Below are 1,153,433 nucleotides of genomic sequence, written 5' to 3'. Positions count from 1 at the left end.
AGAGAATGTGGTGGGGAGTGTCACCTTCCCACTGGAACAAGTGCGCTCTTTAAACAATGAAACACTACGGTTTCTTCTCACAGTTCGACAAATTTATTGAAACGAAGAAATTTGATCAATGAATTTTGGTTCAAATCCTCATTGAACACTTAAACATCGTGTCCATAATCCATTTCTTATAGAATGAACATAGTATTCAAAATGATATATCCACCCAATGCATTTCGGGTCACATAACTGACCCTTCTTCAGGGGTCTAAAATGAAATGAGAGAGGGACCATTAAGTTCACAACACTTAATCAGCTTTCAGAAAGCTTAAATTGCCAATAAACATGTATGTGTGATAAGAGCTCAAAAATCATCAAATAAAGGATGATAAACAAGTATATAAATCGCATAATGAGTGAAAAATACAGTACATGCACATTTTAGTTGAAGTGAATGGAAGATGATACCAAAGAAATACCGTAACGGAATCGAAAAGGCATAACAATGTTAAGCAGTACATAAAAGCGTGTGGGGGAACGGTCTTAGATGACAGAATGCAAGCAGCGCAAAAGTGGGTGCGAAGTGAAGCATGATGTAAACTGTGGGAAATATAAATGGATATCGTGCGCTTATAACCCTATAGTTACACTTACTGTGGACCGGCGGGTCTCGATTGCCGTGGAGATGCTGTAGTCAGAGTTGAATTTCGCGCTAGCGTATCTTACAGGGAATATAATAGGTCTAATGGTTTCATGACATCATGATCACCTGATGTGGGAGGAGGAACGTAATTGTGACGTGTGGATGAAGGGCCAATGAGAATGTATCGAGTGCGAACGTAAATGTCACATGATCGCGAAAAGATAAACTACGGCAAATGTCGCCGTAGTGGGTTAAATAAAGAATAGAAAAAAGTGTAGGGAGAATGAAGGATGCAAAAAATAATAATGGAAACAATAGAAAAAATAATAAGAAAGTTGAATTGTGCATGCTGTGGTGTAAAGTCAAGGCAAAATACAAATCATTATGCTGACAATCAAGTTGAATTCAACTGTTCAGGCCAGAATCTTCCTCATTACCAATGTCATATTATAAAAAACATGATAGTTCAATCCGATCATTCATCCCATGCGGATGGGAACTATTCAGTTTTTTGATCCAAAAGTATTCTGCTCTCAGTCTTTGTTTATGGGGATCCAGGTCTCGGCGTTGTGTGATCGTCTCAATGATAGTGAAGCGAAGTTGGGAAATTTGATGTTTGGCCTCAATCCAGTGGTTAGCTACAGAAGACTTCAAATTCATGAGTCGAATGTTACTCTTGTGTTCTGTGATGCGGATTTTTATTTTTCTTTCTGTTTGACCCACATATATTTTGCCACATAGGCATTTGATGATATAAATGCAATTGGCCGTGTCACAAGTGCTGGTGTGATTAAGAGTTATGGGGTAACCTTTAGTTGGATGATTGATTTTATTCCCGACGATGACATTACTGCAGTGTGTACAGTTATGGCACTGTAGCATCCCATGCCATTTCTTCATGATTTTTTGTGGAGAATTCAATATTTCTTTCAAGTTTTTGGATCTTTGGAATGCAAAGGTAACACTCTCTTGATATAGATCTTTCAGATCAGGTTCCAATTGTATCATCCGCCAGTGCTTGTTGATTGCTTTTTTGATCTTAGATGACTCAGTTGAGTATTTCAAAACACATACAGTTTTGTTCTTAGGAATAATCGTTTTTTCTTTGAGTAGATCATCCTGTGCAAGTTTTGACACTTTGTCTAAAGAAGTCTTTAATACATTCACAGGGTAGCCTCTTAGGCGATATTTCTCAGTTTGTTCATCAAGAGTTCGCTGTAAGTCTTCTTGCTTTGATGAGATTCGTTTCATTCTGATGTATTGAGACGTTGGTAAATGTTTCTTCAGAGCCTCAGGATGAAAACTTTGGAATAACAGGCAAGAATTTTTATCGGTTTGTTTAGTGTGGACTTGAGTGATGATTTGATTCTGATCGAATTTCACTTTCACATCTAGAAAAGCAATGGATTTCTCTTCAATAGTATGAGTGAACTTTATGCGGTCATTATAAGTATTTAAAGTGTAGATGTTATTTTCCAGTTCTTGACGAGATCCTTTCCATATTACGAATAAATCATCAATGTATCTTTTGTACATCACAATCCCCTTTGTCCATATAGGATTCTCGAGGATATGGTCCATCTCAAATTTATTCATAAAAATATTGGCGTACGAAGGAGCTCCTCCGAATCCCATGGATGTACCACTGGCTTGGTTATAAAACTTTCCTTGCCACTCGAAGTAACTGTGGTATAATGCGAATTGCATAAGTTCCATGATAAGTATTTTTTGTGACTCCTCCAGGTCGCTTTTCAGTAGAATCCATTCGAGTGCTTCCAACCCCTCGTTATGGGGGATCGATGTGTATAACGCTGTTACATCAATGGTGCACAGCGTGTAGGTCTCATCCGTTTTTAGTTCAATCGATTTCAGTAAGTTCAGAAATGCAGTTGTGTCTTTGATGTATGTTACGGTTTGTTGAACAATGGGTTGTAGAAATTTATCCACGAATTGTCCAATAGGTTCAGAAATCGACCCACAGGCCGAGACGATGGGTCTGAATGGAGGGTTGGTAATGTTTTTGTGAATTTTTGGCAGCATGTATAGCTGCGGTCTTCTGGGAAATTTAGTGACGAAAAACTGTTTGGTTTTGTCATCAATCCAGTTCATTTCATGTGCGTGTTCAATGATCTTGTGTAGAATTTCTTGATATGCATGAGTTGGGTCAGAATCCAAAGGAAGATAGATATCTTGGTTTAAAACGTGATCATTCACACACTTTACATAGAATTCAGTATCCATTACGATGAGAGCTCCACCTTTATCTGCTTTTTGAAAGGTGAGTTGTTTGTTGTGGCTTACATTTTTCAAAGTGTGCCATTCTTTCACTGATAAGTTCATCTTTTTTGGTTTAATGAACGGAATGTCGTGGACATCAGCTAGCACTGATCTTTCGAAGGCTTCAATGGTCTTATGTGAAAATGGCGCACAGAAGGTGCTCTTCGGTTTGAAAGCTTTATCCCAAGTTTCCTCACAATAAGGTTTTTGTATGTCCTTAAAGAAGAATTTAAGTTTCAATGATCTGAAAAATTTGAAGAGCGCAATTTCAGTTTCGGCCAAGTTTGAGTGATAAGTCGGGACAAAGGTGGTACCTTTGCTTAGTAAGTTGATTTCGGATTTGGTAAGAGTCTTAGATGAAATATTCACTATGAGGTCACTTTCGACAGTTGGCTCCTGGTCCTTACCGCTATATTTTGGTTGGTTTCTTTTGCCCCTTCTTGTTGCTCTGTTGCGCTCGGTGGAGAGTTTGCTGCCGGACTGATATCTAAAAAAGCCGATTGTTGAGTAGTGCTTGTGGATGGTTTAGCAGTGGGTATGATGGTCTTACTTATGGGGCCTCTTGATGCGGAGATGTCCGAATCTGATACAACGCTTTCCTGAGATGAAGATGACGGTACCTTTTGTGACTGTTGTTGTGGTTGCCATTTTCTTTGGTTATAGACTTCTGCCCAGGAGTACACTTCTTCCAATTTGTAATCCAATGTGTCTCTTCGATATTTACGGACTTTTCTCTCATTAACTTCTCTGGCGTATTTTTCTAGTTTTAAATTGATGTCTTCCAAGGTTTTTGTGAGGTCTGGATTTTTGTTGATTTCAGTTTGTAAAGTTTTTATTTCTTCTTCCAACTCAATCAGTACTTTGGATAGTTCTTCCACAATCAGTAAGATTAAATCAAGTGAACACTTGTTTAAAATCTGGTACCATTTTTCCACGAATTTTTTGCTGTTTTTACATAACATTGGCTTGAGGGCAATTCGAAGGCCCCTAGGAATACGTTTATTTTTATGGTAATGGATCAATGTGGTATTGAGACAATTTGAATATATGAGCAAAAAAGAAATCAACCAAAGGATGCATGCCACCACATTGATCCATTACCATAAAAATAAACGTATTCCTAGGGGCCTTCGAATTGCCCTCAAGCCAATGTTATGTAAAAACAGCAAAAAATTCGTGGAAAAATGGTACCAGATTTTAAGAAAAATACGCCAGAGAAGTTAATGAGAGAAAAGTCCGTAAATATCGAAGAGACACATTGGATTACAAATTGGAAGAAGTGTACTCCTGGGCAGAAGTCTATAACCAAAGAAAATGGCAACCACAACAACAGTCACAAAAGGTACCGTCATCTTCATCTCAGGAAAGCGTTGTATCAGATTCGGACATCTCCGCATCAAGAGGCCCCATAAGTAAGACCATCATACCCACTGCTAAACCATCCACAAGCACTACTCAACAATCGGCTTTTTTAGATATCAGTCCGGCAGCAAACTCTCCACCGAGCGCAACAGAGCAACAAGAAGGGGCAAAAGAAACCGACCAAAATATAGCGGTAAGGACCAGGAGCCAACTGTCGAAAGTGACCTCATAGTGAATATTTCATCTAAGACTCTTACCAAATCCGAAATCAACTTACTAAGCAAAGGTACCACCTTTGTCCCGACTTATCACTCAAACTTGGCCGAAACTGAAATTGCGCTCTTCAAATTTTTCAGATCATTGAAACTTAAATTCTTCTTTAAGGACATACAAAAACCTTATTGTGAGGAAACTTGGGATAAAGCTTTCAAACCGAAGAGCACCTTCTGTGCGCCATTTTCACATAAGACCATTGAAGCCTTCGAAAGATCAGTGCTAGCTGATGTCCACGACATTCCGTTCATTAAACCAAAAAAGATGAACTTATCAGTGAAAGAATGGCACACTTTGAAAAATTTAAGCCACAACAAACAACTCACCTTTCAAAAAGCAGATAAAGGTGGAGCTCTCATCGTAATGGATACTGAATTCTATGTAAAGTGTGTGAATGATCACGTTTTAAACCAAGATATCTATCTTCCTTTGGATTCTGACCCAACTCATGCATATCAAGAAATTCTACACAAGATCATTGAACACGCACATGAAATGAACTGGATTGATGACAAAACCAAACAGTTTTTCGTCACTAAATTTCCCAGAAGACCGCAGCTATACATGCTGCCAAAAATTCACAAAAACATTACCAACCCTCCATTCAGACCCATCGTCTCGGCCTGTGGGTCGATTTCTGAACCTATTGGACAATTCGTGGATAAATTTCTACAACCCATTGTTCAACAAACCGTAACATACATCAAAGACACAACTGCATTTCTGAACTTACTGAAATCGATTGAACTAAAAACGGATGAGACCTACACGCTGTGCACCATTGATGTAACAGCGTTATACACATCGATCCCCCATAACGAGGGGTTGGAAGCACTCAAATGGATTCTACTGAAAAGCGACCTGGAGGAGTCACAAAAAATACTTATCATGGAACTTATGCAATTCGCATTATACCACAGTTACTTCGAGTGGCAAGGAAAGTTTTATAACCAAGCCAGTGGTACATCCATGGGATTCGGAGGAGCTCCTTCGTACGCCAATATTTTTATGAATAAATTTGAGATGGACCATATCCTCGAGAATCCTATATGGACAAAGGGGATTGTGATGTACAAAAGATACATTGATGATTTATTCGTAATATGGAAAGGATCTCGTCAAGAACTGGAAAATAACATCTACACTTTAAATACTTATAATGACCGCATAAAGTTCACTCATACTATTGAAGAGAAATCCATTGCTTTTCTAGATGTGAAAGTGAAATTCGATCAGAATCAAATCATCACTCAAGTCCACACTAAACAAACCGATAAAAATTCTTGCCTGTTATTCCAAAGTTTTCATCCTGAGGCTCTGAAGAAACATTTACCAACGTCTCAATACATCAGAATGAAACGAATCTCATCAAAGCAAGAAGACTTACAGCGAACTCTTGATGAACAAACTGAGAAATATCGCCTAAGAGGCTACCCTGTGAATGTATTAAAGACTTCTTTAGACAAAGTGTCAAAACTTGCACGGGATGATCTACTCAAAGAAAAAACGATTATTCCTAAGAACAAAACTGTATGTGTTTTGAAATACTCAACTGAGTCATCTAAGATCAAAAAAGCAATCAACAAGCACTGGCGGATGATACAATTGGAACCTGATCTGAAAGATCTATATCAAGAGAGTGTTACCTTTGCATTCCAAAGATCCAAAAACTTGAAAGAAATATTGAATTCTCCACAAAAAATCATGAAGAAATGGCATGGGATGCTACAGTGCCATAACTGTACACACTGCAGTAATGTCATCGTCGGGAATAAAATCAATCATCCAACTAAAGGTTACCCCATAACTCTTAATCACACCAGCACTTGTGACACGGCCAATTGCATTTATATCATCAAATGCCCATGTGGCAAAATATATGTGGGTCAAACAGAAAGAAAAATAAAAATCCGCATCACAGAACACAAGAGTAACATTCGACTCATGAATTTGAAGTCTTCTGTAGCTAACCACTGGATTGAGGCCAAACATCAAATTTCCCAACTTCGCTTCACTATCATTGAGACGATCACACAACGCCGAGACCTGGATCCCCATAAACAAAGACTGAGAGCAGAATACTTTTGGATCAAAAAACTGAATAGTTCCCATCCGCATGGGATGAATGATCGGATTGAACTATCATGTTTTTTATAATATGACATTGGTAATGAGGAAGATTCTGGCCTGAACAGTTGAATTCAACTTGATTGTCAGCATAATGATTTGTATTTTGCCTTGACTTTACACCACAGCATGCACAATTCAACTTTCTTATTATTTTTTCTATTGTTTCCATTATTATTTTTTGCATCCTTCATTCTCCCTACACTTTTTTCTATTCTTTATTTAACCCACTACGGCGACATTTGCCGTAGTTTATCTTTTCGCGATCATGTGACATTTACGTTCGCACTCGATACATTCTCATTGGCCCTTCATCCACACGTCACAATTACGTTCCTCCTCCCACATCAGGTGATCATGATGTCATGAAACCATTAGACCTATTATATTCCCTGTAAGATACGCTAGCGCGAAATTCAACTCTGACTACAGCATCTCCACGGCAATCGAGACCCGCCGGTCCACAGTAAGTGTAACTATAGGGTTATAAGCGCACGATATCCATTTATATTTCCCACAGTTTACATCATGCTTCACTTCGCACCCACTTTTGCGCTGCTTGCATTCTGTCATCTAAGACCGTTCCCCCACACGCTTTTATGTACTGCTTAACATTGTTATGCCTTTTCGATTCCGTTACGGTATTTCTTTGGTATCATCTTCCATTCACTTCAACTAAAATGTGCATGTACTGTATTTTTCACTCATTATGCGATTTATATACTTGTTTATCATCCTTTATTTGATGATTTTTGAGCTCTTATCACACATACATGTTTATTGGCAATTTAAGCTTTCTGAAAGCTGATTAAGTGTTGTGAACTTAATGGTCCCTCTCTCATTTCATTTTAGACCCCTGAAGAAGGGTCAGTTATGTGACCCGAAATGCATTGGGTGGATATATCATTTTGAATACTATGTTCATTCTATAAGAAATGGATTATGGACACGATGTTTAAGTGTTCAATGAGGATTTGAACCAAAATTCATTGATCAAATTTCTTCGTTTCAATAAATTTGTCGAACTGTGAGAAGAAACCGTAGTGTTTCATTGTTTAAAGAGCGCACTTGTTCCAGTGGGAAGGTGACACTCCCCACCACATTCTCTACAAATGAAAAGGACACCACACAGGTATATATATCAAATATATATGTATTTATTTCTAGAAACACTCTACTAATCTCTTTATGAGATTAGAACCCAGATACACATTCAAATGTCAACAGTTCTCAATAAATTAAGCACAAATATGGCTGTAGCCCTAGGGGCGTACCAGACCATATACTAAGAAAATGGTTTAACAAAGTCGACTTGCAAAATGAGAAAGCCTAGGGCCTTGGGAATCGCTGGGGCTTCACTACTGCAGTGTTAGCAGGTAAGTAACAAGCCCACGGGAGACGCGTGCAGTGTCTAAACACAGCCGCGGGTTTCCTATAGGTTACAATGGAGCAAGTCGCGGTTTGTATTTTAAAGTTTTAGGGCACTTCGAAGAAGTCAACAAGCAAGCCACTTACAGGGTAAGTATTTCGAGGGCCAACACACACTTGGGCACCAGAGTGCACGAGTTACCTCACCCAGGAAAGCCGGGTGCATAGGTGTTTTTGGTGTCGGGTCGCGATGCTGTTTTCAATGGAGACCAATGAAGACTTGCTGCTTGAGACGACTGAAGAGGTGTCCGCTGGAATCCGAAGGTGGATTGAAGATGAAGAGGACCTGAAAATTGAAGGGACAGTGTTCAAAGTCACTTGCCAGTGACCGGTGGCCAGCGGGATGGATGACCACTGATGTCGCGTCGTTTCAGGTCGTCGATGGTGATTTGTCTCTTCGCTCACGAGGTCCAGGAGGGATTGACGATGACCAGCAGCTGGATTCAGAGTGTCCCACGACGTCTGCAGCTGATGACGGTGTCGGCAACCGGATTGGAGCCAACAATCCTTGGCAACTGCAAGTCTCGTGTGGACTGAAGATAGTCGGTGATGCAGACCAGCAAGGTCTGATGGACTTACCCAGCGAGGGTAAGTGAGGGCATGCCCGGAGCAACCAGGAGAGCCCTTGAAGTTGGTTAGAAAGTCTTCGGGTGAGTCACTAGCCAACGGGCAAGAAACCGTGAAGTCGCCTTTGCAGGAAAAGTTTCACAGGAGCCCACGGTCACTCGGGACGGGGTAGGCCGCTGATTTTCGGAACCAGACCTGCTAGGGACTTGGACTACAAATGGTCCAAAACACAAGTTCGTAGAACGTTGTTTAGGGTTTGCACTTGAAATCAGTGCATGGTTCCCTGTTATTGCTGTTCCTCGTCACTCGTGGGGTCCAGATGCCACAGCTTCGCTGGGGACTCAAAATGGCCGTCGAGAGGTCAGGAAATCCACTTCAGGGGATGCAGGGACGTCGGACTCCGGCGGGAGCGGTGAAGTTTGCAACCGTCGATTGAAGTTACAGGTGCCTGCCAAGCAGGGGAGTCACTCCTTGACTCCAAGGGAGATTTTTCAGTCTTCCAGAGATAGTGGAACGTCGAAGGGCCAGGATTCTTCTTTTTAGAGCGTCGTCCAGGGTAATTTGAATTGCATTGGCAATGCTTGGTATCTTATAGGGAAGATAGTGGAGGGACTAGCTCTATGACCTCTCCTCTAGGAGGGTCAGGGTAGTGGGTGGTTACACCCACTTCCCTTTGTCCAGTTTCGCGCCAGAGCAGGGGCAGGTAGCCCCTGAACCGGTTTGAGCTGGCATATGCACAGAGGAGCCTACTGCTCCCCCAGTGCAGGACTTCAAAGCACTCTAAGAGTGCACCCACCCAGCTCCAATAAACTAAATCCTGTCTGGGAGGTGGTGACACCTCCCTGTGACAGGATACCTTTTGTTGGGCTTCCTCGACTGCGAGTTTCGGTCAGCAGCAGGAGGGCAGCCCCGTGTCTGTGCTGGTGGCATCCATTTTGTGATGCCAGGGCTCTAGAAGATTTCTACCGTTTAGTACAGTGGGTACATGTCATCTCCTCTAGAAGGGTGGGATCATACTCCTACACCAGTTACTGGTGTGGGGGTATGATTCCAAGTTGTTTGACACCAAACATGACATGTTTTGATGCAGGCCTTCCAAAGTTAGCATTTACCGCGAGGTTATAATGCACTTAAGAGTATATGGTTTAACCGCATCCACAAACAGCAGCAGATAATAGACTCTGCCAGCTGAAGAGGGGTCCTGCTCATGCAGAAGCACCCCCTCACATAGTAAACCAAGCACCCTGCCCTCAGCATTGTTAGGGCCTGCAATAGGGGTGGCTGATAGGTTTATATGTGTTAGTATGGTGAGATATAGGAACCTATACCTCAGTGAGGAGTGCTAACACTACCTCACACAGGCTGCAGTAGCAGGCCTGTGGTGTCAGATTGTGAATGCTTCCCAGGGGTGGCATAATACATGCTGCAGCCCCTGGTAGGCCTGTGAAGTACCAATGCCCTAGGTACCTAAGGTACCATATACTAGGGGCTCATAAGGTACCACAGTATCCAATCACTAGTGCATCTAATATGCACACCAAGTTGTTTAGAGAGATCAGTGAGACTGGGGCCCTGATCAGCAGGGACCCAGCCAGACTATAGCCAGAAACCAGTGTATACATCAGGAGAAAAGTGGGGGCAACATAAGTGCAGATCCTACTCTACTACACCACCTCATCTTCATCACCAGCTCATCTTCGAGGTCTACAGATTTGTACTTGAGTGCTACAGACTGTCGCAGGTATTGACTCAGATTACAACAAGAACACAACTAGTGTACTGTGTTGCACGTTATTCAGGTCGTTGCACACACGCATATTTCTCCCTCTTATCGAAGTTGAAATGTTATCATTGACCGCCAGAGGCAATTGGCACAATTAAAGGACAGTCGCACAAAGCAAAGGTGCGCCTTCTTCAAAAGCAGTTCTGAATTACCTTCGGGTCGCGTTCCCACTCTAAACACTAACACTCTTTGAAGTGCAGAGTGACTCTGCACTTCAAAGAGTGTTAGTGTTTATCGAGTGAGAACGCAGATTGGTGCAGAAAATGTTTCTCACTCTGAAGCTACAGGCCCTGCCACGCGTGAGGCACCTCTGAGAAGCATACACACTGAGTGCGAGCACTGGGCCTAGCTTAAAAAATATAACGATAGAAATGTTTCTGACGCTAGGCCCTGCTGGCACACAGCGTGTATATTGCTCAGAGGTGCGTGGCACTGGCAGGGTCTAGCTTCAGAAACATTTCTATCTACATGTTGTTATATGACATACCTTCATTAATGTAATAACTGCACTTTCACAATTGCTTTATTAACCTTCATGCTTCTCAAATTTGCATGAAAATGCACTATTTACCCACTCTTTTATCAAAATTTTCGCCCCGCCCCCAAATCCCCCTAAAGATGTTCAGCCTCGCTTACTCGCCACAGTGCACTCCGACAGAAAGTTTACTCCTCACCACTTTCAAATATCACCAGCCACCACTGCCTGTGATCCATTTTGTGTTACGCCTGGCCCGTTTCGTGTTACGCGTTATTCAGGTCTTTCCACCTCCCTCTTATCCAGTGGTCGAAGTGGGCGGGAACGGCAGGGCACAGCGTGCCCCTACTTCTTTAATTCTATAGCTTCCGTTCCCCTACTTTTTTATTTTGAACATGCGTCCCGGGACGTCAGAAATATCCACGGCCTCAGAGAAGGCTCGGCATTAGTGGCCGTTCAGGGACGGGCGGGGAGCAGGGAAGGAAAAGGTCTCCGTCTCTTGCTTCCTGCCCAGACGAGACAAGGACAGTGTCCGCTTCTGCTCTGCCGCTGGCAGCTGCTCCCCCCACCCTCTTTCTTACTCCTATTCCCTCTCTGTCTGTCTAACTCCTCCTCACTTACCGAAAACCATGACTCAAGAAATGGTTCTCACCCTCTTTCTTTCTGTCGTTCATTTGTTCGCCTGTGAAATGGATGCAAAAAAGAAAACTTTCGCTGGAAATGCCATTTTTACATTTTTCTATTCCAAAGTGCAGCCTCTGAAATAAAAGGTTCATAATATGAAAAATCTATAAAAAAACAAGACGGAGTGTTCTTAAAGTGGCCAGATTGGTTTTATTCAAACCCCAAAAACATTAGCGTCACTTTACTGAGTTTGCCAGTGAAGCGCTGTTTTCCCGCGGTGGGGAAGTGCGCCAAACCTGGAGGTACTGCAATACCTGGTTGATGGGTGGAATGGAAAACAAAATGTATACGACGGCTTTGTGTTCACGAATTGGGGGGCATATTATCAAGGACGGCGTTAAAATTATCGCCGGTTTAGTGGTGATAATGGGCTTGATATTATGCCCTAGAGAATTCCAATAGAAGCCCAGGTTCACACCAGAACATGGGCTTCTATTGGAATTCTCAAGGACATATTATCAAGCCCATTATTGCAGCTTTAGCCGCAGTTTTCTGTCGCTAAACCGGCGACAATTTTTAGCGCCGTCCTTGATAGTATGCCCCGTGGTCTTTTTAAACCATACTGCTTACGTCTTGTAAGCATATAAGCAGTGGACATTGAAATGGGTCCTTTCTGGGCCCTGTAGTGTTCAGGCAAAAATACTCTTTGATTTCTGCATAAATGTAAAAGCGTTAAGTTCACCATGTTGTTTCTGCTTACATTTCACATGCTTTATTTAATCTTTCATTCCCTATGAGAGTTTGCTTTTTCCAGGATGTTGTTACTTTTTCCTTTAGGCAGCATATTGCTCTTGCCGAGTGCACAATTTGAATTGAGTCGCATCCAGGTCAATTTGGATTGTAGTTGAAGGCAGTGTGAATTTCTCTCAGTGGGGCAGTATGGTGTTCAGTGAGGGAGTGGATGTAGCACTGGGGGCAGAGCTGCCGAATTTAGAACTAGGGAACCGGAAAAGCCCTGGTGTCTTAGCACCAGTAGGTGGACCCTAGCAGTGGCAAGTGTGGCTTCACCTTGAAGGCTTGCCCACCACAATCCATACTGATGTTCGCCTCCAGTCTTGCGGGCAGGCCTACGAAGTAGCAGACCCTAGAGCAACAGTGACTGTCACTGAGGTCACAGGACCCCTGAGAAGAGCTGGCTCAAGGGTGGTGCGACCGGTGTGACTGCAACGGATGCTGACTTTGAGTGGGGGCGTTGTAAATTATGGTTTTAAAAGCACTTGCTGCCTCCTTCCTGGCCTACAGCAATTTTCTGCAATAATAAAAATGTCATGATAACTCAGGTGAATAAACTTCTTCCTAGAGAGAGATCGAAGTTTTGTCTAGTGGAAGTTTTGACTCAGGGAAAGATAGCGCAGAGGGTTAATGTGCCTGCTGCAAAGAATATGTACCATGCCCATCACAAAGTGCACATATTGTAAATAGGTCAGTGGGTTACTGCTTTTCTCAGTAAGATCATTTTGCTACTTGCAGTTTATAAGTTAAAATCCTAACAAAGAACAGTGAGCTATTAACTTTCATCTAAGAGCTGCATACAAACTGCAAGGTATAAACTAGAGCGTTATGGTTTTTTCCCTAAGCCTTTGATTATCCTAATGTTACAAAAAGTGTTCATTTGGATAGAAATCAATAATGATTATTAAAGAGAACCCCCAATCATGGTATTAAGTTTTAAATTCTGAGTTTGTGTTTCTCCAGATCAATCACTATTAGACTACACTACCTACTAATATGGTTGTCATGTGACTCCTGCATCTTGTAGTCCTTTGTCTTATGTAACATTTCCTATACAGTGATTTACACACGTAAAATTGATTGTCGCTGTGTATATAGCTGACGACAGAAACTCCATGGCTTGGAAACAAATGACCTGTGCTTCAATTTTTAAGCATATTTGGGACATTCTGTGATTAGAAACATATCCCTCTTTGTGAATTTATTTTAATGTCAATAACTCATATTAATCGTTAAATAATCATGTGTATCCATTGTTTGAATTACATAACATAATAAGCTGTAACTGGTCAGTGAAATGCCAAACAAATACTAAAGATTGGGATGTTTTGCCAATCCTGGCCACACCGCTAACTCCACCCACTGACCCCATTATCGGGTTATTCCCGCCCTCTGATTCTCCGCCCACAGTTCCTACTTTTTTCCCCCACTTCGACCACTGCTCTTATCAAAGTTGAAATGTTGGCATGTATGCTCTAGTCCTGCATGCTGATGCACATAGCGCGTTTGTAACTGGAGTTTACTCAAGTGCTACTATAGCTGTATCCGTTGTGTATACAAAGGACGTGGTTTGGACGCCGGAGAAAATGGCGGCGTAGCGCATCGCTCCTCCTGCGGCGATGTAATTACGGAGTATTTTGGGAGGCTTAAAATTACTTTGGAGCGGAGATCATGGCGATTCCAGTGATCGGAGGCTTCGGTCTACCTCGGGTGTGAATTTGGGATCACTACGAGTCTCCGAGGACGAGTTTCAAGCGGGTGCCCTGAATACCGGCATCGCGGCCTCAAGCGAGCGGCCAGTGCGGCTGTGTGATCCCGCAACTCCCTGCGCTGGTCGATTTGAGTTCTCTGCATACCCGACGGAGCGGAGGGACCCTTGGCGAGGCTATGTGAGTAAGATTGGGGCACAGGTCGGACAATTGCCACCAATGTTATGCTTTGCTGTGCTGACGAGGGTTCAGCATAAAATGGTGGATATGCGGTGCACCGAGGCTCCTACATGGCAATAGGAAACGGGGATGGCACTGGAGCTCTACTGCAAGGGGCAAAAGAGGAAACAACGGGTGTCTATCTGAAATGTGAGTTTCAGAGCATTGATATTGCAAGTCGGATTGCCGCCATTTCATAGCGAGAGTTGGTGTTACAAAGGATCTGCTTGGAGCTATGAGGGCGTATTCACTCAAGATGGCGACCACAGTGGAAGGCTCTGGCGCGCTCTGGTCTCAGGTCGTTTAATCTTACAACGCCAGGTCTAATTCTACACGAAGGCAGAATATATGAAGTGGGCTGCCTAGAGGGTCATACATTTTACTTTCTCTGGATCTGCTCAGTGAATTCTCCCACGACGAGCGGAATGTATGCCACAGCACGTTGAGGCGCCTTAAGCGATCGGAGCACCCAGGAGAGCCCTCATAGAAACTGGCTGGCTGGCAGTGCTGTAGACGCGGATGTGGACGAGTGAGCAGCATGACCAGTCAGTATATGGTCCCTATGGCGTGACGGGGAATAATACATACATGTGTTGGTAGTGTGCAGAACGAGGGGCTGCTAGAAGAGATGCGGCGGATTGACCATGGACTAGTGGAGGAATGGGCAACTGTTTCTGATGTGCACATGATCTTGTTTTTTTTTTTTAAGATTTATAAAGCGCAAAGTCTGCCCGTAGGCGTCTTGGCGCTATGACTCAGCTAATGCCTCCTTGATGACGGAAGCGAATTAAAATAATGAGGTAACAGAGAACAGCTACTGGTCAAAGAGCCAGGTTATCAACAATTTCCTGAATTGGAGCAGTGTGGGTGTAGATCTAATCACCAATGGAAGAGTGTTCCAAAGTCTGGCTGTGGTGTTAGTGAAACATCTATTTCCCCAGGTGACAGTCTTGGTCCGTGGCACCACTAGTTGGTGTAGATTTTTGGATCTTAGTTGTCGGGTAGGGCAATAGAGAGTGAGCTTCTGTTTAAGAAACTCCGGCCCTAACTGATGGAGGGCCTTAAAAGTGTGACACAGGGTTTTAAATCTGATCCGGTTTTTGACCGTCAACCAATGATAATTCCTGATTACATGCGTAATTGGTTTAAATTTGGGGGTCCCTGACAGCAATCTTGCAGCCGCATTCTGGACCAGTTGTAGCTTGGCGACCACCTGACCTTGAGCATTTGCAAATAGACCGTTGCAGTAATCAAGAGATGACAATATCAATGAGCTCACTACAGATTTCCTAGCACTTTCTGGAAGAAATGGAATTATTTTTCTTAGGAGTTTAAGTTTGTAAAATGCTGAGGAACCGTGATTAACAAAATTTAATTTCTCATCAAAGATGACACCTAAATTCCTGACCTTCTGAACTGGAGTTGGTATAGCTCCAAGTAATGAGGGCCACCAAATAGATGACCACATAGGTGATAGTTTACCGAAAATAATCACCTCAGTCTTCTCGGAGTTCAGCCTTAAGCAATTACAGGCCATCCACTGCTTGATTGCCAGCATGCCTTCCTGAAACTGGGCCGCTACTCTTTCTCCGTCATTATTGATAGCTAACACCAACTGGGTGTCATCGGCGTATGTTGTAAGGCTCATCCGGTGGGTCTTGATGACCCTAGCTAAGTCCGACACATAGATGTTAAAAAGTGTTGGACTTAGGGATGAGCCTTGAGGAACCCCACAGGGTAGAGCCAAATCTGCCGATTTAAATGGCCCCAGTGTTACGGCCTGGGTTCTGCCAGACAGAAAGGAGGCAAGCAAGGCTCCAGCCTTAGAGTGAATGCCCAACTCTCTGACACGGTCAATCAAGAGGGAATGATTGACCGTGTCAAAGGCCGCAGACAGATCCAACAGAACCAGTACCGCCGTGCCCCCCTGGTCTCTGATGGTTCTAATGTCATCAGCGGCTTTAATTAGCGCGGTCTCCGTGCTATGCATTTTCCGGAAGCCGAACTGAGAGTCATCAAGCAGGACATTTTGTTCAATGTATTCTGAGAGTTGATCGTTCATTACTTTCTCGGCCACCTTGGCTAAAAACAGCAGGCTAGCAATGGGCCTGTAATTTTTCAGCAAATCTTTATCTAAACCGGGCTTCTTAAGAAGTGGTTTTAATAGCGTGTTTTTTAGCCTGTCTGGGAAAATCCCGGATTTAAACATCGCATTACAAATTTGCGTGATGGTTTCGCTGATCAAATCAATTATTGGGGAAAAAACTTAGGGGGACATGGGTCAAGGGCAGAGCCTGATTTGATAAGTTTGATGATGTCAACTATTTGATCTTCATTTATCTCTTTAAATTGAGCTAGTGAGCAGTCAAGGTGTTTACTTAGGGGACTAAGAACCTGAGTCATGGGTTTATCAATCACTGAAAACTCAGAGTAAATATCATTTACTTTCGAGAAAAAGAAACTTGCCAAAGCGTCACAGAGCGCCTGAGAAGGCGGGGGAACCAGGTCAGGTAATTTCCCAGCCAAAGATTTCACCACCTCATACAGTTGCCTACTTGAATTTTTTGCATTTTCAATTTGTTCCCCAATAAAAATGCTTTTTGGCCTCATTGATCATTTTTTTATAGATGAGCAATGTGTTTTTCTATAAGATTTTACTTTTGCTTTCATAAGACCTTCGCCAAATTCTTTCATGGTTCCTACAGATTTGTTTTTGTTTTCTTAGCGTTTCAGAGAACCAGGGTGCAGACGGCATTTTCCTATTTCTGTACAAAGATTTAAAAGGAACCAGTGTCTCCACTGCACTACCTAGCCAATCAGAGAATTGCTGCACAGCTATATTAGCATCTGCAGAAATAGTTATACTGAGGGAAGCTGGCAATAAAGGGGTGGCGAAATAACTGCATGATCTGGGCAAGCTGTGCAAACTGGACAAGCTGGCCTGGTCACGATGAAACTGGATTAAATACGCCGCGCCCGTGAATATGGACCACTGACCTGCGCAGTATATATATTACAAAAAGGCCATCGGCGTCAGCTCTACAGATATAAGGAGCCAATCCACGCCATCGATGGTAAGGAGTGATTCTGATATAATGCACTTGTCACTGTCCTAGATATTGTGCCCTGCGGAAGCCTTTTCATTACGGACTGAATTTGCTATCAAATGACGAGATCGTGTCCGTTACCTGGTAGGTAAACCACGTGGCTGTGCTCGCTCCTAGCGGTTGACCCAACATGGGGGACAAGGATACAAAAAACCTCAAGAGACTTAAGGCGGAACCTCCTAACCCGATCTCACCTGTTAAAGGCAAGAAGGACGTCACTGATACGATGGACATCATTCTGAGCAAACTCGAGGAGGTATGAGATCTTGCGAAGTCCACAAAAGAGGAAATCGTGGTTATACGGAAGGATATTAGAGATACTAACGCCAGGCTCACGGAAACAGAATCAAGAATCAGCCGTCTAGAGGACTCGGAGAACAAAACCTGTAAATCTCTTAAACACCTTTATGTCTCCACAGAACAGATGTCAAGGAAACTGTCCGAGTTGGAAGACAGAAATCGTAGGGGGAACCTTCGTATTTTTGGGATTCTGGAGGGCGCAGAGGATACATACGAGTCCTGTGTTCCATTCCTGGAGGCCTGGTTTGCGCAGGCAACCAATCTTACCTTTCATCACCCGCTAGAATTCGACAGGGCTCATAGAGTTCCGGGCAGGATAACACCGGGCCAAAAAGGTCCTAGGCCCATCGTCTGTAAACCTTTACGGTACCAACATGTGGATCAAATTTTATCCTTTGTACGCAAGAATAACCACATCCTATGGAAGTCAAGTAAAATCTTTATATCACAGGACTATAGCAAAGAGACTGTCGATGTGAGGAATGTTTTTCTCGCTCTACGCCCAAGGCTAAAATCTCTGGGCCACCAATTTGGTTTTATAGGCCCTGCGAGGTTTCGTGTCTTTGTCAACGGCTCTCCACAGATCTTCACAGACCCTCAAAGACTTAGACAATTTCTAGATGGAGTTGAAGACCTGCATATGGATACGTCGACGTTGACCTCTGCTACTTCCTCTAAATAGGGTCTATCTTTGTCTATCTCTGCTTTTGTTGTAGCAGAAATCTGATATAATGTGCCGATGGAGTCTACTGCTCTTTTGTTCTAAGTGCCTGGGTCATGGGCCTACATAGGCTCTATCTTATGTGTTCCATGCATTGTTCGCTTAATAATTGCTAGATGGTAATCTAGCTTTAGGCACGGTTCTCGGCCGTTCATGTAATGGTCTGGGGATGTGCCGGTTGCTCTATGTTCATGTTTATGCACATGTGACAGGTGTCCGACAAAGCGGGGGTTAGGTAAGATTCCAGGCTCCTACGTAGGCATCCCAGGATAACGTTCTGATGCTGCCCTTGACGGCCTATGTATACTCCGGAATAGGTTCTTATTATCGTGTTTGCATGGGAGCATTGAATTGTGGGTTGTTTATTAACTAAGGTGCTGCATGGCTCACTACGTCCTCAATAGTGGGCAACCCCTACAGTTGACAGGATATGGGGGAGAGGGATCTACTTCTTTACCTCTTTGTTCTTTTGGGGTTGATGAGTAGACTGTTCTGCTGCAAGGTTCTTCTTTAGAGAGAGGGTTGTGTACTGGGGTCAGTTAGCTGCAACAACCCCTTCAAGAGGCAGGATCGGCTGTTTCTTTACTTACAACATGATAACACAAGTTATATTGCTCAATAAGGGTACTTCTTTCGGTGCTCGCTCTTTTGAGCTGTTTTGAATGTTGCGTTAGTTCCCAAATTGTCAACATGGTTACAGTTTAAGGCCGTGGGGGGGACACTGTTTTTTCCGTGTCACCATGTCTACTACCTTATCTCAGGGTGGGTTGAGGGGTGGTTGGGTGAGGGGACGGGTAAGGTTGGGTAAGTGTTTGCATTTTATATTATTTTCCTTTTTATTTCACTTTGTTTATGTCGCCATATCTTCATGCATACCAGGTTCAGGATCTTCATGCTGCCAATGCATCGATGGAGTTTATTTATTGTGTCACCTCTGTTGCTTCCTTCCCACTTATGGTTGCTCTACTTTCACAGGTTCAGACCAAGGGCTGTTCTTGCCTTCATCCTAATGTTGTTGTCCTTGGGGTGGGAACGGTGTTGGTGCGTACACACTCATTTTATAACCGAGTCCACATGATCTACAATTGATTCTCGATGTCTTTACCCACAATAGATACACCGCTTGGTGTAACAGAGGTGGCCAACTTGAAAATACTCTCACTTAATGTCAAAGGTCTCAATCAGCCGGTTAAACGTCAGAAAGTCCTAGATTATTTGCGTAGGCAAAAAGGAGATATTGTCTTATTGCAGGAGTCTAAACTTGGTGCTAACCAATTCCACACACTTAGGAATAAATTATTTGTTGAAGTTGCAGGATCGGAGGCGTTAGGGAAGAAAAATGGGGTTTTGACATTGATTGCAAAAAAAATCTAATGTGGACTTGCTCTCCTCCGCCTCTGACACTAAAGGGAGGTGGGTTACAACCAAGTTGGTCAAAGATGATACTGAATTCTATGTTACGAAAGTCTATGCTCCTAACAAATGTGATTTGAATTTCTGATCTGACCTAACCAAACAGATTGAGACTATCCCTGATTCAGCCATACACATACTTGCAGGGGATTTTAATCTACCCTCTGACCCTGTTCTAGACAGAGACTCGTTGTTCCTTTCGTAGCAACAGGTCTCATAAAGCGTTCACTAACCTCTGTACCCAATTTAATTTGGTAGACACTTGGAGGTTGCAAAACCCTGATGGGAGAGATTATACTTTATACTCGCCTCCACACGATTCATTCTCCCGTATTGACTACTTCTTTATCACACAGAATGGTATTCCCAGAATAGAAGAGACATCCATAGAACCAAGGGTTTTATCCGATCACTCATGTATAACTCTGTCCATTTCCAACGTGAAATCGTCCATTCGCCATTAAATCTGGCGGTTCAATGATGAAGTACTTGAAAAAGAGCAACATAGGGTAGCAATTGATGCCGCCATTAGAGATTATTTAGAACTTAACAATAGGGGAGATACCACTGATTTGATACGCTGGGAAGCATTAAAAAGTACGATTAGAGGGGTCGTTATTAAAATAAAATCTGCCATAAACAAGAACCACAACAAGGCCCTTGAGACTCTGGAGGGAGAAATTGCTACACTAGAGAAAAGACACCTGCCTGATAGGAAAGAGGAGACGCTGAATAAACTGGCCAATAAGAAGTACGAATATAATAAAATAATAAGTGAAAGAGCAGGGGTTTGGCTAAACAGGAGGAAACAATTCAAATTATGTGAATCAAATAAGGCAGGGAAAAGCCTGGCTGCATATCTCAAATTTAAGGTGCAGAAAAATACGATAAACTCCATTAAGGATCATTATGGGGTGGCACATTCAGATCCAGTCAAGATAACAGAGGTGTTTAAACATTTTTATGAGCGGCTCTATGCCAAAAACATGGAAGTAGAGGATTCCAAAATTGAGGGTTATTTAAAGGAATGTGATCTACCGTCTCTTTCTGCTGCTGATCAAGAGGATCTTAATGGACCCATCACCATTCAGGAGGTTGAGAGGGTTATTAAGTCATTAAAAAGTGGTAAGGCCCCCGGACCGGACGGGTTCACTGCTAGATTTTATAAGTGCTTCTCCTCCCTCATATCATACCCACTTTTACACCTGTTTCAGGAGATCAACACTATTGGAGAGGTGAGAGGTACGTTATCTGAAGCTATCATTGCCATCCTCCCGAAAGAAGGGAAAGATCCTACACTCCCCAAGAACTATAGGCCTATCTCACTTATTAATCTTGACTGTAAGTTCCTAGCCATGATCCTGGACAATCGCCTCCAGAAAGTCCTGCCCAAGCTGATACACCATTCGCAAGCAGACTTCTTAAAACATAGACTGTCCAGTGATAACACAAGAATATTAGCACATGTACTCGAAAAAGCGAAACTTTTATCTACCCCACTGTAGCAATTACACTTGACGCCGAGAAGGCATTCGATAGAGTCGATTGGAACTACTTGAAAGTGGTACTAAATATATTTAACCTGGGTCAATTTTTTACAAGGATGGTGATGTCCCTTTATTCCTGTCCCTCTGCTAGAGTTAGAGCACGTTTCAGTTGCATCAGGGTACCAGACAGGGGTGTCCCCTCTCCCCTTCACTGTTCTTATTAGCCGTTGAACCATTTCTTCACCACCTAAGGATTAGTGAGGGTATTGCCGGAATTCCGTTTGAAGACTGTATAATAAAGCTTACCGCATATGCCGATGATGTCCTGGTTGTATCAGAAAAAGCTGCAGAGGCTATACCGGCTCTCATGTCTATCATTGATAAATTTTCCAGGGTATCTGGATATAAGTTAAATAAAGACAAAACGGAGGTTGATAAGGATCTAATCACAACATTGTGTGTTAATGAAAATCTGACTCTAAAAAAAATATCTAAATTGCTAGAAGGGTGGTCCCCGAAATACCTGTCGTGGTGGGGTAGGGCTGAAACCCTGAAAATGATGGTAACCCCATTGGTGAACTACCTGGCAAGTATGTTACCAATGACCTTCTCTGATGACTTCCTGACTAAGGTGGATAGGCTGTTCGGCGTGTTCCTGTGGCAGGGGAAGAAACCCAGGATATCAATGAAGAAGCTTCAGCTATCAAAAGCAAAAGGTGGCCTGGGTCTCCCTAACTTCAGGAATTATCAGACTACCTTCCTCTGTAAACAAGGTGCACAGTGGCTGACTGGGGAGTCGGACTATACCCCGCTGTGGATAGATATCGAAAAATCCCTTATTGATAAGGCCCCTCTTACAGCCATGCTCACTATGGATCTTTCACATCTCCCTCATTCCAAATATATCTTACTAAACACAAGGCGGGCTCTTTTGAGACTTGATCGAGCTCATAAAACAGGACTACCCTTAAAAAAGAACTACTATGATATCTCTATGGCGTAATCCCACATTCAAGGTTAACGGGAAACCTCTTCAGTGGGAAAACTGGTCAAGGAAAGGGGTCAATCTGGTGATTGACTTGTTTGAAGGGGTGCACCCTATACATAACTTGGCACCGATAGATTTTTACGATTTTTTGAAACTCAAAGTTATTTTGTCCACCCGCTCCCTTAATCCGTGTGACCCATGGCTTAAGACCCATGTCCCACGGCTCATGGCGGCTGGTCATTTTGTCTCCAAAATTTATAAACTGCTTCTCCCTAACCCAGGGAAGGCCCATAGGAGGAATGAGGTCAAATGGGAGTCTAAACCCAACTCCACCGGCATATTATTTGACTGGGATATGATACACACCACTGCTCTATCAAATAAGATTTCACCAATATTAGCTCAAACTAAGTACATGATAATTAATAGGACATATTGGACGCCTGAGAAGCTCTTCAACCTCCAATTGAGAGACAATCCGCTATGTTGGAACTGCAACTCAGTTGTAGGAGACTTGGCTCATATGCTCTTTAGCTGTCCCGCGTTGGGTTCATTCTGGGGGAAGGTCTTTGACTGCATAGAGCATATTTTCGGTATCAAAACTAAGAGAGAGTTTGTCTATGTACTATTGGGTGTATTGGATCAGGAACTCCATCGTGCCAATGACCGCCAATTGTTAGATATCTTACTTACTCTGGCCTGTAAGGTAGTGTTATGTAAATGGAAGAGCGCTTCTGAAGTCTCCTTCAGGGTCTGGCAGGAGTGGCTCTCCTTCTTAAGAGGAGCTGATAACCCGGCTCTGCATTCCTCACCATGGCGTGCTTCCCACAGGAAGCTTTGGAAATCTCTTGATGGGTCTTCATTCTCATTTGACCCGCCATGACTCTCCATGATTTCCTACGATCATCCGAGCTTGGACGTATTCACACGGACTCAATGAAGAGCGCCACAGGTGTTAATATAGGTCTTAACGATGGCGACTTGTATGTATTATCGTGCTGGCAGTAATGGTGCCCATTCAATATGGCACACTCGGATCCTATGGTATGCTTCGTGTGTTTCATGATTTAATATTGTCTTGCTTTATTGGATCTTATTTCATTTGATCTTATTTAATTTGACTTGTTGATCTGATCTAAATGATTCAACTATTATGATTCGTATGTATCATTGTACTGTATTTGTATTGTGATATATATGAGCCACTTATAGGTTGATGGTTGCTTATGTATGTGTAGTGAGATTATGTTTATTTTGTTTATTGGGACTCCTTGGTTCTTTATTGTATGTATTTGTCTTTCTTTTATTTTATTTTTCAATAAAAATGATTTGAAATTAAAAAAACAAAGGACGCTCGCAAGTCTGCACTGCTTCTGTCCATGTTCATTCCTCGTACCACTTCTAGTAGTGGCCATAAGAAATCAACCTGTCTTATGTGCGTTCGCGAAGCTTGCGGCAACTTTTTTATTATACCACTGTAAAGTGTGTACTTTGTCGATGTCCATTTCTTTGCTGTGACGCAGTCACTCACTTTAACTAAGTAAACGTGATTTTTGTCACCCCTTATACGGCAATGCAGTGAATACAATTTGGCGCACGCCTGGTTTCAAGGGTTGCCTTAATCACGTCGCATGCGCAGCACCGCTCCGGCTGATGCAACCCACACTAAAGAGGGAGGGGCGGACACATAAACCAGGGCTTTGTGAGTTATTAGAATAGCGTGAACGCGCTCTTGAAATAGAGAGAAGAACCAACTGTATTCACAGAAAAAGAGAAGGATCGTTATCTGCGGCAGCAGCAGGGTGGTAGGTCGGTCCTCTCTACAGAACGTGTAGCCCCGCTACCGGAGGCCGAAATCAGATCCGCTTGCCTCAGTTGGAAGCATCGTTAGAAGGCGGAGCGGAGCGGCGGCACCTAGTGACAGGCGCCAGTTCCGCCCACAAAACTCCTTCACCCTCCCCGACAGCCTACCTCCGCTGCGACGCCATCTTCCTCATCGTACAGGCCCAGCAGTTGTCGGACACGGAAGGGGGCTGCCGTCTGCCCGAGAGCCTGGGAAGTCGCCCGCCGAAACCCGGCTTCGACGCGGCCGTTTAAACAACCTACCAATCAACAAGGAACGGAGCTGCCCTACACCCTTGTTCTTTGAGTATGCTGACCTCCGGATTACTGTTGCGAGGATTTGGGTTCGCGCCTTCGTAACATAGTGTTTTGACTCCCCTGCTGCTGGTGACAGTTGGCCTCGCGACCACTACGGAACTGAAGGATAAGTCGCCACGAGCCCCTTAATTGACCAATCGGAAGCAGCGCCCCTCGGAGGTGCCTCCCGTTCATTTTCCTGAGAAAGGCCTATGGTTACGCAGAAGGCGCATTGAGGTCGCCTGAACATGGAGGGCACCCGTTTAAGCATCTTGTTCGCCCTCGCTCCCGAGACTCCCCAGTGCCCGGCTGGGCCACAGCAAAATGCCGAAGTTCCAGGCTATCGGGTCTGAGGCGTGCCGTCTTGGGCGGGCTCCGAGAGGTGACGGGATGGATGGCCCCAGCACTTCTCCCGGACGCCCTGGTGCCTGGTTCCGCGCTCTGGCCCGGCTTTTTCGGCCGTTACCCGCCTTGCTGCTGCGATTGTTAATTGGTCTGCCCGCCCGCTGGTTGCAGCTAGTCGCCCTAGCCTGGGGGGCCTTGCTGGGCAGGGATCGGTTGCTGCTGCGTGCTGAGGAGAAGAACGAGTGGCAGGAGATGCTTCAGGCCTTGGGCGGAGGAGGGAAGCATGCTCAGGCGCTCTACCTGGGCACGGACCCTCTGCTCTGGGAGTCAGTGGGTAAGGGTCTGTCAGCAGATGTCTTGGAGGGGCTTCCTCCCGAGCTTCTGGACGGGATCCCCACTGAACTCCTGGGGGGGCTACCCGCAGAGTTGATGCACCGTCACCTGAAGATGATTGGAGCCGATGAGGGACCGCTGCGGATCCAGACCTTCCCCGGTTTCGGCCTAGTGTCCTGTATGTTGGGGGCGCATTGGACAGAGTATCAGGCATGCGGTAAAGAAACGGGTGCCTTTCCCAAGGCATACAGCCAGGAAGAGGAATGTAAGGAACCGGGTTTTGGCAAACGCAGTCCGTGGCAAAGCCTAGACGGAGAGCTGCACACATCTACTGCCAAACTAGGTTCAGAAACGGCCAAAAAGTGGAGAAGTCCCACAGAGTTTGTCAGCAGAAAAACCGAGCTCCCCAAACCTTCCAGTAAGTTGTCCGAGTCAATCGAGTGCGTCAATCAAAGGACTCGGCCCCACAGACCTGCATGCCAGTGGACAGAATCGCCAATGACGGCCAATAAAAAGGCCGAGCTCCACGAATCCGGGAGCAGAACAGACCACTTGACATATGCCAACCAGAAATTCCAGCCCGCCGTAACTGCCTGGGAACAGCGACTTCTAGATGCCAGAGACCAAACACAGTCTAACATATGCATTTCTGAGATCAGCGGGGTAGACCCTCCTGTTCTGCTTACCGAGCTCCAGCCATCTGGCTCTGACCATGTTCCACTGTCCCTTCTAACACAATATGAAACCCCTCCCCAGGATTGCCCTGTCCAGGCTGTGACAGAAGGCCCTGGATCTCTGACCTCGGACTGTGTCGCCACAAAGCAGGCGATCCCAGAGCTGCAGCTGATCCGCATGAAGCGCCTGGACTTCCTGCAGCAGCTCAGTAAGTTCGACCAGCTTCTAACCCCTGACCAGGACCACGGCTACTGCAGCTTGGAGGAGAACTTGTTGCTTCAGCAGTCCACCACCACACACATTTCTAGCGGCGTATCTCTGCCCTCGCAGAATCCGGACCACGACACACCCACTTGTATTAAATCTAATCCATGTCATGATCAGGATACTCGGGTCACCTCCTCTTGCAATGCATCTCAGGCCTGTCCACACCAGGACCCAAATACCTCTAGGGACGGAATCAAGTGGCAGAAATTGGTGGACACACGTGAGTCCATGAAAGAGTCTGGCCAATTGTATACACATGTAGCTGCTGACCACGATGGTGATGGGATAGACTCTGACATTGAAGAGGTTCTGCCTGTCCCTGTGAGACCGGTTTGTAGCAACAAGTTGATTGATTATATTTTAGGAGCTGGCTCCAGTGACGAGGACGGGGAGAGTTCCAATTCTGATGGCGACTGGGATGAAGAAGAGGGTGATGATGGTTTTGGTAGTGAAGGCAGTCTATCAGTTCCCGAGGACTCTGGGGATCTGCATATTTGGAAATCGTTTTGCTGCCAGGACCCTTACAACCCACAGAACTTTACAGCCTCTATTGAAACGGCTCGAAAGTCCAAGGAAGAGCCAGCTGCAGAAATGAGTGACTTGTCACACTCCTCTGACTCAGAGGAGTCTTCCTGGGGGGAAAGCAGCCCAGGGTCTGCTTGCAGCACATCTGACGATGAGGATAGTGAATCAGAGTGCAGTGCAGACGAGGAAGATAACTTGAAACTTTGGAACTCTTTCAATAATTCAGATGACCCCTATAACCCTCTACATTTTAAAGCTTCATTTCAGACTGTACCAAGTACCAAGCCGGTGGGATGCACGGACAAAAGTTTTAAGCTGGGTACCAATGGCGCCCGCTCATATGGTTTATTGCCCTTTCAAGTGCAGCCTAATGAACTTATTGGTGTCGGGCTTGGCGACCCTGCAAATTCCGACCCCAGCTGTAGAGTAAGCCGCAAGAAAACAAAGCAAAAAAAGGTATGTTTCAGTTTTTGCTTTATGTGATAGACATTAACCCAACAGTTTTCACCGCGGTGTGCTGTGAATTTGTGCTTTTAGGGCCAGGATGGGCACTTCGCTGTGCCACTGCCTATTCTTGGTGGGTCCAAACACCTTTCCCGCCAGTGTCAGTGCTCTCTTACACATGCTAGCACGTAGTTTTGCATCACTAAGATGCAGGGCACGAGTCTGGGTACACGAGGGTGAACGCCGTCCACCCTGCCAAGAATTTGGGCCCCACCGGATAACGTGCTGAACTCGTCCCGGTGTCATTTCTTAACACCGGGACACTTTAAGCAGAGCCTGCACGTTCTGTTTTCCATCAGCAACAACGTGCAGGCGGGCCCGGGATGGGGCTTGCTTATTTAAGATTCATTCTTGGCCCATAACAAATACCAAATTTGAGGGGTCATCAGGCCTCCTTTTCTGCAATTCTCTTGGCTGGGAGCAGTCAGGAGCCTCGCACCTAATGCAAATGAAGCGGAAGGGAAACAAAGGCTCACACTTTGCTAGCACTTCACACATACTTAAGAGAGGCAGCTTTCACTTTGTTCAGTCCCTGTTTAGTAGATATGCATGCACTGTAAGAATATCAGACGTGTTGGTCTTTCCCAGGATCTACACAAAGCAAATTGCACTTATATAGAGCTTATTTCCGTTGAGGCGTCGAAATAATTTAAGTACTATTTTTTTCTTGTATAGCCCTACTCATTCCAATGCAGGGTGTCGGAGAGCTTTACATCAACACAAGCATATTACATGTACAATAAATTATATACATTTGTAAATGAATGTACAGGATATGTTACATTAAAGTGGGGGATTGCAAGGTGTAGAAGTCACATCATTTTCCATAGCTCACTGTTCTATTATCCTCGCAATGCACTCAAACATACACATGATAGACTTGCTAAACATATATGTGAAGGCTTTAGATCTGATGTCACTTCTTGTGATGCCACTTCCTGTAAAGTAGTGGATTGTGATGCCACTTTCTATAATGTCAATTCCTGTGATGCTATGTGTGATGTCAGGGGCGCAGTGATGTCATGCGTGGTGATGTCACTTGCATAATGCCTAACTAGATTAGTCCCCCCACTTCTTTTTTAGGTCGAGCCTAGAGTCAGCGCTGCTCTAGGGAAGATCTGTGATAGTTCACTATGTGAGGGACGCCCCACCCATTTTTTTTCATTGGCTTGTGTCTAAGTACTTCGTAAATGCTGTCTTCTGATTGATTATGAGGCTTGTTAGTCCCTCCTATTTATGGCCATGTCGTAATTTGTACCCTCCCATGGCTACTGGCCCCTTTACTTTGTGTGTTACACGGTACAGTGTGTGTTATTTAGACTATGAGCACTATTTTTCCCCGTTCCTTCTCACCCGCACTCCCGTTGTCCGTGCCTTCTCTTCCCCCCCCCCCCCCCCCCCCCCCCCCACCGTCTGTGATGCAATGCAATAGGTCTCACGTAAATACAAGTCTTATTACATTGCAAGTGCTTGTTTAGGACTTGTTCCCTGCTAGGATGGCGATTGTCTTAAAGCGGGTGCACCCTCAATCCAGAGATAATTTATTTCTAAGTCATGACTGGGTGACCATGGAGGAAGGTGAGGCACGAATGGCTACAACATATGAAAGTCTTCGCTCTGAGATATTGTCACACGAGCTCCGCTCAACAGTTTGTAACATATTAAGGAGAATGTAGTGAAATATTTTATCTTTAGACTATGACTTGCATGGTCAACCCAGATTACAGCCGTATGCACATTAGAGAAATATATTCACTCGTACTCCAGTGTTACCAAAGTTCTACCAATTTTATTTCCATATTTATCCATTTTCATCCGTCACGTCAAAAGAGATGAAGTTTCAAAGGTTTTGAATCTTACGCATAATGCGTGTATAACTTAAGAAACAAGTTTGTTTTTTAAGTTATACACGCATTATGCGTAAGATTCATGGGGGTGGGGTTAGGGAATCACGTCATTGAATGAGTAAAGGTGGGGAGGTAACGTCTGGTTAAAAAACCGGGAAGATCGTGATTACGGGTTCGAAGCCATGGCGTTCAGTTCTGGATGGCGTTCTGACTAGATGGTTGGACAGGTCGGTAGTAATTATATGACTGCAGGTACAAACTGGGGAGTTGGGGGTAGTCAGAGAGGGAGGATAGCAGGGTAATGGATGGGTATTATTTGTTTGTATAGATTGTATGACTATATAGTTGTTTTGTATTCAACATAGGAGAGATGATTAGGATATTATGATTTTGGTTTACCATGTTGTACATATAAGTTCGGGTATTTGATTAACGTATGAGCATTAACATTGTTAAATGAGTATGGGCTGATGATCATTTTTAGATACCCCTGACAAAGGTCGAAATCAGACCGAAATGCATTGGGTTATTTAAATGTATTGGAACAATGGAGCTTGGTTACATGCCTGTGAATAGGCCCGGATGGGCAATTCCTGACCGATTAAAATGCTGAAAACCTTTGAAACTTCATCTCTTTTGACTTGACGGATGAAAATGGATAAATATGGAAATAAAATTGGTAGAACTTTGGTAACACTATGGAGTACGAGTGAATATATTTCTCTAATGTGCATACGGCTGTGCATCTCTGCTGGGGCACGACAACTGCGTGTCCCGATGTTTTGAAGTATGTTGAAATTGCGCCAGGAACGGAGCGCATAAGTGAGTTTGCACGCCAAACTGGATTACTAAACAAAGAAAAAAATGCGGGCTAAACCAGGTGTGCTTCAGACCTCCTTTCAGTCAACCCAGATTACAGCCATAGTGACAAATTCTGAAGAGCCATCTTGAGAACTGAAGGCCTACGTTTTTAACAGTACGCTGTTTATCACGATATCTGTTAGAGCGTAAGTGGATAGCTGGCCGTCCTTGCTTATTATGTCTACTTCCGACACTATTAAGAAGTGTCCCTTCTAAGCATTTTTCATCTTCGCGTTGGAGTACTGTGAGGGCATACTGTATGAAGAGGGGTGAGTTAGCATGTAAAGAGATGGGCTGACTATAGCGAGAGTGGGAGATCATGTGAGGCTGGGACTGCTGAAAGGCTGGCGGGGCATGGTTTGGATCACAGGGATGTCAGATGATAGTGGCAGTGCGCATCGCTATTCACTTATGACGGCCATTGATTTCCCATTTTCCAGAAAGGCAGTCCACTCTGCATGGTAAGTGCTGCGCTGTAAAATGGGCTTCTCTGTCACGTTAAGGACAGGTTATGTAGCACCGAGTATCCTCTTCAGCCTGAAGTGGGTTAGTGCAAATATTATTTGTGGAGAGGAGTTATTTATCAAGATTAACCAGTTAACACTAGTTACAGCAGCAAGGTTCATTAACCGCTTCTGTCTTGTCTGTTAGCTATTGTCATGGTTCCTTGTGATAACGTGCTTCTTCAGGAATCTGACTAGTTAGCGACTGATCTGACAACACTGCTGATATACCATATTACTTTATTGCAGTAGTGAGCCATAGGGTAATATTTCAACATATGCGCCTGCTTGCCTCCACTGATGTGTATGCACATCCACCCATTTTCAGTTGTAATATGTATTTCTGTGCCTTTACCCACACAGTGCACAAGCCGTAAACATTCATAGGTGTTGTACGTAGATCTCAGGGCACTTCTATTTAAGTTACAGGTAGCTTTATTGTAGGACACACCTGAGCGCACACCTCGCCAGCTGACCAGACCATCAACTGACCAGAGTAGAACACTCCGGTACAAGTTAGAACACACACACACAGGTATTCTTACAGGCTAAGGAGGTAAGAACACCAAGGAAGGGCTAATGACCACTGTCAGCCATGTTACATGAATAACTAATATACAACACATCTTCCTCCTTTACAGAGAAAAAGGAAATAAATCACAAAAATGAAGCTTAATGTATGGAAGACAACAACAATAAGCATTAAGACAGGAGGTCTATGATGTCTTGAACTATTTTTAGTTTGCGAAGCCGCGTTTAGGGGTAAAGTGTGTTAAGGGTGAGGTGAGAGACATCACGCAAAACAACTAACAATCATCACCACCACTTACTCCCCTTAGACTGACAAAAACAGGAAAAGACGGTCCACTTTCTCCAATCTGTCCTTGTCCACCAAAAACAGGAAGAGACAGTTCACTTTCTTCAATCTGTTTCTGTCCACCACCGCTTTCCGCTCCAAGTTGAAGATGAACAACTCAACAGATGCCTCCATGCTTTAGTTATAGATTTCTTTAATATTAAGTTGTGAGGTCCGTAGAACTCCAACAGCAGATACCACAGTCCTGGGTATTCTTCGAGATTTCCAAGTGCAGTACCGCATGTGATGTTGGGAGTTTTTATTCTTACTAGAAGTACTTTGGACTGACATGTGATCAAAACGTCCTTTAGTTCTCTGGTCGATTTGATTCTTCGAGTGTGGACACTGTCCAGCTTGTGGGTTGCTTTGTTCCAGTTCAGGTTCTCCAGTTCATGTTCACTTTCTCTGGTTCTGGACCTCCTTCTTGTGAGGTGTGTGTGTGTGTGTGTGTGTGTTTTTTTTTTTTTTTTGTTGTTTTTTTTTTTTCTTTTTTTTTTTACTGATTTTAGGCCTCATACACCACTCGTGGACTCTTGTCTCAGTACTTGGTAGTGGGCACTCTGACTAGTGTTGTTTTTATTTTTTCTTCTTCTTTGGTTCTGGGTCTATGCCCAAGTTCAGGATTCTTTGTCGCAGGCCTAATTTTCTTTTTCAAAGGTTCTGGACTCATAGACCCGGTTTTAAGTCTGGGCTTTTGTCTCCATTCTGGGCTCTCCATCCTAGTTCGGGAACCTTTGCCCCCATTTGGTACTGGTTCTGAGACCTTTGTCCCCAAGGACCTTTGTCCCCATTGCTGGTTCTGGGACCTTTGTCCCCATTGCTGGTTCTGGGACCTTTGTCCCCATTGCCGGTTCTGAGACCTTTGTCCCCTTTGTCAACGCCGCCTAATACCTGCACTTCCAGATCCACACCGACCCCAAGACTACCCTCAGAGGCACCCTCATCTACAGACCCCTGGGACCACGCGCACAGTTCTGCGAAGACATCACGGACTTCATCAGCCCTCCCCTCCGCCGACTACATCCTCCTCGGGGACCTGAACTTCCACCTGGAGAACAACAACGACCGCAACACCACCACCTTGCTGGACAACCTCGGACTCAAGCAACTGGTCTACACGCCCACCCACTACGCCGGCCACACGCTCGACCCCCCTCTTCTCATCCAGCAAGCATGTCACCTTCAGCCACTCCACCGGACTTCACTGGACTGACCACAGCTGCGTCCACTTCAGCTTCAAAAAGAACACGGTCCACCACCACCCGAAGCAGGTTCCCCACAGAAACTGGAGCAAGATCACCGTCGACCAGCTCGCCACCTCCCTCAGCCAGAACCCACCTGTCAGGACAACAGACCCTAACACAGCAGCCCTCGACCTCACGCAGTGGCTGACCTCCTGTGCCGATGACCTCGCCCCACTGAAGAACCCTCTCACCAGGCCCAGAAGCAAGAAGGCCCCCTGGTTCACCAACGAACTCAAGGACTCCAAGAAGGCCTGCCGCACCCTCGAAGGCCTGGATCCTCAAAGACCGCCGACAACATGACCGCCCTCAAACTCGCCACCCGCAGACATCACCAGCTCATCCGCACCACAAAGAAGAAAGCTCTGAAGGAACGACTGGACAAAAATGCCCATGACAGCAAGGAGCTCTTCAACATCGTCAAGGAGTTCTCCAACCCCAGCACCGGCAACAACGACATCACCCCCTCGCAGGACCTCTGCGACTCCCTCGCCTCGTACTTCCACCGCAAGATCGCCGACATCCACAACAGCTTCGGCGTCCCACCCCTGCACCCACCGGTCGAACCTACGCACCCCGCCGCCATCCTCCAGACATGGACCGAGGTGACCCCCGAAGACATGACACGCATGATGAACACCATCCACTCCGGATCTCCGACCGACCCGTGCCCCCACCATGTCTTCAACAAGGCCGCCGCTACCATCGCACCCCACCTCCGAGACATCATCAACACCTCCTTCGACACAGCCACCTTCCTGGAGAGCTGGAAGCACGCCGAGCTCAGCGCTCTGCTGAAGAAACCAACAGCAGACCCGACCTACCTCAAGAACTTCCGCCCCATCTCGCTCCTTCCCTTCCCTGCCAAAGTCATCGAGAAGGTCGTCAACAAGCAACTGGCCGCCTTCCTCGAGACGAACGGATCCCTCGACCCATCGCAGTCCGGGTTCAGAGCCAACTACAGCACCGAAACCGCCCTCATCGCAGCCACCGACGACATCCGAGCCCTGCTCGACAACGGTGAAACAACGGCACTCATCCTCCTAGACCTCTCCGCAGCATTTGACACTGTCTGCCACCGCACCCTAGTCCAACGCCTCAACGACACCGGCATCCAAGGGAAAGCTCTGGAATGGATCATCTCATACCTCTCCGGCAGAACACAGAGAGTACAGTCATCTGCGGCGTCCCACAAGGATCGTCGCTCAGCCCCACTCTCGTCAACATCTACATGAAACCCCTCGCTGCCGTCGCACGCCAACACAACCTCAACATAATTTCCTACGCCGATGACACCCAGTTGATTCTCTCCCTCACCAGAGACCCCGACACCGCCAAAGCCAGCCTACTCGAAGGGATGAAAGACGTCGCCGAATGGATGAACACCAGCCGCCTGAAATTGAACACGGACAAGACAGAAGTCCTCATCCTGGGACCGTCGCCCTCCGCATGGGACGACTCCTGGTGGCCCCCGGCCCTAGGCACCGCACCCAAGCCAACGGACCACGCACGCAACTTGGGCGTCATCCTGGACTCCTCCCTATCGATGACCAGACAAGTCAACGCCGTCTCCTCATCTTGCTTCCACAACCTCCGCATGCTCCGCAAGATCTTCCATTGGATCCCGACCGAGACCAGGAAGACGGTCACCCAGGCCCTCGTCACCAGCAGACTAGACTACGGAAACACCCTCTACGCCAGTACAATAGCCAAGCTTCAGAAAAGACTTCAGCACATCCAGAACGCCTCCGCCCGACTCATCCTGGACGTCCCCCGACGCAGCCACATCTCGAGCCACCTGAGACCTGCACTGGCTCCCTGTCAACAAGAGGATCACGTTCAGACTCCTCACCCACGCACACAAATCCCTCCACGACCTGGGCCCAAGGTACCTCAACGACCGCCTGACCTTCTACACGCCCACCCGCCAGCTACGATCCGCGAACCTCGCCCTCGCCGTCGTCCCTCGCATCCAGAGAGCCACCGCCGGAGGAAGATCCTTCTCCTACCTGGCGGCTAAGACATGGAACTCCCTGCCCGTCCACCTGCGGCTGACCCAGGACCACCTCGCCTTCAGGAAACCGCTCAAGACCTGGCTGTTCGAGCAGTAGCAGACCCCCTCCCCCAGGCGCCTTGAGACCCTTCCGGGTGAGTAGTGCGCGATATAAATTCCATGATTGATTGATTGATTGGTTCTGAGACCTTTGTCCATTGCTGGTTCTGGGACCTTTGTCCCCTCTGGTACTGGTTCTGGGACCTTTGTCCCCTCTGGTACTGGTTCTGGGACCTTTGTCCCAGCTGTGGTCTCGCTATACATTCACTATGCGCCTCTATGTTTGCAGATTTTAGCACTCTCCCTCAGATGCCCTTTGGATCTATGCTTAAAAACTGTTTCTTTGCACCCTTTTGGTCCTACTTTTTGATTAGACCCACTGATTAGTCACTGTAACAGAATGCGCGGTTCCAGGTTTTGCATCCTTTTTGAAGGTGGTGGTGTCTTTATTTTCGCCTGTATTCTTGTTTTGTTTTCAGGGCTGTGATCGGTTTAATGACGTCCTCCTTTCTCTAGGTTTTGTGTGCGTTCTCGGATTCAGACTCTTGGAATTTCCGTAAATCCAACACAGTTACAAAGTTCAATAAAAAGTACAAAACTATAGTATACATATAAAAAAAAAAATATACAATAGGTTTGTTAACCTACTGCTATGTGTAGGGCCACAAACAAAGCAGGGCTGTTTTTTTCATGGCATCTTCCAAATGCAGTCTAGAATTAGGCCTTCCCAGGCTGATTTAGTTACGTATAGGACTGCAGATATGACCTGTGACAATCTAGGTGAGCAAGTGCACCTCCTTTAGTCTCCTGCTTCATCTAATGACCTGAGCCTTCTTTATCAAGCTGCTTAGTGCATGTGCTGAAGTAAACTCAGTTAATACAGTCTGCAGTGAGCAAAGCAGACTAGTTCTTGAAGCCGCCTTTTTACCTTGTACATCGGAGTGTGGATTTTAATTAGTTAACCTTTGATTAGCCATACCAGCAATGATTTTGCGCAATAGGCTAAGATCTCCAGACAACCATGCCTTTAACTTGTGCAACTTCTAAAGTCGGGATTTGATGTTACTGTTCTCTGGATGTAGCAAAAGTGTCTGTCTGTAGTGCGATTATTAGGTTCCAAATTGCAATTTCCCACTTGAGCATGCTATTTCTTCGGTAACAGAAGTATGGGAACTGACATCTGCAACTGTGATGTGCACTTAATTGTTCTACATGTGAGGCTCTGTCTGGGGCATGCAGGATGTACTCGTTTGCTGACAAGTTAATAAGTTAACACCCACCCACCAATTATACCGGTTTTCCATGAAAACAGTTTCCTTTTGAGACTTATGAGAATGCAGTGAATTGTCAAAAACAGTGCAGCACAAACTAGCACCCCTGAGATCCCTCAATGGTAAAGTTAGGATGTTCAGTGGCGGCATTTTTCTAGGGCTTTAAAGGACTTATGATGTGAGGTGACTTGTTTTTGAAAGCGTTACTTCTTATGCCTTTAAATAGTGAATATTGACAAGTAACTGGACTGCAGCCTGCACAGAACCACAGTTGTTGTCTGTCTACACTACATTTCATGGTATCCAATATACTCTAGGGAAGTGGGAGAGGCCCACTCAAATGTTACTTTTAAGGTGGGTTAGTAGTGGCCTGTGCTTGTTTCAGGCTAAATCATTTGCATCACTTATGAGACCATGTAGTAGCATTCTAGTCTAACTCTCGAGCTGTCTCTTGAAAATAGTTGCATTTGTCCTGCAGATGTTAACTAATTTTTAGGCTAAGTATATTCTAAGCTCTAGAAGAGAGGCATAATGCCTTTGGACGCCTGATTCACTTTTTAGGTCGAGGACTACCGCGGTCTGCCGAAAGGCAGAACCGGAAGTCGGAGATTTAATGACTTGGAGAAGAGGGGCTTGATCCAGCCCCTCTTCTCCCCTGTTCTCCATTGGCTGGCCTCGTAAATGCTGGCCAGCCACTGGAGAAGAGGTCAGTCACTCCGATCAGGCCCCGTCCTTTTCGGATCGGGGGGCGTGGTTTTTGCGAAAAGTCTCAGGGAGGAGACAATAGCAAAACACGCCCCCGAATCCGAAAACGACGCTGCCTTTCTCCTCGGAGAAAGGCGGTGGTGTGTGCTTGCTCTTGTTTCTGCTCTCCTCGCTGCTCCCCCTTACATACCCCCACTTCCCATTGTCCCTTTCCTTCTCCCACGAGGGCTCCACTTCGTTTTCGCAGGGGAAGCCCAGCTTACAGCAGCTGTAAATCCGCTTGATGTACTGGAAGAGATGCTGGTGGGGAAAGACGGGCCTGGGGGGTCCCGAGGCAGCAGTGCGCACCCGGAGCCTAAAGGGGGCGCTGTCCTCCAGCGCGGCCAACTTGTGGTGCCCGCTGCTCCAGGGCTGGCTCATGTGCAGGCACTGAAGCCGGGGGTCCGCCCTGCCGAGGTCATTGTAGTCCACGCCGAAACCCACATCCTCGGACCTTCCCGCGGCCCAGTGCCGGGCGGACACCCTGTGCGTGGGGTAGAGTGGCAGGGTCCGGCCCTCCTGGAGGAGAGAGAGCAGACAGCAAAGGGCGAGAGCGTCCCACATGGCGCGGCACAGAGGGGTGAAATGGCCGCGGCGCGCCGGGCCGTCCCTTAAATAGGCCTCCCCGGGCCCTGCACAGACTCTCTGGCTGCTCGGACGACATTCACTGGAGGAATCCTTTCTGCGGCTGATGGTCTGAACTCCCCGAACAATGCGCTGCCCATGCTGCGATAATCACTTATATTTACACACCCATCGCCTATGTAAATGGCCGGCAGCGCCTCTGAGGGGTGAAAGTAATAGAACTTAAGAGGAGCAGCGGTGAATAAGAGGAGCAGCGGTGAAAGCACTGCTTAGGCCAGTCTATTCTTGGGAACTGTGCTGAATGTAAACAGTCTATAAAAAGCAAACTTTTTTTTTTTTTAAAGTAAAGAAGGGCGTGATGTCCGTTAGATGTCTCCTGGATTTAATGCGGTTGATGCCAGCCAGCATTACAGTGGTCGGTGCACACAGCGCCTGCAAGGCTGCCCCAGTTCATACACACTGGTCACCAATTGTGTAGCAAGGATGCCATGGAAACCTGGTGCAAGCAAGGAGAATGTCCCCCTTGACTGCACTTGGGCTATTAAAATACAGCAGCGTTCAGTGAGCCCCCAGGACTCTGGGCCCCTGTGCTACTGCACCTGCTGCACCACTGGTAACTACTCCCCTGTATTTCACCCATCTGTCACTGCTCCGAATTGACATTTGGTGTCCATGTGGACTCAAGGACGAGGTCTTTTCCAGCCTGTTCAAAGCTGCCCCGCGTTTTAATGCCTTCGATGGCCTTTCCAGCAACGTTTAAGTCGCAGGGGCTACAGAGACTCCTATCTCGTCAACGCTTTTTAGACCATCCTCAGAGACTAACGGGGCAAAAGTACGGGCACTGCAAAAAGTTAAGTTAGAGAGCGCGTGTGCGACAGAAGATGCAAAGTTCGGAATAGAAGGGGCACTGCTCGGGTCAGGTGTTTGTAAATCACTAGTGAGTACTGGGTGGGGAGGGGGCACTCCCGAGGGGAGATTACAGAGTGAGCACAGCAGGGTAATCTGCGCCCACTGACTAATGAGCCCCTCATTGTCTTTTATGTGTGTGCAGAGCCCCTGGAACAAACGCATCGCATTGCTGAGCTAACAGCCCCCATGCACGTTTAGCATTCAGCGGGAGGGGGACGGGGGAGGGTCAGAAAGGAGACTCCCTGGCTGGGCCTGGGGGGTACACGCGGTTTAACCCCCCATACCCAATGACAATACAATTACCCTTATCTTCAGGGTTAGGAAAAAACGTGCAGTGAATTCCAACTCAACCCAGAAAGACAATGACAATTACTTTTAACAAGCATTTACAATGCAATGGTCTCGGCATTGGTAAAGTTAGAGCTATTGGCATTGCTCATGACATTATTTTTGTTTATGTTTTTTTTTTTAAAACATTTCAAGAAACTGCATTGTCATGAGCAATGCCAATAGATCTAACTTTAACAATGCCGAGACCGTTGCATTGTAAATGCTTGTTTGTTGCTGATGTGGGCCTGGTTCGTCATGTATACAAACTCCTGCCCTTAGCAGGAAGCATTTTTCGTGATGAACAGGTTGGATTGCATTTGGGATAGTAGTAAGCTTTGGTAAAAGCATTAGTTTCACCTTTGATTATTAAGCTGTTTTTTTGTTGAAAGTTGTAGCTTGGTAAGCAGTTGTGCAATTTAAGTTACTGAAACTCCGTTAAAGTATTATGACTTGTTTATTGAGCAATACAATATATTGTGCTGGACACAACGTGTCTGGAATGGCCAACATTTTGGCAGGGGCAAAACATGCCCTCTCCCATGAGGACTAGGATACTACTTATTAACCCCCTTACCTTTTGTAAGAAAAAGAAAACAAAATGCAGGCGGTAGAAAGACGACCTTCGCTGACAAAAGTTTGTGTAATATTTGCCTTGAGTAATCAGACTATCGTCCTTTTTAGGTCTCGCCTGGCTATCGTGTAAGCGATTGCTCAGCGAGACTTATGTAGGGGCTTCAGAAAAAGCTCCCAAAGGCTTCCCAGGTGGATCGCGTGGCGGTTACGCGCACAACCACGCGCATTCAATTTGCCTCCAGCTACTTCCTGCGCGTGCGCCGCCTCACGCATTCAGAGCGATTTAGCAAGGGGCACAAGACCTTAGGAATGCGGTTTATGGCCAGTGCATGTGAGGCATTCAAGCGCGAAGCTGGCATCTGGCATCAGACTTGAAAGCAGCAGACTGCTTTCGCCAGCGCGCGCTCGGCCTCACTTCCTGCATCCCCTCTTACAACAATTAACTTTAGTTATAACTCACACCCCATATGCTCGTTCCCTCCCACCCTTCCTTTGATGTCCGCTTTTCTTGTTGTTTACAAACCACGCCGCACACTGCTGCACGCCGCACACTACCGCACGCCACACACTGCTGCGCAGCAGTGTGCGCACACTGCTGCATTACACACTGCTGCACGCCCCACACTGCTGCACGCCGCTGCATTACTCACTGCTGCACGCCACACACTGCTGCATTACACTGCTGCACGCCTCGCACTGCTGCACGCCTCGCACTGCTGCATTACACACTGCTGCACGCCGCACACTGCTGCACGCCGCACACTGCTGCACGGCACACACTGCTGCACGCTGCACACTGCGGCATTACTCACTGCTGCACGCCGCACACTGCTGCATGCCACAAACTGCTGCACGCCTCACAATGGTACAAGAAACACTGCTGCACGCCGCACGCTGCTGCACACTGCTGCATGCCGCTGCATGCCTCACACTGCTGCATGCCTCACACTGCTGCATGCTTCACACTGCTGCATGCTTCACACTGCTGCATGCTTCACACTGCTGCACGCCGCACACTGCTGCACGCCGCACACTGCTACACAAAACACTGCTGCACACACTGCTGCACGCCGCACACTGCTGCATGCCGCTGCATTACTCACTGCTGCATGCTGCACCACACTGCTGCACGCCACACAGTGCTGCATGCCTCACACTGGTACACGAAACACTGCCGCACACTGCTGCATGCCGCTGAACGCCACACATTGCTGCACACCGCACAATGCTACACGAAACATTGCTGCACGCCACACATTGCTGCACGCCGCACAGTGCTACGCCACACACTGCTGCACGACACACACAGCTGCACGCCACACACTGCTGCACGCCGCTGCACGCCAGTGCTGCATGCCTCGCTGCTGCATGCCTCGCTGCTGCACGCCCCGCACTGCTGCACGCCCCGCACTGCTGCACGCCCCGCACTGCTGCACGCCCCGCACTGCTGCACGCCGCACACTGCTGCACGCCTCACACTGCTACACGAAACGCTGCTGCACGCCGCTGCACTCCACACATGTAAGGATCTTACCAGGAATGGATTCTGCAGGAGCGTCGTGGAGTTTCGGTTAAGTTGTTGCTAAACCCCTACCTTCCACCACTACCCAATGCCTCTATCAAACCCTAGAGAGCACTGGCAATAGGGGAAAGCAGGGAAACAAAACAAGGAAGGAGGGGAAGAAATCTCTGGAGCAACTGCCAGCTGTCTCTTCTGAATGTTGAAACGTATATTGTGTCCCGACCCTGCTGTGCTCTTTGTTTAACTGGGGATAGTGTATCTGGAAAGAATATCAGAACAGGGTGAGAGGGCTGAGAAGAGGAGAAACGAGGCACAGAGGTATTCACCAGGAAACTAGAGGTGCATATAAGAATACCTAGCGTCTACTTGAAGATGACAGTGAGCTTTACGTGAGCCAGCTTTGGAGGATTCCTTCTCTTCTACTATATATATATATATATATATATATATATATATATCTATATTACCTACTGGCGGTCGCCAGTAGGTAGTTATAGTTAGGACCCCTTTTCCATAGGAAAACCTCAACATTCTATTTTGAATAACTTTGGCGCCGGTCGATGAATCCTCGCGAATTTCTCAAAATAGGTGGGGCGCTACGCTCCGCTCCTACCCTGAAAGTCTCGGGGGGGATTCGTCAAGCGGGGGCTGAGATAAAAGGGGGGTCCCAAAACGCGTTTTTCCCATGCATTTTTCCATAGGACCTTTAGAACGAGCTACAGCCCGAACGGCTGAACAGAATTACTAGAAATTTGGCAGAGAGGTAGTCTACAGGTCAAGGAAGTGCCTTTTGTAGGTTTGGTGTAAATCTGTTCAGTAGATTCTGAGAAAATAGCCTTTAAATCAATATATATATCTGAGCCCGCTTACCGTACGCTTACCGTAAGCGTACGGTGGCGTGCGCGAGCGCGATTCTGATTGGCTCTTAGATCTTAGTGTCGGCCGAAACCAGGAAGCGGCGTCCGCCATTTTGTCTCTCGCACTGAGTGTTGTTTATCAAACATGATGGCCAAAAACATGTTACTGGGCTGTTATGACAACTCCCTCCCATATAGTCATGTTGAGGGAGTCCCCAAACATCCCAAGAGCAAAAACGGTTTTATTTTTTTTTCGGCAATTTCGCCGAGTACGCTTACCGTACGCTTACCGTAAGCGTACGGTAAAAAAAAAAAAAAAAAAAAAAACACTATCCACATTGACCCCACCCCCTGTGCTTTTGGTGGCCAAAGGCCACCAAATGTACAGGGCTTATTAAAGTTGATAAAAACCGTGCACGGAACGAACTGCGTTAAGTGGGCGCGCACGCCTCGAATGGCGTAAAGTAACTTAGCATTTAAAAAACCGTACAAATTCACTGAAAAAACCATAGGTTTCACACACGTTATAGTTAGGAATTAGCATTTAAAAAACCTTGCAAATTCACTGAAAAAACCATAGGTTTCACACATGTTATAGTTAGCGGAAATTTTACTGATAAAAAACCAGTGAAATTGCCCCGTTATAGTTAGTGCTGGCAACTATAACTCACGCGACCGCAATCTTCTGCTGATGACATATGTGTCTTTATGAAAAAAAAATATTTGTAATATATGTATAGCTAAAAATGTATGGAAGAAGACATGGGCAAATAAGTGTCTAAATACAGTATTAGCATCAGCAGAGGATTGCGGTCGCGTGAGTTATAGTTGCCAGCACTAACTATAACGGGGCAATTTCACTGGTTTTTTATCAGTAAAATTTCCGCTAACTATAACATGTGTGAAACCTATGGTTTTTTCAGTGAATATATATATATATGTGTGTGTGTGTGTGTATATATATATATATATATATATATATATATATATATCTATCCTAAACGTAGAAAACATACATGAGTGAGATTAACTTCTAATCGCCTTCCCTTTCTAAATCCCCATACCCTGTTACCGGCTCTTCAAGCAGGACGTTGATCCACTGTTCAATCTAGCAATGAAGTGGCCACAGTCTGGTGAAACGAGCCTCCTGTAGTTTGTGTGAGGAGGCGGCAACCTGTTCATCCACACTTGGTCCGTAATGATTGCCTGGCCGGCCCTCGAGACAAAATCCAGCAAGGCAGGAGGAGCGCACAGTAAACACTGAGGGGAGCACCAACGGTGTTTAGAGGAAGGAGCGAGAGGCCAATGACAGGGGGAAAAGCGCCTCAAGACACCCGGCCGGCCATCGGGAACTAACTCCGGAAAGGCGGGCGGAGCGCTGAGTATGCTGTCCTGCCCCCAGAGAGAGTGAAGACAGAAGCGGGAACGCCTGGGGAAAGACGGGCGGAGCACGCAAGGATGCCCGGCCGGCCTTCGAGACCACAATCCAATCAGGCGGGCGGAGCACTGGGCAGAGGCAAGGAAATAAAGGGTTGGAAGGGAAAAAAATCGGGTAATCCTAAATGAACAGAGCTCTGTAAGGGGAACTAGGACTATTTCCAAGGAACAAAGTTCTAAGCGTGAGAACGCCGATAGGCGTCGAGGATACGGAAACAGGAAACGCAGGACAAAGCTGAGGGGCAACACTAGAACGCGAAGCCCCGAGTTATCGTGCCTCAGGCTTTTCTACAGTCGGGCCGCTATCGCACATGCGCGATAGCATGTCACCGATCTCGGCGTCCTGCGCACGGCAATCCTGACAACACACTGCTTTTATGCGAGTTTATGCTACTGACATTGTAAATGACCATGTCTTTTATTTGTTTTAAAACCAAAACGTAAATAAAAGGCATTGTAATTTTACAATGCCAATAGCTCAAACTCTTATAAATGCGAGACCTATTGCATTGCAAATGCTTGCAAATGCTTGTTTTGGGAGTAAGCAGGCCTGGTTGCTTTCAATACCTCCTGCATGAGCAATATAGTTAGTTGAGCCTGTAGGTGATACAATATCTGCTCCATATCTAGATTCAAAAGGTTCTATTAGTAGCTTAGGTGACCTATTATACTTTTTTCTTGGCCATTAACACAGCTTTCGTGAATTGTAAATGGCTGCTGGGCAACATTTTTCACACCCATGGTCCTCGAATGAGTCAAGTGTGAAATGGTTGTATGGTTAATAACTGTGTATTTTCTTGAGAGTTGGGTGCGGCGTCTATTGTATACAAAACATTCCGTTTAAAAGGGGGGGGGGAAGTTAAGAGCCTCGCTGCCGAGGGATTACGTGTGCCCACCTCGAGGCTCAAACCAGTGTGATGTGTTGGACAGGACGGCGCCTAGTTCTTTAACACTCCTGGTACTTCACTGCAGTTGGCTGCTATTCCAGTTCGTTTTTCACTGCTAACTCTATACTTTTTCTACTCCAAAATCCGTGGGAATATGGTTTAATTGCATATCCAGACCTGCATATGCCAAACTCCACCTTTCCCGCTTTCAGCAGCTTATTAACATTGTGTTTACCCCACTGGACGCAAAACAGGAAATTTTATGGCACGAAAAGAAAACTGATGAGTAAATACGTGCCCCCATGTTTTCCAACGTGTTAACGGGCAGTGTATGGTACGGGAGGGGAACACAGACCGGCGCTGGAGAGGGTAAGCAACGAGGTGGGACCCGGGAAAGGCTGCACAACCACAGAGAGTGAAGGGGTCAAGGCAAAGTACCCATTGGATGCATGTGATCAAGCCAGAGGATCTGGCTCTCTGCTGTCCCCGAAACAGCAATAAACGCTGTGCAACAATCCAATTTAAGAAGGTCCACCCATCAAAGCGACGGGGGGTGGCTGTGAAGGAGTACTTGGGCCACGGGATCCTGAGAAGAGAAAAACACACAGGAAAAGAGCACCTACATGCAATAGAAAGGCGGAAAAGAAAAAATGACAAGCAGACGGACCAATAAGAAGGGAAGGTGGGATGTAAGCCCCTTTTTAAGATACATTTAATACAATTGGTTTCACAAGCTCTGGGCAAGGCAAACCTAAAAATAAAGGAAATTAATTGAAATAGGAAGGGGTTATGACAAAGTGTGAATTATAAATGAAATGTTCCGTAAACTGAAAGTCTGCTTAGTGCTTTGGGACCCTTTTAAATTGCCCTATATTCATATTTAATGTGGCACAGAAATCCTTGATCTCACTTTTTTTTTTTTTTGCTTTTCTTTGAAAAATCGTAATCTTTTCTTAAGTGTTGCTTCAGCTCATCAGTTGGCTACTATGCCTTTAGGAAAGGATGTCCATGCACAAAATGTTCTCAGTGTTTTAATGTCTTACCTTCTACCTCATTGTGGTATCTATATCTGAAACTGCTATTTCCTAATGCAGTAACCAGCCAATAACCTACACCTCACTCCTCACATGCCTACTTCCAGGGCCTGAACCATGCTAGTGAAATCTGTTGGTCACCAAATACTTGTTTCCTTGCATGGACTCGTCGTCAAGGCCATCTCATTAAAAAAAAAAAAAGTAGGGAAATCGTTGAATTTACTAATTTCTATTTTATTTTTTAACGTTCTTGCTCTCCATTTTCTACTTTTGCTTAGAGAAAGGTACATCAGGTGGTGATATGGAAGCATATGTAATGAAATAGAATCTATTAATGCTATTTATTCTTAGTTGAGGCATCAGGGTATCACTTGGATTGCAAAAGCTCCACGTCCGGTAGAGTGCTTTATACATGTGAAATATACCTTGATGGTGGGGTTCTGGTTTTTGGTCTTATTGGAATATTTTCACATTGTTTGTTTGAGACAGCTGAGTGTAGTGTGACTGCAATACGCTTTAAGACCAGCCATTTTCAAAAAGAAGTCCTTAACTGCAGAGGAAGGCCAAAAAGAAAATCCAGTTAGCTAAGTTTAATTCTTTGTCAACCTCAATCATAACAGTTTCTTGCCATTTTTGATTTTGTTGCGCAGTCCAGATTTCAGCTTCTTCTTTCAAAGCCATTATTTATACATTTACCAAGGCCGAAAGTGCACAAAAATAACTTACCCAGAACCAACTTACCTGATCTATATCTCAGCTAGATGTTCATAGCACTCAATATAAGAGTTGCTGCAAGACTTTTAGTAAAGATTATGGCATTAGTACCCCGTGCAACCCAGCTAGAAAGGCAATAGCTGCGCAGATGAGTCTTGCCAGTCCCATCCGTAACCCCGTTGACTCTTGGCCTGCAGTAGCTGCAGTGACACAAGATTTCTACTGCCCCCTGCAGCTCGTCAGTTACTCAGTAACAATTTAAAATAACATGGAGAGTAAAAACACTGAATAACCTTCACTGGAAATGTGTATTTCGAAAAACAGATTTCTGCATCATTTATGTTGGAGTGATGGCGATGAGGGAGTATTCTTGTACTGCAAATGCATTAGGAAGTCTTTTTTCTTTTTTTACTTCTCCCATACCAGACAGTTTTAGCTGTCTGGTTGCGAGGACCTCTTGTGGACTGTCCCAAAACCTAATGAGCTTAGAAGCCTGCCCATGGTTGGCTTTGTTACTCTTATTTCCTTGCTTCTCCAATGGCTTTCTTTCATCTCCTTGTGTTTATCCTTAACCCTGGAGCAGAACCTCTTTATCGTACTTTTGACTGGATGACCTGTATCCTTCCACTTCTCACTTTTAGAGAATTACTACTTTTTTGTTTTAAGAGAGTACTTGTGTTTTCCAGCGCCCTCCCCTGCTCCCGCTGCACCCCTGGAAAAGGGGCCCCCTGTGTTGCACTCTTCCCTGTGTTATGCTTTTCTGCATCGCACCCCCTGCCCCCCCCACCCCCCCCCCCCACACACATCCATGTGAGATCGGGGAAGTAGCTCACAATGGAGAGACACAAAACGTGCACCTTCATAGTGTATTTGTCTTTGTCTGAATGTTGGGCAGTGGAAAAGACTCAGGATATGCATAAAGAAGGAAAATAAAGAAGCTATGTTTAAGGGGAGGTACAAACAGAAGAGTAAAGAAAGCAATTGAATAAAAAAAAAAGAGAGCAACAAGAAAAACAACCAATGATCAGCCATGGGTGGGTTCTATGCTAATGGATGGAATGCTCAAATTAATTCTAGTTACGGTTTATTACTGCGGGTCACGTTTGTCCTTAATTTGTTTTGCTTACTGCACACTCAAGACAGGAGCCAACTTTCTGCAGATCAGGTTTTGGCCTGCTCCAGTTGTAACAGTCGCTCTGCTGTCTAAAGTTTTTATCAAAAAACACAGTGGAAGTGTTGCTTTGTCTTTATGGATGGTTTCGCGTGGGTCAGCTGGAAATGATGCATTTGTGATTTCCTATTCTAATAAAAAAAATTGTGATGAGGAGTCTCATCATAATTTAATGCTATATTTTAATTTCCTGCCCAAATCGCTATTTTGCTCGCTTTACACCGATGGGTGGTGCCATGGACCTTGATAAGATTAGCGTTGAAGCCTATGAAATTGTGTTACCATTTTTTTCTGGCCTTCTTAATATGCTGATTAATAGAAGTCCCGTCTGTTTCCCACTTGAAAGACTTATTATCCTGGAAATACATCACTCTCCAAAAACCCAAACACGTTTTAGGCCTCTTACAATTGAAGACCAAGGAAACTAGGATTTCTCTCAACTGGTAAAGTGTTTGCAATAGAGATATACATGTGTTCTTGCTGTAGTACTGGATGCTTTTTGAAAAATTGCATGTAGCTAAGTGGTATATTGATTCACAAATGTAAGTTGTGATGCACGTGTTGCATTGCTGAAACAAAGTATTTTTTTTGGGGGGGTGCAGGTTTGGAGGGGTGCAGATCCGCTAGCATTTAGTTACTGTTGTTTTTTCCAATCATTGGGTCTGTATGAGAGGTATACCTTGTTTTTTTTTTTTTTTTTTTTCTAGTAAGCCTACCCTGGTTGTGGTTACATTATAGCTAATGTCACATAACCTGGTAATTATGCCTATGGGGAATGCTTCAGACTGATGTAAAAGGATGAAACTGATACTCTGCAGTGGAACTGGGCGTGCTGATGTAACATGAACACATGCGAAAAATTCCATAGGGATTCGAATAGAAACAAGCAATTGCAATGCAATAGGTCTCGCATTTGCGAGAGTTTGTGCTATCGGCATTGTAAATGCCAATGCCTTTTATTTATGTGTTTTTAAAACCTGCAAGCGGTCTTGAACAGGTCATTGATCCCAAGTGGGGAAAGGCGGGGACATTCAGTATAGACATCAAACTAAGATGCACTTCCTTCCTATATCACATACCAGTAAGAACGTGAAGGGGCCCCAATGCAGCACAGTATAATACAACACCTTTAATAATCTGCATTATTTTTCTATACAACTCAAGCATAAAGCTACCCAAGTGCTTCCGCTTCTCACACCAGTGATTCCAGCCATCTCAAACGTCAATACACATCACATTCTGGGCTTTGACTACCATCAAGATCCAGACGTAGCCACAAAATGTGTCAAACAGCTAAAGGTTGTGGCTTCACCAATCTGATGGCAATTACTTAATGACGAAAAAGCCTTTAGGATCTGGGGGCAACTTTGGCCGGTCCACCTTCTGTAGTGGTGAGGACTTCGAATCTGGCTTGAGGGGAGGATGGCATTTCCCAAGTAAGATCAGGAAGCTTACAAAACGGTCACGAGATTTACTTACTATGTCCAACACTGATGTAAACATAACGTGTGCTTGTTCACCCAAGGGTATCTTTCCGCTGAATAACAGATGTGTACTGTTACCCTACTCAATGGTACTCATTTTATTGATCTCATAAGGATGAAAGGCTGGGTGGACCCGCCAGGATTTGAGCCTGTGACTATGAGATCGAACACAGGCCCCTACAGCGGAGGCAGCCACCAGACTTGACTAACGTGGATAACTAAGACTCTCACACAGTTAACGTCACCCTACATTACGGACAACAACTGAATAACAGCAAGACTTTTTGAAATAAAACGAGTGCTCTTTACTCGTAGCCCAGGCACCAAACCCTAACTCTTCAAACATCAGCCATGTTCACAACAGTAAGCCTGACTTCTGCGCTGCTATTCAAATTTGAAAGCAGGTAGCATCTGTGCTATGTGAAACTGCCATTCTTGTTTAAGTAGTTTTTGTAGCCTTAAATTGGGTGATTCCATGGTGGCTTCGGTGTGCTCTGACACACTCTAAGCATGCAAATGCCAAGATGGCTCTCGGCATCCGGCATGTTATACATGCTCTTTCTGGTGATACTAGCATCATGGTTGTCCATGAAGCCAAAGTCCAGAGAGGCCTTGCCCGAGAGTCCTTTCAGGGGATAAATGCTGGACCCAGCCTCTGGCTCTTCCGAGCTGACACAACTCTGGGAATAGATATGTTTCCTAAGACATACACATTTAAATCTTATGTTCGCTGGTATGTTTTTCAACTCCAATGTACTTCTCTTTATTGTATAATTTGTGAAGACTTACTATATAACGACAAAAAACACATTCATTTTGATGTTTAAGCTCTATTAAAACACTTACACGTCCCTCTCACCTCACAAACTCTGCCCCAGGGAATGAACTAACACATGGAAAAACATAACTACAGCGGCGAATCGGCCTTTAAAGACACCGCGATATTCATTTTCATGCACGTCCAATGAATTTGCGACAGAGAAAATATATTTTATGTACCTAAAGGAAAGATATGTGCGCAGCCCATCTGTGTGAACCCTGGAGAGGCCGCCTCAGAATGGTAAAACATGCGCCACTGAGGCAGGTTACTGGGTACCAGCAACGCCTCTGAATGTCTGTTAAAAAAGGGCAGGTTGTGATGCCCACTTCCCCTTTTTATTAACCTCATTTAAAAAAGGATGGTTGTTTTAATATAAGGGGAGTGTTTGGTATCCCACCAAACACGCTGGGCGTTCAGCACCCCCCTGCATCCAACTCCCATTCATTTGTAGCCAGGGACGGCCGTTTACACACGCAGCGGTTCGGAGAAGTCCCTAATTAGACAGCTCTCGTCTCCAGCGGTGATCTGTCGAGGCGCAGATTATTCTGTCGCAAACAGCACAGTGACAGCTGCTGTACCGGCAGCCGGAGGCCCGCACGAGCCCTAGCACTGCACTTCCTGACGGCGCGCATTGTTTTCCAGCCCTCGCTCCCTTCTCTCCCCTCCCCACCCTGTCCAGATATTTCACCCTAATGGACGTGTGTGTGTGTGTGTGTGTGTGTGCGCCCGCACACGCCCCCTAACACAGGGCCTGAATACTAATGCAGAGCCAATTAAACAGCATCCCAAGAGAGTAAAGAGAAGAAACAAAGAGGGAGACAGTGAGGGTACGCAGGGGAGGGAAGCTAGCAGGCGCAATACAAGGGAGAGGAGAAGGAAGAAAACTGCCAGGAATAGAGTATAATTTACGAAGAACAATTGATGAGCGAGAACAAAACACAAAGGGTGCCGGGTATACGTCTGAGAGGGAGAGAGAGGTTTTCAAAGTAGTTGTGAAGCCAGATAAAGAGAACTCCTTCGAGAGATGGATATTAAGAGCGAAAGGGCCTGGGATGAGAAGGAAGTGAGAAGAGGAGGAACGAGATGTGGGTACTGGTGGGAATGAGATGTGTGCAGGGATATAGAGAGCTGCCGAGTGAAACAGCGTTGCAAAACGGTGGGAAAGAAGTGCTGTGGTCTGAAGAGATAACTAGAGATGATTTGCGGAACAGGCAGAGTGTTAGTGGGTTGTGCGCTTTGGGAGTGAGTTATTGGAGTGAGCATGATACAAGAGTCAGAACTGATGAAAGACTTTGTGCCCTGTGTCTTAACTCTACAGCTGGCACCAAATCGAACAAGCGCGCGGTGGGAGCGTGTGAGGGTGCGGTGGGAGCATGAAAGCGTGGAAAGGAGACGCCATGCGCGTGCACATCGCCTGTCTGTGCACGCACATGGTTTGTCTCCCTTCGCGCACCAAACCTACAACAATAGTCTCGCCAAGGCGAAGCAAAGCATGCGCTGCGTTCGCTAGACAAGACTTAAAAACGTAGTCATGGTTTCATGCGGTTACTTCTACTGTAGGACGCAGTTGGAAAAAGAGCAAAAATTGTATCCATACTAGGGGGGGGGGTGAGGGGGGGGCCGGACAACCACCCTAATTTAGAGAGGGTAAAAACTTTGTCGTGCTTAGCTTGGGATTTCATGTTTTCAGATTCTCCCCATATTAAACGTCATGCACTTTAGTAGTGTTTAATAAATTCAGCATTTGGAGGTGGAGGGAATGTAGTTGATTTTACTTTATTTTTGCAAAGCGCGGCGTATGCCAAAGGGGTCTTGGCACTAGGCGTCTTCTGCCAAGTCATTTACCACAGTGATACGCTAAAATGGAAGAGCAAAAAGCCAGGTTTCAGCTGCGGTCTGAAAATCTAAGTTGGATTGGCCTCGCAACTGCTTTGGAATAGGATTCCAGAGCTTGGAAGTGTGGTAGACAAAATATCTTACCACCCGAAGAGGCTCTATGAAGTCTAGACACCACTACGTTTTTAGATGCAGATCGTAATTGCCTATTTGGTACATGGCAAGAGATTCTTTTGATGTATTCAAGGCCAGTCAGGTTAAGAGCTTTGTGAGCCGTACAAAGTCCATTAAAAGCTAAATTGCTTACATTCCTCTTCATTTTTTTTTTTTAAACTTGCCCATCAGACAGCAGAGCTGAACCAAGATCAACATAAGAAAATCCAAATAAATACCAAGAACTTGAGCTGTGTTGAAGCTATTTGTAGCAGCAGCAGTTGTCTGTTCTGATGTACAACGTGAACTAGCTTACCTTTTCTGAAACGAGGACCTATGAAAATGCTAACCATATCTACATCATGCACCACTCTTGTCAGTACACGTCCATATCTACATCATGCACCACTCTCTTGTCAGTACACGTCTTCTGGATTTAAGTATTCACTGAGATCCCTGTGCTAGTTCCACAGGCTCTCCTAAATTCAAACTAGAGCCGTTAGAACTTGAACACCCACAGCTCTTTAAAAGTAGTTATAGGTAACTTATTTTTGTTGGAGAGGTTTTTTTTTTTTTGTTTTTTTTTTTTGTCTTTCTTTGTTAAACGATAGTGCCTTGGATCAGTGCACATCCTTTATTAGGTAACGTCACCTGTCATCCTTCCTATGTTGACAAAAGGAGGGTCATTAACTTTATAAACACATATCAAGACTACTCTGTTCAAGTGTGCTCTACCAAGTGATGAGCCAATAGGAGGAGTTGTGCTCGTACTGAAGCAGTCGGTTTGTTTCCAGTGCCAATAATTAAACACTAGTGGTCTATGGTTAGATCATCTCGGTAGAATACCTTAATAGCTTAATGTGCCTGCTGTGGAGATGGGAGTATAATCTTCAAATCACATTCTGTTGGAGTGATTTATGTTTGCACTGCAGATGCAAGTTCCAATCTCAGCAAGATCAATAAGGGCTACTCAACTTACTGTGCATGTTACATAAACTGCTGGTCATAGGTTCCAACACTGGTTGGGTGACTCCGGATTACAGTGCCTTCTGAAAAGGTCTGTGTGTTTTACTAGTTGCAAACCACTTGGATGCAAAGAAATTCGATGAGTAATGTGCCTGCAGTAGTGATATGCATGTCACTGCATATCACAGAATCGTAACCCAGCAGCATTAGCTAAAATTTTGCACCTAGGTAAAAGTCACAATTATTATGACATGGTCTTTCTGCTCCCAAGATTCGGTCCTTTTCTAGTCCTACATACTTTGAAATTGAGAGGTTGGTGTCTGTGTAAATGTAACCTGTTCACCATTCCATTGCCTCAATCCCTAGCAATTGAGGTTCTTAAAAGTGGAATGTAATTTTCCAAAATATGTGGAGCGCCATTTTCATATGCTTTGGCTTCCTCACGTAGGACTGATATGTTGAAAAACTGGAAGGCAATGGGAATCTTACCCACCCACCCAGTGAATCCATATAGTAGAGACTGGATGAAACTAGGATAGGCCTACAGGACTGCCTGTTTTGAAAGTAAAATTGAGGCTGAAGTTTGCAGAGACAGAGATGGAAAAAAGTGAAGTGGTTTTGGTGATCTTTGTGCGGTTTTCAATTTGTCAGTTGCTCTGCTGCCTTCATCTCTAAACCTACATGCCTCACTCTTATCACTATTCCCCGAAATAGATACAGGAAATATGGCAGGTCTGTCCACATTCAAGGCTAATCCTTGTGGACTACTCTGCCACCACACCTGAGACTTAAAGATGATTCCTGAAATTCGGGAAATCTGTGGAAACTCACCTCTTCACCCATGCCTTTGGCTAACCCCCCCTCTGTTACGGGTTTTGTGACTTGATTTATTCTTGACACTACATTGTCATTACATTCGTACTCTTTGCCATTCAGATGCCCAAAGCAGCCTCGTTGCCGTATTGCAGAGGAGGTAAGTGACTTTGTACTCCCTAGTACTCAGCACATTTTCCTACACACTCTTCTGATGGTAAAAATACTGATTATTTAGATTCCTAGAAACCTAATAGAGCTATTGTGTAAGTTTAGTAGAGCAAGATCACAAAATAAAATGATGGACGGAGTGTTGAAACTTTTCAAAACGCTCGCCGCCAGTCGCAGATATGGGTTTCACCCACTATTTTGCTTGCCACGTCACCCCAGTTTGGACCCAGCCATATGAAAACCAGTCTTGGTCCTGCTCCTCATGGTTACGGTCCAGCCCGAACTGCCAGGTCAAGTCCTCCCTGGACCAACAAGCGTCCTTTGACCGGTTTCGGGGTATCGCCCCTCATCAGTCACTCTAGCTTGAATCCAGCGGTGCAGTGAGCAAGGGACCCATGTCTGGGCATACCCATAGCCACTTAGGGCGCACATGGTAAATGCTCTCCAAATAAAATGAAACTGCACTGGTTTTGTGGTGTGGCATTCTTCAAGTGCATTATGTCTTTATTAGTTGTGTGCATGGAGTATCGGATACTAGTATACTTTGTGTTGCTCTCCAGCTAAACTGCTTCAGTTAAATATAAAGGCTATTTCTTTCAACAAAGTGACTGCTGAGCAAATCTTTTCATACCTGTCTTTAGGTGTTTTTTTTTTTTTTTTAATTTATTATAAACTGCAACGTATTCTGGTTCTATTCAGGACTATGTTACGGTACATCAGTCAGCTCTTGCAAAATACATAAAGGAAACTTTTTTTTTTTTAATCTCTTTTAACCTATGCGCAACTAGTCACGCTTTTCTCTTCAGTTAGGGTGGGTGGCATTTTGTTAGTGCAAGCGTGGTGCCGGTTAGCTATAACCTCAAGCGTTCGAAATGTAGTAAACGATTCAGTCCTAAAATAGAAAACACCCTCTTGAGCCACATGATAAACATGGGTATGTAACTACATGTTTTTTTTAACTAGGATCTTTATTGTCCTAAAAAACGTAGCTCTTAAGGTGTGGCACATCAAGGAGTATTGAGTGTGAATAAGCATTTTTGTGAGCTCGTGGCAATAAAACTAGACTTTTTACCATTCTTGTTGCTTCTGCATAACAGAAGGTGAATCAGTGCAGGAGAAATTCCACTTTTCTTTGCAATTGTTGTGATACATTGGTGCTTCTAAAATTGTAATGGGCTGAAATTCTGTATTTTGCCTCATAGGTTACGTTTCTTGATGAAGTTACCGAACACTACGTTGGCAATGAAGACCGCAAGGGACCCTGGGAAGAGTGTGCTCGAGATCGATGCCGGTTTCAGAAACGCATTCAAGAAACCGAGTGTGCCATTGGACACTGTTTTACTCCTCAACACAGAAGGCAAATGTGGTGTCGAATACAGAAAGAGCTTTGCAGCTGACGCAGGAAACGTCGAACGACTGACTGTTTGCTGTCCCTTGATGCATTGTCCTATCATAAGTGTTGTAGGCTGCAGTTTTTAAAGGCATGGAATAAAACAAATCAACATTTAACCACATTGTCATGTGTTATGTATGACCCAAAGCAAGCATTGGCAGTGTGCATTTCTTTCTCATTCTAAACGTCTGACTGTAAGATTTGTTCCATTGAACGTCTCGATCCAGAAGCTTTTTCAAATTTTTTTTTTGGTGCATTTATGTAAAAGAAGCAAGTGAAATTTCTTCCAGATATTTCTTTTTATGTAACACTTGCTGAACCTATGTATACCTCATGTCTAGGAAGCTGTAAACCCGACACTGTAGAATTATCTGCTGCTTTTTGTTTTAAAGGTTCTTCTAGTTTTCTGGGTTAACAATTCCGCCCACCATTTCACTATCTTATTTTTCACAGTTGCCTTCATTTTAGCGGGTTGTCTCATCCTTCTTGTTCAATCAGATGGGCATGTCTTTTTTTTTTTTAATCATTGAAGTTAAGGGTTGTGGCATAATCTCTGCTTTTTCAACATGCAGTGCTTTGAACACCACATTGAAAGCTGGTATAGGCCTCAGTTTTAGCAGCACCCTATGTTTCCCCTTTTACCTCCCAGCAATTATGATAGCGTTCTTTTAAAATAACTGATATTTTTCAAGAATTGAAACTTTTGAGCCCGCTGTTTTAAGACATGTTTTTCCCTGTTTTGAGTTCCTTGATTTAATATTGGTACCGTTTATTCCAAATTGTTTGTGAAATTCAGTTCAGCCATTGGCCCACGAAGTAATTTGATCTGGTTAAATCAGTTTTGGAAATTTAGTCTGCCAATATGTGTGCACATTATTACACTTTTTGTGCAAAATGATTCTTATTTTATATGTAGAATGTTGCCATGGGAAGGCTTTCATGTTAAGTATTTTGTAGTTAGACTTGCATGCTTAACAAGACACTTTACCAAAATGCATGTTCAAACTGTGTTTATACACAGGTAAGCTATACAGCTTATTGCTCATTCTACCGTTGATTATTCCCAAGTGCTCTGAGTTTTTAACAGTTGTTGAAGTAGTAACTGCCCAGTTTTTTTGATGGTATATTAGTTTGCAAGTCTGTAGATCTCCAATTTATTCTAGAGACAAGCATGGAGATCTTACAGTGGCCTACTTCCATAGTGGCGTACCATTTCTAAATTGGTTAAACTTATTATGTGCCCCTGCCCTCAATTTTTCTTCACCTCTTGTTTTTATTAAGAAACGTAACAATAGCAAATTTTACATTTGCAAACAAAACCTTCGTGTTCCACTCAATTATGAATGGATTTTGGGCAGTGTACTTGAAATGTGTATCACATTTGTCAGCCTGAGACTGCAGATGAGGTTGTCTTTTTTTATATGCCAATAGCAGCTTTGGTTGGGAACTCCAAACAAAAGCATTAAGAGAAGTTATGCATCACTTCTCATGATCGCTTTTACATCGACTGTTTTGTGTTTTTTGCAAATATCAGTGAAAATATTATGGACTGTTTCAAGATGTGCTTGATTGTGATTCGAAAGCAAGGAAAGATAAGAGGAATTGTCTTATATTCTATTTGAAATTTGAGCTTTGTAATTATGAGATTTTATTTTTGTATTGTGGTTGTAGGCCAACAGCCTTCATAGCAATCCTCCTAAAAAAAAAAAATTACATTGAATACAATGTATTTGTTTCTATTTAAATATATTTCTTTGTTAAAATTATAAATGTGTACATTGTAATAAAAAGATTCACTAATGACTTACCAAAAGCTTTTTCATAGTATATATACTAGATCTATGTTTATGGTTGAGTTAGTACTCTGAAACTTGGTGATAGTACAATAATTGTGACATACCAATCTTATTTGCTGAGACAGTTCTCTGTAATGTACTGTGGATAGACGACTCCTTGGAATGAGAAAACCATTGTTGCTCGAGCTTACAGATGAGTGGGTCTATGAAGATGTCTGCTTTCAACTTGATGAGCATCTTGTTCAAGTGATACCTAGAAATCAAAATTGTGCCCCAATCTGATTGGTGCAGGTCTAGTAACTAATTTTTTCCTCAAAGTTATTGATATTTCAAAAGAACAAACAAAACAAAGGGGATAGAGGTTTAGTGTATTAATGACACCTAATGGTGAGTCCATCGCCCTACACATCGCGATCTTCCAATGTGTCTTCAGCCTGATCATTATTCTTGGTTATATTGAGTTTTTAGGTCTCGCCTGGCGTAGCTGCGCGCATGCGCAGTCTCGCTGGCGAGATTTAGTGTTAACAGGTATTTTCTGTAAGGGGCATTAAGCCCCGCCCCTCTTTTCCATTGGCTGGCGTCATCGTTTATGCTAAACGGTGGCCAGCCATTGGAAAAGAGGTGTCGGTGACTTATTTGCTTGGCTTTTCAAGCCGTCCCATTTGGACGGACTCGCTTGCTTTGCGTTGGTCGCAAAAGGTTTCTTATCTTTATGGGGCCAATCACATGGCCCCATAAAGACAAGAAACCTTTTGGCAGGCGAGGCCGGCAGGAAAAGCCAAGCAAATACATCATGACACGCATGGCGTCTCCTCTCTGGCGTCTCCTTTGTAGTGATGGGCGCTTTCACACGCTCCGACCGAGCGCTTGATTTATTAGCTCTTGCAAGCATTGACCGCCGGAGCAGGATTTAATTGGTCCTTTGATCCGTAGGGCATTAATAGGGTGGGAGCTGTTCAGCCCCCAGCCTCACCCTCCTACTCTGCACCCCCTCCTGCTCCCTGGGCTCAGCCAATGGGAGGCGTGGGTCTTGCAGTCCCCCCCTCCTCCCGTTCAGAGGAGCCCCCGTCCTACGCTCACACTGTAAACACTGCTCAGGGACTCAAACCCTAGCTGGGCATGTCTGACAGTCAATGGGCACAAGTGGCAGCAGAGCCCATGCCATCGGCGGCAGCGCCGGGCTCAATGCCCAGACAGAGCACCGACCTGTCTGATGAGCTTACCTGCACCATCTTCCTGGAGCTCTTCAGAGACCTGGTGATCCTGGGCTGAGGGCACAACTTCTGCCGCGCATGCATTGACCGGGTCTGGGACCACCCTAGCGCCCTCATCTTGTGCCGCAAGGTGTTACCTGAGCGCCGCTGCACCCCCAACCGGGTGCTGAGCCACCTGCTGGAGCACAGCCTGCTGGGGGACGTACGGGGGGAATGGGTGGGGCGTGGGACCGATGCCCTGAGCACAGCGAGACCCTGCGCCTGTTCTGCCGGGACGATGGGCGCCTTGCCTGCCTGGTGTGCAGTGATGCTGCCCAGCACCATGGGCACTGCTTTATGCCCATCCAGGAGGCGGTGAGCGCCTACAAGGTAGGAGAGCACAGTAGGTTTTGACCCTATCCCTGCCAAGGAGATGTGCCGAGCTAGCAGGGCACTCCTAGTGTGCAGTAACACGGCGGCAGCTCGGTGGGTAGCTACAGCTGCTTCTGAGATCTGTCAGATACATACCCAATCGAAATAAAAGTTTATGGGTAAATGCGTGCACCTTCTGCAGAAAGAACCGTATGCAACATATAGGTGACACGTGTGATATTAAGTTTAATATATTAAGGGCTTATCACAAGTGTAGCATTTAAATGCCTATAACCTGAAAGTATGTATCTCTTAACGTTTAGCTCAGAAGATTGATGCATCTGGTGCAGGCCTTTATTTGTGTCCCAGCCAAATTGCTCTGGGTGTTAAGTACAGACACACGTGCGTTCAGCAGGCCGTATCTTGGATTCCAGACGGTGCAACTCAGTGGGTCCATGCAAAAACTACACACATTGAAGAGCAGCGTCTGGTGCGCAATTTTCGGTAAAAATTATCTTGTTAGCGGGACACCTTATTGGGCAAATACGGCTGCTGAAGTCTGTGTGCAAACTGCGGCCTCGGGATATAATCACAGTAAATTGTATCAATGAGCAAGCTGTCTTGATGCTGTCGTCTGTGTGCAACATGCAGGTCACACTTCGTGAGCTCAGTCAATCTATGCGCCTGCTGCAGAGATCTTGCAGTTTAATAAAAAATAAAAACCTGCTTCCTGCACAAATGTGTGTGAGTGACCAACACGGCCAGAGTCTAATTCCATCAATATAGAGGAGGGGGTTGCTGCACCTGCCACAGAAATCTGTGTTCAACTTGCAGGTTACATGGCCGTTGAAGAACCGGGCCTTTAAGGGCCTGGCGGCGCAGGGCACACCTGAAATCTCCGAGTTCACCTGCCTTGTTGTACAGAGACACGGAATACTCTGTTAGCGTAGAAAACCAAATTTATTAGCTGCAGCTACGCACAGTTATCCTAGAAGTACATCAGTGGTAGGTTCTCATGAGACTGCCACTTTACTCCGTGGCTCACAGTCTTTTATAACCTTATACACCCAAAGAAAAACACTCCCCATGCACCAAATATTAGCCAATAGGAAAACATTCAAAACAAGGCACCATGTAACCAGAACATCCCCCTTGAGTCGTGTTCTTGCCCAACCCCATAAGTCAATCAATGACCGCACCTATAGGTCAATCAGTAATGGCAGGACGTGTTTGTGTGCTTCAAAGGACGACTTGCAAAATAAGATGATGCAGAGAAAGAATACCGATGGCCAACAGATAGTTGGGACCAGGATTAGTCAGTCTAGACAAGGATTGGTCAGTCTGGCTAGTTCATGGAATTGGCTTCGCAACAAGGAAGGGGGGTTATTTGACACGTAGCAGTACAAAGGGCAGAAACACTTCGTTCGCCGAGCTGCCTGAGTGAGAGCAACACAAAATGGCGACGGAATACAAAATGGAGTCGAAACTAAATTACCTCAGACCCTCCTTTTGCCATTACGCAGGCAAAACACATACTCATGTTAATCTGAGTCAATGTCAATAGCCATGAGGTCGTCCAGCTGTTGCTGTAATATCATTTTCATATTTTCTGCTTTCTGTGAGACAGGCCTTGGAACACACATGGTGGCACAAAGGCCGCAGATAGCAGGACCACATTGTAGACCGAGGCAACACAAGAAGATAATGGCCAAAATCATTACAATGAAAGTCAACACTTTCCATCCCCATGTGGACAGTAATCCCCAAAACCATTCTGTCAAAGACCAATCTCCTTTGTCCTGGTGAATGGACTCAGCGATCAGATGCAATTTAGAGATGGCCTGGTATACTGTAGGGGCGTTGTCAGGTATGTAAATGCAACAGCTGGATCCAATCAATTTAGATACTCCACCACGGTCCGCAAGAATGATATCTAAAACTATCCTGTTCTGTAATGTCATAAAGCGGTCCGCCTGAAGCTCAGCTGTGAGGTTACTCAGTGCCCCTACAGTTTCATCTATTGTTGCCTCAACAACTCAAGTGAGGTGCCTTATGTTTCTGCTATTGGCCATAGGGCCCCAAAATGGGAGGAATCATTTGAAAAAGTCACCTCCCTCTTGTCCTGCTGTATCTTCTGAATTAATGACGCCCCTACTGTACCTATTTCTGTGATGTCCCGAAGGGGCGGTATATGTCGGAGGAAGGAGAAAAGCCACGTAACATGATCCTGAGAAATTAGTTGTTAACCATGTATAGGCCCTGTCATGGCAAACGAAATACGTTCCCTGAGATTACACTAATGGTGGAGAAGTCTTAGATGCATAGGTATATGTATATGCACAAGAGCTCATTCCCAATTGGGCCTTAGCATTCTGACCATTTCCTTGGAGACACAGGTGGCCTCGGTGGGGTACAGTCCATATGGGCGGGGATCTTGTTCGTCTGGCCCTATCTGTAAGGCTAGTAACGTAACGGGTCACGTTCCAGCCAATGTATGCCCGTCGTTCGTCGGCGGGGAACTTATTAATTTTACTGTAATATTTGGTCATAGCCAATATTCCCTTTACCAGAGGGTCATGACTAACGTCAACCCCACCCCCATATGGACCAACAGGGTGCCGGGGTTGGTTCTCGTAAGCATTAGAGAACATAGACACATAAGCCCAAGCAGACCCCTCCGGGGAAAAAGGTAAAACTAAATATGGCATCCCTTTATCCGTAGTATGGGGCAAGAGTCCACAAACCCAACAATCGGTGGTATTGACCACCAATTGATGCTGGTGCAACAATTGAATGAATGAATTATTGAAATATTCCATTCTCCTACTTTGCTGATGTTCTGGTAGTGTATGTAACTGGTGCGGGGAGGCAGTGGTGTGAAAAGACACGGGATGGGAGATAGGTGTAGGTGTCTGCTGCATAATAGAAGTAACCCAACCCACACAAGCTATTATAATAAATAAAAAGATTAAAATACACAACGTTATACCACATCTATTATACAATAATTTGCAATATTTCTTCATTTTATCCTTCTTATCATTTTTCCGTAATAGAATCCATCCTCTAAATGTTGCTCGTGGCAGTCTTCCTTCACTCAGCTGTGATTATCAGCCGTCCTATGATACTGCAAGTCCTGCAGGCCTATTGCCACTACTCAGGTCACAAACTAAGACTCTTACCACGACCCTGCAACCTAATTGGATGGTCAGTATCACTGAAAAGCGTAATCAAAAGAAAAATTCTCAATTGTCTCTAGCCACTCTAGGCCTCAAATTGTATCTCGTTTTATTCGGCACAGTCTGGTCCTGAAAAAGTGTCTCCGGATTAGTCGTGTTTAACTTGAGATGTGGTGGTACAGCGTCCTGCAGAACATCATCATCCTCTTTCTCAGATCGAGTCCAATCTAGGTGTGCATTGCTAAAAGGTACGAATCGGGGGACCCTTTCACCTTCAAAATCGCCAATACCTTCACGGACCCACTGGTCATAAGGCAAAGGCAAGGATACCTTCTTACAATGGACACCGTGGATCCAATTTTTCTTTCCGACCACCTTCACAGCTGTGCGTGTTGTCAATAATACTTGATGAGGCTCTTTCCAGCGAGGTTCCAAGTTCTTCGATCTTTGAAAATTCTTCACACACACCCAATCGCCGGGTTGTATGGTATGACCAGGATCAATAGAAGCCTGAGGCAAAGCGTCTTGTACCTGTTGATGAAGGACACGCAATTAAGTGGTGAGATCATGCAAATAATCAATCAATATTGGATGCTCTATCTCGGAATACTTCTTTGGCCTTGGGACTCCTCAGACATTTGCTGGGTGTCCAAACACAATCTCGTAGGGACTGAGTCCCATACGGGAATGAACAGTTGTTCGAGTAGACAAAAGAGCCAAGGGTAAAGCATCGGGCCAGGCAAGACCCGTGCTGGCCTGTATCTTCGCGAGCTTGAGCTTAAGAGTACCATTATAGCATTCCACCAAACCTGCTGACTGAGGGTGGTTTGCCGCATTAAATTTTGTCTGATACCAAGACCTGCACACACTTTCTGCATTATCTGACCCACGAATTCACTTCCATTGTCACTCCAGACAATTCGAGGCAAGCCGAACCTGGGGAAAAACTGCTTCCAAAGGACTTTAGCCGTAGACAGAGCAGTATTATCCTTTAGGGGGTAGGCCTCTATCCATCTACAAACGGCACACCACCACCACAAGGACATACTTCAGATTATTACATCCTTCCATGTGAATGTAATCTATTTGCAAGACCTCAAAAGGGTACGTTGGACGGGCAAAATGGCCTGCTGGGATTGGTGTTCCCTTTCCTGGATTGTGCATCAAGCAAACAATACAGTGCTTAACCAGATTATCTGCGAATTTAGGGATCCCCACATTCTGCCATACAGGGGCCAGAAGTTTGCATATCCCTTTAGCACTAATGTGGGCTGGACCATGTGCCATGGTAACTACTGGAAGTACATAGGCGTCTGGTAACAGCCAGCGCTGATGTTCCGACAATTCTGTCCAACACCCTGTCGCGTCCATCATTCCTGTACCCTCTCTCCACTTACTCAGTTCTTTCTCTGTAGCCTCTACCTGGATCATTTTTACACTTTCTATTGTGTCCTCACACATCCCTCCTTGTCTGACCCATCTAGCAGGGCCCGCAACATACATGCGGCTTGTGACGTCTCTGGCTGTCTCTTTCGCTGTCTGGTCTGCAAAAGCATTTCCTCGACCCACATCATCAGTGATTTTCTTATGCGCACTACATTTGACAATTGCTATCTGAGTGGGCAAGGTGAGTGATTCGAGAAGGTCATTTATCAACTGACCATGCTGTATCTTAGTGCCGTGGGAGGTGAGAAATCCTCTTTCCCTCCACAGGCGACAAACTGTGGGCCACTCCAAACGCATACTGGCTATCCGTGAACACATTCACTCTTTCCTTCAGCCAACACACAAGCTCTAGTCAGAGCTATCCATTCAGCTGCCTGGGCTGAATTGTGCCTAATGCGTGCTGTTTCCACAATTGTGTACAAAGTAGTAACTGCATAGGCCGAAGTCCTCTCACCATTGGGGAGCTTGAAACAAGAACCATCCACCCATAGGATCCCATCTGGGTCCAGGAGTGGAGTGTCCTTTAGATCCACTCTACCTTTTGTCTCCTCCTCTGTGTGGAGGAAACAATCATGCTGCTCTTGAGTACCTGTTTCTACTGGGATCGGTAACAGTGTGGCTGGTTTCAGGGTATTGCATCGTTTAATATGTACATGACTGGCCAAGAGCGTCCGCTCGTACCCTGAGAAGCGGGCGCTCGTAAGGTGCTGAGTCTTTGTTCTATTTAGGAGAGTATCTACTGCATGCGGCACCATGACAATAAGAGTATTATCCAGTACCAATCCAGCAGACTGGTGAATGGAAACTGCTGCTGTGGCTTTCAGACAACTGGGTAACGCCTTGGCCACTGGGTCTAGTGTGGCCGAAAAATAGGCACATGGGCGCTGCTTGTCTCCAAATGGTTGCGTTAAAACTGACAATGCGCAACCTTCTCTCTCATGAACGTAGAGTGTGAAAGGCTTACTGTAATCAGGAGTACCTAACACAGGAGCAGAGCACAAGGAAGTACGTAAATCAGTAAAACTTTTCTGACATTCCGCAGTCCAAGGGAGAGGTTGGGGTGTATCTTTGAGAGTCTGTGCCAACAGAGGTTTCGCTAGAAATTTGGAATCCACTGTCTACAATAAGAGGTAATGCCCAAAAAGGCACCCACCTTCCTTTGTGTACATGGTACAGACATTTGAGCAATTGCTTGGATCCGTTCTGGGGTCAATCGCCGTCCCTCGTTCGACAAGAGATGACTTAGATAGGTAACCTCTTGGCGACAATATTGCAATTTAGAGGGTGAAACCTTGTGATGAAGGTCAGACAAGTAACAGTGAAATAGTAACCTGTTTACACAAGTGTCCTCAGAATCAGCAGCAACCAACAGGTCATCTACGTATTGAATAAGGGTGGCACCTGGGGGCAAAGAGAAAGCATCAAGCTGTGTTTTCAAAGCTTGACTGTAAATGGAGGGACTCTCGCAATAGCCTTGAGGAGCACGCTTGAACCGGAAACTTCGGCCTCCTGTGGTAAATAAAATATCACGCTGTCATAATTTTTCAGATATCAATAAGATCATGCATAAAGCAAGAGGCTGAGTCTGTGGTATCAGATTCATAAAGGGCTTTATTCCAATAACTCGAGTCAAAGGGAGAATATCTCCATCACCAAAAAAGGATCTGGACGGGGCTGAAAAGTATTCTCAATATTCTCAAAACATTATTCACAGAGTACAGTATATATACATTTCTCAATTGTACGTAAGCAAAAGAGCAAGAGAGAATGAGATAAGAGCATGTGGGCGTGTAAGTAGGCGTGAAGGTGGGCGTCCATGTGGGCGTCCACTTGATGATAATGGGTAAATTGTCATGTGTGGGTGGATACCTGGAGATGATTTCGCAATGTCAGCAGAAATACTTGGCAGAGATGCGCGCGCAGCAGCATGACGTGTGATAGACGTGCAACTAGAGGGTGAAAGGGACTTGACATTTAGCTCTACATGTGGAGACAAAAGTCTGGGGTTATGTCAACCTAATCCCAAATCATATCTAATATCCTATGTTTAAAGAACTGTGTTATCCACAAGGGAAGGGCTCTCGGACAGAATCTATTCTATACTGACTGTGTGTGCGTGCACAAGCGTCTAAGTGTCTACACTAAATGCGAGGGGGTAGGAATATTTCATGGTAACAGGGCTATGAATTACTTGCATGAGGACAGAGAGGCCGGGCCTTTTGCTTGGTAGCTGGAAGAATGTTTACTTAAACTACTAGACAGGAATGCATCGGCTGAGGAGCAAAGTAGATAATTCGAAGGTGAAATACAGCTTCTTGGCAGGCAGGCAAAACTGGCCGAGGCAGGCACCGTTAGCCGCACAGGGAGTAGGACAAAGTTCATGGATACAGATGCGAGCTCAAGCTGAAGCTGTCAGAGGCAGAGAGCAGGGAAAGGCTTTGAGGACAGAATCGGGCCTACTTGCCTGAACTGTAAAAATGGAGTAACTTAGCCATATAAAGTCGGTGGCCTTTCATACTTAGGAATCGAATATCCAGCCCATTCATGGCGGATCTGACAGAGGACATGTTAACGGTGGACGCACATGTGTTTGCGTCTTCGGAACTGGAACTGGAGGGAACATACATGTACTTGTAACATGCATATAGAACCGTTGGGGTCCAAGATAGGGGACATAACTGGTCAGGAGAATCCACATTTCCACATTCCCTCCTTGTCCCCTACTTGCCCTTCAAGAGATATCAATCTTCATCAATCCATTGATCTGTTCATATAGCATCATTTGTTCTTCTTTCTTCTTCCGTGATCTTGAATGAAATCTTGGTGGTGGAATACACGATGTGGCACACAGACCACAGATCGCTGGTCCACATTGTAGACATAGACAGCAACTGAATAGTATGAGAAGGCCAATACCTAGGAAGGATAGGACCCTCCATCCAAAGGTAGATAATACACTCCAAAACCAACCGGACCAAGTCCAGGTGCCTGGATTCTGGTGTATCTGGCTTACAATCTTATGAAGGCGAGTTATGGCTTTATATACAGATGGCGAATTTTCTGGTATGAAAAATGCAATAGCTTGATCCGATGACCCTACAAGCTCCGCCCCTATCGGCCAGGATAACGTCAAGGACAAGACTATTTTGAAGCACAACAATCCGCATAGCAGACTGCTCTTCTGTTAAATTGCCTAAGGCGGAAATAGTTTCGTTCACTACTGCTTCAAGGGTTCTGGTTAATCTACGTATCAGCTTACTATTGGTAACTGTACCTATATAGGGAAAGAAACCTTTATTGAAATCTGTGTATTTTTCCCATGCTGTTTCAGTGTAATTGACAATTGGGAGATCTCTCTGCTGTCTATTGTGTACTAAATGAGTATTTCTATGAGAATCAGGAGGAGCTAGGAAAACAGGTGGTAGGAGGAATGCTATGTAACAGGTACCATCCCAATCTAGAGGTAAGCGTATATATGCGGTCTGGCCACATATAAAGTAGGAATGACGAGAAGCTCTAAATGTAGACTTGCCTTGATCACTGAATTTTATTACAGTGGTGCATTTACTATGGCCCATGTGTATGGAGCCATTCTTTCTTATACATAATTCCTCTTTTACTGGGAATACGGACATGGCGGGCAAGATTGGTGTAGCTTCAGATTCAACGTTCAGGATCATGAGGTTAAGTGTAAAATTACCTAATCCATATACTTCATTTCTTAGATCAGTTCCTGTTCTTTTGGGAAGTCCCTCCTTGTTAGGGTAGCAGACTTTAAGCAAAAACTAAATTCAGGTTTCCCCATACCCAGTTGTCTTGATAAACTGCGGAATTCGAATCTAGGGAATTAATCAAACTAAACCATGCTCCACAGGAGCCATTGTGTGTGAACGGATAGAGAAAAAGGGGCAAAAACTCCCTTATAGTTCTGATAGGGGGGGAGTCGGCCACAGACCCAGCAGTCTGTAGCATTGCTAGTCTGATGTGAATGGTGCAGCATCTGAATAAAGGTATTGTTGCGTAAGGCAAGTCGATATGATAGCTCATAGGATGGCAGATCACTAAATGTGTGCTTTATGGTGTGCTTTATGGTATCATTAGTGGAGGAGTGTAAAAGTGAGGCAATAGGAGGAAAAATAGCATGTAGTATTAAGCTGATACATATTATTGTGATGTACATAAGAGATTGAAAAATTACAGTCACTATACATCTATTTGCTTCTTATCTAGCTCTCTTATTTTTGCTTTATGTTATTGTCCAAGATCTTATGCGAGCCAGAATACATGTTCAACCGCTTCACCACCTAGTGGACTTAATTGATCAAACGGGTTCTGACTTTTTGAATCAAGGTTTAGCTTTGTGGAAACTTCTGGGCATTCTCCTCTAGAAAATGTTGTTCAAAATCCAAAATCCAAGTTCAAAGTTTTTTTTTTCCTTTGTAAAAGAGTGGTGAAGGTGCACTTTGACTTTAACGGCCGTCCCCGTGGTCCAGAGCACTGACTTTGGCGCCTTTCATCCAGGAGCGATGGAGTATTCTTTGACCTGGGTGTTGTCAGGCAAGGCGGCAGCAACCTGCGAACAACAAGAGAGTAGTGCAGACATCAAGGAAGCCAGGTAATCTGTCAGCATGTTACTGTCAACATAAGTAATCTTTTAGGCATTGTAGTGCCCACATATTTTGGTGGTCTACCAAAGACCACTTCATAGGGAGATAAGCCTGTTCTAGAATGAGCTGCCATTCGAATGTAAAAGAGGGTAACCGGCAGGGCTACCATCCAGTCTATACCTTTGTCTGCGCAAATTTTTAATGTCTGATTATGTCTTTCTACAAGGCCTGCTGCTTCAGGATGTCGCACACAATGGAATTTCCAGGTATACCCTAACAGAAGGGACACCTGCTTCATTAGTACCAGGACATATTTGTAACCTCTACATCTGTTTATTTGGATATAATCCATTTGGAGCACTTCAAAAGGGTGGTCAGGTGGATGGAATCCACCTTGTTCCATCGGAATGCCTTTACCTGCATTGAATTGGCAACAGATCATACATGTTCTGACCTTTTGTTTCGCTGCTGCACGCAGGTGCTTGTTGAACCATATATTCTGTAAGCTATCTATCATTGCTTTCTCTCCTAAGTGTGCAGGACTATGTGCGGTATTTATAATCACTTGTACCATGGTATCAGGAAGAAACCATGTGGATTTGCCCTTTGTCATCCAACCTTGATCAGTCAGTACCCCTCCTTGTTCCGATCATTTCTTTAATTCGTCTACAGTAGCATGTGTCTGAATGTCTTGTACATCCCTGGAAGGATCCCTAACTGTCATGGCTTTGGACAGTGATAGTATCTGTGATTTTGTCATGTCTAGTGGGGTCTGAGCTGTCTGTTTAGCAGTTCGGTCTGCCAGATCATTGCCTTGGGAAATGGTATCTGTGGCTCTAGTATGTGCTTTACATTTTAGGATAGCTATGGCTGTTGGTAAATGTATTGCTTCCAGTAGGGCTTGAATAAGGGGGCCATGCTGTATCTTGGCCCCATGAGAGGTCAAGAAACCTCTTTCTCGCCAGAAAATCGGTGTAAATGTTTACTCTCAGGTGCTTAGCTCTTATGCACGCTTGTGTCAGGGCGATGAGCTCTGCTGCTTGTGCTGACAATATGTCTATTCTTTTAGTCTCTATTATTACAGTATCAGCAGTCACTGCATATGCTGCCACTAATTCTCCCGCCCCTGTCCTCATGCATGAGCCGTCAACATATAGTGTTAGCTCGGGGTCTGGGAGTGCAACATCTGTCAAGTCTTGTCTTGGTTTAGTCACGGTATGTATTACTTCAACACAGTTGTGTGGTGAAACGCTTTCTGTACTGGAGGGCAAAAGGGTAGCAGGATTCAGTATGTTGCATCGTCTGATCTCTATGTGTGGTTGAAATAACGTTGGCTCATAATCCGTCAGTCTAGCTACAGTCAGGTGTTGTGTTTGTGTCCGGTTCAAGAGAACCTCTACTGCGTGTGGTACTTGTACTGTCAGAGGGTGGCCCAGCACTATCGAGTCACTTTGTCTTATGGCTAAGGCCGTTACTGCAACTGATTTAGGCACGCAGGCAAAGCCTGTGCTACTGGGTCTAATGTACTAGAAAGATAAGCACAGGGCTCGTGTTTTCCTGCATGATCTTGTGTTAGGACAGATAGTGCTGTTCCATCCCGCTCTGTCACAAAAACATAAACGATTTGTTGTAATCAGGGTTTGCTAAAACTGGTGCTTGACATAAAGCTCTCTTTAATTCTTCAAATGCCACAGTGTGTTCTTGTGTCCAAGGGAGGACTTTAGTAGAAGCTGTATTAGGGGCTTGGACTAATTCCCCTGAAAGATCACAATAAAACATGAGAAAAAGGGGAAAACACCATACCTATTTCCTTGGCTTAATTTCTAAGGGGGCTAATTTCTAAGGGGCTTAATTTCTTAAGGGGCTAGCGGGAAGCGAACCTCCTCAGGGGCCAGCAGAAAGCCAATATTCTCCTCCTTCCCCCCCTTTTTGACAGGAGGAAATCTGAAACAGATTTCACTGCTGTCAAACACTATCAAACCCTGTGTCTTGTCAACACTATTAATCCCTGTGTGTAGCTACTGGGCGTAAGCAAAATTATAGGAGATACACAGCGTATGTGAAACGGCGAGAAATCCTTCAAATTAATGTACAAACCTCATTGTGTTAGCTCATAAGCTGGCCAAATGACATCTCATATGCAAATGTCCCTATTACATGAACCTACACCAACCTGAAGTCAATATTAATGCTAGGAGGCCCTAATAGGAATGCTAAATTACCTAAATATTCGGAAAACCAAGTTTAAGAACAGTTGTTAATGTTGATAATTAATAATTTATCTGCTAAAGAAATCAGTCAATGTGCAATAATTTCCACCTATACAATAAATAGCCTAATTCAAAAACAAGTCAACTTTTGGGGCCACCACTCACAAGAATGAGCTTACTAAAGCAAACTTTAAAAAGGAAATCCTGTCAGATATTTTCTCATTACCCTAAATACCGAGCCTTATTTGTCACTCTGTGGTGGCAGTCCTTATTTAAAACAGGCCTTTCAAGAGTTAAAATGCGAGTGCACAGATCATAATTGTTCCTTAATGTCCAATCTGGAAACATATGACCGAGGCTGCCTGTCTATAAGAGAAAGGCAGTTATGTGAAAAATATTTTAGTCTTGCATAGCCTTTTTCTTTTGTTTCATTCATCTCCAACACCAATTAGACATACACTGATAACGTGTTGTCTGCTATTTTGACAGCATGATAATGGTAATATCATGTCTGTGAAATTTAGTAATTGTGCCAAGCCATCAGTATACCGGGCACAGAAAGCATAGATAATTACACTAACATATATAAATGAGCAGCGATGCGTAATTACAGTACCTACAGCTCAGATGCGAACATTCTGGCCTGCTTAATTTGTCAGGCTTATAATCAATAACTCATTTACCTGCCCTATACAACCCCATCTGGCAGTGGGTCATCCCAATGATGACCGCGTCAAGTCTGACACACAGGATCAGCAATAATAATCAAAAAATGACGAACACACGAACCTGTCTTTTTTTTTTTTTTTAATAAAAATGAGCTATGCATCTTTGTACACAATGTACCCTCATGTCCTAGTCGAAGATGCATCCCACATCTTTCCTCACAGACCCGTAACCACTGGATCATTTATCCAATGCAACTGGTGGCAGCTTGTGGCCACAATTCAAAAATGTCTGAATTCGAAAATCGTTTTTATATAGGCACATAGCCCTTAAAATTCCAAGCAAGAGCAACATTTTACTTTCTGACCAGAAGCAATATAACAATTGCTAAAAAATAAAACAAATCTTCTCCATAGACATTTCCTCGGGGCACTTGTTTTGCACAGAATAGAACAAGGGAATCTTTCTCGACTTACATTTCTCAGCTGCCCTGTCTTATCAGAGAAGTTAAAAATAGCCCCTCAGCGCGGCCGCGGCCTGGGCTGCCAGCCATCTTTTTTTTGTTTTTCCTACTCCTGGCCCCAAGGCTCTCCAGCTGCAGGCATTACACAGATGCGATGTCAGAGAAGCCTTCTAAGCAGTGCCCTGTTCTGCTCCTCTCATCGGCCCCCACCTACACTGGCTACAAGGTCAGAATCTGTCTCCGATTTCTGTATCACATTCTGCTCTACACGGCCCCCACCTTCTCCTCACTCTGAAGCTGTCAAAGACAAAAAGACTACTCAATTCCATAAAAACTGCAATAATTCGCTCAATTGAAAAATTATTTTTACATACAATTTGCACTCAGGGGGTCATAATCTTACCGACTTGACCCAGCACATTGGCTCACTGGACCATCAAGAACACAAACCTGTATTCATGAAAAATTTGCAAATTCGAAATACCCACAATTCTTTTTCCAAGCTAAACTTGTCACTAATTATTTTTCGTTAACACTTTGTACATTAGGGGTGTCATCAAATCACAGGAGTTGCTCCTTCTCTAGCTGCACCCCTCTCAATTTCCTATTGACAACGTAGTCAAATGTTGGACCATGTAAACACCAGCTATGCGCTGTTCATTTGGTGGGGGGCTCAAGAACCTTTGGGCTACTATGTAATTAATATATGTATTATAACTGGTCTTTTTACTGGGGCCACTCTTGCTAGGTCCTCTGAAAGGACGGGATAAATACCAGCAACGTCAGTATTTCTTTTTCTGTCAGCCTGCGCTCATTTTACCAGCTCAAATTCCTCCTGTAACATCTCATCCTTGGCTTTTCCAGACTCCAGTCCACTTCTCTCTGCTTCGTGAAACACTTACTCTGTCCTTCTATGTCACTCCTTGCGCCAAAAACTCAATGGCATCCTTCCAAGCTGGTCTACATTTCCTCTTTCATAAGAGTGTTTCGTTGTCTGTCTACTTGTCCTGCTTTTACTCGTATACCTTCCTCAACTAACACGTTTTCTCGGGCTTTGTCTGAATCCTCCCTACTTTTCTCTTCTTTTCTGAGCGCTTACTCTGTGCGTCTATGCTATTCTTTACGCCATAATTCAACAGCGTCTTTCTGTGACTGTCTAGCTTTCCTCTTCCACAACTCTTCTTCGACTTTCATGATACATTCGGCATCCCAGGTCCCAGCTACGGGCCATCTCTGACTTTCTGGTAACTCTTTGGTGTAGTCCACCCATAGATCAAGGAATAATATGGCGTCTAAGCCATGCTTGTGATACATAAAGTGCCCTGGAGTGTCCCTAGGAGGAATAGGAACACCTTCTTCGAGTACCCCTTTTCTAGTTGTGATCTGTCTTAATTTTGAAAAGAGCAGCCTATTGACAACTGATCTGATACTTAATCTTGAACACACTTAATACAAAAAGCACAACAATGAACAATCATTCATACCACAATATGCAGGACATTTTAACACATTAAACATTAAACATTTTAACCTTTAAAAATGACCAACAATGATGACAGTCTGCATAACTAATCACCAAGCAGAATTCTTGACAATAACTAGATACTTCGGAATACTTGATATACTGCTAAACAGTACATATACACTGCTAAACAGTGCAGACCGGATTTGTGTACCCAAATCCGTCTTGACCGGCACAACCTATGTGCGCGTCAACACGCCTCCCTGGCGATGGTACTCACCGGGTAGCTCCTTGAAACGGAAGGCCTCGGAGAATGGACTGGACTCGACGACTGCGGACATCGGACCCTCTGGACATCGGGACTTCGAAAACCTGGTGGGCCTCTGTATACCTCGGACACAGCTCTCTCGCAGGTGGGCTCTGGGTAGACAATCTGCGTTCCTCACCGCCTCGTATGGATGCCTGGTCGCAGTCTGTCCCCTTCGTTGGCCTGAGGGAGTTGGCGGGAAAACCCGCGACGTGCACGCTTGAAGTCCATCACGGCTATGGAAGGGGGCAAAACTGGACCTTCATCTCCGGCGTGTGGGGAAAGAGATTAAACTGTTCGGGCGCCATTCTGTGGTAAATAAAATATCACGCTGTCATAATTTTTCAGATATCAATAAGATCATGCATAAAGCAAGAGGCTGAGTCTGTGGTATCAGATTCATAAAGGGCTTTATTCCAATAACTCGAGTCAAAGGGAGAATATCTCCATCACCAAAAAAGGATCTGGACGGGGCTGAAAAGTATTCTCAATATTCTCAAAACATTATTCACAGAGTACAGTATATATACATTTCTCAATTGTACGTAAGCAAAAGAGCAAGAGAGAATGAGATAAGAGCATGTGGGCGTGTAAGTAGGCGTGAAGGTGGGCGTCCATGTGGGCGTCCACTTGATGATAATGGGTAAATTGTCATGTGTGGGTGGATACCTGGAGATGATTTCGCAATGTCAGCAGAAATACTTGGCAGAGATGCGCGCGCAGCAGCATGACGTGTGATAGACGTGCAACTAGAGGGTGAAAGGGACTTGACATTTAGCTCTACATGTGGAGACAAAAGTCTGGGGTTATGTCAACCTAATCCCAAATCATATCTAATATCCTATGTTTAAAGAACTGTGTTATCCACAAGGGAAGGGCTCTCGGACAGAATCTATTCTATACTGACTGTGTGTGCGTGCACAAGCGTCTAAGTGTCTACACTAAATGCGAGGGGGTAGGAATATTCCATGGTAACAGGGCTATGAATTACTTGCATGAGGACAGAGAGGCCGGGCCTTTTGCTTGGTAGCTGGAAGAATGTTTACTTAAACTACTAGACAGGAATGCATCGGCTGAGGAGCAAAGTAGATAATTCGAAGGTGAAATACAGCTTCTTGGCAGGCAGGCAAAACTGGCCGAGGCAGGCACCGTTAGCCGCACAGGGAGTAGGACAAAGTTCATGGATACAGATGCGAGCTCAAGCTGAAGCTGTCAGAGGCAGAGAGCAGGGAAAGGCTTTGAGGACAGAATCGGGCCTACTTGCCTGAACTGTAAAAATGGAGTAACTTAGCCATATAAAGTCGGTGGCCTTTCATACTTAGGAATCGAATATCCAGCCCATTCATGGCGGATCTGACAGAGGACATGTTAACGGTGGACGCACATGTGTTTGCGTCTTCGAAACTGGAACTGGAGGGAACATACATGTACTTGTAACATGCATATAGAACCGTTGGGGTCCAAGATAGGGGACATAACTGGTCAGGAGAATCCACATTTCCACACTCCTAAAGAGAAGCCAAAAATATCCCTACTTTCCTCAGCAATAGGAATGCTGAAGAAAGCATTCTTAAGGTCGATAACAGAAAACCAAGCAACCGAAGCAGGTATCATTGTCAATATGGCAGTGATATCTGGGACGACAGGAAACTGGGATACAACAATCTTGTTGACCTCCCGGAGGTCAATCACAAAACGATAAACGGGTGGCTGGGAAGAGTCAGTGCGTTTAAGAACAGGTAAAACAGGACTATTGCATACATTTTCCCCTTGTCTCTTCAATCACGCCTTTCTGAACCAAATCATAAGTAATAGCCAATAGAGCTTTTTCACCATCACTGGAAATCTTGTACTGTGGAATGCGGGGTAACTTAACATTGGATTTGAGGGTGACTATGTAGGGCGGAATCCGCAGAAGACCAACATCATTGGGACCTGTAGCCCAGAGGGTTGCAGGAAGGGAGCGCAATTCAGGGGGGAGTTGGTCTTTAGACAAATACGCCGGGGAAATCCATTTCTTACCTAAAGTGAGGTGTACACCAGAAGGGGAACAATGCAATGTCGCGTACAGTCTTTTTAACAAGTCCAAACCTAACAAATTTTCACCACAACCAGTTGTCAAAATAAGCGGAGCCTCCAAATCACAAGGACCTATTGAGATGGGCAGAGGACAAGAAACTGGGTTATGAACTGGGGCGCCAGAAAATCCTACAGAAATATTTGTTAAGCCAGACAAAGGTGCCCCAGGGAGTTTAGAGTGGATGATGGAACTCTTCGTTGCACCAGTGTCCAATAGAAATGGCTCTGAAACACCTAGTGCAACGACTTTAACATAAGGCCCATTTTGGTCCACTGGAACTGATATGACTCCCTCACTTTGTCTATGGCTGTCCTAGCTAGTATGAAAACCCTGACTCATCCTCGGTATAATAATCATCATTGTAATAATGGGCAGACTTAGCATTATGCTGATCAAAGTAATTAATGGAGTTTTGAGGGGAAAAGGAACGCTGGTCTTGAGATGATGTGCCTCGCCCCCTACCCCTGGGTGTTGACTAGTAGCCACCTCGGCCTCGCGGCCCAGGCATGCCACCAGCACGCTGCAAAAAAAACGGGCAACTATTTTTGAAGTGAACTTCCTCCTTACAATAAGCGCATTGATTTGGACCCAGTGGGGGCCGGGGAACAAAGGGCTCAGGTTTTTGCAACAGCTTCTGGAATTGGGGAAGCGGCTGGAACTGACACTGAGCAGGGCGAGGGGGATAAGCCTGTTGCAAAAGAACTTTAGTTTTTAATTCCTTAGTCTTTTTGTCAAGTTTGTCCTTTTCCTCTTTATCCCTATTTTCATAATACTGAGCACTAGCCAATATCTGTGCAGAAGAGGAAACGGCCCACGCACTTTCGGAATCCTTCAGTTTATTGGAAAGTACAGGGAGCAAATTAAACACAAATTTATCTACAAATAATCGTTGGCCACCTTCTGTGCTCATATCCTGACCACTGTGATCAAGAAACGTCTGCTCAAATCGAGTAAAAAAAGTCGGAAATGCCTTCATCTTTCTTTTGCTTACAGGCAGCTAACCTGTCCCAATTAACTAGCAGAGAGGGCATCAGTTTTTACAAGGTAATAATCCTAGCGGGAAGGTCTGCAATTAAGGCATCAGGTTTAGCACCACCCACTTGGAGTCTATCTACGGCAAGTAAAGCAGCCCCATCACCCCTCAATTCTTGAGCATGGTCCTCTTTCCGAATTCTAGCCCACAATGGTTGTGGGACCACAACTCCCCATCAGCATGTCTATATCGGCTAAATTCATAATGCATGCATCAACAGTCTGGGACAGTTCTTTGTAATAACCAGCAGGATTTTTACGGGGGTCTGGTAAGGGTTGTTTAAGAGTCAGAACCTCATCTTTTCCAAGGAACATGTACCCATACACATTGAAAGTGAGCGGGTATACCAGGATTAGCGCCCTGGGGTGCAACCGCTTCTCTCCACACCGGAGGAACTTCTCTCATAGGATAGTGATTTAGTTTCCTTTTAACAGAAGGATCTAGTTCAGGCAGAGACCGGTAAGTGAACATTGTTCTAAAGGTGACAAGTGTCCTCACAGCATCCTCAACCTCAGCACCCACAATTATCCCCTTTTTAAAGTCAGCCTGAACATCTAGCAGACCCTGGGGGGCTGATCCTAAACCCATATCCTCCCACTCTTGACCAAGAATGACACACATGGTATCAAAAACATGTCTTTGTGTGTTCGCATCCCACTGCTGAAAAGTGTCCATGATATCTTGTGTACCATACCGGGGGTCATTCATGATCCACTTACGGGCTTGGAGGTCTAACGCATCACGTTCTTGGGGACCTGGGAGCGGACTACGGGTCTGCCTACGAGGAAGAACAGGAGTCATGTTTAATGACCCAAAGAAAGGGGACAAAAGGCCAGAAACAGTGTCAACCAGCCGCTTACGAACTGAGGGGTAATTCGACATAAGGACAGGGGACAAGGTATTTGGCGGGGCAGAAGAGGGGGTGACAGGTATAAAGGGGGTCGAAGGCAAAGGAGGTGGCGGGATTGGCATTACCAGAAGGGGCTGTGGTTGAAGTGCAAGGACCTGTTGGGGAACAACAGGTAGTTGAGCGGGTGGCAATAGTAGGGGTGCATTGGCACCCTGTGCATAGGGCGGGGGTAATTTCAACAGGTGGGACATTAAAGGATCCTTTTCGGGGTCAACATCCTTGTCTGGAGGGGAAGTGGGCAACACCGGATAACACTTATCTACTGCCATACGATGTTGTCTATCTAAAACCTCAATTGTATAATCATTCTCATTATCTTTAAACTGCTGGGCAGCCTGTATAACAGTCATGCCCTTTTCCTTCCTATCTGTTTTTGCTTGTTTTATTTCTTTCTGTTTGCCTTCCTTGCGCCAAAGGCGAAAAGAGTCAAACATAGCCGGCCGGGCTTTTCTTTTAAACAATGTAGCTTCCAAATTATCTAATATATCAGGCTCAAAACTACCATTTTTTGGCCACTGCAAAACGCCATCTTTTCTCATATAGCGGACCCACACTTCATTAAAGGTGATGGGGCCCACACCATGTTTAGAATAGAGCTCATAGGTGGGAGTTCCAGCCGGAGGAATTGGACAAGAGTCCTCCAGTTGGGAATCCCTATTACAACAACACCACCACCACTTTCTAAACTTACTGAAACCAGGCATCCTTATTTCACTGGCCTCTTTACAAACATCAAGGGGTTAATCAACCAACACAGCACAAATGTACTCACCCCTCGGCAAGAGCCGAATCAAAAACAAAGAAGTGGGAGCTACTCACTATTACTTAACCAAATGTTCTCTCATGCCAACAGAGGTCCGTCTAACGTCTCGCAATACCAGTCATCACCAAAGGGGGGCCAAGGCAGGGCAGCAGTCACAAGCAGCCGTTGGAAAGGAGAAGCCGCGTTGCAAAGACCTTCGGTCCACTTGCGACATGCAGGGGTCGATCACGTGGTGCGCTTCCTCTGGAATTTCCTTGCGGGGCTCCTCATGACCCTCGGGCTCGACCGCAACCTCTGAAGCCGCCTCACAGAGGGCACCAATTGAAGAACCGGGCCTTTAAGGGCCTGGCGGCGCAGGGCACGCCTGAAATCTCCGAGTTCACCTGCCTTGTTGTACAGAGACACGGAATACTCTGTTAGCGTAGAAAACCAAATTTATTAGCTGAAGCTACGCACAGTTATCCTAGAAGTACATCAGTGGTAGGTTCTCAGGAGACTGCCACTTTACTCCGTGGCTCAGTCTTTTATAACCTTATACACCCAAAGAAAAACACTCCCCATGCACCAAATATTAGCCAACAGGAAAACATTCAAAACAAGGCACCATGTAACCAGAATATCCCCCTTGAGTCGTGTTCTTGCCCAACCCCATAAGTCAATCAATGACAGCACCTATAGGTCAATCAGTAATGGCAGGACGTGTTTGTGTGCTTCAAAGGACGACTTGCAAAATAAGATAATGCAGAGAAAGAATACCGATGGCCAACAGATAGTTGGGACAAGGATTAGTCAGTCTAGACAAGGATTAGTCAGTCTGGCTAGTTCCTGGAATTGGCTTCACAACAAGGAAGGGGGGTTATTTGACACGTAGCAGTACAAAGGGCAGAAACACTTCGTTCGCCGAGCTGCCTGAGTGAGGGCAACACAAAATGGCGATGGAATACAAAATGGAGTCCAAACTAAATTACCTCACCGTAATCGGTAAGCAGGTGCGCAATAAATGTCACCTGGTGCCGGTACCCTCCGAAAGAGGGTGAACTGCAGATCCGTACTTGAGCTTAGTACTGGGGGCAGGTGAGGAGGGTATCGCAGGTCTGTACTGGGGCCTTGTTTATACAGTTATATTGCCGTAGAGTGCTACTATTGAAGTATTTAATAAACAGGACAACCAAAGGCCGTAAGAGCGGCGCACCAGCTTAAAGTCGGAACAGCTGGAGTGAAGGGGCGCTTTAAGAGGCGGGGGCAGTGTGGAGGAACAGGTCTCCAGCGATGAGTGAGGGAGCTGAGGGGGAAATGAAGGGAGAGGTGATGGGATGGACGAGGGAGATGAAGGGGGGGTGAATGGGTGGGAGTGGAAGGAAGGGAGGAAAATGGAGGCGGTGGAGAGCAGAGGATGAAGGGAATGAGCAAAGGAGTGAGGGAAAGGGGTTACACGAGAAGTGAAAGATCTACGGAAATGAGTGAATAGCAAATGTGATTTTTGAAGAGAGTGACTGAGTGAGGCAGAATGGATTTTGCCGAAGCGTCCCTTCCCCTGACAACAGCAGACCTGGGTGTCTCCTCTGTGACCTGCTTCCGGGTTTTATGTTAGAATATTGTTAGAAAACAGGACAGCAGTATCGTGCATATGATAATTAGGATACAATATTTTGGCCACACGATATTTTGGCCAGGATGTTCATGTGCCATGCCTTCCGGAGCCCTCTGTGGTACCTCGGAGGGTGAAGCCTTGTGTGGTTAACAAGAGGGGCACCTTCACCACCAGTTCCAGACTCTCACAGTGCCCACCACTGACTGCCATGCCAGCCAGTCACTGAGATACCTGCTGCCAGCTTATTGCACTGCACAGCTGCAAAGATGCCTTACATTTCAGATCAATGCCAACTTTCCAGCCTAGTGCCCTCCTCACACCCCGCCAAGCAGTGGCAGTATCTCCCCGTGCCCACTTGTAATAACCAAAGAGGCAGCCCACTGCTTAAACAAACATTTGCAATGCAACAGGTCTCGCATTTACGCGAGTTCGAGCTATTCTTATTGTAAATTACAATGTCTTATTTATGTTTTGGTTTTTAAAACAAATAAAAGGCATTGTTATTTGCAATGCTAGTAGCTTAAACTCTCGCAAATGCGAGACCTATTGCATTGCAAATGCTTGTTGGAATATTCTGCCGGTATTGACTGACTGGTATATAAAGGTTCTTCGTGATGTATGATTAGTGGAGACGACCGTTGGTTGAAGGAGTCCATCCAGTTTCTATAGCAAGGGCCAATTGTATGGTGCTCGATAACTGAGAATAGAAATAGCTTAATTTAGGTAGTAGGTCTAGAGAGACTGAAGAGGGAATAAGAAGGAAAGGTGTGAGGAATAGAAGAAAGTAAGGAATAGTGGGAGGGTTAAGTAGGTGTATGTCAGTCGAGGTGCTGTTTTATTTATCTCTTGGGTGTCCTTTTTTTTTTAATGGATGGTAGGCTACTTTCAGTGTTGTAGTAGGGTAGATTACAAGCTCTGGTTTTAGGGAGGTTTGTATTTCAGTAGGTAAACATTAATGGTTTTCTATTGTCCTACTGCATGTAATGAGTGTGTAAGTAGTTATTGGCACTGCTGAAGAAACCCAACGAAAGCCACCCAGTGGGAGAATATATTTGCTGAGTTTTCCATTATGTTACAACCAGTTTATACCCCAATACTAGGAGAAGAGAGGTTAGGAAATGGTCTGGTAGGCTAAGACATGGCTTAGATTTACGCAAGAAGATGCCTAATTCTATTGTATTATTTTCCAGGGTAAGTGGAATATTGAAGGCTTTTTGTGGAAAATCCGGTATCTGGAGCAATAGCCTTTTTACATGTTTGCAGCTAAATAACCTGTTCTAGATCTCATGTACATTCCCCAGAAAGTCAACATGGTTGGAGTAAGAAATGGGATTGTCCTGTTTGCCTAAATCCCTGATTAAGTTATTGCCCTCCGAGGCCCATCTCTCCCAGAATATGGTTCTGCCACCTGTTTTGATCTGTTTAATATGCCACAGGGTGGTGGAATGTGATTTGGGTGTCTGTAATGGGAGTGTCGTTTACATTTTCTTTAGAGCTTTTATGGTACTATGGATTACATTGTGTGAATGGGTAGTTTTGATGTGGTTGGTTTGATTGATTGTCTGGGTTGCACGTAGTGGGATAGTGTCAGTAAGGGCCATCTCAATCGGCAGCCACATGGATGTGCCTTGCGATTCAGTATCCAACAAGTTGGCATTAGGAGAAAAGCTGTTTGGTAGCTTAGGAAATCTGACATGTGTATGCCTACTTTACAGTTATTCATTCTGGGAGGTTCCTGCCTCTCAAGAGGAAGTCTGAGCTATATTTGTCTATTGTTTTGACGAAGGAATGGGACAGTGTATTGGGGAACAAGACTTTAGGAAGCTAACCCACAGGGGGAATAATCGTTTTTTGTTTTTTTTACCCCACCAAGTGATAAACATCAGAGACCATACATGGAGTGAGAGTAACTTTAATCTTTTGATAGTTTTGTTTAAGTGATTCTTTTAAATCTCTGCCAAACCAAATGCCCAGATGTTTCATCCTGTTTGTAGCAATTTTAGACCTGTTGCACCCATGAATAAAGAGAAGCAGTGAATATTTAGAGGAAATGTATCTTGCATTTCCCTATTGAGGGAGTATCCTGACACCACATTTGTTTCTCTTCAGTTACTCTAGGGATGGCCTTGTCTGTCTCATATGTGAGTATCAAGACGTCACCTTCATAAACTGCTACAGTTAGTTTGACAGAAGAGAAGGAATTCCTTTGATTCGCTAATGTCTTAGTGAACCGTAGTGGTTATATTGCGTGTTGTAATTCTAGAGGGGGATAGAGGCATCCCCAACGTTTTCCCTGCAAAAGACTGAAAGATATGGTGAGAGATTTGGTGAGAGTATCATTGACTCTCATACTTGCTTTTGGGTTAGAGTAGAGGGCAACAATCGTATGAATGAAGTCTGCTAGTTTGAATTTATGGAGCACGGCCTTCAGAAAGGTCCAAAAGACCTTGTCAGTGGCATTTTAGTCCTCTAACACAATGGCCCCTGGCAGGTGGGGGAGGGGTATAAGAGTTGTGCTTTCTCCAACATGTGGGAGAATAGTCTAAAACTGTCACAGACAAGTCTGCACTTCAAGAACTCTGTTTGGGCTGGGTGAATTAAGTTGTACAGAACTTTCTCTAGTCTTACATCCTTCATTTAATATATAGTAGTCCAGTAGCTGATTCAAACATTTGTTTCATTTCTCTCAATCACCTGTATTTCAGTTTGGACCTCATGCAAATATTTTTGGATTAAAGTCCCCAGTTTCATGCAGTTCCAATTTTTTGTTTCCTTGTTAGGCTCATTTGTTTCTCAAACAAATACACATCAAATATCTCCCGTGCCGAACTCTGTATATGTCCAGTTTTATGCTTTTAGTAAACATACCTTTAATTTAGCCAAGAATACAAACTTCTATTTAATTATAGGCGTACATGATTAATTGTTTATTGTATTGAACTGTCTGATTCAGGGGTGTGGAATTTAATAAAATATCTACTTGCCCATGGGGCAGGTTGCTTCATAAATCTACTTGTCCTGTAACAAAATCCACTTGTCCCTTTAGTGCCATGTAGTGCGTCGACAAATTATGGCAGCAGTCCCATTATATAAGATCTCCGATATAGCCTCTCTGAGTATGCCAGGACTCATACCATAGTAGTGTTTGAATACTTGCAATCCTCTTATGTTGCTACATTTCTGCAGATCTACATACTGGGCTGAAGGTAGTGGTAGGCAATAGTTCCATGGTTAGAATGCCCTTTTGAGTCTGTGCAAACCTACTAACTTGCATGTTTTAAGGGGTTTCAACAACTCTTCTCTAATCTTTTCCCATACTGAGAAGTTTAGGAAGTTTACTCATGACAATGGCAGACTTAGGAAGACTTCTTCCAGAGATGGGGAAAAAAGTGGTTGGAGGGAAAGTGAACTTGCAAACACTCAGATTTTCACATGAGCAAATCTACACACGCATATTTGCTCATGCTAAAATGCAGTTCACAAATATTTTCTAGGAGTACTATTTCTTGTGTTACTTCTGTAAATTCTTGGGAATTCACGAAAGCTGTATAGCTGCACTTAATGCAAGGACATATGGTGCACTTTTGAAACTTTCTTTAATAATTGGGCCCCTAATTTGGTCTGGCGTTGATGATGATCTTTTGCGTTTATTAACATTATGTCTCTCTGTATTGGCTGGCTTCAATGTGAATGACTGCATTCTGCTCTTTCACAAGGAGCATATCGACACACAAAGTAATTTTGTTCAGTGCCGGTAACTACTGTGGCAGTGTGTGCCTTTTTTAGACATTTTATTTTCCCAATGCTTGTTTTAATGGTGAGGTCTCGGCAGCTCCCACACCAATACGGTTTAACAAAAACCATGCCAAAACAACTCCCACATTGACAAAACTAAAAAGCTGACCAATTTCAGACCTACTGGCTTTGCCAATGCTTGTTTATTTTTGTTTCCCATAATCTAATTGAAACTGGTCACTGATTTTCCATTATGAATATTTTAGGGAAATACTAGCATGCATCAACACAGGTTACTAAATGTTGCTGCAAATAAATGGTACCTGAAATTTTACCTTAGTTTAGCAAAATGTTTTTTTTCTTGCTTTCAATTTTTTTTATGTGTAACGAGAGGAACCAGGAGCTATATTTAAGCAGGTCCTGCACACAAGCTCCAGGGAACTAGTGAGAAATGCATAGGGTGTGCAGTTCCTAGGGGGGGAGAGAGGGTGGGGGAAGAAAAGAAAGGTCTTTTCTAAGGTATGCCCTCGCACACCTCGAAGGATGTCATGCTTCATCATTGTGCGTTGTCCTTGTTGGACCGGTTCTGCAATGTCCGACGGGCACCCGTGAGGGGGCTCTTTGGCGGAGATCTTTTGGAATGAAGACGTTGGGTGAGTGTGGGTGTGTGGGTAGTGGATTAGGTGTCTGTATTAAAATAGGTATAGGGCAGTCCTAAATCTAGTATTTTATTCTCAAGGAGCCCTAGCCTATTTAAAAATGGTGAGCCCCAAGTGGATATAATGGTCCTATTGGGCTGATGTGATATGTGGTGTTAGGTCGACATGTTTCGTGCCTGCTTAGCCCCTAGAGGATCTGGTGGCTATTTTCACGACCAATTGTGAATTAAAATGAGTGATGCCCTACTGCTGGTCTGGTTCACAAATTCATGCATAGATAACCAGACTCAGTAGAGAGATCCTGGTGCAATTGTACCGGGGTGAAAAGACCCAAGAGGAGAGATAAAAACAAGGGGAGACAACCAAGGTATAGTTATAGAAAACAGTAGGTATCTGTCAGGTCGTACATGTGATGAATACAGGCCCCAGCTAGGCCCGCATGAACAAGGGTTCGCTCTCCTGTAACGGAATCTATAAGGAAGTTGGCACGGAAACTGCAAAGTACAAAGACAACGTTTATTAACCCTTAAGGGTGGTCCTACAATCCACACAACACTCTTCAGTATTGCCTGGAGTAGCACACAGAACATTCGTACACAGTCCCCTTTTATACACAACAGAGGGGCTCATAGTGGGTGGATACAACGTAAGGCCGAAGAACATTACCATTTATGGTCATTCTCGATACTGAATCAATACATGGGCGGAGCCAACACGCTCCTTGAGCCCGCGAAACACATGGTCAAGCAAGGCTAATTATAACAGATGTGGTCAAGTCTGGGCATGCGCCAGATGGACAAGAGAGCTATTTATAAACTGTTACTAGGCAGGTTACAGGAACAACTAACACAGAGGTCGGACTCTCCTCGTGACGAACACGTGGCAGCATGTCAATACAAAATGGAGTCCGGACTTCGGTCAACATAACGAAGAAAACATGATCGCAAGGGAAAGCATTAATGTTTTCAGTAAATGCTTAATCACATTCGGCCTCAATTTACAACAGACGACCCTTTCAGCATTTACTGAAGACATCCGGTTTCCAAGAATAATCATCATATATATCAATTATCATCATTCCCTTAACCTCTTTAGCTAGACCCTTCTGGCGAGCAACATCGGCAATAGCTTTCTTATCTGGAATGCAGAATGAAATGCATACGGAACAGCACAATGGTCCACATTGAATACACATACAGAAAAGGAACAGAACTGCTATAATAATGCAGAGACCAGTTAAGACCTTCCATCCCCAGGCAGTAACCAACGCCCAAAACCATCCAGAAAAGGACCAAGTGCCGTTTTCTGTGTGGATTTCAGCTGCTATTTTATGCAGCTTGTTAATGGCGTTATAAACGGATGGCGTATGATCAGGGATGAACACACAGCAGCTACTTCCAATAATTTTACAGGCTCCTCCTCGATCAGCTAGCATTACATCTAACACCATACGATTCTGCAACGCAACAATCCTGGTTATTTGTAACTCTTCCGTAAGATTCCCAAGAGCAGCGGCAGTCTGATTGGTCACAGCTTCTACCACTCTTGTTAATCTTCGGATCTTCCTACTATTCAAAGCGGCTCCAACAAAGAAAAACAGTCCTAAGTTAAAATCAATATACTGTTGCAAGCTGGTATCTGTTTGATCCACATCATCAATTGATAGAGTACGTTTATATCTATTTACAGTCACATTATTCAACAGTTTCAAATCCTTATGATATGACGCAGGTGCTAAGAATACAGGAGGTAATAGGAATGATACATAGCATACCCCAGACCACCCAGCCGGCAAACGGTAATAACCTTTATTTCCACATACAAAATAAGTATTATGGGACGCTAGGAAGGTACTGTTATTTAACCCGTCGATGTTTAATACGGTTATGCAATCACTGACACCAACAGGGATAAAACCCACACTCTGGACACACAGGTCCGCTTGAGCTTGTGCTACTTGGATTACGAATTTGTCCTTCCCCACAGTGTCTCTTGTGTTCGTGAAGATATAGGGAATGGATTCATTGTCTGGTCGATACTCTTCCCATTCCCAAATTGTCCCATTTGCTTGTGGATATCCATTTTTATCTTGATGACATTCTTTATTGAGTCTGAAAAGCAATCGTCCCACTGTCGGTTTCCGAGTGGCAAACAGCAAAGTGTACCATGCTCTACAAGAGCCATTATGAGAGAAAGGAAGTGGTATGAATGGCGTACCTCCTTTCTTCTGATGGGCTGGCATCATCCCACATATCCAACAGTTCGTAGCGTTCGTAGCAACGTGGGTGTGATGCAGCATCTGAATGAAAGTGTTATTCAAATAGGATTGTCGATGCTTCAACTCTTGATATGGCAATGTATAAAAGTAGTGCTCCGCAGGCACTGGAGTCGTCAACACAAGTGTCTTTCGAGCAGGAGTTGCCTCCTCCACAAACCATGTGGTTATACCAACGATAGCTACTGTTAGCATGAACCCCAACGCACAAAGGATTTTCTTCTTCTCCATGTCAAAAGAAACAATACCCTGATATCTTCCTGAAACTAAAAAGTCTGTCAGAACTCTTCCCCTTGGGCAGCGGTTGATTTCTTCACCAGCGGGCCAAGACGGGTGTCGCTACACTAATGCAGGGCTGATCCCCCCCCCTTGCCTCATCGGCTCTCCGTTTCACTAACCCAAGGGCCGTTCTGACAGTATGTCCCGGTACTGGAAACCTTACTTCCTTGGTCGAAGATGATATCGCCTTCCTCCAGAAGTCGTGTGGTCCGGAAAGAGCTCCTCAGTGTCGTTTGGCTCCGCAGCACGGCCTGTCTCTGCTGCTAGGATTTCTCGTTGATCGGTCAGCACGGCAGACTCCACCAATCCGGGCGGTACCTTTCGACAGTGTAAGGAATGGATCCAATTCTTCCTGTTCGAGACTCGCACTGCCGTCCTTGTTGCAAGGAGAACTTGCTCAGGTCCGACCCATCTCGGCTCCAAACTGTTCGTTCTGTCGAAGACCTTCACCATGACATGATCCCCAGGCCGGAGACCATGTCCTTCGCCGGCGGACCGATCAGGGAGCGCCTCTCGGACCTGTTGATGAATAGAAACCAAATTATCCGTTAACTGTGCCAGATAATCGCTCATCATTACACAAGGTACATCATACACAGCCTTAGGCCTTGGTGGACCCCAAATATTCATTGGGCGTCCAAATACAACTTCATATGGCGTAAGGCCAGTTCGAGAGTGTGGCACCGACCTAATTGACAATAACGCCAGTGGCAGGGCGTCTGGCCAAGTCAAAGATGTTGAAGCTTGGATTTTGGCGATCTTAAGCTTCAGTGTACCATTATACTTCTCGACTAGTCCGGCAGACTGGGGGTGGAATACGGCGTGGAACTTCTGGGTGATGCCTAGGCCCTTCAAGACATATCTTATAACATCCGCTACAAAGTGAGGGCCATTATCACTCCACAGAAGTCTACAGACGCCATATCGAGGGAAAAACTCTTTTAGCAGTAGCTTCGCAGTAGTCATTGCAGTATTATCTTTCGTAGGGTACGCTTCAACCCACTTGCTGAAAGCGCAGACCACTACTAGAACATACTTCAAATTGTTACAGCGCTCAAGCTGGATGTAGTCCATCTGCAGAACCTCAAAGGGTGCAGTGGGCGTCGCAAATCCTCCTGCTGGAGTTCGAGTGCCTTTCCCTGGGTTATACTTCAGGCAGATCATACAGGTCTGCACCACCCTCTTTGCCGTGCTAGCAATCTCTGGATGCTCCCAGACTTGGGTAAGCAATTTCACAATTGCGGAAGCTCCAACATGTGCTAGCCCATGTGCCATCTGAACCATAGGTTGTACAAAAGCCGTGGGTAACTTCCATCTATCCATCTGTTTATTTCTCCAACAGCCCTCATCATCCAACTCTCCCTCGCTAGCCCATTGCTCCCGCTCTTTATCGGAAGCGGTCCTTTGCATTTCTCGCACTTCCTCCTTCGCATCACGCCATCTTTCCACCTGTGACTTTACTACATACATGGCAGTAGCGCCGGGCTGCATCGCAGTCTCCCGTGCTACCCGGTCTGCTAACGCATTCCCTTCTCCAACTTTATCAACTACTTTCCTATGGGCACTACACTTAACAATGGCAATTTTCTTCGGGTATGTCAATGCGGTTAAGAGATTGTGGACTAACTCCCCATGCATTATCTGTACCCCATGTGACGTTAAGAACCCTCTCTCCTTCCAGAGTAGGCCGAAATCGTGCGCTACTCCGAAGGCATAGCGGCTATCTGTGTAAACATTCACACACAATCCTGTACTGAGCTCACATGCTCGTGTTAAGGCTATCAGTTCCGCTGCTTGAGCTGATTTCTGTGGTATGCGTGCTGTCTCCACTATCGTGTGTAATGTGGTAATTGCATACGCTGCTGAAGTCGTACCATCTGGTAGCTTCAGGCATGATCCGTCTACCCACAACTCTCCATCTACCTCTGAAAAGGGCGTATCCTGGAGATCAATACGACCCTTTGTTTGTTCCTCAGTCACAAGAATACAATCATGCGCTTTCTGCGCCTCAGGCTGGGTCTCGGGGTATGGCAACAATGTGGCCGGGTTTAATGTCACGCACCTCTTTAACGTAATATGAGGAGCCAAAAGCGTCAGCTCATATCCCGTTAAACGGGCACTGGTCAAATGCTGCGTCTTTGTTTGATTAAGCAGAGCATCCACAGCATGGGGAACTAACACCAACAATTTATGGGACAACACAATTCCTTCACTTTGGCGTATTGACACAGCTGTCGCCGCTACCGAGCGAAAACACCCTGGTAATGCTCGGGCGACAGGATCAAGCACAGCCGAAAAGTATGCACAAGGGCGCTGCTTGTCGCCGTGCATCTGTACTAAGACTGACAATGCACATCCATCTTTCTCATGCACATACAGCGAAAAGGGTTTTGTATAATCAGGGGTCCCTAACACTGGTGCTGAACAAAGGGCCTGTCGCAGTTGCTGAAAAGCAGCATCACACTCATCTGACCAAGGGATTGGGATAGGCGTGACTTTTGTCAAAAGAGCTAGTAATGGCTTAGCTATGTGTGAAAACCCCAATATCCACTGTCTACAAAAAGAAACAAGACCCAAAAATGCACGCACATCCTTCTGCGTGGATGGTCTCGGTGTGTCCAAAATTACTTGGATACGATCTGGTGTGAGTGCACGCCCCTCCTTAGACAAAAGGTGACCTAAATAAGTCACCTTTGGTCTACAGAATTGCAATTTCTTCCTAGAGACCTTGTGATTGTGGGATGCTAAAAAGGAAAGTAAGGATAACGTGCTTTTCTCACACAACTCCAGGGTGTCAGCCGCCAACAGGATGTCATCGACATATTGAATGAGGGCGACCCCCTCGAGTAAAACAAAGGAATCCAACTGTCGTTTCAAAGCCTGACTGTAAATACTAGGGCTTTCTGTGTAGCCTTGGGGAATTCTACAAAAACGATAAGATCTATTATTTAATGTGAACCCAAAAAGAAATCGGCTATCAGGGTGAATGGGAATGGAAAAGAAGGCATTCTTCAAATCAATCACTGAAAACATGGTCGCCGTAGGCGGGACCAAGGTAAGCAACGTCGTGATATCGGAAACCACCGGGTACTGAGGTATCACGATCTTGTTTACCTCCCTCAAATCAATTATGAACCGATAGACCTTTGCATCCGTATCCTTTTTCAGAATAGGGAGAATCGGACTGTTACAGATATTGTAGGGAACTTCTTCCACTACCCCTACTGCGATCAAATCTTGCACAATCTGTATGAGAGCTTCCTCGCCCTCCTGGGAAATACGATACTGCGGGAGGCGTGGTAGCACCGCCCCCCCCTGGACACTAATGTGGACCGGAGGAATCACCATTTGTCCCACATCTGTGTCCGAAGTCGCCCATAAAGCTCGGGGGAGGGTAGCCAACAACGCATCCTCTGATATCGTACACATCCGCCCAGACCTGGGATAGTTGTCATTTAAGATCACCCTCACACCCTCAGGGGAGCAGCGGATTGTAGCCCTAAAATACTTTAACATATCAAGGCCCATAATGTTATCCGGTGTATACGGAGCAAGCAAAAACGGACAGGGCGCAGAAAAAGAATCAACCTTAAATGTAAGGGGCTGTGAAAGAGGGCTTCGGGAGAGTGTACCGTCAAACCCTACCGATGTAACTATTGAGCCGGATGGGGGAGCCCCCGGAACCAAGTACCTAGACAATGCACTACGTGTCGCTCCTGTATCCACTAGGAACTGATCAGTAGAACCTAAAACCTCAGCCGATACATAAGGACCCGTCTGATCGACCGGCACCTCAACTGATTCGAACCCCCATCCAACGCATTCCTATGCATGCTGAGAATCATGATATCCCGATTGATCGATGTCCGATACATGATACTGGTGCTGGCGATCAAAAACATTTGAGCCATCTCGGTGCCGCCCGGCAGTATCGAAACGGACATTATCGTTAGAATTCCCTCTAAAGTTTGAGAAGCCCCCTCTACCTCTCGGGCCACCCGGAGTGTGCCCCTGACGCGAAGCACGCAACGCTGGGCAATCCCTGGCCCAATGGCCCAACTGCTTGCAGTACGCACACTGGTTCCTATTCAAATCAGATCGGCCCGAAGGGGGACCATAAGATCCGCCCCTTCCTCTATTATTATTACCCCGTCGGGGCGGGCCATATACTTGTGCTAACATCACCTTGGTTTTGAGATCTTTCGATTTCTTCTCCTCCTGGCCCTTCGCCTCGTGCTCCTGACGCTCATAATACTGAGCGATAGTCAGAAGGGCCGTCGGTGTCGCGGAGGACCAAGAACTTTCACTCGCTTTTAACCGGGCCGCAACTGCCGGTAGCAGATTAGCCACATATTTGTCCGCGAAAAGGTGGCGGCCCGTGTCGTCAGTAAGCGACTGGCCACTAAAATCATGAAACGTCTCCTCAAAGCGCGTAAAGAAGTCCGCAACTGACTCGTCAACTTTCTGCTTACATGCAGTTAACATATTCCAGTCAATCTTTTTAGGGGGGATAATCGTCTTCAACTTAGCCACAATAGCCGCAGGGAGATCTAAAATATTCTGGGGTGGTTTCTGTGCGGGCTTCCGTTCCCTATCCTCATCCTCAAGGTCAGACCACCGGGCCTTGAAGGCAACCGCATCATCTACCTTTCGGACAGAGCGCCACGTATCCGGCGGTAGGATAAGGCCAAAGAACAGGTCTATATCCGCTAAGGTCATAATGCAAGAATTCAAGGCCCCCTCGACTTCTTCATAGAAGGCCGCTGGATTCTTGCGGGGGTCAGGCAGCGCATTTTTTAATGCCATAACATCGGCCCTATGCCATGGAGTGTAAACCCAATTATATACAAAATATCCCCTTGCATCGGCGGAGTTAATATCCGAGCTAGTCCCTGCTCCCTTAGGAGGAACATACAAAGGCGCCGCCTCTCGCATTGGTTTAGCATGCACTATGTCATCCTTATCTGACTGGGAGGCGGATGGGTGGCCCCCTGCTGCAGACGAATCCGACTGCTTCTCCTCCTCCGTTTATTGACGTGCTTTCTCTCGAAGGGCCAGCACCTCGTCCCGCAAGGCGAACAGCCGCCGAGCCGCCTCAGGAGCCTTAGAGGGAGAAAAAGCACCGTTACGTATTGCTCTAGCGTCCGAAGACACTTCGTCAGGCTCAAGAACATGAGAATATTTTCGGAAAGCAGTAATCACTTCCTCCGCGAAATGACCCAGAAAATACACTTTATCTCTCTCCTGCCACTGCCCCCAAGTCTGAAATAAGTCCTCCATGGATACCTTGCCTTTAAGCGCACGGAAGGAAAGTGTCCGAAGCTCAGCCATTTGCTCGGCCGACAGCATGGACCGTGTGTCTACCTTACCCGAAACCGGGTCAGAATCTTGCGGCCGTGGAGCAGATGCGCCAACATAAGGGGGCGGAGAGCGATCTAGCAAATAAAAATCATCATCAGAATTATTAAGGACAGGATAAAGTGGCTGACGAACAACATATTGACCCGAAACCTGTAGCCTACGCTCTTTCTCTTGTCTGTCCGTTTGCTCTTTGTCCTCCCGACGCTTCGCTTCCTGCGCTCGCACATGATCATTCTTCCGTTGCTCTTTATCAAACAGCGCTTTCTCACGTTTCTCTCGCTCACGCACTTCCTTCACCCATAATCGCACACACTCAAACATATCCTGACGAGCACGTCGCTTACACATACACTGTTCCACATACTCAATCTTACGTATATCAAACGATCCATACAAAGGCCATCGTAACTCAGGATCCTTCTTCGTGTATTTCCTCCACAACGTGCTGTACATTATGGAAGAAAGACCATGCTTCACGTACATATCCCTATTAGGAGTCCCCTCTGGGGGAGCTGGAGCAGATTCCTCGAGGTTCAACCGGTTTCCAAAACAGCAGCACCACTTACGGAGTGCGCTAAAAGCAGGCATGCTAGGAATAATGCAAAATATGCAATATTATAAAGAAAATGGCACTTAATCGTTGCGCCGTTCAGAGTTTACACAGCTCCTGGAGAAATTTCTCCACATTACCTGCCTATATGTGTTGCAACGCATATATTTTCACAAAGACAAATTCAAAATATGACTAGTCATCATCAATCAAACTCAAATAGCCAACCCAGGCTTCAAAAACTCGGAGCAAGTACCGTACAACGGTTCTTACCAATCAAGAGTCCAGGTTCCAACTGCCAAGCTCCACAATCGCCCAAACGGCTCTCACGGCAGGACCGACAGAAGAGATCTCAGTCGATGACCGGCGCCACCCAGACGGTCAGCTCGGAAGGGAAGGAAGAAAAACCTCGGGATGCCAGGGCTAAGACGCCGCTGGCAGTGATCACGTCCCCGGCCAAACTCCTCACCTTCGTCGCGACCAGTCCTTCGAGCATCCGAGTCGCCGATGAGCCCCACGTGACGGGCGCCAATTGATGAATACAGGCCCCAGCTAGGCCCGCATGAACAAGGGTTCGCTCTCCTGTAACGGAATCTATAAGGAAGTTGGCACGGAAACTGCAAAGTACAAAGACAACGTTTATTAACCCTTAAGGGTGGTCCTACAATCCACACAACACTCTTCAGTATTGCCTGGAGTAGCACACAGAACATTCGTACACAGTCCCCTTTTATACACAACAGAGGGGCTCATAGTGGGTGGATACAACGTAAGGCCGAAGAACATTACCATTTATGGTCATTCTCGATACTGAATCAATACATGGGCGGAGCCAACACGCTCCTTGAGCCCGCGAAACACATGGTCAAGCAAGGCTAATTATAACAGATGTGGTCAAGTCTGGGCATGCGCCAGATGGACAAGAGAGCTATTTATAAACTGTTACTAGGCAGGTTACAGGAACAACTAACACAGAGGTCGGACTCTCCTCGTGACGAACACGTGGCAGCATGTCAATACAAAATGGAGTCCGGACTTCGGTCAACATAACGAAGAAAACATGATCGCAAGGGAAAGCATTAATGTTTTCAGTAAATGCTTAATCACATTCGGCCTCAATTTACAACACATGTTAGTCTCAGCTTTGTCAATTTGATCAAAGAGGCCAACTACAGACAAATTAGCTGAACAAGGTGATCAAAGGCAAATGCACCAACCGCGCGTTCAATTTTGGAGTCGATTGCTATTCATGGCTACTTACAAATTGATCAACGCTGCCCGAGTTTTGTATGTCAGCGGGCGGGGCCCCTGATTGAGATAAAAAGGGGCGCCAAGGTATCAGTGCGGCTAAAGAAAATAGTTCGCGACGGTTAATGGATCAGTTGATCCAATGTGAAAGCGCCACCAGCACACTCATTTGCAATTTAGTAAAAGTAACTAGCAATTGACAGCGTCGGTACGTGCCCGAGGATACCATCGAGCAAGTGCCATTCATGGCTAGTTACAAATGGATAAACGCTGTCTATGAGTTTTTTTGTGTCACCGTGCCTAGCCCCTGACTGAGATAATTAAGCATTGAAAATGCAATAGGCCTTGCCCTCATTTAAGTTAAAGCAATTCTGTTTGTAATTAGGTGGCTTTTTAGCTTTGCTTTTATTAGTGTCTTTCAAACTTTCATGTGCATAACATGCATATGTATGCATGCCTTTATATGCAGAAGTGTGTGTGTGTATAGATATATATATATATATATGTATATATGCGCGTGTAGAGGTAGAGAGTACCAGAGAATGCAGACGAGCAAGGGGTAGCGAGGGTAGAGGCAGAGGGAGAGGTAGCGTGAGAGGTAGAGGTAGAGGTAAGAGGGAGAGAGTAGAGTGAGTAGCAGAGAGTAGTAGAGTAGTAATAGAGATAGAAAGTAGTAATAGAGGTAGAGTGAGTAGTAGAGTGAGTAGTGGAGAGTGTAGTGGAGAATTAGAGAGTAGAGTAGTAGCGAGTGAGTAGTGGAGAATTAGTAGAGTAGTAGCGAGTGAGTAGTGGAGAATTAGAGGAGAATCTAGCCTGCACGTTTTTACGGTGACAGGCACAACTTATATATTTAAAGTTCTGGTTATTTGATGCACTTGAGCCTAAGGATTCGGTGATAGGCTCACCTCAAAGAATTAATTCACATCGTTTGAATTTTTTTTTATACTTGTATAAAAGGTGATTATTTGTTGCACTTGAGCCTTTGGATTCGGTGATAGGCTCACCTCAAAGCATTGATTTACATGGTCTTACTTACTGATACTTACTTATGGTGTTGACTCTTACATCCTCTTTCATCAACAAGTGCATTTATTTGATTATTTAAGTCATTTTATCGTCATTTCAAAAAATAAAATTCCAACGTTTTCATTGTAACTTAATCTAACAACGATGGCTTCATCTCAGCAATTTGCTCAACCTCCTCCTTTCTTGCAGCAACCTGGAAAACCCAGCATTCCATGGCGCCAATGGGTAAAAGCTTTTGAAAACCATATAGTAGCTATTGACGCTGTCAAATTTTCTATGCAGCGTAAAGTAGCAATTCTTTATGGGTGTCTTGGTCTTGCTGCACAGCATGTTTTCGAGAATTTACCTAAATTCCCAACTCCGGCTGGTGAAGCTGGCGATGCTGACCATTGGAGCTTATATAAGGAGACGTTATTACGACTCGCTAATCACTACGATCATGAGTCAAACGTTATGCTTGAGAGACATAATTTCTTCAGAAGAAAACAAGGTGAAGAAGAATCTGTGGAAGAGTATATTGCACAATTGCGAGTTCTAGCGTCAACTTGCGAGTTTGAAGCTGACCCTGAAATTTACATTCGCGATCAATTTGTTTTTGCTTGTTTCTCAAAGAAAATTCAGCAACGCCTTCTTAGTTGCAGAAAACCATCTCTCCAAGAGACAATTGACATCGCCAAAAGTATTGAAAGATCCATTGTCACTTCCAAGGTTCTTCAACAAGACCAATCACTCAACTCATTTAAGACTCCCACACAAGATGATGTTAACTCTGTGAATGCTATTTCTACACATAGACCTACTAAGCAATTTGTAAAGAAAGGAAATACATTCTGCTATAGATGTGGTTCCAAATCGCACTTAAGTAATTATCCTATGTGCTTGGCTAACGGGAAAAAATGTCTTCTTTGCAAAAAGATTGGTCATTTTCAAGGTTCCTGTAGGTCTTCAAAAAGACCCACCACCATAAATAGTGTAGCGTACTCTGAAGCCGTTGATGATTGTTCAAACCAATTTCAAGATATGGTAATTTCCATTGAATGCAATTCCATTGCTACCTCTCACGGTGTGAAAGGCCCTTTAGGAACAGCATATTTTGGTAATGTGGAAATTCCCATCATGGCAGACTCTGGGTCTCCTATAACCATTCTATCAGACATCACATTTCATGATAGATGGAAAGGTTCAATCACACTAATTCAAACTGACATCAACCCAAAGGCTTTTGGGGAGTTTGACATCGACATGTTGGGATATTTTAATTACAGACTGGAATGCTTAGGAAGATCCATTTTTACTAAGATTTACGTTGCAGTTAAAGGACGCAATATCATTGGCTGGCAAGATTTGGCGAAAATGGGTTTACGTCTTATTCCAGGTTCTGATAACCCAATCGTTGTTGGTGATCCCCCTCAGCCCTGTTGGTTCCAGGAACGATTCGTATCCCGTTAATAATTGTTTATGTCTTACAGACCATAATTCTGACATCAAAAAGCTCTTAGATAAATATCCAATGTTATTTTCTGAAAAGCTAGGAACCGTTAAGGGTTTTCAACATCAGATTAGGTTGAAATCTGATGCACAACCTTTTGTCCATAAAGTACGCCCCTTGCCTCTGAGTGCAAAGGATGAACTCAAAGCTGTTCTTAAAAAACTATGTGATGATGGCGTCATTGCCCCTTGTGACTCCTCTGAGTGGGTTTCTCCCATCGTTATTGTCTGCAAAAAATCTGGTGAGGTCAGATTATGTGCGGACTTGCGCACTTTGAATAATAACATTCTCGTTGACTGTCATCCCCACCCCAAAATTCATGAACTTTTGGCCAACTTGGGAGGGGCAAAGTTTTTTTCACTTATTGATTTGCGCTCAGCTTATCATCAGCTTCCCTTAACAGCTGATTCTCAGGAGTTCACAACTTTTGTCACACCTTTTGGTGTGTTTAAATACCTTAAATCACCTTTCGGCTTAGCTTCTGCAGCCAGCGTATTTCAAAAAATCATGGACAATCTATTTAAAAATATCACAGGCGTACAAGCGTATCAAGATGATATTCTAGTTTATGCTAACGATTGGGAGACTCATTTGAACAATTTATCCTCTGTCTTAAGTAAATTAGACCAAGCAGGCATGACAATTAGAGCAGAAAAATTTAAATTTGCAACTCAACAGTTAGAATATTTGGGTCATACACTCTCTCCGGAGGGCATCAAGCCAAAAATGTCTCTTATTAAAGCCATTAGCCATGCTACTCCACCCAAAGACAAAGATGCACTTCGTTCATTCTTAGGCTTGGCAGAGTATTATGCCCGTTTTGTCAAGGGGTATGCACAAATGGTTGAGCCTTTACGTGCTCTTCTCCGTAAAGGTTCAACATTTGAATGGTCTGAAGAAGTTTCTTCTTCTTTTCTTCAAGTTAAGAAACTTATCATGGATGCACCTGCATTACACCCTTTTCATGACTCCTCGAAATGCTTTATTATGGTTGATGCTAGCCTTACTGGTTTAGGTGCTGTTCTTGGTCAATGGGTTTCAGGTAAAGAACACACCATAGCTTTCTCCTCTAGGATGTTGAAGCAATCTGAAACTCATTATAGTACCATAGAACATGAGGCTCTTGCCTGTGTCTGGGCAATTGAGAAGTTCAGGAATTACATTTGGGGACGTCAGTTTGATCTTTTTACTGATCACAAGCCTCTAACGCAATTATTATCTGGGAACGGTCTTGGTAAAGCATCCGCTAGGTTGGTTAGATTGTTGTCTAAATTGCAAGAATTTCATTTCTCAATCAAACATATTTCTGGTGGGAACAATTTTAGGGCTGATTGCCTGTCTCGCATGGCTTTTGATGATCCCTCTGAGGTTGAGAATTCAGAGGACACAGAGTGTGTTATCGCGACTCTTGATGCTGTGAATTCTTGTCCAAATATTACTGAGAAAAATTGGATAGACGCACAGCATAAAGATGATACTCTTAAACATGTATCTGAGTACATTGTTAAAGGTTGGCCAGAAAATAGAAAACTTTCAAATGAGTTAAAAGCTTTCCCCATGGTTGCACCTGAGTTATCCTTAGTCAACTACATAATCATGAGACATGATTGGTTTGTGCCTCCTGCCAATATTAGGAACGACATTATCAAATTTGCCCACAGAGGTCATTTAGGCATTTCGAAAACTTCTCAACTCATTAAGTTGTTCTATTGGTGGCCATCCTTAGAATCACAAGTCAAACATGTTATTGACTCATGTCCGGAGTGTTTATTATCAGATAAGAAATGGAAAGTTATGAATACTCCACTGCATCCTGTTCCTTATCCTACGAGACCTTGGGACAAAGTTGGTTTGGACTTCTCGGGCCCATATGACCTTTTGCAACATGACCTAAGGTATATTATTTTGTTGATTGACTACCATTCCAAGTGGATTTATCACATGTTTTGTGATTCACCGAGTTCTCTTAATGCTGTAAAGTTTTTGAAGAAAGTGTTTTCTCTTGAAGGTTCACCTTCTGTGTTAGTTTCTGATAATGGCACTCATTTTATTTCTGAGAAATTCAGTTCTTTTCTTTCTGATTGTGACATTACTCATTTTAAAGTTGCTCTTTACTCACCGACGTCAAATGGTTTGGTGGAAAGAGCAAATAGATTAGTTAAAGATGCCATTCAGACAGCTCTGTGTTCTCGGCAAGATGTTAAAGACTTCCTTGAGGCAAAATTATGGGCTTACAACATCTCTCCTCATTGTACCACCGGGGTGTCACCATTTTCACTTCTGAGAGGTAGATCTGCTCACCCTAACTTATGTCCTAAGTGGTTGGTTAACAAACATGACAAAAATTTGCCTAGCAACAGTGAGGTAGCTTCTAGAGTTGCTCAAAAACAAAGTCTCTTGAAGAGTACTCATGATAAAGGTAAAGTTTTCAATTCTTCAAATCTGGAAGTTGGTAGTTGGGTTCTTATTAAGAATCCCAAAAACGTGCCTAAGGGGGCTTCAAGATTTTCTCCTCCTGTGCAGGTCACAGGTGTTAGTAAGGCATCAGCTTTGCTTGGGCATAAGGGATGGTGGAGTAAAAGATCGCTGGTTCATCTCTCTGATTCCCAGGCTGATTCCTTACTCAAATTTTCCAGTCAAGAATTAGAGGATTCTGATTGGGTTCATTTATTAAATGATTTACCTTCTGATGTTGGAAAATCTTCTACTCCATTTCCCATTACACATCCCAGTTTGGAACTTTGTGCAGATACTAGCACTGATGTGTCCAACTCGGATGCTTGTTCTTCTTCATCTGAATTGGGAGTTTGTTGTAGGAGGTTGCCCACGAAATTAAGTGACTATATTTTGTCGTAATGTCATGTTTTATTGTTTTTATGAACTTTTGTTTTTATAAGGTTCAAGCTTTTATGCTATAATGAATTTTGTACTTTTGGTTAGGTTATTCTTTCTGTTTAGTTCATTGTGGGGAGGGAGAAGTTGTTATGTGACGCTGACCGGCATCCTCGTGTCGGAAGTGTTAGGCTCGTGCATGTTGTTATTTGAGTATTGTTCCATGATCTAGCGCTGAACGTTGTGTGCCAGGATTCTGATGTGGTCAGTTGTCAGCGGTCCTGGTATGCGGTGGAGGCGTCTGGTTGTGGGTGTATCATCACATTAAACTTGGAAATACTTACAAGCTACGAATCGTTCCCGATCTCTTACTTCAGAGTGTGATGGTCTTGGTGGCCTTTGTTAATGGGCAGACTGCACATTGGCCACATGGAAAGTGACCAGTTACCGGGGGTAAGTTCCACTGGGTGTTAGGGGGCGGTGTGCCTTTTTTGGGCCTGGTATTGATGAGCAAGTCTTTTAGATGTGCGTTTGAAGGCAAATCTAGGTTTGCTGAAGGCCCGTTTAATCAGTTTTGATTCCGGCGTGTAGGTAGTAACATGTCATTTGGTCAGAGTTGGGTTAGGTTGTATCTCGAGCAGGGCCGCTCTGTTGGTATTCCGAGCTCTTTTCTGAGCGTTTTTTATTTTACTTATTGGGTATTGTCTATGGGCTAGGTGGTTACTTAATTCAGATGCTTGTGTTTTGAAGTCCTCCATGTTGCTACAGTTTCTTCTTAGATGTAGAAACTGTCTGTAGGGGAGGTTCTCACTCAAGGCTTTTGGATGGAAACTACTATAAAGTAATGGACTGTGGCTGTCTGTGGTTTTGAAGGTGATGGTTTCCAGCCTGTCTTGTTTCTGGCTAATCATCAGGTCCAGGAAGGGTAATTCACGTTCAGAGCTGTTAGAAGTTTAGATAGGGGTTCAAACTGTTTACCCAAGTAAGAAAGGCGGGGATGGTGTTGGTATCCCCCTTCCAGAACACCAGGATGTCGCCAATGTAGCAACGCCATTAGGAGATGTTGACTGAGAAGGGGTTGGTTTCGGTGAGCACGCACCTCGCCTCAAAGTCTCACATGTAAAGACATGCCAGACTTGGGGCAAAAGTGCTCCCATTGAAGTCCCCTGGGTCTGGTGGTAAAGCTGGTCCTCAAATTGGTAGAAATTCTCAGTGAGTGCCATATGGGCACATTCCATAATAAAGCATATGAGGGTAGGAGATGACCATGTCGTATTGCGTAGGGTTTCCTCCACAACCTCAAGTGTAATTAGTTGAGGGATGTTTGTGTAGAGGGCTTCAACATCAAGAGTTAGTAAAACATCAGGTTGAGTGCCCTCTAGATTGGTAGCTTCTATCAGATAAAGGACATCTCTGGTGTTCTGGAGGAATGTGGGTGTTGCGTGGACCAATGGTTGGAAGAAGTGGTCGCAAAATTTGGAGAGTGGTTCCAAAACTGACCATATGCTCGAGAGTATGGGTCTCCGGGGGGTGGGTGGTTGGTCCCCTTATGAATTTTGGGCAGGGTGTAAAAGTAGGGCAGTCGAGGGTTATCGTTAATGAGAAAATCTGCCTTGTTCTTGGTGATCCATCTTTGGTTGAGGGCAGATGTCACCAGTGATTTGATGCGGGTTATGAGATGTGGTGTGGGATCCTCAGTGAGGGGGGTGTAGAATCTGACATCCTGGAGCTGGCGTAGACATTCTGTCCTGTAATCTGTGATGGACATGATCACGGTTGCTCCCCCCTTGTCTGCTTCCTTGATGGTGATGGAAGGGTCATTGGCCAAGGTCTTAATAGCCTCTGTTTTCAGTTTGGAAGTGTTGAAGAAACCTGTTTTTGTGCGGCGTTCTGCAATTTCTTTCAGGACAGGCTTTTCAAATGTGAGGACCTCCGGGGGTACTATGCTTGAATTGGGGATAAAGGTGGAGGGCTTGCGAAGACCAGTATCCACTGGTAAAGAATCGGGTTGGTTCCCGAAGAAAGAATTAAAGCGGATTTTCCTGAAGAAATTGTTTAGCTCGCAGTTGGTCCTAAAATTGTCGATTTTGTGTGTTGGCACAAATCTCCCCCCTAGTTTTAGTACGGTAGTTTCCACGTCTGTGAGGTCTTTCGGAAAGGTTCACAATTAGTTTTTCTTTTCTATGTAGCTCCTCAATTCCATGTGCAGTCGTTGTGCCTGGTCCTGCCACTGTACCTGTTTCGGTTGGTTCTGACCTCCTTTTTTAGGTCACGCCTGAGCCAGCGCATGCGCTGCTCTGCGAGACATTTAGTAAGTGGGCTTTTAAAAGTCCTACCACACGCTTTTGCTGGCCTCAAGCTTGCGGTTACACGTGCGTACACACGCGCAGCCGCCATCTGGCTTTTTGTCATGGCTCATTAAGCCTTACAGCACGCAAATCCCTTTCGTTTTAATGCTCCTCCACCCCCTTGCTCTCTGCTCTCACTACCCCCTCCCTCCCTCTCACTACCCCCTCCCTGCTCCCCCTCCCTCCCTCTCACTACCCCCTCCCTTCTCCCCCTCCCTCCTTGTTAGTCACTGGGCTGAATTTGTGCGTCCGATGTGTCTAAATGTTGCGTTAGGTCTGTTGCCGCTTCTGCCCTCCGACCACCCTCTGCCAGAAGCATAGTATTTGGCCGTCCGGCTTCTTTTCATTTGAATTTATTATTTACATTTCTGCCTTCCACCTGATTGTGCCGCCCTCTCTATTTTGGAGCGGCAGTAATGGTGCATGTGCTCGCTTCTCGGAGGCAGACCTATGGCTGTCCCACTGCCGCTCCTCTGCTGCAGTCTGAATCTCTCTCACCAGGGAAGGGTCCACCACATCACCGCCTGATCCTCAATGAGGCCTGTGAGCACTAATTTAAATGACTCGCAAACACGTCCCCTTGAAACCTTGGTCCCACGTAGTGCCTAGTAGAGGAGCTTTAAACTTTACCGAAAACGACTGCGTGCCTCTTCTCCCTGGTGGGAGCAGATGTTACTAGTCCTTTCCCCACCCCTTTCTGCCCTACCTCTCTCTCGATCTAATTTCTGCTCCTGACTCCCTTTCTTTCCCTCTCCTCCCCAGACCGGTCTCCGCCACATCTTTTGCGAGGTCCTGCCGTTGCCCTAGCCTCCTTTCATCTCTCCGATCACCATGCCGTCCTTCACTCCCTCTCACTTTAACCCATAGCACGGCCTGTCCGTCCATCTTTAAGTCTTCATCTGCACAGCGCTCTTCTTTTACCTCTCGCATGTTTCCATAATTCTGCTTCCTTTAATTTTTTTTCCCCTCTTCCTATCTTTTCTCTCCCGGTCGCCCCACTTTTGCTGCATATATATACTCTTTCTCCCTATGCCTCCTCTTTCTGTATCTGTCACCTCTTCCTCGCTTGTACACCGTCCTTTCGTCCAAACTCGTTCTCTCCTCTCTCCACCTTGTCTGGGCCTTTTACTGCCAGCAGTAAGCTAGCGCCAAGCAGTCGTCGGAGTGTGCTTCTTCTCAACCTTCATATCCTTCAATAAATACATGTATTCCTCGAAACAGCAGCGTTAAAACGTCCTGGACACCTGAGAAGCCTTCAAAGCCGGATTAGGCAGCCGAGTTTAATCCCTTAGTGGAATTGCAAAAAAACACAAATGGAAATTATTCACACAGCGAAAGCGACACAGCGAAAACGATAACACCTCGCTGGTACTGTTCTTGTGCACTGTACAGTGAAGCGCTTCACCATGACAGCAGCAGCTTGTTTTATTTTTAACATCGATCCGCTCAGACACGTGCACTATGCCTCCTCCGTGGTTTCCTAACAAAGGTGGTAGGGCGGCACTCGGCCTGCATGGAAGTTTGGGGGCAGTGCATCGAAAAAGTGTAATAAGGCAGTAACTTTATGAAAAACTGATTCCTGCTACCATGAGCACAACGCTCCTCCCCCCCCCCACCAAAGAGCACGTCCTGCTGGCTGCTGCTGCTCCTGGCACCATCTGGCTTTCCTCTCACTCTCGTCCTCTTTCACTTTCCCTCTCTATTTCTTTCGTCTCTGCGTATGTCTTCTTCCTGTCTCTTTCTCTGTCTTTCCTCTTATCTGTCGTTCTCTCTGCCTCTGTCTCTCTCACTTCCTTTTCTCTGCCTACTTTCCAATCTCTCTTTTTCTTTCTCTTTCTCTCTAGCTCTCTTTGCTCGCACTTCCTCTTTTCCTCTCACGCCTGCTCTACTGAAGCTGTTTCCTATTTCTATTTGTGTTATCTATGTCTATGTTCTATTTGTGCTATCTCATTATAACTCACCTCTCTTCCTATCTTATTTCTCTCTAGACCTTGCCCCTCGGGTTGGCACCTTTCTTACCAGCCTACATTTAAAACTGCATGCCAGGCCTCTAAAAACAAGCATTGGCATAGCCAATAGGTCTCGCCTTTGGGACCTTATACGTTTTTAGCCATGCAACAGTTGATGTTATTGCACCAAGGATATTGTGCTGCATAACTAAATACTTATAAGGTCCCAAAAACGAGACCTATTGGCTATGCCAATGCTTGTTTTTTTCTGCCTCTCCCTCTGCCCCAGCCTCTGCCTAAAAAAGGTTGTGGTTGGAAGGGGGCAAATGGTGGTTGTTGTCCTGGTTGGAACTGGGGCTATTTCCACATTGGTGGTCCCTGGTAGGGAGGCATTGCGTAGCAATACATTATATTCATTGATGCTCTTTGGTATTGTTGGTGGCCTCCACGGCTATCGGTACACGAATTGCTGCTGGAGAAGTTAGTTCTTCGTTGGGAATTGTGACTATCATCCGAGGAATACCCTTCCCCTTTGGGACAAAAGTCGTCTTTGAGGTATGGGTAGACCTTCTCCTTGCTGAATCTGGAGATATCCTTTTGTAGTTTGGCCACTTTCTGTCTCATCAGGTAGTCCTTGTTGTCCGTTATTTCGTTGTTAATTTCTGCAATTTTGGCTTTAAATGCCGCGGTGGTGATGCTGGCATTGAGAGCCCCTTCTGCTACTGTGATTTTCATGATCAAGTCATCTGCTAACCGTTTGACAGTCTTGATAACACTAGGAGGTCCCTGGTGCATTTCCAGGCAACCAGGGACCAATCTTTGAATTGCTTGTCCTCAAGGAAGATTCTTGGTGTATTTGCGACAATTAGACCGTTGGGGGCAATATTGGCTCGCAAGTTTTCGGTCATTATCGCGCCATGAATTATTTTCATTCACAGGCAGCGTTGATCAATTTGTAACTAGCCATTGAATGGCACTTGACTCTAAAATTGTACGCGTGGTTGGTGCATTTGCCTTTGATCACCCTGTTCTGCTAATTTGTCTGCAGTTGGCCTCTTTGATCAAATTGATAAAGCTGAGACTAACATGTACGACCTGACAGATCCATACTGTTTGCTATAACTATACCTTGGTTGTCTCCCCTTGTTTTTATCCCTCCCCTTAGGGCTATCCCTCCCCTTAAGTCTTTTCACCCCGGTACAATTGCACCAGGGTATCTCTACTGCTTCTGGTTATCTAGGCATGAATTCGTGAACCAGACCAGAGGTAGTGCATCACTCATTTGAATTCACAATTGGTCCTGAAGAAGTGCCACCAGACCCGCTAGGGGCTAAGCAGGCACAAAACATGTCGACCTACCACCACATAGCACATCAGCCCTATAGGACCATTATATCCCCTTGGAGCTTACCATTTTTAATTAGGCTAGTGCTCCCTGAGAATAAAATACCAGATTTAGGACTGCCCTATACCTATTTTAATACATAACACCCACTGCACTACCTAGTCCACTACCCACACACCCACACTCACCCAACGGCTTCATCCCAATAGATCTCCGCCAAAGAGCCCCCTCACTGGTGCCTGTCGGAAATTGCAGCGCCGGTCCGACGAGTACAGCCCAATGATGAAGCATGACATCCTTCGTTCGGGGTGTGTGAGGGCATACCTTAGAAAATACCTTTCTTTTCTTCCCCGCCTCTCTCCCCCCTAGGAACTGCACACCCTATGCATTTTTTTTAATGAACATTTCATTTTGAAAGCAAAGAATCGTCCATCTTGCTTTCATGCTTCTGCAAATATTTGCATCAAATTGGAGAGCGTTCTGGGAGCATTATACATTGCCCTATATTGCAAAACTTTGAAAACGTGTGTACACATTTTTACACCGGAACCACTGTCAGTAGTGCAGTCGGAGCTTACAACATTTACTAACAGCGCTCACCCTAATAATAAAGGCTTGCAATTAATGAACCATAAATTCAAGTTTGAACAGCATTAACATATTGACAAAACGATTACTTTAACTGCAGACAGTGCCCTTCCTTGATCCACAATGTGGTATTGCCAACTGGCAGCCAAAGGGCTTGTGCTGCAGGGGGTTGGGCCTACTTGTCCCAAGGTCAAAATACACATGACAACTTTTTGCCTTTGACCCCAAACAATATGTCCTGGGCGTTGGGCTATAGGAATTCCACATCCCTGCTGATTCACTAATAAAATTCCTTGCTTTATCCCAGTATGATCTAATCGTAGGGCAAGTAGCAAACATGTATATGGTCTGCAGCAGGTTCCTGACATCTAGGGCAGAGAGCAAGTATTTACATTTCCCATAGGATATTTTTCTTCTTCTCATGTGATGTAGAAACCTAAAATATTCTGAGAGTTATGTAGTCTTAATTTAGTTATGGTTTTAGCAATAAACCTCATCTGCAAAGATCTGTTCAGTAGTTATTTCAGTATTTAACCAGTCAGTCCATTCATCTGGCCAATGTTCTATTCTGTCTTGTTAGCCAGCCATAAACTCTTCAAATATAACGTTCTAATAGAGCGAGTAGGAGTGTTCATTGGCCAGGTACATATAGCAAATATGTATATGGTCTGCAGCAGGTTCTTGACATCTAGGGCAGAGAGCAAGTATTTACATTTCCCATAGGATATTTTTCTTCTTCTCATGTGATGTAGAAACCTAAAATATTCTGAGAGTTATGTAGTCTTAATTTAGTTATGGTTTTAGCAATAAACCTCATCTGCAAACATCTGTTCAGTAGTTATTTCAGTATTTAACCAGTAAGTCCATTCATCTGGCCAATGTTCTATTCTGTCTTGTTGGTTAGCCATAAACTCTTCAAATATAACGTTCTAATAGAGCGAGTAGGAGTGTTCATTGGCCAGGTACATATATTTGGAGTGTTTCTAGTTCTGGTTCGATAATGATTGAGGCAAGTTCCTATGTGAAGTATTTGAAAAATTCCACACTTGGTGCCTTGAACGTTCCATGCAAGTTCAATATTCTAAGTATAATTGAAGTAGAAATTTTAAAATGGACCTTGCTGCTACTGAATTGGAACTTGTTTTAGGGGCCTTGTTTAATAGTATTAGGAGCCTCCTTTACTAATAATAAAACCTATAATAAATAAGCTTAAATTCAACTTGTTTTTGGAAATTGTTGAGGATTTGCAAAAGCAAGTAAATTGAAGGTACAGTACAGTAGCAAAATACATAATTTGTGAGAATACCTTAGTTATGTCCTGAATAAACTGTCATTTTTTTGACTAAAGGGTCCAGTAGTTGAACAACAATTTGGGAGGAGTCCATTCCCAGATTAGTGGTAACTAAGTAGCAGAATGCTCGTCTCTGATGCTTAGGTCCCCAGGTAAACGCTGGGATTGTTGTCTAATCTAGTTAAAAACTGATTTAGGTAGACACATAGAGCTCGGACCAGATAGACTAGTGTGGAAAATATACTTGTTTTAATAAGATAAACCCGCCCTATTAACATAAGAGGGAGATGTTCTCACTTATTAAGTGGGGGATTTCTACCACCAGAGAAGAATAGGGCTTCTTGTAGAAGCATAGGTGGATATAAGCCGTGTCCCACCTAAATAGCAAACATTTCTTTGAGTTAGATGAGGTGGTGATATAGAAGAAGAACCAACCAGTACTGTTTGTGCTTTATCTTTGTTCGGGATTATAACCAAACACCTCTCCAAAAGATTTAGGAATGGGCTATATACTGAGTGGCTGAATTGGAATCGGATGTAGGGATGAGTACATTGTCCGCAAATGCCATAACTTTGATAGAATGATTCCACAGATAGCCCATAGTATATCATTGGAATGAATTAGTTGTATTAGAAATTGACCGATTCACAATGCATTCAAAGCTAGGGACAGTGGGCATCCTTGCTGAGTACCTAAAGATATTTAAAAAGGTTTCAATCCTAATCTGTTCATTGTTTCCATAATTTGTGGATTATCATACGCTGTCTATATCCATTTTATAATGGGACAAAGAAACAAAAAGTGGCCCATGTTATTGCCTATTCCACTTGATTGAAAGTCTTTACGGTATCTTAAGATATTAAACTTAATAGTGTTCTGGTTATTTTGTCTCTAAATTGCAAGCTTTAAGCTTGCACTCCTCAGCACTTCCATATTTATCCTTGTTGATTTCCCTTTATAGAAGTTTGTTCATTGTCTGTTTAACATGTGCAAAATAGGATGAGTCCCACTGATGACTAGGCTTAAACAATGCCACTTAAAGCACTGTTCCACTTATGGTCAGCATCTCCCTGGTATTGCACTACTACTTTTAAGTTATATAGACTCCGTCAGTTTTCAGGTTTTTTTTCCATAGAAGCAGTATTCCTTTGATATGAACAATAATTATCATTCAACGGAATATTTGTATTAAACTTGATGTAAATTATTCTTTAAATAAATTGCAAATGGCCTATACATTTCAAGTCGATTACATCCATTTCCCCAACCTCTAATGCATAACAAGGGTGTGTGAGTGTGTGTACCCTTTTCAGAGGACAATCTTTCTTTTTTTGTTTTGTTACACTCATGCAGGACCGTTTAAACAACCCATGCGAGCCTGACTTGGTTCTCTGCAGAAGCTACATCTCTTCGGCAGAGAACCAAGACAAGGAAATCAAATCTGACATCACTGGGTGAAGAACTAGAGCAAAATCAAGTCGCTTAAATGAATGGAAAGATTGAGAAGCCATTACTGATATCAAAATCGGCTGTCTTCTGATCTGACGCAAGGCAGGACCACTTATGCAGAAGCTACATCTCTTCGGCATAAGTAGTCCTGCCTTGCGTCAGATCAGGGTGGTTGATGTAATAAAAGCATTGGTAAAGCCAATAGGTCTGGCATTAGCCGCCGCAACTCTTATGTCATGGTTTTTGCAAATCATTGTTTTTGGATACACTGAGCCCCCTTCAATCCCAAAGATAATTGCAACAGGCAAAAGTTTTTGGGGCTAAAAAAACCCCCCACACTTTACCATAGTATTCCCTGACGTTGAAGGGAACTACTTTGTGTGGATGTGTTCCTTGTGAAAGGTTGGCGTGCTGTAGCTCGTAGTAAAGTCATCTAACAGTGCATGCTGGAGTGGGTGGAATTAAAATGTGAATGATGACCACAGTCTAATGGATGAAGTCTGGCTGAAATATAAGCAACTATGTTGTTAACACAATTTTAGTAAAATCAAAAGATCTTTGGTAACAGACCTAAAAAAGTCAGTCTGGAATTGGTTACAAGTCTCTTGTCTTTGAGAAAGAGAGCAAAATCAAGTAGAGAGAAAGAAGGCAAGAAGAGGAAAGAACGAAGAAAAGAAAAAATGAAAGAACGAAGGAAAGTAAAAAGAGGACAATTTAACACAGAACTGTTTCAAATGGACACACTCTGATCTAGTATGCTGTTAAATAGCAGTCTCAGAAGCAGAACACTCCAAAGGAATGTACAAAGGCACTGGTAGGGGATAGAATCTGGTAAAGATGAAATGTGCATCAGAAGCATCCTGCTATCTCATCCGGCTCGAAACACAGTCAACATTAAATTATTTATAAAGGCAAAAGACAGAACTGCCACTGAAGGGATTTAGCTTGTGTGTGGATGCATTTCTTGTGAGATTGCAACATGCAGTCACTCAAAGTGAAATTAACTTGTGACATAAGTAGGATGACCCACGCTTAAGTGGGTGGAAGCAAAATGAGAATGACACAACAGACCAATGGATGAAGAGAGGTGTGTTAAAGCCCTTATATGGAAGTGTAAGCATATTATACGTATTCCAGTAAATTCAAAAGGTCTTGGACAATGAGATGAAAAAGTGCATCAATGCCTCTTAAGTGACATAGGTGCTATATAAATACATGCTCGAGGTGTGTGTGCTGTAGATACACATGCTTTGCATACTCGTGCCATCTAGTGTTGGGTCTGGATGTTGGAAAGTTGTTTTTCTTCGAAGAAGTCTTTCCTAGTCACAAGGTAAGGTGACATCCTTCCGGTGATGGTGCACATGGTCATCGACTCCATTGTTAGATTGTTTTTTTCTGCTATCGGGATCGGACTTGCATTGATGCGCACCGGTTCGAAACTGTTCCAGTTCCCCTTGATGCGCAATCCTCTCTTCCCCCGACGGTATTGTTTTGTACGCATTTCCTATTTTTCTGCGTATCGTTTCAGTCAACTGAATCTACTTTTTGATCGGAAAGCTTCGTGGACGGCCTTCGGGCCTAGGCGCGTCGGATCAACTCTCTGTCGATGGAACAGACACTGTTCAAACTCTGCCCTCAGTGCCACACAAAGTATTCACGCACTGATTCACACAGGGTGTGTAACTTGTGCTTGTCTCCTGAGCACAAGGAGGAAGACTGCAACGCTTACAGTTAGTTTCCATCGAAGAAAACTCTTTGCGATCGTCGGGCTCACGTCGAGAGATGCAGCGTCAGAGCATCGAAGACATACTGACATCTTCAGTGAAGATTCCGGTCAAGAAGATGTTCAGGCGGCAGAGGAGGAAGAAGCCTTCTCCGTGCAGGACTCCGTCTCGGAGCTCGAGATAGACCTCCATGCCGAAAAACTGCCATAGTGACACGGTGACGTGAGTACGGAAGAGCCCTTGCCCCTTCAAGTCACCCCCAAAAGGCACAAGGCTTGGGCATCACCTCTGCCTTCTGGCCAAAGTGGGCACTGAGATTACATTTTCGACGCCCCGCCTCCAAGCCCGGCTCAAAAACAGCCAGTCAAGCCTTTCGGCATGGTACCGAGTCGGCAAAAGTCCTAGTCAGAATCAAAGTCCTCCGGTTCCAAACAGAAATACGGCTCGGAGCTGAAATCCACCATGACGAAAGCCAAGCAGTGTTCGGTGCCAAAATCTTCCGTACCGAAAGGCTAGCCCACGCTGACACTGAAAATGTCAGCGCCGAAACCGAAAGATGTCCCTTCGAATCCGAATTTAAACATTATCCCACCGAAAATGGATCCCAAGCAAAAAAGACTATATATTAACCCTGAGACTGGACATATTCATACCAAGCTGACTCAGTAACATAAGCTTCCTGATAAGGACACTTCCTACAAGATCCCTTTAAAGAGGAAATCTGTTGCTACCAGTCCTTTTAATTTACCACCATCATCCCCTCCACCACCTCCTTTTCCACCTTCAAATCTTTTGCAAATCACACCTCAGGATTCTCCACAATCTTACCATGATGATGATGATGTGGAGGATGGGGGTACACATTTACCAGTAGATCCATAGAAGGATTATTCAATTGATCCTCTAGCAGATAATGTCCCAGACCATTACCCAGCCAGGCCATCTCCCCCAACCAACAATGTATCCCGCCACAAACTCATTGCCAGGGCAGCACAAGATCATGGGGTGGCACTACACAAAGAATCATTAGAAGAAGATTTCTTTGTTTAAGACTTTAGGATCCACACATAGCTCGTCACAAACACTTCCTCTGCTTAAGGGCATGATCAGAAAGGATGACCTTTTTAAAGACCCAGTGCGGATACGCATCTTGACTCTTGGAGTTGACAAGAAGTATTAGGCCTCCCCAACAGACCCAGTATTTATCACAGGCCAGTTGCCACTAGATTCACCGGTAATGTCTAATGCTCATGGGGTAATTCCCAAACCTCAGGAGATGCTCCTCCACCAGTGAAGGAGCCTAAGTTAATAGATGCTTCTGGCAAGTGCATAACTGCTCAAGCAGCAAATCAATGGTGCATTGCAAATACACAGGGCCTTTAAGCCAGGTACGACAGGGCACACTGGGATGAAACGGAGCAATTGCTTCAATATTTCTCAGATGAGCATAAAGCTAAAGCCCAGGATTTAGTTAATGAGGGTAAGCTAATTTCAAATTCCTTCATTCATAAGGTGTGCTCTAGATGCTGTTGATACCACGCCTAGAGAGGTCAACACCAGCATTTTGCTTAAAAGACATGCTTGGTTAAGGATCTCTGGTTTTAAGTCCAAGGTCCAACAATCTATTCTTAACGCCATTTGACAAACATATTTTTTGGTCCTGACTTAGATCAGGCATTAGAAAAGGACACTGAAGTGGGCAAGTGCCCAAGTCTCCATCAAATACAGGCTCCTTTTGTTGTTCCTTTTACCGAGGGGGGGGGGGGTTGTCCAAAACCACATCTTCAGACCAGAATACCTCAACCTATAGCGGTAATACCAAGTCCTTGCCCTCAAGAGGCGTTTTTCGAAGACGTTATAGTGGGAACAACTTTAAAGGCAAGGGCAACACACCCCGTAACTCCCCTTCCCCTAATAAGCAGTGACTTGCCCACGCTTCCCCCGGCTATACAACACCTTTTGGGGGAAAACTTCAACAATTTCTCCCCATTTGGCAATCTATAACGACAGACAAATGGGTGATTGGAATTATCCAACAGGGTTATTGCCCGAAGCTTACCAGCAATCCTCAAAGCATTCCACCTTGATCTCACAAATTGTTTCCAGAACACCTACAATTGCTCGAACAGGAAGTGCATCTCTCTTACTGAAAGGAGCTATAGAGCCGGTTCCAATGCAGTGCCAGGGCTCAGGGGTTTACTCTCTCTATTTTTTCATTTCCAAAAAGGAATGTTCCCTAAGACCTATTCTGGATCTCAAAGAGTTAAACCACTATATACTGTCGGAGCACTTTCACATGGTGACCCTTCAACAGGTACTTCCACTTTTACAAAAGTCAAATTTTATGTCTACTCCAGACTAGATGAATATTTTCATGTTCCAATTCATCCGGCTCATCGCAAATACCTCAGATTTGTGAGAGCAGGCAAGCATTGCCAGTTCAAAGTACTTCCCTTTGGAGGGACAACAGCGCCCAGAGTATTTACCAAATGTCTGGCAGTAGTCGCGGCTCATCTCAGAAGACAGCATATTCACGTCTTCCCCCTATCTACACGACTGGCTCATCAAAGCGAGCACTTACCAAAACTGTCTACAACACACTCGGATCATAGTAGAGCTACTTCATCAACTGGGCTTAATGGTCAATGCACAAAAATCTCACCTGCATCCGTCACAGATGCAGTCTTACCTAGGAGCCACTCTTGACAAGTCAAAGCTCTAGCCTCTCCCAGTGTAGCCAGAATTCACAATATTCGGGCTATGATACTACAGTTTCAGTCCAACCAAGTCTTACAAGCCAGAGTGTTCATGCACCTGCTGGGAATGATGACGTCTTGCATCGTAATTGTATTCCATACAAGACTTCACATGCGTCCCCTACAAGAATGCTTGGCACGTCAGTGAAATCAGTTGCAGGGTCAAGCAACCGATCTAGTGTTGGTAGACGGCTGTACCCATCGCTCTCTGCAGTGGTGGAACCCACAACTTATCAAAAGGACAGCCTTTCATCGACCCTATTCCACAGATCGTGCTCACAGCAGACGCATCTCTGACAGGTTGGGGTGCTCATCTCCAAGATTACACTATACAAGGCCTGTGGAGCAACAAACACAAGAGCCTCTAGAGCTTCTAACAGTTTTTCCAGTGCTCAAAGCTTTTTAAACTCACTTCATAGGTAAAACTGTCCTAGTTCGAACAGACCACATGGCTGCAATGTATTATGTGCATAAGCAGGGGGGAGACACACTCTCCAACTGTCAAGACTCGCTCAAACCATTTGGAATTGGGCGATCCATCACAAGATTTATCTTCTGGCAGAAAACCTCCCAGGAGTAAACTACCAAATTGCCAACCTCAGCAGAAGGAGACAGCAAATTCATGAGTGGGAACTTCATCCGCAGGTTCTCCTTCCATTCTTTCACAATGGGGATTCCAACAAATTGATTTATTCGCCACAGCAGAAAATGTAAAATGCCCAAGCTTCGGCTCCAGGTTCCCACACCCGATCTCATACGGCAGTGCCCTATGATGAACTGGTCAGGGATATTTGCCTACGCTTTCCCGCCTCTCCCCCTCATTCCGTGCCTGGTTCGGATGCTCAGGCAAACATCCCTCACACTAAGTCTAGTAGCTCCTTCATGGGTCTGTCAGCCATGCTACACCACCCTGTTGGAGCTGTCAATAGTTTCACATCGAAAGCTGCACCTCACCTCCAGTCTCCTCACACAAAACGATGGAGAAATGGGACATCCAAATCCCATAGAACTGAACTTAGTGATCTGGTTCCTGAAGTCCTAGAGTTTGGTTATTTAAATTTACCACCAGACTGTATGAATATTCTAAAAGAAGCAAGAAGGCCTACCACCAGAGCTTGCTATTCAGCAAAGTGGAAAAGATTTGTTGTATACTGCAGTAACAACAAAATCAATCTTTTAGATGCTTTTATACAAAACATTGGGGGATATTCTCAAGAACGTGTGATAATCATTGCAAAAGTAACTTAACGCAACACACAACATCGCAGTCTATCGTGGGAAAATTACGCCGTGTTAATTAAGTATTCACAACACGGCGGTACCATGCAATAGTCTCCAGATAACACGTCAAATGACTGCGTTAAAATCAATGCCACGCCGCACAAATTGCGAAACATAAATGCAAAAAAGTTGCGATGAGGCCAATAGCGATAAAAAAAGCAGCGAAAACCAGCGGCAGGCCTGCAAATCCCATGCGTCTGGCTGAAAAATGCACTATAAAAGCTACCAAAAAAACACACCAGAAACAATCCAAAGTGCGTAGCAACATGGATGCACCCTGCCCGAACGCAGAGGCCAACGCGAATCCCACATCCCCACAGACCACCAGCAAGGAACAACAGGCTCGGGGAAGGCCAAGGAGAAGAGGGAGAGGAAGACTGGGTGCAGTCCGCAGGAAAACCAGCTCAGCGTCACGGAGGTGACAGAACACCACCATCAACTGACCCACAATTAGACTACTGTGAATGCAGTCGGAGTGTCGAGGAGGCCAAGAGGCGCTGGCATGATGTGAAAACCTAAACCAGGCACAAAGCCGCTGTCAACAGGAAGGCAGCAACCGCCGCTGTCAACAGGAAGGCAGCAACGGCGACAGGAGGTGGGAGTCCTGCACCACAGGAGGAGCAGGAGGAAATGGAGGCCAAAGTCATCAGTATGGAGACGGTGCAAGGAGTCGGGAGTCCGGACACGGCTCGGGAGGACCTGACACAACAACAACAGTGTGAGTAACGACCAGGGACTGGGGGGGACGGATGGAGATGGGCACAATGTCACACATGCACAACGATGTGTAGCACACTGCACACCCACAATTACCCAGGATCATGTCCCTGATCCCTGTTGTACACTGCAGCACACACACATAGCAATCACAGCACATCCACATTGATGACACTGTGGCACAATGCGCAAACCCGACACTGCAGAACAGAGGACCCAACTGGCTCCGCATACGCACTGAAACTGGCAAACTACATCTGACAGAGCTGGAAACTGTGAAATGGAAATGTACGCGTACAACCTCACACCTGTCATGTAGTCCAAATGTCCACTGTCCCGCATCTAAAGCCAGCACCGCCCAAACAGTCACAATGTACATTGTCATACAGTCTGCATGTAAACAAGAACAATGCGCCAACATACATGTCAACACAATGTCAACATGCATCTACCCTTCACATTGCAGGGACACACAACACCTCCAGCAGAGAAGACCACTCATCAGTGATACCGGTGCGGACCACCACACCTTTGACACCGACGCCCTACAACAGCCCATGGACATCCTACGCAACCCACCACCAGGACCAGGGCAGCCAAGCTACATAGAGGAGAACACAGCCCCTGCAACAGACCACACAGCTGTAAGCACCCGCAAGCACGGCTGGCTCCCAACACCTCACCGACCCACACCTGGCACCCCAATGCCAGGTGTCAGGACGCCAAAAGGAGGTGGCCAAACAGGTGCGTGTGGGGTCCGAACACATGGAAGGCGAACTAGATCACATACGTGGGTGTCTGATACCCTTCAGAGACCACCTAAACCCCACAAAGGAGACTCACACGGCCACAGAGACACATGCAAATGCACATTCCCGGTACAGAACCACGCCCAGGGGCACGCAAATACCAGTCACACACCCACGTTGGTTCTGCATACGACGGCCCAGTGCACTCCTCTTACGAGTGGGTGACGACAAACCTACATGTACAAGGTTGAACCCGCTTCCTGCGGTGACATGTCTGCATCCGCTGTACACAGCACAATGTAATCTCATAGGGCCCTGGGCCCTCATGCATACAACAAGACCACAGGGACACACGCAGATAGTGTTTGAAACTGACTACGGGCACATGCACCCGGCCCCTTTATTGGCAGGGCCACATGCACAGTGACGCCTGTGCTGGATGTGTGTGTGGTGAGTGTAAGGCAGCCCTCATGGAGTGGTTTGTGCTGGCAACAACTTGAACAGTGAACACCATTGAAACGTAAACAGAAAACACCAGCAAAACCGAGTCAATTGCTGAGCAACATGGAGGTAGCCGGAGCAAGTACAGAGGTCACCCAATCTGCAAACAGAAGTGTCCGTGAGTTGCAGTGCACTGAGGTTGGGGCACTAGAGCTGAGTGTGCTCATGTGAAGGAAATGTCTAGGATTGTGTCCCTTCAAGATATTCCTGATGCAGATGCAGTGGGGTGTGTTAGACCTGCATCATCTTCCTCATCATCGTCCCAGGTCTCCCAAACTGCTTAAGGTGACATTGCTGCGTAACCTCTCCACAGCACAAAACTCAATCAGTAACGGTCCATGGGTTGCGGTGCACTGAGTCAGTGGCACCTGGAGTGCTGATCAGGGTATCAGGCTGATGATGTCATCCACGACAGGTGTGAGCAACTCCGTTAGTCTGCCAGTACCACTGTTTCAACTCTGGAAGATGGTAGTTGGAGTTGGTCCTGGCGATGGTGGCGTGTGCCTCCTGCGGTGATGTGACGTCCGGGCCGGTCAGGACTCGATTTGATGTGTGATCCCTGGTGGGCCGCAGTTGAGGCCGGAGGCAGCGGACAGCGTAGGGCCACATACACATGGTGTCGATGACCCCAAGGCCATTGTCTCAGAGGCCATCCAGTATCTCAGAAGAAAGGGTCCCTGACTTGACCTGCACAGAGTTAGTGGCCCCGGACACACAGCGGCTGGCACAGGCACCCCACCACGGGACGGTGCCTTGCGGTGCACTGAGGCAGGGCCACGCGGACTGAGCGGGTCCTCATCCATGTCCGAGGTGAATGTGGCGGAGGGTTGCGGGGGACAGTGGAAGGTGTCCCCCAGGGCATGATGCAGAGGGCATAAGCCGTCCAGAAGCAGCAAATGTAGGAGTGGAGTGCTACAGCCTCGTTTCCACCAACATTTCGGTATCGGCTACATGAGGATGAAGACAACCCCCCTGTCCATTGACTCAGAGGCCACTTAAGTTCAACCAGAGAGTGTCCATGAATGTCGGGGAACAGACTTAGTGGCACCGGGGCTGAGAGGGGATGCAGTCTGCGATGATGCCGGTACAATGATATGAACTCCGCCATTGCTAAATCAAGACTCAGTCCCAAATGTGTGACCTACTTGACCGCAGAGTAGGCCGGAGGCAGCGGTCAGCAGTGGCCCCCAGCCACGTGTTGTTGGCTCGCGATGCACAGAGTTAGTGACACCAGGGCAGTTGTTGGTAGTGTTCAATCACCTCCGTAACGATGATCCTTTTTCCCACCTAACTGCAACGCGTCATCCTCTTTGGAAACCTATTGTCCAGGCCTCCCCTGCCAGAGTTTCGTCCAGCAGCAGGAGGGCAGACTCGTGTCTGTGGCTGGCAGCATACATTTTGTGATGCCAGGGTCTGTGAAGCTGGTACCGGGTGTACCGGTGAAGTCATGGTTCTCCCTCTAGTAGGGTGGAATCATACCTCCCACACCTGTTACTGGTGTGGATGTATGATTCCAAGGTGTTTGACACCAAACACAGCATGTTTCCATGCAGCCATTCCAAAGTTAGCATTTACCGCAAGATTATAATGCACTTAAGAGTATATGGTTTGGCTGCATCACAAACAATCGCGGAATAAAGGTTCCGAAAGCTGCAGAGGGGCTCTGCTCATGCATGGGCACCCTCTCACATAAAACCCAGCACCCTGCCTTCAGGATTGATAAGGCCTGCCATAGGGGTGACTGATAGGTTTATATGTGCAGTGATATGGATAGATATAGGGAACTTATATCTGAGTAAGGTATGCATACACCACCTTATAAAGGCTGCTGTAGCCGACCTGTTGTGTCATTTTAAATGGTCTCCCAGGGGTGGCACAATACATGCTGCAGCCCCTGAGAGGCCTCTGGGGTACCTATGCCCTAGGTACATAGTATACCATATGCTAGGGACTTATAAGGGTACCCCAGAATCCAATCTGTGGTGTACCTAAAGTACATGTAATCAATTTAGAGAGGAAGCAGCTAGGCTGGGGCCCTGGATAGGAGGGTCCCAGCCAGACTAAAGTCGAAAAACAGTGAAACATCAGCAAAAAGTGGGGGTAACCATAAGAAGCAGATTCTACTCTCCTACACAACCCCACCCCCCCAAACGTAAGGACATTAAACTAACCTTGACCAGTTGAGTCTTCATGTTCTAAGTGGAAATATCTGGAGAGTCCATCTGCATTGGCATGGTTACTCCCAGGTCTATGTTCCACTGTAAAGTCCATCCCCTGTAGGGAAATGGACCACCTGAGTAGTTTGGGGTTTTCACCCTTCATCTGTTTTAGTCATAAGAGGGGCTTATGGTCTGTCTGAACAATGAAGTGAGTGCCAAACAAGTATGGCCTCAACTTCTTCGGAGCCCAAACCGCAGCAAAGGCCTCCCTCTCAATAGCTGGCCAACGTTTCTCTCTGGAGGTCAGCCTTCTGCTATTAAAAGCTACTGGCTGATCCTGACCATCATCATTCAATTGTGATAACACAGCCCCTACCCCCAACTCAGATGCATCTGTTTGAACAATCAATTATTTGGAGTAGTTAGGACTTTGCAGAATGGGAGCAGTGCACATGACCTGCTTCAGGTCATCAAATGCCTTTTGACAGCTGACTGTCCACTGAACTTTCTTTGACATTTTCTTAGAAGTTAAGTCATTCAAAGGAGTCACTATAGATCCATAACCTTTGACAAATCTTCTATAGTACCCAGTCAGGCCCAAGAAAGCTCTGACCTGAGTCTGGATGGTTGGAGCAACCCAGTCCATTATGGTCTGGATTTTGCTCTGCAATGGACGAACCTGGCCTCCACCCAAAAGGTGGCCCAGGTACACAACCTGACTCTGCCCTATTTGGCACTTAGTGGCCTTGATAGTTAGGCCTGCTTTTTGCAGGGCCTCCAAAACATTTCTTAGGTGGACCAGGTGATCCTCCCTGGTGGAGCTAAATACAGCAATATCATCTAGATATGCCTCACTATAGGCAGGGCCACGCGGACTGAGCGGGTCCTCATCCATGTCCGAGGTGAATGTGGCGGAGGGTTGCGGGGGACAGTGGAAGGTGTCCCCCAGGGCATGATGCAGAGGGCATAAGCCGTCCAGAAGCAGCAAATGTAGGAGTGGAGTGCTACAGCCTCGTTTCCACCAACATTTCGGTATCGGCTACATGAGGATGAAGACAACCCCCCTGTCCATTGACTCAGAGGCCACTTAAGTTCAACCAGAGAGTGTCCATGAATGTCGGGGAACAGACTTAGTGGCACCGGGGCTGAGAGGGGATGCAGTCTGCGATGATGCCGGTACAATGATATGAACTCCGCCATTGCTAAATCAAGACTCAGTCCCAAATGTGTGACCTACTTGACCGCAGAGTAGGCCGGAGGCAGCGGTCAGCAGTGGCCCCCAGCCACGTGTTGTTGGCTCGCGATGCACAGAGTTAGTGACACCAGGGCAGTTGTTGGTAGTGTTCAATCACCTCCGTAACGATGATCCTTTTTCCCACCTAACTGCAACGCGTCATCCTCTTTGGAAACCTATTGTCCAGGCCTCCCCTGCCGGAGTTTCGTCCAGCAGCAGGAGGGCAGACTCGTGTCTGTGGCTGGCAGCATACATTTTGTGATGCCAGGGTCTGTGAAGCTGGTACCGGGTGTACCGGTGAAGTCATGGTTCTCCCTCTAGTAGGGTGGAATCATACCTCCCACACCTGTTACTGGTGTGGATGTATGATTCCAAGGTGTTTGACACCAAACACAGCATGTTTCCATGCAGCCATTCCAAAGTTAGCATTTACCGCAAGATTATAATGCACTTAAGAGCATATGGTTTGGCTGCATCACAAACAATCGCGGAATAAAGGTTCCGAAGGCTGCAGAGGGGCTCTGCTCATGCATGGGCACCCTCTCACATAAAACCCAGCACCCTGCCTTCAGGATTGATAAGGCCTGCCATAGGGGTGACTGATAGGTTTATATGTGCAGTGATATGGATAGATATAGGGAACTTATATCTGAGTAAGGTGTGCATACACCACCTTATAAAGGCTGCTGTAGCCGACCTGTTGTGTCATTTTAAATGGTCTCCCAGGGGTGGCACAATACATGCTGCAGCCCCTGAGAGGCCTCTGGGGTACCTATGCCCTAGGTACATAGTATACCATATACTAGGGACTTATAAGGGTACCCCAGAATCCAATCTGTGGTGTACCTAAAGTACATGTAATCAATTTAGAGAGGAAGCAGCTAGGCTGGGGCCCTGGATAGGAGGGTCCCAGCCAGACTAAAGTCGAAAAACAGTGAAACATCAGCAAAAAGTGGGGGTAACCATAAGAAGCAGATTCTACTCTCCTACACAACCCCACCCCCCCCAAACGTAAGGACATTAAACTAACCTTGACCAGTTGAGTCTTCATGTTCTAAGTGGAAATATCTGGAGAGTCCATCTGCATTGGCATGGTTACTCCCAGGTCTATGTTCCACTGTAAAGTCCATCCCCTGTAGGGAAATGGACCACCTGAGTAGTTTGGGGTTTTCACCCTTCATCTGTTTTAGTCATAAGAGGGGCTTATGGTCTGTCTGAACAATGAAGTGAGTGCCAAACAAGTATGGCCTCAACTTCTTCCGAGCCCAAACCGCAACAAAGGCCTCCCTCTCAATAGCTGGCCAACGTTTCTCTCTGGAGGTCAGCCTTCTGCTATTAAAAGCTACTGGCTGATCCTGACCATCATCATTCAATTGTGATAACACAGCCCCTACCCCCAACTCAGATGCATCTGTTTGAACAATCAATTATTTGGAGTAGTTAGGACTTTGCAGAATGGGAGCAGTGCACATGACCTGCTTCAGGTCATCAAATGCCTTTTGACAGCTGACTGTCCACTGAACTTTCTTTGACATTTTCTTAGAAGTTAAGTCATTCAAAGGAGTCACTATGGATCCATAACCTTTGACAAATCTTCTATAGTACCCAGTCAGGCCCAAGAAAGCTCTGACCTGAGTCTGGATGGTTGGAGCAACCCAGTCCATTATGGTCTGGATTTTGCTCTGCAATGGACGAACCTGGCCTCCACCCAAAAGGTGGCCCAGGTACACAACCTGACTCTGCCCTATCTGGCACTTAGTGGCCTTGATAGTTAGGCCTGCTTTTTGCGGGGCCTCCAAAACATTTCTTAGGTGGACCAGGTGATCCTCCCTGGTGGAGCTAAATACAGCAATATCATCTAGATATGCCTCACTATAGGCAGGGCCACGCGGACTGAGCGGGTCCTCATCCATGTCCGAGGTGAATGTGGCGGAGGGTTGCGGGGGACAGTGGAAGGTGTCCCCCAGGGCATGATGCAGAGGGCATAAGCCGTCCAGAAGCAGCAAATGTAGGAGTGGAGTGCTACAGCCTCGTTTCCACCAACATTTCGGTATCGGCTACATGAGGATGAAGACAACCCCCCTGTCCATTGACTCAGAGGCCACTTAAGTTCAACCAGAGAGTGTCCATGAATGTCGGGGAACAGACTTAGTGGCACCGGGGCTGAGAGGGGATGCAGTCTGCGATGATGCCGGTACAATGATATGAACTCAGCCATTGCTAAATCAAGACTCAGTCCCAAATGTGTGACCTACTTGACCGCAGAGTAGGCCGGAGGCAGCGGTCAGCAGTGGCCCCCAGCCACTTGTTGTTGGCTCGCGATGCACAGAGTTAGTGACACCAGGGCAGTTGTTGGTAGTGTTCAATCACCTCCGTAACGATGATCCTTTTTCCCACCTAACTGCAACGCGTCATCCTCTTTGGAAACCTATTGTCCAGGCCTCCCCTGCCGGAGTTTCGTCCAGCAGCAGGAGGGCAGACTCGTGTCTGTGGCTGGCAGCATACATTTTGTGATGCCAGGGTCTGTGAAGCTGGTACCGGGTGTACCGGTGAAGTCATGGTTCTCCCTCTAGTAGGGTGGAATCATACCTCCCACACCTGTTACTGGTGTGGATGTATGATTCCAAGGTGTTTGACACCAAACACAGCATGTTTCCATGCAGCCATTCCAAAGTTAGCATTTACCGCAAGATTATAATGCACTTAAGAGTATATGGTTTGGCTGCATCACAAACAATCGCGGAATAAAGGTTCCAAAGGCTGCAGAGGGGCTCTGCTCATGCATGGGCACCCTCTCACATAAAACCCAGCACCCTGCCTTCAGGATTGATAAGGCCTGCCATAGGGGTGACTGATAGGTTTATATGTGCAGTGATATGGATAGATATAGGGAACTTAAATCTGAGTAAGGTGTGCATACACCACCTTATAAAGGCTGCTGTAGCCGACCTGTTGTGTCATTTTAAATGGTCTCCCAGGGGTGGCACAATACATGCTGCAGCCCCTGAGAGGCCTCTGGGGTACCTATGCCCTAGGTACATAGTATACCATATACTAGGGACTTATAAGGGTACCCCAGAATCCAATCTGTGGTGTACCTAAAGTACATGTAATCAATTTAGAGAGGAAGCAGCTAGGCTGGGGCCCTGGATAGGAGGGTCCCAGCCAGACTAAAGTCGAAAAACAGTGAAACATCAGCAAAAAGTGGGGGTAACCATAAGAAGCAGATTCTACTCTCCTACACAACCCCACCCCCCCAAACGTAAGGACATTAAACTAACCTTGACCAGTTGAGTCTTCATGTTCTAAGTGGAAATATCTGGAGAGTCCATCTGCATTGGCATGGTTACTCCTAGGTCTATGTTCCACTGTAAAGTCCATCCCCTGTAGGGAAATGGACCACCTGAGTAGTTTGGGGTTTTCACCCTTCATCTGTTTTAGTCATAAGAGGGGCTTATGGTCTGTCTGAACAATGAAGTGAGTGCCAAACAAGTATGGCCTCAACTTCTTCAGAGCCCAAACCGCAGCAAAGGCCTCCCTCTCAATAGCTGGCCAACGTTTCTCTCTGGAGGTCAGCCTTCTGCTATTAAAAGCTACTGGCTGATCCTGACCATCATCATTCAATTGTGATAACACAGCCCCTACCCCCAACTCAGAGGCATCTGTTTGAACAATCAATTATTTGGAGTAGTTAGGACTTTGCAGAATGGGAGCAGTGCACATGACCTGCTTCAGGTCATCAAATGCCTTTTGACAGCTGACTGTCCACTGAACTTTCTTTGACATTTTCTTAGAAGTTAAGTCATTCAAAGGAGTCACTATGGATCCATAACCTTTGACAAATCTTCTATAGTACCCAGTCAGGCCCAAGAAAGCTCTGACCTGAGTCTGGATGGTTGGAGCAACCCAGTCCATTATGGTCTGGATTTTGCTCTGCAATGGACGAACCTGGCCTCCACCCAAAAGGTGGCCCAGGTACACAACCTGACTCTGCCCTATCTGGCACTTAGTGGCCTTGATAGTTAGGCCTGCTTTTTGCGGGGCCTCCAAAACATTTCTTAGGTGGACCAGGTGATCCTCCCTGGTGGAGCTAAATACAGCAATATCATCTAGATATGCCTCACTATAGGCTTCCAGGCCTGTAAGGACTTTATTCACCAACCTTTTAAAAGTGGCAGGTGCATTTTTCAAACCAAAGGGCATCACCACAAATTGGTAATGCCCACTAGGAGTAGAAAATGCTGTCTTTGACTTTGCATCATCAGCTAGTCTGATCTGCCAGTAGCCAGCTGTAAAGTCAAATGTGCTAAGAAACTTGGCTGAGGAAACGTGTCTATAAGCTCATCTGCCCTAGGGATTGGATGGGCATCAGTCCTAGTGACTGCATTGAGATCCCTGTAGTGTACACAAAACCTCATCTCTCTCTTCCCATCTTTGGTGTGAGGTTTAGGCACTAGGACTACTGGACTAGCCCGAGGGCTATCTGAGGGTTCAATAACTCCCAATTCCAACATCTTCTGGACTTCAGTCCTGATACAGTCCCTGACATGGTGAGGTTGCCTGTTTAACAGGCAGACTGTCCCCAGTGTACACTTCATGAGTGCACCAGGTAGTCTGACTTGGAGTCAGTGAAAACAGTCTAAACTGGCTGAGAACTTTTCTACAGTCAGTTTGTTGCTGGACAGTGAGGCTGCCTGCCAAGGTTACACCATCTACTGATCCATCTTCAGGGTTCTGAGAGAGCGGGTCACTCTCTTCCTCCTGTCCCTCATCAGTAGCCATGAGCAAGCCCATGTCAGCCCTGTCAACATATGGTTTGAGCCTGTTGACATGGAGCACCCTGTGGGGGCTCCTGGGAGTTCCAAGGTCCACCAAGTAGGTAACCTCTCCCTTTTGCTCAATTATGGTATGGGGGCCACTCCGCTTATCTTGGGGGGCTGCTGGGGCCACAGGCTCCAACACCCATACTTTCTGCCCTGGCTGGTAAACAGTCAGCACAGCCTTTTGGTCATGCCAGGCCTTTTGTAATTCCTGGCTTGCCTCAAGGTTTCTACTTGCCTTCTTCATGTATTCAGCCATTCTGGAGCGGAGACCAAGTACATAGTCCACAATATCCTGTTTAGGGGGTTTGAGAGGTAACACCCATCCCTCCATCACCAGACACAATGGACCCCTCGCTGGATGTCCAAACAGAAGAAGGCAGGGCAAAAGGATGTCCCATCTGCGCCTAAGCTTTTCTGGGAGACCTTTGATCATGCCCTTGATGGTTTTGTTGAACCTTTCAACTAACCCAGTGGTTCCCAAACATTTTTGACCTGGGGCTCCCTTGACCTAATTGGCAGTTGGCCGTGGCTCCCCACCATTTTTTTCTGGGTTCGGGATGTAAGCCCAACCTCGGGAGTACTTCCTGTTGTCTTCCTTAAATTAATTGGAATGCAATGAAGGTATTATAATCATGTTTGTAACAAAATACGAAGATAACAGCTGTTTAATAAAAATGTGTTAAGTGTGAAGCGATACAAGATTAATAGCCAAATATGTTTCCATGCAACTTTTTTTAACCACACAACAATAGTTCAAAAATTTCTATATAATAAAATATCTTTTCAATGAACAGGTAAAACAACAGTGTCCGAAATTTACCTTACAAATCCTAGTGAGATGGATGTGCTTGTTTTTCCTTACATAACTCCTGAAATCTTGGAGTTATTTTTGAGATCGCAACACGCATTTCTTTTTCAAGGTACATTTTTGCCCTATATTTAGACTTTATCACTGCAACTGCTGGTAAACCAGCTTCACAAAGGTACGAAGTAGCAAAAGGGATCAAAACATGCAGGACTCTCTTGCTTATCATTGGATATTCATCTCCAGCTTGACACCAGAACTCAAGCAGTGACTGAGACTGTAACCTTACTTTCAATGTTGAGTCACTTGAAACATCAATAAGCTGTTCTGCTTCCTCATTGCTGAAATGCTGAGGTATCTCAGCATTGAAGGGGTCTCTCACCCATTTTATTGGCTCCACTTCATCCTCTGGAAAATATTTATCAAGGTAAAAACGCAGTTGAGACAAATACAGAACAAAAACGGTCCTCAGTTCCTCCTTTAATGCCATCTCATTCTCCTGCAGAAACTGGTCCAATGAAGGAAAACATGTATAGTCACCTTTGCTTACACTACTTTTCCAAAGGATCACTTTCTTCTTAAAGCCTGAAACTTTGTCTGACAGTTGCAAGATGTTAGTATTATTGCCTTGCAAGGACTTGTTCAGTGCATTCAGTTTTTCAAATAGATCAGAAAGAAAAGCCATTTGTATTAGAAAGTCTGTATCAATAAACTTGTCAGCAAAACAATGTTCATCATCATGTAGATATAAGTATATTTCATTCCTCAGTTCATACACCCTAAGCAGGGAGTTACCTAGAGACAGTCACCGATAACGGCTGTAGAACAAGAGACATGAGTGTTCCGCACCCATGTCCTCACACAGTTTAGCAAAAAATCTTGCTTTCAATGGTCTTGTTTTAATATAATTTACCACTCTGATGACAATTTTCGGAATACCATGCAGTTCTTCACTGAGGTTTCCTGCTGCCAGTGCTTCTCTGTGAATTATGCAGTGTGTCCAAACAGCATTAGGAGCTTTAGATCGTATGCAAGCTTGAAGTCCTTGGTAGCATCCTGCCATTGAACGGCCCCCATCTGTACAAACTCCAACACATCTCTCCCAGTCAATTTGATTCTGTTGCATAAAATCATCCACAACCGCATACAAGTCTTGACCTGTAGTTCCACCTTTGATTTCTTTACAGAACAACAAATCCTCAATAATTTGTTTTTCGTATAGAAACCTGACATAGCAAATAAGATGGGTGTCTTTGTGGTTGTCTGTTACCTCATCCAACTGGAGTACAAAGTCTTTGCCTCTTAGATTACAGATGAGCTGATCGTTAATATCTTCAGCCATATCATTTATCCTCCGGCTGATAGTATTATTAGAAAGAGGCACTTTCAGCAGCTGTTTACCCGCATCATCGCCGAGCATGATTGTTACCATCTCAATAGCAGCAGGCAAAATCAGCTCTTCTGCAATTGTGTGTTTTTTTTTACTCTGTGCAACTAGATAGGCCAGTTTATATGAAGACAGGAGGGTGTTACTATTCATTTTGGTTTGTTTTGAGAAAGTGGACTTTTGTAGTTTGGCTTCTGCAACTTTTCTTACAAAAAATTCCCTTGGCTTTCCGACCACATTTGGGTGAAGACTTTCAAGATGTCGCTTAAGTTTACTTGGAAGCATGGATTCCAGAGCCAAAACTTTTAAACAGATTGCACATTGAGGACGGTCCTCGTTATTAACCTGAACACATGTAAAACCATAATCCTAAATACCTGTCATCGTACTTTCTGTACTTGGCCTTTCGTTTCCCGTCCTCTTTTTTGTCAGAAGAACCTGCAACTTCACTTTGCTCAGACGAACTTGAACTTGGCATTAGAAATCTCTTCATTGTCAATCAGAAAGATGGGAATCAGTTCCTCTCGTCTTAATTATTCAGATTGAGAAGAATTTACAAAATATATAAAGAAAGGTCTTTCTATCTGTAAAGTTCCTGGTCGTCTTTTCTTTTCCTTTGCTGAAGTATTTCCAGGTTTCTTGCGGGTCTCATCCACAGTCTCCACGGAATAATTCGCCTGAAGTACAGAACATCCAAGTAAGACAAGTATAAGTAGAACTAAAGTTATTCTCTGCCTAATGATGGATCTATTATTTCTGTCATTTTGCAATAGTAGCCCATGATGATGCTGACCATTTGGACTTATTATTCTTATTGGTACCCCGCACAGACAGAAAGAGCATTCATTTTTTTTTAACAAAATCTAAGGTCAAATAAAATGGCAAATGGAAAGTTTGCTGCAATTTAGTGCAGCGGTTGCAACCAACAATAGAAAACATGAGCAACTCTGACTTAGTTCATATAAGCAAGGTTTTAACCCGCATGAAATCAAATAGAAACACATTTGGCCGAAACTAAATAAAATGCTGTACTTTTGCATTCATCAATGGGAAAGCAAACAAGAACACATGGGATGAATGAGGATCCACATACATTTGCATACATTTCCATACACCGTGGGTCAGGAGAAAATGTCCCTGCATATTTCTTGGGTTACGCCCGGTCAGAAACTCATCAAAGCTGCAGTGCTAGAAGCACGTCAGGTGAGCAGATGGCGAGGGAGCAGTCCACAGTGCAGCTCTATCCCACAAAGGGCACCTAATATCAAACAGGCTTTGAAATCCTGATCACAACCACAGTATGACTGAGTGGCTAGTATTGTAGGATTTAAGTCTATGATCGGCATGGCATTTGATTAATAATTATAAACAGTGCTTCAGGCATCAAAGGTTGCTAAGAGTATAATAACATCTAATGTGCAAAATGTTTCTACTATCATTTGTATTGCTTTCACGTTGCCCTGCCTCAAGTATACCAGCAGAGCTACAATTCCTTGCAAAAATGAGTCTCCATCCTCATGGTGACCATGGACGTGCATTACCTAATCCGAATGAAATCAAAGCTTCCAACAGTTCATGATGAATATGGGCAAAGCGTACCACACAGCGTGGTAGTTTGTGCCCCTGTACTTGTAGTTCTCAGTGCCTCTTTGGGGCTGAAAAACTGAGGCATTGATGCGCTTTTCATCAAAGACACAAATGTCATGGATGGGTGGAAAATAATTTTGAAAGACTGCTAACTGTGCCAGGAGGAATAAATGCGGCTTTGGAAGGCTGACTTGTCCGTATTCTCCTCCACAGTACCATTTTGCAGGCTCAGAAATGTCTAAATCAGTACGCGGGTATAAATGATCAAACAGTGCTGGATTCCTGGGTGGTCCGGCTTTAGAACTGGTGGTGCCTAGTGCCACAATGTTTTTTGGCGACCCCCCCCCCCTCCCAATGACCACCCCTGCCACGGATGCCCTCCCTACTACCCTTCAACAGTCTCCATAACCACTCTCTCTCAGATGCATTTAATACATTTTATAGCGTCACTCATAAAAGTGAAGGCAGGGCCGGCTCTAGGGTGGTGCGACCGGTGCCACCACACCGGGTGCTGACTTCGCACAGGGGCGTAAAAGCACCTGCTGCCCCGTTTCTGGCCTCTAGCAGTGTTCAGGCAGCAATTAAAATGTCAATAAAGCTATGGTGATTAATGTTCTCCCAGGCGAGATCAGAGTTTTGCCTAGTAGAAGTTTTGACTCAAAGAAGTTGTTATTCTTGGTTAGGTAGTGCAGAGGGTTGATATGCCTGCTGCACAGAACATTTACCGTGCAGATCACCAAGCAAAATTCATTTTGCCAGTTTCATCGTGATTCTACCATACACTCAAATGAGAGAGATATTTGTGGGTACTAAAAGCAGAGGTTAGTTTTGCCGATCTTCTGCCCATCCTTCGTTTTACACCCGTATCACCAGCATTATTTTTACTGTTAAAACGAAGCACGTTAGAAATCAAACATAAAATATAAGCCAAGCCAAGGCCTTCTTCTCTCTGAGAGAAGTCCTTGGCTTGGCTTACATTTTATGTCCGATTTTTAACGTGCGCCGTTTTTACAGTAAAAATAATGCTGGTGAAATGCCGATCACAGTTTGGGAACCACGGCCTTAAAGGTGACAAAAGGGGAAAAAGGTGAAGGTGGCGAGAGGAAAAGCCAAAGGCACAAAAAAGGCAAAACTGAAAAGAGGTGCAAATCGCAAGAGACAGAGGTGAAAAAGAAGGCTAAAAGAGAGAAGCAGATGTGGATCTCAGATTTAGTGCAGCAGCAGCTGGGGTCAAAAGGGCGAGGCCGGGCCAGAGAGCCAGGCACAGCTGAGGCAGGCAGGGACAGCAGGGCCAGGCAGCGCCTTTTCAATCAAAGTTGAGCAAACAAGCTGTTATAATCAACGAAAGATTGTTTTCAGTGCTTGAAACAAAAGAAGGGCTTTTTAACATTGCAGCAAATATAGCTGTCACATCGACAGCCTGTATAATGTAAGAATCAGTATTATTGTTGCATTTACGCCCCTGTGCGAAGTCAGCACCCGGTGCAGTGGCACCGATCGCACTGCCCTAGAGCCGGCCCTGAGTGAAGGGTGTCAGAGCACTGTACATAACACACACATTACACAGAGACTATCAATCATAGGTGTGCAAATCAGTGTATAGGACATGTTACATAAGACAAGGGATAACAAGGGGTGAATTCACATGTCATCCATATTGGTTGGCAGTATAGTTGAAGAGTACTTGGTCTGGAGAAGCACAAACTCAGAATTTCAAATGTAACACAACAGATTGGGGCTCTCTTTAATGACAGGAACAGATTTGTACATAAGTGAACCATTTGCTCAACATTTGAATAATGAAAGTCTGGGGGGAAAACCCATATGTTCTAATCTATACCTTGAAGTCTGCCAGCAGTTCTTTTATGACAGTTATTAGCTCACTGTAAACTGCAACTAACAAAAGGAAATCTCTGACAAACGCAGTAACCCACGGACCTGTTTACATTACAATCAAAAGACCCATTCTCCGGAGCAAAGACGCACAGACAATGGCAACACTGAACCGATTAATTCAAGTATTCCTGCAATCAGGTTTTGTGCTTCCTGTTAGTCTCCCTAAATAGGATAGGAATGCTAAGATGTGGGTCCCAAACTCGCTGTGCCATAGGACTCAAACTGCACCTCAGTGATGAGGCCCAACAAGGCCAGAACCGGACTTGGATTGCTTGCATTCCTATTTAGAGATGATCTGGTTTGGGAAGTCATTGAGAAGCATCCTGTGCAGGATAGAGCCAAAAGTGCTTTGCATATGGTTGGACCTTATATGTAATGGTACAGACGAACCAGAAAACAATGGAATGAAATGCTGCTTGAAGCTCAGGTTAGTGCAATTGTTCCATCTATCACTTCCTGTGCTTTTATTCCAGGTCATTTTCGTTACGCATGGCACGTATTTAATGACCAGTACTCCATTCAAGGTGCTTTATACGTTGTAGGGGTCAATATGTTGTGACGTGAGCTTGATTGAAGCTTCAAAATATTTTATTGCTGTCAACAAGACTGCTCAATGGCGTACGCGCTCTCTATTGATATCTGTATATGGGCGGTAGGTTACAGACACATGTCGATATGGTCAATTTGGCAATTCATCCTTTTAAGGATCATTATTGTGTCATGATAAATCGTTGAGAATGGTAATCTAACTTTTAATTCCTTTTTTGGCTATATGCAGCTTATTGCATCATCTGCAAAACTACATCTACATGGAACCACATGGCTCAACTTGAATTATTCTGGGGCTCGGTGGGGACGCACAAGCAAAGATTACGGGTTTGTTGTGAAAACGGAGCACGTTAGAAATAAACATAAAATATAAGCCAAGCCAAGGCCATTTCTCTGGCTTCTTGGCTGCCGCGCAACACAGTCACAGAACGAACCCCACAGGAATCCCTCCCTTGCCAGTCCCAACACGGACCCCACAGGAATCCCTCCCATGCAAGTCCCAACACCAACGGCCCTTCTAACTTCACTTACCTTATGTGGGAAGAGGGTCCTACAAGGCAGAAGACGGCGGGCGGCAGAAGGCGGCAGCAGTAAATTCCCTCAAACAGCCCGAGCTGTGTATGGCATGCGTATGCCAGTAATGGAGACTACCTCTGACGCCTGTGAACGCACATACGATGCGTATACGTACGCACGTATTGCGGCAGTGCGCCTCTTGGGACAAACCATGTCCCCAGTTTTTGCAGGTGGCTTCACTTTTCCACATTGTGGTCGCGTCGCCCCTGGCTCCTCATTACGGCGCACCGGGGTGCCGCGGCGCACACTTTGGGAACCACGGAACTAACCCATTGCATTGTGGGTGATAAGGGGTGGTGAATTTATAATTTACACCACACTCCTTCCACAAAGCAGTCAAGTAACTAGACGTGAAGTTTGTATCTCTGTCTGATACTACCTCCTTAGGGAAACCAATTCTGGAAAAGATTCCAAGTAGGGCCCTTGCCACCACAGGTGCTGTGGTAGTCCTGTGGTGGTCCTAAGGGGAATAGCCTATGGATACCTAGTGGCATGGTCCACCACCACCAGTATAAACCTGTGCCCAGATGCTGTTTGAGGATCCATGGGACCAACTATGTGAATCCCAACCCTATCAAAGGGAACCCCCACCACAGGTAGTGATATCGGGGGGCCTTTGTTGTACCATCTGCCTTACCACTGGCTTGACAGGTGACATAGGAGCGACAAAACTCCTTGGTGTCCTCAGACATGTGAGGCCAATGAAAGTGAGGGACAATTCTGCCCCAAGTCTTGTTTTGGCCTAGGTGTCCAGCTAAGGGAATATCATGGGCTAGTGTTAATAGGAAGCCCCTGAACTTCAGAGGTATAACCAACCTCCTGGTGGCACCAGGCTTGGGTCTCCACACTCTGAGTACAGGAGTCCATCATCCCAATAGATCTTATGGGTTCCACTAGCATTCCCAGCAGCCTCATCAGCAGCTTGCTTTCTGAGGGGTTCAAGAGAAGGGCAGCTCAGCTGCTCCTGGCTCAGATCTGCCCTGGAAGGGACCCCTGTCCCCAAGAACTCAACCTGGTCAGGTTCCAGCTCCTCTGGGACAGTTCATTCTTCAGGACTGAGATCATCTCCCTCGAGAGACTGATCTGCTTTCTGAGTCAGGGGGGAAGACACTGCCTTACCCCTCCTGCTCCTTTTCTTGGGAGGCACCTGGTCCATTTTTCCAGGATCCAGGGCCTGTCCAGTGTTAGACATTTTTGCCTGTGACCTGATCATAGCAAACAGATCTGCAGGGATTCCCAACATTTCTACATGAGTCCTAAGCTCCACTTCAGCCCAAGCTGAGGTTTCTAAATCATTGCCAAGCAAGCATTCAACAGGGAGGTCTGCACTTACCACAACCTTTTTAGGGTCAGTTACCCCTCCCCAGGTGAAATTAACAACTGGAAACAAAGGAATGGTCTGTCCTGACATTGCTAGCATTGGTCACTAGGTACATTTCCCCAAGTATGATTTGCTCAGGAGCCACAAGATCTTTTGTCACTATTGTGACACTTGCTCCTGTGTCCCTGAATGCCAAGGCCTCTTTTCCATTTATCAAAGGCTGCTGTATTTGCCCAGATTACTGGGACTGACAAATAAGGAGGCCATATCCATGCCTCTATCACAGATCAGTGCAGCCTGAGTAGGAACTCTGACTAGGCCAGAGTCCATCTCAGATCCCAGGGCTAACCCTACTACACCCTTATTCTGAGTACCACCACTTGGAGCTAAACTAGGGGGAACAGTTGCCTTAGGGGCAATGGTGGCTGGAGTTGAGTCCTTGGACTTGGTACAATCACTTGTCCAATGGGTTTTCTGTTTACAGATTTTACTTTTGGCCTTTTCCTTTGTTAGATTGGGACTCCCCACCAGATGCAGATTTTTGGGGCCCTTGAGAAGACTTCTGGTATTTACCCTTTTCCCCACCCTTATCAGAGTTCTTAGAATCTTGCTTCTTGGAGTCACCACCTTGGCTCTGAACCTTCTGCCTCACCTTGGTTCTGACCCATTTGTCTGCCTTCTGGCCCAATTCTTGGGGAGAAGTCAGATCAGAGTCCACCAGGTGCTGATGCAACAGCTGATTTTGACAATTATTAAGGATCTGCTCCTTCATAATCAAATTGTATAATCCTTTAAAATCACACACTTTACTGCCAAGTAACCAGCCTTCCAGAGCCTTAGTAGCAAAATCTACAAAGTCAACCCAGTCTTGAGTCTGTGCCTTTTTGGTATCTCTGAACTCTATCCTGTATTGCTCAGTGGTTAGGCCAAACCCATCAATCAGTGCACTCTTCAAGACTTTGTAATTGTCAGCATCCTCCTCTTTAACAGTGAGGAGCTTGTCTCTACCTTTGTCTGCAAAGGAGAGCCAAAAGATTGCTGCCCACTGTTCCTGAGGGACCCTCTGTACTTTTCAGGCCCTCTCAAGTGCAGTTATCCATTTGTGGATGTCATCCCTACTCTGGTAGGGAGGGACAATCTTGTTCAGGTTCCTATGGTCATGAGTATGATCTCTACCTCTAGGGACACTGTTGCTGCCACCATGGGGCTCTAGCCCCAACTTTTGTGAAGCTCTCTGGAGCTCCAGGGATTCCCTTTCTAAGGCCAGCTGCTCTTTCTTGATTCTGATCTTTGCTCTCTTAAAGTCAAGCAGTCTGCACTTCCTGTCATAAGAGGACTCCATTTTATGAGGGGTAGTGGTCCTATTAGAAACAGAGGTCCCTACAGATGTTCCAGAATGATTAGATTCCTGAGAAGGAGATCTAGACATTCTAGGTACACTGTTAACCTTTCCGGGTCGGGTAAAGAGAGGGCCATTAATGCCATCTTCTTCACCTTCACCTTCAGGAAAGATTGGATTGTCCAGGTTAGAATCCTCTTGATCCTCCTGGTCAGCTTCAGATTCCAGGTCCTGGATGTTTTCACTTCCAGTCCTGTCATCTTCTGCTGCCTCACCCAACTTGCCTGCCTCATCAGACCCTGGGGTCTTTCTGAGGTCATCTAAAAGCAAAGCCTCTATGAGGCGTTGGGTCCTAGGGTTCTTCCCTGTCTTCAGTTTTCAAGATGCACACATATTTCTCAATTCCTGAAATGAGAGATGGTCATACTTAGTCAGCAAGAAGCCACTGGCTTCTGCTCTTGAAGACATACTAATGTAGTGAGGTGTTGCACCTACATAATCTAGTGGGAACAACTAAACTCTCTTGAGTTGTAGAAAGGGTGTGCTAAGCCCTTGACACACAACTCTAAGTTCAGTAGAACTTACTGTATTCTAAACTTGATTTATATGTACCTATAGTGGTTTTCAGTTACTCACTCAATGAGATTATCTGGTAAAGCAATAGCAAGCTTGAATCCAACCGCTGCACACCAATGTGAGAAGTTGGCCTGGCATATGCTGTCCACTAGTTATAGTGGGCACCTTGCACCAGTCCAACAACCCTTATTGATGAATAGGTTTAAGACAACCTTTATTGAAAGCTATCTCAGTGGTAGCTATGGAGAGCAGCCTTCAGGCTAAGTCTTGAAGGAGTGTAAAGCAGCTTGGTTTACCAGATTATAACCTCTTAAATAACTAAATGAAAGGAGAACCACACAAGGTATATTTTAAAAAATATGTATTTATTTCTAAACACTCTCTACTAACCTCTGTATGAGATTAGAGAGCAAGGCACACAATAATACAGTTCTAAAACGACAGTAAATAGCACAATATACAATGGGTCCCAGGGGGAGACCAAACCATATATTAAGAAAGTGGTATAAGAACTACGACTTGACTAGACACAGTGCCTAGAGCACGTAGAATCGCTGGGACCCCAAGGAACCACCCAAGGTAGTGACACAGGGGACCCACGGGGACGCGTGCAGTGTGAGAACACAGCCGCGAGCTCCGTACAATCCTATGGGAAAGTCGCAGTTGGAATTTTAGAGTTTAAGGACACTTAGGAGAGGACTTGGAGCAAACCCTTTTAGACTTAGAAGGTTCTAAGGCCAGCACCCACGTGAGCACCGTAGAACTCGTGTTACCTAACCCAGGGAAGCCTGGAGCATAGGTGTCAAATGGTGTCGGGAATCTTCGATGTCGTCAATGGAGAGTTGCTGCAAAGTGCTGCTGCCATGGAAAGGAAAAGTGTCCGGTGTGATCCAAGCCTGGATCAAAGATGTGAAGAACCTGAAAGCAGAGGGGACAGAGTCTGGGTCACTTGCCAGTGACCAGGGGCACGATAGACGAATGCCCACCGATGTCTGGTGTTTTAGGTGCGATGAGGTGAAGCTTGACTCCACTGCCACGGAGACCAGAAGGCATCGACGATGACCACAGTCTGCAGGCAAGCTGTCCCACGAAGGATGTCGAGTGCTGGGGGGGTCTGTGTCCGGATTGGAGACCAACAAGTCTTGGCAACGGCAACCCACGCGGTGAGAGTAAAACGGCTTCGGTGTGGACCAGCAAGGTCATGTGGACTTCCCAAGCAATGGAGAGTCAGGGCACGTCTGGAGCAACCCGGTAAGCATGTTGAATGTCAAAGTACCCTTCTTAGGGACCCGCAAGTCGACGGTCAAGGGATCGCGAAGGGACCTCGAGAGGAATCACTAAATACCAGCCCATGTGTCACTCGAGGAGTGCAGGCCAGTAATCTTCAGTGGAATCACTGCTCGGGGTCGAAACTACAAGTAGCCCAGAGCACAGCCTCAGGGATCGCCAAGAAGCATATGCTGCTGCAAATGTGCATGGTGTCCAGGGGTTCGGGTTGCACGGTCCCCACTAGGGCTTTGGATCTCAGGGTTGCTGAGAGCACGGATCGGTCTCAGGGAAGCTTGGAAACCCACCTCCTGTGTTGCAAAGTCTTCGGAGTCCTTCAGGAGCTGCGTAGTTGCAAACCGGACAGATGCGTCTTTGGTGTCTGCCTTGCAGGGGAGTAACTCCTTTACTCCAAGGGAGATTCTTCGGTCATCCAACGTCGTATAGATAGTAGAAGTTCTGGGATTCTGTAGCAGAGTTTTGTCCAGGTAAATCTAAAGTCCTGTAGTCAGGGGTTCCTACTTTATACCCAAGGAAGGGGTGGGACAAACTCTGGGGACCCACCTATGGGAGGGTCAGAACAGAGGGGTGGCTACACCCATATCCTTTGTCCACTTTCACGCCAGAGCAGGGGCTGGTAGCCCCTGCAACCGGTTTGAGCTGGACTATGCACAGGGACACTAAATGTGCCCCCAGTGCAGACATCAAAGTACTCTTGGAGTGCACCCACCCAGCACCAATACACTAAAGCCTGTCTGGGAGGTGGTCACACCTCCCTGTGACTGGAAACCTATTGTTCAGACCTCCCCTGCCGGAGTTTCATCCAGCAGCATGAGGGCAGACTCGTGTCTGTGGCTGGCAGCATCCATTTTGTGATGCCAGGGCCTGTGAAGCTGGTACCGGGTGTACCGATGAAGTCATGGTTCTCCCTCTAGTAGGGTGGACTCATACCTCCACACCAGTTACTGGTGTGGAGGTATGATTCCAAGGTGTTTGACACCAAACACAACATGTTTCCATGCAGCCATTCCAAAGTTAGCATTTACCGTGAGGTTATAATGCACTTAAGAGTATATGGTTTGGCTGCATTTCAAACAACCCCGGAATAAAGGTTCCGAAGGCTGCAGAGGGATGTATGACGTTACAACGCAATTTTTACAATGCAACATCCACTACAACGCATTCCATTACATCGCATAACACTACAACGCATTTTTAAAAACTACCTTTACAACGCATTCCATTACATCGCATACTACCTTTACAACGCATACCATTACAACGCATAATGTTAAATTGTATTTAAGGTAAGTATTGGATAGTATAGGGGTAAAAATGACTATTCTTACTCCAGGGGGTGCAACAGTAGGGTAAGTGTTGGATAGTATAGGGGTAAAAATTACTATTCTTACTCCAGGGGGTGCAACAGTAGGATAAGTGTTGGATAGTATAGGGGTAAAAATTACTATTCTAACTCTAGGGGGTGCAACAGTAGGGTAAGTGTTGGATAGTATAGGGGTAAAAATTACTATTCTAACTCCAGGGGGTGCAACAGCAGGGTAAGTGTTGGATGGTATGCATTGTAATGGTATGCTTTGTAAGGGTATGCGTTGTAATGCCTGCGTTGTAGTGACATGCGATGTAGTGTCTGCGTTGTAATGGTATGCGTTGTAATGGTATGCGTTGTAGTGTCATGCGTTGTAAAGGATGTTGCGTTGTAATGCCTGCGTTGTAAGTGTAGTGCGATGTAATAGTTGCGTTGTAAAGGTTGTTTCCCCTGCAGAGGGGCTGTGCTCATGCATGGGCACCCTCTCACATAAAACCCAGCATCCTACCTTCAGGATTGATAAGGCCTGCCATAGGGGTGACTGATGGGTTCATACGTGCACTGATATGGATAGATATAGGGAACCTATATCTGAGTAAGGGGTGCATACACCACCTTACACAGGCTGCTGTAGCAGACCTGTTGTGTCATTTTAAATGGTCTCCCAGGGGTGGCACAATACATGCTGCAGCTGCTGGGAGGCCTCTGGGGTACCTATGCCCTAGGTACATAGTATACTATATACTAGGGACTTATAAGGGTACCCCAGAATCCAATCTGTGGTGTACCTAAAGTACATGTAATCAATTTAGAGAGGAAGCAGCTAGGCTGGGGCCCTGGATAGCAGGGTCCCAGCCAGACTAAAGTCGTAAAACAGTGACACATCAGCAAAAGGTGGAGGTAACCATAAGAAGCAGATCCTACTCTCCGACACAATTACACCTCTCCTTGCGTGCAATGATATGTTCTCTGCCATTGAAAAATCAATGCTCAGTTCCAATTGTGTGACTTACTTGGGCGCAGCGTAGGCCGAGTGCAGTAGTCCGCGTGGGCCCACAGAAACGTGCGGTTGTGATGCACTACTAAGACCTGGTGGCACCACATCAAAGGGAGTATAGACTTCAAATCAGCCATAAAGATTGTTCTCTGCCATAGTGTAATCAAGACTCAGTTCCAAATGTGTTACCTACTAGTCTGCTGTGTATGCCGGTAGAGTACGTCAGCGAGAAAGTACTGCTGGCCTGGCTTGCGGAGGCGGTGACAGTCGTCGCAGGTTGCCAGGTTCGCGTGCCTCGGGTTTGGAGCTTGCACTGGCACGTGGTGGGCCCTCTTCAACACACACCGGTGTCAGCAGGTGAGCAGTGAGGCCTGGGTGCGCAGGGGCGGGCAAGTCGAGTACGGGAACCAGCGGCCTGGGGTGCAGCAGGTGCACAGGATCGCAGGCAACACTGCTCACGGCGTCGACGTCGGCCTCGTGGCGAGCTGAGGGGCGCTGCCCTGGCAGAGCCGTTGGGCATTCCAGAAGAGGACCCGGCCCAGAGCTACGTGCTTTTTATTCACAACCCTACGCTGGCCTGGCATACGCCAGGCCAGTCCACTCCGCTCACGCTTACAGGGGGGACGTAACAAGCTACATTTCCGCAAGCTTCCCCAGTGTCTGGGGTGACATGGTTGCGTCCACTGTCCACTACACTCCATACACCAGCGGTGTATGTCGACATGGATATGTTGTCTGCATACTGCAGTCTGGCCATCACATCACGCCACACTTGGCAATGGGTACCTTCTCATTCATGGGTCACTTTCCTCCTTCGCACATGCCTGGTTCCCACCTCTCCCCACATTCAGCTATTGTGTGGCTGAGGTGCCATGACGTTGATGGCTCATGTACATGGCTGGCCCATGTTCCCACAGTAAGTTGTGCTGTTGTGTCTGGTTGGTGGGCATGTTGTATGTGAGTTTGTAACGTGTGCATTCCCAGTGGTGTGAGTTGCATGATTGTTTAGTTGAGGTGTGTGTTGTGTTCATCTGGTACTTGCCAACAAGCAGTGTATTTCCTTAGGTGACATCCTGGTAGCGCTGGTTGCTGATGGACTGCCGGGAGATGTAGGAATCATGCACACTGCCTGGGTGGTTGTCGTCGACGTTGGTGGAGATTTCCCGGGGGACCGCTATTGCCTGTACATTGATGGGATGCGTGTGCTTTCTCTTGCGGTTATTGTGTGCAGTGTTGCCAGGGGGCACCAGTAGGACACGTTTGCAGTCAATTGCACCCACAACGTGCGGGAAGCCAGTTATGGCATAGACACCTTGCTTGGTCTCCAGCTCTTCCTGCGCAGTGTGGGGGAAGTATAGGTACTGGGGTACCAAGCTGATGGGGGCATCCAGGACAGGTTTGAGGAACTTTGATAGGGCTTCTCCGACTCTGGCAGTTGTTGGTTGGTAGGTACCAGAGGCCAACTGGTGTAGCATGGCCAGCAGCTTTGTCTGAGCTGGGATGTTGGTTGTCCCTTTGAGCCTGTGGTGTGTAATGTCATTCTCTAGTGTTGGGTGTGTGAGGTTGGTGCGTTTTCAGGGGGTCGCTGTCTTTGCCTGTCCTGCCTCAGTGTTGGGTGGGAGGGTGCGGGGGGTGTGGTCCTACGGGTGGTGGCGGTGGGTGTTGTGGCCCTCTTCGGTGTCCGGGCTACATGATCAGTGGCTCCATGGCATCTGTTGCCCTTCAGGTGTAGCTCTGGGCTGGGCTCCCTTTTGTGGTGCAGGCTGTCGTCCGACTTGACACCAGGTCGGAGCAGGTGTTAGTTTCCTGCTGCTAATGCGCCTTATCGCATGTTTTGTGGTCTTTTCGCAGATCTGGCTGGTCGTTGAGAATGTTGCGGAGTGGTGTTGTTGCGGCTTTTGGCATGGGAACGCCTACTCTGCATCTCATTAGCGATAGTTGCCGGGCTCATCTGTGGCGATGTTTTTTGCGGCTGATATCACGGGTAAACTGGTGATATGGGCTGTTATCACCTGCTTGTGAATAGGGCGTTAGTTTTATCGCATCTTTGGCTGTGATAAAGTGCCGACAGTTCCTTGAGTATATGCCCCATTATCTGTTACCTGTTACACTTACAGCAAACTGGACTAGCTTATACATCTATTTGTTTGCACCTTGCAGCAGTAGATGTGTAGTTGCAGAACAGGCAACACCGGTCACTATAAGAGTTCCAGTAATCAAAGCTTTCATAGAGGGATTGAAAAGAGTAATACCGTCAAGGATTCATCCTGCCCCAGTATGGAATCTCAACATTGATCCCACAAGGCTCATGGGTTCACCTTTTGAACCATTGCACAAGTGCCCTTTGCAATTTCTCTCATAGAAGGTTGTTTTCCTCATTGCGATCACATCACTGAGGAGAGTTGTTGAGCTAAGGGCATTAACCTTAGAGGAAGTCTTTTTTCATCTACACAAAGACAGGGTACTTCTACGCACCAACCCTAAATTCCTTCCCAATGTGCTTTCTGCTTTTCATATAAACCAATCGGTTAAGTTACCAGTCTTTTTACCTCAACCTGATTCTGTAGCAGAACGTGCTCTTTACACGCTTGACGTTAAAAGAGCATTATTGTACTATATAGATAGGAGAAAAGACTTTCACAAAATAACTGCTTGTTGCATTTGCTCCACCTCACAAAAGCAATCCCATCACTAAATCTGGTATTGCAAAATGGATTGTTAAATGCATTCAAAAATGCTACGCTAAAGCTAAAGAAGTTAGAACACATTCCACTCGTATGATAGGGGCTTCTGTGGCCTTTTAGGTAATAGGTAACATTCCTCTAGCTGACATGTGTAAGGCAGCGACATATTCTACACCACACACATTTACCAAACACATTGGTGCAGATGTGTTAGCACGTCAACAAGCTAATGTAGGCCAAGCAGTACTTAAACACTATTTCAAACAACTGCAACATCTACAGGTTAGCCACCGCTTTGGGAGTATACGGCTTTGTAGTCTATGGAAAGCATGTGTATGTACAGCACACATGCCTCGAACGGATGTTACTTACCCAGTAAGCATCTGTTCTTGGCATGTAGAGCTGTAGATTAACATGGGCTCACCTGCCTCCCCGGGTACCTGTAGTTGCTTATGCATTCATATGCATGGACATCTCTGTACTACACTTCCTTACTCCATTTTCACCCTCTTGCGTGAAAACAATGTAACAATGGAGTTGATGACCATGCGCACTGTCACCTAAAGGAGGAGTCACCGTACTTTGTTACTAGGAAAGACTTCTTCTAAGAAAAACAACTTGCAAACATCTGGACCCAACACAAGATGGCAGGAGTATGCAAAGCATGTGAATCTACAGCTCTACATGCCAAGAACAGATGCTTACTGGGTAAGTAACATTATTATTACTATTACTTACACACACACCCCACACCCTCTCTTTGTTTACTTGCTTGTTGAGGTTACCCCAAGTGCTGCTCACATCCTCTGGAGCCTTCCTGACATAGATGCTCCTGACTGGTTCAGCCCAGGATCCCGCCGGCTCTCCTTACTGGTGGAATCTGGAAGGAGGGGCTCGAGCCCAGCAAGCTAGTAAAACCGGGCTCTCAGCTCTTCTTTTCAGTTCATTAAAGTTGCTTGGTCGCCTGTTGACAAGTATTTCTCCTATTTGCGTACTTTTGCATTTCATCATTTTTTTCAGAGGTAAAATATATTTATAATCAGCACATCTTAATATTTCCGTATGGTGGAGGGGGCCGCTAGAGCTCAATTGGCTATTCAGTAGGTTTTGCGGTGACATTTTTGCTACATATTTTGACAAATATCTTGTTGAAGTGCTACCAAATAGTTGAATCATATCCGTAGCTGCTTGTGACAGACAGTTCTAGAAACCATGTATTTTTAATCTGGTCTGCTTTAATCCTTTTCCTGTAGGAGAAGCAAGATTTACAACTCCATGAAGGTAAATCTGCACTTTCTATGATTTCATGTGTTTTTTGATGCCTCACCTGTTGCACAGAGGGCAGAGAAAGAAACCTTGTCCCTTTTAGATGGCCTTCCCATAGAGTCCTCATCTTTTGAAATAACTCTCAAACTCTATCTAGACATCTTTGTGTAGCCATCAGCAGTGCTTCTGTGACTGCCACCATGAGAATGCTGCCCTTTGTATTGAATCGTCTTTACCTTTGTTTTTGTTTATTTCTCTGATTGACGGACTGGGAATTTGTCCCTTTTTCTTGCTGCTTTTCAGCAATGTTTTCATTTTAAAATGAGAAGCTTATGTTGGTTTAGGCCTGCGCTTCATGTGATGTCTGGGTTGTTACATCTTACCATGGTTACTTGGCAGTCCATGCATGAGAGAACTTTTCTGCTGGAAGGGTGTTAGAATCCGGGTTCTCTGGTTGGCACAGGTAGGTACTTGTGACAAGCAGGGAACCTTTCCTCTAGTCAGTGTAAGGGGTTACACTCCTAAAATAACCCCTGCTCACCCTCTAGGTAGCTTGGCGCGAGCAGACAAGGCTTATCTCAGAGCGTCATAGGTTAAGCATTTGTGAACACATACAGTAACCAAGTGACAACACTACAAATGGACACCACACAGGTTTTTATATTAAAAATAAGGATTCTTTATGTAGAGTTACCACAAGACCATTAAACAACAAAAATACACAATACTGTTACTTTAGATGGTAGAAGTTTGCTTAGTTCTTTTAAGTTCTTAAATGCGACACTTTAAGTCAATGTACCTTTTAGATGCGACACGCAGGGCAACGAAAGTGTTGCAACGATGTTGATGCGATGAAGTTTTTGGTGCAAAGAAATAAAGACGTGAAGATCTTCCAGATGTGTTACACTTCTCCGATGTTGCGAGAAGACTCGACGCATCAGCTACAGCGGCGTCACCCTTTACGCGATGCGACGACAGCGGCCTTGGCAGCGGCACTCTTCTCTGACGTTTGCGAGACGCTTCCGCTCGATGCGATGTTGCAGCGGCGACACCCCTTTACGCGATGCGACGACAGCAGCTCCGACGGCGGCACACTTCTCCGTGGATGCGAGGCGCTTTTCTTGATGCGGTGCAATGCGACAGCTACGTTGGCTGCGATGGCGACACGCTTCTTCCTCGATGCGAGACTCTTCTCTTGATGCGGTGCGATGCGTCAGCTACGATGGCTGCGATGGCGACACGCTTCTTCGGCGTTGCGAGACACTTCTTGGATGATGCGAGACGCTTCCGCTCGATGCGATGCTGCAGCGGCGACACCCTTTACGTGATGCGACGACAGCAGTTCCGACGGGGAGCTGGGGGGTGAAGTCTGTTGTTCCTGAGACTTCAGCAGGAGGCAAGCTCTATTCCAAGCCCTTGGAGATCTTTTTAAGCACAAGTTGAAATAAAGTCTTTGTAGTCTTTCTCCTCTCCTTCAGCAGCAAGGCAACCACTGCAGGCCAATCCCCAGGTCAGGGACAGTACTCCTCCTTACAGCTTTCCCGGTTCCTTCTCCTCAGGCAGAGGTTCTTCTTGTCAAGCAGGATCTAATTTCTTGGGAGCAGGGTCCCAATACTTATACCTCTAATTCCTTTGTTCCTCTGGGGTAGAGGGGCCTTTGCCCAGTCCAAACCAGTTCCTGAGTACTTTGTTGACATGACTCTGACTTTCTATTCAGGGTGCAGGGCAGAGACATCAGCCGCTCCACAGGAGGTGGAGCCAGCATTGTGGTGGCAGAGCACAGCCCTATTCAGAGTCCAGGTGTACTCCTCCCACCCATCTGGATGTCAATCTCTCTATTCACCACCAGGCTACCTAGCCCTGCCCCTCTGGGTTTCCCCAGCCCTGTCACTCACACAAACCAGACAGGCAGATACACATCATAGCAGAGGCGGGCTGAAAAGGTTAGGCAAGCAAATACCAACTTTCTAAAAATGGTATTTGCAAACACAGAATATTAAAATAAACTTTACTAAAATATGTATTTTATTATTCTGAGTTCAGGCATACTAAACTCGAATTTCTACCATGTTCCCTGGGTCTGTTAGGATCATAGGATGTAACAATTCTAACAGCCCATTCTGGCCTATGGGAACAGGTAGCCTTGCAATAGTGAAAAACGAAAATGGCTGTAATTCACTATTAGGACAGGCCACACACATCAGGGCTTGTCCTACCTTATGCTTACAATGCACCCTGCCCATGGGCCTACCATAGGGGTAACTAATATGAAGTTAAGGTAAGGTTTAGGGACTGGCAAGTGGGTGCACTTGCCCAGTCAGCATGACAGTACCAGACTGCCCGCAGGTTCTGCAATGGCAGACCTTTGATACATTTTACTAGGCCGCTTCTGTGGGTGGCACAACCAGTGCTGCAAGTCCACCAGCAGCATTTGTATTTACAAGCCCTGGGCACTCCTGGTGCACTTTACGGGGGTCTGACAGTAAACCAAATAAGCCAATCATGGAATTCAACCAACATATACATTTTAAATAGGGAGCACTTTTCACTGTGGCACTGGTTGGCAGTGGCACAGTGCTCTCAGCAGCTAACACAAGCAAAACACATGAGGCACAGCGACAAAAAGTGGAAGGGAGACTCGCGCCAAGGTGCCAGGTCTAACAAAGGGTACGAGCAAGGTTGTTTCCGGATTTCACTTTGAAAGCTAGTCTGCCTCGCAGATACGCAAAACCATTGCCGCCGGTTCCCCTCTTCCTCAGAAGACAACAAGATCTTACTCTAAGTCTTGGAACAGGTTTAGGTTTAGGGATTTATAGAGCACGTAGCTTCCCTTAGGCATCCCAGCGCTGTATGAGACATGACAGGGGAATTCCAGCAGGTAAGTTCTAGGAAAACAGCCATGTTTTCAATCTTTTTTTAAAGGTTATTTCATTCTCGATCATTCGTAACTCTGGGTCCATGTTGTTCCATATTTTAGATATCAGGTGTTTGAATGACCTCCCGCCCCATCTCGATCGTTTAATTCTGGTGGTGTTCATCAGAAAGTTTGATCCTGATCTGAGATGTCGACGGGGTAAGTACTGCGAGGCCAGTTCTCGTACCAGCGAGGGGCCTTTCCCGTGCATAGCTCTATGAGCCAGACAGAGGGACTTGAATTTGATCCTGGCTAGGACCGGAAGCCAGTGTAGTTCCTTAAGGGATGCTCTAACTGACTGATGCCTTGGTATTTTCAGAAGCAGTCGGGCTGCTGCGTTCTGTACCACCTGTAGTCTGTCTGTGACATATTTGGGGGAACCCAAGTATAAGGAGTTGCCGTAGTCAAGCCTTGACACTAACAAGGCCTGAATCACTGTCTTCCTTGAGTTTTCAGGAAGAAGGGTCAGAATTTTCCTGATCATTCAGAGCATCCAGAAGCAGGTACTCGCCAGTTTTTTTGCTTGGGTCTCCATCGTAAGATTCTGGTCCAGCCACATCCCAAGATTTTTTATGGAGTTTTTCGGGGGAGGCAGGGTACCCCATTTAGCTGGCCTGGGGATCTCAAAGCGCGGGCTGAAGTTGCTGCCTAGGACCATAAGCTCGGTTTTGTCCCCATTCAGCTTGAGGCTGCAATCGGCCATCCAGGCTCCAATTTTTTCAAGCCAGGGGGTCTATGGTCTGAGTTGAGGGAGTCTGAGATCGAAAACACTAGTTGTGTGTCATCAGCGTATGACACAATGGAGAGGCCGAATTCCTGTACTAAGTGGGCAAGTGGGCTTAGGTATATATTAAAAAGGGTCGGACTTAGGGAGGATCCCTGAGGGACCCCCCATGGGGCTGAAAAGGAGTCTGAGAAGATTCCGGCTTCCATGCATTGGAAAGATCTACCATCCAGGAAAGAGGCCAGTCATTTGATGGCTGTACCTCTGATTCCAATCCCCTTCATTCTGTTGATCAGCACCGCGTGGTCTACTGTATCAAAAGCCGCGCTGAGATCCAGGAGCACGATTGCAGTAGATCTTCCCTCGTCTTAAATGCTTTTTAGTTTTTCGGTGACAACAAGTAAGGCTTACTCAGTACTGTGTTTTGGTCGAAATCCCATTTGTGTCGGGTGTATAATACCGTTGTCTTCTAGGAATTGCGAGATAGTGTGATTCACATGTTTTTCGCCTATCTTGCCCAGGATAGGAAGTAATGAGATCGGACGGAAGTTTGCCAAACAAGCTGGGTCAAGTTGGGGTTTTTTCAACAGAGGTTTTACAATGGCATGCTTCCACTCTTTAAGTACTGTACCACTTTCCTGGGAAAGGGAAATGAGGTGATGGAGTTGGGTTAGGACACTTTTCCCACCTTGAGAGAGAATATGAGGCGGAGCCGGGTCTAGAGGGGACCCTGATTTGATGTTCTGTAGTAGGGACCCAACCTCTTCCTCACTTAGTTCGGGGAAGGTGAGCAGAGCAGAGGTGGGCGAAGGTGGTGGCTGTTCTGTAATCCCGGGAGGATCTGGGGAGACGTTGGGGGCTTTAGTGACTAATGGTGCAATACTGATATTAGGGTGGAGAGAGTTATAAATGTTTTCTACCTTGCTCTTGAAGAACGAGGGTAGCTCATTGCATCTCTCTTTTGAGCATTGGGAGACAGTTGTGCTTGAGTCAATTGTAGAGAGGGATTTTACAATTTTAAAAAGCTCCTTTAAAGAGTTGGAGGACTTCTCGATTTTTTCTTCGAAAAAGGCAGCTTGTGATTTCTTAATTACCTTATGATATTGCTGGATAGGTAATTTGTAGGCTGTTTTAAGCTCGGGGTCATACGATTTTCTCTAATTTCATTCTAGCTTCTTGCAGCTTTTCTTTTGAGCGACCAGCTCCCGATTGAACCAGGAGGATCTATTGGAGTTTTTCGGATTTATTGGGCCTGGTTTCTTGAAATTCTGTTCTATGGATCTGTTTATCCAGGATACCCAGTTTTTATGGGATTTTTTAGATATTTTGATTCTGGTGGGTAAGAAGCCTCAAGATCTATTGTCCAGGCTTCAAGAGCCTGTCTTGGCCATTTACGTCCCAGTACAGGGCTAACTTTTTTTGGCGCTGTAGTGTGGGGTTTTAGAAACCGGATTGGGATGAAGAAATGGTCTGTCCATGGCATGTGTATGGGGATTAGTGCTTCCAGTCTAGAGTCATTAGAAAAAATGGGGTCCAGAGTGTGGCCTTTTTTGTGAGTGGGCCGGTATACCAATTGAGTGAGCTGTATGGCATCCAAGTCGGTTACACATCCCTTAGTCAAAGGATTAGAGTGGTCGTACAGGTGGATGTTGAAATCGCATAGGACAGTAAAGGCGCTTTTTCCTATTATTAAGCTGGCCAAAATGTCTGGGGCGGCTTCTAAGAACCGTGTACATGACCCTGGTGGTCTGTAGATGAGACAGCCTGAGAAGGAGCAGGCCGGGGTGAGAGACAGTCTGACGGCAAGGGCCTCACAGTTGGCTATGTTGAGAGGGTTAATAACACAGGCTAGGTGTGATTTGCAAATAATAACTAAACCCCCTCATTGTCCCAGTTCTATCATGCCGATAGATTTCAAAACCCTGGGAGAGGGCTTTTACAATGTCTGCTCAAGAGCTTTCTCGGAGCCAGGTTTCCGTCAGAAAAAGAACCTCTAGCTCTTCCTCTTCTATTAGAAGCGTGATCTTGATTGCGTGTTTAGGGAGGGATCTGTAATTTATTAATCCCATCTTTCAGTAATCAGTGTGGTCTGACTTTCCCTCTGTACCCTTTACCTGCTGCAACTTGGTCACAGCTGTGAAACCGCAGGCTGAGCAGCTCAGGGGCTCAGAGGCGACCAGAGAGTGCTGGCAGGAGGTGTGTGCTCCTGTGTTCAATACCCGGAGCTCTTTGTTAGTATATATTGTGGGTTTTGGTGGAGCCAGGGTGGTTTGGGCAGGGATCCTGGCCTCTAGTACCGTACTGGCGCGGACGGGCGCAAACTGGCTTGACTTAGGCGCGCCAGCGGCGCGCCCGTTGCGCCCCGGCGCCATCCCGGTCTTAAATGCAGACCCGGGGAGTGCCTATGCGTGACAACTAGACTGCCAACTGTAAAATGGCATCCGTCTAGTAGCCTCCCGGAAGCGTGTGCTTCTCCCTCCACTCAATCAGCTGCAAGCGCTGTGGTGGACCGGGGGAGTCTGGTGCTAGCAGTATGGAGGTATTTGGTGGAATGCTTTTTTTTTTTTTTTAAACGAGTAATGTGCAACATAAGCAAATAGGTGCGGCAGATTAAAACTTTAAAAGCGTGACCATTGACAAAGTGCAGCGTGCGCTAGCAACAAAGTAAGGACAACAGGTGATAGTTTTAAAAACAGTTTTCAGCTTTCAGCGCAGCGAGTGTTAGCTATGTGACTTTCAGCACGCTTACATGCGGAAAATGCCTGTCTTGCTACCTCAGCAGATTTTCCTTTGACCCAAAAAAGGTACCATATAATGCAGTCTGATCTCGGGAATGGTGCTGATTCTCATGCTGATACAGTGGTAATTCAAATGTTGGCACAGCTCCAAAACTTTTCGCTTGACAGTAGGGTGGGTACATCAGTATGGTGCCCTTGTCTCACACTCTGATACAGACCTTGAGTTTCCATTGCCTCAGAGGGACTGGAAATTAGTATTGCCAGGGACAAGACACTGTCTCATAAAGCTAACAAACAGGATCTGGCTTGCAGAAACTCCCAGTACCATCTCTCCAGGAGTAACCCTGACTCACACAACTTCCCTTTTAGGGGCATCTTTTTAGGTCCCAGTACCACCTCTCCAGGAGTAACCCTGACTCACACAACTTCCCTTTCAGGGGCCTCTTTTTAGGTATCGCGACCTGTGTTGCACTGCGCAGTAGTGCTCGCGCAGGTCGCGAGACCTTTAGTAGGTGAAAAAACGGGGAAATCAAGCTGACCTAGGAATCGCACACGCTCGTGCGTGTGCGTTTCCTTTTCAGCTCCCCCATTGGCCTTTGCGTTTATCTTATTCTAAAAGTCTGCACGCAATTGGCCCAGGGTCGCGCGCATAGCTCCTCCCACGGCCTATTGGTGTCCATTACGCGCACCAAGCGCGTAATAGACCCCAATATGCCGTGGGAGGAGCTATGATCGTGCCCAGACTTAGGCGTGACGTGCGAGTCACTTGTTTAATGAGTGGTGTTGGTGCCCCCCAAACATGTATTTAGAACAGCGACCTAGCCATCTGCAATGGCCTTTCGATTGCTGCTTTTGGCTTTAAGAAGAGTCCGGGGGTGCACGGCTGCTGAGTTTACATTCATCGACCCACACAGAATTGCTGGCACCAGCCCGGCGAGGCTGCCGTCTCCGTTTGTGAAAAGTTGCTGCGTTGCTTCGCCTCTCTTCCATTTCCCTCGGTGGAGATTGAAGCATTGCCCCCCCACCGTCCTCCCCATTGTTTCCACACAGAAGTCGCCATCTTCCATCCATCACTGACAGAACTGGGCTTTTTGATTCCCGAGGCATGTTTATTCAGCGCGAGCCGGTGATGTGTCATTACCTTCTTTGAAGATTACGGGCTTTAAAGCTCCCTTCGCACGCTCGCTTTATTAATGGTAGGGAAACTTTTCTTTTTTATCTTTCAAGATAGGTCTGCGCGCCCTGAGAGAGGCAGGCTGCCTTTTTAACTCGGAATATGGATGGGGCTCAGCCTCGCAGGGCAGGCCGGGCTCCATCCGTCAGACTGACCACATAAACCCGTGTATTGCAGTTGGCAGCCTCGCGCAGATTTCCGAGCTATAATGAGTCCCAGCCATTAACGTTATAAGAACCCTCGACTCCCCTCCCTTTCCTCAGCATCGCTTTCCTGCAGTTTAAACATCGTTAAAAGGTGAAAAAAATAACAGTACTGAAATAAATTGTATTTTCCAATCAATGTGTTCCTTAACCAAACTCAGACATGACTCATGACTCTCTGAAAATTAATCCTATCTTCTTCACTTCCCCCCCAAGCAAGTTTACCTATAGCTCCTCCCCCGCCTTTTCTCTGCATCTTGCCGCTGACCTCTGGCTCTAGTTTCTGTGAATTCCCTTTCTGCTTTTTTGTATGTCACCTTTTATTTTCCTCCTCCTGTTCAACTGGCTCGTCAGCTCTCCAAGTCTCAATTTTCCTAGTGTTCTACTAACTCCATGCTCTCTCAACCTCTCCGTTGCTCCACCTCACACCACCCTTTCTCCCTCCATCTCTACTGCACAGCTACCTCCGAATTGAGATCCACGAGTGTTATACAAGCCCCACACTGTAATGAGCTTTGCGAGAGCCTCAAACACCTCACGGGAATTTGGAAAGCGCGCCCCTCCTCCAGACCATTTATGTTTAAAAACAAGGCTAAATGCTTCACCTCGCAGCCATTTTTCCCAATCATATTGGCTTCTAATGTATACTTAGAAATAGAATCTCTTCCAAAGTGGAACTAGCTCTGTGCTTTAAAGATCTGAAACACGGCCGGTTTTCATTTCCAACATCAAATGCGCTTTTCAGAAGATGGCGTGCCCCCCCACCCACGACTGAGCAGACAAATATCTGCGGTCACATGGGAAATACTGGCTATATCATAAAATGGTATCCATTCGAAAAAAAAGTCTGAGGTATTCTACCCACTGCCTTTCTCTGCCAGCGGCAATCAAATAGCCTGCGCGTGGAATTGAAATAACATTAGCATTTCTTCCATTAGATGCCTTTATGTTGCCATTAAAAACCTCTGCTCGGATTTCCAGGGGCGCTGCCAAAAAACACAGTGTGCTACTTCGTGTGCCAGCCCGCCGGGGACATTCCGTAAATAGACTGGGGTGTTACGAATTTTGTAAATAGTTTTCAGGTAAGACATCACGTGCCTCTCTCTTAGCGTCTTACTCTTACATGTAAATAATAGTTTTCAGGTAAGGAATCATGTGCCTCTATCACTGCTTCGAAGCACCTCTCGCTGTAGTAGTAGTGCTCTGCTCTGTTTTTTAGGTCTCGCCTGACCCAGGGCATGTTAAAGATGCCAACTCTGGTTACTGAGTCTGCAGTGCTCCCCAGTGCGCTAGTGGCACTGATCAGTTTTGTCACCGGTGCTACTTATTACTTCAAAGATGCTCGGTGCACCTTTGGTACGGATGTAAAATGCTATGCATGCTAAGAATGCAAGTGGTGCTGTTTGTATCTCATTTTGACAGTGGTTTCTGCTTAATGTACTAGTAGGACTGCTCATTGTGCCATAATACTCCTTAAACAGGTCAATTGGCCAGGATGCATTCAACTCAGCTAGGCTAGCATTGTTCAGTGTGCCATGTTTGCTCACTGTGACAGTACGGATGCTGAAATATGCCAGTGCTGCTTAATGCGCCACGATCTGTGCAAGGGCGCTGCTCAGTTTCACTCGGGCTGCTGTGGTACTGTAAAAATCGGAACCGTGTAGGTGGCATGGTCCCACCATGTCAAGTTTGGTATCAGCGAACCGCAAATGAGCAACGCGATATGAATGAGTGTTTTCCTCATGTTTCACTGATGAATTCACCGTGCATACGATGCCACATATCGTACTCTTTAGGTTCCATTTTAGTACAGTAGCCATTTTGTGGTTGCCCTCACATAGGCTGCGCACTAAGGCCATGCCTAGGCCTAAAGGACACGTACACGTTCTGTGACTTCTCTCTGACCTGTGCAAGCTGACTCCGCTGCCCGAGGTCAATCCTGTCCGGCCGGTTCCTTTCTCGCGGCCTAATGTGATTAGCATCAGGGCTCGACCCATCATAAAGCTCCTGTTCGCACACGATCCCTGACTAAGCTGTTTTCACACCTGACTCTGTTTCCTACTTTATGGCTTGTTTTACGAGCAGGAGGTGCCCGTTTATTGGGGTCTGCTGTTATCTGATGAGGGTTCTGAGCCTTGCTGGGTACAATGACTGCATGCTTAATGAACTGAAATGTGGGATTGTCAGTATGGCTCTGCTGTTCCTTTGAAACTAAAATATGTGAATGACCACTTGTAAAACAGGGGCGGTGTTGCCCCCAAAGCGTAATTTTGTGTATATAAGTAAAGACTGGTTTTTGGTTCAGGAGCAGTCTCCTGAGAACATACATCGTGTTGTACTTCTCGGATATCTGTGATTGGTCTGCAGCCAATAAAGACGTTCTTTGATTTCACCTAGAAGACTCTGTGTTTCTGTGGGTCTGAAACAGGAAGAATCCGAAGTCTTAGGGTGTGTTCCCCTGCACCGCTGGGTTCTAAAAACTCGGTACTTCAGTTGGCGCCCAACGTGGGACGATTTCAGTGGTACCGGTCCAAGCCAGAGGTTCGTGAGGAGCTTCGTGTGGAAATTCTGGAGGAAGGCCGCCACTTCATCGACCCCTGCATGTTGACGTGGTCCGAAAGTCTTTTCTACGAGGTTCTCCGCGTCCCGACGGCTACGAAGGACTGCTGCCCTGATTAATCGCCCTGTTTTGGACCTTTGACGATTTGGTAGAGCGAAACAATTGAGAGAGTCTTCTGGTGAAGTCATCGATACCTCAGTTAAGTATAAGTGGAGCGTCTCCCAGTTTGTTTGGTATCCTTCGGGATTTTGGTATCCTTCGGGATCGCTTTGATTTGGGTCTTGCAAGTGCCAAAGCCAGAGGACTCGTGTATTCACGAGACTATCGTATTCGATAATCCTTTGAAGTTTGAAACTAGACTAGTGAGCAAAGATGCCTGGTTCTAGTATATTTAGAAATTTGTTTTGTTTTGGTTGTAAAAGGGACTCCCGATTGGAGGATTCGTGTCCGGTTCCTCCAATTGGAACTCCAAATTATGAGCTTTATGTGAAACATGGCGTGGGCCCCATTACGTATAATGAAGTATGGGTCCGATACACCAGAAAGGATGGTGTTTTAAAATGGCCCCAAAATGGTAGTTTCGACACAGAGATCCTAGATAACCTAGAAGTTAAATTGTTCAAGAAGAAAGCCCGGCCGGCGATGTTTGATTCCTTCCGCCTATGGCGAAAGGAAGCCAAACAAAAAGAAATTAAATTAGCAAAGAAAAATAAAAGAGAGAGAGGTATGTCGATCATGCAAGCAGCTTTGCAGTTTAAGGATAATGAAGAGGACCGAATGGATGAGCAGTTGCATAGGCAACGCAAACTAGTCATTGATAAATGTTACCCAGTTTTGCCACCCCTTCAACAAGATGAGTCAAAAGAGAAAGAGAAAGATTCCCTAATGTCCCATTTGCTAAGTTCGCCACCCCCTTATGCGCAAAATGCTACAGCGCCTCCACAGCCCGTAAATGTGCAGCCTCCAGCTAATGCGCAGCAAGCTTTCCCGCAGCGGCCAGCTCCTCCTCAGCCGGCTCTTGTCCTGGTAGCACAGCCTTCCCAAGGGCCGCCGATTTTGCAACCTACCACTTCTGCTCCCCTTGCGACTTTCCCTAGCACATCAGCTGCCTCTCTTGGTGCCCTACCTGCTGCTACCCCTGTATCTGTATCTGCACCCGTTTTCCTTCCCTCTGTTTTTCCCCCGGTTCTTGCCTCGACTTCTCCTTCTGCAAGACAACGACTAGCTAGTGCAGTCACTAGTCTTATATCACCCCTCTTTGGGTCGTCTACTACGACCCCTGGTCCACAGCGTAAGCAGTTACGTAGTCAAATACCTGGTTCTAGAGAGAAAGAAGAACTGGACCGCATGGCAAGTAGATGGATTGTTTATCCTTCTAGGTATGATGTAGAATCTGTTGTTAATGTTTTTCATCAGTGGGAAGCGCCACAACAGCGGTACGTTTTTGAGAAAATGTGTGAAATTCTATGTGAGTAATTGGAAGATAATGATGTAGAATCCAGTCCGCAGGAGTTGTGTCAAGTGCGATTTGAATTTGGAAAAGGTACGATTGTGGGTTCTGATGTTGAGAAAGCAGTTGCGACACTGCTGTCTTTCAGGAATGGGGATTGTCAGCAATCGTTGTTTGGACAGGAATTCCTTGAAGGGAAACAGGTAAAAGCGCGACAATATCCGATGCGTGAGGTTCCTCCAGTTTGGAGACCTGGTGATGCGAATGCTGTTCCACCTGTTCTGCCACATTTTCAGCGTGTTTGGGTACATGTTCCCTGGAAACGATCTGAAGTATTAGCCCTTAAACAGACATTGCCTGACCCCCGTAAGAACCCTGCAGGATATTATAAGGAGTTATCGCAGACTGAAGAATCGTGTGTCATGAACCTGGCAGACATAGATATGTTGTTCAGAAATGTTGTTCCACAGCCTTTGTGGGGATTGATTCGTAATGCAGATCATGCTGTAGAATTAGGTGACACATGGGCTAATATCCTTAATGCGGACAATAGACAGGTCGGTGGTGCCAAGCCTGAGCCCGTGGTAGCAGAACTCCCTGGTAGAATAATTAATTATATTAAAACTTTAATGCCCGCAATACGTGTAAATTGGGATAAATTATCCGCGTGCAAACAGAAGAAAGATGAAACAGTGTCCGATTTCTTCACTAGGTTTGAAGAAACATTTATCGACCACAGTGGTCAGGACATGAGTACAGAAGGTGGCCAACGGTTATTTGTCGATAAATTTGTGCATAATTTGCTTCCAGAGTTGTGTAAGAAATTAAAAGATTCAGAGAGTTCTTGGGCCGTTTCCTCTTCAGTGCAAATACTGGCTACTGCACAGTATTATGAAAATAGGGATAAAGATGAGAAGGATAGAACAGATAAGAAAACGAAAGAGTTGAAAACGAAGGTTCTTTTACAGCAGGCTTATCCGCCACGTGCAGGTCAGAATAATTATGGGCAAACCCAGGGTATCTATCAGCAACCCCAACAGTTCCAGAATAATCAGCAAATGTATGGGTATTATCAACCACGTGTCCCTGTCGGTCTCAATCAATGTTCATATTGCAAGGAGGGGGGTCACTTTAAAAATAATTGTCTTAGATTGTTGCAGCGCACAAATAATGCTTATGGTGCAAGAGGTAGAGGTGGCCAGCAAGCCCCAAGAGGTAGAGGGCGTGGAAATGTTCCCCAGAACGCGCGTCCTCTTCCGCCTCAAAATACGTTGAATAGTTTTGATCAGCAAGCCAATGCGACTGGCAAGACAGCGCAGTACTATAATAATGACTACTATGCAGAAGATGATAATACGGAAGGGAATGATTACTAGGACAGCCGTAGACAGAGAGGGAGTTGTTTCAGTGCCAGTGGACCAGAGCGGACCGTATGTTAAGGTGACTACAGCGGGTATAACAGAGCCCTTTCTGCTGGACACTGGTGCTGCAAAGAGTTCTATTATGAGCTCCAAACTCCCTGGCGCGCCTTTGTCTGGCGAAATGAATGTTTCCGTAGGTTTTTCTGGCGCCCCGGTTAGGAACCCAATCTCAAGTCCTATGGCCCTTTCTGTTGGACCTTGTGAGCTGCAAGCACCCCTCATCCTGACGACAGGATGTAATGAAAACTTGTTAGGATTGGACCTGTTGAAGAGATTACATGCAACATAATATTGTTCTCCCTCAGGAGTACAACTTACGCTGGGTAAGGAAGTGATTTCTCCCATGTATTTGTCAAAGACTGAACTACCAGCTGGATTGTCGTCTCTTCCTGATGCCCTTTGGGCCACTGGCCCTAATGATGTGGGCCTTTTGGAAATACCGCCGTATGTTGTCACTTTATAAGCCAATGTTAAATTGCCCCGCATTTCCCAGTACAAGATCTCTAAGGAAGGTGAAAAAGCGTTGTTAGCAATTATCTATGATTTAATTGAGAAGGATGTCATTGAAGAGACAAGAGGCAACGTTTGCAATAGTCCGGTTCTGCCTGTTTTGAAACGTACTGACCCTTCGCAGCCACCTGTTTACAGATTTGTGATCGACCTTAGAGAGGTCAATAAGGTAGTTGTGCCACAGTTTCCAGTGGTCCCTGATATAACCGCCTTGTTGACTATGATCCCAGCTTCCGCTGCTTGGTTTTCAGTAATTGATTTAAAGAATGCTTTCTTTAGTATCCCGATTGCAGAGGAGAGCAGGGATATTTTTGGCTTTTGTTTAGGAGGTCAAAGTTTCCGTTTTAAACGTGCTCCACAGGGCTACTGTGAAAGCCCATCAATATACAGTCAGGCTTTAAAAGCACAGCTTGATGCCCTTGTTTTACCTAAAGGTGCTACCCTTATCCAGTATGTTGACGATTTACTAATCGCCGCAGATACTGAGGAGATTTGTAAACGAGCTACATCATCATTGTTGCGTCATTTGTCTACCTTCCATCACAAAGTGTCTCTCTCTAAGCTGCAATATTGTCGACAAGAAGTGACCTATTTAGGTCATCTCTTCTCGAAGGAGGGAGGGAAGCTGACCCCAGAAAGAATCCAAGCCATTGCACAATTAAGCGTGCCAAAGACAAAGAGAGAAGTGCGTGCTTTCCTGGGCATCACTTCATATTGTAGGCACTGGATCCCAAGTTTTTCTTTATTGGCAAAACCATTGCTAGCATTAACATATAAAGATATACCAAATCCTGTCCCATGGTCTGAAGAGTGTCAGAAAAGTTTTGTGGAATTACGTGAGGCATTATGTTCAGCTCCTGTGTTGGGTACCCCCGACTATAGTAAGCCTTTTACCTTGTATGTTTATGAAAGGGACGGTTGTGCATTGTCAGTACTGACACAGCCTTTTGGAGACAGACCGCGCCCATGCGCGTATTTTTCATCGACTTTGGACCCTGTAGCGAGGGCATTGCCAAGTTGTTTAAGAGCTACAGCGGCAGCAGCTGCGTCTATTCGACAGTCTGCTGGATTAGTAATGAACAACACATTGATTGTAATGGTTCCTCATGCAGTGGACACATTGTTAAACAGGACCAAGACACAGCATTTAACTAATGCTCGATTGTCAAGTTACGAGTTGACGATGCTAGCAAGTCATGTACACATAAAGAGGTGCAATACGTTGAATCCAGCCACATTATTGCCAATTTCAGCAGACACAGATGAGGTTGTCTGTTCAGAACAGAAGAAGAAACAAAAGGGAGAGTGGATCTTAAAGATACTCCCCTGGTTGAATGTGATGGTACCTTATGGGTGGATGGTTCATACTTCAAGCTTCCGAATGGTGATACGACTGCTGCGTATGCTGTCACGACTCTGCACACGATTGTTGAAACTGCACGCATACCACATAATTTGGCTAAAGCAGCAGAATTAATTGCACTCACAAGAGCATGCGTGTTGTCGAAAGGAATGAAAGTGAACATATATACTGACAGTCAGTACGCTTTTGGTGTGGCCCATAGTTTTGGGCGTTTGTGGAAAGAACGTGGGTTCCTGACTTCGCATGGAGCTAAGATTCAGAATGGTCAGTTAGTGAATGATCTCCTTGAGTCGCTGACCTTACCATTACAAGTTGCGATTGTGAAATGCAGCGTACACAAGAAGGTTACCGATGATGTTGGGCGTGGTAATGCATTTGCTGACGAAACCGCGAAAGAAACAGCAAAAGATGTGACAACCCGAATGTATGTTGCAGGCCCTGCAAGATGGGTGGGTGATGTTGGAATGTGTGAAGACACGATAGAGAGTGTGAAGTCCCTTCAAGCTGAAGCCACAGAGAAAGAATTAAGTATGTGGAAAGAGAGTAAGGGTAAATTAGATGAAAACGGTTGTTGGATTGATTTGTCAGAACACCGGCGATGGTTGTTACCTGATGCATATGTGCTTCCAGTGGTTACGATGGCGCATGGAATGGCACATATCAGTGTGAAAGGGATTTGTAAGTTGTTGGCTCCAGTATGGCAGAATGCTGGAATCCCTAAATGTGCAGAGAATGTAGTCAAAAATTGCATGGTATGTCTGAAATACAATCCTGGTAGGGGAACCCCATCTCCACCTGGTCATTTTGCGCCTCCATCATATCCTTTTGAAGTTCTGCAACTAGACTTCATCCACATGGAAAGATGCAACAATTTGAAATATGTACTGGTTGTTGTTTGTGCCTTTTCAAAATGGATAGAAGCATATCCCCTAAAAGACAATACTGCCTTATCCACAGCTAAAGCCCTAGTTAAAGAATTTTTCCCTAGGTTCGGAATGCCAAGGATGGTATGGAGTGATAACGGGAGTGAATTTGTAGGCCGAGTGATGAAGGATGTGTGTGAGGGACTAGGCATTAAGCAAAAGTTTCACGCTGCAAATCACCCCCAATCAGCTGGATTAGTAGAGTGCTACAATGGCACCTTGAAGCTTAAGTTGGCCAAAATTCAGGCGAGCTCCGGTCTTAAATGGCCTGACGCTCTGCCCTTAGCACTCCTATCAACAAGAATGACTGTGCATTCGCGAGTGGGACTTAGTCCGTATGAAATAGTGTTTGGCCGTCCGGCCAATGTATGGGGAGTGCCAAGGCCGACAAAGTTAAGTGAAATCGAATATCCAGTACTGCTTGATTACCTGTATGAATTGACGGCTAAATTGCGTGTCTTACACCAACAGGTTCACGATACTCTGCCCCAGGCCTCTGAAGCTCCAGGACACCCTATTAATCCTGGAACGTGGGTGCTAATTAAAAATTTTCAACGTACAAAGAATGATGAGCCCCGTTGGATCGGCCCCCACCTAGTCCTACTATCGACAAGATCAGCAGTTCGAGTGAAAGGGAAAAAGAATTGGATTCACGGCATACACTGTAAGAGGATCCCTTTACCCCTACCGTATGATCGGTGGGTCCAGGAGGGGATCGCTGACTCCGAGGCTGAGACTGTGCCTCGTTTTGTGCCATTTAGCGATGCACGTGTAAAGGGGACAAATACAGAGCGAGAAAGTGACGACATTCTGCAAGAAGCTATATCGCCATCAATTTGATTGGATACCACAGAGCCTGAACTCTTGTTTCAAGACCAGACAGTGCCTGGCAGAAATAGGTATAATTTGAGGCCAAGAACTATGGACAAATAAAAATCTTTTCCTTTGATATCTTCAAAAGTGCAGCTCTCTCAACTGAAAAACTTTTTGACTTTTTGTTTTTCGAACCACCATCCGGGTTCAGCTGCAGGGTCGCGGTGCCAAGACTTTGGGGTACAAGCCGAAGACGTTAGGTCAACGGTTCTGGTTGGTCTAGGGCGTTCCCTGAACTGACAGGTGTACTCCTTAGCAGAAGATACTCACCCGCCGCGAGCAGCACGATTAGAGGATGGAGTTTTTCAGGATGAAGAGGCCCACCGAGGAAATAAATTTCAAGAGCAGAATATGTAAAATAATGAATAGCAAAAGTTTTATAGTATTATGTCTGTTTGTGCTATCTAGCATAATGATGTTTTCTGTAGGTTGTGTATTATTGTCCTTCCAAGTGTCATTTGCACCCACTGTACAGCCCACACCTCTTCCTACTGTTTCCCAACACTCTTTTCACCCTCTGCCAGAACACGAACAAGCTAGACGTGCTGAATTTGTAAACAATTCGTTCATTCAACTCCTGCACCAGCACCAACTAGTTATGAATACAACAAACTGCTGGGTGTGTGGTTTGATGCTGCACACCATTAATAAGGGCATCCCATATCTAGTACTGCCATTCAGCTATAATGGTTCATCATGGGCATTCCAGACCATGTTTCTTTTTGCGCTTGAAACCTACTCCCAGCGACCACCGCGTTCCATTAGACCTAACTCGAATAATAAAGCCTTGATGAAGGGAGTTGCAGATATGAGTAGAGATATCGATGCATATACATCTATTCCCAAGGATGAGTTGCGAGCTTATGTAGGCTGGAACGCGACTGGGTATAGCATCAGTTTGGGTGAAAAACAGCGCAAAAGTTCATCCCCGATTTGGGTCGTACCCCACATAGGTCGGTTCTGTCTACAAGGTAATGGTCAGAATCCAAGAGCTCAGCTAGGGAAGAGTAACTGTACTGAGACATACACTTTTCCATCACAGTTTTCCCCTGCGTTTTTGGCTGCCAAGGGTACATACTTTGTCTGCAATGATCGAGCATATATACATAGTTGCCCCCTGATTTCTCGGGCACATGTTATGTTGCGAATTTGCTGCCGCCAACATTTACTGCCGCCTCTGATTATCACAAGACTAGAGTTGTGAGAGGCGTTGTTAGCAAGGAAGATACTGCCGGTCAGGAAGCGGGAGACTTTTTCCTGGGTTTCCTGCCGTTTTGGGGACCAATGGTCAATAGTCGGAACCTGAGACAACTGACCCGTGTAGTTGAATCCACTGTTAATGTAACGGCCGGTGCCCTAGGTAACTTGACAGCTGAGCTTCAAGCGGATCGCCTGATGACGTTGCAGAACCGTATGGTTCTAGACGTCATACTTGCAGACCGTGGTGGGGTGTGCAAGGTCATCCAATCATACCGGATAACGCTCCGACAGTCTACCAGGCCATTTCCAAACTGCATAAGATTTCCGAATCCATTCACGTAGATAAAGGAGATTGGTCGCTGATGGGGTGGTTCTGGGGACTGATATCAGCTTGGGGATGGAAGATTCTAATAGTCATTGGAATGATTTTAGCCATCCTTTTTCTGTTCTGTTTATGTATACAGTGTGCCCCTGTAATGTGTAGCCTCTGTGTTACATCATGTGTAAGGAAACCTATATCGAAGGACGAGCTAAGCAATAGGATGATGCTACAGCAACATCTCCATAACTTTATAAATGTAGACTTGGACTCAGATTAGTATAGTTCTTGCCTATGTAAGGGCAAAAGGAGGGTCTGTGGTACTGTAAAAATCGGAACCGTGTAGGTGGCATGGTCCCACCATGCCAAGTTTGGTATCAGCGAACCGCAAATGAGCAACGCGATATGTATGAGTGTTTTCGTCATGTTTCACTGATGAATTCACCGTGCATACGATGCCCCATATCGTACTCTTTAGGTTCCATTTTAGTACAGTAGCCATTTTGTGGTTGCCCTCACATAGGCTGCGCACTAAGGCCATGCCTAGGCCTAAAGGACACGTACACCTTCTGTGACTTCTCTCTGACCTGTGCAAGCCGACTCCGCTGCCCGAGGTCAATCCTGTCCGGCCGGTTCCTTTCTCGCGGCCTAATGTGATTAGCATCAGGGCTCGACCCATCATAAAGCCCCTGTTCGCACACGATCCCTGACTAAGCTGTTTTCACACCTGACTCTGTTTCCTACTTTATGGCTTGTTTTACGAGCAGGAGGTGCCCGTTTATTGGGGTCTGCTGTTATCTGATGAGGGTTCTGAGCCTTGCTGGGTACAATGACTGCATGCTTAATGAACTGAAATGTGGGATTGTCATTATGGCTCTGCTGTTCCTTTGAAACTAAAATATGTGAATGACCACTTGTAAAACAGGGGCGGTGTTGCCCCCAAAGCGTAATTTTGTGTATATAAGTAAAGACTGGTTTTTGGTTCAGGAGCAGTCTCCTGAGAACATACATCGTGTTGTACTTCTCGGATATCTGTGATTGGTCTGCAGCCAATAAAGACGTTCTTTGACTTCACCTAGAAGACTCTGTGTTTCTGTGGGTCTGAAACAGGAAGAATCCGAAGTCTTAGGGTGTGTTCCCCTGCACCGCTGGGTTCTAAAAACTCGGTACTTCACTGCTCGCAAATTCTCAGTATGCGAGTGGTTCTCCTCAATGTGCTAATGTCTCTGCTAAGCATGTCAAAGATACTGCTCAGGGTACCCGGTACCACTATGGCTCATAACACCAAATAGTGCTGCTGAATGTGCCAATTTGACTAAAGTGAATGTCTGTACAAATCTGAAGATGCTCAAATTGTTCAATGTAATATGGCTGCCCACTGTACCAGTACTGCAGTAACATGCCAATAATGTTCAAAGTGGCTGGGGTTTTGTTCAATGTGTCTTGGCGGCTCAAGTGGGGTGCAACCCAACAATGTTAGTGCTACTCAGCGTACCAAAGGCCAAGGTTGAAGTCAGAATACGTGAGGGATGCTCAATGTGCCAGGATGACTGCTGCTCCTTATGCCATAGAAATTCACTTTGCCTGTATCAATGCTCAAATATAACATAGCTGCTTATTGTTTCAAGTGTGCTGTTGAATTTGCCAAGCTTTTGTTCATTGTGCCATAAATGCTACTCAAATGTGGCACAGCTGCTCAATGTGCCTAGTTTGCTTTTAATGTGCTAGTAAAACTGTAGACTGTAGTAGAGGGGATATTTAATGTACCACATCTGCTTAATAATCTGCTTAATAATGCAATGGATACTCAATATACCACGGCTGCCCATGATGCCAGTGCTACATATATATATATACCAGGGCTGCCTAATATGTCAGTGGTGATGTTAGAAGTGTCTATGTGAGGACCTGAGAAGTGCATTGGGAGGGGTCATGGCTGTGTTGCTCACCATACGATGTATATTTCTGTAATGTTTAAGTTTTAGATTATAACAGTAGAGGAGATACTTGTTGAGACTGATTTCAGAACCTTCTTAAAAATTACTTACATTTTTCATACTGTGCCAAAGTATTGTTTAGTACTTGCTCTCGGACCGCCATTCCCAAGTTATTGTTATCAGGACTTGTCCAGTCAAAAACGGTATTGGATTTGTAGGTGTTGGTTGATACAGTTTTTGATGCAATTTTAAATAAATATGACTGCATGAGATATTGTTGCAACTCTCAAGGCCCTATTCACAAACTGCATTTTGTAGTACTAAAGCAGTACTACAGTAGTACTAGTTTATTGCTACAAAATAAAGTTGACAAGCCTACAAGTGTAAAGCTTCTCCTCTCCTATCTTTTCTATGGGGAAAACCTCACACATTAAACTTTTTTTCTTATTAACAGATGAGGGAGGGAGCAGCTGGAGTGGCTTGAAAAAGGGCATACTTACTACTAAATGAGAGGGGTTTAGGGAGGCGTAAGGTGAGGTTTAGGGAGGGCAAAGGAGGGGTTAGAGGAGGGATAGATGCCCACCCACAAAAGAGTAAACCCACTGCTAGTCACAACATTTACTTCCATAGTTGCTATAGCCAACAAGCATTTGCAATGCAATAGGTCTTACATTACTGAAAATGTAAGATATTGGCGGTGCATTATTATTTGCAACACCAATAGCTCAAACTTTCACTAATGCGAGACCTATTGCATTGCAAATGCTTGTTAAAGTTTGTAGGAAGTAAGTCCTGGGCAGGTACTGAGGCAGTTTGACAGTTTTCCGAAAATACTATGGATGACCAAGAAACCGAGCAAGCACTGGCAAAGCCAATGGGTCTCGCCTTTAGGACCTATTGGTTTTGCTAGTTATATTTTTTTATCAATGCTATGCTGCATGGTTAAAGAGGAAACAGAAACGTGCGCTGACTCTTGCTTTATTTTGTATGCGTACCCACCACTCGTGATGCAAGTGATTTTCTTTTTATTTATGGATCTGAGTTAGAATATTAAATAAAAGTAGCACTGAGGATTCAGGTAAAGGGAAGCTATTTAGTAGGCGTGGGGAGCGGAAACAACACTGATGTGGGTGGAAGCAACATGGAGGGTCGGGGAAGAAGTACATGACAGGTCAAGAAGAATGTGTAGCTTGAGAGGGGAGAAGCACACAAGGGAGACAGCAACAAAGAAGTGGGAGAGAAGTATATGAGGGAGAGAGCTGGAAAACACATGTACTCTCATGGAGTGCTTAACCAAAAAGAAAATATTAGTGCCCGAAAAGTAAGCAGTTAAAGGAAACGAATAATGAGGCCATGTTCAAGTTGAGGGACAATCATGAGAAGAGGAAGGAAAGGCCACATAATTTTACAAATTGCAAGCAAATGAGTGCCAAAAAAGCCAACTAAGCCCACTGAAAGCTGACAACACGTCTTTTCATATACAGACAGTATACATTGTCTGGTCGACGAGATCTAGAAAATGTTATACAGATTTTTTAAATTCCACTTGACTTCATAGCATTGCTTTAACTGGATGTCCATATCACATACTTGGGGCTGCAAGATGATTTTATCTTTTAATGAGGGCAAGCCTCTCAAGGCAGTTTATATTGCCTTGCCTTTTGGTGGAGAAGAGCATTGCTAAGCCTGCCAGAATCCTAATTGTTACTGCCAAACTTTCTGTATTATTTCTGACAGCTGGAAAGTACTGTGCCCTGCTGGTTTTGCCTTGTATCACTCCTCCAAGGCTACGCTTACTGTTGCTTGCAAATGTTTCGTTGTTAGCTGTGATGGAGCAGTCAAGGATAACATGGAGGAGATGGTGTTGGTTGCAAAACCAATATAACATGTTAGCATATTTCAAGATGAAATTCAGGTACTATTATTTATTTGAAAGGGAATGCCTTTAATTAATTAATTAAAGATAAAATTGTACTGTTAAAGTGATGTGCAGTGGTGAAAAGCAGAAGAGCCAATTGTGGCTGAGATACAATGCCAATAAGTTTCTACAAAGCCAAAATGTTGACCAAGGCTTGTGTTTTATATGAGACAATGATATCCTATAGGACTATTTTGGGATAATTCAGGAATGGCTGGGCAGGAATGGGTAGCGTATTTACTACCAGAAAGGCCTCTCTAGGTATGGGCCATGGCTACCATGCAGTTATGGCAGAGGTTCACAGTAACAAGAGGGTTTAGTTACTTTTGGAATGTTTTAGGCCAAAAGTCCATTTTACTGGCATGGGGCAACGTTTGGGTGGCCACTGGGCTTTCAGGGCGAGTTGTAGTCAATCCAACACATCTGCTGGTTTCCAAGACCTCCCTGGCTTGCAATTGTTGGCTATGACTACCTGGGAGATCGAAGTGTCCAGTAACCCAAAGTAGAAATCTGCAGTGGACATCATGGTGCCCTTTGGTTACTGGGCCCTTCCACAAGGGTTTGGGGGTATCGAGCCACCTCTCATTACCCAGCATCTCTTAACTGAATTGTTACTATTTGGATTTTGGGTATCTTGATGGTTGGGTCAAGCCCGTTAGGGTACAACTGTCTTGGGAACTACTCTTCTTACTCTAATCTTTTGTTTGAGGGTCCCTACAGGCCTGAGGCACCTTTTTTCAGATTTTAGTAAGAAATCCATAAAAGCACAGTAAACCAATGTATAAATTTAAAACTCTCTCCCATAGCCAGCCTAAAATGTTACAAATATGCAAGATCAATATAAAAAGTACCGAATGTACTTCGATACTTTCACATTTACTACAAGCTCTCACACATATCCAGTAAATTATTATGGGTGTGAATTACTAATCAAAAGATGATATCCAAAGTGCATTCCTACAATTAAGAAAATGCACCACATAAAATATGAGCATCATTTATGCTAAATCATCCAGTATGAATTTTAGATAACATTTCGCTAAAAAATACAGAAAGAATAGTAAAACCATTCCACTAATAAAACATTTGTATAAAACCCATAATCAATTTTTGAACTGCGCAGAGGATCTCTAGTGTTAATTCATCTAGAAATGTACCCTTAATTGGGTAGCAATCCAGGCCTTTAATTAAACTATTCCATAACACAATCTTTCAAGATGACCTATTGTTTTGTGCCTTCTAATTGTATTCTTGATGTAGGTTTGCAATAGCATAGAAACATCTGGAAATTCCCTGAGGAAATTAAAAGCCACCTGGTGATGAGAGACCCTGAGATAAATATAAGGGACGTAATACACTTAATCTAATATATTTATAAAATTTGCAAAACAGCATAATGTGCATTGTGGATTGTCTAGCTTTTCCCTCACAAGAGTAATTGGGTAAATGTGTTGACCATGCCTTTGATTTGTGAAATGTAATGATGTGGTGGATTAGTTTAAAGCGTAGTCTAGTCAAATAAAATCCATCCTGTTTATTAATCACGCTGATCAGATATCCCGGTATCCTGGTTGTATCAGGCCCTTACAGTAACTCTCCACTGTCACCTTGGTTCGTTAACTTAATTCTCTTTTGCCCCCCACTATTTTCTAGGAAAATAGTTCTAAGTTCTTTCTTTTTTTTTTTTTATTGACATTTCAAAGTTATACATTATGCAAACCATAACAAACAACACCCCAGACTGTAGCATTGTAACACACATTTCACAGTGTCTGTAAAGTCTTCAAATAACCAGTAATTTCACCTATAGTCCAATAAGGCACAGCCAGGCATTAATCCATAGTGAAGCACGACCAGTAGTCTTTAGGCTTGGCCCTGGATGATTTTGTTAATACACTGTTAGAAGTCATCGCCCCCTATGTTTTAGCTGCAGATTACTTTATATTACTTGGGGACTTTAACTATCACGCAGAAGTATTATCAGACTCAGCCTTTCTCTTTGATGCAATGCTCACTTTAGGACTTACACAGCAGGTGACTGAACCCACTCATATAGCTGGCCACACTTTAGATTTAGTATTTACTAACTCCCTGAATGTTAATATTGAATCTCCTTGTCCAGTCCTAAGGACTGATCATTTTATTCTTAAGTTTAGCATGCCTATTAAGACCGCCAGCACAAGGAGCCCGAAAGGTAGGATTTGGATTCGGCCCTGGCGCAAACTCTCCATGGACACCTTTCTGCTCCACTTTGAACCTTTATTGCGTGATAACATGGCTGACACGGCAGAATCAGCGGCTCTCAATTTGGAATCTTCTATAATGAAAGCCTTAGATTTAGCCCTACCTCCTATTAAGGTACAAATAAAAAATAAAGCCTCCCCATGGTTCTCTGCCTCTTTAAAAGGTCTCAAACAACAAACTCGAGCAGCTGAACGTCAGTGGAGGAAATCCAAATCTGAAGAACACCGCAGGAAATATCAACAGCTCATTCAATTTATATTAATAATATTAAATCCTCAAAAAAGGCTTATCTCACACAGCGCATTAACAACGCGGCCCATTCCAGTAAAGAATTATTTAAAATACTAAAGGAATTCACCATTCCCTCGGTTGAACAATCCTCCTGCGTGCCCACTCAGGAGTGGGTTGAGACTATCTCACTGTTCTTTGACAATAAGATCAAAACTATATATGCCTCTTTTTCGTCTACTGAACCCGTCCTGGACGACCCTTCGATAAATACAAGGGAATTGCCCCTGCCCATTGAACTCACCAACCCTGTCTTCCTTACTGAATTTGATCCGATAACAACTTGTGAAGTTTCTGAAAGCCTGGGTAGGATTAAATCTGGCTCCCCTGCCGATCCTTTTCCTCCTCGTGCCTGTGCCAAAATTTTACCTTTATTTGTGGATGTCCTTACATCAGTTTTTAATTTATCTTTGGATCAAGCCACCTTGCCCCGTAAATGGAAACATGCACTGGTTAAGCCTATACTTAAAAAGCCCCGAGCCGACCCAGGTCTGCCCATTAATTATCGTCCCATTTCTTTGCTTTCTTATTTTGGGAAGGTCTTGGAACTGCTAGTGAACAAACGTTTGACAGCATTTCTCAAGACAAATAGGCTCCTTGACCCTTCTCAGTCTGGCTTCCGTGCGTCTCATAGTACTGAGACTGCTGTAGTTGAAGTAGTGGATAATATCAGGCTAGCTCTGGACCATCAAGAATCTGCAATTCTAGTCCTTTTGGACTTGTCTGCAGCTTTTGATACCATCTCCCACAGCATTCTTAAACATCGGCTGTGGGAGGTGGGTATCAGAGGGAAGGCCCTTAAGTGGTTTGAGAACTACCTGGGTGACCGTTTTACCACGGTATCTGTCAACGGTATTACCTCTAAAACTCACCCAGTTACAATCGGGGTTCCGCAGGGTTCTATCCTTAGCCCAATGCTATTTAATGTCTATTTAACCCCTCTTGCCGACATTATCAGGACTTACGGATTTGAAACAATTTCCTACGCTGACGATACTCAGCTGCTTGTTACCTGTAAGCCGGATCAAACGGATGTGCAAGCCCGTTTTAAAAACTGCTTGATCCGAATAAATGATTGGATGCATGAGAACAAGCTTCAACTAAATGGTAGCAAGACAGAGGTTATTCTATTCGGGAAAGCGGAACAGCTTTGGTCCAGTGATTGGTGGCCGGAAGAGTTGGGTATCTGTCCACAGCCTAAGCAATCAGTGCGTAATCTCGGCATCATGATTGACAAGTCTTTGTCCTTGAAGACTCATGTTAATCAGGTGCTTGGGACTTGCTTCGGGATTATGCGAATGCTGCGGAAGATTTTTAAGTGGCTACCCCTGGAATCAAGGAAACCCCTGGTTCAGTGTCTTATAATCAGTTGCATTGATTATGGTAACGCCCTATTCACTGGGCTTAACCAGGATCTGCTCTGTAAACTTCAGATCCTACAAAACACGGCCGCCAGATTGGTTCTTGATCTTCCCTCTCGGTCCCCCTCCGCCCCCACTCTCAAAATTCTACATTGGCTACCTGTTCGCGAAAGAGGGCGTTTTAAAATTCTCAGTCTCGCCCACAAGGTAATGTATGGAGCTGGTCCTTTGTATCTTGCTAAGAAGCTCCGATGGTATGTTCCCGGACGCTCTCTGCGATCCAGCTCTAGTTCCTTTCTTGCCCAGCCACGTATCCGTACGGTACGTAACGGAGGTCGATCCTTTTCCTATCTTGCCCCTTTTTGGTGGAATCAACTCCCTGTTGAACTAACCTCTATAACCAATCATCTACTCTTTTGCAGAAAGCTTAAGACCTGGATTTTTGCCCTCTAACTTGGCTGAGTCTTTTCAGTTGATGTCTCTTTCTTCCTTTGTCTATGGCTGCAAAGCGCCCTGAGACCGTTTGGTGATATGCGCGCTTTATAAAAATATCTGACATTGACATTGGATGGCAGTTCCTCAGCGTATGTTTGGAGCATGTCCCTACTGTATGCCAGGTCGATAAGCCACTGCCAGGCCGTTGGACGGATCTTACTATCCCAACACAGGGAAACTCTACGTTTTGCCACCAGTAAAGCAACAGTACAAAATTTGCGCCTACTAGCCTGCATATTCAGATCAATACCCAACAGACATGTGCGAACTGTACAATTGATAATTCCGCCCACCATTTTACCTAGCATCGTGGTAACAGTAAGCCAGTAATCCTGCACCGCCACACAACCCCACGCCAGATGCTGGAAATCAGCACCCTCCGCCCCACAACGTTTACAGGTCGCATCTGTTCTGAGACCATACGCATACAACCTAGCTGTCGTATAGTATGTTTGGTGGAGGTATTTAAAGTGCACCATTTTCAGATTGCCATTAGACGCAATCATGCCAGTGAGGTCGCACGCCGCATTCCAGTCTTCCTCAGCAAGAGGGACCTCTAAAGCCTCACTCCATTTCTCCATCGCCTTCGTTGTCTTACCACCTATATCCGCCTGTAGCTTACTATACAAGTTGGATACCATATGTTGATTATTAGGCGTAGTGAGTACCCATTGTAGAGTGGACATCTGAGACGGCTCCTCCGGTTACGAAGGGGATAGTGACTTGATCTCATTTTGCAATCTATTGTATGTGAAGCGAAATAGGGTTGTTTGGTTACTAATATATGTGAGATCAGTAAGCGTTTTAAACACACCATTACTATAAAGATCCCCCATTTTGTCAATACCTGCCTGTTGCAGCTGTTTCTGACCCACCCGCTCCTGCGTGACGGTTAACTCAGGGTGATGTAACAGCGGAAGGGCTTGCGCATATAATGGATATTTGCCCGCTAATTTCCCCATTCTGCTCCATGCTGCAATGGTTGTATCTGTTGTGTTGATGTCTCGCCTATGTAATGGAGGCCTTTGATGTGTGATAATGGCTTTCAGTGGAATTGGGAGCGCATCCCCTTCTATGGCTACATGTGTAAGGTATGGGACCCTATGGTACCAATAGAGCGCAAAGTGCGCTTGCGCACACAGAAAATACAATAAAACGTCCGGCACTGTGAACCCCCCGTGTACATAAGGTAGCGTGAGTGTATGCAATTTGATGCGGGCGTGCTTGCCAGCCCATACTAGTTTGGTCACCATTGCAGTGATTTGCTTAAAAACCTGTGCGGGAGGCGTGATCGGGATATTATTAAACAGATATAAAAATGTCGGCAATATAACCATTTCTACAATGGCTAAGCGATCGGCTAATGTCATAGGCAGCTGGATCCATCGTCCAATTTTGTCATCCATGGCATCCAGAGCTCTGCCGTAGTTGTAGCGAATCACCACCTCCGGACCCGATGGAACCAGACCCCCAGATATTTGACCGGCTCGGACTGCCACTCCAACGGAAACTCAATGGTGTGCTGGACCGTGGAATCGGTCAGTGATATTATTACAGATTTGGACCAGTTAATACTCAATCCCGACTGTTGCCCAAATCTAATGTATTCCCTCAGCAAGGGCGCTAGGTTCGCCTCCGGGTCCTGCACATACAACATCATGTCATCCGAGTATAGTGATATATGTAACGGCCTTTGCGGGAACTGCAGCGCCGAGTAGTGATGTCCCTGTCGTATTTTACAGGCCAAAGGTTCAAGGGCTAGGGCGAATAATAAGGGAGACAGCGGGCAACCTTGCCTTGTCCCTCTATAGATTTGAAAGGCATCAGAAACATAACCATTTACCCTGATTCGCGCTGTAGGGCTAGCATATAGTGTCTGTACCCATCGTAGGAACCTTAGCAGAAACCCCAAGCGACTTAGTACAGCATTTAAATACGGCCACTCTATGGAATCAAAGGCTTTCGCCGCATCCAGAAGCACAGCCACCGCCTTAGTTTCAGGGATCAGATAATGAGAGAACGCGAACAACGTCCTTGTGTTATGTAGATCTGGTCGGGATGAACCTAGACTGATCAGGGAGTACCAGCCGCGTCATTTAGGGTTGTAGTCTCATAGCTAGTAGTTTAGCCAATATTTTATTATCTACATTGATAAGTGAGAGCGGCCGATATGAGTCACAGCTCTCCGGGTCCTTGCCAGGTTTTAGCAGTGCAACCAGCATTGCCTCCCTCAATGTGGGCGGCAATGATTTCTGGTCATGTGCGTTGCCGTACATGGCGACCAGATGAGGCGCCAATTGGTCTGCAAAGGCCTTGTAGAATTCGCCCGTATACCCGTCGGGGCCGGGGGCTTTTCCATTGGGGAGAGACTTGATAACCGCCGTGACCTCCTCCACAGTAATAGGCAAGGATAAATAACCACGCTGCGTATCCGACAGCCATGCAAGCGTGATGTCATCTAAGTATTCCAGTATGTCAGCCTCCCCCGCCGTGTGTCTCATGGCATATAACTCCCCATACGTTCTTGTAAATTCCCCCAAGATCTCCTGTGCATCTTGTTGTAGACCCCCTTGCTGATCCCTAATCGCCAGTACCGTGTGCTGCGGCCTACCTGTCCTTATTCTGTCTGCCAGTACCCTACCCGGCCTGCCACCCTCTCCATAAGTGCGCGCTACTTGACGCTTCGTGAGGTACTTCAATTCATCCTCCGCATATGACTGGTATTCGGTTAGGATGGTCCTAATATCCCCCAGTATTTTAACATCTTGTTGTCTCTCATAGTCACGTTCTAGCGCCTTCAGTGTATTCTCTCGTTTACTTAGCTGTTCCCGGATATCCTTTAATATGCCGGCACTGGTACTAATGCACACTCCCCGAATCGTTACTTTAAATGCCTCCCAAAGCAGGCCAGTGTCATCAGTGCTAGGTGTGTTCAAATCAAAGTACTCAGTTATGGCCTTACTTATAGTGTCTGTGAACACGGTATCCAGCAGTGCTTTGGAGTTAAACCTCCAGATGTATGGCGGCGGCATATAGCACGGAATATTTATGGTCAGCAGCACCAGGTTATGATCGGATAGTGTTCTAGGGACATGACGCACATCTCTCGTCCACAGGAGTGCGTCATTTGTCCCCAACCAATAGTCTATGCGAGACCAGCTACTATGAGCCGCTGTGACGTGTGTGGCTTCCCCTTTGCTAGGGTGGCGGGTGCGCCATATATCATGCAGCCCCTCCTCCTTCATAATGTCGTGTAGTACTGCCACCGTCCTCTGATGTGGCTCTCTAGAGGTACCTGATCTATCCAACGCGTCACACAGTGCAGCATTCAGATCGCCACCCCTGAATATGGTCATACCTTTTAGTTCATGTAATTTACGCCATACCGCTCTAAAGAAGTCGGGATCATCCACATTCGGGGCATAGGTGTTAACAAAAGCTATGCGCTGACCTCGGAGTTTACCTGATATGATAATATACCGTGCTACCTCATCTCGCATTTCGCTGTCTACCTGGAATTGCGTCCCTTTTTTTACTAATATGAGGACCCCCCTAGAATAGGAGGAGTATGACGACTTGTGTATTGCCTCCGCCCATTTACTTCCAATAGTACACCTAGCATCAGGGGCAAATTGAGTTTCCTGAAGAAGTGCTATATCAATATGTAGCCTATCTAAATAGGCAAACACTTGTCTAATTTTTTTGGGGTTGTTGAGCCCTCTCACATTCCATGTCAAAAGATTAAGATGGGCTGGACGCACTCTATCGGCAGGCATGTGCACACACCATAATAGCTCCTAGTATCCGATCTTGAAGGTATAGTGACTGTGACTTTAGAGCATACTGGTAATCACATACGGAAAATTGTCTTGACACAACTGTACACTGTATGTCACTCACCACAGTCTGACTAACAATCCCCCACCCCATCCTCCCCCACCCACTTCAGCACCCCAACTTTGCCAAAGCCACATCCCTAACACACAAAACAACATTCCAAAAATAAACATTTGAAGGGGAGCACCCGCATGAGGGTACCACCGAGGGCACACATCTTCATCCAATAACATGGATGCGATCAGGGATGCAATATATATGCAGATCTAATAGCCCACGTTAGCGGTCAGGCCCCTTGAGCCCATCAGCGGCCTGGCCAATAGTTTTTCGATATATGTCAGAACACAAGGAAAACCAGTAGTTCGGAGCCACCTGAAATTATGTAACACAAATGAGTCCTACCCTTCCATCACAACCGACAGAAGGCGTCCAGTTCCCTGCCTCCCCACAGCACACTCCAGCGATGACCACTTCCCTGCGCCTCAGTCTACATCATCTGTATAGCGCAACATACCTTCATTGCGCATATAATCTCAGTTCAGGTAGTGGGGGAAGGCAGCAGACAGACAGTTCCCATCCAGTGTTGGGGTACGCTATTTCAGTTCCCGCTCCTCTGGCAGCTCCAAAGCAGTCTCCCGGAGAGGATCCAAGGCACAGTGATCCCGCATGAATCCCCCGCCGGAGGAAACATACACGTCGTGTCTTACCTTTCCCGATTGCGTGTTGGGCGCAGCCCCACGGCGCAACCAACTCCGCCCCATCCTAGAAGAACATTCCGGTGCGCCTCACTCGGAGTCACAGTTCTGCACCACCTGTCTACGCTCCCTGTGCTGACCAGACAGTTTCTAGATAAAATCGCGAGCAGCCTTTGGAGAGTGGAGAATCGTCAGCTTGCCATCAAGCGACACCCTAAGACGAGCCGGGTTGAGCATTGCGTACTCCACCCCCAGCTCCCTCAGTTTTTGTTTCGCTGGGTTGAAGTCCTTTCGTGCCAACTGCACCGCCATGGTGAAATCCGGAAAGAATGCCAATTCATTACCCTGATTGGTCACTCGCTGCTTTTCTCGTGCCATACGCAATATTGCGTCACGGTCTCGATAATTCAGGAGTCGAGCTACTATAGGTCTTGGCGGAGCACCCGGAGGGGACCTCGGCACCAGTGTTCTATGGGCACGTTCCACTATAAGAACCGATGATAATTGAGGAGCGTCGAAAACATCCCGCAGCAGGCCCTCCACGAATGCCTCCATTCGCCCTGTATTGGTGGATTCCGGAATTCCCGCAATTCTCAACCGTTTTCTCCATATCTGCACATTTGCGCGCTGTACTTTGCGACTCGTCCTCCACGGTTGAGAGACGTTTCTCCGCCTCATTCAGCCGCTTGCCTTGCTTATCCAACTTTGTTGAGATATTATCCACCCTATTAGTTAAAGAGTAGAGTTTGCCATTGATGTCTTGTAAACTGTGCTATATAGCCTTGAGGATTTGCGCCATGAGTGGATCTTCCTCTGCTCCCTCCTCCCGTCCGGCATCTGAGGGCCCAGATGCATTTTTCGTGGGGCGCTTTGCGTCAAAAGAGAGCTTTGTCTGCTGCTTGTCCGATTTGCCCATAGTGGAAGCGGAAGACGCGGTCCTCTACCAAGCCTGGGTGTTGCTGACCCCCCTCGTCGGGATGTTTCCGCACCCACAATAGGCAGTACCCCCTTGGTCGGTACCTCGTCACCATTCAGCACCCCACTGCAGTCGACGTTGGAAGCAACTCCTCCGATAATTCACCGGACCCACCATTCAGCAGCACCAGTCAGCACAATGTCCTCAGAAGCCCACCTCCACCAATTGTTTCTAAAGCATCAGCAGGGCCATCCACCACAAGGCCGTCCAACTCCGCCACTCTTCCCAGCGCTCACCACGCTATCTCCAGTGTTACCTCACAACCTTCAGCAGTGGCCCACGTTTAGTTGCTGCATCAGTTGGGTTCAGGGATGTCCTCTCTCACCCTCAGAGGCACCACACTGGGTGATAGCACAATCGCGCATATCTCGAAGCGCCCGTGCAGCAAAGTAGGCATCTGCGGCTTGCGCAACTCCTGGCTCCAATATCCAGCACGATCTCCCCGTTCGCACCATCAGCCCACATTCACGCTGTTCCGTACACCACCTACACTGTCGGCGCGTTCAGGAGCCCCCAGCCCGGAGTCTGTCGCCCTCGTTCCGCCGCCATTTTGGGGTCAGGCACCATGGTCCCCGTTTTGTGTTCATTTAGCTCTCCCGACCTGTGACCTGGCTCCTCAATCGGTAGTGGCCGCCGACTCACACCGCTCACCTTGTAGGAGCTAGTCTGTTCTGCCGTGGCCATCCCTTAAGCCACTACAGCCGTTGTCGGGGGCAGAATCGCCGCGCTGGGCGCCGCCATTTTGTGCCGCCGATCCGCCTACGAACGGAGTGAGTTGCAAAACGCACAGAATATCGTCCTTCGTGAGTCCCCAGGCTTAGCACTCCAGCAAACTCTGCCCCAACACCTCCGATGTATCCGTGTTCATTTTAACGCACATTTGCTATCCGCAAATGCATCTTTTTCGCCGCGGACTCGGCCTGACCGGCGGAGCTGCCTCAAGAGTCAGCCATGCCGCTGTGCGCCCTCTAGCGCCCCCCGTTCTAAGTTCTTTCTTACTAAAATGCAAGGTACTAGCGGGAACCCGGACAGCGCAATTTTCCTCCACTTCATTCAAAAGACGGTTTATATGCCATAACCAGGGAATCTTTTCATTCTGATCAAGTTCTAGGCAATCCCTTATAATGTCTTTCATAAATTTTATGCCTTGTTTACCCCAGATACTATGCCATTTAATAATACCACTAAGATGAATGTGGACATCAATGTGCAAAAGATTGAGTTCTTTATGGGTTAATAAAGCTGGGGTAGATCGCGGAAATGCTAATAGTCTACATAAAATAGCATTCTCCTGGACCTGAATCTGTTTGCTATTTGATCTGCCCTAAATTTGTGCCCCATATAAAACAACTGGAAGACATTTACTTGTGTACCATTTCTCTAATGGGTGGTTTTGTGCCTAACTTGTTGGTATTAGAAGCTCAAAATATATTTTACGTTTGAAATCTTTAAATGAGGTCCCCATTTCCCATCCTGTGAAAATAGAATGCCCAGGTAACTAAAGGTTTTCACCTGTTCTAACTTTTGGCCTGTGACAACATGAGCCCTAACCGTATTCCTCCTGCAACTACAGACCATGGTGAATGTTTTTGTCAAATTTAATTTTAAACTCCTACCATTCATGAGAGATACAAAAGTATCAATTAAAAGCAGAAGGTCATTTGCTGTCCTAGATATCCATATTGTCTGTGTATAATAAGATCGGGGTAGGATGCGATCCAATTCTCAGTGCATCTACATTTCAACTTTGAAGCAAGGCGTCGACCCCATTGATATATAACGAAAATAAAAAAGGGGCCAAGACACAATACTCAGAACACACTAACCCCAGGGGAATCCTAGGGGAGGGAACTAGAGGCACGAGGCACTAGGAGCAAGCCAGCCTCCAACCTAATATGAATACACAAAGGAAGCTGCTCCTAAGATAATGACCGAAATAACTGGCTTAGATATTAGTTAGGGATGCTGGCATCTCACAAAAAGTGAAGGACTGCCCTCACACTCCACGAGGTGTCATGCTTCATTATCAGCTCTCTAGAAACTATGTTTGGTAGAGGGCGGGCCTTCAACTGGAGGCAGGGAGGCACTTCTAAACTAACTGGGGGCCAGTGATAGAGAGTGAAGTCAAAAACCAGTACAGTTACCAAATTACATTTAATAGGGGGAGGTAGCTATATGGTACTAAAAAGTTGTAAGGGCGGTGAGATAGAAGATATTATTGCCCCCTCACCTTGGTGATTATTGTGGTCGACATGTTTCTGCCTACTTGGCCCAAAGGGTCTACGGCATTCATCAGGACTAAAAAAGGCTCCAGTAATTTGGTAAGAACGGAGCCCTTTACTTTTTTAGTCCTGATGAATGCCGCAGACCTTTTGGGCCAAGTAGGCAGAAACATGACCACAATAATCACCATGGTGAGGGGGCAATAATATCCTCTATCTCACCGCCCTTAAACCTCTGGAAACATTCATCCAAAAAGGGCCCCCAGATGGCCTGGTCTTGTGGCACGTATTCCCTAATTCCCTCCAACACTACTGAGGAACTCTGAGTTCAATCTCTGCGTTTACTACCCCAATGTTTTTTTCCAGCATTTGATCTATGGCGATATGCTTGACCGCAGGACAATGACTCCCGTAGGTAATCTCCTTTTACCCATTTCTCGTTAAAGTGAAAGGATCTCTTATGCTAAATGTAACTGAATTAATTCAGTAGGGCACTCCTTTAGATCCATTGATGAAATATAGAGCTTGGACAGATACTATACCCCAAAAAGAGCTGCTGTCAGAGGAATGGCCAAGATCAGTGTTTTTCGGCTTCTGATGGGCGCAGGACGGGCCTGCCCTTGAGATGGATTTCATTGTTCCATTAGCAAAGCAGGCACCTGATGTGTCCATTGATGTTGTACTTTACATATTCTTGGGGTGGAGGTCATTGGGGTGCGCAAAGTGTGTCTTGATGACCTCAAAACCATGCAGGGATGGGGCGGGAGCAAGGGACTCACCCCTACTTGATGCCTCAGTGGACAGAAATGGGACAGGGCTGTTGTCCAGGTGTTCCCACAAAGGTGGTAAAATTATTTTTGATACATTGAAGTAGACTCACCAGGCAGTCCCTACACTACAGCATCTCAGTTTTTTTCTTAATCATTCCTCCTCTCCTGGGCATTGTTTATGGTTTCTGGAGAGAGTGGCAGCCCTTGAGTAATCACTGGCACCTAGTTGTGAGAGTATTGTGGTTCTCCAGGTGGCTGCTTAGCGGGCAGGTCATCTCTACGGGTATAGCTCTCGCTGGTGCAAGTCCTGTGGTTGCAAGTGTCAGATTAGCTTTCTTTAGGTAGTAGGCGACCAGGCTACAACGTACTAGATTGGTGTAAGATGCTACTTTAGGAAGACGTCTGTGTAATAAGAAGACAGGTACAAAATATTTACTAATTTCTTTCGATCGTGCCCTCCCACAATACTACAAAGCACGTCAAAGTCTAATCCTTTCCCTAGATTTCACCCAGAACAGAGACGCCAACATGTTGGATGCACTGGTCTCAAGCTCTTGGACAATCTAGTGCTGTGCTATGCTCCTTCTGCCAGCGTTAGGATTACACTGGTGTGATGGAGAGAACTACTCCAGAGCAAATTGCGTCTGTTACCAGTTGCCTTGGGTTCTGTGATTGATGCTTCCAAGGTTCTTAGGTGGCAGAAAGTTCCGTCTGCTCAGCGGAATCTGAATCCGGTTAGATTCTCACTTGCATAGAAATGAAAGGTATTTGACTGGTGGTGTCTATTATTCATCAATGGACAGTTGCTAACCCACAACAGTACAGCATGCATTATTTGATCTATAGTGGACTCCATCCTGCTGTGTAAGAAGGTGAGGCAGATCTTTTTCTGAGCCCTCCTTTTGGCTCTTGATCACTGGCACCCATCTAGCTTGGAAGGAGAATGTGGTAGCAGGCTGTCTGCCCCCTCATTTGGTGGTCCATTTCAAGTTTCAATGAATTTGACCTGGATGTTTTGGCTTGAAATTGTTTTGCCTTGCAATTAAATTGTGACGTGTTTATAATTTATATGTCACTTACCCCCCATTCCTCACTCAAATCACCATCCACTTCTTTCCCTTCCTTGGCACCCCGCACTATTTCATCAACGTCTACTGTATCTATTAGTAAATGTGTACTTTCCTAAAGTGTGATTAAATAACACTTTGGCAAGTTTTCTTTGCATTTCTTTTGCTTTTTTCTGTGATTGATCTTGTATTAGTTCTTTTTTATAACGAACAGTTTTGTATACCCTGGGACCCTCTCCCTTATACTGCTCTATTACCCAGGTCCCAGTGATTTGTGGGTTTACCCTTTGTAATAACGTACTCATGGGCAGGTGCATACCTGCGAGGTATTTTATGTGACTCTTCCCCTTTCTTAAAATGGTGGAGAGTGAGACCCTCTCCTATACCGAGGAGTACATTAACCAGCTGCTACAAGATCCGAGGAACCTATTCCTCTCTTCAGACACCCCTAACATTGACTTTACACTTAATGATAAAATTGCGAAACTTGAACGTTTAGAAAAGAAGTTAATTCGTACTAAACTTCACGGTCACTTACTTACCAAATACCTTCAGGCTAACATAATACCTGTTGGTTTGCAGATTAAAATTGAACCAGCAATCTTTGTTGATATCCCCAAATTCAAGGAAGGTTTTAGTTTTATAGCCAATAATGCCTCACGACATTGGATGGTACTAGGGGTGGAAACAGCGGCAGAACAGGTTCAACTGTTGTCGAGAGAGATCGCTACCCTAAAACAGGAAATAGCGGGTGACGCCACTTTGATCAATGCAAAAAGTGCCCTGGAAAATCTTGGCAAATCCTTAAAAGACTTTGAGACTACAACTCAGAACAAAAAGTTGGATAAACTTTCCAAAGATATCAGATTCTACGACAAAAAGATCACTTATCCTTACCTCAACGAGGATTATTATAAACAAGATAATTCAGGCCGTTTCGTAGGGCGAGGCAGAGGAGCCTTCAGGGGAAGAAGGAACTACACCACTTTCTCTAACTCATCGGTGAGCTCGGATAGCGAACAGGAAGCTTCGGGCCAAGGCTACGACTACACCTACAAGGACAACTGGTATCCCCCTCAAGGATATCTTCCTTTTTTAGGGGAAGGCCAATGGAGACCACCGCGGGGCCGGGGCAACTGGCCAAGAGGACCATCGAGAGGCCAACAGAACCCAGGGAGCACGAACTGGGACAGAGGCAGGGGGGCGATCCCCAAACAGGTCCGTTTCCAACCAGAGAACCACGGGGAGATCTCCACGAGACGCAAAGTATATCGGTGGTGAACTCTAATATCAACCCAGTAGTCAATATTTCCACATACTCTTTGAATACAGAGGAGCAATCCGTTCTTTCCAAAGGACTGTCATTTGTTCCTACAGCCCACCCCAATGCTTTCAACCTGAGAACTGAACTCCATGGTTTCTTTCGAAAGATCCGTTTGAGATACTTCTTTAAGAACTCCGATGATACTCCCTCTAAATCTATCACTGGACTTCGTTCTCCATCTAAGTTCGTACCGCCCACTCATACAATGAGTAACAGAATTCTGGCTTTTGAGAGCATGGTTCTAAGTGATGTCAACAACCTACTGTCAGCCTATAAACATACGATACCCAATACCAGCAAAGTTGAGAAAGCGGCCCTTCTGAGTCTCAAGAACAATAAGGACATTGTCATTAAGTCTGCCGACAAGGGTGGGGCAATAGTTGTTCAGGACACTACGACATACAAGTCTGAAATCATGAGACAACTTCACGATGGTGTCAGCTATTCTTTACTTAAGTCTAACCCCACCAAGGATTTGGCGGAGGAAATACACCGCATTACTAGTGAGGCATTAGACTCTGGCTTTTTAAGCAATTTGGAATTTGATTATCTCAATCAGAGGAATCCACGCTTACCCACTATATACACCCTACCTAAGATACATAAGGACCTCCTTCACCCACCCGGCCGTCCCATTGTGTCCGGTTGTGGTTCATTACTAGAACCTCTCTGTAAATATATTGATTTCTTTCTAAAACCACTGGCTGAACAAACAACAACCTACCTACGTGATACCATGCAAGTAATTACTATCATTGATCAAAAATCTTTCAACCCCTCGGAACAATTACTTGTCACCTGTGACATCGTATCACTTTACACTAGTATCCCTCAGGAACCAGCTCTAAATGTGATGAGAGAAGTTTTGAATTCCAGACCTGCACCAATGAGGGTACCCACGGATTTCATCATTGCACTTCTTGCTATTGCAATGAAAAATAATTTTTTCTACTTTCAAGGAAACTATTACATCCAAAAGAAGGGAGTAGCGATGGGAGCTGCATTCGCCCCAGATCTGGCGATATTGTATATGGACAATTTTGAACAACGTCATATCTTCGATAACAACAACCCCTTCTCTCGAAACATAGAACTATGGAAGAGATATATCGACGATATATTGCTAATCTGGAATGGCGATATAACTCAACTTAATGCATTTCACGAATGGTTGAACCAGTGTGATCGGGACATTCAGTTCACTATTCAGTCGGACCCCCGGGTGATACCATTCCTGGATCTAAAAATTTTCAGTGAAGATGAAAAGCTCTGTACGACCTTGTACCGAAAACCCACTGAACGGAACTCACTTCTAAGATACAGTAGTCACCACCCACGAGGCTTAAGAGATAACTTGCCGGTTGGCCAATTCCTACGAATCCGTAGAAATTGCACCAAGAGGTCTGATTACTTAATGGAATCTGAAGATCTGAGCATCAGACTTATTGCAAGGGGATACCCAAAGCGCCTGGTGAAAAAGGCCCAGAAGAGGGCGTGGTTCAATCCACGGGAAACCTTACTAACGGCGAAAGAACCTGCCGCCTTAGCCCATCAAAAAATGATTTGCGTCACTACCTTCTCCACTAGAAGCAACGCAGTGAAGAGGATAATAAATAAACACTGGAGTCTTGTGTCCACTGAAATTGATCAACCATCGTTACCCATGCATTCTTTCAAAAAAGGAATGAGTATTAAAGATCATGTTGTTCATTCTTTTCTTGAAGACCCAGTGGAACCAACGATACAGTCACTGTGGAACCTGCCACCGATTATAGGCCATTTCAAATGTGGATCCTGCAAGGCCTGTCCGACAACGATTCAAGCTAAAACTTTTGTATACAAACATCATGTTATCACACTTGATTCCCACACCAACTGTAACTCTACTGACGTTATTTATGGGATCCTTTGTCCGTGTGGCCAACTGTACATTGGCCAGACACAACAGAAGGTTAAAGTGAGAATATTACAGCACCAAAGTAGAATAAGATGTCAGGTCATTGGGGCACCTCTAGTCGAACACTACAAACAGGTGGGACACCGCCCAGAACAAATGCAGTGGATTGTATTAGAAAAAACCAGATTGGGGCCAAGGGGAGGTGATATATCCTCTGTACTTACGGTCAGGGAGTGCAAATGGATGATTCGCTTTGATACAATTAACTCGGGTCTGAATGAGCAGGACCTTAGCAATGCCCAGCTAGCTATTTTAAACACCTAGGTACCCTGTTTTCCTGGGTTTCTTAGCCTTCTGCAAATCACCCTGATGCTGGGTTAAACCTCTTAGAGGGTTCCCCTTTAGGTCTGTGTACTCGCCCATTGTACATCTTTGTGTATCCCGCCCATGATCGATCTTTGTGTATATCTGGTGTTTTTCGACAACTACCTCAATTTTCTATAAATGTCCATTATGGTGAACCATGTTTTTAACATCTATGTCATTGTTCGGGGGACAAAAACAACCTATCTGTCTATTTATACACTTAGTCTAATTTTGCTCACTTTACTGACTATGTTAAACGTCCGTCGATTTTATATTTACTTTACTTTTGTATCCTCCCTGGCAAGGTTCAGTTACTGCTGTCTAATTTACTGACCTAATAATTGATTGTGTATCTGTTCTTTACCAATACAGGTTTTTGATACGATGTTGTCTTTAATTAGACCCAGACTTGCTATTCTGTATATGCCCCAATGTTTTGCTGTGACACTGTACATCTCAGGGGCTATTTTGGATTTAATTACTGATATGCACATGAACATTTAATTAGCAATTATGTGTACTTCTGCCCCCTGCTCCGCTATAATTTTGAAATTGTTTTGAGAAAGCAACTCCGGTTGTCTTTCTTCTAATACACCCCAGACTGCAGGCATCTAGCGTCTGCGCCGCGTCTAGCGTCACGCGGCGCGTCTGCCTATTTAGATGCACGATCGGTGCAGCTCTCTGTGACTTTCAAAGAACTACGAGGCGAGTCGGAGTTGCCGCGTCCTATGGTAAGGGTTAAACAACCCCCGCCCCCACTCCCCTGCTACTGTCTGCTTATTTGTCGAGACTTTTTCCATCTGTCCGGCTGCTCGCTAGTTCGGGCTATTTTGTAATTTAATTAACCTCCCGTTTTTACGCTGGCCATTGCACTAATCGCTTCTAGCCTCCGCTGGCTTTGGTTAGCATCACACAGTGGGGTTTGTGATTGAGCCTACCTGTTTTTACCCATTCAATTTGCTGGCCAGATACCTTATGTTAACTCTATTCATTTCTGCTGAACCCCTTTTCGTTAGGGGCCGATCAATAGCATACCTTGTAAAGCAATGTCGTCTGATGACATGGCGTGGTTTCTTGGCTCTTTTAGCTGTACTTCCTCTAGGCTGGGGTTTTTTAAGACTCTTTTTTAAGACTCTTGTTTAAGACTTTAGTTCTATTACTCCTCTGTTTTTACCTTTAGAGACTGGATTTTCCTGTGATTAATTCCATTGTCGCCTTTGATTATGAACCATGGCGTCTGATTCGGGAGATATTGCATTCCCCGATTCTTTCAAGACTGACAATTAAGTAAGTTTTCTTCCTTGAATTAACTTTTGAATCCAATATGTGCTTTTGTGGATCTCCACTCAGACACCTTATAATTCCTTTAGGTGTCACTCACTCTACCCCCTCTCTGGAGCTTCTCAGCCCTTGCGTCATTTGACGCCAAGAAGATACTGATCACCTGTTCATCCCTGTCTTGGGTAAATATGGCTACCTGTCCTATTTGGAGTCCCCTTGAATTATTCCAGTTCGGGATTTCGAATTTTTGTCATTAATTTATATATATATGTTTTTTAGGTGCCACTCCCCTTGTCACATTGTCTTTGTCCTGAAGAAGACCCCGTTAGTAAGGAGCTGACTTACCTACCTATGTCCAGGGGTCGAAACGTCGACAATACTTCTTTGCCAGTACTGTCAACAGTGTAATATACACTGTGCTTTTGCTTGTACATGGTTTTTGTAAATAACTCTGCTATTCATTTCAATGAATTTGACCTGGATGTTTTGGCTTGAAATTGTTTTGCCTTGCAATTAAATTGTGACGTGTTTATAATTTATATGTCACTTACCCCCCATTCCTCACTCAAATCACCATCCACTTCTTTCCCTTCCTTGGCACCCCGCACTATTTCATCAACGTCTACTGTATCTATTAGTAAATGTGTACTTTCCTAAAGTGTGATTAAATAACACTTTGGCAAGTTTTCTTTGCATTTCTTTTGCTTTTTTCTGTGATTGATCTTGTATTAGTTCTTTTTTATAACGAACAGTTTTGTATACCCTGGGACCCTCTCCCTTATACTGTGTAAGAAGGTGAGGCAGATCTTTTTCTGAGCCCTCCTTTTGGCTCTTGATCACTGGCACCCATCTAGCTTGGAAGGAGAATGTGGTAGCAGGCTGTCTGCCCCCTCATTTGGTGGTCCCTTTCAAGTTCTTTGGGATCCTTCTTGACTTGTTTGGCCTACAGTGTGTCTCTCTTAGGTGATGCACGAGGTCCTCATTGGCCACACATGCGCTTCTCTAATTGAATTCTGATGTACTGGCAATTTTAATTAGGGCATTCCCCTTTCATATAGGCGTAAAATGTGCTGCTCAAAGTGTATTATAAAAGGTGCTACATGTGAATCTACAACTCCTACTGCATCACAAATGTATCTAGGGAGAGCAAAAAGATTTGTTTCTGCGTCGTTTGCCAATAGATAGAACAGAAAATGTTAACTGCACTGTCAAAAAAAGTTTCAATAGGCTTGCTCCATACGACAAGCATAGACACTAGCTAGAGTTGTCCTCTTGTATGCCCTCCTTGTCCGCTCTTGATTTTGATGGGCCAGCAAAATTGTCTACATGTCAGCCAAGATTCTTAATCCTGTGAATTAGGTGTGAACTGTGTATGCATTTTTAGATAGCAAACCTTTTGTTTTCTCTGTGTTACTGCCATGGAGGGGGCCTAAGCTGAGACATTTCACTTATAGGGTTTGGTTTATTCAACTAAATATGGTTGTCAAGAAGATTGATGCCCAACTGTTTGGAGGATGAGGTACCAGGAAGTTCTTTCTGCTGGCTTGCACATCAAGTTAAAGGGCTCCACCCATTAGTCCTCTCAATGCCTAATTTGGAACTATCCCTAGACCAGGAGAGGCTTTAAAGTTGGTGATGTTGCTGGCTATCTCAGCATGAAGTTAGTATTTTCTTTCAAACTCACCAGCAAGATCATTGAAAGGCAGTCTCTGTCCAACTCCATCATCACATCAATGCTCACCTTTTCCTGCATGTTTACCGGTCTGGCTTCAGATCAAGCTGCAGCATGGAGACTGCCATCTTACACACCATGGACGATGCCCTCTTGACCACAGATGAAAATGATCCCTGCCTCTTGATATTGCTGACCCTATCAGCTTCCTTTGACACAGTCAATCATCCCACTCTCTTACTTACCCTTGAGTTGCGAATGGTATTCACTGGCAAATGTCCTTCACTGGTTCTCCTCCTACCTTTCCAACCAACACCAGTCTGTTCACATGGGCAGGCCCAGATCACAAAATATCCTTTTCATGTATGGAGTCCCCCAGGGTTCCATCCCGCCTCCTGTCATCTTCAACCTTTACAGGGAACTACTTGGTGCTCTACTCCTAGATAACAGCATCTAGATTCACCAATATGCAGATGATACACAACTCTACTTGAAAGTCTCCTCAGCTTCAGACATCCAACGCCTCAAACACTGCCTGCACATCATCCAGACCTGGATGCCCAGCACCTACCTGAAGCTCAATCCAATCAAGACGGAATCCATATTATTTGGCAAGAACAACAAACAAGATACAGTACAAACCTGGCTCAATGACATCAACCTTGACAATTTTGAACGCTAACTTTCAATGAATGCCAAATCACCTGGATTTATCCTGGAAAGCAACCTCTCCTTCAAGAAACACATTGCCAAAAAAGCCAAAGACAGCCTGGTAGCTGGACTCCCTTCTAAAGAAAGTTAAACAGTTTCTTCCAGAAAATGACTTTAGAACAAGCTGTTGAAGCCCTTGTACTTGTGAATATCGATGGTGGTATTGCACTACTCCATGGCCTCCCAGATTCCACACGGGCATCCCTTAGGGGCATTCTACACCCTGCAGCATGTCTCATCCAGGGCCAGAAGAAACATGGAACTCCAATGGCTCCCCTTGATGGCCCGGTCCATCTTCAAAACCAGCAGCATGATTTACAAAGCCATCACAACCAGCACCCTGCTTATCGTGCAGACAAACTCACCATCTCTGATGGTTCTTGGCACACTAGCAGTCAGCTGCAAAAAGAACAATTGATGGACAGAATGCAGAACAATGTCATACATTCACCCCAGTACAGAGATCTGGGCCTAAACCCATCGTTTTTTGCTCACCATGCCATTCCAGTTTGGACCCAGCCATATGCAAATCAGTTTTAACCCTGCGCCCAATGGGAACAGTCCAGCCCGAACTGCCAGGCCAGGTTCTCTCTGGACTGGAAACAAGCATCCTAGGACCGGTTTCGGGCTTTCAGCCCTCATCAGCTAGGATAGCTTGACTCCAGTGGCATGGAGAGCACTTGCAGTTAGTTCAGCATCAGACTAAGAAGTGTAAAAAACAAAAAAAACAAGATAACAGGCTTTTTCCCTATATGCACCCAGAACCTAGAACAACATCCTGTATCCATCAGGTCCGCCTCAGGGCTTCTCTAATTTAGGAAAGAGCTAGACTCACCTCTTTGAAGAACACTACATCACGATGCATTAACTGTCCACTACTACGCTTTCTCTCCCATTACTCGTTGATTTTAAGTTTGCCTTTAACCATGCTCCGCTGCCTTTTTGGGTAGGTTCATGTTATAGAAATACCATATACATGCAAGAGAACTCTATAGGAGGGTCCCTATTTTTTCTTTGCCTACAGCTGTAGACTCTCCAAAAGCTTTGGCAAGTGTGTTTACCCAAAAGCAACTTGTTATATCAACATTGGATCTCACTTTATTTTGATCTTCCTTTTGGAGATCCATTTAAAGTCATGCCTTCTTGTTAACTGTATCATATCAACCCAAAACTATGGGGTTAATGTGTTGACCTTCCATACTTTGGGGTCTCTACACACAAGACTACACTGAAAGCGAGACCTTCCTGTCTGCCTTAGGTAATCTTTTTGTTGTATCTACCACTGTTTTTACTTTTCTTATCCTCATTCTTCTAAAATGAATGTGAGGCGTAGTCCGCTTGATTCCAACAGAGATCCTAGATTTTATGTTCTCTGGACTGTGTAATTCGGAGTGGATCATTGGCTATTTGTGGGTTTTATTTCTCTTACAAAAGGGGTGGATATATAGAGGTGGATAGTCCTGCCCATCAAAATAAGGCCTCGGCGAAATCTAAACTACAGCAGAGTAATTTCTGTAATTTCCTGTTAGTCTTGTGAAGTGAAATGACTAAAAAATATGCGATTATGCCTGTTTGAGTGATTTGAATTAATTTGGGGAAAATTTACAGACAGGAATCACACTGGAATAGAACACGAGCCACTGCTGCTGTTCTTGTTCTGTTGCATTTAGTGCTATTTCCTTAGCTCAAAATGCATCCTTCACTAAGAAAATCACGCTCAATGCAGAGTTACGCTCCTCTCTTAATTCCACGTAACTTCTTGTAATTTAACTGTACCACGTGTAATTATGCCACAGCAAATTATGCGAGTTACGTCCTCCCATTGTCAAAATTTGCCACATGGTTCCTATGATTCAAGGTGGCTCTGTGACTCAGCAGAATGGTGTTCTAATTGTGAACAACTGCCAGCTTGCTACATTTCCGTCCTTCCACCTTGGCAAGCATTGTTATCTAGACTCTATTATGGGAGAGTCCTGTTGACCCGGTAGTAAAGCAACATTGGTGTGTACATGTTACTATCCAGCTCATTTATGGTCAGCCTCCGTATTCACTATACTGCTTGGGAAGTCTTTCAAAAGACGAAGAAGCAGTTCTTGGTGAAAGTCTTTTTTTTCTGGATACTTTAGGAGCTTCCAGTTTTCAGCGTTAATTTTTTTCCTGTGGATTTTTTTTAGTATTTCCAAATTGTGAAAAACAATTAATCAGGTTATATTTTGGTGCCACAAAAATTGCCTGAGACTATTTTTCTAGTGTCTATAAAATACATTCACAGATATTTATTGTATCATGGCAATCTCTAAAATGAGGCTATGTACCATAGAGTTTTTAGTTGATAAGGTACAGACAACCTCTCTCCACTGTATTTTATGTAAGATAGCCCAGATGGTTAATGTTTTTCAAATACTGCTGTCTGCTCTGTGTGTTACATACAGAAATCCAGTTGTCAAAGTTGATGGCATCAGAGGGCCATTATGTGCCTATACTTTTTTAATTTATGAAAGAAAGTTCCCCTACTTCTTAGGTCTAGCCTGAGCCAGCGCATGCGCTGCTCTGCAAGACATTTAGTGTGTGGGCTTTTAAAAGTCCTACCACACGCTTTTGGCTGCATAGAGCGTGCGGTTATGCGCACAATGACGAGCAGAGGTGCCATCTGGCTTTCCTCTCTCGTCATGGTGCGCGCACACCACTCGCCAGCCTGCGTGTTTTTTTATTTCCTTTTTGCGCGCGCGACCGCGCACACAACTCGCTGTCGCGGCCGCACGTCTTGCTCGCGATCACTTTCACTTTTGCACGCACCATTTGCTTGTTGCGCAGCCAATGCTTGTTTTTTTAGCTCCGTCCACGTGTAGAAGCTCGGCATGTTTGAATAACGTGACTTCGGCAGCTTGCCTGCCGCAACATTTTCACATCATCTAATCTTCTCCCCGTTAATCCCTCGGTGCTATGTAACTACGACAATGGCAATTTACTTTCGGATTTTCCTCACGCTCACCAAAAATGTTTTAACATACATAAAGGTCTTAGAACGCTTTCATGCGTCACAAACGCCCCAGTTGCCTCCCTATTGGACTCGCCATGGCAGGTGTCACTGTATACGTCAAAGAGAACTCCAGCACGTATGCCTAATTGGCTAGCGCTACAGCTCGTCTCAAATTAAGAGATGGAGACGCTGGCGCTGTTATGATCGAGCAATATTATCCAAAGACCTCCTAAGGAGGTCGTACAATAAGGCTGGGGTGCACGGAAGGCAACAGAGGAAGATTCCTCTGCTCCCCAGCCTTTTATTAGTGGCGATTGCTCGCCCCTCAAGAGGGGCGCGCTGTTGTATTCTCAAACCAAATATTTCTTCCAGTAAGCTGTCTCTTTAAGGCATGCGACATGTATATTTTTATGTAAGTTCCAGGTTCCATTTGGAGCCTCCAAGGTTAACAATTCTGTTGTAAAGGGCAGTTACATCTGGACCCTCACCTTGAAGGATGTATTATGCCGTGCTGTTAATAAACTACTATTTTCAAGCTTCATACTTGGATTAAATTCCAATATTGGCGACGAGTGGCTTAAGAAGAAACTCCTGCCTTTCTCCAGCACGGGAGCGGAGTATAACCCACGTAATATATATATATATATATATTTGTTTTGGTGTATTTTGGATACCTTCGCTTGAAAATTGATGCAGTGAACGTTCATATTTAAAGACTGATAAGGAATACAAGAAGACAACAATTTATTTTTCACGCTGCATTGCTTGCTACCGTTTCACCTGTGAGAAGTTGCGTGGCTGCGTTTTAGATATCGCATAATTTTTTTTTTCGTTTGAAGGGAAAATGATCTACGCAAATATGGATTTGTAAGGGCTGCAGAAGAAGGATCTTTGCAAGTTTCGATCCATTGGGCACTAACAGCGGAATTCTACGTTTAAGGAAAGCCTTCCGCTAAACTTTGTAGCAAGATTGCATTCTTCTAATCAAGGTAAACACTCACCGTTAACTTCGTTCCAGGGTTCGCGCCGCTTCTTCTCACGGCCTCATAGAATACGGCATTGGAATACTTAGCACACGGCGCTGATATCATCGCGCCAACATTACGCGTACGGGCGGCCATTTTGTTGTTACCTAGCAACATCTACACGGAAGAGAAACTCGGAGGCAGTCTGCAGCGGTGATTACAAATCAACATCACTAAAAGTGTTTAATCTTATAATTTTAAGAAAGTTTTACACAAAACTGTTCATCACATCGTTACAGAAGAACCAGTACAAGTGAGTTATTTTATGCTACAATTTTCTTGTTGTGCCCAGTGTGCATCATCATCTGTGTGCTTTCAATCAACTTTATTGGTACATTATATGATAATACTGTTTGGGTATTGTCCAATTATTGTGTTACAATATGCAATTTGAAGCTCCAGGAAAATTTCTTCAAAATAAGGGTGATCTGCCCATACCATGGCCAAGATGGACAGAGGAGTTTATTAACTACATGAAGGCTATATCGATGGAGAACGTATGGGTGCTGAAAGAAAAAAAAGCATTTTACTTCACTGTCTTGGCTCGGAGGGTCAAGAAGTATTCAGAACTTTACCTCAAATTTCTCCTCAAGCTGGGCAAGGAGACAATATGAATGTGTATGTTGAAGCCTTGTCTAGGTTAGAAAAAAGATTTAAACCAACTTCCATCATTGCCCTGAACAGATTTAGATTTTATACCAGGGCACAAAAGGACGGTGAATCTTTTGATGACTTTCTTACTGCCTTGAGATCCTTAAGCATACACTGTAACTTTGGAAACATCACCGACGAAATGATTCGGGATCAGATCATCGTTCATGTAAAAAACAAGAAGACACAAAAAAAACTATGGGTCATGGGGGATCCAAAGCTAGATGAAGCAATAGCTATAGCTAAATCCACAGAACTTTCCGAAAAATGGATGGACGTAGTAAATCAAAAATCTATTAAGTCAACTTCGGAGGAAGAAATATGTGTTGTCAAACAAAGGGGGAAAAAAAAAATCCCAATGTAATACAAGGGAAATCCAAACAGAATTACAATAACTTCTCAGGAAGGAAGCAAGATCCCCCTAATAGTTTCTTTGCTTGCAATAGATGTGGAAGCAGATCACATATTGCTTCTTTTCAAGGATGTCCAGCGATCAATAAAGAGTGTAAAGTTTGTGGCAGGATAGGGCATTTCAGCAATGTCTGCAGGGATAGACGTTTCAACAATCAAGCACGCAACGTGTCCAGTGTTTCTGACACAAATAAAGTTACAAGTGTTAATGACAGCCAAGATGCTGACAGAGGTTTTGTTGTGTCCATTACACATGCGGGTCCCGAGAAAGGAAACTATATGAAGTCTCCCAAATGTTCTTTTGATGTTTTCGGTACCGACCTGGAACTTATGGTGGACTCGGGTTCGCCATGGACAATTATTAGTAGGAAGTACTTTAATGAGAAATTACAAAAAATCTGTAATATTAAGGATTTTCGACAACCTGACATCTACGCTGAAAGTTTTGATGGTTCAAAAATTGACATAGAAGGTTTTTTTAGAGTACCCTTAGGATTTAGGGGAAGGTCTGCTCATATCAATTTGTATATTGCAACCAAGGGGATAAATGTGCTAGGCTGGCGAGATCAGTGGGAACTAGGCATTACGCTCAACCCACGTTCCAAAGATCCGATTTCCCTTTGTGATGAGCAAGATATGTTAACGGTCACAACAGTAAACCTAGCTGCAGAACACAATAATATTATGCCAAATATAACACACAAGTTTGACATGGTTTTCTGTGACAAATTAGGAAAGTTAAAGAATTTTTCACATAGGATTATATTAAAAGATAAGGCTATTCCAGTCAAACAAAAGTTAATAGGGGTACCCATCAATGTCAGAGACGAATTGAAAGATATGTTACATGATCTTCTAAAAGATAACATAATTGAACCAATTGAATCTGCTGAATGGGTTTCACCCATAGTTTTAGTACGTAAACCTGATCAAAAATTGCGTGTGTGTTGATTTAAGAGCACTAAACTCCAACATTATAGATTGTCATCCTCTTCCAAACATTAGTGAACTTGTCTCATTGTTGGATGGTGCTCAGATTTTTTTCAACACTCGACCTAAGATCTGCGTACCATCAAATTGAGCTCACTGAGGAATCAAAAAAGTACACGCCGTTTATCACCCCAATAGGACTTTTTTAATACACCAGGAAGCCTTTTGGACTAGCATCAGCAGCCTCTGTATTTCAAAGAGTCATGTTTCAGATCTTTAAGGACATTGATGCGTATGTAAAGTGTTTCCAGGATGACATTTTGGTTTTTTCAAAGAATGAGACTGAACACGAGGCACACTTAAATGAAGTATGCAAGAGATTAGAAAAGGCTGAGCTAACTCTCAAAGCACACAAATGCAAGTTGTTCAGACGCTCTGTAGAATACTTAGGGCATATGCTTTCTGGAAATGGTCTTGTCCCCAAAAAATCCAATAAGGATGGCATTTTAAATGCCCCTGCTCCGATTAACAAGGAACAATTGTTATCCTTTTCCGGTATGTGTGAATACTACAGCAAATTTGTTGAAAATTTTGCTGCCAAGATGGAACCTCTAAGAAAATTATTAAGACAAAAAGTCACATTTGAATGGGGTGAAGAACAACACAAAGCTTTCTTAGATATTAAAAATGACATTGTTAATGCCCCCACGCTCAAACCGTTTAAAATGAAGAGGGAATGTATTGTTACTGTGGATGCTAGCCTATATGGTCTTGGTAGTGTTTTATCACAAAGGGATGGGGGAAAAGAATGGAATGTAGCTTTTTCGTCCAGAACTCTTAGTGAAACAGAACGCAAGTATGCTGTAATTGAAAGGGAATTGCTCGCTTGTGTTTGGGCAGTGGAACACTATAGAATGTATGTGTGGGGAAGCAAATTTGTGCTCAGAACGGACCACAAACCTTTGGTCCATATTTTGTCAGCGGGAGGTGGTTGAAATTCCACAGCTAGAATAGCTCGTTTGACTTCAAGAATACAATTTCACAGTTGAATACTTACCAGGAAAGAAAAATGTAACTGCAGATTGTTTGTCACGTCTTCCTTGTGACGATAGTAATTGTAATGTCAGCATTATCAAAGAAGTAGATTTTGTTTTAGGTATTTCTGATGTGATTCCTTCACAGTACAAGGAAATCACAGAACAACTTTGGAAGGGAAGTCAAGAGATGGATGACAAATGGGTCCTTCTCAGAAAGTTTGTTATGGAAGGATGGCCAAGGAAGGATTATATAAGGTCAGAATTTTTACAATTTTTTCAGGTAGCTGACGAATTGTTTTGCGAGGGAGACTTTGTTTTTGAGGCGGGTAAATGCATTCCTCCACAGGGTATTCAAGAATTAATCCTCAAATTGGCACATAAAACACATCCTGGTATATCTGCGATGAAACGACTAATAAGATCTTATTTTTGGTGGCCAGGAATGAATAGGTTGATTGACCGTATTGTTAGGGAATGTAAGGAGTGTTGTTCCGATGATAAAATGTTAAAAACTCATATTCCTCCTTTAAAAACAGTTAAATGGCCAAAAGAACCGTGGAAGAAGGTTGCATTTGATATTTCAGGTCCGTTTTACATGTTACCTGAAAATTCACGGTTTGCACTGGTTATGATTGATTACCACTCTAAATGGCCCGAAGTCAAGTTTGTACCTAAAGCGACCACTTGTGCAGTTATAAACTTCTTTAAAGAAGTTTTCTCGCGAGAAGGATGTCCTTCCACCCTCGTTTCAGATAATGGGGTACAGCTTGTTTCATGTGAAATGGAAGATTTTCTTAAAAGTTGTGGCATTCAACACATCTGTACCTCATTATATGAACCTCATGAAAATGGTCAAGTTGAGCGTTTCAACCGAGTCCTTAAAAATGTTGTGTTTGATTCATTAAAACGAAAAGGGAATTGGTTGAGTGTTCTCAGGGAAAAACTATGAGTATATCGTATTACCCCACATTCAACTACAGAGATCAGTCCTTTCAAGTTACTTAAAGGTAGAGATCCAGCTTCAGATGTATGTCCTTGGTGGTTCAGAGTAAAATGTAAAGAATGCATAGAGCACAAAGAGGATGTACATGAAACTGCGAATAGAGTTGAACACAAACAAGGTAAAACTAGATTGTGGCACGACAACAAGTGGAAAACAAAAGAACATGATTGGAAGGTTGGTGATTGGGTCAGGATATTGAAACCTGCACTAGTTAATAAAGGAGTTAGTAAGTATGGTAGACCCATACAAATTAAAAAAGTGTTCAAGAACAGTGTAATCACTCAAGATGGTAGAGTCTGGAATTCTAGGAGGGTAGCCAAATGTCCGATGCAAAATGGTAGAAATCTGAGTATGCAGAAAAGGGAAGTTGCTGACAATGATAATTCACGTTCAGTACAATTTGATGGATCTGTTGCGTCAAGAGTTAAAAGTGATGTGCGCATCAGAAATGCACCGAGATCATTTTGTGATTATGTCTAATTTTGTTTTATATCTGATGTTTGTTTGGGTAATAAGGGGGATGTGTTGTATTCTCAAACCAAATATTTCTTCCAGTAAGCTGTCTCTTTAAGGCATGCGACATGTATATTTTTATGTAAGTTCCAGGTTCCATTTGGAGCCTCCAAGGTTAACAATTCTGTTGTAAAGGGCAGTTACATCTGGACCCTCACCTTGAAGGATGTATTATGCCGTGCTGTTAATAAACTACTATTTTCAAGCTTCATACTTGGATTAAATTCCAATACGGGCCCTGGCAACTTCCATGACCCGGAAGTGAAACTTTCACTTCCGGGTCATGTCTACTGTAGACTCATTGGAGGGCGAGCCTGACGCGTCACAAGGGGCGCGACAGGCCTGCCTCCGGTGTCGTCGGGGCCGGCAGGACCGCCATATCATCGGTAGGTCCGATGCCAGCCCCGCCTTACTATTTGTGCCTTTCTGTGCAGGAGGAACCAGCATGTGTAGCGGTGGTTGAATGTAAGCGAGGACGCGGTAAGAAATATTGAATCCCTTCCACAAGGGCACCGGGTCCCTGTTGTGTACGCAGACGCGCCTTTTAATTTAATGCACTTTATGCTGGAAAGTAGAAACATAAAAAACTATTGGTTTGAGAAAAAGAGAAAGTGGTAAAATCTTGAGATGCGAGGTCTTGCATTTTTCAAGCATGCCACTACCGATTCATGCGGGAGATTCACGATTTTCAAAGCAAGAAAGGCTGTGTAATCTTCGGCCAGTGCTTCATAAAATAGCTTTGGGGGTTAGAATGTGTCAGCTGCTATGCATTGTACAACTTTGCTTTGAGAGTTGGGGGTTATGGAGTGGGAGCAGAAAAGCGACAGAGTTGCGTGAAGCAGAGTCATGAGTAACGGAGTCTAATAATCAACTTATACATGCCAAAAATAATAGAACAAGGAAATAGGCAACACGAACAAACGTGCGAGTACACCTGTTGTGGCTAAATTGGTCACAAACAGGTTGCATTTTAAAATACCTCACAGGCTTAAGACACCTGCTGCAAACATCTGAGTATCCAGCAGGTTTTGGGTTATAATAGCGGTTAAAAATCTGGAATTTATTTCACTTGCCGTAGAGCTCATGTGAAGTCCAACTACGTTTGTCTCATCAAATAGGTTAGAAGGATAATGTGCCTCCTGCAAACTACCGCATGTAATGTGCATCCAACAGAGTTATACTTTATGTAGATACTTCAGTGGGTTACAGCTTTTGTTTCAAATGTGTTACCTGCAGGTCACTAGTTACAGTTTTTGTAATTTAGCTTGGTAATTTATGAACAATCTGTATATAAAGTACAAGGCATAGGTTTAGAACCTTACTGCTTTTTTTCTCAGCATTCTTATAACATTACTAAGAAAAGGTTTCTTTGGATAGTAATGCCCGGTTACTTACTGGTAATCTTCATTATTCCGAGTCTAAGTCTTCCCCGATAGTCTTACCTGTGAAATTTCAACTCCGTCCTGCAGAACCTGTTCCCTAGGTGACGTCAAAAATTCCTCCCAATATGGCTGCCATTACCCACCAGGCAGTAGAAAAGGGAAGAAAAACTTTATCTCACATCCTATCAATTTCGAGCACCCTAAAGCAAAAAACAAGATGAAATAATCAATCCTACCCTCGGGAGGGAGGGTGGGAGCACATGACTGTATCGGGTCAGACTTGGATTCAGTGTAATGTAGTAACCGGGCATTGCATCCTCGTCCATCTTCCCTGCTACAGTTCTTACCTGCGAGAGAATACCAAAGCAGAAAAGGATTAATTATGACCATCAACACCCATAGTCAAAGATGCAATACAAAATCTTTAATAAAAGTACCCCTGTTATAAACCTGTTGAACCTCACAGGTTTGAAAACGCAGACAAAATACAAGTTCCAAAAGAATTAGAAAAGCCCTGTCCCTAAATGGACCTTGTAATGGGAGGGGAAAGTGTGAGGGATTTGTCATTTTGCGGCGCAGCATTTGTCTCTCAAAGAGACTCCTTTAAATGAGGCCCCAGGAGGCTGACAACCCTCTAGTTGATCTACTTTCAATGAAAGTAGAGAGAGCCATCTGAGACAACTCATAACACAGAACTATCGTGGACTTGATCCATCTAGACAGGGTTGGTGTTTAAGGACGAGAACCTTTATTGGAGAAACCAAAGGTAACAAATAAAGCATCGACCTTTACAAAATGGAGCAGTTTTTGTCAAATAGATAGAAAGTGATCTATGCAATTGAAGAGCCTCCTCCTCAGACTAAGATGGAAGAACAGTATCCTGGAAATAAGGAAAAGATGAAGCAACTTTAGACAAAAAAGAGGGACTGGGAAGCAGGACCACTTTGTTGGGGAAAAACGGAATAAAAAGAGATACTAACATCAAAGTACCTAGCTTGCTCACCTTTTTTTAATTTATATTTTTAGAGTTTTATATAGCACATACTAGACCCGAGAAGTCGGGTATCAGAGCACTTTACATGAGCACCAGTTTTGTTACAGATGGACACATTCATTTTTGTTAGACACGGGGAAATTAAGTGATTTGCCCAGAATCACAGGATGTTGAGCGTCATTGCCGAGACTCGAACCTGGTTCCCCAGCTTTGAGGTCAACCACTCTAGCCGTAAGGCTACATCCTCTCCCTGAACATATGGTGAACAAAAAAAAAACTTTTACGTTAGCAACTTTAAATCCACTGACTCTAAAGGGGAAAGCGTAAGAGACCGTAGAACCAAAGGGAGATCCTAGGGAGGTACCAGGGAATAAAAAGGACATTGCAAGAAAAAGCTTCTTAATAGGCGTGAAGCCAATGGAGCAATCTCTACCATAACGTCACTCCTAAAAGCTTGGATTGCTGCCCACTCGAAACTGCCAATCTCAACCGAAAACCATCTTGCAGGAAATCCAGAATTCTAACGGGTGTGCACATAGAGCAGCGGCGGCCGCCATAAACACAGGGGGGGTGAGACAGGTGGGGTCGCACGGGAGGCATTGCCCAGGTGGGTGGGTGGTTAGGGAGGAGGGATTACAATATTTAAAACAAATATAAAACATACCTTTTGCTGCCTTACTCACCGCCTCCAGCGTCTCGTTCGCTGTCTCTCCTCTTCCTGGGTCCCAGCCGCCCCTGGGACCCAGACTCTTAACCAATCCCTGTGCTGCAGAGCAGCGACGGGATTGGTCTGAGCAGGCACGGAAGACACCCTGCTCAGACCAGGGAGTCTGTGGGGTTTCTTCAGCCCGGCTGCTCAATGCAGCTGGGCTGGAGAAACCCTAAGTGCGCATGTGTGTTTTGGTTGGCCTGCGACGGCTGGCCAAACAACATATGCGTACTTAGGGAGTGGAGTGCACGTAGCACTCCTCCTTCTATGCCTAAGCCCCACCCCTCCCAACACCGCTGGCAGAACTGACAAATGTAAAATAAAACAATTTAAGACCATTGTTTTATTTTACATTTGCCAGCTCTGAGCCAGGCAGTGGGGCAGCGCTTCTCCGCCATAGCGGAGGAGCCGCCACTGACATAGGGCCTGTTAGCTTTTGCCTTGGCACCATCTCTCAAATTCAGCCAATAGCGACTGTAAGATTTTCATGTAGCAGGCTTTAAGGATTGCTGATTGGATTTTGCCACTGCCAAAGAACACCTCTTGGCTAACAAGAGCTCCTGCTCTGCCGCCAAACCCCTTGATTCATCTGAGTAAAAGATGTCTGGGACAGCTGCGATTAACTCAGCCGGGTTAGCTCTAGTGGGACAAACCTTGGAGGAGTTGTGCACATCATTATCAAAAGTGGAAATCAAGGCCTCCTTACCCACTTTGGCACAACCAGGAGGACCTGAGCCTGATCCTCCCAGATCTTCTGCGATACTCGTGGAATGAGAGGGATCGAGGGAAAACAATAAATGAGCCACTGAGGCCACCTCCCTGAGAATGCATCCGCCGCCTGAGCCTCCCTGCTGAGAGTTAGAGAGCAAAGTTAAGATAGTAGAGAATTTTCCTTGGTTGCAACAAGTCTAGCCAAAAGGCAACAGAATCTGCAATCAATCTCTTGAAAAACTGTGTTTGACAGACAGAGATACAGAGGAGGACAATCACCTCTTCAGTTGGCCTGAAGGCCCATTCTCCCTCCCCAGAAGACATACTGGTTTGAGAGAGAAGAGATTGAACTCTGCCCAGGAAAAAATCTGCCTGGCCAGGTGATAGAGGGGAAGAACCATTCCTTCCTGGCGATTTATATATGCCACCACAACTTGGTTGTCTGACATAATGCATACAGTTTTACAATGGATTTGAGGAAGGAAGGTTTTTAGAGCCTCCCTGACTGCAGCTAGCTCCTTCCAATTGGAGGAACCTCCTGCTGTGACCATTTGGCTTTGCCTTTAGAGGGTCCCAACACTGCCCCCTCCCCAGTTTGCTGGCATCTGTTGATATCACTAATGGGGTTGACTGACATAACTGATGCCCCCTGGACAAATTCAGCAGATTCTTGTCACACCCTAATCTGAGGTATGACAGGAATTAGAGTTTTTATATTTTGAAAGAGAGGGTTTCAATAGGACAACACATGATGCACTAAGGGGTACAGGGGAAGACGGCTCCAGGGAATTATGGTCAAAGTAGACACTATGCCCCCCCCCCCCCCCCCCCCCGAACTCCACAACCACAGACTGGCCGTGACTTGAGACCTTTGCAATAGTCCTGTAGATGAAAAATCAGTCATTGCCTTTGAAAATGATGGAGAACTAATTAACCAGTTATTAAGGTAGGGGTGCACCTGAATACTTCGAGAATGAAGAATACCCACCAGTGGAGCTAAGAGCTTTGCAAGAATTCTTGGAGCTAATGTAAGCCCAAAAGGGAGGACTTGAACCTGAAAGTGTTGGAGGCCCACCGTAAACAGAAGATAATTCTAGATGCAGAAAAGTTAGGAAGATATAAGTAAGCACCCTTCATGTCCAGAGATGTCAGAAAACGTCTCTGTGCCAGAAACGGGAATATAATCTGGAGCGTTGTCATCTTGAAGGACAACAATACTAGGGATTTGTTGAGTCTCTTTAGATCCAGGACAGGGTGAGAGTTTCCTGAGGGCTTTTGTACCAGAAATAAAAATGAATAAAAACCCCTGCCCTGTTTTTGAGTTGGCAGCTGGCTCACAGCATTCTTTGTTAACAGGGCCTATGCTTCTTCAAACAGAGCCTGATGGCTTCTCAAGTCGTGAGGAAGAGGAGTAGGCTGAAAATGATCTGGTTTGCAAACTCCATTCGATACCTTTCAGACACTAAATTGACTGCCCATATCTCTGTCTCTGATTATATCCAGTAATCCTTGAAAATGGACAGCCTGCCTCCCACTGGCAGCTGAGGCTGATTGTCATGCTTTTGATGGGCCTGGGGTGGCAGAGGCTCCAGCTGCTTGGGACCGGGATTTTTTGAGGTTCAAGCCCCTCAGCCATGGACCCTACCTTGAAAGGGCTGCAGCACTCTTGTTCCAGTGTTTGATGGGAAAGACCAAACCTCCCCGTTCAGGACACGACTTCACTGGAGTAATCAGCTTTTTATTTTGCACAGTTGTCTTTATCTTGTCCTCCAGTTGTTGACCAAAGAAGGAACAACCATCAGAAGGTAATTTCATTAAGTGATCTCTGAACAATATCGGGCTTCCAAGACTGCATCCATAGGTGACGTCTAGCTGCCACCACTGCTCCAGATGCAGCCACTGATGTACACAGATTGTCAAGTCACCGATCTGAAAGAAAAGGGACCTGTTGCTCCATCATACTCAGGAGTGAAGAACAGTCAGAACCATCTGCCATGAGACATGCCAAAAGCTGAAAATCCATAAGGAGGGATAGCACTGTGTACGTGGTGTATGTATTTTCCCTCAAAGCGAAATCAGAAGCAGTGTAAGCCCTTTCACAGCACTCTCCACCTTTTTTCAATCGGGTCTAGGGGAGAGACATCCTCGGCTCCAGTGTTGCCTTGTGATTAAAGCCCCGCTATAAGGTTTTTTACTTTGATCACTGCAGGAAACTCCTCTGCAAATCTATCAACAGTGTAGTGTCTGGCCAAAAAACAAGGAAAAGAAGACTTGCCCACATCCCTCTATTCATGATCCAATACCTGCTTGATGGCAGCATGCAGCGGAAGGAATCGGATGCATATTTGGGAAAGGAAATCCTATTTTCCCCCATTGCAAAAGCTCTGAGGCTGGCAGTCCAATGTTATCTCCCAGGTGCTCTGCTCCCTGAATAAACTTGCCCCTTCTTTGATTGTTCTTATCCAATTCAGGATCAGTAAACTCAGACGTGTTGTTTCTTTAGCAGGTGGAGGGTCTTCTCTAGCCCTAAAAGCAGCTTCCACCACTTTTTCTATCTGAGCTTCAATTGTAGCAGCAATGGTGTCTGAAGAGGGCCCTGGAGCCTCTTCCACCATCTCCTCCATGGCTGTACTCTGTTCACCTTTTAAAACCAACTGCATTTCCTGTTTAGGGTCAGTTTCTAAGCACCAGAATCTCTTGTGATCCAATACTGTCATGAATATCCGCACACTGAGCGTGCGGGGCATGGAAAACCGAAACCTTTCGTCATGCTGAGCACAAATCATGCCCCCAACCTTCCTGGCCGTGCGAGCTGATGGAGCAATCTCGGGTTCAGAATGATTGATGACCATGTGTCCCACCCGCTAAAGTGAGGTGTTTTGGACTAACACAATTTAACAAAGCCTGCTGGAGCAAGTCTTACAGTATTAAAAACGGGATTAAAAAAACATAAAAGATAGCAAATAAACATCCACTTACCTGACTCAGCTAGAGTCGAGGACTGCAGAAAAAAAAAATACAGGCTGCATGATAGTACATCCTCTGTTTTCTACTGCCTGATGGGTAATGCCAGCCATTTTGGGAGGATTTTTTGACACCACCAGATAGGACAGAAATGGAATCTCGACTAAGGACTGTAGCGAGGAAGGTGAACGAGGATATAAGAACGAGGATGTAACGCAACCTTGCATTGCTTTATGATGCAAGGGAAGGCAGAGAAGGGACGAACAGTTAGAGAAGGGACGAACAGTTAAAGAAGAAATAAGCTTTGTCACTATTGTGCCTCGCTGTTATGACGTGAATGTGTGCAATTGGTTAATCAGCAAATGTAAAGGCTGTATGGGAGCAAGCATGGGTTCTCATTGATAGAAATCATCTGAAGCATCATGTTGGTGAACAGGTATTGTTTTTGAAAGGCACTTTAAGGCTGCAATGTGTCTTTTAGATAGAAACCTGTAACAAAGTATTGCACATGTATAATCTGATTGTATATTTCTAAAAATATAGCGTTAATTTGATTTAACATTATTTGCCATCTGGTTTTATTTTAATTACCTCCCTCCTATGTTGGGTCTGGCATTAGCCAAGTCATTATGGTGAGTCTAGCATTGGCCAAGACTTTTTGATTTTACTAAAATTATATGTACAATATACTTAAGGGAACTTTCCGCGACCTCTTTACATCCATTAGTCTGGTGTTGCCTCATTCACATTTAGCTTGCTCCCACTAGAGCATGGGGTAATGAGTCAGCCTACTTCAGCCACTAACTAACTTCACATTGAGAGACTGCATTTAGCCCTCACACAAGGTAGTTCCCTTCAGTGGGAGTGTTTTTCTTTTAACTTTTTTATTACTGTTGTGCTACCTTTATGATATCAGGACACTTTCTACCAAATGTGAGTATAGGACAAAGCTTTATCACTTCCTGTTTCCCGCCGATGTTGTAAATTCCTTTTGAAGTGGCCTTTGTTTAACTGGCTGATGCTTATTTACACCATACCAGCAGCTCACATGAACTCTAAATAGGAACTCATGAGGGTGCTCTATCTTTGCAACCCTAACCGTCTGTCTCCCATTCCTTCTCTTTCCTTCCTCACTTCCTTTGTTCCTTCTTTCTTTGCTCTTTCCTTCCCTCTTTCTTTCTTGTATTTATCTTTTTTTCTGTTTTTCTCCTTTTTCTTTGTTTCTTTTTATTTAATGTTTTTTCTTTCATGCCTTCCTCTTTCTTTTTTTAGGCCTCGCCTAGGCAGCGCACATGCGCTGTCTCTCCGAGACATTTAGTAATCTATATTGGCGGTGAAACTCCGCCTATTGCCGAGTAATTTCTCGCCACTTGCCATTTGTGGACTGTGGCATTTTTTTGTTAGCATGCTTCTTATTGGTACTCGATCCGATGCGTAACTTCTGTTTCTACCGGAAGCAGCACTGCCTCACTACAGTCTCATTACGCTTACACAGCGTAATTGTTATTTTATAAAATAGTGCGCATTAACATTAGGTAGACCGCCACCTATCATCGGTGTCGCACACTGCCACCCGCCCCTCCTCCTTGAGTTTTTTTTAATTGATGCTTCCTGCCTTGACAAGGGCGTCGTGCTATATGTTTTAGCGCGGTTGGCACGATGCCCTTTCCTGACCCGCCATGAGCTTCTCCTGGCTTCAGCCCACCCTTGCTCCAGCCCCCCTCACAACCCCTTCCCCAGCCTTGGAGCGCCCACCATTGGTGTCGCACACTGCCACCCGCCCCTCCTCCTTGTTTTTTAAAAATTGATGCTTCATGCATTGACACGGGCGTCGCGCTATATGTTTTAGCGTGCTCGGGATGGTGCCCTTTCCTGACCCGCCATGAGCTTCTCCTGGCTTCAGCCCACCCTTGCTCCAGCCCCCCTCACCACCCCTTCCCCAGCCTTGGAGCGCACATGTATGGTGGCAGGACCACACCGAATGCATTTCCAATGCTTGTTTCAATGTGTCTTTTAGCTCCTATTCTTTGGACTTGCAGTAGGGTGGCCCCTCCACCCTCCCATCCTGCTGCCTCTCGCGCACACCCCGTCATCCATAATTGATGCCTGCTTTGGGGAGATTGATTAGCCCAGGGACTAGAGAATCTACTAAATGTATTAAGTTGACCGGCAGTAGTATGGTGCAGCAGGCATTTCTTTGTGTTCGAGGCATGTGGGCTGCTGAATTCATATCTGTGCATAGATCGCCGCCTAGTGTTGGGTCCGGATGATTGCACATTGTTGTCCTGGAAGAGTCTTCGAAGTATCACGAGATAGGTGGCTCCTCCCCTGGACTACAGTGCGCATGGGCATCCTCTCCATCCTCAGATTGTTTTTTTCCGCCATTGGGTTCGGATGTGCTTATCTTAGCTCAAGTTAGGAAAACTATATTTAGACTTCGTCGGTATCGTTCGCGTTCGGTATCGATAACTTTCTTCTTTCACCTCATCGGATCGAGTTCGGACCGAACTTCAATCGACGATCGAACATGGAATCGAGGACTCCCTTCAAGAGATGTCCTCTATGTCACGCCAAATATCCCCACATCTACGTCCACCCGGTGTGTAACAAATGTTTGTCACCGGATCACGATGAATCCAAGTGTATGGCCTGCGCCCGATTCCGGTCAAAGAAGACACTTCGGAATCGATGTGCAGCTCGCTTGGAGGCCAACAAATCGGCGCCTACCCCGGTAAACATATTCGGAACCGAGGATGAAGATGTCGACAGCGTTGAGGAAGTGGAATCTGATTCTGCTTCGGAACCTGACTCCAACTATGAAGCCGAAGACGAGGGGATATTCCAGGACGAAGAAGTCGTCGACGAGGTAGGAGACGACAATTGGGCCCAAGGAGCCGAAGAAGATAGCTCAGGCGAGGAGCTAGGCCAATCCGTCGATACGGAGGCCCAGGGACAGAATGTCCATATTGCTCGGGTCGCCTGCGGGCCTCACCCAAGACCAGTCACTGTGTTCTACAGCCCCGCCTCTGGGCTCGGCTTCGAACATTTCCAACGAGCCGAAACTTTGTAAAACCTCTCGAGTCGATCCCTCAAAATCGAAACTGAAAGCTGCACCGGTGAAACCGAAACAAAAAGTGCAACTCGTCCTCGTCGGATCGAAGGCTTCCAACCCTTCACATCCGCAAACACAAAAGAAGGACATCGGAACCGAACAGCCTAAAGGCACTGTCGGTGCCGAGGAAACACACAGGGTGTTCGGCGGCGAGAAACACAAGAAGGCCCTCGGTCCCCCGAAGCCGCAGATGCCTTTAACAACCAAAATTGGGGCGCGAACGCCTACAGCCCAGATGACCGATCGTGCATCGACTGCAAAGGGTGCCGACGGTGCGAGGATCCCCACTCCACAGGGCGTCGACCCGAAAACTCAAATCGAAAAGCCTAAGTCGGGAAAGGGACCTGGGACGGCCTCCAAGCCGGTCCCCGAAGAGCACGTCGGTTCCAGTGCACCATCGCCATCCCTGGTGAAGCAGGTGTCTGAGTCCCTGACGCGAATCAGGGAACGAGACACACCCGACCCGAAACAGGGCCACGAGCCGAAGAAGGTCGCAAAGGCTACATCGACGCCGGCGCCGATCACTTTTGGATTGCCGCCGTCGGGGACACCTAAAATGTTCGCACTCCGGAAGGGCTTCGCACCCGCAAAACCTGCACCTGCAGATCCATCTGTCGACGACTCGCAGGAGCGGATCATCCACCTCGAAACCGGTAAACTGGTGTTTCGGAAGAGAAAAATTGTCCCGGTGAACACTTTGGAGTCCTATAAAATCCCGCTCAAGAAGAAAATGGATTCCGGCTCCACTACACTGCCTGTGGAACCTTATCAAACTTATACTCACCACACACTTGATTTTTCTCCAACACCTTCGGAGACGGATGCAGGTGACACTTATTATGAGGATACCACTTATCCTCTACATCATGACCAGGATGAACCACAGGACCAGGATCAATCATGGGGAGACCCACATGACCCAGGTGACATCCACAATGCTCCTGACACCCCTATCTACAATATAAAACCATCCCCTGCTGAGGACACTGCTGCTTTTAACGCCCTCATTGAACGGGCGGCTGCCAATCACGGGGTTGAACTTCATTCAGACTCTGTTGAAGAAGATTTCTTAGTGGACACATTCTCCACATCAGAAAAAACGGTTAAGACACTACCGATGCTACAAGGCGTTCTTAAACATGCTAAGGACATCTTTAAGGAGCCAACAAGAACACGAGTGTTAAACCCCAGGATTGAGAAAAAGTATAGACCAGCCCCAGGAGACCCTACGTACATTAAGGGTCAATTGACATTGGACTCCCTGGTTGTTTCTAACGCCCGCAAAAGAGAAAACTCTCAAACTACTGGTGATGCTCCCCCTCCGGACAAAGAGTCCAAGGTGTTCGAAAACTCTGGGAAACGGGTGGCAGCTCAAGCATCAAACATCTGGCGCATTGCCAACACCCAGGCACTTCTAGCCAGATACAACAGGTCCCACTACGATACCCTGGAACCCCTAATACAACACCTACCAGATGAGTACAAGGAGGGGGCGGAGCTCCTCATTAGAGAGGGGCAACTCGTTACCAATGCGTCCATCAAATGCGCACTGGATGCAGCAGACACAGCAGCCAGGGCCATCAACACTAGTGTGATGTTACGGAGACATGCATGGTTAAGAATATCAGGCTTTAAACCAGACATTCAAACAAATATCTTGCATCAGCCAGTCAACCCAGACTTCTTATTTGGCCCTGAAGTTGCCACCACACTCGAAAATATTAAAAAAGACACTGAGACTGCTAAATCTATGGGGGATTTACAATCCCAGCAGTTTCGTAGTGGCTCCTTTCGTCGCCCCAGAAGTTCAGGAGCAGCTAGAGGTCAGGGCTCCCAGCAGCAGTACAATAAAGGAGGGTCCCAAAGTTCTTATAATAAAAACAATAGGGGTGGATACCATGGCTCCAGCACCAAGGGCAGAGGCAAAGGAAACAACAATACCAGATCCTCTGCCAATAACAAACAGTGACATCTTGTCACTGCCCCCCGCTAACATAACACCGGTCGGGGGGAGATTACAACAGTTCCTGCCAGTCTGGAGCTCCATCACCACAGACAGGTGGGTCTTAGACATTGTCCAGTACGGTTATTGTCTAGAATTAACATCCATTCCACCCAACATACCACCAAGACGACGTCCTATGTCCGCAGAGCACTTGACATTATTGCAGCAGGAAGTTCTGAGTATGCTGCAAAAAGGAGCCATAGAGCCCGTGCCTATCCAACAGCACGGTTTAGGGGTGTACTCTCTGTACTTCTTAATCCCCAAAAAGGACGGCTCTCTCAGGCCTATAGTGGTCCTAAGACCTCTCAACATGTACATTCTGTCGGAACATTTTCATATGATCACCCTCCAGCAGGTTCTGCCGTTACTCAGTCAGGGAGACTTCCTAGCAACACTAGATTTAAAGGATGCGTATTTCCACGTTCCCATACACCCATCCCACAGAAAATATCTCAGGTTCACTATTCAAAATCAACATTATCAATTCAAGGTACTCCCTTTCGGAGTAACAACAGCTCCCAGGGTCTTTACCAAGTGCCTAGCGACGGTGGCTGCTCACTTGCGAAGACAACATATTCACGTCTTCCCTTACCTGGACGACTGGCTTGTTCAGGCAAAGTCAGCCCAGCAATGCGCCAGCCACATGTCCCACACCATTTACCGTCTTCACAGTCTGGGATTCTCACTAAATTATCCCAAATCACACCTTCAACCAGCCCACGTACAACAGTACCTAGGCGCGACCATAGACACTCTGGCAGCCACAGCTCAGCCAACCTTAGTGAGAATCAACAGCATACAGTTGCTAATAAAAAAGTTCAGACCTCAACACTCCCTTCCAGCGCGAGTGTTCATGCAGTTGATAGGCATGATGGCCTCCTGCATCTTCATAGTCCCGCACGCGAGACTACATATGCGCCCGCTTCAAGAGTGCTTAGCACGTCAATGGAATCAGGCTCAAGGACAGTTAAAAGACCTAGTGTTGGTGAGCGGTCGGGCATACAACTCTCTGCATTGGTGGAATCCACAAAACCTTTGCAAGGGCCGACCGTTCCAAGAGCCTGTTCCACAAATAATACTGACGGCGGCCGTGCCTCTCCAGTGATGGGGAGCTCATGTACTCAATTACACAGTGCAGGGACTATGGACGACACAGCAGAAAAAGATGCACATCAACATTCTGGAACTGATGGCAATCTTCCTAGCCATGAAGGCGTTCAAAGTACACTTGTGCAACAAAGTCGTGTTGATCCGGACGGTCAACATGACTGCCATGTACTACATTCAGAAGCAGGGAGGAACGCACTCTCCGCAGTTGTCTCATCTGGCTCAGAGCATGTGGAAGTGGACCATTCAAAGGAACATGTTCCTCCTGGCGGAACACCTCCCGGGCAAGGACAACCAGATGGCAGATCTGCTCAGCAGACACAGCCACCAAATGCACGAGTGGGAGCTACATCCATCAGTACTCCAACCGTTCTTCCGAAAGTGGGGTCATCCAGAAATAGACCTATTCGCCACAAAGGAAAACGCAAAATGCCAAAGCTTTGCCGCCAGGTTCCCACATCCACAGTCGCAGGGCAATGCGATATGGATGAACTGGTCAGGCAGATTTGCGTACGCTTTTCCCCCAGCGCCATTAATACCGCTAGTGGCACGCAAACTGAGGCAACACTCAATAACGCTCATCCTGGTTGCTCCAACGTGGGCACGCCAACCATGGTACACCACGTTTCTAGAACTTTCCGTGGTGCCACATCAAACGCTGCGACTAACGCCCAAACTTTTAACGCAGAACCATGGCGCAATTCAGCACTCAGATCCGCAACAGCTGCACCTGGCGATCTGGCTCCTGAAGTCTTAGAGTTTGGATACTTAAACCTGCCTCCAGAATGTATGAACATCATCAAAGAGGCCAGGAGACCCACCACCAGAGCTTGCTATGCGGCGAAATGGAAAAGGTTTGTCATCTACTGTCAACACAATGACATCAACCCGCTAGATGCATCCACTCAGAATTTCATCTGTTACCTGCTACACTTATACCAATGCAGTCTAGCATATAGTTCCATACGCATACATCTCACCGCAATAGCAGCCTATCTTCAAAACAGGCAACACCTCTCATTATTCAGAGTGCCTGCCATCAAAGCATTCTTGGAGGGACTTCAACGAGTAATTCCTCCACGGCACCCACCAACGCCGGTGTGGAACCTAAATGTGGTCCTCACCAGATTAATGGGTCCACCTTTTGAACCTCTACGTTCATGTGAGATTCAATTCCTCACCTGGAAAGTAGCCTTCCTGGTGGCAATCACTTCGCTGAGACGAGTTAGTGAACTCCAGGCACTAACCATTCAAGAGCCATTCATACAGGTTCATGCGAACAGAGTTGTACTACGTACCAACCCCACCTTCATGCCTAAAGTAATATCACAGTTCCACATGAATCAAACTATTGAACTGCCTGTTTTCTTTCAAAATCCGGAAACTGTCGCAGAGAGAATGCTCCATACACTAGACGTAAAGAGAGCCTTCATGTACTATATAGACAGGACCAAGGATTTTAGGAAAACAAAACAACTATTCGTTGCCTTTTCTCCACAACATAAGGGCAACGCCATTTCCAAAGCAGGGATAGCCAGATGGATAGTTAAATGTATTCAAATTTGTTATGAAAAAGCTAAACGCACGTTAACTATTCCTCCGAGAGCCCACTCAACACGAAAGTTAGGGGCGTCCATGGCTTTCCTGGGAAACATTCCGTTAGAAGCAATATGTAGAGCAGCCACATGGTCCACTATACATACATTTACCAAACACTACTGTGTAGATGTACACTCAAAACAGCAGGCAGCTGTAGGACAGGCTGTTCTCAAGACTCTTTTTCAGACTGCTGCAGCTGGCACGGGCAGCCGCCACTAATCGAGGGACTGCTATATATTCTATGCACAGATATGAATTCAGCAGCCCACATGCCTCGAACCGAATATGCTACTTACCAGTATGCATCTGTTCTTGGCATGTAGGGCTGCTGACATTCATATCGCCCACCCTCCTCCCCGGCGCCTGTAGCAGCTGCAGCACTCAGAATTACTGTATAGCATGGTCATCACTTACTGTATCTACTCCATCACTGCCACAATGGCGAAAAACAATCTGAGGATGGAGAGGATGCCCATGCGCACTGTAGTCCAGGGGAGGAGCCACCTATCTCGTGATACTTCGAAGACTCTTCCAGGACAACAATGTGTAATCATCCGGACCCAACACTAGGCGGCGATCTATGCACAGATATGAATGTCAGCAGCACTACATGCCAAGAACAGATGCATACTTGTAAGTAGCATATTCGATTTTTTATCCGCTTTGCACTGGACTTGGTTACAGGGAGGACACAGGGGCTGTTGATCTCTCTCGCGCCTCCAGAGCCCCTTCCAAGTCCGTTTGCTGCTTAAGTCCTTCAGCACACACCGTGAGCTTCTGCAGCTGCCCCGCAATGCTTCGCATCTGGAGCTGGGACACCCTGTGAGCAGCAGTGTAAAAGCAGCTAATATGCGCTTCTCTTCTGCCGCCTCGTTTTTCTGTCCCAGAAAAAAAAATCTTTGTTTTATCTAATTACAGTAGGAGAGGCTTCATTTTGCATGCGTAACGCCGCTTTTAGAGGTAAAAACATACCGCTCTTCCGCTTTTATTACCCATGCAAAAGTCGTTGCAAGATTCATTGCACTCTAAAGTGTACGCAATGTAAACTATGTTGCTTGGGGAGTTCAATGCACTATGGAAGGTAGATGGCGGTGTACGAGTGGAATATTGACAATTGCTTGTGGAAAGACGGAGGAAAAGGTTTTGTGGAAGAGACCCTAGCTGGAGACATCCCTCTTCCTACCTCAGGCTTCAATCCCTTTGGAGAATATGACCCCCCTCACCAGCTCTACCAATGACACGCGCCTATTCCCAGTGCATGTCACCGGGCACTTTTCTACAGTAGTGCTCTGGATGTAAGTCTCATCCACTCCCTTATGGTTCCCAGACTTATGAATGTGTGTAAGTGGCCTCTTGCCCTGTGATGGCAGAAATGTCCGCGGGAGAAGAACGTTTTTGCTTTGTTTCTGTCACTAAAGCATATGAAACTTTCACTGAGTGGGTAACTACCTGCTTCCCCATTTAGTCACAGTAACCACAACTGTCTAATGTTAACCTCGCTGGTCTGAGATTTTGGCCAAAAGGCTGTAAGGCTGTATTTACATCTGTAACAAGCATTTGCAATGCAATAGGTCTTGCATTTACGCGAGTTTAAGCTATTGGCATTGTAAATGACAATGCCTTTTATTTATATTTTAAAAACAAAAATAAAAGGCATTCTTATTTGCAATGTCAACAGCTCAAACTCACATAAATTGTGACAAGACACCCGTCCCGGGATAGTTAAATCCGAGAGTTGAAATGCTTCAGCTGAAGTGTAAGGCAGGACATTTTCTGTGCTGTGAAGCCGAGGGAGGGGCAGACAGCCAAACAAGCCTTTTTGCCGGGGCCCCTGCTTGCCTGAGAAAAATGAAAAATATGCGCAAATGGTAAAATCTGCAAATGTTAAGGGTGCTTGGAAGCTGGTATTGGTTTTAATAGATTGAATTACTTGAAGCCTAATGACACAGATTTATTATTTTTGAGTGGTAGTGCAAGAGAGTATCCAGGTGATCTGCTAAGTGTCTTCTTTTAAATGACAGCTATAACAAAAATACACTATGTACTCTCTGGGTATTACTAAAATCTTTATTTTAGAAGCACTTTTTTTTATCTTAAACCTTTTTGCCCGTTTTGTAGCAGCTTATCATACTTTGTGCCTTAGTTTATATGTAGTTAGCTGAAGGTGAAAAAAATAAAGACGTTACAGAATATATGTTTTTTCTAGCCAGGCATTTGACCCTGCCCCCATGCTCACTCATCCCGCCCCTTTCTACAGATCATCACAGTTGCCATACTTTTTTTCATTCACTTCGATCACTGCAGTACTCCACACAGCACGGACACCAGTAGGTAAAACTTCATGCACATTTTTGTGATGCTTAATCTCTGCCCATTAAATCTAAAATAAAGCACATGGGCTTTTTGTTTCTGGTTCAATGCACAGGGGCTGATTACAAGTTCCTCCACAATTCCATTGAGGCTGTTGAAGGAAATTATCAGCCCCATCGGAATTACGGGACCCACGGTTAAACCGCAATGCCTTTGCAATTTGTTTAGAGATTTCAGTTGAAAACACCTGAAATCTCAAGGTCAAACATTGTGACATAATGCAGAATAACTTTGTTATTCAAGACTAGGATTACAGATTCCCTGGTAATTCATCATTTCTAATGAGACCCTTATCCTCAGATTAATTGTGCCTACGTATCAGTTTCTCTGCGGGGCAGACTTAGCATGGTTGGTAGCGGGTCACTCATTATCAGGCCCACAGTATTTCCAGGCAGGAGTGTGCATTTCTCACAAATAGGGTTCATAGTGGGGTGGCTTAAAGGGGCCAAGGACGGATAGCGTACAACATGCTGCATTGTCCACCTCAACATCTAGATCCTCAAAGATCATCTACACTCCCACCCTGAGTACACAGCAACCTTGACTAGCGGGGACTCCAGATCTAGAACAGGTCACTCACCCATGATCATGCAGCACACCTCACAGCGGTGTGCGGCACCCGCTTGGACATATCGGTGCTGACTAGCAGAATTAATAAGCTGCAAACTAGAGAGGACATACCCACCTTCCGAGTCTTAACAGAGGGAATGGAATCCGTAAAATGTCCTCAGGTACCAGTTGTCCTCTGCGGCACTGTCTTAGGAAGACAATTTCACTGTGGGGTGAGGGAAGGCTTTCCTTTCATTGCCATCAGTTGACTCAGAGGGACTTCTTCAGAGGTATATGCTCTACAGCTGTTATGGCCTTCCCATCCATGCCGTCTTAGCCCCAGTCAGCATTCCAAAAACTTCAGCAGGAGGTAGAAAAGCTTCTCCTTTTTTATGAGAAACTAGGCAGGGATTTCCCACCTTCGAGTTTTCAAATCTGAACCAACGTCTTAAAAATGCAGGCTTTGCCTCAGGTGCTAGCAGCGGTATAACAGTCACTGGATGTGTTCAGTGGACATTCAGGGCCCCATCTCCACCAAGAGCTCCCTGATAAACAGAGGAAGTATCTGTCAGGAACTGCAAGCTTCCTCAAGGTACTGGGGGCTGACAGTGGTGGTATCCTCCTGGTGAACTTTGTGGCAATCCCAATATGTATAATAAACACCAGCCAGCCCACTATCCCTAACTGGACACCGATCACGGCCGAAGACACCGCCTCGACCATCAAAAGCATCCACTCGGGGGGGCCCCCCACCGACCCCTGCCCCCCTCACATCTACCACAGAGCCGCGGCTGCCATCGCTCCCAAACTACAACACACCATCAACACCACCTTCAAAACAGGCACCTCCCCAGATGACTGGAAGCGCGCAGAAGTCAGACCCCTGCTCAAGAAGCCCAAAGCTGATCGCACCGACCTCAAGAATTATCGGCCCATCTCGCTCCTCCCCTTCGCAGCCAAAGTTGCAGAGAAAACAGTCAACAGGAAACTGACACGATTCATTGACGAGAGCGCCATCCTCGACCCGGTCCAATCCGGATTCCGAAGCAACCACAGCGCAGAGACTGCCCCAGTCGCCGCCACAGATGACATCCGCACCCTCCTGGACCAAGGTCACTCCGCAGCCCTCATCCTCCTCGACCTATCAGCGGCCTTCGACACCGTCCCCTGTTGCAGGGATTCTGCTTTTGCACAGAACTATGCGCAGGAGACCAGGACCTCAGAGAATTGTGGTGTACCAGAAAACTCCCCTCAGAACCCAGAACCCCTTATCCGACTAGCTTAGTATCCCATTCGTTAGCCTAGATCTAGCTAGGCGGTCCTAATGTATAGACAAACCAGAACAAGCGACTTAGATATTTCTCAGGAGTGGTGGGAATCCGAAATACCTGTTCGTACTTATTTGTTAGTCCACAACATAATAATACAGACACGGTAAAGTTTAAAGAGTTTATCTTATAAACCTCGCGTCCTAAGATGCAGTACTTTGGCTAACACTAGCAGACTAACAGTACAGATCAGAACCATAAGCATTATTACAATACCATATAAAATGAAAGGAGCAATCATACTATTAATGACAGTGGTATAGAAGGTCTCTTAGGCTAACGGGGGGACCCCATACCGTATAGATCAGCTTAGTAGAATCACATCAAAGGATCAGCTCTCACAGCATGCATCAGCTCTTCTGTTCGAATGAATGTAAAACCAAACTGTTCTGCAATATTAAAGACGCTTGTCCTTCAGATATTGGCAGCTGTATGCATGATATGTCTAACAAGTGGTACGATCAATCTAAACACAACCCTCTGTACCTTCTAGTGACCCAGACGCGTTCTTTGCATGATGTACAGACCAAGGGCACATTTCATGGTTAAGAATGTGAAACAACAGTTTGTTATCCTGTAAGGCAAAGTCGAGTCAGCATTTCTAAAATGAATAACACATAACAACAGTGTCGTGTGCAGCGCAGCAGAAACGACAAGCTTGCTTGCTAACCATGATCTCGGTTATGCTAACTTAGTGTTGTAAATAGGGCGTGGCTTAATCCATCTCACACCCCCCCATGATCGGAGCACTAACCAATAGGGATACACTTATCAAGAACACAGAGTTCAAGTGATTTAGAACGGAACCAAGGGCATATAAGGTAAGTGTAAAGTCCGAGAATAAAAAAATGTTCATTTAAAAAATGAAAAATTATGTGTTAAAAAATAGGCAAAACTTTCGTAGAAAATTAACAATTCTGGATGCAAGCTGCATTGACAATGTCATTCAGTCAATCCATGAAGGTATATGCACCATAAGTTGCAACTGCTTCCAAGAGGAAATCATTGGAGCGTTCCGCAAAAGTATCTGCCATCCAATTGAGCAAGGGAAAGGAGCACACATGTTCATCAATTATCGGAGCATCCAGCACCATGATAGGACAACTGTCAGTCTCCTCAATATAACTCCTTTCAAGGAAATCAATAGCTGCCTCTCCGATATCCCAGTTTCCAAGGACTCCGTGTGCAGCACCCAAAGCCATAAACCCGACACCAGAACAGTCGAATTCATGAGCCACTAAGGGACACATTAGTTCATCAAAATCCGGGTCAGGTGACGCCAAGTTTGACAGGCACAAGTCCAGAGCCCATTGGAAGGGACAATCTAGGCAATGAAAAACAGGTTGCACACACGTAAAAAAGGGAAACCGGAAAGACAATCCATACTTGACGCTTAATACCGCCAGCGGTAAGGTGCCGTAGAAATCAAGCATCCGGCTACGAAGATGGAGCAAGCGCAGCATTCTGTCTTGCAACTCCCGGTGTGCAGCCATATCGAAGTGCGCAAATCAACAATAGGATCCCAGCCACCAAAGCGAGGAGCAAGGGGAACCCTCCGAAGACACTTGAAAAAATAGAATGTAAAAATGCGGGGATCACACCAAAAACAGTCTGGAAAGATGTCTCGAGGCCCGAGCCCACAATTTTAAAAAAATGAACAAGGCCAGTCGTAGACGAAGCATTAAAGATAGTTTGAATCAAGGTTCCAAAATGGAGGGGGAGGTCGGTATTTAAAAGAGCTTGTACCTCAGTGCGTGTGTTCGCAACATTAAGAAGAAATGTTTCACGGGACGAAGTCAAAGCAACCTCTTTTTCAGACAAAAGAGCCCTTATTCTGCTCATCCTATTGAACTCTGCGTTCAAGGTTGGAATCGCTGGCCAGATGGATATGTCGAGTCGGCCTTGCGGGGGCGGGAAAAGGACGTTATTACAGCAAACTACTTTTTGTGAAACAGTCACTATGTAAGGAATACCCACTAGCATCCCACAGCAAGCTTCACTATTTAAAAGCAAATAAATACCGTTGGCAAGCAGCTTAAAAGAAGACGTTATAACTGGCATTGGAATCCCCTTTAGGACACAAGCTAAATTAGGAGCGTGTACATTGCAAGCGCCATGTAATTGTATATGTCTACAAACCACAGAGTGATCAGGAGCGGAATTGCATTCTTCACCTTTTAAGTAAACTTCCTTGCCATCCCTCACGCATCTGTAAGTGAACGGAAGTGACCAAACTTCATGCAGAAACGCATCACCAAGTTGTTCATATCTGCCGATAGCATAGTGTTTCATGCATGAACTAAACTTGAACAAACTGAACGGTAAAGTTAATAATCCGTGAACTAACCACACGGCTGAATTTAACTCAGCTACAGAAAAAGGTAAAGGTTCTTAATTTTTCAATGTGCAGCAATGCATAAGTTGCATCTTTCATGGACATGAACTTGTAACGCCCTGAACGTCTCAGGATCGTTTAACAGACACGACAATGAGGACGCAACCACTTGTGAAGGGTTAGTTCTTTTAATGAAGGCAAATAAAATACAAAGAACAAACAAAAGTTATAGTCACTGGAATCCTCCAGGCTAAGTACGTTACCAGCCCACAGCACGGATGGTCCTAACCGTCCTCTGCATATACGCCGATCCCGGCGTATGCCAACAGAGGGCAGAAATGAAATGGCCGACAATGCCAATCGGTAGGCTGTGAGGGGCACGAAGAGTGTTGGGGAGAATCGAGGAGTCAGGGAAACACCCAGCCGGGGTCTCTACCTGAAGGGAGCAGCCGCTCAACCTCTTCCTCAGACTGCACCGGGACGCGGAGTCACCTCCTGGTGATGCGTCACCGATACCCCAATCACAAGCAAGAAGACTGAACCGAGAGCAGCCGCTCGATCGATCCTGTGGACTTCCGAGTCTGTAACGCGGCAAACACCTCCTGGTGTGCGTTACAGCTGGCAGTCCCTGTGTCTCTGGTCGGGCTGGGAGTTACGACTCCAACCAGCAAAAGCGCCACTGCGCTTGGACTCAGCCGAGTCAAAAAGCGAAGCTCAATGGTTGACCGGTAGAGCTTCCGGGTCCTTCACAGGTGACGATGGGGCAAGACACGGCCCAGGGAGTAACGACTCGACCTACCTCCGTTCTTGCCTTACTGGAGCACCACTCCGGAACACTGCTCTTCACGAAGCAGGTACGTCGGTGTAAACACAATATCCGACAGCCTTGTACCTCCCGGTTCCTCCCTTTATAGGGCGTGTTTTCCTTGAGTTATGTAACAGCTCTCCTGTTTACATAAGGGCGTGTTTCCCTTGAGTTATGTAACCGCTCTCCTGTTTACATAAGGGCGTGTTTCCCTTGAGTTATGTAACAGCTCTCCTGTTTACATAAGGGCGTGTTTCCCTTGAGTTATGTAACAGCTCTCCTGTTTACATAAGGGCGTGTTTCCCTTGAGTTATGTAACAGCTCTCCTGTTTACATAAGGGCGTGTTTCCCTTGTATGACAGGAATTCTTGACAGAACTGCTGTTTTTCAGTCAAATTAAACGGAAGGAACAATGATGAAATATTCATGTAATCCCAAGGGACTTTCCCTGCCTTTAACGTTTGCAATGTCCATGCAAACTGCATAATTGAACGCAACTGATTTTGACCATGATACAACACAGATACATTGTTCTTGCACAATGTCTATGACAGAAGAAACAATATTATCTAATGTATAAATTCTAGAAGACAACGTATTAATACTATTATCTATCACAGCCAATACTTTTTCCATATTGGCCTGGTCAATAGCACGTAATCTAGAAGCAGCTTCAATTTGCGACAATTTCCAGATTTCATTGTAAATAGCATAAGCCCACCCTTAATAAAATCATTTAAATCTATTTTGTCATTTAAGCGTGATAAATGAAGCTTAACTGAAGTTAACGTGGAATGTTGCAGCCATGACTGACATAATTTACCTACAGAGTAGGTAGTCACTGTGTGTGAAGATGTAAAACGAGGGTCAACCCTAAGTTGTGTATATCCTGGAGCCAAATCCAGAAACCGACGTTGACAGGAGTCTGAGCTTGTTTGCCATACCAACCAACCCTCAGGATTCAATGTCGAAATATTGAAGGTGCCATTGGAAACAAGCGACTGTAACATAGTAAGAGACAGATCTGAGTGATTTTCCCAACCAGGATAAGCACCCAGATCAGGGATCGAGGGGGAATTAAATTTTTTAGATATAGCCAATCCAAAACAGGTGGTCTGAAAAATAGATGAATTTAAAAATAAGATATGGTTTGGGATAAGACAGGCACGATGCAAAGCTTCTGTTCCTTGTACTTGCCACGGTTTAGTTCCCCAAACCGATTTAAGATCGACAGTAGCTTTCCATACGTCATAACCTCCAATAGCCAATTCATCCATAAAGGATTTGGAATATAATAATTTTGTGTGTGTCAGTCTGACCTTAGAAGTGGGTTCTACCGCTACCTTAAAATAAAAAGACTCAGGGTTTGACACACTAAAAATCCGAAAAGTATGTGAATTTTTTCAATAAAGTGGCAGAGCTGCCGGGCATAGGGACAGGACAATGTTCCCATTGAGTGAAATTAACAAAATTTCTAAAAGTATTTGCTCTGTGTAGGAAATGTGTGCCATAATGTTGAAAACAAAACTGCTCATCATAGTTTGCAGTATTTAAATACAGATCTTCAGCATCAAATGCAGCATAATATTTTAAATCAGAAAACAGTGCTTCTATTGCTTGTACATCCCAATCATCTGAGCGGATGTTTTGTTTAACTACATCACCCATAGAAACACGAAAAACAGTTGGCACATTAATAACTTCGGTGGGACCATGAATTTGAAAGTTCACTGCATCCCAAGCAATCCCATCACGTACAGGCCAGGCGGTGATGTTCACAAACGTCTGGTCTCTTTTCATGATGTGTGATGAGGAATGGGGGGCCAAAGTTCCATCAATTAATTGAATTGTAGAACGCTCATTCAGGTAGTGTCCATTGATAAGTCTAAAAAACACTACCACAAAGTCAATTGTCATGAATAAAAAAATACAAATCAGCACCAACCAGATGTAAGTCCAAGGTGCAACCAAAAAATGTCTCTTGAACCAGGCAAAAAATATAGAGATTTTGGAAGGGACAGTGGAAGTCAATGATTCAGTTTCAAAGGAAGAATGTGACTGGGTAAGTGTTGTTGTATTTAATAGGGGCAAAGCGACTTCTGTAGGATAAGCATACTCCGGATCACCAGGCAAACCACCAGCAGAAGGAGGCACAGGCAAGTCTGCAACTGTATGCATCTCAATGGAAACTTCAGGCACGATGATAGAGGGTGGCAACACAACAGAGTTTCTCAGCATTGAAGGGCAGGAAACTGAAGGTGTCATACTATGGAGAATCGGCCACCCTGTGTAGCTTGACATTTTCAATTGAAATGTACCTGTTTTCCTTGCGACCAGGAAGTGGTGGTAAAACAACTGTACGTGTACCCAATACTCCAAGCACCGGGACTGGTGCACGATAAGAGGGGTCAAACTCCTTCTTGTTCTTCACCTTCTCACGGACCAGATCACCAACTCGAGGCAGCCAGCCAACCACCGGAATCAGGAGCGCTTCTTCAGATGTAGAGGGCACGTGTTCCTTCGCTAGAGTGTCTCTTGCTTGTTGTAGATTCTGTAATACAGCACAGTGGTCATCGAGGTCAAAAGGCGCGGCAGCTGCCGCCATGTCTAGACCATCAAGGTCCGGAACAAACATTCTCACTCCAAAGAGAATCATGTACGGGGTCCGCCCACCCAGAGACCTTCTAGGGAGATTATTAAGTGCACGTTGGACGTCATACAAGTGGGCAAGCCAGTTCCGGCCTGTACCTAACACCTTGGCTGTCAACGATTGCTTTAGGTCACGGTTCATCCGTTCCACAACACTATTGCCCTCAGGCCGGTATGGAGATGAAAATTTGACTTGGACCCCCAAACTTCTCATTGCCTCTTTGTAAGCCTTAGAGGCGAACGCCGGGCCCTGATCAGAGTGAAGGGTACCACACGCAAAACTCCCTATAAAGACACGCAATGCTTTGATGACAGTCCTGGCATCAGCACTCCTTTGTGGCCACACCCACAGAAAACGTGTGCACGAATCCACTGCAACCAAGATGTACTTGTACGCAGTATCAGAGGTAAAAGGACCGCAGTGATCTAAATAAACACACGCTAGTGGTTGATTAGATATATGCAGCTGCGTTGGAGGTGGACGCGCAACAGAAGAAGGTTTGATCTGCTGGCAAATGTCACAATTAAGTACATAAGCCCGCGCTTGTTTATACAAACCGTACCAGCAGTAACGTTGCTGCAAAAGAGACACAGTTGCTGACACTCCAGCATGCGCAGACGCAACACCTTCGTGGGCAGCTGTTATCAAATTTGGTCTGCAGTCCGCGTTGGGAATCAATCTATCACCAACGCCGTTAATCCTCACTAATGGGACGTTATCAGGACTTAAGTGATAATGGTATCGAGAAGGGAAACCTCTAGGGAAGTTTGTCCCTGTCTCTGATGCAGCAATAGCTGCTAAGATGTCTGCATCTATCTTAGATTTTGATCTTGTAACTGCTGCTACTAAATATGTCGCCACTGCTGTTTTAGCTGCCTCGTCAGCCAAACTGTTACCGACAGCATGGACACCAACTCGTTGGTGACCAAGAGTGTGAATTACATCCACAAGTGGCAGACTCCCTTTGAGTTCCGACACTCGAGCCCAAAGCGTTTTATGCTTCACTGCGCTAACTTTGGAATCACGAAAACCATTCATAATCCAAAAAAGTAAATTGTCGTTGTAAGATTGAACACAATAGTAAGAGTCACTCACTATAAGAGTAGTGACTCTGTGATCAGCAAACTCAAGTGCAAGCACCAGAGCACGAAGCTCCGCCAGTTGCGCGGTACAATCACACAATGACTGCGTATGCACTGCATCAGATTTGAACTCTCCATTCACGAAAGTACTGACTACAATTGCACAAGCCGCTGAATAAGCGTGCTTTGATCCAGTTGCGGGTTGCGCCGATCCGTCAGTGTATATGACACAATGGTATTCCTCGATGGGGCGCAATGACTGTGGAGCAGGATGAACGAATTCATACGCCAAACTCTGCAACGCCGCGTCAAAGATGTATTCGACGTCAGGCGAAGCTAAGGAGGTCGCCCATTGTATCCACCTTGGATGCAAAGCCTTGGAATTTGGTACACTAGCTTTAGTGACTGCTTCGAGAGCAGGAAACGGTGTTACCACCAGCATGCGTTTTCCCTGTGATAGCGCTCGTTCTTTCAGGATCGCCATCTGAACTGCTGTTAAGACTTTTTCAACAGTGGAAAATCGCAGCTCAGCCGAAGTGTACAGATGAGATTTGTAAGCAATGGGGACTGTGTCACCCTCATTGAACGTTAAGTACGTGAAACTTTCCGCGCCTGGAACAATTCTAATGACCAGGTTGGTGTGGTTGTCACGAGTTTTTAGATATTTAGCTGTAAGAAGATCAGTTTGCAAAGTATACAATGCCAACGAGTGCTCTGGCAGCCAGCAAGATCTGGCATAATCAGGAATGTAGGATCGACCGAAATTCAGAAAACCCAGCAAGGATTGTAGTTTTTTCAGTGTCGTAGGGATACGAAGGTTTGCGCATTTCTCAAGGAACTGCGGTGCCAAGCCTCGACCTTCATTATTGAGTTCGTACCCCAAGAACAACACTGTAAATTCAGCAATGTGCGACTTCTTAAAGTTAAACTTGTAACCGAAGTCTGCAAACATAGTCACTATGTTATCCACACGAGCAAGGTGTGGAAGCAACTCGTCGTCTGTCAGATAGATGTCATCGACATACGAGTATGCTTCCGGGTCTACCATCTCCAAGAGAGAGACCACGCGAGCGGCAAAAACTCCAGGGCTGTTTTTATAGCCCATCAGGAGCCTCTTGAACAAGTTTTGTTTGCCACCCAAGGTGAATGCTGTCCACTCATAACTAAGAGGGGCCAGATTATGCCAATAAAAGCCATTGGATAAGTCGAGCGTAGTTTTGAAACGTTTTCTCACAAGACTATCTACGAGAGCCGAACTATGAGTATTTTGCACCGCACACGTCCGGCAATGTGAGTTTAAATGCCGGTAATCCAAAACTAGGCGGTACGACCCGTCAGGCTTCGTTACAGTGAATAAAGGATTATTCATGGGTGACACACATGTCTCAATCACTCCTTGATATTCCAATTGTTCAAGGATGGACGCGACGTGAGGTCTAGCCTCGCGACGCATGGGATATTGGGGTTGAGGCTGGGGATCGGATCGCAATGGAATCTCGTGATTGGGAGAACATTTATCCCAGCCAACCTGATTACGATATAACGCAGGCGCAAGCACCTGCGCCCACTCCCCGGCCAACCTAGTAGACTCCTCCGTGGGCACTGCGTGCCCAAAGGAAGGAAGTACAACTTCCTCTCCCCTAGGGGCGTCCAGAATGAAAGCCGGAGGCCAATCTTTCTCTGCCAAAAGAATATCATATGTGGTGGTAAGATTATCCCAAAAAAACACTTTAATTTTGCGTTGTAAGTCACCCTCAATATTAAGGACTATTTCAAATAATCTTTCCGGGGGGGCTACGCGAGTATCAGCAGTTTCAACTGTCACATAAATGTCAGTTGCTGTCGCCTCCAGAAATGGACACAATGCTTCCCGCACTACTGTAACTTCCGCCGCGCTGTCTAGCAGCGTTAGTGCCCATGTCAGGTTCTGAAGCTGTGTCCTGACCATCTGAGGCATATCTCGCTGAGATAGCAGCAACTTTCTTTTTCTGAAACGGTGGACGTGGTCTGGCAGCGTCTTCCTGCTTGCCTTTACCGTCAGTCTGGCGGGGCTGGTCTCGACCTTGAGTGCCCCGTCCTCTTCCACGCTCTCCACCACCAGAGTGCGAAGTCGATGTTTCCTGTGAAGAACGAGGAGAGCGTTGTTCAGAAACCTGAAACCTATCAGGTGACTTAATACGAGTACGATCGCGCAAATCATAAGTGCGTTCACTATACGACTGAACTGGTGAGGCAGGACGAGAAACCTGTTTCTGTTGCTGCTTCTCTTGTTTTTTGGCTCGCCAACTTTGTTTAGGAAAGTTGGGCTTTTCGTCTTTTGTAGACGAACTCACCTTAGTTTGTTGCACTACATCGGGAATTTTGATGGTGGGTTTCACACCTAAGGCACTACGTCCAACCATCCTATAGGCTTTCGCAATAATTTTTGCGAACTCCCTAGGCTTATCGGCATCTGCCACAAGCTCCAGCATATCACCAACTTGGAACTGCATGGCATCTCCTTTGAGGTTGCCCATTACCATGGAACAAATCACATCGAAACTGTCGACAAGCCGTAATCCCAACTCAATAGCTGCCTCCGCACCATGACTTTCTTGAACTTTCTTGATGACGGAGGGTAGTACAGCCATAGACGGAGTGCCGTAGCACTTTGAACATGTCGCAGCAAAGACCTTGCCCCAATTGTCACAATCAACAAGTTCAGGGACTAGGTCTTTTGGCAAAGTAATGGTGAGTATCCTGTGTTTATCCACAGGTGTAGTGTTTGGAAACACGGCTTCTAATTGATCAAATTTTTCCGCAAGCCAGTAAGGAAATTCATCCTTACTGAGGGGGCGCTTGCCGACAACCGCGTTAACCATAACAGGGCTTATCACCACCGCGTGATGGTGGTCCGCCCCGTGTCCAGCAACCGCAGGTGCTCCCACCTGAACTGTGCGTGACACATACTGCACTAAAGCCCTATGGACCGTAATCAGGGCTGTGTGTAGCGTTCGTAAATCACCCACTCCCACCATCAGGTAGCGTGGGTGTGGAGTATATCCGGCCAGTACCGGCCATGTAGCCCCTGCAATTGACAACGGGCCCATTCTCGCCGATACGACCTCATGGGGGAGGGCGCCATTAAACCAAATTGTATGCTGCCAGGCAGAAATAGGAATTTCCAGAGTCCGATACGGGGCATAAGCCGCAGGTACAGCCGAGGCTGTATATTCGTGGAACAAATTATCGTCTGTATCCACCTCCGCAAAGGTCACCCATGAGTAAAACAACTCATACGGGTAGGTGGTATCAGCAATGACCACAAAGACTACGGACATCCCGTCATCAGGTACCCCATACGCCCTCAAATGAGCGCGCAGAGGAACCCTACTATGAGCGGGAATATTAACCGCCATAAGGACTCCTTAAAGAGTAACAACGATATTCACAGTAGCACTTGGGCTAAAAAATTATAACCTTTTTAATTTTCAAGCTTGATAGAACCTTTAGTCTAAACCTAGGTAGGTTAAACCGTCACTCAAGTTTTCCGGAAACGAGAGTGAGGGTAGTTGTGGACTAAAACTAGTACTACTAAAGCGTCTCAGAACTTAAGACCAAACGTTAGGTGCGCCATGTTGCAGGGATTCTGCTTTTGCACAGAACTATACGCAGGAGACCAGGACCTCAGAGAATTGTGGTGTACCAGAAAACTCCCCTCAGAACCCAGAACCCCTTATCCGACTAGCTTAGTATCCCATTCGTTAGCCTAGATCTAGCTAGGCGGTCCTAATGTATAGACAAACCAGAACAAGCGACTTAGATATTTCTCAGGAGTGGTGGGAATCCGAAATACCTGTTCGTACTTATTTGTTAGTCCACAACATAATAATACAGACACGGTAAAGTTTAAAGAGTTTATTTTATAAACCTCGCGTCCTAAGATGCAGTACTTTGGCTAACACTAGCAGACTAACAGTACAGATCAGAACTATAAGCATTATTACAATACCATATAAAATGAAAGGAGCAATCATACTATTAATGACAGTGGTATACGGCCACACTCCTTTCACTATAATCTAATACATTATTATTATTAGACTATTAGAAGGTCTCTTAGGCTAACAGGGGGGACCCCATACCGTATAGATCAGCTTAGTAGAATCACATCAAAGGATCAGCTCTCACAGCATGCATCAGCTCTTCTGTTCGAATGAATGTAAAACCAAACTGTTCTGCAAAATTAAAGACGCTTGTCCTTCAGATATTGGCAGCTGTATGCATGATATGTCTAACAAGTGGTACGATCAATCTACACACAACACTCTGTACCTTCTAGTGACCCAGACGCGTTCTTTGCATGATGTACAGACCAAGGGCAAATTTCACGGTTAAGAATGTGAAACAACAGTTTGTTATCCTGTAAGGCAAAGTCGAGTCAGCATTTCTAAAATGAATAACACATAACAACAGTGTCGTGTGCAGCGCAGCAGAAACGACAAGCTTGCTTGCTAACCATGATCTCGGTTATGCTAACTTAGTGTTGTAAATAGGGCGTGGCTTAATCCATCTCACACCCCCACTGCACACTAGTCGCCAGACTACACAACATAGGCATACAAGGAACAGCCCTCGATTGGATTGTGGTACTGTAAAAATCAGAACCGTGTAGGTGGCATGGTCCCACCATGCCAAGTTTGGTATCAGCGAACCGCAAATGAGCAACGCGATATGTATGAGTGTTTTCGTCATGTTTCACTGATCAATTCACCGTACATACGATGCCACATATCGTACCCTTTTAGGTTCCATTTTAGTACAGTAGCCATTTTGTGGTTGCCCTCACATAGGCTGCGCACTAAGGCCATGCCTAGGCCCAAAGGACACGTACACCTTCTGTGACTTCTCTCTGACCTGTGCAAGCCGACTCCGCTGCCCGAGGTCAATCCTGTCCGGAGGGTTCCTTTCTCGTGGCCTAATGTGATTAGCATCAGGGCTCGACCCATCATAAAGCCCCTGTTCGCACACGATCCCTGACTAAGCTGTTTTCACACCTGACTCTGTTTCCTACTTTATGGCTTGTTTTACGAGCAGGAGGTGCCCGTTTTATTGGGGTCTGCTGTTATCTGATGAGGGTTCTGAGCCTCGCTGGGTACAATGACTGCATGCTTAATGAACTGAAATGTGGGATTGTCATTATGGCTCTGCTGTTCCTTTATTTATTATTTATTTATTTTGCGATTTGTAAAGCGCCTGGTGACCCGAAGGCATCCCCGCGCTGTAAATCTGTGGAGACCGAGAGAGGGGGAGAGGGGAAAAACTATTTGGGGAAAAGGAAGGTTTTTAGTTTTTTTCGAAAGAGGGCGTGACAGGGTTCCATACGCAAACTGCGTGGAAGTGAGTTCCATCCTGCGGAAGCTTTGACCGAGAAGCGTCGACCACCGGTGCGAGCCTTCCTGAACTTAGGGACCGTGGCCCGATGTTCGCCGTCAGAGCGAAGGGGTCTGGGGGCTTTGTAGGGGATGACCATGTCTTTCAGGGCGGCTGGGCCAACACCGTTGACGAGTTTATGGGTGGTGCACATGGCCTTAAACTCCACTCTCTGGCGAACAGGAAGCCAGTGCAGAGCCATAAGAGCAGGCCTGGCTGAGGCTCTGGGTGGAAGGTTCATAATGAGCCTCGCCGCCGCATTTTGGATGCGTTGGAGTTTTGCCAAGGTGAATTCAGGTGCGCCGAGGTAGACGGCGTTGCTATAGTCGAGCCGGGCTAACATGAGCCCCTGAACCAGTAGTTTCCTGGATAGGGGGGGGAGGAGTGGGAGGATCTTGCGAATAGATCGCAGGAGGCCAAAGCATGTTCCAGCTGTCTTGGCTGCCTGAGTCTTCATAGTGAGGTCAGGTTCCAGCCATACTCCTAGTGTTTTAATTTCTTTTTTTGGTGTAGGGATGTCACCAAAAGCGTCCGGCCAGACTGATGATGGGATCGAAGTCCATTTATTGCCCAAGAGCATTATTTCGGTTTTTGCACCATTCAGCTTCAGGGAGGATTCGCACATCCAGGTGTGAATATCCTGGAGACAGTTCAATAGGCTGTCTGAGTGGTTATCCAGGTGGGAAAGAGAGACAACAAGTTGAGTGTCGTCTGCATAATTTACTATTTTTATCCCGTACGGGGTCACAACATCTTCAAGGGGGGCCATGTAAACATTAAACAGGGTGGGACTAAGCGATGACCCCTGGGGAACACCACTCGTGAGTGGTAGTGGGTCCGAACGTGAGTTGCCGTCCCACACCTGAAATGAACGGCCGGATAAGAAGGAGTCGAACCATGCGCGTGCAGTTCCCACAATTCCTGCCCTGGCCAGGCGATGTAGAAGGACACGGTGGTTCACCGTATCGAAGGCGGCACTGAGATCCAGGAGGATCACTGCCACTGATCCTCCTGAATCCAGGATACACCTTGCCTCCTCGATGACGGAGAGGAGGGCAGTGTCCGTGCCATGGCCGGGACGGAATCCTGTTTGGGATGGACGTAGAAGTTTGTTCGCCTCAAGGAATTGGGATAATTGCGCATTCACTAATTTCTCAGCCATCTTGCTGATACATGGAAGAAGCGAGATGGGTCTGTAGTTGGCCAAGTCGTCCGGGTTCAGTTGGGGCTTTTTCAGCAGAGCCTTGACAACAGCATTCTTCCAGTTGGGAGGCACCGTGCCTTGGACGAGAGAGGTATTGATGAGATCCCTGATGGTGGGGGCTAGGCTGGGAGACACGGTTTTTAAGACTCTAACCGGGGCCGGGTCAAGGGGGGATCCGCTTTTCATTTTGGCCAAAGTGGAAATTACATCGGTAAGGGAAACTGCTCTAAAAGTGGACAGCAGTGGGCTGTTAGTGCATGCCTCTATATCCGTGTGATTATGTGGGCTGGTAGTTGGAAGGGAGTCCAGTATCCGTGAGATTTTGGAGTCGAAATAGGTGGCCAGGTCCTTACTTCTATCCGGAGGGGGGGAGTGAGAAGAGGGTGCCATTGGGATATTGAGTAGTTCTTTAACTATAAGGTATGATTCTTTTGACGAATTAGTGGCATTTTTTATTCTATTGTCATAGAATACGGCTTTAGCTAGCTTTAGGGCAGATTTGTAGCGTCTTACCGAGCTGTGGTACATGTCCTTATTACTATGGAGCCAGTCTTTTCTCCACAGTCTCTCAGCCTTTTTACACTCTTTGCGGAGAGCTCTGAGTTCAGTATTGTACCATGGGGCATGGCCCCTTATCCTATTTTTGTTCTCACGTTATTTTATGGGAATAATACTATCGAGGGAAGAAGAGATCCAATCTCTAAACTGAATATCAGCGGTGGAAGGATCATCCGTGAGAGTGGGGGTCGTGGAGTCCAGGGCTTTCGACTAGTCCTCCGCCGAGAGTCTGGCCCACGATCTGTCCCTAGTGTATGTAGTAGGCTTTTGGGGTTTCCTTTGAAACTAAAATATGTGAATGACCACTTGTAAAACAGGGGCGGTGATGCCCCAAAGCATAATTTTGTGTATATAAGTAAAGACTGGTTTTTGGTTAGAGAGCAGTCTCCTGAGAACATACATCGTGTTGTACTTCTCGGATATCTGTGATTGGTCTGCAGCCAATAAAGACGTTCTTTGATTTCACCTAGAAGACTCTGTGTTTCTGTGGGTCTGAAACAGGAAGAATCCGAAGTCTTAGGGTGTGTTCCCCTGCACCGCTGGGTTCTAAAAACCCGGTACTTCAGTTGGCACCCAACTCGGGGCGATTTCAGTGGTACCGGTCCAAGCCAGAGGTTCGTGAGGAGCTTCGTGTGGAAATTCTGGAGGAAGGCCGCCACTTCATCGACCCCTGCATGTCGACGTGGTCCGAAAGTCTTTTCTGCGAGGTTCTCCGCGTCCCGACGGCTACTAAGGACTGCTGCCCTGATTAATCGCCCTGTTTTGGACCCTTGACGATTTGGTAGAGCGAAACAATTGAGAGAGTCTTCTGGTGAAGTCATCGATACCTCAGTTAAGTATAAGTGGAGCGTCTCCCAGTTTGTTTGGTATCCTTCGGGATTTTGGTATCCTTCGGGATCGCTTTGATTTGGGTCTTGCAAGTGCCAAAGCCAGAGGACTCGTGTATTCACGAGACTATCGTATTCGATAATCCTTTGAAGTTTGAAACTAGATTAGTGAGCAAAGATGCCTGGTTCTAGTATATTTGGAAATTTGTTTTGTTTTGGTTGTAAAAGGGACTCCCGATTGGAGGATTCGTGTCCGGTTCCTCCAATTGGAACTCCAACTTATGAGCTTTATGTGAAACATGGCGTGGGCCCCATTACGTATAATGAAGTATGGGTCCGATACACCAGAAAGGATGGTGTTTTAAAATGGCCCCAAAATGGTAGTTTCGACACAGAGATCCTAGATAACCTAGAAGTTAAATTGTTTAAGAAGAAAGCCCGGCCGGCGCTGTTTGATTCCTTCCGCCTATGGCGAAAGGAAGCCAAACAAAAAGAAATTAAATTAGCAAAGAAAAATAAAAGAGAGAGAGGTATGTCGATCATGCAAGCAGCTTTGCAGTTTAAGGATAATGAAGAGGACCGAATGGATGAGCAGTTGCATAGGCAACGCAAACTAGTCATTGATAAATGTTACCCAGTTTTGCCACACCTTCAACAAGATGAGTCAAAAGAGAAAGAGAAAGATTCCCTAATGTCCCATTTGCTAAGTTCGCCACCCCCTTATGCGCAAAATGCTACAGCGCCTCCACAGCCCGTAAATGTGCAGCCTCCAGCTAAAGCGCAGCAAGCATTCCCGCAGCCGCCACCTCCTCCTCAGCCGGCTCCTGTCCTGGTAGCACAGCCTTCCCAAGGGCCGCCGATTTTGCAACCTACCACTTCTGCGCCCCTTGCGACTTTCCCTAGCGCATCAGCTGCCTCTCTTGGTGCCCTACCTGCTGCTACCCCTGTATCTGTATCTGCACCCGTTTTCCTTCCCTCTGTTTTTCCCCCGGTTCTTACCTCGACTTCTCCTTCTGCACGACAGCGAATAGCTAGTGCAGTCACTAGTCGTATATCACCCCTCTTTGGGTCGTCTACTACGACCCCTGGTCCACAGCGTAAGCAGTTACGTAGTCAAATACCTGGTTCTAGAGAGAAAGAAGAACTAGACCGCATGGCTCGTAGATGGATTGTTTATCCTTCTAGGTATGATGTAGAATCTGTTGATAATGTTTTTCATCAGTGGGAAGCGCCACAACAGCGGTACGTTTTTGAGAAAATGTGTGAAACTCTATGTGAGGAATTGGAAGATAATGATGTAGACTCCAGTCCGCAGGAATTGTGTCAAGTGCGATTTGAATTTGGAAAAGGTACGATTGTGGGTTCTGATGTTGAGAAAGCAGTTGCGACACTGCTGTCTTTCAGGAATGGGGATTGTCAGCAATCGTTGTTTGGACAGGAATTCCCTGAAGGGAAGCAGGTAAAAGCGCGACAATATCCGATGCGTGAGGTTCCTCCAGTTTGGAGACCTGGTGATGCGAATGCTGTTCCACCTGTTCTGCCACATTTTCAGCGTGTTTGGGTACATGTTCCCTGGAAACGATCTGAAGTATTAGCCCTTAAACAGACATTGCCTGACCCCCGTAAGAACCCTGCAGGATATTATAAGGAGTTATCGCAGACTGCAGAATCGTGTGTCATAAACTTGGCAGACATAGATATGTTGTTCGGAAATGTTGTTCCACAGCCTTTGTGGGGATTGATTCGTAATGCAGATCATGCTGCAGAATTAGGTGACACATGGGCTAATATCCTTAATGCGGACAATAGACAGGTCGGTGGTGCCAAGCCTGAGCCCGTGGTAGCAGAACTCCCTGGTAGAATAATTAATTATATGAAAACTTTAATGCCCGCAATACGTGTAAATTGGGATAAATTATCCGCGTGCAAACAGAAGAAAGATGAAACAGTGTCCGATTTCTTCACTAGGTTTGAAGAAACATTTATCGACCACAGTGGTCAGGACACGAGTACAGAAGGTGGCCAACGGTTATTTGTCGATAAATTTGTGCATAATTTGCTTCCAGAGTTGTGTAAGAAATTAAAAGATTCGGAGAGTTCTTGGGCCGTTTCCTCTTCAGCACAAATACTGGCTACTGCACAGTATTATGAAAATAGGGAGAAAGGTGAGAAGGATAGAACAGATAAGAAAATGAAACAGTTGAAAACGAAGGTTCTTTTACAGCAGGCTTATCCGCCACGTGAAGGTCAGAATAACTATAGGCAAACCCAGGGTATCTATCAGCAACCCCAACAGTTCCAGAATAATCAGCAAATGTATGGGTATTATCAACCACGTGTCCCTATCGGTCCCAATCAATGTTCATATTGCAAGGAGGAGGGTCACTTTAAAAATAATTGTCTTAGATTTTTACAACGCACAAATAATGCTTATGGCGCAAGAGGTAGAGGTAGCCAGCAAGCCCCAAGAGGTAGAGGGCGTGGAAATGTTCCCCAGAACGCGCGTCCTCTTCCGCCTCAAAATACGATGAATAGTTTTGATCAGCAAGCCAATGCGACTGGCAAGACAGCGCAGTACTATAATAATGACTATTATGTGGAAGATGATAATACGGAAGGTAATGATTACTAGGACAGCCGTAGACAGAGAGAGGGAGTTGTTTCAGTGCCAGTGGACCAGAGCGGACCGTATGTTAAGGTGACTACAGCGGGTATAACAGAGCCCTTTCTGCTGGACACTGGTGCTGCAAAGAGTTCTATTATGCGCTCCAAACTCCCTGGCGCGCCTTTGTCTGGCGAAATGAATGTTTCTGTAGGTTTTTCTGGCGCCCCGGTTAGGAACCCGATTTCAAGTCCTATGGCCCTTTCTGTTGGACCTTGTGAGCTGAAAGCACCCCTCATCCTGACGACAGGATGTAATGAAAACTTGTTAGGATTGGACCTGTTGAAGAGATTACATGCAACATTATATTGTTCTCCCTCAGGAGTACAACTTACGCTGGGTAAGGAAGTGATTTCTCCCATGTATTTGTCAAAGACTGAACTACCAGCTGAATTGTCGTCTCTTCCTGATGCCCTGTGGGCCACTGGCCCTAATGATGTGGGCCTTTTGGAAATACCGCTGTATGTTGTCACTTTAAAAGCCAATGTTAAATTGCCCCGCATTCCCCAGTACAAGATCTCTAAGGAAGGTGAAAAAGCGTTGTTAGCAATTATCTATGATTTAATTGAGAAGGATGTCATTGAAGAGACAAGAGGCAACGTTTGCAATAGTCCGGTTCTGCCTGTTTTGAAACGTACTGACCCTTCGCAGCCACCTGTTTACAGATTTGTGATCGATCTTAGAGAGGTCAATAAGGTAGTTGTGCCACAGTTTCCAGTGGTCCCTGATATAACCGCCTTGTTGACTATGATCCCAGCTTCCGCTGCTTGGCTTTCAGTAATTGATTTAAAGAATGCTTTCTTTAGTATCCCGATTGCAGAGGAGAGCAGGGATATTTTTGGCTTTTGTTTAGGAGGTCGAAGTTTCAGTTTTAAACGTGCTCCACAGGGCTACTGTGAAAGCCCATCAATATACAGTCAGGCTTTAAAAGCACAGCTTGATGCCCTTGTTTTCCCTAAAGGTGCTACCCTTATCCAGTATGTTGACGATTTACTAATCGCCGCAGATACTGAGGAGATTTGTAAACGAGCTACATCATCATTGTTGCGTCATTTGTCTACCTTCCATCACAAAGTGTCTCTCTCTAAGCTGCAATATTGTCGACAAGAAGTGACCTATTTAGGTCATCTCTTCTCGAAGGAGGGAAGGAAGCTGACCCCAAAAAGAATCCAAGCCATTGCACAATTAAGCGTGCCAAAGACAAAGAGAGAAGTGCGTGCTTTCCTGGGCATCACTTCATATTGTAGGCACTGGATCCCGAGTTTTTCTTTATTGGCAAAACCATTGCTAGCATTAACATATAAAGATATACCAAATCCTGTCCCATGGTCTGAAGAGTGTCAGAAAAGTTTTGTGGAATTACGTGAGGCATTATGTTCAGCTCCTGTGTTGGGTACCCCCGACTATAGTAAGCCTTTTACCTTGTATGTTTATGAAAGGGACGGTTGTGCATTGTCAGTACTGACACAGCCTTTTGGAGACAGACCGCGCCCATGCGCGTATTTTTCATCGACTTTGGACCCTGTAGCGAGGGCATTGCCAAGTTGTTTAAGAGCTACAGCGGCAGCAGCTGCGTCTATTCGACAGTCTGCTGGACTAGTGATGAATAACACATTGATAGTAATGGTTCTTCATGCAGTGGACACATTGTTAAATAGGACCAAGACACAGCATTTAACTAATGCTCGATTGTCAAGTTACGAGTTGACGCTGCTAGCAAGTCATGTACACATAAAGAGGTGCAATACGTTGAATCCAGCCACATTATTGCCAATTTCAGCAGACACAGATGAGGTTGAACAGCATGATTGTCTGTTCAGAACAGAAGAAGAAACAAAAGGGAGAGTGGATCTTAAAGATACTCCCCTGGTTGAATGTGATGGTACCTTATGGGTGGATGGTTCATGCTTCAAGCTTCCGAATGGTGATACGACTGCTGCGTATGCTGTCACGACTCTGCACACGATTGTTGAAACTGCACGTATACCACATAATTCGGCTCAAGCAGCAGAATTAATTGCACTCACAAGAGCATGCGTGTTGTCGAAAGAAATGAAAGTGAACATATATACTGACAGTCAGTACGCTTTTGGTGTGGCCCATAGTTTTGGGCGTTTGTGGAAAGAACGTGACGTGGGTTCCTGACTTCGCATGGAGCTAAGATTCAGAATGGTCAGTTGGTGAATAATCTCCTTGAGTCGCTGACCTTGACATTACAAGTTGCGATTGTGAAATGCAGCGCACACAAGAAGGTTACCGATGATGTTGGGCGTGGTAATGCATTTGCTGACGAAACTGCGAAAGAAACAGCAAAAGATGTGACAACCGTGATGTATGTTGCAGGTCCTGCAAGATGGGTTGGTGATGTTGGAATGTGTGAAGACACGAAAGAGAGTGTAAAGTCCCTTCAAGCTGAAGCCACAGAGAAAGAATTAAGTATGTGGAAAGAGAGTAAGGGTAAATTAGATGAAAACGGTTGTTGGATTGATTTGTCAGAACACCGGCGATGGTTGTTACCTGATGCATATGTGCTTCCAGTGGTTACGATGGCGCATGAAATGGCACATATCAGTGTGAAAGGGATTTGTAAGTTGTTGGCTCCAGTATGGCAGAATGCTGGAATCCCTAAATGTGCAGAGAATGTAGTCAGAAATTGCATGGTATGTCTGAAATACAATCCTGGTAGGGGAACCCCAACTCCACCTGGTCATTTTGCGCCTCCATCATATCCTTTTGAAGTTCTGCAACTAGACTTCATCCACATGGAAAGATGCAACAATTTGAAATATGTACTGGTTGTTGTTTGTGCCTTTTCAAAATGGATAGAAGCATATCCCCTAAAAGACAATACTGCCTTATCCACAGCTAAAGCCCTAGTTAAAGAATTTTTCCCTAGGTTCGGAATGCCAAGGATGGTGTGGAGTGATAACGGGAGTGAATTTGTAGGCCGAGTGATGAAGAATGTGTGTGAGGGACTAGGCATTAAGCAAAAGTTTCACGCTGCAAATCACCCCCAATCAGCTGGATTAGTAGAGTGCTACAATGGCACCTTGAAGCTTAAGTTGGCCAAAATTCAGGCGAGCTCCGGTCTTAAGTGGCCTGACGCTCTGCCCTTAGCACTCCTATCAACAAGAATGACTGTGCATTCGCGAGTGGGACTTAGTCCATATGAGATAGTGTTTGGCCGTCCGGCCAATGTATGGGGAGTGCCAAGGCCGACAAAGTTCAGTGAAATCGAATATCCAGTACTGCTTGATTACCTGTATGAATTGACGGCTAAATTGCGTGTCTTACACCAACAGGTTCACGATACTCTGCCCCAGGCCTCTGAAGCTCCAGGACACCCTATTAATCCTGGAACGTGTGTGCTAGTTAAAAAAATTTCAACGTACAAAGAATGATGAGCCCCGTTGGATCGGCCCCCACCTAGTCCTGCTATCGACAAGATCAGCAGTTCGAGTGAAAGGGAAAAAGAATTGGATTCATGGCATACACTGTAAGAGGATCCCTTTACCCCTACCGTATGATCGGTGGGTCCAGGAGGGGATCGCTGACTCCGAGGCTGCGACTGTGCCTCGTTTTGTGCCTTTTAGCGATGCACTTGTAAAGGGGACAAATACAGAGCGAGAAAGTGACGACATTCTGCAAGAAGCTATATCGCCATCAATTCGATTGGATACCACAGAGCCTGAACTCTTGTTTCAAGACCAGACAGTGCCTGGCAGAAATAGGTATAATTTGAGGCCAAGAACTATGGACAAATAAACATTATTTTTCTTTGATATCTTCACAAGTGCAGCTTTTTGACTTTTTGTTTTTCGAACCACCATCCGGGTTCAGCTGCAGGGTCGCGGTGCCAAGACTTTGGAGTACAAGCCGAAGACGCTAGGTCGACGGTTCTGGTTGGTCTAGGGCGTTCCCTGAACTAAGAGGTGTACTCCTTAGCAGAAGATACTCATCCGCCGCGAGCAGCACAATTAGAGGATGGAGTTTTTCAGGATGAAGAGGCCCACCGAGGAAATAAATTTCAAGAGCAGAATATGTAAAATAATGAATAGCAAATGTTTTATAGTATTATGTCTGTTTTTGCTCTCTAGCATAATGATGTTTTCTGTAGGTTGTGTATTATTGTCTTTCCAAGTGTCATTTGCACCCACTGTACAGCCCACACCTCTTCCTACTGTCTCCCAACACTCTTTTCACCCTCTGCCAGAACACGAACAAGCTAGACGTGCTGAATTTGTAAACAATTCGTTCATTCAACTCCTGCACCAGCACCAACTAGTTATGAATACAACGAACTGCTGGGTGTGTGGTTTGATGCTGCACACCATTAATAAGGGCATCCCATATCTAGTACTGCCATTCAGCTATAATGGTTCATCATGGGCATTCCAGACCATGTTTCTTTTTGCGCTTGAAACCTACTCCCAGCGACCACCGCGTTCCATTAGACCTAACTCGAATAATAAAGCCTTGATGAAGGGAGTTGCAGATATGAGTAGAGATATCGATGCATATACATCTATTCCCAAGGATGAGGTGCGAGCTTATGTAGGCTGGAACGCGACTGGGTATAGCATCAGTTTGGGTGAAAAACAGCGCAAAAGTTCATCCCCGATTTGGGTCGTACCCCACATAGGTCGGTTCTGTCTACAAGGTAATGGTCAGAATCCAAGAGCTCAGCTAGGGAAGAGTAACTGTACTGAGACATACACTTTTCCATCACAGTTTTCCCCTGCGTTTTTGGCTGCCAAGGGTACATACTTTGTCTGCAATGATCGAGCATATACATGGTTGCCCCCAGATTTCTCGGGCACATGTTATGTTGCGAATTTGCTGCCGCCAACATTTACTGCCGCCTCTGATTATCACAAGACCAGAGTTGTGAGAGGCGTTGTTAGCAAGGAAGATACTGTAGGTCAGGAAGCGGGAGACTTTTTCCTGGGTTTCCTGCCGTTTTGGGGACCAATGGTCAATAGTCGGAACCTGAGACAACTGACCCGTGTAGTTGAATCCACTGTTAATGTAACGGCCGGTGCCCTTGGTAACTTGACATCTGAGCTTCAAGCGGATCGCCTGATGACGTTGCAGAACCGTATGGTTCTAGACGTCATACTTGCAGACCGTGGTGGGGTATGCAAGGTCATCCAATCAAGCTGTTGTATTTTCATACCAGATAACGCTCCGACAGTCTACCAGGCCATTTCCAAACTGCATAAGATTTCCGAATCCATTCACGTAGATAAAGGAGATTGGTCACTGATGGGGTGGTTCTGGGGACTGATATCAGCTTGGGGATGAGATCCTAATAGTCATTGGAATGATTTTAGCCATCCTTTTTTCTGTTCTGTTTATGTATACAGTGTGCCCCTGTAATGTGTAGCCTCTGTGTTACATCATGTGTAAGGAAACCTATATCGAAGGACGAGCTAAGCAATAGGATGATGCTACAGCAACATCTCCATGACTTTATGAATGTAGACTTGGACTCAGATTAGTATAGTTCTTGCCTATGTAAGGGCAAAAGGAGGGTCTGTGGTACTGTAAAAATCAGAACCGTGTAGGTGGCATGGTCCCACCATGCCAAGTTTGGTATCAGCGAACCGCAAATGAGCAACGCGATATGTATGAGTGTTTTCTTCATGTTTCACTGATGAATTCACCGTGCATACGATGCCACATATCGTACCCTTTTAGGTTCCATTTTAGTACAGTAACCATTTTGTAGTTGCCCTCACATAGGCTGCGCACTAAGGCCATGCCTAGGCCTAAAGGACACGTATACCTTCTGTGACTTCTCTCTGACCTGTGCAAGCCGACTCCGCTGCCCGAGGTCAATCCTGTCCGGAGGGTTCCTTTCTCGCGGCCTAATGTGATTAGCATCAGGGCTCGACCCATCATAAAGCCCCTGTTCGCACACGATCCCTGACTAAGCTGTTTTCACACCTGACTCTGTTTCCTACTTTATGGCTTGTTTTACGAGCAGGAGGTGCCCGTTTTATTGGGGTCTGCTGTTATCTGATGAGGGTTCTGAGCCTCGCTGGGTACAATGACTGCATGCTTAATGAACTGAAATGTGGGATTGTCATTATGGCTCTGCTGTTCCTTTGAAACTAAAATATGTGAATGACCACTTGTAAAACAGGGGCGGTGTTGCCCCAAAGCGTAATTTTGTGTTTATAAGTAAAGACTGGTTTTTGGTTAGAGAGCAGTCTCCTGAGAACATACATCGTGTTGTACTTCTCGGATATCTGTGATTGGTCTGCAGCCAATAAAGACGTTCTTTGATTTCACCTAGAAGACTCTGTGTTTCTGTGGGTCTGAAACAGGAAGAATCCGAAGTCTTAGGGTGTGTTCCCCTGCACCGCTGGGTTCTAAAAACCCGGTACTTCAGGATCCGATCATTCCGCACTGGAAGAAGCCAAAGGATCAGACTCCCACCTTTCCTTTCCGACCCCACGAAAATCACCTGGGGAGTCCCACAGGGTTCATCTCAGAGCCCCACCCTCTTCAACATCTACATGGCCCTCCTCGCAGCCATCGTTCGACAACACGGCCTCAATATCGTATCCTACGCTGACGACACCCAGCTCATCCTCTCCCTCACCAAAGACCCCACCACTGCCAAACTCAACTTCCAAAAAGGAATGCAAGACATCGCAGTCTGGATGACCACCAGCAGCCTGAAGCTCAACGCTGAGAAGACAGACGTCCTAATCCTCGGTACCACCCTTCTGCATGGGACAGCACCTGGTGGCTGACTGCCCTCGGAAGCCCACCTGCCCCCTCAGACCACACCAAGAACCTCAGCATGATACTCTACTCATCACTCATCATGAACCGACGGGTCAACGCCGTCACCTCCAGCTGCTTCAATACCCTCCGCATCCTCCGCAAGACCTTCAAGTGGATCCCCCCTGAGTCAAGGAAGACAGTCACCCACGCACTCATCACCAGAAGACTGGACTATGGAAACGCACTCTACACCAGAATATTCCGCAAACTCCAGACAATACAGAACACTGCCGCCAGACTCGTCCTCGGCATCCCCCAACATGAACACATCAGCCAACACCTATGAAGTCTCCACTGGCTTTCCGTGGAGAAAAGAGTCACTTTCAAAATCCTCACTCTCACCTACAAATGCCTACACAACAACGGACCCAAATACCTCAACGACAGAATCAACTTCCACGTACCCAAAAGAAACCTCCGATCTTCCAACCTCGCACTGGCCGAAACCCCACTTTTGCAAAAACGAGACTTACAGAGTCTTTAAGAAGAGATGATTTATTGAGGATAATGACCCTTGATGGTCTGCACTCTGCTCCCGGTGTAACTGCTCTGCTTACATTCCAGAATCCCTAAGCTGGTGCAGGTTCAGTTGCCTAGGAGTGAGACGCATTCCAACAGATTTTTAAGAACACAAGGGTATAAGTAAAGTAAAGATATAACATATCTCCCTTCGATAAATAACATAAAGAAAATTACAGTAAATATTATTTCTCTAAACATATATCCATTCTAACAAAAACAAATAGTAACTGTTCTCCATGGTCAACCAAAAAGAATACTATCAATACAAAAGATTAATAGCAATATCAATCACATTTCAAATCATCCAGAAATTTTGGTCTGACAATGGCGTGGGAAGAGTGACGAGTAGTGACAGGATCAACCACAAGATTTCTTTCTGACACTCTCACACTAGAGGTGGAATTAGAACTCCTAATGCATTTGAATGTAGGAGATTGACTTTTCAACCATTCATTATGTTCAGTGGTATTACATATGGATACTTTTCTAGTGTTCCACCAATTTCCATCTGCAAGTTTTACACAGTTACCTTTAACACAAACAATTTTCTTGGGACAATACCATTTAGAAGCACCCTTTTTGGTTCTGTCACCTATGTAAACTCTTACTAACATGCCCATTTCAAAGAATCTACGAGGTTTATGAATACGTGTGTTGTGTCTTTGACCATAAGAGTTCTGATGCTCTTTAACACAGACTTTTATTTCATCATGATTAGCCTCACTTTTCATAACAATGGCAAATCTATCATTTGTGCCAAGATTTTCAAATGGACCACAAATATCAATGGCCAGTTTTTCCCAAGGTGATTTGGGTAAGGGTACTGGATCAATGGTGGTCTCTTGGGTGGTATGTCATTCATCACTAATTGCACAGGCAATACAATCATGTACAAACCTTTCAATTTGAGTGTCCATACATGGCCACCAGAAATCTTCACTAATGCGCCTCTTCATGGCTGACATGCCACAGTGACCCTCATGCATCAGTTTTAATAATATTTCTCTTAAACTTTGGGGAACCACAAGACGACACCCCCTCCTTACAAAATTGTTCACTATAGCAAATTCAGACCATATAAGTTTGAAAGGTCCCAAAGATTCAGGATGTAATTTCCACCCTTGAATATTTGTAAGAGCTTCAATGAGATTTGTTATGGTGATGTCGTCATTGGCAGCAGACAGCTATTCCTTTTCAGAAATTGCACTACACATCATTGATATCTGCAATCATCCATTCATCATCATCATTGACATGAGTGCTTTCAATAGGTAATCTGGACAAACAGTCAGCATTTAAATCTTTTACACCAGGCACATATTTGACATCAAAAGAATATTCTTGCAGACGGTAAAGCCATTTGGCTATTCTGGGAGTGGCTTTAGATGCTCCTCTCGTGGAAAATAAATCTATTAATGGTTTATGGTCAGTTCGTAATACAAATCTAATGCCCCACACAAATATGCGAAAGTGTTGAACCCCCCACCAGCAAGCGAGGGCCTCTTATTCAACTGTGGAATAAGTATGTTCTGCACCCTTTAATGTGCGAGAAGCAAATGCTACAACTCTCTTTACCATCGTGTACCTGAATCAAAACAGCACCTAGACCAGAGGTCTTCAAACTTTTGTAGGTTGAGCCCCCCCCCCCCCAGCTGAATTTTTTGAAATGCCGGGCCCCCCCACCAACTCGCAGAAAATTCTGGAATCTGGTACACTACATAATCGACTGCCACCCGCATATCCCGGGCCATATCCGGCAAATAATGTTCATCACAATAAGAGTTTAGTTAACTGTAGGTTTGTGAGTGGGTTTGGTTAAATGACATTGTGAGTGCAGAGTGATCACTGTGAGTGCAGGGTGAGCGGGTGAATGGTGTGAGTGCATGGAGATCAGTGTGAGTGCATTGTGATCGCTGTGAGTGCAGGGTAAGCGTGAAAGTGAAGGGCGAAAATGAGGAATGTGTTGTCTGAATGAAGGGTGCATTCCCAGAAACTTGAAGTATGTCAGCTTGTTATGGACGGCGGCGTTGGATTTCACATATAAGTTAAACTATTGCTAATATGGCATTAACCAGGGATCGAGGGTGGAGGAAATAAAGAACGTGCTGATCCTGCAACAAACTTCCAGTCTTATGTTTAAGGTTGCCAGCTCGTTGTTTTGATGTCCCGGGCGATACAAAAATAAGCAGCCACCTAAAGCTGTATTTTCACCATTTATCTGTGCATACTTCGAACAGCAAAGAAAAATAGAAAGCACTTTAAATTGTGTTCTAGGGCTGCCTGAAAGATCCATGACTGAAAGGGAACAAAGACAGAAAAGTCACATTACAAATGAAAACATACTTCTTTATTTATAACCCGTATTAAGTGCAAAGACGAGCAATTTGCAGGGTCTTTATACAACACATGGCTGGCATTTTTCTTTTGGCATGAAGCCCTTCTAGCCCTGTGGGTGTTGCTGCCTGCCTGTATAATTCTAAAAGAAACTACGTATTTTCCAGCTTGTCTGCTCTGCTCTTCTAAATGCAGCCCAAGTGCAAGATTCCACACAATTGCCTGGGACGCCTATGTAATAGTTGAACTCCAGTACAGGAATATTTTAGAGAAAGTTAAAATTCCCCAAATATTTTCTTGAACCCTGCTGTTGTTCGTGCATCTGACAAGTTGATCTCGTATGAGAGAGTCATTTAGATCCCCGAATTCACATAACTGAGTGAGTCCTCTTAAAGCTGCAATATAGTTATTAATAGATTAATTCTTCAATTGTACTCTGCTAAACACTTTATGGCGTTCCAGAACCACATTGACTTGTCACCAAAGTGTGTCTCTAATTTTATAAGAGTAACATCATATACATCATCATCATCTACTTCAGGTTCAGGTAGAGTTTCGTACACTTTACGCCCATGAACACCTAAGTTATGCAGCAGTATATGTTGTTTCCGCAATGCTAAGAATTTCTCACCCCCCATAGCAATCGGGTATGATTCAAATAATTTAGTCCAATCTTTCCAGTGGATCTCTGGATCTCCACAATCATTCAGAAAGGACGGTGGTTGGCAAATATCTGGAGTGCCCATGGTGAAAAGTGAAAATATTCAATGTAAAATATGTTTAAGTTTGCTGCAGAAGTAGGAAGCACTAAAAGAAGTACAAAAATGCCACTGGCACAGAAAATGAGGGAAAAATGTTGGTGACCAAAATTAAAACTCTGAGAGACTGGACCACAAAAAGATTTATCAATCTGAAAGCAATTTTTCAAAGTCTTTCCCAGCAGACAACACTATTGAAGATTTTCAGCCAGCTGTAAGCACGTGAATATGCCACAGATTATGTAATTAGAAGATAAACACAAGCAGAACGGGACCCCCAAAGGAAGATGTAAAAAAAACCTTACTTGAAGGCAGACGTCCACATACAATGAACCCCAATGACACTGAGGCGCAGGGACGCCGAATCCACCCTGGACGGGCCTCCTGCCACAGGAGCACTGAAAAGTATCAATGACCGACTGAAAACAAACTGGTGCGAGGAAATACTGAGAGGAAACCTGGGAAGGAACGGGCCACATACGGTTGGTGCCTCCGACAGCAGGAAGGAAGTCACTGGCGTCACGTGAATCAGGCAGTGGTTAAGCCCGTGATCCGGGCTGAGGGCGTCTCCGCCTGAGAGGTCGAGGGGCAGGCCGCAGGAATTATGCTACCAACGGGAAACCACTACACTTAGACGGCGGTTGAGCCCATGAGCCCGGGCTGAGGAAAGACTCCGTTGGAACGATGGCGAGGCAGGCACGAAGCAGACGCAGGGATACTTGAATCCGTAAGACTGCCACGCAGTGGGGAATCCAAAGCTGCCGAAAATAGTCCGTCACAGGAAAATCAAGAAATAGCAGAACAGGCCACGGGACTCCAATAGCCAGCACAGCACAAGGTGAAGGGAGAATAATTATCCGAGGCAGAATACCATTGCGGTGCAAAATACAGTCGGAGATAAATACAGGTTCTCATTCAGAGGGAAGCATGAACGATTCTGACTGCTCCACAGAAGATACTTGCCGAAGATGATCCTCAATGGCTTCCGTGGCGCAGCTGAGATACGAAAAAGTAGAGGTACACCAGGTTATCTTGATCTACCTTGAAAATTGACTTGAGTAATCCGTAGCTTGACGGCTCAGAACACATGTACTTCTTCAGCGAGACCTCCCCAAAAAGGTTGTGGAATAATTGAGGAGACAAGGTAACTCTGGGTAAACTTGTCCTAGTTTCACTGAACAGCCATAGGTATCATTAGGAATATTAAGAGCACGCGCAGGCACTTCAAAGACCCTACATCAAAGAGGCAAAACTCCGGATATCCCACCCTCGTCGCCAGTGTTGAATTTCAAAGAAAGGATCCGGACTCCAGTGCAGGTAAGACCAAGAACCTTTATTCTGATCATCCACTCTCCTATCTCACAGAACTTGTACTCCAACATTCTAAGATGAACTCCCATGGAGGATACTAAGTGCTAGGAATGGAGGGGGGGCGGAACATACCATAAAAGGAATCACACATTACAGTAAGATTACAACATATTTGCTAACGGGTTTGAAATGGTGTAGTTTAGCTTCTCTGTGCAGACCCAGGTACCTCTGAAGACAAAAGACTAGAAATTTCTCATAACACCCAAAAGTACTTCAGCACTCACAATGAGCAAAAAAAGCACAATATAATTGCCAGTGCAATACAGTTTAGGAAGCTAAGCTTATACATACTTTACAGCCTGTATACTTCTAAAAGAAACCTTTTCTCCTTTCTGAGAAAAGATAATCCTCCCAAGAAGGGGTTAAATTCCTACAGCTGAAATACTTCAGCTGTAGTGGGAGGCAGGGACTCTCCTCTGCTAAAACCGAAAGCGAACAAACAGACACGCATTTCGGTTTTAGCAGAGGAGACTCCTTGCCTCCCACTGCAGCTGTAGGAATTTAACCCCGTGAAATTGCTTAAGCATGGGCACGTCATGCCCGATTGATTTCCCCTCCCTCCCCTCCGTTACAGCCGAACCTCTGCCCAACACCCCCCCCCCTTCCCTCCACGGACTTATTATGGTTACTGAAGTCCACTTACTACAAATCATAATTGTGAACCACATGACACGTTTAATAAATCGGTAACCAGAGGGCGAGAAGTGGGTTAATGCCCAAACATACCCCAAACACTTCACTGGAGGATACCTGAAAGTTACATCCTCCCAGGACGGGGTTAAATTCCTACAGCTGAAGCAAGGCAAGGAGTCTCCTCTGCTAAAACCGAATCGTTCGCTTTCGGTTTTAGCAGAGGAGACTCCTTGCCTCCCACTGCACTGAAATTAGCCCTGAGAAACTGCAGAAGCATGGGCACGTCGTGCCACATCGATTTCCCCTCTCCCCAACCCTCCATTACGGCGTTAAGGCGAACATCAGTATAACGTCACTGGTGACGTTCCTACGGTGCTGATTGGCTGCTGCTCCGGCTATCTCCAATCATAAATCCCCATTTGAAATGGGTGATAACTCGCGAGGTGGGACAGAGGAAAAATGACGACAACAAAGATAAAAGGTTTTAGGGTGGTGTGCACGCCCCCCTGGGATGGTGGCTCGCCCCCCCTGGGGGGCGCGCCCCACAGATTGAAGAACTCTGACCTAGACAATGGTTGCTAGCATCAGTCGAAATTATGGTCGTGTCATCAGGATTGAATAGTTTTAAAATGACAGCTTTTGCTATAGCTTTTTTTATACCTTCAAATGTTATTTGACGCTCATCAGACCATACAAATGTTGTTCCTTTTATCATGAGATTTCTTAAACTATGAATTTTATCAGAAAAATGGCTAACAAATTTGGAGTAATATTCCACAAGACCAAGGAATGACATTAGCTGGTCTTTATCTGTTGGAGAAGGTGCTTTTTCTATGGCATCGATTAAACTGAGCTTAGGTTTGACTCCCTTCTTGGTTAAAGTATGACCTAGGTATTCCACTTCAGACACACAAAATTTACATTTATCGAGACCAATAGTGAGCCCCGCATCAGTTAATTTACTCAAAACTGATTCTAAAATGATGTCATGATGTGCAATATCATGCCCCCAAATTAATACATCGTCTTGAAATACCAAAGTATTCTCTACACCAGACAAAACATTTTGCATCACTCTTTGAAAAACGGCGGATGCCGAAGCAAGACCAAATGGCATACGAATAAATTGGTATGCTCCCTCAGGTGTAATGAAGGAAGTGAGATGTCTGCTTCCTTGATGTAGCAGAAGCTGATGGTATGCACTGGATAAGTCTAAAATATGCACCACGGGGGCGTGTCCAAGATGGCGACGGAGTAGGACGTGTCTTCAGTCCCTCTGCCGCCGTACCCGCTTAGTGTTGTATAGCGCCTTCCCTCGCCCTTCCCGCTTGACACCCTGAGTTGGCGCTGGTCCCCTAGTGGCCCGGGAGGGAGCCTGGTGATCTTTGTGCCCGAGGGGCAAGAACGGGGACCTCTGGCGGCTTTGAGGCCTGGGGCGAGAGGGGCGGCCGCAGCCGGGAGACTTGCGTGGCGACGCGGCTGGAGGCGGTGCCCTTTGCCGCGCTACCGTTACGACGCTGAATGCCGCACCTGACCACCGGATCGGTGGAGCGAGGCCTGAGACCCGGCGGATGAGGAGGGCCCTGCTGAATCTGCCGCGGGGCTGCCGAGGTGGGGAGAGCACGCCTGCGGCTGGCGGTGACGGCGCGGAGTGTGGGCCTCGCCTACGAGGAACGCTACGGAGGTGCGGAGAGAGACTGTGACCGAGGCCCGAGGAGAGACGCTGGTCCGCTGGTGCTGGGGGGCCTCTGGGCCTGTGGTCGACTGGCGTGTGGGGTGGCCCCGGCCCTGGACTTCCCGGGCCCCGTGGGGGCTCCATCCGCAGTGGTGTGCCGGTGGGGGCCCTGTGGAGCTGGGGGCCGCCCCCCTGGTGAGGTGCCCGGATCTGAACAGCCATTCCTGGAGTGAGGCCTGCTGCCGAGCTGCTCTCGGGACCCGCCGGTGAGATCCTTCCCCCCTCCCCCCTCCGGCTGGTCTGCCTCCGCGGGGGCCGCGTACCTGATGCTGCTGCTGGTGCCTACTGGAAAGGGGTGAGCTGCCGCCTGTGCTACTGTGAACCTGGGGTGCCCGGTGGGAGGCGTATTCCCCGACAGGCATGCAGCTGCCGACAACGCTTGGCCGGCCGCCTTCCCACCTGTGACTGCGAGGCCAGGGGTCAGTACGTGGGCGCTGTACGAGTCGGGGAATGGAGAGTTGGAAGCTGGCCCTGGTGTCCTTTGCGCCCCCCCTGGTTACTGCTGCCTGACGAGGGTCCTTGGTGAGTGCGGCCTGGCCCGGGCACAGACCCCGTAGGCGCTGGAGAGTGCTATCTGTGGCGAGTGGGCGGTGGATCGGACCCCGGAGCGCTGCGACGCGGTGGGTCCCGGCGTGTGACGGAGTGGGGAGCCTGGGACTCGGGACTCTACGCTAGTGCTGGCCCAGTGAGAGGTATTGGAGAGTCTGCCGGCCGTGGGGGAGCCGGGGCGAGAGAGGTGGGGTCTGCCTGCGGTCTGGAGCCCCAGTCACTCGTGGTGCTGCTCGTGATGTCAACGAAGCCCCGCAAGGAAAAATCGGGCAAGATGGGGCCCCCGAGGGGTGCGCTGCCAACGACGCCCCCAGGTACCAGCGCTTCCCCCCAGCAAAAAGCAGATGATGCGCCGGCCACCAAGGCCTTCATGATGGAGCTTTTTTCCACTATCAATGAAGACATCTCGAATCTCCGCTCCTAGCTTGCCTCGGACCTCAGAGAAGTGCGACGTGAAGTGGATGGCATTGGCGAGCACGTGGCAACGCTGGAAGAGCACGATCTAGGTCTGGCGGGTGACGTCCACCAGCTCCAACAGGATGTGCTTCGACTAACGGAGCAGAACTTGGATCTCCAGGCCCATGCGGAAGACCTGGAAAACCGGTCCCTTGCGGAACAACATCCGTATCCGAGCGGTGCCCTGGGGGGCGAAGCTGGGGATCTCCGTGGGTATGTAGAGGCTCTTTTCTTGCAAATCCTGGGCGAAGACGGTCTCCACGAAGTCAGGATGGACAGGGTCCACAGAGTGGGCCTACCGAGGGGCTCGGGGGCTCCACCGCTGGACATTCTGGTCTGCGTCAATGATTTCCAGCTCAAGGAACGTATTCTTCGGAAGGCGCGGAGTATTCCTCACCTGCTATTCAGAGAGCACCATCCCCAACTCTTCCAAGATCTGGCAGCTTCTACGCTGCAGAAGCGACGTGCCTTTCGTCCTGTGATGGCGTTTTTGCGCGATCAACACGTGGCATACACCTGGGGTCATCCCTTTCGTCTCATCTTCAGGTGGCAAAACAGACTGGTCCAGATTCGCTCTCTGCAGGCTGCCAGGGACCTCCTGGGGCTGGACGACGCCATGGACTCCCCGATGGGGGGATGCTCACCATCGCGGTGCAGAAGGCGCTCTTCCTCCTGGCACAGAGTTGAGCACCTGGGGACACAGAATAGGCCGGATACCGCGTCCAGTCAACAGGAAAGAGATGGAGCAGTGGCCTCTGTAGTGAATGTGACGGTGTCGTCGCCGCGGGACAGCTCATCGGAGGCTTGATGGTAGAGGGAAGGCTGCTTGGTGGCGGGGGGACGCCTTCCTCCTGTTCAGGTACCATGGGTAACTATGTACTTTTGGGGAAGATATCCCGGACCGGAGAGCCGATGGGACACTGCCTGTTGCCTGCGACCCCGCTCTCCGAGGGTCTCATCACCAGCCCTCCTGGTTGCAACATTTGTTTTTTTTTTACTCTCTTTGGGGGGGTCCAGTGGACTCTTCTGCCTGTTGCATTTGGTTTTTTTATGAGTTTTTGGGACAGGGATTTTGGGGGTGGGGTGGGGGGGCGTCGGGGTGACTGATTTGGGGTGGGATGGGGGAGGCAGTGGTGGTAACATGGAGCTGCAGCGAGGGAGGCTCTGTGGGTTACGCTTAGTGGGGGCTCTAGGGGGGGAGCTCGAGGGGGTGGCGGGGGTCACTCTTAAATGGCAGAGGGGGAGTTACGCTTGTTTTGGAGGGGGCCCTGATCCTAGGTGAGATGGGGGAGGAGAGAGTGGCTGTCGTTGGGGGCGCTGCTCTGGCTGGGTCTGGGCTGCGGGCCACCGTCGAAGAGATAACGTGAGATGGTCGGAGGACTGTGGTCCTGGGGAGCACAGCGGGCCCACTTCTGCCGGGGCCTTTCTAGTCGGGTTAGGTCCCTGGGACGGGGGCGGCGCTTTGTCTGTGGCTGACCTGAGAGAGCTCAGAGTTGAGAGATCTGCGGCATGCCTGTTACCCTAGGAACTTGGAATGTGAAGGGGTTGAATTCGCCTCAGAAGCGCCAAAAAGTTTGGAAATATGTACTGGATCATCACCTGGATGTGGTGGGTCTCCAGGAGACCCCCCTGGCTCGGCGGGATGAGGCCAGGTTGAAACATAAGCAGTTCCCCCTTATCTATAGATCTTCGGCGGTTTCGAAACATAGGGGAGTGGCGCTGCTGTTCCGCTCGACTCTCCACTTCCAGCCCTTGGGAGTCCGGAGCTATAGGGAGGGTAGATGGCTTCTTGTTAAGGGGGTGCTCCTCGGCAGGACCTGTTGCTTCCTGGTGCTGTATGCTCGCAATGCGGGGCAAAATAGATTCCTTTTGAGCTTACTGCGAACTGTAGAGGATTTTGTGGAGGGGGCGCTCTTCGTAATGGGGGACTTCAATCTCGTTTGGGATCCGGACTTGGACAGCTCCCACTGCCGGAGGGCCGAAACTGGGGTATTCTCTGATGAGTCGCGCCGGCGGATCGAGGAGCTGGGGTTGCTGGATGGGTGGCGCTCCCTGCACCCCCTCTCCCGGGACTACACTTTCTTCTCTCATGTCCACCAATCGTATTCCCGCTTAGATCATATTTTTTACAGCCAGTCCCTCCGGGGTTCCGTGAGTGAGGCCAAGATTTTTCCTCTTTCTGTCTCTGACCATAGCTTGTTTGCGCTGGGGCTCCAGTGGGCCCCGGTGGGGGACGTTCCGCGCAGATGGTACTTTCCGGCTTCCCTGGTGAGGGACGATTCCTCCTGCAAGGAGCTCCGTGTGGCGATTCGGGACTTTTTCAACCTTAACCCGGTTCAAGACACATCTGTTTTTACCCACCTGGGATGCCTTTAAGGCCTCCGTGAGGGGTAGCTGCTTAGCTATTAATACGGCATTTAATAGATTGAGGAGAACGGAACGAGAGGCGTTAGAGGCGGAACTCGCGGTACTGGAGCGTGCGCATAAAGACCATCCTTCCAAACACACGTTGCGACCGCTTACTGCTCTCCGGGGCAAGCTACGGGCTCATTACAATAATAGGTCGGAGTTTACCCTCCTGAAGCTCCGTCATCTCTCTTATACTCAGGGGAACAAGGTGGGGAGACACTTGGCCCGCCAACTGCGCTGTAAGTGTGAGCGGGAGTACATCGGAGGTATTCGGGACGCAGCAGGCGCGCTGCAGCACTGCGATGCTGACAAGGCGGCAAGCTTTGGCGAGTTTTATGCGATGTTATACGTGGGGGAATCCCTTGACCCCGCTGCCCAGACGGACTACTTGCGCACTCTCCCGCTCCCACAGGTTTCTGCGGCCTGGAATGAGCTGCTCTCTGCTCCCATCACAAGAGAGGAGGTGCTGAGTGCCGTCAAGTCCCTGAAGCCTCATAAGGCGCCGGGTGCAGACGGCTTCACGACCCTCTTTTATCAGACCTTTGCCGCCAATATCAGTGATTTCTTGGTCCAACTGTTCAATGCGATGGCTGAGTCGGGGGTTACCTCGGCCTCTATGGCGGAGGCCGTCATCTCCGTCATCCGTAAACCCGGTAAGGACCCTGCTATCTGTTCATCGTATAGTCCGATCGCCCTGCTCAATGTCGACGCCAAACTCTATTCTTCCATCCTAGCGTCCCGCCTGCAAGACCTGATACCGGTACTAATCCACCCGGATCAATCCGGGTTTATTAAAGGGCGACAAACCCATGATAACACCAGGAGGGTGATTCACCTCATCAAGAAGGCCAACCGATTTAACATTCCGGCAGTTTTGCTTGGCCTGGACGCCGAGAAGGCGTTTGACAGGGTGGACTGGCAGTTTCTCTTTCGTACCTTGGAAGCGTTTGGGTTCTCGGATAGATTCCTCACCATGCTTCGGGCCAATTATAGTGGGCCCCGTTCCCGTGTCGTGGCCAATGGCTACTTTTCGTCCTTCTTCCCACACTCGCGGGGCACGAGGCAGGGGTGTCCGCTCTCTGCCTTGCTGTTCGCTCTGAGTATTGAACCACTGGCGCTGGCGATACGGGAGCACCCGGATATCCGGGGGTTACCCTTTACAGGCGAACAGCACAAGATCTCCTTGTTCGCGGATGACGTCTTGCTCTCGCTGGCGGATCCTGCGCACTCCCTCCCCCACGTCCAGATGACCCTGGCGCGTTTTGAAGCAGTGGCGGGTTTTAAGGTGAACTATGACAAATCCTATATCATTAATCTTACACTCTCGCCGACGGAGGTGGACCGCCTTCGGCCGCTCTCGCCCCTTCCTTGGACTCATTCTTCATTACTATACTTGGGGGTGCACTTGACCCCCACAGTGGGGAAACTGTATTCGGCCAATTTCCCCCCTCTCATGGCTGCGATACGGGCTGATTTGAACCGGTGGAAACCGTTGTTTATCTCCTGGCTCGGTAGGATACACGCGATCAAAATGACGCTCTTGCCGAAGCTTTTATATCTGTTCCAGGCGCTTCCTATTGTCTTGGACACTGACTTCTTTCGCCGCGTAAAGACTCTAATGCTCCGTTTCATATGGCAGGGGGGTGAGCTAGATTTTCTTTTGCCACTCTCCGACGCCCTCGGGGAGAGGGAGGGGTGGGCCTCCCGGACGTGCTCCTCTACTATAAAGCTGCGCAGTTGAGGGTCTTGGTGGAATGGACTCAACCTCTTTCTGAGAAACACTGGCTCCACATGGACAGAAGTGTGGCGGGACGCACAATATGGGATCTGGTATGGAAACCTAAGGGGGACAGGCCCCAGAATGCGTACATCAGCACCCCTACTGGCACCACCCTTAAGGTCTGGGACTCGGTTTCTGGGGATGAGCGCTGGACTACGTTCCTGTCGCCTTTTACTCCCATACATTTCAATCCGGCCTTCCCCCCTGCGATGCAAGAGGGTCCATTCGACGCTTGGAGAAGCGGGGGCTGTCTCGCCCTTACGCATTTGTTTCATGGCTCTGCCCCGCTCACCTTTGCCAATTGTGGACGGGACTATGGGGTTCCTCAGACAGAGCAGTTCCGCCACGCCCAACTGCTACACTGGGCTTTGTCTCTGTCGGTGCGAGAGGCGGCAGTTAGACCGCCCACCCCCTCTGAGGCTTTCCTCTCGCGCACCTCGACGATGCGCGGAGCCATCTCCTTTATCTATGGCCATCTCTTGGCCACCGCTCTCTCTCCGAGGCCGCGCTATATGGGCTTCTGGGAGGACATCCTGGGGAGGGCCGTTACAGATGAAGAATGGTCTCACTTGTGGCGCGATCTGACCAGCCACAATCACTCGGTGGAGCTGCGTGAGGTGCACCTCAAGACCATGATGGACTGGTATCTCTCCCCTGCCAAGATACACCGCATCTTCCCTACCTCCTCGGACAGGTGTTGGAGGGGATGTGGTCTCTTGGGGGACTTCCGCCATATTTGGTGGGATTGCCCGGTCATCCGCCCCTACTGGCAGGAGATACTGTCCCATATTAAAGAGATCTTGGGTTACCCGATCGCGGACTCCGTGGCTCACGTATTACTGGGTCTCTGGGATCCCCTCCTCGAACACCAGACTCGTGCAGACAAAAAGATCATTTGGTTGTGCTTGGGGGCGGCTAAGGTCACTCTGGCGGCAGCTTGGAGAAAGAAGGAAGCCCCGGCGATATCTTTGAGGCATGCGAGGTTGTGGAAATTGTTGAGCATGGAACGGATGGCGGATGTCTTCCTGGGGTCCTTTAAGAATTTCAGTTTCCGCTGGGGCCCTCTGGTGCGCTTTCTCTCTAGGGGACTGCCGGCAGCGGTATGTCCTCCCTCAATTCGAGCCCTTCACCTGTTCCAGGTATGATTATCGCTTGGGGAATGCCCTGCGCACGACTGAGAGGTACCACCACTGGGGGAGGGTGGGAGGGGTTGGGAGGGTCGGGGAGGTTGCGGGTTGGGGAGAGTTCTCTTTTCTTTTGAGTTTGATTTTTGGAGAGGCGCCTGAAGAGGAGGGGGGAGCTAGATCTTTCTCGATTGTTGAGCATTGCCTGATAGCCTGGACTTTTGCAGGGGCATTTTACTGGGCGGAAGTGAGGCCCCACCATTGACATTCTCCCTGCTACCTCAGACTCGTTTGGGTCTCCTTCTAGCTATAGGGCTGATTGCTTAACGTGGGTGCTACACCAGGCGGCTGCTTGGCTCCCTGGCCTCCCCTCCTAATATGCATCCCCCTGCGAGGGAAGTTGTGCGGGACTGTCGCCGGTGGTTTCTTTTTGTGTTTTCTTATCAATAAAGACATCCTTTACAAAAAAAAAATATGCACCACCTTCCACACTGGCTAGCATTTCATTGATTCTGGGGAGAGGATGGCGATCGATCCATATACATTCATTTAAGTCTCTCAAATCGATGCACATCCTGATCTTGCCGTTGTTTTTTTTTTTAGCTAAAACCACTGGATTTAACCATTCTGATGCCTCAATGGGTTTGATCACTCCATCATTGCATAGTCTTTGTAGCTCATCTTTCAACTTCTGTCTTAAAATCAGTGGTACATTTCTTACTTTGTGTACTTTGGGTACAACACTGTCCTTTAAAGCAATGCAGTGTTTGAATTTTTTGAGACATCCTAGAGTATTTTTGAAAAGATCAGGAAATTTAGTGACCCATTTGTTGTTAGAAGATGCTAAGTTCAAAACTTGATCAGGATGATTGGGATTTAATATGATGTCTAAAGCACGTTGTTCCTTCCATCCAAGACGTGACTTTCCCTTTTCCACTATGTAAAGCTTGGCCAACATTTTCCTGTCTTTGAAACAAATCTCAGTTAGGACATAACCTGTAACAGGAAGTTTGTTGCCACAATAACCTTCTGGTATGACATCAGTAGGTTGAAGTTCTTTTGTTGACAAACCTACGTTTTCCCAAATGGATTTATCAATTATAGAAAATGGGGAACATGAATCTGCCCACATATGAACATCTGAACCATTGATCTTTACAAGACATTTGGGAGGACGATAACTATCTTTGGGTCCATCACAATTGCAAATTTGTGAAGAATCAATCATTAATAATTCTTTATCATCGTTTTCACTTTCACATGAAAAATCATCGTCTTTGACCAAATTAATGGTTTTCTTGTCAACTTGAAAGTTAGGAGTGCCCTTGCATAGTCTAGAATAATGTCCCATTTTCTTGCACCTATAACATCTGCTTCTGACTGCATGACAATGACTTGCATCAGCAGTATGTTTGGGACTTCCACATCTAAAACAATATTTGGATTTAGGTGTAAATTGATCTGATTTTTTTCTCATCAGATTTAGGATGAAAAGATTTACTATTTTGCTTGTTAGGATTATTGATGCTGTGAACTGATTCATCATGAACTTCTTTGTTGGTGGAGTTACCACTTAATTCATTTACATATCTGGAGGTGTTTTCCATTCGTTTGGCAATAGCAATAGTCTTTTCTAAAGATGGATCCCTCATGTCAAGAAGTTTTTCTTGAATCTTGAGATTATACATTCTATTAATCATTTGGTCTTTGATGAGTTCATCTCTTAAATCTTTAAACTTACAATTAACCTCAAGTTTCCGTAAATTAGCCACATATTGTTCAATGGATTCACTCTGAAGTTGTGCTCGAGAAAATCTTTTATGTCTTTCCACAACCACACTGTTTTTTCCCCAAAATTCTCTTCAAGTGCTTTTAACGCTATTTCATAAACATCAATGTCACTACTGTCCCCACTTTCATCGGTATTTTGTGGAATATTGTTAATTCCATCTACTTCAGGCAGAGTTTTTAATACATTCCTTCCTTCTTGACCTAAGGAATGTTTAAGTATGGCTAGTTTTCTTTTAGATACATAAACATCTCCACCAATAGCTTCTAAGTAAGTTTCAAAAGCTTCTTTCCATTCTTCCCATGGTGTGTTTGGTTGCCCAGGATTTTGTAAAAATGGTGGAGGTGCTGAAATTGACTGAGAAGTCATGTTGAAACGATGACCAAAAGTATAGATCACAATACGAAGTAGTAACAACAAAGTTCCACTGGAGGGCGTGTGAATAATACTTGATAACAATGAAATCCTCCTTGTTTGCAAATCAGCGTTGGTAGGATAAATAGTTTGATGAAAAATGAATTTTCCTTAGTAGCAAGTGGGGTGAAGAAAAAAAAACAATCACTTGTAAAGAAATCGATGAAAATACGATGTAATTGATGTTGAAAACGTGTACGCTTGCTGTGGTGGTTAGTCTAAATATCGAGTTTTAAATTTCGACCTACAAGTATATCGAGTTGTTAATATCGTAGGTAAAGAATATCGAAGTCAAGAATATCGATGGACAGAATATCGACCCCAAGGCAAGTATTTTCGAAGTTAATAATATCGAAGTCATTAATATAGATGTAAGTAATATCGTAATCAAAAATTTCGATGTCAATAATATCGATATTTTATTAGTGTAATGTATTTTAATATGTATTTTATTTGTATGTTAAAGATTATTGTAATGTATTTTAATACATTTAAAAATAAATGTTTAGAGATTAATAATTATATAAAATATAATTTAGCGTTTTAGTATCAGAGCGGGTTGTGGGTTTATAGGGGAATAGGGTGGGAAGTAATTTAATTATAATTAATTAATTAATATGTATTGTTTAATTGGTATTTATGATTAATTAATTGTTAATTAATTACTAATTGTAAATTAAATATATTAATTGATTAATTAATTGTTAATTAATTATTAATTGTAAATTAATTTTATTAATTGGTTAATTATATAAGTTATAATTAATTTAATATTAATATTTATTTATTGGTATTGTTAATTAATTAATTGTTAATTACTAATTAATTGATTTATTTTTATTAAGTGATTAATTGATGATTAAATTAATTATGTGAATTTTTATGTGTAGTGGGTTGTGGGTTTATAGGGGAATAGGGTGGGATATAATTAAATTCAAATAATTACTGATAATTTTTATTTATTTGTAATTAATAATAATTAATTGTTAATTAATTATTAATTGGTAATTAATTGTTATTAGTACGTTAAATATAGTAAATATAAATAATTTATTATTTCATGTTATTTGTTGTTATTGCTAATTAATGTTTTGTTAATTAATAATTAATTTGTGAAAAATTGTAATTTGGTAGTTAATATGTATAAATTAGTAAATAATAAGTATATTTATTATAAAGAATGTATTATTAATTGGAAATAATAGATAAACTGATATTTAAATGTATTGTGTATTTTGTATGTGTAGTGTGTTGTGTGTTAAAGGGGAAATAGTGTGGGTTGTAATTTAAAGTTATTTATATAAATATTTATTTTAAATAATTGGTATTTAATAATAAATATTTCGTAAATTAATTATTAATATGCAATTTTTTTATAACTAATTATTTAATTGGTTATTATGTTTATAGAATCCCTATGCTATCCAGTGCTTTCCCAACTGTTTTACTATCTGGAGTAGGAATAGTAATTTTTACCCCTATGCTATCCAGCGCTTTTCCTACTGTTGCACTCTCTGGAGTTGGAATAGTAATTTTTACCCCTACGCTATCCAGCGCTTTCCCTACTGTTTCACTTACTGGAGTGGGAATAGTAATTTGTACCCCTACGCTATCCAGCGTTTTCACTACTGTTGCACTCTCTGGAGTGGGAATAGTAATTTTTACCCCTACGCTATCCAACGCTTTCCCTACTGTTGGACTCACTGGAGTGGGAATAGTAATTTTTACTCCTACGCTATCCAACGTTTTCCCGACTATTGCACTCTCTGGAGTTGGAATAGTAAATTTTTTTCCCTACGCTATCCAACACTTTTCCTAGTGTTGCACTCTCTGGAGTGGGAAGTAATTTTTACCCTTGCGCTATCCAACGCTTTCCCTACTATTGCACTCTCTGGAGTTGGAATAGTAATTTTTACCCCTACGCTATCCAACGCTTTCCCTACTGTTGCACTCTTTGGAGTTGGAATAGTAATTTTTACCCCTACGCTATCCAGCGCTTTCCCTACTGTTTCATTTACTGGAGTGGGAATAGTAATTTGTACCCCTACGCTATCCAACGCTTTCCCTACTGTTGCACTCTCTGGAGTTGGAATAGTAATTTTTACCCCTACGCTATCCAGCGCTTTTCCTACTGTTGCACTCTCTGGAGTTGGAATAGTAATTTTTACCCCTACGCTATCCAGCGCTTTTCCTACTGTTTCACTTACTGGAGTGGGAATAGTAATTTTTACCCCTACGCTATCCAGCGCTTTCCCTACTGTTTCACTTACTGGAGTGGGAATAGTAATTTGTACCCCTACGCTATCCAGCGTTTTCACTACTGTTGCACTCTCTGGAGTGGGAATAGTAATTTTTACCCCTACGCTATCCAACGCTTTCCCTACTGTTGGACTCACTGGAGTGGGAATAGTAATTTTTACTCCTACGCTATCCAACGTTTCCCCTACTATTGCACTCTCTGGAGTTGGAATAGTAATTTTTTTCCCTATGCTATCCAACACTTTCCCTACTGTTGCACTCTCTGGAGTGGGAATAGTAATTTTTACCCTTACGCTATCCAACGCTTTCCCTACTATTGCACTCTCTGGAGTTGGAATAGTAATTTTTACCCCTACGCTATCCAACGCTTTCCCTACTGTTGCACTCTTTGGAGTTGGAATAGTAATTTTTACCCCTACGCTATCCAGCGCTTTCCCTACTGTTTCACTTACTGGAGTGGGAATAGTAATTTGTACCCCTACGCTATCCAGCGTTTTCACTGCTGTTGCACTCTCTGGTGTGGGAATAGTAATTTTTACCCCTATGCTATGCAATGTTTTCTCTACTGTTGCACTCATTGGAGTGGGAATAGTAATTTTTACTCCTAAGCTATCCAGCGTTTTCACTACTGTTGCACTCTCTGGAGTGGGAATAGTAATTTTTACCCCTACGCTATCCAACACTTTGCCTACTGTTGCACTCTCTGGAATGGGAATAGTAATTTTTACCCTTACGCTATCCAACGCTTTCCCTACTATTGCACTCTCTGGAGTTGGAATAGTAATTTTTAACCCTACGCTATCCAACGCTTTCCCTACTGTTGCACTCTTTGGAGTTGGAATAGTAATTTTTACCCCTACGCTATCCAACGTTTTCCCTACTGTTGCACTCTCTGGAGTGGGAATAGTAATTTTTACCTTTACGCTATCCAACACTTTCCCTACTATTGCACTCTCTGGAGTTGGAATAGTAATTTTAACCCTATGCTATCCAACGCTTTCCCTACTGTTGCACTCTTTGGAGTTGGAATAGTAATTTTTACCCCTACGCTATACTACATTTTCCTTACTGTTGTTTTTGTTGGAGTTGGACTAGTAGTTTTATTGTGTCTGATATTTAATATGTTTTGTATTATTTTTGCTATTGTAATATATCATTAATAATAAAAATTATTCACATTAAAAATATTGATTATTATTTGCTATATGTAATTATTAAATATTTATTAATGTTATTGTTTTATGTGAATAGATGTATTGGTAATTTTTAAAAACATCTAGGTGCCAATTACGATCCGGTAAAAAATGTCCCCGTACAACTCGTATCCGGTCTTTTTACCGTACGAATCGTACAAGTGCCGTACGAACTGGCAATCACGATTCGCATGGTAAAAAGTCCATACGAACCGCACTGGGAATCATTCCCCACACGTCCTCGGGTCGGAAAATGTGTCCGACAAGTCCTCGGACGATTTACCTTACAAACGTGAAAAGCCAAGTCCGACCGAGGAATCACGATCCATCCTGTGCGTCCGAGCTTACAACCGTATGGAAAAAACACCGTCCGCACCGAACTCCTATAGCAACCATGGAGACATGTGCCCGCATACGCGCCCAACACTCCCCCCAGCCCCCGTACGTCCGACACGTACCCCCGTGTATGTATACCCCCACCCGTCTAGGTACACCCCAGTACGTTCGAGTCCTACCCCCACCCCTGTACGTGTCGCACCACCGTGTACCCAGTACGTTCCAGTCGTACCCCCACCCCAGTACGTGTCGTACCACCGTCTATGTACACCCCAGTACGTTCGAGTCCTACCCCCACCCCTGTACGTGTCGCACCACCGTGTACCCAGTACGTTCCAGTCGTACCCCCACCCCAGTACGTGTCGTACCACCGTCTATGTACACCCCAGTACGTTCGAGTCCTACCCCCACCCCTGTACGTGTCGCACCACCGTGTACCCAGTACGTTCCAGTCGTACCCCCACCCCAGTACGTGTCGTACCACCGTCTATGTACACCCCAGTACGTTCCAGTCGTACCCCCACCCCAGTACGTGTCGTACCACCGTCTATGTACACCCCAGTACGTTCGAGTCCTACCCCCACCCCTGTACGTGTCGCACCACCGTGTACCCAGTACGTTCCAGTCGTACCCCCACCCCAGTACGTGTCGTACCACCGTCTATGTACACCCCAGTACGTTCGAGTCCTACCCCCACCCCTGTACGTGTCGCACCACCGTGTACCTACACCCCAGTACGTTCCAGTCGTACCCCCACCCCAGTACGTGTCGTACCACCGTGTACCCAGTACGTTCCAGTCGTACCCCCACCCCAGTACGTGTCGTACCACCGTCTATGTACACCCCAGTACGTTCGAGTCCTACCCCCACCCCTGTACGTGTCGCACCACCGTGTACCCAGTACGTTCCAGTCGTACCCCCACCCCAGTACGTGTCGTACCACCGTCTATGTACACCCCAGTACGTTCGAGTCCTACCCCCACCCCTGTACGCGTCGCACCACCGTGTACCTACACCCCAGTACGTTCCAGTCGTACCCCCACCCCAGTACGTGTCGTACCACCGTGTACCCAGTACGTTCCAGTCGTACCCCCACCCCAGTACGTGTCGTACCACCGTCTATGTACACCCCAGTACGTTCGAGTCCTACCCCCACCCCTGTACGTGTCACACCACCGTGTACCCAGTACGTTCCAGTCGTACCCCCACCCCAGTACGTGTCGTACCACCGTCTATGTACACCCCAGTACGTTCGAGTCCTACCCCCACCCCTGTACTTGTCGCACCACCGTGTATCTACACCCCAGTACGTTCCAGTCGTACCCCCACCCCAGTACGTGTCGTACCACCGTCTATGTACACCCCAGTACGTTCCAGTCGTACCCCCACCCCTGTACGTGTCATACCCCCGTGTACCTACACCCCAGTACGTTCCAGTCGTACCCCCACCCGAGTACGTGTCGTACCACCGTCTATGTACACCCCAGTACGTTCCGGTCCTACCCCCAACACAACCTCCTAAGTACGGAGCGCACCCCAGGCCCCAACATCACAACCGCATGTACGAGTCGTACCAACCCACACACAAGGACAGCACCGTACAACCAAATGGCCCATCTACACACCGTACACACGCTCAAAACGCACGTAGACAACCAGGACAAAACAAAACAACACAAGAAGACACTATTCGAATGGCACAAAGCCACTAAACATGGCCAACAAACACTACAAATACACCTTCACTGACCTGCAACTGCCAAAGACAAACAGAGGGCCAAAACACCACCACTACTTATAACACACCCACCCAAAATTCAAACACTGCCACACCCACCCATGGACCAATAAAAAGGGCCCACATACACAAACCATGAGCCTTTGCAACAGACTCACTGCTGCCAGACACCACAGAACCATACAACAAGCTACACCACACCTTACACTTGCACACCTTCACACAACCACCCTCACAAACACCCCCTCATCACATTCACACACACACACACACACAACCATCCACACACCCCCCCCAACATCCACACACCCCCCCCCACCATCCCCACCCACACCCCTCACCATGCCCACTACCAAGAATCCAAAGTTCAGTAACCGAGAGTTGGAGGTCCTTGTTGATCAAATCCTCAGAGTCGAGCCACAGATCTTTGGAACATTGGTCAGAAACACCAGCCTGGCAGCAAAAACAGCCATGTGGCAGACCATCGTCGATGCTGTGAATGCTGTTGCGGACACCAGAAGGACCAGGCAGGAATGCCAGAACAGGTGGTACGATCTGCGGAGGAGGGTCAGAGCCAAGAGGCAGGAGGAACACGACCAGGCCAACGCCACCGGAGGAGGGCCCTCCCGCAGACCCGTACAGTACCATCCCTGGGAGGAGAGGGTGATGGCCATACTGCCGGTGGAGGCAGTCGAAGGATTAGACTCCGAGACCCGGGTGAGTACACAAACAACGCACCTCACATGGGGGGAACGGCATCCACAACCAAAATCACTAACAGGCACGCAACCACCACAAGCCATCGCATTACTCAACCACACTCCATGAGCACGCACATGCCACTGCTGCCACCATGCCCCATGCACCCAGCTGGACAATGTCAAGTCACAGGCCACAGAAGACAACAACACATGACACGGTAACCCGGATGGCGGGAGGCTGGGCCCCAAAAATCACATAGTGTGACTCCGAAGCAGACAACAATGCACTCTGCCCATATGGCCTAGGTCACAGCCAGACAAACAGTGTGTCCCAACACAGGAATGACTTGCCAGCAAATGGCGGACGCCTTGCATCAACACATGGGGGTGAAGGCACTGTTTTGCACATGACAGCAGCTAATGAACAGCCAACATTGTGAAAGAGTGGCAGCACACACCACCACAGCAGCAGCGCACAGACACACATCACACCCAATGGGTGCCTGGAGATCAGAAACAAACTCACATCAACAAGCCAAGGGCCACTCAAAGATCTGCTAACAGTGTGTGCCCAGGAAGCTGGGCTGAGGTGACAGAGGGTGACACACAGAGGGAGGGAGAGGGGGACAGAGAGGGAGGGAGAGGGGGACAGAGAGGGAGGGAGAGGGGGACAGAGAGGGAGGGAGACACAGGGAGACGGACAGAGGGAGGAGGCTGACACACAGAGGGAGGGAGAGGGTGACAGAGAGGGAGGGAGAGGGGGACAGAGAGGGAGGGAGAGGGGGACAGAGAGGGAGGGAGACACAGGGAGAGCAAATCAGCCGTGTGGTGTGTGTGAATGTCTGCTCGTCAGCAGGTAGACTGCGTGCATGTAGCCAAGGGTGGCCCGTGCCAGAACCCCCCCTCTTCTCCATGGCAAAACACAGGGCCATGTCACAACCTGTGCACGAGCACAATGACAGCTACCTGCATCACATAAGTGTGTGGAACAACTCCATGTGCACATGTACAGTGCTACACGGAAGGCGCCAATGCATGGCTCGCAACACCTGCCCACTCCACTGCTGACTGCAGTCACACTTGACGCAGCAAGTAAGACTGTGCCACACATAGTTAAAGGGGCCAAAGTGGTGCCCAAGGGACACACCCATGCACAAGTGCACTGTGAGTGGAATGCAAGACAGATCCTAATTCCAAGAGGAAATGTGCCAACTTTGGAAATGATGAAACATGGATGTTGCATGGACCAAAATTAACATTGTCTCTCTCACACACAGGTCAACGTCGTGGTGCACCCCCCAACACTGGGGGGGAACACTCACAGGACCCGGATCTGCAGGAGCCCGATCCCACCGGCAGCGACCACTCTCACCACTCTGTGGACGACCCCGACCGACCTGGCCCCTCTGGTGTCCAACCGCCTGCAGCACCTGCGTCAGGTACAACTGTGCCAACCACCACCCCCACTCCTGCCACATCCCAGGAGACACCCAGGATCCCTGCCCCAACACCACAATGCAGCCAGGCTGGCCAGGAGGGACACGGTGTCCCGGGCACCCAGGAGGAGGCAGGCGACAACGCCAATGCCACCCCTCAGGGGTCCCGGAGACCCGATGTGCCCACAAGGGCAGGCCAGGCGCAAGTGGGCAGGGGTGGTGGGAGTGGAGGACGGCGGAGGCACGAGCCTGACCAGTTGGCTGGGGATCCGGTATTTTCCCATGTCCGTAACATCCTGGACTCATACCGGCAGGACACCACGGGCATGGCCCAGGTTGTGTCCACCCTCAATGAGATCAAGGGGACCCTCGATGAGATAAAGACCCAGCAGGCCCAGCAACATGCGGAGCTACATGCCTGTCTACTGGTACACCAACGGAGGATGGAGGACAGACAGGCTGAGCAAGTGACGGCATTCCAGGGGATTCACGCTACACTCCGTCGGATGGCCGACAACATGGCCGACCCTCCCTGTGCCAGAAGGCGGAGAACATCACCACCCACAGGGAGGGATCAGGAGGAGGAGGAGGAGGAAACATCCGACGGAGCATCCCAGATGTCGTCACGGCCTGCTGCTGAGGTTCCCTGCAGGAGGCCGGGTCGTCCACGGAAAGGACCGTGAGGCTCGGCGCTACATCACCATCTCCCAGGACACCTGGCCTGGCACCTGGCCCACTGGAGCAACAGCATCACAGCATCAAGAGACATTCTCTGCCACATGGCCCTGCTGGTCACTGACTGACCAATGTTGACAAAGACTGTGGCATGGACTCTGAGGGCATCCAATGGCAAGGACACCAACTCCCCTACTGAACTTTTGGATTTCCAAATTCCCGGAAAGACACTCACTTTGTTGTGTCCCCCCCCCCCCAATAATAAATCACACTATGAAGAGTAGATGCCTGCTGGTAGCATTATTACCTAACATGTGTCTTGTAAAGTCAAAATATGCCTGAGTCATCTTTTGTCTTCAACCACCCACACCCTGGGGCCTGAGTCTGGCACAGGACACATGGGTCACAGTGTATTAGGCAAGACAGACATGGAGCACCATACACACCCGTGATGGGCCCAACCAGCTGAGGGGGTTACCGAACAACCGTGCTGACACACACATTGAGTACAGCAACAGTCATGCGCAGAGGTCAGGGATCCAGTCCAGTGTCCTGGGGGGCACCCAGGTATGTGTAGACAGGTGGCAGAAACATGTCCTGCAAGCTTGAGTCCGGTGGATGCAGAGAATGGGGGCCTGGCCAACGTTGGATGCATGGGGATGGCACATGTCACAATACCCACACAGTCATGGACATCATGCCCAATACACAGCCTCAGCCCACACACACAGCTTGCATCTTGCCACTCGACACATTGACACATAGCCACAATCAGGGAATACCATGCCAGACAAGCAGGATGCACCGTGGCAACACACCAGCATTGACTGAGAAGAGGCACCTTGGAGGCATAGGGACACCTTTATTAGTCATGTATTCGGGATTGCAGAGGCAACTCGAAGTACACATGAACACATCATGTGGAGTAACATGTGGGTCCAACACTGGCACCCCCCTTCAGCAGCACACATGCGTGTTCGCCATGGAACTGGCACACAAGCGTCGGCTAACAGCTAAATACCCACAGCTGCACACGGAGAGCCTGCCATACACCATAGATCCGCGGATGTCGAAGTCCCACACCATGTCAAGCCAATGCTAACCGAATGTGTCCGAGGGCAGTGTCACACACATTGATGCCATCATCACAATCCCCTATCCCATCACTGATGACTGTCAACCAGGCAGACCATCTATTCAGGTGTACACAGCTGCATGTCGTGTCCCATGGGGATGCGACATGGCTGCAGAGGAACCAAACACCGACAGGGGCAGTGTGCACACATCGTGAACAACTGCCACACCCAATACACCCCAGATGCATCCCTTACCCCATGGAGACTTCCAAACGTGTCCGTGCCTGTAACGCTGAGTCAGCCCACGATGTCATGTCCATGAGGAATAGCAGTGCCACAACAATGCAACCAGCAGACGGCATGCGCAGGTACCTGGGGAAGAGAGACACACAAGACGTCAGCCACAAAAAGCACAGCCACTTGCATGTGCATTTACTCGACACATGTATGACTGAGGAAGTACAACCATCACTGGCACCATCACTCCAGTGACACACCCACACACACCTCTGACTCACGTGCCATACATGCAGGTGGAGACACACATCACAACGCATGCCACACGGGGACCAATGCGTGCACACTCAGACACTGGTACTCACCACTATGCAAAGAAGTTGCGTATGAGCCGAGTCCGGATGTCCTCTTGCGGCTCCACATCCTCCACATCACTAGCCCCATTGCCAAGCCCTTCGTCCTCCACGGGTGGATGGTCCTCGTCATGTTGATTCAGGATGAGTGGCACTGCTCTTTCAACTGCCATGTTGTGCAGCATGCAGCAGACCATGAAGATCTTGCAGACCTTCGCCGGGGCATATGGGAGTGCGCCGCCGGTCTTGTGGAGGCACCTGAATCGGCTCTTCAGCATGCCAAACGTCCTCTCTATCACTCGCCTTGTCCGGCCATGGGCGGTGTTGTAGCGGAGCTGGGCCGGCGTGATGGGGTTGCGGAGAGGTGTGAGCAGCCAAGGCATGTTGGGATAGCCAGCGTCCCCTACATGGAAAGCACATGGTCATCGTTAGAAGTGGTGAAGCGGTCGTGCTGGTAGGCTATACTGAATACAGGACAGACAGACTGTACCCACCAACAACACATGCCCGTTCGTTGCGCAGCTGCATCATCATATCAGGCATCCCGCTACGCCTCATGATGTAGGCATCGTGTGCTGATCCTGGAAAACGAGCACAGACATGTGAAATCACCATGTTGGACAGACACACCACAAGGGCATTGAAGGAGTGGTAGTGCTTCCGATTGCGGTACGCCACCTCCCGTGCGTGTGGTGGTACCAAAGCTACATGTGTCCCATCTATGGACCCAATGACATGGGGCATCCCTCCCAGGGCATAGAATCCACGCTTGACCTCAGTCATCTGTTCAGGGGTTGGGAACTTGATGAAGTCATCCAGGTGAATCAACATGGCCTCTAAGAAATCATGCAGCACACCACTGAACGTGCTCTGGGACATGCCACCAACATGAGCTATGGTATTTTGAAAGGTACCCGTGGCAAGAAAATGTAGGGCAGCCATTACCTTCAGCTGGGGTGTCAGTGCCGTGGGATACCTGTGCTGCGGTTGCAGGTGTGGTGCCAGTCTCGCCGTCAACTCCAGAATCAACGGTTGGGTGAAGCGGTAGAGCCGGATGCTGTCATTCTCCTGCATGGCAGCCAAGTCTGGAATTCTTCGGGCAAGAGGCGGCGCTCTGCAGTAATTTGGAAGTGACAACGAAGAGTGAGTGCACTACGACAACAACTCATGTGTACTGAGCACATGTTAATCTGGCAATACACACATGCTACATAGGGAGTCAGGTATGTGCTACATGGCCAGGACACGTATGGATGCAAGGTGACACTCCTTCAAAGACCCAGCTACACACGGAGATTGAGAACCTCCCCATGCCACGCCATGGGAATAGCTGTGTCCCAGTGCAAGTGAACAGCCAGACGCAACACAGGAGTGACATACGCCCACACATCAGCAGCAGTAGGATGCCGATTGCAGAGATTGGTAGCGGAACACTGGAGCCACAGGTCACATGACATTACACAATGCCAGCCCACACACCTTGCCATGAAGGTGCACATGTCATGACTCACCACACATACCTTGTGAGGATGCTGACATGTCCTTGTCACGCTACTCCGTGTCCCATGCATACATGTGCACCTCGCATCCGATACCACATGTGGCATGGTGTGCGGAACAGTGTGCAATGACAATCTACACACAGACACATGTTGGTTGCTGCAACGGCTGCAGCTTTTGAGGGTGCTCCAACATCAACCTGATGGGAAGCCCCCACACATACATGACATAGTCACATTGTGCACCGTGGGTAGTGACAAGTCAGGTGTCATAACCCCTGTACCGGGCATCAGGGGACACTTCCGTGTGTTGGTGTCCGTGCCATGCCAGTGACGCTCACCCCAAGTGCGCAGTACGACATGCACACATGTCAAAGGAGTCAAGGGCATGCCTGGCACACATCGCACCATCACACAGTACATCTGTAGACATCTCATCATACATCTGGTGCCTTCTCGACTCAGGAGTAATGTTCCACATCACAGGCCTTTCACACCTGTGCCCCACACATGTAGTGATGCACAGACGATGCCTCGATGTCAATTAATGGACAAGTATGTCTATCCATGGACAAGTATGTCCGCCCTATCCCTACCTGTGTGCCGCCTGTCACCACTGTGATGTGTGAATACCGCTGTACTGCTGCAAAGAGGGCCTGTGTACGTTCCCATATCACTATGGGAGTGCTGCCGTATGTGTACCCATCGTGATGGCGAGCGTACAGGCATGTGTACGGCCCGTACCACTACGAGTACGCATACGCGAGGCCACCCATACTGATAGGGAGCGTACAGGCGTGTGTACGCTCCCTATCAGTATGGGTGGGCTCGCGTATGCGTACTCGTAGTGATAGGGAGCGTACAGGCGTGTGTACGGCCCGTACCACTACGAGTACGCATACGCGAGGCCACCCATACTGATAGGGAGCGTACAGGTGTGTGTACGGCCCGTACCACTACGAGTACGCATACGCGAGGCCACCCATACTGATCGGGAGCGTACAGGCGTGTGTACGGCCCGTACCACTACGAGTACGCATACGCGAGGCCACCCATACTGATAGGGAGCGTACAGGCGTGTGTACGCTCCCTATCAGTATGGGTGGGCTCGCGTATGCGTACTCGTAGTGATAGGGAGCGTACAGGCGTGTGTACGGCCCGTACCACTACGAGTACGCATACGCGAGGCCACCCATACTGATAGGGAGCGTACAGGCGTGTGTACGGCCCGTACCACTACGAGTACGCATACGCGAGGCCACCCATACTGATCGGGAGCGTACAGGCGTGTGTACGGCCCGTACCACTACGAGTACGCATACGCGAGGCCACCCATACTGATAGGGAGCGTACAGGCGTGTGTACGCTCCCTATCAGTATGGGTGGGCTCGCGTATGCGTACTCGTAGTGATAGGGAGCGTACAGGCGTGTGTACGGCCTGTACCACTACGAGTACACATACGCGAGGCCACCCATACTGATAGGGAGCGTACAGGCGTGTGTACGGCCCGTACCACTACGAGTACGCATACGCGAGGCCACCCATACTGATCGGGAGCGTACAGGCGTGTGTACGGCCCGTACCACTACGAGTACGCATACGCGAGGCCACCCATACTGATAGGGAGCGTACAGGCGTGTGTACGCTCCCTATCAGTATGGGTGGGCTCGCGTATGCGTACTCGTAGTGATAGGGAGCGTACAGGCGTGTGTACGGCCCGTACCACTACGAGTACGCATACGCGAGGCCACCCATACTGATAGGGAGCGTACAGGCGTGTGTACGGCCTGTACCACTACGAGTACGCATACGCGAGGCCACCCATACTGATAGGGAGCGTACAGGCGTGTGTACGCTCCCTATCAGTATGGGTGGGCTCGTGTATGCGTACTCGTAGTGATAGGGAGCGTACAGGCGTGTGTACGGCCCGTACCACTACGAGTACGCATACGCGAGGCCACCCATACTGATAGGGAGCGTACAGGCGTGTGTACGGCCCGTACCACTACGAGTACGCATACGCGAGGCCACCCATACTGATAGGGAGCGTACAGGCGTGTGTACGCTCCCTATCAGTATGGGTGGGCTCGCGTATGCGTACTCGTAGTGATAGGGAGCGTACAGGCGTGTGTACGGCCCGTACCACTACGAGTACGCATACGCGAGGCCACCCATACTGATAGGGAGCGTACAGGCGTGTGTACGCTCCCTATCAGTATGGGTGGGCTCGCGTATGCGTACTCGTAGTGATAGGGAGCGTACAGGCGCGTGTACGGCCCGTACCACTACGAGTACGCATACGCGAGGCCACCCATACTGATAGGGAACGTACAGGCGTGTGTACGGCCCGTACCACTACGAGTACGCATACGCGAGGCCACCCATACTGATAGTGAACGTAGTCACGCGTGTACGGGCCGTTGCAATGCATTTGGGGTGCCCTAGGGCCCCGGAACGCACCGTACCTGTGTGTGGAGCTCAAAATTACATAGGGGACACATGAGGGACAAGTATTAAGGCCTACATGCATGCTGGTTGTCATGGAGACCAAGTTCAAAATTCGAATTTCTTCTGGAAGGTGAACAGCAGAAGTCAGTTGGAATAAAAATACTTTGTTGCAATGTGTTTGTGGAGCTGACATCATGCAGGAGAATGAAACCTATAGAGTACACACAGACTGCTAGGTTTGAAGGGATTGGTGGAAACATAGGATGCAAATGTGAGTGACCAATCACTCTGTACTCCTGTGCATGAGACAGGGCAGAAAGGCACATATAAGGCAGCCAGGTCCCATGAGGGAGTACTTGCCTGCACATCTTTGAATTCGTCGACCCAGCTGCTGCTACTGATTCCCTGGAACCATGTCAAGGGCTGTGGAGAGGTCACAGCCATTCACCCTGGAGGAGAACATGGCATTGCTGGATGTGATCCTCCCACAGTACCCCATGCTGTATGGGCGACCAGGGTATCAGGTGAGTGCATAGGCCACTGGCACAGACTGTCCCTATGTTGTGACTGTGACTTCTGGCATTGTGTCCTGGTGTGACACACATGCCATGTACTGTTGGGGGGGTCCCAGGGGGGGGGGGGGATGCCTGATGTCTCCCAGCAGTGCCCTGAGACAGGAGGGGTGGGTACAGAGTGCTCCCAGCAGTGCCCTGAGACAGGAGGGGTGTGTGCCTATCACTAACAGCAGTGCCCTGAGACAGGAGGGGTGGGTACAGAGTGCTCCCAGCAGTGCCCTGAGACAGGAGGGGTGGGTACAGTGTGCTCCAGCAGTGCCCTGAGACAGGAGGGGTGGGTGTGATGCACAGTGTGAGCCTTGATCATTGATTGTGACATTGCCATCATTCCACCTGTGTACCCACTATGGCACGTACTGCTTTTTCCCTCACCAGAGGATCATGTCCCTATGACAAAGGTGCAATGCGTTGGCTGCATGACATGCCTTGTTGTTACCAGCTAATTTGTTATCAAATGTCTCTCTGTGACATGTGGCTGGTGTATTGATGTGGTGTCACTTGTTCTTCCTCACAGGTAGGCGCCACTGCCAAGGAGCAGATCTGGCTGACCGCCGTCAGTGCCGTGAGGGGTGTGGATGGTCGGAGGCGGAGCCTGTCCCAGGTGAGGAAACGCTGGCAGGATATCCGGTGCTGGACGCGGAGGATTGCACGGGTCCTGCTGGGGGACTCACCTGAGAGCCACAAGAACCGCGGCCGCCGCCGTCTGAGCCACCTCCACAGGCGTGTGCTGCCGGTGGTCTTTCCAGACTTGGATAGGCGCTTACAGGCGAAGCAGCAGCCGGAAGGGGGTAGGTACATGTGTGTTTGTTGTGTGTCACCGGCATTTGTAAGGGCACAGTAGCATGAATTCACTGCCAGGGTTTAAAGGTGCTGTGCAGATCCATTTTGCCCCAGTATAGCGCTGCGCCCCTGCCACCCTTCCCCTCCTTGCAATGTGTTCCCTGGTCTGTGTGTAGTCACTCCTTCACAAGGTAATGTAGGCTGGCGCTTTGTCCACGAGAACTATGCCTGTAGCATCATGTGTGGGGGTGGTGTGTAACAGGTTTTGGGACCTTGGCTGTGCCCTGTCAAGTTCACTGCATGTGGGTTCCATGTCAGTTGGCACTGATGCTGACTCCAGACATGGGAGTTGGTCTCTCATGTGTCATGCCTTACAGCGCGCATGTCCTATGTAGTGGCCTGTGACATGATGTGCATGAGTGTGCGATACGCATAGTGCAGGGATGGTGGCGTGTGTTGCAGTCATTACCATTCAGGAGCATGGAGTTGCGTGGCCACTACTGTCCCCTGGGGCACCTTTTCATCGGTGTTGTATGTGTCATCATAAACGTGGACACTCTCAGTGTCTACAGCGTAGGTTGTGCTCTGTGCCATTGTCCCCTGGCACCATGTATATAGACGTGCTATTTTGTACAGGTGTCCACTGTGCAGCCTGACCTGAATGTCCTTCTTCATACTCACAGTTGCTAGTGCCTGTGTGTCTTGTTATACTCATCTGAGGATGGGCACTGGTACCTCCTTATTTGTACAGGCGCACCTTGGCTGTTTGGCGTCCAATCTTGCATTTTGCCTGCCCCTGTGTTTATCACCCAGACTATGAGATGTTGGTGCCACCTGTGTCTCAACTATTTGCCTCGTGTAGGGGGTGGTTGGGGCGGGCAAAGCCTATATGTCAAATCCAGATTTCTACTTGCTGGGTCTGGGCAGTGTGTGATGTTTGTCTGGACACACACGCAAGGTGCAGTGACCGAGTCATGTTGTGCATGTTTTCAGCATTACCTATGCAGCATGTGTCTCAAGTTCATGGATATGGTCCCTGGTCATCGGTATTTTCGCCAACGCTGTGTGGTGCAGATGCAGTGCTGGATTGTCCCCAGGGCCTGGGTGCTATGTCAGACTCCGTTTTCTGTCTTTAGCTATTGTCTCATGCTCTCCATGGTATTTCAGTGGCATGGTGGCTCAACCAACTGTGTGTTTCATGCCCTACATCGGTACCTTGTTTAGTAGATGTTAGGGATCTTCCTTTTCAGGCTATGCAATGTTACCTATGTAGATTGGACTCATGTGACAGATGTGTACAGGTGTCTGATTAATTTCTGTCTCTCCACCCTGCCCACAGCATCGTCGGGGTACACAGAGGGAGACATGGACACAGACCAGGCGGAGGGACCGAGCACCAGTGCCAGCCGTGACATCGGGGCTGGCACATCGAGTGGGACAGAGGCGGAGGATAGTGCGGCCGAGGACCTGTCGACTGGCACATCAGAATACGAAGCTGACAGGTCCGAGGAGGATGTCTCCGAGTGGGCGGAGGCTGCACCAGCAGCTGACAGCGGAACAACACCTCGCACCGCCCCCTCAGTTCCCATCAGCCGCCTCCCACTTGCTCGTGTCCCTTCCCAGCGTGCCCGGTCACCGCATGTCTCCTTCATGCCAGGCACCGCACCCCCTGCCCCTGTCTCCACTGCTGCCGCCAATGCTGAGTCTGTGGACATCCAGCGGCAACTGCAGGTTGGTCAGGCTGCGATCCTTAATGTCCTCCATGCCCACGGGCAAACCCTCAACAACATCGAGGCATACTTGGAGGGCATTCATTCATCGCAGGCTGACCAACGCAACTTGCTGAGGTCCATAGACTCCACACTGACTGCAGCAGTGGGTATCCTGCAGCGCGACCTCCCCCCACCTACCCCTGCCCCATCCACACTTCCCACTCCCATGCCTGTCCCACGTACACCCAGACGTCGGCATGCACCCACATCAACAGACACAGGCACCACACCAGCAGGGAAGGTCCACCGCACTCCTCCTGACACGCACACACAGGGTGAGGTAGGCACACCCACTGGGTCGGGGGGCAAACGTGTGACACGCAGCCATAGTGGGAGTCCGCATTCCACCCAGTCCACTCCCTCCAAATCCCCTCCCCTCAGCTCTCCTGGCCACATCTCCCCCAAGGACTCCTTCATGGCCGCTCTGTCCCTGAGCCCCACAGTGACACCACCCCGCAAGCGGTCAAGGAAGTCCTCGGTCAGGGTGGTTGATTCTCCCCCCCTGTCTACACCCTCCCCCGGTGGCGCTGCGACCCATCCCTCTGACCCCCCCCCTCCTTGGGGCCTGTGGATCCTTCGGGTGCAGGGGAATCCCTGGAGGACCTTGCAAAGGTGTGTAGTGCCTTCCTGGCCTCCGCCTTTGGCCCTGCCCCACCCCCTGTGGTGGAGTCCTCCATCCCTGCACCCACAACGCCTCCCCTTTGCCCTGATGTCCCTGCGGTGCCTGTTGCTTCCCCCCCATGATGCCCTCACCCCTGTGGAAGACGATGGCATGTAACTGTGCAGGCAAGGTAGGGGACACGCATCCCACTGTGTCCCCCATCCAGCTGAGACTCATTGACTGCCCTATGGGCTTTGTGAATATTGAACTGCCTGCGATCCACGGACATTGTGCTCATGCTGAATAAAGCTTAATTTTCTTTTCATTATAACACTACTGCTATGCTGGTATTGGTGTTGGTGGGGCTGCTACATGGTTTTGGGTGGTGTTTATGTGTTGGGTGTGTGGGATATGTAGTAGTGTGCTGCTCATTGGGGGGACCCTGGGATCTGTGTGCCATCACAAGGTGTTAGCTAACTTTCTTTGTTCATGTAAGCAGTTACTGCATGGTGCAATTGTCCCAGGGTGTATTCCTTCCTCTGTGTACCCTGATATCTTCCCTGCAGGGTGTTCCCAATGTTTTGCGCAGAGCTGTGTCTACATGAGCTGTGTGTGTGACGGAGCCCTTCTACTTTGGCCATGCATGCAGGGCCATGTCTCCACCTGCAACATTCATGGCATCCTTGGTGATCACTGTACTTGTGTGTGGAGTCTGTTGACATGAGTTCATGGGGACATGTTCCCTTGTAGGCAGTATGCATGTGGGTACTTCCAGCCTCACACACATGTGTTGCACACCTCCTGTCTCTGGGCACTGCTGGGAGTGATAGGCGCCCACCCCTCCTGTCTCTGGGCACTGCTGGGAGGACTCTGCACACACCCCTCCTGCGTCTGGGCACTGCTGGGAGGACTCTGCACACACACCTCCTGTCTCAGGGCACTGCTGGGAGTGATAGGCACACACCCCTTCTGTCTCAGGGCACTGCTGGGAGGACTCCACACCCACCCCTCCTGTCTCAGGGCACTGCTGGGAGGACTCCACACCCACCCCTCCTGTCTCAGGGCACTGCTGGGAGGACTCTGCACACACACCTCCTATTTCTGGATATGTACGCTTGGAACATACACGGTGGGGGTACGCTCCATGCATTCGAGGTGAGGGTACGGGTCGTACTTACACTGTTGGGGTGGGGGTACGCTCCATGCATACGAGGGTGAGGGTACGGGTCGTACTTACACTGTTGGGGTGGGGGTACGCTCCATGCATACGAGGGTGAGGGTAGGGGTCGTACTTACACTGTTGGGGTGGGGGTACGGTACGTACATACGCGGTTGGGGTGGGGGTACGCTCCATGCATACGCGGGTGAGGGTACGGGTCGTACTTACACTGTTGGGGTGGGGGTACGTTCCATGCATACGAGGGTGAGGGTACGGGTCGTACTTACACTGTTGGGGTGGGGGTACGCTCCATGCATACGAGGGTGAGGGTACGGGTCGTACTTACACTGTTGGGGTGGGGGTACGGTACGTACATACGCGGTTAGGGTGGGGGTACGCTCCATGCATACGCGGGTGAGGGTACGGGTCGTACTTACACTGTTGGGGTGGGGGTACGCTCCATGCATACGAGGGTGAGGGTACGAGTCGTACTTACACTGGTGGGGTGGGTGTACGTTCCATGCATGGGGGGGTGGGGGTAGGGTCCGTACATCTCCGTCCCCACGCTATGTGATGCTTATGCAGGCCGTACCCAGGCCTTTGCCACGTGGGTACGATCCGTCCCGCCATTGTTGGGGTGACGTGGGTGTGGGCGTGGTACGTCTCGTACCCACGCTCTTGAGGCGTGGGTACGGGACGTACCGGTCTGGTTGTGTTGCCGGTTCGCGTGGTGACGGACTTCCGTTGTGGCGGTCGCTGGCTTAGCTGGACACGCCCCCACCCCCTCGTAGTGACCAGGGCATGGGTGTCAGGTATGTCCTGGGCATGTGTGGTGTGTGACTTTGGTGGGGGTTTTGTGGCCTGCCCTGGTCCTGCCACCCCCACCCACTTTCCCCCCTCCCTTAGTTGTTCTGACCTTCTGCGGCGTCTGCGTCGGAACCTGTAGAGGAGGTGGACTGCTATGAGGGCCGGGATGACACGTAGGTTCGGGTCCATGTCTGTCCGTCGCGTACGGGTCCTCCTTGTTTGCGTCGTCCTGTGTGTCCGTCGCGTACTGGTCTCCTTGATCGCGGAGTCCTGTCTGTCCGTCGCGTACTGGTGGTCCTTGTTCGCGTCGTCCTGATTTCCCAGCAGTTTTTGGCAGCCGGAAAATATTCACCGTGCGGGATGACGTCGGTGCGAATCGTGATTCCTGGTTCGTGAATGGCAGGCTGCGAGCGTCCCGACGTCAGGTCGGCCCTTTCCCGGATCGCATTGGTAGGTTTATTTTGTTCGGTCGGGCTTTTTTACGAATCGTACGGAAATGGTGTTCCGTGCGAATCGTAATTCCTTGTTTGTAAATTTTGACGACCGGGTACGCGTCGGACGGAGAATTTGCTCCGTCCAACGGTTCGTACCCGGTTTTTACAGGATCGTGATCGGCACCCTAATAATTTATACGTTACAGAAATTATTATTAAGTAAGTATATATATTATATATTATATGTATATGTTTAATTAAATTTTATTAAATTATATATATTAATTATACATTTTAAATATTATACAATATATTTAATTATGTTTATTTAATTTCTAAGTATAATTTGGTTTATTTTACATATATTTTTAAAGTAAAAGAAAAACGATATTTTTAATAACGATATTTTTGACATCGATATTTAATTTTCGATATTTTTGTACTTACCATGTTGTAGATAGGATGTCGATATTCTTGACATCGATATTTTTGTTGCGATATATTTGTAGGTCGATTTTCTGTCTGTCGAAATTATGTCATACAACCATACAGCATATATATATTGGCAAGTTAAATTGTATCTTAAAAACAAAAAAAAAGAGCTCTTGGGGAGCACCCACACCCGCCTGCCATCTACTAACAGACAGGTGGGGTAGTCCGTCGAGGACGGTGTGAGCTCCCTTTTTATAGTGTTTAAGGCTATGAGAAGCGCCTACAGTAACGTCATCTCACGCCACTTCTACCTACGTCAGTCACTCAAAGCATGGTCTGCAAATTTTATCAGACGTGTCGTGTCTATCCTACTAAATGCGGAACGTAGACTAGGTGAAAGGTTATTTTCTCAGACCAAGCGCTCGTCGTAAATTGCATAGGGCAAGCAGAAAATATGTAATGCAAAGGAATAAAATATATATATATATCTAGATATATGTGTCTGGGTTGCCACATTCATCATCCCTGTCTGACTGGGACCGACGGTTGTTGCGGTGGGAACTTCTCTATTCTCAAGTACAGACTCAGGATGTGATGTGCTATATGTCGACAGAATAGAGAGACAGTGAACTCTGCGCCAGTGAACTTCGCACACGGGTAGTTTAGATCAGGAGGCCTTGCTGAGAGAGGCTGGCTGTGATTCTTGGTCATACAAGCCTAGAGCCTGCTGTTCAGTAAAGATGGGTGCAGTACTTTGGTCAACTTAACAAAAGGCCGACAAATCAGTCTGGCAGGGCCTACCTAGGGGTTCATACTGGCTGAGTGACAAGGATGGCCCAGGGCATTTGTTATATAGTAAAACAGGACCCTCCGGTCAATTTAACATGGCCTACAAATTAGGCTGGCAGGGCAAGGACAAGGGGTCTCATACCTCAGGTGTGGACAGAACGGGCCTGGGGTACTCTCAGAGAAAAGACTGAAGGCAAGTGAGTGGGAACAAAATCCGGTCAGTCTTTTAAAGCAAACTCCACACATTTTCAGCCTAGAAAAGACTAGAGCACTGCCCTGTTCATTTAGTCCCTTAAAAGAGCGACCACCGTTTGCTGAGTGACTGATCCCGTCGCTTATCAGGCCACCAACCAAGCCCTCAATCAGGAGCCACTTACCTGACTTGCACCAGTGGAAGCCACTGGTGCCTCTGAAATCAACTCCCTGCATGCCCCACATTGTTAACCCGCGTCCTGACTATAGGGTTATCACCATTCCTGGAGAAAAACACTGGCCTTCTGTTCAAGTATTAACATTCTCCAAAGGCCTGTACCGGATTCTTAAGTAGAAATGTATATGAAATCATCTGTACTCTTTGTTTACTTGAATTATTTCTCAGGGGTCAACAGGGCAGCTGTTAAAACACATTTTAAAATGTTTTCTTCATACATTTACAGCTTAAAGTATGTACAGATAAGGAAAACAAATTCCAACTTTAGGCAATTCTAATTTTTGTAACACATTGGACATTAAAATACCGGTTATGCCGGTATAAAACTGGCCAGGTGGCAACCTACCTCACTAGCACTCTGAAGTTGCTCTTTGCACCATATGAAATCTGTAAATATATGTATACAGCAAAGCAGCAATGTCTGTAATTTCCCTTATTTTAATAATAGTAAAACAGTGGAAGACAACTACACGGCTTTCTGTATTCAGATTAAAAGTCAACTTGCCCAAACCGTTCCTGAAAAAAATTGTAAAAAGATAGGTAGATCGTCTGCCAGTTGGTATAATGATCACCTTAAATCTCTGAAATTGGGCTGTAGGCAGGCTGAGAGGAAATGGAGAAGAACTTACTCGGACGAGGGTAAGTCCGACTGGAGGGCGTTATTAAGGGAATACAGGAAGGAAATCGACTTGGCCAAATCTGAATATTTTGCCAATATTATTTTAAATTCAAAAAATAATTCCCGGACAATCTTTAAAATAGTGAAGGATATGACTGTCCCTGAGTGTATACAATCTAAAATTCTGCCAACCCAAGCTCTGTGTGACAGTCTAGCTACCTTTTTCACGGAAAAAATAAGCAACATAATTGATGGATTAAGGAGAACTGACCCACCTAGTTGCAAAGACTCCATGGACATTATCACTGAGGTACTGGAGCCGGGAAGGGCCAAAGGAATAGAGATGGGCCTAACGCCCATTTTGGACCACTTTGAGCTATTTTCGGAGGACACTTTTTATAGAACTGCAGGGAGTGTGTCCTCAGGGTCCCCTTTAGACCCCCTTCCTAATAAAATCTGGAAGGAGTTGGGCTCCGAGCTTTTTTCTCCTCTATATCAGATCTGCAATAGCTCTTTGGCCTCCGGGTCAGTGCCACCTTGTTGGAAGAAAGCAGTGGTTACTCCAGTTCTGAAAAAATCGACTCTGGATCCGACTTGTGCGGCTAACTATAGACCCATTTCTCTTCTTCCCTACCCGATAAAAATCATTGAACGACTGGTCAGCAAAAGTCTGTCTCAGTTCCTAGAATCCAATTCCAGGCTGGATGATGTCCAATTTGGCTTTCGACCTGGCCATGGAACTGAGACTGCACTAGTGACCGTATTGGATGATCTTCGACTGCGGGCAGACAGGGGGCAATCAGGTATTTTAATTCTACTTGACCTGTCTGCCGTTTTCGATACGGTCAATCATCACATCTTGCTGACCAGGTTGGAAGAAGTTGGGGTGTCTGGGATTGCTCTCGAATGGTTTCGTTCTTACCTCTCTGATAGGTGTCAAGCGGTTTCCCTTCCGCCGTATCAATCCAAGTTCTCTGATGTCCACCACGGCGTTCCACAGGGGTCAGCGATAAGCCCCATCCTTTTTAATGTTTGTATGCGACCCCTGGTTGAAATCATAAAAACGCATGGTGTGAGACTTGTGAACTATGCCGATGACACACACGTTTTCTTTTCTCTAGAGGGTAATCATTCTATTCCATTGACAGCCTTCTATGACTGTATGCAAGACACTGCCCACTGGCTAAGAGCAAATTCTCTTCAGTTTAATTCAGGCAAGACTGAGGTTTTATATTGCACCACCGGGAGGGTCCCTCCTCCTTTTCCTGGAAATCTTTGGTCTTCTTTATCTACACCTACTCTGGTACCGGCTAAAGCTGTACGTAATTTGGGAGTCATGCTCGACGCCACTCTAACTCTGGAGATGCACGTCAATAAGGTGGTAGGGACCTGTTTTTCTTTGATTAAAGCTCTGAATAAAATTTTTCCGTTACTTCCAGAGGCGGCCAGAGCGTTGGTCACTGGTGGCATTATCCTCAGTAGCTTAGACTACTGTAACGCTCTACTGCTGGATGCCCCCAAATTTTTGATTGAACGCCTTCAGAGAGTACAAACTATGGCAGCTAAACTGGCTCTGATGAAACCGCGGCGTTCATCAGGTTCGTTGGCCCTTCAGAGTTTCACTGGTTACCGTTAACGCAAAGGATCCAATTTAAGTCCTTATGCTTGGTTTTTAAGGCCTTGCATGGATTAGGACCCATACCCCTTCAAGAGACCTTTACGTGGTATACACCTACAAGGTGTCTTCGTTCTGCCACTGCTTACTTGGTGAAAGTTTCAAAGATTCGAAAAGCCAAGTCAGGGGGTAGGGCCTTTAGCTTTGCTGCAGCTAAGCTCTGGAACGGCCTCCCCTTGGAACTCAGACAATTTCATGACCTTCGGCAGTTCAGGAGAAAACTCAAGACATGGCTGTTTCCTAGAGCTATTTAGCTCTCTTTATTGTTCCATCTGCTCCATTTCCGTTCCCTCCGAGCCACCCAACAATGTATCATGTACTGTAGCGCCGAGATACCCGTTGGATGACTGTTGCGCTTTACAAATACCGCATACAATACAATACAATTACATTACATAACTCCTGTAATTTGCTGGTAAACTTATTGTTCTACCAGTTCGTGTTGATCTACTAGTGCAACTAGAAGGTTGAACAAAAGTATTAGAGATGACTCTTGCTGGCTGAGAACTGGAGGACCCATAATTAGTATTAGATGAGCTTATGACATCATCTCACATCCAATTCATGGAGGAAACAGGTTTTACAATTTTTTTTCCTGAGCAAGAATCACCACACAAAGCCATTCTGTTGTAATGCCAAACATTCCCATCACTTAGTTTGGCAAATTTTGAGTAAGGAAAAATGACTTGTAGCGGTGCAGAATATTTGCTTTGTCCTTTTCTAACTTTCGATGATAGATTTACTTTAACCCAATAACCTGTTTTCAATTTAATGTCGTTAGAGTTATGTGTCTTGTCAAAGTGAAATTTGCAGGTATCATGCATCTTCCTTAAATTGGATCTGACTAGAGCAGGTGACCACTTACTGCAAACCTTCATCGTGTTCCAAGCTACATTAGCCTTGGTAAAAGGTTCTCTGCCTCTCAAGATTCTGAAAGGACTATAACCTGTGCCAGTAGGCGTGATCCTATAAGCCCACAGTGTACTCATGAGTCCTTTTTCCCAATTTTTACCTGCATTCATAGATGCTTGAATGCTACCATAATAACTCTGTTGAACCTTTCAACAATTCCAACCCAGCAGGATGATATACTGGTGTGCTCTTTCTGCAAATACCATTCCTCTCTAAAACATTTATATATTTCCCAGATGTAAATTGTGGCCCGTTGTCACTGAGAATTGTTTTGGGAATCCCCACCCGCAGAAACAAACTTACTAAAAGATTAATGACTTGTTTGGTGTCAAAATTTTCAGTAATTTCAATTTCAGGCCATTTAGAATAATAATCAATGACAACAACAATGTGTTTATGATTTCCTTCGTCATCATCAATTGGACCTAACCAGTAAATGCTGAGACTTTCCCATTGGCAATCAGGAAGAATTCTGTTGCTAAGTGTGGGTCTAAGTACTCGCTGGGATCTATCTGCATCAGCAGAAATGGAACAATGCTTACCAAAGTTTTCGATATCTCTGTCCATACCTGGCCACCAATAGAACATTTTGATTCTGGACTTCAACTTTATGATGCCAAGATGACCCTCATGATTTATTTCTAACACTTTTGGATGTAGTGGGAAAACTAATTCTTTCACCCTACAGATGTAACCTGAGTTGTCAATAGATAGTTCATCCTGGATCTCCCACTTGGCCCTTAGATCCCCCTGTAGATCATTTTTATTGGACCAACCTTTGGTGATGAAACTTGAAGCCTTACACAGTACTTCATTGTGTGAATAACCAATGTTCCATTCCTCTTTAGTAATTGCACAAGTGTCATCAAATACAACAGCCACGTTGAAATCATCCCAATCCGGACATAAATCGGATTCATAAGGTAATGGAGGTCTACTAAGGTAGTCCGCCACCTGATTTCTCTTACCAGGTAAGTACTCGACGTCATAGGTGAAGTCCAATAACCTCAAATTCATTTTTGCAATCTTTGGGGTGGCTTTGAGTATTCCTTCTGAAGTTTAATACTTTAAGCAACAGTGTATGGTCTGTACGGAGGGTGAACCTAGTACCCCAAACAAATTGTCCACATTTTTCCATTGACCATACAGCGGCTAGCATCTCTTTTTCAATCACCGAGTACTTTTCCTCAGCTGGAGACAACAAACGAGAAGCAAAAGCAATGGTTACTTCTGCCCCATCATCATTTATTTGTGAAAGCACAGCTTCTAGACCCTTGCTGTTAGCATCGGTCGTGATGATGCTATGTGCAAGGTTGTCAAAAGCTTGAAGTGGAAAAGCAGAAATGAGATCAGTCTTAATTTTTTTTAAATCACGTTCAAGTTCATCACTCCAGACAAATTCTTGTTTGACTTTAAGCAATTGTCTTAAATTGTACGTTTTCGTGGCAAAATTCTTTACAAATTTGGAATAGAATTCCGCCAACCCAAGGAAGGATCGTACTTCATCTTTGGATTTGGGTGAAGATGCTTTTTCAATAGCATCGATTAAACATTTCTTTGGGAAGATACCATCCCAACCTACTTCATGACCCAGATATGTTACAGACTTCATTCTAAATTTGCATTTTTTAAGTTCAGCAGTTAAACCTTTTTCTGATAATTTATTTAGTACTATTTTTAGTTTTTCATCATGTTCAGTTATATTTCAACCCATTATTAAGATGTCGTCTTGGAAATAGGTCATGCCTTTATACAGTTTATGCATTAATCTTTGAAATACGGCAGCAGCCGAAGCAAGGCCAAACGGCATCCGTACAAAGCGGTAACATCCAAAAGGTGTAATGAATGCTGTTAAACTTCTGCTGCTGTCGTGTAATTGGATCTGATGATAGGCAGATGTTCAATCTATTGTTGAAAACCATTTGATGCCCTTAGTTTGTGCCAATAATTCATCTATTCTGTGTAGAGGGAATTTGTCTATTAGAATGTTCTTGTTGAGATCCCTCAAGTCGATGCATAAGTGCAAACGGCCATCAGGTTTGCGTGCCACGACTAAGGGAGCCAACCATTCCGAACTTTCTACTGGCTCTATAATTCCTTTTATTTCGAATGCATCCAATTCTGTCATGACACCTTCCCTGACACTTAAAGGAATGTTCCTAGCTTTATGCCTTACAGGAACTGCATTTTCTTTAAAGACTATCTTGTGTGTAAATCCATTCAGTTTTCCTACTTCTGAAAAAACACTGTGAAATTGTTTGGTCATATCTTCAATGAAACTCTTATCCCCCTCTTCCAAAAGCATGACTTGGTCATCTAATTTAGGGTTTAAGATGATTCCAAGTTCACCTTGATCACTCCACCCTAATACAGAGGGTCCCTTTTCAGCAACATATAATTTGCCTCTAGCAGACCTGTCTTTAAACTTAAAGACCTCTTCAATATAACCTACCATAGGAATTTTTTCTCCTGTAAAAGTTACTGGTTGGATGTCAGGCGGTTTTAATTTCTGTTTAAGAACACATGCAAATGTATTCTCCCATACGGAGCGTTGGACAATAGTGTAAGGCGAACCTGAATCAGGTACGATTTGTAAAGGTACTCCGCCTATGCTTATTTCACAATTTGGTTTCTTCCTCCCCGTGGTGTTGATATTTAGAATAACATTTTCTGCATCATTTATGTCATCAATACATAATATGCTATCGTCAGAAGATGAATAGTTTTCAACAATTTCTTCATTTTTCTCCTCTATACAGCCCACAACTTTCTTTTTACCTCTATTTATTCTTCTTCTACAAACTTTTGAGAAGTGACCAACAATTCCACAATAGGTGCATCTAGATTTAATTGCAGGACACCATTTCTCTGTGGCATTGTGACCTTTATATCCACATCTATAACACACAGGGCGCTTGTCATCTTGATCATTTTTAATGAAGTTAGCAGTTTTCTTGCAGACTTCTTTGTAGGAGCGATTGTCAAGTTTCCTCCCATCATTTTTGCGGAGAGAGACTTTGGCAACCACATTGTTTTCTTCATTTTTCTTTAATGCAACTTGTGCACATCTTTTGGACATCTCACCCTTTTTAACAATAGCAATTATCTCGTTTAAAGGTGCATCACCACACACCCATAATTTTTCTTGAAGAGACAAATTATTTGAATGCATTACATGTTGGTCTCTAATGAAACTATCATGTAGTTCACCAAATTGACAATTAATGGATAATTTTTTCACAGAAGATACGGTGCCGATCACGATCCGTTAAAAAAATTCCCCGTACGACTCGTATCCGGTCTTTTTACCGTACGAATCGTACAAGTGCCGTACAAACTGCCAATCACGATTCGCATGGTAAAAAGTCCATACGAATCGCATTGGGAATTATTCCCCACACGTCCTCGGGTCGGAAAATGCGTCCGACACGTCCTCGGACGATTTACCGTACAAATGTGAAAAGTGAAGTCCGACCGAGGAATCACGATCCATCCCGTGCGTCCGATGTTACAACCGTATGGAAAAAACACCGTCCGCACCGAACTCCCATAGCAACCATGGAGACATGTGCCCGCATACGCGCACAACACTCCCCCCAGCCCCCTAACGTTCAAGACGTACCCCCGTGTATGTACACCCCCACCCGTGTATGTACACCCGTGTACGTGTCGTACCCCCGTGTATGTACACCCCTGTACGTGTCGTACCCCCGTGTATGTACACCCGTGTACGTGTCGTACCCCCGTGTATGTACACCCCTGTACGTGTCGTACCCACCGTGTATGTACACCCCTGTACGTGTCCTACCCCCGTGTACGTGTCCTACCCCCCGTGTATGTACACCCCTGTACGTGTCGTACCCCCTGTGTATGTACACCCCTGTACGTGTCCTACCCCCGTGTATGTACACCCGTGTACGTGTCCTACCCCCCGTGTATGTACACCCCTGTACGTGTCGTACCCCCCGTGTATGTACACCCCTGTACGTGTCGTACCCCCTGTGTATGTACACCCCTGTACGTGTCCTACCCCCGTGTATGTACACCCCTGTACGTGTCGTACCCCCGTGTATGTACACCCCTGTACGTGTCGTATCCCCCGTGTATGTACACCCGTGTACGTGTCCTACCCCCGTGTATGTACACCCCTGTACGTGTCCTACCCCCCGTGTATGTACCCCGTGTACGTGTCGTACCCCCCGTGTATGTACACCCCTGTACGTGTCGTACCCCCACCCGTGTATGTACACCCCTGTACGTGTCGTACCCCCGTGTATGTACACCCCTGTACGTGTCCTACCCCCGTGTATGTACACCCCTGTACGTGTCGTACCCCCGGGTATGTACACCCCTGTACGTGTCCTACCCCCCGTGTATGTACACCCGTGTACGTGTCCTACCCCCGTGTATGTACACCCCTGTACGTGTCGTACCCCCACCCGTGTATGTACACCCCTGTACGTGTCGTACCCCCCATATATGTACACCCGTGTACGTGTCGTACCCCCGTGTATGTACACCCCTGTACGTGTCGTACCCCCCGTGTATGTACACCCCTGTACGTGTCGTACCCCCCGTGTACGTGTCCTACCCCCGTGTATGTACACCCCTGTACGTGTCGTACCCCCCGTGTATGTACACCCGTGTACGTGTCCTACCCCCCGTGTATGTACACCCCTGTACGTGTCGTACCCCCGTGTATGTACACCCCTGTACGTGTCGTACCCCTCCGTGTATGTACACCCCTGTACGTGTCGTACCCCCCGTGTATGTACACCCCTGTACGTGTCGTACCCCCCGTGTATGTACACCGGTGTATGTGTCCTACCCCCGTGTATGTACACCCCTGTACGTGTCCTACCCCCCGTGTATGTACCCCCGTGTACGTGTCGTACCCCCCGTGTATGTACACCCCTGTACGTGTCGTACCCCCACCCGTGTATGTACACCCCTGTACGTGTCGTACCCCCACCCGTGTATGTGCACCCGTGTACATTAGAGTCGTACCCCCACCCGTGTATGTACACCCGTGTACGTCAGAGTCGTACCCCCACCACAACCTCCTAAGTACAGAGCGCACCCCAGGCCCCAACATCACAACCGCATGTACGAGTCGTACCAAGCCACACACAAGGACAGCACTGTACAACAAAATGGTCCATGTACACCCCGTACACACGCTAAAAACGCACGTACACAACCAGGACAAATCAAAACAACACAAGAATACACCATTCGAATGGCACAAAGCCACTAAACATGTCCAACAACCACTAAAACAACACATTCACTGACCTGCAACTGCCAAAAACAAACAGAGGCCCCAAACACCACCACTCCTTATAACACACCCACCCAAACTTCAAACACAGCCACACCCACCAATGGACCAATAAAAAGGGCCCACACACACAAACCATGAGCCTTTGCAACAGACTCACTGCTGCCAGACCCCACAGACAACCTACAGCACCAAACTAGAAGCTTCACCACACCTTACACTTGCACACCTTCACACAACCACCTTCACAAACACCCCCTCATCACATATACACACACACCTGCACAACCACACCCACACACCCACAACCATCCACACCCACCCCCCCCACCATCCACACCCACACCCCTCACCATGCCCACTAACAAGAATCCAAAGTTCAGTAACCGAGAGTTGGAGGTCCTTGTCGATGAAATCCTCAGAGTCGAGCCACAGCTCTTTGGAACATTGGTCAGACAGACCAGCATTTCAGAAAAAACAGCCATGTGGCAGACCATCGTCGATGCTGTGAATGCTGTTGCGGACACCAGAAGGAACAAGCAGGAATGCCAAGCCAGGTGGTACGATCTGCGGAGGAGGGTCCGAGCCAAGATGACGGATGAACACAACCAGGCCAACGTCACTGGAGGAGGGCCGTCCCGCAGACCCGTACACTACCATCCCTGGGAGGAGAGGGTGATGGCCATACTGCCGGTGGAGGCAGTCGCAGGATTAGGAGGACTCCGAGACCCGGGTGAGTACACAAACAACGCACCTCACATGGGGGGAACGTCATCCACAACCAAACTCACAAACAGGCACGCAACCACCCCAAGCTATCGCATGACTCAACCACACTCCATGAACACGCACATGCCACTGGCGCCACCATGCCCCATGCACCCAGCTGGACAATGTCAAGTCACAGGCCACAGAAGACACCAACACATGACACGGTAACCCGGATGGCGGGAGGGTGGGCCCAAAAAATCACATAGTGCAACTCAGAAGCAGACAACAATGCCCTCTGCCCATATGGCCTAGGTCACAGCCAGACAAACAGTGTGTCCCCACACAGGAAAGACTCGCCAGCAAATGGCGGACGCCTTGCATTAACACATGGGGGTGAAGGCACTGTTTTGCACATGACAGCAGCTAATGAACAGCCAACATTGTGAAAGAGTGGCAGCACACACCACCACAGCAGCAGCGCAGAGACACACACTACACCCAATGGGTGCCTGGAGATCAGAAACAAACTCACATCAACAAGCCAAGGGCCATTCAAAGATCTGCTAACAGTGTGTGCCCAGGAAGCTGGGCTGAGGTGACAGAGGGTGACACACAGAGGGAGGGAGAGGGGGACAGAGAGGGAGGGAGAGGGGGACAGAGAGGGAGGGAGACACAGGGAGACGGACAGAGGGAGGAGGCTGACACACAGAGGGAGGGAGAGGGGGACAGAGAGGGAGGGAGAGGGGGACAGAGAGGGAGGGAGACACAGGGAGACGGACAGAGGGAGGAGGCTGACACACAGAGGGAGGGAGAGGGGGACAGAGAGGGAGGGAGAGGGGGACAGAGTGGGAGGGAGACACAGGGAGACGGAGAGAGGGAGGAGGCTGACACACAGAGGGAGGGAGAGGGGGACAGAGAGGGAGGGAGACACAGGGAGACGGACAGAGGGAGGAGGCTGACACACAGAGGGAGGGAGAGGGGGACAGAGAGGGAGGGAAAGGGGGACAGAGAGGGAGGGAGACACAGGGAGACGGACAGAGGGAGGAGGCTGACACACAGAGGGAGGGAGAGGGGGACAGAGAGGGAGGGAGACACAGGGAGAGCAAATCAGCCATGTGGTGTGTGGGAATGTCTGCTCGTCAGCAGGTGGACTGCGTGCATGTAGACAAGGGTGGCCAGTGCCAGCACCCCCCCTCTCCTCCATGGCAAAACACAGGGCCATGTCACAACCTGTGCACGAGCACAACGACAGCTACCTGCATCATATAAGTGTGTGTAACTACTTCATGTGCCCACGTACAGTGCAACACGGAAGGCGCCAATGCACGGTTCGCCACACCTGCCCACTCCACTGCTGACTGCAGTCACACTTGACGCAGCAAGTAAGACTGTGCCACACATAGTTAAAGGCGCCAAAGCTGTGCCCAAGGGACACACCCATGCACAAGTGCACTGTGAGTGGAATGCAAGACAGATCCAAATTCCCAGAGGAAATGTTCCAACTTTGAAACTGATGAAACATGGATGTTGCATGGACCAAAATTAACATTGTCTCTCTCACACACAGGTCAACCTCGTGGTTCACCCCCCAACACTGGGGGGGAAGACTCACAGGACCCGGCTCTGCGGGAGGCCGATCCCACCGGCAGCGACGACTCTCACCACTCTGTGGACGACCCCGACCAACCTGGCCCCTCTGGTGTCCAACCACCTGCAGCACCTGCGTCAGGTACAACGGGGCCAACCGCCACCCCCACTCCTGCCACATCCCAGGAGACACCCAGGATCCCTGCCCCACCACCACAAAGCAGCCAGGCTGGCCAGGAGGGACACGGTGTCCCGGGCACCCAGGAGGAGGCAGGCGACAACGCCAATGCCACCCCTCAGGGGTCCCGGAGACCCGATGTGCCCACAAGGGCAGGCCAGGTGCAAGTGGGCAGGGGTGGTGGGAGTGGAGGACGGCGGAGGCGCCAGCCTGACCAGTTGGCTGGGGATCCGGTATATTCCCATGTCCGAAACATCCTGGACACATACCGGCAGGACACCACGGGCCTGGCCCAGGTTGTGTCCGTCCTCGAGGGGATCAAGACCCAGCAGGCCCAGCAACATGCGGAGCTACATGCCTGTCTACTGCAACACCAACGGAGGATGGAGGACGGACAGGCTGAGCTCGTGACGGTGTACACGGGAATTCACGATACACTCCGTCGGATGGCCGACAACATGGGCAACCGTCCCTGTGCCAGAAGGCGTAGAACATCACCACCCACAGGGAGGGATCAGGAGGAGGAGGAGGAAACATCCGATGGAGCATCCCAAACATCGTCACGGCCTGCTTCTGAGGGTCCCCGCAGGAGGGCGGGTCGTCCACGGAAAAGACCGTGAGGGTCGGCGCTACAGCACCATCTCCCAGGACACCTGGCCTGGCACCTGGCCCACTGGAGCAACAGCAGCACAGCATCAAAAGACATTCTCTGCCACATGGCCTTGCTGGTCACTGTCTGACCAATGTTGACAAAGACTGTGGCATGGACTCTGAGGATTTCAAATGGCAAGGACACCAACTCCCCTACTGAACTTTGGATTCCAAACACCCGGAAAGCCCCTCATGTCATACCCCCTCCCCCCCACTAAAATAAAAAGTCACACCATGAAGAGAAGATGCCTGCTGGTTGCATTATTACCTTACATGTGTCTTGTAAAGTCTAAACATGCCTGAGTTCTCTTTTGACTTCAACCATCCACACCCTGGGGCCTGAGTCTCGCACAGGACACACGGGTCACAGTGTATTAGGCAAGACAGACATGGAGCACCATACACACCCGTGATGGGCCCAACCAGCTGAGGGGGTGGCCGCACAACCGTGCTGACAGACATATTGAGTACAGCAACAGTCATGCGCAGAGGTCCACAATCCACTATCCCATCACTGATGACTGTCAACAAGTCTGACCATCTATTCAGGTGTACCCAGCTGCATGTCATGTGTACCATGGTGATGCAACATGGCTGCAGAGGAACCAAACATCGACAGGGGCAGTGTGCATACATCGTGAACAACTGCCACACCCAATACACCCCTGATGCATCCCTTACCCTAAGGAGACTTCCAAACGTGTCCGTGCCTGTAACGCTGAGTCAGCACACGATGACGTGTCCATGAGGAATAGCAGTGCCACAACAATGCAAGCAGCAGACGGCATGCGCAAGTACCTGGGGAATAGAGACACACAAGAAGTCAGCCACAAAAAGCACAGCCACTTGCATGTGCATTTACTCGACACATGTATGGATGACAACATGCTAGGTCACAATTATGACTGGGGAAATACAACCATCACTGGCACCATCACTCCAGTGACACACCCACACACACCTCTGACTCACGTGCCATACATGCAGGTGGAGACACACATCACAACACATGCCACACGGGGACCAATGCGTGCACACTCAGACACTGGTACTCACCACTAAGCAAAGAAGTCGCGTATGAGCCGAGTCCGGATGTCCTCTTGCGGTTCCACATCCTCCACATCACTAGCCCCATTGCCAAGCCCTTCGTCCTCCACGGGTGGATGGTCCTCGTCATCTTGATCCAGGATGAGTGGCACAGCTTTCTCAACTGCCATGTTGTGCAGCATGCAGCAGACCATGAAGATTTTGCAGACCTTCGCCGGGGCATATGGGAGTGCGCCGCCGGTCTTGTGTAGGCACCTGAATCGGCTCTTCAGCAGGCCAAACGTCCTCTCTATCACTCGCCTTGTCCGGCCATGGGCGGTGTTGTAGCGGAGCTGGGCCGGCGTGATGGGGTTGCGGAGAGGTGTGATCAGCCATGGCATGTTGGGATAGCCAGCGTCCCCTACATGGGAAGCACATGGACATCGTTAGAACAGGAGAAGCGGTCGTGCTGGAAGTCTACGCAAAATACAGGACAGACAGACTGTACCCACCAACAACACATGCTCGTTCGTTGCGCAGCTGCGTCATCATTTCAGGCACCCTGCTACGCCTCATGATGTAGGCATCGTGTGCTGATCCTGGAAAACGAGCACAGACATGTGAAATCACCATGTTGGACAGACACACCACAAGGGCATTGATGGAGTGGTAGTGCTTGCGATTCCGGTACGCTACCTCCTGTGCCTGTGGTGGTACCAAAGCAACATGTGTCCCATCTATGGACCCAATGACATGGGGCATCCCTCCCAGGGCATAGAATCCACGCTTGACCCCAGTCAACATTTCAGGGGTAGGAAAATGTATGAAGTCATCCAGGTGAATCAACATGGCCTCTAAGAAATCATGCAGCACACGGCAGAACATGCTCTGGGACATGCCACCAACATGAGCTATGGTATTTTGAAAGGTACCCGTGGCTAGAAAATGTAGGGCTGCCATTACCTTCAGCTTGGGTGTCAGTGCCGTAGGATACCTGTGCAACGGTTGCAGGTGTGGTGCCAGTCTCGCCGTCAAATCCAGAATCAACCGTTGGGGGAAGCGGTAGCACCGGATACAATCATTCTCCCGCATGGCAGCCAAGTCCGGAATTGGTCGGGGAAGAGGCGGCGCTCTGCAATAATTTGGAAGTGACAAGGAAGAGTGAGTGCACCACAACAACAAATAATTTGTCCTGAGCACATGTTAATCTGTCTATACACATATGCGACATACGGAGTCAGGTATGTGCCACATGCCCTGGACACGTATGGCTGGCAGGTGACACTCCTACCAAGACCCAGCTACACACGGAGATTGAGAACCTCCACATGCCATGCCATGGGATTAGCTGTGTCCCAGTGTAAGTGAACAGCCAGACGCAAGACAGGAGTGACATACACCCACACATCAGCAGAAGTAGGATGTCGATTGCAGAGACTGGTAGCGGAACACTAGAGCCACAGGTCACATGACATTACACTAGGACAGCCCACACACCTTGCCATGAAGGTGCACATGTCATGACTCACCACACATTCATAGAGAGGATGCAGACATGTCCTTGTTACGCTACTCCGTGTCCCATGCATACATACGCACCTCACATCCGATACCACATGTGGCACGGTGTGCGGAACAGTGTGCAATATCAATCTACACACAGACACATGTTGGTTGCTGCAACAGCTGCAGCTTTTGAGGGTGCTCCAACATCAACCTAATGGGAAACCCCCACACATACATGACATAGTCACATCGTGCACCGTGGGTAGTGACAAGTCAGGTGTGGTAACCCCTGTACCGGGCATCAGGGGACACTTCCGTGTGTTGGTGTCCGTGCCATGCCAGTGTCGGTCATCCCAAGTATGCAGTACGACATGCACACATGTCAAAGGAGTCAAGGGCATGCCTGGCACACATTGCACCGTGACACATTACATCTGTACACATCTCATCATACATCTGGTGCCTTCTCGACTCAGGAGTAATGTGCCATATCACAGCCTGTCACACCTGTGCCCCACACATGTAGTACTGCCCAGACAATGCCTTGATGTCCATCCATGGACAAGTATGTCCGCCCTATTCCTTCCTGTGTGCTGCCTGTCACCACTGTGATGTGTGAAAACCGCCGTACTGCTGCTAAGAGTGCCTGTGTACGTTCCCATATCACTATGGGAGTGCTGCCGTATGTGTACCCATAGTGATGGTGAGCGTACAGGCATGTGTACGGTCAGTAAGTACGCATACGCGAGAACACCCATAGTGGTACGGACCGTACACACGCCTGTACGTTCACTATCACCATGGGTGTCCTCGCGTATGCGTACTCGTACTGGTACGGCCCGTACACACCCCTTTACGTTCACTATCACTATGGGTGTCCTCGCCTATGCGTACTCGTAGTGATAGTGAACGTACAGGCGTGTGTACGGTCCGTACCACTATGGGTGTTCTCGCGTATGCGTATGCGTACTCGTAGTGATAGTGAACGTACAGGCGTGTGTACGGTCCGTACTACTATGGGTGTTCTCGCGTATGCGTACTCGTAGTGATAGTGAACGTACAGGCGTGTGTACGGTCCGTACCACTATGGGTGTTCTCGCGTATGCGTACTCGTAGTGATAGTGAACCTACAGGCGTGTGTACGGTCCGTACCACTATGGGTGTTCTCGCGTATGCGTACTCGTAGTGATAGTGAGCGTACAGGCGTGTGTACGGGCCGTACCAGTACGAGTACGCATACGCGAGGACACCCATGGTGATAGTGAACTTACGCACGCGTGTACGGGCCGTTGCTATGCATTTGGGGTGCCCTAGGGGCCCGGAACGCACCGTACTTGTGGGTGAAGCTCAATTTTACATAGGGGACACATGAGGGACAAGTATTAAGGCCTACATGCATGCTGGTTGTCATGGAGACCAGTTTTTAAGTTTGAATTTGTTCTGGAAGGTGCACAGCAGAAGTCAGTGGGAATGAATCTACTTTGTTGCAATGTGTTTGTGGGGTTGACATCATGCTGAAGAAAAAAACACAATAAGAACCCACTGACTGTGCTAGGTTTGAAGGGATTGGAGGAAACATAGGATGCTAATGTGAGTGACCAATCACTCTGTACTCCTGTGCATGAAACAGGCCAGCAAGGCAGATATAAGGCAGCCAGGTCCCATGAGGGAGCACTTGCCTGCACATATTTCGATTCTACCACACTGCTGCTGCTCCTGATTCCCTGGAACCATGTCAAGGTCTGTGGAGAGGTCACAGGCATTCACCCTGGAGGAGAACCTGGCATTGCTGGATGTGATCCTCCCACAGTACCCCCTGCTGTATGGGCGACCAGGGTATCAGGTGAGTGCAGAGCTTCTAGCACAGACTGTGTCCCTTTTTTTGTGACTGTGACTTCTGCCATTGTGTCCAGGTGTGACACACATGCTATGTACTGTAGGGGGGTCCCAGGGGGGGGGGGGGGGGGGGAATGCCTGATGTCTCCCAGCAGTACCCAGAGACAGGAGGGGTGTGTGCAGAGGCCTCCCAGCAGTGCCCAGAGACAGGAGGGGTGGGTGTCTATCACTCCCAGCAGTGCCCAGAGACAGGAGGGGTGTGTGCAGAGGCCTCCCAGCAGTGCCCAGAGTCAGGAGGGGTGTGTGCAGAGTCCTCCCAGCAGTGCCCAGAGACAGGAGGGGTGGGTGCCTATCAATCCCAGCAGTGCCCAGAGACAGGAGGGGTGTGTGCAGAGGCCTCCCAGCAGTGCCCAGAGACAGGAGGGGTGTGTGCAGAGTCCTCCCAGCAGTGCCCAGAGACAGGAGGGGTGTGTGCAGAGTCCTCCCAGCAGTGCCCAGAGTCAGGAGGGGTGTGTGCAGAGTCCTCCCAGCACTGCCCAGAGACAGGAGGGGTGTGTGCAGAGTCCTCCCAGCAGTGCCCAGAGACAGGAGGGGTGGGTGCCTATCACTCCCAGCAGTGCCCAGAGTCAGGAGGGGTGTGTGCAGAGTCCTCCCAGCAGTGCCCAGAGACAGGAGGGGTGTGTGCAGAGTCCTCCCAGCAGTGCCCAGAGACAGGAGGGGTGTGTGCAGAGTCCTCCCAGCAGTGCCCAGAGACAGGAGGGGTGGGTGCCTATCACTCCCAGCAGTGTCCAGAGTCAGGAGGGGTGTGTGCAGAGTCCTCCCAGCAGTGCCCAGAGACAGGAGGGGTGGGTGCCTATCACTCCCAGCAGTGCCCAGAGTCAGGAGGGGTGTGTGCAGAGTCCTCCCAGCAGTGCCCAGAGACAGGAGGGGTGTGTGCAGAGTCCTCCCAGCAGTGCCCAGAGACAGGTGGGTGTGATGCACAGTGTGAGCCTTGATAATTGATTGTGTCTTTGCCCTCATTCCACCTGTGTACTTTCACTGGCACGTACTGCTTTTGCCCTTCCCCAGAGGAGTATGTCCCTATGGCAAAGGTGCAATGCGTTGGCTGCATGACATGCCTTGTTGTAACCAGCTAATTTGTTCCCATATGTGTCTCTGTGACATGTTGCATGTGTATTGATGTAGTGTCACTTGTTCATCCTCACAGGTAGGCGCCTCTGCCAAGGAGCAGATCTGGCTGACCGCCGTCAGTGCCGTGAGGAGTGCAGATGGTCGGAGGCGGAGCCTGTCCCAGGTGAGGAAACGCTGGCAGGATATCCGGTGCTGGACGCGGAGGATCGCACGGGTCCTGCTGGGGGACTCACCTGAGAGCCATAAGAACCGCGGGCGCCGCCGTCTCTCCCACATCCACAAGCGTGTGCTGGCGGTGGTATTTCCAGACTTGGACAGGCGCTTACAGGAGATGCAGCAGCAGGAAGGGGGTAGGTACATGTGTGTTTGTTGTGTTTCACCAGCATTTGTAAGTGCACTGTTCCATGGATGCACTGCCAGGGTTTAATGGTGCTGTGCAGATCCTGTTACCCACAGTATTGCAGTGCTCTCCTGCCTCCCTTCCCCTCCTTGCAATGTGTTCCGTGGTCTGTGTGAAGTCACTCCGTCACAAGGTTATGTAGCCTGGCACCTTCTCCACGTGTACAATGCCTGCAGCATCATGTGTGGGGGTGGTGTGTAACATGTTTTGGGACCTTGCCTGTGCCCTGTCCAGTTCTGGTCTTGTGGGTTCCATGTCAGTTGGCACTAATGCTGAGTCCAGACATGGGAGTTAGTCTCTCAAGTGTGAGGCCTTACAGCACGCATGTCCTATGTGGTGGCCTGTGACATGATGTGCATGAGTGTGCGGTACGCATAGTGCGGGGATGGTAGCGTGTGTTGCAGTCATTCCCATTCAGGAGCATGGAGTTGTGTGGCCACTACTGTCCCCAGGGGCATATTTTCCTAGGTATCATGTGTGTAATCTGAATATGTTGACAATCTCTGTGTCTACAGCATAGGTTGTGCTCTGTGCCATTGTCCCCTGGTCAAATGTATATTGACGTGAAATGTAGTACAAGTGTCCACTGTACATACTGACCTGATTTTCCTTGTTCATACTCACGGTGGACATTGCCTGTGTGTCTTGTTACAATCATCTGATGATGCCCATTTGTACATGATTATTTGGACAGGCGCACCTTGGGTATTTTGTGTGCAACCTTGATTTGTTGCATCCCATGTGTATTTCACCCAGACTAAGGGATGTAAGTGCTTCCTGTGTCTCCAAATAGTAGTCTCATGTAGGGGGTGGGTGGTGCGGCCATGGCCTTCATGTCACAACCTGATATCTCCTTGCTAGGACTGGCCAGTGTGTGATGTTTGTCTGGACATGCACTCAAGGTGCAGTGTGCCAGTCATGGTGGGCATGTTTTCAGTTTAACCTATGCTGCATGTGCCTCTTGTTCATGGATATGGTCCCTGGTCATCCCTATTTGCTGCCACGCTGTGTGGTGCAGATGCAGTGCTGGATTGTCCCCAGGGCCGTGCTCCTCAGTCAAAATTCCATTCCATCTCATTTGCTATTGTGTCATGCTCTCCATAGTTTTTCGGTGGCATGGTGGGTCGAACAACTGTGTCTTGCATGCCCTACATATGTACCTTGTTTTGTAGATGCAACTCTTCTTTTGTTTCAGGCCATGCACTGTGACCTATGTAGATTGGACTCATGTGACATATGTATACAGGTGTATGATTAATTTCTGTCTCTTTACCCTGCCCACAGCATCGTCGGGGGACACGGAGGGAGACATGGGCACAGACGGAGCAGAGGGACCGAGCACCAGTGCCAGCGGTGACATCGGGGCTGGCACATCAAGTGGGACTGAGGCGAAGGAGAGTGAAGCCGGGGACCTGTCGACTGGCACAACAGAGTATGAAGCTGACGGGTCCGAGGATGATCGCTCCGAGTGGGCGGCGGCTGCACCAGCAGCTGACAGCGGCACTACATCTCGCCCCGCCCCCTCCATTGCCATCAGCCGCCTCCCACTTGCTCGTGTCCCTTCCCAACGTGCCCGGTCACCACATGTCTCCTTCCTGCCAGGCACCGCACCCCCTGCCCCTGTCTCCACTGCTGCCGCCAATGCCGAGTCTGTGGACATCCAGCGGCAGTTGCAGGTTGGTCAGGCTGCGATCCTTAATGTCCTCCATGGCCACAGCCAGGTCCTCAACAACATGGAGGCATACTTGGAGGGCATTCATTCATCGCAGGCTGACCAACGCAGCTTGCTGAGGTCGATAGACTCGACACTGACTGCAGCAGTGGGTCTCCTGCAGCGCTACGTCCCACCCCCTACCCCTGCCCCATCCACACTTCCCACTCCCATGCCTGTCCCACGTACACCCAGACGTCAGCATGCGCCCACCACAACACACACAGGCACCACACCAGCAGGGAAGGTCCACCGCACACCTCCTGACACGCACACACAGGGTGAAGTAGGCACACCCACTGGGTCGGGGGGCAAACGTGTGACACGCAGCCAGAGTGGGAGTCCGCATTCCACCCAATCCACTCCCTCCAAATCCCCTCCCCTCAGCTCTCCTGGCCACATCTCCCCCAAAGACTCCTTCATGGCGCTCTGTCCCTGAGCCCCACAGTGACGCCACCACCCAAGCGGTCAAGGAAGTCCTCGGTCAGGGTGGTTGATTCCCCCCCCTGTCTACACCCTCCCCCAGTGGCGCTGCGACCCATCCCTCTGACCCCCCCACCCTCCTTGGGGCCTGTGGTTCCTTCGGGTGCAGGGGATTCCCTGGAGGACCTTGCTAAGGTGTGCAGCGAGATCCTGGCCTCCGCCTTTGGCCCTGCCCCACCCCCTGTGGTGGAGTCCTCCATCCATGCACCCACGACGCCTACTCTTCACCCTCCTGTCCCTGCGGTGCCTGTTTCTTCCCCCCCACATGATGCCCTCACCCCTGTGGAAGACGACGGAATGTAACTGTGCAGGCAAGCTAGGGGACACGCATCCCACTGTGTCCCCCATCCAGCTGTGACTTCTGGACTGCCCTATGGGCTTTGTAAATATTGAACTTTCTACGAACATACAATTTTTGATCATGCTGATTAAAGCCATTTTTGTTTCCTTTGAACACTACTGCTTTTCTGATATTGCTGTTGGTGGGGCTGCTACATGATTTTGGGTGGTGATCATGTGTTGGTTGTGTGGGAAATGTAGTAGTGTGCTGGTCATAGGGGGGACCCTGGGATCTGTGTGCCATCACACGGTGTTAGCTAGGTTTCTGTGTTCATGTAAGCAGTTGCTGCATGGTGAAATTGTCCAAAGGTGTATTCCTTCCTCTGTGTACCCTGCCATCTTCCCTGCAGGGTGTTCCCAATATTTAGCGCAGAGCTGTGTGTACATTAGCTGGGTGTGTGACGGACTCCTTCTACTTTGCACATGCATGCTGAGCGATGTCTCCACCTGCATCATTCGTGGCATTCTTGGTAGTCATTGTACTTGTGTATGTGGACTATTGACATGACTTCATGTGTACATGTATTCTTTTCTGCGCTATGCATGCGTATACTCCCAGCCTCGCACACATGTGGTACATGTACTGCAGGGTCTTTGTGCACCTGAAATTTGTGGGCATGGTATCTGTGGCTACTCCACCCTTTGCGTTTCATGGGCACTGCTGTGAGTGTTAGGCACACACCCCTCCTGTCTCTGGGCACTGCTGGGAGGCCTCTGCACACACCCCTCCTGTCTCTGGGCACTGCTGTGAGTGTTAGGCACACACCCCTCCTGTCTCTGGGCACTGCTGGGAGGACTCTGCACACACCCCTCCTGTCTCTGGGCACTGCTGGGAGTGATAGGCACCCACCCCTCCTGCCTCTGGGCACTGCTGGGAGGACTCTGCACACACCCCTCCTGTCTCTGGGCACTGCTGGGAGGACTCTGCACACACCCCTCCTGTCTCAGGGCACTGCTGGAAGTGATAGGCACCCACCTCTCCTGTCTCTGGGCACTGCTGGGAGTGATAGGCACCCACCCCTCCTGTCTCGGGGCACTGCTGGGAGTGATAGGCACCCACCCCTCCTGACTCTGGGCACTGCTGGGAGGCCTCTGCACACACCCCTCCTGTCTCGGGGCACTGCTGGGAGGACTCTGCACACACCCCTCCTGTCTCTGGGCACTGCTGGGAGGACTCTGCACACACCCCTCCTGTCTCTGGGCACTGCTGGGAGTGATAGGCACCCACCCCTCCTGTCTCTGGGCACTTCTGGGAGTGATAGGCACCCACCCCTCCTGTCTCTGGGCACTGCTGGGAGTGATAGGCACCCACCCCTCCTGACTCTGGGCACTGCTGGGAGGCCTCTGCACACACCCCTCCTGTCTCTGGGCACTGCTGGGAGGACTCTGCACACACCCCTCCTGTCTCTGGGCACTGCTGGGAGGCCTCTGCACACACCCCTCCTGTCTCTGGGCACTGCTGGGAGTGATAGGCACCCACCCCTCCTGTCTCTGGGCACTGCTGGGAGTGATAGGCACCCACACCTCCTGACTCTGGGCACTGCTGGGAGGCCTCTGCACACACCCCTCCTGTCTCTGGGCATTGCTGGGAGGACTCTGCACACACCCCTCCTGTCTCTGGGCACTGCTGGGAGGACTCTGCACACACCCCTCCTGTCTCTGGGCACTGCTGGGAGAACTCTGCACACACCCCTCCTGTCTCTGGGCACTGCTGGGAGGACTCTGCACACACCCCTCCTGTCTCTGGGCACTGCTGGGAGTGATAGGCACACACCCCTCTTGCCTCTGGGCACTGCTGGGAGGACTCTGCACACACCCCTCCTGCCTCTGGGCACTGCTGGGAGGACTCTGCACACACCCCTTCTGTCTCTGGGCACTGCTGGGAGAACTCTGCACACACCCCTCCTGTCTCTGGGCACTGCTGGGAGTGATAGGCACCCACCCCTCCTGCGTCTGGGCACTGCTGGGAGGACTCTGCACACACCCCTCCTGTCTCTGGGCACTGCTGGGAGGACTCTGCACACACCCCTCCTGTCTCTGGGCACTGCTGGGAGTGATAGGCACCCACCCCTCCTGACTCTGGGCACTGCTGGGAGCGATTGGCACACACCCCTCCTATTTAACAATATGTACGCTTAGTCCATACACGTGTGTGGGTTCGCTCCATGGGGGTATGGGTCGTACTTACACTGTTGGGGTGGGGGGTACGCTCCATACGTCCGCGGGTGAGGGTACGGGTCGTACTTACGCTGTTGGGGTGGGGGGTACGCTCCATACGTCCGCGGGTGAGGGTAGGGGTCGTACTTACACTGTTGGGGTGGGGGTACGCTCCATACATCCGCGGGTGAGGGTACGGGTCGTACTTACACTGTTGGGGTGGGGGGTACGCTCCATACGTCCGCGGGTGAGGGTACGGGTCGTACTTACACTGTTGGGGTGGAGGTACGCTCCATACGTACGCGGGTGGGGGTACGGGTCGTACTTACACTGTTGGGGTGGGGGGTACGCTCCATACGTCCGAGGGTGAGGGTACGGGTCGTACTTACACTGTTGGGGGGGGGGTACGCTCCATGCATACGCGGGTGGGGGGACGTGTCGTACGTACACTGTTGGCATGGGGGGTACGCTCCTTGCATACGCGGGTGGGGATACGTGTCGTACTTACACTGTTGGGGTGGGGGGTACGCCCCATACGTATGCGGGTGGGGGTACGTGTCGTACTTACACTGTTGGCATGGGGGGAACGCTCCTTGCATACGCGGGTGGGGGTACGTGTCGTACTTACACTGTTGGGGTGGGGGGTACGCTCCTTGCATACGCGGGTGGGGGTACGTGTCGTACTTACACTGTTGGCATGGGGGGTATGCTCCTTGCATACGCGGGTGGGGGTACGTGTCGTACTTACACTGTTGGCGTGGGGGGTGCGCTCCTTGCATACGCGGGTGGGGGTACGTGTCGTACTTACACTGTTGGGGTGGGGGGTACGCTCCTTGCATACGCGGGTGGGGGTACGTGTCGTACTTACACTGTTGGCATGGGGGGTGCGCTCCTTGCATACGCGGGTGGGGGTACGTGTCGTACTTACACTGTTGGGGTGGGGGGTACGCTCCTTGCATACGCGGGTGGGGGTACGTGTCGTACTTACACTGTTGGGGTTGGGGGTACGCTCCTTGCATACGCGGGTGGGGGGACGTGTCGTACGTACACTGTTGGCATGGGGGGTACGCTCCTTGCATACGCGGGTGGGGGTACGTGACGTACTTACACTGTTGGGGTGGGGGTACGCTCCATACGTACGCGGGTGGGGGTACGTGTCGTACTTACACTGTTGGCATGGGGGAACGCTCCTTGCATACGCGGGTGGGGGTACGTGTCGTACTTACACTGTTGGGGTGGGGGGTACGCTCCTTGCATACGCGGGTGGGGGTACGTGTCGTACTTACACTGTTGGCATGGGGGGTACGCTCCTTGCATACGCGGGTGGGGGTACGTGTCGTACTTACACTGTTGGGGTGGGGGGTGCGCTCCTTGCATACGCGGGTGGGGGTACGTGTTGTACTTACACTGTTGGGGTAGGGGGTACGCTCCTTGCATACGCGGGTGGGGGTACGTGTCGTACTTACACTGTTGGCATGGGGGTGCGCTCCTTGCACACGCGGGTGAGGGTACGGGTCGTACTTACACTGTTGGGGTGGGGGGTACGCTCCATGCATACGCGGGTGGGGGACGTGTCATACGTACACTGTTGGCATGGGGGGTACGCTCCTTGCATACGCGGGTGGGGGTACGTGTCGTACTTACACTGTTGGGGTGGGAGGTACGCTCCATACATACGCGGGTGGGGGTACGTGTCGTACTTACACTGTTGGCATGGGGGGAACGCTTCTTGCATACGCGGGTGGGGGTACGTGTCGTACTTACACTGTTGGGGTGGGGGGTACGCTCCTTGCATACGCGGGTGGGGGTACGTGTCGTACTTACACTGTTGGCATGGGGGGTACGCTCCTTGCATACGCGGGTGGGGGTACGTGTCGTACTTACACTGTTGGGGTGGGGGGTGCGCTCCTTGCATACGCGGGTGGGGGTACGTGTCGTACTTACACTGTTGGGGTGGGGGGTACGCTCCTTGCATACGCGGGTGGGGGTACGTGTCGTACTTACACTGTTGGCATGGGGGTGCGCTCCTTGCATACGCGGGTGGGGGTACGTGTCGTACTTACACTGTTGGGGTGGGGGGTACGCTCCTTGCATACGCGGGTGGGGGTACGTGTCGTACTTACACTGTTGGGGTTGGGGGTACGCTCCATGCATACGGGGTGGGGGTACGGTCCGTACATATCCGTCCCCACGCTATGTGATGCTTGTGCGGGCCGTACCCAGGCCTTTGCCACGTGGGTACGAGCCGTCCCGCCATTGTTGGGGTGACGTAGGTGTGGGCGTGGTACGACTCGTACCCACGCTCTTAAGGCATGGGTACGGGACGTACCTGTCTGGTTGTGTTGCCGGTTTGCGTCGTCAAGAACTTCCGTTGTGGCGGTCGCTGGCTTAGCTGGACACGCCCCCACCCCCTCGTAGTGACCAGGGCCTGAGGGTCAGGTATGTCCAGGGCATGTGTGCTGTGTGACTTTGGTGGGGGTTTTGTGGCCTGCCCTGGTCCTGCAACCCCCCCCCCCCTTTTCCCCCTCCCTTTGTTGTTCTGACCTTCTGCGGCGTCTGCGTCGGAACCTGTAGAGGAGGTCGACTGCTATGAGGGCCGGGATGACACGTAGGTTCGGGTCCATGTCTGTCCGTCGCGTACGGGTACTCCTTGTTCGCGTCGTCCTGTCTGTCCGTCGCGTACCGGTACTCCTTGTTCGCGTCGTCCTGATTTCCCGGCAGTTTTTGGCAGCCGGAAAATATTCACCGTGCGGGATGACGTCGGTGCGAATCGTAATTCCTGGTTCGTGAATGGCAGGCTGCATGCGTCCCGACGTCACGTCGGCGCTTTCACGGATCGCATTTGTACGTTTATTTTCGTCGGTCGGGGTTTTGTACGATTCGTACGGAAATGGTGTTTCCGTGCGAATCGTAATTCCATGTTTGTATATTTTGACGACCGGGTACGCGTCGGACGGAGAATATGCTCCGTCCGACGGTTCGTACCCGGTTTTTACAGGATCGTGATCGGCACCTAGTCTTCTACAGATTCTGAATTTTGTTGTTTGCTTTGAAAAAATTCATATCTACTAATTCCTACACATACAGTGGGTTGATAATATGCATCAAGATCAGCTAAGGTATCTAAGAATACGTTGGAGTTCTCACTTGCTCTTGTCTTCCTTTCCATTTGATAATAAATTCTAGAACCTTCAGGACCTAAGCTGTGTAATAACGTTCTTTTTTCTAGAAGGAGAAAACTCATCTTCGTTTTCCTCTTCTAATGCTGAAATATAATTTAAAAAATATTCTTTCCAATCTAACCATTTCAGTGCTGGTTCACCTGGGCGAGTGAGAAATGGTACAGGAGGAACTAAACCAGTACCTTGAGAAGCCATGTCACAATTTCATAATGTAGTAAATGCTAAATGCAGAAAATATTGCTGTAAATACAATTTTTAAGCTAAGAAGAAGAAGAGAAAAAGAAAACATATGGAGTTAAATAGACAATGGTGTGCACATCACCGTTGAATTCCTATCAGTCTATTGTAAATCTTTTAAATTTTGAAGAATTTAAATATGCACACAATTATTGTACACAAATATTTTGGATGTGCATATCACCGTAGAGTTACCATGTAATAGCGTTGTTCTACACGTTGCTGTAGTTTTCTTGAATCCAGCGTCGGAAATCAATGCCAGTTTCCTTGAATCCAGCGTCGGAGGATAATGCTGGTGAACGCGCGATCTGATATTAACTCGTTGCTAGGTGACAACCAGGTTTTTAACAAAATGGCTACCATGCAAGGTCACGTTGCGTGACCTCGCGTAATGACGCGCAGACGCTATGAGGTGTCGTCGTTCTATTGCCTGCGTCTGTGTACGCGTCACTTGAATGATGCGTCAGGCAAATCAGAACGTTGAGAGATGTACTCACGAGCAGCTCACGGAACGTTCTCCACCGCTCGAAAAATGCGGCCGAAGGAGAACGGATAACGGCGAATTACAAGTTACAGGTATCGTCCCACATACCTTTTAACGTTGTGAATTTGCACTGTAGAAGAAGTATTGGTGCCATTCAGATTCCACTTCTGTTCGTGAAAACGTCAGAAATTTCTTTGTTGCAACACCAGGAATTTTGTTGTAGGGAGGTTCTTCTTGTCAATAAGGCAATTTTTCTTAGGAATTTCCAATTTCCGTGTAGATAACACTCCCAGACAAGGATACATCCAAAGTAATTATTGATGATGAGCAGTTTTTACTCTGCTTGCTCCTAAAACTGCTCCGCTGTGTAAAAATCTTGGTATTCGATGTAGTATTCGAAGAATTCCAGTAGTAAGTTCTTCTGTGTAGTTTAAATGGTTAAGATCCCATCAGGTCGTTGCCAAAATGTAAAGATACTCATAACCAGTAGTAGTGGAAAGTGAGATTTATTGGAGACAAGCAGGTACATCCACACGTCAGGTAGCTCCTGGCTCAACTGACTGACTCGGTTCTAGAATCACCTAGTGAAGTACACTAATGGTCACTATGGAGTAAGTAACCACCCCAAGTCAAAAAGGAAGATCATCCTGGACTCATTCTAGCGTCATCCGATGACTTCAGCCAGGCTATTCCTGTAATTATCTGGGGAAGTCATCCCAAGCCATCCTGAAGTCTGCCCACAGGGAGAAATATTTAAATGAGATGACTCTTACTGTAATCACAAAAACTACTCCAGGATGGTGTCCTGATTACTTCAATTAAAAATGCGTGATGATCCTTTACAACTCCAAGAATACTAATTGACAACTTCAGGATGAGTGTGAATTACTCCAGGATGGTGTCCTGATTACTTCAATTAAAAATGCGTGATGATCCTTTACAACTCCAAGAATACTAATTGACAACTGCAGGATGAGTGTGAATTACTCCAGGATGGTGTCCTGATTACTTCAATTAAAAATGCGTGACGATCTTGTACTTCTCAAGGAATACTAACTGGCAAGTGCAGGATGAGTTTGAAATACTACCGGATGATTTCAGGACAACCTCATGATTACTGTCTACAACCACTGGATGATTTGCTAATATCTTCAGAATTATTATACATTACTGTAGTATGATTTTATGACAACTTCAAATTGGAGTTAATGTACACAAGGGTATTGGGAAAACACTACGGTACATCCCCTCATCACTGCCTAACAACCAAGAGTACTCAGTGGAATTATTTAGAAGTAATCCCAATTCGTAACATCCAAGAGTATCCACTGGATGGGCACTCTTGGCTATTGCTTAGGTGTCTTTAGTACTATAACTGAGCGTGGTGATGGATTGTGTAGCTGTATATAGTCACAGTGTTACATGTGTGTAGTTAGTAAGCCATGCAGTGAAGTGTTCTAAATCCCAGTTGGCAAATAGTTTAATTATTGTTCTGACGCTTTGTTTAAGAATGGGATTTAAGTGCAAATGGATATTGAACTCTGCAGCTATATGGTGTGAGAGGATGTTCATGTGGAAAGTCTATGTGGATAGCAGATGCTGACTGCAAAGAGGAGATATTAACATATGTAGTGTGGAACAAAAAGGCATGGGACTTTAGGTGTATACGTGTCATGCTAAGGCCGAATACATAGAGTTGAGTACTGTTTGTGAATGGTAGAACAGTGCAGGACTGGATAGAAGAGTAAGGATAAGGCGTGTGAAATATGTTGTGCAGTAAATTTGGACAGATGATTTGAAGAGTGCTTGTAAAGATAACAGGGCATAGTGGATGTTGAGACTGGATATGGAGAGCTTGTATGAAGAGCATATCTGAAGTGTGGGCTAGCAGCAAGATAGCAGTTCTAAGAGAAAAATAGAGTACGCATTTGGAGGCTATAGAGGAGTAGAAGTGGCGTGTCAGTAAATGTTTAGTGGAAGTGGAAAGCTCCTATCATGGAAGAAGAGTGGATGTAGAAGATGAATTTAATGGCTAGAAGATACCCACAGAGGGAACTTAAATGGTGTTAGCAGCGGTCATAATGCTTTGAGAATGAAAAGGGCTGGGAGTTGGTGAGGTTTGTATTTAGCAGATAAGATGGTGGAGAGTGGATGTAGTGCACCAAGAGCAGAAGTGGTGTTTGGAGTGGCTAGAGCAAGTGTCGAGAACAGATGTACAGGGTTCAGAGAGGATACAGTACTTGGAGAGTGAATGCAGAAGGCTTAGATTGGATATGTGAGATAAACAACAGATGTAGATGGTGGATACAGAGGGTGAACAATGTACATACACAAGCAGTGCAAGTGTTGGGTAGAATACAATTATGGATGGTAGAAAGCGAACATGCAAATAAAGTGTGAATGTAGGGAACGCATGTACAGAGTGTAGCACTCATGTGGAGGACAGATATACAGTGCAACTAATGCTCAGACAGTTTTGATAAGTTTATAAATGATAAAGTAATAAAGTAATCCTATCCCAAAATGTGCCACAAAATTTGCCTTTTCTTACTGCATAATTTACTCAACACGGCTGCATAATTTGGCCCTCCCATACCACATAACTCTAGTGGCCGCTGTAATTATGCGTTGGGAGGGCTTGGGGATGAGGCATGTTAAATATGCAGCGTGTTTGACTAATTTGTGTGGCAAGTTATAGGGCATAATGCAGTACATATTATGATATCAATACTTCATTATTTGTGCACGTTAACAGTGTTTGGGCAAAAGTTTAACTTCATTAGTACCAGTTTTGTAACCTGCAAATACAACAATAAGCAACTGTAAGATGACCAGAAAAGCTTTGAGAAGGGTATTTCACTATGCATCAACACGTCCCCAAGTTTTTTTAAACTTTTGATCCATTTGAGCTGGACACCTTTTTGTTGTTAAAATATGCAGATTATATAACTGATGATGGCTTGTGTGGCATATGCAGCAAAATCAATAATTATGCAGTAAATGCAGCTGCTGCAGAATCAGTAGTATAATTCCAAAGGCCATAATATTAAGTACTGCTTCTTTGGCAATTTCTTGTTACAGCTAAATGTTCTTCCCCTGTTCGACATAAGTGGTCCTATCATGTGAATACAATTATGTACCCTATTATCCTTTTGAACTTCGACCTATTCCTCCATATTTTATGCATTTGTCAAGATTTTAAATATTTATGTTTGTGGTTCTCATATACGTAATTTTTCCATGTTTATTTTCCATATGATTCTACCACTGTTTGGTTTTGTATCAATGATCGGGATCATGGGATATTTCACCATTCATCTTGCGGCATACGCTGTTCTACCAGTAATCCTCACACCATACTCGTGCCTTCTTCATTCAAGGCCCCGAAACAGACAATTGCCTTCTTAGTCTACTGACTGCAGAACGTTTGAAGCTGGTGGAGATCCTATACAGAGTGGATGACTCGCCAGATATCGTCAGCAAGTTCCTGAAGTTGTTCAGTGGTCTAGGGAAACAAGCCCACTTCAAGGTCAAACTGCACATCAATGAGCAAGTGACACCAGTGGCGCAGCATCACAGGAATGTGCTGTTCCACTTACAGCAAGCGGTAGATGACAAACTTCAAGACCTACTACGGGCAGACATTATAGAACGCTCGACTGGGCCCACCCCATGGGTGTCGCCAGTATTAGTTGTGCCCAAGAGAGGACAGGACAACAAAGTACGCTTGTGTGTTGATATGCGAGCCCCAAACACAGCCATCAAAAGGGAGCGGCATCCAGGACACCACATCAGCGACATGATCACCCGCCTGAACGGAGCAACTGTCTTCTCAAAACTCAATCTCAACAAGGGGTACCACCAACTGGAGCTGCACGATAAATCAAGATATATCACCACGTTCACTACACACCAAGGGCTTTTTCGATACAAGCGCCTTAATTTCAGAATCTCGTCTGCAGATTTTTCAGGAAGCCGTCCGGCGAGTAATCCAGCACATCCCGAACGCATACAACTACAGTGACGATATTCTGGTGTTCGGCGAGACTCAGAAAGACCATGACAAGGCTTTAGACCGGGTGTGCCATGCTCTCCTGGACACCAACCTCACACTCAACAAAGACAAATGTGAATTTCACAAATCAACACTCAAATTCTATGGACACATCTTCGCAAATGAGGGCATGAGACCAGACCCTGAGAAAGTTTCAGCATTATCCGACACCTCACAACTGCAAGATGTCAGCGACGTCCGCTCGTTTCTGGACATGGCTAGCTACTGCGCCCGATACATCCAGGATTATGCAACAATTAGCTACCCACTACGAGAACTGACACGACAAGGGTGGAGTTTTCACTGGTCAGATAAGTGCGAACAAGCGTTCAACGAAATTAAGACTGCGGTGAGCTCAGCCATCAACTTGGCATATTTTAACCCCAAGCAGAAGACAGAAATCACGGTAGACGCCAGCCCCGTGGGCCTAGGCGCCATTCTGGCACAATACGATGATGAAGGAGATCAACGCCACATTGTTGCATATGCCAGTCGCAGTCTTACCGACACGGAAAAAGCATACTCTCAACCGGAAAAAGAGAGCCTGGCAATCGTATGGGCCTGTGAACACTTCCACCTCTTCGTCTATGGCAAGCACTTTACCCTTATCACTGATCACCAGGCTCTGACGACCATTTTCGGCAACCCCTGGGCGAAGATGCCTCCGAGGATTGGATGGTGGGGGATCCGCCTGCAGGACTATACACATACCATCATTCACAATACCGGGAAATGGGTGAACCCGGCGGACTACATATCACGACATACCCAAGCAGTGACGCGAGCGCGGCCTTCGTAGCAGAAGAATATTTGAGTTGAGACAAGGCACTATCAACCTGCCACACGAAGGACACCAAGGACTGGTAGCCACGAAGTAGGCGCTGCGAGAACGCGTCTGGTTTCCTTCTCTCGACCAGATGGTAGAGACCACACTACAAGACTGCCCACACTGCCAACTGGTGGGGCGAGAAGAACCACAGGCTCCCCTACAGATGTCAGACCTCCCAGATGGTGTATGGCAACACGTGGCTGTTGATTTCTTCGGCCCGCTGAAATCAGGAAAGTACATCATTGTCATCATGGATGAGTACTCTCGATTCCCCATTGCTCACCAAATCTCGTCTACCAAAGCAGCCACTGTCATACCAGTCATCGATGAAGCGTTTGCCGCATGGGGAATCCCTACAGTCGTAAAGACAGATAATGGACCACCATTCAATGGACAGGATTTTGCTGAATTTGCGAGACACCTAAATTTCAAACACCGAAAGATCACTCCCCTATGGCCTCAGGCCAATGGGATGGTCGAGCGATTCTTGGCTGCCATAAAAAAGACAATGCAACAAGCTGAACTAGCTCATCGGGACATTCAACCAGCTTTAAATGAAGTGTTACAGGCGTACAGGACCACGCCACACAGCACTACAAATCAGTGTCCTGCCACCCTGATGCTGGGGCGAATCCCACATACTCGGATACCAGCCGCAGACGCCGTCACACAATCCAGATTCACGAATTTGGACCATGAAACACTAGTAGAACTTGATCGAAACAAGAAAGCAAAAATGAAAGAATATGCGGATCACTGTAGACATGCCAGAACCTCGGACATCCAAGAAGGTGACTGGGTGCTAGTGAAGCAGGAAAGGAAAACCAAGCTGACAGCCGCTACTGTGCCCAGCCACTACAAGTAATCAAGAAGAAAGGGACCATGATCACGGCAGAATCAGGAATCAAGAGAACAACCAGAAATGTGTCACACTTCAAGAGATGTAACCTCACAATATACACTCGAGCTCAAGACTTAAACTGGGATACTAGTGATTCAAGTCAAGATGAAGACAAATATGAAGAATCCCAACCAACATCAGGAGCCAGTGACAGTAAAGAGAGGCGCCTCTCTATCCGACCACGAAGCGGCCGCCCCCAGAGAACTGTTTGAAAGCCCACCGAATCATTGAAGAACTTTGAAAATAGATCTTGAACTTTTAAAATACAAAAGGGGGAGATGTCATATCGCCATGCCTGTCCTGTCCGAAACCCAGGACCAGACATGGCAGGAAACGGAAGGGGTGGGGCTTCAAGTGCAGGCCGGCAGTGCGCGCAATGTAGGGAATAAAGGTGTGCTGAATCTCCCGCTGGTGTCCCGTGTGTTTCCTAAGGCGGGGGCATAGCGGGGAACACGAAAGCTAGGTTCTCCCCACTCATTGGAACATATCGGAAAGGTGGACGTTATTGGAGAGTTAGAGCATCCATCAGGCAACATTTACTTATCAGGGTTGTGCTGAATAAGATAGAACTCATTATTAGGACAGGGTTGTGGGCTGTCAAGACATTAGGAGAGGCAGTTCATACTTCCAAGTAAAATACTCCTAATTCCACTGGTGCCGTTCTGACATGGTTTGACATTCACCCCATATTTTTAAGTGATGATTTATGTTGTTGCCAAGAATGTGTGATTTGCTCCCAATGTGTCTCCTGGTGTTGTTTTGGAGAAGCAGGTCATGAGGCCAACATCTGTGATGTCAACTGGTGAAGACACAGTTGACTGGAGGCAGGTTTATGATAAATACTCTAGAAGAGATTCTTGGGAATGTAGAAAGAATCCATCTCTTGGAAAATACATCTCCCCTGACTTTCCACTGAGTTGAACTGAGGCCTGGAAGATATGAGTACGCCTTTCGTAACTGTGGTATCGTGTGTGTCCCTGTATGTCTGAGCTGGTGTTGGGGATGATGGACTAGGGTGTTGGTGGGTGGCCCAGAGTGGAAGCCAGGAAACAGGGAGAGTTGGAGGGAGGATGGAGTACCGACTGGACTTACCTGCTAAGGGCCTAACATGAATTACATTTTTTACCTCCTACCTGAGTGCCCCAGACTCTTGTAGGATGAACCTGCCTACAACTACAACATTTTGTTGACGAGTTGTTGGAGATCCACATGAAATTGCAGCAAGACTCTTGCAGCAGTTGGGAACCATTTCTGGCAGGGGCTGAGGCTTGTCCAGAGAAGGAAGATGGCCCTGTAACCATGGAGGTCAAGTTTGGGGCCCACCCACGGGCCCGCTCACCCTTAAATCAACGGGTAAGTGGTGTCTGGTCAGGCTACAGGGCTGGAGCAGCCCGGTGAGGAAGTTGAGAAAGTTTTGAGAAGGATAAGAAGCCAACTTATGTAATTATAAACTAAAGTGATGTGTCTCAGTGAATGGTCTTGAGCGTAAGGAAAGTGTAATAGAAGCAGTCTTACAAGGGCAGTCCTGTGGAGACTGTTATGGAGCCAATTCCGTGGAGATAATGGGATGAGGCAGGAAATCTTATTTAAAGTAAGCATAATTCTGAAATGATCCATGGATCTTCAGGCACGAATACCTTCAATGGTGACAGTGACATAGGGAGAAGCGTTGGTAAGAGTTCAGTATCATTTCTCAATGAAAGTGACAGGCAGGTCCTGTGTGTCTGGTTTGTGTTAGTGCATGGCTGTACATCGCTCCATCTGAATTCAAGTATCGCCCGTGCTGGGCTCATAAGTCACTGCTCTGTTGAAAGGCATAACCTCTGCACTGTAGAAGCATGCGCCATGTGACAAGCAAGAACCCTGGTGAGTGCATGAGTCCTGACCGAGTTTGAGGAGGACAGTACGCAGTCTCTAGGAGCACTGGTTAAAGGCATTTTGCATATGTTATGGCGCCCACAGCAGAGTGACCAGAGTAGATGGCGTTTCTTCCGCTAGTGCTGTGGTCAACGCGATGAACAAAGGTCTTGTCCCAATTTTCAGCACCAGGTAAATGGGGACTTTGTTCTCTAGCTCAAGTCTGTGGGTGCTGGAAGAAGGTGTGGTGCTTGGAGATATTACAGCACAACTTGCTCATGAGATCATGAGAGTGCCTCACCGATGTCTTGGATTCCACCCATTAATATCAGAGCAGAGGTGCCGGCTCTGTAGACTTGGACATCATGAAGGAGGGTAGTAAGCTGATGATTAATTGGGACATAAGACTACCCAAGGTCTCCTGGTTAAGCTATAAAGAGAAGTGGGATTATCTAGAAGGACAGTGAAGACTGTTTACCTTTTAACAACACAGATCATTTCTGTGTCCTGGAGTCACTGGAAATCGAAACATTGTCTGTCTGCCAATTATTCAATTGTGAAGATAAAATATTCCTTTAGGCTACAGCAATAGCAAGGATGTTCTGCTGTTGCTGTAGCCTAAGGGTTTAACATGAAATAAAGAACGTCCCTCCTGCCCCAGTGGCTCCAGATTCTAGCACGAAGACCCTGCTCTCCAAAATTCAACTGGAAGGGCGCTGGATATTGTCGATTTGCAGAGGGTATCGTTAAGTGCCCAGTTCCTGAGGCTGCTGGATAGCACCATCCCGATTATGAAAAAGATGACTGACGTAGAGATGCATGTCCTGGATAACAACAGATGATTGGACCAGGTGTACCAGTCACTCCATGACTACAGTGTGTGCACCAGTGAGCAGTGTGAAATGACTTTTATTTATATTATGCCTCAAGTGAGGGCTAAGTGAAGCAAAGTCTTGAGCGAGTCGGTCAGCCAGGTCTCCTCGATGAAGAGTGAAATGCATGTGGCACGATCTATGGCGACTGCTGAACCGATTGTGTGCATTTTCTGGTGCAAGCTGTGTGCACGCGTTACATTTAAATGGGGGCTTTCGCTCTCACTAAAACAGACCTGCTCCATGAACCCCATCGGTGTGCACTGCATAGATTTGTTCGCAGCCCATCGTTCTCTGGTAGAGGATAGGGTGGGATCCTGGGGGCTCTGCTCTGGTTCTCTTGGATCCATGGGCAGACTGGACTCTTCCATGTAGGCATGATAGCAGCAGAGCAGGCAATCAGAACTTACCAGGCTGTTATGCTTGGTCCTAACCTTTTAGGAGACAACTTGCATGCAGCTCCAGTGCCAGGAGGCTCCAGAGTAGGGTCCACTTGCTTGTAGTCCTGGTGATGTTCTTTAAAGCGCTGCTGGGCAATAAACTAGGCCTGGGGCGCATTGACAGCAGACCACCAGCAATCCAGGAGCAGGTGCATCCTATAGGTTTGCAATTTTAGCCAATCAGGGCAAAGCTGGGTTCCCCACTGGCTTCTTCCCACCTTAGAGATGCTAAGTGCTGGGGCTGGTGGCTGTATGCCACCAGGCAGGTAACATTCCAGGAGGGAAACTGTGTGTTTCCCGAGGATCACCTCTCGAGACATAAAAGGTTAAAAAACAGTTTTGAGGTTTCCTCTGTCCCACGTGCATCATGGGTATCTCCAGGAACAAAGGAGTTGATGTTCTTGATTTCTTTCGATCATCGCTCCCTTGAGCACTGCCAAAAATATAAACAGGGGAACCTCTTAGGAGGCACAGTGATGGGATGGGGCAACTGGATTAACAGACGTAATCTCTTGTTCTCACAGTTTGTGTGTAGGTGTTTGCTTAAACTCTCCTCTCTCGTGATTTTTTTTTATTATCCCCTGAGCACTCCTCAGTGTCTATATGTGTGCACCGCTCTTAACTCTTCTTTCTGTGCTTGGATGGGCCCATATCTTCCTGTGCTTTTTCGCCCTGCACTCAGCCAATGTCCAGAAGCAAGACTGTTCAAAGTTCATGGATGACAGCGAGCTTGGAATGTGAGATGTATACATCACTCCACTCTAGTACCTTTTATAGGTAGCATTCGTACCATGCAAAGGGTTCCTAATGCAGTACTGACTGCCGGGATGGAACCAGACCTACAAATGCCGTCTTCAAACTAACTCCCATCAAAGGGCATAAACTGAAAAACAGAAAACAATGGCTGTCTCCTGGTAGTGACAATCGAGGGTAGAGCACTGGAGCGACACTGCATAAAGTCTTAGTTGTCGTCTAATTCAGCTAACTCGATACCCCATTATCGAAGATATAAGACTGCCCTCTTTAGGGGAATGACAGCTGCTTCCAGATCTGCATCAAGGGCGCTGAGGACTCTGTTAAAATGTAAAAACCCAATTTCTTCTCGTTGTGTGTTGACCTATGCGTCATCCATTTTCTCTGTTTTTCTTGTCAGCCCCTGCTCTGTCCTTGGCACTTCTCCTGCACAATCGTGTGTAAAGAAACTAGATTGGGGTATTGTGACCCATCCCTACCTGTCTTCTCTGCACATATGTGGTCATTCTTCAATAGGCAGAAATTCTAGGTGTAGTGACGGCATTGCAGTAGCCACTCCTGCACCTCTTATGGTTCCATGAAGTCAAAGCCTCTGCCACCATTGAATGAGTTCACTCCTGCTCTTGAGCCTGACAACCAACATGTCACCAATCAAGAGATGGGCAGCTGCCACAAATAGTTGCAGCATTCAGTCTGGTCGGCCAGCTCCGACTCTACCATTACCATGAGTGTTTCGTGTTCGACAGGTGTACTTCCACAGAAACCTAAACCTGACCTCATTCCTCCCTCCTTCAATAAACTGAAGACTCCTCCTGATAATCTGTCATATTACATACCCACCTCTGGTCTTCATGCATTGTAGAGGTGCTGAAATCAGTAGCAATAGCAGACGCCCCAATCATCTTCAGATCAATGTTCTACCGAGCACCTTCCAGTCAAGATTTCTTGCCAGCTCTGGCAGAGAAACCATCCTACTGAATATGCGAGAAGAGTTGCTTATAAGGTGGCTCCTCTGCTAAGGCAGAGGCGCGTCGCTTCACTGCTTTGAGAGCAGTGAAGAGGAAAAATAAAATGATAACGTTATTATCATTTTATTTTTTCTGTTCCTTGGTGCAGGAAGGGGCGGGGCTGGCCAGAACAGGAGCCAGGGGGAGGAGTTGTTTTCACTCCCAAAGTGCGCCAGACTGTTTGGCTGGACCTCTTGGGCCGGCCAAACAGTCCTGCACACTTTGCATCTTCCCCACCTGGTGAGGAACATGCAGAGGTTCCCTGTGCCTATTTGAGCGCCAAACCACGGTGCTTAGACCAATCCCAATGCTGGATTGCAGCATTGTGATTGGCTTAGGAGAACACGTTGTGATTGGCTTAGGAGAGCCTGGGTGCTTCCTGAGACAGAGGAGAGGCGGCAGCTGCGACATGACTGCAGGTTCGTTTTCTTTCTTTTTTTAAATTGGGCTCAGGACTCTTTTAGGCTAGTAGGCAGGGCTGGGTGCAGTGCTTAATTTGAGCCGGTGGCATCTGAACTTATGACAGTCTGCCACATGATAGTCTGAGCTGTCACACTTGTACCAGTACCAACACAGCTACTAGTATTAAACATCACACTGTCATTGGCCGGGGCAATTGGTGGGGCAAGCTTCAGTGGCCTCCTAACAAGGGCCCTGGCACTTCATTTTTTTACATATTAAGCACTGGCTGTTTGTTATGGCACACAAATGTCAAAAGTTCATAATATATTCATCCCAGTATTTTCCTCGTCTATAAACATTTTGGACCATAAGAGGCCAGCCAGGGAGACTGCATCTGGGCCTGGAAGACTTGTGCGGCGTTACATTTTGTACGAGACACATCATCTCCTGTTCTAGTCTTATTGCATGGGGCAATGGCAGAGCAAATCCCAGCCTGCCTGATACTACAGGTGAGGGTTCGTAGCGAGACCGGTCATATTTCAAACAAGACTGACATTACACACCAATGAACATATTGCTGATTCTGAGAAAAGAACCCAATGCAAGCCACCATTCTTGCATTAGAGAATATACCATTCTCTGGCCGTATTTATTACATATCATAAACACGACAAAGTGTTTATTTCCATATAAGTTGCAACACGTACAGAGCAAGATTGTGAGTATCACATGGACTTAACTAATACATTAATTTTCCTAGCCAATACTGCATACTAATACATGAAATTTCCTAGTACATACTCCAAAGGAGTCATGGTTGATGACCCCTCAGGCCCTTGTGACATCGACTGATTCAATTGACTTGGACCCAGGACAAAACCCCGCTTGTCCCACCATATGTTGTCCTCTACAAGGCGAACTTACCTTCCCCCTCAAGACAGAGGAGCCTTGGGCCAGCATAACAGCTGGTCCCCCAAACAACACCTGCCCCCTCAAGACAGAGGGAGCTTGGGCCAGCAGAACAGCTGGTCCCCCAAACTACCCTGGCCGAGCCAACCCAATACAGGGTTCTCTGGCACCCGTTGGGAGATGGGCCTTGGCAACCTAGCCATACCTTGTTCCCCTGGCGCAGCCACCATCCCCCAGTACCCCTAGGGCCACATAATGGAGTACCCTGGCCGGCTATGGACAATCACTGTAGCGGGTGTTCTCAGCCTTCCAGTAGAGATCATAGTACTCCTGCCCTGGCTTAAGCTAAAGGCTAAAAATCCAATTCCATCTTGAATTCGCCTACACTATGTGAAGGGGAAAAGGTTCTTCAACCATCGCCGCCGCCGGAGCCCCTGGGAGGCGTCTCTCCAGCAAGGCTAACAGAGGGATCTAAATGTTCAATCATCAGAGTAAGAATACAGGACCTTAAAACAGGTAGGCCAATCTACAAGACTCCTCCAGCAAATAGCGGTGATCCCGTATTACCAGGACCAGAAGGGAAAAGAACTTCGGAGATGTAAGGCCAAGGGTCGCGTCGGCAGTCGTCAGGGGCAATCAGGCAGTGATGTACGTTCCGATAGCCTGGCCCATTATTTAACCTGTATTGCTGCGCCTGACAACTGTCCAGGCGACCCGCCAATCTAGTGGCAACCAATGGGTGCCTTCTGTGCAATACCGTGAAATTCGAAACATGGCCACCGTTGGCCACTGCCCTCGAGCGGTCCGATCAAACCTGCAGCTGTCTCCTGAGCCTGCGATTCTGTGCCTGGCCCCTTGTCCAGAAGCAGCAGTGTACGTTTCTGGCACGTCGTTGCCCCCTCCCATAATTACCCCCTTCGTAGCCTCATTGCCTGTAAGAGGGATCAGGCCTCTGTTTGCTCCCTGGCAGCGTGCAATTGCAGAGTGTGATGACAGCCAATTAAGGAATAAAGGGAGGGCCCTGCAGAGTATGGGCCAACACCAGAGGCACTGGGGGCGATCTGCCCCCAGTTGTAGCTCAATACCAGCTTCTGACGCCACTGCCACCAGGCACTATTGTTTGATGGGACTCCAACTGCACTGTTCAGTCAGCGTCATGTACGGTTCATGTGGCACGAACTGCACTTTTCAGAATATCTTGGACTTTTAATGGGCAGGCCATGCTTCTGATAGAGACTAAGAGAACCACCGCTTCTCGGCGGTGCTGAGACTGCAATAATGGAACAGAGGCAGGATTGCATTTGTGTTTTATTAGGGCTGTGAGCATAGCTCAGTCCTAGACCTGAGGAGCAGGAGGCACTTCAGGTAAAACGAGGAGCACTTCTCAACATGGGCAGGATACAGATGCAAACCGGGCACTTACAAACGTTTTTTTGGGTGGCGGGGGCTATAATAACACGAGGTGTGTATCTTTGTGTATGTGTGCACACACACACATGCACACACACTCTCTCGCGGAAACCCCCCCCAAAGGTTAAAGTGATGATATAGCTAGGTGAAATGCTCAGTAACAAGGTCATGTTTTAAACTCTACAAAAAACACGGAAATTCACCAGTTATAGTTCTTCAGCAACTATAACTTGTGCTCTTAGGTAACTATATCTCGTGCCCCCACCATGAACACATATTAACGAAGATGTCACGAGTGATGTAATATGTAGGGTAATTGCAGTGCATGGCGAAAAGGCATGAGTTAAACTTACCTCAGGGCAAGAGTTATAGTTACTCAAGATGACTGTAACTATAACTAGTGAATTTCAGTGGTTTTTAGAGTTTAAAATGTTACCTTGTTACTTATCTTTTCACCTAACTATAATGTTACTTTAACCGTTGCTTTTTTCAGTGAATGTCTAGGTTTTTTAACATAAAGTAATGTTCAATTACCATATGTTCATCTACCCTTCGCCATGCATGGACTCCAGCTATGCGTCGCGGGGAGTTGGCTGCAGGGCCTGGCCTGTGACCAGGCCCTGCGTCCAACCCCACGCTGAGCAGGGCGTATAGCTGCGCATTGCGTGGTTAGTGGCCACAGGGCCTGTAGCCTATCTCTACATGCAGCCAACCTCATGCTGTCCATGGCCTTTGGCCACGCTCAGAGGGGTGTTGGCCACAAGGGCTGGCATGCTTCTGCATTCTGAGTTAGGATGTTAGATATGGGCAAGTAGTAGGTTTTTTTGTTGTTCATTACCTATCACCACTTTATTAAAGTGGTCATAGGTAGAGAAATGTATTTATATATTTCTCTATATGTTTTCACCACTTTAGGGAGAACTGTTCATTTTTTTAAAATGTTTTAAGTAGGAGAGTACTGTGTAAGTGCTACTGCATAGACTTTTGTCTGCATGTTTAAATATGTTAAAAATAGAAAATACATTGTAGTAAACTATGCTTGTAAAATATAGTGTATTACAGAATTTTTTTAATTAAAAAAAAATATTGTAAGTATTGTGGTGCTCTTGAGAAAATACTGTGGTGCTCCATACATTTTTTCTTTTTTAATATATAGAAACTTATACACATTGTTCCCTACCTATTACCCCTTTGGTAATAGGTAGGGGAAAATAAAAAACGTAATGCTTACCTATACCTGAAGGTATAAAGCAGAACACAACCAAAGTTTACCTAAAAACAACACAACTGCCTTTAACCCTCCACCACTCCACTGTACCACTCTACTATATGCCATTCTAGGCTACGCTATTACACTGTACGCCACTGCTCTGTACCTCACTCCACTCTAATACTACTCCAGGGTATGCTGCTCCACTGTATGTTATTCCACTCTACGCCACTCCTCTTTACCCCACTTCAGTGTTCGCTAGTCCACTGTTCACCACTGCACTGTACAATACTCAACTCTATGCCAATGCACTCTACGTTATTCCACAGTATGATACTACACTGTACCTCACTTCACGGTACGCCAATCCACTCTACACCATAACACTCTATGCCACTCTACTCTATGACACTCTACTCTATGCTACTCCACTCAACTCCACTCTACCCAACTCTTTTCAACACTATTCCCCTGTATGTCAGTCCATTCTACCACACTCCTTTCTATGCCACCACACTGTACACCACTACACTGTATACCACTACACTGTGCTGTGCGCCAATCCACTCAACACTTTTACACTGTATGATGCTCCACAACACTCCACTGTACTACACTCCACGCTACTCTACTGTATGACACTCCACTCTACCCCACTCCACTTCACTGTGATCCTCTAGTCTACACCACTCAACTGTACATTACTTCACTCTACGCTAGTACACTGTACGCAACTCCACTCTCACCACGCCACTCTCTTCCACTCCACGCTATTCTACTGTATACAACTATAATATAAGTCACTCCATTGTACGTTGCTCCACTCTGCACCATCGCACTGTATTACACTATATCACACTCCATTCTATGCCACTCCACTCTTCCCCACTACACTGTACTCTATTCTACTGCATGAGCCTTCCCTCAATGCCACTACACTCTACAGAACTCCACTGTATGCTATTCCACTCTCCACCACTGCACTCTACTGTACCCTACACCACTGTATACTATTGCACTGTACCCCACTCCACTGTACATAGTCAGTACAGTCAATGACACTTCACTATACGCAACTCAGCTGTATGCTATTCCATGGGTGCTACGCCACTCTACGACACTCCACTGTACACTATTCCACTCCATGCCACTTCACTGTACGTTGCTCTACTCAACAGCACTCCTATGGCTCTACACTCATCAACACTATGCCACTCCACTATAGCACACTGTACCTCATTCTAATCTACTCTAACTCACTCCACTGTACAGCACTGTATTCCACTCTGTGCCACTATACTATACTACACTCTGCAACAACAACAGTTTCACACACAACACGGCATACCACTCCACTGTACGAGTTGTCATTCCATTCTTCACTATACATTGCGCACCTCCATACACGTTCTTCTCACATCAATCTCCACACTACATCAACTATATCTCGTCACTCTACCATACACTGTTGTGAGAAATTGTCACTTCAGATTGAGCTCATTAGTGTTATTACAGCTGCTATGATTTCATGTGCTATGTTATATAATAAGTGTGAGAAGTTGGCCTGATATATGCTGTCCACTAGTTATAGTGGGCACCTTGTATCAGTCCAAACAACCCCTTAGGGTGATAGGTTAAAGACAACTTTTATTGAAAGCTATCCTAGTGGTAGCTATGGAGAGCAGCCTTCAGGCTAAGTCTTGAAGGAATGTAAAGCAGCTTGTTTTACCAGTCTATAATCTCTTGAATGATCAAATGAAAGGACAACCACACCAGGTATATATTTAACATATATGTATTTAAGATAAAACACACCCCTCTAGTCTCTTTATGAGACTGGAGTTCGAAGTACTTAAGTCACAAGTCAGTATTCAACAGTAAAAGCACAAATACACGTTTGGGCCCTAGGGGCGTACCAAACCATATACCAATAAAGTGGTATAAGAACCACGACAGAGCTAGACACAAGGCCTAGAGCCTGTAGAAGTGCTTGGACCACAAGGAACCGCCCAAGGCAGTGACACAGAGGACCCACGGGGGACACGTGCAGTGGGAGAACACAGCCGCGAATCCCCGTTAACTTCTATGGGGAAAGTCGCGGTTGGAAATTAAGAGTTTAAGGACACTTAGGGGATGACTACGAGCGAACCCTTTTGGACTTAGAGGTGTCTACGGCCAACACCCACGGGAGCACCGGAGTACTTGAGTTACCTCACTCAGGGAAGCCGGGTGCATAGGTGTCAAATGGTGTTGGGTCGCGTCGCTGTTTTCAATGGAAGCTGCTCAGGAAGTGCTGCTGCCGTGAAGAGGAGAAGTGTCTGGAGAGATCCAAACCTCGATCTAGGATGGAAGGAACCTGAAAGCAGAGGGGACAGAGTCTGGGTCACTTAGCAGTGACCAAGGGCACGATAGTCCAATGCCCACAGATGTCGGGTGTTTCAGGTGAGTTGACGGGTGTCTTGACTCTTCAGCCACGAGGTCCAGGAGGTGTCGACGACAACCAGGGGCTGGATTCGAGCTGTCCCACGAAGTCTGTCGAGTGCTGCGGTGTCGGCGACCAGATTGGACCCAACAAAAAGCGGCAAGTCACTTGGAAACAGAGGAAGGACGTCGGTGCAGACCAGCAAGGTCTTGGGGACTCACCCAGCGAGGGTAAGTCGGGGCACGTCTGGAGCAACCAGGAAAGCCCAATCAGAAGAGGAGTTGCCTTCATGGGGACCTACTAGCCAACGGGCTAGCGATGGCGAAGGAGCCTCGAGTGGTCGCACTGGAAACTGGCCCACGGGTCACTTGTGGAGTGGAGGCCAGAAATCTTTGGTGCAGGAGGTCCTCAAGGCTGGGGCTACTCGAAGCCCAAAGCACAACTTCGAGGAAGACCAGGAAGATGATGGATCAGCAAAAGATCACGGTGTCCAGGGGTCACGGTTCCACGTCACCCACGATAGCCACGGGCCACAGCTTTCCTGTGGACTCAGGGTAGCCTCGGGGAAGTCTGGAAATCCACCTCTGGGAATGCAGAGACTTTGGCGTCCGGCGGGAGCTTCAGAATTGCAGACCGGACAGTTGCTTCTTTGGTGCCTGCCATGCAGGGGAGTCACTCCTTGACCCCAAGGGAGATTTCTTCAGTCTTCTAGTTAAAGTATAACGTCGAAGGTCCAGGATATATGTTGCAGAGTTTCGTCTAGGGTAATCTAAAGTCGCAAGGACTGGGCTCCCATACTTATACAAAGCTTGGGGGTTGGACATACTCTAGGGACCCACCTTATGGGAGGGATTGGAAAGAGGGGTGGTTACACCCATTTCCTTTTTCCAGTTTCACGCCAGAGCAGGGGCAGGTAGCCCCTGCAACCGTTTTGAACTGGAATATGCACAGGGACACCAAGCGTGCCCCCAGTGCAGGACTTCAAAGCACCAGAGAGTGCTCCGCCCAGCCTCAATACACATCTGCCTGTCTGGGGAGGTGGTTACACCTCCCTGGGACAGGAAACCTATTGTCCAGGCTTCCCCTGCTGGAGTTTTGGTCAGCAGCAGGAGGCCAGACCCATGTCTGTGGCAGTAGCATCCATTTTGTGATGCCAGGGCTGTAGAAAGTCTTTACCGGGTTAGACCAGTGTGAACATGTCTCTCCCTCTAGAAGGGTGGAATGCTACCCCTGCCGCCAGAACTGGCAGGGGGGTAGTATTCCAAAGCGTTTGACACCAAACACAACATGTTTCCGTGCAGCCAGTCCAAAGTTAGCATTTACCGCGAGGTTATAATGCACTTAAGAGTATATGGTCAGGCTGCACCACAAATAGCATCAGAGGAGGTACTCCGAACGCTGCAGAGGGGCCCTGCTCATGCAGGGGCACCCTCTCACATAAAAACCAAGCACTCTGCCTTCAGGATTGTTAAGGCCTGCCATAGGAGTGACTTATAGGTTTTATATGTGTGTGCAATGGTAGTGATATAGGTAGCCTATACCACTGTAAGGGGTGCAAGCACCACTTTACCCAGGCTGCAGTAGCAGACCTGTGGTGTCATTTTGGAGTGCTTCCCAGGGGTGGCATAATACATGCTTCAGCCCCTGGTAGGCCTCTGAGGTACCTATGCCCTAGGTACATAGTATACCATATACTAGGGGCTTATAAGGCACACCAGAATCCAATTATAAATGTACCTAATGTACATGGAAACCATTTTAGAGAGGAAGCAGCTAGGCTGGAGTCCTGATTAGCAGGGCCACTGCCAGACTAAGGTCGAAAAACAGTGAAACACCAGCAAAAAGTGGGGGTACCCATGTAAAGTAGATCCTACTCCCCTACACAACACCCCCCCCCCAAACGCAGGGACATTAAACTAACCTTGACCAGTTGAGTCTTCATGTTCTAAGTGGAAATACCTAGAGAGTCCATCTGCTTTGGCATGGTTACCCCCAGGTCTATGTTCCACTGTAAAGTCCATCCCCTGTAGGGAAATGGACCACCTAAGCAGTTTGGGGTTTTCACCCTTCCTTTGTTTTAGCCATAAGAGGGGCTTATGGTCTGTCTGAACTAGGAAGTGAGTACCAAACAAGTATGGACTTAACTTCTTCAGAGCCCAAACCACAGCAAAGGCCTCCCTCTCAATGGCTGACCAACGTTTCTCTCTAGGGGTCAGCCTTCTGCTTATGAAAGCTACTCGCTGATCCTGACCTTCATCATTCAATTGTGACAGTACAGACCCTACCCCCAATTCAGATGCATCTGTTTGGACAATGAACTTCTTGGAGTAATCAGGACTCTGTAGAATGGGAGCAGTGTACATGGCCTGCTTCAGGTCATCAAATGCCTTTTGACAGCTAGCAGTCCACTGAACCTTTTTGGGCATTTTCTTAGAAGTTAAGTCATTCAGGGGTGTCACTATTGATCCATACCCCTTGACAAATCTCCTATAGTACCCAGTCAGGCCTAAGAAGGCTCTCACCTGAGTTTGGGTAGTTGGAGCAACCCAGTCCATGATGGTCTGGATTTTGCTCTGCAGTGGTTGATCCTGGCCTCCACCTACAAGGTGGCCCAGGTACACAACCTGACTCTGTCCTATCTGGCACTTGGTGGCCTTGATAGTGAGGCCTGCCTTTTGCAGGACCTCCAAAACATTCCTTAGGTGGACCAGGTGGTCCTCCCAGGTGGAGCTAAAGACAGCAATATCATCTAGATAAGCTGCATTGTAGGCTTCCAGACCTGTGAGAACTGCATTCACCAACCTTTGGAAAGTGGCAGGTGCATTCTTCAAACCAAAGGGCATCACCAAAAATTGGTAGTACCCACTGGGGGTCAAAAATGCAGTTTTTGGCTTTGCATCATCAGCTAGTCTGATCTGCCAGTAGCCAGCTGTCAAGTCAAATGTGCTAAGGTACTTGGCTGAGGCCAAAGTATCTATAAGCTCATCTGCCCTTGTGTTAGACTTTGGAGTCTCTAGTTGGCACAGGTATGCACTTGTGACAAATAGGGACCCTCTCCTCTAGTCAGGGGAAGTGGGTACACTCCTAAAATAACCCCTGCTCACCCCCTTGGTAGCTTGGCATGAGCAGACAGGCTTATCTCAGAGGCAGTGTGTAAAGCATTTGTGAACACAATCAGTAACCAAGTGACAACACTACAAATGGACACCACACAGGCTTTATATCAAAAATAAGTATTCTTTATTAGATTTACCACAAGACCATTAAACGACAAAAATACACAATACTGTTACTTTAGATGGTAGAATTTTGATTAGTTCTCTTTAGTTCTTAAATGCGACACTTTAAGTCAATGTACCTTTTAGATGCGACACGCACGGCAACAAAAGTTTTGCAACGATGTTGATGCGATGACGTTTTTGGTGCAAAGAAATGTGAAGATCTTCCAGATGCGGCACGCTTCTCCGATGTTGCGAGAAGACTCAACTCGATGCTTCAGCTGCAGCGGCGACACACTTCACGCGATGCGACGACAGCGGCTTTGGCAGTGGCACTCTTCTCCGACGTTGCGAGACGCTTCCGCTCGATGCGATGTTGCAGCGGCGACACCCCTTTACGCCATGCGACGACAGCAGCTCCGACGGCGGCACGCTTCTCCGTGGATGCGAGGCGCTTTTCTTGATGCGGTGCAATGCGTCAGCTACGATGGCTGCGATGGCGACACGCTTCTTCGGTGTTGCGAGACACTTCCTGGATGATGCGAGACGCTTCCACTCAATGAGATGCTGCAGCGGCGACACACTTTACGAGATGCGACGACAACAGCTCCGACGGCGGTACGCTTCTCCTTCTTGAGTCGCGCTTCCAGCTCCTTGCGACACGCAGTCCCTCAGGAGGCCCAACAACAGCAGCAGGCACTTCCAAAGAACTCTGGGGAGCTGGGGGGTGAAGTCTGTTGTTCCTGAGACTTCAGCAGGAGGCAAGCTCTTTTCCAAGCCCTTGGCGATCCTAAACAAGTTGAGCAAAAGTACACACAAAGTTCCTTTCTCCTCTCTTTGGCAGTAAGGCAACCACTGCAGGCCAATCCCCCAGGTTCAGGGATAGTTTCCTCCTCAGCTTCTTCTGGTTCCTCCCTCAGCAGAGGTTCTTCTTGTTTTCCCAAAGTGATCTAAATTCTTGGGATCAGGGTTCCAATATTTATACCCAGAAATCCTTTGTCTTCTGAAGGCAGAGGGGCCTTTGCCCAGTCCAAACCAGTTCCTGAGCACTCTGTTTACCAGACTTCTCCTTTCCTTTCACATTGCAGGGTGGAAACATTAGACACCCCACAGGAGGTGGAGCCAGCATTGTGGAAGGCAAGTACAGCCATGGAGCACTTTGTTGACAGGATTCCTTCTCTTCATTCACTGTGCAGGGCAGAGACATCAGCTGCTCCCCAGGGGGTGGAGCCAGCATTGTGGAAGGCAGGCACAGCCCTATTCAGGTCCCAGGTGCAACTCCTCCCACCCATCTAGATGCAGATCTCTCTATTCACCACTGGGGCACCTCACCCAGTCTCCTGGAATTCCCCAGCCCTGTCACTCAAACTCCAGACAAAGGAATACACACAGCCTAGCAGAGGCAGGTTTGAATGGTTAGACAAGAAAATGCCTACTTTCTAAAAGTGCGTAAGTAACTGGAGCTGAATGCTCTAGACAGGGGCTGCACTACCTATGTACACTCAAAGGTGAGTATGTAACAAATTAGGCAAGGCTTATAAGATACTTAAATCACTGAAATTAGTAAACATCATCAAAATCAATGTATATGGTTGGACTTAACAAGAACCATTCACAAATCTGAAAAACGGATCAAAGCTTCTTCTTGTTGAAGTGTTGTTTAATCACACTCTTTTCAAAGTTCAACGGTTCGTGATACTGTGATCCACATCAAATGGAGAGTCATATGTCAAAGCTCAATTGTCCCAATGCATTTCGGGCGTGGTATTTCGCCCTTCTTCAGGGGATTTCTATTAATGAAAAAGAAACAATTGGATTCACTAATTCAAAACGAATTGATAGCAAAGTTAAGGATAGAGAGGCTCTATGCCACCTGACAGTATTAAATGAAGTCAGAAAATTGAAGATTGATAACACGTCACCGATAGAATTGAGAAAAATTGCTGTGTATACGGGAAGGAGGAGCGGGTTGTCGTGTGCATGAGAGCAAAGGTTCAATAAAGATCACCATGTGCAAAAAAGATCACCATGTGCAAAAAGAGCTTAGACCCAACACCTACACAAATTATTTAAGAACGCTACCTTTAAATATTGATTGAGCCGGTTTCAACAGCAAGGTTGAAACAATGGAGTGAAGTTGCCTATAAGGATATATAAAGGACGGTGTCACATAGGATGTTGGTGATACTGAAAGGCGGAGTAGGCACTCCGATAGTGCGCTGAAAATAAAAATAATAAGATGACTCACCTAGCGTTCGTTGAACACTTAGGTCCAGGTTGCTATGAGACAAACGCTACGTGCGGTTGCACGAGCAGAATAGCACTGAGAAACTTGGCGTTGTGTTGGAGTAAACAGGGAAAAAGGGAACCTGGAAAGAGCGTGAGAGTTCGAAGGTTAGAAGTTGTGTTTTGTATGTCTGGATGTGCGTATTGTGAAACCTGTAAAGTGTGTGTGAGTGGAGAAGTTACCTGATAAGATACTCTCTGTCTCCGCGCGCTGAATCCGAAAAAAGTCAAGGTGTTAGAGCGAACTGGAATCTAGATGTAGCGGCGGCGTCCAAACCACGTCAACGTGGGGAGGTGCCGGTGCCAAAAAATAAAGAATGGACTATGGAGAGTGTTGTGGATGCAAATGGGTGGCCATCACGAGCCACACGAGAGGAAGGCCACATTACGTTTTCCATTTTACACAGAGCCAAGTAATCATTGCGATACCATTTGTTACATCGCTGAGTATCATTATAGAGCTTTTTACTATGCATTATAATAGCACACACAATGTGTGCACATTTTTACAGTTATGTCTTTAACCTATGTGTACTAGTGTTATAGTGTGCAATTATATGTTGACATCCCCATTGGATGTACACAGACAGCATGCCTGCAGGTAATTCTCACTTAGGATGTAAATAGGTAGGATACGACATCATCGTAATAGATTGTAAATAGGCAGGTAATTCTCACTTAGATTGCAAATAGGCAGGACACGACATCATCGTAATAGATTGTAAATAGGCAGAACATTGTTTCATTGTCCACATGTACGACACGGACAGTCATGTCTTTATCCATTACGTACTAGTGTTATCGTGCGCTATCACATGTTGACATCCTCATTTGATTCATACAGATAGTAGACCTGCAGGCAACTTTCATTTAGATTGTAAATAGGCAGGACACGATATCATAGCAAATAATTATGTATTATAATTCACCGAGATCAAATTTTTGAATACTCCTGGTGCTTGGGATCCTTCAAGTTTGTCTTTTCTATTTGTTCCACTACCGTCTCTTTTTCACTATTTGCTCTTTAACCATCCCTACTTTTCCAACATTGTCGTCATTTTCCACTTAGGACATCTCCCAACTTAAGATGGCCACCCATTTGCATCCACAACACTCTCCATAGTCCATTCTTTATTTTTTGGCACCGGCACCTCCCCACGTTGACGTGGTTTGGACGCCGCCGCTACATCTAGATTCCAGTTCGCTCTAACACCTTGACTTTTTTCGGATTCAGCGCGCGGAGACAGAGAGTATCTCATCAGGTAACTTCTCCACTCACACACAATTTACAGGTTTCACAATACGCACATCCAGACATACAAAACACAACTTCTAACCTTCGAACTCTCACGCTCTTTCCAGGTTCCCTTTTTCCCTGTTTACTCCAACACAACGCCAAGTTTCTCAGTGCTATTCTGCTCGTGCAACCGCACGTAGCGTTTGTCTCATAGCAACCTGGACCTAAGCGTTCAACGAACGCTCGGTGAGTCATCTTATTATTTTTATTTTCAGCGCACTATCGGAGTGCCTACTCCGCCTTTCAGTATCACCAACATCCTATGTGACACCGTCCTTTATATATCCTTATAGGCAACTTCACTCCATTGTTTCAACCTTGCTGTTGAAACCGGCTCAATCAATATTTAAAGGTAGCGTTCTTAAATAATTTGTGTAGGTGTTGGGTCTAAGCTCTTTTTGCACATGGTGATCTTTTTTGCACATGGTGATCTTTATTGACCCTTTGCTCTCATGCACAGGACAACCCGCTCCTCCTTCCCGTATACACAGCAATTTTTCTCAATTCTATCGGTGACGTGTTATCAATCTTCAATTTTCTGACTTCATTTAATACTGTCAGGTGGCATAGAGCCTCTCTATCCTTAACTTTGCTATCAATGCGTTTCGAATTAGTGAATCCAATTGTTTCTTTTTCATTAATAGAAATCCCTGAAGAAGGGCGAAATACCACGCCCGAAATGCATTGGGACAATTGAGCTTTGACATATGACTCTCCATTTGATGTGGATCACAGTATCACGAACCGTTGAACTTTGAAAAGAGTGTGATTAAACAACACTTCAACAAGAAGAAGCTTTGATCCGTTTTTCAGATTTGTGAATGGTTCTTGTTAAGTCCAACCATATACATTGATTTTGATGATGTTTACTAATTTCAGTGATTTAAGTATCTTGTAAGCCTTGCCTAATTTGTTACATACTCACCTTTGAGTGTACATAGGTAGTGCAGCCCCTGTCTAGAGCATTCAGCTCCAGTTACTTACACACATTGAATTAAGGTGGCAGGGTGGAACCAACTCAGGGACAGCACACCAAGTTTACCACAACCATTGATTAATTTATTTACTTGGTTTACTAGTTAAAACAGAGTGCACACCGGCTGTTTTCTTTTCTCAGATTCATTGTTTTCATTTTCACCCGCAACAGCCACAAGTAGCACCACACCAATTATGTCTTTTGAAGATATTCTTAACCTTACTGAAAACAAGGCAGAAACTAAGGCATATAGCGAATCTGAAGCTCGGGAAATTTATGGACTCATTCGAGAGGCTCGTACATTCGATGCCACACAGGGCTCCACCACGCAACAACTACGACAATTAGAATACCTAATGCGACGCGAAATCAGTCAGCGTCTGCACGCCACCACTTTAGTTCAGTACCACAAAGCAAGCAGGATCCCGAGAGGGTTGAGACTACCACTCAAACCCATGATGTTCAAAATGAACAAGAAATTTATGGAAAAATGGTATTCCATACTCAATAAATGCTCATTAGATCTAATTCTACTGATTGTGGAAGAACTCTCCAAGGTGTTAACCGATCTAGAATCAGAGATTAACGAACTGCAAGGCTCATTAAAAACACGCATGACCGGAGAAGATTGGTCACACACTTTAGAGACGATTAACAACAAATTGGACGGTTATGCTAAAGAAATACATGAACGTAAAGTTCGTAAGTTTAGACGAGACACCATAGACTACAAACTAGACGAGGTCTATTCCTGGGCGGAAGTTTACGCCCAGAAACGGACCTTTTCAAAACCGGGAAACACATCATCCGAGGAGAGCGTAGCTTCTGTCAGTGAAACTCGCTTAACAAGACCCCCTGTACCAACTACAGTTGATCTAGGGGCCCCAACAGTACCATCGACTTCCAATACTAAGGCCTCTTTTTTAGAGACAAGTCCAGCAGCCAACAGTCCACCAACAAACCAATCAACCCTAGAGACAATGCCCCCAAAACCCGCAGAGGTAGCGGAAAGCACAAAAACATTAAGCTCAGGAAGGAGACAGAAAAAACACTAGTCGTTAACATTTCTTCTTCTAGTCTGTCAGAATCTCAAACAGCACTTCTCAACAAGGGAACATCTTTCGTTCCAACTTTCCACACCAGTTCATTTCAAACTGAAGTAGAACTTTACAAATTCATGAGGAAATTAAGATTGCGATATTTCTTCTCTACTCAAACCTTTGCCGCTCCAACGATCAGTGACAGAGAATACATGGAGTTTAAACCCAAAAGCACTTTTGTTTCTCCAATTTTACACAAAGTGCTTGACACTTTTGAGTCATTGGTGAAACACGATCTATCACACCTACCGACACCCCCCAAAAAACACCAGAACATGTCACCTAAGGATAAGATAGCACTTAAAAGCTTGAGGACTAATACGTCTCTTACATTCCTTCCCGCTGACAAAGGTGGTGCACTGGTTATAATGGACACAAGTTTTTATGAATCTGCAATCAGTGAGATGTTGTCTGATGAGTCTACTTATTTACCATTACAACAGGATCTAACAGTTGAGTTTCAAGACACCCTGATTACCATTCTTACGCATGCTAAAGACATGGATTGGATTAACTCCAAAACATATGAATTTCTGTTCAATAAACATCCACGTAGACCATTTATCTACGCATTACCTAAGATACACAAACGTCTTTGTAATCCTCCATTTCGCCCCATAGTATCAGGGTGGGATTCCATTCATGACCCTCTTGGTCAATACCTAGATTACTTCTTGCAACCATTTGTGCAGGCAGGATCAACATATGTGCAAGACACTACACATTTCTTGAAATTACTTGACAATCTTAGTCTTCAGAACTATGATGAAATATGGTTACTGACAGTAGATGTCGTTGCTCTGTATACCTCAATTCCACACTCCGAAGGTATCGAAGCAATAGAATGGGCATTGCTTCAAATGGATACTATTCCAGCTAACAAAATTTTTCTTCTGGAACTATTGAATTTCTGCTTATTCAACAGTTACTTTAAATGGAAAGACGGATTCTTTTTACAAACCAATGGCACATCCATGGGTTTTGCGGGAGCTCCATGCTACGCAAATATCTATATGATGAAATTCGAACAAGACAACATTCTGAATGACAAGGAATGGACTGATAACCTCATCATATATCGTAGATACATCGACGATATTTTCATCATGTGGCGAGGTAACAGACAAAACTTGGAAACCAAACTCTCATCGCTCAACGACTGTAATCCGAGACTACAGTTTACATATACACTGAACAAACAGTCCATTTCGTACCTTGATGTACACATTGAATTGATGTCTAATAAGATCACCACCTCTCTGATTAAAAAACCCACGGACCGTAATAACACGCTCCTTTATGACAGCTTTCATCCGCAGTCCTTGAAAAGACATCTCCCTTATTCTCAATTTTTGAGAATAAAGCGCATCACTTCAGATACCTCACAGTTACACACCACTCTTGAAGACTCAAAAGAACAGTTTCTGGCACGCGGATATCCTAGAGCACTCATAGAGTCATCGGTCGAACGACTCAATCAGGTTTCTAGGTCTACATTACTTGACAAACAAACAAAGCCTACACAAACCAGAGAGGTTTATGTTTCCAAGTTCTCCACCCTCTCACCTGCTATCAAAAAAACCATACTAAACAGATGGGATCTGCTACAGGCAGAACCAGACTTCGGGGACCTGTTCAAAAACCCACCTATTTTTGCATATAAACGCTCTAATAATCTGAAAGAACTCCTCAAGAAACGCAAATCCACTAACAATCAGGTACCTAAGGGCATGACCAAGTGTTATAACTGTTCCCACTGCAACAATGTCATCACGGGTGTATCTATGGCTCATCATTGGTCGGGCAAGCCAGTTAAATTTCATTTTACGGCCAATTGCAATACCCCGAACGTAATATACATTATACGATGCCCTTGTGGCCTATATTACGTAGGCAAAACAGAAAGATCCCTAAGAATCCGCATTACGGAACACAAAAGCCGCATCCGTACTAGATCCACAACTTCACCACTTGCCAAGCATTGGTGTGATTCACACCACACAATTGCTCAATTGAAATTCAGTGTGATTGAAGTCATCAAATCACACAATGAACGTGACATGAGCAAGTTTATTGTTCAAAGGGAGTCCTTTTGGATCCGGTACCTTAATACCTTGAGTCCCAAGGGTCTCAACGACAAAATTGAGTTCGCATGTTTTTTGTAATATTTCTCTCCTCATTCCTAAGTAGAAGGAGGTCAGGGTCATTCATCAGTGCACCAGAGCAATTATTTCACTACGTCCACCATTACCTTAAATCACACTTTCATTTCTAGGAGTTACACTTTGTCTTGCTTAACTCTTTGAATCATGGTAAACGTTCACATTTCCATTAAGCCACACGAGAGGAAGGCCACATTACGTTTTCCATTTTACACAGAGCCAAGTAATCATTGCGATACCATTTGTTACATCGCTGAGTATCATTATAGAGCTTTTTACTATGCATTATAATAGCACACACAATGTGTGCACATTTTTACAGTTATGTCTTTAACCTATGTGTACTAGTGTTATAGTGTGCAATTATATGTTGACATCCCCATTGGATGTACACAGACAGCATGCCTGCAGGTAATTCTCACTTAGGATGTAAATAGGTAGGATACGACATCATCGTAATAGATTGTAAATAGGCAGGTAATTCTCACTTAGATTGCAAATAGGCAGGACACGACATCATCGTAATAGATTGTAAATAGGCAGAACATTGTTTCATTGTCCACATGTACGACACGGACAGTCATGTCTTTATCCATTACGTACTAGTGTTATCGTGCGCTATCACATGTTGACATCCTCATTTGATTCATACAGATAGTAGACCTGCAGGCAACTTTCATTTAGATTGTAAATAGGCAGGACACGATATCATAGCAAATAATTATGTATTATAATTCACCGAGATCAAATTTTTGAATACTCCTGGTGCTTGGGATCCTTCAAGTTTGTCTTTTCTATTTGTTCCACTACCGTCTCTTTTTCACTATTTGCTCTTTAACCATCCCTACTTTTCCAACATTGTCGTCATTTTCCACTTAGGACATCTCCCAACTTAAGATGGCCACCCATTTGCATCCACAACACACTCCATAGTCCATTCTTTATTTTTTGGCACCGGCACCTCCCCACGTTGACGTGGTTTGGACGCCGCCGCTACATATAGATTCCAGTTCGCTCTAACACCTTGACTTTTTTCGGATTCAGCGCACGGAGACAGAGAGTATCTTATCAGGTAACTTCTCCACTCACACACACTTTACAGGTTTCACAATACGCACATCCAGACATACAAAACACAACTTCTAACCTTCGAACTCTCACGCTCTTTCCAGGTTCCCTTTTTCCCTGTTTACTCCAACACAACGCCAAGTTTCTCAGTGCTATTCTGCTCGTGCAACCGCACGTAGCGTTTGTCTCATAGCAACCTGGACCTAAGCGTTCAACGAACGCTCGGTGAGTCATCTTATTATTTTTATTTTCAGCGCACTCATCATATATCGTAGATACATCGAAGATATTTTCATCATGTGGCGAGGTAACAGACAAAACTTGGAAACCAAACTCTCATCGCTCAACGACTGTAATCCGAAACTACAGTTTACATATACACTGAACAAACAGTCCATTTCGTACCTTGATGTACACATTGAATTGATGTCTAATAAGATCACCACCTCTCTGATTAAAAAACCCACGGACCGTAATAACACGCTCCTTTATGACAGCTTTCATCCGCAGTCCTTGAAAAGACATCTCCCTTATTCTCAATTTTTGAGAATAAAGCGCATCACTTCAGATACCTCACAGTTACACACCACTCTTGAAGACTCAAAAGAACAGTTTCTGGCACGCGGATATCCTAGAGCACTCATAGAGTCATCGGTCGAACGACTCAATCAGGTTTCTAGGTCTACATTACTTGACAAACAAACAAAGCCTACACAAACCAGAGAGGTTTATGTTTCCAAGTTCTCCACCCTCTCACCTGCTATCAAAAAAACCATACTAAACAGATGGGATCTGCTACAGGCAGAACCAGACTTCGGGGACCTGTTCAAAAACCCACCTATTTTTGCATATAAACGCTCTAATAATCTGAAAGAACTCCTCAAGAAACGCGAATCCACTAACAATCAGGTACCTAAGGGCATGACCAAGTGTTATAACTGTTCCCACTGCAACAATGTCATCACGGGTGTATCTATGGCTCATCCTTGGTCGGGCAAGCCAGTTAAATTTCATTTTACGGCCAATTGCAATACCCCGAACGTAATATACATTATACGATGCCCTTGTGGCCTATATTACGTAGGCAAAACAGAAAGATCCCTAAGAATCCGCATTACGGAACACAAAAGCCGCATCCGTACTAGATCCACAACTTCACCACTTGCCAAGCATTGGTGTGATTCACACCACACAATTGCTCAATTGAAATTCAGTGTGATTGAAGTCATCAAATCACACAATGAACGTGACATGAGCAAGTTTATTGTTCAAAGGGAGTCCTTTTGGATCCGGTACCTTAATACCTTGAGTCCCAAGGGTCTCAACGGCAAAATTGAGTTTGCATGTTTTTTGTAATATTTCTCTCCTCATTCCTAAGTAGAAGGAGGTCAGGGTCATTCATCAGTGCACCAGAGCAATTATTTCACTACGTCCACCATTACCTTAAATCACACTTTCATTTCTAGGAGTTACACTTTGTCTTGCTTAACTCTTTGAATCATGGTAAACGTTCACATTTCCATTAAGCCACACGAGAGGAAGGCCACATTACGTTTTCCATTTTACACAGAGCCAAGTAATCATTGCGATACCATTTGTTACATCGCTGAGTATCATTATAGAGCTTTTTACTATGCATTATAATAGCACACACAATGTGTGCACATTTTTACAGTTATGTCTTTAACCTATGTGTACTAGTGTTATAGTGTGCAATTATATGTTGACATCCCCATTGGATGTACACAGACAGCATGCCTGCAGGTAATTCTCACTTAGGATGTAAATAGGAAGGATACGACATCATCGTAATAGATTGTAAATAGGCAGGTAATTCTCACTTAGATTGCAAATAGGCAGGACACGACATCATCGTAATAGATTGTAAATAGGCAGAACATTGTTTCATTGTCCACATGTACGACACGGACAGTCATGTCTTTATCCATTACGTACTAGTGTTATCGTGCGCTATCACATGTTGACATCCTCATTTGATTCATACAGATAGTAGACCTGCAGGCAACTTTCATTTAGATTGTAAATAGGCAGGACACGATATCATAGCAAATAATTATGTATTATAATTCACCAAGATCAAATTTTTGAATACTCCTGGTGCTTGGGATCCTTCAAGTTTGTCTTTTCTATTTGTTCCACTACCGTCTCTTTTTCACTATTTGCTCTTTAACCATCCCTACTTTTCCAACATTGTCGTCATTTTCCACTTAGGACATCTCCCAACTTAAGATGGCCACCCATTTGCATCCACAACACCCTCCATAGTCCATTCTTTATTTTTTGGCACCGGCACCTCCCCACGTTGACGTGGTTTGGACGCCGCCGCTACATATAGATTCCAGTTCGCTCTAACACCTTGACTTTTTTCGGATTCAGCGCACGGAGACAGAGAGTATCTTATCAGGTAACTTCTCCACTCACACACACTTTACAGGTTTCACAATACGCACATCCAGACATACAAAACACAACTTCTAACCTTCGAACTCTCACGCTCTTTCCAGGTTCCCTTTTTCCCTGTTTACTCCAACACAACGCCAAGTTTCTCAGTGCTATTCTGCTCGTGCAACCGCACGTAGCGTTTGTCTCATAGCAACCTGGACCTAAGCGTTCAACGAACGCTCGGTGAGTCATCTTATTATTTTTATTTTCAGCGCACTATCGGAGTGCCTACTCCGCCTTTCAGTATCACCAACATCCTATGTGACACCGTCCTTTATATATCCTTATAGGCAACTTCACTCCATTGTTTCAACCTTGCTGTTGAAACCGGCTCAATCAATATTTAAAGGTAGCGTTCTTAAATAATTTGTGTAGGTGTTGGGTCTAAGCTCTTTTTGCACATGGTGATCTTTTTTGCACATGGTGATCTTTATTGACCCTTTGCTCTCATGCACAGGACAACCCGCTCCTCCTTCCCGTATACACAGCAATTTTTCTCAATTCTATCGGTGACGTGTTATCAATCTTCAATTTTCTGACTTCATTTAATACTGTCAGGTGGCATAGAGCCTCTCTATCCTTAACTTTGCTATCAATTCGTTTTGAATTAGTGAATCCAATTGTTTCTTTTTCATTAATAGAAATCCCTGAAGAAGGGCGAAATACCACGCCCGAAATGCATTGGGACAATTGAGCTTTGACATATGACTCTCCATTTGATGTGGATCACAGTATCACGAACCGTTGAACTTTGAAAAGAGTGTGATTAAACAACACTTCAACAAGAAGAAGCTTTGATCCGTTTTTCAGATTTGTGAATGGTTCTTGTTAAGTCCAACCATATACATTGATTTTGATGATGTTTACTAATTTCAGTGATTTAAGTATCTTATAAGCCTTGCCTAATTTGTTACATACTCACCTTTGAGTGTACATAGGTAGTGCAGCCCCTGTCTAGAGCATTCAGCTCCAGTTACTTACGCACATTGAATTAAGGTGGCAGGGTGGAACCACCTCAGGGACAGCACACCAAGTTTACCACAACCATTGATTAATTTATTTACTTGGTTTACTAGTTGAAACAGAGTGCACACCGGCTGTTTTCTTTTCTCAGATACTTTCTAAAAGTGGCATTTTCAAACACAGAATGTTAAAACCAACTTCACTAAAAGATGTTTTTTTATCATTCGGAGTTCAGACATACTAAATTCGAATTTCAACCATGTTCCCTGAGTCAGTTAGGATTATAAGATGTAATAATCAAATTGCCCATTCTGGCCTATGGAGAACAGGTAGCTTTGCAATAGTGAAAAACGAAAATGGCTGTAATTCACTATTAGAACATGTCACACACACCAGGGCATGTCCTACCTTATACTTACAATGTACCCTGCCCTTGGGCCTACCATAGGGGTGTCTGATATGAAGAAAAGGGAAGGTTTAGGGACTGGCAAGTGGGTGCACTTGCCCAGTCAGTATGACAGTACCAGACTGCACGCAGGCTCTGCAATGGCAGACCTTAGACACAATTTTACAGGCTGCTTCTGTGGGTGGCACAACCAGTGCTGCAAGCCCACCAGCAGCATTTGGATCTACAAGCCCTGGGCACTCCTGGTGCACTGTACTAGGGTCTGAAAAGTAAACCAAACCAACCAAACATGGAATCACAATTTATACATCAATTTACAATGGGGAGAGCATATGCACTTTAGCACTGATCAGCAGTGGTAAAGTGCCCAGAGTCATAAAACAGTCAACAACAGGTCAGAAAAAATATAGGAGGAAGGCAAAAAGTTCAGGGATGACCCTGCAAAAAGGGCCAAGTCCAACACCTTGGAATTGGAAGGGCATCAGTCCTAGTGACTGCATTGAGACCCCTGTAGTCCACACAAAACCTCATCTCTCTTTTCCCACCACTGGTGTGAGGTTTTGGCACAAGGACCGCTGGACTAGCCCAAGGGCTATCTGAGGGTTCAATAACTCCCAAATCCAACATTTTCTGGACTTCTGTCCTGATACAGTCCCTGACATGGTCAGGTTGACTATACATCTTATTTTTAATAGGCAGACTGTCCCCAGTGTCCACTTCATGAGTGCACCAGGTAGTCTGACTTGGAGTCAGTGAGAACATGTGTATGAACTGATTGAGAACCTGTCTGCAATCAGTTTGTTGCTGGGCAGTGAGGCTGCCTGCCAAGGCCACACCATCAACTGATCCATCATCAGGGTTCTGTGAGAGGAGGTCAGGGAGTGGGTCACTCTCTTCCTCCTGTCCCTCATCAGTAGCCATGAGCAAGCCCATGTCAGCCCTGTCTACATATGGCTTTAGCCTGTTGACATGGAGAAACCTGTGGGGACTCCTGGGAGTTCCTAGGTCTACTAAATAAGTAACCTCTCCCTTCTGTTCAACAATAGTGTGGGGTCCACTCCATTTGTCTTGGAGAGCTGCTAGAGCCACAGGCTCCAATACCCACACTTTCTGTCCTGGCAGGTAAACAGTCAGTACAGCCTTTTGGTCATGCCAGGCTTTTTACAGTTCCTGGCTAGCCTCAAGGTTTTTAGTTGCCTTTTTCATGTACTCGGCCATCCTGGAGCGGAGACCAAGTACATAGTCTACTATGTCTTACTTTTGGGGCTTGAGAGGTAACTCCCATCCTTCCTTCACTAAACACAATGGTCCCCTGACAGGGTGACCAAACAAAAGCTCCAAGGGGCTGTAGCCAACCCCCTTTTGTGGCACCTCCCTGTATACTAACAAAAGGCAGGGCAAGAGAAGGTCCCATTTTCGCCTAAGCTTTTCTGGGAGCCCTTTAATCATGCCCTTTAAGGTTTTGTTGAACCTTTCAACCAAACCATTGCATTGTGGGTGATAGGGTGTGGTGAATTTGTAAGTCACTCCACACTCCTTCCACATTGCCCTTAAGTATCCAGACATGAAGTTGGTACCTCTGTCTGATACCACCTCCTTAGGGAAACCCATTCTTGAGAAAACACCCAACAGGGCCCTTGCCACCACAGGTGCTGTAGTGGTCCTAAGGGGAATAGCTTCTTGGTACCTGGTAGCATGATCCACTACCACCAGGATAAATATGTGCCCAGATGCAGTTTGGGGATCTATGGGACCAACAATGTCAATCCCTACCCTTTCAAAGGGCACCCCCACCACAGGTAGTGGTATCAGGGGGGCCTTTGAAGTGCCACCTGCTTTGCCACAGGCTTGGCAGGTTACACAGGAGCGACAAAACTCCTTTGTGTCTTCAGACATGTGGGGCCAGTGAAAGTGAGGGACCAGTCTGTCCCAAGTCTTGTTCTGGCCCAGGTGACCTGCTAAAGGGATATCATGGGCTAGGGTCAATAGGAAGCCCCTGAACTTCAGAGGTATAACCAACCTCCTGGTGGCACCAGGATTGGGGTCTCTACACTCTGAGTACAGGAGTCCATCATCCCAATACACCTTATGGGTACCACTAGCAATCCCAGCAGCCTCAGCAACAGCTTGCTGTCTGAGGGGTTCAAGAGAGGGGCAGCTCTGCTGCTCCTGGCTCAGATCTGCCCTGGAAGGTCCCCCTGTCCCCAAGAACTCAACCTGATAAGGCTCACGCTCCTCTGGGACAGTTCCTTCTTCAGGACTGTGATCATCTCCCTCAAGAGAATGATCTTCCTTCTGAGTCAGGGGGTAAGGCTCTGCCTTAACCCTTCTGCTCCTCCTCATGGGTGGCACTTGGTCCATTCTTCCAGAATCCAAGGCCTGTTCAGTTTCAGACATTTTGGCCTGTGATCTGGTCACAGCAAACACATCTGCAGGGATGCCCAGCATTTCTGCATGAGTCCTGAGCTCTACTTTTGCCCAAGCTGAAGTCTCAAGATCATTGTCAAGTAAGTATTCGACTGGTAGGTCTGCACTCACCACAACCTTCTTAAGGCCAGTTACCCCTCCCCAGGAGAAGTTAAAAACTGCCAGAGAATGGTCTGTTCTGACATTGCTAGCATTGGTCGCTTGGTACATTTCACCAAGTATAATCTGCCCAGGATCCACAAGTTCTTTTGTCACCATAGTGACACTTGCTCCTGTGTCCCTGAATGCCAAAGCCTGTACTCCATTGATTAAAGGCTGTTGCCTGTACTTGCCCAAGGTACTGGGACTCACCGAGGGGGTCATATCCATGCCCCCATCACAGACAAGAACAGCCTGAGTGGTTTCTCTGACTAGGCCAGATCCCAACTCAGTACCCAGGGTCAACCCTACTAAACCCTTTGGCTGTGTATTTTCACCACCAATTGTAACTGCACTGGGGGGAGCAGGTGCCTTAGGGGCATTGGTGGGGGCTGGAGTATTCTCTTTTGAGACTTGGTGCAATCACTGGTCCAGTGTGTCTTTTGCTTACAGTCTTTGCACCATGGTTTCTTTTGGCCTTTCCCTTTGTTAGACTGTGAATCCCCACCTGAAGAAGATTTTTTGGGGCCCTTGAGAAGACTTCTGGTCTTTACCCTTGTCCCCACCCTTGTCAGAGTTCTTAGAATCTTGCTTCTTTGGGTCACCACCTTGGTTCTGTACCTTCTGCCTCACCCTGGTTCTGACCCATTTGTCTGCCTTCTTTCCCAATTCTTGGGGAGAGGTTAGATCAGAGTCTACCAGGAACTGGTGCAACAGCTGATTTTGACAGTTATTAAGAATCTGCTCCCTCATTATCAGATTGTACAATCCTATGAAGTCACACACTTTACTGCCCAATAACCAAACTTCCAAAACCTTAGCAGCACAGTCAACAAAGTCCACCCAGTCTTGATTTTGTGCCTTTTGGGTATCCCTGAACTTTAACCTGTATTGTTCAGTGGTTAGGCCAAACCCATCTATTAGTGCACTTTTCAAGACCTGGTAATCATCAGCATCCTCTTCTCTTACAGTGAGGAGTTATCTCTACCTTTGTGTGCAAAGGAGAGCCATAAGATTGCTGCCCACTGCCCTTGAGGGACCTTCTGTACTTTACAGGCCCTCTCCAAGGCAGTTATCGATTTGTGAATGTCATCCCCACTCTGGTAGGGAGGGATAATCTTACTTAGGTTTCTATGGTCATAAGACCTCTCCCTATCTCTAGGGAAATTGCTGCCACCAAGGGACTCTAGTCCCTCCTTTTTGCTAGCTCTGTAGAGCTCTAGGGCTTCCCTATCTAGGGCCATCTGCTGCTGAGGTTGAACTTATCTTGCTCAAACTTCAGCAGTCTCTCTCTCCTCTCCTGGGAGGTTTCCCTCCCTCTGTGAGAAGAAACAGAGGTCCCTACAGATGAGGTAGACTGGACAGACTCCCTTGAGAGAGATCTATCCCTTCTAACCCTGTTTTCAACTCTTCCTGGAGGGACAAAGAGGGGAGCATTGTTGTCATCCTCCTCATCCTCATCCAGGGGAGCTGGGTTCACCAGATCCTGATCATTATCATCAGTCTGGTCAGCAGTAGAGGTGGGGTATGGGGAGTCTCCACCCCTAGGCCCACCCTCACTGCTGCCCCACCCACTCTGCCTACCCCTTCAGGCCCACTAGGCCCTGAGAGATCATCCAGCCTGAGTATCTTTAAGAGATGCTGGGTGGTTGGGCTTTTGCCTGTCGTCAGCTTCCTAATGGAACATAAGGCCCTAAGATGTGCAAAGGAGAGATCCTCATATTTATAGGGGAGAAGCCCACTGGCTTCTGGCAGGGACCCACTGGTTCCTGGCTGATTAGACATTACTAGTGTGGTGTGGTGTATTGCACTACCTACACTAGTGTGGCCTACTAAACTCTCTTGAGTTGAAGAAAGGGTGTGCTATCCCTTAACACACAACTCTAAGTTCAGTAGAACTTACTGTATACTAAACCTGATATTATATGTACCTAAGGTCCCTTTAGTGGTTTTCAGTTGATCAATTCAATTGAGATTATGTGGTAAAACAATAGCAAGCTGGAATCACACACGCTGCCACCAATGTGAGAAGTTGGCCTGATATATGCTGTCCACTAGTTATAGTGGGCACCTTGTATCAGTCCAAACAACCCGTTATGGTGATAGGTTAAAGATAATCTTTATTGAAAGCTATCCTAGTGGTAGCTATGGAGAGCAGCCTTCAGGCTAAGTCTTGAAGGAATGTAAAGCAGCTTGTTTTACCAGTCTATAATCTCTTGAATGATCAAATGAAAGGACAACCACACCAGGTATATATTTAAAATATATGTATTTAGGTTAACATACACCCCTCTAGTCTCTTTATGAGACTGGAGTTCGAAGTACTTAAGTTACAAGTCAGTATTCAAAAGTAAAAGCACAAATACACGTTTGGGCCCTAGGGGCGTACCAAACCATATACCAATAAAGTGGTATAAGAACCACGACTGAGCTTGACACAAGGCATAGAGCCTGCAGAAGTGCTTGGACCACAAGGAACCACCCAAGCTAGTGACACAGGGGACCCACGGGGGACACGTGCAGTGTGAGAACACAGCCGCGAATCGCCGTTAACTTCTATGGGGAAAGTCGCAGTTGGAAATTAAGAGTTTAAGGACACTTAGGGGATGACTACGAGCGAACCCTTTTGGACTTAGAGGTGTCTACGGCCAACACCCACGGGAGCACCGGAGTACTTGAGTTACCTCACCCAGGGAAACCGGGTGCATAGGTGTCAAATGGTGTTGGGCCGCGTCGCTGTTTTCAACGGAAGCTGCTCAGGAAGTGCTGCTGCCGTGAAGACGAGAAGTGTCCAGAGAGTTCCAAGCCTGGATCTAGGATGGAAGGAACCTGAAAGCAGAGGGGACAGAGTCTGGGTCACTTACCAGTGACCAAGGGCACGATAGTCCAATGCCCACAGATGTCGGGTGCTTCGGGTGAGTTGACGGGTGTCTTGACTCTTCAGCCACGAGGTCCAGGAGGCGTCGGCGATGACCAGGAGCTGGATTCGAGCTGTCCCACGAAGTCTGTCGAGTGCTGCCGTGTCGGTGACTAGATTGGACCCAACAAGTCTTGGCAACGGCAAGTCACTTGGAAACAGAGGAAGGACGTCGGTGCAGACCAGCAAGGTCTGGGGGACTCACCCAGCGACGGTAAGTCGGGGCACGTCTGGAGCAACCAGGAAAGCCCAATCAGAAGAGGAGTTGCCTTCGTGGGTACCTACTAGCCAACGGGCTAGCGATCGCGAAGGTGCCTCAAGCGGTCGCACTGGAAACTGGCCCACGGGTCACTTGTGGAGTGGAGGCCAGAAATCTTCGGTGCAGGAGGTGCTCAAGGCTGGGGCTACTCGGAGCCCAAAGCACAACTTCGAGGAATACCAGGAAGATGATGGATCAGCAAAATATCACGGTGTCCAGGGGTCACGGTTCCTCGTCACCCACGATAGCCACGGGCATCAGCTTTGCTGTGGACTCAGGGTAGCCTCGGGGAAGTCTGGAAATCCCCCTCTGGGGATGCAGAGACTTCGGCGTCCGGCGAGAGCTTCAGAATTGCAGACCGGACAGTTGCTTCTTTGGTGCCTGCCAAGCAGGGTAGTCACTACTTGACCCCAAGGGAGATTTCTTCAGTCTTCTAGTTAAAGTAGAACGTCGAAGGTCCAGGATATATGTTGCAGAGTTTCGTCTAGGGTAATCTAAAGTCGCAAGGACTGGGCTCCCATACTTATACAAAGCTTGGGGGTTGGACATACTCTAGGGACCCACCTTATGGGAGGGTTTGGAAAGAGGGGTGGTTACACCCATTTCCTTTGTCCAGTTTCATGCCAGAGCAGCCCTGCAACCGGTTTGAACTGGACTATGCACAGGGACACCAAGTGGGTCCCCAGTGCAGGACTTCAAAGCACCAGAGAGTGCTCCCGCCCAGCCCCAATACATATCTGTCTGTCTGGGGAGGTGGTTACACCTCCCTGGGACAGGAAACCTATTGTCCAGGCCTCCCCTGCCGGAGTTTTTTTCAGCAGCAGGAGGCCAGACCCGTGTCTGTGGCAGTGGCATCCATTTTGTGATGCCAGGGCTGTAGAAAGTCTTTACCGGGTTAGACCAGTGTGAACATGTCTCTCCCTCTAGAAGGGTGGAATGCTACGCCCGCCGCCAGAACTGGCGGGGAGGGTTGTATTCCAAAGCGTTTGACAGCAAACACGACATGTTTCCGTGCAGCCAGTCCAAAGTTAGCATTTACCGCGAGGTTATAATGCACTTTAGAGTATATGGTCAGGCTGCACCACAAACAGCATCAGAGGAGGTACTCCAAACGCTGCAGAGGGGCCCTGCTCATGCAGGGGCACCCTCTCACATAAAAACCAAGCACTGTGCCTTCAGGATTGTTAAGGCCTGCCATAGGAGTGACTTATAGGTTTTATATGTCTGTGCAATGGTAGTGATATAGGTAGCCTATACCACTGTAAGGGGTGCAAGCACCACCTTACCCAGGCTGCAGTAGCAGACCTGTGGTGTCATTTTGGAGTGCTTCCCAGGGGTGGCATAATACATGCTTCAGCCGCTGGTAGGCCTCTGAGGTACCTATGCCCTAGGTACATAGTATACCATATACTAGGGGCTTATAAGGCACTCCAGAATCCAATTAGAAATGTACCTAATGTACATGGAAACCATTTTAGAGAGAAAGCAGCTAGGCTGGGGTCCTGATTAGCAGGGCCACAGCCAGACTAAGGTCCAAAAACAGTGAAACACCAGCAAAAAGTGGGGGTACCCATGTGAAGCAGATCCTACTCTCCTACAATAAGCAAGGGTATAATTAGTGCATGGAGAAAGAGCGCATTATAGTTAGTATAGTGTGGCAATTGATGTGAGAAGGATGGATATGCAGGTGCACAACGTATAGTAAATTGAAGGTGGTGTGTAAATGCTAAATGTAAATTCTATCTAGTGGTGTGTAGATTTAAATGCAAGTTATAATTTTAAAAAAAATCTCCCACTTTTATAGTTTAAGTTGGGTTTGTATATAAAGAATAGTTTTCCAAACGATAACACAGCTTTAACCCGTTCCATGCGTCGGACGCGCGGGAGACGTCCGATGCATAAGTACTAATGTGCGTCGGACGGCTCCCACACGTCCGACACCATTGAAGATGAAATCACTCCGGTGCAGGCACAAGAGGGATTTCTTTTACACCCCCAAAGCCTCGGGAGCTGGGGAAGAGCTTTCCCAGCCCCCAAGGCCCCCCTTCCCCCCGTTTCTGTGAAATGACGATCAGCGCGCACGTCACGCTGATGTCAATTCACAGAAACCAAAACTGAAATGAGCCTTTAAGCTCATTTCAGTTTCACTTTCTACGTGCTCAGAGGGCTATCTCAGCCCCCTGAGCACGTAGAAAGTCGGGAGGGGTATTATTGGAAAGGGGGGAATCTCCCCTTTCCAGTGGTACCGCTCCCCAGTGGATCCCTGCTTGGGGATTGCCCCAGGAGGCCGATCCCCAAGCAGAGATCCACCCACTAGACACCAGGGAGGGGGGAGCGGCCCCTTGCGCAAGGGCCTTCGCTCCCCAAATATTTTGGCCAAATTCAGTCTTTCTGCCCCCCCTGGGGGGCAGATGGGGTAGTAGACCACAATCTGCCCGCCGGAGGGGCAGAAAGCCCACTAAACGTCAGGGATTTGTTTTTGGGCAATTGTTTTTAGGGTGGGGGCTGCCCAAAATGGGCATTCCAAAGCCTCCACCCCACCACAATAACAGCCTTTCTGCCCCCGGATGGGGCAGAAGGCCCACTAGACGCCAGGGATTTTTTGGGGGAAATTTTAATTAGGGTGGGGGCTGCCCAAAATGGGCATGGCAATGCCCCTACCACCCACCACAATTACAGCCTTTCTGTCCCCCCTGGGGAGCAGATGGGGGCAGTAGCCCCCAATCTGACCCCCCGGGGGGCAAAATGGGCACTAGATGCCAGGGATTTTTTGGGGGCAATTTGAAATAGGGTAGGGGCTGCTCAAAACGGGCATTCCAATGCCCCCTCCACCCGCAACACTTAGTCTTTCTGTCCCCCCCGGGAGCAGATGGGGGCAGTAGCCCCCATTCTGCCCCCCCCCCAGAGAGGGCAGAAAGTCCACTAGAAACCAGGGAATTTTTTAGGGCAATTTTAATTAGGGTGGGGGCTGCCCAAAATGGGCATGCCAATGCCCCCACCACCCGCCACAATTACAGCCTATCTGCCCCCCCTGGGGGAAGATGGGGGCTGTAGCTCCCAATCTGCCCCCCCGGGGGGCAGAAAACCCAATAGACGCCAGGGATTTTTGGGGGGCAATTTAATTAGGGTGGGGCTGCCCAAAATGGTCATGCCAATGCCCCCACCCCCTGCCACAAGTACAGCCTTTCTGTCCCCTCTGGGGAGCAGATGGGGGCAGTAGCACCCAATCTGCCCCCCCAGGGGGCAAAAAGCCCACTGGAAACCAGGGAATTTTTTAGGGCAATTTGAATTAGGGTGGGGGCTGCCCAAAACGGGCTTGCCAATGCCCCCAACCCACCACCAAAGTTAGAGCCTTTCTGCCCCCCCTGGGGAGCAGATGGGGCAGTAGCCCCCAATCTGCCCCCTGGGGGGGGCAAAAAGCCAACTAGATGCCAGGGATATTTTTTGCCAATTTGAATCAGGGGTGGGGGCTGCCCAAAACGGGCATGCCAATGCTCCCGCCCGCAAAAACTCCAGTGTCTCCGTCCCCCTGGGTGTCATATGGATCCCCTGCAAACCTCAAATTTTGATGAAAAAATCAATTTTTCTCAAGTTTCTGGGTTGGAAAATTCTGGAATCTACGTGGATCCACAAATTTCCTACCACCCAGCGTTCCCCCAGGTCTCCTGATAAAAATGGTCCTTCACTCGCATGGGTGGGTCAAGGACCTGCGACAGGCAAGGGCCCAAAACCTATTGAGGGGACATCAAAATGACCTATCACAAAATAACCTGGTTTTGCAAGGGGGGTCCCATGAGATTTTGGCCCCGGGCACGGCGACCATCTTGGGAAACTGTCAAACCCACAAATTTCTGAAAACTAGACACCCGGGGGAGTCCAGCCCCCAACGTTTTCCTACCCAGAATGCCCTGCAAACCTCAAATTTAGCTTAAAAACCCCACATTTTCCACATATTTTGGGTGGAGTCATCGCGCCGGCACAAATGTCCTACCCCACAGCGTTCCCCTCAGTCTCCCAAATAAAATGATACCTCACTTGTGTGGGTGGGGCAAGGGCCGGTGACTGGGAAGAGCCTAAACATGGGGAATACGGGCATAGCACTGAATTCTAAGCGCTACATTTAAAAAAAAAAAAGTTTTTAGCCAATTCTGCATTGGACACCCACACAGGTCAGGTATCATTTTACCCGGGACACTAAGGAGAATGCTGTGGGGTAGGATATTTATGCTGGCACGGTGATTCCACCTACAAATATGTGGAAAATGTGTTTTTCTCAGCTAAATTTGATGTTTGCAGGGGATTCCAGATAGGGAAATGTTGGGGGATCCACGCAAGCCATACCTCATTGGACTCCCCCAGGGTGTCTAGTTTTCAGAATTGTGTGGGTTTGGCAGGTTTCCCCAGATGGCGGTGAGCCTGGGGCCAAAAAAACAGGTGCACCCCGCCCAAAACCGGGTAGTTTGGTTTTAGGTAAGTTTGAAGTCTCCACAGTACGATTTGGGCCATTTCCTATTGCAGCCACTATGCCTACCCACACAAGTGAGGTACCATTTTTATCAGGAGACCTAGGGGAAAACTGGGTGGCAGGAAATTTGTGTCAGCCTGGTGATCCTACAACTCCCCACACAGGAATGTGAGAAAACATTTATATTTTCAATACAATTTGAGGTTTGCAGGGGATTCTGGGTAGGGAAATGTTGGGGGACCCACGCAAGCCATACCTTGCTGGACTCCCCCTGTTGTCTAGTTTTCAGAAACGTGTGGGTTTGGTAGGTTTCCTTAGATGGCCACCGAGCCCGGGGCCAAAAACCCAGGTGACCCCCATGCAAAACCAGGTTGTTTTGTGATAGGTCATTTTGATGTCTCCTCAATACTTTTTGGGCCCTTGCCTGTTGCGGGTACTTGACCCACCCACACAAGTGAGGTACCATTTTTATTGGGAGACCTGGGGGAATGCTGTGTAGAAGGAAATTTGTGGATCCACGCAGATTCCAGAACTTTCCCACATAGAAATGTGAGAAAAAACTAATATTTTCAGTTAAATTTGAGGTTTTCAGGGGATTCTGGGTAGGGAAATGTTGGGGGATCCACGTAAGCCATACCTCATTGGACTCCCCAGGGTGTCTAGTTTCAGAATTGTGTGGTTTTGGTAGGTTTCCCCATATGGCGGTGAGCCTGGGGCCAAAAAACCAGGTGCCCCCCCCAAAACCAGGTAGTTTTGTTTTAGGTAAGTTTGAAGTCTCCACAGTACGATTTGGGCCATTTCCTGTTGCAGCCACTATGCCTACCCACACAAGTGAGGTACCATTTTTATCAGGAGACCTAGGGGAAAACTGGGTGGCAGGAAATTTGTGTCAGCCTGGTGATCCTACAACTGCCCACACAGGAATGTGAGAAAAAATTTATATTTTCAATACAATTTGAGGTTTGCAGGGGATTCTGGGTAGGGAAATGTTGGGGGACCCATGCAAGCCATACCTTGCTGGACTCCCCCTGTTGTCTAGTTTTCAGAAACGTGTGGGTTTGGTAGGGTCCTTAGATGGCCACCGAGCCCGGGGCCAAAAACCCAGGTGACCCCCGTGCAAAACCAGGTTGTTTTGTGATAGGTCATTTTGATGTCTCCTCAATACTTTTTGGGCCCTTGCCTGTTGCGGGTACTTGACCCACCCACACAAGTGAGGTACCATTTTTATTGGGAGACCTGGGGGAATGCTGTGTAGAAGGAAATTGGTGGATCCACGCAGATTCCAGAACTTTCCCACACAGAAATGTGAGAAAAAACTAATTTTTTCAGTTAAATTTGAGGTTTTCAGGGGATTCTGGGTAGGGAAATGTTGGGGGATCCACGCAAGCCATACCTCATTGGACTCCCCAGGGTGTCTAGTTTCAGAATTGTGTGGGTTTGGTAGGTTTCCCCATATGGCGGTGAGCCTGGGGCCAAAAAACCAGGTGCCCCCCTCCAAAACCAGGTAGTTTTGTTTTAGGTCAGTTTGAAGTCTCCACAGTACGATTTGGCCCATTTCCTGTTGCAGCCACTATGCCTACCCACACAAGAGAGGTACCATTTTTATCGGAAGACCTAGGGGAACGCTGGGTGGCAGGAAATTTGTGTCAGCCCGGTGATCCTACAACTTCCCCACACAGGAATGTGAGAAAAAATGTATTGTTTCAATACAATTTGAGGTTTGCAGGGGATTCTGGGTAGGGAAATGTTGGAGGACCCACGCAAGCCATACCTTGCTGGACTTCCCCGGGTGTCTAGTTTTCTGAAATGTGTGGGTTTGGTAGGTTTCCCTAGATGGCCGCCGAGCCTGGGGCCAAAACCCAGGTGACCCCCGTGCAAAACCAGGTTGTTTTGTGATAGGTCATTTTGATGTCTCCTCAATACGTTTTGGGCCCTTGCCTGTCGCGGGTACTTGACCCACCCACACAAGTGAGGTACCATTTCTATTGGGAGACCTGGGGGAATGCTGTGTAGAAGGAAATTTATGGATCCACGCAGATTCCAGAACTTTCCCACACAGAAATGTGAGAAACATTTTTTTTTTAAAGTTAATTTTGAGGTTTGCAGGGGATTCTGGGTAGGGAAATGTTGGGGGATCCACACAAGCCATACCTCATAGGACTCTGTGTGGGTTTGGTAGGTTTCCCCAGATGGCGGTGAGCCTGGCGCCAAAAATCCAGGTGCCCCCCCAAAACCAGGTAGTTTTGTTTTAGGTAAGTTTGAAGTCTCCACAGTACGATTTGGGCCATTTCCTGTTGCAGCCACTATGCCTACCTACACAAGTGAGGTACCATTTTTACCGGAAGACCTAGGGGAATGCTGGGTGGCAGAATATTTGTGTCAGCCCGGTGATCCTACAACTTCCCCACACAGGAATGTGAGAAAAATTAATTTCTTCAATAGAATTTGAGGTTTGCAGGGGATTCTGGGTAGGGAAATGTTGGGGGACCCACGCAAGCCATACCTTGCTGGACTCCCCCGGGTGTCTAGTTTTCAGAAATGTGTGGGTTTGGTAGGTTTACCTAGATGGCCACCGAGTCCATGGGCCAAAAGCCCAGGTGACCCCCGTGCACAACCAGGTTGTTTTGTGATAGGTCATTTTGATGTCTCCTCATTACGTTTTGGGCCCTTGCCTGTCGGGGGTACTTGACCCACCCACACAAGTGAGGTACCATTTTTATTGGGAGACCTAGGGGAATGCTGTGTAGAAGGGAATTTGTGGATCCACGCAGATTCCAGAACTTTCCCACACAGAAATATGAGAAAAAAGTTATTTTTTCAGTTAAAAATTAGGTTTGCAGGGGATTCTGGGTATGGAAATGTTGGAGGACCCACGCAAGCCATACCTTGCTGGACTCCCCCAAGTGTCTAGTTTTCAGAAATGAATGGGTTTGGTAGGTTTCCCTAGATGGCCGCCGAGCCTGGGACCAAAAACCCAGGGACCCCCCTTTGCAAAACCAGGTTGTTTTGTGATAGGTTATCTTGATGTCTCCTCTATATGTTTTGGGCCCTTGCTTTTCGTGGGTACTTGACCCACCCACACAAGTGAGGTACCATTTTTCTTGGAAGACTTTGGGGAATGCAGGGTGGGTGGAATTTTGTGGATCCACACACATTCCAGAACTTTCTACCACAGAAATGTGAGGAAATGTGTTTTTTTGCAAATCTTGAGGTTTGCAAGGGATTCTGGGTAACAGAACCTGATGAGAGCCAGACAAGTCACCCCATCCTGGATTCCCCTGGGTGTCTAGTTTTCAAAAATGTATAGGTTTGCTAGGTTTCCATAGCTGCCTGCAGAGCTAGGGTTCACAATCTACAGCAAGGCCTTTTGCAAAAAAAGGGTCAGTTTTTACTGTGAAAATGTGGTGTGTCCACGTTGCGTTTTGGGCCGTTTCCTGTCGCGGGCACTAGGCCTATCCACACAAGTGAGGTATCATTTTTCTCGGAAGAGTTTGGGGAACGCGGTGTGGGTCGAATTTTGTGGGTCCACTCAGATTCCAGAACTTTCCACCACAGAAATGTGAGGAAAATGGTTTTTTTGGGACAAATGTTTAGGTTTGCAAGGGATTCTGGGTAACAGAACCTGGTGAGAGCCAGTCAAGTCACTCCATCCTGGATTCCCCTGGTTGTCTAGTTCTCAAAAATGTATAGGTTTGCTAGGTGTCCCTAGGTTCCGGCAGAGCTAGAGTTCAAAATCAACAGCTAGGCACTTTGCAAAAAAAGGGTCCGTTTTCACTGTGAAAATGTGGTGTGTCCACGTTGCGCTTTGGGCTGTTTCCTGTCATGGGCACTAGGCCTACCCACACAAGTGAAGTACCATTTTTCTCTGAAGACTTTGGGGAACACGGGGTGGATGGAATTTTGTGGATCCACGCAGATTCTAGAACTTTCCACCACAGAAATGTGAGGAAAATGTGTTTTTGTGGACACATTTTTAGGTTTGCAAGGGATTCTGGTTATCAGATCCTGGTGAGAGCCAGTCAAGTCACCGTATCCTGGATTTTCCTGGGTGTCTAGTTTTCAAAAATGTATAGGTTTGCTAGGTTTCCCTGGGTGCTGGCAGAGTTAGGGTTCAAAATCTACAGCTAGGCACTTTGCAAAAAAAGGGTCCGTTTTCACCGTGAAAATGTGGTTTGTCCATGTTGTGTTTTGGGCCGTTTCCTGTTGCGGGCACTAATCCTACCCACACAAGTGAGGTACCATATTTATCGCGAGACTTAGGGTAACAGAGAATTGTAGAGCAACTGTTATTACCTATTGACTTTCGATGCATTTCTGCCTTCCAAATGAAAGACATTGTGTAAAAAAGAAGTCATTATGAAAAATGACCTATAATTCTCATGCTAGTATGGGTACTCACAATTTCGGAAATGTGCAAATATCTACTGTTTCTAAACTCTACATTTTGTTCCAATTTCAGAAATACATAGGTGTCTCTCATACCGATTTTTCCATGTATATATTTTCCCAAATTAATTGCTATATACCCGGTACATAATAAAAAACCATTGCAAGATGCTGCTCAGTTATTAGCTCTGGGTTTGTCTGGTTCTTGGTGAACCTACAAGTCCTATATGTCCCCACAACCAGAAAGGTTCAGCGGATGTAACAGTATATTGCTTTCAAACAGTTGTCATAATTAGAAGTTACAGGTGAAAACGTTGACACAAATGGCTGTTTTTTTAACTAATTTTCAATTATTCCAATATTCAACGGTTCGTTTTAATAAAGAAACCTTTTTTTTTCCCTTTTACATTTTTTTATTGAAATTCTTGTGGCAGAGTTACAGTTTGACAATAACATAGGTTGGCGAACATAAAATGAAGATACACAATAACATAGAGAGGATCATTTCCGAAATGCAAAAGTCGACCATTACTCAAAGTAGAAACTCCAAATTCTGTTGAACTTCGTAATCCCACCTATTCGCTGTGCGTATCGCATTTCACTCTTTCTAACATTCCTAATTTTATGAAGCCAGGCATTAAAAAGAGGAACTTGAATTGTCTTCCAGTTCTGAAGCACCAATGACCTTGCAACTGCCATTGCAATAAATAATAGTTTAACCATCTGTTCTGTCAAGCCAAGATCAGAATCGTATCCGTACAATACTAATTTAACATTATAAGAAATTAGGATCCCACAATACTTTTGCAAATATTCGAATATCTCATTCCAAAAAGGCACAATTTTAACACAGTGAGCTATAATGTGGGACCAGTTAGCAGGAGTATATTGCTGGCATCTAAAACAGGTGGCAGTAGTATTAACAAACATTTTAGCAATGGCAGCAGGAGTACGATAAAGAAGCCATTTACTGAAGAAAAGCATTCTTCTCCAATTAGATCCTCGAAGAACACTAAAATTCTGCTTATTTATAATTTTCCAAGTGTTGATAGTAAGTACGTGATTCTCCTGTTCTTGCCATTTTTTAATTGCTTTTTGGCTAAGGTCATCCTCGGTATATTGAGCTAAGCAACGTTTCCATGCCCCTGGCTTCCTCGTCCTAGAAGTAATAAACAAATCATCCCATAACTGATTAGAGGAACCAATGCTTATTGGCTCCACTTGTACCAACCTTTGAAAAATCGAAACATACGAGCGAAATAACATCAAATTACCTGGAATAATAAGCTGCATCTCTCCAGGTAGCAGCCATATCCCCCCCCTTAAAAAATCTGACAAAGAGTGAAATCCCAGACGTGCCCATTGTAGTACAATATCGACTCCAATTTTCATTCCCAAAAAAATTAGAGCATTTCCCAAGGGGGTTTTAATATTAAATTGCGGGAGAGAACATCTTTTAAGAAAGACATCACGACGCTTAAAGAACCAAAGCATCGTCTTGTATCGAGTGAGTTTCGGTAATTTAGGAATATGTAGCGGAGATGGGATCTGAACCTCATGACAAATTCTGTCAAAAAGGAAATTAATAAACACAGTTGGGGTCTGCATTCCAGATTTGAACCGCTCTAGATATTGGGCGAAGTATGCGCTATAATAATCTTTAACATTGGGTACGGCTAGACCTCCCAATTCAGTATCGGCATAAAGAGTCCGCATTGCTATCCTGGGACTTTTTTTTGCCAATATAAAGCCTGAGAATAATGATTCCACTTTTGAGAAAAAACCACTGGGCAAAAAACAGGGAATGGCAGAAAATAGAAAATTAAATAACGGAAGAATAGACATTTTTATAAGTGCCACCCGCCCCAGAATGGAAAATGGCAGCGAGTCCCATCTGGTAAACAAGGATTGAACCTTACGTAGAAGAGGATCAAAATTCAGCATAACTAAATCGGAGACCGAAGTAGAATACATAACTCCTAAGTACCTCTTCGGTCTTGAATTAATACAGCCGAATAAATCAGTGTGTAGCTCAACCTCTCCCCCACCACAGACTAGTATTTCTGTTTTTTTTTAATTAATTCGATAACCACCCAGATGTTCGAATTCTTCGAAAAGCTGAAGAGCAGCAGTTTGAGATTGAATATCCGACTTAATCAGTAGCAAAATATCATCGGCATATAGTTTGATTTTTGCCATGGAAGAAATAGGAGGAGAAATATTCACAGATTCACGAATGGCTGTAGCTAATGGTTCAATAAAAAAAGCAAAAAGGATAGGGGACAAGGGGCAACCTTGCCTGGTGCCCCGTTGAACCGATACTTTACCAACCATAACTGAATTAATAATTATATTGGCTTTGGCACCCGTGTACAAATTCTGAATTAAACTAATAATCTGTAGAGGAATTCCAAAGTGCTTTAAAATAGCAAATAAAGTTGTCCATACCACCAAATCAAAGGCTTTTTCCGCGTCTAATAATCAAATTAAAGCAGAAATTTTATTTGTCTGAAAATAATCTAAAGCCTCAGTAAGAAAATGTGTATTAGTAGCTAATTGTCGGCCTGCCACAAAGCCATTCTGATCTGGATGAATAAGATCCTTTGCAATGTGATTGAAACGTAGTGATAATAATTTAGTAAGGATCTTATAATCAGTATTAAGTAATGTGATAGGCCTATATGAGTTGGGGTCTTTAGGATCCTTGCCTTTTTTAAGAAAACTAACAACTGTGCCCTCCCCAAAAGAATCTGGAACTTGCCCACCCACTAACATATAATTAACTAATTGTAATAATAAATCGGAAATGGCGCAAAAGAAAACCTTAAAAAATTCAGCGGGGAGGCCGTCCGGACCACAAGCCTTACCAAGTGGAAGGTTCTTCACCACTAGTTCCAAGTCTGACTTTGAAAATAAGCGCATCATTGCTCCACTGTCTGCCCTAGATAGAGAAGGCATATCATATCTTGCTAAAAAATTAGAGAGCCTAGAAATATCTATCTCCTGATGATGACTATATATCTGTTTATAGTGAGAGAGCATTATAGTGCCAATGACATCGGAGTGTGATGTGTCTAACAGGGTGGTAGGAGACTTCAAAGTGCGAATTAAATTTGCGGCAGCTTGCTCCTTAGCCTGCCACGCAAGGAGTTTGCCAGAGAAATTACTCTCCTCATAACTCCTCTGAGATTGTGAAAGAAATTTCTGTTCACTCTGTGTAGCAAAAAGCATACTAAGTTCACGTTTGGCCTCGTTTAATTTTTTTTGCGCAGTACTAGAAAAGTTGGATTGTCGGAGCCGAGTAAGCAAACAGATTCTTTGATAGAGTAAGGTCCGAGCTTGTTTAATAGTGCGCCATTCTTCTGCGTCTTTACCGATGATGATACCACGAATAAAGGCTTTTAATGAGTCCCAAATAATATGTGGTGGAGCCGTATATGAATTACGGGCAATAAATTCAACAATTTCCGATTTTAAAAAAGAAACCCAATTACTATCTTGTAGATACATTTTATTAAATATCCATCTCTTAGGGGGCCGAATCTCTTCCCCTACTTTAAACTCTATTACCAGCATTGCGTGGTCTGAAAAGCCATTATGCAAGAATTTCTGATTCTAGAGGCCAAAAAAAAATCAATACGAGAGGAAGATCTATATCTTCCAGACCAATAAGTAAATTCTTGTTTTTGTGGGAATTTTAATCGCCATGGGTCGCAAAGATCAAGTAAGGCGGAGTTCTTCATAATTGACCTTAATGACTTTGGTTTAGATTGTTTCTTTAAGAGACCAGTGCAGTCTAGTTTTGTATCCATAAGAATATTAAAATCCCCACCTATAACTATATCTCCCCTGACCAATAGTAGTGATTGAAATAACTCTTCATAGTGGGGGGCACGATCTTCCACTGGGGCATAATAACTAACGAAAGTAATCGGCCTATTCCTGTCTTTTATTACTCAAGTAGCCCAGCACCACCGCCCTGCCCCCCCATCTTCAAACTTGATAATTTCTGCATCTAAATTACGATTAATAAAAAGCGCGACTCCCCTTTGGGATTTTTGAGCACATGAGAACCCACGATATAAGGACCAAGTTTTGAACATAGAAAAAGAGTTAATTTTATCCACGGAAATATGAGTTTCTTGCAGCATCACAACTGCTGGGTGCTCTTTTTTAATCCATAGCTCGATAGTGCGCATTTTTTTTTTATTATTCAGTCCATTAACATTACAAGAAATCACTCTAACCCCTCCAATAGACATTAATTATTGAAAATAGCTTCTTGCCAACATATTTTACATCACAAACCACAATAACTTCCATTTGCCATTTTCGCCCACCACCCAACCCTTCCCTCCACCCAAGTGCACTTCCCTCCACCCAAGTGCTCCCCCCCTAAACCTTGTCCCGTGGCCCTGTACTACACCTATATCTCCCTCCCACGCGGGCCACATGGCACCAACCCCTCTCATAAGGGTGCCTTGGTGATGCGCCTCTGTTACCATGACCCCCCAGTTCCCACCTGCTCCCCCTCCCCCTAAAAAGTAATATACCAAGAAAAAAAGAGAAAGAAAGGAAGGAAAATCTTCAGTAACCATCAGGCCAAATCAGATCGCAATCCAACATTAACCTAGCCCTGGACCAACTTATCAAGCATCTCACGTGCCTCATCAACATCTGTAAACAAATAAAATTTGCCCTTAATCAAAACTTTTAACTTTGATTGCTGTGCAATCGATGCTTGAGCACCTTTATCCTTAAATAACTGGAGAATCTTTACAAAGTCTTTTCTCCGTCTAGCGGCAGCAGCTGACATATCGGAGAAAATCCGACACTTAGTAGTATGATTAACGTGAAATTGTCTATGTTTGAAGGCCTGAGATAGGATTATTTCTTTAACCCGAACATCTGCAAAATTGACAATAATAGTCCGAGGAAACGGAGAGTTGGGGAATGGACGAGCTGGAACTCGATGCGCCCTAGTGATGGTAAAGTCACCCTTAAACTCAGGGACAACCTCTTGAGAAAAAAAAGAAGTGATCCATTTCGTCATGTCCGACCCCTCAATATTCTCAGGTACACCCACTATTCGAAGGTTTGACCTTCTATTATAATTTTCTAACTCATCCAATTTAGATTCGAAAGCCTTAGAAAATTTAGAAACAGTGGTAATCCCTTTCTGCATGATGGTCAGATTGTCCTCCACCCCGGAAATTCTGGTCTCAGACTCTTGCAGTCGATTTGAAAACGAAACCATCGAGTCTTCAATTTTGTCCAAACGCTTACAAATCCCTTCCATTTCCATCTTTTGAAATTGCTTCATCTCTCTTATTTCTTGCAGAATCAAGTTCAGCATATCCTTAACTGAAATCTGAAAATCCCCAGTAGTCTCAGTATCCATCCCCATAATCGAGCTCTGAGGGAAAGTAACCCCACTGGAAACAATCGTAGAAGTACAGATGGGGGAAGAAGAAAGATCTTTATCACTGAGAGATGTGGATCTTGGATTTAAAAGTGGTGAGTCTGTTAAACTTGGATCACCAATTGAAGCGGAATTTTCGATAGGAGGAATAACTATTGGAGAAGTAGAGAGGATTGGAGGGGTTGGAGCCCCTGATAACACTGCGTGAGTACCAGCTGTATTAGTAGAGACATATATTGCTCCTTTTCGCTCAAATAACGGGAATTGTTTAGAAGCCTTAAAAGCAGAGACTAACATAGTCTCTTTAGGCGCCTGTAGGGCCGCTGGATTACAACTCTGAGTTCTCTCAGGTAATTTAACTTCTGAACCTAATAAAGCCATATCCATTCCCCCCAGGGGTGACTCAATTACCTCCTCTGCCGCACTGACGGCGGATTGGCAAGGATTCTGATGGTGAACCTGAATCGGGCTAGTGCCCGGAAGACCGTCCTCGCCTTCTACAGAGCTCTCCGAATTTTCAACAGAGGAGATTTCTCTCTCCGCGGCTGATCCAGCCCGCTTGGCCCTTACGGAATTTTCCTTTAGTTGCTGCCGTCGTATTTTGGCTTTAGCCTTGGCCGTCAGTTGCTTGCCCATTATTGAAGCCGGTAGCAGTGTGATATATTTTCAGCGTCGAATATAGATAGCAACAGTACTACAAGTTGCAGTAAATACAAATTCAGCCCAGAGACCGAAAGTCTAATCCACACAGCGGCTGCAGCGCAAGATATTAGCTGCGGCAGCGGGGCAGACAGCTCAAGCCGGCTGGACTGACACCTCAGTCTGTCCGAGTGATAGGATGCGTAGACAAAGTCAGTAATCTACCAATTAATTCACTGCTGCAAGGAATAACTGCGCATTTTTATTTCCATAATCCATCAGAATGAATGCTGGGACTTATAGTCCTGTCACACCGCCCACACTTCGGCTATTACCGGCGGCAGAAGAGTTCACACAAATGTTCATGGAGAGGTGCACAATGCAGAAAAGGACCAGTCACAGCAGCGGAGGCAACAGAAATCCCTTACCAGGATCGGCGAAAAACAATTACAGCGTCAGCAGCTCTCCCACCGAGAAGTACGAACCTCCGCGTTATTGGAAAAGGCAGACCACCATGCTGATAGCTTCGACGTGGGGACGAATTTCAAAGCATCGCCGAAATTCGCTGCTGATTACAGAAGACACCACCAACTCAAAAGCTCTTTTCCAGGTAACACGAGCCTCAGCGTTGATAGAAAGAAGAAAATCCTCTGGCCGCCACCACCGCAACCGCCGCGATCAGCCGCGTGAAAGGAGAGGGAGGAGCAAGGGAATCAGGTGCAGGTGCTACATGGAGGCGTGGAGCTCCACCGTAGCGCAATAAACCTTGAAGGATCTACACAACTGACCCCTTGCTGAATTCAGAATTTTGTCTACTTTTCTAAAATGTATAGCTTTCCAGGATCCATTATTGCTTTCATACCCATTTCTACCATTAACTGCAAGGAGGTTGAAAGCACAAAAAATAGCAAAAATAGGCTATGTCCCAGAAAAATGCCAAAACTGTGTAAAACATTTTGGTTTCCTGACAAACGTCTGCTTGTCCCTGAAAGCTGGGAAGATGGTGACTTCAGCACCACAACCCCTTTTTTGATACCGTTTGCAGGGGAAAAAACAGACACTTTCATCTCTTTTTTCCCATTTAAGAGTTTAAAAAAAGAATTTAGCTGTATTTTGGCTAATTTCTGGGTCCCCTCCAGGGGAATCCACAAACCCTGGGTACCTTAAGAATCCCCATGATGTTGGAAGAAAAGGACGCCAATTTGGCGTGGATACCTTATATGGTACAAAAGTTACAGGGGCCTATGCGCGAACAACCCCAAATAGCCAAAAAAAAGGCTTAGCACGGGGAGGGTTCGGGGAGAGGCCTAGCAGTGAAGGGGTTAACCTTTGCTGTTTTATTATTATATTATTATTATATATATGTGTGCGTGTATATATTTGTATGTGTATTTTGATATTATAGGGGGACTGAACTCAAGAGAGAATTTGAGGAATCGGCCTAAGCATTACAGACATTCTGCTTCACTGAGGTAGTTCTTTAGGGCAGTGTTTTAAAAAGGAGAGAAAAGGGAGCATAGGTAGACTGGGAGTAAGTGCCAATAATATGTTGAGTAGATGAAATTAGTGGAACCATGAGGTTGCACACAGAGATTTGGGATTGATCTTTTTTTTTAAACATCTGTTTATTGAGTTTTGGAGTTTGTTGCAATTAAGAACAATTATGCATACATTATTCCCACATCATTACAGGAAGTTAGCAGCGTTGGGCTGTTTTGAAGATTTGTTGTATACGTGTCTTACAGTTGCCACAGCTGTCCCTATATTGTAACATTCCAGGAAGCTTACAATGTCTGCGATTAAGTCCAGACTGATTTTTGCACTCATTGAGGGTCTTAAACAGATGATTGTTACAACAGGGTTTAACATAAACAACTGTAACTTCTGAGCATTTGCCGGTGTCTTCCTTTCAGGACATATTATAGAGTATCTATGGCGCGCGATTCCCCCCCCTTTGAGTTATTAGGTACTATATCAGTTGAGTTGGCATTGTGCGCAGCATGGTGTGTATAACCAACTGGTATCAGGCGTGCTCCAGGGAGTTTGTGCCTTGGGGAGTGTGTGGAGCATCATAATTATATTTGGGGACTTGCAGTCCGTCCAACGCGCCACACTTGCTACAGAGAAGTAGGATTAATAGAGGTTAAAGGTTGTGGATGCAAAGTTGCATGAGGGTGCATGCATGATCATTTGAGATGGGCATTTAATTGATCCGCCATAGATAGCTCTGACCACAATAAATAGTAGTTTTAAAAGTAGGATTTTTTTCCAGACAGCCAAGTGATAGTGAATTGCTACTGAGAGTTGGGTGTGTTTATGGATAATAAAATGGGCCCTGGTACAAAAAGTGAACAACTTTGCCCAATGGTAATAAAAAGTAACAAAAAAGGGCACATCTGAGCCAGCTTTTGTAAAATGTAATTTGCTATGGATACATGTAGATTGTAATATCTTAGTCTCATGGAAAGGAAGGCAGTAGTGATTTCTTCGTATGTAAATGTTTTTAGATCTGGTAGCCATCGCTATGGTGTTTGTGAGAAAGTGCCATCTTTCTTGCATGGTATGGCCCCACTTTTTGCTGAATTGCTGACGTACTTTGACTGAGTGTGCCTTGTGATCCTTCCCTAAAACTGCATTGAAGCCTAAAACCCAATTGGCATCTCTGGCCACATGTCAGCCCCTGGTAAATGGTACCATAGGTACCCAGGGCACTGTGACCAGAGAAGGCCCCTAAGGGCTGCAGGACTTATTGTGCCACCCTTAGAGGTCCTGTACCCTGACATACACACACTGCCTTTGCAGGCTGAGTGTCTTGGTGCAGAACAAAACAGAGAGTCGACATGGCACACATCCCTGTGTGCCATGCCCACAAACACACTGCCCTGGCATACCTTAGTCACCCCTCTAGCTGGGTGCACTATGCCAGTGGTGAGGGTACAGGTGCATGAGCCCTGAACCCCTACAGTACCCAGGTCCATTCCTGGGCACTGTAAGTGCAGTGCTGCCATTAAGAGTATATGGTGCTGGGAGGTCATCAACACGAACTCCACAGCACCATGATGGCAACACTGAAGACTGAGAAGTTTGGTATCAAGCTTCTCAGCACATTAAACTCACCCTGATGCCAGTGTGGGATTTAATGTAAGCTGCACGACAGAGGGCATCTTACAGATGCCCCTTGAACCTAACCAACAACCAGCGTCCTGCCTGAGAGGCTGCCTAGGCTGCCACCCAGCAGACATGTTGCTGGACCCCTGGGCAGAGAGCCATCTGCTCTCCTGGGCCTGCAACAATGCACGTCCTGGGCGAGGTGTTAGGTCTCCTTCCCCAGGATGGGCAGGGGGAAGCTTCAAAAGCATGCTGCTTTTGTGAGCCTCCCCAGACAACTTGCTGTACTCAGCAAATGGTCCCCACCGGTTCTAGCCCGACTCTGGCGGGAAGACTGGCGGGAAAGCCCAAGTGAGTAAAGGGGGTGTGCTAGCCTCTGCCAACCCCACCCCTCAGGTGGGGGAAGCGAGGTGGAGCACATCTCTGGGCTCTCGCCATCTTGAAGATGGGGAGCCCTGCCCAATCAGGACTAGGCTCCTGCCCCCCTCCCACTGGAGAGTGGCAGGATAGGGGGTGTACCCACCCCAGGGAAGGGACCCATTGGTCCCTGCCCTTTACCTACCTGTAACGCCCCTAAATTTAGTATTTAGGGGCACCCTGAACCTTCCTTCCTCAGATCCCGAATCCGAAACAATAAAGAACAACAAGAAGAAAGAAGACCTGCCGTGCAGCTGGTAACAAGAGGACAACACCAACCGACATGGCCCCAGCCCTACAGGCCTGTCGCCCCTCGAACCTGCTCCTGCTAAACCCCGGCTTCTCCAGTGGTCAGCAACCTCAAAAACCCCGGAGGACCTGACTGCCTTGCTCATCTACCAAGACTGGGACTCCCACGAGCAGTGGTTCTGCTCAAAGCAAGTAACAAACCCCTGGTGCCAGCCAGGAACCGCGACTCCTGCACACTCTGCACCCGCCGAGCCCGGCCTGTGCCTGAGTGGACAAAGGCCACGAGGACGTCCCCCTGGCGACTGTGATCAGGAATCCAGCACTCAAGGACCCTCCTTGACGCTCCTGACGACGCCTGCAGCCTCAGAACCGGGGACCCCTCCAACCACGACCACCAGAGGGTAAGATTTCCCGACACCAAAAGGCACCCCTGCACCCAGCGCCCTGCGACCCCCTGTGCCCAACTCCTGGGTGCCTACCTAACCTACAGCTTCCCAACTTACCTCTCGAAGTGGTGGTTGCACCTGAAGAATCTCCGCCCCCGAGCTTGCAGCCTTTGTTCATCTTGCAGCTTCTCCATTGAAATACATTGAGCGCCCGACAGCTCAAAAGCACCCTGCACCCAGCCGCCCGAGCGCCCCTGGGACTGCAACCTCTATCCTATTCTACTTCCCCACTTGCCCTGTGTGAGGGACCAGGAGCCCAGCTCCCACAGCTGCGTGGCATGCCTGCTAGCTGCCACCAACCAAGGGCTCCCTGCCCGCCATAGGCTAACATTGTGCCTAACTCTCTCTGCACCCGGCTGCCCCTGTGCCGCTGAGGGTGTACCAACTGTACCTACTTGACCCTGGGAGACCCCTGAGTCTATGCCCAGAACCTTAACTCTGTCAGTTGAGTACTTACCTGAAAGCTGATGACCTACATTTTCTCCATAGGGTAACATGGACTGGTTTCACTTGGAAATTCTTCTAAGTGTCGAGTTTTGAAACTTTAAAATATTCACTAAAAATCACCCGATCAACGAAAACAAAATTACTCACCTGTTATCAGGAGAGATCCCATCTTAGTGCCTAGGAATTACAACTGTACATACCGATAACTTGATTTTCGTCCATAGGATAACATTGCCTGATTTTTGCCAGAAATTCTTCTTCGTGTCGATTTTTGAAACATACAAATATTCCTTAAAAATCGCCTGTGTAACAAAAACGATTTCTTTCCACTGTTTACAGGAAATGCACCAGGTTTGAATCCAGGATCCAACCCTGAGTAAGAAAATCATACGCAAAGTAATTGAAATTGCATTTACTTAAAAACTCCCATTGAGCTCAATGTTATAATTGTGTTTGAATTGTGTTGCCTATTGCAACAATTGTAACTATTGCATTTAAAAGTCTATTGCCATTTGAAAGTATTCAACTAGAGCATCTTGTTCTGAGAAAGTATTTTGATACCTATTGTTGGTTCTAAAATAAAACAACTATATATTTTTATATACAAAACAATTGGCCTAAAGTTCAGTTCTTGAGTGTGTGAGACCATTTGCTGACTGAGTGTGTACAACAAATGCTTTACACTGTTCTCTGATACTGCCTTACTGCTCGACCAAGCTACCACTTTAGAGAGTAAGGTTAAATCTAACTTTAGCCTCTGCCAAACCTCTGGGGACTGTAGACCCTGTACACCCTGTACCTATTTGGGGACAGTATATACAGAGCCACTTTCTTACAGTGTTGACAAAAGATTAAAGGCTAATGGTATGGTTAAAGTATACACCAAAATTTCTGGCCGATGATATACGAGAGGGAAAGAGTGTGTTTCAGAGAATTAGTATGGGGATAGGAAGATAGGCAGGTGAATTATTTCAGTTCAATTACAGTGTGTTTGTATCTATTTTATGTATGTTTTTTAATATGCTTGAAAGTAAAAACGGTGACTTGAGGTTAGAGTGCTGTTATGCGTATGAGTGAGAGATCGGAAAAGAAGAAAGCTTTGACATGACTACCAGTCAAGAGTGTGGGGGACAGTCTCTGATAAACAAGGAGACGGTTCCAGAGGTTGCAGCATAGAAGATGGTATCTAATCTAATGGTCTCTAATCCTCTTTATTAATGCTTTACCTTGGAGAGCTGTTGTTCATCAGCTGTCTCTAAATGGAGCAGGTAGAAAAGGAGAGTTTCTGACCAGTCTGGTTTGTTGCGGGGGTCTCCCTCCAGATGATGCACAGTGCTTTGAACTTTGCACGCTGGACGAGGGAGCTGGTATAAAACTTGAAGGGTATGACTATTGGAGCCCTACTTGCGCTAGCCAATGAGGTGTACAGCGATGTGGAACACATGTTGGTAGAGAGACTGACTAGTTCATAGGGCTATTCCTCATCTGTGTGGTGACAGGACAAATTATTATATGCTTTGGGAGAAAACGTTTGATCTGGCGCAGTCTTAGCAGATGCCAGGTCAGCTTTGATATCTTCTTAACCCGCTGTTTGAATAAGAGACCAGATTCAGTGTAGAAGCTCATCGACTTTGTACTGAGATGGGGAAGCCTTCTAGACACATTCTGTTGAGTGGGGCTGGAGCGCCTGGAGCTCACCGCAGTCGATGAGACTGAGCTCAGCCTTGGTTGGTTTTTCAGATTCATGGTAGATTCCTAAGATTGGATAATGTGCATATAATATCTTAAACTTGTAGACCTGAGGCTGGCAACACCTTGAGAAAGAGCTGTGTGTTTTAAACATGTTGGAACAGGGTGACTACTACCTCAGCCTTTAGCAGCCCTGGACCTTCCTTGTAAATACTGAAGCTCATGTTGGAAATAACAGTGGCATCTCTCAGCGTGCCTGCTATGGCTTCAGCAGACCGATGCAAACACAAGGAAGGCCTGGCTTGCCAGTTCGGGCTGGACTGTTCCCATGAGGAACAGGATCAAGACTGATTTGCATATGGCTGGGTCTGAACTGGGGTGGCAAAGTGAGCTAAAGAACGATGATGGATTCAACCCAGATCTGTGATTGGGGGTGAGTGTCTGAAAGGTTTAGTTTCAGCGCTCCGTCCATCATCTCCTTGTGTTTGCTTCAGTAGACCAATACCACGACTCCTCTGCAGAGCAGATATTCTTTTTGTGGGACAGTACCTTGACTGCTCAGGACAGCAGCTCTACTTTCAGTTTGATTTTTCCTACTATAATGTGAATGGAATAACGCCAAAATTCTTAGAAACAGCTGCTATAAAGTTTTGGTCAGTAGTGGCACCTCTGACTACAGCTGCTATGCATTTAGTGGGCCAGCGGTGGTACCAGTCAGCATGACTGCTATGCCTTTAGTGGGCCAGCAGTTACACCTCACTGCATGGCTGTGAGTCCTTTAGTGTGAGCATAGTGGCACCTCTCAGGGTGGCTGCTATACTTTTAGCGAGCTCATAGTGGCAGCTTTCTTGGTAGAGATTATGTATTTTTTTTATTGATATTTCCAGAATATACATAACAATCTTTGGCATTGTTTACAGTGAGGAACATTCCATAAATGCATGCAGATTCATTCAACATCTGGCACAACATTACATTAATATAAACATTTCCTAGTCCATTCCTCCAAGTCAGTGCCCTATCAAGGACATCGATATTGCCCACCCCTTCCTCAGCCATTGCCTCAATTTATTTAGTCACTAAGTTCTGAATCTGAGTTTTCCTTAGGGGGTTCGCATATATCCCCTCGGTAACTGTTCCATCCCCCCCCCATATCTGAGTTCATTTTTTGGGGCATCCTCTATGTATATACACTGCCCTTTCAGCAATCATTGTGGTGTCCATGTCTCTACACCACTGGGGGAGGGTAGGGGCCTGTCGGGATCCCCATCTCTGTGCTATATTTCGCTTTGCCATCATCATGCCTAATGTTACCCATGTTTGCATTGTACGGTTAAGATCTGTGGGTTCCCATATGTTAAGGAGGCATCTCCTTGGCTCTGGGAGAATCGTGATTGTTGTAACCTGAGAGAGTGTACGGATTACCGCCCTCCAGTATTGGACAACTATGGGAAACATCCACAGGGTGTGAAAGAGAGTCCCTTCTTCTCCGCACTGTCGAAGACAAAGTGGCGAGTCTGTTCGCTTGAGTTTATATAGGAGAGTTCGGGTATAGTAAGTGCGATGCAGCATTTTCAGTTGTATCAATTTGAGTTTTGATGGTATCGCTACCTCCCTGGGGGACGAAAGGGCTTCTTGCCATTCTGTTTCATCGAGATCTCCTATTTCTGTTTCCCATTTAGATTTAAGGACTGTTATAGGGTCTGGCTGGTTATTTATGATTTTGCGATATGTTTGAGATATGGCTTTTTTGTTGAGGTGGTGTAAGACCTGGGGTCACCGGGCCCTAAGGGGGTAACGTGACTCGAGCGGGTGGGCACCCGAAGGCTTAAGTGTAAAGCGACCATACAACACACACATCCCCCTGAAGCAGGAAACGCCCACAATAAGGGACGCCACACCGTTGGTTCAATGAAAATCAATCAAGTTTATCTAAGCAGTTAGATGCAAATGCAGTTCATTAGGCAATGGGCATTACTTGAATACATTAGCGTTAGATTCACCAGCATTTCATTATGGTGCCATAGGCAGTACCTGAATACATTAGCGTCAGATTCACCAGCAATTCATTATGATGCAATAGGCAGTACCTGAATGCATTAGCGTCAGATTCACCAGCAATTCATCATAGCTCCATTGGCAATACCTGGCGAACCTGGGGGAGCGGTAAACACAGCGGTTAACCACCGCGCTGCACCCCTCCCACCACTAGCGTTTCAATCCGCCGTGGGCACCTTGCGCGGTATTTAGTAATTATTAGCGCTTTGACATAGGACTGGGAAACGTAGCGCCCCACCTGGGAATCTAATAGCGTTTCAGGGCACAACTTGCGGGCTTACCGCTACTCATGACACCGTTGGCGCTTCAGAGCAGAACTTAAGAACACAGCGCTACTCGTAATAATCAAGCATTAAGCACTTCGGAGCAGAACTTAAGAACACAGCGCTACTCGTAATAATCAGCATTAAGCACTTCAGAGCAGAACTTAAGAACACAGCGCTACTCGTAATAATCAGGCCGTAAGCACTTCAGAGCAGAACGTGGGAACACAGCGCTACTCGTAATAATCAGGCCTTAAGCACATGGTCCCCTTGTACGCGGCAGTCTCCAAGGAAGGGGCACTCCCTCGGAGGGGTGTCAGAGTCTCCGGTGAACGGGGAGGACTCCCACGGAGGGGAACCAGTGTCGTAGGGTGCGGTGCCACTCCCGATCTGTAGGGGGCGCACCGGGTCCGTCCCAAGCCTTCCGGGGAGCAGGGGGGTGAGTCCCCGGCCTCCACTCGGCCATGCTACCTCCCAGCCCCCGGGGGTTACCTTGATCTCGGCGTCCTGGGGCGTCCGACACAGCTCCGGACTCCGCAGTCGATACTTCAGCGACGGGGGCCGGTCACGGCCTCTCACACCTCCGCCAGCAGCTGCGACGGCAGCGATGGGGCCCCGGGCTTCTCCGCGGTCCTCGACGTGATGATGGTGCAAGCTTCCAGCCTCCGGGCCGCGGCGGTGAGCGCGCTCTGCTCCCCGCGTCAGGGGGGTGGGTTAAATTAAGCGGGAGCGCTCAGCGCTCAACGTGGATTGATGCAGGGGATCTCAGGCCAGGTCAGGGAGCGCAGGGGTCACAGTGCTAGTACCTGGTTGATCCCCAGCAGTCCAGCATTCAATCGTAACTTGAAGTTTCAGCATTCAGTTTTGTCATGCAGTCCCAGTAATCGGTTTCAGCATTCAGTTCTGGCATGAAGTTTCAGCATTCAGTTCTGGCATAAAGTTTCAGCATTCAGTTCTTGCGGCGCAGATGTCACTGGCGCCCTTGGGGGGTTCTGTTTCTTGGGGTTAGGGACTGAGTTGGTGACTAGTTCCTTCCTAGTCAAGCTTAGCAGATGGCCCCTGGGTTCTCCTATCACTGGGCTAGATCAGTGGGCTGTACAGGATCCCTCACTCACTTAAAAGGCAGTACCTAAGTCCTGTCACTTTCAGAGGCATAAGTCCCTGGCTAGGCCCTACCGCCTAAACTCCTGCGTGGATTTTCCCCAGGTCTGCTTTACTCCCACTGGCCAACTGACCAGAAAATGTTCCCTCCCTCTGTTAAGTAGCCCTAGGTCAGGTGACCTCTATCCAAGGCGGCAAAAGGAAAAACCACACCTCCCTTCTAGAAGGTTCCAGCACATTCCAGGAGCTTCCCCATTCTACCTATGGGACAAAAAAGGCGGGCTGGTGTCGCAACATTGTTGTGGGGTTCCAGCCAGCTCCTGGCAGCTAGGGTGCTACAAATAAAGACCACTCTGCAGTAGCAGGGGCCTGTGGCAGCCATCTTGGGAGAAGAGAGCACCTGCACCTTAACACTGATTGGCAATGAAAAGGCGCCCGAAGACCTAGGTCCAGCCTAAAAATGAGGGTGGAAAAAAATGAGGCGCGATCAAAAATAGATGGGGAGACCACCCTAGGGCTGACAGGTCCAACACGCGTCCCCCCCCAGCCGAAAGAGGGGAGAGCTACCCAACCTCTAGGGAGTTCTCATCGCTAAGGCGGAAAAACCTGGAGAGACCGTCAGCACTAGCGTGGTCAACTCCGGGCCGATGTTCCACCCGAAAGTCCATCCCCTGTAGGGAAATGGACCACCTCAACAACTTGGGGTTTTCGCCTCTCATCTGCATGAGCCAGCGAAGGGGGCGGTGGTCAGTCTGAACGAGGAAGTGAGTTCCAAAGAGATAGGGCCTCAACTTCTTCAGAGCCCAGACCACCGCGAAGGCTTCTCTCTCAATGGTGCTCCATCGCTGTTCCCGAGGGAGGAGTCTTCTGGAGATGAAGGCCACTGGTTGATCTTGGCCCTCGGTGTTGAGTTGCGAGAGCACCGCACCTATGCCGTGCTCTGAGGCGTCCGTCTGTACAATGAATTCCTTACTGAAATCTGGAGTTGCGAGTACTGGAGCGGTACACATCGCATGTTTCAGCGTGTCAAATGCCTCCTGGCAAGCAGCTGTCCATATGACCTTGCGAGGTTGCTTCTTCGAGGTCAATTCCGTCAAGGGGGTTACGATGGTACCATATCCCTTGACGAACCGGCGGTAATACCCAGTGAGGCCGAGGAAAGCTCGGACCTCTGTTTGGGTCTTAGGGGGCTCCCAAGCCAAGATGGTCTCTATTTTGGCCTGGAGGGGTTGCACCTTACCTCCGCCCACCAGGTGTCCCAGGTACACGACAGATCCCTGTCCAATCTGGCACTTGCTGGCTTTAATGGTTAGGCCAGCGCGTTGCAGCGCCTGCAATACCTCCTTGAGGTGCTGCAGATGGTCCTCCCAGGTGCTGCTGAAGACAGCTATGTCATCCAGGTATGCCGCTGAGAAGGACTCCAGACCAGATAGTACCTGATTCACTAACCGCTGGAATGTGGGCGGAGCATTTTTGAGCCCAAAGGGCATCACTCAGAACTGAAAGTGGCCCTCGGGGGGGGGAGAATGCTGTCTTCTCCCTTGCTCCATCGGCCATGGCAATCTGCCAATATCCGGATGTTAGATCAATGGTGCTGAGGTACCGGGCTGCTCCCAGCCGGTCCACCAGCTCGTCCGCTCGTGGGATGGGGTGAGCATCTGTCTTCGTGACAGAGTTCAACCCCCTGTAGTCCACACAAAACTGAAGTTCCGGTGTGGTACCCGGTGGGGCCGCTTTCGGCACCAACACCACCGGACTAGCCCACGGGCTGCTGGAAGGTTCTATCACCCCCAGCACCTTGGCTACCTCACGCTGGATGCTATCCTTCACTCGGTCAGAGAGCCAGTAAGACTTGTTCTTCACCGGGGGGCTGTCCCCTGTGTCCACATCGTGGGTACACAGATGAGTGATCCCAGGCGTGAGGGAGAACAACGAGGCGAACTGTCCCAGGACATGGCGGCAATCCCTCTGTTGCTCTGGGGTCAAGGATGGGGAGAGGACTACACCTTCTACCGAGCCATCCTTCTCCTGTACCGCTAGAAGGTCAGGAAGAGCTTCACTCTCTTCCTCTTCGCTCCCATCCGTCACCATAAGGAGAGCAAGCTCTTATCGCTCATGGTGCGGCTTCAGGCGGTTGACGTGGAATACCCTCAGGGGCTGTCGGGGGGTCTTTAGATCCACTACGTATGTGGTCTGGCCTCGTCGCTCCACAATGTCATACGGGCCAGTCCACCGGTCCTGGAGGACACAAAGCTCCCCAGGTTCCATGACCCACACCTTCTGTCCAACGTCCAACTCGACCGTCCGAGCGTTGCGGTCGTACCACTCCTTCATAACGGTCTGGCTAGCCTCTAGGTTCTCTGAGGCCGCCTTCCACAGCTTGGCCATCTGGCTGCGGAACGCCAGCATGTAGCAGACAATGTCACGGGGAAGCTTCTGCGAAGTCTTCTCCCACCCCTCCTTCACTAAACTGAGGGGACCCCTAACGCGATGGCCATAGAGCAACGCAAACGGGCTGAACCCGACTCCCTTCTGTGGTACCTCCCGGTAGTAGAACAACAAGCAGGGGAGGAGGACATCCCATTTACGCCTCAAGCCCTCTGGCAGGCTCCGGATCATTCCCTTCAAGGTTTTTTTGAAGCGCTCTACGAGCCCGTTAGTCTGGGGGTGGTAAGGAGTGGAGAACCGGTAGGTCACTCCACACTCCTTCCATATGGCCTGCATATAGGCCGACCTGAAATTCGTGCCCCTGTCCGACACCATGACCTTGGGGAATCCCACTCAGGTAAAAATCCCCAACAGCGCCCGCGCCACCACCGGTGCAGTGATGGTCCTCAGAGGAATAGCCTCTAGGTACCGAGTGGCGTGGTCCACCAATACCAGAATGAACCGGTGTCCCGCAGAGGTCGGAGGGTCCAATGGCCCAACAATGTCTATGCCGACCCTCTCAAAAGGGGTCCCGACCACCGGGAGCGGTTCCAAAGGGACCTTCAATTTGGTCCCAGTCTTGCCACTTGCCTGGCAAGACTTACAGGTCTTACAAAAGGTGTCTGAGGTGATCCTCATCCTGGGCCAATAAAAATGTGGGACCAACCGCGCAAAGGTTTTGTCCTGGCCCAGATGTCCGGCTAAGGGTATCTCGTGCGCTAACTCCAGCAGGAAGGCCCGGTAACATTGGGGGACCACTATGGCCATCGAAGATCCATGTACCGGCACCTTAGGCTCACTGTACAGGAGACCATCCTCCCAATACACATGATATCCGCCCGCCTCCTGACTGGCCACTTGGGCTTCGGCCTGTCGCCGCATGCCTTCAAGCGTGGGGCACGCCCTTTGTGCCTGACAAAATTCCTCCCGGGTAGGCCCTCCTTCCACATGCCAGTCGGCAAGTCCCCCATGGGATCGACATCCACCTCCGCAGGCTCCGGGGGCACCTCTGCGGCCTCCCCATCCACCTCACGGGGCGTATCCTGTACCACCTTCTTATCCCCACACTTGGCGTTGGGTTGGGCCATAATTCCAGGCTCCAACCCGGGGTGAGTTCCATGCCGGGCAGCCATGGACCGCGTGACTACGCAAGTCCACCCTGGTAATCCCAGCATCTCAGTATGAGCTCGAAACTCAACATCTCTCCATTTGGTGTGCTCCAGGTCGTTCCCTAGCAAGCACCCCACAGGCAAGGCAGGGCTCACCGCAACTCTCAGTAGGCCTTTGACTCCTCCCCACTCAAATGGAACACGAGCAACTGGATAGTGACTCACACTGCCGTCAGCCAATACGGCCGGATGGCACTCCTCGGGGACTACTTGGTCTGGGGACACCAGCCGCCTCACTACAGTGGTCATGCTGGCACCTGTGTCCCTCAGAGCCTCCACCTCCTCCCCGTTGACTCTCACCCTCTACTGATATTTAGCAGTGTTCGGGGGCAGGGACACTACGGGGACCACCTCTCTATCCCCGAGTGAAACCAGGGTCAGGCCTGTCCACTCCCTTTCCCTATCTAAGGGCAGCTCCACCCCAAGCGCTACACTACTTACCCCGGGGCTCATCCCGCCCGTTGGGGCTGGGGGTCGCTTGCGACACTTGGGATCTCCTTTGTAGTGTCCAATCTCCCCACATTCGTAGCACCTCACAATCCTTGGCTGCTGACTCCTGTCAGGGTAAGTGGGTTTTGTGGAATTGGACGGGGGTGGGGTTCCTACTCCTTTCCCAAACTTATTTTGGGGGCCTTTTGAGAACTCCACCTTTTTATCTCCCCCCTCTTTCTTCTGGGGGAAACCCTGTCCGCCTTTCGAGCCATCTCCCCCGGGGCCCTTGTGAAACACCCGGGTGCTCACCCAAATATCCGCCTCCTCCGCAAGCTCACAGGGATCCGTTAACTTGCGGTCCACCAGATGTTGACGCAGCTCCGGAAAGCACTTATCCAAGAGGTGCTCCCTTAAAAAAAGATTGTACAACCCTTGGTAGTCCTGAACCTCGCTGCCACGCACCCAACCATCTAGTGCCTTACGGGCATAGTCAAAAAAATCCACCCAATTCTGTGTGGACAGCTTATGGCTGCCACGGAACTTCTGCCTATACCTCTCGGGGTTGAGACCAAATTTCTTTAGTAAGGCCTCTTTCATGGGGGCATACCTGACCTGATCCGCCTTGGCTAAGTATAACAGGGTGTCCCTGACATTGGGCGGTATATAGCGATACAGGCCACCTCCCCAATTGCTTTCGGGTACCCCATGGGCTGTCAAGGCCACCTCGTATGCCTCCAACCACTTGGCAATATCATCCCCCACTGTGTAATTGGCAATGACTTCTTTGGGCAAATAAAATTTTGACTCTTGGGGATCTCTTGGTACGCTGCCACCATTGTCCTTATTGGACGCATTTAACTGGAGGGCGCGCAGCTCCAACTCCTTCAGCTGAAGCTCGTGCGCCAGCTTCTTTTCTTCCATTGCCCATCTCTTGTTGTCTCTCTCCCTTTCTCTCTCTTGTTCCAACTTGGCCAGCTCCCACTTTAACTGCCTCTCCTCCCTCCTGTCCTCATACTCCTCTGGAGACGCGCTCCTCCTAGACCCTGTCCTACTGCTGGCCCCAGAACGACTCCCTGGGGGCACATTTTCAGACACATCTACATTTAGTATGTCTAGTACTTCCTGGGCGCTCTCCTCCTGAGGTGCATCTGGCGCCTCCTGTCCCTCATCCTCTCTCCCCTCTGGGTGGGCCTCTACCCATGCCGTTAAGGCGGTACGGAGTTCCGGTCCTTTGGCCCTCCGCACCCCAGGCACCCCCATCCCCTGCCCGAATTCTCTCAGCTGCCTTACAGTGTACCCCTCGAGATCGGCTAACCGGAACTCCATCGTGACAGGTGGGGACCTAGATATCAAGGAAGAAAAATTCTAGGATACGGGTGACAGTTGCAAGCTAACCAGGATTTTACACCCTCAGTCTGGACAGTGGAATGCAATCAGTGCAGTAATAAACAGTTGCAGAGCTTAAATACAATAGGCGTTTAATTGTGGCGCCCTCCGCTTCACGGGAGGGTGCTGTATGGTCACAGGTCCTAATCCCACCGCTCACCAACAATGTAAGACCTGGGGTCACCGGGCCCTAAGGGGGTAACGTGACTCGAGTGGGTGGGCACCCGAAGGCTTAAGTGTAAAGCGACCATACAACACACACATCCCCCTGAAGCAGGAAACGCCCACAATAAGGGACGCCACACCGTTGGTTCAATGAAAATCAATCAAGTTTATCTAAGCAGTTAGATGCAAATGCAGTTCATTAGATGGCAATGGGCATTACTTGAATACATTATCGTTAGATTCACCAGCATTTCATTATGGTGCCATAGGCAGTACCTGAATACATTAGCGTCAGATTCACCAGCAATTCATTATGATGCAATAGGCAGTACCTGAATACACTAGCGTCAGATTCACCAGCAATTCATCATAGCTCCATTGGCAATACCTGGCGAACCTGGGGGAGCGGTAAACACAGCGGTTAACCAGCGCGCTGCGCCCCTCCCACCACTAGCGTTTCAATCCGCCGTGGGCACCTCACGCGGTATTTAGTAATTATTAGCGCTTTGACATAGGACTGGGAAACGTAGCGCCCCACCTGGGAATCTAATAGCGTTTCAGGGCACAACTTGCGGGCTTACCGCTACTCATGACACCGTTGGCGCTTCAGAGCAGAACTTAAGAACACAGCGCTACTCGTAATAATCAAGCATTAAGTACTTCAGAGCAGAACTTAAGAACACAGCGCTACTCGTAATAATCAGCATTAAGCACTTCAGAGCAGAACTTAAGAACACAGCGCTACTTGTAATAATCAGGCCGTAAGCACTTCAGAGCAGAACGTGGGAACACAGCGCTACTCGTAATAATCAGGCCTTAAGCACATGGTCCCCTTGTACGCGGCAGTCTCCAAGGAAGGGGCACTCCCTCGGAGGGGTGTCAGAGTCTCCGGTGAACGGGGAGGACTCCCACGGTGGGGAACCAGTGTCGTAGGGTGCGGTGCCGCTCCCGATCTGTAGGGGGCGCACCGGGTCCGTCCCAAGCCTCCCGGGGAGCAGGAGGGTGAGTCCCCGGCCTCCACTCGGCCACGCTACCTCCCAGCCCCCGGGGGTTACCTTGATCTCGGCGTCCTGGGGCGTCCGACACAGCTCCGGACTCCGCAGTCGATACTTCAGCGACGGGGGCCGGTCACGGCCTCTCACACCTCCGCCAGCAGCTGCGACGGCAGCGATGGGGTCCCGGGCTTCTCCGCGGGCCTCGACGTGATGATGGTGCAAGCTTCCGGCCTCCGGGCCGCGGCAGTGAGCGCGCTCTGCTCCCCGCGTCAGGGGGGTGGGTTAAATTAAGCGGGAGCGCTCAGCGCTCAACGTGGATTGATGCAGGGGATCTCAGGCCAGGTCAGGGAGCGCAGGGGTCATAGCTCTAGTACCTGGTTGATCCCCTGCAGTCCAGCATTCAATCGTAACTTGAAGTTTCAGCATTCAGTTTTGTCATGCAGTCCCAGCAATCGGTTTCAGCATTCAGTTCTGGCATGAAGTTTCAGCATTCAGTTCTGGCATAAAGTTTCAGCATTCAGTTCTGGCATAAAGTTTCAGCATTCGGTTCTTGCGTGAAGTTTCAGCATTCAGTTCTTGCTGCGCAGATGTCACTGGCGCCCTTGGGGGGTTCTGTTCCTTGGGGTTAGGGACTGAGTTGGTGACTAGTTCCTTCCTAGTCAAGCTTAGCAGATGGCCCCTGGGTTCTCCTATCACTGGGCTAGATCAGTGGGCTGTACAGGATCCCTCACTCACTTAAAAGACAGTACCTAAGTCCTGTCACTTTCAGAGGCATAAGTCTCTGGCTAGGCCCTACTGCCTAAACTCCTGCGTGGATTTTCCCCAGGTCTGCTTTACTCCCACTGGCCAACTGACCAGAAAATGTTCCCTCCCTCTGTTAAGTAGCCCTAAGTCAGGTGACCTCTATCCAAGGCGGCAAAAGGAAAAACCACACCTCCCTTCTAGAAGGTTCCAGCACATTCCAGGAGCTTCCCCATTCTACCTATGGGACAAAAAAGGCGGGCTGGTGTCGCAACATTGTTGTGGGGTTCCAGCCAGCTCCTGGCAGCTAGGGTGCTACTAATAAAGACCACTCTGCAGTAGCAGGGGCCTGTGGCAGCCATCTTGGGAGAAGGGAGCACCTGCACCTTAACACTGATTGGCAATGAAAAGGCGCCCGAAGACCTAGGTCCAACATAAAAATGAGGGTGGAAAAAAATGAGGCGCGATCAAAAATAGATGGGGAGACCACCCTAGGGCTGACAGGTCCAACAGGTGGTCTGTGAGAAGTCTGTTCTCCAGGGGTGAGGATTCTGCCAGCTGCGTGCCCGGTGCGATCTCTGCCATAATCGCGTGCCTGATTTGTGTGTAACTGAATTGTTCGGTATGCGCCAGGTCATAAGCAGTCTGCAATTGGGCAAATATAAGTACCTCCCCCTTCTGCCAGAGGTCTCACACTCGCGAGATCCCTATCAGATCCCACTGCCCAAATCCTTTAGTATTACGCAACATACCCAGTCTTTCCGTGTCCCATAATGGCATAGCCTGCGTTATCTTTCCCTCCCATCCCAACGTCCGCTGTGCCCCAAACCATATTTGGATAGTGTGTGCCGTAGGGCCCGTGAGGTTGTGTCTCTTACTCTTGTTATATAGTGCCCCCATAACTCCACCCTCGCCCAGCAGCTGTCGATCCATTCGGTACGCTGGGTCATCTCCGGATGCGTGAAGCCATTGTTTTATAACTACAAGCTGTGAGGCCCAATAGTATATTTTTATGTTAGGGAGGGCGATGCCTCCGTCATAGCAGCTTCTTGTTAATTTATGAAGTGCTATTCGCGATGTTTTTCCCTCCCATAATAGACTGGTTACTTCAGCGTTTATCGCTGTAAAGTATGCGTGGGAAACTGGGAAAGGCGTGTTTTGTAATGCATACAGGAATCGGGGGAGTGCCATCATTTTGAAGAGGGACGCTCTTCCCAGTAGTGTCAGTGGCAAGGAACGCCAATGCTTGACGTCACAGCGGAGCCATGTAAGTGGCTGTGTGAGATTCTCTTTGATAAATCGTGTCCTGTCAGTTGTGACATATATCCCTAAGTATTTGAACCCTTCCTCTGCTATCTGTATCGTACATCCCCTTGGAAGTCGTGGTGGGGGACCCTGGAGTACGTAGAGGTGTGATTTCGCCCAGTTAATAGTATATCCGGAGGCCCGACCATACGATGTACATATGTCTAAGAGACAGTTGATCGAGCGCACTGGAGATGCTAAGTATAACAGGATGTCGTCCGCATAGAGGGATATGCGGTCTTCCTATCCCCGTGCCCATTTTAGGCCACGGATAACCGGATCTTGTCGTATCCAGGCCGCCAATGGTTCCATTACCAGCGCAAACAGAAGTGGTGAGAGGGGGCATCCCTGCCTCGTTCCCCGTCCCAATGGAAAGGTGGTCGATATATGGCCGTTTACTATGACCTGCGCCAGTTGGCATGTGTAAAGCAGTTTGATCCAGGCACACAACTTGGGACCAAATCCCACGTGTTGAAGGACTGCAAAAAGGAAGGGCCATTCCACCAGATCAAATGCCATTTTAGCATCTAGTGATAGGATGACGGCCTCCTCCTCTATAGTGGACTGGCGTGCAATGACACCATGTAGACGCCGCAGGTTAAGGGTGGTGTTGCGATTAGGCATAAATCCAGATTGGTCCGAGTGTATTACTGTGGCTAGATATGTCTGCAGTCTTGTTGCCAACACTTTTGATAAAATCTTTGCTTCAGCATTGATCAAGGAGATCGGTCTATAAGATGCGCATTCGTGCGGTGGTTAATGGGGTTTATGGATGGCCACTACAGTGGCTACTCTCTGATCTCTTGGTAGGATCCCCCTTTCTAAGCTATCAGTGTACATATTTAGTAAATGCGGTACAATCTGTGTTGTTGCTTTTTTATATAGCTCAATTGGTATTCCATTTGGTCCCATTGCCTTCCCTGGGTGTAGCACGGCTATTGCAGACGTCAGTTCCTCAGGAGGCAGATCTTTTTCAAGGGCTGCCACCGCGTACGGGGCTAGTTTGGGCATAGCTATATCTTTGAGGAAATCCAAATTGTCCTCTACAGTGTTTGTGGCTTCTGGGGTGTATATTGTCTGATAATGTACCGCGAAAGCCTCTGCTATTTGCCGAGGCTCCGTCGTATACGTGTCTTCATCCAATTGGATTTGTGCCACCCACCTATTGGCCCGCTCTTTTTATTCTAGCCATGCTAATAATTTACCCGCTTTATCTCCTAATTCGTATATAGTGTGCTGTGTTGCGGTGTGTCTGTTCCTCGCCATTTCCCAGACATAGGACTTATATTCCTGTTGTGCCAGTTGTACCTGGTGTGTTGTGTTTTCGTCAACATATAGCGCATGTTCCGCCTCTGCTCGGGACACCCTCTGCTCAAGACTATCAACCACTTTTTTCTGAATCTTTTTATGCTCTGTTACCAGCGAGATTGCCTGTCCTCGAAGGACCGTTTTGTAGGCTTCCCACAATATCGTCGGGGATGAAACTGTATTTTTGTTTTCCGCAAAATATTGTTTCGTTGTGAGGAGAAGCCCTTTAGCAATTGTTGGAACTTTGAGGTATCTGGGAGACAGCGGGAACATCCTACGTCTCTGAGGGGTAAAAGCTGCGTATGTGATAAGGACCGTGGAATGGTCAGAGATGCCTCTAGGGAGGTGTGTCACTGCTGCAACCCCTACCACTCCCGTCGCCAGCGTGAAAATATAGTCCAGTCTAGAAAGGCTATTGTGCACCCCTGAATGGAATGTATACTGTCGTTCTTTCGGACATCTGAGTCTCCATATATCTATTAGTCCGAGAGCCTCCGTGAATTCTAGTAGTTTAAGATTGGCAGTATTAGGGTCTCTAGGGGGCTGCCTGTCAATGGATGCGTCCATTGTCGCGTTAAAATCCCCTCCTATTATTAATTCACCGTGCGGAAGTGATAGGATGAATTCCCCCAATGCCCGAAAAGTAGTCTGGTGCAGTGTAGGAGGGATGTACACTGTCACTATGTTGTATACCTTCCCCTCTCATTGGCAGGTTATTGCCGCAAAACATCCCTGGTCGTCTTTGCGGGAGTCAGTTATTATCAATGGGAAACGTTTATTCACCAGTATACCCACTCCTCGTGAACCTGAGGTAAAGTCAGAGTGCACCACCATTTTGAAGCCCTACCTATCTAGGGCTCTACAAACCGAGCCTGTCAAATGCGATTCCTGGATCAGTGCCACAGCCGGACCTTTACGCTTGATGTATTGCAACACCAGCCCTCGTTTTATTCTATCACCTAATCCATTCACGTTCCAGGACAGTATTTTAAATAGTAGGTTGGGCGTTCGGGGAGTCTGTATGTTCGGTCCTGTTTCAGCCGTTGGGGTCTGAATTTGTGTCTTGTCTGTCATTTACTGCAGTATAAAACCGTAAAATGTATATCGTGCCCCCTATTGCAATGCCATGAATGCCATTTGTTATTATCCTATGTATCACAACAAAACCACTGATTAAACCAATAATAACCATTAGAAACTGTACCCATCCCTCCTCCCCCCCTCCCTGCCTCCCTGCCCGGCGGATTCAGAACTACCCGCCACCCCAACTCAGCAGAGCGCTTAGTCCCCATAACTTTATACTTGCGTAGGGGGAAGGGTCACTTCCTGCCGTTCAACCACCCCCGGGATATGCCGCAGTTCAGTGCGATAAACTTAGAGTTCTAAAGGCATGAGTCTCGTGCAGAGCTAATATATGCGGATTCACACGGCCGCCCGCCTCCAGCATCTCCTTCATCCGTCGCCTGTTCAGCATCTGTGAATCAGTCTAAAGTGCGTGTCTCATTCAGCTGTGTGATGTCGTTCACTTCTGGGCCCGTATCACCTGATAATTTTGATAGCTGCGACCTCTGTTTATGTGCAGGATCTGCACGTCTCAAGTCTTTTGCTGATCGCCATCCTTCCAACCAGTCAAATGCCTCTGTAGGCGTATTGAAGAACCACGTCTTCCCTTCCGCCTCTACACGCAATCTTGCTGGGTAGAGCATTGTGTATTTGAGTTCACGGCTGCGGAGTTCCTTTTTTACATCCAAGAATTCTCGACGTTGTTTAGTCACTGCAGCCGTGTAGTCTGGGTATATTGTTATAGTACCATTGTCCACTCTCGGGGGGGGCAGTGCGAGCCCACTGTAGGATGGCATCCTGGTCCCGAAAGTTGAATATTCTTGCCAGGATCGGCCGTGGCGGGGCTCCTGGTCGGGCCCTGCCCCCGGGCACCCGATGCGCCCTTTCCACGGAAAAGAAGTTGGACAAGCCACGAGGCTGCAGCTGGTCCATAATCAGTTTTTCAACGAAGAGATCTAGGGCCGGTCCCCGCACACTCTCCGGCACGCCCACCAGGCGTATGTTATTCCTTCTGGACCGTCCCTCCTGATCTTCCAGCTGTCAATCAATTGCTTCTGCACCATTTCCAATGCTTGTATCTGTTTTTTGAAGGCTGTCGTATCTTTGGTAAGAGTCCCTGTGGTTATTTCCACCTCTTTTACTCGTGCGCTCATTTTAGAGATGTCTGCGCGGAGCAGTGCGTCATCGGTCGAGATTGTTCCCATGGTTCCCTGCATCTGAGTCAACGCGGTCATCACATCTTTGAGAGTGATCTCCGGTGTGCCCCCGGGTGGCGGATCTGGGCTAGCGGCCGCCTGCGGTGACGGCGCATAAGTGCGCCCTTGATGATATGCGTACTTGTCCAATTTGTTGTGTGACATCGTGCGCTGCCCCCTGCCTCCCATTACAATCCAGTGGGCGAAAGCGAGACCCGGCACACCAGGTAATTCACCAATAAGGGGAGGGCCAGCAGTCGCCGCCGCATGCCACAAGGGGTTTTCTACGTGCGGCCTGTCGGTTTTACTGGCCCCTAACTGGTAGGTTTCGCGAGGCCTAGACAGCCTTGGCCTCCTCTGTCCGTTTTTGTAGTCTGTGATGTAGCAGATCTTCACCCGGCCGCCTCACATAGTCTTAAGCGTCTCCCCGGGTTGCCTTTGCTTGTCCCACACAACAGTCTCTTGGGGGGCCCCTCACCTTCATAGATATAGACACAGTGTATAGTTTTCTAAACCCAGGGGCCCAGGCATGCATCCCGCAACGTCATTTCTTATTTTCAGACATGCAGGGTCGCTTCTCCAGGCAGTGGCCTCTGTATGCAGCAGCGAGATGTGGGGAACGGCCGGCCTGTCTCCCTCTCCCAGCGTTTGTCCCCCGCGAGTCTCTCCCGCAATAGAGCTTGCCATGATAGGCCTGTATGCAGCACGTTCCCCCAGGCACCGCGGGGTCCTCCTCACCTCTCCTCCGATTTCCCCGGGGAAGTCGTCAGGCCTCCGTTCGCAGTTCCGCCCATGCAGCGGGCATGGAGTCCAGGCAGATGCAGCATGCGGGCCCCAGGGATCGGGATGGGTGTGCGATGGATCCTCAGAGTCTTCAGTGGCTCCTACGAATCGAGGCCCCGGCCTGCCCGCTGCCGCGAGTCCTCAGCCACTTTATCTCTGTCCATCCGGATATAGGGCGGAGCTGCCCCAGGGTATTACCCTGCGCCCCCGGGCCGCCACCGCCACACCGCCGCCAGATCCCACAAAGCGCAGGGGTCAGCGTCTGCAGGCGCGAGAGTTCCACACGTTCCAGCGCCTCCCGCAGCACACGCGAAATCGAGGCCCCGGTCCCTCCGCTGTCAACAGGCCTCAGTCTCTCCTTGACGTCGCGCCTCACCCAGATGTCCGCATGGGGTTGCAACTGCTCCCGATCGTCGCCGCGACCCTTCCAGGCCGCCTCCGCCGTATTGCCTCTCAGTTTTCACCGGATTTATGTCAGGATTGCTCGGCAGGTGGGTTTCAGGCACGGAGCTTCCCTAGGCTGCGGCCATCTTCGTTGGCTGCTGGCCACGCCCCCCCCAGAGATTATGTATTTAATGGGATTAGCCCCTCTCAAGATGGTAGCTGGTCTGGTAGCGGACCAGTAGTGGAGTCTCTCAGAACAGCTACAGTATCTTTAATTAAAACACAATATTGGAATCAGCTGGTACCTCTTCTCATGTATAAATCTGGAACCCCTAGCATCATCAATTCGTCAAAAAGTACAGAGAACAAGGGTGTGATTTGGTGCAGACACCATCAGTCAATATCTGTGATTTGTCATGATTTGTCACTTCTTGGCAGAGCTGTCCAACAATGAATTGTCCATTTTGCGTTCAATTAGGTTTTGAAGATGGGGAATTAAGTAGTCTTTTTGTCACTACTGCAAATATGACACGATTTGTAGCCTGTTATTGGAGCAACATGTGTGCTCTTTCATGTGTTTACTTTATAACACAGCATTACCCCCCCCCCCCTCCCCCCCCTCCCTTATGTCCTCGTCCCATTCATTAACAAAGTGCAGATAACCATCTCCAGACAGAAAAAAAGACCAGAGGAATGCTGGGACCCTAACCCCGCCCCTTCCACTGGGAGTATATAACCAGCACTTACCCAGCATTCTGCCTGTTCTTTTTTTCTGACTGTCGACAGAATTGTGCTGTGGATGCTGGTGCTGCTCCTGTTGGGCTTGGGTGGCTTTTCTCCTTGGAACTCCCCGTCCGGCTGCCTGGCTGTTCGGTTGGGGTGTCTGCTGTCCTGCCTCCTGGTCTGCTGGGCTTGCTTGGAGGCTGAGATCTTCACTGCCGGCTCTTGTTTGCCGGCTGGCCCTTTGCGGCTGGTGCGCCGGCCTCGACTCTCTTCCGGGTCGAGGGGCGCATCTTCCTGGGTCTTGACCGGGTGGAAGACGCGCCGGAGGTGCTTCCCTGGATGTGTCGGCCCGGACCTGGCGTCGTTCCTGGTGGGATGCCTTGGGCTGGAGTGGGAGGGGGCCTTGTTCCTGTCTCCTCCCGGGTGAGTACCGCATAGCAATGTCTGTTTTTCCCCTTCTTTTGCTGGGGGAATTGCCTCATCTGCATGGGGGAGTGTGTGAGTCAGTGGGCCAGCGTGGATGGCTGGCCTTCTGGCTATAGCACCTCAGGTGCCGGTATTTGTCTAGGGGCCTCCTCCGTGTGTGACTTCGGTCTCTGGGCAGCTTGTCTCTTCCGCTCCTTGACTTTCACCACGGTTCGCTGTGTCTCCCTGTTCCTGGATCCGGTGGGTTCATTGGTGGGGTCCATGTGTTTACCTACTGCATTCTCTGCCACGCTTGGTTGCGCTCCCCTTGCTTCTCTGGGGCTGCCCTGACTATTCTTTTGGACGTGACTTTGCTGGCGCTCGATTGTTTCAGGGGACTGCTTGCTTGGCCTGGATTGCTTCAGTGGGTGCTGGCCGCAGCCTTGTCGTTGGGGCTGGCTTCACCTGTAATCTGGTTCCTTCTGCAGTGCTACAAGGTATGGGGTTACTCCTGCTGCATCCCCCTTTCTGGTGCCTGCTTCTGTCAGTTGAGTGTGTCCTCCTATGGCGTGGCTGGTGTGCTGCCTCTGGTCCCTTCGGATCCTGTTCGCGCTTTTCCATTTCCCTTGGGATGTTTTTGTCTCTGGTACTTGTTGTGGCCTATGCACCGTCTTTCCTGTGATTCGGTGCCGTTTTTGTGGCTGGTGTGCGTTGCGCTCCTGCTCTTCTCTATTTAGTGTGCGGGGCGTCTGGGGTTCGGCCTCTGGTTGTCCGTTGGGGGCCATGGTGTCCTGGACCCCTCACCGCCTGTCTGTTGTCTGGTGGTATTTGCTGCCCCCGGTGTGCCTGGCACCCAGGCTGGTTGCTCCTCCTGCCCTGGTGTGGTGGCTGGTGGTGCGCCTTGGGCTGGGGTGTTGTTCATGTTTCCCGGGTGTGTTCCGTGTGGAGGTTCGCCTGTTTTGCTTCCTCTTTCCGGTAGTCCCTGGGAGTCTGGGGTTCGTGTCCTTTCTCTATGGGCCAGGCTATTTTTGGCTGGTGCTGTGTCCTGGTTGTTGGCGTCTGGTCTCCTCTCTTCTCCACGGTTCTCCCTATCAGGGATGTGCCTGGTACGGTTGCTTGCCCTAGTGTCTGTTTTCCGCCTCCAGTCTTTCCTCCCTGAGGGCTTCTGGTCTCAGGCGTTTGGTGGGGTTGGGCCTGGTTGGTGCCTGGGTGGGGGGGCCGCCTGGGCTTTACTGCTCCTGTGAGTTTTCTGCACCTGTCGGTCGCCTTCCTCGGCCCTGGGTCCTTGCCTGTGCACTCTCTGGGTTTCCTGGCATGTCACGCCGGTGTTTTTTTAGGCTGCCGCTGCTGCTTTGCTTCCTCGTGTCTGGTGGCCGCTGGTTCCTTTCTGTGCTGGGCCTGCTCCGCTTGTCGTTGCTAGCCTGTTCTTGCTCCTGGGGTGGTCTCTTCCTCCCTTGCGTGCACCCCTGGGCCTGCTCTTGCCAGCTGTTGTCTTCGTGGGCTTGGTTCACCCCTGGTTGGGTGCCCGCATTTCCTGCCTGGTTCTGCTGGGTTTTCTTTGGCTGGTTTTTGGCTCCGGGTTTTTGTTGTCTTCCCCGGCGCTCCTCCTTCCTTGGCCCTTCTTTTGTCCGGGGGTCATTCCGCCCTGTTTGCCCCTGGGCTGTACTTGGCCTTGTTCCTGCCTGTGTGGGGGCCTGGTATTCTGTGCTTCTGGGTTGGCGTGTCCGGGGTTGTCTCCGGTCGCTCCTGGTCTGCCGGCTGGTGGCTGGTTCCGCTTGGCCCTGCGGCTGTGCCTCCTTGGTTTCGCTGGCTGTGCTGTGGCTATTGTGCCGGCTCTGGGGTGTGTTTTGCCTGGCGTTCCCAGTCCCCTTTCCTGGTGCTGGTGTCCTGGCTTGTGTGCTCCCTGCCTGTTGGTTGGCTGGTCCCTCTTCTGTCGGGTCCCGGTGCTTGCTCCCCTGGGGTGTTTCTGCCGTTTTGGCTTCGTGGTTCAGTCTGGGCCTGTCTTTGCCTGTCCACCCGCTACCGTCTTCCCTACGTGCTCCCCTGGGTCCTGCTCCCAGTGTGAGTCTTTCGGTCGGCGTGCCCCCTGCCTTCCCCTGTCTGGGTGCGGTCCTGTGGTGTTTTTCTTGCCACTTTTGGTGTCTGCCCTCCTTGCTGCTGGTTGTCCGGGGCCTGGTGCTGCTTGTGCCTCTGGCTTCTCTGCTTCCTCCGGTTCCCGGTCTGTTGTTTCTCTGCCAGCGGCTATGTTTTTCTTTGGCTGTTGCCCCTCTTTTTTCGTCTGACCTGCTGCGTGGCCTGGTGGTTCTGTGCCGGCGGTGTCTGTTGCCCTCCCTGCCCTTTGCTTCAGTCTGTGCACTGCATGGGCTTCTCCCGGGTGTGGGTTGGGCCGCGGGGTCCTCATGCCTGGGTGGGTCGCTTGGCTTCGGCCCTGGCTTCCTGGTTCCTTTTTGCATCTGTTGCAGCTGGTTGGGTCTGTTTTCTTGTACTCTGCCCTGGGTTTTTTTCCCCTTCTCCTGCCCGCCCTTGGTGCGTGCTGGGCCATGGTGTTTGTGTGCCTGTGCGGTCTGTTTGGGCTTTCGTCCTGGCTTCTGTTGCCTCTCTGGCTTGGCTGGTTTTTGGGGGTTCCTTTTCCCTCCCCTTGGGGTTGAGGGTTTCTGGGTTGTGGCTGTTGGTCCTGTCCCGCCCCTTCCAGGCCTGAGCGGTTCCGAGTTGTTGGTCCCTGGTCTTTGCTGGCCCCTCTGTTGTTGGTCAGCTGTCTTCCTGGTCTCTCTGGGGGCGTCTCTGGTTGGCTTGTTCTTCTGCCATTGCTGTGTGCCCTTGTCTTTGTGGCCTTTGGGGTTGGCCTCCCTTGCCTCTGCTGCTCGGGGGTTTCGTGTCTGGCCCTGGTTCGGTTGCGGCCTGGTTCCCTGTGGGGTATTTGGCCTCCTGGGGTTGTGGTCTCTGGCTCTTTCCCTGTCCTTTTCTGTTTGGTTGGGGTCTGGTTGTCTTGTCCTCCGGGTTGGTCTTTTGTTCTTTCGGAGGGTGGTTTCTGTTGGGGTCGGGGGCCTGCTCCCTGCTGGCTCTGTGGACCTTGTGGGGCGCCATTCCTGGGGTTGTATTCCTGTTTCCCCGGCTTCTTGTGTGTGCTTTGGCCTTTGCTGGCTGTTGGCCTGCTCCTGGGCTCTCTGTGTGGCTCTGTGTTATAATCTATTACTTGATTAGTGCATCCTACCTATTGATGTCCTCTGTCTTGCTGCTCAGCCTATGGTGATGTCATCGGAATGTTTGGAGTGTTTGAGTTGGTGAGTCAGTTGGAATGGATGGGCTGAGCAGCAAGGAGGCTGCTCCTGGTTGGGCCTAATATGGATCTAACTTGTTTCCTGTAACCAACCAACAAGGAAGTAATCTTATGAATAAATCTACTATCCTGTTCAACATCACTCAGCCTATGTACCCTTCTTCTTTGTAACACTCTGCCTCCCGGGCTCGCTGCCTGTGGTTGTCGTCTGGCAGCTCTGGTGGTTGGTGCTGGCCGTTCTTTTCTGGGGCCTGGTCCTCCTCTGAGGGGTTTTCAGGTGTTTTGTCCTCTGGGCTCTCTGGGGGACGGTTTGTTCTGGTTCGGGGGGTGGGGCCCGGGGCCTGGCCAGTGCTTTCCTCCTTCCTGGTTTGGTCTGGGTGGTCCTGCCCTTGGGTGACCTTTTGGGTTGTGCCTGCGCCCTGTTTGCTGGCCCTGGCCTCTTTCCTTTTTCTTGTTCCTGTGTAGCTGGAGCTTGGTCTGTCTGTGCTGCCGCCAGGTCCTCTGTGCCTCCCTGATGGAGCTGGGTTTGTCGGCCTTTGTCTGGTTGGTTCCCTTGGCCGGGTCTGTTGGGGCTTCCTCTTCTCTGATCTGCTGCGGTCCCGGTTGTCGGTTGCTTTGATGCCTGTTTCCCTTCTGGGGCTTTTGCTTCTGAGGTCTCTTTGGGGTGCCTCCTTTTTCGGTTTTCTTTTTTGGCCTGGTCGTCTTTTTGTAGCGTGCTTTCCTCCATTTGGTGGGTTGGAGTTTGCCTTTGGTTGGCTTGGGTGCTCTATTTCCGTTTTCTCTGGTTGCCTGTCTCCTTGTTGTAGCTGTCGCCTTCTGTTTTCCTTGGTCCTGGTTTCTGGTCCTTGGTTTTGTCCCTGCTAGCCTGTTCTGGCTTGCTGCCCTGTTGAGCCGCTGGGGTTCTTCTCCTTCTGTGGCATCCTTGCTGTCCTTTTGTTGTGGGCGGCCTCTGTTGGTGTTTTTGTTTGGCGTTTTCTCCCCCTTCCTTGTTCGCTCGGGCGGAGGGGCTCATGGTGTGTGCTGGCTGCCCTCTGTGGGTTGTCCTCTTCTTCGGCTTGGTTGTCTCCAGTTTGCTTGGTGGGTGCGTTCCTGCTTTGGTGGGGTGCTTTCCTGTCTGGGTGCTCTGCCTGTTGTTTCCTTTGGTTCCCCCTTTTTACTTCCCTTGAATTGCTTCCTTTTGGTGTGGTTTCCTGGGTGTGCTTGTAGGTTTGGAAGGCCGACTTTTCTGCTTCGGTATTCTCCACTTTGTTAATGAATGGGACGAGGACATAAGGGACCTGGGGGTAATGTTCTATTACTTACCAGTAATCTTCATTAATCTGGGTCCCGTTGTCCTCGTCCCATTCATACACCCCGCCCTCCCTCCCGGACGGCCAGCCTTCCTGTGGAGGCTTGGTGGTTCCGGCGGAATGCTGGGTAAGTGCTGGTTATGTACTCCCAGTGGAAGGGGCGGGTTAGGGTCCCAGCATTCCTCTGGTCTTTTTTTCTGTCCGGAGATGGTTATCTCCACTTTGTAAATGAATGGGACGAGGACAACGGGACCCGGAGTAATGAAGATTACCCGTAAGTAATAGAGCAGTACTTTGTTGTGTTTAAGAAGTGCTTGCTGTTTTGATGCACTCGCCTGTGACAGTGCTATTCACTACTCAGCCTTGCATGTTCATTTATTTAATATACAGTATTAATATGTGGGATTTGGTGCTTTCTTTGTTCATAAAGTGAAAACACGCACACAGACAGATGTAACAAATACTGGCCCTTTATATTTTGCCGTATGTGCCTCTTACGTTCACCATTTATAGTGGAAACGTCATCTTTTTACTCCTTTTAATTACCCTCTACTTTCAAGGTACACCTTAATTCCGAAGATTGTCTAATCAGCAAAGGGGCCCTACTCCAAGCCCCTGTGCTGGTGTGGTCCAAGATATTTCATTGTGGGATTTCTTTCCAGGTCAGCTGGAGGCAACATACCAAACACTTCCTCTAACAAAAGGCAGTCCTGTTGGCTTTGTCAATATTTATTCTATGTCCATCTTTCTACTTAGGAAGAACCTCTTGTTTGTTTATGTGGCTGGCATAGGTCCCACCACACTCCGTTGGGGTCTTTTAATTGGTTTTGCACAGAGGATGCCAGAAAGCTGCACTGAGGAAGGTCCCTTAGATCCCAATGCCTGCATCCGGTTCCCATGGTGATCCATCAGCTCACCTCATGTTGTGGTGTTCATAACGTGAGAAGGGGATCAGCCGACCTTTCTCTTCAAAGACCGCAGTGAAAGGGCCGTGTGTCCGGACCAAGGGCACACGCTGCGAAGCAGAGCTCGGCCTATAACTGACGACCCCGTGACTGCTGCTGGGGGGGATAGCCGTGGCTGTGTCTACGATAACAAGACAGGGCTAGAGGGGGCTGGCCCAGAGGGGAACCAGGATGGACAGTGGAAGAGATGAACCTGATATTTAATTGCCTTTTCCCGCCTTTGATAGGCCATTTCCAAAGACACCGACCTGAAGTCGCTTCGTCGGTGGAGGCCAATGCGGGCCCCGGGGGAAGTGAAGGTCGCAGACCAGTCTTCCCCCGGGGTATTCGCGCAACGACCGGAAGGACATGGTGGGGGTGGGGTTATAGGAAGGAAGGGGGTGGGAGTTGGGAGGGTATATGTGTCAGGAGAGGAGTATCCGGCCTCTTCCTGACACCTGAGCACCACCGGGAGGGAGAAAAAAGTTTGTCCGCCCACCCACCCTACAGACGTTAAGCGAAGGTTTGGGATAGATTTGGGCTAAGCGAGCCAGTTTAGGGCAGGTTGCAGAGTAGAGGCGTCACGGTACTTTGGAGGGGTGGGTAGTCACATACGGGCGGATCCACCCCTGGGGGGGGGAGAACGGTACACAGGTGACTGATAGCGGGCACGGGAAGCAATGACCAATGAAGGAAATTACACAGAGGATGCTTGGAGGGCAAGTGAAGGTGAGAATGGGGAGAGGAAGGAGGTCACCGAGTGAATGGGGGAAGAGTAACAGGTGAGATGGTTTTGAGAATGGATGAAAGGAGAATGAGTCGGTATGGGATGGGGAAAGTATATTTATTGCAGTTATGTACTGGTATGGGATGGGGAAAGTATATTTATTGCAGTTATGTACTGTTGAATAAAGTCTAAATCATTGCAACCATGTCCTAATAAAATGGCCTTTTACGCTTCAAGTAACAGCGTGGAGTGTGGTTCTTGCGCGATTCTGTCCGTGCGGATGGAAAAGAGAACCAAGGTGCTACATCTTGCCGGCGGAGGGCGCTACAAGAGCCTCTTTCTACCCTGGCACTGGACCTGGTAGGACAAGGCCTGCCTAAAAATATCTCCACCGCCGGCAGAGATCTGTCAAAGGCCGATTCCTGGCTCCGAGATGGCCGCTCAAGGGACTGGATACCGCCGCTGTTGTCCTTCTCCACGCACGACAAGTAGCCGTTTGCTCGTCAGAAAACAATCATTAGACACGTTCTGGTTGTCGAGTAGCGGCTGCAGTTGAGAATCGCAGACACCACGTACTCTAAAGTCTGTTTTTAAGCCTTTCAATTATTCGAAATATGAAAACAGTGCAACCGTGTGAGTGTTGCTGCATGGGGGTAACATCCCTGGGACACAGTGACGACAAAAGCTGGCAAGGTGGAGTGACAAGCCAGAGGCAGCGGAGAGACCCTACGGTAGAGCAGAGTAATACGTCCGTGGGGTTGCAGCGCTTCTCTGACTTCAGACTCTAGGTGTGGAGTTCCTGGTCTTCACCGACTGTAGTGCAGACCCAATTCATTGAGGGAACTGAGTGACTGTGTTATGATGGAATCTTACCTGTTGTGTTCTGTTTTAGAATGTAAGGCTGATGACACTCTGGGGGAGTCCGTTGCTGTTGGCCTCTTGAGGTGGTCTGACGCCAGGTTGTGCTTTCCAGTAAATCTTATCTTCAGTCCTACTTGGAGCCCTGTGCTCTTTGTACGATTTGTCACCACATTTTTGGCGACGAGGATGGGATTGAAAAGATTTACTGGAAAGTACAACCTGACGTCAGACCACCTCAAGTGGCCAGTAGCAACGGACTCCCCCAGAGTGTCATCAGCCTTACATTCTAAAACAGAACACAACAGGTAAGATTCCATCATAACAGATTGCATGACCAGCACCGGGTATGGATGCGAGGAGTAAGGTATGCATGGGACTCTACTGCAACAGCCACCAGGCTCAGAATCACCCAAAACAGGAAATAGGCATGGACGTGAGAGCATAGGAACTGACCCCAGCAGGGCTGAGGTGAAGGAAACTGCTACCAAGTATAAAGGTGGGCGAGCCAAAAAAGGACCAAGGAAGCCAGAGCCTACTTGGTTCTCAGGCCTGGTGCACGAATCGAGCCATGAAAATCTGAGTATAAATCACGCTACAAACATTGGTCTCTTTTAGATTTAAACTGTTATTGTTAAACATGTGGGAGCTTTTCACCGTAGTCCATTAGATTATATGAATGCATGATGTGGACATTTATTAACAGTAATAGTTTTTAAACATGAACGTAGAAACATTCCTGTCCCCGCCCTGTCAACTTTGCCATTGGTGAATTGAGATGCAAATCCTTTGCCTCGTGTACCCGATCTGGTCCTGAATGCTTATTATGGATGAAGCAAAGTTAGGACCGTTTAAATCAAATGCAAGAGGTTTTTGTACAGTGGACAGGTTTTTGAGGGTCCTCTCGTGTGATAATGAAGGACATGCATAGCCAAAGCCATTAGGTTTGCCATTAGCTTTGTTAACTGTTTTAACCCATACTGTGCAGCATAGCAGAGTAAGAAAAAAAAGCAAGACCCAGCCAACTGTGTCATTTTGTAGATTTGCACCCCACACATGCATCTGCACAACTTGGCAGCACCTACAAAATGACGCAGCCGCATTTCTTTTTCTTTGGTCGATCCCAGTAGGATCAGCCAATAAAATGAAAATAATGTTTGTTTGTTTTTAAGTGCGGGTGGGAAGGAGAAACTTGGAGGGTGGGGAGATTGGAAGCAGCAGGGAAGGCGGGGAAGGGGAGGAGAAGCAGTGGGTGAGAGACTAATGTGGAGTGGGTGGGCATGCATAGGGTAGGGAGAAGAAATAGTAAGTGCAACATGAAGTGGCAGACTTGACCCTCGTGACAGACAGCAACACAGAGTGCAGGGGGAGAGACATACACGAGGGAGACAGCTTGAAGATACAGAGGATATGCTCCATGGGAGGGAGAAACACTATACTGACAAACTGGGACAGGAGTAAGAGGCAGGGAAATGAAAGTGACAGGAAAGCCAACCAATGGTAAGCAATGGGTGGCCTTCAAGCCCCTGTATGTTTTTGGTAAGCCACAGTATGTCTTTCGCAGTCAGACAGCTGGGTTGTCTGTTGGGTTTAACTTTAAAAGGAGGCCCAGTGAAATAAAGTATTTGTTGATCACACAGTATTGTCACGCATGGAAGCCAGGATTGATCCCAGGTTTCCTTGGTTCACATTGCACAATTCAGCCATTATATGGGTGTCTCTCTCGCTCTCTCTCTCTGTCTGTCTTTCTCTCCCATTTTTACATCAAACGTTAATGTTTTGTCTTTCACTCTTAGTGCATGAGCATGTGTGACGGACAGGATATATGTAATATAGCTCTGCTCGTTGTGGGTCCAATAAGACCAGTGGTCGAAGTGGGCAGGATCGGCAGGGCACGGCGTGCCCCTACTTCTTTAATTCTAATGATTCCGTTCCCCTACTTTTTTATTCTGAAAATGCGTCCCAGGACGCAAGAATTCGCCACCGCCTATAAATAAAGCTCGGCGTTCCTGGCATTCGTAACCGGCGGGACGGCAGAGAAGTAACAGGACTCTGTCTTTTCCTTCTTGCCCAGAGAAGAAAAAGACAGTGTCCACTTCTGCTCTGCCGCTTCAGCTGCCCCCCACACTCTTTCCTTCTTCCCTCTCTTTCTGTCTAGCAGTTCTTCTCTTACTGAAAACCGTGACTTCAAGACGGGGTTCTCACTCTCTTTCCTCTCCTTTCTTTTATTTGCCCCCCTGTGAAATGGATCCAAAAAAGAAAAACACTTTTGCTGGAAATGTCGTATTTTTCCGACATTTTAATTCCAAAGTGCAGCATCAGGAAAAAAAGGTTAAAAATATGAAAAATAACTAAATAAAGTAAGAGTGGGAGCAAACTGGCCAGATTGATTTAATTCACACCCAAACACATTAGCGCCACTTTTACAGAGTTTGCCAGTGAAGCGCTATTTTTGTTTTCTTGTCTTTGTTTTCCCTGGCTTGCAACTAGTGCACTAAACCTGGAGGTACTACAATGTGTGGATTGGAAAACAAAATGTGTACTGCGGCTCTGCGTTCAGGGATGTCGTCTTTTTCCCATACTGCTTACGTTTTGTAAGGAGATAAGCAATGGACATTGAAATGGCTCAATTCAGGGCCCTGTAGTCATTCCTTAACTTTTCAGGCAAAAGCACTCACTGATTTCTGAATAGTGAGTGTAAAAGCGTTAAGGTAACCATGTTGTTCCTGCTTACATTTCACATAGTTTGCTAAATTTTTCATTCCCTATGAGTGTTTGCTTTTTCCAGGATGTTGTTACTGTTTTTTTGTAGGCCGCATATTACTCTTGTCTAGTACGTAATTTAAATTGAGCCGCATCCAGGTCTTTATAGCTGGCAACAATTGGGTTGTAGTTCAAGGCAGTGTGAGTTTTCCTCAGTGGGGCAGTATGGTGTTCACTGGGGACGAGGATGTGGCACTATGGCCAGAGCTGCTGAATTTGTAACTGGAGACCCAGGTTCAACCTTAATAACCAGTCCACCAGACCACTCTCCTGAGAGAGCACAATCCCATGCTAGACCTTAGAAGGCTTTGCAAAACATTAGAAGCCCTAGTGTCTTAGCACCAGCAGGTGGACCCTAGCATGACAAGTGTAGGTTAACCTTCAAGACTTGTCCACCGCAATCCATACTGAAGTTCACCTCCAGTCTTGCGGGCAGGCCTATGCAGCAGCACACTCTAGAGCAACAGTGACTCTGTCACTGAGGTCACAGGACCCTTGAGAAGGGCCAGCTCTAGGGCGGTGCAACCGGTGTGACCGCACCGGGTGCTGACTTTGAGTGGAGGTATTATGTTTGCTGTATATTAAGGTTTTTAAAGCACTTGCTGCCTCCTTCTTGGCCTCCAGCAATTTTCAGCAACAATAAAAATGGCACGATGACTCTGGTGATTAATGTTCTTCCTAGAATTTTGTTTAGTGGAAGTTTTGATTCATGGAAAGGTATCTCAGAGGGTTAATGTGCCTGCTGCAAAGAACATGTACCATGCAGATCACAAAGTGCACATAATGTAAATAGGTCAGTGGGCTACTGCGTTTGTCAGAGAGCCTTTAGTCATTTGCAGTTTGTACATTAAAATCCTAACATAGAACAGTAAGCTATTAACTGTCAGCTCAGAGCTGCATACAAACTGCAAGGTATAAATTAGAGCGTTATGTGCTTTTTCCCCAGTTTTTGATTATCCTAATGTTGCAAAAAGTGTTCTTTTGGACAGAAATCAGTTCTGATTTTTTAAGAGAACCCCCAACCATGGTATTACGTTTTAAATTCTGAGTTTGTGTTTCTCCAGACCAATCACTATTAAACTATACAGCATACTAGTATGGTTGCCATGTGACTCCTACACCTTGTAGTCCTTAGAATTATGTAACATTTTCTATACAGTGATTTGCACACATATTGATTGTCTCTGTGTAATGTGTGTGATGCAAAGTGCTCTGACACCCTACAATGGTATGAGTGGTGCTGTAACTCAAATTAAATGCATCTGAGAGAGAATGTGGTTATGGAGACTTGAGGGGCACTGTTAAAGGGTGGTAGTGAGGGAATCCATGGCAGAGGAGGTCATTGGGGGGCACTAACGAACATTAATGCACAGGGCACCACCAGTGCTAAGGCCGGCCCTGCCCTAGAGGCCAGTCTGCCTCACCCATAGGTACCTCCATTGGCCTTGTTTCAGCAGTAGTAGCTGCAACTCACCAGGGATTGGCAATGCAGGATTTGCATGCACAGCAAACTAAGTTTGCAAACTTCACAGTCTCTCTGCTTCATTCACAAGCACTTTTAACATGTGCTGCCTGCTGTGGGGCCACTGGAATCAATTATGCAGTAAAGGAGGACAAAATTATGCCGCAGTGTTGACTAAATTATGCATTTAAAAAAAGGCTGCAGCGTAATGCAGTATATTTTCTTATATTTTATTATTTTGACATTTGTACACATGCTAACAGTCCCTGGAAAGATTTTGCCTTATTTGTACCAATGTAACATACACATGCAGCAGTGAGAAAGGTGATCAGTCAACCTTTGCAAGGTGCCCTCAACTTCACGGCAACACAAGTTACTTTTTTTTATTAGGTTTTGATACGTTTGAGCTACAAACAATTTAAATGGCCAGATCATGCAAGCAGAACTTGCATTATGAGGAAAATATGGCAGAGCCATAATTATATAGAGAACATTTGCAAACTAGGATATTTTGCCATACATGTTTGAACTGCTGTTGTGGAAAAAGGGAGAAGTGCTGAAGGCAGAAACTCCATGGCTCGGAGACAAATGGCTTGTGCTTCCACATTTTACCTTATTTGGGACATTCGGCGGTTAGAAGCATATTCCATTTTGTGAATGTATTTTAATGTCAATAACTCATTATAACCTTAAATAATCATGTGTATCCATTGGTTCATTAAACTGGGCAGTGAAATGCCAAACAAATACTAAAAATGGGGATGTTTGCACATTCTGGACATGCCTCTGGCTTGGCCCAGGGATCCAATCCTTGGGTTTTTCCCGCCCTCTGATTCTCCGCCCACAGTTCCCCTACTTTATTTCCCCCACTTCGACCACTGAATAAGACAACAAGCTGAGCCAGAGCCATGCATGTGACTTTAGCTATTAGAAGTTCGCCAGCCTCATACCGTGTTCACAGTGAGGTGGTGAGTAGGCACTGCATATTGACATGAGATGAGTGAGAGGAGCAGCACCAGGTACTAATGTGAGGTAACGGGAGCGGTCACCCGGCACTAACGTGAATGTACTGGGCTAAACCTTTTCATTTGGGCACCACCCAAAAACACTTCTCATAATTATGAGGTGTCTCTGTAATTACCGGATGTTTGGAGTTCCTTGATGCTTCCACCCTGGGGTGGTCACACTGAGATCCCAAGGTCAGCTCCTCTTGTGCGAGTGTGACTGAAGGGAGCTGTAAAGGTTGTGACGTGGCTGTTGTCCCTGCCAGGAGACCAGGTGGGGCAGACGGGTGCTCCAAGGGTGGGAATGGGTCAGCACATTTGTTGAGGGTTACTCGGAACTGTTAAATATTTTTACTAAACAGGATATTGCTTCTTGTTGACATTTCACAAATTGTGAGGAATGATGTTTACGTTGTACCTAAGTTATAAAATACTGTTGTTGTTTTCTTAGCAGCACTGCATTTTGTTGCGAAACGTGCCTTGAACCCACGTGTAGTGTGGTACTTACAGTTATGTGTTCATTTAAGCTGACTTCTTTGAGCTGTGAGTTTGCGTTTAATAGGGTAAAATAGCTCAGCAAGTTAAGCTCTTGCTGTGGAGATCATTCTGTAACTTGCAGTTGTGAATCTCAGTGTAGTCGACTCAGTCCTTAATCCTTTCACGGTTGGTAGCAGAAGTACGCTTAAAAAGGGTAATGGCAGCATCACTTGTGCACAGGCAAAATAACATCGAACCTGTGTAAGCAACCTCTGTTTAAAAACAAGTTCTTGATATTCAGGTTTTGCTTTGGAATCCTGATTCTACATCTAGTTCCTGCAAGATACTGCAGTCTGTGAATTCCCTGTTCATCTGTTTCCCTTAATTCTAACAATTGTGGGACCTGGTGGATACTACTATGTCTCTTGTTTATATAGTAACCCCTTACCTGAAACTGATCCTAAGCATTTCTGTCTAGCCCGTGTGAAAGTGGGTTTCTGTTGCAGTAAACCTGCCCTTTTTTTTGTTGCAGACTACTAATGCTCTTTGACTTGATGTGCTCTGGGGCCCTGCCGATCAGGACCCCAGGGCCTGTGTTCTTTCCTCAAAACAAAACCCAATTGACAGCTCTGGCCACAGGTAGGTCCCTGGTAAATGGTACCCCATGTACCCAGGGCACTGTGACCAGAGAAGGCTCCTAAGGCCTACAGCACCGATTGTGCCACCCTTAGAGGCCCTGTACCCTGGCACACACACACTGCCTTTGCAGGCTGAGTGTCTGGGTGCAGAACAAAACAAAGAGACAACATGGCCCACATCCCTGTGTGCCATGCCCACAAACCACTGCCCTGGCATACATTAGTCACCCCACTAGCTGGGTGCCCTATGCCAGTGATGAGGGTACAGGTGCATGAGCCCTGTACCCCTACAGTGCCCAGGTCCATTCCTGGGCCCTGTAAGTGCAGTGCTGCCATTAAGAGTATATGGTGCTGGGAGGTTGTCATTCCGAACTCCACAGCACCTTAATGAAGACTGGGAAGTTTGGTATCAAACTTTTCAGCACATTAAACCCACACTGATGCCAGTGTGGGATTTAATGTAAAATGCACGGCAGACGGCATCTTAGAGATGCCCCTGAAACTCAACCAATTCCCAGTGACCTGACTGAGTGGCTGCGCAGGCTGCCACCACCAGACATGTTTCTGGACCCATGGGTCGAGAGCTTGCTGCTCTCGGGGGCCTGAAACAATGCACATCCTGGGACGAGGTGCCATGCCTTCTTCCGCAGAATGGGCAGGGTTCACGAAGGAGAAGCTTCAAAGGCATGCTGCCGTTGTGAGCCTCTTCAGACCACTTGCTGTACTCAGCAACTGGTCCCCACTTTGGGCAGGAGACCCGGCGGGAAAAACAAAGTGAGGAAGAGAGGTGTTCCCACCTCTGCCAACTCCACCCCTAAGGTGGGGGAGGCGAGGTGAAGCACAACCTCGAGTCCCTGCCATCTTGAGGATGGGAGGACCCAGCCAACCAGGGACAGGCTCCTGCCCCCCCCTCCCACTGGAGTCGCAGGATAGGGGGTGTACCCACCCCAGGGAAGGGACCCATTGGTCCCTGCCCTTTACCTACCTGTAATGCCCCTAAATTCAGTATTCAGGGGCACCCTGAAACTTCCTTACTCATATCCCGCAACCACAAGAAAAGAAGGACGAGAAGCCGTGCAGAGCTAACAAGAGGACGACGCCCACTGACTTGGCCCCAGCCCTACAGGCCTGTCTCCCCTTGAACCTGCTCCTGTAAAACCCCGGAGTGTCCAGCAGCCAACAACCTCAAAAGCCCCGGAGGACCTACCTGCATTCACTTTCCAAGCTGTTCCTCCCGTGAACACCGGACGTGTTTGAACTGCAGCTTCTGGTGCCAGCCAGGACCAGCGAATCCAGCACACTTTGCACACGCCGAGCATGCTTACCTGTACCAGGCTTGCTTGGTTCTAGAAATAAAACAGTATAATTTTTTTAATACAAAACAATTGGCCTAGAGTTCAGTTCTTGAGTGTGTGAGACCATTTGCTGACTGAGTGTGTACAACAAATGCTTTACACTGTCCTCTGATACTGCCTTACTGTTCGACCAAGCTACCACTTTGGAGAGTAAGGTTCTATCTAACTTTAACCTCTGCCAAACCTCTGGAGACTCCTGGACTCTATACACACTGTACCTCACTTTGGTGCAGTATATATAGAGCCAGTTTCTTACAGCCCGTTCTTCTTTAGGAGAGAGAAGTGCCATGGACAAGTAACTGAATGTGAAAATATGGATTGTCTTGACATACCCTAGGAACAGTAATCCAATTCTCTCTCTTCCCCTCTCTCGCTCTCTCGCTCTCGCTCTCGCTCTCTCGCTCTTGCACTTTCTCTCTCTCTCTCTCTCTCTCTCTCTCTCGCTCTCTCGCTCTCTCGCTCTCGCTCTCGCTCTCGCTCTCCCTCTCGCTCTCGCTCTTTCTCTCTCTCCCCCTCTCTCTCTACCTCCCTCCCTCCCTCATGTATGTTCTCCTTTCTATAACCTTACTCTTCTCACATGCTCTGTCCCTCTTATCTTATACTAGTCCCCCTATCCCATTTCTGGTCGAACCTTTTATTGTGATCCCACTCACTCTTCCTGTACCCCTCCATCCTTTTCACTTTCTCTGAGATGTTTTACCCATTTGTTCCAGTCCTTCTCTCCTACTCTTGCTCTTTCTCCATCCTCTCTCCTATTCCAGCAACAATAGCTGCACTCCCTTATCCCTACTCTACCGGGATCTCACCTACCACCTGTCAGCACTGCTTCTGCTATTGGTATGGCATTCGGTTAGCTGCAAGGAGTAAGGTGAGTGGGCATCACCAGACCCTGGTAAAGCCGTATGCGTCTCTAGTCCATGGGCTGGCAGATGACCTCCTTTTTATGGAGGTAACTAGACAGTGCTCATAGCTCCAAAGTGACCCTAATTGAGGGACCAGCGACATTTTGCTCCCACTGTTGCTTAGGAATAAAAGTCAGTTTCATTACCAAATGTTTGTCAGTAGGCCAGTGTATCTTAATGGATTGTTCCTAGTAGCAGCACGATCAGTACTGATTTGCATATGGCAGGTCTCTGTCTAAGAAGGCACAGTGGATGAAAAACAATGGATTAGAATGATACCCAGAGTGATTGCCAGTAGTTTAGAATATTTGCAAGAATTTCTGCTGTCGCCTTTCGTGCATTTGAGAGCCTGAGTTTTAACAGTATAATATTTACTGCAGCCTATTATTATCAGTTGAGTGCTAATGCCGCCACCCACATTACTTAATTGGCTCAAAGACAGTTTTTTTTCTTTTTTCTTAAGTGGCAACACTGGGCTTTGGACTATGATTTCCAGGCTCAAGATAATAATCAATTTGATCCACTTTCTGTGTATGCCATAATTTCTGGGTTATTCTTAAAGAAAGCTCATTTATTGGTCTTGCCTGCCGACAGCGCATGCACTGTCCGCCGGGAGTGGTATTATTTAATAATAGGGGCTTGGAGCTCTCCTATTCCTCACCATTCATTGGCATCATTGTCACTGTTCCTGATGCCTCCTAATTGGCCCGCATGTGCCAGGCATCACTTCCTTTTATTTGTGTAGCGCATGGATCAAGCATAGATTAACATGAATCAATTAGTAAATAAATAAATAAATCCAATTGGTCGCACACTGCTGACCTACCTGCGTGTTACCCCAAAGAACTGTGGTCCCTGTAGTCAGCGTCGGCGGATACACCTATGCTCGTGTCGTGAGTGCAAGTGTGAATAGCGTTAGCCATCCCTGGATACGTGTTTCGAGGTTGTTGCCTCTCGTCAGCAGGGAGTAGGAAAGAGTGCAGGGTTGCTGTGTAGGCTGCTAAAATCATTATCGGGTATGTACCTCTCGTAGCAACGCAGGTGCGTAACCTGAGCCCGTCGACTCCCCGGCTCAAAGAGCCACTAAATAACTAAATCCAATTGGTCGCACACTGCTGACCTACCTGCGTGTTACCCCAAAGAACTGTGGTCCCTGTAGTCAGCGTCGGCGGATACACCTATGCTCGTGTCGTGAGTGCAAGTGTGAATAGCGTTAGCCATCCCTGGACACGTGTTTCGAGGTTGTTGCCTCTCGTCAGCAGGGAGTAGGAAAGAGTGCAGGGTTGCTGTGTAGGCTGCTAAAATCCCTGAGCCCCGACAGCCGACGGGCTGTAGGTTACGCACCTGCGTTGCTACGAGAGGTACCAGACCTGATATGATTTTAGCAGCCTACACATGCAACCCCACACTCTTCCTACTCCCTGCTGACGAGCGGCAACTACCGCGAAACACGTGTCCAGGGATGGCTAACGCTACTCTGACTTGCACGCACCACTGAGCATAGGCGTACCCGCCGACGCTGACTACAGGGACCACAGTTCTTCGGGGTAACACGCTAGTGGGTGGAGCAGTGTGCGACCATTTTGTTTAGTTATTTAGTGGCTCCCTGAGCCCCGACAGCCGACGGGCTGTAGGTTACGCACCTGCGTTGCTACGAGAGGTACCAGACCTGATATGATTTTAGCAGCCTACACATGCAACCCCACACTCTTCCTACTCCCTGCTGACGAGCGGCAACTACCGCGAAACACGTGTCCAGGGATGGCTAACGCTACTCTGACTTGCACGCACCACTGAGCATAGGCGTACCCGCCGACGCTGACTACAGGGACCACAGTTCTTCGGGGTAACACGCTAGTGGGTGGAGCAGTGTGCGACCATTTTGTTTAGTTATGAATCAATTAGTGTCTGTCTGCTGCTTGTGCTGTGACTCGGGTACGATTTTTTTCACAGCTGTGATTCGGGTAGTATTTCTTTCACAGCCGCCACCAGGCTCCATCTCTTCCATCCTCAAACATTATGATATATGTTGCTCCCTTGCTCACTAGCCCCTTCCAGTCTAAAACGTATTTATTTGAAAACAAACCAGTTCTTGCAGAAGCCCTATACATACTAGCAAGCTCCTGCATAGGATCATGAGCATCAGATGTTTCCATAGATCATAGATCGGTCGAAATAATTGGTAACATATTAGATTATTTTTTCATGAGGCTTTGAAGCACTGTAGGGCAACTCTGGCAACTTTCCATCCTACACAATGCCATTCCAATCCACCCCACACAATGCCACTCCACACCAAACAATGCCACTCCCCTCCACTCTGTCACATATTGCCACTCCACTCATTTCCACTCCACAGAATTCCCCCATACAATTCTACTCCACTCAGTTCCCTGCAACACATTTCCACCACTCCATCCCACAGAATTCCAGTCCACAGAATTCCACTCCATGCCACAGAATTCCACTACATGCCACACAGTTCCATACTAATTCCATTCTGCGCCACGGAATCTTGCTCTGCACCACAGAATTCTGCTCTGGACCACTTCCAGTGCACCAGAGCTAAGAAGCTATCAGATGATCCCATGTCATCAAGGACACCATCTTCTAATGCGGTGTGTCATTTAACAAGCTGATGCATTCTGGGAGATGTAGGCCTGCTTCACTTCAATTGTGAATCCTTTCAACACCAGTTCTAGTTTACAGTTGGAGGAACAAAAAGTAAACCAAAATGACATGGAGACAATTGGTAAGCTCGACTACCAGCAAAAGTGTGTAAGGGGAGAAGGGCCCTATTGGCCCAAAATAGGGAGGGCTATTTATCTCCGAAAGTCCCATCCAGTTGCCCTTTTTATACACCCTGGTTTGACCCGGAATGGAGTGGTTTAGGACAGAAACAACTGGAAGTGAACGACCAATAGGTGAATGTTTGATAAGGCTGCTGGAAGTGGACAACCACCCAGGAGTGAATACTAGCAGGCGCAGTGCGTCCATTAGGGCGCTGGGGCGTTGCCCCACTAAGTGTTAGAGACGTGCGGTGATGAATTGCAATTGTGTTCACCCACTGACTGTACATGCTGACGCTGTAAGTCAGCTTCAAGCTTGCTTGACTTTAGCAGCCAGAACACGCCCGAGCCAATCGGCCTATGAAGGTGGTGGGGCCGGGGGCGAGCACTAAGGTTTGAGTGACACAAGACACACTCGGGCTCGCAAATTTGAGCATGCTCGAGTTTGGCTTGGTCATTTTTATGACGAGCTCCAACATGCGCACTGTCAGCCAGCCAGCCACTAGTGAGTAGGAGAGGGAGGGTGGGGGATCCGAGAGGCCGAGGGTTGCTTCATGCAGCAGTCCGCGGTCTCTCGTATGGGCGAGCCCTATCCGTGCTCTAGCCAATCCAGGCGCTGCTAATGCAGCATCTCTGGATTGGCTGAGACACCGCGCAGCCAGGACAGCCTGCAAATAAATGCCATTGGGTGCCGCGCAACTATGGCCAATCACTGTGGCTTAGTTTGTGAACAGTGATTGGCCATTGTCGTGAGGTGCGCTGTGCACTGTCTTCTGCAGTCCGTCGTGACGTCACCGCACGGTGCCACACACACACCTCGTCGCGGTGTGGAATGTCTCTGTACTGAGTGACTCAGAGTCCCTGGTCGTTCCCAGGACAGTTGGTCTCGCCTTTGTGTCCTGTTTGCCGAGTGCTTGTTTGTTTGCGGGAGGCGCTGATGGTAGCCGCCAGTTGACCTCGTTCCCCGGGAGGACAGCTGTAGTGAAGGTTGAATGATGAAGGTCCGATTAGTTGATTGAAGAAGTAATTTATTAAAAGTTAGGTGGTACAAGGTACATTCAGGTATAAGTAATAGTACAGAAGTTAGGTAGATTATGAGCCCCACCAGGAGAAGGATCATCTTGGCTCAGCCCCAAGTCTCAACTGAAACTCCAGCTGAGCCAGCATTCTATTACATCACAACCATGTTGGCATTCTAATAAGCAAAGAATGAGAGATTGCAATAAAGAAAGATGCAGAAGTCACTACACATCTTCTCTCTTTACAAAATGAACAAAAAAAGCAAAGGCATAGAGAACGTAGTAAGAAGGGAAAGAGTAAAGGACAATAAGCAATACTAACAAAGATAAGGAGAACAGCTTAATAGAAAGAAAGGAACAAAGGTAGAACAAGATAGAATACATGAAGCTTTAATATAAAAAGCACACATCTTCTCCTTTAATGACAAAAGAACGAGCAAAACGAAAACAAAGAATACAGAAAATGAGAAAATCCAGACGAGAGGATAAGAAAAAGTGGAAGGTTAGTGAAATGTTCACGGATACATCGAGACACACCAGTTGGCCGGACTGGAGTGGAGAAGTAACCAACAAACAAACACTAAGAAAAGAAAAGCAAGAGAAGTACTCAAAACAGGAGAGTTCAAAAGAACACTCCAGCACAAATGTGAGAAGAAAGGTGAGAAAAAACTACACCCAAAGGGAGTACAACCAAGCAATTATAAATACATGAATTAAAATTTGGCAGTAATAAATAGTAAATTTATGCGCATATCAGAATTAAAATCTGGCAATAACTTTATACAGGGTTCCGTACACTGAACCACTGTGAATAAAAAACTCGAGTTTAAATAAATAATCATTAATGAAAATGCAGGTGTCAAACATCGATGTATAGAAATTTCACAAACTTAAGTTAACAGTGAAACCTGCGCAGAAAATGCAATGAATCATCATAACATGTATGGAACAGCTTACTGAAAGTAATTTAAAAATCAAAAGTATGCATTAAAACACAACATTTTCATGAACAGCTTATTAAAAGTTAAATAAGAATCAAAAGTAAGCATTTAAAACATAAGATTTTCAACGAGTTGTGTCAAATATAATTAACAACATATGTACAACCATATTCACAACATTAAATAAATAAATTATTCAGAATCAGAATCCGGTGAGTGAACACTAAAGTACTGTAGGAGAAAACATGCAAGAACATAAATGCCAAGTATAATAATGTACATGACCCATAAAATAATAAAATAAAATAATTGAGGTTGTCACCATTGTCATGAACGTAGAAATGTATAAAGAAATTACATGTCACATAAAACAATAACATAAAATAAATAAGGTGGTCACCGTTGTCCTCAGCGTTAAATAAAGAAATAAGGTACTCACGCACTTAATGCCATTTTGATGCAAAAGAAGCTCTCATCAAGATTGAATGGAAGTCTAGTAAACTCATGGGAATGGCATCTAGTAAACTCATGGGAATGGCACAACAGAGGAAATGGAAATAAAAGCATCCAACGCAGTTTACTATGCAGTTAAGCATGATGATAAATTAAGGTGATCCCAATATTTTAAGCATTTTGAAAGTTCAGGAGTGTTGGCGCTGGAAAAGCACTAGATGGTACCCTTGAATTAAATCTGCCCTTGAAGAAAATCCATTTGTCAGAAGAAAATACCGAAATAAGGAGGAAAGAAATCATCAATAAAACTTCACTGTATGGTGAAAGAAGAATGAAACGTCCATCCCCGGTGTCATGCTGAAATTGAAGGTTTCCTCGCCGGAGACTTCCTAATTATGAAAATGTCCCTGTGTAGCAGGCGCGCAACACCCATTGGGCTCACCGGGCTTTCAGGCCCTCCCCCGTCATGTGTCAGCCCGGCTGAGACAGCCTCGCGGGCTGGCGTCCGTCTAATTGCAGCCACACCAGAGTACTTCACAGGTCTTTAAAAGGCCATTGACTCGTTAATGAGGCTTTTGTTGTGTTCTCACCCCTTTTTACAGCCACTCTGCCTATGGCTAGAAGACTTAGCCCCCCCCCCCCCGAAATCTTCTTCAGCCCCGCTCCCCCGAAATTTGGCTCTAGTTGCCCGCCTGCTGTGTAGCATTACTCTTGAAGCGTGATGGTGCTGTTTCTCCTGAAGGAAGAACATGGTTGGCAGGAAAATCACACAGAATAAAGTGTAAGAGCTGATGAAGAGTGCCACTCTTAAAATGGAGGCACGCACTCTTACGCACAGCCGGGTGGTTCAAGGCACGAAGATGCACCAAGTAAACCAACGGTGATGATGCGGAAGGAGGAACGTCACTGAAATTGAATGACGCTGAATACCTTCTTGAGGAAGCAGGTAAGGAGAGCGTGCTGTATGGAGGCTTGTGCAACATTTTTTTAAATAGAAGGATAACAGTTGAACTGACAATTATATAGATGGAAGTAACGTCAGTAAGTAAATAAGAATTAATGCCGAATAAAGCACAACCTGGTGTCAATGTAAGTATGTGGAGTCAGAAAATCGCCTCAGTGAAAACATGAATGGCATAACAGTCATAAGCGGCAGGACCTTACATTTTCAGGTGAATACGAGCTTGAAGAGTCACTCCTTAACACAGGAACTGAAACGAAACTGACACAGCCACCTCATAACGACCTTTAATTGAAGACCGCTTTGTTGTGGTAATTGAACAGGTTGAAGTAAGGTTATCCATTATTCACACATGTTGTCCAATTCAGTCAATAAAGTGCTTTAAACTCTGCCAGAGGTTTAGAAAACGAATGCCAGATCGTGTAGATTTTTAGTTCACGGAGAATCTTAACGTGGCAGAACAAGCAGTAAAGCAGGGGAATCCTCTCTCACTTTACAAAATGATGAAGGCAGAACTAAATTCAGTCAGGATGCCTTTAAATTAGGTAGTTAGGAATTGTTATGAAGAAAGTTGTAGCAGGGACTGGCACTGTTTAGAAGAAAAGGGCGACTGGTGGATTGGTCACTTGTGGGGCTTGCCAGTATGCTTGAAAGTCAGTTGAATGAAAACTTAAAAGTTTGTTACCTTGTTGAAGCTTGATTTTTGAAGCTCCGTTTCAGAAGTTCATTACCTTGTAGAAGCTTGAATTTAGAAAGTCCATCTCAGTAGTAGGCTGAAGTTCGCCCAAATCGTCGCCATAAATTTTGTAGTGAAGGTTGAATGATGAAGGTCCAAGTAGTTGATTGAAGAAGTAATTTATTAGAAGTATGGTGGTACAAGGTACATTCAGGTATAAGTTATAGTACAGAAGTTAGGTAGATAATGAGCCCCACCAGGAGCAGGATCATCTTAGCTCAGCCCCAAGTCTCAACTGAAACTCCAGCTGAACCAGCATTCTATTACATCACTACCATGTTAACATTCTAATAAGCAAAGAATGAGAGATTGCAATAAAGAAAGATGCAGAAGTCACTACAACAGTGTGGAGAGGCGGGAAGTCCAAGGAAGGTAGGAGACTGAAGGGATCCTTGCCGATAATGGAAGGCAGTCCTCAGACAGCGCAGACACCGGCAGCGGCATGGCCGACACTGACCCCAGGACCCCACAGGAGCTCTCCGACTTTGTAAGTAATCAGCAGAAATTGTTTCCTTGCGTAATGTAACTGGTGCTCGTGTAAAGCTGTTGTGGTGGCCAGGAATCCTCAGGATTGTACGTTGCTCTAAGGGGTCCACCTCTCGACACCCCCACGGTCTGGTCAGATATACACAGACTCCATAGGGTGATCAAGCGGGTGAAGGAAAGGATGGGGACAGCAGGGAGGGAGACCTGTAGAAAGAATAAGACAGAGATCAGTACCTAAAACTCAATCCACTTCCTATCCTACCCCTTTTTGCCTCCCCCCCAAGGCTAGGGGAACGTCTCGTACCTGTAAAGGAAAAAATAACAGTTCTTCTGAAGCAGGTAATCAATGCAGCGTGGGGTAGCACTCAGAACTGCATTAAAGAGAAAAGCGCATTAGCTACAGGACATGCAATCTTAGAACATGAGAAGCGTCTTTGGGGAAGGAGTAGCGAGACAATCTTGACCTACCACTGAGAAAAAGGGGTAGGCCTATAACAGGGGAGCGACGAGCCGTCCGTCTGCTCACTCACTGATCCCCTGCTCGGGAAGACATAATAAACATATGGATCATTTCCCAGTTGCTCGCTTACACCCACTCAGCAAACGGTAGAGATGGTTTCACTCACATCCACAATACGTCTTGGGAGGTGGTCGCACTCATCCATCTCTCATTACTCAAAACAAATGTTGTCCCCTCATCTGGGCTTTGGCTTTTCCTGTATCGCTACGTCTTTAACGAATAAGCCTGATTATGTACAATGTCTCGCTCCTTCGTAAGTAGGAACTCAGGGTATTGGCTACCTCTAGGGGAGGGTCTTTTTCCCCCCGTTCGACCTGCTACTTGCAGATCCTCTGGCTTAATAATCCAACCCCCAGCTCACTCACGATACGAGTGACAACTAGGAATTCCACAGCTAAACGCTGATCGTGGCGTTTACAAAACAGAAAGCATAGGTCTGACCTGCCACGAGGGTGGAATGGGGATCCTCCCCTCATGCAGGCGGAAGGTTGCTCCGCACGGAACCACCGCAACGGGTTCCCCCAACGGAGCAACGAAGAGGCGGGGTCCAGCCCTGCCACCCAGTGCTGTTTGCCATTCAATGACTCGGGAGGGATTATAACAGCGGAGTCCACACCCTTACCGCTTCGTCGGCCTCACAGCCCTGCACCGGAACAAGAGTAATCGGCACCCGTGTGGCGTCCCCGGAAGCTCTTGAATGCCTCCTTGACGGTGCGTCACCACGTTCTTCCCGTCGTGCCGCAGGGGTGCCTGGGAGGTTTAGTTTTACTAGTATCCACAGCGCGTTCTCACATGCCGTGGCATTGTTCCCCTGTCTTCCCTCCTATGCGCTGTAACAAGACATCCCCCTCCCGAGGAACACTGACACGGGCAGGGTTTGTTAGGGAAGCGCTTGTGGAATATTCAGAGAAATCGAGGCGCGTGCACCCCTTCCACGGGTTCCCAGGAGTTCTCTTCCTCACCGTACCCCTTCCAAGCTATAAGATACCACAAATTGGTACGGTAGATTTTGGAATCAAGGATGCCTCGAACCTCATGCTCCTCTTCCTCATCTACTAGTAACGGAGGAGCCCCCTTTTTCCTTGCAGCCCCAGCAGGTTTTAACGGATGTGTGAAATGTGGGGTGGATGCGAAGATAGGAGGGCAAGGCCAGTTTCATAACAGGGTTTAGAAGCTTCACTATCCTATAAGGGCCTATGTACTTGGGGTTAAAGATGCTATATCTTTTAAAGCGGGTATTCCGAGTGGATAGCCAGACATAATCCCCTATCTTATAAACAGGCCCCGGACGTCAGTGTTTATTGGCATAGGCTTTGTATCTTTTCTTTGCCTCCATTAGCGTCTTCTGCGTGTCGGCCAGTGTTTTTTGGAAGTGGAGTATCCTCTCCTTCACCTCAGGTATGTGCGTTGTATTCTCTGGGTGTATAAATGGTATGAACCTAGGGTGAAAACCGTAGGTACAGAAGAAGGGAGAGTGTTTCGTGGAGCTGTGGGTAGCGCTATTGTAGGCTATTTCGGCCAGCCATAAGCTGTCGACCCACGCTTCTGTAGTCTTGTCCACGTAGCACCTCAAGTATTGTTTTAGGGTTTGATTTACCCTTTCCGTTTGGCCGTCTGTTTGTGGGTGAACTTGTGGACAGATTTGGGGTTATTTTCAGAGCCACACACCAGACCCTCCAGAATTATGTGGTGAACTGGGAACCCCGGTCCGTAACCACCATCTGTGGCAATCCGTGGAGTCGAACCACATGTATTAGTAGTAAGTGGGCGAGCTGACCTGCTGTTGGAAGGGTTTTGCATGCGATGAAATGGGCCATCTTTGTTAGATAATCCACTACCACTAGGATCACCGTGTGCCCTTTATCTGGTGGCATGCCTGTAATAAAGTCCAACGATATATTTTGCCATGGTTTATCAGGCGTGGGCAAGGGTTGAAGGAGACCTGTCTGACATGAACGTGAAGTTTTCATTTGAGCGCATACCAAACACACCTTGATCCATGAATGGAGGTCAACGTTCATCGGTGGCCACCAAAACTGGCGTTGTACTCTCTCAATGGTTTTTTCTGCGCCGTTATGTCCTGCGCTGGGAAGGGTATGGCACCAGGAGAATATACGTTTCCTCAACGACGGGACCGGAATCAGCAGCTGTTTCTCACGAATAGGTAGGCCGTTCTTCAGCTTCCATTCCGTGTGTTTGGTTAACCAAGTTTTCCACTTGTCGGTGTGCATGCTGCGCGCTATACTCTTCAGGAAGGCTTCCGTGATAGTAGTGCTAATGACTTTGAGTGGGCTGGTGATAGGTGTTTTGGTATGTTCCACTGGTAATGGAGCATTGGTTTGGCGGGTTAAGGCATCTGCCTTTTTGTTGTCTTTTCCGGGTCTGTACGTAACTATGAAGTTGTATTCTGCAAAGAATAGGGTCCATCGCAATTGTCGAGGCGAAAGGTGTCGCGCCACTGTCATAAACTGTAGGTTTCGATGATCAGTGAACACCGTAACCACATGTTTGGCTCCCATAAGGTAGTGACGCCATTCCTGTAAGGCATCTTTAATAACCAGAAGCTCCTTTTTGGCGATGGTATAATTGCGTTCTGCTAGGTGAAGTTTACGGGAACGAAACACAACTGGGTGTAACTGCCCAGTATTGGGATGTCTCTGCGACAGCACCGCTCCAACTGCGTGATCCGAGGCGTCCGTCTCCACTATGAAGGGTTGTTCGGGATCAGCATGCACCAGGACCGGGGCAGAGATAAAGGCTTTCTTCAAAGCCTCGAATCCTCGTTGAGTTTCCGTGGTCCATTGGAAAGGAACCTTTTTCTGTAATAAACGGGTTAGAGGAGCAACTATGCCAGAGAACCCTCCAATGAACCGACGGTAAAAATTGGCAAACCCAAGAAAGCATTGGATGTCTCTGACCGACTTGGGAGTAGGCCAATCCTTCACAGCTGCTACCTTTCTCTCGGATATCTCCTGTCCCCTTGGGGTCAGCATCACGCCCAAGAACTCCACCGTGGAGACCGCAAACTCACACTTGCTTATCTTGCAGTAAAGGTGGTGTGTCTGCAGGGTTCGTAGTATGGTGCGCACATGTGTGACGTGGCTCTCTACCGTGGGGGAGTATATCAGGATGTCGTCGATATAGACGATGACGAAATGATCCAGATATTGTCGTAAGACATCGTTAAGGAAAAACTGGAACGCAGCAGGCGCGTTACAAAGGCCAAAGGGCATGACGAGATACTCAAATAAGCCATAACGCGTTTTAAAAGCCGTTTTCCACTCGTCGCCCTTTCGCATCCTGACTAAGTGGTAGGCCCCCTTGAGATCCAACCGGGTATATATAACGCCTTTTGCACTTGCTCCAATAACACCGGGATTAACGGCAGAGGATAACGGTTCTTTATAGTTATAGCGTTTAGTGCCCGGAAGTCAATACGGGCGCGTAATTCGCCATTTGCTTTGGGATAAAAAACCGAGGAGAAGCCGCGGGAGACATGGAATTGCGGATGAACCCCAGCGCCAAATATTTATCCAGGTAGGCTCGTAGATGGGTGTTTTCCGGTTCGGTTAGAGCGTACACCCTACTGGTGGGTACCACTGCCCCTGGAACCAGATCGATCTGGCAATCCTATTGCCGATGAGGAGGAAGTGTCTCTGCTTTTTCCTCGTTGAAGACTTCCGCATAATCCTGGTATTCCTTGGGCAATGTAACCGGGTGTTCTGCGGCGGTTGCTACATGATAGACGACTGCCAAACACTGTGATGGTCGCTGATTCGGGGGTCTACAATGCCCTGAACAATAGTCGGATGTGAATAGAACGGTGTTATCCACCCAGTCTACCGGAGGGTTATGTAATCTCAGCCATGGTAACCCCAATATTATCCCATATTGGGGGGCTTGTATAACATTGAAGGTGAGCCTTTCTTCGTGGCCGAGCCCATGGCGGACATCCACGGCTTTCGTCTGGAAACGGATAGGACCAGCAGCTAGTCGTTTCCCGTCTAATGCAAACACCGTTTCTGGGGTCTCTTTTTCTTGAAGTTCCAGACCGATCTGTGAGGCTTGTCTTTGGTCTATGAAACACCCAGTGGCCCCGGAGTCCAACATAGCCGTTACCTGACACCACTCGCCATTAACCCATAAGGAGAGATTAAGAAAAAAATGTTGTCGGAAAGTCAGGGATTTACCGCTCAAAGAAGGGATACAGGTAATGCTTGAAGAATCCCCTTCTCCCTTCGTCAAGCATGCTCGTTTCCCGATCCGCCTTTAGATGTAGCCGCCAGCTGTTTGCGAGAGTCCGTGTGCGGGAATTTGGTTCACAGAGCACACTCCTTGATGTAATGTCCTTTTTTCCCGCAGTAAATGTAGAGACCGTTCTTTCGTCTGAACTCCCTCTTCGCTGGTGAGTGTGGACCGGACAGCTCCCACCTCCAGCGGCTCAGGTCGGGAGACGCTTGAAGGCGCTGTATTCCGTGGTGGTTCGAAGTGCCAAGAGCTTCTGTCTCTCCGTTTGCTTTCCCCCTTTCTTTCATTAAGACGATGGTCCAATCGAAGTACTAACGTTATAAGATCCTCACACGTCGCAGGTTGGGGTTCAATTTGTGCCAATACGTCTCATCTCCTCTCTCAAGCCACGGTGAAAAATGGCAGCTTGTTTGGCCTCAGGCCATTCAGTTTCGGTGACCAACCTCCGAAAGTCATTAAGATATGAGATGATCTCGGCTCCCCTGTCGTAGCTCTAACAGGTCTTTGTCGGCCGAGAGAGTGGCCGCTCTTCGGTTGAAGGTTCTCTCGAAGTCCTTGATAAACGAATCCCAGTCATACAACAGGGGGTCATCTCGTTTCACTAGAGGGACCGCCCATTGGGCAGCATCCCCTGCCAGATAGGATATCAGGAACGCCACTCTTGCATGGTTGGTCGTGAACGCCTTGGGCTTACATGAAAAGTGCAGCATGACCTGGGTAAGGAAGACCTGTACCTTGCTACTTTCCCCATGAAACCTTTCTGGTGTGGCCAAAGGAACGGGAGTGGGGATTTCTACCACCAAGGGAGCTGAGTGAGATGCTACGGGTATGTTCCTTTGCATTCTATCGACCGTGGATTGTAAGGCTGCTGTCTCCGCTCGGGAGGCTACTAACTCTGCCTGGACTATATGCAACGCAGCAAGAACATCCTCTAAGGTCGCCATAGTTCAAAGTACGACCGGGAGGATAGAATTTGTGGGCCGATTACTCTGTTGTGGTGGCCAGGAATCCTCAGGATCGTACGTTGCTCTAAGGGGTCCACCTCTCGACACCCCCACGGTCTGGTCAGATATACACAGACTCCATGGGGTGATCAAGCGGGGGAAGGAAAGGATGGGGACAGCAGGGAGGGAGACCTGTAGAAAGAATAAGACAGATCAGTACCTAAAACCCAATCCGCTTCCTATCCTACCCCTTTTCCCTCCCCCCAAGGCTAGGGTAACGTCTCGTACCTGTAAAGGAAAAAATAACAGTTCTTCTGAAGCAGGTAATCAATGCAGCGTGGGGTAGCACTCAGAACTGCATTAAAGAGAAAAGCGCATTAGCTACAAGACATGCAATCTTAGAACACGAGAAGCGTCTTTGGGGAAGGATTAGCGAGGCAATCTTGACCTACCACTGAGAAAAAGGGGTGGGCCTATAACAGGGGAGCGACGAGCCGTCCGTCTGCTCACTCACTGATCCCCTGCTCGGGAAGACATAATAAACATATAGATCATTTTCCAGTTGCTCGCTTACACCCACTCAGCAAACGGTAGCGATGGTTTCACTCACATCCACAATACGTCTTGGGAGGTGGTCGCACTCATCCATCTCTCATTACTCAAAACAAATGTTGTCCCCTCATTAGGGCTTTGGCTTTTCCTGTATCGCTACGTCTTTAACGAATAAGCCTGATTATGTACAATGTCTCGCTCCTTCGTAAGTAGGAACTCAGGGTGTTGGCTACCTCTAGGGGAGGGTCTTTTTCCCCCCGTTCGACCTGCTACTTGCAGATCCTCTGGCTTAATAATCCAACCCCCAGCTCACTCACGATACGAGTGACAACTAGGAATTGCACAGCTAAACGCTGAGCGTGGCGTTTACAAAACAGAAAGCATAGGTCTGACCTGCCACGAAGGTGGGAAGGGATCCTCCCCTCATGCAGTTGGAAGGTTGCTCCGCACGGAACCACCGCAACGGGTTCCCCCAACGGAGCAACGAAGAGGCAGGATCCAGCCCTGCCACCCAGTGCTGTTCGCCGTTCGACGACTCGGGAGGGATTATAACAGCGGAGTCCACACCCTTACCGCTTCGTCGGCCTCACAGCACTGCACCGGAACAAGAGTAATCGGCACCCATGTGGCGTCCCCGGAAGCTCTTGAATGCTTCCTTGATGGTGCGTCACCACGTTCTTCCCGTCGTGCCGCAGGGGTGCCTGGGAGGTGTAGTTTTACTAGTATCCATAGCGCGTTCTTGCGCGCCGTGGCATTGTTCCCCTGTCTCCCCTCCTATGCGCTGTAACAAAAGCGGTTCAGTCAATACCCTCGGGTCGAGTTCACGCCCTGTAGAAAATAAAACTTCTGAAAAAAAACCTGTTCAGCTAGCAGCTTTTCGCCACGGCAACCACAGCTTTGAAGACAAGAAAGCATCAGCCTGCTTTCCTTCCCATGATGCTTACACAACACAATTAGGCTCAGGAGTGGGTAGTTGCAGAGGCCCCTAAAATAACACGTTTCCCATGCTGTGAATTTAGGCCTAAAAATGCTACCAGTAATCATTTTGCACTGAGTCCATCTCTTTCTCATTAGAGTCAGTAAATGATGTGGGTAATTGCGCTCTGAGCAGGCATTTTGTTGCCTCCTTGAAAAATAAAACGTTCGCCAAATGATCCAGTGTTTAGGAAGAGTTTTGAGGATTATTTGGAAGAAAATTAAGAGGGATTGAGCACATTTTAAGTGGGAGACAGTTAAACCCACTTTTGACTTAAAGGGTAGTATGCCCCACCTACTTTGGGTGTGTTGGCATGAGTTTTCCTCCTTTTTGATGTGTCTGGATATAGCAGAACACCCTCCAATAACAACTGTAGAGACTATCTAAGCAAACTAGAAATTATATCTTCAACCCCCAAGAGTATGCCAATCATTTTACGCCTCACCACTTTCAAATGTCACCAGCCGCCCCTGAATACTAGAGTTCTACAAGAATGAATGGCTCCCCAGTAGAATGAAGGAGTCCAGCCTTGCAGTAAGTGTAAGTCAACCGGTAGGATGAAAGCTTAGAGGTGAGGAAAGTTGATGCTCATCATCATAACATCTGTGAGAATCCAGAAGCGGACTTCAACCGCACCGGAGGTGAATGCTCACCTCACACTGGTACCATGCAAGCAGTACAAGAGGTCAAAGGTATTACCCAGAAGGAATTCAGCTAGAGGTTGTTGAAAACAGACATCCTGGTAGGATGAACGCTGATCGTCACTGTGAGTAGACGTCCACCAGCACAATGTGGTCGGCCAGCAGAATGAATGCGCATCGTCACTGTAAGTGGACACCTGAAATGAATCGATCATGCAGCAAAGTGAGTAGATAGAGATTTATTCGGGGAAATGAAGAAACTCCACCCGTTGCACAGAGCGTCCTCTTGGTCGGATATCCGACCGGCAACTGGTAAATGCCATTCGAACGTCCTTCCAACAGAGCTCCATGCCCGAGACACAATTCAAAGGTACACAGATGCATAAGCAATATACTAGGTATCACGCGCCTAACATTCTTGACATGGCGCGTGATACCGATTTAACACATAAAGAGCAAATACCTCACTACATCACCTTCCCCCTTACAGAAAGCAAAATAAAATTCTAAATACATTCAATGGAACAAAAGTCTTAAAACAACATACAGAATTCGTAAAACTACTTCGTTAATACCTAACAAAATCTTCAAACCTTTTTGGAGCCTTAGCAATATGTCCCCTAGAAGTGTAGCCACTGCTCAAGTTCCCATTAACCTGTAATGAAGGGTTATTGCCAATTGTAGGTAGAGATTCATTATGAGGTACTGAATTCTGTGTGGGTGAACTTGAAAATCCCGCAGGCCCATCTATCTCCAACCAGTGACCCCAATGAAGTTTCATCCCTCGTTTTCTTCTGTCTGTCTAAAAAAATCTTATCTTGAACAGCAGAAAACTTAACTAGTTGTCTTTTGTTCCACCATCCTCTTTTTTCAACAAAAGCAGCCCCTTTGCTCACTTTGCATACTCTTTCTGGCATTAAAAACTTCGATTCTCCTTTTCTTACTTTTGCTGGTTTTCTAATTAAGACCCAATCTCCCACCAATACATCTTCCTTCATCAGATGACATTTCTTATCAAAATTTTCTTTCATGAGTAATTGCTTAGAATAAACTCTATTGGAAATATCCTTAACATTAATTTTCACTTCTTTAGATTTTTCTTTTAACAACGATGGAAACAAAGATGTGTGAGCTTCACTACCTCTTAATAAAGTGAAAGGAGATACTTCAGTTGTACAGTGAGGGGAGGTTTTATAACTCCACATTTTTTCCTCCCAAAAAAATTCATGTCTAACCCAGCAGCCAGTGCGGTCTGTATGCCCTCCTTCACAATTTTATTTCCCCTTTCTACCAACCCGTTGGAAGTTGGAGAGTACAATGCTACTTTAAGATGTTTTACGTCTAGCTGTTTAAAAAATGAACACATTTTCTCAGAGACAAAATGCGTGCCATTGTCAGTTACAATGACTTTCGGGGCACCTTCAAGTGAAAAAATCTTTTATAAGAATGTTAAAGTTGACTCAGTATCTGGGGATTCTACGAAACTGTGATACATCCACTTGGAAAAATATTCAACAGCCAATATAATAAACTTCTTGTCTTGGTTAAGCACAGAATAAGGTCCTGAAAAATCCAGTCCAATTTTTTCCCATGGGGCATTTGGAAATTCAGTGGGATGTAGTGGGGTCTTCAAAGTACGCCAATGTTTGTCAGACAATAAATATTCAGGGCAATTATCAATAGTGGACTTAACCTGGGAATCTATCGCTGGCCACCAATAATGTTGCTTGATTTTCATTGCAGTTTTAGTGGACCCCAGGTGTCCTAAGTGAGCATTGTTTATAATTACAGAGCGTAATCCAACCGGAGGAATAAACCTGTCTCCCCGACGGACAACTCCATTTTCGATAGACAACTCACTTGCCACTTGAGCAAAAAGTCTTAGGTCCCCATCTAAGCAGCTTGGGTCAGGCCATACACTAGTTGAATATTCAACTACCTTCTTCATCACTGCATCCTTGGCACATGCGTCTCTCCAATGGCTTTCCGACAATACTGAATCATACACCTGAACGGCATCCACCACCGCAACACATTCAATATCGTCCATCATAGCATCTTATTCGTCATCCTTATCCATAAGTAACCTAGACAAGCAATCAGCTCTGAAATTTTTCCCTCCCGGAATGTGTTTCACTGAAAAGTTAAATTCCTGAACTTTTGAAACTAGACGCATGAGTCTGGCCGACATACAGGAAGTATTAACTTTGTTATATACACCAGCGGTTTATGATCAGTTACAAACTCAAATCTTCGTCCCCAAATGTACATCCTGAATTTATGGACCGCACATACACACACCAGGGCTTCTCTCTCTATCGTACTGTACTGTTTCTCACATTGTTTCAGGGACCTGGAAGCAAATACCACTGTCTGTTCATGTCCATCCACTCTCTGACTCAGGACTGCTCCCATCCCAGACATCCTCGCATCTACCGTTATAAGGGACATATAGTCATCTCTAAAGACATGTAAAGCCTGATCAGATACAATCAACTTCTTGACGTTTTTAAATGCTGACTCCAGCTCATCATTCCATTTAAAACTATGCCCTTTTTTTATTAGCTCACATAGAGGTTCGACACACTGAGCGTAATTAGGTACGAACCTAGCGTAGTATTCTGCCAAACCGAGGAATGAACGCAACGCGCCCTTGTCATTTGGGGCTTTTGCCTCTTCGATTGCTCTAATCACTGAAAATTTTGGTTTAATTGTTTTATCGGACACAGTATGTCCTAAATATTCAAGTTCCTGCCCTGCAAACTTGCATTTGTCCGACCTCACAGTCATCTCTCTAGACTTCAATATAGTAAGAACACGTTTTAAAATCTCATTGTGTTCTTCAAGAGATTTAGCGTATATTAGGATATCATCCAAATATGCCTGGACACCAACAATTCCATTGAAAAGTGTATCCATTAGTTTTTGGAACACGCTCCCCGCTGATGCCAGGCCAAATGGAAGGAGGAGAAACTTATACGCTCCAAATGGAGTCACAAATGTGGTTAAATCTTGTGAGTCCTTTGATAATGAAACCTGATGGTATGCTGACCTTAGGTCAATCAATTAGAACCACTTGGCTCCTCCTAGATTTTCCAGCAGTTCGTGAATTCTGGGCAGTGGGTGGCAATCCACGATTATGTTTTTGTTGAGTGTGCACAAGTCGGCGCAAAGCCTGATCTCGCCAGGTTTTTTCATGCGACCACAATGGGAGCCACCCTCTGCGAAGAATCTGTAGGGATTATAATCTCTTGCTCACATACATTTTTTAAGGTGAGTTTAAGGTCCTCACGAACGCTCATGGGAACTGTGCGAACTTCATGCGATACCGGATGTGCTCCGGGTATCAGTTTAATGTGATGCTCAACACCTTTTACTTTTCCTACATTTTCGCTAAATACAGGTTTAAATTCATTAATGAAGTTATTCAAACCATTCATGTCTCCATCCGATTCTTGAAATCAATGTTGCAAATGGGTAATTCCCCCAACTTAATTGGGTTCTCATCACCAGGGACTAAATACAACCCCATACGTGCTAGATCTTTCCAACCAATTATATCTTTCCCTTTTTCTGCCACGTAAATTTTTGTCACTGTCTCCCTCCCAAGATATTGCACATTTCCTGAAAAATATCCCAACATATCTATGTCCTTCTCACCGAAGGCTTTGGGGTATACATCAGACTTAAGTAACTTTTTATCCTTCCAAAATTCAAAAAATGTCGTGTCCCTTAAAATGGTTATCGGTGATCCCGAATCTGCCATGACCTGTAAAGTAATATTAACAATTGAAGCTACACATAAAGGACCCTTAATACAATGATAAAGGGAGATATTTGATGTCCCTTTAGGGTGTGGTCACCTCACTTGTTGGCACAGGCCACCGGCGCAACCCTTCACTGAGAAACAAGGAAGAAAGATGTAAGATGACGAATAATTTGATTGGAGTGGCACTTTTATTTTATAAGCCAAGAATATATCAATAAATGCATGTCAATTCATTATCTTTTCAAAACCATTGAAAAACCTGACTTCACTCCGTCAGGGATATATCGCATGATCATTACAATGCTCAGAAGTCTAGAAACCTGGCTGGAATCAGGACCTGCAAAATGGCATAATTGAAATCAATCCAGAGTTAAGGATACAGAATACATTTCAATGAAAATATAGTCCTAGAGGCAAGCTTTTCTAAAGAGAGCTACACATGCAAGATTAACATTTCAAGAGGCCTTAAATGCAAGGAATTTGGTGTAGATGGAAAGTACCGAGAACAACCAAGGATTAAAAAAGGCAAAAAGGTTATCTAGATTGGGATGTACCACCTGAGCAAGAGGCTTTGAAGTCCCAAATCAGATAAACGGCCGGCCGGAGAACCCACGCATGTGATGGACACAGCAGAGACAGTTCTGGCTTCTAATTGGGGTGCTAGATCTGATATACCCAAAAATGCAGAACAATGACATTGTTCTGACACACTTTCTGACGTAGGTGGCTTGACTGCATGTCTTAAGACACGTAACTGGTCAGGTGGTTGAAACAAAGAACATTTTGTTTTGTACATTTTATTTTGTACATATTGTTTTGTACATGTCTCTAAAAATATGTAAGAGCGGAACTTAAGACAGGTGCTCCTATTGCAAAGCTGCGGCTGTGGTTGCACTTGGCCAAGCTAGGTTTCGAAAATAATAATGTAGCAAGAAGCACCAAATGGTTCCAGCTGGTCTTTGTGTACGTGCATGTGTGGGTGTCTTACAAGTGTGTTGTGGAAAGTTACTGTGCTGTACGTGGTTGCCCAAGCTACCTCTCAGCGTTGGGCACAAGAGACATTCATATTTGTGATAAGTGAGGCCTAGTAGATTTCCATATTTTAAGATGGTGAGAACTGAGGGACCCTGGTAGCTATGTCAGGGAAGGTGTGAGTTACTATGTCACCAGTGACTGTGTGACATAAAAGTGGCCAAAGCAGCACATTTCCAGGTTATGGTTTGTGGGGCCTATATAGAGACCTTCATGCTACCAAGGTCGATAAAAATGCTCTATTTGGTAATCAGATGGTCGAACGTGATCCTCCATTTCCCTGCTCTTGTTCATTTATGAACACATCTTTAACAGAGTATTTCGGAGACCCTTCCGCTAGTGGGTGAATCCAGGGCATGTCGTTGACATAAGACTTAAAGCTCTCCTGGGGCTGTTCTCTTGGCCCGTCAGTGTCGTCATCTGGTTTAAGAAGTATTTCAGCATAATCTGCACCTGGTTTATCGAGCAGACATTCATATCGGGCAACTATAGGGCCTTTGCTCAGGGTATCTCTACCTGGGGGGAGTGGAGGAGCTGATGATATGTCATGGCTAGTGTCAGGTGCTGCCAGCTCGCTCATCTCTATTTGCATTCCAGTCCCATCCCCAGGAACCCGATCCATGTCCTCATATTTTGCTACCTTGTAGTTCCTTGTGCTAGAGTAGTTCATCCCTACTATCTTAGTGCTAAACATTTTGACGCAATGGCTACCTATCTGAAAGACGCAACACAGAAGCAACATAATCCCAACTATGGGTATCACTAATTTCAGGATTGCTGTCAGCCATGAGGGCATCCAGCCAAAATCGAACCAGTCCGTTGGAAGAATGTCCGCAGGGGCACCTCCCTCCTCCTTCATTTCTTTTCCCAAGTTGGTTAACTCCTCAATGGCCCTTGATATTGATCCGTTATCCTCGTCGATTCCCGGTATGAAGGTGCAGCAGGATTTTCCGATCCGATGGCACAGACAACCTTCCTTAGCGGTTAGCATGTCGAGGAAATAGCGATGCTCCAGAACTATTAGTCTTAAGGGACGCAGTTCTTCCCTTATTGCATTTAGTCCGTCCCTGGTGCTGTTGATGGCTTTCATTACCTCATAGCGCGTTACTTCGAGCCACCTGGCATTCGCTTTAGTTTGGAAAAGTGGAACGGTCCCTCCAAAGAAGGCCTGGGCTTCGTTAAAGAGGCGGAATTCTTGGGGGATGGCGTCATGGGGATCGTTTGCAAAGTATTGAGCTGTTCGCCGGTGGAGGAATGTAACATCACCTGTCATTGGGTGTGACAGTATGTGGGAGGCGTTTGATGCCGGCACAACCAGGTGTACTTCATGCAAAGTCACAAGGGAACACAGTCCGAGCCTCTGAGGAGGTAGCTGGAGATAGAGGCGTTCTCTGCAAGCCCAGTAGTAGTCCATCAACGTGGAGGTGCCGAACTGCATATCAGAATTGAAGATAGTTTTGTTGCAATCTGTGTTACGTCCGACAGGTACGGAGCCAGTACCTATGAAACAAAAAGAAGGGTTTTTTAGTTTAAATGCTCTTTTTGGTTCTGACATCCCTTCCCTCTCCCAGGTGTACCTGCCACTTTCCTGTTCCCATATTTGTTTACACTTCGCCTCCTCACCCCAGGCAATGTTACCGGTTTTGTCTTTCAGTTTCGCCCAAGGGAGGGCTAAGGAGGCTGCTCTACCCACTAGGCCCTCGACAGAGATCCATTTGTTCCTTGTGTAAACCTGTGCTACTAAGCTCAGCACAGGTCTTTGGGCACATGGACCCGTGGGGTCATCAGGACGGTGTATGGATCTATCACAACTCGCGTCGGGCACCGACACTGAGGTATATCCGTCCTCCAGGATCATTGGTCCATAAATGTCCATGTTCGGTCTACCCTTTTTGCGCATGTTTTCCACCTCTCCTCAAAGCGCCTGTCTCGGTGATAACCTCGTGTACCACGGGGGTATAGTTCCGTACTGTGGTATTTACATTCACCCCATCCATTACAACCTTGCTGATCTGGGTCTGTCCCTGCGCGCGGCAAAGATATAAGTGCAGAAGGCACCTGGTAATGGGGTATGGGACTTCTTTGGGAAAAATTAGTCTGTCAGCTCCTACGGCATGGGGGATGTATGAACATACATAGCAAAAATCACTTGTTATTGATTTCCCTACTGCTGTCATGTCCCTGTACCACAAGTTGTCTGCTAGGGAGGAGTGGACCGAATGATCTCTTACTGACTGCTGTAGGTCTAGTAATGGCCAGAAATCCTCTTGTATCTCTACAAGATGTTGGAATGTCTTATGGTGTTTAGGCTTATAGGGGACAAGGGGCTTTGTTCTGTAGGGGGAGATAGCAAATCGGCGGGCTCTGTGGTGAGGAGAAGGACGTTTGCGGGAAAGTTGTCGTTCTGTGATACTGGCAGCTCTTTTCCCTGTAATATTTCTATCCCCTGGAGCGTGAGCTGAGAGTTCGAGATGCCCACTAGTGTGTGTGTGGCTAGTGCTGCTGTCGGGGAGCTTGGGACCTAACATGCTATGCGTTGTTTTCTTCTGGTTGTGGGTGACCGCTGGTAGAGTGGATAGAACAGTGGATGGTACAGTTTTTATGCTACCTATATTAGGATAACTCCTTACGGCAAGAAAACAGATATACCAATTAAACGTTACTAGTGCCACTCCAACAAGGATACATAACATAAATATTGAAAAAATACATAGCTTTGCATCACGGCTGCTATATTCATGGAGCAGCACGTGGGTGTCCTCGTCTTCGTCATCAGTGGAAGGGAAGCCGCTGTCTTCATTCAGGGGGACCATGGGTATGTCGCTTCCTTCTTTTAGTCCACTGTCTAGTGCTGTGAAGGTGCAGGATCGAGGCGGACGTCCTTCCTGTGTATCCATGCTTTGCGCTCAGCTATCCGGACGTCAGTTGGAGAAGAATCTGTCACCTCGAAAGGTCCTTCGAACTTCGGGTCTTTCATGTCAGCGCCTGACATGCTTCCGGATGAAGATCAGGGTCCCAGGACGGATCGGGGGGAGCTCAGGATCGGTGGGGCCCTTGTCGTTCCTCTTGGATTCCTGGGCAGAAAGGAACTGCGCAGCGCCGGTTAGTATGCACAAGAAATCCTAGAGCTCTGCTTTAACAATCTCAGAGGATGACTCACTATCAGTTTTGGGCCTGGTGGGAGGGACAGTTACATTTATGGATCGTCCAGTGACAAGCTGGTGGGGTGTGAGGTGGTGATCCGAACTTGGAGAATTTCTTAGTGAGAAGAGGGCAAGTGGGAGGCAGTAGAGCCACTTTTTACCGATGGTGGCGCTTATTTTACTTATTTTGTTTTTGAGCAGGCCGTTGAGGCGCTCACAAATACCATTACTTTGGGGGTGGTAAGCGGATGTCAGTTTGTGTCTGATGCCTAGCATTGTGGTCAGGGAGGAAAAGATGGCGTTTGAAAAATGTGTTCCGTTATCTGTCCTAATGGCATCTGGGATTCCCCAGCGAGAAATGACGTCGCGGAGTAGGAATGTGGCTGCTGCTTTGGCATCGCAGTGGACGCATGGTCCAGCTTCGATCCAGCGCAAGAATGGGCATACTACCACAATGAGTTATCGGTAATTTTGGCATCGGTCAATCATATCGACATAGTCAAGGTGGAGTTCCTTGAAGGGGCCAGAGGGTTTGGGGATAGTGGAAGCGACTGTTTTGAGGGTTGGGTTTGGTGAATATTGTTGAGAGATGAGGCATTTGTTAACAAAGAGCTGTATTAATTCGTGAGCATTGGGGATGAACCAGTCTGTCTGTAATGTCGTGGACATGTTATCTCGGGAAACATGTGCGGGAAGGTTTAGTTGGTCTAATGCCACTTGCAGTAAGGCTTGTGGCATGACAGGTTTCCCGGACATGGTCTGTCTATAAATAAAATCAGCAGGGTCCTGCTGTACTCCCCTCTTCTTCCATAACTTTCTCTTGAGGTGGTGCACTTTCTTGTATTTCTCTAAGATGTAGTTGGGCAATGTGATCATATTGTTGCGTGTTGTCAATGTGATAGGGAGTATTTGTGTCATGAGTTTCATTATTAATGTCTGTGTGCTGTGCTGGGGCTACACTATCCTCATGCATTTTTGTCTGCACTGTTGGAACTATGCTTCCTTCTGTCTGCTCTGCTGGAGGTACTGCTTGGGCAAGTAAGATAGGAATGTTTTGAGGATCTGGCTCAATGGCCGGTAGGGGGCCTCTGGCTGCAGCTTTGGCAGCCCAATCCACCAGCGCGTTACCTCTGGAGACAAAATCTTGTCCATTAGTGTGCGCTGCACATTTAACAACGGCTACCTCAGTTGGAAGTGTTAGTGCCTCAATTAATTCTTCCAGCAATTGTTTGTAACATACAGGTGCCCCATCTGATTTGAGAAACCAGCGCCTTTTCCAGCGCAAGATGCTCGAGTGGGTTGTTGTTGTGACATATGCAGAGTCTGAGTAAATGGTGATGCGGTCGTCAGCCCCGTGGTTCAAGGCGGCAATTAGTGCCACTAGTTCAGCAGCTTGGGCTGAGTAGTGTGGGGGCAATGCAATTTGCTGTACAATATCTAGGGAATCGGAGGACTCGTGGTGTTGGGCCCTAACTACTGCGGCTCCTGTGTACCTGATCCCTGTCTCCTGATCAATGGTGGAGGACCCATCAGCAAAATATACAGTGCTGTCTGGTAAGGGGTCCTCTCTTGCTGCTCCTGACTCATCTGGAGAATATGTGGCACAGTCATGGGTGTCATCATCTGGGGCTGCAATCGGATGAGCAAAGAAAGTGGCAGGATTGACTGTGTGGCATTTGACTACTTTCAGAGAGGGTAATGACAGTATGACTTCGTACACTGACACTCTTTGTGTTAATGTTGTCTTGGCTTTCTGAATTATAGCAAAGACGGCGTGCTCAGTGTACAGTGTCAACGGGGACCCCATGACAATGGGGGTGCTTTTCTCTACGGCAAATGCTGCAGCGGCGAGAGCTTGTTCACATGGGTAATGACCTCTCATGACCGAATCTAGCATGCCGCTGAAGTAGGCAATGGGCTTATGGCACATAGGATATTTTTGAGTAAGTACAGCAGTCATAACCTGACCATTGCAGTGAGTGAACAGGTAGAATTCTTTTGTGTAGTCAGGTGAGCCTAACACTGGTGCGTTTGTGATTTCATCTTTTAACTGTTTGAAGGATGCTGACATTTCAGGTGTCCAATCTATTTTATTATGTCTGTCTTTGGCTGCTTCAACTGCTTTCAGCAAAGGGGCAGTTATCGTGGAGAAATCAAAGACCCACTGACGGACATAGTTGACTAGACCAAGGAATTTTTGCATGTCTGTTACAGTTTGGGGCTCTGGGGTACTTTTTATGGCCTCAACTCTATCCGGCGTGACTCGCCTCCCTGATGCTGATAGTAATTGGCCTAGGTAGTGTACCTCTGTTTAGCAGTACTGAAGTTTGTTTTTGTCCACTTTGTAACCTCTGTGTGCTAGTGTAGTAAGCGGAGAAGTGGTATCTTTCCTACATTGTTGTTCTGTGGTGCTACAGAGCAAAATGTCGTCGACATATTGCAGCAAGGTGCTGTCGCATTGGAAATTTGATAAGTCCTCTTTGACAACTCTGTTAAAGACGCTAGGGGACTCACAGTACCCTTGGGCTAACCTTGTATATGTCATCTGCACCCCCCTGATTGTGAAAGCCAATAGGTATTGACTGTCTGGGTGGAGGAGGACGCTAAAAAACGCATTTTTCAGGTCTATCACGGAAAAGTACTGTGCTTCTGGGGGAACATTTGTGAAGATGACAGAAGGGTCTGGGACAATGGGAAACTCTGGTACTACTATGTTGTTTACGGTACGCAAATCGTGTACTAGACGCCATTGATTGGTCTTAGACTTGCGGACACGAAAAAGACAGGTGTTACAGGAAGAGGTACAGGGGTATATGACTCCCTGATCCAGCAAGGCCTGTATGGTAGGGGCAATACCCTCCTCTGCTTCCCTAGATAGTGGGTATTTTATCCTGGGTAATATTGCGCCTTGTTTCAATGTTATTCTAAATAGGGTGGCGGAGTGGATGAGGCCCACATCATTAGGGCCGGTGGTCCACAATTGTGGCGGGACTTGGGCTAAGTCTGACTCACGCACGGAGTCCTATTTGGATGCGACCGTGGGAGTCCTTTTTTCCACTATCACTGAGAGGGGTACCTCATTCATGTAAATGATCTCTGTTTTGGAAAACTCATCCGGATCGACAAAGAGTTGGTCATCTGAAATGCTTCTTACTTATTGTCCAGGCTCAATAAAAATGACACAGGCCCAGGTGCGCATGTTGTCGTCACCTGCCAGAAATGCCCCGTATGTAGGTGTTATTTCAAGAGCATGTATACCTAAGATCATGTTCCTGTCTAGTATTTGGGAGTCTTGGGACTGTGGGTGAAAGAGGAACTCTTTTGGGAGCTGGACAATGCGGTGGTGCAGTTCTGGTGTATTAGCTACAATGATATGTACCGCAGTGAAGAACGCTTGCTCATCCACAGGGCGAGCTCGTATTTGATCCCTCAAGGAGGAATCAACTGTGAGCGCCATCATCCTCGTCAAGGGTGTACCTGGTATAGAGCAAATCATTATTCCGTTCTCATGGAAATGAATAGTCCTGTTTAATTTTGCCATGAGGTCGCGCCCTAAAAGGTTAACCGGAGAGTGTGGTGAATAGAGCAGCCGCTGTTCCAACACACGGTCTCCTATCTGTATGGGCACTGCCTTGGTGAAAGGGACCCTTGCTATTGACCCAGAGAATCCCTGGGTGTCCGCTAACTGATCTGAGATGGGCAGAGGTCCGCCTGTAATACAAGAGTACGTAGCACCTGTGTCAATGAGAAAGCTATATGTTTTATTGTTTATCGTCACCAGGACGGTGGGGTCATCTTCACCGCTCATGGTGCATGATAAAACCGGGCACACGAGTTGTCTGTGGGCTGTCCTATCTAGTATATCCTCCAGCATGGTATTGTTGGATGGTGCCTTGTGCGAACGGATTGTTGGAGGCAATCACCACTCCACCTTGGGGCGGTGTATTTTGTGCTTGGGGTACCACTTGGTATGTGGGTGCCTGCTGCAGTGGCTGCATGGGAGCTTGCATCTGCAGGGGCGACTGTTGGGCTTGGGCAATGACCGGTGCTTGAAGCTGTTCTTGTTGTGAGGCAGGTTGGGTGAGGCATACAGCATCTGGGTTTGCTGTGGGTACATTTGCTGTGACTGGGGTTGTGGTGGGGCTCTTTGAGTGGGACCCATAGACGGCTGGCCTTGGTCTCGAAGTCTAGTACGGCATTCTCTCTGTATGTGGCCCACCTTATGGCAATAATAACAAGTGGGTTGCCCTGGCTGCACTTGGAGTCTTTGCTGTCCCATTCCATTACCTCTTCCCTGCATGCCTGCGTTTCTGTTGGCAGTATTCCTATTGTTGTGCTGCTATGTATTGTACTGGGGGCTGCGGCTGTATGTACTGCATGACAGGTTGTGGCTGCGCCTGCACATATTGCATGGGCGGCTGTTGCATTAGTTGCGGGGCAGGCTGTGTGTTGGCAGTGAGCACATTCTGGGCAACCTGTGGGAATGTGGTGACTGCTGTTATCTGACTGACAGGTGCAGCTAACATGACGTGTCTGGGGTGTCCTTTTTATTAAGCTTCTGTTGTACTAATTTAGCAGCGGCATTCTCTATGGCTAACTGTCTACTCTTCTCCTGGTCCTGTCTCTTTTTGCAAAAATGTATAATGTGGTCCTGAATCTCAGGCCATGGTTTTGCCTCCAAAGCCACTACTCCGTCTAACTTTTCTTGTAATCCTCTGGCAATCCCCTTTTAACCATGTGGTAGAAGAGCCTGCTATTTCCCCCTGTTGCATTCCATTTGTCTCCTAACTCCTGATGCCACTTTTCCTTCATTCTAGAGATAAAGTTAATTGGATCCTCGTTCGCTTGCATTGTCAGCGACATGAGGGACCCGATATCCGGGACATCCGGAAATTTTATACGTAATTTAGCCCAGACTTGTGGTCTTATTTTGTCGAATGGTTCCCCAGCATACTTCGTGTCATTCATAGTTATTAAGCCGCGACTGACACTTTTGAAAATGTCCTCCGCTTCTCTGTCCATAATTGATACGAGCAAACTTTTCATATCTCCTATCGCTAAGATGTTACCTGTAGTGTTCCTTTCTTGGGCGGCTATCCATTTGCCAGCACCCTCCGCAAGGGGGGTGAGTTGCTTCTTGAGGTTTTCCTTGTCCGCATAGGACCATGACACATAAACAGGTGGGTCGCCGGGTTTTTTGTACAATAGTGGCATCTGGTGTGTTACTCCTGTGTCTAATACCTTGGGCCATGTAAGATCATGTTGTCTGGCGTATTTCTGCCAAATCTTTAGACTAGCCCTCAGGTAGCCGTAGTCCCAATCTTCATCTCCTGCACCCTGGAGGATGCATTCTACAGCTGTTGCCATATGCTGGGGCTCGAAGGACCCCTCTCTTGGCCATGGGAGCATCTGCGGGGCTAGGGACTCAGTCCAACCTGCCAAATCGTCTGTGAAGGGGTTGACAGCATAATCTGAGCCTTCCCTTAGTATCACTATCTCGTTGGGTGTTAGACCGCTGTCTCGCAGGGCGCATGGTCTGCTGAGAAACATGCTGGCGCGCTGGCTAGCTCGGGTGTTGCGCATGGAGGCAGAGCCAGAGACATCATACATGATGTCATCTGGACACCCGTGCATCCCCAATACCCTAAGGCTCTCTAATTCTGTTGTCCTAGGCTTTCTCCTTCCCCCTGTATTACCTGAATTTTGAAATTCCTGGCGTGGTGTGGGGAATGTGTTTGTCGTCGTTTGGGCTTGGGGTGCGGAAAGCAGTGGATCAAATAGATCCCTCATGGCAGTGCTCAGTGGGGGTGTCCCTTGTTGTGCGAAGCGGACCTGAGCTGCTGGGGCAGTTGTATGTGTTTGTCTCGGTATGGTTGGCTCAAGCCAAGGGGCGTGTCCTTTGTGGCACAGTTCTCAATTTTCTTCTGTGTCTCTAAAGAGTTCTGCGCGTAATGTGGGTGGGGGTGGGGTATGTACTGCTGCTTGGCCGCTTGAAGGTCCAAGGGCCACTCTCCTGAGGGTGTCAGTTATATGGTTATTCAGTCGCTCCAGCTTCAGTGATGTGCGTTGGATCGAGTGAAGGACATCCCCGGGTGGGGGGCTGGATGATGTTGCTCTATTAAATACGGGTGCAGGAATTTTTTCATTCGGGCTATGCTCCAGATCTTTGCTCAATTCTTGAATTGTTCTCCAATTGTCATAGTGGACTGGGGTAGTCGCCGGGGGGGCGGGCTGTTCCCTATCCCTGTACTCTGGGGGGACATTGGTGAATGTGATCAGGGAGGGATCAGTGTTTGCACTAAAAAATGGCAACTGGTCTCGAGCGGCGACCTCCCGCTCCTGGTGCCGGGGGGTCCTTGCATTGAGGTCGGGGAGCAAATGGTGAGATGAAGCCGGTGAATGAGATGATGCGTGTGAGCGGTGAGATGATGTGTGGGAGTCAGCGTCCGAATCATCGCTTTCATCGTCACCTAATGGGGCAGTCATGGAAGTGGGAGTGAGTTTTAGGGTAAATTGCGCATCTATCTGTCCAGGTAGTCCTGGCACTGTGGCATGTATAGTTGGGCTGCTACCGATGAAGGGTGGTGCAGGCATGGAGACGGCAGATGCTGGTAATGTTGGACCGGTGCTAGTTTCGGGTGGTGCCGGGCAGTCTGTACTGCATTCAGGAGCAGGTACAGAAGAATCTGATAGGGCAAAAAGATCTTCTGGGAGTTGGCTGTATCCAACCGCTGGTAAATTATTTGTGGTAGACTGTAAATCTAGTTCCTCGGTCGAGGTGGACTTTATTACAGGGTACATACCGCTGGCCTGATATGGCGGAGGGGCCGAAGGAGTGGTGGCCACTGCAACGGTGTGCTCTTGTGCGTTATCTTTAAAGATGCGCCAGAGATCTAAGGTAGCCTTCCTCTTCTGTAGCTTAGTACCAGAGTATTTGGTGTCTAGGAAGGTAGTGGCATGATCTAAGATCGTTTTATCAAAACTACCCTCTGAGGGCCATGGGTGATTCATGTTTTTCGGGAGTTTATGAAGTTCCCTACAATGTTTGAGTATGCGCTGTTCTTGGCCACCAAATGTTTTTAGGACGTGCTGGAGAGGTGTCGCCATAATGAGATCTCTGAATGTGTAAAGGCGAGAAGTATTTTACTGGGGGGTGGTGTCGCTGCCCGTGCCTCCGTAAAGATCAGGTACAAGTTCACCTCCTACGCCCTCAATGACATGGTCATATATACCGTCTTGTAATTCGATGTTCTGGATACGGGTGCACCCAGGGAAAAGGAGCTGGCCACCAAAGCAGGCGTCAGCTATTCTAGACTGAAGTGGGTTTCTGGGCCAAAAGCTTGACAAAATTACTGGGCCGTCCCAATTTTCAAGTCGTAAAATAAAGTATATGTGAAAGCCAGTGGTTACCTTCTATACAGTAGAGCTGAGTATCCTATTCATAAGGACACTGATATATAATACACTGGGAAACTCAAACACTAGTATTTGCACGGAGGGGTGGGCTCGTCCTGTTTATGTATTTCTACCCTAAATGTGGGGGAAGTTGGGATACCGATCTCTTATAAGTTCATCTCCTATCTCATGAAGAACAATAATGGCGAGTAGTAGCCTTAAATCCAACTCCTCAGGTCCCCTGTATATTCCCTCGAGGGAAAAGTCAGGGAATTCAAGATTATATCGGGCAAGGGCGAGAATGATTTTACTCTGTTATGGGTTTCGTGGCCAGGAGGAAGTGAAGTTGGTGGGTATTTCTAAGCTTGGGGATAGTAGGCGGATGCGTACGTAGATCCACTCTGGTGTTTTGTGCACCGAAGTGCCCAATATTCTTTTCTCATATATTGCATGAAGCGCCTGCATGGGGTTTTGTGGCGGTGAAGGGTAGGTGGTGCAGAATGTGTGTATATATATATATAGCAATACAGCAGGGAATACTATTTTTGCTTGTGTTTCAAGGTGCTCGTTGATGACTCAGGGGGGTGTAAAAATGCTGGTGCGATAGATAGCGTGATCTGCCTGGTATGACTGTAGTCAATGCCAAGTGCCTGGAATATTGTGAGAAGAACTGTGCTAGTGAGAGGTGTCACGTGAAGGAAGCAAGATGGGTGACCGTCAGAGAGACCCACTACGTGATTGTTGATCAGGTATATCATGATATTATTGTGGGGATTACTGTTCATTCCCAAAAATTGAGTTGGAACAATTGGATGGGCGTGCAAGATCAGGCAGGGAGACAGAATCTGTGGGGTCTTGTAAATAATCGCTCAACAGTGCTCTCAAAAGGGGTGCTGTGTCGTTCTGAGACTGTGGGTGTACAGAAAGGGAAGGCGTGGGGGAATTGGGAACTTCAAGGTTTGGGAGAGAGGCTGACTCAGATGGAGCCACTGACACTACGGAATCCAATGAAGATTCCCCGTCGGTAATAGAAATAGGGGAGGGAGCAAAATAGGTAGGATAACCTGGGTGGTCAGAAGAAGGTAAATGAGGAACAGACAGGGTGGAGGAATTGGAGTGTTCTTCAGAGTAAAGTAGGTGGGGCAAACCGTGTCTGGAGATGGCGGGGTGAGAGATATATGGGGGAGGGCGTCAGATAGGTCTGTCAGGGAAGTCGCAGAGATATGAACTTGGGTGTTGGGGGTGAGGGTGACCCCCAAAATTGCCCAAGCGTAGGATAATTTGTTCCTGAGTTCGTCAGTAAGGGGAGTGAATTCGCTAAAAGTAATATTGTGGACAACCTGAGGAGTGTCGTGCACAAATTGAATAGAGCAGTTGATAATTCGTGGGGAGGGGTTGGACATCACAAACGTGGGGGAGAGCTAAACATGACTGGTGTAGGAGGTGCGAAGAGGAAGACAAGGGGGTAGGAGAAATACTTTTTATCCCCCCTTTTTGGCAATCAGTTGCAGAAGCAAATGATAGACAAAAAATTGGATGAAGTGAGAGGCAAAGGGAATAAGGGTGTGATAAGAGGGGTACCTATCTACCTAGCAGGGGTGCAAGAAGGAAAGGGAAATGCTGGTCAGTACGCACCCCAGACAACAGTAACAAGGTGTGGTGATGAGAAGGGCAGAAGGTGGGGGGATAGTGGGGAAAGAGGCGCTAATGTTAGCAAAAAAGCACAAGGAGGCAACTTCAAAGCACAATGGTGTACAGACCAAAACAAATGACAAAGAACATGAAACAAACAAATATTAATCAAGACCAAATATTGTACAATAAAGAATGATGAGATACACAGGATGCATCCTGGAAGAAGAACAAAATCCTAGATATGAAATCTCTCTAACCACGAGAGGCACGGTGGGGCACCGTGCAAAAGGAGGAAAGGTAGTTGAGAGGCAAAGTGCAAAACGAAGGAAGAGAAAAGAAAAAAGGAGAGATAGCGTAAATCAGACAACAGAGCTGCTGATCAGGGAGGGGAGGGGGGACGGGGGAGCTGAGCCACCATGGCACGGAGAGGAAGAGAGCAGCAGCTGCAGGCAATGTAGTGCGCGACAGGCGGTGGGAGGGGAAGTGGAGTTCTGCAAATAGCACAAGTTACTTCCTCTTTCTGTGCTGGCGCAGAACGAGCTGACAAAGCCCGTCGGTAAGAGGAGAAAGAGTTGAACTAAAGAAAGAATAGTGACACCCAATCCTCGCAGGAAAATGTCGTGTGGAGAACAAAGGAAAGAGAAGGAGTGAGGGCCAGAGGAATAAGGCCGTAAGGGGCACCGGAAGGTAGCCCACATGGGAAAAAAGAGAACAGAGAGCAAGCAAACCTTAGAACCGTCCCCAGACTGGAACCGGAGGGAAATCAAGGAAATCAACAATCATCAATACACTCAATGAACATCTCCGTCATTGAAGCGGAGGCTGACCATACCTGAACTGGGCAGGGGCTAACCATCCCTGGACCGGCCAGGGGATTTCGACAAATCATCCCCGGGCTTGACCCGGGGGCAAACCATCCCTGGGCTAGCCAGGGGCTAACCATCCCTGGGCTTGCCAGGGGCTAACCAATAGAAATAAGAATCCTCTCCGGAATGGAACCGGAGGCTAACCATCTCCGGAGTAGCCGGAGGAAAACCAATAAGCAATACACTCCACAAGAATAGGTCCACACAAGGTGTGGAAGAGGAATCAGCAGAAGGACTGAGAAAAAGACAGTAATCGTGACCACACAAAGAAAGAGAGAGTTGTTTTAATCATGACCAGAGATACTGCAACAGGGTGGGAGGAGCACAGCCAGAGACAGCTCAGAAGAGTCTGCCACACACCCAGGGAACAAAGACATAGGAAAGGCAAGGGAAAAGCAAAAATGTCCTTGGCTTACCCGTGGTCTGCAATGGGTGGAGGCCATACTCTCAGAGACAGCTCGTGGAAGCGTTGCAAATCCACCGCAGGCAAGAAGAATCGTGGTACGATGAAGTTCGTGGTCGCCAGCTGATAAAGGGAGATATTTGATGTCCCTTTAGGGTGTGGTCACCTCACTTGTGGGCACAGGCCACCGGCGCAACCCTTCACTGAGAAACAAGGAAGAAAGATGTAAGATGACGAATAATTTGATTGGAGTGGCACTTTTATTCTATAAGCCAAGAATATATCAATAAATTCATGTCAATTCATTATCTTTTCAAAACCATTGAAAAACCTGACTTCACTCCGTCAGGGATATATCGCATGATCATTACAATGCTCAGAAGTCTAGAAACCTGGCTGGAATCAGGACCTGCAAAATGGCATCATTGAAATCAATACAGAGTTAAGGATACAGAATACATTTCAATGAAAATATAGCCCTAGAGGCAAGCTTTTCTAAAGAGAGCTACACATGCTAGATTAACATTTCAAGAGACCTTAAATGCAAGGAATTGGGTGTAGATGGAAAGTACCGAGAACAACCAAGGATTAAAGGCAAAAAGGTTATCTAGATTGGGATGTACCACCTGAGCAAGAGGCTTTGAAGTCCCAAATCAGATAAACGGCCGGCCGGAGAACCCACGCATGTGATGGACACAGCAGAGAGAGTTCTGGCTTCTAATTGGGGTGCTAGATCTCATACCCAAAAATGCAGAACAATGACATTGTTCTGACGCACTTTCTGACGTAGGTGGCTTGACCGCATGTCTTTAGACACGGAACTGGTCAGGTGGTTGAAACAAAGAACATTTTGTTTTGTACATTTTGATTTGTACATTTTGTTTTATTTTGTTTTGTACATTTTGTTTTGTACATGTCTCTAAAAATATGTAAGAGCGGAACTTAAGACAGGTGCTCCTATCGCAAAGCTGCGGCTGTGGTTTCACTTAGCCAAGCTAGGTTTCGAAAATAATAATGTAGCAAGAAGCATTAACTGGTTCCAGCTGGTCTTTGTGTATGTGCATGTGTGGGTGTCTTGCAAGTGTGTTGTGGAAAGTTACTGTGCTGTACGTGGTTGCCCAAGCTACCTCTCAGCGTTGGGCACAAGAGACATTCATACTTGTGATAAGTGAGGCCTAGTAGATTTCCATATTTTAAGATGGTGAGAACTGGGGGACCCTGGTAGCTATGTCAGGGAAGGTGTGAGTTACTATGTCACCAGTGACTGTGTGACATAAAAATGGCCAAAGCAGCACATTTCCAGGTTATGGTTTGTGAGGCCTATATAGAGACCTTCATGCTACCAAGGTCGATAAAAATGCTCTATTTGGTAATCAGATGGTAGAACGTGATCCTCCATCAATAACTTCCACAGTCTAACGTTGCAATGACATTGTTCAATGAGTTGGAACATGCATCGACTTCTGTTTCTATGCATTGGATATTGACAGGTTTCCTAGAATTCCTGCAAACCCCTTGTAAGTGACCTATTTTTCTTGCATATTACACAGCGTTTATTAATGGCTGGGCATCCAGGAAAATTACCAATATGATTCCTAGATCCGCACCTATAACAGAACACGGGTTGTTTCTTTTGCATAAATTTTGCGTTTTTGCTCTTAATATTGACGGATGCTAATGTACTCTCCTGCTCCAAATCATTAGAGATAATTGAATTGATCCCGGTCTTGGTATCAGCTTGCATGACTTTACTTGTAATAGTTGATCGCTCAATGCTTAGAGCCAATTCAATTACCTCTGACAACGGAGGATTTTTGCAACTCAAAATCCTGTCTTTGATTTTACGAGATGCACAATTAAACACAAATTGATCCCTAATATAGTTATCAGCTAACAGACTAAAGCCACAAGTGGTAGCTAGTACCCTGAGAGCTGAAATGTACTCCTCCACTTTTTCCTCTTCCCTCTGCTTACGATTGTTAAAGTTGTGACGTTCTAGCATAATGTTGGGTTCCTCATCAAATTGTTTTTTAAGGCGAGCAATAGCCTCTAGATAAACGTTCCATCGGTTATCCCCAGACTGCGATGGTGGAGGTGGAATTGGAACAATGCTATTGAATATTCTTTGAGCCGCTTGGTCAAGACAACCGAACAGTAAAGCGAATTTGCGTGCAGGAGGATAATTATCAGCGTCTATTTTTTAAAACTTTATTTGTAGTTTTGAACAGTTATTTAACAGACAAAGTTACAGTGCCAGCAGGTTCAAAGGATGAATGACTATAGGAGGTAGACAGTCCACAATCCAAACACGTAATTAGTTTAACCTGTGCAATTTCGGAACCCGTGCAATAATTCAGGCAGGAGCAACGATAAGAAGGAGGCAGACAAATAAGTAATGAGATCCAGCAAACCAGAAATCCCGTCCGTGTAGTGCATATAAGACCTATCCATGTACTAAACCCCATTCCCTAATTATCAGCGTCTATAGCTACTAGATGGTTTTTAAAAAGTCTGAACCATTCAATCCAGTTGATTGGTGGACTACCTGGTTTACTAAAAAGGTGGAGGTTGAGTAATCTGTTGAGTATTCGTAGCCATCTCAGAATTTGAAAAACTGGTGAAAAGTTTATTGATATGTTATTGTTATATTATTTTAAAAGTTGTAATGACTTGCGTATCGTCGTGGTAATTTGGTGACACGCTGAGAAACAAACTCACATTCGATTACTTAGTAATAAATTATGCAGGAGAATGACGTGCGTGTCATCGAAATAAAATGTATACTGTTAGTACGCTGTGAAACAAAGTAGCACCTGGTTACTTAATCTTCTAATAAATTATGCATGAAAGACGTGCGTGTCGTCTAAATGAAATCGGCAACACACAGACGATAATAAATTCTGCATGAATGACGTGCGTGTCATCGAAATGAAATCGACAACACGTAGAGACAAGGAAATAAAATTATGAATGAATGACGTGCGTGTCGTCGAAATGAAATCGGCAACACGCAGAGACAAGGTAACGATCAGCTGCTTAATTCACTAGCTGCGCTGTTCCATGATTTGCAGGCAAAAATGTCCCATTTCAATATGGCGTCACGTAGGTAGCGTGTTGACGTCAGCTGGGGCGAAACAGTTCGAACAAATTGTGCGTGCGTTTTGACTCGAGTGAATTCTCGAGGTCAGGAGCGCGCGAGGAAAACTCTGGTGCAACCGTACCGTAAGCTGTTGCTTTTCAGGCTGATTTCTGGACCTTACCCAAGACGGGACAATTAACAAAGACCGGCCATCGTTGATAGTCCGTAGAAGTGAAGAATGATGAGATGTCCGTCAGCCTCCTTATGCAGCGCTACGGTGAAGGATTGCAGAAAATGCTTGGGTCGATGGGTGGAGCTGTTCCCAGTCGTCGCCAGATGAAATTAATCGGTCATGCAGCAAAGTGAGTAGATCGAGATTTATTCGGAGAAATTAAGAAACTCCACCCGTTGCACAGAGCGTCCTCTTGGTCGGATGTCTGAACGGCAACTGGTAAATGCCATTCGAACGTCCTTCCAACAGAGCTCCATGCCCGAGACACAATTAAAATGTACACAGATGCATACGCAATATACTAGGTATCACACGCCTAAGATTCTTGACATGGCACGTGATACCGATTAACAAATTAAGAGCAAATACCTCACTACAACACCCACTGATACAATGCTGTGTGGGAGGAGCTGGAAGCAGAAGTCCACCTGATGGTTGTGAACTCAATGGGCACTGGAACTGGACGCCCACGAGTTACAAACAAATGCAAATGTGTAGAGTTGCTGGAAGCAGATTTCCCATGCTGCAGCTTGTCCCTGAGGTGACTACCATTGTAATTGTGAATTAGATTTATATAGTACCCCCTTCCTCTGACGAGGCACTGAAGTGCCTTGTGGAGAGTAGCACGCTGCTCTGGAATTCGAGGTTTAAGGTAAATAGGTAATGGGTTAGTAATGTGTGCATCCTTTTCCTAGTAAAATGAGTTGTGTTAACACTGTTAAGTGTGTGCTCTTGAGATCTCATGCATTTAATTGAGTGTTTTGAATACGGTTAGACTAATGAAGTTGATTAATAAAGGGAAAATGTGAGATGTTGTTGTGAGTGGTGGACATGTGCGCCTGCTTGTGGGAAGAAAGGGAAGTTTCTTGAAAGAATGTTTGGAAGTCCACAGCAGATAGAAAGTTTTGCGATTGAGGGAAGCGGAAGAAACACATTTTTTTTATTTTCTTATTTTTATATATATATTCACTGAAAAAAACAAAGGTTAAAGGTGGCTTTATCGTTAGGTGACAATACCAGTTGCAACATCAAATTTTAAACTGAAAAAACATGAAATTCCCGAGTTATAGTTAACTGAAGTAACTATAATTCGGGCCAGCCATGCAAAGCATTGTCAGCAGAAGTTATCAATGATGTCATAGAACATATCATAAGTGCTGCATTATGTCAGGGTATAAGCATGCACACACATCTACATATATGTATACGTATATGCTGATACAGTCACATGATAGTCATATCACTATACGTACATACATGTGATAAGTATACATATATTCAGATACAGTGACAACAGTCCTATCTCTAGGCGTACATACATGTAATAATATTTACATAGCCAGACATATCTATGTGTTTAGTGTATAAATATAGACGTTGATGCTTGCCCAGAAAGAAGTGAGGTGGAGGGTGCGTCCAGCTGGTTGATCTGAGGTTTCTGGTCCTGAAAACTCACCCGGTCCGTACAGTTAACATCTACGAAAGCAGGCCTCAAGGAAGATGATTGGATACGTTGTAAATGAAGCTTTGCGTTGGCAATAAACCTGCGGCCTGCATTCTTCCAAGCTTATGTAGGCGAGGTTATTGCATACATGCCAACACTCACAAATCAGACGGGGACTCCTGATTAAGTTCAGCTATCTCCAACTTTGAAAGTTCTGTACTTCAACGCAAGTCAATAGGGAAATGAATTTCATTCTACTTTTTATATTCTTCCTTGCGTTAGTCGAGTCGAAACGTTGACTCTCTCTACCCACACGAGGCCTGTACCTGTCGCCCCGCCCTATATTTTGAAAATGCATTGATGCATGTTTGATTTGAATGCATTATTGTAAAAACATGTTCTATGTTGGACAGGTCTCTCCACACTGGTCTTCTTTACCAGGTTGTTGTTGAAAATTATTTGAATTGACTATTCCTAAACCTGTGATCCTCACTCTCACCTACCCTACACAAGCACGTCTTATTCCCCCTTTTCTTCCCCTTTTATACAACCTATTATCAAATGTATAGAATTGTTAATTGAGTCTAACATATGGAATAAATGTATTGCAGATGAAATTTGCTTCTTTGGTGCTTTTTTGGTTTTGTTTTCTTATTTATTTAGTATGCATTTTTAATTTTGATTGCATAAAAACGTAGTGGTTTCTACATGGGATTTAATGCTATTGTTGATTTTTACACAACACAGACTATAGAGATAAGAATCTAGTTCTCTTCGAATAAGTCACGGACCATTTTTTGTATTCCCGTACTGTACCCAGGTCTGGTAACGATTTTTGGGTTACCCCATTATCTGTAATGGGGAACTCCCCTTACAGCTCATGTCAGATCCTTCTGAAATAGCCTGCAATATCTTCGTCTGCCCACCCTGCAAAAGAAGGAACATATAACGTGAGACTACTGTCCCTTGGAATCAAATGTGCTGCCCCTTGTGTCATTTTAGGCTCCCAGAAACTCACGCCACCTGCGTGATGCCCATTAGGCAATGTATACAAATCACATCATGAAGGCACGTTGGACTTTACGGCTGGGAGGACTAGTAGGGTTGCGGAGAATTTCCTCTCCCTGCCTCCTCATACTAGAATGAATACACAAGAGGTTCAGCACTATGTACTTTCATATGGTATCCAAATAACTATGCTTTTGTATCATCTCCAAGTGACAACAGTCTTTTGATAAAGCATGTGACACAAACAACATATAAAGATTTTCTTCTTTATTGCTTTTGAATGAAGATTTCTTCCATTTCACATTTCATGTTCACAAAGCCATAGCCTGAGAGTGGCTCCATCCCACCATTTGCCTAATTCTGCCTTCTTTAATTTGTCCAATCGCATACATTTGCTTTTTAGGCCCTCATTTTTATCTGTACAGGCACCTTTTTGTGGTGCGTTTGACGATGGTCTGTCATTAAATAAGTCTTCTAAGACTTCTTCACGTTTGTCATCATAGTCCATAATTGTAAGTGTTTTAACCTGAAATGTTAGTGCTGGCAGCCCAAGAAACAGTATAAGCACAAAGAGGAGGGTGGAGGCTGATTGGATCCGCACCAAACAAATATTAGTGGTTGCCGTAAAAGCTCGGAGATAGTGCACGAAACCAGAGAGTACTACCCTCTTTACTCTCAACAATGTGGGACAAAGTCCTACAATAACATATAAATACACAAGAGGTTCAGCACTATGTACTTTCATATGGTATCCAAATAACTGTATGCTTTTGTATCATCTCCCAAGTGACAACAGTCTTTTGATAAAGCATGTGACACAAACAACATATAAAGATTTTCTTCTTTATTGCTTTTGAATGAAGATTTCTTCCATTTCACATTTCATGACTTAAAACCCACAACAATAGGTCTCGCCAAGGCGAACAGCGCATGGGCTGCGTCGCTAGGCGAGACCTTAATAGAACCACTTTACTATGTAAAACCCACGTACCCATTACTTCATCATTTAGTCCTTTACAAATACTAAATTGGGTATGCTGTAGTGGTCATGCCAATGTCTGCCATTTTTCTTTCCCGGATCGACCATGTCCAACTCAAAAATCGCTATTACGCACGGGATACCAGTGTCAGTCAACAGTATTCTCAAGGCGATGGCACTACTCCTCACACCCCTGTTCTTACATAGGGGGCGCAACCATTTTTTACGTGAAGCTTGGTATGCCGGACAAACAAAATATGAGAGTACGTTTTCTCATGTTCCAGAGACAACTTGCACATGCTCTCATTGTCCCTATGCCACTTGTATGTAAATGCATTTAGGGGTAATGTGCCTACCCGGAATTGAAAGTAAAGACCTCTATCCCTGGGTTTAGTGATGGCATCCCAATATTGCTCATATTTGGGACAGTACTTAAATTCTAAAAATGTACCCGTCAGTGACAAGGGCTCTGAGGTAGTTATGTTATTTCTTGTCACCATAGACCAGTATAATCTTTTCATCTCATTCTTTGGGGGGGAATTGCTGGCTCTCTGGCTCATCCCACAAGTGTCGCAGACCCATGCTAACCAATGTGTTTTGTATGTTTAGCAGCCACTTGATCTTACTTGAGGTGTCTAAGACCCAAACATCTTTGAGAGCTGTTGCGTACTGATGCAACTCTGGTGTAGTCCATAGTTTCCGCCAATATGCTATTGGACGGAACTTAGCAACCTCTTCCAGTCTGCTGCAGCCTAGGTCGTAAAAGACTGGTTTTAAAGGAGTGCTCTGCGGCAAGCCAATGACACTTCTAACAAATGTATTTTGAGCTAGGACTAATGGCTTCATGTCACTAAAACCCCAGAGTTCTGCACCATAAGTAACGGAAGCCAATACTTTAGTGTTGTATATCTTAAGTAGAGGGTACATGGGTTGGGAATATGAGGTCTTAAATTCCTTCAGCAAAGCGCCAGATAGATGGCTATGCTTTAGGGCCAAGGTGTTTATCTGGGGATTCTAGTTGAGTCTATTCCCCAAAGTGATGCCCAGATAATTAAAAACATCGGTCTGCTCCAATAGTTTGCCATTAAGAAACACCCTACCCTTAATAGCTCTATGCTTGTGCAAGACCATAAACTTAGTTTTATCAGCATTTATCACCAACCCACGATCTTTACAAAACTCCTCAAATCTTAATAAGGCCCTGTTAGAAATGGGATCTCTGGTTGGCTAAGGCGTGCGCCAAAGCCATCCAGAGATCCCATTTCTAACATTGGTGATCAGCGGTGGGATTAGGACTTGCTTTTGCGTGGTACCACAGCAACAACTGGTTGCACCACAAACTCTGCATTTAGATAATCAAGTGTTTGGGGATTGTTTCTGAGTTTTATTTTATTCTTTCTCCTAAAGGTGTCATTTTTGAATTACGTAACCCTGTTTCAGCTCAGACACCTAGGTCCCTTGTATTGCACATATCTCTGAGCGTCCTGCCAAAATGGAGTCTGCTTTTAATTTATGTGGTCTGTTTAGATACAGTATGTGTGAGTTGGTAGAGTTCTGTGAGGAGAGAGACATAGCAGTGAGTGGGTCAGACTCCCAGTCAAAACTTAGGGAAAACCTGATCCAATGGCAGAAGGATGAACGGGAACTTGAGTGCAGTGAGGAGGAGAGGGCCCGGGCCGCACGCCAAGAGGGTGGTGGGTCTGAGGGGAGCCCTGAGGAGTCTGAAGAGGAGGAAGAAAGTGACAGGACAGGGACGCCTGTAGATAGTGAAGACCCCATAGATAGGGAGTCCCTTGCTGGGTCCAGTGTCAGGGGCAGCGCCCCATCCCTTTCCATGTCCCCAGAGGAGTGGGTAGATAGGAGGGAAGAAAGGGAGCATCAGCTGGCTTTGGAGAAGCTCAGGTTAGAGCATGCCAAGGAGATGGGTGTGGAGGAGAAAAAGTTTGAGACCGAGAGGGTCTTAGCGCAGGAGAGGATGGCAGAGGCTGAGAGGGCATTCGCCAGGGAGAAATTAGCTCAAGAGGGTAGAATATCCCCTGAGTGCAGTTGTGGTTTTCTGGATTCACCAGTAAGGGTGGGATCCAGTGGTGGCAGCAATATAGAGTCCAGTGCAGAAAGTCCCATTCCCAGTTCCCAAAATATGGTACCTTGTTCCCCAGAGGAGGAGTATAGGTTGAAGTTCAGGGACAGTAAGAAACCGTCTCACCAGTCTTGGGTGGATTTTACGGATGATTGTCATGATGCACTGATGGCTTGGGTGACGATTAACCCGGAACATGATTTTGATGGACTGCTCGATATGGTTATCAAAGAGCAGATGCTAAGTAGTTATCCGGGGTTGCGCCAACACCTGTTAAGGTATGACTCCTTTTGTCCTTGGAAGCTTGCAGAAGAAGCAGACCGCTGGGAAAGTGCCCGAGGTTCTGATGAGGCATGGGAGGGCGATTCCAAAAGTAGTGGCTCAGGTATCTTCCCGTCCTGTATTGGGAAAGAGGTTCAGAGTAGCCCAGCTAGGTCCCAGAGTAGTGAGAGGGGTGTAGGGGCTCACGTCCTGTCTCAGTGGAGTAGGAGTGAGTGTGGGACTGAGTGTCCCCAGGTGCCCGAAGCCCAGTCTCAGAACCTGGATGGTTTCTTCAGGGAACACCAGGTTGGGAGCCTAGGCTGTCCTGTTAGTCCATTTGAGGAGGATCACCTAGTGTCTGGAGGACCAGGATGTTAGAATTGGGGATCTCTGGTTGACACAGGTAGGGACTTGTGCCAAGCATGGATCCTCTCTTCCAGTTAGGGTAAGGGGGTACACTCCAACAATAACCCCTGCTCACCCTCTAGGTAGCTTGGCGCGAGCAGACCAGGCTTATCTCAGGGCGCAATGGTTAAGCATTTGTGACCACACACAGTAATTCAATGATCCCCCACAAATGGACTCCACACTGGTTTTATCAAAAATAGTTACTTTATATAATAAGACTTAGCACAAGACCCAATAACGTAAAGCGGGCCCACAATACAATTTGTAATAAGCAGTTCTTGGTTTTAAGCGTATTTTGTCAGTTCTGTGCGCTTCGCGCTCTTCGTACGGGCTTTGAACGAAGCTTATGAGCGGGGCTCACAAGCGTTTGCAGATGCTCCGGGCGAAGCGCACTCCTACGGTGCTTACGGACGGGGCTCACAGACGTCCCCGACGCTCCGGTGCAAAGCGTACTCCTACGGTGCTCACGAGTGGGGCTCACACACACTACAGGTGCTCCGGTGCGGAGCGTACACCATACGGTGCGAAGCGGACACAGTACCTTTAACTTAGAAGTTCGTCACGGACGATGCGTTGAATCCCAGCGCGTTGTACGGTGCGATGTCCTCCTCTTGCGGTGCGAGCTACGGCTCGTAGGGGGCCTCAGTCACGATGCTCAAGGGGACGGTGCGAAAGTACGGTGCGCTGGCTCTTCGTTGTGGCGTACGAGCCGTACCTTGAAAGCAGCGCCTTTTCTCTCAGCGCGGTGCGAAGCAGGCAGTACGCTCCGGTGGGGAGCCACGTACCAGCCACTCCACGCGCTGCACCTTCCCACAACAGGGGTAGGGGGGCACGCTGAGCAGTACAATGCGGAGAGGGGCAACAAAAGGGCGTCACAAAGTCCTTCCTTCACGTTGTGAGCTATGGCTCGTAGGGGGCCTTAGTCGCGTTGTTTGGGCCGGACAGCGGGGCACACGCTTGCCAGTGTACACGCCGTTTGGGGAGGTGCACACTTTTCTCGGCATCAGCTTCATGGCGAGAACGGCGGCTCTCAAGGGGGTGAAGTCCACTGGTCCTGGGACTTCGTTCTGGGGGCAAGCTCAAGCACAAGCCCTTGGAGACCTTAAACAGCACAAGTTGATGCAAAGTATATCAGCAATCTTTCTCCTCTCCTTCAGCAGCAAGGCAACCACTGCAGGCCAATCCCCTAGGTCAGGGACAGTACTCCTCCTACAGCTTTCCCGGTTCCTTCCCCTCAGGCAGAGGTTCGTCTTGTAGCAGGATCTGATTTCTTAGGAGCAGGGCTCCTACATTTATACTACATTTCTTTTGTTCTTGCAGGCCAGGGAGGCCCTTGCCTAGTTCGGTCCTGTTTCTGAGCACTTTGTTGACATGATGCAGGCTTCTTCTTTCAGTGTGCAGGGCAGAGACATCAGACGCTCCACAGAGGGTGGAGCCAGCATTGTGGTGGCAGAGCACAGCCCTATTCAAAGTCCAGGTGCACTCCTCCCACCCATCCTGGTGTAATCTTCCTATTCACCACCTGGCTGCCCAGACTGTCTCTTGGAATTCCCCAGCCCTGTCACTCACGCAAACCAGACAGCAAATACACATCAGCGCAGAGGCGGGCTGAAATGGTTAGGCAAGCAAAGGCCATCTTTCTAAAAGTGGCGTTTGCAAACACAGAACATTAAAATAAACCTTGCTAACAGATGTACTTTATTTTTCTGAGTTCAGGCATACTAAACTCGATTTTTTACCATGTTCCCTGGGTCTGTTAGGATCATAGGATGTTACAATTCCAACAGCCCATTCTGGCCTATGAGAACAGGTAGCCTTACAATAGTGAAAAACGAAAATGGCTGTAATTCACGATTAGGACAGGCCACACACATCAGGGCTTGTCCTACCTTAGGCTTACAATGCACCCTGCCCTTGGGCCTACCATAGGGGTGACTAACATGAAGTTAAGGGAAGATTTAGGGACTGGCAAGTGGGTGCACTTGCCAGTCAGCATGACAGTACCAGACTGCACGCAGGTTCTGCAGTGGCAGACCTTAGACACATTTTACCAGGCCGCTTCTGTGGGTGGCACAACCAGTGCTGCAAGCCCACCAGCAGCATTTGTATTTACAAGCCCTGGGCACTCCTGGTGCACTTTACTAGGGTCTGACAGTAAACCAAATAAGCCAATCATGGAATCCAACCAACATATACATTTTAAATAGGGAGCACTTGCACTGTGGCACTGGTTGGCAGTGGCACAGTGCTCTGGGCAGCTAACACCAGCAAAACACATGAGGCACAGCGACAAAAAGTGGAAGGAAGACTCACGCCAAGGTGCCAGGTCTAACACGTGTCCCCTCCAGCTGAAATGTGGCGGGAACTACCCTACCCCAGGGAGTTCCTCATCACTAAGGCGGAAAAATCTGGACAGACCGTCAGCATTGGCGTGATCTATACCAGGGCGATGTGCCACCGTGAAATCCATACCCTGTAGGGAAATGGACCACCTCAACAGCTTTGGATTCTCACCCCTAATATGCATCAACCATATGAGGGACCTGTGGTCTGTCTGAACCCGGAAGTGAGACCCAAACAGGTATGGTCTTAGCTTCCTCAGTGCCCAGACCACAGCAAATGCCTCATGCTCAATAGCACTCCATCTCTGTTCCTGTGGAAGTAACCTCCTGCTAAGGAAGACTACAGGTTGATCTAGGCCCTCTTCATTAATCTGTGCAAGAACAGCCCCCACACCATGCTCTGAAGCATCTGTCTGAACGATAAACTCTTTGGAGAAGTTGGGAGCCAAGAGCACGGGCGCCGTGCACATACCAGCTTTCAGGGTCTTAAAATCTTTCTGACAGGTGTCAGTCCAAATCACTTTCCTGGGCTGCTTCCTAGAAGTCCGCGCTGTCAAGGGGGCAACAATGTTGCCATACCCCTTGACAAACCTCCTGTAGTACCCGGTGAGACCTAGGAAGGCTCTCAACTCTGTCTGGGTTTTGGGCGACTCCCAATTCAGGATGGTTTCTATCTTGGGTTGAAGGGGCGCCACCTGGCCGCTCCCAACCTGGTGCCCCAAGTACACCACGGAACCCTGCCCGATCTGGCACTTACTCGCCTTGATCGTGAGGCCTGCCCTCCGCAGCGCCATCAACACTTCCCAGAGGTGGCGCAGGTGTTCTTCCCAAGTGGAGCTGAACACTGCGATGTCATCCAGGTAGGCTGCACTGAACGAATCCAGCCCAGCCAACACCTGGTTGACCAACCTCTGGAAGGTGGCAGGGACCTTTTTCATCCCAAAGAGCATAACCCGGAACTGATAGTGCCCATCTGGGGTGGAAAATGCTGACCTCTCTTTGGCCCCATCGGTCAAGGCGATCTGCCAGTACGCAGACGTTAAATCAAACTTGCTGAGGTAGTTGGCAGCCCCTAGCCGATCTATGAGCTCATCAGCTCTGGGGATGGGGTGTGCGTCAGTCCTGGTGACTGAATGGAGTCCTCTGTAGTCCACACAGAACCGGAGTTTGGGTGTGGCTCCCGGCGCTGCAGCCTTTGGGACCAAGACCACTGGGCTGGCCCAAGGACTGCTGGAGGACTCAATGACCCCGAGTGCAAACATCTTGGAGACCTCCTCCGTGATGCATGCCCTCACCCTGCCAGTCACCCTGTAGGCCTTGTGCCTCACAGGTGTACTATCCCCAGTATCCACATCATGGACTCACCAATCAGTGACACCGGGAACCAGGGAAAACAGATCAGAAAATTGTCCCAGCAGCTGGCGACAATCATGCTGTTGCTCAGGGGTCAGGGCAGAAGAGAGGATGACACCATCCACTGACCCATCTTGCTCCTGGGCTGACAGGAGGTCAGGAAGAGGCTCGGTCTCCTCTTCCATCCCAGCATCTGTTGCCAAGAGCATGCCCACTTGGGACCTCTCCAAGTGGGGCTTGAGGCGGTTGACATGAAGGACACTTAAGGGGTTCCTTGGAGACCGCAAGTCCACCAAATAGGTAACAGGACTTAAAAAAAACACAAGGCTCCACGGGGGCCAAGACCCACACCTTCTGTCCAGGCTGAAGCTCTACCAGAGTGGCATTCTGGTCGTACCACCGCTTCATCTCCTCCTTGCTGGCTTCCAGATTTGCCTCAGCAAGTTGCCTGAATCGCCTAGTCTGATTCCTGAAGGCCAGCATGTAGCTATATACATTCTGGGGAGGTTTCCTGGGATATTGCTCCCAGCCTTCCTTGACCAGACTTAGAGGTCCTCTCACTGGGTGGCCATACAGGAGCTCAAAAGGGCTGAACCCTAGAGACTTCTGTGGCACCTCACGGTACGCAAAGAGAAGGCATGGCAAGAGGACGTCGCACTTGCGCCTCATGGGTTCTTCCAGACCCATTAATATGCCCTTGAGGGTACGGTTGAATCTCTCAACCAACCCGTTTCCTTGGGGGTGGTAAGGGGTGGTGAACTTGTAGGTTACACCACACTCTTGCCAAAGGGATTTCATATGCTTGGATATGAAATTGGTATCTCGGTCAGACACCACCTATAGAGGGAATCCCACTCTGGAGAAAATTCCCATCCGGGCACGTCCCACCACGGGGGCCGTCACTGTCCTCAAAGGGATGGCTTCCGGGTACCGGGTGGCATGGTCCACCAGGACCAGGATAAACCTGTTGCCCATGGCTGTCCTGGGGTCCAGTGGCCCCACAATGTCAATCCCCACTCGCTGGAATGGGGTACCGACCGCAGAGAATGGCTGGAGAGGAGCCTTCTGCTTCCTCCCACTCTTTCCACTTGCCTGGCAAGTCTGACAGGTCCTGCAGTGAGTTTCTGAACTCCTGCGCATTTGAGGCCAATAAAAGTGGGTGACAAGCCTTTCAAAGGTCTTGTCCTGCCCCAAATGTCCTGCCAATGGCACATCGTGAGCCAGCCCCAGTAGGAAGGCTCTGAAGCTCTGGGGTACCACCAGCACACGGGCTGACCCAGGCTCAGCAACCTTAGGCTCTGTATACAGGAGGTCGTTCTCCCAGTAAATGAAATGTGACCCAGACTGATCACCTGCGGCCTGGTCTGCAGCCTGCTGCCGCATACCCACGAGAGAAGGACATTCTTTCTGCACCTTACAAAAGTCCTCCCTGGAGGGGCCTCCCTGCTGCTGCCAATGGGTCAGCTCAGGCAGGTCCCCCAGTTCAGCTATCTGTTCCCCGGTAGGCTTCAGGGCATCCCCCTCAAGGTCTGCTTCCTCCTGGGCCGTGGGAACTTCAGGGGCCGGTTTCCCGCGCCCCCTGCCTTTTTTTCTCTAAGGCCGGTTCCTGGGCCTCCTTCTCAGGCTCCCGGACCTCTTGAGCACCTCTACTTGCTGCCATGGACCGTGTGGTGACACACGCCCAATCCAGCATACCCAACATCTCCGGGTGAGCACTCCGCTCCACCTTAGCCCAAGGTGAGCTCTCCAAATCGTTCCCTAACACAGTCTACAGGCCTGGCGGGCCTCACAGCTACCTGAAGAGTACCAGAGACCCCCCCCCCAATCAAAGGGAACCTGAGCCACCTTGCAGTGACTCTCTGTGTTGTCAGCGGCAACAACTGGATAGAATGCTCCTGGGACAACCTGCTCTTGAGACACCAGGTGACACTTGACAGCTGTCACACTGGCTCCTGTATCTCTCAGAGCTTTCACCTTACAGCCATTGATGGTTACCCACTGCCTGTATTTCTTAGTGTTATCAGGCAGCTGGGTTTGGGGGACCATCTCAGTCTCCTAATGAGACAAGGGACATCTCTGCGGGACCCCACCCACCTTGGACTGCCATCTCCTCCCCCAAGGCTACACTAGCCATCTGCCGGGGTGGAGCACCAGTGGGTCCTGGTTTACCAAACAAAGGACACTTTAAATCAGAGGCATAATGCCCTATGGCATCACACTTGTAACATTTTATGGGCCCCTTTTGAACAGGTGGACCTGTTGGGGCCCCGGTCGGTTTGTGGGGTGGGGGAGGCTGAGAACCTTTCCCTTGGTTCCCTTGGGGATTACTTTGGGGCCTTTTTGGGAACTCCCTCTGCCTGTCCCCTCCACTCTTCTGCTGGGGACCCTGCCCACCTTTGGCGGAATCTCCCATGTGACCCTTGTGGACCCTGGTACTGACCCAGCGGTCTGCCTCCTCAGCAAGCTTTCTAGGGTTTGTCAGCCTACTATCAATCAGGTGCTGGCGTAGCTCAGGAAAACAATTACTGGACAAGTGCTCCCATGCCATTAAATCAAGAAGCCCTTGAAAATCATCAACCTTGCTACCCTTCACCCAACCATCCAGTGCTCTACAGAAAAAAGTTACATACTCAACATACGTACTGTTTGGAATCTTTGTGCAACCCCTGAACCTTTGCCTATACAACTCAGGGGTCAACCCATACCTAGTCATCAAAGCTGCTTTCATATGGGAATAAGAATTATAATCATCTGAGGGCAAATCTAGCAGTGTGTCCCGCCCCTCACTAAGGAACCGTCCCTACAACCCCGCTCCCCAATCCTTCTCAGGGACCCGGTGGGAAGACATGGCTACCTCATAGGCTTTGAACCACTGCCCTATGTCATCATTCTTAAACACTTTTACCACATCCTTTGGTATGTACACCCTTGATTCTGTCTGCACTGTTGGTGTGCTGCCACCAGAGGGAGTAGACTCTAAACTTTTAGCTTTTACATCTAATTCCCTCAACTTCATTTCATGCTCCATTTGGATTCTTCTCTCTTCCAGAGCCAGCTTTTTGCTTTCCAGCTCCAGTTGCCCATTCAATTTAAGTTTTGCCATTTCCATCTCATGCATCCTGGTTTCTTTTCTGTCTGCCAACTCTTCTGGCGACAGGCCTCTGCCAAAACTATGGACACTTTCTGCTGGTTCAACTACTACCACATCTCCAGGCGACCTTGACTCAATCCAGGCCTTCAGCGCCTTGAGTAGGTCTGCTTCGACTTTGCATCCAAACATGAGGAACTTTGAATTTCATGCAGAAGCCCTTCAGCTGGGCCTTGGTGTAGCTCTCTAGTCTCTCTTCTTCCCATTCTACTTCTTCGCTTTCAGAGACTACAGATGGCGCTTTCTCAACAATGAATGAACCACGCATGATTCCTCAAAAAATGGATATTTCTTGGCAAACAAAAATCAAAAAGTATGTGGCTGCGTTATTGGTCTGAACTCACTAAGTGGCGTTCACAAAATCACTGTGTATGAATCATAAATGCAAATTCAGAATCCCACCGCTGACCACAATGTTAGAATTGGGAATCTCTGGTTGACACAGGTAGGGACTTGTGTCATCCTCTCTTCCAGTCAGGGTAAGGGGGTACACTCCAACAATAACCCCTGCTCACCCTCTAGGTAGCTTGGCGCGAGCAGACAATGCTTATCTCAGGGCGCAATGGTTAAGCATTTGTGACCACACAGTAATTCAATGATCCCCCACAAATGGACCCAACACTGGTTTTATCAAAAATAGTTACTTTATATAATAAGACTTAGCACAAGACCCAATAACGTAAAGCAGGCCCACAATACAATTTGTAATAAGCAGTTCTTGGTTTTAAGCGTATTTTGTCAGTTCTGTGCGCTTCCCCCTCTTCGTACGGTTCGTACGGGCTTTGAACGAAGCTTATGAGCGGGGCTCACAAGCGTTTGCAGATGCTCCGGGCGAAGCGCACTCCTACGGTGCTTACGGATGGGGCTCACAGACGTCCCCGACACTCCGGTGCAAAGCGTACTCCTACGGTGCTCATGAGCGGGGCTCACACATGCTACAGGTGTTCTGGTGCGGAGCGTACACCATACGGTGCGAAGCGGACACAGTACCTTTAACTTTGAAGTTCGTCACGGACGATGCGTTGAATCCCAGCGCGTTGTACGGTGCGATGTCCTCCTCTTGCGGTGCGAGCTACGGCTCGTAGGGGGCCTCAGTCACGATGCTCAAGGAGACGGTGCGAAAGTACGGTGCGCTGGCTCTTCGTTGCGGCATACGAGCCGTACCTTGAAAGCAGCGCTTTTTCTCTCAGCGCGGTGCGAAGAAGGCAGTACGCTCCGGTGGGGAGCCACATACCAGCTACTCTACGTGCCGCAACCTGCCCACAACAGGGGTAGGGGGGCACGCTGAGCAGTACGATGCGGAGAGGGGCAACAAAAGGGCGTCACGAAGTCCTTCCTTCACGTTGCGAGCTACGGCTCGTAGGGGGCCTTAGTCGCGTTGTTTGGGCCGGACAACAGGGCACACGCTTGCCAGTGTACGTGCCGTTTGGGGAGGCGCACACTTCTCTCGGCGTCAGCTTCACGGCGAGAACAGCGGCTCTCAAGGGGGTGAAGTCCACTTTTCCTTGGGACTTCGTTCAGGGGGCAAGCTCAAGCACAAGCCCTTGGAGACCTTAAACAGCACAAGTTGAAGCACAGTATATCAGCAATCTTTCTCCTCTCCTTCAGCAGCAAGGCAACCACTGCAGGCCAATCCCCCAGGTCAGGGACAGTACTCCTCCTACAGCTTTCCCGGTTCCTTCCCCTCAGGCAGAGGTTCGTCTTGTAGCAGGATCTAATTTCTTAGGAGTAGGGCTCCTACATTTATACTACATCTCTTTTGTTCTTGCAGGCCAGGGGGGCCCTTGCCTAGTTCGGTCCGGTTTCTGAGCACTTTGTTGACATGATGCAGGCTTCTTCTTTCAGTGTGCAGGGCAGAGACATCAGACACTCCACAGGGGGTGGAGCCAGCATTGTGGTGGCAGAGCACAGCCCTATTCAAAGTCCAGGTGCACTCCTCCCACCCTGGTGTAATCTTCCTATTCACCACCTGTCTGCCCAGACTGTCTCTTGGAATTCCCCTGCCCTGTCACTCACGCAAACCAGACAGCAGATACACATCAGCGCAGAGGCGGGCTGAAATGGTTAGGCAAGCAAAGGCCATCTTTCTAAAAGTGGCGTTTGCAAACACAGAACATTAAAATAAACCTTGCTAACAGATGTATTTTATTATTCTGAGTTCAGGCATACTAAACTCGATTGTCTACCATGTTCCCTGGGTCTGTTAGGATCATAGGATGTAACAATTCCAACAGCCCATTCTGGCCTATGAGAACAGGTAGCCTTACAATAGTGAAAATCGAAAATGGCTGTAATTCACTATTAGGACAGGCCACACACATAAGGGCTTCCTTAGGCTTACAACGCACCCTGCCCTTGGGCCTACCATAGGGGTGACTAACATGAAGTTAAGGGAAGGTTTAGGGACTGGCAAGTGGGTGCACTTGCCAGTCAGCATGACAGTACCAGACTGCATGCAGGTTCTGCAGTGGCAGACCTTACACACATTTTACCAGGCCGCTTCTGTGGGTGGCACAACCAGTGCTGCAAGCCCACCAGCAGCATTTGTATTTACAAGCCCTGGGCACTCCTTGTGCACTTTACTGGGGTCTGACAGTAAACCAAATAAGCCAATCATGGAATCCAACCAACATATACATTTTAAATATGGAGCACTTGCACTGTGGCACTGGTTGGCAGTGGCACAGTGCTCTGAGCAATTAACACCAGCAAAACACATGAGGCACAGCGACAAAAAGTGGAAGGGAGACTCACGCCAAGGTGCCAGGTCTAACACGCTCTATCTCTTCCTCTCTCACACTGTTTCTCTCTTTCTATCTTCCTTGTATCTCACTCTCCCTCTCTTTCTCTCTCCTTTGCTGGAGGCATAACGCACCATCTTATTTTTCTTTTTGTCTTGCAGGCTGTGATTCACAATTTGTCGAGGGATGACACGCTATGGCTGTACATAGTTTTATTTGTTGTTTTCTTTTAATAAAGTATTTTACACACATAGTTTTATTTGTTGTTTTGTTTTAATAAAATGTTTTATATGTAAATCCATAAATGACTAAGATTCTTATTTGTCCAACCTCACAAGCATCTTTTTTTATTAAAACTGCAGCACCTGCCGAATTCTAAGGCTCCACATTTAAAAACGTTCCTGTTACATTTGTTTGTGGGGGGTGAGCGGGGATGGTGGACAAGCAGCTGCTGCTGGGGGATGTCGGAGAACACGGGAGCATTGGTAAATAGGGCTCCTTCTGGTGTCTGGTAGTGCCGCTCCAGTAGGGAGGGCACAGAAGTCTGTATTGAGGGGTGACATGGGGATGTGTTCCCCAGTGTAAGAGCCAGTGGGTCAGGGACCAGCCGGGAGGGCTGAGTCTCCAAGAAGTGACCAGGGTGAAACCACTTCTGTCCTGGGGGATCTTCGCGCACTGTCAGATGGACAGGGGACGGGAGATCTGCGTCAGGCAGAAGATCACGCAACATATGATTCATGTGTTACCCTCACGGGGTTGAGGCTGTGTGCGCCCCCAGAAGTCCTGGCGTACCAGGCGGGTACTCACCCAAAGGGTTTAGACCCACGGTTGGGAGGCCAGGTTCAGGATCTGCCTGACCTGGAGGAAAGGACGACTGTAAGCAGTGTTCTGACCAATGTAGCTGCTAGGGGCACCACTCCTAGAAGAAGAGGTAGGGGGAGGAGAGCCTCGCCCGTGACTTTTGGTCAGCTTGAGGGTGCAGACCCTAGGCTGGAAGATCGGTGGCAGTCTAGAACTGCCCTGATGAGGGCTAGAGTGGAAAATGGTTACTATGTGCCAGGGGTTACTACCCCCACTCTGTGGATAGGCAAGGACCAGTGGCATCTGGATGGTCTAGGGCCTGGTCCTGGCCGTGGACAGCTAGGGAGTACCAGTGGGGTAGCCCAGTTGGTTCGCAGAGCTTTTACAGAGGGAACCACATGGGTTCAGAGTGGCGTAGAACAGGAGGGTGTCCTTACCCGTTGCAGACCCGTGTCTGTGTTCTACCGCCCAAAGCAGGGAAGCCCATCACGGTGGTGATTGGTCTACCCTGCGTTTTGGCTGGAAGGGGGTTGTGTTGGACTTGGCCCTTTTGGCAGGTTCATCCCTAAACTTTTTGCAATTTATCCTAGCCTTTTCCCTATGTAGTGTTAGTGATTTTAGACCCCTAGGTACTTTAGCACTGTGTCCCAGTGTAAAGTGCGTGCGCTCTGTTACATTTAGTGAGACTGGCCTGCCCTCCCATAGGAATGCATGGGGGATATGTGTGTCCATGGTAATTCCTGGTGTGAGAGTGTGTTAGTATGTGCGAACTCGTGAAAATAAATGCTGCGCAATGATGTGCGCAGATTTATTATAACTATAGGAGAAGTGCCACTTCTAGAAGTTGGCATTTGTCTGCTGTGTGTCTGCCTGCCTGGTGTGGAGTGCATGTCTGGCTTGTGATTGACAGGTGCTGGATGGTGTGGGGAATTCCAGGAGCCGGGGAGAGTCAGCCCACTGGTGAATAGAGAGATCTGCATGCAGATGGGAGGGAGGAGTTGTACCTGGGACCTGAATAGGACTGTGCCTTCCCTCCACAATGCTGGCTCCGCCCCCTGTGGTGCGTCTGAGCACCTAGCCCCTACCTGACAAAGGAGAGAGGAGCTGAGCAAAACAAAGTGCTCCAAAGCTCCCCCAAACCAGTTGCATCTGGTTTTCCCCCAGCCGTGTGCTGGGTGAACAAAGGAAAAGTGTGTATAAAAGAAGGGCTCTGACCCCATGAAAAGGTTCTGTTGTGCTGCTCCTGACTTGAGGGGGGCCTGCTGCTGCTGGGCTCCAGGAGGAACCGCCACGAGGGACTGCCTGCCTGCTGGAGGGCCCTGTGAGCAGGCCTGCCTGAGCCTAGCCTTTGCTCCCCCCCCCCCCCCCCCCCCCCCTTGAACCTTGCATTGATTCTGGGGAAGAGTGCCTCGTTTTCACCCTGGACTTTGTACTGCACTTCTAGTGCCTTGGGAGCGTTTTGCTTTTATTTTAAAGAGCGCTTTATTTCTGTCCTGAGGAGCGCTTCAGTCTTTGGGCCTGCAGCGCTGATCTGCGATTGATTTTGAGTGAATCCCGATGTAGGGATCCCCCCGCATTGCTGAGATCTTGCGGGAGCCCACCCCGCAGTTTGGGAGAGAGAAAGAGCGGGTGCCCACCCCGCTCCCTGAATACTTAATTGAGCGGGTGCCCACCCCGCCTTTGTATTTATTTGAAACGGGAGCCTACCCCGTATTGCGCCCGCAGGAAGGAATCGCCGAAATCACCGCTGTGGCCTAGCTCGGACAGGAAGCCAGGCAACCTGTGTTGGGATGTGGGCAGGGCCGCAAGCAGAGAGGAAGCAGACGGGAGCCTACCCCACGCGCCGGTGCCCGAAAAGAAGGAGGAGGCGACCCGAAAGTGCACGGGGCTCCCGAGAGCCAAGGGAAGCCCCACACACGCCATAGAGGATCCCCGGTGTCTGCCCTGAGTCCCGGGGAGGCCAGAGAAGTCCCAACAATGTGACCAGGCAGAGAGAAGGAGGACGCAGGGAATGGCTACCTGCATCCAGGCGGGGCTCCCGTGGTAGTGAAGGGAGCCCCGCGCGCAGTCCAGAACGTCCAGAGCCTCAAGGGCTCCAAAGAGAAGTCCTGTGTCCCCGGGGGAGGGACCGGGTGAAGCCTAGAGAAGCCGGGACCCGCCGACGCACACTGCTGGTGCCCGTCCCAGGTGAGAGGCCGTGGGTGGAGTAGGGGAAGCGCGACAATATTTTTCCTGCAGTGGCAGCTGCCCCTGATGGTAGTGGGCAGCTGCCTGGAGCCACTCCCTGCCCCACAGCCATTCTTATGAGGCACATTGTTGCTGCCTGAGGCTCCAGTGGGCCCAGTGGTGCCCGTGGGGTTCACTACGTATTCCAGCTGTCCTGCGAGAGAGAGCACAGGCAGCTGCAACGGTTGGGCATAATCATTCAGAGAGTCCTGTGGGGATCAAGTCCCAAGAAGGGACCCAGGAGGGCACAGTGAGTGCCAGTGATCTTCACAGCTGCCCAGCAATTAGTGGGCAGCTTCCACGTTTAGGCCTGCGCAATTGCGCACTTTGCTTTTGCTGCTTTGGCAGCCAGCCCTGACTTGGCGGGACAAAGGGCATTTGAGCCCCTGTGAGAGGCCAGTTGGCCTGGGGCCAGTTTTCAGCGGTGTGTGCCCCCAGATGGGGTACACTGTGTTCATGCCTAATAGCTTAAATGAATGATGTTTTTTCCCGCCTAATGTGAGGAATCCTGTTTATCATGCCTAAAGTGCTTTATGCCTACGGGATTTAGTGCTTATGAGGTTAGCGCACCGTGTCTTTATGCCTAGTGTGATTGTTACTGCATAGGGTGGTTTACGTTGCAGGAGCTAACGCTAAGGTCATTCATTTACCAGTAGTTACTGGTTGTGCTCTACAATTATTATTTTGTGCTACAGTTATTCTATGTGCTACATATACTATTTCTACTAAGTGCTGATTCTGACAGTGGTCCATGTGGCCCTGTCATGTGTATATAATCCCCTGTAGATACTTCCCAGTGCAAGTTGGCACAGTGTACATTGTGTGATTATTATCTAATGTGCTTTTTATAATACAAAGGCTATTTTTATATATAACCTTGTGTGGAGTTCCTTTTGTGGTGGGCCTAGGGTGTTGTCGCTGTGTGCGCGCGCAAACGCTTTACACATTGCCTCCGGGATAAGCCTGACTGCTCGCGCCAAGCTACGAAAGGGGGTGAGCAGGGGTTATCTTTGGCGTGTCACTCTCTTGCCCTGACTAGAGTGGTGGTTTCTGCCTGGCTGTGGCGCAAGGCTTAGCCAACCAGAAATCCCATTTCTAACAGGCCCTCTGCAAACCACTCTGGGTCTTAGAGATGATCAGAGTATCCTCTGCAAACATAAGTATGGGAATTTTAACACCTGCGAGAGATGCTGCATCTGTGGGAAATGCAGAGAAATAGTCTACTACCCCATCAAAAGATAATGAAAATGGGGTCTGCGCCAGGACGCACCCTTGACGGACCCCTTTAGATACAGGGAATGGGTCCGTTTTATTACCCTGGGTGCTCCAGCGTACTTGGGCAAAATTTCCTACATGTAATTGCTCTACAACAAATAGCACTTCTGCAGGCATACCTAGATCTTTACATACCCTCCAAAGTGTACTCCGCGATACCAGATCAAAGGCGGATTTTAAATCCACAAATGCTGCATAGATCGTACCGCCAGTCAGCACAACAACCCGCCAATAGATCAAAACAAACCGAAATACCTGGTCTATCCTACTTATATTTGTACGAAATCCTGCCTGTAATGGAGTTAATATATTTTTGTCATCAATCCGCTCTCGGATCCTGTTAAGTACCATCCTGCCCATAATATTTTGAATGGCATCTATAAGACTGATGGGTCTATAATTGCCTGGGCATGAACGGTTTCCTTTTTTAGTTCTCGCTTGAGCCAGCGCATGCTCTGCTCGGAGAGACATTTAGTATACAGGTTTCCAAAGTGCTACCAGACCTCGCTGGCCTAACGCTTGCGTTCACGCGCGCAGCCCCCAATCTCTGCTGCGTGCGCACCACTCACGTGCTTACCACACAGTGCGTCCCGTCATCGCGATCACTTTTGCTTTGATCGCGATTACTTTCGCATTCACGGCCGCGTGGTCGTTACTTTTACGGCTGCGCGGCCAATGCTTGTTATTATTTATATTTATGATACTATAGGTTTTTAAACACAATCGAGTTTTACATAGTATGGTTAGTTGCCAAACACTTTTTTTGTGCCTGCATAACTTAATAACCATGTTTGTTATACCGTGGCACACTCTATCAATAGAATGAACTGCATTTCCCATGGTTCTCAAAGGCACACTCCCCTGAGAGGATGCGATCAAGCAAGGTCACTGCCTACGATGATGTAATCACATGGAGTTGCTGCCAAAGCCCACCACGGGCAGCAGGCTTCAAAGAACAAAAGCTGCACTGCTTTCTCTCATGTCAGAGCCAGCAGGAGAGAGGGCCAAGATAGGTACTGAGTGGCACAGCACCTTTGAAGACATTAGCTTAGCGGTGAAACACCTGCAAGTTCTGTTCATTCTTGTATTGTTTTCCCCCTTCCATGCAGACATTTTACCCCCTATATACTGTGGCTACTTTCTCACAGTGTGTGACTACAGGGGCGTGTCCCTTTCCTCCTCCCATGCTGCATTAGGATATTCCATACTAGGGTGAGAGAAGAATGTTTGCAGTGTTAGGTCATATGTGTCATTACACTAAAATGTGTTGTATGTCTCCATGTCTGATACACATAGATGTCAGTGGCTTTGATACGCTTTGCTCACAATATGAAAACACGAGTGACACCTGAGAAATGAGAAGGAATATATTTTGTGATTCGAGGCATGATATATATGGGCTTCAACAAAGGAAATTCACGCGACTGCACAATCACAAAAAGAACAAGCATTGGCATAGCCAATAGGTCTCGTCTTTGGGACCTTATAAGTGTTTAGCCATGCAACAGTTGATATTGTTGCACCAAGGATATTGTGCTGCATAACTAAATACTTAAAAGGTCCCAAAAGCGAGACCTATTGATTATGCCAATGCTTGTTAAATATTGGCAGAATCTCTGCCCCCTTCCATGAGACTGGGATGGCTGCCTCGCTAACTATGGCATTCACTAACAGGAGTATGTATTGTTGCCAGATTACTTTGTCTTTCTTAAACAGATCGACCGGTACGCCGTCAGGACTTGGTGCTCTGCCGTTAGCAACTAAACTCAGAGCTATTTAAACTTCCCTAATATCGAATACCAGTGCTGTGCCAGAGAGCGAGGTAGTAAGGACATTTCGCCCCCTTTCTCCAAAGCAAATTGCGTTGCATAATGGGAAACCCACTCTTCTGGGCCTACGTGATTAAGGGGCGCGGGAGCTTGCCCCCCCTCTCCCCATTTTACCTGATGCCAGAAAGACTGGGAATTACTATCTTTGCTCGTCTGTTAGAGATCAGCCCACCTCTGTTCGTTCAAGTCCTTTTTGGCTTTGTTTAGGACAATTTTATATTCATGCAAAGTACGCTTGAGTGCAGTGTAATCATTCATCTTAATGGCAGCAGCCAATGATTTGTAGGCGAACCTACTGTCCTTATTGTACCAACTAGTGTCTTTATGTAATGATGTAACATGGCTCCATGCCAGAACACTAGGCATGGAACCAGCTTGTTCTGAGGTTCGGGGGCTGTAAAGGAAGATGAATGGAGGGATGAGTTACAAAAGGATAGTGAATTGTGTTCTGTGATGTCTCTTTTGAAACAGCATAAGTCTCGAAGTCTGGTTAAACCTTGGTCCTTAGTTGCGAATGAGTTAGCTGTTGTTGATGGGGTTCTAATGAGGGGCACAAGAATGATTCCCCCATTGAGTTTGAGAGAAGTCATCGTGAACATGGCTCATGAAGGGCATATGGGCATTTCTAAAACCAAAGAGCGCATCCGACAGGATTTCTGGTGGCCTGGATTAGATTTGATGGTGGAACGTACTGTTAGGGAGTGTACGCCTTGTCAAGCTAGTGATAAGGTGCTCAAACCAAGATTTTCACCTATGGTTTGTAGAAGTTTACCAAAAAGTCCATGGGATGAATTAGCTATCGATATTGTGGGACCATTGCATGGTGTCAAGAATTCCTGTCATGCGAGGGGAAGAAAACGGTAACCAGCGAAAACGGACTACATCTCCCAGGATGCTTAGCGGTTGAGAGGTTATGTAAACAGGAGAGCTGTTACATAACTCCAGGAAAACACGCCCTTATGGAAACAGGAGAGCTGTTACATAACTCAAGGAAAACACGCCCTTATGTAAACAGGAGAGCTGTTACATAACTCAAGGAAAGCACGCCCTTATGTAAACAGGAGAGCTGTTACATAACTCAAGGAAAACACGCCCTATAAAGGGAGGAACCGGGAGGTACAACGCTGTCGGATATTGTGTTTACACCGACGTACCTGCTTCGTGAAGAGCAGTGTTCCGGAGTGGTGCTCCAGTAAGGCAAGAACGGAGGTAGGTCGAGTCGTTACTCCCTGGGCCGTGTCTTGCCCCATCGTCACCTGTGAAGGACCCGGAAGCTCTACCGGTCCACCATTGAGCTTCGCTTCTTGACTCGGCTGAGTCAAAGCGCAGTGGCGCTTTTGCTGGTTGGAGTCGTAACTCCCAGCCAGACCAGAGATACAGGGACTGCCAGCTGTAACGCACACCAGGAGGTGTTTGCCGCGTTACAGACTCGGAAGTCCACAGGATCGAGCGGCTGCTCTCGGTTCAGTCTTCTTGCTATTTGATTGGGGTATCGGTGACGCATCACCAGGAGGTGACTCCGCGTCCCGGTGCAGTCTGAGGAAGAGGTTGAGCGGCTGCTCCCTTCAGGTAGAGACCCCGGCTGGGTGTTTCCCTGACTCCTCGATTCTCCCCAACACTCTTCGTGCCCCTCACAGCCTACCGATTGGCATTGTCGGCCATTTCATTTCTGCCCTCTGTTGGCATACGCCGGGATCGGCGTATATGCAGAGGACGGTTAGGACCATCCGTGCGGTGGGCTGGTAACGTACTTAGCCTGGAGGATTCCAGTGACTATAACTTTTGTTTATCTTTGTATTATTTTTGCCTTCATTAAAATAACTAACCCTTCACAAGTGGTTGCGTCCTCATTATCGTGTCTGTTAAACGATCCGGAGGCGTTCAGGGCGTTACACATGGAGAACATCAGACTCCTTACCTGTTGGTGTTGCTGGATTTGTATTCACGATGGGTGGAGGTGAGTTTGGTGAGAGAGATCACTTCTCTTTCTGTGATCAGTTTTTTAGAATCTGTGTTCAAACGAGAGAGTTTTCCTAACTCTATTCTTTCTGACAATGGTCCGCAGTTCTGTTCTGCTCAGATGGAGGAGTATTTTGTAAAATGTGGAATTGAACATAAAAAAATTGCATTATATCATCCAGAGGCAAATGGTGCTTTGGAGAGATTTAACAGGACTTTAAAGGAGAGTATACAATTAGCAAAGGTAAACTGTTTAGATTGGAGAAAAGAACTGCAGTGTCTTATAACAGCCTACAGGTACACTCCTCATGCATCAACGGGGAAGACTCCTTTTGAACTGCTCAGGGGAAGGTCTCCAAATACTTGTTTGTGTCCTGGCTGGATGGTTGCTGGGAAGGGTTTGAAAAACAATGGTATTGGGGAATGGAGAGACAAAGAAGTGTCTCTGCAAAACAAAAGGAAGATTTATGTTGATAGAAGGAATAATGCGAAAGTTACAAATTTTGAGGTTGGAGATAAAGTAAAGGTCAGAGCTCCTGTTGGGTGTCAAAATTGGTCAAAATATACCTCTCCAAAAACTATCATTAAGCTGTTTAAAAATGCTGTCAAGACGGATGATGGTCGCATCTGGAATCATAGTCGTGTAGCACATTTTCGGGGGTGTGGTGTGGCCGACAGGAGGGATGATACTTCTTATCGTTTTCCCTCAGACATTGATGTAAGGTCTGATAGTACTTGTAGGGGTGTCAGAACACGCAGGTTTCCTTTGCATTTACGTGATTTTGTGTAGTTCTTTCTACCTTCTTTTTCTTGTTGTTCAAATGTGTTTATTGTTCTCATGTTACTTTTGTTCTAATGTAAAGAGGAAGAAGTGTAATGATGTAACATGGCTCCATGCCAGAACACTAGGCATGGAACCAGCTTGTTCTGAGGTTCTGTCATGTGAGGGTTCTATGATGACAGTTGATATGCTGGCTGTTGGTTGAGGCTGTAATAAATACCTCTTTATCACATATCTTCATCTGGTGTGGATTTACTTTATTACACTTTACTTTTTCGCTTAATTAAACTACTAGCTGGTTTTAAAAAGGTGCTTATTTTACTAAACAGACCCTCGTGCAGCTTTGTTATTCTATCATTTATTTCAGACTGTAGTGTGGTTTCACGTAGCTCTACCAGGGTCTCAGAGACTGCTGTCCTTATGTCAGTGAGAGTAGTTTCACTAGACACTACAGTGTCCCATTTTACCCTCCTCATACTGCTGCAAAGCTGAGCTTCGCTAGTAGAGGCTAGTAGAGGGAAGCAAAGGTGGATTAGATGGCTGTAGAGTGCCCTTAATTTCCATTTTTAAAGAAAGCGGATTATGGTCTCTTTCCACTTTCTCCAAGACCTCCAATTCACAAAAATCGGACGAGTAATCTAAATTTAAAAGTATATCATCGATCCGACTTTCGCTCACCCCATTATTAAAGGTGTTGGCTCCATGCTTATCGGAGGGTGAGCGACCATTGACTGCTCTAAGCCCCCCCTCCATACACAATGCCTTAAGTTGGAGGGCAGCCTCAGACCATCTCTTGATGGGGGGAATTTCTAGGCAAGGGACACTCCAAAGTGCATCCTCTTCATCTGTCAATTTCAAGTCCTCTCTACCAAGAGGTTTGAAAGTGGTATTAAAGTCTCCCGTTATCACTATTTTGGGGGTGCCTGCCACTCCACCCAGAAAATCTTCTAAGCAACTAACTGTACTTGAATGTCTTCCCCCAGTGAGACCCCTTGTGTAGATGTTTACGATCAATATTTGCGTATTTCGGTTGGCCTGTAGGCGTATGGCCATAATGTCTGGACTATCAATAGGGACTATATTAATGGTAAATCCTAGATTCTGCTTTACCCAAATAGTTAATCCCCCTGCAGGTCTGCCCTTCAGCCCCTGAAGTGCTGGTTTAAAAAAATTCAAAAGACCCAACCGATATAATGGTTTGGTTGACCAGGTCTCGTGGAATATGCAGATATCATACTGCTCTATTAAGTCCAGCCAATCATGTGACTCTACCTTGGACTGTAAACCCGCAATATTCCAGGAAATGTAAGATAACAATTCGGGGACCAACGGTACCAACAATTCTAAACTACTAGATTGGTTACATAGTGGATCGATCATGCACCCCTTGTCTGGCTGGGTGGTCGGATACCCTGCTAATCCTTTTTTATTTCCAGTACTGGGGTGTAAGTCTGACATTAGTCTGTCGCAACAATCCAACCCACTAAGGGGGGCAAATCTGTTCTCAGTGCTTACTCCCATGCCACCTAAGTTGTCTTGAGTGCTGGGTTTAAGTCCGTTCCTCCCCAGGGGCCCATCAAATCCACCAGTTCCACTGCCCTGGCTGTGTTGTGGCTTAAAAAAGAACACATAAGGCAGTGCTTTAATATCTTTGCTATCATGTGAGATCCAACACAGTTGGTCTGTGAGAAAATGTGACATTGCCTGATTATTAAAATTTAAAATCACACAATCTCCCCTCAGGGTTTTATGAGTAGGTCCCAACCATTCCACTCTTCTAGCCATTATGATTTAGTTGCTCAGTGTGTCCACCCTGATCCCGCAAATCCCTCTTATGTTTGCTTGATAGGTTAACCAGTGCAAAGATGTATTCATAAGTTGCGTGGTGGACTGCAACTGCCCCTCCCTCAAAGGTGGGACATTTCCCAGAATCAATGTAAGTGGGGTAGAAGCCTTCGGTAGATACAATGACCGGCACAAGATGTTGGACTGCCGTCGGCCCACAGCTTGCTGTGGGGCTCCCAACTCTGTTCCCAACACCTTTGGTGGTTGGCCGCAATCAAGCCGTACCTGTTGAAGCAATTACTGGGGGTTCTTTCCCGGGGTTAGGTTTGTGATTTCTATTATTAAACTTGTTAGCTCCCTTATTACCCTGGGTTGGCAATAAAACTGATGTATTCCCTGGTAACTTTGGACCCTTTGCCTTTTGTATCCCTACCTGGAGCCCTCTAATTACTGCTGATTCTGAAGCCTCAGGGACTACTGCAGGACTGGGGTTTAGATTCTTGCATATACAATTGCATTGACATGACCCTGGCCTTTCTATCAGGCCCAATCGCTCTTCAATTGTTAGGTTACTTAGGAGAGGATTAAGCAAAACGGTGACCAAAGTCTCTAGTCTTTTCCAATGATCGGCATCACTGTCGAGGCCCACTGTGATACAGGAGATACCAGTGGACTTGCTAGCAGTAAACAGGCCTTGATCATTTTCTGTCACCGTTGGTCCCGAAGCCCCTGGTTTTGTGGATGGTTGCTTAGACCTGGCCTTATACTTTAGTGAAATGCCTCCCCGACTTCGTTTTGCGGGTGGCTCGTTGATAGTTACAATAGGCGGCCTTGACACACCATCTCTCCGAGTTTTCTTGGATCTTGTTGAATACTCGCTACCCTCTAAATCACAATCCACTGGCGGGGAGGAAGTTATCAAAATTTCAGGGCTTTGCACAAAGCCGGCTAATTGCATAGGGGGTGTTTCCGATGATGAAGGTGGTAGTGCATCGCACCCCCCGCAAGGCAATGCCTGATTTTTCCTCTATGGTTATAGCATCATGGTCACTCAGTACAGGCTTGGGATCGGTTGAACCCCCTTCTCAGCCCTCCGCCATGCTTGGAGGAACAGCAGACTGGTGTTCCAACGGGGAGAGCATAGGTGATTTGACCATACTAATACCTCCTAGCGAGGACCGTTTCTGGATAGCTAAGGTGTCCAGTGAGACGTTTTTCAGCTAACTGAATTTCTTTAGTTAGGACCGACTCGGCCCTTAAGAGAAAGGCATCTAAGGTCCCTGCAATTCCTCCCCCCAGAGGTGCACAAGTTTCTTTTCTTTTGCCCATTGTCTTAAAAGCATACCTTTGTGTTGAGGCTCCTCGTGCCTTACTCAAAATGTTGGAGGGTGTGCCCAGCCCGGCCTCTTCTGGGCTCTGATGGGTGCAGATGGGCGTTGCCCGGGCACGGCCCGGGAACCCCCGCGCGCGTCCCTCGTTGCGGCAGCCCTCCGGTCGCTATAACACGCATCCGGGCGCGACAATGGTGATGACGTTGACCCCACTGTCACCTGGGAGTTGTGGTTTGCAGCAGTAGCGAGCCGTTTCCCTCACGGCTATATTGTTTTTATATTCTCACTTCCTAGTGCATAGATAAAGTGCAGGACGACAAAGCCTACGCGTTTCAGCCGCAGCCTTCAACTGCGCCATAGAGTGGTCACATCTAGAGTGTCTTTTAAAAGGCACTGCCCTGAATTCCTCCCTCCACCATTTAAAAGAGCAGCAATTGATTATACATATATATAAATTTCGACATTCGGTTTGACATCAATATATAACTTTTTTTTAAATGCTCCTGTTTCATATTTATATCTTTTCGTGCTGTTAGCTATATTACATTATTTTATGCATCTTGACATTCACAATAATTTGTCCACTATATATTGCAAAGCAGTGTTCTTTGCTTAAAATGTTTAAATCTTAAGGTATGTATGCATGTGTATGTATGTGTGTGTGTGTATATATATATATATATATATATATATATATATGTGTGTGTATATATATATATATATATATATATATATATATATATATATGTATATATTCACTGAAAAAACAAAGGTTTCAGGGGCGTTATAGTTAGGAATTGGCATTTAAAAAACCTTAGAAATTCACTGAAAAAACCGTAGGTTTCAGGGGTGTTATAGTTAGCTGGACATTTCCCTCGTACAAAACCCTAGAAATTCCCCTGTTATAGTTAGTTCAGCTAACTATAACTCGCACCCCCGCAATGCACTGCTGATGACGTCACATATTACATCACTCATGACATGGTCAGTGACATCACTGATGACACTGATGACATCATCCATTGAGTATGTGTTTCTGAACAGTTTTATTATGTTTAATATATATAGGGAAAGGCCTGTTGGAAAATAAGTGGGTGTACAAGTGTGTGAATGGATGATTTTCTAGGTGCGTAACTGAGTCTATAAGTGAGTCATTAAATGTATCTTACTGCAGACTAGTGACTAAACTGTGTGAATGTCTGTATGTGTCTGTGTGTTGGTGTATAAGTGGTTGCATGGTTTTGTGAATAGCTATATGAGTGTCTATATGGGTTATTGATTGGTTGTCTGAGTATCTGTATGGGTGCCTGAGTGTTTGTGTGGGTAGGGTGTGTGTGACTCTGTGACTAGATGTGTGAGTGGGTGATTCAGTGGGTGCATGTTTTTAAGAGTGCATCTGTGATGGACCGTATGGTTGGGTGAGTGTATGTATGGGTGTGTTAGTGATTGAATGTATATCTCAGTTGTACATGTGTCAGTAACTACATATGTGAAACGCAGTGTATATGTGTGTAAGAGTATATAACTATCTATATGTGAGTGTGTGTGATTTTGGGAGTGGCTGTATGCGCCATAGTGCAAGGATATCTGTCATGTGCTGTTTGTTTTTCTGCAGGAAGACACAGAATTTGTTAGTATTTTGATGAGTAAGTGAACTTGAGTGTTTTTAACTGTATAGGTGAGTACATTTTACTGTGATTAATTATTTGCATGACTGACTAGATGTGTCAGTACCTCAATGGATGATTGGCGGTGTGTGAGTGTCTATATAGGTGTATAAATGCACAGAGTGACTAAGTATGAGTGACTGTACAGGTGAGTGAGTGGAGATGTATGTAGACCTAAAAGTCAATGAGTGGGTGAGTAGTTATTGGTATTGGAGTATCTATGGTTGTCAAAATGGCCGTCTGAAATTTTGAGTCGGTGTATCAAAGGTTATATTAGGGTGTGAGAAGATGCACTAATTTATCACATGGATGACGTCATGAGTGATGTCATCAGTGATGTCACTGACCATGTCATGAGTGATGTAATATGTGACGTCATCAGCAGTGCATTGCGGGGGCGCGAGTTATAGTTAGCTGAACTAACTATAACAGGGGAATTTCTAGGGTTTTGTACGAGGGAAATGTCCAGCTAACTATAACACCCCTGAAACCTATGGTTTTTTCAGTGAATTTCTAAGGTTTTTTAAATGCCAATTCCTAACTATAACGCCCCTGAAACCTTTGGTTTTTTCAGTGAATTTCAAAGGTTTTTTAAATGCCAATTCCTAACTATAACGTGCATGAAACCTATTTTTTTTTCAGTGAATTTCAAAGGTTTTTTAAATGCCAATTCCTAACTATAACGTGCATGAAACCTATGTTTTTTTCAGTGAATTTCAAAGGTTTTTTAAATGCTAATTCCTATCTATAACTTATCGCACATTAGTTTTGTGGAAAAGCATCTTTGTGATTGGTTAAGAAAAAGCAGTTTCAACGTGGAGTACATATCATAGGATAAAATTTGCTCAGCTCAACCACACCTGCTACTTGCATTTGGAAGGCACTGTTCGAACTTAAAACAATCGTCAACTTTTAACCTGCACGTGTCGTTAAATGTTCAAGAAAATGTTACAAAAAAATATCGTAAAGTTTTAAAAAATTGATGAACTTTTAACCTGCATGTATTGTAGAATGTTCTAGAAAGTGTGTTGATAGAATACGTTGCACTTCTGACTTCTATGTGTTGTTGAATATTAAAAAAACCGCTTCATATGGAAAATTAAAAAGAAACCAATAGAGAAGTTTTGAAACCTAAAAGAATCAAGGAACTATTCCAATTTATTCTTTACATGTATTTATGTGTGCAGCAACAAAATTATAGACACAACAGTACGAGGAAGAAGCAGGGGGTGGGGGGAGGGGGGGGAAGATAGGCAGGATGGCACACATGCACAATTAAGTACAACACACATATAGACTAACAATGGCCAAAATGAAACACACCAACAAGGAGCACAAGTTACACAACCTGCCAACATCACACCACTGAACGAGCATAGAAGTGAAAACCACGCTGCATTCATACAGGATGTGTACAAAGGCCAGTCGTTGGTGTTGTGGGATGTCTGCGACCGTGGTCATCATGGATGAGATGCCCAGCATGTGGCACATGGTCGAGTTCACTGTGTTATGTTGCCAAACGGCTGCTCCTCCCTCCCATGAGCCCCCACACTTTTGTACGGTGAGCTGTTGTATCTCGTGCACTCGTACGGCACGCCAATGTAATGCCTATTTGCGCATGTCCTGCTACATTCCAACTACAACATCAGTGCCGTTTGGAGGTGGTGCATGCCACTTTACAACATAGACTGCTGCGGCTCTTGTAACAGGCCACACCAGAACACAGACACACTTACCGCACTGCCTGTACACGGACATGTCCGAGACACCCCGTTCCCCTTGCCGGATAGCACACCCCTGCACTGACCTGTGAACGACAGACCAGCACACGCCAGTTGTGCATGCAGGAGGATGCGTACGTAGCTACACATCCAGGCTCACTGCCAACGCTGAGGTGACAGCCCGCTGTGATGTTGCTGGGCTCGTGCCTATCATGCTAAGACAATGACCACAGGGACACACTTACTAAGATGTGGGTTTGGGGGGCATTGGCGGTCCTGGAGTTGTTGAGATGAGTCTTCTGACCCTCATGGGTATCCCTGTATCATGCTCATTGACTCTATGGCACCTGTGGGTGTTCTGGTGTGGCTCTTGGCTGTGTTCCCTTTCATGGTGCAGGTAGTTGTCCTGCTTAACACCAGCAGAAAGCAGGTGTAAAATCCCTAGTGCTAACGTGTCTTATCGCCGGAATTTGTTTCGCATTGCAATTGCTGTGAAAGTTGTGATGTGATTTTTTTCGTGTGCACAACAATATACGAACTGAGCAGTGTATCTCGTCAAGATCCAGCACCTGACGCACTATTCCCAATCAATATAAATGCAATGAGATTTCTTAATAGATTTTGTGTGTACACTGTAAGTGCAGCCAATACCTCAGTGCAATACAATACAGGATTTTAGTATTTAGAATAAATCGCAAAGGTGCACCTCGTGTCTTTTTGCACGGGAACGGCTACTCTCCATTTCTTTATCAGCACTTTAACGGAAGTAAAGTTGAGATAAATCTAACACACTATTCAGAAGTTGGTGCAAACTACAGATATCACCAGTATTCCAGCGATAAGTGCCCCAAAATTTAACACCATGGTGGACTCCATCTAATAACAGCAATAAGAACAAGAAAGAGTCACACAGCAGTTAAGAGAACAACCAAAAACATTATTAATTTTTTTTTCAATCTTTATTTTTTATAATAATAAATATATAAACGATAAACTATTTTCAAACTTTATTTTTTTATTAACATAAATATAAACAATAAACTAATAAACAAAACGTAACAACAATAATACAAAACAACAAGGCGGAACACTCCTGTGGGAACCACGGATGTCGACGACAGACCTGGAAAATCAGAAAGATTGTTTAAAAAAAAACCATGGTATTCTCAACAAAATACCACAAGAAACAAATCACAGCTATATAAAATGTATACAGCTAACAATTTTATAAGTTTAACTTACAAAAACTGTAAATGTTGCCGCTTTAAAATATTTACCGAATCTGAGCATTTTTTTGCAGAAGGCACCACGCCCACAACGTTGTTCTTCAGTGGTGAAGAAATTTTTAACTTTTTCCAAGGGGCAAACAAAGACCAATGCCACCTTCTTCATTCGCAAGATTTGCCAAAGAGTTCTGTTACGAGGGGATCCTAACAAAAAATACTCGTGCGGCACAGCAAGTATGATGAAACACCTAAGGACCCTTCATCCCAACAATCTTGCACGAGAAGAGTGCAAACAGATGAGAAACACTCCTGTTCTGTATCTGTAAAAAAGAATCACAAATAAATGTATATTAATAACTTTCAAATTTATACTATTCCATTACTGTACAAACACATTTTATATAAAAACTGACTAAGAAACTATAGCCCTGAACCACAAGTGTGACGATCGTTAAAACACTACATGCATAGTGCATACTACTTTGAAGCAGTTCATGCCCTAAAGCCTACCTCACTAAAAGACTACATGTTAACTGACTAAATGATTACAGTACTATAAGGAGACACACTGGGTGAATGACAGGGTGTTTGCTATAAGAGTATGAATACTAACTAGGGAATTGAAGGTGTGAAACACAACTGTGTAGATGATTGAGGACTGCATCCATACTGCATAGGCATTTAAAGCAGTCCATGTGCTAAGGCATACTTGGGTACAGACTGAATAATTAGAGTACAGAAAGGAGAGTGCCTAGGTGAATTTATAAGTGCTAGGCTTTTCGCACAGGGAATGGATTAGTATTTGGTACTGAATGGGTCACTAGAGGAGTGCAAAGGCAGTCACAAGTGCTGGACTGTATGGATACTGACTAGGAAATTGAAAGTGTGAAAGACAAGTGTCTAGGTGGTTAGAAGACTGCATGCATAGTGCATAGGGGTTTGAAGCAGTCCATGTGCTAAGGCCTGGCTAAGTGTATGAATACTTAGACACTGACTGAATGATTAGAGTACTGCAAAGATAGTATCTTGGTGAATTGATAAGTGTTTGGGTTTTAGCACAGTGAATGGATTAGTACATGGTGCTGAATGGGTCACTAGAGGACTGCAAAGGGAGTGACAGGGTATTTCCTGGAAGTGTATGGATACTGACTAGGGAATTGAAGGTGAGAAAGACAATTGTGTAGGTGGTTAGAGGACTGCATGCATAGTGGATAAGGGTTTGAAGCAGTCCATATACTAAGGCCTGGGTCACTGGATGAGTACTTGGGTACTGACTGAATGATTAGAGTACTGCAAGGAGAGTGCCTGGGTGAATTTATTAGGGTTTGGCGCAGTGAATGGATTAGTACATGATGGGTCACTAGAGGAGTGCAAATGGAGTGACAGGGTGGTTGCTGGAAGTGAACGGATACTGACTGGGGAATTGAAGGTGTGAAAGCCAAGTGTGTAGGTGCTTAGAGGACTGCATGCATAGTGGATAGGGGTTTGAAGAAGTCCATGTGCTAAGACCTGGCTCAGGGCTAAATTTTCAGTTCTGCCACAGTGAACAGAATAGTACATGGTACTGCACCTTAGTGTCAAACCCTGACTCATTTTATCAATGCATAAGCAAAGACTAGCTTCTAATGCTACTAAAACTTGACAACATGACATGTTTTAAAACAGTTATCTGTCAGCAAATACACGATGTTACCAAATGCTTCTCTCACAGTGGTTCTCAAATGCACACAGACTCAGTGTAATTCTAGACAACAACCACTATACCTAGGAGTTTACCAAAAATCATTCACTACTGTGGAAGTGGTAAGCGAACTGCACACAATCTTCATATTTCAGGACTGCACTTTTATGTCAAAGCCTGACTCATATAATCAAAGCATAAGCAAAGACTGGCTTCTAATGCTACTAAAACTTCACAACATGACAAGTTAAAACAGTTATCTGTCAGCAAATACACAATGTTACCAAATGCTTCTCTCACAGTGGTTCCCAAATGCACACAGACTCACTGTGTGATTCTAGACAAACAACACTATCCCTTGCACTATACCAAAACACATTTCTTCATCTAGAAGTAGTACTACATTTTAGTATAGAAACATAACATAACTCATTTCACAAATTCATAAACAATGACTGGTTTCTAATTCTACCAAAATATAAAAACTGCACAGTTATCTGTTTACAAACACATGAAAAACACAAATGTTTATCACAGAATGGTTTCTACATGTACACACATTGTAGAGAAAAAAAGTACTCCCTACACTTTAGCAGGAAAAATACATTAGTCTGATTAAAATCAAAATAGTCTACATACATCCCCTCAATTAAATAACTCATCTTTCAAGTTCTTTTGTAGATTAAGAAGTATATCAATCACTCACCATATTTTCTTTTACAGAATCTCTGCACTGTGCACCTCTCAGCAAAAGCAAAGAATGAAAAAGTTTCCCTTTCATTTTCCACACATATACATGTAAACATCAAATCACAATCCTTCGCACATAAACTCAAAAGAAAAAACACACATTTCTATTGGTTAAACATTTCAACCCTTTCCAACTGAAATACATGTCAACCCTTCCCCCAATCTGCCTTCTGCCTGTTACCATAGAAACAGGTCATGGAGCACTGCACTGAGCTCACAGGTCACAAGTTCAGCACACAATGTTCCTACACAAGACAGGAAGTGTGCTTGACTTTTCAACCTATCAGCTTATCATATATAATGTTCCTTACAATCTGTTTTTGTTAACCAATAAGAATCATACCTTTACAAAACAGAAATATACACCCTACCTTTCAGTGTAGAAAGTTGTCATACAACCAATGATTTCTTGTCGTTTTTCAAAAAACGTTGCCGTGGATCCGCGCACCCACCACGAGAGAATCCGTGCATCCAACGCGATAGGATGCGCGCACCGTGCGCGCATTTCCCCGTGTTTTTTTTTTAACAAGGGGGCCCCAGGGGGGCCTTCTGGGACCCCCTAAGCACCTCTAGAGGGTCAGAGTATTTCCACTCTGCCCCCTTTATATGTTTTACACACTTATTCCCCTTGCATCTTCAGCCTCGCTTCTACCGAGGCAGAAAATGGCCGCCAACAGTTCCTGGTTTCGAATGTAGAGAAACACTCGACAGCCAATTAGCATTCAGCGTGCGATCGGGAAGGTGCGAGCTCGGTTTGGGGAGGGTGCGCTTACGGTTCGGGTACGGTCCGCGGATCCTCCGCGGCCATAGTTATCACTAACTTTTTTACCCTAATTTTCTCGAACTACTGAACAGATTCACACCATATATGCAAAAGGCACGAGTCCGAACTGAGGACAACCTCTTTGCCAAATTTGGTGTCATTCCGTTCAGCGGTTCGGGTTGTAGCTGCGACAACAGATCCTATGGGAAATTGCATGGGGAAAACGCATTTTGGGGCCCCCCTTTTTTCTCGGCCCCCGCTTGACGGATCACCGCAAACCTTTCAGGGTCGGAGCGGAGCTGGCCAAAAGTTTGGAAAATTTTGCGAGGATTCGTCAACCGGCGCCAATGTTATTCCAAATAGAATGTTGCGGATTTCCTATGGAAAATAGGTCCTAACTATAACTATCTACTGGCGACCGCCAGTAGATTATATATATATATATATATATATATATATATATATATAATTATAATACAGCAGCACTACAAATCCCATAGTGCACGGAGTGGAATTAAACTCACCTGTGAGATCCCACCGGAGGAATATAATCGCCGTGAACTGCTTCTGTCCCACGATGCCGCTATTAGCCTGTGATCAAGAGTCAGGAGACTCGAAACGCGTTAGGCACTATGAAATGTCTGGACATCCCAAACCAATCTTGCCTTGCTCCTGCATATGAATAAAGCTTTTAATAAGTGTCCTGCAGTGGAGTGCTCTTTCGTCTTTTGGACAAAACTTGGAATTATATATATTCAGTGAAAAAAACATAGGTTTCACACATGTTATAGTTAGCTGGACATTTCACTCGTAAAAAACCAATGATATTCCCCCGTTATAGTTAGTGCAGGCAACTATAACTCACGTGACCGCAATCCTCTGCTGATGCTAATACTGTATTTAGACACTTATTTGCCCATGTCTTCTTCCATTAAATTTTAGCTATACATATATTACAAATATTTTTTTTCATAAAGACACATATGTCATCAGCAGAGGATTGCGGTCACGTGAGTTATAGTTGCCTGCACTAACTATAACGGGGGAATTTCATTGGTTTTTTACGAGTGAAATGTCCAGCTAACTATAACATGTGTGAAACCTATGGTTTTTTCAGTGAATTTGTACGTTTTTTTAAATGCTAAGTTACTTTACGCCATTCGTGGCGTGCGCGCCCACTTAATGCAGTTCGTTGCACGGTGCGCTTCGCGCGCCGCGCGCCCACTTTACGCAGTTAGTGCCGTGCACGCACGGTGGGCACGCGGTGCGCTACGCGCACCGCGTGCCCACGTTACGCTAGATGGGCCATGTACGCACTATGCGCTTCGCGCACCGTGCGCACATGGAGGACATATGATGCGCTTCGTTGTGAAAGGTAATATTTTAATTTTTCACATGTCTAATATGCCATGCACAAATGGTGACCTTCGGGCACCATTTGCACATGGGGTGGGGAGAGTATGGATATTTTTTTTTTTTTATTAATGTTTAAGCGAAATTATCGAAAAAATTAAAAATCCGTTTTTGGCCTTGGGGGATCTTTGAGGACTCCCTCAACATGGCTAGGTGCTTAGGAGCTGTCTAAACAGCCCCTTTACATGTTTTTGGCTTTTTTTTTTTTTTTTTTTTTTTTTTTTTTAACCCCCTCTCAGACTGCGAGAGAGAAAATGGCGGCCGCCGCTTCCTGGTTTCGACCGATTCGAATGTTTACTAAGATCTAACAGCCAATCAGAATCGCGCTCGCGCACGGCGGCGTGCGCGTACGGTAAGCGCACCGTAAGCTGGCTCAGATATATATATATTGATTTAAAGGCTATTTTCTCAGAATCTACTGAACAGATTTACACCAAACCTACAAAAGGCACTTCCTTGACCTGTAGACTACCTCTCTGCCAAATTTCAAGGAACTCTGTTCAGCCGTTCGGGCTGTAGCTGTGTCTAAAGGTCCTATGGAAAAATGCATGGGAAAAACGCGTTTTGGGACCCCCCTTTTATCTCAGCCCCCGCTTGACGAATCCCCCCGAGACTTTCAGGGTAGGAGCGGAGCGTAGCGCCCCATTAGTTTTGAAAATTTCGCGAGGATTCGTCGACCGGCGCCAAAGTTATTCCAAATAGAATGTTGCGGTTTTCCTATGGAAACAGGGTCCTAACTATAACTACCTACTGGCAACCGCCAGTAGGTAATATATATATTCACTGAAAAAACCAGAGGTTTCACACGTTATAGTTAGCTGGACATTTCACTCGTACAAAAACAAAACCATTGAAATTTCCCCGTTATAGTTAGTTCAGCTAACTATAACTCACGCGCCCGCAATCCACTGCTGATGACGTCACATATTACATCACTCATGACATGGTCAGTGACATCACTGATGACATCATCCAGTGAATGTGTGATTTTCTTAAAAGTTTAAATATGTTTTATATATATAGGGAAAGGCCCGTTAAAGAATGAGTGGGTGTACAAGTGTGTAAATGGATGATTTTCTGTGGTGCGTAACTGACTCTATGTGAGTCGTTTAACTGTATCTTACTGCAGACTAGTGACTAAACTGTATAAATGTTTGTATGTGTCTGTGTGTTGGTGTATAAGTGGCGGCATGGTTTTGTGAATACCTATATAAGTGTCTATATGAGTTATTGATTGCTTGTCTCAGCATCTGTATGGGTTCCTGAGTGTTTGTGTGGGTAGGGCGTGTGTGACTCTATGCATAGATGTGTGAGTGGGTGATTCTATGGGTGCATGGTTTTAAAAGTGCATCTGTGATGGACTGTATGGTTGAGTGAGTGTATGTATGGGTGTGTTATGGATTGAATGTATATCTCAGTGGTACATTTGTGACTAACTACATATGTGAAAGGCAGTATATATGTGTGTAAGAGTATAGAAGTGGGTAGATGTGAGTGTGTGATTGTGAGAGTCACTGTATGGATGAGTGTGTGCTTGTGTCAATGATTCTAATAGAGAATAAGAATGTGATACTATTTTGTGAGTAAGTGAACTTGTGTGTATTCCCGCATAGGTGAGTAAATGGGAGTGTGATTATTTGCATGACTGAGTAGGTGTGAGTACCTCTATGAATGATTGGTAGTGTGTGAGTGTCTATATAGGTGTATAAATTCATATGATAGTTTTGTATGGAGTGACTGTAAGTATGAGTTACTGTACAGGTGAGTGTGTGGAGGTGTATGAAGACCTAAAAGTTAATAAGTGGGTATGCAGTTATTGGTATTGCAGTATGTATGGTTTTGAGAATGGAACTCTGAAATTTTGAGTCGGTATATCAAAGGTTATATTAGGGTGTGAGAAGAGGTGGTAATTTATCACATGGATGACGTCATCAGTGATGTCATCAGTGATGTCATTTGAGATGTCATCAGTGATGTCATAAGTGATGTCACTGACCATGTCATGAGTGATGTAATATGTGACGTCATCAGCAGTGGATTGAGGGCGCGTGAGTTATAGTTAGCTGAACTAACTATAACGGGGAAATTTCAATGGTTTTGTACGAGTGACATGTCCAGCTAACTATAACATGTGTGAAACCTCTGGTTTTTTCAGTGAATTTGCAAGGTTTTTTAAATGCTAATTCCTAACTATAACGTGTGTGAAACCTATGGTTTTTTAAGTGAATTTGTAAGGTTTTTTAAATCCTTTTTTTTTTCTTTTGATTTTTTTTTTAAACAATATGCTACCTATGTATATAATCATTGATTTACTGTATCCTGCAACATAGAAACGTTCACCTTTTTTAAATAAATGGTTAGATATAGTTGAATAACATAATATCTTCTACAAACCTTTTTTTTTATTTTTATTTTTTTTTTAGGATTTTTTAACGTGCGCGTACGGTAAGCTTACGGTACGCGCACGGTACGCTTTATGTACGGTGCGCGTACGTAATATTTATGCTCCGTGTGCGCATGCGTACGCGATTTACGTACGCATCCGTACTTCCTGTGCGACGCGTAAGCGCTTGCTCCCTACGCGCACGCGCACGTTACGCGGAACCGCCGTATGTGCGTGCGTGCCTCTAATGCACATGCCCGTGTGCCTCTAATGCGCACGCGCGTGTCTTACGTACGCGCATGCGTACTTTTACCGTGCGCGTACGGTAAGCGTACGGAGCGCGCACGGTAGGTCATGTGATCCAGAAACAACACTTTTCATTGGTTTAAATTTGTTTCATATCCAGAAACTTCCAACACCACACCCATTCCCCTCATTACTGCTTGTGATTCCCTAGGAGAAGGAGCTGAATTGTCTTTGGGATACAATGGCAGAGCAGCAGTCCTCTTCTGGGAGTGAACAGGACCGCATTATTAGACAGAGAAGGAGGAAACAGAAGAATTCTTTTGTCTGGGAATATTTCACATTTCCAGAGTGGCAGAAAAAAGTCAATGCTCCATTAGTCACCTGCTCACTTTGTGAGCGTGTCTTTATCTAGAGGTAATCCAAGGAAGAAGTATTCCTTTGGAAATTTCTCTATGTTTAGACACATTAGGGATGTACATCCCAGGACTTTTGCTTGACATACTGAAGCAAACCCTCCAGTAAGTCACCCGAGCACATCCGCAGAAGCTCAGCCGAGTACATCTTCGGCAGCTCAGCCGAGCACTTCCTCTGCGGTGGGAGCATCACCCTCTTCTGCTCCTCTGGACATCAACCCTCGGTTTCATAGAGTACATATAAGGTGCAACACTTGTTACTCTCTTATTGCTATGGGGGAATCTAGTATTCCTCTAATAGACAATAAGATTGAGCTGCACAAGTGCGGTACCTTTTAATATTCCCATTCTTTCTTTCCTCTGTCCCTGTATTAACACAAGGGCTCTTTTAAGAGCCACCCTACCTCACAATTTTTTAAAATTTATTTTATCAGTTTAAAAATTTTTTTTTTTTTACCGTGCGCACCTTTTAAAAAAAAAAAAAAAAAATGTATTTCACCCTTCAATGTACTTGAGGGACCACAATGGAAATGAGAAAAGCAGTGTGAGGAGAAGTGAAAACAAGGGAGTACAAAAGTAAATGTGTGATAAATATAGATATTTCAAACTTACCTGACCAACAAAATAACCTAATTATCAATAACTTGTTTTTTTTTTAATTGCTAGAAAAAAGTATTAATTTTTCAAATTTTTTTTTTCTCAATCTGTAAAAAAAGAAAAAAGTATTAATATTTAACAATACATTTTACAATACAGTACACATGTTTTCTTATTTAAAAAAACAATATTTTGCCCTTTTTTTGCTGTTTTCAGAATATATTGAATTTCACTGTAAATCCTGAAACCAATTGCATTCAACACTTAACAGCGGGCAAAAAAATTAACAATCTGAAAGATTGTTTAAAAAAAGCCCTGAATCTCTTCTCAGTAAAACATACCTTTATAGAAAAGTAACATATTTAATAAAAACATCTATTTTTTATTTTTTTTTACCGCCGTACGCGTACCGTACGCCACGGTACGCGTACATCGCGATTTTTTAAAAAAAAAATAATTTATTTTTCACACTGCTGGGTCCTTTTTGGACCCCCTGACAAAGGCTAGGGGTTCTGCAACTCTCTACCTTGCCCCCTTTTCACGTTCTTTACCTTTGTTTTTCAGTGTGAGACACACAAAATGGCGGCCGACACTTCCTGATTTCGACCGACTGGAATGTTTACTGTCATGTAACCACCAATCAGAATTACGCTCGCGCACGGCAGCGTGCGCGTACGGTATGCTTACCGTACGCGCACGGTGCGCGCCTATAGATATGTATGTACTTTTAACTGCAATTTTCTCAGGAACTACTGAACAGATTGACTCCAGATATCCAAAAGGTACATCCCTGACCTGAGGACTACCTCTTTGCCAAATTTCAAGTAATTCTGTTCAGCTGTTCGGGCTGTACCTTGGACTAAAGGTCCCTATAGAAAAATGCATGGGGAAAACGCGTTTTGGGACCCCCCTTTTTTCTCAGCCTCCACTTGACGAATCACCCCAAGACTTTCAGGGTAGGAGCTGAGCGGAGCGCCCCACCTATTGAAAATTTCACAAGGATTCGTCAACCGGCGCCAAAGTTATTCAAAATAGAATTTTCAGGTTTCCTATGGAAACACGGTCCTAACTATAACTATCTACTGGTGACCGCCAGTAGATAATATAAATATATATATATATATGTCTCTATATATATATATATATATATATATATATATATATATATATATATATATATAGAGAGAGAGATGTGTATGTATATATAGAGAGGTGTGTGTGTGTGTATATATATGTAGATATATATATATATATAGAGAGAGATATGGCTATATATTTATATATATATGTAGATATATTTATTTAGATATATATGATACACATATATTTATCCAAATATATATAAATATTTATCTAATTACACATATATAGAAGTAAATGCACATACATATATATATATACTTTATAGGGGGCCCCACCAGTTATGATCTGTGGCCTAATATGTGTCTACCCCTAAACTCCACTTCAAGAGACACCACTGAAACTATTCATGCTTGACCATACCATTCAAACTTGCAGCAGCTTGAATGATAATATTTCAATATGTTGTTTCAGGCAATGGGAACGCTCAATTGAGAAGAGTAGGTTCAGAATCTTTTAACCCAGAATTGGCGATTTTACTTTTCTGACCATATGTGATTCCATATCTTTAATGCACATGTTGCTTTGCTAAAAAAAATGCAGGTACTGATTGGTTCTTTACTTGAGTACTCATTTGAATGATCAAATAAACAGCCGATCGATCATTGTTTTGATTATTGGCCTCCATTGTGCTCTACTAATCTCTCTTCTGTACAATTGTGAGCAGACAGTGTGTCAGGCCTGCAGAACGGCTGTTGGAGGCTGTAAGAAAGCAACAAAGCCAGGAAGAAAGGAGGCTGGAAGGTGAATGGGTGAGAGACACTTTGTTATTTACCAAAGCAGGTGTGTTGAGAGCTATGTCTCAAGGCGCAAAAAGACATTTCCACAGCATTTGTGCATTAATCCCAAGGGGTGGCACCCCTTCGCACACTCCTTGCTCTTTGCAGTTCTCAGTGGTTTGCAAAGTGGGCATTGCCATTTGTAACGTAATCCTGAATCACGAAGCACTTCCGTGCAGTGGGAACTCAGATTTTTCATTCACAAAGTCAACTGCACTGGCTTTGCAAACGCAAAGGGCCCAATTCACAAAAGTAATCTGAGACAACATCCTAACTTTAGGACTTTCTGTATTCACAAAGGGCATTTAGGAGTAGTAAAGTTAGAATTTTGTCTCAGCTAAACATAAGGTTTGGTCTTAAGTTAAACTTAAGACCAAAACTTAAGTTTAACTTAAACAAAATCCTAACTTTACTACTCCTAAATGAGCTTTGTGAATATCGAAAGTCGTAAAGTTAGGATTTTGTCTCAGATTACTTCTGGGAATAGGGCCCAAAGTCTTTTTGCGCGAGTCTCATAAAGTTCACGACTATATATGACATACTGCGCCCATGTATTTGTCAAATAAAGAATTCCAAATATTGCTTTTTGTAGTGTAAAATAATGATAGATTTTTTTTAATACTCTTGTTTATTTAAGCATTTTCATTAAACAATATACTTTGTCGGATCTGGTTGTCAGTGCATTTGCCTGCAACTTTGACAATAAAGTTATTCGCAGGATGGCCTCTGACTTGATAGAAGGGCAACATGCGGCGGTAGAATGGATTTGATTCTGCACGCAGGTTACTTCAAAACTGAAATAGTTGTTTTGGTGTATAAACATGAGACCCAAGCAGTAATCTTTCATTATATAGTAGTCAGCCTTTAAATTTAATATTTAAATCTATACAATCTTAAATTAAATTGAATCCCAACTTTCCGCATCCTGTCAGGATTTATTTTGACTCACCTACTGCACAACTTTATAATCTACTTCTCCGACCCTTCCAATTAGCCATCATTATGGTCTTTTGCGACCTCCTCCTCCCTCTCCAAACGCCTCTCTAGAAGGGGAGTCTATTTAATTAAAACGCTCATCCTCCAAATTTATCAAAATATGCCATGAAATATTTCAAACATAACGTTGTAAGGGAATTCCCAGAAACTCTGATTGCTGACCAGCACACTGTGCTCAGAAGGGATTCCTCAATACCGATCTATCTTGTACTTGTACTTTTTGCTCACAACTAGGAACGATGGCTCAACATCCCATTTGGAACCCCAAATACCTCTTCAACAAATGTCATCCCTCATGGGCAAAAAGCTGAACGTTTAACCTCTTTACACTGCACACTCCCTGTGTTTCTACAGACCCTGTCTGATCTCCCTGGTACCAACCAACCGTACCACGATACAACCACTACTAGTTATCTTCTCCCAAAAGGATCCCTCCTTCCTGCTCCCAGTCCACCCAACATTGACTTGACTCTCTTTGACTCTCCACCTAATTCTCCTCCTAACTACCCTCATACCTACCCTGCGAAGGCCACAGCTCTGCCTTTACCCCCTCATTGTTTATACCCTAAATGTTTAGCCTACTCCCAAAAAACTGTTCTTACTGACTCTCTCTCTGACACTTTCCTGAAAAACCATCCTACAACTGTCCCTGCTAACTTCTACCCTTATAACCCTCCTGCGATCTAATTAGTCTCATCCCTTCCATCCCAGTCCTATTCCCTACTCGCCTCTTCCTGATGTACCTACCGCGTCACTCCAATTAATCTCTCCATTCCACCCATTGCTCTCACTTACATCCTACCACACAGCCCTCTCACTTACATCCCAGCACACAGACCTCTCACTTTTGTTTCCTAACCCACCACTTTTTCTAGTAAATGCACTCACTTCCATCCTTCTCCCTTCCTAATCCTTACTCATCTGCCTACTGCTCAGCCACTAACCTCGTTCCTCTCCTCCCAACTAGTACCAGTGCAGCAACCACCTCAGATAGTGCACCACAGCCACCCCTATCCTCCCAGATCATTTCCTAATTTATACCCTTCTTTTGCCACAGTCGGATCTCCAACTGGTTCTCTGAGAAATACCAACCTTTCTTCTCACTCACCCCCATGCTGACTGCTCCCTCCAACCTACCACTGACTATACCGCTCCTGCCCTCCTCACCCGAGCTTCTAGCCCCTCTGACTGTTCTATCTAAGAAAACTGACTCCCTGACTGTCACAAGCAGGGGCATAGCTTGGTCAGTAAGATTGGAGGAGGGGGGCGTGAACTTCAGATTTCCCAACAATCGTGCCAGCGTATCCTGTTAAAGATAAATTATATGAGAAGCAGGGTATGATGGAGGCTTAAGGGGCAGTGCGTGAGTAGTACTTCAAAGAATATTTTTCAAGCTAACCGACATTTTTAAAACCTTCAAAACCGAGACCTGAGAGTGTGTGTGTGTGTGTGTTTTTTTCTGTGTATGGGAAAATACCTGATAAAATCCGACAGACACCTTATCATACCCAACTGAATCAACGTGTACCTACCTATTTACTCCATAATTCATTTTTAGGGGGGTGTAACACCCCAAACAGCCACCATTAAGCTATGCCCCTAGTTATAATCATTTTCTCAACTCTCATTCTCATTCTTCACACTCAACTACTGGTCACATCATAATCCCCAACATAGTGCTCACTCCCAGAAGAACAACTTTGCTGTGGTAATCTGTCTAGAAACTACCAATAGCCTAGACCCAACAGAACAATTCCCGCACTGGATGAGAATCTGAATCAACTTAGCTAATGTTCTGGAAATATATGGCCCATAACAGGTCTCAACACCTCTTCCATCAAGATCATAACCGCTAGCCAGGAATAAGGGACTCCCTAACCTCATTCAGTTTCCCACTAGATGCTCAAACTGTCCTGTCTTGAAGACCACTCACTCAACTCTGCGATGCATGCTGCGTGATTACCAATCCACAGCTAAACACTGTCTGGTACTATCAGACTCGATTGTGAACCTCTATCTTGATATCCTAGTCCTTACAGAAACTTGGTTAAATGATGCTTTGAACAATATCCTAGACCTTCTTCCTCCACAATATTCCATTCTCTGCCGTGACTGTGAAATCAGACACGGTGGTGGTGTAGCAGTAATTAATAGAAGCATTATTAGATGCAAAGTACTTCCAACTGATAATTTCCTTTCTTTCCAATGCCTATCTCTTGCAATCGGTCCCTGTAAGACATCCAATCTAAGAAAATACGTCCTATACCACCCTCCTTGTAAAAACAGCACATTTGTCAAGAAATGCATTGAATTAATATCATCACAGCTGCTACGCTCAAAGCCCCTCATCTTCCTTGGAGACTTCAATCTTCATTGGGATGAAGAAAATAAACAAACCTGTTCTCTTCTTTACTTCTGGAAAACGGCCTCCTCCAACACTGTCAGAAACCAACACACTACAAAAGCTCTATTATTGACCTCAATATCCCCGAAGGCACATATTGGACTGCTGAAGACCTCATTTCAGTAGATAGGTCCGACCACCTGAAAATTCCTTTCAAGCTATCCATTGCACATCTAAAACCTTTGGGCCATTTCAAGAGAGAGAAATCATGGCTGTGGGACAAACATTGGCATCAACAACCTGGCTAACAAGGCTCGAAGTGTCCATCTCACCCTTGATCTTGAGCGGGACATTAATTCCACAACAGAGCAATACAACAAATGCATAGGTAGCCTAGTTATTGAATATGCTTCACTGAAACGTAACCGTAAGTGACCCAAGCCTTCCCTCTCCTGATTTCCAAAGGATCTGTTTACCGAAAGAAGTCATCTGAGGAATAACAAATCAAACATCTTCAAAGCTCAATCTAAATCTCGCCACATTAAATCCATTCTTGATGTCACTACAAATCACCCACATCTAGTTTTTGATATCATCAATCCATCTCCCACTCCTCCACCAGCACAGTTTCCACATCCGCATCAAAATATGAAGAATTTGTGATCTCCTTTGCAGAGAAAGTAAAGTCTGTTTGTTGAGCAATCACTTCCTTCAACATCAACTATCCCAGATGATTGCACGAAGACCAGCAAAGCCCAGTGGACCTGGTCACACTTCAACACAGCCTCTGAGTAAGTTACTTGGGACTATAACTAGGGTCAAACCTCCCAATCACCTCTTTGATGCTTTGTCTGGCACACTCGGAAAGTAAATGGCCAAGATGCTGCTAGTACACTGGACCTCCATGCTGAACTGCTCATTGAAACAAGGCGTTTTCGCCAACAGTCTGAACATCGGTCAGATGTTCCCCATCCTGAAAACACCAAGTACCTACACCAATGACATGAACAACTTTTGCCCGATTTCAACACTTCTCTTTTTAGGGAAGATATCATAATGCTGAGTAGCTATTGTTCCCACATCCAGTCTAACAACCTCTTCAGTGTTTTCCAGTCAGGCTTCAGGCAGGGTTGCAACACAGAAACAGCCCTTCTGCAAATAGTGGACAAATCTCTTTGCCTCCTTGACTTTGGGTACTCCTGTCTACTTGCGCTCCTGGACCTTTTGGGTGCCTTCAATGCAGTCAACCAAAGCACTTTGATTAGCATCCTGAAGAAATGCATAGGCATTGATCGGACACTCCTAAAGGGGTTGGACTCCTGTTTGTCCAACTGTTCATAAATAGTGAAAGTAGGGAGCTCTATCTCAGTAGGGCCGCACTGGAAACCCAGAGCAGCCCTGGCAATGTTGAAGGACCAGCCCCCGAGAGGAGAGGAGGTGTGCAGGGGGCTGGGGAGGTGCAAGTGTGAAGCACTGCGTCTTTTGTTTCTGGGGGACAATATAGCAGCACCAAAAAAATGTCCCCTACCACTGCAAAACCGGCCTCCACCCTTCCAACCTCCTGGAAAAACATCCGATGCCTGATATAGCCAATCTGGTCCTGTATCTCACGCAAAAATACTGCAAAAGACAATTGAGGCACTATCATTCTTTGCAATTAGGACACACCAAAAGGAGGTTTGCAAGGGGGGGGGGGGGTACTTGTGGAGCCATATGCTTAGCCTGACAACACATCAATCGTGGATCGATACTATGCAATAGGCACTGAGTAAGTTGTGGAAACAAGTGTGTCTCAAAGTTTAATGAAATTAAGAACAACTTGTATCTGGTTTTCAGTACGATATAACACAAGCATTTGCAATGCAATAGGTCTCGCATCTGCGAGAGTTTGAGCTATTGGCATTGTAAATGACAATGCCTTTTATTTATGTGTTTTGAAAAGCTGCAAGCTGCGCATAAACACACACTTTGTACTTCTAGTCCTCGCTTACGACAAGCAAGACTGGCAGTAAAAGAGGCTCAGTTATTGCCAGCCTTGCATCTCGTAAGCAAGGGCTATAAGTACAAAGTGCGCCCTCGCAGGTTTTCAAAACACACAAATAAAATGCATTATCATTTTGCAAAGCCAATAGTTCAAACTCTCGCAAATGCGAGACCTATTGCATTGCAAATGCTTGTTATATATAAGAAAGCGGAGACAAGGTCCCCACGCCCAGCATTTGCAGCCGTCCTATATTGGACAGCCTTTCAATGGGCTGCGAGTATACAGACTCAAAATACATTAGAAAAAACTTCTTCTTCCAATCGGATTTGAGTAATTTATAACATGTGGGTCCATAAACTCAGGTTTGCCGACCATCTGCGGATGAACGATCCATGTATCTAACTTGATTGAAAGGTCAAATGAATGTCAAGCCCTTTTCCAAAGCTAATTTCCCACTCAGTTTAATCAACATTGAAAACTCAAACCCCTCATTAAAAAAAAAATTATGTCTAGAATTTTAGAAGACACAGATGGGAATTTCCATTTCGGACCTTCTCTCTTACCAGTGTCACAAAAACTTTCAATGCGATCGCGGGAGCTCAAACACCGTCCAGATAGTTTTAGAGCTCCTAGCACCAGAAAGAGGAAGTGCATTAGGATCTATACAGACCCCTCCATTCATCCACCAAACCTTCAACAGGAAGGGCATCCAGACACCAAGGAACACAAAGGAACTGCGGCCCGTGCCTGTCTCAACAAGCATTTGCAATACGCTGTACGCGTGCACATCGCCTGTCCAGGCGCGTGCGTGCACGCCTGTCTGGGTGCATGCACATCTCCTGTACCCCGCCGCGAAGCACGGATAGGAGATGTGAATGCGCGTGCAGAACTCCTGTCCTCTGCGCGCTTGCACATGTCCTGTCCCCCTTCCACTGACAAACTGACAACAATAGGTCTCGCCAAAGCGAGAGCAGCGCATGCGCTGCGTCGCTAGGCAGGCCTATAACAAGAAGTAGGGGGACGCTCCAAGTTAGGTGTCACAGGAAGTGACATCACAACAGGAAGTGACATCACGAAAGGTAGTCCCCTCTTATTACAGGGAGACCCGCTTCACTTGGGGGGCCACGTTAACCCACTGTGGAATGTAGCGTCATTCTCTGACCGTCTCTGCACGCTGATCAGCAGTTTACAGAACATCCCTTCCGATACAATGCCATCCAGGTCGGATTTCTCACAGGCTACTGGGGCCTGACATCACTTACTAAATGCGCGTTGCCAACTCGCTACTTACGCACCACGCATCCTAGTACACGGAAGTGTTGGTAAACAATTCCACTGAATCACGCGCCAGCGAGCTCCAATATAAACAGAACCGTTCTCCAACCGCCAGGCACCACCACCACAGCGCACAAGATTGACAGCCAGCCCTGTATTTGGGAGATCGATGGGGCGGCTGTGCGGGCAAGTAACGCCCAGCTTTTGGGCAGGGGGGACAGCATCCACCCGGTAAAATAAGTGGGGGGACGTTGTCCACCCGCGTGGTATCCCGACTCGAGCCCTGGTCTTCTATCTTTGAACCACAGCAAATGTGAAAAAATAACATCAACCTTTGAAGGAATCTTAATTGCTCAAATTACCTCCTGAATTCCAGCATGGTTATTCTAGTGGTTCACCCCTACTTCCACTGCTTATGAGGCACAGTGTTGAGACCTGTAGTCCTATGCTATTACCGAGTGAGGACAGCCAGACTGCACCCTGCCCCACCCCATCGCTCCACCCAACACGGCACCCCATTTCTCCGCGCAGCATAACAGTGTGTACTGACTCCAGGCATATATCGGGTGGCTGAACATGGTATCCCTGGCATTTCCCGCTTTAACACAAGGAGACTCCAATGCACATAGCAGTCAAGTTTTGGAAAAGACCCCAGGCCTGTGCAGCAGATAAAGGGCGGAGCACGTGTTGGCCGTCATCCCAAAAGATTAAAAGAACTAAACTTAGATTAAAAATCAATGTCAGCAAGAACAGTAGTATTATCTTTTCTTCCTCAACGTAACACTTATGTAAACTTACTTCATATACTTTCTGCAACTGTAGTACTCTGTCATACCAGAACTTACGTGGTTTTCAGTGACCGTCTGGTGGTTGTCCATCATATATGTATGCTTAAAAACTACTGTGAATGAGGACCTTATCCAGGTCCAACTGGGATACACACACCCACACACACACCAACCGTTTACTGATAACTGTGTAATAGATCAAGCCTATAAAACAACTAAGAAGGATTTGGGAACCCTACTCTCCTATCTCTTAGTGACCCTGGGCTGTAAACCTGCTCTGAGAGAGGAGTTGGGCTTGTGGCGATGAGGCCTGGCCCTGGGGACCAGCCGGGCTGGTGGCGGTGAGGCCTGGTCCCGGGGAGGAGGCTGGCTGGTGGCAATGATGCCTAGTCCTGGGGAGCAGCAGGGCTGGTGGCAGTGAGGCCTGGTCCTGGGGACCAGCCGGGCTGGTGGCAGGAAGGCCTGGTCCTGGGGAGAAGCTGGGCTGGTGGCAGTGAGGCCTGGTCCTGGGGAGCAGGTGGGCTGGTGGCAGCGAGGCCTGGTCCTGGGGAGCAGCCAGGCTGGTGGCAGTGAGGCCTAGTCCCGGGGAGCAGTCGGGTTGGTGGCAGTGAGGCCTGGTCCTGAGGAGCAGCCGGGCTGGTGGCAGTAAGGCCTGGTCCTGGGGAGCAGCCGGGCTGTTGGCAGTGAGGCCTAGTCTTGGGGAGCAGCCGGGCTAGTGGCAGTGAGGCCTGGTCCTGGGGAGCAGCCGGGCTGGTAGCAGTAAGGCCTGGTCCTCTGGAATCATGTCCGATCTAGGCAGAAGCAGGGTTGTAGTGCTGGTATGAGTGTCATTGAGGCATTCTCTTGGTAGGAGACCAGTATAGATTTTAGTAATGTTTCTGCTACCAAAAGCTGATCTTGGTAGAAAGGAGGGGGCGGGGCTGGTAGCAGTGTCTCTGGGTACAAAAGGACAGCAGGACTGATGCCAGTGAGATAGGTCCTGAGGGCGTCTGTAGAAATATTAATCCAGGGAAATCCAAGGTGATTTAAAGAAGGTATTTATTGTAAGATAACTCCACCCAGCGCACGGAGCATTCCTTCAGTAGAAAGCACGAACGGAAGCTCAGCAGTATTGTTCGAACCTCCACAAACGGACCCTCAATGCGTGAGCCACATATTAAAAAATAAACAGAGTACATAACAATGCATCGTGCGTTGCACGAGAACAAATAGAATACAATAAAGGCATCACGCGCTACCCGGGCGATGTACGCTTAACACTATACTTTAAAATACAACAAAACATTGCGCGAGTAGCGCAATGCACGTTTACCACTACATCACCTTCCCCCTTTTAATAAAAAATAAACAGAAAAAGACATAAGCATATTACTTAATATCTGACCTATCCATCGAATCTTCTTGGGACCTTAATTGTACGACCATGGGAAGAACATGAATAAACATTCAAGGGATTTGAACGGATAGAGGAAGGAAAAGAAGGTGGAGAGGACTGGGGTGCAATATCAACCTTTCTTGACAAATCTAACCAGTAACTCCAATCCACGTCACCTTCACCACTCCTACGCTTGTCTTGCATAATCTCCACCTGGCGGGGGGACATTTTGCAAGATGTCTCTTGTTCCACCACCCTCTCCTATCAAAAAAAGCAGCCCCCTTGCTAACTTTCAGGACTTGGACTGGATCAAATAAAATCGATTCTCCTTTCCTCACTGTTCGGTTTCTTAATTAAAACCCAGTCACCTACTAGGACATCCTCCGCATTGGGTGAACTTTTTTTTTAATTGAAATTGACTTTCATTTGATTTTGTTTCTCATTCACTCTCTTATAAACTTCCTCCAGGTTAATCCTTTTCTCACCAGCAATATCTTGTAACCACGTTGGGAATAAAACAGAATGAGCCTCCCTGCCTCTTAATAAATTAAAAGGTGAGATACCAGTGGTGCAGTGAGGAGCAGTGTTATAACTCCAAACTTTCTATCTGATGAAATCCTCAACATTAAGGTTAGAAGACAAAGCTGTCTGCATCCCTTCTTTGATCACTTTATTTCCTCTCTCCACCAACCCGTTCGATGAAGGGGAATACAAAGCGACTTTAAGTTGTTTAATATCTAAATCTTTCAAAAATGTGCACATCTTTTCAGACACAAAATGGGTACCGTTATCAGTAACGATGATTTTGGGAGAACCTTCTAAAAGGAAAATCTTATTTAAAAATGAAATTGTTGCGTCAGTATTGGGAGCATTTACAAAATCATAGTACATCCACTTTGAAAAATAGTCGACCAATAAAATGATATATTTCTTCTCTTGATTTAAAATGGAATAAGGTCGAGAAAAATCGATCGACCTTTTCCCAAGAAGAACGTGGAAATTCAGTGGGGTGTAAAGGAACTTTGAGAGTCTGCCAGTGTTTGTCTGACAAAAGACACTCAGGGCAATCATCGATTGTCTTCTTCACTTGGGTATCTAAGGAAGGCCACCAGTAATGTTGTTTTATTTTCATAATGGTTTTAGTGACCCCTAAATGTCCCTGATGGGCTTTGTTCACAATTAAGGAGCGTAAACTAGATGGGGGGGGAACAAACTTGTCCCCCCTTCGAACAATACCATTCTCTATTGAAAGTTCCTCAGACACTTGAGCAAATACACGTAAATCACCTTCTAAACACCTAGACTCGGGTCAACGATGAGTGGAATAATCAATAATTTTCTGAAGGACTATATCCTTCTTTCAGGCTGAATTCCAATCTTTTTCTGACCAAACAGAATCATATTCAGACACTGCATCTACTACTGCAACACACTCGATGTCCTCCGGTGAGATATCATCATCATCATCTTTGGTCATTGACAACCTAGAGAGGCAGTCAGCTCGGAAATTCTTTCCCCCTTGAATATGTTTAACAATAAAATGAAACTCCTGTAATCTGGACACTAATCTCATTAGCCTCGCAGACATGGAAGAAGAATTTACTTTGTCAAAAATATAAATCCGGGGTTTGTGGTCTGTTACAAGCTTGAATTTCCGACCCCAAATGTACATTTTAAATTTCTGTACTGCCCACACACATGCCAGCGCTTCCCTTTCGATAGTACTGTACTGTTGTTCAAATGACTTGAGTGACCTAGATGCGAAGGCTACAGTTTGCTCATGACCATTTACCCTTTGTGTAAGTACTGCCCCAAGACCAGAAATGCTAGCATCAACGGTTATGATAGATGTGCAATCGTCCCTAAAAACATGTAAGGCTTGTGCCGACACAATCATCTTTTTGACATCACTGAAACTTTCTCTAGGTCAGCAGACCATTTAAAACTAACACCTTTCCTTAGAAGCATGCGTAAAGGTTCAACTAGTTGGGCATACAAGGGAACAAACCTAGCGTAATACTCGGCTAATCCTAACAAGGACCGTAAGGAGTCCTTATCGGTGGGGTGTTTGGCATCCTCAATGGCCCTAATGACTGAAAATTTAGGTTTGATCCCTTGTACGGAAACTGTGTGACCCAAATACTCCAGTTCTTGGACTGCGAACTTACACTTGTCTGAACGTATAGTCGTGTTTTTTTACATCAAAATTGACAAATTCCGTCTTAAAATCATATTATGTTCCTTAAATGATTTTGCATAAATCAAAATATCATCTAAGTAAGCCTGTACACCACTGATTTCATTAAACAGAGTATCCATGAGTTTTTGGAAAACACTCCCTGCCGATGCTAGACCGAATGGGAGGCGTAAAACTTTGTAAGCACCGAAGGGGGTAACGAAAGTTGTAAGTTCTTGAGATTCTTTTGATAAGGAAACTTGGTGATAAGCCGATCTCAAGTCGATAAGTGAAAACTATTTAGCGCCCCCTAGATTTGCTAATAATTCATGGATTCAAGGGAGGGGGTGGACGTCTATGATAATATTTTTGTTTAAAGCGTGCAAGGCCGCACATAGTCTGATCTCACCGGACTTTTTGCGTGCCACCACGATGGGTGCGACCCATTGGGAAGAATCGGTGGGTTCTATGATCCCTTGATTGCACAAATTCTTTAAAGTTTCTTTTAATTCATTCCTTACACTTAAAGGGACAGAGCATACTTTGTGTGGGATAGGTTGGGCCCCAGGAATTAATCTAATGCGGTGCTCAAAACCCTTGACAACACCCACAGTGTTGCTAAATACAGGTTCGAATTCTGAGATAATCTCCTTTAGAGGACTAGAATCTGTACCAGAAATGTTACACTCAATATTACAAACTGGAAGCTCCCCAACCTTTATAGGGTTCGTGTTAGACCTGCCAGCCCTTTGGCTGCCCCTCCTCATTTTTGTTCCCTTTACCCTCTAATTTTTCTGTCCACTAGTTTTTTTGGTGTTGAGATAGAGGCTCTGGGTGCCCCATTTTCACTAAATGAGGGTGAGGCGCAAGGTGCTTCTCTAAAATGGAGGGAGGGAGAGTGCTCCTCCACAAAATGGCGGCCTTAACTGTCACCTCAGACCCTGGGCCATAGGCTGTCATGGGGGGTTCCAGAACCTTCTGGGCCACTCTGGCCAGTCAGGGCCCAGGTTATAAATAGAGGTGAGGTGGACGGCCATTTTGAGTAGAAGGTGACGTAAGGTAGTTAGGAGTAAGACACCTGAGTGGGGGAGGTGGGTGCGCTAGAGAGGGGAACTGACAGATCTTAGGGCCTGCTTTTTCATCCCCCTCGGCTGACACTACCCCCTGCCTCTTGACCTGACCCTTCCCTCAGCCACTGACCCTGGGATCACATCAGCTCAGGAGCTCCCCACCTAGCCAGGACTCCTGTAGAGAACGGGAAAATAGACTGATTATTTCTGGCTTTCCTGACCTTGCCTGGGACTCCTCCATCCTTTGACGTCACCGGCGTGTGGCCTGCCACCTCTTAGCCGGCCTGCCTGAGCTGGGGCAACACTGAGGGAGAAAGGGGGGGCTTGGCGCTTAAGCAATCGCCATTCCCTAGACTGTAGAACACTCCCCTTAACTCTACCCCTCCCCCACTAAGGGGGAGGGTTGTTGCGCAGTGCGGTCCAGAGTGCTGAGGGAGTCGTCGAAGGATAGAGGAAGGCCGCGTTTGGCCTTGAAGCCTGCATCTCCCCGATCACGTGCCGGGGGCGGACTGTGGAACGCCGCCCCCGCTGTTGTTCAATTGGCTGAGGAGGCCGCGCCTCCGCAGGCCGCGTTGCTCCCGACGGCTGCGGGCGCGCCTCCTGTCAGCCGCTAAGCTCAGTAGTCCTCCGGGTCCCAGGAGTCATCACGAGGCCCGCAGACGACCCCACGGCTGGGTTTCAACTTTACCCCCCAGTCACCAGAGAGAGAGTGGGGACTGCCGGCAGGCGGAGCTCTCGGAGGAGCGAGCCCTCAACCGATCCTGTCGACTTCAAGGTGGCCCACAAGTAAGGAGATCCCTGGGGAGGAGGGCGGAAGGGAGGGCCGAAGGCCGGAGTGGCCCTGGATTCGCCCCTCCCCAGGGGAAGTCTCACCTTGAGCCTGGCAGCCTCCAACTACTCCGGCAGAAAAGATAACCCAGCTCCTGGCCCTTCTCCTCTCGCCCTATGAAGGATGTGACACCTGAAGAGTAAGCCGGGCATTTTGGGGCATAGGCGGTAACCAGCCATGTGTAGTAAGCCTATGTAAAGGCAATGATTCATGCCTTCCAATAATGCAGAACTAAGCGCATAACGATCTAATGTGAATAGCGCTGTGTTTAATACTTACATTTTGAGCGCATAGTGAACTAATGTGAATGGTGCTTTGTTTAATAACTAAAATTCAAGCGCTTAAGGAATACTGTGAACAGAGCTATGTTTAATAACCTTTTTCAGCGCATAATGAAAGGCTGAGAGCAGCGATAAGGTTGATAACTAAATTTCAAGAGCATTGAGATTGCTGTGTACATTGCTATGATTAATGACTTGATTTATTGTGTTAATGAATATGCCGTGTTGGAATTGACCATTAGGTGGTGCGCCTGATCGCACGCCAGGTCTAAAATAAGAAAGTACTGACAACTTAGTCACAGTGATATGTTTTGGCTATAATGAATTGTAGATAAGAACTGATTGAATCTTATGTGAAAAGAAAGGAAGAACAAGATAAAAGAGAAGATGAAGCTTTTCTACCTTTTCTAATTATTTGGTGTAGCGCCATTTTTAGTGGTGGTACGCTGGAGTGTGAAGTGAGTGTGATGCAAGCACGACATGTAACTCTGGAGTAGGCCTTTTCACTTGAGCCAAGCTACCCTAGGACTTTAGGTCCAACAGTTCTCATCACCAGGAACCAAATACAGGCCCATGCAAGCAAGATCTTTCCATCCGATAATATTCTTACCTTTCTCAACGACATACATTTTTGTCATAGTTTCTCTGCCAAGACATTGTACTAGACCTCAGAAATATCCAAACATATTAATATCTTTGTCACCAAATGCTTTTGGATTTACATCAGATGGAAGGAGATCAACCTTTTTGTTCCATAAATCATAAAAAGTAGAATCTCTCAGGATCGTAATAGGAGACCCCGAGTCCGCCATTACCTGCAATGGAACATTGTCAATTATAGCCGAACACTATGTTGTTAAGTGAATTACCACAAGCATCAACATCAGGATCAACACAGCTTACGTTAAGTGACCTTCTAACATTTCTACATACTCCCTGAAAGTGTCCCATTTTTTTTTACAAATAACACATCGTTTGTTGATAGCGGGGCAATTTGGGGAATTGCCAATGTGGTTTTTAGATCCGCATCTAGCAAAACACCGAATGTTTCTTTTGAACAAACAAACTTGGTAGGTTTAGTCTTAACGTTTATCGAGCATAAGGCATTGTCTCTGTCCGTTTCTGGTGAAGAAATTAGATTAACTCTGCTTTTAGAGCCATCTATTACTTTACTGGAGAGAGTGGAACGTTCAATGCTTAAGGCTAAGTCAATTACTTCGGATAGAGAGATTTTTGCAACCTAGAATTCTCTCCTTAATTTTACGTGAGGCACAGTTAAAAACAAACTGATCTCTGATATAATTATCAGACAATGGTCCGAAATCACATGTGGTAGACAAAACTCTGAGGGCAGATTTATACTCTTCCACTTTCTCTTCCCCTTTTTGCTTTCTGCTATAAAAATTATGTCGTTCTAGCATGATGTTTGGTTTATCTGAACTTTTTAGACGTGCAACTGCTTCCAGATAAACATTCCACTGACCATCGCCTGCGTGAGATGCTGGTGGTGGAATAGGTACAATACTGTCGAAGATCCTTTGCGCAGCCTGGCCAAGACATCCGAATAGTAAGGCGAACTTACGAGCAGGGGAGTAACCAACCGCGTCGATAGCAAGAAGATGATTTTCAAAAAGTCTAAACCATTCTGACCAAATGGTTTCTGGGCTACCAGGTTTGCTGAGAAAAGGAGGGGGTTGGGTAATTTGTTGAACATTAGCCATCACAACGCTTCAAGATAAAACACACTTACAAATAAAATGTAAAGAGGCAAGATATTGAAGTATTACAAAGACACACCAAGAGTATAATTAAATGAGTGTGTGTCAATGTTGTAGATTTGAAGTTATATTGGTTAAATCTCTGCTAAATTGATTATAAAGCGTGTGTGTCGCTGATGAAGATTAGACACATCACTGTTGTGTAGAAAAAACCTTTGAACATGTATGTTCAACTGATCTTGTCATATGACTGAGCGTGTGTGTCTCTGCTGAAAATCCTGGCACACTGTAAGCTTTAAATCATAGTAACCTGGCGCGCTGTAACCGGATGAAGCATTAAATCCTGGCATTTGTAGTGAGCGCGTCTCTGTTACACCTGCAGATGACTGAGCGTGTGTGTCGCTGTTGAAAATCCTGGCACACTGTAGGTTTTAGCGTGCGCATCGCTGTTACACCTGCAGACGTGCTGAAATAATCCTAATCAGAAGCGTGCGTGTCGCTGAATGTTGCTGCAATACTTCAGGAATCTGAATTTGAAGCAGATGACCTGCTGGAAATGTTCCTTTAATTAGAAAACGAGTTGGTAAGCGTGCGCGTCGCTGAAAACGGATCAGACGCGCTGTCAAAACACTTTGGGATTGGATACAATGTATCTGCTACCGACAAGTTTGCGTTGGAAAAACTTCAGCGTGTGCAATCATTAAGAAGAAAACTTGCCGTGATTGGATGAAATGTGCTTAAATAAATGCGCTCTATCCAGTCACAGCGGTAAACGTAATTCTATGGCAGTCCACGGAGGCTCTGATTATGCTTCTCTTTGCTTTACTGCAAAACACAGCAGCCAATAAAAACAACTTTAAACTCCACCATACCCCGGAAGTACAACCCCCTCCAGTAGTATGCCCCAATCACTGTCAACACTTTAGTATATAAAGTCCGAATCACGACCTCACTTCCTCATTCTTTGCTGCTGCAGCAGCAGATAAGTGTTTTTCCCTTACCTTTTATCAGTTTGGTAGATTGTGGGGAAATATTTGTTTGAACGATATTCGTCGCTAATATCTTCTATTTCAGGCTTGTGCTGAAGGTTTGTTAACTTGTAGCGTGATCGGCGGATCGGTCCCGAAGCGTGTGCTCTCGGCTCCGGTCCCGCTGAGGTCGTGGCGCCTCGCAGCACGCGCGCGTCGTTGACTAATTGCGAGCGTTACGGGGCGGTGGAGAAGGAGGAGGCAGACGCGACACGCTCGTGCGCAGAGAGCGGTCGCGTCGTTACCTGGACGCTCTGCCTGTGCGCGCGAACTCGTTTTCAGCAGTTTTGAAGTAACGGCTCCTCGCGCACAGAACAGAAAGACTGCACCCATCTCTGGCCTCATAAATTGATCGCTTACCGGAGCGTGTGACCGGAATAGAGCCTTGCTCTAGGGGAGTGTACTGGGGTTTCTCCTTCCACCTTGACTTTATCACAGAACCTTTAGTTTAGGTTGTTCTCGTTGGTGCTCTTGTTAGGGACCAGGTTCTGACAGACCCCTGGGCTGCTCCCCCCGTGAATCTCCTCCAACCCTCTCTGCTTCAGGCAATGGCGTACTACGCCGAAGAGGAGGATCAGTGGGTAGAGTGATAATTATGAGGACTATGAGGAACCTGAAAACTTGGAGGAGAATTTGGTTGAAGCCCTGGATACCCACGTCCAGGGTTCAGTTAACAAGGCGTTGATAAAAGCCCTCAAGCCTTTTACTAAACCCCTCCTTAAGTATGGCAAGAGAAAAATGAAGACCCAGCATAGTGACGCAGGCACTTCGCAGTCTTCGGCCAAAGTATTGGCGCGTATGGCAAATGTTATGAAAGACCATGGATCCATGGCTGCTTATACCACGGATGAATCATTACCGTCTACTACTAACACTTCTGACTCGGAGGTGGAGTCGGTGAGACCCAAAAAGAAAACAAAAAAGGTGAAACATACAGCTTACAAGGCGGATGACAGCCAGGCCCCTAAAAATCTATTATTCGACCCTCTTATTCATCCGCGATCCTCGGAGTGGGTTCCCTGTCCTGAAGTGGCCCATTATGTGGGGGTAAACTTACGGCAGGGTTTCGAGAAGGAGGTGCGCGCCACATTGAGATCGGAATGTCCGAGACCATCGCTGACTGGCAAAGTGGCGGACACGCCAGAATTAGACCCTAATATGGCTACGTTTATGCGAAAATTCGCAAAAGATCCGAAAAAGGGTTTGGATAGAGCCTGGCGGGGGTGCCAGGATAAATTACTGGATGTTTCGGGGCCCCTCACAAAAATATTAGACGCGGCGGTCAACGCTAAAAACCAGAATGTTCCATTGGACACCTCTGATATTATGGAGTGGGCTCTTCGGGCCCTGTGCTTTTTAGGAAATGACAATGTGGCGCTGTCAACCGAAAGGCGCTCCTTCTTAATGAGAATAGACTCTCAATTAGCGGAGATGGCCACGACCGAACCGGGTTCCTTGGCCAATGGCATGCTGTTTGGCGACAAATTTGTCAAAGAGATGGGCAAATACGTGGCCACTTTCTCAGCTCTAGACAAGGCGCAGGCTAACATCAAGAAGGTGTTCCACACTGGTGTTTTTGATTGGGCCGGACGCGCTAGAGGTCGAGGGTCCGGCCGAGGCTACAACCAGACCTCCCGAGGTGCTGAACAAAGAGGCAGAGGTGGTCAGAGGTCGCAGTTTTACCCCTCCCGCAATAGGGGTGGACGAGGTCGAGGCCACAGAGGAACCTATAGAGGACAGCAAAATTCCAGAGAACTCCTATTCAGGTAACGATTTTGAATACCACAGAATGCATGGTGGGAGGTCGTATTGCGTTGTTCCTTCACAGGTGGCAGGAGATTACGGTCGATCCCTGGGTGTTACAAACAGTGCAGGGCTTCCACATAGAGTTCTACGCCACTCCGACTCAGTCAGGTGCCCGGCTCCCTACATTTTTCCCTACAAGAACAGAGTTTCATCGACAGGGAAGTGGAAGCACTACTCCAAAAGGGGGCAATAGTGAGGTCTATTCCCCATCCTCGGGGTTTTGTAAGCACGATTTTCTTGGTCCCGAAGAAGGACAAAGGGTTCAGTTTAGTGTTGAATCTGAGAGTTCAACGCTTGGGTGGTGTATCGCCACTTCAAGATGGAGGGCATCCATTTACTGAGGGACATCCTCCTAGAACAGGATTGGCTCGTTCGCTTAGATCTGAAGGACGCCTATCTGGCGGTGCCTATTTTCCCGCCACACAGGAGGTTTCTCCAGTTTCTCTGGCGCGACCAGTGGTTCGAGTTTTCCGCGATGCCCTTTGGTCTGTCTTCCGCCCCTTGGTGCTTCACCAAACTCATGAGACCGGTGGTCCAATGGTTGAAAGAACGAGGGGTACGCCTGATAATTTACCTCGACGACATTCTAATTATGGCACAGTCGAGGGAACTCTTGATGAGTCACCTGTCTTGGACTCTCCACCTGTTACAAGATCTGGGTTTCCTTTTGAATCTGGAGAAGTCGGTCCTGATTCCATCGCAATCGATGGATTTTTTGGGCTTTCAGATCAATTCTCTCACGTGCCAGTTACTTCTTCCCTTGAGGAGGAGAGTGTCTATCAGGAAGGAATTGAGGAGAGCGCTTTCCTCCAACAATATCATTACGGACACTAGCTCGCCTCGTAGGCCTGTTGGCGGCGTCCATTCAGACGATATTCCCGGGCCCCTTGCATTACAGGGCCCTTCAGAGATTGAAAATTTTGTATTTACGCAAGGGTCTCTCGTATGCACAACAGATAGCCCTCTCAGCGGAGGCTCGTACGGAGATCAATTGGTGGTTAGACCATATGGATGCCTGGAACGGCAGAGCCATTTTCTCCTCCAGCCCGGATGTAGTGATAGTCAGATGCGAGTCGCTGGGGCTGGGGAGCGCGGTGCGGGACCATGGAGACAGGGGGTCGCTGGTCTCAGGAGGAGCTAAAATTGCATATCAACTGCTTGGAACTTCTGTCGGGAGCGTTTGCGATTCGAACTCTGGCCCCGCAGAAGATGTCTTGTTGCATTCTTCTACGCATGGACAATGTGTCCGCGGTGAGATACATAAATCGACTCGGAGGGACCCGATCTCGTCTCTTGGCAGAGATAGCCAAGGACTTCCAGGCATTATTGCCTGGACCATCGTCTGGTGGTGACGGCGGAGTATATTCCCGGGTCGTCCAACGTGATTGCCGATTGGAATTCACGACATTTGCGGGACAGCAGCGACTGGAAGCTGCATCCCAGCAGTTTCGAAGCGTTGAATCTCAAGTGGGGACCCTGTGTGTTGGACCTGTTTGCGTCCAGACTCAACAGTCAGCTTCCACGGTTCTACAGTTGGCGGCCGGATCCTCTAGCGGTCGGCTCGGACGCCTTTCTTCACTCGTGGATGACGGGCATTCTATATGCCTTTCCACCATTTGCCATGATTCCGAGAGTGTTGGCTTACGTTCGCAGGCAGAAAGCAGAACTAGTCCTGGTTACACCTTGTTGGAAAGCGCAAGCATGGTTTCCAACCGCCTTGAACTTGGCCTGTGCGCCTCAGGTGCGTCTTCGGTCGTTTCCGGACATTCTCACGGATCCTCAGGGGCTGCGCCACCCGTTAGTGTTGCAGAACCAACTGGTTCTCATGGCCTGGAGACTTTCAGGCGTCGCTGGCAGGTGCCGGGAGTTTCGCAAGACACTCTCTTTTTCTTATCCCAGGCTTGGGCACCCTCCACACACAAGCGATATGAATCGGCTTGGAAGCGATGGGTTAGTTGGTGTGGTGAGCGACAGTGTGATCCCGTGGGATCCGATATTCATCTAATCGTGAATTTCTTGTCGGAATTGGCCAAGTCCGGTTTGGCGTACCGGACGGTGAATAACTTTAGATCGGCTATTTCAGCGGGCCATCCGCATGTGGAAGGCAGACCGGTGGGGGAACATCCCTTGGTTTGCAAGGTGGTGCGAGGGATTCGATTAGTGAACCCTCCTCAACCTAGGTACACCGCACTTTGGGATGTGTCGGTGGTTTTGCATTTTTTGAGGAATTGGCCGAATAATGAAGCCCTGTCTAGGAAACAATTATCGGCAAAATTGACAGTCCTACTGTGTCTAATTTCATGTAGACGAGTGTCGGATGTGCGAGCATTGGATTTGGCAGGTAGAGTATTTACTCCTTCGGGAGTTTCCTTTACGATTTCCAGACGTACTAAGACGCATTCTCAGTGTATTACATACCCTGCATTTCCTCATCACAGCAAATTGTGTGTGGTCAAGTGTTTGAAGGTTTATGAAGATTGTACTAGGGAGTTTAGATCTGATGTGTCAGGACAATTGTTAATTGCTCTTCAGCGACCTTTTCGCCCGGTCACATCTGCAACCCTGGCCAGGTGGGTCACTTGGTTACTGGGTCTTGCGGGGGTGGATGTTTCCAATTTTGGAGCTCATTCTGTTAGGGGAGCTATGGCCTCTAAGTCTTTTGGGGCGGGTTCCCGGTTGCAAGACATCATGACTGTGGCGGACTGGTCGGCTGATTCCACTTTCAAAACGTTTTATCATAAACCTATTGTGGATGTAGCTTCGGTGGTGGTGAATCAACTTTAAACTAGCATAATCAGAGCCTCCGTGGACTGCCATAGAATGAAAAATTGTCTAGCAAGCGCGACAAAGAATTTTCAATTCTATTAAGGACACGGAGGCGAGGATTATCCCACCCAAGCAGTTGGAATGATGGCATTATTGTGTAATTGCTATGATGTTGTACTCACCCGATAATCCTGTACATTGCCTTCAACGTCGTTTTGTATGGGCGTTACGATGTCAGTTTCCATTTCAGGAGAACAGACCAAGCAACCTTGAGGTTCTGGAGTTTTGGCATCGGCAAGGATGATACGGCTCATCAGGGAGACAATTCATCTGGGCAGAGGACAGATGGCAGCGTTGCCGGAGAGGAAATTCGAGGTTCAAGTTTGGACGCACGTCGATGGAGAAATCGGTGGTCCAGTGTTCAACGGTCAAGTTGGTGGACCGTGTTGAAAAGTTTTTTCATGCAAAGAAAGAGGAAGTGAGGTCGTGATTCGGACTTTATATACTAAAGTGTTGACAGTGATTGGGGCATACTACTGGAGGGGGTTGTACTTCCGGGGTATGCTGGAGTTTAAAGTTGTTTTTATTGGCTGCTGTGTTTTGCAGTAAAGCAAAGAGAAGCATAATCCTCGCCTCCGCGTCCTTAATAGAATTGAAAATTCTTTGTCGCGCTTGCTGGACAATTTTTCATTGTCACTTCGAGGCGATACTGTCCAATTAGGAAGTGCCTCATGTAACTTGTGCAGACGCTTGTGAATACGGATAGGGTGCGGGCAAATGGGAGCTCCATAAAGATAACATTTCTCAAGTACCTTTTCCGGGTCAAACCCTTTGATGTACGGCAATACCAGAAACCAAACGAAAACGCCAAAGAGCGGGGCGTCGAAGGCAACTGGATTTAAAATGGGCGGTGAGCAGTCAAATCTTGACGAAAGTGGTGGAAATGAATAAGTCCTCAGCGTGGGTGTGGGTGGAGTCGATCCCCAATCGTCGCCAAATGTAGAAATATTAATCCAGAGAAATCCAAGGTGATTTAAAGAAGGTATTTATTGTAACATAACTCCACCCAGCACACGGAGCATCCCTTCAGTAGAAAGCACGAACGGAAACTCAGGAGTATCGTTCGAACCTCCACAAACGGACCTTCCATGCGTGAGCCACATATTCAAAGATAAACAGAGTACATTACAATGCATCCTGCGTTGCACGAGAACAAATAGAATACAATAAAGGCATCGCGCGCTACCCGTGCGATGTACGCTTAACACTATACTTTAAAATACAACAAAGCAGTGCGCGAGTAGCGCAATGCACGTTTACCACTACAGCGTCCCTGGCACTACGGCCTGCTCTGGGTAGAAGAGGGCGGCAGGACGCCTGTCACCGAGGCCAGAAGCTGCCTGGCTGAAGGCAGTGCTGGGGGAATGAAGTCAGAATGGGGCAGAGGATGGCCATCAGGACTGGCAGTAGTGCCCATGGGACAGAGGCCTGCTGTATGCAGGGGGAGGGCAGGCATCTGGCCTGTTAATCATGTACCCAGGCAGAGAGAGGACAGCAGGGCTGGTAGCAGTGCCCCTGGCACCGAGACTGCTCTGGTGAGAAAGCAGCATGGCTGCTGAGAGTGAAGCCTGCTCTGAGGAGCCCAGGGACCGAGTGATTTGATTAGGCTGAGGGAAAGACACTAGTTATGAAGATTGTTAACTTTATGAATGAGTAACGACTTTGGCAAGGACAACACTGTAATCCTGCCAAGAAATGGAGTAAATGAAGAGGCAGAAGAAGAGAGATGGGGCTTGTGGGAGAAAGGAGAGGAGAGTAGAGACCTGTGAAGGGAATGGTGGGTGTGAGTGGGGAACAGGCAGAAGACCGAATCAGCTGCGACAGCGACATGTTCGGTTTCGTACATGTTTTATTATATGACCCCCTCAACATACTTTTCAAGTTGCGAAACAAAAGTATAAAATGTGAAAGGCTGGGAACGCATCACGTAAACATTTGAATGTTTTTTCCTGTGTGCAGTAGCCTGTGTTAGGAATAGTGCTGCAGTGTTAAAGAGATTGTCTCTGCAATAATGATTGGCTGTAAATACTCTGTACCTTGTGACGTGTGCTTGTATCCCGTCGTGTGGTAGACACCGAGCCTCGTGAGAGGGAGCTCATTCACACTTGAAGCTTGTGGGCGACTTTACATAATGTGAAAATTCAACCTCCTTCACTTTTAAAAATACTATTCCTCAATTATTTTCCGATGATGCGTGTCATCCTCCCCCTCGCCTTCATCAAGGGTTTTATTACATCTCTTATTATATTTTGAGCTCTTGTCTGGAAAAGGGACATTTATAGTTGGAGACTGGGCAGCAAGTGCGCTGCTCTGCGAGGCATGCTGATTTGAGGTATGGCATAGAAGCTCCGCCCATTTTCCGCCCATCTTTTCAATTGGCTCCTGTTACTGTCCTTTCGAAATCGTTGCTTTTTATTCGTGAATAGCATCCTTGATACTGCCTTGACTGCATTTATAACCTCCAATAACAACTGGGCTTTTTAGGTCTCGTCTGAGCCAGCGCTTTAGCGCTGCTCTGGCGAGAGTTTTAGTAAGCCGGGTTTTGGAAGTGCAAACTAGTGGCTTTTCAGGCCTCCAGCTACAGTGCATGTGCGCCGGGCGCGCGCAACCATTTGGCAGCCTGCGTGATCACTTTCACGGCCGCTTTGATGCTCTCAGTGAGCCGTGCGGCCACTGAGAACATCAAAGCGGCCACGAAAGTGCACACCATTTACCAGCCTGCCTGCCTCTCTCAAGCCTTAGTGCGCGCGATGTGCCCTACCCCCCTCCCTTATCCCACTTCCTGCTTGTTTCACTTTACTGACTGTCACTTTCTTCCCTTTGTTGGTATTCCCCTCTCTCTTTCCATTTCTGTCTCTCTCCCTGCCACGTTTTACCCAATATCTGTTTCTCTCTTGTTGAACCCATTCCCAGCGCCACTGGGAGTTGGACTCCCGCGCGGAGGGCGGCCTGTCCCGAGGGAAGCAGTATGTCCCAAGACAGGTGGTAATGGACAGCCGGCTCATCTTCAAAATACACTATTAGTCCCACTGCCTGGCGAGTGCAGTCTCAGGAAAGGGAGCGCTCTTGGTTAGGATGTTTTACTTTCAGGCAGTGCACATCCAATCTCTTACATACGCCAGCAAAAGATTTCCCTACACGCAGTGCTTATTTCTCAGCGCATGAGAAATCGTCACCGGAATTATACGGCTGCACAGTTCGATAGAGTTGGCCGAATTCAGTGGCATGGGAAGGCTGATTGCTTCTCTTTTAACAGGGAACTGCCGATATCTGCGTGTGACACTGTCTGGAAAGACTTTATTCAAGAAAAAGCCGATGAAAGCGCCCGCATAGTCAGCACTGTCTGCCGTACCATCAGGGGCAGAGGCATTGCACTGCTTCAGTATACTGAGCAGGCGGTCACCAGAGCTACAGGAATGTTCCCGGCACCGGGACTAGGTCATGAATGGATTAAAGTGCCACCCTTAAGATTAACACCGATAAATACAGTTGTTAAATCGCGATATAGTAAATGTACTCATGTTGCGTTTTTACTATAAACAATTACTTTACAGTCAAATCAAAATTGTTCGTAGATAATACTGAAGCGCTAAGAAGTTGTTTATTAGCTGCATGGAGCGCTATATGGATAAAGAAACGAGGTAATGAATAAAGCATATCTATATACTTCCTATAATACTCTCATTTATGTACTTAAATGACCCGCCACACTGAGGCACAGATTTACTAACATTCATGTAGTGTGAAAATCAGCAGCGCTGCGTTGTGCAAATGGTAAAAAGTCGCACAGCGCCAGATTGACCACGTCACATGCTGATGATGCCATGCGTTGTGCTTGCGCTACAAAGGGCATTACATCCTGGGGCCACTTCCTTGTCTGATTTCTTACTGCGAGCAGTATTGCCACCCGGGTGTATGTATGACCCTGGCACTGCCCTTGTTTACGTTAAGAGCCTCGTGTGCTCGGACGTAAGTCCCACTTCTTTCTGGTCAGGAGGTGTGCTACTTGTATTTGTTTCACCTGCACATTTTTAAAGACTAATGATGACTAATGAGCTTGTGCCGTAGTCATGTGGTGCCAATACGTACGCATATTATTTTGCTGTAACTACTGAGCTTGTGCAGATGCCATTTTGTTTTTGTGTGGGGGCTATTTATGTACTTTTATGGACTACTGAGCTTGTGAGACACTCAGCCTTTGCCATTAGCCGGCTCTGCTCTGTTCTCACAGGGGACGCTCTTTTAATGATGAACACGCCCCATAAAGAGGGCTGTAGAGACTCCACTTGTCAGGTGGCTCTGGGGGCACTCGCTTGTGAGCTCTGTTTACGGCCCCAGTTAAGGGCTCGGGTTTTATTTCCCATGTTCATTTAGCACGACCTATTACCACAACATGGTGACAGTGCTTTGAGCCAGGATACGCTCTGAGCAGATTCTCCTCCGGGCGCCTGTCTCCAACAGAGGAGGAGGAGAGAGCATGGCGGGGTGCATTCCACCAGAGGGCTCCTCCATCGGATTATGCCTTACCTTGTCCTGTAAGTATAATATTCTTTTTACCCAACTCGGTGTTGCTCGTTTTATCACCCTAGGAAGGATGAAAGGGTTAGTGGCTTTGTCCGAGATTTTAACCTGTGAATGTGAGGTCCACACGGGTCCCTGGGGAGGATGCATTAACCCACTGAGCCACCAGACCGCGTTTCAAGTACATCTCTTTAAGAGAACCAATGTTTTAAGCTTCTGCACCCCACCTCCTTCCTTTAGCTAGAGTTGTTACAGCTTATGGTAATTTGCAGAGCTCTCTCTCCTTAACAAAATACACAGTGGACCGGAGGGAATTGTGGCGTGGAAGCCATTGGCAGCCAACAGTTCGCTGCCAGGAATCAAGGGTTTGTTTATAGATGCAAATTGAAGCGTTGCCTCTCTTAGGAGAGATCGGAGCTGATAGAAGCATTTACAGAAAAGTTCTCATGTTAGCATTACACGGATGCAGAACAGGCAATAACTGCTGGACATCTAGATAAGACCTATAGTAACGATAACTTGTCTTTAGGTAGCACTTCAAACCGCACTTCCGCATTTCTAAGCGCTGTAAATAACAGGTGTTATTTTTTATGCAATTTATTCAATATTCCGAAGCAGAAAAAAAACAGAACTTAATAGAAAATACATTTGTATTCGTTGCCGAGTGTTTAACTCGCTGAGCTATGTGGCAGGATCCAAAGTGATTGTGTATGCATTCATGGCTTGTTTCGCAAAGCTTGCTTTCCTTTATTTTCTATTTCATTTTATTCATACAGAGCTCGGGGTGATGTCAGGACACTTTACCAAAATGAGATTGATTGAGACAAGATACATGATTTGGAGGATAAATGGTCCGGCATTATTATAGAACATTATTATTGTCGTTGTGGGTGTTTCGCTGTTTGCTGCTGCACAGACTGGGTGGGGGGTGTCTCTGATGTGTTCAGATGGGTGCTAGTGATGCAGCGCAGAAACGTCAAATTCCCCCTTCGGCACAGACCAACTACCTCGGCATCCAATTCACTCAAATACATTCATTGGTGGGGCCCATAACACCAATATACTTACACTCCGTTGATCTGTTCTCTGAGGGAAAATACGCTTCCCAACGCTGACATGAGTAATACCTATACCTTACCCTTAAACACATTGCCCAAACCGTTTTCTCCACTTTCCCTTCTGAAACCTTCCTTTGCATTTTCAATCTCCTTTCTTCAACCATATCCAAAAATGTCTTCTCCTCTTTCTTTAAACTGCAAGTCAAGTTATTTCTAAATATATATTCTAAGGTTAGTTCATTTGTTTCCAAGAAAAAATCACCTAATACCTTTGCAGGTTTTACCTTGTTTAGTTTGTTAATTGCTGGTACTTGTGAAAATATAGTATCTACATCTGAGAAATAATACTCTAATTTACCTGTTTGATAAAATAAACTAGCTATTACACTACATGTTATTCCATATGTTAAAGGAAGGTGATAAGTCACTCCTTCAGATGCAGGTAATTGCATACATACGTAGCAATCCCTTACGTCCATTGTTTTTACATATTAATACTAGACTCACCACTGTTTTTCGTCCTGGATTGTACTGCTGACAAATCAGACATCTTTGACATACTTTCCGCCACAAGCCTAAATTTGGCATTATACCAAGTCTGTTTAAAATACCTAATCATGGCGTCCCTCCCTATATGTCCCTGTCCATGATACATCCGTGCCATGGCAGACATCATGCTATCAGGCATAACTGGTCTTCCATTTCGATAGACCCACACATGATCTCTCTCTCTTGGTGCACATCCTGCTTTTACCCACTGTTTTACTTCTTCCTCTTCTGCCTCTTCCTGCAATTGTCTTATCTCATCCCACGTTCCCACAGTGTTGGTAAACACTGGGAAACAAGAAATCGATTCTCCAGTATTGGGGTGTCTTTCATAGATTCACATGTTTGAATATTCCCCGTCGTCGAAGTGGGAGTCCCACGGTACATAAAAAGCAATAAGTCTCATGTATCTAGATACATACATAAACCATATAAGAATAAAATACATATCTAAATAAACTTGATATAGTTCTTGATAACATATCAAGTCAAAAGTACCATAGGATAACATTGACACATAGGAAAGCATTGAGAACAAAGAATCACTTTACTGACATATCCATGACGTTTTTATAGTCCAAACTCTAGCCAATCAGGCGCAGGCACCCTCTAGAACCTTCTCCTCAGAGGCTCAGGCCCTCAGATGTCGTGTGAGTCTCCCTGAGCTCTGCTCAGTTTATTTCTCTGGTTTGGATTTTTTCCTCAACTTATCATCATGTCTTCAAGTAAGAAGTCTCTTTTTCGTCCCTGTGCTTCTTGTGGGAAGTTAAGACTTTCTTCTGAGGACCCTCATGAAAAATGTATCTACTGCCTTTACCACGACCATAAGGTGGCCAACTGTAAAATCTGTAGAACTTTCTCACAGTAGACTCTAAAGGACAGGGAGGGTCGCCTCCTGTTGTGGCTCCAAAAATTGAAGGACGCAGATAATCCTCTCTCTGAGGTCGAAAGTGTGGCTTCTGCTCGCACCGGAGTCTTCTCCAAGCGTAGTAGTGTACAGGACTTGCTCTCTCCCTTTCTAAAAGAGAAAGCTTCACCTTTTGGGAGTTTCTAAAGTGCCAGTACATTCTGCTACTACGTCAACGCCCCGAGATCTCACTCTCAGGCGTCTGTGACTCCTTCAGCGCATGTTTCTGCTCAAAAACGTGCCAAACCGTCGACGCGCTCGTCGACGGTCCCTCCGTTGACGAAATCTGCTGCTTCTTCTACCTCGTCGAAGACGGTGACGACGTTTTCAAGCAGATTCCCTATATCGTAGACGACGGCTTCGTCGACGCACTCTCCGTCGACGGTGGTATGTGTTTCATTGAAGGCTCTCGTCGACGATTCCTATATCCTCCTCGACGACGAAGAAGCTGATTATCCCGTCAACGTCCAAATCTTCATCGACGATGAAAAAGAAGAAGTCGTTGTCGTCGACGATTAAATCTTAATCGACGACAACCTCGTCGTCGACGGTGGCTTCGTCGACGGTGGCTTCGACGACGGTGGCTTCGTCGACGGCGGCCTCGTCGACGGTGTTGTCAACTTTTGCATCTCTGCCTCAGGTGCCAATGTCTACGCCAACATCTGCTCCTGTTGACGAATCCTTGCTTCAGCGTCGTCACGCTGTTTTGGGCTCCATTCCTATGCCACCGGCCACTCAGCCACCGCAACCGTTGTTTCCCTCTGGCAAAAAGGATGACTCTGCTTCTGATGAGGACATTCATTCCACTTTCCGGGCTGCTCGCAGTCCATCTGAACACTTCATCAAATGTCAGGATTTCGAAGATGACGATCTGGACGATCATTACTATCAGGAAGAGAAACAGGATCCTCCTGCACAGGTTCCTATGGCACAGCTTCCTTTGTCCCTCATCTCCAGCCTCCAATTTATTGTTGGAGGATTACAACCGTCGTTTTCCACCTTCATCTCATAGTTCTCCACGTGACGCACCATCGAAGTTTCCAACTCCTCGTCCAGTGCCGGCGGAGCCAACGCCATCCGCCCCTTCACTAGTGCCCCCTGCAGAGGGTGACGGTGACGTTCTTCAGGATACGGAAGACGGAGAGCTCCAGGGCGATGACGAAGATACCATGGCCGACTGGGACGATTATCAAATAAATTCGCCTTCGTCGCCTCCAAAGTCGCCAGTGAACTCTCCACCTGTCGACATTACAGGTTTCCATCAGCTAATGGAAAGAGCGGTGCAGCGATTTCATCTCCCCGTGGTCGTGAGAGAGGAGGATTGCTTTCTGTATGACTTCAAATCACAACCACAGAAACAAGTCCGGGCCGTGCCCATCATTGACTTTATTTGGAATGAAGGGATTAAGCTAATGAAAACACCAAATTCAATCCCGGCGGTTCTTCCGCGGTTGGAGAAAAAGTACAAGGCCCCGGACTCTTCTCCTGCTTGCTTGGTGTCCCAGACTAAGCCGGATTCAGTCATCACCCAGGCGGCACAACGTCGCTCGAAGAATCCATCATCTCCACTTTCCTCTCCACCTGACCGTGACGGCCGTCGCCTGGACGCCATCGGGAAGAGGTTCTCTACCGTGGCTTCCACAACAGTAAGGGCGGCAAATTCTTTGGCCATCTTGGGCCGTTACGATCGCCAAATGTGGTCGGACATGGAGGCTTTCGTTAATCTCATTCCAGAGCCCTCTAGAGCGGACGCCCTAAAGATCTTGCACGAAGGTGAAAGAGCTTCTTCAGAGATTATTGATTGCTCTGTTGACATTGCCTCCACTGGTTTTCGACAGCTGGCTGAAGCAGCTGTTTTAAGGAGGCAAGGCTGGCTTCGTTCCACTTCTTTTTGTCAAGAAGTCCAGGCAAAGATTCTCGATATGCCCTTTGATGGGGAGTCCCTGTTTGGACAACATGTGGATGACGCCCTCCAAACAATCAAGAAGGACACAGAGACGGCTCGTTCCCTCAGCACGCTCCAGTTTAGAAGGCAGCCTTTTCGGGGTGCTCACGGACGCAGCACCACTTCTTCCTTTCGTGGCAATTCCACTCAGTACCGCTCCTACAACCAAGGACACCAACGTTTTTCATCCCAAACCCAACAGTCTTACAGACAACAGACTGGTAAATCCTACAGAGGCAAGCCCAACTATAGGGGGAACTCCTCCAAGAAACAATGACTCTCTTTGTTTATGTCCCCCTCCCCTCAGTCCCCCCTCATCCCGAGTTGGAGGACGGATCTCCCAATTCTTTTCAAATTGGTCATTGATCACTTCAGACCGTTGGGTGTTGGATATCGTTTCAAAGGGCCATGCCCTCGAATTCGTCAAGTTCCCTCGCAACAATCCTCCATCCGGACCTCCTCCCGCTCATCTCAAAGAGCATTTCCATCAGATCAGCATTATGCTCAAGAAAGGGGCCATCGAAGTGGTTCCGAAAACACAGAAGGGGCTATACTTCTATTCCCGTATTTCCTCGTATTAAAGAAATCTGGGGAGTGGCGCCCTATCCTCGACCTGATGTCCCTCAACAAGTTTCTGAAAGACCAATCATTCCGCATGCTCACGCTGAAGGACATTCTTCAGTTCCTTTCTCAGGACGACTTCATGACAACAATCGATCTTCAGGACGCTTATTTCCACGTGCCAATCTTACCACACCACAGGAAATACCTACGTTTCCGTGTAGGCCACAAGGACTTTCAATTCAAAGTTCTGCCCTTCGGGCTTCGCTCAGCTCCTCGAGTCTTCACGAAAGTCCTTGCCCCGGTGGTGGCCCATTTGTGGTTGCGAGGCATCCAAATATTCCCATATTTGGACGATTGTCTCAAGTCTCAGTCCTCCCACCAAGCATCCCTCGATACTCAGTACTGTCGGACTCTGTTCCACTCTCTGGGCCTGTCGGTCAACATACAGAAGTCTCAGCTCACGCCAGCTCTGCACAGAACGTTCCTCGGCGCTACCATCAATACCTCCATGGCCATGGCTTTCACCTCCGCCGATCGGCAAACACGGATCCTGCAGCTCGCAGCTTCCATCAGATCAAAGCGGTCCGTTTCAGTCCGCATATTGAAGTCCTTTCTGGGGATGGCGTCCTCCTGCATTTCTTTGATCCCACATTGCGGACTGAAGAGTCGTCCCATTCAAGAGGAACTAGACAAGCAATGGCGTCAGGTCTCCAGTTCAGCGACCGGATCTTCGTAACCGCTCGCATGGCTCAAGCTCTGCACTGGTGGACACATCATCGCAGCTGGAACTTCTTTTCTGGCGACAGCCTCGGAACTCGTTCTGACCACGGATGCCTCCCTGGAAGTGTGGGGCGGGCACCTTCAAGATCTGTCCATCAAGGGCAAATGGACTCTGTCTCAACGTTCCTGGCACATCAACAGACTGGAACTGATGGCAATTTTCCTTGCGCTCAAATCCTTCCGGCTCCAGCTTCAAGGGGAATCAGTGCTCATTCAGACGGACAACACCACCAGCATGCACTACCTGAATAAGCAGGGTGGCTCAGAAGATCTGGGATTGGGCCATACTCCATCGGATCACGCTCACTGCAGTCCACCTGCCCGGCATTTCCAACATTCTCGCAGACTCACTCAGTCGGTCAACGTCATCGACCCACGAGTGGGAATTGCACCAGCCGACTCTAGACTTTGGTCTTCAGCCTTTGGGGTAGCCCGAACCTCGACAGAACAGCAAATGCCAGTCTTACGCAAGTTGGCTTCCCCACAGAGGGTCGTGTGGAAATGCCCTTTCGATGGACTGGTGCAAGATATTTGCCTACGCTTTTCTGCCGATCCCTCTGATTCCTCGAGTGTTGTGGAAATTGCGGAGACAACCGTGCCACATTCTCCTGATTGCTCCACGGTGGCCTCGGCAGGCATGGTTTTCGGAGTTGCTGCTCCTCTCTCAGTGTGAGCCCATCCTTCTTCGCCCTCGGCCGGACCTTCTAACAATGAACAGTCGGATCTGCCATCCGAATCCCAGTTCACTCAAATTGTCTGCTTGGAACCTGAGCACCTTGAATTTGCTCACTTGAACATACCACCTGCCTGCAGGGAAGTTCTGGCCAGGGCACGGGTGCCTTCCACGGTGAAAACCTACAAGCTAAAGTGGAAGCGCTTCTGTCACTGGTGTTCGTCTGTTCACATCCACCCAGTGCACACCTCCCCGGCACAAATTCTGCCTTTCTTTCTGCAGTTGGCACAGTCAGGATTGTCTCACTCCACCTTAAAAGTCTTTCTAGCAGCAATCTCTCGCTTTCGTCAGGACGGCTCTTCCTCTCTCTATTCATCTAGAGTAATTCAGCAATTCTTTAAGGTTCTGTTCCGGATGTTCCCGCCCATTCGGCGTTCTCCGCCCACGTGGCGTCTTAACATCGTATTGGCTCCGCTCATGAAGGCGCCCTTTGAGCCAATCCATTCAACGAATTTCAAATTTGTGACATGGAAGGTCGCTCTCCTGCTTGCACTGACTTCCTCTCGCAGAGTAAGTGACATTCACGCCTTTACAATCCAACCTCCTTTTCTTCAATTTAAATCGGACTGTGTTATCCTCCGCACTAACCCAGTTTTCATGCCAAAGGTGCCGTCCGATTTTCATCTTAATGAACCCGTAATTTAAAAAAATAAATAATTCCTCATCCGCAATCTCCAGCGGAACAGAGTCTACACTCTTTGGACTTAAAGAGGTGTCTCGTTTTACATCAGCAGAACGGCACCCTTTCACAAGTCTGATCAACTGTTCGTTGCCTACGGGCGCACCTGTAAGGGCCATTCTGTTACCAAACCAACAATTGCACGTTGGATTTCTTCAGCGATATCTTTCTGCCATCAGAAGGCTGGCAAGCCTCTTTCTTCTGGAGTGAGGGTGCATTCTACGAGAGCAATGTCCTCCTCCACTGCTTTATTCGCTGGTGTGCCCATCCATCCGATCTGCCGGGCAGCTACATGGTCCAGCAGGCACACGTTCACAAAGCACTACTGCCTGGATGCAATCAATGAAGCGGATATGGCTGTGGGCCAAGCAGTTCTTCGGAATCTCTTCAAATAAGGTGAGCCTCTGTTACTTCCCTCCTCCTTGGGTTGTTATCAGTTGCGTATTTTTATCATGCAATGTCATTGTATTTCATGCAACGTTGATACGGTCTCTTCAGGCTGCAGAGTACTGCTCACTATTCTATTCAAGCATGTGAATCTATGAAAGACACCCCAATACTGGAGAAGAACAAATGTTACTTACCTGTAAACTGTGGTTCTCCAGTATTGGTGTCTTTCATAGATTCACATGCGACCCACCCTCCTCCCCTCAGAGGCTCTCTCCTTCTCATTAGACTCTTTTGTCACTCCTGTGCTACGAAAATCTGAGGGCCTGAGCCTCTGAGGAGAAGGTTCTAGAGGGTGCTTGCGCCTGATTGGCTAGAGTTTGGACTATAAAAACGACATGGATATGTCAGTAAAGTGATTCTTTGTTCTCAATGCTTTTCTATGCGTCAATGTTATCCTATTGTACTTTTGACTTGATATGTTATTTTGAACTATATAAAGTTTATTTAGATATGTATTTTATTCTTATATGGTTTATGTATCTAGATACATGAGACTTATTGCTTTTTATGTACCGTGGGACTCCCACTTCGACGACGGGGAATATTCAAGCATGTGAATCTATGAAAGACACCAATACTGGAGAACCACAGTTTACAGGTATGTAACATTTGTTCTTCTTTTTCCTTTGCCCGATTAAATTCTGATTTTGTGCACAATACTGTGCCATGTCATTGGCGAATTTATTTCCAGTGGCAATGTAATCACCACTGCGACTATGAGCAGCACATTTTACCACAGTCAATTGCTTAGGCAGCTGTATTGCCTCAAGCAACTTTCCAACCACTTCAGCATTCTTAATGGGAGTCCCACTTGAGGTCAGGAAACCTCTTTGCAGCCAAATTTAGCCGAAATCATGGACCACCCCATAGCCATACTGGCTATCAGTTATCACAGTCACACTCACACTTTTCCCAATCTTACATGCTCTGGTCAGGGCGATAAGTTCAGCTACTTGGGCCGACCTTACTCCTTTCAAATAGGATGCTTCCATCACTGCTGCAACTGTACATACCGCATATGCTGCACTTAACACTCCATCTGTTCTCAAACAAGATCCATCCACAAACATGACATAGTCACTTTCTGGTAAAGGGTCATCTTTTATGTCAGGCCTTGGTTTTGTACAAAAATCAAGTACATCCAAACAATCATGATCTGCTTCATCTTTTACCTCCACATGCTCTACATCAGGCAATAATGTTGAAGGATTCACATTCACGCATCTCACAAGACTCACATTTGTTGCGCCCAAAATGACCTTTTCATACTTAGTCAGTCGGCAGTGCGTCATATACTGAGTACGACTCCTTGTTAAAAGAATCGCCACATCATGAGGCACAAACACTTTCACAGGCTATCCCATCACAATTCCTTCACTCTGTTCCAAACTTCGACATGTAGCAGCTACTGCTTTCAGACACCCAGGAAGAGCTACAGCTACTGGGTCCAACATGGATGAAAAATATGCAATTGGTTTCCTCAGTTTTGCATGCTTCTGCACTAGAACAGAGAGTGCACATCCATTTCTCTCACTGCAATACAACTCGAACTCCTTATCGTAGTCCGGCATACCTAACGCTGGCGCTTCACACAATCCTTCTCTTAACTTCTTGAATGCTGCCAACTCCTCTTTGGTCAAATCAATCGGATCTCTCATCACTTCTTGTCAATCGTACCAAAGGTTTTGCAATCAATGAGAAATTTCCTATCCATTGACGACAATATCCAACCATTCCCAGAAACATTTTCACTTCTCTTTGGGTCATTGGTGGACTCATTCTTTTTATGATCCTGATTCTATCTATGGTTATTTTCCTGTGTCCTTTCTCAATCCTGTGTCCTAAATATTGGACTTCTCTCTTACAAAATTATAATTTCGATGGTGACACTTTTAGTCCTCCATCTGCCAAATGATTCAGCAAAGCTACCGTGTCTACCTCACAAGCTTCACGAGTTTTCGATGCCACAAGTAGGTAATCTATATACTGGACTAATACTGAATTTTCAGGCATTTCTAGACTCTCCAAAGACTTTTTCAATAGCTGATTGAATATTGAGGGGCTTTCTGTATACCCCTGTGGAAATCGGCACCACGCCAAAATACGCTCACCGAAACTAAATGTAAAAATTTGCTGACTGTCATGGTGCAATGGGATGGAAAAGAAAGCATGGCATAAATCAATCACTGTGTACCATTCTGCGTCATGAGGGATCTGATATAAAATCACAGATGGATTTGGTACAATGGGACAACATGGTACAACAATTTTTGTTTATCTTTCTCAGATCTTGCACTATTCTGAACTTCCCACTAGGCTTTTTCAGTCCCATTATCGGTGAATTACATGGGCTACTCATTATTTCTCTCAAAATTCCTTGTTTTCCCATTTTCTCAACCACAGGAGTAACTCCTTCAATTATTTCAGGGGTCAATTTATATTGTGGGACATTTGGATAACATACTCCTTCTTTTACAGTTATCTTTACTGGATCTACATTCCTCATCAATCCTACATCTTCTCCTGTGAAGTCCCAAACTTCTGCTTTTACTGATTGTTTAAATTCTTTTGGTAGTTCGTCAGGGTTGAATACAGCATATGTTCCTGTAACCTCTTTCTCTCTGTTTGCCAATGTCATTTTATACAACACATCATCTTCTAGTGTTTCAAAGGCTATTCCATCTGGAGTACAAAATATAGTGAAATTCATCTTGCAAAATAAATCCCTACCTAACAAGTTCACAGGACTAGTGTCACACACTACGAATCTGTGCATTTCAGAAAATTTCCCTATACTAACTTTCACTGGTTCTGTAAGGTAAGTGTTAATCTGTCTGTCTGGAGACCCTAACTACTTGGATCGTTTCATCCGAGAGAGGAAGATTCTTAACATCAGCTGATCTAACAGTTGATCGAGTAGCACCAGTATCAACTAGGAAAGTAATATTTTCATTAACTTTTCCATCTACAAATGGGCCTGTCTGGTCTACTTCTAGAGCTGCGCCAAGTACGCACTCTTCTTCCTCCTTTCGGCACCGTCAAAAACCTTCTTCTGAATCTCTTTCATCGCGTTGCAGCCAATACTGCGAAGCAGCGCTAGCACGTTGCGGCTTATTTACCTGTTCTTCGTTGTAGAATCCATTCTCCTTACTATACTTCTGGCAATTTTTGTTCTGTGGAAAAGGTGGTTTTGGCACCTGATTCTGTTGTGTTACACCCTGCTGTTGTCGTTGCTGTTGACCACTCACCTCATTCTGTACCTGTGGATTCAAGGATGAATTTTCATCATTAGTACTTGGTGGATTCTTACACTCGGATTTCCAATGCCCTATCCTACCGCAATTATGACACGGAAATTTCTTTTTAGCTTCCTCAATATTCCCTTTATTTTTCCCAGGATTAAATCTTTGTTTTGACCCAGCTTGTTCCACTAATTGTGCTTCCTGTCTCTCTGCTACTTTTACCTGTGCCCACATTGCCTTCTCTTTTAGTTTTCGCTGTTTTGCTTCAATTTCATCACTGAAATATTTAGCATGTCTCAATACTTCGTCTATTTTCTTGTTTTGCCAATCTACCGTATGCTGTTTGATCATTTCACTCATTTCTGGACGAAGACCATATACAAACCTGTATACGAAATGACTCAAATCCTTGTCACTCAAATTTTCATCTCCACTGAATTGTTTAAAGGCTAAAATTAACCTCTCATAATAGGCATGTACTGATTCTTTGCTTTCTTGATGTGTTCTGTCAATTTTCACCCAATCTGTCTCCTTAGGGGGTACTTTGTTCTTCAAGAATGCCATCACCTGATCATATTTCTTCATTACCTCAGGGTCTGGAGCTCCTGTCTTAGGATCCCTTGGGTATTCCTGTGTCGGCCAATCTATTACTATTTTACATACTGTCCATAGATCTGCTGGTACTATTATGTCAAACAAGCTATTCAGGTCAATCCACAATACTTTGGATAGCTTCACAAATCTGTCCACCTGTCTATACCACTCGACGGGTTTTTCACGCAGTCAAGGGAAGTCATTCGTAAATGACAAAATATCCTGTCTAGTCCATGGGACATGTACATAGCCTCCTCCTGGAATCTCTCTCATAGGGTATTCTGTCACAACGTTCTCTTTCTTACAGGATAAGCTGAAAACGTTTTGTCTGAAACTTCATCTCTCTTACGGTACCATCTACTCTTCCATTTGTCCACATCTCCCCATTTTCTCAACAAAATAATGATCTCCTTAATCTGACCTATTCGTCCTGTGGTATTCATGTGTTCAATGTCTTTTTCGGTGAAATCTACTCGATAGGGTTTCTGTAAGGCTTTTACCTTTTCAATATCAATACCCATCTCATTTGCCACTTCTTCTAATCTTTCATGAAGACTTTTCACTCTCCATGTTACGCTTTTGCACAGAAATAACAATTCCTCATCTTGGTACGTTTTTAACTTCTCTGTCGGGATAGTTCCTACTATTAATTCTTCCAGTACCATTCGTAATTTTGCTACATCTATTGACTGGGATTCCTTGTCTTTCTTTTGCAAGCTTCTCAACCATTCACTCAACTCCTCTGTAGATGGTCCTACTGGCTTCTCTACATTTCTTTGTCCAAAATCCTTTTGAGTTTCTGACATTGTCTCTATCATTGTCATACGTTTCTCTGCACAGTTCTGACCTACAAACGGATTATTTGAAAAACTCGGTTCAATCATACTCATAGTCTGTCTCCATGGATTCTCACTCTGACTCATTCTTGGATGTTCAACCAGCTTATTACTTTTATAAGGGACTGTCAAACAATGTTCGCTGTCTTTCTGTTTGTCAAAAATAGGCATTACTGGACCTATCATTACTGGTACAGTTACCGCTTCCAGATTCTTAGTCAATTCTCTTATTTTTTCAGTTGATTCTAGGGTTGTTTTGGCTAATTCTGCTGAATTTTCTCCATCCAATTTCCCTCCAGACTTCTTTTCTACCTCTCTAATAGGATTGTCTTTTCCCAAATCTTGGAACTCTGGTTCCGATTTTATGATTCGTACCATTTCTTTCATTGGGGAACTTGGAGTTAATATTTCTGGTTCTGATCGGTATGGTGGTGGAATCTTATAGAACATATGATCAAGAACATCATCCTCGGACTCATTCATTCCATACCCTTTCGTCTCCACATTATGCCTCTTTTCTACACACTTTCGTCCTTCATTCTCTCCTGCAGTTCTTACGGGAAACAAACCCTCAGTCATACTCGCATTCTGCCACCTCCTCATTCGATCATCATGCGTCTCATGTCCGTACGATCTGCCAAACAGGTACCTATATCCTCTACCATTTATCTGTCTTTCTCGGTCATGCATTTCGTCCTCCCACTCCGTCAAAGCCTCAAATTGAGTCGGTCTAGGTCTCGGTTCTAAATTCATCATTTTCTCTCTCAAATTTCTCAAAACAGCCAAATTGAATGAACCATGTTCTAGAAAAGCTAACACTCCATCCTTCTCTGTATACTTAACCCAGTTGTCTAACCAAATACAGGTGTGATATCCATATTTCACAATCATTAAGGATGCAGGGGTTTTCGGTGGAGGAAGTAACTGTCCTTCCCTAGTTATGATCGGTTTATCCTTCTTAAACCACTTCTTAATTTTACCAAACCATGACTTTTTCTCCTTTTCTGGTGGATTGTAATACATTTTCCTTTCTTTCGTGTCTCACTAGTTTCTCCCTACGACTGTACCGCTACTCTGTCCAATCGCAGCGCGACTCACACTAACGCACCAATCCGGAGCATCTACGTCACTGTCACAATTCTCAAATCCCAGCGCGACTCACACTAATGCACCAATAGGGAGCGTTTTACGTCACCCTGTATTTCTCCACTCCTAGCGCGGCGCACACTAACACACCAATCCGGAGCGTTTTGCAGTTCTGACCGACTGTCCAATCCCAGCGCGGTCGTTCTGACATCAGCAGCTGCTGCGGCAGCTCCTGCTCCTTTCTACCCCTCCTTTACAAATCTGCTCCGCAAGCTTTTGTTTCAATTTCTTCAATTCTGTTAATAACAACGTAAAAACATCTCCATTGGCCGCTTCACTAACCAAAGAATAGCAATAGACCTTTCTCACGAGAATTCCGTCTTTCCCGAGAGCAGCGCTTACCTCTGCCCTACTACGGAATCGTTACTTCCGTTGATAAAGTAGCACATCCCTCTACTTCACCCTTCTAACAAGCATTAGCTAACTGTTTCTCTGGTATTTAAGACACATAGTTGGAGACCCAATGCTCCTGAGAAATAAACCCAGAGTTTCGCAATTAACCCAAATGCTATTTCGTTCACGCACTTTCACACTAGAAAATGTAGTACATTCACATAGAATCCTGTCTTTCCCGAGAACAGCGAACAGTCTGTTCTACTACAGAATTATAACACACGTTAACAAAGCAGCGCTTCCCTCTACTTTAGCCTTCTAGCAAGCTCAGAGAATACCTATTACCTTTCCTTACCTTTATCGGAATGCCAGTTGGATCCCTGGTACCTAAGACCAGAATTTCACAGGTAACCTTCGCTATCATACACACTTCTCTCACACAGAAAATGTCTCTAATGGCAACACACGGCGATGTCACCAAATCGAACCCAGACAATGCGTCGTGCAAGTTCAATCGTCACACGTTTTCTCCTGTGTAGCTACAGCTTAACAACAATTCCGTCTTTCCCGAGAGCAGCGCTTACCTCTGCTCTACTACGGAACCGTTACAAACTACCGACTTCCTACATCCCAGAAGTCGTGCAAATAACATAAAACTCAACACGACTCAACATAGAGTGTTAGTACATAAATCAATATCAATAACCAATAATCAATAAGCTATTTAAAAGCAAATAATCCCCAAACCAAGACCATAAAAACCATCGTCTTGCTACCAGAAAAGTGATGCAGCACAGAAACGTCAAATTCCCCCTTCAGCACAGACCAACTACCTCGGCATCCAATTCACTCAAATACATTCATTGGTGGGGCCCATAACACCAATATACTTACACTCCGTTGATCTGTTTTCTGAGGGAAAATACGCTTCCCAACGTTGACATGAGAGTAATACCTTTACCTTACCCTTAAACACATTGCCCTCAGACTTCTAAGATATCCCTCTCATAAGGAGATGGATCATTTGTTATATTTGGTTTTAATGAATAATGCTCGTCTATCTATACATTACTTCCTTACCACATTTCTCTTATTCAAATAACCGACACAACACATTTGTCAATTAATCAAAAATTCTTTATCTAAATTATATTGCAAGAAAATTAGAAATCATCATCGGCATTTCAGAGCATCATATTTACCTATTCTGGCTAAAGTCGTCCTCTAAGTCAATCAGTCAAAGAAGAATTTATTCAGCAAAGTTAGGCCGCAATTCAATCTTTCAAAGATTCGGGATAACAGCTGTCCAGCAGTGTCACTGTCCTCTCCGTCAGCATAACGTCAGGAAATCGAGTTTGTCAAAGAAGAGCGGTCCATAGTTCAATTCCCTACCTACTTTTATAATGAAAATAATATCAAAATGTATCAAGATCGGGGTTTAGAGAGTCTGGATTGGTCAACTTGGGGTGGGGGGGTACAGTTCTCAGGGTGTTGAATGATGAAGTCATCAAACTTGCTTGTTCCGGCTTTTAAATTGAGCTTTGTCTTTAGTCTTGGATGGGTTCCAGGAGCGTCCTTGGGGGGTACATGTTCTCCCTGGGTCAGGTCCAGGCCACTGTTGCTGGCAGTGACGCCTGCGCACTTCACCCAGAACCTCGTGTTGTCAGGGCAGTCACATTTAACGTCTCGTTCAGCCATCTTGTATAGGCCGAAATGGTCAACTTAAGCAAAAGAAACACAAAAACGTAATTAAAAGATAGAAATGACTAATACAATGTTATCCCCTTACTAATACCCATATGTGTGTGTATTTATCTAGCAAAAGCAACACTCAGAGCTGTTTATACTCACTAAATAAAGCACAAATCACACTTAAATCACTTAAAGCAACATATAACATGTAAAATTCTAACTTTCTACTATTAATATGCGTACACAAGTTAATTCACAATTTATATAGCCATGCAAAGTGCAATCTCCCCGTGTAATTCTCTTGTTAATATAGTTGGTGAGTTATGACTTCAAACAAATTAATAACATTACAATTAATTGATTATTTGAATTAAAATAAACATGCAGAATGGGGGGGGGGGTATACGAAATTTTGTACTACCAGCTCCAGCATTAGTATGTGCATATCATGGGGTGAGTGCTAGTGTGCGCACAGATATAGCAAAATAGGGGCCGAATTATGACTTTCACTGTTATGGTGGGGGGGGGGTGGTGAGGCCAACCTCTCCTGAAATTAATTACAGCGTGTATCACCTGTGACTTCTGTGCTGATAGCGGTTTTTGGCTCACAATGGGGAATAACATACTGAGTGCGAAATTACAGCACCCCTTGCTGCTGTTTTCCCACCATTACTTGTTCAAAAAGGTGTCCGCAATCACTCTATCCCATTTTATTCTTCTTTCGTGGTCCCTGGGGAGAATTTCCAGTTTTGAGGGGCTTACTTCCTGAGTTTTATTCATTTCCAAGCCCCATATTAGTTCTAAAAAAAAATCCGATTGTGATCACTGAAATTATTCTACTCCACCCTTGAACGTTATGATAGAGGGCTGATGCGATTATAAAATCTATAGTGGAGGGAAATCCCCGACTAGTGAATGAAGGGACGTGATCTCTCCCTCGATCTGGTCGATACAAAACAAATTATTATGAGCCATAATCTCTTCCAGGAGTGCCCCTGTTTAGAATGTTCATAACGTTTGTTATTTGACCCATTCCCATCTAAATTCTGCTCTGCAACACACCCGTGCTGACAGCGGTGAATATTAGAATCTCCTACAAGTAAGAGGAACAAGCATTTGCAATGCAATACGTCTCACATTTACGCGAGTTTGAGCTATCTGCATTGTAAATGACAATGCCTTTTATTTATGTTTTTGTTTTTAAGCATAAATAAAACGCATTGTCATTTACAATGACAATAGCTCAAACTTGCGTAAATGCGAGACCTATTGCATTGTAAATGCTTGTTACTTCTGTTACACGGTCTGCTTTATCTAGTGGGTGAGCACTATTTTCTTTAATGATATTCCCTATTCCACCCACGACGTCGCAGCACACCGCCACCTTTTATATTGTTATTAGTCATGTATTTATTAATTTCCAGTGTGGTCCGCTTTAAGTACAGCCGCAGCGCTTATTTGATTATTTAATTTACAGCGTGACCCCTTTCACCTTAGCGGCCATGCTACAAAAGCTTTTTTTATTCTTACACTTTGTTTAACCCCTTCCCTGCTCATGACGGAACCACTCCGTCATGAGCCACGGGTGCCATGTGCTCATGACGGAGTGGTTCCGTCATGCTGCGGCCGTTGGCGGCTGCTCCGCCCACGCGGCGCTAATTCCCCGCCTGTGCGGACGATTAGTGCCGTGGGCGGAGTCATGACGGAACCACTCTGTCATGAGCACAGCTCAACCGTGACTCATGACGGAGTGGTTCCATCATGAGCACGGCGCCACCGTAGTGCCCCCAAACCCCCCCCAGCGCTGCGGCGGAATTCCTGCCTCAGCCAAGGGGTTAAAAGCGCTCCATACGCACTTTCACTTTAATGTTGGCCTCACCGCTTTCTTTAGATGCTGCTGACTGTAACCTGGATACGGTGAGCAGCATCTAAAGAAAGGGCGCGGACACCATTAAAGTGTTTTTGCATCATTGAGAGTTTGAGCTATTCGCTTTAGAAATGACAATGCCTTTTATATATGTGTTGCTTTGAAAAACACATAAATAAAAGGCATTATCATTTACAATGCCAACTGCTCAAAATCTCGCAATTGCGGGACCTATTGCATTGAAAATGCTTGTTTCAAAAGAGCCAGAGACAGACTCAGAACAGAAGTTGTGAGTACTGACCCTGTGTGTTGTGATTTAAGCTAAATTAAGAAAGGACCTGGTACGTATGTTAGTGCGATTTTGGCCTTTGTTGAGTTATGTGCATTATGGTGTCAGGGGAAGTATGTTATGTATGCAGGTGGTGTTGAGATACAGTACAAACATGCCTCAATGGTACTAAATAATATACAGTATTTTATGAGGAGTGTTGTTTAGTGTTTGGGGATAGCCAGCTATTTGACTTTTGGGAGCCGTGTCAGACGTATTGCAATCTGCTCTGTTTAATGTGTTCCATTTGGGGGATTTTCGGGTACTTCTTCTGTTTGGGTACTCTTGGGAGCACCATGATGGCCAAGTACAAGCTATATCAGCATCGCTCTGCGTGCATCATCCAACTACCTCTGAGGACACGCTGTTACCCAATAGGAGAACAGCACCTAGCAAGAGTAATGCGAGTCTTACAAGACGATTAATAGATTACACAGCAGTCACCGAGCCAAGGCAGGGTTATAACGCGGATTGCAAGCTGGGAGTTACATTTCAAACCCTGTGCACTTTGCAAGCGGATCTGAATTCAAAAGTGGTATAATTATCACATCTCGTTTCCCCTGACAGATTTTGGCAGGTCAAAGATACCCAAATTTATAGTGTGAAATGTGGGGGGGGGGGGGAGGGGCGGGGATGAGGCAAAAATATGCAGGATATGATGTGCTCAATAGCGCTTCTGAACGCTGTGCCTCATTGACAAGCTACAAACTCCGAATAGGAAGTATTTACCACATCCAGGGCCATATGTAGGAAGCCTAATACCGGTCGGTAACGGCCGATTTTCGGTAAATATCCCGTTACCGACCGGTATTTAGGCTTTTGGTATGTAGGGGGCACATTTCAGGATTCGGTAATTTACCGAATCGGTAATTTTACCAATTCGGTAAATACCGAATCCTGAAATGAGATGTAGGGGGAGTGTGTCGTTGGTGTGGGGATTCGTTATTTACCACCAACTAAAAGTTGATGGTAAATGACGAATAGGTGTAAAAAAGCATCTTTGTGCACATTGAAGTGTGCAATGTGGCAGACATACATGCCCTTAGGGCATGTATGTGCGCCACATGTGCACACATGGACTAATCAGGGGTGCAACAGGGTGTCAATGTGACACCCTGCCACCCATGATGATGCCTCCCCCATTACCGATTCGGTATTTACCGATTCGGTAATGGCAACTGGCTTCCCATTCATTCCTATGGGCCTCCAGGCCCATAGGAATGAATGGGAAGCCAGTTGCCATTACCGAATCGGTAAATACCGATTCTAAAATACCGACACTTACCGATTCGGTAATATTTTACCTACATTACATTTACCGATTCATAAATACCGAATCGGTATTTAAGAATCGGTAAATGTAATTTACCTACATATGGCCCCCAGTAAATAATTCACCCTGAAGTATTGGGATTTACCAGGTGTGGCAAATACTCCAATTTATTCAGCACTACTGGTAGCCTGGTCATCACAAAGGAAAGATGGTGTCTTATTCTCTTATTCACATGAAACACTTTGTATCGGGCGATGCTACTGTGCTGGTTTCCCTAATATTCGAAGCCATGACCTCTGCGAGCCCCCATATAGGAATGTGAGAAAATACTCCTTTTTGCGTGATCACCGTAATTTTTTGCTGACTTTAATTTCTGGTTTTTAGACTCTGTCCCCTTGGGTGCTGCCGTCCAGTGTATGTGCGCTGATTCCCACAACCTGTAAAAGTTGGCTAATCCCGGATTGCCATATTTAAATCCTGTGTAAGGGCATAGTCCTTGATCGCATCCACGGCATGGAATGTTAAATGTCACCTGTGGGCTGGTGCACTTAATGTGCCATCCACTAGTAATGCAAAAACAACAGTTGATGGACAGAATGCAGAACAATGTCATACATTCACCCCAGTACAGAGATCTGGGCCTAAATCCATTGTTTTTTGCTCACCATGCCGTTCCATTTTGAACCCAGCCATATGCAAATCAGTCTTGACCCTGTGCCTCATGGGAACAGTCCAGCCCGAACTGCCAAGCCAGGTCCTCCCTGGACTGGAAACAAGCATCCTAGGACCGGTTTCAGGGTTTCATCCCTCTTCAGCCAGGATAGCTTGATTCCAGTGGCATGGAGAGCACGGGACTCACGTCTGAGCATACCCGTCCCACTCAGAGTGACAAATGCAAAAAGAACTATTGATGGACAGAATGCAGAACAATGTCATACATTCACTCCAGTACAGAGATCTGGGCCTAAATCCATCGTTTTTTTGCTCACCATGCCGTTCCAGTTTGAACCCAGCCATATGCAAATCAGTCTTTACCCTGTGCCTCATGGGCACAGTCCAGCCCCAACTGCCAAGCCAGGTCCTCCCTGGACTGGAAACAAGCATCCTTGGACCGGTATCGGGGTTGCACTCATCTTCAGCCAGGATAGCTTGATTCCAGTGGCATGGAGAGCACGGGACCCACGTCTGGGCATACCCTTCCCACTCGGGGTGACAAATGCAAAAAAAACAGTAGATGGACAGAATGCAGAACAATGTCATACATTCACCCCAGTACAGAGATCTGGTCCTAAATCCATAGTTTTTTTGCTCACCATGCCTTTCCAGTTTGAACCCAGCCATATGCAGATCAGTCTTGACCCTGTGCCTCATGGGAACAGTCCAGCCCGAACTGGGACCTGGTTTGGCAGTTCAGGCTGGACTGTTCCCATGAGGCATAGGGTCAAGACTGATTTGCATATGGCCAGGTCTAAACTGGGGTGGCATGGTGAGCAAAATAACGATGGATTAAACCCAGATCTTGAGCAAGGGGGGTGATTCAGTCTATTCCAGGCCCCCAGGGCTATTGGAATGACTAGGACTGCAGGCAACAGCATTTTAATGATTGAATTAAACAATGCCTGCTGTTGTGGTCGTCTCAAAGTAGACAGACAGCGCTGATATGTGGCAGGCTGTCACAAGCGCCGGTGTTGACACTTAAGTAAAAGTGCCGTGCACCAGAAACCAACCCGACCAAACTAGCACTGGTAACTGACTGCTGCAATCTAGTATTAGTAGGCCATTGCCGCACTTTATTAAAGTCCATGGGTACTTTGCCACAGTGAGGTATAAAACAAAAGGCTGTAAATTAAAATCCTGGGTCGACCATGTAGGGTGTGTATCACTGTGACCTTATGTGGCAGGGTGAAAATGTATGTGCACCTCGCTCTGCCGTATTAATTACCAATTGTGTATCCACAAAATGATCTGTAGATGAAAGAATGTGAAGTCATCCCTGCGTCTCACAATGTAATCCACAAGTGGGCAGGTGACTTAGGTAGTAGTTAATACCTTATAAACCTATAATTTGAGTCCGTCCTTAGTGTCAACGTTCGCTACACCCATAAGTACGGACATCAATGAGATTGCGGAGCTCTGGCGTTTGGCACCCCTTAACTTGAACAACAGTCAGAATCTGTTGAAGAATGCTTGAAATCTACCCTCTTGCTTTCCCCTGGTCATCGCGTGTCTCTGGTGCGGATCGTATTTGCTGTAATAGGCGCTGCCAAAACTATGCACGGAGCAGATTAATCTTGACAATCATGCACCGTTTCGGATACTCTTACTTCGTCATTTTACAATTTTACACATGGAAATAATGCCAGAGATTTCCCCACCTTAGCACCTGTTTAAATCAAAATGATAACTACTGGGTCAGGGAACAAAGGACTGACCAGTAAGACCCTGCTAATACGAAATATGATCACTTGGTCACCGAGGGATCGCTTGGGAAAGAGAATGGACTCCTGAGGCGTGAAACTACTGAAGAACGAATAAGGTGGAAAGAGGTGAATGCACCAGCTTGAGGTCTTTCCCACAATACACTGCCCCCGAACCAACTCCCATTTGTCGGCGAGTCGGGGGACGTGTAACATGATGTGACAGTTTAACCCGCACGTCCCTCGGCTTCCCCTCCCCAACCATAACAAGCATTGGCATAGCCAATAGGTCTCGCCTTTGGGACCTTATAAGTGTTTAGCCATGCAACAGTTGCGTAACTAAATACTTATAAGGTCCCAAAAGCGAGGCTTATTGGCTATGCAAAGCGGCCGTGGGGCCGCGAAAGTGATCGCGATCCGATCGCGATCAAACATCACAGCGGCCGAAAGTGAAAGTAATCGCGGTAAAACGAGGCGCGCGCGCCCGCGCACATGCACTGTAGCTTTAGGCTGGCCTGGTAGCACTTTTTGGAGCCCTCTCAATAAGTCTCGCCAGACCAGCGAGACCTAAAAAGTACTTCTACCTGCCCCAAAACACAACTGAGGCCCAGGCAACACACTGCGATGTGCATCCGGGGGTGGGGGATAGTACAATGAACGCCCTGCTAATTACCGACGAAGTCAGGGCACACCTAGTGAGTCGTCCCGAGAGCGCATGACCAGGTACTACCCTCCGCTCCCGAGACAGTCTGCCCCTGTCCCGATACCGGTACCTGCGCCACTCATGCATGGATGCTTAACTTTCACACAGACCAGGCCCACGCCAGCCCCCGCTCCGTGACATATTTATCAGACGAAAGGCTCAGGGCTGGCACTCGGCCGTGCCACGAAGACAGGCCATAGGGCCCGAACAAAGGAGCGAATTCATGTCACAGCTGCCGGGGGAGGGGCGGATTTTCGAGACCAGGGGCAGGGAGGCTTCAAGAGCCGAGTATTATCCTCACGTGGAGGGCTCTGCACACAAGGGGGCCTACATTCTCTGAGCCCCCCTCATCCCTGTCACCCCACCCCAGAAATGCCTCATAACTTTCTCTCCATCTGGAAAACAGCTGATACAACCTGTTCTGTAACTGCAGCTGATACTAGATGTAGGGGGAAGATGAAGTGTGAAGGTGTGAAACTCTAAATTCTGCTAACGTACTGTTGAGAATGCGAGCAACCTTTAGTCATATTATTAAATAATAACATTTAGGTTCGCAAACTTTGACAAATACATTCTCCTTCTGTGCTTAAACCAGCATCTAATTCACCTAATTAATAAGACCAAATATATGGTTCTGCACGCGGACACCACTAACTGTCCTATCCCAAAATTGGACAATCTGCCGTTGGAGCTAGTAACTGTTTTTGATTACTTGGGGTTAACATTAAGCAATAAAATGGATTGGGGACCCCAGATTCTGAAGGCTAATTTGAAACTGGTTCAAGTTTCTGGGGGAATCCTGAAGATGTATAGGGACAGCCCGTTAAAGTTAATTAGCCCGCCTGTAGAGGTCTATAAGGTCCAGGCAAGAGGTGTGGCGGTCTATGGCGCTGAACTTTGGGCCCATAGTGTAGTTCAGATTTTAGCAAGGTCAGAAAACCATTTTATGAGGCAACTTTTAGCATTACCCATGAGCACTCCCCTTCAGCCCCTCAAGATGGATCTTGGCATTCATCCAATAGTAGATTTGGTTGCTTCACGCCCGGTTATGTACTGGCGCCGATTGTGGAGCACACCAGAACTTAACAATTTTAGGGAGGAATTAAAATCAATTATGACACTCCCAAGGGCTGGTACCATCCCGTGGCTTGCATATATTAAAAAGTCTTTAGGTGAAATTGGAAGGAAAGACCTTTGGCTCAATCCAGAGGAGACCTGTGCCGTCCTACCAAAAAAATCTCTGGCCACAGCGATAGAGGAACATAAATTGACACAAATATTATGTTCAGAGTCCAGTACTAATCTGACCTTTGTATTCCTCGAAATGAAAATAAGCTATAGCTTTGAGCCAGCACTGGATTTGATCCAATCATTGTTTGCCAAGAAGCTTTATATACAGTTTAGGCATGGATCCCTTCCCCTATTCTGCAGGACGAATAAATGGGAAGGATCTATAACCCGACCCTGCCCAGGGTGTAGTACGTACGAAGAATCAGAGGTCCATGTAATATTCTTTTGCAAGGCTTACATAAATCCACGCAGAAAATGGATCATCCAACTTGCTAAAAACCTTGGTGTAAGTAACTATAGAGATCTATACAGTGTAATGAAATATGATACTTCTCCCATTTTCGTCACAGTAACTGCTAAATATCTATTCTCAATGTGGGTAATAAGAAAACATCTTGTACTGTAATGCTTTTTTTTGCAAGCTATGTCCCTTTTTAATTTATCTTGTGACAAACATCATTTATTCTTTTTTTTTTTTATTTTTTTTTTTTTTATACTTTATGAATATATATTGTCCTAAATTATTGTTTTATGAGAGGTTTTAAGATAACTGTTTTCATGTGCAGATTTTTTTTCTTTTTTAAATTGTGATGTCTGTACTTTTATGGCATTTTCGCCGAAATAAAGTTTTCTGACTGACTGACCAATTCACCTAATGCCACGCGTGACGCATGAACTATGCACTCCAGGCTACTGCGAGCGGTGCTCGAGGGGAACAACACTGCAACCTCATCCCAATGTATGTCTTATGCAACAAAGAAAGATGGGTGAGATAAACGGAGTGATCAATTGACTCCAACCGCACTCTGCCCTGCCGCCCTCTCCAGCTGTGCCCCAGGAAGGGTTCTGCTCACGCCGTCACAGCTGGTACAGTATGCCTGACAACGGAGTTACATACTGCAGGCTGCTGATCTACCGGGCGCCCTGGGGAGATCAAGGGCTGTCCCCGTGCAACGTGGAAACTGGCTATCGTCGCGAAGCTCGCCCCTCCGCCGGCGCAGGGCCCCACACCCGTTGCGGTGCCATTTTGACCTAAATAACCCTATGGATGGCAGCACATGCCCCAACCGGCACCAGCACGGGTAGGGGAGGCAACCTGCCAACTTCACATCTTCGCATAGTGCGCTGCCACCAGCCCTCCAGTGGGGCACTCGCGACCAAACAACGCGGTAGCAGCCTGGGACCGGCCCGTCTCGCAATGGCCCCTGCGGGCCGAGGTCCGATGTAGCCCCACAGGGTACCGAACTCTCTGGAAGAAACCGCCGGGCAGAGCGGGGACAAGGGCAAGCACAAGCACCCGCTGCCCCCCAGGGCTGGCAAGCTTGCCACCGGCCGTGCGCATCGTGGGCCCTGGCACGCCAAGGTGAGTTGCAGGAGCACGGAGCCAACCTCTGCCCCATCGGCAGCGCACAAGCGACAGTGCCCTACCCAGGTGCCACTCACAACCGGGCCCCTGCAGCCCAGTCACCGAGTGGAAGCGCCAAAATGGCAGGATTGCTCCCACCAGCCTCACCGCTCCCCCATGATCACCAAGTGGGCCCCCTACGCATAACGAGGGAGGGGGCCACGGGGTTCGCTGTCCCCCCCCCCCCCCCCCCCCCCTCCCCCAATGCATCAGTATCCCCGGCCCTAAGGCCACCAGCAAGACTGAGGCCCGGGCCGGGCACACAGCCTGGCCCACCAGGTGAACCATCGGCGAGCCGAGGGTCGGCTGCCCTCTCTGTAGGAATTCAACAGGGGGATCCCACTCGCCTTCTGGCCAGGCCACCCGGCCGGATGCCCATGGAGCCCCTATCGGTCAGGCACTCGTCCACCCACAGATGCTATGCATTCCCTAAATCTCTCAGCAGCTGCCGGGCAGGCCTGAGTGCCTGCTTCCTGTGGGACCATCACCCATACCGCCCAGGCCCCTGTCCCGCTACTTAGCCACAAACCCCCTCGGTACCGACGAGAGTGGACCACATGGGGGCCAGCTGGTAACTGGGATGGGGTCCCTCCCGGGCGAGGCCCACGTGGTGAGACCCCAACTGGGGCCAGGGAGAGGGCATGGTGACTGACCTTGTGGTCCCAACCTCGACAGCAGTCCCCGAAACGGCGTCAAGGCAAAATAACAAAGAGAGACAGCGTGTCCAGTATCGTGGTGACCGCAGCGTGTCCGGTGCACTAGAGGCAGAAAACCTGGTGGGGGGGACTTATGTACCCCTCACCCTGCCCAGCGCACCGGACATGACGCGGCACGGCTGCGACCCTGGTGGGGACTCCTCCCCAAGCCAAACCCCCCCCCCCCCGGGGAAGGGGGGGGGGGGAGAAAGGTGAGGGGGGAAGCCCGATGCCACTATAGGGCCGCCCTCCTGAGTGGCCCCCTGCGGTGGCCTCGGGCAGCCGCAGAACATGGATCGGGAGCTGGGGCTGGGCCCCCTTACCTGGGACGGCACAGAGGCCAGCACTGCATGTGGTGAAGGTAAGCTGCCCCCCGGCGATGGAAGACAGGGTGCATCACTGTGCCCTGCCCCGTGCACTACAGGAACTCAGTAAACAACATGGACACTCGGTCTGCCGTGGCTGGCCTGGTGTGTGCCTTTCTAGAGGTGTGCTGGGGAGAAAAGCTGCTTTGCTTCCTGCCTGGAGTCATGGCCGAGCTCCAGGGCCCTGTCACGAGAGCGCTCTGCGGACGACAAACAGGGAAAACAAGGTGTGCCAGAGGCAGTTACTGAGCCCTGCAGGATTATTCATCCACCTGGCCCTGGCCAACCTCCACCCTGGGCCAGTGGACATGTGTGATTGTACAGGAACAGCACTTTCTGTTGTGTCCTGCGAGACACGTTCTAGTGCATGGGTACTCATAGTACGGCCCGCGGGCCACCAGCGGACCGGCCAAACCTTCCTTGGCGGCCCGCGGACTTTGCAAAAATGGTACCTGTGTTTTAAAAAAAAATAATTAAAGAGTGGCAGCAAACACCACCGCAGCAGTGCAGACTCCGTGACACCCTGCTCTATGGGGGCCGGGCGTTTCCAGCAGAGTGCAGGGGTGCTAAGAGGTGAAATACAACAAAGCCTCATTAACAAGTAAATGGTCTTTTAAAGACCTGGGGGGGGGGGGGGGGGGGGGGGGGGGGGGGGGGGGGGTGTGGGTGTGTGTGTGTGTGTGTGTGTGTGTGTGTGTGTGTGTGTGTGTGTGTGTGTGTGTGTGTGTGTGTGTGTGTGTGTGTGTGTGTGTGTGTGTGTGTGGTGTGTGTGTGTGTGTGTGTGTGTGTGTGTGTGTGTGGTGTGTGTGTGTGTGTGTGTGTGTGTGTGTGTGTGTGTGTGTGTGTGTGTGTGTGTGTGTGTGTGTGTGTGTGTGTGTGTGTGTGTGTGTGTGTGTGTGTGTGTGTGTGTGTTGTGTGTGTGTGTGTGTGTGTGTGTGTGTGTGTGTGTGTGTGTGTGTGTGTGTGTGTGTGTGTGTGTGTGTGTGTGTGTGTGTGTGTGTGTGTGTGTGTGTGTGTGTGTGTGTGTGTGTGTGTGTGTGTGTGGCCACACGCGCGAGCTGAGGTGACAGACCGATAGAGGGAGGCAGACAGACGGAGGGAGGGAGGGAGACAGACGGACGGAGGGAGGGAGACAGACGGACGGAGGGAGGGAGACAGACAGACGGAGGGAGGAGACAGACGGAGGGAGGGAGACAGACAGACGGAGGGAGGGAGACAGACAGACAGACGGAGGGAGGGAGACAGACAGACAGACGGAGGGAGGGAGACAGACAGACGGAGGGAGGGAGACAGACAGAGGGAGGGAGGCAGACAGACAGACAGACAGAGGGAGGCAGACAGACAGACAGACAGAGGGAGGGAGGCAGACAGAGGGAGGGAGGCAGACAGAAGGAGGGAGGGAGACAGATTGACAGAAGGAGGGAGGGAGACAGATTGACAGAGGGAGGGAGGGAGGGAGACAGACAGACAGAGGGAGGGAGACAGACAGAGGGAGGGAGGCAGACAGACAGACAGACAGAGGGAGGCAGACAGACAGACAGACAGAGGGAGGGAGGCAGACAGAGGGAGGGAGGCAGACAGAAGGAGGGAGGGAGACAGATTGACAGAAGGAGGGAGGGAGACAGATTGACAGAGGGAGGGAGGGAGGGAGACAGATTGACAGAGGGAGGGAGGGAGACAGACAGAGGGAGGGAGGGAGACAGACAGAAGGAGGGAGGGAGACAGACAGACAGACAGAGGGAGACAGACAGAGGGAGGGAGGGAGACAGACAGAGGGAGGGAGGGAGACAGACAGAAGGAGGGAGGGAGACAGACAGACAGACAGAGGGAGACAGACAGAGGGAGGGAGGCAGACAGACAGACAGACAGAGGGAGGGAGACAGACAGAGGGAGGCAGACAGACAGAGGGAGGCAGACAGACAGAGGGAGGGAGGCAGACAGAAGGAGGGAGGGAGACAGATTGACAGAAGGAGGGAGGGAGACAGACAGAGGGAGGCAGACAGACAGAGGGAGGGAGGCAGACAGAAGGAGGGAGGGAGACAGATTGACAGAAGGAGGGAGGGAGACAGATTGACAGAGGGAGGGAGGCAGACAGATTGACAGAGGGAGGGAGGCAGACAGAGGGAGGGAGACAGACAGAGGGAGGCAGACAGACAGAGGGAGGCAGACAGACAGAGGGAGGGAGGCAGACAGAAGGAGGGAGGGAGACAGATTGACAGAAGGAGGGAGGGAGACAGACAGAGGGAGGCAGACAGACAGAGGGAGGGAGGCAGACAGATTGACAGAAGGAGGGAGGGAGACAGATTGACAGAGGGAGGGAGGCAGACAGATTGACAGAGGGAGGGAGGCAGACAGACAGAGGGAGGGAGGGAGACAGACAGAGGGAGGGAGGGAGACAGACAGACGGAGGGAGGGAGACAGACAGACGGAGGGAGGGAGACAGACAGACGGAGGGAGGGAGACAGACAGACGGAGGGAGGGAGACAGACAGAAGGAGGGAGGGAGACAGACAGAAGGAGGGAGGGAGACAGACAGACAGACAGAGGGAGGGAGACAGACAGACAGACAGAGGGAGGGAGGGAGACAGACAGACAGAGGGAGGGAGGGAGGGAGACAGACAGAGGGAGGGAGACAGACAGAGGGAGGGAGACAGACAGAGGGAGGGAGGGAGGGAGACAGACAGACAGACAGAGGGAGGGAGACAGACAGAGGGAGGGAGGGAGACAGACAGAGGGAGGGAGACAGACAGACAGACAGAGGGAGGGAGGGAGACAGAGGGAGGGAGGGAGACAGACAGAGGGAGACAGACAGACGGAGGGAGGGAGGGAGACAGACGGAGGGAGGCAGACAGACAGACAGACAGGGAGGCAGACAGACAGACAGAGGGAGGGAGGGAGACAGACAGACAGAGGGAGGGAGACAGACAGACAGAGGGAGGGAGGGAGGGAGACAGACAGACAGACAGACAGAGGGAGGGAGACAGACAGAGGGAGGGAGGGAGACAGACAGACAGACAGACGGAGGGAGGGAGACAGACAGACAGACAGACGGAGGGAGGGAGACAGACAGAGGGAGACAGACAGACAGACAGACGGAGGGAGGGAGGGAGACAGACGGAGGGAGGGAGACAGACAGACAGACAGAGGGAGGGAGGGAGACAGACAGAGGGAGGGAGACAGACAGACAGAGGGAGGGAGGGAGACAGAGGGAGGGAGGGAGACAGACAGAGGGAGACAGACAGACGGAGGGAGGGAGGGAGACAGACGGAGGGAGGGAGACAGACAGACAGGGAGGGAGGCAGACAGACAGACAGGGAGGGAGGCAGACAGACAGACAGAGGGAGGGAGGGAGACAGACAGACAGACAGAGGGAGGGAGACAGACAGAGGGAGGGAGACAGACAGACAGACAGAGGGAGGGAGACAGACAGAGGGAGGGAGACAGACAGACAGAGGGAGGGAGGGAGACAGACAGACAGACAGACAGACAGACAGACAGACAGACAGACAGACAGACAGACAGACAGACAGACAGACAGACAGACAGACAGACAGACAGACGGAGGGAGGGAGACAGACGGAGGGAGGGAGACAGACAGACAGGGAGGGAGGCAGACAGACAGACAGAGGGAGGGAGACAGACAGACAGACAGAGGGAGGGAGACAGACAGAGGGAGGGAGGGAGACAGACAGACAGACAGAGGGAGGGAGACAGACAGAGGGAGGGAGGGAGACAGACAGACAGAGGGAGGGAGGGAGACAGACAGAGGGAGGGAGGGAGGGAGACAGACAGACAGACGGAGGGAGACAGACAGACAGACGGAGGGAGGGAGACAGACAGACGGAGGGAGGGAGACAGACAGACGGAGGGAGGGAGACAGACAGACAGACAGACAGACAGAGGGAGGGAGGCAGACGGAGGGAGGGAGGGAGACAGACAGACAGACAGACAGACAGACAGACAGACAGACAGACAGACAGACAGACAGACGGAGGGAGGGAGACAGACGGAGGGAGGGAGACAGACAGACAGGGAGGGAGGCAGACAGACAGACAGAGGGAGGGAGACAGACAGACAGACAGAGGGAGGGAGACAGACAGAGGGAGGGAGGGAGGGAGACAGACAGACAGACAGAGGGAGGGAGACAGACAGAGGGAGGGAGGGAGACAGACAGACAGAGGGAGGGAGGGAGACAGACAGAGGGAGGGAGGGAGGGAGACAGACAGACAGACGGAGGGAGACAGACAGACAGACGGAGGGAGGGAGACAGACAGACGGAGGGAGGGAGACAGACAGACAGACAGACAGACAGAGGGAGGGAGGCAGACAGACAGACAGACGGAGGGAGGGAGACAGATTGACAGAGGGAGGGAGGGAGGGAGACAGACAGAGGGAGGGAGACAGACAGAGGGAGGGAGGCAGACAGACAGAGGGAGGGAGGCAGACAGACAGACAGACGGAGGGAGGGAGACACAGACAGAGGGAGGGAGACAGACAGACAGACAGACGGAGGGAGACAGACAGAGGGAGGGAGGGAGGCAGACAGGGAGGGAGACGGACAGAGGGAGGGAGGGAGGGAGACAGACAGAGGGAGGGAGGGAGGGAGACAGACAGAGGGAGGGAGGGAGACAGACAGACAGAGGGAGACAGACAGAGGGAGGGAGGCAGACAGAGGGAGGGAGACAGACAGACAGAGGGAGACAGACAGACAGAGGGAGGGAGACATACAGAGGGAGGGAGGGAGGCAGACAGACAGAGGGAGGGAGGGAGACAGACAGAGGGAGGGAGACAGACAGACAGAGGGAGGGAGACAGACAGACGGAGGGAGACAGACAGACAGAGGGAGGGAGACAGACAGACAGAGTGAGGGAGACAGACATAGGGAGGGAGGGAGACAGACAGAGGGAGGGAGACAGACAGGGAGGGAGACAGACAGACAGAGGGAGGGAGGGAGACAGACAGAGGGAGGGAGGGAGACAGACAGACAGACGGAGGGAGACAGACAGACAGACAGACAGACAGACAGACAGACGGAGGGAGGGAGACAGACAGACAGACAGACAGACAGACAGACAGACGGAGGGAGACAGACAGAGGGAGGGAGGGAGGGAGACAGACTGACAGGGAGGGAGGGAGGGAGGGAGACAGAGGGAGGGAGACAGACAGACAGACAGAGGGAGGGAGGGAGACAGACAGACAGAGGGAGGGAGGGAGACAGACAGACAGACAAACAGAGGGAGGGAGGGAGACAGACAGAGGGAGGGAGGGAGACAGACAGACAGAGGGAGGGAGACAGACAGACGGAGGGAGGGAGGGAGGGTTACAGACAGAGGGAGGGAGGGAGACAGACAGACAGAGGGAGGGAGACAGACAGACAGAGGGAGGGAGGGAGACAGACAGAGGGAGGGAGACAGACAGACAGAGGGAGGGAGGGAGACAGACAGACAGACAGACAGACAGACGGAGGGAGGGAGGGAGGGAGACAGACAGACAGACAGACAGAGGGAGGGAGGGAGACAGACAGAGGGAGGGAGACAGACAGAGGGAGGGAGGGAGACAGACAGAGGGAGGGAGGGAGGGAGACAGACAGAGGGAGGGAGGGAGACAGACAGAGGGAGGGAGGGAGACAGACAGAGGGAGGGAGGGAGACAGAGGGAGGGAGACAGACAGAGGGAGGGAGGGAGACAGACAGACAGACAGACGGAGGGAGACAGACAGACAGACAGACAGACGGAGGGAGACAGACAGACAGACAGATGGAGGCAGACAGACAGACAGATGGAGGCAGACAGACAGACAGACAGACAGACAGAGGGAGGCAGACAGACAGACAGACAGACAGAGGGAGGGAGGGAGGGAGACAGACAGACAGAGGGAGACAGACAGAGGGAGGGAGGCAGACAGACAGACAGACAGAGGGAGGGAGACAGACAGAGGGAGGCAGACAGACAGAGGGAGGCAGACAGACAGAGGGAGGGAGGCAGACAGAAGGAGGGAGGGAGACAGATTGACAGAAGGAGGGAGGGAGACAGATTGACAGAGGGAGGGAGGCAGACAGACAGACAGAGGGAGGGAGGGAGGGAGACAGACAGAGGGAGGGAGACAGACAGACAGAGGGAGGGAGACAGACAGACAGAGGGAGGGAGACAGACAGACAGACAGACGGAGGGAGGGAGGGAGGGAGACAGACAGAGGGAGGGAGACAGACAGACAGACAGACAGAGGGAGGGAGACAGACAGACAGACAGACAGACGGAGGGAGGGAGGGAGGGAGGGAGACAGACAGACAGACAGACGGAGGGAGGGAGGGAGACAGACAGACAGACAGACAGACGGAGGGAGGGAGGGAGACAGACAGAGGGAGGCAGACAGACAGAGGGAGGGAGGGAGACAGACAGAGGGAGGGAGGGAGGGAGACAGACAGAGGGAGGGAGGGAGACAGACAGAGGGAGGGAGGGAGACAGACAGAGGGAGGGAGGGAGACAGAGGGAGGGAGACAGACAGAGGGAGGGAGGGAGACAGACAGACAGACAGACGGAGGGAGACAGACAGACAGACAGAGGGAGGGAGACAGACAGACAGACAGACGGAGGGAGGGAGGGAGGGAGGGAGACAGACAGACAGACAGACGGAGGGAGGGAGGGAGGGAGGGAGACAGACAGACAGACAGACGGAGGGAGGGAGGGAGACAGACAGAGGGAGGGAGACAGACAGACAGACAGACGGAGGGAGGGAGGGAGACAGACAGAGGGAGGGAGACAGACAGACAGAGGGAGGGAGGGAGACAGACAGAGGGAGGGAGGGAGACAGACAGAGGGAGGGAGGGAGACAGAGGGAGGGAGACAGACAGAGGGAGGGAGGGAGACAGACAGACAGACAGACGGAGGGAGACAGACAGACAGACAGACGGAGGGAGACAGACAGACAGACAGACAGATGGAGGCAGACAGACAGACAGACGGAGGGAGGCAGACAGACAGACAGACAGACAGAGGGAGGGAGGGAGGGAGACAGACAGACAGAGGGAGACAGACAGAGGGAGGGAGGCAGACAGACAGACAGACAGAGGGAGGGAGACAGACAGAGGGAGGGAGACAGACAGAGGGAGGCAGACAGACAGAGGGAGGGAGGCAGACAGAAGGAGGGAGGGAGACAGACAGACAGAGGGAGGGAGACAGACAGGGAGGGAGACAGACAGAGGGAGGGAGGGAGACAGAGGGAGGGAGGGAGACAGACAGACAGACAGAGGGAGACACAGACAGACGGAGGGAGACAGACAGACGGAGGGAGGGAGACAGACAGACAGACGGAGGGAGACAGACAGACAGACGGAGGGAGACAGACAGACAGACGGAGGGAGGGAGACAGACAGACAGACAGACGGAGGGAGGGAGACAGACAGAGGGAGGGAGACAGACAGGGAGGGAGGCAGACAGACAGACAGAGGGAGGGAGGGAGACAGACAGACGGAGGGAGGGAGGGAGGGAGGGAGACAGACAGACAGACAGACAGACAGAGGGAGGGAGGGAGGGAGGGAGGGAGGGAGACAGACAGACAGACAGACAGACAGACAGAGGGAGGCAGACAGACAGAGGGAGGGAGGGCGACAGAGGGAGGGCGACAGAGGGAGGGCGACAGAGGGAGGGCGACAGAGGGAGGGCGACAGAGGGTGGGCGACAGAGGGAGGGTGGGCGACAGAGGGAGGGAGGGAGACAGACAGAGGGAGGGAGGGAGACAGACAGACAGAGGGAGGGAGACAGACAGAGGGAGGGAGACAGACAGACAGACAGAGGGAGGGAGACAGACAGAGGGAGGGAGGGAGGCAGACAGACAGAGGGAGGGAGACAGACAGAGGGAGGGAGACAGACAGAGGGAGGGAGGGAGACAGACAGACAGAGGGAGGGAGGGAGACAGACAGAGGGAGGGAGGGAGGGAGACAGACAGACAGACGGAGGGAGACAGACAGACAGAGGGAGGGAGGCAGACAGACAGAGGGAGGGAGGGAGGGAGACAGACAGACAGACGGAGGGAGACAGACAGACAGAGGGAGGGAGGGAGACAGACAGAGGGAGGGAGGGAGGCAGACAGACAGAGGGAGGGAGGGAGGGAGACAGACAGACAGACGGAGGGAGACAGACAGAGGGAGGGAGGGAGGCAGACAGACAGACAGACGGAGGGAGGGAGACAGATTGACAGAGGGAGGGAGGGAGGGAGACAGAGGGAGGGAGGGAGACAGACAGAGGGAGGGAGACAGACAGACAGACAGAGGGAGGGAGACAGACAGACAGAGGGAGGCAGGCAGACAGACAGAGAGGGAGGGAGGGAGACAGACAGAGGGAGGGAGACAGACAGAGGGAGGGAGGGAGACAGACAGAGGGAGGGAGGGAGGGAGACAGACAGACAGACGGAGGGAGACAGACAGAGGGAGGGAGGGAGACAGACAGACAGACAGACAGACGGAGGGAGACAGACAGACAGACAGACGGAGGGAGACAGACAGACAGACAGACAGATGGAGGCAGACAGACAGACAGACAGACAGACGGAGGGAGGCAGACAGACAGACAGACAGACAGAGGGAGGGAGGGAGGGAGACAGACAGACAGAGGGAGACAGACAGAGGGAGGGAGGCAGACAGACAGACAGACAGAGGGAGGGAGACAGACAGAGGGAGGCAGACAGACAGAGGGAGGCAGACAGACAGAGGGAGGGAGGCAGACAGAAGGAGGGAGGGAGACAGATTGACAGAAGGAGGGAGGGAGACAGATTGACAGAGGGAGGGAGGCAGACAGACAGACAGAGGGAGGGAGGGAGGGAGACAGACAGAGGGAGGGAGACAGACAGACAGAGGGAGGGAGACAGACAGACAGACAGACGGAGGGAGGGAGGGAGGGAGACAGACAGAGGGAGGGAGACAGACAGACAGACAGACAGAGGGAGGGAGACAGACAGACAGACAGACAGACGGAGGGAGGGAGGGAGGGAGGGAGGGAGACAGACAGACAGACAGACAGACGGAGGGAGGGAGGGAGGGAGACAGACAGAGGGAGGGAGACAGACAGAGGGAGGGAGGGAGACAGACAGAGGGAGGGAGGGAGGGAGACAGACAGAGGGAGGGAGGGAGGGAGACAGACAGAGGGAGGGAGGGAGACAGAGGGAGGGAGACAGACAGAGGGAGGGAGGGAGACAGACAGACAGACAGACAGACGGAGGGAGACAGACAGACAGACAGACGGAGGGAGACAGACAGACAGACAGACGGAGGGAGACAGACAGACAGACAGACAGATGGAGGCAGACAGACAGACAGACAGACAGACGGAGGGAGGCAGACAGACAGACAGACAGACAGAGGGAGGGAGGGAGGGAGACAGACAGACAGAGGGAGACAGACAGAGGGAGGGAGGCAGACAGACAGACAGACAGAGGGAGGGAGACAGACAGAGGGAGGGAGACAGACAGAGGGAGGCAGACAGACAGAGGGAGGGAGGCAGACAGAAGGAGGGAGGGAGACAGACAGAGGGAGGGAGACAGACAGACAGAGGGAGGGAGACAGACAGGGAGGGAGACAGACAGAGGGAGGGAGGGAGGGAGACAGAGGGAGGGAGGGAGACAGACAGACAGACAGAGGGAGACACAGACAGACGGAGACAGACAGACAGACGGAGGGAGACAGACAGACAGACGGAGGGAGGGAGACAGACAGACAGACAGACGGAGGGAGGGAGACAGACAGAGGGAGGGAGACAGACAGGGAGGGAGGCAGACAGACAGACAGAGGGAGGGAGGGAGACAGACAGACAGACGGAGGGAGGGAGGGAGGGAGGGAGGCAGACAGACAGACAGAGGGAGGGAGGGAGGGAGACAGACAGACAGACGGAGGGAGACAGACAGAGGGAGGGAGGCAGACAGACAGACAGACGGAGGGAGGGAGACAGATTGACAGAGGGAGGGAGGGAGGGAGACAGAGGGAGGGAGGGAGACAGACAGAGGGAGGGAGACAGACAGACAGACAGAGGGAGGGAGACAGACAGACAGAGGGAGGCAGGCAGACAGACAGAGAGGGAGGGAGGGAGACAGACAGACAGAGGGAGGGAGACAGACAGAGGGAGGGAGGGAGACAGACAGAGGGAGGGAGGCAGACAGACAGACGGAGGGAGACAGACAGACAGACAGACGGAGACAGACAGACAGACAGACGGAGGGAGGGAGACAGACAGACAGACGGAGGGAGGGAGACACAGACAGAGGGAGGGAGACAGACAGACAGACAGACGGAGGGAGACAGACGGAGGGAGGGAGACAGACAGACAGACAGACGGAGGGAGGGAGGCAGACAGACAGACAGACAGAGGGAGGGAGGCAGACAGACAGACAGACAAACAGAGGGAGGGAGACAGATTGACAGAGGGAGGGAGGGAGACAGAGGGAGGGAGGCAGACAGACAGACGGAGGCAGACAGACAGAGAGGGAGGGAGGGAGACAGACAGACAGACAGAGGGAGGGAGACAGACAGACAGAGGGAGGGAGACAGACAGACAGAGGGAGGGAGACAGACAGACAGACGGAGGGAGGGAGGGAGACAGACAGACAGAGGGAGGGAGGGAGGCAGGGAGGGAGGGAGGGAGGCAGACAGGGAGGGAGGGTGACAGACGGAGGGAGGGAGGGAGGGAGACAGACGGAGGGAGGGAGGGAGACAGACAGAGGGAGGGAGGGAGACAGACAGACAGAGGGAGACAGACAGACAGAGGGAGGGAGGGAGACAGACAGACAGAGGGAGACAGACAGACAGAGGGAGGGAGGGAGACAGACAGACAGAGGGAGGGAGGGAGACAGACAGACAGACAGAGGGAGGGAGGGAGGCAGACAGAGGGAGGGAGGGAGACAGACAGACAGAGGGAGACAGACAGACAGAGGGAGGGAGGGAGACAGACAGACAGAGGGAGGGAGGGAGACAGACAGACAGACAGACAGAGGGAGGGAGGGAGACAGACAGACAGACAGAGGGAGGGAGGGAGGCAGACAGACAGAGGGAGGGAGGCAGACAGAGGGAGGGAGGGAGACAGACAGAGGGAGGGAGACAGACAGAGGGAGGGAGACAGACAGAGGGAGGGAGACAGACAGAGGGAGGGAGACAGACAGAGGGAGGGAGGGAGGCAGACAGACAGACGGAGGGAGACAGACAGAGGGAGGGAGGGAGACAGACAGAGGGAGGGAGGGAGACAGACAGAGGGAGGGAGGGAGACAGACAGAGGGAGGGAGGGAGACAGACAGAGGGAGGGAGGGAGACAGACAGAGGGAGGGAGACAGACAGACAGACAGACAGACAGACAGAGGGAGGGAGACAGACAGGGAGGGAGACAGACAGAGGGAGGGAGGGAGACAGACAGACAGAGGGAGGGAGACCGACAGAGGGAGGGAGGGAGGGAGACAGACAGAGGGAGGGAGACAGACAGAGGGAGGGAGACAGACAGAGGGAGGGAGACAGACAGAGGGAGGGAGACAGACAGACAGACTGACAGAGGGAGGGAGACAGACAGAGGGAGGGAGGCAGACAGACAGAGGGAGGGAGACAGACAGACAGAGGGAGGGAGACAGACAGACAGAGGGAGGGAGACAGACAGACAGAGTGAGGGAGGGAGACAGACAGAGGGAGGGAGGGAGGGAGACAGAGGGAGGGAGGGAGACAGACAGACGGAGGGAGGGAGGGAGACAGACAGACGGAGGGAGGCAGACAGACAGACAGACAGAGGGAGGGAGACAGACAGACAGAGTGAGGGAGGGAGACAGACAGACAGACAGAGGGAGGGAGGCAGACAGACAGACAGACGGAGGGAGGGAGACAGACTGACAGAGGGAGGGAGGGAGACAGACAGAGGGAGGGAGGGAGACAGACAGAGGGAGGGAGGGAGACAGACAGAGGGAGGGAGACAGACAGACAGACAGACGGAGGGAGGCAGACAGACAGACAGAGGGAGGGAGGCAGACAGACGGAGGGAGGCAGACAGACAGACAGACAGAGGGAGGGAGGCAGACAGACAGACAGACAGAGGGAGGGAGGCAGACAGACAGACGGAGGGAGGGAGACAGACAGAGGGAGGGAGACAGACAGAGGGAGGGAGAGAGACAGACGGAGGGAGGGAGAGAGACAGACGGAGGGAGGGAGACAGACAGAGGGAGGGAGACAGACAGAGGGAGGGAGACAGACAGACAGAGGGAGGGAGGGAGGGAGGGAGACAGACAGACAGACAGAGGGAGGGAGGGAGACAGACAGACAGACAAACAGAGGGAGACAGACAGAGGGAGAGAGGGAGGGAGACAGACAGACGGAGGGAGGGAGGGAGACAGACAGAGGGAGGGAGGGAGGGAGGGAGACAGACAGAGGGAGGGAGACAGACAGACAGACAGAGGGAGGGAGGGAGACAGACAGACAGAGGGAGGGAGACAGACAGACAGACAGACAGAGGGAGGGAGGGAGACAGACAGACAGACAGAGGGAGGGAGACAGACAGACAGACAGACAGAGGGAGACAGACGGAGGGAGGGAGACAGAGGGAGGGAGGGAGACAGAGGGAGGGAGGGAGGGAGACAGACAGACAGACAGACAGACAGACAGACAGACAGACAGACAGACAGACAGACAGACAGACGGAGGGAGGGAGACAGAGGGAGGGAGACAGACAGACAGACAGACGGAGGGAGGGAGGGAGACAGACAGACAGACAGACAGAGGGAGACAGACTGAGGGAGGGAGGGAGACAGACAGACAGAGGGAGGGAGACAGACAGAGGGAGGGAGACAGACAGAGGGAGGGAGGGAGACAGACAGAGGGAGGGAGACAGACAGACAGAGGGAGGGAGACAGACAGAGGGAGGGAGGGAGACAGAGGGAGGGAGACAGAGGGAGGGAGGGAGACAGACAGAGGGAGGGAGGGAGGGAGACAGACAGAGGGAGGGCGGGCGACAGACAGAGGGAGGGCGGGCGACAGACAGAGGGAGGGCGGGCGACAGACAGAGGGAGGGAGACAGACAGAGGGAGGGAGGGAGACAGACAGAGGGAGGGAGGGAGACAGACAGACAGACAGAGGGAGGGAGACAGACAGAGGGAGGGAGGGAGGCAGACAGACAGAGGGAGGGAGGCAGACAGACAGACAGAGGGAGGGAGGCAGACAGACAGACGGAGGGAGGGAGACAGACAGACAGACGGAGGGAGGGAGACAGACAGACAGACAGACGGAGGGAGGGAGACAGACAGACAGACGGAGGGAGGGAGACAGACAGACAGACAGACGGAGGGAGGGAGACAGACAGAGGGAGGGAGACAGACAGACAGACGGAGGGAGGGAGGGAGGGAGGCAGACAGACAGACAGACAGACAGAGGGAGGCAGACAGACAGACAGACCGAGGGAGGGAGGGAGGGAGGGAGACAGACAGACAGAGGGAGGGAGGGCGACAGAGGGAGGGCGACAGAGGGAGGGCGACAGAGGGAGGGCGACAGAGGGAGGGCGACAGAGGGAGGGCGACAGAGGGAGGGTGGGCGACGGAGGGAGGGAGGGAGACAGACAGAGGGAGGGAGGGAGACAGACAGAGGGAGGGAGGGAGACAGACAGAGGGAGGGAGGGAGACAGACAGAGGGAGGGAGACAGACAGACAGAGGGAGGGAGACAGACAGAGGGAGGGAGGGAGGCAGACAGACAGAGGGAGGGAGACAGACAGAGGGAGGGAGACAGACAGAGGGAGGGAGGGAGACAGACAGAGGGAGGGAGACAGACAGAGGGAGGGAGGGAGGGAGACAGACAGAGGGAGGGAGGGAGACAGACAGAGGGAGGGCGGGCGACAGACAGAGGGAGGGCGGGCGACAGACAGAGGGAGGGAGGGAGACAGACAGACAGACAGAGGGAGGGAGACAGACAGACAGACAGAGGGAGGGAGACAGACAGAGGGAGGGCGGGCGACAGACAGAGGGAGGGCGGGCGACAGAGGGAGGGAGACAGACAGAGGGAGGGAGACAGACAGAGGGAGGGAGGGAGACAGACAGACAGACAGAGGGAGGGAGACAGACAGAGGGAGGGAGGGAGGCAGACAGACAGAGGGAGGGAGACAGACAGACAGACGGAGGGAGGGAGACAGACAGACAGACGGAGGGAGGGAGACAGACAGACAGACGGAGGGAGGGAGACCGACAGAGGGAGGGAGACAGACAGACAGACAGACGGAGGGAGACAGACAGACAGACGGAGGGAGGGAGACAGACAGAGGGAGGGAGACAGACGGAGGGAGGGAGGGAGGGAGACAGACAGACAGACAGACAGAGGGAGGGAGACAGACAGACAGACAGACAGAGGGAGACAGACAGACAGACAGACCGAGGGAGGGAGGGAGGGAGACAGACAGAGGGAGGGAGGGCGACAGAGGGAGGGCGACAGAGGGAGGGCGACAGAGGGAGGGCGACAGAGGGAGGGCGACAGAGGGAGGGCGACAGAGGGAGGGCGACAGAGGGAGGGCGACAGAGGGAGGGCGACAGAGGGAGGGTGGGCGACAGAGGGAGGGAGGGAGACAGACAGATGGAGGGAGACAGACAGAGGGAGGGAGGGAGACAGACAGAGGGAGGGAGACAGACAGACAGAGGGAGGGAGGGAGACAGACAGACAGACAGAGGGAGGGAGACAGACAGAGGGAGGGAGGGAGGCAGACAGACAGAGGGAGGGAGACAGACAGACAGAGGGAGGGAGACAGACAGACAGAGGGAGGGAGACAGACAGAGGGAGGGAGACAGACAGACAGAGGGAGGGAGGGAGACAGAGGGAGGGAGGGAGACAGACAGACAGAGGGAGGGAGGGAGACAGAGGGAGGGAGACAGACAGAGGGAGGGAGGGAGACAGACAGAGGGAGGGAGGGAGACAGAGGGAGGGAGGGAGACAGACAGACAGAGGGAGGGAGGGAGACAGACAGAGGGAGGGAGACAGACAGAGGGAGGGCGGGCGACAGACAGAGGGAGGGCGGGCGACAGACAGAGGGAGGGAGGGAGACAGACAGACAGACAGACAGAGGGAGGGAGACAGACAGACAGACAGACAGACAGAGGGAGGGAGACAGAGGGAGGGAGGGAGACAGACAGAGGGAGGGAGGGAGACAGAGGGAGGGAGACAGACAGAGGGAGGGAGGGAGACAGACAGAGGGAGGGAGGGAGACAGACAGAGGGAGGGCGGGAGACAGAGGGAGGGAGGGCGGGCGACAGACAGAGGGAGGGAGGGAGGGCGGGCGACAGACAGAGGGAGGGAGGGAGACAGACAGAGGGAGGGAGACAGACAGAGGGAGGGAGGGAGACACAGACAGAGGGAGGGAGACAGACAGGGAGGGAGACAGACAGACAGACAGAGGGAGGGAGACAGACAGAGGGAGGGAGACAGACAGAGGGAGGGAGACAGACAGAGGGAGGGAGGGAGACAGACAGAGGGAGGGAGGGAGGGAGACAGACAGAGGGAGGGAGACAGACAGAGGGAGGGAGGGAGGGAGACAGACAGAGGGAGGGAGGGCGGGCGACAGACAGAGGGAGGGCGGGCGACAGACAGAGGGAGGGAGGGAGACAGACAGAGGGAGGGAGGGAGGGAGACAGACAGAGGGAGGGCGGGCGACAGACAGAGGGAGGGCGGGCGACAGACAGAGGGAGGGCGGGCGACAGACAGAGGGAGGGCGGGCGACAGACAGACAGAGGGAGGGAGACAGACAGAGGGAGGGAGACAGACAGAGGGAGGGAGACAGACAGAGGGAGGGAGACAGACAGAGGGAGGGAGGGAGACAGACAGACAGAGGGAGGGAGACAGACAGGGAGGGAGACAGACAGACAGACAGAGGGAGGGAGACAGACAGAGGGAGGGAGACAGACAGAGGGAGGGAGGGAGACAGACAGAGGGAGGGAGACAGACAGAGGGAGGGAGGGAGGGAGACAGACAGAGGGAGGGAGGGAGGGAGGCAGACAGACAGAGGGAGGGAGGGAGGCAGACAGACAGAGGGAGGGAGGGAGGCAGACAGACAGAGGGAGGGAGGGAGGCAGACAGACAGAGGGAGGGAGGGAGGCAGAGGGAGGGAGACAGACAGAGGGAGGGAGACAGACAGAGGGAGGGAGGGAGACAGACAGAGGGAGGGAGGGAGGGAGGGAGACAGAGGGAGGGAGGGAGACAGAGGGAGGGAGACAGAGGGAGGGAGGGAGACAGAGGGAGGGAGGGCGACAGACAGAGGGAGGGAGGGCGACAGACAGACGGAGGGCGACAGACAGACGGAGGGCGACAGACAGACGGAGGGCGACAGACAGACGGAGGGCGACAGACAGTGGGAGGGAGGGAGGGAGACAGAGGGAGGGAGGGAGACAGACAGAGGGAGGGAGACAGACAGACAGACAGACAGACAGAGGGAGGGCGGGCGACAGACAGACAGACAGACAGACAGAGGGAGGGCGGGCGACAGACAGACGGAGGGCGGGCGACAGACAGAGGGAGGGAGACAGACAGAGGGAGGGAGAGGGAGGGAGGGAGGGAGAGGGAGGGAGGGAGGGAGAAAGACAGAGGGGGAGGGAGACAGAGGGAGGGAGGGAGGGAGACAGACAGAGGGAGGGAGGGAGGGAGACCGACAGAGGGAGGGAGAGGGAGGGAGGGAGAGGGAGGGAGGGAGGGAGAGGGAGGGAGGGAGGGAGAAAGACAGAGGGGGAGGGAGACAGAGGGAGGGAGACAGAGGGAGGGAGACAGAGGGAGGGAGACAGAGGGAGAGAGACAGAGGGAGGGAGAGAGACAGAGGGAGGGAGAGAGACAGAGGGAGGGAGACAGACAGAGGGAGGGAGACAGACAGAGGGAGGGAGAGGGAGGGAGAGGGAGGGAGGGAGGGAGAAAGACAGAGGGGGAGGGAGACAGAGGGAGGGAGGGAGGGAGACAGACGGAGGGAGGGAGGGAGACAGACGGAGGGAGGGAGGGAGACAGAGGGAGGGAGGGAGACAGACAGAGGGAGGGAGAGGGAGGGAGGGAGAGGGAGAGGGAGGGAGGGAGAGGGAGGGAGGGAGGGGGAGGGAGGGAGGGAGGGAGGGAGAAAGACAGAGGGGGAGGGAGACAGAGGGAGGGAGACAGAGGGAGGGAGACAGAGGGAGGGAGACAGAGGGAGGGAGGGAGGGAGAGGGAGGGAGGGAGGGAGGGAGAGAGGGAGGGAGGGAGAAAGACAGAGGGAGGGAGACAGAGGGAGGGAGAGGGAGGGAGGGAGAGAGAGGGAGGGAGGGAGAGAGAGGGAGGGAGACAGAGGGAGGGAGAAAGACAGAGGGAGGGAGAGAGACAGAGGGAGGGAGAGAGACAGAGGGAGGGAGAGAGACAGGGAGGGAGAGAGACAGAGGGAGGGAGAGAGACAGAGGGAGGGAGAGAGACAGAGGGGAGGGAGAGGGAGGGAGGGAGAGGGAGGGAGGGAGAGGGAGGGAGGGAGAAAGACAGAGGGGGAGGGAGACAGAGGGAGGGAGACAGAGGGAGGGAGGGAGGGAGGGAGACAGACAGAGGGAGGGAGAGGGAGGGAGAGGGAGGGAGAGGGAGGGAGGGGGAGGGAGGGAGGGAGGGAGGGGGAGGGAGGGAGGGGGAGGGAGAGGGAGGGAGGGAGGGAGGGAGAAAGACAGAGGGGGAGGGAGACAGAGGGAGGGAGACAGAGGGAGGGAGACAGAGGGAGGGAGACAGAGGGAGGGAGACAGAGGGAGAGGGAGGGAGACAGAGGGAGGGAGGGAGGGAGGGAGACAGAGGGAGGGAGGGAGACAGAGGGAGGGAGGGAGACAGAGGGAGGGAGACAGAGGGAGGGAGGGAGACAGAGGGAGGGAGGGAGACAGAGGGAGGGAGGGAGACAGAGGGAGGGAGACAGAGGGAGGGGAGGGAGACAGAGGGAGGGAGGGAGACAGACAGAGGGAGGGAGGGAGACAGAGGGAGGGGAGGGAGACAGAGGGAGGGAGGGAGACAGAGGGAGGGAGACAGACAGAGGGAGGGAGACAGACAGAGGGAGGGAGGGAGGGAGAAAGAGGGAGGGAGGGAGACAGACAGAGAGAGGGAGGGAGGGAGACAGACAGAGGGAGAGGGAGGGAGGGAGAGGGAGGGAGACAGAGGGAGGGAGACAGAGGGAGACAGAGGGAGACAGAGGGAGGGAGGGAGACAGAGGGAGGGAGGGAGACAGAGGGAGGGAGGGAGACAGAGGGAGGGAGGGAGACAGAGGGAGGGAGGGAGAGAGACAGAGGGAGGGAGACAGAGGGAGGGAGACAGAGGGAGGGAGGGAGACAGAGGGAGGGAGGGAGACAGAGGGAGGGAGGGAGACAGAGGGAGGGAGGGAGACAGAGGGAGGGAGACAGACAGAGGGAGGGAGAGGGAGGGAGGGAGGGAGAAAGACAGAGGGAGGGAGAGGGAGGGAGACAGAGGGAGGGAGACAGAGGGAGGGAGACAGAGGGAGGGAGACAGAGGGAGGGAGACAGACAGAGGGAGGGAGGGAGACAGACAGAGGGAGGGAGGGAGACAGACAGAGGGAGGGAGGGAGAGGGAGGGAGGGAGAGGGAGGGAGAGAGACAGAGGGAGGGAGACAGACAGAGGGAGGGAGACAGACAGAGGGAGGGAGACAGACAGAGGGAGGGAGACAGACAGAGGGAGGGAGAGGGAGGGAGGGAGGGAGAGGGAGGGAGGGAGGGAGAAAGACAGAGGGGGAGGGAGACAGAGGGAGGGAGGGAGGGAGACAGAGGGAGGGAGACAGAGGGAGGGAGACAGAGGGAGGGAGACAGAGGGAGGGAGGGAGGGAGGGAGACAGAGGGAGGGAGGGAGGGAGGGAGACAGAGGGAGGGAGGGAGGGAGGGAGACAGAGGGAGGGAGGGAGGGAGACAGAGGGAGGGAGGGAGGGAGGGAGACAGAGGGAGGGAGGGAGACAGAGGGAGGGAGACAGACAGAGGGAGGGAGACAGACAGAGGGAGGGAGACAGACAGAGGGAGGGAGAGGGAGGGAGAGGGAGGGAGGGAGGGAGAAAGACAGAGGGAGGGAGGGAGACAGAGGGAGGGAGACAGACAGAGGGAGGGAGAGGGAGGGAGAGGGAGGGAGGGAGAAAGACAGAGGGGGAGGGAGACAGAGGGAGGGAGGGAGAGGGAGGGAGACAGAGGGAGGGAGGGAGACAGAGGGAGGGAGGGAGACAGAGGGAGGGAGACAGACAGAGGGAGGGAGGGAGAAAGACAGAGGGAGGGAGAGGGAGGGAGGGAGAAAGACCGAGGGAGGGAGACAGACAGAGAGGGAGGGAGGGAGGGAGAGGGAGGGAGACAGAGGGAGGGAGACAGAGGGAGGGAGACAGAGGGAGGGAGGGAGACAGAGGGAGGGAGGGAGACAGAGGGAGGGAGGGAGACAGAGGGAGGGAGGGAGACAGAGGGAGGGGAGGGAGACAGAGGGAGGGGAGGGAGACAGAGGGAGGGGAGGGAGACAGAGGGAGGGGAGGGAGACAGAGGGAGGGGAGGGAGACAGAGGGAGGGAGGGGAGGGAGACAGAGGGAGGGAGGGAGACAGAGGGAGGGGAGGGAGACAGAGGGAGGGAGGGAGACAGAGGGAGGGAGACAGACAGAGGGAGGGAGGGAGAAAGACAGAGGGAGGGAGAGGGAGGGAGGGAGGGAGAAAGACCGAGGGAGGGAGACAGACAGAGGGAGGGAGGGAGACAGACAGAGGGAGGGAGAGGGAGGGAGAGGGAGGGAGGGAGACAGACAGAGGGAGGGAGGGAGGGAGAAAGACAGAGGGAGGGAGGGAGACAGACAGAGGGAGAGGGAGGGAGGGAGGGAGAAAGACAGAGGGAGGGAGGGAGACAGAGGGAGAGGGAGGGAGGGAGACAGAGGGAGGGAGAGAGACAGAGGGAGAGAGACAGAGGGAGGGAGACAGAGGGAGGGAGACAGAGGGAGGGAGACGGAGGGAGACAGAGGGAGGGAGGGAGACAGAGGGAGGGAGGGAGACAGAGGGAGGGAGGGAGACAGAGGGAGGGAGGGAGACAGAGGGAGGGAGGGAGACAGAGGGAGGGAGGGAGACAGAGGGAGGGAGGGAGACAGAGGGAGGGAGGGAGGGAGACAGAGGGAGGGAGGGAGACAGAGGGAGGGAGACAGAGGGAGGGAGACGGAGGGAGACGGAGGGAGAGGGAGGGAGGGAGACAGACGGAGGGAGGGAGACAGGGAGGGAGGGAGAGGGAGGGAGGGAGAGGGAGGGAGGGAGGGAGACAGACGGAGGGAGGGAGACAGAGGGAGGGAGGGAGACAGACAGAGGGAGGGAGAGGGAGGGAGGGAGGGAGAAAGACAGAGGGAGGGAGGGAGGGAGACAGACAGAGGGAGGGAGAGGGAGGGAGGGAGGGAGAAAGACAGAGGGAGGGAGGGAGACAGACAGAGGGAGAGGGAGGGAGGGAGGGAGAGGGAGGGAGGGAGACAGACAGAGGGAGGGAGACAGACAGAGGGAGGGAGAGGGAGGGAGGGAGACAGACAGAGGGAGGGAGAGGGAGGGAGGGAGACAGACAGAGGGAGGGAGGGAGGGAGAGGGAGGGAGGGAGACAGACAGAGGGAGAGGGAGGGAGGGAGACAGACAGACAGAGGGAGGGAGAGGGAGGGATGGAGACAGACAGAGGGAGGGAGGGAGAGGGAGGGAGAGAGGGAGGGAGAGGGAGGGAGGGAGGGAGACAGACAGAGGGAGGGAGAGGGAGGGAGGGAGGGAGACAGACAGAGGGAGGGAGGGAGGGAGAGGGAGGGAGGGAGACAGACAGAGGGAGAGGGAGGGAGGGAGACAGACAGACAGAGGGAGGGAGAGGGAGGGATGGAGACAGACAGAGGGAGGGAGGGAGAGGGAGGGATGGAGACAGACAGAGGGAGGGAGGGAGAGGGAGGGAGAGAGGGAGGGAGAGGGAGGGAGGGAGGGAGAAAGACAGAGGGAGGGAGACAGACAGAGGGAGGGAGAGGGAGGGAGGGAGGGAGAAAGACAGAGGGAGGGAGGGAGACAGACAGAGGGAGGGAGAGGGAGGGAGGGAGGGAGGGAGAAAGACAGAGGGAGGGAGGGAGACAGACAGAGGGAGGGAGGGAGAGGGAGGGAGGGAGACAGACAGAGGGAGGGAGACAGACGGAGGGAGACAGACAGAGGGAGGGAGAGGGAGGGAGGGAGACAGACAGAGGGAGGGAGACAGACGGAGGGAGACAGACAGAGGGAGGGAGAGGGAGGGAGGGAGACAGACAGAGGGAGGGAGAGGGAGGGAGGGAGACAGACAGAGGGAGGGAGAGGGAGGGAGGGAGACAGACAGAGGGAGGGAGAGGGAGGGAGGGAGGGAGACAGAGGGAGGGAGGGAGACAGAGGGAGACAGAGACAGAGAGAGAGAGAGAAATAAAAAGAGAGAGAAAGATGTGTGTATGCCGGGTCTGGTGGCTCAGTGGACAAAGGCGTCTACTGCAGGGGCCTGTGTTCAACCTCATGGTCTCAGTTTTTTTTTTTTTGCTGTAGCCCCGCCCCCCTCCCCCTCTGACCCTGCCCCCACCGGTGCGGCCCTCGGCCACAAACCACACTGTAAATTTGGTCCCCGAGAGAAAGTTTGTGAGTACCCATGTTCTAGTGTCTCGACAGGCACTGATTTAGTAGCCACTCCCCTATGGGAGTGGGCGCACACACACACCCCACACCTTTTCACCACCGGTGTCACGAGTAACGTGACTCGGCTAATAAAAGGGCCCGAGTGCACGTGCTTGTGGCCAGTTAACTAACCATCACCTCTGTGTCAGTCCTTCTGCAGTATGTGAGCCAGAGCCCACAATACCACAATGGCGACGAGTGGGTCTGATCCCGCGTGTACACCGGTTGACTCTCCGTTGTGCCCTGAGGAGAAAGGTAGCCTGAGGCACCCTACAGCGGTATGCCTGTAAGGCATGCCACTACTGCCGCCGGTCTGCACACGTGTGGCATGGGAGACAAGTAGAGGGATCGTGGCGTAACTCCCCCATAGTCCCTGCTTGCACGACCAGACACCACGGAAGCACTGATGCTGGGCGTGATCAATGAGGGCAGAAGAGGACGAGGCATGTACGGCGAGCCCGACCTGCAACTACAGACGCAGTAAGCACCAGCATGGTCACACACCATAGGGCGGCCTCAATCCTAGTAGTGGGAGGTCAAGAGAGTTAGAGCTGCAGCGGCAAGCACTGCCCCTCACGCCAGCAGTCTGCTCTCACTCACTAGCGCGATACAGCGAGCGAGGCCCCAGATGCAATGCATGGCCGGCAGTGGCAGAACCCGGGTAGTAAATGCCCGGCACCTCAATTCTTAGAGCTGACATAACGGGACCAGAGCGTTGCGACCTGGCTGTGCATGCGGCACTGTAGGAGAAAAGACCGCAGCCGCCCAGTACCTGAACCGGCCAGCCCGACAGCAAGGTCAGTGGACACTCCTGCATGCCCTGACACACCCACGAGCTGTCCTGCTCTCTGTGTTTGCCCTGACGCGAAGGGCGACGAAGCTGCTCCCAGTGACGGTGTTTTAGCTCGAGCCCCGGGAGAGTGCCAACGACCCCGCACAGAACAGCCATGTGAGCGACCGGGGGGGGGGGGGGGGGAGGCGTACATGAACTGAGCTGCGCGGAGCACCATGAGGTCTGTGCCCTAGGATATGGCGGCCTGGTGCCCCGCCAGCAGGGAGCTCTGAATCGGCACGTCCCGGCACTGTTACACGTCCTCTAGCACGTGAGGGGTGCGATCCGCGATGCCTTCTGCTGACGCGGCAGCCCATGGATGGCGACTGGTCTGCCCCCACACCTCACTCCCACTGTCGGCAATACCCGCAATGGAGAACATACCGAGCCCGAACTCCGGCGTCAGTCTCTGATCCCTGCGAGAGCCGGACCCGCCAGCAGCGGAAAAGACGTGGAAGAAGTGGTCATCCCCTCAGGAAGGGAGAGAGAGTCTCGGCTGGCCCAGAGCCGATGCAGCGAGTGAAGAGAACCTGCAGAGCAAGCCAAGCCGCAAAAGCGCCACCTACTTGCCGCGCGAAGCAATGCGGCCAGCAGCCAAGCTGGGGAAGACAAGACGGAAACGTCCACGCCCGCAAGGGAAGGGGTAACGCTGTATTTGGATCAACACACTATGATAAAGCCCCAGCCACGGAAAGAGCACAAGGAGACTCAATGACAAGGCGAGTCCCTACCTGCAGGCGCTTTCTCCAGTTTCAGACTGTCAACTGCTGCAACAGCCTGAGGACAGGGTGCCACCTGGTGGCATGCTGCCGTAGTGAACCTCACATACTACAAAGCAGAGAAACTCTAACAAGGGGAAAAGACTTCAGAAGAACAGCTAGGCTGAATCAAGCAGTCGAGTGTGGACACAAGCCGGTCAAAGCAAAACAGGGCCCAGGAAAAACACAGAGCTGCACCCAAGTACCTGAGCAGCAATACAGTGTGTGCATGAAGTAACTCAACGCTGCACCCACAACGGTAAAGAACAAACAGCAGAGACATTGCAAGAGCATCCCTAGAGCTTAAAGCGACATCTGCCTAGACAGTGCGAAGAAAAGACTGTGGCACATCAGCAGGGGCTCCCAGGAAGACCGAAGCTTTGCCAGCCCAGGCCTGCGCTGACCAACCTCAAACAATAGCCACACAAACGCTGTGTCAATAACCCCACTGGCAAGAGTGGACGACCAGTCGCACAGCAATGGCTTGAGGGAGCCATCCCCACTGACATCGCACGAAAAGACTGGTGCAGAGAGCGGGCCCCCAGCGGCGGCCCAACACCACCACACATGAGAAGAGCGCCATATGCCCCTGGCGGTCAAAGAGCACCACCGCAAGGAAGGAAAGCAGGCACGGCAAGTGCCAGAAGATGGCGCCCTGGCAATGAAGGAGCAGGCACGACCGGTGCCAGAAAAGGGTGCCCTAGCAAAGAAGAGCGCGCAGTCCGAGGTGCGTGCCGCAGGCACCCAGAAGCGCACCAGCACAGGTGCACGCCCAGGAGGAAAAGAGATCTCTCCAAAAGGAAGAAGCACTGCTGAAACCAGCAAGGAGATCCCATACATCTCCACAGCAGCACCAGCAACGGACACTGATGGACTTGCTGCTCGAAATCCATTATCTGTTTCATAAATTCTAGCTCCATTCATAAACATAGAATGAAAACGCGCACACTGGGAGCAATACACACTTTGCACAACTTGTTAACTTTGAACCTTTCAGCTGTTAGTTGCTGTGTTAAAGCAACAAAGAGGCGAGCTTTGTGCCGAAGTTTTAACAGGATCGGTGCAACGATTATCGGAGCACGGGCAAACAAGTCATTTTCACCCGTGCAACTCCCACTCAGCAAAAGGGACTTCCATACCTGCAACTCCCCCTTCTAATATGGTGTCCTTAGCTGCCACCTGCCAGTGGTGCAGTTATGTAATAATAGGCAGCAAGGCCTTACCTCATTTGATAAACACGGAGTGGTGAACTAGTGGAAAGGCTTTATTAGGCAGCGGGAGACTAAAACCTGAAATATTCAAATAGGGAGGAAAGAATGATTCCTTCTTCAGCACAACAACGATTTGTTTCAAATTAATATTTACATCACACACGGTTTTCAAAGCAGCAGTTATTTCAAGAGGACGCTCCGGAAGAATACCAAGCACTTTGCATTTCACGAGAACTCTTGTGAAGATGGTCTGATGTATTAATGCTTAAGATGATCTCTGCCAAGTCCCTTGCATAATAAATATGTAATGAGCAATAACGTTTTTTCGTAATAGAAACGGGACCAATGAGAGGCCTGATAATACATACACATATAAACTCGAAAATGTAAGTGCAAGGAGTAAGTTTGACTACCAACTGTCAAGTACACTATAGCGAATGTAGCACGTGCTGTAATATTATTATACATGGCAAGCAGTGCTTAATTTGTGCCAGGGCCCTCATCAGGAGGCTACTGCAGCCTACACCACCCATTGCCCCTGCTAGTGCTACCAATGACAGTACAAAGACAGCTACTAACCATCACACTCTGACAAGTGTGACAATTCAGACTGTTCCAGCCCACAAAGCTATAAGATTAGCACGGGCTGCAGGTATTAGTCATTTTTAACATATATTGAATTAGTATAACCGTGCTTTAGATGGGCAGGTACTGTCTAGTACGGAGTTCCAGCACCTTTTTATTTTGAGAGGGAGAGTACCGGCACTTCTCAAGACAGACGTAATACTTTTAATTGAAGAGTACCAACACTTCTCAGAGACAAGCAGGCACTCTGGTACAGAATACCTGCACTTCTATTTTCCCATTTCAAGCACTGAGTATAACAATTGTTGTTGTGCTCATGCTATATCAGACAAACAGCCCACCACGTAGCAGAGTGTTATAAGTGCTGGTGCTGCCAATTTAGTGCCAGCGCTGAGCACTGGAAACCACCGGCTCAAATTAAGCACTGGCAATATATAAGCATTAAACATCATATATTACTGTAGAAAGCACAATGTTGTCGAAATTGCATTACTTTGTTTCAATATAAGGACAAATCATTAATTGTTGGTGAATAACATTTTGTTGAGGATTTGATGTGTGTGTATAGTTTTCTATTTTACATATATGTATTTCCTATAGAATTAGGGTCTCTGGATTCTGGAATCAGCATGTTCATGGAGAAGTGTGGCTCAATGGTTGGAGCGGCAGACCTCGATGCAGAGCACTGGTTCAGGACCAGGGTTCGATTCCCGCCGCGGCAGGGTCTCGGGCTATAAATTCCTCAGACCGGATATTCTCGCCTCAGTGCCTACTCTAATCATGGGTCCCACGCTGCAGCTCTGGGCAATAGCTTGCTTAATCTCCACAACGGCCCCAACAGCGCTGGGATGCCTGGCCTCACCATGGGGTGCCCAGGAGTGGACACCTCACATGGAAAGCCAGGAAGGGTTCCTTCAGCGGTATGAGTACAGCGCTGAGATACCCGTAGTGGTGATCGGCGCAATATAAATACATTTACATAGCCAATAGGTCTCGCCTTTGGGACCTTATAAGTGTTTAGCCAGAGATATTGACTTTGCCTATGTCTTTAAGCTGTGTTGTACAGAAGTCTGCAGCATGCTGAAAAGTTATAATAAAGAAGTGTCAGAAGCATTTTTGTTACCTTATATATGACCAAGAAAGCATTATGTACATATTAAAAAGGTATTAACAATAAATAATGTCTTGAGTTTTTTTTTTTGTCCTTTGAATGCTGGCAACTTCTATCTGCCTGGTTGCTTGTTATGGTTTTTTTTGTTATGGGGGGCCATAAATAACAGGGGGTGAAGGTTGGGAAATAGTACCTGTATAACAGTCAGTGAGAGAGTCAGTCAGTTAGTCAGTGAGAGATATAGTCAGTTAGTCAGTCAGAGAGTCAGTGAGAGTCAGTCAGTCAGTCAGAAGTAATAGGTACGGTCCTCATGAGAGTTTATATATGAAGACAATGTGGTACTAATGAGGGACTAACAAGCCTATTAACGAATCAGAAGCCAGCATTTACAAAGGACAATGACACAAGACAATGAACAATAAGGGCGGAGAGTGGGCGGAGATTCAAGTCCATAAGCAAATACAGCATGCCTGGCAGAGCAGCGCATGCACAGCCCAGGCTCGGCCTAAAAAGGAAAACTACCCTTTGAGAGGGCATACATTGAGATTTGAAGGAGTAGTCACAAGGCCCCTTACTTTGTAAGAAAAGAACTCCTCTTGGCATGTCAAAGCAGGGAAAACACAGATTTGACCTGCTGTTTTGCAACTAGCACCTTGTATTAATTTGAGACCAAGAGCTACAAAAAAAACATTTTTTCTAATGATAACAAAATGGCATAAATAGTTCACAACTTGAAATTTCAATATAAGACACCAGTCACATAAATTATTAATAATGAATATGCAGGAACAAAAACATGCGCAGGTCATTAGTAGGCTGCAGGAAATGTAGCATTCAGCAAATCCTGAAAAAATACTTACGCTGTCCAAACATAGCAGACCAAGCATGGAGTACATTAAGTGGTAAACTGAAACTACAATTCGGCCCAGAACATCACTGTACACAATCCACTGGTGGTGGAGTGGGTGGTGGAGTACATCTCACAGCGTAGCAGGTCAACCAATTAAAAATTAAGAAGCACGTCTGAGAGGCACAATTTGTGAATGAGGACATAAAATGCAGTTTTCCTCCAAATGGTTGCTATAGAGTGAAGCCCAACTAAAAGGAATATAAGCTTAGTTGCGATTTACTCCCACCAAAGACTCTGGACTTGACTGGACAGTTGGAAAGGTAAACTGTTCTTTGGACCGGACAGGAGACTGCTCTGTCCTCAAAGCCAGATTTCACCTTTTCATTCAAGAAGCACTGTACACCAGTGTATAAGAAGGCAAGGGCCTGAAACATTCTCAGTGGCTGTCTCCCTTTCAAGCGGTAAGGGGCAGAATCATCAAGCTGATATTAATCTCTGCTGCTGAAGGAACCTAGAGGAAAACTGCCTGGTGTGGAGAGAATATTCTTGTTCACTCATAAACAGAGTTCAAAGGAAACATTAACAGAGTAGATCAAGCAGGTCGAAACCGAAAAACTCAGGAACTGCCAACTATTTCTTATCTAACCTGTGCACTTCATGCATGCAGCCCCAGATGCCAGCATACTTCATCCTGTCTGTGTCCACTAATCGTGGGACTTAAATTCTACATTGATGCCTCAATTTCTTCAAGCAGCTGGTGACTGCATTGGCCCACATGTACCCTCCTTTGTGCAATGAATCTTTAAGTAACTGACGACCATGCCAAACCTGGGTTTCAACCATTGTATAATGAATCCATTCATTTAAACAACAGCCAGAGAGGCTCACCTCATCGCGCAGCCACTCACTATTCCATCGACGATCAGACTGTTCCACTGGACAACTTATGTCCCTGCAATATCTGCCCCTGTGTGGCCCCAACTTAGACCACCACTACCTGTGACCCCGAGTGACTGGGTACCCACTACAAGGCACGTTAGTGTAGTGTCTTGGGTCAAGGATACCAGACACTGAATATTCTTTTATAACGAGCTTTATTACATGCTTCGTACTCGGTCCCTGTCCCTACTCTAACTGCCGTTTCCTGCTGTTTACCCTCCTCTTCCCGTTCCCCCTCCTGGCTCCACCCACTCAACAACTATACCGCTCACATTCTACATCTTCCCCTTTTTTAACAAAATGAAATGACTGACTTGTTTATAGTTCTTCAATTAGTCGTTTCGGTCTGCGGATGTCCCGTCGAGGTCGGAGGGACATGGTCCCTGCTTCAGACTCAAGTTTTCCGTGAGTATCAGGATGCTGACCTTCGACAGCCACGGCAGGTTGTTCTCTTCCTTCACTCCCGGGTTGCCCCAACATCTTCTGGAGTGACTCTCTCATGACTGGAGTGCACTTCTGAAAATGCGACATGTTCCTGGTAACCCTCCGGCTGTCGGACTCCGCGGTCACCATGGTACCCTTTTTTTGAGTAATCGTCAGAGGCTCAGCTCAGAATTTACAGTCCGTTTTCCTTTGCTGTTCCTGTTTGACTATGACGCAGTCCCCTTCATGTATGGAGGGTGATTTCGCTCTTCTTCGGGCGTCCGCATATGACTTCATTTTGTCTTTTCCATGGCGGTCAGCTGACATGACCTCTTGATGAATACGAGCGGGTGAGACCGCTCTCAGAGCGCCTTCCCAGGTAGGTATCCGGGTTCTGATGGATCGACCTAGCATTAATGTGGCGGGGCATTTTCCTGTGGTGGCATGCGGTGTTGTTCTATAAGTCCTTAGGACTTCATTGAGAGCCACTTGAAGATCCCTTTTTTTGACTGTCGCTTGTTGAAACGTCTTTATGAGAGTGGCCATGAATCTTTCAATGGTCCCATTGGCCTGCGGCCATAAGGGCGTGACTTTACGATGCTTGAAATTCAGATGCCTCGCAAATTCACCAAACTCATGTCCATTAAAAGGAGGGCCATTATCCGTCTTAAGTTCTTTGGAAATACCCCACGCCGCAAACACTTCATCCAACACTGCAATGGTGCTTGAGGCGCTGGTGGATGACACAAATTGGGCTAGTGGAAACCTTGAATATTCATCCATAATTGCCAGGACATACTTTCCTGATTGGAGAGGTCCGTAAAAATCCATGGCAAGTTCTTGCCACACGTCACTGGGCAGTTTTGTCATTTGCAGAGGAGCTGGGGGAGCTCCTTAACTAACGAGTTGGCATTGAGGACAGTCTTTGAGGGTGAGTTCCACCATCTGATCCAATAGCGGGAACCACACCCACTCTCTAAGAGCTCTCTTAGTTGCAACCACTCCTCGATGACCTTCATGAGCGAGGTTGATGATGCCCTGCCGTAATTGCGTCGGAATGACAATCCTTTGGTCCCTCAGCAGAAGACCTTCCGAGGTGGCAGAGAGCTCTTCACTCACATGACAGAAGGCTTGCATTTCTTGTCTGACTGTGGGATCCTTCCCTTCCTCCTCACTGTCGTGTCTCCACCTATTGGTCTGCAGTCGGTGAAGTACTTTCTGCAGAACGACATCCTGCGCAGTGGCCTCTTGAATGGGTTCCAGGGGAACCGCTGGTGGTTGAGCATGGCCCACCACAAAGTGGATGTATTCCTCAGCTATCGACGATCGTGATGCCATCGATGATTGAGGGTGTCGTGATATATAATCAGCCGGATTTGCTGATTTTCCCGGCTTGTGCAGTATCGTGTATGTATATTCCTGTAGACGCAAACCCCATCGCTCAATCCGAGGTGGCATCTTCGACCTGGGATTTCCGAAGATGGTGACAAGCGCCTGATGATCAGTCACCATTGTAAAATGTTTGCCATAGATGAAAACATGGAAATGCTCGCAGGCCCAAACAACCGCCAGACTCTTTCTCTGGTTGAGAATATGCCTTCTCCGTGTCTGACAGGCTGCGACTCGCATAAGCTACGATATGGCGCTGATCAGTCATTGTCGTACTGAGCCAAAATCGCACCCAGGCCCACAGGGCTAGCATCTACAGTTATTTCCGTCTTCCTTTTGGGGTTGAAATACGCTAAGTTATCGGCCGACTCAACAGCACGTTTGATGTCTTGGAACGCCCGCTCACACTGAGGGGTCCAGTTAAAAGGCTGACCTTGCTTTGTAAGCGTTCTGAGGGGATGGCTAAGTGTGGCATAGTCCGTGATGTATCTGGCACAATAACGGGCCATACCCAGAAATGATCGAATGTCACTGACATCCTGGGGACTCTTGGTGTCATTTAGGGCCATCACTTTTTCAGGGTCAGGCTTCATTCCCGCTCCAGAGAACACATGTCCAAAGAATTTGAGAGTGGATTGATGGAATTCGCACTTGTCCTTGTTTAGGGTCAGATTAGCTTCCAGGAGGGCATGACATACCCGATCTAGGGCCTTATCGTGTTCCTGCACGTTTGACCCATACACAAGAATATCATCGCTATAATTCAGTGTGTTGGGTATGTGTTGTATGGTCTGACAGATGGCCTCTTGAAAGATCTCCGCAGCCGAGGAAATGCCAAAACTTAACCGTTTGTATCGAAACAAACCCAGGTGAGTTGCGAATGTTATGTACCTCGATTTTTCATGCAACTCCAGCTGATGGTATCCCTTGTTTAGGTCAAGTTTCGAAAATACCCAGGCACCATTTAATGCAGAGATCATATCACTCAAGTGAGGCCCGGGATGACGTTCCCTTTCAATCGCAGTGTTTGGAAGCCGCATGTCAACACATATACGCACCTTCCCAGAGGTGCCTTTCTTCGGCACAATGACTACCGACGACACCCATGGGGTGGGGCCGTCGGTCCGCTCAATAATGTCGGATGCTAATAGTTCTTGGAGTTCATCCTCCACCGCTTGCTGAAGGTGGAATGGCACTCGCCTGGGATGTTGTGCTACAGGCCTTATCTGGTCATTAATGTGAAGTCGAACTTGACAATTGTTCATCTTTCCCAGCCCAATGAACAGCATGGGGAATTTGTGTAAAATGTCCTGGTCACCACTAGCCCGGTATAGAATCTCAACCAAACGAAGGCGCACCGCCGTTGGTAAGCTGAGAAGACAATCAGCTTCCGGGCCATCAGTTACGTGTATGAATGCTGACACAGACGTGTTCTGGTGCCGGAGGGTGGTTGAGAATTTTCCTAGACAGGGAAGTGGCTTCTTTGACATCCAAGTAAATACCCTGACATACGCTGGACACAAAGGCGGCTGTGGCTTCATTTTCTTGTATTCCGTTACCGGGATGTAATTCAGTGATGCTCCACTGTCCAGAACAAACTTTGTGGCGTGATTTCCTACGCTTATGTTCAATCTCTGGTACTTTTTGAGTTGGTCCGGATCTGTGACCATACTGGCGTATTCAATAGTGTATTCAGATTCACATGACTCTGATCGAGAGTCCCTGGACGGCGACCTCAACCATTGAGACCTCCTTGATTCTCTGCTAGAATGTGAGGATCTAGAAGACGACTGTAGTCGATCTTGTACGACTTTCACATGGTGTCGTCTAGTGTCAGAACGAGTTGGCCTTGTCCCTTCATTCTGTCTTTCCTTGCGATCTTCTCCACACATTGCTTCAAAATGATTTGTTCGTCCACATTTTCGACATTGCTGGCCCATGGCTGGACAGGCCTCTCTGTGCGGGAAGTCATACCCGCACCTATAGCATTTTCGTCCACGGTCTGGTTTCTTGTCACTTCGGCCTGACTCATGCCTTCTACGCTCCGTGCGTTGCTGGCGAGAGGACTGTCGGGATGGGTGCCGTCGCTCCTTCGAATACCTGCGACTGGTTTGCACTCGGCATACCTGCTCTCGCCTTTCAGGGCGCCCGGTCTCCATGCTCTTAGCTTGTTCCTCCGCTTGATCATACACTCGGGTCATTTCCTCAATCTCCTCCAGATTATGACTCTTCCTTAATAGTCTCCTTCTCAGAGTCTCGGACTGACAGCCATCAATTATTTGTGATCTGATGGCATCATCTGTGGAGAACGCATCAAATTCACAATACCTGGACAATCGACGTAGTCTCGTTATGAAGGGGGTCATCACTTCCTCTTTCCCTTGACGGGCTTGGTGAAAAGCGTATCGTTCATAATCCACATTTCTCTTATGTAAAAACTTCTTGTTTAGAGCATCTCGCACTTTATCATATGTCCCTGTGTCTGCCTTTGGCAGTTCTTTGATTAGCTTTCTGATTTCTTTACCCACCAGGTTGCGCAGTGCGATCACTTTGTCTTCATCCTCTGTCACTTTTGATCCCTTGATGTAATCCTCAAAGTCCTCGAGCCATTCCTGCCATCTGGGACCCATGCTCCCTCCAACCGTCAGCGTTAAAGGTTCTGGTGGGCGCAGATGTGACACTCCCGTGATAATTGGTTTAACTTCATTCCTTTGCGGAGAATTAAGGTTCGACATTTTGGCAGCACACTCCTGTTTCCTTCTTGTCTGTGCACATGCTTGTTTGTTTCTTGTTTGCCTGAACTGGTGTTTGTTTACTTTTAAGACGTTTCACCCTTGTCCTTTCTCTTTTTTTTTTTCAATGCTTGTTTGCTGGGCCTCGCCTGACTTCAAAATGGCTGCCCCATTGACTTCATAGGGATGTCTTCCAGGAACCGCCTGACTCTAAGATGGCCACTACATAGAAACTCTCACTCCCATGAGGTCTTTGCTGCAGTCCTTATCAGGCTCACCACACTTCACTCAGCACTCCCGCAGTCACTTCCACAGGTGTCAGCACAACAGCAGTGCTTCACGCACAATTCGGGGTATTTCACCTGGCCAGGCAAGCTCGGAGGGAGCTCCCAACTTCTCCTTCGCGCGCGTGCCGTTTCCCACGCATCGGAGGTGAGCTCTTCGTTTTAGGCACGCAACGGCGCTCTTTCTTCCGATCACTTCAACAAGGCTTCAGTACGACCTCAGATAACTCCCGATCCCCAGCGCAGCCAGCAGAGTCGGGGTGGGCTCCCGATCTCTCCTCGTCACTCGCGTGTTAGCTCTCACGCATCAGGGGTGACTCACGATTCGGCGCGAACCAGTGCTCCAATTCAAACGCGCCTTACTTCGTTCAAACCGTAGAGGGACAGGGACACTCCTCTTGCTTTTTCGGGGACGCTGGGCTGCAGCATCCCACCCTCGTCGCCCGTTGTAGTGTCTTAGGTCAAGGATACCAGACACTGAATATTCTTCTATAACGAGCTTTATTACATGCTTCGTACTCGGTCCCTGTCCCTACTCTAACTGCCGTTTCCTGCTGTTTCTCCTCCTCTTCCCGTTTCCCCTCCTGGCTCCGCCCACTCAACAACTATACCGCTCACATTCTACAGTTAGTACCATGCACTCTCTCTGCCAACCCTTGCAAACACGGACAAAGAATGCCAGGTATAGAACTAAGAATCTTATCTTTAACCCTACTCGGCTATAATATGGGAAATAGTCTCCTCGTGCAAACCTTACTCTGTGTTAAAGCCTAACATTAATGCCATATAACTTATTAAGTATACTAGATGAATCTGCTTCATAACAAGTCATTTTTCCATTAAAATAATAATAAAAACAGTACTGCTTGGACGGTCTATTTATTGTGAACGATACATACAGAATCAGGACAAGACAAGACATGGGTGTGGTATTAAGTGAACTTGTAGAGAATTCAATCTTGAGTGGTTAAAGCATGCAGTTGCCCTCTCTAGATGAACTAAAGTCGAAATACAGTGGTAGGTAAGTGATGGAGGTGCGCAGTGATGAGGGAATGCTGAATAAATGGGGATGGGGTAAGAGGGGATGAGTTAGGAGGGGCTGGGATGGGAAGGTAAAGAAACTGACGTTTGTTGTATTTCATCCCAGAGAAGTGAAGTCAGAGCTGCTGTAGCGCACCTACAGTAAATATCCTGGATGTATGCATTTTGAAAAGAGTGAAAATGAGGCAAGGTAAGCAAGAGAAAATGAAACAAAGAGGGTGATGAGGGGAAAACACGGGAGTAGATGACTTGGGGAGGGAATGACGATGGGGGGACAGAGAAGGAAGGAAGCGGTGAAAAGTGTACAAAAGAAGAAAAAGATTAGGCCATAAAAGAGGGCAGTTTAAAGAACTGGACGTGAGGGAGCATGCATTTAGGAGAGGAAAGGGTTGGAAGAGTGCAGAGAGGAAAGGGATGGAAAAGTGCAGAAGGGAAGAGGACAAATTATAAGATGAAGGGGAGTGTGAACTACAGGCAAAAGGGAAAAACGTGTCAAAGACGAGTTCAACAAACAAACGGATTAAATGTAATGAAGGGCGGGTCAAAGAAGAGATAGAAAGGGAGGAGATGCAAAGAAAGAAAACCGGAAGAAGCCAGATGGATAGAAGAGAGATTCCGCGAGGGATAGGAACGAGTAAGAAATTAGAAGGTGGCTAGTGTCTAGGGTACAGCAGAAGCCAGTAGGGAAAAGAATAAAGTAATAAAGAGTAAGGGGAGTAAAAAGACAGTGGATGGGATTAAAATAGGAAACAGGGTTGAACGCATGAAAATTCAAGAAATGTGCATAAGTACAGTAGAAGGAAGCAGAGAAGAAAGCTGAAGAAAAAGTAATTATGCAAAGAAGGAAGCGAGCTGGGGGGGTAGGAAGATGTTACAGAAAGAAGAGGGCAGAGACCAAGAAAAAGAGGAGAGTGTAGAAAAGAGAAAGGTGCAGAAAAGAGGAGAGAGAAGCATAAGAAAGGAACGCAAAGGAATGGAGAGAGAAGGAAAAAGCGGATGCAGGAAATTGGGGAAGACAACACAAAGCCATGTAATTTAAATCGAAACTGTATATTAAAAGAAAATTAAAAATTAAATGTTAAAGATTAATTATTTAAAATTTACCGATTACATACGTAAGCCAATGTAGTAATATATATATTTTTTTAACTAAAATAATTAAAGTAGCTACACTAAAAATAATGAATACCTGATTAATATTTACATTAAAATATTTCTGCTTTAAACAGAAATCTAAAATAAAACAAAGACGATCACTTGCACGAAAGACACATTAAGCAACGACGTTAAAAGGGCAGCGTGGAGGTGTACGCTAGGGAGGCCGAGGCATGGTGGAGTGAAGCGCCCAAGATCCAACCCTCACCTCTCCGGACATATCAAGATGGCAGCCCTGACCTCGTGGCTAATCGGATGGCGCCGGAAGTGCTATTCGAGCAACGGAAACCAGTGGAATAAAAATCTGAAAATATTAGTCAATAAAGGTATTAAAAAAGTTTTTACAGAAAACCAATCAAGTGTCTATCACCATCCCCTTATTAAACATGGGTGGTGCGTTTAGTTACACACCACAAAATAAATAATGAGACGACACAGCTCTTCTAACCGCCAGAAGGCAAAAGCGTCGAGGTTTAAGCTTTTTGCCGTCAATGCATTTAATTGTACTGCTAAGTCGCTGACCTGTGTCCCAGCAAGGGGTTGGTCTTGTAGGGAGCGCAGACGTCCTCGTTGCTTCTAGCTCCCCGAAGCAGCTGGACACAGCGCTGCATCAGCAGGAAGGCACCAGTTGGTAGCACGATCATCATCGACTGTGTGATAAGAGCCACGCCCCCTGGTCCTGCTAGAGGAGGGGAAATCCCCCCCGAAACCGTTGGAGGGACAGATACTGGAGTAGAGCAGGGGGCAGCACAATAATGGTATGTGAGAAAAGGGGCACCACCGGTCACGTGAGGCCAGCAGAAGAATGAAGAAAGGGGGAGGGATGAGTGGCATACCTGCCAACATCTAACAACACTAAGTAGGGGAATTTAGAGAAATATTAGTGAAATGTCACTTCTTATCACAGGAAGTCACTTACTCAGGTATGTGAGCATTAATTATTTATTCAAATACAAAGGCCCGCAGGCAGCTGGAGGGAGGGGTGACCAGGAGGAAAGCCGGCAGGAGAACAAATGTACGCCCACAATGACGTTACTTAAATAGACATCAAACATTCCAAATGACGTGGCGGAATGCAACCAATGAGTGCCCCGCGAGTCTCCGCCTCGAGCTGGAAGAGCCCAAGGCAAACAAGCTACACAACATCTCCCTTCTTTAACCAGTGAAATAAATCTATACATAACAAAATCTTTATATCTGTTTGGCAAACGGGAAATTCTTCCAGAACTAGAACAAGACCCTTCAAAATCGTTTGTGGCAATATCATAGTTCATATCATCACTACTGCTAACTGTAACTTCTACATTTGGCACATGCCCCTCTTGAACAAATGATGGACAAGATTTCTCTCTGTCACTAACAATCACATTTTCTGAACTACTTTGTTCCAGAGACCCAGACCTCTCAGTTGCAATAACACTTTCACTGTTGGGTTCCTCATTACTTGGCTGATCATTCGTAGTATCACCACAATTTTCATTAGGAACAAAATAAAACCAAATATTTCTCTGTTCCACCTCTGCCTCATTATTAATTAGACGAGTCATAAGTTCTCCTTGTCCAACCTTGAGTTTGATGACATCACTTTTGTTTCTCCACCCTAAATTAGGTAAGCGAATAGCACCACTAGAGACTTCCACAACTTCACTTGGCTCATAGAACTTGGTTTCTCCTTTCTGTTTGACAAAAGGCTTCCTAACAATTACCCAATCACCTTTGCAGATGTCCTTGACAACAGCCCTGTGACTCTTGTTGTGGTATATCTTTGACTTTAGTTGTTGCTCAAGAATTCTGTCTCTCACCTTAAGCTGAGAGTCATCCATCTTTGTAACCTTCTCAATTCTCTCCTGATGAAAGTTAAATTTAGGAGTGATATTCATGTTACATTGCCGTCCTCTCATGAGAAAAAATGGTGAATATCCTGTTACGCTGTTGACTGTGTTGTTATACATATTAACTCTTTCTCGAGTAAATTCACACACTGGAAGACCTGATGCAAGTGCCATCTGTATACTTTCTTTAAGGAACCGGTTGACTCTTTCTACTTGTCCATTAGATTTGGGTGAGTATAACGGAGTTTTTTCTTGACGGATTCCCTCCTTCTCCAAAAATGTTGTCATCATTTCAGACGTAAGCTGTTTTCCATTGTCCGAAACTAAAATGTGTGGGAAACCCTCTAAAGAAAAGCATGACTCCAAAAATTCTATTACACATTTTGAATCAATCTTAGATACAAATTTGAAATAAATCCACTTACTATAATAATCACACAATACGATAAGAAATCTAGAATCAAAATCTAAAATATTGAATGGACCAGCAAAATCTATTGCTAACTTGCTCCAAGATGAACTGGGTATGTCAACCAATTGCATTTCCTGCACTCTTGGCTTCCAGTGTTTATCTGACTTCAAACAAATAGCACATTTATCCACATACGTATTGACATCTGAGTCCATCCCTGGCCACCAATAATATTGTTTCAAAACTTTCTTTGTCATGGTGGAACCTAAATGAGTATTGTGCGCCAATTCAATTAAACTTCTTCTTAGCTTGGTTGGTGGAACCAATAGATCCCCCCTTAAAATAAAACCTCTCTCAATACACAATTCATCTGCAACTTGAACATATGTTTTTAAATCTGCATATGCATTTCTGATTGGTGGCCACTTACTCATGATAAATCCTTTTACTTTGCTTAATATAGCATCTTCCTCTAAAAGATTTAACCATTCGTGTTCATTGCAGACCTGTACTGACTGATTAAAATTACTTACATATGACACCACACATTCCGTGTCTTCTTCTACCTTGGGTTCCGTGCTGTTTAAAGGGAGGCGTGAAAGAAAGTCTGCTCTTACATTGTTTTTGCCAGCAATGTGTTTTATAGCAAAATTGTATTCTTGCAGTTTTGATAACAACCTGACTAACCTGGCCGATACCTTTCCATTACCCCTGCCACATCCATCCATTAAGAAAGTCAAAGGTTTGTGATCCGTGATTAGTTCAAACTTTTTACCCCATAGGTACATTTTGAGCTTATCCACAGCCCACACGCATGCCAAAGCCTCCCGCTCTATTGTGCTGTAGTGAACCTCTGCGTCAAGTAAACGTCTAGAAATGAAAGCAACTGTATGTACATTACCTGACCCCTTCTGAGTGAAAACTGCACCTATGCCAACAGAGCTAGCATCCACTGTGACAATGTTAGTACCTTCAGGATCGTATGGTTTCAAGGTAGGGGCTTTAACAATGGCATTTTTGATCTTTGTGAATGCCAAGTCTTGACTTTCAGACCAAATGTATTTTTCTCCTTTGCGTAGTAACATGCGTAAAGGTTCAACTATTTCAGAGTAGTTTTCTACAAAACGTGAATAGAATTCACTGAGCCCCAAAAATGATCTTAAGATATCCTTATCTGTTGGTTTTGGAGCCTCAGTTATGGCTCTGACTAAGTCAAGTTTAGGTTTGATACCATCACCACTCAAAATATGGCCCAAGTACTCTATCTCAGTTTGTAAGAATTTACATTTGTTTTTAGCAACTGTCATGCCTCTTTCGTTCAATTTTTTAAGTACTGTGTCTAATATTTCATTATGCTCTTCAATAGAACAAGCATGAATAAGGATGTCGTCCTGAAATTTCTGCACACCCAAAACGCCCTTTAAAATACATTCCATTAGTTTTTGAAATACACTGGCTGAAGAAGCCAATCCGAAGGGGAGTCTTATAAATCTATAGGCCCCCAACGGAGTGATAAATGTTGTTAAATCTTTAGATTCTTCTGACAGTTGGACTTGGTGATATGCCGATTTGAGATCTATCAACGAAAAATATTTCGAACCTTTCGTGGCCGCTAGAATCTCCTGAATTTTAGGCAATGGAAAACAGTCAACCAAGATGTTCTTGTTTAAAGATCTCAAATCGGCACATAGGCGCACCTCACCATTTTTTTTTTAATCAAAACAACAACAACAATTAGCTTTAGAAGCAGGAGTCTCCACTCAAACAAGCATTGGCCGCGCGGCCGTGAAAGTGAAAGTGATCGTGATGCACTTAATGACACGTGATGGAGGAAAGACAGATGGCGACTGCGCGCGTGCGTAACCGCAAGCTTGAGGCCAGACGTAAAAAGGGTCACAGCAGCACAACATTGGAGAAGATTGTACCTTGACAATCAGATTCTAACATACCATAAAATGTGCATTTGTAGCACACACGGTCGCCCTAGAGAAAGCCTTCAGTTGTCATATATAAGAAGTGAATTTTTGAAGGGCATTAGAGCGATTTACGCAAGTACAAGATTACATTCCATGAGGTCTGTTTTTATAGGCAGGGAAGATTAAGTCATTTGTTCAGAATCACAAAATGAGCCAACATTGGACTCAAACCTGGTTCCCCAGTTCCAATCTAGGCAGCTCAGGCCCTTTGGCCCCCTCTCCTCAGAAAGATGAAAGTCTGAGAGGACACAGAGAGAACATGAGTTTCAACACAGGCCCCTGCAGTGGATGCACAAGTCCAGGGGTTCACTAGGTTCAGCTATAACTCAACAGACTGAGAGAGCTGACTTTATCTTCAACATTCTTAGAGCCCTGATGTGCCCTGAAAGGAGACATGCAGTGCTCTGTAAAACTCCCAAACAGATAAATAATAAATACCTCACACCAGGGATCACCTTTGACTTCAAATAACCCAGTTTAACCAGTTGTGCTTCTTCCCCAAACAACCATTTTTGCAGCAGCCTCTCAACTGGGCATTGCCATTCCAGGACGGGTGTGCTCTTATCCCGAAACAAGTTTAGCTCATATTTCTAAGAAGGTTTTAAACATTTTGGCATCTTGTTTTTCCTCTTGAATTACTTTCCCCTTCTATCAGTTTGTTGCTGGACAAGCCCACCTTCAAGCCCACCTCAGAGCCGAAAAGCCCTGACGGACTTGCTGCTCCAACTAGATGGAGAGCTCCTGCCCCAGCACCTGCAGTGCAGGTTCATCACGCCTAACAAAACCACAAAATACATAAATGATTAAACAGAACATCGTAAGGCATGATCTGACATGAGGATGATGCACCTCAGAGATTGTCAGTAAGTTTACAAGTCTAAATACTTGTGCCGATTTTGCTTGGCTCAGGACACATTCCAACGAGATTATAAAAAAATATAACAACAAGGCATGATGTTTTTTTTTGTGACAACATAATTGTGTTCAAACTATTACAAGAAAGTAGCAGCAGAAGAAAGGATTTGAAACCACAGAGTAGCAACCAGCAAATGACGTCCTTAAATAAAGTGAGGTAAAGCCACAGTTCCAGTAATCCTATGTAGGCACCATGGCATGCACCCATTTTATGCCTACTTTAGTCAGTCTCATTCCTTTTTAGTAGGCCCAGCACCATCATCCTGCACCTCTGAGTCGGGCTCGTTGGAGTCATCACATAACATTCATACCAAGTTTGCACTGCAACCACGCTGAAGAAAAAGCAGCGTTGATTACTTACTGGGTGACGGTTACAGTCTTTTGACTAGAGGCCTGCTGCTGCACTCTGGCTGCATGACAGCTGCTTCAAGTAATGGTGCCGTCGTGCTGAACTGCCGGTGCGTGCGTCGTGACTCAAGTTTATGCTGGCTGCCGCAGCGCAGACCCACAGTCAGAACCAAATCCATCCCAATCAGTGGCCCGCCAACTGGCAAGACTGACTAAAAGTCAGGCAGGGATTTATCAGCTAAGCAAGCACTCTTCACTGGGAAGAGTGACAGAATGTATGTCAAATAATATTTTTGGGAAACGTTGTGCAGTCATTGTTGATATAATTTGGCAAGCAGTGGCATTCCGGTCTAGACCCGGCCCTGAGAAATTAGTGCCGGTGCTAAGCACCAGCACAAATCAAGCTATGTTATTTTCCTTTTCACATAATTAACTCTTCTTTTGCATTATAATTCATTCAACTTTCCTGCATCATTTCGTCATTCACTGGTGCATAATTCCAGTGACCCCAAGAACAGCCGCGAGTGACGGTCTACCTTGCAGAAGCACTTCATAGTGACTGTTACAGTTAGCGCTCTAGCGTTTCAGCTAGAGCGCTGCAGGACACGCGTAGGTTGCGCTCACATCCCCGACGTGAGCGCGTGTATAAATAATAAACGGGCGGGCGAGCCAGTTAGTTCGCGCCCAACCGAGTGACAGTGTGTGGTGTGGTCATTGCGCTGCGCGCACGCTAGGCCCCCCCTTGACTCCCCAGACCACGAGGGTGCTGACCCAGGGCCCTACCCTTCCTAGACAGAGGTCAGGGAGTGGAACATCACACTGGCGACGAGGGGTGACGACTGAACCCCAGAAACTCCTGCTACCGGCTGCACAGCCAAGGAGGCCTCGCCTGACAGCGCAGCGCGCTGCACCTGCCCACATGTGGCGACCGACCCACCAAGTGAGTGCACGACGACCCCTGCTCACACGTCGGTGGTTTCGACACCACGATGGGTGATGATGAGACGCCCGGCCCTGCAGGGGCGCTGCCCCATCACCCCGCTTCAGGAGTGCTGCCTCCTTTTAGCGAAGCCGCAGACCCCACGACCGCCGCTCCGCGGTGGCAGACATGGCTGGGGAGGCTGGAAAATTACTTCGTTGGGTCCAGAGAGACGGATGGAGCAGTGAAACGCTCTCTACTACTTCACTACGCGGGGGAAGAGATTTACCTTCTGTTCAAGCACCTGCCCGACACGGGTCCCCCGACGGACTATGCAGCGGCGGTTGCGGCCTTGAACGCACATTTTGACCCCCAAGTCAACCCTGATTACGAGCACTTCAAACTGCGCCAAGCGAACCAGCGCGAAGGAGAGTCGGTTGACGCGTTCCACGCGAGGCTGAGGGTTCTCGCACCTGGTCGGAGACCGGGCTAAAGAGGAAATCAGGGCGCAGCTGATCTTGGGGATCAGGAGTAAAACGCTACGGGGCATGATACTTCGCAAGCCTAACATCGCGATGAACGACATCCTCGTCCTGGCCAGGACTCACGACCTGTCAGCGGCACGTGCAGAGGAAATGGATTTGGCCCTAGTGAAAGGAGCTGCCAGCACCGTGGAGGTGAAAGTGGAGAAAGCGGACGCAGTCCGGAGAAAAGAACGGCCGCCAAAGCCCCGCGACCGGCGGGCCCCCGATCAAGCCAAGCCAAGCAATGTGGGTACTGCGGATACGACGAACACCCCCTCAAAGCATGCCCGGCTCGAGGGAAAACATGCACCAACTGTGGCATCGACAACCATTTCGCGTCAGTCTGTCGCAGGAAGACGCAACGGAGCAGCCACAAGCGAGACAAGCCGATGAGGAAGCTGGTACGGCAACTGTCACACACATCATTATCGTCGCAGCCACGGCCCAGGAGAGAACAAGCCAGGGAGTACCCAGACTCAGACACTGAGTCCGACGATGAGGAAGAAACGTACCTTGTGTCGTTTACCAGAGCCCTCAAAAGCACCCGGCGACCTCAGCCACGCTGCAACATATTGATAGCTGGATCGGAGGTGAACGCTGTGATAGACACCGGTGCGTCGGTGACAGTGATGGGTGTGCAACAGTACAACCGCCTCAGACCAAGGCCGAAGCTCCGACCGTCGAAGGCCAAGATCTTCGCTTATGGAAGTGACACGCCGCTTCCGCTGAAGGGCAAGATGACGGTAGCAGTACAGTCAGAGAAGGCGGAAATCGTCATCGACGTTCACGTCATCAACCAGGAAGTAGACACACTTCTCAGCGGCCATGCGGCAGAGGATCTAGGACTGATCACATTCCTCAGAGTGGTCCAAGACCGGCAAGTCGACGACCTGCTGGAAGCATTTCAAGGCCTGTTCTCAGGACTAGGGAAGATCAAAAGGCCGCCCGTACGACTTCACATAGACCCCGCTGTGCAACCGACAGCCCTCCGGCACAGGCGCATCCCGTTTCACTTACGCCCGTTAGTAGAGGAGGAACTCCGACGACTGGAAGAACAGGGCGTCATAGAGAAGGTTACGGGACCCATACCATGGGTGTCACCGATGGTGATAGCCGAGAAGCCACGACAACCCGGGAAGATCCGGCTATGCATCGACATTTGCCTCCCAAACAAGGCCATCACAAGGGAGAGGCACATCACACCGACCATGGACGACATTGTCTCCGATCTGAACGGCGCCCGATGGTTCTCGAAACTGGACTTAAATGCGGGGTACCACCAACTCACCCTAGCTAAGGAGAGCCGGTACATCACCACCTTCAGCACGCACTTGGGGCTACGGCGGTACAAACGCCTGAATTTCGGGATCTCATCGGCTGCCGAAATCTTTCAGAACACGATTAGAGACGTCCTGGTCGGACTGCCTGGCGTCCTGAACGTGAGTGATGATATCCTCATCTACTCCAAGACAGTAGAGGAGCACTACCGACACGTATGGGCCACCCTCGCGCGCCTCCAAGAGCACGGAGTCACCCTACACCGGGAGAAGTGCCAACTGTTCCAACAAAAGATTGAGTTCTTTGGCTATATCTTTACCAAGGAAGGCATCCAAGTAGACCCTTGAAAGTCGCAAGCTATCAAAACGGCCGCAGCCCCCGCGTCAGTGGCGGAAGTGCGCAGTTTTCTAGGGATGGCCACATACTGCGGAAGGTTCGTCCCAAATCTGGCCACCCTGGCTGAACCCCTGAGACGCCTCACCAAGACCGACGTGGCATGGCAGTGGACTGACGCCTAAGAGCAGGCTTTTGAGGCGATCAAGGAAGCGCTTCTAGACCAGACAACACTGGTCTATTTTGACCCGACCAAGAAGACCGAGATCCTGGTGGATGCCAGCCCCGTAGGGCTAGGGGCAGTCCTAACGCAAGAACAGGAACCGGGGCAATGGGCAACTCTGGCGTATGCTAGCAAAGCCCTCACCGACACGGAGAAGCGATACTCCCAAATCGAGCGGGAAGTACTGGCGATCCAGTGGGGCTGCCGTCATTTCCATCTATACGTATGTGGACACCCGTTCACAGTGGTGACCGACCATCAGCCGCTGGTGCCGCTATTCCGGGGAACAGCACCACACCCGCCCCCACGCATAGAGCGGTGGGCCATCGGTCTGCAACAGTATCACCTAAGTGTAGTATACCGGCCAGGGGCCAAAAACCCGGCGGATTTCCTGTCCCGCCACCCAGAACACGACAGTGAACCCGAGCACAAAGACGCTGAGGACGAAGCCGAGGAGCACCTTGACATGGTGGCGGCACTGACGTGTCCCCAGGCTATCACGCTCGAGGAGCTCCGAGAAGTAGCCGACCAAGACCCCGTGATGGGTAAGGTCAAGAACACCATCCTCGAGGGAACCTGGCAGTCGTTTCTGCAAACGGCGAACTCGTGGGCCAGTGGAGACCGAGAGGATCTTCAACACATGTGGAGGGTCGCCACGAGCTGAGCGTGACCAGAGGGGGACTCCTTCTAAGAGGTTCCCGAATCGTCGTCCCAGGGGCACTCCGGACAAGAGCGACCCAGTTAGCCCACAAGGGACACCAAGGTACAGAGAAGATGAAAGCCCGGATGAGAGAGGAGGTTTGGTTCCCAGGTATGGACGACTATGTCTCCGACACCGTCCGCAGCTGCCAGTCATGCCAGCTAACAGGGGAAGCCCAACCACCGGCACCCATCATAACTGAAGAGCATGGGCATACCTCCTGGGAAAAGATCAGTGTGGACTTTGGGAGCCTGCCCGACGGGCGAGTCACCCTAGTCATCGTTGACAGTTACTCGAAATACCCCATTGCAGAGGCCCTGCCGTCCACCGCCTTCGTACATGTGAAGCCCGCCCTGGAGAAGATATTTGGGATGTTCGGATACCCAGAGGAACTGCGGAGGGACAACGGACCCCCGTTCCAAGGGCATGAGTTCGAAGAACTCCTGAAGTCACACGGCATCAGACACAGGCGCATCACCCCGCAATGGCCCCAAGCCAACGGGGAGGTGGAGCGGTTCATGCTCACCATCAATAAGATACTGCGCATCGCCGTGTCCAAACAACTAGACCCGGAGCAAGAACTACAGCGATTCCTAGGGGAATACCGCAGCACTCCCCACTGCTCCACCCGACAAGCCCCCTGGGCACTGATGTTCCAAGGAGCTCGCAGGGATGGGCTGCCAGTAGCCCCAGGCTGGGTAGCGCCGCCTTTCAGTGAGGAAGAAGCTTTCCGAAGGCGCCAAAGGCGAAACAACAGAGTCAGTGAGGCCCGGAGGGCTGTGACCCGAGAAGTTCAAGCCGGAGACACGGTGGTCCTAAAGGAGCGCCGGCCAGGAGGAAAGTTTAAGACTCGATATGAAAGAGGATACTGGAGAGTGGTCGACCGCCGAGGGACCATGGTGACAGCACGTCGAGGGAGAGACCTGGTCACCCGGAACATATCGTGGTTCAAGGTGGTGAGGAGACCCGCGGACGACCCAGAGACGGCAGATCTCGAAGTAGACCACAACTCTGGCGATGCCCCGGGGGACACATCCCGCTCCGACCCACGGAGCAGCACAGACTCTGAGCCAGGCGGCGCCGACGGGACAGGTGGTGGGCCAAGGCAAGAAGTGCCACCGGAAACCTCGGCCCCAGGCGCACGAAGGGCCGCCAGGTATGAGCTGAGGGAGAACCCCAGGCCCAGCCGCCGGCTAAGAGACTTTGCGTGCCAAGTAAGTGATGCGGCGAAGCAACAAGTGAACTGTTGTCAAGGACTGAGTTGAGAAGGGATGTTACAGTTAGCGCTCTAGCGTTTCAGCTAGACCGCTGCAGGACACGCGTAGGTTGCGCTCACGTCCCCGACGTGAGCGCGTGTATAAATAATAAACGGGCGGGCGAGCCAGTTAGTTCGCGCCCAACCGAGTGACAGTGTGTGGTGTGGTCATTGCGCTGCGCGCACGCTAGGCCCCCCCTTGACTCCCCAGACCACGAGGGTGCTGACCCAGGGCCCTACCCTTCCTAGACAGAGGTCAGGGAGTGGAACATCACAGTGACCACACACTGCTGTGTTTCCTCAATGCTCTGTGGTCCCCCTTCCCTGCCTCCAGCTGGGCTACTTGGACGGCTGCAGCCTTTGAGACTGCACACTGCCCTTGTAATGCACCGGTGCCCTTCTGCTCCATCCCAGTGCACCGTTTGCATTTCGGCACTACAAGCAGGTAACTGCATGTGCATACAATAACACTTTTATTATACATCTCGCTTTTGGACGGTATTAGTGCAACCTGTAGGCTGTTTTACAACACGTTCAAGGCACTAGTAACAAGAAAATAAATTGAAAAATAAATTCTAAGGCGGTCTTTTTGTCAGCTAAGGTGAAGACCAAAAGTTTGTTGAAAGAGCGCGAAGTCTAAAGGGATTTCCTGAAGTCTAGATTATCTTTAGGGCGCCAAGGTTTCCGTTTTCACTGATTTGTACAGATAAATACAGACAGAAATTAATGTGTTTATTTTCGGTATTTATTTGTAAAAGCAGAAAAACATTGAAAATTGTGCTTCTTTTGAGTGACTCTCCATCCTCTCTTTCACGCATTCCAGGCCATCAGCTGAGCAAATGGAGAACACGGGCAGTTAAAAATAAGATGAGATTTACTTAAATACAGTCATGTGTTAACAGATCTTTGTAGAGAATAATGCTAATATTTACCTGTGAGAGTAGTGTTTTGTATATTTGCTGCTTAAGTTGTTAAAATGTGAATGGCATCAGAGCATGAGTGCATGTTTATCAGTTAAATAAATGTGGAAATATACCATTTTACAACTCTTTATTCTCAAAACACAAAATAAATATGTATAAACACAGATGGAAATGTTAAAAAAATAATACCATAAAACCGGAAGCCCTAATCATCTTCCACGTGGATGGGTAAAGGAAGCTCAGGCTACTAAAATGTGTGCATTTCACCGGATGTATGCAGGTTCCATTCTATGCAGCCAACCTTAGATGTCTGATTTGCATGAGGAAGGAGAGTGACTGAGAAAAGGAGAAGAACCTGTAGGATACAGGTTGAAACTCAGTTGAGGGGGCGTGCGGGAGGTGTAGAATATGAAGGATAGCAAGAAGGGAGGAAGGAGATAGAGGGGGAGATCAGATAGGTCAGAAGGTGAAATAAGGGGGAGGGCAGCTATGGGGTTGATAGAGAACTCATAGCGACCACTTATAAATGGGAGAGAAAAAGGATGGTCGAGGATGGTGAAAAAATGGACAAAGAAAGAGCAGAGACAAGGAGAGAAAAATGGTTAAAAGATGTAGGAAATACAGAGAATGGGATGGGAGAGTGTTAGAGTCGGGAATCTCTGATTGGCGCAAGGATGTCCTTGTGTCAAGCAGAGACCCACTCCTCCACGTCAGGGCAAAGGATAACCCCTTTTGGAATGACCCTTGCTCACCCTCTAGGTGCGTGGCGTGAGCAGCCAAGGCGATTCTTCAGGCGTTGTTGGTTAAGCAATTATAATCACACACACAGAAAACACATCAATCCCCCCAGAAACGGACACCAGGCTTAGGTATGTGAAAATACGCTCCTTTATATAAAAATAGTTATCTCAATATGCAGACTTATCACAAGACTAGTAACGTTGTTTGGATGCCATCAGGTTATAAAGCAGACAAGCAGTTCTTTAAGCGGGTACTTCTTTAGTCTTTTACCAATGTCACTTGAGGGATTCCAGTCTTGACTTACTTCAGGCCTACCGCGGCTCACGCATCTGTCGTGGGCACGCCTGCGCTGTGCACAGCCCTTCCCGGCAGCTCCGGGGTGGCGGGAGGTGAGACAGGCGTGCGGTGCGGTGAGGATAACGGGGAAATAAGGCGGTGCGGGCCCCGAGCCCGATACTGGAACTCCTTTAGTGATGTGGAGAGTCGGCACAGGTCGGTGCGACTTTGCAGGTCGCTGCGAAGTGTTCTTGGGTCCTCAATCAGCGGGTGTGGGCAAGTAGGCAGGCGCGGCCAGCGACCCTTAGCACGGCGGTGCAGGGGGGTCTCCACAGCGGGGGCGGCGCGGCCTGGGGGTGTTCCAAGGATAACGAAGCGGGGTCACAGGGCACGGTCCGTGCAGCTGGTGACCCGGCGAAGATCACGATCGTTGGAAGGATTCCGGCGGGAGGGGTGACAGCGCTTTCAGCGCGCTCCAGTGGCAGGCGGTGACAGGGGTGCAGGCAACCTAGCCCGGGGACAGAGAGCGGCTCCGGACGGAGCGGGGCTCTCACAGGGTTGAGGCAGGCAAGCTCCTGAGTGTCACGGCCCTAGGAGGGGCGATGAGGGGCGCAGTCTCTTTCCAGCGGGATGCGCACACGGCTCGAATTGGAGGACGAGCAAAAGCACAGAGAACCCACTGGTCCTGGGGTTCAGTTCAGGGGGCAAGCTCAGATCAAGCCCTTGGAGAATGTTCAAGCACAAAGCAGCAAAGTCTTTTCAGCAAGCCTCTTCCTCTCCTTTCCCAGCAAGGCAAGCAGCAGGCCAGCTCCTCCAGCGTCTTCTTCTCCTTCTAGTCGGGCAGAGGTTCTTTGTGGTAAACAGGATTCTGATTTCTTAGGAGCCAGGCTCCTACTTTTATACGGTGATTCTTTTGTTCTTTATCGCCAGGGGGCCTGGGCCTGGCCCAGTCCAGTTCTGGAGCACTTTGTTATGGTGACTCTGCTCTTTCCTTTCAGCAGCAGAGCAGAGACATCAGCCGCACCACAGGGGGCGGCGCCGGCTTTGTGGTGGCAGAGCACAGGTCTATTCAAGAGTCAAGGTGTACTCCTCCCACCCATCCTGGTGTCATCTCTCTACCCACCACCTGGCAGCCAACCTGTCTCTGGGGATTCCCCAACCCTGCTCCTTACTGTTGCTAGGCAGAACACACACACACAGCAGAGGCGGGCTGAAATGGCCAGGTCAGTAAATACTAACTTTCTAAAAGTAGTATTTACAAACCCAGGATACCAAAATAAACTTGACTACAAGAAGTATTTTATTATCCTGAGTTCAGGCATACTAAACTTGATATTCTACCATGCTCTGAGTCCACTGGGGTCACAGCGTGTAGTGACTCCAGCAGCCCATTGTGGCCTATGGAGAGCAGGTAGCCTTCAATAGTGAAAAACGAAAATGGCTGTAATTCACTACTAAGACATGCCACACACATCAGGGCATGTCCTACCTTATGCCTACAATGCACCCTGCCCTTGGGCCTACCAGAGGGGTGGCTAATATGTAGGTAAGGGAAGGTTTAGGGACTGGCAAGTGGGGGCACTTGCGCAGTCAGCGTGACAGTCCCAGACTGCACGCAGGGTCTGCGGTGGCAGACCCTAGACACATTTTACAAGGCTGCTTTCTGTGGGTGGCGCAACCAGCGCTGCAAGCCCACCAGCAGCATTGGCATTCACAAGCCCTGGCACCCCTGGTGCACTTTACTGGGGACTGACAGTAAATCCAATAAACCAACCATGAACATCTATTACAGGTACACTTTACCTAGGGAGCACTTGCACTGCGGCACGGATTAGCCGTGGCGCAGTTCCCTGAGCGGACAACACCAGCAAAACAGTTGAGGCACACCATCAAAAAAAGTGGAAGGGAAACTCACGCCAAGGTGCCAGGTCTAACACGTATCCCCTCCAGCTGAAATGTGGGGAGAACTACCCTTGCCCAGGGGGTTCCTCGTCACTAAGGCGGAAATACCTGGACAGACCGTCAGCGTTGGCGTGATCTGTACCAGGACGGTGTTCCACCGTAAAGTCCATACCCTGTAGGGAGATGGACCACCTCAACAGCTTTGGGTTCTCACCCCTCATTTGCATCAACCATCTGAGGGGCCTGTGGTCTGTCTGAACCCGAAAGTGAGACCCAAACAAGTAGGGTCTTAGCTTCTTCAGCGCCCAGACCACAGCAAATGCTTCTCACTCAATTGCACTCCACCTACTTTCCCGTGGAAGTAACCTCCTACTGATGAAGGATACGGGTTGGTCCCAGCCCTCCTCAGTCATCTGTGAGAGAACAGCCCCTACACCATGCTCTGAAGCGTCTGTCTGCACTAGGAATTCCTTGAAAAAATCAGGGGCCAAGAGCACGGGCGCCGTGCACATGGCAGTCTTCAGGGTGTCGAAAGCTTTCTGACAGGTGTCAGTCCAGATCACGTTCCTGGGCTGCTTCTTGGAAGTCAGCTCTGTCAAGGGGGCAACAATCGTTCCATAGCCCTTGACAAACCTCCTGTAGTACCCAGTGAGCCCCAGGAAGGCCCTCACTGCGGTCTGCGTCTTGGGGGGCTCCCAAGCCAGGATGGTCTCAATTTTGGGTTGCAAGGGTGCCACCTTGCCACTCCCCACTTGGTGTCCCAAGTACACCACGGAACCCTGCCTGATCTGGCACTTGCTTGCCTTGATCGTGAGGCCTGCTCGGCGCAGAGCCATCAACACTTCCCAGAGGTGGCGCAGGTGTTCGGGCCAGGTGGCACTGAACACTGCGATGTCATCCAGGTAGGCGGCACTGAACGCATCCAGCCCAACCAGTACCTGGTTGACCAACCTCTGAAAGGTGGCAGGGGCATTCTTCATTCCAAATGGCATCACCCGGAACTGGAAGTGCCCATCTGGTGTAGAGAATGCTGACCTCTCTTTGGCCCCATCGGTCAAGGCGATCTGCCAGTACCCAGACGTTAAATCAAACGTGCTGAGGAACCGGGCAGCCCCCAGCCGATCAATGAGCTCATCAGCTCTGGGGATGGGGTGCGCGTCAGTCTTAGTTACTGAATTGAGTCCTCTGTAGTCCACACAGAACCGGAGTTCAGGTGTGGCTCCCGGCGCAGCAGCTTTGGGGACCAAGACCACGGGGCTGGACCAAGGACTGCTGGAGGACTCAACCACCCCTAGAGCAAGCATTTTGGAGACCTCCTCCTTGATGCAAGCTCTGACCCTGTCAGTTACCCGGTAAGCCTTGTGCTTCACAGGTAAGCTGTCTCCTGTGTCCACATCATGGACGCACCAATCTGTGACACCAGGAACCAGGGAGAACCTATCTGGAAACTGCCCCAGCAAGTGGCGGCAATCTTCCTGTTGTTCGGGCGTCAGGGTGAGTGAGAGGTTAACTCCATCCACTGACCCATCTTTCTCAGAGGCTACTAAGAGGTCAGGAAGAGGCTCGGTCTCCTCTTACATTCCATCATCAGTGGCCAGCAGCATGCCCACTTCAGTCCTCTCTAAGTGGGGCTTAAGGCGGTTAACATGTAGGACCCTCAAAGGGTTCCTGGGAGACTGCATGTCCACCAAGTAGGTGATAGGACTTTTGCGCTCCACAACCTCAAATGGACCTGTCCACTTATCCTAAAGTGCACAAGGCTCCACTGGGGCCAAGACCCACACCTTTTGTCCAGGTTGAAGCTCTACCAGAGTGGCATTCCGGTCGTTCCACCGCTTCATCTCCTCCTGGCTGGCTTCCAGATTTGCCTCAGCAAGTTGCCTGAAACGCCTAGTCTGGTTTCGGAAGGCCAGCATGTAACTGTATACATTCTGGGGAGGTTTCCTGGGAGATTGCTCCCAGCCTTCCTTTACCAAACTCAGAGGGCCTCTTACCGGGTGACCATACAGAAGCTCAAAGGGGCTGAACCCTAGAGACTTCTGTGGCACCTCTCGGTAAGCGAAGAGCAGGCATGGCAAGAGGACGTCCCACTTACGCCTCATTGGACCGTCTAGGCCCATGATCATGCCTTTGAGGGTTCGGTTGAATCTCTCAACCAACCCATTTCCTTGGGGGTGGTAAGGAGTGGTGAACTTGTAAGTTACCCCACACTCCTTCCACAGGGATTTCATATATGTGGATATGAAATTGGTCCCCCTGTCGCTCACCACCTCTAGAGGGAATCCCACTCGGGAGAAAATTCCCATCAGTGCTCGTCCCACCACGGGGGCCGTCACTGTCCTCAGAGGGATGGCTTCAGGGTACCGGGTGGCATGGTCCACCAAGACCAGGATGAACCTGTTGCCCAGGGCTGTCTTGGGGTCCAGAGGCCCCACAATATCAATACCCACTCTCTGGAATGGCGTACCGACCACGGGGAAGGGCTGCAGAGGAGCCTTGTGCTTCCCTCCGCTCTTACCACTTGCCTGGCAAGTCTGACAGGTTCGGCAGTAGGAATCTGAATTCTTGTGCATTTGGGGCCAGTAAAAGTGGGTGACAAGCCTGTCATAGGTCTTGTCCATCCCCAAATGTCCTGCTAAAGGCACATCATGAGCCAGCCCCAGTAGGAAGGTTCTGAACGTCTGGGGTACCACCAGCACACGGGCTGACCCAGGTTCAGCAGCCGTAGGCTCTGAATACAGGAGGTCACTCTCCCAGTACACGTAGTGTGTCTTGGCCTGAACACCATTGGCCTGGTCTGCAGCCTGCTGCCGCATACCCACGAGAGAAGGGCATTCTTTCTGCTCCCTGCAGAATTCCTCCCTGGAGGGACCTCCTTCTTGCTGCCAATGGGTCAGCTCAGGCAGGTCTCCCAGTTCGGCAATCTGTTCCCCGGTAGGCTCCAGAGCATCCCCCTCAGGGTCTGCTTCCTCCTGGGCCGTGGGAACTTCGGGGGCCGGTTTCCCGCGCCTCCTGCGCCTTCTCCCTAAGGCCGGTTCCTGGACCTCTCCCTCAGGCTCCAGGACCCTCTCAACACCCCTACTGGCTGCCATGGACCGGGTGGTCACGCACGCCCAGTCGGGTAGACCCACCATCCTCAGATGCGTGGTCTTCTCCACCTTTTCCCAAGGGGAGCTCTCCAGGTCGTTCCCTAGCAGACAGTCTACAGGCATGTCAGTTCTCACAGCGACTTGTAGAGTACCAGAGACCTCCCCCCACTCAAAGGGAACTTGAGCCATTGGATAACGACTCTGTAGGTTGTCAGCATTGACAACCCTACAGTAGGCATTGGGTACAATCTGCTCTTGAGACACCAGGTGTTGTCCACCGAGGTCACGCTGGCTCCTGTATCTCTAAGAGCCTCAACCTTCTTTCCATTGATGGTCACTACTTGCCCATATTTCTTAGTGTTAGAGGGTAAGTAGGTTTCAGGGACCATCTCACTGTCTCCTAGCGAGACTAGGGTCATATGCGCAAGACCCCCACCCCTCTGGACTGCTACCTCCTCCCCAAAATTAACATTAGCTACTTGCCGGGGTGGAGCACCAGTGGGTGCTGTCTTACCAAACAGGCGACACTTAGGATCAGAGGCAATGTGACCCGGGTCACCACACCTGTAACAATTGAAGGGCCCCTTTGGAACAGGCCTACCTGTCGGGCCCCGTTCTGCTGCGGGGGTGGGGGAGGCTGGGAACCCTTCTGCTGGTTCCCTTGGGAATTACTTTGGGGGCCTTTTTGGAACCCCTTCAGTTTACCCCTGTCTCCCCCACTCTTCTGCTGGGGACCCTGCCAACCTTTGGCGGAGTCTCCCACTTGACCCTTGTGGACCCTGGTGCTGAGCCAGCGGTCCGCCTCCTCAGCAAGCTTCCTCGGGTTGGACAGCTTGCTATCAATCCGGTGCTGGCGTAGCTCAGGAAAACATTGACTGGACAAGTGCTCCCATGCAATTAAATCAAGCAACCCTTGATAATCACTCACCTTGCTACCCTTCACCCAACCATCCAGTGCTCTGCAGAAAAAAGTTACATACTCCACATACGTACTCTCAGGGATCTTCTTAGTCTCCCTGAACCTCTGTCTATATAGCTCAGGAGTTAACCCATACCTGGTCATTAAAGCTTCCTTCATATGGGGGTATGAGGCTTGGAGATCTAAGGGTAAATCTAACAGTGTGTCACGCCCTTCAGCAAGGAACCTTCCCCACAACCCCGCTCCCCAGTCTTTCTCAGGAACCCGGTGTGAAGACATGGCCACCTCCTAGGCTCTAAACCACTGCCCTATGTCATCCTTTCTAAAATACTCGTTTACTACATCTTTGGGGATGTACACCTTGGACTCTACCTGCACCGGCGGAGTGCTGCCACCAGAAGGAGCGGTGTCCAAACTTTTCGCCTTCAGCTCCAACTCCTTCAACCTTATATCATGATCCATTTGGCGTTGTTGTGCCTCCAAGGCCAACTTCTGCTTTTCCATTTCCATTTGTCCTGCCAACTTTGCCATCTCCATTGCATGGGTCCAGGACTCTGCTGGGCTCCCCAAGGTTGTCGGGTGTAACGATGTCCCCCGCATTCTATGGGTCTCTTGACTCCTTCCAGGCTCTCAACGCCTTGGTGAACTGGATCTTCTTCTTGAATCCAGCATGGGGAACTCGGAGTTTCACACTGTTGCCTTTCAATTGCTCTACTGTGTAACCTTCCAGTCTCTCCCAATCCACCTCATCTATTCCAGAAATCACAGAGAGTGCTCTTACAGCAGGGAGTGAGCCAGGCATGGTTGCAATAATGGCAGATGTCTCAACAAAGTTCAAACAATGAAAACCTGTGGCTGCGTTACTTGGTCTGCTCTCACTATCTGGTGATTAATAATTCACTGTATGCAAATTACAAATTCAAATCCGAAATCCCAGCCGCTGCCACCCATGTTAGAGTCGGGAATCTCTGATTGGCGCAAGGATGTCCTTGTGTCAAGCAGGGACCCACTCCTCCACGTCAGGGCAAAGGATAACCCCTTTTGGAATGACCCTTGCTCACCCTCTAGGTGCGTGGCGTGAGCAGCCAAGGCGATTCTTCAGGCGTTGTTGGTTAAGCAATTATAATCACACACACAGTAAACACATCAATCCCCCCAGAAACGGACACCAGGCTTAGGTATGTGAAAATACGCTCCTTTATATAAAAATAGTTATCTCAATATGCAGACTTATCACAAGACTAGTAACGTTGTTTGGATGCCACCAGGTTATAAAGCAGACAAGCAGTTCTTTAAGCGGGTACTTCTTTAGTCTTTTACCAATGTCACTTGAGGGATTCCAGTCTTGACTTACTTCAGGCCTACCGCGGCTCACGCATCTGTCGTGGGCGCGCCTGCGCCGTGCACAGCCCTTCCCGGCAGCTCCGGGGCGGCGGGAGGTGAGACAGGCGTGCGGTGAGGATAACGGGGAAATAAGGCGGTGCGGGCCCCGAGCCCGATACTGGAACTCCTTTAGTGATGTGGAGGGTCGGCACAGGTCGGTGCGACTCTCAGCTTGGGAAGTGTTCTTGGGTCCTCAATCAGCGGGTGTGGGCAAGTAGGCAGGCGCGGCCAGCGACCCTTAGCACGGCGGTGCAGGGGGGTCTCCACAGCGGGGGCGGTGCGGCCTGGGGGTGTTCCAAGGATAACGAAGCGGGGTCACAGGGCACGGTCCGTGCAGCTGGTGACCCGGCGAAGATCACGATCGTTGGAAGGATTCCGGCGGGAGGGGTGACAGCGCTTTCAGCGCGCTCCAGTGGCAGGCGGTGACAGGGGTGCAGGCAACCTAGCCCGGGGACAGAGAGCGGCTCCGGACGGAGCGGGGCTCTCACGGGGTTGAGGCAGGCAAGCTCCTGAGTGTCACGGCCCTAGGAGGGGCGATGAGGGGCGCAGTCTCTTTCCAGCGGGATGCACACACGGCTCGAATTGGAGGACGAGCAAAAGCACAGAGAACCCACTGGTCCTGGGGTTCAGTTCAGGGGGCAAGCTCAGATCAAGCCCTTGGAGAATGTTCAAGCACAAAGCAGCAAAGTCTTTTCAGCAAGTCTCTTCCTCTCCTTTCCCAGCAAGGCAAGCAGCAGGCCAGCTCCTCCAGCGTCTTCTTCTCCTTCTAGTCGGGCAGAGGTTCTTTGTGGTAAACAGGATTCTGATTTCTTAGGAGCCAGGCTCCTACTTTTATACGGTGATTCTTTTGTTCTTTAGCGCCAGGGGGCCTGGGCCTGGCCCAGTCCAGTTCTGGAGCACTTTGTTATGGTGACTCTGCTCTTTCCTTTCAGCAGCAGGGCAGAGACATCAGCCGCTCCACAGGGGGCGGCGCCGGCTTTGTGGTGGCAGAGCACAGGTCTATTCAAGAGTCAAGGTGTACTCCTCCCACCCATCCTGGTGTCATCTCTCTACCCACCACCTGGCAGCCAACCTGTCTCTGGGGATTCCCCAACCCTGCTCCTTACTGTTGCTAGGCAGAACACACACACACAGCAGAGGCGGGCTGAAATGGCCAGGTCAGTAAATACTAACTTTCTAAAAGTAGTATTTACAAACCCAGGATACCAAAATAAACTTGACTACAAGAAGTATTTTATTATCCTGAGTTCAGGCATACTAAACTTGATATTCTACCATGCTCTGAGTCCACTGGGGTCACAGCGTGTAGTGACTCCAGCAGCCCATTCTGGCCTATGGAGAGCAGGTAGCCTTCAATAGTGAAAAACGAAAATGGCTGTAATTCACTACTAAGACATGCCACACACATCAGGGCATGTCCTACCTTATGCCTACAATGCACCCTGCCCTTGGGCCTACCAGAGGGGTGGCTAATATGTAGGTAAGGGAAGGTTTAGGGACTGGCAAGTGGGGGCACTTGCGCAGTCAGCGCGACAGTCCCAGACTGCACGCAGGGTCTGCGGTGGCAGACCCTAGACACATTTTACAAGGCTGCTTTCTGTGGGTGGCGCAACCAGCGCTGCAAGCCCACCAGCAGCATTGGCATTCACAAGCCCTGGCACCCCTGGTGCACTTTACTGGGGACTGACAGTAAATCCAATAAACCAACCATGAACATCAATTACAGGTACACTTTACCTAGGGAGCACTTGCACTGCGGCACGGATTAGCCGTGGCGCAGTTCCCTGAGCGGACAACACCAGCAAAACAGTTGAGGCACACCATCAAAAAAAGTGGAAGGGAAACTCACGCCAAGGTGCCAGGTCTAACACGTATCCCCTCCAGCTGAAATGTGGGGAGAACTACCCTTGCCCAGGGGGTTCCTCGTCACTAAGGCGGAAATACCTGGACAGACTGTCAGCGTTGGCGTGATCTGTACCAGGACGGTGTTCCACCGTAAAGTCCATACCCTGTAGGGAGATGGACCACCTCAACAGCTTTGGGTTCTCACCCCTCATTTGCATCAACCATCTGAGGGGCCTGTGGTCCGTCTGAACCCGGAAGTGAGACCCAAACAAGTAGGGTCTTAGCTTCTTCAGCGCCCAGACCACAGCAAATGCTTCTCACTCAATTGCACTCCACCTACTTTCCCGTGGAAGTAACCTCCTACTGATGAAGGCTACGGGTTGGTCCCAGCCCTCCTCAGTCATCTGTGAGAGAACAGCCCCTACACCATGCTCTGAAGCGTCTGTCTGCACTAGGAATTCCTTGAAAAAATCAGGGGCCAAGAGCACGGGCGCCGTGCACATGGCAGTCTTCAGGGTGTCGAAAGCTTTCTGACAGGTGTCAGTCCAGATCACGTTCCTGGGCTGCTTCTTGGAAGTCAGCTCTGTCAAGGGGGCAACAATCGTTCCATAGCCCTTGACAAACCTCCTGTAGTACCCAGTGAGCCCCAGGAAGGCCCTCACTGCGGTCTGCGTCTTGGGGGGCTCCCAAGCCAGGATGGTCTCAATTTTGGGTTGCAAGGGTGCCACCTTGCCACTCCCCACTTGGTGTCCCAAGTACACCACGGAACCCTGCCCGATCTGGCACTTGCTTGCCTTGATCGTGAGGCCTGCTCGGCGCAGAGCCATCAACACTTCCCAGAGGTGGCGCAGGTGTTCGGGCCAGGTGGCACTGAACACTGCGATGTCATCCAGGTAGGCGGCACTGAACGCATCCAGCCCAACCAGTACCTGGTTGACCAACCTCTGAAAGGTGGCAGGGGCATTCTTCATTCCAAATGGCATCACCCGGAACTGGAAGTGCCCATCTGGTGTAGAGAATGCTGACCTCTCTTTGGCCCCATCGGTCAAGGCGATCTGCCAGTACCCAGACGTTAAATCAAACGTGCTGAGGAACCGGGCAGCCCCCAGCCGATCAATGAGCTCATCAGCTCTGGGGATGGGGTGCGCGTCAGTCTTAGTTACTGAATTGAGTCCTCTGTAGTCCACACAGAACCGGAGTTCAGGTGTGGCTCCCGGCGCAGCAGCTTTGGGGACCAAGACCACGGGGCTGGACCAAGGACTGCTGGAGGACTCAACCACCCCTAGTGCAAGCATTTTGGAGACCTCCTCCTTGATGCAAGCTCTGACCCTGTCAGTTACCCGGTAAGCCTTGTGCTTCACAGGTAAGCTGTCTCCTGTGTCCACATCATGGACGCACCAATCTGTGACACCAGGAACCAGGGAGAACCTATCTGGAAACTGCCCCAGCAAGTGGCGGCAATCTTCCTGTTGTTCGGGCGTCAGGGTGAGTGAGAGGTTAACTCCATCCACTGACCCATCTTTCTCAGAGGCTACTAAGAGGTCAGGAAGAGGCTCGGTCTCCTCTTACATTCCATCATCAGTGGCCAGCAGCATGCCCACTTCGGTCCTCTCTAAGTGGGGCTTAAGGCGGTTAACATGTAGGACCCTCAAAGGGTTCCTGGGAGACTGCATGTCCACCAAGTAGGTGATAGGACTTTTGCGCTCCACAACCTCAAATGGACCTGTCCACTTGGCCCCAGTGGAGCCTTGTGCACTTTAGGATAAGACCCACACCTTTTGTCCAGGTTGAAGCTCTACCAGAGTGGCATTCCGGTCGTTCCACCGCTTCATCTCCTCCTGGCTGGCTTCCAGATTTGCCTCAGCAAGTTGCCTGAAACGCCTAGTCTGGTTTCGGAAGGCCAGCATATAACTGTATACATTCTGGGGAGGTTTCCTGGGAGATTGCTCCCAGCCTTCCTTTACCAAACTCAGAGGGCCTCTTACCGGGTGACCATACAGAAGCTCAAAGGGGCTGAACCCTAGAGACTTCTGTGGCACCTCTCGGTAAGCGAAGAGCAGGCATGGCAAGAGGACGTCCCACTTACGCCTCATTGGACCGTCTAGGCCCATGATCATGCCTTTGAGGGTTCGGTTGAATCTCTCAACCAACCCATTTCCTTGGGGGTGGTAAGGAGTGGTGAACTTGTAAGTTACCCCACACTCCTTCCACAGGGATTTCATATATGTGGATATGAAATTGGTCCCCCTGTCGCTCACCACCTCTAGAGGGAATCCCACTCGGGAGAAAATTCCCATCAGTGCTCGTCCCACCACGGGGGCCGTCACTGTCCTCAGAGGGATGGCTTCAGGGTACCGGGTGGCATGGTCCACCAAGACCAGGATGAACCTGTTGCCCAGGGCTGTCTTGGGGTCCAGAGGCCCCACAATATCAATACCCACTCTCTGGAATGGCGTACCGACCACGGGAAAGGGCTGCAGAGGAGCCTTGTGCTTCCCTCCGCTCTTACCACTTGCCTGGCAAGTCTGACAGGTTCGGCAGTAGGAATCTGAATTCTTGTGCATTTGGGGCCAGTAAAAGTGGGTGACAAGCCTGTCATAGGTCTTGTCCATCCCCAAATGTCCTGCTAAAGGCACATCATGAGCCAGCCCCAGTAGGAAGGTTCTGAACTTCTGGGGTACCACCAGCACACGGGCTGACCCAGGTTCAGCAGCCGTAGGCTCTGAATACAGGAGGTCACTCTCCCAGTACACGTAGTGTGTCTTGGCCTGAACACCATTGGCCTGGTCTGCAGCCTGCTGCCGCATACCCACGAGAGAAGGGCATTCTTTCTGCTCCCTGCAGAATTCCTCCCTGGAGGGACCTCCTTCTTGCTGCCAATGGGTCAGCTTAGGCAGGTCTCCCAGTTCGGCAATCTGTTCCCCGGTAGGCTCCAGAGCATCCCCCTCAGGGTCTGCATCCTCCTGGGCCGTGGGAACTTCGGGGGCCGGTTTCCCGCGCCTCCTGCGCCTTCTCCCTAAGGCCGGTTCCTGGACCTCTCCCTCCGGCTCCAGGACCCTCTCAACACCCCTACTGGCTGCCATGGACCGGGTGGTCACGCACGCCCAGTCGGGTAGACCCACCATCCTCAGATGCGTGGTCTTCTCCACCTTTTCCCAAGGGGAGCTCTCCAGGTCGTTCCCTAGCAGACAGTCTACAGGCATGTCAGTTCTCACAGCGACTTGTAGAGTACCAGAGACCTCCCCCCACTCAAAGGGAACTTGAGCCATTGGATAACGACTCTGTAGGTTGTCAGCATTGACAACCCTACAGTAGGCATTGGGTACAATCTGCTCTTGAGACACCAGGTGTTGTCCACCGAGGTCACGCTGGCTCCTGTATCTCTAAGAGCCTCAACCTTCTTTCCATTGATGGTCACTACTTGCCCATATTTCTTAGTGTTAGAGGGTAAGTAGGTTTCAGGGACCATCTCACTGTCTCCTAGCGAGACTAGGGTCATATGCGCAAGACCCCCACCCCCCTGGACTGCTACCTCCTCCCCAAAATTAACATTAGCTACTTGCCGGGGTGGAGCACCAGTGGGTGCTGTCTTACCAAACAGGCGACACTTAGGATCAGAGGCAATGTGACCCGGGTCACCACACCTGTAACAATTGAAGGGCCCCTTTGGAACAGGCCTACCTGTCGGGCCCCGTTCTGCTGCGGGGGTGGGGGAGGCTGGGAACCCTTCTGCTGGTTCCCTTGGGAATTACTTTGGGGGCCTTTTTGGAACCCCTTCAGTTTACCCCTGTCTCCCCCACTCTTCTGCTGGGGACCCTGCCAACCTTTGGCGGAGTCTCCCACTTGACCCTTGTGGACCCTGGTGCTGAGCCAGCGGTCCGCCTCCTCAGCAAGCTTCCTCGGGTTGGACAGCTTGCTATCAATCCGGTGCTGGCGTAGCTCAGGAAAACATTGACTGGACAAGTGCTCCCATGCAATTAAATCAAGCAACCCTTGATAATCACTCACCTTGCTACCCTTCACCCAACCATCCAGTGCTCTGCAGAAAAAAGTTACATACTCCACATACGTACTCTCAGGGATCTTCTTAGTCTCCCTGAACCTCTGTCTATATAGCTCAGGAGTTAACCCATACCTGGTCATTAAAGCTTCCTTCATATGGGGGTATGAGGCTTGGAGATCTAAGGGTAAATCTAACAGTGTGTCACGCCCTTCAGCAAGGAACCTTCCCCACAACCCCGCTCCCCAGTCTTTCTCAGGGACCCGGTGTGAAGACATGGCCACCTCCTAGGCTCTAAACCACTGCCCTATGTCATCCTTTCTAAAATACTCGTTTACTACATCTTTGGGGATGTACACCTTGGACTCTACCTGCACCGGCGGAGTGCTGCCACCAGAAGGAGCGGTGTCCAAACTTTTCGCCTTCAGCTCCAACTCCTTCAACCTTATATCATGATCCATTTGGCGTTGTTGTGCCTCCAAGGCCAACTTCTGCTTTTCCATTTCCATTTGTCCTGCCAACTTTGCCATCTCCATTGCATGGGTCCAGGACTCTGCTGGGCTCCCCAAGGTTGTCGGGTGTAACGATGTCCCCCGCATTCTATGGGTCTCTTGACTCCTTCCAGGCTCTCAACGCCTTGGTGAACTGGATCTTCTTCTTGAATCCAGCATGGGGAACTCGGAGTTTCACACTGTAGCCTTTCAATTGCTCTACTGTGTAACCTTCCAGTCTCTCCCAATCCACCTCATCTATTCCAGAAATCACAGAGAGTGCTCTTACAGCAGGGAGTGAGCCAGGCATGGTTGCAATAATGGCAGATGTCTCAACAAAGTTCAAACAATGAAAACCTGTGGCTGCGTTACTTGGTCTGCTCTCACTATCTGGTGATTAATAATTCACTGTATGCAAATTACAAATGCAAATCCGAAATCCCAGCCGCTGCCACCAATGTTAGAGTCGGGAATCTCTGATTGGCGCAAGGATGTCCTTGTGTCAAGCAGGGACCCACTCCTCCACGTCAGGGCAAAGGATAACCCCTTTTGGAATGACCCTTGCTCACCCTCTAGGTGCGTGGCGTGAGCAGCCAAGGCGATTCTTCAGGCGTTGTTGGTTAAGCAATTATAATCACACACACAGTAAACACATCAATCCCCCCAGAAACGGACACCAGGCTTAGGTATGTGAAAATACGCTCCTTTATATAAAAATAGTTATCTCAATATGCAGACTTATCACAAGACTAGTAACGTTGTTTGGATGCCACCAGGTTATAAAGCAGACAAGCAGTTCTTTAAGCGGGTACTTCTTTAGTCTTTTACCAATGTCACTTGAGAGATTCCAGTCTTGACTTACTTCAGGCCTACCGCGGCTCACGCATCTGTCGTGGGCGCGCCTGCGCCGTGCACAGCCCTTCCCGGCAGCTCCGGGGCGGCGGGAGGTGAGACAGGCGTGCGGTGAGGATAACGGGGAAATAAGGCGGTGCGGGCCCCGAGCCCGATACTGGAACTCCTTTAGTGATGTGGAGGGTCGGCACAGGTCGGTGCGACTCTCAGCTTGGGAAGTGTTCTTGGGTCCTCAATCAGCGGGTGTGGGCAAGTAGGCAGGCGCGGCCAGCGACCCTTAGCACGGCGGTGCAGGGGGGTCTCCACAGCGGGGGCGGCGCGGCCTGGGGGTGTTCCAAGGATAACGAAGCGGGGTCACAGGGCACGGTCCGTGCAGCTGGTGACCCGGCGAAGATCACGATCGTTGGAAGGATTCCGGCGGGAGGGGTGACAGCGCTTTCAGCACGCTCCAGTGGCAGGCGGTGACAGGGGTGCAGGCAACCTAGCCCGGGGACAGAGAGCGGCTCCGGACGGAGCGGGGCTCTCACGGGGTTGAGGCAGGCAAGCTCCTGAGTGTCACGGCCCTAGGAGGGGCGATGAGGGGCGCAGTCTCTTTCCAGCGGGATGCACACACGGCTCGAATTGGAGGACGAGCAAAAGCACAGAGAACCCACTGGTCCTGGGGTTCAGTTCAGGGGGCAAGCTCAGATCAAGCCCTTGGAGAATGTTCAAGCACAAAGCAGCAAAGTCTTTTCAGCAAGTCTCTTCCTCTCCTTTCCCAGCAAGGCAAGCAGCAGGCCAGCTCCTCCAGCGTCTTCTTCTCCTTCTAGTTGGGCAGAGGTTCTTTGTGGTAAACAGGATTCTGATTTCTTAGGAGCCAGGCTCCTACTTTTATACGGTGATTCTTTTGTTCTTTAGCGCCAGGGGGCCTGGGCCTGGCCCAGTCCAGTTCTGGAGCACTTTGTTATGGTGACTCTGCTCTTTCCTTTCAGCAGCAGGGCAGAGACATCAGCCGCTCCACAGGGGGCGGCGCCGGCTTTGTGGTGGCAGAGCACAGGTCTATTCAAGAGTCAAGGTGTACTCCTCCCACCCATCCTGGTGTCATCTCTCTACCCACCACCTGGCAGCCAACCTGTCTCTGGGGATTCCCCAACCCTGCTCCTTACTGTTGCTAGGCAGAACACACACACACAGCAGAGGCGGGCTGAAATGGCCAGGTCAGTAAATACTAACTTTCTAAAAGTAGTATTTACAAACCCAGGATACCAAAATAAACTTGACTACAAGAAGTATTTTATTATCCTGAGTTCAGGCATACTAAACTTGACTTTCTACCATGCTCTATGAGTCCACTGGGGTCACAGCGTGTAGTGACTCCAGCAGCCCATTCTGGCCTATGGAGAGCAGGTAGCCTTCAATAGTGAAAAACGAAAATGGCTGTAATTCACTACTAAGACATGCCACACACATCCGGGCATGTCCTACCTTATGCCTACAATGCACCCTGCCCTTGGGCCTACCAGAGGGGTGGCTAATATGTAGGTAAGGGAAGGTTTAGGGACTGGCAAGTGGGGGCACTTGCGCAGTCAGCGCGACAGTCCCAGACTGCACGCAGGGTCTGCGGTGGCAGACCCTAGACACATTTTACAAGGCTGCTTTCTGTGGGTGGCGCAACCAGCGCTGCAAGCCCACCAGCAGCATTGGCATTCACAAGCCCTGGCACCCCTGGTGCACTTTACTGGGGACTGACAGTAAATCCAATAAACCAATCATGAACATCAATTACAGGTACACTTTACCTAGGGAGCACTTGCACTGCGGCACGGATTAGCCGTGGCGCAGTGCCCTGAGCGGACAACACCAGCAAAACAGTTGAGGCACACCATCAAAAAAAGTGGAAGGGAAACTCACGCCAAGGTGCCAGGTCTAACAGAGAGGAAGAAACAAAGTATGGAGGAAAGACGGAGATTTGAGTGTGGAGAGAAAGGGAGGGGAGAAGGAGAGATTTCAGATGGATTAAACAAGATGAGGTGGAGACAAAATCAAAGGGGAGGAGAGATTAAGTGAGAAATGGGGAAGAGATGGTCGGGAGGAAAGGAAAGGGTGAAAGGTAGTAAGGAGAAGACAAAGTGGAAAGGTTGGGGCACAGAAAAGGATACGAGAGAAGGAAATGGAAGATAAGAAGGAGCAAAGGGAAGGGGGTTAGGAAGGAGAAAGCAAAAGTGGCAGAAATAAGCAGATTAGCAGATTAGAGAATGGGAGGTAAGAGAGAAGCAAAGGGGACTGTTAGATGTCAAAGAGAACGAGTAATGGAAGAGACAGGACAGATTAAAGGGAGATTGGGGAGACAGAAGTGTAAGAAGTAGAGATGAGAGAAGTAGGGAAACGGGAAAGAAAAAGAGAGGGTAAAAGCTTTCAACAATAAGAAAAGGTAATAAAGGGAGGATGGGGATAAGGAAGAGAGACCGAGTGAAAGTCGATGAGGAAGGGAGAAATTGAAAAGGAAACTCCGAGATCCGCAAGCAAAGGCATCGCTGTCATTAGTGCAGCAGCTACAGTGGCACCAGTACCTTCTGGTGCGAGGGTTACACTGCACCTAATTTATGGCACGTTTTAAATACAGACCCCCAAGGCTAGGGAGCCCACTTCCTTGCTTGCATTAGGTCCCATTACACCCTTGCTTGCCACTGTAGGCGTTCACACCTACTGGAGTACTACACACTGGATGGTACACGCACACACAGAAGCTCGCACCTCCGTGGGCTCTTTGGCGCTTAGAGGTGGTATATGTGTGTACGAACACATACTCGCACCTCCGTGGACCCCTCGGAGGCCTTAGATGGTATGTGTATAGACACACAGACATGCACCTCTGTGGACCCTAAGGCGCCCTGAGGTGATGGGTACACACACATGCACCTTCGTGGGCCCCTAGGCGCCCTGAGGAGGTGCGTACACACGCACCTCTGAAGGGCCCGTTGATGCTCGAAGGTGGTATGTGTACACATGCACCCTCGAGGGCCCCTGGGCGCCCTAAGGTGATACGGGACACCTACTCCAAGGCCTATTTTCTTTCCCAGTTCGACCCTGTGTTTCTCTCTGTAATGTGTGTGTGTTTCCATACATATTCACTCACGCTCCATCTCTCAGTTTTATATATATATATATATATATATATATATATATATATATATACACACACACACACACACACACACACACACACACACACACACACACACACACACACACATATATATTGGTGGGTTTGTGTTACTATCCTTGTGGGGACTTGGGTGTGATAACACACTCACGCTGTGGGGACTTGAGTGCACTGTGGGGACTTGAACCCAGGTCCCCACAAGGCAATGTCTTCTAAATGATAAAAAATGGCTTCAGGAACATCTGTGTCAATTTTTACAACTTTAAAAAAAATTGCCTTGTGGGGACCTGTGTTACATCAAGTGTGTTTATATTTGTGCTCAGCTCTGCCCCCGTAGACAGGTGATGGTACTGCAGTCTTAAACACACTTTGCATTTAAACACACTTTGCTCACCAGAATCTCATGCTAGCAGCACAAAGGACAGATATTTCAAAGGGAAAGCTGCATAGTCCTGTAATTATTCAAATATTTTCATGGAAATGAACCTTTCTATTTATGAAAATACATTTTTTATTTGCATGAAGGTATTTAATTTAGACTTTTTATGTCTGAAAATAGTTTGTGGTATTATAAATATTGCTAAAAGCAATTAGGGTCCCTTTTCTAAACCCAAAATACTTCACGTTTGCCTTTTGATCCGTATCTGCAATTAAAGAATGATGGTGCACTGCACTGAAATCGGATATAAACTGATCTGATTGTTTTTTGCAAATAACCTTGCGGAATTAATGCCTATTGTTACATTTCAATGCGTATATCAGGAATTCTGATTTTTTATGTAGCTTTGCCTTTGTTCACATACTAATATGCACTTCTTTTCGATGGCTTGCTGTGTGAGTGACTAGAGCTGTTTTGTGCTGTGGGCTGCGTTCTTGCAGACAGTGAACGGAAGCAATGCAATGCCCGCAGCACGGGAAAGTATATTTTTCAGACGAGGGATGTTCTTATAAAATTAGTAAACTTATTAAAAGAATTTTTGAATATCACAATAATATTTATTTTGAGTGATTTAAAGAGCAGAACAATATGTAGAGAAGAGAGCGAGTACCAGAAATTTTTGACATGGGACAATGTGGGATGCGCAAATTGCCATTGTGCCAAGTTGTCAGATACCTTTGCAGTAGGTCAGAGCACCCGAGCATCTTTTTTAGGACTACAGAGTTAAACAGAATCTTTGAATTTCTGCCTTTACATTTATTATGTTAGAATTGTGACAATTATGGAATTCTTTTGTAGGAACTGATTTGATTACGTGCACTTAAACAAAATTTGATTACATGATGTTGATTGACTGAGTATACCACATGTATGTTCAGCCAGACTTAAGAAATGCACTGCTTTGTCATGATGACATATTCATACACCGACACCAAGCCATAGCCATAGCCACACTTTGCATTTAAACACACTTTGCTCACCAGAAACACATATTAGCAGCAGAAAAGACAGATATTTCAAAGTAAAAGCTGCATAGCACTATGTTTATCAAAGTATTTTTCATTCAAATGAACCTTTTCTCTGTTTATTAAAATAAATCTTTATTGACATGAAGCTTTGACATTTTGGGTCTATATGTTGTTAGTGGTTTTATAACATTGCTAAAAGCAATTTTGGTCAGTTTTGAAATCCAGAATACTTCACTGTTGCCATTGTATCCTTATTTGTAATTAAAGAATGATGGTGCAATAGAATGCAATGAAAATAAACTGATTTTATTGTTTTTGGCAAGTAACTTAGAGGCATCAGTGCCTATTGTTACATTTTAATGCTAGTACGTACCAGAAATACAAAATCTTTCTATTGCTTTGCCTTTGTTTAAATATTAATAAGCAACGTGGAATAAGTTATTTTAGATGATGGCTAGATGAGTGAGAGACTAGCGGTATTTTGCGGTAATGGCTACGTTCTCACAGGTAGCGAACTGAAGCAACGTTATACCCACAGCATGGAGAAGTTTATTTTTAACAGAAAGGGAAAGTTCTTATACTAATAGTAAACTGCTTAGACGATATATTCAGATATTGCCATTATATGTAATTATAATTTAAAACATTTGAACGGCTTAATGTAAAAACAGTTCCTAAAGTTATCCAAGTTAACACAGTTTGTTGACATTCCCAAGTGTGGTTGGAGAGCAATCATAACAAGCATTGACAAAGGCATAAGGTCTCACCTATACAAGAGCTATTGGCTCTGCCAATGTGTGTTTAGCCATTTTCTACACCAGCATACTCAAAAGTGGAGTAAAGTATGGTAGAATGAAGAGGCGTAGAGTGGTGTGGCATGAAGTAGCATAGAGTAATGTGGAGAGGTTTAGAGTCGAGTGTTGAGGAGTGTTTTGGAGTGGCATAGAGAGGAGTTAGAGTGGTGTGTACTGGAGTAGAATGGAGTGGAATGTCATGGAATGTCGCGGAGTGTTGTAGAGTAGAGTGCAGTAGAGTGGTGTAGAGTGGAGTGGTACGGAGGGGAGGAGAGTCGAGTGGAGTGGAGGGTTGGGGAGTAACAGAGAGGGAGATGAGTGTTGTGGGGTTTTGTGGAGTGTTTTAGAGTGGTGTGGAATAAAGTGGTGTAGAATGGAGGAGTATAGACTGGAGAGTTCTGGAGTGGCATAGAGGGGAGAAGAGTGTTGTGGAGTGTCGTAGAGTGGAGTGTTTTGGAGTAAAGTAGAATGGAGTGGAGCGGGGCAGAGTGGAGTGAAGTATTATAGAGTGGAGTAATGTGTTGTAGAGAGGAATAGAATGGAGTATAGTGTTCTAAAGTGGAGCTGAGTGGAGTAAAGTGTCGTAGAATGGAGCAGAATAGATTAGAGTGGTGCAAAGTGTTGTAGAGTGGTGCAAAGTGTTGTAGAGTGGAGTAAAGTGTCAAAGTTGAGTAGAGTGGAGCCAATGGAGCAGAGTGGAGTAAAGTGTTGTATAGAGGAGTAGAATGGAGTATAGTGTTGTAAAGTAGAGCGGAGTGGAGCAAAGTGTTGTAGAGTGGAGCAAAGTGTTGTAGAGTGGAGCAAAGTGTTGTAGAGTGGAGCAAAGTGTTGCAGAGTGGAGCAAAGGGTCATAGAGTGGAGAACAGTGGAGCAATGTAAAGTAGTGAGGATTAAAGTGGTGTAGAGTGGAGTAAAGCGTCGTAGAGTAGAGAAGAGTGGATTAAAGTGTCATAGAGTGGAGCAATGTAGAGCAGAGTGGACTAAAGTGTTGTAGAGAGGTGTAAAGTGTCATAGAGTGAAACGGAGTAGAGTAAAGTGGAGTAAAGCATTGTACAGTGGAGTAGAGTGGAGTTAAGTGGCATAGAGTGGAGTAAAGTATCATAGAGTGGAGTAAAGTGCTATAGAGTTGAGCAAAGTATTGTAGAGTGGAGTAAAGTGTTGTGTGTTGTAGAGTGGAGCAGAGTAGAGTAGAATGGAATAAAGTGTTGTTGAGTGGAGCAGAGTGGAGTAAAGTTCCATAGAGTGGAGTTAAGTGTCAGAGTGAAGTGGAGTAGAGTAAGTGTTGTAGAGTGAAACACGGTAGAGTAAAGTGCCGTAGACGGGAGTAAAGTGTTGTAGAGAGAAGAAGAGTGGAATAAAGTGTCATGGAGTCGGGTAATGTGTTGTAGAGTGGAGTAAAGTGTTGTGTGTTCTAGAGTGGAGCAGAGTAGAGTTTTGTGGAGTAAAGTTCCATAGAGAGTAGTGAAGTGCCACAGAGAAGTGGAGTAGAGTAAGTTTTGTAGAGTGGAACAGAGTGGAGCAAAGTGTCATAGAGTGGAGCAGAGTGAAGTAGAGTTGAGTAGAGTGGTTTAAAGTGTTGTAGAATGAAGTAAAGTGTTAGAGTGTGGAGTAATGTGCCACAGAGTGTAGACAAGTGTCGTAAAGTAAAGTGCTGTAGAGTAAAGTGTTGTAGAATGAAGTAAAGTGCAGTAGAGTGGAGAAAAGTGTCATAGAGTGGAGAAGAATGAAGCAAAGTGTTGTAGTGCGAAGCAGAGTAAAGTTTCGTAGAGTGAAGCAGAGTGGAGAAAAGTGCTGCAGAGTGAAGTAGAGTGGGGTAAAGTGTCAGAGAGTGGTGTAAAGTGTCAAGAGTGGAGTAGAGTAAAGTGTAATCATCAATGGTGTATGTATTTTAATATATTTGATATGGCAAATGCTGATAACAATTAATAAATAATAACAAAAGTCAATCACAATACATAAATAATAACAGCAATAACAACAGTCAACCAGTGATATAAAAAGCCAGCCAGTCAGAGAGACAGTAAAGAGGCTATGCTCCAGGAGAGAGAGACACACAATATTGAAAAGCTGTAACATGGAAAGCCATTGAATAAGAAGCAAGTAAATAGGAGTGACAGTGGAACCAACCACTGGTAAGCAATAGACTGGTTATAAGCCAAGGTAAGCTCTTGGTAAGACCACAATAGGTGGTTTGCAAACAGACAGCTGAGCTGTCTAGTAGACTTGACGTACAAATTGTAACACTTCCATTATTTGGTGTAGTTACAGCTAGAGTAATGACAATGGTTAAAATCAAAGTAACACCACAACTTCAAAATCAGGGCTGGCCATTGTATCAACACCAAGAGTTGCTAGAGAGAGCCTTTCTTTCCTAAATGGTATAGACACAACATATTATGAGATTTCTGGGCTTCATAGGTTTTCATCAAAGAGCCTCTGAAAGAACTAAGAACATTTGAGAACCTACAAAATATAAAAAAAGTTTGTTCTCTAAGGTAGACTTTACCTCCCTCCTTCTGCCAAAGCACAGTCTAGCTGTCGAGTTAGGCCAGAGCAATATGGGATACAGAACCCATCTCTTCATAACACAGACTCAAGAATTCTGATTCTTAGAAATCCTAAAGGCTTCAAGTCCTGCTATATGCTGTGAAGAAGTACTGAGCAATATCATGATCTTTAGAAGACAGAGGGGCATTAGAAGTTTTACCTTGGGGTTGCTAAACTGAAGGAAGTACATTCCTTCCTGTATCTGGGAAGAACACTATACTCCTTTCTAAAATAATGATTGCGTTGAAACCACTGTAGGGCCTGCCCCCTCTTCATAAATTGGTGGTATTGAAAGCTGCATTTTCTGGTAGGTTTCACCTATGCTGCTACTAGGTTGCTCCATTTACTCTTTATTCCCTGCTTATTTATGGAACCTACATATTCCTAATTGTCATGATTTTTTAAAGCTGCTTCAGTGGCACCTGCACTATTTGGGGGTTCATTAGACATGTTTCTGGTAGTTTTGGAAGGTGTGTATTTCTGAGGGTGTATCCCTGAGACCTAGGTGGACTCCATAAACTCAAAACTCCCTGATGGTTTGGAAGTCAAGTCTTCCAGCAGTTTCCTTTTACTACTTCTTGATGGCCCATAGACAACTAAATAATCAGTTCCATGGTTGTTTACGGAAACTACATCTTTCACTGGATTGCACCCATGTTGCTTCTATGGAAACTTCATAGAATGTTAATTCTGTGATGATTTTGCACCTGCACCACTTGGGAGGTAATTAGACATTTTTTATGGTGATTTTGGAAGGAGTATTTTTCTGTTTGTGCATTGCTGCAACTCCATAGACCTATAACTCTGGGGTGGTTTGGAAGCTAAGTCTTCCAGCAAATTTCCTGTCACTACTACAGATAGAAAACTAAATAGTCTGTGTTTCTGTAAGCCAAGTGTACCCTGCTGGTTTGAAACTGCATCCTCCAGGGGGTTACACCCATAAACTCTTAATTCCCTGAGATTTGAATGCTGAGCCTTCCTCTGCATTTCAAAAAATGTTACTTCTTCATCAGGAGTCTCCAATGAGAGCTACTTCTGAGTACTGAAAATAATCCTGAGCTACCATCACATGTTATAGCTGTTACAATAGTGACCACATCTGAGTTGACATTTTTAGTGAGCATCCTATTCACATTAGTGACCACCACCAATCATCAGGAGAGGGGACATTAGTGTCAAAGTGTTTCATCTAAGTGAAATTCCACCACATGTCCAATGAAATAACAGCTATAGCAGCCTTCTAGAAAAAAAGGGAATAAAAGCACTAATGGGTCTTCCTCAGACAGCTACCTTTATCATTCAAATATCAACTTTCAATACGTTATGAAAACACAATTATTTTGCCCTCAGACATAAGCATATCACTTTGGGTCAATTCCTTTTTTCTAGCAAATAAATGCTTTCAACTTGGGATATACAAACTCAATTATCAAAGGAAAAATGTATTTTTCTGAAAAGACACAACCCTTGCCTCAAAATTGTAGCATACTTTATAAAATCAGCCTTTCATTTCCTTTAGTTACTCAAATGTACAAACCCCTTGCATGAACAGATTCTGCCTTAGGTGCCCAGGTACTGCCATTACATCTCAGTGATATCCAGCACAATGACAAGGATTCTCAAAATATAGCACTGTGCAATAATGCAGTGGCTGGCCAAGTAGACACAAAATATGTTGATTGTAGCCATTATGATGCCGGGGGACAACCACAATGCCAGGGTTGGCCACAATTGGGGAGGCACCAACTGAATTCTGATTTCCATTTCAGACCATGTGAAGACCGCCATGGACAGGACCGGAGTTGCTGAATTCTCACTGCTGGTTCTAACCGCTTCTTTTGACACAGGTCACCACCACTCCCTCATAGTAAGCTTAGACAAACTTAGCTTCTGACTGCTTCTCCTCCTACCTTTCCATTAAACCCAGCATAATCTTGCTGCTCAATTCACATCACCAAATGTCAACATTAATGATGCTGTTCCTTAAAGCTCACTCATCACAATATTGCCCTTTAACACCTACCTGAGACCACTACCTAAATTCCTCAATATCCTCAACCTAACATGCTACAAGTGCACTGACCCCATGAAGGTCATCTTAAAGTTGAAACAACAGAGGGACCTGGAAACATCAGGACAAGACCACTGACATTAAGTCAATACCAATGAATACTGAGTATTCACCTTAAACTAAACTGGTCTAAAACAGAGATTCTATCCTCACATGAAGCAATTGGTAGAACTACTGGCTTACAAGCATTTGAAATCAGGAATTTAGTGCAGCACCACCCATATTGACAAAAGTGAGAAACCTTGGAGTGACTATCAATTGTAGCCTTTCCCATGTTCCCTAAATGAACCAAATCACAATAAATGCTTAATACACCATGCAAACTCTATTATGAAGTTTTCTGCATTCCAAATTTACCTCACATGCACCTGGCGGCTATTTCACTTGCCCTTTCTCCTCTTGATGATGCAAAGACACTAGTCCGGGGCCTTGTTCTGTCTGCTCTGAAGACTGTAATGAATCCATCTACATGACCACATCCACCCTGTCCTCCAGCGCTCTGTTGACTTCCAATTGCCAGATGCTCTGCCTTTAAGACTTAACTTCATTACCTACAGAGCCATCTATAGGAAGAGCCACTCAGAAATTAGAGCGACCAGGGGAATCAAAAACACAACATCCGATTGCTCGTAATTCCTCATGCCACAGAGTTTCAAGGGGGACTGCCCCTGCTTTCAGCAGGCAAAGTGACTGGGGGGAAACTCCAGGTCTTTGGAGGTATTGCAGAACCCAAATTTCTGATGCTGAATTGTAACTTTAATTGTAGTTCCCATCGGAAATAATGAGGCTACTCATAGTGAGTGTTTCATTTCATTTCACTGTCCTTTCTCTCCTTTTGCTTCAGTACATGCCAAGGCACAGCAACATTAAAAAGATAAAAACACAACTATGGTTCTCATGCATGACATAGAAAAACTATTCAACTAAGCCACTTGACACCCACACTTCCATGAAGTAGCATAATACCCCTCTTAAAATGCACCTTGCTGCCTCATAAGTGGGTTGAAACACTTAATAAATGCAACTGCAACACATTACCAAAAACAGCCAATACACACTAGGAAGCTAACAAAATTCTTATGCAGCCCAAACATATGCCATATACTCAACTATCACAGTGCATCTTTTAATAGCACTCACCTTTTTCAAGTCCCTCAGCACTTCCTCTATTGATTCTGTTGGCTTTCAACAAGGTGAGCATGGAGTGAGGATTGAAGTGACTCTCCTGTGTGTGGGTCTGCAAGTGTCAGGCACTGCCTCACTTGATTTTGATACGATTGTCAGAATGGTGTTGGATGGTAGTGAACTGCCAGGCATTGATGATTGACCAAAGAGCTGGAAATGCTGGGTCAAGAAACCTTCAGGCCAGGTAGCTATTGACTGAGTAAGATAGCGACCAGCAATTGTGGGTCAACATTTACTGAGGAGGAGCAGGGCCTCCGGCATGATTCCAGGACCTAACATAGCAGTACCTCTCTGGGTGTTTCCCACTGCCTGTGGGAGGAGGCAAAACTGAGGAGGTCCAATGCAGGGAGAACCTTCACCTAAATATGGTGGTAGTTCCTGGTGATCAGTGCTGATGGCCCTTGGTGGAAAAGGCAGAGCTGAGGACTTGGAGACAGCTCAGGTCCCATAAGTGAGAACCTATGGGTCAAGGTTGCTCTCATCTTTGGAGTCTTTGTCATCCTGAGGGAGGCAGCATTCATGCCTGCAGGCACACATAAGAAATCTGCTGATTGGGAAAGGCAGCCCCTGAACACTGACACAGCATGGAAGATAGTGATGAGAAAGGAGACAGTCAAGTCTTTATTGGTGCCCATATACAGGTAGCATAAGACTGTCATGAAGAAAGCTATGACGAAGGTACATCCTTTCACAAGAAGATAAGGGGGGACTTTCCTGCTGCTTATAGTGACAGAGTATAGGACCCATGGCTGACCGGTCATCAACAACTGTGTCAGCCGAGGAATGGCTGGGGAGAGTGAGGCAGGGTGGTGGGTGCTTAAAAGTTCATGCAAGAGTCCTTTAAGGATTTGACTGGGGTTGACACACAAGTCTTGGGTTTTGCCGAGTAGGACAAAGTTGGGAAAGTACATTTTGTGCCTGCTACAAAAGTTACATGGAGAGGTAAGCTTGCAATTAGGGAGGAGTTTGTGTTAGAAATTAATGTGGTTGAATTATTTCCACAAGTACACAATTTGAGATGGAAGAGAGAAGTACTGCAATTTAGATAGGAGAAAGAGCTCAAATCAGCAAGGGACTGCTGGATTAAGAAATTAGCGTAATCTCCTTTGATGTATGAGCGTTTTAATGCCCTCAGAGCCTAATGACACTTTCAATGTAAGAAAATATTTGGGAGCCACAAGTCAAACAGTAAAATATAATAGTTATGTAACTGATTTGTTTTGTTTCGTATCCCCAATGGCCTGCGAGTGAAATGTCTTTTTTTGTCATAGATACTGGCTTTTGCCTCTAATGGACATTAGTTTCAGACAAAGGAGACAGTGACCCCAGCCTACTCTTTCTTCGAATGGGATAATTTGAGAGTTTATTGTAACAAAAGTACATTGGGGCAGATTTACCGGCCCCTTGCGACACTTTTGCGCCGGCGTTGCGTCACTTTTGTGATGCAGCGGTGGTGTAAAAAATGCGGCCAATTTACAATGTGACGTATCTAGGGAGATGCGTCACGTTGTAAAGCCCTGCGTCACATTATACCTGCGTCAGGTATAATGAATGAAGGGTGGGCGTTCCCACGCAGGAAAACCTTGTAAAAGTGACGCAGGGAAATCTACAAGATTTCACAGCGTCACTTCTAGGACGCCACTGCGTCAAAACCTTACACCTGTTAGTAGAAATATTCCTCAAAATTCATTGCTGGAGTTGCATCGTGCTTGCGACACGACTCCAGCAATGCGTGAATTTTGGCCCAACAGATGCGTCAGAATTTTTGCCGCATTTGTCAATCCTTGCTCCATGGAGTGCCGTATTATAAATACGGCGCATCCATGGTGGTGCAAGGGTTTCTCAGGGTGGCGCCGGGAAAGTGACGCATCTGTACAGATGCGTCTCCTTCTTGTAAATCTGGCCTTTTTTTGTGATTTTATTGCTTTATGGATTTTTTTGTACAATTCGACTAAGCATTTATTGATTGATTGATTGAGAGTTTAATGGTGTGATATGGCAATTCGTGCTCATTCTTAGCTAAAATGGGGTTAATTTAACAAAATATAGAATCTTTTTGGTATTCTAGAGTGAGAAGCAAGTGGATTTTGAGCGATAGATAATATTAGCAGGCGCTGGCCTTTTGTTATATTTTATATTTTGCATTTTGAGACTTGTAGTCCAAAATCTGAAAAGCTAAACTACAAGCTACAAAATATAAAGAGTAAAACGAAAGTGTTTGAGATTCCAGCTTCTAAGGGCTAATCTTCCGAATCAAAAAAGCAAAGATTTGCTATAAACCTGCATCCAGAAACCAGTCCTACAGTGAGTAATGGAAAACGTTTATATCCAGACATTTTACAGTTACAATTCAACTCACGGAAAAATCATGACTAAAGCAAAAGCAGTATATATTTTTCAGAAACATCATTTTTTTATTAAAGGAGTATAGATTGTATTATTTAAAAAAAATAGTTACAGATTTTAAATGCGTCAGTGTGCCTTTTCTAGGAGTAGACTTGTGTTTATTTTCCTAAAAATGGCTTACATTCGATTTTGGAATTGTATTTCGAAGTGAGCTTTTTAGCGTGCTCAAATGCCACTGCTCCCAGTTCTGAAAACTAAAGCACTCTTTCGACGTATGTCCCGGCAAAAGAATAAACTTCCTCTGTGCCCCATCCTCTGCCGCGCCCTCCCCCTCCTGTAGATCTGCAGGTGAATGCGTCTTTTGTCTGTCTGAGGCTGAGGAGCAGGTGTGAATGGGCCACTGCCAGGGGCACTCTGCATGACAAAGTGCGTGGGTCTCGACACTCCCAGCTCCAGCCGAGCCTCTTCCATCCTCCCTCTCGCCCAAGTTAATGTTTGCAGCTTTATGCAGCGCGACCCGAAGGTACACAGGCGCTTTACAGATTTTAGCCAAGTATCTGTAGGTGAATTGCAAACTCCTGGACAAAAGCACAGCACACCAGCATGACATCAAGGATGCTTCTACAGTTATATCATCGTATTTTTGACTTACATTAAAAAAACGAACTTGCTTCGGAAGCAGATATCCTACAAAATTATTCTATCTCATTTCAAAGTGGAGACGTTTTTCCTAGAAGCAGTGCCAATATCAGTAACTCTGGCTTAAATAAATGAGTGTTTTATGAGTTCATGCACAAATGATGACTGCATGCCAAACGTGTTTTTTGGAGTGGGGCCTTTACAGTAATTAAAATTAAATGTTGCCATTTATCATAAACTAACCCTCTACTAGAGCACTCCAGGAGCAGCATTTCTTTTAGTAAAACATATTTCCATTTACTGGTCTTTCCACATCAAATATTCTTCTGCCAGAAGTAAATCACCTATACTGCACTGAAAAGGATCTGTGCACTGCCCACTAGGCAACTTAACACATGGGCAACTGCATCTATGGATGGCTATGGACCTAAACACATGCTGTACATGTAACTGGAACACAGTTTTCAATAAGCTTTCAAATCAAGTTTTGGAATTCTAAAAGGCATGAAAAAAAACCAAATGCGATGTATCAAACAGGACAGTCTTAACGTGTGCTGTTCTCAAACTTTAAAATAATTCTGCACTTTTACAAGTATGGTGTTTAGGATGGGCAACTTTACATTTTACATTGCAGGGCACTTTGTATGTGTAGAGAGACACTGTCTGCGCTGATACATCAGAAAATGTTTACTGGGCAGCAGGGATACTATGAGTCACATAGCTACTATGGTGCATTTTGAGGTTTTAATTCTAAATCCTCTCCTCTAAATCAGGTCATGTTAAAAGATATAACGCAGTCCGAGATTGAGTTTGTGTGTGTGTTTTTGAGTTCTAATTTCTTTAAAATCTTCTGAAGTAAGCATTGACTACCCGCTCCTGCAACCTTTGAGACAAGTTTAGAAAATGAACAACTAGTCTCCAAATGTTACAAGTTTTAAAAAAGTGGTGGTAAATTTCAGTATCTATCATGAATACTTCCCAGTAGTCACCTACTACCATGGGACCTCATCCATTTGGTACATTCTAATTATGAAACTAGGTTTTTTTGGCATCTATTTTCAGCTTTACTGTAAGATCTCTGGTACCGAGTTTTTGAGCTATTACATAATATGGGTTCATGAGTAGAATGGCAACTAAGAATACGGGGCTTATTTACAAACCAAATGCACCACTGGGGCGTAATTGTTTTGATGCTCCAGTGCAGAGTGCAAACCAATATCTACAAGGCCACGCAACACTACCCTGCATGGCTTTTAATGGCCTCTTAGTTATGGTGTAAGGCAGCGCAAGTTGCTGCGTTGCCTCAACATGTATCAGGGAGGGGTGCCATGGGCGTTTCGGTGGGTGTCCCGTTGGATTTTGAACACATTCCCAGATTTACAACATAGCCTAAATCTGAGAATGCGTCAAAACCATATGCCTCCCCAGGGGTGGCATAACGAGCAGGCCACATAGAAAGAGCAAAACACTTCCATTGATTGTTTTTGTGCAGGGAGGTATACCTTCCTGCACAAAAGTAATAATTATTACAACGCACAAACCCTTGCATCATGGTGTAAGGGTGCATGCATCGGCACAAGGCAGCCATTTGTGTGCCAGTGCAGTGAAAGAGGACAGGAATGCACCATATCTCCTAGATAATGCTCATTTATGCCCTTTTCTGTTGATGCAGGGCAGCACAGCAACAAGCCTTGCGGCGCTGCCTTGCACCAAAAAGTTGTAAATGAGGCCCCTGGTATTTAATGTATGGCATACAGATATGTGATGCTGTTAATTTAGGGTGTTATCCCTGGTAACACCATACATTTTACGGTTTGTATGCATTATCTGAATTTTAATAGTTTGAGTTATTTTATTTAGTATAGCAGATATTTTATTTTCATAATGTTGCATCCATGTGTAATGCGTAAATATATATGAAAATAGATGTTTCCAATAACATAATATCCAGCAAAATCTTGTATCACACATAATATTTTTAACAACATAAGATAGAATTTTTCTCTTGAGCTTTTGTGGGGTTTTCAAAGCCTGGCATGCAGGTATGTGATTACCCTTTTCTTTTGGGGATGGGGGGGGGATGTCCAACAGTAATGTAAAAGATCCTTTTTGATATTGTGCTCTGATGTCTTATCATATTAGAGCAGCAGAATATGAAATCTCCTTTAACTCATATTTGCTCAGTTGGTCATTTCAAAGAGTTTGCAGGTGGCACAATAATTTTGGTTAAGGGGCCCAATGTGTACTTTTGTTATTGACTGACAACTGACTGCTGGGCCACCCTGCACATCAGGAAAGGCCTGCTGTTCCAGTGTACTGTGAAGGAGGTGCAATGTTCCCTTGTCAAAAATAATAATTGCTGGCTGTCATTGAAACACTGGGTAGTCTTGACTCAAAAACTATACCATGGTGAATGTTTTAGAACAAAAAGGTGTTCTTTAGAATACTTTAATACCCTCATTATGTGTGGCCCAATAAATTCCAGTATGAGAAGTAACTCTTGCTACCGCCACTATTGGAATGATGGGGTTTATGGATAACACCCCACCCCAACAATTTTAGCCACAATACCTATGGCAACCCTGATTATGAGTCACGTGGACGGGAATTCCAGTATGGAATTTTAACCTGTCTGATCATGAATGAGCTGATGTTCCTACATCGAACATGATTTTAGTGGGTGGTAATTCCACGAGAAAATAATACACAAGGCTTTCTCATACCTCTTTGATGCAATACTAGAAACTCTCGTCATGTTTTTTCTCTTTTTCTCTTCCTCTGTCTTTCCACTGTGTTTGTTTTCCCCCCTCTTGCTATCAATAAATGTCTGATGCAGAAAAATAAGTGCCAGTCTCCACAAATGAGTACCGGTGGCACTCATTGGCAACTACTGGCTCAAAGTAATATAAATATAGATATATGTATAATACTTACCATAATAATATCTTAAATGGAATTTCCATGCGTGGTAAAAGTATGCATGGTAAATTCATATGCGTGGTAAATAGTTGCATGGGAAAGGCATGCGTAGTAATTGGCAGCATTGTAATGTCAAACAACCGTGCTGCGTTGTGCTTGTGGAAGATAAGTTACTTCTACTTTCTTCCCAGTGCAAAGTATCTACCATAGGTTTTGTACTTGAACGTGACCCTTCCAGTATACACCTAGTATACACCTAGACAGACATTTACATTTTTCACAGATTGGATGTGTGCTGTATAATGCAGCACACATGCAGTGTTTAAATGTTTGATGCAAAACCATGTTTAATAATTGCAGAAGATATGGCTTTGAAACAGAAACCATGAGTGGTAGTGTGGGAACACCCATGGCCACCCACTTGTAGCAAAGTAGTGCAAAGCGCTATTTGTGCTACATCAAGGACTACTTTCCAGCAACAAAAAAAAGAGAAAATGCGCTGGAAAGTAACTACTTTATTAACATTTTATGTGACTTTGCAATGGCACAAGGATTTGATAAATCCGCTTCACAGAATCAGAACATCACTGAGGCAATCAACTCATTTGGTTTCACTCAACTCATCAAGGAGCCAACACTTGAAGGTGGACTTAATCTGCACCCATTGGTATCCCTAAAATTGGAGCTCCATCTCCTTGATATCGATCAACTTCCTTGGAGTGCCCACTATTAAATTACATTCTGCATCAGTACTGAATTAAGTAGCAAACCTATAACTTTACCAATGGTCAGTTGTTTCCATGAAGCAATAAGTATCCTGGAGGCTTTACCCAAATGCTCCTCGAAGTGCCAGAACCCCCACATGGATACTCCAGGTGACAATCTTACCCACCTTGAATGAAAAAATCACCTGCCACTGGATGCTTTGTCTTCACCAATCCACATGTGGGCCCTCGAAAGAATATCAACTGATACACTGAAGATCAGCTTGGAATGCACCATTGACACAAATGATCCACACTCATGCACCACTGCAAGAAAAATTGGCATTGGTAGTGCAACAGGGACACTGGGTCTACCCAAACAGCAGATGGCTTTGAAGATACTACCCTTCCCTGGCAGTTCCAGCCACTGAAGAGGTTGCATACAGCCTGGTCTGGGTTGCATGAAAAGCTTAGGCAACTGGCTGACAGGCCAGTAAAGGAATGCAGTATTATAGTATATACAAATGTACCTGGCATGCAACAATTTGGTGACCCCAGTCTTCTTTTGAGATCCTCATCAATGTTTTAGTTTGTTTGGCTTGTATCAGACATAGTGAGTTACAGTAGGCTGTGTGTCTCTCAATGTACTTGTTATTTACATTTTAATAACATTTGTGCTACTTGTCTTCAATAAGTGAAGTAAACAATTCCTGTTAGGAATAAAGCATGGTTAAAACTATTTAATCCCACTTCCCCTGCTTTGTCTTTGTTTAAAAACTGAGAAGAAAGTAGTTTCCTTGTGGAGTATTTTTCGGATCCAAAATCAGTGAAGTGGAAGCAGCACAATGGCAGAATGTGCTACTATTTACTAATATTTGAATGAACATGGTACACGCATGTGGAAAGTAATGCAGAAGTGGATTTTCACTTTAAAACATTTTTGAGAAAACCTTCCCTTCCAACCTTACCAATGTTGGTGTGATCTTTCCATATTTTCACTGACTGTACATTTAGTCTAGTCTTTAAAATAAATATAGTGTAAGATTGTTGGAGCTGACCTAGGTTTACCGTTGTTCTCTCCCATAAACACCCACAAGCTACCCTGGCCCAATTTGACTTGTTAATACATCTGCACAATTGCAGAGACCTCTGAGGGGCAGTTGATGATTCTGGGAGGAGTTGCAGATTGTTTATGAAACACACAGTAGTGGAAATTTACTAGAAGCTTAGGGAAAAAACAACAGCAGTACATTTCCAAATACTTTCACTGTATCAGGACCACAACTGCTGCTATTTGTTCACCTCATTTACTCTATGGTGTACAAACAGCTTTTTGATTCCAGATTATTATCCTTATATTTTCTAACATATGTAGGATTACTGTAAATAAGCTAGTGATAGGAGGATGTTCAAATTACAAAATATCCTTTAAATACACACATGAAAACAAACTAATCGCTCCCAGTCAAATGCATGTAATTCTGAATAGTATTGTAAATCAGTTAGACAATAGTCCGCATGTACCTGCAACTGAAACTACTACTAACAGAGTCGGCTTTTGTCATGCTAGGCCAATCTTCGGAATGGCTCACGGAGCTCTCTGCATTAAGGTACTGCACACAGCAACATCTATATACCGTGAATTCAGATATTCAGTTTGAAGTTGACCTAATGATTCTTAACGTGTCACAGTCACTACATTTTAACATTCTATTTGCCCTCACATCTTCCTTTCACCCCCTGCCACTATGGACCAATACTCCCTCCCCACCCCGCCAAACAACTTGCCACCAGCCTGACGGAGCTAAGCTGTGTGAGATTCAGGTGTGTTAGGGGGAGGTGCGGAAATGTATTCAGAGGCAAGTCACTGCTTTGTTATGGCCAACCAGGAACTTACCTGTGAAAGGGACCCCTGCTGCCTCATTTTATTTACCAGCAGCAGCATGGGTGGCAGATTTCTATCCATACAGGACGCTCTCTAAGCAAGGGTGGCTTGGATGTATGACGTTACAACGCATACTTTTACAACGCATGCACGTACAACGCAATTTTTACAACGCAACATCCACTACAACGCATTCCATTACATCGCATGACACTACAACGCATTTTTAAAAACTACCTTTACAACGCATTCCATTACATCGCATACTACCTTTACAATGCATACCATTACAACGCATAATATTACATTGCATTTAAGGTAAGTATTGGATAGTATAGGGGTAAAAATTACTATTCTAACTCCAGGGGGTGCAACAGTAGGGTAAGTGTTGGATAGTATAGGGGTAAAAATTACTATTCTAACTCCAGGGGGTGCAACAGTAGGGTAAGTGTTGGATAGTATGGGGTAAAAATTACTATTCTAACTCCAGGGGGTGCAACAGTAGGGTAAGTGTTGGATAGTATAGGGGTAAAAATTACTATTCTAACTCCAGGGGGTACAACAGTAGGGTAAGTGTTGGATAGTATAGGGGTAAAAATTACTATTCTAACTCCAGGGGGTGCAACAGTAGGGTAAGTGTTGGATAGTGTAGTGTAATATTATGCGTTGTAATGGTATGCGTTGTAAAGTTAGTATGCGATGTAATGGAATGCGTTGTAAAGGTACTTTTTAAAAATGCGTTGTAGTATCATGCGATGTAATGGAATGCGTTGTAGTGGATGTTGCGTTGTAAAAATTGCGTTGTAAGTGTAGTGCGTTGTAAAAGTTGCGTTGTAAAGGTTGTTCCCCGGGTGGCTCAGACCACATTGTTGCATCAATTGCAAACTCAAGTAAGTTGCCTTCCAAAATATTCTAAACAACTTGCGCAAGGTTTAGAATGGAACAATGATTTAATTCACAATCACAAAAATATTACTCAATTGTCACGATACAGCAAGATGCACGCTGCATAATTGCCACCCAAATTGGGCTCAAGAGTGTGGAGTCATCAGTTAAAACATAGTAAAAAACTACTGACATTACATCTCAGGTTCAACTCTGTTACTGTCGCAGGCATGCAAAAAATGCATGAATTTTAATTCGGCGACTCCATGACTTAGGGGCTGATTACGATGGCGGCGATGCTGCCACCGTCAGCTGTCAGTGGTGGTGTTACCACCATCAGAACCATCTTTACTGCCCACCACATTAGGATGGCGGTCTGAAACACTGACAGCCACGCATCTGACGGGCTCCTTAAGCCCACCCGTACAGCAGAGGGCCTCGCAATCCCTGCAATAGTGCGCTGTAGGGATTACGATGTCCCTCCCCACCAGCCTTTTCATGGCGGTTCACCTGCCATTGAAAGTCTGATGGAAAGGGACATTGAGGGCCCGTGGCAGGCCCCCTACCCCGTGGCCCTCTGATGTGGGTACCTACATGTCCCTGCACCAAGTTGCCAGCTTTGTTTTTTTGGGGTTTTTTTAGGAGGGGGGCGATGTGGCCCCCCTCCTGAGGCAGATGTCGGCCCCACTACTGAGGCAGATTTTGCCCCCGGGGACCCCATCCCCCGGGGCATGGCCATTTCTTTTCATTTTAAATGGAGTGGGGCTGGGCATCCCCCCTCCCGTGCCATTTTCGGGCTCGGGGACCCCATCCCCCGGGTCAGGCCATTTCATTTTTTTTCTTTATCCTATAGACTGACCTAATAGAATTGATGTTACTGATGTCTAAATTAGTCTATAGAGCCTGAAGCCTGAGAGAAGTAGGTGTTAAAGGAAAATCCTTCAATTTGAGGTGCAAATGCTAACAAAAAGTAAAAATCCATGTATGGAAATTCCATCTGCATAGCTGTTGAAATGATAATTTGCCACATGGTTAATGTGGCATATCCTCAATTGCAATTTCCTCACCTATATTATACATACATTGGAGAAAATTCCAGTAGTGGATTATCTAACAAATGTAGCACATGCTCCTCAAATCACAGAATCACAGAATCTTCTATTCCCACCTAACTCTAAATCAGGCAATTTTTAGACATTTCAGGCTTTTTCGGCAAAGTGCAGACATTATTTGGCAGATGTTAACATCGACACTGTTGGCAGGTAATGGAACTGAGATACGTGTAGATAAATTGCCTTATTTATACTTGGGTCATAACACAGAATCCTCCTGTTCTCTGCCTGTAAAGAGTTACCTTCGTCTGTGGCAGGGCACCTGGAGTTTTACAATCCTGTGGCTATGGTGTTTTCTGCATAGTTATAGATTTATCACATTTGCCGCATAATTCTGCTGCAAAATGTGCAGATTTTATTTATAAAAATATTTGTAGCTCAAATAGATCAAAAGTAACTTAAAATGCAGGAAAATGTGTTGTGGCACAGTGTAAGGTCCTTCCCTAAAGTTAACCGGTCATCTTTCGAATGCCTATTGCTATATTTGAGTGTTAAAATTTTGCTAAATAGGTGGAACCTGTGTCCAACGGTGCTAACATATAAAAAGGACAAATAATGTGCCGCAGTAAACTTCATAATTAGTTTTTCTTGCCACATAATTTAGCAAAACCTGCTGCGTAATTGGGTTGGCCAACTCCAATAGACCTGATCATAGGTCTAGCATAAATCATGTAATCAGCTGACAGACTCTCCACTGGTAGAGACTCTTCTAGGGAAGGAATTTCCACCTTCTCATTATATAGACAGATGAAATGTTACAAATTGACTCTAAATCAGTCTATATTACCCTATTTAGAGTTCAGTGGTAATAGAAATTCTTCAGTTTGTGGTGTAAGTGATAACAAAGAGGAAAATCCACAGGTGGAACTTTCATCTCCATAGCAGAGTATGGATATCCCACCATAGGGCTAGTGTGGGATAATCAGAATTGCAATTAGCTCCTCCATATTATCCATACTTTAGATAATATTCTGCTGGTGGTTTTTCCACCAGATTTATCACTTCCTCCACAAATAGTAGGGTTTTCAGCAATCAGAGGCATTTAAGCAAACTAGGCAATTCACATCCAGTTTGTATGCTGCTATTAAAGTCCGCAGTGTTGGCAGACTGAAGGGCCCCATGTAGAGAGGAGTGGAAATGCAGGAAGTTATAAATCCCCCTTCGGAGCATTCTCATTTGGTGGCAATTCCCATAGTGACATTACTATACTATACTATCCTAAATTACAGGTAATTTCATTGGCAGATTTTTTAATCGGTCACATCTATCCAACAAAGGTCGTACCACTAGGGGTGTGTGAAATTTGCGTAGTTTGCTTTTCTGTAATTATGGGAAATTTTGGCAAAATTATGCATAATTAAGCGAAATGGAAATTCGTCATTTAGCACAATATTTTACCGCAAAAATGTATCCTTGTGTCATTTTTTTACTCAAAGATGCATTTCACTCTAAACAAAAAGTGCAAAAAGCAAACACACTGCAGCATCAATTGGTGTTCTGTTGTGCCCGGGTGATTGAGGTACATTTTTACCGCATAATTTCAGGAATTTTACATTAGAAGTAGAACGCAGAATTTCCAAAATTATTTAACATCACCAACGTAATTGCATTGTGCTCGAGCATCTGTAGCACTTTATTTATTAATTGCTGTGTTTTCCTCTCCTGGTCAATATCAATTCAGGGCTTAAATGCTCATAATTGCACCTTTTAAAAAAGGGGAAAAAGGATATGTAGCCTGAATGTACATGTCACACAAATAATTTCACCCCGTGGCTAATTATCTCCCTCTCCTTAATATATTTTCGTTCTTGTTTAAAAGAAGAGCCAGCACGAAATGATACACAAAATCCCTGATAAAGCACTGAAAAACATACAGTTGCAGTGATAGAGGCGATTGCCCGACATTTAACAAATACGCTTAGAAAAAGACCACTTTTGAATTTTGTGTCTGCCAATTAAACTATGAATGTTGTAGGCACACTTGTACTAAACCTTATTTAAAGTAGTAAAGATTTCCTAAAACAATGACCAGAACATTCAAGAATTACAATTGGGCAGAATAGAAAACGTTTGCTTGAATTAGTTTAAAGCCTTTGCAAAAAACAAAATACAACACACAGAATCAAGATGTCCTCCTATTATACAGAAATAAAAAGTGAATCACTGATACTTTTGCCACCAGATAATTACCTCAACTGCCAAGCATTTATAGCAAGCATTACATATCTATTGTGAATGGTTCATTTTATTCCTTCAATTCAACAAAGCCCAATCTTCACATCAAAGCTTCGCATCTGACCTCTGTGGCAGGTGGGACTTTACATACTGGTCAGCTTCCAATAAGCAATCATGGGAAAAATAGTGTGCTGGAGGACAAAAGAAAATGGCAGCTCTGTGTGCCAAAAACATTTAATGGCAAAGTAGAAACTTACCGAACCAGTATAAGCAAGACTAGATAGTTGTGTGATTTGAATATGACAGAGTACTCAATTTTAAGTAATAGCATGAACTATAACACATTTAAAAAACATGGCTAAACTGCAGATCCATAATTTTCCTAATTGTCTAAAAATCCAATAAGAAAAAGATGCAGAAAACTAAAATAAATGAAAAGATAAATGCAAAAAAATGGATAAATAGCTCACAAATATTCTCAGACATTCTTTCTTAATTTAATGTCATCCCAATATAATAATATAATTTAATGAATCACAATAAACTAACTACAGCCTGCATAACTCAAAGACTTCCCAACAACAAAATTAAATAAATGCTCATCCATTTTCCTGCTTTTGCAGTCCAATAATTTGACACTTTAGAGCATTATTAGGAAACAACTACTGTGGGTGACCCTGCTTCAAAAATGTCAAGGAAATATTTAAACTACTCCCACCCTGGTTCTTGAATAGCTAACTTGGGTATTATTTGGTGCCTAGAGAAGTAATGGCACGGTCGGGTGCTGCACCCTGAGCTATCACTCAGGAATTTAGGAATATGTAAATCTGAAAACTGTGCTTACTTTTACATTAATATTGCTGCATGGACAGTCGTCAAAAAGAGTTTTCTTAATGTGTATAAATCCCTTACCCAAGTCTTAAATACAAAATGATCACACAGTGCATATTAGTTTGCTAATGCCACTCTGAGACGACAAATGATTTGTCCTCATTTTTCACCTCATATATTCGTATTGCTAAATTAGGCTTGCTCACCTTGATGTTGAACTTTTCTTAACTCATAACTTCAACTAATTCCAACAATTACAGTGAGGCTCAAATCTACTCTTTAGCTGTGGAACTTCTTTCTATACATGTCATCTCTGACTTCATATTCTTAATGTCTCTCAATTTCTATTTGTACACGTTGAGCTTTTAAAGCAGGCTAGATTCTACATGTATTTAAAAAAGCAATTCTGGATACTGCAGAACTCAATAATCTTTGGTCCAACAGTAATTTATCATTTCCCGGAAACGTACTGGAAAGATGTGAAATGCTTAGTTACAAAACTGCATGAAATCACATGACCTATTTGATCAGTTAGGCTTCTGCACTACACCCATCCTTTAACTCTGCCTATCAGTAGATGATCTTAATAGGATTGCTTGACCTTATTTGCAGATCCAATAATTTTTTAGTATGGACATCTGAATACATCTTACACTGCGGTCTATGTTCCTCAATAAAATGGTCAATGAGGAAATCACAGTATCAGACAGCAGAGGGGAGAAAAAAGATGTAAGTTGGAAAAATTAGATCCAAGGTGGTAAAATTGCTCAGCAAAGAAGATTCGTCCACAACAACATGCTGCTCTGGGCTGGTCAGAAAGAAGAGGATCAACGGGCACAACCAGACTCCCCCATCTGATCCCAATCAATCCCTTCATGAGGTCATCATAGTCTAGATAGTCATTTTCTAGCGAGTTCAACTGCAGCACCATAATTTTTTTTTTTCTCAAAGCGCAAGCATATTCACCTTTGTATTATAAGAGTGATGATGTGTGCACTACCTGCATATTTCTGCTGGCATCTGTGCGTGGAAGGCATTGGTACATGAACTGGAATCTTTATCTTTCAGACCTTCGAAAACAATTACATTGCAATAACTTTGCGCACCGCTAATAAAAACATCCATCCTTTCTCAAGATGCTACTGGGCTTTTTTTTAATTATGCACTTCGAAAGGCTGGAGGAGTATTGGGCGCTGATGTTTGCGAAAACTCACCCTAAACATATTTGGAGCCCCTCTGCACCTACTTGCCATTCCAAGTGAATCGCGATCCATCCCCAACAATCCAGGACTATACTCTCTTACCACTTACAGAACTGCTATGAACACATGCTTGTTCCCCCTTTCTTCTGTAACCAACAAAATTCACCTACATAATTATGGGAAATTCGATTGGTGACTTCTTGTTTTTTTGTTTTGTTGTTGTACTTAACTCAAATTGCATAAAACAATAATTTAAAAAAAGCTTTACATCTGACTTAGTAAAGCTGAAACATGAAAAGAATATTGAATTTTATATTTAAAAAATAAAGGCCACAAATACCTCCTAAAATGAAAGCAATGCAATTAAATTAAAGCTTGCTTCATTTTAACTGTCAACATGAATTACACGTGTAAGAGCGATAACTGACTTTAATGCGGATTTTCTTGTGAAGTCTGTTTATTGCTCGGTTTACTTTTTTTTTTAAACATATACAATTTCACTTCTAAGATGTCACTACGGTTTAAAATTAACTGTTTCCTGGGCTTCTTCTTAAAATGATCTCAAACAGCTTGCCTGCCACCTGTTCTTAATGGGAGAAAGAAGGGTAGCCAAGGCACTGCCCAAGGTCAGCTAAAGATGTGCAAATGCACATTCTTGCATAACAAAGGGCCGGCCGGTCAACCTGCTCTGCGGAAACCACCTCCAGTCAGTGACTGTCACAGACTGGGGGATGGGCGCAGCTGCAACAGAATACACACACCTTGGTTAAGGGCGCACACAGAGCGCCAGTAGACAGCAGGTTTGCCAGGCCAGAAACTTCGCAGCAGCAGAATGTGGTTGAGCACTTAAAACTGTCTTTAGTGCTCCCAAACACAAAAACGTAATAATGCCATTTCAAAGCGAAGCAAAATGAAGTGCAGGATTTTTCATTTGAACACGGATAAATATTGTGAAGAAAAGAGTGACAAAAGTCAAGGCATCCGCACAGGTTAATGGGAGCATGAGCACTCTGGCATATGTGTCTGTCATAACAGCACATCCAGTGTATCGGCACAAGTGCACAAAGTTTAAAAGCAACATTTGCTACATTTCATAATCAAAAAAAAGATTAATTTACTTTTCTGGAATCTACATTTTATTTTTCCTAGAACATTTCAAAAGAATGTATATCATTTTAGATGAGTTTCAAATGCAAGTCAGTAGGCTACATTTCATCACTTTTCTACTTGAATCGCCTTTTGCTTATACGTACAAATTGACCTATCAGCTAAAAGAGGAGATTCACCCCGGTTTTGCAACATTGAATATCTTACTCGACCTAACCAATATTGAAGCTGTGTTGGTAAAATGCTTGGTATTTAAATAATGCAAAATTTGTAAAATTTTGCATGACACAATTTCAGCTATGGTTTGTTTGTGGGAGGAAGGTTTGCACAGAAAATGTCTTACAGGGAAATATTGTCTGCTCAAACCAATCTCTTCCTGCTGTCTCTTGTGACTTTTATTATGCAAGGTATGCCCTCACGCAATATAATGCGATACAATTTCTAAATGGAAGGAAATGCCTCTTTTTGCATGATCACCCCCAAAGCTTTGGACTGATGCTGTTGGTTTTCAACTATGAGGGTCCATTTACAGTATTTTGCCACATGGCAGCTCAGCAAGCCTTCCTGCTGCGCTGCTGTGCATCAAAATAAAAGGGCAGAAATGTGCCATATCTAGAAGATATGGCGCATTCCTGTCCTTCTCCCCTCCGCCGGCGCACAAACAGCAGTCGTGCGCCAGCGCAGACATCCTTGTGTCATTTTGCAAAGGTACCTACACTGAGGGAATGATTGTTTTTGTGCAGGAAGGTATCCCTTCCTGTGCAAAAACAATCATTAAAGGCAATTTCCTCTTTCTATATGTGCTGCACAATGCAGCAGGATTAGAAAGAGGAAAAAACAAGGAGAAAAAAAAGTATTTCTCCTTGTTGCCCCTCCTTAAGCCTCCCCTGGGGAGGTGTAGGTTTCTAACGCATTTGGGTTTACAAAATGTAAATCTGGGAATTTGTCAAGTTCCATGGATATTGTGTGGGAACACTCACAGCAACACCCATGGAATGCCCCTTTCACGTAGACTTATGCGTGGAAGGTAAACATATTTACAAGGCCTTGAATAGTCACGCACTGTGACTTTACATGGCCTTGCAAATATGGAAAACCCATTGCACTACCGGTGTGTCAATAAAAGTGACGCACCAGCGGCACAATGGGCTTGTAAATAAGCCCCTGTGAGTGCTCTGAGGCCTGCTAACCAGTCCTCAATGCCAGTGTTCTAATCTCTTACAAACTGTATTTTGAATTAGCTACCCCCAATCTTTTTACGCACCGCCTTCAAATTACTATAATTCACGCACCTCTGTACTCAGTGTTGTGTACTCGCTAACCACACAGTACATAAACTATAACTTGCGCCTTCTCCATGCACACCTTATATGCTTTCATATTACATCACTTATACTTTGTTAAATTATATAATTTATAACACTCATCACATTTCCAATTACATCTTTACACTGTGCATGGCAGCAGGGCGAGTTATAGTTCATGTACTGTGTGGTTAGTGAGTTTACAACACCGTGTGCGGAGGTGTGTGAGTTATAGTAATTTAAAGATGGTGCATAAAATGGAAATTGAAGGTATAATATTTTTGTAGTTTAAGTTTGGTTTCTATAGAAAGAATAAAACATATTTTCCTAACTATAACTAAGATTCAACCTTTGTTTTTTTCATTGGATTTGCATGTTTGTTTTATTCATTTATTTATTCATTTTTTTAAAATATCAAGTAAATTCATGATTGTTTTTTCCTTATTTATTGGTTTGGAGTGACGTAGTGTAGAATGGCATACAGTAGAGTGCGGTAGAGCAGAGTGAGGTAGTGAACTGTTGTACTGTGTCGCGGCGTAGAGTGCAGTGGCATAGAGTGAAGTGGTGTGGACTGGAGTGGTGTAGAGGATAGTGGCGTAGAGGGTAGTGGCATTGAGTAGAGTGGAATAGAATGAAGTGGCATAGAGTGGAGTGTTGTCTAGTTGTGTAGGGTAAAGTGGAGTGGCATAGTGTGGAGAACAGTGTATTGGCCTAGAGTGGAGTGGTGTGAAGTGGAGTATCATAGCGTGGAATAATGTAAGGTGGAGTAGCATAGAGTAGCTTGTGTGAAGTGGAGTAGAGTTGAGTTGAATAGTGTAGAATGGAGTGGGGTAGAGAAGAGTGGGTTACGATGGAGGGGTGCAGAGTGGAGGTGCGTACAGTGGAATGGCAGACGGTGGAGTGGCATAGAGTGTAGTATTGTACAACAGAGAAGCATAGAGTGGAGTGAGTAGCGTAGAGTCAATTAGCATCAATTGGAGTGTCATAGAATGAAGTGGTGTAGAGTGGAGTGGCATAGAGTGGAGTGGTGTAGAGTGTATGACCTACACCGGAATAGTGTAGAGTGGCGTAGCGTAGTGTGGAGTGGTGTAGAGAGGACTAGTATAGAGTGGAGTGGCATAGAGTAGTGTAGAGTCAATTGTAGTAGAGTGGAATAGCATAGAGAGGAGTGGTGTGGAGTGGCATAGAGTGGAACTCTGTAGCAAGGAGTGGCTCAGAGTGAAGTGGAGTAAAGTGGAATAGCGCAGAACGGAGTGACAGAGTAGAGTGGTGTACAGTAGAGTGGCATAGAGTGGACTGGAGTGGAGTGGAATGGCATAGAGTCCAGTGATGTAGAGTGGAATAGCGTAGAGTGGTATGGGGTGGAGTGGCATACAGCAGAGTGGCATAGAGTTGAGAGGCATAGAGTGGAGTGGTGTAATGTGAAATGAGGTAGAGTGGAAAAGCATAAAATGTTGCGTAGAATTGGGAAACATAGAGTGGAATAGTGTGGAGTGGCATAGAGTGGAATAGAATAGAGTGGATTGGCGTACAGTTCAGTGGCATGGAGTGGAATGGCTTACAGGAGAGTGGCTTTGAGTATAGTGGCATAGAGTCAAATAGCGTAGAGTCTAGTGTCTTAGAGAGGAGAGGAGTGGTGTGGTTTGGTATGGTTTAGACTATAGTGGCATAGAGTTGAGTGGAGCGGTGAAGAGAGGAACAGCATAGACTGGAGCGATGTAGAGTGGTGTACAGTAGAGGAGAATAGAATGGAGTGGTGTATAGTCAAATAGTGTAGAGTGGAGCAGCATAGAGAGGAGTGGCCTAGAGGGGAGTGATGTAGAGTGGCATACAATAGAGTGTCATGGAGTGGCACAGAGTGGAAAATCTTAGAGTGGAGTGGTGTAGAATTGAATGGTGCACAGTGAAGTGCAAAAGAGTGGGGTGCCGTAGACTCCAGTGGCATAGATTGGAATAGTGCAGAGTGCAGTAACAAAGTAGAATGGCATAAATTGGAGTGGCATAGAGCTAAATACCATAACGTAGATCAGCATAGAGAGGAGTGAGACAGAGTGGAGTGTCGTAGAGTGGAATAGCGTGGATGTGGTGTATAGTGGAATGGCATAGAGTGAAGTGCCACAAAGAGGAGTTGCATAGAGTGGAGTGGCATAGAGTGGAGTGGAGTAGAGTGGCATAGAATTGATTGGCATAGAATGGAATAGCATCAAATGGAGTGGCATACAGTAGAGTAGTGTTGATTGTAGTGTAGTAGTTTCAAATAGTGTAGAGTGGAGTGGTATAGAGGGGAGTGGCATACATTGGAGTGGCATAGAATTTAGTGTCGTAGAGTAAGTGGCACAGTGTGGAATAGCATAGAGTGGAGTGTTGTAGAATTAAATGTCATAAAGTGGAGTGGAATAGACTGGAGTGGTGCAAACTGGAGTGGTGTAAAGTGGAGTGGTGCAGAGTAGAATAGCGTAGCGTGAAGTGTTTTAAAGTGGAGTGGCATTGAGTGGAGTGGGGTAGACTGGAGTGTTTTATAGTAAAGTAGAGTAGAGTGGCATAAAGCCAAGGGGCATAGATTGGAATAGCATAGAGTGGCGTGGTCTAGAGTGGCGTGGTCTAGAGTGGCGTGGTCTAGAGTGGCGTGGTCTAGAGTGGGGGGGTCTGGAGTGGAGTACATTGGAGTGCCATACAGTGGAGTAGCGTAGAGTGGAGTCACGTATAGTGGCATGGTATACAGTGAAGTGGCATACAGGGGAGAGGAATAAAGTGGAAAGGTGTACATTGGAATAGCATAGAGTGGAATGATGTAGACTGGAATAGCAGACAATGTTGTGGCGCATACAATGTTGTGGCATACAGTGAAGTGCTGTAGAGTGGTGTAGCGTAGCATGGAGAGACGTGGCTTGGAGTGGAGTTACATAGAGTGGAATAATGTAGATTGGAGTGGCACAGGGTCGAGTTGCATGCAGTTGAGTTAGAATGGAGTGCTGTAGACTGAAACAGAGTAGAGTGGAGTGTCAGAGAGTGGAATAGGGTAGAGTGGAGTGGCACAGAGTGGAATGACTTAGACTGGAGTGGCATAGAATAGAGTGGTGTAGAGTGGAGTGGCATAGAGGCAAATAGCATAGAGTGGAATGGTGTAGATAGGAGTGGTGCAGAGTGGTGTGGAGTAGAGTGGAGTGGCATGTTTTGTAGTAGGGTCTAGCTTAAACAGACATAGGATGAAAGTGTCTGAACTAATGTAGATTACATTTGGCAAGAATATAGAACATGGGGTAGAAAAGGTCACTTTGGTAGTGGCTCTAAATTTCTTAAGTATTGTTAAAGTTATAAGTCACAATACAAATAGTTATGTGCTGGCCTGCGGTATACTGCGATTACTTCATGGTATACCGCAATATATGCCAATCGCAAGTCAGTATATTGCCAGCTATTGATGCCTTTCCAAACGTAAAGTGCAGCCATGTAGTTTTCACTCCACTTTGGCTGTGTTCTGTATAAGCACCTTAAATATGGGTAAGTAGGTTTTATAGTTGTTCCCTGCCTATTTTACTTTATTAAAAAGATCATAGGTAGGGAAATGTATTTATATATATTTTTAAAATATGCCCATGCCCATAATTACACACATCTCTGATCATACTTGAACATCATTTTTATATATGTACATGTGTATATATTACCCAGTGTTCCCCACTAGCTAATTATAGATGGGGACACGTATCCATTGGAACAGGTTATGGATTTTTTGGTCTAATAATAACTTTGGTGCTTTTTGATTAATCTTTATGAAACGTTCACCCAAAAACATTTCATCCACCTCAGCTTCTTAAAGGTGATCCATCAAGCGGGGGTGAGAAAAACGGTGATTCATAAAACATGTTTTTCCCATGTAGTTTTCCATAGAAAATTTAGACACAGCTTCAGCCAAAATGGCTGAGCGAAATTACAGAAAATTGACAAGAAGGCGACTCAAATGTATATATATTTAACAATGCTAATGATCCACGATGGATCAGTGGATCCCCAAGCTTAAGCAAGCATTGTGATTGACTAGCTGAACCTGACAGAAAATTGCACCCATCATCTTAGTCCTAAAAACAAAATAGAATGATAGAAAGTTGGGTAGGGGTGCCCTGACCCCTGTGCCTTGTTGGGGGGTGGCGGTGGGCTCAGAGGGGCCACCTTTGTCAAATTTTTAAAAAATCTTCGATTTGAAGTTTCGTGGATCCATGGAATCAATGCGACATGCAGGATTACTCTGTTTAAAATATAATTAAATTCTATGTATTTTTTAACAAAGGTTTTAAAAATGAAGCATATTTATTAATTTAATTTAAAATAATGTATTAATCTTTTGTAAATATCAAGAGTTTATTAAACATAATTAAATTACTGTTATTTAATTATATACTATGCCTTTAATAATTTTAAATACATAACATTTTCTTACTTTAGTGCGATTTTTTAATAATTAAACTTCAAATGAAATATTTTTTAAATTAAAAAAATTCAAAATACTTAAATGTTTAATTTAAAATTAAGTTAATAATTCTGTGACATTGTTTATATTATTTTACGTTTAAAATAAATATTTAAAATTATCATTAAATCACATAATTAATTAACACAAATATTTTTTCTATTTGTTCGAAACAATCTACACGTTAAACATTTTCCCTATACCTTACCCTGTGAGACCGCGACCTTAATGGTGGAGATCTCCTCCAATGTATTTAACATTACAAGTAGTAACTTTAAACTCATAAATTAGGCTCCAGCCTATAAATTTAGAAGGCGAGGACTTTTGAGTAACATTACACTCATAAATAGTGAAGAGCCCTAGGCAAAAAGTTGCTCAAAAGTGAGTAAACTTAGACATGCAAATGTATTCATTTGTAATATTATTTGTGAATGGGCTCCATAGGTTTTTAAATTGCATGTTTTAGTAAGCAGTACTACTGTAGTACTACTTTTCGTACTGAAAAATACAGTTTGTGATTTAGGCCCTATGGCTTTGGGAATTTGAACATGACTATCATAACACAATATGGTAAAGGTATCACTTAAATCTGACTTAACTTTAAATGGCATCACTATAATTACACAGTAATTCTTTAGAGACTTGAAGATTACTGTAATCAAACACTGGCTCTAGACTTGAATATGATTATCATCACACACTATCTTTGACTTGAACATCTGTGGGCACTTGAACACCACTCTTGTCTCTCATGATCTTTGTTTGGACTTGAACATGATTATGTTCTAATACGATCTGTGTAGGGACTCAAACATCATCGCAACACACTTTTGCTCTGGGAATGAGAACATGATTATCTTCACACACCTTCTCCCTAGGAAGGAGAACACCACTATTACACATTATGTAGAGGTTTGAACATGTCTATAGTTACACACTATCTCTGTGGGGACCTGAACACCACTATAATCACACACTAGCTCTGTGGGGACCTGGACATCACTAATCACACACTATCTCTATGGGGACTTGAATATCCTTACCTTTACAGACTATTACTGTATGGACTTGACAATGACAATCTCAACATACTCGGGCCCAAATCACAAAGGTAAACTTATACCTGAAGTCGAAGTTTATACCTGAAGTATAACTTTAGACCCGAAGTCTAAGGGCCTGTTTCGCAAAGGTAAACGTACAATTTTGTGTATGTTTTAATGTGCTTGCTTTTCACAAAGGTATTTTACTAGAAGTATCTTTACAACTGTGGAGTCTGCGCACATAACAAGATAGGACAGTCCTATATTTTTATGTGGGGACTCTTAGCAATCGTGAAGATGCTACTAGAAAAATAACTTTGTGAATAGCTAACAATTGTAAACTTACAGGTCCTCTTTTTAGACCTGAAGTCTAAATTTCAACCTGAAGTCTAAAGTTAGATTTCAGCTCTAAACCTGGACTTCAGGCCTAAACTTAGACTTCAGGTCTAAACTTAGAAATCAGGTCTAAGTTTAGCTTTATGAATTGGGCCCTCTGTCAGTAAGGACTTAAACACCATTATAATCTAAAACCACATGAGGGCCTAAAGTGGAGACTTAAGGATCGTTATCTGCATGCACTATCTGTGTGGAGATTGAACAGTATCTTCATCCCCCATTTTTCCCCCTCCACCCCAGGCATAGGTATAGGTGACAGGGATCAAACAGAAAAGGCAGCAAAGGCATATCACATGGGATTGGAGTGAATACTGACACACATGCATGGCCACTGTCAAATTTGACAGAGAGGTAGGACAACAGAGGAGGGCACTGGGCATATATTGTACATCTAGGTATGTAGCACATGCTCTACCTATACTTTCATACAGTGGTGGGTGTGAAAAAGGTATGGTTATTGTGTAGGAACATTGGGTATATTACTGGTGATACTGTTTTTGGTTCTTAGCACTGCATATCTGTGAACTCAGTTTTGTTTAAATAGTACTAGCATTGGTAGGGTTGCTTAAACTATGACCTAGAATGTTCAGGAGGTATGGTGCGGGTCAAGATAGTTTGTTATGTGTATGTCCGTTTTCTTTATATGTCTCTTCTTATTCCTTCTGTGTAATACATGTTTGAGCTCTTCATACATCAGTGTCGGTGGCCGCAATGCAGTGGTGTTAGCAACAGTCTGTAAGATCAATAGCAAAAGTTTGCAAAGAAAGAACAATGTCTTCACACACTGTTTGTGGAGTTTTGGACATGACACTATCTCTTTGAGGGCTTGAACATCCCAATAACAATGCAATATATCTATGGGGACTCGATTATTCCAGTAACTACACACTATATTTGCGGGGACTTGAACAGCACAATAATCACACTCTATCTTTATGGGGCTTAAACATTGCTATAATAACACACTATCTCTCTGGGGACTTGAAAATCACTATAATCACACACTATCTTTGTGGGGACTTGAACATCACTATAATCACACACTATCTCTCTGGGGACTTGAAAATCACTATAATCACACACTATCTCTCTGGGGACTTGAATATCACTATAATCACACACTATCTTTGTGGAGACTTGAACAGCACTATAATCACACACTATCTTTGTGGAGACTTGAACAGCACTATAATCACACACTATCTTTGTGGGGACTTGAAAATCACTATAATCACACACTTTCTTTGTGGAGACTTGAACATCACTATAATCACACACAATCTTTGTGGGGACTTGAACATCACTATAACCACACACTATCTCTCTGGGCACTTGAAAATCACTATAATCACACACTATCTTTGATAGGACTTGACCATCACTATAATCACACATATCTCTGGGGATTTGAACATCGCTGTAATCACACACTATCCCTGTGGTAACTTGAATATCATTACCTTTACATACTATCGTTGTATGGACGTTACCATAATGTTCTCCAGACACTCTGTTGGTAGGGACTTGAACACCACTATAATCACACACTATCTTTGTGAATCCGGTCCAATATGTGTAGAGATGTTATCTACACACACTGTCTTTGTGTGAAATTGAACATGCTTACCTTCACATATGATCTCTGTGAGATATTGAAAATCTTCATAACCACACACTATCGCTGTTGGGACTTGAACGTTCCGTGTAACTACATACTATTACTGAGGGGATTTGAACATTCCAATAATCACACACTATCTCTCTGGGGACTTGAATATTACTATAATAACACACTAGCTCTGTGGGACTTGAAAATCACAGTAACCACACACTATCCCTGTGGGGACTTGAACATTTCAATAATCACACACCATCTCTGTGGGGACTTGAACATCACTATAATAACACACTATCCCTGTGGGGACTTGAATACATTTATAGTTACACACAATCACTGTATGGACTTGGGCATGATAATCCCCAAACACTATGAGAGCAATTTCAGCCATTTTACGTTACTCTGCCCGTTCGCGTACTTATGAGAAATTTGGCACAGACATCCTGTTGCAGGAGCACCAGAAGAACGAATATAGCGAGCATGAGTGGATGTGGACTGCTGCTGTTCGGTTTCTGTTATATTTAGATCTATTTTCTTAGCTATTGTCTTAGCATGAAATGCATCCTCAGGTCCATTTTGTGCATTTTGCACTCAGAAAAAAGTCCTAAATGCTGGGATATGCTAATTGTGTAATTCAGCAACATTTTGCATAATTTTGCTGTCATTTTGTATAATGACGCTACAGAAAATAATGCAAGTTACTCCCCCTCTTACTTGTCTCTGAAGAATTTGAGCACTAAGCAAAGAGTTGCATACAGTATTAAATTCCCTTCTGTAATCTTGCTATATGTTAATATCTGGCACTTTATTAACACACTTCATCTATTGTGTACCCATAGAATAAATGAAGCCATTGAATTATGAAAAGATTATGATGTTATGTGCATATTTTACTGATAAAATAAACATTTAGCCATGTGTACATGACTGTATTCAATAGCAAATGATAATTATACAGCAAGTCCCCACAAAGATGGTAACACATGTTCAAGTCCCCACAAAGATGGTACTGTGCGCATGATTAAATAACAATATATTTGCACATTTGAAGCAGGATCCTGTAATATGAATTTTTTCTTAACATTTTTCCATTATTGGTATATTTTTAAAACATTGGGAAAGGTTAGTCCCCACAAGGCAGGTATCCACACATAGTCCCCACAAGGATGGTAACACGTGTATGTGTGTGTGTGTGTGTGTGTAGATAGATAGATAGATATTGAGTGACACAGACAAATATATATGTTCAAATAAGTATGGATTTGTTGTGTGGGTGTTTATATATAGATATATATGTACACACACATCCTTGTAAGAGACAGTGAGAAAGGGCGCGTGAGCATGTATGGTTTCTCTGTCTATGCTCTGGCCTAGGAGATGTAAGTGTTTACTTACACATCTCTCCCTACGTGATTCTCTCCTCCATCGTCCTGCCTCCCAGTCTGCCTTGACTGACCTCATTTAGTAAAGTACCCCCACCAGGCCCTCACTGGGGCACCCCCACAAGGCCCTCACCAGACCCCTTCTGAACTCGCCCAAGCTAGGAGTGCATAAGTCCCGGGGCTTGTAAAACACAAAATCGAGAGGCACCTCTTTTATTAGATAGCTCCCAGAAACTTGTCTATCCTTTATTGGGCGCTAGATGTCTGTTTTAAGAGATCTCACAGAGCTGTTGAAAAGGGAATGTGAGTTTGCCATTAAGAAAAAGCGAAAAAAAGGAAACAGTTCAGCGAAGTCCGAAAAGCTCGAAAGAGAGAAGAAACCATGAGAGGACGTGGCTCGCTTTCTAGTCAGACAGAAACTGATTACGGAGAATAGATTCATATTAGAAACTTCGCGTCAGAGAATATTCTGAAGGGTCGATTGGAATCACTCCTTGTAACGGCATGTGTGAAACCACCAAGAGGTTATTTACTTTGTTTTTAGCACTCTATAAGAGCTTTCGTAATAAATGAGCACTGGTTTGCGGTGGTGAGACATGACGCAAGCCTCTCAGAGAAGGGAGCCTCGAGCGTGAGGCAAGGACACAACATGAAGAGATGCAGCGTGCATGCGCTGCAACACGAGGCGAGTGGGCGGGGCCTAAGGGAGACAGGGCGGTCACCAACCCCACTTCCAAAGAAACCCGACAGAAAACGTACGACAATACATCTCGCATGCGAGCAACGCATGCGCTGCAACGCAGGTGAGACCTAAAAAAAGTAGTTCCCTAAAAGTGAGCAGTGGATGGCTCCAAGCCAGCCCTGTTTGTAGGTTGTTGTATCGTAATTGTGTATGCCTGGTAACAGTGCTGGCCATTATGATGTAATTTAGGAATACATGAATATGGGTGTTCCAGGGACGTCAGTTGGTGGTTGATTTGATTGATTGATTTTGATTTGTCAACTTGTAGAGCGCGCGAATGCCCGTGGGCGTCTTGGCGCTATGACAGATCCTCATCTCATAGGAACGGTTTCTAGAGTTATGCAGAGAATAGCCAGGTGTTTACTTCCTTTCTGAAGGATTTCAGAGATGGGCAAGTTTTTATGGCAAGAGGCAGCTGATTCCAGGTTCGTGCTGCATGTACAAGGAAGCTTCTTCCACCCCAGTTAGCTCGCCTGAATCTGGGGACACTAATTAGTTTTAATTGGCCGGATCTGAGATGTCTCGTTGGTTCATATATTTTTAAATGAGATCTTAGAAATTGTGATCCTATTCCCTGAAGTGCCTTGTAGGTCAGGCAGAGTGATTTAAATTTCACCCTTTTTTCAATTGGCAGCCAATGCAGGGTTTTTAGTTTGTGACTGATTGGTTCAAACTTAGGTATGCCTAAAACCAATCTGGCTGCTGCGTTTTGTAGGCGTTGTAGTTTAGCTATGATTTTTTTCGTAGCTCCGGCATATAAACCATTTCCGTAATCCAGTCTTGACAAAGCTAAAGCTGTCACTACTGTCTTACGCGAATCCTGTGGTAGATAAGGCAGTATCTTTTTTATCATTTTTAAAATATACCAGAGTGTTGATGACAGCTTGCTGGCTTGGGCTTCAAAAGATAGATTGGTGTCAAGGGTGACGCCCAGATTCTTCACTTTTTCTGATGAGCTTGGGCATCTACCCAAGTCATTAGGCCACCAATCGGGCGACCAGATGTTTGTGTCACCCCCTAATATCATCACCTCACTTTTGTCTCCATTAAGCTTCAGACAATTTCTTTCCATCCATTGGCTCACCTGTATCATACATAATTGAAATTTTTCTGCTGTGTCCTCCACATCCTTGCTGATGGACACCACAATTTGGGTGTCTTCAGCATAGGATATTGGAGTGAAACCACAGATTTTTATGATTTCTGCAAGGGGGGCCACGTACAAGTTAAAAAGGGTGGGACTCAGCGAGGACCCTTGTGGGACCCCGCATGGTGAATTAAAGAATTTAGATTTTTCTTCTCCTACTTCTACCGAAAAAGTTCTGTTTACTAGGTAGGATGCAATAAGGGTGCATGCTGAATCGTGTATTTTTGCATTTTTCAAACGAGTTAGGAGAATCTCGTGACTGACCGCGTCGAAGGCCGCCGATAGGTCGAGTAATATTAAGGCGGCCTTCGTTCCGTTATCCAGCAGTTTCCTAAGCTCTTCCACAGCTGTAATTAAGGCGGTTTCTGTTCCATGTCCTTCACGGAACCCAAACTGAGAGTGGTCTAACCAGTTTCCATCCATCAGATAACGGGATAGCTGTTTGTTTAAAAGTTTCTCTAAATCTTTGCAGAAAAAGATATTCTAGCTATAGGTCTGTAATTACTTGGTTCTTCACAGTCCAGAATTGATTTTTTTTAAAGTGGTCTGATTGATATCTTTTTCCAGTCATCTGGAAAGGTATTAGTTCCAAGTATTTGAGCGAATAATTTTTCTAATACCAGGCTCAATTGTTCTGCACAGATTTGCATTATTTTGGGTGGACAAGGGTCCAATGGGCTACCTGAGTTAGTGGTGAGTAATTCCTTCTGGATGTGATCTACTGTTGTATTACTAAATTGGAACAATGTAGATTGAGCTGATTGTTCCCCTGATTTTATAAGTTGTGAGGTAGCCTGATCAGCCTGATCTGCCATGTCTGTGTTATGGCTTTTGAAAGATTCGTAAACTGAAGATACTTTGTTTACAAAGAAATCACCTAGTGTGTTACAGAAATCTGATGACATTTCTTCTAACGTACTGTTTTCAATTTTTGAAAGTTTTTTAACAGTAGAGAAGAGGGTTTTACTGGAGTTTTTTGACTCGTTAATTTTTTGGACGAAGTATTTTGCTTTTCTCTGTTTTTATTAATTTTCTATAGCTGGTTAGGGCTGCTTTATAATAATTTTTTTGCCGGGCGTCGTAGTTGGATCTCCACTTTTTTTCTGCTCTTCTACACGACTGTTTTTGTTCCTTCAGAACTTCAGAGAACCATGGTTGTGAGGGGGTCTTTCTTTTAAACGTGACTTTCTTTTGTGGGACAGTAAGACGGACTGCGCCCTCCAACCACTCGTTGAATTGTTTACAGGCTTTCTTACTGTCTGCATCGAGAGTTGGATAGGATGAGCAGAGGGTGTCCATAAAGGCTTAGGTTCTGACATGATGTAAAGATCCCGTCTAAGGTATGGCCTGCACAGTGTGTATTTAAATGTACTTTTTGTTCTAAATCAAAGTTTGCCATTTCATCTTTAAATGAGATTACCTTGGGGTCGGAACTTTTCTCCAAGTGTATATTGAAGTCTCCTAAAATTGTATAGTCAAGGCTCGAGATGCTTGATTCTAAAGATGGGCTTAATAGCTCAATTAAAGGCGTCTTGGCATTAGGTGGTCTATATATTAGTAGGCCGTTAAACGTATAATTGTTCGTAATCTTAATTTGAAAGGTCAATGTTTCACAATCCGGGTTGCTTCCTTTATCGGAACTTTTAATTTTGAATTCTTCTTTAGCTATGATTGCTAATCCTCCCCCGCGCTTCATTTTTCTGTCGGCTCTAAAGATGGAAAAGCCCTCGGGAATCGCAAGGGTCAGATCAGCGTCAGACGCTTCGTCTGCCCACGTCTCGGTGACAAATAGATCGATATTTTGGCTTTCAATTAACTCAGCTGTGTGGACATTGTGTTTGACCATAGACCTGACATTAATTAGACCTGCTTTAATAGAGGAGTTTCTATAGCTTGGTATCTTAGGTTGGTTTAGGGGCATATTAAAAGCTCTAATCCGTGAAAAAGCAAAAACATGTGAGCAAGATGGACAATGTTTACCTTCCTTATGTAGATCGATCGGTGTACATGTGACGCAAGGTCTTAGTGATAGGAGTTCCTGGCTGGTGTAGGTCCGATTTCTTCTATCGGTATGATTCTGGACAGGGGGTATGGCCCTGGGCCCGGTCCCGGCGCGGACGGGCGCTGACGGGCTTGCCTTAGGCGCGCCCGCTGCGCTCGTCTGCTGCGCGTCCTGGTTAGGCACATAGTTTATAGGAAAGGGGGAGCGTGGGGAGGGGGCGTGGCCTCCGGTAGTGGGCATGGCCTGAGGGCTCACTGGAAATGGCGGCAACAAGTTTTGTATCCCGCGGCAACGCTAAAATCCGCTGCGCGGGGATTTCTACTTCGTGATTTCAAAGAGTAAATGCCCTGGGAGAGGAATCGGGTAAGTAAAATCACAGTATCACATTAAATTGTTAAAAAGTTAAAACGAGCGTCTCCCGGCTTCCGCCTCAGGAGAGGAGTGTCTTCTGACTGGCACTTGTAATCAGTGCGTCTTTAAATACCTTCGGCGGGGGGCGTGGCCTCAGGTAGTGGGCGTGGCCTGAGGGCTCACTGGAAATGGCGGCAACAAGTTTTGTATCCCGCGGCAGCGCTAAAATCCGCTGCGCGGGGATGTCTACTTCGTGCTTTCAAAGAGTAAATGCCCTGGGAGAGGAATCGGGTAAGTAAAATCACAGTATCACATTAAATTGTTAAAAAGTTAAAACGAGCGTCTCCCGGCTTCCGCCTCAGGAGATGAGGTTGGAAGATGCTTTATGGTGCAGGTACGATGTGTCAGGGCCTGGTAATAAATTACCTTTACAACCCACTGGCGTGCATACTACAGAAGTAAGACCTAATTACTACTTTGTCTTCTGAAAGTAAGGCTGTTAGAATTGGGGATCTCTGGTTTGGACAGGTAGGTACTTGTGTCAAGCAGGGATCCTCTCCTCTAGTCAGGGTAAGGGGTTACACTCCCAACACAACCCTTGCTCACCCTCTAGGTAGCTTGGCGCAAGCAGACAAGGCTTATCTCAGGGCGCAATGGTTAAGCATTTGTGACCACATACAGTAATTCAATGGCAACCCCACAAATGGACTCCACACTGGGTTTATCAGAAATAATTATTTTATATATAGGCAGACTTGGCACAAGACCAAATAACGATCCCAAGTCCCACAATACTCTTGGCAATAAGCAGTTCTTGATTCAAGCGTCTTTTACAATTCTGTGCGGTTCGTGTTACTTCGTACGGTTCGTACAGGATGAAGATGCTTTTCAGCGGGGCTCACAAGCGTTGCAGATGCTCCGGGCGAAGCGTACACCCTGTGGTACTTACGAACGGGGCTCACAAACGCTACAGACGCTCCGGGCGAAGTGTACACCCTGCGGTGCTTACGAACGGGGCTCACAAACGCTGCAGATGCTCCGGTGCGGAGCGTACACCTTACGGTGCGAGGTCCAGGGGGGACACCCTGAACCTGGCCCTTCAACCTAGGGTCTAAACCCTTCAGTTGAGCCGGGGTCAGAGGCGAGGACTCCCTCCCTCTGCACCCCCTTCCAGATGGCTGTACTCTCCCACCTGGAGTGGTACACCAAGAAGACAGACTGGTAGGGACACTGATTACAGATGTCCCTCCCTCCAGGTCAGACAACACCTGAACCTGGCTTCCCAACCCTGGGACCAACCCATGCGATTGAACGCTCGCCTGGCGCACCAGGACTTCCCGGGGAGCACGCATGCCCCCCCCTGAGGGTGACACATAACTCATGTGTCGTGTGACAGTCTGCCTGGCGCAGATCTCCCAACCCCTGTCCATCTGACAGTGCGCGAAGATCCCCCAGGACAGAAGTGGTGTCACCATGGTCTTTCACTGGGGATGCAGCTCTTCTGGGTGGCCCCTGACCCACTGGTTCTTCCACTGGGGACTCTTTCCCCCTCTCACCCCTCACTCTGGACTTCTGCACCCTCCCAACTGGAGCGGTACTGCCAGACACCAGAACTGATGGAGGCCTGCTTACAGACACTCTCCGTTCACCAGACACTAGGGGATCCCGCACAACGGGCAGCACCTCAGGACAGACTAGGCTCCCCACCTGGTGTTCCCTTAAAGAACCATCCAGGCTCTGAGACTGAGGTTGGGCACTACTGGGACATAACTCATTCTCACTCCTTCCTCTTGAAGACAGGACGTGAGGCCCTACTCCCCTCTCACTACTACAGGACCTAGTTGGGCTACTCTGAGCCACTTCCACCACACTGGGTTGGAAGATACCTGAACCACTCCCCTTGGGATCACTCCCCAATGCCTTTCCAGACCCTCTGGACTCCACCAAAAGGTCTGCCTCCAATGTGTGCTCCCTGTGGTCAGAGAAGTCACTCTCCCACAGGTGGTGGCATAGCTCTGGAAAACAGGGACTTACAATATGCTCTCCCACAATTGGATCACACAGCCCCCTAGCAGGGGTAACCAAACTATCCTTCACCTCCCCATCCAGTGCCTCGCACACGTACTCCACACCACTCTCCTGAGATTGGCGAGACCGTATCTGACTGTCTCTGTCACTCAACCCACACTCTTCTGGGCGGTCTTCACACTCACACACCATGATCTCAACTATGGGGGAATCCCTCCCACCACTAGGACTATGAACCCCTGTGCCAGTTTCCCAATTCACCTCACGAACACTACGCACCACTGGAGCTACCTCATATTCTTGACCCTCCTGGTGTAAATTAACCCCCTCCTTCAAGTCAGGCGCCACATCTCTGGGCATGTGTACTACTCTCTCAGCACTAGAAAATTCAATATTGCTGCCACCATCTGAGCTGGATTCCTCCTCCCACTCGGCAAAGCTCAATCTCTGAGCTACACACATTTCTTGTTGCTGGGCTGAGGCACTCATGGCCTCAAGCCTCTCGAGCTCCATATCAAACTTCCTCATTATCAAGTCATGCTCCATTTGCATTTTCTTTTCTTCCAGAGCCAGCTTTTTGCTTTCCAGCTCCAGTTGCCCATTCAATTTGAGCTTTGCCAACTCCATCTCATGCATCCTGGTTTCTTTCCTGTCTGCCAACTCTTCTGGCGGCAGGCCTCTGCCAAAGCTATGGACGCTCTCTGATGGTTCAACTACTACCACATCTCCAGGCGACCTTGACTCAATCCAGGCCCTCAGCGCCTTGAGTAGGTCTGCTTTGACTTTACATCCAACATGAGGGACTTTGAATTTTTTGCAGAAGCCCTTCAGCTGGGCCTTGGTGTAGCTCTCTAGTCTCTCCTCTTCCCATTCTACTTCTTCGCTTTCAGAGACTACAGATGGCGCCTTCTCAACAATGACTGAACCAGGCATGATTTTTCAAAAATGGAGATTCCTTGGCAAACAAAAATCAAACAAGTATGTGGCTGCGTTATTGGTCTGAACTCACTACGTGGTGTTCACCAAATCACTGTACATGAATCACAAATGCAAATTCATAATCCTCACCGCTGACCACCAATGTTAGAATCCGGGTTATCTGGTTGGCACAGGTAGGTACTTGTGTCAAGCAGGGAACTTTTCCTCCAGTCAGGGTAGGGGGGGTACACTCTAACAATAACCCCTGCTCACCCGCTAGGTAGCTTGGCGCGAGCAGACAAGGCGTTATCTCGGGCGTTTAGGTTAAGCATTTGTGAACACACACACAGTAACTCAGTGACAACCCCACAAATGGACTCCACACTGGGTTTATCAGAAATAATTATTTTATATATAGGCAGACTTAGTACAAGACCAAATAACGATCCCAAGTCCCACAATAATCTTGGCAATAAGCAGTTCTTGATTCAAGCGTCTTTTACAGTTCTGTGCGGTTCGTGTTACTTCGAACGGTTCGTACAGGATGAAGATGCTTTTGAGCGGGGGCTCACAAGCGTTGCAGACGCTCCGGGCGAAGCGTACACCCTGTGGTGCTTACGAACTGGGCTCACAAACGCTGCAGAGGCTCCGGTGCGGAGCGTACACCTTACGGTGCGAAGCGGACACAGTACCTTTATCTTGGAGAGTTCGTCACGGACGATGCGATGACAACAAGCGCGTTGTACGTTGCGATGTTCTCCTGTTACGGTGCGAGCTACGGCTCATAGGGGGCCTCAGTCACATTGTTCGAGGGGACGGTGCAGAGATACGGTGCTCTTGATGTTCGTACGGCGTACGAGCTGTACCTTGAGATCGGCGCCTTTTCTTTCAGCGCGGTGCGAAGCAGGTAGTACGCTCCAAAGGTTAGCGACGTACCAACCACTCTACGCGTCGCAGCCTGCCCACAACAGGGGTAGGGGGGCACGCCAGAGCAGTGTGATTCGAAGAGGGGAAACAAAAGTGCGGCACGAAGTCCTTCCTTCACGGTGCGAGCTACGGCTCGTAGGGGGCCTTAGTCACGTTGTTTGGGCCGGACAGCTGGACACAGGCTTTCCAGTGTGCGCGCCGATCTAGGCGGCGAACGCTTTCCTCGGGTTTGCGGTGAGAATGGCGGTTCTCAGCGGCGATTCTCAAGGGGGGTGAAGTCCACTGGTCCTGGGACTTCGTTCAGGGGGCAAGCTCAGTCACAAGCCGTTGGAGATCTTAAAAAGCACAAGTTGAAGTAAAGTTTATCAGCAATCTTTCTCCTCTCCTTCAGCAGCAAGGCAACCACTGCAGGCCAATCCCCCAGGTCAGGGACAATACTCCTCCTACAGCTTTTCCCGGTTCCTTCCCCTCAGACAGAGGTTCGTCTTGTAGCAGGATCTAATTTCTTAGGAGCAGGGCTCCTACATTTACACTACATTTCTTTTGATCTTGCAGGGTAGGGGGGCCCTTGCCTAGTTCGGTCCGGTTTCTGAGCACTTTGTTGACATGATGCAGGCTTCTGCTTTCAGTGTGCAGGGCAGAGACATCAGACGCTCCACAGGGGGTGGAGCCAGCATTGTGGTGGCAGAGCACAGCCTTATTCAAAGTCCAGGTGCAATCCTCCCACCCATCTTGGTGTAATCTTCCTATTCACCACCTGGCTGCCCAGCCTGTCCCCTGGAATTCCCCAGCCCTGTCACTCACGCAAACCAGACAGCAGATACACATCAGCGCAGAGGCAGGCTGAAATGGACAGGCAAGCAAATGCCAACTTTCTAAAAGTGGCATTTGCAAACACAGAACATTAAAATAAACTTTGCTAAAAGATGTATTTTATTATTCTGAGTTCAGGCATACTAAACTCGATTTTCTACAATGTTCCCTTGGTCTGTTAGGATCATAGGATGTAACAATTCAAACAGCCCAGTCTGGTCAGTCAGCATGACAGTACCAGACTGCACGCAGGTTCTGCAATTGCAGACCCTAAACACATTTTACCAGGCCGCTTCTGTGGGTGGCAAAACCAGTGCTGCAATCCCACCAGCAGCATTTGTATTTACAAGCCCTGGGCACTCCTGGTGCACTTTACTGGGGTCTGACAGTAAACCAAATAAGCCAATCATGGAATCCAACCAACATATACATTTATAATAGGGAAAGCATATGCACTTTAGCACTGATCAGCGGTGGTAAAGTGCCCAGAGTCATAAAACAGCCAACAGGTCCGAAAAATATAGGAGAAAGGCAAACAAAAAAGTTCAGGGATGACCCTGCAGGAAGGGCCAAGTCCAACAAAGACACAAATACTGAATGTGTGATGGCAGACTGTAATTTTCTGATATAAACATTCCGGTGGAGGTGGAAGGATACACTCAAACAGCCGCTAAAAGCACAATGAGACCAGCCACGGTCCATGCAGGTAACAGCGATGGGGCCGGGTAAGGGGGGATTTCAAGGGACCATGCCGAGGGAAAATGAAAAATTCATTTTCCCTATGCATCGTCCCTGGAAATACCCCCTTACCCGGCCCCACCGACCCATCGTTGTTACCTGCACGGACTGCAGTTGAATGAGACTAAACTACTCCGCTGGCTAAGCCAAGATATGACTGACAGTGTTTTAAGCGAATAGCTAAAGAGTGTTGAACCAAAAAATCCGATATCTGACTGAGGCTGATGAAAAGCTCACCACCTGTGCCTTTTTTTGGTGACAAAAAAAAAAGTCTGGCCTAATGTCCGGTCAAAAAACGAAGCCCTGCTCCTTTTCAGCTGGACTGGGTGGCGGCTCCATATTTAACATTTTCAGGTTTTCTGATTGTGTAGCTGGAAACAAATCTTTTTTCATTGTTGCATTCCTTTATTTGGGGTGGAGGGAGGCGGCTTTGGTTGGTTTTATATCAGTCGGGTTGCTGGGGATGTGTTCTCGCACACAGAGAGGTCTATATGCACAGTGGAAGCAAAATCTTTCATGATAATTCATGAAAGTACAGGAGATCTTGGCTGCCTGCCCACGAGGTCTGCACACTCCTGGAAAACACACTATTCCCTATTATTAAACACGAAACCGTCTGGTCATAAAAAAGTGCCAGAAAGCATCTTCTCACCAGGCCTGAAATTTTGTTTACTGGACTGAGGAACCAGCTGGGCCTGTTTTTCAGTGCGTGGGAGGAGTGGGGTGGGGAATATATGTTTTTGCGTGCGAAATGAAGGTGGAGGGGTGAGAATAACTTAACGTGTGAGCACCTGTAGAAGCCTCGCCAAAACAGGGGCATACTGGGCCCATAAAGAAACTGAGATTCAAGGGCTAGCCGCTCCCTCTGAAAGGCCGATGGCGTTTGGGACTTTCTCGTGTGGTCTGAGGACGTGGAAATGCTTAGGACTAGCACATGTTTGACTTCTGCATGCTTACCAACATCTTAGAAATAACAAGCATTTGCAATGCAATAGGTCTCGCATTATTAAAGTTTGAGCTATTGGCATTGCTAATAAGAATGCAACACCAATAGCTCAAACATTCAGTAATGCGAGACCTATTGCATTACAAATGCTTGTAATAAACTAGTCCTTAGCAAGTTGTGCAAATTGAGTAGACCGAACCCTCCTTTTAAAAAATTGATACCATAAGCAGTAGCCAAACTTGCTTATCAATAAACATGTGCAAATGGCCACGCGAGTCCGTTTCTTTAAACTAGAATAAAGGTTCCTCGTTCACATTAATTTTTATTTTAGAGCAGGTACCTTGCAACGAAGGAATCTCTGATGTCATTTGCAAATACGTTTAAAAACCGCCCTCATTACTGTATTAACAAGCACTGGCAAAGCCAGCAGGTTACGCCTTTACAAAATCTATTGGCTCTGTCAATTGTTTTACATATTACACAGCACTAGAACTGCTGCGCAACATAGCTTATGGTAAAAAAAAAAAAGCCCTATGACGCAGTCAATGGTGCGCGCATCATAGCATTTTTTTTTTATATTAAGCCATGTTTCACAGAGGCTCAACTGCTATGCAATATGTAAAAAAAAGAAATTGTCAAACCCAATAGATTTCAAGATTTCATATAGGCGAAACCTATTGCCTTTTGCCGATGCAGGTTGTTCAAGTTGGCAGGTATGATGGCCTGAGTGAACTTGTTCTCCCTGTTCAGAAGGAGGTCACTATACCGGAGGAAGGGCTTTAAGTGGAAGGAAAAAACTTGTGGGGGCTCCCAGAGGGGCATGGTCGATGTAATGAAGGGCATGGCTTAAAAACCCAAACTGAAAATCCATGCCCGGCATAGTGTGTCGCCCCACTGGTATTTTGCTGCTTCGTCATTCCATCAATATACAACAAGTAACATTACATCTACTACAATTAGACTATTGTCTTTGTCAATGGTTGTTTGTTGCATAAGATAAATATGCATCAGCGATGGCTTCGAAGCTTGAGAGGGGTGCTGCTAAGAGTGATAGGGCGCTGCGTGGGGTGAGAGAACTGTAGCTGGTGTGAGAGTGAGCTGCGTGGGTGTGTTGGGCGCTGCGAGGGTCTGATGGGCGCTGCAAGGGTCTGATGGGCGCTGCGAGGATGTGAGGGGCACTGCGGGCGGTGAGAGGACGCTGTGAGGGGTGCTGCTGGGGATGAGAGTGGCGCTACTAAGGGTGACAGGGGCTCTGCTAGAGGTGAGAAAGAGCTCCAGGTGGTGTGAAAGCTGCACTGCTCGAGCGAGAGAGGGCCTGGTGGGGGTAACAGATGTGCTGAAGAGGGAGCTAAAGGACACTGTAGTTGACAAGCGGTACTTCAGGGTGAGAAGGGTACTAAGGGATTCGGGGACGGAGGCTGCAGGGGGCAAGGGATGCCCTGCAACAGGGGAGAGGGGACATTGCTGGTGTGAGAAGGGCACAGTGACGTGTGCCTGGGATCGCTGCAGACTTCATCGAGGGCATTGAAGAGGGTGAGGCTGGGGGCACTACCAGAGTGAGGAGTGCCATGGCAGCGGCTAACAACAAAAGGATGGAGCTGATAGTATGATAAGTGTGCTCCTCGTGTCGGTGGAACTGTTGATTGAGAAGTGTGAGGCAAGCTTGATGACGACCTAATAATAGGATTATGGATGATGCAACAACCTGAACACTTCCAGATGCCACGTGTTGGATTCATCCATTGGTAACTTTTAGATATCTATCTCACGGCTTATTATTCTGGAGCCTCGTTGATGAAGCTGTTGATATTGTGATGGTTTGCAGTATACTAATGATGACGGAAGTTGTACAATTTGAGGAAATCAATAAAGTTTGTTAAAAAAAAAAAGTGTGCTCCTCGGGTGTGAGATTGGATGCCCCATGGAGGGAGGCCAGGCAGCGCGCGACTGGTTGAAGGTGTAACTCGGGGAGTGATCAGAGGTGCGCGTCTGGTAGTGAGCCGTCACAGTGAGATCTTGAAAGGAGTGAGTGTGTATGGGGGGGAAATCCCGGTCTACCAGGACTGTGTGTGCATGCATGTGGCTGAGTTGTGAATAGGGCGCACACTGCAAAAAGTCACTGTGGAGAGAGTGGATGTGTGCACGGGTGATAGTGAGTGTATGGAATCACCGTGTGAAGGTTGCATCTGTGCAGGTGGTGGGGAAGCAAGGAGAGGGTGAACCAGTGTTTTAATGACTGTGTGCTGGCGGGCTGTGTGCAGCGATGGGGGGCTGCTCGGTGAAGGTATGTGCAGCATGATTGTGAGGGGACAGTGAGTGCAGGTAGTGTCTGAGAACAACTGTCTGCCAGCAGTGCGTGATACGTCACTGGTGCCCTGAAAACGCGCTGGTGCAGTAACATAAGGAGCCATTGCACGTCACTGATACGCATGCGAAACACGACTGGGGAAAAAACAAAAGTTGCAAGCGCACCTTTGATGCTATCTACCTTACAATGAAGTAAGGGCTGACCAAGTTCACGCATAACTACTGAAAAAGGAAAGCATGGTATCATTCTGAGGGAACAATTCAAGCTCACCGCAGTGAATATGCAACATTTGCAAAATACAGTCAGTATATACAAGAGCGTGCGCGAGCACCGAATTACTCCGGATTCACGATCCGTAAAAACATTGTGTCAGTTTGACAAAGTGCTGCAATAAATGTGCACATCGAACACAAAATCATTCTGGTCATTTATTCAGCTCAAAGTTCAACCAGTGACACGATGGCTGGCCCTGTCCCATAACTACAACATGTAATAAATACAACCAGCACACAGGTTCGCATGCACTTGCACACCCCATACAAACACAGAAGATACAAACATACAACACCCGTACAACACCCACACACGTTATAACGTACATCTCTTGTGTAAGTAAATGAAGAGGTTTGGGCAATTCATACGCTCCTGTGCACGCACCTCACTCGTAACTTTAGGTGAAGAGAAACGTTTGAAAACGTCATTGAGTGCGCTGCACGTTTCTCGCCATTGGACGCCACAAGACCGGGGTAACTTCCTTTCTTGCCACTGATACGAACATCGAGATGCATTCGATGAGCGCGAGACAGAAGAAGCGGTTAAACTGGCCACAGACATCCTCTGGCTCCGAGCAGCACGGCAGATTGATAATCTGCCTAATTGACTGCTCCCGGGGACAGCTTTTAGTTTACTTGCATTAGTTTAGTTGATATTTAAATAAACCAGTGGTGCGCGCGCACCACAGAGGAGCAGGGTCGGGAATGGAAATTAGTGGTGCGCGCGCACCACAGAGGAGCGGGGTGAGGGAGCGCGGCAGTGGCACCAAGGCGAACGCGCGCTGCTGAGCGTGCTAGCCACCGTCGGGAATGGGCGTTCTTTGCCCAATCTCGTGCCGTTTTTTTTTTTAACCCCTTCCATGCGGGGCGGATTCCCCCGCTGTGCTGAGCGCTGCTTGCGCGGGCGTGGTCATGACGGAACGGTTCCGTCATGAGCACAGCTCAACCGACGCTCATGACGGAACCGTTCCGTCATGAGCGCCGAAGGGGTTAAAAGCACGCTCAAGCCAATGCCAGACGGGGAAAGCAAAACCACACTCAAGAGCGTGTGGGTAGCTTTCTAAACCCCGTACATTAGGTCTCGTGCTGCGTGAGCAATGTTGCGCACTGCAACGCTAGGCGCGAGACCTAAAAAGGGCATCGGAGCTTATTTTCCTTTCAAGCATTAGGACCGAGGTGATGATCCGTCATGGTGGGGAAGAGGTAAAAGATGCAGAGGAGAAAGCCTGCTACTCAGGACTGCAGTTATCATTAGTGCAGCAGGTGTAGTTGCGTTGGGGTCAAAGAATGTGAGGGGCTCATAACACCCCAACTATGGCAAGCAGATTGTTTGGGATAATATCTGTTTTTGTTTGATGCATCTGCTGTTTTATAAGTCTCATATTTAGTGCGGTTCATAAGCTATTGAAAAAGTATTCCTGAAATCATCTCATAAGTCCCGCTGCCTGCATGCAGCCATGTCCCGCCTGCTACCCCAATCCTGGCCATAAAGTTTTGGAGGAGGTCTGGACCTTAAAACATTTTGCTCGGGGGGGGCTCAGTATAAAAAAGTTTGAAGACCTCTGTCCTAGAGGCTGGAAGTCATAAGAAATGCAGTGCGTTTATAGGTGGGCAAGCCAATGAATAAATAGGGAGAGCTGAGGCAAGGGTCTGGCTCTGGTCCTAGATCTCTTGCACAAGCCGAGCCTTGAAATCTTTATTCACTAATATGTACATTTCTATAACGCATAGTGGAACTTCTGCAATATAAAATGGTGACACTTACATAGCTCAAAATGGCTCGCTTTATAAGTCTATCTTCTATGTCAAAACAACTTATCACCCAAACAACTTATCACCCTGCCCCATCTCCTTTCTTTATTTGGCTCTTAAAAAAACAGCAGCACTGTTTCCCTTCCCCACATCTCGGTTGAACCGCTACTGGTCCCCCAGCTGCAGACATTGTGCTACATGGTTAAATACTTATTAGGCCCCAAAGGCGAGACCGATTGCATTGCAAATGCTTGTTCTACATAGCTCAAACTAGACACATGAGCACATTCCCTTTTTATTTTTTTCAAGGCACGTGGAGATTAAGTGATTTACACAGATTCATGGAATGTTGAGACGATGTGGGCTCTCGAAACTCCTTCCCCGGTTCCAAAGTCGGAATCTCTGGACATTAAGCCACATCCTCTCCATTCGCTTCTGCATAGCGACACCAAATGAATGAAAACGTATGTGAGTGAAGTGGGAAGGCGAGGTTTGTTCATACAGACTGAAGGACAACCATATCACGCCTTAAAGGTGCAGCTGATAAACAATTTCAAGACTAGGGACACAGAGCATGCAGAATTACTGTCCCTGCGCAACAATCAAAAGAGGTCCAAACACCAGAACTAAACGAAATTCTAAAAGTTTTAGCGGGGTATCTCAGGAAGTCTTGGAAACCTTCTGCCAGACCGCAACACGCATCTTGTTACTTCCTATCAGGATACGTCGTGGTACTACAGACCCTCCCCCCCGAACCTCCATTATAAGACGCAACCTCCCCCGTTTACCCAGCTCCAGCAGATCAGCTAGTCATTACTCGGCTCCTCCAGCAGAGTCCAGAGCTTGACAATGAAAGCAGGCCCAGCAGCTGCCTGCGGGGTGCCGCCGACCTCGGGGTAGACCTCCATGGTCTCGGTGTGAGGGCAGAACTCGGGATTCCTCCCCAGGACTCATACTGCGTCACACGCTGGCTCCAGCAGGACAGGCCAGTGATGACAATAATAACACTTTTTGCCGGAGACGCACACGGCTCTGCGCTCCACACTGCGGCTGGGCGCGTAGACATCGTAGACGGGATCGGAAGATTGCATGCGACACGGCCATTTTCAAATAGTCTTGCATGTCCTTTGGTGCCGCCGAGTTATAATAACATTAAAAACAAGGGCAGTTTTCCGTAGCGCCAAAATAAAAAGCGCTCGTCATGACATTTTCGTTTGGCTTTTTCTGCCGTCCCACTTGGACGGCCTCGTCTGCTAAAAGGTTTCTTATCTTTATGGGGCCATGTGTTTGGCCCCATAAAGATGAGAAACCTTTTACTTCAGAAGGAAAGCAGGCGAGGCCGTCCAAGTGGGACGGCAGAAAAAGCCGAACGAAAACATAATAACCAGCTCTTTTCCAATGGCTGGCCACCGTTTAGCATAAACGGTGACGCCAGCCAATGGAAAAGAGGGGCGGGGCTTAATGCCCTTTACACAAAATACCCCAAATCTTTAAATCTCGCCAGCGAGACTGCGCATGTGCGCAGCCTACGCCAGGCAAGACCTAAAAAGTGAGAGATTTGAAAAAAAAATGTATTTTCCCCATTGACTTCACTTATATTGAGACAGCGGCAATATTAGGCCGAGGACAGTGGGCTCTAACCTGTGCAAGGACGACTCCTTGCTTTTGACACGCTTTCTGCTGCCCATTTGATACCATGGTCCTCCGTATGCAGGACCGGACTGGCCGTACTCGGCATCAGCCATTTCCCTAGGAGGCTGGAAGGGTGGGAGCTGGATTTTTAGCGGTGGTGGCTGGTTTTGTTACTGGGGGCTGGTTTTGCAGCGGTGCAGCCATATCGGCCCCCAGTAACAAAGCTTTTCAAGCCTCCCTGGGCCAGACAGTGCTTCCCCAGGGGCTGGTCTGAGAAAACTGCCAGGGCAGCTTTGGGTTCCCAGTCCGGCCCTGTCAGTACGAATAGCTATGTGTTTGGCGCATATTCATTGCACCTGATAAATAATGAAACCATGGGGATGTTATGTACCTGGTGCAATAAGTAGCACCTATTCCAAGTTCTTGGGGAATACCAAGCAGATTTTAGTGCTTTGCACACCAAAATCCACATATCCTATGAAATACCATACTGTTTCCCCTGTTGCATTCCAAAAGATTCGACCTGCCAAGATTTAGCAAAGGGTGAGGTATTTAAAACACCCAGAAATTACTGGGTGGAGTAAGTACCACACTACTCAGAATTCCGACTTCTCTGTAAATAGGGGTTTGTGCAGGTGTCGAAAAACGCCAACCCACTCATGATCAGGTCGGTCTGAATGTAAGGTTGGACTAGCACGATCAGTCCTGTTTTTATTTTATTTTGTATTTTGGTGCATGTAGTCCTCCATTTCAGATGGAATGAAAAAAAAGAAAGTATTGACAACACAAATAGTTTGGACTTTTGCATAGTTCATTTTTTTTGTGTTGGCTAGCAATGCTTTTGTCGAGGCCAGGTGCCCTACAATTTACATCTAACACCAGCGCTATTGAAGGCAACAGCGATGAGCCTGTCAAAACTGTGAGTATTCCCTGATAATGAACGACTGGGCCAATGTAAGCTTTCTATCCAAATTATGAGTGGCCTCCTAATTCCAATGGTGCCATTATCTGCAGTTACTGACCCCATCATAACTATGAGCTCTGTGGGAACCCCGCAGATTTTATTTTCATCTGCAAATTCCGGCTGCTGAAAACGGCTGGAATCTCTGTGTGAAAGTATGGAAGAAAGTGAGCAATTACTGGGGAAATCAGAACCGTAATTATTTATTTCCTCAGTTGTTGTGCTGTGTTGTAGCGTTTATATTGGCCTTTCTACCCCTATGTGGGATGCTGGAGCGCTTACCCACACGCAGAGCAAACCGCACTGCGTGGGTATCTGGTTGGAAGAGTATTGTGTTTGTTTTGAACCTATGAGGGAAGTGTTTCCATGTCATGCGTGATAACCACTGAGGTGCAGTTATCATGTAACGGGGATGCAGCACCTGGCGGTATAATGAGTAACGGCATTTGAGACAGATGCAAAAATTATAATTATATTGAGGACTAGCTAACTTGGCCACAGGGGCTCCATGGCCCTGTGTGCCTGTATGTCAAAAAGGAGGGTAATCAGAGAATGCCCAGTAATCCATATGGCGGCATGCGCCAGGCAGAGATGCTGTTGAATGCGTAAAAGAATGCAAAAGGGCAAGAAAGGGAATTGGTGATTCTTCGCAGTAGTCATGCACCATTTTATTATATTCTATTTTAATTATTCTTTAAGGCAGTGATGTTGCTTATTGGAGAATAAATACACCCTATTAAGAAGGAAGGAAGTTAAAGAGCAATTGAGGCTGGCAAGATGAGCAGAAATTACATAGACTTTAAAAAGCCTAGATTCCATCTGCTCCTGCAAGGCCAAAGGAAGTTAAACTTTTGCACAGGGATCCACATGTTCCAACACTCTCAAGCTCCAGAAGGCTGCAAAAGTAGACAATCTCAGGTTTGGTGAGCACTGGCCAGGTTGTGGGTCAGAACTCAACCCTGCACGTGCAAGGGTGAGAAGCTAAGCACTTAGTAGCAGTGATTCGAATGTAAATACAGAAGTGCAGGGACTCCTTATCCCAGAGTGTCTCTTTGCCTCTCTAAGTGCTGGACCTTCTGTAGCAGTCTAGCAGGCGCGCCAAACAGACAGGATGGACTGCATGTGTGACAGGCCTTGTAATATTGTATTCAGTGCTCTGCAGAGGGGGCGTTACACCAATTCTCTGGACTCGCATATATAAGTGAATGCAATATTACACTACCCACCGGAGCACACATTGCTTAACAACTACTTCACACTCGTTTGGTTTTTAAACTATAAATGCCATAAAAGGCTGCCCTGGGCCTGTTTAGGATGCCGAGGACCCTCTGAGTGCTTCCCTGGTAAGCATCGATACTGAGGGCCAATCAAATGAACAAGATCAGTCGTCAGTTTCTTCCTTAACACCAATCAACAGCCGTCCTCGCTCGGCCCGAGCGCAGACCGTTCATTGCAGCGTGTACCATGGAGGCAGTGCCGCCACCGTGGGGAGAGCTGGGAGACTTAAGGACCACCGACAAGCCTCTGCTTGCTGACTGTGAGAAGTTGGCCTGGTATATGCTGTCCACTAATTATAGTGGGCACCTTGTACCAGTCCAAACAACCCTTATTGATGATTAGGTTAAAGACAACCTTTACTGAAAGCTATCCTAGTGATAGCTATGGAGAGCAGCCTTCAGGCTAAGTCTCTGAGGAATGTAAAGCAGCTTGGTTTACCAGATTATAACCTCCTGAATGACCAAATGAAAGGAGAACCCCACAAGGAATATATCAAATATATGTATTTATTACTAAACACTCACTATTAACCTCTTTATGAGATTAGAGAACAAGATACATAATATTAAAGCACTAGAATGACAGTAAATAGCACAATACACAGTGGGCTCCAGGGGGAGACCAAACCATATATTAAGAAAGTTGTATAACAGCCACGACTTGACTAGACACAGTGTCTAGAGCACGTAGAATCACTGGGACCCCAAGGTAGTGACACAGGGGACCCACGGGGGATGCGAGCAGTGTATGAACACAGCCGCGTGCTCTTTACAATCCTATGGGAAAGTCGCAGGTGGAATTTTAAAGCTTAAAGGCACTTAGGAGAGGACTTGGAGCAAACCCTTTCAAACTTAAAAGGTTCTAAGGCCACCACCCATGTGAGCACCGGAGTACTCGTGTTACCTAACCCAGGGAAGCCGGGTGCATAGGTGTCAAATGGTGTCGGGAATCTTCTTGGTTTTCAATGGCGGGATGCTGCAAAGTGCTGCTGCCATGAAGTGTAAAAGTGTCCGGTGTAATCCAAGCTTGGATCGGAGCTGAGAAGAACCTGAAAACAGATTCTGGGTCACTTGCCAGTGACCAGGGGCACGATAGACGAATGCCCACCGATGGCAGGTGTTTCAGGTGCGAAGAGGTGAAGCTTGACTCTGCAGCCATGGGGACCAGGAGATGTCAACGATGACCAAAGTCCGCAGGCGAGCTGCCTCACGAAGGATGTAAAGTGCTGGGGGGGTCAGTGTCTGTAATGGAGACCAACAAGCCTTGGCAACTGCAAACCACGAGGTCAGAGAAAAGATGCTTCAGTGAGGACCAGCAGGGTCCTGGAGACTCCCCAAGCGATGGAGAGACAGGGCACGTCTGGAGCAACCAGGAAAGCCTACTGAAAGTTAAAGTATCCTTCTCAGGGACCCACAGGTCGACGGACCAGGGATTGCGAAGGGACATCGAGAGTAATCACTAAATACCAGCCCACGGAACACTCGTGGAGTGTAGGCCAGTAATCTTCAGTGAAATCATTGATCGGGGTCTGGACTACAAGTAGCCCAAAGCACAGCCTCCAAGATTGCCAAAAAGCATATGCTGCTGCAAATGTGCACGGTGTCCAGGGGTTCGGGTTGCACGGTCCCCACGAGGGCTGCAGGTCTCAGGTTTGCTGAGAGCACTGGTCGGTCTCGGGGAATCTTAGGAACCCACCTCCTGTGCTGCAAAATCTTCGGAGTCCGTCAGGAGCTGCGTAGAAGCAAACAGGTCAGATGCGTCTTTGGTGCCTGCCTTGCAGGGGAGTAACTGTAGGAAGGTGGATATCTTACTATGGTTACCCCCAACTTTTTGCCTAGTGTCTAGCTGGTTTTTCGACTTAGTTGGCCTGAGATCCTGCCATTCAGGGTCTCAGGCGGTCTGCTCTCTCTTTAAAATGGACTTCATGTACCCTAGGTACATTCCCAATTGGTAAGGATCACCTTATTGGACCCTGTACAGTGTACCCTAGGTACCCAGGGCATAGGTGTACCCTAGGCCTCCCAGGGACTGCAGCATGTATTATGCCACCCCTGGTCTGGCCTTCCAATCAGACACAACTGGCTGATCACTCAGCTGGGGCAAGGTCGTGTAATCACCCCTTGCTTAGATATAGTATGCCTATATCTACCCTTATATATAGACACATGTGTACCTATCAGTCACTCCTATGGCAGGCCTTAACAATCCTGGAGGCAGAGTGCTTGGTAACATGTGAGATGGTGCTCTAGCATGAGCTGAGCCTGTCTGCAGCTTTCGGAACCATGTCCTTATAGCTGTTCTATGATATAGCCTACCATATACTCTTAAAGTGCCTTATAATCTTAAACGGTTATGGTAACTATGGTTTGGCTGTATCAAAACATGTCGTGTAAGGTGTCTAACACTTTGGAATAATACCCCCATACCATTTCTGGTGATGAGGATATTATTCCTCCCTTCTAGAGGGAGAGACATGTTAAAATCCTACTTTGCTGTTTAACTCTAACCAAAGCCTCAGCATCACAAAATGGATGCTGCTGCCACAGACACGAGTCTGACCTCCTGCTGCTGGGAGTGATCCCGGCAAGGGAGGCTTGGACAATAGGTTTCCTGCTTGGGGAGGTGCTAGCACCTCCCCAGACAGACTTTAGTGTATTTGGGCAGGGAGGGCTGAAAGGAATGAGACATGCCTGGGGCACACAAGGTGTCCCATGCATAGTCCAGTTCAAACCGGTGCTGGGGCACTCCAGCCCCAGTCCTGGCGCGAAACTGGACAAAGGGAAGGGGGTGTAACCACCCCCCTCCCAGGTCCCACCCATAAGGCGTGACCTAGCAGGTAACCCAGCCCCCCAGATTATTATAAGAGTGGTAGCTGGGCCCCAGGAGATTAGATTATCCTGAACCTGCAACTTGAACAGAAACTCTGGACCTTCGACATTCGACGAAAGAAGAAGACTGAAGAATCTCCCTTGTGGCCAAGGAGTGGCTACCCTGTGCAACCAGGCACCATCAAGAGACTACCCTTTGCTTTGCTGAAGTTCTACGAGGGACCTACTGCAGAGCCCGACCAGAGCCTTGACTTCCAGACTTCTCCGACCCTGATCCACATCCACAGCCGAGCTGAGATCCGTAGAGGCGACGAGAGACGTGGGACCGGCTACCTGGGAAAAGTGGCTAGTATCTTCCAGCGCAGCTTCTGAGGCACCCTCGAAGTTGTGCACCGGGGATTGAGAAGCTCAACCCCAAGCACCATCTGCACCGAAGATCAGCCCCCCACACTCCACGAGTCCTGCGTGGGGCCCTTCTGAATTTTCCTGCTTGCCGCGTCTGTCTGGTTGCTTGCCCGTTGGCTAGTGGCCTCTGTGACGACGCATCCTGAAATCTTCACTGCTGGTTTGGCTCCTCCAGACTGGCTCCCGCTTCCTTGCAAAAGAGAAGCACCCCAGACCTTCCTGGTCTGCACCAGAAGCAAGTCCTCCGTTCTTCGTGGGTTCCGCTTGCCAAGGCTTGGTGAGTCCTAGTTCAACTTCGACACCGCCGACAGCAAGAGCCTTCGTGGGACAGCTCGCCTCCTGGTCCTGGTTGTCCTAGACATTTCCTGGTCCCCGTGGCTGCAGCGACAAGCTTCACCTTCACCTGCAATCTTCACGACATCGCCTGATTCCTTCCTGGTTCCACGTGGTCACTGGCTAGTGACCTTGACTCTGTCCCTTCTGCTTGCAGGTCTCCTCTCTTCTTGATCCCAGCCTTGGGATCCACCGGACACTCTTCACTGACTGCCTGTCAGCAACTTTCCTTCAGGCATCCATAGAAGCCCACGACGAAACCCGACGCAAGTTCACACCTATGCACCTGCAGCCCGTGGGCTAGGTAACTTGGGTACTTCGGTGCTCACAAGGGTAGTGACTATCCTAGGGTCTAGTTTCCGAGTCTCGACTCTCTAGCTGCTTCAAAAGTGTCCTTAAACTGTTAATTTCTAACTGCTAGTAATTCTATCGACTTTTACGCATTACGCGTGAGTGTTTCCACTCTGCACCTGAATCCCGTGGGCCTCCCACTTCCTAACTGTTGCTAGTGTAGTGTAGCCCCAGCGATTCCCTAGGCCTAGGCCTATCCTATTTCCGTGACAGTGGTCCTTATACCACTTCTTTAGTACATGGTTTGCGTGGCCCCTAGGGCCTAACTGTATTACTTACCTGTGTGACTTAATGTATGCATAAATAAGACTGTGTTGTACTTACCTCTAATCTCATAAAGAGTGCTGAGGGTTTGTCTAGAATAAATACACTTTATTTTATATATATATCTGTTGTGGTGTCCTTTCATTTGGTATTCAAGGGATTATATATGGTATCACAGCTGGCTTCACATGCCATTCAGAGTTTAGCCTAAGACTGCTCTTGTCCATGCTACCACTAGGATAGCTGGTCTATAAGGTTGACTTTACAACCAATCACCATAAGGGTTGTTTGGACTGATATAAGGTGTACACTAGAACTAGTGACATCATACATCAGGCCAACTTCTCACAGTAACTCCTTTACTCCAAGGGAGATTCTTCGGTCATCGTACGTAGTGTAGATAGTTGAAGTACTTGGTTTCTGTAGCAGAGTTTTGTCCAGGTGAATCTAAAGTCCTGTAGCCAGGGGTTCCTACTTTATACCCAAGGAAGGGGTGGTACAAACTCCGGGGACCCACCTATGGGAGGGTCAGGACAGAGGGGTGGTTTCACGCCAGAGCAGGGGCTGATAGCCCCTGCAACCGGTTTCAGCTGCACTATGCACAGGGACACCAAATGTACCACCAGTGCAGACATCAAAGCACTCTTGGAGTGCACCCACCCAGCCCCAATACACTAAAGCCTGTCTGGGAGGTCGTCACACCTCCCTGTGACAGGAAACCTATTATCCAGCCGTCCCTTGCCGGAGTTTCATCCAGCAGCAGGAGGGCAGACTCGTGTCTGTGGATGGCAGCATCTATTTTGTGATGCCAGGGTTTGCAAAGCTGGTACCGGGTGTACCAGTGCTGTCATATTTCTCCCTTTAGTAGGGTGGAATCATACCTCCCACACCAGTTACTGGTGTGGAGGTATGATTCCAAGTTGTTTGACACCAAACACGACATGTTTCCATGCAGCCGTTTTAAAGTTAGCATTTACCGCGAGGTTATAATGCACTTAAGAGTATATGGTATGGCTGCATCACAAACAACCCTGGAATAGAAGTTCCGAAGGCTGCAGAGGTGCTCTGCTCATGCAGGTGCACCTCTCAAATAAGACCCAGCACCCTGCCTTCAGGATTGATAAGGCCTGCCATAGGGGTGCCTGATAGGTTTATATGTGCAGTGATATAGATAGATATATTGAACCTATATCTAAGTAAGGGGTGCATGCACCACCTTACACAGGCTGCTGTAGCAGACCTGTTGTGTCATTTTGAATGGTCTCCCAGGGGTGGCATAATACATGCTGCAGCCCCTGAGAGGTCTCTGGGGTACCTATGCCCTGGGTACATAGTATACCATATACTAGGGACTGATAAAGGTACCTCAGAATCCAATCTGTTGTGTACCTAAAGTACATGCAATCAATTTAGAGAGAAAGCAGCTAGGCTGGGGTCCTGGATAGCAGGATCCCAGCCAGACTAAGTCGAAAACAGAGAAACATCAGCAAAAAGTGGGGGTAACTATAAGAAGCAGATCCTACTCTCCTACATTGACCTCAAATTCCTAGCTGTAGTTTAAGGCGCCAAAGCGCCTTTGAAATTGCCCAGGGCGGAGCCTGTCGTGAATGAAAGGTGTAATTTAAAATCTAATGCTTCCATCCGCTATCAGCCAGTGGAGTCAGCACACAGCAGGAGTAGTGTGTTTGCATCTAGGCATGTCACCCACAAACGTCGCCGCATACTCCTCTATCTCTTGCAATCGATGCAGTTGTTTCTAGTCTGCACATGCACAGAATCTCTTCTGAAGCATTTCACTAAGCACAGATTAGGCTGTGCAAACATCAACACTCCAAGGTGGACCACAAGAGATCGGAGTTTGAACTGGATAAAATTGTCTGCCACTAAACTCACGACTTTTGTCGGCACACTAACATATTGAAACAAGCATTGGCAAAGCCTGTAGGCATGCTAGCATTTCAGCTTTGTCAATACTTGTTTTGTTGTGTCATTTTTTTTGTAAAAGTTAGTTGGGGAAGCTAATGTGCCCTCATCTACCTAAAATAAAACACCACTGGCTTAACATATTTTTAATTTAAAAAATCACACATTCTCAAAGTAGTCCCTGCCATTGAAGAGAAGTACTTTGTGTTAAGATATGCTCCTTGTGAAAGGGAAGTCACTGACAGTGAAGTTGGCCTCAGCTTCTGCAGAGCTGCAAGTGGAACTAAAACCTAATTTTGTGGTTGTTTGCTATTTTGGAGCACACGATTGATTGGTATGTGTTTTTAGCCCTTTCTCTGAAAGATCATTTCTGCTTTAAAATACTAGAGGAAAACATTTAATCTTTTTTCCATTCCTAACCCATGTGCCATGCTTACACTAATATGCACTGTGGCATGATACAGGACATGTAGTCTTTTGCAGAGGCAGAAAATGAGAGCTGAGAACTTGCCTTCTGTCCCGGCCTCCACTCTTGTGCTGAGAATGCAAGAGGTTAAACAGACTGTGATATGGTGGTGCTTTACTTACAACTAACTAGGACTGTGTGAACTATTCAAGCTGACAATTAACTTATTGACATCTCTTGTGTGTGCAGGGGACACTCATGCCCACCCATAGTAGGGTCTAGACTGGGAGTTCAGATCAACATCTCAATACGCCAGACACAGATCCCACGGTGGGTGAGGGACACTACGGCCCTGGTTAGGAGTTTATTCAGATGAGTAGGTGCTATTTATTGCACCCAATAAAAATTGGTCTCCCTGTTGGTCAGAATTTACCTAGTGCCATAAATAGCACATTTTCTGAGTTTTGGGGAAATAACATGAGGATTTGTGCATCATAAACTGCATGCTACAGTATGATGTTTTCCCGTGTCAAATTCCAGCTGGTTTGACCTGCCGAATTTTGATGATGAATTGTGAAATACTAAAGGCACCCGGTAGTAACAGCCTTGAGAGCAATCCACTGGCCAAAAGACACGCATAGAAAGAGAAAACCAGTTCGGTACACCAGTCACAAAGCGTTCAGGGATATGTCTGCATAAAGCAGGACCTCTCTGTTTTCATATCCCAGATCAAATCTCCTGCCTAGCCTCTGTAATCTGCCCACAGTGGTTTCAAAGAACTAAACAAGGATGGGCCCTCTGTGTGTTAGGGCCTACGCTTTAACACAACATGGTATTGTCCCCTAGATTAGCATCACAAAATGCACTGGATTTCTCCGGGCACTCCAGGTTTTCCAGTGTCCATCCTGGCAAACTTCTGTACAGCGAAAGATGAGCCTTCAGCTGTAACCCACGAGGGATTAGTGCGCAGCAGTTATCAGGAACCAGTTTTAGTGAGACACATACAGTGTGTAAAAGATGCATTTAGCATTCTTCCATTTCCTGAAATAATTTCCACAAAAATACCAATCTTGGTACCACATTTCCTCCTAGTCATCTATTATGGTATGCTTTTGTCAATTAAGTCGTTCTGTGCCCTCTTAAAAACTGTAGACCTACATCTATGCCAATGCAGTGGGGGGTCCGTTAGATGCTAGCCAGGACCTTTTTATTTTCCTAAAATGACATGATTAATATACTTGGTGTCTTTCAGCCAGCTTTCTTCCTCCATTTGTCTGTTATTGTCATTCACATTTTTCTTGCACCCACTTAAAGCATGGAGTAGTGGGTCAGCCCATTGGGTAACTTCACAGTGAGTGCTGACATTCCCCCCTTCCATGTGGAGCCCCTCCATACACAAAGTAGTGCCCGGGTCCACCATGGCATTGTGTGCTTTTCAAGACCAAAAATCTTTGGTTTGAGTTTTTTTTCCCTTTCAGACCGACGGGAGTCCTGCAGATTTCCCAACATAACCAATAACAAAACAGTATGAATAAAGCCAAAAGGCTGAAACCAATGCCAGACCTCTTGGATTTGCCTATGCTCATTTGGTTTTTCAAGAGAGGCCAAGTTGTCGGTAGAAAATCTGCCATTCAGGAGGAACCAAAAACATTGTTCTGCATTCTGTCCATCAACTGTTGTTTTTGCATTTGTCACCCCGAGTGGGACGGGTATGCCCAGACGTGGGTCCCGTGCTCTCCATGCCACTGGAATCAAGCTATCCTGGCTGAAGAGGGGTGAAACCCTGTTAGATTTGGGGATCTCTGGTTGGCACAGGTAGGTACTTGTGACAAGCAGGGACCCTCTCCTCTAGTCAGGGTAAGGGGTTACACTCCTAACACAACCCCTGCTCACCCTCTAGGTAGCTTGGCGCGAGCAGACAAGGCTTATCTCAGGGCGTTACAGGTTAAGCATTTGTGACCACATACAGTAACTCAGTGACAACACCACAAATGGACTCCACACTGGGATTATCAAAAATAAGTATTTTTATATAGAAAGACTTAGCACAAGACCAAATAATGATAAAAAGGCCCACAATACTATTGGCAATAAGCAGTTCTTGTTTCAAGCGTAATTTCAAGGTTCTGTGCGGTTCGTTCCTCTTCGTACGGTTCGTACGGGGATAAATGATGCTTAAGAACTGGTCTCACAACGCTGCAGACGCTCCGGTGCAAAGCGTACACCCTGCGGTGCTTAACAACGGGTCTCACGACGCTGCAGACGCTCCGGTGCGAAGCGTACACCCTGCGGTGCTTGAGACGTACACAGTACCTTGTCTTGGAGAGTTCGTCACGGACGATGCGGTGAAACCAAACGTGTTGTATGGTGCGATGTCCTCCTGTTACGGTGCGAGCTACGGCTCGTTGGGGGCCTCAGTCGCGTTGTTCGAGGGGACGGTGCGTAGGTACGGTGCTCTTGATGTTCGTTGCGGCGTACGATCCGTACCTTGAGAGCGGCGCCTTTTCCTTAAGCGTGGTGCGAAGCAGGCAGTACGCTCCGATTGTGAGTGACGTACCCAGCCACTCTACGCGCCGCAGCCTGCCCACAACAGGGGTAGGGGGCACGCTTGAGCAGTACGATGCGAAGAGGGGAAATCAAAGTGCGGCACGAAGTCCTTCCTTCACGGTGCGAGCTACGGCTCGTAGGGGGGCCTTAGTCGTGTTGTTCAGGCCGGACAGCTTGGCATAGGCTTTCCAGTGTACGCGCCGATCTGCGAGATGCACACTTTTCTTGGCTTCGGTGCTACGGGGAGAACGGCAGATCTCGGCGGCGTTTCGCAAGGCGGTGAAGTCCACTGGTCCTGGGACTTCGTTCAGGGGGCAAGCTCAGTCACAAGCCCTTGGAGATCTTAAAGCACAAGTTGAAATAAAGTTTCTTAGCAATCTTTCTCCTCTCCTTCAGCAGCAAGGCAACCACTGCAGGCCAATCCCCAGGTCAGGGACAGTACTCCTCCTACAGCTTTCCCGGTTTCTTCTCCTCAGGCAGAGGTTTGTCTTGTCAGCAGGATCTGATTTCTTAGGAGCAGGGCTCCTACATTTATACTACATTTCTTTTGTTCTTTGCGGCCAGGGGGCCTTTGCCTAGTTCAGTCCGGTTTCTGAGCACTTTGTTGACATGATGCAGGCTTCTGCTTTCAGTGTGCAGGGCAGAGACATCAGATGCTCCACAGGAGGTGGAGCCAGCATTGTGGTGGCAGAGCACAGCCCTATTCAAAGTCCAGGTGTACTCCTCCCACCCATCCTGGTGTAATCTTCCTATTCACCACCTGGCTGCCCAGCCTGTCTCCTGGAATTCCCCAGCCCTGTCACTCACACAAACCAGACAGCAGATACACATCAGTGGAGAGGCGGGTTGAAATGGTTAGGCAAGCAAATGGCAACTTTCTAAAAGTGGCATTTGCAAACAGAGAACATTAAAATAAACCTTGCTACAAGATGTATTTTATTATTCTGAGTTCAGGCATACTAAACTCGAATTCCTACCATGTTCCCTGAGTCCGCTAGGATTATAGAGTGTAATAATTCCAGCAGCCCATTCTGGCCTATGGAGAACAGGTAGCCTTACAATAGTGAAAAACGAAAATGGCTGTAATTCACTATTAGGACATGCCACACATATCAGGGCTTGTCCTACCTTATGCTTACAATGCACCCTGCCCTTGGGCCTACCATAGGGGTGTCTAATATGAAGTTAAGGGAAGGTTTAGGGACTGGCAGGTGGGGGCACTTGCCCAGTCAGCATGGCAGTACCAGACTGCACGCAGGTTCTGCAATGGCAGACCATATACACATTTTACTAGGCCGCTTCTGTGGGTGGCACAACCAGTGCTGCAAGCCCACCAGCAGCATTTGTATTTACAAGCCCTGGGCACTCCTGGTGCACTTTACTGGGGTCTGACAGTAAACCAAATAAGCCAATCATGGAATCCAACCAACATATACATTTTATATATGGAGCACTTGCACTGTGGCACTGATTGGCAGTGGCACAGTGCTCTGAGCAGCCAACACCAGCAAAAACATGAGGCACAGCAATAAAAAGTGGAAGGGAGACTCACGCCAAGGTGCCAGGTCTAACACGTGTCCCCTCCAGCTGAAATGTGGGGAGAACTACCCTACCCCAGGGATTACCAATGAACAAACACAACATATCCAGTCATATCAAGAACGGATATCGATTGCTTTCTTTGAATGGAATTTACAATTAATCGACTATACCCGGAGAAAAGATTGATTGAGGGGTGTATGTTACTTTTGTGGTGTGCTGCATTGCCTTCGTAACAAATTTAACATCTTTGGAATCTTGTATTCTTTGAGATGACTATTACTCTTAGTGGATGAGTATGTGGCTATATGCTAGCACCCAATACAATTGCTATGAATAATTCATTACATTACAGCATATACTTTACGATGTGCAGGTCCTTATAGCATATCCACTAAATAGTATATTTGTACCCTACCCCAGGGAGTTCCTCATCACTAAGGCGTAAAAATCTGGACAGACCGTCAGCATTGGCGTGATCTGCACCAGGGCGATGTTCCACCGTGAAATCCATACCCTGTAGGGAAATGGACCACCTCAACAGCTTTGGATTCTCACCCCTCATATGCATCAACCATCTGAGGGGCCTGTGGTCTGTCTGAACCCGGAAGTGAGACCCAAACATGTATGGTCTTAGCTTCTTCAGTGCCCAGACCACAGCAAATGCCTCACGCTCAATAGCACTCCATCTCTGTTCCCGTGGAAGTAACCTCCTGCTAAGGAAGGCCACAGGTTGATCTAGGCCCTCCTCATTAATCTGTGAAAGAACAGCCCCTACACCATGCTCTGAAGCGTCTGAACAATAAACTCTTTGGGAGCCAAGAGCACGGGCGCCGTGCACATAGAAGCTTTCAGGGCCTCAAAAGCTTTCTGACAGGTGTCAGTCCAAATCACTTTCCTGGGCTGCTTCCTAGAAGTCAGCGCTGTCAAAGGAGCAACAATGTTGCCATACCCCTTGACAAACCTCCTGTAGTACCAGGTGAGACCTAGGAAGGCTCTCACCTCTGTCTGGGTTTTGGGCGACTCCCAATTCAGGATGGTTTCTATCTTGGGTTGAAGGGGCACCACCTGGTCGCTCCCAACCTGGTGCCCCAAGTACACCACGGAACCCTGCCCGATCTGGCACTTACTGGCCTTGATCGTGAGGCCTGCCCTCCGCAGCGCCATCAACACTTCCCAGAGGTGGCGCAGGTGTTCCTCCCAAGTGGAGCTGAACACTGCGATGTCATCCAGGTAGGCAGCACTGAATGAATCCAGTCCAGCCAACACCTGGTTGACCAACCTCTGGAAGGTGGCAGGGGCATTCTTCATCCCAAAGGGCATAACCCGGAACTGGTAGTGCCCATCTGGGGTGGAAAATGCTGACCTCTCTTTGGTCCCCTCAGTCAAGGCGATCTGCCAGTACCCAGACGTTAAATCAAACGTGCTGAGGTAGTTGGCAGTCCCTAGCCGATCTATGAGCTCATCAGCTCTGGGGATGGGGTGTGCGTCAGTCCTGGTGACTGAATTGAGTCCTCTGTAGTCCACACAGAACCAGAGTTCGGGTGTGGCTCCCGGCGCTGCAGCCTTTGGGACCAAGACCACTGGGCTGGCCCAAGAACTGCTGGAAGACTCAATTACCCCGAGTGTAAACATCTTGGAGACCTCCTCCTTGATGCACGCCCTCACCCTGTCGTCACCTGTAGGCCTTGTGCCTCACAGGTGTTCTATCCCCAGTGTCCACATCATGGATGCACCAATCAGTGACACCGGGAATCAGGGAAAACAGATCAGAAAATTGTCCCAGCAACTGACGACAATCATTCTGTTGCTCAGAGGTCAGGGTGGAAGAGAGGATGACACCATCCACTAACCTATCTTGCTCCTGGGCTGACAGGAGGTCAGGAAGAGGCTCGGTCTCCTCTTCCATCCCAGCATCCGTTGCCAAGAGCATGCCCACTTTCGACCTCTCCAAGTGGGGCTTCAGGCGGATGACATGTAGGACCCTTAAGGGGTTCCTGGGAGACCGCAAGTCCACCAAATAGGTAACTGGACTCTTGCGCTCAACAACCTCAAAGGGACCGGTCCACTTATCCTGGAGCGCACAAGGCTCCATGGGGGCCAAGACCCACACCTTTTGTCCAGGCTGAAGCTCTACCAGAGTGGCATTCTGGTCGTACCACCGCTTCATCTCCTCCTGACTGGCTTCCAGATTTGCCTCAGCAAGTTGCCTGAATCGCCTAGTCTGATTCCTGAAGGCCAGCATGTAGCTACATACATTCTGGGGAGGTTTCCTGGGAGATTGCTCCCAGCCTTCCTTGACCAGACTTAGAGGTCCTCTCACTGGGTGGCCATACAGGAGCTCAAAGGGGCTGAACCCTAGAGACTTCTGTGGCACCTCGTGGTAAGCAAAGAGAAGGCATGGTAAGAGGACATCCCACTTACGCCTCATGGGTTCTTCCAGACCCATTATCATGCCTTTGAGGGTACGGTTGAATCTCTCAACCAACCGATTTCCTTGGGGGTGGTAAGGTGTGGTAAACTTGTAGGTTACACCACACTCTTGCCAGAGGGATTTCATTTACTTGGATATGAAATAGGTACCCCGGTCAGACACCACCTCTAGAGGGAATCCCTGTGGTGCTTAAGAATGGGTCTCACAACGCTGCAGACGGTCCGGTGCGAAGCGTACACCCTGCGGTACTTGAGAAGTACACAGTACCTTGTCTTGGAGAGTTCGTCACGGACAATGCAGTGAAACCAAACGCGTTGTACGGTGCGATGTCCTCCTGTTACGGTGCGAGCTACGGCTCGTTGGGGGCCTCAGTCGCGTTGTTCGAGGGGACGGTGCGTAGGTACGGTGCTCTTGATGATCGTTGCGGCGTACGAGCCGTACTTTGAGAGCGGCGCCTTTTCCTTAAGCGCGGTGCGAAGCAGGCAGTACGCTCCGATTGTGAGCGATGTACCCAGCCACTCTACGCGCCGCAGCCTGCCCACAACAGGGGTAGGGGGCACGCTTGAGCAGTACGATCAAGAGGGTAAATCAAAGTGCGGCACGAAGTCCTTCCTTCACGGTGTGAGCTACGGCTCGTAGGGGGGCCTTAGTTGCGTTGTTCGGGCCGGACTGATTGGCACAGGCTTTCCAGTGTACGTGCCGATCTGCGAGACGCACACTTTTCTTGGCTTCGGTGCTACGGGGAGAACGGCGGATCTCGGTGGCGTTTCTCAAGGCGGTGAAGTCCACTGGTCCTTGGACGGGTTTCGGGGTTTGTTAGACCTGGCACCTTGGCGTGAGTCTCCCTTCCACTTTTTATCGCTGTGCCTCATGTTTTTGCTGGTGTTGGCTGCTCAGAGCACTGTGCCACTGCCAACCAGTGCCACAGTGCAAGTGCTCCCTATATAAAATGTATATGTTGGTTGGATTCCATGATTGGCTTATTTGGTTTACTGTCAGACCCCAGTAAAGTGCACCAGGAGTGCCCAGGGCTTGTAAATACAAATGCTGCTGGTGGGCTTGCAGCACTGGTTGTGCCACCCACAGAAGCGGCCTAGTAAAATGTGTCTAAGGTCTGCGATTGCAGAACCTGCGTGCAGTCTGGTACTGTCATGCTGATCGGGCAAGTGTCCCCACTTGCCAGTCCCTAAACCTTCCCGTAACTTCATATTAGACACCCCTATGGTAGGCCCAAGGGCAGGGTGCATTGTAAGCATAAGGTAGGACAAGCCCTGATATGTGTGGCAAGTCCTAATAGTGAATTACAGCCATTTTCGTTTTTCACTATTGTAAGGCTACCTGTTCTCTATAGGCCAGAATGGGCTGCTGGAATTATTACACTCTATAATCCTAGCGGACTCAGGGAACATGGTAGGAATTCGAGTTTACTATGCCTGAACTCCGAATAATAAAATACATCTTGTAGCAAGGTTTATTTTAATGTTCTGTGTTTGCAAATGCCACTTTTAGAAAGTTGGCATTTGCTTGCCTAACCATTTCAGCCCGCCTCTGCGCTGATGTGTATCTGCTGTCTGGTTTGTGTGAGTGACAGGGCTGGGGAATTCAAGGAGACAGGCTGGGCAGCCAGGTGGTGTATAGGAAGATTACACCAGGATGGGTGGGAGGAGTACACCTGGACTTTGAATAGGGCTGTGCTCTGCCACCACAATGCTGGCTCCACCTCCTGTGGAGCGTCTGATGTCTCTGCCCTGCATCATGTCAACAAAGTGCTCAGAAACCGGACTAGGCAAAGGCCCCCTGGCCGCAAAGAACAAAAGAAATGTAGTATAAATTTAGGAGCCCTGCTCCTAAGAAATCAGATCCTGCTGACAAGATGAACCTCTGCCTGAGGAGAAGGAACCGGGAAAGCTGTAGGAGGAGTACTGTCCCTGACCTGGGGGATTGGCCTGCAGTGGTTGCCTTGCTGCTGAAGGAGAGGAGAAAGATTGCTAAGAAACTTTATTTCAACTTGTGCTTTAAGATCTCCAAGGGCTTGTGACTGAGCTTGGCCCCTGAACGAAGTCCCAGGACCAGTGGACTTCACCGCCGAGAGAGCGCACCGGAAAACGGACCGCTTTCCCCGTAATCTTGAAGCGAACTGCTGTGTACGCTCGAAGCGTACCCCCCTGGAAGTCTTCACCAAGTTGTCCGGCCCGAACAAAGTGACTAAGGCCCCTCTACGAGCCGTAGCTCGCACCGCAAAGGAAGGTATCGTCCGGCCAGAGCAACGCTACTAACAGGCCCCCACGAGCCGTAGCTCGCACCGTAACGGAAGGACTGCGATCTGTCCTTGCTTCCATCCCCTATGAACCGTACTGCCCAGCGTATGCTCCTTTCCCCTGCTTTGGGAAGGCTGCGGTGCGTACGGTAGTCGCGTACGGCTCCCCTGAGGGGAGCGTACTGTTCGCTTGTGTCCAGCACTTCAAATCAAGATTGCTGATCTCATGGTACGGCGCGAACGCTGCGACGAACACTGAAAGCACCGTACCTACGCACCGTCCCCTGAAGCCCTGCACACCCAAGGTCCAACGTACCGTAGTACGCACCGCACCAGGAGGACAACGCACCATACATCACGCTTGATGTCAGCGCAGCATCCGTGACGAACTCACCGGAAGATAAAGGTACTGGGCCTGTTCGCACCGTAGGGTGTACGCTTCATCCCGAAGCGCCTACAATGCGTGTGAGACCCGTTCCCAAGCAGTTTTTACCACGTACGAAGCGTACGGAAAGGAACGAAGCGCACAGAACTGTAAAACTACACTAAACCCAAGAACTCTTTGTCTAATAAGTATTGTGGGCCGTTTAAACGTTATCTGGTCTTGTGCTAAGCCTAATCTATATATATAAAGTACTATTTTTTATATATCCCAGTGTGGAGTCCATTTGTGGGGTTGTCACTGAGTTACTGTGTGTGTGTTCACAAATGCTTAACCTAAACGCTCTGAGTTAGGCCTTGTCTGCTCGCGCCAAGATACCTAGAGGGTGAGCAGGGGTTATTGTTGGAGTGTAACCCCTTACCCTGACTAGAGGAAAGGTTCCCTGCTTGACACAAGTACCTACCTGTGCCAACCAGAGAACCTGGATTCTAACATTGGTGGTCAGCGGTGAGGATTCTGAATTTGCATTTGTGATACATATACAGTGATTGGTGAACGCCACATAGTGAAGGCAGACCAATAGCGCAACCACATACTTTTTAAATTTTCGTTTTGCTGGAAATCGCCATTTTCTAAGAAATCATGCCTGGTTCAGTCGTTGTGGAGAGAGCAGCATCTGTAGTCTCTGAAATTGAAGATATTGAATGGGAAGAGGAGAGACTAGAGAGCTACACCAAGGCCCAGCTGAAGGGCTTCCTTAAAAAGTTCAAAGTCCCCATTGTTGGATGTAAGCTCAAGGCAGATCTACTCAAGGCGTTGAGGGCCTGGATTGAGTCAAGATCGCATGAGGAGGCAGAAATAATTGAACAAGCAGGAAACGTCCATAGTTTTGGCAGAGGCCTGTCGCCAGAGGAGTTGGCAGACAGGAAAGAAACCAGGATGCATGAAATGTAGATGGCAAAACTTAAATTGAATGGGCAACTGGAGCTGGAAAGCAAAAAGCTGGCTCTGGAAGAGAGAAGAATCCAAATGGAGCATGAAATGAAGTTGAGGGAATTAGATCTCAAGGCTAAGAGTTTAGAGTCTACTCCCTCTGGTGGCAGCACACCGTCAGTGCAGGTAGAATCAAGGGTGTACATACCAAAAGATGTAGTAAAATATTTTTTTTTAAATGATGACATAGGGCAGTGGTTCAAAGCCTATGAGGTAGCCAAGTCTTCCCACCGGGTCCCTGAGAAAGAATGGGGAGCGGGGTTGTGGGGACGGTTCCTTAGTCAGGGGCGGGACACGCTGCTAGATTTGCCTTCAGATGATTATAATTCTTATCCCCATATGAAGGCAGCTTTGATGACTAGGTATGGGTTGACCCCTGAGTTGTATAGGCAAAGGTTCAGGGGTTGCACAAAGATTCCAAACAGTACGTATGTTGAGTATGTAACTTTTTTTTGCAGAGCACTGGATGGTTGTGTGAAGGGTAGCAAGGTTGATGATTTTCAAGGGCTTCTTGATTTAATGGCATGGGAGCAGTTGCCTAGTAATTGTTTTCCTGAGCTACGCCAGCACCTGATTGATAGTAGGCTGACTAACCCTAGAAAGCTTGCTGAGGAGGCGGACCGCTGGGTCAGTACCAGGGTCCACAAGGGTCCAATGGGAGATTTCGCCAAAGGTGGGCAGGGTCCCCAGCAGAAGAGTGGGGGGGACAGGGGTAACCAGAGGGAGTTCCCAAAAAGGCCCCAAAGTAATCCCCAAGGGAATCAAGGGAAAGGTTCTCAGCCTCCCTGTTGGACAGGCCACACGAAGGGCTTGCTCCCTCCCCGCACGACAGGGCCCGAGCTCCGGCCCACCAGGCATAACCCACGAAAAGCACCTGTACCCCGTCTCCCGACGGATCTTCTGCCCTCGGACCTCTACTCATCACGGGGCCCAGCCCCACCGGCTCCCCCGGCCGGTTCAAGCCGCCATCTTGGGCCCTGCACCACGAGGCCGCGTGGCCTCGCCCCGACCCTAACCCCGGGCCTGACCGGCCCCGACATCCCGGCACCACCATCCACCCGGGAGGTGAGCGGACCACTTGGCAGGTCAATGGGAGGACGAAGTGTCAAGAGCTCTTCCCCCGCCAGGTGCCGATCGCCTCCAGCTCCCCCAGGCGCTGGCTCCACCCCCTGCTGGGTGTCTGGACACCTTCATCCCGGGCCCTCCGACCTCCAAGTGCGAGGGTCCGGACATCAAAGAGCGCCTGCCCTATAACTGGGGCAACTCCGGAGCAGGAAAGCAGTTGTATCCTGGAGTCGAGAGACACCGAGAGAACTCAGCCTTGACGGACTACTGGCGCGGCCGTAGCCCGCTCTTGTGAACCATCGTCCTGCCTGCTGGCGCTGCCGCGGCCTTCTGCAACATCCATCCTCGTCGGGACCTGCTGGCGCTGCCGCGGCCCGTTGTAACGACCATCCTCACCGGGACCTGCTGGCGCTGCCGCGGACCGTACATCGACCATCTTTCCGGGACCTGCTGGCGCTGCCGCGGACCGTGTCCCGACCATCTCGACCGGGACCTGCTGGCGCTGCCGCGGCCCGTACCAACTAAACCACCAAGCTCGAGGATTGTGAGCTAGTCATCATCTCACCTGAACGACCTGACTGGTAAACAGACTGTCCCGCTCCCCCTTACCCTGCATTGAGAGACTTGAATCGAGGGGACCCCTGAGTCCAGACCTCCTTGTACCATTCAACCGTACCTTAAGAAGTGCTTATAAAGAACACTGAACCTTATCCGTGTGTGGTATCTGTCTGTGGGGGGGGGAAGTTACTTGTCTGTACGATCGCTGGAGACGGCTCTCCCCGGAGACCTCTCCTCCTGACCCCGGCCGACCCTCCCGGTCCGTCTACCCTTTCTAACATTGGTGGCCAGCGGCGCGATCCGAATCAACGCGTAATCGTACAGAGAGTAGCTCACCCCACGACAAAAACACGATGTCAGCCAAAGATAGCAGCTCCACCGAGAAATTCCAAATGGATAAGTTAGAAGAATACAACCACCGCGAACTGAGACAATTCTGCATAGAACTTGGCATTGCTACCACCGGCCTGAGTACCAAGGATGATCTAAAGCACGCCCTAGAGTCGTGGACAGAAACTGGGGTCGCCGGACCCTCCGACCAAAGCAGCATCACACTAGAGGGGAACGCAACGGCTCCCGAGGAGCGGGGAACGGGCCTCTCGCAGGAGGAGATCCGAGAAAGAGAAAGAACCAGATTGCACGAGTTGGAAATGGCACGACTCAAGATGGATGGGGAACTCAAGTTAGCTGAACAGAAACTCAACCTCGAGCATATGCGGCTCCGAGAAGAACGAGAAGAGAAGCAGAGACAGAGAGAGCTGGAGGAGAAAAAAATAACGCACGAGCGCCAACTAGCGGAGATAGAACTTCGGAAACAGAATAAAGAACTGGGGGTGCCTGAGCGACCACACACCCCGGGGCCAATCGAGAAAAAAGTCCACATCCCCAAGGATGTTGTCCGCGAGTATGTCCGAGAAGACGACATACAACAGTGGTTTAAAGCCTACGAGATCGCCATGACCTCCCACCGGATCGACCGGAGTGATTGGGGAGCCGGACTTTGGGGGAGGTTTGTCAACGAGGGTCGCGATGCCCTACTGCAGCTCCCAGATCACCAAATGTCGTCCTACGACCACATGAAGGCTGCCCTCCTCACCCGCTACGGCCTCACACCCGAGATGTACCGCCAGAGGTTCAGAGATTGCACCCGGATCCCAGGTACAACTTGGGTAGAATACGTGAACTATTTTAGCCGTGCCTTCGAGGGTTGGATCAAGGGGAGCCATGTCACCACCTACGAACAACTCTTTAACCTTATGGTATGGGAGCACCTGTCGAACAACTGTTTCGTCGAGCTCAGGCAGCACCTCCTCGACAGTAAACTGACTGACCCCCGGCAGCTCGCCGCCGAAGCTGACCGATGGGAAAGCACCCGAGTGGGCCGGAGGGGGCCACACGAACAGAACAGAAGCAACCCAGGCCAGCACCGTCCTCGGGGAGGAGGAGGGGGCCAGGGGCGAGGGAGAGACGCCTTGCCAGCAACACCCGTGGCCAGCACCCCGCCTCCGGCCGGCCCGGGGCAACCCCCCGTGGCGTCCTGGGTTCCGAGCCAACGTCACGTGCCACCGATGCCAGCGAGTCGGCCACTACGCCAATGACCCGAGCTGCCCGCAGAACCAAACACCCAAGCCCCGCCAGGTAGCTGCCGCCGCCCTGGGGGAAGAGCGATTATCGGGGGAACCAGAAGAGTATGAGCCGGCCCAGCAAGAGTGGGAACCGGCCGCCATGGTCCTGGCGTGCTTAGGGGGAAGAGACATGGTCCCACGGGCTCCCCTACCCGCTAACACCAGGAAATACGGTCAGTGGGTGACCATTAATGGACAGCGAGCCGAGGCCTTGCGTGACACAGGCGCCAGTGTGACGGCCGTCCGCTGTCACCTGGTGAAGCCCGAGCAGATCCTGCCGAACATTCTCTGCCCCGTCCGCTCGGCAGACAACTCTGAGAGTATGTGTCAAATGGCCTGCGTCCCGTTCGAATGGGGAGGGGTCTCCGGCCTGTTGAAGGTGACGGTCCGGGACGATGCCCCCGTGGACTGCCTCCTGGGGAATGACCTCGAGAGTTCCCCGTGGGCCACCGTTGAGAGAAGAGAGCACCTGGGGATGCTGGGCCTCCCGGACTGGGCCTGCGTAACCACCCGGTCCATGGCCGCCCGTGCCGTCCCCCGATCAGAAGAACCGGAATGGCCAGCACCTCCGCCCCCGGTCACCCCAGTGGAAGACAACGACGAGGCCAGCCTCCCAGACCCGACGACCGAAGGGGACGCGCAACCCCAGAACCTTCCTGACCTGGCTCAGTGGCGTCAAGAAGGGGGGCCCACCCAAGAACAGTTCCGCCAGGAACAAAAGACCTGTCCCTCCCTCGAGGGACTCCGCCAACAAGCCAGCGCCCAGAACGCAGGGGACTCCACCGGAACTCACTGGGTCTACTGGGATAACGACCTGCTATACAGCGAGCAAAGAATCGCCGAGCTGGGGGCCGGTCGAGTACTGGTGGTACCTCTCCGCTTCAGAGACTTTCTGCTCAACCTGGCCCACGATGTCCCCCTGGCTGGACACCTGGGCCAGGACAAAACGTACAGCCGCCTAGTGACCCACTTTTTCTGGCCGAAAATGAGGAACGACGTCCTGAACCACTGCCGATCTTGCCCCACATGCCAAGCCAGCGGGAAGAGTGGTCGGAAGCTGAAAGCCCCTCTGCAACCCTTCCCTGTGGTCACCACCCCGTTCGAGAGGGTGGGGATAGACATTGTGGGGCCTCTGGACCCCCGCACGGCACAAGGACACAGGTTCATCTTAGTACTGGTGGACCATGCCACCCGCTACCCCGAGGCGGTGCCCCTACGGACCGTGACAGCTCCGGTGGTTGGCCGGGCCCTAATGGGGATCTTCTCCCGGGTAGGCTTCCCCCGAGAAGTCGTCAGCGACCGAGGCACGAACTTTATATCCAAATACATGAAGTCCCTCTGGCAACAATGCGGGGTCACCTACAGATTCACGACCCCCTATCACCCCCAAGGGAACGGACTAGTGGAGCGTTTTAACCGCACTCTCAAGGGGATGATTGGGGGATTGGAAGAGCCCCTCCGTCGCCAGTGGGATGTACTACTCCCGTGCCTCCTCTTCGCCTACCGAGAAGTTCCCCAGAAGTCCCTCGGTTTTAGCCCTTTCGAACTCCTGTACGGGCACCCTGTGCGAGGGCCCCTCAGCCTAGTAAAAGAAGGTTGGGAGATGGCCCCCCTAAAGACCCCTCCAGACGTCTTCAAATACCTCCTGGCCCTACGCAATCAGACCCGGCGCTCCAGAGAGATGGCCAAGGCGAACCTCGAGGCCAGCCAGGAGGACATGAAGAGGTGGTATGATCACAATGCCTCCTCCGTTGAGTTCGAGCCTGGACAACAAGTATGGGTGATGTCCCCCACCGAACCATGTGCCTTGCAAGATAAGTGGACGGGGCCCTTCAAAGTGGTCGAGCGCAAAAGCCCCGTCACTTACCTCATCGACCTGGGGACCTCCCGGAACCCCCTTCGGGTCCTCCACACCAACCGACTCAAACCACACTTTGTGCGCTCAGAACTCAGCCTCCTGATGGCTACGGACAGTGGGGCAGAGGAAGACTCCGAACCCCTCCCGGATCTTCTGAAGACTCAGGAGAATGACGGCTCCGTGGACGGGGTCCGGCTCTCTGACGCCCTCACTTCGGAGCAACGCCAGGGCTGCCGGAACCTCCTGCTGCAGTTCGCTACCCTGTTCTCCCTCACCCCCGGGGTCACCCCTTGGTGTTTGCACGACGTGGACACCGGGGACAGTCCCCCTGTCCGACACCGGGCCTACCGCGTACCAGATCGGGTACGGGCCTGCATACAGGAGGAAGTGGCCAAGATGCTCACAATCGGGGTCATCGAGCCCTCGGACAGTCCCTGGGCCAGTCCGGTTGTATTGGTCCCCAAAGCCGCTGCCCCCGGCACCGCACCGGAACTGAGGTTCTGCGTCGACTACCGGGGCTTGAACGCTGTCACCCGGACCGACGCTCATCCGATCCCCCGAGCAGACGAGCTGATCGACCGGCTGGGGGCCGCCCGCTACCTCAGTATCTTCGACCTAACAGCGGGCTACTGGCAGATCGGCCTCACACCCAGGGCTCAGGAACGGTCAGCCTTCTCTACCCCCGATGGCCACTACCAATTCAAGGTCATGCCCTTCGGCATGAAGAATGCCCCCGCCACGTTTCAACGCCTCGTGAACCAGGTCTTGGCGGGGCTCGAAGAGTTCAGCGCTGCCTACCTGGACGATATCGCTGTATACAGCCGCCACTGGCCCGACCACCTCCGTCACCTCCAAGAGGTCCTACAGGCCCTCCAGCGGGCCGGCCTCACAATTAAGGCCGGCAAGTGCCAAATTGGCCAAGGGTCTGTGACCTACCTTGGGCACCAAGTGGGAAGCGGGCTGGTGGCCCCGCTACAACTTAAGATTACTGCCATCCAGTCCTGGCAGCCCCCCGTCACCCAGACCGAGGTCCGAGCCTTCTTGGGGCTCACCGGCTACTACCGGCGGTTCGTGAAGGACTACGGCAGCATCGTGGGGCCCCTCACGGGTCTCACGTCCAAGAACCAACCGAAGCGGATTAACTGGACCCCCGATTGTCAAGCGGCCTTCGAGAAGCTGAAGGCCGCCCTGTGCACCGCCCCTGTGCTCCAGGCCCCCGATTACAGTCGGGAATTCGTGGTACAGACCGACGCCTCCGACCACGGCATCGGAGCCGTCCTTTCTCAGTTAAACCCCGAAGGTCATGACCAGCCGGTGGCCTTCATCAGTCGACGTCTCCTGGCCCGAGAACAGCGCTGGAGCACCATCGAGAGGGAGGCCTTCGCAGTGGTGTGGGCCCTCAAAAAGCTCCGGCCCTATCTCTTCGGTACCCACTTCCGGGTACAAACCGACCATCGACCCCTGCAGTGGCTGATGCAGATGCGGGGGGAGAACCCAAAACTCTTGCGCTGGTCCATTTCCCTGCAGGGAATGGACTTTACTGTGGAGCACCGACCAGGCCAAGACCACGCCAACGCGGATGGCCTGTCCCGCTTTTTCCGCCTCGACGAAGAGAGTCCCCAAGGAGATGGGTGACTCTCCCCGCCTTCAGCTGGGGGGGACGCATGTTGGACAGGCCACACGAAGGGCTTGCTCCCTCCCCGCACGACAGGGCCCGAGCTCCGGCCTGTGGAAATATGGATTTTTCTGGTCAGTTATGTCCCCTATCTTGGACCCCAACGGTTCTATGTGCATGTTACAAGTACATGTATGTTCCCTCCAGTTCCAGTTATGAAGACGCAAATACATGTGCGTCCACCGTTAACATGTCCTCTGTCAGATCCGCCATGAATAGGCCGGATATTCCATTCCTAAGTATGAAAGGCCACCGGCTTTATATGGTTCACTTATGCCATTTTACAGTCCAGGCAAGTAGGCCCTGATTCTGTCATCAAACTCTTCTTGCCTTCTGCCTCTGAAAGCTCCAGTCTGAGCCTGCATCTGTGACCATGAACTTTGTCTCATTCTCTGCGCGGCTCACGAAGCCTGACATCAGCCTGCTGCCTGCCAAAAACTGTATTTCACCTTCGAAGTTATCTGCTCCGATCCCTGCCCAATGCATTCCTGTCTAGTAGTTTAAGTAAACATTCTGCCAGCTACCGAGCAAAGGCCCGGTTTCTCTGTCTTCATGCAAGTAATTCATAGCCCTATTACTATGGAAGATTCCGCCCTCGCATCTAGTATAGACACCTAGACGCTTGTACACGCACTAACAGTCAGTATAGTCAGTATAGAATAAGATTCTACTCGAAGAGACCTCTCTTTTGGATAACTTAGTTCTTTAAACATAGGATGTTAGATATGATTTGGGATTAGGTTGACTTGACCCTCCAGACTTCTGTCGCCACATGTAGAGCTAAATGTCAAGTCCCCTTCACCCCCTAGTTGCACGTCAATTACACGTCATGCTGCTGCGCGCGCATATTTGCCAAGTATTTCTGCTGACATTGCGAAATTCTTTCATGTAACCACCCTCTTATGACATCACATCTGATGACGTTCTTTAAATCACTCCCAGTTACGCCTATTTTTGCTACGTACGAATATATTATCACCACTATCAATTGTTACGCCTCTTGTATTTGCCTCACTGTAATGCCTATTGTATAAAAGTAATTGATTGTTAATAATGTATGTACTTCACTTCCTGAACCTTCGTGGTGATGGAACCTGGAGCAACCGATTATAATCGACCACTGGAATAAAGCCCATTCCGAACCTCTAATACCACGGATTCTGCCTCTTATTTACTGAGCTATTTTATGATGTTTCTGTATCAAATTAAGTCCCGGTAATTAAATTATTTACCACATGAATGGCGCCCGAATAGGGACACTTTCTCATCTCACGCGCCGGCGGTGCGTTGCAGGCCCGGTCTCCTGCCACAGCTGGACGGACAACAACGCGTACCAGCAGGATTTCCTGTATCTCCCTCCGGTCAAGCGGGGGCGACTGAGGCTGCGATCAACACCCAGACGAGGCGGTGAGAAGTGCGAAGTATCCCGACCAGAGCCTAGCTGAGAGAGCAAGATCCGAGGTATACAGAGGCCCACCAGTTTTCCGAAGTCCCAAGTCGAGTCCAGTGTCCGAAGTGTTCGAGTCGAGTCCAGTCCGGTTCAAGTTCAGTTCAGTTTCCGAGGCCTTCCGTTCCGAGCTACCCGGTGAGTACCATTACTGGGGAGGCGTTCTGGCGTGCACATAAGTTGTGCCGGTCCAGACGGGTTTGGGTACACAAATCCGGTCTGCACTGTTTCAGCAGTGTATCTGTACTGTTTAGCAGTATATCTAGTATATCAAGTATATAAATTCAGAATAATTCAGTTCAAGTCGAGTATTATGTTTAGTGATTAAGTTTTTCTTAGATCATCATCATCATCGTTGCTCAGTTAAATGTTAAATGTTAAATGTTTTAATAACGTTCTGCATATTGTGGTGTGAATGACTGTTCATTATTGTGTTTAATGTATTAAGTTTGTTCAAAATCAAGTATCAGATCAGTTTTCAATATGCCGCTCTTTTCGAAATTAAGACAGATCACAACAAGAAAAGGGGTACTCGAAGAAGCCGTTCCTATTCCTCCTAGGGACACTCCAGGGCACTTCATGTATCATAAACATGGCTTAGACGCTATATTATTTCTTGATTTATGGGTAGACTACACTAAGGAATTACCAGAAAGTCAGAGGTGGCCCGCGGCTGGGACCTGGGATGCAGAGTGCATCGTGAAAGTAGAGGAAGAATTATGGAAAAAGAAAGCTAGACAATCACAGAAAGACGCCATTGAATTATGGCGTAAAGAATCGTATAGACGTACAGAAAAAGCACGTAGACAGGAAGAGAAGAGTAAAGAGAATTCAAAGGAAGTCCGAGAAAATCTATTAATTGAAGAAGGTGCACGAGTGAAATCAGAACAAGTAGACAGACAAAGAAATGCCCTTATGAATGGTATGTATCCCCTTCTGGCCGAAGGATTACCTAAGGCTACTCCAGGGATACCAAAAGATTTGCCAACCCCATTATTTCCAATAAAGGTACATCCTAAGGGGCATCCTAGAACCGCAGAAGATGTTTTTTTTTCCTCATATTTAGATGACGCAGCTCCCGAGTATGCTAAACCCGCCCCACATAGACCGCCTGCCAGGGAGGTTCAACGCCAAGATCCAGTACCCGTATCCCTACAGCAACAAGTTCTGACACAAGTTCCGGCAAGCACATCTGTTTCTGCATCTGTTCCTACAGCTACTTCTATAGCTGTATCCACACCTATAGTTGCTGTATCACGTTCAACGAATCCTTTCACACCCGATACCCCAGACGGGGCTACCGGAGGTGCTACCAATACCTTTTCTACGCCACCTAGAATAAATAAACTTACTTTTCAAGAGTCAGCACATTCACGTACCCCCAAACTCATAAATGCCCGTACGCTTAAGGAACTTCTTATAGATTGTAGATATGACCCTGTGCCCGGAAAAGAGGACGAAATGACCCTAGCATCATTACGTATCAGACGAGCCGCGGTGTATTTAGGGAAGTTACCAGGAATGACTGCGCATCTAGATAATATATACCATTTTGTCCAAACAGGGCGAGATTCTGAATGTATTAACAGAGCTATGGAATACCAGAAAGTGGAAATACAGGGGGAACTGTTACGTTTCCTCATAAATTGTGTGATCAGAAATCAAGACCGACCGGGGGTAGACCCGGAAGCAATGCAAATTCTTACCAGATGGAGCCAGAATATATCAGAAGGGAGACATGATAAGCAAAACTGTATAATAGCCATGTGCCGAAAGATCCGTAAAGAAATAGAACGCCTACACGAAGAAAGATTAGCGGTAGACCAGTTCGAACAAAGCGAGGAAGAAGCATCAGGACTGCCCACAGGACAGTCAGAAACTATAGCCTATGTAGGTAGAGGAAGATCTTGTAATAATACTAGATGTCTTACTGACCCGATACGTCCGATATGTCTAGAAAATAACAGGAATTTTCAAACACCTATAATAAATATAAGGTCCCCCGAGCATTCGTTCCAAGCCGCTGACAAATTACTGCGAGAACGAAGGGGTTATCATTTTCTCGATTCTATGGATGAACAAGAATTAGCCAGGTCAGCTGTCCATTGGGTTGACAGTCCCGGAATGTATGGTGATAATACAGTAGCACACACATTTTTGAATCTCACCCCAGATGAACAGCGTTTAGCTGGGATTTATATGATTCAACAACTTCTTATACTATATAAAAGCCAACATTCAGATCCTGGTCCCTTACCTGATATATTGACTGAATTACTCACGAATAAATGGAGAGGTTCAGGTACTAAGCTAATTAAAGAAATACTAGAATCAAGAAAGCAGTACATTCTTTTTGTATGTCCAGGACATGTCTCACTGCCCATTAAGGAAAGAACCACGTATTACATGGACAGACAGAATCCCTTACGAGAAGTGCACCCAATAAAAGGCGAGGACAATGAGTTTAAACGTGTATATGTATATACGCCCATATCGAAAAAAGAATTGTTAGAAATGAAGAAAGTGGTACCCAGTCATGACAAAGACCCAGCGGGTTTCCACCGAGAAATTAAAGACATGTTACTCATGGGAGAGTATACCTATCCCGACATTATGACAATATTAAAGGTATTAATGCCTGCTGGCATTTATGAAAAACTCAAGGAAAAAGAGTGGGAGGTGGGAGACCAAAAGATAGATTGGACAGCATTAGAAAATGAAGAAAAGGCCCGAGGTCCAGGTTCGGGGCTTGGGGACAAAACTAAAGCACTACCAGGTTTACTAGTACAGGTACTGCCACGTTTATTAACCACGAAAAAGGAAGACTGGGGTGCAATTTCAGCCTGTAAACAAAAGCAAGATGAAGACACTAGTGATTTCTATGCACGATTTGAAAAATGTTTCGGTATAAATAGTGGCATAAAAGCAAGTAGCGAATCATACCCACATCTGTTTGTGACAAAATTAGTTGAAAATTCCTTGCCCCAAGTGAAGAATAGAGTATTAAAATTCGAGAGTACCTGGCAAGGTAACACTCCATCACAAATGTTACAAATGTTACAGTATCATCACAATAGAATTAGAGAGGAACAAGATCATGAACAAAGACGCATGAAAGACACGAAAATGAAAATGCTAGTCTCCCAGACAGTTCCAGCTGAAGGACATAAAAAGGGTACGACACATTCTGGCGATTTAGCAGGACCTGTAAAAGGGACATGCAACTATTGTAAACAACTAGGTCATCATGTACACGATTGTCCAGTCCTGAAGCGTAATATCGCCACGGGTATTACAAAAGAAAGACCACGGCCACTTAGACAGGACCAGAATGAACAAGGAGCCTTGCAGCATGCACAGTCCATGCCAGCTCCACAACAGACTATACAGTTTGTGCCAGCTGCACCAGCGCTGCCTGTTGCTGCCACGCAAACCACGACACGACAACTGTACCAGACCGCACAGTATGACTATCCTGATTATCAACGATATGCATGAACCAGCCTAGAGAGGGAAGTTGACTTACCCCTTATCGAGATCCCTGTAGATCAAGAAGGACCTTATGTACATAGTGAATTATTAGGCCAAGACAGAAAATTTTTACTCGATACAGGGGCAAGTCGAACAACTATAAAACGTAGTAAAGTTCCAGGGGCACCCCTCTCAGGCTCACAGAATATTTCCCTTGGTTTTTCAGGAAAACCTATTGTTAATGAAGTGTCACAACCTCTTCCACTTACGATAGGACCTTTGACCCGAACTACAGATTTATTGCTTACTAAATCATGTCCAGAAAACCTGTTAGGAATAAAGACATTGAAAGCTCTAGGAGCTATAATATGTTGTTCTCCGGATGGAGTAAGATTGTTTTTACGTGATTTTAAAGGTCATTATGTGTCTAGAGACATGGATCCCCGATTGCAGACTTTACCTACACATCTATGGGCACAAGGCCCTACTGATGTTGGTTGCATGAATATTACACCATATCGAGTTACACTAAAGGCAGGAGTGGTACTACTACGAATGCGACAATACAAGTTACCACCAGATGCTGTAGTAGCTTTACTACAAATCATTGACGAGCTCATTGCCCAAGGAGTGGTTGTAGAAACAGACTCCAATGTATGTAATTCACCGATAATTCCGATTCTCAAACGAACAGATCTGAAGGCCCCGCCAGTATATCGATTGGTTATTGATCTGCGCGAATTAAACAAGTGTATTGTGCCACAATTCCCTGTGGTCCCCGATATCTCATCATTACTGACAGCTATTGATTCCGAAGCAACATTCTTTACTGTAATTGATCTCAAAAATGCCTTTTTCAGCGTCCCAATAGATCCGGAAAGCCAATATTTGTTCGGATTTAGTTTAAATGGACGTAGCTTCAAATTCTCACGCGCACCTCAAGGATTTACAGAAAGCCCCAGCATCTATAGCCAAGCACTGAAACGAGAACTCGACAGTATCCACATGCCAGTTAACACTGCCTTGCTTCAATATGTCGATGATCTGCTGATCACCGCTAGAAGCGAACCCGAATGTGAGAAAGCATCACTGACAGTTTTACAATTTCTAGCCGAAAAGGGGCACAAGGTGTCCCCTTCTAAGCTGCAATTCTGTGTCCAGCGAGTTGTTTATCTTGGACACTCGCTGTCCAAGGAGGGAAGGCAGCTTACACCCGACCGCATTCAGTTAATAGCTAACATGCCAATACCCAAGACACAAAAGGAGGTACGGGCTTTCATAGGCCTCACTTCATATTGTAGGCAGTGGATCCCTCAGTATGCATTTCTAGCAAAACCACTCATTCAGTTGACAACACAGGAGGCAGCCACATCGACTGTTCTCCCTTGGACTCAGGAACATACACAAGCTTTTGAAAGCTTAAAGAAAGCTTTATGTCAAGCACCTGTTTTAGCAACACCATGTTACAGTAAACAGTTTACACTCTTTATTACAGAACGCGAAGGTACTGCCTTGTCAGTACTCACACAGGAACAAGCAGGAGCGCACAAACCATGTGCTTATTTTTCTAGTGCATTAGATCCCGTAGCTCAGGCTCTGCCTGCGTGCCTGAAATCAGTGGCAGCGACAGCTTTAGCAATCAGACAAAGCGATGCCATAGTGTTAGGACATCCATTGACAGTACAAGTACCACATGCAGTGGAGGTTCTTGTGAATCGAACGCAAACACAACATTTGACTATAGCAAGACTTACAGGGTATGAACTAACACTGTTTCAGCCACATATAGAAATCAGACGTTGTAACACATTGAATCCTGCCACACTTTTACCTGTAAATGGAACAGACCCACTAGCCCATGACTGTATTGAAGTTATTACAATCACGACGAAACCCAGACAAGATTTAACCGATGTCCCATTATCAGACCCAGACCTGACGTTGTATGTAGATGGTTCATGTATGAGAAAAGGTACAGGAGAACTAGTGGCCGCTTACGCAGTCACAACAGACACTGAAATCATTGAAACAAATTGCATAAATACCTTGTCCGCTCAAGCAGCAGAGCTCGTCGCTCTGACACAAGCCTGTATTCAAGCCACAAATAAAAAAGTCAACATATACACTGATTCACGTTATGCATTCGGAGTCGTACATGACTTCGGCGTGCTGTGGCGAGAGAGAGGTTATTTAACTTCTCACGGTGCCCACATTCAGCACGGACCCCTCATTCATGCTTTATTAGATGCAATACATCTACCCACTGCAATATCAATTATGAAATGTAAAGCTCATACGAAAGTTACTGATATCATTTCTCAAGGCAATGATTTAGCTGATAGAACAGCTAAACAGACTGCTCAAACTCAAACATCCGACATGACAAAGACAATAGTCCCGACGCCAACACATTGTATGACGGTTAAAGATCCTACTCTTGACGTAATTGACATACAGACACATGCTACACCAGACGAAATAAAGAAATGGACTGAATTAGGAGGGATCCAAACCGATCAAGGATGGATGATGAAGGAAAAGTCTGTGTGGTTCCTTCCTGATTCAATGGTCCAAGTTATAATTAACACTGTACATAGTCCAGCACATCTAGGAGAAAAAGCTATGCTAGATAGCATTCAACACATTTGGTTTAATAAACATTTACGAGCTGCAGCCAAACAAAAAGTTCGTACCTGTATGATCTGTTGCCAGTTCAACCCAGGAAAAAGCGTTCCCGTAGAACAGGGTGGATTTCATCCTCCTGATCATCCTTTTGAAGTCCTCCAGATGGATTATATCCAGATGGAACGATGTAGAGGATTCAAATATGTTCTCGTAGTTGTGTGTGCTCTTTCCCGTTGGACGGAGGCATACCCGGTTTCAGATTACACTGCCCCGACTACTGCCAAACAGTTGGTTCGAGAATTCTTCCCACGATACGGTTTACCACGTGTTGTTCACTCAGATAACGGCCAGCCGTTCTCATCCGAATTAATGAAACACGTTTCACTTTTGTTAGGCTATCAGTGGAAATTCCACTGTGTCCGACACCCCGAAGCAGCAGGTCTCGTAGAAAGACATAATCAGACTCTGAAAATAAGATTATCCAAAATATGCAGAGAGAAAGGTGTCGACTGGGTAGTAGCATTACCAGTTGCACTCTTTTACACAAGAATGGTAGCACACTCTCGAACAGGGCTATCCCCGTATGAAGTGATCTTCGGCAGACCACCAAATATGTGGGGGACGCCTATACCACGCAAAATAACTGATATTGACTGTAACATGCTGACAGATTACTTGGCTTCCTTGATGTCTGCACTACAATCTTGTCGTTCACAGGTAGCTGCAGCTTTTCCTGACAACACTGAGGTGAAACCCCATGACGTGGTTCCGGGAGACTTGGTCCTCGTGAGGAACTTTGATCGAAAGACTCAGCTGGAACCTAGGTGGAGGTCACCTCAGCTGGTGTTGCTCACCACAAGAACAGCCGTGAAGATCGAAGGCAGAAAAGGATGGATTCATTCAAGTCATATCAAGAAATTTCATGGACTAAAATCAGATGTGAATACCACACCTTGTGTGTCTTCACCCATTGACTCAAAACTTCCTTTTGTGGAAAAAAGTGATTCCGAACATTATAAATTAAAGCTCAGGCCCAATCAGTCGAGCAATTTGATTGTTTAAGTCCTCTCCAAGGTGAAGCGGTTGAATTGTCTCTGACATGTATCCCTTGGACCTGAATAGAGAAAGCACCCGAAAAATGTTGAAACGACAGGCGTACTGTAAATCACTGCGTAGTCATTGCATAGTGACGTTATTAATTTTGTTTTTCTCAAGTCTTTTAATAATTACTGCAAGTATATTGTTGCACATATATTATCCTATTTCTAGACATGTTTACAATATTACTGCTGAACATTCTTTTAGTGAATTACCTCCGCTTGAGTTGTCTTATAGATTTGCACTGCGCAATAACACGTTTATTAGTATGTTGCATCATTCCCATCAGGTTAGCAATGCTACAAATTGTTGGATATGTGGCCGACTCCCTCCCTATCAGAATTATAAAGGAATTCTACCTCTCTTTCCATACCCGTTCACACACAACGGCTCCTGTGGAGCATGGTTTAGTTTAATTAATTCTCTAGATTCAAATTCTGCAGTTTATCAAGATAACTGGGTATGGGGAAATTTGAACTTAGTTTTGCTTAAAGTCTGCCACCCTAACAAGGAGGGACTTCCCCAGAGAACAGGAACTGATCTAGAAAATGAAGTGTATGGATTAGGTAATTTTACGCTCAATCTTATGATCCTAAATGTCGAATCAGAAGCTACTTCAATTTTGCCCGCTATGTCAATATTTCCAGTAAAAGGTGAATTATGTATAAGAAAGAATGGTTCCATACACATGGGCCATAGTAAATGCACCACTGTAGTAGAATTTAGTGATCAAGGCAAGTCTACATTTAGAGCTTCCCGCCATTCCTATTTCATATGTGGTCAGACGGCATATGTACGTTTGCCTCTAGATTGGGATGGTACCTGCTACATTGGATTTCTTTTGCCACCTGTTTTCCTAGCTCCTCCTGATTATCACAGAAATACTCATTTAGTACACAATAGAGAAAGGAGAGATCTCCCAATGGTCGATTACACTGAAACAGCATGGGAAAAATACACAGATTTCAATAAAGGTCTCTTTCCCTATATAGGTACCGTTACTAATAGTAAACTGATACGTAGATTAACTAGAACCCTTGAAGCAGTAGTGAACGAAACTATTTCCGCCTTAGGCAATTTAACAGAAGAGCAGTCTGCTATGCGGATTGTTGTGCTTCAAAATCGTCTTGTCCTTGACGTCATCCTGGCCGATAGGGGCGGAGCTTGTAGGGTCATCGGATCAAGCTGTTGCATTTTCATACCAGAAAATTCGCCATCTGTATATAAAGCCATAACCCGCCTCCATAAGATTGTAAGCCAGATACACCAGAATCCAGGCACCTGGACTTGGTCCGGTTGGTTTTGGAGCGTGTTATCAGCCTGGGGATGGAGAGTTCTATCCTTCCTAGGTATTGGCCTTCTCATACTATTCAGTTGCTGCTTATGCCTGCAATGTGGACCAGCGATCTGTGGTCTGTGTGCCACATCGTGCATTCCACATCAAGATTTTCGTTCAAAATCCCGGAAGAAGAAAGAAGAACAAATGATGCTATACGAACAGATCAATGGATTAATGAAGATTGATGTCTCTTGACGGGCAAGTAGGGGACAAGGAGGGAATGTGGAAATATGGATTTTTCTGGTCAGTTATGTCCCCTATCTTGGACCCCAACCGTTCTATGTGCATGTTACAAGTACATGTATGTTCCCTCCAGTTCCAGTTATGAAGACGCAAATACATGTGCGTCCACCGTTAACATGTCCTCTGTCAGATCCGCCATGAATAGGCCGGATATTCCATTCCTAAGTATGAAAGGCCACCGGCTTTATATGGTTCACTTATGCCATTTTACAGTCCAGGCAAGTAGGCCCTGATTCTGTCATCAAACTCTTCTTGCCTTCTGCCTCTGAAAGCTCCAGTCTGAGCCTGCATCTGTGACCATGAACTTTGTCTCATTCTCTGCGCGGCTCACGAAGCCTGACATCAGCCTGCTGCCTGCCAAAAACTGTATTTCACCTTCGAAGTTATCTGCTCCGATCCCTGCCCAATGCATTCCTGTCTAGTAGTTTAAGTAAACATTCTGCCAGCTACCGAGCAAAGGCCCGGTTTCTCTGTCTTCATGCAAGTAATTCATAGCCCTATTACTATGGAAGATTCCGCCCTCGCATCTAGTATAGACACCTAGACGCTTGTACACGCACTAACAGTCAGTATAGTCAGTATAGAATAAGATTCTACTCGAAGAGACCTCTCTTTTGGATAACTTAGTTCTTTAAACATAGGATGTTAGATATGATTTGGGATTAGGTTGACTTGACCCTCCAGACTTCTGTCGCCACATGTAGAGCTAAATGTCAAGTCCCCTTCACCCCCTAGTTGCACGTCAATTACACGTCATGCTGCTGCGCGCGCATATTTGCCAAGTATTTCTGCTGACATTGCGAAATTCTTTCATGTAACCACCCTCTTATGACATCACATCTGATGACGTTCTTTAAATCACTCCCAGTTACGCCTATTTTTGCTACGTACGAATATATTATCACCACTATCAATTGTTACGCCTCTTGTATTTGCCTCACTGTAATGCCTATTGTATAAAAGTAATTGATTGTTAATAATGTATGTACTTCACTTCCTGAACCTTCGTGGTGATGGAACCTGGAGCAACCGATTATAATCGACCACTGGAATAAAGCCCATTCCGAACCTCTAATACCACGGATTCTGCCTCTTATTTACTGAGCTATTTTATGATGTTTCTGTATCAAATTAAGTCCCGGTAATTAAATTATTTACCACAGGCCCACCAGGCATAACCCACGAAAAGCACCTGTACCCCGTCTCCCGACGGATCTTCTGCCCTCGGACCTCTACTCATCACGGGGCCCAGCCCCACCGGCTCCCCCGGCCGGTTCAAGCCGCCATCTTGGGCCCTGCACCACGAGGCCGCGTGGCCTCGCCCCGACCCTAACCCCGGGCCTGACCGGCCCCGACATCCCGGCACCACCATCCACCCGGGAGGTGAGCGGACCACTTGGCAGGTCAATGGGAGGACGAAGTGTCAAGAGCTCTTCCCCCGCCAGGTGCCGATCGCCTCCAGCTCCCCCAGGCGCTGGCTCCACCCCCTGCTGGGTGTCTGGACATCTTCATCCCGGGCCCTCCGACCTCCAAGTGCGAGGGTCCGGACATCAAAGAGCGCCTGCCCTATAACTGGGGCAACTCCGGAGCAGGAAAGCAGTTGTATCCTGGAGTCGAGAGACACCGAGAGAACTCAGCCTTGACGGACTACTGGCGCGGCCGTAGCCCGCTCTTGTGAACCATCGTCCTGCCTGCTGGCGCTGCCGCGGCCTTCTGCAACATCCATCCTCGTCGGGACCTGCTGGCGCTGCCGCGGCCCGTTGTAACGACCATCCTCACCGGGACCTGCTGGCGCTGCCGCGGACCGTACATCGACCATCTTTCCGGGACCTGCTGGCGCTGCCGCGGACCGTGTCCCGACCATCTCGACCGGGACCTGCTGGCGCTGCCGCGGCCCGTACCAACTAAACCACCAAGCTCGAGGATTGTGAGCTAGTCATCATCTCATCCGAACGACCTGACTGGTAAACAGACTGTCCCGCTCCCCCTTACCCTGCATTGAGAGACTTGAATCGAGGGGACCCCTGAGTCCAGACCTCCTTGTACCATTCAACCGTACCTTAAGAAGTGCTTATAAAGAACACTGAACCTTATCCGTGTGTGGTATCTGTCTGTGGGGGGGGGGAAGTTACTTGTCTGTACGATCGCTGGAGACGGCTCTCCCCGGAGACCTCTCCTCCTGACCCCGGCCGACCCTCCCGGTCCGTCTACCCTTTCTAACACTCCCCCACCCCAGAAACCGACCGGCGCCCAATAGGTCCATCTGTTCAGAAGGGGCCCATAAAATGTTACAAGTGTGGTACCATAGGGCATTTTGCCTCTGATTTAAAGTGTCCTTTGTTTGGTAAACCAGCACCCACTGGTGCTCCACCCCGGCAGATGGCTAGTGTTGCCTTGGGGGAGGAGATGGCAGTCCAAGGTGGGTGGGGTCCCGCAGAGATGTCCCTTGTCTCATTAGGAGACTGTGAGATGGTCCCCCAAACCCAACTGCCTGATAACACTAAGAAATACAGGCAGTGGGTGACCATTAATGGCCGTTGGGTGGGAGCTCTAACAGATACAGGAGCCAGTGTGACAGCTGTCAAGTGTCACCTGGTATCTCAAGAGCAGGTTGTCCCAGGAGCATTCTATCCAGTTGTTGCCGCTGACAACACAGAGAGTCACTGCAAGGTGGCTCAGGTTCCCTTTGAGTGGGGGGGGGGGTCTCTGGTACTCTTCAGGTAGCTGTGAGGCCCGCCTTGCTTGTAGACTGTCTGTTAGGGAATGATTTGGAGAGCTCACCTTGGGCTAAGGTGGAGCGGAGTGCTCACCTGGAGATGTTGGGTATGCCGGATTGGGCATGTGTCACCACACGGTCCATGGCAGCAAGTAGAGATGCTCAAGAGGTCCTGGAGCCTGAGAGGGAGGCCCAGGAACCGGCCTTAGAAAGAAGAGGCAGGGGCGCGGGAAACCGGCCCCTGAAGTTCCCATGGCCCAGGAGGAAGCAGACCTTGAGGGGGATGCCCTGGAGCCTACTGGGGAACAGATAGCTGAACTGGGGAACCTGCCTGAGCAGACCCATTGGCAGCAGGAAGGAAGCCCCTCCAGGGAGGACTTTTGTAAGGCACAGAAAGTATGCCGTTCTCTCGTGGGTGTGCGGCAGCAGGCTGCAGACCATGCCGCAGGTGATCAGTCTGGGTCACATTTCATCCACTGGGAGAACGACCTCCTATATACAGAGCCTAAGGTTGCTGAGCCTGGGTCAGCCTGTGCGCTTGTGGTACCCCAGGACTTCAGAGCCTTCCTACTGGGGCTGGCTCACGATGTGCCATTGACAGGACATTTGGGGCAGGACAAGACCTTTGAAAGGCTTGTCACCCACTTTTATTGGCCCCAAATGCGCAGGAGTTCAGATACTCACTGCAGGACCTGTCAGACTTGCCAGGCAAGTGGTAAGAGTGGGAGGAAGCAGAAGGCTCCTCTCCAGCCATTTCCTGTGGTCGGTACCCCATTCCAGCGAGTGGGGATTGACATTGTGGGACCACTGGACCCTAGGACAGCCATGGGCAACAGGTTTATCCTGGTCCTGGTGGACCATGCCATCCGGTACCCGGAGGCCATCCCTCTGAGGACAGTGACGGCCCCCGTGGTGGGACATGCACTGATGGGAATTTTCTCCAGAGTGGGATTCCCTCTAGAGGTGGTGTCTGACCGGGGTACCAATTTCATATCCAAGTATATGAAATCCCTTTGGCAAGAGTGTGGTGTAACCTACAAGTTCACCACACCTTACCACCCCCAAGGAAACGGGTTGGTTGAGAGATTCAACCGGACCCTCAAGGGCATGATAATGGGTCTGGAAGAACCCATGAGGCGTAAGTGGGACGTCCTCTTGCCATGCCTTCTCTTTGCGTACCATGAGGTGCCACAGAAGTCTCTAGGGTTTAGCCCCTTTGAGCTCCTGTATGGCCACCCAGTGAGAGGACCTCTAAGTCTGGTCAAGGAAGGCTGGGAGCAATCTCCCAGGAAACCTTCCCAGAATGTATATAGCTACATGCTGGCCTTCAGGAATCAGACTAGGCGATTCAGGCAACTTTCTGAGGCAAATCTGGAAGCCAGCCAGGAGGAGATGAAGCGGTGGTACGACTAGAATGCCACCCTGGTAGAGCTTCAGCCTGGACAGAATGTGTTAGTCTTGGCCCCCGTGGAGCATAGTGCGCTCCAGGATAAGTGAACCGGTCCCTTTGAGGTTGTGGAGCGCAAGAGTCCTGTTACCTATTTGGTGGACTTGCGGTCTCCAAGGAACCCCTTAAGTGTCCTTCATGTCAACCGCCTCATGCCCCACATGGAGAGGTCCCAAGTGGGCATGCTCTTGGCAACAGATGCTGGGATGGAAGAGGAGACCGAGCCTCTTCCTGACCTCCTGTCAGCCCAGGAGCAAGATGGGTCAGTAGATGGTGTCATCCTCTCTTCCGCCCTGACCCCTGAGCAACAGAATGATTGTCGCCAGCTGCTGGGACAATTTTCTGATCTGTTTTCCCTGGTTCCCGGTGTCACTGATTGGTGCGTCCATGATGTGGACACTGGGGATAGTACACCTGTGAGGCACAAGGCCTACAGGGTGACTGACAGGGTGAGGGCATGCATCAAGGAGGAGGTCTCCAAGATGTTTGCACTCGGGGTCATTGAGTCCTCCAGCAGTCCTTGGGCCAGCCCAGTGGTCTTGGTCCCAAAGGCTGCAGCGCCGGGAGCCACACCCGAACTCCGGCTCTGTGTGGACTACAGAGGACTCAATTCAGTCACTAGGACTGATGCACACCCCATCCCCAGAGCTGATGAGCTCATAGATCGGCTAGGGGCTGCCAACTACCTCAGCACGTTTGATTTAACGTCTGGGTACTGGCAGATCACCTTGACCGATGGGGCCAAAGAGAGGTCTGCATTTTCCACCCCAGATGGGCACTACCAGTTCCGGGTTATGCCCTTTGGGATGAAAAATGTCCCTGTCACCTTCCAGAGGTTGGTCAACCAGGTGTTGGCTGGGCTGAATTCGTTCAGTGCTGCCTACCTGGATGACATCGCAGTGTTGAGCTCCACTTGGGAGGAACACCTGCGCCACCTCTGGGAAGTGTTGATGGCACTACGGAGGGCAGGCCTCACGATCAAGGCAAGTAAGTGCCAGATGAGGCAGGGTTCCGTGGTGTACTTGGGGCACCAGGTTGGGAGCGGCCAGGTGGCGCCCCTTCAACCCAAGATAGAAACCATCCTGAATTGGGAGTCGCCCAAAACCCAGACAGAGGTGAGAGCCTTCCTAGGTCTCACCGAATACTACAGGAGGTTTGTCAAGGGGTATGGCAACATTGTTGTCCCCTTGACAGCGCTGGCTTCTAGGAAGCAGCCCAGGAAAGTGATTTGGACTGACACCTGTCAGAAAGATTTTAAGACCCTGAAAGCTGCTATGTGCACGGCGCCCGTGCTCTTGGCTCCCAACTTCTCCAAAGAGTTTATCGTTCAGACAGACGCTTCAGAGCATGGTGTGGGGGCTGTTCTTTCACAGATTAATGAAGAGGGCCTAGATCAACCTGTAGCCTTCCTTAGCAGGAGGTTACTTCCACGGGAACAGAGATGGAGTGCTATTGAGCGTGAGGCATTTGCTGTGGTCTGGGCACTGAAGAAGCTAAGACCCTACCTGTTTGGGTCTCACTTCAGGGTTCAGACAGACCACAGGCCCCTCAGATGGTTGATGCATATGAGGGGTGAGAATCCTAAGCTGTTGAGGTGGTCCATTTCCCTACAGGGGATGGATTTCACGGTGGAACATCGCCCTGGTACAGATCACACCAATGCTGACGGTCTGTCCAGATTTTTCCGCCTTAGTGATGAGGAACTCCCTGGGGTACAGTAGTTCCCCCCACATTTCAGCTGGAGGGGACACGTGTTAGACCTGGCACCTTGGCGTGAGTTTCCTTTCCACTTTTTGTCACTGTGCCTCATGTGTTTTGCTGGTGTTAGCTGCTCAGAGCACTGTGCCACTGCCAACCAGCGCCACAGTGCAAGTGCTCCGTATATAAAATGTATATGTTGGTTGGATTCCATGATTGGCTATTTGGTTTACTGTCAGACCCCAGTAAAGTGCACCAGGAGTGCCCAGGGCTTGTAAATACAAATGCCGCTGGTGGGCTTGCAGCACTGGTTGTGCCACCCTCAGACGCGGCCTGGTAAAGTGTGTCTAAGGTCTGCCATTGCAGAACCTGCGTGCAGTCTGGTACTGTCATGCTGACTGGCAAGTGCACCCACTTGCAAGTCCCTAAACCTTCCTGTAACTTCATGTTAGTCACCCCTATGGTAGGCCCAAGGGCAGGGTGCATTGTAAGCATAAGGTAGGACAAGCCCTGATGTGTGTGGCATGTCCTAATAGTGAATTACAGCCTGTTGGACAGGCCACATGAAGGGCTTGCTCCCTCCCCGCATGACAGGGCCCGAGCCCCGGCCCTCCAGGTGTTACCCACAGAAACAACCCGCACCCCGTCCCCAGACGGGACTCCTGCCCCCGGACATCTCTGTATCATGGGGAACAACCTTTACAACGCAACTTTTACAACGCACTACCTTTACAACGCATTTTTTACAACGCATAATCCATTACAACGCATGACATTACAACGCATGACACTACAACGCATTTTTAAAAACTACCTTTACAACGCATTCCATTACAACGCATACTACCATTACAACGCATACCATTACAACGCATAATATTACACTACACTATCCAACACTTACCCTACTGTTGCACCCCCTGGAGTTAGAATAGTAATTTTTACCCCTATACTATCCAACACTTACCCTACTGTTGCACCCCCTGGAGTTAGAATAGTAATTTTTACCCCTATACTATCCAACACTTACCCTACTGTTGCACCCCCTGGAGTTAGAATAGTAATTTTTACCCCTATACTATCCAACACTTACCCTACTGTTGCACCCCCTGGAGTTAGAATAGTAATTTTTACCCCTATACTATCCAACACTTACCCTACTGTTGCACCCCCTGGAGTTAGAATAGTAATTTTTACCCCTATACTATCCAACACTTACCCTACTGTTGCACCCCCTGGAGTTAGAATAGTAATTTTTACCCCTATACTATCCAACACTTACCCTACTGATGCACCCCCTGGAGTTAGAATAGTAATTTTTACCCCTATACTATCCAACACTTACCCTACTGTTGCACCCCCTGGAGTTAGAATAGTAATTTTTACCCCTATACTATCCAACACTTACCCTACTGATGCACCCCCTGGAGTTAGAATAGTAATTTTTACCCCTATACTATCCAACACTTATCCCACTGTTGCACCCCCTGGAGTTAGAAAAGTAACTTTTACCCCTATACTATCTAATACTTACCTTAAATGCAATTTAATATTATGCGTTGTAATGGTATGCGTTGTAAAGGTATTATGCGTTGTAATGGAAATGCGTTGTAAAGGTAGTTTTTAAAAATGCGTTGTAGTGTCATGCGTTGTAATGTCATGCGTTGTAATGGATTATGCGTTGTAAAAAATGCGTTGTAAGTGCATGCGTTGTAAAAGTGTGCGTTGTAACGTCATACATCCCTGTATCATGGGGCCGAACCACTACCGGCTCCCTCGCCCGGCCCGGCCGCCATCTTGGACACTGCACCACGAGGCCGCGTGGCCTCAGCTCGACCCTAACCCTGGGCCTGGCCAGGCCCCGACATCCTGGCACCACCATCCACCCAGGAGGTGAACGGACCACTTGGCAGGTCGATGGGAGAAAGAAGTGTCGATGGCTCTCCCCCGCCAGGTGCCGATCGCCCCCCAGCTCCCCCGGGCGCTGGCTCCACCCCCCTGCTGGGTGTCTGGACTCCCTCATCCCGGACCTCCCGACCTCCAAGTGCGAGGGTCCGGACATCAAAGGGCGCCAGACCTATAACTGGGGCAGCTCCAGAGCAGGAAGGAGTTGTATCCTGGAGTCGAGAGACACCGAGAAGAACTCATCCTTGACGGACTACCGGCGCTGCCGTAGCCCTGCCTTGTGAACTATCATCCTGCCTGCTGGCGCTGCCGCGGCCTTCTGCATCCTCCATCCTCGTCGGGACCTGCTGGCGCTGCCGCGGACCGTTGTAACTACCACCTTCATTGGGACCTGCTTGCGCTGCCGCGGACCGTTGTAACTACCACCTTCATTGGGACCTGCTGGCGCTGCCGCGGACCGTTGTAACTGCCACCTTCGTTGGGACCTGCTGGCGCTGCCGCGGACCGTTGTAACCACCACCTTCATCGGGACCTGCTGGCGCTGCCGCGGACCGTGTAACGACCACCTTCACCGGGACCTGCTGGCGCTGCCGCGGCCCGTCCAGCTAGAACTCCGAGCTCGAGGATTGTGAGCTATCCATCATATCATCGCATCTACCAGATTGGTAACAAGACTGTCCCGCTACCCCCTTTCCCAACCAAGAGACTAGAATCGAGGGGACCCCTGAGTCCTGACCTCCTTGTACCACTCTATCGTACCTAAAGATTGCTTATAAAGAACGTTAAACCTTATCTTTGTGTGGTGTACATCTGTGGGGGGGAAGTTACTCGTCTGTACGATCGCTGGAGACGGCTCTCCCCGGAGACCTCTCCCCTTGTCCTCGGCCGACCCTCCCGGTCCGTCTAACATTGGTGGCCAGCGGCGCGATCCGAATCAACGCGTAATCGTACAGAGAGTAGCTCACCCCACGACGAAACCACAATGTCAACCAAAGAGAGCGGATCCACCGAGAAATTCCAGATGGAGAAATTGGAAGAGTACAGCCATCGTGAATTGAAACAATTCTGCATTGAACTAGGCATTGCTATCACCGGCCTGAGTACCAAAGACGATTTCAAGCACGCCATTGAGTCGTGGGCAGAAACCGGGGCCGCGAGATCCCCGGACCAAAACATTGCAGCATCAGAGAGGAACACCACGGCTCCCGAGGAGCGAAGAACGGGTCTCTCGCAGGAAGAGATCCAAGAGAGAGAAAAAAGCAGACTACATGAGCTAGAAATGGCACGGCTCAAAATGGACGGTGAACTAAAATTAGCCGAACAAAAACTGAACCTAGAACATCTGCGGCTCCGAGAAGAACGGGAAGAAAAACAGAGGCAGAGAGAGCTCGAAGAAAAGAGATTAGCGTACGAACACGAGCGCAAACTGGCAGAAATAGACCTACGGAAGCAGAACAAAGAACTGGAGGTGCCCGAGCGACCGCGCACCCCGGGAGCGACAGAAAAGAAAGTCCACATCCCCAAGGATGTCGTTCGAGAGTATGTCCGAGAGGACGACATACAACAGTGGTTCAAGGCCTACGAGATCGCCATGACCTCCCACCGGATCGATCGAAGTGACTGGGGAGCCGGTCTATGGGGGAGGTTCGTCAATGAAGGCCGCGATGCCCTGTTACAGCTCCCAGACCATCTGATGTCATCCTATGACCACATGAAGGCTGCCCTCCTCACCCGATATGGGCTCACACCCGAAATGTACCGCCAGAGGTTCCGAGACTGCACCCGGATCCCGGGTACAACTTGGGTGGAATATGTCAACTATTTCAGCCGAGCCTTCGAGGGTTGGATCAAGGGAAGCCACGTAACGACCTACGAGCAACTTTTTAATCTCATGGTGTGGGAGCACCTCTCTAACAACTGCTTCGTCGAGCTCAGGCAGCACCTCCTCGACAGTAAATTGACTGACCCACGGCAACTCGCCGCCGAAGCTGACCGGTGGGAAAGCACCCGAGTGGGCCGGAGAGGGCCGCACGAACAGAACCGGAACAACCAAGGTCAGCACCGTCCCCGAGGAGGAGGAGGAGGCCAGGGACGAGGAAGAGACACCGTCCCGGCCGCTCCCGCTGCCAGCACCCCGCCCCCGGCCAGCCGGGGCAACCCCCCGATGCGGCCGGGGTTCCGAGCCAATGTCATGTGTCACCGATGCCAGCGAGTCGGCCACTACGCCAATGACCCGAACTGTCCACAGAACCAAACTCCGAGACCCCGCCAGATAGCTGCCGCCGCCCTGGGGGGAGAACAAATCTCCGAAGAACAGGAAGAATACGAGCAGGAACAACAAGAGTGGGAACCGGCCGCCATGGTTCTAGCATGCCTAGGGGGAAGAGACATGGTCCCGCGGGCTCCCCTACCCGCCAACACCAGAAAATATAGTCAGTGGGTGAACATTAATGGACGCCGTGCCGAAGCACTACGTGACACGGGGGCCAGTGTGACGGCCGTCCGCTGTCACCTGGTAAAACCAGAGCAGATCCTGCCGAACATTCTCTGCCCCGTCCGTTCAGCCGACAATTCGGAGAGTCTATGTCGGATGGCCTGCGTCCCCTTCGAATGGGGAGGAGTCTCCGGCATGTTGAAGGTGACGGTCCGAGATGATGCCCCCGTGGACTTTCTCCTGGGGAATGATCTTGAGAGTTCCCCGTGGGCCGCCGTAGAAAGAAAAGAGCACCTGGGGATGTTGGGCCTCCCGGACTGGGCGTGCGTAACCACCCGGTCCATGGCCGCCCGTGCCATCCCCCGACCAGAAGAACCAGAATGGCCAGCACCTCCTCCCCCGATCGCTCCAGTAGAGGACACCGACCATACCGACCCCCCAGAGCAAACCCCCGAAGGGCTCGCTCAGCCCCAGGACCTTCCCAACCTGGCTCAGTGGCGTCAAGAAGGGGGGCCCACCCAGGAACAGTTCCGTCAAGAACAGAAGACCTGTCCCTCCCTCGAGGGACTCCGCCAGCAAGCCCTCGCCCAGAGCGCAGGGGACACCACCGGAGCCCATTGGATCTATTGGGACAACGACCTATTGTACAGTGAACAGAGAATCGCGGAGTTAGGGGCCAGTCGAGTGCTGGTGGTGCCCCTCCGTTTTAGAGACTTCCTGTTAAATTTGGCCCACGATGTCCCTCTGGCTGGACACCTGGGCCAGGACAAAACCTACAGTCGCCTGGTGACCCACTTTTTCTGGCCGAAGATGAGAAACGACGTCCTCAACCACTGCCGGTCCTGCCCCACGTGCCAGGCCAGCGGGAAGAGCGGCCGCAAACTCAAAGCACCTCTGCAACCCTTCCCAGTTGTCACCACCCCGTTCGAGAGGGTGGGAATAGACATTGTGGGGCCCCTGGACCCCCGTACAGCACAAGGACATCGGTTCATCCTGGTACTGGTGGACCACGCCACCCGCTACCCCGAGGCTGTGCCCCTGCGAACTGTAACCGCCCCGGTGGTCGGCCGGGCCTTAATGGGGATCTTCTCCCGGGTGGGCTTCCCCCGAGAAGTCGTCAGCGACAGAGGCACAAACTTTATTTCGAAGTATATGAAGTCCCTCTGGCAACAGTGCGGGGTCACCTACCGGTTCACGACCCCCTATCACCCTCAAGGAAACGGACTAGTCGAGCGGTTCAACCGCACGCTCAAGGGAATGATTGGGGGATTGGAAGAGCCCCTCCGTCGCCAGTGGGATGTACTACTTCCGTGCCTCCTCTTCGCCTATCGAGAAGTTCCCCAGAAGTCCCTCGGCTTTAGCCCTTTCGAACTCTTGTACGGGCACCCTGTGCGAGGGCCCCTCAGCCTAGTCAAAGAAGGTTGGGAGATGGCCCCCCTAAAGACCCCTCCAGACGTCTTCAAGTACCTCTTGACCCTACGCAATCAGACCAGGCGATTCAGAGAAATGGCGAAAGCGAACCTTGAGGCCAGTCAGGAGGACATGAAAAAATGGTACGATCAAAATGCCTCCTCCATCGAATTCGAACCTGGCCAACAAGTGTGGGTGATGTCCCCCACCGAACCATGTGCCTTGCAGGACAAGTGGACGGGGCCCTTCAAAGTGGTCGAACGCAAGAGCCCCGTCACCTATCTCATCGATATGGAATCTCCCCGGAACCCCCTCCGGGTCCTCCACACCAACAGACTCAATTCAATTCAATTCAAGAATCTTTATTCGGTGATTAAAAAACACCATAAAAGCACACATACATATACATAGATAAAACGGCATTAAATATTAGTCAAGATCCTTGTGCATAAATAACAATAAAATACTAACATACAAGGCTGTAAATTTAAAACAGGGAGTCACAAGTCTTTTAATCCTCTCCCCTCGTCTTCCTTAGTCGGACCGCAACCTTGATAAAATTCATAACACAACACAAGGTTAGCGGGTCAGAAGCTTTTTGCAAGTAGATTAGTGCATCTCTGGCATGTTCCAGGTGGGCCTTTTTTAGGATGTCTACTAGGAATCTACGCCTGGGCATTGAATAATAGGGACAGAGCAAAGTAAAATGAAGGGAGTCCTGCGGAGACCGATTGTCGCAGCCGCAGGGTCCCTTCTGCTCGATTGACATGGTAAAACCTGCTGGCAAGGCCAACATAAAAGGAAGTAGGCTCAGTCTGAAACGGCACATAAGAAATCTGTCCTGTGTATTGTGTACAAGATACAGGTAGGGCTCCATACCCTCCACACTCTTCACCAAAGTATGAGCCCTTATTGACTTTTTTTCCCCTTCAGCCAGAGCACGGCATTGGGTTTTCCGCTCTAGGAAAATTTCCCCTACTTGTTTCTTGTGCTGTGCTGAAATGGTGGTGGGGTTCTTGAAGAGGTTTCCAAACCCTAGTTCCTCAAGAGTGTTTCTCACATATTTGAGCCATGGGATGCGCATGCAGTGGGTCCTACCTAGGCAGTCCAGTAAGATTTTTCTACTTAGATGCGCGTCTGGATTTACCCAGATTTTTAGCCACGCCACAATTGGCCTAAGTTTTAACAAATCGACCAGATATGGCCTCCCTAGCTCCCTGTGAGCTATGAGTCCAGCAGTGCTGGGTGGTACCCTCAGGATAGATTTCAGATGTTTTTTCTCTTCCTGGTCAATTCTAGAGGTATTCACGAAGCCCCAAACTTCTGCCCCATAGCTTACTTTAGCGCATGTTATGGAGCCGTACAGGTTCATCACCTGTTCCGGACTCCATCTGCCCAACCTCCTGCCATATCCGGCTATTGCCCCGTTAGAGGCAATCATTTTGTTACAGCGCTCTTCCACCACGGAGTTAAATTGAAGAGCACCATCAAAGGTTACTCCGAGATAGGAGAACGTTTTAACCTCCTCTAAACAATGGGAGCCTATTGTGTAAGAAAATTTTGAGGAAGGTTTTTTGCCTGCCAGGAGCACGTAAGATTTGCTTAGGTTGACAGATAAGTCCAGATCGCTCATAAACTTGACGAACCCATCTATCAGAATCTGTAGGCTTCGTGGTGTACGCGCCAGCAAGACCGCGTCGTCTGCGTAAAGCAGGACAGGGATTTGCCGCGTCCCAACCCTTGGGGAATCTGCCTTTAAGCCCAAAAGAAACTGTTCCAAATTATTAATGTAAAGGGAGAACAAAAAAGGGGCAAGAATACAACCTTGTCTGACTCCACTTTTGCATGGAAAGGAGTCCGTCAAACCTCCCTCCCTGTTAAATCTAACTCTAGCCGTGGTGTCGCTATGCAGCTCTCTTAGTATGGTAATTAGGCCGCTCTCGATCCCCATCCCTGCCATCATGTCCCACAACTTCCCTCTGTTGACGTGATCAAATGCTGCTGCCAGGTCCATGAATCCCATATAAATGGGTTCCTTACTGGCCAGAGTATATTTGGCAGTCAGCATATATAGGTTCAGGCATTGGTCGCTGGTGGACCTCCCTGACCTGAACCCATATTGAGTGTCCGAGAAGATGTTGTTCTCTTCGGTCCACTCGGACAATCTGTTCAGGAGTGCCCTTCCCAGAAGTTTAGCCGAGACGTCAATCAGGGAAATAGGCCGATAACACTTGGGGTCGTCCTTGTTGCCCTTTTTAAAGATTGGCACAATGATCGCTTTAGACCATGATGGAGGGAGACCGCAGGTGATAGCAGTGTTTAGGACCCTGGTCATCAGTGGGGCCCAAAGATCTATATTACTAAGAAAAAGGTCAGGGGGAATTCCATCTGGGCCCGGGGCTTTATTCTTAGTTAGACTCTCCATCCCTGCCGTGATCTCCTTAAGGGTAAATACTACCGGAGGAGCCTGACTTGGGGTTACTGATGACTCTACGTGGGGACCCGATTCATAGTTATACAGGCTCCTAAAGTGTGTGACCCACTGCTCCGGGAGGATGTTAGCCCCTATCTCCGGAGAATCATTTTCTTGAAAGGTCGGTTTATTGACGATTCTCCAGAACCCCGCTAGGTCCCTTCTTTCCCCTGCCTCTCTCAGATCTGCCCAAGCTTCTGCCTGCAGGGTGAGTTTCCTCCTTTTGGTCTCTTTTTTATATTTTTCTCTGCATGCCCTGATTACTTGTGGATCTCGTGGTTTTGACTTAAGGGAGCATTTCAGTTCCCTCAGTGCCTTGGAACAATCTTTATCAAACCACCGGGGATTGACCAGATTACGCGTGGGCGCACTGGACCTTAGTAATCCGTCTATCAGGTTGGCAATGTGGTTAAATGCTTCTAATAACCTTGGTCCCTGGACTTCCAGATCCAAACATTCATTTATGGCCAGCAGACCCTTATCGCTCAGGTTTTTATAGAACTTTGCCCCATCTATTTTGGACCATTTCAGTCTCCTGCCTTGATCGGTGACCCTCTCCACGATTGAACGATGGGCATTGGAGCCAATACCCGCCCTATATGCGAGCATTAAAACAAGCGGGTTATGGTCGCTGAAAGTGTTCCAGTCTATCCCTACACTGACTACTTTATTAACCAGGGATCTCGAGACCAGAATATAATCTATAATAGACGAGCAGCCCCTGCCCTTAAAAGTTGGTGGGAGTGTACCATCCGACTGTGGGTCTACCATATTAATGGTGTGCTCTAGGTCGTACTTAAGCCGAAGCAACCTAAGAGCCGACCCAGTAGGCGAGTGAGAAAAATGCGGTCCCTTCTCAATTGGGCATTGCGCCCAATCTGTGTTCTTTTTGACCAGTACCGGACAAAGGTGACAATTAAAATCCCCCACCACAAGCAGTCCACCAGACGGTCCCTTATTCTGGGATATGATTTCTTTTCCTAACCTTTGGTCGAGTTCAGTTAATACCGGGGTGTGGCTATTTTCTGACTCGGTGCTATATATGTTAAAAACAGAGAAACGTAACCCCTTTCCCTGGAACCGAACCGCCTGTATCCCATATGAGAACCAGTCTGGAAAGGACCAGGTGCCTGGCAGGTCTAAATCTACATAGATGGACAAACCGCCCATTGCTCTCCCTGAGCTAGATTTTCGGGCGGGAACAAAAAAACACTTGTACCCCTGCAGATGGTAGTTATTCTCCACAGCCCATGTCTCCTGTACACATATAATGTGAAATGTTCTAATGAAGTCCACCCATTCCTTATTGTTGAATTTGCCCGCTATACCCGCTATATTCCATGAGATAAGTCTCACACCCTCTCCACTCCATTCAGCACCCCCCTGGGCCCTTGGTCTTCTTTCCCACATTGATCTTTGCATTCCCTGCCCATGTCCCCCTCCTGTCTTGTCTACAACTATTTCCTTTGGCACAACGCAGTTTGGTTCCCCCTCACCAACCACCAGGATTTGCTGAGCCTTGGATCTTTGCTCCTCCAGTCTTTCTACCGTACCTCCAATTTCTATACAACCTTGGGTGGCATTGACTCAAACCCCACTTTGTGCGCTCGGAGCTCAGCCTCCTGATGGCTACAGACAGTGGAGCGGAAGAAGACTCCGAGCCTCTCCCTGATCTCCTGAAGACTCGTGAGAAAGATGGTTCCGTGGACGGGGTCCGGCTCTCCGATGCCCTCACCCCGGAACAGCGCCACGGCTGCCGGGACCTCCTGCTGCAGTTTGCTACCTTGTTTTCCCTCACCCCAGGGGTCACCCCCTGGTGCTTGCACGACGTGGACACTGGGGACAGTCCCCCTATCAGACACCGGGCGTACCAGATCGGGTACGGGCCTGCATCAAAGAGGAGGTATCAAAGATGCTCACGCTCGGGGTCATCGAGCCCTCGGACAGCCCCTGGGCCAGCCCGGTTGTGCTGGTCCCCAAAGCTGCTGCCCCCGGCACCACTCCTGAGCTCCGATTCTGCGTCGACTATCGGGGCTTGAATGCTGTCACCAGAACCGACGCTCATCCCATCCCCCGAGCGGATGAACTGATCGACCGCATGGGGGCTGCCCGCTACCTCAGCATCTTCGACCTGACAGCGGGCTACTGGCAGATCGGTCTCACACCCCGGGCCCAAGAACGATCCGCCTTTTCTACCCCCGATGGCCACTACCACTTCAAAGTCATGCCCTTCGGCATGAAGAATGCCCCAGCTACCTTTCAGCGACTGGTGAACCAGGTCTTGGCAGGGCTCGAGGAGTTCAGCGCCGCCTACCTGGACGATATCGCTGTGTACAGCCGCCACTGGTCCGACCACCTCCACCACCTCCGAGAGGTCCTGCAGGCCCTCCAACGGGCCGGCCTCACAATCAAGGCCAGCAAGTGCCAAATTGGTCAGGGGTCCGTGACCTATCCCGGACACCAGGTGGGAAGTGGTCTGGTGGCCCCTCTGCAACTCAAAATCGCTGCCATCCAGTCCTGGCAGCCTCCAGTCACGCAGACCGAGGTCCGAGCCTTCTTGGGGCTCACCGGCTACTACCGGCGGTTCGTGAGGGACTATGGCAGCATTGTGGGGCCCCTCACGGGACTCACATCCAAAAACCACCCGAAGAAGGTCAACTGGACCCCCGACTGTCAAGCGGCCTTCGAGAAGCTGAAAGCCGCCATGTGCACTGCCCCTGTGCTCCAGGCCCCCGACTACAGTCGGGAATTCATCGTACAAAGAGATGCCTCCGACCATGGCATCGGGGCGGTCCTCTCCCAGCTGAACTCCGAGGGACTTGACCAACCGGAGGCCTTCATCAGCAGACGCCTCCTGGCCCGAGAACAGCGCTGGAGCACCATCGAGAGGGAGGCCTTCGCAGTGGTGTGGGCCCTCAAAAAGCTCCGGCCCTATCTCTTCGGTACCCACTTCCGGGTGCAAACAGATCATCGACCCCTGCAGTGGCTAATGCAGATGCGGGGGGAAAACCCCAAACTATTGCGTTGGTCCATCTCCCTGCAGGGGATGGACTTCACTGTGGAACATCGACCGGGCCAAGACCACGCCAACGCAGATGGCCTGTCACGCTTTTTCCGCCTCGACGAGGAGAGTCCCCAAGAGGATGGGTGACTCTCCCCGCCTTCAGCTGGGGGGGACGCATGTTGGACAGGCCACATGAAGGGCTTGCTCCCTCCCCGCATGACAGGGCCCGAGCCCCGGCCCTCCAGGTGTTACCCACAGAAACAACCCGCACCCCGTCCCCAGACGGGACTCCTGCCCCCGGACATCTCTGTATCATGGGGCCGAACCACTACCGGCTCCCTCGCCCGGCCCGGCCGCCATCTTGGACACTGCACCACGAGGCCGCGTGGCCTCAGCTCGACCCTAACCCTGGGCCTGGCCAGGCCCCGACATCCCGGCACCACCATCCACCCAGGAGGTGAACGGACCACTTGGCAGGTCGATGGGAGAAAGAAGTGTCGATGGCTCTCCCCCGCCAGGTGCCGATCGCCCCCCAGCTCCCCCGGGCGCTGGCTCCACCCCCCTGCTGGGTGTCTGGACTCCCTCATCCCGGACCTCCCGACCTCCAAGTGCGAGGGTCCGGACATCAAAGGGCGCCAGACCTATAACTGGGGCAGCTCCAGAGCAGGAAGGAGTTGTATCCTGGAGTCGAGAGACACCGAGAAGAACTCATCCTTGACGGACTACCGGCGCTGCCGTATCCCTGCCTTGTGAACTATCATCCTGCCTGCTGGCGCTGCCGCGGCCTTCTGCATCCTCCATCCTCGTCGGGACCTGCTGGCGCTGCCGCGGACCGTTGTAACTACCACCTTCATTGGGACCTGCTGGCGCTGCCGCGGACCGTTGTAACTACCACCTTCATTGGGACCTGCTGGCGCTGCCGCGGACCGTTGTAACTGCCACCTTCGTTGGGACCTGCTGGCGCTGCCGCGGACCGTTGTAACCACCACCTTCATCGGGACCTGCTGGCGCTGCCGCGGACCGTGTAACGACCACCTTCACCGGGACCTGCTGGCGCTGCCGCGGCCCGTCCAGCTAGAACTCCGAGCTCGAGGATTGTGAGCTATCCATCATATCATCGCATCTACCAGATTGGTAACAAGACTGTCCCGCTACCCCCTTTCCCAACCAAGAGACTAGAATCGAGGGGACCCCTGAGTCCTGACCTCCTTGTACCATTCTATCGTACCTAAAGATTGCTTATAAAGAACGTTAAACCTTATCTTTGTGTGGTGTACATCTGTGGGGGGGAAGTTACTCGTCTGTACGATCGCTGGAGACGGCTCTCCCCGGAGACCTCTCCCCTTGTCCTCGGCCGACCCTCCCGGTCCGTCTAACACAGCCATTTTCGTTTTTCACTATTGTAAGGCTACCCTGTTCTTATAGGCCAGAATGGGCTGTTAGAATTGTTACATCCTATGATCCTAACAGACCCAGGGAACATGGTAGAAAATCGTGTTTAGTATGCCTGAACTCAGAATAATAAAATACATCTGTTAGCAAGGTTTATTTTAATGTTCTGTGTTTGCAAACGGCAATTTTAAAAAGATGGCCTTTGCTTGCCTAACCATTTCAGCCCGCCTCTGCGCTGATGTGTATCTGCTGTCTGGCTTGTGTGAGTGACAGGGCTGGGGAATCGCAGAGGGGCAGGGCTAGGTAGCCTGGTGGTGAATAGAGAGATTGACATATAGATGGGTGGGAGGAGTACACCTGGACTCTGAATAGGGCTGTGCTCTGCCACCACAATGCTGGCTCCACCCCCTGTGGAGCGTCTGATGACGCTGCCCAGCACATTGAACGAAGAAGCCTTCATCATGTCAACAAAGTGCTCAGAAACCGGACCGAACTGGGCAAAGGCCCCCCTGGCCTGCAAGAACAAAAGAAATGGCGTATAAATGTAGGAGCCCTGCTCCTAAGAAACTAGATCCTGTCCTGCCAAGAAGAAACTTCTGTCCGACGAGAAGGAACTGGAAAAGCTGCATGGAGGAGTACTGTCCCTGACCTGGGGGATTGGCCTGCAGTGGTTACCTTGCTGCTGCTGAAGAAGAAGAAAAGACCAAAGAAACTTTGATTTGACTTGTGCTGAAGATCTCCAAGGGCTTGTGAGTGAGCTTGATCCCTGAACGAAGTCCCAGGACCAGTGGACTTCACCGCCGTGAGAGCCCACCGGAAAACGGACCGTTTTCCCCGCAATCCTGAAGCGAACTGCTGTGTACGCCTCGACGATAGAAGCGTACCCCCCCTGGAAGCCTGCACCAAGCTGTCCGGCCCGAACAAAGTGACTAAGGCCCCTCTACGAGCCGTAGCTCGCACCGCAAAGGAAGGTATCGTCCGGCCTGAGCAACGCGACTAACAGGCCCCTACGAGACGTAGCTCGCACCGTAACGGAAGGACTGCTATCCGTCCTTGCTTCCATCCCCTACGAACCGTACTGCCCAGCGTACGCTCCTTTCCCCTGCTTTGGGAAGGCTGCGGTGTGTACGGTAGTGTCGTACGTCTCCCCTGAGCGGAGCGTACTGTTCGCTTGTGTCCAGCACTTCAAATCAAAATTGCCGATCTCATGGTACGGCGCGAACGCCGTGACGAACATTGAAAGCACCGTACCTACGCACCGTCCCCTGAAGCCCTGCACACCCAAGGTCCAACGTACCGTAGTACGCACCGCACCAGTAGGACAACGCACCATACATCGCGCTTGATGTCAGCGCAGCATCCGTGACAAACTCACCGGAAGATAAAGGTACTGTTCGCACCGTAGGGTGTACGCTTCATCCCGAAGCGCCTACAGTGCGTGTGAGACCCGTTCCCATGCAGTTTTTACCGCGTACGAAGCGTACGGAAAGGAACGAAGCGCACAGAACTGTAAAACTACGCTAAACCCAAGAATTGTTTGTCTAATAAGTATTGTGGGCCATTTAAACGTTATCTGGTCTTGTGCTAAGCCTAATCTATATGTATAAAGTACTATTTTTTATATATCCCAGTGTGGAGTCCATTTGTGGGGTTGTCACTGAGTTACTGTGTGTGTGTTCACAAATGCTTAACCTAAACGCTCTGAGATAGGCCTTGTCTGCTCGCGCCAAGCTACCTAGAGGGTGAGCAGGGGTTATTGTTGGAGTGTAACCCCTTACCCTGACTAGAGGAAAGGTTCCCTGCTTGACACAAGTACCTACCTGTGCCGACCAGAGAACCCGGATTCTAACACTGGAGCACAGCCCTGCCAGTGCACCTCTGCTTGCACCCACTGCTGTTCCAGTATCGAGACCGGAAAACAGCCCTACCAGTGCACCTCAGCTTGCACCCACTGCTGTCCCAGTACTGAGACTCGAGCGCAGCCCTGCCAGTGCACCTCATCTTGCACCCACTGCTGTTCCAGTACCGAGACCAGAGCACAGTCCTGCCAGTGCACCTCAGCTTGCACCCACTGCTGTTCCAGTACCGAGACTGGACACAGCTCTGCCCGTGCACCTCAGCTCACACTCACTGCTGTCCTAGTACTGAGACCTGAGCACAGTCCTGCTAGTGCACATCAGCTTGCACCCACTGCTGACCCAGTACTGAGACCGGAGCACAGCCCTGCCAGTGAGCCTAGGCTCGCACCCACTGCTCTTCCAGTACTGAGACCCGAGCACAGCCCTGCCAGTGAGCCTAGGCTCGCACCCACTGCTCTTCCAGTACTGAGACCCGAGCACAGCCCTGCCAGTGCACCTCAGCTCACACTCACTGCTGTCCTAGTACTGAGACCCGAGCACAGCCCTGCCAGTGCACCTCTGCTTGCACCCACTGCTTTACCAGTAGGGAGACCCGAGCACAGCCCTGCCAGTGCACCTCAACTTGCACCCACTGCTGTTCCAGTACCGAGACCGTAGCACAGCCCTGCCAGTGCACCTCAACTTGCACCCACTGCTGTCCCAGTACTGAGACCCACGCACAGCCCTATCAGTGCACCTCAGCTTGCACCCACTGCTGTCCTAGTACCAAGACCGGAGCACAGTCCTGCCAGTGCACCTCAGCTTGCACCCACTGCTGTCCCAGTACTGAGACTCGAGCGCAGCCCTGCCAGTGCACCTCTACTTGCACCCACTGCTGTCCCAGTACTCAGACCCAAGCACAGCCCTGCCAGTGCACCTCAGCTTGCACACACTGCTGTCCTAGTACGGAGACCGGAGCCCAGTTCTGCCAGTGGACCTCAGCTTGCACCCGCTGCTGTCCCAGTACTGAGGCCGGAGCACAGCCCTGCTTGTGCACCTCAGCTTGCACCCACTGCTGTCCCAGTACTGAGACCGGAGCACAGCCCTGCCAGTGCACCTCTGCTTGCACCCACTGCTGTTCCAGTATGGAGACCAGGGAACAGCCCTACCAGTGCACCTCAGCTTGCACCCACTTCTGATCCAGTAGCGAGACCGGAGCACAGCCCTGCCAGTGAGCCTAGGCTCGCACCCACTGCTCTTCCAGTACTGAGACCAGAGCACAGCCCTGCCAGTGAACCTCTGCTTGCACCCACTGCTGTTCCAGTACTGAGACCGGAGCACAGCCCTTCCAGTGCACCTCAGCTTGCACCCACTGCTGTTCCAGTACGGAGACCGAAGTACAGCCCTGCCAGTGCACCTTAGCTTGCACCCACTGCTGTCCCAGTACTGAGATCCAAGAACAGCCCTGCCAGTGCACCTCAGCTTGCACCCACTGCTGTCCTAGTACTGAGACCGGAGCACAGCCCTGCTAGAGCCCCTCAGCTTGCACCCAATGCTGTGCCAGTACCGAGACCCAAGCACAGCCCTGCCAGTGCACCTCTGCTTGCACCCACTGCCGTTCCACTACTGAGACCGGAGCACAGCCCTGCCAGTGCACCTCAGCTTGCACCCACTGCTCTTCCAGTACCGAGACCGGAGCACAGCTCTGCCAGTGCACCTCAGCTTGCACCCACTGCTGTCCCAGTACCGAGACCCGAGCGCAGCCCTGCCAGTGCAGCTCTGCTTCTACCCATTGCTTTCCCAGTAGTGAGACCCGAGCACACACCCCTGCCAGTGCACCTCTGCTTGCACCCACTGCTGTTCCAGTACCGAGACCGGAGCACAGCCCTGCCAGTGCACCTCAGCTTACAGCCACTGCTGTTCCAGTACCGAGACCGGAGCACAGCCCTTCCAGTGCACCTCAGCTTGCACCCACTGTTGTTCCAGTACGGAGACCGAAGTACAGCCCTGCCAGTGCACCTTAGCTTGCACCCACTGCTGTCCCAGTACTGACATCCGAGTACAGCCCTGCCAGTGCACCTCAGCTTGCACCCACTGCTGTCCTAGTACTGAGACCGGAGCACAGCCCTGCCAATGCACCTCAGCCTGCACCCACTGCTGTCCGAGTACTGAGACCCGAGCACAGCCCTGCTAGTGCCCCTCAGCTTGCACCCACTTCTGATCCAGTAACGAGACCGGAGCACAGCCCTGCCAGTGAGCCTAGGCTCGCACCCACTGCTCTTCCAGTACTGAGACCAGAGCACAGCCCTGCCAGTGAACCTCTGCTTGCACCCACTGCCGTTCCAGTACTGAGACCGGAGCACAGCCCTTCCAGTGCACCTCAGCTTGCACCCACTGCTGTTCCAGTACGGAGACCGAAGTACAGCCCTGCCAGTGCACCTTAGCTTGCACCCACTGCTGTCCCAGTACTGAGATCCAAGAACAGCCCTGCCAGTGCACCTCAGCTTGCACCCACTGCTGTCCTAGTACTGAGACCGGAGCACAGCCCTGCTAGAGCCCCTCAGCTTGCACCCAATGCTGTGCCAGTACCGAGACCCAAGCACAGCCCTGCCAGTGCACCTCTGCTTGCACCCACTGCCGTTCCACTACTGAGACCGGAGCACAGCCCTGCCAGTGCACCTCAGCTTGCACCCACTGCTCTTCCAGTACCGAGACCGGAGCACAGCTCTGCCAGTGCACCTCAGCTTGCACCCACTGCTGTTCCAGTACTGAGACCGAAGCACAGCCCTGCCAGTGCACCTCAGCTTGCACCCACTGCTGTCCCAGTACCGAGACCCGAGCGCAGCCCTGCCAGTGCAGCTCTGCTTCTACCCATTGCTTTCCCAGTAGTGAGACCCGAGCACACACCCCTGCCAGTGCACCTCTGCTTGCACCCACTGCTGTTCCAGTACCGAGACCGGAGCACAGCCCTGCCAGTGCACCTCAGCTTACAGCCACTGCTGTTCCAGTACCGAGACCGGAGCACAGCCCTTCCAGTGCACCTCAGCTTGCACCCACTGCTGTTCCAGTACGGAGACCGAAGTACAGCCCTGCCAGTGCACCTTAGCTTGCACCCACTGCTGTCCCAGTACTGACATCCGAGTACAGCCCTGCCAGTGCACCTCAGCTTGCACCCACTGCTGTCCTAGTACTGAGACCGGAGCACAGCCCTGCCAATGCACCTCAGCCTGCACTCACTGCTGTCCGAGTACTGAGACCCGAGCACAGCCCTGCTAGTGCCCCTCAGCTTGCACCCACTGCTGTGCCAGTACCGAGACCCGAGCACAGCCCTGCCAGTGCACCTCTGCTTGCACCCACTGCCGTTCCAGTACCGAGACCGGAGCACAGCCCTGCCAGTGCACCTCAGCTTGCACCCACTGCTCTTCCAGTACCAAGACCCGAGCACAGCCCTAACAGTGCACCTCAGCTTGCACCCACTGCTGTTCCAGTACCGAGACCCGAGCACAGCCCTGCCAGTGCACCTCAGCTTGCACCCACTGCTGTCCCAGTACCGAGACCCGAGCACAGCCCTGCCAGTGCAGCTCTGCTTCCACCCATTGCTTTCCCAGTAGTGAGATCCGAGCACACCCCTGCCAGTGCACCTCTGCTTGCACCCACTGCTGTTCCAGTACCGAGACCGGAGCACAGCCCTGCTGGTGCACCTCAGCTTGCACCCACTGCTGTTCCAGTACCGAGACCGGAGCACAGCCCCTGCCGGTGCACCTCAGCTTGCACTCACTGCTGTTCCAGTACCGAGACCGGAGCACAGCCCTGCAGTGCACCTCAGCTCGCACCCACTGCTATCCTAGTACTGAGACCCAAGAACAGCCCTGCCAGTGCACCTCAGCTTGCACCCACTGCTGTCCCAGTACTGAGACCCGAGTACACCCTTGCCAGTGCACCTCAGCTTGCACCCACTGCTGATCCAGTACCGAGACCGAAGCACAGCCCTGCCAGTGAGCCTAGGTTCGCACCCACTGCTCTTCCAGTTCTCATAGGCCAGAAGAGGCTGTTGGAATTGTTACATCCTATGATCCTAACAGACCCAGGGAACATGGTAGAAAATCGAGTTTAGTATGCCTGAACTCAGAATAATAAAATACATCTGTTAGCAAGGTTTATTTTAATGTTCTGTGTTTGCAAACGCCACTTTTAGAAAGATGGCCTTTGCTTGCCTAACCATTTCAGCCCGCCTCTGCGCTGATGTGTATCTGCTGTCTGGCTTGTGTGAGTGACAGGGCTGGGGAATCCCAGAGGGGAAGGGCTAGGTAGCCTGGTGGTGAATAGAGAGATTGACATATAGATGGGTGGGAGGAGTACACCTGGACTCTGAATAGGGCTGTGCTCTGCCACCACAATGCTGGCACCACCCCCTGTGGAGCGTCTGATGACTCTGCCCTGCACACTGAAAGAAGAAGCCTGCATCGCATCAACAAAGTGCTCCAGAACTGGACTGAAGTAGGCAAGGGCCCCCCTGGCCTGAGAGAACAAAAGATTTGTGGTATAAATGTAGGAGGCCTGCTCCTACGAAACTAGATCCTGTCCTGCCAAGAAGAAACCTCTGTCCGACGAGGAGGAACCGGGAAAGTTGCATGGAGGAGTACTGTCCCTGACCTGGGGGATTGGCCTGCAGTGGTTGCCTTGCTGCTGAAGAAGAGGAAGAAGAGACCCAATAAACTTTTATTTGACTGGTACTGAAGATCTCCAAGGGCTTGTGAGTGAGCTTGCCCCCTGAACGAAGTCCCAGGACCAGTGGACTTTACCGCCGTGAGAGCGCACCGGAAAACAGACCGTTTTCCACGTAATCTTGAAGTGAACTGCTGTGTACGACTCGACGATCGCAGCGTAGCCCCCTGTAGGAAATGGGGCCCCCGGCCGGCCAGGGCTGGCGCCCCAGCCAGTCAGAGACCACCACTCCTATGAAAAGGTCGACCCCTGCTCGCCCTCTAGGTAACGCGGCGCGGGCAGCCAGGCCTATCTCGGAGGACATGTGAAGCATTTGCGCACGCACCCAGCAACAACACCCCAGGCCCCCCACAAAGGAAACTCCACACAAGGTATTGTATAAAAATAGCCTCTGTATTATACACCACACATTAAATAAAGACACACACCTTACAAGGTGCCCACAGGCACGGGGAGAATTTACAAGGGATTATATATACAGGGGACAGGGCCACATGGACCACTGTCCGGAATCAGCACTTTGTAGAAATTAGCACTTAGAACATAGGAATAATATCACAGTAGCATAAAATAACATGTAGCCACAACCGGTAACTACTGGTATCGGAAAGCACCACCTACGCAACCCTAACCACCTTAGGAGAAATATTGCGCAGGGAATCAGGACCTCACTAGCACTACCTGTACTAGGAGAAAGCAAACAACCACCTAAGTATCACCATACCTGTAGGGGTAATAGAACGTTACACATGATGCATGAACACATTCAGAGGTGTAGAGCAAGGAACAATTGCGCCAGAACTCATATGCCACCACCTGTGGCAGTCCCCAGGCCAACTGGCCTTGTCCAGGCTAAGACGCCCTATGTCCAGCAAAGTCAGGGGCAAGACTGCGCAGGAGGCCCAGTCCAAAACTCAGAGGGGCACGACCTAAACGTGGCAGCTGCCCACTAAGTGCTGGGCAGCTGTGGAACGAACTCAGGCACCGGCGTGCCTCTGTAGCCCTCTCTGGGCTATAAAACAATTGAAATGCCCCCTAGGGCCTTCGTGGCCCTAACCGTTACTGGGGGGGAGCAAAGGGGGAGCGACCCGCTGCCATCTGGGGCCGCTCCGTAAAGAAACAACTGGTGCCCCTTGTGGGTGGAGCCTCGCTGGGCTCTTTCAGAGATCGCCCCGTCGTTGGAGCCTTCTCGGGGCTCTTACTCAGCACCAAAGAACAATGTCCCCCAGAGCCTCACCGGCTCGAGAAATAATGCCTCCACCGTCGGAGCCTCCTGGGGCTTGTGAGCACTGCCCCCGCACCCCCAGCACCTGTGTGGAGTCCCCCAGCCCGTATGTACTCACCGGGCCGTTCTCCGGGGACTCCGTTCCTCTCCGGGCCGGACTTCTAAGTGGAGCCTCGCAAGCTCCCGGCGGCCGCCTCCCATTACAATGGCGGCACTTCCGCTTCCGTCCCGCTGCCCCGCCCACAACCAGGCGGGCCGCGGACTCGGCGGCGGTTTCGAACTGAAGCTCGGGCCGCGGCGGTGATTTCTCCTTCAATGATCGCGGGGTGGGCACCCGCAATAGAACAACCATAAGCGGGGTGGGCACCCGCATTAGTGATAACACAACAATGAAGACGCAGGGTGGGCACCTGCATATAATTAGCGCAAAGACAGCGGGGTGGGCACCCGCGAGACCAGCATCCCGGGGGGAACCCCTACGTCGGGATTCCCTCGGCGGAGCTCGCAGCCCAGCGCTGCCAAGGCCCACATGCTCCTCCTTCCTGGGGGAAAAGATAGCGCTATCCAGGCGCTAGGTCAATAAAGTCCTGGGGGCATAAAGAAATGGAGCAGAAAGCTCCCAGCAAAGAGGTCTTCCAGGTATCCATGGCATCCAGGGGCTGGGCAGGGTCCAGGGAGGCAAGCCTTCCCCTGGGCCCCAGCAGCAGCACGCCCCTGGCAGATTCAAGTCAGAACAAGAACAAGTCCAGAGTGTCACAGCACCCTTTTTATACACACATTCTTGGTCTGAAGGGGCAGGCAGGGGGAGAACCAGCTGGAACTGGTTATGGGGGATTCTTTACACTGGCCAGGCTAGGGACATCAGCCGCACCCCAGGGGGTGGAGCCAGCAGTGTCTGGGGAAAACCCAGCCTCATTCATGACACTCAACCCAGACGGTCAATCCACAAGCAGACCCAGGCTCACTCCTCCCCCCACATCAGTATGCTAAACACTCCATTCACCACCGGGCAGACCCTCCCAGATCCTGGGAGCCAGGCTCACCAGCCAGCCCCGGCCAATCATACGCCAGGCACATATTCCACAAATATGCCAACTTCCAAAAGGGGGACTTCTACACTAGACACACTCATACCTCATATACCGTTGCGCCGCATTCAACCTCACGAGTTCATACATACCAGACTTGACCCGGCACACCCTACGCACCGGGAACTACCGAGGACTCATCCATTCCCTATGTATTCCTATGGAAGGGTGGGTCGCTCTCTCCTCACACTCACTCAGAGGGGGAATCACCATCCCCAGGTTACATATACCATAAAAACTTCAGGGGCGGACCTGCCAGATGGGCCACGTCCAACACATGCCCCTCCCAGCCCAAAGGCAGGGCAGACCAATCACTACCGTGATGGACTTCCCTGCGTGCAGGGCGATAGAACATGGACGTGGCCCGCGCTACCGAGCCACCCTCCAGCTCAACGCCCACCTGGACCGATAGACACACACACGCTAAAGATTAAGAAAAATAAAAAAATAAAAAATAATAAAGACATAGGCCCAATCAGGCTACCCCACGGACACGCCTTAGTTGTCCGTGACCGGGACCAGGCCCTGGGCTACCCAGACACCACTGGTCTCTGCTAATCCGGAGTGGGGGGTGGTAACCCCGGGCCCACAATAGCCCTTCTCCACTCCCTTTCTCGGGGTAGCCACGCCTACCACTGTTCCTTCCACCTAGGGTCCGCACCCTCAGGCTTGCCAGAGGTCACGGGCAAGAATGCCCCACCCTACCTCTACTTCTGAGGATCCGCGTCCTCCCAGGAGGAACACCCTCAGAACACACTTTCTTATCAGTCTTGGAACTTCCTCCCTCCACTGGTCTTCCACCTGGGAACTAAGCGTTCAGCTCTCCCCAAGGCAAGCCGCGGCCGAGCCAGCAGGTCTTCCTTGTCCGGGATACAACTACCATAATTTTAACAAAAACGAGCCGCGGCCGCGCCAGCAGGTCTCAAGGTTCAGCTCTCCCCAAGGCAAGCCGCGGCCGAGCCAGCAGGTCTTCCTTGTCCGGGATACAACTACCATAACTTTAACAAAAACGAGCCGCGGCCGCGCCAGCAGGCCTCAAGGTTCAGCTCTCCCCAAGGCAAGCCACGGCCGAGCAAGCAGGTCTTCCTTGTCCGGGATACAACTACCATAACTTTAACAAAAACGAGCCGCGGCAGCGCCAGCAGGTCTCAACGTTCAGCTCTCCCCAAGGCAAGCCGCGGCAGCGCCAGCAGGTCTTCCTTGTCCGGGATACAACTTAACATAAATTCAGCCAGGGCGACACCTGACGCCTAAACCACATTCAGCGGGGTACGGACGGACAGGACACCTGACGCATCAGACACATTCAGCGGTGCACGGAACACATGATGCCTCCAACACACTCAGCGGGGTAAGGAAGGACAGGATTAACGTTGACTCAGCAAGCTCCCCATCCCGGAGAACTTATACTCCATTACTCAGCATACCTCAATTTTCATGCACATACCGTCCCCTAGACTGGTAGGACAGTTTTTCCACCGCCCCTGATTCCTCAACCTAACCCTCGGGGCACGGGTACCATTACTCTAGGGCAGGGACACGGACCACACATATTTGACCACAATTTTGCAACCACCACCGGATCCCACCCTTCTGGTGAATCCAGAGAACCATATTACCCTAGGGAGATGATTTACCCTCCCAAGCTAGGGACACCTAACTCGAACACATCTTTCACAGAACGGACATTGACGTAAACTCTTAAAACAATAATCTCCTTTCCTTGCGACCATGTACAGTACAGAGTTTTGTAGGGAGGCCAGTTATCGTTGTGGTACTGCGCAAACACAAGTCCGGATCCCGTCGCTGCCACCAGTGTAGGAAATGGGGCCCCCGGCCGGCCAGGGCTGGCGCCCCAGCCAGTCAGAGACCACCACTCCTATGAAAAGGTCGACCCCTGCTCGCCCTCTAGGTAACGCGGCGCGGGCAGCCAGGCCTATCTCGGAGGACATGTGAAGCATTTGCGCACGCACCCAGCAACAACACCCCAGGCCCCCCACAAAGGAAACTCCACACAAGGTATTGTATAAAAATAGCCTCTGTATTATACACCACACATTAAATAAAGACACACACCTTACAAGGTGCCCACAGGCACGGGGAGAATTTACAAGGGATTATATATACAGGGGACAGGGCCACATGGACCACTGTCCGGAATCAGCACTTTGTAGAAATTAGCACTTAGAACATAGGAATAATATCACAGTAGCATAAAATAACATGTAGCCACAACCGGTAACTACTGGTATCGGAAAGCACCACCTACGCAACCCTAACCACCTTAGGAGAAATATTGCGCAGGGAATCAGGACCTCACTAGCACTACCTGTACTAGGAGAAAGCAAACAACCACCTAAGTATCACCATACCTGTAGGGGTAATAGAACGTTACACATGATGCATGAACACATTCAGAGGTGTAGAGCAAGGAACAATTGCGCCAGAACTCATATGCCACCACCTGTGGCAGTCCCCAGGCCAACTGGCCTTGTCCAGGCTAAGACGCCCTATGTCCAGCAAAGTCAGGGGCAAGACTGCGCAGGAGGCCCAGTCCAAAACTCAGAGGGGCACGACCTAAACGTGGCAGCTGCCCACTAAGTGCTGGGCAGCTGTGGAACGAACTCAGGCACCGGCGTGCCTCTGTAGCCCTCTCTGGGCTATAAAACAATTGAAATGCCCCCTAGGGCCTTCGTGGCCCTAACCGTTACTGGGGGGGGGCAAAGGGGGAGCGACCCGCTGCCATCTGGGGCCGCTCCGTAAAGAAACAACTGGTGCCCCTTGTGGGTGGAGCCTCGCTGGGCTCTTTCAGAGATCGCCCCGTCGTTGGAGCCTTCTCGGGGCTCTTACTCAGCACCAAAGAACAATGTCCCCCAGAGCCTCACCGGCTCGAGAAATAATGCCTCCACCGTCGGAGCCTCCTGGGGCTTGTGAGCACTGCCCCCGCACCCCCAGCACCTGTGTGGAGTCCCCCAGCCCGTATGTACTCACCGGGCCGTTCTCCGGGGACTCCGTTCCTCTCCGGGCCGGACTTCTAAGTGGAGCCTCGCAAGCTCCCGGCGGCCGCCTCCCATTACAATGGCGGCACTTCCGCTTCCGTCCCGCGGCCCCGCCCACAACCAGGCGGGCCGCGGACTCGGCGGCGGTTTCGAACTGAAGCTCGGGCCGCGGCGGTGATTTCTCCTTCAATGATCGCGGGGTGGGCACCCGCAATAGAACAACCATAAGCGGGGTGGGCACCCGCATTAGTGATAACACAACAATGAAGACGCAGGGTGGGCACCTGCATATAATTAGCGCAAAGACAGCGGGGTGGGCACCCGCGAGACCAGCATCCCGGGGGGAACCCCTACGTCGGGATTCCCTCGGCGGAGCTCGCAGCCCAGCGCTGCCAAGGCCCACATGCTCCTCCTTCCTGGGGGAAAAGATAGCGCTATCCAGGCGCTAGGTCAATAAAGTCCTGGGGGCATAAAGAAATGGAGCAGAAAGCTCCCAGCAAAGAGGTCTTCCAGGTATCCATGGCATCCAGGGGCTGGGCAGGGTCCAGGGAGGCAAGCCTTCCCCTGGGCCCCAGCAGCAGCACGCCCCTGGCAGATTCAAGTCAGAACAAGAACAAGTCCAGAGTGTCACAGCACCCTTTTTATACACACATTCTTGGTCTGAAGGGGCAGGCAGGGGGAGAACCAGCTGGAACTGGTTATGGGGGATTCTTTACACTGGCCAGGCTAGGGACATCAGCCGCACCGCAGGGGGTGGAGCCAGCAGTGTCTGGGGAAAACCCAGCCTCATTCATGACACTCAACCCTGACGGTCAATCCACAAGCAGACCCAGGCTCACTCCTCCCCTCACATCAGTATGCTAAACACTCCATTCACCACCGGGCAGACCCTCCCAGATCCTGGGAGCCAGGCTCACCAGCCAGCCCCGGCCAATCATACGCCAGGCACATATTCCACAAATATGCCAACTTCCAAAAGGGGGACTTCTACACTAGACACACTCATACCTCATATACCGTTGCGCCGCATTCAACCTCACGAGTTCATACATACCAGACTTGACCCGGCACACCCTACGCACCGGGAACTACCGAGGACTCATCCATTCCCTATGTATTCCTATGGAAGGGTGGGTCGCTCTCTCCTCACACTCACTCAGAGGGGAATCACCATCCCCAGGTTACATATACCATAAAAACTTCAGGGGCGGACCTGCCAGATGGGCCACGTCCAACACCCCCTGGAAGCCTGCACCCAGCTGTCCGGCCCGAACAAAGTGACTAAGGCCCCTCTTCGAGCCGTAGCTCGCACCGCAAAGGAAGGTATCGTCCGGCCTAAGCAACGCGACTAACAGGCCCCTACGTGCTGTAGCTCGCACCGTAACGGAAGGACTGCGACCCATATTTGCTTTCATCCTCTACGAACCGTACTGCCCAGCGTACGCTCCTTTCCCCTGCTTTGGAAAGGCTGCGGTGCGTACGGTAGTCGCGTACGTCTCCCCTGTGCGGAGCGTACTGTTCGCTTGTGTCCAGCACTTCAACTCAAGATTGCCGATCTCATGGTACGGCGCGAACGCCGCGACGAACATTGAAAGCACCGTGCCTACGCACCGTCCCCTGAAACCCTGCACACCCAAGGTCCAACGCACCGTAGTACGCACCGCACCAGGAGAACAACGCACCATACATCGCGCTTGATGCCCGCGCAGCCTTCGTGACAAACTCACCAAAGACAAAGGTACTGTGCCTGTTAGCACCGTAGGGTGTACGCTTCATCCCGAAGCGCCTACAGTGCGTGTAAGACCCGTTCCCCAAGCCTATTTTTGACGCGTACGAAGCGTACTGAAAGGAACAAAGCGCACAGAACATTGACACTACGCTAAAGTGAAGAACAGTTTTTTATAAATCGTATTGTGGGCCGTTTAAACTTTATTTGTTCTTGTGCTAAGCCTAAACTATATATATAAAGTGCTATTTTTATATATCCCAGTGTGGAGTCCATTTGTGGGGTTGTCACCGAGTTACTGTGTGTGTGTTCACAAATGCTTAACCTAAACACCCTGAGATAACGCCTTGTCTGCTCGCGCCAAGCTACCTAGAGGGTGAGCAGGGGTTATTGTTGGAGTGTAACCCCTTACCCTGAATGGAGGAAAGGTTCCCTGCTTGACACAAGTACCTACCTGTGCCAACCAGAGAACCCGGATTCTAACAGGAGCCAAGAGCACGGGCGCCGTGCACTTAGCAGCTTTCAGGGCCTCAAAAGCTTTCTGACAGGTGTCAGTCCAAATCACTTTCCTGGGCTGCTTCATAGAAGTCAGCGCTGTCAAGGGGGCAACAATGTTGCCATACCCCTTAACAAACCTCCTGTAGTACCCGGTGAGACCTAGGAAGACTCTCACCTCTGTCTGGGTTTTGGGCGACTCCCAATTCAGGATGGTTTCTATCTTGGGTTGAAGGGGCGCCACCTGGCCGCTCAAACCTGGTGCCCCAAGTACACCACGGAACCCTGCCCGATCTGGCACTTACTCGCCTTGATCGTGAGGCCTGCCCTCGCAGCGCCATCAACACTTCCCTGAGGTGGCGCAGGTGTTCCTCCCAAGTGGAGCTGAACACTGCGATGTCATCCAGGTAGGCAGCACTGAACGAATTCAGCCCAGCCAACACCTGGTTGACCAACCTCTGGAAGGTGACAGGGACATTTTTCATCCCAAAGGGCATAACCCGGAACTGGTAGTGCCCATCTGGGGTGGGAAATGCTGACCTCTCTTTGGCCCCATCGATCAAGGCGATCTGCCAGTACCCAGACGTTAAATCAAACGTGCTGAGGTAGTTGGCAGCCCCTAGCCGATCTATGAGCTCATCAGCTCTGGGGATGGGGTGTGCATCAGTCCTGGTGACTGAATTGAGTGCACTGTAGTCCACACAGAACCGGAGTTCGGGTGTGGCTCCCGGCGCTGCAGCCTTTGGAAACAAGACCACTGGGCTGGCCCAAGGACTGCTGGAGGACTCAATGACCCCGAGTGCAAACATCTTGGAGACCTCCTCCTTGATGTATGCCCTCACCCTGTCAGTCACCCTGTAGGCCTTGTGCCTCACAGGTGTACTATCCCCAGTGTCCACATCATGGACGCACCAATCAGTGACACCGCGAACCAGGGAAAACCGATCAGAAAATTGTCCCAGCAGCTGGCGACAATCATTCTGTTGCTCAGGGGTCAGGGTGGAAGAGAGGATGACACCATCCACTGACCCATCTTGCTCCTGGGCTGACAGGAAGTCAGGAAGAGGCTCGGTCTCCTCTTCCATCCTAGCATCTGTTGCCAAGAGCATGCCCACTTGGGACCTCTCCAAGTGGGGCTTCAGGCGGTTGACATGTAGGACCCTCAAGGGGTTCCTGGGAGACCACAAGTTCACCAAATAGGTAACTGGACTCTTGCGCTCCACAACCTCAAAGGGACCGGTCCACTTATCCTGGAGCGCACAAGGCTCCACGGGGGCCAAAACCCACACCTTTTGTCCAGGCTGAAGCTCTACCAGAGTGGCATTCTGGTCGTACCACTGCTTCATCTCCTCCTGGCTGGCTTCCAGATTTGCCTCAGCATGTTGCCTGAAATGCCTAGTCTGGTTCCTGAAGACCAGCATGTAGCTATATACATGCTGGGGAGGTTTCCTGGGAGATTGCTCCCAGCCTTCCTTGACCAGACTTAGAGGTCCTCTCACTGGGTGGCCATACAGGAGCTCAAAGGGGCTGAACCCTAGAGACTTCTGTGGCACCTCGCGGTAAGCAAAGAGAAGGCATGGTAAGAGGACGTCCCACTTATGCCTCATGGGTTCTTCCAGACCCATTATCATGCCTTTGAGGGTACGGTTGAATCTCTCAACCAACTCATTTCCTTGGGGGTGGTAAGGTGTGGTAAACTTGTAGGTTACACCACACTCTTGCCAAAGGGATTTCATATACTTGGATATGAAATTGGTACCCCGGTCAGACACCACCTCTAGAGGGAATCCCACTCTGGAGAAAATTCCCATCAGTGCACGTCCCACCACGGGGGCCGTCAATGTCCTCAGAGGGATGGCTTCCGGGTACCGGGTGGCATGGTCCACCAGGACCAGGATGAACCTGTTGCCCATGACTGTCCTGGGGTCCAGTGGCCCCACAATGTCAATCCCCACTCGCTGGATGGGGTACTGACCACAGGGAATGGCTGGAGAGGAGCCTTCTGCTTCCTCCCACTCTTTCCACTTGCCTGGCAAGTCTGACAGGTCCTGCAGTGAGTGTCTGAACTCCTGTGCATTTGAGGCCACCCTCAACATTTGAGTGGGTGACAAGCCTTTCAAAGGTCTTGTCCTGCCCCAAATGTCCTGCCAATGGCACATCGTGAGCCAGCCCCAGTAGGAAGGCTCTGAAGCTCTGGGGTACCACCAGCACACGGGCTGACCCAGGTTCAGCAACCTTAGGCTCTGTATACAGGAGGTCGTTCTCCCAGTAAATGAAATGTGACCCAGACTGATCATCTGCGGCCTGGTCTGCAGCCTGCTGCCGCATACCCACGAGAGAAGGGCATTCTTTCTGCGCCTTACAAAAGTCCTCCCTGGAGGGGCCTCCTTCTTGCTGCCAATGGGTCAGCTCAGGCAGGTCCCCCAGTTCCGCTATCTGTTCCCCTGTAGGTGACAGGGCATCCCCCTCAAGGTTTGCTTCCTCCTGGACCGTGGGAACTTTAGGGGCCGGTTTCCCGCGCCCCCTGCCTCCTCTCTCTAAGGCCGGTCCCTGGGCCTCCCTCTCAGGCTCCAGGACCTCGTGAGCACCTATACTTGCTGCCATGGACCGTGTGGTGACACACGCCCAATCCGGCATACCCAACATCTCCAGGTGAGCACTCCGCTCCACCTTAGCCCAAGGTGAGCTCTCCAAATCGTTCCCTAATAGACAGTCTACTGGCATGGCGGGCCTCACAGCTACCTGAAGAGTACCAGAGACCCCCCCCCCACTCAAAGGGAACCTGAGCCACCTTGCAGTGACTCTCTGTGTTGTCAGCGGCAACAACCGGATAGAATGCTCCTGGGACAACCTGCTCTTGAGACACCAGGTGACACTTGACAGCTGTCACACTGGCTCCTGTATCTCTCAGAGCTTCAACCCTACGGCCATTGATGGTCACCCACTGCATGTATTTCTTAGTGTTATCAGGCAGCTGGGTTTGGGGGACCATCTCACAGTCTCCTAATGAGACAAGGGACATCTCTGCGGGACCCCACCCACCTTGGACTGCCCTCTCCTCCCCCAAGGCTACACTAGCCATCTGCCGGTGTGGCGCACCAGGGGGTGCTGGTTTACCAAACTGGCGACACTTGGGATCATTGGCAAAATGACCCAGCTCACCACACTTGTAACATTTTGGGGGCCCTCTTTGAACGGGGGACCTGTCGGGGCCCCGGTCGGCGTCTGGGGTGGGGGAGGCTGAGAACCTTTCCCTTGGTTCCCTTGGGGATTACTTTAGGGCCTTCTTGGGAACTCCCTCTGTTTACCCTTGTCCCCCCCACTCTACTGCTGGGGACCCTGCCCACCCCTGGCGGAGTCTCCCACTGGACCCTTGTGGACCCTGGTACTGACCCAGCGGTCCGCTTCCTCAGCAAGCTTCCTAGGGTTAGTCAGCCTACTATCAATCAGGTGCTGGCGTAGCTCAGGAAAACAGTTACTGGACAAGTGCTCCCATGTAATTAAATCAAGAAGCCCTTGAAAATCATCAACCTTGCTACCCTTCACCCAACCATCCAGTGCTCTGCAGAAAAAAGTTACCTACTTACTGTTTGGAATCTTTGTGCAACCCCTGAATCTTTGCCTATACAACTCAGGGGTCAACCCATACCTAGACATCAAAGCTGCCTTCATATGAAGATAAGAATTATGACCCTCTGAAGGCAAATCTAGCAGTGTGTTCCGCCCCTCACTAAGGAACCGTCCCCACAACCCTGCTCCTTCTCAGGGACCCGGTGGGAGGACATGGCTACCTCATAGGCCTTGAACCACTGCCCTATGTCATCATTTTTAAAGAACTCCTTTACCACATCTTTTGGTATGTACACCCTTGATTCTACCTGCACGGACGGTGTGCTGCCACCAGAGGGAGTAGACTCTAAACTCTTAGCCTTTAGATCCAATTCCCTCAACTTCATTTCATGCTCCATTTGGATTCTTCTTTCTTCCAGAGCCAGCTTTTTGCTTTCCAGCTCCAGTTGCCCATTCAGTGTGAGCTTTGCCAACTCCATCTCATGCATCCTGGTTTCTTTCCTGGCTGCCAACTCTTCTGGTAACAGGCCTCTGCCAAAGCTATGGACGCTTTCTGCTGGTTCAACTACTACCACATCTCCAGGCGACCTTGACTCATTTCAGGCCCTCAGCGCCTTGAGTAGGTCTGCTTTGACTTTACATCCAATATGAGGGATTTTGAATTTTTTGCAGAAGCTCTTCAGCTGGGCCTTGGTGTAGCTCTCTAGTCTCTCCTCTTCCCATTCTACTTCTTCGCTTTCAGAGACTACAGATGGTGCCTTCTCAACAATGACTGAACCAGGCATGATTTTCCAAAAATGGAGATTCCTTGGTAAACAAAAATCAAACAAGTATGTGGCTGCGTTATTGGTCTGAACTCACTAAGTGGTGTTCACCAAATCACTGTACATGAATCACAAATGCAAATTCAAAATCCTCACCGCTGACCACCAATGTTAGAATTGGGGATCTCTGGTTGGCACAGATAGCTACTTGTGTCAAGCAGGGATCCTCTCCTCTAGTCAGGGTAAGAGGGTTACACTCCCAACACAACCCCTGCTCACTCTCTAGGTAGCTTGGCGCGAGCAGACAAGGCTTATCTCAGGGTGCAATGGTTAAGCATTTGTGACCACATACAGTAATTCAATGATACCCCCACAAATGGACTCCACACTGGGTTTATCAAAAATAATTGTTTTTATATAATAAGACTTAGCACAAGACCTAATAACGATCAAAAGGCCCACAATACTGTTGGTAATATGCAGTTCTTTGATTCAAGCTTATTTAACAGTTCTGTGCGGTTCGTTCTTCTTCGTACGGGGCGTACTGGGATGAAAGATGCTTATGAACGGAGCTCACAAACGCTGCAGACGCTCCGGTGCGAAGCATACACCCTTCGGTGCTTACGAACGGGGCTCACAATTGCTGCAGACGCTCCGGTGCGAAGCGTACACCCTGCGGTGCGAAAAGTACACAGTACCTTATCTTTGAAAGTTCGTCACGGACGATGCGGTGAATCCCAGCGCGTTGTACGTTGCGATGTCCTCCTGTTGTGGTGCGAGCTACGGCTCGTAGGGGGCATTAGTCACGATGTTTCGAGGGGACGGTGCGTAGGTACGGTGCTCTGGCTGTTCGTTGTGGCGTACGAGCCGTACCTTGAGAGCGGCGCCTTTTCCTTAAGCGCGGTGCGAAGCAGGCAGTACGCTCCAATTGTGAGCGACATACCAACCACTCTACGCCCCGCAGCCTGCCCACAACAGGGGTAGGGGGGCACGCTTGAGCAGTACGATGCGAAGAGGGGGAATCAAAGTGTGGCACAAAGTCCTTCCTTCACGGTGCGAGCTACGGCTCGTAGGGGGGCCTTAGTCGCTTTGTTTGGGCCGGACATCTTGGTACAGGTTTTCCAGTGTTCGCGCCGATCTGCGAGACGCACACTTCTCTTGGCTTCGGCGCTACGGGGATGTTAGACTTGGGGATCTCTGGTTGGCACAGGTAGGTACTTGTGACAAGCAGGGACCCTCTCCTCTACTCAGGGTAAGGGGTTACAATCCTAACACAACCCCTGCTCACCCTCTAGGTAGCTTGGCGCGAGCAGACAAGGCTTATCTCAGAGCGTTATAGGTTAAGCATTTGTGACCACATACAGTAACTCAGTGACAACACCACAAATGGACACCACACTAGATTTATATCAAAAATAGTGATATTTTATATGAAGACTTAGCACAAGAGCAAATAACGACAAAAATGACATACACAGTTCAAGAATATGATTTTAGAAAGAGTTCTTAGGTTAGCGACAAAATCATTCACCTTAGCGTCCGTTTTACCCCACAGTACCTTATGATGCGATAAAAAGTTCCTAGTGGCACTTCAGCGTTGACAATCAAGGTGTAGCTTATCCGGTAGAAATTTACTCGCTAAGGCACAATGCGACAAAGTTCGGTCCGCTAACGAGCGGGGCGACAATTTCACCAGCGGTTATCTTGGTTGGGTCTGAGACGATTTTCGCAGCGATAAAATTACTCACACTAACGAGCGGTGCGATGATCTTGGCTTGTTCTGCGACGATTTTACACAGCAGCGGCAGGTTCTGCGACGCAGTTCTCAGCGATAGAATTCTTCCCGCTAACAGGCGAAGCGCGGATCTTGGGCTGGTAACGATCAAATTCGGTGCGCTAACGAGCGGGCGATGATTTTTCCAGCGCTGATCGGGCTCAGCGGCAGCAGGCTCTGCGAAGATGTTCGCAGCGATAGAATTCTGCCCGCTAACAGGCGGAGCGGGGATCTTGGGCTGGTAGCGATCAAATTCGGTCGACTAACGAGCGGGGCGACGATTTTCCCAGCGCTGATCGGGCTCAGCGGCAACAGGCTCTGCGACGATGTCCTCAGCGATAAAATTTTGCACGCTGACGAGCGGTGCAACGGAAATTTTCTCGCTAAGCTGCCTGTGCGTGAAAAAGTGGAGATCTTTGATTTCTTTCTTCTTGGCCAGCTTCCCAACAGCAGCCACAGCTCCCAGAGGCCCCAAACCTGGTTCCAGCACTCGAGGAGGGGCAGAACTCACACAGCAGAGTTCAGGGGGAAGCTTGGGGTGAAGTCCTTTTGTTCCTGGGACTTCTTAACAGGAGGCCAGCTCTACTCAGGCCCTTGGAGATCTTTTTAAGCACAAGTTGAAATAAAGTCTTTGTAGTCTTTCTCCTCTCCTTCAGCAGCAAGGCAACCACTGCAGGCCAATCCCCCAGGTCAGGGACAGTACTCCTCTTTACAGCTTTCCCAGTTCCTTCTCCTCAGGCAGAGGTTCTTCTTGTCAAGCAGGATCTAATTTCTTGGGAGCAGGGTCCCAATACTTATACCCCTAATTCCTTTGTTCCTCTGGGGTAGAGGGGCCTTTGCCCAGTCCAAACCAGTTCCTGAGCACTTTGTTGACATGACTCTGACTTTCTATTCAGGGTGCAGGGCAGAGACATCAGCCGCTCCACAGGAGGTGGAGCCAGCATTGTGGTGGAAAGGCACAGCCCTATTCAGAGTGCAGGTGTACTCCTCCCACCCATCTGGATGTAGATCTCTCTATTCACCACCGGGCTGCCCCAGCCTGTCTCCTAGAATTCCCCAGCCCTGTCACTCACAGAAACCAGACAGCAGATACACATCCTAGCAGAGGCGGGCTGAAAGGGTTAGGCAAGCAAATACCAGCTTTCTAAAAGCGGCATTTGCAAACACAGAATATTAAAATAAACTTTACTAAAAGATGTATTTTATTATTCTGAGTTCAGGCATACTAAACTCGAATTTCTACCATGTTCCCTGGGTCTGTTAGGATCATAGGATGTGACAATTCCAACAGCCTATTCTGGCCTATGGCGAACAGGTAGCCTTATAATAGTGAAAAACTAAAATGGCTGTAATTCACTATTAGGACATGCCACACACATCAGGGCTTGTCCTACCTTATGCTTACAATGCACCCTGCCCTTGGGCCTACCATAGGGGTGACTAATATGAAGTTGAGGGAAGGTTTAGGGACTGGCAAGTGGGTGCACTTGCCAGTCAGCATGACAGTACCAGACTGCACGCAGGTTCTGCAATGGCAGACCTTAGACACATTTTACTAGGCCGCTTCTGTGGGTGGCACAACCAGTGCTGCAAGCCCACCAGCAGCATTTGTATTTACAAGCCCTGGCCACACCTGGTGCACTTTACTGGGGTCTGACAGTAAACCAAATAAGCCAATCATGGAATCCAACCAACATATACATTTTACCATAGGGAGAGCATATGCACTTTAGCACTGATCAGCAGTGGTAAAGTGCCCAGAGTCATAAAACAGCCAACAGGTCAGAAAAAATATAGGAGGAAGGCAACAAAAAAAGTTCAGGGATGACCCTGCAGGAAGGGCCAAGTCCAACACATCTGGTTCGCCCCTTCCCTGCACCTTGGTGACAAAGGAAACCTGTGTATAAAAAGGGGCTGTGACCCCATGTAAAATGTTCTCTCTCTGTGTTCCTAACATGAGGGGGGCCTGCTGCTGCTGGGCGCCAGGAGATACCGCCACTGGGGACTGCCTCCCTGCTGGAGGGCCCTGTGAGCTGGCACCTGGGCCCAGCCTTTGCCCCCCCTGCATCCTGAAGGACTTTCCCCTGGACTTGGAACTTTGCCCTGAAGCGCGTTTTCACTGTATCCAGAGAGGGCTGGGGATTCTGCCCTGGCATGTGGGAAGCACTCCTGTTCTTCATTTGCAGCGCTGGGCTGCTGTCTGGGAATTGAAACAGCGGGTGCCTACCCCGCCGTGTGCTCATTTTACGAGCGGGTGCCCACCCCGCATTTGTGCATCCTTCATAGCGGGAGCCCACCCCGCATCTGTGCCGCCTCCTGGCCGATGTACAACAGCGGGTGCCCACCCCGCCTTTTTATCGCCTAGCGGGTGCCCACCCCACCAGGGACTTGCGCTGATTTATACCCCTAGCGGGTGCCCACCCCGCCAGGGACTTCGTGCCGTTAACGGGAGCCTACCCCGTATTTCTCCGCAGAAAAGGAATCGCCGAAATCACCGCTGCAGCCCGGCCTACCAGGAAGTCAGGCAGTCCTCGCCGAGACGTGGGCGGGGCCTGGTCACGAGAGCAGGAAGCAGACGGAAGGTAGCGTGTGGAAAGCAGGGCTCCCGTGACCGGTGAGAGCCCCGCTGTATCCGCCTCCTTGGAGAAGTCCCAGCCCCCAGGAGGAGGACCGGGTGAAGAGGAGGATTCGGAGAGCCCCGTGCTGCGGATCACAAGGAGCCCCGGTGAGGAGGGGGGGGGCTCCCCGAAGTCTGGGGAGCGCCGGAAGCAGCACGCAGGGTTTCGGAGGAGAAGTAGGGACGGTGGTGGCCCGAGACACAGAGTCGGTGCCCGCCCCCACCGCAGTCTGACCTGAGGCGGTCCAACTTAGGGAAACCTCCTAAAGCGCGACCAGCAGGAAGCCGGTCATCCCGTGTTGCAGCCTGGACACCGACAGAGACCCGGTGAGTGGGGGCTCGTTGATGTATGTTGCGTGGGGCAATACTAGTTGGGAGTTCCTTTTGGACCAGGTTAAGGTCCAGTGCAGACGCCCCGTTCTGGGGAGGGGACATTGTGTCAGAAGACCCTGAGTTAGGGCGCTAGAGGCACGGTAGTACCCGGACCAGTTTGCCTAAACAGCTGCAACGTAGGGGGTCATTTTATATTTAGCAGTCCCGGAGTGGGACTTGGGGATATTTCGTTTTGAGTCCCAAAGAGGGGCTCAGGAGGCACGCTAGTGCCCAGGCTCATTTTCCCAGCTGCCCAGCACTTAGTGGGCAGCTGCAATGTTTTGGATTGTGCCCCTGCGCGCTTTTTGCTTACGCTGCTTTGCAGCCCGCCCAGACATTCTGGACATTGGGCATTTCAGCCCCTGTGAGAGGCCAGTTGGCCTTGGGCCAGTTTTCAGGTGTTGTGCCCCCGCTTGGGGCGCACTGTGTTTATGATGGTAAATACATAATGTATTCATACTGTGATGCCTATTGTGTAATGTGATTTAGGCCTAATGTGATTATGATTGCATAGTGTGTTCCTAACTTTTACCAGTAGTTACTGGTTGTGCTCTACAGTTATAATTTGTGTTACAGTTGGTATATGTTTGTTAGAATTGGGGATCTCTGGTTGGCACAGGTAGGTACTTGTGACAAGCAGGGACCCTATCCTCTAGTCAGGGTAAGGGGTTACACTCCTAAAATAACCCCTGATCACCCTCTAGGTAGCTTGGCGCGAGCAGACAAGGCGTATCTCAGAGCGTTATAGGTTAAGCATTTGTGACCACATTCAGTAACCCAGCGACAATGCCACAAATGGACACCACACTAGATTTATATAAAAAATAGTGATCTTTTATATAAAGGCTTAGCACAAGACCAAATAACGACAAAAATGACATACACAGTTCAAGAATATGATTTTAGAAAGTGTTCTTAGGTTAGCGACAAAATCATTCACCTTAGCGTCCGTTTTAACCCACAGTACTTTATGATGCGATAAAAAGTTCCTAGCGGCACTTCAGCGTTGAAAATCAAGGTGTAGCTTATCCGGTAGAAATGTACTCGCTAAGGCACAATGCGACAAAATTCGGCCCGCTAACGAGCGGGTTGACAGTTTCACCAGCGGTTATCTTTGTTGAGTCTGCAACGATTTTCGCAGCGATAAAATTACTCACGCTAACGAGCAGTGCGATGATCTTGGCTTGTTCTGCGACGATTCCACACAGCAGCTGCAGGCTCTGCGACGAAGTTCGCAGCGATAGAATTCTGCACGCTAACGAGCGGTGCGACGGAAATTTTCTCGCTAAGCCGGCTGTGCGTGAAAAAGTGGAGATCTTTGATTTCTTTCTCCTTGGCCAGCTTCCCAACAGCAGGCACAGCTCTCAGAGGCCCCAGAACTTGTTCCAGCACTCTAGGAGGGGCAGAACTTACACAGCAGAGTTCAGGGGGAAGCTGGGGGTGAAGTCCTTTTGTTCCTGGGACTTCTTGACAGGAGGCCAGCTCTACTCAGGCCCTTGAAGATCTTTTTAAGCACAATGTTAGAAAGGGTAGACGGACCGGGAGGGTCGGCCGGGGTCAGGAGGAGAGGTCTCCAGGGAGAGCCGTCTCCAGCGATCGTACAGACAAGTAACTTCCCCCCCACAGACAGATACCACACACGGATAAGGTTCAGGGTTCTTTATAAGCACTTCTTAGGGTACAGTTGAATGGTACAAGGAGGTCTGGACTCAGGGGTCCCCTCGATTCAAGTCTCTCAAAGCGGGGTAAGGGGTAGCGGGACAGTCTGTCTACCAGTCAGGTAGTTTGGATGAGATGATGATTAGCTCACAATCCTCGAGCTTAGTTGGTACGGGCCGCGGCAGCGCCAGCAGGTCCCGGTGGAGATGGTCGGTACACGGTCCGCGGCAGCGCCAGCAGGTCCCAGTGGACATGGTCGAGGTACGGTCCGCGGCAGCGCCAGCAGGTCCCAGTGGAGATGGTCGAGGTACGGTCCGCGGCAGCGCCAGCAGGTCCCGGTGAGGATGGTCGTTACAACGGGCCGCGGCAGCGCCAGCAGGTCCCGACGAGGATGGATGTTGTAGAAGGCCGCGGCAGCGCCAGTAGTCCGTCAAGGCTGAGTTCTCTCGGTGTCTCTCGACTCCAGGATACAACTGCCTTCCTGCTCCGGAGTTGCCCCAGTTATAGGGCAGCCGCCCTTTGATGTCCGGACCCTCGCACTTGGAGGTCGGAGGGCCCGGGATGAAGGTGTCCAGACACCCAGCAGGGGGTGGAGCCAGCGCCTGGGGGAGCTGGAGGCGATCGGCACCTGGCGGGGGAAGAGCTCTTGACACTTCGTCCTCCCATTGACCTGCCAAGTGGTCCGCTCACCTCCCGGGTGGATGGTGGTGCCGGGATGTCGGGGCCGGCCAGGCCCGGGGTTAGGGTCGGGGCTAGGCCACGCGGCCTCGTGGTGCAGGGCCCAAGATGGCGGCTTGAACCGGCCGGGGGAGCCGGTGGGGCTGGGCCCCGTGATGAGTAGAGGTCCGAGGGCAGAAGATCCGTCGTGAGACGGGGTACAGGTGCTTTTCGTGGGTTATGCCTGGTGGGCCGGAGCTCGGGCCCTGTCGTGCGGGGAGGGAGCAAGCCCTTCGTGTGGCCTGTCCAACATGCGTCCCCCCCAGCTGAAGGCGGGGAGAGTCACCCATCTCCTTGGGGACTCTCTTCGTCGAGGCGGAAAAAGCGGGACAGGCCATCCGCGTTGGCGTGGTCTTGGCCTGGTCGGTGCTCCACAGTGAAGTCCATTCCCTGCAGGGAAATGGACCAGCGCAAGAGTTTTGGGTTCTCCCCCCGCATCTGCATCAGCCACTGCAGGGGTCGATGGTCGGTTTGTACCCGGAAATGGGTACCGAAGAGATAGGGCCGGAGCTTTTTGAGGGCCCACACCACTGCGAAGGCCTCCCTCTCGATGGTGCTCCAGCGCTGTTCTCGGGCCAGGAGACGTCGACTGATGAAGGCCACCGGCTGGTCATGACCTTCGGGGTTTAACTGAGAAAGAACGGCTCCGATGCCGTGGTCGGAGGCGTCGGTCTGTACCACGAATTCCCGACTGTAATCGGGGGCCTGGAGCACAGGGGCGGTGCACAGGGCGGCCTTCAGCTTCTCGAAGGCCGCTTGACAATCGGGGGTCCAGTTAATCCGCTTTGGTTGTTTCTTGGACGTGAGACCCGTGAGGGGCCCCACGATGCTGCCGTAGTCCTTCACGAACCGCCGGTAGTAGCCGGTGAGCCCCAAGAAGGCTCGGACCTCGGTCTGGGTGACGGGGGGCTGCCAGGACTGGATGGCAGCAATCTTAAGTTGTAGCGGGGCCACCAGCCCGCTTCCCACTTGGTGCCCAAGGTAGGTCACAGACCCTTGGCCAATTTGGCACTTGCCGGCCTTAATTGTGAGGCCGGCCCGCTGGAGGGCCTGTAGGACCTCTTGGAGGTGACGGAGGTGGTCGGGCCAGTGGCGGCTGTATACAGCGATATCGTCCAGGTAGGCAGCGCTGAACTCTTCGAGCCCCGCCAAGACCTGGTTCACGAGGCGTTGAAACGTGGCGGGGGCATTCTTCATGCCGAAGGGCATGACCTTGAATTGGTAGTGGCCATCGGGGGTAGAGAAGGCTGACCGTTCCTGAGCCCTGGGTGTGAGGCCGATCTGCCAGTAGCCCGCTGTTAGGTCGAAGATACTGAGGTAGCGGGCGGCCCCCAGCCGGTCGATCAGCTCGTCTGCTCGGGGGATCGGATGAGCGTCGGTCCGGGTGACAGCGTTCAAGCCCCGGTAGTCGACGCAGAATCTCAGTTCAGGTGCGGTGCCGGGGGCAGCGGCTTTGGGGACCAATACAACCGGACTGGCCCAGGGACTGTCCGAGGGCTCGATGACCCCGATTGTGAGCATCTTGGCCACCTCCTCCTGTATGCAGGCCCGTACCCGATCTGGTACGCGGTAGGCCCGGTGTCGGACAGGGGGACTGTCCCCGGTGTCCACGTCGTGCAAACACCAAGGGGTGACCCCGGGGGTGAGGGAGAACAGGGTAGCAAACTGCAGCAGGAGGTTCCGGCAGCCCTGGCGTTGCTCCGAAGTGAGGGTGGCAGAGAGCCGGACCCCGTCCACGGAGCCGTCATTCTCCTGAGTCTTCAGAAGATCCGGGAGGGGCTCGGAGTCCTCCTCTGCCCCACTGTCCGTAGCCATCAGGAGGCTGAGTTCTGAGCGCACAAAGTGTGGTTTGAGTCGGTTGGTGTGGAGGACCCGAAGGGGGTTCCGGGAGGTCCCCAGGTCGATGAGGTAAGTGACGGGGCTTTTGCGCTCGACCACTTTGAAGGGCCCCGTCCACTTATCTTGCAAGGCACATGGTTCGGTGGGGGACATCACCCATACTTGTTGTCCAGGCTCGAACTCAACGGAGGAGGCATTGTGATCATACCACTTCTTCATGTCCTCCTGGCTGGCCTCGAGGTTCGCCTTGGCCATCTCTCTGAAGCGCCGGGTCTGGTTGCGTAGGGCCAGGAGGTATTTGAAGACGTCTGGAGGGGTCTTTAGGGGGGCCATCTCCCAACCTTCTTTTACTAGGCTGAGGGGCCCTCGCACAGGGTGCCCGTACAGGAGTTCGAAAGGGCTAAAACCGAGGGACTTCTGGGGAACTTCTCGGTAAGCGAAGAGGAGGCACGGGAGTAGTACATCCCACTGGCGACGGAGGGGCTCTTCCAATCCCCCAATCATCCCCTTGAGGGTGCGGTTAAAACGCTCCACTAGTCCGTTCCCTTGGGGGTGATAGGGGGTCGTGAATCTGTAGGTGACCCCGCATTGTTGCCAGAGGGACTTCATGTATTTGGATATAAAGTTCGTGCCTCGGTCGCTGACGACTTCTCGGGGGAAGCCTACCCGGGAGAAGATCCCCATTAGGGCCCGGCCAACCACCGGAGCTGTCACGGTCCGTAGGGGCACCGCCTCGGGGTAGCGGGTGGCATGGTCCACCAGTACTAAGATGAACCTGTGTCCTTGTGCCGTGCGGGGGTCCAGAGGCCCCACGATGTCTATCCCCACCCTTTCGAACGGGGTGGTGACCACAGGGAAGGGTTGCAGAGGGGCTTTCAGCTTCCGACCACTCTTCCCGCTGGCTTGGCATGTGGGGCAAGATCGGCAGTGGTTCAGGACGTCGTTCCTCATTTTCGGCCAGAAAAAGTGGGTCACTAGGCGGCTGTACGTTTTATCCTGGCCCAGGTGTCCAGCCAGGGGGACATCGTGGGCCAGGTTGAGCAGAAAGTCTCTGAAGCGGAGAGGTACCACCAGTACTCGACCGGCCCCCAGCTCGGCGATTCTTTGCTCGCTGTATAGCAGGTCGTTATCCCAGTAGACCCAGTGAGTTCCGGTGGAGTCCCCTGTGTTCTGGGCGCTGGCTTGTTGGCGGAGTCCCTCGAGGGAGGGACAGGTCTTTTGTTCCTGGCGGAACTGTTCTTGGGTGGGCCCCCCTTCTTGACGCCACTGAGCCAGGTCAGGAAGGTCCTGGGGTTGCGCGTCCCCTTCGGTCGTCGAGTCTGGGAGGCTGGCCTCGTCGTTGTCTTCTACTGGGGCGACTGGGGGCGGGGGTGCTGGCCATTCTGGTTCTTCTGATCGAGGGACGGCACGGGCGGCCATGGACCGGGTGGTTATGCAGGCCCAGTCCGGGAGGCCCAGCATCCCCAGGTGCTCTCTTCTCTCAACGGTGGCCCACGGGGAACTCTCGAGGTCATTCCCCAGGAGGCAGTCCACGGGGGCATCGTCCCGGACCGTCACCTTCAACAGGCCGGAGACCCCTCCCCATTCGAATGGGACGCAGGCCATTTGACACATACTTTCAGAGTTGTCTGCCGAGCGGACGGGGCAGAGAATGTTCGGCAGGATCTGCTCGGGCTTCACCAGGTGACAGCGGACGGCCGTCACACTGGCGCCTGTGTCACGCAAGGCCTCGGCTCGTTGTCCATTAATGGTCACCCACTGACCGTATTTCCTGGTGTTAGCGGGTAGGGGAGCCCGCGGGACCATGTCTCTTCCCCCTAAGCACGCCAGGACCATGGCGGCCGGTTCCCACTCTTGCTGGGCCGGCTCATACTCCTCTGGTTCCTCCAATGATCGCTCTTCCCCCAGGGCGGCGGCAGCTACCTGGCGGGGCTTGGGTGTTTGGTTCTGCGGGCAGCTCGGGTCATTGGCGTAGTGGCCGACTCGCTGGCATCGGTGGCACGTGACGTTGGCTCGGACCCCAGGACGCCACGGGGGGTTGCCCCGACCGGCCGGAGCCGGGGTGCTGGCCACGGGTGTTGCGGGCAAGGCGTCTCTCCCTCGCCCCTGGCCCCCTCCTCCTCCCCGAGGACGGTGCTGGCCTTGGTTGTTTCTGTTCTGTTCGTGTGGCCCCCTCCGGCCCACTCGGGTGCTTTCCCATCGGTCAGCTTCGGCGGCGAGCTGCCGGGGGTCAGTCAGCTTACTGTCGAGGAGGTGCTGCCTGAGCTCGACGAAGCAGTTGTTTGACAGGTGCTCCCATACCATCAGGTTAAAGAGTTGTTCGTAGGTGGTGACCTGGCTCCCCTTTATCCAACCCTCGAAGGCACGGCTGAAATAGTTCACGTATTCTACCCAAGTTGTACCTGGGATCCGGGTGCAATCTCTGAACCTCTGGCGGTACATCTCGGGTGTGAGGCCGTAGCGGGTGAGGAGGGCAGCCTTCATGTGGTCGTAGGACGACATTTGGTGATCTGGGAGCTGCAGTAGGGCATCGCGACCCTCGTTGATAAACCTCCCCCAAAGTCCGGCTCCCCAATCACTCCGGTCGATCCGGTGGGAGGTCATGGCGATCTCGTAGGCTTTAAACCACTGTTGTATGTCGTCTTCTCGGACATACTCGCGGACAACATCCTTGGGGATGTGGACTTTTTTCTCGATTGGCCCCGGGGTGTGTGGTCGCTCAGGCACCCCCAGTTCCTTATTCTGTTTCCGAAGTTCTATTTCCGCTAGTTGGCGCTCGTGCTCGAGCGTTATTTTTTTCTCCTCCAGCTCTCTCTGTCTCTGCTTCTCTTCTCGTTCATCTCGGAGCCGCATGTGCTCGAGGTTGAGTTTCTGTTCAGCTAACTTGAGTTCCCCATCCATCTTGAGTCGTGCCATTTCCAACTCGTGCAATCTGGTTCTTTCTCTTTCTCGGATCTCCTCCTGCGAGAGGCCCGTTCCCCGCTCCTCGGGAGCCGTGGCGTTCCCCTCTGGTGTGATGCTGCTTTGGTCGGAGGGTCCGGCGACCCCAGTTTCTGTCCACGACTCTAGGGCGTGTTTTAGATCATCCTTGGTACTCAGGCCGGTGGTAGCAATGCCAAGTTCTATGCAGAATTGTCTCAGTTCGCGGTGGTTGTATTCTTCTATTTTATCCATTTGGAATTTCTCGGTGGAGTTGCTATCTTTGGCTGACATTGTGTTTTTGTCGTGGGGTGAGCTACTCTCTGTACGATTACGCGTTGATTCGGATCGCGCCGCTGGCCACCAATGTTAGAAAGGGTAGACGGACCGGGAGGGTCGGCCGGGGTCAGGAGGAGAGGTCTCCAGGGAGAGCCGTCTCCAGCGATCGTACAGACAAGTAACTTCCCCCCCACAGACAGATACCACACACGGATAAGGTTCAGGGTTCTTTATAAGCACTTCTTAGGGTACAGTTGAATGGTACAAGGAGGTCTGGACTCAGGGGTCCCCTCGATTCAAGTCTCTCAAAGCGGGGTAAGGGGTAGCGGGACAGTCTGTCTACCAGTCAGGTAGTTTGGATGAGATGATGATTAGCTCACAATCCTCGAGCTTAGTTGGTACGGGCCGCGGCAGCGCCAGCAGGTCCCGGTGGAGATGGTCGGTACACGGTCCGCGGCAGCGCCAGCAGGTCCCAGTGGAGATGGTCGAGGTACGGTCCGCGGCAGCGCCAGCAGGTCCCAGTGGAGATGGTCGAGGTACGGTCCGCGGCAGCGCCAGCAGGTCCCGGTGAGGATGGTCGTTACAACGGGCCGCGGCAGCGCCAGCAGGTCCCGACGAGGATGGATGTTGTAGAAGGCCGCGGCAGCGCCAGCAGGCAGGACGATGGTTCACAAGAGCGGGCTACGGCAGCGCCAGTAGTCCGTCAAGGCTGAGTTCTCTCGGTGTCTCTCGACTCCAGGATACAACTGCCTTCCTGCTCCGGAGTTGCCCCAGTTATAGGGCAGCCGCCCTTTGATGTCCGGACCCTCGCACTTGGAGGTCGGAGGGCCCGGGATGAAGGTGTCCAGACACCCAGCAGGGGGTGGAGCCAGCACCTGGGGGAGCTGGAGGCGATCGGCACCTGGCGGGGGAAGAGCTCTTGACACTTCGTCCTCCCATTGACCTGCCAAGTGGTCCGCTCACCTCCCGGGTGGATGGTGGTGCCGGGATGTCGGGGCCGGCCAGGCCCGGGGTTAGGGTCGGGGCTAGGCCACGCGGCCTCGTGGTGCAGGGCCCAAGATGGCGGCTTGAACCGGCCGGGGGAGCCGGTGGGGCTGGGCCCCGTGATGAGTAGAGGTCCGAGGGCAGAAGATCCGTCGTGAGACGGGGTACAGGTGCTTTTCGTGGGTTATGCCTGGTGGGCCGGAGCTCGGGCCCTGTCGTGCGGGGAGGGAGCAAGCCCTTCGTGTGGCCTGTCCAACACACAAGTTGAAATAAAGTCTTTTGTAGTCTCTCTCCTCTCCTTCAGCAGCAAGGCAACCACTGCAGGCCAATCCCCCAGGTCAGGGACAGTACTCTTCCTTACAGCTTTCCCAGTTCCTTCTCCTCAGGCAGAGGTTCTTCTTGTCAAGCAGGATCTAATTTCTTGGGAGCAGGGTCCCAATACTTATACCCCTAATTCCTTTGTTCCTCTGGGGTAGAGGGGTCTTTGCCCAGTCCAATCCAGTTCCGGAGGACTTTGTTGACATGACTCTGGCTTTCTATTCAGGGTGCAGGGCAGAGGCATCAGCCGCTCCACAGGAGGTGGAGCCAGCATTGTGGTGGCAGAGCACAGCCCTATTAAAAATCCAGGTGCACTCCTCCCACCCATCCTGGTGTAATCTTCCTATTCACCACCTGGCTGCCCAGCCTGTCTCCTGGAATTCTCCAGCCCTGTCACTCACACAAACCAGACAGCAGATACACATCCTAGCAGAGGCGGGCTGAAATGGTTAGGCAAGCAAATACCAGCTTTCTAAAAGTGGCATTTGCAAACACAGAATATTAAAATAAACTTTACTAAAAGATGTACTTTATTATTGAGTACAGGCATACTAAACTCAAATTTCTACCATGTTCCCTGGGTCTGTTAGGATCATAGAATGTAACAATTCTAACATCCCATTCTGGCCTATGGAGAACAGGTAGCCTTACAATAGTGAAAAACAAAATTGGCTGTAATTCACTATTAGGACATGCCACACACCTCAGGGCTTGTCCTACCTTATGCTTACAATGCACCCTGCCCTTGGGCCTACCATAGGGGTGACTAATATGAAGTTAAGGGAAGGTTTAGGGACTGGCAAGTGGGTGGACTTGCCCAGTCAGCATGACAGTACCAGACTGCACGCAGGTTCTGCAATGGCAGACCTTAGACACATTTTACTAGGCCGCTTCTGTGGGTGGCACAACCAGTGCTGCAAGCCCACCAGCAGCATTTGTATTTACAAGCCCTGGGCAATCCTGGTGCACTCTACTGGGGTCTGACAGTAAACCAAATAAGCCAATCATGGAATCCAACCAAAATATACATTTTACCTAGGGAGCACTTGCACTGTGGCACTGGTTGGCAGTGGCACAGTCTTCTGAGCAGCTAACACCAGCAAAACACATGAGGCACAGCGAAAAAAAGTGGAAGGGAGACTCACGCCAAGGTGCCAGGTCTAACAAGAGACCATAGCACAGCCCTGCCAGTGCACCTCAACTTGCACCCACTGCTGTCCCTGGACTGAGACCCAAGCACAGCCCTGCCAGTGCACCTCTGCTTGCACCCACTGCTTTCCCAGTAGTGAGACCCGAGCACAGCCCTGCCAGTGCACCTCTGCTTGCACCAACTGCTGTTCCAGTACCGAGACCGGAGCACAGCCCTGCCAGTGCACCTCAGTTCGCACCCACTGCTGTCCTAGAACTGAGATCCGAGGACAGCCCTGCCAGTGCAAATCAGCTCGCACCCACTGCTGTTCCAGTACCGAGACCGGAGCACAGCCCTGCGAGTGCACCTCAACTTGCACCCACTGCTGTCCCAGTACCCAGAGCTAAGCACAGCCCTTCCAATGCACCTCAGCTTGCACCCACAGATGTCCCAGTACCAAGACCGGAGCACAGCCCTGCCAGTGCACCTCAGCTTGCACCCACTGCTGTTCCAGTACCGAGACCGAAGCACAGCCCTGCCAGTGCACCTCAGCTCGCACCCACTGCTGTTCCAGTACAGAGACCGGAGCACAGCCCTGCTAGTGCACCTCAGCTTGCATCCACTGCTGATGCAGTACTGACACCTGAGCACAGCCCTGCCAGTGCACCTCAGCTCGCACCCACTGCTGTTCCTGTACCAAGACCGAAGCACAGCCCTTCCTGTGCACCTCAGCTTGCACCCACTGCTGTTCCAGTACCGAGACCGAAGCACAGCCCTGCCAGTGCACCTCAGCTTGCACCCACTGTTGTCCCAGTACCGAGACTGGCGCACAGCCCTGCCAGTGCACCTCAGCTTGCACCCACTGCTGTCCCAGTACTGAGACCCGAGCACAGCCCTGCCAGTGCACCTCAGCTTGCATCTTTTGCTGATCCAGTACCAAGACCGAAGCACAGCTCTGCCAGTGCACCTCACCTCACACCCACTGCTGTCCCAGTACTGAGAACCGAGCACATCCGTGCCAGAGCATCTCAGCTCGCACCCACTGCTGTCCCAGCGCCGAGACCAGAGCACATCCCTGCCAGTGCACCTCAGCTCGCACCCACTGCTCATCCAGTACTGAGACATGAGCACAGCCCTGCCAGTGCACCTCAGCTAGCATCCACTGCTGATCCAGTACTGAGACCAGAGCACAGCACTGCCAGTGCACCTCTGCGTGCAGCCACTGGTGTCCCAGTACTGAGACTTGAGCACAGCCCTGCCAGTGCACCTCTGCTCGCACCCACTGCTGTTCCAGTACCTAGACTGGAGCACATCCCTGCCACTGTACCCCAGCTTGCACCCACTGCTGATCCAGTACCTAGACCGGAGCACAGACCTGCCAGTGCACCTCAGCTTGCACCCACTGCTGTCCTAGCACTAAGACCAAAGCACAGCCCTGCCAGAGCATCTCAGCTTGCACACACTGCTGTCCCTTTGCCGAGACCCGAGCACAGCTCTCCCAGAGCACCTCAGCTTGCACCCACTGCTGATACAGTACTGAGACCCGAGCAAAGCCCTTCCAGTGCACCTCAGCTCACACCTACTGCTAATCCAGTGCCGAGACCCGAGCACAGCCCTGCCAGTGCACCTCAGCTTGCACTCCCGGCTGATCCAGTAATGAGACCCAAGCACAGCCCTGCCAGTGCACCTCAATTTGCTCCCACTGCTGATCCAGTACCGAGACCCGAGCACATCCCTGCCAGTGCACCTCAGCTTGCACCCACTGCTCTCCTAGTACTGAGACCCAAGCACAGCCCTGCCAGTACTCCTCCGCTTGCACCCACTGGTGTCCTAGTACTGAGACCCGAGCACAGCCCTGCCAGTGCACCTCAGGTCACACCCACTGCTGATCCAGTACTGAGACCCGAGCACAGCCCTGCCATTGCGCCTAGGCTCGCACCCAAAGCTCTTCCAATACTGAGACCCGAGCAAAGCCCTGCCAGTGTACCTCAGCTTGCACCCACTTCTGTCCCAGTACCGAGACCCGAGCACAGCCCTGCCAGTGCACCTATGCTTGCACCCACTGCTGTTCCAGTACCAAGACAGGAATACAGCTCTGCCAGTGCACCTCAGCTTGCACCCACTGTTGTCCCAGTACCGAGACTGGCGCACAGCCCTGCCAGTGCACCTCAGCTTGCACCCACTGCTGTCCCAGTACTGAGACCCGGGCACAGCCCTGCCAGTGCACCTCAGCTTGCATCTTTTGCTGATCCAGTACCAAGACCGAAGCACAGCTCTGCCAGTGCACCTCACCTCACACCCACTGCTGTCCCAGCGCCGAGACCCGAGCACAGCCCTGCCAGTGCACCTCAGCTCGCACCCACTGCTCATCCAGTACTGAGAAATGAGCACAGCCCTGCCAGTGCACCTCAGCTAGCATCCACTGCTGATCCAGTACTGAGACCAGAGCACAGCACTGCCAGTGCACCTCTGCGTGCAGCCACTGGTGTCCCAGTACTGAGACTTGAGCACAGCCCTGCCAGTGCACCTCTCCTTGCACCCACTGCTCTCCTAGTACTGAGACCGAAGCACAGCCCTGCCAGTACTCCTCCGCTTGCACCCACTGGTGTCCTAGTACTGAGACCCGAGCACAGCCCTGCCAGTGCACCTCAGGTCACACCCACTGCTGATCCAGTACCGAGACCGGAGCACAGCCCTGCCATTGCGCCTAGGCTCGCACCCAAAGCTCTTCCAATACTGAGACCCGAGCAAAGCCCTGCCAGTGTACCTCAGCTTGCACCCACTTCTGTCCCAGTACCGAGACCCGAGCACAGCCCTGCCAGTGCACCTATGCTTGCACCGACTGCTGTTCCAGTACCAAGACAGGAATACAGCTCTGCCAGTGCACCTCAGCTTGCACCGACTGCTGTTCCCGTACCGAAACTGGAGCACAGCCCTGCCAGTGCACCTCAGCTTCCACCCACTGCTGTTCCAGTACGGAGACCTGAGCTCAGCCCTGCCAGTGCACCTCAGCTTGCACCCACTGCTGTTCCAGTGCCGAGACCCGAGCACAGCCCTGCCACTGCACCTCAGCTTGCACCCACTGCTGTCCTAGTACCGAGACAGGAGCACAGCCCTGCCAGTGCACCTCAGCTTGCACCCACTGCTGTCCCAGTACTGGGACCGGACCACAGCCCTGCCAGTGCACCTCAGCTTGCACCCATTGCTGTCCCAGTGCTGAGACCGGAGCACAGCCCTGCCAGTGCACCTCTCCTTGCACCCACTGCTGTTCCAGTACCAAGACCGGAGCACAGTACTGCCAGGGCACCTCCACTCTCACCCACTGCTATTCCAGTACTGAGACTGGAGCACCGCCCTACCAGTGCACCTCAGCTTGCACCCACTGCTGTTCCAGTGCCGAGACCGGAGCACAGCCCTGCCAGTGCACCTCAGCTTGCACCCACTGCTGTACCAGTACCGAGATCGTAGCACAGCCCTGCCAGTGCACCTCATCTCACACCCACTGGAGCGCAGCCCTCCCAGTGCACCTCAGCTTGCACCCACTGCTGTTCCAGTACGGAGACCCGAGCACAGCCCTGCCAGTGCACCTCAACCTGTACCCACTGCTGTCCCAGTACTGAGATCCGAGCACAGCCCTGCCAGTGCACCTCTCCTTGCACCCACTACTTTCCCTGTAGTGAGACCCGAGCACAGCCCTGCCAGTGCACCTCTGATTGCACCCACTGCTGTTCCAGTACCGAGACCGGAGCACAGCCCTACCAGTGCACCTCAGCTTGCACCCACTGCTGTTCCAGTACAGAGACCGGAGCACAGCCCTGCCAGTGCACCTCAGCTCGCACCCACTGCTGTTCCAGAACTAAGACCAAAGCACAGCCCTGCCAGTGCACCTCAGCTTGCACCTACTGCTGTCCCAGTACCAAGACCGGAGCACAGCCCTGCCAGTGCACCTCAGCTTGCACGCACTGCTGTTTCAGTACCGAGACCGGAGCACAGCTCGGCCAGTGCACCTCAGCTCGCTTCCACTGCTGATCCAGTACTGACTCCTGGGCACAGCCCTGCCAGTGCACCTCAGCTTGCACCCACTGCTGGTCCTGTACCGAGACCGGAGCACAGCCCTGCCTGTGCACCTCAGCTTGCACCCACTGCTGTTCGAGTACCGAGACCGGAGCACAGCCCTGCCAGTGCACCTCAGCTTGCACCCACTGCTGTCCCAGTACTGAACTGGAGCACAGTCCTGCCAGTGCACCTCAGCTTGCAAGCACTGCTGTCCCAGTACTGAGACCCGAGCACAGCCCTGCCAGTGCACCTCAGCTTGCACCCACTGCTGTCCCAGTACTGAACAGGAGCACAGTTCTGCCAGTGCACCTCAGCTTGCAAGCACTGCTGTCCCAGTACTGAGACCCGAGCACAGCCCTGCCAGTGCACCTCAGCTTGCATCCACTGCTGATCCAGTACTGAGACCGGAGGCCAGCCCTGCCAGTGAACCTCAGCTTGCACCTGTTAGACCTGGCACCTTGGCGTGAGTTTCCCTTCCACTTTTTCCTGATGTGCCTCATGTGTTTTCTTGGTGTTGGCTGCTCAGAGCACTGTGCCACTGCCAATCAGTGCCACAGTGCAAGTGCTCCCTTTTGTAAAACGTATACATTGATTGGTGTCCATGTTTGGCTTATTTGGTTTACTATCAGCCCCTAGTAAAGTGCACCAGGAGTGCCAGGGCTTGTAAATACAAATGCTGCTGGTGGGCTTGCAGCACTGGTTGTGCCACCCACAGAAGCGGCCTAGTAAAATGTGTCTAAGGTCTGCCACTGCAGAACCTGCGTGCAGTCTGGAACTGTCGCGCTGACTGCGCAAGTGCACCCACTTGCCAGTCCCTAAACCTTCCCTCAACTACATATTAGTCACCCCTCTGGTAGGCCCAAGGGCAGGGTGCATTGTAGGCATAAGGTAGGACATGCCCTGATGTGTGTGTGGCATGTCTTAATAGTGAATTACAGCCATTTTCGTTTTTCACTATTGCAGGCTACCTGCTCTCCATAGGCCAGAATGGGCTGCTGGAATTACTACACGCTGCAATCCCAGTGGACTCATAGAGCATGGTAGAAAGTCAAGTTTAGTATGCCTGAACTCAGAATAATAAAATACTTCTTTAAGTAATGTTTATTTTAATATCCTGTGTTTGTAAATACTACTTTTAGAAAGTTAGTATTTACTGACCTGGCCATTTCAGTCCGCCTCTGCTGTGTGTGTGTGTGTGCTGCCTAGTTTCAGTGAGGGGCAGGGCTGGGGAATTCCAGGAGACAGGCTGGCTGCCAGGTGGTGGGTAGAGAGATTACACCAGGATGGGTGGGAGGAGTACACCTTGACTCTGAATAGACCTGTGCTCTGCCACCACAATGCCGGCTCCGCCCCCTGTGGAGCGGCTGATGTCTCTGCCCTGCTGCTGAAAGGAAAGAGCAGAGTCACCACAACAAAGTGCTCCAAAACCGGACTGAGCCAGGCCCAGGACCCCTGGCGACAAAGAACAAAAGAATTACTGCATAAAAGAAGGAGCCTTGCTCCTAAGAAATCAGATCTTGTTTGCGCCAAGAAGAAACTCTGCCTGAAGAGAAGGACCTGGGAAAGCTGCATGGGGGAGTACTGTCTCTAAGCCTGAGAGACTGGCCTGTGGTGGGTGCCTTGCTGCTGAAGGAGAGGAAAAGACTGAAGAAGAAAACTTTTATTCAACTTGTTGTACTGCTCGATTTTCCCGGCCCTATTGTGTTGATGGGTGATTAGGGTGACTTCAGTCTATTACCATTCAAGCCTAAGGGTTAGAGTAGTGAATGAAGTCTATTTACTAGGCACTTCGACATGATCCTGTGTTCTTCCCCATAGATTAGGGCTCCAGCAGCTTGAGATGTTTCTAGGTTACAGGGGATGTTTTAGTTATGAGGTGTTATTCGCTTGGAGAGAACCGGTTCAGACCGGCCTTTATCGAACGATTGTATTTTTCTTCATGCCGAAGACGCTACATCAGGCCGGCCGGCTGGGAAAGTGTCCTTGGCACGGGGAGGTACAAGAATTTGGTGGGCGGCAGGTTACGGGCTGGAATTTTCCATGAGAAAATGCACCTCTATATTAGTGAAAGCCTGAGGCAGATACTGGCACTTATTCTTTCAATCCATAGGCGGCACCTAGCCGTTAGCAGAAAAGCTACTACTTATTCCAGGGAAGACAGATGACAAACTTGAGGGCGGAGAAAGACCAAGAGACAGATACTCTTCTAGCAGAATTGCCAGAGAGGAGAGAGTAGCCGACGAGGAAGAGGTCCCAGTGACTCGGAGAAGGGAGCTACGGAGGTGTGACCTCCAGGCGAGCCGAGGCACAGACGAGAAGGGGACCTAGATGACCATTGAGTGCAGGCTACACACGACTAAGGTGATGTCGACCCCTTTCTTATTAGAGTGTACAACCTAATCTTTCACTTTTTCTTTACAGGTTATGTGTTACATTATGTGCTTGCGTATATGATATGTATATATATAATAAAGTAAATCAACATGTGCTGCGTGTTCTTGTATAAGAGGGTAGCCTATTCTTCTAGTCAGCTGCAACTCGACATGAACAGATGTTAACCCTGATCCGGTAAGTGGTAGCTGAATAAGGGAGAAAGGAGCCCCTCGAACCAGAGAACAGGTTGTGCTCAAACTGGCAGTTCTTGTGTGATCTGATACACTGATTCCCTTGTCGTATGTTATAGTGATCATAGGATGAACTCGTGAAGGCTGCCGTCTGGGTAGGAAGTCCTGGGTCCGTTTGGGACCGCGAGGCTAAGGCTGCCGTCTGGGTAGGAAGTCCTGGGTCCGTTTGGGACCGCGAGGCTGAGGCTGCCGTCTGGGTAGGAAGTCCTGGGTCCGTTTGGGACCGCGAGGCTAAGGCTACCGTCTGGGTAGGAAGTCCTGGGTCCGTTTGGGACCGCGAGGCTAAGGCTACCGTCTGGGTAGGAAGTCCTGGGTTCGTTTGGGACCGCGAGGCTAAGGCTACCGCCTGGGTAGGAAGTCCTGGGTCCGTTTGGGACCGCGAGGCTGAGGCTGCCGTCTGGGTAGGAAGTCCTGGGTCCGTTTGGGACCGCGAGGCTAAGGCTACCGTCTGGGTAGGAAGTCCTGGGTCCGTTTGGGACCGCGAGGCTAAGGCTGCCGTCTGGGTAGGAAGTTCTGGGTCCGTTTGGGACCGCGAGGCTAAGGCTGCCGTCTGGGTAGGAAGTTCTGGGTCCGTTTGGGACCGCGAGGCTAAGGCTGCCGTCTGGGTAGGAAGTCCTGGGTCCGTCTTGGATCGCGAGGCCGCCACTTGTATTATAAGAGGTCTTGATATATATATATATATATATATATATATATATATATATATATATATATATATATTAGGAATTCCCTGTCCTTAGGTGGTATATATATATGTGGTTACTTATTGTGAATAGGCCCTAGGGAGGGGGTAACGTTCTGGCTGGGTTAGAAAGGCTCTGTTGAGCGGGTTCTATCTGATCCGACAACCCAAGCAGAACATTTGGCGTCACGAACCGTTTTCGAAACCTGTGTGCGTCGTGTTGTCTCGTGTTTGCTTTCGGCGTGTGCGTGGTTTTCTTTGTATATTATTTGTGGTATAATTGTGTGTATAGTTTTTCTTTTTCTTTCCTTTCTTCTTTCTTTTCCACAATGTTTTCTAAAAAGTCAAAATCTACTTTTAAGTTGCCCATTGATATTCCCGGATGGGATTCAACGCCTTATGAAGCCTTAGCCCGGGAGTGGGCTGATTCTACTGGTTTGAGTGAGAATTGGAATTCTTCTTTGGAGCTGGCGGAGCCGGCTAATGTGATTACTTGTTTACAGAAGGCACCCATCTCGAAGGGTGAGGAGATTCCCATTTTAGGGCGCAGAGGTTGGATTGTCCTGTCTGCGTACAGAATTCTGCATGAGAGGTTGTTGAAGCTACAGATCTCTTTTAAGGATGTGGAAGCGCACTTTGTTGAGATTCAGAATTCTCATACTTTATTGCGGTGTCAAAATAAGTTGCTTACTGACAAACTTGAGACTTATCAGACTATTGCCGAGAGGGCGGCTGTGCGAATTGCCCGTTATAAATACAAACATCGGCGCGGCCGGGTTTCGACGCGAAAGGTGCGCCTGGTCGTGGCGAATGCCGGACTGGATTGGAATCCTGATGAATGGGATGGTAATATCTGGAACTCGAGCGATTCTTGTTCCTCGGGTGAGGAATCTGTTAAATGTGAGTCCTCCCGCTCCCGCCATGATTGTAAGCCTGCTTCTCGCACCCCTGATGGTGCACCCCGTGATTGCGCTCGTCCTTCGAGCGGGGTTGATGCTTCTTCCGCTGATTGTTCCTCTACGTGTACTGGTCGAGCTCCTTGTGATGCTCACCCCGCGGTCTCGGTGCATCCAGTTTTTCGTCGGAAATTGCAGCAGTCTCCTGCTGCTCCGCAGGGTATTTCTTTAGACTCTTTAGAGGACTTTACCCAACAGGAAATTAGTGATATTTTGCAGCGATTTCGGCAGCGAGCTGGTGAGACATTACTCACATGGATGGTGCGCCTTTATGAACTGGGCGCTGCTGGCATTATGTTGGATAATGGTGATTGTTTGAAGTTTTGTTCCTTGAGCTCGGATTCTACTGTACAGGATCATTTTCGTAACTATAATGGTGGTGGTCAAATTTCTTTACTTCAATTGGCGACTGAGGGTTGTAATATAAAGTACCCTACTGAGTCTGATTGGCCTGTAAATGACAAACAGTGGTATACTTTGCGCGACGCTGCACAACGTCTCAAAGAAGAGGTGATGAAAACGGCGATTTTTCTAGGTACTGCTGACAGGTTGCTTGATGGTTCATTGACATCTTCTGTGCGGAATCGTATTATTCGTTCTTCCCCTGTTGCTTATAAGCAGGTCATGATGACTTTATTGATTAATCAAACTGGTAACGTGTTATCTACAGTACTGGAATCGGTACGCCAACTCGGTGAGTTAGGCGAGTGGTTTAAACCTGAACGTCAGTCCCGGCCTGACACTCGTACTCCTGGTGACAATAAGCTTACTAGACGTGATATCTTTTCTGGTCTTTTGGCTGATGGTGTGCGGAGGGAGGACATTGACGGTGAGACAACTGCTCGTTTGTGGGAGTTGTTTCGCAAACGTGGCTTGGATCGGAAGGAGGGTGCCCGGCGTGTTCGGATGTCTGAGTGTGATCGCGGTGGTTCTGACGGTAGCGGTGATGATGACCGCCGTGGGCGCTCTGTTTGTCGTGATGACCGACGTTATGTACGTGATATGTCCCCCCGTCGAGAGAGAGACAGAGAGAGAGAAGAGGAAAGGGAGAGGGGAAAAAATGATTATATTTACAACAGACGTAGAGATGATAGGGATCAATCCCCTGAGTTGAGGAGGAGAGAGGATCGTCATAATCTGGCCGATCGAAACCAGCACTGTACTGCTGCTGACACGAATTCATTTCGTACTGGGAATGGATATGAACAGGAGGCACCTATACCTAAGAAACGTGAGAGTCTTTATCCTGATTTATCCTGGTACACAGAATGCGGTAAACATGACTAGGAAATAGGTCAAGCTCCAGTACACAGATGGGCTCACAGAGATAATAGACCCTATGTAGATATTGAAATTTATTGGAGACATCGTAATATCCAAAGGGCCCGAGCATTGGTAGATACAGGAGCGGAGGCCACTCTTATTCATGGTAAATCAAAGAAGTTTAAAGGTCAGCCTTTTACAATTACCGGATTAGGTGGAAAGGAAACTCCCGCAATTCAAACATTACTTGAAATGAGAATAGGTAGAATCCCTAGAAAAGAATACTCTGTACTAGTGGTGCCTCTCTTGGAATTCATAATTGGAATAGATATTTTGAAAGGAATGACTTTGCATTTAGATGATGGATGTTACCAATTTGGAACTACGCATTATATATCGTCCAGGCCTATACGGGTTGGTCGTTTACGAATGCCCCCCATAACAGTTCCTCAGGCGACAAAAGTGGTTTGTCAGAAGCAGTATCGTATTCCGGGTGGTCATGAGGAGATTAGTACCACTATTCAGGAGTTGGTGGATGCAGGTGTTATAGCCCCAGTTACTTCTGCTTGGAATAATCCTGTTTGGCCTGTACGTAAGAGTGATAATTCTTGAGCGCGCAACCAAGATGGCCGCGTAGGCGCGAGGCTCCCGAGGACCTCCGCGACCTCCTGAATTAATCCTGGCGATATCCTGTCCTTGTTGAGGGGACTGTGTCGGTGAACCCGAGCTGAGGCGCCGCCCGTTTTTTGGGCTCGAATCGGACCCCGAACACCGGTGGGAGCATCGATTGAAGGTTGCGGCCTTCTCCTCGCCGGCCCCCCGGATTGGAGTAGTGGGGCGATCCGGGGACGAAGTGAATAACAGCGGCGAGCGGGGCTGGGCGACTCGCGTACCCCGCACTTTCACTTTCGCTTTTGCGCCCTCCTTGCCCCAGGCGGGGTCGGGCTGCGGAGCGGGGTGCGGTGGTGTTGCCTTGTCCAGGTGCCCGGCTGACCCGCCGGCGGTGGGTTGACCCGCGGCCCGGTGGTCGCCCCCGTCCCCCCCCTGACACCCGTGATTTGGTGTGGCGGCCCGTTTGGAGATCTTGGCACGACGGTGTAAGGGCCAGCATGTCCACCAAACAAGATGGCGACCGGGCGAAGATGAAGACAACCCGCCGTGGCACGGCGCACCAGGCCAATAGTATGGATCGCTATACGCTCCAGAAGGGTTCTCCGGAGACAGCGCGGTCATCCCTGGTGGGCCCGACGGAGGCGCCTGCCCAACCGGTGGATCTGACCCTCCGGGACGTCATGGGCGCCATCGCAGAGATGAAGGCCTCGGTGGACCAGCGTTTCGATACCTTGGCGCAAAAAATGGACTCGGTCCTGGTGGATGTGGGCCTTGTGAGGGCAGACTTGTCAAAAACGAACGACCGAGTTGACTCCCTGGCCCACACCACAACGAGCCTCACGACGGACGTGGTGGCCCTCCAGAAGGAGGTGCGCCGGCTTGGCCAGGCGAGCGCCCTGATGGACCGGCGACTGGAGGATTCCGAGGGTCGGGCCCGGAGGAACAATGTTCGCATTATTGGTGTGCCGGAGGGCCGAGAGGCGGAGGCGGCAGACCTCTTCGTGGAAGAATTGATCCTGACCCATCTCCAGCCCCGGGGGCTGAGTAAGCTTTTTGCGGTGGAGCGTGCCCACCGGGTCCCTGGGGGCCGCCCTAAGACCGGTGCCCCGCCGCGGCCTATTATTGCCCGGATTTTTAATTTCCGGGACAGAGACGCCATCCTCCAGACCTCCAGGCAACAGGGACCGGTCAGGCTGGACAACATGGATGTACACTTCTACCCAGACTTTACTCCGGCGGTCCAGAAGCAGCGACAGAGCTTTCTTGGTATTAAACGTCGCCTAAGGGACCTAAACCTCAAGTACTCAATGCTCTTTCCGGCTAAGCTGAGGGTGGAGGTGGATGGCCGTACGCACTTCTTCGACCGGCCCGAGGCGGCCGGGGACTGGTTAGATACTTTGCCGGGAGATCGGGGTGGGGGGGGCGCGGCTGGCGGGGAGGGCCCGCCGGATCAGAATTGAGGGGTGACTGTATAGGCCTTGCTCTGGATATTATTCCTTTACCATATATTGCTTTCGTATGTTCCCCTCCCATGGAGGTCGGGTGGGGTCTGCTGGGGGCTTCCCTCCTCCTCTGGGGGACTAGTTAGTACTTAGCTATGGGGCGACAGGCACACTGCACTTTGGGGGGGCTGTCTGGGCTCATGCAGGGGTGCAGGGTGGGGGGAGTTCTGTTGGGACCGGGGGGTGGGGGGGGTGTGTTGTTTGTTAACACCGCAAGGCAAACCCGCAACTGTTTTGTTGTTTTTAAGATGCTCGGTGGGGGGCGACCGATTGTTTTGACGTATGACGGGGGGTAGGGATTTGATTGTGTTGTCATGGAATGTTAACGGCCTGGGGGATAGGATTAAGCGGGGTGTGGTCCTGCAGTATTTAAAACGTATTTCACCAGATGTTGTCTTCCTGCAGGAGACACACCTTATAGGTAACACCTTTCATGCAATGAATCGGCGGGGATATCGTTTGGCGGCCCACTCCGGCTTCACTTCGGGCTCGCGGGGGGTGGGTATTATGGTCAAGAACTCGCTCCCGTTGGAGATTGACGAGGTGCGCCATGATGAGAGGGGACGTTACACTGTTCTGGTGGGACGAATGGAGGGTAGAGTGTTTATCTTTATATCAGTGTACGTCCCGCCTGGGTTACAAGCCACTACATTTGCGGACCTGGGGCGCCTCCTTCTGGACCTTCCGGGTGGCCTGTTGGTGGTTGGAGGGGACTTTAACGCGGTTGCCTCTGGGTCTATGGATCGCCATCCCCCTAGGGACCTCCCCCGGGCACAGGCGTGGCTGCCCGGCCTTTTAGACACGCTGGGCCTGGTGGATTGCTGGCGCTTAAAGCATCCCGTATTGCAACAGTACACCTTCCACTCGGGGGCCCATGGCAGCCTCTCGCGGCTTGATTACATCCTTGTCCCGGCGGCCCATGCAGGGAGGGTGGGGGAGGTGCGCCATTTGGCACGGGGTATCTCAGACCACTCCCCATTGTTGTTGCATTTCGATGTCTTCCCGAGGGGGGATGGCAGAGTGGCCCCGATCAATGCATGGTATTTGCGCGACCCCACCATTCGTGCCGACTTGATCAAATCCTTACAGCGCTATTTCGATGAGAATGTGGGGTCGGTCCCGTCTGCCATCTCCCTGTGGGAGGCTTTCAAGGTGGTTCTTAGAGGGGAGGCCCTCTCCTTTATTTCCAATGCCCGGCGGCGCGAGCGGGAGGAGGTGACCCGGGTTGAGGCCGAGATTGCAGAACTGGAGGGTGACCTGGGGAGCGGGGTAACAGACGCCAACCGGTTGGTTGGCGTGGTGGGCGATTTGGTCCACCAAGACCAATCGGGCTTTATACCACACCGCAACACGGCGCTTAATCTGCGGCGCTTACACGGGGTGCTCGCGCGTGTCCCGTTTGTGCGGGAGCCGGCCATCTTGGCGTCCTTGGACGCCACCATGGCGTTTGATACGCTCGAATGGCCATATATCTGGGCGATGCTGGCGAGGTTTGGGTTCGGCCCGGGTTTCGTCAGCTGGGTCAAATTGCTATATTCGGGCCCGTTGGCGCAGGTGGTGGTGAATGGGCGAGTATCTGCCCCGTTCGCGCTGGGGCGGGGCACGCGACAGGCTTGTCCCCTGTCGCCTCTCCTGTTCGCCCTGGCCATGGAGCCCCTGGCGGAGTGGCTGCGGTGGCACCCTTCTATCCGTGGTCTCCGCTGGACCCCCGAGCATGAGGACCGCGTGTCCCTCTATGCTGACGATATCCTTTTGTATCTCGCCTCCCCGCGCAAGTCACTGATCGTCCTGGTTGATGTTTTGCGCTCCTTCGGTCGCAACTCAGGCCTGGTCATCAACTGGGCGAAATCCTGTGTCTATGTGCTCTCCGGGGAGGCCCCGGTCCTGCCACGGGACTGTCCGATCCAGATTGCCTCCCAGGGTTTCCGGTACCTGGGTATATATATCACTCTTGACCCGGAGGCCCGCTATGAGCGGAACTTGCTGCCCCCCCTCCAGCGTCTGAGGGAGGACGTGGTGCGCTGGCGGCGTCTGCCGCTCTCGCCGCTCGGCCGAGCGGCCTTATTTAAAATGATGTCCCTGCCGCGCTTCCTCTACGCCCTCCAGAATACCATGGACTTGGTCCCGGCACGCTACTTTCGCGAGGTGGAGGGCCTCCAGCGGCGCCTGTTCTGGGACGGGAGGCCGCGTATTGCTCTGGCTAAATTGACGCTCCCGTGGTACGATGGAGGGGTTGCCCTCCCGGACATCAAACGGTATTACTGGGCCTCCCAACTAGCTGCAATTAATCATGGCCTTTACGGGCCCGCCTTAAACCCGGCATTTGAGATGGACAGGACGCTTCTGCCCGGTGGCGATTATAATCGAGCGCTCTACTCTGGCGCGCCCGACTCCCGTTTGACGGGACCGACGCGTGTCATGGTGCGTGTCTGGCACGCGGCTAATGCAGCTATGGGGTGGAAGGACCGTTTGACCCGAGCGTCTCCGCTGTATGCATCTGAGAGGTTGGGCTCCCTGTGGACGTCGAAGGGCTTCGAGAAGTGGGACACGATCGGAATCAGCACGGTGGGAGATCTCTGGACGAGGGGGGGATTCAAAACTTTTGAGACGCTGCAGGCGGAGTTTCAGCTGCAGGGCAGTGAGTACTTTCGGTACCTACAGGTCCGCCATGCGCTGGGCTCCGTCTTCCCGGATGTTGCATCCATTCCGGAGTCTTCCCCCCTGGAGGACAGAGTGCTAGATGGCCATGTCCCGGACAGCACGATCTCCCTCATATACAAAAAATTGATTAACGATAGATCGTGTCTGCTGACTAGTCTCCGCGAGGCTTGGGTTGCCGACGGGCTGGAGCTGGACGACGAGGATTGGATTTCCGCGGTGGCCTCTCCGAAAGAGGTGGCCATCCCGGCTCGTCTTCGTTTCGTCCAGCTCAAGATCCTTCACCGGGTCTACGTGACGGGGCCAAGGCTTTTACGTATGGGTTTTGCCGGTGATGGAATGTGTAAGCGTGGCTGTGGTGCGTTGGCAACTTTCATGCATATACTGTGGGAGTGCCCGAAGGTGGAGCGATTCTGGCGTGGTGTGCATGAGGTTCTACGAATGGTTACGCGTGTCGCGCTGCTGCCTGAAGCGAGGAGATGCTTGCTGAATGTCTGGGAACCAAATGACTACTCGGTCCCGCAGGCGCGGTGGGTGACTCTGGGATACATGATAGCCAAGCGTGATATTGCCCAATTGTGGGGATCCCAGAGGCCCCCTGCGGTGTCGGCCTGGAAAGAGCATATGGATTGGTGTATGTTTCGTGAAAAGGTGGTGTATGTGGCGAGGGGTAAGCCTGGGGCGTGGATGAAACTCTGGGGCCCCTGGAACGCCTACCGCGGGGGTATTTGTGAGCCGCCGCTGCTACCGGCGGCCTCGCCGGCTCCGTCTCCCTAGATGGCGCTCCTCCCTTGGCCGCGGGCGCGCGGTCCCCCAGTCCCTGATCTACTCCCGTCCCCCCCTTCAGAATTTTGCTGCTGGTTTGGATCCCCCACTTATGGAGCACGTGTTGTCACTTTGGATCGAGGGTTGCCTTGCGGTTGTGGTTTGTTTACGTTGTTTTGCATTAAGAAAATGGAACCGTACTGTGGGCATGGAGCTTTGAGGCCTGCACCATTGATCACTCCTGCTTTCCTACTGTGCACCGCTGAGAAAATTTTTTGCTGTATGTATGTAATATGCTTTTGATGCTCTAGCGGCCGGCCGGGTGGTTGTAGGCCCATACCTGTAACTTCTATAAACTGCAATAAACGGTTTCAAAAAAAAAAAAAAAAAAAAAAAAAAGAGTGATAATTCTTGGCGTATGACTGTTGATTATCGAGAATTGAACAAACACACACCCTCTTTGACTGTTGCAGTACCGGATGTTATTACTCTAATTGAAAGAATCCAAAAACATCCGGGTACATGGTATGCGTCAATTGATATTGCTAATGCTTTCTTTTCGATCCCGATTGCCCCTGAGTGTCAGGAACAGTTCAGTTTTACGTGGAATGGGCGTCAAATGACGTTTAGGAGTCTTCCTCAGGGCTATGTGCATAGCCCTACTATATGTCACCGGCTGGTGGCAGAGCATTTGGCTGACGTACCAGTTCATCCACAGGTTCAGATGTGTCATTATATTGATGATGTTTTGATCCAAGGCGAAACACAAGAGGAAGTTCAGACCCAATTGGACAGAGTCATTGAGTGCCTGCGTGAGAAAGGTTGGGAAATCAATCCGGATAAACTACAAGGCCCGTCCCAGGCTGTGAAATTTTTGGGTATTAATTGGCATGAAGGGCACCGTGAAGTGATCCCTCAGGTTAAACAGAAGATTCTTGATTTTGCAGTTCCAAGGAATAGGAAGGAAGCCCAAAGCTTCATTGGTTTATTTGGTTTTTGGCGTCAGTATATTCCTCATTTGAGTCAAATATTGGCCCCCTTGTACCGTGTCACCCGTAAAAAGAATGCGTTTGATTGGGATACACCACAGCAAGATGCGTTCGACCTAGCAAAAGAGGCAATTCAACATGCTTTGGATTTATGGCCCGTACGTGATGGGGAGGTAGATTTAAATGTGTCTGTACAGGGCCTTTATGCGAATTGGAGCTTGTGGCAGAAGCAAGGCAGAAGTAGAGTGCCGTTAGGTTTCTGGACCAAAAAGTTACCTGATGCTAGTGAGCGTTATACACCCTTTGAGAAACAGTTACTTGCATGTTATTGGGCTCTGGTGGATACCGAGCAATTGACTTTGGGACATGATATAGTTTTGCGACCTGAGATTCCTATTATGCAGTGGGTTATGAGTTCGCCAAAAACTCACCGCATTGGACACGCTCAGGAGGCGAGTGTGATTAAATGGAAATGGTATATACAAGACAGGGCACGTGTGGGACAGAAAGGAGTTGCATCTTTGCATGAGCAGGTGGCGCGAGCGCCATCGACTGAGACTGAGAGTGTATGTTCCGTACCTTTAGTACAGGAGTCTCCTGTCAAGTGGGGTAGACCCTTTGATGATTTGTCCGTAGAGGACAGGAACCATGTCTGGTTTACGGATGGTTCAGCAAGGTTCATAGGGCCGAAACGGCACTGGAAAGCGGTGTCCTATAATCCGGTCACGCAGAAACTGCTGAGCACAACTGGTGAAGGTAAGAGCAGCCAATTCGCTGAATTGTATGCTGTTTATCAAGTCCTGAAACAAGAATTACCCGGCACATGTCATATTTTCACTGACTCTTGGTCTACTGCCAATGGATTGGCAGTTTGGTTACCGACTTGGCATTCTCATAATTGGGAATTGCATTCAAAACAGTTGTGGGGAAGAGAGTTATGGCAAGAGATTTGGGAGATGCTCCCGCAGAGTACTGTTACAATCTTCCATGTGGATGCTCACACCCCTATAGATTCTCTTGACAAATTTTTTCATAACATTGCAGATGAGAAATCTAAAATTGCTGAGGCAGTGGTGGACAGGCAAGATTCTGATATGGCGGGATTGGCGAAATGGGCCCACCAGAAGGCAGGACATTTTGGAGAGAAAGCCACTAGCAGATCATTCTTTGGACTGTTGCTGCAGGATGTGTCGTCGCAGGACTATTTTCGGGTTGGTTCGACGAGGGAGGAGGACTCCCGTCAACCCCGGATGAGCTACGCGCCCGAGTGTCGCGTTCCTTTGCTGCGTGGGATTCGTCATCGAACTTTTGGACACTACTGGCGAAAAGGGTGACCGATGCCCCTCACTTTTGTTTGACGCCGATGAGATCCGTACATGATATCCTAGCGACCTGTCTGGTTGCTGTCCCTGCTTCACTGGAAACCCTAACTAATATTTTCAACATTTCGAAGGCTCGCCCCAATGTTCTTCTGGGCGATTTTGCCACCCACACGTATTGCCCCTTATGTACGGAACTTCCGGACAGGATACCCCCCATCCAATCCCAAATAGTTACCTATAATATCACACAAGGTGATATATGCTTTTTTCTTACATGTAATCCTAGTGCAATCTCTGAATGTCTACAGCTGAAATTGAAAGGTGCTACTTCCTTCACCTTTCATGAGCGAACTTTGTGCTTTCAAAGGACACCGAAAACATGTGCTTCGGTTATGAACAATATGACTTGCAAGAGTTTGGTAGTTACCCCTAGTCATTATCGCACGATGTTGCTACCTGCCGGATGGCTTTTCTCATGTGGTAATACTTCTTGGCCATATGTCCCCGCGAATATTTCCGGTGGCCCCTGTGCTATTACAAGACTCAGTTTACTAATGTTCTCGTCACATCCGAATGCCAATTCTCGTGTGATTCGAGATACAGTGATGTTACAGGAGGATTGTGACTCATCTTTGCATTTGTATTCCAAGTCTGAATACCTTAGCTTGGCTATTTCAATTATTGGTGTTCCTGCTTTGGCGGTTTATAATGCTAAATCTATTGAGAAAATGGCCTGCTGGATGGTAAAATCTATTAATCATACTTCTACAGTCCTATCTGACATGCTGTTAGACGCCCAGGGTGAACGTAGAGCCATCTTGCAAAATAGAGCGGCCATTGATTATCTTTTGCTTAAACATGGACGTGACTGCTCTGACTTTGAGGGTCTTTGTTGTTTTAACTTGTCTGATCATACACAATCTATTCGTGCCCACATTGACAGGTTACATGATTTGACGGAGGAAGTGAGAAAACACATTGACCAGGGCTGGTTTGACTGGCTCTTTAATTGGTTACCTGACCTGTATCTATTACGTCGAATATTAGGAGGTATTCTACTTACCATCGCTGTTTTGATCTCTATTTGTTGTTTTATTCAGTGTATCCCTTCACTACTTCAATTCTGCACACTTGGTACTAGACATAGGTCAGTTAGTTTTGTTTCATATTATTCCTCTACGGATGTTAGTTCGGTTTAATGAATGTATAATGGACTGAAGTCAAGGGTGAAATGTACTGCTCGATTTTCCCGGCCCTATTGTGTTGATGGGTGATTAGGGTGACTTCAGTCTATTACCATTCAAGCCTAAGGGTTAGAGTAGTGAATGAAGTCTATTTACTAGGCACTTCGACATGATCCTGTGTTCTTCCCCATAGATTAGGGCTTGCACACATATCCTAGGGGATAGATTCGTTAGTCTTAGGGATAACCTGCCCTGTAGTGAGGGTATTTCATGGAGCCGTGTTGAATTCAGGCCTGGTAGGCCTCAAACGGGGGAGACTCCATCTTTCTTTCTGCTCCAGCAGCTTGAGATGTTTCTAGGTTACAGGGGATGTTTTAGTTATGAGGTGTTATTCGCTTGGAGAGAACCGGTTCAGACCGGCCCTTATCGAAGGATTGTATTTTTCTTCATGCCGAAGACGCTACATCAGGCCGGCCGGCTGGGAAAGTGTCCTTGGCACGGGGAGGTACAAGAATTTGGTGGGCGGCAGGTTACGGGCTGGAATTTTCCATGAGAAAATGCACCTCTATATTAGTGAAAGCCTGAGGCAGATACTGGCACTTATTCTTTCAATCCATAGGCGGCACCTAGCCGTTAGCAGAAAAGCTACTACTTATTCCAGGGAAGACAGATGACAAACTTGAGGGCGGAGAAAGACCAAGAGACAGATACTCTTCTAGCAGAATTGCCAGAGAGGAGAGAGTAGCCGACGAGGAAGAGGTCCCAGTGACTCGGAGAAGGGAGCTACGGAGGTGTGACCTCCAGGCGAGCCGAGGCACAGACGAGAAGGGGACCTAGATGACCATTGAGTGCAGGCTACACACGACTAAGGTGATGTCGACCCCTTTCTTATTAGAGTGTACAACCTAATCTTTCACTTTTTCTTTACAGGTTATGTGTTACATTATGTGCTTGCGTATATGATATGTATATATATAATAAAGTAAATCAACATGTGCTGCGTGTTCTTGTATAAGAGGGTAGCCTATTCTTCTAGTCAGCTGCAACTCGACATGAACAGATGTTAACCCTGATCCGGTAAGTGGTAGCTGAATAAGGGAGAAAGGAGCCCCTCGAACCAGAGAACAGGTTGTGCTCAAACTGGCAGTTCTTGTGTGATCTGATACACTGATTCCCTTGTCGTATGTTATAGTGATCATAGGATGAACTCGTGAAGGCTGCCGTCTGGGTAGGAAGTCCTGGGTCCGTTTGGGACCGCGAGGCTAAGGCTGCCGTCTGGGTAGGAAGTCCTGGGTCCGTTTGGGACCGCGAGGCTGAGGCTGCCGTCTGGGTAGGAAGTCCTGGGTCCGTTTGGGACCGCGAGGCTAAGGCTACCGTCTGGGTAGGAAGTCCTGGGTCCGTTTGGGACCGCGAGGCTAAGGCTACCGTCTGGGTAGGAAGTCCTGGGTTCGTTTGGGACCGCGAGGCTAAGGCTACCGCCTGGGTAGGAAGTCCTGGGTCCGTTTGGGACCGCGAGGCTGAGGCTGCCGTCTGGGTAGGAAGTCCTGGGTCCGTTTGGGACCGCGAGGCTAAGGCTACCGTCTGGGTAGGAAGTCCTGGGTCCGTTTGGGACCGCGAGGCTAAGGCTGCCGTCTGGGTAGGAAGTTCTGGGTCCGTTTGGGACCGCGAGGCTAAGGCTGCCGTCTGGGTAGGAAGTTCTGGGTCCGTTTGGGACCGCGAGGCTAAGGCTGCCGTCTGGGTAGGAAGTCCTGGGTCCGTCTTGGATCGCGAGGCCGCCACTTGTATTATAAGAGGTCTTGATATATATATATATATATATATATATATATATATATATATATATATATATATATATATATATATATATATATATATATATATATATTAGGAATTCCCTGTCCTTAGGTGGTATATATATATGTGGTTACTTATTGTGAATAGGCCCTAGGGAGGGGGTAACGTTCTGGCTGGGTTAGAAAGGCTCTGTTGAGCGGGTTCTATCTGATCCGACAACCCAAGCAGAACACTTGTGCTTTACAAACAATCTCCAAGGGCTTGCTTGTGAACAGTGGGCGCTACCTTTCCCCTGGAAGAAGAGGAAGCTGCTGTGGGTGACCCTGCAACGCTGACCCCAAAGAACCTGTGTGCCTCCATCTCACTGAGCACCGCGACTTCTGGCTGCCCGGGCTGCTGTGAGCACCGTGAAAACCAGCCTGCCTGGTCTGATCAAAGCAAGCAACTGCCCCCTCGAGCCGTAGCTCGCAACGTGAGGAGAGAAGCGCCGAGCCTCTGCGACCCTGCGCCGCCGAGACCACTGTAAGGACCCAAAAGCACCCTGTTCGCCATCTGGCCGAAGCCGACAGCGCTGCGCCGCTGATGATTGCCCCCGAGCTGCCCCTCCTGCTTCTGACCCCTTCGTTGTGAGCTGAGACGTCCCCGAGCACCCCAAGAAGCATCGCCGTCCGCTGAAGAGCAGGGACTGCAACGCGACGTGGGACGCCCTTTACGGGACAGCTGAGACCGCCAAGAACATTGCCCCCAAAGAACCAGGTACTGTGTGTTGAAGCGCCTCTGTACGAAGCTTCCTTCGCTCTGTACGGGCTTTGTACGGTGCCAGCGTCGCGCTACGTCACTCACGCGTGAAGCGCGAGCTTTGGTACGGTTCGTACCAGCTGTGCGAAGCGTCCCCACAAAGGTACGGTCCGTACCGGTGAAAATATACAGGCGTTGTTCACGCGGGAAGCGTGAGGTTCGGCAAGAGGCGTACCGGACCTGTACGACGCGTACCTACGAGGGTACGGTCCGTACGGCTTCAGTCCAGCGTACGCGTGCTCACGCGAGCGGCGTGAGAAACGGCACGACGCGCCGAAAACCCTGTACGAAACTTACCGAAGGCGCTACAAAGCGCACAGACCCCTAAAGAAGACAATTTTAACCTGAAAAGTGCCTTTTAAGAACTGTGGACTCTTTGAAAAGTATTGCAAGTAACTGGAACCCCATTTGGAGTAAAGAACTGTATTTTTGAAAGCCTGCTTAAAGAAACCTTTTATATAAAGAGTATATTTTTACAAAAATACAGCCTTGTGTCTCTGTGTGGTGGGTTGGTGGTTATTTTGTGGGACATCTTGAATGCTTAACCTAATGCCCTCTGGAATCTAGCCTGACTGCTCGCGCCACGTTACCTAGAGGGTGAGCAGGGGTTATTTTCGCTGAGTAATCCTTCGCCCTGACTTAGAGGAAAGGGTCCCTGCTTGTCGCAAGTGCATACCTGCGCCAACCAGAGACCCCGGATTCTAACATTGGTGGCAGCGGTGGGATTTACGGATTTGCATTCTTGGTGTCTGCGCAGTGATTGCTAGCCATTGCACAGTGAGGACAGTCCAGTAGCTTGAGCCACAGAACTTTACAATTTTAACTTCGCTTGCAAAGAAAGAAGATCCCTTGTGTTTGGAGTCATGCCGGGCCCAAACAGCATAGAGAAAACGACCTCTGAAGCTTCTGAAGTAGGAGAGATGGAATGGGATGAATCAAAACTGGACAGCTACACAAAAAAACCGACTCAAGTACTTTTGCAAGAAGTTCAAGGTTCCACATACAGGATGCAGGCTCAAAGGAGATCTCCACAAGGCACTGAAAACCTGGATTGAATCAAGGGGTGCAGCTGAGGAGATTATACTAGTGGAACCAGCAGAGAGCGTCCATAGATTTGGCGGAGGCCTGTCACCAGAGGAGCTGGCAGACAGACAGGCCGCCAGAGAGCAAGAGATCACTTTGGCAAAGCTGAAATTAAATGGCCAATTGGAGGCAGCGCAATGCCGGTGCAGGTAGAGTCAAGGGTGCACATGCCAAAAGATGTAGTTAAGGAATACTTTAAGAATGACGACATAGGGCAATGGTTCAAGGCCTATGAGGTAGCCATGTCTTCCCACCGGGTCCTTGAGAGAGATTGGGTAGCGGGGTTGTGGGGGCGGTTCCTCAGTGAGGGGCGGGGACACACTTTTAGATTTGCCCTCTGATGTCTACAAATCTTACCCCCACATGAAGGAAGCTTTAATGAATAGATATGGGCTCACTCCTGAATTATATAGACAGAGGTTCAGGGGGTGTACCAAGATTGCGGGGAGTACGTATGTGGAGTATGTAACCTTTTTCTGCAGAGCACTGGATGGCTGGGTGAAGGGTAGCAAAGTGGATGATTACCAAGGTCGCTTTGATTTAAATGCATGGGAGCACTTGTCGCTTAATTGTTTTCCTGAGCTACGCCAACACCTCATAGATAGCAATTTGACTAACCTTAGGAAGCTTGCTGAAGAGGCGTACCGCTGGGTCAGCACCAGGGTCCACAAGCGTCAAGTGGGAGACTCCGCCAAGGGTGGGCAGGGTCCCCAGCAGAAGAGTGGGGGGGACAGGGGAAAACAGAAAGGGTTTCCAAAAGGCCCCCAAAGTAATACCCAAGGGAACCAGCAGAAAGGTTCTCAGCCTCCCCCACCCCTGAAGCCGACAGGGGCCCCGACTGGTAAACCTGTTCCCAAGGGGCCCCCTCAATGTTATAAATGTGGTGAACTAGGTCACTTTGCCAGTGATCCCAAGTGTCGCCAGTATGTGAAACCAGCACCCACTGGTGCTCTACCGAAGCAAGTGGCTACAGTAGCCTTTGGGGAGGAGGTAGAAGTCCCAGGTGGGTGGGACCCCGTCCAGCTGACCTTAGACTTACTAGGAGACAGTGAGATGGTCCCTAACGCCGACTTGCCCTCTAACACTAAGAAATATGGGCAAGTGGTGACCGTCAATGGGAAGAAGGTAGAGGCTCTTCGAGACACAGGCGCCAGTGTGACTGCAGTGCGGCAGCACCTGATATCTCAAGAGCAGGTTGTACCCCATGCCTATTGTCGGGTGTCAATGCTGACAACACAGAGAGTCATTGTCCAATGGCTCAAGTTCCCTTTGAGTGGGGGGGTCTCTGGTACTCTGCAAGTCGCTGTGAGAACTGCCATGCCTGTAGACTGTCTCCTAGGGAATGATTTGGAGAGCTCCCATTGGGAAAAGGTGGAGAAGACAGCTCACCTGTGGATGGTGGGTTTACCTGATTGGGCGTGCGTGACCACCCGGTCGATGGCAGCCAGTAGGGGTGTTGAAGGGACCCTGGAGCCTGAGGGAGAGGTGCCGGAACCGGCCTTAGGGAGAGGGCGCAGGAGGCGCGGGAAACCGGCCCCTAAAGTTCCCACGGCCCAGGAGGAAGCAGACCTTGAGGGGGATGCCCTGGAGCCTACCGGGGAACAGATAGCCGAACTGGGGGACCTGCCTGAGCTGACCCATTGGCAGCAAGAGGGAGGCCCCACCAGGGAGGAATTCTGCAGGGAGCAGAAAGAGTGCCCCTCTCTAGTGGGTATGCGGCAGCAGGCTGCAGCCCAGGCCAATGGTGATCAGTCCGGTACTCACTTAATCTACTGGGAGAACGACCTCCTGTACTCAGAGCCTAAGGTTGCTGAACCTGGGTCAGCCCGTGCGCTGGTGGTACCCCAGAAGTTCAGAGCCTTCCTACTGGGGCTGGCTCATGATGTTCCATTAGCAGGGCATTTGGGGCAGGACAAGACCTTTGAAAGGCTTGTCACCCACTTTTATTGGCCTCAAATGCGCAGGAGTTCAGACACTCACTGCAGGACCTGCCAGACTTGCCAGGCAAGTGGTAAGAGTGGAAGGAAGCTAAAGGCTCCACTTCAACCTTTCCCTGTGGTCAGTACCCCATTCCAGCGAGTGGGGAATGACATTGTGGGGCCACTGGACCCTAAGACAGCCATGGGCAACAGGTTTATCCTGGTCTTGGTGGACCATGCCACCCGGTACCCTGAAGCCATCCCTTTGAGGACAGTGACGGCCCCCGTGGTGGGACGGGCACTGATGGGAATTTTCTCACGAGTAGGATTCCCTCTAGAGGTGATGTCTGACAGGGGGACCAATTTCATATCGAAATATATGAAATCCCTTTGGCAAGAGTGTGGTGTGACATACAAGTTCACCACCCCTTACCATCCACAAGGAAACGGGTTGGTTGAGAGATTCAACTGAACCCTAAAGGGCATGATTATGGGTCTTGAGGAACCCATGAGGCGTAAGTGGGACATCCTCTTACCATGCCTTCTCTTTGCGTACCGTGAGGTGCCACAGAAGTCTCTGGGGTTCAGTCCCTTTGAGATTCTGTACGGCCACCCAGTACGAGGACCTCTTAGTCTGGTCAAGGAAGGCTGGGAGCAATCTCCCAGGAAACCTCCCCAGAATGTATACCGTTACATGCTGGCCTTCCGGAACCAGACTAGGCGTTTCAGGCAACTTGCTGAGGCAAACCTGGAAGCCAGCCAGGAGGAAATGAAGTGGTGGTACGACCAGAACGCCACTCTGGTTGAGCTTCAACCTGGTCAAAAGGTATGGGTCCTGGCCCCTGTGGAGCCTTGTGCACTCCAGGACAAGTGGACAGGACCCTTTGAGATTGTGGAGCGCAAGAGTTCTGTCACCTACTTGGTGGACTTGCAGTCTCCTAGGAACCCCTTGAGGGTCCTCCATGTCAATCGACTGAAGCCCCACTTGGAGAGGTCCGAAGTGGGCATGCTCTTGGCCACAGATGATGGGACGGAGGAGGAGTCTGAGCCTCTTCCTGACCTCCTGGTAGCCTCAGAGCGAGACGGGTCAGTGGATGGAGTTAACCTCTCACCCACCCTGACCCCTGAGCAACAGGATGACTGCCGCCAGCTGCTGGGGCAGTTTCCTGACCTGTTCTCTCTGGTTCCTGGTGTCACAGATTGGTGCGTCCATGATGTGGACACAGGAGACAGCTTGCCTGTGAAGCACAAAGCTTACAGAGTAACTGACAGGGTCAGAGACTGCATCAAAGAGGAGGTCTCAAAGATGCTTGCTCCTGGGGTGGTTGAGTCCTCCAGCAGTCCTTGGGCCAGCCCAGTGGTCTTGGTCCCAAAGGCTGCAGCGCCGGGTGCCACACCCGAACTCCGGTTCTGTGTGGACTACAGAGGACTCAATTCAGTCACGAAGACTGACGCGCACCCCATCCCCAGAGCTGATGAGCTCATCGATCGGTTAGGGGCTGCACGGTACCTCAGCACGTTTGACTTAACGTCTGGGTACTGGCAGATCGCCTTAACTGATGGGGCCAAAGAGAGGTCAGCATTTTCCACACCAGATGGGCACTACCAGTTCCGGGTTATGCCCTTTGGGATGAAGAATGCCCCTGCCACCTTCCAGAGGTTGGTCAACCAGGTGTTGGCTGGGCTGACCGAGTTCAGCGCCGCGTACCTGGATGACATCGCAGTGTTCAGTGGCACATGGAAAGAACATCTGCAACATCTCTGGGAAGTGTTGATGTCACTGTGCAAGGCAGGCCTCACGATCAAGGCAAGCAAGTGTCAGATCGGGCAGGGTTCCGTGGTGTACTTGGGACACCAAGTAGGGAGCGGCCAGGTGGCGCCCCTACAACCCAAGATCGAAACCATCCTGGCTTGGGAGCCCCCAAAGACCCAGACAGAGGTGAGGGCCTTTTTAGGACACACAGGGTACTACAGGAGGTTTGTCAAGGGGTATGGCAGCATTGTTGCCCCCTTGACAGAGCTGACTTCGAAGAAGCAGCCCAGAAAAGTGATATGGACTGACACATGTCAGAAGGCTTTTGACACCCTGAAGACTGCCATGTGCACGGCGCCCGTGCTCTTGGCTCCTGACTTCTCCAAAGAATTCCTAGTGCAGACAGACGCATCAGAGCATGGTGTAGGGGCTGTTCTCTCACAGATGACGGAGGAGGGCTGGGACCAACCTGTAGCCTTCATTAGTAGGAGGTTACTTCCACGGGAACAAGGGTGGAGTGCAATCGAGCAAGAAGCATTTGCTGTGGTCTGGGCGCTGAAGAAGCTAAGACCCTACTTGTTTGGGTCTCACTTCCGGGTTCAGACCGACCACAGGCCCCTCAGATGGTTGATGCAAATGAGGGGTGAGAACCCAAAACTGTTGAGGTGGTCCATCTCCCTACAGGGTATGGACTTTACGGTGGAGCATCGCCCTGGCACAGATCACGCCAATGCTGACGGTCTGTCCAGGTTTTTCCGCCTTAGTGAAGAGGAACTCCCTGGGGTAGGGTAGTTCCCCCCACATTTCAGCTGGAGGGGACACATGTTAGACCTGGCACCTTGGCGTGAGTTTCCCTTCCACTTTTTGCTGATGTGCCTCATGTGTTTTGTTGGTGTTGGCTGCTCAGAGCACTGTGCCACTGCCAATCAGTGCCACAGTGCAAGTGCTCCCTTTTGAAAAACGTATACATTGATTGGTGTCCATGTTTGGCTTATTTGGTTTACTATCAGCCCCTAGAAAAGTCCACCAGGAGTGCCAGGGCTTGTGAATACAAATGCTGCTGGTGGGCTTGCAGCACTGGTTGTGCCACCCACAGAAGCGGCCTAGTAAAATGTGTCTAAGGTCTGCCACTGCAGAACCTGCGTGCAGTCTGGTACTGTCGCGCTGACTGCGCAAGTGCACCCACTTGCCAGTCCCTAAACCTTCCCTTAACTACATATTAGTCACCCCTCTGGTAGGCCCAAGGGCAGGGTGCATTGTAGGTATAAGGTAGGACATGCCCTGATGTGTGTGGCATGTCTTAATAGTGAATTACAGCCATGTTCGTTTTTCACTATTGAAGGCTACCTGCTCTCCATAGGCCAGAATGGGCTGCTGGAATTACTACACGCTGAAATCCCAGTGGACTCATAGAGCATAGTAGAAAGTCAAGTTTAGTATGCCTGAATTCAGAATAATAAAATACTTCTTTTAGTAAAGTTTATTTTAATATCCTGTGTTTGTAAATACTACTTTTAGAAAGTTAGTATTTACTGACCTGGCCATTTCAGTCCACTTCTGCTGTGTGTGTGTGTGCTGCCTAGTTTCAGTGAGGGGCAGGGCTGGGGAATTCCAGGAGACATGCTGGCTGCCAGGTGGTGGGTAGAGAGATTACACCAGGATGGATGGGAGGAGTACACCTTGACTCTGAATAGACCTGTGCTCTGCCACCACAATGCCGGCTCCGCCCCCTGTGGAGCGGCTGATGTCTCTGCCCTGCTGCTGAAAGGAAAGAGCAGAGTCACCACAACAAAGTGCTCCAAAACCGGACTGAGCCAGGCCCAGGCCCCCTGGCGACAAAGAACAAAAGAATTACTGTATAAAAGAAGGAGCCTTGCTCCTAAGAAATCAGATCCTGTTTGCGCCAAGAAGAAACTCTGCCTGAAGAGAAGGACCTGGGAAAGCTGCATGGAGGAGTACTGTCTCTAAGCCTGAGAGACTGGCCTGTGGTGGTATTAGGCTATTAGCATAGAATGTCTATAACTCTATAGTTGTGCTGCTCTAAGAAGATCAGTCATTACTGATGGTGCAAGTCTTGGAAAAAATGGTTTTCTACCAACTCTCAATAACCCTGTACTAGGGGTTCATGGAGGGTAGATTTCTTTCTAACGTATTAAATAAACTCTTTACTACGAGTCACCATTAAAAATCATTGATTAGGAATATTTTTGGGAAATACAAGCGTACATCAACATGTTACTAAATGATGCTGCAAAGATATGGCACCTAAAATCTTACAGTAGTTTTGCAAAATGGTTCTGGGAGCATTATACATAGCCTCATATTACTAAACGTTGAAAACGTGTGTACACATTTATACTGGAGCCGCCATCAGTAGTGAAGGCCGAGCTTACGGCATTTACTTTTAATGCTCACCCTAATAATGAATGCTTTTCATTAATGAACCATAAATACAAGTTTGAACAGCATTAACACATGGACACACATATTACCTTAACTGTAGACAATGGCCTTTCCTAATCCATAATGTGGTACGGTAAACTGGCAGCCAACGGGTTTGTGCTGTAGGGGGTTGGGCCTACTTGTCCCAAGGACAAAATACACATGAAAACTTGATGCCCTTGACCCCAAACAATATGTCCTGGGCGTCGGGCTATAGGAATTCCACATCCCTGGCCTGTGACTGCACAAACCCTTTGTGCAATGTATAAAAGTAATTTTACATTCATTTCAAGTCACAAATGGACTTATATGATACGTTTGAAATCACGAGCCCCCTATCAAGAGTCGCTATGGTATATATCAATGGTTGTGTGAAATCTTTTTTGAATTCCGTGTGCATTTAAGAGATACAGACAGCGCTAAAATATGTTCCCCTTCCCATTAGATGTTCCCGTTTTTGGCAAACTCTTCCAATGTAAAATACTAAAATCATTAGTAATTAGAGTTTGTTTTTGTGTGCCCATGTGTTTATTTTTTTCGAATTACTCGTGTACTGCTTACATCATACTAATAATGAAACACATTGGCACACGCCTGTTTGTCCTAGACTGGAATCCCAGGTAATTATTTGGTCAATTTTTCTATTGGGGTCTCTAGACCCGTCCCATTCATATTTTGTGATTCTTCAAGCGTTTGCTGACTATCTTGTCTTCAGTTGCAGGTTTCCAGTCTGTAAGGTATTTGGATAGGAGTGGTCAGGTGCGAGTACCCACAAAGACAAGGTAATTCTGTGTACGTTCCTCGTTGGGTTGGGGGTTGCTGGGTAAATAGACTCACAATCTGCACCCCTTTTCTTTTGCAGGTTTGGGGGACTGTACTACGAATACAATTGCACAGGCAGATGGGAGTACAGGCAGAACAAACAGGTAATTGTTTGCTAGAGTTAAAGGAGTGCATCCTGATCATTGTAGTATAATATACTTACCCATGTTTTCTTCTGTTGCAGGCTTCGCAGCCAGACCCCCATACATTGACACAGGCGTACGTGAGTTCAAGCAGAAGAGGTAATTGTTTGGTAGAGTTAAACTGTGGTGCATCTTGATCATTGTAGTATAATATACTTACCCATGTTTTCTTCTGTTGCAGGCTTCGCAGCCAGACCCCCATACATTGACACAGGCGTACGTGAGTTCAAGCAGAAGAGGTAATTGTTTGGTAGAGTTAAACTGTGGTGCATCTTGATCATTGTAGTATAATATACTTACCCATGTTTTCTTCTGTTGCAGGCTTCGCAGCCAGACCCCCATACATTGACACAGGCGTACGTGAGTTCAAGCAGAGGAGGTAATTGTTTGGTAGAGTTAAACTGTGGTGCATCTTGTTCATTGTAGTATAAAGGATTGCATTCATGAGCTAGGCGTCAACGTAAGCCATGTTCCCTTATCTTGCAGGCTTTGTGGCACAGCAGGTTAAAACCGGCAGGCACGGAAATGTTCAAGCGCAAAGCTGTCACTTTGGGAGAGTGCAGTGCGTCACCACAAAGGAAGAAATGTTGCCTTGTATTCAAGGAAGAGTGGATGAAGGAAATTGTGGAGGCTGAGACGCAGAAATCATGAAGCAAGGTCCGCGTGCAACTCGGGGAACTTTTCCAATACAGTCCAGACGTGGGCTTGATTTGCAAAGCATGTGCCGAAGCCAAGATTGTTGGGGACTTTTCCACAGGGAAGAAATGGAGTGATGGCTGGAAACTGGATTACATGAAACACCATCTACTTAGCAAAGTACACGAGTCTGCCATGAAGATCTTGAGAAACAGAAGTGCTGCTGCCAGGTTTGGTTATGGAGTGCGGGCAATGCTGACAGAAACTGCCACTGACAAAGCAAATAGAATGGAAGTAGTTGAACGCCAAAGATCTGTGCCTGAAGAGATAAAGATTCTCATCAACAATGTGTTGCTGGCAGTCAAGATGAATACTTCAATGTTATCTGTACAAGACATCCATGACCACCTAGCTTTGTATGTCAAGATACCAGACAGCTGGAGGAGCAAGAACTATGCCTTTGAGTTCCTTGAGGCCATCAATAGCGTGATACACTGTGAAGCTATGGCAGAACTTCGTAACGCTTTGTATCACACATTGATAATTGATGAGAGCACTGATATTTCTGTTTCAAAAATGCTCATCCTGTACTTCAAGTTCCGACCAGTAACATCAACAGAGCACAAAACACAGTTTGGGGGCATAGTGAAGCTGACTAGTTGTAATGCTGAGGCTATCACTACTGCTGTGAAAGATTTCTACACTGCCAATGAACTGGACCTTATGAAAATGGTCATGTTCACATCTGATGGTGCGTCCGTGATGCTGGGTAAGAATAATGGTGTTGCTACTCGCCTTAAACAATCCATACCTCATCTAGTTGAGCAGCATTGTGTCGCCCATCGAGAAGATTTGGGAGTTGATGATGCCTGGAAAAGGGTTCCAATGGTTAAAGAGATGGAGACATTATTGAGGACTGTCTACACTGTGTTCTCCAGATCTCCTGCAAGGAAGTCCAAGCTGGATGAAATTGCATCGGTCACTGAATTTGAAGTGGTCTCTTTTCGACCACTGAATGAAGTCCGGTGGCTTTCAAGGCATTTTGCTGTTGGTGCACTAATCCGTAATTACGAGGCTGTTCTTAAGTACTTTGAGCATGAGAAAGTTGAGGAGAATGATCCAGTTGCTAAATATTGTTATAAAAAGCTATCAAACTCCAACTACCATATTTCACTTGCAGTACTTAATGACATTCTGGGTGAATTTGCATCTTTGTGCAAACTATTCCAAAAAAGTTCTCTGACTACTGTTGAAGCTGTACAGTATGCAAGAGCAAAGATTGGCCAAGTTAAGCAACAGTATTTGGGGGACACTGTCTTTTGGAGCAGCAATGTAAGAGATCTGATGGTGTTGTACAAGGAAAGGCAAGAGTTTGACAGTGGGCCTATTTTGTCTTTTGTTTCCCTTCTTTGTGAGCACATGCAAAAATGGTTCCCTGAAGATGAGCTAAAAGAATGGGCAAGTTTTGAAATCCAGGCAATGGCCGCACAATCACATTTTGATTTTGGGACTGAGAATATACAAAGACTTGTAGAAAAGTATAAAAATGTCTTGGTCCTGGGTGATTGCGAAACACCAGAAGATGTTGTTCGACAATACAGAGACTATAAATATGTGGTGGCAGAACATGTAAAGGGTGGATTATTTACCACCTTTCAAGACATGGTGAATTTCACTGTACGCAATGCTGCTCAGTATAGTGTGGTGTCTCAGCTTGTTGATGTCTGCGCAACGTTTCAAGCATCTAGTGCAGATTGTGAACGAGGATTCAGCCTCATGAATACTATAAAGAGTAAATTGAGGAATAGACTAGAGCAGAAGCATTTGGATATGCTGATGAGGACAAAGGCCTACCTCCTGAACGGGAAAGTTGACCTAGATCGAGTTTATCACCACTGGAAAAATGCCAAAGATCGCCGTGTGAAGCAACCCTGTCACCCCTCTAGTGATGCCACTTGACATGTCTCCCTTATTGTTTATATGTGATATTGTATAGGCTCCCAACATTTCCCCACCCAATTAACAGTGCTCAAGTTAAGAATATTTATTAAAATCTTATGATGGTACCACCGTTTAAGTCTTGTGCTTTTCTATACTTGAAGTGTACTTGCCTGTGTAACCAATTCATGTCATGGCGTGTTTATCCAATTTGGAAACTGCCCTCAAGACACTTATTGTGGCACTGTATGTGTGAAAATGCACCATCTTTTCACTTATTGAAGTAAACGTTCTGAGTGACATTTGCGCACAGTGTGCGCGGTGTGGTTCCTGGCGCACATAGCCATGGTTGCTGCGCACAGAGACCCTCCACTGCCGCACACAGAGGAAAGAAATTAGAGGGAACATTGGTCCTCTGTAGTCCACACAGAACCGGAGTTCGGGTGTGGCACCCGGCGCTGCAGCCTTTGGGACCAAGACCACTGGGCTGGCTCAAGGACTGCTGGAGGACTCAACCACCCCTAGAGCAAGCATCTTTGAGACTTCCTCTTTGATGCAGGTTCTGACCCTGTCAGTGACTCTGTAAGCCTTGTGCTTCACAGGCAAGCTGTCTCCTGTGTCCACATCATGGACGCACCAATCTGTGACACCAGGAACCAGGGAGAACAGGTCAGGAAACTACCCCAGCAGCTGGCGGCAGTCATTCTGTTGCTCAGGGGTCAGGGTGGGTGAGAGGTTAACTCCATCCACTGACCCGTCTCGCTCTGAGGCTGCCAGGAGGTCAGGAAGAGGCTCAGACTCCTCCTCCGTCCCATCATCTGTGGCCAAGAGCATGCCCACTTCGGACCTCTCCAAGTGGGGCTTCAGTCGATTGACATGGAGGACCCTCAAGGGGTTCCTAGGAGACTGCAAGTCCACCAAGTAGGTGACAGAACTCTGGCGCTCCACAATCTCAAAGGGTCCTGTCCACTTGTCCTGGAGTGCACAAGGCTCCACAGGGGCCAGGACCCATACCTTTTGACCAGGTTGAAGCTCAACCAGAGTGGCGTTCTGGTCGTACCACCGCTTCATTTCCTCCTGGCTAGCTTCCAGATTTGCCTCAGCAAGTTGCCTGAAACGCCTAGTCTGGTTCCGAAAGGCCAGCATGTAACTATATACATTCTGGGGAGGTTTCCTGGGAGATTGCTCCCAGCCTTCCTTGACCAGACTAAGAGGTCCTCGTACTGGGTGGCCATACAGAAGCTCAAAGGGACTGAACCCCAGAGACTTCTGTGGCACCTCACGGTACGCAAAGAGAAGGCATGGTAAGAGGACGTCCCACTTACACCTCATGGGTTCCTCAAGACCCATAATCATGCCCTTTAGGGTTCGGTTGAATCTCTCAACCAACCCGTTTCCTTGGGGATGGTAAGGGGTAGTGAACTTGTATGTCACACCACACTCTTGCCAAAGGGATTTCATATATTTCAATATGAAATTGGTCCCCCTGTCGGACACCCCCTCTAGAGGGAATCCTACTCGTGAGAAAATTCCCATCAGTGCCCGTCCCACCACGGGGGGCGTCACTGTCCTCAGAGGGATGGCTTCAGGGTACCGGGTGGCATGGTCCACCAAGACCAGGATAAACCTGTTGCCCATGGCTGTCTTGGGGTCCAGTGGCCCCACAATGTCAATCCCCACTCGCTGGAATGGGGTACTGACCACAGGGAAAGGTTGGAGTGGAGCCTTTAGCTTTCTTCCACTGTTACAACTTGCCTGGCAAGTCTGGCAGGTCCTGCAGTGAGTGTCTGAACTCCTGCGCATTTGAGGCCAATAAAAGTGGGTGACAAGCCTTTCGAAGGTCTTGTACCTGCCCCAAATGCCCTGCTAATGGAACATCGTGAGCCAGCCCCAGTAGGAAGGCTCTGAACTTCTGGGGTACCACCAGCGCACGGGCTGACCCAGGTTCAGCAACCTTAGGCTCTGAGTACAGGAGGTCATTCTCCCAGAAGATTAAGTGAGTACCGGACTGATCACCATTGGCCTGGGCTGCAGTCTGATGCCGCATAACCCCTAGAGAGGGGCACTCTTTCTGCTCCCTGCAGAATTCCTCCCTGGTGGGGCCTCCTTCTTGCTGCCAATGGGTCAGCTCAGGCAGGTCCCACAGTTCGGCTATCTGTTCCCCGGTAGGCTCCAGGGCATCCCCTCAAGGTCTACTTCCTCCTGGGCCGTGGGAACTTTAGGGGCCGGTTTCCCGCGCCTCCTGCGCCCTCTCCCTAAGGCCGGTTCCTGGGCCTCTCCCTCAGGCTCCAGGGTCCCTTCAACACCCCTACTGGCTGCCATCGACCGGGTGGTCACGCACGCCCAATCAGGTAAACCCACCATCCGCAGGTGAGCTGTCTTCTCCACCTTTTCCCAAGGGGAGCTCTCCAAATCATTCCCTAGGAGACAGTCTACAGGCATGGCAGTTCTCACAGCAACTTGCAGAGTACCAGAGACCCCCCCCCACTCAAAGGGAACTTGAGCCATTGGACAATGACTCTGTGTTGTCAGCATTGACAACCCGACAATAGGCATGGGGTACAACCTGCTCTTGAGATACCAGGTGCTGCCGCACTGCAGTCACACTGGCGCATGTGTCTCGAAGAGCCTCTACCTTCTTCCCATTGACGGTCACCACTTGCCCATATTTCTTAGTGTTAGAGGGCAAGTCGACATTAGGGACCATCTCACTGTCTCCTAGTGAGACTAAGGTTAGCTGGACGGGGTCCCACCCACCTGGGACTTCTACCGCCTCCCCAAAGGCTACTGTAGCCACTTGCTTCGGTAGAGCACCAATGGGTGCTGGTTTCACATACTGGCGACACTTGGGATCACTGGCAAAGTGACCCAGTTCACCACATTTATAACATTGAGGGGGCCCCTTGGGAACAGGTTTACCTGTCGGGCCCCTGTCGGCTTCGGGGGTGGGGGAGGCTGAGAACCTTTCTGCTGGTTCCCTTGGGTATTACTTTGGGGGCCTTTTGGGAACCCTTTCTGTTTTTCCCTGTCCCTCCCCACTCTTCTGCTGGGGACCCTGCCCACCCTTGGCGGAGTCTCCCACTTGACCCTTGTGGACCCTGGTGCTGACCCAGCAGTCCGCCTCTTCAGCAAGCTTCCTAGGGGTAGTCAGCTTGCTATCTATCAGGTGTTGGCGTAGCTCAGGAAAACAATTAAGCGACAAGTGCTCCCATGCAATTAAATCAAAGAGACCTTGTTAATCATCCACTTTGCTACCCTTCACCCAGCCATCCAGTGCTCTGCAGAAAAAGGTTACATACTCCACATACGTACTCCCCGCAATCTTGGTACACCCCCTGAACCTCTGTCTATATAATTCAGGAGTTAGCCCATATCTATTCATTAAAGCTTCCTTCATATGGGGGTAAGAATTGTAGACATCAGAGGGCAAATCTAAGAGTGTGTCCCGCCCCTCACTGAGGAACTGCCCCCACAACCCCGCTCGCCAATCTCTCTCAGGGACCCGGTGGGAAGACATGGCTACCTCATAGGCCTTGAACCATTGCCCTATGTCGTCATTCTTAAAGTATTCCTTAACTACATCTTTTGGCATGTACACCCTTGACTCTACCTGCACCGGCGTTGCGCTGCCACCAGAGGGAGTGTTGGACAGGCCACACGAAGGGCTTGCTCCCTCCCTGCACGACAGGGCCCGAGCTCCGGCCCACCAGGCATAACCCACGAAAAGCACCGGTACCCCGTCTCACGACGGATCTTCTGCCCTCGGACCTCTACTCCTCACGGGGCCCAGCCCCACCGGCTCCCCCGGCCGGTTCAAGCCGCCATCTTGGGCCCTGCACCACGAGGCCGCGTGGCCTCGCCCCGACCCTAACCCCGGGCCTGGCCGGCCCCGACATCCCGGCACCACCGTCCACCCGGGAGGTGAGCGGACCACTTGGCAGGTCAATGGGAGAACGAAGTGTCAAGAGCTCTTCCCCCGCCAGGTGCCGATCGCCTCCAGCTCCCCCAGGCGCTGGCTCCACCCCCTGCTGGGTGTCTGGACACCTTCATCCCGGGCCCTCCGACCTCCAAGTGCGAGGGTCCGGACATCAAAGGGCGCCTGCCCTATAACTGGGACAACTCCGGAGCAGGAAGGCAGTTGTATCCTGGAGTCGAGAGACACCGAGAGAACTCAGCCTTGACGGACTACTGGCGCTGCCGTAGCCCGCTCTTGTGAACCATCATCCTGCCTGCTGGCGCTGCCGCGGCCTTCTACAACATCCATCCTCGTCGGGACCTGCTGGCGCTGCCGCGGCCCGTTGTAACGACCACCCTCGTCGGGACCTGCTGGCGCTGCCGCGGCCCGCTGTAACGACCACCCTCGTCGGGACCTGCTGGCGCTGCCGCGGCCCGTTGTAACGACCATCCTCACCGGGACCTGCTGGCGCTGCCGCAGACCGTCCATCAACCATCTTTCCGGGACCTGCTGGCGCTGCCGCGGCCCGTACCAACCAAGCTCGAGGATTGTGAGCTAATCATCATCTCATCCAAACTACCTGACTGGTAGACAGACTGTCCCGCTACCCCTTACCCTGCTTTGAGAGCCTTGAATCGAGGGGACCCCTGAGTCCAGACCTCCTTGTACCAGTCAAGCGTACCCTAAGAAGTGCTTATAAAGAACCCTGAACCTTATCCGTGTGTGGTATTTGTCTGTGGGGGGGAAGTTACTTGTCTGTACGATCGCTGGAGACGGCTCTCCCCGGAGACCTCTCCTCCTGACCCCGGCCGACCCTCCCGGTCCGTCTACCCCTTTCTAACATTGGTGGCCAGCGGCGCGATCCGAATCAACGCGTAATCGTACAGAGAGTAGCTCACCCCACGACAAAAACACGATGTCAGCCAAAGAGAGCAACTCCACCGAGAAATTCCAAATGGATAAAATAGAAGAATACAACCACCGCGAACTGAGACAATTCTGCATAGAACTTGGCATTGCTACCACCGGCCTGAGTACCAAAGAAGATCTAAAACACGCCCTGGAGTCGTGGACAGAAACTGGGGTCGCCGGACCCTCCGACCAAAGCAGCATCACACCAGAGGAGAACGCCACGGCTCCCGAGGAGCGGGGAACGGGCCTCCCGCAGGAGGAGATCCGAGAAAGAGAAAGAACCAGATTGCACGAGTTGGAAATGGCACGACTCAAGATGGATGGGGAACTCAAGTTAGCTGAACAGAAACTCAACCTCGAGCACATGCGGCTCCGAGATGAACGAGAAGAGAAGCAGAGACAGAGAGAGCTTGAGGAGAAAAAAATAACGCTCGAGCACGAGCGCAAACTGGCGGAAATAGAACTTCGGAAACAGAATAAAGAACTGGGGGTGCCTGAGCGACCACACACCCCGGGGCCAATCGAGAAAAAAGTCCACATCCCCAAGGATGTTGTCCGCGAGTATGTCCGAGAAGACGACATACAACAGTGGTTTAAAGCCTACGAGATCGCCATGACCTCCCACCGGATCGACCGGAGTGATTGGGGAGCCGGACTTTGGGGGAGGTTTATCAACGAGGGTCGCGATGCCCTACTACAGCTCCCAGATCACCAAATGTCGTCCTACGACCACATGAAGGCTGCCCTCCTCACCCGCTACGGCCTCACACCCGAGATGTACCGCCAGAGGTTCAGAGATTGCACCCGGATCCCAGGTACAACTTGGGTAGAATACGTGAACTATTTCAGCCGTGCCTTCGAGGGTTGGATAAAGGGGAGCCAGGTCACCACCTACGAACAACTCTTTAACCTGATGGTATGGGAGCACCTGTCAAACAACTGTTTCGTCGAGCTCAGGCAGCACCTCCTCGACAGTAAGCTGACTGACCCCCGGCAGCTCGCCGCCGAAGCTGACTGATGGGAAAGCACCCGAGTGGGCCGGAGGGGGCCACACGAACAGAACAGAAACAACCAAGGCCAGCACCGTCCTCGGGGAGGAGGAGGGGGCCAGGGGCGAGGGAGAGAAGCCTTGCCCGCAACACCCGTGGCCAGCACCCCGGCCCCGGCCGGTCGGGGCAACCCCCCGTGGCGTCCTGGGGTCCGAGCCAACGTCACGTGCCACCGATGCCAGCGAGTCGGCCACTACGCCAATGACCCGAGCTGCCCGCAGAACCAAACACCCAAGCCCCGCCAGGTAGCTGCCGCCGCCCTGGGGGAAGAGCGATCATTGGAAGAACCAGAGGAGTATGAGCCGGCCCAGCAAGAGTGGGAACCGGCCGCCATGGTCCTGGCGTGCTTAGGGGGAAGAGACATGGTCCCGCGAGCTCCCCTACCCGCTAACACCAGGAAATACGGTCAGTGGGTGACCATTAATGGACAACGAGCCGAGGCCTTGCGTGACACAGGCGCCAGTGTGACGGCCGTCCGCTGTCACCTGGTGAAGCCCGAGCAGATCCTGCCGAACATTCTCTGCCCCGTCCGCTCGGCAGACAACTCTGAAAGTATGTGTCAAATGGCCTGCGTCCCATTCGAATGGGGAGGGGTCTCCGGCCTGTTGAAGGTGACGGTCCGGGACGATGCCCCCGTGGACTGCCTCCTGGGGAATGACCTCGAGAGTTCCCCGTGGGCCACCGTTGAGAGAAGAGAGCACCTGGGGATGCTGGGCCTCCCGGACTGGGCCTGCATAACCACCCGGTCCATGGCCGCCCGTGCCGTCCCTCGATCAGAAGAACCAGAATGGCCAGCACCCCCGCCCCCAGTCGCCCCAGTAGAAGACAACGACGAGGCCAGCCTCCCAGACTCGACGACCGAAGGGGACGCGCAACCCCAGGACCTTCCTGACCTGGCTCAGTGGCGTCAGGAAGGGGGGCCACCCAAGAACAGTTCCGCCAGGAACAAAAGACCTGTCCCTCCCTCGAGGGACTCCGCCAACAAGCCAGCGCCCAGAACACAGGGGACTCCACCGGAACTCACTGGGTCTACTGGGATAACGACCTGCTCTACAGCGAGCAAAGAATCGCCGAGCTGGGGGCCGGTCGAGTACTGGTGGTACCTCTCCGCTTCAGAGACTTTCTGCTCAACCTGGCCCACGATGTCCCCCTGGCTGGACACCTGGGCCAGGATAAAACGTACAGCCGCCTAGTGACCCACTTTTTCTGGCCGAAAATGCGGAACGACGTCCTGAACCACTGCCGATCTTGCCCCACATGCCAAGCCAGCGGGAAGAGTGGTCGGAAGCTGAAAGCCCCTCTGCAACCCTTCCCTGTGGTCACCACCCCGTTCGACAGGGTGGGGATAGACATCGTGGGGCCTCTGGACCCCCGCACGGCACAAGGACACAGGTTCATCTTAGTACTGGTGGACCATGCCACCCGCTACCCCGAGGCGGTGCCCCTACGGACCGTGACAGCTCCGGTGGTTGGCCGGGCCCTAATGGGGATCTTCTCCCGGGTAGGCTTCCCCCGAGAAGTCGTCAGCGACCGAGGCACGAACTTTATATCCAAATACATGAAGTCCCTCTGGCAACAATGCGGGGTCACCTACAGATTCACGACCCCCTATCACCCCCAAGGGAACGGACTAGTGGAGCGTTTCAACCGCACCCTCAAGGGGATGATTGGGGGATTGGAAGAGCCCCTCCGTCGCCAGTGGGATGTACTACTCCCGTGCCTCCTCTTCGCTTACCGAGAAGTTCCCCAGAAGTCCCTCGGTTTTAGCCCTTTCGAACTCCTGTACGGGCACCCTGTGCGAGGGCCCCTCAGCCTAGTAAAAGAAGGTTGGGAGATGGCCCCCCTAAAGACCCCTCCAGACGTCTTCAGATACATCCTGGCCCTACGCAACCAGACCCGGCGCTTCAGAGAGATGGCCAAGGCGAACCTCGAGGCCAGCCAGGAGGACATGAAGAAGTGGTATGATCACAATGCCTCCTCCGTTGAGTTCGAGCCTGGACAACAAGTATGGGTGATGTCCCCCACCGAACCATGTGCCTTGCAAGATAAGTGGACGGGGCCCTTCAAAGTGGTCGAGCGCAAAAGCCCCGTCACTTACCTCATCGACCTGGGGACCTCCCGGAACCCCCTTCGGGTCCTCCACACCAACCGACTCAAACCACACTTTGTGCGCTCAGAACTCAGCCTCCTGATGGCTACGGACAGTGGGGCAGAGGAGGACTCCGAACCCCTCCCGGATCTTCTGAAGACTCAGGAGAATGACGGCTCCGTGGACGGGGTCCGGCTCTCTGACGCCCTCACTTCGGAGCAACGCCAGGGCTGCCGGAACCTCCTGCTGCAGTTTGCTACCCTGTTCTCCCTCACCCCCGGGGTCACCCCTTGGTGTTTGCACGACGTGGACACCGGGGACAGTCCCCCTGTCCGACACCGGGCCTACCGCGTACCGGATCGGTTACGGGCCTGCATACAGGAGGAGGTGGCCAAGATGCTTACAATCGGGGTCATCGAGCCCTCGGACAGTCCCTGGGCCAGTCCGGTTGTATTGGTCCCCAAAGCCGCTGCCCCCGGCACCGCACCTGAACTGAGATTCTGCGTCGACTACCGGGGCTTGAACGCTGTCACCCGGACCAACGCTCACCCGATCCCCCGAGCAGACGAGCTGATCGACCGGCTGGGGGCCGCCCGCTACCTCAGTATCTTCGACCTAACAGCGGGCTACTGGCAGATCGGCCTCACACCCAGGGCTCAGGAACGGTCAGCCTTCTCTACCCCCGATGGCCACTACCAATTCAAGGTCATGCCCTTCGGCATGAAGAATGCCCCCGCCACGTTTCAACGCCTCGTGAACCAGGTCTTGGCGGGGCTCGAAGAGTTCAGCGCTGCCTACCTGGACGATATCGCTGTATACAGCCGCCACTGGCCCGACCACCTCCGTCACCTCCAAGAGGTCCTACAGGCCCTCCAGCGGGCCGGCCTCACAATTAAGGCCGGCAAGTGCCAAATTGGCCAAGGGTCTGTGACCTACCTTGGGCACCAAGTGGGAAGCGGGCTGGTGGCCCCGCTACAACTTAAGATTGCTGCCATCCAGTCCTGGCAGCCCCCCGTCACCCAGACCGAGGTCCGAGCCTTCTTGGGGCTCACCGGCTACTACCGGCGGTTCGTGAAGGACTACGGCAGCATCGTGGGGCCCCTCACGGGTCTCACGTCCAAGAACCAACCGAAGCGGATTAATTGGACCCCCGATTGTCAAGCGGCCTTCGAGAAGCTGAAGGCCGCCCTGTGCACCGCCCCTGTGCTCCAGGCCCCCGATTACAGTCGGGAATTCGTGGTACAGACCGACGCCTCCGACCACGGCATCGGAGCCGTCCTTTCTCAATTAAACCCCGAAGGTCATGACCAGCCGGTGGCCTTCATCAGTCGACGTCTCCTGGCCCGAGAACAGCGCTGGAGCACCATCGAGAGGGAGGCCTTCGCAGTGGTGTGGGCCCTCAAAAAGCTCCGGCCCTATCTCTTCGGTACCCATTTCCGGGTACAAACCGACCATCGACCCCTGCAGTGGCTGATGCAGATGCGGGGGGAGAACCCAAAACTCTTGCGCTGGTCCATTTCCCTGCAGGGAATGGACTTCACTGTGGAGCACCGACCAGGCCAAGACCACGCCAACGCGGACGGCCTGTCCCGCTTTTTACGCCTCGACGAAGAGAGTCCCCAAGGAGATGGGTGACTCTCCCCGCCTTCAGCTGGGGGGGACGCATGTTGGACAGGCCACACGAAGGGCTTGCTCCCTCCCCGCACGACAGGGCCCGAGCTCCGGCCCACCAGGCATAACCCACGAGTTCAAGCCGCCATCTTGGGCCCTGCACCACGAGGCCGCGTGGCCTCGCCCCGACCCTAACCCCGGGCCTGGCCGGCCCCGACATCCCGGCACCACCGTCCACCCGGGAGGTGAGCGGACCACTTGGCAGGTCAATGGGAGAACGAAGTGTCAAGAGCTCTTCCCCCGCCAGGTGCCGATCGCCTCCAGCTCCCCCAGGCGCTGGCTCCACCCCCTGCTGGGTGTCTGGACACCTTCATCCCGGGCCCTCCGACCTCCAAGTGCGAGGGTCCGGACATCAAAGGGCGCCTGCCCTATAACTGGGACAACTCCGGAGCAGGAAGGCAGTTGTATCCTGGAGTCGAGAGACACCGAGAGAACTCAGCCTTGACGGACTACTGGCGCTGCCGTAGCCCGCTCTTGTGAACCATCATCCTGCCTGCTGGCGCTGCCGCGGCCTTCTACAACATCCATCCTCGTCGGGACCTGCTGGCGCTGCCGCGGCCCGTTGTAACGACCACCCTCGTCGGGACCTGCTGGCGCTGCCGCGGCCCGCTGTAACGACCACCCTCGTCGGGACCTGCTGGCGCTGCCGCGGCCCGTTGTAACGACCATCCTCACCGGGACCTGCTGGCGCTGCCGCGGACCGTCCATCGACCATCTTTCCGGGACCTGCTGGCGCTGCCGCGGCCCGTACCAACCAAGCTCGAGGATTGTGAGCTAATCATCATCTCATCCAAACTACCTGACTGGTAGACAGACTGTCCCGCTACCCCTTACCCTGCTTTGAGAGCCTTGAATCGAGGGGACCCCTGAGTCCAGACCTCCTTGTACCAGTCAAGCGTACCCTAAGAAGTGCTTATAAAGAACCCTGAACCTTATCCGTGTGTGGTATTTGTCTGTGGGGGGGAAGTTACTTGTCTGTACGATCGCTGGAGACGGCTCTCCCCGGAGACCTCTCCTCCTGACCCCGGCCGACCCTCCCGGTCCGTCTACCCCTTTCTAACAGGGAGGGTTTTCCAAACTTTTCTCTTTTATCGCCAACTCCCTCATTCTCGCGTCGTGCTCCATCTGAATCTTTCTTTCTTCAAGAGCCATTCTCTTTTCTTCCAGAGCCAGCTTCTTGCTTTCTAGCTCCAATTGGCCATTTAATTTCAGCTTTACCAAAGTGATCTCTTGCTCTCTGGCGGCCTGCTGCCAGCTCCTCTGGCGACAGGCCTCTGCCAAAACTGTGAATGCTTTCTGCTTGTTCCAATGGTACTTCATCCTGAGGTGCAACATCGTCAGCTGCCCCCCTTGATTCCATCCAGGCTCTCAGCGCCTTGTAGAGCTCTGCTTTGTTCCTGCACCCTACATGTGGAACCTTTAGGTTTTTGCAGAAGTGCTTGAGTTGGTCTCTTGTATAGCTATCCAGTTTTGACTTATCCCATACCAATTCTCCTTTTTCAGAGGTTTCAGAGATTGATTTCTCAATGCTGTTTGTGCCCGGCATGACTCCAAACACAAGGGATCTTCTTTCTTGGCAAGCGAAGTTAAAATGTTAAAGTTCTGTGGCTCAAGCTACTGGACTGTCCTCACTGTGCAATGGCTAGTAATCACTGCGCAGACACCAAGAATGCAAATCCGTAAATCCTCACCGCTGCCACCAATGTTAGAATCCGGGGTCTCTGGTTGGCGCAGGTATGCACTTGCGACAAGCAGGGACCCTTTCTTCTAAGTCAGGATGAAGGATTACTCTAAGAAAATAACCCCTGCTCACCCTCTAGGTAACGTGGCGCGAGCAGTCAGGCTAGATTCCAGAGGGCATTAGGTTAAGCATTCAAGATGTCCCACACAATAACCACCAACCCACCACACAGAGACACAAGGCTGTGTTTTTGTAAAATATACTCTTTATATAAAAGGTTTCTTTAAGCAGGCTTTCAAAAATACAGTTCTTTACTTTAGATGAGGTTCCAGTTACTTGCAATACTTTTCAAAGAGTCCACAGTTCTTAAAAGGCACTTTTCAAGTTAAAATAGGCTTCTTTTGGGGTCTGTGCGCTTCGTAGCGCCTTTGGTATGCTTTGTACGATGTTTTAGGCGCGTCGTGCTGTTTCTCTAGCTTCACGCGTGAGCACGCGTACGCTGGACTGAAGCCGTACGGACCGTACCCTCGTAGGTACGTGTCGTACAAGTCCGGTATGCCTCTTGCCGAACCTCACGCCTCCCGCATGAGCAACACCTATATCTTCTCACCGGTACGGACCGTACCTTCGTAGGGACGCTTCGGACAGCTGGTACGAACCGTACCAACGCTCACGCTTCACGCGTTAGTAGCGTAGCGCGACGCTGGCACCGTACAAGCCCGTACAAAGCGAAGGAAGCTTCGTACAAGGGCGCTTCACCACACAGTACCTGGTTCTTTGGAGGCAATGTCCGTGGCGGCCTCGGGAGTCCGTTGAGGGGTGTCCCACGTCGCGCTGCAGTCCCTCTTGGTCAGTGGAATGCGATGCTTCATGGGGTGCTTCAGTGTTTCCAGACACACAACGGAGGTCGGAGGCAGGAGGGGCAGCTCGGGGGCAATCCTCAGCGGCGCAGCGCTGTCGGCTTCGGCCAGATAGCGAACAGGGTGCTTTTGGGTCCTTACAGTGGTCTTGGCGGCACAGGGTCGCAGAGGCTCGGTGCTTGGACACCGGTCGTCTCTCCTCACGTTGCGAGCTACGACTCGAGGGGGCAGTTGCTTGCTTTGATCAGACCAGGCAGGCTGGTTTTCACGGTGCTCACAGCAGCCCGGGCAGCCAGAAGTCGCGGTGCTCAGTGAGATGGAGGCACACAGGTTCTCTGGGGTCATCGTTGCAGGGTCACCCACAGCAGCTTCCTCTTCTTCCAGGGGAAAGGTAGCGACCACTGTTCCTGGGGCGCAGTTCAGGGGGCAAGTTCACAAGCAAGCCCTTGGAGATTGTTTGTTAAGCACAAGTTGAATAAAAGTTTCTTCTTCAGTCTTTTCCTCTCCTTCCAGCAGCAAGGCACCCACCACAGGCCAGTCTCTCAGGCTTAGAGACAGTACTCCTCCATGCAGCTTTTCCAGGTCCTTCTCTTCAGGCAGAGTTTCTTCTTGGAGCAAACAGGATCTGATTTCTTAGGAGCAGGGCTCCTTCTTTTATACAGCAATTCTTTTGTTCTTTGTCGCCAGGGGGCCTGGGCCTGGCTCAGTCCGGTCTTGGAGCACTTTGTTGTGGTGACTCTGCTCTTTCCTTTCAGCAGCAGGGCAGAGACATCAGCCGCTCCACAGGGGGCGGAGCCGGCATTGTGGTGGCAGAGCACAGGTCTATTCAGAGTCAAGGTGTACTCCTCCCACCCATCCTGGTGTAATCTCTCTACCCACCACCTGGCAGCCAGCCTGTCTCCTGGAATTCCCCAGCCCTGCTCCCCACTGAAACTAGGCAGCACACACACACACACACAACAGAGGCAGACTGAAATGACCAGGTCAGTAAATACTAACTTTCTAAAAGTAGTATTTACAAACACAGGATATTAAAATAAACTTTACTAAAAGAAGTTGTTAGAAAGGATAGACGGACCGGGAGGGTCGGCCGGGGTCAGGAGGAGAGGTCTCCGGGGAGAGCCGTCTCCAGCGACCGTACAGACAAGTAACTTTCCCCCCCACAGACGGATACCACACACGGATAAGGTTCAGGGTTATTTATAAGCACTTCTTAGGGTACGGTTGAATGGTACAAGGAGGTCTGGACTCAGGGGTCCCCTCGATTCAAGTCTCTCAAAGCAGGGTAAGGGGTAGCGGGACAGTCTGTCTACCAGTCAGGTAGTTTGGATGAGATGATGATTAGCTCACAATCCTCGAGCTTAGTTGGCACGGGCCGCGGCACCGCCAGCAGGTCCCGGTGGAGATGGTCGATGTACGGTCCGCGGCAGCGCCAGCAGGTCCCGGTGAGGATGGTCGTTACAACGGGCCGCGGCAGCGCCAGCAGGTCCCGACGAGGATGGATGTTGTAGAAGGCCGCGGCAGCGCCAGCAGGTCCCGGTGAGGATGGTCGTTACAACGGGCCGCGGCAGCGCCAGCAGGTCCCGACGAGGATGGATGTTGTAGAAGGCCGCGGCAGCGCCAGCAGGCAGGACGATGGTTCACCAGAGCGGGCTACGGCAGCGCCAGTAGTCCGTCAAGGCTGAGTTCTCTCGGTGTCTCTCGACTCCAGGATACAACTGCCTTCCTGCTCCGGAGCTGCCCCAGTTATAGGGCAGGCGCTCTTTGATGTCCGGACCCTCGCACTTGGAGGTCGGAGGGCCCGGGATGAAGGTGTCCAGACACCCAGCAGGGGGTGGAGCCAGCGCCTGGGGGAGCTGGAGGCGATCGGCACCTGGCGGGGGAAGAGCTCTTGACACTTCGTCCTCCCATTGACCTGCCAAGTGGTCCGCTCACCTCCCGGGTGGATGGTGGTGCCGGGATGTCGGGGCCGGTCAGGCCCGGGGTTAGGGTCGGGGCGAGGCCACGCGGCCTCGTGGTGCAGGGCCCAAGATGGCGGCTTGAACCGGCCGGGGGAGCCGGTGGGGCTGGGCCCCGTGATGAGTAGAGGTCCGAGGGCAGAAGATCCGTCGGGAGACGGGGTACAGGTGCTTTCCGTGGGTTATGCCTGGCGGGCCGGAGCTCGGGCCCTGTCGTGCGGGGAGGGAGCAAGCCCTTCGTGTGGCCTGTCCAACATGCGTCCCCCCCAGCTGAAGGCGGGGAGAGTCACCCATCTCCTTGGGGACTCTCTTCGTCGAGGCGGAAAAAGCGGGACAGGCCATCCGCGTTGGCGTGGTCTTGGCCTGGCCGGTGCTCCACAGTGAAGTCCATTCCCTGCAGGGAAATGGACCAGCGCAAGAGTTTTGGGTTCTCTCCCCGCATCTGCATCAGCCACTGCAGGGGTCGATGGTCGGTTTGTACCCGGAAGTGGGTACCGAAGAGATAAGGCCGGAGCTTTTTGAGGGCCCACACCACTGCGAAGGCCTCCCTCTCAATGGTGCTCCAGCGCTGTTCTCGGGCCAGGAGACGTCGACTGATGAAGGCCACCGGCTGGTCATGACCCTCGGGGTTTAACTGAGAAAGGACGGCTCCGATGCCGTGGTCGGAGGCGTCGGTCTGTACTACGAATTCCCGACTGTAATCGGGGGCCTGGAGCACAGGGGCGGTGCACAGGGCGGCCTTCAGTTTCTCGAAGGCCGCTTGACAATCGGGGGTCCAGTTAATCCGCTTCAGCTGGTTCTTGGACGTGAGACCCGTGAGGGGCCCCACGATGCTGCCATAGTCTTTCACGAACCGCCGGTAGTAGCCGGTGAGCCCCAAGAAGGCTCGGACCTCGGTCTGGGTGACGGGGGGCTGCCAGGACTGGATGGCAGCAATCTTAAGTTGTAGCGGGGCCACCAGCCCGCTTCCCACTTGGTGCCCAAGGTAGGTCACAGACCCTTGGCCAATTTGGCACTTGCCGGCCTTAATTGTGAGGCCGGCCCGCTGGAGGGCCTGTAGGACCTCGTGGAGGTGACGGAGGTGGTCGGGCCAGTGGCGGCTGTATACAGCGATATCGTCCAGATAGGCAGCGCTGAACTCTTCGAGCCCCGCCAAGACCTGGTTCACGAGGCGTTGAAACGTGGCGGGGGCATTTTTCATGCCGAAGGGCATGACCTTGAATTGGTAGTGGCCATCGGGGGTAGAGAAGGCTGACCGTTCCTGAGCCCTGGGTGTGAGGCCGATCTGCCAGTAGCCCGCTGTTAGGTCGAAGATACTAAGGTAGCGGGCGGCCCCCAGCCGGTCGATCAGCTCGTCTGCTCGGGGAATCGGATGGGCGTCGGTCCGGGTGACAGCGTTCAAGCCCCGGTAGTCGACGCAGAATCTCAGTTCAGGTGCGGTGCCGGGGGCAGCGGCTTTGGGAACCAATACCACCGGACTGGCCCAGGGACTGTCCGAGGGCTCGATGACCCCGATTGTGAGCATCTTGGCCACTTCCTCCTGTATGCAGGCCCGTACCCGATCTGGTACGCGGTAGGCCCGGTGTCGGACAGGGGGGCTGTCCCCGGTGTCCACGTCGTGCAAACACCAAGGGGTGACCCCGGGGGTGAGGGAGAACAGTGTAGCGAACCGCAGCAGGAGGTTTCGGCAGCCCTGGCGTTGCTCCGAAGTGAGGGCGTCAGATAGCCGGACCCCGTCCACGGAGCCGTCATTCTCCTGAGTCTTCAGAAGATCCGGAAGGGGTTCGGAGTCTTCCTCTGCCCCACTGTCCGTAGCCATCAGGAGGCTGAGTTCTGAGCGCACAAAGTGTGGTTTGAGTCGGTTGGTGTGGAGGACCCGGAGGGGGTTCCGGGAGGTCCCCAGGTCGATGAGGTAAGTGACGGGGCTTTTGCGCTCGACCACTTTGAAGGGCCCCGTCCACTTATCCTGCAAGGCACATGGTTCGGTGGGGGACATCACCCATACTTGTTGCCCAGGCTCGAACTCAACGGAGGAGGCATTGTGATCATACTACCTCTTCATGTCCTCCTGGCTGGCCTCGAGGTTCGCCTTGGCCATCCCTCTGAAGCGCCGGGTCTGATTGCGTAGGGCCAGGATGTAGTTGAAGACGTCTGGAGGGGTCTTCAGGGGGGCCATCTCCCAACCTTCTTTTACTAGGCTGAGGGGCCCTCGCACAGGGTGCCCGTACAGGAGTTCGAAAGGGCTAAAACCGAGGGACTTCTGGGGAACTTCTCGGTAGGCGAAGAGGAGGCACGGGAGTAGTACATCCCACTGGCGACGGAGGGGCTCTTCCAATCCCCCAATCATCCCCTTGAGGGTGCGGTTAAAACGCTCCACTAGTCCGTTCCCTTGGGGGTGATAGGGGGTCGTGAATCTGTAGGTGACCCCGCATTGTTGCCAGAGGGACTTCATGTATTTGGATATAAAGTTCGTGCCTCGGTCGCTGACGACTTCTCGGGGGAAGCCTACCCGGGAGAAGATCCCCGTTAGGGCCCGGCCAACCACCGGAGCTGTCACGGTCCGTAGGGGCACCGCCTCGGGGTAGCGGGTGGCATGGTCCACCAGTACTAAGATGAACCTGTGTCCTTGTGCCGTGCGGGGGTCCAGAGGCCCCACGATGTCTATCCCCACCCTCTCGAACGGGGTGGTGACCACAGGGAAGGGTTGCAGAGGGGCTTTCAGCTTCCGACCACTCTTCCCGCTGGCTTGGCATGTGGGGCAAGATCGGCAGTGGTTCAGGACGTCGTTCCTCATTTTCGGCCAGAAAAAGTGGGTCACTAGGCGGCTGTACGTTTTATCCTGGCCCAGGTGTCCAGCCAGGGGGACATCGTGGGCCAGGTTGAGCAGAAAGTCTCTGAAGCGGAGAGGTACCACCAGTACTCGACCGGCCCCCAGCTCGGCGATTCTTTGCTCGCTGTATAGCAGGTCGTTATCCCAGTAGACCCAGTGAGTTCCGGTGGAGTCCCCTGCGTTCTGGGCGCTGGCTTGTTGGCGGAGTCCCTCGAGGGAGGGACAGGTCTTTTGTTCCTGGCGGAACTGTTCTTGGGTGGGCCCCCCTTCTTGACGCCACTGAGCCAGGTCAGGAAGGTCCTGGGGTTGCGCGTCCCCTTCGGTCGTCGGGTCTGGGAGGCTGGCCTCGTCGTTGTCTTCTACTGGGGCGACCGGGGGCGGAGGTGCTGGCCATTCTGGTTCTTCTGATCGAGGGACGGCACGGGCGGCCATGGACCGGGTGGTTATGCAGGCCCAGTCCGGGAGGCCCAGCATCCCCAGGTGCTCTCTTCTCTCAACGGTGGCCCACGGGGAACTCTCGAGGTCATTCCCCAGGAGGCAGTCCACGGGGGCATCGTCCCGGACCGTCACCTTCAACAGGCCGGAGACCCCTCCCCATTCGAATGGGACGCAGGCCATTTGACACATACTTTGAGAGTTGTCTGCCGAGCGGACGGGGCAGAGAATGTTCGGCAGGATCTGCTCGGGCTTCACCAGGTGACAGCGGACGGCCGTCACACTGGCGCCTGTGTCACGCAAGGCCTCGGCTCGCTGTCCATTAATGGTCACCCACTGACCGTATTTCCTGGTGTTAGCGGGTAGGGGAGCCCGCGGGACCATGTCTCTTCCCCCTAAGCACGCCAGGACCATGGCGGCCGGTTCCCACTCTTGCTGGGCCGGCTCATACTCCTCTGGTTCCTCCAATGATCGCTCTTCCCCCAGGGCGGCGGCAGCTACCTGGCGGGGCTTGGGTGTTTGGTTCTGCGGGCAGCTCGGGTCATTGGCGTAGTGGCCGACTCGCTGGCATCGGTGGCACGTGACGTTGGCTCGGACCCCAGGACGCCACGGGGGGTTGCCCCGACCGGCCGGAGCCGGGGTGCTGGCCACGGGTGTTGCGGGCAAGGCGTCTCTCCCTCGCCCCTGGCCCCCTCCTCCTCCCCGAGGACGGTACTGGCCTTGGTTGTTTCTGTTCTGTTCGTGTGGCCCCCTCCGGCCCACTCGGGTGCTTTCCCATCGGTCAGCTTCGGCGGCGAGCTGCCGGGGGTCAGTCAGCTTACTGTCGAGGAGGTGCTGCCTGAGCTCGACGAAGCAGTTGTTCGACAGGTGCTCCCATACCATCAGGTTAAAGAGTTGTTCGTAGGTGGTGACCTGGCTCCCCTTTATCCAACCCTCGAAGGCACGGCTGAAATAGTTCACGTATTCTACCCAAGTTGTACCTGGGATCCGGGTGCAATCTCTGAACCTCTGGCGGTACATCTCGGGTGTGAGGCCGTAGCGGGTGAGGAGGGCAGCCTTCATGTGGTCGTAGGACGACATTTGGTGATCTGGGAGCTGCAGTAGGGCATCGCGACCCTCGTTGATAAACCTCCCCCAAAGTCTGGCTCCCCAATCACTCCGGTCGATCCGGTGGGAGGTCATGGCGATCTCGTAGGCTTTAAACCACTGTTGTATGTCGTCTTCTCGGACATACTCGCGGACAACATCCTTGGGGATGTGGACTTTTTTCTCGATTGGCCCCGGGGTGTGTGGTCGCTCAGGCACCCCCAGTTCCTTATTCTGTTTCCGAAGTTCTATTTCCGCCAGTTTGCGCTCGTGCTCGAGCGTTATTTTTTTCTCCTCCAGCTCTCTCTGTCTCTGCTTCTCTTCTCGTTCATCTCGGAGCCGCATGTGCTCGAGGTTGAGTTTCTGTTCAGCTAACTTGAGTTCCCCATCCATCTTGAGTCGTGCCATTTCCAACTCGTGCAATCTGGTTCTTTCTCTTTCTCGGATCTCCTCCTGCGAGAGGCCCGTTCCCCGCTCCTCGGGAGCCGTGGCGTTCCCCTCTGGTGTGATGCTGCTTTGGTCGGAGGGTCCGGCGACCCCAGTTTCTGTCCACGACTCTAGGGCGTGCTTTAGATCATCTTTGGTACTCAGGCCGGTGGTAGCAATGCCAAGTTCTATGCAGAATTGTCTCAGTTCGCGGTGGTTGTATTCTTCTAATTTATCCATTTGGAATTTCTCGGTGGAGTTGCTATCTTTGGCTGACATCGTGTTTTTGTCGTGGGGTGAGCTACTCTCTGTACGATTACGCGTTGATTCGGATCGCGCCGCTGGCCACCAATGTTAGAAAGGATAGACGGACCGGGAGGGTCGGCCGGAGTCAGGAGGAGAGGTCTCCGGGGAGAGCCGTCTCCAGCGATCGTACAGACAAGTAACTTTCCCCCCCACAGACGGATACCACACACGGATAAGGTTCAGGGTTCTTTATAAGCACTTCTTAGGGTACGGTTGAATGGTACAAGGAGGTCTGGACTCAGGGGTCCCCTCGATTCAAGTCTCTCAAAGCAGGGTAAGGGGTAGCGGGACAGTCTGTCTACCAGTCAGGTAGTTTGGATGAGATGATGATTAGCTCACAATCCTCGAGCTTAGTTGGCACGGGCCGCGGCAGCGCCAGCAGGTCCCGGTGGAGATGGTCGATGTACGGTCCGCGGCAGCGCCAGCAGGTCCCGGTGAGGATGGTCGTTACAACGGGCCGCGGCAGCGCCAGCAGGTCCCGACGAGGATGGATGTTGTAGAAGGCCGCGGCAGCGCCAGCAGGTCCCGGTGAGGATGGTCGTTACAACGGGCCGCGGCAGCGCCAGCAGGTCCCGACGAGGATGGATGTTGTAGAAGGCCGCGGCAGCGCCAGCAGGCAGGACGATGGTTCACCAGAGCGGGCTACGGCAGCGCCAGTAGTCCGTCAAGGCTGAGTTCTCTCGGTGTCTCTCGACTCCAGGATACAACTGCCTTCCTGCTCCGGAGCTGCCCCAGTTATAGGGCAGGCGCTCTTTGATGTCCGGACCCTCGCACTTGGAGGTCGGAGGGCCCGGGATGAAGGTGTCCAGACACCAAGCAGGGGGTGGAGCCAGCGCCTGGGGGAGCTGGAGGCGATCGGCACCTGGCGGGGGAAGAGCTCTTGACACTTCGTCCTCCCATTGACCTGCCAAGTGGTCCGCTCACCTCCCGGGTGGATGGTGGTGCCGGGATGTCGGGGCCGGTCAGGCCCGGGGTTAGGGTCGGGGCGAGGCCACGCGGCCTCGTGGTGCAGGGCCCAAGATGGCGGCTTGAACCGGCCGGGGGAGCCGGTGGGGCTGGGCCCCGTGATGAGTAGAGGTCCGAGGGCAGAAGATCCGTCGGGAGACGGGGTACAGGTGCTTTCCGTGGGTTATGCCTGGCGGGCCGGAGCTCGGGCCCTGTCGTGCGGGGAGGGAGCAAGCCCTTCGTGTGGCCTGTCCAACAGAAGTATTGTATTATTCTGAGTTCAGGCATACTAAACTTGACTTTCTACCAGGCTCTATGAGTCCACTGGGATTACAGCGTGTAGTAATTCCAGCAGCCCATTCTGGCCTATGGAGAGCAGGTAGCCTTCAATAGTGAAAAACGAAAATGGCTGTACTTCACTATTAAGACATGCCACACACATCAGGGCATGTCCTACCTTATGCCTACAATGCACCCTGCCCTTGGGCATACCAGAGGGGTGACTAATATGTAGTAAAGGGTAGGTTTAGGGACTGGCAAGTGGGTGCACTTGGGCAGTCAGCGCGACAGTACCAGACTGCACGCAGGTTCTGCAGTGGAAGACCCTAGACACATTTTACTAGGCCGCTTCTGTGGGTGGCACAACCAGTGCTGCAAGCCCACCAGCAGCATTTGTATTTACAAGCCCTGGCACTCCTGGTGCACTTTACTAGGGGCTGATAGTAAACCAAATAAGCCAAACATGGACACCAATCAATGTATACATTTTTCATAAGGGAGCACTTGCACTGTGGCACTGATTGGCAGTGGCACAGTGCTCTGAGCAGCCAACACCAACAAAACACGAGGCACATCAGCAAAAAGTGGAAGGGAAACTCACGCCAAGGTGCCAGGTCTAACACGTACCGAGACCCGAGCACAGCCCTGCCACTGCACCTCAGCTTGCACCCACTGCTGTCCTAGTACCGAGACCGGAGCACAGCCCTGCCAGTGGACCTCAGTTTGCACCCATTGCTGTCCCAGTACTGAGACCAGACCACAGCCCTGCCAGTGCACCTCAGCGTGCACCCACTGCTGTCCCAGTACTGAGACCGGAGCACAGCCCTGCCAGTGCACCTCTCCTTGCACCCACTGCTGTTCCAGTATTGAGACCGGAGGACAGCCCTACCGGTGCACCTCAGCTTGCACCCACTGCTGTTCCAGTACCGAGACCGGAGCACAGCCCTGCCAGTGCACCTCCACTCTCACCCACCGCTGCTCCAGTAAGGAGACCAGTGCACAGCCCTGCCAGTATCCCTCAACTTGCACCCACTGCTGTTCCAGTACCGAAACCGGAGCACAGCCCTGACAGTGCACCCCAGCTTGCACCCACTGCTGTTCCAGCGCTGAGACCGGAGCACAGCCCTGCCAGTGCACCTCAACCTAAACCCACTGCCGTTCCAGTACCGAAACCAGAGCACAGCCCTGCCAGTGCACCTCAGCTTGCACCCACTGCTGTTCCAGAACGGAGACCCGAGCACAGCCCTGCCAGTGCACCTCAACCTGCACCCACTGCTGTCCCAGTACTGAGACCCGAGCACAGCCCTGCCAGTGTACCTTCCCATTGCACCCACTACTTTCCCTGCAGTGAGACCCGAGCACAGCCCTGCCAGTGCACCTCTGATTGCACCCACTGCTGTTCCAGTACCGAGACCCTACTGTTAGACCTGGCACCTTGGCGTAAGTCTCCCTTCCACTGTGTATCGCTGTGCCTCATGTGTTTTGCTGGTGTTAGCTGCTCAGAGCACTGTGCCACTGCCAACCAGTGCCACAGTGCAAGTGCTCCCTATATAAAATGTATATGTTGGTTGGATTCCATGATTGGCTTATTTGGTTTACTGTCAGACCCCAGTAAAGTGCACCAGGAGTGCCCAGGGCTTGTAAATACAAATGCTGCTGGTGGGATTGCAGCACTGGTTGTGCCACCCACAGAAGCGGCCTGGTAAAATGTGTCTAGGGTCTGCCATTGGAGAACCTGCATGCAGTCTGGTACTGTCATGCTGACTGCGCAAGTGCACCCACTTGCTAGTCCCTAAACCTTCCCTTAACTTCATATTAGTCACCCCTATGGTAGGCCCAAGGGCAGGGTGCATTGTAAGCATAAGGTAGGACATGCCCCAAAGTTTTTTTTAATGTTCTGTGTTTGCAAATGCCACTTTTAGAAAGTTGGCATTTGCTTGCCTAACCATTTCAGCCCGCCTCTGCGCTGATGTATATCTGCTGTCTGGTTTGTGTGAGTGACAGGGCTGGGGAATTCCAAGAGACAGTCTGGGCAGCCAGGTGGTGAATAGGAAGATTACATCAGGATGGGTGGGAGGAGTGCACCTGGACTCTGAATAGGGCTGTGCTCTGCCACCACAATGCTGGCTCCACCTCCTGTGGAGCGTCTGATGTCTCTGCCCTGCACACTGAAAGTAGAAGCCTGCATCATGTCAACAAAGTGCTCAGAAACCGGACCGAACTAGGCAAGGGCCCCCCTGGCCTGCAAGAACAAAAGAAATGTAGTATAAGTATAGGAGCCCTGCCCCTAAGAAATTAGATCCTGCTACAAGACGAACCTCTGCCTGAGGGGAAGTTACTGGGAAAGCTGCAGGAGGAGTACTGTCCCTGACCTGGGGGATTGGCCTGCAGTGGTTGCCTTGCTGCTGAAGGAGAGGAGAAAGATTGCTGATAAACTTTACTTCAACTTGTGCTTTTTAAGATCTCCAAGGGCTTGTGACTGAGCTTGCCCCCTGAACGAAGTCCCAGGACCAGTAGACTTTATCCCCCTTGAGAATCGCCGCCGAGAACCGCCGTTCTCACCGCAAACCCGAAGCCGAGGAATGCATGCGCCGCCTAGATCGGCGCGCACACTGGAAAGCCTGTGCCCAGCTGTCCGGCCCAAACAACGTGACTAAGGCCCCCTACGAGCCGTAGCTCGCACCGTGAAGGAAGGACTTCGTGTCGCACTTTTGTTTCCCCTCTTCGAATCACACTGCTCTGGTGTGCCCCCTACCCCTGTTGTGGGCAGGTTGCGGCACGTAGAGTGGTTGGTATGTCATTCACCATCGGAGTGTACTACCTGGTTCGCACCGCGCTGAAAGAAAAGGCGCCGATCTCATGGTACGGCTCGTACGCCGCACGAACATCAAGAGCACCGTATCTCCGCACCGTCCCCTCGAACAACGTAACTAAGGCCCCCAACGAGCCGTAGCTCGCACCGTGACAGGAGGACATCGCAACGTACAACGCGCTTGTTGCAATCGCATCGTCCGTGACGAACTCTCCAAGATAAAGGTACTGTGTCCGCTTCGCACCGTAAGGTGTACGCTCTGCACCGGAGCGTCTGCAGCGTTTGGGAGCCCCGTTCGTAAGCACCGCAGGGTGTACGCTTCGCCCAGAGCGTCTGTAGCGTTTGTGAGCCCCGTTCGTAAGCACCGCAGGGTGTACGCTTCGCCCGGAGGGTCTGCAACGCTTGTGAGCCCCGCTCAAAAGCATCTTTCATCCAGTACGGACCGTACGAAGTAACACGAACCGCACAGAACTGTAAAAGACGCTTGAATCAAGTACTGCTTATTGCCAAGAGTATTGTGGGACTTGGGATCGTTATTTGGTCTTGTGCTAAGTCTGCCTATATATAAAATAATCATTTCTGATAAACCCAGTGTGGAGTCCATATGTGGGGTTGCCATTGAATTACTGTATGTGGTCACAAACTATTGCGCCCTGAGATAAGCCTTGTCTGCTCGCGCCAAGCTACCTAGAGGGTGAGCAGGGGTTGTGTTGGGAGTGTAACCCCTTACCCTGACTAGAGGAGAGGATCCCTGCTTTACACAAGGACCTACCTGTGCCAACCAGACATCCCCAAATCTAACACCTACCAGTGCACCTCAGCTTGCACCCACTGCTGTTCCAGTACCGAGACCGAAGCACAGCCCTGCCAGTGCACCTCAGCTCGCACCCACTGCTGTGCCAGTGCTGAGACCAAAGCACAGCCCTGCCAGTGCACCTCTGCTTGCACCCACTGCTGTCCCAGTACCAAGACCGGAGCACAGCCCTGCCAGTGCACCCCAGCTTGCACGCACTGCTGTTCCAGTACCGAGACCGGAGCACAGCCCTGCCACTGCACCTCAGCTTGCACCCACTGCTGTCCTAGTACCGAGACCGGAGCACAGCCCTGCCAGTGCACCTCAGCTTGCACCCACTGCTGTCCCAGTACTGAGACCGGGCCACAATCCTGCCAGTGCACCTCAGCTTGCACCCACTGCTGTCCCAGTACTGAGACCAGAGCACAGCCCTGCCAGTGCACCTCTCCTAGCACCCACTGCTGTTCCAGTATCGAGACCGGAGAACAGCCCTACCAGTGCACCTCAGCTTGCACCCACTGCTGTTCCAGTACCGAGACCGGAACACAGCCCTGCCAGTGCACCTCCACTCTCACCCACTGCTCTTCCAGTACTGAGCCTGGAGCACCGCCCTGCCAGTGCACCTCAGCTTGCACCTACTGCTGTTCCAGTGCCGAGACCGGAGCACAGCCCTGCCAGTGCACCTCAGCTTGCACCCACTGCTGTACCAGTACCGAGACCGTAGCACAGCCCTGCCAGTGCACCTCAGCTTGCACCCACTGGAGCGCAGCCCTGCCAGTGCACCTCAGCTTGCACCCACAGCTGTTCCAGTATGGAGACCAGAGCACAGCCCTGCCAGTATTCCTCAACTTGCACCCACTGCTGTTCCAGTACCGAATCCGGAGCACAGCCTGCCAGTGCACCTCAGCTTGCACCCACTGCTGTTCCAATACGGAGACCCGAGCACAGCCCTGCCAGTGCACCTCAACCTGCACCCACTGCTGTCCCAGTACTGAGACCCGAGCACAGCCCTGCCAGTGCACCTCTCCTTGCACCCACTACTTTCCCTGTAGTGAGAGGTGAGCACAGTCCTGCCAGTGCACCTCTGATTGCACCCACTGCTGTTCCAGTACCGAGACCGGAGCACAGCCCTACTGTTAGACCTGGCACCTTGGCATGAGTCTCCCTTCCACTTTGTATCGCTGTTGGACTTGGCCCTTTCTGCAGGGTCATCCCTGAACTTTTTTTGTTTGCCTTCTTCCTATATTTTTTCTGACCTGTTGGCTGTTTTATGACTCTGGGCACTTTACCACTGCTGATCAGTGCTAAAGTGCATATGCTCTCCCTACTGTAAAAATGTATATGTTGGTTGGATTCCATGATTGGCCTATTTGGTTTACTACCAGACCCCAGTAAAGTACACCAGGAGTGCCAGGACGTGTAAATACAAATGCCGCTGGTGGGCTTGCAGCACTGGTTGTGCCACCCACAGAAGCGGCCTGGTAAAATGTGTCTAGGTCTGCCATTGCAGAACCTGCGTGCAGTCTGGTACTGAAATGCTGACTGGCAAGTGCACCCACTTGCCAGTCCCTAAACTTTCCCTTAACTTCATGTTAGTCACCCCTATGGTAGGCCCAAGGGCAGGGTGCATTGTAGCATAAGGTAGGACAAGCCCTGATGTGTGTGGCATGACCTAATAGTGACTTACAGCCATTTTCGTTTTTCACTATTGCAAGGCTACCTTGTTCTCATAGGCCAGAATGGGCTGTTAAGATTGTTACATCCTATGATCCTAACAGACCCAGGGAACGTGGTAGAAAATCGAGTTTAGTATGCCTGAACTCAGAATAATAAGGTACATCTTTTGGCAAGGTTTATTTTAATATTCTGCGTTTGTGTTGGACTTGGCCCTTTTTGCAGGGTCATCCCTGAAATTTTTACCTTCCTCCTGTATTTTTTCTGACCTGTTGTTGGCTGTTCTATGACTCTGGGCACTTTACAACTGCTGATCAGTGCTAAATTGCATATGCTCTCCCTATGTAAAATGTATATGTTGGTTGGATTCCATGATTGGCTTATTTGGTTTACTGTTAGACCCCAGTAAAGTGCACCAGGAGTGCCCAGGGCTTGTAAATACAAATGCTGCTGGTGGGCTTGCAGCACTGGTTGTGCCACCCACAGAAGCGGCCTAGTAAAATGTGTCTAAGGTCTGCCATTGCAGAACCTGCATGCAGTCTGGTACTGTCATGCTGACTGGGCAAGTACACCCCCTTGCCAGTCCCTAAACCTTCCCTTAACTTCATATTAGTCACTCCTATGGTAGGCCCAAGGGCAGGGTGCATTGTAAGCGTAAGGTAGGACAAGCCCTGATGTGTGTGGCATGTCCTAATAGTGAATTACAGCCATTTTCGTGTTTCACTATTGTAAGGCTACCTGTTCTCCATAGGCCAGAATGGGCTGTCAGAATGGTTACATTCTATGATCCTAACAGACCCAGGGAACATGGTAGAAATTCGAGTTTAGTATGCCTGAACTCAGAATAATAAAATACATCTTTTAGTAAAGTTTATTTTAATATTCTGTGTTTGCAAATGCCACTTTTAGAAAGTTGGTATTTGCTTGCCTAACCATTTCAGCCCGCCTCTGCTATGATGTGTATCTGCCTGTCTGGTTTCTGTGAGTGACTGGGCTGGGGAATTCCAGGAGACCGGCTGGGGCAGCCCGGTGGTGAATAGAGAAATTTACATCCAGATGGGTGGGAGGAGTACACGTGGACTCTGAATAGGGCTGTGCTCTGCAACCACAATGCTGGCTCCACCTCCTGTGGAGCGGCTGATGTCTCTGCCCTGCACTCAGAATGGAAAGTCAGAGACATGTCAACAAAGTGCTCAGGAACTGGTTTGGACTGGGCAAAGGCCCCTCTACCCCAGAGGAACAAAGGAATTAGGGGTATAAGTATTGGGACCCTGCTCCCAAGAAATTAGATCCTGCTTGACAAGAAGAACTGTTGGACGTGGCCCATCTGGCAGGTCCGCCCCTGAAGTTTTTATGGTATATGTAACCTGGGGATGGTGATTCCCCCTCTGAGTGAGTGTGAGGAGAGAGCGACCCACCCTTCCATAGGAATACATGGGGAATGGATGAGTCCTCGGTAGTTCCCGGTGCGTAGGGTGTGCCGGGTCAAGTCTGGTATGTATGAACTCGTGAGGTTGAATGCTGCGCAACGGTATATGAGGTATGAGTGTGTCTAGTGTAGAAGTCCCCCTTTTGGAAGTTGGCATATTTGTGGAATATGTGCCTGGCGTATGATTGGCCGGGGCTGGCTGGTGAGCCTGGCTCCCAGGATCTGGGAGGGTCTGCCCGGGGGTGAATGGAGTGTTTAGCATACTGATGTGAGGGGAGGAGTGAGCCTGGGTCTGCTTGTGGATTGACCGTCTGGTTTGAGTGTCATGAATGAGGCTGGGTTTTCCCCAGACACGGCTGGCTCCACCCCCTGGGGTGCGGCTGATGTTCCTAGCCTGGCCAGTGTAAAGAATCCCCCATAACCAGTTCCAGCTGGTTCTCCCCCTGCCTGCCCCTTCAGACCAAGAAAGGGTGTGTAAAAAGGGTGCTGTGACACTCTGGACTTGTTCTTGTTCTGACTTGAATCTGCCAGGGGCGTGCTGCTGCTGGGGCCCAGGGGAAGGCTTGCCTCCCTGGACCCTGCCCAGCCCCTGGATGCCATAGATACCTGGAAGACCTCTTTGCTGGGAGCTTTCTGCTCCATTTCTTTATGCCCCCAGGACTTTATTGACCTAGCGCCTGGATAGCGCTATCTTTTCCCCCAGGAAGGAGGAGCATGTGGGCCTTGGCAGCGCTGGGCTGCGATCTCCGCCGAGGGAATCCCGACGTAGGGGTTCCCCCCGTGATGCGGGTCTCGCGGGTGCCCACCCCGCTGTCTTTGAGCTAATTATATGCAGGTGCCCACCCTGCGTCTTCATTGTTGTGTTATCACTAATGCGGGTGCCCACCCCGCTTATGGTTGTTCTATTGCGGGTGCCCACCCCGCGATCCTTGAAGGAGAAATCACCGCCGCGGCCCGAGCTTCAGTTCAAAACCGCCGCCGAGTCCGCGGCCCGCCTGGTTGTGGGCGGGGCCGCGGGACGGAAGCGGAAGTGCCGCCATTGTAATGGGAGGCGGCCGCCGGGAGCTTGCGAGGCTCCACTTAGAAGTCCGGCCCGGAGAGGAACGGAGTCCCCGGAGAACGGCCCGGTGAGTACATACGGGCTGGGGGACTCCACACAGGTGCTGGGGGTGCGGGGGCAGTGCTCACAAGCCCCAGGAGGCTCCGACGGTGGAGGCATTATTTCTCGAGCCGGTGAGGCTCTGGGGGACATTGTTCTTTGGTGCTGAGTAAGAGCCCCGAGAAGGCTCCAACGACGGGGCGATCTCTGAAAGAGCCCAGCGAGGCTCCACCCACAAGGGGCACCAGTTGTTTCTTTACGGAGCGGCCCCAGATGGCAGCGGGTCGCTCCCCCTTTGCCCCCCCCAGTAACGTTTAGGGCCACGAAGGCCCTAGGGGGCATTTCAATTGTTTTATAGCCCAGAGAGGGCTACAGAGGCACGCCGGTGCCTGAGTTCGTTCCACAGCTGCCCAGCACTTAGTGGGCAGCTGCCACGTTTAGGTCGTGCCCCTCTGAGTTTTGGACTGGGCCTCCTGCGCAGTCTTGCCCCTGACGTTGCTGGACATAGGGCGTCTTAGCCTGGACAAGGCCAGTTGGCCTGGGGACTGCCACAGGTGGTGGCATATGAGTTCTGGCGCAATTGTTCCTTGCTCTACACCTCTGAATGTGTTCATGCATCATGTGTAACGTTCTATTACCCCTACAGGTATGGTGATACTTAGGTGGTGGTTTGCTTTCTCCTAGTACAGGTAGTGCTAGTGAGGTCCTGATTCCCTGCGCAATATTTCTCCTAAGGTGGTTAGGGTTGCATAGGTGGTGCTTTCCGATACCAGTAGTTACCGGTTGTGGCTACATGTTATTTTGTGCTACTGTGATATTATTCCTATGTTCTAAGTGCTAATTTCTACAAAGTGCTGATCCCGGACAGTGGTCCATGTGGCCCTGTCCCCTGTATATATAATCCCTTGTAAATTCTCCCCGTGCCTGTGGGCACCTTGTAAAGTGTGTGTCTTTATTTAATGTGTGGTGTATAATACAGATGCTATTTTTATACAATACCTTGTGTGGAGTTTCCTTTGTGGGGGGCCTGGGGTGTTGTTGCTGGGTGCGTGCGCAAATGCTTCACATGTCCTCCGAGTTAGGCCTGGCTGCCCGCGCCGCGTTACCTAGAGGGCGAGCAGGGGTCGACCTTTCATAGGAGTGGTGGTCTCTGACTGGCTGGGGCGCCAGCCCTGGCCGGCCGGGGGCCCCATTTCCTACAAGAACCTCTGCCTGAGGAGAAGAAACTGGGAAAGCTGTAAGGAGGAGTACTGTCCCTGACCTGGGGGATTGGCCTGCAGTGGTTGCCTTGCTGCTGAAGGAGAGGAGAAAGACTACAAAATACTTTATTTCAATTTGTGCTTAAAAAGATCTCCAAGGGCCTGAGTAGAGCTGGCCTCCTGTTAAGAAGTCCCAGGAACAAAAGGACTTCACCCCCAGCTTCCCCCTGAACTCTGCTATGTGAGTTCTGCCTGCCTAGAGTGCTGGAACCAGTTGTGGGGCCTCTGGAAGTTGTGCCTGCTGTTGGGAAGCTGGCCAAGAAGAAAGAAATCAAAGATCTCCACTTTTTCACGCACAGCCGGCTTAGCGAGAAAATTTCCGTTGCACCGCTCGTTAGCGTGCAGAATTTTATCGCTGAGGACATCGTCGCAGAGCCTGCTGCTGCTGAGACCTATCAGCGCTGGGAAAATCGTCGCCCCGCTCGTTAGCGGACCGAATTTGATCGCTACCAGCCCAGATCCCCTCTCCGCCTGTTAGCGGGCAGAATTCTATCGCTGCGAACATCGTCGCAGAGCCTGCTGCCGCTGAGCCCGATCAGCGCTGGGAAAATCGTCGCCCCGCGCGTTAACGGACCGAATTTGATCGCTACCAGCCAAGATCCACGCTCCGCCTGTTAGCGGGAAGAATTCTATCACTGCGAACTTCGTCACAGAGCCTGCCGCTGCTGTGTGAAATCGTCGCAGAACAAGCCAAGATCATCGCACCGCTCGTTAGCGTGAGTAATTTTATCGCTGCGAAAATCGTCGCAGACCCAACCAAGATAACCGCTGATGAAATTGTGGCTCCGCTCGTTAGCGGGCCGAATTTTGTCGCATGGTGCCTTAGCGAGTAAATTTCTACCGGATAAGCTACACCATGATTTTCAACGCTGGAGTGCCGCTAGGAACTTTTTATCGCATCATAAGGTACTGTGGGTTAAAACAGACGCTAAGGTGAATGAGTTTGTCGCTAACCTAAGAACTCTTTCTGAAATCATATTCTTGAACTGTGTATGTCATTGTTGTCGTTATTTGGTCTTGTGCTAAGTCCTTATATAGAAGATCACAATTTTTGATATAAATCTAGTGTGGTGTCCATTTGTAGTGTTGTCACTGAGTTACTGTATGTGGTCACAAATGCTTAACCTATAACGCTCTGAGATAAGCCTTGTCTGCTCGCGCCATGCTACCTAGAGGGTGAGCAGGGCTTGTTTTAGGAGTGTAACCCCTTTCCCTGACTAGAGGAGAGGGTCCCTGCTTGTCAGAAGTACCTACCTGTGCCAACCAGAGATCCTCAATTCTAACAGGCACACAGCCCTGCCAGTGCACCTCACCTCGCACCCACTGCTGATCCAGTACCGAGACCGGAGCACAGCCCTGCCAGTGCACCTATGCTTGCACCCACTGCTGTTCTAGTACCAAGACCGAAACACAGCCCTGCCAGTGCGCCTAGGCTCGCACCCACTCTTCCAGTACTGAGATGTTAGAATCCGGGTTCTCTGGTTGGCACAGGTAGACACTTGTGTCAAGCAGGGAACCTTTCCTCTAGTCAGGGTAAGGGGTTACACTCCAACAATAACCCCTGCTCACCCTCTAGGTAGCTTGGAGCGAGCAGACAAGGCGTTATCTCAGGGCATTTAGGTTAAGCATTTGTGAACACACACACAGTAACTCAGAGACAACCCCACAAATGGACTCCACAAAGGGATATATAAAAATAGAACTTTATATATATAGTTTAGGCGTAGCAAAAAAACAAATAACGTTTAAACGGCCCACAATGCGATTTATAAAAAGAGTTCTTCACTTTAGCGTAGTGTGAAGGTTCTGTGCGCTTCTTTCCTTTCCGTACGCTTCGTACGCGTCAAAAATAGGCTTGGGGAACGAGTCTTACACGCACTGTAGGCGCATCGGGATGAAGTGTACTCCCTACGGTGCGAACAGGCACAGTACCTTTGTCTTTGGTGAGTTCGTCATGAAGGCTGCGCGGGCATCAAGTGCGATGTACGGTGCGTTGTCCTCCTGGAGCGGTGCGTACTACGGTACGTTAGACCTTGGGTGTGCAGAGCTTCACGGGACGGTGCGTAGGTACGGTGCTTTCAATGTTCGCCGCGGCGTTCGCGCCGTACCATGAGATCGGCAATCTTGCGTTGAAGGGCTGAACACAAGCGAACAGTATGCTCCGCACAGAGGAGAAGTACGCGACTACCTTACGCACCGCAGCCTTTCCAAAGCAGGGGAAAGGAGCGTACGATGTGCAGTACGGTTCGTAAAGGATGAAAGCCAGTACGGATCGCAGTCCTTCCGTTACAGTACGAGCTATGGCTCGTAGGGGCCTGTTAGTCGCGTTGCTCAGGCCGGACGATACCTTCCTTTGCAGTGCGAGCTACGGCTCGTACAGGGGCCTTAGTCACTTTGTTCAGGCCGGACAGCTGGGTGCAGGCTTCCAGAGGGGTACGCTTCGATCGTCGAGGCGTACACAGCAGTTCACTTCAAGATTACGTGGAAAACAGTCCGTTTTCCGGTGCGCTCTCACGGCGGTGAAGTCCACTGGTCCTGGGACTTCGTTCAGGGGGCAAGCTCACTCACAAGCCCTTGGAGATCATCAGCTCAAGTCAAATAAAAGCTTCTTTGGTCTTTTCTTCCTCTTCTTCAGCAGCTAGGCAACCACTGCAGGCCAATCCCCCAGGTCAGGGACAGTACTCCTCCATGCAGCTTTCCCGGTTCCTCCTCGTTGGACAGAGGTTTCTTCTTGGCAGGACAGGATCTGATTTCTTAGGAGCAGGGCTCCTACATTTATACGCCATTTCTTTTGTTCTTGCAGGCCAGGGGGGTACTTGCCTAGTTCTGTCCGGTTTCTGAGCACTTTGTTGACATGATGCACGCTTCTTCTTTCAGTGTGCATGGCAGAGTCATCAGACGCTCCACAGGGGGTGGAGCCAGCATTGTGGTGGCAGAGCACAGCCCTATTCAGAGTCTAGGTGTACTCCTCCCACCCATCTATATGTCAATCTCTCTATTCACCACCAGGCTACCTAGCCCTGCCCCTCTGGGATTCCCCAGCACTGTCACTCACACAAGCCAGACAGCAGATACACATCAGCGCAGAGGCGGGCTGAAATGGTTAGGCAAGCAAAGGCCATCTTTCTAAAAGTGGCGTTTGCAAACACAGAACATTAAAATAAACCTTGCAAACAGATGTATTTTATTATTCTGAGTTCAGGCATACTAAACTCGATTTTCTACCATGTTCCCTGGGTCTGTTAGGATCATAGGATGTAACAATTCTAACAGCCCATTCTGGCCTATGAGAACAGGGTAGCCTTACAGAAGTGAAAAACGAAAATGGCTGTAATTCACTATTAAGACATGCCACACACATCAGAGCTTGTCCTACCTTATGCTTACAATGCACCCTGGCCTTGGGCCTACGATAGGGGAGACTAACATGAAGTTAAGGGAAGGTTTAAGGACTGGCAAGTGGGTGCACTTGCCAGTCAGCATGACAGTACCAGACTGCACGCAGGTTCTGTAATGGCAGACCTTAGACACATTTTACTAGGCCGCTTCTGTGGGTGGCACAATCAGTGCTGCAAGCCAACCAGCAGCATTTGTATTTACAAGCCCTGGGCACCTCTGGTGCCCTTTACTGGGGTCTGACAGTAAACCAAATAAGCCAATCATGGAATCCAACCAACATATAACAATTTACAATAGGGAGAGCATATGCACTTTAGCACTGATCAGCAGTGGTAAAGTGCCCAGCGTCATAAAACAGCCAACAGGTCAGAAAAAATATAGGAGGAAGGCAAACAAAAAAAGTTTAGGGATGACCCTGGAGAAAGGGCCAAGTCCAACACAACCCCCTTCCAGCCAAAACGCAGGGTAGCCCAATCACTACCGTGATGGGCTTCCCTGCTTCGGGCGATAGAACAAGGACCTGGCCCGCAACTGCAGGGGCAGACTCCAGTTCTACGCCAATCTGAACTGATTGGAATCCCTCTGTCCACACTCTCAGGGCCCACCAAGCCAATCCATGGGGAACCCTTCTCCTCACCTGTGGACACCACCTGTGCAGCACCTAACCTTAACTGGCTGACAGGTGTGTCCCAACAGACAGACAGCAAAATGCCACAGTGGCCACTGACAGTAGTCAGGGATGAGACCCAGGCCTTATGCCTCTCAGGGCTCTCAAACCTCTGTGGCGTCAGGGAGCGGGGGGCAGTAGCCCCAGGTGTTAGGTACCATTTGTCCATTCTCCCTCCTGTCAGGTCAGGTATGACATCCTGGCATTGACCCACCAGCCCTAGGCCTGTACCCGGCGGCTGGACCAAAGACTGGGGTTGCCTCTCCCACACCCGGTCCTCCTCCTTGGGGCTCTGTACCCCCCCATTTGGAGTGGTACCCCTTCCAGAATTGCCAGGGCACCTGTGGCAGTTGTTCTGCGCAATTCGCCCACCAGTTCAGGGGTTCTATCCGGCAACTGGGAGTTCAGGTCAGGGGGGACACCCTGAACCTGGCCCTCCAACCTAGGGTCTAAACCCTTCAGTTGAGCCGGGGTCAGAGGCGAGGACTCCCTCCCTCTGCACCCCCTTCCAGATGGCTGTACCCTCCCACCTGGAGTGGTACACCAAGAAGACAGACTGGTAGGGACACTGATTACAGATGTCCCTCCCTCCAGGTCAGACAACACCTGAACCTGGCTCTCCAACCTAGGGTCTAAACCCTCAGGCTGCACCGGGGTCAGAGGCGAGGACTCCCTCCCTCTGCACCCCCTTCCAGAGTACTGCACACTCCCAACTGGAGTGGTACCCCTAGAAGCAGCATGGGTCAGGACACTGATTACAGTTGTCCCACCCTCCAGGTCAGACAACACCTGAACCTGGCTTCCCAACCCTGGGACCAACCCATGTGGTTAAACGCTCGCCTCGCGCACCAGGACTTCCCGGGGAGCACGCATGCCCCCCCTGAGGGTGACATATAACTCATGTGTCGTGTGACAGTCTGCCTGGCGCAGATCTCCCAAACCCTGTCCATCTGACAGTGCGCGAAGATCCCCCAGGAGAGAAGTGGTGTCACCATGGTCATTCACTGGGGACGCAGCCCTTCTGGCTGGTCCCTGACCCACTGGTTCTTCCACTGGGGACTCTTTCCCCCTCTCACCCCTCACTCTGGACCTCTGCACCCTCCCAACTGGAGCGGTACTGCCAGACACCAGAACTGAGGGAGGCCTGCTTACAGATGCTCCCTGTTCACCAGACACTAGGGGATCCCGCACAACGGGCAGCCCCTCAGGACAGACTAGGCTCCCCACCTGGTGTTCCCTTAAAGAATCATCCAGGCTCTGAGACTGAGGTTGGGCACTACCGGGACATAACCCATTCTCACTCCTTCCCCTTAAAGACAGGACGTGAGGCCCTACACCCCTCTCACTACTACAGGACCTAGTTGGGCTACTCTGAGCCACTTCCACCACACTGGGTTGGAAGATACCTGAACCACTCCTCTTGGGATCACTCCCCAATGCCTTTCCAGACCCTCTGGACTCCACCAAAAGGTCTGCCTCCAATGTGAGCTCCCTGCGGTCAGAGAACTCACTCTCCCACAGGTGTTGGCATAGCTCTGGAAAACAGGGACCTACAATATGCTCTCCCACAATTGGATCACACAGCCCCCTAGCAGGGTTAACCAAATTATCCTTCACCTCCCCATCCAGTGCCTCGCACACGTACTCCACACCACTCTCCTGAGATTGGCGAGACAGTATCTGACTGTCTCTGTCACTCAACCCACACTCTTCTGGGCGGTCTTCACACTCACACACCAGGATCTCAACTATGGGGGAATCCCTCCCACCACTAGGACTATGAACCCCTGTGCCAGTTTCCCTATTCCCTTCAGGGACACTGCGCACTACTGGAGCTACCTCATTTCCTTGAACCTCCTGGTGTATGTTAACCCCCTCCTTCAAGTCAGGTGCCATGTTTCTGGGTGTGTGTACTACTCTCTCAGCACTAGAAAATTCAATATTGCTGCCACCATCTGAGCTGGATTCCTCCTCCCACTCAGCGAAGCTCAATCTATGAGCTACACACATTTCTTGTTGCTGGGCTGAGACACTCATGGTCTCAAGCCTCTCGATCTCTATGTTAAGCTTCCTCATCATCAAGTCATGCTCCATTTGCATTTTCTTTTCTTCCAGAGCCAGCTTTTTGCTTTCCAGCTCCAGTTGCCCATTCAATTGCAAGTTTTGCCATCTCTATTTTATGCATCCTGGTTTCCTTCCTGTCTACCAACTCCTCTGGCGACAGGCCTCTGCCAAAGCTATGGACGCTTTCTGCTGGTTCAACTACTACCACATCCTCATGCGACCTAGACTCAATCCAGACCCTCAGCGCCTTGAGTAGATCTGCCTTGAGCTTACATCCAACAATGGGGACTTTGAACTTTTTACACAAGCCCTTCTGCTGGGCCTTGGTGTATCTCTCTAGTCTTTCCTCTTCCCATTCAACATCTTCAAATTCAGAGACTATAGATGCTGCTCTCTCCACAACGACTGAACCAGGCATGATTTCTTAGAAAATGGCGATTTCCAGCAAAACGAAAATTAAAAAAGTATGTGGTTGCGCTATTGGTCTGCCTTCACTATGTGGCGTTCACCAATCACTGTATATGTATCACAAATGCATATTCAGAATCCTCACCGCTGACCACCAATGTTAGAATCCAGGTTCTCTGGTTGGCACAGGTAGGTACTTGTGTCAAGCAGGGAACCTTTCCTCTAGTCAGTGTAAGGGGTTACACTCCAGCAATAACCCCTGCTCACCCTCTAGGTAGCTTGGCGCGAGCAGACAAGGCTCATCTCAGAGCGTTATAGGTTAAGCATTTGTGAACACACACTCAGTAACTCAGTGACAACCCCACAAATGGACTCCACACAGGGATATATAAAAATAGCACTTTATATATATATAGTTTAGGCTTAGCACAAGACCAAATAACGTTTAAACGGCCCACAATAAGATTTATAAAAAAGAGTTCTTCACTTTCGCGTAGTGTCAAGGTTCTGTGCGCTTCGTTCCTTTCAGTACGCTTCGTACACGTCAAAAATAGGGGCCTTAGTCACTTTGTTCGGGCCGGACAGCTGGGTGCAGGCTTCCAGGGGGGTACGCTTTGATCGTTGAGGCGTACACAGCAGTTGACTTCAAGATTACGTGGAAAGCGGTCCGTTTTCCGGTGCGCTCTCACGGCGGTGAAGTCCACTGGTCCTGGGACTTCGTTCAGGGGGCAGGCTCACTCACAAGCCCTTGGAGATCTTCAGCACAAGTCAAATAAAAGTTTCTTTGGTCTTTTCTTCCTCTTCTTCAGCAGCAAGGCAACCACTGCAGGCCAAACCCCCAGGTCAGGGACAGTACTCCTCCATGCAGCTTTCCCGGTTCCTCCTCGTCGGACAGAGGTTTCTTCTTGGCAGGACAGGATCTGATTTCTTAGGAGCAGGGCTCCTACATCTATACGCCATTTCTTTTGTTCTTGCAGGCCAGGGGGGTACTTGCCTAGTTCGGTCCGGTTTCTGAGCACTTTGTTGACATGATGCAGGCTTCTTCTTTCAGTGTGCAGGGCAGAGTCATCAGACGCTCCACAGAGGGTGGAGCCAGCATTGTGGTGGCAGAGCACAGCCCTATTCAGAGTCCAGGTGTACTCCTCCCACCCATCTATATGTCAATCTCTCTATTCACCACCAGGCTACCTAGCCCTTCCCCTCTGGGATTCCCCAGCCCTGTCACTCACACAAGCCAGACAGCAGATACACATCAGCGCAGAGGCGGGCTGAAATGGTTAGGCAAGCAAAGGCCATCTTTCTAAAAGTGGCGTTTCCAAACACAGAACATTAAAATAAACCTCGCTAACAGATGTATTTTATTATTCTGAGTTCAGGCATACTAAACTCGATTTACTACCATGTTCCCTGGGTCTGTTAGGATCATAGGATGTAACAATTCTAACAGCCCATTCTGCCCTATGAGAACAGGGTAGCCTTACAATAGTGAAAAACGAAAATAGCTGTAATTCACTATTAGGACATGCCACACACATCAGGGCTTGTCCTACCTTATGCTTACAATGCACCCTGCCCTTGGGCCTACCATCGGGGTGACTGACATGAAGTTAAGGGAAGGTTTAAGGACTGGCAAGTGGGTGCACTTGCCAATCGGCATGACAGTACCAGACTGCACGCAGGTTCTGCAATGGCAGACCTAGACACTTTTTACCAGGCCGCTTCTGTGGGTGGCACAACTAGTGCTGCAATCCCACCAGCAGCATTTGTATTTACAAGCCCTGGGCACTCCTGGCGCACTTTACTGGGGTCTGACAGTAAACCAAATAAGCCAATCATGGAATCCAACCAACATATAGCAATTTACAATAGGGAGAGCATATGCACTTTAGCACTGATCAGCAGTGGTAAAGTGCCCAGAATCATAAAACAGCCAACAGGTCAGAAAAAATATAGGAGGAAGGCAAACAAAAAAAGTTCAGGGATGACCCTGCAGAAAGGGCCAAGTCCAACAGAGCCAGAGAACCAGGTCAACAGAGCGGTTGTAGAGCCAGAGAACCAGGTCAACAGAGCTGCTGTAGAGCCAGAGAAACAGGTCAGCAGAGCTGCTCTAGAACCTGAGAACCAGGTCAGCAGAGCTGCTTTAGAGCCATAGTACCAGGTCAACAGAGCCACTGTAGAGCCAGAGAACCAGGTCAGCAGAGCTGCTGTTGAGCCAGAGAACCAGGACAGCAGAGCCGCTGTAGAGGCAGAGAAACAGGTCAGCAGAGCTGCTTTAGAGCCACAGAACCAGGCCAGCAAAGCCGTTGTAGAGCCAGAGAACCAGGTCAGCAAAGCTGCTTTACAGCCAGAGAAACAGGTCAGCAGAGCCGTTGTAGAGCCAGAGAACCAGGTCAGCAGAGCTGCTGTAGAGCCTGAGAACCAGGTCAGCAGAGCCGCTGCATAGCCAGAGAACATGAGACCCGAACAAAGCCCTGCCAGTGTACCTCACCTTGCACCCACTGCTGTCCCAGTACCGAGACCCGAGCATAGCCCAGCCAGTGCACCTATGCTTGCACCCACTGCTGTTCTAGTACCAGGACCGGAATACAGCCTTGCCAGTGCACCTCAGCTTGCACCCACTGCTGTTCCCGTACCGAAACCGGAGCACAGCCCTGCCAGTGCACCACAGCTTGCACCCATTGCTGTCCCAGTACCAAGACTGGAGCACAGCCCTTCCAGTGCACCTCCGCTTCCACTCACTGCTGTTCCAGTACCGAGACCGGAGCACAGCCCTGCCAGTGCACCTCAGCTTGCACCCACTGCTGTTCCAGTACCGAGACCCGAGCACAGCCCTGCCAGTGCACCTCAGCTTGCACCCACTGCTGTCCTAGTACCGAGACCGGAGCACAGCCCTGCCAGTGCACCTCAGCTTGCACCCACTGCTGTCCCAGTACTCAGACCGGACCACAGTCCTGCCAGTGCACCTCAGCTTCCACTCATTGCTGTTCCAGTACCGAGACCGGAGCACAGCCCTGCCAGTGCACCTCAGCTTGCACCCACTGCTGTTCCAGTACCGAGACCCGAGCACAGCCCTGCCAGTGCACCTCAGCTTGCACCCACTGCTATCCTAATACCGAGACCGGAGCACAGCCCTGCCAGTGCACCTCAGCTTGCACCCACTGCTGTCCCAGTACTCAGACCGGACCACAGCCCTGCCAGTGCACCTCAGCTTGCACCCACTGGAGCACAGCCCTGCCAGTGCAACTCAGCTTGCACCCACAGCTGTTCCAATATGGAGACCCGAGCACAGCCCTGCCAGTACCCCTCAACTTGCACCCACTGCTGTTCCAGTACCGAAACCGGAACACAGCCCTGCCAGTGCACCTCAGCTTGCACCCACTGCTGTACCAGTACCGAGACAGTAGCACAGCCCTGCCAGTGCACCTCAGCCTGCACCCCCTGCTGCTCCAGTACCGAGACTGGAGCACAGCCCTGCCAGTGCACCTCAGCTTGCACCCATTGCTGTTCCAGTACGGAGACCCGAGCACAGCCCTGCCAGTGCACCTCAACCTGCACCCACTGCTGTCCCAGTACTGAGACCCGAGCACAGCCCTGCCAGTGCACCTCTCCTTGCACCCACTACTTTCCCTGTAGTGAGACCCGAGCACAGCCCTGCCAGTGCACCTCTGATTGCACCCACTGCTGTTCCAGTACTGAGAACGGAGCACAGCCCTGCCAGTGCACCTCAGCTTGCACCCACTGCTGTTCCAGTACTGAGACCGAAGCACAGCCCTGCCAGTGCACCTCAGCTTGCACCCACTGCTCTCCCAGTACCAAGACCGGAGCACAGCCCTGCCAGTGCACCTCAGATTGCACGCACTGCTGTTTCAGTAAAGAGACCGAAGCACAACCCTGCCAGTGCACCTCAGCTTGCACCCACTGCTCTCCCAGTACCAAGACCGGAGCACAGCCCTGCCAGTGCACCTCAGATTGCACGCACTGCTGTTTCAGTAAAGAGACCGGAGCACAGCTCTGCCAGTGCACCTCAGCTTGTATCCACTGCTGATCCAGTACTGACACCCGGGCACAGCCCTGCTAGTGCACCTCAGCTTGCACCCACTGCTGGTCCTCTACCGAGACGGAAGCACAGCCCTGCCAGTGCACCTCAGCTTGCACCCACTGCTGTCCTAATACCAAGACCAGAGCACAGCCCTGCCTGTGCACCTCAGCTTGCACCCACGGCAGTTCCAGTACCGAGACCGGAGCACAGCCCTGCCAGTGCACCTCAGCTTGCACCCACTGCTGTCCCAGTACCGAACTGGAGCACAGCCCTGCCATTGCACCTCAGCTTGCACCCACTGCTATCCCAGTACTGAGACTGGACCACAGCCCTGCCAGTGCACCTCAGCTTGCACCCACTGCTGTCCCGGTACTGAGACCGGAGCACAGCCCTGCCAGTGCACCTCTACTTGCACCCACTTCTGTTCCAGAATTGAGACCGGAGAACAGCCCTACCAGTGCACCTCAGCTTGCACCCACTGCTGAACCAGTACCGAGACCGGAGCACAGCCCTGCCAGTGCACCTCATCTCACACCCACTGCTGATCCAGTACCGAGAACGGAGCACAGCCCTGCCAGTGCGCCTAGGCTCGCACCCAAAGCTCTTCCAGTACTGAGACCCGAGCAAAGCTCTGCCAGCGTATCTCAGCTTGCACCCACTTCTGTCCCAGTACCGAGACCCAAGCACAGCCCTGCCAGTGCACCTGTGCTTGCACCCACTGCTGTTCCAGTACCAAGACCGGAGCACAGCCCTGCCAGTGCACCTCAGCTTGCACCAACTGCTGTTCCCGTACCGAAACCGGAGCACAGCCCTGCCAGTGCACCACAGCTTGCATCCATTGCTGTCCCAGTACCAAGACTGGAGCACAGCCCTTCCAGTGCACCTCAGCTTCCACTCACTGCTGTTCCAGTACCGAGACCCGAGCACAGCCCTGCCAGTGCACGCCAGCTTGCACCCACTGCTGTTCCAGTGCCGAGACCGGAGCACAGCCCTGCCAGTGCACCTCAGCTTGCACCCACTGCTGTTCCAGTACCGAGACCCGAGCATAGCCCTGCCAGTGCACCTCAGCTTGCACCCACTGCTGTCCTAGTACCGAGACCGGAGCACAGCCCTGCCAGTGCACCTCAGCTTGCACCCACTGCTGTCCCAGTACTCAGACCGGACCACAGCCCTGCCAGTGCACCTCAGCTTGCACCCACTGGAGCACAGCCCTGCCAGTGCACCTCAGCTTGCAGCCACAGCTGTTCCAATATGGAGACCCAAGCACAGCCCTGCCAGTACCCCTCAACTTGCACCCACTGCTGTTCCAGTACCGAAACCGGAGCACAGCCCTGCCAGTGCACCTCAGCTTGCACCCACTGCTGTACCAGTACAGAGACGGTAGCACAGCCCTGCCAGTGCACCTCAGCTTGCACCCCCTGCTGTTCCAGTACCGAGACTGGAGCACAGCCCTGCCAGTGCACCTCAGCTTGCACCCATTGCTGTTCCAGTACGGAGACCCGAGCACAGCCCTGCCAATGCACCTCAACCTGCACCCACTGCTGTCCCAGTACTGAGACCCGAGCACAGCCCTGCCAGTGCACCTCTCCTTGCACCCACTACTTTCCCTGTAGTGAGACCCGAGCACAGCCCTGCCAGTGCACCTCTGATTGCACCCACTGCTGTTCCAGTACTGAGACCGGAGCACAGCCATGTCAGTGCACCTCACCTTGCACCCACTGCTGTTCCAGTACTGAGAGCGGAGCACAGCCCTGCCAGTGCACCTCAGCTTGCACCCACTGCTGTTCCAGTACTGAGACCGAAGCACAGCCCTGCCAGTGCACCTCAGCTTGCACCCACTGTTCTACCAGTACCAAGTCCGGAGCACAGCCCTGCCAGTGCACCTCATATTGCACGCACTGCTGTTTCAGTAAAGAGACCGGAGCACAGCTCTGCCAGTGCACCTCAGCTTGCATCCACTGCTGATCCAGTACTGACACCCGGGCACAGCCCTGCCATTGCACCTCAGCTTGCACCCACTGCTGGTCCTCTACCGAGACCGAAGCACAGCCCTGCCAGTGCACCTCAGCTTGCACCCACTGCTGTCCTAATACCAAGACCAGAGCACAGCCCTGCCTGTGCACCTCAGCTTGCACCCACGGCTGTTCCAGTACCGAGACCGGAGCACAGCCCTGCCAGTGCACCTCAGCTTGCACCCACTGTGTTAGAAAGGATAGACGGACCGGGAGGGTCGGCCGGGGTCAGGGGGAGAGGTCTCCGGGGAGAGCCGTCTCCAGCGATCGTACAGAACAGTAACTTCCCCCCCCCACAGACAGATACCACACACGGATAAGGTTCAGTGTTCTTTATAAGCACTTCTTAAGGTACGGTTGAATGGTACAAGGAGGTCTGGACTCAGGGGTCCCCTCGATTCAAGTCTCTCAAAGCAGGGTAAGGGGTAGCGGGACAGTCTGTCTACCAGTCAGGTAGTTTGGATGAGATGATGATTAGCTCACAATCCTCGAGCTTAGTTGGTGCGGGCCGCGGCAGCGCCAGCAGGTCCCGGAACGATGGTCGATGTACGGTCCGCGGCAGCGCCAGCAGGTCCCGGTGAGGATGGTCGTTACAACGGGCCGCGGCGGCGCCAGCAGGTCCCGACGAGGATGGTCGTTACAACGGGCCGCGGCAGCGCCAGCAGGTCCCGACGAGGATGGATGTTGTAGAAGGCCGCGGCAGCGCCAGCAGGCAGGACGATGGTTCACAAGAGCGGGCTACGGCAGCGCCAGTAGTCCGTCAAGGCTGAGTTCTCTCGGTGTCTCTCGACTCCAGGATACAACTGCCTTCCTGCTCCGGAGTTGCCCCAGTTATAGGGCAGGCGCTCTTTGATGTCCGGACCCTCGCACTTGGAGGTCGGAGGGCCCGGGATGAAGGTGTCCAGACACCCAGCAGGGGGTGGAGCCAGCGCCTGGGGGAGCTGGGGGCGATCGGCACCTGGCGGGGGAAGAGCTCTTGACACTTCGTCCTCCCATTGACCTGCCAAGTGGTCCGCTCACCTCCTGGGTGGATGGTGGTGCCGGGATGTCGGGGCCGGTCAGGCCCGGGGTTAGGGTCGGGGCGAGGCCACGCGGCCTCGTGGTGCAGGGCCCAAGATGGCGGCTTGAACCGGCCGGGGAAGCCGGTGGGGCTGGGCCCCGTGAGGAGTAGAGGTCCGAGGGCAGAAGATCCGTCGGGAGACGGGGTACGGGTGCTTTTCGTGGGTTATGCCTGGTGGGCCGGAGCTCGGGCCCTGTCGTGCGGGGAGGGAGCAAGCCCTTCGTGTGGCCTGTCCAACATGCGTCCCCCCCAGCTGAAGACGGGGAGAGTCACCCATCTCCTTGGGGACTCTCCTCGTCGAGGCGGAAAAAGCGGGACAGGCCATCCGCGTTGGCGTGGTCTTGGCCTGGTCGGTGCTCCACAGTGAAGTCCATTCCCTGCAGGGAAATGGACCAGCGCAAGAGTTTTGGGTTCTCCCCCCGCATCTGCATCAGCCACTGCAGGGGTCGATGGTCGGTTTGTACCCGGAAGTGGGTACCGAAGAGATAGGGCCGGAGCTTTTTGAGGGCCCACACCACTGCGAAGGCCTCCCTCTCGATGGTGCTCCAGCGCTGTTCTCGGGCCAGGAGACGTCGACTGATGAAGGCCACCGGCTGGTCATGACCTTCGGGGTTTAACTGAGAAAGGACGGCTCCGATGCCGTGGTCGGAGGCGTCGGTCTGTACCATGAATTCCCGACTGTAATCGGGGGCCTGGAGCACAGGGGCGGTGCATAGAGCGGCCTTCAGCTTCTCGAAGGCCGCTTGACAATCGGGGGTCCAGTTAATCCGCTTCGGCTGGTTCTTGGACGTGAGACCCGTGAGGGGCCCCACGATGCTGCCGTAGTCTTTCACGAACCGCCGGTAGTAGCCGGTGATCCCCAAGAAGGCTCGGACCTCGGTCTGGGTGACGGGGGGCTGCCAGGACTGGATGGCAGCAATCTTAAGTTGTAGCGGGGCCACCAGCCCGCTTCCCACTTGGTGCCCAAGGTAGGTCACAGACCCTTGGCCAATTTGGCACTTGCCGGCCTTAATTGTGAGGCCGGCCCGCTGGAGGGCCTGTAGGACCTCTTGGAGGTGACGGAGGTGGTCGGGCCAGTGGTGGCTGTACACAGCGATATCGTCCAGGTAGGCAGCGCTGAACTCTTCGAGCCCCGCCAAGACCTGGTTCACGAGGCGTTGAAACGTGGCGGGGGCATTCTTCATGCCGAAGGGCATGACCTTGAATTGGTAGTGGCCATCGGGGGTAGAGAAGGCTGACCGTTCCTGAGCCCTGGGTGTGAGGCCGATCTGCCAGTAGCCCGCTGTTAGGTCGAAGATACTGAGGTAGCGGGCGGCCCCCAGCCGGTCGATCAGCTCGTCTGCTCGGGGGATCGGATGAGCGTCGGTCCGGGTGACAGCGTTCAAGCCCCGGTAGTCGACGCAGAATCTCAGTTCAGGTGCGGTGCCGGGGGCAGCGGCTTTGGGGACCAATACAACCGGACTGGCCCAGGGACTGTCCGAGGGCTCGATGACTCCGATTGTGAGCATCTTGGCCACCTCCTCCTGTATGCAGGCCCGTACCCGATCTGGTACGCGGTAGGCCCGGTGTCGGACAGGGGGACTGTCCCCGGTGTCCACGTCGTGCAAACACCAAGGGGTGACCCCGGGGGTGAGGGAGAACAGGGTAGCGAACTGCAGCAGGAGGTTCCGGCAGCCCTGGCGTTGCTCCGAAGTGAGGGTGTCAGAGAGCCGGACCCCGTCCACGGAGCCGTCCTTCTCCTGAGTCTTCAGAAGATCCGGGAGGGGTTCGGAGTCTTCCTCTGCCCCACTGTCCGTAGCCATCAGGAGGCTGAGTTCTGAGCGCACAAAGTGTGGTTTGAGTCGGTTGGTGTGGAGGACCCGAAGGGGGTTCCGGGAGGTCCCCAGGTCGATGAGGTAAGTGACGGGGCTTTTGCGCTCGACCACTTTGAAGGGCCCCGTCCACTTATCTTGCAAGGCACATGGTTCGGTGGGGGACATCACCCATACTTGTTGTCCAGGCTCGAACTCAACGGAGGAGGCATTGTGATCATACCACCTCTTCATGTCCTCCTGGCTGGCCTCGAGGTTCGCCTTGGCCATCTCTCTGAAGCGCCGGGTCTGATTGCGTAGGGCCAGGAGGTATTTGAAGACGTCTGGAGGGGTCTTTAGGGGGGCCATCTCCCAACCTTCTTTTACTAGGCTGAGGGGCCCTCGCACAGGGTGTCCGTACAGGAGTTCGAAAGGGCTAAAACCGAGGGACTTCTGGGGAACTTCGCGGTAGGCGAAGAGGAGGCACGGGAGTAGTACATCCCACTGGCGACGGAGGGGCTCTTCCAATCCCCCAATCATCCCCTTGAGGGTGCGGTTAAAACGCTCCACTAGTCCGTTCCCTTGGGGGTGATAGGGGGTCGTGAATCTGTAGGTGACCCCGCATTGTTGCCAGAGGGACTTCATGTATTTGGATATAAAGTTCGTGCCTCGGTCGCTGACGACTTCTCGGGGGAAGCCTACCCGGGAGAAGATCCCCATCAGGGCCCGGCCAACCACCGGAGCTGTCACGGTCCGTAGGGGCACCGCCTCGGGGTAGCGGGTGGCATGGTCCACCAGTACTAAGATGAACCTGTGTCCTTGTGCGGTGCGGGGGTCCAGAGGCCCCACGATGTCTATCCCCACCCTCTCGAACGGGGTGGTGACCACAGGGAAGGGTTGCAGAGGGGCTTTCAGCTTCCGACCACTCTTCCCGCTGGCTTGGCATGTGGGGCAAGATCGGCAGTGGTTCAGGACGTCATTCCTCATCTTCGGCCAGAAAAAGTGGGTCACTAGGCGGCTGTACGTTTTATCTTGGCCCAGGTGTCCAGCCAGGGGGACATCGTGGGCCAGGTTGAGCAGAAAGTCTCTGAAGCGGAGAGGTACCACCAGTACTCGACCGGCCCCCGGCTCGGCGATTCTTTGCTCGCTGTATAGCAGGTCGTTATCCCAGTAGACCCAGTGAGTTCCGGTGGAGTCCCCTGCGTTCTGGGCGCTGGCTTGTTGGCGGAGTCCCTCGAGGGAGGGACAGGTCTTTTGTTCCTGGCGGAACTGTGCTTGGGTGGGCCCCCCCTCTTGACGCCACTGAGCCAGGTCAGGAAGGTCCTGGGGTTGCGCGTCCCCTTCGGCCGTCGGGTCTGGGAGGCTGGCCTCGTCGGTGTCTTCTACTGGGGCGACTGGGGGCGGAGGTGCTGGCCATTCTGGTTCTTCTGATCGAGGGACGGCACGGGCGGCCATGGACCGGGTGGTTATGCAGGCCCAGTCCGGGAGGCCCAGCATCCCCAGGTGCTCTCTTCTCTCAACGGTGGCCCACGGGGAACTCTCGAGGTCATTTCCCAGGAGGCAGTCCACGGGGGCATCGTCCCGGACCGTCACCTTCAACAGGCCGGAGACCCCTCCCCATTCGAATGGAACGCAGGCCATTTGACACATACTTTCAGAGTTGTCTGCCGAGCGGACGGGGCAGAGAATGTTCGGCAGGATCTGCTCGGGCTTCACCAGGTGACAGCGGACGGCCGTCACACTGGCGCCTGTGTCACGCAAGGCCTCGGCTCGCTGTCCATTAATGGTCACCCACTGACCGTATTTCCTGGTGTTAGCGGGTAGGGGCGCCCGCGGGACCATGTCTCTTCCCCCTAAGCACGCCAGGACCATGGCGGCCGGTTCCCACTCTTGCTGGGCCGGCTCATACTCCTCTGGTTCCTCCAATGATCGCTCTTCCCCCAGGGCGGCGGCAGCTACCTGGCGGGGCTTGGGTGTTTGGTTCTGCGGGCAGCTCGGGTCATTGGCGTAGTGGCCGACTCGCTGGCATCGGTGGCACGTGACGTTGGCTCGGACCCCAGGACGCCACGGGGGTTGCCCCGACCGGCCGGAGCCGGGGTGCTGGCCACGGGTGTTGCGGGCAAGGCGTCTCTCCCTCGCCCCTGGCCCCCTCCTCCTCCCCGAGGACGGTGCTGGCCTTGGTTGTTTCTGTTCTGTTCGTGTGGCCCCCTCCGGCCCACTCGGGTGCTTTCCCATCGGTCAGCTTCGGCGGCGAGCTGCCGGGGGTCAGTCAGCTTACTGTCGAGGAGGTGCTGCCTGAGCTCGACGAAGCAGTTGTTCGACAGGTGCTCCCATACCATCAGGTTAAAGAGTTGTTCGTAGGTGGTGACCTGGCTCCCCTTTATCCAACCCTCGAAGGCACGGCTGAAATAGTTCACGTATTCTACCCAAGTTGTACCTGGGATCCGGGTGCAATCTCTGAACCTCTGGCGGTACATCTCGGGTGTGAGGCCGTAGCGGGTGAGGAGGGCAGCCTTCATGTGGTCGTAGGACGACATTTGGTGATCTGGGAGCTGCAGTAGGGCATCGCGCCCCTCGTTGATAAACCTCCCCCAGAGTCCGGCTCCCCAATCACTCCGGTCGATCCGGTGGGAGGTCATGGCGATCTCGTAGGCTTTAAACCACTGTTGTATGTCGTCTTCTCGGACATACTCGCGGACAACATCCTTGGGGATGTGGACTTTTTTCTCGATTGGCCCCGGGGTGTGTGGTCGCTCAGGCACCCCCAGTTCTTTATTCTGTTTCCGAAGTTCTATTTCCGCCAGTTTGCGCTCGTGCTCGAGCGTTATTTTTTTCTCCTCCAGCTCTCTCTGTCTCTGCTTCTCTTCTCGTTCATCTCGGAGCCGCATGTGCTCGAGGTTGAGTTTCTGTTCAGCTAACTTGAGTTCCCCATCCATCTTGAGTCGTGCCATTTCCAACTCGTGCAATCTGGTTCTTTCTCTTTCCCGGATCTCCTCCTGCGAGAGGCCCGTTCCCCGCTCCTCGGGAGCCGTGGCGTTCCCCTCTGGTGTGATGCTGCTTTGGTCGGAGGGTCCGGCGACCCCAGTTTCTGCCCACGACTCTAGGGCGTGCTTTAGATCCTCTTTGGTACTCAGGCCGGTGGTAGCAATGCCAAGTTCTATGCAGAATTGTCTCAGTTCGCGGTGGTTGTATTCTTCTAATTTCTCCATTTGGAATTTCTCGGTGGAGTTGCTATCTTTGGCTGACATCGTGTTGTTGTCGTGGGGTGAGCTACTCTCTGTACGATTACGCGTTGATTCGGATCGCGCCACTGGCCACCAATGTTAGAAAGGATAGACGGACCGGGAGGGTCGGCCCGGGGTCAGGGGGAGAGGTCTCCGGGGAGAGCCGTCTCCAGCGATCGTACAGAACAGTAACTTCCCCCCCCACAGACAGATACCACACACGGATAAGGTTCAGTGTTCTTTATAAGCACTTCTTAAGGTACGGTTGAATGGTACAAGGAGGTCTGGACTCAGGGGTCCCCTCGATTCAAGTCTCTCAAAGCAGGGTAAGGGGTAGCGGGACAGTCTGTCTACCAGTCAGGTAGTTTGGATGAGATGATGATTAGCTCACAATCCTCGAGCTTAGTTGGTGCGGGCCGCGGCAGCGCCAGCAGGTCCCGGAACGATGGTCGATGTACGGTCCGCGGCAGCGCCAGCAGGTCCCGGTGAGGATGGTCGTTACAACGGGCCGCGGCGGCGCCAGCAGGTCCCGACGAGGATGGTCGTTACAACGGGCCGCGGCAGCGCCAGCAGGTCCCGACGAGGATGGATGTTGTAGAAGGCCGCGGCAGCGCCAGCAGGCAGGACGATGGTTCACAAGAGCGGGCTACGGCAGCGCCAGTAGTCCGTCAAGGCTGAGTTCTCTCGGTGTCTCTCGACTCCAGGATACAACTGCCTTCCTGCTCCGGAGTTGCCCCAGTTATAGGGCAGGCGCTCTTTGATGTCCGGACCCTCGCACTTGGAGGTCGGAGGGCCCGGGATGAAGGTGTCCAGACACCCAGCAGGGGGTGGAGCCAGCGCCTGGGGGAGCTGGGGGCGATCGGCACCTGGCGGGGGAAGAGCTCTTGACACTTCGTCCTCCCATTGACCTGCCAAGTGGTCCGCTCACCTCCTGGGTGGATGGTGGTGCCGGGATGTCGGGGCCGGTCAGGCCCGGGGTTAGGGTCGGGGCGAGGCCACGCGGCCTCGTGGTGCAGGGCCCAAGATGGCGGCTTGAACCGGCCGGGGAAGCCGGTGGGGCTGGGCCCCGTGAGGAGTAGAGGTCCGAGGGCAGAAGATCCGTCGGGAGACGGGGTACGGGTGCTTTTCGTGGGTTATGCCTGGTGGGCCGGAGCTCGGGCCCTGTCGTGCGGGGAGGGAGCAAGCCCTTCGTGTGGCCTGTCCAACACACTGCTGTCCCAGTACCGAAATGAAGCACAGCCCTGCCAGTGCACCTCAGCTTGCACCTACTGCTGTCCCAGTACTGAGACCCGAGCACAGCCCTGCCAGTGCACCTCAGCTTGCATCCACTGCTGATCCAGTACTGAGACCAGAGCACAGACCTGCCAGTGCACCTCAGCTTGCACCCACTGCTGTCCCAATACCGAACTGGAGCACAGCCCTGCCAGTACACCTCAGCTTGCACCCACTACTGTCCCAGTACTGAGACTGGACCACAGCCCTGCCAGTGCACCTCAGCTTGCACCCACTGCTGTCCCGGTCCTGAGACCGGAGCACAGCCCTGCCAGTGCACCTCTACTTGCACCCACTGCTGAACCAGTACCGAGACCGGAGCACAGCCCTGCCACTGCACCTCATCTCACACCCACTGCTGATCCAGTACCGAGACTGGAGCACAGCGCTGCCAGTGCGCCTAGGCTCGCACCCAAAGCTCTTCCAGTACTGAGACCCGAGCAAAGCCCTGCCAGCGTATCTCAGCTTGCACCCACTTCTGTCCCAGTACCGAGACCCAAGCACAGCCCTGCCAGTGCACCTGTGCTTGCACCCACTGCTGTTCCAGTACCAAGACCGGAGCACAGCCCTGCCAGTGCACCTCAGCTTGCACCAACTGCTGTTCCTGTACCAAAACCGGAGCACAGCCCTGTCAGTGCACCTCAGCTTGCACCCACTGCTGTCCCAGTACCAAGACTGGAGCACAGCCCTGCCAGTGCACCTCAGCTTCCACCCACTGCTGTTCCAGTACGGAGACCCGAGCTCAGCCCTACCAGTACACCTCAGCTTGCACCCACTGCTGTTCCAGTACCGAGACCCGAGCACAGCCCTGCCAGTGCACCTCAGCTTCACCCACTGCTGTCCTAGTACCGAGACCGGACCACAGCCCTGCCAGTGCACCTCAGGTTGCACCCACTGCTGTCCCAGTACTGAGACTGGACTACAGCCCTGCCAGTGCACCTCAGCTTGCACCCACTGCTATCCCGGTACTGAGACCGGAGCACAGCCCTGCCAGTGCACCTCTAGTTGCACCCACTGCTGTTCCAGTATCGAGACCGGAGAACAGCCCTACCAGTGCACCTCAGCTTGCACCCACTGCTGTTCCAGTACCAAGACTGGAGCACAGCCCTGCCAGTGCACCTCAGCTTGCACCAACTGCTGTTCCCGTACCGAAACCGGAGCACAGCCCTGCCAGTGCACCACAGCTTGCACCCATTGCTGTCCCAGTACCAAGACCGGAGCACAGCCCTTCCAGTGCACCTCAGCTTCCACTCACTGCTGTTCCAGTACCGAGACCCGAGCACAGCCCTGCCAGTGCACCTCAGCTTGCACCCACTGCTGTTCCAGTGCCGAGACCGGAGCACAGCCCTGCCAGTGCACCTCAGCTTGCACCCACTGCTGTTCCAGTACCGAGACCCAAGCACAGCCCTGCCAGTGCACCTCAGCTTGCACCCACTGCTGTCCTAATACCGAGACCGGAGCACAGCCCTGCCAGTGCACCTCAGCTTGCACCCACTGCTGTCCCAGTACTCAGACCGGACCACAGCCCTGCCAGTGCACCTCAGCTTGCACCCACTGCTGTTCCAGTACTGAGACCGAAGCACAGCCCTGCCAGTGCACCTCAGCTTGCACCCACTGCTCTGCCAGTACCAAGACCAGAGCACAGCCCTGCCAGTGCACCTCATATTGCACGCACTGCTGTTTCAGTAAAGAGACCGGAGCACAGCTCTGCCAGTGCACCTCAGCTTGCATCCACTGCTGATCCAGTACTGACACCCGGGCACAGTCCTGCCAGTGCACCTCAGCTTGCACCCACTGCTGGTCCTCTACCGAGACCGAAGCACAGCCCTGCCAGTGCACCTCAGCTTGCACCCACTGCTGTCCTAATACCAAGACCAGAGCACAGCCCTGCCTGTGCACCTCAGCTTGCACCCATGGCTGTTCCAGTACCGTGCCCGGAGCACAGCCCTGCCAGTGCACCTCAGCTTGCACCCACTGCTGTCCCAGTACCGAACTGAAGCACAGCCCTGCCAGTGCACCTCAGCTTGCACCTACTGCTGTCCCAGTACTGAGACCCGAGCACAGCCCTGCCAGTGCACCTCAGCTTGCATCCACTGCTGATCCAGTACTGAGACCAGAGCACAGACCTGCCAGTGCACCTCAGCTTGCACCCACTGCTGTCCCAATACCGAACTGGAGCACAGCCCTGCCAGTACACCTCAGCGTGCACCCACTGCTGTCCCAGTACTGAGACTGGACCACAGCCCTGCCAGTGCACCTCAGCTTGCACCCACTGCTGTCCCGGTCCTGAGACCGGAGCACAGCCCTGCCAGTGCACCTCTACTTGCACCCACTTCTGTTCCAGTATTGAGACCGGAGAACAGCCCTACCAGTGCACCTCAGCTTGCACCCACTGCTGAACCAGTACTGAGACCGGAGCACAGCCCTGCCAGTGCACCTCATCTCACACCCACTGCTGATCCAGTACCGAGACCGAAGCACAGCGCTGCCAGAGCGCCTAGGCTCGCACCAAAAGCTCTTCCAGTACTGAGACCCGAGCAAAGCCCTGCCAGCGTATCTCAGCTTGCACCCACTTCTGTCCCAGTACCGAGACCCAAGCACAGCCCTGCCAGTGCACCTGTGCTTGCACCCTCTGCTGTTCCAGTACCAAGACCGGAGCACAGGCCTGCCAGTGCACCTCAGCTTGCACCAACTGCTGTTCCCGTACCAAAACCGGAGCACAGCCCTGCCAGTGCACCTCAGCTTGCACCCACTGCTGTCCTAATACCAAGACCAGAGCACAGCCCTGCCTGTGCACCTCAGCTTGCACCCATGGCTGTTCCAGTACCGTGCCCGGAGCACAGCCCTGCCAGTGCACCTCAGCTTGCACCCACTGCTGTCCCAGTACCGAACTGAAGCACAGCCCTGCCAGTGCACCTCAGCTTGCACCTACTGCTGTCCCAGTACTGAGACCCGAGCACAGCCCTGCCAGTGCACCTCAGCTTGCATCCACTGCTGATCCAGTACTGAGACCAGAGCACAGACCTGCCAGTGCACCTCAGCTTGCACCCACTGCTGTCCCAATACCGAACTGGAGCACAGCCCTGCCAGTACACCTCAGCTTGCACCCACTGCTGTCCCAGTACTGAGACTGGACCACAGCCCTGCCAGTGCACCTCAGCTTGCACCCACTGCTGTCCCCGTCCTGAGACCGGAGCACAGCCCTGCCAGTGCACCTCTACTTGCACCCACTTCTGTTCCAGTATTGAGACCGGAGAACAGCCCTACCAGTGCACCTCAGCTTGCACCCACTGCTGAACCAGTACTGAGACCGGAGCACAGCCCTGCCAGTGCACCTCATCTCACACCCACTGCTGATCCAGTACCGAGACCGAAGCACAGCGCTGCCAGTGCGCCTAGGCTCGCACCCAAAGCTCTTCCAGTACTGAGACCCGAGCAAAGCCCTGCCAGCGTATCTCAGCTTGCACCCACTTCTGTCCCAGTACCGAGACCCAAGCACAGCCCTGCCAGTGCACCTGTGTTTGCACCCTCTGCTGTTCCAGTACCAAGACCGGAGCACAGGCCTGCCAGTGCACCTCAGCTTGCACCAACTGCTGTTCCCGTACCAAAACCGGAGCACAGCCCTGCCAGTGCACCTCAGCTTGCACCCACTGCTGTCCCAGTACCAAGACTGGAGCACAGCCCTGCCAGTGCACCTCAGCTTCCACCCACTGCTGTTCCAGTACGGAGACCCGAGCTCAGCCCTACCAGTGCACCTCAGCTTGCACCCACTGCTGTTCCAGTACCGAGACCCGAGCACAGCCCTGCCAGTGCACCTCAGCTTCACCCACTGCTGTCCTAGTACCGAGACCGGAGCACAGCCCTGCCAGTGCACCTCAGGTTGCACCCACTGCTGTCCCAGTACTGAGACTGGACTACAGCCCTGCCAGTGCACCTCAGCTTGCACCCACTGCTATCCCGGTACTGAGACCGGAGCACAGCCCTGCCAGTGCACCTCCACTCTCACCCACTGCTCTTCCAGTACTGAGACTGGAGCAGCGGCCTGCCAGTGCACCTCAGCTTGCAGCCACTGCTGTTCCAGTGTCAAGACCGGAGCACAGCCCTGCCAGTGCACCTCAGCTTGCACCCACTGCTGTACCAGTACTGTTGGACTTGGCCCTTCTGGCAAGTTCACCCCCTAAAACTTTTTGCATTTATCCTAGCCTTTTTCCTATGTTGTATTAGTGGTTTTAGGCCTCTAGGCGCTTTTACACTGTGTCCCAGTGGAAAATGCGTGCGCTCTGTTTGTATGTTTTAGTGAGACTGACCTGCCCTCCCATAGAAATGCATGGGAGATCTGAGTGACCGTGTTTAGTCCTGATGTGAGAGGAGTGCAGGGTCGAGTTTGGTATGTGCGAACTCGTGAGATTGAATGCTGCGCAATGATGTGTGCGGCGTTACTGTGTCTAGTGTAGAAGTGCCACTTCTAGGACCCGGCATGTTGGACTTGGCCCTTCTGGCAAGTTCACCCCTAGAACTTTTTGCATTTATCCTAGCCTTTTCCCTATGGTGTATTAGTGGATTTAGGCCTCTAGGCGCTTTAACACTGTGTCCCAGTGTAAAGTGCGTGCGCTCTGGGTTACATTGAGTGAGACTGACCTGCCCTCGCATAGGAATGCATGGGGGATCTTTGTGACCATGTTAGTTCCTGATGTGTGGGGAGTGCAGGGGCCGAGTTTGGTATGTGCGGACTCGTGTGATGAAATGCTGCGCGATGATGTGTGCGGCGTCAATGTACCTAGTGTGGAAGTGCCACTTCTGGAAGTTGGCATTTCTGTGTGCAGTGTGAGATGAGTGCCTTGTCTGGCGATTGGCTGGCTGAGGTCATGTGATGGGCTAGGGAATCCCCAGAGTCTGGAGGAGTCACCCAGTGGTGAAAGGGGAGATCAGCAGCCAGATGGGTGGGAGGAGTACACCTGGGACCTGAATAGGGCTGGGCTTTCCCCACACAATGCTGGCTCCACCCCCTGTGGTGCGACTGATGACCCTGGCCTGTTCTGTGAATAGGGAGAAGGGCTGAGCAAAACAAAGTGCTCAACAACCAGTTGCATCTGGTTCGCCCCTTCCCTGCACCTGGAAACAAAGGTGATCTGTGTATATAAAGGGGCTGTGTCCCCTTACAAAATGTTCTCTTTTTGGATCCTGACAGAGGGGGGCTTGCTGCTGGTGGGGCCCAAGAGGGAGCGCCATGGGGGCTACCTCCCTGCTGGAGGGTCCTGTGTGCTGGCCCATGGGCCCTACCATGCCCCCTGGACGCCTTCAGGACCTTTTGGACCTTTTTGCTGGTCCTTTTACTCTGCCAAGGCTTGATACAGCCTTCTAGCGCCTGGGAGCGCTGAAATTGGGCTCCTGAAGGAGCACTGGAGCTCTGCAGCATGCCGCTGCCTATTGCCTGAGGGAATCCCCACTGGAGGGATTCCCCCGTCATGGCTGCCGATCAGGAGCCCACCCCGCTTCATCTTTCTTCTAAATTGCGGGTGTCACCCCGCTTCTGTTTACCTTAAGTTGAGGGTGCCTACCCCGCATTATATTTTAATTTGCGGGTGCCCACCCCGCTTTATATTCCTTTGCGGGTGCCCACCCCGCTGTGTATGCCGCCTATTGATCTTTAATTACGCGGGTGCCCACCCCGCATTGCCGCCAGAAGATCACCGCCGCCGGCCCGATCGAAAACCGGAAGCCAGGCACGTCGGTTTGGGACAGGGGCGGGGCCTCGCCGTCATTTCCCCCTACCGGGAGAAAGCGTCCTGGAAGACTGTGTCTGCCTCGCGGGGCTCCCGTGAGTTGAGGGAGCCCCGCGTATGTCTCAAGTCTCGGGTCCCAGGAGGGGGCCCGGGTGAAAGAAGCAGTGCTGCTGCAAGAGAGGCGGGAGCCCACCCCGTTCTCGCGACCAGAGGAGAGAGCCCCGCCGCCGCCGGAGTGTCAGGAGCAGCGCCTGAAGAGCCCGGTGAATGGGGCTGTGTTTGGTGTCCGGGGAGGGGTGAGACCGAGTCCCCCCCAGGCTGCCGAAGCCCCGAGAGTGCCAGTGGAGGCACGGTACTTGAGCGGCCCCGCCTGCCAGAGGGCCGCTCCAATGGCGGGGCCAGCATGTGTTGTCTAAGAGCCTAGACGGCTCCAACGCGGGGGGCATATTTGTTTAAGAGCCCGAGTAAGGCTCCAACGCGGGGGCATATTTGTTTAAGAGCCCGAGTGAGGCTCCAACATACGGGGGCATTCCTTTGGTGATAAGAGCGGCCCCGGAAGGCAGCGGGCCGCTCCAACGTTGTCCCGGGGGCAGATTGGTGTTTGAGCCCACGAGGCTCCCACGCTGTGTTGGGCACGTTTCCCCTGCCGATCTAGAGCCAGAGAAGGCTCCCACGCCGGGCATCATGTTTGGTTTAGAGCGCTAGTGTGCTCCAACATGTGACATACTGTTTTAAAGGCACAGTGGTGCCCAGGCTCATTTCCACAGCTGCCCAGCACTTAGTGGGCAGCTGTAATGTTTAGGTTGTAGCCCTTTGCGCTTTGCCTTGACTGCGTGCTCAGTCCAGCCCTGACTTTGTGGACAAAGGGCGTTTGAGCCCCTGAAAGGCCAAGTTGGCCTGGGGACCGTTTTCTTGTGTTGTGCCCTCACCTAGGGTACATGTCATTTTTAACAGGTATACTTTTGCGCAATGTGCACTTCCTTTATGCATATATTGATGCTTATGGTGTTAGGAAATGTACGGTGTATAGTATGTTTTGCGCACCCTGTATTTTATACCTCTAGATAGGATGTCTGCCTAGGAGGTTGTTTTACCTGTTTAGGTTTCTGTTAGGGAGATAATACTTCCCTGTGCGATATACGCCCCTAGTGTAGTTATACTTAGGTGGTTAGGTCTAATGCGTTAGACTAATGAGAAATTGCATAAAGTGTTTATGCCCCTGTGATGTATACAGGATAGGTTTTATACCTGATGCTAGTGTGATGACGCTGAGGTCATTATTGCGCCAGTAGTTACTGGTTGTGCTCTACAGTGATAATTTATGCTACAGTGAGTATATGTTCTACATGTACAATTGGTGATTTGTGCTGATTCTGACAGTGGCCCATGTGGCCCTGTCCCGTGTAAATAGTCCCTTGTAAAATTCTGCCCAGTGCCAGTTGGCACAGTGTAAATTGTGTGAATATTATCTAATGTGTTTTGGTATAATACAAAGGCTATTTTTATATAATACCTTGTGTGGAGTTTCTTTTGTGGTGGGCCTTGGGTGTTGTTGCTGGGTGCGCGCGCAAACGCTTTACACATTGCCTCCGGGATAAGCCTGACTGCTCGTGCCAAGCTACCAAGAGGGTGAGCAGGGGTTATCTTTGGCGTGTAACTCCCCAGCCCTGACTAGAGTGGTGGTTTCTGCCTGGCTTTGGTGCAAGCCCTAGCCAACCAGAAATCCCATTTCTAACATGGCATATCTGTGTAATAAATATGAAGGGACTGTCTGGCTTGTGATTGGCTGGTGTGCCTGGCTCCAGGAGTCAGGATGGGTCTGCCCCGGTGGTGAATGGAGGGATCTGCATGTTGATGGCAGAGAGGAGTACACCTGGGACCTGAATAGGGCTGGGCTTTCTCTCCACAATGCTGGCTCCACCCCCTGTGGTGCGTCTGATGTCCCTGGCCTATCCTGTGAATAGGGAAAGTGGCTGAGCAAAACAAAGTGCTCAGGAACCAGTTGCATCTGGTTCGCCCCTTCCCTGCACCTTTGGAGACAAAGGATTTTGTGTATAAAAGAGGGGCTGTTACCCCATGAAAATGTTCTTGTTCTGACTTGAATCTACCAGGGGCGTGCTGCTGTTGGGGCCCAAGGGAAGGCTTGCCTCCCTGGGCCCTGCCCAGCCCCTGGATGCTGGAGGACTTCTTTTGGACCCTCCTGCCTGGCCTGAGGATAGCTGGGAGACTGTCCTTGCCCTGAAAGCCTTGCCCTGAATTGCCCCTTACTTCCTAAAGGACTTATTCTGTTTACTCCTGGACTTTTGCATTCTTCTAGCGCCTGGGAGCGCTTTTGCCTTGATTTGGCCCTTTATTTTAGGAAGGGCGCTGAGGCCTTGCAGCACTGCGCTGCTTCCCGGAAGAGAGAGGGAATCCCCAGCTGAGGGATTCCCCCGTGATGCCGGCCTTGCGGGTGCCCACCCCGCTTATTTTTAGCTTTTGGCGCGCAGGTGCCCTCCCTGCGTCTTCGTTTACTGGATGGATTGAAGCGGGTGCACACCCCACTGATGTGAGCCCTTGCGGGTGCCCACCCCGCTTGTTGACTTTGTTTCCCCACAGAGGGAGCCTACCCCTTATTTGCCACGTTGGAATCACCGCTGCGGCCCGAGTCGCGGATCGGGCGGAAGTCAGGCAACGATATGCCTGACGGCGGGCGGGACTTCCGGTTTCGAGAAGGAAGTCCCGTGCACGCCGCTGCCGCCCACGGAGAAGCCCCGGTCCCGAGAGAGCGGACCGGGCGACGCGAAGAAAAGTCCTGGGCCCCAGGAGAGGACCCAGGTGAAGAGCCATGCCGGGAGCTGCCTCGCGTCCCAGCGGGGCTCCCTTGAGTGGCTGGGAGCCTCGGGAGCCCCGTGAGAAGCGCGAGACAGGCGGCGTTAGCAGGAAGCCCCGGTCCCAGAAGAGGGACCGGGTGAAGAAGAGAGCCGGTGAGTTTAGACGGCTGGGGTCTCCGTTGGTGCTTGGGTTGTGCAGACCGTGGCGGCGTTGGACAAATAGTACTGAGTGGTCCTGCCAGGGAGCGGGCCACTCCAACGACGGGGCATTGTTAGAATCTGGGTTCTCTGGTTGGCACAGGTAGGTACTTGTGTCAAGCAGGGAACCTTTACTCCAGTCAGGGTAGGGGGGTACACTCCAACAATAACCCCTGCTCACCCTCTAGGTAGCTTGGCGCGAACAGACAAGGCCTATCTCAGAGCGTTCAGGTTAAGCATTTGTGAACACACACACAGTAACTCAGTTACAACCCCACAAATGGACTCCACACTGGGATATATAGAAAAATAACACTTTATATATATAGTTTAGGCTTAGCACAAGACCAGATAACGTTTAAACGGCCCACAATACTTATTAAACAAAGAGTTGTTGGTTTTAGCGTAGTTTTAAAGTTCTGTGCGCTTCATTCCTGTCCGTACGCTTCGTACGCGGTAAAAACTGCTTGGGAACGGGTCTCACACGCACTGTAGGCACTTCGGGATGAAGCGTACACCCTACGGTGCGAACAGGCACAGTATCTTTACTTGGTGAGTTCGTCACGGACGCTGCGCTGACATCAAGCGTGATGTACGGTGCGTTGTCCTCCTGGTGCGATGCGTACTATGGTACGTTAGACCTTGGGCGTGCAGGGCTTCAGGGCACGGTGCGTAGGTACGGTGCTTTCAATGTTCGTCACGGCGTTCGCGCCGTACCATGAAATCGGCAATCTTGATTCGAAGTGCTAGATACAAGCGAACAGTACGCTCTGCACAGGGGAGACGTACGCAACTACCGTACGCACCGCAGCTTTTCCAAAGCAGGGGATAGGAGCGTACGCCGGCAGTACGGTTCGTAGGGGATAGTAGCAAGGACGGTTCGCAGTCCTTCCGTTACGGTGCGAGCTACGGCTCGTAGGTGCCTGTTAGTCGCGTTGCTCAGGCCGGACGATACCTTCCTTTGCGGTGCGAGCTACGGCTCATAGAGGGTCCTTAGTCAAGTTGTTCGGGCCGGACAGCGGGATACCAGCTTTCAGGGGGTACGCTGCTATCAGCGAGACATACGCAGCAGTTTGAGTCGAAGATGCGGGGAAAACGGTCTGTTTTCCATGGCGATCTCACGGCGGTGAAGTCCCCTGGTCCTGGGACTTCGTTCAGGGGGCAAGCTCACTCACAAGCCCTTGGAGATCTCTCAGCACAAGTCAAATAAAAGTTTCTTGAGTCTTTTCTTCCTCTTCTTCAGCAGCAAGGCAACCACTGCAGGCCAATCCCCCAGGTCAGGGACAGTACTCCTCCATGCAGCTTTTCCAGTTTCTTCAGGTCGGACAGAGGTTTCTTCTTGGCAGGACAGGATCTAGTTTCTTAGGAGCAGAGCTCCTACATTTATACCACCAATCCTTTGTTCTCTGAGGCCAGGGGGGCCCTTGCATTGTTCAGTCCGGTTCTGGAGCACTTTGTTGATGCGATGCAGGCTTCTTCTTTCAGGATGCAGGGCAGAGCCATCGAACACTCCACAGGGGGCGGAGCCAGCATTGTGGTGGCAGAGCACAGCCCTATTCAGAGTCCAGGTGTACTCCTCCCACCCATCTATCTGTCAATCTTCCTATTCACCACCAGGCTACCTAGCCCTGCCCATCTGGGTGTCCCCAGCCCTGTCACTCACACAAGCCAGACAGCAGATACACATCACGAAGAGGCGGGCTGAAATGGTTAGGCAAGCAAATGACAACTTTTTAAAAGTGGCATTTGCAAACGCAGAATATTAAAATAAACCTTACTAAAAGATGTACCTGATTATTCTGAGTTCAGGCATACTAAACTCGATTTTCTACCATGTTCCCTGGGCCTGTTAGGATCATAGGATGTAACAATCTTAACAGCCCATTCTGGCCTATGAGAACAGGGTAGCCTTACAATAGTGAAAAACGAAAATGGCTGTAGTTCACTATTAGGACATGCCACACACATCAGGGCTTGTCCTACCTTATGCTACAATGCACCCTGCCCTTGGGCCTACCATAGGGGTGACTAACATGAAGTTAAGGGAAGGTTTAGGGACTGGCAGGTGTGTGCACTTGCCCAGTCAGCATGTCAGTACCAGACTGCACGCAGGTTCTGCAATGGCAGACATAGACATATTTTACCCGGCCGCTTCTGTGGGTGGCACAACCAGTGCTGCAAGCCCACCAGCAGCATTTGCATTTACACACCCTGGCACTCCTGGTGCACTTTACTGGGGTCTGATAGTAAACCAAATATGCCAATCATGGAATCCAACCAACATATACATTTTACAATGGGGAGAGCATATGCACTTTAGCACTGAACAGTGGTAAGGTGCCCAGAGTCATAAAACAGCCAACAACAGGTCAGAAAAAATGCAGGATGAAGGCAAAAAGTTTAGGGATGACCCTGCAAAAAGGGCCAAGTCCAACACTACCCCCTTCCAGCCAAAACGCAGGGCAAACCAATAACCACCGTGATGGTCTTCCCTGCTTGGGGTGATAGAACAAGGACCTGGCCCGCAACTGCAGGGGCAGACTCCAGTTCTACGCCAATCTGAACCTATTGGAATCCCTCTGTCCATACTCTCAGGGCCTACCAAGCCAATCCATGGGGACCTCTTCTCCTCACCTGTGGACACCACCTGTGCAGCACCTAACCTTAACTGACTCACAGGTGTGTCCTACCAGACAGACAGCAAAATGCTACAGTGGCCACTGACAGTAGTCAGGGATGAGACCCAGGCCGTATGTGTTAGAAAGGGTAGACGGACCGGGAGGGTCGGCCGGGGTCAGGAGGAGAGGTCTCCAGGGAGAGCCGTCTCCAGCGATCGTACAGACAAGTAACTTCCCCCCCACAGACAAATACCACACACGGATAACGTTCAGGGTTCTTTATAAGCACTTCTTAGGGTACGGTTGAATGGTACAAGGAGGTCTGGACTCAGGGGTCCCCTCGATTCAAGTCTCTCAAAGCAGGGTAAGGGGTAGCGGGACAGTCTGTCTACCAGTCAGGTAGTTTGGATGAGATGATGATTAGCTCACAATCCTCGAGCTTAGTTGGTACGGGCCGCGGCAGCGCCAGCAGGTCCCGGTGGAGATGGTCGGTACACGGTCCGCGGCAGCGCCAGCAGGTCCCAGTGGGGATGGTCGAGGTACGGTCCGCGGCAGCGCCAGCAGGTCCCAGTGGAGATGGTCGAGGTACGGTCCGCGGCAGCGCCAGCAGGTCCCGGTGAGGATGGTCGTTACAACGGGCCGCGGCAGCGCCAGCAGGTCCCGACGAGGATGGATGTTGTAGAAGGCCGCGGCAGTGCCAGCAGGCAGGACGATGGTTCACAAGAGCGGGCTACGGCAGCGCCAGTAGTCCGTCAAGGCTGAGTTCTCTCGGTGTCTCTCGACTCCAGGATACAACTGCCTTCCTGCTCCGGAGTTGCCCCAGTTATAGGGCAGCCGCCCTTTGATGTCCGGACCCTCGCACTTGGAGGTCGGAGGGCCCGGGATGAAGGTGTCCAGACACCCAGCAGGGGGTGGAGCCAGCGCCTGGGGGAGCTGGAGGCGATCGGCACCTGGCGGGGGAAGAGCTCTTGACACTTCGTCCTCCCATTGACCTGCCAAGTGGTCCGCTCACCTCCCGGGTGGATGGTGGTGCCGGGATGTCGGGGCCGGCCAGGCCCGGGGTTAGGGTCGGGGCTAGGCCACGCGGCCTCGTGGTGCAGGGCCCGAGATGGCGGCTTGAACCGGCCGGGGGAGCCGGTGGGGCTGGGCCCCGTGATGAGTAGAGGTCCGAGGGCAGAAGATCCGTCGTGAGACGGGGTACAGGTGCTTTTCGTGGGTTATGCCTGGTGGCCGGAGCTCGGGCCCTGTCGTGCGGGGAGGGAGCAAGCCCTTCGTGTGGCCTGTCCAACATGCGTCCCCCCCAGCTGAAGGCGGGGAGAGTCACCCATCTCCTTGGGGACTCTCTTCGTCGAGGCGGAAAAAGCGGGACAGGCCATCCGCGTTGGCGTGGTCTTGGCCTGGTCGGTGCTCCACAGTGAAGTCCATTCCCTGCAGGGAAATGGACCAGCGCAAGAGTTTTGGGTTCTCCCCCCGCATCTGCATCAGCCACTGCAGGGGTCGATGGTCGGTTTGTACCCGGAAATGGGTACCGAAGAGATAGGGCCGGAGCTTTTTGAGGGCCCACACCACTGCGAAGGCCTCCCTCTCGATGGTGCTCCAGCGCTGTTCTCGGGCCAGGAGACGTCGACTGATGAAGACCACCGGCTGGCCATGACCTTCGGGGTTTAACTGAGAAAGAACGGCTCCGATGCCGTGGTCGGAGGCGTCGGTCTGTACCACGAATTCCCGACTGTAATCGGGGGCCTGGAGCACAGGGGCGGTGCACAGGGCGGCCTTCAGCTTCTCGAAGGCCGCTTGACAATCGGGGGTCCAGTTAATCCGCTTTGGTTGGTTCTTGGACGTGAGACCCGTGAGGGGCCCCACGATGCTGCCGTAGTCCTTCACGAACCGCCGGTAGTAGCCGGTGAGCCCCAAGAAGGCTCGGACCTCGGTCTGGGTGACGGGGGGCTGCCAGGACTGGATGGCAGCAATCTTAAGTTGTAGCGGGGCCACCAGCCCGCTTCCCACTTGGTGCCCAAGGTAGGTCACAGACCCTTGGCCAATTTGGCACTTGCCGGCCTTAATTGTGAGGCCGGCCCGCTGGAGGGCCTGTAGGACCTCTTGGAGGTGACGGAGGTGGTCGGGCCAGTGGCGGCTGTATACAGCGATATCGTCCAGGTAGGCAGCGCTGAACTCTTCGAGCCCCGCCAAGACCTGGTTCACGAGGCGTTGAAACGTGGCGGGGGCATTCTTCATGCCGAAGGGCATGACCTTGAATTGGTAGTGGCCATCGGGGGTAGAGAAGGCTGACCGTTCCTGAGCCCTGGGTGTGAGGCCGATCTGCCAGTAGCCCGCTGTTAGGTCGAAGATACTGAGGTAGCGGGCGGCCCCCAGCCGGTCGATCAGCTCGTCTGCTCGGGGGATCGGATGAGCGTCGGTCCGGGTGACAGCGTTCAAGCCCCGGTAGTCGACGCAGAATCTCAGTTCAGGTGCGGTGCCGGGGGCAGCGGCTTTGGGGACCAATACAACCGGACTGGCCCAGGGACTGTCCGAGGGCTCGATGACCCCGATTGTGAGCATCTTGGCCACCTCCTCCTGTATGCAGGCCCGTACCCGATCTGGTACGCGGTAGGCCCGGTGTCGGACAGGGGGACTGTCCCCAGTGTCCACGTCGTGCAAACACCAAGGGGTGACCCCGGGGGTGAGGGAGAACAGGGTAGCAAACTGCAGCAGGAGGTTCCGGCAGCCCTGGCGTTGCTCCGAAGTGAGGGTGTCAGAGAGCCGGACCCCGTCCACGGAGCCGTCATTCTCCTGAGTCTTCAGAAGATCCGGGAGGGGCTCGGAGTCCTCCTCTGCCCCACTGTCCGTAGCCATCAGGAGGCTGAGTTCTGAGCGCACAAAGTGTGGTTTGAGTCGGTTGGTGTGGAGGACCCGAAGGGGGTTCCGGGAGGTCCCCAGGTCGATGAGGTAAGTGACGGGGCTTTTGCGCTCGACCACTTTGAAGGGCCCCGTCCACTTATCTTGCAAGGCACATGGTTCGGTGGGGGACATCACCCATACTTGTTGTCCAGGCTCGAACTCAACGGAGGAGGCATTGTGATCATACCACTTCTTCATGTCCTCCTGGCTGGCCTCGAGGTTCGCCTTGGCCATCTCTCTGAAGCGCCGGGTCTGGTTGCGTAGGGCCAGGAGGTATTTGAAGACGTCTGGAGGGGTCTTTAGGGGGGCCATCTCCCAACCTTCTTTTACTAGGCTGAGGGGCCCTCGCACAGGGTGCCCGTACAGGAGTTCGAAAGGGCTAAAACCGAGGGACTTCTGGGGAACTTCTCGGTAAGCGAAGAGGAGGCACGGGAGTAGTACATCCCACTGGCGACGGAGGGGCTCTTCCAATCCCCCAATCATCCCCTTGAGGGTGCGGTTAAAACGCTCCACTAGTCCGTTCCCTTGGGGGTGATAGGGGGTCGTGAATCTGTAGGTGACCCCGCATTGTTGCCAGAGGGACTTCATGTATTTGGATATAAAGTTCGTGCCTCGGTCGCTGACGACTTCTCGGGGGAAGCCTACCCGGGAGAAGATCCCCATTAGGGCCCGGCCAACCACCGGAGCTGTCACGGTCCGTAGGGGCACCGCCTCGGGGTAGCGGGTGGCATGGTCCACCAGTACTAAGATGAACCTGTGTCCTTGTGCCGTGCGGGGGTCCAGAGGCCCCACGATGTCTATCCCCACCCTTTCGAACGGGGTGGTGACCACAGGGAAGGGTTGCAGAGGGGCTTTCAGCTTCCGACCACTCTTCCCGCGGGCTTGGCATGTGGGGCAAGATCGGCAGTGGTTCAGGACGTCGTTCCTCATTTTCGGCCAGAAAAAGTGGGTCACTAGGCGGCTGTACGTTTTATCCTGGCCCAGGTGTCCAGCCAGGGGGACATCGTGGGCCAGGTTGAGCAGAAAGTCTCTGAAGCGGAGAGGTACCACCAGTACTCGACCGGCCCCCAGCTCGGCGATTCTTTGCTCGCTGTATAGCAGGTCGTTATCCCAGTAGACCCAGTGAGTTCCGGTGGAGTCCCCTGTGTTCTGGGCGCTGGCTTGTTGGCGGAGTCCCTCGAGGGAGGGACAGGTCTTTTGTTCCTGGCGGAACTGTTCTTGGGTGGGCCCCCCTTCTTGACGCCACTGAGCCAGGTCAGGAAGGTCCTGGGGTTGCGCGTCCCCTTCGGTCGTCGAGTCTGGGAGGCTGGCCTCGTCGTTGTCTTCTACTGGGGCGACTGGGGGCGGGGGTGCTGGCCATTCTGGTTCTTCTGATCGAGGGACGGCACGGGCGGCCATGGACCGGGTGGTTATGCAGGCCCAGTCCGGGAGGCCCAGCATCCCCAGGTGCTCTCTTCTCTCAACGGTGGCCCACGGGGAACTCTCGAGGTCATTCCCCAGGAGGCAGTCCACGGGGGCATCGTCCCGGACCGTCACCTTCAACAGGCCGGAGACCCCTCCCCATTCGAATGGGACGCAGGCCATTTGACACATACTTTCAGAGTTGTCTGCCGAGCGGACGGGGCAGAGAATGTTCGGCAGGATCTGCTCGGGCTTCACCAGGTGACAGCGGACGGCCGTCACACTGGCGCCTGTGTCACGCAAGGCCTCGGCTCGTTGTCCATTAATGGTCACCCACTGACCGTATTTCCTGGTGTTAGCGGGTAGGGGAGCCCGCGGGACCATGTCTCTTCCCCCTAAGCACTCCAGGACCATGGCGGCCGGTTCCCACTCTTGCTGGGCCGGCTCATACTCCTCTGGTTCCTCCAATGATCGCTCTTCCCCCAGGGCGGCGGCAGCTACCTGGCGGGGCTTGGGTGTTTGGTTCTGCGGGCAGCTCGGGTCATTGGCGTAGTGGCCGACTCGCTGGCATCGGTGGCACGTGACGTTGGCTCGGACCCCAGGACGCCACGGGGGGTTGCCCCGACCGGCCGGAGCCGGGGTGCTGGCCACGGGTGTTGCGGGCAAGGCGTCTCTCCCTCGCCCCTGGCCCCCTCCTCCTCCCCGAGGACGGTGCTGGCCTTGGTTGTTTCTGTTCTGCTCGTGTGGCCCCCTCCGGCCCACTCGGGTGCTTTTCCATCGGTCAGCTTCGGCGGCGAGCTGCCGGGGGTCAGTCAGCTTACTGTCGAGGAGGTGCTGCCTGAGCTCGACGAAGCAGTTGTTTGACAGGTGCTCCCATACCATCAGGTTAAAGAGTTGTTCGTAGGTGGTGACCTGGCTCCCCTTTATCCAACCCTCGAAGGCACGGCTGAAATAGTTCACGTATTCTACCCAAGTTGTACCTGGGATCCGGGTGCAATCTCTGAACCTCTGGCGGTACATCTCGGGTGTGAGGCCGTAGCGGGTGAGGAGGGCAGCCTTCATGTGGTCGTAGGACGACATTTGGTGATCTGGGAGCTGCAGTAGGGCATCGCGACCCTCGTTGATAAACCTCCCCCAAAGTCCGGCTCCCCAATCACTCCGGTCGATCCGGTGGGAGGTCATGGCGATCTCGTAGGCTTTAAACCACTGTTGTATGTCGTCTTCTCGGACATACTCGCGGACAACATCCTTGGGGATGTGGACTTTTTTCTCGATTGGCCCCGGGGTGTGTGGTCGCTCAGGCACCCCCAGTTCCTTATTCTGTTTCCGAAGTTCTATTTCCGCTAGTTGGCGCTCGTGCTCGAGCGTTATTTTTTTCTCCTCCAGCTCTCTCTGTCTCTGCTTCTCTTCTCGTTCATCTCGGAGCCGCATGTGCTCGAGGTTGAGTTTCTGTTCAGCTAACTTGAGTTCCCCATCCATCTTGAGTCGTGCCATTTCCAACTCGTGCAATCTGGTTCTTTCTCTTTCTCGGATCTCCTCCTGCGAGAGGCCCGTTCCCCGCTCCTCGGGAGCCGTGGCGTTCCCCTCTGGTGTGATGCTGCTTTGGTCGGAAGGTCCGGCGACCCCAGTTTCTGTCCACGACTCTAGGGCGTGTTTTAGATCATCCTTGGTACTCAGGCCGGTGGTAGCAATGCCAAGTTCTATGCAGAATTGTCTCAGTTCGCGGTGGTTGTATTCTTCTATTTTATCCATTTGGAATTTCTCGGTGGAGTTGCTATCTTTGGCTGACATTGTGTTTTTGTCGTGGGGTGAGCTACTCTCTGTACGATTACGCGTTGATTCGGATCGCGCCGCTGGCCACCAATGTTAGAAAGGGTAGACGGACCGGGAGGGTCGGCCGGGGTCAGGAGGAGAGGTCTCCAGGGAGAGCCGTCTCCAGCGATCGTACAGACAAGTAACTTCCCCCCCACAGACAGATACCACACACGGATAAGGTTCAGGGTTCTTTATAAGCACTTCTTAGGGTACGGTTGAATGGTACAAGGAGGTCTGGACTCAGGGGTCCCCCCGATTCAAGTCTCTCAAAGCAGGGTAAGGGGTAGCGGGACAGTCTGTCTACCAGTCAGGTAGTTTGGATGAGATGATGATTAGCTCACAATCCTCGAGCTTAGTTGGTACGGGCCAGCAGGTCCCGGTGGAGATGGTCGGTACACGGTCCGCGGCAGCGCCAGCAGGTCCCAGTGGGGATGGTCGAGGTACGGTCCGCGGCAGCGCCAGCAGGTCCCAGTGGAGATGGTCGAGGTACGGTCCGCGGCAGCGCCAGCAGGTCCCGGTGAGGATGGTTGTTGTAGAAGGCCGCGGCAGCGCCAGCAGGCAGGACGATGGTTCACAAGAGCGGGCTACGGCAGCGCCAGTAGTCCGTCAAGGCTGAGTTCTCTCGGTGTCTCTCGACTCCAGGATACAACTGCCTTCCTGCTCCGGAGTTGCCCCAGTTATAGGGCAGCCGCCCTTTGATGTCCGGACCCTCGCACTTGGAGGTCGGAGGGCCCGGGATGAAGGTGTCCAGACACCCAGCAGGGGGTGGAGCCAGCGCCTGGGGGAGCTGGAGGCGATCGGCACCTGGCGGGGGAAGAGCTCTTGACACTTCGTCCTCCCATTGACCTGCCAAGTGGTCCGCTCACCTCCCGGGTGGATGGTGGTGCCGGGATGTCGGGGCCGGCCAGGCCCGGGGTTAGGGTCGGGGCTAGGCCACGCGGCCTCGTGGTGCAGGGCCCGAGATGGCGGCTTGAACCGGCCGGGGGAGCCGGTGGGGCTGGGCCCCGTGATGAGTAGAGGTCCGAGGGCAGAAGATCCGTCGTGAGACGGGGTACAGGTGCTTTTCGTGGGTTATGCCTGGTGGGCCGGAGCTCGGGCCCTGTCGTGCGGGGAGGGAGCAAGCCCTTCGTGTGGCCTGTCCAACAGTATGCCTCTCAGGGATCTCAAACCTCTGTGGTGCCAGGGAGCGGGGGGCGGTAGCCCCAGGTGCTTGGCACCCTTTGTCCATTCTCCCTCCTGTCAGGTCAGGTATGACATCCTGGCCCTGACCCACCGGCCCCAGGCCTGTATCCGGAGGCTGGACAAAAGACTGGGGTGGCCTCTCCCACACCCGGTCCTCCTCCTTGGAGCTCTGTACCCCCCCACGTGGAGTGGTACCCCCTGCCAGAATTGCCAGGGCACCTGTGGCAGGTGTCCTGCGCAATTCGCCCACCAGTTCAGGGGTTCTATCCTGCAACTGGGCGTCCAGGTCAGGGGGGACACCCTGAACCTGGCCCTCCAACCTAGGGTCTAAACCTTCCAGTTGGGCCGGGGTCAGAGGCGAGGACTCCCTCCCTCTGCACCCACTTCCAGAGTACTGCACACTCCCAACTGGAGTGGTACCCCTGGAAGCAACATGGGTCAGGACACTGATTACAGTTGTCCCACCGTCCAGGTCAGACAACACCTGAACCTGGCTTCCCAACCCTGGGACCAACCCATGCGGTTGAACGCTCGCCTGGCGCACCAGGACTTCCCGGGGAGCACGCATGCCCCCCCTGAGGGTGACACATAACTCATGTGTCGTGTGACAGTCTGCCTGGCGCAGATCTCCCAACCCCTGTCCATCTGACAGTGCACGGCGATCCCCCAGGACAGAAGTGGTGTCACCATGGTCATTCACTGGTGATGCAGCCCTTCTGGGTGGCCCCTGACCCACTGGTTCTTCCACTGGGGACTCTTTCCCCCTCTCACCCCTCAATCTGGACTCCTGCACCCTCCCATCTGGAGCGGTACTGCCAGACACCAGAACTGAGGGAGGCCTGCTTACAGACACTCCCCGTTCACCAGACACTAGAGGATACCGCACAACGGGCAGCCCCTCAGGACAGACTAGGCTCCCCACCTGGTGTTCCCTTAAAGAACCATCCAAGCTCTGAGACTGAGGTTGGGCACTACCGGGACATAACCCGTTCTCACTCCTTTCCCTTAAAGACAGGACGTGAGGCCCTACACCCCTCTAACTACTACAGGACCTAGTTGGGCTACTATGAGCCACTTCCACCACACCGGGTTTGAAGATACCTGAACCACTCCTCTTGGGATCACTCCCCAATGCCTTTCCAGACCCCCTGGACTCCACCAAAAGGTCTGCCTCCAATGTGAGCTCCATGCGGTCAGAGAACTCACTCTCCCACAGGTGTTGGCATAGCTCTGGAAAACAGGGACTTACAATATGCTCTCCCACAATTGGATCACACAGCCCCTTAGCAGGGTTAACCAAACTATCCTTCACCTCACCATCTAGTGCCTCACACACGTACTCCACATCACTCTCCTGAGACTGGCAAGACAGTATCTGACTGTCTTTGTCACACAACCCACACTCTTCTGGGCGGTCTTCACACTCACATACCAGGACTTCAATATTGGGGGAACCCCTCTCCCTGCACCTCTCATCTAGAGTCAGTAGAGTGTCCCTCCCACCACTAGGACCATGAACCCCTGCGCCAGTTACCCTATTCCTCTCAAGGACACTGCGCACTACTGGAGCTACCTCATGTCCTTGAACCTCCTGGTGTATGTTAACCCCCTCCTTTAAGTCAGGTGCCATGTCTCTGGGTGTGTGTACTACTCTCTCAGCACTAGAAAATTCAATATTGCTGCCACCATCTGAGCTGGATTCCTCCTCTCACTCAGCAAAGCTCAATCTCTGAGCTACACACATTTCTTGTTGCTGGACTGAGACATTCATGGTCTCAAGCCTCTCGATCTCTAAGTTAAGCTTCCTCATTATCAAGTCATGCTCCATTTGCATTTTCTTTTCTTCCAGAGCCAGCTTTTTGCTTTCCAGCTCCAGTTGTCCATTTAGTTTTGCCATCTCTATCTCATGAGCTCTGGTTTCCTTCCTGTCGGCCAACTCCTCTGGCGACAGGCCTCTGCCCAAGCTAGCGATGCTCTCTGCCCGCTCAATTTCCTCCACCTCATCAGAGTCTTTTCTTGACTCCATCCAGGCCCTTAGCGCCTTGCAAAGATCTACTTTGAGCCAACATCCAATGTTAGAATCCGGGGTCTCTGGTTGGCGCAGGTATGCACTTGCGACAAGCAGGGACCTTTTCCTCTAAGTCAGGGCGAAGGATTACTCTGGGAAAATAACCCCTGCTCACCCTCTAGGTAACGTGGCGCGAGCAGTCAGGCTAGGTTCCAGAGGGCATTAGGTTAAGCGTTCAAGATATCTCACACAATATTCACCTCCCCACCACACAAAGACACAAGGCTGTATTTATCAAAAATAGAGTTCTTTATATAAAATATTTCTTTAGGCAGGTTGTCAAAATACAGTTCTCTTGCTTCAATAATGTTCCAGTTACTTGTAAATGCTTTCAGGCAGTCCACAGATCTTAAAATGGCAAAATTGTACTTAAAATAGGCTTCTTAGGGGTTCTGTGCGCTTCGTAGCGCCTTTGTTACGCTTTGTACCAGGTTTTAGAGGTGTCTTGCCGTTTCCCACGCTTCTCGCGTGAGTACGCGTATGCCGGACTCGAACCGTACGGACCGTACCCTCGTAGGTACGCGTCGTACACGTTCGGGACGCTCCTTGCCAAACCTCACGCGTCCCGCGTGAGCGCCGGCAATGGATTTAATATGGTACGGACCGTACAGTAGCAGGGACGCGCCGCACACGGACGGCAAAGCATGCACGGCTCGTACAAGGCAAGTACGGGTCGTACCAAGGCGCACAGGGCACAAAATACCTTATTTCTTTGGGGGCAAATGTTCGTGGAGGCTTGTAGACGTCTTTCTCGAGTGTCCCACGTCGCGTCCTAGTCCCGGCTCCTCCATGGACTGCGATGCTTCGTGGGGACGCTTTCCCAACTTCTCAGCACACCAGCGAGGTTAAAAGCAGGAGAGGCAGCCCAGGAGTGAGGTCTCAGCGCGGCGCGCTGTTAGCTTCGTCCGGATGGCAAACCAGTGCATTTCAGGTCTTTACAGAAGTCTCTACGGCCCGGGGAGGGTCGCAAGGGCTCAGCGCTCAGACACAGTTACCTCCTCCTTACGTTGCGAGCTACGGCTCGAGGGGGCAGTTGCTTGCTTTTCTCAGGCTTGCAGGCCTTTACGGTGCTCACAGCAGCTCCGGCGGCAGAAGTCGCGTTGCTCAGCGAGATAAGAGCACACAGGTTCTCCGGGGTCAGTGGTGCAGAATCACCCACGGCAGCCTCTTCTTCTTCAAGGGGGGGGTAGCGCCCACTGTTCCTGGAGCGCAGTTCAGGGGGCAAGTTCACCAGCAAGCCCTTGGAGATAAGTTTAGCACAAGTTGAAACAAAGTCTTTTCCTTTAGTCTTTTCCTCTCCTCCAGCAGACAGGCACCCACTGCAGGCCAGTCTCTCAGGCAGAGAGACAGTATTCCTCCTTCAGCTTTTCCAGGTCCTTCTCCTTCAGGCAGAGGTTCGTCTTGGCGCAAACAGGATCTGATTTCTTAGGAGCAGGGCTCCTTCTTTTATACACCAATTCTTTTGTTCTTTGTCGCCAGGGGGCCTGGGCCTGGCTCAGTCCAGTTTTGGAGCACTTTGTTGTGGTGACTCTGCTCTTTCCTTTCAGCAGCAGGGCAGAGACATCAGCCGCTCCACAGGGGGCGGAGCCGGCTTTGTGCTGGCAGAGCACAGGTCTATTCAGAGTCAAAGGTGTACTCCTCCCACCCATCCTGGTATAATCTCTCTACCCACCACCTGGCAGCCAGCCTGTCTCCTGGAATTCCCCAGCCCTGCTCCTTCCCTGTTACTAGGCAGAACACACACACACAGCGCAGAGGAGGACTGAAATGGCCAGGTCAGTAAATACTAACTTTCTAAAAGTAGTATTTACAAACGCAGGACATTAAAATAAACTTTACTAAAAGAAGTATTTTATTATTCTGAGTTCAGGCATACTAAACTTGACTTTCTACCATGCTCTCTGAGTCCACTGGGATTACAGCGTGTAGTAATTCCAGCAGCCCATTCTGGCCTATGGAGAGCAGGTAGCCTTCAATAGTGAAAAACGAAAATGGCGGTAATTCACTATTAGGACATGACACACACATCAGGGCATGTCCTACCTTATACCTACAATGCACCCTGCCCTTGGGCCTACCAGAGGGGTGGCTAATATGTAGTTAAGGGAAGGTTTGGGGACTGGCAAGTAGGTGCACTTGCGCAATCAGTGCGACAGTACCAGACCGCGCGCAGGCTCTGCAGTGGCAGATCCTAGACACATTTTACTAGGCCGCTTTTGTGGGTGGCACAACCAGTGCTGCAAGCCCACCAGCAGCATTTGTATTTACAAGCCCTGGCACTCCTGGTGCACTTTACTAGGGGCTGATAGTAAACCAAATAAGCCAAACATGGACACCAATCAATGTATACACTTTTCAAAAGGGAGCACTTGCACTGTGGCACTGATTAGCAGTGGCACAGTGCCCTGAGCAGCTAACACCAACAAAACACAATGAGGCACATCAGCAAAAAGTGGAAGGGAAACTCACGCCAAGGTCCCAGGTCTAACACGTGTCCCCTCCAGCTGAAATGTGGGGGGAACTACCCTACCCCAGGGAGTTCCTCTTCACTAAGGCGGAAAAACCTGGACAGACCGTCAGCATTGGCGTGATCTGTGCCAGGGCGATGCTCCACCGTAAAGTCCATACCCTGTATGGAGATGGACCACCTCAACAGTTTTGGGCTCTCACCCCTCATTTGCATCAACCATCTGAGGGGCCTGTGGTCGGTCTGAACCCGGAAGTGAGTCCCAAACAAGTAGGACCTCAGCTTCTTCAGCGCCCAGACCACAGCAAATGCTTCTCGCTCTATCGCACTCCACCTTTGTTCCAGTGGAAGTAACCTCCTACTTATGAAGGCTACAGGTTGGTCCCAGCCCTCCTCAGTCATCTGTGAGAGAACAGCCCCTACACCATGCTCTGATGCGTCTGTCGGCACTAGGAATTCTTTGGAGAAGTCCGGAGCCAAGAGCACGGGCGCCGTGCACATGGCAGTTTTCAGGGTGTCAAAGGCCTTCTGACAGGTGTCAGTCCATATCACTTTTCTGGGCTGCTTCTTCGAAGTCAGCTCTGTCAAGGGGGCAACGATGCTGCCATACCCCTTGACAAACCTCCTGTAGTACCCTGTGAGTCCTAAAAAGGCCCTCACCTCTGTCTGGGTCTTTGGGGGCTCCCAAGCCAGGATGGTTTCGATCTTGGGTTGTAGGGGCGCCACCTGGCCGCTTCCTACTTGGTGTCCCAAGTACACCACGGAACCCTGCCCGATCTGACACTTGCTTGCCTTGATCGTGAGGCCTGCCTTGCGCAGTGCCATCAACACTTCCCAGAGGTGTTGCAGGTGTTCTTTCCATGTGCCACTGAACACTGCGATATCATCCAGGTATGCTGCGCTGAACTCGGTCATCCCAGCCAACACCTGGTTGACCAACCTCTGGAAGGTGGCAGGGGCATTCTTCATCCCAAATGGCATAACCCAGAACTGGAAATGCCCATCTGGTGTGGAGAACGCGGACCTCTCTTTGGCCCCATCAGTCAAGGCGATCTGCCAGTACCCAGACGTTAAATCAAACGTGCTGAGGTACCGTGCAGCCCCTAACCGATCGATGAGCTCATCAGCTCTGGGGATGGGGTGCGCGTCAGTCTTCGTGACTGAATTGAGTCCTCTGTAGTCCACACAAAACCGGAGTTCGGGTGTGGCACCCGGCGCTGCAGCCTTTGGGACCAAGACCACTGGGATGGTCCAAGGACTGCTGGAGGACTCAACCACCCCAAGAGCAAGCATATTTGAGACCTCCTCTTTGATGCAGGCTCTGACCCTGTCAGTTACCCTGTAAGCCTTGTGCTTCACAGGTAAGCTGTCTCCTGTATCCACGTCATGGACGCACCAATCTGTGATACCAGGAACCAGGGAGAACAGGTCAGGAAACTGCCCCAGCAGCTGGCGGCAGTCATTTTGTTGTTCATGGGTCAGGGTGGGTGAGAGGTTAACTCCATCCACTGACCCGTCTTGCTCTGAGGCTACCAAGAGGTCAGGAAGAGGCTCAGACTCCTCTTCCGTCCCATCATCGGTGGCCAAGAGCATGCCCACTTCGGACCTCTCCAAGTGGGGCTTCAGTCGATTGACATGGAGGACCCTTAAGGGGTTCCTCGGAGACTGCAAGTCCACCAAGTAGGTGACAGAACTCTTGCGCTCCACAATCTCAAAGGGTCCTGTCCACTTGTCCTGGAGTGCACAAGGCTCCACCGGGGCCAGGACCCATACCTTTTGACCAGATTGAAGCTCAACCAGAGTGGCGTTCTGGTCGTACCACCGCTTCATTTCCTCCTGGCTGGCTTCCAGGTTTGCCTCAACAAGTTGCCTGAAACGCCGAGTCTGGTTCCGAAAGGCCAGCATGTAACTATATACATTCTGGGGAGGTTTCCTGGGAGATTGCTCCCAGCCTTCCTTGACCAGACTAAGAGGTCCTCGTACTGGGTGGCCATACAAAAGCTCAAAGGGACTGAACCCCAGAGACTTTTGTGGCACCTCGCGGTACGCAAAGAGAAGGCATGGTAAGAGGACGTCCCACTTACGCCTCATGGGTTCCTCAAGACCCATAATCATGCCTTTTAGGGTTCGGTTGAAGCGCTCAACCGACCCGTTTCCTTGGGGATGGTAAGGGGTGATGAACTTGTATGTCACACCACACTCTTGCCAAAGGGATTTCATATATTTCGATATGAAATTGGTCCCCCTGTCGGACACCACCTCTAGAGGGAATCCTACTCGTGAGAAAATTCCCATCAGTGCCCGTACCACCACGGGGGCCGTCACTGTCCTCAGAAGGATGGCTTCAGGGTACCGGGTGGCATGGTCCACCAAGACCAGGATAAATCTGTTGCCCATGGCTGTCTTGGGGTCCAGTGGCCCCACAATGTCGATCCCCACTCGCTGGAATGGGGCACTGACCACAGGGAAAGGTTGGAGTGGAGCCTTCAGCTTCCTTCCACTCTTGCCACTTGCCTGGCAAGTCTGGCATGTCCTGCAGTGAGTGTCAGAACTCCTGCGCATTTGAGGCCAATAAAAGTTGGTGACAAGCCTTTCGAAGGTCTTGTCCTGCCCCAAATGCCCTGCTAACGGAACGTCGTGAGCCAGCCCCAGTAGGAAGGCTCTGAACTTCTGGGGTACCACCAGCGCACGGGCTGACCCAGGTTCAGCAACCTTAGGCTCTGAGTACAGGAGGTCGTTCTCCCAGTAGATCAAGTGAGTACCGGACTGATCACCATTGGCTTGGGCTGCAGCCTGCTGCCGCATACCCACTAGAGAGGGGCACTCTTTTTGCTCCCTGCAGAATTCCTCCCTGGTGGGGCCTCCTTCTTGCCGCCAATGGGTCAGCTCAGGCAGGTCCCACAGTTCGGCTATCTGTTCCCCGGTAGGCTCCAGGGCATCCCCCTCAAGGTCTGCTTCCTCCTGGGCCGTGGGAACTTTAGGAGCCGGTTTCCCGTGCCTCCTGCGCCCTCTCCCTAAAGCCGGTTCCTGGGCCTCTCCCTCAGGCTCCAGGGTCCCTTCAACACCCCTACTGGCTGCCATCGACCGGGTGGTCACGCACGCCCAATCAGGTAAGCCCACCATCCGCAGGTGAGCTGTCTTCTCCACCTTTTCCCAAGGGGAGCTCTCCAAATCATTACCTAGGAGACAGTCTACAGGCATGGCAGTTCTCACAGCGACTTGCAGAGTACCAGAGACCCCCCCCCCACTCAAAGGGAACTTGAGCCATTGGACAATGACTCTCTGTGTTGTCAGCATTGACAACCTGACAATAGGCATGGGGTACGACCTGCTCTTGAGATACCAGGTGCTGCCGCACTGCAGTCACGCTGGCTCCTGTATCTCTAAAAGCCTCTACCTTCTTCCCATTGACGGTCACCACTTGCCCATATTTCTTAGTGTTAGAGGGCAAGTCGGCGTTTGGGACCATCTCACTGTCTCCTAGTGAGAGTAAGGTCAGTTGGACAGGGTCCCACCCACCTGGGACTTCTACCTCCTCCCCAAAGGCTACTGTAGCCACTTGCTTCGGTAGAGCACCAGTGGGTGCGGGTTTCACATACTGGCGACACTTGGGATCACTGGCAAAGTGACCTAGTTCACCACATTTATAACATTGAGGGGGCCCCTTGGGAACAGGTTTACCTGTCGGGGCCCCTGTCGGCTTCGGGGGTGGGGGAGGCTGATAACCTTTCTGCTGGTTCCCTTGGGGATTACTTTGGGGGCCTTTTTGGAACCCTTTCTGTTTCCCCTTGTCCCCCCCCCCACTCTTCTGCTGGGGACCCTGCCCACCCTTGGCGGAGTCTCCCACTTGACCCTTGTGGACCCTGGTGCTGACCCAGCGGACCGCCTCTTCAGCAAGCTTCCTAGGGTTAGTCAGCTTGCTATCTATCAGGTGTTGGCGTAGCTCAGGAAAACAATTAAGCGACAAGTGCTCCCATGCAATTAAATCAAAGAGACCTTGGTAATCATCAACTTTGCTACCCTTCACCCAGCCATCCAGTGCTCTGCAGAAAAAGGTCACATACTCCACATACGTACTCCCCACAATCTTGGTGCACCCCCTGAACCTCTGTCTATACAATTCAGGAGTTAGCCCATATCTGGTTATTAAAGCTTCTTTCATGTGGGGGTAAGAATTCTGCATGTCAAAGGGCAAATCTAAAAGTGTGTCCCGCCCCTCACTGAGGAACCGTCCCCACAAACCCGCTCCCCAATCTCTCTCAGGGACCCGGTGGGAGAACATGGCTATCTCATAGGCCCGGAACCATTGCCCTATGTCATCATTCTTGAAGTACTCTTTAACTACATCTTTTGGCATGTACACCCTTGACTCTACCTGCACAGGCGTTGCGCTGCCACCAGAGGGAGGGTTGTCCAAACTTTTCTCTTTTATCGCCAGCTCCCTCATTCTTGCGTCGTGCTCCATCAGAATCTTTTTTTCTTCAAGAGCCATTTTCTTTTCTTCTAGAGCCAGCTTTTTGCTTTCTAGCTCCAATTGACCACTTAATTTCAGTTTTGCCAAAGTGACCTCTTGCTCCAATTGACCACTTAATTTCAGTTTTGCCAAAGTGACCTCTTGCTCTCTTGCGGCCTGTCTGTCTGCCAGCTCCTCTGGCGACAGACCTCTGCCAAAACTGGGAATGCTCTCTGCCGGTCCCACTAGGTCAACCTCAGGTACAACATCATCAGCTGCACCCCTTGATTCCATCCAGGCTTTCAATGCCTTGTGGAGCTCTCCTTTGAGCCTACATCCTACCTGTGGAACCTTGAACTTCTTGCAAAAGTACTTGAGTTGTTTTCTTGAGTAGCTGTCCAGCTCTGATTCATCCCATTCCAATTCTCCAGCCTCTGAGGCTTCAGATGCTGTTTTCTCTATGCCTTCAAACGCAAGGGATCTTCTTTACTTGGCAAGTGAAATCAAAATTAAAAGTTCTGTGGCTCAAGCTACTGGACTGTCCTCACTGTGCAATGGTTAGTAATCACTGCGCAGACACCAAGAACGCAAATCCGTAAATCCTCACCGCTGCCACCAATGTTAGAATCCGGGGTCTCTGGTTGGCGCAGGTATGCACTTGCGACAAGCAGGGACCCTTTCCTCTAAGTCAGGGCGAAGGATTACTCTGGGAAAATAACCCCTGCTCACCCGCTAGGTAACGTGGCGCGAGCAGTCAGGCTAGGTTCCAGAGGGCATTAGGTTAAGCGTTCAAGATATCTCACACAATAATCACCTCCCCACCACACAAAGACACAAGGCTGTATTTATCAAAAATATAGTTCTTTATATAAAAGATTTCTTTAGGCAGGTTGTCAAAATACAGTTCTCTTGCTTCAATAATGTTCCAGTTACTTGTAAATGCTTTCAGGCAGTCCACAGATCTTAAAATGGCAAAATTGTACTTAAAATAGGCTTCTTAGGGGTTCTGTGCGCTTCGTAGCGCCTTTGTTACGCTTTGTACCAGGTTTTAGAGGTGTCTTGCCGTTTCTCACGCTTCTCGCGTGAGTACGCGTATGCCGGACTCGAACCATACGGACCGTACCCTCGTAGGTACGCGTCGTACACCTTCGGGACGCTCCTTGCCAAACCTCACGCTTCCCGCGTGAGCGCCGGCAATGGATTTAATACGGTACGGACCGTACAGTAGCAGGGACGCGCCGCACACGGACGGCAAAGCAGGCACGGCTCGTACAAGGCAAGTACGGATCGTACCAAGGTGCACAGGGCACAAAATACCTTATTTCTTTGGGGGCAAATGTTCGTGGAGGCTTGTAGACGTCTTTCTCGAGTGTCCCACGTCGCGTCCTAGTCCCGGCTCCTCCATGGACTGCGATGCTTCGTGGGGACGCTTTCCCAACTTCTCAGCACACCAGCGAGGTTAAAAGCAGGAGAGGCAGCCCAGGAGTGAGGTCTCAGCGCGGCGCGCTGTTAGCTTCGTCCGGATGGCAAACCAGTGCATTTCAGGTCTTTACAGAAGTCTCTACGGCCCGGGGAGGGTCGCAAGGGCTCAGCGCTCAGACACAGTTACCTCCTCCTTACGTAGCGAGCTACGGCTCGAGGGGGCAGTTGCTTGCTTTGCTCAGGCTTGCAGGCCTTTACGGTGCTCACAGCAGGTCCGGCGGCAGAAGTCGCGTTGCTCAGCGAGATAAGGGCACACAGGTTCTCCGGGGTCAGTGGTGCAGAATTACCCACGGCAGCCTCTTCTTCTTCAAGGGGGGGGTAGCGCCCACTGTTCCTGGGGCGCAGTTCAGGGGGCAAGTTCACCAGCAAGCCCTTGGAGATAAGTTTAGCACAAGTTGAATCAAAGTCTTTTCCTTTAGTCTTTTCCTCTCCTTCCAGCAGACAGGCACCCACTGCAGGCCAGTCTCTCAGGCAGAGAGACAGTATTCCTCCTTCAGCTTCCCCAGGTCCTTCTCCTTCAGGCAGAGGTTCGTCTTGGCGCAAACAGGATCTGATTTCTTAGGAGCAGGGCTCCTTCTTGTATACACCAATTCTTTTGTTCTTTGTCGCCCGGGGGGCCTGGGCCTGGCTCAGTCCAGTTTTGGAGCACTTTGTTGTGGTGACTCTGCTCTTTCCTTTCAGCAGCAGGGCAGAGACATCAGCCGCTCCACAGGGGGCGGAGCCGGCTTTGTGCTGGCAGAGCACATGTCTATTCAGAGTCAAAGGTGTACTCCTCCCACCCATCCTGGTGTAATCTCTCTACCCACCACCTGGCAGCCAGCCTGTCTCCTGGAATTCCCCAGCCCTGCTCCTTCCCTGTTACTAGGCAGAACACACACACACAGCGCAGAGAAGGACTGAAATGGCCAGGTCAGTAAATACTAACTTTCTAAAAGTAGTATTTACAAACGCAGGATATTAAAATAAACTTTACTAAAAGAAGTATTTTATTATTCTGAGTTCAGGCATACTAAACTTGACTTTCTACCATGCTCTCTGAGTCCACTGGGATTACAGCGTGTAGTAATTCCAGCAGCCCATTCTGGCCTATGGAGAGCAGGTAGCCTTCAATAGTGAAAAACGAAAATGGCAGTAATTCACTATTAGGACATGACACACACATCAGGGCATGTCCTACCTTATACCTACAATGCACCCTGCCCTTGGGCCTACCAGAGGGGTGGCTAATATGTAGTTAAGGGAAGGTTTGGGGACTGGCAAGTAGGTGCACTTGCGCAATCAGTGCGACAGTACCAGACCGCGTGCAGGCTCTGCAGTGGCAGATCCTAGACACATTTTACTAGGCCGCTTCTGTGGGTGGCACAACCAGTGCTGCAAGCCCACCAGCAGCATTTGTATTTACAAGCCCTGGCACTCCTGGTGCACTTTACTAGGGGCTGATAGTAAACCAAATAAGCCAAACATGGACACCAATCAATGTATACACTTTTCAAAAGGGAGCACTTGCACTGTGGCACTGATTAGCAGTGGCACAGTGCCCTGAGCAGCTAACACCAACAAAACACAATGAGGCACATCAGCAAAAAGTGGAAGGGAAACTCACGCCAAGGTCCCAGGTCTAACACGTGTCCCCTCCAGCTGAAATGTGGGGGGAACTACCCTACCCCAGGGAGTTCCTCTTCACTAAGGCGGAAAAACCTGGACAGACCGTCAGGATTGGCGTGATCTGTGCCAGGGCGATGCTCCACCGTAAAGTCCATACCCTGTAGGGAGATGGACCACCTCAACAGTTTTGGGCTCTCACCCCTCATTTGCATCAACCATCTGAGGGGCCTGTGGTCGGTCTGAACCCGGAAGTGAGTCCCAAACAAGTAGGACCTCAGCTTCTTCAGCGCCCAGACCACAGCAAATGCTTCTCGCTCTATCGCACTCCACCTTTGTTCCCGTGGAAGTAACCTCCTACTTATGAAGGCTACAGGTTGGTCCCAGCCCTCCTCAGTCATCTGTGAGAGAACAGCCCCTACACCATGCTCTAATGCGTCTGTCGGCACTAGGAATTCTTTGGAGAAGTCAGGAGCCAAGAGCACGGGCGCCGTGCACATGGCAGTTTTCAGGGTGTCAAAGGCCTTCTGACAGGTGTCAGTCCATATCACTTTTCTGGGCTGCTTCTTCAAAGTCAGCTCTGTCAAGGGGGCACCGATGCTGCCGTACCCCTTGACAAACCTCCTGTAGTACCCTGTGAGTCCTAAAAAGGCCCTCACCTCTGTCTGCGTCTTTGGGGGCTCCCAAGCCAGGATGGTTTCGATCTTGGATTGTAGGGGCGCCACCTGGGCGCTCCCTACTTGGTGTCCCAAGTACACCACGGAACCCTGCCCGATCTGACACTTGCTTGCCTTGATCGTGAGGCCTGCCTTGCGCAGTGCCATCAACACTTCCCAGAGGTGTTGCAGGTGTTCTTTCCATGTGCCACTGAACACTGCGATATCATCCAGGTATGCTGCGCTGAACTCGGTCAGCCCAGCCAACACCTGGTTGACCAACCTCTGGAAGGTGGCAGGGGCATTCTTCATCCCAAATGGCATAACCCAGAACTGGAAATGCCCATCTGGTGTGGAGAACGCGGACCTCTCTTTGGCCCCATCAGTCAAGGCGATCTGCCAGTACCCAGACGTTAAATCAAACGTGCTGAGGTACCGTGCAGCCCCTAACCGATCGATGAGCTCATCAGCTCTGGGGATGGGGTGCGCGTCAGTCTTCGTGACTGAATTGAGTCCTCTGTAGACCACACAGAACCGGAGTTCGGGTGTGGCACCCGGCGCTGCAGCCTTTGGGACCAAGACCACTGGGCTGGCCCAAGGACTGCTGGAGGACTCAACCACCCCAAGAGCAAGCATATTTGAGACCTCTTCTTTGATGCAGGCTCTGACCCTGTCAGTTACCCTGTAAGCCTTGTGCTTCACAGGTAAGCTGTCTCCTGTATCCACGTCATGGACGCACCAATCTGTGATACCAGGAACCAGGGAGAACAGGTCAGGAAACTGCCCCAGCAGCTGGCGGCAGTCATTCTGTTGTTCATGGGTCAGGGTGGGTGAGAGGTTAACTCCATCCACTGACCCGTCTTGCTCTGAGGCTACCAAGAGGTCAGGAAGAGGCTCAGACTCCTCTTCCGTCCCATCATCGGTGGCCAAGAGCATGCCCACTTCGGACCTCTCCAAGTGGGGCTTCAGTCGATTGACATGGAGGACCCTTAAGAGGTTCCTCGGAGACTGCAAGTCCACCAAGTAGGTAACAGAACTCTTGCGCTCCACAATCTCAAAGGGTCCTGCCCACTTGTCCTGGAGTGCACAAGGCTCCACCGGGGCCAGGACCCATACCTTTTGACCAGGTTGAAGCTCAACCAGAGTGGCGTTCTGGTCGTACCACCGCTTCATTTCCTCCTGGCTGGCTTCCAGGTTTGCCTCAGCAAGTTGCCTGAAACGCCGAGTCTGCTTCCGAAAGGCCAGCATGTAACTATATACATTCTGGGGAGGTTTCCCGGGAGATTGCTCCCAGCCTTTCTTGACCAGACTAAGAGGTCCTCGTACTGGGTGGCCATACAAAAGCTCAAAGGGACTGAACCCCAGAGACTTTTGTGGCACCTCGCGGTACGCAAAGAGAAGGCATGGTAAGAGGACGTCCCACTTACGCCTCATGGGTTCCTCAAGACCCATAATCATGCCTTTTAGGGTTCGGTTGAAGCGCTCAACCAACCCGTTTCCTTGGGGATGGTAAGGGGTGGTGAACTTGTATGTCACACCACACTCTTGCCAAAGGGATTTCATATATTTCTATATGAAATTGGTCCCCCTGTCGGACACCACCTCTAGAGGGAATCCTACTCGTGAGAAAATTCCCATCAGTGCCCGTCCCACCACGGGGGCCGTCACTGTCCTCAGAGGGATGGCTTCAGGGTACCGGGTGGCATAGTCCACCAAGACCAAGATAAACCTGTTGCCCATGGCTGTCTTGGGGTCCAGTGGCCCCACAATGTCGATCCCCACTCGCTGGAATGGGGTACTGACCACAGGGAAAGGTTGGAGTGGAGCCTTCAGCTTACTTCCACTCTTGCCACTTGCCTGGCATGTCTGGTATGTCCTGCAGTGAGTGTCAGAACTCCTGCGCATTTGAGGCCAATAAAAGTTGGTGACAAGCCTTTCGAAGGTCTTGTCCTGCCCCAAATGCCCTGCTAACGGAACGTCGTGAGCCAGCCCCAGTCGGAAGGCTCTGAACTTCTGGGGTACCACCAGCGCACGGGCTGACCCAGGTTCAGCAACCTTAGGCTCTGAGTACAGGAGGTCGTTCTCCCAGTAGATCAAGTGAGTACCGGACTGATCACCATTGGCTTGGGCTGCAGCCTGCTGCCGCATACCCACTAGAGAGGGGCACTCTTTCTGCTCCCTGCAGAATTCCTCCCTGGTGGGGCCTCCTTCTTGCTGCCAATGGGTCAGCTCAGGCAGGTCCCACAGTTCGGCTATCTGTTCCCCGGTAGGCTCCAGGGCATCCCCCTCAAGGTCTGCTTCCTCCTGGGCCGTGGGAACTTTAGGAGCCGGTTTCCCGTGCCTCCTGCGCCCTCTCCCTAAAGCCGGTTCCTGGGCCTCTCCCTCAGGATCCAGGGTCCCTTCAACACTCCTACTGGCTGCCATCGACCGGGTGGTCACGCACGCCCAATCAGGTAAGCCCACCATCCGCAGGTGAGCTGTCTTCTCCACCTTTTCCCAAGGGGAGCTCTCCAAATCATTACCTAGGAGACAGTCTACAGGCATGGCAGTTCTCACAGCGACTTGCAGAGTACCAAAGACCACCCCCCCACTCAAAGGGAACTTGAGCCATTGGACAATGACTCTCTGTGTTGTCAGCATTGACAACCCGACAATAGGCATGGGGTACGACCTGCTCTTGAGATACCAGGTGCTGCCGCACTGCAGTCACGCTGGCTCCTGTATCTCTAAAAGCCTCTACCTTCTTCCCATTGACGGTCACCAGTTACCCATATTTCTTAGTGTTAGAGGGCAAGTCGGCGTTTGGGACCATCTCACTGTCTCCTAGTGAGACTAAGGTCAGTTGGACGGGGTCCCACCCACCTGGGACTTCTACCTCCTCCCCAAAGGCTACTGTAGCCACTTTCTTCGGTAGAGCACCAGTGGGTGCGGGTTTCACATACTGGCGACACTTGGGATCACTGGCAAAGTGACCTAGTTCACCACATTTATAACATTGAGGGGGCCCCTTGGGAACAGGTTTACCTGTCGGGGCCCCTGTCGGCTTTGGGGGTGGGGGAGGCTGAGAACCTTTCTGCTGGTGCCCTTGGGGATTACTTTGGGGGCCTTTTTGGAACCTTTTCTGTTTCCCCTTGTACCCCCACTCTTCTGCTGGGGACCCTGCCTACCCTTGGCGGAGTCTCCCACTTGACCCTTGTGGACCCTGGTGCTGACCCAGCGGTCTGCCTCTTCAGCAAGCTTCCTAGGGTTAGTCAGCTTGCTATCTATGAGGTGTTGGCGTAGCTCAGGAAAACAATTAAGCGACAAGTGCTCCCATGCAATTAAATCAAAGAGACCTTGGTAATCATCAACTTTGCTACCCTTCACCCAGCCATCCAGTGCTCTGCAGAAAAAGGTCACATACTCCACATACGTACTCCCCGCAATCTTGGTGCACCCCCTGAACTTCTGTCTATACAATTCAGGAGTTAGCCCATATCTGGTCATTGAAGCTTCTTTCATGTGGGGGTAAGAATTCTGCATGTCAAAGGGCAAATCTAAAAGTGTGTCCCGCCCCTCACTGAGGAACCGTCCCCACAACCCCGCTCCCCAATCTCTCTCAGGGACCCGGTGGGAGGACATGGCTATCTCATAGGCCCGGAACCATTGCCCTATGTCATCATTCTTGAAGCACTCTTTAACTACATCTTTTGGCATGTACACCCTTGACTCTACCTGCACCGGCGTTGCGCTGCAACCAGAGGGAGGGTTGTCTAAACTTTTCTCTTTTATCGCCAGCTCCCTCATTCTTGCGTCGTGCTCCATCAGAATCTTTTTTTCTTCAAGAGCCATTTTCTTTTCTTCTAGAGCCAGCTTTTTGCTTTCTAGCTCCAATTGACCACTTAATTTCAGTTTTGCCAAAGTGACCTCTTGCTCCAATTGACCACTTAATTTCAGTTTTGCCAAAGTGACCTCTTGCTCTCTTGCGGCTTGTCTGTCTGCCAGCTCCTCTGGCGACAGACCTCTGCCAAAACTGTGAATGCTCTCCGCCGGTCCCACTAGGTCAACCTCAGGTACAACATCATCAGCTGCACCCCTTGATTCCATCCAGGCTTTCAATGCCTTGTGGAGCTCTCCTTTGAGCCTACATCCTACCTGTGGAACCTTGAACTTCTTGCAAAAGTACTTGAGTTGTTTTCTTGAGTAGCTGTCCAGCTCTGATTCATCCCATTCCAATTCTCCATCCTCTGAGGCTTCAGATGCTGTTTTCTCTATGCTGTTTGGGCCCGGCATGGCTTCAAACGCAAGGGATCTTCTTTACTTGGCAAGTGAAATCAAAATTAAAAGTTCTGTGGCTCAAGCTACTGGACTGTCCTCACTGTGCAATGGTTAGTAATCACTGTGCAGACACCAAGAACGCAAATCCGTAAATCCTCACCGCTGCCACCAATGTTAAAATCCGGGGTCTCTGGTTGGCGCAGGTATGCACTTGCGACAAGCAGGGACCCTTTCCTCTAAGTCAGGGCGAAGGATTACTCTGGGAAAATAACCCCTGCTCACCCTCTAGGTAACGTGGCGCGAGCAGTCAGGCTAGGTTCCAGAGGGCATTAGGTTAAGCGTTCAAGATATCTCACACAATAATCACTCCTCACCACACAAAGACACAAGGCTGTATTTATCAAAAATAGTGTTCTTTATATAAAAGATTTCTTTAGGCAGGTTGTCAAAATACAGTTCTCTTGCTTCAATAATGTTCCAGTTACTTGTAAATGCTTTCAGGCAGTCCACAGATCTTAAAATGGCAAAATTGTACTTAAAATAGGCTTCTTAGGGGTTCTGTGCGCCTCGTAGCGCCTTTGTTACGCTTTGTACCAGGTTTTAGAGGTGTCTTGCCGTTTCTCACGCTTCTCGCGTGAGTACGCGTATGCCGGACTCGAACCGTACGGACCGTACCCTCGTAGGTACGCATCGTACACGTTCGGGACGCTCCGTGCCAAACCTCACGCTTCCCGCGTGAGCGCCGGCAATGGATTTAATACGGTACGGACCGTACAGTAGTAGGGACGCGCCGCACACGGACGGCAAAGCAGGCACGGCTCGTACAAGGCAAGTACGGGTCGTACCAAGGCACACAGGGCACAAAATACCTTATTTCTTTGGGGGCAAATGTTCGTGGAGGCTTGTAGACGTCTTTCTCGAGTGTCCCACGTCGCGTCCTAGTCCCGGCTCCTCCGTGGACTGCGATGCTTCGTGGGGACGCTTTCCCAACTTCTCAGCACACCAGCGAGGTTAAAAGCAGGAGAGGCAGCCCAGGGGTGAGGTCTCAGCGCTGCTGTTAGCTTCGTCCGGATGGCGAACCAGTGCGTTTCAGGTCTTTACAGAAGTCTCTACGGCCCGGGGAGGGTCGCAAGGGCTCAGCGCTCAGACACTGTAACCTCCTCCTTACGCTGCGAGCTACGGCTCGAGGGGGCAGTTGCTTGCTTTGCTCAGGCTTGCAGGCCTTTACGGTGCTCACAGCAGCTCCGGCGGCAGAAGTCGCGTTGCTCAGCGAGATAAGGGCACACAGGTTCTCCGGGGTCAGTGGTGCAGAATCACCCACTGCAGCCTCTTCTTCTTCAAGGGGGGGGGGGTAGCGCCCACTGTTCCTGGGGCGCAGTTCAGGGGGCAAGTTCACCAGCAAGCCCTTGGAGATAAGTTTAGCACAAGTTGAATCAAAGTCTTTTCCTTTAGTCTTATCCTCTCCTTCCAGCAGACAGGCACCCACTGCAGGCCAGTCTCTCAGGCAGAGAGACAGTATTCCTCCTTCAGCTTCTCCAGGTCCTTCTCCTTCAGGCAGAGGTTCGTCTTGGCGCAAACAGGATCTGATTTCTTAGGAGCAGGGATCCTTCTTTTATACACCAATTATTTTGTTCTTTGTCGCCAGGGGGCCTGGGCCTGGCTCAGTCCAGTTTTGGAGCACTTTGTTGTGGTGACTCTGCTCTTTCCTTTCAGCAGCAGGGCAGAGACATCAGCCGCTCCACAGGGGGCGGAGCCGACTTTGTGCTGGCAGAGCACAGGTCTATTCTTTATTGACTTTCGTAGTTCCATCGCTCCATTTTACTTCCAGTCCTATTTTTGCCTTCATGAATGCACGTTTATCACACGCTCCGTCACTCACTGGCGTCACTCTGCGTTCCTCCTCGTTGAGTTCCGGTATACGGCTGCCATCAACACCACGTCACGTACATCCCGTCAACTTCTGCCGTTCAGGTACTTCTTATTTTATCACCCAGCTCTACCCTTAGACCGTGACTGGCATATCAATGCACAGTAAACTAAACTCCCGCCACTCTTACAGAACCGATCATTATCGACTGAAGGTTTTCCCCGATAACCATCACTGCCGCGATACGGTCCAGCTACCGAGCTCATCACGGACATTCAGCCTTTGCAGTCTCGTTGAGACTCCAGGTACTTATTTCATTTCATCATTCACTCGGGACAACACGGGCCACACTTTCTGTTAGTATACCACCATGCCTTTTTCATTCCATTTTTCCTGCAGAACTTGAAGAACTTTACTTCAGTCCATCACTGACTGACTATTTGCTTGTCTTCATCTCTTATCCCGCATTGCCGCTTTAAGAGGTGAGCCACCATCAGATCGGCTTCTCTGTCGCTTTCCTTTTCACTACCTTACATCATGGGCACATGAGGTTCACGCGCTTTTCATTCGCTAAACATCACTGTTCTATTCTTTTGAACAACACTGACCATATGGTATATTCGGGACTCTTTTCCCTTTTCCTTTTCACTCACGATCATTGCCTTACAGAACCCTTTTGGACTTCCAACAGGGTCCTTATCATTTGTGCAATCCACAGAACACCATTGAACGGCTTGCTGAACTTTCCTGCTAAATACTAATACGGACAGTTCGCATTGGTATCTAATCGCCAGGCTTCACAGTTATACTTGGTTTTTTTCCACCCTGTGGATTTGTTTTATCAGGATCCTTATCACATGAGCATTTTACATAACACCACTGGCTCACTCATTGTACTGGCTCACTAACTACATATACTACTAACCCTCAAGGTTCATGCAAATGTATTTCCACCTATGTACCATCAGATTTGTATTTGAATAGTCACTATACATTGTCTAGAGACATGTTTCTGTTTTCTGTTTACGTTTTAGACTGCCCCTGACGAAGGGATACTACGAATCCCGAAATGCATTGGGCTCCAACACCAATGAAGATATAAACTACTTGATTGATTCTTTTCTCTTCTAATGGAAACCTTGTATATTTACACAAGATGTATTTACTGTTCATCATATTGTGAAACTAACAATATAGATGTGATAATGAAATGATTTTTGTTTTGTTTCTTACCTAAGGTTAAAACTGACTGAAAGTTAGCAATAGATTTCTTGCTTACAACCTAGAAGTATTTGTCTGAAATTTGTATTTTGAACATGTACACCCAGGGTCTTGTTCCCACCCAGTGAACAGTGCGAGGCACTTAGTGGGTCCCCCCACTTTTCCTTGTTTCTCATTAATTCCACATCCGAAGTGACACCGGATGCAGTACCTCAGCACCCTTACCAAAATGTTTAACCCTTATCAATTTTAAATAACCTTCAACATCACGCACAAATTGGAGTGCTCCTTACTACCTATTTCACACAACACCACAAAACATATCCAACAAGGCAAAATACATCCTATACACTGACCTGCAACTGACAAACAGAGAAACAGAGGCCCAAACCACTACCACTCCTTATAACACACCCACCCAAAGTTCAAACACAGCCACACCCACAAATGGACCAATAAAAAGGCCCAACACACACAAACCATGATCCTTTGCAACAGATCCACTGCTGCCAGACCCCAGAGACAACGCACTGCACCATACTTCAACCATCAATACACCTTACACTTGCACTCCTTCACACAACCAGCATCACAAACACACCCTCATCACATTCACACACACACACCTGCACACCCACAACCATCCACACCCACACCCATCCACAACCCCACCCCCACAACCATCCACACCCACACCCCACACCATGCCCACCAACAAGAATCCAAAGTTCACCAAGGACGAGCTGGAGTCCCTTGTCGACGAAATCATCAGAGTCGAGCCACAGCTCTTCGGAACATTGGTCAGACGGACCAGCATATCAGAAAAAACTGCCATATGGGAGAGGATAGTCAATTCCGTGAATGCTGTTGGGGCCACCAGAAGGACCAGGTTTGAGTGCCAAGCCAGGTGGTACGATCTGCGGAGGACGGTCAAGAGAAAAATGACAGACGACCACAACCAGGCCAACATCACTGGAGGAGGTCCGGCCCGCAGACCGGTACACTACCATCCCTGGGAGGAGAAGGTGATGGCCACGCTGCCTGGTGAGTACACAAACAACTCAACTCACATGGGGGGAACGCCATATACAACCCAAATACCAATCATGCAAGCAACCCCCCCAAAGCCAGCACCAGACACAAACACACTCCAAAAACACACACATGCCACTAGCGCCTCCATGCCCCATGCCCCAAGCAAGGCCATCCCAAGTCACAGGCCACACAAAACACCAACACAAGACAGGATGTCCCTGATGCCGGGAGGGTGGGCCTCAAAACCAACATAGAGCAACTCTGAAGCACACAACAATGCCCTCAGCCCATATGGCTAAGGGCACAGCCATACAAACAGTGTGTCCCCACACAGTACTGTTTTGCCTACTAATGGTGGCCGCGTTGCAGGACGACATGGGTATGAAGGCACAATTTGCACATAACAGCAGCCAATGAAGACGCAGCACACTGAAAGAGTGTCAGCACACACCACCACAGCAGCAGCGCAGACTCACACACTCCGCCCAATGGGTGCCCGCAGAGAAGAAACAAACCCACATGAACAAGCCAATGGCCTTTGCAAGACCTGCAAACTGTGTGTGCCCAGGAAGCTGGGCTGAGGTGACAGAGGGTGACACACAGAGGGAGGGAGAGGGGCAGAGAGAGGGACAGAGACAGAGGTGGACACAGGGAGACAGACAGAGGGAGGGAGGAGGCTGACAGAGGGAGGGAGAAGGGGAGGCAGAGGGAGACGCACAGAGGGAGGAGGCTGACAGAGGGAGGGAGAAAGGGAGACGGACAGAGGAAGGAGGCTTATAGAGGGAGGGAGAAAGGGAGATAGAGGGAGATGGACAGAGTGGGGAGGCTGACAGAGGGAGGGAGAAAGGGAGATGGACAGAGGGAGGAGGCTGATAGAGGGAGGGAGAAAGGGAGATAGAGGGAGACGGACAGAGGGGGGAGGCTGATAGAGGGAGGGAGAAAGGGAGACGGACAGAGGGAGGAGGCTGACAGAGGGAGGGAGAAAGGGAGACGGACAGAGGGAGGAGGCTGACAGAGGGAGGGAGAAAGGGAGACGGACAGAGGGAGGAGGCTGACAGAGGGAGGGAGAAAGGGAGACAGAGGGAGACGGACAGTGGGAGGAGGCTGACAGAGGGAGGGAGAAAGGGAGACAGGGGGAGACCAAATCACCCTTGGGTGGTGTGGCCATGTCTGCTCGTCAGCAGGTGGACTGTGTGCATGTAGACAAGGTTTGGCAGTGCCTTAACCCCCCCTTCAACCTTTGATAAACACTAGGCCATGTGTCAATCTGTGCACGAGTACATCCGTGCTGCAGGCACAAACAGAACCTTACACCCAGTATACCTACCCACTGTGTTCGTCAGAACCCTCTCACAAATTGTTAAGTTACCTACCTGCATTCTCAAATAGCATGGAATAAACACCATTTGGCCACGTACAGTGCAACACGTAAGGCGGCTCTGCATGGCTTGCTACGCCCGCTCACTGCACTGCTGACTGCGTTCCCAAAAGATGCATCAACTAAGATTGTGTCACACATAGGTAAAGTGTCGAAAGCTGTGGCCTAGGGACATACCCATGCACAAGTGCACTGTGTGAGGAATGCTAGCCAAATCCAACCACCCAGAGGAACTGTGCCAAATCAAAAAAGAATGAAACATGGATGTCGCATGTAACACAATTAACACTGTCTCTCTCACACACAGGTCAACGTCATCGATCTCCCCCCAACACTGGGGGGGGAAGACTCACAGGACCAGGCTCTGCGTGAAGAGGACACCACCGACAGCGACGACTCTCACCACTCCGTGGATGACCCAGACCAACCTGGCCCCTCTGGTGTCCAACCACCTGCAGCACCTGCGTCAGGTACAACTGTGCCAACCACCACCCCCATTCCTGCCACATCCCAGGAGACACCCAGGAGCCCTGCCCGCACACAACAACGCAGCCAGTCTGTCCAGGAGGGACAAGGTTCTCCGGGCACCCAGGAGGAGGCAGGCGACACCGCAAATGCCATCCCTCAGGGGTCCCGGAGACCCGATGTGCACGCAACGGCAGGCCAGGCGCAAGTGGGCAGGGGTGGTGGGAGTGGAGGACGGCGGAGGCGCGAACCTGACCAGTTGGCTCAGGACCCGGCTATGGCACACGTCAGAACCATCCTGGACGCATACCGGCGTGACTCCAGAGGCATCGGCCAGGTAGTGGGGACCCTCAATGAGATGAAGGCCCTGCAGGTCGAGCATCATGCCAGGATGGAGGCAAGACTTCCAGAGCTCTTGGCGGTGCACAGGGACGTGAGCCAATCCCTCCATCAGATCGCCCAAAGCCTGGCAAACCCTCCCTGTGCCACCAGGCGTAGACCACCACCAGACACAGGGAAGGAGGAGGATACATTTGATGGAGCGTCCCTTGCATCGTCAAGGCAGGCGTCTGAGGGTCCCCGCAGGAAGGTGGGTCGTCCACGAAAAAGACCGTGAGAGTCAGCGGAACATCACCATCTCCCAGGTCACCTTGCCTGGCACCTGGCCCTCTGGCCCAACAGCAGCACAGCAGCAAAGGACATTCTCTGCCACATGGCCTTGCTGGTCACTGTCTGACCAATGTTGACTAAGACTGTGGCACAGACTCTGATGACTGTCAATGGCAAGGACACCAACTCCCCCTGTGAACTTTGGATTCTACACTCCCGCCAAGCACCTCTTGTCACCCCCCCCAAACACGTACCCCAGCAGTAATAAAAATCATCACAATCACAAGATGATGCCGTCATTTTGCATTATTCCACTACATGTCTGTGTTGTAAAGTCAAACCATGCCTGATTACTAAATTAACTCCAAACATCCATACCCTGGTGTCTGAGTCTGGCACAGGACACACATGGGTCACAACGTACCATCCAAGACAGACATGGAGCACCATACTCACCCGTGATGGGCCCAACCAGCTGAGGGGGTACCCGCACAACTGTGCCCACAGACCTATTTAAAAGAGCAACAGTCATGCGCAGAGGTCAGGGATCATGTGGAGTGTCCTGGGGTGGGAGTCCCAGGTATGTGTAGACACGTGGCAGAACCATGTCCTGCATGCTTGAGTCAGGTGGATGTGGTGAATGGTGGGCCAGCCAAGGTTGGATGCATGGAGATGGCACAATTGGGTGTTGGATCACAGTGCCACAAGGTTGTGTTGTGGGTGTGGGCTGCATCCTGAGGGTGTGCGTGGATTGAGAAGGTCATCCTGCAGCTGGCAGTGATCCACTCCCCCATCTCTGTTGGACGTTGATGTAGCCTGGTCGCCGGATGTAGTAGCAGAGCTGTGCAGATGCACCCTGGATGTGGACAAGTATCATGGGATTTCTAACGCACATGTCCGTGGAGTGCAGGGTAGGAGTAGACACGGATGTCATAGTTGACCTGGGGGATGGTCTCCCTCTTGCCTTGAGGTAGATGGAACTGGGGATCTTGTGCATAATGCAGAGTGTGCTGCCGCATGAGGCACAGATGCTGCTGATCAGCATAGCACATGTCAGCAAGCAATCCATGATGAACACCAGCTCGTTTACGTGGACACTGGGTGCCCTTGCAGCAGGGCCTGCAGCAGCATGCGCCATGTCAAGGAAACAATGCCACAAGTAGCACACAAAGACAAGGATCTCAGGAAGGAACCATGCAAAAGGTGTATGTCAAGGAAGGAATGTCTGGTTCAACATGGCACACACACACACAATGGATTCACATGCGGCACAGTGGCCGTCGTGGAGACTGACATGCCACAAAACCTACACAGCCATGGACATCATGCACAATACAGAATCTAATCCCTGACAAACAGCTTGCATCTTGCTACTCTACACATAGACTCATATGCACCATCTCTGAGAACAATGCCAGACATGCCGCATGCACAGTGGCAACAGACCACCATTGACAGAGATGAGGCACCTTGGAGGCAGAGGGACACCTTTATTACTCGTGTGTGTCGGAATGCTAATGCAACTCTGTCAACAAATACACAGTTCATGTGGATGAACACATGGGACCAACACTGGCACCCCCCTTACCACCACAGATGCTGGAAATCCATGGCACTGGCACACAAGTGACGGATTACAGCTAAACACCCCCTGCTGCTCACAGAGAGCCTGCTATACACCATGGAGCCCCTAATGGGGAATTCACACACCATGTCAACCCGGTGCAACCCGTATGTTTCCGAGGCCAGTGTTACACACATTGATGGCTCCATCACAATCCCATTACAGATGACTGTCACCAAGTCTGACCATCAATTCAGTGAATTCTGCTCATGGTCATGTGCCCCATGGTGAATCTACATGTATGTGAAGTATCCAAATTTGAACAGGAGCAGTGCACACACATTCAAAACAAATACCACTCCCAAAAAGCCGTGCTGCATCCCTTACCCGAAGGAGATTTTCGAACTTGTCCGTGCATGTCACGCTGATTCAGCACATGTTGCTGTGTTCATGAGGAATAGCAGGAGCACAACAATGCCACCAGCAGACAGCATGCGCAAGTACCTGTGGATGGGAGACACACCAGAAGTCAGCCAAAAGAAGCCCATCCGCATGCATGTGCATGTACTCGACACGTATTAGGTTGTCAACATGCGAGGTGACAATGATGACTCTGGAACAACATTATTCTATTGCACCATCACTCGAGTGACACATCCAAACACCTCAGACTCACTTGGAAGACATGCAGATGGACACACACATTGCAACACATGCCACACACAGCCAAATGCGTGCACACTCAGACACTGGAACTCACCACTAAGCAAAGAAGTCGCGTATGAGCCGACTCCGCATGTCCTCTACCGCCTCCTCCTCCTCCACATCACTTGCCTCGTGCCCAAGCCCTTCATCCTCCACGGGTGGATGGTCCTGCTCATCTGGATCCAGGATGAGTGCCACAGCTTTCTCCACTGCCATGTTGTGCAGCATGCAGCACACGAGGAATATCTTGCAGACTTCCACCGGTGCATATGGGAGTGCGCCACCGGTCTTGTGGAGGCAACGGAATCGGCTCTTCAGGAGGCCAAACGTCCTCTCTATCACTCGCCTGGTCCGCCCATGGGCGTTGTTGTAGCGGTGATCGGCATCCGTGCTGGGGTTGCGGAGAGGCGTGATCAGCCATGGCATGTTGGGATAGCCAGCGTCCCCTACATGGAAACATCACGGACAAGAGTGGGTCAGGAGAAGCAGTAAGACAGGAAGATGACGTTAAATACAGGACTGGCAGAGTATACCCACCAACAATACATGCTCGTTCGTTGCGCAGCTGCAGCATCATTTCAGGCACCCTGCTACGCCTCATGATGTACGCATCGTGTGCTGATCCTGGAAAACGAGCACAGACATGTGAAATCACCATGTTGGCAAGACACACCGCAAGGGCATTAATGGAGTGGTAATGCTTGCGGTTACGGAAGGCTACCTCCTGTGCCTGTGGTGGTACCAAAGCTACATGTGTTCCATCTATGGACCCAATGACATGGGGCATCCCTCCCAGGGCATAGAACTCACGCTTGACAGCTGTCAACTGCTCAGGAGTTGGGAATTTTATGAACTCATCAAGGTGCTCCAACATGGCCTCTAAAAAATCATGCAGACCACGGCTAAACATGGTTTGGGACATCCCACCGACATGGGCAATGGTATGTTGAAAGGTACCCGTGGCCAAGAAATGTAGGGCTGCCATCACCTTCATCTTGGGTGTCAGTGCACCAGGATACCTGTGTAGCGGTTGGAGGTGTGCTGCCAGCCGTGTCGTCAAGTCCACAATCAAACGTTGGGGGAAGCGGTAGCGGCGTATACAGTCATTTTCCCGCATGTCAGCCAAGTCCGGAATTGCTCGAGGGAGAGGCGGAGCCCTGCAGTGAATTAGAAGGGACAACGAAGAGTGAGTACAGTACACCACCAATGTCAATGTACTGAGCACATGGTCAACAGGCAATACACATATGCTACATACAGAGTCAGGTCTGTGCAATATGCCCTGGACACGTATGCCAGCCATGTGACACTCCTACCAAGAGACAGCTCCAAACGTTTATTCTCAACCTCATTATGCCATGCCATGAAACTAGCTGTGGGCCAGTGTAAGTGAGCAGGCAGACGCATTACAGGAGTTACAGACAACCAAATATGTGCAGAGGAAGGATATTTATTGTACAGACAGGTTGCGGAACACTAGAGGCACAGGTCACATGTAATAGAAAAAGGACAGACCACACACCTTGCCATGAAGGATTACATTTCAAGAATGATCACACATACATTGAGAGGATGCAGATATGTCCTTGTTTTGCAACTCCGTGTCGATGCATACACACACACCTCACGTCGGATTCCACATGTGGCCTGGTATGCGTAACACTGTGCCATGGCCATCTACACACAGACACATGTTGGTTGCAGCAACTGCAGATGCATTTGACCAAACACCTACAGCAAGCTAATGGGAACACACGACACATACATGACATAGTCACATCGTGCAACGCGGGTAGTCACATGTCAGGTGTGAAAACCCCTGTAGCTGGCATCAGGGGACAGTTGCGTGTGTTGTTGACTGTGCCATGGCAGTGACGCTTTTCACAAGTGTTCTGTACTACATGCACACATGTCAAAGGAGTGAAGGGGAGGTCTGGCACATAGTCCACCATCACACATGACATCTGTACACATCTCATCATACATCTATTGCCTTCACAACTCAGGAGTAATGTGCCACATTACAGCCTGACACACCTGTGCCCCACACATGTAGTACTGCACAGACAATGCCTTGATGTCCAGCCTTGGACAAGTATGTCAGCTATATTCCTTTCTGTGTGCTGCCTGTCACCACTGTCAGGTGTGAAATGCACCGTACATGCGCTCTGAGGGCGTGTGTACGTTCCCCATCACTATGGGAGTGCTGCCGTAGGCCTACCCATAGTGAAACGGCTCGTACACGCGCGTGTACGGGGCGTATCACTATGTGTACGCATACGCGAGCAAACCCATAGTGAAACGGCTCGTACACGCGCGTGTACGGGCCGTTTCACTATGGGTACGCATACGCGAGCAAACCCATAGTGAAACGGCTCGTACACGCGCGTGTACGGGCCATTTCAATATGGGTTTGCTCGCGTATGCGTACCCATAGTGATACGCCCCGTACACGCGCGTGTATGGGCCGTTTCTATGCATTTGGGGTGCCCTAGGGCCCTGGAACTCACCGTACCTGTGTGTGAATGTCCAAATTACATAGGGGACACATGAGGGACAAGTATAAAGCCCTACATGCATGCTGGTTGTCATGGAGACCGAGTTTACAGTTTGAATTTTTTTCATCAGGTGCCCAGCTAAAGTCGGTTTGAAATAATCTACTTTGTTGCAAAGTGGTTGTTGAGTTGACATCATGCTCAATTAAAAAAAAAGCAAAGCCACTGACTGTGGTAGGTTTAAAGGGATTGGAGGAAACATAGGATGCAAATGTGAGTGACCAATCACTCTGTACTCCTGTGAATGAAACAGGGCAGCAAGGCAGATATAAGGCAGCCAGGTCCCATGAGAGAGCACTTGCCTGCACATCCTATGATTCAACAACACTGCTGCTGCTCGTGAATCCTCTGGCACCATGTCCAGGTCTGTGGAGAGGGCCCAGCCTTTCACCCACGAGGAGAACCAAGCCCTGCTGGATGTGATCCTCCCACAGTACACCATGCTGTATGGTCGACCAGGGGTTCAGGTGAGTGCTGAGTCCACTAGCAAAGACTGTGCCCCTTTTTTGTGACTGTGACTTCTGCCATTGTGTCCAGGTGTAACACACATGCTATGTACTGTAGGGTGGGTCCCGGGTGGGGGAATGCCTAATGTCTCCCAGCCAGAGCATGCTGTGGTGCATGTCTGCTCTCCTCACTTGCATTGTGTGTACTGTGACAATCACTGCATGTGGCATTACACATTCTGCCTGTCTAATCCTCCTGGGAATGTTGTTACTACAGTCCTTATGTGAATCTGTGGTCCCCCCAGTGTGACAGGTGGCAGTACCCACAGATGTGTGTTTGTTTAGTGTACATGTGCTGAGAGTGTACAAATTATGTGTTTGTCCCCTGGACATTGGTGTGTGTGTGTAAGTCCCCTGTCATGTGGGTGAGTGCATATGTGGAGTTTAGCACCCCAGCTGCATGAGGGATGGATATACCCTGCCCATGTGATGTGAGCAGGGAGCAGTGCTGTGTGTCTGCGGTGTTAGGCCAGCCCCACACCTGTGACACCCCCCAGTCTAGTGGCACATGTGCAGAGTGAGGTGTGTAGCTGCAGTTGGCAATGGCAGGTGATTGTCCTGTGGCTGTGTGTGTCTGTGTACTCTGCTGAGGGCGCCTCAGTGACCTGTGGCATGTGACTTCTTTGAGGTGCTGCACATAATCCTGGTGTCGCTTGTGATGCACAGTGTGAGCCTGGATGATTGATTGTGTCGTACCCCTCATGCCACCTGTCTACTCTACAATGCCACCTAGTGCATTTTGCCTTCCACAGAGGAAAATGTCCCTATGACACAGGTTTAATGAGTTTGATGCATTCTATGCCCTGTTAAAACCAGCCAAATTGTTCTAATGTGTGTCTCTGTGACATGTCGCAGGTGTATTGATGTTGTCTCACTTTTTCATCCTCACAGGTAGGCGCCTGTGCCAAGGAGCAGATCTGGAAGGACGCCGTCAGTGCCGTGAGGAAGACGCAGGGTCGGAAGCGGCGCCTAGCCCAGATGAGGAAACGCTGGCAGGATATCCGGTGCTGGACGCGGAGGATCGCACGGGTCCTGCTGGGGGACTCACCTGTGAGCCAAAAGAACCATGGGCGCCGCCGTCTGACCCACATCCACAAGCGTGTGCTGGCGGTCGTCTTCCCTGACATGGACAGGCGCTTACGGGAAAAGCAGCAGCAGGAAGGGGGTAGGTACATGTGTGTTTGTTGTGTGTCACCAGCATTTGTAAGTGCACAGTTGCATGGATACACTGCCAGGGTTTACATGTTTAGTGCAGTTCCTGGTCCCTAAAGTGTAGCGGTGCTGTCCTTCCTCCCTTCCCCTCCTTGCCATGTGTACCCTGGTCTGTGTGTAGTCACACTTGCACAAGGTTATCTAGGCTGCCAGTTTATCGATGTGCCCAATGCTTGCAGCTTCATGTGTGGGGGTGGTGTGTAACAGGTTTTGGGACCTTGCCTGTGCCCTGTCCAGTTCAGTACTTGTGGGGTCCATGTCAGTTGTCACTGATGCTGAGTCCAGACATAGGAGTGTGTCTCTAAAGTGTATTGCTTTACAGCATGCATGTCCTATTTTGTGGCCTGTGACATGATGTGCATGAGTGTGAGATATGCAGAGTGCAGGGATGGTGGCTTGTGTTGCAGTCATTACCATTCAGGACCATGGAGTAGTGTGGCCACTACTGTCCCCTGGGGCATCTTTTCCTAGGTATCATGTGTGTAATCCAAAAATGTCGACAATCTCTGTGTCTACAGCATAGGTTGTGCTCTGTCCCATTGTACCCTGGCACCATTTGTATTTACCTAAACTCTGCTACATGTGTCCACTGTACAGGCTGACCAAATGTCCCTTGTTCATACTCACGGGGGCCAGTGCCTGTGTGTCTTGGTAAAATGATCTGATGATGGCCATTTGTAGATGATGTATTTGTAACGGCGCACCAGGGGTATTTTGTGTCCAATCAGGATTTCTTGCAGGCCATGTGTTTTTATTCCAGACTAAGAGATGTAAGTGCTTCCTGTGTCTCAAAAAATTGTCTCATGTAGGGGGTGGTTGGTGCGGCCAAGGCCTACATGTCTAAACCTGAAGTCTCCTTGCTAGGTCTGGCCAGTGTGTGATGTTTGTCTGGACATACACTCAAGGTGCAGTGACCCATTAATGTTGGGCATGTTTTTAAGTATTACCTTTGCAGCATGTGCCTACAGTTAATAGACATGGTTCCTGCTCATCCCTTTTTACGCCAACGCTGTGTGCTGCAGATGCTGTGCTGGATTGTCCCCAGTGCCTGGCTCCTCTGTCCAAATCCATATCATGTTATTTGCTTTTGTGTCATGCTCTCCATAGTTGGTCAGTGGCATGGTGGGTCAACCAACTGTGTGTTGCAGGGCCTACATATGTACCTTGTGTTGTAGATGTTACTCATGTTGCTTTTCAGGCTATGCACTGTGACCTATGTGGATTTGACTCATGTGACATATGTATACAGGTGTCTGATTATTTCCTGTCTCTTCACCTTGCCCACAGCATCGTCGGGGGACACCGAGGGAGACACTGGCACGGACCGTGAGGAGGGAGCGGGCACCAGTGCCAGCAGTGCAGAGTTGTCTGGCACATCGAGTGCCACGGAGGCCGATGGGAGTGCAGCGGAGGACCTGTCCAGTCAAACCACCACCGACTATGACGCAGACGGGTCCGAGGCTGAGCACTCCGAGGGGGCGGAGGCTGGTCCCACAGCTGACACCAGCACTCCATCACTACCCACCCCCTCCATTCCGATCACCGGCCTCCCACTTGCTCGTGTCCCTTCCCGCCGTGCTCGGTCACCACGTGTCTCCTTCTTGCCAGGCACCGCACCCCCTGCCCCTGTCTCCACTGCTGCCACCAATGCCGAGTCTGTGGACATCCTGCGGCAGTTGCGGGTTGGTCAGACTGCGACGCTTAATGTCCTCCATGGCCACAGCCGAGTGCTCAACCAGATGGAGGCATACTTGGAGGGCATTTCAGCCGCGCAGTCTGACCAACGCAACTTGCTGAGGTCCATAGACTCGACACTGACTGCAGCAGTGGGTCTCCTGCAGCGCTACGTCCCACCCCCTACCCCTGCCCCATCCACACTTCCCACTCCCATGCCTGTCCCACGTACACCCAGACGTCAGCATGCACGCACCCCACCAGACACAGGCACCACACCAGCAGGGCAGGGCAAGCGCACACCTCCTGGCACGCACACACAGGGTGAGGTAGGCACACCCACTGGGTCGGGGGGCAAACGTAAGTCACGCAGCCAGAGTGGGAGTCCGCAGTCCGCAAAATCCACACCCTCCAAATCCACTCCCCTCAGCTCTCCTGGCCACGAATCCAGCAAAGATTCCTTCATGGCCGCTCTGTCCCTGAGCCCAACAGTGACACCACCCCGCAAGCGGGCAAAGGAGTCCCCGGTCAGGGTAGTTGAGTGCCCCCCCCTGTCCACACCCTCCCCCAGTGGCGCAGCGACCCATTCCTCCGCCCCCCCCTCCTTGAGGCCTGTGGTTCCTTCGTGTGCAGGGGAGACGCTGGGGGACCTTGCTGACGTATGCAGCGCCATCCTCACCACCTCCTTTGGCGCTGCCCCACCCCCTGTGGTGGAGTCCTCCGTCCCTGCACCCACAACGCCTGCCCTTGCCCCTCCTGTCCCTGCAGTGCCTGGTCCTTCCCCCCCACATGATGCCCCCCCCCCTGTGGAAGACAGGGTGGTCTGAACTGTGCAGGCAAGCTAGGGGACACGCGTCCCACTGTGTCCCCCATCCAGCTGTGACTTATGGACTGCCCTATGGGCTTTGTAAATATTGAACTTTATCCAAACAAACATTTTTTGATCATGCTGAATAAAGCCATTTTTTTTCCTTAGAACACTACTGCTTTTCTGGTATTGCTGTTGGTGGGGCTGCTACATGATTTTGGGTGGTGATCATGTGTTGGGTGTGTGGGAAATGTAGTAGTGTGCTGGTCATAGGGGGGACCCTGGTATCTGTGTGCCATCACAAGGTGTTAGCTAAGTTTCTTTGTTCATGTAAGCAGTTACTGCCTGGTGAAATTGTCCCAAGGTGTGTTCCTTCCTCTGTGTACCCTGACATCTTCCCTGCAGGGTGTTTCCAATATGTTGTGCTGAGCTGTGTCTACATTAGCTGGGTGTGTGACGGACCCCTTCAACTTTGGACATGCATGCAGAGCGATGTCTCCACCTGCATCATTCGTGGCATCCTTGGTGATCACTGTACTTGTGTATGTAGTCTGTTGACATGACTTCATGTGGACATGTTCCCTTTTAGGCAGTATGCATGTGTGTACTCCCAGCCTCGCACACATGTGTATCATGTACTGCAGGGTCTTTGTGCACCTGACTGACAATTGTGGCCATTGGATCTGTGGGTACTCCACCCTTTTTCTTTCCATGGGCACTGCTGGGGGCCTCTGCACCCACCCCTCCTGCGTCTGGGCACTGCTGGGAGGACTCTGCACCCACCCCTCCTTTGTCTGGGCACTGCTGGGAGTGATAGGCACCCACCCCTCCTGTGTCTGGGCACTGCTGGGAGTGATAGGCACCCACCCCTCCTGTGTCTGGGCACTGCTGGGAGGACTCTGAACACACCCCTCCTGCGTCTGGGCACTGCTGGGAGGACTCTGCACACACCCCTCCTGTGTCTGGGCACTGCTGGGAGGACTCTGCACACACCCCTCCTGTGTCTGGGCACTGCGGGGAGGACTCTGCACCCACCCCTCCTGCGTCTGGGCACTGCTGGGAGGACTCTGCACACACCCCTCCTGTGTCTGGGCACTGCTGGGAGGACTCTGCACACACCCCTCCTGCGTCTGGGCACTGCTGGGAGGACTCTGCACACACCCCTCCTGTGTCTGGGCACTGCTGGGAGGACTCTGCACACACCCCTCCTGCGTCTGGGCACTGCTGGGAGGACTCTGCACACACCCCTCCTGTGTCTGGGCACTGCTGGGAGGACTCTGCACACACCTCTCCTGTGTCTGGGCACTGCTGGGAGGACTCTGCACCCACCCCTCCTGCGTCTGGGCACTGCTGGGAGGACTCTGCACACACCCCTCCTGTGTCTGGGCACTGCTGGGAGGACTCTGCACACACCCCTCCTGCGTCTGGGCACTGCTGGGAGGACTCTGCACACACCCCTCCTGTGTCTGGGCACTGCTGGGAGTGATAGGCACCCACCCCTCCTGTATCTGGGCACTGCTGGGAGGACTCTGCACCCACCCCTCCTGCGTCTGGGCACTGCTGGGAGGACTGTGCACACACCCCTCCTGTGTCTGGGCACTGCTGGGAGGACTCTGCACACACCCCTCCTGCGTCTGGGCACTGCTGGGAGGACTCTGCACACACCCCTCCTGTGTCTGGGCACTGCTGGGAGTGATAGGCACCCACCCCTCCTGTGTCTGGGCACTGCTGGGAGGACTCTGCACCCACCCCTCCTGCGTCTGGGCACTGCTGGGAGGACTCTGCACACACCCCTCCTGTGTCTGGGCACTGCTGGAAGGACCCTGCACACACCCCTCCTGCGTCTGGGCACTGCTGGGAGGACTCTGCACACCCCCTCCTGTGTCTGGGCACTGCTGGGAGTGATAGGCACCCACCCCTCCTGTGTCTGGGCACTGATGGGAGGACTCTGCACACACCCCTCCTGTGTCTGGGCACTGCTGGGAGGAAACTGCACACACCCCTCCTGTGTCTGGGCACTGCTGGGAGGACCCTGCACACACCCCTCCTGCGTCTGGGCACTGCTGGGAGAACTCTGCACACACCCCTCCTGTGTCTGGGCACTGCTTGGAGTGATAGGCACCCACCCCTCCTGTGTCTGGGCACTGCTGGGAGGACTCTGCACACACCCCTCCTGTGTCTGGGCACTGCTGGGAGTGATAGGCACCCACCCCTCCTGTGTCTGGGCACTGCTGGGAGGACTCTGCACACACCCCTCCTGTGTCTGGGCACTGCTGGGAGTGATAGGCACCCACCCCTCCTGTGTCTGGGCACTGCTGGGAGGACTCTGCACACACCCCTCCTGCGTCTGGGCACTGCTGGGAGGACTCTGCACACACCCCTCCTGTGTCTGGGCACTGCTGGGAGGACTCTGCACCCACCCCTCCTGCGTGTGGGCACTGCTGGGAGGACTGTGCACACACCCCTCCTGTGTCTGGGCACTGCTGGGAGGACTCTGCACCCACCCCTCCTGCGTCTGGGCACTGCTGGGAGGACTCTGCACACCCCCTCCTGTGTCTGGGCACTGCTGGGAGTGATAGGCACCCACCCCTCCTGTGTCTGGGCACTGATGGGAGGACTCTGCACCCACCCCTCCTGTGTCTGGGCACTGCTGGGAGGACTCTGCACCCACCCCTCCTGCGTCTGGGCACTGCTGGGAGGACTCTGCACACACCCCTCCTGTGTCTGGGCACTGCTGGGAGGACCCTGCACACACCCCTCCTGTGTCTGGGCACTGCTGGGAGGACTCTGCACACACCCCTCCTGTGTCTGGACACTGCTGGGAGGACTCTGCACACACCCCTCCTGTGTCTGGGCACTGCTGGGAGGACTCTGCACACACCCTCCTGTGTCTGGGCACTGCTGGGAGTGATAGGCACCCACCCCTCCTGTGTCTAGGCACTGCTGGGAGGACTCTGCACACACCCCTCCTGTGTCTGGGCACTGCTGGGAGTGATAGGCACCCACCCCTCCTGTGTCTGGGCACTGCTGGGAGGACTCTGCACACACCCCTCCTGTGTCTGGGCACTGCTGGGAGTGATAGGCACCCACCCCTCCTGTGTCTGGGCACTGCTGGGAGGACTCTGCACACACCCCTCCTGTGTCTGGGCACTGCTGGGAGTGATAGGCACCCACCCCTCCTGTGTCTGGGCACTGCTGGGAGGACTCTGCACACACCCCTCCTGCGTCTGGGCACTGCTGGGAGGACTCTGCACACACCCCTCCTGTGTCTGGGCACTGCTGGGAGGACTCTGCACCCACCCCTCCTGCGTCTGGGCACTGCTGGGAGGACTGTGCACACACCCCTCCTGTGTCTGGGCACTGCTGGGAGGACTCTGCACCCACCCCTCCTGCGTCTGGGCACTGCTGGGAGGACTCTGCACACACCCCTCCTGTGTCTGGCCATGTACGCTCCATACATACACGGGTGGGGCTACGGTCCGTACATACACTGTTGGGGTGGGGGTACGCTCCATACATACACTGTTGGGGTGGGGGTACGCTCCATACATACACTGTTGGGGTGGGGGTACGCTCCATACGTACGCGGGTGTAGGTACGGTCCGTACATACATGGGTGGGGCTACGCTCCGAACATACGCGGGTCTGGGTACGCTCCATGCATAATTGGGTGTGAGTACGGTCCGTACATACACTGTTGGGGGGGGTACGCTCCATACATACACTGTTGGGGTGGGGGTACGCTCCATACATACACTGTTGGGGTGGGGGTACGCTCCATACATACACGGGTGTGGGTACGGTCCGTACATACACTGTTGGGGTGGAGGGAACGCTCCATACATACACTGTTGGGGTGGGGGTACGCTCCATACATACACTGTTGGGGTGGGGGTACGCTCCATACGTACGCGGGTGTGGGTACGGTCCGTACATCCATGGGTGGGGTGTTGGTACGCGCCGTACATACACGGGTGGGGGTACGGCCCGTACCCAGGTCTTTGGAACGTGGGTACGGGCCGTACCGCCATTATTGGGGTGACGTAGGGGTGGGCGTGGTACGACTCGTACCCACGCTCTTAAGGCGTGGGTACGGTACGTACCGGACTTGTTGTGTTGCCGGTTCGCGTCTACATCCACTTCCGTTGCTGGACACGCCCCCACCCCCTCGAAGTGACCAGGCCCTGAAGGTCAGGTATGTCCAGGGCATGTATGATTTGTGACTTGGGTGGGGGTTTTGTGTCCTGCCCCTGCCCCCCCCTTTGCCCCTGGGTGTTGTTCTGACCTTCTGCGGCGTCTGCATCGGTTCCTGTAGAGCAGGTGGACTGCTATGAGGGCTGGGATGACACGTAGGTTCAGGTCCATGGCTGTCCGTCGCGTACAGGTGCTCCTTGCGCGCGTCGTCCTGATTTCCCGGCAGTTTTTGGCAGGCGGAGAATTTTATCCGTGCGGGGTGACGTCGGTGCGGATCGTACTTCCTGGTTCGTGGAGCGCAGCCTGCATGCGTCCCGACGTCACGTCGGCGCTGTCTCGGATCACATTGGTATGTATTTTTTCATCGGTCGGTGTTTTTTACGATTCGTACGGAAATGGTGTTTCCGTGCGAATCGTACTTGCATTTTTGTAATGTTTTTTAACCGCGTACCAGTCGGACGGAGAAAATGCTCCGTCCGACGGTTCGTACCCGGTTTCTCCAGGATCCGAATCGGCACCATTGTATCTACAACATACCAGAACTAAAAATAAAAAGAACAACTGTTATAAAATGTAAAAATTATCAATATTAATTATCTAATATTAATAATTAAAATATATTAATCATATATTTCAAAACATACAATTTCTTATAATTTCAAATAAAGTGTACAAATATTTACAGTATACAATATAGATTAAAAAATGTTAAACAGCTATAAAAATCAGGAAAAAAATATATTTATCTTTTCTGTTAATATATTAATGTCCAAAATATACATTATAAAAATTGCTATCCATTATAAAATATTTATTACAATAATACAAATGTTAAATACTAATTATTTTATTACATGTTTATTTCAATAATTTAATTGTTATAATATGCCTAATAATAAACAATATTTTCTCTGTAATTAATATACCTTCCAACAACTATAAAAAAAATCATATTTTCCTTTGCACTATTTAATACCAAAAATTTCTATTTGCATTCTGATATGACTTCTATGTTTTATCCAACAAAAACTGAAATCTACAGAATTATTGTAAATTAAAACAAAGTAATTTAACTGTTCCTATTCAACTCTATATTTAATGATAATAATTGCTGTTTAACAAACTTAATTAATTTACTACTCCCACTACAGACTTAACTTAATTAATTTACTATTCTCACTTCAAAATATATTTAATTAGGGTAGGTGCTGGACACTGAACTTAATTAATTTACTATTCCCACTCCAGCCGATATTTAATTAAGATAAGTGCTGGACACTGAACTTAATTAATTTACTATTCTCACTCCAATCTATATTTAATTAAGATAAGTGCTGGACACTGAACTTAATTAATTTACTATTCCCACTCCAAAATATATTTAATTAGGGTAGGTGCTGGACACTGAACTTAATTAATTTACTATTCCCACTCCAGCCTATATTTAATTAAGATAAGTGCTGGACACTTAACTTAAATAATGTACTATTCCCACTCCAGTCTTTATTAAATTTACATAAGTGCTGGACACTGAACTTAATTAATTTACTATTCCCACTCCAAAATATATTTAATTAGGGTAGGTGCTGGACACTGAACTTAATTAATTTACTATTCCCACTCCAGCCTATATTTAATTAAGATAAGTGTTGGACACTTAACTTAATTAATTTACTATTGTCACTCCAATCTATATTTAATTAGGATAGGTGCTGGACACTGAACTTAATTAATTTACTATTCCCACTCCAGTCTATATTTAATTAAGATAAGTGCTGGACACTGAACTTAATTAATTTACTATTCTCACTCCAATCTATATTGAATTAGAGTAGGTGCTGGACACTGAACTTAATTAACTTACTATTCCCACTCCAAAATATATTTAATTAGGGTAGGTGCTGGACACTGAACTTAATTAATTTACTATTCCCACTCCAGCCTATATTTAATTAAGATAAGTGCTGGACACTGAACTTAATAAATTTACTAATACCACTCCAGTCTTTATTAAATTTAGATAAGTGCTGGACACTGAACTTAATTAATTTACTATTGTCACTCCAATTTATATTTAATTAGGGTAGGTGCTGGACACTGAACTTAATTAATTTACTATTCCCACACCAGTCTATATTTAATTAAGATAAGTGCTGGACACTGAACTTAATTAATTTACTATTCTCACTCCAATCTATATTGAATTAGGGTAGCTGCTGGACACTGAACTTAATTAATTTACTATTCCCACTCCAAAATATATTTAATTAGGGTAGGTGCTGGACACTGAACTTAATTAATTTACTATTGTCACTCCAATCTATATTTAATTTGGATGGGTGCTGGACACTGAACTTAATTAATTTACTATTCCCACTCCAGTCTATATTTAATTAAGATAAGTGCTGGACACTGAACTTAATTAATTTACTATTCTCACTCCAATCGATATTGAATTAGAGTAGGTGCTGGACACTGAACTTAATTAATTTACTATTCCGACTCCAAAATATATTTAATTAGGGTAGGTGTTGGACACTGAACGTAATTAATTTACTATTCCCACTCCAGCCTATATTTAATTAAGATAAGTGCTGGACACTGAACTTAATTAATTTACTATTCCCACTCCAGTCTTTATTAAATTTACATAAGTGCTGGACACTGAACTTAATTAATTTACTATTGTCACTCCAATCTATATTTAATTAGGGTAGGTGCTGGACACTGAACTTAATTAATTTACTATTCCCACTCCAGTCTATATTTAATTAAAATAAGTGCTGGACACTGAACTTAATTAATTTACTATTCTCACTCCAATCTATATTGAATTAGGGTAGCTGCTGGACACTGAACTTAATTAATTTACTATTCCCACTCCAAAATATATTTAATTAGGGTAGATGCTGGACACTGAACTTAATACATTTACTATTCTCACTCCAATCTATATTTAATTAGAGTAGGTGCAGGACACTGAACTTAATTAATTTAGTATTCCCACTCCTAAAAATATTTATTTAGACTAGATCATGTACACTGATCTTAATTAATTTAATATTCCCACTCCAATATGTATTTAATTAGGGTAGGTGCAATATAAATATAAAAATATATTTAAAAAAAAGGGTTAGTTTTAATCATTATTCCAAATTTTACATAAAACAATACCCACCCTTATCCTCTACAAATCCAACTCCCCAATCCGAAATTTATCAAAAAAAATTATATTTGAATATATTTTTTTACATTATAAATTACTCAATATTACAAATTTAAAATACTTTTTTAAAACACTCCCCACCCTTATCCCCTATAACCCAACATCCACCTCATAAAATTAAATATACAAATCAAAATTAATTTAAATATTTGTAAATACATTTTATAAAATATTAGAACAAAATAAAAATGTTTTCACACACTCCACCCTTATCCACTATAACCCAACATCCCACTCCTAAATATAAATATTACATTCGAAATGTCATTGTTATTTCTAACTTAATTTTATTAAATATTCCAAAATAAATAAACATGTTTAAAACACTCCCCATCCTTATCCCCAATAACCCAACATACAACTCCTAAATTTAAATATAATATTCAAAATGTATTTCTAATTTTCTAAATTAATTTTATAAAACATTCCAATTTAATAAAACATTTTTAAAACACTCCCCACCCTTATCCCCTATAACCCAACATCCCACTCCTAAAATTAAATATAAATTTAAAAATCTAAATCAAAATTTCTAAATAAATTTTATACAATATTGCAAAAATTATTTAAAAAAATAAAAAACTCCACACCCTTATCCCCATAACCCAACATCCCGCTCCTAAAATTAAATATAAAATTCTAAATTTTATTCTAAATTTCAAAATAAATTTTATTTAATATTCCAAATTAAAAACAAAATTTTACAACACTTCCCACCCTTATCCCCTGTAACCCAAAATCCCGCTCCTAAAATTAAATATAAATTTCAAAATTTAATTAAAATTTCTAATTAAATTTTAAAAAATATTACAAAATTAATAAATATTTTTTAAACACTCCCCACCCTTATCCCCTATAACCCAACATCCCGCCCCTAAAACAATATAAATATTTTTCATACTATATACATTTTAACAATTTATACAAAAACTTAAAAATATTAACTAAACATACAATAACGATATTTTTACATGTCGATATTATTACTGACGATATCACTTACATCGACATATAATTAAAAAAACAAAAACTATATTTTTTACATCGATATTATCTATTTCTATACTTTTTACATTAGATATTTTTTACTCGATATTTAGGTCCCTCGATATTAAAAAGTCGATATTTAGACTGCTCACCCACACACACACAGCGCAGAGGCGGACTGAAATGGCCAGGTCAGTAAATACTAACTTTCTAAAAGTAGTATTTACAAACGCAGGATATTAAAATAAACTTTACTAAAACAAGTATTTAATTATTCTGAGTTCAGGCATACTAAACTTGACTTTCTACCATGCTCTCTGAGTCCACTGGGATTACAGCGTGTAGTAATTCCAGCAGCCCATCCTGGCCTATGGAGAGCAGGTAGCCTTCAATAGTGAAAAACGAAAATGGCGGTAATTCACTATTAGGACATGCCACACACATCAGGGCATGTCCTACCTTATACCTACAATGCACCCTGCCCTTGGGCCTACCAGAGGGGTGGCTAATATGTAGTTAAGGGAAGGTTTGGGGACTGGCAAGTAGGTGCACTTGCGCAATCAGCGCGACAGTACCAGACCGCGCGCAGGCTCTGCAGTGGCAGATCCTAGACACATTTTACTAGGCCGCTTCTGTGGGTGGCACAACCAGTGCTGCAAGCCCACCAGCAGCATTTGTATTTACAAGCCCTGGCACTCCTGGTGCACTTTACTAGGAGCTGATAGTAAACCAAATAAGCCAAACATGGACACCAATCAATGTATACACTTTTCAAAAGGGAGCACTTTCACTGTGGCACTGATTAGCAGTGGCACAGTGCCCTGAGCAGCTAACACCAACAAAACACAATGAGGCACATCAGCAAAAAGTGGAAGGGAAACTCACGCCAAGGTGCCAGGTCTAACATCCAACAGTGGGGACTTAGAATTTTCTGCAAAAGCCCTTCAGCTGGGCCTTGGTGTAACTCTCTAATCTCTCTTCTTCCCATTCCACGTCTTCAGTTTCAGAGATGAGGGATGCTGCCCTTTCCACAACACTTGAACCAGGCATGATTCCTTTAACAACTGGCGATTTCCGAAAAAATGCGAATTAAAAGTAAGTGGTTGCGCTATTGGTCTGCTTTCACTATGTGGCGTTCACCAATCACTGTGTATGTATCACAAATGCAAATTCGTAATCCCACCGCTGCCACCAATGTTAGAATCCGGGTTCTCTGGTTGGCACAGGTAGGTACTTGTGTCAAGGGGGGTACACTCCAACAATAACCCCTGCTCACCCTCTAGGTAGCTTGGCGCGAGCAGAAAAGGCCTATCTCAGAGCGTTCAGTTTAAGCATTTGTGAACACACACACAGTAACCCAGTGACAACCCCACAAATGGACTCCACACTGGGATATAGAAAAATAATACTTTATATATAGTTTAGGCTTAGCACAAGACCAGATAACGTTTAAACGGCCCACAATACTTATTAAACAAAGAGTTCTTGGTTTTAGCGTAGTTTTAAAGTTCTGTGCGCTTCGTTCCTGTCCGTACACTTCGTACGTGGTAAAAACTGCTTGGGAACGGGTCTCACACGCACTGTAGGCGCTTCGGGATGAAGCGTACACCCTACGGTGCGAACAGGCACAGTACCTTTACTTGGTGAGTTCGTCACGGATGCTGCGCTGACATCAAGCGCGATGTACGGTGCGTTGTCCTCCTGGTGCGATGCGTACTACGGTACGTTAGACCTTGGGCGTGCAGGGCTTCAGGGGACGGTGCGTAGGTACGGTGCGTTCAAAGTTTGTTGCGGTGTTCGTGCTGTACCCTGAGATCGGCAATCTTGACTCGAGGCGCTGGATACAAGCGAACAGTACGCTCCGCACAGGGGAGACGTACGCAACTACCGTATGCACCGCAGCCTTTCCAAAGCAGGGGAAAGGAGCGTACGTCGGCAGTACGGTTCGTAGGGGATAGTAGCAAGTACGGTTCGCAGTCCTTCCGTTACGGTGCGAGTTACGGCTCATAGGGGCCTGTTAGTCGTATTGCTCAGGCCGGACGATACCTTCCTTTGCGGTGCGAGCTACGGCTCGTAGAGGGGCCTTAGTCACGTTGTTCGGGCCGGACAGCGGGATACCAGCCTTCAGGGGGTACGCTGCGATCAGCGAGACGTACGCAGCAGTTCGAGTCGAAGCTGCGGGGAAAACGGTCCGTTTTCCAAGGCGATCTCACGGCAGTGAAGTCCACTGGTCCTGGGACTTTGTTCAGGGCGCAAGCTCACTCACAAGCCCTTGGAGATCTCTCAGCACAAGTCAAGTAAAAGTTCCTTGAGTCTTTTCTTCCTCTTCTTCAGCAGCAAGGCAACCACTGCAGGCCAATCCCCCAGGTCAGGGACAGTACTCCTCCATGCAGCTTTTCCAGTTCCTTCAGGTTGGACAGAGGTTTCTTCTTGGCAGGACAGGATCTACTTTCTTAGGAGCAGGGCTCCTACATTTATACCACAAATCCTTTGTTCTCTCAGGCCAGGGGGCCCTTGCCTAGCTCAGTCCAGTTCTGGAGCACTTTGTTGATGCGATGCAGGCTTCTTCTTTCAGGGTGCAGGGCAGAGCCATCAGACGCTCCACAGGGGGCGGAGCCAGCATTGTGGTGGCAGAGCACAGCCCTATTCAGCGTCCAGGTGTACTCCTCCCACCCCTCTACAGGTCAATCTTTCTATTCACCACCAGGCTACCTAGCCCTGCCCATCTGGGTTTCCCCAGCCCTGTCACTCACACAAGCCAGACAGCAGATACACATCACGCAGAGGCGGGCTGAAATGCTTAGGCAAGCAAAGGCCAACTTTCTAAAAGTGGCATTTGCAAAAGCAGAATATTAAAATAAACCTTACTAAAAGATGTACCTTATTATTCTGAGTTCAGGCATACTAAACTCGATTTTCTACCATGTTCCCTGGGTCTGTTAGGATCATAGGATGTAACAATCTTAACAGCCCATTCTGGCATATGAGAACAGGGTAGCCTTACAATAGTGAAAAACGAAAATGGCTGTAATTCACTATGCTACAATGCACCGTGCCCTTGGGCCTACCATAGGGGTGACTAACATGAAGTTAAGGGAAGGTTTAGGGACTGGCAAGTGGGTGCACTTGCCAGTCAGCATGTCAGTACCAGACTGCACGCAGATTCTGCAATGGCAGACCTAGACACATTTTACCAGGCCGCTTCTGTGGGTGGCGCAACCAGTGTTGCAAGCCCACCAGCGGCATTTGTATTTACACGCCCTGGCACTCCGGGTGCACTTTACTGGGGTCTGACAGTAAACCAAATTAAGCCAATCATGGAATCCAACCAACATATACATTTTACAATGGGGAGAGCATATGCACTTTAGCACTGAACAGCAGTGGTAAGGTGCCCAGAGTCATAAAACAGCCAACAACAGGTCAGAAAAAATGCAGGAGGAAGGCAAAAAGTTTAGGGATGACCCTGCAAAAAGGGCCAAGTCCAACAACCTCTGATTGCACCCACTGCTGTTCCAGTACCGAGACCGGAGCACAGCCCTGCCAGTGCACCTCAGCATGCACCCACTGCTGTTCCAGTACCGAGACCGGAGCACAGCCCTGCCAGTGCACCTCAGCATGCACCCACTGCTGTTCCAGTACCGAGACCGAAGCACAGCCCTGCCAGTGCACCTCAGCTTGCACCCACTGCTGTCCCAGTACCAAGACCGGATCACAGCCCTGCCAGTGCACCTAGGCTTGCACCCAATGCTGTTCTAGTACCAAGACCGGAACACAGCCCTGCCAGTGCACCTCAGCTTGCACCCACTTCTGTTACCGTACCGAAACCGGAGCACGGCCCTGCCAGTGCACCACAGCTTGCACCCACTGCTGTCCCAGTACCAAGACTGGAGCACAGCCCTGCCATTGCACCTCAGCTTCCACTCACTGCTGACCAGTAGTGAGACATGAGCACAGCCCTGCCAGTGCACCTCAGCTTGCATCCACTGCTGATCCAGTGCTGAGACCCGAGCATAGCCCTGCCAGTGAACCTCTGCTTGCATCCACTGGTGTCCCAGTACTGAGACCTGAGCACAGTCCTGCCAGTGCACCTCAGCTCACACCCACTGCTGTCCCAGTACCTAGACCGGAGCACAGTCCTGCAACGGCACCCCAGCTTGCACCCACTGCTGATCCAGCACCTAGACCGGAGCACAGACCTGCCAGTGAACCTCAGCTTGCACCCACTGCTGTCCCAGTACTAAGACCAAAGCACAGCCCTGCCAGAGCACCTAAGCTCGCACACACTGCTGTCCCTTCGCCGAGACCCGAGCACAGCCCTGCCAGTGCACATCAGCTTGCACCCACTGCTGATCCAGTACTGAGACCCGAGCACAGCCCTTCCAGTGCACCTCAGCTCGCACCCACTGCTAATCCAGTACCAAGACCGGAACACAGCCCTGCCAGTGCGCCTAGGCTTGCACCCACTGCTCTTCTAGTACTGAGACCCGAGCAAAGCTCTGCCAGTGTACCTCAGCTTGCACCCACTGCTGTCCCAGTACCGAGACCCGAGCATAGCCCTGCCAGTGCACCTAGGCTTGCACCCACTGCTGTTCTAGTACCAAGACTGGAACACAGCCCTGCCAGTGCACCTCAGCTTGCACCCACTGCTGTTCCCGTACCGAAACTGGATCACATCCCTGCCAGTGCACCACAGCTTGCACCCACTGCTGTCCTTGTACCAAGACTGGAGCACAGCCCTGCCAGTGCACCTCAGCTTCCACTCACTGCTGTTCCAGTACCGAGACCCAAGCACAGCCCTGCCAGTGCACCTCAGCTTGCACCCACTTCTGTTCCAGTGCCGAGACCTGAGCACAGCCCTGCCAGTGCACCTCAGCTTGCACCCACTGCTGTTCCAGTACCGAGACCCGAGCACAGCCCTGCCAGTGCACCTCAGATTACACCCACTGCTGTCCTAGTACCAAGACCGGAGCACAGCCCTGCCAGTGCACCTCAGCTTGCACCCACTGCTGTCCCAGTACTCAGACCGGACCACAGCCCTGCCAGTGCACCTCAGCTTGCACCCACTGCTGTCCCAGTACTGAGATCGGAGCACAGCCCTGCCAGTGCACCTCTACTTGCACCCACTGCTGTTCCAGTATCGAGACCGGAGAACAGCCCTACCAGTGCATCTCAGCTTGCACCCACTGTTGTTCCATTTTAGAAATGGGATCTCTGGATGGCTAAGGCTTGCGCCAAAGCCAGGCAGAGACCACCACTCTAAGTCAGGGCTGGGGAGTTACACGCCAAAGATAACCCCTGCTCACCCCCTTGGTAGCTTGGCACGAGCAGTCAGGCTTATCCCGGAGGCAATGTGTAAAGCGTTTACCCACGCACACAGCAACAACACCCTAGGCCCACCACAAAAGAAGCTCCACACAAGGTTATATATAAAAAATAGCCTTTGTATTATAATAAACACATTAGATGATAATCACATAATTTACACTGTGCCAACTGGCACTGGGCAGAATTTTACAGGGGGCTATTTACACAAGACAGGGCCACATGGACCACTGTCAGAATTAGCACAAATCACCAATTGTAAATGTAGAAGATATACCAACTGTAACACAAATTATAACTGTAGAGCACAACTAGTAACTACTGGCCCAATAATGACCTCAGCATTATCCCAATAGAATCAGGTATAAAACCGATCCGGTATACATCACCGGGACATAAACACATTATGCAATCTCTCACAAGTCTAACGCATTAGACCCTACCTCCTAAGTATAATTACTCTAGGGGCGTACATCACACAGGGAAGTATAATCTCCCTAACATAAACCTAAACAGGTAAAACAACATCCTATGCAGAAATCATATCTAGAGGTATAAAACACAGGGTGCGCAAAACATACTACACACGGTACATTTCCTAACACCCAAAGCATTAGCATATAAATCACAATAGCACCTAAATCACATTAGGGTCCAGGTTGCGCCAGAACCTAAACGTAGCAGCTGCCCACTACTTGCTGGGCAGCTGGGGACAAGAACAGGGCCTAAACGCTGCAGCTGGCACTAAGTGCTACGCAGCTGTGGAAGTTAAATATGAGGCATGGGCTCTCAATGGCCCTTGAAACCAATGTGCCCCACGTTGGAGCCATCGGGCTCAGAACAGGATGGGGCAATGTGGGAAAGAGTGTGGGCTCCTCTGGCCCTTTAAATCCAATGTGTTCAGCGTTAGAGCCACCTGGCTCTGAGAATAAACATGCCCCAGAACGTGGCAGCTGCCCTCTCGCAAGCGGGGCAGCTGTGAAGGGAGATCGGGGCCTGACACAACGGTGCCCTCTGCCATCCCCCCCCCCCCCCTCGGGGCTAGTAATTAATTTCCCCCCATCGTTGGAGCTTCTCTGGGCTCTAGAATAATAATGCCCCCTTCGGTGGAGCGGCCCACTGACAGACGTGGCCGCTCTCTTTGTGCCTCGCACTAGCACCGAAAACAAAACCTGCTCCCTTTGTGGAGCGGGAGCGAAATGCAGCCCTGTCCTCTGTCCAGCCCTTATTCACCGGGCTCCGGCGCAGGGTACTCCTCTTCTGGATGCGCCAGGGGCAGGCACCGGCAATGTGCCTCGCGCCCCGTCCGCGGGAACAGGCTGCGGCGCCACTTCTCCCCTCAAGGTCCAGCGCGGGGTGGGCTCCCGCCTGGATCCATTGGATTCTTCACCCAGGCCCCCTCCTGGGACCCGGGGCTTTTCCTCTATCCGGCCACCACCGCGGGGCTCTCCCTCGAGCATGGGAGCCCCGCATCAGCACGTTACGCCAGCTACTTCCGTTTCCGTCCGGCGGCCCCGCCCACAACCAGGCGGGCCGCGGACGGCAGCGGCGATCTCGGCTCTCGGGGGCAACGAGGGGTAGGCTCCCTCCAAAACTTAAGATATAAGGCGGGGTGGGCACCCGCAAATCGGAGCAACACAGATGCGGCCATGATACGGGGTGGGCACCCTCATTTAGATATAAAAATAAGCGGGTTAGGCTCCCGCTAGGCATGAAAAGAATGCGGGGTGGGCACCCGCTTTCAGAGGCATCACGAGGCCCTCACGCCGGGATTCCCTCTCCAAGCGGGATGCAGCAACAACGCGGTGCAGCCCACACGCTCTTCTTGGGGAAAAATGGACAGGAAGCGCACACTGGAGCCATCACAAAGTTCTGCACCCTAAAAATAAGGGACCTAAGTAAGCAAAAGGGTCCCAAACAGTCCTCCAGGCATCCAGGGGCTGGGCAGGGCCCAGGGAGGCAAGCCTTCCCCTGAGCCCCAGCAGCAACATGCTCCTGGTAGTTTCCAGTCCAAGAACAAGAACATTTTCCCTCTTTTATACACAAAATCCTTTGTCTCCAAAGGTGCAGGGAAGGGGCGAACCAGATGCAACTGGTTCCTGAGCACTTTGTTTTGCTCAGCCCCTCTCCCTATTCACAGGACAGGCCAGGGACATCAGACGCACCACAGGGGGTGGAGCCAGCATTGTGGAGGGAAAGCCCAGCCCTATTCAGGTCCCAGGTGTACTCCTCCCTGCCATCAACATGCAGATCTCTCCATTCACCACCGGGGCAGACCCATCCTGACTCCTGGAGCCAGGCACACCAACCAATCACAAGCCAGACAGTCACTTCACATTTATTACACAGACATGCCAGCTTCTAGAAGTGGTACTTCTACACTAGACACAGTAACGCCGCACACATCATCGCGCAGCATTCAATCTCACGAGTTCGCTCATAGCAAACTCGACCTTGTACTCCTCTAAAATCAGGACTTAACACGGTCACTCAGATCCCCCATGCATTCCTATGGGAGGGCAGGTCAGTCTCACTGAAACATACACAGAGCGCACACACTTTCCACTGGAACACAGTGTAAAAGCGCCTAGAGGCCTAAAACCACTAATACAACATAGGAAAAGGCTAGGATAAATGCAAAAAGTTCTAGGGGTGAACTTGCCAGAAGGACCAAGTCCAACACTACCCCCTTCCAGCCAAAACGCAGGGCAGACCAATCACCACCATAATGGTCTTCCCTGCTTGGGGCGATAGAACACGGACGCAGGCCCGCACTGCAGGGACACCCTCCGGTTCTACGCCATTCTGAATCAACGTGGTTCCATCTGAAAAAAAACAAGCAACAAAAACCGCAGGCCCAACTAGGCTACCCCACTGGTACTCCCTAGTTGTCCACGGCCAGGACCAGGCCCTAGGCCACCCAGATACCACTGGTCCTTGCCAAACCACAAAGTGGCGGGGTAGTAACCCCTGGCATACAAGCCATTTTCCACTCTCCCTCTCAGTGTAGTTGCAAACTACCACTGATCCTTCAACCTAATATCCGCACCCTCAGGCTGACCAGAGGTCACGGGCAAGAATGCCCCACCCTACCTCTACTTCTGGGGTTCCGCACCCTCCCAGGGAAGCACCCACCAGAACACAACTCTCCCACCAGTCCAGGACCTCTCTACATCAACTGGTCTACCACCTGGGATCCACCGGGGTCAGAGGCGAGAATTCCCTCCCTCTGCACCCCCTCCCACTGTAAAGCAGGGTCTCTTCACTTAAGATGAGCCCCACCTGCCCTCAGGACTACAGCTGCCCTTACATCCAGATCTGGAAACACCGACTACTGGCTTCCCAACCGAGGGACGTACCCTTTGGTCAGATGCCTGGCGAACCAGGACTTAACGAGGGTGACACATAACTAATGGGTTGTGTGACAGTCTGCCTGGCGCTGATCTCACGACCTCCTGTCCATCTGACAGTGCGTGCAGACCACCCAGGACAGAAGTGGCGTCACCATGGTCACTCAGTGGTGACTCACCCCTCCCGGCTGGTCCCTGACCTACTGGTTCCCACTGAGGACTCCCACCCCCTCTCACCCCTACCTCTGGACTTCCCCACCCTTCCAACTGGAGCGGTACCGCCAGTCCCCAGAACAACTGGAGCTCTGGTTACAGAGGCTCCCTGTTAGACCTGGCACCTTGGCGTGAGTCTCCCTTCCACTTTTTGTTTAGTTGTGCCTCATGTTTTTGCTGGTGTTAGCTGCTCAGAGCACTGTGCCACTGCCAACCAGTGTCACAGTGCAAGTGCTCCCTATATAAAATGTATATGTTGGTTGGATTCCATGATTGGCTTAATTGGTTTACTGTCAGACCCCAGTAAAGTGCACCAGGGGTGCCCAGGGCTTGTAAATACAAATGCTGCTGGTTGGCTTGCAGCACTGGTTGTGCCACCCACAGAAGCGGCCTAGTAAAATGTGTCTAAGGTCTGCCATTGCAGAACCTGCGTGCAGTCTGGTACTGTCATGCTGACTGGCAAGTGCACCCACTTGCCAGTCCCTAAACCTTCCCTTAACTTCATATTAGTCACCCCTATGGTAGGCCCAAGGGCAGGGTGCACTGTAAGCATAAGGTAGGACAAACCCTGATGTGTGTGGCATGTCCTAATAGTGAATTACAGCCATTTTCGTTTTTCACTATTGTAAGGCTACCTGTTCGCCATAGGCCAGAATTGGCTGTTAGAATTGTTACATTCTATGATCCTATCAAACCCAGGGAACATGGTAGAAATTCGAGTTTAGTATGCCTGAACTCAGAATAATAAAATACATCTTTTAGTAAAGTTTATTTTAATATTCTGTGTTTGCAAATACCACTTTTAGAAAGCTGGTATTTGCTTGCCTAACCATTTCAGCCCGCCTCTGTTAGGATGTGTATCTGCTGTCTGGTTTCTGTGAGTGACAGGGCTGGGGAATTCCAGGAGACAGGCTGGGGCAGCCCGGTGGTGAATAGAGAGATTTACATCCAGATGGGTGGGAGCAGTACACCTGGACTCTGAATAGGGCTGTGCCTTTCCACCACAATGCTGGCTCCGCCCCCTGGGGAGCGTCTGATGTCTCTGCCCTGCACACTGAAAGGAGAAGCCAGAGTCCGGTAAACAAAGTACTCCAGAACTGGGTTGAACTGGGCAAAGGCCCCCTGGCCTGCAAGAACAAAAGAATTGCACTATAAGTATTGGGATCCTGCTCCCAAGAAATTAGATCCTGCTACAAGACGAACCTCTGCCTGAGGGGAAGGAACCGGGAAAGCTGTAGGAGGAGTACTGTCCCTGACCGGGGGATTGGCCTGCAGTGGTTGCCTTGCTGCTGAAGGAGATGAGAAAGATTGCTGATAAACTTTGCTTCAACTTGTGCTGTTTAAGATCTCCAAAGGCTTGTGCTTGAGCTTGCCCCCTGAACGAAGTCCCAGGAACAGTGGACTTCACCCCTTGAGAGCCGCCGTTCTCGCCGTGAAGCTGACGCCGAGAGAAGTGTGCGCCTCCCAAATAGGTGCGTACATTGCCAAGCCTGTGTCCCGCTGTCCGGCCCAAACAACGTGACTAAGGCCCCTTACGAGCCGTAGCTCGCAACGTGAAGGAAGGACTTTGTGACGCCCTTTGTTGCCCCCTCTCTCCGCATCGTACTGCTCAGCGTGCCCCCCTACCCCTGTTTTTGGCAGGTTGCGGTGCGTAGAGTGGTTGGTAGTGGCGCCCCACCGGACCGTACTGCCTGCTTCGCACCGCGCTGAGAAAAAAAGCGCCGCTTTCAAGGTACGGCTCGTACGCCGCAACGAAGAGCCAGCGCACCGTACCTTCACACCGTCCCCTTGAGCATCGTGACTGAGGCCCCCTACGAGCCGTAGCTCGCACCGTAAGAGGAGGACATCGCACCGTACAACGCGCTGGGATTCAACGCATCGTCCGTGACGAACTTCTAAAGATAAAGGTACTGTGTCCGCTTCGCACCGTATGGTGCACGCTCCGCACCGGAGCACCTGTAGAGTGTGTGAGCCCCGCTCGTGAGCACCGCAGGGGTACGCTTCGCACCGGAGAGTCGGGGGCGTCTGTGAGCCCCGTCCGTAAGCACCGTAGGAGCACGCTTCACCCGGAGCATCTGCAAACGCTTGTGAGCCCCGCTCGTGAGCTTCTTTCCAGCCCGTACGAACCGTACGAAGAGCACAGAACAAATGAAATACGCTTAAACCAAGAACTGCTTATTACAAATTGTATTGTGGGCCCGTTTTTCGTTATTGGGTCTTGTGCTAAGTCTACCTCTATATAAAGTAATTATTTTTTATAAAACCAGTGTGGAGTCCATTTGTGGGGGTATCATTGAATTACTGTATGTGGTCACAAATGCTTAACCATTGCGCCCTGAGATAAGCCTTGTCTGCTCGCGCCAAGCTACCTAGAGGGTGAGCAGGGGTTGTTGTTGGAGTGTAACCCCTTACCCTGACTGGAAGAGAGGATCTTTGCGTGACACAAGTCCCTACCGGTGTCAACCAGAGATTCCCAATTCTAACATTGGTGGCAAGGGTAGGATTTCGAATTTGCATTTGTGATACATATACAGTGATTGGTGAACGCCACATAGTGAAGGCAGACCAATAGCGCAACCACATACTTTTTCATTTTCGTTTTGCTGGAAATCGCCATTTTCTAAGAAATCATGCCTGATTCAGTCGTTGTGGAGAGAGCAGCATCTGTAGTCTCTGAAATTGAAGATATTGAATGGGAAGAGGAGAGACTAGAGAGCTACACCAAGGCCCAGCTGAAGGGCTTCTGTAAAAATTTCAAAGTCCCCATCGTTGGATATAAGCTCAAGGCAGATCTACTCAAGGCGCTGAGGGCCTGGATTGAGTCAAGATCGCATGAGGAGGCAGAAATAATTGAACCAGCAGGAAGCGTCCATAGTTTTGGCAGAGGCCTGTCGCCAGAGGAGTTGGCAGACAGGAAAGAAACCAGGATGCATGAGATGGAGATGGCAAAACTTAAATTGAATGGGCAACTGGAGCTGGAAAGCAAAAAGCTGGCTCTGGAAGAGAGAAGAATCCAAATGGAGCATGAAATGAAGTTGAGGGAATTAGATCTAAAAGCTAAAAGTTTAGAGTCTACTCCCTCTGGTGGCAGCACACCGTCAGTGCAGACAGAATAAAGGGTGTACATACCAAAGGATGTGGTAAAGGATTTTTTTTTAAATGATGACATAGGGCAGTGGTTCAAGGCCAATGAGGTAGCCATGTCTTCCCACCAGGTCCCTGAGAAGGATTGGGGAGCGTGGTTGTGGGGACGGTTCCTTAGTGAGGGGCGGGACACACTGCTAGATTTGCCTTCAGATGATTACAATTCTTATCCCCATATGAAGGCAGCTTTGATGACTAGGTATGGGTTGACCCCTGAGTTGTGTAGGCAAAGGTTCAGGGGTTGCACAAAGATTCCAAACAGTACGTATGTTGAGTATGTAACTTTTTTTTGCAGAGCACTGAATGGTTGGGTGAATGGTAGCAAGGTTGATGATTTTCAAGGGCTTCTTGATTTAATGGCATGGGAGCACTTGTCCAGTAATTGTTTTCCTGAGCTACTCCAGCACCTGATTGATAGTAGGCTGACTAACCCTAGAAAGCTTGCTGAGGAGGCGGACCGCTGGGTCAGTACCTGGGTCCACAAGGGTCACGTGGGAGATTCCGCCAAAGGTGGGCAGGGTCCCCAGCAGAAGAGTGGAGGGGACAGGGGTAACCAGAGGGATTTCCCAAAAAGGCCCCAAAGTAATCCCCAAGGGAACCAAGGGAAAGGTTCTCAGCCTCCCCCACCCCAGAAACCGACCAGGGCCCCGACAGGTCCACCTGTTCAAAAGGGGCCCATAAAATGTTACAAGTGTGGTAACAAAGGATTTAAAGTGTCCTTTGTTTGGTAAACCAGCAACCACTGGTGCTCCACCCCGGCAGATGGCTAGTGTAGCCTTGGGGGAGGAGATGGCAGTCCAAGGTGGGTGGGGTCCCACAGAGATGTCCCTTGTCTCATTAGGAGACTGTGAGATGGTCCCCCAAACCCAGCTGCCTGATAACACTAAGAAATACAGGCAGTGGGTGACCATTAATGGCCGTAGGGTGGAAGCTCTAAGAGATACAGGAGCAAGTGTGACAGCTGTCAAGTGTCACCTGGTGTCTCAAGAGCAGGTTGTCCCAGGAGCATTCTATCCAGCTGTTGCCGCTGACAACACAGAGAGTCACTGCAAGGTGGCTCAGGTTCCCTTTGAGTGGGGGGGGGTCATTGGTACTCTTCAGGTAGCTGTGAGGCCCGCCATGCCTGTAGACTGTCTGTTAGGGAACAATTTGGAGAACTCACCTTGGGCTAAGACAGAGCGGAGTGCTCACCTGGAGGTGTTGGGTATGCCGGATTGGGCGTGTCACCACACGGACCATGCCAGCAAGTAGAGGTGCTCAAGAGGTCCTGGAGCCTGAGAGGGAGGCCCAGGGACCGGCCTTAGAGAGAAGAGGCAAGGGGCGCGGGAAACCGGCCCCTGAAGTTCCCACGGCCCAGGAGGAAGCAGACCTTGAGGGGGATGCTCTGGAGCCTACCGGGGAACAGATAGCTGAACTGGGGGACCTGCCTGAGCTGACCCATTGGCAGCAGCAGGGAGGCCCCTCCAGGGAGGACTTTTGTAAGGTGCAGAAAGAATGTCCTTCTCTCGTGGGTATGCGGCAGCAGGCTGCAGACCAGGCCGCAGGTGATCAGTCTGGGTCACATTTCATTTACTGGGAGAACGACCTCCTATATACAGAGCCTAGGGTTGCTGAGCCTGGGTCAGCCCGTGCGCTGGTGGTACCCCAGGACTTCAGAGCCTTCCTACTGGGGCTGGCTCACGATGTGCTATTGGCAGGACATTTGGGGCAGGACAAGACCTTTGAAAGGCTTGTCACCCACTTTTATTGGCCCCAAATGCACAGGAGTTCAGACACTCACTGCAGGACCTGTCAGACTTGCCAGGCAAGTGGAAAGAGTGGGAGGAAGCAGAAGGCTCCTCTCCAGCCATTCCCTGTGGTCAGTACCCCTTTCCAGCGAGTGGGGATTGACATTGTGGGGCCACGGGACCCCAGGACAGCCATGGGCAACAGGTTTATCCTGGTCCTGGTGGACCATGCCACCCGGTACCCGGAAGCCATCCCTCTGAGGACAGTGACGGCCCCCGTGGTGGGAGGTGCACTGATGGGAATTTTCTCCAGAGTGGGATTCCCTCTAGAGGTGGTGTCTGACCGGGGTACCAATTTCAAATCTAAATATATGAAATCCCTTTGGCAAGAGTGTGGTGTAACCTACAAGTTCACCACACCTTACCACCCCCAAGGAAACGGGTTGGTTGAGAGATTCAACCGTACCCTCAAAGGCATGATAATGGGTCTGGAAGAACCCATGAGGCGCAAGTGGGACGTCCTCTTGCCATGCCTTCTCTTTGCGTACCGTGAGGTGCCACAGAAGTCTCTAGGGTTCCGCCCCTTTGATCTCCTGTATGGCCACCCAGTGAGAGGACCTCTAAGTCTTGTCAAGGAAGGCTGGGATCAATCTCCCAGGAAACCTCCCCAGAATGTATATAGCTACATGCTGGCCTTCAGGAATCAGACTAGGCGATTCAGACAACTTGCTGAGGCAAATCTGGAAGCCAGCCAGGAGGAGATGAAGCGGTGGTACGACCAGAATGCCACTCTGGTAGAGCTTCAGCCTGGACAGAAGGTGTGGGTCTTGGCCCCCGTGGAGCCTTGTGCGCTCCAGGATAAGTGGACCGGTCCCTTTGAGGTTGTGGAGCGCAAGAGTCCTGTTACCTATTTGGTGGACTTGCGGTCTCCCAGGAACTTCTTGAGGGTCCTACATGTCAACTGCCTGAAACCCCACTTGGAGAGGTCCCAAGTGGGCATGCTCTTGGCAACAGATGCTGGGATGGAAGAGGAGACCAAGCCTCTTCCTGACCTCCTGTCAACCCAGGAGCAAGATGGGTCAGTGGATGGTGCCATCCTCTCTTCCGCCCTGACCCCTGAGCAACAGAATGATTGTCGCCAGCTGCTGGGACAATTTTCTGATCTGTTTTCCCTGGTTCCCTTGGTGCGTCCATGATGTGGACACTGGGATAGTACACCTGTGAGGCACAAGGCCTACAGGGTGGCTGACAGGGTGAGGGCATGCATCAAGGAGGAGGTCTCCAAGATGTTTGCACTCGGGGTAATTGAGTCCTCCAGCAGTTCTTGGGCCAGCCCAGTGGTCTTGGTCCCAAAGGCTGCAGCGCCGGGAGCCACACCCGAACTCCGGTTCTGTGTGGACTACAGAGGACTCAATTCAGTCACCAGGACTGACGCACACCCCATCCCCAGAGCTGATGAGCTCATAGATCGGCTAGGGGCTGCCAACTACCTCAGCACGTTTGATTTAACGTCTGGGTACTGGCAGATCGCCTTGACCGATGGTGCCAAAGAGAGGTCAGCATTTTCCACCCCAGATGGGCGCTACCAGTTCCGGGTTATGCCCTTTGGGATGAAAAATGCCCCTGCCACCTTCCAGAGGTTGGTCAACCAGGTGTTGGCTGGGCTGGGCTGGATTAGTTCAGTGCAGCCTACCTGGATGACATCGCAGTGTTCAGCTCCACTTGGGAAGAACACCTGCGCCACCTCTGGGAAGTGTTGATGGCGCTGCGGAGGGCAGGCCTCGCGATCAAGGCGAGTAAGTGCCAGATCGGGCAGGGTTCCGTGGTGTACTTGGGGCACCAGGTTGAGAGCGCCCCTTCAACCCAAGATAGAAACCATCCTGAATTGGGAGTCGCCCAAAACCCAGACAGAGGTGAGAGCCTTCCTAGGTCTCACCGGGTACTACAGGAGGTTTGTCAAGGGGTATGGCAACATTGTTGCCCCCTTGACAGCGCTGACTTCTAGGAAGCAGCCCAGGAAAGTGATTTGGACTGACACCTGTCAGAAAGCCTTTGAGGCCCTGAAATCTGCTATGTGCACAGCGCCCGTGCTCTTGGCTCCCAACTTCTCCAAAGAGTTTATCGTTCAGACAGACGCTTCAGAGCATGGTGTGGGGGCTGTTCTTTCACAGATTAATGAAGAGGGCCTAGATCAACCTGTAGCCTTCCTTAGCAGGAGGTTACTTCCACGGGAACAGAGATAGAGTGCTATTGAGCGTGAGGCATTTGCTGTGGTCTGGGCACTGAAGAAGCTAAGACCATACCTGTTTGGGTCTCACTTCCGGGTTCAGACAGACCACAGGCCCCTCAGATGGTTGATGCATATGAGGGGTGAGAATCCAAAGCTGTTGAGGTGGTCCATTTCCCCCTACAGGGTATGGATTTCACGGTGGAACATCGCCCTGGTACAGATCACGCCAATGCTGACGGTCTGTCCAGATTTTTCCGCCTTAGTGATGAGGAACACCCTGGGGTAGGGTAGTTCTCCCCACATTTCAGCTGGAGGGGACACGTGTTAGACCTGGCACCTTGGCGTGAGTCTCCCTTCCACTTTTTGTTTAGTTGTGCCTCATGTTTTTGCTGGTGTTAGCTGCTCAGAGCACTGTGCCACTGCCAACCAGTGCCACAGTGCAAGTGCTCCCTATATAAAATGTATATATTGGTTGGAATCCATGATTGGCTTAATTGGTTTACTGTCAGACCCCAGTAAAGTGCACCAGGGGTGCCCAGGGCTTGTAAATACAAATGCTGCTGGTGGGCTTGCAGCACTGGTTGTGCCACCCACAGAAGCGGCCTAGTAAAATGTGTCTAAGGTCTGCCATTGCAGAACCTGCGTGCAGTCTGGTACTGTGATGCTGACTGTGCAAGTGCACCCACTTACCAGTCCCTAAACCTTCCCTTAACTTCATATTAGTCACCCCTATGGTAGATCCAAGGGCAGGGTGCACTGTACGCATAAGGTAGGACAAGCCCTGATGTGTGTGGCATGTCCTAATAGTGAATTACAGCCATTTTGTTTTTCACTATTGTAAGGCTACCTGTTCGCCATAAGCCAGAATTGGCTGTTAGAATTGTTACATTCTATGATCCTAACAGACCCAGGGAACATGGTAGAAATTCGAGTTTAGTATGCCTGAACTCAGACTAATAAAAGACATCTTTTAGTAAAGTTTATTTTAATATTCAGTGTTTGCAAATACCTCTTTTAGAAAGCTGGTATTTGCTTGCCTAACCATTTCAGCCCGCCTCTGCTAGGATGTGTATCTGCTGTCTGGTTTCTGTGAGCGACAGGGCTGGGGAATTCCAGGAGACAGGCTGGGGCAGCCCGGTGGTGAATAGAGAGATTTAAATCCAGATGGGTGGGAGGAGTACACCTGGACTCTGAATAGGGATGTGCCTTTCCACCACAATGCTGGCTTCACCCCCTGGGGAGCGTCTGATGTCTCTGCCCTGCACACTGAAAGCAGAAGCCTGCATCATGTCAACAAAGTGCTCAGAAACCGGACCGAACTAGGCAAGGGCCCCCCTGGCCTGCAAGAACAAAATAAATGTAGTATAAGTATAGGAGCCCAGCTCCTAAGAAATCAGATCCTGCTACAAGACGAACCTCTGCCTGAGGGGAAGGAACCGGGAAAGCTGTAGGAGGAGTACTGTCCCTGACCTGGGGGATTGGCCTGCTGTGGTTGCCTTGCTGCTGAAGGAGAGGAGAAAGATTGCTGATAAACTTTGCTTCAACTTGTGCTGTTTAAGATCTCCAAGGGCTTGTGCTTGAGCTTGCCCCCTGAACGAAGTCCCAGGACCAGTGGACTTCACCCCCTTGAGAGCCGCTGTTCTCGCCGTGAAGCTGACGCCGAGAGAAGTGTGCGCCTCCCAAATCGGCACGTACACTGGCAAGCCTGTGCCCCGCTGTCCGGCCCAAACAACGTGACTAAGGCCCCTTACGAGCCGTAGCTCGCAACGTGAAGGAAGGACTTTGTGACGCCCTTTGTTGCCCCCTCTCCGAATCGTACTGCTCAGCATGCCCCCCTACCCCTGTTGTGGGCAGGTGGCGTCGCGTAGAGTGGTTGGTACGTGGCTCCCCACCGGAGCATACTGCCTGCTTCGCACCGCGCTGAGAGAAAAGGCACCGCTTTCAAAGTACGGCCCGTACGCCGCAACAAAGAACCAGCGCACCGTACTTTCGCACCGTCCCCTTGAGCATCGTGACTGAGGCCCCCTACGAGCCATAGCTCGCACCGCAAGAGGAGGACATCGCACCGTACAACGCGCTGGGATTCAACGCATCGTCCGTGACGAACTTCTAAAGATAAAGGTACTGTGTCCGCTTCGCACCGTATGGTGTACGCTCCGCACCGGAGCACCTGTAGCATGTGTGAGCCCCGCTCGTGAGCCCCGCAGGGGTACGCTTAGCTCCGGAGCGTCGGGGGCGTCTGTGAGCCTCGTCCGTAAGCACCGTAGGAGTACGCTTCGCCCGGAGCGTCTGCAAACGCTTGTGAGCCCCGCTCGTGAGGTTCTTTCCAGCCCGTATGAACCGTGCGAAGAGCGCGAAGCGCAAAGAACTAATGAAATACGCTTAAAACCAAGAACTGCTTATTACAAATTGTATTGTGGGCCCGTTTATCGCTATTGGGTCTTGTGCTAAGTCTACCTCTATATAAAGTAATTATTTTTGATAAAACCAGTGTGGAGTCCATTTGTGGGGGTATCATTGAATTACTGTATGTGGTCACAAATGCTTAACCATTGCACCCTAAGATAAGCCTTGTCTGCTCGCGCCAAGCTACCTAGAGGGTGAGCAGGGGTTGTTGTTGGAGTGTAACCCCTTACCCTGACTGGAAGAGAGGATCCCTGCTTGACACAAGTCCCTACCGGTGTCAACCAGAGATTCCCAATTCTAACACTCCCCGTTCTCTAAACACTGGGAGATCCTCCTCAAATGGCCTATTGGTACAGCCTAGGCCCCCGACCTGATGTTCCCTAAAGAAACCATCTAGGCCCTGAGACTGGGTTTCGGGCACCTGGAGACACGCAGTCCCACCCACTCCTTCTCCGCAGAGTCAGGATGTGAGCCCCTACACCGAGACCTAGCTGGGCTACTCTGAACCTCTTCCACCACGCTGGGCTGGAAGACACCTCAGCCACTCCTTTTGGAATCACTCCCCAATGCAAGCTCACTATTTCAGTGAACTCACACCCAATCAACCAGCAAGCTCCTTATTTCAGAGAACTCACACCAAAGTATTCAGCAAGCTCCTTATCTCAGAGAACTCACACTCACCTGTCCAGTGCAACACACCATTCATCCACACACACCCCCCCCAGACTGGTAAGACAGTTTCTCCCGCCCCTGATTTCTCAACCTGACCACCACGTGACACAGGTACCATTACTCCGGGAGCTGGGAATGGGACGTTCACATTCATTCAGCGCATCACACATTCATCCCCAAACCCCTCCCAAGACTGGTAAGACAGTTTCTACCGCCCCTGATTTCTCAACCTGACCACCACGTGACACAGGTACCATTACTCCGGGAACTGGGAATGGGAATACATGCACTGGACACACATCTGCTGCCACCACTGGATCCCACCCTCACTGGGGAATCCAGAAAACTACAACTGCGCTCAAGGTCCCATTGATCCTTTTGCCATAGGATCAGGTTGTCCCTCAGTTTGGACTGGGTATCTGACTCACCCACCTTTATGTCTCTCTCTTCCCAGAACCTTACCAACTCCAACATACTGTATCTAAACAGACCACAGAAATTAAAAGCAGGCTCCGTTTTGGCGGACGTTCTCAAGAAAAGTTCAAAACAAGGAACCTAGATGTCTGAGCTAAAACAGGAGTACACAATTCACAAGGAAATGACACTTAGAACAATTTAGAACAATAATCCCTTTCCATGTGACTATCTAAAATGCAGAGTTTTGCAGTGTAGCCAGTTGTCGCTGTGGTACTGCGCAAACGCAAGTCCTAATCCCACCGCTGCCACGAATGTTAGAAATGGGATCTCTGGTTGGCTAAGGCTTGCGCCAAAGCCAGGCAGAGACCACTACTCTAAGTCAGGGCTGGGGAGTTACACGCCAAAGATAACCCCTGCTCACCCCCTTGGTAGCTTGGCACGAGCAGTCAGGCTTATCCCGGAGGCAATGTGTAAAGCGTTTGCACGCGCACACAGCAACAACACCCTAGACCACCACAAAAGAAACTCCACACAAGGTTATATATAAAAAATAGCCTTTTTATTATAATAAACACATTAGATGATTGTTAGAATTGGGGATCTCTGGTTGACACAGGTAGGTACTTGTGTCAAGCAGGGATCCTCTCCTCTAGTCAGGGTAAGGGGTTACACTCCCAACACAACCCCTGCTCACCCTCTAGGTAGCTTGGCGCGAGCAGACTATGCTTATTTCAGGGCGCAATGGTTAAGCATTTGTGACCACATACAGTAATTCAATGGCAACCCCACAAATGGACTCCACACTGGGTTTATCAGAAATAATTATTTTATATACAGGCAGACTTAGCACAAGACCAAATAACGATCCCAAGTCCCACAATACTCTTGGCAATAAGCAGTTCTTGATTCAAGCGTCTTTTACAGTTCTGTGCGGTTCGTGTTACTTCGTACGGTTCGTACGGGATGAAAGATGCTTCTGAGCGGGGCTCACAAGTGTTGCAGACGCTCCGGGCGAAGCGCACACCCTGCGGTGCTTACGAATGGGGCTCACAAACGCCACAGACGCTCCGGGCGAAGCGTACACCCTGCGGTGCTTATGAACGGGGCTCACAAACGCTGCAGGCGCTCCGGTGCGGAGCGTACACCTTACGGTGCGAAGCGGACACAGTACCCTTATCTTGGAGAGTTCGTCACGGACGATGCGATGACAACAAGCGCGTTGTACGTTGCGATGTCCTCCTGTTACGGTGCAAGCTACGGCTCATATAGGGCCTCAGTCACGTTGTTCGAGGGGACGGTGCGGAGATACGGTGCTCTTGATGTTCGTGCGGCGTACAAGCCGTACCTTGAGATCGGCGCCTTTTCTTTCAGCGCGGTGCGAAGCAGGTAGTACGCTCCGATGGTGAGCGACGTACCAACCACTCTACGCGCCACAGCCTGCCCACAACAGGGGTAGGGGGGCACGCCAGAGCCGTGTGATTCGAAGAGGGGAAACAAAAGTGCGACACAAAGTCCTTCCTTCACGGTGCGAGCTACGGCTCGTAGGGGGCCTTATTCACGTTGTTTCGGCCGGACAGCTGGGCACAGGCTTTCGAGTGTGCGTGCCGATCTAGGCGGCGCATGCTTTCCTCGGCTTCGGGTTTGTGGTGAGAACGGCGGTTTTCGTAGGCGATTCTCAAGGGAGGTGAAGTCCACTGGTCCTGGGACTTCGTTCAGAGGGCAAGCTCAGTCACAAGCCCTTGGAGATCTTAAAAAGCACAAGTTGAAGTAAAGTTTATCAGCAATCTTTTTCCTCTCCTTCAGAAGCAAGGCAACCACTGCAGGCCAATCCCCCAAGTCAGGAACAGTACTCCTCCTACAGCTTTCCCGGTTCCTTCCCCTCAGGCAGAGGTTCGTCTTGTAGCAGGATCTAATTTCTTAGGAGCAGGGCTCCTACATTTATGCTACATTTCTTTTGTTCTTGCAGGCCAGGGGGGGCCTTGCCTAGTTCGGTCCGGTTCCTGAGCACTTTGTTGACATGATGCAGGCTCTTGCTTTCAGTTTGCAGGGCAGAGACATCAGACGCTCCACAGGAGGTGGAGCCAGCATTGTGGTGGCAGCCCTATTCAAAGTCCAGGTGCACTCCTCCCACCCATCCTGGTGTAATCTTCCTATTCACCACCTGGCTGCCCAGACTGTCTCTTCGAATTCCCCAGCCCTGTCACTCACACAAACCAGACAGCAGATACCCATCAGCGCAGAGGCGGGCTGAAATGGTTAGGCAAGCAAATGCCAACCCTCTAAAAGTGGCATTTGCAAACACAGAACATTAAAATAAACTTTGCTAAAAGATGTATTTTATTATTCTGAGTTCAGGCATACTAAACTCGATTTTCTACCATGTTCCCTGGGTCTCTTAGGATCATAGGATGTAACAATTCTAACAGCCCATTCTGGCCTATGAGAACAGGTAGCCTTACAATAGTGAAAAACGAAATTGGCTGTAATTCACTATTAGGACATGCCACACACATCAGGGCTTGTCCTACCTTATGCTTACAATGCACCCTGCCCTTGGGCCTAGCATAGGGGTGACTAATATGAAGTTAAGAGAAGGTTTAGGGACTGGCAAGTGAGTGCACTTGCCCAGTCAGCATGACAGTACCAGACTGCACGAAGGTTCTGCAATGGCAGACCTTAGACACATTTTACTAGGCCGCTTCTGTGGGTGGCACAACCAGTGCTGCAAGCCCACCAGCAGCATTTGTATTTACAAGCCCTGGGCACCCCTGGTGCACTTTACTGGGGTCTGACAGTAAACCAAATAAGCCAATCATGGAATCCAATCAATATAGCAATTTACAATAGGGAGAGCATATGCACTTTAGCACTGATCAGCAGAGGTAAAGTGCCCTGAGTCAGAAAACAGCCAACAGGTCAGAAAAAATACAGGAGGAAGGCAAACAAAAAAAGTTCAGGGATGACCCTGCAGAAAGGGCCAAGTCCAACAATGATAATCACATAATTTACACTGTGCCAACTGGCACTGGGCAGAATTTTACAGGGGACTATTTACACAAGACAGGGCCACGTGGACCACTGTCAGAATTAGCACAAATCACCAATTGTAAATGTAGAACATATACCAACTGTAACACAAATTATAACTGTAGAGCACAACCAGTAACTACTGGCGCAATAATGACCTCAGCATTATCACAATAGAATCAGGTATAAAACCGATCCGGTTTACATCACCTGGACATAAACACATTATGCAATCTCTCACAAGTCTAACGCATTAGACCCTTCCCCCGAAGTATAATTACACTACGAGCGTACATCATACAGGGAAGTATAATCTCCCTAACATAAACCTAAACAGGTAAAACAACCTCCTATGCAGAAATCATATCTAGAGGTATAAAACACAGGGTGCGCAAAACATACTACACACTTTACATTTCCTAACACCCAAAGCATTAGCATATAAATCACAATAGCACCTAAATCACATTAGGGTCCAGGTTGCGCCAGAACCTAAACGTAGCAGCTGCCCACTACTTGCTGGGCAGCTGGGGACAAGAACAGGGCCTAAACGCTGCAGCTGGCACTAAGTGCTGCGCAGCTGTGGAAGTTAAATATGAGGCATGGGCCCTCAATGGCCCTTGAAACCAATGTGCCCCACGTTGGAGCCATCAGGCTCAGAACAGGATGGGGCAACGTGGGAAAGAGCGTGGGCTCCTCTGGCCCTTTAAATCCAATGTGTTCAGCGTTAAAGCCACCTGGCTCTGAGAATAAATGTTAGAATCCGGGGTCTCTGGTTGGCGCAGGTATGCACTTGCGACAAGCAGGGACCCTTTCCTCTAAGTCAAGGCGTAGGATTACCTCTTTAAAAATAACCCCTGCTCACCCTCTAGGTAACGTGGCGCGAGCAGTCAGGCTAGATTTCCAGAGGGCATTAGGTTAAGCATTCAAGTTGTCCCACACAATAATCACCACCCCACCACACAAAGACACAAGGCTGTATTTGTATTAAAATAAAGTTCTTTATATAAAAGGTTTCTTTAGGCAGGTTGTCAAAAATACAGTCTTTAACTTAAATAAGGTTCCAGTTACTCTTGAAGGCTTTCAGGCAGTCCACAGTTCTTAAAATGGCAAAATTGTACTTAAGACAGCTTCTTTAGGGTGTCAGTGCGCTTCGTAGCGCCTTGTGTACCCTTCGTATGATGTTTTGGACGTCACTTGCCATTTCTCACGCTTCTCGCGTGAGCACGCGTACTCGGGACGTGAACCGTACGGACCGTACCTTCGTTGGTACGCGTCGTACACGTCCGGTACGCCTCCTGCCAAAGCTCACGCTTCCCGTGTGAGTGCCGTCATGTATCTAATGCTGGACGAGCCGTACCTTCGTCGGGACGCCTCGAACAGCTGATTTCGGTCTACAGCGCTAGTACGGCCCGAACAAAGCAGCGGACGGGTCGTACTTCAGCGCGCTCGCACACAGTACCTGATTTCTCTCACAAGGGTGATCGCAGCAGCTTCAGGGGTCCCTGCAGGAGCGTCCCACGTCGCGTTGTCGTCCCTCTTTGGCAGTGGGCGGCGGTGCTTCGTGGGGTGCTCCAGGACGGTCTCGCTACACGATCACGGGCAGAAGAAGGAGGGGCAGCTCGGGGGCAATCTCTTCAGCGCGTCGCGCTGTCGGCTTCACTCAGGGGGTAAACAGGGCGTCGCAGGTCCTTACAATGCTCTCCACTTCCAGGGGTCGCAGAGGCTCAGCGCTTGGAGCATGGTCAGGTTCTTCTTTACTTTGCGAGCTACGGCTCGGGGGGCAGTTGCTTGCTGTGCTCGGGCCAGGCAGGCCTTTACTGTGCTCACAGCAGCCCCGGTGGCAGAAGTCGCGGTGCTTAGAGAGAGGGGGACGCACGGGTTCTCTGGGGTCAGCGTTCAAGGATCGTCTCCAGCAGTTTCTCTTCTACTTGGGGGAAGGTAGCGCCCACTGTTCCTGGGGCGCAGGTCAGGGGGCAAGTTCACAAGCAAGCCCTTGGAGATTGTTTAAAAGCACATGTTGAATCAAAGTCTTTTCCTTTAGTCTTTCCCTCTCATTCCAGCAGACAGGCACCCACTGAAGGCCAGTCTCTCAGGCAGAGAGACAGTATTCCTCCTTCAGCTTCTCCAGGTCCTTCTCCTTCAGGCAGAGGTTCATCTTGGCGCAAACAGGATCTGATTTCTTAGGAGCAGGGCTCCTTCTTTTATAGCAAGTTTCTTTTGTTCTTTGTCGCCAGGGGGCCTGGGCCTGGCTCAGTCCAGTTTTGGAGCACTTTGTTGTGGTGACTCTGCTCTTTCCTTTCAGCAGCAGGGCAGAGACATCAGCCGCTCCATAGGGTGCGGAGCCGGCGTTGTGCTGGCAGAGCACAGGTCTATTCAGAGTCAAAGGTGTACTCCTCCCACCCATCCTGGTGTAATCTCTCTACCCACCACCTGGCAGCCAGCCTGTCTCCTGGAATTCCCCAGCCCTGCTCTTCACTGTAACTAGGCAGAACTCACACAGACACAGCAGAGGCGGCCTGAAATGGCCAGGTCAGTAAATACTAACTTTCTAAAAGTAGTATTTACAAACACAGGATATTAAAATAAACTTTACTAAAAGAAGTATTTTATTATTCTGAGTTCAGGCATACTAAACTTGACTTTCTACCATGCTCTCTGAGTCCACTGGGATTACAGCGTGTAGTAATTCCAGCAGCCCATTCTGGCCTATGGAGAGCAGGTAGCCTTCAATAGTGAAAAACGAAAATGGCTCTAATTCACTATTAGGACATGCCACACACATCAGGGCATGTCCTACCTTATGCCTACAATGCACCCTGCCCTTGGGCCTACCAGAGGGGTGACTAATATGTAGTTAAGGGAAGGTTTAGGGACTGGCAAGTGGGTGCACTTGCGCAATCAGCGCGACAGTACCAGACCGCGCGCAGGTTCTGCAATGGCAGACCCTAGACATACTTTACTAGGCCGCTTCTGTGGGTGGCACAACCAGTGCTGCAAGCCCACCAGCAGCATTTGTATTTACAAGCCCTGGCACTCCTGGTGCACTTTACTAGGGGCTGATAGTAAACCAAATATGGACACCAATCAATGTATACATTTTACCATAGGGAGAGCATATGCACCTTAGCACTGATCAGCAGTGGTAAGGTGCCCAGAGTCATAAATCAGCCAACAACAGGTCAGGAAAAATACAGGAGGAAGGCAAAAAGTTTAGGGATGACCCTGCAAAAAGGGCCAAGTCCAACAATAAACATGCCCCAGAACGTGGCAGCTGCCCTTTCGCAAGCGGGGCAGCTGTGAAGGGAGATGGGGGCCTGCCACAACGGTGCCCTCTGCTACCCCCCCCCCCCCCTTCAGGGCTAGTGTTAGAATTGGGGATCTCTGGTTGGCACAGGTAGGTACCTGTGACAAGCAGGGACCCTCTCCTCTAGTCAGGGTAAGGGGTTACACTCCTAAAATAACCCCTGCTCACCCTCTAGGTAGCTTGGCGCGAGCAGACAAGGCTTATCTCAGAGCGTTATAGGTTAAGCATTTGTGAACACATACAGTAACTCAGTGACAACACCACAAATGGACTCCACACTGGGAATATCAAAAATAAGTATTTTATATAAGGCTTAGCACAAGACCAAATAACGATAAAAAGGCCCACAGTACTTTTAGTGATAAACAGTTCTTTGTTGCAGCGTGCTTTAAAAGTTCTGTGCGCTTCGTTCTTCTTGCTTCGGCCCGTACGGGGATGAACTGGCCTACAAAATGAATCTATAAGCGCTGCGGATGCTCCGGTGCGAAGCGTACACCCTACGGGGTGAAACGTACACAGTACCTTTAACTTTGGAGAGTTCGTCACGGACGCTACGGTGAAGGCAATGCGTTGTACGCTGCGAAGTCCTCCTTTCGCGGTGCGAGCTTACGGCTCGTTGGGGCCCTGAGTCGCATTTCTTGAGGGGACTGGACGTTGTATGGTGCTTAGCTGTTTGTTGCGGTGTACGAGCCGTACTGCGGGAGCGGCTTTCAGTCTTTGGCTGCAGTGCGGGGTGTACGTACGGTGAGTACTTTCCTCCCCTTCGATGCGAGCGGCAGCATTCACTTCAGCGGCAGGGTGCGGGTCGCACAAACCAAGTTAGCTCAATGAAGCGCAGCGTTGGACGCGGCGAAGTCAGCCAGTCACGGTTCGATCTACGGGTCGTAGGATGCGTTGTTCGAGGCGGACAGGCGGGGTACGGTGCGTTGCTGGATACGATTTGGCGGTACGAAGCGTACACAGCTCCCGGCCTCGGAAAATGCTAAAAACAGCGTTTCTAGCAGCGGATTGCAAGGCGGATGAAGTCCACTGGTCCTAGGACTTCGTTCAGGAGGCAAGCTCACTCACAAGCCCTTGGAGATTTTTAAGCACAAGTTGAAGCAAAGTTTCTTTATAGTCTTTCTCCTCTCCTTCAGCAGCAAGGCAACCACTGCAGGCCAGTCCCCCAGGTCAGGGACAGTACTCCTCCTTATAGCTTTCCCAGTTCCTTCTCCTCAGGCAGAGGTTCTTCTTGTCAAGCAGGATCTAATTTCTTGGGAGCAGGGTCCCAATACTTATACCCCTAATTCCTTTGTTCCTCTGGGGTAGCGGGGCCTTTGCCCAGTCCAAACCAGTTCCTGAGCACTTTGTTGACATGTCTCTGACTTTCCATTCAGAGACATCAGCCGCTCCACAGGAGGTGGAGCCAGCATTGTGGTGGCAGAGCACAGCCCTATTCAGAGTCCAGGTGTACTCCTCCCACCCATCTGGATGTAAATCTCTCTATTCACCACCGGGCTGCCCCAGCCTGTCTCCTGGAATCCCCCAGCCCTGTCACTCACAGAAACCAGACAGCAGATACACATCCTAGCAGAGGCGGGCTGAAATGGTTAGGCAAGCAAATACCAGCTTTCTAAAAGTGGCATTTGCAAACACAGAATATTAAAATAAACTTTACTAAAAGATGTATTTTATTATTCTGAGTTCAGGCATACTAAGCTCGAATTTCTACCATGTTCCCTTTGTCTGTTAGGATCATAGAATGTAACAATTGTAACAGCCCATTCTGGCCTATGGAGAAAAGGTAGCCTTACAATAGCGAAAAACGAAATTGGCTGTAATTCACTATTAGGACATGCCACACACATCAGGGCTTGTCCTACCTTATGCTTACAATGCACCCTGCCCTTGGGCCTACCATTGGGGTGACTAATATGAAGTTAAGGGAAGGTTTAGGGACTGGCAAGTGGGTGCACTTGCCCAGTCAGCATGACAGTACCAGACTGCACGCAGGTCTTGCAGTGGCAGACCTTAGACACATTTTACCAGGCCACTTCTGTGGTTGGCACAACCAGTGCTGCAAGCCTACCAGCAGCATTCGTATTTACAAGCCCTGGGCACTCCTGGTGCTCTTTACTGGGGTCTGACAGTAACCCAAATAAGCCAATCATGGAATCCAACCAGCATATACCTTTTATACAGGGAGCACTTGCACTGTGGCACTGGCTGGCAGTGGTACAGTGCTCTGAGCAGCTAACACCAGCAAAAACATGAGGCACAGCGACAAAGTGGAAGGGAGACTCACTCCAAGGTGCCAGGTCTAACAGCTAGTAATTAATTTCCCCCCATCGTTGGAGCCTCTCTGGGCTCTAGAATAATAATGCCCCCTTCGGTGGAGCGGCCGGCTGACAGACGGGGCCGCTCTGACTCGGTGCCTCACACTAGCACCGAAAACAAAACCTGCTCCCTTTGTGGAGCGGGAGCGAAATGCAGCCCTGTACCCTGCCCAGCCCTTACTCACCGGGCTCCGGCGCAGGGGACTTCTCTTCTGGATGCGGCGGGAGCAGGCACCGGCAATGTGCCTCGCGCCCCCTCCGTGGGAACAGGCTACGGCGCCACTTTTCCCCTCAAGGTCCAGCGCGGGGTGGGCTCCCGCCTGGATCCATTGGTTCTTCACCCGGGCCCCCTCCTGGGACCCGGGGCTTTTCCTCTATCCGGCCGCCACCGCGGGGCTCTCCCACGAGCATGGGAGCCCCGCGTCAGCACGTTATGCCGGCTACTTCCGCTTCCGTCTGGCGGCCTGGCCCACAACCAGGCAGGCCGCGGACGGCAGCGGCGATCTCGGCTCTCGCCGGCAACGAGGGGTAGGCTCTCTCCAAAATTTAAGATATAAGGCGGGGTGGGCACCCGCAAATCGGAGCAACACAGATGCGGCCATGATACGGGGTGGGCACCCGCATTTAGATATAAAAATAAGCGTGGTAGGCTCCCGCTAGGCATGAAAAGAATGCGGGGTGGGCACCCGCTTTCAGAGGCATCACGAGGGAATCCCTCACGCCGGGATTCCTTCTCCAAGTGGGATGCAGCAACAAAGCGGTGCAGCTCACACGCTCTTCTTGGGGGAAAATGGACAGGAAGCGCACACAAGGCGCTGGAGGCATCACAAAGTTCTGCACCCTAAAAATAAGGGACCTAAGCAAGCAAAAGGGTCCCAAACAGTCATCCAGGCATCCAGGGGCTGGGCAGGGCCCAGGGAGGCAAGCCTTCCCCTGAGCCCCAGCAGCAGCACGCCCCTGGTAGTTTCCAGTCCAAGAACAAGAAAATTTTCATGGGGTCACAGCCCCTTTTTCTACACACAAAATCCTTTGTCTCCAAAGGTGCAGGGAAGGAGCGAACCAGATGCAACTGGTTCCTGAGCACTTTGTTTTGCTCAGCCCCTCTCCCTATTCACAGGACAGGCCAGGGACATCAGACGCACCACAGGGGGTGGAGCCAGCATTGTGGAGGGAAAGCACAGCCCTATTCAGGTCCCAGGTGTACTCCTCCCTGCCATCAACATTCAGATCTCTCCATTCACCACCGGGGCAGACCCATCCTGACTCCTGGAGCCAGGCACACCAGCCAATCACAAGCCAGACAGTCACTTCACATTTAATACACAGACATGCCAGCTTCTAGAAGTGGTACTTCTACACTAGACACAGTAACGCCACACACATCATCGCGAAGCATTCAATCTCACGAGTTCACACATACCAAACTCGACCCTGCACTACTCTCACATCAGGACTTAACACAGTCACTCAGATCCCCCATGCATTCCTATGGGAGGGCAGGTCAGTCTCACTGAAACATACACAGAGCGCACGCACTTTCCACTGGGACACAGTGTAAAAGCGCCTAGAGGCCTAAAACCACTAATACAACATAGGAAAAGGCTAGGATAAATTCAAAACGTTCTAGGGGTGAACTTGCCAGAAGGGCCAAGTCCAACATTCCAGTACCGAGACCGGAGCACAGCCCTGCTAGTGCACCTCCACTCTCAACCACTGCTCTTCCAGTACTGAGACTGGAGCACCGCCCTGCCAGTGCACCTCAGCTTGCACCCACTGCTGTTCCAGTGCCAAGACCGGAGCACAGCCCTGCCAGTGCACCTCAGCTTGCACCCACTGGAGCACAGCTGTTAGAATTGGGAATCTCTGGTTGACACATGTAGGGACTTGTGTCAAGCAGGGATCCTCTCTTCCAGTCAGGGTAATGGGTTACACTCCAACAATAACCCCTGCTCACCCTCTAGGTAGCTTGGCGCGAGCAGACAAGGCTTATCTCAGGGCGCAATGGTTAAGCATTTGTGACCACACACAGTAATTCAATGATCTCCCACAAATGGATTCCACACTGGGTTTATAACAAATAATTATTTTATATAAAGGCAGACTTAGCACAAGACCCAATAACGTAAAACGGGCCCACAATACTTTTAGTAATAAGCAGTTCTTGATGTTAAGCGTATTTCAATAGATCTGTGCGCTTCGTGTACCTCGTACGGTTCGTACGGCTGAAAAAGAGCTTACGAGCGGGGCTCACTAGCGTTGCAGGAGCTCCGGACGAAGCATACACCCTGCGGTGCTCACAAGCGTTAAAGCCGCTCCGGCGATGCGTACACCTCACGGGGCGCACGAACGGGGCTCACAACTGCTGCAGGCACTCCGGGCGATACGTACACCTTACGGTGCGAGCGGACAGAGTACCTTATCTTGGAAAGTTCGTCATGGACGATGCGTTAAATTCCAGCGCGTTGTACGGTGCAATGTCCTCCTGTTGCGCGGCGTGCTACCGCTCGTAGGGGGGCCTTAGTCACGATGCTTGAAGGGACGGTCCGAAAGTACGGGGCTTTGGCTCTTCGTTGCGGCGTTCGAGCCGTACCCTTGAATTGGCGCCTTTTCTTGAAGCGCTGTGCGAAGCAGGCAGTACGCTCCGATGTGAGCGACGTACCCACCACTCCACGCACCGCAGCCTGCCCACAACAGGGGTATCGGGGGCACGCTTAGCAGTACGATGCTGAGAGGGGGCAATAAAAGTGCGTCACGAAGTCCTTCCTTCACGTTGCGAGCTACGGCTCGTAGGGGGGCCTTAGTCGCGTTGCTTGGGCCGGACAGCTGGGCACAGGCTTGCTTAGTGTGCGCGCCGATCTGGGGAGCGCACACCTCTCGGCGTCAGCTTCACGGGCAGAACGGCGGTTCTCAGCGGCGATTCTCAAGGGGGGGGTGAAGTCCACTGGTCCTGGGACTTCGTTCAGGGGCAAGCTCAGTAACAAGCCCTTGGAGACCTTAAACAGCACAAGTTGAAGCAAAGTATATCAGCAATCTTTCTCCTCTCCTTCAGCAGCAAGGCAACCACTGCAGGCCAGTCCCCCAGGTCAGGGACAGTACTCCTCCTACAGCTTTCCCGGTTCCTTCCCCTCAGGCAGAGGTTCGTCTTGTAGCAGGATCTGATTTCTTAGGAGCAGGGCTCCTATACTTATACTACATTTCTTTTGTTCTTGCAGGCCAGGGGGGCCCTTGCCTAGTTCGGTCCGGTTTCTGAGCACTTTGCTGACATGATGCCGGCTTCTTCATTCAGTGTGCACGGCAGAGACATCAGACGCTCCACAGGGGGTGGAGCCAGCATTGTGGTGGCAGAGCACAGCCCTATTCAAAGTCCAGGTGCACTCGTCTCACCCATCCTGGTGTAATCTTCCTATTCACCATCTGGCTCCCCAGACTGTCTATTGGAATTCCCCAGCCCTGTCACTCACACAAACCAGACAGCAGATACACATCAGCGCAGAGGCGGGCTGAAATGGTTAGGCAAGCAAAGGCCATCTTTCTAAAAGTGGCGTTTGCAAACACAGAACATTAAAATAAAACTTGCTAACAGATGTATTTTATTATTCTGAGTTCAGGCATACTAAACTCGATTTTCTACCATGTTCCATGGGTCTGTTAGGATCATAGGATGTAACAATTCCATTCTGGCCTATGAGAACAGGTAGACTTACAATAGTGAAAAACGAAAATGGCTGTAATTCACTATTAGGCCATGCCACACACATCAGAGCTTGTCCTACCTTATGCTTACAATGCACCCTGCCCTTGGGCCTACCATAGGGGTGACTAATATGAAGTTACGGGAAGGTTTAGGGACTGGCAAGTGGGTGCACTTCCCAATCAGCATGACAGTACCAGACTGCACGCAGGTTCTGCAGTGGCAGACCTTAGACACATTTTACCAGGCCGCTTCTGTGGGTGGCACAACCAGTGCTATCAGCCCACCAGCAGCATTTGTATTTACAAGCCCTGGGCACTCCTGGTGCACTTTACTGGGATCTGACAGTAAACCAAATAAGCCAATCATGGAATCCAACCAACATATACATTTTATATAGGGAGCACTTGTACTGTGGCACTGGTTGGCAGTGGCACAGTGCTCTGAGCAGCTAACACCAGCAAAACACATGAGGCACCGCGATAAAAAGTGGAAGGGAGACTCACGCCAAGGTGCCAGGTCTAACACGTGTCCCCCTCCAGCTGAAGTGTGGGGAGAACTACCCTACCCCAGGGAGTTCCTCATCACTAAGGCGGAAAAATCTGGACAGACCGTCAGCATTGGCGTGATTTGTACCAGGGCGATGTTCCACCGTGAAATCCATACCCTGTAGGGAAATGGACCATCTCAACAGCTTAGGATTCTCACCCCTCATATGCATCAACCATCTGAGGGGCCTGTGGTCTGTCTGAACTCGGAAGTGAGACCCAAACAGGTAGGGTCTTAGCTTCTTCAGTGCCCAGACCACAGCAAATGCCTCACGCTCAATAGTACTCCATCTCTGTTCCTGTGGAAATAACCTCCTGCTAAGGAAGGCTACAGGTTGATCTAGGCCCTCCTCATTAATCTGTGAAAGAACAGCCCCCACACCATGCTCTGAAGCATCTGTCTGAACGATAAACTCTTTGGAGAAGTTGGGAGCCAAGAGCACGGGCGCCGTGCACATAGCAGCTTTCAGGGTCTCAAAAGCTTTCTGACAGGTGTCAGTCCAAATCACTTTCCGGGGCTGCTTCCTAGAAGTCAGCGCTGTCAAGGGGACAACAATGTTGCCATACCCCTTGACAAACCTCCTGTAGTACCCGGTGAGACCTAGGAAGGCTCTCATCTCTGTCTGGGTTTTGGGCGACTCCCAATTCAGGATGGTTTCTATCTTGGGTTGAAGGGGCGCCACCTGGCCGCTCCCAACCTGGTGCCCCAAGTACACCACGGAACCCTGCCCGATCTGGCACTTACTCGCCTTGATCGTGAGGCCTGCCCTCCGCAGCGCCATCAACACTTCCCAGAGGTGGCGCAGGTGTTCTTCCCAAGTGGAGCTGAACACTGCGATGTCATCCAGGTAGGCTGCACTGAACGAATCCAGCCCAGCCAACACCTGGTTGACCAACCTTTGGAAGGTGGCAGGGGCATTCTTCATCCCAAAGGGCATAACCCGGAACTGGTAGTGCCCATCTGGGGTGGAAAATGCTGACCTGTCTTTGGCCCCATCGGTCAAGGCGATCTGCCAGTACCCAGACGGTAAATCAAATGTGCTGAGGTAGTTGGCAGCCCCTAGCCGATCTATGAGCTCATCAGCTCTGGGGATGGGGTGTGTGTTAGAAATGGGATTTCTGGTTGGCTAAGGCTTGCATTAAAGCCAGGCAGAGACCACCACTCTAAGTCAGGGCTGGGGAGTTACACACCAAAGATAACCCCTGCTCACCCCCTTGGTAGCTTGGCACGAGCAGTCAGGCTTATCCCGGAGGCAATGTGTAAAGCGTTTGTGCGCGCACACAGCAACAACACCCTAGGCCCACCACAAAAGAAACTCCACACAAGGTTATATATAAATAATAGCCTTTGTATTATAATAAACACATTAGATGATAATCACATAATTTACACTGTGCCAACTGGCACTGGGCAGAATTTTACAGGGGACTATTTACACAAGACAGGGCCACATGGACCACTGTCAGAATTAGCTAGAGGTATAAAACACAGGGTACGCAAAACATACTACACACGGTACATTTCCTAACACCCAACGCATTAAACAACCTCCTATGTAGAAATCATATCTAGAGGTACAAAACACAGGGTGCGCAAAACATACTACACACGGTACATTTCCTAACACCCAGAAGTCCATCAGGCATCCAGGGGCTGGGCAGGGCCCCAGGAGGCAAGCCTTTCCCTGGGCCACAGCAGCAGCACACCCCTGGCAGATTCGAGTCCAAGAACAAGAACATTTTCATGGGGTCACAGCCCCTCATTTATACACAAAATCCTTTGTCTCCAAAGGTGCAGGGAAGGGGCGAACCAGATGCAACTGGTTCCTGAGCACTTTGTTTTGCTCAGCCCCTCTCCCTATTCACAGGACAGGCCAGGGACATCAGACGCACCACAGGGGGTGGAGCCAGCCTTGTGGAGGGAAAGCCCAGCCCTATTCAGGTCCCAGGTGTACTCCTCCCTGCCATCAACATGCAGATCTCTCCATTCACCACCGGGGCAGACCCATCCTGACTCCTGGAGCCAGGCACACCAGCCAATCACAAGCCAGACAGTCACTTCACATTTATTACACAGACACGCCAGTTGCTAGAAGTGTCACTTCTACACTAGACACAGTAACGCCGCACACATCATCGCGCAGCATTCAATCTCATGAGTTCGCACATACCAAACTCCACCTTGCACTCCTCTCACATCAGGACTTAACACGGTCACTCAGATCCCCCATGCATTCCTATGGGAGGGCAGGTCAGTCTCACTAAAACATACACAGAGCACACGCACTTTCTACTGGGACACAGTGTAAAAGCGCCTAGAGGCCTAAAACCACTAATACAACATAGGAAAAGGCTAGGAAAAATGCAAAAAGTTTTTAGGGGTGAACTTGCCAGAAGGGCCAAGTCCAACACTACCCCTTTCCAGCCAAAACGCAGGGCAGACCAATCACCACCGTGATGGTCTTCCCTGCTTGGGGCGATAGAACACGGACGCAGGCCCGCACTGCAGGGACACCCTCCGGTTCTACGCCATTCTGAATCAACGTGGTTCCACCTGAAAAAAAACTCAGGCCCAACTAGGCTACCCCACTGGTACTACCTAGTTGTCCACGGCCAGGACCAGGCCCTAGGCCACCCAGATACCACTGGTCCTTGCCAAGCACAGAGGGGGGGCAGTAACCCCTGGCATCCAATAGCCATTCTCCACTCTCCCTCTCAGTGTAGTTCCAAACTACCCCTGATCCTGCAACCTAGGGTCCGCACCCTCAGGCTGACCAGAGGTCACGGGCAAGAATGCCCCACCCTACGTCTACTTCTGGGGTTCCGCACCCTCCCAGGGAAGCACCCACCAGAACACAACTCTCCCACCAGTTTAGGACCTCTCTCCATCAACTGGTCTACCACCTGGGATCCACCGGGGTCAGAGGCGAGGATTCCCTCCCTCTGCACCCCCTTCCACGGTAGAGCAGGGTCTCTTCACTTAAGATGAGCCCCACCTGCCCTCAGGACTACAACTGCCCTTACGTCCAGATCCGGAAACACCGACTACTGGCTCCCCAACCGAGGGACGTACCCTTTGGTCAGATGCCTGGTGAACCAGGACTTACCGAGGGTGACACATAACTAATGGGTCGTGTTACAGTCTGCCTGGCGCTGATCTCACGACCTCCTGTCCATCTGACAGTGCGTGCAGACCCCCCAGGACAGAAGTGGCGACACCACGGCCACTCAGTGGCGACTCAGCCCTCCGGCTGGCCCCTGACCTACTGGTTCCCACTGGGGACTCCCTCTCCCTCTCACCCCTCCCTCTGGACTTCCGCACCCTCCCAACTGGAGCGGTACAGCCAGACGCCAGGACTGCTGGAGCTCTGATTCCAGACACTCCACGTCCTCTAGACACTGGGAGATCCTACACAAGTTGAAAATTAAGTACACACACAGTTCCTTACTCCTTTCTTGGGCAGTCAGGCAACCACTGCAGGCCACTTCCCTCAGTTTCAGGGATAGCCTCTCCTTAGTTTCATCTGGTTCCTCTACCCAACAAAAGTTTCTCCTTGTTTCCTAAAGTGATCACTCCCAAATGCCTCTTCAGCTCCTAGAACACGGGAAGATCCTCCTCAAATGGCCTATTGGTACAGCCTAGGCCCCTGACCTGATGTTCCCTAAAGAAACCATCCAGGCCCTGAGACTGGGTTTCGGGCACCTGGAGACACGCAGTCCCACCCACTCCTTCTCTGCAGAGTCAGAACGTGAGCCCCTACAACGAGACCTAGCTGGGCTACTCTAAACCTCTTCCACCACGCTGGGCTGGAAGACACCTCAGCCACTCCTTTTGGAATCACTCCCCAATGCAAGCTCCCTATTTCAGTGAACTCACCCTCCCCAGACTGGTAAGACAGTTTCTACCGCCCCTGATTTCTCAACCTGACCACCCCGTGAGAAAGGTACCATTACTCCGGGAACTGGGAATGGGACTGTGAGGAGGGGGAGCTGCCGAAGGACCCAGGGGGCACCAGGTCGTTACTACCAGTACTGACTCTCACACCCAAGGGGAGGGGCTTGGAGGACTCAAAACCACCGGAAGCAGACACAGAGGGGAAGGGACGTCGGAAGAGCGAGGAGTGGAGCGAGGGACAGAGCGAGGAGCGGAGCGAGGAGCGGAGCGAGGAGCAGAGCGAGGAGCAGAGCGAGGAGCAGAGCGAGGAGCAGAGCGAGGAGCGGAGCGAGGAGCGGAGCGAGGAGCATAGCGAGGAGCGGAGCGAGGAGAGGAGCGAAGAGCGGAGCGAGGAGAGGAGCGAAGAGCGGAGCGAGGAGAGGAGCGAAGAGCGGAGCGAGGAGAGGAGCGAGGAGCGGAACGAGAAGCAGAACAAGAGAGAGACGACGGCGGAAACCCGAGGACACGCCGGGACGTGCCCCGAGGAAGGACCAGAGGACGAGGCAGCCGGGACCCCTGTACCGGGCCCCGGCTTCAGGCAAGTGGTCTGGGAAACAGGGAGGTCCCTCGTGGGCTGGTGGCGCTCATTAGTCCTACTCGGGCCTATAGACAACCACCCGTAGGGTAAAGAAGGGGTGGGCGAACGGGCGGGCTCTAACCCATCTCCAGCGGGACTCACCTCAAAATAAGGGCCCGGGGACGACGGAACAGGAAAGCCCACAGCATAGAGGAAGTAAGGGGTTGGGTATCCACAAACGATCCCAAAACAAAAGGGGAGGAAAAAACAACAGGAAGTTAAAGACAGGTAATAATTGCCTCAGTGTTTCTGTTTATTCCAAGGGGACGACTGGCTGGACCACGCCCGAGGAAACGACCGTCATCGACGCTGGGAAGCAAAGAAACCAGAAGAGCCCAACAGCGACCCCTCCCTTTCAGCAACCTCCTTTATGATCCCTCTTCCCTATACCCCTAGACACGTGCCTGTGAAAACAATAAAACAGGAACAGAACACAATCAGTAGACTCCTCTGATCTGTGGCGCGGGGCGTGACAGGGACGTTCACATTCATCCAGCGCATCACACATTCATCCCCAAACCCCTCCCTAGACTGGTAAGACAGTTTCTACCGCCCCTGATTTCTCAACCTGACCACCACGTGACACAGGTACCATTACTCCGGGAACTGGGAATGGGAATACATGCACTGGACACACATCTGCTGCCACCACTGGATTCCACCCTTACAGGTGAATCCAGAAAACACACTGCACTTAGGGGATGATCTACCCTCCCGAGCTAGTGACTCCATACCAATTAAGTCCCCACTGTAGGCCAACCCAAGAAATAGCAAACAGCACAGGGGCAGTTACCTCCTCCAGCTTCTACTGCAGGCCAACCCAAGAAATAGCTGTCTGCACAAGGGCACTTACCTCCTCCAGCTTCTGGTTTCTGTCCTTGGCAGGACACCCAACTCAAAGTGCACAAAAACACATTTCCACGGAAATGACACTTAAAACAACTTAGAACAATAATCCGTTTCCATGTGACTATCTAAATGCAGAGTTTTGTAGTGCAGCCAGCTGTCGCTGTGGTACTGCGCAAACGCAAGTCCTAATCCCACCGCTGATCACCAATGTTAGAAATGGGCTTTCTGGTTGGCTAAGGCTTGCGCCAAAGCCAGGCAGAGACCACCACTCTAAGTCAGGGCTGGGGAGTTACACACCAAAGATAACCCCTGCTCACCCCCTTGGTAGCTTGGCACGAGCAGTCAGACTTATCCCGGAGGCAATGTGTAAAGCGTTTGCACGCGCACACAGCATCAACACCCTAGGCCCACAACAAAAGAAACTCCACACAAGGTTATATATATAAAATAGCCTTTGTATTATAATAAACACATTAGATGATAATCACATAATTTACACTGTGCCAACTGGCACTGGGCAGAATTTTACAGGGGACCATTTACACAAGACAGGGCCACATGGACCACTGTCAGAATTAGCTAGAGGTATAAAACACAGGGTGCGCAAAACATTCTACACACGGTACATTTCCTAACACCCAGAAGTCCATCAGGCATCCAGGGGCTGAGCAGGGCCCAGGGAGGCAATCCTTCCCCTAGGCCCCAGCAGCAGCACGCCCCTGGCAGATTCGAGTCCAAGAACAAGAACATTTTCATGGGCTCACAGCCCCTCTTTAATACACAAAATCCTTTGTCTCCAAAGGTGCAGGGAAGGGGCGAACCAGATGCAACTGGTTCCTGAGCACTTTGTTTTGCTCAGCCCCTCTCCCTATTCACAGGACAGGCCAGGGACATCAGACGCACCACAGGGGGTGGAGCCAGCATTGTGGAGGGAAAGCCCAGCCCTATTCAGGTCCCAGGTGTAGTCCTCCCTGCCATCAACATGCAGATCTCTCCATTCACCACCGGGGCAGACCCATCCTGACTCCTGAAGCCAGGCACACCAGCCAATCACAAGCCAGACAGTCACTTCACATTTATTACACAGACATGCCAGCTGCTAGAAGTGGCACTTCTACACTAGACACAGTAACGCCGCACACATCATCGCGCAGCATTCAATCTCACAAGTTCGTACATACCAAACTCGACCCTGCACTCCTCTCACATCAGGACTTAACACGGTCACTCAGATCCCCCATGCATTCCTATGGGAGGGCAGGTCAGTCTCACTAAAACATACACAGAGCGCACGCACTTTCCACCGGGACACAGTGTAAAAGCGCCTAGAGGCCTAAAACCACTAATACAACATAGGAAAAGGCTAGGATAAATGCAAAAAGTTTTTAGGGGTGAACTTGCCAGAAGGGCCAAGTCCAACACTGTGCATCAGTCCTGGTGACTGAATTGAGTCCTCTGTAGTCCACACAGAACCGGAGTTCGGGTGTGGCTCCCGGCGCTTCAGCCTTTGGGACCAAGACCACTGGGCTGGCCCAAGGACTGCTGGAGGTCTCAATGACCCAGAGTGCAAACATCTTGAAGACCTCCTCCTTGATGCATGCCCTCACCCTGTCAGTCACCCTGTAGGCCTTGTGCCTCACAGGTGTACTATCCCCAGTGTCCACATCATGGACCCAACAATCAGTGATACCGGGAACCAGGGAAAACAGATCAGAAAATCGTCCCAGCAGCTGGCGACAATCATTCTGTTGCTCAGGGGTCAGGGCAGAAAAGAGGATGACACCATCCACTGACCCATCTTGCTCCTGGGCTGACAGGAGGTCAGGAAGAGGCTCGGTTTCCTCTTCCATCCCAGCATCTATTGCCAAGAGCATGCCCACTTGGGACCTCTCCAAGTGGGGCTTGAGGCGGTTGACAATAAGGACCCTTAAGGGGTTCCTTGGAGACCGCAAGTCCACCATATAGGTAACAGGACTCTTGCGCTCCACAACCTCAAAGGGACCGGTCCACTTATCCTGGAGCGCACAAGGCTCCACGGGGGCCAAGACCCACACCTTCTGTCCAGGCTGAAGTTCTACCAGAGTGGCGTTCTGGTCGTACCACCGTTTCATCTCCTCCTGGCTGGCTTCCAGATTTGCCTCAGCAAGTTGCCTGAATCGCCTAGTCTGATTCCTGAAGGCCAGCATGTAGCTATATACATTCTGGGGAGGTTTCCTGGGAGATTGCTCCCAGCCAATCCTTGACCAGACTTAGAGGTCCTCTCACTGGGTGGCCATACAGGAGCTCAAAGGGGCTGAACCCTAGAGACTTCTGTGGCACCTCACGGTACGCAAAGAGAAGGCATGGTAAGAGGACGTCCCACTTATGCCTGATGGGTTCTTCCAGACCCATTATCATGCCTTTAAGGGTACGGTTGAATCTCTCAACCAACCCGTTTCCTTGGGGGTGGTAAGGTGTGGTGAACTTGTAGGTTACACCACACTCTTGCCAAAGGGATTTCATATATTTGGATATGAAATTGGTACCCCGGTCAGACACTACCTCTAGAGGGAATCCCACTCTGGAGAAAATTCCCATCAGTGCACGTCCCACCACGGGGGCTGTCACTGTCCTCAGAGGGATGGCTTCCGGGTACCGGGTGGCATGGTCCACCAGGACCAGGATAAACCTGTTGCCCATGGCTGTCCTGGGGTCCAGTGGCCCCACAATGTCAATCACCACTCGCTGGAATCGGGTACCGACCACAGGGAATGGTTAGAGAGGAGCCTTCTGCTTCCTCCCACTCTTCCCACTTGCCTGGCAAGTCTGACAGGTCCTGCAGTGAGTATCTGAACTCCTGTGCATTTGAGGCCAATAAAAGTGGGTGACAAGCCTTTCAAAGGTCTTGTCCTGCCCCAAATGTCCTGCCAATGGCACATCGTGAGCCAGCCCCAGTAGGAAGGCTCTGAAGTCCTGGGGTACCACCAACGCACGGGCTGACCCAGGCTCAGCAACCTTAGGCTCTGTATATAGGAGGTCGTTCTCCCAGTAAATTAAATATGACCCAGACTGATCACCTGCGGCCTGGTCTGCAGCCTGCTGCCGCATACCCACGAGAGAAGGGCATTCTTTCTGCGCCTTACAAAAGTCCTCCCTGGAGGGGCCTCCTTCTTGCTGCCAATGGGTCAGCTCAGGCAGGTCCCCCAGTTCAGCTATCTGTTCCCCGGTAGGCTTCAGGGCATCCCCCTCAAGGTCTGCTTCCTCCTGGGCCGTGGGAACTTCAGGGGCCGGTTTCCCGCGCCCCCTGCCTTTTTTCTCTAAGGCCGGTTCCTGGGCCTCCCTCTCAGGCTCCAGGACCTCTTGAGCACCTCTACTTGCTGCCATGGACCGTGTGGTGACACACGCCCAATCCAGCATACCCAACATCTCCAGGTGAGCACTCCGCTCCACCTTAGCCCAAGGTGAGCTCTCCAAATCATTCCCTAACAGACAGTCTACAGGCATGGCGGGCCTCACAGCTACCTAAGGAGTACCAGAGACCCCCCCCACTCAAAGGGAACCTGAGCCACCTTGCAGTGACTCTCTGTGTTGTCAGCGGCAACAACTAGATAGAATGCTCCTGGGACCACCTGCTCTTGAAACACCAGGTGACACTTGACAGCTGTCACACTGGCTCCTGTATCTCTCAGAGCTTCCACCCTACGGCCATTGATGGTCACCCACTGCCTGTATTTCTTACTGTTATCAGGCAGCTGGGTTTGGGGGACCATCTCACAGTCTCCTAATGAGACAAGGGACATCTCTGCGGGACCCCACCCACCTTGGACTGCCATCTCCTCCCTCAAGGCTACACTAGCCATCTGCCGGGGTGGAGCACCAGTGGGTGCTGGTTTACCAAACAAAGGACACTTTAAATCAGAGAATAATGCCCTACGGTACCACACTTGCAACATTTTATGGGCCCCTTTTGAACAGGTGGACCTGTCGGGGCCCCGGTCGGTTTCTGGGGTTGGGGAGGCTGAGAACCTTTCCCTTGGTTCCCTTGGGGATTACTTTGGGGCCTTTTTGGGAACTCCCTCTGGTTACCCCTGTCCCCTCCACTCTTCTGCTGGGGACGCTGCCCACCTTTGGCGGAATCTCCCACGTGACCCTTGTGGACCCTGGTACTGACCCAGCGGTCCGCCTCCTCAGCAAGCTTTCTAGGGTTAGTCAGCCTACTATCAATCAGGTGCTGGCGTAGCTCAGGAAAACAATTACTGGACAAGTGCTCCCATGCCATTAAATCAAGAAGCCCTTGAAAATCATCAACCTTGCTACCCTTCACCCCACCATCCAGTGCTCTGCAAAAAAACGTTATATACTCAATATACGCACTGTTTGGAATCTTTGTGCAACCCCTGAACCTTTGCCTATACAACTCAGGGGTCAACCCATACCTAGTCATCAAAGCTGCTTTCATATGGGGATAAGAATTATAATAATCTGAGGGCAAGTCTAGCAGTGTGTCCCGCCCCTCACTAAGGAACCGTCCCCACAACCCTGCTCCCCAATCCTTCTCAGGGACCCGGTGGGAAGACATGGCTACCTCATCGGCTTTGAACCACTGCCCTATGTCATCATTCTTATAAAACTCTTTTACCACATCCTTTGGTATGTACACCCTTGATTCTGTCTGCACTGACGGTGTGCTGCCACCAGAGGGAGTAGACTCTAAACGTTTAGCTTTTAGATCTAATTCCCTCAACTTCCTTTCATGCTCCATTTGGATTCTTCTCTCTTCCAGAGCCAGCTTTTTGTTTTCCAGCTCCAGTTGCCCATTCAATTTAAGTTTTGCCATTTCCATCTCATGCATCCTGGTTTCTTTTCTGTCTGCCAACTCTTCTTGCGACAGGCCTCTGCCAAAACTATGGACGCTTTCTGCTGGTTCAACTACTACCACATCTCCAGCCGACCTTGACTCAATCCAGGCCCTCAGCGCCTTGAGTAGGTTTGCTTTGACTTTACATCCAACATGAGGAACTTTGAATTTCTTGCAGAAGCCCTTCAGCTGGGCCTTGGTGTAGCTCTCTAGTCTCTCCTCTTCCCATTCTACTTCTTCGCTTTCAGAGACTACAGATGGCGCCTTCTCAACAATGACTGAACCAGGCATGATTCCTCAAAAAATGGATATTTCTTGGCAAACAAAAATCAAAAAGTAATTGGCTGCGTTATTGGTCTGAACTCACTAAGTGGCGTTCACAAAATCACTGTATATGAATCACAAATGCAAATTCAGAATCCTCACCGCTGCCCACCAATGTTAGAATTGGGAATCTCTGGTTGACACAGGTAGGGATTTGTGTCAAGCAGGGATCCTCTCTTCCAGTCAGGGTAAGGGGATACACTCCAACAATACCCCTGCTCACCCTCTAGGTAGCTTGGCGCGAGCAGACAAGGCTTATCTCGGGGCGCAATGGTTAAGCATTTGTGACCACACACAGTAATTCACTGATCCCCCATAAATGAATTCCACACTGGGTTTATCACAAATAATTATTTTATATAAAGGCAGACTTAGCACAAGACCCGATAGCGTAAAACGGGCCCACAATACTTTTAGTAATAAGCAGTTCTTAATGTTAAGCGAATTTCAATAGTTCTGTGCGCTTTGTGTACCTCATACGGTTCGTACGGCTGAAAAAGAGCTTACGAGCGGGGGCTCACAAGCGTTGCAGGCGCTAAGGACGAAGCGTACACCCTACGGTGCTCACGAGCGGGGCTCACAAGCGTTACAGGCGCTCCGGCGATGCATACACCTCACGGGGCTCACAACTGCTGCAGGCACTCCGGGCGATGCGTACACCTCACGGGGCGTACGAACGGTGCTCACAACTGCTGCAGGCACTCCGGGAGATGCGTACACCTTACGGTGCGAGTGGACACAGTACATTATCTTGGAAATTTCGTCACGGACGATGCGATGAATCCCAGCGCGTTGTACGGTGCGATGTCCTCCTGTTGCGGTGCGAGCTACGGCTCGAAGGGGGGCCTTAGTCACGATGCTTGAGGGGACGGTGCGAAAGTACGGGGCGTTGGCTCTTCGTTGCGGCATACAAGCCGTACCCTGGAATCTGCGCCTTTTCTTGAAGCGCGGTGAGAAGCAGGCACTACGCTCTGATGGTGAGCGACGTACCCACCACTCCACACGCCGCAGCCTGCCCACAACAGGGGTAGGGGGACACGCTGAGCAGTACGATGCGGAGAGGGGGCAATAAAAGTGCGTCACGATGTCCTTCCTTCACGTTGCGAGCTACGGCTCGTAGGGGGGCCTTAGTCGCGTTACTTGGTCCGGACAGCTGGGCACAGGCTTGCTTAGTGTACGCGCCGATCTGGTGAGAGCACACTTCTCTTGGCGTCAGCTTCACGGGGAGAACGGCGGTTTTCAGCGGCGATTCTCAAGGGGGGGGTGAAGTCCACTGGGCCTGGGACTTCGTTCAGGGGGCAAGCTCTGTAACAAGCCCTTGGAGACCTTAAACAGCACAAGTTGAAGCAAAGTATATCAGCAATCCTTCTCCTCTCCTTCAGCAGCAAGGCAACCACTGCAGGCCAGTCCCCCAGGTCAGGGACAGTACTCCTCCTACAGCTTTCCCGGTTCCTTCCCCTCAGGCAGAGGTTCGTCTTGTAGCAGGATCTGATTTCTTAGGAGCAGGGCTCCTATACTTATACTACATTTCTTTTGTTCTTGCAGGCCAGGGGGGCCCTTGCCTAGTTCGGTCCGGTTTCTGAGCACTTTTTTGACATGATGCAGGCTTCTTCTTTCAGTGTGCAGGGCAGAGACATCAGACGCTCCACAGGGGGTGGAACCAGCATTGTGGTGGCAGAGCACATCCCTATTCAAAGTCCAGGTGTACTCCTCCCACCCATCCTGGTGTAATCTTCCTATTCACCACCTGGCTGCCCAGACTGTCTCTTGGAATTCCCCAGCCCTGTCACTCACACAAACCAGACAGCAGATACACATCAGCGCAGAGGCGGGCTGAAATGGTTAGGCAAGCAAAGGCCATCTTTCTAAAAGTGGCGTTTGCAAACACAGAACATTAAAATAAACCTTGCTAACAGATGTATTTTATTATTCTGAGTTCAGGCATACTAAACTCGATTTTCTACCATGTTCCATGGGTCTGTTAGGATCATAGGATGTAACAATTCCAACAGCCCATTCTGGCCTATGAGAACAGGTAGCCTTACAATAGTGAAAAACAAAAATGGCTGTAATTCACTATTAGGACATGCCATACACATCAGGGCTTGTCCTACCTTATCCTTACAATGCACCCTGCCCTTGGGCCTACCATAGGGGTGACTAATATGAAGTTAAAGGAAGGTTTAGGGACTGGCAAGTGGGTGCACTTGCCCAGTGTTAGAATTGGGAATCTCTGGTTGACACAGGTAGGAACTTGTGTCAAGCAGGGATCCTCTCTTCCAGTCAGGGTAAGGGGTTACACTCTAACAATAACCCCTGCTCACCCTCTAGGTAGCTTGGCGCGAGCAGACAAGGCTTATCTCAGGGCGCAATGGTTAAGCATTTGTGACCACACACAGTAATTCAATGATCCCCCACAAATGGACTCCACACTAGTTTTATCAAAAATAGTTACTTTATATAGAGGTAGACTTAGCACAAGACCCAGTAACGATAAACGGGCCACAATACAATTTGTAATAAGCAGTACTTGGGTTTTAAGCGTATTTTGTTAGTTCTGTGCGCTTCGCGCTCTTCGTACGGTTCTTACGGGCTTTGAAAGAAGCTTACGAGCGGGGCTCACAAGCGTTTGCAGTTGCTCCGGCGAAGCGTACTCCTACGGTGCTTACGGACGGGGCTCACAGACGACCCCGACGCTCCGGTGCGGAGCGTATTCTTACGGTGCGCACGAGCGGGGCTCTCACACGCTACAGGTGCTCCGGTGCGGAGCGTACACCATACGGTGCGAAGCGGACACAGTACCTTTAACTTTAGACGTTCGTCACGGACGATGCGTTGAATCCCAGCGTGTTGTACGGTGCGATGTCTTCCTCTTGCGGTGCGAGCTACGGCTCGTAGGGGGCCTCAGTCACAATGCTGAAGGGGACGGTGCGAAAGTACGGTGCGTTGGCTCTTCGTTGCGGCATACGAGCTGTACATTGAAATCTGCGCCTTTTCTTGAAGCGCGGTGCGAAGCAGGCAGTACGCTCCGATGGTGAGCGACGTACCCACCACTCCACGCGCCACAGCCTGCCCACAACAGGGGTATGGGGGCACGCTGAGCAGTACGATGCGGAAAGGGGGCAATACAAGTGCGTCACAAAGTCTTTCCTTCACGTTGCGAGCTACGGCTCGTAGGGGGGCCTTAGTCGTGTTGCTTGGGCCGGACAGCTGGGCACAGGCTTACTTAGTGTACGCGCCGATCGGGGGAGCGCACACTTCTCTCGGCGTCAGCTTCACGGGGAGAATGGCGGTTCTCAGCGGCGATTCTCAAGGGGGGTTGCAGTCCACTGGTCCTGGGACTTCATTCAGCGGGCAAGCTCAGTAACAAGCCCTTGGAGACCTTAAACAGCACAAGTTGAAGCAAAGTATATCAGCAATCTTTCTCCTCTCCTTCAGTAGCAAGGCAACCACTGCAAACCGGTCCCCCAGGTCAGGGACAGTACTCCTCCTACAGCTTCCCCGGTTCCTTCCCCTCAGGCAGAGGTTCGTCTTGTAGCAGGATCTGATTTCTTAGGAGCAGGGTTCCTATACTTATAATACATTTCTTTTGTTCTTGCAGACCAGGGGGACCCTTGCCTAGTTCGGTCCGGTTTCTGAGCACTTTGTTGACATGATGCAGGCTTCTTCTTTCAGTGTGCAGGGCAGAGACATCAGACACTCCACAGAGGGTGGAGCCATCATTGTGGTGGCAGAGCACAGCCCTATTCAAAGTCCAGGTTCACTCCTCCCACCCATCCATATGTCAATCTCTCTATTCACCACCAGGCTACCTAGCCCTGCCCCTCTGTGATTCCCCAGCCCTCTCACTCACACAAACCAGACAGCAGATACACATCAGCGCAGAGGCGGGCTGAAATGGTTAGGCAAGCAAAGGCCAACTTTCTAAAAGTGGAATTTGTAAACACAGAACATTAAAATAGCCTTTGCTAAAAGATGTATTTTTAGTATTCTGAATTCAGGCATACGAAACTCGATTTTCTACCATGTTCCCTGGGTCTGTTAGGCTCATAGGATGTAACAATTCCCATTCTGGCCTATGAGGACAGGGTAGCCTTACAATAGTGTAAACAAAAATGGCTGTAATTCACTATTAGGACATGCCACACACATCAGGGGATGTCCCACCTTATGCTTACAATGTACCCTGCCCTTGGGCCTACCATAGGGGTGACTAACATGAAGTTAAGGGAAGATTTAGGGACTGGCAAGTGGGTGCACTTGCCAGTCAGCATGACAGTACCAGACTGCACGCAGGTTCTGCAGTGGCAGACCTTAGACACATTTTACCAGGCCGCTTCTGTGGGTGGCACAACAAGTGCTGCCAGCCCACCAGCAGCATTTGTATTTACAAGCCCTGGGCACTCCTGGTGCACTTTACTGGGGTCTGACAGTAAACCAAATAAGCCAATCATGGAATCCAACCAACATATACATTTTATATAGGGAGCACTTGCACTGTGGCACTGGTTGGCAGTGGCACAGTGCTCTGAGCAGCTAACACCAGCAAAACATATGAGGCACCGCGATAAAAAGTGGAAGGGAGAGTCACGCCAAGGTGCCAGGTCTAACACGTGTCCCCTCCAGCTGAAATGTGGGGAGAACTACCCTACCCCAGGGAGTTCCTCATCACTAAGGCGGAAAAATCTGGACAGACCGTCAGCATTGGCGTGATCTGTACCAGGGCGATGTTCAACCGTGAAATCCATACCCTGTAGGGAAATGGACCATCTCAACAGCTTAGGATTCTCACCCCTCATATGCATCAACCATCTGAGGGGCCTGTGGTCTGTCTGAACTCGGAAGTGAGACCCAAACAGGTAGGGTCTTAGCTTCTTCAGTGCCCAGACCACAGCAAATGCCTCACGCTCAATAGTACTCCATCTCTGTTCCCGTGGAAATAACCTCCTGCTAAGGAAGGCTACAGGTTGACCTAGGCCCTCCTCATTAATCTGTGAAAGAACAGCCCCCACACCATGCTCTGAAGCGTCTGTCTGAACGATAAACTCTTTGGAGAAGTTGGGAGCCAAGAGCACGGGCGCCGTGCACATAGCAGCTTTCAGGGCCTCAAAAGCTTTCTGACAGGTGTCAGTCCAAATCACTTTCCTGGGCTGCTTCCTAGAAGTCAGCGCTGTCAAGGGGGCAACAATGTTGCCATACCCCTTGACAAACCTCCTGTAGTACCCGGTGAGACCTAGGAAGGCTCTCACCTCTGTCTGGGTTTTGGGCGACTCCCAATTCAGGATGGTTTCTAGCTTGGGTTGACTGGGCGTCACCTGGCCGCTCCCAACCTGGTGCCCCAAGTACACCACGGAACCCTGTCCGATTTGGCACTCACTCGCCTTGATCGTGAGGCCTGCCCTCCGCAGTGCCATCAACACTTCCCAGAGGTGGGGCAGGTTTCTTCCCAAGTGGAGCTGAACACTGCGGTGTCATCCAGGTAGGCTGCACTGAACGAATCCAGCCCAGCAAACACCTGGTTGACCAACCTTTGGAAGGTGGCAGGGGCATTCTTCATCCCAAAGGGCCTAACCCGGAACAGGTAGTGCCCATCTGGGGTGGAAAATGCTGACCTCTCTTTGACCCCAGCGGTCAAGGCGATCTGCCAGTACCCAGACGGTAAATCAAACGTGCTGAGGTAGTTGGCAACCCCTAGCCGATCTATGAGCTCATCAGCTCTGGGGACGGGGTGTGTCTTAGAAATGGGATTTCTGGTTGGCTAAGGCTTGCGCCAAAGCCAGGCAGAGACCACCACTCTAAGTCAGGGCTGGGGAGTTACACACCAAAGATAACCCCTGCTCACTCCGTTGGTAGCTTGGCACGAGCAGTCAGGCTTATCCCGGAGGCAATGTGTAAAGCGTTTGCGCGCGCACACAGCAACAACACCCTAGGCCCACCACAAAAGAAACTCCACACAAGGTTATATATAAACAATAGCCTTTGTATTATAATAAACACATTAGATGATAATCACATAATTTACACTGTGCCAACTGGCACTGGGCAGAATTTTACAGGGGACTATTTACACAAGACAGGGCCACATGGACCACCGTCAGAATTAGCTAGAGGTATAAAACACAGGGTGCGCAAAACATACTACACACGGTACATTTCCTAACACCCAACGCATTAAACAACCTCCTATGCAGAAATCATATCTAGAGGTACAAAACACAGGGTGCGCAAAACATACTACACACTGTACATTTCCTAACACCCAGAAGTCCATCAGGCATCCAGGGGCTGGGCAGGGCCCAGGGAGGCAAGCCTTCCCCTGGGCCAAAGCAGCAGCACACCCCTGGCAGATTCGAGTCCAAGAACAAGAACATTTTCATGGGGTCACAGCCCCTCATTTACACACAAAATCCTTTGTCACCAAAGGTGCAGGGAAGGGGCGAACCAGATGCAACTGGTTCCTGAGCACTTTGTTTTGCTCAGCCCCTCTCCCTATTCACAGGACAGACCAGGGACATCAGATGCACCACAGGGGGTGGAGCCAGCATTGTGGAGGGAAAGCCCAGCCCTATTCAGGTCCCAGGTGTACTCCTCCCTGCCATCAACATGCAGATCTCTCCATTCACCACCGGGGCAGACCCATCCTGACTCCTGGAGCCAGGCACACCAGCCAATCACAAGCCAGACAGTCACTTCACATTTATTACACAGACACGCCAGCTGCTAGAAGTGTCACTTCTACACTAGACAGAGTAACGCCGCACACATCATCGCGCGACATTCAATCTCACGAGTTCGCACATATCAAACTCGACCCTGCACTCCTCTCACATCAGGACTTAACACGGTCATTCAGATCCCCCATGCATTCCTATGGGAGGGCAGGTCAGTCTCACTAAAACATACACAGAGCGCACGCACTTTCCACCGGGACACAGTGTAAAAGCGCCTAGAGGCCTAAAACCACTAATACAACATAGGAAAAGGCTAGGATAAATGCAAAAAGTTTTTAGGGGTGAACTTGCCAGAAGGGCCAAGTCCAACACTGTGCATCAGTCCTGGTGACTGAATTGAGTCCTCTGTAGTCCACACAGAACCGGAGTTTGGGTGTGGCTCCCGGCGCTGCAGCCTTTGGGACCAAGACCACTGGGCTGGCCCAAGGACTGCTGGAGGTCTCAATAACCCCGAGTGCAAACATCTTGGAGACCTCCTCCTTGATGCATGCCCTCACCCTGTCAGTCACCCTGTAGGCCTTGTGCCTCACAGGTGTACTATCCCCAGTGTCCATATCATGGACGCACCAATCAGTGATACCGGGAACCAGGGAAAACAGATCAGAAAGCTGGCGACAATCATTCTGTTGCTCAGGGGTCCGGGCAGAAGAGAGGATGACACCATCCACTGACCCATCTTGCTCCTGGGCTGACAGGAGGTCAGGAAGAGGCTCGGTCTCCTCTTCCATCCCAGCATCTGTTGCCAAGAGCATGCCCACTTGGGACCTCTCCAAGTGGGGCTTGAGGCTGTTGACGATAAGGACCCTTAAGGGGTTCCTTGGAGACCACAAGTCCACCAAATAGGTAAAAGGACTCTTGCGCTCCACAACCTCAAAGGGACCGGTCCACTTATCCTGGAGCGCACAAGGCTCCACGGGGGCCAAGACCCACACCTTCTGTCCAGGCTGAAGCTCTACCAGAGTGGCATTCTGGTCGTACCACCGCTTCATCTCCTCCTGGCTGGCTTCCAGATTTGCCTCAGCAAGTTGCCTGAATCGCCTAGTCAGATTCCTGAAGGTCAGCATGTAGCTATATACATTCTGGGGAGGTTTCCTGGGAGATTGCTCCCAGCCTTCCTTGACCAGACTTAGAGGTCCTCTCACTGGGTGGCTATACAGGAGCTCAAAGGGGCTGAACCCTAGAGACTTATGTCGCACCTCACGGTATGCAAAGATAAGGCATGGTAAGAGGACGTCCCACTTATGCCTCATGGGTTCTTCGAGACCCATTATCATGCCTTTAAGGGTACGGTTGAATCTCTCAACCAACCCGTTTCCTTGGGGGTGGTAAGGGGTGGTAAACTTGTAGGTTACACCACACTCTTGCCAAAGGGATTTCATATATTTTGATATGAAATTGGTACCCCGGTCAGACACCACCACTAGAGGGAATCCCACTCTGGAGAAAATTCCCAGCAGTGTACGTCCCTCCACGGGGACCGTCACTGTCCTCAGAGGGATGGTTTCCGGGTACCGGGTGGCATGGTCCACCAGGACCAGGATAAACCTGTTGCCTATGGCTGTCCTGGGGTCCAGTGGCCCCACAATGTCAATTCCCACTCGCTGGAATGGGGTACCGACCACAGGGAATGGTTGGAGAGGAGCCTTCTGCTTCCTCCCACTCTTCCCACTTGCCTGGCAAGTCTGACAGGTCCTGCAGTGAGTATCTGAACTCCTGTGCATTTGAGGCCAATAAAAGTGGGTGACAAGCCTTTCAAAGGTCTTGTCCTGCCCCAAATGTCCTGCCAATGGCACATCGTGAGCCAGCCCCAGTAGGAAGGCTCTGAAGTCCTGGGTTACCACCAACGCACGGGCTGACCCACGCTCAGCAACCTTAGGCTCTGTATATAGGAGGTCGTTCTCCCAGTAAATTAAAATGTGACCCAGACTGATCACCTGCGGCCTGGTCTGCAGCCTGCTGCCGCATACCCACGAGAGAAGGGCATTCTTTCTGCGCCTTACAAAAGTCCTCCCTGGAGGGGCCTCCTTCTTGCTGCCAATGGGTCAGCTCAGGCAGGTCCCCCAGTTCAGCTATCTGTTCCCCGGTAGGCTCCAGGGCATCCCCCTCAAGGTCTGCTTCCTCTTGGGCCGTGGGAACTTCAGGGGCCGGTTTCCCGCGCCCCCTGCCTTTTCTCTCTAAGGCCGGTTCCTGGGCCTCCCTCTCAGGCTCCAGGACCTCTTGAGCACCTATACTTGCTGCCATGGACCGTGTGGTGACACACGCCCAATCCGGCATACCCAACATCTCCAGGTGAGCACTCCGCTCCACCTTAGCCCAAGGTGAGCTCTCCAAATCGTTCCCTAACAGACAGTCTACAGGCATGGCGGGCCTCACAGCTACCTGAAGAGTACCAGAGACCCCCCCCCTACTCAAAGGGAACCTGAGCCACCTTGCAGTGACTCTCTGTGTTGTCAGCGGCAACAACTGGATAGAATGCTCCTGGGACCACCTGCTCTTGAGATACCAGGTGGCACTTGACAGCTGTCACACTGACTCCTGTATCTCTCAGAGCTTCCACCCTACGGCCATTGATGGTCACCCACTGCCTGTATTTCTTACTGTTATCAGGCAGCTGGGTTTGGGGGACCATCTCACAGTCTCCTAATGAGACAAGGGACATCTCTGCGGGACCCCACCCACCTTGACCTGCCATCTCCTTCCCCAAGGCTACACTAGCCATCTGCCGGGGTGGAGCACCAGTGGGTGCTGGTTTACCAAACAAAGGACACTTTAAATCAGAGGCATAATGCCCTACGGTACCACACTTGTAACATTTTATGGGCCTCTTTTGAACAGGTGGACCTGTCGGGGCCCCGGTCGGTTTCTGGGGTGGGGGAGGCTGAGAACCTTTCCCTTGGATCCCTTAGGGATTACTTTGGGGCCTTTTTGGGAACTCCCTCTGGTTACCCCTGTCCCCTCCACTCTTCTGCTGGGGACCCTGCCCACCTTTGGCGGAATCTCCCACGTGACCCTTGTGGACCCTGGTACTGACCCAGCGGTCCGCCTCCTCAGCAAGCTTTCTAGGGTTAGTCAGCCTACTATCAATCGGGTGCTGGCGTAGCTCAGGAAAACAATTACTGGACAAGTGCTCCCATGCCATTAAATCAAGAAGCCCTTGAAAATCATCAACCTTGCTACCCTTCACCCCACCATCCAGTGCTCTGCAAAAAAAAGTTACATACTCAACATACGTACTGTTTGGAATCTTTGTGCAACCCCTCAACCTTTGCCTATACAACTCAGGGGTCAACCCATACCTAGTCATCAAAGCTGCTTTCATATGGGGATAAGAATTATAATCATCTGAGGGCAAGTCTAGCAGTGTGTCCCGCCCCTCACTAAGGAACCGTCCCCACAACCCTGCTCCCCAATCCTTCTCAGGGACCCGGTGGGAAGACATGGCTACCTCATAGGCTTTGAACCACTGCCCTATGTATTCATTCTTAAAAAACTCTTTTACCACATCCTTTGGTATGTACACCCTTGATTCTGTCTGCACTGACATTGTGCTGCCACCAGAGGGAGTAGACTCTAAACTTTTAGCTTTTAGATCTAATTCCCTCAACTTCCTTTCATGCTCCATTTGGATTCTTCTCTCTTCCAGAGCCAGCTTTTTGCTTTCCAGCTCCAGTTGCCCATTCAATTTAAGTTTTGCCATTTCCATCTCATGCATCCTGGTTTCTTTTCTGTCTGCCAACACTTCTGGCGACAGGCCTCTGCCAAAACTATGGACGCTTTCTGCTGGTTCAACTACTACCACATCTCCAGGCGACCTTGACTCAATCCAGGCCCTCAGCACCTTGAGTAGGTCTGCTTTGACTTTACATCCAACATGAGGAACTTTGAATTTCTATCAGAAGCCCTTCAGCTGGGCCTTGGTGTAGCACTCTAGTCTCTCCTCTTCCCATTCTACTTTTTCGCTTTCAGAGACTACAGATGGCGCCTTCTCAACAATGACTGAACCAGGCATGATTCCTCAAAAAATTGATATTTCTTGGCAAACAAAAATCAAAAAGTATGTGGCTGCGTTATTGGTCTGAACTCACTAAGTGGCGTTCACAAAATCACTGTATATGAATCACAAATGCAAATTCAGAATCCTCACCGCTGCCCACCAATGTTAGAATTGGGAATCTCTGGTTGACACAGGTAGGGACTTGTGTCAAGCAGGGATCCTCTCTTCCAGTCAGGGTAAGGGGTTACACTCCAACAATAACCCCTGCTCACCCTCTAGGTAGCTTGGCGCGAGCAGACAAGGCTTATCTCGGGGCGCAATGGTTAAGCATTTGTGACCACACACAGTAATTCAATGATCCCCCATAAATGAATTCCACACTGGGTTTAGCACAAATAATTATTTTATATAAAGGCAGACTTAGCACAAGACCCAATAACGTAAAACGGGCCCACAATACTTTTAGTAATAAGCAGTTCTTGATGTTAAGCGAATTTCAATAGTTCTGTGCGCTTTGTGTACCTCGCACGGTTCGTACGGCTGAAAAAGAGCTTACGAGCGGGGCTCACAAGCGTTGCAGGCGCTCCGGACGAAGCGTACACCCTACGGTGCTCACGAGCGGGGCTCACAAGCGTTACAGGCGCTCCGGCGATGCGTACACCTCACGGGGCTCACAACTGCTGCAGGCACTCCGGGCGATGCGTACACCTCACGGGGCGTACGAACGGTGCTCACAACTGCTGCAGGCACTCCGGGAGATGCGTACACCTTACGGTGCGAGCAGACACAGTACATTATCTTGGAAATTTCGTCACGGACGATGCGTTGAATCCCAGCGCGTTGTACGGTGCGATGTCCTCCTGTTGCGGTGCGAGCTACGGCTCGTAGGGGGGCCTTAGTCACGATGCTTGAGGGGACGGTGCAAAAGTACGGGGCATTGGCTCTTCGTTGCAGCATACAAGCCGTACCCTGGAATCTGCGCCTTTTCTTGAAGCGCGGTGCGAAGCAGGCAGTACGCTCCGATGGTGAGCGACGTACCCACCACTCCACACGCCGCAGCCTGCCCACAACAAGGGTAGGGGGACACGCTGAGCAGTACGATGCGGAGAGGGGGCAATAAAAGTGCATCACGATGTCCTTCCTTCACGTTGCGAGCTACGGCTCGTAGGGGGGCCTTAGTCGCGTTGCTTGGGCCGGACAGCTGGGCACAGGCTTGCTTAGTGTACGCGCCGATCTGGGGAGAGCACACTTCTCTCGGCGTCAGCTTCACGGGGAGAACGGCGGTTTTCAGCGGCGATTCTCAAAGGGGGGGTGAAGTCCACTGGGCCTGGGACTTCGTTCAGGGGGAAAGCTCTGTAACAAGCCCTTGGAGAGTTAAACAGCACAAGTTGAAGCAAAGTATATCAGCAATCCTTCTCCTCTCCTTCAGCAGCAAGGCAACCACTTCAGGCCAGTCCCTCAGGTCAGGGACAGTACTCCTCCTACAGCTTCCCCGGTTCCTTCCCCTCAGGCAGAGGTTTGTCTTGTAGCAGGATCTGATTTCTTAGGAGCAGGGCTCCTATACTTATACTACATTTCTTTTGTTCTTGCAGGCCAGGGGGGCCCTTGCCTAGTTCGGTCCGGTTTCTGAGCACTTGGTTGACATGATGCAGGCTTCTTCTTTCAGTGTGCAGGGCAGAGACATCAGACGCTCCACAGGGGGTGGAGCCAGCATTGTGGTGCCAGAGCACAGCTCTATTCAAAGTCCAGGTGTACTCCTCCCACCCATCCTGGTGTAATCTTCCTATTCACCACCTGGCTGCCCAGACTGTCTCTTGGAATTCCCCAGCCCTGTCACTCACACAAACCAGACAGCAGATACACATCAGCGCAGAGGCGGGCTGAAATGGTTAGGCAAGCAAAGGCCAACTTTCTAAAAGTGGCATTTGTAAACACAGAACATTAAAATAACCTTTGCTAAAAGATGTATTTTAGTATTCTGAGTTCAGGCATACTAAACTCGATTTTCTACCATGTTCCCTGGGTCTGTTAGGATCATAGGATGTGTAGGAGAGTGGCATCGATTGCATAGTTGCCCCCAACTTTTTGCTGATGTTTTGACTGTTTTATGACTTTAGCCAGGCTGTGGCCCTGCTATCCAGGACCCCAGCCTATGTGCTTCCTCTGTTAAACGATGTGAGTACCCTAGGTACAAACCAATTGGATGCTGAGGATGCCCTGACAGTCGCTTGTAGATGGTACCCTAGGTACCCAGGGCATGGGTCCCTCAGTAGGCCTACCAGGGCTGCAGCACTTATTGTGCCACCCTGGGACAGCCATACAAACAGAGACCACCAGACCACTACTGTAGTCTGGGTAAGGTGGTGCTAGCACCCCTTACAGGGATATAGGTACCCTATATCCCACCCCATTACAACACATATACTCTCATAGGTCACCACTATAGCAGGCCTTGCTAATCCTACAGGGCAGGGTACTGAGGTATGTGTGAGGGGGGACCCCTACCTGAGTAGGGCCTCTCTGCAACCTTCGTAAAATCATTGCTGGGTTGTTTGTAGTGTAGCCATACCATATACTCTTAACCGCATTATAAGTCTATCGCGATAGCGTGATAACTTGAGAATGGCTACACAGAACCATATCATGTTTGGTGTCAAACATGAAGGAATCCTACCCCCAGTCCAGCCATGGGCATGAGGGCACGATTCCCCCATGCTAGAGGGGCGATATGGGAAAAGCGGCAGAATTCAGACACCAATTTAAAAGTGCACACGTAGTACAAAATGGCTACTACCCGCCACCCACACGACTCTGGATGGCTGTTGCTGGGGAAAATCCCAGCCTCGCCAGCTGGACAATAGGGCTCCTGTGCAGGGAGGTGCTAGCATCTCCCCAGACAGGATATGTGGATTGGAACAGGGTGGGTGCACCATATGTTGCTTTTCAGAGTTGCACGTAGGCAGCTACAACGCCTACATTCTGCATACACCGCCTGGAACCGGTTCAGGGGCATCCTGCCCATCGCCCAGGTGGGAAAAACACAAAGGGGAGAGGGTGTAGCCACCCTTTCCCGCCTCACCTCTCATTGGTGGACACTACTCTGGACACTCCCCTAATCTTGGGGATAAAGGTGAATAACGTGGCCCCAGAGCCTCAGATTATTCTTGAACTTCACAGACTTGACCTTCGACGAGCTGTTGCCCAGCTGACTGAAGAAATCTCCCTTGGGGTAAAGGAGTTACCCCCCTGCTTGGCAGGCACCTGAAACACTGCAAGTGACCCGGTTGGAACTTCGCTGCTCCTACGAACTTCGTCGACCTCCAGCAACCTCGAGGTGGGTTTCCTAAGCATCCCAGAGGCCAGTGAGTGTACACAGCAAACCTGAGCACTGTGGACCGCGTGGGTGCCGAGATTCCCAATACCCCAGGACACCGGCCACCTCTTGCATAGCACACGACCCTGACCAGTGGGGAAGTTGTGCTTTGGCTCATTTTTGAGCCAACCACCAAGCAGCAATTGTCCCAAAGATCAGCGCCCAAGCCCCCTCCGGTGGCCCGTGGGCTCCCTTTTACGCACTCCATTTTGCTGCCTTCCGCGGTCCCTTGTCTCTCGACTTGTGGGCCCGAGCGGAGGACAATCTCGACATTTAAGAGTTCCCCTGGTTGCTCCAGGCCTGCTCTTCATTCTCTCCAAAGGAGACCTCTCACAGACCTCGTGGGTCTGCACCAGTAGCTGATTTGTTCATCTTGCGTGGGTTGCGGTTGCCAAGGCTTAGTGGATCCAATCCGGACACTAACACCGCAGCGACCCTCATCTGACGTGTGACAGTCGCCCTCCCGAAGCTGGCCTTCCTTGAAGCCTCCCGGAGCAGATCCAAGCGACACCTTTTTCCACTTGAAGCACCCGACATTGAAGGGCTCTTTCCTTTGAGCTCCCTGGTCACTGTGCCGTGACCCAGACTCTGTCCCCTCTGCTTTCAGGTTCTTCTCTACAAGATCTACAACTTCAATCTTCACGGCATCATCGACGCTTTTGGCTAGCAGCAGTTTTGTACATTTTCCCATTGAAAATCAGCCCGCGACCCGACATCGAAAACGACCTATGCACCCGGCTTCCCTGGGGCAGGTAACAGTGGCACCTCGGTACTCTCGTGGTAGTGGGCTCCTCAAAAGCTTAACTCTAAAGATTTAACTTTGTACTCATGCTAGAAGTGACTTTAATCTGTTTAAATCAAACCGCGACATTCTCCATAGGCTTTAATAGAGATCCCGATAGCAGCTATTTCCACTGCACGCGCCTCCCGTGGGTCCCCTTCCTCATAACCTGGGGTGGATTCTTAAGGGGCCAGCGATCCTAAATGCCCTAGGCATTGTCTGTAGAGTTGTCGTGGTTCTTATACCACTTTTTAGGTCTCGCTCTCTAGACCTATTGTCGCCGAGATGCCTCTCAAGGGAGACAGACTGGGGCACGCGCAGAGTGTTGTGATGTGTGATTACTGTCTGTGAACGCGCTTCACATGAACAGCATTTGCGCGTTGAGTGCTCTTCTCCGGAAGACCTGCTGAGTTAATTATAGGTCCGCAGCATGGGGCGCCTGTCGGCATGCTGTGATAATGACCTTTGTTTTAAATGAGAACACGTTTTTCCTCAAAAGCTTTTCAGACACGGACCTGTAAACTCAAAGTCGTTCAAGTACATGTTTAACACGCTTCTTTCCCCTCCATAAACAAATGTCACCAATGTTATTCAGTTTCAAAACAGCAAACATGCACAGAAACGATTCAAAATGCAATTTTTACTTATGAAAAATCTACCCCAGAAAGCAAAACACAAAAAACACGGGCTTTGCTAGCCACGAAGAGCACAAACCAAAGAGTCGGAACACAAGCAAAATGGAGAGCTTGTCAACATCACAAGATCTTCACCTTCAGCAGTGGATGGCATCGTTTTAGCACACACACACAGGTAAACATTACAAAATATGAAGGCACCTGCGTCAACAACTATTCCTCCTTCCGCTTTTAACCTATGGGGAAAATGTTGAGTCATTTACTACAGCAATGCAGAACAAGCATTTGCAATGCACTAGGTCTCGCAGTTACACGAGTTAAAGCTATTGGCATTGTAAATGACAATGCCAATAGGCATTGTTATTTGCAATGTCAATAGCTCAAACTCGCGTAAATGCGAGACCTAATGCATTGCAAATGCTTGTTTAATATATGGTTTGGTCCCCCCCTGGGGCCCTATGATTCCAGTGCTATTTATTGTGTCTATCAATGCTTGTTTGAATTGTAACTTTGCCTCAGCCTCATAAAGAGACTTGTGGGATTCTGTTTAGAATAAAAACATATATTTTATATATATACCTGTGTGGGCTACTCTTTCATTTTGTCATTCAAGAGGTTATCTATGGTAAAACAATAAGCTTAACACTCCTTCAAGACTTAGCCTGAAGGCTGCTCTCCACAGCTACCACTAGGATAGCTTTCTTTAAAGGTTGTCTTAAACCTATCATCAATAAGAGTCGAATTGGACTGGTGCAAGGTGTCCCCTATAACTAGGAGACAGCATATGGCAGGCCAACTTCTCACATTGGTGTGCAGCGATTGGATTCAAGCTTGCCATTGTTTTACCAGATAACAAATTGAATTTCTAAAGTGAAAGCCACTTGGTACCAAAGGTACATATAAATTCAAGCTTAGAATACAATAAGTTCTACTGAACTTAGGAGTTGTGTGTAGAGGGTTTAGCACACCTTGACTACAACTCAAGAAAGGGTTCAGTAGGCCACACCTAGTGTAGGTAGATACACCAGTACCACTACACTAGAAATGCCTTTAAGTTCAGGTGCCCATAAGGCTCTGGAAGGACCCCAGAGGGTCCCAGTCGACAGATATGATCATCTCTCCTTTGCTGAGCTGACGGAGATGTGCACCACTAGGCAACTTAAGACAAACAAAGGTGCCAATACCCAACGTCTCAGGGAAATCCTGCTCATAGCAGACTTTAAGCAGACTTTAATGTCTGATGGGGTAGACAGGTTGGGTGGGCATCCCCCAGAAGAGGACACCCCTGGGGTGGACTCTGATGAGGACCAGGAAGAGGAAGATGAACTTAACCTGGATGAACAAAACCATTCACAACATGGAGGTGATGGCCCAAGAGGCACTCTCTCCATCCCTAAAGGGAGAATGGTGGATCCAAACAGAAGGAACAGATCCCCCTCAGAGGGGTCCAACCATTCTGAGAGATCCAAGGGGACCTCTGCCTCTTCTCACAGAAGAGAATCCTCCCAAGAGAGGAAATGCAGACTGATCCAGTTTGAGCAGGCTAAACTACAGCTCAGGAGAGAACAGTTAGCATTGGACAGGGAATCCCTGGAGCTTCAGAAAGCTTCAAGAAAGTGGGGTCTAGAGACACCTGGTGGCAGTAATGAAACCCCTAGAGTTAGAGAGAAAGTCCATTACAATAGGAACCTCCACAAGATTGTGCCCCCCTATCATACAGGGGATGACATCCACAAATGGATCTCTGCTCTTGAGAGGGCCTGTAAAGTACAAAGGGTCCCAGTAGAGCAGTGGGCAGCAATCCTGTGGCTCTCCTTTGCAGACAAAGGAAGAGACAAGCTCCTCTCTGTAAGAGAAGAGGATGCAGATGATTACTATATCTTGAGAGATGCTTTAATAGATGGGTTTGGCTTAACCACTGATCAGTACAGACTTAAGTTCAGAGACACCCAAAAAGCACAGAATCAAGATTGGGTAGACTTTGTTGATTGTGCTACCAAGGCACTGGAAGGTTGGTTAACTGGCAGTAAAGTAAATGATTACCAAGGATTGTATAATCTCATAATGAGGGAGCAGATCCTTAATAATTGTCAGAATCAGCTCTTACATCAGCACCTGGTGGACTCAGATCTGACCTCTCCCCAAGAATTGGGAAAGAAGGCAGACAAATGGGTCAGAACCAGGATTAAGCAGAAGGTCCAGCCCTTGGGGGGTGCAACTAAAAAGGAAGATGCCAAGAACTCTGAGAAGGGTGGGGAAAAGGGAAAAGACCAGCAGCCTTCAACAGGCCCCCAAAAATCTGCATCTGATAATACCCAAGCTACTAAAGCTAAACAACCAAGGAAGCCATGGTGTAAATTCTGTAAACAGAAAACCCATTGGACGTCAGATTGTAATAAGGCCAAAGACTCCACCAGTACCACACCTGCCCCTAAGGCACCTGTTCCCCCTAGTCCAGCTATAGGTGGTGGTACACAGAACAAGGGCATAGTAGGGTTGAGCCTGGGATCTGGAGAGGACTCTGGCCTAGTCAGAACTCCTACTCAGGCTGTTCTAGTTTGTGATGGGGACCTGTCCCTGTTTGTGAGCCCCAGTGGTCTGGGCAAATACAGACAACAGCCAAAAATAAATGGAAGGGAGTCACTAGCTTACAGGGATACAGGGGCCAGTGTCACCATGGTGACTAAGGACCTTGTGGACCCTAACCAGATCATACTTGGGGACACTTACCAAGTGACCAATGCAAGCAACGTTAGTACTAACCATGCTCTAGCAGTTGTGAACTTCTCCTGGGGAGGGGTAACTGGCCTCAAGAAAGTCGTGGTGAGTGCAGACCTACCTGTTGAATGTTTACTAGGGAATGATTTGGAGACCTCAGCATGGGCTGAGGTGGAGCTAAGTACCCATGCAGCAATGTTGGGTATACCAGCAGAAGTATTTGCCCTGACAAGGTCAAAAGCAAAGCTGACAGGAACTGAACAGGCCTTGTATCCTGAAAAAATGGACCAAGGACCTTCTAAGAGGAGGAGTAGCAGGGGTAAGGCAGAGCCTTCCCCCCAGGATCAGTCTGTAGAAACTCTTTTAGCAGAAGAGGATCTAGCTCCTGAAGAAGGAACTGCCCCAGATGAACTGGAACCTGATCAGGTTGAGTTCTTGGGGGCAGGGGGACCTTCTAGGGCAGACTTGAGCCTGGAGCAGCAGGCTGCCCCACTCTTGAACCCCTCAGACAGCAAGCTGATGTTGAAACTGCAGGGAATGCCAGTGGGACCCATAAGGTATATTGGGATGATGGGCTCCTTTACTCTGAGGGTCGAGACCCCAAGCCTGGTGCAGCCAGGAGGTTGGTCATACCTCAAAAGTTTAGGGGCTTCCTGCTCACACCGGCCCATGATATTCCCTTAGCAGGACACCTGGGCCAAAACAAGACTTGGGACAGAATTGTCCCTCACTTTCATTGGCCCCAAATGAGTAAGGACTGTAAGAGCTTTTGCAGCTCTTGCACTACCTGTCAAGCCAGTGGCAAGGCAGGTAAATCCACAAAGGCCCCCCTGATACCATTGCCTGTGGTGGGGGTGCCCTTTGAACGGGTGGGGATTGACATTGTTGGTCCCCTAGACCCACCAACAGCATCTGGGCACAGGTTCATTCTAGTGGTAGTGGATCATGCCACTAGATACCCAGAAACTATTCCACTTAGGACCATGACAGCACCTGTGGTGGCAAGAGCCCTCCTGGGAGTCTTTTCCAGGGTGGGTTTTCCTAAGGAGGTATTGTCTGACAGAGGTACAAACTTTATGAGTAGCTACCTCAAGGCAATGTGGAAGGAGTGTGGGGTTAACTATAAGTCCTCAATGCAATGGCCTTGTTGAGAGATTCAACAAGACCTTAAAGGGTATGATCAAAGGGCTCCCAGAAAAGCTTAGGCGAAAATGGGATGTTCTTCTGCCCTGCCTTCTCTTGCATACAGGGAGGTGCCACAAAAGGGGGTTGGTTATAGCCCCTTTGAACTTTTGTTTGGCCATCCTGTTAGAGGGCCACTCTGTCTAGTGAAGGAGGGATGGGAGCAACCTCTCAAAGCCCCTAAACAGGATATTGTGGACTATGTACTTGGTCTCCGCTCCCGGATGGCTGAGTACATGAAGAAGGCAACTAAAAACCTGGAGGCAAGTCAGGAATTACAGAAAGCCTGGCATGACCAAAAGGCTGTACTGGTGGTGTACCAGCCAGGACAGAAGGTATGGGTGTTGGAGCCAGTGGCCCCAGCAGCTCTCCAAGATAAGTGGAGTGGACCCCATAACATTTTGGAGAAAAAGAGAGAGGTTACCTACATGGTAGACCTTGGCACTCCCAGAAGTCCCCACAGGGTACTTCATGTCAATAGGTTGAAAGCATATCTGGACAGGGCTGACATGGGCTTGCTCATGGCAACAGATGAGGGACAGGAGGAAGAGAGTGACCCTCTCCCAGACCTGCTCTCTCAGAACCCTGACGATGGGTCAGTTGATGGAGTAGCCTTGGCAGGCAGCCTCACTGACCAGCAGCAAGCAGACTGTAGACAAGTTCTTCAGTCTTATAGACATAGGTTTTCTCTGACTCCAAGTCAGACCCCCTGGTGCACTCATGAAGTGGACACTGGGGACAGTCTGCCTGTCAAGAATAAAATCTACAGGAAACGTGACCATGTCAGGGACTGCATAAGGACAGAAGTCCAAAAGATGTTGGAATTAGGAGTGATTGAGCCCTCAGATAGCCCTTGGGCTATCCCAGTAGTCCTTGTACCAAAACCTCACACCCAGGATGGTAAGAGAGAGATGAGGTTCTGTGTTGACTACAGGGGACTCAATGCAGTCACTAAGACTGATGCTCACCCAATTCCCAGAGCAGATGAGCTCATAGATAGATTGGCCTCAGCCAAATATCTGAGCACATTTGATCTGACAGCTGGCTACTGGCAGATAAGGTTAGCTGAGTCTGCAAAAGCCAAAACTGCATTTTCTACCCCTGGTGGGCATTATTAATTTATTGTGATGCCCTTTGGTTTGACAAATGCACCTGCCACTTTTCAAAGGTTGGTGAACCAAGTCCTCTCAGGTCTGGAAGACTTTAGTGCAGCATATCTAGATGATATTGCTGTCTTTACCTGGGAAGATCACCTGATCCACCTGAGGAAAGTTTTGGAAGCCCTGCAAAAGGCTGGGCTCACTATCAAGGCTACTAAGTGCCAGATAGGGCAGAGTCAGGTTGTGTACCTGGGTCACCTTGTAGGTGGAGGCCAGGTTCAACCACTTCAGAGCAAAATCCAGACCATCATGGACTGGGTTGCTCCAACCACCCAGACTCAGGTTCGAGCTTTCTTGGGCCTGACTGGTTACTATAGGAGGTTTGTAAATTGTGACCCCCTTGAATGACCTCACCTCTAAGAGGATGCCCAAAAAGGTTCAGTGGACTGTCAGCTGTCAGAAAGCTTTTGATGACCTAAAACAGGCAATGTGCTCTGCTCCAGTGCTCCAAAGCCCCAACTACTCCAAAGAATTCATAGTTCAAACTGATGCTTCAGAGGTGGGGGTAGGTGCTGTGTTATCACAACTGAATGAGGAGGGCCAGGATCAACCAGTAGCTTTTATTAGCAGAAGGTTGACCCCCAGAGAGAAACGTTGGTCAGCTATAGAGAGGGAGGCCTTTGCTGTGGTCTGGGCCTTGAAGAAGCTGAGGCCATACTTGTTTGGCACTTACTTCATTGTTCAAACAGACCATAAGCCAATCCTATGGCTAAAACAGATGAAGGGTGAAAACCCCAAACTACTCAGGTGGTCCATTTCCCTACAGGGGATGGACTATACAGTGGAACATAGACCTGGGAGCAACCATGCCAATGCAGATGGCCTCTCCAGATATTTCCACTTAGAACATGAAGACTCAACTGGTCAAGGTTAGTTTAATGTCCCTGCGTTTGGTGGGGGGGGGGGTCATGTAGGAGAGTGGCATCGACTGCATAGTTGCCCCCAACTTTTTGCTGATATTTTGAATGTTTTATGACTTTAGCCAGGCTTTGGCCCTGCTATCCAGGACCCCAGCCTATCTGCTTCCTCTGTTAAACGATGTGAGTACCCTAGGTACAAACCAATTGAATGCTGAGGATGCCCTGACAGTCCCTTGTAGATGGTACCCTAGGCACCCAGGGCATGGGTCCCTCAGTAGGCCTACCAGGGCTGTAGCACTTATTGTGCCACCCTGGAACAGCCATACAAACTGACACCACCAGACCACTACTGTAGTCTGGGTACGGTGGTGCTAGCACCCCTTACAGGGATATAGGTACCCTATATCCCACCCCATTACAACACATATACTCTCATAGGTCACCCCTATAGCAGGCCTTGCTAATCTTACAGGGCAGGGTGCTGAGGTATGTGTGAGGGAGGACCCATACCTGAGTGGGGCCTCTCTGCAACCTTCGTAAAATCATTGCTGGGTTGTTTGTAGTGTAGCCATACCATATACTCTTAACCGCATTATAAGTCTATCGCGATAGCGTGATAACTTAAGAATGGCTACACAGAACCATATCGTGTTTGGTGTCAAACATGAAGGAATCCTACCCCCAGTCCAGCCATGGGCATGAGGGCACGATTCCCCCATGCTAGAGGGGCGATATGGGAAAAGCGGCAGAATTCAGACACCAATTTAAAAGTGCACACGTAGTACAAAATGGCTACTACCCGCCACCCACACGACTCTGGCTCGCTGTTGCTGGGGAAAATCCCAGCCTCGCCAGCTGGACAATAGGGTTCATGTGGCAGGGAGGTGCTAGCATCTCCCCAGACAGGATATGTGGATTGGAACAGGGTGGGTGCACCATATGTTGCTTTCAGAGTTGCACGTAGGCAGCTACAGCGCCTACATTCTGCATACACCGCCTGGAACCGGTTCAGGGGCATCCTGCCCATCGCCCAGGCGGGAAACACACAAAGGGGAGAGGGTGTAGCCACCCTTTCCCGCCTCACCTCTCATTGGTGGACACTACTCTGGACACTACCCTAATCTTGGGGATAAAGGTGAATAACGTGGCCCCAGAGCATCAGATTAATCTTGGACATCACAGACTTGACCTTCGACGAGCTGCTGCCCAGTTGACTGAAGAAATCTCCCTTGGGGTAAAGGAGTTACCCCCCTGCTTGGCAGGCACCTGAAACACTGCAAGTGACCCGGTTGGAACTTCGCTGCTCCTACGAACTTCGTCGACCTCCAGCAACCTCGAGGTGGGTTTCCTAAGCATCCCAGAGGCCAGTGAGTGTACACAGCAAACCTGAGCACTGTGGACCGCGTGGGAGCCGAGATTCCCAATACCCCAGGACACCGGACACCTCTTGCATAGCACACGACCCTGACCAGTGGAGAAGCTGTGCTTTGGCCCATTTTTGAGCCAACCACCAAGCAGCAATTGTGCCAAAGATCAGCGCCCTAGCCCCCTTCGGTGGCCCGTGGGCTCCATTTTACGCACTCCATTTTGCTGCCTTCCGCGGTCCCTTGTCCCTCGACTTGTGGGCCCGAGCGGAGGACAATCTAGACATTTAAGAGTTCCCCTGGTTGCTCCAGGCCTGCTCTCCAGTCTCTCCAAAGGAGACCTCTCACAGACCTCGTGGGTCTGCACCAGTAGCTGATTTGTTCATCTTGCGTGGGTTGCGGTTGCCAAGGCTTAGTGGATCCAATCCGGACACTAACACCGCAGCGACCCTCCCCCGACGTGGGACAGTCGCCCTCCCGAAGCTGGCCTTCCTTGAAGCCTCCCGGAGCCCGTGGCTGCAGATCCAAGCTACACTTTTTTCCACTTGAAGCACCCGACATTAAAGGGCTCTTTCCTTTGAGCTCCCTGGTCACTGTGCCGTGACCCAGACTCTGTCCCCTCTGCTTTAATGTTCTTCTCTACAAGATCTACAACTTCAATCTTCACGGCATCTTCAACGCTTTTGGCTAGCAGCAGTTTTGTAAATTTTCCCATTGAAAATCAGCCCGCGACCCGACATTGAAAACGACCTACGCACCCGGCTTCCCTGGGGCAGGTAACAGTGGTACCTCGGTACTCTCATGGTAGTGGGCTCCTCAAAAGCTTAACTCTAAAGTTTTAACTATGTACTCCTGCTAGAAGTGACTTTAATCTGTTTAAATCAAACCGCGACATTCTCCATAGGCTTTAATAGAGATCCCGATAGCAGCTATTTCCACTGCACGCGCCTCCCGTGGGTCCCCTTCCTCATAACCTGGGGTGGATTCTTAAGGGGCCAGCGATCCTAAATGCCCTAGGCATTGTCTGTAGAATTGTCGTGGTTCTTATACCACTTTTTTAATATATGGTTTGGTCCCCCTCTGGGGCCCTATGATTCCAGTGCTATTTATTGTATCTATCAATGCTTGTTTGAATTGTAACTTTGCCTCAGCCTCATAAAGAGACTTGTGGGATTCTGTTTAGAATAAAGACATATATTTTAAATATATACCTGTGTGGGCTACTCTTTCATTTGGTCATTCAAGAGGTTATCTATGGTAAAACAATAAGCTTAACACTCCTTCAAGACTTAGCCTGAAGGCTGCTCTCTACAGCTACCACTAGGATAGCTTTCTTTAAAGGTTGTCTTAAACCTATCATCAATAAGAGTCGAATTGGACTGGTGCAAGGTGTCCCCTATAACTAGGAGACAGCATATGCCAGGCCAACTTCTCACAGGATGTAACAATTCTAACAGCCCATTCTGGCCTATGAGAACAGGGTAGCCTTACAATAGTGTAAACAAAAATGGCTGTAATTCACTAATAGGACATGCCACACACATCAGGGCTTGTCCTACCTTATGCTTACAATGCACCCTGCCCTTGGGCCTACCATAGGGGTGACTAACATGAAGTTAAGGGAAGATTTAGGGACTGGCAAGTGGGTGCACTTGCCAGTCAGCATGACAGTACCAGACTGCACGCAGGTTCTGCAGTGGCAGACCTTAGACACATTTTACCAGGCCGCTTCTGTGGGTGGCACAACCAGTGCTGCCAGCCCACCAGTAGCATTTGTATTTACAAGCCCTGGGCACTCCTGGTGCACTTTACTGGGGTCTGACAGTAAACCAAATAAGCCAATCATGGAATCCAACCAACATATACATTTTATATAGGGAGCACTTGCACTGTGGCACTGGTTGGCAGTGGCACAGTGCTCTGAGCAGCTAACACCAGCAAAACACATGAGGCACCGCGATAAATAGTGGAAGGGAGACTCACGCCAAGGTGCCAGGTCTAACACGTGTCCCCTCCAGCTGAAATGTGGGGAGAGCTACCCTACCCCAGGGAGTTCCTCATCACTAAGGCGGGAAAATCTGGACAGACCGTCAGCATTGGCGTGATCTGTACCAGGGCGATGATCCACTGTGAAATCCATACCCTGTAGGGAAATGGACCATCTCAACAGCTTAGGATTCTCACCCCTCATATGCATCAAACATCTGAGGGGCCTGTGGTCTGTCTGAACTCGGAAGTGAGACCCAAACAGGTAGGGTCTTAGCTTCTTCAGTGCCCAGACCACAGCAAATGCCTCACGCTCAATAGCACTCCATCTCTGTTCCCGTGGAAGTAACCTCCTGCTAAGGAAGGCTACAGGTTGATCTAGGCCCTCCTCATTAATCTGTGAAAGAACAGCCCCCACACCATGCTCTGAAGCGTCTGTCTGAACGATAAACTCTTTGGAGAAGTTGGGAGCCAAGAGCACGGGCGCCGTGCACATAGCAGATTTCAGGGCCTCAAAAGCTTTCTGACAGGTGTCAGTCCAAATCACTTTCCTGGGCTGCTTCCTAGAAGTCAGCGCTGTCAAGGGGGCAACATTGTTGCCATACCCCTTGACAAACCTCCTGTAGTACCCGGTGAGACCTAGGAAGGCTCTCACCTCTCTCTGGGTTTTGGGCGACTCCCAATTCAGGATGGTTTCTATCTTGGGTTGAAGGGGCGCCACCTGGCCGCTCCCAACCTGGAGCCCCAAGTACACCACGGAACCCTGCCCGATCTGGCACTTACTTGCCTTGATCGTGAGGTCTGCCCTCCGCAGCGCCATCAACACTTCCCAGAGGTGGCGCAGGTGTTCTTCCCAAGTGGAGCTGAACACTGCGATGTCATCCAGGTAGGCTGCACTGAACGAATCCAGCCCAGCCAACACCTGGTTGACCAACCTCTGGAAGGTGGCAGGGGCATTCTTCATCCCAAAGGGCATAACCCGGAACTGGTAGGGCCCAACTGGGGTGGAAAATGCTAACCTCTCTTTGGCCCCATCGGTCAAGGCGATCTGCCAGTACCCAGAGGTTAAATCAAACATGCTGAGGTAGTTGGCAGCCCCTAGCCGATCTATGAGCTCATCAGCTCTGGGGATGGGGTGTGCATCAGTCCTGGTGACTGAATTGAGTCCTCTGTAGTCCACACAGAACCGGAGTTCGGGTGTGGCTCCCGGCGCTGCAGCTTTTGGGACCAAGACCACTGGGCTGTCCCAAGGACTGCTGGAGGACTCAATGACCCAGAGTGCAAACATCTTGGAGACCTCCTCCTTGATGCATGCCCTCGCCCTGTCAATCATACTGTAGGCCTTGTGCCTCACAGGTGTACTATCCCCAGTGTCCACATCATGGACGCACCAATCAGTGACACCAGGAATCAGGGAAAACAGATTAGAAAATTGTCTGAGCAGCTGGCGACAATCATTCTGTTGCTCAGGGGTCAGGGCGGAAGAGAGGATGACACCATCCACTGACCCATCTTGCTCAAGGGCTGACAGGAGGTCAGGAAGAGGCTCGGTCTCCTCTTCCATCCCAGCATCTGTTGCCAAAAGCATGCCCACTTGGAACCTCTCCAAGTGGGGCTTGAGGCGGTTGACATGAAGGACCCTTAAGTGGTTCCTTGGAGACCGCAAGTCCACCAAATAGGTAACAGGACTCTTGCGCTCCACATCCTCAAAGGGACCAGTCCAGTTATCCTGGAGCGCACAAGGCTCCACGGGGGCCAAGACCCACACCTTCTGTCCAGGCTGAAGCTTTACCAGGGTGGCATTCTCGTCGTACCACCGCTTCATCTCCTCCTGGCTGGCTTCCAGATTTGCCTCAGCAAGTTGCCTGAATCGCCTAGTCTGATTCCTGTAGGCCAGCATGTAGCTATATACATTCTGGGGAGGTTTCCTGGGAGATAGCTCCCAGCCTTCCTTGACCAGACTTAGAGGTCCTCTCACTGGGTGGCCATACAGGAGCTCAAAGGGGCTGAACCCTAGAGACATATGTGGCACCTCACGGTACGCAAAGAGAAGGCATGGTAAGAGGACGTCCCACTTATGCCTCATGGGTTCTTCCAGACCCATAATCATGCCTTTGAGGGTACGGTTGAATCTCTCAACCAACCTGTTTCCTTGGGGGTGGTAAGGTGTGGTAAACTTGTAGGTTACACCACACTCTTGCCAAAGGGATTTCATATATTTGGATATGAAATTGATACCCCGGTCAGACACCACCTCTAGAGGGAATCCCACTCTGGAGAAAATTCCCATCAGTGCACGTCCCTCCACGGCGGCCGTCACTGTCCTCAGAGGGATGGCTTCCGGGTACCGGGTGGCATGGTCCACCAGGACAAACCTGTTGCCCATGGCTGTCCTGGGGTCCAGTGGCCCCACAATGTCAATCCCCACTCGCTGGAATGGGGTACCGACCACAGGGAATGGCTGGAGAGGAGCCTTCTGCTTCCTCCCACTCTTTCCATTTGCCTGGCAAGTCTGACAGGTCCTGCAGTGAGTATCTGAACTCCTGAGCATTTGAGGCCAATAAAAGTGGGTGACAAGCCTTTCAAAGGTCTTGTCCTGCCCCAAATGTCCTGCCAATGGCACATCGTGAGCCAGCCCCAGTAGGAAGGCTCTGAAGTCCTGGGGTACCACCAGCGCACGGGCTGACCCAGGCTCAGCAACCTTAGGCTGTGTATATAGGAGGTCGTTCTCCCAGTAAATGAAATGTGACCCAGACAGATCACCTGCAGCCTGGTCTGCAGCCTGCTGCCGCATACCCACGAGAGAAGGGCATTCTTTCTGCGCCTTACAAAAGTCCTCCCTAAAGGGCCCTCCTTCTTGCTGCCAATGGGTCAGCTCAGGCAGGTCCCCCAGTTCAGCTATCTGTTCCCCGGTAGGCTCCAGGGCATCCCCCTCAAGGTCTGCTTCCTCCTGGGCCGGTTTCCCGCGCCCCCTGCCTCTTCTCTCTAAGACTGGTCCCTGGGCCTCCCTCTCAGGCTCCAGGACCTCTTGAGCACCTCTACTTGCTGCCATGGACCGTGTGGTGACACACGTCCAATCCGGCATACCCAACATCTCCAGGTGAGCACTCCGCTCCACCTTAGCCCAAGGTGAGCTCTCCAAATCGTTCCCTAACAGACAGTCTACAGGCATGGCGGGCCTCACATAGCAGAGACCCCCCCCCCCCTCAAAGGGAACCTGAGCCACCTTGCAGTGACTCTCTGTGTTGCCGGCGGCAACAACTGGATAGAATGCTCCTGGGACAACCTGCTCTTGAGACACCAGGTGACACTTGACAGCTGTCACACTGGCTCCTGTATCTCTTAGAGCTTCCACCCTACAGCCATTAATGGTCACCCACTGCCTGTATTTCTTGGTGTTATCAGGCAGCTGGGTTTGGGGGACCATCTCACAGTCTCCTAATGAGACAAGGGACATCTCTGCGGGACCCCACCCACCTTGGACTGCCATCTCCTCCCCCAAGGCTACACTAGCCATCTGCCGGGGTGGAGCACCAGTGGGTGCTGGTTTACCAAACAAAGGACACTTTAAATCAGAGGCATAATGCCCTATGGTACCACACTTGTAACATTTTATGGGCCCCTTTTGAACAGGTGGACCTGTCGGGCCCTGGTCGGTTTCTGGGGTGGGAGAGGCTGAGAACCTTTCCCTTGGTCCCCTTGGGGGTTACTTTGGGGCCTTTTTTGGAAATCCCTCTGGTTACCCCTGTCCCCTCCACTCTTCTGCTGGGGACCCTGCCCACCTTTGGCGAAATCTCCCACGTGACCCTTGTGGACCCTGGTACTGACTCAGCGGTCCGCCTCTTCAGCAAGCTTTCTAGGGTTAGTCAGCCTACTATCAATCAGGTGCTGGCGTAGCTCAGGAAAACAATTACTGGACAAGTGCTCCCATGCCATTAAACCAAGAAGCCCTTGAAAATCATCAACCTTGCTACCCTTCACCCAACCATCCAGTGCTCTGCAAAAAAAAGTTACATACTCAACATAGGTACTTGTTAGAAATGGGATTTCTGGTTGGCTAGGGTTTGCGCCAAAGCCAGGCAGAAACCACCACTCTAAGTCAGGGCTGGGGAGTTACACGCCAAAGATAACCCCTGCTCACCCCCTTGGTAGCTTGGCACGAGCAGTCAGGCTTATCCCTGAGGCAATGTGTAAATCGTTTGCGCGCGCACCCAGCAACAACACCCAAGGCCCACCACAAAAGAAACTCCGCAAAAGGTTATATATAAAAATAGCCTTTGTATTATACCAAAACACATTAGATAATATTCACACAATTTACACTGTGCCAACTGGCACTGGGCAGAATTTACAGGGGACTATTTACACAAGACAGGGCCACATGGACCACTGTCAGAATTAGCACAAATCACCAATTGTAACTTTAGAAATGTAGAACAAATAATAAATGTAGCGCACAACCAGTAACCACTGGTAAAAGGTAAGTACATCCTAAACACCTTAGGCATATATCACGCAGGGAACCATGAACTCACTAGCATAACCTATACTAGGAAAACAGTCTACACAGTTAGGAATAAAAAAATAGCATAAAGGCAATGCACATTGCGCAAACGTACACAGGTAAAAATAACCATGTACCCTAGGTGAGGGCACAACACAGGAAAACTGTCTCCAGGCCAACTTGGCCTCTCAGGGGCTCAAACGCCCTTTGTCCGAAATGTCAGGGCTGGGCTGCGCAGGCAGCGTAAGCAAAAGCGCACAGGGGCACAACCTAAACGTTGCAGCTGCCCACTAAGTGCTGGGCAGCTGGGAAAATGAGCCTGGGCACTAGCGTGCCTCCTGAGCCCCTCTTTGGGACTCGTAATGCCAAATGCCCCCAAGTCCCACTCAGGGACTGCTAAATACCAAATGGCCCCCTCGTTGCAGCTGCCTGCGCTCTCGCAGGGCAGCTGGGGAACATGCACCAAGGAAGCCTGGCACTCCCGGTGCCTGTTGGGCCCCCACTGGGGATGAACTAGTTCTAAACGTTGGAGTCCCGCTCTCGGACTCAAAGGGGAATCCAAAGTTGTGCCCACATGTTGCAGCTGCCCTCTGACAAGTGGGGCAGCTGCGAGCACCGACAATGTGCCCTGAAGCAGGCACCAGCTAGATGTGCGCGGGCCCCACGGGGCTTAGTCACCAAGGCAGGCCCCCTGTTCACCCCACTCACCGGACTGAAGCGGGGACTCCTCAAGGTGGGGGACGCCTCCTCTGGTGTAGGCGCGGGGTTCTCCCTCTCGGCACGGGAGCCCCGCCAGCCACTGCTGCACTCCTCCGCACACCGTCCAGCGCGGGGTGGGCTCCCGCCTGGACGCGTCTTCGGGTGTCTTCTGCTCTTCGTGCCGGAGCGCGGGTGGGCTCCCGTCAGCTTCCAGTTTCTCCTCCTCAGAAGCGCGTGGTAGGCTCCCGTCTGCTTCCTTGCGGCGGCGATCACAGGAGCGCGGGGTAGGCTCCCGTCCACTTCCTGGTTAAGCCCCGCCCACGTCCTCACACAGGTTGCCTGGCTTCCTGTCCAGACCGGGCTGCAGCGGTCATTTTTCCTTCTTCTCTCACCGAAGCGCGGGGTGGGCTCCCGCCTTCGTTTAAGTAAAATATAATGAAATAAGCGGGGTAGGCACCCGCAAGAGAACTGCAATGCGAGGTGGGCACCCGCTTTACGATAGGTAAATCTTCAAGGCGGCAATAGTGCGGGGTGGGCTCCCGCTCAAAAGGCACAAATCGGGGGAATCCCTACGTCGGGATTCCCTTGGAAATTATCGCAGCTCAGCGCTGCTGTTCCCCACGAAGGCGCTCCTCAGGACAGGAATAAAGCGCTTTCCAGGCTGAAAAGTCAAGCGATCACCAAGCCATAGCGCTTCCCAGGCGCTGGAGTTACAGAGTCCAGGAAAAGTCTTTCAGGAGGCAGGGGGGCAAGGGCTGGGCCCAGGGGCCAGCTCACAGGGCCCTCCAGGCAGGGAGGCAGTCCCCAGTGGCGGTCTCTCCTGGCGCCCAGCAGCAGCAGCAGGCCCCCCCCCCTCCAATTAGGATCAGAAGAAGAACATTTTACTTTGGGTCACAGCCCCTTTTTATATACACATTGCCTTTGTTCCCAAGGTACAGGGAAGGGGCGAACCAGATGCAACTGGTTCCTGAACACTTTGTTTTGCTCAGCCCCTCTCCCTATTCACAGGACAGGCTAGGGACATCAGTCGCACCACAGGGGGCGGAGCCAGCATTGTGTGGGGAAAGACCCATCCTGACTCCTGGAGCCAGGCACACCAGCCAATCACAAGCCAGACAGTCACTTCACATTTATTACACAGACATGCCAGCTTCTAGAAGTGGCACTTCTACACTAGACACAGTAACACCGCACACATCATCGCGCAGCATTCAATCTCACGAGTTCACACATACCAAACTTGACCCTGCACTCCCCACACATCAGGAACTACCATGGACACACACATTCCCCATACATTCCTATGGGAGGGCAGGTCAGTCTCACTAAAGACATACACAGCGCGCACGCACTTTCCACTGGGACACAGTGTAAAAGCGCCTAGAGGCCTAAAACCACTTACACAACATAGGGAAAAAGCTAGGATAATTGCAAAAGGTTTTGGGGGTGAACCTGCCAAAAGGGCCAAGTCCAACAGTAGTGTTTGGAATCTTTGTGCAACCCCTGAACCTTTGCCTATACAACTCAGGGGTCAACCCATACCTAGTCATCAAAGCTGCTTTCATATGGGGATACGAATTATAATCATCTGAGGGCAAGTCTAGCAGTGTGTCCCGCCCCTCACTAAGGAACCGTTCCCACAACCCCGCTCCCCAATCCTTCTCCGGGACCTGGTGGGAAGACATGGCTACCTCATAGGCTTTGAACCACTGCCCTATGTCATCATTCTTAAAAAACTCTTTTACCACATCCTTTGGTATGTACACCCTTGATTCTGTCTACACTGACGGTGTGCTGCCACCAGAGGGAGTAGACTCTAAACTTTTAGCTTTTAGATCTAATTCCCTCAACTTCATTTCATGCTCCATTTGGATTCTTCTCTCTTCCAGAGCCAGCTTTTTGCTTTCCAGCTCCAGTTGCCCATTCAATTTAAGTTTTGCCATTTCCATCTCATGCATCCTGGTTTCTTTTCTGTCTGCCAACTCTTCTGGCGACAGGCCTCTGCCAAAACTATGGACGCTTTCTGCTGGTTCAAATACCACCTCTCCAGGCGACCTTGACTCAATCCAGGCCCTCAGCGCCTTGAGTAGGTCTGCTTTGACTTTACATCCAACATGAGGAACTTTGAATTTCTTGCAGAAGCCCTTCAGCTGGGCCTTGGTGTAGCTCTCTAGTCTCTCCTCTTCCCATTCTACTTCTTCGCTTTCAGAGACTACAGATGGCGCCTTCTCAACAATGACTGAACCAGGCATGTTTCCTCAAAAAATAGATATTTCTTGGCAAACAAAAATCAAAAAGTATGTGGCTGCGTTATTGGTCTGAACTCACTAAGTGGCGTTCACAAAATCACTGTATATGAATCACAAATTCAAATTCAGAATCCTCACCGCTGACCACCAATGTTAGAATTGGGAATCTCTGGTTGACAAAGGTAGGGACTTGTGTCAAGCGGGGATCCAGTTAGGGTAAGGGGTTACACTCTAACAATAACCCCTGCTCACCCTTACAATAGTGAAAAACAAAAATGGCTGTAATTCACTATTAGGACATGCCACACACATCAGGGCTTGTCCTACCTTATCCTTACAATGCACCCTGCCCTTGGGCCTACCATAGGGGTGACTAATATGAAGTTAAAGGAAGGTTTAGGGACTGGCAAGTGGGTGCACTTGCCCAGTGTTAGAATTGGGAATCTCTGGTTGACACAGGTAGGGACTTGTGTCAAGCAGGGATCCTCTCTTCCAGTCAGGGTAAGGGGTTACACTCTAACAATAACCCCTGCTCACCCTCTAGGTAGCTTGGCGCGAGCAGACAAGGCTTATCTCAGGGCGCAATGGTTAAGCATTTGTGACCACACACAGTAATTCAATGATCCCCCACAAATGGACTCCACACTAGTTTTATCAAAAATAGTTACTTTATATAGAGGTAGACTTAGCACAAGATCCAATAACGATAAACGGGCCCACAATATAATTTGTAATAAGCAGTGCTTGGTTTTAAGCATATTTTGTTAGTTCTGTGCGCTTCCCCCTCTTCGTACGGTTCGTACGGGCTTTGAAAGAAGCTTACGAGCGGGGCTCACAAGCGTTTGCAGATGCTCTTGCGAAGCGTACTCCTACGGTGCTTACGGACGGGGTTCACAGACGTCCCCGATGCTCCGGTGCGGAGCGTACTCTTACGATGCGCACGAGCGGGGCTCACACAAGCTACAGGTGCTCCGGTGCGGAGCGTACACCATACGGTACAAAGCGGACACAGTACCTTTAACTTTAGACGTTCGTCACGGACGATGCGTTGAATCCCAGCGCGTTGTACGGTGCGATGTCCTCCTCTTGCGGTGTGAGCTACGGCTCGTAGGGGGCCTCAGTCACGATGCTCAAGGGGACGGTGCGAAAGTACAGTGTGTTGGCTCTTCGTTGTGGCGTACGAGCCGTACCTTGAAATCGGCGCCTTTTCTTGAAGCGAGGTGCGAAGCAGGCAGTAAGCTCCGATGGTGAGCGACGTACCCACCACTCCACGCGCCGCAGCCTGCCCACAACAGGGGTAGGGGGGCACGCTGAGCAGTACGATGCGGAGAGGGGGCAATACAAGTGCGTCACGAAGTCCTTCCTTCACGTTGCGAGCTACGGCTCGTAGGGGGGCCTTAGTCACGTTGCTTGGGACGGACAGCTGGGCACAGGCTTACTTAGTGTACGCGCCGATCGGGGGAGCACACACTTCTCTCGGCGTCAGCTTCACAGGGAGAACAGCGCTTCTCAGTGGCGATTCTCAAGGGGGGGTTGAAGTCCACTGGTCCTGGGACTTCGTTCAGGGGGCAAGCTCAGCAACAAGCCCTTGGAGACCTTAAACAGCACAAGTTGAAGCAAAGTATATCAGCAATCTTTCTCCTCTCCTTCAGTAGCAAGGCAACCACTGCAGGCCAGTCCCCCAGATCAGGGACAGTACTCCTCCTACAGCTTCCCCGGTTCCTTCCCCTCAGGCAGAGGTTTGTCTTGAAGCAGGATCTGATTTCTTAGGAGCAGGGCTCCTATACTTATACTACATTTCTTTTGTTCTTGCAGGCCAGGGGGGCCCTTGCCTAGTTCGGTCCGGTTTCTGAGCACTTTGTTGACATGATGCAGGCTTCTTCTTTCAGTGTGCAGGGCAGAGACATCAGATGCTCCACAGGGGGTGGAGCCAGAATTGTGGTGGCAGAGCATAGCCCTATTCAAAGTCCAGGTGCACTCCTCCCACCCATCCATATGTCAATCTCTCTATTCACCACCAGACAGCAGATACACATCAGCGCAGAGGCGGGCTGAAATGGTTAGGCAAGTGTTGGACTTGGCCCTTCTGGCAAGTTCAACCCTAGAACTTTTTGCAGTATCCTAGCCTTTTTCCTGTGTTGTACTAGTGGTTTTAGGCCTCTAGGCGCTTTCACACTGTGTCCCAGAGGAAAGCGCGTGCGCTCTGTGTAAGGTTTGGTGAGACTGACCTGCCCTCCCATAGGAATGCATGGGGGAATGTATGTGTCCCTGGTAGTTCCTGATGCGTGGGGAGTGCAGGTGCGAGTTTGGTATGTGCAGACTCGTGTGATGAAATGCTGCGCGATGATGTGTGCGGTGTCCATGTAGCTAGTATGGAAGTGCCACTTCTAGACGCTGGCATAAATGTGCAGTGACTGCCTGGCGCATGATTGGCTGGCTGAGGTCAGGTGATGGGCTAGGGAATCCCCAGAGTCAGGAGGAGTCGCCCAGTGGTGAATGGGGAGATCAGCAGCCAGATGGGTGGGAGGAGTACACCTAGGACCTGAATAGGGCTGGGCTTTCCCCACACAATGCTGGCTCCGCCCCCTGTGGTGCGACTGATGACCCTGGCCTGTCCTGTGAATAGGGAGAGGGGCTGAGCAAAATAAAGTGCTCAAGAACCAGTTGCATCTGGTTCGCCCCTCCCCTGCACCTGGAGACAAAGGTATTAGGTGTATAAAAAGGGGCTGTGTCCCCTTAAAAAATGTTCTCTTTTTGGATCCGGACAGAGGGGGGCTTGCTGCTGGTGGGGCCCAGGAGGGACCGCCATGGGGGCTACCTCCCTTCTGGAGGGTCCTGTGTGCTGGCCCGGGCCCTACCTTGCCCCCTGGACTCCTTCAGGACCCTTTTTGGACCTTTTTGCTGGTCCCTTTACTCTGCCAAGGCTTGATACAGCCTTCAAGCGCCTGGGAAGCGCTTTGCCTTGACTTGCCTTCAAGCGCCTGGGAAGCGCTGTACCTATTGGCTGAGGAGCACCTTCATTTGTGGCCAGCAGCACTGAGCTGCGATAGTTTGCAAGGGAACCCCGACGTAGGGATTCCCCCGCTTTTGCCGTGTTGAAAGCGGGTGCCCACCCCGCACTGTGGCGCTCGTTGGCGGGTGCCGAGCCCGCTGATCTCTTTATTTTGCGGAAGCCCACCCCGCATATGTGTGTCTGCCGCGGGTGCCCACCCCGCTTATCTATTTAGTTAAAGTGCGGGAGCCCACCCCGCATTGTGTATTCGAAGAACGGGAGCCTACCCCGTGTTGCCGGCGCCAAAGCCTCCAGGGCCGCCACGCTGCCCGCAGTGACCCGGAAGCAGTGCAGGAAGCCCTGATCGTGGGCGGAGCCTGACCCCAACAGCAGGAAGCAGACGGGAGCCTACCCCGCGCTCCTGCGAACAGAAGAAGACCGGGGGAGTGAGGACGGTGGCGGTGGCTCCTCGCGCAGGGCTCCCGTGTGTGGAGGGAGCCCTGCAGGTCTTCAGGAAGAGAGAAGACCCAACCGGAGGAGCCTCGCGTCAGTCCGGTGAGTGGGGCCTCGTGTCAGACCGGAGGAGGGGGGTGTGTGAAGGGCCTGGCCGGTGCCTCCCCCTCCCCCCCCCGCAACTCCAACGTCGCGCATTGTTTGTTTAGAGCCTGTGAGGCTCCAATGACGGGGCAAATATTTGTTTAGAGCCCCGAGGCTCCCACGTTACGGGGGCAGAATGTTGAGCGCAGGAGGACGCTCCAACGACGGGGGCACATTGTTTAAAGAGCCCAGAGGGCTCCAACCTACGCAGCATTATTTGCTTCGAGCACGAGTGCGCTCCAACGAAGGGGGCATTATTGTTCCAGAGCCTAGAGGGCTCGAAGGTCCGCTCCAACGTGGGCATGTTGTGTTTAAGCGCCCCCGCCCCCATGTGGGCACGATTGTTTCTCGAGCCTGCGTGGCTCCCAGGGGCATTATTATTTCAGAGCCAGGAGAGGCTCCAACTTGGGGACATGTGTATGTTTTCAGAGCCCAGGGGGCTCCAGCGTGTTGGCATGATTAGTTTGAGCGCCATGGTGTGTGTCGAGCCTAAGTGGCTCCAACGTCTTGGATATTGTTACAGGGGCCATTGAGAGCCCATGCCTCCTATTTGCCTTCCACAGCTGCGCAGCACTTAGTGCCAGCTGCAGCGTTTAGGCCCTGTTCTTGTCCCCAGCTGCCCAGCAAGTAGTGGGCAGCTGCTACGTTTAGGTTCTGGTGCGACCTGGACCCTAATGTGATTGAGGTGTTATTGAGATTCATGCTAATGTGATTGGGTGTTAGGAAATGTACTGTGTATAGCATGTTTTGCGCACCCTGTGTCTTATACCTCTAAATGTGGTCATTTCTGCCTAGGAGGTTGTTTTACCTGTTTAGGGTTATGTTAGGGAGATTGTACTTCCCTGTGCGATGTACGCCCCTAGAGTAGTTATACTTAGGTGGTTAGGTCTAATGCGTTAGACTAATGAGAAAGTGCATAATGTGTTTATGCCCCTGTGATGGATGCAGGATAGGTTTTATACCTGATGCTAGTGTGATGATGCTGAGGTCATTATTGCGCCAGTAGTTACTGGTTGTGTTATACAGTGCTAATTTGTGTTATGTTCTACATGTACAATTGGTGATTTGTGCTAATTCTGACAGTGGCCCATGTGGCCCTGTCCCGTGTAAATAGTCCCTTGTAAAATTCTGCCCAGTGCCAGTTGGCACAGTGTAAATTGTGTGAATATTATCTAATGTGTTTTGGTATAATACAAAGGCTATTTTTATATAATACCTTGTGTGGAGTTTCTTTTAGGGTGGGCCTTGGGTGTTGTTGCTGGGTGCGCGCGCAAACGCTTTACACATTGCCTCCGGGATAAGCCTGACTGCTCGTGCCAAGCTACCAAGGGGGTGAGCAGGGGTTATCTTTGGCGTGTAACTCCCCAGCCCTGACTAGAGTGGTGGTTTCTGCCTGGCTTTGGCGCAAGCCCTAGCCAACCAGAAATTCCATTTCTAACATTGGTGATCAGCGGTGGGATTAGGACTTGCGTTTGCGCCGTACCACAGCGACAGCTGGCTGCACCACAAAACTCTGCATTTTAGATAGTCACATGGAAAGGGATTATTGTTCTAAGTTTGTTTTTAAGTGTCATTTCTGTGGAAATGTGTTTCTGGATTCACCAGTAAGGGTGGGATCCAGTGGTGGCAGCAGATGTGTGTCCAGTGCATGTATTCCCATTCCCAGTTCCCGGGTTAATGGTACCTGTGTCACGTGGTGGTCAGGTTGAGAAATCAGGGTCACGGGCAAGAATGCCCCACCCTACCTCTACTTCTGAGGTTCCGCACCCTCCCAGAGAAGCACCCACCAGAACACACCTCTCCCACCAGTTCAGGACCTCTCTCCACCAACTGGTCTACCACCTGGGATCCAAGGGGTCAGAGGCGAGGACTCCCACCCTCTGCACCCCCTTCCACTGTAGAGCAGGGTCTCTTCACCCAAGATGAGCCTCCCCTGCCCTCAGGACTACAGCTGCCCTTACGTCCAGATCCGGAAACACCGACTACTGGCTCCCCAACCGAGGGACGTACCCTTTGGTCAGATGCCTGGCGAACCAGGACTTAACGAGGGTGACACATAACTAATGGGTCGTGTGACAGTCTGCCTGGCGCTGATCTCACGACCTCCTGTCCATCTGACAGTGCGTGCAGACCCCCCAGGACAGAAGTGGCGACACCACGGTCACTCAGTGGCGACTCAGCCTTCCCGGCTGGTCCCTGACCTACTGGTTCCCACTGAGGAATCCCTCCCCCTCTCACCCCTCCCTCTGGACTTCTGCACCCTCCCAACTGGAGCGGTACCGCCAGACACCAGGACTACTGGAGCTCTTATTACAGACACTCCACGTTCTCTAGACACTGGGAGATCCTCCTCAAATGACCTATTGGTACAGCCTAGGCCCCCGACCTGATGTTCCCTAAAGAAACCATCCAGGCCCTGAGACTGGGTTTCGGGCACCTGGAGACACGCAGTCCCACCCACTCCTTCTCCGCAGAGACAGGCCGTGAGCCCCTACACCGAGACCTAGCTGGGCTACTCTGAACCTCTTCCACCACGCTGGGCTGGAAGACACCTCAGCCACTCCTTTTGGAATCACTCCCCAATGCAAGCTCCCTATCCCAGAGAACTCACACCCAATCAACCAGCAAGCTCCTTATTTCAGAGAACTCACACCAAAGTATTCAGCAAGCTCCTTATTTCAGAGAACTCACACCATTCATCCAGACACACACCCCCCAGACTAGTAAGACAGTTTCTACCGCCCCTGATTTCTCAACCTAACCACCACGTGACACAGGTACTATTACTCCGGGAACTGGGAATGGGACATTCACATTCATCCAGCGCATTACACATTCATCCCCAAACCCCTCCCAAGACTGGTAAGACAGTTTCTACCGCCCCTGATTTCTCAACCTGACCACCACGTGACACAGGTACCATTACCCCGGGAACTGGGAATGGGAATACATGCACTGGACATACATCTGCTGCCACCACTGTATCCCACCCTTACTGGTGAATTCAGAAACACATTTCCACAGAAATGACACTTAAAAACAAACTTAGAACAATAATCCCTATACCATGTGACTATCTAAAATGCAGAGTTTTGTAGTGCAGCCAGTTGCTGCTGCGGTACGGCGCAAACGCAAGTCCTATCCCACCACTGATCACCAATGTTAGAAATGGGATTTCTGGTTGGCTAGGGCTTGCGCCAAAGCCAGGCAGAAACCACCACTCTAGTCAGGGCTGGGGAGTTACACGCCAAAGATAACCCCTGCTCACCCCCTTCGTAGCTTGGCACGAGCAGTCAGGCTTATCCCGGAGGCAATGTGTAAAGCGTTTGCGTGCGCACACAGCAACAACACCCAAGGCCCACCACAAAGGAAACTCCACACAAGGTATTATATAAAAATAGCCTTTGTATTATACCAAACACATTAGATAATATTCACACAATTTACACTGTGCCAACTGGCACTGGGCAGAATTTTACAAGGGACTATTTACACGGGACAGGGCCACATGGGCCACTGTCAGAATTAGCAGAAATCACCAAGTGTACATGTAGAACATAACTAGGCTGTCCTGTTTTCAGTTTCTATTTTTGGTAAATTCTGGTGGGGTTTTTTCAGTGTTTTCAAGTGATTTTAATACCTTAAAAAACAGTGGTTGTCAGTGGTTACACATTTTCACGCCATTAAAAACTACAGAAACAGTGTTTTTCCGGTGTTTATGGAACATTTCACTTTTATTATTGCTTGCTTTCTGCACTGATAGCGCATGGTATATAGACAGTGCAAGTATAGTGTATATGAGGTCCAAATAGTTTTTTTAAAATTAAACTTATTGTAGTACACTATACAATACTTCAGTGAGTCTTTGGTCATGTGTGCTCGCTCTTTCCTTCCCATGTAAACTTCTGTGAAAAGGCCCTCTAAATGTTGGCCAAAACAGCCAGTAGACAATTTGTTAACTTCGGCCATTGACATAGCTTTCCATGCCAATACTGGTTCACTTGAAGATTGCCATTCTCAGGGCAGGTTCTGCAGCATTTGCGCTGATCTGGGCGATTATGCCCTCAGAGTTATTAAAGTGTTCAAAAATGAAGCAGCACTTTTAAAACTACTGAAGAAATTACCCTTTACGGAAGGGATCTAGAACAGAGTACCACAGTGAGGTTTCATTGACTTCAAATGCCATTGATGGTGAAGGGACATTTCTATGCATCATTGCAAGCCATTTCTCATACATTGTAAAATAAAAGTTCCTGAATTGCTCTTCATCATTGCTTTGCTTACGGACTGCTAAGCAATCTAATATGCAACATGTTGCAGTGCCAAAGTCACTAAAGGTGTCGCCCAGCCTACTCTCATGGAGATGTTTCACATCTACACCAATTATGCTGAACACTTGGCAGACAAGGGTGTTTTCAGACTATAGTTTTTTATTATGTCCACTACGGCAGTTATGTTTTCCAAAATTCTAGTGTCATGTTTTAACCACTATCCCAGATGCTTGGTGATAGCGCTCTTTTCACATATACTTGTCACGATACCTTGCATTGAATGTTTAAAGCCTGAGGTGTTGGCTATTCGCCTACTATCAATACTGACTCCCTAGAATCTGGGGGCTGATGTATAAAGGGTTTTTACCCTTTCTCTGTGGGTAAATGTGATGACACATATTAGGAAAGATTCTTATAAAACCAGCCATTTTACCCATCAGTGAAAAAATCACTATGATTTTGATATTTCCTGATTCGCTACATTTATAAACTAATTAAACAAGACCTAAAACATGCTTCTAAACTCTGCATCTTTAGACCAAAGACCACAGAACTGAAAAAAATAAAAGGAAGAAGAAACAATATTTTAGTGGCATCCCTAAACAACAAAACTCACACAGAATAATGTTAGGCCAGACTTTCTTACTGCAAGCTTGTATAACAAAGTTACATTGTATTGGCCCCTTCAGGAAGAAAAATATGACTCTTTCACTCCCTTTTTCCTTTCTATGAATGGAATTTAGTTTGTGGTTGTGCAGGTGTTTTTTCAGTGTTTATATGTTTTCACTGGTGAGGGCTATTTCTCTTTCAGTGGGGTTTTATCAGTTATTATAGGTTTAAACCTAAAACCGGACAGCCTAAACATAACACAAATTAGCACTGTAGAACACAACCAGTAACTACTGGCGCAATAATGACCTCAGCGTCATCACACTAGCATCAGGTATAAAACCTATCCTGCATCCATCACAGGGGCATAAACACATTATGCAATCTTCTCATTGGTCTAACGCATTAGACCTAACCACCTACGTATACCTACACTAGGGGCGTATATCGCACAGGGAAGTACAATCTCCCAAACACCAACCTAAACAGGTGAAACAACCTCCTAGGCAGAAATGACCACATTTAGAGGTATAAAACACAGGGTGCGCAAAACATGCTATACACAGTACATTTCCTAGCACCATAAGCATGAACACAGGGTGCGCAAAACATACTACACAGTACATTTCCTAGCACCAAAATCCCATTAGAGTCCAGGTTGCGCCAGAACCTAAACGTAGCAGCTGCCCACTACTTGCTGGGCAGCTGGGGACAAGAACAGGACCTAAACGCTGCAGCTGGCACTAAGTGCTGCGCAGCTGGGGAAGTAAAATGAGGCATGGGCTCTCAAATAGTCCTTGACACACTGTCACAACATGGGAGCCACCTAGGCTCTCGAAACAACATGTCCCCCATGGAGCACACGGGCTCCTGAAATCAATATGCGCCAACATAGAAGAGGACCTTGCCCCAAAGTACTGTGGAGCGCACTGGCGGCGAAATGGCATGTGTCCCCAAACGCTGGAGCCCTCTAGGCTCAAAACACCCAGGAAATGCCCCCGAATAATGTTGGAGCCTCGTGGGCTCAGAGAAAATAATGCCCCCGACGTTGGAGCCATGCTAGGGCTCTAAACAATGTCCCTGTACGTTGGAGTCATGCTAGGGCTCTAAGAAACAACATGCCCCGGTTGGAGCGGCATAACCTCAAAAGGACTGGCCCCTCTCGTTGGAGCGGCCCGCACCGGCGGGTCCGCTCAAGAAGCAACCTAACGGGAACACCCTTGAGCCCCCTCTTACCGGCTCGCGGCGAAGGCAGCTGTCGTCCTTTTCTTTTCCCCCGGTCCCTCTCCGAGGGGCCGGGACGTCACACAGGCGGCGGGGCAGGCTTGCTCCAAACCGCCTCTCCTCACTCGTGTCCTCTCTGGGTGACTCTTCAGCAGTAATCATGGCGGGGCTCTCTCACCTCGTGAGAGCCCCGTCCTCTAGACGCGCCGCGGTCTTCACCCGGTCCCCCATCTCGGGACCGGGACTTCTCTGAAGGAGCCTGCGAGGCTCCGACTTCCGCATCACGGGGGAATGGCGGCACTTCCGCTTCCGTCCCGCGGCCCCGCCCACAACCAGGTGGGCCGCGGACTCAGCGGCAATTTTTGAATGCGGCTCGGGCCGGGGCGGTGAAACACGGGGTGGGCACCCGCATTGGGAACAAAAGCACTCGGCACACCACAGCGGGGTGGGCACCCGCAAAACAGCGAAAAAGTGCGGGGTGGGCACCTGCAACCCGAAACAGCGAGGAGGCGGGGTGGGCACCCGCGAGGGATCACATTAGCGGGGTGGCCTCCCGCAAGGCCGTCACGTGAACCGAAGACGCAGGGTGGGCACCTGCGCACCTAAGCAACAAAATAAGCGGGGTGGGCTCCCGCAAGGCCGGCATCGCGGGGGGAATCCCTACGTTGGGGATTCCCTCTTTCTCCTCCTGCAGCGCAGCGCTGCCAAGGCCCACATGTTCCTCCTTCTTGGGGGGAAAGATAGCGCTTCCCAGGCGCTGGGTCAACAGAAAGTCCTGGAGGCATCAAGGGGGCAATGTAGGGCCCAGGGGCCAGCACACAGGGCCCCCCAGCAGGGAGGCAGCCCCCATGGCGGTCCCTCCTGGGCCCCACCAGCAGCAAGCCCCCTCCTGTCAGGATCCAAAAGCAGAACATTTTGTAAGGGGACACAGCCCCTTTTTATACACATAATCCTTTGTTCTCAAAGGTGCAGGGAAGGGGCGAACCAGAAACAACTGGTTCCTGAGCACTTTGTTTTGTTCAGCCCCTCTCCCTATTCACAGAATAGGCCAGGGTCATCAGTCGCACCACAGGGGGCGGAGCCAGCATTGTGTGGGGAAAGCCCAGCCCTATTCAGGTCCTTGGTGTACTCCTCCCACCCATCCAGCTGCTGATCTCCCCATTCACCACTGGGTGACTCCTCCTGACTCTGAGGATTCCCTAGCCCGTCACATGACCTCAGGCAGCCAATCACCAGACAAGCCACTCATCTCACACTGCTCACAGAAATGCCCACTTCTAGAAGTGGCACTTCTACACTAGGTACATTGATGCCGCACACATCATCGCGCAGCATTTCATCACACGAGTCCGCACATACCAAACTCGGCCCTGTACTCCCCACGCATCAGGAACTAACATGGTCACTCAGATCCCCCATGCATTCCTATGGGAGGGCAGGTCAGTCTCACTCAATGTAACCCAGAGCGCACGCGCTTTCCACTGGAACACAGTGTGAAAGCGCCTAGAGGCCTAAAACCACTAGTACAACACAGGAAAAAGGCTAGAATACTGCAAAAAGTTCTAGGGGTGAACTTGCCAGAAGGGCCAAGTCCAACAGCCCCCAGCGTTGGAGCTCACGGGGAGCCGTGAACACATGAGGCCCCCAAGTCCCCCACAGGGACTTCGAAATCCAATGGTGGCTGCCCGCCCCGAGATCAGCCCTCACTTACTGGGCTCTTCCTCGCAGCTAGACTCTTCACCCGATCCCCACTTCCGGGACCAGGGCTTCCACTCGCGCTGCTCGTCTTGTTCTTCCCCCGGGGCTCCAGAGGCTCCCAGCCGCTCAAGAGAGCCCCGCGGGGACGCGAGGCAACTTCCGTCGGCTGGCTTCGCCCGGTCCACTCTCTCGGGACCGGGTCTTCTCTGTGGGCGGGCTCCGGACATCTTCCTGCTTCCGTCCGTGGAGCCCCGCTCACGGTCAGGTGGACGCGTTTGTTGGTAGATCGCGGCCCAGGGACGCGGAGGTGATCTCTCCATTCCAGTAACCCGGGGTGGGCACCCGCAAGTAAACCAACGGCCAGCAACGCGGTGTGGGCACCCGCAAAGCTCCTCAGAGAAGGCGAAGTGGGCACCCGAAAATCAAAGCAAAACAGATGCGGCCATGATGCGTGGTGGGCACCCGCCGCAACCAAAAGCAATTGCAGTGATGAAAGCGGGGTGGGCACCCGCAAGTCAAGAGTCAAAGGCACCAGTATGCGGGGTGGGCTCCAGTGAGGCCGGCATTACGGGGGAATCCCTACACTGGGGATTCCTTTTTCTTCCTCGCACAGTGCTGCCAAGGCCCACATGTTCCTCCTTCTTGGGGGAAAGATAGTGCTTCCCAGGCACTAGGGGCAACAGAAAGTCCTGGATAGAAAGAATAGGTCTCAGCCAGGAAAGTCCTCCAGAATCCAGGGCATCCAGGGGCTGGGCAGGGCCCAGGGAGGCAAGCCTTCCCCTGGGCCCCAGCAGCAGCACACCCCTGGTAGATTCAAGTCAGAACACAAGAACAAGAACATTTTCATGGGGTCACAGCCCCTCTTTTATACACAGAATCCTTTGTCTCCAAAGGTGCAGGGAAGGGGCGAACCAGATGCAACTGGTTCCTGAGCACTTTGTTTTGCTCAGCCCCTCTCCCTATTCACAGGACCGGCCAGGGACAATAGACGCACCACAGGGGGTGGAGCCAGCATTGTTGAGGGAAAGACCTGCCCTATTCATGTTCCAGGTGCACTCCTCCCTGCCATCAACATGCAGATCTCTCCATTCACCACCGGGGCAGACCCATCCTGACTCCTGGAGCCAGGCACACCAGCCAATCACAAGCCAGACACTCACATCACATTTATTACACATACATGCCAGCTTCTAGAAGTGGCACTTCTACATTAGACACAGTAACGCCGCACACATCATCACGCAGCATTCAATCTCACGAGTTCGCACATACCAAACTCGACCCTGCAATCCTCTCAAATCAGGACTAAACACGTTCACTCAGATCCCCCATGCATTCCTATGGGAGGGCAGGTCAGTCTCACTAAAACATACACAGAGCGCACGCACTTTCCACTGGGAAACAGTGTAAAAGCACCTAGAGGCCTAAAACCACTAATACAACATAGGAAAAGGCTAGGATAAATGCAAAAAGTTTTAGGGGTGAACTTGCCAGAAGGGCCAAGTCCAACACTACCCCCTTCCAGCCAAAACGCAGGGCAGACCAATCACCACCGTGATGGTCTTCCCTGCTTGGGGCGCTAGAACACGGACGCAGGCCCGCACTGCAGGGACACCCTCCGGTTCTACGCCATTCTGAATCAACGTGGTTCCATCTGAAAAAAAAAACAACAAAAACTCAGGCCCAACTAGGATACCCCACTGGTACTACCTAGTTGTCTACGGCCAGGACCAGGCCCTCGGCCACCCAGATACCACTGGTCCTTGCCAAACCACAGAGTGGGGGGTAGTAACCCCTGGCATACAAGCCATTTTCCACTCTCCCTCTCATTGTAGTTCCAAACTACCACTGATTCTTCAACCTAGGGTCCGCACCCTCAGGCTGACCAGAGGTCACGGGCAAGAATGCCCCACCCTACCTCTACTTCTGGGGTTCCGCACCCTCCCAGGGAAGCACCCACCAGAACACAACTCTCCCACCAGTTCAGGACCTCTCTCCATCAACTGGTCTACCACCTGGGATCCACCGGGTCAGAGGCGAGGACTCCCTCCCTCTGCACCCCCTTCCACTGTAGAGAAGGGTCTCTTCACTTACGATGAGCCCCACCTGCCCTCAGGACTACAGCTGCCCTTACGTCCAGATCCGGAAATACCGACTACTGGCTCCCCAACCGAGGGACGTACCCTTTGGTCAGATGCCTGGCGAACCAGGACTTAACAAGGGTGACACATAACTAATGGGTCGTGTGACAGTCTGCCTGGCGCTGATCTCACGACCTCCTGTCCATCTGACAGTGTGTGCAGACCCTCCAGGACAGAAGTGGCGACACCATGGCCACTCAGTGGCGACTCAGCCCTCCCAGCTGGCCCCTGACCTACTGGTTCCCACTGGGGACTCCCTCCCCCTCTCACCCCTCCCTCTGGACTTCCGCACCCTCCCAACTGGAGCGGTACCGCCAGACACCAGAACTGCTGGAGCTCTGATTACAGACACTCCACGTCCTCTAAACACTGGGAGATCCTACACAAGTTGAAAATTAAGTACACACACAGTTACTTACTCCTTTCTTGGGCAGTCAGGCAACCACTGCAAGCCAATTCCCCCAGTTTCAGGGATAGCTTCTCCTTAGTTTCATCTGGTTCTTCTACCCAACAAAAGTTTCTCCTTGTTTCCTAAAGTGATCACTCCGAAATGCCTCTTCAGCTCCTAGAACACAGGAAGATCCTCCTCAAATGGCCTATTGGTACAGCCTAGGCCCCGATCTGATGTTCCCTAAAGAAACCATCCAGGCCCTGAGACTGGGTTTCGGGCACCTGGAGACACGCAGTCCCACCCACTCCTTCTCCGCAGAGTCAGGACGTGAGCCCCTACACCGAGACCTAGCTGGGCTACTCTGAACCTCTTCCACCACGCTGGGCTGGAAGACACCTCAGCCACTCCTTTTGGAATCACTCCCCAATGCAAGCTCCCTATTTCAGTGAACTCACACTCACCCTCCCCAGACTGGTAAGACAGTTTCTACCGCCCCTGATTTCTCAACCTGACCACTACGTGACACAGGTACCATTACTCCGGGAACTGGGAATGGGACGTTCACATTCATCCAGCGCATCACACATTCATCCCCAAACCCCTCCCAAGACTGGTAAGACAGTTTCTACCGCCCCTGATTTCTCAACCTGACCACCACGTGACACAGGTACCATTACTCCGGGAACTGGGTATGGGAATACATGCACTGAACACACATCTGCTGCCACCACTGGATCCCACCCTTACTGGTGAATCCAGAAAACTCACACTACACTTAGGGGATGATCTACCCTCCCGAGCTAGTGACTCCATACCAATTAAGTCCCCACTGTAGGCCAACCCAAGAAATAGCTGTCTGTACAAGGGCTGTGTTAGACCTGGCACCTTGGCGTGAGTCTCCCTTCCACTTTTTGTCGCTGTGCCTCATGTGTTTTGCTGGTGTTAGCTGCTCAGAGCACTGTGCCACTGCCAACCAGTACCACAGTGCAAGTGCTCCCTATTTAAAATGTATATGTTGGTTGGATTCCATGATTGGCTTATTTGGTTTACTGTCAGACCCCAGTAAAGTGCACCAGGAGTCCCCAGGGCTTGTAAATACAAATGCCGCTGGTGGGCTTGCAGCACTGGTTGTGCCACCCACAGAAGTGGCCTGGTAAAGTGTGTCTAAGGTCTGCCACTGCAGAACCTGCGTGCAGTCTGGTACTGTCATGCTGACTGGCAAGTGCACCCACTTGCCAGTCCCTAAACCTTCCCTTAACTTCATGTTAGTCACCCCTATGGTAGGCCCAAGGGCAGGGTGCATTGTAAGCATAAGGTAGGACAAGCCCTGATGTGTGTGGCATGTCCTAATAGTGAATTACAGCCATTTTCGTTTTTCACTATTGTAAGGCTACCCTGTTCTCATAGGCCAGAATGGGCTGTTAGAATTGTTACATCCTATGATCCTAACAGACCCAGGGAACATGGTAGAAAATCGAGTTTCGTAAGCCTGAACTCAGAATAATAAAATACATCTGTTAGCAAGGTTTATTTTAATGTTCTGTGTTTGCAAACACCACTTTTAGAAGGATGGCCTTTGCTTGCCTAACCATTTCAGCCCGCCTCTGCGCTGATGTGTATCTGCTGTCTGGCTTGTGTGAGTGACAGGGCTGGGGAATCCCAGAGGGGCAGGGCTAGGTAGCCTGGTGGTGAATAGAGAGATTGACATATAGATGGGTGGGAGGAGTACACCTGGACTCTGAATAGGGCTGTGCTCTGCCACCAAAATGCTGGCTCCACCCCCTGTGGAGCGTCTGATGACTCTGCCCTGCACACTGAAAGAAGAAGCCTGCTCCTAAGAAATTAGCACCCTTATGCATCAAGCCAAAATCCAGTCGGTAAAATACCGATTCCTTATTAGCTCCCGGTATTAAGTAAAAAATACCCAATCCCAATGCATCAACCCAAAAGCAGAAATCGGTATTTAAGGAATCCTTAAATAGCGATTCTTTAAATAGGGATTCCTTAAATACCGATTCCTTAAATAGCGATTGCATTTAAGGAATCCCAAAGTGAGATTCCTTAAATGCAATGCATCAAAGTTAAAAAATTAGCGATTTCGCTAATAAGGGGAGCAAATTACCATGAAGATGAACTGCATGGTAATTTGCAAACACTTTGAAAAATGCACTTTTGTGCATTTTTCAAAGTGTCATGTTGCGCACACACATGCCCTTAGAGCATGTGTGTGTGCAACATATGTGCACATATCATTTTCAGGGGTGCAACAGGGTGTCCTTTTGACACCCTGGCACCCTTGAAAGTGCTCCAGCTATTAGCGATTCGGTAATACCGAATCGCTAATACAGAATGGCTTTACATTCATTCCTATGGGCCTCCAAGCCCATAGGAATGAATGGGTAGGTATTCCTTATTACCGAATCGGTATTACCGATTCGGTAATAAGGAATGTTAAGGAATCGCTATTTGAATAGCGATTCCTACATGCATAGCCTTTTGCTATTCCTTATTAGCGATTCCTTATTTTTCGCTAATAAGGAATCGCAAATGCTAATGTTGATGCATATGCCCCTAGATCCTGTCCTGCCAAGAAGAAACCTCTGTCCGACGAGAAGGAACTGGGAAAGCTGCATGGAGGAGTACTGTCCCTGACCTGGGGGATTGGCCTGCAGTGGTTGCCTTGCTGCTGAAGAGGAAGAAAAGACCAAAGAAACTTTTATTTGACTTGTGCTGAAGATCTCCAAAGGCTTGTGAGTAAGCTTGCCCCCTGAACGAAGTCCCAGGACCAGTGGACTTCACCGCCGTGAGAGTGCACCGGAAAACGGACCGTTTTCCCTATAATCCTGAAGCGAACTGCTGTGTACGCCTCGACGATCGAAGCGTACCCCCCCGGAAGCCTGCACCAAGCTGTCCGGCCCGAACAACGTGACTAAAGCCCCCCTACGAGCCGTAGCTCGCACTGTAACGGAAGGACTGTGAACCGTACTTGCTTCCATCCCCTACGAACCGTACTGCCCAGCGAACGCTCCTTTCCCTTGCTTTGGGAAGGCTGCGGTGCGTACGGTAGTCGCGTACGTCTCCCCTGGGCGGAGCGTACTGTTCGCTTGTGTCCAGCACTGCAAATCTAGATTGCCGATCTCACGGTACGGCGCGAACGCCGCGACGAACATTGAAAGCACCGTACCTATGCACCGTCCCCTGGAGCCCTGCAAACCGAAGGTCCAACGTACCGTATTAGGCACCGCACCCAGAGGACAACGCACCGTTCATCGCGCTTGATGTCAGCGCAGCACCCGTGACGAACTCACCAAAAGATAAAGGTACTGTGCCTGTTCGCACCGTGTACGCTTCATCCCAAAGCGCCTACAGTGCGTGTGAGACCCGTTCCCAAGCAGTTTTGACCACGTACGAAGCGTACGGAAAGGAACGAAGCGCACAGAACTTTAAAACTACGCTAAACCTAAGAAGTCTTTTTCTAATAAGTATTGTGGGCCGTTTAAACGTTATCTGGTCTTGTGCTAAGCCTAATCTATATATATATATAAAGTACTATTTTTTATATATCCCAGTGTGGAGTCCATTTGTGGGGTTGTCACTGAGTTACTGTGTGTGTGTTCACAAATGCTTAACCTAAACGCTCTGAGATAGGCCTTGTCTGCTCGCGCCAAGCTACCTAGAGGGTGAGCAGGGGTTATTGTTAGAGCGTAACCCCTTACCCTGACTGGAAGAAAGGATCCCTGCTTGACACAAGTCTTCTAACATTGGTGGTCAGCGGTGAGGATTCCGAATTTGCATTTGTGATACATATACAGTGATTGGTGAACGCCACATAGTGAAGGCAGACCAATAGCGCAACCACATACTTTTTAATTTTCGTTTTGCCATTTTCTAAGAAATCATGCCTGGTTCAGTCATTGTGGAGAGAGCAGCATCTGTAGTCTCTGAAATTGAAGATATTGAATGGGAAGAGGAGAGACTAGAGAGCTACACCAAGGCCCAGCTTAAAGGCTTCTGTAAAAAAATCAAACTCCCCCATACTGGATGCAAGGTCAAGGCAGATCTACTCAAGGCGCTGAGGGCCTGGATTGAGTCAAGATCGCATGAGGAGGCAGAAATAATTGAACCAGCAGGAAGCGTCCATAGTTTTGGCAGAGGCCTGTCACCAGAAGAGTTGGCAGACAGGAAAGAAACCAGGATGCATGAAATGAAAATGGCAAAACTTAAATTGAATGGGCAACTGGAGCTGGAAAGCAAAAAGCTGGCTCTGGAAGAGAGAAGAATCTAAATGGAGCATGAAATGAAGTTGAGGGAATTAGATCTAAAGGCTAAGAGTTTAGAGTCTACTCCCTCTGGTGGCAGCACACCGTCAGTGCAGGTAGAATCAAGGGTGTACATACCAAAAGATGTAGTATAAGAATTTTTTTAAATGATGACATAGGGCAGTGGTTCAAAGCCTATGAGGTAGCCATGTCTTCCCACCCGGTCCCTGAGAAGGATTGGGGAGCGGGGTTGTGGGGACGGTACCTTAGTGAGGGGCGGGACACACTGCTAGATTTGCCTTCAGATGATTATAATTCCTATCCCCATATGAAGGCAGCTTTGATGACTAGGTATGGGTTGACCCCTGAGTTGTATAGGCAAAGGTTCAGGGGTTGCACAAAGATTCCAAACAGTACGTATGTTGAGTATGTAACTTTTTTTTGCAGAGCACTGGATGGTGGGGTGAAGGGTAGCAAGGTTGATGATTTTCAAGGGCTTCTTGATTTAATGGCATGGGAGCACTTGTCCAGTAATTGTTTTCCTGAGCTACGCCAGCACCTGATTGATAGTAGGCTGACTAACCCTAGAAAGCTTGCTGAGGAGGCGGACCGCTGGGTCAGTACCAGGGTCCACAAGGGTCACTTGAGAGATTCCGCCAAAGGTGGGCAGGGTCCCCAGCAGAAGAGTGGAGGGGACAGGGGCAACCAGAGGGAGTTCCCAAAAAGGCCCCAAAGTAATCCCCAAGGGAACGGTTCTCAGCCTCTCCCACCCCAGAAACCGACCGGGACCCCGACAGGTCCACCTGTTCAAAAGGGGCTCATAATATGTTACAAGTGTGGTACAATAGGGCATTATGCCTCTGATTTAAAGTGTCCTTTGTTTGGTAAACCAGCACCCACTGGTGCTCCACCCCGGCAGATGGCTAGTGTAACCTTGGGGGAGGAGATAGCAGTCCAAGGTGGGTCGGGTCCCGCAGAGATGTCCCTTGTCTCATTAGGAGACTGTGAGATGTTCCCCCGAACCCACCTGCCTGATAACACTAAGAAATACAGGCAGTGGGTGACCATTAATGGCCGTAGGGTGGAAGCTCTAAGAGATACAGGAGCCAGTGTGACAGCTGTCAAGTGCCACCTGGTATCTCAAGAGCAGGTTGTCCCAGGAGCATTCTATCCAGTTGTTGCCGCTGACAACACAGAGAGTCACTGCAAGGTGGCTCAGGTTCCCTTTGAGTAGGGGGTCTCTGGTACTCTTCAGGTAGCTGTAAGGCCCGCCATGCCTGTAGACTGTCTGTTAGGGAACGATTTGGAGAGCTCACCTTGGGCTACGGTGGAGCGGAGTGCTCACCTGGAGATGTTGGGTATGCCGGATTGGGCGTGGGTCACCACACGGTCCATGGCAGCAAGTAGAGGTGCTCAAGAGGTCCTGGAGCCTGTGAGGGAGGCCCAGGGACCGGCCTTAGAGAGAAGAGGCAGGGGGCGCGGGAAACCGGCCCCTGAAGTTCCCACGGCCCAGGTGGAAGCAGACCTTGAGGGGGATGCCCTGGAGCCTACCGGGGAACAGATAGCTGAACTGGGGGACCTGCTGGAGCTGACCCATTGGCAGCAGGACGGAGGCCCCTCCAGGGAGGACTTTTGTAAGGCACAGAAAGAATGCCCTTCTCTCGTGGGTATGCGGCAGCAGGCTGCAGACCAGGCCGCAGGTGATCAGTCTGGGTCACATTTCATTTACTGGGAGAACGACCTCCTATATACAGAGCCTAAGGTTGCTGAGCATGGGTCAGCCCGTGCGCTGGTGGTACCCCAGGACTTCAGAGCCTTCCTACTGGGGCTGGCTGACGATGTGCCATTGGCAGGACATTTGGGGCAGGACAAGACCTTTGAAAGGCTTGTCACCCACTTTTATTGGCCCCAAATGCGCAGGAGTTCAGACACTCACTGCAGGACCTGTCAGACTTGCCAGGCAAGTGGAAAGAGTGGGAGGAAGCAGAAGGCTCCTCTCCAGCCATTCCCTGTGGTCGGTACCCCATTCCAGCGAGTGGGGATTGACATTGTGGGGCCACTGGACCCCAGGACAGCCATGGGCAACAGGTTTATCCTGGTCCTGGTGGACCATGCCACCCGGTACCCGGAAGCCATCCCTCTGAGGACAGTGACAGCCCCCGTGGTGGGATGTGCACTGATGGGAATTTTCTCCAGAGTGGGATTCCCTCTAGAGGTGGTGTCTGACCGGGATACCAATTTCATATCCAAGTATATGAAATCCCTTTGGCAAGAGTGTGGTGTAACCTACAAGTTCACCACCCCTTACCACCCCCAAGGAAACGGGTTGGTTGAGAGATTCAACCGTACCCTCAAGGGCATGATAATGGCTCTAGAAGAACCCATGAGGCGTAAGTGGGACGTCCTCTTGCCATGCCTTCTCTTTGCGTACCGTGAAGTGCCACAGAAGTCTCTAGGGTTCAGCCCCTTTGAGCTCCTGTATGGCCACCCAGTGAGAGGACCTCTAAGTCTGGTCAAGTAAGGCTGGGAGCATTCTCCCAGGAAACCTCCCCAGAATGTATATAGCTACATGCTGGCCTTCAGGAATCAGACTAGGCGATTCAGGCAACTTGCTGAGGCAAATCTGGAAGCCAGCCAGGAGGAGATGAAGCAATTGTACGACCAGAATGCCACTCTGGTAGAGCTTCAGCCTGAACAGAAGGTGGGGATCTTGGCCCCGTGGAGCCTTGTGCGCTCCAGGATAAGTGGACCAGTCCCTTTGAGGTTGTGGAGCGCAAGAGTCCTGTTACCTATTTGGTGGACTTGCGGTCTCCAAGGAACCCCTTAAGGGTCCTTCATGTCAACCGCCTCAAGTCCCACTTGGAGAGGTCCCAAGTGGGCATGCTCTTGGCAACAGATGCTGGGATGGAAGAGGAGACCGAGCCTCTTCCTGACCTCCTGTCAGCCCAGGAGCAAGATGGGTTAGTGGATGGTGTCATCCTCTCTTCCGCCCTGACCCCTGAGCAACAGAATGATTGTCGCCAGCTGCTGGGACTATTTTCTGATCTGTTTTCCCTGGTTCCCGGTGTCACTGATTGGTGCGTCCATGATGTGGACACTGGGGATAGTACACCTGTGTGGCACAAGGCCTACAGGATGACTGACAAGGTGAGGGCCTGCATCAAGGAGGAGGTCTCCAAGATGTTTGCACTCGGGGTAATTGAGTCCTCCAGCAGTCCTTGGGCCAGCCCAGTGGTCTTGGTCCCAAAGGCTGCAGCGCCTGGAGCCACACCCGAACTCCGGTTCGGTGTGGACTACAGAGGACTCAATTCAGTCACCAGGACTGATGCACACCCCATCCCCAGAGCTGATGAGCTCATAGATCGGCTAGGGGCTGCCAACTACCTCAGCACGTTTGATTTAACGTCTGGGTACTGGCAGATCGCCTTGACAGATGGGGCCAAAGAGAGGTCAGCATTTTACACCCCAGATGGGCACTACCAGTTCCGGGTTATGCCCTTTGGGATGAAGAATGCCCCTGCCACCTTCCAGAGGTTGGTCAACCAGGTGTTGGCTGGACTGGATTCGTTCAGTGCTGCCTACCTGGATGACATCGCAGTCTTCAGCACCACTTGGGAAGAACACCTGCGCCACCTCTGGGAAGTGTTGATGGCACTGCGGAGGGCAGGCCACACGATCAAGGCGAGTAAGTGCCAGATCGGGCAGAGTTTGAGGTGTACTTGGGGCACCAGGTTGGGAGCGGCCGGGTGGCGCCCCTTCAACCCAAGATAGAAACCATCCTGAATTGGGAGTCGCCCAAAACCCAGACAGAGGTGAGAGCCTTCCTAGGTCTCACCGGGTACTACAGGAGGTTTGTCAAGGGGTATGGCAACATTGTTGCCCCCTTGACAGCGCTGACTTCTAGGAAGCAGCCCAGGAAAGTGATTTGGACTGACACCTGTCAGAAACCTTTTGAGGCCCTGAAAGCTGCTATGTGCACGGCGCCCGTGCTCTTGGCTCCCAACTTCTTCAAAGAGTTTATCGTTCAGACAGACGCTTCAGAGCATGGTGTGGGGGCTGTTCTTTCACAGATTAATGAGGAGGGCCTAGATCAACCTGTAGCCTTCCTTAGCAGGAGGTTACTTCCACAGGAACAGAGATGGAGTGCTATTGAGCGTGAGGCATTTGCTGTGGTCTGGGCACTGAAGAAGGTAAGACCCTACCTGTTTGGGTCTCACTTCCGGGTTCAGACAGACCACAGGCCCCTCAGATGGTTGATGCATATGAGGGGTGAGAATCCTAAGCTGTTGAGGTGGTCCATTTCCCTACAGGGTATGGATTTCACAGTGGAACATCGCCCTGGTACAGATCACACCAATGCTGACGGTCTGTCCAGATTTTTCCGCCTTAGTGATAAGGAACTCCCTGGGGTAGGGTAGTTCTCCTCACATTTCAGCTGGAGGGGACACGTGTTAGACCTGGCACCTTGGCGTGAGTCTCCCTTCCACTTTTTGTCGCTGTGCCTCATGTGTTTTGCTGGTGTTAGCTGCTCAGAGCACTGTGCCACTGCCAACCAGTGCCACAGTGCAAATGCTCCCTTTTTAAAATGTATATGTTGGTTGGATTCCATGATTGGCTTATTTGGTTTACTGTCAGACCCCAGTAAAGTGCACCAGGAGTGCCCAGGGCTTGTAAATACAAATGCCGCTGGTGGGCTTGCAGCACTGGTTGTGCCACCCACAGAAGCAGCCTGGTAAAGTGTGTCTAAGGTCTGCCACTGCAGAACCTGCGTGCAGTCTGGTACTGTCATGCTGACTGGCAAGTGCACCCACTTGCCAGTCCCTAAACCTTCCCTTAACTTTATGTTAGTCACCCCTATGGTAGGCCCAAGGCCAGAGTGCATTGTAAGCATAAGGTAGGACAAGCCCTGATGTGTGTGGCATGTCCTAATAGTGAATTACAGCCATTTTCATTTTTCACTATTGTAAGGCTACCCTGTTCTCATAGGCGAGAATGGGCTGTTAGAATTGTTACATCCTATGATCCTAACCGACCCAGGGAACATGGTAGAAAATCGAGTTTAGTATGCCTGAACTCAGAATAACAAAATACATCTGTTAGCAAGGTTTATTTTAATGTTCTGTGTTTGCAAACGCCACTTTTAGAAGGATGGCCTTTGCTTGCCTAACCATTTCAGCCCGCCTCTGCGCTGATGGGTATCTGCTGTCTGGCTTGTGTGACTGACAGGGCTGGGGAATCCCAGAGGGGCAGGGCTAGGTAGCCTGGTAGTGAATAGAGAGATTGACATATAGATGGGTGGGAGGAGTACACCTGGACTCTGAATAGGGCTGTGCTCTGCCACCACAATGCTGGCTCCACCCCCTGTGGAGCGTCTGATGACTCTGCCCTGCACACTGAAAGAAGAAGCCTGCATCATGTCAACAAAGTGCTCAAAAACTGGACTGAACTAGGCAAGGGCCCCCCTGGCCTGCACGAACAAAAGAAATGGCGTATAAATGTAGGAGCCCTGCTCCTAAGAAATGAGATCCTGTCCTGCCAAGAAGAAACCTCTGTCCGATGAGAAGGAACTGGGAAAGCTGCATGGAGGAGTACTGTCCCTGACCTGGGGGATTGGCCTGCAGTGGTTGCCTTGCTGCTGAAGAAGAGGAAGAAAAGACAAAAGAAACTTTTATTTGTCTTGTGCTGAAGATCTCCAAGGACTTGTGAGTGAGCTTGCCCCCTGAACGAAGTCCCAGGACCAGTGGACTTCACCGCCGTGAGAGCGCACCGGAAAACGGACCGTTTTCCCCGTAATCCTGAAGCGAACTGCTGTGTACGAGTTGACGATCGAAGCGTACCCCCCCTGGAAGCCTGCACCAAGCTGTCCGGCCCGAACAACGTGACTAAGGCCCCCCTGCGAGCCGTAGCTCGCACCGCAAAGGAAGGTATCGTCCGGCCTGAGCAACGCGACTAACAGGCCCCTACGAGCCGTAGCTCGCACCGTAACGGAAGGACTGTGAACCGTACTGCCCAGCGCACGCTCCTTTCCCCTGGGAAGGCTGCGGTGCGTACGGTAGTCGCGTACGTCTCCCCTGAGCGGAACGTACTGTTCGCTTGTGTCCAGCACTTCAAATGAAGATTGCCGATCTCACGGTACGGCGCGAACGCCGCAACGAACATTGAAAGCACCGTACCTACAAACCCAAGGTCCAACGTACTGTAGTACGCACTGCACCCGGAGGACAACGCACTGTACATCGCGCTTGATGTCAGCGCAGCACCCGTGACAAACTCACCAAAAGATAAAGGTACTGTGCCTGTTCGCACCGTAGGGTGTACGCTTCATCCCGAAGCGCCTACAGTGTGTGTGAGACCCGTTCCCAAGCAGTTTTGACCGCATACAAAGCGTACGGAAAGGAACGATGCGCACAGAACTTTAAAACTACGCTAAACCTAAGAACTCATTTTCTAATAAGTATTGTGGGCCGTTTAAACGTTATCTGGTCTTGTGCTAAGCCTAATCTATATATATAAAGTACTATTTTTTATATATCCCAGTGTGGAGTCCATTTGTGAGGTTGTCACTGAGTTACTGTGTGTGTGTTCACAAATGCTTAACCTAAACGCTCTGAGATAGGCCTTGTCTGCTCGCGCCAAGCTACCTAGAGGGTGAGCAGGGGTTATTGTTAGAGCGTAACTCCTTACCCTGACTGGAAGAAAGGATCCCTGCTTGACACAAGTCCCTACCTGTGTCAACCAGAGAACCCGAATTCTAACAGGCAGTTACCTCCTCCAGTTTCTGGTTTCTGTCCTTGGCAGGACACCCAACTCAAAGTGCACAAGAAACACATTTCCACAGAAATTACACTTAAAATAACTTAGAACAATAATCCCTTTCCATGTGACTGTCTAAAATGCAGAGCTTTGCAGTGTAGCCAGTTGTCGCTGTGGTACTGCGCAAATGCAAGTCCTAATCCCACCGCTGATCACCAATGTTAGAAATGGGATCTCTGGTTGGCTAAGGCTTGTGCCAAAGCCAGGCAGAGACCACCACTCTAAGTCAGGGCTGGGGAGTTACACGCCAAAGATAACCCCTGCTCACCCCCTTGGTAGCTTGGTACGAGCAGTCAGGCTTATCCCGGAGGCAATGTGTAAAGCGTTTGCGCGCGCACACAGCAACAACACCCTAGGCCCACCAACTCCACACAAGGTTATATATAAAAAATAGCCTTTGTATTATAATAAACACATTAGATGATAATCACATAATTTACACTGTGCCAACTGGCACTGGGCAGAATTGTACAGGGGACTATTTACACAAGACAGGGCCACATGGACCACTGTCAGAATTAGCACAAATCACCAATTGTAAATATAGAATATATACCAACTGTAACATCAATTATAACTGTAGAGCACTACCAGTAAATACTGCCGCAATAATGACCTCAGCATTATCACAATAGAATCAGGTATACAACCTAGCCTGTATACATCACGGGGGCATAAACACATTATGCAATCTCTCACAAGTCTAACGCATTAGACCCTACCTCCTAAGTATAATTACACTAGGGGCGTACATCACACAGGGAAGTATAATCTCCCTACCATAAACCTAAACAGGTAAAACAACCTCCTATGCAGAAATCCTATCTAGAGGTATAAACACAGGGTGCGCAAAACATACTACACACGGTACATTTCCTAACACCCAAAGCATTAGTATATAAATCACAATAGCACCTAAATCACATTAGGGTCCAGGTTGCGCCAGAACCTAAACGTTGCAGCTGCCCACTACTTGCTGGGCAGCTGGGGACAAGAACAGGGCCTAAACGGTGCAGCTGGCACTAAGTGCTGCGCAGCTGTGGAAGGCCACAGTAGGGGCGAAGGAGTGCGTCCCACTCCTGAGTTCACAAAAAGCAAGTCCCTAGGAAGAAAGACCTAAACCGTGCAGCTGCACACTACTTGCTGGGCAGCTGGAAAACATTCAACTGGGGCTTGGGCTCGCAAGGGCCCTTAGAACAAGTGTGCCAGGCGTTGGAGCCACCCGGAGCTCTGACAGTAAATAATGCTCCCAGACAATAAAAGCATGGGCCCCTCTGGGCCTTCCTAAATAATTATGGCCATCGTTGGAGCCACCTAGGCTCTAAAAAATAAACATGTCCCCTTCGTTGGAGCCACACGGGGCTCTGACAGTAAGCAGGTCCTCTGGAGCGCACTGGCTCCGTAAATAAATATGGCCCCCAGCGTTGGATCTCACGGGGAGCTGTGAACACATGAGGCCCCCAAGTCCCCCACAGGGACTTCGAAATCCAATGGTGGCTGCCCGCCCCGAGATCAGCCCTCACTTACCGGGCTCTTCCTCGCAGCCGGACTCTTCACCCGGTCCCCTCTTCCGGGACCGGGGCTTCCACTAGCGCTGCTCGTCTTGTTCTTCCCCCGGGCCTCCCAAGGCTCCCAGCCGCTCAAGGGAGCCCCGCGGGGACGCGAGGCAACTTCCGTCGGCTGACTTCGCCCGGTCCACTCTCTCGGGACCGGGGCTTCTCCGTGGGCAGGCTCCGGACGTCTTCCTGCTTCCGTCCGCCCACGGTCAGGCGGACGCGTTTATCGGTAGTTCACGGCCCAGGGCCGCGGCGGTGATCTCTCCATTCCAGTAACGCAGGGTGGGCACCCGCAAGTAAAACAATGGCCAGCAACGCGGGGTGGGCACCCGCAAAGCTCCTCAGGGAAGGCGGGGTGGGCACCCGCAAATCGGAGCAAAACCGATGCGGCCATGATGCGGGGGGGCACCCGCCGGCAACCAAAAGGAATTGCAGAGATGAAAGCGGGTTGGGCACCCGCAAGTCAAGAGTCAAAGGCACCAGCATGCGGGGTGGGCACCCGCGAGGCCGGCATTACGGGGGAATCCCTACACTGGGGATTCCTTTTTCTTCCTCATGCAGCGCAGCGCTGCCAAGGCCCACATGTTCCTCCTTCTTGGGGGAAAGATAGTGCTTCCCAGGCACTAGAGGCAACAGAAAGTCCTGGATAGAAAGAATAGGTCTCAGCCAGGAAAGTCCTCCAGCATCCAGGAAAACCAGGGGCTGGGCAGGGCCCAGGGAGGCAAGCCTTCCCCTGGGCCCCAGCAGCAGCAGCACGCCCCTGGTAGATTCAAGTCAGAACACAAGAACAAGAACATTTTCAATGTGATTTTGGGTGTTAGGAAATGTACCGTGTGTAGTATGTTTTGCGCACCCTGTGTTTTATACCTCTAGATATTATTTCTGCTTAGGAGGTTGGTTAATGTGTTGGGTGTTAGGAAATGTACCGTGTGTAGTATGTTTTGCGCACCCTGTGTTTTATACCTCTAGCTAATTCTGACAGTGGTCCATGTGGCCCTGTCTTGTGCAAATAGTCCCCTGTAAAATTCTGCCCAGTACCAGTTGGCACAGTGTAAATTATGTGATTATCATTGTTAGAATTGGGAATCTCTGGTTGACACTGGTAGGGACTTGTGTCAAGCAGGGATCCTCTATTCCAGTCAGGTTAAGGGGTTACACTCCAACAATAACCCCTGCTCACCCTCTAGGTAGCTTGGCGCGAGCAGACAAGGCTTATCTCAGGGCGCAATGGTTAAGCATTTGTGACCACACACAGCAATTCAATGATCCCCCACAAATGGATTCCACACTGGGTTTATCACAAATAATTATTTTATATAAAGGCAGACTTAGCACAAGACCCAATAACGTAAAACGGGCCCACAATACTTTTAGTAATAAGCAGTTCTTGATGCTTAGTGTATTTCAATAGTTATGTGCGCTTCGTGTACCTCGTACGGTTCGTACAGGCTGAAAAGAGCTTCCGAGCGGGGCTCACAAGCGTTGCAGGCGCTCCGGACGAAGCGTACCCCCTACGGTGCTCATGACCGGAGCTCACAAGTGTTGCAGGCGCTCCGGGCGATGCGTACACCCTACGGGGCGTACAAACGGGGCTCACAACTGCTGCAGGCACTCCAGGCGATGCGTACACCTTACGGGGTATACGAACGGGGCTCACAACGGCTGCAGGCACTCCGGGCGATGTGTACACCTTATGTATGAGCGGACACAGTACCTTATCTTGGAAAGTTCGTCACGGACGATGCGTTGAATCCCAGCGCATTGTACGGTGCGATGTCCTCCTGTTGCGGTGCGAGCTACAGCTCATAGGGGGTCTTAGTCACGATGCTTGAGGGGACGGTGCGAAAGTACGGTGCGTTGGCTCTTCGTTGCGGCGTACGAGCCGTACCTTGGAATCGGCGCCTTTTCTTGAAGCGCGGTGCAAAGCAGGCAGTACGCTCCGATGGTGAGCGACGTACCCACCACTCCACGTGCCGCAGCCTGCCCACAACAGGGGTAGGGGGGCACGCTGAGCAGTACGATGCGGAGAGGGGGCAATAAAAGTGTGTCACAAAGTCCTTCTTTCACGTTGCGAGCTATGGCTCGTAGGGGGGCCTTAGTCGCGTTGCATGGGCCAGACAGCTGGGCACAGGCTTGCTTAGTGTACGCGCTGGTATGGGGAGCGCACACTTCTCTCGGCGTCAGCTTCACGGTGAGAACGGTGGTTCTCAGCGGCGATTCTCAAGGGGGGGGGGGTGAAGTCCACTGGTCCTGGGACTTCGTTCAGGGGGCAAGCTCAGTAACTAGCCCTTGGAGACCTTAAACAGCACAAGTTGAAGCAAAGTATATCAGCAATCTTTCTCCTCTCCTTCAGCAGCAAGGCAACCACTGCAGGCCAGTCCCCCAGGTCAGGGACAGTACTCCTCCTACAGCTTTCCTGGTTCCTTCCCCTCAGGCAGAGGTTCGTCTTGTAGCAGGATCTGATTTCTTAGGAGCAGGGCTCCTATACTTATACTACATTTCTTTTGTTCTTGCAGGCCAGGGGGGCCCTTGCCTAGTTCGGTCCGGTTTCTGAGCACTTTGTTGACATGATGCAGGCTTCTGCTTTCAGTGTGCAGGGCAGAGTAATCAGACGCTCCACAGGGGGTGGATCCAGCATTGTGGGGGCAGAGCACAGCCCTATTCAGAGTCCAGGTGTACTCCTCCCACCCATCTATATATCAATCTCTCTATTCACCACCAGGCTACCTAGCCCTGCCCCTCTGGGATTCCCCAGCCCTGTCACTCACACAAACCAGAAGGCAGATACACATCAGCGCAGAGGCGGGCTGAAATGGTTAGGCAAGCAAATGCCAACTTTCTAAAAGTGGCATTTGCAAACACAGAACATTAAAATAAACTTTGCTAAAAGATGTACTTTATTATTCTGAGTTCAGGCATACTAAACTCGATTTTCTACCATGTTCCCTGGGTCTGTTAGGATCATAGGATGTAACAATTCTAACAGCCCATTCTGGCCTATGAGAACAGGTAGCCTTACAATAGTGAAAAACGAAAATGGCTGTAATTCACTATTAGGACATGCCACACACATCAGGGCATGTCCTACCTTATGCTTATAATGCACCCTGCCCTTGGGCCTACCATAGGGGTGACTAATATGAAGTTAAGGGAAGGTTTAGGGACTGGCAAGTGGGTACACTTGCACAGTCAGCATGACAGTACCAGACTGCATGCAATGGCAGACCTTAGACACATTTTACCAGGCCGCTTCTGTGGGTGGCACAACCAGTGCTGCAATCCCACAAGCAGCATTTGTGTTTACAAGCCCTGGGCACTCCTGGTGCACTTTACTGGGGTCTGACAGCAAACCAAATAAGCCAATCATGGAATCCAACTAACATATACATTTTATAATAGGGAGAGCATATGCCCAGAGTCATAAAACAGCCAACAGGTCAGAAAAAATATAGGAGGAAGGCAAACAAAAAAAGTTCAGGGATGACCCTGCAGAAAGGGCCAAGTCCACCACAACCCCCTTCCAGCCAAAACGCAGGGGCTTCCCTGCTTTGGGCGATAGAACAAGGACCTGGCCCGCAACTGCAGGGACAGACTCCAGTTCTATGCCAATTTGAACCTATTGGACTCCCTCTGTCCATACTCTCATGGCTCACCAAGCCAATCCATGGTGAACCCTTCTCCTCACCTGTGGACATCACCTGTGCAGCACCTAACCTTAACTGGCCCACAGGTGTGTCCCAACAGACAGACAGCAAAATGCTACAGTGGCCACTGACAGTAGTCAGGGATGAGACCCAGGCCGTATGCCTCTCAGGGCTCTCAAACCTCTGTGGCGCCAGGGAGCGGGGGGCAGTAGCCCCAGGTGCTTGGCACCCTTTGTCCATTCTCCCTCCTGTCAGGTCAGGTATGACATCCTGGCACTGACCCACCAGCCCCAGGCCTGTACCCGGCGGCTGGACCAAAGACTGGGGTGGCCTCTCCCACACCCGGTCCTCCTCTTTGGGGCTCTGTACCCCCCCACTTAGAGTGGTACCCCCTTCCAGAATTGCCAGGGCACCTGTGGCAGGTGTCCTGCGCAATTCGCCCACCAGTTCAGGGGTTTTATCCTGCAACTGGGCGTCTAGGTCAGGGGGGACACCCTGAACCTGGCCCTCCAACCTAGGGTCTAAACCCTTCAGTTGAGCCGGGGTCAGAGGTGAGGACTCCCTCCCTTTGCACCCCCTTCCAGAGTACTGCACACTCCCAACTGGAGTGGTACCCCTAGAAGCAACATGGGTCAGGACACTGATTACAGTTGTCCCACCCCCCAGGTCAGACAACACCTGAACCTGGCGTCCCAACCATGGGACCAACCCATGCGGTTGAATGCTCACCTGGCGCACCAGGACTTCCCGGGGAGCACGCATGCCCCCCCTGAGGGTGACACATAACTCATGTGTCGTGTGACAGTCTGCCTGGCGCAGATCTCCCAACCCCTGTCCATCTGACAGTGTGCGAAGATCCCCCAGGAGAGTAGTGGTGTCACCATGGTCATTCACTGGGGACGCAGCCCTTCTGGATGGCCCCTGACCCACTGGTTCTTCCACTGGGGACTCTTTCCCCCTCTCACCCCTCACTCTGGACTTCTGCACCCTCCCAACTGGAGCGGTACTGCCAGACACCAGAACTGATGAAGGCCTGCCTACAGACACTCCCCGTTCACCAGACACTAGGGGATCCCGCACAACGGGCAGCCCCTCAGGACAGACTAGGCTCCCCACCTGGTGTTCCATTAAAGAGCCATCGAGGCTCTGAGACTGAGGTTGGGCACTACCAGGACATAACCCATTCTCACTCCTTCCCCTTAAAGACAGGACGTGAGGCCCTACACTCCTCTCACTACTACAGGACCTAGTTGGGCTACTCCGAGCCACTTCCACCTCACTGGGTGAGAAGATACCTGAACCACTCATCTTGGGATCACTCCCCAATGCCTCTTCAGACCCTCTGGAATCCACCAAAAGGTCTGCCTCCAATGTGAGCTCCCTGGGGTCAGAGAACTCACTCTCCAACAGGTGTTGGCGTAGCTCTGGAAAACAGGGACTTACAATATGCTCTCCCACAATTGGATCCCACAGCCCCCTAGCAGGGTTAACCAAACTATCCTTCACCTCCCCATCCAGTGCCTCGCACACGTACTCCACACCACTCTCCTGAGACTGGCAAGACAGTATCTGACTGTCTCGGTCACACAACCCACACTCTTCTGGGTGGTCTTCACACTCACATACTAGGACTTCAATTTTGGGGGAACCCCTCTCCCTGCACCTCTCATCTAGAGTCAGTAGAGTGTCCCTCCCACCACTAGGACCATGAACCCCTGCGCCAGTTAGCCTATTCGCCTCAGGGACACTGCGCACTACTGGAGCTATCTCATGTCCTTGAACCTCCTGGTGTATGTTAACCCCCTCCTTCAAGTCAGTCGCCATATCTCTGGGTGTGTGTACTACTCTCTCAGCACTAGAAAATTCAATATTGCTGCCACCATCTGAGCTGGATTCCTCCTCCCACTCAGCAAAGCTCAATCTCTGAGCTACACACATTTCTTGTTGCTGGGCTGAGACACTCATGGTCTCAAGCCTCTCGAGCTGTAAGTTAAGCTTCCTCATTATCAAGTCATGCTCCATTTGCATTTTCTTTTCTTCCAGAGCCAGCTTTTTGCTTTCCAGCTCCAGTTGCCCATTCAATTTACGTCTTGCCATCTCCATTTCGTGCATCCTACCCTCTCTTCTATCTGCCAATTCCTCTGGAGATAGACTTTTAACAGAAACACTGCTACCGGCAGGGTGGGGGGGTCGCCTTCCTCTTGGACCCACTGGCCCATCCAGCTGCTCCTCTCTGCATTATCATCATCAGTGGCATTCCTTGCTTCTACCCATGCCCTCAGCGCCTTGTAGAACTCTGGCTTATTTTTGCATCCAGTGGTGCAAACATTGAATTTCCTGCAGAAAAACTTTAGCTGTGATACTTTGTAGCTTTCCAGTTTCTCTTCTTCCCATTCCCATTCATTATCAACAGAGACTATGGATGCTGCTTTCTCCACCATGGTTAAGCTTGGCAGTACTCAAAAATAGACAGTCCCAAAAAGAAATCTACCAACAAGTATTGGTTGCGTTAAGGTCTTCACTCACTAAGTAGTGTTCACCAATCACTGTACATGAGTCACAAATGCAAGTCCAGAATCCTCACCGCTGACCACCAATGCTAGAATCCGGGTTCTCTGGTTGGCACAGGTAGGTACTTGTGTCAAGCAGGGAACCTTTCCTCCAGTCAGGGTAGGGGGGTACACTCCTAAAATAACCCCTGCTCACCCCCTTGGTAGCTTGGCACGAGCAGACAGGCTTATCTCAGAGGCAGTGTGTAAAGCATTTGTGAACACATACAGTATCCCAATGACAACACTACAGATGGACACCACACAGGTTTTATATAAAAAATAAGTATTCTTTATATAGAGTTATCACAAGACCATTAAACGCCAAAAATACACAATACTGTTACCTTAGATGGTAGAAGGTTGCTTAGTTCTCTTAAGTTCTTAAATGCAACACTTTAAATCAATGTACCTTTTAGATGCGACACGCAGGGCAACGAAAGTGTTGCAACGATATTGATGCGATGAAGTTTTTGGTGCAAAGAAATAAAGACGTGAAGATCTTCCAGATGCGGCACGCTTCTCCGATGTTGCGAGAAGACTCGACTCGCTGCATCAGCTGCAGCGGCGACACCCCTTTACGCGATACGACGACAGCAGCTCCGACGGCGGCACGCTTCTCTGTGGATGCGAGGCGCTTTTCTTGATGCGGTGCAATGCGACAGCTACGATGGCTGCGATGGCGACACGCTTCTTCCTCGATGCGAGACTCTTCTCTTGATGCGGTGCGATGCGTCAGCTACGATGGCTGTGATGGCGACACGCTTCTTCGGCGTTGCGAGACACTTCCTGGATGATGCGAGATGCTTCCGCTCGATGCGATGCTGCAGCGGCAACACCCTTTACGAGATGCGACAACAACAGCTCCGATGGCGGCACGCTTCTCCTCCTTGAGTCGCGCTTCCAGCTCCTTGCGACACGCAGTCCCTCAGAAGGCCCAACAACAGCAGCAGGCACTTCCAAAGAACTCTGGGGAGCTGGGGGGTGAAGTCTGTTGTTCCTGAGACTTCAGCAGGAGGCAAGCTCTATTCCAAGCCCTTGGAGATCTTTTTAAGCACAAGTTGAAGTAAAGGCTTTTGTAGTCTTTCTCCTCTCCTTCAGCAGCAAGGCAACCACTGCAGGCCAATCCCCCTGGTCAGGGACAGTACTCATCCTTACAGCTTTCCCAGTTTCTTTTCCTCAGGCAGAGGTTCTTCTTGTCAATCAGGATCTAATTTCTTGGGAGCAGGGTCCCAATACTTATACCCCTAATTCCTTTGTTCCTCTGGGGTAGAGGGGCCTTTGCCCAGCCAGAACCAGTTCCTGAGCACTTTGTTGACATGACTCTGACTTTCTATTCAAGGTGCAGGGCAGAGACATCAGCCGCTCCACAGGAGGTGGAGCCAGCATTGTGGTGGCAGAGCACAGCCCTATTCAGAGTCCAGGTGTACTCCTCCCACCCATCTGGATGTAAATCTCTCTATTCACCACCGGCCTGCCCCAGCCTGTCTCCTGGAATTCCCCAGCCCTGTCACTCACAGAACCCAGACAGCAGATACACATCCTAGCAGAGGCGGGCTGAAATGGTTAGGTAAGCAAGTACCAGCTTTCTAAAAGTGGCATTTGTAAACACAGAATATTAAAATAAACTTTACTAAAAGATGTATTTTATTATTCTGAGTTCAGGCATACTAAACTCGAATTGCTACCATGTTCCCTGGGTCTGTTAGGATCATAGAATGAAACAATTCTAACAGCCCATTCTGGCCTATGGAGAACAGGTAGCCTTACAATAGTGAAAAACGAAAATGGCTGTAATTCACTATTAGGACATGCCACACACATCAGGGCTTGTCCTACCTTATGCTTACAATACACCCTGCCCTTGGGCCTACCATAGGGGTGACTAATATAACGTTAAGGGAAGGTTTAGGGACTGGCAAGTGGGTGCTCTTGCCTAGTCAGCATGACAGTACCAGACTGCACGCAGGTCCTGCAATGGCAGACCTTAGACACATTTTACCAGGCCGCTTCTGTGGGTGGCACAACCAGTGCTGCAAGCCCACCAGCAGCATTCGTGTTTACAAGCCCTGGGCACTCCTGGTGCACTTTACTGGGGTCTGACAGTAAACCAAATAAGCCAATCATGGAATCCAACCAACGTATACATTTTATAATAGGGAGAGCATATGCACCTTAGCACTGATCAGCAGTGGTAAGGTGCCCAGGAAGAAGGCAAAAAGTTCAGGGATGACCCTGCAAAAAGGGCCAAGTCCAACTGCCGGGCTGGAGGATTTCAGTGCCGCCTACCTGGATGACATTGCAGTGTTTAGTTCCTCATGGGAGGACCACTTGCACCACCTCTGGGAAGTGTTGATGGCGCTGCGCAGAGCAGGCCTCACAATCAAGGCCAGTAAGTGCCAGATTGGGCAGAGTTCTGTGGTGTACTTAGGACACCAGGTAGGGAGTGGCCAGGTGGCACCCCTACAGCCCAAGATTGAAACCATCCTGGCTTGGGAGCCCCCAAGGACCCAGACCCAGGTGAGGGCCTTCTTAGGACTCACGGGTTATTACAGGAGGTTTGTCAAGGGGTATGGCAACATCGTTGCCCCCTTGACTGAGCTGACTTCCAATAAGCGGCCAAAGATTGTGAACTGGACTAACACCTGTCAGAAAGCTTTTGATGCCCTCAAGACTGCCATGTGTACAGCACCCGTACTCCAGGCGCCCAACTTTGCTAAGTTATTTATTGTCCAGACAGACGCTTCAGAGCATGGGGTGGGGGCTGTTCTGTCACAGATGAATGAGGAGGGACTAGACCAACCTGTAGCCTTCATCAGTAGGAGGTTACTTCCACGGGAAGAGAGGTGGAGTGCAATTGAGCGTGAGGCATTTGCTGTGGTCTGGGCACTGAAGAAGCTGAGACCCTACCTGTTTGGGACTCACTTCCGGGTTCAGACAGGCCACAGGCCCCTCAGATGGTTGATGCAGATGAGGGGTGAGAATCCCAAGTTGTTAAGGTGGTCCGTTTCCCTACAGGGTATGGACTTCACGGTGGAACATCGCCCTGGTACAGAACACGCCAATGCTGATGGTCTGTCCAGATTTTTCAGTCTTAGTGATGAGAACTTCCAAGGGGATGGGTAGTTCTCCCCACATTTCAGCTGGAGCGGACGCGTGTTAGACCTGGAACTATTGGCGTGAATCTCCCTTCTATTTTTTGCTGTGTCTCCTTTGTTTTTGCTGGTTATAGATGCTCTGGGCGCTGTGCCACTGCCATTCAGTGCCACAGCGCGAATGCTCCCTTTATAAAGATAACATGTGAATTGGTACATCCATGATTGGCTTATTTTGTTTACCTGTCAGTCCCCAGTAGCGTGACCTGTGTGTGCCCGGGGCTGGTGAACCAAATGCTGCTGGTGGGCCTGCCGCACTGGTTTGTGCCACCCACAGAAGCAGCTTGTAAAGTGTGTCTCAGGCCTGCCACTGCAGTGTCTGCGTGCAGTCCAGAACTGCCATCTTGGCTGTGAAGTGCACCCACTTCCCAGCCCCTGAACCTTCCCTCGACATCCTGTAAGCCACACTTATGATAGGGTGCATTGTATGTGTAAGGTAGGACATGCTCTGATGTGTGTAGCATGTCCTAGTAGTGAATTACACCAAATTTCGTTTTTCACTGCTGTAAGGCTACCTGTTCTCCATAGGCCAGAATGGGAGGTTTGGGCTATTACATCCTATAGTCCTAACTGACCCACAGAACATGGTAGAAAAACGAATTTAGTATGCCTGAGCTCAGAATATTAAAATACATCTTTTAGTGAAGGTTATTTTTATATTCTGTGTTTGAAACTACCACTTTTAGAGTATAGGTACTTTCTTGCCTAAGCCTTCCAGTGTGCTCTGCTATTATGTGTATTGGCTGTCTGGTTTTGGAGGGACAGGGCAGGCTGAGTCAGACCTGGGTTGAATAGAGAGATCTGCCTTGGAGTGAGGGTAGGGGTAGCTCCTGCACTTGAATAGGGCTGTGCCTGGCAAGGTGAATACTGGCTCCACCTCCCACTGTGCGTCTGAAGGCCCCCCTCTTTCTGAAAGGAAGGATGCAGCCTGGTCAACAAAGTGCTCCAGGGCTGGGCAGAACTGGTTCTGGCTGGGTTCAGAGACTTGTGACTCCTAAGAACAAAGACTTTGGGGGTATAAATATTTGTGCCCAAATCCCTACAATTTGTATTGCTCCTGGACAACAAGAAGAACCTCTGTCCGTGTAACTGAAGGAATCTGCAGGAGAGGACTGTCCTTGTGCTTGTGTGCTGTTTCTTGGACTGGCCTGCAGTGGTTACTACTGGACTTGGAAGAAGAGGAAAAGGACTTTGAAGGAACTTATATTTTTGCTACAGCAATCACCCAAGGGCTAGAAGAGAGCTAGCCTCCTGCAGGAGTCTCAGGCACATCAGACTCCTCCACCAGCCTCCTGTTTCCTCCCAGCGAGGATTTCTATCTGCAGGTGAGGCTCCTGTGAGTTCCAGGGCCTCTAGTTCTACTGTTGAGAAAAGAGTGCTGAAAAACGCTCGATAAACCCCAAGATTATCGCATCACCTGTCAGCGGGCCCCAAAACGCCCGCTAACCCAAGTACGTCGCATCACCTGTCTGCGGGCCTGAAAACGCCCGCTAGCCCGAAGATCATCGCAGAGCCTGTCAGCGGGTTCCAAACCACTCGCTAAACCCAAGTTATTGAATCGCCTGATGGCGGGCCTGAAAACGCTCGCTAAAGACCCGAAGATTGTCGCATTGCTTGTTAGCGTGCCCCAAAGCGCTCGCTAACCAAAAATCATCGCACCAAGTTCATCGCAGCGCGGATGCCGAGCGTTCGCCATTTTCCCCGCATCGCATCAGGATTGTCGCTCCCTCGCGGAGCGCCATTTTCTTTGATCGCAGCAAGATCGCACACGCAACAGGCTCGGCGCATCATCCTCCCTCAGCGGCAAGGATTTTATCGCATCGTCGGCTTAGCGTGCAGAAGTTTGTCGCTTTGTCCTGCCCGCAACCCAGCGCATCATCCTCCCATGCGGTAAGGATTCAACGCATCGCTGGTTAGCGTGAGGAAATCTATCGCTACAACTCCTTAGCGACATTTTTGTTGCTTTGCTACAGAATCCAGATACCTTGTGAGTAAAAGGGTCGCAGAGACCACTGCATTGAACTGAACATCACTTTCTGCACCTTGAACTATTTTTGCAGCATTTTTAAAGTAACCCTATTTTCTTAGTATTGTGGATTTTTACTGTTATTGGTCTTGTGTTAAGTCTATATAAATATACTTATTTTTTATAACTACTTGAGTGGTGTCCTTTTGTAGTGTTCCTCATTATATTACTGTGTATGGTCATAAATGCTTCACACACTGCCTCTGAGATAAGCCTAGCTGCTCGTGCTATGTTACCACAGGGTTGAGCAGGGGTTATCAAAGTGTGTAGGCTGCTTACTCTGACTTAGGAAGAAGGGTCCATACTTGGACAGTGGCCAGCCATTGCCAACTAGAGACCCCCATTTCTAACAACTCCCCAATGCCTTTCCAGACCCTTTGGACTCCACCAAAAGGTCTGCCTCCAATGTGAGCTCCATGCGGTCAGAGAACTCACTCTCCCACAGGTGTTGACATAGCTCTGGAAAACAGGGACTTACAATATGCTCTCCCACAATTGGATCACACAGCCCCCTAGCAGGGTTAACCAAACTATCCTTCACCTCCCCATCCAGTGCCTCGCACACGTACTCCACACCACTCTCCTGAGATTGGCGAGACAGTATCTGATTGTCTCTGTCACTCAACCCACACTCTTCTGGGCGGTCTTCACACTCACACACCAGAATCTCAACCATGGGGGAATCCCTCCCACCACTAGGACTATGAACCCCTGTGCCAGTTTCCCAATTCACCTCACGAACACTACGCACCACTGGAGCTACCTCATATCCTTGAACCTCCTTGTGTAAATTAACCCCCTCCTTCAAGTCAGGCGCCATATCTCTGGGTGTGTGTGCTACTCTCTCAGCACTAGAAAATTCAATATTGCTGCCACCATCTGAGCTGGATTCCTCCTCCCACTCAGCAAAGCTCAATCTCTGAGCTACACACATTTCTTGTTGCTGGGCTGAGGCACTCATGGCCTCAAGCCTCTCGAGCTCCATATCAAACGTCCTCATTATTAAGCCATGCTCCATTTGCATTTTCTTTTCTTCCAGAGCCAGCTTTTTGCTTTCCAGCTCCAGCTGCCCATTCAATTCGAGTTTTGCCATCTCCATTTCATGTATCCTGGCTTCTTTCATGTCTGCCAACTCCTCTGGCGACAGGCCTCTGCCAAAGCTATGGACGCTCTCTGCTGGTTCAACTACTACCACATCTCCAGGAGACCTTGACTCAATCCAGGCCCTCAGCGCCTTGAGTAGGTCTGCTTTGACTTTACATCCAACATGAGGGTCTTTGAATTTTTTGCAGAAGCCCTTCAGCTGGGCCTTGGTGTAGCTCTTTAGTCTCTCCTCTTCCCATTCTACTTCTTCTCTTTCAGAGACTACAGATGACGCCTTCTCAACAATGACTGAACCAGGCATGATTTTTCAAAAATGGAGATTCCTTGGCAAACAAAAATCAAACAAGTATGTGGCTGCGTTATTGGTCTGAACTCACTAGGTGGCGTTCACCAAATCACTGTACATGAATCCCAAATGCAAATTCAGAATCCTCACCGCTGACCACCAATGTTAGAATTGGGAATCTCTGGTTGGCACAGGTAGGGACTTGTGTCAAGCAGGGATCCTCCCTTCCAGTCAGGGTAAGGGGTTACACCCCAACAATAACCCCTGCTCACCCTCTAGGTAGCTTGGCGCAAGCAGACAAGGCTTATCTCAGGGCGCAATGGTTAAGCATTTGGGACCACACACAGCAATTCAATGATCCCCCACAAATGGATTCCACACTGGGTTTATCACAAATAATTATTTTATATAAAGGAAGACTTAGCACAAGACCCAATAACGTAAAACGGGCCCACAATACTTTTAGTAATAAGCAGTTCTTGAAGTTAAGCGTATTTCAATAGTTCTGTGCGCTTCGTGTACCTCGTACGGTTTGTACGGGCTGAAAAGAGCTTACGAGCGGGGCTCACAAGCGTTGCAGGCGCTCCGGACGAAGCGTTCACCCTGCGGTGCTCACGAGCGGGGCTCACAAGCGTTGCAGGTGCTCCGGGCGATGCGTACACCCTACGGGGCGTACGAACGGGGCTCACAACGGCTGCAGGCACTCCGGGCGATGCGTACACCTTACGGTGTGAGCAGACACAGTACCTTATCTTGGAAATTTCGTCGCGGACGATGCGTTGAATCCCAGCGCGTTGTACGGTGCGATGTCGTCCTGTTGCACTGCGAGCTACGGTTTGTAGGGGGGCCTTAGTCACGATGCTTGAAGGGACGGTGCGAAAGTACGGTGCGTTAGCTCTTCGTTGCGGCGTACGAGCCGTACCTTGGAATCGGTGCCTTTTCTTGAAGCGCGGTGCGAAGCAGGCAGTACGCTCTGATGGTGAGCGACGTAGCCACCACTCCACGCGCCACAGCCTGCCCACAACAGGGGTAGGGGGGCATGCTGAGCAGTACGATGCGGAGAGGGGGCAATAAAAGTGCGTCACGAAGTCCTTCCTTTACGCTGCGAGCTACGGCTCGTAGGGGGGCCTTAGTTGCGTTGCTTGGGCCGGACAGCTGGGCACAGGCTTGCTTAGTGTACGCGCCGATCTGGGGAGCGCATACTTCTCTCGGCGTCAGCTTCACGGTGAGAACGGTGGTTCTCAGCGGCGATTCACAAGGGGGGGGGGGGGGGGAGTCCACTGGTCCTGGGACTTCGTTCATGGGGCAAGCTCAGTAACAAGCCCTTGGAGACCTTAAACAGCACAAGTTGAAGCAAAGTATATCAGCAATCTTTCTCCTCTCCTTCAGCAGCAAGGCAACCACTGCAGGCCAGTCCCCCAGGTCAGGGACAGTACTCCTCCTACAGCTTTCCCGGTTCCTTCCCCTCAGGCAGAGGTTCGTCTTGTAGCAGGATCTGATTTCTTAGGAGCTGGGCTCCTATACTTATACTACATTTATTTTGTTCTTGCAGGCCAGGGGGGCCCTTGCCTAGTTCGGTCCGGTTTCTGAGCACTTTGTTGACATGAGGCAGGCTTCTGCTTTCAGTGTGCAGGGCAGAGTCATCAGACGCTCCACAGGGGGTGGAGCCAGCATTGTGGTGGCAGAGCACAGCCCTATTCAGAGTCCAGGTGTACTCCTCCCACCCATCTATATGTCAATCTCTCTATTCACCACCAGGCTACCTAGCCCTGCCCCTCTGGGATTCCCCAGCCCTGTCACTCACACAAACCAGACAGCAGATACATATCAGCGCAGAGGCGGGCTGAAATGGTTAGGCAAGCAAATGCCAACTTTCTAAAAGTGTAGAAAATAGCAGCTAAGTATGCACTCTTTTGAACAAAATAATCAATTCATCAATACTTGTAATAAATGTAAAATATCAATACTCATAAATGTGTGCACCAGGTAAGTGACACTGCCAGCCACCTAGCTTGAATAGAAAAATTAGAAATTCTAGACCAATGTCTAGAAATACCGAGTGCACTACTGAATGCCCGATGGGGGCGTACTCACGTATACAAAATTGTCAGTAACAGGTTTTCAAAACATTTACAAACAGAATGTTATACAATTTGAAACCAATTGTTTGTGAAGTGCAACACAATGAAATGAGAACACAATAATCAAGATGATTCCAAAAATTGAATGAAGTCTTCTGCCTTTATTCTTGATGAATGCAGATAGCTTCTCGTAAACAATAAACAGAACGTTGCTTGTAGTCAGCAATGATATATTATTGAAACTTCACGTATTAACAGAAAATCCCAATGCATTTCGGGCTTTAGACTGAGCCCTTCATCAGGGGAATCTACGGATATAAACAATAATCATATGTAATTTACAGATACGAAAAAATGCCTACAATGATATACTTTATTTGTTATGGACTCAACAGGAGTCAGGGGTTTATGTGTTGTAACATTCCGTAAATCAAAGAAAGAATCCACCATGAAAGTATGAAAGTGAAGTCCCACAGCCAAAAGGAAACTGAAAATCCATAAAAATAAACACCCGTGTGGATATGATAAGTCCGTTCTATTATAAATCGTCAGCAACTAGGAAGCGTGCCTGTTGTTCCGCAACCAGAATAGGACTAAAGACTAATCAACACCGTGTATATATAACAAGTTCGTTATGAATAAAATCACCAATAACTGGGAGGCGTACCTTTAATTAACTGAAGTACATGGATTGAGAAGTGAATACGCTGAGTCGATAAATCCACAAAAAATGAATGAAGTGATGTCAGGACTGTCCTTGACGTAAAATATCTATGAACCGAAAGGAACTGCATCAATATCAAATGCCTATCAACATGACTAGCTATGGCGGATAACCAGCAAAAAATCGCTTACCAGCAATCAACCAAACGTGGCGTCAAAGTTAAATGTGCAACGCCCATCTTAGTGCCAAAACAGATTTTCAACACAGGTATCTATATCGGAAAAATAAATGGATACAAATGGAACAATGTTTGCCTCATGAGTAAAATAACCATCCTCGAAACAACTCAATATCACACTACGGAATATATGACAAAATATCGCGCTTACCCGCAAACTATGTAAACAGCAACAACTCCACGACCTGACACACCAAGTTCTTGGCTCGATGAACATTGCCTGGCCACGTGTTGATTTAAAAAAACGGTGAAACTATCATAGAAACAGGACTCAGTTACTGGTTAATTCAGCCGACCACCGGCCCGTGCTGCACAACAGTTAGTCTCAAAGGCAAGCTATAATAACAGTCGCCATATTAGAACGGGAAGCCCATCACCAAGAACAAATTTAAGTAAACAACATGAAAAAATAGAGAATGTAAAAACGTCATGCAAAAAGACAATAAAGTTGGAATGAAAGAGATGAAAAGAAATGAAATTCAAAGACCTTAGAGCAAAAAGATGCCTAAAAAGAAAACTATAAATATGCAATTGAACATTAAGAATTATCACAATGTCAACATTGGTACAGAATGTAGCATCATAACGATATCACTTTTGTTACCAAATGTAAGAACAATACAATATCAGCATAGAGTGAGCAAATGGCAACTACTCACTTAATGGCGTACATAATGCGCATTAGGAACCAACCAGGATGGAATCATTTTAAAGAAAACATGCCAGTTCGGATTTATCATTTAACCCTTTTGGAAGTAAGGTTTGTAAAAACCAAATCCAGTAGGATTCGCGTTGTGACAGAAACTTCGTCATATCCCTATCTAAACGTGGTTCTACTATTTCTAAGACGCAGAATCTTAATTGCGCTATAGAGTGCTTCATCTCTGACCAGTGCAGTGCTAGAGGTGAACTTGTGGTTTTGGTACGTATTCTACTCTTGTGCTCAGTTATACGAATACGTAAAACCCTCTCAGTTTTGCCCACATAATACAGATCACACGGACATTTGATCAAATAAATCGCATGATGACTGTTACAATTCGCATCAAAATTCAACAAAATCTTTTTACCAGTCCACTGATGAATAACATATCTACCAATGATGACGTTGTTGCAGTGTGAGCAATTTGAACATTTTGTCATGCCTCTAAGCTAGCTAGCTGTGGTGTGATTCAAAATTTCTTTAAGATTACTAGATCTTTTATATGCAAACAAGGGTGGCTCTGAAACAATTCCTTTAAAATCAGGTTCTGTTTGCAACAAATCCCATCTTTGTAAAATACTTTTTTTAACTGAGTCAGAGTTAGTAGAAAAAGTCGATACAAATACTTCACGGTTAGGTCCTGGTGGCTTATCTTGCTTTTGTAATAAAGCCTCACGACTTCTTGTCGAAGATCTAATTTCGGCTTCATTAATCACTTGCAAAGGGTAACCCCTCGCTAAAAACTTAATTTTAGACTCTTGAATGGTCTGCACGCATGACTCCGGATTAGAGGAAATACGCCTAATCCTTAAAAGCTGTGAGTAAGGTAGGTGCCTTTTCAATGACCATGGGTGAAAGCTGTGTTATTGCAGGGCGTTATTGCGATCAGTAGGTTTTTTAAACACTGAAGTCTCGATAGTGTCTCCCAATCTGTTTAATACAACGTCTAGATAAGCAATACTCTGAGAGTGAATAAGATGAGTAAACTGGATCCTCTGATTAATCTTATTGAGTTTGTGAATTTGCAATTCTAGTTCACATTGTGTACCATGCCATACAATCAAGATGTCGTCAATGAAACGGCGATATAAAATGAGCCTTGACGACCAGAGTGGATCAGAGAGAATATTTTCAGTCTCGAATTTAAGCATGAAAATGTTGGCATAGCTGGGCGCTCCAGAAAAGCCCATGGACGTACCGTTAGCTTGAAGATAAAATTGCCCCTTCCACTGGAAGTAGCTATGATACAAGCAGAAATGCAAAAGTTTAACTAGAAACACATTGTGAGCCCCGATTGGATCATGCATCAGTAAGGCCCATTCAATGGCATCAATACCCTGGTTGTGGGGGATCGAGGTGTACAGTGCCACAACATCAATAGTACACAACAGAATCTCTGATGACTCGGGGATCTTAATGTCATCAAGAATATTCAGTAAGTGAGTGGTGTCTTGAAGATACGATGGACTTGACTGCACAATTGGCTGAAAGAATGTATCTAGATAACGTCCCAGAGGATCATGTAGTGACCCGCATCCGGAAACAATTGGTCTCAACGGGGGGTCAACAACATTCTTATGAATTTTAGGTAACATGTACAGAGAGGGTCTACGTGGAAATCGTGTGAATAGAAACTCCCTCGTTTTGTTACCAATCCAGAGCATGTCGATGGCATGCTGTAGAATAGAATCAAGCAAGGAAGAAAAAGAAACCGTTGGATCTTCAGTTAACAGAATGTAGGTAGTGGATCTTGTAACATCAAAAACACTTTTTGTTCATAATGATTAAGATCCATTACAACTAACGCCCCGCCTTTGTCAGCCTTCGTAAAGTGTAAGGTGGTGTTGTGTTTCAAGGAATTCAATGCCATTTTTTCACCTTTTGATAAGTTCAATGATGTGGGCTTAAAGGATGAAATTTTAACAAGATCTTGTTTTACCAAGTTTTCAAACAAATCGATAGTTTTCTGTGAAAAAGGTGGAACAAAAGTTGAAGTTGTGAAGAACGATGTAGTTCGAGGATATAGTACATTTGACAGACAATAGAGCTCACTCTAAAGTTTATTCATCCGCTGAAGCCAGTGATATCTATGGGCTCATTAAGGAAGTCAGATCGTTTGGTACCACTTCAGGCTCAACGATACAACAGATTCGTCAACTTGGGTATCTAATGCGCAGAGAAATCAACCAACGTCTGCACGCAACGACTCTCATTCAGTACCACAAAGCTAGTCGAATTCCAAGAGGTTTACGTTTAGCGATTAAACCTATGCTGTTCCATATGAACAAAAAATGTATGGAAAAGTGGTACGCCATTCTTAACAAGTGTTCTTTGGATTTAATTCTACTAATTGTTGAAGAGTTGTCTCAGGTTCTAGCAGAACTAGAATCTGAAATTAAAAATTTACAAGCTACTTTGACATCACAAATGGATACAGATTTATGGTCTAAAACTTTGGATGACATCAATTTAAAACTAGACACTTACGCTAAAGAGATACATGAACGTAAGATTTGGAAATTTCGTAGAGATACGATTGACTACAAACTGGACGAGGTGTACACCTGGGCGGAAGTCTATGCCCAAAAACGAAGCTGGAAAAAACAGGGAACCACTTCCTCTGAAGAGAGTTTAGTATCAATATCTGATACTCAACTATCTCGTCCACCTGCTCCCACAATTTCTCAGTCTCAAGTGAGTGAACCAGTGGTTGCTGGTCCAAGTACTTCTAAAGTCGCTTTTTTAGAGACAAGCCTAGCATCAAATCAACCTCCCACACCAACACCATTAGTCAAACCCGTCGAGGTCATAGATTCTGCAAAAACAGGCTCCACGAGACGAGGGAAGAGACACTAGTGGTTAATATTTCCTCTAAAGTTTTAACCCAAAAGCAAATTGCGGTTTTGAATAAAGGTTGCTCTTTTGTTCCCACGTACTTTGGCAAGAGTCTAGAGCCTCAAGTGGACCTTTATAAATTCATCAGAAAACTTCGACTTCGTCATTTCTTTTCCACTATTGAGACCACTTCAGACTCTGCTCAGGAGGATGGAGCTCTTTTGTTCCACCTTTTTCACACAAAACTATCGATTTGTTTGAAAACTTGGTAAAACAAGATCTTGTTAAAATTTCATCCTTTAAGCCCACATCATTGAACTTATCAAAAGGTGAAAAAATTGCATTGAATTCCTTGAAACACAACACCACCTTACACTTTACGAAGGCTGACAAAGGCCTTAGTTAGTTAGTTGTAATGGATCTTAATCATTATGAACAAAAAGTGTTTTTGATGTTACAAGACTCCACTACCTACATTCTGTTAACTAAAGATCCAACGGTTTCTTTTTCTTCCTTGCTTGATTCTATTCTACAGCATGCCGTCGACATGCTCTGGATTAGTAACAAAACGAGGGAGTTTCTATTCACACGATTTCCACGTAGACCCTCTCTGTACATGTTACCTAAAATTCATAAGAATGTTGTTGACCCCCTGTTGAGACCAATTGTTTCCGGATGCGGGTCACTACATGATCTTCTGGGACGATATCTAGATACATTCTTTCAGCCAATTGTGCAGTCAAGTCCATCGTATCTTCAAGACACCACTCACTTACTGAATATTCTTGATGACATTAAGATCCCGAGTCATCAGAGATTCTGTTGTGTACTATTGATGTTGTGGCACTGTACACCTCGATCCCCCACAACGAGGGTATTGATGCCATTGAATGGGCCTTACTGAGGCATGATCCAATCAGGGCTCACAAGGTGTTTCTAGTTGAACTTTTACATTTCTGCTTGTATCATAGCTACTTCCAGTGGAAGGGGCAATTTTATATTCAAGCTAACGGTACGTCCATGGGCTTTTCTGGAGCGCCCAGCTATGCCAACATTTTCATGCTTAAATTCGAGACTGAAAATATGCTCTCTGATCCACTCTTGTCGTCGAGGCTCATTTTATATCGCCGTTTCATTGACGACATCTTGATTGTATGGCATGGTACACAATGTGAACTAGAATTGCAAATTCACAAACTCAATAAGATTAATCCGAGGATCCAGTTTACTCATCTTATTCACACTCAGAGTATTGCTTATCTAGACGTTGTATTAAACAGATTGGGAGACACTATCGAGACTTCAGTGTTTAAAAAACCTACTGATCGCAATAACGCCCTGCAATACCACAGCTTTCACCCATGGTCATTGAAAAGGCACCTACCTTACTCACAGTTTTTAAGGATTAGGCGTATTTCCTCTAATCCGGAGTCATGCGTGCAGACCATTCAAGAGTCTAAAAATAAGTTTTTAGCGAGGGGTTACCCTTTGCAAGTGATTAATGAAGCCGAAATTAGATCTTCGACAAGAAGTCGTGAGGCTTTATTACAAAAGCAAGATAAGCCACCAGGACCTAACCGTGAAGTATTTGTATCGACTTTTTCTACTAACTCTGACTCAGTTAAAAAAAGTATTTTACAAAGATGGGATTTGTTGCAAACAGAACCTGATTTTAAAGGAATTTTTTCAGAGCCACCCTTGTTTGCATATAAAAGATCTTGTAATCTTAAAGAAATTTAGAATCGCACCACAGCTAGCTCTAACATTGTATTTAGAGGCATGACAAAATGTTCAAATTGCTCACACTGCAACAACGTCATCATTGGTAGATATGTTATTCATCCGTGGACTGGTAAAAAGATTTTGTTGAATTTTGATGCGAATTGTAACAGTCATCATGTGATTTATTTGATCAAATGTCCGTGTGATCTGTATTATGTGGGCAAAACTGAGAGGGTTTTACGTATTCGTATAACTGAGCACAAGAGTAGAATACGTACCAAAACCACAAGTTCACCTCTAGCACTGCACTGGTCAGAGATGAAGCACTCTATAGCGCAATTAAGATTCTGCGTCTTAGAAAAAGTAGAACCACGTTTAGATAGGGATATGACGAAGTTTCTGTCACAACGCGAATCCTACTGGATTTGGTTTTTACAAACCTTACTTCCAAAAGGGTTAAATGATAAATTCGAACTGGCATGTTTTCTTTAAAATGATTCCATCCTGGTTGGTTCCTAATGCGCATTATGTACGCCATTAAGTGAGTAGTTGTCATTTGCTCACTCTATGCTGATATTGTATTGTTCTTACATTTGGTAACAAAAGTAATATCGTTATGATGCTACATTCTGTACCAATGTTGACATTGTGATAATTCTTAATGTTCAATTGCATATTTATAGTTTTCTTTTTAGGCATCTTTTTGCTCTAAGGTCTTTGAATTTCATTTCTTTTCATCTCTTTCATTCCAACTTTATTGTCTTTTTGCATGACGTTTTTACATTCTCTATTTTTTCAAGTTGTTTACTTGAATTTGTTCTTGGTGATGGGCTTCCCGTTCTAATATGGCGACTGTTATTATAGCTTGCCTTTGAGACTAACTTGTGCAGCACGGGCCGATGGTCGGCTGAATTAACCAGTAACTGAGTCCTGTTTCTATGATAGTTTCACCGTTTTTTTTAAATCAACACGTGGCCAGGCAATGTTCATCGAGCCAAGAACTTGGCGTGTCAGGTCGTGGAGTTGTTGCTGTTTACATAGTTTGCGGGTAAGCGCGATATTTTGTCATATATTCCGTAGTGTGAAATTGAGTTGTTTCGAGGATGGTTATTTTACTCATGAGGCAAACATTGTTCCATTTGTATCCATTTATTTTTCCGATATAGATACCTGTGTTGAAAATCTGTTTTGGCACTAAGACGGGCGTTGCACATTTAACTTTGACGCCACGTTTGGTTGATTGCTGGTAAGCGATTTTTTGCTGGTTATCCGCCATAGCTAGTCTTGGTGATAGGCATTTGATATTGATGCAGTTCCTTTCGGTTCATAGATATTTTACGTCAAGGACAGTCCTGACATCACTTCATTCATTTTTTGTGGATTTATCGACTCAGCGTATTCACTTCTCAATCCACGTACTTCAGTTAATTAAAGGTACGCCTCCCAGTTATTGGTGATTTTATTCATAACGAACTTGTTATATATACACGGGTGTTGAATAGTCTTTAGTCCTATTTTGGTTGCGGAACAACAGGCACGCTTCCTAGTTGCTGACGATTTATAATAGAACGGACTTATCATATCCACACGGGTGTTTATTTTTATGAATTTTCAGTTTCCTTTTGGCTGTGGGACTTCACTTTCATACTTTCATGGTGGATTCTTTCTTTGATTGACGGAATGTTACAACACATAAACCCCTGACTCCTGTTGAGTCCATAACAAATAAAGTATATCATTGTAGGCATTTTTTCGTATCTATAAATTACATATGATTATTGTTTATATCCGTAGATTCCCCTGATGAAGGGCTCAGTCTAAAGCCCGAAATGCATTGGGATTTTCTGTTAATACGTGAAGTTTCAATAATATATCATTGCTGACTACAAGCAACGTTCTGTTTATTGTTTACGAGAAGCTATCTGCATTCATCAAGAATAAAGGCAGAAGACTTCATTCAATTTTTGGAATCATCTTGATTATTGTGTTCTCATTTCATTGTGTTACACTTCACAAACAATTGGTTTCAAATTGTATAACATTCTGTTTGTAAATGTTTTTAAAACCTGTTACTGACAATTTTGTATACGTGAGTACGCCCCCATCGGGCATTCAGTAGTGCACTCGGTATTTCTAGACATTGGTCTAGAATTTCTAATTTTTCTAACTTTCTAAAAGTGGCATTTGCAAACACAGAACATTAAAATAAACTTTGCTAAAAGATATATTTTATTATTCTGAGTTCAAGCATACTAAACTCGATTTTCTACCATGTTCCCTGGGTCTGTTAGGATCATAGGATGTAACAATTCTAACAGCCCATTCTGGCCTATGAGAACAGGTAGCCTTACAATAGTGAAAAACGAAAAATGTCTGTAATTCACTATTAGGACATGCCACACACATCAGGACATGTCCTACCTTATGCTTACAATGCACCCTGCCCTTGGGCCTACCATAGGGGTGACTAATATCAAGTTAAGGGAAGGTTTAGGGACTGGCAAGTGGGTGCACTTGCCCAGTCAGCATGACAGCACCAGACTGCATGCAGGTTCTGCAATGGCAGACCTTAGACACATTTTACCAGGCCGCTTCTGTGGGTGGCACAAACAGTGCTGCAATCCCACCAGCAGCATTTGTATTTACAAGCCCTGGGCACTCCTGGTGCACTTTACTGGGGTCTGACAGCAAACCAAATAAGCCAATCATGGAATCCAACCAACAGATACATTTTATAATAGGGAGAGCATATGCCCAGAGTCATAAAACAGCCAACAGGTCAGAAAAAATATAGGAGGAAGGCAAACAAAAAAAGTTCAGGGATGACCCTGCAGAAAGGGCCAAGTCCAACAATCATCTAATGTGTTTATTATAATATAAAGGCTATTTTTTATATATAACCTTGTGTGGAGTTTCTTTTGTGGTGGGCCTAGGGTGTTGTTGCTGTGTGCACGCGCAAACGCTTTACACATTGCCTCCGGGATAAGCCTGACTGCTCGTGCCAAGCTACCAAGGGGGTGAACAGGGGTTATCTTTGGCGTGTAACTCCCCAGCCCTGACTTAGATTGGTGGTCTCTGCCTGGCTTTGGCGCATGCCTTAGCCAACCAGAGATCCCATTTCTAACACCCTCAACTTGCACCCACTGCTGTTCCAGGACCGAAACCGGAGCACAGCCCTGCCAGTGCACCTCAGCTTGCACCCACTGCTGTACCAGTACCGAGACCATAGCACAGCCCTGCCAGTGCACCTCATCTTGCACCCACTGCTGTTCCAGTACCGAGACTGGAGCACAACCCTGCCAGTGCACCTCAGCTTGCACCCATTGCTTTTCCAGTACGGAGACCCGAGCACAGCCCTGCCAGTGCACCTCAACCTGCACCCACTGCTGTCCCAGTACTGAGACCCGAGCACAGCCCTGCCAGTGCACCTCTCCTTGCACCCACTACTTTCCCTGTAGTGAGACCCCAGCATAGCCCAGCCAGTGCACCTCAGCTCGCACCCACTGCTGTTCCAGTACTGAGACCGAAGCACAGCCCTGCCAGTGCACCTCAGCTTGCACCCACCGCTATTCCAGTACTGAGACCGGAGCACAGCCGTGCCAGTGCACCTCAGCTCGCACCCACTGCTGTTCCAGTACTGAGACCGAAGCACAGCCCTGCCAGTGCACCTCAGCTCGCACCCACTGCTGTTCCAGTACTGAGACCGAAGCACAGCCCTGCCAGTGCACCTCTGATTGCACCCACTGCTGTTCCAGTACTGAGACCGGAGCAGAGCCCAGCCAGTGCACCTCAGCTCGCACCCACTGCAGTTCCAGTACTGAGACCGAAGCACAGCCCTGCCAGTGCACCTCAGCTTGCACCCACTGCTATTCCAGTACTGAGACCAGAGCACAGCCCTGCAAGTGCACCTCAGCTCGCACCCACTGCTGTTCCAGTACTGAGACCGGAGCAAAGCCCTGCCAGTGCACCTCAGCTTGCACGCACTGCTGTTTCAGTAAAGAGACCGGAGCACAGCTCTGCCAGTGCACCTCAGCTTGCATCCACTGCTGATCCAGTACTGACACCCGGGCACAGCCCTGCCAGAGCACCTCAGCTTGCACCCACTGCTGGTCCTGTACCGAGACCGAAGCACAGCCCTGCCAATGCACCTCAGCTTGCACCCACTGCTGTCCCAGTACAGAGACGAGAGCACAGCCCTGCCTGTGCACGTCAGCTTGCACCCACTGCTGTTCCAGTACCGAGACCGGAGCACATCCCTGCCAGTGCACCTCAGCTTGCACCCACTGCTGTTCCAGTACCGAACTGAAGCACAGCCCTGCCAGTGCACCTCAGCTTGCACCCACTGCTGTCCCAGTACTGAGACCCGAGCACAGCCCTGCCAGTGCACCTCAGCTTGCATTCACTGCTGATCCAGTACTGAGACCGGAGCACAGCCCTGCCAGTACACCTCAGCTTGCACCCACTGCTGTCCCAATACCGAACTGGAGCACAGCCCTGCCAGTGCACCTCAACTTTCACCCACTGCTGTCCTAGTACTGAGACTCGAGCACAGCCCTGCCAGTGCACCTCAGCTTGCATCCACTGCTGAACCAGTACCGAGATCAGAGCACAGCCCTGCCAGTGCACCTCATCTCACACCCACTGCTGATCCAGTACCGAGACCGGAGCACAGCCCTGCCAGTGCGCCTAGGCTCGCACCCAAAGCTCTTCCAGTACTGAGACCCGAGCAAAGCCCTGCCAGTGTACCTCAGCTTGCACCCACTTCTGTCCCAGTACCGAGACCCAAGCACAGCCCTGCCAGTGCACCTGTGCTTGCACCCACTGCTGTTCCAGTACCAAGACCGGAGCACAGCCCTGCCAGTGCACCTCAGCTTGCACCGACTGCTCTTCCCATACCGAAACCGGAGCACAGCCCTGTCAGTGCACCTCAGCTTGCACCCACTGCTGTCCCAGTACCAAGACTGGAGCACAGCCCTGCCAGTGCACCTCAGCTTCCACCAACTGCTGTTCCAGTACGGAGACCCAAGCTCAGGCCTGCCAGTGCACCTCAGCTTGCACCCACTGCAGTTCCAGTACAGAGACCCGAGCACAGCCCTGCCAGTGCACCTCAGCTTGCACCAACTGCTGTCCTCGTACCGAGACCGGAGCACAGCCCTGCCAGTGCACCTCAGGTTGCACCCACTGCTGTCCCAGTACTGAGACTGGACCACAGCCCTGCCAGTGCACATCAGCTTGCACCCACTGCTGTCCTGGTACTGAGACCGGAGCACAGCCGTGCCAGTGCACCTCTACTTGCACCCACTGCTGTTCCAGTATCGAGACCGGAGAACAGCCCTACCAGTGCACCTCAGCTTGCACAGACTGCTCTTCCCATACCGAAACCGGAGCACAGCCCTGTCAGTGCACCTCAGCTTGCACCCACTGCTGTCCCAGTACCAAGACTGGAGCACAGCCCTGCCAGTGCACCTCAGCTTCCACCCACTGCTGTTCCAGTACGGAGACCCAAGCTCAGGCCTGCCAGTGCACCTCAGCTTGCACCCACTGCAGTTCCAGTACAGAGACCCGAGCACAGCCCTGCCAGTGCACCTCAGCATGCACCAACTGCTGTCCTAGTACCGAGACCGGAGCACAGCCCTGCCAGTGCACCTCAGGTTGCACCCACTGCTGTCCCAGTACTGAGACTGGACCACAGCCCTGCCAGTGCACATCAGCTTGCACCCACTGCTGTACCGGTACTGAGACCGGAGCACAGCCGTGCCAGTGCACCTCTACTTGCACCCACTGCTGTTCCAGTATCGAGACCGGAGAACAGCCCTACTAGTGCACCTCAGCTTGCACCCACTGCTGTTCCAGTACCGAGACCGGAGCACAGCCCTGCCATTGCACCTCCACTCTCGCCCACTGCTCTTCCAGTACTGAGACTGGAGCAGCGCCCAGTGGGTGCAAGCTGAGGTGCACTGGCAGGGCTGTGCACCTCTACTTGCACCCACTGCTGTTCCAGTGTCGAGACCGGAGCACAGCCCTTCCAGTGCACCTTAGCTTGCACCCACTGCTGTACCAGTACCGAGAATGTTGGACTTGGCCCTTCTGGCAGGTTCACCCCTAAACTTTTTGCTTTTTATTTTGACCTGGTGTAGTGATTTTTGGCTTCTGCGCACTTTACCACTGTGTCCCAGGGTAAAGTGCGTGCGTGTATTGAGGTTGGCCTGCCCTCCCATAGGAATGCATGGGGGAATGTATGTGTCCCTGGTAGTTCCTGATGCATGGGGAGTGCAGGTGCGAGTTTGGTATGTACGGACTCGTGTGATGAAATGCTGCGTGATGATGTGTGCGGCGTGCATGTATCTAGTGTGGAAGTGCCACTTCTAGAAGTGGGCACTTCTGTGTGCAGTGTGAAATGTGTGCCTTGTCTGGCGATTGGCTGGCTGAGGTCATGTGACGGGCTAGGGAAGCCCCAGAGACAGGAGGAGTCACCCAGTGGTGAATAGGGAGATCAGCAGCCAGATGGGTGGGAGGAGTACACCTAGGACCTGAATAGGGCTGGGCTTTCCCCACACAATGCTGGCTCCGCCCCCTGTGGTGCGACTGATGACCCTGGCCTGTTCTCTGAATAGGGAGAGGGGCTGAGCAAAACAAAGTGCTCAGGAACCAGTTGTAACTGGTTCACCCCTTCCCAGCACCTTGAGACAAAGGAATCCTGTGTATAAGAAGGGGCTGTGACCCCAAGTAAAATGTTCTCTTCCAGAATCCTGCCTGAGGGGGCTGCGGCTGTTGCTGGGCCAGAGGACCGCCACTTGGACTACCTCCCTGCCTGGAGGCCCAGTGAGCTGGCTCTGGGCCCAGCCGTGCCCCCCCCCCTGCCTTGCTGCATACAGAGGAGAACTTTGCTGGACTTTTTTATATTCTCTCCTAAGCGCTGGGAGCGCTTTATTTGTACCTCTAAAGCGCCTGGAAGTGCTTTTATTTGACTTATAGCGCTAGGAGCGCTTTATTCGGGACCCTTAGCGCTAGGAGCGCTTTATTTCTGAAAGCCGGTGCCCACCCGGCATTTGCCCCGTTCTTGGCCGATCCTGAAGTCCCCTGGCAGGTGCCCACCCTGCCAGGGACATTGCCGTGGTCGTTGACGGGTGCCCACCCCGCTGTATAGTTTTGTTATTGAGTGGGCCGCTCCCCCCTCATTTGGCATTGTCTGTTTAGAGCCCTGTGTGGCTCCAGCATGGGGGGCATGTGCATTTTCGCCAGGTCGCCCCCCCCCACGGGCATAATTGTTCTTAGAGCCTAGGTGGCTCCAACGAAGGGGGGCATATTGGTTTTAAGGGCCAGAGGAGCCCGTGGTTGCCTCAGTTGGGGCCTTAATTGTTTTAGAGTCCCGTGTGGCTCCTACGCTTTGGGGGGCACATTTGCTTCAAGACCCCTGAGTGGCTCCCACAGTTGCCATGATCTGTTTCTGAGCGCCAGTGCGCTCCATTGTACTTTGGGGCAAGCTCTTTTCCTGTACTGGCGCACAATTATTTCAGGAGCCCGTGCGCTCCATGGGGACATGTTATTTTCGAGCCTAGGTGGCTCCAACGTTTTGGATATTTTTTCAGGAGCTATTGAGAGCCCATGCCTACTATTTGCCTTCCACAGCTGCGCAGCACTTAGTGCCAGCTGCAGCGTTTAGGCCCTGCTCTTGTCCCCAGCTGCCCAGCTGGGCAGCTGCTACGTTTAGGTTTTGGTGCGACCTGGACCCGAATGTGATTGAGGTGTTGTTGTGTGTTGGACAGGCCACGTGAAGGGCTTGCTCCCTCCCCGCATGACAGGGCCCGAGCCCCGGCCCTCCAGGTGTTACCCACAGAAACAACCCGCACCCCGTCCCCAGACGGGACTCCTGCCCCCGGACCTCTCTGTATCATGGGGCCGAACCACTACCGGCTCCCTCGCCCGGCCGCCATCTTGGACACTGCACCACGAGGCCGCGTGGCCTCAACTCGACCCTAACCCTGGGCCTGGCCAGGCCCCGACATCCCGGCACCACCATCCACCCAGGAGGTGAACGGACCACTTGGCAGGTCGATGGGAGAAAGAAGTGTCGATGGCTCTCCCCCGCCAGGTGCCGATCGCCCCCCAGCTCCCCCGGGCGCTGGCTCCACCCCCCTGCTGGGTGTCTGGACTCCCTCATCCCGGACCTCCCGACCTCCAAGTGCGAGGGTCCGGACATCAAAGGGCGCCAGACCTATAACTGGGGCAGCTCCAGAGCAGGAAGGCAGTTGTATCCTGGAGTCGAGAGACACCGAGAAGAACTCATCCTTGACGGACTACCGGCGCTGCCGTAGCCCTGCCTTGTGAACTATCATCCTGCCTGCTGGCGCTGCCGCGGCCTTCTGCATCCTCCATCCTCGTCGGGACCTGCTGGCGCTGCCGCGGACCGTTGTAACTACCACCTTCATTGGGACCTGCTGGCGCTGCCGCGGACCGTTGTAACTACCACCTTCGTTGGGACCTGCTGGCGCTGCCGCGGACCGTTGTAACCACCACCTTCATCGGGACCTGCTGGCGCTGCCGCGGACCGTGTAACGACCACCTTCACCGGGACCTGCTGGCGCTGCCGCGGCCCGTCCAGCTAGAACACCGAGCTCGAGGATTGTGAGCTATCCATCATATCATCGCATCTACCAGTTTGGTAACAAGACTGTCCCGCTACCCCCTTTTCCCAACCAAGAGACTAGAATCGAGGGGACCCCTGAGTCCTGACCTCCTTGTACCCTTCTATCGTACCTAAAGATTGCTTATAAAGAACGTTAAACCTTATCCTTGTGTGGTGGACATCTGTGGGGGGGAAGTTACTCGTCTGTACGATCGCTGGAGACGGCTCTCCCCGGAGACCTCTCCCCTTGTCCTCGGCCGACCCTCCCGGTCCGTCTAACATTGGTGGCCAGCGGCGCGATCCGAATCAACGCGTAATCGTACAGAGAGTAGCTCACCCCACGACGAAACCACAATGTCAACCAAAGAGAGTGGATCCACCGAGAAATTCCAGATGGAGAAATTGGAAGAGTACAACCATCGTGAATTGAAACAATTCTGCATTGAACTAGGTATTGCTACCACCGGCCTGAGCACCAAAGACGATTTCAAGCACGCCATTGAGTCGTGGGCAGAAACCGGGGCCGCGAGATCCCCGGACCAAAACATTGCAGCATCAGAGAGGAACACCACGGCTCCCGAGGAGCGAAGAACGGGTCTCTCGCAGGAAGAGATCCAAGAGAGAGAAAAAAGCAGACTACATGAGCTAGAAATGGCACGGCTCAAAATGGACGGTGAACTAAAATTAGCCGAACAAAAACTGAACCTAGAACATCTGCGGCTCCGAGAAGAACGGGAAGAAAAACAGAGGCAGAGAGAGCTCGAAGAAAAGAGATTAGCGTACGAACACGAGCGCAAACTGGCAGAAATAGACCTACGGAAGCAGAACAAAGAACTGGAGGTGCCCGAGCGACCGCGCACCCCGGGAGCGACAGAAAAGAAAGTCCACATCCCCAAGGATGTCGTTCGAGAGTATGTCCGAGAGGACGACATACAACAGTGGTTCAAGGCCTACGAGATCGCCATGACCTCGCACCGGATCGATCGAAGTGACTGGGGAGCCGGTCTATGGGGGAGGTTCGTCAATGAAGGCCGCGATGCCCTGTTACAGCTCCCAGACCATCTGATGTCATCCTATGACCACATGAAGGCTGCCCTCCTCACCCGATATGGGCTCACACCCGAAATGTACCGCCAGAGGTTCCGAGACTGCACCCGGATCCCGGGTACAACTTGGGTGGAATATGTCAACTATTTCAGCCGAGCCTTCGAGGGTTGGATCAAGGGAAGCCACGTAACGACCTACGAGCAACTTTTTAATCTCATGGTGCGGGAGCACCTCTCTAACAACTGCTTCGTCGAGCTCAGGCAGCACCTCCTCGACAGTAAATTGACTGACCCACGGCAACTCGCCGCCGAAGCTGACCGGTGGGAAAGCACCCGAGTGGGCCGGAGAGGGCCGCACGAACAGAACCGGAACAACCAAGGTCAGCACCGTCCCCGAGGAGGAGGATGAGGCCAGGGACGAGGAAGAGACACCGTCCCGGCCGCTCCCGCTGCCAGCACCCCGCCCCCGGCCAGCCGGGGCAACCCCCCGATGCGCCCGGGGTTCCGAGCCAATGTCACGTGTCACCGATGCCAGCGAGTCGGCCACTACGCCAATGACCCGAACTGTCCACAGAACCAAACTCCGAGACCCCGCCAGGTAGCGGCCGCCGCCCTGGGGGGAGAACAAATCTCCGAAGAACAGGAAGAATACGAGCAGGAACAACACGAGTGGGAACCGGCCGCCATGGTTCTAGCGTGCCTAGGGGGAAGAGACATGGTCCCGCGGGCTCCCCTACCCGCCAACACCAGAAAATATAGTCAGTGGGTGAACATTAATGGACGCCGGGCCGAAGCACTACGTGACACGGGGGCCAGTGTGACGGCCGTCCGCTGTCACCTGGTAAAACCAGAGCAGATCCTGCCGAACATTCTCTGCCCCGTCCGTTCAGCCGACAATTCGGAGAGTCTATGTCGGATGGCCTGCATCCCCTTCGAATGGGGAGGAGTCTCCGGCATGTTGAAGGTGACGGTCCGAGATGATGCCCCCGTGGACTGTCTCCTGGGGAATGATCTTGAGAGTTCCCCGTGGGCCGCCGTAGAAAGAAGAGAGCACCTGGGGATGTTGGGCCTCCCGGACTGGGCGTGCGTAACCACCCGGTCCATGGCCGCCCGTGCCATCCCCCGACCAGAAGAACCCGAATGGCCAGCACCTCCTCCCCCGATCGCTCCAGTAGAGGACACCGACCATACCGACCCCCCAGAGCAAACCCCCGAAGGGCTCGCTCAGCCCCAGGACCTTCCCAACCTGGCTCAGTGGCGTCAAGAAGGGGGGCCCACCCAGGAACAGTTCCGTCAAGAACAGAAGACCTGTCCTTCCCTCGAGGGACTCCGCCAGCAAGCCCTCGCCCAGAGCGCAGGGGACACCATCGGAGCCCATTGGATCTATTGGGACAACGACCTATTGTACAGTGAACAGAGAATCACGGAGTTAGGGGCCAGTCGAGTGCTGGTGGTGCCCCTCCGTTTTAGAGATTTCCTGTTAAATTTGGCCCACGATGTCCCTCTGGCTGGACACCTGGGCCAGGACAAAACCTACAGTCGCCTGGTGACCCACTTTTTCTGGCCAAAGATGAGAAACGACGTCCTCAACCACTGCCGGTCCTGCCCCACGTGCCAGGCCAGCGGGAGGAGCGGCCGCAAACTCAAAGCACCTCTGCAACCCTTCCCAGTTGTCACCACCCCGTTCGAGAGGGTGGGAATAGACATTGTGGGGCCCCTGGACCCCCGTACAGCACAAAGACATCGGTTCATCCTGGTACTGGTGGACCACGCCACCCGCTACCCCGAGGCTGTGCCCCTGCGAACTGTAACAGCCCCGGTGGTCGGCCGGGCCTTAATGGGGATCTTCTCCCGGGTGGGCTTCCCCCGAGAAGTCGTCAGCGACAGAGGCACAAACTTTATTTCGAAGTATATGAATTCCCTCTGGCAACAGTGCGGGGTCACCTACCGATTCACGACCCCCTATCACCCTCAGGGAAACGGACTAGTCGAGCGGTTCAACCGCACGCTCAAGGGAATGATTGGGGGATTGGAAGAGCCCCTCCGTCGCCAGTGGGATGTACTACTTCCGTGCCTCCTCTTCGCCTATCGAGAAGTTCCCCAGAAGTCCCTCGGCTTTAGCCCTTTCGAACTCTTGTACGGGCACCCTGTGCGAGGGCCCCTCAGCCTAGTCAAAGAAGGTTGGGAGATGGCCCCCCTAAAGACCCCTCCAGACGTCTTCAAGTACCTCCTGACCCTACGCAATCAGACCAGGCGATTCAGAGAAATGGCGAAAGCGAACCTTGAGGCCAGTCAGGAGGACATGAAAAAATGGTACGATCAAAATGCCTCCTCCATCGAATTCGAACCTGGTCAACAAGTGTGGGTGATGTCCCCCACCGAACCATGTGCCTTGCAGGACAAGTGGACGGGGCCCTTCAAAGTGGTCGAACGCAAGAGCCCCGTCACCTATCTCATCGATATGGAATCTCCACGGAACCCCCTCCGGGTCCTCCACACCAACAGACTCAAACCCCACTTTGTGCGCTCGGAGCTCAGCCTCCTGATGGCTACAGACAGTGGAGCGGAAGAAGACTCCGAGCCTCTCCCTGATCTCCTGAAGACTCGTGAGAAAGATGGTTCCGTGGACGGGGTCCGGCTCTCCGATGCCCTCACCCCGGAACAGCGCCAAGGCTGCCGGGACCTCCTGCTGCAGTTTGCTACCTTGTTTTCCCTCACCCCAGGGGTCACCCCCTGGTGCTTGCACGACGTGGACACTGGGGACAGTCCCCCTATCAGACACCGGGCGTACCGCGTACCAGATCGGGTACGGGCCTGCATCCAAGAGGAGGTATCAAAGATGCTCACGCTCGGGGTCATCGAGCCCTCGGACAGCCCCTGGGCCAGCCCGGTCGTGCTGGTCCCCAAAGCTGCTGCCCCCGGCACCACTCCTGAGCTCCGATTCTGCGTCGACTATCGGGGCTTGAATGCTGTCACCAGAACCGACGCTCATCCCATCCCCCGAGCGGATGAACTGATCGACCGCATGGGGGCTGCCCGCTACCTCAGCATCTTCGACCTGACAGCGGGCTACTGGCAGATCGGTCTCACACCCCGGGCCCAAGAACGATCCGCCTTTTCTACCCCCGATGGCCACTACCACTTCAAAGTCATGCCCTTCGGCATGAAGAATGCCCCAGCTACCTTTCAGCAACTGGTGAACCAGGTCTTGGCGGGGCTCGAGGAGTTCAGCGCCGCCTACCTGGACGATATCGCTGTGTACAGCCGCCACTGGTCCGACCACCTCCACCACCTCCGAGAGGTCCTGCAGGCCCTCCAACGGGCCGGCCTCACAATCAAGGCCGGCAAGTGCCAAATTGGTCAGGGGTCCGTGACCTATCTCGGACACCAGGTGGGAAGTGGTCGGGTGGCCCCTCTGCAACTCAAAATCGCTGCCATCCAGTCCTGGCAGCCTCCAGTCACGCAGACCGAGGTCCGAGCCTTCTTGGGGCTCACCGGCTACTACCGGCGGTTCGTGAGGGACTATGGCAGCATTGTGGGGCCCCTCACGGGACTCACATCCAAAAACCACCCGAAGAAGGTCAACTGGACCCCCGACTGTCAAGCGGCCTTCGAGAAGCTGAAAGCCGCCATGTGCACTGCCCCTGTGCTCCAGGCCCCCGACTACAGTCGGGAATTCATCGTACAAACAGATGCCTCCGACCATGGCATCGGGGCGGTCCTCTCTCAGCTGAACTCCGAGGGACTTGACCAACCGGTGGCCTTCATCAGCAGACGCCTCCTGGCCCGAGAACAGCGCTGGAGCACCATCGAGAGGGAGGCCTTCGCAGTGGTGTGGGCCCTCAAAAAGCTCCGGCCCTATCTCTTCGGTACCCACTTCCGGGTGCAAACAGATCATCGACCCCTGCAGTGGCTAATGCAGATGCGGGGGGAAAACCCCAAACTATTGCGTTGGTCCATCTCCCTGCAGGGGATGGACTTCACTGTGGAACATCGACCGGGCCAAGACCACGCCAACGCAGATGGCCTGTCACGCTTTTTCCGCCTCGACGAGGAGAGTCCCCAAGAGGATGGGTGACTCTCCCCGCCTTCAGCTGGGGGGGACGCATGTTGGACAGGCCACGTGAAGGGCTTGCTCCCTCCCCGCATGACAGGGCCCGAGCCCCGGCCCTCCAGGTGTTACCCACAGAAACAACCCGCACCCCGTCCCCAGACGGGACTCCTGCCCCCGGACCTCTCTGTATCATGGGGCCGAACCACTACCGGCTCCCTCGCCCGGCCCGGCCGCCATCTTGGACACTGCACCACGAGGCCGCGTGGCCTCAGCTCGACCCTAACCCTGGGCCTGGCCAGGCCCCGACATCCCGGCACCACCATCCACCCAGGAGGTGAACGGACCACTTGGCAGGTCGATGGGAGAAAGAAGTGTCGATGGCTCTCCCCCGCCAGGTGCCGATCGCCCCCCAGCTCCCCCGGGCGCTGGCTCCACCCCCCTGCTGGGTGTCTGGACTCCCTCATCCCGGACCTCCCGACCTCCAAGTGCGAGGGTCCGGACATCAAAGGGCGCCAGACCTATAACTGGGGCAGCTCCAGAGCAGGAAGGCAGTTGTATCCTGGAGTCGAGAGACACCGAGAAGAACTCATCCTTGACGGACTACCGGCGCTGCCGTAGCCCTGCCTTGTGAACTATCATCCTGCCTGCTGGCGCTGCCGCGGCCTTCTGCATCCTCCATCCTCGTCGGGACCTGCTGGCGCTGCCGCGGACCGTTGTAACTACCACCTTCATTGGGACCTGCTGGCGCTGCCGCGGACCGTTGTAACTACCACCTTCGTTGGGACCTGCTGGCGCTGCCGCGGACCGTTGCAACCACCATCTTCATCGGGACCTGCTGGCGCTGCCGCGGACCGTTGCAACCACCATCTTCATCGGGACCTGCTGGCGCTGCCGCGGACCGTGTAACGACCACCTTCACCGGGACCTGCTGGCGCTGCCGCGGCCCGTCCAGCTAGAACACCGAGCTCGAGGATTGTGAGCTATCCATCATATCATCGCATCTACCAGTTTGGTAACAAGACTGTCCCGCTACCCCCTTTTCCCAACCAAGAGACTAGAATCGAGGGGACCCCTGAGTCCTGACCTCCTTGTACCCTTCTATCGTACCTAAAGATTGCTTATAAAGAATGTTAAACCTTATCTGTTAGAAAGGGTAGATGGACCGGGAGGGTCGGCCGGGGTCAGGAGGAGAGGTCTCCGGGGAGAGCCGTCTCCAGCGATCGTACAGACAAGTAACTTCCCCCTCACAGACAGATACCACACACAGATAAGGTTCAGTGTTCTTTATAAGCACTTCTTAAGGTACGGTTGAAGGGTACAAGGAGGTCTGGACTCAGGGGTCCCCTCGATTCAAGTCTCTCAAAGCAGGGTAAGGGGTAGCGGGACAGTCTGTCTACCAGTCAGGTAGTTCGGATGAGATGATGATTAGCTCACAATCCTCGAGCTTGGTGGCTTAGTTGGTACGGGCCGCGGCAGCGCCAGCAGGTCCCGGTTGAGATGGTCGGTACACGGTCCGCGGCAGCGCCAGCAGGTCCCGGAAAGATGATCGATATACGGTCCGCGGCAGCGCCAGCAGGTCCCGGTGAGCATGGTCGTTACAACGGGCCGCGGCAGCGCCAGCAGGTCCCAACGAGGATGGTCGTTACAACGGGCCGCGGCAGCGCCAGCAGGTCCCGACGGGGATGGAAGTTGCAGAAGGCCGCGGCAGCGCCAGCAGGCAGGACGATGGTTCACAAGAGCGGGCTACGGCAGCGCCAGTAGTCCGTCAAGGCTGAGTTCTCTCGGTGTCTCTCGACTCCAGGATACAACTGCCTTCCTGCTCCGGAGTTGCCCCAGTTATAGGGCAGGCGCCCTTTGATGTCCGGACCCTCGCACTTGGAGGTCGGAGGGCCCGGGATGAAGGTGTCCAGACACCCAGCAGGGGGTGGAGCCAGCGCCTGGGGGGAGCTGGAGGCGATCGGCACCTGGCGGGGGGAAGAGCTCTTGACACTTCGTTCTCCCATTGACCTGCCAAGTGGTCCGCTCACCTCCTGGGTGGAGGGTGGTGCCGGGATGTCGGGGCCGGCCAGGCCCGGGGTTAGGGTCGGGCCGAGGCCACGCGGCCTCGGGGTGCAGGGCCCAAGATGGCGGCTTGAACCGGCCGGGGGAGCCGGTGGGGCTGGGCCCCGTGATGAGTAGAGGTCCGAGGGCCGAAGATCCGTCGGGAGACGGGGTACAGGTGCTTTTCGTGGGTTATGCCTGGTGGGCCGGAGCTCGGGCCCTGTCGTGCGGGGAGGGAGCAAGCCCTTCGTGTGGCCTGTCCAACATGCGTCCCCCCCAGCTGAAGGCGGGGAGAGTCACCCATCTCCTTGGGGACTCTCTTCGTCGAGGCGGAAAAAGCGGGACAGGCCGTCCGCGTTGGCGTGGTCTTGGCCTGGTCGGTGCTCCACAGTGAAGTCCATTCCCTGCAGGGAAATGGACCAGCGCAAGAGTTTTGGGTTCTCCCCCTGCATCTGCATCAGCCACTGCAGGGGTCGATGGTCGGTTTGTACCCGGAAGTGGGTACCGAAGAGATAGGGCCGGAGCTTTTTGAGGGCCCACACCACTGCGAATGCCTCCCTCTCGATGGTGCTCCAGCGCTGTTCTCGGGCCAGGAGACGTCGACTGATGAAGGCCACCGGCTGGTCATGACCCTCGGGGTTTAACTGAGAAAGGACGGCCCCGATGCCGTGGTCGGAGGCGTCGGTCTGTACCACGAATTCCTGACTGTAATCGGGGGCCTGGAGCACAGGGGCGGTGCACAGGGCGGCCTTCAGTTTCTCGAAGGCCGCTTGACAATCGGGGGTCCAGTTAATCCGCTTCGGCTGGTTCTTGGACGTGAGACCCGTGAGGGGCCCCACGATGCTGCCGTAGTCTTTCACGAACCGCCGGTAGTAGCCGGTGAGCCCCAAGAAGGCTCGGACCTCGGTCTGGGTGACGGGGGGCTGCCAGGACTGGATGGCAGCAATCTTAAGTTGTAGCGGGGCCACCAGCCCGCTTCCCACTTGGTGCCCAAGGTAGGTCACAGACCCTTGGCCAATTTGGCACTTGCCGGCCTTAATTGTGAGGCCGGCCCGCTGGAGGGCCTGTAGGACCTCTTGGAGGTGACGGAGGTGGTCGGGGCAGTGGCGGCTGTATACAGCGATATCGTCCAGGTAGGCAGCGCTGAACTCTTCGAGCCCCGCCAAGACCTGGATCACGAGGCGTTGAAACGTGGCGGGGGCATTCTTCATGCCGAAGGGCATGACCTTGAATTGGTAGTGGCCATCGGGGGTAGAGAAGGCTGACCGTTCCTGAGCCCTGGGTGTGAGGCCGATCTGCCAGTAGCCCGCTGTTAGATCGAAGATACTGAGGTAGCGGGCGGCCCCCAGCCGGTCGATCAGCTCGTCTGCTCGGGGAATCGGATGAGCGTCGGTCCGGGTGACAGCGTTCAAGCCCCGGTAGTCGACGCAGAATCTCAGTTCAGGTGCGGTGCCGGGGGCAGCGGCTTTGGGAACCAATACAACCGGACTGGCCCAGGGACTGTCCGAGGGCTCGATGACCCCGATTGTGAGCATCTTGGCCACTTCCTCCTGTATGCAGGCCCGTACCCGATCTGGTACGCGGTAGGCCCGGTGTCGGACAGGGGGACTGTCCCCGGTGTCCACGTCGTGCAGACACCAAGGGGTGACCCCGGGGGTGAGGGAGAACAGGGTAGCGAACTGCAGCAGGAGGTTCCGGCAGCCCTGGCGTTGCTCCGAAGTGAGGGCGTCAGAGAGCCGGACCCCGTCCACGGAGCCGTCATTCTCCTGAGTTTTCAGAAGATCCGGGAGGGGTTCGGAGTCTTCCTCTGCCCCACTGTCCGTAGCCATCAGGAGGCTGAGTTCTGAGCGCACAAAGTGTGGTTTGAGTCGGTTGGTGTGGAGGACCCGGAGGGGGTTCCGGGAGGTCCCCAGGTCGATGAGGTAAGTGACGGGGCTTTTGCGCTCGACCACTTAGAAGGGCCCCGTCCACTTATCTTGCAAGGCACATGGTTCGGTGGGGGACATCACCCATACTTGTTGTCCAGGCTCGAACTCAACGGAGGAGGCATTGTGATCATACCACCTCTTCATGTCCTCCTGGCTGGCCTCGAGGTTCGCCTTGGCCATCTGTCTGAAGCGCCGGGTCTGATTGCGTAGGGCCAGGAGGTATTTGAAGACGTCTGGAGGGGTCTTTAGGGGGGCCATCTCCCAACCTTCTTTTACTAGGCTGAGGGGCCCTCGCACAGGGTGCCCGTACAGGAGTTCGAAAGGGCTAAAACCGAGGGACTTCTGGGGAACTTCTCGGTAAGCGAAGAGGAGGCACGGGAGTAGTACATCCCACTGGCGACGGAGGGGCTCTTCCAATCCCCCAATCATCCCCTTGAGAGTGCGGTTAAACCGCTCCACTAGTCCGTTCCCTTGGGGGTGATAGGGGGTCGTGAATCTGTAGGTGACCCCGCATTGTTGCCAGAGGGACTTCATGTATTTGGATATAAAGTTCGTGCCTCGGTCGCTGACGACTTCTCGGGGGAAGCCTACCCGGGAGAAGATCCCCATTAGGGCCCGGCCAACCACCGGAGCTGTCACGGTCCGTAGAGGCACCGCCTCGGGGTAGCGGGTGGCATGGTCCACCAGTAATAAGATGAACCTGTGTCCTTGTGCCGTGCGGGGGTCCAGAGGCCCCACAATGTCTATCCCCACCCTCTCGAACGGGGTGGTGACCACAGGGAAGGGTTGCAGAGGGGCTTTCAGCTTCCGACCACTCTTCCCGCTGGCTTGGCATGTGGGGCAAGATCGGCAGTGGTTCAGGACGTCGTTCCTCATTTTCGGCCAGAAAAAGTGGGTCACTAGGCGGCTGTACGTTTTGTCCTGGCCCAGGTGTCCAGCCAGGGGGACATCGTGTGCCAGGTTGAGCATAAAGTCTCTGAAGCGGAGAGGTACCACCAGTACTCGACCGGCCCCCAGCTCGGCGATTCTTTGCTCGCTGTATAGCAGGTCGTTATCCCAGTAGACCCAGTGAGTTCCGGTGGAGTCCCCTGCGTTCTGGGCGCTGGCTTGTTGGCGGAGTCCCTCGAGGGAGGGACAGGTCTTTTGTTCCTGGCGGAACTGTTCCTGGGTGGGCCCCCCTTCTTGACGCCACTGAGCCAGGTCAGGAAGGTCCTGGGATTGTGCGTCCCCTTCGGTCGTCGGGTCTGGGAGGCTGGCCTTGTCGTTGTCTTCTACTGGGGCGACCGGGGGCGGAGGTGCCGGCCATTCCGGTTCTTCTGATCGAGGGACGGCACGGGCGGCCATGGACCGGGTGGTTATGCAGGCCCAGTCCGGGAGGCCCAGCATCCCCAGGTGCTCCCTTCTCTCAACGGTGGCCCACGGGGAACTCTCGAGGTCATTCCCCAGGAGGCAGTCCACGGGGGCATCGTCCCGGACCGTCACCTTCAACAGGCCGGAGACCCCTCCTCATTCGAATGGGACGCAGGCCATTTGACACATACTTTCAGAGTTGTCTGCCGAGCGGACGGGGCAGAGAATGTTCGGCAGGATCTGCTCGGGCTTCACCAGGTGACAGCGGACGGCCGTCACACTGGCGTCTGTGTCACGCAAGGCCTCGGCTCGCTGTCCATTAATGGTCACCCACTGACCGTATTTCCTGGTGTTAGCGGGTAGGGGAGCCCGCGGGACCATGTCTCTTCCCCCTAAGCACGCCAGGACCATGGCGGCCGGCTCCCACTCTTGCTGGGCCGGCTCATACTCTTCTGGTTCCTCCGATGATCGCTCTTCCCCCAGGGCGGCGGCAGCTACCTGGCGGGGCTTGGGTGCTTGGTTCTGCGGGCAGCTCGGGTCATTGGCGTAGTGGCCGACTCGCTGGCATCGGTGGCACGTGACGTTGGCTCGGGCCCCAGGACGCCACGGGGGGTTGCCCCGGCCGGCCGGAGGCGGGGTGCTGGCCACGGGTGTTGTTGGCAAGGCGTCTCTCCCTCGCCCCTGGCCCCCTCCTCCTCCCCGAGGACGGTGCTGGCCTGGGTTGCTTCTGTTCTGTTCGTGTGGCCCCCTCCGGCCCACTCGGGTGCTTTCCCATCGGTCAGCTTCGGCGGCAAGCTGCCGGGGGTCAGTCAGCTTACTGTCGAGGAGGTGCTGCCTGAGCTCGACGAAACAGTTGTTCGACAGGTGCTCCCATACCATAAGGTTAAAGAGTTGTTCGTAAGTGGTGACATGGCTCCCCTTTATCCAACCCTCGAAGGCACGGCTGAAATAGTTCACGTATTCTACCCAAGTTGTACCTGGGATCCGGGTGCAATCTCTGAACCTCTGGCGGTACATCTCGGGTGTGAGGCCGTAGCGGGTGAGGAGGGCAGCCTTCATGTGGTCGTAGGACGACATTTGGTGATCTGGGAGCTGCAGTAGTGCATCGCGACCCTCGTTGATAAACCTCCCCCAAAGTCCGGCTCCCCAATCACTCCGGTCGATCCGGTGGGAGGTCATGGCGATCTCGTAGGCTTTAAACCACTGTTGTATGTCGTCTTCTCGGACATACTCGCGGACAACATCCTTGGGGATGTGGACTTTTTTCTCGATTGGCCCCGGGGTGTGTGGTCGCTCAGGCACCCCCAGTTCTTTATTTTGTTTCCGAAGTTCTATCTCCGCTAGTTGGCGCTCGTGCTCGAGCGTTATTTTTTTCTCCTCCAGCTCTCTCTGTCTCTGCTTCTCTTCTCGTTCGTCTCGGAGCCGCATATGCTCGAGGTTGAGTTTCTGTTCAGCTAACTTGAGTTCCCCATCCATCTTGAGTCGTGCCATTTCCAACTCGTGCAATCTGGTTCTTTCTCTTTCTCGGATCTCCTCCTGCGAGAGGCCCGTTCCCCGCTCCTCGGGAGCCGTGGCGTTCCCCTCTGGTGTGATGCTGCTTTGGTCGGAGGGTCCGGCGACCCCAGTTTCTGTCCACGACTCTAGGGCGTGCTTTAGATCATCCTTGGTACTCAGGCCGGTGGTAGCAATGCCAAGTTCTATGCAGAATTGTCTCAGTTCGCGGTGGTTGTATTCTTCTAATTTCCCCATTTGGAAATTCTCGGTGGAGCTGCTATCTTTGGCTGACATCGTGTTTTTGTCGTGGGGTGAGCTACTCTCTGTACGATTACGCGTTGATTCGGATCGCGCCGCTGGCCACCAATGTTAGAAAGGGTAGATGGACCGGGAGGGTCGGCCGGGGTCAGGAGGAGAGGTCTCCGGGGAGAGCCGTCTCCAGCGATCGTACAGACAAGTAACTTCCCCCTCACAGACAGATACCACACACAGATAAGGTTCAGTGTTCTTTATAAGCACTTCTTAAGGTACGGTTGAAGGGTACAAGGAGGTCTGGACTCAGGGGTCCCCTCGATTCAAGTCTCTCAAAGCAGGGTAAGGGGTAGCGGGACAGTCTGTCTACCAGTCAGGTAGTTCGGATGAGATGATGATTAGCTCACAATCCTCGAGCTTGGTGGCTTAGTTGGTACGGGCCGCGGCAGCGCCAGCAGGTCCCGGTTGAGATGGTCGGTACACGGTCCGCGGCAGCGCCAGCAGGTCCCGGAAAGATGATCGATATACGGTCCGCGGCAGCGCCAGCAGGTCCCGGTGAGGATGGTCGTTACAACGGGCCGCGGCAGCGCCAGCAGGTCCCAACGAGGATGGTCGTTACAACGGGCCGCGGCAGCGCCAGCAGGTCCCGACGGGGATGGATGTTGCAGAAGGCCGCGGCAGCGCCAGCAGGCAGGACGATGGTTCACAAGAGCGGGCTACGGCAGCGCCAGTAGTCCGTCAAGGCTGAGTTCTCTCGGTGTCTCTCGACTCCAGGATACAACTGCCTTCCTGCTCCGGAGTTGCCCCAGTTATAGGGCAGGCGCCCTTTGATGTCCGGACCCTCGCACTTGGAGGTCGGAGGGCCCGGGATGAAGGTGTCCAGACACCCAGCAGGGGGTGGAGCCAGCGCCTGGGGGGAGCTGGAGGCGATCGGCACCTGGCGGGGGGAAGAGCTCTTGACACTTCGTTCTCCCATTGACCTGCCAAGTGGTCCGCTCACCTCCTGGGTGGAGGGTGGTGCCGGGATGTCGGGGCCGGCCAGGCCCGGGGTTAGGGTCGGGCCGAGGCCACGCGGCCTCGGGGTGCAGGGCCCAAGATGGCGGCTTGAACCGGCCGGGGGAGCCGGTGGGGCTGGGCCCCGTGATGAGTAGAGGTCCGAAGATCCGTCGGGAGACGGGGTACAGGTGCTTTTCGTGGGTTATGCCTGGTGGGCCGGAGCTCGGGCCCTGTCGTGCGGGGAGGGAGCAAGCCCTTCGTGTGGCCTGTCCAACATTATCCTTGTGTGGTGGACATCTGTGGGGGGGAAGTTACTCGTCTGTACGATCGCTGGAGACGGCTCTCCCCGGAGACCTCTCCCCTTGTCCTCGGCCGACCCTCCCGGTCCGTCTAACATTGTGATTCATGCTAATGTGATTCATGATGTTAGTGTCTAATGCGTTTAGACTTCTAATGTGATGTGGGTGTTAGGAAATGTACTGTGTATAGCATGTTTTGCGCACCCTGTGTTTTATACCCTTAACTATGGTCATTTCTGCCTAGGAGGTTGTTTTACCTGTTTAGGGTGATGTTAGGGAGATTGTACTTCCCTGTGCGATATACACCCCTAGTGTAGTTATACTTAGGTGGTTAGGTCTAATGCGTTAGACTAATGAGAAATTGCATAATGCGTTATGCCCCTGTGATGGATGCGGGATAGGTTTTAGACATGATGCTAGTGTGATGACGCTGAGGTCATTATTGCGCCAGTAGTTACTGGTTGTGCTCTACAGTTACTTTGTGTTTCCATTGGTATATGTTCTACATTTACTATTGGTGATCTGTGCTGATTCTGACAGTGGTCCATGTGGCCCTGTCCCGTGTAAATAGTCCCTTGTAAAATTCTGCCCAGTGCCAGTTGGCACAGTGTAAATTGTGTGAATATTATCTAATGTGTTTTGGTATAATACAAAGGCTATTTTTATATAATACCTTGTGTGGAGTTTCTTTTGTGGTGGACCTTGGGTGTTGTTGCTGGGTGCGCGCGCAAACGCTTTACACATTGCCTCCGGGATAAGCCTGACTGCTCGTGCCAAGCTACCAAGGGGGTGAGCAGGGGTTATCTTTGGCGTGTAACTCCCCAGCCCTGACTTAGAGTGGTGGTTTCTAACTGGCTTTGGCGCACGCCTTAGCCAACCAGAAATCCCATTTCTAACAGAGACCATAGCACAGCCCTGCCAGTGCACCTCAGCTTGCACCCACTACTTTCCCTGTAGTGAGACCCGAGCACAGCCCTGCCAGTGCACCTCTCCTTGCATCCACTAATTTCCCTGTAGTGAGACCCGAGCACAGCCCTGCCAGTGCACCTCAGATCGCATCCACTGATGATCCAGTACTGACACCCGAGCACAGCCTTGCCAGTACACGTCAGCTCGCACCCACTGCTGTTCCAGTACTGAGACCGAAGCACAGCCCTGCCAGTGCACCTCAGCTTGCACCCACTGCTGTCCCAGTACCAAGACCGGAGCACAGCCCTGCCAGTGCACCTCAGCTTGCACGCACTGCTGTTTCAGTACCGAGACCGGAGCACAGCTCTGCCAGTGCACCTCAGATCGCATCCACTGATGATCCAGTACTGACACCCGAGCACAGCCCTGCCAGTGCACCTCAGCTTGCACCCACTGCTGTCTCAGTACTGAGACCCGAGCACAGCCCTGCCAATGCACCTCAGCTTGCATCCACTGCTGATCCAGTACTGAGAATGGAGGCCAGCCCTGCCAGTGCACCTCAGCTTGCACCTACTTCTGATCCAGTACTAGGACCAGAGCACAGCTTTTTCAGTGCACCTCACCTCGCACCCACTGCTGTCCCAGTACTGAGACCTGAGCACAGCCCTGCCAGAGCATCTCAGCTCGCACCTACTGCTGTCCCAGCGCCAAGACCCGAGCACAGCCCTGCCAGTGCACCTCAGCTTGCACCCACTGCTGACCAGTACTGTGACATGAGCACAGCCCTGCCAGTGCACCTCAGCTTGCATCCACTGCTGATCCAGTACTGAGACCCGAGCATAGCCCTGCCAGTGAACCTCTTCTTGCACCCACTCGTGTCCCAGTACTGAGACCTGAGCACAGTCCTGCCAGTGCACCTCAGCTCGCACCTACTGCTGTTCCAGTACCTAGACCGGAGCACAGCCCTGCCACTGCACCCCAGCTTGCACCCACTGCTGATCCAGTACCTAGACCGGAGCACAGACCTGCCAGTGAACCTCAGCTTGCACCCACTGCTGTCCCAGTACTAAGACCAAAGCACAGCCCTGCCAGAGCACCTAAGCTCGCACACACTGCTGTCCCTTCGCCGAGACCCGAGCACAGCCCTGCCAGTGCACCTCAGCTTGCACCCACTGCTGATCCAGTACTGAGACCCGAGCACAGCCCTTCCAGTGCACCTCGGCTCACACCCACTGCTAATCCAGTGTCGAGACCTGAGCACAAGCCTGCCTGTGCACCTCAGCTTGCACTCACTGCTGATCCAGTACTGAGACCCGAGCACAGCCCTGCCAGTGCACCTCAACTTGCACCCACTGCTGATCCAGTACCGAGACCCGAGTATAGACCTGCCAGTGAACCTCAGCTTGCACCCACTGCTGTCCCAGTACTAAGACCAAAGCACAGCCCTGCCAGTACGCCTCCGCTTGCACCCACTGCTGTCCTAGTACTGAGACCCAAGCACAGCCCTGCCAGTGAACCTCAGCTCGCACCCACTGCTGATCCAGTAACGAGACCGAAGCACAGCACTGCCAGTGCACGTATGCTTGCACCCACTGCTGTTCTAGTACCAAGACTGGAACACAGCCCCGCCAGTGCACCTCAGCTTGCACCCACTGCTGTTACCGTACCGAAACCGGACCACAGCCCTGCCAGTGCACCACAGCTTGCACCCACTGCTGTCCCAGTGCCAAGACTGGAGCACAGCCCTGCCAGTGCACCTATGCTTACACCTACTGCTGTTCTAGTACCAAGACTGGAACACAGCCCTGCCAGTGCACCTCAGCTTGCACCCACTGCTGTTCCCGTACCAAAACAGGACCACAGCCCTGCCAGTGCACCACAGCTTGCACCCACTGCTGTCCCAGTACCAAGACTGGAGCACAGCCCTGCCAGTGCACCTATGCTTGCACCCACTGCTGTTCTAGTACCAAGACCGGAACACAGCCCTGCCATTGCACCTCAGCTCGCAGCCACTGCTGATCCAGTACCGAGACCAGAGCACAGCCCTGCCAGTCCACCTATGCTTGCACCCACTGCTGTTCTAGTACCAAGACCGAAACACAGCCCTGCCAGTGCGCCTAGGCTCGCACCCACTGCTCTTCCAGTACTGAGACTGGAGCAAAGCCCTGCCAGTGTACCTCAGCTTGCACTCACTGCTGTCCCAGTACCGAGACCCGAGCATAGCCCTGCCAGTGCACCTATGCTTGCACCCACTGCTGTTCTAGTACCAAGACCGGAACACAGCCCTGCCAGTGCACCTCAGCTTGCACCCACTGCTGTTCCCGTACCGAAACCGGAGCACAGCCTCGCCAGTGCACCAAAACTTGCACCCACTGCTGTCCCAGTACCAAGACTGGAGCACAGCCCTGCCAGTGCACCTCAGCTTGCATCCACTGCTGATACAGTACTGAGACCCGAGCATAGTCCTGCCAGTGAACCTCTGCTTGCACCCACTGATGTCCCAGTACTGAAACCTGAGCAAAGCCCTGCCAGTGTACCTCAGCTTGCACCCACTGCTGTCCCAGTACCGAGACCCGAGCATAGCCCTGCCAGTGCACCTATGCTTGCACCCACTGCTGTTCTAGTACCAAGACCTGAACACAGCCCTGCCAGTGCACCTCAGCTTGCACCCACTGCTGTTCCCGTACCGAAACCGGAGCACAGCCTCGCCAGTGCACCAAAACTTGCACCCACTGCTGTCCCAGTACCAAGACTGGAGCACAGCCCTGCCAGTGCACCTCAGCTTGCATCCACTGCTGATACAGTACTGAGACCCGAGCATAGCCCTGCCAGTGAACCTCAGCTTACACCCACTGGTGTCCCAGTACTGAAACCTGAGCACAGTCCTGCCAGTGCACCTCAGCTCGCACCCACTGCTGTTCCAGTACCTAGACCGGAGCACAGCCCTGCCACTGCACCCCAGCTTGCACCCCCTGCTGATCCAGTACCTAGACTGGAGCACAGCCCTGCCAGTGCACCTCAGCTCGCACCCACTGCTGTTCTAGTACCAAGACCAAAACACAGCACTGCCAGTGCGCCTAGGCTCGTACCCACTGCTCTTCCAGTACTGAGACTGGAGCAAAGCCCTGCCAGTGTACCTCAGCTTGCACCCACTGCTGTCCCAGTACGGAGACCCGAGCACAGCCCTGCCAGTGCACCTCAACCTGCACCCACTGCTGTCCCAGTACTGAGACCCGAGCACAGCCCTGCCAGTGCACCTCTCCTTGCACCCACTACTTTCCCTGCAGTGAGACCCGAGCACAGCCCTGCCAGTGCACCTCTGATTGCACCCACTGCTGTTCCAGTACTGAGACCGGAGCACAGCCCTGCCAGTGCACCTCAGCTCGCACCCACTGCTGATCCAGTACTGAGACCGAAGCACAGCCCTGCCAGTGCACCTCAGCTTGCACCCACTGCTCTCCCAGTACCAAGACCGGAGCACAGCCCTGCCAGTGCACCTCTGCTTGCACGCACTGCTGTTTCAGTAAAGAGACCGGAGCACAGCTCTGCCAGTGCACCTCAGCTTGCATCCAGTGCTGATCCAGTACTGACACTCGGCACAGCCCTGCCAGTGCACCTCAGCTTGCACCCACTGCTGGTCCTCTACTGAGACCGAAGCACAGCCCTGCCAGTGCACCTCAGCTTGCACCCACTGCTGTCCCAGTACCGAGACCAGAGCACAGCCCTGCCTGTGCACCTTAGCTTGCAACCACTGCTGTTCCAGTACCGAGACCGGAGCACAGCCCTGCCAGTGCCCCTCAGCTTGCACCCACTCCTGTCCCAGTACCGAACTGAAGCACAGCCCTGCCAGTGCACCTCAGCTTGCACCCACTGCTGTCCCAGTACTGAGACCCGAGCGCAACCCTGCCAGTGCACCTCAGCTTGCATCCACTGCTGATCCAGTACTAAGACCGGAGCACAGCCCTGCCAGTGCACCTCAGCTTGCACCCACTGCTGTCCCAATACCGAACTGGAGCACAGCCCTGCCAGTGCACCTCAGCTTGCACCCACTGCTGTCTCAGTACTGAGACCCGAGCACAGCCCTGCCAGTGCACCTCAGCTTGCATCCATTGCTGAACCAGTACCGAGACCGGAGCACAGCCCTGCCAGTGCACCTCATCTCACACCCACTGCTGATCCAGTACCGAGACCCGAGCACAGCCCTGCCAGTGCGCCTAGGCTCGCACCCAAAGCTCTTCCAGTACTGAGACCCGAGCAAAGCCCTGCCAGTGTACCTCAGCTTGCACCCACTTCTGTCCCAGTACCGAGACCCAAGCACAGTCCTGCCAGTGCACCTGTGCTTGCACCCACTGCTGTTCCAGTACCAAGACCGGAGCACAGCCCTGCCAGTGTACCTCAGCTTGCACCCACTGCTGTCCCAGTACCAAGACTGGAGCACAGCCCTGCCAGTGCACCTCAGCTTCCACCCACTGCTATTCCAGTACGGAGTCCCGAGCTCAGCCCTACCAGTGCACCTCAGCTTGCACCCACTGCTGTTCCAGTACCGAGACCCGAGCACAGCCCTGCCAGTGCAGCTCAGCTTGCACCCACTGCTGTCCTAGTACCGAGACCAGAGCACAGCCCTGCCAGTGCACCTCAGCTTGCATCCACTGCTGTCCCGGTACTGAGACCGGAGCACAGCCCTGCCAGTGCACCCTTACTTGCACCCACTGCTGTTACAGTATCGAGACCGGAGAACAGCCCTACCAGTGCACCTCAGCTTGCACCCACTGCTGTTCCAGTACCGAGACCGGAGCACAGCCCTGCCATTGCAACTCCACTCTCACCCACTGCTCTTCCAGTACTGAGACTGGAACAGCGCCCTGTGTTAGAATTCAGATTCCCTGGTTGGCACAGGTAGGTACTTATACCAAGCAGGGGACCTTTCCTCCAGTCATGGTAAGGGGTTACACTCTATCAATAACCCCTGCTCACCCTCTAGGTAGCTTGGCGCGAGCAGACAAGGCGTTATCTCAGGCGTAATGGTTAAGCATTTGTGACTACATACAACAATTCAATGAGACCCCCCACAAATGGATTCCACACTGGGTTATCAAAAATATACTTCTTTATGTAAGCAGACTTATCACAAGACCCAATAACGTGTAACACGGGCCCACAATACTATTTAGATAAAGCGTTCTTGGTTAAAGCTTAGTTCAGGAGGTCTGAGCGCTTCGTGCGCGGCGGCCGGTTTGTGTGGTGATAAGAGGCTGCGAGCGGGGCTCACAAGCGTCGGCAGACACTCCGGGTGACGCGTGCACCTCACGGTGTGAAGGAGACACAGTACCTTGGTCTTTGTAGAAGTTCGTCAGGGACGGCGCAGTAAATCCTCAGCACGCGTGTACGGCGCGATGTCCTTTCAATCGCGGTGCGAGCTCCGGCTCGAAGGGGGCCTCAGTCGCGGTGCTCAGGGGGACGGTGCAGACGTACGGTGTGCTGGCTCTTTAGTTGCGGCGTTCGAGCCATACCTTTGAGGGCGGCGCCTTTGTTCTCGGCGTGATGCAAAGCCGGTCACACGCTCCGGTGGGGAGCCACGACCCAACCACTCTATGAGCCACAACCTGCCCTCAGCAAGGGTAGGGGGCACGCAAAGTGGCACGATGCAGAGAGGCAAATCAGATGTCACAAAGTCCTTCCTTTGCGTTGCGAGCTACGGCTCGGGGGCCTTAGTCACGGTGATTTGGCCGGGCAGGGGGCACAGGCTTGCGAAAGTACGCGCCGGGTTGGGAGGCGCACACTTCTCTCGGCGTCAGCTTCACGGGGAGAACGGCGGTTCTCAAAGGAGGTGAAGTCCACTGGTCCTGGGACTTCGTTCAGGGGGCAAGCTCAGCACAAGCCCTTGGAGACCTTAAACAGCACAAGTTGAAGCAAAGTTTATCAGCAATCTTTCCCCTCTCCTTCAGCAGCAAGGCAACCACTGCAGGCCAATCCCCCAGGTAAGGGACAGTACTCCTCCTACAGCTTTCCCGGTTCCTTCTCCTCAGGCAGAGGTTCGTCTTGTAGCAGGATCTGATTTCTTAGGAGCAGGGCTCCTTCATTTATACCACATTTCTTTTGTTCTCCCAGGCCAGGGGGGCCCTTGCCTAGTTCAGTCCAGTTCTGGAGCACTTTGTTTATGCGATGCAGGCTTCTTTATTCAGGGTGCAGGGCAGAGTCATCAGATGCTCCACAGGAGGTGGAGCCGGCATTGTGGTGGCAGAGCACAGTCCTATTCAGAGTCCAGGTGCGCTCCTCCCACCCATCTACCTGTCAATCGTCCTATTCTCCACCAGGCTACCTAGCCCTGCCCATCTGGGTTTCCCCAGCCCTGTCACCCATGCAAGCCAGACAGCAGATACACATCACGCAGAGGAGGGTTGAAATGGTTAGGCAAGCAAAGGCCAGCTTTCTAAAAGCGGCATTTGCAAACGCGGAATATTAAAATAAACCTTACTAAAAGGTGTACCTTATTATTCTGAGTTCGGGTATACTAAACTCGATCTTCTACCATGTTCCCTGGGCCTGTTAGGATCATAGGATGTAACAATCTTAACAACCCATTCTGGCCTATGAGAACAGGATAGCCTTACAATAGTGAAAAACGAAAATGGCAGTAATTCACTATTAGGATATGCCACACACACAGGGCTTGACCTACCTTAGGCTTACAATGGACCCTGCCCTGGGGCTTACCATAGGGGTGACTAATATGAAGTTAAGGGAAGGTTTTAGGGACTGGCAAGTGTGTGCACTTGCCCAGTCAGCATGTCAGCACCAGACTGCACGCAGGTTCTGCAATGGCAGACCTTAGATACATTTTACCAGGCCGCTTCTGTGGGTGGCACAACCTGTGCTGCGAGCCCACCAGCGGTATTTGTATTTACACGCCCTGGCACTCCTGGTGCACTTTACTGGGGTCTGATAGTAAACCAAATAAGCCAATCATGGAATACAACCAACATATACATTTTACATAGGGAGCACTTGCACTGTGGCACTGGTTGGCAGAGGCACAGTGCTCTGAGCGGCCAACACCATAAAAACACATAAGGCACAGCGACAAAAAGTGGAAGGGAGACTCACGCCAAGGTGCCAGGTCTAACACTCTGCCAGTGCACCTCAGCTTGCACCCACTGCTGTACCAGTACGGAGACCGGAGCACAGCCCTGCCAGTGCACCTCAACTTGCACCCACTGCTGTACCAGTACGGAGACCGTAGCACAGCCCTGCCAGTGCACCTCAGCTTGCACCCATTGGAGCACAGCCCTGCCAGTGCACCTCAGCTTGCACCCACAGCTGTTCCACTATGGAGACCCGAGCACAGCCCTGCCAGTGCACCTCAGCTTGCACCCACTGCTGTTCCAGTACCGAGACTGGAGCACAGCCCTGCCAGTGCACCTCAGCTTGCACCCACTGCTGTTCCAGTACGGAGACCCGAGCACAGCCCTGCCAGTGCACCTCAACCTGCACCCACTGCTGTCCCAGTACTGAGACCCGAGCATAGCCCTGCTAGTGCACCTCTCCTTGCACCCACTACTTTCCCTGTAGTGAGACCCGAGCACAGCCCTGCCAGCGCACCTCTGATTGCACCCACTGCTGTTCCAGTACCGAGACCGGAGCACAGCCCTGCCAGTGCACCTCAGCTTGCACCCACTGCTGTTCCAGTACCGAGACCGGAGCACAGCCATGCCAGTGCACCTCAGCTCGCACCCACTGCTGTTTCAGTACTGAGACCGAAGCACAGCCCTGCCAGTGCACCTCAGCTTGCACCCACTGCTGTCCCAGTACCAAGACCGGAGCACAGCTGTTAGAATTGAGGATCTCTGGTTGGCACAGGTAGGTACATGTGACAAGCAGTGTTGAATATGGCCCTTCTGGCAAGTTCACCCCTAGAACTTTTTGCATTTATCCTAGCCTTTTTCCTATGTTGCATTAGTGGTTTTAGGCCTCTAGGCGCTTTTACACTGTGTCCCAGTGGAAAGTGCGTGCGCTCTGTGTATGTTTTAGTGAAACTGACCTGCCCTCCCATAGGAATGCATGGGGGATCTGAGTGACCGTGTTAAGTCCTGATATGAGAGGAGTGCAGGGTCGAGTTTGGTATGTGCGAACTCGTGAGATTGAATGCTGTGCGATGATGTGTGCGGCGTTACTGTGTCTAGTGTAGAAGTGCCACTTCTAGAAGCTGGCATATCTGTGTAATAAATGTGAAGTGACTGTCTGGCTTGTGATTGGCTGGTGTGCCTGGCTCCAGGAGTCAGGATGGGTCTGCCCCGGTGGTGAATGGAGAGATCTGCATGTTGATGGCAGGGAGGAGTATACCTGGGACCTGAATAGGGATGGGCTTTCCCTCCACAATGCTGGCTCCACCCCCTGTGGTGCGTCTGATGTCCCTGGCCTGTCCTGTGAATAGGGAAAGGGGCTGAGCAAAACAAAGTGCTCAGGAACCGGTTGCATCTGGTTCGCCCCTTCCCTGCACCTTTGGAGACAAAGGATTTTGTGTATAAAAGAGGGGCTGTGACCCCATGAAAATGTTATTGTGTTCTGACTTGAATCTACCAGGGGCGTGCTGCTGCTGGGGCCCAGGAGAAGGCTTGCCTCCCTGGGCCCTGCCCAGCCCCTGGATGCCCTGGATGCTGGAGGACTTCTTTTGGACCCTCCTGCCTGAGGATGATTGGGAGACTGTCCTTGACCTTCATTCCTAAGGACTTATTATTTTTCATTGCTGAGGACTTGTGCTCTTGGAGCTAGGGCTCCTTGCGCCCTGTGAGAGCTTTGCTTTTTAGATTCCATGGCCTTGAGGACTGGGACTGCATATAGCGCCTCGTGTGCGCTTTCTTTCAATTCCCCTAGGAGAGGGGAGTGCTAGAGTCTCGCAGCATCAAGCTGCCCATAGCTCCGGAGGGAATCCCCAGCGTAGGGATTCCCCCCACATTGCCGTAATCGAGCGGGTGCCACCCCGCATGGCCACCTGCTTTTGTATTTTAACTGGCGGGTGCCCACCCCACTTATTGTCCGTCCTGGCGGGTGCCTACCCCGCTTGCTTGCCGTCCCGGCAGGTGCCCACCCGCCGGTATCTTGATTTTAACTTGCGGGTGCCTACCCCGCTTACTTGCCGTCCCGGCGGGTGCCCACCCCGTCGGTATCTTGATTTTAACTCGCGGGTGCCCACCCCGCATCGCCGCCGATATCTGATGAGAAATCAGCGCCGCGGCCGGGCCGCAATGGAACCTCTTTCGGGCCGCTGCCCAGCGCGACCCAGAAAGAAGGCAAGACTGTTCCCGTGGGCGGGGCTTCCTCGCAGGAGGAGGGAAGCCCCGCCAGTGAGATGAGCAGAAGTGTGAAGGAAGGCGACCCAGAGTTCGGCCATTGCCCCTACGGGGCTCCCGTTGCAAAGAAGGAGCCCCACGTGCCGATGAGGATTCCCGGCGGGGCTCTCATTGGGAAGAGAGAGCCCCGCGTGTGCAGCGAGAGGAGTCCCGGGTCCCAGGAGGGGGCCCGGGTGAAAAACAGAAGCTGGACCGGAGTCCTGCCCCCAGAGCCGCGGAGTGAGGGCTCGAGGGGGCGGGGTGGTGCCGGTTGAGGCCCAGATCCTGAGCGGTCCCGCCAGAGAGCGGGCCACTTCACCGTTCTTATTTACTTAGGAGAACCAAGATGGGCCCGAGCGCCTACCAGATGGACCAGTCCTACAGCTGCCCTGCTTCCTAGAGGGCAGCTGTAACGAAAGAGGGCATAGTTGTTTACAGAGCCCCGTGAGGCTCTAACACTTGGCATATTCGTTTTCCAAGCCCCGTGTGGCTCCACAGTGCTGGGGGCATATTTGCTTCAAGAGGCCACGACAGGAAAAAGGGCCGAAGGAGCCCGGGTTCTTTCCTACGCTTGCCCCCATCATTTTTAGAGCCTAGGGAGCCCCAAGGTTTACACAATTGTTTTAAGGGCTATTGAGAGCCCCTGCCGCATTTTTAACATTCACAGATGCCCAGCAAGTAGTGGGCAGCTGCTACGTTTAGGTTCTGGCACAACCTGGACCCTAACGTGATTTAGGTGCTATTGTGATCTATATACTAATGCTTTGGGTGTTAGGAAATGTACCGTGTGTAGTATGTTTTGCGCACCCTGTGTTTTATACCTCTAGATATGATTTCTGCATAGGAGGTTGGTTAATGCGTTGGGTGTTAGGAAATATACTGTGTGTAGTATGTTTTGCGCACCCTGTGTTTTATACCTCTAGATATGATTTCTGCATAGGAGGTTGTTTATTGCGTTGGGTGTTAGGAAATGTACCGTGTGTAGTATGTTTTGCGCACCCTGTGTTTTATACCTCTAGCTAATTCTGACAACCTTGTGTGGAGTTTATTTTGTGGTGGGCCTAGGGTGTTGTTGCTGTGTGTGCGCGCAAACGCTTTACACATTGCCTCCGTGTTGGACAGGCCACACGAAGGGCTTGCTCCCTACCCGCACGACAGGGCCCGAGCTCCGGCCCACCAGGCATAACCCACGAAAAGCACCCGTACCCCGTCTCCCGACGGATCTTCTGCCCTCGGACCTCTACTCATCACGGGGCCCAGCCCCACCGGCTTCCCCGGCCGGTTCAAGCCGCCATCTTGGGCCCTGCACCACGAGGCCGCGTGGCCTCGCCCCGACCCTAACCCCGGGCCTGACCGGCCCCGACATCCCGGCACCACCATCCACCCAGGAGGTGAGCGGACCACTTGGCAGGTCAATGGGAGGACGAAGTGTCAAGAGCTCTTCCCCCGCCAGGTGCCGATCGCCCCCAGCTCCCCCGGGCGCTGGCTCCACCCCCTGCTGGGTGTCTGGACACCTCCATCCCGGGCCCTCCGACCTCCAAGTGCGAGGGTCCGGACATCAAAGAGCGCCTGCCCTATAACTGGGGCAACTCCGGAGCAGGAAGGCAGTTGTATCCTGGAGTCGAGAGACACCGAGAGAACTCAGCCTTGACGGACTACTGGCGCTGCCGTAGCCCGCTCTTGTGAACCATCGTCCTGCCTGCTGGCGCTGCCGCGGCCTTCTACAACATCCATCCTCGTCGGGACCTGCTGGCGCTGCCGCGGCCCGTTGTAACGACCATCCTCGTCGGGACCTGCTGGCGCCGCCGCGGCCCGTTGTAACGACCATCCTCACCGGGACCTGCTGGCGCTGCCGCGGACCGTACATCGACCATCGTTCCGGGACCTGCTGGCGCTGCCGCGGCCCGCACCAACTAAGCTCGAGGATTGTGAGCTAATCATCATCTCATCCAAACTACCTGACTGGTAGACAGACTGTCCCGCTACCCCTTACCCTGCTTTGAGAGACTTGAATCGAGGGGACCCCTGAGTCCAGACCTCCTTGTACCATCCAACCGTACCTTAAGAAGTGCTTATAAAGAACACTGAACCTTATCCGTGTGTGGTATCTGTCTGTGGGGGGGAAGTTACTTATCTGTACGATCGCTGGAGACGGCTATCCCCGGAGACCTCTCCTCCTGACCCCGGCCGACCCTCCCGGTCCGTCTATCCTTTCTAACATTGGTGGCCAGCGGCGCGATCCGAATCAACGCGTAATCGTACAGAGAGTAGCTCACCCCACGACAACAACACGATGTCAGCCAAAGATAGCAACTCCACCGAGAAATTCCAAATGGAGAAATTAGAAGAATACAACCACCGCGAACTGAGACAATTCTGCATAGAACTTGGCATTGCTACCACCGGCCTGAGTACCAAAGAGGATCTAAAGCACGCCCTAGAGTCGTGGGCAGAAACTGGGGTCGCCGGACCCTCCGACCAAAGCAGCATCACACCAGAGGGGAACGCCACGGCTCCCGAGGAGCGGGGAACGGGCCTCTCGCAGGAGGAGATCCGAGAAAGAGAAAGAACCAGATTGCACGAGTTGGAAATGGCACGACTCAAGATGGATGGGGAACTCAAGTTAGCTGAACAGAAACTCAACCTCGAGCACATGCGGCTCCGAGATGAACGAGAAGAGAAGCAGAGACAGAGAGAGCTGGAGGAGAAAAAAATAACGCTCGAGCACGAGCGCAAACTGGCGGAAATAGAACTTCGGAAACAGAATAAAGAACTGGGGGTGCCTGAGCGACCACACACCCCGGGGCCAATCGAGAAAAAAGTCCACATCCCCAAGGATGTTGTCCGCGAGTATGTCCGAGAAGACGACATACAACAGTGGTTTAAAGCCTACGAGATCGCCATGACCTCCCACCGGATCGACCGGAGTGATTGGGGAGCCGGACTCTGGGGGAGGTTTATCAACGAGGGGCGCGATGCCCTACTGCAGCTCCCAGATCACCAAATGTCGTCCTACGACCACATGAAGGCTGCCCTCCTCACCCGCTACGGCCTCACACCCGAGATGTACCGCCAGAGGTTCAGAGATTGCACCCGGATCCCAGGTACAACTTGGGTAGAATACGTGAACTATTTCAGCCGTGCCTTCGAGGGTTGGATAAAGGGGAGCCAGGTCACCACCTACGAACAACTCTTTAACCTGATGGTATGGGAGCACCTGTCGAACAACTGCTTCGTCGAGCTCAGGCAGCACCTCCTCGACAGTAAGCTGACTGACCCCCGGCAGCTCGCCGCCGAAGCTGACCGATGGGAAAGCACCCGAGTGGGCCGGAGGGGGCCACACGAACAGAACAGAAACAACCAAGGCCAGCACCGTCCTCGGGGAGGAGGAGGGGGCCAGGGGCGAGGGAGAGACGCCTTGCCCGCAACACCCGTGGCCAGCACCCCGGCTCCGGCCGGTCGGGGCAACCCCCCGTGGCGTCCTGGGGTCCGAGCCAACGTCACGTGCCACCGATGCCAGCGAATCGGCCACTACGCCAATGACCCGAGCTGCCCGCAGAACCAAACACCCAAGCCCCGCCAGGTAGCTGCCGCCGCCCTGGGGGAAGAGCGATCATTGGAGGAACCAGAGGAGTATGAGCCGGCCCAGCAAGAGTGGGAACCGGCCGCCATGGTCCTGGCGTGCTTAGGGGGAAGAGACATGGTCCCGCGGGCTCCCCTACCCGCTAACACCAGGAAATACGGTCAGTGGGTGACCATTAATGGACAGCGAGCCGAGGCCTTGCGTGACACAGGCGCCAGTGTGACGGCCGTCCGCTGTCACCTGGTGAAGCCCGAGCAGATCCTGCCGAACATTCTCTGCCCCGTCCGCTCGGCAGACAACTCTGAAAGTATGTGTCAAATGGCCTGCGTTCCATTCGAATGGGGAGGGGTCTCCGGCCTGTTGGAGGTGACGGTCCGGGACGATGCCCCCGTGGACTGCCTCCTGGGAAATGACCTCGAGAGTTCCCCGTGGGCCACCGTTGAGAGAAGAGAGCACCTGGGGATGCTGGGCCTCCCGGACTGGGCCTGCATAACCACCCGGTCCATGGCCGCCCGTGCCGTCCCTCGATCAGAAGAACCAGAATGGCCAGCACCTCCGCCCCCAGTCGCCCCAGTAGAAGACACCGACGAGGCCCGCCTCCCAGACCCGACGGCCGAAGGGGACGCGCAACCCCAGGACCTTCCTGACCTGGCTCAGTGGCGTCAAGAGGGGGGGCCCACCCAAGCACAGTTCCGCCAGGAACAAAAGGCCTGTCCCTCCCTCGAGGGACTCCGCCAACAAGCCAGCGCCCAGAACGCAGGGGACTCCACCGGAACTCACTGGGTCTACTGGGATAACGACCTGCTATACAGCGAGCAAAGAATCGCCGAGCTGGGGGCCGGTCGAGTACTGGTGGTACCTCTCCGCTTCAGAGACTTTCTGCTCAACCTGGCCCACGATGTCCCCCTGGCTGGACACCTGGGCCAAGATAAAACGTACAGCCGCCTAGTGACCCACTTTTTCTGGCCGAAGATGAGGAATGACGTCCTGAACCACTGCCGATCTTGCCCCACATGCCAAGCCAGCGGGAAGAGTGGTCGGAAGCTGAAAGCCCCTCTGCAACCCTTCCCTGTGGTCACCACCCCGTTCGAGAGGGTGGGGATAGACATCGTGGGGCCTCTGGACCCCCGCACGGCACAAGGACACAGGTTCATCTTAGTACTGGTGGACCATGCCACCCGCTACCCCGAGGCGGTGCCCCTACGGACCGTGACAGCTCCGGTGGTTGGCCGGGCCCTAATGGGGATCTTCTCCCGGGTAGGCTTCCCCCGAGAAGTCGTCAGCGACCGAGGCACGAACTTTATATCCAAATACATGAAGTCCCTCTGGCAACAATGCGGGGTCACCTACAGATTCACGACCCCCTATCACCCCCAAGGGAACGGACTAGTGGAGCGTTTTAACCGCACCCTCAAGGGGATGATTGGGGGATTGGAAGAGCCCCTCCGTCGCCAGTGGGATGTACTACTCCCGTGCCTCCTCTTCGCCTACCGCGAAGTTCCCCAGAAGTCCCTCGGTTTTAGCCCTTTCGAACTCCTGTACGGGCACCCTGTGCGAGGGCCCCTCAGCCTAGTAAAAGAAGGTTGGGAGATGGCCCCCCTAAAGACCCCTCCAGACGTCTTCAAATACCTCCTGGCCCTACGCAATCAGACCCGGCGCTTCAGAGAGATGGCCAAGGCGAACCTCGAGGCCAGCCAGGAGGACATGAAGAGGTGGTATGATCACAATGCCTCCTCCGTTGAGTTCGAGCCTGGACAACAAGTATGGGTGATGTCCCCCACCGAACCATGTGCCTTGCAAGATAAGTGGACGGGGCCCTTCAAAGTGGTCGAGCGCAAAAGCCCCGTCACTTACCTCATCGACCTGGGGACCTCCCGGAACCCCCTTCGGGTCCTCCACACCAACCGACTCAAACCACACTTTGTGCGCTCAGAACTCAGCCTCCTGATGGCTACGGACAGTGGGGCAGAGGAAGACTCCGAACCCCTCCCGGATCTTCTGAAGACTCAGGAGAATGACGGCTCCGTGGACGGGGTCCGGCTCTCTGACACCCTCACTTCGGAGCAACGCCAGGGCTGCCGGAACCTCCTGCTGCAGTTCGCTACCCTGTTCTCCCTCACCCCCGGGGTCACCCCTTGGTGTTTGCACGACGTGGACACCGGGGACAGTCCCCCTGTCCGACACCGGGCCTACCGCGTACCAGATCGGGTACGGGCCTGCATACAGGAGGAGGTGGCCAAGATGCTCACAATCGGGGTCATCGAGCCCTCGGACAGTCCCTGGGCCAGTCCGGTTGTATTGGTCCCCAAAGCCGCTGCCCCCGGCACCGCACCTGAACTGAGATTCTGCGTCGACTACCGGGGCTTGAACGCTGTCACCCGGACCGACGCTCATCCGATCCCCCGAGCAGACGAGCTGATCGACCGGCTGGGGGCCGCCCGCTACCTCAGTATCTTCGACCTAACAGCGGGCTACTGGCAGATCGGCCTCACACCCAGGGCTCAGGAACGGTCAGCCTTCTCTACCCCCGATGGCCACTACCAATTCAAGGTCATGCCCTTCGGCATGAAGAATGCCCCCGCCACGTTTCAACGCCTCGTGAACCAGGTCTTGGCGGGGCTCGAAGAGTTCAGCGCTGCCTACCTGGACGATATCGCTGTGTACAGCCACCACTGGCCCGACCACCTCCGTCACCTCCAAAAGGTCCTACAGGCCCTCCAGCGGGCCGGCCTCACAATTAAGGCCGGCAAGTGCCAAATTGGCCAAGGGTCTGTGACCTACCTTGGGCACCAAGTGGGAAGCGGGCTGGTGGCCCCGCTACAACTTAAGATTGCTGCCATCCAGTCCTGGCAGCCCCCCGTCACCCAGACCGAGGTCCGAGCCTTCTTGGGGATCACCGGCTACTACCGGCGGTTCGTGAAAGACTACGGCAGCATCGTGGGGCCCCTCACGGGTCTCACGTCCAAGAACCAGCCGAAGCGGATTAACTGGACCCCCGATTGTCAAGCGGCCTTCGAGAAGCTGAAGGCCGCTCTATGCACCGCCCCTGTGCTCCAGGCCCCCGATTACAGTCGGGAATTCATGGTACAGACCGACGCCTCCGACCACGGCATCGGAGCCGTCCTTTCTCAGTTAAACCCCGAAGGTCATGACCAGCCGGTGGCCTTCATCAGTCGACGTCTCCTGGCCCGAGAACAGCGCTGGAGCACCATCGAGAGGGAGGCCTTCGCAGTGGTGTGGGCCCTCAAAAAGCTCCGGCCCTATCTCTTCGGTACCCACTTCCGGGTACAAACCGACCATCGACCCCTGCAGTGGCTGATGCAGATGCGGGGGGAGAACCCAAAACTCTTGCGCTGGTCCATTTCCCTGCAGGGAATGGACTTCACTGTGGAGCACCGACCAGGCCAAGACCACGCCAACGCGGATGGCCTGTCCCGCTTTTTCCGCCTCGACGAGGAGAGTCCCCAAGGAGATGGGTGACTCTCCCCGTCTTCAGCTGGGGGGGACGCATGTTGGACAGGCCACACGAAGGGCTTGCTCCCTCCCCGCACGACAGGGCCCGAGCTCCGGCCCACCAGGCATAACCCACGAAAAGCACCCGTACCCCGTCTCCCGACGGATCTTCTGCCCTCGGACCTCTACTCATCACGGGGCCCAGCCCCACCGGCTTCCCCGGCCGGTTCAAGCCGCCATCTTGGGCCCTGCACCACGAGGCCGCGTGGCCTCGCCCCGACCCTAACCCCGGGCCTGACCGGCCCCGACATCCCGGCACCACCATCCACCCAGGAGGTGAGCGGACCACTTGGCAGGTCAATGGGAGGACGAAGTGTCAAGAGCTCTTCCCCCGCCAGGTGCCGATCGCCCCCAGCTCCCCCGGGCGCTGGCTCCACCCCCTGCTGGGTGTCTGGACACCTCCATCCCGGGCCCTCCGACCTCCAAGTGCGAGGGTCCGGACATCAAAGAGCGCCTGCCCTATAACTGGGGCAACTCCGGAGCAGGAAGGCAGTTGTATCCTGGAGTCGAGAGACACCGAGAGAACTCAGCCTTGACGGACTACTGGCGCTGCCGTAGCCCGCTCTTGTGAACCATCGTCCTGCCTGCTGGCGCTGCCGCGGCCTTCTACAACATCCATCCTCGTCGGGACCTGCTGGCGCTGCCGCGGCCCGTTGTAACGACCATCCTCGTCGGGACCTGCTGGCGCCGCCGCGGCCCGTTGTAACGACCATCCTCACCGGGACCTGCTGGCGCTGCCGCGGACCGTACATCGACCATCGTTCCGGGACCTGCTGGCGCTGCCGCGGCCCGCACCAACTAAGCTCGAGGATTGTGAGCTAATCATCATCTCATCCAAACTACCTGACTGGTAGACAGACTGTCCCGCTACCCCTTACCCTGCTTTGAGAGACTTGAATCGAGGGGACCCCTGAGTCCAGACCTCCTTGTACCATCCAACCGTACCTTAAGAAGTGCTTATAAAGAACACTGAACCTTATCCGTGTGTGGTATCTGTCTGTGGGGGGGAAGTTACTTATCTGTACGATCGCTGGAGACGGCTCTCCCCGGAGACCTCTCCTCCTGACCCCGGCCGACCCTCCCGGTCCGTCTATCCTTTCTAACACTCCGGGATAAGCCTGACTGCTCGTGCCAAGCTACCAAGGGGGTGAGCAGGGGTTATCTTGGGCGTGTAACTCCCCAGTCCTGACTTAGAGTGGTGGTCTCTGCCTGGCTTTGGCGCAAGCCTTAGCCAACCAGAGATCCCATTTCTAACATTGGTGATCAGCGGTGGGATTAGGACTTGCATTTGCGCAGCATCACAGCAACAACTGGCTACACTGCAAAACTCTGCATTTTAGACAGTCACATGGAAAGGGATTATTGTTCTACGGTTGTTTTAAGTGTCATTTCTGTGGGAATGTGTTTCTTGTGCACTTTGAGTTGGGTGTCCTGCCAAGGACTGAAACCAGAAACTGGAGGAGGTAACTGCCCTTGTGCAGACAGCTATTTCTTGGGTTGGCCTGCAGTAGAAGCTGGAGGAGGTAACTGCCCCTGTGCTGTTTGCTATTTCTTGGGTTGGCCTACAGTGGGGACTTAATTGGTATGGAGTCACTAGCTCGGGAGGGTAGATCATCCCCTAAGTGCAGTGTGTTTTCTGGATTCACCAGAAAGGGTGGGATTCAGTGGTGGCAGCAGATGTGTGTTCAGTGCATGTATTCCCATTCCAAGTTCCCGGAATAATGGTACCTGTGTCGCGTGGTGGTCAGGTTGAGAAATCAGGGGCGGTAGAAACTGTCTTACCAGTCTTGGGAGGGGTTTGGGGATGAATGTGTGATGCGCTGGATGAATGTGAACGTCCCATTCCCAGTTTCCGGAGTAATGGTACCTGTGTCACGTGGTGGTCAGGTTGAGAAATCAGGGGCGGTAGAAACTGTCTTACCAGTCTGGGGAGGGTGAGTGTGAGTTCACTGAAATAGGGAGCTTGCATTGGGGAGTGTTAGAAGGCGACCTCAGAGGAGACAGGGAGGGTACCTGAGAACCCTGAGACCTACCCTCGGGGTATCGTAGCCGGGCACTGGCGGGAGACTCCTCAGGGGAAGAGTCTTGTGTCTAGGATCGTACACACTGCACCACACGACAAAGAGACACCACACTGTATGTTCTTGGGAACAGATCCTTATCTAATCAGCTTCGTAGGATCTCTAGGATCAACAAGGTGGATATTTACAAATAGAGCACGGGCTCAAAGAGTCTCGGTAGGGATAGGGGGAAGCGGGACAGTCTTTGGGGATCCGGATCAATGCAGGGACGTACCCGGCGCACAGCTCACAATCCTCGAGCTGGGGGATACGCTGTGGTCACTGGGGTCCAGCCGGACCGAAGGAGTCTTCAGGAGCCGCGAGTCACTCAGCAGGGCTCAAGCACAAGGTCGGAGGTCTTGCAATCTTCAGGGGAGCCGCAAGTCACTCAGCAGGGCTCAAGCACAAGGTCGGAGGTCTTACGATCTTCAGGGGAGCCGCGAGTCACTCAGCAGGGCTCAGCACAAGGTCGGAGGTCTTACGATCTTCAGGGGAGCCGCGAGTCACTCAGCAGGGCTCAGGTGTGCCAAGGTTGCAAGGGATGCAAAAACAACAGTTGATGGACAGAATGCAGAACAATGTCATACATTCACCCCAGTACAGAGATCTGGGCCTAAATCCATCGTTTTTTTGCTCACCATGCCGTTCCAGTTTGAACCCAGCCATATGCAGATCAGTCTTGACCCTGTGCCTCATGGGAACAGTCCAGCCCGAACTGCCAAGCCAGGTCCTCCCTGGTCTGGAAACAAGCATCCTAGGACCGGTTTCGGGGTTTCACCCCTCTTCAGCCAGGATAGCTTGATTCCAGTGGCGTGGAGAACACGGGACCCACGTCTGGGCATACCCTTTCCCCTCGGGGTGACAAATGCAAAAACAACAGTTGATGGACAGAATGCAGAACAATGTCATACATTCACCCCAGTACAGAGATCTGGGCCTAAATCCATCGTTTTTTTGCTCACCATGCCGTTCCAGTTTGAACCCAGCCATATGCAGATCAGTCTTGACCCTGTGCCTCATGGGAACAGTCCAGCCCGAACTGCCAAGTCAGGTCCTCCCTGGTCTGGAAACAAGCATCCTAGGTCCGGTTTCGGGGTTTCACCACTCTTCAGCCAGGGTAGCTTGATTCCAGTGGCGTGGAGAGCACGGGACCCACTTCTGGGCATACCCTTCCCACTCGGGGTGACAAATGCAAAAACAACAGTTGATGGACAGAATGCAGAACAATGTCATACATTCACCCCAGTACAGAGATCTGGGCCTAAATCCATCTTTTTTTTGCTCACCATGCCGTTCCAGTTTGAACCCAGCCATATGCAGATCAGTCTTGACCCTGTGCCTCATGGGAACAGTCCAGCCCGAACTGCCAAGCCAGGTCCTCCCTGGTCTGGAAACAAGCATCCTAGGACCGGTTTCGGGGTTTCACCCCTCTTCAGCCAGGATAGCTTGATTCCAGTGGCGTGAAGAGCACGGGACCCACGTCTGGGCATACCCTTCCCACTCGGGGTGACAAATGCAAAAACAACAGTTGATGGACAGAATGCAGAACAATGTCATACATTCACCCCAGTACAGAGATCTGGGCCTAAATCCATCGTTTTTTGCTCACCATGCCGTTCCAGTTTGAACCCAGCCATATGCAGATCAGTCTTGACCCTGTGCCTCATGGGAACAGTCCAGCCCGAACTGCCAAGTCAGGTCCTCCCTGGTCTGGAAACAAGCATCCTAGGTCCGGTTTCGGGGTTTCACCCCTCTTCAGCCAGGGTAGCTTGATTCCAGTGGCGTGGAGAGCACGGGACCCACTTCTGGGCATACCCTTCCCACTCGGGGTGACAAATGCAAAAACAACAGTTGATGGACAGAATGCAGAACAATGTCATACATTCACCCCAGTACAGAGATCTGGGCCTAAATCCATCGTTTTTTTGCTCACCATGCCGTTCCAGTTTGAACCCAGACATATGCAGATCAGTCTTGACCCTGTGCCTCATGGGAACAGTCCAGCCCGAACTGCCAAGCCAGGTCCTCCCTGGTCTGGAAACAAGCATCCTAGGACCGGTTTCGGGGTTTCACCCCTCTTCAGCCAGGATAGCTTGATTCCAGTGGCGTGGAGAGCACGGGACCCACGTCTGGGCATACCCTTCCCACTCGGGGTGACAAATGCAAAAACAACAGTTGATGGACAGAATGCAGAACAATGTCATACATTCACCCCAGTACAGAGATCTGGGCCTAAATCCATCGTTTTTTTGCTCACCATGCCGTTCCAGTTTGAACCCAGCCATATGCAGATCAGTCTTGACCCTGTGCCTCATGGGAACAGTCCAGCCCGAACTGCCAAGCCAGGTCCTCCCTGGTCTGGAAACAAGCATCCTAGGACCGGTTTCGGGGTTTCACCCCTCTTCAGCCAGGATAGCTTGATTCCAGTGGCGTGGAGAGCACGGGACCCACGTCTGGGCATACCCTTCCCACTCGGGGTGACAAATGCAAAAACAACAGTTGATGGACAGAATGCAGAACAATGTCATACATTCACCCCAGTACAGAGATCTGGGCCTAAATCCATCGTTTTTTTGCTCACCATGCCGTTCCAGTTTGAACCCAGCCATATGCAGATCAGTCTTGACCCTGTGTCTCATGGGAACAGTCCAGCCCGAACTGCCAAGCCAGGTCCTCCCTGGTATGGAAACAAGCATCCTAGGACCCGTTTTGGGGTTTCACCCCTCTTCAGCCAGGATAGCTTGATTCCAGTGGCGTGGAGAGCACGGGACCCACGTCTGGGCATACCCTTCCCACTCGGGGTGACAAATGCAAAAACAACAGTTGATGGACAGAATGCAGAACAATGTCATACATTCACCCCAGTACAGAGATCTGGGCCTAAATCCATCGTTTTTTTGCTCACCATGCCGTTCCAGTTTGAACCCAGCCATATGCAGATCAGTCTTGACCCTGTGCCTCATGGGAACAGTCCAGCCCGAACTGCCAAGCCAGGTCCTCCCTGGTCTGGAAACAAGCATCCTAGGACCGGTTTCGGGGTTTCACCCCTCTTCAGCCAGGATAGCTTGATTCCAGAGGCGTGGAGAGCACGGGACCCACGTCTGGGCATACCCTTCCCACTCGGGGTGACAAATGCAAAAACAACAGTTGATGGACAGAATGCAGAACAATGTCATACATTCACCCCAGTACAGAGATCTGGGCCTAAATCCATCGTTTTTTTGCTCACCATGCCGTTCCAGTTTGAACCCAGCCATATGCAGATCAGTCTTGACCCTGTGCCTCATGGGAACAGTCCAGCCCGAACTGCCAAGTCAGGTCCTCCCTGGTCTGGAAACAAGCATCCTAGGTCCGGTTTCGGGGTTTCACCCCTCTTCAGCCAGGGTAGCTTGATTCCAGTGGCGTGGAGAGCACGGGACCCACGTCTGGGCATACCCTTCCCACTCGGGGTGACAAATGCAAAAACAACAGTTGATGGACAGAATGCAGAACAATGTCATACATTCACCCCAGTACAGAGATCTGGGCCTAAATCCATCGTTATTTTGCTCACCATGCCGTTCCAGTTTGAACCCAGCCATATGCAGATCAGTCTTGACCCTGTGTCTCATGGGAACAGTCCAGCCCGAACTGCCAAGCCAGGTCCTCCCTGGTATGGAAACAAGCATCCTAGGACCGGTTTTGGGGTTTCACCCCTCTTCAGCCAGGATAGCTTGATTCCAGTGGCGTGGAGAGCACGGGACCCACGTCTGGGCATACCCTTCCCACTCGGGGTGACAAATGCAAAAACAACAGTTGATGGACAGAATGCAGAACAATGTCATACATTCACCCCAGTACAGAGATCTGGGCCTAAATCCATCGTTTTTTGCTCACCATGCCGTTCCAGTTTGAACCCAGACATATGCAGATCAGTCTTGACCCTGTGCCTCATGGGAACAGTCCAGCCCGAACTGCCAAGCCAGGTCCTCCCTGGTCTGGAAACAAGCATCCTAGGACCGGTTTCGGGGTTTCACCCCTCTTCAGCCAGGATAGCTTTATTCCAGTGGCGTGGAGAGCACGGGACCCACGTCTGGGCATACCCTTCCCACTCGGGGTGACAAATGCAAAAACAACAGTTGATGGACAGAATGCAGAACAATGTCATACATTCACCCCAGTACAGAGATCTGGGCCTAAATCCATCGTTTTTTTGCTCACCATGCCGTTCCAGTTTGAACCCAGCCATATGCAGATCAGTCTTGACCCTGTGCCTCATGGGAACAGTCCAGCCCGAACTGCCAAGCCAGGTCCTCCCTGGTCTGGAAACAAGCATCCTAGGACCGGTTTCGGGGTTTCACCCCTCTTCAGCCAGGATAGCTTGATTCCAGTGGCGTGGAGAGCACGGAACCCACATCTGGGCATACCCTTCCCACTCGGGGTGACAAATGCAAAATTAGCAATTGATGGACAGAATGCAGAACAATGTCATACATTCACCCCAGTACAGAGATCTGGGCCTAAATCCATCGTTTTTTTGCTCACCATGCCGTTCCAGTTTGAACCCAGCCATATGCAGATCAGTCTTGACCCTGTGCCTCATGGGAACAGTCCAGCCCGAACTGCCAAGCCAGGTCCTCCCTGGTCTGGAAACAAGCATCCTAGGACCGGTTTCGGGGTTTCACCCCTCTTCAGCCAGGATAGCTTGATTCCAGTGGCGTGGAGAGCACGGGACCCACGTCTGGGCATACCCTTCCCACTCGGGGTGACAAATGCAAAAACAACAGTTGATGGACAGAATGCAGAACAATGTCATACATTCACCCCAGTACAGAGATCTGGGTCTAAATCCATCGTTTTTTTGCTCACCATGCCGTTCCAGTTTGAACCCAGCCATATGCAGATCAGTCTTGACCCTGTGCCTCATGGGAACAGTCCAGCCCGAACTGCCAAGCCAGGTCCTCCCTGGTCTGGAAACAAGCATCCTAGGACCGGTTTCGGGGTTTCACCCCTCTTCAGCCAGGATAGCTTGATTCCAGTGGCGTGGAGAGCACGGGACCCACGTCTGGGCATACCCTTCCCACTCGGGGTGACAAATGCAAAAACAACAGTTGACCTTGGTTTTTGCTAAGGTTGCAAGGGAGCCGCGACCATGTCAGCAGGGCGCTCGTCATTCCAGAGTTGAATCTGCCAGATAGTCCCAGAGCACCCCTTGTTATAGGTCAACTCCTCTTTGATGTCCGGAGTCTGTGTAGGCAGGGGTCTTAGCACCTGGGGGTCGCTTGTTGGAGTTTCCTGCCAGGTCGTCCTTTGATCCTTTCAGTGCCGGGTCGGGAGGAGTCCCAGACACGCAGCAGGCGTGGAGCCAGCCCTCAGGGAGGCCGGAGGGCCGATCGAAACCCATCTCCCAAGGGGAGGTCAGAGGTGCGATGGAAACTGCTCCTCCCTCTCTCACTCCGTGGGAGCGCGATGTCCTCCAGCTGGGGCGGCGCCTCTAGGCCGGGGTTGCGCTGGAGCCGGGCGGCCATCGTAGGTGCATGAAGTGGGCACGTGGGCCCTGTGGTGCTGGGAAGATGGAGGGCACGGATGGGGAAGTCCGGGTCGGGTGTGTGTGGGTTCTGGCGGGAAGGACCGGCTAGGCCGTGTACTCGGGGGCTGAATGAGGTGCACGGGTCAGGGTGTGTGGCTAGGGGTCAGGGATGGCCACGCCACAAGGCCGGGTCTAACACGCGTCCCCCCCCAGCTGAAAGCCGGAGAGAACTACCCATCCCCTTGGGGGTTCTCTTCGCTGAGGCGGAAGAACCGGTAGAGGCCGTCAGCGTTGGCGTGGTCAGTACCAGGGCGATGCTCTACGGTGAAATCCATCCCCTGGAGGGAGATTGACCATTTCTGTTCTCTGGGTAACAGCCTTCGGCTGAGGAAGGCTACGGGCTGGTCTAGGCCTTGGTCATTCACCTGTGACAGGACTACCCCAATGCCATGCTCGGAGGCATCAGTTTGCACCACAAACTCCTTGGAGTAGTCGGGGGCCTGGAGCACGGGGGCAGTACACATGGCCGCTTTCAGGGCATCGAACGCCTCCTGGAAGGCAGAGGTCCACTGCACTTTCTTGGGCTGTTTCTTGGACGTGAGTTCCGTGAGGGGACCGACAAGGCTGCCGTACCCCCGGATGAATCTCCGGTAGTAGCCGGTGAGGCCCAGAAAGGCTCGGACCTCCGTTTGGGTAGTGGGTGGTTCCCAGGCTAGGATGGCGTCGATCTTAGGCTGCAAAGGGGCGATCTGCCCGCTTCCGACCCGGTGCCCTAGGTAGACCACCGAACCTTGCCCAATCTGACACTTGCTGGCTTTTACTGTGAGGCCTGCCTGGCGCAGGGCCGTTAGCACCCTCCGGAGGTGCTGGAGGTGCTCACTCCATTCGGAACTGAAAACCGCGATATCGTCTAGATATGCGGCGCTGAACTTTTCCAGCCCGGCCAGGACTCTATTTACCAGTCGCTGGAAGATGGCCGGGGCATTTTTCATCCCGAAGGGCATCACGCAAAAGCGATAGTGCCCATCCGGGGTGGAGAAGGCGGACCGCTCCTTGGCTCCTTCTGTGAGCGCAATTTGCCAGTACCCGCAGGTTAGATCGAATGTGCTGAGGAAATGAGCAGACCCGAGACGGTCAATGAGCTCGTCTGCTCGGTGAATGGGGTGAGCGTCGGCTCGGGTGACTTCATTGAGTCCCCGGTAGTCCACACAGAACCGAGTTCTGGGGCGACACCGGGGGCAGCTGCTTTCGGGGCCAGTACCACGGGGCTGGCCCAGGGGCTGTCTGAGGGTTCGATCACCCCCAAGGTCAACATCTTCGAGACCTCGGCCTGAATGCAGGACCGGACTCGATCAGGGACTCGGTAGGCTTGGTGCTTCACCGGCGGGCTGTCTCCGGTGTCCACGTCATGGACACACCAGTCGGTGACTTGGGGGACAAGAGAGAATAAGTCGGGGAACTGCTCTAAGAGCTGGCGGCAGTCCTCGCGTTGCTGGGAAGTGAGAGATGGAGAGAGGTTCACTCCTTCCACGGAGCCATCCTTCTCCTTGGTACACAGGAGGTCAGGGAGGGGATCTGACTCCTCTTCGGCCCCGTCATCGGTGGTCAGTAGTAGACTCAGCTCCGTCCGCACGAAGTGAGGCTTGAGGCGGTTCACGTGAAGGACCCGAAGGGGGTCCCGGGGTGACTGGACGTCCACCAAGTACGTGACCTGGCTCTTCCGCTCAACGACTTTGAAGGGCCCGGTCCATTTATCCTGGAGGGCGCAAGGTTTCACTGGGGCCATGACCCATACCTGCTGGCCCAGCTGGAACTCGACCAGAGTGGCATTCTGATCGTACCAGTGCCTCATTTCTTCCTGGCTCGCCTCCAGGTTGGCCTCGGCCAGTTCTCGAAACTTCCTAGTCTGGTTTTAGAGGGTCAGAACGTATCGGAACACATCTCGGGGGGGGGGGGGTCTCGGGGCGCCGCCTCCCACCCTTCCTTGACCAGGCTGAGGGGCCCCCGGACGGGATGCAGGTAGAGTAACTCAAACGGGCTGAACCCCAAGTATTTCTGGCGAACTTCCTGGTAGGCGAACAAAAGGCAGGGGAGCAGGACGTCCCACTTGCACCGGAGGGGCTCTTCCAGGCCCGCGATCATCCCCTTCAGAGTCTGGTTAAACCGCTCTACTAGGCCATTTCCTTGGGGATGGTACGGGGTGGTGCACTTATAGGACACTCCACATTGTTGCCACAGGGACGTCATGTATTTGGAGATAAAGTTCGTCCCGCGATCGCTCACGACCTCGTGGGGAAAACCCACACGGGAAAAGATCCCCATCAACGCCCGGCCCACCACGGGGGCTGTGATGGTGCGCAGGGGAATGGCCTCAGGGTATCGGGTGGCATGGTCCACTAGGACGAGGATGAAGCGGTGACCTTGTGAGGTTGGGGGGTCCAGGGGCCCCACGATGTCGATCCCGACCCATTCAAAAGGGGTACTGACGACAGGGAAGGGTTGGAGGGGAGCCTTGCGCTTTCCTCCACTTTTCCCACTAGCCTGGCACGTAGGACAGGACTTGCAGTGGTTTTCTACATCTGCTTTCATTTTAGGCCAGTAGAAGTGAGTCACTAGGCGACTGTAGGTTTTGTCTTGGCCCAAGTGGCCTGCGAGGGGGACATCGTGGGCCAAGCCCAGGAGGAAGTCTCGGAAGCGTACGGGTACCACCAGCACCCGGGCTGATCCTAGCTCCACCGACTTCTGCTCGCTGTACAAAAGGTCATTTTCCCAATATAACCGGTGTGTTCCAGATTGGTCGCCCGCGGCTTGGGCCTCTGCTTGCCGCCGGGGTCAGACCAGGGAAGGACAGGTAGCTTGCTCCTGGCAGAACTCCTCTCGGGAGGGGCCCCCCTCGTGGCGCCACTGGGCCAACTCGGGCAGATCGCCTAACTCTGCGATCTGTGCGGGGTCGGAAGATAGAGGTTCGTCGCTGGCGACAGATTCTCCTCGTGGGGAGATGGAGGGGACCTCGGCTGGGACGATCCTGTCCTCGTTGGCAGGTGCGTCCTCGACTTCCCCAAGGGGGGGCAGTCGGGCTGCCATAGATCGGGTGGTGGCGCACACCCACTCGGGGAGACCCATCATCCCTAGGTGGGTCTTGCGCTTGACTTGCTTCCAGGGGGAACTTTCCAGGTCGTTCCCGAGGAGACAGTCGACCGGCTGGGCGGTTCTTACTGCTACTTTCAATTTACCGACCACTCCTCCCCATTCAAAAGGCACCAGGGCTACCTTACAGAGGCTCTCAAAGTGTTGTCAGCTGCAATTACAGGGCAAAATATATTGGGGAGGACCTGGTCTTCGTGGACTAAGTGGCTGAGGACACTGGTGATGCTCGCCCCGGTGTCACGAAGGGCCTCTACCTGTTGGCCATTGATCGTCACTAGCTCCCCGTATTTCTTCGTGTTGGAGGGCAGGAGGCTCCCAGGGACGATTTCTCTGTCTCCTAATGATACTAAGGCCATGGCGGCGGGTTCCCACTCGACGGTCTCCTCCATCTCCTCCCCTAGGGCTACATTGGCTATCTGTCTGGCTGGGGGGGGTGTAGTGGGGATGCGCAGGGCCATGGGGCATTCGGGGTCATTGGCGTAATGCCCGGGCTTCTGGCAACGGAAACAAGTGATGGTCACCCGGTGCCCCCGTCTCACGGGTGGACCGGATACAGCTGGTGGGGGTGCCGGGAAGTGCGGAGGTTGGTTTTTCGGAGGACCGGACTGGGATTCTTTCTGCCCTCCCTGGTTCCCTCCCCCTCTCTGGCGGGGTGGTCCCTGACTGGCTCGGGGGTATTCTCCTACAGGGCCCCGGGAGACCCGGTTGTTGGTCCAGCGATCCGCCTCGACAGCCAGCTTCCTCGGATCCGTGAGCTTGCTGTCGAGCAGATGCTGGCGTAGTTCCACAAAGCAGTTCGCGGCCAGGTGTTCCCATAACATGAGGTCGGTTAGTTTGTCCAGGGTGGTTACTTTGCTGCCCTTAATCCACCCGTCGAATGCACGGCTGAAAAAGTTCACATACTCCACCCACGTGGTGCCAGGGATCTTCGTGCAGTCCCGGAACCGCTGGCGGTACATCTCCGGGGTAAGGCCGTACCTTGTGAGGAGGGCCTCCTTCATGTGGCTGTAGGAGGTCTGCATGGAGGATGGTAGGTCGAGCAGGGTGTCTCTCCCCGGCCCCCCAATCCTTCTGAGGGACTCGGTGTGAGGTCATGGCGACCTCGTAGGCCTTGAACCATTGTTGGATGTCATCGTTTTTGTAATATTCCTTGACCACATCTTTGGGGATGTGGACCTTCTGTTCTGCCGGGGGGGCAGCCTCTCGGTTCTCCGGGGGTCGAGCTTCTTCGCTCCTTGCTTTGAGCTCGATTTCTTTCAAGCTGCGTTCGTGCTCCAGTTGAAGTCTTCTTCCTTCGTGCTCCCGTTGGAGTTTCTTCTCTTCTAGTTCGCCTTGTACTCGCATCTGTTCTACTGCTAGTCCTCAGCAAATTTCAACTCGCCCTCGATTTTCAGTTTGTCCAGTTCGAGTTCGTGATTACGACTTCTCTCTCTGTCTACGAGTTCTTCCGGGGATAGACCCCCGTCTGGTGCGAAGCTTCGTACCTGGTTGCTGCTGCTTTCTCTTTGGGAGGGTCCAGCTTCGTCGTGGAGCTCCACCGCTCCTTCTGGGCGGGGGGCTCCGGATTCCACCCAAGCTTTCAGTGCCTTCTGCATATCTTCTTTGGTGTTGAGACCAGTGGTAGCGATTTTTAGTTCTTGGCAGAATTGCTTCAGTTCTTTGTGCGTGTACTCTTCCAGTTGTTCCGCCTGGAACACAGTACTCGCGTCGGTTTCTGTGAGACTCATGGCGTTTTCTTCTGCCGTCTTTACCGGTAGTGCGTCAGCCGTTTACGGTACAATCTCTAGATTATGGGCCCGAATCCCGTCGCTTGCCACCAATGTTAGAAGGCGACCTCAGAGGAGACAGGGAGGGTACCTGAGCACCCTGAGACCTACCCTCGGGGTATCGTAGCCGGGCACTGACGGGAGACTCCTCAGGGGAAGAGTCTCGTGTCTAGGATCGTACACACTGCACCACACGACAAAGAGACACCACACTGTATGTTCTTGGGAACAGATCTTTATCTAATCAGCTTCGTAGGATCTCTAGGATCAACAAGGTGGATATTTACAAATAGAGCACGGGCTCAAAGAGTCTCGGTAGGGATAGGGGGAAGCGGGACAGTCTTTGGGGATCCGGATCAATGCAGGGACGTACCCGGCGCACAGCTCACAATCCTCGAGCTGGGGGATACGCTGTGGTCACTGGGGTCCAGCCGGACCGAGGGAGTCTTCAGGAGCCGCGAGTCACTCAGCAGGGCTCAAGCACAAGGTCGGAGGTCTTACGAACTTCAGGGGAGCCGCGAGTCACTCAGCAGGGCTCAAGCACGAGGTCGGAGGTCTTACGATCTTCAGGGGAGCCGCGAGTCACTCAGCAGGGCTCAAGCACAAGGTCGGAGGTCTTACGATCTTCGGGGGAGCCGCGAGTCACTCAGCAGGGCTCAGGTGTGCCAAGGTTGCAAGGGAGCCGCGACCACGTCAGCAGGGCTCTCGTCGTTCCAGAGTCGAATCTGCCAGATAGTCCCAGAGCACCCCTTGTTATAGGTCAACTCCTCTTTGATGTCCGGAGTCTGTGTAGGCAGGGGTCTTAGCACCTGGGGGTCGCTTGTTGTAGTTTCCTGCCAGGTCGTCCTTTGATCCTTTCAGGGCCGGGTCGGGAGGAGTCCCAGACACGCAGCAGGCGTGGAGCCAGCCCTCAGGGAGGCCGCAGGGCCGATCGAAACCCATCTCCCAAGGGGAGGTCAGAGGTGCGATGGAAACTGCTCCTCCCTCTCTCACTGCGTGGGAGCGCGATGTCCTCCAGCCGGGGCGGCGCCTCTAGGCCGAGGTTGCGCTGGAGCCGGGCGGCCATCGTAGCTGCATGAAGTGGGCACGCGGGCCCTGTGGTGCTGGGAAGATGGAGGGCACGGACGGGGAAGTCCGGGTCGGGTGTGTGTGGGTTTTGGCGGGAAGGACCGGCTAGGCCGTGTACTCGGTGGCTGAATGAGGTGCACGGGTCAGGGTGTGTGGCTAGGGGTCAGGGATGGCCACGCCACAAGGCCTGGTCTAACAGGGAGTGATTCAAAAAGGAGTGGCTGAGGTGTCTTCCAGCCCAGCGTGGTGGAAGAGGTTCAGAGTAGCCCAGCTAGGTCTCGGTGTAGGGGCTCACGTCCTGACTCTGCGGAGAAGGAGTGGGTGGGACTGCGTGTCTCCAGGTGCTCAAAACCCAGTCTCAGGGCCTGGATGGTTTCTTTAGGGAACATCAGGTCGGGGGCCTAGGCTGTACCAATAGGCATTTGAGGAGGATCTTCCCGTGTTCTAGGAGCTGAAGACGCATTTCGGAGTGATCACTTTAGGAAACAAGGAGAAACTTTTGTTGGGTATAGGAACCAGATGAAACTAAGGAGAGGTGTTAGAAATGGGATCTCTGGTTGGCTGGAGCTTGCGCCAAAGCCAGGCAGAGACCACCACTCTAAGTCAGGGCTGGGGAGTTACACGCCAAAGATAACCCCTGCTCACCCCCTTGGTAGCTTGGCACGAGCAGTCAGGCTTATCCCGGAGGCAATGTGTAAAGCGTTTGCGCGCGCACACAGCAACAACACCCTAGACCACCACAAAAGAAACTCCACACAAGGTTATATATACAAAAATAGCCTTTGTATTATAATAAACACATTAGATGATAATCACATAATTTACACTGTGCCAACTGGCACTGGGCAGAATTTTACAGGGGACTATTTACACAAGACAGGGCCACATGGACCACTGTCAGAATTAGCACAAATCACCAATTGTAAATGTAGAACATATACCAACTGTAACACAAATTATCACTGTAGAGCACAACCAGTAACTACTGGCGCAATAATGACCTCAGCATTATCAGAATAGAATCAGGTATAAAACCTATCCTGTATACATCACAGGGGCATAAACACATTATGCAATTTCTCACAAGTCTAACGCATTAGACCCTACCTCCTAAGTATAATTACACTAGGGGCGTACATCACACAGGGAAGTATAATCTCCCTAACATAAACCTAAACAGGTAAAACAACCTCCTATGCAGAAATCATATCTAGAGGTATAAAACACAGGGAGCGCAAAACATACTACACACGGTACATTTCCTAACACCATAAGCATTAACACAGGGTGCGCAAAACATACTACACACGGTACATTTCCTAACACCATAAGCATCAACACAGGGTGCGCAAAACATACTACACACGGTACATTTCCTAACACCCAAAGCATTAAACCACAATAGTACTTCAATCACATTAGGGTCCGGTTGCGCCAGAACCTAAACGTAGCAGCTGCCCACTACTTGCTGGCCAGCTGGGGACAAGAACAGGGCCTAAACGCTGCAGCCGGCACTAAGTGCTGCGCAGCTGTGGAAGTCAAATATGAGGAAACCAATGTGCCCCACGTTGGAGCCATCTGGCTCAGAAAACAAACATGTCCCCATGGAGCGCACGGGCTCCTGAAATCAATATGCGCCAATACAGAAAAAGGAGGACTGGCCCTGAGCACTGGGGCGCGCACTGGCGTTTTAAATAAATGAAATGTGCATTTGTGCGAGCCATGGAGGCTCTAAAGATAACATGCCCCCAAATGTTGGAGCCATCTGGGGCTCTAGAAACAATTATGCCCGTCGTTGGAGCCATCTGGGGCTCTAGAAACAATTACGATGTCCACGGTGGAGCAGTCCTGGTGCTCAAAACAACATGCCCCCACCAATTGACCATGTCTCCCAACCGCTGGAGCGGCCAGCTCTCAGACGGGGCCGCTCTGACTCTGTGCCTCGCATCGGCACAGAAACCAAGCAACACCACGGAGCCCTACTCACCGGCTCTTCCTGGAGACTGGACTGGAGGCTGGACTCTACCGGTCTCCTTCCTCGTGGTGCGGGGCTCTCCTTTACTCACGAGAGCCCCGCATTGACTATCTCTGGGTCACGGCCTGCTCCGGCTGCCTTTCTTCACCCGGGCCCCCCCTGGGATCCGGGACTTTTACCTCACACCCGGAGCCCGCGAGGCTCCTCAGGACTTCCCTCCGGTGCGGCGCGCAGGGCTTCCCTTCGCACACGGGAGCCCCTCGCAACCCGGCACTGCCTCTCGTCTTCCGCTTCCGTCCGGCGGCCCCGCCCACAACCAGGCGTGCCGCGGACGGCAGCGGCGATCTCGGCGGAAATGAGGGGTAGGCTCCCTCTCAAAGTTTAAACAAAAAGCGGGGTAGGCACCCGCGAGTCAGAATCAAAATACCGGCGGGGTGGGCACCCGCCGGGACGGCCAGTAAGCGGGGCAGGCACCCACCAGGACGGACAACAAGCGGGGTGGGCACCCGCCATTCAAAATACAAAAATAGGCGGCCATGCGAGGTGGCACCCGCTCGACTACGGCAATGTGGGGGGAATCCCTACGCTGGGGATTCCCTCCGGAGCGATGGGCAGCTTGACGCTGCGCGGCTGTAGCGCTCCCCTCTCCTAGGGGAATTGAAAGAAAGCGCACACGAGGCGCTATATGCAGTCCCAGTCCTCCAGGCCATGGAATATCAAGAGCAAAGCGCTCACAGGGCGCAAGGAGCCCCAGCCCCAAAAGCACAAGTCCTCAGCAATCAAAAACGATGAGTCCCTAGGAATGAAGGGAAATGCAGGGCAGAAGGGTCCCCCAAAAGAAGTCCTCCAGGCATCCAGGGCATCCAGGGGCTGGGCAGGGCCCAGAGAGGCAAGCCTTCCCCTGAGCCCCAGCAGCAGCACGCTCCTGGTAGTTTCTAGTCCAAGAACAAGAACATTTTCATGGGGTCACAGCCCCTCTTTTATACACAAAATTCTTTGTCTCCAAAGGTGCAGGGAAGGGGCGAACCAGATGCAACTGGTTCCTGAGCACTTTGTTTTGCTCAGCCCCGCTCCCTATTCACAGGACAGGCCAGGGACATCAGACGCACCACAGGGGGTGGAGCCAGCATTGTGGAGGGAAAGCCCAGCCCTATTCAGGTCCCAGGTGTACTCCTCCCTGCCATCAACATGCAGATCTCTCCATTCACCACCGGGGCAGACCCATCCTGACTCCTGGAGCCAGGCACACCAGCCAATCACAAGCCAGACAGTCACTGCAAATTTATTACACAGACCTGCCAGCTTCTAGAAGTGGCACTTCTACACTAGACACCGTAACGCCGCACACATCATCGCGCAGCATTCAATCTCACGAGTTCGCACATACCAAACTCGACCCTGCACTCCTCTCACATCAGGACTTAACACGGTCACTCAGATCCCCCATGCATTCCTATGGGAGGGCAGGTCAGTCTCACTAAAACATACACAGAGCGCACACACTTTCCACTGGAACACAGTGCAAAAGCGCCTAGAGGCCTAAAACCACTAATGCAACATAGGAAAAAGGCTAGGATAAATGCAAAAAGTTCTAGGGGTGAACTTGCCAGAAGGGCCAAGTCCAACACTACCCCCTTCCAGCCAAAACGCAGGGCAGATCAATCACCACCGTGATGGTCTTCCCTGCTTGGGGCGATAGAACACGGGCGCAGGCCCGCACTGCAGGGACACCCTCCGGTTCTACGCCATTCTGAATCAACGTGGTTCCATCTGAAAAAAAACTCAGGCCCAACTAGGCTTCCCTACTGTGACTACCTAGTTGTCCACGGCCAGGACCAGGCCCTAGGCCACCCAGATACCACTGGTCCTTGCCAAGCACAGAGTGGGGGGCAGTAACCCCTGCCATCCAATAGCCATTCTCCACTCTCCTTCTCAGTGTAGTTCCAAACTACCACTGATCCTTCAACCTAGGGTCCCCACCCTCAGGCTGACCAGAGGTCATGGGCAAGAATGCCATACCCTACCTCTACTTCTGGGGTTCCGCACCCTCCCAGGGAAGCACCCACCAGAACACAACTCTCCCACCAGTTCAGGACCTCTCTCCATCAATTGGTCTACCACCTGGGATCCACCGGGGTCAGAGGCGAGGACTCCCTCCCTCTGCACCCCCTTCCACTGTAGAGCAGGGTCTCTTCACTTAAGATGAGCCCCACCTGCCCTCAGGACTACAGCTGCCCTTACGTCCAGATCCGGAAACACCGACTACTGGCTCCCCAACCGAGGGACGTACCCTTTGGTCAGAGGCCTGGCGAACCAGGACTTAACGAGGGTGACACATAACTAATGGGTCGTGTGACAGTCTGCCTGGTGCTGATCTCACGACCTCCTGTCCATCTGACAGTGCGTGCAGACCCCCCAGGACAGAAGTGGCGACACCATGGTCATTCAGTGGCGACTCAGCCCTCCCGGCTGGTCCCTGACCTACTGGTTCCCACTGGGGACTCCCTCCCCCTCTCACCCCTCCCTCTGGACTTCCGCACCCTCCCAACTGGAGCGGTACCGCCAGACACCAGAACTACTGGAGCTCTGCTTACAGAAGCTCCCCGTTCTCTAGACACTGGGAGATCCTCCTCAAATGGCCTATTGGTACAGCCTAGGCCCCCGACCGGATGTTCCCTAAAGAAACCATCCAGGCCCTGAGACTGGGTTTCGGGCACCTGGAGACACGCAGTCCCACCCACTCCTTCTCCGCAGAGACAGGCCGTGAGCCCCTATACCGAGACCTAGCTGGGCTACTCTGAACCTCTTCCACCACGCTGGGCTGGAAGACACCTCAGCCACTCCTTTTGGAATCACTCCCCAATGCAAGCTCCCTATTTCAGTGAACTCACACCCAATCAACCAGCAAGCTCCTTATCTCAGAGAACTCACACTCACTTGTCCAGTGCAACACACCATTCATCCACCCCCCCCCCCCCCAGACTGGTAAGACAGTTTCTTCCGCCCCTGATTTCTCAACCTGACCACCACGTGACACAGGTACCATTACTCCGGGAACTGGGAATGGGAATACAATGCACTGGACACACATCTGCTGCCACCACTGGATCCCACCCTTACTGGTGAATCCAGAAAACTCACCCTGCACTTAGGGGATGATCTACCCTCCCGAGCTAGTGACTCCATACCAATTAAGTCCCCACTGTAGGCCAACCCAAGAAATAGCAAACAGCACAGGGGCAGTTACCTCCTCCAGCTTCTACTGCAGGCCAACCCAAGAAATAGCTGTCTGCACAAGGGCAGTTACCTCCTCCAGTTTTTGGTTTCTGTCCTTGGCAGGACACCCAACTCAAAGTGCACAAGAAACACATTTCCACAGAAATGACACTTTAAACAACTTAGAACATTAATCCCTTTCCATGTGACTATCTAAAATGCAGAGTTTTGCAGTGTAGTCAGTTGTTGCTGTGGTACTGCGCAAACGCAAGTCCTAATCCCACCGCTGATCACCAATGTTAGAAATGGGATCTCTGGTTGGCTAAGGCTTGCGCCAAAGCCAGGCAGAGACCACCACTCTAAGTCAGGGCTGGGGAGTTACACGCCAAAGATAACCCCTGCTCACCCCCTTGGTAGCTTGGCACGAGCAGGCAGGCATATCCCGGAGGCAATGTGTAAAGCGTTTGGGCGCGCACACAGCAACAACACCCTAGGCCCACCACTAAGGAAACTCCACACAAGGTTATATATAAAAAATAGCCTTTGTATTATAATAAACACATTAGATGATAATCACATATTTTACACTGTGCCAACTGGCACAGGGCAGAATTTTACAGGGGACTATTTACACAAGACAGGGCCACATGGACCACTGTCAGAATTAGCACAAATCACCAATTGTAAAGGTAGAACATATACCAACTGTAACACAAATTATAACTGTAGAGCACAACCAGTAACTACTGGCGCAATAATGACCTCAGCATTATCACAATAGAATCAGGTATAAAACCTATCCTGTATACATCACAGGGGCATAAACACATTATGCAATCTCTCACAAGTCTAACGCATTAGACCCTACCTCCTAAGTATAATTACACTAGGGGCGTACATCACACAGGGAAGTATAATCTCCCTAACATAAACCTAAACAGGTAAAACAACCTCCTATGCAGAAATCATATCTAGAGGTATAAAACACAGGGTGCGCAAAACATACTACACACGGTACATTTCCTAACACCCAAAGCATTAGTATATCAATCACAATAGCACCTAAATCACATTAGGGTCCAGGTTGCGCCAGAACCTAAACGTAGCAGCTTCCCACTACTTGCTGGGCAGCTGGGGACAACAGGGCCTAAACGCTGCAGCTGACACTAAGTGCTGCGCAGGTGTTGAATCACGATGTGGGCACTGGCACTCACTGTGCCCTTCCAACCCATGTGCCCAAGAACGTTGCAGCTGCCCTCTCGCAAGCGGGGCAGCTGTGAAGGGTGACCACACAACAGGGGAACAAGCCTGGGCCTCTCTGGGCCCGTCTAAAACAATTAGGGCCATTGTGGGAGCCACACGGGGCTCTGAGCAATCACGTACTAAAAATAACTAGACCCCCAGCGTTGGAGCCACGTAGGCTCTGTAAACAAAAACATGCCCCCTTTGTTGGAGCCACCTAGGCTCTAAGGATGATTTGGCCAACGTTGGAGCCACCTCGGCTCTGAACAAACATGGCCCATGTTGGAGCCTTCAGGGCTCTGACAACAAATACGCCCCCCTTGTTGGAGCGGCCCGCTATCAGACGGGACAGCTCTGATTCTGTGCCTCCACCAGGCACCAGGCACTACACCAAAGAAAACCCGGAGCCCCACTCACCGGCTGTGGGCAGGACTCCTCTGGTCGCCTCTAGCTTCATCCGGGCCCTGGATCGGGACCGGCACTCGGCTTCACCCGGTGTAGCGGGCGGGGCTCTCTCTCTCTCTGGAGAGCCTTGCTGGCGGCGGCGGTGATTTTTATTCACCCGGGCCCCCTCCTGGGACCCGGGACTCTGCAGGGCCACTCGGGGAGGCGGGGTAGGCTCCCGTCCTCTCCCGTCTTCTTTCATCGGTCCTGCGTGGACTCTTCTCTCGCGGGGCTTCCCTTCCCGGAAGCCCCGCCCACGGAGTCCCTGCCTTCCGGGTCGCACTGGGCAGCGGCCCGGAGGGAATTCAAGGTGCGGCTTGGGCCGCGGTGGTGATTATTTTTTGGATCAGATGCGGGGTGGGCACCTGCGTTAATTACGGGCGAAGTCGTGGGGTGGGCACCCGCGCACAAACAAAATAATTAAATAAGCGGGGTGGGCACCCGTGATGATGCTCAATAAGCGGGGTGGGCTCCCGCGATTACGGCAATGTGGGGGGAATCCCTACGCTGGGGATTCCCTCCGGAGCGATGGGCAGCTTGACGCTGCGAGGCACTAGCACTCCCCTCTCCTAGGGGAATTGAAAGAAAGCGCACACGAGGCGCTATATGCAGTCCCAGTCCTCAAGGCCATGGAATATAAAAACAAAGCACTCACATGGCGCAAGGAACCCTAGCTCCAAAATCACAAGTCCTCAGTAATCAAAAATAATAAGTCCTTAGGAATGAAGGGCAAGGACAGTCTCCCAGCCATCCTCAGGCCAGGCAGGAGGGTCCAAAGGAAGTCCTCCAGCATCCAGGGCATCCAGGGGCTGGGCAGGGCCCAGGGGGGCAAGCCTTCCCCTGGGCCCCAGCAGCAGCACGCCCCTGGTAGATTCAAGTCAGAACACAATAACATTTTCATGGGGTCACAGCCCCTCGTTTATACACAAAATCCTTTGTCTCCAAAGGTGCAGGGAAGGGGCGAACCAGATGCAACTGGTTCCTGAGCACTTTGTTTTGCTCAGCCCCTCTCCCTATTCACAGGACAGGCCAGGGACATCAGACGCACCACAGGGGGTGGAGCCAGCATTGTAGGGAGAAACCCAGCCCTATTCAGGTCCCAGGTGTACTCCTCCCTGCCATCAACATGCAGATCTCTCCACTCACCACCGGGGCAGACCCATCCTGACTCCTGGAGCCAGGCACACCAGCCAATCACAGCCTACCCCGTAGTGCCCGCAAAGAAATCACCGCCGCGGCCCGAGTCGCAATGAAACCTCTTCCGGGCCGCTGCCCAGTGCGACCCGGAAGGCAGGAGCAGCTGCGTCCCTGTGGGCGGGGCTTCCGAGAGGGAAGGGAAGCCCCGCGAGTGAGGATGCCGGCAGCAATGGCGACGGGGCTCCCAGGTGCAAGGGAGAGCCCCGTGATGGCGGCCGAAGTATCGAGGAGTCCCGGGTCCCAGGAGGGGGCCCGGGTAAAGATAAAACATGGCCGACAGCCGCCGACAGCAGCGCGGGGCTCCCATGAGGGAAGGGAAGCCCCGGGCCTGCTGAGAGAAGAGCAGAAAGGAGACCCCGAGCAGCGCCAGTGAGCCGGTGAGTGGGGCTCGAGTACGTAGTGCCTGGGAGAGGCACAGAGTCAGAGCGGCCCCGTCTGGCAGAGGGCCGCTCCAACGCTTGCGGGAAAAGTCTTTTGGGTGCATTTGCTCAGGAGAGCCCGTGGGCTCCCACATGGGGGGGGCAATGGTTAAAAAGCCTAGTAGGGCCCTGAGGCCACCGATGTGCCAGGGCCCCTCCAGTTTGTGTATCCCAGCTGCCCCGCTTGCAGAGGGCAGCTGCACCGAGGGGTGAGTTTATTTAGAGAGCCCCCTGTCACTTTGCTCACAGCTGCGCCGCACCAGCGCGGGCAGCTGCAACGGTTGGCAGCCTTTCTTTATAATAGGAGTCCCGGTGAGGACCCACGCCTACAGTGAGATCTACAGCTGCGCAGCAATTAGTGCCAGCTGCACCTTTTAGGATTGCGCAATGGCGCCATTGGACCGTCGCTGCCTTGGCAGCGCGCCTTGACTGTTGGGACACGGGGCATTTGAACCCCTCCTTTGCGATGGCCAGTTGGCCAGGGGGGCTGGTGGGATTGTTAGGTCTATAGGGCGTCAGGCCCTGATGTGATTTTGGTGCTAGGAAATGTAATGTGTGTAGTTTGTTTTACGCACCCGGTGTTATACCTCTAAATGTGATTCATGATTATGAGGTTGGTTCACATATGATGGTTTAGGCTAGTGAGAATTATTCCCTAAGGTAGTTATACTTAGGAGGTTAGGGTCTAATGCGTTAGACTTGTGAGAGATTGCATAATGTGTTTATGCCCCTGTGATGTATACAGGATAGGTTTTATACCTGATTCTATTGTGATAATGCTGAGGTCATTATTGCGCCAGTAGTTACTGGTTGTGCTCTACAGTTATAATTTGTGTTCCAGTTGGTATATGTTCTACATTTACAATTGGTGATTTGTGCTAATTCTGACAGTGGTCCATGTGGCCCTGTCTTGTGTAAATAGTCCCCTGTAAAATTCTGCCCAGTGCCAGTTGGCACAGTGTAAATTATGTGATTATCATCTAATGTGTTTATTGTAATACAAAGGCTATTTTTTATATATAACCTTGTGTGGAGTTTCTTTTGTGGTGGGCCTAGGGTGTTGTTGCTGTGTGCGCGCGCAAACGCTTTACACATTGCCTCCGGGATAAGCCCGACTGCTCGTGCCAAGCTACCCAGGGGGTGAGCAGGTGTTATCTTTGGCATGTAACTCCCCAGCCCTGATTTAGAGTGGTGGTTTCTACCTGGCTTTGGCGCAAGCCCTAGCCAACCAGAAATCCCATTTCTAACAGAGGGCAGGTCAGTCTCACTAAAACATACACAGAGCGCACGCACTTTCCACTGGGACATAGTGTAAAGGCGCCTAGAGGCCTAAAACCACTAATACAACATAGGAAAAAGGATAGGATAAATGCAAAAAGTTTTAGGGGTGAACTTGCCAGAAGGGCCAAGTCCAACACAGGCCAGCTTCTAGAAGTGGCACTTCTACACTAGACACAGTAACGCCGCACACATCATCGCGCAGCATTTAATCTCACGAGTTCGCACATACTAAACTCGACCCTGCACTCCTCTCACATCAGGACTTAACACGGTAACTCAGATCCCCCATGCATTCCTATGGGAGGGCAGGTCAGTCTCACTAAAACATACACAGAGCGCACGCACTTTCCACTGGGACACAGTGTAAAAGCGCCTAGAGGCCTAAAACCACTAATGCAACATAGGAAAAAGGCTAGGATAAATGCAAAAAGTTCTAGGGGTGAACTTGCCAGAAGGGCCAAGTCCAACACTTCCCTCTTCTAGCCAAAACGCAGGGCAGACCAACCACCACCGTGATGGTCTTCCCTGCTTGGGGCGATAAAACACGGACGCAGGCCCGCACTGCAGGGACACCCTCCGTTTCTACGCCATTCTGAATCAACGTGGTTCCATCTGAAAAAAACAAACAACAAAAACCTCAGGCCCAACTAGGCTACCCCACTGGTACTACCTAGTTGTCCACGGCCAGGACCAGGCCCTAGGCCACCCAGATACCACTGGTCCTTGCCAAACTACAGAGTGGGGGGTAGTAACCCCTGGCATACAAGCCATTCTCCACTCTCCCTCTCAGTGTTGTTCCAAACTACCACTGATCCTTCAACATAGGGTCCGCACCCTCAGGCTGACCAGAGGTCACGGGCAAGAATGCCCCACCCTACCTCTACTTCTGGTGTTGCGCGCCCTCCCAGGAGAAGCACCCTCCAGAACACAACTCTCTCACCAGTTCAGGACCTCTCTCCATCAACTGGTCTACCACCTGGGATCCACTGGGGTCAGAGGCGAGGACTCCCTCCCTCTGCACCCCCTTCCACTGTAGAGCAGGGTCTCTTCACGTACGATGAGCCCCACCTGCCCTCAGGACTACAGCTGCCCTTACGTCCAGATCCGGAAACACAGACTACTGGCTCCCCAACCGAGGGACGTACCCTTTGGTCAGATGCCTGGCGAACCAGGACTTAACGAGGGTGACACATAACTAATGGGTCGTGTGACAGTCTGCCTGGCGCTGATCTCACGACCTCCTGTCCATCTGACAGTGCGTGCAGACCCCCCAGGACAGAAGTGGCGTCACCATGGTCACTCAGTGGCGACTCGGCCCTCCCGGCTGGTCCCTGACCTACTGGTTCCCACAGGGGACTCCCTCCCCCTCTCACCCCTCCCTCTGGACTTCCGCACCCTCCCAACTGGAGCGGTACCGCCAGACACCAGAACTGCTGGAGCTCTGATTACAGACACTCCACGTCCTCTAGACACTGGGAGATCCTACACAAGTTGAAAATTAAGTACACACACAGTTCCTTATTCCTTTCTTTGGCAGTCAGGCAACCACTGCAGGACACTTCCCTCGGTTTCAGGGATAGCCTGTCCTTAGTTTCATCTGGTTCCTCTACCCGACAAAAGTTTCTCCTTGTTTCCTAAAGTGATCACTCCCAAATGCCTCTTCAGATCCTAGAACACGGGAAGATCCTCCTCAAATGACCTATTGGTACAGCCTAGGCCCCCGACCTGATGTTCCCTAAAGAAATCATCCAGGCCCTGAGACTGGGTTTCGGGCACCTGGAGACACGCAGTCCCACCCACCCCTTCTCCGCAGAGTCAGGACATGAGCGCCTACACCGAGACCTAGCTGGGCTACTCTGAACCTCTTCCACCACGCTGGGTTGGAAGACACCTCAGCCACTCCTTTTGGAATCACTCCCCAATGCAAGCTCCCTATTTCAGTGAACTCACACTCACCCTCCCCAGACTGGTAAGACAGTTTCTACCGCCCCTGATTTCTCAACCTGACCACCCCTACGCGACACAGGTACCATTACTCCGGGAATTGGGAATGGGACGTTCACATTCATCCAGCGCATCACACATTCATCCCCAAACCCCTCCCAAGACTGGTAAGACAGTTTCTATCACCCCTGATTTCTCAACCTGACCACCCCTACGTGACACAGGTACCATTACTCCGGGAACTGGGAATAGGACGTTCACATTCATCCAGCGCATCACACATTCATCCCCAAACCCCTCCCAAGACTGGTAAGACAGTTTCTACCGCCCCTGATTTCTCAACCTGACCACCCCTACGTAACACAGGTACCATTACTCCGGGAACTGGGAATGGGAATACATGCACTGGACACACATCTTCTGCCACCACTAGATTCCACCCTTACTGGTGAATCCAGAAAACACACTACACTTAGGGGATCATCTACCCTCCCGAGCTAGTGACTCCATACCAATTAAGTCCCCACTGTAGGCCAACCCAAGAAATAGTAAATAGCACAGGGGCAGTTACCTCCTCCAGCTTCTACTGCAAGCCAACCCAAGAAATAGCTGTCTGCACAAGGGCAGTTACCTCCTCCAGCTTCTGGCTTCTGTCCTTGGCAGGACACCCAACTCAAAGTGCACAAAAAACACATTTTCACAGAAATGACACTTAAAACAACTTAGAACAATAATCCCTTTCCATGTGACTGTCAAAAATGCAGAGTTTTGCAGTGTAGCCAGTTGTCGCTGTGATACTGCACAAATGCAAGTCCTAATCCCACCGCTGATCACCAATGTTAGAAATGGGATTTCTGGTTGGCTAAGGCTTGCGCCAAACCAGGCAGAGACCACCACTCTAAGTCAGGGTTGGGGAGTTACACGCCAAAGATAACCCCTGCTCACCCCCTTGGTAGCTTGGCACGAGCAGTCAGGCTTATCCCGGAGGCAATGTGCGCGCGCACACAGCAACAACACCCTAGGCCCACCACAAAAGAAACTCCACACAAGGTATATATAAAAAATTGCCATTGTATTATAATAAACACATCAGATGATAATCACATAATTTACACTGTGCCAACTGGCACTGGGCAGACTTTTACAGGGGACTATTTACACAAGACAGGGCCACATGGACCACTGTCAGAATTAGCTAGAGGTATAAAACACAGGGTGCGCAAAACATACTACACACAGTACATTTCCTAACACCCAACGCATTAACCAACCTCCTATGCAGAAATCATATCTAGAGGTATAAAACACAGGGTGCGCAAAACATACTACACACAATACATTTCCTAACACCCAACGCATTAAACAACCTCCTATGCAGAAATCATATCTAGAGGTATAAAACACAGGGTGCGCAAAACATACTACACACGGTACATTTCCTAACACCCAATGCATTAAACAACCTCCTATGCAGAAATCCTATGTAGAGGTAGAAAAACACAGGGTGCGCAAAACATACTACACATGGTACATTTCCTAACACCCAAAGAATTAGCATATAAATCACAATAGTACTTCAATCACATTAGGGTCCAGGTTGCGCCAGAACCTAAACGTAGCAGCTGCCCACTACTTGCTGGGCAGCTGGGGACAAGAACAGGGCCTAAACGCTGCAGTTGGCACTAAGTGCTGCGCAGCTGTGGAAGTTAAATATGAGGCATGGGCTCTCAATGGCCCTTGAAACCAATGTGCCACACGTTGGAGCCATCTGGCTCAGAAAACAATTATGTCCCCATGGAGCGCACGGACTCCTGAAATCAATATGCGCCAATCATTGGAGCCCTCTAGGCTCAAGAACAATCATGATGTCCCCTAATGAACTGTGGGGGGGGGGGGGGGGGGGAAGGATGAAATGGGCCCTGGCACACGGTGCCCTCTGGGCCCTGTTGGGGGCTCTTTAAAATAACATTGCCCCCAATGAAGCGTGCTGGCGCTTGTGCCTCGAACAGGCACACAAAGGCACACAGGGAGCCCCCCCCACTCACCGGGACTCTTTTTCACACCCGGTCCCTCTTCTGGGACCGGGACTTCTCTGGACACAGCAGGCGGGAGCAGCAGCACTCTTCTCGTGGCTTCCCTGCACTCCTGGGAGACCCTCGGTCGCCTGCCTCCCTTCACTCGGCCCCCCTCCGGGGACCCGGGACTTCTGCTCCTCTCACTGGCGGGGCTTCCCTCCTCCTGCGCCCGGCCGCGGCGGTGATTTCTCATCAGATGTCGGCGGCGATGCGGGGTGGGCACCGCGAGTTAAAATCAAGATACCGGTGGGGTGGGCACCCGCCGGGACGGCAAGTAAGCGGGGTAGGCACCCGCCAGGATGGACAATAAGCAGGGTGGGCACCCGCCAGTTAAAATACAAAAATAGGCGGCCATGCGGGGTGGCACCCGCTCGATTACGGCAATGTGGGGGGAATCCCTTCCCTGGGGATTCCCTCCGGAGCGATGGGCAGCTTGATGCTGCGAAGCTCTAGCACTCCCCTCTCCTAGGGGAATTGAAAGAAATTGCACACGAGGCGCTATATGCAGTCCCAGTCCTCAAGGCCATGGAATCTAAAAAGCAAAGCGCTCACAGGGCGCAAGGAGCCCTAGCTCCAAAAAGCACAAGTCCTCAGCAATCAAAAATAATAAGTCCTTAAGAATGAAGGGCAAGGACAGTCTCCCAACCATCCTCAGGCCAGGCAGGAGGGTCCAAAAGAAGTCCTCCAGCATCCAGGCGCTGGGCAGTGCCCAGGGAGGCAATCCTTCCTCTGGGCCTCAGCAGCAGCATGCCCCTGGTAGATTCAAGTCAGAACACAAGAACAAGAACATTTTCATGGGGTCACAACCCCTCTTTTATACACAGAATCCTTTGTCTCCAAAGGTGCAGGGAAGGGGCGAACCAGATGCAACTGGTTCCTGAGCACTTTGTTTTGCTCAGCCCCTCTCCCTATTCACAGGACAGGCCAGAGACATCAGACGCACCACAGGGGGTGGAGCCAGCATTGTAGGGGGAAAGCCCAGCCCTATTCAGGTCCCAGGTGTACTCCTCCCTGCCATCAACATGCAGATCTCTCCATTCACCACCAGGGCAGACCCATCCTGACTCCTGGAGCCAGGCACACCAGCCAATCACAAGCCAGACAGTCATTTCACATTTTTTACACAGACAGGCCAGCTTCTAGAAGTGGCACTTCTACACTAGACACAGTAACGCCACACACATCATCGCGCAGCATTAAATCTCACGAGTTCGCACATACCAAACTCGACCCTGCACTCCTCTCACATCAGTACTTAACACGGTCACTCAGATCCCCCATGCATTCCTATGGGAGGGCAGGTCAGTCTCACTAAAACATACACAGAGCGCACGCACTTTCCACTGGGACACAGTGTAAAAGTGCCTAGAGGCCTAAAACCACTAATGCAACATAGGAAAAAGGCTAGGATAAATGCAAAAAGTTCTAGGGGTGAACTTGCCAGAAGGGCCAAGTCCAACAGGGCTGTTAAAATTGTTACATTCTATGATCCTAACAGACACAGGGAACATGGTAGAAATTCGAGTTTAGTATGCCTGAACTCAGAATAATAAAATACATCTTTTAGTAAAGTTTATTTTAATATTCTGTGTTTGCAAATATCACTTTTAGAAAGCTGGTATTTGCTTGCCTAACCATTTCAGCCCGCCTCTGCTATGATGTGTATCTGCTGTCTGGTTTCTGTGAGTGACAGGGCTGGGGAATTCCAGGAGACAGGCTGGGCAGCCAGGTAGTGAATAGAGAGATTACATATAGATGGGTGGGAGGAGTACACCTGCACTCTGAATAGGGCTATGCCTTCCCACCACAATGCTGGCTCCACCCCCTGGGGAGCGCCTGATGTCTCTGCCCTGCACACTGAAAGGAGAAGCCAGAGTCCGGTAAACAAAGTACTCCAGAACTGGGTTGAACTGGGCATAGTCCCCCTGGCCTGCAAGAACAAAAGAATTGCACTATAAGTATTGGGAACCTGCTCCCAAGAAATTAGATCCTGCTTGACAAGAAGAACCTCTGCCTGAGGAGAAGGAACTGGGAAAGCTGTAAGGAGGAGTACTGTCCCTGACCTGGGGGACTGGCCTGCAGTGGTTGCCTTGCTGCTGAAGGAGAGGAGAAAGACTAAAAAGAAACTTTGCTTCAAATTGTGCTTAAAGATCTCCAAGGGCTTGTGAGTGAGCTTGCCCCCTGAACGAAGTCCCAGGACCAGTGGACTTCATCCGTCTCGCAATCCGCTGCTAGAAACGCTGTTTTTAGCATTTGCCGAGGCCGCGAGCTGTGTACGCTTCGTACCGCCAAATTGTATCCAGCAACGCACCGTACCCGCCGCGCATCGAACAACGCGTCCTACGACCCGTAGATCGCACCGTGACTGGCTGACTTTGCCGCGTACAACGCTGCGCTTCATCGAGCTATCTTGGTTGGTGCGAACCGCACCCTACCGCTGAAGTTAAGTCTGCCGCTCGCATCGAAGGGGAGGAAAGTACTCACCGTACGTACGCCCCACACTGCAGCCAAAGACTGAGAGCGGCTCCCGCAGTACGGCTCGTACGCCGCAACGAACAAAAGCACCGTACAACGTCCCGTCCCCTCAAGCACCGCGACTCAGGGCCCCAACGAGCCGTAAGCTCGCACCGCGAAAGGAGGACATCGCAGCGTACAACGCTTTGCTTTCACCGCAGCGTCCGTGACGAACTCTCCAAAACTAAGGTACTGTGTATGTTCGCACCGTAGGGTGTATGCTTCGCACCGGAGCGTCCGCAGCGCTTATAGACTCATCCTGTAGGCCAATTCATCCCCGTATGGGCCGAACCAAGAAGAACGAAGCGCACAGAACTTTTAAAGTCCGTAACAAAGAACTGTTTATTGCTAATAGTACTGTGGGCCTTTTTATCGTTATTTGGTCTTGTGCTAAGCCCGATATAAAATGCTTATTTTTGATAATCCCAGTGTGGAGTCCATTTGTGGTGTTGTCACTGAGTTACTGTATGTGGTCACAAACGCTTAACCTATAACGCTCTGAGATAGGCCTTGTCTGCTCGCGCCAAGCTACCTAGAGGGTGAGCAGGGGTTATTTTAGGAGTGTAACTCCTTACCCTGACTAGAGGAGAGGGTCCCTGCTTGTCACAAGTACCTACCTGTGCCAACCAGAGATCCCCAATTTTAACACTGCTGATCCAGTACTGAGACCCAAGCACAGCCCTGCCAGTGTACCTCAGCTCGCACCCACTGCTGTCCCAGTACTGGGACCCGAGCACAGCCCTGCCAGAGCATCTCTGCTCGCACCCACTGCTGTCCTAGTACTGAGACCTGAGCAAAGCCCTGCCAGTGCACCTCAGTTCGCACCCACTGCTGATCCAGTACCGAGACCAAAGCACATCCCTGCCATTGCACCTCAGCTTGCACCCACTGCTGTCCTAGTACTGAGACCCGAGCATAGCCCTGCCAGTACTCCTCCGCTTGCACCCACTGCTCTCGTAGTACTGAGACCCGAGCACAGCCCTGCCAGTGCACATCAGCTCGCACCCACTGCTGTCCTAGTGCTGAGACCCGAGCACAGCCCTGCTAGTGCACCTCATTTCGCACCCACTGCTGATCCAGTACCGAGACCCGAGCACAGCCCTGCCAGTGCACCTCAACTTGCACCCACTGCTGATCCAGTACTAAGATCCGAGCACAGCCCTGCCAGTGCACCTCAACTTGCACCCACTGATGATCCAGTACTGAGACCAGAGCACAGTCCTGCAAGTGCACATCTGTAGGAGAGTAGGATCTGCTTCACATGGGTAACCCCACTTTTTACTGGTGTTTCACTGTTTTTCGACCCTAGTAATGCTGTGGCCCTGCTAATCAGGACCCCAGCCTAGCTGCTTCCTCTCTAAAATGGTTTCCATGTACATTAGGTACATTCCTAATTGGATTCAGGAGTGCCCTATAAGCCCCTAGTATATGGTATATGTTCCTATGGCATAGGTGCCTCAGAGGCCTACCAGGGGCTGAAGCATGTATTATGCCACTCCTGGGAAGCACTCCAAAATGACACCACAGGTCTGCTACTGCAGCCTGAGTAAGGTGGTGCATGCACCCCTTACTGTGGTATAGGCTACCTATATCACTACCATTACACACACATATAAAACCTATAAGTCACTCCTATGGCAGGCCTTAACAATCCTGAAGGCAGAGTGCTTGGTTTTTACGTGAGAGGGTGCCCCTGCATGAGCAGAGCCCCTCTGCAGCGTTCGGAGTACCTCCTCTGATGCTGTTTGTGGTGCAGCCTGACCATATACTCTTAAGTACATTATAACCTCGTGGTAAATGCTAACTTTGGGATGGTTGCATGGAAACATATCGTGTTTGGTGTCAAACGCTTTGGAATACTAGCCCCCCCCCGCCAGTTCTGGTGGCGGGGGTAGCATTCCACCCTTCTAGAGACTTTCTAAAGCCCTGACATCACAAAATAATGCCTCTGCCACAGACACGGGTCTGGCCTCCTGCTGCTGCCTGAAACTCCGGCAGGGGAGGCTTGGACAATAGGTTTCCTGTCCCAGGGAGGTGTAACCACCTCCCCAGACAGGCAGATGTGTATTGGGGCTGGGCAGGAGCACTCTCTAGTTCTTTGAAGTCCTGCACTGGGAGCACTCTTGGTGTCCCTGTGCATAGTCCAGTTCAAACCGGTTACAGGGGCTACCTGCCCCTGCTCTGGCGCGAAACTGGACAAAGGAAATGGGTGTATCCACCCCTCTTTCCAAAACCTCCCATAGGTGGGTCCCTAGAGTATGTCAAACCCCCAAACTTTGTATAAGTATGGGAACCCAGTCCTTGAGACTTTAGATTACCCTGGACGTAACTCTGCAACATATATCCTGGACCTTTGACTTTCTAGTTCGGCTAGAAGACAGAAGAAATCTCCCTTGGGGTCAAGGAGTGACTCCCCTGCTTGGCAGGCACCAAAGAAGCAACTGTCCGGTCTGCAATTCTGAAACTCCCTGCGGACGCCGAAGTCTCTGCATCCCCAGAGGTGGATTTCCAGATTTCCTCGAGGCTACCTTGAGTCCACAGCAAAGCGCGGATGACGTGGAACCGTGACCCCTGGACACCGTGATCTTTGGCTGACCCATCATCTTCCTGGTCTTCCTCGAAGTTGGGCTTTGGGCTACGAGTAGCCCCAGCCTTCAGCACCTCCTGCACCAAATATTTCTGGCCTCCACTCCACGAGTGACCCGTGGGGCCGGTTTCAAATGCGACCGCTCGAGGCTGGTTCGTGATCGCTAGCCCGTTGAATAGTAGGTCCCACAAAGGCAACTCCTCTTCTGATTAGGCTTTCCTGGTTGCTCCAGACGTGCCCCGACTTACCCTCGCTGGGTGAGTCCCCCAGACCTTGCTGGTCTGCCCCAACGTCCTTTTTAGGTCTCGCCTGGCGTAGACTGCGAAAAGAGCATCTAGTGACGTACAGTTTTCTCTTTTAGAGCCGTCCCAGTTGGACTGGCTCGGTTGCTTTACGTTTGTGGGAAATGCTTTTCTTATCTTTATGGGGCCATGTGTTTCAAACATATGGCCCCATAAAGACAAGAAAGCTTTGCGAAGGACGAAAGTGAAAGCCGACCGTGCCTTAGCAGCTCAACGAGACTCCACCCCCCCTGCCATCGCCATTCCCACACACGCGGAACAATAGAGCCGCATCCAGAGAGCGCGCGCCGAACATGACCAGGTACAGTGATGGCTTGTTATTCCCCTTTTCGATTTTTTCTGCTATTGCTTGTACTTTCACTTGCGTCCCGTCGATTTCTTGATACACTCGCCGTCCTGAATTTGCACCCATGACAGTTGTTCACCCTATGTTGAGGCTCCTAATGGATCCACGCGCAAAGGCAAGGTAGGCTCGGAACGGTGGAGTAAATCCGCTTCACTCGCTGCTATTCTGTTCTTTAGCCGTCAGCCCTACTCCCTGAAAACGACCCCCCTTCAGCCCTCGTCGAGTCTCCTTGTACGACTGTGACGTGTAATTGTGATGTAAGTGAGCCGTGCGGCGCGAGTGGTGTTTCAACAGTGCTGGAGCCTGTACCCGGGTGCGGCGGTGCTCACTCCACTTGTTAAAGGGAGAACTGACCGTTCTCAGTGCACCGAGTAAGGTGTGCACTCATTCTCAGTGACGCTTGTCAAGCTGTATTTTTTTCCAGGGCGATAAATTGCATGGAAAGGGATTTCGGGCCTGATGCAGAGTTAGTGACTTTGGGAAGACATTTCCATGGAAGCTGGCTTTTAAATGGGTTGAAGCCCCTTAAATGGAGGTTATCTTTGCTGCTAAACGTCTGGGGTAATCTGTGTGCAGGATTAATGGCAAGGAGGATGTTGGACTTGGCCCTTTTTGCAGGGTCATCCCTAAACTTTTTGCCTTCCTCCTGCCTTTTTTCTGACCTGTTGTTGGCTGTTTTAGGACTCTGGGCACTTTACCACTGCTGTTCAGTGCTAAAGTGCATATGCTCTCCCCATTGTAAATGTATATGTTGGTTATATTCCATGATTGGCCTATTTGGTTTACTATCAGACCCCAGTAAAGTGCACCAGGAGTGCCAGGGCGTGTAAATAAAAATGCCGCTGGTGGGCTTGCAGTACTGGTTGTGCCACCCACAAAAGAGGCCTGTTTAAATGTGTCTAGGTCTGCCATTGCAGAACCTGCGTGCAGTCTGGTACTGACATGCTGACTGGGCAAGTGCACACACTTGCCAGTCCCTAAACCTTCCCTTAACTTCATGTTAGTCACCCCTATGGTAGGCCCAAGGGCAGGGTGCATTGTAAGCATAAGGTAGGACAAGCCCTGATGTGTGTGGCATGTCCTAATAGTGAATTACAGCCATTTTCGTTTTTCACTATTGTAAGGCTACCCTTTTCTCATAGGCCAGAATGGGCTGTTAAGATTGTTACATCCTATGATCATAACAGACCCATAGGAAAAAGGCTAGGATAAATGCAAAAAGTTCTAGGGGTGAACTTGCCAGAAGGGCCAAGTCCAACAGGGCTGTTAAAATTGTTACATTCTATGATCCTAACAGACACAGGGAACATGGTAGAAATTCGAGTTTAGTATGCCTGAACTCAGAATAATAAGGTACATCTTTTAGTAAGGTTTATTTTAATATTCTGCGTTTGCAAATGCCACTTTTAGAAAGTTGGCCTTTGCTTGCCTAGCCATTTCAGCCCGCCTCTGCGTGATGTGTATCTGCTGTCTGGCTTGTGTGAGTGACAGGGCTGGGGAAACCCAGATGGGCAGGGCTAGGTAGCCTGGTGGTGAATAGGAAGATTGGCAGGTAGATGGGTGGGAGGAGTACACCTGGACTCTGAATAGGGCTGTGCTCTGCCACCACAATGCTGGCTCGCCCCCTGTGGAGCGTCTGATGGCTCTGCCCTGCACACTGAAAGAAGAAGCCTGCATCGCATCAACAAAGTGCTCCAGAACTGGACTGAACTAGGCAAGGGCCCCCGTGGCCTGAGAGAACAAAGGATTTGTGGTATAAATGTAGGAGTCCTGCTCCTCAGAAACTAGATCCTGTCCTGCCAAGAAGAAACCTCTGTCCGACCTGAAGGAACTGGAAAAGCTGCATGGAGGAGTACTGTCCCTGACCTGGGGGATTGGCCTGCAGTGGTTGCCTTGCTGCTGAAGAAGAGGAAGAAAAGCCTCAAGAAACTTTTATTTGACTTGTGCTGAGAGATCTCCAAGGGCTTGTGAGTGAGCTTGCCCCCTGAACGAAGTCCCAGGACCAGTGGACTTCACCTCCGTGAGATCGCCTTGGAAAACGGACCGTTTTCCCCGCATCTTTGACTCGAACTGCTGCGTACGTCTCGCTGATCGCAGCGTACCCCCTGCAAGCTGGTATCCCGCTGTCTGGCCCGAACAAAGCGTCTGAGGCCCCTCTACGAGCCGTAGCTCGCACCGCAAAGGAAGGTATCGTCCGGCCTGAGCAACGCGACTAACAGGCCCCTACGAGCCGTAGCTCGCACTGTAACGGATGGACTGCGAACCGTACTTGCTTCTATCCCCTACGAACCATACTGCCCAGCGTACGCTCCTTTCCCCTGCTTTGGAAAGGCTGCGGTGCGCACGGTAGTCGCTTACGTCTCCCCTGTGCGGAGCGTACTGTTCGCTTGTATCCAGCGCTTCGAATCAAGATTGCCAATCTCATGGTACAGCGTGAACGCCGCGACGAATATTGAAAGCACCGTACCTACGCACCGTCCCCTGAAGCCCTGCACGCCCAAGGTCTAACGTACCGTAGTACGCACCGCACCAGGAGGACAACGCACCGTACATCGCGCTTGATGTCAGCGCAGCATCCGTGACGAACTCACCAAAAAATAAAGGGACTGTGCCTGTTCGCACCGTAGGGTGTACGCTTCATCCCAAAGCGCCTGCAGTGCGTGTGAGACCCGTTCTCAAGCAGTTTTTACCGCGTACGAAGCGTACGGAAAGGAACGAAGCGCACAGAACTCTTTAAAACTACGCTAAACCCAAGAACTCTTTGTCTAATAAGTAATGTGGGCCGTTTAAACGTTATCTGGTCTTGTGCTAAGCCTAATCTATATATATAAAGTGTTATTTTTTATATATCCCAGTGTGGAGTCCATTTGTGGGGTTGTCATTGAGTTACTGTGTGTGTGTTCACAAATGTTTAACCTAGACGCTCTGAGATAGGCCTTGTCTGCTCGCGCCAAGCTACCTAGAGGGTGAGCAGGGGTTATTGTTGCAGTGTACCCCCCATCCTGACTGGAGGAAAGGTTCCCTGCTTGACACAAGTACCTACCTGTGCCAACCAGAGAACCCGGATTCTAACAGAGGATTAAAAGGAGCGCCTGGGATCACTTGTTTCAAAGGGATTGCGCTGTGCGTCGGCCCCTGGGCCTGTTCAGTGACGCCTTCGTGGTGGTGGTAGAGGCCTAGAGACTGCGCTATGGAAAGATGAACGGGCTCGCATAAACTGTATCTGCATCTTTATGGGCTGACTATCACCCCTGGTGACCTCCCGAAGAGTCTGGCTGGAAAGGATGGGGCCCTTGTCCACCGAGGGGGCCAGGGCCCGCTGGCATCCCAGGAGAGGAGGGACTAGGCAGGCCTTGCTATGCAGGGGGCCCTTCTCACGGTGCTCTTTCTGGCCGCAGTCCTGGCTGATGAGGAATACACGGTTGAGTAGAAAAAATGAAAATACTGATATTTGTATAGCGCAAACAATTTCCCCAATGGGTGTCAAGGCGCTGGCGTCGGGAAGATTAAGCGAGCTATTGCCCAGGGTCACATGGTGCTGGGTTAACCTGCCGTGCGATCAAACCGTGAGCCCCAAATTCTGGAGTCAGCCACACTGGCCGCTGCGCCACACCTCATCCACAAGCCACTTGTCTTCCACAAGCTATAGGGAGGTCGTGGGGGTTGGAGCAGAGGTAATTGGATAAAATCCGAGGATGGTGATTAAGCACCCGAAGTAGGAGAACTGCTCCGACGTATGACAACACTCACTGGAGAGAGGGGATATTCAGCATGCCAGGGATTGTAAATATATTGTAAGCTGACGCAAACCTGTGCACGAAATGACTGAGGTTGGGTGCGGTTTTTCGCCTACTAAACAGTCTGCAACAGTTCCAGTGAGAAAAGGAGAGTATGCTTAGTAAGGTTACGATTCTGTTTATCGCGTTGTAAGTAGTCATTATAATAACCCCAGGCTTTCAGTCAAATAGCCAATGCCTCTTCATCTCAGTAGGTATTCAGTTTAATGTTCCCTGCGTCTGCGTTTTGGCAGGTGCTGCTCCCTTACCCTTGGTACCCATAGGTATCCAGTGTAATGCCCTTAACTCCTACTTTTTACACGTAGATGTTAAGTGAATTACCCATCAGGGATATTTTAAGGATTTCGGGGGTCTCTGGTCCAAACATATTTTGAGGGCCCCTGTTGGGAACAGCTTTGAATGTATGATCCAATTTCAGCTCATTCATGCCCTCTTTGGCCGGGTCACTGATAGTCCACAGACACACTCTCCAATTTCTAAATGTGTTTTTATTTAATATTCAAGGATAGTGATGTGTGTTTTCAATATTGTAACACAGCAGCAGCTCACAAATATTCCTGCAAATAATCTGCGACCCTCTCCCATTTCTCATATGTGAGCTCCTGTTTTGATCTAAAAGAAACTTTTTGATGGATGTTGCATGAACTATAAACACAACATTTCTGTAATAGACTCTCACACAATGAATTAAAGGAAAAGAGTATTTAAAACAATCTGTTTCAGAATTATTCAAGGGCATCAGGGCAAGGCTTCTGAGAACAGAGAATGGCTCTATCAGTGGCCCCCTGAATGGGTGGGGCTCTGAGCCAGAGCCCACTTTGCCAATGCCTTAAAACATCTCTAAAACCAATTCATAGATAGAAGGTGTCTTTGTGGTGCATATTTTTAGGTCGAGCCTAGCGCGCCTGCACTACTCGCTCTGCGAGACAGGCTGTAATGGAGTATGCAATAGGTCTCGCCTTTCATTAAGTTAAAGCCATTTGCTTTGCTACACAATACCATTAGTAAAACAAATGGCTTTAACTTAATTAAAGGCAAAACCGATTGCATTTTCAATGCTTGTTCTATCTCCATGTGACTTTCTGTTGCCAAGGCTTGTTGGGTGCAATCTGGTCGCCGACACCGCAACACTCAACAGACTTCGTGGGACAGTTCAAATCCAGCTCCTGGTCGTCGTCGACGCCTCTTGGACCTCATGGCTGAAGAATCAAGACACCCGTCAACTCACCTGAAGCACCCGAAATCTGTGGGCATTGGACTATCGTGCCCCTGGTCACTGGTAAGTGACCCATACTCTGCCCCCTCTACTTTCAGGTTCCTTCCATCCTAGATCCAGGCTTGGATCACTTCGGACACTTCTCCTCTTCACGGCAGCAGCACTTCTTGAGCAGCTTCCATTGAAAACAGTGACGTGACCCGACACCATTTGACACCTATGCACCCGGCTTCCCTGGGTGAGGTAACTCGAGTACTCCGGTGCTCCCGTGGGTGTTGACCCTAGACACCTCTAAGTCCAAAAAGGTTCGCTCCAAGTGTCCTTAAACTCTTAATTTCCAGCCGCGACATTCCCCATAGAAGTTAAAATAAGATAAAAGTCCCCTGTGTCACTACCTTGGGTGGTTCCTTGTGGTCCAAGCACTTCTACAGGCTCTAGGCCTTGTGTCTAGTCCAGTCGTGGTTCTTATACCACTTTATTGGTATATGGTTTGGTACGCCCCTAGGGCCCAAACGTATATTTGTGCTATTACTGTTGATTGCTAACTTGTAAATTAAGTACTTCTAACTCCAGCCTCATAAAGAGACTAGAGGGGAATGTTTTATCCTAAATACATATATTTTAAATATATACCTGGTGTGGTTGTCCTTTCATTTGGTCATTCAAGAGATTATAGACTGGTAAAACAAATTGCTTTACATTCCTTCAAGACTTAGCCTGAAGGCTGCTCTCCATAGCTACCACTAGGATAGCTTTCAATAAAGGTTGTCTTTAACCAATTCACCATGAGGGGTTGTTTGGACTGATACAAGGTGCCCACTAGAAGTAGTGGACAGCATATATCAGGCCACCTTCTCACACATAGGCTTGCTCATGGCTACTGATGAAGGACAGGAGGAAGAGAGTAACCCACTCCCTGACCTGCTTTCTCAGAACCCTGATGATGGGTCAGTTGATGGTGTAGCCTTGGCAGGCAGCCTCACTGCCCAGCAGCAAACTGACTGCAGAAACCTTCTCAGCCAGTTCAGACATATGTTTTCTCTGACTCCATGTCAGACCACCTGGTGCACTCATGAAGTGGACACTGGGGACAGTCTACCTGTGAAGAATAAGATCTACAGGCAACCTGACCATGTCAGGGACTGTATAAGGACAGAAGTCCAAAAGATGTTGGATTTGAGAGTGATTGAACCCTCAGTTAGCCCTTGGGCTAGTCCAGTAGTCCTGGTACCTAAACCTCACACCACATATGGAAAGAGAGAAATTAGGTTTTGTGTAGACTACAGGGGTCTCAATGCAGTCACTAGGACTGATGCCCATCCCATCCCCAGGGCAGATGAGCTAATAGATACTTTGGCCAAGTTTCTAAGCATATTTGACCTGACAGCTGGCTACTGGCAGATCAGACTAGCTGATGATGCAAAGCCAAAGACAGCATTTTCTACCCCTAATGGCCACTATCAGTTTGTGGTAATGCCCTTTGGTTTGAGGAATGCACCTGCCACTTTCCAAAGGTTGGTGAATCAAGTCCTAACAGGCTTGGAAGACTTTAGTGCAGCATATCCAGATGATATTGCTGTCTTTAGCTCCACCTGGGAGGATCACCTGGTCCACCTGAGGAATGTTTTAGAGGCCCTGCAAAAAGCAGGCCTAACTATCAAGGCTACTAAGTGCCAGTTAGGGCAGAGTCAGGTGGTGTACCTGGGCCACCTTGCAGGTGGAGGCCAGGTTCAATCATTACAGAGCAAAATCCAGACCATAATGGACAGGGTTGCTTTAACTATCCAGACTCAGGTGAGAGCCTTCTTAGGCCTGACTGGGTACTAGAGGAGATTTGTCAAGGGTTATGGATCAGTAGGGACACCCCTGAATGACTTAACTTCTAAAAAGATGCCCAAAAAGGTTCAGTGGACAGCAAGCTGTCATAAGGCATTTGATGACCTGAAGCAGGCCATGTGCACTGCTCCCATTCTGCAGAGTCCTGACTACTCCAAGAAGTTCATTGTCCAAACAGATGCATCTGAATTGGGGGTAGGGGCTGTACTGTCACAATTGAATGATGAAGGTCATGATCAGCCAATAGCTTTCATAAGCAGAAGGCTGACCCCTAGAGAGAAAAGTTGGTCAGCCATTGAGAGGGAGGCCTTTGCTGTGGTTTGGTCTCTGAAGAAGTTGAGGCCATACTTGTTTGGTACTCACTTCCTAGTTCAGACAGACCATAAGCCCCTCTTATGGCTAAAACAAATGAAGGGTGAAAACCCCAAACTGCTTAGGTGGTCCATTTCCCTACAGGGGGTGGACTTTACAGTGGAACATAGACCTGGGAGTAACCATGCCAATGCAGATGGACTCTCTAGGTATTTCCACTTAGGACATGAAGACTCAACTGGTCAAGGTTAGTTTAATGTCCCTGCGTTTGGGGGAGGGTTGTGTAGGAGAGTAGGACCTGCTTCACATGGGTACCCCCACTTTTTGCTGGTGTTTCACTGTTTTTCGACCTTAGTCTGTGTTGGACTTGGCCCTTTTTCCCTGAATTCTTTTGCCTTTCCCCCTAGTTTTTTGCTAACTTGGAATTGGTGGTTTGAAAGGAAACACGATAAATATGTATGGTTGATGTGTAAGATGGAAAATAATAAATGCTGCGCAATGGCGTGCGCAGAGTTATTTTCACCTTGGCAGAAGGGTTACTTTTAAAATGGACGCCATTGCTGTGTGCTTGTGCCTGTCTGCCGAAGCTGGGTTGCCAGTCTAGTTGTTTGTTTCCCAGCAACCCCAGCTTTTGGAGGGAAACCTGGCAGACAGGGTGCTGGACACCTCCCCCTAGACCAGTTAGGACCAGTTTCCCCAGACGCTTCTAGAAGATGCTGGCACTGTCTGGTAGGTGGGGTGAGGGGCATATAAATAGGGGGGCTGTGCCTCCATGTGCTCAGACGGAGCATGGACTTGAATGTGAGGGGACATACTGCCAGGAGGTACCGCCGCATGGGCCTGTGTGCTGGCCCCTGTGCCCAACTGTAACCCCTCTGCTGTCCACCGGGCTAGTGTGAGCCTCTGCTGGAGGGAAGACTGCGGTGCCAGGAGGAGTGCCACTGGATGGGCGATGACCATTCCCAAGAAATGCTTTCTTGTCTTGATGAGTGCCCCCTGCATGCTGAACTTACCCAGTATTGCCTGCTGCTCTCCTGCCTAGCGCCTCTTGAGCGCTACAACCCTGCTTCGTGGGACCTAGCGCCGTGGGAGCGCTATATAGTGGACTGGCCTGTACTCCCAGGAAGAAAAAAGCGCTAAACTTGAATTGTCTGTGCTTTCCTGCCTGCACCCTAGCTCCTTGTGAGTGTTACACGCCTATCCTACTCGCTATCTAGAGCCTGGTGAGGGCGGCGCTATATGCCGATTGCCCAGGAGAAGAGGAGCTGGATTCGGCAGCGCAGTGCTGCCCACGTGTCCCCAGGGAATCCCGGCGTGCGCGATTCCCCCAGCGCTGCTGAACGGAAAAGCGGGAGCCCACCCCGCATTATTGCGGCACTTTTACTGAATTGAAACAGCGGGAGCCTACCCCGTGTTTCTGCCGCCTGGGTACTTTATTTTTACAGCGGGTGCCCACCCCGTGTAATGGCGGCGCTTTACTGACTGTCGCGGGTGCCCACCCCGCATTGGTGATATTTTGGCAGGCGGGTGCCTACCCTGCGTGTGTGCCGCTGTTAGAAATGAGGGGGCATTGGTTGGCGCAGGTAAGTACCAGAGACAAGCAGGGACCCTTTACTTCTAGTCAGGGCAAAGGATGGCTCTTTAGAATAACCCCTGCTCACCCTCTAGGTGCGTGGCGCGAGCAATCAAGGCTAAACTTCAGGGTGTACACAGTTAAGCATTTGTAATTATACACACAGCAAATCAGTGACAACCCCACAAATGGACTCCACACTGAGATATATAGAAAAATAACACTTTATATATATAGTTTAGGCTTAGCACAAGACCAGATAACGTTTAAGCGGCCCACAATACTTATTAGACAAAGAGTTCTTGGTTTTAGCGTAATTTTAAAGTTCTGTGCGCTTCGTTCCTTTTTGTACGCTTCGTACGCGGTAAAAACTGCTTGGGAACGGGTCTCACACGCACTGAAGGCGCTTCGGGATGAAGCCTACACTCTACGGTGCGAACAGGCACAGTACCTTTACTTTTGGTGAGTTCGTCACGGATGCTGCGCTGACATCAAGCGCGATGTACGGTGCATTGTCCTCCGGGTGCGATGCGTACTACGGAACGTTAGACCTTGGCCGTGCAGGGCTTCAGGGGACGGTGAATAGGTACGGTGCGTTCAAAGTTCGTCGCGGCGTTCGTGCCGTACCATGAGATCGGCAATCTTGACTCGAAGCGCTGGATACAAGCGAACAGTACGCTCCGCACAGGGGAGACGTACGCAACTACCGTACGCACCGCAGCCTTTCCAAAGCAGGGGAAAGGAGCGTACGCCGGCAGTACGGTTCGTAGGGGATAGTAGCAAGTACGGTTCGCAGTCCTTCCGTTACGGTGCGAGCTACGGCTCGTAGGGGCCCGTTAGTCGTGTTACTCAGGCCGGACGATACCTTCCTTTGCGGTGCGAGCTATGGCTCGTAGAGGGGCCTTAGTCACGTTGTTCGGGCCGGACAGCGGGATACCAGCTTTCAGGGGGTGCGCTGCGATCAGCGAGACGTACGCAGCAGTTCGAGTCAAAGATGTGGGGAAAACGGTCCGCTTTCCAAGGCGATCTCACGGCGGGGAAGTCCACTGGTCCTGGGACTTCGTTCAGGGGGCAAGCTCACTCACAAGCCCTTGGAGCTCTCTCAGCACAAGTCAAATAAAAGTTCCTTGAGCCTTTTCTTCCTCTTCTTCAGCAGCAAGGCAACCACTGCAGGCCAATCCCCCAGGTCAGGGACCGTACTCCTCCATGCAGCTTTTCCAGTTCCTTCAGGTCGGGCAGAGGTTTCTTCTTGGCAGGACAGGATCTAGTTTCTTAGAAGCAGGGCTCCTACATTCATACCACAAATCCTTTGTTCTCTCAGGCCAGGGGGGCCCTTGCCTAGTTCAGTCCAGTTCTGAAGCACTTAGTTGCTGCGATGCAGGCTTCTTCTTTCAGGGTGCAGGGCAGAGCCATCAGACGCTCCACAGGGGGCGGAGCCAGCATTGTGGTGGCAGAGCAAAGCCCTATTCAGAGTCCAGGTGTACTCCTCCCACCCATCTACAGGTCAAACTTTCTATTCACCACCAGGCTACCTAGCCCTGCCCATCTGGGTTTCCCCAGCCCTCTCACTCACACAAGCCAGACAGCAGATACACATCACGCAGAGGCGGGCTGAAATGGTTAGGCAAGCAAAGGCCAACTTTCTAAAAGTGGCATTTGCAAACGCAGAATATTAAAATAAACCTTACTAAAAGATGTACCTTATTATTCTGAGTTCAGACATACTAAACTCGATTTTCTACCACGTTCCCTGGGTCTGTTAGGATCATAGGACGTAACAATCTTAACAGCCCATTCTGGCCTATGAGAACAGGGTAGCCTTACAATAGTGAAAAACTAAAATGGCTGTAATTCACTATTAGGACATGCCACACACATCAGGGCTTGTCCTGCCTTATGCTACAATGCACCCTGCCCTTGGGCCTACCATAGGGGTGACTAACATGAAGTTAAGGGAAGGTTTAGGAACTGGCAAGTGGGTGCACTTGCCAGTCAGCATGTCAGTACCAGACTGCACGCAGGTTCTGCAATGGCAGACCTAGACACATTTTACCAGGCCGCTTCTGTGGGTGGCACAACCAGTGCTGCAAGCCAACCAACGGCATTTGTATTTACACGCCCTGGCACTCCTGGTGCACTTTACTGGGGTCCGATAGTAAACCAAATAAGCCAATCATGGAATCCAACCAACATATACATTTACAATGGGGAGACCATATGCACTTTAGCACTGAACAGCAGTGGTAAAGTGCCCAGAGTCATAAAACAGCCAACAACAGGTCAGAAAAAATGCAGGAGGAAGGCAAAAAGTTTAGGGATGACCCTGCAAAAAGGGCCAAGTCCAACAGCGGCACTTTGCTTATTTACAGTAAGCGGGAGCCTACCCCGATGTCTACAATTGCCCAGACTCACCGCCGCTGGCCGGGTCTCTGCGTACAACCGCCTTGAGTCCGAGAAGCGCTGTGGCCAGAATCATAGACGCTGCCCAGGTGCTGCTGAAGAGGGACACTGCGGGGACCTGAACGCCGCCGCGGCCCTCGAAGCGAAGGGAGAGCCGCCGCGGCTCCTGCGAAGGCCGCTCCAGGCCTGAAGAGCGCGAGGGAGTGTTGCTCGGCAACCGGTTCCTGCACCCAAATCGTTCGAGGAGTCCGGAGGCCGGCCAGGCCTCGGGGAGGGCAGCGCTGAGGAAAGCGGCACCCTGACTGACCCGGACCAGGCCTTCTAAAGTAGAGGGGGCGGATAGAGAGCCCGCCTCCCCCAGATCAAGCCCCGAGGGCAGGAGGGGGCTGATAGGGGAGGAGGCAGCCTGCATCTGCCAGGGCCGGCGTGGCTGCGAGGCCTGCATTCCCTCCAGGACTAAAGTGGTGAGTGAGGGAGAGGGAGTGTGCGAGGAGGCCCCTTCCCCAGACAGCAGGAAAAGCCCCAGGGGATCCAGGGGCCCGGGATACCTAGTGAAAGACTCCCAAGCACGCTACAGACCTGTCTGGGGGCAGCCTTTGCCTCATAAATACTGCCTGCAGGGAATCTCTACCCTGGGAATGTGCCCGGTATGATTGTACATCTGCATTAGACCTGGTACCTGGAGGGTATGCGTGACTGGGCCTCAGTACCTGTTGTACCTACCTAAGTGAGCCAGATTGCCCGCATCGAATAGAGTCTCGGGAAGGTTCACCCATAATGCCCAGTGGTTTGAGAAAGCTTACATGCTTAGGAAATGTTACTGGTCTTGGATACACGCATAAGAAGAGGCCTATGCCTTACCTGATGTTTCGATTTATGCCTACTGTGCATGGTTAATACGTTCATGCTACGGGATTCAGGCCTATGATTTATGTTAATGTTGCTGATGATAATGAGATTATGCCGCAGGTTTCCATGCCGAATGCATGTGATTTAGCCTAATGTTCTATTCCTTATGGGTTCTGATGCATAATGAGTTTTTATGCCTACTGTTTTCCTGCCTACTGAGGAAGCCTGAGGTGTTCGGGCTCATGGCGATGCCTTCTGCATGTGATGTTGCCTATTGTGATGCCATGATGTTTTCGTTACAGGATGTGTGGTTTACACCCTAATGAGGCCCCATGCAGATGTTTATGCCTAATGCTATGCCTAAGGTGGTGTTCTACCCCTAAGATGCTAATAGGTTTATGCAAAATGGGCCTTTGTTTTATGTATAATGCACTTATGCTCCGGATGATGCCTAATGCCTACCCCTAATGCTGATGGACTCTACATTTATTCCTTGCACTTACCTTTATCCTAGTTGTACCGTGTGATGATTCTGGCAGCGGCCCGACTGGCCCTGCCCTGTAAATAGACACCTGGTGTCAGTTGGCATCGTGTTCATACTTGTGATAAGATCCTAACGTGTTTTGCATAATACATATGCTGTTTTTCACCTAAACTGGTGTGGTCTCTTTTTGTAGTGTGCCTTGTGTGCCGCCTGTGTGTGCTGCGTGGATGCTTTACACATTTCCTCCGGAGTTTGGCCCTCCCGCTCTGCACCACACTACCCCGTGTCTAACAGTCTGGCTGTGGCCCTGCTAATCCGGGACCAGCCTAGCTGCTTTCTCTCTAAAATGGTTTCCATGTGCATTAGGTACATTTCTAATTGGATTCTGGAGTGCCTTATAAGCCCCTAGTATATGGTATACTATTTACCTAGGGCATAGGTACCTCAGAGGCCTACCAGGGGCTGAAGCATGTATTATGCCACACCTGGGAAGCACTCCAAAATGACACCACAGGTCTGCTACTGCAGCCTGAGTAAGGTGGTGCTTGAATGAAACCTATAAGTCACTCCTATGGCAGGCCTTAACAATCCTGAAGGCAGAGTGCTTGGTTTTTATGTGAGAGGGTGCCTCTGCAGCATTCGAAGTACCTCCTCTGATGCTGTTTGTGGTGCAGCCTAACCATATACTCTTAAGTGCATTATAACCTTGCGGTAAATGCGAACTTTGGGAGGGCTGCATGGAAACATGTGGTGTTTGGTGTCAAACACTTTGGAATACTACCCCCCCCTCACCAGTTCTGGCGGCGGGGGTAGCATTCCACCCTTCTAGAGGGAGAGACATGTTCACACTGGTCTAACCCGGTAGGACTTTCTACAGCCCTGGCATCACAAAATGGATGCCTCTGCCACAGAAAGGTCTGGCTTCCTGCTGCTGACCGAAACTCCGGCAGGGGAGGCCTGGACAATAGGTTTCCTGTCCCAGGGAGGTGTAACCACCTCCCCAGACAGGCAGATGTGTATTGGGGTTGGGCGGGAGCACTCTCTGGTGCTTTGAAGTCCTGCACTGGGAGCACACTTGGTGTCCATGTGCATAGTCCAGTTCAAACCGGTTGCAGGGGCTACCTGCCCCTGCTCTGGCGTGAAACTGGACAAAGGAAATGGGTGTAACCACCCCTCTTTCCAAACCCTCCCATAGTTGGGTCCCTAGAGTATGTCCAACCCCCAAACTTAGTATAAGTATGGGAACATAGTCCTTGAGACTTTAGATTACCCTGGACGAAACTCTACAATATATATCCTGGACCTTCGACATTCTACTTTAACTAGAAGCCTGAAGAAATCTTCCTTGGGGTCAAGGAGTGACTCCCCTGCTTGGCAGGCACCAAAGAAGCAACTGTCCGGTCTGCAATTCTGAAGCTCCCGCCGGACGCCGAAGTCTCTGCATCCCCAGATGTGGATTTCCAGACTGAGGCACGTGGCTATCGTGGGTGACGTGGAACCGTGACCCCTGGACACCGTGAACTTTTGCAGCACCATCATCTTCCTGTTCTTCCTCGAAGTTGTGCTTTGGGCTCTGAGTAGCCCCAGCCTTGAGCATCTCCTGCACTGAAGATTTCTGGCCTCCACTCCACGAGTGACCCGTGGCCCAGTTTCCAGTGCAACCGCTCGAGGCTCCTTTGCGATCGCTAGCCCGTTGGCTAGTGGGTCCCCACGAAGGCAACTCCTCTTCTGATTGGGCTTTCCTGGTTGCTCCAGACGTGCTTTACTTACCCTCGCTAGGTGAGTCCCCCAGACCTTGCTGGTCTGCACCGCCGTCCTTTCTCTGATTCCAAGTGACTTGCCGTTGCCAAGGCTTGTTGGGTCCAATCTGGTCACCGACACCGCAGCACTCGACAGACTTCGTGGGTCAGCTCGAATCCAGACCCCGATCGTCATCGCTGCCTCCTGGACCTCGTGGCTAAAGAGTCAAGACATCCTGTAGAAGGGGACCTCAGCTAGGCCTACCAGTGCAAGGGGTTCGCCCTTCTCTGCACAGAGTCCTCAGACCAATAGGAAGAAGTTGGCACAGAAACTGGAATAGAAAATACAAAGTTTAATAAACCTCATGAGGTGGAACTACATTCAAACAGCACCCTTCGGTATTGAGTGCAGTAGCACACTGAACAGAAAGAGCATGGTCCTTTTATACCCACACAGGGGCTGAAAAAAGGCGGTACAAGTATACATGAGAAGAGTTATGCACATAGATGGTCATACAGAAATGCACAGTCAACAGTAAAGGAGGAGCTAGCAGTTGCTGACTCTGGTAGAAACAACCTGACAGCTACAGACTAAAAACAGATGCATGGACAGTTAGACTCTTCTGCGCATGTGCAGAGTAGCAGAGTCTAAGTATAGCCAGTCCTTTAAACAGAGCACAAGGGAAAACAACAGTGAAGAAGGAAACAGCTCTTGGTGAGCACATGGCAGGCAAAATGGCTGCCAGAAATACAAATGGATTCCACAAAATGGACAAGATAGCCTCTAAATACGAGATGGATTCCGCTAATGCTAATCCAATCGCAGCCAATTTACAACAGACGACCCTTTTAGCATTAGCTGAAGACATCTGTTCCTCTGGGGTAATCTAAATATGCATCCCGTACATCTATTAGCATTATTTCGGCCACTTCTTTATTCAACATTTGTTGGGCCTTTGTCTCTGCAATATTCCTTTTGACAGGTATACAGACAGAAATGCAAATAGAGCAAAGCATTGGACCACATTGGATACATACACAGCATATAAAAAGTATCGAAATAATTATACACAGGATAGTTAGTAACTTCCAGCCCCAAGCAGAAACGAGAGTCCAAAACCATCCAGCCAGAGTCCAAGTACCAGTCTCTGGATGAATTTCTGCAGTAATCTTATGCAGCTTCGATATTGCGTCATATACTGAAGGTGAGTGATCCGGTATGAATACGCAACAGCTGCTACCGATGATGCGACATGCACCACCTCGATCAGCCAGAACCACATCTAGGACCATTCGGTTCTGGAAAGCTACAATCCTTGCAATTTGCAGCTCCTCCGTAATGTTCCCGAGTGCCATAGCTGTCTGATTGGTAACAGCTTCCACAACTCTAGTTAATCGTCTTACTTTCCTACTGTTTCATGCAGCACCCACAAAGGAGAACAAACCTAAATTAAAATCGACATATTGTTGCAGAGTGGTATCAGTTTGGTCTACTTTGTCAACACTTATTGTCCTTTTGTATCTATTCCTAGAGATATCGTCGAATAATTTAAGGTCCCGGTGGTAGGATGCAGGTGCCAGAAACACAGGGGGCAATAGAAAGGACACATAGCACACGCCTGACCACCCAGCAGGTAGTTGATAATATCCGTGGCTACCACAGATAAAATAAGTATTGTGTGAGGCTATGAAAGTGCTATTGTTTATACCTTCAATAGACAGAATTACAGTACATTTGCTTTTCCCCACTGGAATTCTTCCAGTACTGCTTACACATAAATCTGCTTTAGCTCTGGTAACAGAAATCACAAATTGTTTATTACTGGTAAAAGTTCTCATATTTGTGAAGATATATGGCGTTGAAATATTGTCCGGTTGATACTCTTCCCATTCCCATTTGGTCCCTTTGGCTTGAGGATAACCATCTTTATCTTGATAGCATACTTTATTGAGGCGAAAAAGAAGCTAGCCTACTGTGCGTCTTCCAGATGCAAACAAAAGCGCATACCAAGCTTGACAAGAACCATTATGAGAAAAGGGAAGAGGAATAAAAGGTGTTCCTCCTTTCTTTTGATGTGCAGGTATCATCCCACACACCCAACAGTTGGTAGTATTTGTGGCATTATGAGTATGATGCAACATCTGGATAAAGGTATTATTTAAATAGGATTGTCGATGCTTCTGCTCATGGTAGGGAAGCGTAAAGTAGTGGTGTTCAACTGATACTGGAGTAGTGGCGATCAAAAGTTCTCGAGCAGGAGCCAGTTTCTCAACGAACCAGGTTATTACTGCTACAGCCACCATAGCAACAACAAACCCTATAGCACAAATGATCTTTCTCTTAGCAACAGTTGATCTCATTGTGGACATGATCAGTTTGTTGTTGAAAACAATCGTTGGAGCTCTTATCCCAGGGCAGCCGTTGATTTCTTCACCGAGGGTCAAGATGGGTGTCGCTACACTATACAGAACTGATCCTCCCCCCTTGCCACATCGGCATTCCGTTTCACTAACCCAGGGAGGTTGCTCAACCAGTCTATTTCAGCAATGCAGGCTCTTTCCGTTGTCTCAGTTGGTATCGGGATACTCCAGGAATTGTGTGGTCCGGGAAGACTTCCTCAGGTTCGTCAGGTGATATGGCTTGGCCTTTCTCTGTATCCAGGATGTCCCGATGGTCGATGAAAGCAACAGGATCCACCAAGGTAGACGGCACTTTCTTGCAGTGGGTGGAGTGCACCCAGTTCCTCCTGTTCGTCACTCGAACCGCAGTTCTCGTTGAAAGGAGCACCTGCTCCGGGCCGCGCCACCTCGGTTCCAAGCTGCTCAACCTCTGGAACGATCGGATCATCACCTGGTCTCCAGGTCGAAGTCCATGGCCTTCACCTGCAGACCTATCAGAAAGAGCTTCTCGAACCTGTTGATGAATAGAAACCAAACTGTCAGTCAATTGTGATAGGTAGTCACTCATCAACACACATGGTACATCATGTATGGGACGTGATTTAGGAATTCCCCAAATGTTCATAGGCCTTCCAAACACCACCTCATATGGTGTAAGACCAGATCGCGAATGTGGCACTGATCTAATGGACAACAGTGCCAAAGGTAATGCGTCTGGCCAATTCAAGGATGTGGAAGCCAGTATTTTCGCCAGTTTTAATTTAAGTGTGGCATTATACCTTTCCACTAACCCTGCTGATTGTGGATGGAAAGCAGCGTGGAACTTCTGCTTTATCCCTAACCCCTTCAGGACATATTCGACAACTTGCCCAATAAAATGGGGTCCGTTATCACTCCATAAAAGTTTACAAACACCAAATCTAGGGAAAAATTCCTTCAAAAGCACCTTTGCTGTAGTGAGAGCTGTATTGTCCTTCGTAGGGTATGCCTCTATCCATTTACTAAAGGCACATACCACTACCAAAACATACTTTAAGTTATTACAGCGCTCAAGCTGGATGTAATCCATTTGCAAAACTTGAAAAGGTGCGGTTGGCGTAGCAAACCCTCCTGTAGGAGTTCGTGTCCCTTTACCAGGATTATGCTGAAGACAAATCAGACAAGACTGCACCATCTTTTTAGCTGTATCGGCAATTTCTGAATGCTCCCAAACTTGCATGAGCAATTTCGTTATCGAGGAGGCTCCAACATGTGTCGGCCCATGCGCCATATGAATCATAGGTTGTAAATAAGCTGTCGGCAATCTCCACTTGCTCATCTCTTTATTCCTCCAACAGCCCTCATCATCCAATGTTCCCTCCTTAGACCATTGCTCAATTTCTTCTGCAGAAGCAGATCTCTGCATATCTAGCACTTCCTGTCTGGTATCATGCCAGCGTTCAGCCTGTGACTTCACTACGTACATAGACGTGGTGCTTCGCTGCATGGCAGTTCCATGGGCTGTTTGGTCTGCAAAAGCATTGCCTTGTCCTATCTTATCAATTATTTTCTTATGTGCGCTACATTTAACCATTGCTATCCTCTTCGGGTATGTTAAAGCAATCAAGAGATTATGTACTAGTTCTCCATGCATTATTTGCACCCCGTGGGATGTAAGAAAGCCCCTCTCCTTCCAGAGTAGCCCAAAATCATGAGCCACTCCGAAAGCATAGCGGCTGTCTGTATAAATGTTCACAGATAAGTCAGTACTAAGTTCACATGCTCGTGTCAACGCTATTAGCTCAGCTGCCTGAGCTGACTTCTGTGGAATACGAGCTGTCTCAACTACCGTCTGAAGTGTTGTAATTGCATATGCAGCTGACGTTGTACCATCTGGTAACTTCAAACAGGACCCATCAACCCATAGTTCCCCATCAACACTTGAAAGGGGCGGGTCTTGCAAATCGACACAGCCCTTTGTCTGTTCCTCAGTAAGGAATATACAATCATGAGACTCCTGTGACTGAGACTGAGTCGCCGGGTATGGCAACAAAGTGGCTGGGTTTAGTATCGCACATCTCTTTAGTGTAATGTGAGGGGCCAATAATGTCAATTCGTATCCTGTCAGACGAGCACTAGTTAAATGCTGCGTCTTCGTCTGATTTAAAAGGGCATCAACCGCATTGGGTACTAGCACCAACAGCTTATGTGACAAAACTATCCCTTCACTCTGACGTATTGACACAGCTGTTGCTGCAACTGAACGGAAGCATCCAGGTAACGCACGAGCAACAGGATCAAGTACTGCTGAAAAATATGCACATGGACGCTGTTTGTCACCGTGTGTCTGTACTAAAACTGACAATGCGCATCCATCTTTCTCGTGTACATATAATGTAAAAGGCTTCGTATAATCTGGAGTACCTAACACTGGTGCTGAACAAAGAGCTTGTCGTAACTGTCGGAAAGCAGTCTCACATTCATCTGTCCATGGGAGGGGCATTGGAGTATCTTTGGTCAAAAGTGCTAGCAAGGGTTTAACAATGTGTGAAAATCCTAATATCCATTGCCTACAAAAAGAAGTAAGACCAATGAATGCACGGACATCTTTCTGAGTACGGGGCACTGGTGTGTCTAAAATAGCTTGAATGCGATCTGGTGTGAGTGCACGGCCCTCCTTAGACAGAAGGTGACCTAAGTAGGTGACCTAAGTAGGTCACCTTCGGTCTACAATATTGCAATTTCTTTCGTGATACTTTGTGATGATGGGAAGCAAGAAAAGACAGCAAGGACAAAGTACATTTTTCACACTGCTCAGGGGTGTCGGCTGCCAACAAGATGTCATCGACATATTGTATGAGAGCCACTCCTTCAGGCAAAATGAAAGAATCAAGTTGTCTTTTTAATGCTTGACTGTAAATACTAGGACTCTCAGTATAGCCTTGAGGAACTCTACAGAATCTATACGATCGATTATTCAAAGTGAAACCGAACAAATATCAGCTATCAGGATGAATAGGGATCGAAAAGAAAGCATTCTTCAAGTCTATCACAGAAAATGTAGTCGCTGTCGGGGGAACCAAAGTAAGAAGTGTCGTTATGTCAGAAACCACGGGGTATTGTGGTACTACAATCTTATTAACTTCTCGCAAATCAATAATAAATCTGTAAACCCTAGTGTCAGTATCTTTTTTCAGAATAGGAAGAATCGGACTGTTACAAACATTGTAAGGAACTTCCTCAACAACCCCCACTTCAATGAGATCATGGACAATACGTATGAGTGCTTCTTCACCTTCCTGTGAAATTTTGTATTGAGGCAAACGTGGCAGCACAGCGCCCTCCTTGACACTAATGTGTACCGGTGGAATAACCATTTGCCCTACATCAGTGTCTGAAGCAGCCCACAAAGTACTAGGGAGTGAAGCTAATGCAATATCCTCTTTAACAAGACAAGCTCTCTCCATCACAGGATGGTTGTCATTCAAGATAACACGTACACCTTCTGGAGAACATCGTATCGTAGCCCTGAAATACTTAAGCCTATCTAGACCTACAATATTGTCTGGTGTATTTGGGGAAAGCAAAAATGGACATGGAGCAGTAAATTTATCCACATGGAATGCAAGTGGTTGCGACAATGGGCTAAGGGAAGGGGTTCCATCGAAGCCTATCGATGTAATGGTTAAGCCAGACAGGGGAGCCCTTGGAACCAATTGTTTAGACAAGGCGCTACGAGTAGCTCCTGTATCATCAGTGGAGCCCAAAACATTTGCTGTAACATAGGGACCCCTCTGATCTACTGGAACTTCAACTGATTCCTTACCCCATCCTAGGCAATCCTCTGCATAAGTAGAATCTTGAGAATCAGATGGCACATAGTCAGACATTTGATATTGGTTCCTTCTATCAAAAGTGTTGAACCCATCCTGCCCACGTATATTAGCATCAAACCTAGCACGATCACCTGTGCTTCCTCTAGGCCCTGAATATCCTGGACGATTTCTCATTTGTCCCCTACCACGTGTACACTGCTGAGCAGGCCGTGCTGGACAATCGGAAACCCAGTGCCCGAATTTCTTACAGTACGCGCACTGGTCTGCAGACAAATTCGAACGAGTATAAGAAGGGAAAGACGAACCATAAGATCCACGTCCACCTCTATCACTACCTCTAAAAGGCGGACCATAAGCCTGAGCCAACATAACCTTTGTTTTAAATGGTTTAGTCTTCTTATCCTCATTACCCTTTGCTTCTAATTCCTGGCGTTCATAATACTGAGCCATAGTCAAGAGAGAAACCGGGGAAGAGGTAGTCCATGAACTCTCACTGGCCTTTAGGCGACTAGCTATTCCTGGCAACAGGTTTGCGACATATTTATCGACAAACAGATGTCTGCCTGTGTCATCTGTCAATGACTGGCCACTAAAATCGTGGAATGCTTCTTCAAAGCGTGTAAAGAAATCCGAGACCGATTCATCTGCCTTTTGCTTACAAGATGCTAAAACAGTCCAATCTATCTTTTTAGGGGGAATAATCATTTTTAACTTAACTAATATAGCTGCAGGAAGATCTAAAATTAACTGACATGGCTTCTGTGCGGGTTCCCTTTCTACATCCATTTGTTCTAAGTCTCTCCATAACGCCCCAAAAGCTGCACGATCATCAATTTTACGAACAGTTCTCCACATATCAGGTGGTAATATCAATCCGAAAAATAAATCAATATCAGGCAAAGTCATAGTGCAAGAGCTAATAGCACCCTAAACTTCCTCATAAAAAGCGGCTGGATTTTTTCGCTGATCAGGTAATGCAGTTTTAAGTGCCATGACATCCGTCCTATTCCAAGGAGTGTAAACCAAATTATAAAAAAAATAACCCTTCGCATCAATAGAGGCCTTATCATCACTTGTACCCTGTCCTTTAGGAGGAACATACAAAGGCGCGGCCTCCCGCATAGGTTTCACATGAACTATCATAGTCTTATCTGTTCCGGAGGTAAAAGCTTGTGCCATGCCGGTCTGAGATGTCTGTGCAGCTACGTCTGCAGCCTTTTTCTCCTCTCGCAAACGGACTGCATCAACACGCAGTTTAACGAAACACCTGATTGTATCAGCCACATGGGAGAAAACAAGAAGACCATCACGCATTTGTTTATAATTATCTGCTATATCGTCAGGCTCTAACTCCTCAGAATATTTCCTAAACAGCTCAAGGACCTCTGCGGCAAACACCGCAGTAAAATACAGCTGCTCCCTTTCATACCACCCTCTCATACTATCTAGAAGTTCAGAGGTGGGGGCAGTGCTATGAACTGCTTTACGAGCAGCAGATCGGAGCTGGGACGAACGCGCAGCATCCAACATAGAAGGAGTTTCTCGTGCCTTATTTTCCTCCGAACTAGAGTCCTCATCTGACTCATGGGGGGCAGACGGAACAGTATACGGAGGTGGAGGGCGATCTAATAATAAGGAATCATCTTGTGGTTTATTAAGTATAGGATAAAGGGGCCGCCGAACAGCGTATTGGCCAGTTACCTGTAAACTGAGCTCCCTATCTTCTCTCTCTTTTAACTCTTATTTCTTTGTTCTTCAGCTCTAATGCTTTCACATAAATGTTCTTTCACTGTTCTTTTTCAATCAAAGCTTGCTCACGCTTCATTCGTTCATGCACTTCGTTCTCCCACATTCGTACACAAACATATCTTGCCTAGTCTTTCGCTTACACAGACATTGTTCCACATACTCAATCTTTCGTAAATCAAATGACCCATACATAGGCCAACGCAACTCAGGATCCTTACGAGTGTATTTATTCCATAATGTGCTGTACATTGTAGAAGAAAGACCATGCTTAATATACATATCCCTATTAGGCGTCCCCTCCGGGGGGGCCGGTTGTGCTTCATCGAGTCTCAAATTGGTACCACTACAAAAGCAACACATCCTACGAAGTGTGCTAAAAACAAGCATGCCAAAAATAGTGCAGAATATGCAGTATTATAATCAAAGTAGCACTTAAGGTACCTTTAGTACGATGTGCCGTTCAAATCAATTCAGATAGAGAAAATTCTCCTCATTACCTGCCTATATAGGTTGCAACTTATATATATATATATATATATATATCATAACAAACCAAGTTGGCCAACAAAAAGGCGCAATCCAAAAGCCACAATAAGTGTTACTAAACTACCTTACCAATCCCAGGCATCAAAACCAACAGCAAGCGCCGCAGAAGGACACTTACCAATCACTTGGTGTCCAGGTTCCAACTGCCAAGTTCTAAAATCGACCAAATGGTCACTGCACGGCGGGTCAACAGAAGAGATCTCAGTCGAGGACTGGCACCACCTGGATGGTCAGATCAGAAAGAAAGGGAAAACGCCGTGGTTGCCAAGACTCGGGTCTCATCGGGCAGCGATCGCGTCCAGAGTGAGATTCCAATCCTTCGTCGCGACCAATCCTTTGGGCATCCGAGTCGCCGATGAGCCCCACTGGTTGGGCGCCAATTTGTAGAAGTGGACCTCAGCTAGGCCTACCAGTGCAAGGGGTTCGCCCTTCTCTGCACAGAGTCCTCAGACCAATAGGAAGAAGTTGGCACAGAAACTGGAATAGAAAATACAAAGTTTAATAAACCTCATGAGGTGGAACTACATTCAAACAGCACCCTTCGGTATTGAGTGAAGTAGCACACTGAACAGAAAGAGCATGGTCCTTTTATACCCACACAGGGGCTGAAAAAAGGCGGTACAAGTATACATGAGAAGAGTTGTGCACATAGATGGTCATACAGAAATGCACAGTCAACAGTAAAGGAGGAGCTAGCAGTTGCTGACTCTGGTAGAAACAACCTGACAGCTACAGACTAAAAACAGATGCATGGACAGTTAGACTCTTCTGCGCATGTGCAGAGTAGCAGAGTCTAAGTATAGCCAGTCCTTTAAACAGAGCACAAGGGAAAACAACAGTGAAGAAGGAAACAGCTCTTGGTGAGCACATGGCAGGCAAAATGGCTGCCAGAAATACAAATGGATTCCACAAAATGGACAAGATAGCCTCTAAATACGAGATGGATTCCGCTAATGCTAATCCAATCGCAGCCAATTTACAACAACCCGTCAACTCACCTGAAGCACCCGACATCTGTGGGCATTGGTCTATCGTGCCCTTGGTCACTGGTAAGTGACCCAGACTCTGTCCCCTCTGCTTTCAGGTTCCTTCCATCCTAGATCCAGGCTTGGATCGCTTTGGACACTTCTCCTCTTCACGGCAGCAGCACTTCCTCGCCAGCTTCCATTGAAATAGACTACGCGACCCGACACCAAAAGACACCTATGTTCCCTGAGTGAGGTAACACGAGTACTCCGGTGCTCCCGTGGGTGCTAGCCCTAAAACTTCCTAAGACCAAAAGGGTTTGGTCTTGACTCATTTCTAAGTGTCCCTAATCTTTAAATTTCCAACCGCGACATTGCCCATAGAAGCTTACGGGAACCCGCTGCTGTGTTCACACACTGCACACGGCCCCCGTGGGTCCCCTGTGTCACTACCTTGGGTGGTTTCTTGGGGTCCCAGCGATTCTACAGTCTATAGGCCTTGTGTCTAATTCCGTCGTGGTTCTTATACCACTTTATTGGTATATGGTTTGGTACACCCCTAGGGCCCAAATGTGTATTTGTGCTATTACTGTTGATTGCTAACTTGTAACTTAAGTACTTCGAACTCCAGTCTCATAAAGAGACTAGAGGGGTGTGTTTTATCTTAAATACATATTGTTGGAGCCGGCCTCGTGGCGTGGTCCTGTTCCCCCTCGCTAAGCCGCACGAGGTCCCATGCACCTCGGGGCTCCTCCATTTTGGATTATACGTCACTCCACGTGACCACCGACGTGACCCCGCTCCACCCGGCCTCGGTCCCAGCGAGGCCCGACATCGAGGCGCCAACCCCTGGCCCCGGGGATACCACGTGAACCCTTCCCACTCCCGGCGGAGAGCAGTATCGATGGGACCCCCAACCGTCCTTCCACACCTAGGTGCGAGCGCCCCACAGCTCTCTGGGGCCTGGCGCCTCTCCTGCTGGGCGTCTGGCCGCTCCCTACCCGGCCTCTCCGCCCCCCCCCCCCCGGGCGCAAGGGTCCGGACATCAAAGGGCTCCAGTCCTATATCTGGGGCGACCCGGCAACAAGACAACAGTTGTATCCCGGAGTCAAGAGCCCTGCTGATCGGATCGCGGCTGACCCTACGGAGAAAGACTCATCCTGAAACTACACCCTGAGCCCTGCTGACGACGTCGCGGCTCCACCGTGCTTAAAGACCTTCACGAACCTTTGGGGCCCTGCGGACGCTGTCGCGGCCCGACCTTGTTGAACTTGCCACCAGAGCCCAGCTGACCTCGTCGCGGCTCGACCAAAGCGGACCTACCACCGGAGCCCTGCTGACTGTGTCGCGGCTCGACCCACGCGGAACTACCACCCGAGCCCTGCAGACGCCGTCGCGGCTCTCCCCGTCCGAGCAACTTCGAGACCAGCCCGCAAGGTCTGGCGCAGAGCCTCTCCGTACCTGGCTGGTACTGAGACTGACCCGCTACCCTATCCCCCTAAAGACATTGAGACTCTTTTTGGATCACTCGATCCCACTGTAAATATTGAATGTGCTACCTTTGATAAAGAACCAAGATAAGCAACTGATACAGAGTCCTGTGTGGTGGTGTTACTGGCCCTAGTACGATCTCAGGAGAAGGACCTCTCCTAGGAGGCTTCTCAGCGGCGCTCGGCTATAACTTTGCGGAAGGGAGGTGGCTGGAGCAGTCCCCCCGACTCCCCGGTGGTCCTCCCTCCAACATTTGGTGGCCAGCGACGGGATCCGAGCCAGACGCAATCGTACAAGCAAGTAACGCAACCACTACCTAACCAGACGGAAAGAAGGGAACCATGAACGACCAAGAAGCAACCAGCGCCGCAACCTTCCAACTGGAAAAGCTGGAAGAATACACCCACAAAGAACTGAAACAATTCTGCAAGGACAAAGGGATCCCAACCACAGGATTGGGCACCAAGGAAGAAATGCAGAAAGCCCTGAAAACCTGGGCAGAATCCGAGACCACTCCCCCCCGAGCCGAAGGAACCACGACCCGGGGCGGAAACCTGCCACCGACCATAACCCCGACAGATGGGGGACGAAGCATCCTGGAAGCCGGCATGTCCCACGAAGAGATGCAAGAACGGGAGAGGGTCCGGACACACGAAATGGACCTCGCCCGACTCCGGCTGGACAGTGAACTCCTGCTGGCAGAGAAGAAACTAGCCTTGGAGCAACTCCGGCTGCAGGAGGAAATCAAAGCAAAGAAACGGCAGCGAGAACTAGAAGAGAAACGGCTAACCCTCGAGCACGAGAGGGGCCTCAAGGCACTCGAACTGAAATCCAAAACGGGGGAGACCAGCACCCCCGGGCCCGGGACGCTCTGCCACTAACCGAGCCGAAGGTTCATATCCCCAAGGATGTTGTCAAGGAATACTACAAAAACGACGACATCCAGCAGTGGTTCCGAGCCTACGAGGTAGCCATGACCTCCCATCGGGTACCCCGGAAGGATTGGGGTGCCGGCCTATGGGGGAGGTTCCTCAGCGAGGGCCGGGATACCCTGCTGCAACTCCCCGACGCGGTGATGACCTCATACGACCACATGAAAGAAGCCCTACTCACACGCTACGGACTATCAGCCGAGATGTACCGGCAGCGCTTCCGGGACCGTAAGAAGCTCCCCGGCACCACATGGGTCGAATATGTGGACTTCTTCAGCCGGGCCTTTGAAGGGTGGATAAAAGGGAGCAAGGTCACCTCGTACAACGAACTATTCGACCTCATTGTCTGGGAGCGCCTCGCCAACAACTGCTTTGTGGAACTAAGGCAACACCTCCTGGACAGTAAGCTGACCGAGCCCCGGAAGCTCGCCGCCGAAGCCGACCGATGGGTCAACACCCGGGTCCCCTGGAACCCCGTGGGGGACTACCAACGGAGTACCACGGGACCTCCTCGCCAGCGGGGCGGAGGAGGGGGGTCCCACCGCAGTCGAGACTTCCCGACCTGGCCGCCCAGAAGCCCGCCACGAGGCCAAGCCGCCAACCACACCTCCCCGACCCTGGTCCGAAGGGGGACCCCCATCGCCAGGCCTGGACCCCGACCAACAGTGACCTGCTTCGGCTGCCAACAGACCGGCCACTATGCGAGCGACCCGGCCTGCCCTGTGAACCGGCGGAGCGGGACCGCTGGGCCCCCTCCCCGACAAATTACCGCCGCAGCCCTGGTGGAAGGGGAGGAAGAGGAGGAAAACCGCGAGGACGGGTCCCCCGAGTGGGAACCAGCTGCCATGTCACTCGTATGCCTGGGCCCCCGAGAAATGGTGCCCCGGGCTGCCATCCCAAGCAATACCCAGAAGTACCAGCAGTGGGTCACCATCAATGGACAACGGGCCGAAGCTCTCCGGGACACTGGGGCCAGCGTGACCGCTGTCCGCTGCCACCTGGTGACCCCCGAACAAATCCCGCCGCATGTCCTATGCCCTGTCCGGACCGCGGACAACACCGAAAGCATGTGCCGGATGGCCAGGATCCCCTTCGAGTGGGGAGGAGTGTTAGGCACCCTCAAAGTAACTGTCCGCGACGACGCCCCGGTGGACTGCCTCCTGGGGAATGACCTAGAGAGCTCCCCATGGGCCCAGGTGGAGCGCCGCGAGCATCTGGGGATGCTGGGGCTGCCCGAGTGGGCCTGCGCCACCACCCGGTCCATGACCGCCCAACCTGCCGCTGCCGCGGCCCCCGACGAGCCTACGGGCCCAGAACTACCACCCTCCTCCGGCACGGAGGAACCTGACGATGAGGCCGGGCCATCCGAACTTCCTCCCGACGAGGCCGCCTCCCTCAGCGAGATCCCAGAGCTGGCCCAGTGGCGCGACGACGGGGGCCCCACCCGCAAACAATTCCAGAAAGAGCAAAAGGCCTGCCCGTCCCTCGAGGGGGCCCGACAGCAAGCGGCCGCCCAGGCCTCGGGGGACCCCACAGGAACCCACTGGATCTATTGGGACAATGACTTATTGTATAGCGAGCGGAAAGTCGCCGAACTGGGAGCCGGCCGGGTGTTGGTGGTTCCCCTCCGATTCCGAGAGTTCCTCCTGAACTTGGCGCATGACGTGCCCCTCGCCGGACACCTCGGGCGAGACAAAACTTACAGCCGCCTAGTGACCCATTTCTATTGGCCCCGAATGCGGAGAGACGTGGACCATCACTGCCGGTCCTGCCAGACCTGCCAGGCTAGCGGAAAGACTGGGGGTCGAGTTGAGGCCCCCCTCCAACCATTTCCAGCCGTCCACACCCCGTTCGAACGAGTAGGGATCGACATCGTGGGGCCCCTCGACCCCCGGACCGCCCTGGGACACCGCTTCATCCTGGTACTGGTCGACCACGCCACCCGATACCCCGAGGCCATCCCACTCCGCACTGTGACCGCTCCAGTGGTGGGCCGGGCCCTGATGGGCATCTTCTCCAGAGTGGGGTTCCCCCGAGAAGTGGCGAGCGACAGGGGTACGAACTTTATTTCAAAATACATGAAATTCCTCTGGCAACAATGTGGGGTCACCTACAAATTCACCACCCCTTACCACCCCCAGGGGAACGGACTGGTCGAGCGGTTCAACAGAACCCTGAAGGGAATGATCAAGGGTCTGGAAGAGCCCCTGAGGAGGAGATGGGACGTCCTGCTGCCCTGCCTCCTGTTCGCCTATTGAGAGGTACCACAGAAATCCCTGGGCTTCAGCCCCTTCGAACTATTGTATGGGCACCCCGTCCGAGGGCCCCTCAGCCTGGTCAGGGAGGGCTGGGAGGCGAACGTCCAAGATGCCCCCCCGACGTCTACCGGTACCTCCTGACCCTGCGGAACCAGACTCGGAGGTTCCGGGCCCTGGCAGAAGCCAACCTCGAAGCCAGCCAAGAAGACATGAAACGCTGGTATGACGAGAATGCCTCGACCATCGAGTTCGAGCCGGGCCAGCAAGTCTGGGTCATGTCGCCCGTGGACCCCTGCGCCCTGCAGGACAAGTGGACCAGGCCCTTCAAGGTGGTTGAGAGGAAGAGCCCCGTCACCTACCTGGTCGACATGGAGTCCCCGAGGAACCCCCTCCGGGTCCTACACGCCTACCGGCTCAAGCCCCACTTTGCCCGAACTGAACTAAGCCTGCTGCTAGCTACCGACGATGGGGGCGAAAGCGACTCCGAGCCCCTACCAGACCTCCTGGGGTCCTCGGGCCAAGACGGCTCCCTGGAGGGCGTCCACCTCTCCGCCACCCTGACCCCAGAACAGCGCCATGACTGCCGGAAGCTGCTGCAACCCTTCGCTGCCCTCTTCTCTCTCACGTCCGGGGTGACCCCCTGGTGCGTCCACGACGTGGACACCGGGGACAGCCCCCCGGTGCGGCACCGCGCCTACAGAGTACCCGACCGAGTCCGAGCCTGCATACAGACCGAGGTCTCCAAGATGCTCGCCCTCGGAGTCATCGAGCCATCAGACAACCCGTGGGCCGCGCACCTAGGACACCTCAGAGAAGTCCTGGCCGCTCTCCAAAGGGCCGGGCTCACAATTAAGGCCAGCAAATGCCAGATCGGTCAAGGATCTGTGACCTATCTGGGCCACCAGGTGGGGAGTGGCCAGGTGGCGCCCCTCCAGTTAAAGGTCGATGCCATCCAGGCGTGGGAGCCCCCCGCAACCCAAACCGCTGTCCGGGCCTTCTTAGGCCTCACAGGCTACTACCGGCGATTCATTAAAGATTATGGCAGCATTGTGGGGCCCCTTACGGAGCTCACTTCCAAGAAACAGCCCAAGGCGGTGCACTGGACGCCCCGCTGTCAGACCACTTTTGAAGCCCTCAAGGCGGCCATGTGTGCTGCCCCTGTGCTACAGGCCCCTGACTACAGCAAGGAATTTGTGGTTCAGACCGATGCATCAGAGTACGGGGTCGGGGCGGTCCTCTCCCAGATGGACGCCGAGGGCCTCGACCGACCTGTGGCCTTTATCAGCCGCCGACTGCTGCCACGGGAACAGAGGTGGAGCACCATCGAGCGGGAAGCCTTCGCTGTGGTATGGGCTCTCAAGAAGCTCCGGCCCTACCTTTTCAGCACCCACTTCAGAGTCCAAACTGACCACCGGCCCTTGAGGTGGCTAATGCAAATGCGGGGCGAGAACCCCAAGCTGTTGCGATGGTCCATCTCGCTGCAAGGGATGGACTTCACCGTGGAGCACCGGCCTGGCAACGACCACGCCAATGCGGACGGCCTGTCCAGATTCTTCCGCCTCGGCGAGGAGAACCCCCCAAGGAGATGGGTGACTCTCCCTGCCTTCAGTTGGGGGGGACGCATGTTGGAGCCGGCCTCGTGGCGTGGTCCTGTTCCCCCTCGCTAAGCCGCACGAGGTCCCATGCACCTCGGGGCTCCTCCATTTTGGATTATACGTCACTCCACGTGACCACCGACGTGACCCCGCTCCACCCGGCCTCGGTCCCAGCGAGGCCCGACATCGAGGTGCCAACCCCTGGCCCGGGGGATACCACGTGAACCCTTCCCACTCCCGGCGGAGGGCAGTATCGATGGGACCCCCAACTGTCCTTCCACACCTAGGTGCGAGCGCCCCACAGCTCTCTGGGGCCTGGCGCCTCTCCTGCTGGGCGTCTGGCCGCTCCCTACCCGGCCTCTCCGCCCCCCCCCCCCCGGGCGCAAGGGTCCGGACATCAAAGGGCTTCAGTCCTATATCTGGGGCGACCCGGCAACAAGACAACAGTTGTATCCCGGAGTCAAGAGCCCTGCTGATCGGATCGCGGCTGACCCTACAGAGAAAGACTCATCCTGAAACTACACCCTGAGCCCTGCTGACGACGTCGCGGCTCCACCGTGCTTAAAGACCTTCACGAACCTTTGGGGCCCTGCTGAGGCTGTCGCGGCACGACCTTGTTGAAATTGCCACCAGAGCCCAGCTGACCTCGTCGCGGCTCGACCAAAGCGGACCTACCACCGGAGCCCTGCTGACTGTGTCGCGGCTCGACCCAAGCGGAACTACCACCCGAGCCCTGCAGACGCCGTCGCGGCTCTCCCCGTCCGAGCTACTTCGAGACCAGCCCGCAAGGTCTGGCGCAGAGCCTCTCCGTACCTGGCTGGTACTGAGACTGACCCGCTACCCTATCCCCCTAAAGACATTGAGACTCTTTTTGGATCACTCGATCCCACTGTAAATATTGAATGTGCTACCTTTGATAAAGAACCAAGATAAGCAACTGATACAGAAGTCCTGTGTGGTGGTGTTACTGGGCCTAGTACGATCTCAGGAGAAGGACCTCTCCTAGGAGGCTTCTCAGCGGCGCTCGGCTATAACTTTGCGGAAGGGAGGTGGCTGGAGCAGTCCCCCCCGACTCCCCGGTGGTCCTCCCTCCAATACATATATTTTAAATATATACCTGGTGTGGTTGTCCTTTTTTATTTGGTCATTCAAGAGATTATAGACTGGTAAAACAAGCTGCTTTACATTCCTTCAAGACTTAGCCTGAAGGCTGCTCTCCATAGGTACCACTAGGATAGCTTTCAATAAAGGTTGTCTTTAACCTTTTCACCATAAGGGGTTGTTTGGACTGATACAGGGTGCCCACTATAACTAGTGGACAGCATATATCAGGCCAACTTCTCACACCAGTTGGCTAACCTTAACATGTTTCTAATACGTAGCCATGCCGGTCACAATCTAAATGATCAACATCAATCCTTTTCTGCGTATCCCTGTTCGAGCCTACGGCAAGGTCAATGACTGGTCCAAGATCGTGCTAGGTCCCACCCTCCTACCGGAGTGACCTTGCACAGGACGCCCAGTTCACCAGAAGGTTATCTCCCCCGGGCACCCCCTACGCCCTCAATATTATCCCCAAGGGGTGTTGCTGTCATGCCAAGTTTCTTGCGCCAATGTGCTTTTTCGGGGGTTGGCCCAAAAGCATACCGGAAGCGGAACTTCCCCTCCCCCGTACCCTTCCAGCCTACCGGCTGGAACTGCCCCTAGAGTTCCAAGAGAGACCAACTGTCCCCCTCTCCCCCACCCCTCAGACATCCTCATTTGACAATGGTGATGCCTACTAAGGACCGTTAAAGATTCCCACCAATCATGACCTTACCGCCACAGGCCAGCATAGTTGACCAACTATCTGCCCCCCCGTGCACTTAAAGGTCATGCTTTGCTCCGTGCTCCTTCTAACAATGCAAGTAAGTTTTTCAGATTCATTTCATTACCAATTTTTGAGAGATGCACGCCATCCTGCAGAAAAAACCTCTCCCCCCTGATGCACCCATGCGCGAGTCTGCAATTTTAGAGATCAAAACAATTTATCAATACGCTTGTTGATTCTTTTGACCGAATGGTTTAAAGCCCACACAGACTCACCACCCCGCCATTGGGATCTGGGGACAATGTGCGACCACGCCAGCACTGCCTATGGGCATCTCCTTGCTAGCCAACGCACCTCAATCATCAGTGCCTCCACCACACCCTTCCTCCCCAGGTGAACCAGATCATTGCCCCCCAGATGCAAAATTACTGCTGAGGGGGGCCTGTGCATCTTGTCCAGTAAACTTCCCAGCATATCCCTTAGTTGGTCAAGGCGTAAACCCCCACGGCCATGCAAAGAAACATTGAAACCGGCCTGACGTGCCCGGTGTGCATAGCTGCCTGTAAAGAAAAATTGCTTCAATCTGCTCACATATGAGTGACCAACTATCCATACTTCCGCTTCTCTTCGCCCCCAGCTGGGTACCTGGGCTGCGATAAACTCCAACGACCGATGAACCTGCGGGACAGGACATGGAAACTGCAAACCAAAGTACTGGAGACCGTCTGGAGTTGTTGCGTGGGGGTGGAGCAGCGACGCGAAAGGCCGTCCTGCTGCTCCACAGCCCCTTTTAACCCTGCACAGTCGGGAAGCCAGCTGAATCCGGCTTCCTGGCTTGATTCTGGTTTTGTGACCCGGAAGCACTTAAGCGCTTCCGGATCACCTATATTTGCGGGCTTAATCAAGGAGAGAGACAAGGTAGGGCGCCGATCGCGTCTCTCTAAGCGCGATGCCCACCCCGCCCAAGTCCGGTTGGCGCATGAGGAACCTGTGCCTCTGATGACGTACATCTCATAGATCACACAGCAGAGCTATAGATCTTGTCTGCTAGATATCACATTAGCTTGGACTTCACACAGGAGAGCTATAGTTTTCTACATTTGTGGGTGTTTTCTATAGAGCAGCTATGATCTCGTCTGTAGTGGTGGACACTGCGTGTGTGGCTGGGCTACTGTGCAGTGGAGTCCTTCTCGTCACTGTGTCTCGCGCTCTCAGTTAGCCGTATGGACAGGTCAGAACCAGCATTTTTCAGGAGAGGTGGTGTTCATGTTGACATGAGGTCTTTGTGTTAGATGCAGGTGGCTTCTGATTGGAATTTAATTTTGCTTGCTGTAGGGGCACCCTTTTAAGGTAGGATTGATATGGTCCTGTTTCTAATTGTCGTAGGGTACTTTTGTTGGTAGACATTGCACTCACTACAGTTATCCAGTGAGACGGGGGAGGGTCTATGTCGGTCACATTACCAAAGTCCAGTATCAGAAGGGACTTGCTAGGAATACCACAAGGGCGGAACCCTTACCTGTAATCACGGACGAGATCATCTGTGTCAGGGACCCACCAGTCGGACACCCGGGTAACTCTTGGTCCAGGACATCTCTATTGCAGGAAATGGGAGGCGGAACAAAAGGGGCCGACCAATCGGGACGAGAATGGCGAGAAGGAAAAGGTGGATCAGGACGGAGGACGTGGTGATGTCACGGAGTCCGGAAGAGAGGAAGGAGAGTGAGTCGCGAGGAGCCGAGAGGACGGAACCAAATAAGATGCCGAGTGGAGCCGAGGAGACCGGGAAATCCACCGAAGACGCCGGAGACGCAGAGGAGTGGTGTGAGGAGTGATGGATACCTTCCCCCCAGGAAGGCGCAAACACCGCCGTAACTCCAGAGAGTTACGGCGAGTGACACCGCACACGAGACACGGCACTTAGCACGGGAAGCGGAAGGGACGTTGAGGGAGAGTAGGCTGGAAAGTACGGGACAGGGGAAACTTGGGGCACTGTAAATAGACCTCGTTAAGCACCATCCCGTCTAGGTTTCTTTTTCAACCCCCCCCCCCCCCCTTGTTCTCTCACTCCTTAAAGCAGCGCCGTAAACCCCCCCCCCCCCCCCACCGTAGTACCACATGTGGTCATAGGAGACAGACAGTATCCACTCTATTTGCTCAGTGAGCCAGGATACTGGAGATCTTTCCTGGCCATCTTTTTTTCGTTTCCCTATACACCGGGTGTGGGGACGGTCTTCCATTCTTCTAAAAGACACCATATAAAACAGAGTGCTTACCGTCCTATTTTGTTTCTTTCTTTGAGCATCCTGGGGGTCGTCGTACCATTCGCGCCTACACCCCGGAAGAAAGAAAACCAGAAGACGCTACTCCCCATCACTTTATATTAGGAACTCTTATGGTGTGACCACCTACTCATTTAAAAAACAATCATTGACAAACTACTTAAGCCTCCTAGCTTCTAGCGATCTGGGTTCCTCTGCTCAGTGATCCAATTTACAGTGAAAGGAGGGGGGCTCTGTAGAGCAAAGAATATTAAAATTGATTTCTTTGAGTATTTCATTCTTTGAGGAATGATCCATAGAGGTTTATGGACTTTTGTCTTTAATGTAGCCTAATAGTGTTTTGATGACACTAACATACAAGATGCACTCCCCTGTCCAGTTAGTGATGTGTGTTTGGCTCCCAGACCAACTGCCCGGGCAGGGGCGATTCTTTGTGTCGTCAAGGTAAACTTGAAATGGAAGGTGGTTTTGGTGAATCCTCTCTCCAGTGGCTGTATGAAGTTTTTGGAGTGTTATGGAAGACCTGCAAGAAACCCCACGCATTGACAGGAACACACTTCCAACTAGTTGTCCAAGATTGCAGAGGAACAAGTGGGCCCATTTCTAGGTTCCTGCGAGATGCATTGTCAATCTTGCCCATTAGGTTTTATTTTTATATTTTTTATGTAGCAGCAGAAGCATTTTTACAAAAAATGCCTTTATGTGGCAACAGTTACATGGTACATGAGCAGTTATTAGTTAAAGACTGGGAACATACAGATGAGGTTCTGGGTCTGATGTGTGGTGGAAGTTCAACATAGACTTGACAATACAACCAGTTCTTGATCTTATATTCTTCTTCACACTTCCAGATTTGGACTAAGATTAGGTCGAGGCTAATTGTCAAGATTATTTTAAGACCAGGCATTGTTGAGAGCAGTCTTTAACGAAGTAGGCAGAGAACAAGACCAGATTTAACAAGCATTTAGAATGCAATAGGTCTCGCAACTGCGAGTTTTAGAGCTATTGGTATTGTAAATGGCAATGCCCTTTGAAAAATTAACAGGTATTGTAATTTTTAATAGTAATTTTCCACCAGTACCATAACTACCACCATTATTACTATAACCACAGAGTAGTGGTGGTTATGGTACTTGTGGTAGTTGTCGCGGTGGTGGTACTGGTGGTGTTAGTGGTGGTGGTACTGGTGTTCTACGTGGATTTTATTTCGTTACTTATGCTACTGCTGGAATATTTTTTAACAAAAAAAATACAAACACTAACAAACATTATCATTTGCAACGCCAATAGCTCAAACTTTTAGTAATGCCAGCCCTATTGCATTGCAAATGCTTGTTTTATGTTGCAGGCATGAGGTGCATCATCTACATCCCAAAATACAATCTTAGATTTGTAGACACTCGTAACAGTCCTATGGTAGGAGGCAGTTGTTCAGCCAGTGTAAGGCTAACAGCTCACACAACTTTGCATTTTGATACCTGAAGTTTTAAATTACAATAAATGGAGTAGACCTCGGGCAGGAGACTTGATTTACCAGTAACTGTGGAAAGAGCAATAACTTTAGAAACTGGTGCTTTATTTCACCTTTTCCGTGGTGTGAAGGTTACGTAACTGTTTTATTGCGTTCGAATGGGCACAATGGGGCTAATTTACAAGTCCCTTGCACCGCCGGTGCTTCACTTTTTGTGTGGGAAAATATGACGCAGCGGCGGCACAAGGGGCTTGTAACTAAGCCCCAATGTCGTTGGGAGAATGCTTTAAAGATGCCAGTCGATTGCCGCTCACTCTATGCACACACATATATCCCAGAAAAAATCCTGCTCTTAAGCAGGGTTGCCACCTTTTGGTGTCCAGTGAAGCTTGAATACTTCCAACTGAAAAAAGGTTGTGAAACCAGGAGCAGCTGAATCCGTGAGACTCCTGGACCTACAGCCAGAAACATCTGGTATTAGCAAGGAATTTAATACATCAGTAAAAAAATCCCCCTGGGCCTTAATGTCCTGTGGCAGGGGAAATCCCTCAGTCAGGGCACATACGTTGTTGGCAAACAGTTTAAAGCCAAAGTGTATACATGACCCTCATCAGAATGTAGCCGAGAAGTAGCACAATCAAGACATATACACAGTTGGAAAAAGTGATCTTAAACATCCAGACCGCACCACAGTGCCGCATAAATTCAACTAAATTCATGCTAACGGCCAGTGATACGGCATCTAAATTTATGAAAGGTTGAGAAAAAAGAAAAAGAAAGAGAAGAAAATAAAAACATCCTAGTGTGAATGTATTTACGGCATCTAGCACTTAATTACAACCAGGGTTCTCTGGCTCTACAGCAGCTCTGCTGACCTGGTTCTCTGGCTCTAAAGCAGCTCTGCTGAGCTGGTGTCTCTGGCGCTACAACAGCTCTGCTGACCTGGTTCTCTGGCTCTAGAGCAGCTCTGCTACCCTGGTTCTCTGGCTTTGAAGCAGCTCTGCTTACCTGGTTCTCTGGCTCTAGAGCAGCTTTGCTGACCTGGTTGTATTGTATTGTATTGGTGCTTGTATAGCGCTCTGTCACCTCACGGGTATCCTGGCGCTCTGATAAAACAAATATCACTGGTGCTGAGGGATTGGGCAGGGCAGGTCAATCAGGCTCTCGGAAAAAGCCATGTTTTAAGGCTTTTGCTGAATTCAATTAAGGATTCAATCTGTCTGATCCTCTGTGGTAGCTCGTTCCACGTCAGAGCGCCCACCACGCTAAAAGCCCTCCCGCCCATTCTGGCTCGTTTGAATCTAGGCCTTACCAGCAAATGTGCACTGGAAGAGCGCAGCTGTCTCTGGGGGAGATACCAGGTAAACCTTTCTTGAAGAGGAACCGGGCCCATCGCATGTGTTGGTCTATAAATCAAACAGAGAGATTTAAAGAGGACCCTTTCCCTGACTGGCAGCCAGTGGAGCTCTCTCAAAGCCTGGGTAGAAGATGAGTTGCGCCTTCGGTTTAGCACAAGCTTCGCCGCGGCCGACTGGACTCTCTGCAGCCCCTGCAAGATGTAATGAGGGGCCCCTAACTACAGAGAGTTACAATAGTCCATTCTACTCAGTACCGTGCTCCTTACAATCAAGGGTCGCATATCCTCTGGCAAGATTGGAAGGATCCGACGTAACAGCCGTAGTAACCCGTAGCACACATTGGCTGTCTTACTTGCCTGTGAGTCCAGTTGGAGGTTTTTATCTATCAGAACCCCAAGATTACATATTGTGTTGGCCGGGGCCAACAAAGCCTCCTCCGGGTCAAGCCTGAACTCCACCGGCTAGTGCAGGGCCAACCTTGCCGGTGAGTAATACAGTACCTCCGTCTTTCCTCCATTGAACTGCAAGGAGTTTCTCCGCAGCCAATCTGTAGTCAGACGCATGCATTTTTAGAATTGTTCCAAGGGGACCGCATGTTTTCCCTGTAGTGAGAATACCAATTGCGTGTCGTCCGCATAATTGATTAACTCAACCCCGAACGCTTTAATGATTGAAAAGAGTGGCTGTAAGTATATATTAAACAGAATGGGACTAATACTAGAACCCTGTGGTACCCCATAAACTATGGGAGATTTCCCTGAAGTAAACGGTCCCAGAGTTACCACCTGTTGTCTCCCCGTCAGGTAGGACCGAAGCCACTGCAGTGCCCGACCTTTTACCCCTATACCTTCCAGTCTCTCAAGCAGAATTGGGTGACTCACTGTGTCGAATGCGGCCGACATATCCAGGAGCACCAGAACCGCGGTGCTCCCGTTGTCGGCCCGCATCCGCAAGTTGTCCATCATGGTTATCAGGGCTGACTCCGTCCCGTGACCGGGACGGAAACCAAGCTGATCCCTGTCCAGCAAGTGATGTTCCTCCAAATAATCTGAAAGAGATCTGCTCACAACCTTTTCCAAAATCTTAATTGGGAAAGGGAGGAGGGAAATAGGCCGAAAGTTGGCTGGGTTAGTCGGGTCCAGAGAGGGCTTTTTGATTAAAGGGGATACCACCGCCTGCTTCCAACCCTTCAGGACTAAGCCTTCTTCCAAAGATTGGTTACAGATCTGACGTAGCCAGGGAAGAGTCAGGCGGCCGTATGTCTTCCACACTTTCTGGGGCACGGGGTCAAGTGGCGAGCCTGAGGAAATACTATGCACCATTGTGTCAAAAATAAGGTCTGTAAGGAGAGGAAAACTAACCAAGGAACATTGCTGACCCAGGGTCCCCTTAGTTGTCTCTTTACCAAGGTCCTGTGCGGCGACTTCGTTATCCTTAAAGGAATCAACGATCTTTGCCACTTTGTCCTTGAAGTGGGCGGCAATCTCGTCGCACAACTCCTGTGAGGCCTCCACTTTATTCTCCAGACAGAAAGTTCTTTAGTCCTGTTGGGTGCTTGCACAATGGATTTGGCATGGAAATTGGCTTTGCTTTCCAAGATAAGCATCTTGTATCTAGTCTGTGCTGACCTTAATACTAACTTGTCCCCATCCGAGTACCCTTTCCTCCGTTTCCTTTCAGCCTTTTTGCACAGTAGTCTTGACTGTTTCAGTTCATCGTTATACCAGGGTGCTGAAATTTTATTTCTGGTTTTTATTTTCCTCAGCGGAATTAGTTAATCCAGGGCATCCGTAATGAACTCCTGATAAGTGATGTAATTATCCTCTACCGTGATAGATGCCCAAAAGGGGCTCGCTGTGGGTGGTACTAAAAGGGCGCCTGTCCTATCTAGTTTAGCCCAATTCCTGCCTCTCCGAAACGTCACGGCGGTTTTGGCTTGGCCTCGGCAATCAACTAACCGCATTTTAAAATGGATAAGGTAGTGATCTGTTCAATTTTGGGGGACAATATTTGATATCTCCACCTCTGACTCATTTGCAAATAGAAGGTCGAGTATATGCCCTCCCCGATGAGTCGGGGAGGTGACCAGTTGTTGGAGATTGAGATTAGTACAAGTAAACTTCAAGTCTGTCAGCTGGTTATTCATGCTTTCATTCTCCCACAAGTTAAAATCGCCCAGGACAACCATTTTAGAATGTGTTAGAGATAAGTTGGCGATGGTGTTCAGGAGGAGCTGATGTATGGTGTTGCTCCCTGAGGGGCGATAACAAAGCATTCCTGAAACAAGACTACCATTAGCTTCCTGAAGCGAAAATCCCAACATTTTGATCCCGTCTATCTCATCCACCTGTAGCAAAGTGAAATTAAATTCTTCTCTGAAAATCAGTCCCACATCTCCCCCTTTACCCTCTTTCCTTGGTTTGTGTATAATTTTAAATCCGTCCGGACAGGCGAAACCTATCTCTACGGCTGATTCTGCTCTAATCCAGGTTTCGGTTAGAAACAGAGCATCAAGCTTCATATCATCAATCAGCAGAGCAATTTCCGTGTGGTGTTTTACTAATGACCTGCTGTTAATCAGCCCGCAGTTAAGGTTCCTGGATGTGTTAGTGCGCCTTTTTCCTGCAGCTGACCCGAGGTAGGCAGTATTTGGCTTGCTTAAGTAGTCCGCCATCGTGTTCTAAACACTAGCGCGCTCACCAGTATGGCGCCCATTTCTGACACCAACTGCCCCCAAGATGGCGCTCACAAAGGGTGAAAGACAGAAAGAAGCCCCGCTCAAAGCAGCAGGTGAGTGGTTCGTTTTAAAATGTGGGTATGCGGAGGGAGAAGCCGGTTATAATGAAATATATAAAAATAGCAAAAGACCGTAATCGGTCGATAGCAACAGCAGCAAATATCAGCCCCATGTTACCTGTGGTAACCCCCGTATCCTTTCCGCTCTGCAAGTAACGCGTTAAATCATATATCAGCTCTGCTGACCTAGGTCTCTGGCTCTAGAGCAGCTCTGCTGACCTGGTTCTCTGGCTCTAAAACGGCTCTGCTGACCTGGTTCTCTGGCTCTACAGCAGCTCTGCTGAGCTAGTTCTCTGGCTGTAGAGCAGCTCTGCTGACCTGGTTCTTTGGCTCTCGACCAGCTCTGCTGACCTGGTTCTCTGGCTCTCGACCAGCTCTGCTGACCTGGTTCTCTGGCTCTCGACCAGCTCTGCTGACCTGGTTCTCTGGCTCTCGACCAGCTCTGCTGACCTGGTTCTCTGGCTCTACAGCAGCTCTGCTGACCTGGTTCTCTGGCTCTACAGCAGCTCTGCTGAGCTAGTTCTCTGGCTGTAGAGCAGCTCTGCTGACCTGGTTCTCTGGCTCTACAACAGCTCTGCTGACCTGGTTCTCTGGCTTTATAGCGGCTCTGCTGACCTGGTTCTCTGGCTCTACAGTGGCTCTGTTGAACTGGTTCTCTGGCACTAAAGCAGCTCTGCTGATCTGGTTTCTCTGGCTCTACAGCAGCTCTGCTGACCTGGTTCTTAGACTCTCGAGCAGCTCTCCTGACCTGGTTCTCTGGCTCTAGAGCAGCTTTGCTGACCTGGTTCTCTGGCTGAAGAGAACCTCTGCTGACCTTGTTCTCTGGCTGTACAGCAGCTCTGCTGACCTGGTTCTCTGGCTCTACAGCGGCTCTGCTGACCTGGTTCTCTGGCTCTACAACGGCTCTGCTGACTTGGTTCTCAGGCTCTAGAGCAGCTCTGCTGACCTGGTTCTCTGGCTCTAAAGCAGCTCTGCTGACCTGTTTATCTGGCTGTACAGCAGCTCTGATGACCTGGTTCTCTGGCTCTACAACAGCTCTGCTGACCTGGCCCTAAAGCAGCTCTGCTGACCTGGTTCTCTGGCTCTAGAGCAGCTCTGCTGACCTGGTTCTCTGGCTCTAGAGCAGCTCTGCTGACCAGGTTCTCTGGCTTTAGAGCGGCTCTGCTGACCTGGTTCTATGGCTCAAGAGCAGCTCTACTGACCTAGTTCTCTAGCTCTAGAGCAGCTCTACTGACCTGGTTCTCTGGCTCTACAGCAACTCTGCTGACCTGGTTCCCTGGCTCTACAACGTCTCTGCTGACATGTTTCTCTGGCTGTAAAGCAACTTTGCTGACCTGGTTCTCTGGCTTTACAATGGATCTGCTGGCCTGGTTCTCTGGCTCTAGAGCGGCTCTGCTGACCTATTTCTCTAGCTGTAGAGCGTATCTGCTGACGTGGTTCTCTAGCTCTAGAGCGGCTCTGCTGACCTGGTTCTCTGGCTCTACAGCAGCTCTGCTGACTTGGTTCTCTGGCTCTACAGCGGCTCTGCTGACCTGGATCTCAGGCTGTACAGCAGCTCTGCTGACCTGGTTCTCTGGCTCTATAGCGGCTCTGCTGACCTGGTTCTCTGGCTCTAGAGCGGCTCTGCTGACCTGGTTCTCAGGCTCTAGAGCAGCTCTGCTGACCAGGTTCTCTGGCTCTAAAGCAGCTCTGCGGACCTGGTTCTCTGGCTGTACAGCAGCTCTGATGACCTGGCTCTACAACAGCTCTGCTGACCTGGTTCTCTGGCTCTACAGCAGCTCTGCTGACCTGGTTCTCTGGCTCTAAAGCAGCTCTGCTTACCTGGTTCTCTGGCTCTAGAGCAGCTCTGCTGACCTAGTTCTCTGGCTCTACAGCAGCTCTGCTGACCTGGTTCTCTGGCTCTACAGCAGCTCTGCTGACCTGGTTATCTGGCTCTACAGCAGCTCTGCTGACCTCGTTCTCTGGCTCTAGAGCAGCTTTGCTGACCTGGTTCTCAGGCTGTACAATGGCTGTGCTGACCTGGTTCTTTGGCTGTAGAGCAGCTCTGCTGACCTGGTTATCTGGCTCTACAGCAGCTCTGCTGACCTGGTTCTCTGGCTCTACAGCGGCTCTGTTGACCTGGTTCTCTGGCTCTACAGCGACTCTGTTGACCTGGTTCTTAGTCTCTAGAGCAGCTCTGCTGGCCTGGTTCTCAGGCTCTAGAGCGGCTCTGCCGACCTGATTCTCTGGCTCTAGAGCGGCTCTGCTGACCTGGTTCTCTGGCTCTACAACGGCTCTGCTGACCTGTTTCTCTGGCTGTGCAGCGGCTCTGCTGACCTGGTTCTCAGGCTCTACAGCAGCTCTGCTGACCTGGTTCTCTGGCTCTACAGTGGCTCTGTTGACCTGGTTCTCTGGCTCTAAAACGGCTCTGCTGACCTGGTTTCTCTGGCTCTACAGCAGCTCTGCTGACCTGGTTCTTAGACTCTCGAGCAGCTCTCCTGACCTGGTTCTCTGGCTCTAGAGCAGCTTTGCTGACCTGGTTCTCAGGCTGTAGAACGGCTCTGCTGACCTGGTTCTCAGGCTGTAGAACGGCTCTGCTGACCTGGTTCTCTGGCTGAAGAGAACCTCTGCTGACCTTGTTCTCTGGCTGTACAGCAGCTCTGCTGACCTGGTTCTCTGGCTCTACAGCGGCTCTGCTGACCTGGTTCTCTGGCTCTGCAACGGCTCTGCTGACTTGGTTCTCAGGCTCTAGAGCAGCTCTGCTGACCTGGTTCTCTGGCTCTAAAGCAGCTTTGCTGACCTGGTTATCTGGCTGTACAGCAGCTCTGATGACCTGGTTCTCTGGCTCTACAACAGCTCTGCTGACCTGGCTCTAAAGCAGCTCTGCTGACCTGGTTCTCTGGCTGTACAGCAGCTCTGCTGACCTGGTTCTCTGGTTCTATAGCAGCTCTGCTGACCTGGTTCTCAGGCTCTACAGCGGCTCTGTTGACCTGGTTCTCAGGCTCTACAGCGGCTCTGTTGACCTGGTTCTCTGGCTCTACAGCGGCTCTGTTGACCTGGTTCTCTGGCTCGAAAGCAGCTCTGCTGACCTGGTTCTCTGGCTCTAAAGCAGCTCTGCTTACCTGGTTCTTTGGCTGTAGAGCAGCTCTGCTGACCTTGTTATCTGGCTCTACAGCAGCTCTGCTGACCTGGTTCTCTGGCTCTAAAGCAGCTCTGCTGACCTTGTTATCTGGCTCTACAGCAGCTCTGCTTACCTGGTTCTTTGGCTGTAGAGCAGCTCTGCTGACCTTGTTATCTGGCTCTACAGCAGCTCTGCTGACCTGGTTATCTGGCTCTACAGCAGCTCTGCTGACCTGGTTATCTGGCTCTACAGCAGCTCTGCTGACCTGGTTCTCTGGCTCTACAGAAGCTTTGCTGACCTGGTTCTCAGGCTGTACAGCGGCTCTGTTGACCTTGTTCTCTGGCTCTACAGCGGCTCTGTTGACCTGGTTCTCTGGCTCGAAAGCAGCTCTGCTGACCTGGTTCTCTGGCTCTAAAGCAGCTCTGCTTACCTGGTTCTCTGGCTGTACAGCAGCTCTGCTGACCTGGTTCTCTGGTTCTATAGCAGCTCTGCTGACCTGGTTCTCTGGTTCTATAGCAGCTCTGCTGACCTGGTTCTCAGGCTCTACAGCAGCTCTGTTGACCTGGTTCTCTGGCTCTACAGCAGCTCTGTTGACCTGGTTCTCTGGCTCTACAACGGCTCTGCTGACCTGTTTCTCTGGCTCTACAACGGCTCTGCTGACCTGTTTCTCTGGCTGTGCAGCGGCTCTGCTGACCTGGTTCTCAGGCTCTACAGCAGCTCTGCTGACCTTGTTCTCTGGCTGTACAGCAGCTCTGCTGACCTGGTTCTCTGGCTTTATAGCGGCTCTGCTGACCTGGTTCTTAGACTCTCGAGCAGCTCTCCTGACCTGGTTCTCTGGCTCTAGAGCAGCTTTGCTGACCTGGTTCTCTGGCTCTAGAGCAGCTTTGCTGACCTGGTTCTCGGGCTGTAGAACGGCTCTGCTGACCTGGTTCTCAGGCTGTAGAACGGCTCTGCTGACCTGGTTCTCTGGCTGAAGAGAACCTCTGCTGACTTGTTCTCTGGCTGTACAGCAGCTCTGCTGACCTGGTTCTCTGGCTCTACAGCGGCTCTGCTGACCTGGTTCTCTGGCTCTACAACGGCTCTGCTGACTTGGTTCTCAGGCTCTAGAGCAGCTCTGCTGACCTGGTTCTCTGGCTGTACAACAGCTCTGCTGACCTGGCTCTAAAGCAGCTCTGCTGACCTGGTTCTCTGGCTCTCGAGCAGCTCTGCTGACCTGGTTCTCTGGCTCTACAACAGCTCTGCTGACCTGGCTCTAGAGCAGCTCTGCTGACCTGGTTCTCTGGCTCTCGAGCAGCTCTGCTGACCTGGTTCTCTGGCTCTAGAGCAGCTTTGCTGACCTGGTTCTCAGGCTGTACAACGGCTCTGCTGACCTGTTTCTTTGGCTGTAGAGCAGCTCTGCTGACCTTGTTCTCTAGATGTACAGCAGCTCTGCTGACCTGGTTCTCTGGCTCTAAAGCAGCTCTGCTGACCCAGTTCTCTGGCTCTACAGCAACTCTGCTGACCTGGTTCCCTGGCTCTACAACGGCTCTGCTGACTTGTTTCGCTGGCTGTAAAGCAGCTTTGCTGACCTGGTTCTCTGGCTCTACAATGGATCTGCTGGCCTGGTTCTCTGGCTCTAGAGCGGCTCTGCTGACCTATTTCTCTAGCTCTAGAGCGGCTCTGCTGACCTGGTTCTCTGGCTCTACAGCGGCTCTGCTGACCTGGTTCTATGGCTCAAGAGCAGCTCTACTGACCTAGTGCTCTGGCTCTAGAGCAGCTCTACTGACCTGGTTCTCTGGCTCTACAGCAACTCTGCTGACCTGGTTCCCTGGCTCTACAGACATGTTTCTCTGGCTGTAAAGCAGCTTTGCTGACCTGGTTCTCTGGCTCTACAATGGATCTGCTGGCCTGGTTATCTGGCTCTACAGCAGCTCTGCTGACCTGGTTCTCTGTCTCTACAGCAGCTCTGCTGACCTGGTTCTCTGGCTCTACAGCAGCTCTGCTGACCTGGTTATCTGGCTCTACAGCAGCTCTGCTGACCTGTTTCTCTGGCTCTACAGCAGTTCTGCTGACCTGTTTCTCTGGCTGTGCAGCGGCTCTGCTGACCTGGTTCTCAGGCTCTACAGCAGCTCTGCTGACCTTGTTCTCTGGCTGTACAGCAGCTCTGCTGACCTGGTTCTCTGGCTTTATAGCGGCTCTGCTGACCTGGTTCTTAGACTCTCGAGCAGCTCTCCTGACCTGGTTCTCTGGCTCTAGAGCAGCTTTGCTGACCTGGTTCTCTGGCTCTAGAGCAGCTTTGCTGACCTGGTTCTCAGGCTGTAGAACGGCTCTGCTGACCTGGTTCTCAGGCTGTAGAACGGCTCTGCTGACCTGGTTCTCTGGCTGAAGAGAACCTCTGCTGACTTGTTCTCTGGCTGTACAGCAGCTCTGCTGACCTGGTTCTCTGGCTCTACAGCGGCTCTGCTGACCTGGTTCTCTGGCTCTACAACGGCTCTGCTGACTTGGTTCTCTGGCTGTACAACAGCTCTGCTGACCTGGCTCTAAAGCAGCTCTGCTGACCTGGTTCTCTGGCTCTCGAGCAGCTCTGCTGACCTGGTTCTCTGGCTCTACAACAGCTCTGCTGACCTGGCTCTAAAGCAGCTCTGCTGACCTGGTTCTCTGGCTCTCGAGCAGCTCTGCTGACCTGGTTCTCTGGCTCTAGAGCAGCTTTGCTGACTTGGTTCTCAGGCTGTACAACGGCTCTGCTGACCTGGTTCTTTGGCTGTAGAGCAGCTCTGCTGACCTTGTTCTCTAGATGTACAGCAGCTCTGCTGACCTGGTTCTCTGGCTCTAAAGCAGCTCTGCTGACCCAGTTCTCTGGCTCTACAGCAACTCTGCTGACCTGGTTCCCTGGCTCTACAACGGCTCTGCTGACTTGTTTCGCTGGCTGTAAAGCAGCTTTGCTGACCTGGTTCTCTGGCTCTACAATGGATCTGCTGGCCTGGTTCTCTGGCTCTAGAGCGGCTCTGCTGACCTATTTCTCTTGCTCTAGAGCGGCTCTGCTGACCTGGTTCTCTGGCTCTACAGCGGCTCTGCTGACCTGGTTCTATGGCTCAAGAGCAGCTCTACTGACCTAGTGCTCTGGCTCTAGAGCAGCTCCACTGACCTGGTTCTCTGGCTCTACAGCAACTCTGCTGACCTGGTTCCCTGGCTCTACAGACATGTTTCTCTGGCTGTAAAGCAGCTTTGCTGACCTGGTTCTCTGGCTCTACAATGGATCTGGTGGCCTGGTTATCTGGCTCTACAGCAGCTCTGCTGACCTGGTTCTCTGTCTCTACAGCAGCTCTGCTGACCTGGTTCTCTGGCTCTACAGCAGCTCTGCTGACCTGGTTATCTGGCTCTACAGCAGCTCTGCTGACCTGGTTATCTGGCTCTACAGCAGCTCCGCTGACCTGGTTCTCTGGCTCTACAGCAGCTTTGCTGACCTGGTTCTCAGGCTGTACAGCGGCTCTGTTGACCTGGTTCTCAGGCTGTACAGCGGGTCTGTTGACCTGGTTCTCTGGCTCTACAGCGGCTCTGTTGACCTGGTTCTCTGGCTCGAAAGCAGCTCTGCTGACCTGGTTCTATAGCAGCTCTGCTGACCTGGTTCTCAGGCTGTACAGGGGCTCTGTTGACCTGGTTCTCTGGCTCTACAGCGGCTCTGTTGACCTGGTTCTCTGGCTCTTCAGCGGCTCTGTTGACCTGGTTCTTAGTCTCTAGAGCAGCTCTGCTGGCCTGGTTCTCTGGCTCTAGAGCGGCTCTGCTGACCTGGTTCTCTGGCTCTAGAGCGGCTCTGCTGACCTGGTTCTCTGGCTCTACAACGGCTCTGCTGACCTGTTTCGCTGGCTGTGCAGCGGCTCTGCTGACCTGGTTCTCAGGCTCTACAGCAGCTCTGCTGACCTGGTTCTCTGGCTCTAGAGCAGCTTTGCTGACCTGGTTCTCTGGCTCTAGAGCAGCTTTGCTGACCTGGTTCTCAGGCTGTAGAACGGCTCTGCTGACCTGGTTCTCTGGCTTTATAGCGGCTCTGCTGACCTGGTTCTCTGGCTCTACAGTGGCTCTGTTGACCTGGTTCTCTGGCTCTAAAACGGCTCTGCTGACCTGGTTTCTCTGGCTCTACAGCAGCTCTGCTGACCTGGTTCTTAGACTCTCGAGCAGCTCTCCTGACCTGGTTCTCTGGCTCTAGAGCAGCTTTGCTGACCTGGTTCTCTGGCTCTCGAGCAGCTCTGCTGACCTGGTTCTCTGGCTCTAGAGCAGCTTTGCTGACCTGGTTCTCAGGCTGTACAACGGCTCTGCTGACCTGTTTCTTTGGCTGTAGAGCAGCTCTGCTGACCTTGTTCTCTAGATGTACAGCAGCTCTGCTGACCTGTTTCTCTGGCTCTAAAGCAGCTCTGCTGACCCAGTTCTCTGGCTCTACAGCAACTCTGCTGACCTGGTTCCCTGGCTCTACAACGGCTCTGCTGACTTGTTTCGCTGGCTGTAAAGCAGCTTTGCTGACCTGGTTCTCTGGCTCTACAATGGATCTGCTGGCCTGGTTCTCTGGCTCTAGAGCGGCTCTGCTGACCTATTTCTCTAGCTCTAGAGCAGCTCTGCTGACCTGGTTCTCTGGCTCTACAGCGGCTCTGCTGACCTGGTTCTATGGCTCAAGAGCAGCTCTACTGACCTAGTGCTCTGGCTCTAGAGCAGCTCTACTGACCTGGTTCTCTGGCTCTACAGCAACTCTGCTGACCTGGTTCCCTGGCTCTACAGACATGTTTCTCTGGCTGTAAAGCAGCTTTGCTGACCTGGTTCTCTGGCTCTACAATGGATCTGCTGGCCTGGTTATCTGGCTCTACAGCAGCTCTGCTGACCTGGTTCTCTGTCTCTACAGCAGCTCTGCTGACCTGGTTCTCTGGCTCTACAGCAGCTCTGCTGACCTGGTTATCTGGCTCTACAGCAGCTCTGCTGACCTGTTTCTCTGGCTCTACAGCAGCTCTGCTGACCTGTTTCTCTGGCTGTGCAGCGGCTCTGCTGACCTGGTTCTCAGGCTCTACAGCAGCTCTGCTGACCTTGTTCTCTGGCTGTACAGCAGCTCTGCTGACCTGGTTCTCTGGCTTTATAGCGGCTCTGCTGACCTGGTTCTTAGACTCTCGAGCAGCTCTCCTGACCTGGTTCTCTGGCTCTAGAGCAGCTTTGCTGACCTGGTTCTCTGGCTCTAGAGCAGCTTTGCTGACCTGGTTCTCAGGCTGTAGAACGGCTCTGCTGACCTGGTTCTCAGGCTGTAGAACGGCTCTGCTGACCTGGTTCTCTGGCTGAAGAGAACCTCTGCTGACTTGTTCTCTGGCTGTACAGCAGCTCTGCTGACCTGCTTCTCTGGCTCTACAGCGGCTCTGCTGACCTGGTTCTCTGGCTCTACAACGGCTCTGCTGACTTGGTTCTCAGGCTCCAGAGCAGCTCTGCTGACCTGGTTCTCTGGCTGTACAACAGCTCTGCTGACCTGGTTCTCTGGCTCTCGAGCAGCTCTGCTGACCTGGTTCTCTGGCTCTACAACAGCTCTGCTGACCTGGCTCTAAAGCAGCTCTGCTGACCTGGTTCTCTGGCTCTCGAGCAGCTCTGCTGACCTGGTTCTCTGGCTCTAGAGCAGCTTTGCTGACCTGGTTCTCAGGCTGTACAACGGCTCTGCTGACCTGGTTCTTTGGCTGTAGAGCAGCTCTGCTGACCTTGTTCTCTAGATGTACAGCAGCTCTGCTGACCTGGTTCTCTGGCTCTAAAGCAGCTCTGCTGACCCAGTTCTCTGGCTCTACAGCAACTCTGCTGACCTGGTTCCCTGGCTCTACAACGGCTCTGCTGACTTGTTTCGCTGGCTGTAAAGCAGCTTTGCTGACCTGGTTCTCTGGCTCTACAATGGATCTGCTGGCCTGGTTCTCTGGCTCTAGAGCTACTCTGCTGACCTATTTCTCTTGCTCTAGAGCGGCTCTGCTGACCTGGTTCTCTGGCTCTACAGCGGCTCTGCTGACCTGGTTCTATGGCTCAAGAGCAGCTCTACTGACCTAGTGCTCTGGCTCTAGAGCAGCTCCACTGACCTGGTTCTCTGGCTCTACAGCAACTCTGCTGACCTGGTTCCCTGGCTCTACAGACATGTTTCTCTGGCTGTAAAGCAGCTTTGCTGACCTGGTTCTCTGGCTCTACAATGGATCTGCTGGCCTGGTTATCTGGCTCTACAGCAGCTCTGCTGACCTGGTTCTCTGTCTCTACAGCAGCTCTGCTGACCTGGTTCTCTGGCTCTACAGCAGCTCTGCTGACCTGGTTATCTGGCTCTACAGCAGCTCTGCTGACCTGGTTCTCTGGCTCTACAGCAGCTTTGCTGACCTGGTTCTCAGGCTGTACAGCGGCTCTGTTGACCTGGTTCTCAGGCTGTACAGCGGCTCTGTTGACCTGGTTCTCTGGCTCTACAGCGGCTCTGTTGACCTGGTTCTCTGGCTCGAAAGCAGCTCTGCTGACCTGGTTCTATAGCAGCTCTGCTGACCTGGTTCTCAGGCTGTACAGCGCCTCTGTTGACCTGGTTCTCTGGCTCTACAGCGTCTCTGTTGACCTGGTTCTCTGGCTCTTCAGCGGCTCTGTTGACCTGGTTCTTAGTCTCTAGAGCAGCTCTGCTGGCCTGGTTCTCTGGCTCTAGAGCGGCTCTGCTGACCTGGTTCTCTGGCTCTAGAGCGGCTCTGCTGACCTGGTTCTCTGGCTCTACAACGGCTCTGCTGACCTGTTTCTCTGGCTGTGCAGCGGCTCTGCTGACCTGGTTCTCAGGCTCTACAGCAGCTCTGCTGACCTGGTTCTCTGGCTCTAGAGCAGCTTTGCTGACCTGGTTCTCTGGCTCTAGAGCAGCTTTGCTGACCTGGTTCTCAGGCTGTAGAACGGCTCTGCTGACCTGGTTCTCTGGCTTTATAGCGGCTCTGCTGACCTGGTTCTCTGGCTCTACAGTGGCTCTGTTGACCTGGTTCTCTGGCTCTAAAACGGCTCTGCTGACCTGGTTTCTCTGGCTCTACAGCAGCTCTGCTGACCTGGTTCTTAGACTCTCGAGCAGCTCTCCTGACCTGGTTCTCTGGCTCTAGAGCAGCTTTGCTGACCTGGTTCTCTGGCTCTACAGCAGCTTTGCTGACCTGGTTCTCAGGCTGTAGAACGGCTCTGCTGATCTGGTTCTCAGGCTGTAGAACGGCTCTGCTGACCTGGTTCTCTGGCTGAAGAGAACCTCTGCTGACTTGTTCTCTGGCTGTACAGCAGCTCTGCTGACCTGGTTCTCTGGCTCTACAGCGGCTCTGCTGACCTGGTTCTCTGGCTCTACAACGGCTCTGCTGACTTGGTTCTCTGGCTGTACAACAGCTCTGCTGACCTGGCTCTAAAGCAGCTCTGCTGACCTGGTTCTCTGGCTCTCGAGCAGCTCTGCTGACCTGGTTCTCTGGCTCTACAACAGCTCTGCTGACCTGGCTCTAAAGCAGCTCTGCTGACCTGGTTCTCTGGCTCTCGAGCAGCTCTGCTGACCTGGTTCTCTGGCTCTAGAGCAGCTTTGCTGACCTGGTTCTCAGGCTGTACAACGGCTCTGCTGACCTGGTTCTTTGGCTGTAGAGCAGCTCTGCTGACCTTGTTCTCTAGATGTACAGCAGCTCTGCTGACCTGGTTCTCTGGCTCTAAAGCAGCTCTGCTGACCCAGTTCTCTGGCTCTACAGCAACTCTGCTGACCTGGTTCCCTGGCTCTACAACGGCTCTGCTGACTTGTTTCGCTGGCTGTAAAGCAGCTTTGCTGACCTGGTTCTCTGGCTCTACAATGGATCTGCTGGCCTGGTTCTCTGGCTCTAGAGCTACTCTGCTGACCTATTTCTCTTGCTCTAGAGCGGCTCTGCTGACCTGGTTCTCTGGCTCTACAGCGGCTCTGCTGACCTGGTTCTATGGCTCAAGAGCAGCTCTACTGACCTAGTGCTCTGGCTCTAGAGCAGCTCCACTGACCTGGTTCTCTGGCTCTACAGCAACTCTGCTGACCTGGTTCCCTGGCTCTACAGACATGTTTCTCTGGCTGTAAAGCAGCTTTGCTGACCTGGTTCTCTGGCTCTACAATGGATCTGCTGGCCTGGTTATCTGGCTCTACAGCAGCTCTGCTGACCTGGTTCTCTGTCTCTACAGCAGCTCTGCTGACCTGGTTCTCTGGCTCTACAGCAGCTCTGCTGACCTGGTTATCTGGCTCTACAGCAGCTCTGCTGACCTGGTTCTCTGGCTCTACAGCAGCTTTGCTGACCTGGTTCTCAGGCTGTACAGCGGCTCTGTTGACCTGGTTCTCAGGATGTACAGCGGCTCTGTTGACCTGGTTCTCTGGCTCTACAGCGGCTCTGTTGACCTGGTTCTCTGGCTCGAAAGCAGCTCTGCTGACCTGGTTCTATAGCAGCTCTGCTGACCTGGTTCTCAGGCTGTACAGCGCCTCTGTTGACCTGGTTCTCTGGCTCTACAGCGGCTCTGTTGACCTGGTTCTCTGGCTCTTCAGCGGCTCTGTTGACCTGGTTCTTAGTCTCTAGAGCAGCTCTGCTGGCCTGGTTCTCTGGCTCTAGAGCGGCTCTGCTGACCTGGTTCTCTGGCTCTAGAGCGGCTCTGCTGACCTGGTTCTCTGGCTCTACAACGGCTCTGCTGACCTGTTTCGCTGGCTGTGCAGCGGCTCTGCTGACCTGGTTCTCAGGCTCTACAGCAGCTCTGCTGACCTGGTTCTCTGGCTCTAGAGCAGCTTTGCTGACCTGGTTCTCTGGCTCTAGAGCAGCTTTGCTGACCTGGTTCTCAGGCTGTAGAACGGCTCTGCTGACCTGGTTCTCTGGCTTTATAGCGGCTCTGCTGACCTGGTTCTCTGGCTCTACAGTGGCTCTGTTGACCTGGTTCTCTGGCTCTAAAACGGCTCTGCTGACCTGGTTTCTCTGGCTCTACAGCAGCTCTGCTGACCTGGTTCTTAGACTCTCGAGCAGCTCTCCTGACCTGGTTCTCTGGCTCTAGAGCAGCTTTGCTGACCTGGTTCTCTGGCTCTACAGCAGCTTTGCTGACCTGGTTCTCAGGCTGTAGAACGGCTCTGCTGATCTGGTTCTCAGGCTGTAGAACGGCTCTGCTGACCTGGTTCTCTGGCTGAAGAGAACCTCTGCTGACCTTGTTCTCTGGCTGTACAGCAGCTCTGCTGACCTGGTTCTCTGGCTCTACAGCGGCTCTGCTGACCTGGTTCTCTGGCTCTGGAACGGCTCTGCTGACTTGATTCTCAGGCTCTAGAGCAGCTCTGCTGACCTGATTCTCTGGCTCTAAAGCAGCTTTGCTGACCTGGTTATCTGGCTGTACAGCAGCTCTGATGACCTGGTTCTCTGGCTCTACAACAGCTCTGCTGACCTGGCTCTAAAGCAGCTCTGCTGACCTGGTTCTCTGGCTGTACAGCAGCTCTGCTGACCTGGTTCTCTGGTTCTATAGCAGCTCTGCTGACCTGGTTCTCAGGCTCTACAGCGGCTCTGTTGACCTGGTTCTCTGGCTCTACAGCAGCTCTGTTGACCTGGTTCTCTGGCTCGAAAGCAGCTCTGCTGACCTGGTTCTCTGGGTCTAAAGCAGCTCTGCTTACCTGGTTCTTTGGCTGTAGAGCACCTCTGCTGACCTTGTTATCTGGCTCTACAGCAGCTCTGCTGACCTGGTTCTCTGGCTCTAAAGCAGCTCTGCTGACCTTGTTATCTGGCTCTACAGCAGCTCTGCTTACCTGGTTCTTTGGCTGTAGAGCAGCTCTGCTGACCTTGTTATCTGGCTTCACAGCAGCTCTGCTGACCTGGTTATCTGGCTCTACAGCAGCTCTGCTGACCTGGTTATCTGGCTCTACAGCAGCTCTGCTGACCTGGTTCTCTGGCTCTACAGAAGCTTTGCTGACCTGATTCTCAGGCTGTACAGCGGCTCTGTTGACCTGGTTCTCTGGCTCTACAGCGGCTCTGTTGACCTGGTTCTCTGGCTCGAAAGCAGCTCTGCTGACCTGGTTCTCTGGCTCTAAAGCAGCTCTGCTTACCTGGTTCTCTGGCTGTACAGCAGCTCTGCTGACCTGGTTCTCTGGCTGTACAGCAGCTCTGCTGACCTGGTTCTCTGGTTCTATAGCAGCTCTGCTGACCTGGTTCTCTGGTTCTATAGCAGCTCTGCTAACCTGGTTCTCAGGCTGTACAGCGGCTCTGTTGACCTGGTTCTCTGGCTCTACAGCAGCTCTGTTGACCTGGTTCTCTGGCTCGAAAGCAGCTTTGCTGACCTGGTTCTCTGGCTCTACAACGGCTCTGCTGACCTGTTTCTCTGGCTGTGCAGCGGCTCTGCTGACCTGGTTCTCAGGCTCTACAGCAGCTCTGCTGACCTTGTTCTCTGGCTGTACAGCAGCTCTGCTGACCTGGTTCTCTGGCTTTATAGCGGCTCTGCTGACCTGGTTCTATTTAAAAAATACCTTTACAACGCATTACCATTACAACGCATATTACCTTTACAACGCATACCATTACAACGCATAATATTAAATTACATTTAAGGTAAGTATTAGATAGTATAGGGGTAAAAATTACTATTCTAACTCCAGGGGGTGCAACAGTAGGGTAAGTGTTGGATAGTGTAGGGGTAAAAATTACTATTCTAACTCCAGGGGGTGCATCAGTAGGGTAAGTGTTGGATAGTATAGGGGTAAAAATTACTATTCTAACTCCAGGGGGTGCATCAGTAGGGTAAGTGTTGGATAGTATAGGGGTAAAAATTACTATTCTAACTCCAGGGGGTGCATCAGTAGGGTAAGTGTTGGATAGTATAGGGGTAAAAATTACTATTCTAACTCCAGGGGGTGCATCAGTAGGGTAAGTGTTGGATAGTATAGGGGTAAAAATTACTATTCTAACTCCAGGGGGTGCATCAGTAGGGTAAGTGTTGGATAGTATAGGGGTAAAAATTACTATTCTAACTCCAGGGGGTGCATCAGTAGGGTAAGTGTTGGATAGTATAGGGGTAAAAATTACTATTCTAACTCCAGGGGGTGCATCAGTAGGGTAAGTGTTGGATAGTATAGGGGTAAAAATTACTATTCTGACTCCAGGGGGTGCAACAGTAGGGTAAGTGTTGGATAGTGTAGGGGTAAAAATTACTATTCTAACTCCAGGGGGTGCAACAGTAGGGTAAGTGTTGGATAGTGTAGGGGTAAAAATTACTATTCTAACTCCAGGGGGTGCATCAGTAGGGTAAGTGTTGGATAGTATAGTGTAATATTATGCGTTGTAATGGTATGCGTTGTAATGGTAGTATGCGTTGTAATGGAATGCGTTGTAAAGGTAGTTTTTAAAAATGCGTTGTAGTGTCATGCGTTGTAATGTCATGCGTTGTAATGGATTATGCGTTGTAAAAAATGCGTTGTAATGGTAGTGCGTTGTAAAAGTTGCGTTGTAAAGGTTGTTCCCCCTCCTGACCTGGTTCTCTGGCTCTAGAGCAGCTTTGCTGACCTGGTTCTCTGGTTCTATAGCAGCTCTGCTGACCTGGTTCTCTGGTTCTATAGCAGCTCTGCTGACCTGGTTCTCAGGCTCTACAGCAGCTCTGTTGACCTGGTTCTCTGGCTCTACAGCAGCTCTGTTGACCTGGTTCTCTGGCTCTACAACGGCTCTGCTGACCTGTTTCTCTGGCTCTACAACGGCTCTGCTGACCTGTTTCTCTGGCTGTGCAGCGGCTCTGCTGACCTGGTTCTCAGGCTCTACAGCAGCTCTGCTGACCTTGTTCTCTGGCTGTACAGCAGCTCTGCTGACCTGGTTCTCTGGCTTTATAGCGGCTCTGCTGACCTGGTTCTTAGACTCTCGAGCAGCTCTCCTGACCTGGTTCTCTGGCTCTAGAGCAGCTTTGCTGACCTGGTTCTCTGGCTCTAGAGCAGCTTTGCTGACCTGGTTCTCAGGCTGTAGAACGGCTCTGCTGACCTGGTTCTCAGGCTGTAGAACGGCTCTGCTGACCTGGTTCTCTGGCTGAAGAGAACCTCTGCTGACTTGTTCTCTGGCTGTACAGCAGCTCTGCTGACCTGGTTCTCTGGCTCTACAGCGGCTCTGCTGACCTGGTTCTCTGGCTCTACAACGGCTCTGCTGACTTGGTTCTCAGGCTCTAGAGCAGCTCTGCTGACCTGGTTCTCTGGCTGTACAACAGCTCTGCTGACCTGGCTCTAAAGCAGCTCTGCTTCCCTGGTTCTCTGGCTCTACAACAGCTCTGCTGACCTGGCTCTAAAGCAGCTCTGCTGACCTGGTTCTCTGGCTCTCGAGCAGCTCTGCTGACCTGGTTCTCTGGCTCTAGAGCAGCCTTGCTGACCTGGTTCTCAGGCTGTACAACGGCTCTGCTGACCTGGTTCTTTGGCTGTAGAGCAGCTTTGCTGACCTTGTTCTCTAGCTGTACAGCAGCTCTGCTGACCTGGTTCTCTGGCTCTAAAGCAGCTCTGCTGACCCAGTTCTCTGGCTCTACAGCAACTCTGCTGACCGGGTTCCCTGGCTCTACAACGGCTCTGCTGACATGTTTCTCTGGCTGTAAAGCAGCTTTGCTGACCTGGTTCTCTGGCTCTACAATGGATCTGCTGGCCTGGTTCTCTGGCTCTAGAGCGGCTCTGCTGACCTATTTCGCTAGCTGTAGAGCGGCTCTGCTGACCTGGTTCTCTGGCTCTACAGCGGCTCTGCTGACCTGGTTCTATCGCTCAAGAGCAGCTCTACTGACCTAGTTCTCTGGCTCTAGAGCAGCTCTACTGACCTAGTTCTCTGGCTCTAGAGCAGCTCTACTGACCTGGTTCTCTGGCTCTACAGCAACTCTGCTGACCTGGTTCCCTGGCTCTACAACGGCTCTGCTGACATGTTTCTCTGGCTGTAAAGCAGCTTTGCTGACCTGGTTCTCTGGCTCTACAATGGATCTGCTGGCCTGGTTCTCTGGCTCTAGAGCGGCTCTGCTGACCTATTTCTCTAGCTCTAGAGCGGCTCTGCTGACCTGGTTCTCTGGCTCTACAGCAGCTCTGCTGACCTGGTTCTCTGGCTCTACAGCGGCTCTGCTGACCTGGTTCTCTGGCTCTACAGTGGCTCTGCTGACCTGGTTCTCTGGCTCTACAACAGCTCTGCTGACCTGGTTCTCAGGCTGTACAGCAGCTCTGCTGACCTGGTTCTCTGGCTCTACAACGGCTCTGCTGACCTGGTTCTCTGGCTCTAGAGCAGCTTTGCTGACCTGGTTCTCAGGCTGTACAACGGCTCTGCTGACCTGGTTCTTTGGCTGTAGAGCAGCTCTGCTGACCTTGTTCTCACGCTGTACAGCAGCTCTGCTGACCTGGTTCTCTAGCTCTAAAGCAGCTCTGCTGACCTGGTTCTCTGGCTCTACAGCAGCTCTGCTGACCTGGTTCTCTGGCTCTACAGCAGCTCTGCTGACCTGGTTCCCTGGCTGTACAGAGGCTCTGCTGACCTGATTCTCTGGCTCTAAAGCAGCTCTGCTTACCTGGTTCTTTGGCTGTAGAGCAGCTCTGCTGACCTTGTTATCTGGCTCTACAGCAGCTCTGCTGACCTGGTTATCTGGCTCTACAGCAGCTCTGCTGACCTGGTTATCTGGCTCTACCGCAGCTCTGCTGACCTGGTTCTCTGGCTCTACAGAAGCTTTGCTGACGTGGTTCTCAGGCTGTACAGCGGCTTTGTTGACCTGGTTCTCTGGCTCTACAGCGGCTCTGTTGACCTGGTTCTCTGGCTCGAAAGCAGCTCTGCTGACCTGGTTCTCTGGCTCTAAAGCAGCTCTGCTTACCTGGTTCTCTGGCTGTACAGCAGCTCTGCTGACCTCGTTCTCTGTTTCTATAGCAGCTCTGCTGACCTGGTTCTCTGGTTCTATAGCAGCTCTGCTGACCTGGTTCTCAGGCTGTACAGCGGCTCTGTTGACCTGGTTCTCTGGCTCTACAGCAGCTCTGTTGACCTGGTTCTCTGGCTCGAAAGCAGCTCTGCTGACCTGGTTCTCTGGCTCTACAACGGCTCTGCTGACCTGTTTCTCTGGCTGTGCAGCGGCTCTGCTGACCTGGTTCTCAGGCTCTACAGCAGCTCTGCTGACCTTGTTCTCTGGCTGTACAGCAGCTCTGCTGACCTGGTTCTCTGGCTTTATAGCGGCTCTGCTGACCTGGTTCTTAGACTCTCGAGCAGCTCTCCTGACCTGGTTCTCTGGCTCTAGAGCAGCTTTGCTGACCTGGTTCTCTGGCTCTAGAGCAGCTTTGCTGACCTGGTTCTCAGGCTGTAGAACGGCTCTGCTGACCTGGTTCTCAGGCTGTAGAACGGCTCTGCTGACCTGGTTCTCTGGCTGAAGAGAACCTCTGCTGACTTGTTCTCTGGCTGTACAACAGCTCTGCTGACCTGGTTCTCTGGCTCTACAGCGGCTCTGCTGACCTGGTTCTCTGGCTCTACAACGGCTCTGCTGACTTGGTTCTCAGGCTCTAGAGCAGCTCTGCTGACCTGGTTCTCTGGCTCTCGAGCAGCTCTGCTGACCTGGTTCTCTGGCTCTCGAGCAGCTCTGCTGACCTGGTTCTCTGGCTCTAGAGCAGCTTTGCTGACCTGGTTCTCAGGCTGTACAACGGCTCTGCTGACCTGGTTCTTTGGCTGTAGAGCAGCTTTGCTGACCTTGTTCTCTAGCTGTACAGCAGCTCTGCTGACCTGGTTCTCTGGCTCTAAAGCAGCTCTGCTGACCCAGTTCTCTGGCTCTACAGCAACTCTGCTGACCTGGTTCCCTGGCTCTACAACGGCTCTGCTGACATTTTCTCTGGCTGTAAAGCAGCTTTGCTGACCTGGTTCTCTGGCTCTACAATGGATCTGCTGGCCTGGTTCTCTGGCTCTAGAGCGGCTCTGCTGACCTATTTCGCTAGCTCTAGAGCGGCTCTGCTGACCTGGTTCTCTGGCTCTACAGCGGCTCTGCTGACCTGGTTCTATGGCTCAAGAGCAGCTCTACTGACCTAGTTCTCTGGCTCTAGAGCAGCTCTACTGACCTGGTTCTCTGGCTCTACAGCAACTCTGCTGACCTGGTTCCCTGGCTCTACAGACATGTTTCTCTGGCTGTAAAGCAGCTTTGCTGACCTGGTTCTCGGGCTCTACAATGGATCTGCTGGCCTGGTTATCTGGCTCTACAGCAGCTCTGCTGACCTGGTTCTCAGGCTCTAGAGCAGCTCTGCTGACCTGGTTCTCTGGCTCTACAGCAGCTCTGCTGACCTGGTTATCTGGCTCTACAGCAGCTCTGCTGACCTGGTTCTCTGGCTCTACAGCAGCTCTGCTGACCTGGTTCTCTGGCTCTACAGCTGCTCTGCTGACCTGGTTATCTGGCTCTACAGCAGCTCTGCTGATCTGGTTCTCTGGCTCTACAGCAGCTTTGCTGATCTGGTTCTCAGGCTGTACAGCGGCTCTGTTGACCTGGTTCTCAGGCTGTACAGCGGCTCTGTTGACCTGGTTCTCTGGCTCTACAGCGGCTCTGTTGACCTGGTTCTCTGGCTCAAAAGCAGCTCTGCTGACCTGGTTCTATAGCAGCTCTGCTGACCTGGTTCTCAGGCTGTACAGCGGCTCTGTTGACCTGGTTCTCTGGCTCTACAGCGGCTCTGTTGACCTGGTTCTCTGGCTCAAAAGCAGCTCTGCTGACCTGGTTCTATAGCAGCTCTGCTGACCTGGTTCTCAGGCTCTACAGCGGCTCTGTTGACCTGGTTCTCTGGCTCTACAGCGGCTCTGTTGACCTGGTTCTCTGGCTCGAAAGCAGCTCTGCTGACCTGGTTCTCTGGCTCTAAAGCAGCTCTGCGCACCTCGTTCTTTGGCTGTAGAGCAGCTCTGCTGACCTTGTTATATGGCTCTACAGCAGCTCTGCTGACCTGGTTATCTGGCTCTACAGCAGCTCTGCTGACCTGGTTCTCTGGCTCTACAGCAGCTCTGCTGACCTGGTTCTCTGGCTCTACAGCAGCTCTGCTGACCTGGTTCTCTGGCTGTACAGCGGCTCTGTTGACCTGGTTCTCTGGCTCTACAGCGGCTCTGTTGACCTGGTTCTCTGGCTCGAAATCAGCTCTGCTGACCTGGTTCTCTGGCTCTAAAGCAACTCTGCTTACCTGGTTCTTTGGCTGTAGAGCAGCTCTTCTGACCTTGTTATCTGGCTCTACAGCAGCTCTGCTGACCTGGTTATCTGGCTCTACAGCAGCTCTGCTGACCTGGTTTTCTGGCTCTACAGCAGCTTTGCTGACCTGGTTCTCTGGCTCTACGGCCGCTCTGTTGACCTGGTTCTCTGGCTCTACAGCGGCTCTGTTGACCTGGTTCTCTGGCTCGAAAGCAGCTCTGCTGACCTGGTTCTCTGGCTCTAAAGCAGCTCTGCTTACCTGGTTCTCTGGCTGTACAGCAGCTCTGCTTACCTGGTTCTCTGGCTGTACAGCAGCTCTGCTGACCTGGTTCTCTGACTCTACAGCAGCTCTGCTGACCTGGTTCTCTGGCTCTACAGCAGCTCTGCTGACCTGGTTATCTGGCTCTACAGCAGCTCTGCTGACCTGGTTCTCTGGCTCTACAGCAGCTTTGCTGACCTGGTTCTCTGGCTCTACAGCAGCTTTGCTGACCTGGTTCTCAGGCTGTACAGCGGCTCTGTTGACCTGGTTCTCAGGCTGTACAGCGGCTCTGTTGACCTGGTTCTCTGGCTCGAAAGCAGCACTGCTTACCTGGTTCTCTGGCTGTATAGCAGCTCTGCTGACCTGGTTCTATAGCAGCTCTGCTGACCTGGTTCTCAGGCTCTACAGCGGCTCTGTTGACCTGGTTCTCTGGCTCGAAAGCAGCTCTGCTGACCTGGTTCTCTGGCTCTAAAGCAGCTCTGCTTACCTGGTTCTTTGGCTGTAGAGCAGCTCTTCTGACCTTGTTATCTGGCTCTACAGCAGGTCTGCTGACCTGGTTATCTGGCTCTACAGCAGCTTTGCTGACCTGGTTCTCTGGCTCTACAGCGGCTCTGTTGACCTGGTTCTCTGGCTCTACAGCGGCTCTGTTGACCTGGTTCTCTGGCTCGAAAGCAGCTCTGCTGACCTGGTTCTCTGGCTCTAAAGCAGCTCTGCTTACCTGGTTCTCTGGCTGTACAGCAGCTCTGCTTACCTGGTTCTCTGGCTGTACAGCAGCTCTGCTGACCTGGTTCTCTGGCTCTACAGCAGCTCTGCTGACCTGGTTCTCTGGCTCTACAGCAGCTCTGCTGACCTGGTTCTCTGGCTCTAAAGCAGCTCTGCTTACCTGGTTCTCTGGCTCTAGAGCAGCTCTGCTGACCTAGTTCTCTGGCTCTACAGCAGCTCTGCTGACCTGGTTCTCTGGCTCTACAGCAGCTCTGCTGACCTGGTTATCTGGCTCTACAGCAGCTCTGCTGACCTCGTTCTCTGGCTCTAGAGCAGCTTTGCTGACATGGTTCTCAGGCTGTACAATGGCTGTGCTGACCTGGTTCTTTGGCTGTAGAGCAGCTCTGCTGACCTGGTTATCTGGCTCTACAGCAGCTCTGCTGACCTGGTTCTCTGGCTCTACAGCGGCTCTGTTGACCTGGTTCTCTGGCTCTACAGCGACTCTGTTGACCTGGTTCTTAGTCTCTAGAGCAGCTCTGCTGGCCTGGTTCTCAGGCTCTAGAGCGGCTCTGCTGACCTGATTCTCTGGCTCTAGAGCGGCTCTGCTGACCTGGTTCTCTGGCTCTACAACGGCTCTGCTGACCTGTTTCTCTGGCTGTGCAGCGGCTCTGCTGACCTGGTTCTCAGGCTCTACAGCAGCTCTGCTGACCTGGTTCTCTGGCTCTACAGTGGCTCTGTTGACCTGGTTCTCTGGCTCTAAAATGGCTCTGCTGACCTGGTTTCTCTGGCTCTACAGCAGCTCTGCTGACCTGGTTCTTAGACTCTCGAGCAGCTCTCCTGACCTGGTTCTCTGGCTCTAGAGCAGCTTTGCTGACCTGGTTCTCAGGCTGTAGAACGGCTCTGCTGACCTGGTTCTCAGGCTGTAGAACGGCTCTGCTGACCCGGTTCTCTGGCTGAAGAGAACCTCTGCTGACCTTGTTCTCTGGCTGTACAGCAGCTCTGCTGACCTGGTTCTCTGGCTCTACAGCGGCTCTGCTGACCTGGTTCTCTGGCTCTGCAACGGCTCTGCTGACTTGGTTCTCAGGCTCTAGAGCAGCTCTGCTGACCTGGTTCTCTGGCTCTAAAGCAGCTTTGCTGACCTGGTTATCTGGCTGTACAGCAGCTCTGATGACCTGGTTCTCTGGCTCTACAACAGCTCTGCTGACCTGGCTCTAAAGCAGCTCTGCTGACCTGGTTCTCTGGCTGTACAGCAGCTCTGCTGACCTGGTTCTCTGGTTCTATAGCAGCTCTGCTGACCTGGTTCTCAGGCTCTACAGCGGCTCTGTTGACCTGGTTCTCTGGCTCTACAGCGGCTCTGTTGACCTGGTTCTCTGGCTCGAAAGCAGCTCTGCTGACCTGGTTCTCTGGCTCTAAAGCAGCTCTGCTTACCTGGTTCTTTGGCTGTAGAGCAGCTCTGCTGACCTTGTTATCTGGCTCTACAGCAGCTCTGCTGACCTGGTTCTCTGGCTCTAAAGCAGCTCTGCTGACCTTGTTATCTGGCTCTACAGCAGCTCTGCTTACCTGGTTCTTTGGCTGTAGAGCAGCTCTGCTGACTTTGTTCTCTGGCTGTACAGCAGCTCTGCTGACCTGGTTCTCTGGCTCTACAGCGGCTCTGCTGACCTGGTTCTCTGGCTCTGCAACGGCTCTGCTGACTTGGTTTTCAGGCTCTAGAGCAGCTCTGCTGACCTGGATCTCTGGCTCTAAAGCAGCTTTGCTGACCTGGTTATCTGGCTGTACAGCAGCTCTGATGACCTGGTTCTCTGGCTCTACAACAGCTCTGCTGACCTGGCTCTAAAGCAGCTCTGCTGACCTGGTTCTCTGGCTGTACAGCAGCTCTGCTGACCTGGTTCTCTGGTTCTATAGCAGCTCTGCTGACCTGGTTCTCAGGCTCTACAGCGGCTCTGTTGACCTGGTTCTCTGGCTCTACAGCGGCTCTGTTGACCTGGTTCTCTGGCTCGAAAGCAGCTCTGCTGACCTGGTTCTCTGGCTCTAAAGCAGCTCTGCTTACCTGGTTCTTTGGCTGTAGAGCAGCTCTGCTGACCTTGTTATCTGGCTCTACAGCAGCTCTGCTGACCTGGTTCTCTGGCTCTAAAGCAGCTCTGCTGACCTTGTTATCTGGCTCTACAGCAGCTCTGCTTACCTGGTTCTTTGGCTGTAGAGCAGCTCTGCTGACCTTGTTATCTGGCTCTACAGCAGCTCTGCTGACCTGGTTATCTGGCTCTACAGCAGCTCTGCTGACCTGGTTATCTGGCTCTACAGCAGCTCTGCTGACCTGGTTCTCTGGCTCTACAGAAGCTTTGCTGACCTGGTTCTCAGGCTGTACAGCGGCTCTGTTGACCTTGTTCTCTGGCTCTACAGCGGCTCTGTTGACCTGGTTCTCTGGCTCGAAAGCAGCTCTGCTGACCTGGTTCTCTGGCTCTAAAGCAGCTCTGCTTACCTGGTTCTCTGGCTGTACAGCAGCTCTGCTGACCTGGTTCTCTGGTTCTATAGCAGCTCTGCTGACCTGGTTCTCTGGTTCTATAGCAGCTCTGCTGACCTGGTTCTCTGGTTCTATAGCAGCTCTGCTGACCTGGTTCTCAGGCTCTACAGCAGCTCTGTTGACCTGGTTCTCTGGCTCTACAGCAGCTCTGTTGACCTGGTTCTCTGGCTCTACAACGGCTCTGCTGACCTGTTTCTCTGGCTCTACAACGGCTCTGCTGACCTGTTTCTCTGGCTGTGCAGCGGCTCTGCTGACCTGGTTCTCAGGCTCTACAGCAGCTCTGCTGACCTTGTTCTCTGGCTGTACAGCAGCTCTGCTGACCTGGTTCTCTGGCTTTATAGCGGCTCTGCTGACCTGGTTCTTAGACTCTCGAGCAGCTCTCCTGACCTGGTTCTCTGGCTCTAGAGCAGCTTTGCTGACCTGGTTCTCTGGCTCTAGAGCAGCTTTGCTGACCTGGTTCTCAGGCTGTAGAACGGCTCTGCTGACCTGGTTCTCAGGCTGTAGAACGGCTCTGCTGACCTGGTTCTCTGGCTGAAGAGAACCTCTGCTGACTTGTTCTCTGGCTGTACAGCAGCTCTGCTGACCTGGTTCTCTGGCTCTACAGCGGCTCTGCTGACCTGGTTTTCTGGCTCTACAACGGCTCTGCTGACTTGGTTCTCAGGCTGTACAACAGCTCTGCTGACCTGGCTCTAAAGCAGCTCTGCTGACCTGGTTCTCTGGCTCTCGAGCAGCTCTGCTGACCTGGTTCTCTGGCTGTACAACAGCTCTGCTGACCTGGCTCTAAAGCAGCTCTGCTGACCTGGTTCTCTGGCTCTCGAGCAGCTCTGCTGACCTGGTTCTCTGGCTCTACAACAGCTCTGCTGACCTGGCTCTAAAGCAGCTCTGCTGACCTGGTTCTCTGGCTCTCGAGCAGCTCTGCTGACCTGGTTCTCTGGCTCTAGAGCAGCTTTGCTGACCTGGTTCTCAGGCTGTACAACGGCTCTGCTGACCTGTTTCTTTGGCTGTAGAGCAGCTCTGCTGACCTTGTTCTCTAGATGTACAGCAGCTCTGCTGACCTGGTTCTCTGGCTCTAAAGCAGCTCTGCTGACCCAGTTCTCTGGCTCTAAAGCAGCTCTGCGCACCTCGTTCTTTGGCTGTAGAGCAGCTCTGCTGACCTTGTTATCTGGCTCTACAGCAGCTCTGCTGACCTGGTTCTCTGGCTCTACAGCAGCTCTGCTGACCTGGTTCTCTGGCTCTACAGCAGCTCTGCTGACCTGGTTCTCTGGCTGTACAGCGGCTCTGTTGACCTGGTTCTCTGGCTCTACAGCGGCTCTGTTGACCTGGTTCTCTGGCTCGAAATCAGATCTGCTGACCTGGTTCTCTGGCTCTAAAGCAACTCTGCTTACCTGGTTCTTTGGCTGTAGAGCAGCTCTTCTGACCTTGTTATCTGGCTCTACAGCAGCTCTGCTGACCTGGTTATCTGGCTCTACAGCAGCTCTGCTGACCTGGTTTTCTGGCTCTACAGCAGCTTTGCTGACCTGGTTCTCTGGCCCTACGGCCGCTCTGTTGACCTGGTTCTCTGGCTCTACAGCGGCTCTGTTGACCTGGTTCTCTGGCTCGAAAGCAGCTCTGCTGACCTGGTTCTCTGGCTCTAAAGCAGCTCTGCTTACCTGGTTCTCTGGCTGTACAGCAGCTCTGCTTACCTGGTTCTCTGGCTGTACAGCAGCTCTGCTGACCTGGTTCTCTGACTCTACAGCAGCTCTGCTGACCTGGTTCTCTGGCTCTACAGCAGCTCTGCTGACCTGGTTATCTGGCTCTACAGCAGCTCTGCTGACCTGGTTCTCTGGCTCTACAGCAGCTTTGCTGACCTGGTTCTCTGGCTCTACAGCAGCTTTGCTGACCTGGTTCTCAGGCTGTACAGCGGCTCTGTTGACCTGGTTCTCAGGCTGTACAGCGGCTCTGTTGACCTGGTTCTCTGGCTCGAAAGCAGCACTGCTTACCTGGTTCTCTGGCTGTATAGCAGCTCTGCTGACCTGGTTCTATAGCAGCTCTGCTGACCTGGTTCTCAGGCTCTACAGCGGCTCTGTTGACCTGGTTCTCTGGCTCGAAAGCAGCTCTGCTGACCTGGTTCTCTGGCTCTAAAGCAGCTCTGCTTACCTGGTTCTTTGGCTGTAGAGCAGCTCTTCTGACCTTGTTATCTGGCTCTACAGCAGCTCTGCTGACCTGGTTATCTGGCTCTACAGCAGCTTTGCTGACCTGGTTCTCTGGCTCTACAGCGGCTCTGTTGACCTGGTTCTCTGGCTCTACAGCGGCTCTGTTGACCTGGTTCTCTGGCTCGAAAGCAGCTCTGCTGACCTGGTTCTCTGGCTCTAAAGCAGCTCTGCTGACCTGGTTCTCTGGCTGTACAGCAGCTCTGCTTACCTGGTTCTCCGGCTGTACAGCAGCTCTGCTGACCTGGTTCTCTGGCTCTACAGCAGCTCTGCTGACCTGGTTCTCTGGCTCTACAGCAGCTCTGCTGACCTGGTTCTCTGGCTCTAAAGCAGCTCTGCTTACCTGGTTCTCTGGCTCTAGAGCAGCTCTGCTGACCTGGTTCTCTGGCTCTACAGCAGCTCTGCTGACCTGGTTATCTGGCTCTACAGCAGCTCTGCTGACCTCGTTCTCTGGCTCTAGAGCAGCTTTGCTGACCTGGTTCTCAGGCTGTACAATGGCTGTGCTGACCTGGTTCTTTGGCTGTAGAGCAGCTCTGCTGACCTGGTTATCTGGCTCTACAGCAGCTCTGCTGACCTGGTTCTCTGGCTCTACAGCGGCTCTGTTGACCTGGTTCTCTGGCTCTACAGCGACTCTGTTGACCTGGTTCTTAGTCTCTAGAGCAGCTCTGCTGGCCTGGTTCTCAGGCTCTAGAGCGGCTCTGCTGACCTGATTCTCTGGCTCTAGAGCGGCTCTGCTGACCTGGTTCTCTGGCTCTACAACGGCTCTGCTGACCTGTTTCTCTGGCTGTGCAGCGGCTCTGCTGACCTGGTTCTCAGGCTCTACAGCAGCTCTGCTGACCTGGTTCTCTGGCTCTACAGTGGCTCTGTTGACCTGGTTCTCTGGCTCTAAAATGGCTCTGCTGACCTGGTTTCTCTGGCTCTACAGCAGCTCTGCTGACCTGGTTCTTAGACTCTCGAGCAGCTCTCCTGACCTGGTTCTCTGGCTCTAGAGCAGCTTTGCTGACCTGGTTCTCAGGCTGTAGAACGGCTCTGCTGACCTGGTTCTCAGGCTGTAGAACGGCTCTGCTGACCCGGTTCTCTGGCTGAAGAGAACCTCTGCTGACCTTGTTCTCTGGCTGTACAGCAGCTCTGCTGACCTGGTTCTCTGGCTCTACAGCGGCTCTGCTGACCTGGTTCTCTGGCTCTGCAACGGCTCTGCTGACTTGGTTCTCAGGCTCTAGAGCAGCTCTGCTGACCTGGTTCTCTGGCTCTAAAGCAGCTTTGCTGACCTGGTTATCTGGCTGTACAGCAGCTCTGATGACCTGGTTCTCTGGCTCTACAACAGCTCTGCTGACCTGGCTCTAAAGCAGCTCTGCTGACCTGGTTCTCTGGCTGTACAGCAGCTCTGCTGACCTGGTTCTCTGGTTCTATAGCAGCTCTGCTGACCTGGTTCTCAGGCTCTACAGCGGCTCTGTTGACCTGGTTCTCTGGCTCTACAGCGGCTCTGTTGACCTGGTTCTCTGGCTCGAAAGCAGCTCTGCTGACCTGGTTCTCTGGCTCTAAAGCAGCTCTGCTTACCTGGTTCTTTGGCTGTAGAGCAGCTCTGCTGACCTTGTTATCTGGCTCTACAGCAGCTCTGCTGACCTGGTTCTCTGGCTCTAAAGCAGCTCTGCTGACCTTGTTATCTGGCTCTACAGCAGCTCTGCTTACCTGGTTCTTTGGCTGTAGAGCAGCTCTGCTGACTTTGTTCTCTGGCTGTACAGCAGCTCTGCTGACCTGGTTCTCTGGCTCTACAGCGGCTCTGCTGACCTGGTTCTCTGGCTCTGCAACGGCTCTGCTGACTTGGTTTTCAGGCTCTAGAGCAGCTCTGCTGACCTGGATCTCTGGCTCTAAAGCAGCTTTGCTGACCTGGTTATCTGGCTGTACAGCAGCTCTGATGACCTGGTTCTCTGGCTCTACAACAGCTCTGCTGACCTGGCTCTAAAGCAGCTCTGCTGACCTGGTTCTCTGGCTGTACAGCAGCTCTGCTGACCTGGTTCTCTGGTTCTATAGCAGCTCTGCTGACCTGGTTCTCAGGCTCTACAGCGGCTCTGTTGACCTGGTTCTCTGGCTCTACAGCGGCTCTGTTGACCTGGTTCTCTGGCTCGAAAGCAGCTCTGCTGACCTGGTTCTCTGGCTCTAAAGCAGCTCTGCTTACCTGGTTCTTTGGCTGTAGAGCAGCTCTGCTGACCTTGTTATCTGGCTCTACAGCAGCTCTGCTGACCTGGTTCTCTGGCTCTAAAGCAGCTCTGCTGACCTTGTTATCTGGCTCTACAGCAGCTCTGCTTACCTGGTTCTTTGGCTGTAGAGCAGCTCTGCTGACCTTGTTATCTGGCTCTACAGCAGCTCTGCTGACCTGGTTATCTGGCTCTACAGCAGCTCTGCTGACCTGGTTATCTGGCTCTACAGCAGCTCTGCTGACCTGGTTCTCTGGCTCTACAGAAGCTTTGCTGACCTGGTTCTCAGGCTGTACAGCGGCTCTGTTGACCTTGTTCTCTGGCTCTACAGCGGCTCTGTTGACCTGGTTCTCTGGCTCGAAAGCAGCTCTGCTGACCTGGTTCTCTGGCTCTAAAGCAGCTCTGCTTACCTGGTTCTCTGGCTGTACAGCAGCTCTGCTGACCTGGTTCTCTGGTTCTATAGCAGCTCTGCTGACCTGGTTCTCTGGTTCTATAGCAGCTCTGCTGACCTGGTTCTCTGGTTCTATAGCAGCTCTGCTGACCTGGTTCTCAGGCTCTACAGCAGCTCTGTTGACCTGGTTCTCTGGCTCTACAGCAGCTCTGTTGACCTGGTTCTCTGGCTCTACAACGGCTCTGCTGACCTGTTTCTCTGGCTCTACAACGGCTCTGCTGACCTGTTTCTCTGGCTGTGCAGCGGCTCTGCTGACCTGGTTCTCAGGCTCTACAGCAGCTCTGCTGACCTTGTTCTCTGGCTGTACAGCAGCTCTGCTGACCTGGTTCTCTGGCTTTATAGCGGCTCTGCTGACCTGGTTCTTAGACTCTCGAGCAGCTCTCCTGACCTGGTTCTCTGGCTCTAGAGCAGCTTTGCTGACCTGGTTCTCTGGCTCTAGAGCAGCTTTGCTGACCTGGTTCTCAGGCTGTAGAACGGCTCTGCTGACCTGGTTCTCAGGCTGTAGAACGGCTCTGCTGACCTGGTTCTCTGGCTGAAGAGAACCTCTGCTGACTTGTTCTCTGGCTGTACAGCAGCTCTGCTGACCTGGTTCTCTGGCTCTACAGCGGCTCTGCTGACCTGGTTTTCTGGCTCTACAACGGCTCTGCTGACTTGGTTCTCAGGCTGTACAACAGCTCTGCTGACCTGGCTCTAAAGCAGCTCTGCTGACCTGGTTCTCTGGCTCTCGAGCAGCTCTGCTGACCTGGTTCTCTGGCTGTACAACAGCTCTGCTGACCTGGCTCTAAAGCAGCTCTGCTGACCTGGTTCTCTGGCTCTCGAGCAGCTCTGCTGACCTGGTTCTCTGGCTCTACAACAGCTCTGCTGACCTGGCTCTAAAGCAGCTCTGCTGACCTGGTTCTCTGGCTCTCGAGCAGCTCTGCTGACCTGGTTCTCTGGCTCTAGAGCAGCTTTGCTGACCTGGTTCTCAGGCTGTACAACGGCTCTGCTGACCTGTTTCTTTGGCTGTAGAGCAGCTCTGCTGACCTTGTTCTCTAGATGTACAGCAGCTCTGCTGACCTGGTTCTCTGGCTCTAAAGCAGCTCTGCTGACCCAGTTCTCTGGCTCTAAAGCAGCTCTGCGCACCTCGTTCTTTGGCTGTAGAGCAGCTCTGCTGACCTTGTTATCTGGCTCTACAGCAGCTCTGCTGACCTGGTTCTCTGGCTCTACAGCAGCTCTGCTGACCTGGTTCTCTGGCTCTACAGCAGCTCTGCTGACCTGGTTCTCTGGCTGTACAGCGGCTCTGTTGACCTGGTTCTCTGGCTCTACAGCGGCTCTGTTGACCTGGTTCTCTGGCTCGAAATCAGATCTGCTGACCTGGTTCTCTGGCTCTAAAGCAACTCTGCTTACCTGGTTCTTTGGCTGTAGAGCAGCTCTTCTGACCTTGTTATCTGGCTCTACAGCAGCTCTGCTGACCTGGTTATCTGGCTCTACAGCAGCTCTGCTGACCTGGTTTTCTGGCTCTACAGCAGCTTTGCTGACCTGGTTCTCTGGCCCTACGGCCGCTCTGTTGACCTGGTTCTCTGGCTCTACAGCGGCTCTGTTGACCTGGTTCTCTGGCTCGAAAGCAGCTCTGCTGACCTGGTTCTCTGGCTCTAAAGCAGCTCTGCTTACCTGGTTCTCTGGCTGTACAGCAGCTCTGCTTACCTGGTTCTCTGGCTGTACAGCAGCTCTGCTGACCTGGTTCTCTGACTCTACAGCAGCTCTGCTGACCTGGTTCTCTGGCTCTACAGCAGCTCTGCTGACCTGGTTATCTGGCTCTACAGCAGCTCTGCTGACCTGGTTCTCTGGCTCTACAGCAGCTTTGCTGACCTGGTTCTCTGGCTCTACAGCAGCTTTGCTGACCTGGTTCTCAGGCTGTACAGCGGCTCTGTTGACCTGGTTCTCAGGCTGTACAGCGGCTCTGTTGACCTGGTTCTCTGGCTCGAAAGCAGCACTGCTTACCTGGTTCTCTGGCTGTATAGCAGCTCTGCTGACCTGGTTCTATAGCAGCTCTGCTGACCTGGTTCTCAGGCTCTACAGCGGCTCTGTTGACCTGGTTCTCTGGCTCGAAAGCAGCTCTGCTGACCTGGTTCTCTGGCTCTAAAGCAGCTCTGCTTACCTGGTTCTTTGGCTGTAGAGCAGCTCTTCTGACCTTGTTATCTGGCTCTACAGCAGCTCTGCTGACCTGGTTATCTGGCTCTACAGCAGCTTTGCTGACCTGGTTCTCTGGCTCTACAGCGGCTCTGTTGACCTGGTTCTCTGGCTCTACAGCGGCTCTGTTGACCTGGTTCTCTGGCTCGAAAGCAGCTCTGCTGACCTGGTTCTCTGGCTCTAAAGCAGCTCTGCTGACCTGGTTCTCTGGCTGTACAGCAGCTCTGCTTACCTGGTTCTCCGGCTGTACAGCAGCTCTGCTGACCTGGTTCTCTGGCTCTACAGCAGCTCTGCTGACCTGGTTCTCTGGCTCTACAGCAGCTCTGCTGACCTGGTTCTCTGGCTCTAAAGCAGCTCTGCTTACCTGGTTCTCTGGCTCTAGAGCAGCTCTGCTGACCTGGTTCTCTGGCTCTACAGCAGCTCTGCTGACCTGGTTATCTGGCTCTACAGCAGCTCTGCTGACCTCGTTCTCTGGCTCTAGAGCAGCTTTGCTGACCTGGTTCTCAGGCTGTACAATGGCTGTGCTGACCTGGTTCTTTGGCTGTAGAGCAGCTCTGCTGACCTGGTTATCTGGCTCTACAGCAGCTCTGCTGACCTGGTTCTCTGGCTCTACAGCGGCTCTGTTGACCTGGTTCTCTGGCTCTACAGCGACTCTGTTGACCTGGTTCTTAGTCTCTAGAGCAGCTCTGCTGGCCTGGTTCTCAGGCTCTAGAGCGGCTCTGCTGACCTGATTCTCTGGCTCTAGAGCGGCTCTGCTGACCTGGTTCTCTGGCTCTACAACGGCTCTGCTGACCTGTTTCTCTGGCTGTGCAGCGGCTCTGCTGACCTGGTTCTCAGGCTCTACAGCAGCTCTGCTGACCTGGTTCTCTGGCTCTACAGTGGCTCTGTTGACCTGGTTCTCTGGCTCTAAAATGGCTCTGCTGACCTGCTTTCTCTGGCTCTACAGCAGCTCTGCTGACCTGGTTCTTAGACTCTCGAGCAGCTCTCCTGACCTGGTTCTCTGGCTCTAGAGCAGCTTTGCTGACCTGGTTCTCAGGCTGTAGAACGGCTCTGCTGACCTGGTTCTCAGGCTGTAGAACGGCTCTGCTGACCCGGTTCTCTGGCTGAAGAGAACCTCTGCTGACCTTGTTCTCTGGCTGTACAGCAGCTCTGCTGACCTGGTTCTCTGGCTCTACAGCGGCTCTGCTGACCTGGTTCTCTGGCTCTGCAACGGCTCTGCTGACTTGGTTCTCAGGCTCTAGAGCAGCTCTGCTGACCTGGTTCTCTGGCTCTAAAGCAGCTTTGCTGACCTGGTTATCTGGCTGTACAGCAGCTCTGATGACCTGGTTCTCTGGCTCTACAACAGCTCTGCTGACCTGGCTCTAAAGCAGCTCTGCTGACCTGGTTCTCTGGCTGTACAGCAGCTCTGCTGACCTGGTTCTCTGGTTCTATAGCAGCTCTGCTGACCTGGTTCTCAGGCTCTACAGCGGCTCTGTTGACCTGGTTCTCTGGCTCTACAGCGGCTCTGTTGACCTGGTTCTCTGGCTCGAAAGCAGCTCTGCTGACCTGGTTCTCTGGCTCTAAAGCAGCTCTGCTTACCTGGTTCTTTGGCTGTAGAGCAGCTCTGCTGACCTTGTTATCTGGCTCTACAGCAGCTCTGCTGACCTGGTTCTCTGGCTCTAAAGCAGCTCTGCTGACCTTGTTATCTGGCTCTACAGCAGCTCTGCTTACCTGGTTCTTTGGCTGTAGAGCAGCTCTGCTGACCTTGTTCTCTGGCTGTACAGCAGCTCTGCTGACCTGGTTCTCTGGCTCTACAGCGGCTCTGCTGACCTGGTTCTCTGGCTCTACAGCGGCTCTGCTGACCTGGTTCTCTGGCTCTACAACAGCTCTGCTGACCTGGCTCTAAAGCAGCTCTGCTGACCTGGTTCTCTGGCTGTACAGCAGCTCTGCTGACCTGGTTCTCTGGTTCTATAGCAGCTCTGCTGACCTGGTTCTCAGGCTCTACAGCGGCTCTGTTGACCTGGTTCTCTGGCTCTACAGCGGCTCTGTTGACCTGGTTCTCTGGCTCGAAAGCAGCTCTGCTGACCTGGTTCTCTGGCTCTAAAGCAGCTCTGCTTACCTGGTTCTTTGGCTGTAGAGCAGCTCTGCTGACCTTGTTATCTGGCTCTACAGCAGCTCTGCTGACCTGGTTCTCTGGCTCTAAAGCAGCTCTGCTGACCTTGTTATATGGCTCTACAGCAGCTCTGCTTACCTGGTTCTTTGGCTGTAGAGCAGCTCTGCTGACCTTGTTATCTGGCTCTACAGCAGCTCTGCTGACCTGGTTATCTGGCTCTACAGCAGCTCTGCTGACCTGGTTATCTGGCTCTACAGCAGCTCTGCTGACCTGGTTCTCTGGCTCTACAGAAGCTTTGCTGACCTGGTTCTCAGGCTGTACAGCGGCTCTGTTGACCTTGTTCTCTGGCTCTACAGCGGCTCTGTTGACCTGGTTCTCTGGCTCGAAAGCAGCTCTGCTGACCTGGTTCTCTGGCTCTAAAGCAGCTCTGCTTACCTGGTTCTCTGGCTGTACAGCAGCTCTGCTGACCTGGTTCTCTGGTTCTATAGCAGCTCTGCTGACCTGGTTCTCTGGTTCTATAGCAGCTCTGCTGACCTGGTTCTCAGGCTCTACAGCAGCTCTGTTGACCTGGTTCTCTGGCTCTACAGCAGCTCTGTTGACCTGGTTCTCTGGCTCTACAACGGCTCTGCTGACCTGTTTCTCTGGCTCTACAACGGCTCTGCTGACCTGTTTCTCTGGCTGTGCAGCGGCTCTGCTGACCTGGTTCTCAGGCTCTACAGCAGCTCTGCTGACCTTGTTCTCTGGCTGTACAGCAGCTCTGCTGACCTGGTTCTCTGGCTTTATAGCGGCTCTGCTGACCTGGTTCTTAGACTCTCGAGCAGCTCTCCTGACCTGGTTCTCTGGCTCTAGAGCAGCTTTGCTGACCTGGTTCTCTGGCTCTAGAGCAGCTTTGCTGACCTGGTTCTCAGGCTGTAGAACGGCTCTGCTGACCTGGTTCTCAGGCTGTAGAACGGCTCTGCTGACCTGGTTCTCTGGCTGAAGAGAACCTCTGCTGACTTGTTCTCTGGCTGTACAGCAGCTCTGCTGACCTGGTTCTCTGGCTCTACAGCGGCTCTGCTGACCTGGTTCTCTGGCTCTACAACGGCTCTGCTGACTTGGTTCTCAGGCTCTAGAGCAGCTCTGCTGACCTGGTTCTCTGGCTGTACAACAGCTCTGCTGACCTGGCTCTAAAGCAGCTCTGCTGACCTGGTTCTCTGGCTCTCGAGCAGCTCTGCTGACCTGGTTCTCTGGCTCTACAACAGCTCTGCTGACCTGGCTCTAAAGCAGCTCTGCTGACCTGGTTCTCTGGCTCTCGAGCAGCTCTGCTGACCTGGTTCTCTGGCTCTAGAGCAGCTTTGCTGACCTGGTTCTCAGGCTGTACAACGGCTCTGCTGACCTGTTTCTTTGGCTGTAGAGCAGCTCTGCTGACCTTGTTCTCTAGATGTACAGCAGCTCTGCTGACCTGGTTCTCTGGCTCTAAAGCAGCTCTGCTGACCCAGTTCTCTGGCTCTACAGCAACTCTGCTGACCTGGTTCCCTGGCTCTACAACGGCTCTGCTGACTTGTTTCGCTGGCTGTAAAGCAGCTTTGCTGACCTGGTTCTCTGGCTCTACAATGGATCTGCTGGCCTGGTTCTCTGGCTCTAGAGCGGCTCTGCTGACCTATTTCTCTAGCTCTAGAGCGGCTCTGCTGACCTGGTTCTCTGGCTCTACAGCGGGTCTGCTGACCTGGTTCTATGGCTCAAGAGCAGCTCTACTGACCTAGTGCTCTGGCTCTAGAGCAGCTCTACTGACCTGGTTCTCTGGCTACACAGCAACTCTGCTGACCTGGTTCCCTGGCTCTACAGACATGTTTCTCTGGCTGTAAAGCAGCTTTGCTGACCTGGTTCTCTGGCTCTACAATGGATCTGCTGGCCTGGTTATCTGGCTCTACAGCAGCTCTGCTGACCTGGTTCTCTGTCTCTACAGCAGCTCTGCTGACCTGGTTCTCTGGCTCTACAGCAGCTCTGCTGACCTGGTTATCTGGCTCTACAGCAGCTCTGCTGACCTGTTTCTCTGGCTCTACAGCAGCTCTGCTGACCTGTTTCTCTGGCTGTGCAGCGGCTCTGCTGACCTGGTTCTCAGGCTCTACAGCAGCTCTGCTGACCTTGTTCTCTGGCTGTACAGCAGCTCTGCTGACCTGGTTCTCTGGCTTTATAGCGGCTCTGCTGACCTGGTTCTTAGACTCTCGAGCAGCTCTCCTGACCTGGTTCTCTGGCTCTAGAGCAGCTTTGCTGACCTGGTTCTCTGGCTCTAGATCAGCTTTGCTGACCTGGTTCTCAGGCTGTAGAACGGCTCTGCTGACCTGGTTCTCAGGCTGTAGAACGGCTCTGCTGACCTGGTTCTCTGGCTGAAGAGAACCTCTGCTGACTTGTTCTCTGGCTGTACAGCAGCTCTGCTGACCTGGTTCTCTGGCTCTACAGCGGCTCTGCTGACCTGGTTCTCTGGCTCTACAACGGCTCTGCTGACTTGGTTCTCAGGCTCTAGAGCAGCTCTGCTGACCTGGTTCTCTGGCTGTACAACAGCTCCGCTGACCTGGCTCTAAAGCAGCTCTGCTGACCTGGTTCTCTGGCTCTCGAGCAGCTCTGCTGACCTGGTTCTCTGGCTCTACAACAGCTCTGCTGACCTGGCTCTAAAGCAGCTCTGCTGACCTGGTTCTCTGGCTCTCGAGCAGCTCTGCTGACCTGGTTCTCTGGCTCTAGAGCAGCTTTGCTGACCTGGTTCTCAGGCTGTACAACGGCTCTGCTGACCTGGTTCTTTGGCTGTAGAGCAGCTCTGCTGACCTTGTTCTCTAGATGTACAGCAGCTCTGCTGACCTGGTTCTCTGGCTCTAAAGCAGCTCTGCTGACCCAGTTCTCTGGCTCTACAGCAACTCTGCTGACCTGGTTCCCTGGCTCTACAACGGCTCTGCTGACTTGTTTCGCTGGCTGTAAAGCAGCTTTGCTGACCTGGTTCTCTGGCTCTACAATGGATCTGCTGGCCTGGTTCTCTGGCTCTAGAGCGGCTCTGCTGACCTATTTCTCTTGCTCTAGAGCGGCTCTGCTGACCTGGTTCTCTGGCTCTACAGCGGCTCTGCTGACCTGGTTCTATGGCTCAAGAGCAGCGCTACTGACCTAGTGCTCTGGCTCTAGAGCAGCTCCACTGACCTGGTTCTCTGGCTCTACAGCAACTCTGCTGACCTGGTTCCCTGGCTCTACAGACATGTTTCTCTGGCTGTAAAGCAGCTTTGCTGACCTGGTTCTCTGGCTCTACAATGGATCTGCTGGCCTGGTTATCTGGCTCTACAGCAGCTCTGCTGACCTGGTTCTCTGTCTCTACAGCAGCTCTGCTGACCTGGTTCTCTGGCTCTACAGCAGCTCTGCTGACCTGGTTATCTGGCTCTACAGCAGCTCTGCTGACCTGGTTATCTGGCTCTACAGCAGCTCTGCTGACCTGGTTCTCTGGCTCTACAGCAGCTTTGCTGACCTGGTTCTCAGGCTGTACAGCGGCTCTGTTGACCTGGTTCTCAGGCTGTACAGCGGCTCTGTTGACCTGGTTCTCTGGCTCTACAGCGGCTCTGTTGACCTGGTTCTCTGGCTCGAAAGCAGCTCTGCTGACCTGGTTCTATAGCAGCTCTGCTGACCTGGTTCTCAGGCTGTACAGCGGCTCTGTTGACCTGGTTCTCTGGCTCTACAGCGGCTCTGTTGACCTGGTTCTCTGGCTCTTCAGCGGCTCTGTTGACCTGGTTCTTAGTCTCTAGAGCAGCTCTGCTGGCCTGGTTCTCTGGCTCTAGAGCGGCTCTGCTGACCTGGTTCTCTGGCTCTAGAGCGGCTCTGCTGACCTGGTTCTCTGGCTCTACAACGGCTCTGCTGACCTGTTTCTCTGGCTGTGCAGCGGCTCTGTTGACCTGGTTCTCAGGCTCTACAGCAGCTCTGCTGACCTGGTTCTCTGGCTCTAGAGCAGCTTTGCTGACCTGGTTCTCTGGCTCTAGAGCAGCTTTGCTGACCTGGTTCTCAGGCTGTAGAACGGCTCTGCTGACCTGGTTCTCTGGCTTTATAGCGGCTCTGCTGACCTGGTTCTCTGGCTCTACAGTGGCTCTGTTGACCTGGTTCTCTGGCTCTAAAACGGCTCTGCTGACCTGGTTTCTCTGGCTCTACTGCAGCTCTGCTGACCTGGTTCTTAGACTCTCGAGCAGCTCTCCTGACCTGGTTCTCTGGCTCTAGAGCAGCTTTGCTGACCTGGTTCTCTGGCTCTCGAGCAGCTCTGCTGACCTGGTTCTCTGGCTCTAGAGCAGCTTTGCTGACCTGGTTCTCAGGCTGTACAACGGCTCTGCTGACCTGTTTCTTTGGCTGTAGAGCAGCTCTGCTGACCTTGTTCTCTAGATGTACAGCAGCTCTGCTGACCTGGTTCTCTGGCTCTAAAGCAGCTCTGCTGACCCAGTTCTCTGGCTCTACAGCAACTCTGCTGACCTGGTTCCCTGGCTCTACAACGGCTTTGCTGACTTGTTTCGCTGGCTGTAAAGCAGCTTTGCTGACCTGGTTCTCTGGCTCTACAATGGATCTGCTGGCCTGGTTCTCTGGCTCTAGAGCGGCTCTGCTGACCTATTTCTCTAGCTCTAGAGCAGCTCTGCTGACCTGGTTCTCTGGCTCTACAGCGGCTCTGCTGACCTGGTTCTATGGCTCAAGAGCAGCTCTACTGACCTAGTGCTCTGGCTCTAGAGCAGCTCTACTGACCTGGTTCTCTGGCTCTACAGCAACTCTGCTGACCTGGTTCCCTGGCTCTACAGACATGTTTCTCTGGCTGTAAAGCAGCTTTGCTGACCTGGTTCTCTGGCTCTACAATGGATCTGCTGGCCTGGTTATCTGGCTCTACATCAGCTCTGCTGACCTGGTTCTCTGTCTCTACAGCAGCTCTGCTGACCTGGTTCTCTGGCTCTACAGCAGCTCTGCTGACCTGGTTATCTGGCTCTACAGCAGCTCTGCTGACCTGTTTCTCTGGCTCTACAGCAGCTCTGCTGACCTGTTTCTCTGGCTGTGCAGCGGCTCTGCTGACCTGGTTCTCAGGCTCTACAGCAGCTCTGCTGACCTTGTTCTCTGGCTGTACAGCAGCTCTGCTGACCTGGTTCTCTGGCTTTATAGCGGCTCTGCTGACCTGGTTCTTAGACTCTCGAGCAGCTCTCCTGACCTGGTTCTCTGGCTCTAGAGCAGCTTTGCTGACCTGGTTCTCTGGCTCTAGAGCAGCTTTGCTGACCTGGTTCTCAGGCTGTAGAACGGCTCTGCTGACCTGGTTCTCAGGCTGTAGAACGGCTCTGCTGACCTGGTTCTCTGGCTCTACAACGGCTCTGCTGACTTGGTTCTCAGGCTCTAGAGCAGCTCTGCTGACCTGGTTCTCTGGCTGTACAACAGCTCTGCTGACCTGGCTCTAAAGTAGCTCTGCTGACCTGGTTCTCTGGCTCTCGAGCAGCTCTGCTGACCTGGTTCTCTGGCTCTACAACAGCTCTGCTGACCTGGCTCTAAAGCAGCTCTGCTGACCTGGTTCTCTGGCTCTCGAGCAGCTCTGCTGACCTGGTTCTCTGGCTCTAGAGCAGCTTTGCTGACCTAGTTCTCAGGCTGTACAACGGCTCTGCTGACCTGGTTCTTTGGCTGTAGAGCAGCTCTGCTGACCTTGTTCTCTAGATGTACAGCAGCTCTGCTGACCTGGTTCTCTGGCTCTAAAGCAGCTCTGCTGACCCAGTTCTCTGGCTCTACAGCAACTCTGCTGACCTGGTTCCCTGGCTCTACAACGGCTCTGCTGACTTGTTTCGCTGGCTGTAAAGCAGCTTTGCTGACCTGGTTCTCTGGCTCTACAATGGATCTGCTGGCCTGGTTCTCTGGCTCTAGAGCGGCTCTGCTGACCTATTTCTCTTGCTCTAGAGCGGCTCTGCTGACCTGGTTCTCTGGCTCTACAGCGGCTCTGCTGACCTGGTTCTATGGCTCAAGAGCAGCTCTACTGACCTAGTGCTCTGGCTCTAGAGCAGCTCCACTGACCTGGTTCTCTGGCTCTACAGCAACTCTGCTGACCTGGTTCCCTGGCTCTACAGACATGTTTCTCTGGCTGTAAAGCAGCTTTGCTGACCTGGTTCTCTGGCTCTTCAATGGATCTGCTGGCCTGGTTATCTGGCTCTACAGCAGCTCTGCTGACCTGGTTCTCTGTCTCTACAGCAGCTCTGCTGACCTGGTTCTCTGGCTGTACAGCAGCTCTGCTGACCTGGTTCTCTGGTTCTATAGCAGCTCTGCTGACCTGGTTCTCAGGCTCTACAGCGGCTCTGTTGACCTGGTTCTCTGGCTCTACAGCGGCTCTGTTGACCTGGTTCTCTGGCTCGAAAGCAGCTCTGCTGACCTGGTTCTCTGGCTCTAAAGCAGCTCTGCTTACCTGGTTCTTTGGCTGTAGAGCAGCTCTGCTGACCTTGTTATCTGGCTCTACAGCAGCTCTGCTGACCTGGTTCTCTGGCTCTAAAGCAGCTCTGCTGACCTTGTTATCTGGCTCTACAGCAGCTCTGCTTACCTGGTTCTTTGGCTGTAGAGCAGCTCTGCTGACCTTGTTATCTGGCTCTACAGCAGCTCTGCTGACCTGGTTATCTGGCTCTACAGCAGCTCTGCTGACCTGGTTATCTGGCTCTACAGCAGCTCTGCTGACCTGGTTCTCTGGCTCTACAGAAGCTTTCCTGACCTGGTTCTCAGGCTGTACAGCGGCTCTGTTGACCTTGTTCTCTGGCTCTACAGCGGCTCTGTTGACCTGGTTCTCTGGCTCGAAAGCAGCTCTGCTGACCTGGTTCTCTGGCTCTAAAGCAGCTCTGCTTACCTGGTTCTCTGGCTGTACAGCAGCTCTGCTGACCTGGTTCTCTGGTTCTATAGCAGCTCTGCTGACCTGGTTCTCTGGTTCTATAGCAGCTCTGCTGACCTGGTTCTCAGGCTCTACAGCAGCTCTGTTGACCTGGTTCTCTGGCTCTACAGCAGCTCTGTTGACCTGGTTCTCTGGCTCTACAACGGCTCTGCTGACCTGTTTCTCTGGCTCTACAACGGCTCTGCTGACCTGTTTCTCTGGCTGTGCAGCGGCTCTGCTGACCTGGTTCTCAGGCTCTACAGCAGCTCTGCTGACCTTGTTCTCTGGCTGTACAGCAGCTCTGCTGACCTGGTTCTCTGGCTTTATAGCGGCTCTGCTGACCTGGTTCTTAGACTCTCGAGCAGCTCTCCTGACCTGGTTCTCTGGCTCTAGAGCAGCTTTGCTGACCTGGTTCTCTGGCTCTAGAGCAGCTTTGCTGACCTGGTTCTCAGGCTGTAGAACGGCTCTGCTGACCTGGTTCTCAGGCTGTAGAACGGCTCTGCTGACCTGGTTCTCTGGCTGAAGAGAACCTCTGCTGACTTGTTCTCTGGCTGTACAGCAGCTCTGCTGACCTGGTTCTCTGGCTCTACAGCGGCTCTGCTGACCTGGTTCTCTGGCTCTACAACGGCTCTGCTGACTTGGTTCTCAGGCTCTAGAGCAGCTCTGCTGACCTGGTTCTCTGGCTGTACAACAGCTCTGCTGACCTGGCTCTAAAGCAGCTCTGCTGACCTGGTTCTCTGGCTCTCGAGCAGCTCTGCTGACCTGGTTCTCTGGCTCTACAACAGCTCTGCTGACCTGGCTCTAAAGCAGCTCTGCTGACCTGGTTCTCTGGCTCTCGAGCAGCTCTGCTGACCTGGTTCTCTGGCTCTAGAGCAGCTTTGCTGACCTGGTTCTCAGGCTGTACAACGGCTCTGCTGACCTGTTTCTTTGGCTGTAGAGCAGCTCTGCTGACCTTGTTCTCTAGATGTACAGCAGCTCTGCTGACCTGGTTCTCTGGCTCTAAAGCAGCTCTGCTGACCCAGTTCTCTGGCTCTAAAGCAGCTCTGCGCACCTCGTTCTTTGGCTGTAGAGCAGCTCTGCTGACCTTGTTTTCTGGCTCTACAGCAGCTCTGCTGACCTGGTTATCTGGCTCTACAGCAGCTCTGCTGACCTGGTTCTCTGGCTCTACAGCAGCTCTGCTGACCTGGTTCTCTGGCTCTACAGCAGCTCTGCTGACCTGGTTCTCTGGCTGTACAGCGGCTCTGTTGACCTGGTTCTCTGGCTCTACAGCGGCTCTGTTGACCTGGTTCTCTGGCTCGAAATCAGATCTGCTGACCTGGTTCTCTGGCTCTAAAGCAACTCTGCTTACCTGGTTCTTTGGCTGTAGAGCAGCTCTTCTGACCTTGTTATCTGGCTCTACAGCAGCTCTGCTGACCTGGTTATCTGGCTCTACAGCAGCTCTGCTGACCTGGTTTTCTGGCTCTACAGCAGCTTTGCTGACCTGGTTCTCTGGCTCTACGGCCGCTCTGTTGACCTGGTTCTCTGGCTCTACAGCGGCTCTGTTGACCTGGTTCTCTGGCTCGAAAGCAGCTCTGCTGACCTGGTTCTCTGGCTCTAAAGCAGCTCTGCTTACCTGGTTCTCTGGCTGTACAGAAGCTCTGCTTACCTGGTTCTCTGGCTGTACAGCAGCTCTGCTGACCTGGTTCTCTGACTCTACAGCAGCTCTGCTGACCTGGTTCTCTGGCTCTACAGCAGCTCTGCTGACCTGGTTATCTGGCTCTACAGCAGCTCTGCTGACCTGGTTCTCTGGCTCTACAGCAGCTTTGCTGACCTGGTTCTCTGGCTCTACAGCAGCTTTGCTGACCTGGTTCTCAGGCTGTACAGCGGCTCTGTTGACCTGGTTCTCAGGCTGTACAGCGGCTCTGTTGACCTGGTTCTCTGGCTCGAAAGCAGCACTGCTTACCTGGTTCTCTGGCTGTATAGCAGCTCTGCTGACCTGGTTCTATAGCAGCTCTGCTGACCTGGTTCTCAGGCTCTACAGCGGCTCTGTTGACCTGGTTCTCTGGCTCGAAAGCAGCTCTGCTGACCTGGTTCTCTGGCTCTAAAGCAGCTCTGCTTACCTGGTTCTTTGGCTGTAGAGCAGCTCTTCTGACCTTGTTATCTGGCTCTACAGCAGCTCTGCTGACCTGGTTATCTGGCTCTACAGCAGCTTTGCTGACCTGGTTCTCTGGCTCTACAGCGGCTCTGTTGACCTGGTTCTCTGGCTCTACAGCGGCTCTGTTGACCTGGTTCTCTGGCTCGAAAGCAGCTCTGCTGACCTGGTTCTCTGGCTCTAAAGCAGCTCTGCTTACCTGGTTCTCTGGCTGTACAGCAGCTCTGCTTACCTGGTTCTCTGGCTGTACAGCAGCTCTGCTGACCTGGTTCTCTGGCTCTACAGCAGCTCTGCTGACCTGGTTCTCTGGCTCTACAGCAGCTCTGCTGACCTGGTTCTCTGGCTCTAAAGCAGCTCTGCTTACCTGGTTCTCTGGCTCTAGAGCAGCTCTGCTGACCTAGTTCTCTGGCTCTACAGCAGCTCTGCTGACCTGGTTCTCTGGCTCTACAGCAGCTCTGCTGACCTGGTTATCTGGCTCTACAGCAGCTCTGCTGACCTCGTTCTCTGGCTCTAGAGCAGCTTTGCTGACCTGGTTCTCAGGCTGTACAATGGCTGTGCTGACCTGGTTCTTTGGCTGTAGAGCAGCTCTGCTGACCTGGTTATCTGGCTCTACAGCAGCTCTGCTGACCTGGTTCTCTGGCTCTACAGCGGCTCTGTTGACCTGGTTCTCTGGCTCTACAGCGACTCTGTTGACCTGGTTCTTAGTCTCTAGAGCAGCTCTGCTGGCCTGGTTCTCAGGCTCTAGAGCGGCTCTGCTGACCTGATTCTCTGGCTCTAGAGCGGCTCTGCTGACCTGGTTCTCTGGCTCTACAACGGCTCTGCTGACCTGTTTCTCTGGCTGTGCAGCGGCTCTGCTGACCTGGTTCTCAGGCTCTACAGCAGCTCTGCTGACCTGGTTCTCTGGCTCTACAGTGGCTCTGTTGACCTGGTTCTCTGGCTCTAAAATGGCTCTGCTGACCTGGTTTCTCTGGCTCTACAGCAGCTCTGCTGACCTGGTTCTTAGACTCTCGAGCAGCTCTCCTGACCTGGTTCTCTGGCTCTAGAGCAGCTTTGCTGACCTGGTTCTCAGGCTGTAGAACGGCTCTGCTGACCTGGTTCTCAGGCTGTAGAACGGCTCTGCTGACCCGGTTCTCTGGCTGAAGAGAACCTCTGCTGACCTTGTTCTCTGGCTGTACAGCAGCTCTGCTGACCTGGTTCTCTGGCTCTACAGCGGCTCTGCTGACCTGGTTCTCTGGCTCTGCAACGGCTCTGCTGACTTGGTTCTCAGGCTCTAGAGCAGCTCTGCTGACCTGGTTCTCTGGCTCTAAAGCAGCTTTGCTGACCTGGTTATCTGGCTGTACAGCAGCTCTGATGACCTGGTTCTCTGGCTCTACAACAGCTCTGCTGACCTGGCTCTAAAGCAGCTCTGCTGACCTGGTTCTCTGGCTGTACAGCAGCTCTGCTGACCTGGTTCTCTGGTTCTATAGCAGCTCTGCTGACCTGGTTCTCAGGCTCTACAGCGGCTCTGTTGACCTGGTTCTCTGGCTCTACAGCGGCTCTGTTGACCTGGTTCTCTGGCTCGAAAGCAGCTCTGCTGACCTGGTTCTCTGGCTCTAAAGCAGCTCTGCTTACCTGGTTCTTTGGCTATAGAGCAGCTCTGCTGACCTTGTTATCTGGCTCTACAGCAGCTCTGCTGACCTGGTTCTCTGGCTCTAAAGCAGCTCTGCTGACCTTGTTATCTGGCTCTACAGCAGCTCTGCTTACCTGGTTCTTTGGCTGTAGAGCAGCTCTGCTGACCTTGTTCTCTGGCTGTACAGCAGCTCTGCTGACCTGGTTCTCTGGCTCTACAGCGGCTCTGCTGACCTGGTTCTCTGGCTCTGCAACGGCTCTGCTGACTTGGTTTTCAGGCTCTAGAGCAGCTCTGCTGACCTGGTTCTCTGGCTCTAAAGCAGCTTTGCTGACCTGGTTATCTGGCTGTACAGCAGCTCTGATGACCTGGTTCTCTGGCTCTACAACAGCTCTGCTGGCCTGGCTCTAAAGCAGCTCTGCTGACCTGGTTCTCTGGCTGTACAGCAGCTCTGCTGACCTGGTTCTCTGGTTCTATAGCAGCTCTGCTGACCTGGTTCTCAGGCTCTACAGCGGCTCTGTTGACCTGGTTCTCTGGCTCTACAGCGGCTCTGTTGACCTGGTTCTCTGGCTCGAAAGCAGCTCTGCTGACCTGGTTCTCTGGCTCTAAAGCAGCTCTGCTTACCTGGTTCTTTGGCTGTAGAGCAGCTCTGCTGACCTTGTTATCTGGCTCTACAGCAGCTCTGCTGACCTGGTTCTCTGGCTCTAAAGCAGCTCTGCTGACCTTGTTATCTGGCTCTACAGCAGCTCTGCTTACCTGGTTCTTTGGCTGTAGAGCAGCTCTGCTGACCTTGTTATCTGGCTCTACAGCAGCTCTGCTGACCTGGTTATCTGGCTCTACAGCAGCTCTGCTGACCTGGTTATCTGGCTCTACAGCAGCTCTGCTGACCTGGTTCTCTGGCTCTACAGAAGCTTTGCTGACCTGGTTCTCAGGCTGTACAGCGGCTCTGTTGACCTTGTTCTCTGGCTCTACAGCGGCTCTGTTGACCTGGTTCTCTGGCTCGAAAGCAGCTCTGCTGACCTGGTTCTCTGGCTCGAAAGCAGCTCTGCTTACCTGGTTCTCTGGCTGTACAGCAGCTCTGCTGACCTGGTTCTCTGGTTCTATAGCAGCTCTGCTGACCTGGTTCTCTGGTTCTATAGCAGCTCTGCTGACCTGGTTCTCAGGCTCTACAGCAGCTCTGTTGACCTGGTTCTCTGGCTCTACAGCAGCTCTGTTGACCTGGTTCTCTGGCTCTACAACGGCTCTGCTGACCTGTTTCTCTGGCTCTACAACGGCTCTGCTGACCTGTTTCTCTGGCTGTGCAGCGGCTCTGCTGACCTGGTTCTCAGGCTCTACAGCAGCTCTGCTGACCTTGTTCTCTGGCTGTACAGCAGCTCTGCTGACCTGGTTCTCTGGCTTTATAGCGGCTCTGCTGACCTGGTTCTCAGGCTCTACAGCAGCTCTGCTGACCTTGTTCTCTGGCTGTACAGCAGCTCTGCTGACCTTGTTCTCTGGCTGTACAGCAGCTCTGCTGACCTGGTTCTCAGGCTGTAGAACGGCTCTGCTGACCTGGTTCTCAGGCTGTAGAACGGCTCTGCTGACCTGGTTCTCTGGCTGAAGAGAACCTCTGCTGACTTGTTCTCTGGCTGTACAGCAGCTCTGCTGACCTGGTTCTCTGGCTCTACAGCGGCTCTGCTGACCTGGTTCTCTGGCTCTACAACGGCTCTGCTGACTTGGTTCTCAGGCTCTAGAGCAGCTCTGCTGACCTGGTTCTCTGGCTGTACAACAGCTCTGCTGACCTGGCTCTAAAGCAGCTCTGCTGACCTGGTTCTCTGGCTCTCGAGCAGCTCTGCTGACCTGGTTCTCTGGCTCTACAACAGCTCTGCTGACCTGGCTCTAAAGCAGCTCTGCTGACCTGGTTCTCTGGCTCTCGAGCAGCTCTGCTGACCTGGTTCTCTGGCTCTAGAGCAGCTTTGCTGACCTGGTTCTCAGGCTGTACAACGGCTCTGCTGACCTGTTTCTTTGGCTGTAGAGCAGCTCTGCTGACCTTGTTCTCTAGATGTACAGCAGCTCTGCTGACCTGGTTCTCTGGCTCTAAAGCAGCTCTGCTGACCCAGTTCTCTGGCTCTACAGCAACTCTGCTGACCTGGTTCCCTGGCTCTACAACGGCTCTGCTGACTTGTTTCGCTGGCTGTAAAGCAGCTTTGCTGACCTGGTTCTCTGGCTCTACAATGGATCTGCTGGCCTGGTTCTCTGGCTCTAGAGCGGCTCTGCTGACCTATTTCTCTAGCTCTAGAGCGGCTCTGCTGACCTGGTTCTCTGGCTCTACAGCGGCTCTGCTGACCTGGTTCTATGGCTCAAGAGCAGCTCTACTGACCTAGTGCTCTGGCTCTAGAGCAGCTCTACTGACCTGGTTCTCTGGCTCTACAGCAACTCTGCTGACCTGGTTCCCTGGCTCTATAGACATGTTTCTCTGGCTGTAAAGCAGCTTTGCTGACCTGGTTCTCTGGCTCTACAATGGATCTGCTGGCCTGGTTATCTGGCTCTACAGCAGCTCTGCTGACCTGGTTCTCTGTCTCTACAGCAGCTCTGCTGACCTGGTTCTCTGGCTCTACAGCAGCTCTGCTGACCTGGTTATCTGGCTCTACAGCAGCTCTGCTGACCTGTTTCTCTGGCTCTACAGCAGCTCTGCTGACCTGTTTCTCTGGCTGTGCAGCGGCTCTGCTGACCTGGTTCTCAGGCTCTACAGCAGCTCTGCTGACCTTGTTTTCTGGCTGTACAGCAGCTCTGCTGACCTGGTTCTCTGGCTTTATAGCGGCTCTGCTGACCTGGTTCTTAGACTCTCGAGCAGCTCTCCTGACCTGGTTCTCTGGCTCTAGAGCAGCTTTGCTGACCTGGTTCTCTGGCTCTAGATCAGCTTTGCTGACCTGGTTCTCAGGCTGTAGAACGGCTCTGCTGACCTGGTTCTCAGGCTGTAGAACGGCTCTGCTGACCTGGTTCTCTGGCTGAAGAGAACCTCTGCTGACTTGTTCTCTGGCTGTACAGCAGCTCTGCTGACCTGGTTCTCTGGCTCTACAGCGGCTCTGCTGACCTGGTTCTCTGGCTCTACAACGGCTCTGCTGACTTGGTTCTCAGGCTCTAGAGCAGCTCTGCTGACCTGGTTCTCTGGCTGTACAACAGCTCTGCTGACCTGGCTCTAAAGCAGCTCTGCTGACCTGGTTCTCTGGCTCTCGAGCAGCTCTGCTGACCTGGTTCTCTGGCTCTACAACAGCTCTGCTGACCTGGCTCTAAAGCAGCTCTGCTGACCTGGTTCTCTGGCTCTCGAGCAGCTCTGCTGACCTGGTTCTCTGGCTCTAGAGCAGCTTTGCTGACCTGGTTCTCAGGCTGTACAACGGCTCTGCTGACCTGGTTCTTTGGCTGTAGAGCAGCTCTGCTGACCTTGTTCTCTAGATGTACAGCAGCTCTGCTGACCTGGTTCTCTGGCTCTAAAGCAGCTCTGCTGACCCAGTTCTCTGGCTCTACAGCAACTCTGCTGACCTGGTTCCCTGGCTCTACAACGGCTCTGCTGACTTGTTTCGCTGGCTGTAAAGCAGCTTTGCTGACCTGGTTCTCTGGCTCTACAATGGATCTGCTGGCCTGGTTCTCTGGCTCTAGAGCGGCTCTGCTGACCTATTTCTCTTGCTCTAGAGCGGCTCTGCTGACCTGGTTCTCTGGCTCTACAGCGGCTCTGCTGACCTGGTTCTATGGCTCAAGAGCAGCTCTACTGACCTAGTGCTCTGGCTCTAGAGCAGCTCCACTGACCTGGTTCTCTGGCTCTACAGCAACTCTGCTGACCTGGTTCCCTGGCTCTACAGACATGTTTCTCTGGCTGTAAAGCAGCTTTGCTGACCTGGTTCTCTGGCTCTACAATGGATCTGCTGGCCTGGTTATCTGGCTCTACAGCAGCTCTGCTGACCTGGTTCTCTGTCTCTACAGCAGCTCTGCTGACCTGGTTCTCTGGCTTTACAGCAGCTCTGCTGACCTGGTTATCTGGCTCTACAGCAGCTCTGCTGACCTGGTTATCTGGCTCTACAGCAGCTCCGCTGACCTGGTTCTCTGGCTCTACAACAGCTTTGCTGACCTGGTTCTCAGGCTGTACAGCGGCTCTGTTGACCTGGTTCTCAGGCTGTACAGCGGCTCTGTTGACCTGGTTCTCTGGCTCTACAGCGGCTCTGTTGACCTGGTTCTCTGGCTCGAAAGCAGCTCTGCTGACCTGGTTCTATAGCAGCTCTGCTGACCTGGTTCTCAGGCTGTACAGCGGCTCTGTTGACCTGGTTCTCTGGCTCTACAGCGGCTCTGTTGACCTGGTTCTCTGGCTCTTCAGCGGCTCTGTTGACCTGGTTCTTAGTCTCTAGAGCAGCTCTGCTGGCCTGGTTCTCTGGCTCTAGAGCGGCTCTGCTGACCTGGTTCTCTGGCTCTAGAGCGGCTCTGCTGACCTGGTTCTCTGGCTCTACAACGGCTCTGCTGACCTGTTTGTCTGGCTGTGCAGCGGCTCTGCTGACCTGGTTCTCAGGCTCTACAGCAGCTCTGCTGACCTGGTTCTCTGGCTCTAGAGCAGCTTTGCTGACCTGGTTCTCTGGCTCTAGAGCAGCTTTGCTGACCTGGTTCTCAGGCTGTAGAACGGCTCTGCTGACCTGGTTCTCTGGCTTTATAGCGGCTCTGCTGACCTGGTTCTCTGGCTCTACAGTGGCTCTGTTGACCTGGTTCTCTGGCTCTAAAACGGCTCTGCTGACCTGGTTTCTCTGGCTCTACTGCAGCTCTGCTGACCTGGTTCTTAGACTCTCGAGCAGCTCTCCTGACCTGGTTCTCTGGCTCTAGAGCAGCTTTGCTGACCTGGTTCTCTGGCTCTCGAGCAGCTCTGCTGACCTGGTTCTCTGGCTCTAGAGCAGCTTTGCTGACCTGGTTCTCAGGCTGTACAACGGCTCTGCTGACCTGTTTCTTTGGCTGTAGAGCAGCTCTGCTGACCTTGTTCTCTAGATGTACAGCAGCTCTGCTGACCTGGTTCTCTGGCTCTAAAGCAGCTCTGCTGACCCAGTTCTCTGGCTCTACAGCAACTCTGCTGACCTGGTTCCCTGGCTCTACAACGGCTCTGCTGACTTGTTTCGCTGGCTGTAAAGCAGCTTTGCTGACCTGGTTCTCTGGCTCTACAATGGATCTGCTGGCCTGGTTCTCTGGCTCTAGAGCGGCTCTGCTGACCTATTTCTCTAGCTCTAGAGCAGCTCTGCTGACCTGGTTCTCTGGCTCTACAGCGGCTCTGCTGACCTGGTTCTATGGCTCAAGAGCAGCTCTACTGACCTAGTGCTCTGGCTCTAGAGCAGCTCTACTGACCTGGTTCTCTGGCTCTACAGCAACTCTGCTGACCTGGTTCCCTGGCTCTACAGACATGTTTCTCTGGCTGTAAAGCAGCTTTGCTGACCTGGTTCTCTGGCTCTACAATGGATATGCTGGCCTGGTTATCTGGCTCTACATCAGCTCTGCTGACCTGGTTCTCTGTCTCTACAGCAGCTCTGCTGACCTGGTTCTCTGGCTCTACAGCAGCTCTGCTGACCTGGTTATCTGGCTCTACAGCAGCTCTGCTGACCTGTTTCTCTGGCTCTACAGTAGCTCTGCTGACCTGTTTCTCTGGCTGTGCAGCGGCTCTGCTGACCTGGTTCTCAGGCTCTACAGCAGCTCTGCTGACCTTGTTCTCTGGCTGTACAGCAGCTCTGCTGACCTGGTTCTCTGGCTTTATAGCGGCTCTGCTGACCTGGTTCTTAGACTCTCGAGCAGCTCTCCTGACCTGGTTCTCTGGCTCTAGAGCAGCTTTGCTGACCTGGTTCTCTGGCTCTAGAGCAGCTTTGCTGACCTGGTTCTCAGGCTGTAGAACGGCTCTGCTGACCTGGTTCTCAGGCTGTAGAACGGTTCTGCTGACCTGGTTCTCTGGCTGTACAACAGCTCTGCTGACCTGGCTCTAAAGCAGCTCTGCTGACCTGGTTCTCTGGCTCTCGAGCAGCTCTGCTGACCTGGTTCTCTGGCTCTACAGCGGCTCTGTTGACCTGGTTCTCTGGCTCTACAGCAGCTCTGTTGACCTGGTTCTCTGGCTCGAAAGCAGCTCTGCTGACCTGGTTCTCTGGCTCTACAACGGCTCTGCTGACTTGGTTCTCAGGCTCTAGAGCAGCTCTGCTGACCTGGTTCTCTGGCTGTACAACAGCTCTGCTGACCTGGCTCTAAAGCAGCTCTGCTGACCTGGTTCTCTGGCTCTCGAGCAGCTCTGCTGACCTGGTTCTCTGGCTCTACAACAGCTCTGCTGACCTGGCTCTAAAGCAGCTCTGCTGACCTGGTTCTCTGGCTCTCGAGCAGCTCTGCTGACCTGGTTCTCTGGCTCTAGAGCAGCTTTGCTGACCTGGTTCTCAGGCTGTACAACGGCTCTGCTGACCTGGTTCTTTGGCTGTAGAGCAGCTCTGCTGACCTTGTTCTCTAGATGTACAGCAGCTCTGCTGACCTGGTTCTCTGGCTCTAAAGCAGCTCTGCTGACCCAGTTCTCTGGCTCTACAGCAAATCTGCTGACCTGGTTCCCTGGCTCTACAACGGCTCTGCTGACTTGTTTCGCTGGCTGTAAAGCAGCTTTGCTGACCTGGTTCTCTGGCTCTACAATGGATCTGCTGGCCTGGTTCTCTGGCTCTAGAGCGGCTCTGCTGACCTATTTCTCTTGCTCTAGAGCGGCTCTGCTGACCTGGTTCTCTGGCTCTACAGCGGCTCTGCTGACCTGGTTCTATGGCTCAAGAGCAGCTCTACTGACCTAGTGCTCTGGCTCTAGAGCAGCTCCACTGACCTGGTTCTCTGGCTCTACAGCAACTCTGCTGACCTGGTTCCCTGGCTCTACAGACATGTTTCTCTGGCTGTAAAGCAGCTTTGCTGACCTGGTTCTCTGGCTCTACAATGGATCTGCTGGCCTGGTTATCTGGCTCTACAGCAGCTCTGCTGACCTGGTTCTCTGTCTCTACAGCAGCTCTGCTGACCTGGTTCTCTGGCTCTACAGCAGCTCTGCTGACCTGGTTATCTGGCTCTACAGCAGCTCTGCTGACCTGGTTCTCTGGCTCTACAGCAGCTTTGCTGACCTGGTTCTCAGGCTGTACAGCGGCTCTGTTGACCTGGTTCTCTGGCTCTACAGCGGCTCTGTTGACCTGGTTCTCTGGCTCGAAAGCAGCTCTGCTGACCTGGTTCTATAGCAGCTCTGCTGACCTGGTTCTCAGGCTGTACAGCGGCTCTGTTGACCTGGTTCTCTGGCTCTACAGCGGCTCTGTTGACCTGGTTCTCTGGCTCTTCAGCGGCTCTGTTGACCTGGTTCTTAGTCTCTAGAGCAGCTCTGCTGGCCTGGTTCTCTGGCTCTAGAGCGGCTCTGCTGACCTGGTTCTCTGGCTCTAGAGCGGCTCTGCTGACCTGGTTCTCTGGCTCTACAACGGCTCTGCTGACCTGTTTCTCTGGCTGTGCAGCGGCTCTGCTGACCTGGTTCTCAGGCTCTACAGCAGCTCTGCTGACCTGGTTCTCTGGCTCTAGAGCAGCTTTGCTGACCTGGTTCTCTGGCTCTAGAGCAGCTTTGCTGACCTGGTTCTCAGGCTGTAGAACGGCTCTGCTGACCTGGTTCTCTGGCTTTATAGCGGCTCTGCTGACCTGGTTCTCTGGCTCTACAGTGGCTCTGTTGACCTGGTTCTCTGGCTCTAAAACGGCTCTGCTGACCTGGTTTCTCTGGCTCTACAGCAGCTCTGCTGACCTGGTTCTTAGACTCTCGAGCAGCTCTCCTGACCTGGTTCTCTGGCTCTAGAGCAGCTTTGCTGACCTGGTTCTCTGGCTCTACAGCAGCTTTGCTGACCTGGTTCTCAGGCTGTAGAACGGCTCTGCTGATCTGGTTCTCAGGCTGTAGAACGGCTCTGCTGACCTGGTTCTCTGGCTGAAGAGAACCTCTGCTGACCTTGTTCTCTGGCTGTACAGCAGCTCTGCTGACCTGGTTCTCTGGCTCTACAGCGGCTCTGCTGACCTGGTTCTCTGGCTCTGGAACGGCTCTGCTGACTTGATTCTCAGGCTCTAGAGCAGCTCTGCTGACCTGATTCTCTGGCTCTAAAGCAGCTTTGCTGACCTGGTTATCTGGCTGTACAGCAGCTCTGATGACCTGGTTCTCTGGCTCTACAACAGCTCTGCTGACCTGGCTCTAAAGCAGCTCTGCTGACCTGGTTCTCTGGCTGTACAGCAGCTCTGCTGACCTGGTTCTCTGGTTCTATAGCAGCTCTGCTGACCTGGTTCTCAGGCTCTACAGCGGCTGTGTTGACCTGGTTCTCTGGCTCTACAGCAGCTCTGTTGACCTGGTTCTCTGGCTCGAAAGCAGCTCTGCTGACCTGGTTCTCTGGCTCTAAAGCAGCTCTGCTTACCTGGTTCTTTGGCTGTAGAGCACCTCTGCTGACCTTGTTATCTGGCTCTACAGCAGCTCTGCTGACCTGGTTCTCTGGCTCTAAAGCAGCTCTGCTGACCTTGTTATCTGGCTCTACAGCAGCTCTGCTTACCTGGTTCTTTGGCTGTAGAGCAGCTCTGCTGACCTTGTTATCTGGCTTCACAGCAGCTCTGCTGACCTGGTTATCTGGCTCTACAGCAGCTCTGCTGACCTGGTTATCTGGCTCTACAGCAGCTCTGCTGACCTGGTTCTCTGGCTCTACAGAAGCTTTGCTGACCTGGTTCTCAGGCTGTACAGCGGCTCTGTTGACCTGGTTCTCTGGCTCTACAGCGGCTCTGTTGACCTGGTTCTCTGGCTCGAAAGCAGCTCTACTGACCTGGTTCTCTGGCTCTAAAGCAGCTCTGCTTACCTGGTTCTCTGGCTGTACAGCAGCTCTGCTGACCTGGTTCTCTGGCTGTACAGCAGCTCTGCTGACCTGGTTCTCTGGTTCTATAGCAGCTCTGCTGACCTGGTTCTCTGGTTCTATAGCAGCTCTGCTAACCTGGTTCTCAGGCTGTACAGCGGCTCTGTTGACCTGGTTCTCTGGCTCTACAGCAGCTCTGTTGACCTGGTTCTCTGGCTCGAAAGCAGCTTTGCTGACCTGGTTCTCTGGCTCTACAACGGCTCTGCTGACCTGTTTCTCTGGC

The 1,153,433-nt window shown here is 50.0% G+C and overlaps 3 protein-coding genes and 1 long non-coding RNA gene across 10 annotated transcripts; 2 read left to right on the top strand and 2 right to left on the bottom strand.

The window, feature by feature from the left end:
• The first annotated feature begins 23,942 nt into the window (after positions 1-23,942).
• Positions 23,943-55,915, top strand: PPP1R15B (protein phosphatase 1 regulatory subunit 15B). Its single transcript, XM_085651196.1, has 2 exons — positions 23,943-27,023; positions 53,912-55,915. The coding sequence occupies exons 1-2, from the start codon at positions 24,747-24,749 to the stop codon at positions 54,104-54,106; spliced, it is 2,472 nt and encodes an 823-aa protein (XP_085507322.1). The 5' UTR covers positions 23,943-24,746; the 3' UTR covers positions 54,107-55,915.
• Positions 55,916-124,159: 68,244 nt separating this feature from the next.
• LOC146871698 (zinc finger BED domain-containing protein 5-like) lies at positions 124,160-125,026 on the bottom strand. The gene has a single exon (XM_085647678.1). The coding sequence runs from the start codon at positions 125,024-125,026 to the stop codon at positions 124,160-124,162; it is 867 nt and encodes a 288-aa protein (XP_085503804.1).
• A 251,534-nt stretch (positions 125,027-376,560) lies between these two features.
• LOC146871697 (uncharacterized) lies at positions 376,561-493,088 on the top strand. 2 transcript variants are annotated; one of them, XR_014981041.1, is made up of 3 exons: positions 376,561-376,917; positions 471,834-471,918; positions 492,632-493,088. It is a non-coding gene; the product is annotated as an uncharacterized LOC146871697 (long non-coding RNA). The 2 variants fall into 2 exon arrangements; XR_014981039.1 differs by lacking the exon at positions 376,561-376,917 and adding an exon at positions 429,409-429,545.
• LOC146871696 (uncharacterized) lies at positions 411,809-1,095,671 on the bottom strand. Of its 6 annotated transcripts, none has more exons than XM_085651193.1 (4): positions 1,095,569-1,095,664; positions 1,085,117-1,085,475; positions 426,118-426,307; positions 411,809-415,751 (listed from the first exon to the last, which is right to left on the bottom strand). In XM_085651193.1, exon 4 carries the CDS (start codon positions 414,560-414,562, stop codon positions 412,913-412,915), a length of 1,650 nt encoding a protein of 549 aa, XP_085507319.1. In that variant the 5' UTR covers positions 414,563-415,751; positions 426,118-426,307; positions 1,085,117-1,085,475; positions 1,095,569-1,095,664; the 3' UTR covers positions 411,809-412,912. The 6 variants fall into 6 exon arrangements, 4 of the variants coding, with proteins under 4 accessions (XP_085507319.1, XP_085507317.1, XP_085507316.1 ...); XM_085651191.1 differs by lacking the exon at positions 1,095,569-1,095,664 and adding an exon at positions 1,094,641-1,094,874 and having other exon boundaries at positions 411,857-415,751; XM_085651190.1 differs by lacking the exon at positions 1,095,569-1,095,664 and adding an exon at positions 1,094,695-1,094,874 and having other exon boundaries at positions 411,857-415,751.
• Between the last annotated feature and the right edge of the window lie 57,762 nt (positions 1,095,672-1,153,433).

The sequence above is a fragment of the Triturus cristatus genome, chromosome 1_1, assembly GCF_964204655.1.
Source record: "Triturus cristatus chromosome 1_1, aTriCri1.1, whole genome shotgun sequence".
NCBI classification, from domain to species: Eukaryota; Metazoa; Chordata; class Amphibia; order Caudata; family Salamandridae; genus Triturus; species Triturus cristatus.
This window is presented reverse-complemented; position numbering and strand designations above follow the sequence as displayed.

Coding starts and splice junctions, on each gene's coding strand:
- PPP1R15B (XM_085651196.1), top strand. CDS start 24,747: ATGCCGAAGTTCCAGGCTATCGGGTCTGAGGCGTGCCGTCTTGGGCGG. Junction 27,024..53,911: donor AGAAAACAAAGCAAAAAAAG/GTATGTTTCAGT, acceptor TTTGCCTCATAG/GTTACGTTTCTTGATGAAGT.
- LOC146871696 (XM_085651193.1), bottom strand. CDS start 414,562: ATGCGCAAAAAGGGTAGACCGAACATGGACATTTATGGACCAATGATC.
- LOC146871698 (XM_085647678.1), bottom strand. CDS start 125,026: ATGCTTCCAAGTAAACTTAAGCGACATCTTGAAAGTCTTCACCCAAAT.